Here is a 1,153,433-nt window from a genome sequence, read left to right as displayed (position 1 = left end):
CCTGGTCTTCACTCCATAGAGGTGAAGATAATAACAAGCACTAAATCCAGAAGGAAGAAGATCGGCTTAAGAATAACAGGTTAAAGAGGGTGATGAGCTGGATACATACCTACATATAATCACGTCTTTATCCCTTGCGGGGTAGACAGGGCCAGCTGACTTGAAAAGGCTCATAGGCCACGTTCAGCTATTTGGCTTTATGAGCTGGATTTTCGGCCTCTTTCCCGGAGGGGTAGGCAGAGACTACCTCTTTCCACTTGCCACGATCTCTGCATACTTCCTTCGCTTCATCCACATACTATAGGATAGAATAAATTTATTTTCAAAATTGGATACAAGGTATCACTTATTGACGTCACATCACTTAAATCTAATTATGACTACTACCACCGCTTCCAAAGCGCATGTGTACTAGAAGCGAAGGAACAAACTACACTGCAGCATTTTCATCGGACGTCAATATACAAATATGGATCTCTTAAATCTAAATCATGTACGAATGCACATTGTACACATAAAAAAAATCTGGGGAATCTAGGATATAACTGTCTGGGGAACAATGTTTGTCTATGTAGCCTGCCCTGGGCGCAACGAGTAGGGGTCGCAGAAAGAAACCTTGCTTGACATCTTGAGCCAGTAGACTTTAAATTGAGGACATAAAAGAGGAGAGAAAAATTTTGGTAGCAGGTCCAGGGTTCCCTGCCGAGAGTCACGTGGTACAAACAAAGATAACATGAGAAAGAAAGAAATATGCCGTAATTTTTAAGGTTTTGAATATATTATTTCGTAATTTTATTTAGTAGCAGTACTTTTGGCTTATCGCCGTAAGAACGTTATCTTTTACGTCGAAAAATATCATAAAATAAAAATGAACGACAGTGGCGTTCGTAAATAAAACGTTATATTATTCACCGAACCCAATGCCTGAACTACGAAAGTTCTAGACTCGATGACGTCATAAAACAAAAGACTGATAGAACCGTACCATACCTCGTAAAGTTGGGGGGATAACATAACGTCAGAGAAAAAAATAGCCATAGTAAAAACTCCTATCCTTACCTAATAACCCGGGAATATTATCAAAGAGTCGTCGGGTCATAACCTGAAATTGGTTTCGGGGTCCGTAAGTCCCGGGTTTTATATGTAGCATTATGAAGGCCGTCAAACGAATTCACGTAGAAAATCGAATCTATATACGCCGATATTGCGCACTTGCAGTGCCGGCCGTGTCATATGGCGAACGGAGCGGATGCTGACCATATAATTTTTTCTGTTTTATGGCAACATTCTCATACTCAGTTCTGAGCTCCCTGCTCTTTTAGCTGATACCTACCTAGATACTTTATATGATCTGTGAAAATTTTGATAAAGTTTAAACACTCAACTTGTCACTTTCATGCACCCATCCATCAATTTCATGTAATTATCTAATACTTTTTTGTCTAATTATTCACAGGAATAATGACTTAGTAGTCGTAGTAAACTTTGTTAAAATAATTGCTACTGTTAATTAATTATAACAATTTTTTTACATACTGAGATACCAGTAAATAAACATTAATAATGATAATGCTATGGAACGACTTGGAAAACTATTTATATAAGTGAATATTGTAGAACAATAAAATAATCAGTGGTTATTTTCCGTTAGACGCTGGCAAAGCTGCAGGAAAAATCTGTTAAATATTATTTAGTTTTTTTTTAAGTTAGATCGAGGGCGCCATAATTGCATCTCGCCCCATCCTGAAACTTGTCTAGGGCCAGCACTTCTTCCCGGCCTTTGGATGGAGATAATAAAATAATATACTGCTCCACGCCGCCTTTGTTTCGCGGTGACCTGGGTTCATTCCGATAATAAATAACTAATGTTTCCAGGTGATAAAGTAAACTATTTTTTCTTTTATGTGAGGGATTGGGTCTGTGGTCCGTTTTGGCGCGATGGTTATGTTCCTGCGTCTGAACCACAGGTTCCGGATCCGATATCTGATCAGGTAATAAATGGAAAATGGACTATTTCCGATTTGCCCGGGACGTTATCATAATAAATATTTAGTATAAAAATAAGCCGTGCCGTGTGGTTCCCGGCACCAATACAAAAAAGAATAGGACCACTCCATCTCTTTCCCATGGGTGTCGTAAAAGGCGACTAAGGGTTAGGCTTACAAACTTGAGATTCTTTTTTAGGCGATGGGCTAGCAACCTGTCACTAGTTGAATCTCAATTCTATCGTTAAGCCAAATAGCTGATCGTGGCCATTTAGTCTTTTCAAGACTGTTGGCTCTGTCTACCCCGCAAGGGATAAAGACGTGACCGTATGTATGTATAAAAATAAGGTATCGTCGAGTTGGTATCCTATAACACAAGTCTTAAATTACATTTAGCTCTTTATGCTATTAATTTAAATTATTAAAATAGCATAAGTAATAATGCTATTTTAATTATTTTTAATTTATGTCACAAACAATTTGTTTTTTTTTTTGTTTTAATAAAAATTTTCACATTAATATTTTCAATAAGCAACTCAGTAATAACACATGCATTACATTAAAAAAAGAATATGTCGCAAGTCGTTTAATATTAAAACGGTCTCCCCTCGCTCTGGGCGCCAAATGGCCGATTTTTTTCATTCGATTACCACTGTCCCTCCATATATATATAAATTGGTTTGTCTGTGTGTTATAAATGGTGTAGGAACGAGACACGGTGTGGGTGGATTCGGGTGTTTTTGATATATGATGCCAGTTAAGTCTGATTGGATGAGGATATGCTGCTGTTCGGGATAGTTTTTGTAAAAATAAAAGATATAGGTATGTATACAATATAGGTACATACTGAATTTGTAGACCATCGCCTAAAAGAAGAATCCCAAAGTTGATAAGCCTATGCCTCAGTCGTCTTTTACGACATCCATGGGAAAGATGGAGTAGTCCTATTCCTTTTTTTATTGGTGTCGGGAACCACCCGGCGATTACACTATTTGAACACTATTTGACAGGTTGCAAGCCCATCGCCTAAGAGAAGAATCCCAAGTTTATAAAGCCTATCCCCTAGTCGTCTTTAACGACACCCATTAGATAGAGATGGAGTTCTCCTATTTTTTTTTCTATCGGTACCGGGAACCACACGGCACTAAGATATTTCATTATCTCCAATTTTGTTGCAAAAAGTTCGACTTCACGAAAAACTTTTTTTTTATTTCACTCAATATTTCACAAGACATCTTTTTTATGTAGTACTAGATACCTACTCTAAATAAATTTGTCAATATTCAGAGATCATATCACATCAGATCCAAGTGGAGGAACAGGCTTCTTTATTAAAGCACACTCTATATTCATAACGGCTCAATAGCACTATCATACAAATAATATCACCCCTGAAGATGCACTGGTGAAGAAATGTATCAGAAAGTGTATAAAAAGCAGTATTGTAGATATACTTACGTTGAGATCGAGATCACTGGATGTGACAAACACTTTTATCTTCCGTCTCTGTCTTTCTGTTCTTCTCTCACTCTAGACGCTGCGTACACTTTTAGATGCTATTAAATTAATGGTTTTAAAGGTGTATGATAAAATATGAGAGGCCATGTGGTTCCCGGCACCAATAATAAAAGAATAAGACGTCTTAAAACGCGACTAAGGGATAGGATTTCCTTCGGACTCAGGATTTTCCTTTTAGGCGATGGGCTTGCAATCTGTCACTATTTGAATCTCAATTCTAGCATTAAGTATCTAGATGTCGTAAAAGGGACTACCTTTTACGTCACACAGCCGTGTAGTTCCCGGCACCAAAACAAAAAAGAACAGGACCACTCCATCTCTTTCCCATGGATGTCGTAAAAGACGACTAAGGGATAGGCTTACATACTTGGGATTCTTTTATGGGCGATGGGCTAGCAACCTGTCACTATTTGAATCTCAATTCTATCATTAAGTCAAATAGCTGAACGTGGCCATTCAGTCTTTTCAAGACTGTTGGCTCTGTCTACCCCGCAAGGGATATAGACGTGACCATATGTAGGTATGTATGTTTTACGTCATCCATGGGAACGAGATGAAGTGGTCCTTTTCCTTTTTTTTATTCGTGCCGGGAACCACACGGCACTTGTCACATCTAGTATTCTTATAAAAAATACGTGAAGATCCTTACATAGGCGAGTGCGGGCGGCCGTGTGATTCCGGTAGGGAGATATGGGATATATCACATACATATAATACCGCCCCGGCTTCGCCTGTCCAGAAGGGTGGACTTCCAACGGAAATATTGTCGTTTGTCTGAGATTTCTCGCATGTTTCTGTTATTACACTTTGTTTTTTTTTCTTCCCGACTGTCATGGCGGGTAAGTTATGTTTTTAAGTAATACGTAAGTACACTCAGCACGTTTAGCTCTTACAGGGTTGACAAAGCCAATAGTCACATGAAACTGGATTCCAAGAGAATTCTAAGTTCATAAATCTATTTCTGATTAAGGTTTAATAATGATCTAAATACATATTAACTAGCTGTCCCGGCAAACGTTGTTTTGCCATATAAATATGTTTTATAATTTCTAGTTAAAAAGAATTTTAAGGGTGGACATCCCTTAACACTTAGGGGTATGAAAAATAGATGTTAGCCGATTCTCAGACCTACTGAATATGCATGCAAAATTTGCTTAAAATCGGTTAAGCCGTTTCGGAGGAATTTCATGAGAATCGGTCAAGCCGTTTCAGGGGAGAACAGGAACGAACATTGTGACACGAGAATTTTATATACATATAAGAAGAAAGTGAATGACTGACTTGTCAACGCACCGCCCGAACTACTAGGTCTACAGACTAGAAAGGCGTGTAGCTTCTTTATATGATCTAGGGGAGCACTTAGACCTCTCTTATTTCCCAAAATTCCCGCGGGAACCGGGTTTATGGTGATCCTTCGTAGAAGCCGCGGGCGCACTCAAGTGATCCAATATGAATAAGGCTTGCATGTATAAGTTGTGGAGATCAGACAGGAGTCGCTTTGTGTTAAAACCCCGACTTACTTAATGGCGCACCCGGGGCCCGGACCCGGGGTCCAGTGAGGTGAAGACGCAACCGTGACTAACATTAGTATAGTAGTAAAATTACATTATACCATCATATCGGAATACTTATGGCGAGATAATTAACTCGTCACACACACAAACTGTTAATCATAGCGAAGTAAATGTCGGGTTCAGCCAATAGCAGCAAAGAATCTAAATCGCGCAAACAAAATTTTCACGGATTGGAGCATAATTACAACCACCGACTCAACATCGTTTGGTTCGCGGTTCCCCAGGCATAACACCTAGCCTCGCGGAAGATCTTCCCTTTGGTGGCGGTCAAATCATCGCTCCGGCTACATTTAATATAGGTATTGTATTATGGAGTAAAGATAGCTTTCAAAATAAAACACTTGATCAGACAGATCAGATAAGGGAAAAATAAATAGAATAAAATAATTGTTACACGTATAAGCCCTACTTATAAAAGATTTCCTCCATTTCAGTTCTTCGTGAGTATTATAGCTATACTTATAGGAGAAATATTACAAAAGAAATGTCTCGAACGTAATATTACTACCAAGAATCGATATAAAATACGTCTCAAACATCGTTAGAGCACTAGACGTGGGCGAAATGATAAAATTCTTAGAACAAAAACGTATAAAAGCCATAAAAGAGCTTTAGTTGGTACCACAAAAATCTCTGGGTGGGTAGTAATCGGGCATTTTACATAAGAAAATAATATATTATTCAAAATCCACAGGAGCTCACCGCCCCATATACTTATCGGTAATAATGCTCTCCAACCGGCGGTGAGTAAAGCTGAGTAAGTCTGAATTTCAAATTATCATAAAATGTCTACCTTTGAACGTCTTCTTTATATTGAAACCGAATTTTGTAGATATCTTATTAATGGTCTGACCCTCGTTGTTTTAGCTCGATCACTTTTTTCTGTGGTGGATTTAAATTCTAGAATTTGGTGAAGACACCTTGTGTACGATATAAATGCTGTACGTGTTGTGATAAGACTTAGATTTTATAAAAAGGCTTTTTGAAAACAACAACGGTTAGTTTCAAGGCGTCGCAGATAGGACAAATTGAAAAGATAATGTAGGAAGCGGACATCAGGCTCTGTAACACTTTGTTGGAGGATGCAATTGGGAATGCGCAAGACAGCGAGCATCATAAGATAAATAAAAAAATAACTTTGTTATATATTTTTAATTTACTATAGAACACCAAAACAGTAATAACACCCATAGGAATCGGAGCAACAGGAGTAATAGCAAAGAACCTGCGACAATACTGTGACAGCTTAGACTCCAACATAGACATCACTATAATGCAGAAACAAGCAGCACTACACACAGTCGCTTTGTTGAGTAAAGTTTTAGGGAACACTATGTTTATTGAAGGGGACGTCGAATCTCCCTCTTCCTGAAGGCTTCAGACCGCTTCAAACCGACTCATAGGTCGAGAAAATAAAACAAATTATAATATATTTTTTTAATCTACTATTTATATTGCTATAATTACCTTGTATTCACAGCAATCAAGGATACTTCTGCTGGAAAAAAGTTTTTATCAAAAAAAACAAATGGATGTCCCGTTTTATTGATTTCATACTTACATCACTTCTTCCGTCGACGTTTCACCTTGCAAATAAAAATACGAGGCAGCACCCGGCAAATCCAAGGAACGACGGAGCCTATTATACGTTTCTGAAGTAGGTCCTGAGCTGCCTCCTGAGAAGATCATATTTATATGTTTTATATCTTGAAAACTGGGACAGTATAAGCTTAAGACTTTCTTTTATACATCCTTGATGTAAGCTTTTTGTTTATTATTAAAACGACCCGCGGCTTTGCTTAATAATCATTATAACTTATCATTTATACATATAAACCTTCCTCTTGAATCACTCTATCTATTAAAAAAACTGTATCAAAATTTGTCGTGTAGTTTTAAAGATCTAAACATAAATACGAGTACACATAGCGACTGACGTGGGGAATTGTCGATGCTTTATTATTATTGTAGCGATGAAAAACTTGGGTTTCTGTCACTATTTGAATCTCAATTCTATCATTTATCAGCTAAAAGTGATCTATCAGTCATTTAAGACTGCAAGCTACCACGATCGCATTTCTTTTAAATTAGAAATCTTAAACTTTAGTAAAAGTTTGGACATTTGTCGTACGCAAGTCAATCTTGATTTTCAGATACATACCTACATACATATGGTCACGTCTATATCCCTTGCGGGGTAGACAGAGCCAACAGTCTTGAAAACACTGAATGGCCACGTTCAGCTATTTGGCTTAATTATATAATTGAGATTCAAATAGTGACAGGTTGCTAGCCCATCGCCTAAAAAAGAATCCCAAGTTTGTAAACCTATCCCTTAGTCGCCTTTTACGATATCCATGGGAAAGAGATGGAGTGGTCCTTTTATTTTTTGTATTGGCGCCGGGAACCACACGGTTGATCAGATTATTGAGTAAATTAGTAATTTCTTCCTAGATCAAGTATTTTAATGTTGAAAAACTGGTTACTTTAATATAACACGTATGTGTCCATGGAATATAAATTTATATTTGGGGTGTAGGCTGATCAAGACTTCAACGCTGTCTAGAAGCGGCAATATACATATTTTATCTTTGTTTTCATGCAGTAATCGGGTCACTTATTGCAATAAGAGTACTTATCTTGCAATTCTGTCAATCAAAGACCAAAGTCTCTTTAAGGAACTACGCTTTAAAATTGTTTATTTACGCTTTATTTACTAACAAATAAGACATACTGTATGAAATTAACGTTCTATTAGACAAATAAATACCTACTAACTAGAATACGTTTGAAAGGAAAAAAATATGTTAAAATTTTTTAATACCCCGATAAACAGAAAGAAACATTTCCATCTCTTTCTAACTGGATTAATTAAAAACAAATAGAATAAAGGTAAGTCGAGTTGTTATTTATTTTTTAATTTTTATTTAGAGCTCTTTGTTTCCAGTATGTTAGTTTTTCTGTGGTAACATCTGTCATAGTGAAAAAATAAAATATAAATTTGATTTTGAACTTTTGCATTGCATTATAAAGGTACGTTACGTGCGCGTTTAATACCTGTATTATTTATAAATTAAATGAAAATAAAATTCTTGTCAACGTTCTATCCGTCGTATATTAAAAAATATCGCGTCGCCTCTACCATATTCTCAGCTCTACCACAATAGCTCATGAGATCATGAATCTTAAACTAGACTCGCAAATAAAAAGTGTTGCGTCCCCTTTTGAATTATGGATATTCCGATAAATATTAAAGTAGTCACAGTGGCGATGTATCGCAACCAATTTCATATTATATCCGGGATTTGATTACGTTTGGCAGATTTGAAGGAGAAGATTCTTTTAGATAACTTCCCGTAGTGCCGTGTGGTTCCCGGCACCATTAGAAAAAGGACCACTCTATATATTTCCCATGGATGTCGTAAAAGGCGACTAAAGGCTAAGCCTATGCTTATAAACTTTGGATTCTTCTTTTAGACGACAGGCTAGCAACCTATCACTATTTGAATCTCAATTCTATCATTAAGCCAAACAGATGAACATGGCCCTTCAGTCTTTTCAATACTGTTGGCTTCTGTCTACCCCGCAAGGGATATAGACGCGACGATATGTAGGTATGTATGTAAAAATGAAGATGTAAGGATAAAGAGACTGATTACAGTGAGTCCTATTTCGGCGTAATGCGGAGGAAATGGCCGCTGAAGACCGATGTGTCTGTTTACATCAGAGTAACAAATGTTACATCAGCAGTGGCGAGGTGTATTATCTGGCTACGGGATAGGGCTGTCACATTTTCGTATATTATGTAGATATTACAGAATAGAATAGATTTATTTTCAAAATTGGATACAAGGTATCATTTATTGACGTCACATAACTTAAATCTAATTATAAGTACTATCGCTTCCAAAGCGCATGTGTAGAAGAAGTGGCGGAATAAACTACACTACAGCATTTTCATCGGACGTCAATTTACAAATATAGATCTCTTAAAACTACATCGTTGACGAATGCACATTGTCTACGTTAAAAAACATGAATGAATGTAAAACTAATTATATCAATACGAATATTTCGTCAAATAAATAAAGATAAAATAAAATATGTACACACTGTACAAATTATGTCAACACTATGTCAAAAATGCAAAAGCATTTAAGAGGCCATTATGTCAAGCTCTAATAAGCTTTCCTACAACATACATATAGTTACGTCTATATCCTTTGCGGGGTAGGCAGAGCCAAGAGTCTCGAAACGACTGAAAGGCCGCGTTCAGCTGTACGGCTTAATGATAGGACTTGAGATTCAAATAGTGACAGGTGACCATCGCCTAAAAGAAAAATCCCAAGTTTCGAGTTTCCCTTAGTTGCCTTTTACGACATCTATGAACAAGTGATGAAGTGGTCCTATTATTTTTTCTATTGGTGCCGTAACCACACGACTTCAATATATTATGACTATTTATCTTTATAAACATATATTGAGACGCATTATGTTGGATCTAGGTACATATATATTTTTATGATATTAGATGGACAAACAGATTTCCAATTACTATGTGTACGTGTTTTGATACGTTTTTGAACCTCAATTTTGAAGGTAACGTCATTATTTTAAATTATATACTCAGATAACTTTTATGATTTTCTCTATAGATCAGCTAATTGTCGCATAAACAAAGCATTTACATACATAACGTACCAAACATCTCTTTTATTTAAGTTCTATTCCTATTTTTTTTTCTAAATAAGGCGTCTTTATTAGGGGGTCGACAGAATCTATAATATCAAGACTCAAACGCCAAAAAAGCGAAGTCTATAAAAACTATTTACGTCCAAAACCCTCACTATTTATAGCATTAAATTTTCCATCAGACTATTCATTTCTAAAGCGATTAGCGCCTACTCATTCAACCTGAATAGCATTACGCGTAAACTCTTTCTCATTCAAATTTCAACCTGACCATTACACCTGACCGTGAAACCATATTTGTGTAAACTTTGACCTCATTCGCAGCATCCCCTGTTACAATTTCGGTCTCATCTATTGAAGAGCGCGCGAGGATGTCAAGTAACCGGTTCGAACCGGTTTTGTCCAGTTACGACCGGTCAGTACAGGTTAGGGATCAGCATCACTTGATACACTTTTCATCTTGTGTTACCCACTTGACTGGGAGATCAATTTATATAATAGGTTTGTAAATGGATGAATGGACGCGTGGTTATTGTGTTTTTAACCGACTTCTCATAAAAGGTTTGATTTTTTTATATTAAACCTTTAATTTTTTTGTCGACGATAATTGTTTGTTTTCTCATAAAAGATGTGCCGCGTGGTTCCTGGTATTAATAGAATAAAGAATAGGGCCACTCCATCTCTTTTCCATGAATTTCGTAAAAGGCGGCTATGAAATAGACTCTTTTACTTGGGATACTTCTTTTAGTCCATGGGCTAGCAACCTATTATTAACCTACTATTTGAATCTCCCAAACAGCTGAACGTGACCTTTCAGTCTTTTGAAAACTGTTAACTCTGTGTACCCCGCAAGGGATATAGACGTGATTAAATATTATTTTATGTTAATGATGTATATAATATTTTTGATTAAATTTTTTAACAATACCTTTCTTATTCTCGAGAATTATTTAATTTATTTTTGTACAATTTCTCTAGTTCCTACTCGGTTTAGAATTTATTTAATAGAAAATAGCCTCAGCCAAAATTATATAATTTATTCTATATCGCGTGAGAACATCTAAAAACCGGTTTAAACTGGTTTTGTCCAGTTCCGTCCGGTCAGTACAGGTTAGGGATTACCATCACTTGATACACTTTTCATCTTGACTGTGTCGAGGTCACTAATCTACTATGCTTCAATGTGCATTCGTCTTCGATTTAGATTAAAAAGATCTGTATTTGTAAAATGATGTCCGTTGAAAATGCTGCAGTGTAGTATGTTCAGCCGCTTCTTCTACAAAGACGCTTTGGAAGCTTTTAACACTGTGGTTTTTATCAGTGTTCTTATATATGTACTAGATATATTTAATTTTTATAAATATTGTGAAATAAATAAATAAAAAAAAAAGTATAAAAAAATGTGTGGTTCGCCGTGTGGTTCCCGGCACTATTACAAAAAAGAATAGGACCACTCCATCTCTTTCCCATGGATGTCGTAAAAGGCGACTAAGGGATAGGCTTATAAACTTAGGATTCCTCTTTTAGGCGATGGGCTAGCAACCTGTCACTATTTGAATCTCGGTTCTATCATTAAGCCAAATAGCTGAACGTGGCCATTCAGTCTTTTCAAGACTGTTGGCTCTGTCTACCCCGCAAGGGATATAGACGTGATCATATGTATGTATGTATGTATAAAAAAAACTTAGACATATCGTAAAAAATATTCCTGTACACTACCTGAATAAAAAAGTCCCTATTTATTGGAACAATATTCAAATTTTATACGTTACAAAAAAAAATTATAGCGTTACATTGTAAATGTCATAATGATAAAATTCATTAAAATGAAAAGTATTGGGCAACCCTAGTTGTCACAGTTAAACACGCCATATGTATGTTTCAGGCAGTGACCAAACACCCCCGCCTAGCCCGGACGGTGGAAATGGGACGAACAGGGAACTACATGGAGTCGACATTAAATTAATAAATTTTTACAAATTTTTTTCGAACCGCTTATATTAGCGACTACGCGATGATGTCAAACTATCGCTGTTTCGCTTTTTTTTTTATGAGGTGAAAAGGTACAATTGATTGAATACAAAAAAGAATAGGACCACTCCATCTCTTTCCCATTGATGTCGTAAAAGGCGACTAAGGGATAGGCTTACAAACTTGGGATTCCTTTTTAGGGTACTTCTCAAATTTCGTGCAATTCGTATATTTTGGACGATTAAAAAAAAGTATTCATATTTAAGCTGTCTTATTAATTTCAAACTATCCATTTTAAAAAGGGCTACCGAGGCCATGCAACGTGATCCCCTAATTGTAGATATAAAGATAGTTACAGCATATTTATGTGTCAAAATGTCACTACCATACGTGTCCCGAAGGCTAACACTAAAGTTCAAGACATCGGATATTAGAAATGTGCGTTTGTAGCGCTATTTTAGCAATACAATATTAAAATATATTTATTAAGGTGTAATTATTTAAATTTATAGATAATATAGATCATTAAAAAAAACGAAATTTAAGTTTTGTCACGTTAATTTTGGTCTTTACCATCAGCATAGATAAAACTGCAAAACCATTCATGTACGTTAACCCTAGAAACCCGGCTCCCCGCTCCCCGCCTCCGACTCGCCCGCTAGTCGGCAGGCAGACGCAGTGGGAGGTGGTCGCGCGTTTGCTTCGCCAAAAAATCAATGAGAATCGTGAATTTTCAAGTTTGGTACGAGATTTGGTCTTTACCATCCCTTTACTTTTAACGTGAGTATTGTGATTTTAATTACAATGTATTTTTTATGATGAAGTTTGATAGTTTTTATAGCCGTAGTCCATTTTTCTGATTTATTGTACTTATAATTTAGTTACTAAAATTCGAAACATGCCATAATATCATTACCTTCACGATCATTACGTTCGTTTACCATCAGCATTTAAATTGAAGGTAAAGATCCTAAATTGAAGGTAATGATCAACAAAAAGCTTTTAAACAATCGCATAAAAAGTGGGGTTATAGGTAACTTAATAAGTATTATCACTATGAACCGACTTAAAAAAAGTACCTGTATGTACAAATGTATGTTTGTCAGCGATTTTCTCGCATTTCGCTGACAGATTTTAACTAAACTTCATAGTTAAATTGATGTGATTTTCATTATTATATCTAGCAGATATCCAAAAATGGAGAAAATGGGTGAAGGTTTAAGGGGTGAAAACAGTCACGGCTTTTTGTATGAAAAATGTTTTTGGAAACGATCCTAAAGTAATAAGATAATATAAGATCTGTAATTAATCAGTTTTCATTTTTTTTATGCAGAATAATAATAGAAGAAGCAAACATGGTTAAAGTAAATAAGAAAAGTCGTGAAGAAATATTGGAGCAAGCCCGTCTCCACAAGAAAAAGAAATATGAAGAAACTCTCTTTGTACTGAAATACCTAAAGAATGATTGATGTTAACTATTTTTATTTTGATTTGAGTTTAAATTACTTACAAGTTTAGTTAAGTTTTTGTTTTTATGTCTCAGTCATCTGAGTTTAATTATTATGTATGACTTACTTTCTTTATTTGATGTTTAATATACTGTTGAGTATTACTGTTAAAGATTATTATATTTTAATTATGTTTGATTTACGTTGATCGACGAATATGTAACAATATTAATAATAATAATAAAAATAATAATAAAAGTTTATTTATTTTCTCCACAATAAACAAAGTATTAACCTAGTTACAGTAAATAATTCAAAACATGTAGGAGTGGAGACTGGTGCCCGTGCTAGGCTCCGAAGATCCTGTGTTACGGGTCACCAGGTCTCACCCAGTAATTAAGTTAAGACTAATCTATGTTAGTACTTATTCAGATGTATTCTAAAGTATGTGGAGTGTATGTGTTGCGTATGGCCTGGCCAGGCGAGAAAATTATTATTATAAAATAACTTTTGGTTACTGTGTGAGCACACACAAGCACCATGGTTGCTCAATAGGTACACAGACAAAACTGTAACCCAACTGTGTCTGTGCTCAAGGGATATCAACGAAAATATATAAATATATATAGGAGTCTAGACAATAGGGGGACATATCACTGACATGGACAAAGATTGGACTAAGACTAAGACAATGAGATCATTAGATCCTCAGTCTCGTCATAAGTGAGGGTTTGTAACCAGACGCTTACAGTTTTTTTGCAATTAAATTTGTTGAGACTATATATATTGGTAATAGAATGAATTTTCTTATAAAGATATGGTCCGAGATAGTGAAAAAATTTCTTTACAAATTGGGTTTCAACGTCTGGCAACGGAAGTCTGAGCCTTCTGTTCCTAATTTCCGGTTGGGGTACGTAAGGAAGCCGAGAGTGTTGTAGCATGACAGTTGCAAGAATAAAAAGCTGCCTTACTGTAAGGACACCACATAATTTATAGAGATCGGAAGTGGGATATCTAAATGGTTTGAAGGTACATACTTTTAATACAGCCCTTTGGGCCCTTTCGAGAAGAAGAATGTGGGATTTAGATGCACCACCCCAGGAAGTGATGCAGTAAGCAATGATGGACTGACATAGAGCCAAGTATGTCATACGGAGGACCTTCGCATCTGCCACATAGCGTAATTTTTTGAAAATATATATAAGTTTTCTTGTACGTTTAGCTAGTAATACGATATGGGTTTCAAAACTCAAATGTTGATCAATGGTGATGCCAAGGTACTTGGTGGTGCTCACACTTTTCAAATTGGGACATTGACATGAGTTATCATTGCATTGGGAAGACTTGTGACAGTGTGCAATCAAGCAGTGCTCAACGGGGTTTGGTCGGTTTACATTTCTAATAGTAAAAGCAATATAATTGGTTTTAGTAACATTCAGTGTCAAATAATTATCATTTAGCCACATTTTTACACAATCCAAACCCGTTTGTGCAGATCTAAAAGTTTCTGACCAATTCGTGCCTGTAAAAACAAGGGCTGTGTCATCAGCAAATGACACGATTTTACCGTTATGAAGTGGGAGATTGCACAGATCGTTCATATATATCAAGAACAGACAAGGACCCAATATACTCCCCTGAGGAACCCCATAATTGACGCTCTGGTCTGAACTTGTGTACATGCCAATCTTCACACGTTGAACACGATCAGTTAGATATTCCCTGAACAAATTGAGTTGTGTGCCTCTGATACCGATCCTCTCCAGCTTGGTGATCAGCAATGGAACGGACACGGTATCAAAGGCCTTTTTAAAATCTAGGAATAATACCACGCACTTTAACTTTGAGTCTAATGCCTGAGCAACACTACCAACCACCGAGTTTACAGCTTCAGAAGTGGATGAGTTGTGACGAAAACCAAATTGGTTTTTAGATAGAACGGAATTTCGTTCTAGGTATTTAATTAAGGCGTTATGAATAATACGTTCCATGATTTTAGAGAGTGCTGTAAGAATACTAATAGGGCGGTAATTATCAACAAGATCACTATCTCCGGACTTGAGAATTGGGTGAATTACAGCAATTTTGAACGACTTAGGAAAATAACCTTTTTTAATGCACAGATTGCAAATATGTGTGATAGCTGGGGCTAATTGTTTTTTAAATTTTTTGAGCAATTTAGAAGAGATGTTGTCCCATCCCGGGGTGGCATCTGCTTTTAAAGAGTCAATAATGCTGCATATTTCTATTTCGTCGACGCTGGATAGAACAAAGGAGTTTAACATAGCAGTTGTTGGCAAAATTAAGGATGGAGAATTTGGAGTGATTTTCGATGCCAATGTTGCTCCAACTCCTGAAAAGTATTCATTGACAAAGTTTACAGATTCTCCAGGCGTTGATTTTATAGACAAAAGAGATTCAGATTGGTTGGTCTGTTTGCTCATGTCCGTTGCCCTACGTATTGCCTCCCAAAGCTTCTTGGAATTTGAACCAGCTTTTCTTATTTCTTCCTTATCATGCTGTCTTTTTAACTTTTTTATTAGATTGCATAAATAGTTCCTATATCTTATGTAAGTTATTTTAAGCGATTCGTTATTAGGATTAAGTTTCAGGCTTTTGTGCATGTTGTCCCGGTTTTGCATACATCTGACTAATCCTGGAGTGATCCACGGTTTTAAAGGGCGTCTGCGACATGAAATAGAAATTAATTTTGAACTGGAGTTGATACATTGCTTTAAAATGTTGATTAAATAGGAAGCCGCGAAATCGGGATCAGATGAATCAAATAATGAAGTAAAATCTATGTTGGAAATTTCAGAAGCAAGCTTTGAGTAGTTAATATTAATTCGCTTTGACTTGGAGTTAGATGACTTTTTTGTTGAAAGGGCGAGTAGTACTGGATGATGATCTGTTATCACAGAATCCACCACCATAGTTACGGCAGGAGAACAAGTTTTAAGCATGATGTGGTCTAGGCACGAATCAACACGTGTTAGAATACTGTGGCCCGGTAGAAGACCGTGAAATGCTAAGAGATCCAAGTATTTGCACGCCTTTTCATCATGGCTATTTGCAATATTAATATTTATATCACCAACGACAATAATGTTTTTAAAGGAACTTAGTTTAGTGAGAATGTTATCTAGAGAAAGGAGGAAGTTTGTAGTATCTTGAAATGACGGAGACCGATATATCGCCATTATTACAGTATGCTGCCCCAATCTAATGATCACATTGTTTGCATCAAGTAAGTCGAATGACATAGTCACTACATTTGATAGGGAGTTTTTGACGTAAACAACGACTCCATCGTTTTGCAGGGTATTGTTAGTACTAAGCCAGTGTGAATAACCCTCTAGACTGGGAATGAGGGGATTGGACAAAAGCCAGCACTCAGTGAGCACAATAACATCCATTCCTATACCCATCCTTGTTAAGAGTACCAAAAATTGGGAGAAGTTGGCAGAAATGCTACGTATGTTTTGGGTAAGTACAGTTAGATTGTTATTTGAGCTCAAGATGGTATTAGACACTTGTTCGGGACTACACGTTACGGCCCTAGCTATTGAAAGTTCATCTATTTGGTTAAGAACTTCCTCCATTGTATAAGAGTTATTATAATTAGAAAGAGAAGATATATATATAATGCCAAAAGAAGATATAGGCAAATGCAAAGGTGTAGGGAAACGAATAAATTTAATATGTTTACTAGTTTTTTTCTGATTAATTAATTGCAGAACAAATCAACCCCGAAGGAGATACCTCTTTCCCGAGCGTGTGGAGTGATTACAAAATGTTAAGTAAATAACACGTAGTATAGTGTACACAAAACAAAAATAATAATAAAAAGAAAAACACTAACTAGTGTTTTTCTTGATGTAATGAACGAGCAGGACAAAAACTATTGTGTGATTGCACAATTGAGATCCTCTTCTGACCCTATGCGTATCTGCGGTGAACCCTCGGATTTGCGAAGAAAGACCTTGCCATTATAGACCCAGCAGAACTTATATCCGTTGGCCGATGCTGCATACCTGGCCAAATAAAATAGTTTTTTGGTTTTTGAAGAAAGACTCTCAGATATGTATACTGGTTTAGACGGACCGTTTAAGTTCAGGTTAGAGGTTGAGAACTTGTTTTCGGGATTCCTTTTATTGTGAGCTTTGACCGCTCTGATAAGGTTATCTTTTAACCCGACACTATTCAACTCAGCAACAATTGGTTTGTTGTCTTCAGTCTTGCCAGGCACTCTATACACATTTTTGATGTCTGACGGCTCCACACGAATGTCTAACGCTGACCCAGTAGCTTTAACAATATTCAGTAAATATTCTCTAGTCTCGTTTTTTTGACATGGAATATTTCGCAACTCCAAAGATGAAGATTTTATTTGTCGCTCCAATATCTCAACTCTGGTCTCAAGATCCTTTATGTACGCACGATCGTGTTTTCGTTCTTCTTCAAGGGAGCTCACTTTTGTAGCTAACTCGTCGTACTTGGCAGAAACAAATTCCACAGAGTTGCGTATATCGTTATTTTGTTCCTTGATTTCCGATACTGCGCTGATTAAAGTATTAAGCTTGGCATTCTGTTCTTGCTTAGACGCAGTGACGATATCAAGTAAGTACTCTTTTAATTCAGCAAAATCATCACGGGAGCGTTTTAAACTCCTTAATGTAACGTTTTCACATGAAGTTTGCGCAACTTGAGTATCCAGCTCCAAGGCCGAAATATTTGGCGCAGAAGCCGAGGTCGGTGTTTGTGGTGGAGTACGTTTTAATTTTAACATCGACATCTATTACAGTACACAACAGCCGTAGTATGCTTAAACGGATAATACCTTATTTCGTAGCACAGGCGACGGAAAGGAATGTCGTAGACCTCTGAGTTAAGTAGTGCTGATTGAAGCAGTCTATATGCTACGACACGTATAGTGGCGTAGAGGGTTTGCTCCACCGCCCGGGCCCCGCGCACACGTTGCAAGTAGTTGATGGTGGGGCTCGTAGCTCGTAGCCCGTAGCACATGTAGAATGTCGTAGCTTGCAGCGGACCGCAGAAGCGAGCGGTGTGGGAAAGAGTTAAAAAATGCAGCTGTTTGTTCTCGCGGAGGTGAAGGAGGCCCCCCGCTCGCTTACCCGCTCCGCGGCTTGTCAAACCGTGCGAAATGTAGTGGAATGTTTTAAAATTTTATTTAATGCTTTGGAACCGAAAGTCGCACTTAGGTCAATAGCCCCAGTAAACTGTATTGATTGCACTTGTTACTATAACTGCACAGAATTATTGCAAAATTACGCGCACACGTCCACTCACTAAGAAGTCACTGGGCGAAGGATAATAATAGTTGTGTGTGTTGTGTAATAAGATATTAGTTGTGTAATAAGTAAATTACTTACTTATACTACTAAACTAAATATATGTATTTAAAAAAACCGTGTTTAATTTAATGTTCTACACATATCAATATTAAAGAGTTCAAAGTCATTACCAGTAGATATAAACAAAAAATTACCATCCGCAGTCGGTAATGACTATCATTACCGGCTACAATTAATTTTTTAAAACTCTATAACTTTAAGATTTATCAGGGCAATTGCTTGAAACTTATCTATAATATTCAGGATAACGTATATTTTGAGAATATTGATCAAAATTTCAGTTCTCCAAAAATAGGTGAGAATTGTCAGAATTGCACCAAACGAGAGAAATACCCTTTAGACGATGGGCTAGCAACCTGTCACTATTTGAATCTCAATTCTATCATAAAGCTAAATAGCTGAACGTGAACATTCAGTCTTTTCAAGACTGTTGGCTGTGTCTACCCCGCAAGGGATATAGACGTTACCATATGTATGTATGTAATGGAGTTGACATTAAATTAATTAATTTTACAATTTTTTTCGAGCCGCGACGACGTCAAACTATTGCTGTTTCGCTTTTTATTATGACGTGAAAAGGGACAGCGATAGTTTCTCGTGCGTTAAAAACGACGTCATACGTGCCATGAAACGGGGGCTGGAGTGACTTTCTTACTCCTTTATTCATGGCCCAGCCTTGGAGATCGTTATCCGGCGGCATTAATTGATTTGTGCCGTGTGGTTCCCGGCACCAATAGGAAAGAAGTAATAGGACCACTCCATCTATTTCCCGTGGATGTCGTAAAAGGGGACTTAGGAATTGTTAAACAAATTGTATCATACACTTAATGATTTTTAAACTAAATCAACTCCATGCATCGCTATGTTCCAATAGTCAGTCTCGTCCGCACATTTACCAAGCTGATCCTAAGGAGATGGGCCGTCCCTGCAAATAATAAGATGCGGCCTTAAAGGCATTACTTCTAGTTATCTAAATAGGTTAATTTAGAATAGAGACATCACATACATATACATATGGTCACGTCTATATCCCTTGTGGGGTAGACAGAGCTAACAGTCTTGAAAAGACTGATTGATAGGCCACGTTCAGCTATTTGGCTTAATGATAGAATTGAGATTCAAATAGTGACAGGTTGCTAGCCTATCGCCTAAAAAAGAATGCCAAGTTTGTAAGACTATACCTTAGTCGCCTTTAACGACATCCATGGGAAAGAGATGGAATGGTTTTATTCTTTTTTGTATTGGTGCCGGGAACCACACGGCACACACACAATATAGCTGGCACACAATAATCTTCGGTGTTACCAGACCATGGCATGGAAGCTTGGACAAGACTAATGTGCTTAATCGCTTCTTACGACATCCACTAATAACTACTAAAGCTTAAATAATTTCTTATCTGTCATCAGAAGCACGATGTGCAGTTTGCTACCGCTTCTTCTGCACCGACGCCTTGGAAGCGGCAGTAAACTTAGTTTTTAAGTATTTGACGTCACCCAATGTTGTTAAACCATACGACAATTATTAAGCGATATAATAGTATCCTATAATAATGAATAAAAATTTTGAATTTGAATTTGAATTAGAGAGACGCCTGAGTTTTTTTTTAGGAAATACACATTGGCCATTTTAGTGTGTTTTGGAGAAAGCTTCAATGTTACAACAACGGACAAACAAATAGTCACGGGGTAGACAGAGCCCACAGTCTTGAAACGAAAAAGGCCACGTTCAGTATGTCTTAATGACGACATTGAGATTCAAATAGTGACAGGCTGCTAGCCCATCGCCTAAAAGAAAAATCCTACGTTTATTAGTCTCGCTTAGTCAACGTTACGACAAAAATAAGTTGATAATAAGTAGCGAAACTTATAGCAAAGTAAATTCCCCGATCCCCTTAAAGTAATTAGCCCTAAGTATAAATTCACTAGTTACAGATAGTGCGGGCACAAAATCTGTTATATCACTTAAACAGTCATCCCTCTTGTCTCAAAGTTTTAGGGCCCGCCCGAATACATCCCGACCTTCAAATATATCTAAATGTATAAGCTATAGGTACATAGATATAATTCCAAGTTTGGATAATTGTGAAGTTGACGTTATTGATGAAAATGCTGCAGTGCAGTGTGTTAGATACCGCGTCTCCTGCACTGAAGATTTGGAAGCGGCAGTAACCTTGGTTTTAAGTTATTTATTTGACGTCGACCAACCAAGTTGCTTTCACATTTATAATAATACTACTAGCTGTGCCCGCGGCTTAGTCCGCGTGGAATAGTTATTTTGGGCATCATTGAAGCCCTCAAGGATGAATAATTTTCCCCGTTTTTTTTCACATATTCCATTATTTCTTTGCTCCTTAATAGTTGCAGCGATTGATTGTTGATTTTATATAGCCTAAAGCCTTTCTCGATAAATGGTCTATTCAATGCAAAAAGAATATTTCAATTCGAATTTGTAGTTCCTGAGATTAGCGCGTTCAAACAAACAAACACACAAATTATTCAGCTTTATAATATTAGTATAGATGTATGGCTTAGTAGTAGGGAAGTTTAAAAAAAAATCTGTCCCTTTACTCCTAACATTATGCGAATAACCCGCTTTTAACCAATGGTCAAGCGGTCAGCCGAGAAAGAGACGGGAGATACAAAAAGTGTTTAGATAGAAAGAGAAGGTAAACATAAGCTTTATAAGAGGGAGTCACCCTTTTTTCTGACGACCTTTGCAGATATTGGCAATGTGAAATATTAAATATATTAATGTATAAGAATTTAGTTAACTGTTATTTTGTGACTTCTTTCGCGTTCTTTCCTATGGAAATAGACATAATTGAATATATGTACAAAAATTCTCCGTGCCGTGTGGCACAAATATAAAAAATAATATAACCACTCCATCTCTTTCCCACGGATGTCGTAAAAGGCGACTAACTGATAGGCTTATAAACTTGGGATTCTTCTTTTAAGCGATGGGCTAGTAACCTGTCACTATTTGAATCCCAATTCTGTCACTAAGCCAAACAGCTGAGCGTGGCCTATCACCCCGCTAGGGATATAGACGTGATCATATGTATATTGTATGTATGTACAAAAATTCTAAATGTTCTACCCTGTGTTCAATGGGCACAAAAGTTTTGTAAGTAAGTAGGTTTATCATTTTTTAATGCAATTTAGATAGTGCCGCGTGGTTCCCGGCACCATTAAAAAAAGAATAGGACCACTCCATCTCTTTCCCTCGGATGTCGTAAAAGGCGACTAAGGTAATGACTTATGAAGTTGAGATTCTTCTTTTAGGCGATGATCTAGGGACCTGTCACAATTTGAATCTCAATTCTACCATCAAGCCAAACAGCTGAACGTGGCCTGTCGCTGGCTCTGTCTACCCCGCAAGGGACATAGACGTGATCACATGAATGAATGAATGAAATCTTTTTTGTTTATTCTCTCGGGTACCCGGAGGGGTAAGCAGAGACTACCTCTTTCCACTTGCCACGATCTCTGCATACTTCCTTCGCTTCATCCACATTCATAACTCTCTTCATGCAAGCTCGGCGGTTTCGGGTACTCTTGACCTGACCCTTAAACAGTAAATAAGTCTAACGCGCAGTTAAATGGATACCATTATATAAAACTTACAACAAGTAACTTTTACTTGATTTCTACTAAATAACAACTAAACTTAATCTAAATTAATCTGGTAGCGTTATAAAAGGGTTAGTTATATATTTTTCAGCCGAGGGATTACCCACAGAATTACTATTGATTCGGGACCGCTCGGCCGGCTTTCAAATGAGCAGACCCTTGATGTCTATACGGAGTTGTTGATACTTCTATTGAATTTTATTATTATGACATAATTATTTATTTACTGGTACCAATACAAAAAAATAGGACCACTCCATCTCTTTCCCATGGATATCGTAAGAGGCGACTAAGGGATAGGCTTACAAACTTGGGATTCTTTTTTAGGCGATGGGCTAGCAATCTGTCATTATTTGAATCTCAATTCTATCAATAGGCTTAGCAACTGAACGTGACCTATCAGTATTTCAAGAGTGCTGGTTCTGTCTACCCCGCAAGGGATATGAACGTGATTCTCTACTCTGAGAACTCTGTCTACTTACTTCAACAGTGCAACAACCCAGATACAATTACCCTATGTGTCTGCCGGGAACTAAGACTAACTATCTATTTCTCACTATAAAAGTCTTAGAAAATACTATATCCGAATTACAAAGACATCCAGCTAAACAGTTGCTAAAGGCACAACACAACAACTTGTTAGTGAAACATACGTGTCTGTGTACCTGCGTGTGCCGAATTATCAAAAAAAAAATCTCCATATAACAACAGCTCTATGTAATTCCCCAAGAAACTTCGTCCAACCGACCCAACCTGAATTTATAAGCTGGACCCAAGAAAGGTTCGCCGTATGCAGATAAGGGATTTATTCAGCGGAAAGGTCCGTCCCGGGTTAGCTGAATGTCCCCGGGGAAGGCGGCCAATGGGCAGGATTGTGGTCAAATTTATCGTCGGCTTTCGCCTTGATTTATTGGACAGAATGAACGGAATCGCCGGCTGATAATTTTGGGTTTTCGCACGGATAGTGTTCACGCTACATTGGGTTTGGTGTCGATCGTTTTTGGGGGGTGGGAAAGTGATTTTATTTGGTCTTATTTCTTCTTCCTCCTGGCTTTAGTCCTCGCCGCTTTGGAGAGGAGCCCGGGGTGTGCTTTTGACCATGGATCCTGGATTGGGTGAGTCAGGTTTTGTACATGAAGAGATTTCTGTCTGACGACCATAACCTTTTCAAGTAAACCTGACCCGTATTGGATCACATGGTCACACATCCAGTTTCCTGAATGTGCAGGTTTCCTCACGATGTTTTCATCGTAAGAGCATCGGTAAGTTATATAACTTCTTACATAACTTCGAAAATAACTAACTTCGAAATAATCATTGGATGGCCAAGGTGGAATTCGAACCCGTGTACTTTTTGACCCACACGCCACCTGGCACCTTGCAGATTCAACCACTGACGCTTTATTTGGTCTTATTTGTGTTATGGTAATGTAAACGTGCCGTGTGGTTCCCGGCACCAATAGAAAAAAAGAATAGGACCACTCCATCTCTCTCCCATGGATGTCGTAAAAGGCGACTAAGGGCTAGGCTTATAAACTTGGGATTCTTCTTTACGGCGGCGATAGGCTAGCAACCTGTCACTATTTGAATCTCAATTCTATCTTAAAGCCAAATAGCTGAACGTGGCCTATCAGTCTTTACAAGACTGTTGGCTCTGTCTACCCCGCAAGGGATATAGACGTGATAATATGTATGTAATGTAATTTTATTGTCATAAGTCTTTCTTATTAGAATTCGACTAAAAATAAGAAAATATATATCTAATTTTATTGTTAAAGTTATTTTAAGTTACCACTGGGTACGTTCTAAGTTACTTGTCCAATGGTTATGTTTGTGCCTCATTTTTCCTTTCTGACTAAAAAATATTACGTTTTAAAGACTACTTATTAGAATGAACAATTTTCCATTTGTTGCCACTAAGACAAAACACTTTCTTCTACTGTTAAGATTGGATTCCCAAGAATTAACTTTAGATGGGAAGCGGGAAAAATGCATGAGTTAGGTAAGTAATTAAACACATACATATAGTCACGTCTATCCCTTGCGGAGTAGACAGGGCCAGCAGTCTTGAAAGACTGATAGGCCACGTTCAGCTGTTTAACTTTATGATGAAATTGAGATTCAAATAGTGACAAGTTGCTAGCCCATCGCCTAAAAAAGAATCCCAAGTTTGTAAGCCTATCCCTTAGTCGAATAGATTAAGAAAGTAATTATTTTCTACTAAAAGCAAAAGTGAGATTTTTTCAGATAGTCTACAACCAAACCTAGGTGATTTGATCACGTTACAATTACACATACATACATATGGTCACGTCTATATCCCTTGCGGGGTAGACAGAGCCAACAGTCCCGAAAAGACTGATAGGCCACGTTCAGCTGTATGGCTTTATGATGGAATTGAGATTCAAATAGTGACAGGTTGCTAACCCATCGCCTAAAAAAGAATCCCAAGTTTGTAAGCCTATCCCTATTACACTTCTGATTTCTTGCTCTGCCTGCCCCACAGAGAGAAAAAGACGCATCCCGTTACTTAGTTCAAGACATATTACTCCTTTTTATCACTATTACATCCATCAACACGTGCTACCCACAGAACAAAGTTACGGGCGGCGATATTGGATCGCAAACGGTCACTCATGTGCCATAGAAACATGGACCTTGTTCTCTAAGGATTAAGGCTCCGGAATGAGGGTCCAAAGATGAGCATGCGACGGCCGCGGACGTAAATGGCGCCAATTACAGCGCCGGCCCGTACGTGACGCGATTCAAAATGGCGACGGTTGAGCTCGCGATGGAATAGTATAGACATGCTAAATAAAGTGCCGTGTGGTTCCCGGCACCAATAAAGAAAAGATTAGGACCACTCCATCTTTTTCCCATGTCGTAAAAGGCGACTAAGGGAAGGCTTACAATCTTGGGATCCTTTTTTAGGCGATAGGCTAGCAACCTGTCACTATTTAAATCTCAATTCTGTCATTAAGCCTAATAGCTGAACGTGGCCTATCAGTCTTTTTATGACTGGGACTTGGCTCTGTCTACCCCACAAGGGATATAGACGTGACCGTATGTATGTAAGCTAAATAAATCTTCTGCTGGGTCATTGGACCGGTTGCGACTTTCAAGAGAACGAACCCAAAGTCCGCTGATTAAAATGGGTGGTTTAGATAAGTAAATAGACGAAGGAAGACGCGGGTTCTTCCTTAAAAACCTTGAAGAAATACAGGAATTGAGTATTTAGAAGTGCTTAGGTACTTATTCAATTCACTTTGTCTCCTTTTACGACGATCCACGAAAAAAGGCCTCTTAAGGCGACTAAATTGCAAAAAAAAAAGAATTCCAAAATTTCAATTCTAACTTTACTGAAATAATCCTTATATCGGATTTCTCATCAGAATAGATTAATCACTACCGCCATCTGCATTTTGTAGTCAATAACAGTAATAGAACACTTTTGCTATTCACCGAAAGATGGCGTTAACTTGCTCCTGTGTTTCCAACATTCCTTTACATCTAATTTAGTACTTATTTAATTAATTTAATTACTGTATTTAAATCATTTTTTTTTTTTCTTAAAGTTCAGTTCTGGTTTTATAAAAATTCTTTATTATCCTGTAATTTGTTAAAGTTTAAAATAAAGGGCATATCCACAAGACATGTTCACCGTCGCTCGGACGACATGAACCCAAAAGTTGGCCCTTCAAAGTACCTACACATGTAGCGGGCAAAACACGTGCGTTTTACGACTAGGGCACAATTTTCCAACGCAGATCCCTAAATATTTGCAGTTTTTAGGCTCATTCATCATTTTAGTTTGCGATATGAATGTTCGAAACTAGAATATGTGGCATACTTATATACAGGTGATAAGGTTCCGTACACCCTAAAATAGGACCTGATCCATCAAGAGATGTATGTATGTCGTAAGAAGCGATTAAGGGAATAAGCGCTTACAACTTGTGGACTCAAGGAGCGTTGACGTCAGCTAGGCGGCCGATCGTAAAAACTTAGCCAAATTAAACTATGAATAACACTAAGATTAGTCGAAATCCGGACCTTTGTTTCCGAAACATTGCAATAATGGCCGAGACTACTCTATTTACCCCGTAAAGGATAAAGACGTGACGCGACGTACATTCAGTCAGAAAAGTATCGGGAATGGATTATTTATTTATGGTTCCAAATTCAAATTTTTATTTTTTTTGTTGTTGTTAGATTGGCACAACTGTTTTCCATTTTGGCGCGGAGTTTGAGTTGCATCTGTTGTTTACATTAAATACAGTGTTATTTTTAGTTATATCATATCTAGTGTGTATTGCTAATTTCATAATGGATAAAAACATCGAACAAAGAGTTTGTCTTAAATTTTGCATTGCCAATGGAATATCGTGTTCGGAGTCACTGAAAATGTTACAGAAGGCTTACGGTGAATCGACTTTATCAAAAACTCGTGCTTATGAGTGGTACAAAGCGTTCAAAAGCGGTCGAGATGTGATGGAAGATTTGCCTCGCTCTGGTAGGCCATCAACGTCTGCAACTGAAGTTAACATCGCAAAAGTGAAGGAAATAGTGACTGAAAATCCTCATTCAACTTTGAGAGAGATAGCCACCGAACTTTCTGTATCTCACGAGTCGATCCGTACCATTTTAACTAATAATTTGGGTATGAAACATGTTGCCGCTCGGCTAGTCCCAAAAGACCTGAATTTTTTTCAAAAACTCAATCGCATGAGAGTCGCTGAGGACATGCTAGAACGAGTCAATTCCGACCCAACATTCATGAAACGCATTGTTACTGGTGACGAGACGTGGGTTTACGAGTTTGACATGCAAACTAGTCAACAAGCTTCGGAGTGGCGCCTTCCAACTGAACCGAAACCGAAAAAACCACGCCAAAGTCGTTCAAAAGTCAAAGTCATGTTGACTGTTTTCTTTGACTATCGCGGTGTTGTGCACTCGGAATTCTTGCCGGAAGGTCAAACGGTAAATAAGGAATATTATTTGAGTGTTTTGCGGCGTTTAAGAGAGCAAATCCGACGAAAAAGGCCAGATTTGTGGAAAGAAAATTCTTGGATTTTGCACCATGATAATGCACCTTCGCACAAGGCCATCATTGTGAACGAATTTTTAACCAAACACTCAACAAATACCATCGAGAAACCACCATATTCACCAGATATGGCTCCAGCCGACTTTTTTCTTTTTCCTAAACTCAAATTACCACTTCGTGGCACCCGTTTTCAATCGGTAGAAGACATAAAAGAGAATTCGCGGCGAGAACTGACCTCAATTCCGGAAACAGCGTTTAAAAAATGTTTTGATGATTGGATTATTCGTTGGCGTAAGTGTATCGTTTCTAAAGGAGCATAATTTAAAGGTGATAAAATAAATTTGGATGAATAACAAACAGTTTGTGTATTATTGATCTTTTCCTGCTACTTTCTTGACAGAGTAGTATATACAAACAAGTTCAATCAACTACAACAACGACAGAAACAAAAAAATTTATATGACAAGTTGCCCAACAAATCCACCTTCGGATCGCGTTCTAAACTTGAAATATTCGCCCGTGTGGTGACGGACGGTCGTTATAGTCGGTGAGGTGGTGATTGATGACGCTATATGTTCACCGATCGCCAATCTGCCACGTATTAGAGGAAATATTGTATAGAGCGCGCGCGACTAGTGGCCCTTAAAAAAGTTGCAAATCCTATTTTCATTGTGTAAGTATCACGTATCGGTGCCGTGTGGTTCCCGGCACCAATGGAAAATAGAATGGGACCACTCCATCTCTTGCCCATGGATGTCGTAAAAGTCGACTAAGGGATAGGTTTATTTACTTGGGATTCCTCTTTTAGGCGATGGGCTAGCAACCTGTCACTATTTGAATCTCGATTCTATCATTAATCCTAACGGCTGCGCGTGGCCTATTAGTCTTTAAACACTGCTGGCTCTGTCTACCCCTACGTATTTATTGAATCAATTATATGAATATCAGGTTAAATAAGGTTAGACGGTAAAAAAAGCATGGTAAACTTAAAAAAAATGAATGAAAATAAATTCTAACAAAGAAATGGTCGTAATTACATTTGAATACATCTACTCGTATCTATAACCTACTAATATTATAAATGCAAAAGTTTGTAAGTATGTCAGTATGGATGTTTGTGTCTCTTTCATGCAAACACTACTGAACCGATTACGATGAAATTTGGTATACAGGTAGCTGAAGACCCAGAATAACATATAGGCTAATTTTTATCCCGGAGTTCCAGCGGGATTGTTATGGCTTCCATACAGACGAAGTTGCGGGCGGCCTCCAGTATAAAATAATCTATTGAAAACTTTACAATATCAATTTGCGCATTGCGCGTTCTACAGTACACTAACTCTATAACACGAGTTGATACTGTTTGTATAGGACAGTGAGGTTGCCAGAGATTTATTTCTTGTATTGGCCTCAATCTGTCAGTGTTGCTAGTGTATTATATTTTTGTACACTAATATTTTTTGTCTTAAGCAAAAAAAAATACGATGGTCTTTTTCAGAAAAAAAAATGGTAGGTTGACATAATAGCTGAAATGAGATTCGAACCCCGAGTACCTTTAAATCGGTGGTCGAGTATTTTACTCGCAAGAAAAATAAAAAGCTTAAAGTACGAATTAGGTGCTTTATTTAAAAAATACACAATTGCAGCAAAAGCTGTTACAATTTAACAAAATAAAAATCTATATTTACAAACATTTCATTACTGTACAAATTCATTAATAAAGTTAAACATAATACATTTGTAAATCACATGTTTATACACAAAATTTGTATGCTAAATTAATTTGTAAGTATTAATTTTTTATGATTATAAAATTGGCTGTAACAAAAAATAATTATACCTACCAACGGTAAAAATATTTACCCGCGTTGGGAATTGAACACAGTACAAATAGTGCTCTCAACCACTGGGCCATAGAGTATTAAATTGCAAGAACATACATAAAACTCAATAATGGTACGGAACAAATATCATTGCTAATACTAACATACATATACAGGGTGACTTTTAATTCAACTGCATAAATTTAACTGTAAAGTGTACTCATGTAAAGGATATTTAAAAACGTTAAAAGAAAAATATCGGTTCATATTTCAGAAAGTACGAAAAAAATAAAAGTATCAAAATCCACGATCCTAAATACGTCATATTACCCCGGCCGGCGGAAAAGCGACGCGTAAGATTCAGAGGTCAACGACACAGTTCATTTCACAGCTGAGCGATCTCGACAACTCTGTACTTTCCTTGATCTTGATACTAGAAAAATATTTTTTTTTTTCAGACATTTATTTACATGTTTAGTTTTAATTTCTTTTTGTAGTATTGGTCTTTAATAAAGCGTGTGACGTAGTTTTTGAGGGTTTTTTAAATGTGAAAATGTCGTTTAATTTAAATAAAAAGCTCAAACGGCTCAGAAGCATGGGTATAGTCTATGTTTAAAAGGATGCAGTTGTTTTAAATGTCACCCTGTATAAATCAGGGCTCTTCCCCGGAGGGGTAGGCAGAAACATCCTTTGACTTGCCACGAAAATACTTCAATACTATCAAAATTAATAGTTATTCCCTTCAATAAAATTACACATCACACAATAAAAATTAAAACTCTGAAATTAAATTTTCATAATCTACATACATACATATAGTCACGTCTTTACCTTGCGGGGTAGACAGAGCCAACAGTCTTAAAAAGACTGAAAGGCCACGTTCACCTGTATGGCTTCATGATGGTATTGAGATTCAAATAGTGACATGTTGCTAATCTAAAAATATAAAATACATACATACATACATACAACCCAAGCTAATAAAAGCGTAGTAAAAAAGAGATCAATCTTGAAATGTTGATTTCCAAACTTTTGACTTCATCAATACGTTAAATATGGGGTACCTACTAAAAGCTAAATTTTTGTGTATTAAATTGAAAAAAAAATGGTGTAAAACAAAATTATCTATATTTTTAATCTTTACTAACAATTTGCACTATAGTATTTATAATCCTATTTCCTTTTTCGTAATGCAGCAAATTAAGCGAAGGATCGTTGATTTTCTCTTCTAGAAGGTTTATGAGTTCAATTCTGATTGCTTTCAGCATTTCTGCGACCTGTTAAAAAAAATAATTCAATATTCCAACTAGTATAGTACCGTGTGGTTCCCGGCAACAATAAAAAAAAAGATAACAACCACTCCATCTCGTACCCATGGATGTCGTAAAAGGCGACTAAGGGATAGGCTTATAAACTTGGGATTCTTCTTTTAGGCGATCGGCTAGCAACCTGTCACTATTTGAATCTCAATTCTATCATCAAGCCAAACAGCTGAACGTGGCCTATCAGTCTTTTCAAGACTGTTGGCTCTGTCTACCCCGCGAGGGATATAGTTACATGTTGCTAGCCCATCGCCTAGAAGAAGAATCTCAAGTTTATAACTTACACTTCACTTACATATATTAAATAAATAAATATATACGGGACAAATTACACAGATTGAGTTAGCCTCGAAGTAAGTTCGAAACTTGTGTTACGAGATACTAACTCAACGATACTATATTTTATAATAAATTATAATAAATAATTATATAGATAAATATCCAAGACCCAGGACAATCAGAAAAAGTTCTTTTCTCATCATGCCCTGGCCGGTATTCGAACCCGGGACCTCCGGTGTCACAGACAAGCGTACTGCCGCTGCGCCACGGAGGCCGTTACATATATTGACATATAAAAATATAATAATATGTAAATATATTACTTACCTCGTGTTTTTCGACTTGGAACATGATCCATCCATCTTCCAATGATACTATGAAGGTTCCATTATGAAGTTCCACTGATAAATTGCATCCTGAAACATTAATATGACATTGGTGACACTTTCTATCGGGCCGTATGCATTATTGTCTTATATATCAGTTATGCATACATATAATAACGTCTTTATCCCTTTACGGGGTAGACAGAGCCGGTACTGTTGGCTTGGTTTGGCAGAGACAAAAGACTGAAAGGCCACGTTCAGCTGTAGGTATGGCTTTATGACAGAATTAAGATTCAAATAGTGACAGGTTGCTAGCCCATTAGCCTACAAGATTAATCCCAAGCTTATCCCTTGTCGCCTTTTACTACATCCACGGGAAAGAGAAGTAATTATACACTTCACTTACATATATTTACATACATACATACATAAACTCACGCCTCTTTTCCGGAGGGGTAGGCAGAGACTACCTCTTTCCACTTGCCACGATCTCTGCATACTTCCTTCGCTTCATCCACATTCATAACTCTCTTCATGCAAGCTCGGCGGTATGTACATGTATGTATGTATGTATGTTTGTATGCATGTTTGTATGTATGTAAGTATGTATGTATGTATGTTAGTATGTATGTATGTATGTATGTTTGTACGTATGTACGTATGTACATGTATGTACGTATGTACATGTATGTACGTATGTACATGTATGTACGTATGTGTGTATGTACGTACATACGTATGTATGTATGTAAAACAAACCCACACCCACCGGAGAACAGCACCAAAGGTATCTGCGGCACCATGGAGCTCTCCCTGACGAACACCCTGGTCGTCTTCACCTTCTCCTGGAACACGAGGTAGGGGCTGGCGAAGTGTCCTGCGCCGGAGTTGACGGAGGCCGGGTGCAGCGCCACATAGCCGTCGGTCTTCGTCTTGAATGTTTGTATGTGTGTATGTATGTGTGTATGTATGTATGTATGTGTGTGTGTATGTATGTATGTATGTGTGTGTGTATGTGTGTGTGTGTGTGTGTGTATGTGTGTGTGTGTGTATGTGTGGTTGTGTGTGTGTGTATGTGTGTGTGTGTGTGCGTGTGTGTGTGTATGTATGTGTGTGTGTGTGTGTGTGTATGTGTGTATGTACGTATCTATGTATGTATGTATGTAAAACAAACCCACACCGACCAGAGAACAGCACCAGAGGTATCTGCGGCACCATGGAGCTCTCCCTGACGAACACCCTGGTCGTCTTCACCTTCTCCTGGAACACGAGGTAGGGGCTGGCGAAGTGTCCTGCGCCGGAGTTGACGGAGGCCGGGTGCAGCGCCACGTAGCCGTCGGTCTTCGTCTTGAACTTGAGCTCGTCCGCGTTCGGCTGACGAGGGATCGCGCCGCCGGCTTGCATGTGAAACGATTTCTCCGGTGTCAGCACCTGTTATTAGAAACGGGTACCTATACAATTTGTTGCCGAATTTTTTTTTTTGGCATAATGTTCAAATGCATAATATCGAGGTTGGCAGAATCTTCATTTCGCCGAACGTCATTTGGCATATACTCATTTTGCATACACTCATAACGCATAATTTTGTAACGCGGAATCATCTTTAGGCATAATTTTAACATCTATAATAATCAAAAGGCAGAAATTTCATACTCAAAGTTTACATTTAGAATCATCTTTAGGCATACTTATGCTACTTATGCTTATGCTAAATAAGTTTTATAGCACAAAATAGTATCTTTTTTGGACTATTAGACTGGATTTAGAATACTATTTTAAATAGCAATACATATTTACAATAATTCCAAAGGACATTCTGCCAACTCCGTAGTATACCTAGTGAAATTCTGCCAAATAACTATTCGACTAAGCACAAGTTATGCTAAACGAAAATATGCAAAAGAAAAATCTGTCAAAGGTTAAGGCAATTATGCCAAACAAAATTCTGCCAAATTAAAAGTATGCCATTGTAAATTCTGCTTTAAAAACATTAGGCCAAACGATCATCATACCAATAAATTTTTATGCATTAAATATATTCGGCTTAAAAAAATATGCCAAGTGAAATTCGAAACATCGAAATTATGCAATATAGAGCGAAGCCATTAGAAACACACAAGGATATTAAGATATTTTGTATAAAAACAAACAGCCTCCATTAGATTTTTATTCTACTTCTTTGAAGTCGGTTAAATTTGACGGCCTCTGTGGCGCAGCGGTAGTACGCTTCTCTGTGACACCGGAGGTCCCGGGTTCGAATCCCGTCCAGGGCACGATGAGAAACGAACTTTGTCTTATTGGCCTGAGTATTTATACATAGTTGAGTTAGTACATCGTAACAAAATTCCACTATTTACCCATACATCTGAACGTGGCCTTACAGTCTTTTCAAGACTGTCGGATCTGCCTACCCCGCGAGGGATAGAGACGTAAGTAGTATGTATGTATGTATGTGAAAATGTAACCCAGACTGTACATACATACATACATAAAAATCACGCCTCTTTCTCGGAGGGGTAGGCAGAGACTACCTCTTTCCACTTGCCACGATCTCTGCACACTTCCTTCGCTTCATCCACATTCATAACTGTCTTTATACAAGCTCGGCGGTTTCGGGCACTCTCGACCTGACCCTTTACCAGGACGTCCTTAATTTGATCAAGATACGTTCGTCTAGGTCTTCCCACTCCGACCTTTCCCTCCACACTCTCCTTGTATATCTGCTTAGTCAACTTAGTCTCTCTCTACAGAACAAAGAAGTTATCACAGTACATACATACATACATACATACATAAAATCACGCCTCTTTCCCGGAGGGGTAGGCAGAGACTACCTCTTTCCACTTGCCACGATCTCTGCATACTTCTTTCGCTTCGTCCACATTCATAACTCTCTTCATACAAGCTCGGCGGTTTCGGGTACTTTTGACCTGACCCTTTACCAGGACGTCCTTAATTTGATCAAGATACGTTCGTCTACGTCTTCCCACTCCGACCTTTCCCTCCACACTCTCCTTGTATATCTGCTTAGTCAACTTAGTCTCTCTCTACAGAACGAAGAAGTTATCACAGTACATAACACTCACCTTTACAACGTTGGGATACAACGCCGCACAAAGCAAAGCAGCCAGCAGTCTGTCATTGTTGCCGTTCACATTCAACTGAAGCGGAAAAAAAAAGGTTAAAATCATTTTTTTTTTTACATTCATTCATTAATATAATCACGTCTACATCCCTTGCGGGGTAGACAGAGCCGGCAGTCTTGAAAGACTTGATAGGGTACGTTCAGCTGACTGCTGGCTTAATGATAGAATTGAGATTCAAATAGTGACGGTTGCTAGCCTATCGACTAAAAGAACAATCCCAAGATTATAAGTCTATCCCTTAGTCGACTTTTATGAAATGATTCATGGATGATAAATTGAAATTAACAGATATTCCGTTTCCTGTTTTACCTAATTTAAAAAAGGCTTTTTGGAGTTAAAAAAGAAATGTGCTGTGTTTCCGGCACCAAAATAAAAAAGGACCACTCCATCTCTTTCCCATGGATGTCGTTAAACGGCGACTAAGGGATAGGCTTATAAACTTGGGATTCTTCTTATAGGCGATGGGCTACCAACCTGTCCCTATTTAAACCTCAAATTTATCATGAAGCTATACAGCTGAACGTGACCTTTTCGAGACCGTTGGCTTCGTCTACCCCGTAATAGATAAAGAGGTGACTATATATATATATATAATAAAGACGTGACTGACGTGACGTAATAGATAAAGATGTGACTATATATATATATATATAGTCACATATATATATATAGTCACATCTTTATCTATTACGGGGTAGACGAAGCCAGCTGTATAGCTTCATAATGGATTTGAGGTTACACATTACCTGTTCCGGAGTCAGGGAGGCCACGCAATCCCTCCCCGACCTCCCCACCCTCCTCCCCAGGGCGGGAACGAACCCGATGTCCGCGATCAGCCCCAACAGCTGATACTTGATGTCAGACAGCATCAGCAATGTCTTGTGGGACAGGAAGTTCTCATTGGCGAAGGTAAAACCGGCATGAGTGCTAATCTTCATGGCCTGTTGCCATTTCTGAAAGGTAAATTGAGCATATTAATTACTAAGTGACTTCCGACGGCCTCAGTGGCGCAGCGGTAGTACGCTTGTCTGTGACACCGGAGGTCCCGGGTTCGAATCCCGGCCAGGGCATGATGAGAAAAGAACTTTCTCTGATCGGCCTGGGTCTTGGATGTTTATCTATATAAGTATTTATTATAAAATAAAGTATCGTTGAGTTAGTATCTCGTAACACAAGTCTCGAACTTACTTCGAGGCTAACTCAATCTGTGTAATTTGTCCCGTATATATTTATATTATATTTATTTAAGTGTGCCGTGTGGTTCCCGGCACTCATACAAAAAAAGTATGGAACCACTCCAACCATATGTTTCTGATGGATTTCTTAAAAGGCGACTAAAGGATAGGCTTGTAAACTTGGGATTCTTCTTGCAGGCGATGAACTAACAACCTGTCACTATTTGAATCTATCAATTCTATAATTAAGCCATACAGCTGAACATGGCCAGTCAGTCTTTTCAAGACTTTTAGCTCTGTCTGCCCCGCCGGGGATGTGGACGTGATTATATGTATATAAATATATGATTTAAAAAACAACATCACTTTAATTATAATTCACTTAATTTATCGACGGTGTTATCAATTTTCTCTTTATAATCTTAAAATACAATATAAAAAATAAACATACATTAATACAAATTTGCCATTTTTCAGGCATTTTTTCAGAGATTTTTTTTTAACAAAATTAGCGTCAATATAGTATATTTCTCAATGTTAGTTTAGTTGCTTACAAATAATATCTGGTTTAGAAATAATTCAGTACATTCTTACCCTATAAGCTTTTAACGTGGTCAGGTGGTCACTATTTGCGCATGCGTACTCTCTCCTTTTTGCGTCGGCTTCGGACTAAAAAGTAAATTAATAATATTACTTACCACGCTAAGAAAATATTTAATACAAATTTCAAGTGAGTTACGAATTAAAACTCTTTTACATGATTCGTAATGATAGATTTAAAAATGTTAATCTATACTCATATTATAAAGCTGAATAATTTGTTTGTTTGTTTGTTTGAACGCGCTAATCTCAGGAACTACTGGTTCGAATTGAAAAATTCTTTTCGCGTTGAATAGACCATTTATCGAATAGGGCTTTAGGCTATACAACATCACGCTGCAACTATAAGGAGCGAAGAAATAATGGAAAAAGTGAAAAAAAACGGGGAAAATTATTCATCCCTGAGTTCTTCAAGGATGCCCAAAACAACTATTCCACGCGGACGAAGTCGCGGGCACAGCTAGTTAAAAAATAAACGAACTATTGTGTGCTAATACTAGAAAGGAGTTTATAATCTATATATTATGTCACTGAATGTTTTGTCATCGATCAATCCTTGAATAAAAAGATGTACACTGCTCTTCGTGTTTAATTATATCTAACTAGCTGTGCCCGCGACTTCGTCCGCGTGGAATAGTTATTTTGGGCATCATTGAAGCCCTCAAGGATGAATAGTTTTCCCTGTTTTTTTATACACATTTTCCAGTATTTCTTCGCTCTTAAAAGTTGCAGCGTGATGTTATATAGCCTAAAGCCTTCCTCGATAAATGGTCTAACACAAAAAGAATGTTTCAATCGAACCAGTAGTTCCTGAGATTAGCGCGTTCAAACAAAAAAACAAACTCTTCCGCTTTATAATATTAGTATAGATAACAGGGAAGAAGTGAATACTACCAACAAACTTCACGAACAACGACTAACCTTCTTATCTCTCGGCGACACAACAGGACTCTTGTAACTCAAACACGCCGCCATTGTCAATGCGGAGTCGACACAACAAAATATGGCGCCCATCAACATGAGCTTGCCGATTCTCACGTCTACCGGCAAAGCGGCGAGGTGAGTGCCCAGCGGAGTGAGCGAGTAAGACTTGTCTACGGCGCCCACGTCTTGCAAACGAGATAGTGCACCGTCTATGTTCGCTTTTAATGGAGGTTCTATTGTTTTTGCTGTAAAAAGTAAGTAAAAAAGCATGAAATAAAATTAAAATAAACATACATACATACATAGAGTCATGTCTATATCCCTTGCGGGGTAGACTGAGCTAAAAGTCTTGAAAGGACTGAATGGCCACGTTCAGCTATTTGGCTTAATGATAGATTGAGATTCAAATAGTTACACGTTGCTAGCCTGTCGGCTTAAAAAGAATACCAAGTTTGTAAACCTATCCCTTAGTCGCCTTTTACGACATCCATGGGAGAGAGATGGAAGGACTGAATGGCCACGTTCAGCTATTTGGCTTAATGATAGATTGAGATTCAAATAGTTACACGTTGCTAGCCTGTCGGCTTAAAAAGAATACCAAGTTTGTAAACCTATCCCTTAGTCGCCTTTTACGACATCCATGGGAGAGAGATGGAGTGGTCCTATTCTTTTTTTATAAGTGCCGTGTGGTTCCCCAACGGCACTTATAACCAAAAGATATGATAATTATTAAAGTGATATGAAATGACCCACAATAATGAATTAAAATTTTGAATTTGAATAAATGTACGTAGTATGTTATTTATCACGAAAAAATAACATAATTAACCAAAAAATCTTAAAAACACTCAATAATAAGCCTTATTATATATTACATAATAAGGCTTATTTTTGTAGTATCACGAACACAATACCATAATTCACCAAAAAAAAAAAACTTAAAAACACTCAAAAATAAACCTAATTAAGTCAAACTCACCCAAAACTTCATGCACACTCATATTCTGAAACAGCGGTAATATTTTTATCTTCAACAACAGCTGCTCGAGGGGTATCCTGTGTATCTCAGGAACGGGCTGCTCCAATATGTGATAGTTGTAACGGTGTGACGTGTACAGATGAACACACACGCCCGGCATCACTCTCCCTGCTCGGCCTTTACGTTGTTTTGCGTTGGCGCGCGACACCCACACCAGGTCCAACGATTCCATGTTGCGGTTCGAGTCGAATCTGAAAGGAATTGTGCGTAAGAGTCTTCTTCCACCTGGCTTTAGTCTTTTTTTTTTATTTACTAATTATTACATACATATGGTCACGTCTTCCCTTGCGGGGTAGACAGAGACAACAGTCTTGAAAAGGCCTCTCCCTCCTGGCTTTAGTCCCAGTTGCATCCTCACCTCTCTGGAGAGGAGCCCGTGGTATGCTTTTGACCATGGATCCTGGAATGGGTGAGTCAGGTTTTTACACGAAGCGACTTCCATCTGACCTCCGGAACCTTTGCAGGGGAAACTAATGTGCCTGTTCCCTTAGTCGTCTTTTACGACATCCATAAGCGAGAGAAGCGAGCAGGGTCTACGAGTTAACTTGGGCCAAAAATACATTTTTGTATGTTTGTTACGCGATTACTTTAAAACCGCTGGTCTGATTTTGATGAAGTTTTAAAAGGTAATTCAATCAATTTTCAAGTTCGTGAGGCATCAAAATCTGTTAAGTCGTCATTTGAGTTAATCAAAATTTTCAATGTTCGCGAGATCATAAGTGACAGACTCACAGAGAACCTAGTATGATAATTGTTACAAAAGGGTTTCAAAAGGTTTATACTGATGATATAGTTAACTTGTTTAACTGCAGTTTTCATGCTTGACTTCAACTCTATAGCCGGTTTTTCAGACAGATGCGCGTGCGCAATGAAGGATAGTGAAAAATTTCCTTTTCAGAGGCTCCAATGCGGACGCCACGCAAAACATTATTTCCTTGTCTCACCGTGCAGATGGCGTAGCGTTTGTTAATTGGCGGGAAATTTGAATTAAGACCCCTTCCTTATTCAAATTTTCCGCCAATTGATATAAGATTATTTTGAAAGCCGAAACAATAATTATATTTATCAGTAGCTGTGCCCGCGACTTCGTCCGCGTTATTTTGGGCATCATTGAAGCACTCAAGGATGAATATTTTTTCCCGTTTTTTTCACATTTTCCATTATTTCTTTGCTCCTTATAGTTGCAGCGTGATGTTATATAGCCTAAAGCCTTCCTCGATAAATGGTCTATTCAACGCAAAAATAATTTTCCAATTCGAACCAGTAGTTCCTGAAATTAGCGCGTTCAAACAAACAAACTCTTCAGCTTTATAATATTAGTATAGATTACAATACCTTTTCTCCTTCATCCTGCCGCAGTCTATGACAAACACACAGTCGTCTATAGTGACCGACGTTTCTGCTATGTTAGTAGATATGACGATTTTTCTCACTCCGGGCTTGGGTTTCTTGAAAACTAGAGCTTGTTCCTCGCTTGTTAAGGTTGAATGTAGTGGTAAAAGTAGATATTTGCCGGTTCTTGAAATGAAACATTGATATTTATTCAATTAAATACATACATATCATACATATATAGTCTTTTTAAGGCTATTGGCTCTGTCTACCCCGCAAGGGATGTAGACGTGACTATATGTATGTATGTATGTACACATAATCATGTCTATATCCCTTGTGGGGTAGACAGAGCCAACAGCCTTGAAATGAATAGGCCACGTTCAACTGTTTGGCTCGATGATAAAACTGTAAGAATTCCGGTTTTGTGGGTTCCGGATTTGGGTTCTCCGGAACCTTAAAAAGGAGGAAGGTGATGATGAACTAACTTGGAACTTAACGTGGAACTCTCAGCCAACTGACCTTAAATGAGGTGGTTACTTTTCTGTGACCCACTGTACCTAACATCAAGTCAAAATTGATGTTAAATACACATGCATACATACGTAAATATAATCACGTCTATATCCGTTGCGGGGTAGACAGAGCCAACAGTCTTAAAGACGGATAGCTATTTGACTCCATGATAGAATTGAGATTTAAATAGTGACAGGTTACTAGCCTGTCGCCTAAAAAAAGAATCCCAATTTTGAAAGCCTATCCCTTGATCGCCTTTTACGACATCCATGGGAAAGAGATGGAGTGGTCCTATTATTTTCCTATTGGTGCCAGGGACCACACGGCAACATGACGAAACTGTATTGATTGCGATTTTTCGGGTTCATTTTTTGGGTTCCGGATTTTTTGGGTTCTCCGTACCCCCCACAAAGGGGGAGAACGGTGATGATAAAACTCACTTGGGACTGAACGTGTGACTCTCGGCCAACTGGTCGTGTAGCGACATGATTTCAGCTATTCCCGGTAGGAACACCAAAATGGCGCCCTCTTGCGGCCATTTGTGGTCACCGTTGACTATATATTGTAACACGTGCTCAACTAAATCGAGGTTTATCTGTTGAGAAAATGAACGGTTGAATAAAAATAAATATAATTTCGAAAAAAACACAGTAACTGTCGATTTAAAGCATCTTTGTCCGAATGTAACACATCCAGATGTCTGAATGTGCATGTTTCAGGACCACTCCATATCTTTCCCATGGATGTCACAAAAAGAGACTAAGGGAAAGGCTAATCAAATTGGTATTCTTCTTATAGGCGATAGGCTAGCAACCTGTCACTATTTAAATCTCAATTCTATATTAAAGCCAAATAGCTTAACGTGGCCTATCAGTCTTGAAAAGACTGTTGGCTCTGTCTGCCCCGCAAGGGATATAGACGTGATTATATGTATGTATGTATAAGTGTTTATTAAAAAATATAGTATCGTTGAGTTAGTATCACTTAACACAAGTCTCGAACTTACTTCGAGGCTAACTCAATCTGTGTTATTTGTCCCGTATATATCTATATATTTATAATGTATGTGAGAGAGGTACGAGATTAAGCACGTCTTTTATAACGTAGACAGAGCCTTACTTTAAAATGAATTTTGAATGTGAATTTTTGAATTTTTACTTCGAAGCTGACTCAATCTGTGTAATTTGTCCCGTATATACAGGGTGATTTTTAATTCAACTGCATAAATTTAACTGTTGAGTGTACTCATCTAAAGGATATTAAAAAACGTTTAAAGAAAAATATCGGTTCATATTTCAGAAAGTACGAAAAAAAATAAAAGTATCAAAATCCACGATCCTAAATACGTCATATCACCCCGGCCGGCGGAAAAGCGACGCGTAAGATTCAGAGCATGGGTATAGTCTATGTTTAAAAGGATGCAGTTGTTTTAAATGTCACCCTGTATATATATATATATATATATATATATATATATATATATATATATATATATATATATATATATATATATATATATATATATATATATATATATATATATGTAACAACCCACCTTCTCAGTGTCCATCATGTACATGTTTTTGCACGTGGTTTTGCCACAGTTGCTATATCGAGCCATCATCTGCGCTACGGACAGGTTCTCATCGCGTATCGACGTCTTCGGTGGCTCCAGGGCTTCGGTACGTACATCGCTGGTTTCCAATTCCGTTTCCAAGTCTTGCTTCTTTTCACCTTGAATTGGAACGAAATACACATATCTATATACTAATATTAGAAAGCTGAAGAGTTTGTTTGTTTGGAAGCGCTAATCTCAGGAACTACTGGTTCGAATTGAAAAATTCTTCTTGTGTTGAATAGACCATTTATCGAGAAAGGGTCTAAGCTATATAACATCACGCTGCAACTATAAGGAGCAAAGAAATAATGGTAAATGTGAAAAATACGGGAAAAATTATTAATCCTTGAGGGCTTTAATGATGCCATGAGATAATAACTATTCCACGCGGACAAAGTCGCGGGCACAGCTAGTTATAGAATGAATATACAAACTGACAAAATCTGGAAAAATTGTGAATCAACCATCACTTTTTATTAACTCAAAACACATATTTAATTGTCATAGTGGAGTTTCAATGTACACTTGCTGTAGACGCCCGCCGATTGTAGTCTTCGTCAAAGTAGAGCGGGGTAGACATTCTAATTACATACATACATACACATGGTCACGTCTATATCCCTTGAGGGGTAGACAGAGCCAACCGTCTTGAAAAGACTGAATGGCCACGTTCAGCTATTTGGCTTAATGATAGAATTGAGATTCAAATAGTGACAGGTTGCTAGCCCATCGCCTAAAAGCGGAATCCCAAGTTTATAAGCCTATCCCTTAGTCGCCTTTTACGACATCCATGGGAAAGAGATGGAGTGGTTCTATTCTTTTTGTAATGGTGCCGGGAACCACACGGCACACAACATTCTAATTTCTTGTATGAATCCGCCGTGATATACTTCGTGGCGTTGTCCGATTGTTGTAGCGGACGGGAGAGAAGTGAACCGCCGCCTGCGCCCGCGCACGCCGCAGTGTTCCCCGCTTGGGAGTGGCTCCCAAATGTTGGGGAGCCGTGGCACTTACCTTTCTTTAATCTTCTTGAGTAAGGACCGTTCTCTTCCATAACGTAATTAGTTATTTCCATTATGTCTTCTAGAAACAGTTGTTCCACTGGGAATGTTCTGCCTGAAATACAAACATATAATCACGTCTATATTCCTTGCGGGGTAGACAGAGCCAACAACCGTTTAGCTGTAGCGGCATAATGATAGGATTGAGATTCAAATAGTGACAGGTTGCTAGCCCATCGACTACAAGTAGAATCCCAGCTTTGCGAAGGCTAACTTGTAACCCTTAGTCGCCTTTTACGACATCCATGGGAAACAGATGGAGTAGTCCTATTCTTTTTTGTATTGGTGCCGGGAACCACACGGTAAACGGCTTTTCATAATGTTATTTTGATTCTACATATAAATACATATTTGAATTCGGCATACAAATTGAAACTCATTATGATCTCCATTCTTTTTTGCGGCGAGCCCGCAGCCAAGCATAATATCCGGGACAACACTTAATTTAAAAACAAAAACTCTAAAAAACTAACCAGAATTTATATTTTTGCTGAGACACCACTTCAAAAAATTACAAAAATTTATGTTTTTGCCGGGACACCACTTAATGTAAAAACAAAAAAAAAACTCTAAAAAATAACCAAAATTTATGTTTTGTTGGGACACCACTTAAAAAAAATACTAAAAAAAAATAATCAAAATTTACTTTTTCTCCGAACATCACTAAAAGAAACACAAAAAATAAAAAAACCAAACCAACCTGGTATTTCCAAAATTGGTACGTCATCGAAATACTGAGCGAACAATTCAGAATTCAATGTGGCGCTCATCAACACCACTCGCAAATCCCTCCTGACCCTGACCAGGTCCCTCAGTATGAGCAGGAGGAAGTCACTCTCCTCTGACCTCTCGTGGACCTCATCAACTAGTATGTGAGTGACTGACTTCAGCTGAGGGTCATATTCTAACCTCCGCAGAAGTATGCCAGTTGTGCAGAATGTTAAACGTGTTTTCGATGATATCTTACTTTCTAGTCTTATCTGAAAAAATAATACGTACATGTTAGAATAATGCCAATCCATCTCTTTTCCGTGCGACTTAGGGATAGGGTTATAAACTTGGGATTATTCTTGTAGGCGATGGTATAGCAACCTGCCACTATTTGAATCTCAATTCCATCATTGAGCCAAACAGCTGAACGTGGCCTATCAGTTCAGTCAGCAGCGAGACTGTTGGCTCTGTCTACCCCGCAATCCCTTTCAAGGCCAACAGTCTTCTGAAAAGGTTGTGACCACTTTCAGCTGTATCGCTCACTAATTATAAAACTAAAACAGAAAAAGTATTAGTGCTGTGTGATTTCCAACAATTGGGATTAGAACCACTCCACATCTTTCCCATGGATGTCGTACAAGGCGACTAAGGGATAGGCTTATAGACATGGCATCCCTGTTGTAGGCTAGCAACCGAACAGCTGAACGTGGCCTTTCCAGCCAACAGTCTTTTCGAGGCTGAGTGTGTGTGAGATTCAAATTGTGAAATAAACATGATCATTCATTAGGATAATAATCTATGAGGTTAAACAAAGTAAAAAAAAATTAAGATTTTAAATATAATTACTTATGACATATTGGACATAAATAATTTTACAGGTATTTACAATAAACTCTACTAAAATTCCTTCTCCGTCGATCTATTTCACCTCATATCACATCAATCTTTTAACAAAGTGGGTTAAAAACATACCTGATAACCAACAACCTGTCCTATCTTCTCCACTCTCTCTTCGGCCACTCTCTCGGCGACTCCTATAGCGGATATCCGCCTCGGTTGCGTACAAATGATCTCCGCGTGTTCAGCGCCATCTTTGTTGAAGTTGGCTAACCAATTATCAAGGATATATTGAGGCACTTGTGTGCTTTTACCGCAACCAGTTTCGCCGCTGATTACCACTACCTGTAAGAGAGTAGCAAGCAATTCACACTATTAATCCTACTAATATTATACATGCGAAAGTTTGTGAGTTTGTCAGGATGTCAGTATGGATGTGTGTTACTCTTTCACGCAAAAACTACTGAACCGATTACGATGAAATTTGGTATGTAGGTAGCTGAAGATCCAGAATAACATATAGGCTACTTTTTATCCCGGAGTTCCCGCGGGATTGATAGTTTCCAGATTAGCGGACGAAGTCGCGGGCGGCCTCTAGTCAAGTATTAAAAAGAAAAGATTCGTTTTTTTTTGTATGTTTGTAACGAATAAACTCAAAAACTGCTAAACTGAATTTCACGAAATTTCGCACGGATATAGAAAGTCCATTTGGAGTGACATAGGCCTTTCAATCTTAACAAGACTGTTTGCTCTGTCTACCCGGCGAGGGAAATAGACGTGATTATATGTGTGTATGTATATCGTACAATACAATACAGCTCAGCACTATGTCTATGTATAATTTACCTGTGACTTCTTGATGGCGTCCAAAATATCACCTTTCTTTTTCCAAGCCGGAAGTTTCCGCCTTCCAGACATCATTTTATTGTACCTATTGTTTTCTTTTTTCTCCAACCATTGCTTTGCAATCTCTTTATTCTCCCTCAAAGTGTCCTCAAAATTTATATTGGATCTATTATTTTTACCATCCGATTTTTGGTAATGTGACGGTAACTTTTCTTTACTTAAATCACTAGAATTCGCTAATAATTGAGGCAATAAGGCATCTGAGGGTTCTGGGAAAGTTCTAGTATCAAATTGTATAAAATTCAATATATCTTCTTCATTATTAAGCAACTCGACCAATGAGTATATACTGGGTACACCGTCTTGTGCTAAAACTTTAGCTTCGTCTAATAATCTACCCGTAATACGTAAACACGTTAGTTCTGGTATGGTTTTTGTTGTATTTTCAGTTTTGAAAAACAACAGAGGCGGTTGATACGGATATACAGTTTCATCTGGAAACCGTATTTCCAATTCGTAGGATATTTTCTCACATTCTTTTGCATCGCTGTCTTTAGATGCCTCCTCAACTTTGTTCTCGTGCAAGAATTTACATTTAGCACCGAATCTGCACGGACCTTTGAGGTACAGTTTGCACACTTCCTTCCTTTTAGGTTTAAAATCACTGTGATATCTTGAGTTTTTCTTTTTCACATCAACCTCTTTATTTTCATACATTTTCGACAAATAATCTAGATTCAATTTGATGCTCCATATATAGTTTTCTTTGATTCTGAAATTTGAATCGTAAATAGATTCAAGAACGGCCTTTTCATCCATTCTCATTTCGAGGAGTTCCGCTGAGGTGGGTATGTGCTCCGGTTTCTCTTGTGGGTCGACTTTGAAATATTTGTAAAATAATATCTCCAATGCCTTGTCGACATTCTCAGCTGCCATTTCTAGTGCTTCAGCACAATGCGGTTTGTGGAAATTGTATCTGTAAATCACCAATTTTTATTACAATACAGGAAAACAGAGCAGGCATATATCTGATAGACAAGAATATTTTAATCACAATTCACTGTCAAGGAAGAAATTTGTTTTTGTCAAATAGGGTCAAGGGCCACTTACCCTCTTTTTTTAATCCCGACTTAGTGACCAAAGGATTTGCAACCAATTATAACGATTTATCACAGCATTTAAAGTATTAATTAATATTTAAAAAATCCAAGATATAGGAATACATATGTTCGGATGAGACAATGACAATGTACTAATACTAATACATACATATACATACATACATATGGTCACGTCTATATCCGTTGCGGGGTAGACAGAGCCAACAGTCCCGAAAAGACTGACAGGCCACATTCAGCTATTTGGCTTAATGATAGAATTGAGATTCAAATAGTGACAGGTTGCTAGCCCATCGCCTAAAAAATGAATCCCAAGTTTGTAAGCCTATCCCTTAGTCGCCTTTTACGACGTCCATGGGAAAGAGATGGAGTGGTCCTATTCTTTTTTGTATTGGTGCCGGGAACCACACGGCCACCACCAATACAGTAACTATAAATTATACTTACTTTTCCAATTTGGCCAACGCAAAAGCCCTAAGCCTTGCTTCCGATGACGCTATGTCAGGCTTCACTTGCAGAGAGTAATCTGTTCCACCCTGTACCACCAGGTTACCACGTTCCATCCAATATTTGTTTCTGAGGTTTGATCCTTTATCCTAAAAATTAACTAAAATTTTAAACAGCAAATATTGATAAACATATCAATATATGTATATGTTCATACTTGATTATGTTAGATTTTTTATTATGAATTTTTAATTAAACTTAATGCACTGAATATATGCATGACTTATTTTTGCAAATTTTTTTTTTTTCACTAGTAGCAGCAGAAACAAGTTACTTAAATTTTTATGAAAAATTTATGAAAAGTTTATGAATCATTTAAAAATCTAAATTTTACCTCCTAATTAAGATTAAAAATAATACAAGCAGAAATTTTAAAAAAAAAAACAGCTAATTCTTACTTACTTTATAAACACTAGCGCTTCCCAGTTTAAAATCGGGACCATGGATGAACCTCAAAGTGTCCAGAACTAATTTCTGTGAATCCGAACTCAGTCGGATGGTCTGCATTTCCACCTTTAGGTGCGGGTGCGGGTCTTCCTCCTCCTTACGATTATCTTTGGGCTTTCTGAAATCGAATTCTCTCATCAGCGTCCAGGCTCTTGTCACGGTTGTACATACATACATACATAAAATCATGCCTCTTTCCCTAATCTCTTTCTAATCACAGTTGCATTAATATTTAATTTAACTAGGATCTACATATTGATTTGTGAACACTATCATATAAGTGTAGGAAGGCCTAAACAAATCTACCTTGACCAAATTGGGCACATCCTAGCGAAGGTGAAGAAAATCCGGAACTGAGAAGCTTGCATGAAGAGACTTATGAATGTGAATGAAATGATAGATGTGTGCAAGGATCATGGCAGTGGAAGGATATAGTCTCTGCCTGTTCCCTCCGGAAAAGTAATAATTTTATGTACTTATGTCTCAAATAGGGAAGCCTTAATAAAAAAGGCAACAGTATGTAATAGTTATATTAGGACCTATTCAGAAAAGAAAATAAAATTTCGTTAAATGCCCTAATTTACTATTGCACAACACTGGTTAATTATATCTCAAACTATCCTATCTTACAATAGTGGGAGACCTACCTAGTAGAACATAACTCAAAGACTAAAAATACAAGACGATACTGACTTTGAACGCATAAAAACATTTTTCTTTTGAAATTTTAGCTCAGTTTTTATCAGTATTCGCTAACATTCCAATCAAAATCAGATATCAGTTTCCGGCGCTCATTCTGGAGACGTATTCATTCTGAAGACGACGTGGGCGATGATTGAATATTAGCAGTCAGTTAGTGTTTATATAAACAGATTAAAAAGAGGATGAAATAAATTAGTTTTGATATGGATAAGAATCTTTTTTCTTTGGTACTTACCGTATTCGAGCATCCACTGGTCGAAAGAATAAATCTTCGGCTAGTTGTCTGCTTTGGTAATCCATGGTTAGCACAAATATAAGTGACAAAATTTAGAATTATTTTTAATAAATTTTCGTTTAACCTTTCTAGCAAACGTATGTTACTACCTATAGCCCAAATTTTAGGTTACCCAGTAAACACATGACAGGAGACAATGACAAGTGACAATCTGCCAGCTGTCATAGTATTTTTTATTTTATTTTTTCGAAGCTATACAGGTAATGATTTCTTACATATAAAATGAAATACAGTTTTAAAAGAATAAAAAGCCATCTTCTTTCATTTACGCATTTTTCTTTACAATTTTTAACAAATAAAATTAGTATTTTTTTTACTACCCTCAGGGACAAGGGAATTTAAAGCAGAGAGTATATGTTCTAAAAGTTAAGTACCTACATATTTTTATTAGATATACATAGTCCTCCTCCACTTTATTTTTAAGGTACTTCTTTGCGTGGTAATGGAGGCGAAATCGTAGTTTCATAATACATCATGATACAATTTACGTGTTAGATACCTTCGCAAAAGTTTCGGAGGTCAGACGCGTAACGGAATTATACGTATGTATGTCTGGAGGGATAGGCAGAGACTACCTCTTTCCACTTGCCACGATCTCTACATACTTCTTTCGCTTCATCCACATTCACGGTTTCGGTTTCGGGTACTCTTGACCTGACCCTTTACCAGGACGTCCTTAATTTGATCAAGATACGTTCGTCTAGGTTTTCCCACTCCGACCTTTCCCTCCACACTCTCCTTGTATATCTGCTTAGTCAACCTGCTTTCATTCATCCTCTCCACATGACCAAACCATCTTAACATCCCCTTTTTTATTACTGTAACTACATCTTCTTTCACATCACAACATTCTCTTATCTATCACGCTGTTCCTTACGGACGACTGTTCCTGTGACGGAATCACTTTGTGTTAAAACCATACATACCTTATCTAGGAGCTTGGTTAATGGCTAGAATAAGGCGCACCTCAGAATTTTCTCCTAAGAAGTAAGCCAGGTGGGAGAAAACGGTCATTTTCACATCATACATCCGTTTTTATTAAAGATATCCCTGTTTTAAAAAGTGCTATTAATTAACACATAGGTACTTAGTTGACAACTGAAACAACATCGCAACAAAATTACATTATTTATAGGAAGGTTCCATATACCGTGTCCTCTTATTTGTAACAATGAAATGTGTGAATTAATGAGCTTGATTGAAAATACATACATATATACAGTTTGACAAGTCGTGACTACCACTTAAAACGAACAGCGACAAAGTGGATGATTATAGTCTGGGAGATAGTAAATGAAAAATATTGATAAACATAACATAATCGGCGTATTCTTTTTCAATACTTTTCTATTATGAGTACGATTCATACATTAAGTGATCGTTGGGACCTTTGTTTTTGTTAATGATACAAGGAGGCTTAACGCGTTAATTTCTTCAGGTGTGTCGTAAGTTTTTTTGAAAAAGCTTTATACTAACCGCGGAGTTATAATAAACGGTGACGAAGATTTTGTTTTATCTTCCCCCCTCTCCCTCTATCTTTTAATAACTGAGGTTTATGAAAAATATTGTAAAGACACGATAAAACATATTATAATTCCATTGCAACGTTTGTAAAGATGATGTGTGATTCCCGGCAGTACTGTGTGGAAAAGGACCACTTCTTATCTTTCTTACGGTTGTTGTAAAAGGCGACTTAGGTAAAGGCTATTGAACTTGGGATTCTTCTTATAGGCTAGAAACCTGTCACCTATTTAAATCTCAATTCCATTTTAAGCCAGACAGCTGAACGTGCCCATTCAGACTTTACAAGTCTGTTGACTCTGTCTACTCCGCAAGGGATATAGACTTGATTATATGAATGTATGTAAGTAAAGATGATTAAGAAATCAGCCTCTTACCAATCGTTACCAAAAGTGCACCTACCTCTCGTACTATGAAACCTTCCATATTTGGTGTTAATACAACATCCGTTTGATGTGAACCGCCGTCTCCAATCTGGTTGTAACTAGTAATTATCACTTAATTGTGATAAGCGTATGAAAACGATCTACTTTACGTCAAAAATTAAAGAGTCTGACGTTTTGTGTAAATGTGCTTTCGGATTCATTAGACTATCCTATGTCCAGCTAAAAGTGACCATTATGTCTATAGCGACAGCGATGATTTGGCTCGACCGCCACCAAAGGGAAGATCTTCCGCCAGGCTAGGTGTGACGCCTAGGGAACCGCGGCTCCGACGATGTTGTGTCGGAGGTTGTACATTATGCACCAATCCGTGAAATCTTTGCTTGCGCGATTTAGACTTTTCGCTGTTTTTGATTGATGGCGTCGTCACGTGATTTTATTTTTGGTACTTGTGGCGTATACGTGTCGCCACAATTCTTATTTCTATTTACTCTGTCTACTCCATAAAGATTGAAGATGTGATATTTATTAGTATCGTATGCATACATACTTAAATCACTTCTTTTTCTCTTACAGAGTAGATAGAGCCAATCTCGAAATGACTGAAAGGCCACGTTCAACTCTATGGCCTAAAGATGTAAGTAGGTATAGATTCAGATTGTGACAGCCTATAGCCTAAAAGTACAAATTATAGCGGGGAAAGATTGAAAAGGAAAAGCCGATTACGGGATAACGAACTTTACTTATATTTTTGTATTATGAATGGATTGGATAGGTAAACAGGCTAGCCCAAAAAACTTCTTATATCATCATGACCTGGCCGGGGTTCGAACCTAAGATGAAACTATATCATTGACTCTCACTAACCTCGTCATGTTTGTTTGTTTGTCCCCGCTACCTCATTATCATTCAACGATATTGCACACGCTAAATAACACTTGCACTCACTAAGCCATTAGTGATGCGGTCGGAATTTTAATTCGGCCCAGATAGACCGGAAACATTGTTCTAGAATCATGATCAAATTCAAATTCAAAATTTTTATTCATTATTATAGGATACTTCGTATCGCTTAATAATTGTCAAAAAGTATGGTTTAACAACATTGGTTGACGTCAAATAAATTACTTAAAACTAAGTTTATTGCCGCTTCCAAGGCGTCAGTGCAGAAGAAGCGGTAACAACCTGCACTGCAGCATTTTCTTCAACAATGTCAACTTCACAATATCAATTAAACTTAGAATAGAATGTGGACGAGAGAATACATTGTTCAGATTAATATATTTATATGAGATTTTAATATTTAAATCATCCTGTTAGTCCCGGCTGCGTCCTCGCCTCTCTGAAGTGGAGCCCTGGGTTCGCATCGTGTCCTGTTAAGTCCTAGTTGCATCCTCACCTAAGTCCCAAGTAGTCTGGTTTTTAACCCCGTCGGAAAAAACGATGGGGTGTTGTTTATTTATTTATTTATTTATTGACAATAACAAACCCTATCATTACAGTGTTACCCAATGCGATAGAGTAGCTAATTAAATTACAATTATATTAAGCAAATTATTTGTGTACTTATGTGGATAATTGATACCTATAACATAGCTCTTGTGAACTCAGTCAAAGTACAGTTGTTTAAACTTTGACGTGCTTCTCTGTTTGTCTGTGTCACGTGTGAGTGTATCTTTGACACCATAGTTCCGGAACAGGTGAACTAATTATGATTGTTTTTATTTCTTTGAAAGGTGAAGAAGTGCTTGATCTATTAAAGCCTTGGAGTAAACTTAGTTTTGATCATTAATATATCGATTACTCAAAATAATAGGCAATTCAAATGGATAAAACGTAGTCATATATGTATAATAGAATAGATTTAGTTTCAAAATTGGATACAAGGTATCACTTATTGACGTCATTATGTAGAAGAAGCGGCGGAACAAACTACACTGCAGCATTTTCACCGAACGTCAATTTACAAATATAGAACTCTTAAACCTAAATCGTGGACGAATGCACATTGTCTACATTTGAAAATGATAATGAGTATAAAACTATCGATTTCAATATGAATATCACATCAAATAATTTGTCCTTTGATAAAGTTAGGAAATAGCGATTGTCAATCGAATGAATAATCGATATCTTTAGGATAATAGATGGAATCACCGCCAATATCCGGTCGATCAAGGCTTTGTACATGCGATACATACTTACAAACATACACATATTACATCTTTATACTTTACGGGATAGGAAGTGCTGACAGTCGCAAAATATTATGAGACTGCCTTCTGAGCATGGCACGCGCGACGTCGTATTTACCACGCGAAAAACATGTCGTAAAAGGCGACTAAGGGCTTTCCATTAGTCGCCTTTTACGACACGTTTTTCGCGTAAGCCTTTGCTTATACAATCGGGACTTTTCTTGTAGGCGATGGGCTAGTAAGCCGTCACTGAATCTCAATTTCATCATTTAACCATACAGCGGAACAGTTCTGAAAACACTGGATGTTTTCAGGACAGTTGGCTCTGTCTACCCCGCAAGGGATATGGACGTGACTGAAGTGTGTATGATTATCCTTTTAATTTCACCGCCGTCACAATACATGACACTAATTGCCTAGATTAGAGACAAACTAAATTGTCCGTTTGTTTTTGGTCATTTTGGCTGATAAAACGAGTTTATTGCAGAATTGCTTTCACATGTTGGACAATAAACCGAAAGTTTATTGCAGTTGTTAACTTAAAACGTAAAAATAATCCTCTTTGAACTTAAAGTAAGATTCAGAGTAGTCACTGATGGGAACTAACCATCTAATTATTATTTTTGGGTTGGTATTAGACAGGCAATTACTGTTATAATCTTTTTTAACTATTCTGATATCTATGGTTTAAGTATATAGTCTGTGGTAATTTAAAAGATAGTCTCTGCCTAGTTCTCCGGGAAAGAGGCGTGATTTTATGATGTATGGGAATAAAATAAATAAATTTATAGAACAGATTACACCGATTGAGTTAAAGTTAAAGTCTAAGTAAGTTCGAAAGTATAATAAATACTTTATAGATAAACATCCAAGGTCGAAAACATGCCGTGTGGTTCCCGGCACCATTAGAAATCTTTCCCACGGCTGTCGTAAAAGGCGACTAAGGGATAGGCTCGGCATTCTTCTTTTAGGCTATGGGCTAGCAACCTGTCACTATTTGAATCTCAATTCTATCACTAAGCCAAACTGAGCGTGGCCTATCAGTCTTTTCAAGACTGGTGGCTCTGTCTACCCCGCTAGGAATATAGACGTGATCATATGTATGAATGTATGTGTCGAAAAGATCATGGCTGGACGTCGCAAAAGATGATGGACTGAAATCCGAGTATGCCAAAAACAGGACCAAGTGGAGAGAGAAAAGTGGGGATGAGGACCCTGGGCCCCGAAACACTTCTGTGGAGGGTGCGACCGGGGGGGGGGGGGGGGGGGACACGCAGAGATGAGAGAGATAAAAATAATATCCATCCAAGACTACTTCAAAAATGAATAGGACCACTCCATCTCTTTCCCATGGATGTCGTAAAAGGCGACTAAGGGATAGGCTTAGGCAACCTGTCACTATTTGAATCTCAATTCCATCATAAAGCCAAACAGCTGAACGTGGCCTATCAGTATTTTTAAGACCGTTGGCTCTGTCTACCCCGCAAGGGATATGGACGTGATTATATGTATGTAAAACGTCCATATAGCATCACCCATAATCCACGTATTCAGGAAGACAAACCACTGTCTCCATGACAGCCTAAACCTAATCAGGCTCTGTCTTGTCCAATCGACTTAAAACCTTCCAATTTAGCATGACGTAGGGTATATAAGAGGCTTTCACGCTAAGTCTTTAATGCTAGACGATGGATTAGCCCACGATTAGTCGTATGCAAATATTTGTGACGTTAAGAATGTACATTGAAGGTCAATCACACTCATCGGTGGATTGTTTGAAAGAAACTGCCAAGGGTGTGTCGGCTGGCGTGATAGAGGCTTCCGTGAATCGTACTCATATCGATACTAATATTATAAAGCTGAAGAGTTTGTTTGTTTGTTTGAACGCGCTAATCTCAGGAACTACTGGTTCGAATTGAAAAAATCTTTTTGTGTTGAATAGATCGTTTATCGAGGAAGGGTTGAGGCTATATAACATCACGCTGCAACTATAAGGAGCAAAGAAATAATGGAATATGTAAAACAAACGAGTAAAATTATTCATCCTTGAGGACTTCAATGATGCCCAAAATAACTATTCCACGCGGACGATGTCGCGGGCACAGCTAGTACTATTTATAAATACTACAGGTATTAAACACGCATTTAACTTACCTTTATTTTATCTAGGACATTTCGAATCATTTCACAATGATCTGTGGTCACAAGTGACCACGTTTAATCATTCTCCAAGTATTTTTATAGGGATCTAAAAACTAATGCTGACAATTCATTATCTTCCATTGATGTCTGTCTTCGAGTTTTCTAAGAAATATGTTGATTAAGGGAGAAGATAAGGCCATGTCCTGTCGACTTTCGTAACAGGCTGCGTCCTCCCCGCAATGGAACGGGTGGTTATCCAAAAACTACTATCCATTGGGGCTATTCACTAGTTGATAAGTTTTGTGTATATTCCCTCTCCCTCTATTTTTATGGTTAATTGCGGCGACAGAGAGAGAAAGATGATAAGCTCATATTGCATTTTCACTTTAGTGACACGAACTTTATCCATATCGAATCTCGGTTACTAAGCTGTAGTAGTATTTCATAGTGATGATGTAGTAGACATTCGCTAAAAGATTTTATTTTAGGTAATTTCTACGTAAACGAAGCCGCGATCAATAGCTGGTTCAAAGTAAAGTAAAGTAAAGTTTTTTTCTTCACTAGTCCAATCATGGGTACAAAATTATAAATCACCTGTTAGGCTTAGTATAATGATAGAATTGATATTTTATAAGCCTGTCCCTTAGGGGCTTTTTACGACATCCATGGGAAAGAGATGGAGTGGACCTATTCTATTTAAAATTGGTGCCGGGAACCACACGGCACTTTGATCCAAATTAACAATTAAATATAGATTTTTTATCTAAGTAATATCTAAAAAAATATTTAAAAACTATAGTCAAATAAAGATAACAGAAACAAGAAAAACTTTAATTTTCAAATAAGTGGAAGGAGTAGGTTATGTTTAAACGTAAATATAACTAAATTTAACATCAAACGTGCTATCTCACACATTCATTACGTCGGATTAAGTAAATACAAATAAAAATAAAAAAGAAAGAATGCATTTATCTCAAAAATTAAAACTATACTTTGGGATTATGTTTTCAAATAAAATTTATTTGCGTAGCGTCGTTATCTTACGCGTTTTGAGTCACTTTTTTATTAGGTTATGTAATTGTCCAATTACCTACGATCTGGTTAGGATTTTCCACGAATCTTTTTTTTTGGTTTATCCGTCATCGCAGAGAATTCAATTTATAATCTGGAATACATAAAATTTCACTATTTCAATCTCAATTATTTTCTATCGTCAAGCCAAAAAGCTGAACGTGGCCAATCAGTCTTTTGAAGGCTCTGTCTACCCCGCTAAGGATTTGATGTGACTTTTTTTTATTTTTTATTTATTATCATTACAAACAAAAAACAACAATTACAATGGTACACATAATGCATTAGGTTAAAACCACAAACTACATGACTACATGTATGTATGTAGGTATATACAAAAGGGTATCATTTAAGCTATCACCAATTTAATTAGTTTTGTGTTTCTTAAATAATAGGGTTTGTCCTCAACATAGTAGATCTGTCACCAAAATGTAGTCACCAAACAATGCAAAATCAGTTCCACAATAAATCACCTAAAATCCTGAGATATAAGGTCTAGTACCAAATAAATGTTTTTGTATGTATTATAATAGGTGTGTCATAATAAGTATTTAAGCAAACTAATTTAAAGAGATCACCAATAAATCATATTATGTTACTAGAAAATTGCATTAAGTTCAAATAAAAAATTAGGGTTGTCATCATCGTTTCAACCAAAAGATTCTGCTACTTAACTAGACTCCCAAGGTTCTAAATTTCCACTGGTAGTATAAATTATATTTAAATAAAATTTTTAGCAGAGTAGTAAATAAAACAATTAAAGTTAAAATAATCAATATTTATTGTTGAAAATAATTACCACTGAACAATCAGCGCTGGTTTAAAATAGCTGGCTTATGGCTAGCAGAATAGTAGATAAAACACTTAATTAAAGTTAAAATAATCAATATTTATTCTTAAAAATAATAACCACTGAACAATCAGCGCTGGTTTAAAATAGCTGGCTTATGGCTAGCAGAATAGTAGATAAAACACTTAATTAAAGTTAAAATAATCAATAGTTAACTACTACCCATCGTTGAGGCCGGATTGGTCAATTTTTAAAGCGCGCCAATTTGTCTCCGCCCCTTTGATCATTTTTTCATTAAAATTATAAATTGATGTATTAAATTGGTAACGAATACTATTAATTTAATATCTGAACGAAATAAAATGTTACTACTGTATTGGTGACAAAATATCAAATAAAAAGGAGTCGCAGTCAGGGATCGATAATCGATTTATTTGGTGACAGATCTACCATTCTGAGCACAGAGCTATTATTTAAGTAACAAAACTATTATTATAAGAACGAAGTTTATATTCATGTAATTCAATATAATTTTATTGGTTATCGATCTCTTATTTTACACATATATTAACATTAATTTGATAATTCATACCTGGGAACAATTTTTGTTTATCTGAGAACGAAAATATTTCGTGGCGATAGATCTATTTATTAGGTGATACAACTTGATGACAAATATAAATTTTGGTGATAGAAAATATAGTTCCCTATACAAAAAAATGGTCCTTATCGGCCTCTGAAGCTCAAAGGAATAATAGTCAAAGTTTCAAGGTTCAAGTTCATCTGGTCAAGACGTAGAATAACAAATATTAATTCCTTCATATATTCATATAATCACGTCTTTATCGCTTGCGGGGTAGACAGAGCAAAAGACTTAATGATAGAACCGTTGGTATGATTTCGAAGAAATTTAAAATATAAGTATATATGATCTGTCAATAATTTAGTTCATAGGGCATCAAAATCGGTTTGTAGGTTTTTAAGATATTCACAATTTTGTAAAAATTCTAAATTGTTCGCGAGGTCAAGTTCGCGATGAACAATTAGTTATAAACGCCCATCGCAAAACCTTTTTGTGAGGTAGATAAGTCATGTGTATTCAAGCAGAAAAGAATTGGATAAATCCATCTCTTTTTTTTCAGAAAGGTGCGTCATGATTGCCGTATAACTTTAAAAAGAAATTCAATCAACAGAAACAAAATCCGTCTACAAATTTCACAGATTAGGGAATACATTTGGACAGAGAAAATAGAACGACTATACCTACTTTATAATAATGTTGTGACTATGTGATATGGTTTAATGAATACATACATATGTATAGTCATGTCTATATCCCTTGCGGGATAGACAGAGCCAACAAACAGTCTTGAAAAGACTGTTAGGCCACCTTCAGCTGTTTGGCTTAATGAAAGATTGAGGTTCAAATAGTGACAGGTTGCTAGCCCATCCCAAAAGAATCCCAAGTTTATAAACCTATCCCTTAGTTTCCTTTTACGACATCCAAATGAAGAGATGGATTGGTCCTATTCTCTTTTGTATTAGTGCTGCGAACCACACGGCACAATGTTTAATGAATATTAGAAAGTATATCCCAAAATTTCTGACAGCTACACCCGCGACAAGGCGCACGCGACGCCATTTTTTTTACGCGCGAAAAACTATCACCGTCCCGTTTCACGTCTTAATAAAAAGCGAAACAGCAATTGTTTTTTTAATGCTTCAATGCAACACTGAAACTTGTAAACGCACAGAACAAACACGACCCGTTCTGTGCTCTGTATTTGCGTATGTTTTGGTAGCGGGGTCAGAACAGAACCAGTGAATTGAACACGGATGAACCTTGACATAGGTTTCTTACATTTGTCCGCTTTGCATTATACTAGGATTCAATTGATTGTACTTCAGAGGAAAGAGCATTTGATGAGACTTATTGTTACAATGAAAAAGAGAGGTAGTTACATTCCTAAGAGAAAAGTAAGTAAGGCGTGTGCGCTATAATTACCGACATCTATATAAAAAAGAATGAGACTACTCCATTTCATTCCTATGGATCTCGTAAAAGGCGAATAAGCTATAGGCTTACTTCGAGGCTAACTCAATCTGTGTAATTTGTTCCTTATAGGTATATTTATTTATTTATTTAATAAAATAATTCTTTCGCTTCATTCCTGTTCATCATTATGTTAGTGCAAGCTCATCGGTCTGGTCTCATCTCGCCAAAACGTCGAATATATTTTGATCAAGGTATAGTTCATTACCTGTTAACGAGATTGCTCCCCATTAACGATTGACTTGTATATTTGCTTTGTTACTCCAGTTTCGTTCATTCGTCCTCTGAACATGACCGAACATTCCCTTCCATTCCCAGTTTTTTTCCATGTAACTTCTATAACATGACAACATTCCCTTGCTAAGCTTTTTACTTGCTTATCTACTCAATTCTACAATGTAAAATTCTCGTAAAGGTGTATTATAATGTATGAAAATGCATAAAAATAAACGCGCGCAAAACACACAGAAAAGATGAAGCGCGGTCGCGTTGCTATTTTAAGTTTTTTGTGACTTACGCCTTAGAAGTAGAGTTTACTTCTTGACTAATGAGTTTGTTCCTGAAGTAATGAGTTACTAGGTATTATAAAACCAATTCCTTTGACAGACTGGTACGATGTAGCAGGGAAAATATTTTTGACTCCAAAACGCTTTATATTTTTAAACTTTGTAGTACCCATGATACGCTGTATCAGAAAATGATTATGATTACGAAGATAATAAAGGTTTAGTTATGATTTAAAAAGAACATTAAAAATTCCTTTAACTAATATTAATAACGTCGAAACAACAATTTTACCTTACGCAGTGATGTAATTCTCCACACAGATACGATTTTTTATCAAAAGTGGAATCTCTTAATCCCGGTCGTAAAAGCGAATCTTCCCATATTGGCATCATCACTGCGTCAGTCTGTACGTCCGCCATGTCGGCAATAACCTTACAAATTATCCTTTACGATGAGTTAATACGAGTACGTTTCGTTGTCACTCAAATATTTAGAGCTCGTATTAAAAAAGGACGTTGCATTAGAACACTCGCGCGCAGGAAAATCATTCGATCGGCCGAACCGCGCAAGTCAAACGGCTGAAGCGCCGTTCCTTTTTTAAAATTTCCACGATGCGTTCGATTTGAAAATATTAAAAAAAAAGAAGAAAATGTGCGACGCTTTGAAAGATGCCAGTGTTATTTGTGATTTGTGTTTTTTTATGACGAAGAATTAAGACTGTGATAAATAATTTAAGATAAACTAGTCAAGATGATGTCCAAGAAGCAATTCGCTTGTATGCTGGCGCTACATATAGTATATTTGTTGGTGGGGGCGAGCATTTTCTACCATATAGAGAGCCCTTTGGAGCTGCAGCAAAGGGCCGAGGATAAACTGGAAAGACTTGAAATTCAAAGTAAGTCTATGACCTGTGTCTATGACCATATGTGCACGGCCTCGTCCGTTGCAACAAGATAAGTGTGTCATTCCTACAGTATTTTTAAATTAAAAAAAAAATATCCCTTACCTAACTAAAAATTTAAAAAAAAAATCTTCTATTTAACTTCGTTTTTCGAAGTCCAATAGGTAATAATTATTTTGGCCTTTGCCTTTTCAATTAAAATTATTACTTAAATTTTTAGATTTTTATAATAAAGGACCTGTACTTAATTGGCACTATCACTGCAGTCTTGCAGTCCTATATACATAAATTTAATAAGCTCAACATTATTAGAATGAAGTTCATCTAAACTAGGTACTTAGTTACTAAATTAAAAAAAAACTCTAACACCTATCATGAAAATTATCATCTTTTGGAAAATTTTGAAAACACGTTAAATACAGTTTGCGAATTATAATTCGATTATTTTCACTAATCTTCCCGTTTATAAGCCGTATATTTTATTGCATACTATTTTCAAGTAACTTGATCCTTAATTGATGATTGATAGAGGCTCAGGAGACCATAATAATAATCACAAACATCTCCGATTTATTTTTTATCACTTTATCGAGCTTAAACTTAATCTGATTAATGGACATACATACATACATACATATCGTCACGTCTATTTCCCTTGCGGGGTAGACAGAGATAACAATCTTGAAAAGACTGAATGGCCACGTTCAGCTATTTGGCTTAATGATAGAATTGAGATTCAAATAGTGACAGGTTGCTAGCCCATCGCCTTAAAAAGGATCCCAAGTTTGTAAGCCTATCCCTAAGTCGCCTTTTACGACATCCATGAGAAAGAGATGGAGTGGTCCTATTCTTTTTTGTATTGGTGCCGGGAACCACACGGCACTGATGATTAATGGAATCTCCTATAAATTAACACGAAAAACAAAACACTCTTTTTTGGATTGTCGCGTAAGAATGTCCTCATCATGAAAGTCCTCAAAACATGATGGAGAATTATGAGTGCTTTAATCTGTGCTACTTACAAGTAAATATACTGTCACCACTTGCTAATCAGATAAGTGCATAAGTGCATCGGATGCACTACAGTATATAGTAAGGTAGGTACTAACTATACATACATACATACAATCACGTCTTTATATCTTATATCTCTTACGGTCGACGTCAGGGGAAAGACAGAGCCGACACTATCAAGAAGACCGAACTTACATTATGTATTTACTATCGATATATTTTTTACAATGAGTGAATTGTGAGAGCCGTGTGGTCCCCGGCATCAATAAAAACAGAATAGGACCACTCCATCTCGTTCCCATGGAAGTCGTAATAGACGACTCAGCGATAGGCTTTTTTCACATTAATCAGCCCTATATTTTATTGGATACTTGATTTTGCGTAACTTGATCAAATCTTTATAGAGGTTCGGGAGACTATAATAATAACTACAAAAACCTGTGGCTACAACCGACGAGTTTTCTTTAAAATATTTATAGGTAAATATGAATGAAGAAAACATAAGTACGTACGTAGGTACAGATCGTGATTAAGTGTAAACATAATTGCTTTTACCAACCCTAACCTAAGGGGGTCAAAAACAGTGAATTAAGTACATTTATGTCAAAAAAGAACGTATGGTTCCGTTACCCAATTAGTATCTATTTGTTCGCCATTTTGACGTCTGAAAAAGATCTCGACATATTTTTCAGATTTTTTACAATACTTTCTAAGTAGTTATAAAAAAATCTATTTGTTTTGTTTACAAGTTCTTCTTGCCAATTGCTTGCCAGTGATCCAAACTTAACTTATATTTTTTCCAAAACTTTCTAAATAAAAGAAAATAAATCTTTTTCGTATATTAACTTTTGACGGCCACTGTGGCGCAGCGGTACGCTTGTCTGAGACACTGGAGGTCCCGGTTTCGAATCCCGGCCAGGGCATGATGAGAAAAGAACTTTTTCTTATTGGCCTGGGTTTTGGATGTTTATCTATATAAGTATTTATTATAAAGTATAGCATCATTGAGTTAGTATCACGTAACAAGGCTCGAACTTACTTTGAGGCTAACTCAATCTGTTTAATTTGTCCCGTATATATGTATTTATTTATTTAGATACTTACCTATATACATTGCAATAATGCTCATGATTTCAATGCTAATAAACAAAGTCAAGCAACTATTAATAACGTTGCATTATGATCACCCATATAACATTAAAGTAGATATCACTGTTTTTTATTTCTTTTTGTAATTTTCCGCATTGCTTTTAATATTTTATTTCTTACTAGCTGCCCGCGACTTCGACCGCGTGGAAGAGTTATTTTGGGCATCATTGAAGCCTAAAGCCTTCCTCGATAAATGGTCTATTCAACACAAAAATAATTTTTCAATTCAAACCAGTAGTTTCTGAGATTAGCGCGTTTAAACAAACTCTTCAGCTTTATAATATCAGTATAGATTTAATTTTTAAAAAAGTGTGGTTATAGTAGTGAAAAGGATAAAGTAAAATGAATTAATGAATTGTGAAAGGGATATAGACGTGATTATATTAAAGAATGAATGAATTATATATAAAACACTAGCGGTCGCCTGCGACTCCGTCCGCGTGGAATCAATTCTGCGCGAACTCCGGGATAAAAAGTAGCCTATAGGTATGTTATTCCGGGTCTTCAGCTACATACATACCAAAATTTCATCGTAATAGGTTCAGTAGTTTTTGCGTTAAAGAGTAACAAACATCCATACTGACATACTCACAAACTTTCGCATTTATAATATTAGTAGGATTAGTATCAATAGGTGATTCGATGATTCAAAAACAAATGACCAATCCACTTCAACATGAGATGAGACATTTCCACAATTTCTTCGTATCGATCACCCGTCTCGCTCACTCGCTTCAATGTAAGGACATCCCATTGTATGTTTATTACCACGATGCTCGGTAAAAAACGTAGAAACAATTGATCGAGTAATCGAACTAATGTTGTTGCAACGTGCTTCCTAAGTACTTGTCTAGATGTTTTTCTAGGCCTAATTCTTAGGCTTTAGTCCCGATTACCTTCCTACTTATAGGAAAAGAAAAGCACCACTTCATCTCTTTCCCAATGTCGTAAAGGGCGACTAAGGGATGGTTTTATAAAATTGGTATTCTTAGTTTAGTTACCTGTTACTATTTGAATCTCAATACTATTATTGGAGCAAGCAGTCGAACGTGGCCTATCTGTCTTTTTAAGACTGTTGGCTCTGTCTACCCCGAAAGGGATACAGACGTGATCATATGAATGTATTTATAAAACAATCCGTCAATTTAACAAGAACCGTCCAAATTACAAATGATGCGTAAACATACGGACATTAACACTGTAATAAAGTTGTTAAATTTTGCGTCACAGATAAAAGTCTAAAAAGATCACATTGCTGGACAATAAAAATTTTACTTTATGGAAATCTTACTATATATGAATAATAAGTTATCTACCTACCCCTCTGAGAAAGAGGACTACTTATATGTACCTTATTTATACTACCAACCTTATTTATACCTTTATTATTTTTACTACCAACTGTGCTCATTAGAAAAATACAAATTAAAAAATACTTTAGCAAGTAAGTCCACCGCAAACTTGAGAATGATATGATTAGAGTAGTAGCAGAACTATATTAAGTTATATTTTCTTTTATACAACCTAGAAGAATTCAACAGACGAAAATATGTACATACAGATATCTCCTATAGTGAAGAATTCAAATGTCAAGCCATTAAAATTATACAAAAGAAAAAAATTGTGTTCTCTAGTCAGATATTATGTCTATGGTACACGCGCAGGGATTGTAAACATTTTTATATAAATAAAGTGTAATTCCTGGAGAAATTGTAACAACTTGACGTTGAAATGATGTGTCATGGGGCTCATACGACACGTATAGATGGTTTAGTTAAAGACGTGAACGAATAGAGTTTTTAGCCTCAAACATAAAAGCTATCCCAAGTTTTATACATACATACTTATGGTCACGTCTATATCCCTTGCGGGGTAGACAAAGCCAACAGTCTTGAAAAAACTGAATGGCCACGTTCAACTATTTGGCTTAATGATAGAATTGAGACTCAAATAGTGACAGGTTACCCATCGTCTAAAAGAATCCCAAGTTTATAATCCCTTAGTCGCCTTTTACGACATCCATGTAAAATTAGATGGATCGGTCCTATTCTTTTTTATATTGGTGCCGGGAAATAAAGTAAAAGTTTATTTGTTTAAAACGAAAACATTTCTTTTTAAACTATGTTAGTGAGGGTAAAACATATTGAATTGATATAGAACAAAACATGGAAAGATCAATTACAAGAATAACAATGAACAATTCGTTGCGAAAGTGAGAGACATACCATGTTAATTATAGTCTATTGTTGATAAGTATTTCTAGACTAAAAGACACTTAGGAATACTAATGGCAAAGATTAAGCTCATCCGTAGCATTGGAAAATTGTGAGGAAAATGTATACATATACATACATATAATCACATCTTTATCCCTAGCGGGGTAGACAGAGCCAACAGTCTTGAAAAGACTGATAGGCCACGGTCAGCTGTTTGGCTTAATGATAGAATTGAGATTCAAATAGTGACAGGTTGCTAGCCCTTCGCCTAAAAGAAGAATCCCAAGTTTATAAGCCTATCCCTTAGTCACCTTTTACGACATCCGTGGGAAAGAGATGGAGTGGTCCTATTCTTTTTTCTAATGGTGCTGGAAACCACACAACACTATATATAGAACCATACAGCAGTATATATACAGGATGACATTTTAAAACAACTGCATCCTTTTCACCATAGACTATACCCATGCTTCTGAGCCGTTTGAGCCTATTTTTATTTAAATTAAACGTCATCATTTTCACATTAAAAAAACCCCTTAAAAAACTACGTCACACGCTTTATTAAAGACCAATACTACAAAAAGAAATTAAAACTAAACATGTAAATAAATGTCTGAAAAATAAATTATTTTACTAGTATCAAGATCAAGTAAAGTACAGAGTTGTCGAAATCGCTCAGCTAAATGAATTGTGTCGTTGACCTCTGAATCTTACGCGTCGCTTTTCCGCCGGCCGGGGTGATATTACATATTTAGGATCGTGGATTTTGATACTTTTATTTTTTTTCGTACTTTCTGAAATATGAACCGATATTTTTCTTTTAACGTTTTTAAATATCCTTTAGATGAGTACACTTAACAGTTAAATTTATGCAGTTGAATTAAAAGTCACCCTGTATATTGAATATATACATATAATCCTTTTACGTTTCGTCAAAGTTTTCTTCACCTTGTGCAAAATACATCATTGCTTTTGTCCTTTAATCATCTTTATCCTCAGGAAGCTATAAAGCGATCCTATTCTTATCTTCCGGAATCATTATATATTTATATATATATATATATATACTCAAGGATACGATTTCACAAAGCTTAGCAATTTTCAGAAGCACCTACTTATAATGAAGAGAAATCAAGTCACGAGGTGTAGTCCATTTGTTGCATTCATTTCATTGTTTGCAATGGGAGTCTGTGAAAGACTTAATTATACAAATGTTTTCTCTGATGAGTGCCTTTTATAGTACAACTGTTCTAAATTGTGCAAAATGGTTGCCGTTCAATGATTTTCTTGAATAAATTTACTTGCTTGCATGCACAGAGTTATGAATGTGGATGAAGCGAAGGAAGTATGCAGAGATCGTGGCAAGTGGAAAGAGGTAGTCTCTGCCTACCCCTCCGGGAGAGAGGCGTCATTTTATGTATGTATGTAACTTTACTGTCATCATTCTGCCGTTTGTCTTGGCTTTGCGGCTGAGCCAGGGTGCCTATGAATCAAACAAATTTATATATAAAAACTCTATTATACTAATGTTATAATGATGAAGCGTTTGTTTGTTTGAACGCGCTAATCTCAGGAACTACTGGTTCGAAATGAAAAAAAATTCATCATGCCCTGGTCGGGATTCCATCCCGAGACCTTCGGTGTCGCAGACAAGCGTACTACCGCTGCGCCGCAGAGGCCGTCAAATTTATTAATTTATTTATTTTGCCGTAAAAAAGAAAGCAATACATTAACCGAACGGTAACAGCTGAGTTCGAATAAAACGATTGAGAAATGTCAACAAACTAAAGAAGTATGCAAAAATCGTGGCAAGTGGAAAGATGGCAGAAGTCTCCAACTGCCTCTTCAGAAGATGGTACCATATCCAACAAATTCTTGAAGTTAGCGCTGAGTTCTTAGCGTCGCGTGTAGCGTCAATACTTTTTAATTTTATAGATTTTGACAGACAGCCTTATTCAGGAATCCTAAACACTCAGTCTCATGCTCAATAGGTTATAATTAGCACTAATGCCACAGCAATTAAGAGCGACATTTGCCTAACAAACCGACGTATCCATTGACGACGCATGCGCAAGTCACAAAGACGACAACATAAACATTTTTGTTCAATACAACAAATATTTTGTTAATTATTATGTGTTAAGAATTAGTTCTTTGTATCTATGTGATATTAAGGTACTCGTCATGACTTATGCCCGCTACTTGCTTATTTATTTCTATTTTTAGGCGTAAAGTTTTTCCAATCTCTTACAGTTCATGGCGAATCAGAAGCTAATAGCTATGCTATACGTCTATAGGTACATACAGTATAGACGAGTAGACAGAGCCAACAGTTTTGAAAACACTGGCCACGTTCAGCTGTATGGCTTAGTGATGGAATTGAGACTCAAATAGTGACAGCTTGCTAGCCCATCGCCTAAAAGAAGAATCTCAAGTTTATTAGCCTTTCCCTTAGGAGCTAATAACTTTGGCATACCTATAAAATCTTTTTGTCCATTTTTATAAATAAACGGATGAAGCGAAAGAAGTGTTAAAATGCGGTCTCTTCTAGGTGCCGTGTGGTTTCCGGCACCAATGCAAAAAGAATAGGACCACTCCATCTTTTTCCCATGGATGTCGTAAAAGGCGACTAAGGGATAGGCTTATAAAATTGCGATACTTTTTTTAGGCGATGGGCTAGCAACCTGTCTCTATTTGGATCTCAATTACATCATGAAGCTGAGCAGCTGAACGCGGCCATTCAGTCTTTTCGGGACTATTGGCTCCGTCTACCCTGTAAGGGATATAGACGTGACTATATGTATGTATGTATGTCTTCTGAGTAGTTTTCTGGGGAAGAGATTTTATGGACGCATGCGCTTTGAGGATTTTGCTTTGAAAATCAAATTTTATTCTATGTTCCTGGCGCGACTTTTTGCCAAAGAGTCATTTCCGCTTCGGTTACGGTACTGCACTTTATATTTAAACAAAATTTCATAGAGATCGGTTTAGTGGCTAACTTGAAAGACGGATAAAAAAACACACTTTCACATTTATAATATTAAGTGTGGAGGAGTTGAATAAGACTATCTCCACGTAGGATTAATCTTATACTAAAAGCCTGTAATAATACGCTCCTTTTTGAAGTCGGTTAAAAATCTCATTTAACAAACTCATTCCCAAATCGTGTTACATACATACATAAATATGGTCACGTCTATATACCTTGCGGGGTAGACAGAGCCAAAAGTCGTGAAAAGACTGAATGACCACGTAAAGCTATTTGGCTTAATGATAGAATTAGGATTCAAATAGTGACAGGTTGCTAGCCCATCGCTTTAAAAGAATCCCAAGTTTGTAAGCCTATAATAGGCTTAGTCGCCTTTTACGACATCCATGGGAAACAGATGGAGTGGTCCTATTCTATTTTGTATTGCTGGGAACCACACGGCGACCCAAATCGCGTTACGTAATCTAAAACCAAATAAACCAATAACGATCCATTGTTGTTTCTTATAAAATAACTATTATTTTAATTACACTATAATAAATCAATAAAACAAGGTCTGTATAATATGTGTACCTATTCGTCATCAAAGAGTTGGTATGTACGCTTGTTAAATTTTTCCTTAAATTATGGGAATTTAGACTACTACTAAGATCACTCTATGTATCATTACGTCACAAGTAAGCAATGATCTTATGGGATTTTCTGAACCAGAATTATGAACTGTTAGAATTACCAATAACGTTTAAATTTCCCATTAGTAAGTTATATTTTGCGTGCGGACAACGCTAAGACTTTGGCAAAAAATAAAACTATTTTTAAATAATTTAGTTTTTATATATATATATATATATATATTTGCCGTGTGGCCGGCACCAATACAAAAAGAATAGGACCACTCCATCTCTTTCCCATGGGTGTCGTAAAAGGCGACTAAGGGATAGGCTTACAAGCTTGGGATTCTTTTTTAGGCGATGGGCTAGCAACCTGTCACTATTTGAATCTCAATTTTATCATTAAGCCAAATAGCTGAACGATTCAGTCTTTTCAAGACTGTTGGCTCTGTCTACCCCGCAAAGGGTATAGACGTGACCATATGTATGTATGTAAAATATAGATTTTAACACTTGACTTTCGTACTATTAGGTATATTTTTCAAATGATCAAATAAAATTCCGAATGAAGTGATCGATGATCGGTGCGTCTTGTAATGAAATTGAAAATAATTGTTTGCAATCTTTGAAATGAATTATTTTTTAAATTGTCCCTTATCCTTTATATCCTTATTTATGAACACAAAATTATATACAGGAGCATTTATTATAGTAATTCTAGTACAAAGGTGCTACTTATTTCAAAAGAAATCTCTTCCAGTAGACCCATGAGAGGAGAGATGAATTTTATAGCGGTATGGCGTGTGCATAATTATAGTTTAACATATTTAACTAAAGATACATGCTAATAAGTACTTACATAATTAAACATGGAACAATTAAATAAATGGCCTAATACCCTAGTCCCTACAAAACTTTGATTGTTTAAAAAAAAGGAAAATAATAGAACCAACCTTGCTTTTTGCTTATCTGGCAAAGATATAAAACCATTTTTGGACGCTACGTACGTGATACAAATACAGCTGTTAAAAAAAATAATTTAAATAAAAATGTAATGAGCATCTCCCATTATTTTTTATTGCACACACTTTGTGTTGAGCGTCTTAAAAATTATACTCAGAAATGATGTTGCCATATGGGGAATTTCATTATTTTACAATTAACTTGCAGATTGTTAAACTTAAATTAGCATTGTCTAACCAGACATAGTTTGTATTGTACATACATACATAATCACGTCTACATCCCTTGCGGGGTAGACAGGTCTCATCTCTGAATGTCACTTTTAACCCAAACGAGGCCTTTTAGTCACTATTCGCTTGTTAATTGTTGATATGAGTAAGAAATCTATTAATGCACATCCCTCCACTAAAGTGATTTCCCTGTGGGGCACAGGAATCGATAAAATGTGCCGTGTAGTTCCCGGCACCAAGTAGAAAAGAATAGGACCACTCCATCTCTTTCCCATGGATTTTACTATAAGTCTGTGCCATGTTTAGATTGAGGAGAAAAATAAAATAAATTGAATTTGAAATTTGAATGGATGACGTAAAAGGCGACTAAGGTACCTATAGGCTTATAAACTTTGGAGTCTTATTACAGACGATGGGATAGCACCCTCTCACTATTTGAATCTTAATTTTATCATTTAGTCAAACAGCTGAACTTGGCCTACCAGTCTTTCGAGACTATTAGCTCTGTCTAGCCCGCATGGGATACGTGATTATAAGTAGGTATGTATGTATCGATAAAAAAAGGAAGTATAATTTTATATATTTAAAGGAGCGAAACTCTGGTGTGTTTCTTTGAAAACACCTATAATTATCTAACAGCTTTAAATTTAGGATATTAAAGTGTTAAGAAAATTCTTAGGTACTATAATAAGTAGGTATCATTAAAAATTATGTCCTTATCATAAGTAGAGGAAAACTTTTCATCGTCATTTATTCAAGACTGGCGCCTTCCTCACAGTTTTCCTGTGTCATTCACACGCCGTACGAATATTGATGGGAGTTCACGGAAATTTTATAAACCAGCTAATTTTTTGCAAAAAAACCGCGTCCGCTCCGTTTCGAGAGCCGGTAAAATAAGATCAATTAATAAATTATTTCGTTTGTTTATAATTAAAATAGGTCGCTGATAATAAATAAGAAGTTAAAAAAATCATACATACATATAGTCCGTCGTATACGTCGTGTACGTAGTATACGTCTATATTCCTTGTGGGGTAGACAGAGCCTAACAGTCTTGAAAAGACTGGTAGGCCACGTTCAACTATTTGGCATAATGATAGAATTGAAATTCAAATAGTGACAGGCTGGTAGCCCATCGCCTAAAAAAAGTATCCCAAGCCTATCCCTTAGTCGCCTTTTACAACATCTATGGGAGAGAGATGGAGTGGTCCTATTCTTTTTTATATTGGTGCCGGGAACCAAACGGCGATTAAAAAAAAATCATTAATTTAGTTTAAAATTGGATTTTGCCATGACCGGCAAACAAGATGAAAAATCTGGTTTATTAGCAAAAAAAAAAAAACATAAACTTGCAATTATACTTTTAGGCGACGGGCTAGCAACCTGTCTCTATGTGAATTTCAAAACTGATGCTATCGAGATTCTTATAGTGTCAGCCAGTCAGTTTTTTTTTTTCAAATCTCAATACCATAATTAAGCCTTGCAGCTAAACGTGGCCTTTCAGCCTTCGCGAAACTGTTCGCTCTTGTCTACCCCGCGAGGGTAAGAAACCTGATTATATATGTATGTATGTATTAAAAACAAGTTAAAAAAGAGGTTTTCTTCCAGATACTTTACACAAACAAACGCCGCCGGCCTCCGCGAGTCGTGATTCCTGAATTAGAGTAATTAGTGGTGTCACCACGAATGTTCCTTGCTTCACTTATAGGACAGAGTTTCCCAAACTGTACATGTGATTCTAAGTATTTTTCACACAAATCGGTGTTTTGTAGTAAAATTATTTTTCCCTTGAGCCGTGCATCCACCCGGCACCAATAAAAAAAAGAATAGGACCACTCCTTCTCATTCCCATGGATGCCGTAAAAGGCGATTAAGGGATAGTTGAAAAATTGAAAAAAATAGGCTTATAAACTTGGGATTCTTCTTTTAGGCGATGGGCTAGTAACCTGTCACTATTTGAATCTCAATTCTATCATTAAGCCAAAAAGCTGAACGTGGCCCATGAGTCTTTTCAAGACTGTTGGCTCTGTCTACCCCGTAAGGGATATAGACGTGACTATATGTATGTATGAGCCATCCAAGCTGAACACAACTGTTTTTAGTTCATAACTTATTTTTTTTCATACTATATATTATAAAGTCCCCATGTTTTCTATCTGTATGTATGTATGTATATACTAACCTCGGAAAGTTATAAAATAATTTTGTTCCTGTTAACTTCGTGTCTCTTCAAACCATGACATTGGCAGAATCACCGAAAGTTGTAAGCCATAACATAGAAAAGAAAGAAAGAAAGGAAAAAAAATGTTCAAATTAGTGTTTTCTAAGAAAGGTTCATATCTATAAATGCCACCCGTGCAAAGAAGGGTGGATCGCTGGCATTCTTATAAAACTATTGTTTGAGAACCACTGATATGGACTGTATTCAAATAAAAAAACTGACAAACATACATTGTGTTAATTATCAATGCGAAGGAAACATGAACTGTTGCAGATTTTCTGTTATATTATTTTAGAATATATATATTGCATCTCTTTCCCATGGATGTCGTAAAAGGCGACTAAGGGATAGGCTTATAAACTTGAGATTCTTTTTTTAGGCGATAGGCTAGCAACTTATCACTATTCGAATCTCAATCTATCTTAAAGCCAAATAGCTGAACGTGGCCTATCAGTCCGCTCAGGACTGTTGGCTCTGTCTACCCCGCAAGGGATATAGACGTGATTATATGTATGTATGTATGTATGTATATATATTGCATTAATTCGCTCGTAATTACCCACTGACCAAAATTAGTATATGTAAGTAATATCTGAGTAAGTTATACATATCAATTTTTTACATACATATATAAATCACGCCTCTTTCCCGGACGGGTAGGCAGAGACTACATCTTTCCACTTGCCACGATATCTGGAGACTTCTATCGCTCCATCCACATTCATAACTCTCTTCATGCAAGCAAGCAAGGTTTTGAATTATTCCCGGACATTTTTTTCAATCCAATTTGTAAATCACTAGCGACCAACCCCGACTTCGCACGGGAAGCATTAGGTTTAGGTTTATAGAATTTTATTCTTTTAAAGACATATTTTACATCACTTACATAAAATACCTACTTACAAAAAAAAATACATAAGTTTGTTGTCACACAAATAAATTATATATAACTGCAAAAGTTCAGTAAATTGAGATTATGTGCTCGGCTAATTGTCTCTTGAATACATCGAACGAGGTAATATTTTTGATATCAGAGGGTATCTTGATAAAAAGGCGCATTTATAGCAAAGCATTTATACTAGATGCAAAACTTCCTCAACAAACTTTCATCATTTCAAAAATGAACAAAATTCGACCACTTCTTTCAGAGAAAAGCGCATACTTACATACAGATATAGATGGTTTTAGAAATAGAAGAAGACCGAACAAAAGATAGATGAATAAATAGGAAAGAACTATCAAGTATCATAAAAGGCGACGTAAGGAAAAGGCTAATAAACTTCAGATTCTTCTTGTAGGCGACAGGGTAACGACCTGTTACTATTTGAATCTCCATTATAAAGCCACTAGCGACCCGCCCCGGCTTCGCACGGGTGCAAAATTATAAATGTTATTATACATAAAAACCTTCCTCTTGAATCACTCTACCTGTTACAAAAAAACCGCATTAAAATCCGTTGCGTAATTTTAAAGATTTAAGCATACAGACAAACAGGCTAAAATAGCGACTTTGTTTTATACTATGTAGTGATAGTGATACAGTTGAACGTAGCCTCTCAGTCTTTTCGAGACTGTTGGATCTGTCTACCTCGTAAGAAATAAAGACGTGATATACATATGGAAACACTCTTTATTAGAACGATCACGGAAGTCACCAACGGATCGATACCAACCTCAAATCATTCGATGTCCATTCGGAATCAATGGAAGGAGCGGCGATTGTACGATTAGCATCAATCGGACATAAAATCGATTACGGTGTACCAATCGAGACTAGCATTGTCTGCGAAGGTCGGTCATAGTCAAGATCAGGGTTTGTTGGCAGACTGGAATGCGTCATTGGTCTCCGTCATAGATATAGGTATAATATGAAACAGTAGAAATGCCATATTGGCAACTTGAAACTGAAGGAATGGGATGCATTATTGCATCACACGCAATTACTGTACAGGTAAAGCTGTCGTTATCGGAATGAAAAAAACTGAATTGAGTTGCAATATGTACATTAAACATGTCAATGCATGTCGTGTTGTTTCGGACACTTTAGAATAGTACCACTCCATATCTTTCCCATGGACGTCGTAAAAGGCGACTAAGGGATAAGATTATAAACTTAAGATTCCACTTGTAGGCGATGTGCAAGCAACTATTTGAATCTCAATTCCATCATGAAGCCATACAGCTGAACGTGGCGTTTCAGTCTTTTCGAGACTGTTGGCTGTGTCCACCCCGCTAGGTATATAGACGTGACTATATGTATATATATATATATATATGTATTATGGTTCAAAATTGTAACAAGATTGACTCGTAAAGTTAAATTCACCATTTAAGCCATCTTTGTGAACCTTCAATTGTCCGTCGCGTAACATGTCATCGACATATCTTCCACGTATACACGATAATCGTCAGCCGGCTTATTTATCCTGCAATTAACAATTATAACGTACGATTTAGATTAACAGACATATATAACATGTTGGCTAAACATTATAAAATTATATCACCACGACTTTGCAATTTTAATTGTCATATTTCACGAAAAGAAATTAATTTTGGGGTGTAAGCAATTAACATAACATACACACGCCTCTCTTAAGAGAGCCCAATGAAGTGAAACTCTCGAAAAGGCAATAACCTTAGAATAGGTATATTAAAAACTAGCTGTCCTGGCAAACGTTGTTTTTCCATATAAATATTATTTAAATAATTTCTAGTTAAAAAAAAATGTTAAGGGTGGACAACCCTTATTACTAAGGGATATGAAAAATAAATGTTGGCCGATTCTCAGACCTACTCAATATGCTCACATAATTTCATGAGAATCGGTCAAGCCGTTTCAGAGGAGTACCTACGGGAACGAACATTGTGACACGAGAATTTTACATATAAGATATATGTATATTCTAACGCCAACAACCAAGGAAGAGCGGAACATGAAAGTACACCAAGTTATGGCATTAAGGAGTTGAATACAGCTGAACGTGGCCTTTCAGTCTTTTCGAGGCTGTCGGCTGTGTCTACCCCGGTATATATAGACGTGACTATGTATATGAATTATGTTTCAAAATTGTTACGAGATTGACTCTTAAAGTTAAATTCACATGGTCATCAATACATTCATATGGTCACGTCTATATCCCTTGCGGGGAAGACAGAGCCAACAGTATTGAAAAGACTGTATGGCCACGTTCAGCTATGTGTCTTAATGATAGAATTGAGATTCAAATAGTCTCTAAATAGACCTCAACGTCTATAACTCATATAAATCAGCGCGTTCGTCCTTACCCACTTTCTTCTTATGGCTGTTTGCTTGATTTATCATCATCTATCATCATCATCCATGCTGGTTTGATGGCGAAGATAAATTAATACACACAGCTCAACACGTTGAGCCGAGCCGTTGAGTCTAAAAGCCCACGGGCTTTCAGACTTTTCAAGAACATTGGGTCCTGCTCTGTCTACTGTAAGAGATAAAGATGTGGATGGTGTATGTACTACAATTTTTTGGCAATGAGGGTTCATACCATCGAGAAACAGTGAGAAACAGAAACAGTGGAAAGATATGAATAAGTTCTAATATATAGAAAAGAATGGAATAGATTTATTTTCAAAATTGGATTAAAGGTATCACTTATTGACGTCAAACTACTTAAATCTAATTATAACTACTACCGCTTCCAAAGCGCATGTGTAGAAGAAGCGGCGGTACAAACTACACTGCAGCATTTTCACCGGACGTTATAGATTGAGATATAGATTCAAACATTCGCTCAACAGTCTAAATCCTCCTGCACGTTGAATCAGCTCTTGTTGCTAACCGAGTTTCTCTATCCGTAAAAACAACAATCAAAAGTTTTTTGTTTATTTGTAAACAGATCCAGATCTCTTTAATCCATCCAACAGCGTATAATTGAGATAAAAAAAAAACAGAGTAATCTGTGTTGAATCGCCCGTAAAATTGTCTAAAGTAAAAACTGAACTATCACATAATTAATTGATGCCCTACATAACGTTCTGTCGTGACTCGTGGAGTTTTAAATCTCTGTGACAAATTGTTATTGTTATTTTATACTTTAACTGTGTTTATATGTCAGAAAATATCACGATTTCATTCTGTGCATTACTTTTATTTATCATCTAACATCTCTAGCTGCAGTGTAGTTTGTTCCGCCGCTTCTTCTACAGATGCGCTTTGGACTCGTAGTTTTAATTAGATTTAAGTAATGTGACGTCAATAAGTGATACCTTGTATCCAATTTTGAACATATATCTATTCTATTCTAAAGGTGTCCGAACCATTTTCTAGAATTGATCCCTTTTTAATCCAGATCTTATTTTCTTTCTTCTCGTTTGTTTCATGTTGCAAAGATTTCTTTCTTGGGCTTGAATCCTACACTATCTAGTTATCACTATTGTATGCCCAATTTTCATTTTATCAATTAAATGTCAAGTTCTTATCATGCATAATGTGGCGAGAAAAATTGCAACCAATCAAATTAATGGAAATTCACCCTGAACTTGGTGAAAGTCCCTTAGTCGACTATAGCGACATTCACTGAAAAGTGATGGAGTGTCCCTACTCGGGTAGTGCTGACATTTACTTAAAATCGTACTTCGTATAAAACAAAGGTATTTGTAATGATTTTCATTACTTTTACATTTAATAATTTTAATTTTTTCCTGATTCCAGATCTGCTTTACGAGAACTACATCCCCAATGACCCTGAGAAGCAGGACAGCATCTTGCGCAAGCTGTCTGACTACTGCGGCAAATCCATGTTCAACTACACCACGGAAGACGCTGAGCCGCCTTACAAATGGGACTTCTACCACTCCTTCTTCTTCTCATACACCGTCGTCAGTACCATTGGTCAGTATTTCATCATCACCATCATCCTACTACTATTATAAAGGCGAAAGTTTGTATGGATGTATGGATGTTTGTTACTCTTTCACGCAAAAACTACTGAACCGATTACCATGAAATTTGGTATGTAGGTAGCTGAAGACCCAGAATAACACATAGGCTACTTTTTATCCCAGAGTTCCCGCGGGATTGATAGGGTTTCCATGCGGACGAAGTCGCGGGCGGCCTCTAGTTATGAAATAAATATATGCGGGACAAATTACACTGATTGTGTTAGCCTCGAAGTAAGTTCGAAACTTGTGTTACGAGATACTAACTCAACGATACTGTATTTTATAATAAATACTTAGATTGATAAACATCCAAGACCCAGGCCAATCAGAAAAAGTTCTTTTCTCATCATGCCCTGGCCGGGATTCGAACCCGGGACCTCCGATGTCACACACAAGCGTACTACCGCTGAGCCACAGAGGCCGTCGAATCTTCCAGGCGTTTGAAGATATCGTTACTGTGGGCACTTATGACAGGGACTTCTATTTTCTTTGGTTATTAATAATTACTACCCTTATTACTTGGTTATTAATTTTTAATTTGGGGATTACTATGTAACAGTGATAATTTAGCTGGACCATTATTGCGCTTCATCAGTTCTCCAAAACATACATACATACATATGGTCACGGCTCTATCCCTTGCGGGGTAGACAAAGCCAACTTGGGATTCTTTTTAAGGCGATTGGCTAGCAACTTGTCACTATTTGAATCTCAATTCTATCATTCAGCCAAATAGCTGGACGTGGCCATTCAGTCTTTTCAAGACTGTTGGCACTGTCTACCCCGCAAGGGATATAGACGATATGTATGTAATTTGGTTATTAATTATATATTTTTTTATTATTTAAATTTATATTAGTTGTATTTTTAATAATCATATGTATGTATGTATGTACACAAGTACGAATTTCTAATTCATATTTGTGTATAAGAAATTAAAATTATTTATCTTTAAATTCCAGGTTACGGCAACCTGGCTCCCACCACTCACCTCTCCAGGATCCTCATGATATTCTACGGTCTCTTCGGTATTCCCATCAACGGTATCCTACTGGCCAACCTTGGTGAATACTTCGGTCTGCAGGTAATAAAACACGTCGTTAAATGCGGTTTTAGTCACCACATTAATTAAATACTTTAAAATATGTATATGTTGCTTCATTTTAATGGCTTTTTGTTTCAACCTGTGCTATAGTAATCAGATAAAAGTTATTTATTCACCATAGTGACTTGGTCATAGCCCACCAATCAGTACAGAAAAATATATAGGTGGATTAAAAAGTCAAAAGTTCACTTTGTTCCCAAAGATTTTTATCCGGCAAAATGTTTGATGAAAAAGTCAGAAAACAAGGTTATTTGCTTTTTTCTCATCTGACCTTGTTTCTGATTGCATTTTCGGAAAAATATTAAAAGATTTACCACCTATTTCAATCTTTTTAAGATAACAATTACATACTCGTAAGTCGGCAGAAACTATACTCCTTGAAACTTCTTTTGCTTCATCAACATTATTACTATTTTCATGCAAGTACGTCGTTTTACCATTTGATCAAATCTTACCCATAACGACCTTTATTTGATCAAAATAAAAGAAAGTTATTTAATCTTCTTTCAGGCAATGGGCTAATAGTAGCAACTTGTTAATTTTTATCCCATCATTAAGCCATTCAGCTGAACGCTACCCACACAAAATGTACATTAAGTTAAATTTTATTCAATTGTGTGGTTCCCGGCACCAATAGGAACACTCCGTCTAGTTCTCATGTACGTCGTCAAAGCGACTACGGATTAGGCTAATCAACTTGGGATTCTTCTTTTAGGCGACGGGCTAGCAACCTGTCACTATTTGAATCTCAATTCTATCATTAAGCCAAATAGCTGAACGAGGCCATTCAGTCTTTTCAAGACTGTTGGCTCTGTCTACCCCGCTAGGAATAAAGATGTGATTATATGTATATGTATATGTATAGATTTTCCTCACAATTTGATCGTCAATTCTATAATTAAGCCAAACAGGTGAACGTGGCCTTTCAGCCTTTTGATGACTGTTGGCCCTGTCTACCCTGCAGGAGATATAGACGTGATTATACGTGACGGCCTCCGTGGCGCAGCGGTAATACGCTTGTCTGTGACACCGGAAGTCCCTGGTTCGAATCCCGGCGAGGGCATGATGAGAATAGAACTTTTTCTGATTGGCCTGGGTCTTGGATGTTTATCTATATAAGTATTTATTATAAAATATAGTATCGTTGAGTTAGTATCTCATAACACAAGTCTCGAACTTTCATCGAGGCTAACTCAATCTGTATAATTTGTCCCATATATATTTATAAGTTAAGTTATGTAATACTAAATAATTTCCAGCTCATATCCGTATACCGCAAATACAAGAGACGCCACATGCGCAGAGCTGACAACATGAGCTATTGCTTCACCAACCTGGGTATGCTGGGCCAGATCTTCCTCTATCTGGTGCCCGGCTTCTTGTTCTTCATCTTCTTGCCCGCCTGCTTCTTCGTGGTATTTGAAGACTGGGACTACGTCGCTGCGATATATTATGCGTTTGTGACGCTAACTACTATTGGATTTGGGGATTTGGTTGCAGGTATTATTTGTGCATTTTTATTTCTGAATGTGATGCGAAGTGTATCTTTAACTGCCCATGATTAAGCTTCGTAAATATGTTGTTAGATAGGTTCTTTATAAAAGACTGCGCATAAATAATAGATATAAAGTATATGTATCATTCAAGTGGACGTAATATATCTGATAAAATGATACACGCAATTATAGACAAAGGAGAGGTAACTCATTTATAATAAATTAATTAACTACAAGTTATATCTGATTAATATGAGCTTTATGAAGACCTATATGTAAGCTATGGGGTAAGCTCCGCGCAGACTTCTGTTATGACATCATCGTCATCATAAATCACACCTCTTTCCTAGAGGGGTAGGCAGAGACCACATCCTTCCATCTGCCATGTTCCCTGCATACTTATTTCGCTTCATCCACATTCATAAATAAATTAAATTCTTCTGTTGCGTTGTTTGTATATTTTAATTGCAATATTGTTAATAGATTATGTATTTCTGCATTCCAGGAACCGTAAACAACGGCTTCAAATACGGCTACTTTTTCGCATACCAAATATTTCTCATCGTCTGGATCACCTTCGGTCTTGGCTACATCGTCATGTTGCTCGGTTTTATCACCAGTGGCATGAGATCTGAAAGAGTTCACAGAATCGAACAGAAATTCGCTACTCAGTTTAAGTCCACCCAGAACAAGATACTCCAAGGATTCACTAGAGACATTGCCGTGATAAGGAAAATTATAAATGAGGCTAATCTTATTAAACTAAAAGTAAGTATACTTTATCCTAATCAGGGTTATGCTGTGGTGAATTGAATTTTAAAATATCTTAGAAAGTTTGTTTTTTTAAGTCTTAAATTTTATCTGATAATATTAAGCAGGTACCTACTTTTTGTTTCAAACCGACACCAACATTTATGAATTAAAACCGAAAATTATTAATTATAGTTCCAAAATATATTATGAGGTGAAGCATCCCTAATGTTGTTTTGATCTGATTTATAATCTTCTTGCTGGCGTTAGTCCCGGTTACAGGCCAATCTGTCAATCCTGAAGAAGATAAAAGTAAAAATATAGAAGTTGAGAACGCAGCAACTTTTCTGTCTGATGTAGGTACCCGTACTGATATGATTACGTCCAGAATACATCTGATTAGCGAGATCAGTGATAAATGTCTTGCATGCATTAAAATACTTATGGCTTTTCTATACAGAAGATATAAAAAATACATGATATATATGTATAATAATTAAGTATCTTTTATTATTTCAGCCAATCTACGTAGAAGCTGCACCGTACATGTACAGGAGTGCAAGTTGTCCAAATTTCACCTTCGACGTAGAGCCACGAGGTCCAGCGTTCAAGAGAAAACGAGCGAATTCTGAAAACATTCAATTAACTGCAAGAGACATGCTAAGAATACAATCTGATACGGATTTACTGGGAATCGATAAGGAGAAAACTTTCACAGCCTCTGCTATTGTTAAACCAGCTGAATTGCTAGCTAGAGTTGTCAATGTATTAGGAGGATTTGAGCCACAGACGCAACACAATAATGGTATAAATATGTTTGATGATGAACACATTTTAGCAAGTGAGAAGCCAGCCATGTTTACAATTGGACAAAATATCATAACTAACTCTCCTAAAAGAACAAGAGCACTTAGTGTTGCAGTTCCGAACTATAGAAAAGAATCAGTTACTAAATTCGACAATGATTATACATGGACAAACGGTGATTCGGGTGAAAAGTTCAGACAAGAAGCGAATAGGAGGAGTGGCAAAATGTCTTTACCTATAAGTGTTACTCCTGTGGTTGCTACAACTGTAGAAGAACCTCAGCCAAGGAATTTCTTCTCAAGGCTTTTTAGGAGAACGAGTTCCACAGAAAACCCGACGGAATATCTAAAGAACACAATGAAAGGACGAGGAAGTGTTGCTCAAACAGCAAATGAAAATGTAAAGGAGCCGCCGAGAAGACCAAGAAGAGGCAGTATTTTTCCTAGTTTTAATATTGGAGGTGGCCATGAAAGCAATGACGCAGAAGCTTATAAAGAAAAGACAAAACGAGGAAGGCACAGTATATTCCCAACGTTTGATTTCAATCTTGATGAAGAAGAAGATGATATGGCTAAAGCTTACCAAGAGAAGACAAAGAAAGGGAGACGCAGTATTTTTCCCACATTTGATTTCTCTGAGGACGAGGACGCTGCTGCAGTTAAAGCATATCAACAAAAAACCAAACGACACAGTATATTTCCTACATTTGATTTCAGTGAAGATGATGACGAAAAAGCGGCAAAAGCATACAAGGAGAAAACTAAATCTGGTAGACATAGTATTTTTCCAACGTTTGACTTTAGTGAACCAGAAGATGACGCAGCACATCGTTACAAAGAAAAAACAAAAAGAGGAAGACATAGTATTTTCCCTACTTTCGATTTCAGCGATCCCAAAGATGATGAAGATGATACAATCGACGAAGAAGAATTACAGAGATATCAAAATCGAACCAAAAAAGGTAGATTGAGTTTATTTCCAACATTCGGGAAATCTAAGAAACAAGACGACGAACCAATGCCTGAAAGTTCTGATGAACTAGTCGATTATAAAAATAAAACCCGCCGTGGACGTGGTAGTCTCTTCCCCTCATTCGGTAAAGAACGAAAGGTCAGTTCACCAGATGAAGGCACTCCAACAAGTGATTTAGAGGCTAGTATTAGAGAATATCATAAACAGACTAAAAAAGGACGCAACAGTTTCTTCGCGGGAGATTTAGACAGATATAAAGAGTCCACACAAGGAGGAAGAGGTAGTGGATTTGACAAAGATCTAGAAAATTATAAAAAACGAACAAAACGAGGGCGTGGAAGTTTATTTGATCCCGATGTTAACATATCAAAAATGTCAGAAACAGAGCAAGTGGAAGCTCTGGAACAGACTAGCGTTGCCGATTTACTTCGAGCTTTAGCTGTTTTAGAAACTGCTCAGGGGCCAAGTTCGGCGAGCCCTGCTAGTTTGTTGAATTTAATTTCAGAACAGTCTGCACCGCAAACAAAGAGAAGAGGTTCTATTCGTCCAGATTTTACATTGCCACCGATGCCCGTACCACGTCCGTCCCAAGAATCTGCTCCCGCTCCAGTGATTCATGAAAATGAAGATACAGCTGGACCCAGACGCAGAAGAATATCAGCAAGAGCAGCTGCCCCTCATTTCACTCCGACATTAGCGACTGTAGTCGCAGGTGCCGAACTTCAACTGACAGCGACCGCAGCTAGAGAAAACAGAATGTCAATGTTAGCGCACCCACCACCTTCATATACCGAAACAGTTAACGTCAATGAGGAAGGTCTGCAGAAACCTAGGGTTAGGAGATATTCTCCGGCCCCAGGAGACCCTGGGAAATCCACTGGTCCAGTCCCTAGACTATTTTCTCGTCGCAAAGATAGTGGTAGCACGGAAGACGAAAGTGGACGGAGAAGTAGCCTAACAGATGTAGTTATAGACAATAATAAAGACAAAACGTAAACCAGTGCCTTACTAGTACAATTTAGTCAGTAAGTATTTAATTCTTAGTTCGTATTGTAACTGATTATAAACCGTCCAACTGATCTGATTTTTTATTGTTTCATGAGTACCTCTATAGATTTACTAGATATTTGAAAGACATGAACATCTAATTTAAAAAAATGTTTCATTTGCCTTGCCTATTTATATGAAATAAATGTCTAGTCATTTATCGTTTGTTCTTTTAAATAAAATAGTATATTTAAAAAAGAATAGTAACAACTAAAAAACTCTATCGCTAATAAATGATAATTATTATTCAGTACTAATATACCTATAAGATACTAAAACACCTCAGTTACTGCGAAATGGAATAAAACTCAAAAAATATGTGTGATAATTTTAATTAGTACCACCGTATAATTATGTAGATTTTTATTGGCAATGATAACTATTTATGTAGGTGTTACACTAATATAGTGTACGTTACATACAAAATAAATTACGTATTCATTTGTTAACACGTCAATAATGATGTCTCCAGACATGAAGGTATTCTTAAAAATTTAACAGTCAACTTTTATAACAAAAGCTATTGCTCAATGCATCAATCTAATTATAAAAATTACATAATAATGTTAAATTGCAAGATACAATTAAATTACTTGGTGGTGCAAGACTTATAAAATAAAATGAGTATTTTAATCAACTTAAAATGAATGCTTAAAACTTATTTACAAAATAACAACAATTTATTTATATAACTTTTGACGATTTTGCATTAAGCAGAACGAATGTCTCATATGAATTTTTCAAAGGGTATTATTTTTCTTTCACTTCTCTGTTCATCAACATTTTCTGTTCATATAATTATGTTATCAATTTGATTATTGACAGTCGTCAATTTCAATAAAAGTAAACATTATTTACATTTTTAAATCACTTCTAAAGTAGACATAATTCTACATCGCGTCATATACAAAGCAGATTTTGGCACTGCCGAGGAACACAATACTGTGTTCTGATACTTAGTCAGATCTCTAATGAGACTTCGAGTAACCAAAGATCAAGTAGCTAAATCATCCTGTCTTACATCTTTATCTAAACTGAGGTTTGCATAACATTGGTCTATATTTCCATTGCCGTCCTTGATGAGGGATTCGAAAATGGAGATTAAATTATCTAAGCCGATGAGATAACCGTCTTCATGGTTGCCGACTTTCCAGGCGGTACTGTGGTCAATATTGACGTTATCTGGTACAGAAACAGTCTTGGCGAAGTCGATCATCCATATAGATGCTTTTCGTTTATCGTGGACGAAGAGTAGAGAGCTGCCGATGAGTTCGTGAGTCTTGAAGAAGTGTGACCCTTGTAGAGTGGCTCGTATACTCTTCAACCTCTCCAGGTACCTCGGCTGGAATTATGAAAGAAAGTTGTTGAAAATAATGTAAATAAGCAGTTTTCAAATTATGTGTCGAATCAGGACATCAGGACACAGGATAACAATCTGTCTTGGATGACATTCCTACAATTTAAACAATGGATTTAATAAAACCAACAGGTTTATTAGATTTTGAAAATTAAAGAATCTTCATTACGAAATATTTCATTAACTAGTTAATTAATGACAAAATTAGTTAAATAGGCACTATAACAAGTATGTCGGATAACTTGTATATTCTGACATGATTATTTTTTCAAGTCATCTTTTAATTATAGTAATTCTCATGGCAAATACAAATACATCATCATTATCAGCTAAATAACTGATAAGCAATATATATTTAACCAATTAAAATAAATTTAAGAGGAGGCATTGCTCCTTGATAAAGAAATTATTTTATTGATGATAACGTAATATTTGTACGTCATTTGTGATGGAATCGTGATTTTTTGTATCATCACTTTGTTTAACTTTACTCTCAGAGATTAAAAAAATTAGATGTCATTAAGACAATTAGAGCTGGGCGGTTTGTTTATGAGAATTTGTTTCTTTAGAAAGAACAATAGATGTTTGCCATGAAAATATTAAATCATGGTGTTGTTTATAAGTGTAACTGTTTGAACAAATCAACCCTTGAAAATTGCCGGTGTCTTATATCCGAAAATCCTTAATTATTTTGTTGAACATTAAGTACAACTAAATAATTTAGCATGTTCAATATCTTTATGTAGATTTTTGTGAAATTTTATTAAAATTATAATTTTTTTAAATTTAGTGATATTCTAAAAAATATACTTAGAAATATTCATTCATTCATATATTCGTATAGTCACGTCTATATCCCTTGCGGGGTGGACAGAGCCAAAATAAGAATCCCTAGTTTATAAGCCTATCCCTTAGTCGCCTTTTATGACATCCATGGAAACGAGATGGAGTGGTCCTATATTTTGGTGCCGGGAACCACGTGGCATGAATTTAGAAAAAGCAACTTTTTTGTTACTCTGTGAAAACAAAAATGGCCTTTTTATGACGTACATAAATTCCCTTTTACTCATAAGATAGATCTAAAAATATATTATTGATTTCTACAATGCCACTGAAAATGTTTTAATCTGAGGCAACAAAAAAGTCTAAAGCTCATACCATTAATTATTAATACCTATCTTACAAAACTAACAAACTACTAACCAACTAACTAACTAACACTTACCACTGCATTAGAAAAATTGGTGGTGAACTCTTTGAATGCTTCAACTATCTGATCTCTAGTTTTTGTTGTTTTGAAATCTTTAGAGCTGGTTCCATCAGCTTTCTTCACGCCGTCAATTCTGAAGCCGAGGGTTGCTGTTGAGCTTATGGTCTCCCTCCAGATCATGTACCGTGGTTTTGTTACCCCCTTACTCCTGTGTTCTTCGTCTGACGGGGCCATAGGGTCTATTTGGATCATTTTCTCGTACATATCCTGAAATTCATATGAGTGAATTATTAGTTAATAATTATTAGTAGAGAAAATTATCCGACTGCTTTACATACATTTAGTCATATACACATATATCTCTTGCGGGGTAGACAGAGCCAACCCTTGAAAAGACTGACAGGCCACGTTCAGCTGTTTGGCTTAATGATAGAATTTAGATTTAAATTGTGACAGTTTGCTAGCCCATTGCCTAAAAGAGTCGGAATATTATAAGCCTATCCCTTAGTCGCCTTTTGCGACATCCGTGGTTAAAAGATGGAGTGATCCTTTTCTTTTTTGTATTGCTTCCGGGAACCACACGGTACATATATTTTACATCGAAAATATAATTCGATCTTAATCAACTATGTTTATACCCCGAGAGAGACAAACGTTCAACTATGAGTCAAAAAACACAGTAGAAAAGTGTGTCTGTATGTAATTTCCTTAACTATAATACTTAATTAGTGCCATAATAAACTATATCACGCGTACGAAGTCGCGGGACACAGCTCAACCATATAAACTTTGATATACATATAAACTTTGACGGCCTCTGTGGCGCAGCGGTAGTGCGCTTGTCTGTGACACCAGGTCAGGTCAGGTCCCGGGTTCGAATCCCGGCCAGGGCATGATAAGAAACGAACTTTCTCTGATTTGCCTGGGTCTTGGATGTTTATCTATATAAGTATTTATCATAAAATATAGTATCGTTGAGTTAGTATCTCGTAACACAAGTGTCGAACTTACTTCGAGGCTAACTCAATCTGTGTAATTTGTCCGGTTTATAATTATTTATTATTTATTTATTTATAAACTGACCAGAGAAAACGTTAATATCTACCTTTCTCAATTTAGTCTTCTCCTTGGCTTTGGCCAGTTCCTCCTCCAGATAAGTCCTGACTCCTATCTTGCAGTCCATAACGCAGGGGCAGTCGAAGTCACTCAGCAAGTCTTGGAGTTGAAGATACACTGCAGGTAATCGATTAAGGAAATATTTTGTGGTAACATTTAAAATTAACAGTTAAAAGGGTGTAGGAGATGAGATCATCAGTATATTTAGGAATTTTTCACAATTTGTTTTACATACATACATATGGTCACATCTATATCCCTTACGGGGTAGACAGAGCCAATAGTCTTGAAAAGACTGAATGGCCACGTTCAGCTATTTGGCTTAATGATAGAATTGAGATTCAAATAGTGATAGGTTGCTAGCCCATCGAGTGAGTGATTTACACACAAACTCTTATTTTCTTGTCGTCGTGATGTAATTCAATTTATAGCCGTTACATTTTGAGACCGATCTCTTACGGCCATCTTTTTTTTTTGGGAATTAAAGTTGTTCTTAGAAAAAAATCGTCACGAGAATCAGCTGCTTTAGTACTAAAACTACTTATTTTCTCTCTTATTTTTTCTTCTTACTTCTTCTTCCTGGCTATAGTTCCGGTTGCATCCTCAACACTCAGGAGAGGAGCCAGGGGTAAGCCCTTGATCATTGATCCTGGATTGGGTGAGTAAGGTTTCAGGTTCAACGAAGCTACTCCCATCTGAACTACATAGCCTTTGCAGGGGTAACTAATATAGGTATAATAATATAGACGTGATTATATGTATGTATGTATGTGTAAATCACACAACAAAGCTGTTGGAAATTCCTTTGTTTCTATATTAAAAACGATCTGAACATCATTTTATTTTGTAAAGGATACTTTCTCCATCTTCGCACGTGACTTGACCCTTGTACTCCGGAACGAAAGGCCGGAGGATGTCTTTCATCAGCAACTGTAAATAATGAACAATGAGATCAATAAAACTATCAATTGAAAGTAAAATTATAAAGTTTAAAAAACGTTAAAAACTATATAAAGTATTCCAAAAAATCTTTAAAAAAACTATAAACTAAACTAAAGATAAATATATACTAGTTTAAAGTAAAAATAAAACCAAGTAGACAAATAATTACAATGTACTTAATAACTGTGCTGTGTGGTTACCGGCAACAATAGAAAAAAGGATAGGACCACTCCATCTCTTTCCCATGGATGTCGTAAAAGGCGACTATGGGATAGTCTTATAAACTTGGAATTCTACTTTTAGGCGACAGGCTAGCAACTTGTCACTATTTGAATCTCAATTCTATCATTCAGCCAAACCGGTGAACGTCGCCTATCAGTCTTTTTAAGACTGTTGGCTCTGCCTACCCCGCAAGAGATATAGACGTGATTATATGCATGTACCTAATAACACAGATTTGATGCGCAAGTCTTATCTTTCTATTGTCAACATCTACATACTTAATTATATATTTACTAGCTGTACCCGCGACTTCGTACGCGTGGAATAGTTATTTTGGGCATCATTTATTTTTGCTAACAGCCTCATCAGCTTTATAAATTCTGATCACCATAAAACGGTTCTAGTGAGTTAATCTTAAAAGATAGACATATACTGTCGTGGACATTTTTTTAGATTATTTTAAGAGGAATAATTCTTTTATACATGTATTTTTTGTATCTTGAACCGTTTTCGCAGCGCACGCAACGGAACGGAAAGGAACGTTCAATTTAGTCTGTTTGATTCAGTAAAACCTAAGTCGTAGGAAGTCGGCCACACGCCGCACGGGCACTTACGGTGTAGACAGAGCATCAGTTTATACAAAAAAAGAGGCCGCGTTCATAATGACATGTATATTATGCCAAAAATAAACTTCGACAACCTAACCTAGAATTGTTTAGCTGGGTTTTCAAAATACTTTTTAATGTTCATTTTAACCTACTGAACTTTCGGTTACAAATTAGTTTCTAGTTTCTAAACATAATATGGTAGTGTAAACGCCAAAAAAGTAATGATTTATGAATGTCATAGCAAACGAACGCCTGTTGGACAATAAAACACAAAGACATACATATAAGCAAGACTATATTCCTCACGGGGTGGCCAGAGCCAAGTTTTGACAAAACTGAATGGCCACGTTCAGCTATTTGGCTTAATGATAGAATTGAGGTTCAAGTAGTGACAGGGTGATAGCCCATCGCCTAAAAGTATAATACCAAGTTTATAAGCCTATCCCTTAGTCGCCTTTTACGATATCAATGAGAAAAAGACGGAGTGGTCCTATTCTTTTTTCTATGGGTGCCGGGCGGTTACTTTGACAGCATGTAAAGTTTCAATACATGACTTAATTTTGCTCATTGATTTTACAATTATTTTGGTAAGAATTTGTTTCTAAAGTAGTAAATAAGACTACAAATATTATACATATAATATTATAAAGCTGAAGAGTTTGTTTGAACGCGCTAATCTCAGGAACTACTGGTTCGAATTGAAAAATTATTTTTGTGTTGAATAGACCATTTATCGAGGAAAGCTTTAGGCTATTTAACATCACGCTGCAACTATTTGGAGCGAAAAAATGAAAAATGTGAAAAAAACGGGGGAAAATATTCATCCTTGAGGGCTTCAATGATGCCTAAAATAACTATTCCACGCGGACGAAGTCGCGGGCAGTGCTAGCTTATTAATATATTTGAGAATATGTTCTTAACAAGGAATTGGAAATGGTGATCATTTAAAAAAAAAACATGTAATTAGGCGTAGAAATTCTCAAGCAAAAACTAATGAGTAACATCACAAAAGAGAATATAAATAACTTTTCAAAATAATGTATAATACACAACACATTTTTATTTCGCCTTCTTGTCACGTAGGTACATATACCCTAATCATAGTTCATTGAACTTGAAAACTGCGTAGCAATTATAATGTTTTTATTTTATTTATTTCATTCACTCTACTTAATTAGTAGTACTTAGTTTCATCATATACATACTAATTCATACATACATACATGTATCCCTTGCGGGGTAGACAAAGCCCAAAGTCTTATAAAGACTGAAAGACCACGTACTGCTGTATAGCTGTATTATGGCACTGAGATTCAAATAGCGACAGGTAGCCCATTCCCTACAAGAGGAATTTCAAGTTTTCAAGCATATCTCTTAGTCGCCTTTCACGACATCCATGGGAAAATATGATACGCTATGATAAATAGGATAAGATATATACAAAGTGAGGAAATGTGCATATCCAGGTAACTAGATCTGTAATCATGAGTCAATATAGGTTAGGTTTACCTGCAAAGGTTGCGGAGGTCAGTCGGGAGTCGTTTCGCGTTAAAACCTGACTCACCCACTCCAAGATCGTGGTTTTAGGCGCAATCAGATTTCTTTCCAAGGAGAATGGACTATAAGTCTCACAATTATATATTTAAACTTGCTGTGCCCGCGACTTCGTCCGCGTGGAATAGTTATTTTGGACATCATTGAAGCACTCAAGGATGAATAATGTTCCCCGTTTTTTTTCACATTTTCCATTATTTCTTTGCTCCTTATAGTTGCAGCGTGATGTTATATAGCCTAAAGCCTTCCTCGATAAATGGTCTATTCAACGCAAAAATATTTTTTCAATTCGAACCAGTAGTTCCTGAGATTAGCGCGTTCAAACAAACAAACTCTTCAGCTTTATAATATTAGTATAGATGTATAATTCTGTGGGTTACTTTAAGCAAACAATGAAATCATTATCACGTATCATGTCACTACAGTAAAACTAAAACAACTATCAACATACCTATAAAGGGTAATGATACTTTGACGATTACAGGATGTTTAAAATTGTACAGCGCACTGGCCGCTAAGAAAAAAAAAGTAAATATTTAATTAAAGAAAAAAAGTGTTTTTATTTTTTATTTTCACAATGATTGTCATGGATTCGAATTACTCACGCTACCGTTGCAGTTGCCAATAGGACCACTCCATCTCTTTCCCATGGATGTCGTAAAAAGCGACTAAGGGATAGGCTTATAAAATTGCGATCCTTTTTTTAGGCGATGGGCTAGCAACCTGTCACTATTTGGATCTCAATTCCATCATCAAGCCGAGCAGCTGAACGTGGTCATTCAGTCTTTTCGGGACTGTTGGTTCTGTCTACCCCGTAAGGGATATAGACGTGACTATATGTATGTATGTTTACATTTGATATTTCTCTTTTTTAAAATACTAGTATAAAATTCATTACGAAGCAACTGGATCGCCCAGTGAGTGGACTGTGTAAAGCCGCCTCTGTTAAGACGTATACCTACTGCGCCGCCCGTCCGTTGCGTCATCCATTGTTTCATTGCTTGACGTCAAACTATCATTAAGTGCTTAATTTATAATACATTTACGGTCGGCAGAGAAATGTGCGTGGGACATTTTAAATTGAGTTGTCACTTACAACTTTATTTTTAGCCGTGACACCATGGAGACGGCTATTTTTTTAAGTCCGTATTTGATTAAGATTTTCTTTAATTATAATATTATTATATAATCGTGCCGTGTGGTTCCCGGCACCAATAAAAAAAGGCATAGGACCACTCCGTCTCCTTGCCATGGATGTCGTAAAAGGTGACTAAGGGATACGCTTACAATGGGATTCTTTTTTTAGGCGATGGACTAGCAACCTGTCACTATTTGAATGTCAATTCTATCATTAAGCCAAATAGCTGAACGTGGCCTATCAGTATTTTTTAAGACTGTTGGCTCTGTCTACCCCACAAGGAATGTAGACGTGACCATATTTATGTATAATTGTAACACATCGTTCCGATTTCGATTTGTCAAACGGTTCATATCACTCCCAAGTCAATGTTGCTAGTTTTAAAACAACACGTTTCGATTGTAAATTGTTTACATAATGCGGATAACAACATTAATTAATAAATACATTGACCGATTGTGACGCAACAACTGATTGGCTGTATGTATACAAGAACTAGCTGTGCCCGCGAATTCGTCCGCGTGGAACAGTTATTTTGGGCATCATTGAAGCCCTCAAGGATGAATAATTTTTCCCCGTTTTTTTTTTCACATATTCCAATATTTCTTCGCTCCTTATAGCGCAGCGTGATGTTATATAGCCTAAAACCTTCCTCGAGAAATGGCGTATTCAACACAAAAAAAATAATTCAATTCGAACTATTAGTGTCTGAGATTAGCGCGTTCAAACAAACAAATAAACTCTTCAGCTTTATAATATTAGTATAGATGTGTAATTATTAAAAACTGTTAACGTGGCGATGTAAATAAGGAAAAATATTATAAATTGTTGATGCGTTACTGTGCTTGCAAACTGTGACAGTCAATTAAATAAATCCTACTACTATTATAAAGGCGAAAGTTTGTATGGATGTATGGATGTTTGTTACTCTTTCACGCAAAAACTACTAAACCGATTACCATGAAATTTGGTATGTAGGCAGCTGAAGACCCAGAATAACACTCATAGGCTACTTTTTATCCCAGAGTTCCCGCGGGATTGATAGGGTTTCCATGCGGACGAAGTCGCGGGCGGCCTCTAGTAAATAAATATATACGGGACAAATTACACATATCAAGTTAGCCTCGAAGTAACTTCGAGACTTGTGTTACGAGATACTATCTGAACGATAGGTACTATATTTTATAATAAATACTTATATAGATAAACATCCAAGACCCAGGCCAATCAGAAAAAGTTCTTTTCTCATCATGCCCTGGCCGCGATTCGAACCCGGGACCTTCGGTGTCACAGACAAGCGTACCACCGCTGCGCTACACAGGCCGAGTTGGTGACAGGATTCAAACATACCTATAATCACGTCTTTATCCCTTACGGAGTCGTCAGAGCCAACAGTCTCGCAAAGACTGATAGGCCACGTTCAGCTATTTGGCTTAATGATAGAACATATATACAATCACGTCTGTATCCCTTGCGGGGTAGACAGAGCCAACAGTCTTGAAAAGACTAAAAGGCACAAAGCTGTATGCCTAATAATGAAATTGAGATTTCAGTTACGAAATAAATATACTAACATTATTATTTTCCATCGAGTATTTATTATTTTTTTCATGTTGAAATATTTTGGACACTTCAACTACATTCCAACAAAGTCCTGACCACAACTTGACCTGACACATTTATTCAACTCATAACTGAGTTATTTAACCGTGAATGGCCGTTTGAGGACGTGGGTTTACCGATTTCGAAACGTCTGTGGTTAGGATTTCCGTCAAATTATATGTGAATCAGAAGAATTCCTTGTTCATCCATCCATCAAATGAATAAAAAAAGCTTTTCTTTAAAATCTACATTAATTCTTAAGAATACGGATATCTCTTTATCCGATTCAGTGGTTGGTAAGGTCTGTTGTGTCATCGCTAACGTCATACGCCATCAACCAATCACAGTGAGGATACGACGCGCTCGACCAATAGCAGCGAAGAGTCTGTCGCGACATCTCAAACGCCACGTGCCACCAGCCTATCACAGCGCGTATGCTGATTCACAATAATTAAGATTTCACGGATTGGAGCATAAATACAATCTCCGACTCAACATAGTGGGAGCCGCGGTTCCCCAGGAATAACACCTAGCCTGGCGGAAGATCTCGAGAAGATGAAAGATCACAGTTATATATTACATACATACATATAATCACGTCCATATCCCTTGCGGGATAGACAGAGTCGACAGTCTTAAAAAGCCTGATAGGCCACATTCAGCTGTTTGGCTTAATGATACAATTGAGATTCAAATAGTGACAGGTTGCTAGCCCACCGACTAAAAGAGGAATCCCAAGTTTATAAGCCTATCCTTTAGTCGCCTTTTACGACATACATGGGAAAGAGATGAAGTGGTTAGTATTGGCACCGGAAGCCACACGACACTGCCGGGAACCACACGGCACTGTGGTTCAATTGTTATATAATGAACAACACGGCATACATTCCTAAATAAAAATAAATATAAACAACAATTTCAAAGCTATGAAGACATGGTTATACTATAATTATATAAGATAAGCTTATAATAACTATTTGAATCTCAATTCTATCAAAAAGCCCATCAGCTGAACGTGGCCTATCAGTCTTTCAAGAATGCTGGCTCTGTCCACCTCGCTAGGGATATAGACATGATCATACGAATGAATGATAATCTCACCTTGAAACACTTCTCCTCTTGCTGACAAAGCTTCTTCAGAATGGTTCCCTGGTCCGGTCCAGCCTTGAAGTTCCCCTGGTGGCCAGCTAGCTGAATCCAGGGGTACCTCTGCTTCTTGTAAGTCTGGAAGAACGGCGTCCACTGCACTATGTTGCGTAGCTTACGCCATCTTTCGGATTGCTGTGGACAAATGATATTTGTGAGTTTTTTTTAAAAAAATTATATAGGTAATACAGACAATAAAACTTCTTGTGCCGTGTAGTTCCCGACACCAATACAATAAGAAATGGGATGTTGTAAAAGGCGACTAAGAGAAAGGGTTATAAACCTGGCATTTTTAGGCGACGGGCTAGCAACCTGTCACTATTTGAATCTCAATTCTATCATTATGCCAAACAGCTGAACGTTGCCTATCAGTCTTGTTAAGACTGTTGATTCTGTAAGGGATATAGACGTGACTATATATATGTATGTATAACAATTATTGCAAATTTTTGTTACAAAAATTCGCCTCTTAACAAGAATGCTCAATTTAAATACTAAATGTTTTGCCCCTTTGATCGCCTCCCACAACATCCACGTGTAACCCGGCTTTCTTAAGACGGCACGTGTAAATCAGCGACCAGTCATCAGTGATGATCTAATGTAACATCATCGTATCATTTTATGAAAAAAAAAAGCTTTAAAAAACCGGCCGATAGCTAAAGGTTCCGCACCAATAAAATAATGAAAATAATATTTTTATTGATTCCGAATTAGTAACTAAAAATGTAATATACACTATCCATACTTATCAATAAATAATAATAAATAAATCTTTATTTCTGTACCATGGTTTACATGAGCATATTTGTGAATCTATAAACATAATTATTTATTTAGTTTGACCCCAATTAAAGTTCTCTGTCAGACCCAATGGTTGACTGGTAGACAATGCTTCTAACATTAAGTCCGCCAATTGTGCTATACGAGTACATTTGTATATTGTGCAATGAAGTTTATTTTTGTAAGTTCGTAACGAATAAACCATAAAACTACTAGGCTGATTTTCACGAAATTTGGCACAGATTTAGAATTCATCTTCGGGCATTAAATATACTACTTTTAATCTGCAAATTCCCACGAAAGCGAAACCTTATTATTTTTAAAGGAAAATAAATCATTGATTTTGTTTAAACTAATTTTTAATTTAAGTTTTTATGACTTTTCAGAGAGTTAGTTACACATATCCATAGTATATACATACATAAAATCACGTCTTTATTCATTACGGGTTAGACAGAGCCAACAGTCTCGCAAAGGCTAAAAAGCCGCGTTAAAAAAATTAAAATTAAAAAATGATATAAAAATATACCTATTATGAGTTTTTTTTTAATCTCAATACTAAGTACTCAATACGCAGTCGTAGTCTACTTTACCCTTTAGATACGGTACCCTAAAATAATTATGCCTATATTACTATCAATCGCACTCCGTTCCAAATTGTTTGACATGACACCTGAGTGGCACTAATTGATGGTGTTGTTAGTGCCAGGTGGCTAATTAGTGTCACTTTGAGGTTCCTTTTGAGTCAAACTCATGTTCATAAGGTGATAAATTTAAAAAAAATGTACAAAAAAGTTACATAGCCCAATCTAGATACCTAAATAAAGATTTGACGAAACATATTGTTAAAGTAGTAAGCCGCTAGCCCATCGCCTAAAAGTAGAATCCCAAGTTAATGAACCTATAACTTAGTCGCCTTTTACGACATCCAAGGAAAAGAGATAGAGTGGTCCTATTCTTTTTTTTAAATAAGTGCCGGGCAACCAAAAGGATGACGATTATAAAACTACCTACTAATATTCTACGCTGACGAAGTTTCGGGTTAATATCTAGTTCTCTTTAATGTCACACCAGCAGTTCTATTTTAAGTTTATACATACATATATACATATGATCACGTCTATATCCCTAGCGGGGAAGACAGAGCCACCAGTCTTAAAAAGACTGATAGGCCACGCTCAGCTATTTGGCTTTGTGACATAATTGAGATTTAAATAGTGACAGGTTGCTAGCCCACCGCCTAAAAAAGGAATCCCATGTTAATAAGCCTATCCCTTAGTCGCCTTTTACGACATCCGTGGGAAAGAGATGGAAGGGTCCTATTCTTTTTTGTAATTGTGCCGGGAACCACACGGTAATTTTAAGTTTATCTTGTTAACTTTATCTGTTTTTAACTGGCATCTGTAAATGGAACTAATCGAGTGTCACCCACGCGCGGGACTGCGTGGGAGTCAATTGGCCGATTCCCTGATAACACGGTAATCTTCGTTTACTTGTAACCATGTTGAAAAAAACAGGCCAAGACCGTGTCGGCCCATGCGCAATGTCTCGAGATTTATAACGCAAAACTCATTACACATTTTTCATATATTAATATATATACGTACTAGTACATACATAAAATCACGCCTTTTTCCCGGAGGGGTAGGCAGAGACTAAATCTTTCCACTTGCCATCTCTGCATACTTCCTTCGCTTCATCCACATTTATAACTCTCTTCATGCAAGTTCTGCGGTTTCGGGTACTCTTGACCATATAAACATAATACCTAATTCGTTCGTTCGTATAATCACGTCTATATCCGTTGCGGGGTAGACAGAGCCAGGATTCTTGAAAGATAGATAGGCCATGTTCGGCTGTCTAATAGTGACAGGTTGCTAGCCCATCGCGTAAAAGGTGAATCCCAAGTTTAAAACTTAACACGTATTTTATCAATTTACTGTTACTAGTATAAACCCCTTAAACGGGAATTTTGACTAAACACTATCTACTATATTGGTATTACATCATGTTGGCACTGTCTACCCCGCAAGGGATACAGACGTGACTATATATATGTACTATATTGATAATACTATTTTTTAACTCAATTTTTATGGAAATTAAATTCCCGTTCCACTCAAGGCAGTGTGTGAGCTATTCTTTACATTATTTGAAAAGTATTGACAAATATTTTACCGCCCACCTTTTTCACATTACAACTCCTGCAGAGAAAAAAAATCATAGCAAAGATCAGAAGAAACCTCTCGTTTTGTAAATAACATAAGATTTATGAGTTTTCAGTCGGAAAAAACATAAAATTGTTTTGTTTCTATTCTTTGTCTTTGTTTTTCTAAAAATAATAATTTCACGGAATCACACGTAATGTGAATTCGTTTGTCTAAAACTAACACTTTTGCGTGTTAAAAGTTACATTTTTTTACTTACATTTAAAATCCACTTGTACAATCAACGCCAGATGAATAATTCCATTCTTTCCAAAACCATAGAAGGTCAGTTTTCTCTGTAATCTATCTTAATTTTACAGAAATAAAATAAGTACAATTTTTAATTATGTAGTACTAGCTGACCCGGCAAACGCTGTTTTGCCAATTATTTTTATATATTATTACGGAACCCTATTTTTTTCCAAAATAAAATATAGTCTATGTTACTCGTGGATAATGTAGCTATCGAATAAAGAATTTTTAAAATCGGTCCAGTAGTTTTTGAGCCTATTCATTACAACCAAACAAACAAAGATTTCCTCTTTATAATATTAGTGTAGATAACGTGTCTCTCTCTCTCTAATCTTGCACGTTCCTATTAAAAAAAATCAAAATTAAAAAACTACTATTCATTATTATGGGACACTTCAACAATTAATAACTGTCATAACTTTTAATTTCACAACATTGGTTGTCGTCAAATAAATTACTCAAAACTAAGTTTACTGCCGGTTCCAAAGCGTCAGTGCAGAAGAAGCGGTAACAAACTGCACTGCAGCATTATATAATTATTACCACGTGGACATAAGAAAATGAGTATTAGCTGCAAACAACCAAACTAAGTGTTTCTTGCAGGATTTGAAGCGACTACCTTTTTATTATTGATCACCATAGTTGTAATTAAATTATCCTCCTGGCTTTAGTCCCGGTTAATCATGATTTCCCCTAGAGATAAATCCAGGTCTTCTATATCAAGAAGCAGTAATTAGGTATTGGAAGAAATTGATAGGTTTTCGTCAACAAAATACGTCACGTCTATATACCTTGCGGTGTAGACAAAACCGAGTCTTGAATAGACTAAAAGGCCATGTTCAGCCCTATGGATCATTGAGATTCAAAAAGTGACAGATTGCCAGCCCATCGCCCGAAAAAGAGTCCCAAGATTATAAGCCTATCCCTTAGTCGTTATTTACGTCATCCATGGGAAAGAGTGGTCCTATTCTTGTTTGTATTGGCACCGGAAGCCACACGACACTGCCGGGAACCACACGGCACTGTTGTTCAATTGTTGTATAATGTAGAGACGTGTCAATATTTAATATCTTATCCATACTTATAGCACAACTAGAGTACTTAATAACTAGTTTTAGGTAAGAACTAAACTTACAATTACCTTCTTGTTATTGAAAATATACGCCCATACCACTACATCCATAAAATCTTCCATATTGAAACTCAAACACTTCGATTGCATCTTTTTAACACTGGCAACTCGCAAACACAACGCAAAAAATTCAAATTCCGAACACCGATATCGGTTTAAATTACCTACTGAAACGGGAAACAAAGGAAATTTCAAAAAATTCAAATTCCGAACGAACCGATGGCGGTTGGAGGCGCACTGGCCGGTAAAGAGACAATGTTGCCAATATAAACCATTATTTTGTGTGAGTCAAGACCACAACCACGATACTATGACGTCAAACGTATGAGTTACGTATTGTAGAAGTTTACTACTATTGGTGGAATTCCGGTTTTGTGGAAGGCGTATACCGGAGCGTGTCGTTTTCGAAAGGGAATCCAGATAATGACATATTGTACATAAATACATACATATCATCACGTCTATATCCCTTGCGGGGTAGATAGTGCCAACAGTCTTGAAAAGACTGATGATAGGCCACGTTCAGCTATTTGGCTTTAAGATAGAATTGAGATTCAAATAGTGACAGGTTGCTAGCCCATCGCCTGAATGAATAATCCCAAGTTTATAAGCCAATCTCTTAGTCGCCTTTTACGACATCCGTTGGAAATGGAAATGGAGTAGTCCTATTCTATAATCTATTGGTGCCGGGAACCACACGGCACATAAATGGTGCTTACTCGTAATTTTAGTGACAAGAATAGAAATGGGAATGCTTAGATGGTTTGGACATGTGGAGAGGATGAATGAAAGTAGGTTGGCTGAGAAAATATACAAGGCCTAGACGAACGTATCTTGATTAAATTAATTTGATCAAGATACGTTCGAACGACCTTAAGGTCGTCCTGGCAAAAGGTCAGGTCAAGTGTACTTGAAACCTACAAGATTGCATGAAAAGACTCATAAATGTGGATGAAGCGAAAGACGTATGCAGAGATCGTGGCAAGTGGAAAGATGTAATATCTTCCTATCACTCCGAGAGAGTGGCATGATTTTATGTATATACTCACGTCTATATGTATGTATGTGTATATCACGGGAACCACACGGCACTTACATAACTAAGGAATAAAATACTGTAAGAATCCAACGAGATTTTACCAGTTATTCGGAGTATTCTGACCTTAGATCATATTATATCCTACTAATATTATAAATGCAGATATACAAGGAGAGTGTGGAGGGAAAGGTCGGAGTGGGAAGGCCTAGACGAACGTATCTTGATCAAATTAAGGACGTCCTGGTAAAGGGTCAGGTCAAGAGTACCCGAAACCGAAGCAAAGTATAAAGTATGCAGAGATCGTGGCAAGTGGAAAGATGTAGTCTCTGCCTACCCCTCCGGGAAAGAGGCGTAATTTTATGTATGTATCCTACTACTATTATAAAGGCGAAAGTTTGTATGGATGTTTGTTACTCTTTCACGCAAAAACTACTGAACCGATTACCATGAAATTTGGTATGTAGGTAGCTGAAGACCCAGAATAACACATAGGCTACTTTTTATCCCAGAGTTCCCGCGGGATTGATAGGGTTTCCATGCGGACGAAGTCGCGGGCGGCCTCTAGTTATTATTATAAATGCGAAAGTTTGTATGTCAGGATGCCAGTATAGATGTCTGTTACTCTTTCACGCAAAAACTACTGAACCGATTACGATGAAATTTGGTATGTCGTTAGCTGAAGACCCAGAATAACACATACGCTACTTTTTACCCCAGAGTTCCCGCGGGATTGATAGGGTTTCCATGCGGACGAAGTCGCGGGCGGCCTCTAGTGAGATCTGTATAATATGAGACGCTGACATACAAATCTGAGTCTGTCATTACGTTATTATTATTGTTTTCAATTTATAAGTACGTCAAACGAAAAATTTTCACATCAATCATCAATTTTTATATTACAACTTTCCTTTACGTCAATGCATTTCCACTAATCAGTCGAAATCATGATTTAGCAATAAAATGCGTTTGTCATCGAGGTGTGATTCTTCTAGAAAATCACGCTTTCAAACTAAAGTAATGTGCATTGCTTCAAGTTTTGTCCGAATGCTGTAAAATTGGAGGTTATGGTTCCATCACAAAAGCATCATTTCATTCATTCATTCATTTTTTTCATATTAAATGTCTGGTTTTATAAACATAGTGTTGTGTTAGTTAGCGAACCTTTCAGTATTTTTAAGACTGCTGGCTCTATTTACCCCGCAAGGAGTATAGACGTGATTATAGGTATGATGAATGAATGAACTAGATAGAATACCTATACGCGTTTCGAAAAATCTTAGGTAGGTATTTAAGAAGTATGCAGGGATTGTAACAAGAAAAAAAGATGTAATTTCTGCCTACCTTACTGGGAAAGGGGCGGTATTTTATGTATTGTTCACTCCTACGCCTTCAAATATCTATCCAGCGGTTTAGAATAAGCGATACGAAGTCAAACAATGTCCCTTTTTTAAATAAGTAGATATTACACTATTATATTATTAATTACACGATATTATATTATTATTATTATATCACTATTTGAATCTCAATTCTATAATTAAGCCAAACAGCTGAACGTGGCTTATCAGTCTTTTCAAGACTGTTGGCTCTGTCTACCCCGTAAGGGATAAAGACGTGATCATATGTATGTATGTATGTAAGTAGATATTACATGGATTATTATTTATTTTAACTTCATTGCGCAAATTACAAATGTATAGCACAATTGGCGGACTTAATGCTAGAAGCATTATCTACCAGTCAACCATTGGGTCTGACGGAGAACAATTTACGTCTATTGATTCCATTTTGAATACATTCATTGAGCAAGTGGCATGAATGCTGAACTTATTGCTCAATGTTCTTAAATCATTACACATAACATATCTCTTACACAGATGACTTAAGGCAACTAATTCTGAGTAAGAGGTCAAGTCTTCATGTTTTTAGTAGACAATGAGACAGATGAGTCTGTCTCATTTGAATTCTGACATTTTTTTTGAGGTGACTAATGTTGAAATACTTGTATCGTCATACTCCTGGCTTTTGACCTGGTCCTCTTACTAAATAAAACCCACGTAGACCAAGATTGAGAAGGTCAAGTAGAAAACAATAGAGACATGTCCAGGTGACGCAATTATATTTTAAATTAAATTATATTGTGCTTATATGAACTGAATTAAACGAACAGTTCCCGGCACCAATAGAAAAAAAGAATAGGACCACTCCATCTCTTTCCCACGGATGTAAAAGGCGACTAAAGGATAGGCTTATAAACTTGGGACTGTTCCTTTAGGTTGTGGGCTAGCGAACTGTCACTATTTGAATCTTAATTCTATCATTGAGCCAAACAGCTGAACGTAGTCTATCAGTGTTTTCAAAACTGTTGGCTCTGTCTACCCCGCAAGGGAATTATAATCACACATATTTATTCGGGTAACTAACAGTTCAACCGCCAATACCCGAGTTTCACATTATATAACTATCCAATTAATATTATTTCACTTTTTATATACCACATTGGTGATACGTGCAAGCATTATACAACATAGTATTATAGTATGTCTGTACTAATATTATAAAGCTGAAGAGTTTGTTTGTTTGAACGCGCTAATCTCAGGAACTACTGGTTCGAATTGAAAATTTATTTTTGTGTTCAATAGACCATTTATCGAGGAAGGCTTAAGGCTATATAACATCACGCTGCAACTATAAGGAGCAAAGAAATAATGGAATATGTGTAAAAAAACCGGGGAAAATTATTCATCCTTCAGGGCTTCAATGATGCCCAAAAGAACTATTCCACGCGGTCAAAATCGCGGGCACAGCTAATCCTACAAATGTTATAAATGCGACAGTTTGTGCGTATGTCAGTATGGATGTTTGTTACTCTTTCACGCAAAAACTACTGAGCCGATTACGATGAAATTTGATGAATGTAGGTAGACGAAGACCCAGAATAATATAGGCTACTTTTTATCCCGGAGTCCCCGCGGGATTGATTCCAAGCGGACGAAGTCGCGGGCATAGCTAGTATAAAATAACACTCATCCCACTACACGTAAGCGCCTGCGCTTTTGTTTTTGCGGTCACTATTTAGCGATAACGTGACAAATAAAAAATTGATTTATTTAATATTTTTGCAAACACTTATCATGTGATTTCTAAATTGCTGCTTGTGTGATAGAGTCAAGGGCATTTGAAAAAACTTTACATACATGCGTACATACATATAATCACGTCTGTATCCCTTGCGGGGTAGACAGAGCCAACAGTCTTGAAAATACTGATAGGCCACGATAAGCTGTTTGGCTTACTGATAGAATTGAGATTCATATTTAAAGTGACAGGTTGCAAGCCCATCGCCTAAAAAAAGAATTCCAAGTTTATAAGCCTATCCCTTAGTCCACAATAAAGAGATTTGAATTTGAATTAGTCGCCTTTTACGTTATCCGTGGGAAAGAGATGGAATGGATCTATTCTTTTTTCTATTGGTGCCGGGAACCACACGGCAAAAATCATTCTGATGTAAAAAAAAGCATTGGTCATAAGATTGTTACCGCTTCTTCCGCACTGACGCCTTGGAAGCGGCAGTAAACTTGGTTTTAAGGCGCTACATTCAGATGACATGTACCTCGATGCGGGCGAGAGGCTCACCCCGCGCGGGGCTCACCCCCGACCAGCTTACCCCGCTAGATCGCCGCCGCACCGTAGCCGCTGGCGCGCGACCTCACGTAACCCGAATAAAGTTTGCGAATGCAATGGAGTCCGCATCAGAATATTTTATTGTTTTTGATACAATAAAATAATTTTACAAAAAAACATACATATATTAAATTACATTATAAGCAATAATATAGTTGCGGATGTATGCAAAAATTTTGTATAAAATGAATAAGTTTGTAATGGTTTTAAAAAAACTACTCGTAATTACTTATTCGATTTCGTTCAATCAAAGGTAATTTACATAGTAATGTATATCATATATTTTTAGGGTTCCGTAGCCAAATGGCTACGGAACCTATGGTTTTCTATCTTGGGTTGTCGTTGATGTCGGCGTCGGAATAATGCCATGACTATCTAAGTCCATAATATCAACTGTCGACTCCACACCATCCGCACTTCTCTGTTCGGACATTGTCAACGACGATATCGGAGACAATTTATTTTTCCTAAAAATTAATAACAATCAAATAATGGGATAATGATTGTGATCGTGCCAAATGAAGAAAGCGAAGAAAAGTAAACCCTGCGACGTCTTGCAGCTGAGGAGGTACCCTGAATAATACAGTTACCTAGGAGTAAGTACCTATAGAAAAAGACAGAACAATCATCCAGTAAAAAGTACTGTTTCCGTAGGCAAAGACCAGGGCAACAACTAGTGACAGTATAACCGACGGCGGCGGAGCTGTTGTTGTTGTTTTATCTATCTATCTACCTACTGGCGCCCCGCCACAAGCCGGTATCAAATGAAATATTTTTCACCTTCAGTGTTTGCGGAGAAAATCTCAGTAGGCATCTATATGTCTATCTATTAGTAAGTGTAATTAGTACCCACCATCTAAATTGTCCCCTATGGGAAGCTCTTCCAAGTTTTTTTCTAACATGCTAACATGACGTAAAATTATACACCTATTTACACTAAACGAAACAAATAAACTGTATTAAAAACTAACCTAAACTATCTATAATATATTTCAGAAAGTACCAAAAAAAAAAAGTATCAAAATCCACGATTCTAAATACCTACGTAATATCACCCCGGCCGACGGAAAAGCGACGCGTAAGATTCAGAGATCAACGACACAATTCATTAACCTGAGCTGACAATTATGTACAGAAATAAATTCAAACAAAATGAATGTGGGAAATTAAATACTTCGCAGAATATTTTTCAACGACGCTCGGAGCGACTGGCACAGGTCCTGCGTCCGAGAATGTGATCCGCGGAGTGAGGCACGCTTACAAAGGACAGCGCTTTATCCCACCCGGTCGTGTAGGAATGAGACAGAGATAAAGTGTCAACACTCTACTGTCCAGTACTATTGTCGCAACAATTTTAATTCCTGTTTTCATCTATTTAGTTTAATGACGTCTAAACAAAACATCCAATCGAAATTTCATCTTCCAGAAGTTATTATTTTTTAATGATCTTCAATTTGGTACAAAATTCAAATTTTAAATCCTTATAGTTTGAGATAAATAATCGAAATCTAGACTTGTGTTCCTGAATTTTTTTGATCGAGGATTTTTGTTCCAATCGTGTTTTCATCTTCCACAAATATAATTGAATATATTTACTTTCATATCCTAAAATATTGAAACGATGCAAGTTATATTTTATGAGAAAAAACCAAGTGAAAATGACCCAAAATCTATGATGTATCGCCTTAAGTAATTTATTTGACGTCACCCAATGTTGTGAATCCAAAAGATTTGACAATTATTAAGCGATATGAAGTATCCTAATATAATAATAATAATGAATAAAAATTTTGAATTTGATTTCTTTTTTAATTTGATTTTTTTTTCAATTGCCTCGTGCATGCGATTTGTCGCAATTCAACAATCGATTGTGAGACGTGAGCGATCGCAATCATTTGATAATGATATCCCTGGTGACGTGACATCATCATTCATCATCAAACATTATTCTATACACACATACACGCACAGTCACGTCCTTTTCCCTTACGGGGTAGACAGAGCCACACTTAGAGTACGCCATTTAGCCCTTGACTCTTGTACAGAAAATTCTCATTAGCGCCATCTATCGAGCAGTATACGAGTTCTGAAGTAACTTGCCAAATCGTTACTAAAACGCGCGACAGATGTCGCCCTGATCATAGAAAGAGATAAAAATAGGTTACCCTCGTTTCTAAAAAGGCTTAACATAAAAATTAAAAGTCGCTTCAATTAGCGCTAATTTGTTAACAGTTACATCAGTAGTCAAAAGAAAAATATATCAAGTAAACAACGTATAAAGTTAATCTTTGAACCGGATGTGAAACACTGAAAAAGTTTATATGCAGCTGAGTGACTTGTTTCTCATATGTGAAAATAAACAGAAAATTCTCAAAAGGGTTATCTACTTTAGAAGGGAATACCCGTCCAAGCGCAAAGGGGGTTCCCCTGTCATTAGTGTACCTAATCCCGATTTTTTTTTATTACCTTCAAGGTTTCTACCGTGCCGTGTGGTTCCCGGCACCAATACAAAAAAGAATAGGACCACTCCATCTCTTTCGCATGTCTTAAAAGGCGACTAAGGGATAGGCTTACAAACTTGGGGTTCTTTTTTAGGCGATGGGTTAGCAACCTGCCACTATTTGAATCTCAATTCTATCATTAAGCCAAATAGCTGTACGTGGCCATTCCGTCTTTTCAAGACTGTTGGCTCTGTCTATCCCCGCAAGGGCTATGAGCGTGACCATATGTATGTATGTAGGTTTCTACCATTCTGGGTTTACCTCAGAATAAAAGATGAGCCGTACAATTGAACATAGTTAGTCAGTTAGCCATACATAGCTGATGGCCTTTCAGTCCTTTCGAGACTGTAATACCTCCCTACACTCCATAGGACCGTTTTGAGACGACCACAAAATAACAAGCAACGATATTTTGTTCAAACAAATTCGCGGGTTAAGGCAAGTGAATGTTCCATTACATACCTACATTACATAATGGTCACGTCTATATCCCTTGCGGGGTAGACAGAGCCAACAGTCTTGAAAAGACTGAAAGGCCACGTTCAGCTATTTGGCTCAATGATAGAATTGAGATTCAATTAGTGACAGGTTGATAGCCCATCGCCTAAAAAAGAATACCAAGTTTGTAAGCCTATGCGTTAGTCGCCTTTTACGACACCAATGGGAAAGAGATGCAGTGGTCCTATTGTTTTTTGTATTGGTGCCGTGTGGTTTCCCGGCACCAATAAAAAAAAGTAAATGTTTTATGGCAAAAATTAACCTGTAAACCACCGACTGAACGTTGAACACATAGAAATTGTAGATATAAAAAAAAACTAAAACAACCCAAATACAACGGAAACACACAATAAATTATATATTCCGCTATCATTTCGTAACACTGCCAGTTTAATAGACTCTAAACTTACGTTTATTGTTGTTCTGTCTCTTTCTCACATAAAATAATTTCCATATGTGTGAAAGAGATGTCGTGTGCGGTTTTATGTCAAGAACATGTGTGACGCACGTAACGTCTTTGAAGGCACCAGCAGTTCATTTCACGAGTACTATGTTTACTCAGAAATTTAGCACATACAGAAATGTAGATATGTTGACATACATACACACATATGGTCACGTCTATATCCTTTGCGGGGTAGACAGAGCCAACAGTCCTGAGCGGACTGATAGGCCACGTTCAGCTATTTGGCTTTAAGATAGAATTGAGATTCGAATAGAGACAAGTTGCTAGCCTATCGCCTAAAAAAAGAATCTCAAGTTTGTAAGCCTATCCCTTAGTCGCCTTTTACGACATCCATGGGAAAGAGATGGAGTGGTCCTATTCTTTTTTGTATTGGTGCCAGGAACCACACGGCACATATGTCGACATTGGTATTATAACTGATTTATATGCTAACCGATGCTTTTACGTTAAGATAATGAGGAAACTAACATACTTAGGGTTAGATTTCCCATATCTATTACTGGTGGTGTTTCTTTCTGTCTTTTCAAGGTTGGCTCTGTCTAACCCGCAAAGTTTATTAGATGTGATTATATGTTTGTACATAATAACATCTGAATTTAATTTTGAAAACAATAACACCACCACGTGGTATATAAAAGCAGTCGCAGGCGCATTAACCATTAAAGTTACCATATGCGACTAATTGCTTAGACAAAACGCGAAACAATTGAAGGAAGCTTAATTTAGGGTCTTATCTCAAGGAAATAAAGTCCAAAATGCGTTAACAATAGTTTTGGATGTTCCTCCTGTCCTTAATTAAAACAATGGCGCGTGATAATGAAAACAAATAGTTTAATTGTAAACTTGGGTAAAGATCTCTTATTAATTAAACACATGAGTCTTAAATTGCTCGACGTCATCATTTTTCGTCATTATCATATTAACAAAAAATAAAAGGACCACTCCATCTCCTTCCAATGGATGTGGTAAAAGGCGACTAATATGTATATAGGCTTATGAACTTTGGATTCTTTTTTAGGCGATGGACTAACAACCTGTAACTATTTGAATCTCAATTCTATCATTAAGCCGAATAGCTGAACGTGGCCTATCAGTCTTTCCAAGATTGTTGGCTCTGTCTACCCCGCAAGGGATATTGACAAAAAAAATTGTGTTTGAATCGTGAGAGCAAATATAACGGTTAACAATATGACATATTCGCTATCATATTACACTTAGTAGATTTCCTGCATGAGGTATAATTCTATGATTATGGCTAGCGTTGTAACTGAATACCTATTGAAAATGGCTGCGACAAACACGTGTTATAAAAGTATTATAAAAAAACAACATTAATTTATCAATACTATTTAAGCAGTTAGCTAAAAACGACTAACGGACAGAAAATATCTATACTAATATTATAAAGCTGAAGAGTTTGTTTGTTTGTTTGTTTGAACGCGCTAATCTCAGGAACTACTGGTTCGAATTGAAAAAATATTTTTGCGTTAAATAGACCATTTATCGAGGAATGCTTTAGGCTGTATAACATCACAGTGCAACTATAAGGAGCAAAGAAATAATGGAAAAGTGAAAAAAAAAACGGGGAAAATTATTCATCCTTGAGGGCTTCAATGATGCCCAAAACAACTACTCCACGCGGATGAAGTCGCGGGCACAGCTAGTTATAAATAAGCATTAAGGGGGCATTATAATAATTTTAATGGTCGTTAAGATACGGCTATAACTTTTTAAAGTTATTTTTACCAAGGAATGCGAGATAAATGGCCAGTGATAGTAATTGTTTTTGTACGGTTTGACGTCATTCAAATACAAATAACATTAACTCGTAGATAAATGAAGAAATAACTGTTATCGGAATGAATTTATCATTTTTATGGGGACATAGGTAGGTATTAATTTTAATTACACACGAGATGAGTAAAGTACTATAAATGCATACTAAGTATTTTATTTCTTTATATCAGAAACTAAATAAGTATATTTATTTATTTAAAACTTCATTGCACAAAAAAATGTACAAAAGGCGGACTTAATGCCGTTTGGCATTCTCTACCAGTCAACCAGCTGACCGAGCAGAAAAACTTTAAGTTGGTGGTGCGATAAAGTGCACATGCAAACATTCATTACAATCAAAATACATGAATACATACAAGATACATTATGACTTATGAGTATATAACGTAGATGTAAACGTATATTTTTTTATTGAAAATACATACATACATACATACGTCTATATCCCTTGCGGGGTAGACAGAGCGAACAGTCCTGAAAAGACTGAATGGCCACGTTCAGCTATTTGGCTTAGTGATAGAATTGAGATTCAAATAGTGACAGGTTGCTAACCCATCGCCTAAAAATAATCCCGAGTTTGTAAATTATTGAAAATCTAAATTATATTTGACAAATTAAAGCAAATTTAGCCTTAAAACTTACGATAAATCTTACAGAGACCTCTGGGTATTTCACAGACCAAAAGGAATAACCGCTATCAACTTTACCCGCGTCATAACGACTTATTAGCACTATAGAATACGTTATTTCCTTATTAGGATTTCTTTCTAATTAATAATTTAGGTTTTTACAAAACAATCGTTCATTCCGATGAAAATGCTGCAGTGTAGTTTGTTCCGCCGCTTCTTCTACACGTGCGCTTTGGAAGCGGTAGTAGTTATAATTAGATTTAAGTTATGTGACGTCAATAAGTGATACCTTGTATCCAATTTTGAAAATAAATCTATTCTATTCTATTTTACATTTTAATACTGACGTGATACTTCGACCGTTTTTGTAAGAGAAAGTAAACATCGTAAGGATAACACTACACGTTCAGGTAATCGGATGTGTAACATACATACATACATAGATATAGTCACGTTCATATCCTTTTACGGGGTAGACAGCGCAAACAGTCCCGAAAAGACTGAATGACCACGTTCAGCTGCTCGGCTTAATGATGGAATTGAGATCCAAATAGTGACAGGTTGCTAGCCCATCGCCTAAAAAAGGATCACAATTTTATAAGCCTATCCCTTAGTCGCCTATTACGACATCCATGGGAACGAGATGGAGCGGTCCTATTCTTTTTTGTATTGGTGTAATAAATCATAAGTAATTAAAATATGGCATTTTAGTTTCATTATGCGGTCTAGGCGTGCACTGAAAGGTGAAATCCCTGGAATTCCTGCAGGAACATAAGTAAATAAGAGGGAAGACAATATATGCACTCTAGCTCTCTTGAGTTCTCTATAAATAGGAGTATAATAAAGAAATATGTAACACTCACTCCCCATTTATTTAAATACTAGTTGTTGCCCGCAACTCCGTTTGCGTGTTATTAGAAAAACGAAGGTTAGGGTTATTTTTATATATTTTTGATTTTTATACGCCAACAGAAAATGCTCATCAGGTTGAACAAGTTTTGTTAAGACGTCTTTTCGATATAGTTATGAGTATAGTTAAGCTAAGTTGATATGGTTCGAAATCAACTGTTCCAGATTCCAAAATAAATTATACCCTATAATTATGTTGGCCAGGCACAAGAACTGCACAACAAAAATAATTTCATTAAAATCCGTTCAGTAGTTTCGGAGATTAGCGTGTACAAACAAACAAACAAACAGACAGACTTTTTATTCAAATTCATGTTCGGTTACTATTTCTTCATCGTAATCAATATTTTTTTTGAAAATATACTCAATGTACAGACAAACTTTTTCAATGTTTTATTATATGTATTGATGATAACGAGAACAATTACCAAAGTTTATACGCGTGGCCCAACACGCACTTGGCCAAATTAATTGTGCCTTAAAACGTTTACAAAATTACCTCTTTCTCTTTTTACATCGGCAATTATTTACCTGAAATCCAAAAAAACATAAGATAAGTTTGTGCGATAAATACATTGTGAACTATAAAGGTTAAATGTTATTTATATAAGTATCAGCGAAAATAAATGAGTCAAAACGAGATCAAATTGTTTAAAAGGTTACTAAAATGTTGCCAAAGTCGGCCCAAGGCAAAGTGATACATACATACATACAAATGGTCACGTCTATATCCCTTGAGGGGTCAACAGAGCCATCAGTTTCGAAAATATCGAGAGGCCACGCTCAGTTGTATGACTAGGTTGCTAGTAGATACATCGCCTACAAGGAGAATCCCAAGTTTATAAGCCTATCCCTTAGTCGATTTTTACGACATCCATGGGATGATATGGAGTGGTTCTATTCCAAGGCGGGAACCACACGGCACCTATACTTAGGTTTACAAATCTACATATAATAACGTCTATATCCCTTGCAGGGAGGTAGAGCCAACAGTCTTGAAAATACTGATAGGCCACGTTCAGCTGTTTGGCTTAATGATAGAATTGAGATTCAAATAGTGACAGGTTGCTAGCCCATCGCCTAAAAGAAACCTTTTTTCGACAGCCATGGGAATGAGTCGGAGTGGTCGTATTCTTTTTGCCGGGAACCACACGGCACTCAGTTTTAACGATAACTTAAAATTTTTTTAATTATTACTTTGATCCCAACGAGTATCTTCCACCCATATCGACGTCGACGTTGCCGTGTGGTTCCCGGCAAAAATAAAAAAAGAATAGGACGACTCCATCTCGTTCCCGTGGATGTCGTAAAAGGCGACTAAGGGACAGGCTTATAAACTTGGGATTCGATTCGGCGATGTGCTAGCAACCTGTCAATATTTGAATCTTAATTCCATCATAAAGCCAAACAGCTGAACGTGGCCTATCAGTATTTTCAAGACTGTTGTCTCTGTCTACCTCGCAAGGGATAAAGACGTGATTATATGTATGTATGTATATCGACGTCAATTCTATGGAAACCTCGTTAAATAATTGTAATTCCTTTTCAACGTAATATGACTAAGCGGCCATTTTGATTGATAGGAATAGGTATATTACCATATACGGGTAATTCTGATTAATGTTAAGTACTTTGTACCTACGTAAGTAATATGGAATTGACAGAATGGAATTATAGCGGGAAATTTGATTAATGTTTGAAGAATGTCGACACAGCAAGAAAAAGAAGTACGTAATTTATTCCACAGTAGCTGTGCCCACGACTTCGTCCGCGTGGAATAGTTATTATGAGCATCATTGAAGCCGTCAAGGATGAATAATATCCCCCGTTTTTTTTTTCACGTTTTCCATTATTTCTTCGCTCCTTATTGTTGCAGCATGTTATATCGTTTAAAGCCTTCCTCGATAAATGGTCTATTCAACGCAAAAATAATTTTTCAATTCAAACCAGTAGTTCCTGAGATAAACGCGTTCAAACAAACAAACTCTTCAGTTTCATAATATTAGTATAGATTGACTTGAGTTTTTATTTAGGCGATTAGTTATCAACCTATCTCTAATTCCGTAATTTAGCCATCTAGCTAAACTTATATAGGCTCTATCTACCCCGTAAGTAATAGGGACGTGAGATAATGATATTCTATTGATTGACTATAATCATCTCATACAAAGAACATTGTCTGATGACACAGCATATTGTATATTTAGGAACAGAATCTCATGTGAATGTCGGTACAAAGTCTTCCCCGGGGTCAAAACGAGGCTTTTTTTTATACTTATTTCTGTCAATTTCACTGGCGTGACGTAAATGTAGGCGGAAATTATTCACGGCTTCTGACGTGCTCATGCGCATCCGACCGGCAAAATGAGACGGAATTATTGACAATGTCTTATTCTGTTGTCATTTTAAGAGCAATAAAATGCAATGATAGTTTTTATTTATATATAAGTTACTAAGTTTTACCCCCAGCTTCGCCCGCGTGAATTTATCACCACGTGCACGCGTGAATTTAGCGACACCTACAAAATAATACAGGTTTTTCGTAAATTCCACGGGAACTATAGTTTTTACCGGGATAAATGGTACCCTATGTCCTAATCCAAACTTTTAATTACATAACTAACAAAAGTGCGAGCCGTGTGGTTCCCGGCAGTGCCGTGTGGTTCCCGGCACCAGTACAAAAAAGGATAGGACCACACCATCTCTTTCCCATGAATGTCGTAAAAGGCGACTAAGGGATAGGCTTACATACTTGGGATTCTTTTTTTTTTAGGGTGCGATGGGCTAGCAGCAACCTGTCACTATTTGAATCTCAATTCTATCATTAAGCCAAATAGCTGAGCGTGGCCTATCAGTCTTTTCAAGACTGTTGGCTCTGTCTAACCCACAAGGGATATTAGACGTGACCATATGTACGTATGTATGTATCTAACAAAACTTCGAAAATAGTCATTGGTACGTGGCCGAGGTGGGATTTGAACCTGTACCTGCGCATCACGCATTTTAACCGGGCACCTTACCAATTCGACCACTGACACTAAATTTCGGATTCCTATCCACACAACGTTACTAATCGAAACTAAAGCCAGGACAATGACTAAGAATCTAAATATTAGGTAACTACTAGCTGTACCCGCGACTTCGTCCGCGTGGAACAGTTATTTCGGGCATCATTGAAGCCATCAAGGATTTTCCACATTTTGTTCACATTTTCCATTATTTCTTCGCTTCAAACAAAACACAAAACTGATATCAGCTCTTCAGATAACAACATTCATTTTGCGTTCAGAACTCCATTTATCTGACAATCTAAAGCTCATCTTTGTTTTCAATATGCTTTTATTACTGTAGTTGATAAAGCAGGTAATTATAGAGCTGAAGAGTTTATTTGTTGTTTGAACGCGCTAATCTCAGGAACTACTGGTTCGAATTGAAAAATTATTTTTGTATTGAATAGACCATTTATCGAGGAAGGCTTTAGGCTTTATAACATTATGCTGCAACTTGCTCAGGAGCGAAGAAATGTCCGCGACTCCGTCCGCGTGGAATAGATATTTTGGGCATCATTGAAGCCCTCAAGGATGAATAATATTCCCCGTTTTTTTTCACCTTTTTTCATTATTTCTTTGTTCCTTATAGTTGCAGTGTGATGTAATATAGCCTTCTTCGATAAATGGTTTATTCAACGCAAAAAGAATTTTTCAATTCCAACCAGAAGTTCCTAAGAACAGCGCGTTCAAACAAACAAACAAACTCTTCAGATTTATAAATTTATAATATTAGTATAGATTCCAGTAATTGTATTGTATAATGTCTTTTTTTGGGCAGTAAAGAGTTTACAAAAAAAAACTAACTAATACTAGGCATTCTAACATGGGAGTAGAAACTTTCTAGTAATTTCAAGTCTAATAATGTCCGAAACTGCGATGAAGAATGATTTGATTTGCCGCATAAAGTCACAAATCATTCCTTACTAGGTCTCGTAAGGCACACGCCGTCAGTATGAAGTTTTTATGACTGACACTACACTTAAACAAGATCCGGCCGAGTTGAATGGGCCCATAAAGTGTAAACTTTACATGTAACATTCTTAAATACGGTTTTATACCTTTTTGGTGAAGGGCAGATTTTGAACGATCAATTAACTCGAAATTCCATTCACTTTTTTGGTACTTACATACACTCCAAGTCTTTCCCACGGACGGCGTAAAGGCGAGTAAGGCAAATAAACTTGGACTAAACTTGTTAGCGATGGGCTAACAACCTGTCACTACATACACATAATCACGTCTATATCCCTTGTGGAGTAGATAGAGTCAACAGTATTAATAAGACTGATAGGCCACGTTTAGCTGTTTGGCTTAACGATATAATTGAGATTCAAATAGTGACAGGTGGCTAGCCTCTCGCCTAAAAGAAGAATCCCAAGTTAATAACCCTATCCCTTAGTCGCCTTTTACGACATCCATGGGAAAGAGATGGAGTGGCCCTATTCTTTTTCCTATTGGTGCCGGGAACCACACGGCACCTGTCACTATTTAAATCTAAATTCGACTATTTAGCTATACAGCTGAACGTGGCCTTTCAGTATTTTCTACACTATTGGCTCTGTCTACATCGCAAGACGTGATTATGTGTATGTAGGTGCGCAAAGAGTTAAGTTTCTAATTTACACGCGTGTAATGTAAAAACTTGGGATTCTTCTTTTACGCGAGAGGTTAGCAACCTGTCACTATTTGAATCTCAATTCTATCATTAAGCCGAACAGCTGAACGTGGCCTATCAGTCTTCTCAACACTATTGGCTCTGTCTACCCCGCATGGTTCTATCTACTCCACAAGGGATATAGACGTGATTATGTGTATGTAGGTGCGCAAAGAGTTAAGTTTCTAATGTACACGCGTGTAATGTAAACACATTGTGATTAGTATAATGACGTCAACAGCGACCTACATCACATTGTTGTGCCGACATTAACGGCGGAGGCTTGGCGGTCGTTCTGCTTCACGAGACGTGTTCAAATCAGTATAGCTGGATCAAGGAGATACGGTGAACAAGGTCGACTAAGGCAATAAATAAAAAATAAATCTATACGTGATGATTTTCAAAAAAAAACTGTTTGGTGTATTTTTTCTTTCTATGCAGTTCATTTTCAATGTCAATTTTTACATCAGTTTTAGCATTTATTGTTATATCTATTAATTTAAAAAAAAAAATGTTTTTTTTTTCTAACAATTTTATTCATTTTTTTCTATGTAGTTCATTTTCAATGTCAATTTTTACATCAGTTTTTGCATTTATTTGCTATATTAAATTTAAAAAAAAAAGTTTTTTTCTAACAATTTCATTCATTCATATAATCACGTCTATAGCCTGTGCGGGGTAGACAAAGCTATCAGCTTTGAAAGAGTAACAGGCTACATGCTGCTATAAGGCTTACTGATAAAATTGAGATTCAAATAGTAATAGGTTACCAGCTTATCGCCTAAAAGAAAAATCCCAAAATAAAGAAGGAGATGGAGTAGTAGTAAGGTGTCCGGGTAAAATGCGTGATGCGCAGAAAGGCACAGGTTCAAATCCCAGCTCGGCCATGTACCAATAACTATTTTCGAAGTTATGTACATTAGTTTGAATACTAACCGATGCTCTTACGGTGAGGGAAAACATCGTGAGGAAACCTGCACATTCAGGCAACTGGATGTGTAAATATGGATCCAATACGGGTTAGGTTTCCCTGCAAAGGTTGCGGAGGTCAGATGGGAGTCACCCAATCCAGGAACCATGGTCATATGGTCAAGGGCCGGGCTCCTCTCCAGAGCGGTGAGGATGCAAACGGAACTATAAATATACATAGAATGGTATAGTATATACACGGCCGTGTGGTTCCCGGCACCAATGAAAATAAAGAATAGGACCACTCCATCTCCTTCCCATGGATGTCGTAAAAGGCGACTAAGGGATAGGCTTATAAACTTGGCATTCTTTTTTTAGGCGATGGGCTAGCGGCCTGTCACCATTTGAATCTCAATTCTATCATCAAGCCAAAAAGCTGAACGTGACCTATCAGTCTTTTCAAGACTGGTGGCTCTGTCTACCCCGCAAGGGAAGAAGACGTGACTATATGTATGTACGTATGTATATACATTGTAGTAGACGCTTCCCTATCTAGGCTTGATATTGACGTCAATACGTCGAAAATAATTACACTCATTACTCGTAATTGCGGTCTCAGTGACTGTACAGTCGATGATACAACTACCCATTGCAATAGTCGGTACAATGTATAACTGTGAGTAATTTTTACCGGGTTGTAACGTACCATAATGTACTTCTCCGGACTCTTAATTATACAATAGTACGTGATATTTCAATGTGTGGTTAAAGGCAACAATAAAAAAAAGAATTGGACCATTCCGTCTCTTTCCCACGGATGTCGTAAAAGGCGACTAAGGGATAGGCTTACAAACTTGGGATTCTTTTTGAGGCGACGGGCTAGCAACTTGTCACTAGTTGAATCTCAATTCTAACATTAAGCCAAACAGCTGAAAGTGACCTAGCAGTCAGTCAAATTCAAATTCAAAATTCAAAATTTTTATTCATTATTATAGGATACTATATATCGCTTAATAATTGTCGTATGGTTTAACAACATTGGTTGACGTCAATTAAATTACTTAAAAACTAAGTTTACTGTCGCTTCCAAGGCGTCAGTGCAGAAGAAGCGGTAACAAACTGCACTGCAGTTTTTGGCTATGTCTACCCCGCAAGGGACATAGACGTGATTATATGTATGTTTTTAATTAATTAAACAAAATAAGTTATTTAGTGCAAAAATATAACTTGAACAATTTTTAACCCACACAATGAGCGATTAATTAAAGAGTGATATACATATTAACAGTGTAATAGATCAAATCTGTTAATTGATCATTAATTAATTGTTAATTACAAATTGCACCTTGAGTGCACACTGATAGTAAGATTGCCGTGTACTCACACCCTACAGGTTAATTGTTATCGGATGTTTTCATTATAAGTAATTAATGTTAATGTTATCTATTAATAAATTATAACGAGTACAACTCTCAGACCTATTCTTAGTCAATTTCTTAAGTTATTGGTTTTCGCCACCAATTTAGAATAAAGAATATAATACCACTCTATCTTCATCCCATAGATGTCGTAAAAGGCTACTTAGGGATAGGCTAATTAACTTGGGGTTCTTCTTATAGGCGATGGGCTGGCAACCTATCACTATTTGAATCTCAATTCTATCATTAGGCCCAACAGCTGAACGTGGCCTGTCAGTCTTTCAAGACTGCTGGCTCTGTCTACCCTGCGAAGGATATAGACGTGATTCTATGAATGGATACCCAGAATAACATATAGGCTACCTCCTCCGGGAAAGAGGCGTGATTTTATGTATGTATGTATGTATGTTTATAATGTTGCCAACATCAATGTTAATTAAAATATTGCCTTGACTTCATTCACGTTCGCAAGTCATAACACTATGTATGAATGATACTGTTATTAGACCTTCTGTCACGTCCGTCCATACAGAATGAGGTGTCATTGGGTGGCCTGTATTTATTCATAATGACAATTTATATCCCTTACAAGTAAAGAAACTACATACATACATAAAATCACGTCTCTTTCCCGGAGGGGTAGGCAGAGACTACCTGTTTCCACTTGCCACGAACTCTGCATACTCCTTTCGCTTCGTCCACATTCATAACTCTCTTCATACAAGCTCGGCGGTTTCGGGTACTTTTGACCTGACCCTTTACCAGGACGTCCTTAATTTGATCAAGATACGTTCGTCTAGGTCTTCCCACTCCGACCTTTCCCTCCACACTCTCCTTGTATATCTGCTTAGTCAACCTGCTTTCATTCATCCTCTCCACATGACCGAACCATCTTAACATACCCTTTTCTATTCCTGTAACTACATCTTCTTTCACATCACAACATTCCCTTATCACGCTGTTCCTTATCCTGTCACTCAATTTCACACCCATCATACTCCTTAACGCTCTCATTTCCACTGCATTTATTCTGCTTTCATGCTTCTTTTGCCATACCCAACTTTCACTCCCATACATTAATGTCGGGACCAACACGCCCCTGTGCACAGCCAGTCGAGCCTTTTTGGATAGTTTCTGACTGCTCATAAAGGCATGCAAAGCTCCATTCACCATGTTCCCCGCGTTCACTCTCCTTTCAATATCACTATCATACTTGCCATCTGATGTAAACTTTGATCCTAGATATACAAACTCTTTCACTTGCTCCACTTTTTCTCCTCCAATCAAAATATTACATGCTGTCATTTCTTTCTCCATATCAAAAACCAGTGTTTTAGTTTTACTTACGTTCACTTTCATTCCTTTCTCTTTTAAAGCTTCATGCATACAGTTTACCATCTCCTGTAACTCCTCCGCTGATGACGCCAGTATAACCTGATCGTCGGCATAGAGCAGACATTTGACGAGTAACTCATTCATCCTTAATCCACTTTTAGACTCTTTCAAATCTGTCAAACAGCTATCCATAAATAGGTTGAACAGCCACGGTGACGCAACACATCCTTGCCTAACGCCTTTCTCAATCTTAAACCACTCAGTGTGCGCTCCGTTTATCCTGACACAAGCACTCGAATCCTCATATAAGGATTTCAGTGCTCGTATTAAGAGACTGCTCACCCCATGCATAGAAAGTGCTGACCACAATTCATTCCTCTCAACTCTGTCATATTAATTTTATTTAATCAATTAAGTTTATTTGTTTACTTGCTCTTTTCACGCGTTACTTAATGAACTAGTCTTCTTTGCGTATAATTTAAACTCTGGAGAAGAACATAGAGTACTTTTCGTATCGGTAAAAACTATAATTCTCATCATTCGCGAAAAACCTTTATTCTTTTGTAGGTGGCATTTTATTCGCGCGTGCGCGTATTAGCTAGTATATTATACATAAACATGGTATATTTAGAAATTAAAATTATGGTTAGGTATGACTATAAAGCCGTATTTATGTTAAAAAAACCTGAGCCAAAGTCCGCCATAACCAAAACAAAAAAAAATCTCTTTTTGAAAAGTCACGCAAAATATCCAAGAATCGTTGACAAACACGTCTAGTAGGCAAAGGTCATTGTTTCAATTTGAATAATTACGCAAATTTTACGACATATCGCCATAACTTTGCATAACTAAAGGGTGTTTTGTAATAACATTATACAAGTATCGTATGACACCGATTTTAAACTGTAGTGAACATTATAAAATGTTTAAAAAAATATATATCACATACATACATATAGTCACGTCTATATTCCTTGTGGGGAAGACAGAGCCAACAGTCTTGAAAAGACTGATAGGCCACGTTCAGCTGTTTGACTTAATTTTAGAATTGAGATTCAAATAGTGACTGGTTGCTAGCCCATCGCCTGAAAGAAGAATCCCAAGTTTATAAGCCTATACCTTAGTCGCCTTTTACGACATTCATGGGAAAGAGATGGAGTGGTCCCTATTCTTTTTTTATTGGTTCCAGGAAGCACACGTCACGTCACACAGCACGGATTTCATTATAACTCTACGGTTTATACTCAGTTTCCAAGCGAAATTGAGAGCGTAGCTTCGGTCAAGTCGGAAGCCACGTTCAGCTATTTGGCTTAATTATAGAATTGAGATTCAAATAGTGACAGGTTGCTAGCCCTAGCATTGCCTGAAAATATAATCCCAACTTATAACAAAGTAAGTACTTATAGAGAAACAAAGCCTTTTGGCAAGTCATATTTCAAATTTTTGTTGTAAACACCATTTTGGATAAGTAGTCATTATAGATTTTCTTATATACATATTTAAATTATATTATTTAGTTATTTAGTGCCCGCGACTTCGTCCGAAATAGGAGCGAAAAAATAATGGAAAATGTGAAAAAACGTGGAAAGTTATTCATCCGTGAGGGCTTCAATGATGCCCAAAATAACTATTCCACGCGGACGATGTCGCGGGCACAGCTACTGGTTATACATATATGGTTGCTCGAAAAGTTCTCAGACAAAACTCAGTATCTATATATAGAACGCGATTAACTAGTTGTTAACGAACGCTATTTGCATAGATATCACCTCAATGATATAATTATACCTAGAATACAATAGCAGAATAGAATAGTACGTGCACAATATGTATGTTTTATCTCAGTAACTGATAATGAGTGTGTGGTTTTAAAACAGTGAGTTCAGATTATTCTTGAAATATGCACATTATAAGATTATTATAGGATTGTTTAAGATGTTTTTAATAAAAAAAAAATAAAAGACTATCTTCGCAAACACATATTAAAATGGTTTGTAATTGTGATGCGCTTCGATGGTCGAATCGGTAATATGCCGGATAAAATGCGTATTGCGCAGAAAGGCACAGGTTCGAATCCCACCCCGGCCATGTACCAATAACTATTTCCGGAGTTATGTACATTAGTTTGAATACTAACCGATGCTCTTAAGGTGAAGGAAAATATCGTGAGGAGAGCTGCACATTCAAGCAACTGAATGTGTAACCCAATATCGATACAATACGGTCTAAATGGCAAGAAGGGCACACGGAGGGGTTTTAGTGGGTAAGGTGGCACATCAGATGCCAGGAGTCTTACACTCTCCCGGGTGAAGACCCAGGGGGCCGTCCGTAAAAAGTATTTTTCCTTCGATAGCAAAAAAAGGGTACTCATACTGTATAAAATAGAATAGATTTATTTTCAGAATTGGATACAAGGTATCAGTTATTGACGTCACATCACTTAAATCTAATTATATGGATTTCACACAGGGATAGGCTTATAAACTTGGGATCCTTCTTTAAGTCGATGGGCTAGCTCCCTGTCACTATTTGAATCTCAATTCTATCATTAAGGCAAATAGCTGAGTGTGGCCCATCAGTCTTTTCAAGATTGCTGTCTCTGTCTACCCCGCAAGCGCTATAGACGTTACTATATGTATGTATGTAGATTTCACACCTATTTTTAACTGACTGCCGCGAAGGTTCAACTTATCTTTCGATCATTGTACGTTTGTTCGAATAACCATTTATAACTAGTTTTTAGTGGTGTTCGACCTGTTAGAGTATACATATATACATATACATATGTATAACTCAAAAGCGCCATTGTCTGAAAGTTGCTAAAAACATGACTCGACACAATTATTTTTTTTGCAGTAAACAGCAAACTCTGAAAGGTCAGTGACCATAGAGGACAATTTAAAAATAAACAATGGAATTGTTCTATCGTGGTTCTATCATTCAACCATTTTGAAATGAATCCCAAGTGTTTGCGCCAATTTGTTACACATACATACATACATATGGTCACGTCTATATCTTTCCGAAGCAGACAGAGCCGACAGTCTCGTAAAGACTGAAATGCCACATTCAGCAAATTGAGATTTCAAATAGTGAATAGGAAATGCATTCTTATAACCAAAAAATAAAATATAAGTTTTTAAGTTACACATCAATTGTTTTTAATGTTATTGAAATGCAATACAACTTAATTAATTACAACTACGTCGTAAACATACGTAAATATAAAACATTATAGCAAATACCAATGACTTCTACGAGCAAAAACAATAAACAAAGCGTGCATAAATAAAAGAAAAAAATAAATAAAACTAATTGACGTAGGTAAGTGATGTGAACTGCGGCTTTTAATACTGAATGAGTCTATTGTCAAGAATGAGGTTTATTTGTATAATAAACAGATTATAGCTGTTTATTTATTGTCTTTGGAATAATCGTGTTAACTGCGCAGGCGGAGCTATTTAAGTTTTTGCAGGAGAATGCAGATAAATAAATAAATAAATATAAACGGGACAAATTACACAGATTGAGTTAGACTATGGATATATACAGACCCCTCCCGCTTCCTCTACACTCGTTACTCTTTTCATGCATATTCGACGATTACGGGTACTCCTAACATATTTTTCAAGACATTCGAAATTTGGTATATAACTATATTATTTCTAATTATCTCCATACAATTTGAAATAATATAGTTATATATACTAAAGTTATAGGCATCATACAGTTCAAAGCTCCATATAATTATATTAATTTGTTGTTAAATTACATACCCGAAAAAAAATGAAACTTTAAACAATCATGATGCAGTACCTGAAAGAGACAAATAAAATTATCATTAATTGTACAAGCGAAACGAGACATATATGTATGTACCTATTATTGTACCCCATTTTTATGACCGGGGGGATAAATGATGAAGGAGTAAATGAAATAAAACCTGTCAATATTTGAAACTCAATTCCATCATTGAGCCATACATCTGAACGTGGCCTATCAGTCTTAACAAAACTATTGACTCTGTCTACCCCGCAAATAATATAGACGAGATCAAAATCTATACATATAATAAAACAGTAAAAATATGTTGTCTGTACATTTAGTATTTTTGACTGAAATGGATAGAGGGACACTTATAATGAATAATAGAAAGGAATTTTTTATTTTTATTTTTTTCTGTATGTATGATCACGCTTATCTCCGAAAGTACTAAACCGATTTACTTAAAACTTTTACCAATTGCTTTGTTTTAACTCAGAAAAACATTTAAAGTTTGTTTCATCAAAATCGGTTCACAAAAAACAAGTAATCGTCATTTGAATGAATAAATAAGTTTACGCGGAAGAAATCAAAATTTACGCGGATGAAGTAGCGGGCAACAGCTAGTATGTATATATAACAAATTCAAACATAATTAACTATTTTTACAACGTGTAAACGGTCATACTTTTATCAACCAGGGGTTAAATAAATTCACAATAAAAAAAAATTATATAGAATTGATCGCTGTACCCATCTATAATTATGCAATGGCGTCTGCAGCCAATCAAATGATAACCTCTTGTCTTGTCTCGTCTGAATATTTATGTCACGCAACAAAACAGACAAACAAATCCATACTATATATACTTAATTATTACGTACTACAATGATCATATCATATGACTGCGTCGTACTAATCTATTATATGTATATATATTTATATGTATATACTAGCTGTCCCGGCAAACGTCGTTTTGCATTTTGTGGGTATGAAAAATAGATATTGGCCGATTCTCAGAACAAGATTGGGACTCCGATTGACTCCGTATGGGATATAGACGTGATTAAATATATGTAAGTAGGTATGTATATTTTCGGGAAATTTGTTAAAAAATAGGAATATTAAGATGGTCTTATTTATATTATGTACGACTTGCTGTTTCGATATTTACTATGACATGAAATGGGACAGGTATAGATTTTCGCGCGATAAAAAATGCATCGCGCGTGACATAGTACGAGGGCTGAAAGGTTACACTACCAGAACGCATAAAAATTTTTAGCATAAAATAAGTTAGCATAATGAAATTACAACTAATTACAAATTCCCATAATACTAATAAGCACAACACGTTTTAGCATACACTTTTTAGCATAAATACAATAAGCATAAACATGGTTTCGCACAAACCAATTAACCATAACTGTAAAAAAGCATAATGGATATTTACCATTTACACCAGCAACCTAACAAACCTATAGGCTGTTGAGCTCCGCGTGGATGTCGATTCTAACACATAATTTTTTTATATAGTTATGGAAAAAATTTTGATTAAACAAAATGACTATTCATCTAAAATAGATTTTTTAAAAGCAATTGCTAATAATTTACATTTAAAATAGAAATAATTATTTACCATACTATTATACATACACATTCATGTAAGTAGCAATATAAATTTTGCATGCAACTCATTAAACATTACCTATTATGATAAAATACTATTATGCGACATTCCATTATGCCTAAAAAAATTGTGCAAAAAAAAATTATGCATAAATGCATTATGCTAAATTATAATTATGCCAAAGCACATATTATGCTAAAACGAAATTAGGTCAATTTACTATTATGCTAAATAGATTATGCCACTTCGATTATGCCATTCCATTTTATGACAAAACTCATTATGCCAATTAAAGGGATCCCGGGCTGAAAAGGTATTGTTCCCGTGGGAATCATAATAATCGACAATAAGTCAAAATTCAAAATGTTTAGTCTTTATTATAGGACACTTCATATCACTTAATAATTGTCATGTCTTTCGGTTTCACAACATTGGTTGACGTCAAATAAATTAACTAAAAAAACTAAGTTTATTGCCGCTTCCAAAGCGACAGCGCAGAAGAAGCGGTAACAAACTGCACTGCGGCATTTTCTTCAACAACGTCAACTTCAAGTGTACGACGAGCGATGTCGTGAGCACAAACTTGTATGTAAGAGCAAGTATAACAACATTGCCAATAACTTATCTTCAAACTCGGACATTAAAGGAATATTCCTTTGATAAGAAACATCTTTGGCCTTTTGGGTGGTAAATTGTTTTATCATGATAACTAGTTTCTACCAATGGCTCTGGTGCTAAAATGATCATACATACATACATACATATGGTCACGCCTATATCCCTTGCGGGGTAGACAGAGCCAACAGTCTTGAAAAGACTGAATGGCCACGTTCAGCTATTTGGCTTAATGATAGAATTGAGATTCAACTAGTGACAGGTCGCTAGCCCATCGCCTAAAAAAGAATCCCAAGTTTGTAAGCCTATCCCTTAGTCGCCTGAGCTAAAATGATCGTTTAATTTATTTATCCCTTATTCCCATTTCTGTATATTCCTACTACAGCCATCAAACTGCTTTAATCTACCTTAAAAATAGCGATGATGACAAGGTCTTAAAACAATATTGATTAGTTAATAACATGATAGAATACACGTAATTAATTAATGAATTTTTATTTTTAATTTTGACGCCCTTTACGTTTTATATTCATTCAAAGTACGACGGGAAAGTCCATTAAAAAAATGCAATTTTTTTAAAAATAATTATGCCAGGTGTTAATAAACAAAAATATGGAATAACTTTTATTAAGACATCATATGCATAAACGCAATAATTAAGGTAGCTGCCATACAAATAAAGTTCATGACGCGAACAAGAAACTTAGGTGTGACGTCACACTTCAGTAGCGTTTTGGACTCGTCCAAATAATGTGTTATGTTAATTCGTATATCTCAGGTAGTTTATTGTTTATTGATGCCATTTTTTGACAAATATTTTAGTTTGTTGTGAAACTAAATTAAAACCAAAACAAACATAAAATTGTCATCGTGCCTATTTTCAAATTCAAAACGCATCACTAACAACTTCAACTAATCAGATCAATAAATAACTACCTCAAAATAAATATTGCAGGTTATGCGAATGGCCACGAAACCAGCAATATGTTATATTTGACACTAAATGTTATAATGGCCTCTGACGTCAATGCCTCACGTTATATTAACAATGTTGGGAGGCCCAATTCTCAAGAGCGGTCTTCTTAATGCCGAAAAAAAATATGGTTGACGCCCACTAAGATTGTAATTTGTTTAAGAATAACAATAACATTTGACATGTAATAGTCGCTATATCGAGTATTTATGAAGTAACTAATAGCATTATCCAACAGTCTAAGTTATAACGTCCATTGGGTTAAGTATTTTATTTATGTGAAATATTTTTCAGTTATAATGAGACGATCCAATTAGGCGATGGGCTAGCAACCTGTCACTATTTGAATCTCAATTCTATCATAAAGGTAAATAGCTGAACGTGGCCATTCAGTCTTTTCAAGACTGTTTGCTCTGTCTACCACTCAAGGGATATAGACGTGACCATTTGTATGTATGTATGTATCAAATACCAACATCAAAGTACAGCTATCCGAATGCGTATTAAATTAACGCGGCTAACCAGATGCAACCCTGACCCGTCGGATTGATTTGCTTATTAATGAAGAATGCCGTGTGGTTCCCGGCACCAATATAAAAAGGTAAAGGACCAGACCATCTCGTTCCCATGGATGTCGTTAATGCGACTGAGGGATAGGCTTAAAAACTTGGGATTCTTATTTTTGACGATGGGCTCGCAACCCTTCGATATTTAAATCTCAATTCTACCGTTAAGCCTGACAGCTGAACGTGCTCTATCAGTCTTTCAAGACGGCCGACTCTGTCTACCCCCCAACGGATATAGACGTGATTATATGTATGTATGTACTAATTCGATATTCCAACATGTTTTTGTGGTTCTGGCTTCACAGTTTTTTTTTTATACGAACAATCCATTTTCACTTGCGATAAATCTTTGCGTGTTAATTAATCATTTTAAATTTAAATGTACCTAATCATTAATGATCACTTTGTACAAACTTTATAAGAAAAAATAAAACAGAAAAACTATTTCGACATTCCCAATCTCATTTCCAAAACGAATGAAACCACATCACATCATCTTACATGCGTTACTGTTTAAATGACACACGTTATGTTAACGACGCATTAATGAAACTGTTATTGGTTATACGGTTACGTCACTATGCTCATCTCGTTTGCATTAGCAATGCATTTTGACATCTATAAAATTTCAATAAGTTATTAATGCATGTTTATTAGCTTACTCCAAGATATGATCGCGTGCGTCATGAGAAGCAGTTATGATAGTTATCGGAGCTATTAAATTAAGTAGCCAGACTAAATAATATGCTGAATTATTATATTCAGATAAGAAATTGTGGGCGCGTGTATTTTTAATTTTGAAACTGGAAATGTTAGACTTATAAAGTAAGGTAAAATGGAGGTGAGATTTTTTTGCTGAACAGAGCAAATAAATCGTACGCAATATGTACGCAATTTGAGCTGATATAGATATCATGTAAGGTGAGATTTTTTTGCTGAACAGAGCAAATAAATCTCACCTTACATGATATCTATATCAGCTCAAATTGCGTACATATTTTTTTTGTCTTACTTATGTATGGTTCAAGAAAAAAAAATTTTTTTTATTTTTTTCTATAATTTTTCGTTTTTTTATAAGTACTTTTAGTTTTATTTCGTTTATTCCAAAATGTTATATTAATGGGTTATATTATTTTTTTATATATATGATATACATAAACAACTACATTTTATTGATTGGTAACTAAAGTATACTACTTTGATTAAAAAAATATATTCAATAAAAACTTTCGATAATGTATGAAAATGAACACGCTGAGTAATTGACTGACATAACAAGGCACAGCCTAAACCGCTTATTCAATAGAACATCTATTTATATGTATGAATAGGACATTGACTAACTGATTAATTGACTAATAAAAATATTTGGATTTAAAATTTGGTATACATATGTGTGATACTATGAGAGGATTTCCCGAAATTCACAGACATACATACATACATATAATACCTATCTATAACCCTGTGCCTGCCTATCTCTGTGTCTAAATCCCTTGCGGGGTAGACAGAGCCAACAGTCTTAAAAAGACTGATAGGCCACGTTCAGCTGTTTGGTTGATAGAATTGAGATTCAGGTTCAGGTTGCTAGCCCATCGCCTAAAAGAAGTATCACAAGTTTAATAGCCTATACCTTAGTCGCCTTTTACAACATCCATAGGAACGAGATGGAGTTGCCCTATTCTTGTTTTTTATTGGCGCCGGGATCATGACTGTTCCAGATGATGTGGTTCAGAGATTTTTCGTTGCAAACAAGCAAACTCTAATATACCTAATTATATATTAATGATACTATAATGTAATTAGTTACTTGATTCTTTAGTTTATTGTATTTATAATCTATTTTATTGAAACTTAATCCCATACGCCATTAATAACTAGATCACGTTTCGCTAGAACAGCATATACCTACATAGATGTTGTGACGTTAATTAGGTACTTACTTATTATTATGAGATATGTATCTCTTTCCACTTACCACTATCCTTGACTTCTTTCACATACATAATCACGTCTTTATCCCTTGCGGGGTAAACCGAGCCAACAATCTTGAAAAGACCGAACGGCCACTTTCTTCTGTTTGGCTTAATGATAAAAATGAGATTCGAATAGTGACAAGTTGTTAGCCTATCGCCTTAAAGAAGACTCCCAAGTTTAAAAGCCTATCCCATAGTCGCCTTTTACGACATCCATGGGAAAGAAATGAAACAGTCGTATTCTTCTACTGGTGCCAGGAACCACACGGCACTTCTTTAACTTTATCCGCATTAGTAATGTCACACTCAAAAAAGCACTCAAATCGAATAAAAAAGTTTAATCGATCATACAGTCTAAGACGTAGTTTTAAACGCAAATACCTACATATAGATAGAATAAGTAATTTATCTTTCAAATTAATTCAAGCTATCTAGAGACTTCGCTATTGCCCATACAATTACAGTGTAAATCATCATTTGCTTTGCTGATTACAGCCAACATGATTTTATTAGAACGCATTGCCAGTTCGGAGTCGGCAAAAAAAACACTTAGAATTCTCGCTCAGCCCAGTTTTGAAGACCTTACCTGCTTGAGACTTGCGTCATTACGCGCTATTATAGAAAAACTTGTTTCTTTTTTTATATAACATATTATACCTAGTATTTATTCATAGCTGACTTATTTTGAGACAATAATATTTACTAAATACAAAAAATTGTGTGTGTAATCATTTTTATTGTCATTTATAATAATTTAAAAAAAAAATTGTGATATTAAATGTTATTTATACGATAAATAACATTGAATACCATCACATTTATCATGAGTCAATTCTATCATTAAGCCAAATAGCTGAACGTGGCCATTCAGTCTTTTCAAGACTATTTGCTCTGTCCACCCGGCAAGGGATATAGACGTAACCATATGTATGTATGTATGTTATACGATAAAAAAAGATTCATAAAATTACGACTGTAAATCCCTTGTGGGGTACACAGAGCCAACAGTCGGGAAAAGACTATTAGGCCACGTTCATCTGTTTGGCTTTATGATAGAATTGAGATTCAAATAGTGACGGGTAGCTAGCCCATCGCCTAGAAGAAGAATTCCATGTTTACAAGCCTATCCCTTCGACGCATTTTACGGCATCCATGGGAACGATATGGAGTGGTACCTACTACTCTTTTTATTGGTGCCGGGAACCACACCATGATGTCTAGATACATCACAGCTTCGCTAAAGCTCTAATATCGTGTTTTGAGAACACCATAAAAACATTAATGACTTCTCGTAGTTAAGGTAAATATAGATGCTAAAGCAGATTGCTATGACGTCATAATTAAACAATAAGAGCCTATTACGAAATACTGCGGTGACGGAAACAAACGCCTTGGCCCAAAACCTATTGTTGCTTAAGAAGCAAGAACTCGCATGAATGTAAACAAGAAACAAAGAAATTTATGAAACACGCTGCCCGCGACTTCGTCCGCGCGGAATTATTATTTTGGGCATCATTGAAGCTCAACTCAAGAATGAATAATTTTCCCCGATTTTTTTCACATTTCCCATTATTTCTTTGCTCTTTATAGTTGCAGCGTGATGTTATATAGCCTTAAGCCTTCCTCGATAATTGGTCTATTTAACGCAAAAAGAATTTTTCAATTCGAACCAGTAGTTCCAGAGATCAGCGCGTTCAAACAAACATACTGTTCAGCTTTATAATATGAGTATAGATTTACGACTTTAAAAATGTAATCAAATGTATGTAAATGTAAATAAATGTACTAAATGTAGCAGTGAACTAAAAAGTATCATTTAATTTATTTTTCCATAAGTAGATAATTTTATAAATGCGAAAGTAAGTTTGTTTGTACCACCACTAAACCGATTTTAGCAATATATAGAGTTTTGGACTACAGAGAAGAACCCCATGTATTTAATATGCCCCGACGGAAAGTTAGTCTTTGAGAAACAAAATTCTTTATTTCTCGCATAAGGCATGTGTATTTTTTCAACAGAATCAAAACAAAATCCTATCAAAACATTTCTATTTAAAAAACTGTTTAGGCAAAAAGGAAATAAAACAGAAACGTTGAAACAAGAATAGCGAATTATCATGATGTAGACAAACCGGTTGAGCCGTTTAAAGACAGTGTTGATGACGTGAATGAGCTACCTAATGTCTTTGTATAGATAGTAAACAAAGACATATAGATGTATCACTTTATTGCACCAATATATAAAAATAAAAATAATATATAGGCTACGTTATGTACGGGTGAAATTACACAGATTGATCTAGACGCAAAGAAAATTCGAGACTTGTGTTCTGATCCTAACTCAACGATACTTAACTGACTGCTTGACTAATATATATAAATGTACTATTTCAAACGCTGTCTCTAAAGATTTGAACTTACACATGTATGTTCCTAACGTGGTCTGGGGAAGCACTAAGATTTATCATAATACCTTCAAGAATGGAAATTATTGAGATTTTCGTGTCTGTATCCCCACTAATCTAATTCCCAGGCTGTTTAGAGCCCTATCCGAGATTCGAACCATCTTATATCTCATAGGCAGACACAATGCTGCTGAGGTAAAGTAACAACAAGATGAAAAATTACAATAAGATCCGAATCCGGGACCTTGCGGAGCCACAGATTTCGATAAAGAAGCAATAATACAAGTTAAATGCATTGAGGTCAATAGAACAGACATTCAGCTAACCGGGTAACGAGTACTCGTGGCAGTGAAAGCAGCACTTATCGATATAGTTACGATGATCGATAGTAAAGTGGACAGGTTTGATGGCGATCTGTCAACTGTACCAATGATATATAATCTGTGGCTAACACTCTTGGTGTGGTCAATATTTTAGTTAGAATGAAAAAGTTTGATGTACAAGAAGTGGTAGGATGTTTTTGAATGAAAATTAATGATGAAACCCGCATTTTTTTTTATTTAAGAACAAGTTTAATCTGATGATAAGCAATAATAGTATGTAGTATGATGAATCAATCAATTAGAATAACAAAATATACAAATTAAACGATTCAGGTTCAAATTTTTATTGAAATCTTTGAACGCCGATAGCTTTAAAACAACAGAAATGAGAAAACTTTCGAAGAAATCCCGACATGAATCAATAAATCATGAGAATTAAACGGAGACGGTCATTTGACTTTGACCCAAATAATGTGGATATCACAGTCATTTTTAAACGACGCATAAAAATAAAACGCAGTTCAATATAAATAAACCGCGTCCGAACAACACGCCGCCGTGCAATACATACATACATTTAACAAAACTCTATTAAATAGTATGACTGAAAGGTTGTTGCCGTGAGAATTCCATGAAATCCTCATATATAACATAAGACATATAAGATGAAAGAAAAAGATATGATGAAAAAAATAGGAAAAATAGATAAGACCACATAATTATGTAGGTTACATACCAAATTTCAAAACTTTAGATACGCGGTTTGAGCTGTGCTTTAATATGATAGTCAGTCGGCATCTTATTTTTGATATATAGATTTTGGATTTAATTGATAGAAAATAAAGATCTACTACTATAAAAAAAAACAAACTGAATACAAGTCTATAAAAGTCGTCGATGTTTTTAAGTTCACTTTCACAGTTAACATAATAATATTTTTGCACTAGACAACCGATACTTTCATCTTACGTAGAAATTTATTGGTCTTTAGCGAAATTTTGGTACTTAAAGGGGAATTAAATATGCATAAATTAAGTACATAAAAAGAAATATTTAAAAATACTTCGGTTTTTGTCAGATATACCAACTTAATAAAATCTTACAGATTAGTTAATCACTTCTTAACGAAACCATTTTAAAATCATTTGATGTCAAATATTATTTTATGTCAGTGAATAATAGTTGAAACCTACAGTCAAATACTATTACCTACATTACATAATGTTATTAACATATTTAAAAGAACATTGAGATATCAATACCATAACTTATGGGCTGATTAAATCTTTAAATTACCTTGAATCTTGATGATTTTGACTTGCTATTGATGATGATATTTGATGTAAGCTATAGCTATGAATGAAAAGGGCTACTGGATGTGTAACCATGGATACAATACGGGTTAGGTTCCCCTGCAAAGGTTGCGGAGGTCGGATCGGAGTCGCTTCATGTAAAAACCTGACTCGCCCAATCTAGGATCCATGGTCAAAGGCATACCCTTAGCTCCTCTCCAGAGTGGTAAGGATGCAACTGGGATTAAAGCCAGGAGGAAGAAAACAACTATGAAAGACGAAAGTATGTATATTTACGTTATAATTATAAACAAACAACCTCTAGAACTTCAATTAATTTATTTTAACGTTTAGTTCCGTACAAAAGGAATACATGCGAGAAACAAGGTATTTTTTTCATTTTTGTACATATATAATATATATATAAATGAAAATTACACCTTACTTTTACATCCGTCTTTTCCCCAAACAGATCGCAATCAAAACAATGATTATAAAAAGAAAGTTTATCAGATAAATTTATAGTTTTTATTAAGATTTTCCAAAAAAAAAATGTCGTTTCTAAAATAACAGTTTCTAAAATAACACATTGCTAACAACAATCATTTATTTCGATGATGTAACCACGGATATACAGGATTCTTGTTTGGCCAGCCTCAACTCAATAGATCTTTTGTGATAATGTTCGCATCCAAATGCCGAGTCTAATGCCCATTCCTATTCAGAGTTCGTTGTATAGAAATATTCCACTGTTTTGGTTCAAAGATGTGTTTGCAAAACGCAAACTTGGCGAACGGTAAGTTAGTTTACACAAAGCATTCTAATGACTTACAACAGAATTGGATACAGTTCTGTTGGAAAAGGTGTGTAAATGTTTGTAAAGTTAACTCGAAAACGGGTTACAGATGCGAAGTGAATGCGAATCCTTGGTTCTAATTTTAATAGTATCTGGATGTTTTAGTAGGACTAATACTTATATGTATACGTTTTGACAATTATTAAGCGATATGAAGTATCCTATAATAATAACTAATGAATAAAAATTTTGAATTTTTTTGAATTATGAAGTTCTGAAGTTAGATCGGACTGACGATAGATAACCGCAGTATTTCGATTTTCTTTTTTTTAAAGTCCCATCCCTTTTTTTAAAGTGCAGTGTGGTTCCCGGCACAAATATAAAAAAGAATAGGATCACTCCATATCTTGCCCGTGGATGTCGTAAAAGGCGACTAAGGGATTTGCTTATAAACTTTGGGATTCTTCATTTAGGCGATGGGCTAGCAACCTGTCTCTATTTGAATCTCAATTCTATCATTAAGCTATACATCTGGTTTTTCAGTTTTTCAAGACTGTTAGCTCTCTCTATCTTGCAAGGGATATAGACGTGACTGTATGTATGTGTGTATTTTTTTTAAAGTTATACGTATAAATATTGTTCACAGTTAGTTATAATAACACTCTCATTCAACAACATTATTCTTATTCAACTGTCTCATGATCATAACTCTATTCTTGATTTGAAGCTATTTGAAGTGGGCAATAATAAATATGTTTTAAAGGGTTATATATCTTTCTCCAGTCTACATCATTAAAATTTAGGATTCAAACACGTTTTGCGCATTTAAATTAGAAACAACCGCTCCAGGGAATACGTTTGCATGAACTATAAGATTCGAATTGTATTTACATACAAAAACATTGAATATTGTAGGATTTTCAATATTTTTAAAATCACACACGGGAAGACAGATAAGAAATACATCTTTCCATTTTGCCACGATCACTGCATACTTCTTTCACTTCATCCACATTCATAACTCTTGTCATGCAAGCTCGCCAGTTAAAGATTCAAGATTATTTATTTGTAAAACATGTTACATTACATACATACGAGTATAAATGTCCTCTCGACTCGATCTCTCGTCAGGACGAAACTTTACTTGATTTTATTTGAAATTTATTGAAAATATATAATTTTTATGTGAACTGATGTTGTGATACTTTCTTGCCTAAGAAAATTTGGTGTAGTTATCACGGTTCGCCTGGCAGATTCGAGTATTTTTGCAAAAATACCTACTTGTAATTTAGTTTGAGCATAGGTGGGCGAATCGGTAAGGTGCCTGGCTAAATGTGTGATGCGCAGAGAAGCACATGTTCGAATCCCAACTCGGCAATTTTTCAATTACTATTTTCGAAGTTATGTACATTAGTTTGGATACTGACTGATGCTCTAACATCGTGAGGAAACCTGCATATTCAGGCAACTTTATGGATGACCATGTTCGATCCAATACGGGTTAGGTTCTCCTGCAAAAGGTTGCGAAGCTCACATTTAGAGTCACTTCGTATAGAAACCTTACTTACCCAATCTAGGGTCCATGGTTAAAGGCATATCCCGGGAGTCTCCTCTCCAGAGTGGTGAGGATGCAACCGGGACTAGACTTATTTTTGTTTCGTCCGAAAGTATTAAATTTATTTCATCAAGTTATAGGTATTAATCTTCATGTAATTTTTATTTCGTCCGAAAGTATTAAATTTATGTCATTAAGTTATATTATTATACTCATGTATTGAGACGGGAGAGCTTATAAAGTTAATTTCTCTTCATTGCCATTTAGAGATTGTTATAAGTTGCATAGGCCTATAATTACAGAACAAGTCTGCGGGTGATTAGTCGCATTCCATCGTAATTATAAGAAATCCGACTAGATTAAGGCCCATAAACTATACTTAACTTATTACCACGTAACTATTGATTACAAAATATGAAATATATGTTTTAAAAAATATTTGGATCTCGTTTTAAGGAGAATGTTTTTTTTTATTAATTAATGAAAAGTGACTTTCTTTTTCGATTTAAAGGTGACTTCTACGATTCAATAAAATTTGTTTTGCGTTTTGATTCAAGGCAAATTACGACTCTTTCTTCTTGACGTAGTGTTTTTTTTTTTAAATTTATGCGTGCATTATGTTAAATGATGGCGTGCAATACCTAAAGGTGAAAATAACAATACTCAAGTTAAATTGCCATGACCTCTGGGTACAAAGCTTGTGTATTTTCAGATACAACAGTAATTATAACAACATTAACTTTGTTGCTATCTCCAGTAAGTACATTATTAGATGTGACTTTGTTACATTTTGCTGGAAGTATATTCATAGATAGAGCTATTACCTTATGCGTCGGCGGCGGCGGCTCAGGCACGTCCGAATCCCATTCAGAACTCAAATCGTCACTAGATGCTTCTGTATAGTCTTCAGTCCACGGCACTTCGAGTAACGAACGTTTCATTTGATCATACCCCGGGGATAAAGTCTGAGGTCCATACCCAGGGGGCAGCGGACTGGAAGCACGACAGTCTTCACAATTGCAAGGTTTAGGACCAAATTCTTTAGTAGGAGAATCATCTTTGATGTCCGATTTGGAATTTCTCCTAGAATCCCGTTTACGCGCACTCCTCGGTGATAACCTATTGCTGCATTGCGGCGGGATGTAGTATCTGGTCGGTTCAGACATTCTCCTACCACCGTCCGGTGTTTCGATCTTGACCGGGGTGAGTAGAGACATCTTTTTTGCTAACGGTTGCTGTCGTTCCTCTGTTCTGTCCTCTGGGTCCATGGTGTAACGTATGATGGGTATGGTGAAGGTGAATTGGTCTGTGCACTCGGGCATTTTCACACTAAATCACTGCACTGGCCTCCTGGCCTGACATTGTTCGAGCACTGAACGCGACGCGAGCTCCCGCCGCGAGGTGTGGGTCACAACTGTCGGGTATAGCTGTAGGCTGCGTGCCCGCCGTCGGTTCTCAAACTCGGTACAAGATAAGCGGTGATAATAACGTCAGCAGCAGTGTAATTAGCGCATACGATAGGGTTTACACATTTTGTCTGATTGTCTAGATTTGAGGTAGAAAAACTTGGATGTAAATTATGATCTGTATGTAAATGAAAAATGTGACTGCGTATTTGGCAATTGAAATTATATATTTTGCCTTCGTCCTAATTTTTTTTTTTTCATTTCTTTTCCACTGCTGAATAAATATCTTTCTATCTTTCCTTCCATTCCTTTCCATTGTTCTTTTGATCAGTTTCTCATTGAACATGTTAAAATCTACCTTCCATATATGTACCTTAGTATCTAATTCCTACATCAAAATACCTTGCCGATTGCTGTCAAATAACCACTGGTCTCATTCTATTATAAAACTTATGTAATACATTTATTTACGAATACGTCCTGAAGTCCCCATATTAAAAAAATATCAATATATAAAAAAATATCAATATATTGTTTGTTATCGTTAGATCAAGAATTCTCTTACCGCTCTTAGTTAACTCTAAGCTTGCCAGAAAAAAATATCAGATTAACAAAATAAGTATGCAGGGATCGTGGCAAGTTATATGTAGCCTCTGCCTTCTCATCGGGAAAGAGGCGTGATCATATCTATATCTTCTTCATGGCTATAGTCTTGGTTGCATCCTCACCACTCTGGGGAGGAGCCCGGGGTAAGCCCTTGGATCCTGGATTTTGTGGGTCAGATTCTTACGCGAATCGACTCCCGTCTGAACTCCGCAACCTTTGCAGGGGAACCTAACCCATATTGGATCATGTTTACACATCCAGTTGCCTGAATGTGCAGGTTTACTCACGATGTTTTCTCTCACCCTCGGTTAGTATTTAAACTTATGTACATAACTTTGAAAATAGTCATTGATACGTGGCCGAAGTGGGATTCGAACCTGTGCCTTTATTAACTGGGCAACTTACCGATTTTACCACCGACGTGATCATACCTAGACGAACGTATCTTGATCAAATTAAGGACGTCCTGGTAAAGGGTCAGGTGAAGAGTACCCGAAACCGCCGAGCTTGCATGAAGAGAGTTATGAATGTGGATGAAGCGAAGGAAGTGTGCAGAGATCGTGGCAAGTGGTAAGAGGTAGTCTCTGCTTGCCCCTCCGGGAAAGAGGCGTGATTTTATGTATGTATGTCTGTATGTGATCATATCTATATATGCAAATTTAATTTCTTTATGGCAACCCCACGTCATTCCCTCACACGCTTTACGGTCGCGTGACGGCCGATGCATCGTGATGCAGAAAGTTACACGTTTTGTTTGTTTATTATTAACAAGGAATTCTAGTACTTATGTAATGTCGCATATTTCTGGGGTCACACTGTTGATATGATAACGGTGTCTTTGAGAACTACGACGCTTAGATCTATATATATAGATGTACCCTATTTATACATATATGTAGGAATTTTAGCAGGACTAAATAAAAAAGGACGAACTTAGCTCTTCATTTTTGCTTTTAGTTCATTAAAGATTAATAAAAGTTTACCCACCATAAGAGTAAAACATTCAAAACAGCACAAAAGAGATAGAGATGGTACAAAAGATTCACATAATAATTGTCGTATCTTTTGGCTTAACAACATTGGTTGACGTCAAATAAATAACTTAAAGTAAGTTAACTTGAACAAAGTAACAAACTGCACTGCAACAAGTAGTTATGCACTCTCACACTATATCAGTAATAAAAAGTAGGAGAACCAATAAAACACACATGTTTTACTAAATTAAATGACAATTTTTTTTATTTAATTTCTGCCTACCCCTCCGGGAAAGAGGCGTGATTTTATGTTATGTTTATGTTATGTTTTTTAATTTGTTATATTTCCTTAAATGGGCAATGAAGAGTTTACAAACAAACAAACAAAACTCCATGATCACACATACAGTAAAAACTTAAGTCATTAATTTGAATATCTTTAATTGTTTGACGTCATTACTTTTTCAGAATTAAATCAATACGCGTATTTCCCATACTCAAAGGACATCTGCCTATCAAATATTAATTTTATGAATGACATCTGTCTGTCTAAATGTCATTTCCAAATTATTTATTTTTGAAAAGTTACGAGAAATGAACGTTTTATATTGGTTAAACTCTTTTACTTAGTTTACAATAGTTACAACTGGCCAATTTAAAAAAAGATTGAGTTAACTTGGAATTCTATCAATACATATAATAAAACAGTGTAAAAAATGTTTGTCTGTAAATTGAGTATATTTATAAAAAAAAAATTTATGACGATATAAAAATAGTAACCGAGCATGAATTTGAATGGAACTATTTTTTAACAAGTGCGAAAACAGTACTCGTATTATAAAATATAGTATCGTCGAGTTAGTTGAGTCTCGTAACATACGAGTAAGTTTCGAACTTACTGCGAGGCTAACTCAATCTGTGTAATTTGTTTGTGTAATATATATATAACCACAAGCAGCTGAACGTGGCCATTCAGTCTTTTCGGGACTATTGGCTCTGTCTACCCCGTAAGGGATTTAGACGTGACTATATGTATGTATGTATGTATATAACCACAAGACTCTTAGGCGTTAATCATATGGAATTAAGATTCAGAAATAGTTTAATTCAAACACACAAAAAAATATTCAGCTCATTCTTTCATCGCTATCTCATCGCTTGAAATAACATTCACAATTTTTTTTCCATGATTGACTCTTGAGTTCGTAAGCCATTCCCTTAATTAACTTTTACAAGAACACGGCTGTTTTTATTCACTACCACACCAGCATGGAAGTTGAAAGGTAAACATTTTGTAAACAAATAAGTGCTGTGTTACAAAATAGAGCAAGTCAATGTTGACTTCTCGTTTTAGCGGCGCCACGCTAAATGTCCAAAAAGATTTGGTGACGCACATTGGTTACAGCCAAATAACAAACCGATATGTTTTTTGTTAGACCTACATGGGTTAGTAGCTCTTATTTTGAATTTACATGTCACCTGTATATAATTTACATGTCATATGTACTGCATACTCTCTTATATCATCAGCTGTGTCATTATTATTGAGTATTGACGGCGCAGCTGTAGTCGCTTGTCTGTGACACCAGTGGTCCGGATTCGAATCCCGGCCAGGGCATGATGAGAGAAGAACTATTTCTCGTTGGCCTGGGTTTTGGATGTTTATCTATAGGTATAAGTATTTATAACAAAATATAGTATCGTTGAGTTAATATCTCGTAACACAAGTCTCGTACTTACTTCGAGGCTAACTCAACCTATGTAATTTGTCCTGTATATTTTATTATTAATTATATTTATTTACAATTGTTTTTTAATCAATATATTATTAAAAGGGAGATGTTAGGAGTACCCGTAATCGGAATATTCATGAAAAGAGTAATGAGTGTAGAGGAAGAAGGAGAGGTCTGTAAGGATCGTGGCAAGTGGAAATCCATAGTCTCTGCCTACCCCAATGGGAAACAGGCGTAATGGTATGTATGTATGTATTGATTTCACTACAAAAAATAAACTTAGTCACTTCACTCTCTGGTTTTACTTATTATAATTTTTTAAATACTATGGTACTGTTTTCTCATTTGAAAAGTTAGTCTTAGTGTGTATAGTATTAGACCATGATAGCCTTGGTTTTATTATTTGGGTGTAAGTATTTGGGATTAATCTTGTAGGCGATGGACTAGCAACCTGTCACTACCTATTTGAATCTTAATTCCATCATTAAGCCTTACAGCTAAACATTTATTTTTAGTCTTTTCAAGTCTATTGGCTCTGTCGTCCCAGCAAGAGATATAGACGTGTTTATATTTACATATGTAGTCATATTCAGACAACTAAAGGACGTACTAGCCCATCGCTTACAAAAATAATCCCAAGTTGATTAGCCTTTCACTTAGTCGCCTTTTACGTCGTCCATGGGAAATATATTGAGAGGTCTTATCCCAAAGGGCCGGGAACCACAAAGCCCTGTTCACACCAGTAAAGGTGCTTACAAAAGCATGCATTAAATGCCATAATTGTAATGACATTTTACACATCATAGTAAGTTATTATGGAATGTAACCACAATTACATGCTTTCGATTTAATTTCACACTTAAACACGCAGTTATATTAATTCTGTTATTACGACGGAAATTCATGACTGCAGATTTTTTTACTTTAGTTAAGGACAAGGGATTCAATGCTATAATCATTTATTTTAACAAATAGCTTCATTAAATTAATAAATGAGACGGTAAGGAGAAGAAAGTATAAGTCAGAAGTGTTTCAGATATGGTGCTGGAGAAGAATAAAGAAAATAAAATATGAATGAAAAAATCGCAGAAGCGATAGCCCAAGAAAAAAATTTTTAAAAACTAAGTAATGTTATTCAAAATAAACATGAAAAAAAATATAAAAAAAAAACCTATAGAAAGTAGGAGAGGGAAAATTATTATCCTTTATATCCCACCTGACGAATTTTAAATTAAAGTAGATTGAAAAATTAATGTTAAGATAGGAAGAGGAATATTGAAATATTATGAGCAAATAAAAGTAAATGTATAAAAATATAGCTAAATAAAAAAAATACAGAGAAAAAATATTAAAGGCGGACGTTCCACTTAACTCCGCTGACAAGTTAGTTGAGTAATGAGAAGAAGAAAATATAAAAAAATTTAAACGATTTTCATTCCAATGCTTTTGATGAATGAATTTGAAATTTAGATTTAATTAAGATTGATTTTGTGTTAATAACAAAGCTAAAACTAAAATTTAATCGTTTCAACTTTGATGTTTCCTCGTTACAATATCGTTTTCGACCGCGCCATGAAACGAACCTGTGGACTTTAGTACGGGGCTTATCAAAGTTTACCTCTGACGCTTCAACATACATACATACATATGGTCACGTCTACATCCCTTGCGAGGTAGACAGAGCCAACAGTCTTGAAAAGACTGAATGGCCACGTTCAGCTATTTGGCTTAATGATAGAATTGAGATTCAAATAGTGACAGGTTGCTAGCCCATCGCCTTAAAAGAATCCCAAGTTTGTAAGCCTATCCCTTAGTCGCCTTTAACGACATCCATGGGAAAGAGATGGAGTGGTCCTATTCTTGTTTGTATTGGTGCCGGGAACCACACGGCTGACGCTTCAAAATTGCTAAAAGTGTCAAATCCAGTAACCGTTACCAGAATGTTAACTCGATGGTGCTTAACTCTTATTAAAATTAATTCGAGGCATTGAGTCTCCTTTTAGGAGCCAATTTTATTCGCATTTCATCACCATGATTTAAACTGCAGGCTCCAATTCGAGTGATTATGGTGACCTTCAGAATCATCATATTTTCCGGGCTATATTTACTGACATTTTTGAATATTTACATTTATTATAATGAATGTAAATAATTATATAGAGAAAACTCACTTTTAAGTATGCGCCCTTGTAATTATTACCTATTCAATGACTTAATTTCATCACACAACACTTTTACTCGGATCTACTTTCCCATTGAAAGATCCATAAAAAACGTAGCCTATGTCCTGAAAGTCACTAGTCTTTATATTAACAACATTTCATGAGAAACAGTTTAGTGGTTTAAGAGTTTTCATTTGAAACAAAAATATAAATCATTTCTTGTGGATCGATTTTAATGAATATGGAGTACCCAATGTTCAGTTATTTCACTCAAATTGAAAAAAAAGATTCGAATGCTTACAAAACACTTTAAAGATGACTGAATAACTTAATGCATTATGTCCGGGTTTCCTTTTAAAATGGTAAAAGAAAGTTTTCAAAATGGCGATCCATTTAAGTACCTGATTGACTCGTTGACAAAATTAAAATCAACTTAATCATTTTTTTTATTACATAAAAATTGATGTAATAAACATCTGGTCCACTTAATTAATTAGGTACTTACCGATTTCGCGACCATATTAAGTAAGTAATATATTAATCAAAACCGTTAAGGTATTGTCTCATACGAAATGTCAACAAAATGTCACAACCATATAACTGCTACGCATCCCAAAAATGGTCGTAGAAAGCCAAAAGAGAAAGGAGTGACGTATGAATGACGCGCACGCGCAGGCCGCGTCCGGTGACGTCAAAGGATATGATATAGTTTTCAGCGAAAGATATAGATGTCGTTAGATAGTGCTCAGTTCACCTAGCTGTATGAAAATTAATGTAAATTATGATAAGAAATAAAGCAATGAAGGATTGGTGGGATAGTTACAAAAAGATATTAGACACCATTTTGCCGTGCGATTTGACACGCAATTAAACATTCGCGAGGTCTATCTAAATCTATGTCTGTTTTCGGCCACTTTATGAAAATCCAACCCTTTTACATTAAAAATAAGATCGGTTTCTCTTATTTCACATCTACGTTTATAGAATTTTTAACGCAAAAATGATCTTTTCGGTGTTATGTTAAGGTAAACAAATAAATACATATATACGTGACAAATTACACAGATTGAGTTGGCCTCGAAGTAAGCTCGAAACTTGTGTTACGAGATACTAACCCAACGATACTATATTTTATAATAAATACTCATACAGATAAACATCCAAGACCCAGATCAATCAGAGAAATTTCGTTCCTCATCATGCCCTGACCGGGATTCGAATCCGAGACCTCCGGTGTCACAGACGAGAGTATTACCGCTGCGCCACAGAGGCCGTCAATCAAGGTAGGTTAATCTTATTTATTGTGATGTAATTAACGTCAATTCAACAGAGCGTGTCATGTCGCGTGCGTAAATTAGAATTAATTATACATTTAGTTAATTAAAAGTCGTTAGGACTAACATTTAAAGTAACACAATGGACAATGACATATTATTTATTTTAAATAAGCGTTATATGGGTATTAAGCGATATAGGTATGTGCCGTGTGATTCCCGGCACCAATAGAAAAAAGAATAGGACCACTCCATCTCTCTCTCGGATGTCGTTCATCGTCGACTCATTTGAATCTCAATTCTATCTTAAAGCCAAATAGCTGATCGTGTCCTATCAGTCTTTTCAAGACTGTTGGCTCTGTCTACCCCACGAGGGATATAGACGTGATTATATTTATGAATGTTTGTTTGTTTGTAAACTCTTTATTGCACATAAAAATAAATAAAACAAATTACAAACCAGTTATTGGATTTAGAAGAATATGTACAATGGCGGACTTATCCCCAATGGGATATCTTCCAGTCAACCAAATGAAATGAATGAATCTATGTATGTATGGGTATTAACAACAATATAAGACTTAGCATTTCCTTAGAACTACGAGCGTCTATGGTCGAATCGGTTCAGACCTTCGACTTTTGACATCAAATGAAGCAGCCCACCAAGTTGAATATTTTTGTAAAGACAGTATGCCAATATCTCTATAATAGTTTGGTTGGGCTCTTGTGTTTTCTAATCAGAATCTTTAGAATTTGGAGTAGATTATGGATTATCCTAGTTTCCATAGTTTTCGCTTTATGTTGCCATCAAACTCTAGGTAACTCTGTACCAAATTCCAGCTCTCTGAGTTTATGATCACGAGTGAGTGAGAGTCATAAATTCGTAACTTTGCTTTCGCTTAACTTCGGAAGTAAATGACCTACCTACAGACAAAATTTTGGATTTTAAGCCTATAATTATAGCTTACTGGATGACAAAATTTTCAGCGTTCTGGTCAAGAGGTTCTCAAAATAGAGGCCTGAAAATGCGGCAAAGTGGTTCTAGTAAAAGATGGTACGGCAGGATTTACTTCGACTTGGCGGGTGCACTGCCGCGCTCACTGATATTACATACATACATACATACATATGATCACGTCTTTATCCCTTACAGGGTAGACAGAGCCAACAGCCTTGAAAAGACAGATAGGCCACGTTCAGCTGTTTGGCTTAATGATAGAATTGAGATTCAAATAGTGACGGGTTTCTAGCCCATCGCCTAAAAGAAGAATCCCATGTTTATAAGCCTATCCCTTATCGCCTTTTACAACATCCATGGGAACGAGATGGAGTGGTCCTATTCTTTTTTTTATTGGTGCCGGGAACCATACGGCATATTACAGGCAGCCGACTATATGTATAAAAGGATATCAATTGTCCGAATGGAATGCCAGACTCAACGCGCCGGCGCCGGCATCCTGATTTGTAGAATGACGTCAAACAAATTCAGTTTAATTCCGAATTTGAATCGTAATTAACTACATAAACTACAATTTATTGTACTGCCCCCTCGGCAAAGCGGATAATTCGATTAATAATTATGATAACCGGTGGAAAATTAGAAGTAATTTAAAATTGTGGATACATATCACGTCTTAATTCGTGTGAAAAGTGAACGTGACCTTACAATCTTCAAGACTGTCGGCTCTGTTTACCCCGCAAGGGATATAGATGTGACTATGTATGTTCTACCTTTACTTAGTGATATCAACCTATTCAATGTATCTATAGTATCTTTATCCCCGATGGGGTAGACAGAGCCGACAGACTCGAAAAGACTTGAGATTTTTACAGTTGATCTGGAATATATTAATTAAAAAATAATAATATCGAGCTTAAGATATGCGTACGCTTTGCTAAGGGATAGAATTAACAGGACGAACCCATAATGCAGTTGAATTTATTTTATTTTTGTAACATGCTTGTCGCATACAAATTCGTTTCTTTGACGTCAAATACTTCAAATTATAATGATTTGATCAAATTGAAAGATATGCTGCCCACATATGTAGTTAGTATGATATCGTTGCAGTGGAGTAAGGCACAAGGGTAACGCTTCCATTATTTTTGTTGTCATAAGAAATGTCAAGGTTAAAAATAAAACCGTTCTGTAAATCATGTAATTTGTAATAGCTTTTGTTTTGCTTGGGTTTCGTTCTCCTTTTCAAACCCAGCTTCTAAAGTTTTTTTTTATTTATTTTTTTTATGTTTTCAGCCTGTACTGATCATGTCAGTGTCATTATACTTTTATATTTTTAAATATTACATAGATACATAAAGTACCTACAATAATACACAACGCCATCTATTAAGCTTGTAGTGAACTAAAAACACGTGTGCGCGTTCATAATCTTACAATGCTCGTTGAGTCGTCATTACTTTAGCTCTGCTGCAATTTTAAAGCATGTTTATTTATCACAGATATAGATGGCGTTACTGACGAGAAAAGTTTTTGAAACTTTATGATAAACAACTAAAGTGATGTCGAAAGTTTCTTTCCTTTTTTAAATTCAAAATGCATTTTTTTTTTTCATCACAGCTATAGGCAAATATTGATTTTTTTTTAATTTACCAATGGATTAATGTTAAGATTATAATAAGGTATGAAATGAAAAATAACTTTTAACAACTTGATTCAACTTTTGGCTAACTACAAAGATGAACTGTCTTCTACTCTAATGTTTCACCTAACTTTGAACTTCCAAATACCTAAAATATTCAATTTCTGATATTCAATATTAATTAAATATCAGAAATAATTCGTCCATAATTCAAATTTAAATTTAATTGGTACAACCTTTTCGCAAATATTTATAAAGTCACAATCCGTCCTATAAACTTACATAAAGAATAAACAAATTACAATTATTACTTATACCAAACATGGAACAACGAAGTATAAACACAACTCACCTTTTTCAGCGTCCTCATCGAATCAGGGTTCGGCATGTAGAAGTCCACAATTCCAAGCAGGCAGTCGTCACACCGACACACGTCACTTGGCAGCGAAGACATCGATCCAAAACTGCTGCAGCTGTCCATAGAATCCGTCCTCACCAACTTTCCCGTACTCAAAGCCTCCATTTTGGCCACTAGCAACGATTCCATCAAAGATCTCTGCTTTCCTGGTGAACGCGATCTCCTGTTCAAGTCTGGAGACAAAGGCTTGTAGCGCAACACTTCTTGACTCAGCGGACGGCTTCGTAGATTTAGCGAGAGATCCGGCGACAGGCGTCGGCGTCGCGTCACGTCCGGAGACGACGGACGTGTGAGTTCTGTGGACGTCGCGCGCGACATTGGCGGCGTGACGCTGCGGCAATGAGACGACGTCATTTTAGTGGCCCGCATTATTTTTTATGACCATCACAAAGTTCTACGGAGACAGAGAGTTTGCGCAGTAACGTTATTTTTACTGTGCTCTGTGTGTATGTAAAAATTTAACAGTCTCTAGCTGAATTTAGCTATGGAAAAACGCAATGACTGTTGCTAATGAACAATTATTTACACATTCCGTAACGTAAAAAGGGTTTTGGTTTATTTAAGATATTTCAATTATCACTTTCCACTGGCCAAGTCTTGTGGCCATATACATATTTTATTAATGATCTTTCGTCTTAAATTTAAAAGTACAATAATTCCTAATACATCCAAAATCTTCACAAGCACAATTCTTTTAAATGCGTGTTTCACTTTTCATCCTTCGATGTTTTACGTCCACATAATTTTTTTCCGATTTCAGTACCTACTTCACAAAAGGTTCTGACGTCCTGGCTAATTTACTGTTTAATGACAATACTTCGTAAATAATTTTGTTAAATACATTTTTTAAGAACGTGTGACATTTTCGAGGTAATGCATATAATAAACAACGCTTAAATACTTATTTGCGTAAATAAATAAGACCAAGTGATATAAACTAAGAAGGTATATTACGAAAGAGGCGTGATTTTATGTATGTAAGTATGTATGAATGTATGTATATTACACGATATCTGTATGTTTTGTTTTCGTCCCACATTCAGTGACAATATTTACATTATAATTCACGACACCTGACCATAAAGAGGTGAAAAATAGAGACATTTTGAGAGGTGTTTATAAATAATCGAGGTATTAAACGCGTACGAATTCGACGCAAAAAGAATAATTCAATTCGAACCAGTAGTTCCTGAGATTAGCGTGTTCAAACAAACAAACAAACTCTTCAGCTTTATAATATTAGTATAGATAGTGTAATGCATAGCGAAAGTTTAAAATCGATTTACTAACAAAAGTGCCGTCATTTTGACATCTCAATATTTTTTTTTCTGTAACTACGGTATGTGGAGTTTTATCTGTTTATCTGCCACACAGCGTGTGGGCATTGCTGGCGTTTCTCATTAACTTTGCTAAGTACCAATTTATCTTTCTTTTAGCCTTTAAGAAAATATTACGCATTTATATACGTTATACACTTTAATGTACATACATACCTACATTCATATAATCACGTCCATATCCCTTGCGGGGTACACAGATACTACAGTCCTAAAAAGACTGATAGGCCACGTTTAGCTTTTTGGCTTAATGATAGAATTGAGATTCAAATAGAGACAGGTTGCCCATCGCCTAAAAAAGAATCACAAGTTTGTAAGCCTATCCCCTTGTCGCCTTTTACGACATGCATGGGAAAGAGATGGAGTGGTCCTATTCTTTTTGTATTGGTGCCGGGAACCACACGGCACCAAACTTGGGATTCTTCTTTTAATCGGTGGGGAAGCAACCTGTCAATATTTGATTCTCAATTTTATCATTAAGCCAAAGAGCTAAACGTGGCCTATCAATCTTTTTAGGCATGTTGGCTCTGTCTACCCCGCAGGGGATATAGACGTGAACACAACTCTCGAACTTTACGGCTAGCCCAATCTGTGTGATTTGTCCCATATATGTATCTAAGTATTAATTATTAATATTCTATTGTTAAGCCAAATAGCTGAACGTGGCCATTCAGTCTTTTCAAGACTGTTGGCTCTGTCTACCCCTTAAGGGATATAGACGTGACCATATGTATGTATGTATGTATCTAAGTATAAGAATCATCGCATCTGTCTGTCAATTCGCAATGAACTCATAAACTAGTATCCCAATCCGGCATTGGTTGTCTTTGTAGGCGCCTCGCCATTTTAGCAGTGACGTGATGACATATCAGTTGGGACCACCCGCTGTGCGTATGCGCACCGGAATCATAATGAACGGTAGGTAATGATTTTAATATTTCTACCATAATTTACTTTCATGCTCGTGTGATGAATCACTACATAGTATAAAACAAAGTCGCTATTTTAGTCTGTTTGTCTGTATGCTTAAATCTTTAAAATTACGCAACGGATTTTGATGCGGTTTTTTGTAACAGGTAGAGTGATTCAAGAGGAAGGTTTTTATGTATAATTTTTTTTCCAATTTTGCACCCGTGCGAAGCCGGGGCGGGTCGCTACTAACAAATATAGTGAATTAATAATTTAATCAGAGTTAGGTTTAAACAGGAGTCTCTTTTAAACGAACCCTTTAATGAAATGTCGAGACATACATACATATAAATATAATCACGTCTTTTTTCCTTACGGGGTAAACAGAGTCAGCAGTATTGGAAAAACTAAAAGGCAACGTTCAGCTGTAAGGCTTAATGAAAGTGAGATTCAAATGGTGACAGGTTGCTAGCACATCGCCTAAAAGAAGAATCCCAAGTTTATAAGCCTACCCCTTGATCACCTTTTACGACATCAATGGGAGAGAGATGGAGTGGTCCTATTCTTTATTCTATTGGTGGCGGGAACCACACGGCATATAAATATAATCACGTCTTTTTCCCTTACGGGGTAAACAGAGTCAACAGTATTGGAAAACTAAAAGGCAACGTTCAGCTTTAAAGCTTAATGGAAGTGAGATTCAAATAGTGACAGTCCATCGCCTAAAATAAGTACACAATACGAATTATCTTTATTGCCCATAAAAAATTACAAATGTTGTAGAAACATACATTATGAATATATAATCTGAAATCCCGTGTATACGTACATACATATAATCACGTCAAAATCCCTTGCGAGGTAGACAGAGCCCGCAGTCTTGAAAAGACTGATAGGCCACGTTCAGCTGTTTGGCTTAATGATAGAATTGAGAGCGAATCTATACTTATATTATAAAGCTGAAAAAATTGTTGTTTGTTTGAACGCGCTAATCTCAGAAACTACTGGTTCAAATTTGAACATTTTAAAAATGTTAAAAAAATTTTTTTTTTTTCTTTTTGTGATTTCTCCATTTGAGATTCCTCTAAGGCTTAAGGCTCTATAACATCACGCTGCAACTATTAGCAGCGTAATGTTAAAGATATATTGAATAATGAATTCAATAATGAAAAATGTGAAAAAAACGGGGAAAATTATTCATTCATTGATGCCCAAAATAACTATTCCACGCGGACGAAGTCGCGGGCACAGCTAGTGATTAATATAATCCCAAGTTAATTAGCCTTTATAGGTAGGTACATCCAAAACACAACGGCTCTCTTCTGGCGATAAAAATAAACCGTATCTTCATTGACAGTAGCCATCACGTACTGGCAATTATCCATTTTCGTAATAATGCGGTTTGGTCAGTCAGTCATATCATCAACCGATACCTGTCATTATTTATTTATTTATTTATTTATTTAAACTTTATTGCACAAAAACAAAAAATGTACAAAAGGCGGACTTAATGCCGTTTGGCATTCTCTACCAGTCAACCAGTTGACCGAACAGAAAAACTTTAAGTTGTAACTAATTATTGTATTAAAAGGTAACAATATAATGATCTTAAATACCACTTCAATTAAAGTAATAAATAAGTTCAATTCAAAAAACACAAATAACTAACAAACGGACATGACAGGTTGCTAGCCCATCGTCTACAAGAATCCCAGCGTATTAGCCTACCCCTAAGTCGACTTTTACGACATCCGAATACTAAATAAACACAGACAATACAATGTCAAATAGTGAAGTAATAAAGTTATAAATATTGTTAAGTCTAATCGGTTCACAGCACGATATCAGTTGCACACTTTATAGAGTTGTCAATCGACAAACAGAGACTGACCTAAAAAAACCAGGTAAATCTCACGGCTAATAGCCAATAAAGTGCTATTCAGACAAGCAATAAATGTATTAAAATAATATATTAAACTAGAGGCCGCCCGCGACTTCGTCCGCATGGAAACCCTATCAATCCCGCGGGAACTCTGGGATAAAAAGTAGCCTATGTGTTATTCTGGGTCTTCAGCTACCTACATACCAAATTTCATGGTAATCGGTTCAGTAGTTTTTGCGTGAAAGAGTAACAAACATCCATACAAACTTTCGCCTTTATAATAGTAGTAGGATAACCAGAATTAATGCTTACACTTTAATAATAGTCAATTTAATTAGTGCCGTGTGGTTCCCGGCACCAATAGAAAATAGGACCACTCCATCCCTTTCCCATGGATGTCGTAAAAGGCGACTAAGGGATAACATCTTGGGATTCTTCTCTTAGGCGACGAGCTAGCAATCTATCACTATTTGAATCTCAATTCTATCATTAAACCAAACAGCTGAACGTTGCGCGGCCTGTCAGTCTTTTAAAGACTGTTGGCTCTGTCTACCCCGCAAAGGATTTAGACGTGACCACATGTATGTATGTATGTATGTAATAAATGTATTAAAATAATATCTTAAATATCCAGAATGAATGCTAACACTTTAATAATAAGTAGTTAATTTATGTACTTTATTGAAATAAATAAATTAAACGCGCCGTGCCGTGTGGTTCCCGGCACTAATAGAAAATAAAATAGGACCACTCCATCCTGTTCCTACGGATGTCATAAAAGGCGAAAGGGATAAAAACTTAAGATTCTTCTCTGAGGCGATGGGCTAAAAACCTGTCACTATTTGTATCTCAATTCTATTATTAAGCCAAACAGCTGAACGTGGCCTGTCAGTCTTTTCAAGACTGTTGGCTCTGTTTACGCTGCAATGGAAATAGACGTGATTATTCACATTCAGCTGCTAGGCTTAATGACAGGATTGAGATTCAAATAGTGGCATATTGATAACCCATCGCCTATATGAAGAATCTCAAGTTTATAAACCTATACCTTAATCGCCTTGGAGTAATTTCTGATTAACTAAATAACATAGCTGGTTAATATAAAATAAAAATATACATACATATGGTCACGTCTGTATCCTTTGCGGGGTAGACAGAGCCAACAGTCTTGAAAAGACTGAATGGCCACGTTCGGCTATTTGGCTTAATGATAGAATCGCCTAAAAAGACTCTCAAGTTTGTAAGCCTATCCCTTAGTCGCCTTTTACGACATCCATGGGAAAGAGATGGAGTAATCCTATTTTTTTTTTTATTGGTGCCGGAAACCACACCGCTCCAATATTAAAAAAATATATATAAAATATAATTTAAGCCCGTGTTAATATGGTCTGTTTCGCCTTTAATGTTCTCGAGTAAACCAGCAACAAACTGACAGATAAATATTTAAGCGTGCTCCGACCAACTCTAATTGTAGATAATGCTCAGTTGGCGCGCTTGCAATTATAACTGCAATTTTGTGACTAATTGTTTTATAAGTGCAAAGAGTTAATTGAGAAATAGCAATTCTGATTTGAAGGAAAATCTGTGGTAAATTGTTTATTGTTATTTCAAATAAAAGATCTTCGAAGATAGATTTTTGTTATGTTCATACATATAATCATGTCTTATTCCCTTACGGGGTAGACAGAGCCAATAATATAGAAAAGACTGAAAAGCCACGTTCAGTGTAGGTTAGTGTTGGGTTTTTTTTTTTAATTTTTGAAAATTATCAAAATGTTGAACCGTCTTTTGTTAATGTCGTCTAATAATTATATAATATGCTATTTCCAGGGTAAATATATAAGTAGTAATTGTTGTTTTTGATAAAGCCTTAATCCCTATAAATTTTCAACGTTTTATTGCCTTCGATTACTCAATAATTTAAATCCTTATTATTATTACAAGATAAAACTTTTTTTCACTTTTAGTTAATGTCTCAATTATTATGTACACAAGCCAATGCCTTTCTTTTTACACTTTCCTGTCGTGGGGCTGCTGGAAGAAATTTTTTTAGAAATAAAAAGTGCCCTTGTATTGAATTTCTCTTTATTTAAAGTTTTATTCTTATTTTCATTGATGTACATAAATGTTGGATTTAAAGTAAAACAGTGCAGAATTATATCGTAAATCTTCTTATTTTATTAGAGTTCTTAAAAACACATCTTTTAACGTCTTACATCGTGCCACAGACTCCCTATTCTACCTCTTAATTTTGCCAACGAAAAATAACAAAGAGGTCAGCTAACAAAAAGGATTAAAAAAAAACAAAAAAAAAAACCAAACTTCTCCCACATAAATATATAAATAAAATAAATAAATTGACTCCGAATGTGCAGATTTCAGCACAATGTTTTCCCTCACCTTTTAGTTAGTAAAGTATGCAACACAATAAACCGTTTTGGTTATAAATCACTGAATTGTATGGCAAAGGCGTAACATGCAAAGAAAGTTGTTGGCAAAATGTCAAACCATACGTTGAGAAAGGCCAAATTAGTTTGGCTTTAGTATAAGCCTTAATGTTTAAAAATGACAAAAGAACTACAGGTTACCCATACATACATTGTACCGTGTGGTTCCCGGCACCAATACAAAAAAGAATAGGACCACTCCATCTCTTTCCCATGGATGTCGTAAAAGGCGACTAAGGGATAGGCTTACAAACTTGGGATTCGTTTTTAGGCGATGGGTTAGCAACCTGTCACTATTTGAATCTCAATTCTATCATTAAGCCAAATAGCTGAACGTGGCCATTCAGTCTTTTCAAGACTGTTGGCTCTGTCTACCCCGCTAGGGATATAGACGCGACCATATATACCGTATGTATGTAATAAAAATGCCTACAGACCTGTTGATTTTGCTTTCGAATTTCGAACTGTAAATGCATCCATTGAGATTGTCAATTATCAATTAAAATTAATAAAGGTATAAAAATGGCCGCCGTTTCGCGCGCTCATTGACCGTCGAGAAATGTATGATTAAAATTGTTGCCTTTTAAAAAGAGAACGAGCGTCGTAAACCCTGTGTCATACAACAAGCTAAGCTTAAGTTTTAGTATTTATACACTGTGTAAGTTTTAAAGTACCAAAAGTATTTATTTCAATTAAAAGCATCTGTCTGATGGTCACACACGTAAATTATTGATTTATACAGCGATGAAGGATTTTTACGCTCGAAGCCGAGACTCAATGGAACTGTCAATAATATCATATTTCGTAGATATAAAATCTTATTCCGTAGTTAAAATACCAAATAGCCACCATGCTAATTGTGACTTTTTGTAATTCGTAACTTGTTTTCGAAAATATTTGATTTATTGAATTATGTGTATTTTATTTTATGTGCTAATTGACAAACTTCGCACGTTTTATGTTGAAATTTTATTATATTTATCAAAATGACATGGCATTATACAAAACCCGTGTAATTTATTATTGTGAGTTACAAGAGAGTGCCCGTAGTGCGTTGATAGATCAGTCAGTCAGTCACTTTTGCGTTTTATATATATTTACTTTCCAAACAAAATTAAGTGATTTTAATTCAGCAATGAAATATTCACTCTTTCAATAGCACTATATAGCTACTTGGGTTTGCAAATCGAATATATAATATATAAGTATTGGTTATATAAGAAGTTATATATATGTTTTGTATATAGTAGCTATATAGTGCTAAAATAGTATATATATATATATTTAATGATGCTTAGCTAAGTTTTGTGTAACCAATCCTTACCACCCCAGTTTGGCAATCAATCAATTATTTTCGGTCCATAATGTCCTCGATTATTACATTGAGGATTGCAATATTGTATTGAGTAGGTCTGCTTACTGTTAATTTGATAATACATACATACATATAATCACGTGTATATCCCTTGCGGGGTAGACAGAGCCTACAGCCTTGTAAAGACTGATAGGCCACGTTCAAATATTTGGCTTTAAGATAGGATTGAGATTCAAATAGTGACAGGTTGCTAGCCCATTGCCTAAAAGAAGAATCCCAAGTTTATAAGCCTACCCCTTAGTCGGCTTTTACGACATCCATGGGAAAGAGATGGAGGGGTCCTATTCTTTTTTGTATTGGTGCCGGGAACCACACGGCACAATATAATAATTTGATAATGTTTCCCCAATTCATTAACGATAACAATATGAGACACTACCGACAGTCCTGGAAAGACTGAAATTGAGATTCAAACAGAGAAAGAGATTGCTAGCCCATCGCCTACAAGAAGAATCCAAAGTTCATTAGCCTATCCCTTAGTCGCCCTTTAAGAAATTCATGGGAAAGATACAGAGTGGTCCTATCCCAAAGTGCCGTGAACCACACGGCACTCCATCAATTATTGGACAAGGATTTTTTTACAAATTACATGAGACAAATTTCTATACTTCTCACTGTACCTTCATATTACCCTTTACATACATACATACGTCTTTATGCCTTGCGGGGTAGACAGCGCGAACAGACTTCAAAAGACGTTCAGCTGTTAAGCTTAATGATAGAATTGAGATTCAAATAGTGCCAGGTTGCTGCGCTAAAAAAAGAATCCCAAGTTTAAAAGACTATCCATAAGTCGCTTTTTACTGCACCTATGGACAAGAATTGGAGTGGTCGTATTCTTTATTTATTGGTGCCGGGAACCACACGGCACGGCATATTGCCCTTTCATTGCACAATTTTTGCATAAGGCCAAACTGACGAGGAATGCGTCAGCGGCTTATGTATGTGTACTTGTGCGTTAAGTTGCTAATTAAGCACTAACCTGTTTGTTTAAGGCATACAAGGTGTTATTTTAGTCGTTAAATGCATAAAGTTACAGCTATTGAGGTATGAGAAGGGTTCGGGCTTGATGAGAAATTGTGATAATTAATAAGGATTCCAAAATTTAAATCAATTTGATTATTAATACCTGCATACATATGTATAATAAAACAATAAAAAAAATTGTCTGTACATTGAGTATATTAAAAAAAAATTTATAACGATGAAGAAATAGTAACCGAGCATGAATTTGAAAAAAAGTCTGTTTGTTTGTACACGCTATTCTCCGAAACTACCGGAACGGTTTTGAATCAAACTTTTATTGTTATATAAATAAATAAATATATACGGGACAAATTACACAGATTGAGTTAGCCTCGTTACACAAGTTAGTTCGAGACTAGTGTTCCGAGATACTGACTCAACGATACTATATTTTATAATAAATACTTATATAGATAAACATCCACGATCCAGGCCAATCAGAAAAAGTTCTTTTCTCATCATGCCCTGACCGGGATTTGAACCCGGGACCTCCGGTTTCACAGACAAGTTCACTACAGCTGCGCCACAGAGGCCGCAAATGCATTGAGTTACAGTTATTGAAGTATGAGAAGGGTTCGGGCTAATTGAGAATTTGTGGTACTTAGTAAGAATACATACGTACATACATATAATCACGTCTATATCCCTTGCGGGGTAGACAGAGCCAACAGTCTTGTAAAGACTGATAGGCCACGTTCAGCTATTTAGCTTTAAGATAGAATTGAGATTCAAATAGTGACAGGTTGCTAGCCCATCGCCTAAAAAAGAATCCCAAGTATGTAAGCTTAGTAATAATCTCAAAATTTAAATCAATTTTGTGCAGTGCCGTAAACCACACGGCATTTTATAACATCAGTAGATAATTTGAGATTCCACTCAGTGTTACGACAATACTCCCGTCTTTTTGCGGACGAGTCAATGCGCTATAAAACCTAATTGTCAAGTAATACACCGGCCATTTAAACGGTCTGTATGTCTGTATGTATCTGTTTTTTATGCGCATCGAAAATGCCATCAGATGTCATATAATTTTACGATTGAAGTGAACTTTAAAAGGGATTTCTCTTAAAAAGTGACATCGCAATCGCCAAATTTATAGCTTTGAGAAATCTTGTAATACTCGTACTTAAATCTTATTGCAATGCTTGTTAATAAGTACATACATACATACATACATAAACTCACGCCTCTTTCCCGGAGAGGTTGGCAGAGACTACATCTTTCCACTTGCCACGATCTCTGCATACTTCCATCGCTTCATCCACATTCATAACTCTCTTCATGCAAGCTCGGCGGTTTCGGGTACTCTTGACCTGACCCTTTGCCAGGACGTCCTTAATTTTATCAAGATACGTTCGTTCATTTGTTAAAGTACAGTTGCAACTATTAAAATGATAACACCCTTACGGGATAGACAGAGCCTATAGTCACAAGACTCTGACGTAATTGAGATTTAGATTGTCAAAAGTTGCGTGTCCACGCAACTTTTATATACACAAACATACAAATAGTCATGTCTATATCCCTTGCGGGGTAGACAGAGCCAACTTTCTTGTAAAGACTGAAAAGCCACGTTCAGCTGTATGGCCTTATGATGGAATTAAAATTAAATACCTAGTGCGTTCAAACAAACAAACAAACTCTTCAGCTGTATAATATTAAGTATAGATTACTTTAATTATATATACGGGACAAATATATACGGGACAAATTACACTGATTGAGTTAGCCTCGAAGTAAGTTCGAGACTTGTGTTACGAGATACTAACTCAACGATACTATATTTTATAATAAATACTTATATAGATAAACATCCAAGACCCAGGCCAATCAGAGAAAGTTCGTTTCTCTACATGCCCTGGCCGGGAATCGAACCCGGGACCTCCGGTGACACAGACAAGCGCACTACCGCTGCGCCACAGAGGCTGTCGAAATTACTTAAACAGATTCAAAACTTTGTCAACATCCACATTACAACCGCAATTAATCAATGCATGATTAATCAATGAAGTTGACCAATATTAGGCAATAAATAACTTTTACAAGACTCGTTGATGGATTGTTTTGGTCAAAAGAAAAGCTGTTTTAATCAAAACAAGCGTTATCTGGTCATATAGAGAGTTAAGTGGATATTTTTACGATTAAAAACATACATTAAACCACGCCTCTTAGGTAGGCAGAGACTATATTTTTCAATGTCTATTCACAATTCGCCCTCTACTTTTGTAATCTCGTCGATTTACCATTGACAACAAAGCCTTTTTTTTATTTAGTTTTTTTTAACCTTCAATAGTTTAAAAGAATTTAACAAAAATAATTTTAAGAAAATCTAACTATTAAGAACTTAATTTCCAATGTCTTAAGGGAGATAGGAGTACCCGTAATCGTCGAATATGGTGGGAGACGCGCGAGAGGTTTATAAGGATCGTCACAAGTGGAAATTCATCAGTCTCTGCCTACCCCTCTGGGAAAGAGGCGTGTTTTTATGTACATAGTTACTTAGTTGTATTGTAAACATAGGGCAGAGCGGGGTCAGTTGAGACGCGGGGTCTACCGCGCCACCCTTAGTACCACCAACACGGTGCGTGATAAAGACGAAAGAGAATTATAAGGGGAAGCGGGGAGATGAGGGAATGGAACCACCGTTTCTTTGGTCGCCGGCCGGCGTTTGGTATGGGTGAGAGTGCGCTCTGTTTCAGATTTTGCGCCAAAAGTAAAAAAACATCGCTCCACTGGATTTTGATTTATAATGTCACAAATATTATTATCTGGCAATCAAGTAAGTGTATTTTGCAGTATTAATCATTACTGTTAACGATTATGATTTCAAAGTTTCCCTATTTGCAACGGTTTTTTAGCATTTTAGCTTATTATAAATTATTCGGGGAAGGGGTCACTTGAGTCATAACAGACGGGGTCAAATGAACCATGGTCAGTGCTATCAAAAGTGACCCCTAACTTTTGTTTCGATGTTTGATAGCACTGTTTTTTTTTTTGCTAGCCTTGTTTTAATGACAGTTAGTTATGCTATGCTTAAATATCAAATATTTTATTTATTTCAGGATGCAAACTTATAAAAGAAACACTGATCGTGCTAATTACAGTAAAAATTTGTTAAAACGAGTTGTAGATGAAGTTATCAATGGACAGAGTATAAGAAAGTCGGCTAAAGATAACAATATCGACAGAACAACGCTTTCCAGTTATTTCAGAGAGTATTCCTGGAGAAGAGTGGGTATAATGCACAGATTGCCAAGAATGGGCTCACATTAAGTGCACTTCTAGTGCTAGTGCAATTTATGTTTGCATGAACTGTGACACTGACTAAGCTAGTAAGCCTTATTATTTGATTTAGATGATTATTTTAAATTGTTATAAGGGATCTCAGAAGTTTTGTTACGTTTATGTTTTCATGTGTCAAATGTTTAATTATGTTTAACGTGTTGTATACTCATAGGCTCAAGTGACCCCTTCGGGTGGTTCAATTAGCCCCGCCTGTGGGGTCTATTGAGCCATACGCCTTTTTTTATTGTATAATATTTTTAGTACAGTAAAATACGGATTTGCCAAAGTTTTTTATTCCTATTATATGCTTAAATAAATAAATGACTGATTTAAGTATAAATCTTTTTTCATTTATCCTTTGAATGGACCCTATCCTGATTTAAACAAAATCATGGTCAAGTGACCCCGCTCTGCCCTACAAAATGATTTTTTTTGAGCAAAAATATTGATGACCTTAATTAAAATAGTATTTCAAATCCAAAAATAACATTGAACCGAACATACCCTCTTAAAAGTTCAACGCCGCACGATTTTTAACACTCGATTGGTTTGTGATACATATAAATTTTATTAGATAAATTAGTACGAGTGGACACGTAATAAAATTATTTATTTGTGGGTGGTATTTTAAATTTATTTGGACTCATATAAAATGTAGTATTTTATCATAATAAATTGATCGTCATTTCATTGCTCGATTTTAAGTATCATTCATGGATTGAAAAAGTTTTTGGTTGGCTAAAAAATGTTAAGACGCTTGTACAAACGTCAAAATAGTCACTAAAAGATTAATCTATAATTACTTTGCACCTATTCCAAGAACATTTAATAATTATAAAAAAAAAATAAAAAAATACAATTTTAAAACTTGAGATGTTAAGATATGCCTTGTCCATGACCATATTTTTTTTTTAAATGTCTGCCATCTCTTACGCCAAACGCGAGCTATGAAGCCCAAAGTTATGAATACCTACATATTATCACAATTTATCCCTCATGGGATAGACAGACACATCAGTCAAAGATACTTTACTAGAAAAAGCCATAAAAGCTGAGAATGCAATGCGCAATAGCAAAGATATGACCCAGAAATAAACGAATACAAGAATGTACCATTTAAAATTCTCCTCGAAGGGTTTAAAATCAAATGACCACCTAACCTGTCAGCCCTACGCTTCACTTGTCAATAACAAGTTACCTCTAGGGTTGCCAACCCGCCCTGAAACAGGAGATATATAAAAAAAAATTAACTTATTAGTTACCTTATAAGTTTTTAAAATTTAGCGCCTGGAATTGCGTTTCATGGTAATTTTTTTTTTGTGTATGTATGAAATAGGTTTTTTTCAAACAAGGTAATGGAAGTGCAAATAATATGCTCCTTAAAAAACTCATATTTTTTTCGACTCCCATATTTTCAATCCATTCCATTGTCAACCCTCGTAAACTTTCATTTCGCGAAGTTTTCTACTAATTTTATTTTATACACATATTTTATTATATTTAAGTTAATATCATCGATAGCAGTTTACATTAAACTGAACTTATTTTTTAACTGACTTTATTTCAATTCCCAGATTCTTTCGGCAACCCTAATAAGTCACAAGTCAAGAAGTTTTCTGCCCCAATGACCAGGTTAACATTATCGACGGCTGGTTAAATTTAACTGCCGGATGCATGAGTCAATCATTTGTGAAAATTAATGTCTTTGGTCGTTCTTTATTAAATTTATGGCAATTGCTAGATGGTTTTATCTTTTATACGTGTGATTTAGAGACAGTGTCAAAATTAATGTTGTACTGTATTTTTTTATGCATTACTCATTTATATATATCTGGATAACGCCCGCTTGCTTATATAGTACACCTGCAAAATTCATTAACATGATTCAGGAACAGTTGCTTTGAAAAAGTAAGTATGGAGTTTTTGAATGCGTTCGACCTCAATGTACCTGGCGGTAAGCAAGATGTTGGGCCTAAGGTGGTGATGGCCACGAACGCTCAAATAATACCCATTTACTCTTGCCGTGTGGTTCCCGGCACCATTAGAAAAAAGAATAGGACCACTCCATCACTTTTCCACTAATGTCGTAAAAGGCGACTAAGGAATAGGCTTATATACTTGGGATTCTTCTTTTAGGCGATGGGCTAGCAACCTGTCACTATTTGAATCTCAATTCCATCACTAAGCCAAACAGCTGAGCGTGGCCTATCTCAACGCTGTCCTATTCTATTCTACATCCTATTTTCAACGCTGGTGACTCTGTCTACCCCGCTGGGGATATAGACGTGATCATATGTATGTTTGTTACTCTTGGAATTCTAAATCACTGGAATGGCTAAGTCAGGTTTTAACAAAAAAGCGGTTCCCGTACTCTACAGCCTTCGCTAGGGAAGCTACCCCCATAAGGGAGTAGGTGTCTTACGACACCGTTAGGGCATCGGTTAGCAATTAGCATTTAAAATCTTATCCCAAAGAAGAAAAAAATCGAAACACAGGATTTATAGTCATTAACTTATGTTCGGAAGAGAGTAGGTACCCGAAACCGCCGAGCTTGCATGAAGAGAGTTATGAATGTGGATGAAGCGAAGGAAGTATGCTGAGATCGTGGCAAGTGGAAAGATGTAGTCTCTGCCTACCCCTCCGGGAAAGAGGCGTGATCTTATGTTTGTATGTATGTACCTTCGGATACAAAGTAAGTGATTGACCCAAAATATTCAGCGTTGTTTTTCACACTCCGCTGTCTTAAACGAACGTTCGCAACTCTTTTTGCAACCAATCCATTATTTTTAAGAGATTTCAAGATAAACCGTTTTAAAATAACACAAGACAGCCGTACGCAAATTGACAGCAGAACGAATAGATCTACTTTAAACACAGAGTAGCCGACGACAGAGACAAAGCCTTGTAATTGGCTCGCTAAAAATCCCTATTATTAATGAAAGGTATCTTAAGTCGTTGTCAACACGCCTATTATATGTATGAGAAAAATAAGTTTCATAGAAATGAAAGTAGTTAAAAGTAATGATAGAAAAAAAAGCATTACAGTTCGTCTCTAGTCTATTCATGTTTTGTACAGCACCCGCAATATGTTATGTCGTCACTCGTAACCTAAGTATGTTAACACCGTTTTAGATTAGTATTACAGTGTCTAGCTAAAGAAGAAAAGTATCTAGTAAAGCTATATTCGATTGATAATGTTAATATAAATAACATAAATATGTTACTAGGATTAAGTAGGTAGTAGATAATAGAAAATCAGACGAAAATTAAGCAATGTCTACAGGAAATTACTGTCACAAATATACCAAATTGAGAAGTATATATATATATATAGAAACAAATATATATATATATATATATTTGTTGTTTGTAAAATTTTCATATTTAAACCTCTAAATAGTGTCTACCACTCCGGAAAAGAGACGTGTTTTAATACATGTATTTACGTTTCATAACCTTAAATTTGAAGAACGTTTTTGAAAATCGATTTATATAAATCTTTCACGTTTCACCATTTTCTTTCATACAATATGACAAGTTGTCTTTATATCTATTCTCCTCTACGTTTTAAGCAAATAATGCATTAATCTAATTGCTTCTGTGTACTGTTAAGATTGTAGATAAATACGAGCGAAGCCTATTAGAACTCATTATGGTTTTTTTAACGTTATGTATATTTTATTCTTATCTGATAGTAAAATATTTTAATCAGATGCAAAATTACGTTAGTATTGAGTCTCGGATGTTAATATATACATACATATAATCACGTCTATATCCCTTGTGGGGTAGACAGAGCCAACAGTCTTAAAAAGACTAATAGGCGACGTTCAGCGGTTTGGCTTAATGATAGAATTGAGATTTAAATAGTGACAGGTTGCCAGCCCATCGCCTAAAAGATGAATCCCAAGTTTAAAAGCCTATCCCTTGGCCTTTTACGACATCCACGGGAACGAGATGGAGTGGTCCTATTCTTTTTTTAATTGGTGCCAGGTACCACACGGCAGGTTAATATATACATAAGTATTTATTGTGTATGTTATGTATGGTAAACAAAGATTTAATTCTCAGTTGCACCCACACCTGCTATCCTTCAAGATTCTTGAGATTTTAGTATACTTAAGTGGTGAAATAAATTTTTACTGCCTCTGTGGCGTAGCGGTAGTGTGCTTTTCTGTGACACTGAATGTCTTGGTTCTACTCCCAGTCAGAGCAAGATGAGAAACTAACTTTCTCTTATTGTCCTGGATCTTGGACATTTATCTATCTATTTATAATGTATTTATTATAAAATATAGTATCGTTGAGTTAGTATCTCGTAAAACAAGTACTCGAACTTACTTCGAAGCTAACATAATTTGTGCCGTAAAATATATATATATATATTCGAAAACACCCTGTTCATTTAACAAATGGATTTTATCATTCGATTGAAAGCTAAACGAACCACATAAATAATAACAGTAGAGCAATTATTATCTGTCATGCTGCGCCGGAGTCGCCTTTAAAGGGGTTCAAATATTGTCTCGTACATGCTGTAAATCATAATAAATAATGGTAATGGTATTTGGTTATATTTGGCCTTAAATTTGTTGCTTTAAACGGAATAAATAAATACATACGGGACAAATTACGCAGATTGAGTTAGCGCCAATGTTAGTCAAGAATTGTAGGATATTAAGTCTGTTCTACTAAATTTCTATACATTACTTAAGTGCACACATATTTATTATATGTATTTATGTAAGTGTATTGAAAAATGTATAAATATGTATAATAAATAATAATAATAAATATATACGGGACAAATTACACTGATTGAGTTACCTCGAAGTAATTTCAAGACTTGTGTTATGAGATACTAACTCAGCGATACTATATTTTATAATAAATACTTATATAGATAATCATCAAAGACCCAGGCTAATCAGAAAAAGTTCTTTTCTCATCATGCCCTGACCGGGATTCAAACCCGGGACCTCCGGTGTCACAGACAAGCGCACTACCGCTGCGCCACAGAGGCCGTCGAATGACTTGTCTGTCTGTGCACGCCGTTTGCCAAGTTTGATCGATAAGGCACACGAAACATGTTCTATAATATTTATAAACGACGTAAATGGCAATAAAGGACAATAACTTAGTTTAAATGTCAATAACATGTTTATTTTAAGTCATATAAATTAATAAGGTATTTAAGAATTTAAATGCATACATACATATATAATCGCGATTTTATATACGGGTATGCGGGTTCAAATCCTATTAGAGAACACACAACGAATTTTTTTTTCAGAATAACATTGATAATACATACTATTACAAACTTTTTCCTATTGGCTTCAATCTAAGCCATAACATAACATATTTTCTGAATATGCTATTACATTTGTATTTTGTACAATGAAGTTTAAATATTTTTATTTTCTTTTTAGGCGATGGGATTCTTGTTTTAGGCGACTTGTCACTATTTGACTCTCAATTCTATAATTAAACCAAATAGCTGAACGTGGTCTTTCAAAGACCACGTTCGGCTCTGTCTACCCCACAAGGGATATAAACGTGATATGTATGTATGTAAGTTTAAATCCTATATTTAAGTGAGTATGTCAGGATGTCAGTATGGATGTTTGTTACACTTTCACGCAAAAACTACTGTACCGATTACGATAAAAATTGGTATGTAGGTACTTTTTATCCCGGAATTCCCGCGGGACTTATTAATAGGGTTATAAAGCGGACGAAGCCTCTAGTATATAAATAAATAAAAATAGGGTTATAAAGCGGACGAAGTCGCGGGCGGCCTCTAGTATATAAATAAATAAAAGGAGAGGAAAAGAGTTTTGTCAACGAACTCGTAAAATGCCGGGGTCGGATCCCCCACAGAGATACAAAAAGATAAACTTAACATTCGGTTTGCGAATAAACAAATATTCCGCAATTAAGACCTCAATGCCGGTACCAGGAACTCATGAATAGTGTTAATGAAGACCGCTTTAATTGGGGTTTAAATGTCTTGTTAACTGAAAACTGGTCTGCCCGGCTATATATGTGATTTTCGGCATCTTTTGGAAAACTTTGTATGAAATAACCGAGTAAAATCTACATTATTGTAAATCTCTTTCGTGAACTAAATAAGTTTCATTATTTTAATCTCAATTTTATTATTAAGCTAAACTGATGAACGTTGCCTATCAGTCTTTTCAAGACTCAGTCCATCCCACAAGGGATATAGACGTGATTATATGTATGTATGTATGTACTTAGTAACTGTCTCATTGACAGATAACCCACAGCCCAAATGGCTGGGTGTAGTATATTTTTAATACTTATTACGGGTATCGTAGACTCGGTGACTATGGATCATTGTAACATTCGGAACGTCCGAGTAAAATAATGGTACGTTACGTTCGCGTTTAATATTTTTATTATTTATAAATAGTATAATGCAACGCGAATATTAAAAATCAGACTTAATTAATTTAATTTACATCATGCAGATTGTAACTTCATACATAATATTTCCAATCCTCATCCATTTTAAAAGTTTATTTTTTTTAATTTAGTTTCAATCAAACGAACAAGTTTAAACCTTAGTAATAACACACTTTCGCATGTTTTTTTTTATTGACATCAGTATGGCATGAATAACATACACCCATTGTACTAAAATCAATCAGCCAAGTTGCACAAAGAATTCCTTATGAACCGAGTCACAAATCAAATTGTACCAAATCGGTCGAATAGTTAGCGGTAATACTTAAAGGCTAATTAATTTCTAAGCATTTATAACCACATTCTTTGGTACCTACATACCCGAACAAAAATAAAGCTATCAGCAATTTTCCAATATGGCAACAATACGGTCTATTACGATGTTAAACACGCCTATTACGGTGTTGCCATAAATTTTGCTTAAAAAGGTACACGACAAATTGTAAGAATAACTCCAATTTGATTAATATTGATGGTGTGAACTTACTGGAATTGTTACAGTTCTTATTTCTGTGTGTTAGAGTCGATATTTGCTTAGAACAATTGCGAATTAGATTAAATTTTACATTTAAGGTGGGCCTATCATGTGCGTATGCAAGAAACGTGACGCGGTAAAGTGATTTACATTTTGACTCTTGAAAAAACATTTTTTGACGTAAAGTGAGCCTAGATTTACTTTACTTTGGTTATCATTTAATTTGTTAACGTGGAGCGTATCCTTTAAATACGTATAAATATTTATTGTGTTCATTAATATATTATTTCAAAATCTCAGGATAATACTAATTAAAAAATACAAAATTTTTATTCATTATTATGAGACACCTCAAACATCACCTGATAATTGTCATAACTTTTGTTTTCACAACATTGGTCGACGTCAAATAAATTACTTAAAACTAAGTATATTGCCGCTTTCAAAGCGTCAAGCGCAAGAAGCGGTAACAAATTGCACTGCAGCATTTTCTTCAATAACGTCAACTTCACAATTATCCAAACTTAGAATAGAAATGTGGACTAGAGTAAACATATTATTGCTTTTTACGAGATTTAAATAATGACATATATAATTTTATATGGACTGTAAAATAGGAATGTAGAACGTATCTTGATCAAATTAAGGACGTACTGGTAAAGGGTCGGGTCAAGAGTACCCGAAACCGCCGAGCTTGCATGAAGAGAGTTATGAATGTGGATGAAGCGAAGGAAGTATGCAGAGATCGTGGCAAGTGGAAAGATGTAGTCTCTGCCTACCCCTCCGGGAAAGAGGCGTGATTTTATGTATGTATGTATGTAAAATAGGTCTTGTGGTAGGTCACAAAAACATCAGTGGTTCTACCGCGGCGGCACGGCCAAGTAAATGAAATCAATTAATTAAATACCCATGCTTACTATGCCATCAATGTTAAGTTAAAACTACCATTTAAGGAAGGGATTGATTCTCCGAAAGGCAACTTACAAATTGGTGTATTTATCATTGGAAAATGTCAATTAATATCTTAAGCAATGGGGGTGGGATGCAAGTTTGGGGGTCACTCGAGATTCATTTTCGAAGTTTCTTATATTTATTTAATTTGTTAAAAATGCCTTTTTTTTAATCGGATTAATTACACAGATTGTATTAAAAGCAAAGCTTACTATAATAACTTTTTTTTCATTGAGTTGTGTAACTTGACTTTGCAACTTTACATGGTAAATTAAATATATAAATATACATAAACTCGGACATTTTTTTTAGAGCGGAGGAGTTACAGGAGATGGTAAACTGTATGCATGAAGCTTTAAAAGAGAAAGGAATGAAAGTGAACGTAAGTAAAACTAAAACACTGGTTTTTGAAATGGAGAAAGAAATGACAGCATGTAATATTTTGATTGGAGGAGAAAAAGTGGAGCAAGTGAAAGAGTTTGTATATCTAGGATCAAAGTTTACATCAGATGGCAAGTATGATAGTGATATTGAAAGGAGAGTGAACGCGGGGAACATGGTGAATGGAGCTTTGCATGCCTTTATGAGCAGTCAGAAACTATCCAAAAAGGCTCGACTGGCTGTGCACAGGGGCGTGTTGGTCCCGACATTAATGTATGGGAGTGAAAGTTGGGTATGGCAAAAGAAGCATGAAAGCAGAATAAATGCAGTGGAAATGAGAGCGTTAAGGAGTATGATGGGTGTGAAATTGAGTGACAGGATAAGGAACAGCGTGATAAGGGAATGTTGTGATGTGAAAGAAGATGTAGTTACAGGAATAGAAAAGGGTATGTTAAGATGGTTCGGTCATGTGGAGAGGATGAATGAAAGCAGGTTGACTAAGCAGATATACAAGGAGAGTGTGGAGGGAAAGGTCGGAGTGGGAAGACCTAGACGAACGTATCTTGATCAAATTAAGGACGTCCTGGTAAAGGGTCAGGTCAAAAGTACCCGAAACCGCCGAGCTTGTATGAAGAGAGTTATGAATGTGGACGAAGCGAAAGAAGTATGCAGAGATCGTGGCAAGTGGAAAGAGGTAGTCTCTGCCTACCCCTCCGGGAAAGAGGCGTGATTTTATGTATGTATGTATGTATGTATTTTTTTTAGATTCAGAATTTATGAAACAATAAGTTAATATGGAAGAGGCAAAAAAAAAACTTTGCCACTTGTCTCATACCGCTGGAGGAAAATGTAGTTAGTATAATTTCTAAAGATATTGATATACAAGAGAACACTGATTGATTGACATATCAACACACGTACATACAGTGTGTACATATTTCATTTTATCTTTATTTATACATACATACATATGGTCACGTCTATGTCCCTTGCGGGGTTGACAGAGCCAACAGTCTGTATATGTATGTATGTATTCCTGAAATTTACGCGGGAACAGAAATTAACGCGATTTTAGTCTTACTCAGACAGAGCTGCGAGCATACTCTAAAAGTTTTATATAACCAGTGCTTTACTTACACAAAAACACTATCACAATAAAATCCCGTACAGATCTTAACACACAGACAACCTGACAGTCGGACAGACAGACAGACAGACAGGCCGCCCGCGTTCGGTTTAACACCTGTCCGCTACTTTCAATCCGTGATGAAATCAGTCGTCTTTCTTTAAAGTATCTTGTTCAAATCAGGAGAGATGAACCACATTTTTTATGACATCAATATCTTTTTTTTTTAATTTCCTAACAAGTAACATACATTTTGGTGTTATGGTAACTTACTATTCATGGTGCAAACAGGTTGACAAGTACGCTTTAGTTTTGCCAGCTTAAATAAATCTTATAGTTTAGTAGAAATTACTATCGTCCGTCTCCGCCGTTGAAATATACCATTTGAAACATATTGTCTTTAACATTCTACATGTAAAAATCTAATCTGAAGTTATCTGTGCTTGAAAGATGTTTCAGCAAGAAATATTAACCCCATCAAATATTTTGCACCTTTCGATTAAATTCTTTTCTTCTGTGTAGTGTTTCTTTTTTTTTTGTTGGGTTGCCAGCCCATCGCCTAAAACAGGAATGCTTAGTCTAAAAGCCTATCCCTTAGTCGCTTCTAACGACATCTATGGGAACGAGATGAAGTGGTCCTATTCTTTTATTTTTTATTGATGCCGCGAACCACACGGCACATGTTGTATATTATGTATAGGTAAAGTTTGTAACTTATTTGATTATTTTTTTTAGACCCCGGGTCAAGTTAAAGGAGGACGCTATATAAATCAAAAAAATGCCAGAGTGTTATTGATATCTATGATGATAAGAACAAACAAAATGTCATTGTTCTATTGTCTAAAATATGTACAACGATAAGGCGGGTCCAATTAGCAAAGTTTATAGTACAAAAAACATTTGATGATCTTAGATCCTTGGTCGATGACTCGACAATTTATAGACTAAGTACTACATTTTACCCGCACCCCTACACGTGCGAATTTAGCGGCACGTAAAAAAGTTTTATCGTAATTTTATATCGGGATGAAAAGTAAGGATACCCTATTACTTTTCATCCCAATATAAAAATACGATACAATTCGCATTTGTAGGTGGCGCTTTATTCGCGCGGTGAAGCTACATAAAGCGCCACCGACACGTGCGAAATTAGCGCCACGAAAAAAAGGTTTTCGGAATTTTATATCGGGATGACAAATAATAGGGTATTCTTTTCCTTTTTCAGTCATAATTATATATAGGTACGCCAAATTTCAAGAATATTGTTTCAGTAGATGACGCGTAATGATACAACAAATAAACAAACAAGTAAACTTACTTTCGCATTCGAATCACAATTCTATCATTAAGCCAAACAGCTAAACGTGGCCTATCAGTCTTTTGAAGACTGTTGGCTCTGTCTACCCCGGAAGGGATATCCCTTACATACATCCCTTACATACCCTTACATATAGACGAGACTATATGTATGTATGTATGTACGTACACAATCAAAAATCATATTTTACGGAGCTTTAAAGACATAAGCAGCACTTAATTTTTTATAACTTACAAACACATACTTATCCACTATGTACATATCTCATTAATCTTAAAAAAAAAACTCATTTGCGTCGTAGTAAATATCTACCAGTAGGATAAGTGAATGAATTATATTATGCAAATATGTTTTTTTTTGTCATCTGTCAATAGGCACCGTAAAATCCTGCCAAGTAGGTACTTGATCTGTTTACATTATCAATCAAGTGAAAGGCTATCAAAAAGTGCCGTGTGGTTCCCGGCACCAATACAAAAAAGAATAGAACCACTCCATCTCTTTCCCATGGATATAGTAAAAGGCGACTAAGGGATAGGCTTACAAACTTGGTATTCTTTTTTAGGCGATGGGCTAGCGACCTGTCACTATTTGATTCTCAATTCTATCATTAAGCCAAATAGCTGAACGTGGCCATTCAGTCTATATATGTATGTATGTATGAAAGGCTACAATGAATCTGGCATTATTTTTATTGCGAAAGGCTAGCAACCTGTCACTATTTTACTCTCAATTCCACCATTAATGGTTCGAATCCCGGCCAGGGCATGATGAAATAAGAATGTTTTCTGATTGGCCATCCAAGACCCAGGATGTTTATCTAAATACGAGTAAGTATCACTACATAGTATAAAACAAAGTCGCTATTTTAGTCTGTTTGTCTGTATGCTTAAATCTTTAAAATTACCCAACGGATTTTGATGCGGTTTTTTGTAACAGGTAGAGTGATTCAAGAGGAAGGTTTTTATGTATAATAACATTTATAATTTTGCACACGTGCGAAGCCGGGGCGGGTCGCTAGTTTATTATAAAATATAGTATCGTTGAGTTAGTATCTCGTAACACAAGTCTCGAACTTACTTCAAGGCTAACTCAATCTGTGTAATCAGTCCCGTAAAAAAAAAGAAAAAAAAATTGGACCACTCCTTCTTTTTCCCATAGATGTCGTAAAATGCGATTAAGGGATAGGTGTAGGATAAGCTACTGCACTCTACACACGGCTAGCAACTGTTATTGTCAACTGTTGGCCCTGCCTACCCCGCAGTAAGTCTTGTGTTTTGTAAATACAGCTTTATAAAGTAAAATGATTGAAAGCGCGCATGCGTTGCGATTACAAACTGCATGTAAGCTGCGTATGCGCATATAAATCATATTCACAATTAATGGCTTTGCATTGACCTGGGAGAACACGCTTTGCTCTGCCTTTGCGGATCTCAAACTATCACTACATAGTATAAAACAAAGTCGCCCATTTTGTCTGTAGTCCCTTCGTATGCATAAAACTTTAAAACTACGCAACGGATTTTGATGCGGTTTTCACTAATAGAAAGAGTATTTTCTCCGACAGGTTTTTATATATAATTGAAATACATTGAAACTATATTAGCTGAGTTATAGCGATTTATGTCCAAGAAGTCAGAAAAAAAAACTAATTGAAGATTGCATTTGTGCGTGCGCCGCTTATACCGTTGGATACAAGTAAGAACAATGTATAGCAAAAACATTGGTCTTTATTAGTTCTACAAAAAAGTCCGCGATGACATATATCCAGCTTTTTTATTTAAGTCACAAAAACTACTTTTCTGTATTAAAAAAACATTTAATTCGTTGGGTGATGTTTAACTGGTGATATAACCAATAATACATATATCCTTATCAAAATAAGTAAGTTCATCATCACGAGCATTTAATTAAGATTATTTTTGCAGTTTACAGTGTGTTATTTAGACATATAGTTTAGGAGATATCACGATATTAGTATTGCGGCACGGTACGGGCCGGCCGCGGCGGCGGGGGCAGCGTCCCTATAAATAGCGCGTCGGCGGCAGCGGCTCCCCATTAGCACTTTGAAATGTAATAAAATGTATAATGTAAATAATTTAAAAAGTAAACAAGAAAATAATAGTTAGATGTATATAACAAAAGTAGGTAAGTACATAAAAAAAAAACAAAAAATATAAAAAAACGGTACATAAAAAATAAATAATATTAAAAAGTAGGTACTACGACTTTGATCTATACATATAAGACAACAAAAAATCTGTACATTACTTAAATATTTTTTCCAAAAACTGATAGGGGGGGCGGGCGATCAAAGAAGAGTCACAGAAACCAAAAAACATTTTAATATTTTAAACGCGGTTAAGGGAAAGAGAAGTTATTGTGAATTGAAAATTAGTATCCAATATGTGTTGGTGCGTTGACTGTATTTGTCGAAGTAGCGGGATACACGCAAACGAAGTTGCGCGGGTCAGCTAGTTTAATTATAATTATAAACTTATTTTAAAAATATGTAAGTATAATGCTAATTTTAATGTGAACATAGAAAGGGAAGACCTTATCAAAAATACATACAACATATGGTCACGTCTATATCCCTTGCGGGGTAGACAGAGCCGACAGTTTCGCAAAAACTGACAGCTTCATGGCAATAGTAGAATTGAGATTCAAAAAGTGACTGGTTGCTAGCCCATCGCCTAAAAAGAGAATCCAAGTTTGTTAGCCTTAGTCGCTTTTTACAACATCCATTGGAAAGAGATGGAGTGGTCTAATTAGACGTCATTGTATGTATGTTTGTCAATTATAATTTTTTCCCGTCTCCATAGTAAGTATATTTCCGTTCTCATTATCAGCATAACGAATTTGAATTAGCTTACCTTGATAAAAATATATATACAAGTTTATTTTAAAGAAAAATCTAACATGATAATTACTTTGCTTATGATTTTACAATAAAATCACCAATTATTTACATAGCCGATTATCAAAATGTCTACTATATAGGTACTTACTACGATTATAATTATAAATAGAGAATTTAAAAATTCTGCCGCGCAGACGCAGCAGTCCCTAGCCGGCTGGTTTTCAGTCGCTCGGTGACCATGGATCATTGATTGATTGATTGATTGATTCGAAACGTCCGAGATAAAATAAAGGTACGTTACGTGCGCGTTTAACACCTGTAGTATTTATAAATAAATAGTTAAATGTATTCTTGTGCCGTGTGGTTCCCGGCACCAATACAAAAAAGAATAGGACCACTCCATCTCTTTCCCGTGGATGTCGTAAAAGACGACTAAGAGATAGGCTTAAAAACTTGGGTTTCTTCATTTAGGCGATGGGCTAGCAACCTGTCACTATTTGAATCTCAATTCTATCACTAAGCCAAACAGCTGAACGTGGCCTATCAGTATTTTCAAGACTGTTGGCTCTGTCTACCCCGCAAGGGATATAGACGTGACCATATGTATGTATGTATGTTAATTGTAATGCGAAAGTTTTTAAATCGCTTAATGCCAACGATTCTGATTCACAACGCGTTATTTGTGCGTCATAAAAAAAAATGTTAAATATGTTCTTCTGCATCGTGTTTTCAATATTGTCATGTATTTATTCCAAGGACACCCAGTCTTACATCAGGATAACGTGATGGCTTGCGTCAGTTTCACATGACGTTGCATACATACAAACATATAGTCTCCCTTGCGGGGTAGACAGAGCCAATAGTCTCGAGAAGACTGAAAGGCCATGTTCAGCTATACGATGGGATTGAGATTCAAATAGTGACAGGTTGCTAGACCATCGCCTACAAGAGGAATCCTTAGTTTATAAGCGTATCCCTTAGTCGATTTTTACGACATACATGTGAAAGATTATGGAGTGGTTCTATTCTAAAATGACGGATACCACACGGCACTGCGCACGGTCACACGGAATGGAATTTTACTAATTTTTTTTATCAACAACCGACGTTTTCAATATAATCATTATCATCGATCTCTTTTATCATTTTTTATTTGCAATTGAACTTATAATCTAAGCTTTTAATAACACTCTCAGAATACAAACATAACTTAAATCCTTTACGACAAATATGGCCTAAGACTTCAAAAAAGCTTTATGGAAATCGGTCAATTCATTGGTTGGTAAAATTTTATAAATTTTGTATTTGTGATACAAAGGAAAAAAAATTAGACACACATATAATTACCTCTTTATCCTTTACGGGAAAGACAGAGCCAACAGTCTCGAAAAACTCAAAGGCCACGTTCAGTTTTCAGTGTTCAGGAAAAAGACAAAAAAACGTAAACGTAACGTAACATACATTACGCTTTTATTAGTTACGAGCTAGACAGAGTCAACATTTTTACAAAGACAGAAAGTCTACGTTCAGTTGTATGACTTAAATTCATACCTACATACATATAATCACGTCTATATCCCTGGCGAGGTAGACAGAGCTTACAGTCTTGTAAAGACTGGCTTCAGCTTTTTGGCTTTAAGATAGAATTGAGATTCAAATAGTGACGGGTTGCTATCCCATCGCCTAAAAAGAAAAAGAAGAATCCCAAGTTTATAAGCCTACCCCTTAGTCGCCTTTTACGATAAGCCTTTTACGACATCCATGGGAGAGTGATGGAGTGGACCTATTCTTTTTTCTATTGGTGCCGGGAACCACACGGCACATGATGTAGTAGGTGCCGTGTGTTATATGGCTAAATGATGGAATTGAGATTCAAATAGTGACAGGTTGCTAAGCCCATTGACAATTGACACAAATTTTGAGTATTCTTCTAATGTTAAGCCCAGTAGCTTTATACGTCGCAAATAAGTATTACAGCCTTCATTTTTTGTGAGGCTCGTGATATTATTATGAACAAAAAACCTTTTTTCGTTTGGATATAATCACTATATTGACTCCCAACAAAAAAGGAGGATATAATGACGATCGTCGGAGCAGATTGGTTAATTCATAAGTTAGGTATGTTATTTTTAATTGTGTATTTGAGTTTGTTTGACTTAAATCTTCCTACGTACATACATAGGATAATCACGTCTATATCCCTTGCGGGATAGACAGAGCCAGCAGTCTTGAAGGACTGACAGGCCACGTTCAGTCGTTAGGCTTAATGATAGAATTAAAATTCCAAATAGTGACAGCTTGCTAAACCATCGCCTATTCCCATGGATGTCGTAAAAGGCGACTAAGGGAGTGGCTTATGAAATTGGGATTCTTCTTTTAGGCGATGGGATGGAAACCTGTTACTATTTGAATCTCAATTCTATTTATTAAGCCAAACAGCTAAACGTGGCATTTCTGTCTTTCCGAAAATGTTGACTCTGTCTAGCTCGTAAAGGCGTAATAAACGTTACGGTAATGAATTTTTATTAGTCTTTCCCTGAACACTGAAAACTGAAAGTGGCCTTTGAATTTTTCGAGACTGTTGCCTCTGTCTACCCCGTATGGGATAAAGACGTGATAATATGCATGTTTGCCTCCAATTTTTACACTATTTGCCAAACAACAAGTAGTTACCCCGGACAAACGTGTATTGAACGAACATCTGTTGACCAGAACCGCATGTATGTATATTTATAAGTGGGGCATATTTATGTATTGTATACGTGTATGTATGTATGTGCGACGTTACGTACGTGTATGGAAATTAATGGAATATTTTCGGGATGTATGTATGTAGGTATTTGTGTCTTGATTATTTTTATAAATAAATTCAAATTCCGGTGCCGTGTGGCTCCCGGCACCAATACAGAAAAGAATAGGACCACTCCATCTCTTACCCATTGATGACGTAAAAAGCGACTAAGGGATGGTCTTACGAACTTGGGATTTTTTTAGATTCTTTTTTTAACTTCAGAATTATCCAAACTTTGGACGAGAGAATACATTGTAATGATTAATAGATTTTGTCGAAAAATGCATTACATATATTTGTTGATATGAAAGGCTTGTTAACATAAGGCTCTGTCTACCCTTTTGGAATTTTATATTATTATTATCATCCATATCTAAACGGATTCTTAGTTTATTATTTTAGCATAGAAGTAACTTCATTAGTAAAATAGACTATGTCTTATTACAGTAATTTTCTACAGCAGACAATAAGATATAATACATTCTATTAGAACATAAAAAAGAAATATAACAAATGCATTTGAATGGATTTACTGTCAAACCAAGGTTGACACGAGAAATTATGAATAGGTGCATGCTTATGTCATAAATAATCTAATCAATATTATTGATTGATAAGCACTGTTAATAATAACGCTTCAAACTAGTAAAGCATCGATTATAATCTCGATTTATAATCGATAAGCCGCACTAATTAGTCTATGCAGGCGTGAAATAGATCGATAGATTGCTTCAATCAAATTCGGATAAAATACACAACACTATTATCGATATAATATTGATTTCCGTGTGTCTGTCTGACAGGTCTACGACGCGGCGGATATTTTTATGAGTCATGCAACTTTTTGTTTAATTTTTTTTATTTTTTTATTTAGATCCTCCGCATATTGTAACAGAAATCCCGAAATATTGAATCCATTAAGCTACTATTACAACAATAAGGAAGAGAAGAGATGCAGTGTGGTTTCCGGCACCAATAAAAAAATAGGACCAATCCTTCTTTTTCCCAAGGATGTCGCAAAAGGCGACTATGGGATAGGCTTATAAAAATCTTAAGTCCCTTAAGTTTATTATAATATTTTAAATTCAGATTTTATCTATTTTAATATTATAAAGCTGAAGAGTTTGTTTGAACGCGCTAATCTCAGGAACTTACTGGTTTGAGTTTAAACAATCTTTTTTGCGTTGAATAGACCATTTATCAAGGAAGGCTTAAGGCTATATAACATCACGCTGCAACTACAAGGAGCAAAGAAATAATGGAATATGTGAAAAAAATCGGGGAAAATTATTCATCCTGGAGGGCTTCAATGATGCCCTATTCCACGCGGACGAAGTCGCGGACACAGCTAGTATATTATAAATACGAACAAAGCCGTAGCCTTTTTCTTATTTAAATCATTGTTAAAACCTACCTAATTCGTTGCACTTCATATCAAGGTTTTGATGCAAAAAGGTTGAAATAGATACAAAAGGGACTTGCAGTGTTGTACATGTTTAAACTTCTCTTAAAGATATACCTATATATTAATGATTATTACATGACATGTTCACAGCTTACTCAAACCATTTAACTACCTTCTAGACATGAAAACTTTCCACTTGTTTTCACATCGAGCCTTAATTACAGACAGGAAGAACGGCGATCAATCAAATATCCTTAATCGAGTCCATCAAGATTTATTTAAGATAACTTTTTTACCTCTAAATTATTACCGCGAAAATGTCACACGGATTAAAACGTATCCTTCACACAACACTATTAACACAGACAACATTCACATCACTATATCAATAACCGATTAATCGATTGTTTTTTCGAGTCGCGAATCGATCATAGCGTGACGTGTTTGCGGGTCAGCTGTCTTGTGAAAACTGAGCTTGGTGTCTTGGAGTGGAATCACAGAGTAGCGTGATCAGGTATTGTGCAGATATAAAGCTTCGTACCGGAGTGGCTGGTTGGCAAACGACAGGGTTATTTGAAGGGCGTACGTTACTTAAATAAATATATACGGGACAAATTACACAGATTGAGTTAGCCTCGAAGTAAGTTCGAGACTTGTGTTACGAGATACTAACTCAACGACACTATATTTTATAATAAATACTTATATAGATAAACATCCAAGACCCAGGACTTCATAATAGGACAATGAAATTGGCTTTGACGTTACATCAAAATGGGACTCATGGCCAAGATATCAAATTTGATTATGGTTCTCTCTCATCTTGACGTGATCCCAGTTGCACCCTCTGCCATCAAGCTTCAGGGCTTGTGGTTCACATACTTGAATACTGTAAGTACGCATTAAAAAAAATTTTGTATGAATTTACCCTTATTTCGAGTAGATAGGAGATATCGGCTAGTAAACTGTTTGTTTGATGTTGATAAACTGTAGGAGTAACATAAAGTAATTTTTATTTCTGGAAATAAAAAAAAAATTGATAAAATTAGCATACCTCCAGCAAAAGTAAGCTTTGCGTTTGCTTTTTATATAAGTATTTTTTTTTCTTTTGTTTTTATTCAGTTCTTAAATCAAACTTAAATTGAGTACCGAATTGTCAATTAGTCTGTAAAGTAACAAAAACAAAACTTAAACAAAACCTATATTAAAACACCACGCCAATCGCTAAAATTGTTTTGTTCTTTTCCGAGTGATAAATTGCCAATTTATTATTTTTGTAATCTGCCTTAAATACTACATTCCAAATTAAAATTTTAAAGGTTTTTATATATTCCTAGGTAAATAAAATAAAAAGTGATATTTTTTAAAGCTGATAGCTGAAAACTGACTTTATTTCTGTACCTTATTTTATGCTGTACCTCTGTGACCGATGTATCAATTCACGATTTAAGATAACTCCCTGTTCAGTCCTTTTCGAGTTCAGGCACGTGTGTTTGATTACGGAACTAAATCATATCTAATCTGAGCCTATATGAACTAGTTCATGAATTAAGCTTTATGCACGCAGACGCATAATTTTGTTTTGATATTTCTTAACATGTTTTGAATTTCAAATGAAATGTAATTTAGTTTTCTCACGATTGTCCCGGTTTCGTCCCTCGGGAGAAACCCAGGCATAAATAAATATAAATAAACAATATATATATATTAAACACAATTTACAAATTACACAGATTGAGGTAGCCTCAAAATAAGTTCGGAACTTGTGTTACGAGATACTCACTCAACGATACTATATTTTATACTAAATATTTATATAGATAAACATCTAAGACCCAGGCCAATCGGAAAAAGTTCTTTTCTCATCATGCCCTGGCCGGGATTCGAACCCGGGGCCTCCGGTGACACAGACAAGCGCACTACCGCTGCGCCACAGAGGCCGCTAAGAGACATACTAATATGACGACAATTTAAGAATGTTAAGTGAGGTAATGAATATTGCTATTGGTGCCGTGTATCTCCCGGCACCAATACAAAAAAGAATAGGACCACTCCATCTCTTTCCCGTGGATATCGTAAAAGGCGACTAAGGGATAGGCTTACAAACTTCTTTTTTAGGGCGATGGGCTAGCAACCTGTCACTAGTTGAATCTCAATTCTATCGTTAAGCCAAATAGCTGAACGTGGCCATTCGGTCTTTTCAAGACTGTTGGCTCTGTCTACCCCGCAAGGGATATAGACGTGACCATATATATGTATGTATGTATGTAATATTCCTAACCGAAGCTCTAACTGTGTAACATCGTGACGAAACCATGGATCCAATATGGGTTAGGTTCCCATGCAAAAGTCGTGGTGGTCAGACGGGAGTCACTTCGTATAAAACCTGATTTACTTAATCCAGGATCATGCTTTAAGATGCCCATGGAACACGGGTTTCTTCGTTTGACAGCTGAGAATATAACCCTGGACATAACTTTGTTTGGTGTGAAAAGTAAAAAGTATGCCGTGTGGTTCCCGGCAATAATAGAAAAAAGAATGGGACCACTACATCTCTTCCTCATGGATGTCGTAAAAGGCGACTACGGGGTAGGCTCATACAGACATACATATATAAAATCTTTCCCGGAGGGGTAGGCAGAGACTACCTCTTTCCACTTGCCACGATCTCTGCATACTTCCTTCGCTTCATCCACATTCATAACTCTCTTCATGCAAGCTCGCATAGGAAGGCTCATAAACTTGGAATTCTTCTTTTAGGCGACGGGTTTGCAACCTGTCACTATATAAATCTCAATTCTATCATTAAGCCCAAACAGCTGATCGTAGCCTATCAGTCTTTTCAAGACTGTTGGCACTGTCTACCCCGCAAGGGATGTAGACGTTACTATACGTATGTATAAAGACAAACAGCTTAACGTGGCCTATTAGTCTTTTCAAAACTGTTGGCTCTGTCTACCCCGCAAAAGATATAGACGTGACAATACGTATGTTATCAAATGAGACGGTTATGTTGTTGCTGTGTCCATGCCGTTATTTGCATAACGTAATGGCGGCATTACAATGGGTTTGGGACCAGTCCTCAACGGCCAACTGATTAAGGTGCTATTCATACAAAAACGAAAATGGAGTTAAACACACACATTGTCATGGAGACGACAATGCATTGCTTTATAATAAACTACTAGCTGTGCCCGCGACTTCGTCCGCGTAGTAGTTTTTAAGGGCATCATTGAAGCCCTCAAGGATGAATAATTTTCCCCATTTTTTTTCACATTTTTCATTATTTCTTCGCTCCTTATAGTTACAGCGTGATGTTATATAGCCTAAAGCCTTCCTCGATAAATGCTCTATTGAACACAAAAAATTTTGAGATTAGCGCGTTCAAACAAACAAACGCTTCAGCTTTATAATATTTATATAGATAACTATTGAATAGGAAATTATTCCCATTTCTTTGGAATGTAGGTAAGTACGTTTGTGCATTATCACTTTTTGCAGAGTTCATGTTCATACTGTTAGTATAGTAGGCCCATCAAATGAATGAAAACCGGTCTATCCCACTAGTCCTATTGGGTTGTCTCATGGCGGAACAAGTGGGACGATACAAACTCAATAATACAATTATTTATTTCGATTACACAACAAAAAATCAACTAGCCGAGAAATTTTATATCGGCGAGAGTATGGCCGGATATTCACACGCGAAAACATCTCTTAAATGTCACTTCCAGCTATTTAAGTCTTTGGCATAAAAAAATACATTAATACAGTCGGCAAAAAAGTCCAATAAAAAGATAAAGCAACGGTTTATGGAGTGCCCCAAGTCGCTTTATATAATTTATTAGGTTTTTATTACGCACTTGTATGTTTATTTAATTCGTTTATATTTTAATTGAGAATTGGTTTCATTTGACACCTGGGACCGGTAATTAGACAAAAAAAATTATTTGTTCAGTTACCTCTTTTTAAATTTATTGGTTTATAAATAAGACTTTGAATAGGTATATTAATTTAGTTAGCAGCTTTTACGAGATTTTTATTTGTATAACTGATTGTTATAGTTAAATAAGATTCTACCAATGTTAAAATTCACCTACTTCTTATACATGACGCATGGCTTCTTCTTAGTCGTGTCACTCTTGACAGAGTGGTCGTGGTCATCATGTAGTGTTGGAGGCGAGCGCCAATGTGCGCCTTACGATGTCCCGCCATTTCTCCCTGCTGGAAGTCATCCTGCTGCACTCGTTAAGTGAACCGCCAATCACAGACTTTATTTGGTCGGTCCATCGCATGGGTGACCTCCCGCGCGGTCGAGAGCCTTCCACTTTACCCTGGACAACAAGCCGTTCTATGGATCCGTTGCCTCTCCTTGTAACGTGTCCAAAGAATGACAAAATGCGAGATTGTACTAAGGGAAATAGTCGCTGCTTAATACCGCTCTTGGAGTATCGAGACGTTAGTGCGGAACTCTGTCCAAGACACACCAAGCATTCTCCTCCAGCACCACATCTCTAGGGCGTCTATCTTTTTTCTTTCCACTTCTCGCAATGTCCACGTTTCAGCAGCGTACAAAAATATGGGGAAAATAAGCGTGCGCACCAGTCTGGTCTTTGTGGTCTTACTGATGTTACGATTCCTCCATACTTTTCTCATTCTGTCCATTGCCGATCTTGTGATTGCCATTCGTCGCTTTATCTCGTCGATACATCCACCGTTATTCGAAATCAGAGCGCCAAGGTAAGTGTACGATTGGACCACGTCACAGTTCGCGATTCTAGTTACTTCTGGCGAATTACTGTTAGCGCGATCCACAACCATCATCTTCGTCTTGCTGCGATTTATTTTCAGACCGAACTCGAGGCCAACACGTTCCATTTTCTGAAGTAGATCTTCCATGTGTTGGGTACTAGTTGCAAAGAGAGTGGTGTCATCAGCATAACGTAGATTGGCAATTTTGTATCCACCAATTTTCACACCGTCTGTCCAATCCTCTAGAGTGATGCGCATTATTAACTCAGTGTATACATTGAACAAGAGCGGTGATATTATGCATCCCTGGCGTACTCCGGCACTAGGGCGAAAGTTTCCTGACAAGACGTCTTCTGTGCGCACAGAGGCTGTTCCATCCTCGTATAGCCGTCTTAAAAGGTGGACTAGATGTAAAGGCGTACCCATTTGCAATAGTGTGTCCCATAACACAGGCCATTTCACCGAGTCAAATGCTTTTGAGAAGTCCACAAAGCAAATATACACCGATTTGTTGAATTCTCGCGCTTTTTCGATGATCTGGCGAACAATCAAAATCTGTTCCCGAGTGCCCTTCCCTTTCACAAAGCCGGCTTGTTCTGGAGCTATCTCCTTAGATAGGTATGTTTTCAGACGCTCGTTAAGGATATGTAACAAAATTTTGCTGGCGTGTGGTATCAAAGCAATAAGGCGGTAGTTGTTACATTTCTTTGTGGAACCTTTCTTGTGTAAGGGGGTAAATATGGTGTGAGTCCATTCATCGGGCCAATTTCCCGTCCGAAATACTTCATTACAGATGGCGTGAAAAATTTCATCACCATACTCTCCTAGAGCTTTTATGGTTTCTATGGGAATGGCATCTCTTCCAGTGGCTTTCCCGTTTTTGAGATGTTTTATTGCAGCTCTAACCTCAGAAAGGAGAATGTCCGGTTCCAGATCCTCAGTATTAGGGACAGTACTCGGGAAATCGCGGCAGTGCGGGTCCTGGAATAACGACTGACAGTAGCCTTTCCATGTTTCGGAGATTTCAACCAGTTCTGTTACCACACGATTATCGCTGTTTTCTATAGCCCAGGTTTTAGATGGTAAGGTTTTAGTGATAACCCGAATTTTGTGATACATGTCTTTCGATTCGTGTCTTCCAGCACGAGACTCGATTTCGTGACAGATGGCATGAAGGTAGTTGTTGTGGTCTCGTCTACATGCTGCTTGGACTTCAGCAGACAGTTTGTTAATAGTCCTCATGTCTGCTCCCTGAGCTTTCCTCCGACGTCTCTCTTCAACAAGAGCAAGAGTACCTTCGGTCATCCAGTGTTGCCGCTTGTGCGCCTTTGATTGCGTTTTAGACTCTGTTGCTGCCTGCTGGATAAGCTGACGCATGGCTGGCACGTTTAAATGCTAACGGGGAAGATAGAGCCACGAGCTAAAACAGCATATCATGTCTATTTGGGTGGTGAGATGTTAATACTATCGCCCAGAAAAAGATATATAATAAGTTTATAAGCTGAATTGAATTTTACAAGTAATTAAGGACGTCCTGGCAAAGGGTCAAGTCAAGAGAGTTATGAATGTGGATGAAGCGAAAGAAGTATGTAGAAGATCGTGGCAAGTGGAAAGATGTAGTCTCTGCCTTCCCCTCCGGGAAAAAGGCGTGATTTCATGCATGTTTGTATGCATGTATGTAAAGATCTATATTTCATTTACCGCATAGGAGAAACACAACTAGACCAGTGTCAAAACTTTACATTTAAGATCTGGCAAAGAAACACAACACGATTTGTTTCACTCAATATTTTGTGCGCAAGAAAAACACTTTACTGTTTATGGAAACTGCATCAGTATAATATTCTGCTCACATTTCAGTAGAATATCAATTTGTATTGATAGAATTTATTGCTCCAAGACCGTCTCGATGTAATATAAATAATTTATGAAACCATAAGTCAGTGTGCCCGGCTTTAAATACTAATTTATAGCATTAACTCTTAGGAGTGGAAAATTTTATACATGGTGATATTCACCTGATGGTTAGTGTACAGCGTCGGAGGTCGTGTGGTTAAGCTATCTGACAAAAAGCCCGCCGTTTCGAGGTTTACAGGTTCGAATATTTTCTTACCTAACAAGTAATGAGTTAGGTTCCCCTGCAAAGGTTGCATTGTTCGGACGAGAGTCGCTTTCCTTTAATTGACTCTTACGTTATGAGTGGAAACAAAAGCATACGCTATATTTTCCCTTCGGTACCAACCAGACCAGTTTTTCAGTATTATGAGAAAAATTAAAGGAAACGTCTCTTAAATTTTTTGTCAAAAATACAATTTCTAGCGGATCCTTGAAAAGCATTGCGCAAACTCAACAACCAAATAAATCGTATAAAGACACATCGTATATCACGGTAAGTAATTATTTTAAAATCGATACTTAAATCGATGCCACCTCACATATCGGTTATATTCGATCCGCTTTAATCGTAAAGCTGTGTACACACCGAGCTAACGAAGGCGAACAACGTTGGGTTGAACACGAATGTTCGTTGGCCACCCATTACAGCTAAACGATCCTCACAGAGGCTAATTAACAGCAGAAGTTTTTCTATTCCTTATCGATGATAGAGCACATTTTGATGAAGATATATATGCATACATTTAATCACGTCTATATCCCTTGGGGGTAGACAGAGGCTTGAAAAGACTGATAGGCCACATTCAGCACATGAAGATACATATCTCTAGAAAAAAAAGAGACAATGTATGAAATCGCGTGAACCTCATAAAAGGTTATGAAAGATATGACATAGTGCATTTTCTTTTCCGTTTCACGGATTCTGCATATATGACGTTAAAAACATGGCGGCGGTCGATCAGCTGATCGTATCCAATGGCGCTTTTTTCTCCGTCAAAAAGTCTCACGCTCTGTCTCTACGACTATTATACACATGTTAAAACTACATAAATAAATATATACGGGACAAATTACACAGATTGAGTTAGCCTCAAAGTAAGTTATATCGAGCCGTGCAGGACCAACGAAGCTAAACCTATTTGTTGAACCAGTGTAGACGCAGCTTAATGAGAACATGTCACAATTCGTGTAATTTGCTGCGGTGCGATATGGTTCCAAATACGTAGCACGTATGACGAGCTTGGAACTATGTCGCATTAAGTGAGGAGTGTGGAAAATAAACAGGTATCACTTTTACGCCAGTAACTATATAGATTATAACAGTCTCTAGTAATGTTTGTTCAACATGGTTGTCGATACTAAAATTGAGTATAGGCATTGAATTTGAAAAAAAAAATATCAAAATGTGATTCCCGGCTTTTCAGAATAGTAGATGCAATCTCCGTCTCTTTCCTATGGAGTGCCGAGTGGTTCACGGCACCAAACGACAACTCTATCTCGTTCCCATGGATGTCGTAAAAGGCGACTAAGGGATAGACTTATAAACTTGGGAGGCGACAGGCTAGCAACCTGTCGCTATTTGAATCTCAATTCTCTCATCAAGCCAAATAGCTGAACGTGGCCATCAGTCTTTTCAAGACTGTTGGCTCTATCTACCCTGGTATACCAAGGTATATAAACCTAATTATATGTATATATATGTGTGTGTGTTACATTATTTAGCCAGACAGCTGATCCTGTCCTACCAGTCTTTTTAAGTCTGTCCACCCCGCAAGGGATATAGACGCAGCTATAAGTATGAAAACAGAATTCACAAAAAATATAAACATTATACATGGAAACAGACACTACCTTCCACCCTGGCCACGTTCAGCTGCCAATAAGAAAAATATTTTTGCCATACATGACAACCTAGCATTTACGATACACATCTGAAAAGTTAGGCTTATAAACTTGGGATTCTTCTAAGCAATGGGCTAGCAACCTGTCACTATCTGAATCTCAATTTCATCATTACGCCACAGAAGACAACTAAACGTGAATTCCAGTTCTTTTTCAAAACTGTTGGCTCTGTTTACCCCGTAAGATACGAAGACGTGATTATGTTTGGTAGTATTTTGGTTGACTTCGCAAATTATAACTAGTTATCGCAAATCTGTTACTTGCTGCTCCGTATATAATGTAAGGCGCTATCACGCAAGATTAGCGTTGAAAATTCCGAAAGAAAGAAACGTTTTTTTCCCGTTTTATTGGTTTGTTACATTGAAATATATCTGAATAAAACCTTGGGGAAAAAACGGTTTTATTGAGATTTTCGTCGTTTGTTTCGAAAAATAAAAAAAAAACGATTGGAAAACTATATATATATATATTCTATGTATAATTATCAATTTTTAAAACAATGATGCATATTGTAAGGTAATCAATACGTTTCCTATCGTATTTTTCCGTTTTATTAATAAAAAACATGAAATATTTCATTCTTATCTTTCTTGAAACTTTCGTAAAAAACTTGTATAAATACGAGGGAATTTGAAAAAAACCGGAAAATTTCCCGCTTTTTTCAACCCTGCGCAAGATGTCACATTTTCCTATTTCCAGTTACCTCTCCAGTTTTACATAAAAACGTATAATCACGTCTTTATCCCTTAAGGGGTATACAGAGCCAAATATAGAGGAAGGCAGTTCAATCCACAACTCAGCCACTCGACTCATTTCATCAATTCAATATATACATATACATACATACATATGGTCACGTCTATATCCCTAGCGGGGTAGACAGAGCCAACAGTCTTGAAAAGACTGAATGGCCACGTTCAGCTATTTGGCTTATATCTTTTAAATTATATTTATCTCAAATTGCTTATTAGTATTAACTCCAAAGATAATGGGACATTTTTTTAACTATTGTTATATTCAACATAATAGCCGACATAAACCTGCCCGCCGTTCCATATTATTTTAAAATCGCGATGCCCAACAGGGTTCATATTGTACCTATTTATAAGCAGTAACTGCAATTCAACTGATGTACTTTATGATATGCAAAACCTTAAGATTTTGAATTTGAATTTCAACGACAAAAGGGTGAAATTTCAGTCTACGTGTCGTAGTCCGATGGAGTAATGGTCAAGGTTCTATTAGCTTAATCAATATTACTTAGAATTATTACTCTGTTTTGTGCTGTTTTGTATGTTTTACTCTTATGGTGCAATAAAGAGTTTTGTCTATCTTCATATCTTCTGACATTAGTGCTGCCTACCCCATGCTTTCATCTTTCCTGGAAGGATAGGCAGAGAGGACATATTTCCTTTATTTACTTGCCACGATCCCTGGTCTTTTTTCGCTTCAACTACATTCGTAGATTTCATAATGCAATCTGGGCTGTGATGAGGGAACATTAAAAATATATTACTGAGTGATAGACAACAGCTGAAAGCTATTCCGTATAGGAAGTTTAAAAAATTGGTTTCATGTTCTATGTGCAGAGGACATTGAGGAGCATGTCCCGGAATTTCTACAAGAAAGAAAATTGAACGAAATATTTCATTTCACACTCCAAAGCTACAGCATCTAGTGAAGATTATAACTTGTATTAATATCTCTTTATAGTTACCTTGACTCAGCTAGAGGTTACTAAAAAAACGGACGTTTTCATATTCAAAATAAAAAATAACAATCAATAAATTTTATTCATCATACTAATAGTATGCAAACTAACATAATTAATTATATATTTAAAGTTGCATTTGAATTTCTTTGACGTCATTATAATGTTTATAAATAAGCTCATATCCATATTACAAATAAGTGGAATGTTTAAACTCAGAAGTACAGATACAGAAACGATTGATCAATTTAGTTATATGTTAACAAAATCATTTACTATTTAAATAAAACTTAATTACAGGCAAGACTAAGATAAGGTATAACAACATTAAATTTTAAAATATCAATGACTTTAAAAAAAAGAAGATAAATTAAAACATATTTTTATATACTTTATATAAACATTTTCTTACATATTTGTATCCCAAGTTAATTTTCATTCATTCGTATGTAATCGATACTACATAATTTAACTAAGGTGTAATTAAGTCCAAAAATATCTGAATATAATACAATAAACTATAATAAAATAATAAAATCTTAATAAATCTAAAATACTGATATTCTAATAAAATTGATATGTTTTTTTCTTAATTTATTCTTGGTTGTAAAATAAGAAATAATAAACGTAATTAATACATTGAAAGACATAAGATAATTCTACTCTAATCAATAATACTTCTTTTGGTAAATCATGAGTAAATAAATGATAAAACATGAGTATGTTTCAGGCTTTACTGTTACTGCTAAATACTGTTAGATGGTTTATCCTTATCTCATCTTGAAAAATTGTTATCACGACATATTAATGAAATTAATATTTTTAATATATACGGGACAAATTACACTGATTGAGTTAGCCTCGAAGTAAGTTCGAAACTTGTGTTACGAGATACTAACTCAACGATACTATATTTTATAATAAATACTTATATAGATAAACATCCAAGACCCAGGACAATCAGAAAAAGTTCTTTTCTCATCATGCCTTGACCGGGATTCGAACCCGGGACCTCCGGTGTCACAGACAAGCGTACTACCGCTGAGCCACAGAGGCCGTCAAATTGAATTTCATTGTTACAATAAAACTATTTAAAAAAAAAACTAAGAAATCAAACTTCATAATTTCTTTACAAGACAACGAAAAATAAAATTTTTCATAACAGTAACATACCTTTTTGCCTTATTCTGACCTCATGTAACTAACCTCTGATTTTAAAATATTTCGCTTATATTAAATATCAACATAGGAAGCTCATTTTAGATCAGTATTAACACTACTATGATTTATTTTATCATAGTTATACTATATTCAATAATAACCTCATAGTTACCTATTTTAAAAATCCTAAAATGCTTATATCTCAATTAATATTCACATATTTTATTATTGACCTACGCCAAGTCCTGATCTGTTGCAAACCATCGATTTATTAATTAAAAAACAAAAATAAAGTAGTGAATATTAAAAATCTTCAATAAAAATGATATTATAACTTGGCCACTTTTGTTTAATTTTAAATTTGTAACACAATAAAATACATAATTACGAGTAGTAACTGGTTCGTCAAATATTTAAATTTTTTTAATTACCCTAAAAATTAGAATCAATTTATCTGTTAATCGCGACATCTTCTGTATGTATTTCGAAATTGTAAATTGATAAGTTGATATCTTTATGCATAAAAAAAAATGAAATTTGTGTGTCGGCTACTATTCTGATATTTTAATGAAAACACCTTATATGTATGTAAGGGATTTATCCGTAACTTTTCATATTCTTAGTTGGTATATTCAACAGTTACCATTAAATTATTTTTTAATCAAAACTTAAATATCTAAACCTAGGATTTGACTGAGTATAGCTGCTATATGTTACTACCATTATCAATATTATCAAACACAACCAATTTCCGACAAACTCAAGTTTGAAAATCATCTGCAATATTTAATTAAGAGTAGCAATACAAAAAAACATGCTATATAAGTATTCGTAAATAGAAAATTAAAAGTTATTAATTCATGTTTTTATAATGTAATTTTTTTAATGAATGTGAAATTATAATTTGGCTGTTTTCTTTGTGAATCTTTAAATATATGTAATTTTTTCTTGAAAGTTGTTGTTATGACTATTAATATCTAAATTCAATATAATCTCACAAATAATGTACCAATTACATACTAAAAAAAACTGTTGATTACGGCCATAGAGTCTGCGATAGAAAATTTTAAGAGGAAATAATACCACCTTTTCAAGAGATTTTTAGAAATGTTCAAGTTACATTATTTTATCTTAAAACTAATGTATATTTCTTTTATGTTGTGAAAATTAAATTATCAAAAGTTGTTCAGATTCGAAAACTGATTGCTTATTTGTTTGTTGTTTACAAAATATGATTAGTAGAGATCCCATACTTTTTTTTTAAATAAGGTCACTTGTAGTATCACAATAAACTGATAAATGATATAAACTTCTACTAGAACAAAAGAGTTTCAATCAGAAAGGTCTAATACTACTCCCTCTTAAAACGTACCATATTTTATATTATAATGCAACATATTGATTTCTTTTTGGTAGAAAATTTTATTTTATTTTAAAAATATTACAAGTCTCGCTTAGAATTTCATCTTTACAAATATCAAAAACTAAATTAATGGCCGATTGTCTCCTGTTAAAGATTCATTTCCACAGTGGATGCGCACGCGCAGATCTCCAAACTTCCTCGGGCCGAAGGTCGCTCAGGAGTCAACCCAGCCCTCAATCAGCATTAATCATCTGCAACAAGCAATTTCACTTTTAATGTGATGTTCAAATAATGGGAAGCGACAACCCTGAGCGACCTGTTACAACCGAAGTGAAAGAAATGTTAATTAAAATGGTTGATTTTAATAAAAATAAAAAAAAAAACAATGAACACTGAAAATTAGGAGTGTCAGAGTAAATATTTTTAGTTTGTCAATTATGTATGAGACTTCTTTCTTTCTATATTTAATTATTGAATTGTAATTTTCATTTTTTCGATCCGAAGTCGGGCTTTTTTTTATTTATTTTTTTCACCTTTTTTTATTTCATTATGTTATTCATGATATTTGTCAGCATGAATTGCACAATAAAATATTTGTTGTCGTTTTCATATTTAAAAAAAAAACATTTTATTTTTTGCCAGAACAATTTATATACATACTATTATTATTTTTTTGGCAATATCTTCAAATTTTCTTCTTTCTCTTCGGTTGATAAGATCTGCGTGGCTGTCGCTATTTCTACGTATTTATATAAAAGCACTTTTTCCCTTTTGCTAATAATACATTACATACAGTACACAATTTAAAACGTGAAATTTTTCATGATAGTATTATGTAGATATCATGAAAAAATTATAAAAATATACATAGGTATAATAATTATTATAAAACACTATGTCCCAAAGCATGGGATGGTATCATGTCTAGGCCGGTATTTAAGACTTAATTTAGGCGTTGGATAAGCAACCTGTTAGGTACCCTTTGCTTTTATCATTAATCCATCCAGCGAAACGTGACCTTCGAATCGTTTCGAAACTGCTGGCTTTGTGTCCCACGTAAGGAACAAAGTAACATATATAGTCACGTCTATATACCCATACCCTTGCGTGGTAGACAGAGCCAACAGTCGTCAAAAGACGTGGCCTTTCATCGTTCAACGTATTGGATTAATGATTGAATGAATTGAGTTTGAAATAATTATAGGTCCATCGCATAAAAGAGGAATCCCAAATAGGTATATAAGCCTATCCCTTAGTCGCCTTTTACGACATCCATGAGAAAGAGATGGAGTATTCCTATTCCAGGAACAAAGTCATTATACAATTAATTTTGAGGCGTTATGGCTAAATATAAGTCTTTCTGTCAGTTTTATTAAGAGCCATGCAGCAGGATTGCATTTGCAAACACACAGACACACTCATAATATACATTAATACCGCCGCGGGTAGGTATGTATGTGTGCGTGCGCGATTTGACACTTATTCAATTCTGAGCAGGGTTGCCACTTTTCAGATTTTTTTATTTACCATAAATAAAAAAAGATTATAAAAAACGTTTGTCATGTAATGGTTTGTCTTGTCGTTGTTTCTATATTCTCAAAATAACAGAACAACAACTTTTATTTTCCAATAAACAAATAATTATGTGTAAAATAATATACCAATTATATTTTTTGCAATACTTAATTCCTTCTTAATCTGATAATTTTGAAATAAATTATAATTTATTTAATTATAATCTTTACGTTAATTTAGTTTTGAAAAAAAAATCTTAGATATCTTAATGTAAAGTGTAAATTTTATTTGCATTAAATTTGCACTAAATAATGTAGCTTCATAGTCGTTTATATCTAAAATAAGTTAAAAATATACATATTTATTAGGTCAAGATTATCCTAAACTAACGAAAAAGTATGCATGCACGTGAAAAATGTAGTTAATTCTAAAACGCTGTTAAAACTAATCCATGCGACAAATTATCAAGTTCACATAAAAGTTAATAAATGAAAGGCCATCCTGTGTGTACGTAGCGACCCTGCACACACATACACACACACAAACACACAACACAACCGGTCGATTGACGTCAATGGGCAGGGGGGGGAGTGTATAAAAAAAAATTAAAACTATCAGCTTACTACAGCTGAATCGAGGCGTAACCACAGAGGAGGTTAACCGAGTTGTTACAGAGTCCATTTTACATATAATTTGTAGCTCTGGATTGTCATCGACAGGTTTCTTACAAAGATGCCTTCGAGTACAAATAGGTTTGAAAAAGTTTAAAATTGTAAAACATTCAGCAGGAACACATAGTTCTTCAATCCTAAGTGAGTCAAATAGTTAGTTATGTATAACTATTGTTAGTTATCTTAAGTAAAGAATAAACAAATTGTGAAAGTTATCAAAATTCTTATTAAGTACCATATTTTATGATTTCTAATCGTAAAATAATCATACGAGATTAAAAACACCCTTAAAATGCCCATAATCTAACCTCAGGCAAGAAGGAACAAGCAGAGACTACATTACTTCATCAATCTTTTCATGACAGCAGACGCACAATCAAATCAACAAAAACATATTTTCACGTAACTTTGGCTCTCTACAAAACCTACTCTCGGCCGTACCATAAACAATCCATTGTTTTCAATCGACTCTAGTGACAATTAACAACTTATTTTCCGAGCTAAGTAACGGCTTTTTTTGCTATTACTAGACCAGAATGTCTGATTGTGTGAACTTGATGATGATAACACAAACTCTTTGTTACAAAACTGGATATGTAAAGGATGTATGACGCACGCTCATTAATTTTGCATTATTTTTTATCCGATCTCAGAAAGAGGGTTCTGTAGGTCGATCAGCAATAATGCTTTTGTAATAATCAATTATTTTCTTAGCAGAGAACGCCTTTTAGCATAAAGATCATCTGTTGTACATTTTACGTGCATGAATTTTAAATAAATAAATAAAAATAAATCACCCTATTTATATATAATGAAGGTATTAAACGGGCACGTATCTTTATTTTATTTTGGAAGTTTCTAATCATGTTACAATACCTATGATGAATCAGAGATATGTACATACAATATAATAAAGATACGTTACGTGCGCGTTTAATATCTGCATTATACATAAATAGTATAATTCAATGCAAAAGTTTAGTACCAATTTGTACATTAAGTAGTTAACAAAGCCTCCTTTTAAGTAATAGATGCCTAAGCCAGGAGGAGAGGCTCTTTCTAAGCCATTAAATACATTTAGCTCTAAAAATGTTCATATCTCAAAAACTGCTGACGAAATCCTAAAGGTTCTTTAATTTTTGGCGCATCTTCAATGATACACCATTACAAAACTTTTTTTTATACGGGACTACAAACTACACAGATTGAGTTAGCCTCGAAGTAAATTACTAAACTATATATATAAATAAACTTAAACATATAGATAAACTTCCAAGACCCAGGCCAATAAGAAAAAGTTCATTTCTCATCATGCCCCGGCCGGGATTCGAACCATGCAAACAGAATTTCTTTTATACAAATACAATTTCAATTTATAAAACACTACTATGCTTTTGTTCGGTTGATCAACGTATTATTACCTTTTTATTTTCGTCCCGGATGGAAAGCGGTTACCAAGGCAATCGAGAAATCTTTTACGCCCTGTTTTTGTTCAGGAATTGATGATATTGTAATGTAGCAAAGATTTAATATGAGAAAAAAACATGTTTACGAGAGCGATTTACCTATTTGGCTGCATTGTTTTCATTCTTATTGTCCTTAGGGTTTTGACTTTACGAAACTAATAAAACAAAATCAAATTGGATTTGTTTATTGTATACTGTTTTTATTACTCTACATGTACGCCATCAAAAGGAATAATAAACAATTGAAAATTAAATTCTAAATCCCATATAGGGAGTACTCCTATAGGAAATCTGCCCTTATAGAAAATTATAATATTTGCGCTGGATTAAAAAGAGACATGATTACTTTTCAACACGTTATAATACTTCTTATTTTAAATTACAGTTCACGGTTCATAGACAAAAGAGTTTATTACACACCCCGACATATCAAAACTCCTAAAAATCTCTCATTTCATTGTTGTCAATACCCTGAATTTAGGGAAAATTCCCCGAAAACGGATTGTTCTTGAAGGCGATGGGCTGTCCTGTCACTAAATTCCATCATTAAACCATACAACTGAACGTACCGTATTTTCTAGACTATTGGCTCTGTCTAACCAGCAATGGATATAGACGTGACTATATATGTATGTATTTATGTACCCCGAAAATTGGAAACTGAAATCAGCTAATTAGTATTCATTATTTCTCTACAAACCACTACAAAAGGAAAGAGCGAGGTAATTGCATTAGTTAAATACGTACAGTCAACTGCATATAAAGTAACCTCGCATGGAACTTATGACGCAGTATTAGAGGAAAATTTACAGTGAATTTGGGTAGTTTGATATGCTGTTGTGTATTATTTAAATTCCTTTTGTAAGTAACTTGACCGTATTTGATGCAGGAAGCGGGCAATGTTGCCAAAATACACGATAATAATGATTTCCGCAATTGAAACAGTTATAATGATAACAATTTCAGCGTACAGGAGATATGAAATAACCTCTTTGGCGCAGCGGTAGTTAGCTTGTCTTTGACACCGGAGGTCCCAGGTTCGAATCCCGGCCAGGGCATAATGAGAACTTTTTCTGATTGGCCTGAGTCTTGGATGTTTATCTATATAAGTATTTATTATAAAATATAGTTTCGTTGAGTTAGCATCTCGTAATGTCGAACAAGACAGTCGACAACCGTCATGTGTTAAGTCCATATAAAACATCGGCTCCTAAAGATGTCATCGTGTGGTTCCCGGCACCAACACAAAAAAGAATAGGACAACTCCATCTCTTTACCATGGATGTCGTAACAGGCGACTAAGGGATAGGCTTACAAACTTGGAATTCTTCTTTTAGGCGATGGGCTAGCAACCTGTCTCTATTTGAATCTCCAATTCTATTATTAAGCCAAACAGCTAAACGTAGCCGATAATTTTTTCAAGACTGTTAGCTCTGTCTTCCCCACAAGGTATAAAGACGTGACCATATGTATGTATGTATGTCATCGTGTAATGGAAATTTTACAGTCGCAGTAATTCGGATGATCTCTGATAAAGGCACAAGGACGCCTTCTCTACATGGCGCGTGTATTTTACGAAACAGATGCTTATCTCTTGGTATTGATGTTTTAAACGTTTAAGTATTTCTAAGTGCGTTGCTCGAATGGCCGTTACAACATCTTAATTGATTAGAATCTTCCGCTGTTTGAACTTTATAATAAAATAACTTACATATAATTACTTACACCTTTATACCTTGCGAGGTGGACAGAACCAACAGTCTCAAAATGACTTGCTATAATTTAGCTGTATGGCTTAAAAGAATTGGGGTTCAACATACCTACATACATACATATAATCACGTCTTTATCCCTTGCGGGGTAGACCGAGTCAACAGTCTTGAAAAAACTGATTGGTCACGTTCAGCTGTTTGACTTAATTATAGGAGTGATGTATGCATATATATAAAAGAAGCAGCTGGCACTAATTTTGATTTATCTTCGCCTATCAGTTATCAAATCTTAGGATCAGCATATTTGTAACATCAATACCGTCTACGGTACAATATACACTTACATGACAGGTTTAGAGGGGGAAGATGACAGTAAAATCATCTGCAAACATCGACCTGTCACAAAAGATTACAAAACCAATAATAGTAACAGATCTTCAAATATTTTGATTCGCTTGACCCACAGCCATTGTGACGTCAATGCTGGCCGTGATGAGTGGTGTGGCCACAGACATGGATCTAGCTAGATACGACCGACTAGTCTGTATAAAAACTAAGCGTGTAAAGATTTTTCTACCTACTGTTTCGTCGGAAGAGCGAAATAATAAGCGATAAGGTGATGACCTAGCAGCCTGTCACTATTTGAATTTTAATTTTATCAATAGGCACTGCAGTTGAACATGGCCTTTCGCTGTTTCCAAGACTGTTGGCTCTGTTTGCCCCGCAAGAAACAAAGACGCGATTATATGTATGTATATTGTATGTATAAGTTCCCTCAGGCAGAATGGTTTTAAGTTTCAGAGGTTGTGATTGAAGAAAACGAGCCATGATACACTATGATTTTACTTAACTACCAAACTATGGAACCAACACTATGACTGCCACTGATAGATAGAGAGGGTAGAGACTTACATCAAAAAATATAGAAAATTTTAATGATGATGTCCATGCTATGGAACCGATAATAATGATTCCCGAAAATTCCGAGTGCAACAGTTTCGTATCTTAAAATTATTTATATATAATAGATAGATAGATAGATAGTAGTAGTATTTTCTAGAAAAAAAGAATAGGCCACTCTATCTCTATTCCATGAATGTCGTAAAAGGCGACAAAGAGATAGGCTTATAAACTTGGAATTCCTCTTTTAGGCAGTGGGCTAGGAACCTATCACTATTTGAATGTCAATTCTATCATTAAGCCAAGCAGCTGTACGTGGCCTTTGGGTGAATGTTGGCTCTTGCTACCCTGCAAGGGATATAGACGTGATTATATGTGTGTGAGCTTCTATTCCTGCTTAAAAGTGGTTTTTGAGTTGTCAACCGTTTCCCGAGCTATTTGACACGCGAAGTAAGTAAATATACTCGTACATGTAAAACACTCGCGGGATCTAGCTAAACCTATGTCTGTGGTCATGTCTGACACAATATGTGAGTGTGCCACTCGTTCGGAATTATTTGTCGCGTGGTAGGTCATAGTATAATAACAATATCAAGTACCACACAGACTATTAGATGAGGAGGATTTGCATTGCAACAGTGAAAAATATGTTTTTTTTTTAGCTTCAAATTGTAAAAATCGATGAAGACAAAAAGAAGATTAAAAGACTTTCTTTGTCTTGTGAAAGAAGAGATATTAACTTATACAATTTAATTTACCTCATGGAAAACAGAAAATAAATTCACATACACGAATTGTCACAAATCCCGAATAAGCTTTTTTTTTCATTTACATTGAATATTTTACTCGGCAGCAATAGAAGAAAAAATAGGACCACTCCATCGGTGTTTAGTTTTAAAGCATATTGCAATCATTTTATCTTACTTTAAATTACATCATATTCCAAAAACACTTCTCAGAAAAATTTATGATAAGTCATAGCCAGAAACAATTATAATTAATTGTTGTAACCATCAAATAAGAGGTCCCTTTGAAACACCGCGCTGTATTTCTGATGCGCGTGCGTCATCACTCGCACACTAACGTTATGTATGATCCCTAACGGCGCCGGCCCTACCCAGCACTGCAAAACCTCTGAGGGACAAATTTCCAGATCAAAGAAATACCAAAAGACTTTGACGTTATTAGGAATGAACTACGAGCTGGTGAACTCAATACTGATAAAGTCTAAGTCGAGACAAAGACAGAAAAAAATATTTCTAACTAGAGGCCGCCCGCGACTACGTCCCTTATCATAACATAACAATCAATCCCGCGGGAACTCCAAGATAAAAAGTAGCCTATATGTTAATATGTGCCTTCAGCTACCTACATACCAAATTTCATCGTAATCGGTTCAGTAGTTTTTGCGTGAAAGAGTAACGAACATCCATACTGACATCCTGACATACTCACAAACTTTCGCATTTATAACATTGGTAGGATTTGCGCGAAACAAAAAACACATTTCCCTCTTTTATCCCACCTACGTAGATACGGGTCTCCTTGTTAATTTGCGCTAGAGTGAACAATTCTGGATATTCCAGGCACGTCTAACTCGTACTTATACTAAAACTGGATATTCTCTAACTGCTTAAAATCCTTTAGTACACCTCTACTTTTTTAAATTTACAATTCTAACATTAAGCCAAATAGCCGAACGTGGCCTACCAGTCTTTTCAAGATCGATGACCCTGTCCACCCCGCGAGGAATATAGACGTGGCAATGTGTAAACATGTATGTAGTACACTCCAGACTTAACAGTTTGGAATAGAAAATCAGTCAATCAGTCATTATAGATAGATAGATAGATAAAACTCTTTATTGCACCATAAGACTAAAACATACAAAACAACATAAAACAGATAGGGATGGTACAAAGGCGGACTTATCGCTAATGCAATCACTTCCAGTCAACCTTTGGGTGGAAGGAAACCAAACAGGAGATTGGCGTTGGCGCAGAGCAAGAAGAATGCACAAAGATTATTCTCTTTTGTAAATTTTAAATTTAAACAAGCCAAATTAAATGTTAGTTTCCCCTATTCAAATGGCTAATAAGCCAATACGCCCTTATGATAAAGGGCGTCAACCCTTCTGAAAATATAACTAAAGCCATCATGAAGCGTGTGATAACGTTATCACTAGTAGCGGTCTGGCCTTCGCTTAATCCACGGGTTTCTGATAACCATGTTATTGTAATTAATATTTCTGTTGAGCATATAGACGGAGATATTTTTGAATTGTTTTCATTTGAATAACGGTTAATTTTAAAAGACTGGCCAAAATATCTATACTAATATTATAAAGCAGAGTTGAAGAGTTTGGTTGTTTGTTTGAACGCGCTAATCTCAGGAACTACTGGTTCAAATTGAAAAATTGTTTTTGTGTTGAGTAGACCATTTATCGAGGCTTTAGGCTATATAATATCACGCTGCAACTATTAGGAGCGAATAAATAATGGAAAATTTGAAAAAAAAAAAACGGTGAAAATTATTCATCCTTGAGGGCTTTAGCTTAGTGCGCTTGTCTGTGTCACCGGAGGTCCCAGGTTCGAATCCCGGTCAGGGCATGTTGAGAAACGAACTTTCTCTGACTGGCCTGGGTCTTGGATTTTTATCTATATAAGTATTTATTATAAAATATACTTACCTACTTCGAGAATAACTCAATCAGTGTAATTTGTCCCGTAGGTACATATTTATTTATATTATTTATTATTATTCATTAACTGTAATTGCAAATAAAATCTATTCTCCGTTTTTTTTTTCATGTTTTTCGCTACCTAAAACAAATGGCACGTGTGATAATTTGTCTGTAACTCCATTCCTCCGAAACTACCAACCGTTATTGTTTGTATAACTGGCAGAGTATAATAAAATGGCGGAAGTTGACATCCGTCATCAAATGGAGCTGTTTAGTGATGTCGGGACAATGCAGTCTTCAATGGCCCGGATTTAACAGGGCGAGACGATTTCACTTCACTCGTAATTCTATCATCATCCCGAATGATTTTAGATGGTTCTTTCAATAATTAAATAATTCTATCCTCATCCTGAATGATTTAAGGCATATATCTTACCCATTCTCTTTTTATATCTTCTTACGTACATACATAATATAATCATATAGTTGTATGGATTGTTTTATACATATAATACATATATACGGTCCCGTCCCGTCTATATCCCTTGTGGGGTAGACATGGCCAACAGCCTTGAAAAGACTGTTAGGCCACGTTCAGCTATTTGGCTTAGTGATAGAATTGAGATTCAAATAGTGACAGGATGCTAGCCCATCGCCTTAAAAAAGAATGCCGAGTTTGTTAGCCTATCCCTTAGTTGCCTTTTACATCCATAGGAAAGAGACGGAGTGGTCTTATTCTTTTTTGTATTGGTGCCGGGAACCTTTGAAATTTGATTGCTTAAATAATATAAATGTAAATAAATAAAATAATAAGTAAAATCAAATGTTAGGCACAAACTTCAGGCGCGGAATTCTTTCGTCCCGCCATAGATTCGGCGGACGAGTAATTTTAAAATGTCTATTTTACAAATGAGAAGATTTGTGTTTTGTCCGTTCGTTCCTATACACTTAAATACTAATTAATTTTTTTTCATGCTAAGCTTATATCCTTTCCCGTCTACTCTTTCTCGGACTGAATTTCACCTTCCATAAAGTATGCCTTCAATCTATCGCTTCATAGTCTATCCCTCCGATCAGACAGAACCCAGAATCTCAACAGGACAGGAAGGTCACGGTGTGAATTTCGTTTGTTTGTTTATTACAGGCTCTTTATTGCAAAGAAATTTACACAGTAACAAGAAAATAGTAAGTACATAGTTATAAAAGAAATAAATCATTATTATTATTAAAATTCGTTGTGATTAAACACTTTTTCTCATCATCAATTGGAAGAAAAATACATAAATTAATTTGAACGTTGGTAGGTACTTGGTTTTCCCTGGTGTTCCTTCCAACGATTTTATAAAATGAGGAAATAAAGTTTTACTTTCCTGAATTTGCACATTCATGCAAAATTATACCATCACTTTCTACAACTAAAGCCGATGGGGGTATAAGTTAACTTGTGACTGTAATTTTGAATAAGGAATGTTTTCGGAAAATCGAATTATCGACAAAATATAATGAAAATCGGTTCATAAACGATGAAGTTATCCGCGGACATGTATAAAAAAAATATACACTCGAATTGAGAAACCTACTCCTTTTTTTGAAGTCGGTTAATAATAAATCGGATGATCAAAATCGGGAATGTATTATCATCAACGACCCATTCTAATAAAACTAAATAGATCCTTTAAAAAGTATTCGCATTAAAAAGCAGGATGTAAATCACATGCCTACTTACTAAATTGTTAAAAAAATACAATCGGCTTAAGATATAGATACCCTCACCTCACCTTAAGTGACTAGAGGTGACCCGAGTATATCCTAGGCCCACTGTTTCATTTAAAAACCTTAATTAACAATCAAATGTCACTGACCTTTTTCGGCATGGTCGGAGATTCGAACTCCTCATCGTCTCTGCTGGACAGCGTGGAACACGACGAGCAGGCGGAGTCAGCGGACAGCGACCTGGCCCGGAGCCAGTCCGCCTCCTCCTCCGTCGCGCCCACCGCCACCCCATCAGAGTAGTCGCTCACCACCACACTGGGCGTCCGCACACAACGCCCCCTGATCTCGCTACCCTCACTACTCCTCCTCCCCAACTCTACTATATGAGCCTCAATCAGAGTACGCTCTCTCCTCGGATTAACAGCATCAGGCGGCGGCGTCACCTCCCTGGGGTGCGAATGCCTTCGGTGCCTCGTCTCCAGCTCGACGGCCGAATCATCGCTCAGATCGCGACTCCTGCGCCTGACCGCGACTCTGTCGTCGTCGTCTGATGAGGTGATGTCCTCGCACGGGGATTGGGCTCGAGGCAGCCGTAGGTACTGCATGGGGCCAGGTTCGAATCGCCTCAGCAGTTCGGAGACGCGGGGTTGCGCGTGCCTGCTCACACGGCCGGTCGGCGCGGCGAGCGCGCCAAGACTGGCTTTGCGTGGAGTCTGCGGTTGGCGAGCGTCGTCGGGTGACACTCCTGCGCCGAGTTTGAGGTAAAACAGGCTGTGGTTTAGCGCTTTTTCCCGGAGTACCCTGCGGAAGTCTTCTGGAGGGGGTTGCTCTAGACGCGGCATCCTGGAATCGGGGAAGGTGTAACATTATTTCGGTTCATTTAATATTCCTATTATAAATGCAAAAGTTTGTCAGGATGTCAGTATGGATATTTGTTACTCTTTCACGCAAAAACTACTGAACCGATTGCGATGATATTTGGTATGTAGGTAGCTGATGACCCAGAATAACATATAGGCTACTTTTTATCTCGGAGTTCCCGCGGGATTAATTCCACGCGGACGAAGTCGCGGGATAAATAAACTTAATGTTCATATTTTTATAGAAGGTCGTTTTCGCTTGCACACTGAACAGAACCAACAGTTAAGTTACAATAATCATAGGTCAAGTTTAACTGAATAGCTTAAGATCTCGGCCTAGGAATCCTAGAGTCCATATAGCCTTAAATAGGAATCCCAGGTATGTAAGCATTTGACTGACTCCTGATACCTTGACTGACCATCACAAACTGCACTAGAAGCGAAGCATACACGGTACCAATGTTTCTTTGCTAACAGACCAACGTCCTTTACGACATCCACAGGAACCACACGGCAAACTTATCTTTCATTTATTTACTTTTGAAATGCATTTTGTATAAACCTTTACTAACCTGTATGATTTTTACTGTATTGCTATCAAATTATCTGAAGTTTTAGTTATTGCGCATCTCCAATCGATCTGAAACAAAGAGAAAGCTTTTTACAAGTTATTAGGTAACTTTATTACAATTTTGTTTTAAACTCACGCCTCCTTGATCCGATTGATGTCGTTATTGATGGATTGATGAATGTCGTAAAAGGCCACTAAGGGATAGGCTTACAAACTTGGGATTCTTTTTTAGGCGATGGGCTAGCAACCTTTAAATATCAATTCTATCATTAAGCCAAATAGCTGAACGTGGCCATTCAGTTTTTTCAAGACTGTTGGCTCTGACTTCCTGGCAAGGGATATAGACGTGACCATATGTATGTATGTATGTATGTATTCTATTCTATCTGTCAATTCGGTTTGAATTCCAGTTCTCACGGCCCGGTCACACGGATGCGGTACCGTAAACCGTACTCTTTACATTTCCGACTACATTCATGGGATCATGATGGGAACGCTAATACAAATACATTCATAACCCAGCCTTAATTTGACCAAGATACGTTCGTCTAGGCAGAGATCATTCACTTACAGAATACCAGCTGTTCCCCGCGACTTCGTCCCCGTAAAACGAAAAAGCCTGGTCAATCGTCTGTCAAAGTACATGGAAAAGATTGGGGGAAGAAAGTGATCCTATTCTCAAGTCCAGTGAACCACACGGCACTAACTTTAATCATGCTTCAAATTGCAACAAATGTATAGCCGGGCACATTTTTTTGTCTCAGAATTAATTCTTAGAAGTTTTGATGTTACAATTTACAACAATGGATTTGTCAGTGCTGCGTTAATTGTAACACGTTACATGTAGTTGGAGGAGGCAAAAATAATATTATTTGTACTATTTATTTTTATGCCACTAAAGAAAATGCTTAATTCGATTTTAATCAACTTGGAATTCTTCTTGTGCGCGATGGGAGTGCAATCTGTCACTATTTGAATCTCCATTCCATACAGATGTAAGTATGTATGTATTTTACCATACTTACATAATCACTACACTACTCTTTACTAGAGGGGTAGGCAGAATCTGCGTCCTTAAACTCACCGCGATCCTTATGCTAATTTAAGCATTCAAATCCAAGAGTTAATTTAATTTTTATTTCATGTTTCAAGACCCATAATTTCTAAAAAACAACATACATATTTATATTTAATATCAAACTTGAACGAAATGCCAAAATTAACACCTTTATTTACATATTCCGTACGTATCCAGGCTAAAAATAACATGCATACACATAATCACGTCAAAATGCCTCGCGAGGTAAACAGAGCCCGCAGTCAGAATTCAGTTTTTAAGAGACTTAATGATAGAATTGATTCAAATAGTGGCAGGTTGATAGTCTATCGTCTAAAAAAATCCTAAGTTTATAAGCTTATCCCTTAGTCGCCTTTTACGACATCCACGGGAAAGAGATGGTGCGGTCATAATTTAAACGTAATAATAATTTAAACGTATAAAAACTCATAAGTAAATTCTATACAATTCTGTTTGTATGGGAAACACGCACCAAGCTTTTACATACAACTAACCTGGAGTTGTTACGTGATATGGAATTCTTATGTGACATGGGAGCCATAGTAATATTAATGTTGCTAATGGATATAAAATTATAAATAAAAAAAAAATTAAGGAAGGACTTGTAAAATTAAAAAATAAATCACTTAAAAATAAGTTTACTGCCACTTCCATAGCGTCAATGCAGAAGAAGGGGTAACAATCTGCACTGCATCATTTTATTTTAAACGTCAATTTTACAAACTTGGAATAAAATAGTTTTGGTTATGCGTTGTTATGTCTTAAATTATATACTTATCATGTTTCACTATCGAAAAAGCTTTTTTATTTCTATTTTTATTCTACATACATACATTTATTATTATTAAGTCTATATCCCTTGCGGGGTAGACAGAGCCAACAGTTTTGAAAAGATTGATAGACCACGTTCAGATGTTCGACTTAATGATAGATATGAGATTTAAATAGTGACCTGTTGCCAGCCCATCGACCAAAAATCCCTTAGTCGGTTTTTACGACATCCATGGAATAGAGGTGGTGAAGTCCTATTATTTTTGTATTTGTGCCGGGAACCACACGGCACTATGGTAATTGTAACTTCCTACTAAACCTTTCGATTCGTGTAACCATAGTAAATTGCCACGTCCAATTAATTGTATATCTGTGACGGCGTGTCGCACAAACTACGTCAAAAGCAGCCTTGCGATCCAAATCTGACCATTGACTTAGTTCTGGACTGTTGAATTGATCAACCAAAAAAAAAAAGATTAAGGAAACAAATTGAGCGACTAAAAATAATCATTTACCAAATTAGGTAAGTTAAAATCGGAACTTTACTGAGCAAAAATCTAAATATACCAACAATAACTTTTGTAAAAAGATAACTGCTCCAATCGATATCCTCGGCGGAAATGTGGACATTTGTCCTAAGCTTTAATCATACATCTATACTAATATTATAAAGCTGAACAGTTTGTTTGTTTGAACGCGCTAATCTCAGGAACAGCTGGTTCGAATTGAAAAATTCTTTTGAATAGACCATTTATCGAGGAAGGCTTTAGGCTACATAACATCACGCTGCAACTATAAGGAGCAAAGAAATAATGGAAAATGTGAAAAAACGGCGCTTCAATGATGCCCAAAATAACTATTCCACACGGACGAAGTCGCAGGCACAGGTAGTACTTAATAAGTAGTACTCATTAGTAGGACACATAGTTATTTATACCTTGTGGTTACTGACACCTACTCAAAAATGACGTCAAACGCAGCCTTCGAGGTGAACACACGTTCTACCGCAGTATCACTAATTACATGTTACTAACTCAATTTGGATTGATTTGTGAAAAAGGAACAGCAGGTATATTGGGTTTCTTGTATACAGAAGGTAATTAGTTTGTTTGTTTGTAATATCGTTATTGCACAGAAATGTACACAGTAACAAGAAAATAAGTACATAGTTATAAAAGAAACAAATCACTTGCAATGGCGGATTTATCCCATGAAGGGATCTCTTCTAGTCAACCGGCAAACAATAAAGGAAATAGATAATTCAGTTAAAAGCGGCAAGTCACTGTGGTATTAGCATCAATATAATAATATACTAACAGAAATACAAATAATAGACATATACCTATCCACTAAATATATATATATTTAGTATTAGTTCGTTAGTAATCTTTTGTATAACAAACTTGATTTAAACTTGTTTCGGAATAATCAAAAATTATCAACGGGGACATTGCTCCGAGCACATACATACATACATATAATCACGTCTTTATCCCTTGCGGGGTAGACAGAGCCGAAAATCTTGAAAAGACTGACAGGCCACATTCAGCTTTTTGGCTTATTGACCTCCCACACTTAATTCATTGATATATTCATATTTTTTAATAAATGATTTTTTGAAAATCGTTCGCCATAATACTCCAAAGACTAAAACGCGAATGATGATATGATTAATTACTATTTAGATTACAATTATATATTTAATTGATATTAAGAAAGTTTGCAAAAGAATAGGAACACTTCAAATTAATATGAATGTTTTTATACTTCTATTTCCATTGCGGGATGGACAAACCAACAGCCTCGAAAAGACTGAAAGGCTACGCTTAGCTGTATAACTTAAAGATGAAATTGAGATTCAAATAAGCAATTTTCAATTCGCCTTGTGGTTCCCGGCACCAATACAAAAAAGAATAGTCCTCCACTCCATCTCTTTCCCATGGATGTCGTAAAAGGCGACTAAGGGATAGGCCTACAAGGGATTCTTTTTTATGTGATGGGCTAGCTAACTGTCACTATTTGAATCTCAATTCTATCATTAAGCCAAAAAGTTGACCGTGGCCATTCAGTCTTTACAAGACTGTTGGCTCTGTCTACCCCGCAAGGGATATAGACGTGGCCATATATATGAGATTCAACTAGTGACAGGTTGTTAGTCCATCGCTTACAAGAAAAATCCCAAATTTATTTTCCGAACTGATAACGGTAAAAGCTTAAAAAATGGAGGATTGAGTTTTAGATGTAGGTAAGGAATACTGAAAAAAAAATTCAGAAACAATTCTAAAAATACCAACCTTAAAAATGATTAATCCAAAATTGTAAACTCCTCACTATAATCACTTAAATTCACACAATGTTTAAAACCACTTGAAAAATATATTTCGACTTTACTTCTTAAAATTTTAAAAAGAAATTAATTTAATTACCAGAAAAGAAAAACAATTTAAAAATCATGTTGGTATTATCCCGCACAGCTTCACACCTCTAATGGACCAGATAATAATTTGATGGCATTAAAAAACTTACTATCTATCCGTTCATTATCTCTCCGATAACATTATCATTTTCCAAGCGGCGTGCCATAACAAACATGATTCATCAGATTATAGCACCCATCCATTCCTACGAGACAGCTTATTGACCGACCTAAAATTATGAGGAAAATGCTTTTGATACATCCATTGACTTCGAAATAAATACGTCACACACAATTATGAATTCTACATGTATAAATACATAAAAGCACGCCTTTTTCCCGGAGAGGTAGGCAGGGACTACATCTTTCCAATTGCCACGATCTCTGCATAGTTCCTTCGCTTCATCCACATTCATTACTCTCTTCATGCATGACGTATAATTTCATGCAAGCTCGGCGGTTTCGGGTACTCTTGACCTGACCCTTTGCCAGGACTTTCTTAATTTGATCAAGATACGTTCGTCTAGGTCTTCCCACTCCGACCTTTCCCTCCACACTCTCCTTGTATATCGGCTTAGTCAACCTGCTTTCATTCATCCTCTCCACATGACCAAACCATCTTAACATACGTCTGTCTGGGATATGGGAAGAAGTGTCCATCAGAATAAAGGGTCACTTTGCACGAACATTGCTTCCCTATAGCTTCTCTTAGAGCCATATTAAAAAAAATTGCTTAAAATCTTAAAACTAATTAAATATTTATCCCCAAAAACGCTAGAAGGGTGAGAAATCATACACGGCTCAAACGAATTTCTTTAGAACATACATATACAATTATCCATCATAAAGCCATATTGAACGTGGCCTTTCAGTCTCTTCAAGACTATTGGCTCTGTCTAGTCCGCAAGGGTTAAAGACGTGACTATTCCCTATCCTTTACTTCGCTCCGTTGAGAATTACCAAGAATTCTTCCTCAACCGGTGCCTGCGTCATTTATACTATCTATTAGCCAAATTTCAACGAAATTCGTTCAGTGTTGATGGATTAGTCAGTCAGTCACCTATAACGTTTTAACATTCATGACGTAATTTCTTACAAAGCAACTTTTCCGCCGGTCGTTGAATTTCTTGTGTACAGGAACCTAGTAGTTTGAACAACATCCTCAATTTTCTGATGAATCTGTTCCCAATTCGTCTTCTTATCTGTTTAATTTGTCTTATCTGTAAGATCTAGGTCATTGTCTGCTTGTTTCTTATGAGCAATTTTACGCATATGCGCCTGCGCATGTGTTTTACAAAGGAGTAATATTTCAAGTTTTAATATTTACAGCGAGCCAAAAAGTTGCAGGTTGCTTGCACACTGTTTTAAAGAAGGAGCCGTAGTGTATAAACCTTCGAAGTTTGTAAAAGTCAACTAAGGATCCTTAGTTGACTTTTACAATCTGCGCGCGATGAGTAGAGAAAGAGTTGACTCACACTTTTTTTTTTGCTTACCAGACCTTTAAAGAGATTCAAATAATAAAGGTGCGTAAAATTATAAAGTTACCAAAAACAGAATCATAATAGTTCTAGTTAGTACTATACTCATAGATGTTAATCAGTTTATACCCAGTTGGCATACTAATTATTACACTAATGAAATCTGAAGGTCAAGGAGTAACACGATTTGTGGTAAAATTCCCCGTAATGTAATCAGGAGAGACGTAATCCTTCAAAAAAATCTATATCAACACAAATGCACAAATCTAATAGTACATACATACATATGATCACGTCTATATGACGTAGACGTAGGCGGGGTAGACAGAGCCAAGAGTCTTGAAAAGAATGATAGGTCACGTTCAGCTTTTCGGCTTGATGATAGAATTGAGATTCAAATAGTGACAGGTTGCTAGCCCATCGCCTAAAAGAACAGTCCCAAGTTTGTAAGCCTATCCCTTAGTCGCCTTTTACGACATCCATGGGAAAGGGATGGAGTGGTCCTGATGGATTCTTTATTTTTATTGGTGCCGGGAACCACACGGCATAAGTCAAAAAGTCCTTATCAACACAAATGCACAAATCTAATAGTATCCTGACCTCGAAGCATGGCACGCCCGACGCTGTTTTTTTCGCGCGAAAAACCATTGCCATTTCGCTTTTTATTATGACGTGAAACGGGACAGCGATATATAAGAAAAAAAAAATATATATATTTTATTATTAAAATCTCATATAAATATATTAATCTGAACAATGTATTCTCTCGTCCACATTCTATTCTAAGTTTAATTGATATTGTGAAGTTGACATTGTTGAAGAAAATGCTGCAGTGCACTTTGTTACCGCTTCTTCTGCACTGACGCCTTGGAAGCGGCAGTAAACTTAGTTTTTAAGTAATTTATAAATTATCGCTAGTTCATTTGTACAGGTGGTCAGGGAGATTTGGCAACCCTATCCGCCGGTAGGATTCACAATGACCATATAAGGAAAAGGTCAGATATAAGAATTTAAATATATTGCAATGTAGTTCGACCGGTCCGTAGTGTCATAACGCAGACTCAGGCGTCCACAAAATGCTGGAGATGAGTGAAGGGCGTGTGATGACATGTTCAATACATACCTGCATAATCAAGTCTGTTTTCCTTACGAGGTAGACAGAGCCAACAGTTTTGAAAGACCGAAAAGCGTTCAGATATAATGTGGCAAGTGCAATATTTGAGGTTAACATGGATTTATGATGTACTAGAGGCCGCCCGCGACTTCGTCCGCATTGAAACCCTATCAATCCCGCGGGAACTCCGTGATAAATAGTAGCCTTTATGTTATTCTTGGTCTTCAGCTACCTACATACCAAATTTCATCATAATCGGTTCAGTAGTTTTTGCGTGATAGAGTAACAAACATCCTGACATAGTCAAAAACTTTCGCATTTATATAAGTAGGATTTTGTGCATTAGGGATAGGCTTATAAACTTGGGATTCTTATTTGACCGATGGGCTAGCAACCTGTCACTATTCGAATCTTAATTCCATCATTAAGCCATACAGCTGAACTTGGCCTTTCAGTCTTTGCGAGACTCTTGGCTCTGTCTACCTCGTAAGGGATAACGACGTGATTGTATGGTATGTATGCACCGTAATAAGATAAAGACTATGGTATTGTATGTATGTTTTTTAATTTTATAAGTCCACACTTGTCTTTTCAAACATTTTGTAAGACTTTGTCAGTCAGATCAGATCAGATTTTACCCGTTCTTTGTTATGTACCTACTTTAGTCAAAGTTTCTATCACTGTCGAGTTATAATTTGCGGAGAAAGTAAAAATTCTCATAACACCATAAAGAATACAGATATTATCAAACAAAAAGTGGAAATTGCCGCATTTCTCTACTATAAATTAGTAACTTGGTACACTTATCGTTATGGAAAGTCATAACACGCATAATATTTCGATAATATCAGGAACATATATACATACATACGAGTACATATAATCACGTCTATATCCCTTCCGGGGTAGAGAGAGCCAACAGTCTTTAAAATACTTATAGGCCACGTTCAGCTGTTTGGCTTCATGATAGAATATACATTCAAATAGTGACAGGTTGCTAGCCCATCGCCTAAAAGAAGAATCCCAAGTTTATAAATCTATCCCTTAGTCGCCTTTTACGACATCCATTGGAACGCAATGGAGTGGTTCTATTCTTTATCTTGTCAAGGAAATCATTAGATATATCTTAAATGATGGAAACAATATCTACGTTTAATGATTTATTGCGCAGATATGGCGCACGCGAATTTGTGCTTTTACGCAATTCTTTACGATTTTCGTGATATTTCACTTCCTGTGTATCACATACATACACACGTCTACAAACCGTTACACCTGTTACCCATAGGGATAGGCAGACTATGAATTTTAAATAACTATAACTAGGTTATATTATAAATTTGTATTAATCTCTCCAAACTCATTACATACATACCTATGATCAAGTCTATATGCCTTACGGGGTAGACAGAGCCGACATACATACATAAAATCACGCCTCTTTCCCGGAGGGGTCGGCAGAGACTTCCTCTTTCCACTTGCCACGATCTCTGCATACTTCCTTCGCTTCATCCACATTCATAACTCTCTTCATACAACCTCGGCGGTTTCGGGTACTTTTACAGAGCCGACATTCTTGAAAAGATTAGGGGGCCACGTTTAGCTGTATAGTTTAATGATGGAATTAGTCATAGGTTACTAGCGTCGCCTAAATCCCAAGTTTATATACCTATCCCTTAATATACTTTTACAAACTGCACGTGAAGAGAAGCTGCTGGCGTAGGTACTCTTTGATACTTCCTTGCTACCAGACCAGCATAGAAGCAATAAGTAGTTAATTTTATTACCAAGTACAATATTTATACTAATATTATAAAGCTGAAGAGTTTATTTGGTTGTTTGTTTGAACGCGATAATCTCAGGAACTACTGGTTCGAATTGAAAAATTATTTTTTTGTTTTATACATTACATATGCTGCGATACATTATGCTACGACTATAAATATAGCAAAGAAATAATGGAATATGCGAAAAAAACGGGGAAAATTATTCATCCTTGAGGGCTTCAATGATGCCCAAAATAACTATTCCACGCGGACGAAGTCACAGGCACAGCTAGTAAAATTATACAAATAATTTACGTCACGGCCTGAACAATAAACTAACAAAGTATATAACAGTTTGTTAGTGAAATTAATAATTAATATTACAACAGTAATTATTAGAGCATGTTCAGATTAAATCTATTAATTACTATAATGATTAAAATCATGACGAAGGCTGATGGAAGTTACCAGTAACTGTTGCAAAAGATAAATTTTTCGTTCATATTTTAATAGGAAACATAGGAAGTAAACCTGCACATTCAGTTAACATACATACATATGGTCACGTCTATATCCCTTGCGGGGTAGACAGAGCCAACAGTCTTGAAAAGACTGAATGGCCACGTTCAGCTCTTTGGCTTAACGATAGAATTGAGATTCAAAATTTCAAATAGTGACAGGTTGCTAACTAATCGCCCAAAAAAAAACCCCAAGTTTATAATCCCTTTAGTTATTTAAGTGCACGACATCAATGGGACATCATTCTTTTTTTTTTATTGGTGCCGGGAACCACACGGCAATTGCAGTTCAAAACTAGCCTAAATCCATATAATACAACACACTTAACCCGTAATCTTTTACGATCAACAATTTCTCTCACATTCTTCCAAAGAAAAACTGGCATTAATCAAAACGTCACGGTTTCTAAATCACATGTTTTTGCGCACAGAATCAATGTAATTTAGTCTCTATAACAATGGTATAAGAGTCAGGAAATGTACTGATTCTTAAATTGTACTTAATGCGCCGATCGACCCAAAGTTGTATGGAAAATGAGCGTGCATAGTAATTACTTTGGTGTTTTTGTATTATATGATCTTTTACTTCTTTTGTAATTCGGACATCACTTTAAACTTTCGATAAAATTACTTTTTATGTTTGTAATATCTTTATACATACATACATATAATCCCGTCTATGTCCCTTGCGGGGTAGACAGGGCCAACAGTCTCGAAAAGACTGATAGACCACGTTCAGCTGTTTGGCTTTATGATGGAATTGAGATTCAAATAGTGACAGGTTGCTAGCCCATCGCCTAAAAGAAGAATCCCAAGTTTATAAGCCTATCCCTTAGTCGCCTTTTACGACATCCATGGGAACGAGATGGAGTGGTCCTATTCTTTTTTTTTATTGGTGCCGGGAAAAACACGGCTTTATTGAACAGAAATTTACACATTTAAAAAAAAAAATAATACGTACTTAAGTCTCTGTCAGAATAGTACCTATAGCAGTGTCTTTCGGCATAACCTCCTTCCTCCTGGGTTGAGTCCCGGTTGCATCCTCACCTCACTGGAGAGGAGCCCGGGGTATGCCTTTGACGATGCATTTATATTCGTTTTGAAATGACAAGTTCTACATTCATTCATGATTTAGATTTAAGAGATCTATATTTTGTGAATTGACGTCCGATGAAAACGCTGCAGTGTAGTTTGTTCCGCCGCTTCTTCTACACATGCGCTTTGGAAACGGTAGTAGTTATAATTAGATTTAAGTTATGTGACGTCAATAAGTGATACCTTATATCCAATTTTGAAAATAAATCTATTCTATTCTATTCATGGATCCTGGATTGGGTGAGTCAGGTTTTTCAAATCGGCTCCCATCTGACCTTTGCAGGTAAACCTTACCCGTATTGGATCCATAGTTACACATCCTTCAGGTTCCTGAATGTGCAGAATTCATTCGGCATTACCTATAAAGGATTTATTGCTGTATTTGGAATAGTACCTACTAAATAGTTCATCAATAATTCAGGTAAGTGACTACAAAACTTTAAAGTGAACGCCAAGTGAGTTAATTATTTATTTATTAACGCCAATAATACAACGATTGCCAAAAATTCTTTAAGAGGTTACTACAACAGTAACCTCTTAAAGTATTTTTGGCAAAGAGTTCTTATAAAGCAACATATGATCTTGTCAGTCTTCATTTCAAATACCAAGGAATATAATTTATGAAAAGGCAACTGGAAATTGATACTATTACAAATGCGAAAGTTTCTCTGTCTGTCTGAACAGCTAAATCGAATGTCGGATTTTTTAATGAATGTTTGAATCCATTTAAACGCCAGGTCAAGCACAGGCCACTTTCTTAGAAATTCTCACGAGAACAGGATACGGTCATTTTAGTTTTAGCAGGCGGAGCTAAAGAGCTATGACTAGTCATTGTTAAACAAAAATAGTTTCAGAAGAGTATTTGCTTTATAAAAAAAATTGTATTGATTCGTGGAAAAACCGCGTATTCTGTTCGTTATATATTCGAACGATAAATATATATAAATATATACGGGACAAATTACACAGATTGAGTTAGCCTCGAAGTAAGTTCGAAACTTGTGTTACGAGATACTAACTCAACGATACTATATTTTATAATAAATGCTTAGATAGATAAGCATCCAAAACCCAGATCAATCAGAGAAAGTTCGCTTCTCATCATGCCCTGACCAGGATTCGAACCCGGGACCTCCGGAGTTACAGGCAAGCGTTTTACCGCTGCGCCACAGAGGCCGTCAAAACGATGGCAACACCATGAATTTGCATGTGTATGAGATCAGTGCAATGTACCGCATATGTATGGAGTCATTTAAATTACAAAGTTTTCCATCTACCTGGAGACAGCAGATTTAATGAAGAAGAAACGTCAAACTTGATTCCATACATACATACATAAAATCACGCCTATTTCCCGAGGGGTAGGCAGAGACTACATCTTTCCACTTGCCACGATCTCTGCATACTTCCTTCGCTTCATCCACATTCATAACTCTCTTCATGCAAGGTCGGCAGTTTCGGGTACTCTTGACCTGACCCATTACCAGGACATCCTTAATTTGATCAAGATACGTTCGTCTAGGCCTTCCCACTCCGACCTTTCCCTCCACACTCTCCTTGTATATCTGCTTGATTCGATCGATATTTCTAATTCGATCTATCCTTTGTTATTTGCATGCCAAAAATCGTAAGACTAGTATTATAATTAACTTATTGTTAAACAAACATATAAGTATTCTATTTGAGTAAGAAGTGTAAAGAGATTGCGATACAAATACACGAGAAGACAATATAACTTTATCAACATTTTATTGATGTGAAAAACCACTTTTCTTGTTATTCAGATCCGCCTTGCATCATGAAATTGCGTGATAAAGTCCACTTTTGTCAGAACAATAACTGATCATATCAGCGAGTGTATTTTTTTATTGATTTACTAGTCGTTGCCCGGGACTTCGTCCGCCATAGAACGAGAAAAGCTAACCTCTAATAAATATAAATATCAGTAATAAATATATACAGGACAAATTACACAGTTTCAGTTTGCCTCAAAGTAAGTTCGAGACTTGTGTTACGAGATACTAACTCAACGATACTATATTTTCTAATAAATATTTATATAGATAAACATCTAAGACCCAGGCCAATCAGAAAAAGTTATTTTCTCATCATGCCCTGGCCGGGATTCGAACCCGGAACCTCCAGTGTCACAGACAAGCGCACTACCGCTGCGCCACAGAGGCCGTAGAGGCCATCTTTATAGAGGGTGGTAAAAATTTTATATACCTGTTGATAAAGCGTGATAAGAAAAGATCTTTGCTGATTTGTCTGCGTTTTGGATGTTTATCTATATAAATATTCATTATAAAATATTGTATCTTTGAGTTAGTATCTCGTAACAAGACACTTTTAAACTTATTTCGAGGCTAACTCAATCAGTGCAATTTGTCCCGTATATAGGTATTTATATTTATTTATCTCAGAAAACCGCATTCAGATAGGTGCAATAGTTTTCGCGTTATGCGAGAACAAACATACAGGCAGACAGACATTCTAAAAAACACACAAACATCAACTTTTTGACGTTTAGTCTACGATTTTTGTGCAATATCTTTCAAATACAGACATCAGTATTGTTTGTATTATAGATATGTATGTTAAATTATACACCGATAGGTTCAGTAGTTTAACTGTTATGAAATAACAAACAAACTCACTTTTATATTAATAACATTTGTATGGACATTACGGAGTGATAGAGATTAAAAATACAGAGACGAGCGACAATATCTGCTTTTATAACACGCCTCGTCTTCATTCAATAAGAGTCTGCTACGGACTCAATGTTTCACACAAAACATAGTTATTCACACAAAACTAACTGACATAATAATAAAATTATTATTATACATACATGCAAACATACCCTTGTGGGGTAGACAGAGCCAACAGTCTCGAAAAGACTGATCGGCCACGTTCAGCTATTTGGCTTAATGATAGAATTGAGATCCAAATCCCGAGAAAAGTTTGTAAGTCTATCTCTTAGTCGCCTTCTACGACATCGATGGGAAAGAGATGTAGTGATCCTATTCTTCTTTGTATTGGTGCCGGGAACCACACGGAATTATTATTATTTCAGCTAGTTTTGTGTGAATAACTGTTTTAACTATTTAACGGTGTTATGTTTATTATTACCAACCAACTGTTGATACCTACATAACTGTTGTTTGATTTTAATTGCGTGAGAAAACAACGTTACAATGATTCAGATGACTGATGATGATGACTATCTTAATAACAATAAATAAGTAAACAATCGTCATTGTATGTAAGTCATCTGTTTGTTTGTAAACACTTTACTGCACAATGAAAAAATGATATAATACAGTTCCTGGATTTTGCCGTGTGGTTCCCGGCACCAATAGGAAAAAGAATAGGATCACTCCATCTCCAAGGGGTAGACTTACAAACTTGGGTAACTCTAGTATAACAAAAATAGGAAAATTGTCGATTATTTTTAAATTAATTAAAAATAATTAAGAATAAATAAAACATTAAAAGATGTATATTTAATAAATGAAATGATATGTAGCAATTTAAAAAAAATCCCATAGATGTCGTAAAAGGCGACTAAGGGATAGGCTCATAAACTTTTTTTTTTTGACAAATTACTCTGATTGAGTTAGCCTCGAAGTAAGTTCGAGACTTGTGTTACGAGATTCTAACTCAACGATACTATATTTTATAATAAATACTTATATACTTATAGATAAACATCCAAGACCCAGGCCAATCAGAAAAAGTTCTTTTCTCATCATGCCCTGGCCGGGGTTCGAACCCGGGACCTCCGATGACACAGACAAGCGTACTACCGCTGCGCCACAGAGGCCGTCAAAACTTGGGGTTCTTCTTTTAGACGAAGGGCTAGCAACCTGTCACTTTATATGAATCTTAATTCTATCAGTAAGCCAAACAGCTGAACGTGACCAATCAGTATTATCAAGACTGTTGGCTCTGTCTACCCGGGATATAGACGTCATTATATGTATGTATGTGAGACTTTAACCACTCAACCATCGGCCCTCTGATCTACATACATGTTGAAAGATAACGTTTGACGTTGTTAACTGGTTTACATTTAATTAAGCCCCGTTATCACGAGTGGCGTTATCTCTTATCAGCGGCGTGACGCTCCGCAAATATAGCGTGGCTTTGTTGATATAAACGTTAGGAGCACCAATAAATTATGAAACAAACGCGTAGTTTCTGTTTTTAAATGGAATTTTCTGATTATTTGTTTAGTAGCTCTGCCGATTCTATACGTATAACTGTGATGTTTCTCATCAGAAAACAAACGGCGGTTTGGTTAACATACAGCGGGATAGACAGAGCTATTGGCTCTTGGGAAAGAGATGGAGTGGTCCTATTATTTTTTTATTGGTGCCGGGAGCCACACGGCACAAACTGTGTCTAAAGAGTTGGAACTTAATTTACGTTTACTAAGTCTACAAATTGTGCACTAGATTAGTATTTCCCGTAATTCCCACAGGAACCGAACTTAATGGGATTATTCATTTTACGCGCACACAATTATGCTTGTTCTGCTAGATTTTAGAAACCTTCTCTCCTTTCGAAGTCGGTAAAAAATTCCGTACAAGCGAATCAATTTGTACAAACTCAATCGTTTCATACAATTCCATTTCAACATCAACATTGTCTGCATTGGCCCACTGACTTTATCGGATATCGAATGGGAATGGCCCACGACGGTCCATTCACCTGACATTAATGACCCACTTGTGGACCATTAGTCCCACTTTTGTTATGGATACGCGGTTTTACGTAATTATTTTATGGGTTTAATTATTATTATACATAATTATAATTGTTGTAAAGTAATGTTGCGTAAGAAAAATAACTGCTTTTTTTTTGTTGTTATTCTGCGGATGAAAACAGCGAATTCTAGATTTAAAAAAGTAGGTAGAGGGCCGCCCCAAATCTTTCCTATAGATGTCGTAAAAGGCGACTAAGGGTGACAGTTCTATACGTCTATATTGAGCTATTTAAAAAAAGCAATTGATCTCAAAGGAACATTAGATTATTAACTTGATGACAGCAATTTGTCACAATTTCCATTGGATTAGTTTCTAGCCATAAGTAAGTTTTTTTTAAAAGTTTATTTCTTTTTATGCTAAAGGTCAGCTGGAGAGTTACCTAAATCGTATATCGTATCTATAACAAGCTGATAACCGCGACTTCGTTCGCGTGTTTGAACGATTTTTTATAAAGTGTCATTTCTATATTTACTAATAGCAACGCGCTACTTCGCAAGGGTAGCATTTATAGACAAAAACCTTCCGCTGAAAACCCTTCATTCAATATTTAAACAAGTACAAAAAGTCCGTCCAAACTTTCCGAGATCAGCGCATACATACAGACAGCTGAACGTGGCCTTTCAGTCTTTTTGAGACTGTCTGCCCCGCAAGGGATATAGACGTGACTATATGTATGTATGTAAACAGACATAGAAATATAGGGGATTACTTTATAACATGTAGTGATAGTTTAGCTGGACCATCATTGCGCTTCATCAGTTCTCCAGAACATACATACATATGGTTACGTCTATATCCCTTGCGGGGTAGACAGAGCCAACAGGCTTGTATAGACTGATAGGCCACGTTCAGATGCTGAGGCTTTAAGATAGAATTTAGATTCAAATAGTGACAGGTTGCTAGCCCATCGCCTAAAAGAAGAATTTTATAAGCGTATCCCTTAGTCGCCTTTTACGACATCCATGGGAGAAAGATTGAGTGGTCCTATTCCGTTTTCGATTGGTGCCGGGAACCACACGGCTTTGTTCAAGTATTATAAATGGTGTCATATGAATGCAGACTTTGACGTCAAACTTGATAACAATGTTTTACGAGCCAAGGGAATCTTCTGTAATCAGAACGTGCTCAAACATTGCTATCATACTTCACGGATGCAATAATTGCTGATATACAGACTAATGAGACGTGTGGTCTAGTGGTTAAGGTGTCAGACTCAATCTATCTGTTTTAAGGTCGACAGATTCAAATCTCAATTTAATGAGTTATGTTGTTTAAAAAAGTTGTAAATATTCTTAATTCTTGGAGAGTGTAAGAAAGATTTATACTTACATACATATGTATATATTTAGTGGATAGGTATATGTCTTTTATTTGTATTTCTGTTAGTATATAGTATATATAGCGCCGTGTGGGTCGCGGCACCAATACAAAAAAGAATAGGACCACTTCATCTCTTTCCCATGGATGTCCTAAAAGGCGACTAAGGGATAGGCTTACAAACTTGGGATTCTTATTTAGGCGATGGGTTAGCAACCTGTTACTATTTGAATATAATATAGCTGAACTGAGCAAATAGCTGAACGTGGCCTTTAAGTGTTTTCAACACTGTTGACCCTGTTTACCCCGTAAGAGAAAAGACGTGGTTCTATGTAAAAATAATAATGGAGGAGTTTACCGGAAACGACACAGTTTCCCATAGAAAAAGGTGACACAATGACTTGATGGTATCATGACGAGAAAGCTGTGACTGACGGACAAACATAACCGTTTCATCTTTTCCAGTGTTCCGGAGCAATTGTTTTCGGGTTATGGCAGTACAAACATACAGACTGACAGAAAGGCTGCTTCTTCTGGTCTTATATAGGTCTCTTATATCGATTTTCTGACAATATCTTACGAGTACAGCAATTGGTCAGTTACTATTTTCAACGGCCTCTGTGGCGCAGCGGTAGTACGCTTGTCTGTGACACCGGAGGTCCCGGATTCGAATCCCGGTCAGGGCATGATGAGAAAAGAACTTTGTCTGATTGGCCTGGGTCTTGGATGTTTATCTATATAAGTATTTATTATAAAATAAAGTTTCGTTGAGTTAGTTTCTCGTAACACAAGTCTCGAACCTATTTCGAGGCTATCTCAATCTGTGTAATTTGTCCATTGTATGTATATTTATTTATTTTACATACATACATATAATCTCGTCTATTCCCTTGCGGGGTAGACAGAGCCAACAGTCTTATAAAGACTGGTAAATCACGTTCATCTATTTATTATATTTATTAATGGAATTAAGATTCGAGTTAAAGTTTATCTCAAAAATGGTTATTTTTGTTATGACTTATTTTTCAACTAGTAGTAAAAAGCAGCGGACCGTTAAAATGGAATGTCACGAGGTACTGACGAAATTGTCACATCTTTATTATTGTTGAATGTTGTTGCTAAATGTCGCAGTTAAGACGTTAAAGTCGAGGGTATTTATTACTTTTCTGTTACAGCGATTAGTTAAAAATAATAAGAGCGCATAAACCTGCCAAAAACCAGTAGTTCCTGAGATTAGCGCGTTCAAACACAAACTCTTCAGCTTTATAATATTAGTATTAGTATAGATTCATGGCGTCAAATTTCCTATGAAATTTTGGGTAAATGACCAAGTACCCTCAAATACAGTGCGAGCGAACCTTGTAAAAATGCAAGCTGACGAAATAGTAATAATTCTGATACGGTTTTCTCTTAAAAGTTAGAAATCTCAGACAAAATGCTGCGTCAGCCATCACGAGTCACGATCACGACAAATGGTTATACTGCCATAGATTATAAAAAAAAAGTGTCACAGAATACAATAGCCACTACAATTTTGGAAGAAAGTTGACCATTGGCCGCAAGTTATAGAATATTAGAACCACAGATTTAAAATCATTTTTTTTTTTTCAATAAATATATGTATATACGGGACAAATTACACAGATTGAGTTAGCCCCGAAGTAAGTTCATGACTTGTGCTACGAGATACTAACCCAACGATACTATATTTTATAATAAATACTTATATAGATAAACATCCAAGACCTACAAGTGTTAAAATAAGTTTAAACCACGCACTTCGAATTATATTATTATTTTTAAAATTATTAGCGGGCGGTCAATCGGCGTCCATATTTTTTTTTCTCAATTCTCTGAATTTGAATTGTTCTACGGCTGCATTCGTTGGCCGTCGGGTGTTTCCGAGTTCCGAAGTAACCACGCATGCTGTCACTGTCGTATTGTGCGAAAAGAGAAAAGGATAGGAACAATAAAAATTAAGCGGCGCGTTCAGATACTTTTCATCCCGGTAAAATCTATAGTTCCCGTGAGATTTGCGAAAAACGCGCGAATTTAGCTCCACTTACAAAAGAATACATTTTGTAGGTGGAGCTAAATTCGCGCGTTCACCTGGTGCATCGTTCAATATCGATTCCGTCATGAAGCCATAAATCTGAACGTGGCCTTTTACTCTTCTCAAGACTGTTGCTTACCCCGCATAGGATATAGACGTGACTATATGTATGTTACCTATATATTTATAGCTGTGTCGTGTCTCATGAAGACGGTCGCACTAACTAGTCGTGATAGCTCAATTGAGATAATCTGAGAGATCTTGAGTTTCTGACGGAAGCTGGGAATCAGTCCGTACTCCGAATACGTCAAGAATCACTAAGAGCTATCAAATATTAACATCAGTCCTGGGCTTCATTCCCGTGAAAATTTCTAGAAAAAGTATTCTGTCTTTCGTTTGACACTCCATTTTTCCACGATAAGTATCTAATAGAAATTGTGATGTTGTGATTGGTTAATAAAGTACCAAGGAGTGGGGAGTGTCGGCCATTACCGATATACGACGGTGCGGGCAGTCGCTTGTCACCTTTGGTGTGTATAATAATACTTATGGTGTTGTATTATTCTATATCCTTACCAACAAGTAAAACAGTGGGACACCACAGAAATCATAATTGCCTTATTTGTTTAAAAAAAACCAGAAAAAAAGATTAAATAGATATCTATAGTAATATTATATAGCTGAAGAGTTTGTTTGTTTGTTTGAACTCGCTAATCTCAGGAAGTACTGGCTCGAATTGAAAAATTATTTTTGCTTTGAATAGACCATTTATCGAGAAAGGCTTTAGGCTATGCATATAATATAAAATAAATAAAATATAAAAATGCACACTTCGTACATCCAGTCGGATGTAAAGCTTTTGCAGAAAAAAAATATTTGTGACGTCACGACTCGTTGAAGTCTTTTCTATGAACTTTGCAGTTAACTTGTTTTGCTTAATATTTTTATTTTTTGAAAAAGCTATCAATATAATAATTATATGATTCATCAAAAATAAATAATTCGAACCAGTGAGCCAAAAGTTTAGAAAGGTGAAAGAAAACAGGAATGTCTCCAATCATTGTAAAGCTGAATTTCTCTGAAAACTGATTCACTTTTTTTTAACGCAATTCGCCAAACGCAAAGCCTTATTGAATTCGTATGGAAATTACTAGTTCTACATTCATTCATGTTTTTTTTTTTTGATTGTAGACAATGTGTACATACGTCCATGATTTAGATTTAAGTGATCTATATTTGTATATTGACGTCCGATGAAAATGCTGCAGTGTAATTTGTACCGCCGCTTCTTCTACACATGTGCTTTGGAAGCGGTAGTAGTTATAATTAGATTTAAGTGATGTGACGTCAAAAAGTGATAACTTGTATCCAATTTTGAAAATAAATCTATTCTATTCTAACACCGTACCTAAAGCTTTCTTACAAAGCTCGTTACAAAAACTTCCTTATTTACATATAATTCAAAAAACCCAATTTCCATTCAGATACCTATTTCTTTCCGTACACATTCGGCACAAAAACACGACACAGTCGGAAGACGACGAAAATTCACTTCCGTGCGTTTGTCACGCGATCTATACCTCCATAACCCGAACACAAATACTCTGCTTTACATAGTAAGTAATATAGTTTATTGATAGCTTCCGTAAGAATTTATCTAGTACGTCACGGCAATTCGTAGTCAATTAATTTTGCGAAAGTTACCGTAAAAATCGACGGGTTTTTTGTTGAGAAATAGACAATTTGTGTCATAAGTTGTTTCCTTATCCGTGGCTGTGAGTGTTACTCTTTTGCATTTTGTATTTTACATGCCAGCCTGTACGGGGTAGATAGAGACTTTTTAACAAAACACAACATGACATAAATTATGACGATATATTACAGAAATAATTATAGACCGAAAAGCCACGATCTTTTTAAGACTGTTGGCTCTGTCTACCCTACAAGAGATATGTTATATGTATGTATTCATAATAAAAAAACAATTGTAACGCATCCTGAATGCTTTTAATGTGCGCTACCTCTTTGATTATGGATTTTCCTTTTTATTTTGGTTGACTGGAAGAAATTCCAATTGGGAAAAATCGGCCATTGTACATATTCTTCTATATCCAATGACTGTTCAATTTTTGTAACATTTCTTTTTATGTGCAATAAAGAGTTTACAAAAAAAACTTCTTTGCTGTACTTCACTTTATGGAAATCGAGTAAGACTGGCATGATTGTCTGTAAAACAGTCTATTTTCGATCTTGATTTTTATTCTTGATTTTTATGATCTACCATTGAAAAACTCATACTCCTCTTGGGAGGTGAACATTAAATAGGAACTAACACCAGGTAGATGATAAATAAATATATATATACAGGCCAAATGACACAGATTGAGTTAGCCTCGAAGTAAGTTCGAGACTTGTGTTACGAGACACTAACTCAACGATACTATATTTTATAAATAATACTCATATAGATAAACATCCAAGATTAATGATACAAAGATATACACGTCGTTATTCCTTACGGAGTGGACAGAGCTAATAAATGAAAAGTCTAAGTTACTTCGAAGAATAGATTTCAGTATAGCAACAGAAGATGCATTGCTAGACATCAAAAGTATGTCCGAAAAGATGTACAATACAGCGTTAATACGTACTTTTTATACTTTACAAATTTACTTGTTAAAAAGGTTTTAAAAAAATAGATTTATTAAAAAAAACATTCGTACTAAAAATTGCTTAGTTATAAAAAAAGAAGATATGTTTATAGTATCATAAAATAACGTAGTAATTCAACAAAAACTACTTGCGAAAACGCAATAAAACTGTTACATTTAACATAAAACCGTTCTCGCAAACCGATTAGTCTGCGCAAGCGGCACTTGCAATTCAAAAACATCGTGCCTTATGCTATGGCGTCAAACATAACCTATAAACAAAGGGCAAGTTCAGAGACCTAAATCTAGCTAGATACGGCAACTTCACACAAACATTTCCCTTTTTTAATTATGAACTGAAAGTCAACAGTAACTTCAGAATTTTTTTTTGTAAAATTTACTGACACAGCTTGAAGAGCACGGAGAAGAAACACGGTTTTATCACGTTAAAACTTTTTTAATGCGTATTTCACTATCACGTTTTCATCCCTAACGACGACGACAGAGCCAATTATATGGAAAAGTCTCGAAATTTACTATCAGCTGCATGACTTATCGAAATTTTCAATTCAAATAAACAAATTGTTAGCCTTCTACCCGAAAAAAAAAATCCCAACTTTATAAAACACACGTAACAAACATGAAAACAATTTTAAAAAGAGGTTGATTATAAACACTAACATCTAGACACAATTTTGCCACGAAATGTAGAAGGGCATGCACTTGCGGGATCTAGCTAGATTTATCTCTTTGGGCAAGTTACTCACCTAGATCATTTGACCGGTACAGTTACCTACACGAGGCTCACCGCACTTTCACTTCACAAATTGGCGACCGTCGCGGACAAAACACGCGGGACTACTGAAGACTAAGGTAGGTATTATCTGACTTACGAGTCTCATGCTTGATGGATTGCTTGTTCTTATTTAGAAAAATGTCAACAGATGACGATTTTTAATCTAAATTTGTGACATGTTCACAAAACTGATGCGAATTCGACCATTTGCGGGTTCAAGTACCTACAATTCTCTTCATTTCTGTTCATAATTGGAATAAAGTTTGTCTCGGCCTTTTCATAGGGAAAGGTTTTAGTTGAGGAAATGGTGCCAGGTTAACTATAATTATTATTTCCACTCATACAATTTACATAGGTACATATAGTCTATGTCTATATCTTTTGAGGTGTAGACAGGGCCGACAGTCTTGAAAAGACTGAAAGGCCACGTTCAACTGTATGGCTTTTCATGTAATTAAGATTTAAGAAGATTAATAGCATATCGCCTACAAATCCCAAGTTTATGAGCCTCTCCCTTAGGCGTCTTTTACGACATCCATGGGAAAGAATTTATCATCAACGACGTATTGCCGTAATAACCAGGTAGGTATCTGAATGTGGAATTTCAACTAAATCCTATCAGTTCTTTCAACTCTGAAAGACATGTCAGTCACCTTCTATAAATTCAGTTTAGTGATGCAGCCGTGGCATATGTATGTTTAAAATCATGAGCGCCATAAAAAAGGGAGTCATCGCCCGCTCGCCGACCGGAGAATACGATTTCATTCCGCGATGCGTTTCGAAGAAATTTCGCCTGGATGCACACGGCGCGTGCGCAGGGCGACAAGTCTGCTGTATGTACTACTGTCAAATCGGGTTCGAACGTCGAACAAAAAATCTTTTTCTGATTAGCCTAGGTATAAAATGTCGTATCGTTGGGTACATACATATAATCACATCTATATGTCTTGCGGGGTAGACAGAGCCGACAGTCTTGAAAAGACTGTAGGCCACGTTCAGCTATTTGTCTTCAAATATTGACAGGTTGCTAGCCCATCGCCTAAAAGAAGAATCCCAAGTTTTTAAGCCTACCCCTTAGTCTTCTTTTACGACATCCATGGGAAAAAGATGGATTGGTCCTATTCTTTTTCCTATTGGTGCCGGGAACCACATGGCACTAACGGGAACCACACGGCACGTTGGGTACAACTCTCCAAATTAATCTGTGTAATTTGTCATATTTTATGTTTACCTATATTTTACTCCGGTTAAATATACTCTTATGGTTCCAGTAGGGTATTAATGTGGTAGTGTCGATCATCTCGATTTGCGTGGATGGATAGTATCAAAATTGTGAAGCCGTTTATTCCACTACTAGCTGTGCTCGCGACTTCGTCCGCGTGGAATAGTTATGTTGGGCATCATTGAAGCCCTCAATGATGAATAATTATCCCCGTTTTTTCACATATTCCATTATTTCTTTGCTCTTTATAGTTACAGCGTGATGTTATATAGCTGAAATCCTTCCTCTATAAATGGTCTATTCAACGCAAAAAGAATTTTTCAATTCGAACCAGTAGTTCCTAAGATAAGCGCGTTCAAACAAACAAACTCTTCAGCTTTATAATATTAGTATAGATGTGCAACTAGGGTGGTAAAACCTGGGTGCACAAACATAATTTTTTTTCCACGGAAACATTGTCTCAGTCAAAAACTAGTCCACACTTTCAAAACCATTTCGACAACTACTTAATTGATGAATACATTTTTTTTACAGTCTTGGCACCCTGTCTTGGTAAATAGCGCACACGCACAAACAACTCTTTGTGTTGCTTCTATAATGGGTCATTATCTCTGTATAAATTAAAAATACAGCTGTTCTTCAGAGGAAGTGAAAAAGTGCAATGTACTTGTAACAGGAGTGTTGTGTGTGATGCCTGGGGAAGATCTTCCTTTTGGTGGCAGTCGATTCGAACCAACGCTTCCGCTACATAATTATAAAAAATAAGACCACTCGCATCTCGTTCCGATGGACGTCGTAAAAGTCGACTAGATAAATAAATAAATATATTCGGGACAGATTGCACAAATTGAGTTAGCCTCGAAGTTAGTACGAGATACTAACTCAACGATATAGATAAACATAGACCCAGGCCAATCAGAAAAAGTTCGTACCTCATCATGATGAGTAGATACCACCCCGGGGTGTGTCTTCTGGACCTAGAGAGATGAGGATGTACTCGTAATGGAATTTACGCCAGGACGAAGAAGTTATTTGAATGGTAATGTTATTAACGAGGTACGAGTCGTTAAAACCGTAAGTTACTGCCGTAACGTTTATCATAAGGAAATATTAAATAACCACAATTGAGAACACTTTTGGTTTTCCCGGTTAAACTCATTTGGGATTCCCAGATATCAGTTTCAGGGGAATTTCTTTGTCCGAGCTATGACGTGATACCTGTACTGTTTTCAGTGCAAATATACGAGTTAGTATCTCAAGGGACAAACGTACTTTCATGTTTGGGTTTTAAACCGAAGTGTAGATTATTCTATATTTTGGAATGAAACAGCCTTCGTTAGGGAAGAATAATTAAGAACGGCACAATGTGGCAATTGGTATAGAAAAGATATTTTCTCACTTCAACTTTTGTCAAAATCTATAAATACAAAATAAATTTAAAAAATAAAACACATCAACTTAAGATCACTTTTCGGTATTTCGATACGGTCTGTCCCATATATATTTATTTATATTTGTCTTTTTGTAACACCTTTTGCCAAGTCGGCTATAGACATAGAAAAATACCACGGATGTACTTTGTATAATACAATGTTTGACAAACAATGGTACAGTGTTTTATGCACTGATAACATTGTATACGGCGTCTATCGAGCGAAAATATGCATTCTGATGCAGAATGTGCACATCGCAAAAAGATCATTCACCAAAATGTATCAAAAGGATAGCAGACTACTTATTGCGGTGTGTCGTCTAAAGTTTAGAATTGTTTGGTTGTGTTAACACTATCTCCGCATACTTCCTTCTCTTCATCCACATTCTCTCATAACTCTCTTCATGCAAGTTCAGCGGGATGTCTTTAATTTGATCAAGTTACTCGTACGTTACGATAAGTTCGTTTTATATTTGCACCTATTTAGGTAATATTTTGTAGATAAAGAATCACCCATATTCCTGAGTTATTTTTCTGAGAGGTTACCGGCAAAAACCAGGAAAAAATAAAACACCAAACGAACTATAAACAATAACTTGTATTCATCAATCAAAAATAATGTCTTAACTACGCCCTACGCCCCCCGATGGTCTCGGCATCACATTATGTCCAAGATTTGGCAGTACAATGCGCTCGTATGATAGGCGTACCGGAACTCGACGGCTAGCCCACTAGGGTTCCACCCACGGGGTTCCACCGTCTTTACCGGGCTACGTCCAACGGACCATTCCACTTGGCCGTATTTTAATTCGACACTAGCGCCTCTGCCGGAAAATGGACGCACTATAGCTTTGCCGAGAATGAAACCCTTGGAGAAAGTATTTACATTTTTCTTTAGTTGGAAAACAAATGCAGTACGGATTAAATGAATATCCGAGAAATTTGATACAATTATCGAGATAAAAAGATCAGAAAAGAAATTAATAATAATTGTAGGCACAGTATTTTCAGCTAATACGTGAGTTACAAACTTGTTACACGGTTTTTTTTTTCTAATATAGTTATAACAAGTCCAATGCTGTATTTTTGTTGTACTTATTGAGATATACTGAGACCGAAAAAAATGCAAATTTGCATTTGAAAATATAGTTTACATATTTTTATGTAAGTAAAAAGAAAACTATTACAGCCAAAGGTATTAAAACTAGATATACCTTACAAATTAAACTTATTGTAACTTTTATTTACAATCCAAAATATATTCTTTTATACTTCTGTTTTCTTTAACCTTTTACAACATCCACATAAACTGAAAGACAATAATGCCACTTAAATATTGAACTTCGGTTTCCTTCACACCTTGAAGGCATATTTCAAGAAAATAGAACTTTCCCTCTCTATTATATGGCAATAGAGCGAGAGAGAACGCTCCAATTATATGAAAATTTACTTGTATGGCTGTTTACAAAATACACTGTAAAAAACTAGTATCTGAACCAACTATTTGTATATTGGTAAATTTCATTTTGCCTTCAATAAAGTTAACCAAACATGCATTGTCAAGCCGCCATCTTATATCAAGTGAGCTCATAATTGGTTCAAACCAAAATATCTGAACAGTTAACTCCTGATTGAAAATAAAACTGAGAAAACAAAATGGCGGCTTGACAGATCCATATTTTAGCGTATTCAAATAAAAATCTGTCGGATTTAATGGAACGTAAAGCATATGACACCATAAAATATGTAGTTTTGTCCAATACATACAGTTCTAACAGGCGTGATATCGTGTATACGTATATCGTAATCGTGATTACGTAAAATTCAATGAAACATTTCTACGGTGTTCAAATCTCAACGCAATTCAATTTGCGTTAATATTTTCAAGGAATTTTGGCATTAAGGAGCTATGTTAAAATTAAAATGTATTTTATCATTATGCCTTCTAAAATAAAAATTAGATTTGCGCTTTTTACAAAAGTCTCACTAGGAACTGATCAAAAAGATCAGTGTAAAATTATGTAAACTTTTACAATGAAAAAACTATGATGCGTTTGACAGTTAAACCTAATATGTCATGACGCCTCTTTCACACTTACATCTTTTTTATATCTCTGTCCTCTGTCATCCGCATCATATCACATTTTTAAAAATTAAATTCTATTTCACATAACTATGACTTTTTTCTTCTGTGATCTAAAAAAAAAGGAACTTTTAAACAAGTCTATATGAATAACATGTTAAAGTTTACAAATTATAAGTAAAATTGCCAACTATATCTAAAAATTGTGATTTCAATTTCTTCAGAATCTTGTTCGTCTTCACGTCTTCATCAATATTCATATATTTTCTTCATTTTTTTTTATTACACCTTAATCTTGGATAGCTTTTCTTTTTTTTTTCATTTCTTCATCAATTCCATTAAAATTTTGATTAATTTCAAATTAAATCTAACCAAATGTTGGAAAATCGTTTCTACTTATTAATTAATTATTTCACTGTCTCTATTCTTGTTCCCTTCACTTGCAGCAAAATCCACTTTCGCTCATATGTACAACACATTCTTGTAAAAATATAATCTTCTTAATTAATATGTACACAGCTTATCATTTGAGTAATCACTTGACGAACGCCTCGGGCGGTATTTTGCCTTCCGATTGGAGCTGGTTGAAGATGAACAATGCCCGTTGGAAATCCCAGCCGGTCTCTTGCAAACAACTGGAAATTAAGATCTTTATTAGTTTACGATCAAAAGTGTTGTTGAAACGATGTGGACACAGGCGTTGGAAGTGAATAATTGCAATGTTTGTATAATGATGTAGATACCAAATTCTAAGAGAAATGAAATTAAACAATGTATATATTCCTCCTTGCTTTAATCCCGATTGCAAGAAATTATAGAAAAAAAAATTGCAATACCATTAAGGTAATTAAAAAAAAACGTAGTTACTAATCAAAATTTTGAATTTATTACAGAATAAGGATTTAAACTTGTGATTCTTCATTTAGGTGATGGGCTAGTTAACTGCCATTATCTTTTATTTCCAGCTAATGCCACCTCTCCAGAGTGAGGATGCGACCGGGACTAAAGCCAGGAGGAGGGAGACAGAAAGACTGGGTATCAACACTTACTTGATGCTCCAATGTTCGTTCATGCCGGTCTGCTGCCCCAGCATGTTCAGCATCAGCTTCTGCGGGTCGTCTGCGACGGGCGCGGGGGGCGCGGCGGCCGGGGAGGGGGCGGGCGCCGCGGGGGGAACCCCCGTCGAGAATGCTTTCTCTTCCTGTTCCAAAAGAATAGGATATTATATAACTTCAGTTATTTAATTAATACATCTATACTAATATTATAAGTTGAAGAGTTTGTTTGTTTGAATGCGCTAATCTCAGGAACTACTGGTTCAAATTGAATAATTATTTTTGCGTTGAATTGACCATTTATCGAGGAAGGCTTTAGGCTATATAACATCACGCTGCAACTATAAGGAGCAAAGAAATAATAAAAACGGTGAACATTATTCATCCTTGACGGTTTCATTGTTGCCCAAAATAATAATTCCATTCAGTACGTCTGTATGTTTGTATTCACATTACACGAAAACTTTAGCTCCCATTTCAATGCTGGTTTTTTTTATATTCAATGTGGATGAAACGAAGGAAGTAAGCAGACATCGTGGCAAGTGGAAAGAGGTAGTCTCTGCCTACCCCTCCGGGAAAGAGGCGTGATTTTATGTATGTATGTTCAATTAAAGAACTGGTTTACAAAAAAATCTCCCTCCACCCTTCTAAGAAGCAATTCAGGAGATAAGTTTCGTCAGAGAATTTTCACAAAGAACAAAGTAGCGGGCAGTAGCTAATGTATAAAAATATAAAATTCAAAATGTCTCTCACCTGTTCTTCAACAGGATTAGTGATGAACAGCATATCGTTGATGACGCAGAACCCGCCACCGGCGTTGGGAACGATCACGAAGGTGCGGTGGAAAGACCGGTTGGGATTCCCCGACGTCGCGGTCTCTTTGAAGAGGCCGTTCATCGACAGCACTATCATGGTGGGCTGCGGAACAAAATGAGAGTTAATATTTATTTAAACATACATACATATGGTCACGTCTATATCCCTTGCGGGGTAGACAGAGCCAACAGTCTTGAAAAGACTGACAGGCCACGTTCAGCTATTTGGCTTAATGATCGAATTGAGATTCAAATAGTGACAGGTTGCTAGCCCATCGCCTAAAAAAGACAAAACATTATTGTTCGAAATACAAATGTATAACACAATTGGCGGACTTAATGCTAGAAGCTATTATCTACCATTTAGTCAACCATAGTCAATAATTGTTGTATAATAAGCTAGTTAAGTCGTGCCGTGTGGTTCCCGGCACTTAAAAAAAAAAAAGGACCTCTCCGTCTTGTTCGCATGGATGTCGCAAAAGGCGACTTAGGGATAGGCTTATAAACTTGGGATTCATATTTTAGGCGATGGGTTAGCAACCTGTCACTATTTGAATCTCAATTCTATCATTTAGCATAACAGCTGAACATGGTCTTTCAGTCTTTTTAAGACTGTTGGCTCTGTCTACCCCGCAAGGGATATAGACGTGATTATATGAATGAATTAATGCAAAATCCTTACCGTAAAAACTAGTAAATCGACCGCAAATCCCATCAAATCATGTTTGGTCTTAGGCAACTCGGAGAGGAACGACACCACTTGCAGCCTCCCGGTCTTCAGGTACCTTCTCCTGGACTCCCTTTCAGATACCTTGATTATGTTGCGACTGCTCGATATGTATGAGGTCAGCCTGGAAAGAGAAATATGTTGAGTATTGACGTGTGAGGACTTACACAAGAGGTACCAGATGATGATTCATCATCAGGCCTACTGTCTACTACCTAGAATACTAATAATATTTAATAAACAAGTATCTAGTAATCTTAACGTGGCCTATCAGTCTTTTCAAGACTGTTGCCTCCGTCTACCCCGCAAGGGAAATAGACGTCATTATCAGTATGTATGTATGTAGGTATAGTAATCTTACATCTGGTAACCAGGAATATAACCTGGTACACAATACTCATCATCTATTACGCTGTACACAATACTCAGTACCTAGTATCCAATACCTATTTCCCAATATCTACTTATTAGTACCTAGTATCGAGAGACTAGTACTTAGTATCTACAAACCCAGTACCACCCACAGACCTAGTATCTATTAACAAACTCACCTAGACGACGGCGAGTATCTGTTATTGTCGTGGCTCAAGTAATTCGCCGCCATAGACATTGTTGCGTGTTCATGGTACGCCTCGAGCAATGGTTGCCGCGTGTCAGAGTCGTATATAGCGAAGTACTGCGTGAGGAATTCCCTGACCAGGTCCTGGCCGGCCGGGTCCACGAGGAAGGACTGCTGGCGAGGGGGCAGAGTGGCGGTTTCTGCCACGTCGAACCCGATAGCCGGAGGTAGGTCCACGCCGTCCTGTAACGAATTCCAAGTTCCAGAACACAATCTCAATATTATTTGGGGAGAAATCGGGCGGATATTGAATGAACTAATCATTCAATATCCGCCCGATTTCGCCCCAATGTGGCGCTAGTGTGAAATTCAAGAGTGTCAAATGACGTTTCTTGCATTGAGATTGGCATTGTGTATTGGCATTGTGAGTCGAGAGTAAGCCTGCTGTTCGTCGTAAAATTTAAGATTCAAGCGATGTGACGTCAATAAGTGATATCTAGAATCCAATTCTGAAATAAAATCTATTCTAGTCTATTATATTCTATTCTATTAATACATTGTAAATATCGAGTTGTAGTGTATAATAATTATGAGATTATTATAGATATAAAAAAAGAAAGGGGAAGATCGAATAATTCAGAATAATGCCTTTTTTTATATTGCATCGCAATTTGAGATTTATTTGGCAAAAGGACGACATATCCTATATTTTCAATTATAATAAGACATTCTATTGATTTACATGGTGATAACAAATATCAACACTTTTATTCGTACCTACTTCATTTAACAGACTTGATTATTTAAATCTACAATAGAGTGTACCTTAATAAAAGAAATTAGAAAAAAAAAGGATGCAAAAATTAGGTCAAGACAAAAAAGTATGATATATATTCAATGAAAACACAAACTTACCAGTCGCATCAGCTTGGGGAACCTCTTCCGCACATCGCTGTCGGAACAAGGAATAAAACTGTCAACCACTCTGTAACTCATTAATTACAAACGTTTTGATATAGGTTTCTTACGATACACGAAAAACACTGGCCATTTGAAGAGAACATTTTTTTTTTTTTATATATTCTTTTTTCAAATGGTCATGTTTTTTTATTAGTGAATGTAACAAAATAATTTAAATTGATGTAACAAATTAATTTCCAAGCATGTTTTTAGTTAACAACCAAAATTGTATTTTTTTTTTTAAATTATAATGCTGTTATTTTTAAACAAAATTATTATTTTTTTATAACGGCATGACGAAAACAAAAAAGACAGTGCTGTTATTTATAAAACAAATATTTAATTTTGTTTAAAAATTAAATACTTCTTTTAAATAGAAATAAAAAAACAGCATTGTCATATTTTGTTTTGGTCATACTCATAAAAAATAATTGAACACAACTTTGGTGTATTTTTTATAAATAAATATTTTTCAATATGACAATGCTTATTAATTAATCACTTCCATTATGAATAGTTTCAATTAATTTTGTTACACTGGTAATTTTCATTACAAAAATCTGTTACAATTTTAAATATGTATACAAAAAAAAAATTTCAACAGCAATTTCATAAAGCACTTTACAATTTTACAGAACATTAATTATATTTCTTAATTATTGTTTTGTAAAATATATAGATTTTAAATCATCTAATATTCATACTTGACAGAAAATTATATTTTCTTCAAATATAGGTAAAGAAAAAAATTTGAGTAAGTTCTTATATTTTTCTGTCTTTCAGTAATATTGAACAAGAGTGTGGATATATATCAATAAAAAATAAGTATATAATAAAGAACATAAGTTGTGACAATTCAGTTATATGCGATTTTTAAACCGAAACTAAATTATATTATACAATTCACATTGTTTAACAAAAAACGTTCATTAAAACATAGGTACATCAGTATGCAATTTAACGTTGGTCAAAAAAAATGTGTCAGTTTGATAAAATAAACAACTAAATATTAATGCAAATAGAAATTGAATGCCTGTATTCAAAATCATAATTTTATTTTTTTTTTTTCTTTTTGGATAATTTATCTTATGTTGTACTATGATATATAAATATATAAAATGTTATAAGGAAAATAATTATGTTTGTAATTTGTCTGAAATATCTAAACCCACTTCCACCCCCCTTGGCCTAGGAGTTAGTCCTAGATCTGACGGGAGTTGCAGGTTCTGAAAACATTATATACCATAAAAAGTTACGTTATATTTGTTAGTAAAATTAATGATCCTATGTGACTTTGTGAATTATGTGGAATTTGAACCGTCAAAAATGTCACAGTGATACAAGATGGCGCCTTAAATACCTACCTTAAGATGGCGTCGACATTACATTTGATTTCGTCTTTTTAAGGTTATGTTATGAAAGCGATTGTTGAAGCAACATCATTAATGGATTTTAAAGGCAAAAAAGTCTTATCGGCACAATCAAACTTTCACTGTTCATCAAATTTGGAACCACGTTAAATAATTTAATGCAATTTTTTCATAATATAAGTCTCAGACCTATTCTAGTGTATAATAAATGCAAGTGATATGGTTGGTTTTTGTAATATATTGCAATTTATTATCAAAAGATAGTCACTTTACTACATTTCTATATGTAATAGCTAGTACCTTCATTGTTACTGTCTTTCGTTCCAAAAATCACTGCCATCAAAACTTTTAAGCAGGTCAGTAATGTGTAACAAGTCCTAGTTATTCTGACAATCAGTAAATTTCCAAAAATTTCATATAAAGGAGTTCATACATATAACTAAAAGTCTTGAAAATAAGAAATGTTCAAAAACATGCAATTTTATATCTTTCTCTCGTCATTCTTTAGCTCCAGACTCAAAACTTTACAAGTTCAGGGGACAATTCCTCTGAACACTTCCGTCTCATTGGCTTACAGCCTACATTACCAAGTTTGTGTCCAATCTTCATACCAATATAGATTACCTGATGTATGTGTCATGGTCGTTAAACCTGTTCACGAGGGGGTTCCCTTTGAGGTACAGCTCCACAAGTTGCAGGGATTTCAGGGGCTCCAGGGAAGCGATTGATGGTATCTGTAATTTCATTTATTGCTATTGCTACAAGTCTTAAGGCCATGATGCTATCTTATATTATTCATTTTCTTTTTCATGTAAACAAATACATTTCAAACATATACAATTTAACACCTAGAAGCCAGAGTTGTACAATTAATTCACACCTATAAGAATGATAATATATAAAAATAAATATATATACAGGACAGATTACACAGAATGAGTTAGCCTTGAAGTTCAGACTTGTGTTAAGAGATATGAACTCAACTGTACTATATTTTATAATAAACATTTTTAAGATAAACATCAAAGACCCAGGCCAATCAGAGAAAGTTCATTTCTCTTTCATCATGCCTTGGCTGGGGATTCGAACCCTGGACTTGCTGTTACAGACAAACGGACAAAGGCTGCACCACAGATGCTTCAATCATAAATAATTGCTTTGAATAATAATCAATAACAAATCAAATCACAAAATAAATTTCGAGATATACATACCCTATTGTCACCCAGGTACAGAATCTTCAACAGCTTGAACTTCGTTGAGAGAATCTTCAGATGCTCCATGCCATGTAACTTGTTATCGTTAAGGTTCAAAGCCTCGAGGTCCGGGATGTGTTCCGCAATGATGTCAATCACGGCCAACATTATCATGGGCCGGAAGAGAGCACAGAATATGTCTTGCAGCTCTGTTAAAGATGGATGATGTGTAATAAGTTAATGATATAGAATAATATCAAAAAATATAATGTTAAATGTTGTGCTATCCTTACAACAGCTAATATCACAAGAAAAAAATTGATAATTTTACAATTTAGGATCAATAAATAAAATAAATGATGTAGAAATGAAAGACTAAGTGTAAAATTGGGTGACAAGATAAGGAACAGCACAATAAGGGAATGTTGTGGTGTGACAGAAGATATAGTAACAGAAATAGAAAAGGGAATGCTTAGATGTTTGGGTCATGTCAAGAAGATGAAAGAAAGTCGGTTGACTAAGCTAACATACAAAGGGAGTGTCATTCACACTCCCTTTGTATATTAGCTTAGGACTGGTGGTGCTGGAAGGTTGAGATGAACATATCTTGATCAAATTGGAAACATTATGACTAAATGTCAGGTCAAGAGTACCCGAAACCGACAAGCTTGCATAAACAGTTATGAATGTGGATGTGGCGAAAGAAGTATGCAGGGATAGTGACAAGTGGAAAGATGTAGTCTCAGCCTACCCCACCAGGGAAAGAGGCATGGTGTATGTATGTACAATCAATCTCTTGTGATACTATCTCATTTGGACAATATTCTAAGAAATCAAAAAGATAAAAAGGGTTCTTAGCTCTTAGATTAAGAGACCAGGCAAAAAATTGTCTACACAAATTAGAACAAAAGGAACAATAAATTTTGTGTGAACTAACCAAAACTTCAAATTAAAAAAAAGGCAAAAGGCTTAGTGTTACCAAAACATACATCATATTTACAAATGAAGTGTAGCAACTTACCAGGGTCAGCGTGGAACTTCGTTAAATCCAGAGCTTTTGTCGCAGCATTGTATCTCTTAACCATTGCAGTCTTCATCTTTTCCTTCATCTCGGCATCAATTGTAACTGTTGGTGCCGCATTACGGACAATGACTACCAACTTGAAGCCATCAGACATCACAATCTTTCTGTCTGCATAAAACAGTTTTTCGGCAATTTTCACATCGTCCACATAAAATATAGACGAATTGCCGTTCACTTTGTAATAATGGGGAATGAAGATCTCTGGTGATATGTAACCTAACAATGCTTTAAGAATAACATCTTTCTCATGTTTTGCGCCGTAAGGTATAACGATTTGGTACCATGGCAGTAGCCCCGCTATGAACTTCTTCTTAGGCCCTCCTCTTGGACCGCCAGCTGCTGGTGAAATGATGCGTTTCCCTCCTCTGCCTCTAAATGCTCCTTTCCTCCCTTGCCCTTGACCATGCATGGGACCCCCAGACATATCAATGTCATCATCAAGCAATAGTTTAGGATCATTCCATGTACGGAACTTGTTTTTCCCTTTATTTGTTCCAGGTTTGAAGCTAACACGCCTGGTATTGTTGGAATGACCTCTGTCATCATGTTCTGGAAATAAAAAGATTAAATATTATTAACGTGGCATCTGTGCCACGTTTTCAAAAACGTGCGAAAAAGACCAATAACAAAACAACAAAGGTACTACGTGACTTACCAAAATGGTCATTTTCGTATCTCTTCCAATTTCTACCATCATCTCTTCTACCTCCTCCGCGTTTAGGCATGTTAAAAAATACTACACGAAACCCTGTAGAAGTATTTTCTAATTCACATACACAACACAAAGGTTAAATTTCCACAAGGTTGCACTTCCAAAGACAAATCTCTTAATTCAGGTAGCACTCGAAACACCTACGAAACCAGATATTTAGATTATATTTTATACACTAGACGTTTTTAAATTACACAAATTACAACGTGATTACAACTAAACGTTAGTAATGCACAAATGCGACGTAGGTTATTACTGAATTATTGAGAGATTAAATCCAACGACTATTGACAATTCCACAAATTCCACAATCCACACAGCGTCTATGACACACAGGACGGACGGACACTATAAGATAAGTGTTACCAACTTTTTTTTTAAATTCCCCCAAATATGACTGTCTAGTACGAGTTGAACTGGTTCCGTAGTATCTTACAATAATAAAAAGAACAGGCTAGAGTACTCGATAAACATTTCACCTTTGACCACATATAAAAGTGGACAAACTTGTATTTGTAGTTCAGTTCATACAAAATGTGTGCAAACTCCATGTAAACGACATGTGTAAGCTTTCTTTTATGTGCTAAATACAAACTCCCTAAATTATTTTCCTATAATTTTTTTAACTATAACAATCCTATGATATATCTTTTTAGCCAAATTCAAAGTACTGTGTTGATTTTCAAGAGTCTTAACAGGCAGATGGATCATCAGGGATCGACTTTTTCTTCTTGAGGTACGATCTTGGCTCTGTCTACCCCGCAAGGGATATAGACATGATTTTATGTATGTAAACTGTATAAAAGACACACGTAAGGTACCTTTATTGTATCTCAGACGTTTCAATCATCCGTGGTCACCGAGCTGTAATAGACTGTAAACCAGCGGTAGCATGAAGAGTAGGTTCCTTAAATGGTCTAAAACAAATAGGTATATGTACTATGGCACGTTCGAATAATGTAGCTTTCTAATGGTAAAATATTTTTTTAAATATTTTCAGTACATTTTTAACATATTCTTTACATAAAACAATAAAAATTCAATAACAACAGTTTGCTCGTTCAGGTTTGCAATGTTTAAATTACGAGTATATTCTCTCTAGTATTAATGTGGATGTGGATAATGTCCAAAATATAAACAAGGTTTACAAGTTGATAATTAGTTCTACATTCATACATACATACATATCATCACGTCTATATCCCTTACGGGGTTGGCAGAGCCAACAGTTTGAAAAGACTGAAAGGCCACGTTCAGCTGTTTGGCTTTTTGATAGAATTGAGATTCAAATAGTGACAGGTTGCTAGCCCATCGCCTAAAGGAAGAATCCCAAGTTTATAAACCAATCCCTTATTCGCCTTTTACGACATCCGTGGGGAAAAGATGGAGTAGTCCTATTCTTTTTTCTATTGGTGCTGGTAACCACACGGCAATTCTATTCATGTTTTTTAATGTAGATAATGTGTATTCGTCCATGAATTCGATTTAAGAGATCTATATTTGTAAATTGACATCCGATGAACATGCTGCAGTGTAGTTTGTTCCACCGCTTCTTCTATACATGCGCTTTGGAAGCGGTAGTAGTTATAATTAGATTTAAGTGATGTGACGTCAATAAGTGATCCTTTGTATCCAATTTTGAAAATAAATCTATTCTATTCTTTTCATGAACAATTTAAAATGGCATAGTACATAAAGTCACGTAAAAACATGCGCTTCCGATAAAATATACATGTCGTTGTTGTTATTTCCCCAAGTTTATAGTTTATTTACTATACTGGCAACATTCTAACCATTCTCCATTTTGAATTTTCTTCTTTTGTTTATGGCATACGCTTTAACGTTTCATTTCATGTAAATTTTATTAAGGTTTTATTATTTAAAAAAGACAAATGAAATTATTTTTTATAAAATTTACATTTCTCTCAAGAAAAAAAAATACTATGACAAAAATGATAGACATATGTTTATGAAGGGGCTATAATTAAAAAATATTAAAAAAATTGCTCTTTAAATGAATAGTAACGGAACGGCAAAGAAACCATAGCATTTAAAAATAAAACGATCACAGACAAAGCTCGTGTGCTGTTCGAGTCTGCCATGTTTTGTCCTATTTGTCGCGCTTGATCAACGCATCCGCGTTTTACTGTTTCAAGCTGGTATTTTCTGAATGTGTTACGAGCTGTGCTTTGTTTACTAATAGTAATTTGTGGTGTTGTAATTATAGTGTTAAATTCTAGATCTATCGATAATTTTGCTACCTCTACGACAGTGTAATTCGTATTTCACCAATTTTTAGATTCATCATCTAGCTTGCTGCTGCTTGCAGTTAAAGAAATTCCGCCGTGGTTTCTATAACATTTGCATTTACCACAGTGTGTCTACATTTAGTAGAATTTGCCTATGACGCAACCCACGTGCACATAATACAGCGAGAATCTCATGCACATTTGTTATTATTTTGTTCGTGCGTTCGATTTGTCGAGTAGGTACTTAGTCGGCATCGGTTCGACGAAGTGAAATCGCGTCCGCGCTCGGAGCATTGTCTCGTCGGACAGTCCGATTACGTATTGAAATATTGACTGTGATTATCTGAGTGAATTATTCTGTTTGGTGTGGCATTCGGTTTGTGCAAAGTGCACAGCACACGTGACTCAAGCACGGGACGACTGTTTGGGTGTCAGTCGGTTGCGGTCCGCGAACGCACGCCACAGTCCGCTGCAGTGCGAAGCGCGCGACTTTCGAGGTGAATCACCGCTCCCGTGTGATCGTGCTTGTTTACCTACGAGTGCATAAGTGCGTGTATTTTTAGCGGAAGTGTAAGGCATGTGCGTTGTTTCCCGCCGATGACATCGCCGGCTACGGCGGCGTTTCCGATCGCGAGTGTGTGCTAGTTATGCTCCTTGGGTTATGAGTGTGTGACAAAATAATAGTGTAAGGAACCTGGAGCCCCTAGACGGAGTTGGGCCCGCCGGGGCGGCCCTGGTGCTTCTCGGGGCTCCGCACGAAGGCAAAATGGCTGCGTGGAATCGCCACCACCACTTTAACATGCTGATGGATGAGAATGCCAAAAATAAATGTAAGTATTTAATTTTTGCTGTACCTCCTAAATTATAAGACAAGCTGAACATACCTTCCAGCAGTGACCATATAAAAAATACTACAAAATTTAAGCACATTCTTAAAATTTCTAAATAATTTGAAAAGACACAAGAATCATTTTAACTGGTATTTAAAAACTTCAAGCCCATGAAGAATATACAAAATGTCATAATTCATACTTTTTTCACCTGCCAAAGAATAATATTTTTTATTATTCCTTTATTCTGCAGAGTATAGTAACCTAAATAATTATGTAGATTCAAATGTTTATCTTGAATCTTTTGGTTTCTTATTTATGAAAGATTTTATTTGTTAAAGTGGCCATCCATTTAGCCATCAAAACAAACTTTATTCAACAATATAGAAAACTGATTAAACTACCGTAAATAAATTTTCCAAGAAGGTACAAAGACATTTCATTTTGTTACGTACTTTTTGTTTGTTTGTAAACTCTTTATTGCACATAAAAAGAAATGTAACAAAATACATAGCTGACTTTTTGTTTAACTTTTGTTATTTCTTATTTTAACTAATTCAAAATTAGTCATCAATACATTGTTAATTATGATTGGGACAAAAATACATTTTAATATGAAACAAATTGTATCGCTGTAGGTTGAAATAAAATTTTGACATTTGCCAAAACTGTCTGATATACATAGTAATATTACGAGAATTTCATCAAAAGGATTCTGGCCGCTACAATTAGTGAATGCTGTCACTCCCTTTTCTAAACTTAGATTCTTTATGTGATATGTACCCACTATATTGGCTTTGGGCAATATGCTAGCAACATGTCATCAATATGTATCTCAATTCCAACAGTAGGCCATCTAGCTATGCTGCAGTGCAGTTTGTTACCGCTTCTTCTGCACTGACACCTTGGAAGCGGCAGTAAACTTAGTTTTTAAGTAATTTATTTGATGTCAACCAATGTTGTGAAACTAAAAGTTTTGACAATTATTAAGCAATATGAAGTATTTTGAGTTTGTATTTTTTTTGAGCTATATGTGGCCAATGTTTTAAAGAAGTGTAGCTCTATCTACCCCCTAAGGTCCTAAGTTGTATGCATGTATTATAAGCCGTCTGCTTGTAATGAGAATAATAAAAAGATTCCATCATCAAATACCTACTAAATTTGATAAAATATACAAGATAAAAAAAATTGGCTCACAGTAACTGTTGTTCAGTATGATTTGGATTTTCTCTATATATATTCTTACGATGTCCCAGTGTTGCCATGAGCAACAACTAATTGAGGATAAAAATCATTAATTAAGTAATGACGAAATGTGTTCTGTTATCCTTCCATTGTTTGTTATCTTGCTTCTAATTAGGTGTTTGATGAAGTTCACATTGAATACTTCAAATTAGTATCATTACTTCTCACTCTTGGCTATAGCCAACTGACCGGACCGGACTGGACCATAGTCCGGTCTAATCCTTACCACTTTGGAGACGAGCATAGGATATATGCCTTTGGCCATTGATCCTGGATTGGGTGAGTTAGGTTCTGACATGATTATTTTACTTTATAACTCTTTCCTCCTTTTTTAAAATCTGTAATTGATTTACAACATTCCATTTATCCAATAAAATTAATTAAGATAGAAAAATTTCATCACATAGCATTGTACCTCGTTTAATTTTGCCCAGAATGCTTTTCGGAAGGAAACTATAACGAACAGATAATAATCTCTCCATTTTCGGGATAAAAAGTGTCTTCAGTAATGCCTCGATTCTAGTTAACGAGGTAAGATGGTGAGTTAATCGGTAACAAACGTCCAGTTACCCATTCATCCATCGAAATACAATCATGCGAAGCAGATCAAGTCACGGAGACGAAGCCGCTTACACCAGCCACTTTATATAATACAAAAGATAACATTATACCAGCCCATCAATTCCTCCCCACACAGCATCCTTTTGAAGTGACAATCTGCTAATAAAAGCACTTTGCTAGCCGCCCGTTGGGCACAATACGATTTTCCGCCTCTCGTGGTTGCACGTACCCGACCCCATGGATTATTGAATGCACACGGGACCCCCCTCTGACCTGTATGCGTGATGCCCTACATTCTACATCCCTTCGCCCTTATTTGCTTGTCCATCAGTTGTCGCTACATAGATACCGACCCTTTGGTGAAGTTGCAAATGAAATAAATAGCGAGATTACAGATTTAGCTAGAGGCAAACTGTTTTTATTTGTGTTTGACAGTTACAAATTGTTTTTATCAATTAACATCGAAATTATTGCCTGATAAACATGGCGATGTTTTTTTTTGCAGATCGACAAAACTTGCATTTCTTTTTTTACTGATTGATTGTAAAGTCTTATGCTTTTTCGGGCTGGCTTGTCTGTGTAAACTTGGATTCTCAATTACACGTTAATGAACCCTAATAATGCACAAAAATGTTTTATTTTTCTTTTTCGTGTTAAGTAGACTGCAAAAACCTGTGTACCTAAGTATAGAACTGAACATATCTTATTTACTCCTGTAAAAAAACCGGCCATCGCCTCTACCGGTCCTATACGTAAACAATTTAAAAAGTGATTCATCTGCTTAGTGCCCTAAAGTACTCAATTGACGCGGGATGAGCATAAAAGCCTTGTTATCTTATGAAGCGTCAATGGTAGCACCTATACGGGAGGGTCGACCTGATTGGGTTAGCCCGGGAAAGGGCGGTTAGTTAAGCAATTTTGGGGTCGCGACTGTGTGCTGGCCGGTCGGGATTCCCCTCGAAATAAACTGGAAATTATGTCATAAAGTCCACGTGTTAATATTTAAACGATGACGTTTATTATTGCCACGTTTTTTTATCCGTTATGGGCTAGCGACCTGTCGCTTACTGATTTTCAATGGCACTGTTTAACCATCCAGCTCAACGTGGTCGTTAAATCATTTCTGGATGCACTCTCAATCCCGTAAGGACTTAAGACCTATAATGCGTGTATAATGCATGTATTTATCCCTAAAAAGACAAAGCTTGATTTTGGTACGCACAAAAAGGCCCATAAAGGGCTTTTGCACGCTAAAATAAACGCCATTTTAACTTAGTTTTGGTAAACGGTTCTTCAAAACTGTGCATATGTATTATTTGTATTTTCCACAGCCTTGTGCATAATTGGCGGTGATTGTCTGCAACATCAGTGTTCTTCCGTATCCGTAATAAATGACATCGAAATTGTTTTTGCGAAATGCCCTACTAACGAAAGTCAAACAAAGATTCGTGTCATTCGCCCAATGACGTGTCGCAATTCGGACGATACCCATCTCCCGGGCCATCGTCCCACGCTCTTGGCACTCCCGTTCACCGTTGCATTCTCCCGATCTAAATAACACAAAGATGCTGCTCCTAATACCCAGTTTCTGGGTAAACGGGGCCACTGGCTCTTTATTTGAGCACGTGGCTAATTAATCGAGTGCGTCGTGTTTCGTGACTACCTACTACTGTACCGCGTGGGTTTCTCTCGTGTTTTCCAAGTGTTTTTTTCTATTGCTTTTCTTCGAATTCATCGAGTTTACACTTTATTTTGTGTTATTTCTGGTGTTGTTATGCTGTTTCGCTTAGATACTGGTTCTAAGATAGATGTTTTTAAGATTCGGTTGCCGACGGCAACCGGAGTTTTGTCGGGTATTACGTTAGAATTTTGATGCAAGGGTGTGCGAGATCGATTGACTTTACTTAGAGTTTAAGATTCGATTTTGCAGCATTTACTACTCCAGCGTAATCTAAAAAAATTATAAAAGGTCTTTTGTATGAACATGTCCTCAATTACATCAGCTTAATGACCATCTCGGAGGGATTATTTTCATGAATCTCATTTAAAATAACACTTTTACCTCAAACACCTATGAAACCTGTTGCACGCACAACAAGCCCGATATGTTTACAACGTAAGTTAATATTTATCTCATAATTATTTCCTTGTTTGTACATATAATTTGTTTATACGCCTTAAATAACAAACTGTCTACGGTGAAGTTTCCTTTGATTGAGGCAGACACGAATAGAATTATTGTTGGCTCACACGAAAGTTACTAATTGCCTGTTCCCTCTCTAGTTTACTGTTTAGTTTCAAATATTATCTGTTTGCCAACATTTCTCTTCCTGTAGCTCTGCTTCGTCTTGGGGTAGCGTTAATTGTAATCAGATTGCGCTTAGACAGGTTTAACTTCCCCCCCCCCCCCCTCTCATTATTTTGGATCGAGGATTTATTACTTTGTAGGATTGTGTTGCTAACGATACCTCAAGTCTTCGAATTGTGTATAAGGGACTATTTAGACAGATATAATCCCTCACCGTAAGATGAGCATCATATGACTTGACGAAGGAAACAATTTATAATGCTCTGAGCCCGAACTCCTGCAGTAGACTTAATTCACCTGGGTAAGTTCACCTAGGTTTATTAAGTATACTATGAACTAATTTGTACTTCGAAAGGTTAAGTTTGTATTATACTATAAGTGTAGAAGATCAGACCTCCAAAGACTTTGGTGGGCAGATAAAAATCATCACCAGAAAAGATTTCAACAAACGCTATATTATGATATTGGAGACCCATCCCGCCAGCCCTATCACACAGTACCAAAATCCACCTTGCTTATAAGGATAAAGATCGCTAACAATCTCTTTGAAATTCATGAATGCTTTCTAAAACATGCTAATTTCCCTCGGAATGGTTGGGGAAACGAAATTTTACTCGGAATAAATTAACACAAGGGACCAATGTGCCCCGTAACGTCACAAAAAATGGAGAAAGCAATGATGTCGGACACAAATTAAAGTTTGCGAAGATTGCTTACTTGAAAATAACTAAAGGGAATGACAAACCATGTTAAACTAAAGGTTCTCTTAGTATTTGGAAATTCGTTAAAAAAATATCATTAAAAAAAGCAACAAATTCCACTGTGCTCTACTGTAATTGTGCCGTAGATACGATTAACACAGATTAATGAACAAAATTGTTTTCTGTATTATCTGTCAAAACAAAGCAATTGTTCCCCTGAGAAGTAAAACAAAAGCAGAAATTATGACAAATACATTACCAAAAAGTCAATTCTCAACGAAATTGCACTTTGCCGCTGGTTTGCCAAATATTTTAAAACTAATCTTGTGCTGGAATCATTGATCGTGAAAGCTAGAAAATATAACAAGCTTCTCATCTCAGTTATCCTTCTTCTGCATATAGAAATTGCACATATTGCGAGCAGGGCCGTAGTGCCAAATATTTTAAACTGCTCTTGTGTCGGAACCGGCGGCGCGGACGCGTTTTTTATTTCGTGCGCGATCAACTTTCTTTCACCGTCTGAAAGCTGTTGCTATGCGGACGCTGGTCGGCCGACGTCACAGAGCCGAGTCGTGCAACCGGCCGGTCATATCGTCATGGAGATTTCACGTGTCGCGTGAATTTCGTAATTTCAGTGATTTTTAGTTCAGCAACAATTTGCTTAACGAACGAGCTTTCATGAAACGGTAATGACTGTAGATGGAGCAAAAGAAGAATGTAATTATCGTGGCTAGTGGAAAGAGTAGTCTCTGACTACCCCTCCGGGCAAGGAGCATGATGGACTTCAATCCGATTTACAGTCAAATACCTATATCATATTACAACATCGAACGCTAAATTCCAAGAAATTTCAGAGTATTTCTGATAACTACTGCTAACTATTCGGAAAATATTTGTTACGTACGGTCGGGTGAAACTACCTATAATTGACGTGGTATTCATGAGAAACAATAAATCTATTCTCCTCCAATTTCTCTTATGGCGGACGAGCGCACCTAACAGCTTAACCCTCTACTATATTCCGATCATTTCTTCACCCTAGCGCCTCATTTTAAAGCACTGAAGATTAATGTGCTTATTGCAAAGATCATACCATTTGCTTAAAATGCCTATGCCTCTATGCCTCCAACCAGTTTTCCACGTCTGGTGGGACCGGAGTATAAGCGCTTCGTGCCGGCCGGTGAATGGTCACCTTTCACCGACTCTCTGTCTAGACGAGTTGGTCTCGACCCGTGAATGAATTCCGCGTTGGAATGCGGAACGATTCATTGTGCCCAAAATTGAGCGGCCGATGTTCGAGTGAAATCTTGAATTAGCACTCTCGGTCGCTAAGGTTAAGGGTATAAAAGTGGGGAAATTAATTTGGTTCTCAAAGCTAAAATTAGACAAAATGATTTGTCCGCTTAACGTGTTTAGTTTTTTTTTCTTTCTCCTGGTTACGTCTCTGTTACATACTGATTTTTCTGGATAGGAGATCCTTTGCGCTTGATGCGCCTTTTCTGTTCAGTAACTAGTCGGTTATTATGTTTAAAGTTATTTGCTATTGTGTCTACATCATAAATTGTTACATAGAATGTTTTTTCGGAAATATATATGTATATGAACAACACTTCGCAATAGATGTCATAACAATACCCTTGTCGTGTCATGTGGAACAAATTAACAGATCCTTACTCGTTTTTTGACCATACTGTTATGTATATATATATAACAAGCTTGTCTCGAAGCGTGGGTGAATTCTGTGTGGGCATTCAGGTGCCCTATGCAAATGCTAAGATTTCTCCAGCGGACCGACTAGACCTATATATTTGTGCGGTGTCATTGCGCGAATTATTTGCATTTTAATTGGTAGAGGTCTACGACACTTATGATTCATAACTCATTTGTATGAGACGATGTCTAATTGTGAGTAGAATTTTTTAGAGTATGATGATTTTAGTTCCAAAAATTTTGCAAGGAAGCGGATTTTTGGTACTTGCCTCCCTTGCCTCCTCAGACAAATGTCAACCGTAAAACAATGCTATATAAAGTGTTATTGAAATGTTCTTTTTCGCGAATGAATATTTAAGGAGTCTTGTTAATGGGGAAAATACGATCGGGGATATTTAATTATAATGAGAGAGAGAATAATCACTTTTTCCTTCCGAAACTAAATTTGGTAAATCTTGCAATATTTCAACTCTTTCAACTTTGCTTCATTTACTTAGGTTAATTTAATACTGGAATTGGAAATGAATGGTAATACCAAAAGTTATTTTGGCCGTCGTTGTTGTGTGACGGAGCGAGCCCTAAAGTGCCTCTTGGTGTCATCGACCCCCCGACGAAGGTTTTTGCACGTCGGACAAGACTGTTATTTTTATAATTGAGTATGGAAAGTTGCGTCTAATATATCACATTCATTAACTTAACGGTTACGGGTTTGTTATACCTACGTACGTAATTACTTACTCGATATAATATGCACGCTTTTTTCCCGTCAGGATAGGCAGAGATCGTTGAAATTCGAGGATGGTTTTTACGGTGCGAGAAATTCGAATAATTGCCGGAAAAACCCTAACCCTAGTAACCTGTTACTGTTTGCAACTCAATTCTATCATTAAGCCAAACAGTTCAACGTGGCCATTCTGTCTTTTCAAGAATGTTGGCTCTTGTCTACCCCGCAAGGGATATAGACGTGATGATATGTATGTAAAACCCCAAAAAACAGCCCTTTTCTTTTTCCCATACAAACTAAAACTTAGAATCAATTTGAGCGTTATTACTTTTGTATAAAGTTCACGCCCTGTCCTGGGTGACAGTTTTGTTCAGTATTATATATCTGCCCCTGTTTTATTTTACATTTTTTCGTCTTTGGCCCAGGTCCACCCATTGTTTTGTAAAAGCCCCTTCAAGGTCTTTCTTGACCTGGTCTTTTGTCCTCTTGTTGAGACCCAATTTATTTTTGGCATATATACAAGGCGATATGACACTAAGAAAGGGAAACATATTTACTAACCAACTAAATAGAAAATAGTCTCGTGTGGTTCCCGACAGCATTAGAATAAATAATAGGCCCACTCCATCTCTTTACTTTGGATGTCGTAAAATGCAACTTAGGGATAGACTTATAAAATTGCGATTCTTTTGTAGGCAACGAGCTAGCAACTTGTTACTATTTGAATCTCAATTTGAACGTGGACATTCAGTCTTTTCCAGACTGTTGACTCTGTCTACCTCTCAGGGATATAGACGTGATTATATGTATGTAAATAGCCAAATGTTTTTTCTGAAAGTGTATTGTTATTTTACATTGATACCCATTGGCATTCATACTTTTGCGGCGAGGTCGTTGTATAATAAATAATACCTGTGCAGAATGAATAAAATAACTATTAATGGCCATTAAAAGAGCTTGTAGATCGACAACATGGAAAATATGGAGGATACAGAAATAACTCTATGAAATACGAGTTTCTTGGCGTATAGAGTGGAGGTTAAAAAACACTATCGTCTAAATACGCTAACACTAATATATAGCAACTTTTTCATTAAGTCATATCATAACTCGTGCCTTTGCATTCTATTATTTCTACATTTTCTTACAATTCCATATTTTTGTAAGATTGCTCCTGGTATTTGTCGCGTTATTTTTTGCCTTATAAGCTCCTCAAAAATTGAACACGTAAACATTTATGAAATTATTTATTTATTTATATAAACTTTATGCACTGTTAACGGTTACTTAATGCCACTCTCTGTCAGTCGAACCTTTGGACCAAACTGTGACGGATGTATGGGTGGTGCGAAAATGTATATAAAATTATATCTAGTTATTTGTACACTCCATATTTGTTTGTCTCTAGGTGGTTCGACCTTCACATTCAAATGTTCAATGCCCTTAAATTCCTGTTTCGGAATCGGAATAAATTAATTATTGTCGTTGTGGGCAATTATACAAATTTTGGTATTGTAGATTTGTTTTAGCTTGTTATTTTGTTTTTGGGAATGCTAGACCACACGTGGTTTTTATTTTATTTTATTTGGTTCGCTAAGATACTAGTATTTAAAAGCTTTTGAAATATTCCTATAGTGGAAGATAATCACTAAGGAAATACAAATTCTTATCTGCCCTAGAATTGTATTATTATCAGCACGATCATTATGAAATGACTTAGTAATAAATTCATAATGATATGATTATCAGAAATATTTTGGTGTGTGATAACATTGCTAGTCACATAGTCAATTAATTATTATGTATTTGGCATACCGTTGGTTTTTAATTCAATGTTGATAAATAAATATTATCGACCATCTTCAAAAAAAATTAGGAAGTTCTTAATTTTGTTGAATCTTTTTAACTCAGATATTTCATCATTTTTTTAGGATCTCATAGATTTCGCGATCACAGTCGAATTACTATTAAAAGTATGAAAATAATCAACTTTAAACTTGAGATTCTTCTCAAGCAATCTGTCACAATTTGCATCTCAATTCCACCATTCACCATTGATTGATCTTTCCAAAAGTACCGTTGAATAATTCTGGCTGCACGGTGACATGCGTCGGCGCAGGCAGGCGAATTTTAATCCCCTCATCGGGCCTCGCGTCGTCGACCCCAAACTTTTGCATCAGTCCGTCAACACTTTTCTTTCCATCTTAGCGTAATCAGTTATATAAATAGTCACGTCTATATCCCTTGCGGGGTAGACAGAGCCAACAGTCTTGAAAAGACTGAAAGGCCACCATCAACTGTGTGGTTCAAATCACTTATCTAGATAAAGCCTTTATTTTTCCTTCTAGGGATTGGTCTTTCCGTTGCAGATACTTTGGCTATATGATCTCGGGACTAAGCGCAGACGAAACCTAATCAAGCTGACTTCGCGACTGCGACCGCATAGTCTGTATATGGTCAAAGCGTCTCTTTCTCATCCTATAGTGTTAAAAATAGAGTCACTTGATGATTTTGTTTGGAAAACAAAATTTTGAAGGAAAACTGCACGTAATCGATGCGGCTCTTGAAACCACTTTAGAAATCGTAAAGCTGAATTGATGTCCGGTGTCATGGAAGCAATATTAAACGAAAAATTTGATTATCGTTTATTGTAAATAAAATTGTTTATTGTAAATAAATAAAAATATGTTTATTAATATTATTTTAAATAACCAAAAAACGAGATGGTTTGCGGTCCAAGACAGTATGAGATGTCAAATGGGTGAAAGTGAATAAAAAAAATACTGGACCGATCTCACTTAAAAACGATGGCATAGCGATAAGAAACTCTGAAACCAAAATAAATGAATAAATACATATACACGACAAATTACACTGATTGAGTTAGCTTCGAAGTTCGAGACTTGTGTTACGAGATACTAACTCAACGATACTATATATATATTATAATAAATACTTATATAGATAAACCTCCAAGACCCAATCCAATCAGAAAAGGTTCTTCTCATCATGCCCTAGCCGGGATTCGAACCCGGGACCTCCGGTGTTACAGACAAGCGTACTAACCGCTGCGCCGCAGAGGCCGTCAAGTATGATGCATTGGTATGTTTTTTCAAGTGCGTCTGGAAAAACATACATAAATGGAAAGGACTCTTAGTGTGTATGTATGCTAGTTAAAAAGCATAGTTCAACAATCCCGCGTGCTGCGTAGTTCCCGGCACCAATACAAAAAAGATTAGGACTACTCCATCTCTTTACCATGGATCTCGTAAAAGGCGACTAAGGGATAGGCTTCCAAACTTGGGATTCTTTTTTAGGCGATGGGCTAGCAACCTGTCACTATTTGAATCTCAATTCTATAATAAAGCGAAATAGCTGAACGTGGCCATTCAGTCTTTTCAAGACTGTTGGCTCTGTCTACCCCGCAATGGATATAGACGTGACCATATGTATGTATGTATGTATTCAACAATCCCTTATCCCAAGACAGAGGTCGATCTAGTTGAAGCAAGCGTGGAAGTTGGGGCAAAAAGTTGGCGGTCATCGACGCGAGGCCCAATAGGGTGCAGTTACTAGTATTTTTTTAAGTATCAACCTAGATTGTATAGTTTTTTTAAGGAATCCTAGATGATCTAGCACTAATAAACGAAATAACAGCAAACGTTAATACAGCATGTGAAAAGTTAACGGATTAGCCTGTGAGTAGTTATTTGTTAATCTATATTTATATCTAGCTGTGCCCGCGACTTTGCCCGCGTGGATTAGTTTTTTGGGTATCATTGAAGCCCTCAAAGATGAATAATATTCCCCCGTTTTTTTCACATTTTCCATTATTTCTTCGCTGCTAATAGTTGCAGCCTGATGTTAATATAGCTTAAAGCCTTCCTCGATAAATGTTATATTCAACACAAAAATAATTTTTCAATTCGAACCAGCAGTTCCTGAGATTAGCGCATTCAAACAAACAAACAAACTCTTCAGCTTTATAATATTAGTATAGATTGCGATAGATAGGTATTTTTATCATTAAAAAAAGATCATCAAATAATAATTAACGGTAAAACATGATCACAAAAATATCTGATGGTATGAGGCGCCAGATCAGAGGCATCGATTCTACGAAGTGACTTCAAAAGCCTCCACCGACAGTCACGAGTGTTAAATAAAGCATTGCTGATATTCGAAACTGTACCGAGTGCTTAAATTTTTAATGCACTTGACTGTACTTGGCTTTACGTCTGACTTTAACAAACAATAGAGATCTGACGTGTGTTATCGATGATCAAGGCGCTCTACGTGTAACTGATACGCTGAATCGCTCAGACATTAGTGGTAACTAGAAAATTATGGTATTGCGTTACATTGTGAAATCTGTTTTTGTTAGGATAATATAAGTATGTAAATTAATCGAGGCAACTCTAGCCTAAAATCCGCAACCTAACTAACCCATTTTGGATTGATTCATGGTTACAAGTTAGACATCCAGTCGCCTGGATGTGCCGGGTTCTTCACTCTTTTATCCTATAACGTATTACCAATGAAGCTTATGTACTCAGATTGGAGTAATTGGTGATGGTATGTTATTTTAACAGCATCCTAACCGTTTATAAAAAAATAATAGGACCACTCCATTTTCCTATCGTAAAAAGTGACAAGGGATACAGGTTTATAAACTTGGGATTCTTCTTATAGGCTATCAAATTGTCACTATTTGAATCTCAATTCTGTCATTAAGCTTAACCAGCTGAATGTGGCCTATCAGCCTTTCAAGACTGCTTGCTCTGTTTACCCCGCATGGTAATAGACGTGATTATATGAATGAACCTTAACCGTTGAACCAAGCCGCTCTCGCTACCACCAGCTAAGAAATTAATCAACTTTTCCGTCTGGACTGCACGTAAGTAGGTACGTCACCTCCCGCATCACAACACTAGCAACACCGAACCGAAGGCTGATAACGGCGCGCGCGCTGTTTTCGCGCACTCCGCCGCACCCCGATCGGGCCCCGGGTGAACGGCCAGACGGGCGGCCGGCCGTTAAACCTGCCGGCGGAGGCCTCGTGGGCCTCCGGAGACGTAGGCACCGTACCACGCGCGACGACTGCTCACTGCTTGATGGTTGTTGTTTTTTTTTTGGTGTTGTTAGAATTTTGGCGTACTGAAAGCAACTATGTAATACCAATGTCTGGCTGACTCGACTCGACGCTTGCAATTTTTTTTTTGTTGGTAGATTTTTCAAGGACCCGAAGGTCTGCACCGTACCACGTGTGACTACTGCTGACTATATTATTTTGTTTCAAGAGTCAAGTACGGGTGTACTTAGAAAATAATAACTTAGATATTTTTAGAATATTTTTACATGATGTATTTTAAAATATGAGGTTATAATAACTTGGAGCCTCAACCCTAAACATTCCACGATAGAACTATAAATATTTATGTAAGAAACTTTTCGCGTAAAAATACGCCTAAGTAAGTTTATCTTTCTCATTATGTAGCTCTACAAAATTATTTTTAGAACCATAAAACAGTATTAGGATACGTTAACAGGAGGTCGTAACTTAAATATGGCGATAAAATGTTAAAAGATTTTTTTTTTCATTAAAAGGCAATATGACATTTGGGCTTTAATTTCAATCAGACAATTAAATATGCACACAGCATTATACGAGTACATTGGCGGCAATTTTTAATCAACGATGTTAAATTTGCATGTAATGTTTTATGATTTACATGTCGCCGCGCGCACTTATCAACTTTATTAAGTTTCTAGAACGATCATGGCGCCAACTGAGGCGCCGTAGAGATAAAGGCATTTTTTTTATTTATTTTGAAAATCCCCTCTTGTCGGTAGAAATTTGTACATCCATTCTTTCTTTATATAAATTAACAAAAATACAAACTTATCCTTTGAATCTTGTTGTCGAGATTTTGCCCTTTGCTTTTACTTTCCTTTTTATGTCAGATGAATTCCAAGATATTAAACAGAAAATTAAAATCAAACACCCACTATCTTTGTATATAACAGTTTTAATATGCATTCGTCCATATATTTTCATATGGGAGCATCCACGCCACTTTGAAGGCAAGGCGATGCAAATGGCGCCCCGGCGACTTCCTTCGCGTCGATTATGCGACCGTTCGTCCCGAGCACTATGAAAATCTACTAGATGCATTATTCTTCTGCCTAAGTGCTTAATAGAAAAGGCTCTGAATAATTCACCAGCCGAAGACTGTTTTATTACCAGTGCTCGACAAGACGCCGGTCGATATGTAAAGAGATGAGATCTAGGAATAATATCCTGGTGAGATTGTTTACGGTGGGGCTCTCTCGGTCGGATTGCGTCGCGTCGCGACCGCAGAGTTCGAAGGTACAGAAGAATTACTTTAGTAATTTATTATACATACATACATACATAAAATCACGCCTCTTTCCCGGAGGGGTAGGCAGAGACTACCTCTTTCCACTTGCCACGATCTCTGCATACTTCTTTCGCTTCGTCCACATTCATAACTCTCTTCATACAAGCTCGGCGGTTTCGGGTACTTTTGACCTGACCCTTTACCAGGACGTCCTTAATTTGATCAAGATACATATATTGATAGTAATTTATTCTTGTGACGAAATCTTGATTTTCATAAACATTAGTTTGAAAATTGATTTTGATCTATCTGCGCTTTGTGTTATTTCACCAATTGTCGGTAATATTGGTAACATTCCAAATTGGCAACACGGGTGATTATGCAACATAAGTAAAGGAAGGAATGATTTATTAACAGTTGTTTTTGTACACACACGTCTTTATCCTTTCCGAGCCAGCAGTCTCGAAAATAATTGGCGGCACGTTCAGTTGGATCCATTTTATTAATGATATGTACTTTATGTAGATACAGCGCTGTTTGTACCAGGTTTTGAGTTGTGACACTTCTGTATTCCCGTCATTTTGGGGACGCTAGTTTGTCCGGAGCTCAGACGGGCAGCACACAGGTGGTGTGGAGCGAACGTCTGCGTCGGCGCTTTTTCATTCTTTGTTTGCGCCGAGGATTTGCATACAATCGGAGAAATTGCGTGGCTGGCAGCAGCCGGGAAAAAAGGAATTTGTGTACTAATATGCATACGGCTGTAAAGGAGGCGGTGCTTCTCTCAAACGTCGATGCTACTTTTTTGTTTCGACATCGAAAGCTTGTAAATTCCTCTCGCTCGGTAAAGAGAACAAGTAACGGCACCGGCAAATGGTTACAAGTAAAAAAGCTAATCACGTTTGAACTCGAAAATTTCAAACGAGGAAAACGTCAGGTCACTTGTAACAACGTATCATCGATAATCGCGCCGAGCGGGCGGTGCAGAGTTCGGCGTGTTTGTCATCTGAATCACGTGGCCTTCCACTTGGTTATTACTAGCCCAACGTTGTTTCGCGCGTTAGTTGTGGCGGGCATTCCGCGCCGGCACACCGCCCGCCGTCCTTATCGCGTACGCATCAACAAACGCCACGTGTTGATACATTGTTTCACAACAATAACACGCGGCCGACGCTTAAGGACGACGACGCCGCGACGCGACCCATCTCGAGATACCGTGGAGTCTTAAAAACGTGTAGCGATGAGTACCAACGATCGTCCGATGGTTCAAGTGCTTCTTTGTGTTAATAAACTATTCTACCTGTGCGGTCTTTATTGCTCGTTTGTTTTGAAACAAAGCGATTGTGTTTAGTGATAGTGTTTTAGTTGTGATTCGTGATATGTCCGCTCAAGAGGTTGAATCTTGTGATTGTAAGTTTATTTTTCGATATTTCTCTTGATACACACTTGCCGTGTTGAATTATTGACATTCGTTAACAGCTCCTGCTAATCGTACATGTCCTATAGCAAATAGAGATAAGATCATGTAATTTTTCCCTTTAAACGTCAAGTGATACGCCAAGGAGATCATCTTAATGGTTTCTCGGTAGTACGGTCAGAGAATTGCGCAGTTAGATCCAACGGCGACCGGCTATAGGTACATTTTAGTTAACTTGATGACACGTCAAGTAACCTTGTGCTTGATACTGGTAGACTCGCGTACATTACCCTAATGATTGATTACAAACAAAGATAATTGTAGATTATATAAAACCGTCTCACATAACTTGTTTTTCTAATTAAATATGTCGTCGTAAATTAGAATAATGTTTTGTTTAGAAGATATCTTATCAAATGGTATGTATTTTTATCAAATATCCGCTAATATCTTAGACTATAATGACGCAATAGCGCCACCAATAAATGTAACAACAAATTTAAATGACGACCTTATAAAAATATGTATTGAGTCTAAATCGTCAATGACTCAAATGGAAACTTTGTACCTACTTTCGAGGTACCTATTCTGTTTCGGTGTGACTGTGACTGCTAGATCAAATTATTCTTCACACTGTGTTCAATTTCTTTGGACCTTGACGTGGCTCGCGAAGTTTTGGATGAAAGATTATTTTACTAGTTTTTGACTTTTTTTTATAGCAAAACCGTTGTCCCTTTTTTATTTATTTTTACGTTGCATACATTTAATAGTAAATACTTGATCACGATCCATGATTTGCTAAATCATGCCCAACATTATGGCTAACGAGTTAGCAACAGAAAAATATTGGTATTAATTCTCTTCGTCTTATTTAAGTAATAGATTTTGTTTTAATCCAATTTATCTACATTTGTTTCTTTGCCTAAAACCTCGTCTCTTCAATTTTTATTTTTCATAAAATTTTTGTGTTTCGTCACACAATCCCCATAGAGCTACCTAATCAACCCCTTCACAAATTAAACAATTTACATTCACGTTTCAATTCGACCAACGTTCTCGTTAACACTAAAACTGCAGCGGTCGGGTATTTTGCACCTCCCACGCCAATCTGCCGGCGACTAATCGCATTCCTGGCATACCTGACGCCAGGTTGTCGGCCCGCGGCCGGTCGGCCTGCAACGGTGACGTAGCAGCAGGGTTAACATCGCCCATGGAATGTACTCGTAGCTAAAAATAAACTCTCATAATTTTCGATATAAATTATGCGCGTTGTGTTGCGTGCCTTTATTAGCTTGATTAGGTTGTGAGTTTTAAGCTTGTGGTGATTAGGTAGTTTTATGATGAAAAATTCTTTAAACCTGAAGATATTTAAAACCAAAAATATCTGTATTTTGTTTCAATATAAGTATGTTTTTTTTGTAAAAGTTCATTCGGGCTAAACTAATCACACTGCAATAATTTTCAGTAACTAGATAGAGAAAAAAAATCATACACAATGTTGTAACTGCACAACTTGCAGAGAACAATTGTTATAATTCGTGACGTGTGTGTGTGATAACAGGTTCCCACGTCATTGTTGAATAAGTTTAACATCACGTGATAACGATTTATGTAAGCGGGTGCAAGGTTTGGCCGACAGCGGATCTTGTGCTACTACCACAGATTATAAAATAGCTTGTACGTCTAACAATTTACAGTGTTTTGTCTGCTTTGTGTGTGACTTTGGCGCCAATGTGTGTACTGTGAAAGCGTTGAAACGCGAAAATATAGACGAAAATATCTTTTCCTTAAAAAGTTTAGATTATAAAAGGATTTCGCTGAAGGAGAAGAATAATTGCCGACGGTATAAGTCTTTCCTTTAGTCGGCTTTTACGACATCCATGTGAAAGATATGGAGTGGTCCTATTCCAAAGTGCCGTGTGACGGCACATTTGACTTTAGGACTATTCGATATAAATATTATAGTTATATATAAAACATCTTCAATACACAGACACCGCCGACCATCCGACCCTTAGTCGACCAGACCAATATCCGTCGTAACATTTATGTGCGGAACTCTTAAGACGTTTATAATGCTAATAGCCGGATGCGGCCTGGTTTCCAATCGGCCGTCCACGCATCACCACGCGTCTCCATTGTCAATTCAACCTTATTGTCCCCCACATACGGTTCCGAATACATTAACAGCATCCCGATCCTGTACACCACAGAAGCCGGTAGTGTTATCCGGTTCGTAATTTTTATGTCCGTGCTTATTTTTGGTACCAATCCGATATTTACGACGAGTTTTTCCTACACGTAATAAACAAAGGCTTTGTGACGAAATGTTGTTTTGCGTGTTACATTGAGATGATTCTCCATCTTTGCAGTATATTGCGTTTCAGTTTCGCGTTGAACTACGCAGTTGCATGTTCCTTGCGACGATAGCTGAATGCGCATGTGCACTCTCGACAGACCTTCGGGCTTCGACACTGGCGTTAATAGATTTAGTGCCATTTTCACATGCAATAGTCGTATTAAGGTATTGGTACATTGGCTTGATTTGTATATATACGTAAAACTAATACGATCTGTTGTATGTATGTAATGATGTGGTGTCTGTAATTTATTAATATTATATAATATAATATTATAAAGCTGAAGAGTTTGTTTGTTTGTTTGTTTGGACGCGCTAATCTCAGGAACTACTGGTTCGAATTGAAAAATTCTTTTTGTGTTGAATAGGCCATTTATCGAGGAAGGCTATAGGCTAACTATATAACATCACGCTGCAATTATTAGAAGCGAAGAAATAATGGAACATGTGAAAAAAAAAATGATGCCCAAAATAACTATTCCACGCGGACGAAGTCGCGGGCACATTTAGTTGATAATAATTCGTGTGACTATGCTTGTAGGCGACGGGCAAGCCACCAGTCACTATTTGAATCTCAATTCCATCATTAAGCCATACAGCTGAACGTGACCTTACAGTCTTTTGAAATCTGTCGACTCTGTCTACCCTGCAAGACGTGATTATATATATATGTATGTATACATCCTAGGTATTGGGAATCGGTTCGCTTCATATAAGGATAACTATGAAGTATGTAGGTATTGAAGTATTGGCTTAATCTGTATTTACGGAATAATTACGTAATTGTATTTTAATAAATATTAATTACGGATATTGTATTTACAGAATGATAATGACGCATAACAATGTACGGGGTTCAATTAGTAATTTTTTTTTCACTCAAATTTTTGTGGCATCGCCACACAATGTTACATTAAAAAAAGTCATATTGATTAAAACAATGCAGCTGGCCGTGGTCTTTGAATCATTTTGAGACTGATGGCTCTGTTAACACGTATGTAATAAAGACGCGAAAGAGTGTTTGCCCTTAAAGAACATATAGGTACTGTTAACTTTTTGGAAACAGAGAGTAAATAAAGCCAAAATGTAATTTTTAATTATAATGAAAATTACGGTGAAATCTCTATTAAATGCGAACAAACGACTCTAGTTGCCACTTCTGAGAAAAAGTCAGATCCCGGGGGGCTATTGTTCATTAAACATAGTCTTTTGTACTAGTAGCTAACACGAATTATGGAATTAATTATATAAATCTGAAGTTAGGAGACGTTCAACAAACTTTTTGTTAAAATTAGCTAGTACATGTTACTAATAATAATTAAAGTCAGGGTTACCAAACGTAAAATACATTTCTTGAAAATATATTTTTATTATAGAAACAACTTGCTTGCTTAAGGTTATTTTTAGCAGGATAAAAATTTCTCTTTTATTTATTTTTTTACCGGTTCATGTAGGTAGGTACACAGAAAACATCAGGAATGATGAACACAAGAAACGAAAGTACATAGGTTTTGCTTATTTCTTAAAAAATATTTTGTCTTGTTTCTCAGAATTCTTTTTCTATAAGGTATTTTGTTTATTATAACAAGGATAATAATAATTTATATCCTTATTAGGAGCGTCCATTGGTCAATTGGTAAGATGCCTGTTTAAATGCGTGTTGCATAAAGGCACCCGTTCAAATCCCACCTCGGCCATGTACTCCAATGACTTTTTCAAAATTATGTACATTAGTTTAAATACTAACCGATGCTGTAATGATAAGGGATATTAGCATGAGGAAACCTACACATTTGGCCATCTGGATGTGTAACCATGATCCTATACAGGTAAGTTACCTCTGCAGAAGATTGCGGAGGTCAGATGGAATTCGCTTCGTGTAAAACCCTGACTCACCCAATCAAAGATCCATGGCGAAGGTCTTACCCCGGACTTTTCACCGGAATGGTGAGGATGCAACCGGGACTATAGCCAGGAAGACGGAGAAACAAAAGTGGCGTCCTATTGATGATAATAAAATATTTACACCTGCAAAGTGATGCCGGAATCATAACGTTAAGAAATCAGAAATGTCATCAGAAACTTAGCGTCGCGACAGCCCTGAAAAATTGAGACACTGTTTTATTATGAAATGTCACGTTGTGCCAGACTTTACATAAATAAGACAAAATTAACTTGTCTGCGACCCCTGGATTGAGAACTAAAGTTCACACTCGAGCATAGGGTTGCCAGCTCGAACCTGATACGGACACCAGATAATCGAAAATCCTGCTTATTGGCCTAACATTGGGTAATAAAGCCGGACCTACATGAAATCATGAATTAATGTAGTAGTCAATGGCGCTCTTCGTGAGCCACAATCTGCAATGTGATAAGCCGGACATGTAATCGAAAAACCACCATAAGTAAGACCATCAGCTCTCATATCATCTTTAACAACGTCCAGCTATTTTTCTTCGGCCTGCGCCTTCTGCCTGCGCCCAGTGGAGGCGGCATTGCCAGATATTTGTTCCCCATATATAGCATGCTGGCCCGCAAACCGCTACTATTGGTACAGTACGTAGGCTATGTCACAAACATGCAGGCTGCCGCGAACGCGGTTCATCACGTGGTCTTCCGTACGTTCTTCTTCTTCTTCTTAGTCGTGTCACTCTTGACAGAGTGGTCGTGGTCATCATGTAGTGTTGGAGGCGGGCGCCAATGTGCGCCTTACGATGTCCCGCCACTTCTCCCTGCTGGAAGTCATCCTGCTGCACTCGTTAAGTGAACCGCCAATCACAGACTTTATTTGGTCGGTCCATCGCATGGGTGACCTCCCGCGCGGTCGAGAGCCTTCCACTTTACCGTACGTTCGGCGAAACATAAATCTTTGTGACACGCAGCTTGTGCCGTTCCAGCACCGGCCACGTTTGCCCAATCAAAAAGCCTAACTTTGTCCAGCTTTATCCGGACATTTCTTAGTTAGTATCTCGTCACACAAGTTTCGAACTTACATCGAGGCTAACTCAATTTGTGTATCTCATATATATTATCTATCCGGACGCCTGGCAACCCTACTCGCCTACCTTGGGTTATTCAAAGTTGCAAGCGTTAAAATGTTTAAAACCGTCGACTAGACTGAGTCGAAAATGTACCTACTTACCTAGACGATTTTATCACGAACGTAAATGCATATCTGTTCTTTCATTAATTTTGTTAAGTTGTTTCTGTTGTTAAGTAAATATTTGAAAGTTGTGTAAACTACCTTTATCATTTATAATGGTCGTTTACTAAGAAGTGAAATAAAATCTTAATTATCGCTAAGCTTAGAATACTTACATAAATCTTTAGCGTTGTAAACTTTTGAGATTATGACTTCACATGACACAAACCTTTAATTTTAGTTACAACATATATTACGACGAACATAATATGTCCATGTACGAACTATCTAACAATAAGAAGTTAAATCTATAGACGAAAACATATAAATATTGAAACGAAAACTTATGATATTAATCTCTAACTGTATTATATATCATCATAATGATAAACAGGAGCGTCTTCATCGTTTAATAACATAGCATTAGTCCGCCGTGAACGTATTACCGTACTACTATAAGGCTGCACCAACATTGATTACACAGCGAAGGAAGAAAATGAGACTATGAAAACATTTTGCCGGACGTTTGATTACTTTCAGGACTTCGATAGGCTGATATTTCTGTCTTACCTCGATTAAGAGTCTCTTATTATGACATTAATTCCTCTTTTTGAATATTTTATTATGTAAAGAAAACACGTGTAGTGTATCATATAGTACAAAAAAGAAAATAACATCAGCTGTTATTTAATGCCTTTTTGGAAGGAAAATTTAAATCCGTGTATACCTTATTAGGAATAAAAAGTTATATTCCACCCGTAAAACTGTCTAGAAGATTTTGCGAGGTAGAGTAACGAACACATACATCTATACAAAATTTTGCAATCACATAATACAAAAAGAAAAAATAACATCACCTGTTTTTTTTAAAGCCTCTTCGCAGAAAAATTTTAATTCATACAAAATTTTGCATTAAAATATTAACAGGTTAGAATAACTATGATAGATGGAACGGAGGTTTTTGAGAGCATAATTCTCCGAAATGACGTTTGGTTTTTTATCGTGCTGCGTGTGAGTCATTCGTCCTAACCTAATGCATCGAAATCGGCGCGTGGGCGGGGTACCAGGTGAAAAAGGCACGTTCACATGGCAATTTAGTCTATTATGACATCACCATGATTGATTTGTGACGTCGTTTTCCATTCATTTCTAAAGTAGCTGCAGACTTGTCGGTTATAAATCTATGATGTAAGATACCGAGTGTAATTTGAAAAATGTCGACTGTTACTCGTGTACCTACAGCAATTGATAAACCTTTGTGTTAGAATTAAAATATTTGCGTGAATTGTCAAAACTTACGATTTACGCTTAGTGCCCTTTGGATTAGAAATTTGATATTGACAATTTATTTCTTAAGGCAATATTTTCAAAATTGAATAAATAATATGTATAGATTTTACAACTAAATAGCTGAACGTGGCCATTCAGTCTTTTCAAGACAATTGGCCCTGTCTACCCCGCAAGGGATATAGACGTGACGTGTATGTATGTATTCCTTACCTGGATATGATCTTTTCAGATACATTACTAGAAATTATGTTTAAGGTTAAGTCCGCCATTGTGCATTATTATTCTTCATCTACTTCTTGTATTTCCTCTCCGTTCGGAGGTTGGACAAGAAATTAAAATTTTCAACACCACTGCTCGATACACCCAGGTACTCCAGCCGAACCTATCGCGGAGGTTTCTTCACCCTTATTTCGAAGGATTCTGCCCTGTATTGTAATTAATTGCAAAATCCTGTACTTTCGCATAACATGATCGAATTCTTTAAAACCTATACATATTTACAATAGTAAATAGTTTTGACATTTGGTATTTAGAATTATATTATCCAAAGGCCGGCCACCGATGACTCGTTATCCAACAATATCACGATGACATGACGATTCTCAGAACCATGTAGCGCTTAATCATTATTGGTTTTACTGTTTACTAACCACTACCTGTCTCCTATTTTACATAGATATAGACATGTCTATATCCCTTGCGAGGTAGATAGAGCCAACAGTCTTGAAAAGACTGTAAAGCCACGTTCAGCTGTATGGCTTTATGATGGAATTGACATTGATGTAATGAATCGTTTTCAAAGAAAACACTTTTATGCTATTTTTCAATTAATCGTCAGATGTTTTCCGCACAAAATCTTCTGATCTACACATTTGATCTCTTATACAATGGTTTATATGTTACTAGCTTTCGTCCGTGGGTCCGCTTGCGATCAAAGTATATGTTATGTCTTTTTCCGTACTGATTTCCGTATATTATTGTTTGGTAGTTTTGACGCTTAAGATAGACAAACAAACACACTTTCATATTTACAGTATTATTTCAAGTTATACTTTAATAATAAAAAAATATGTTATTTTAAAGAAAACTTAAAGCGAAACGGGACATGTAGCAAGTTAAGACAAACTATAATTGTCCAATCAAGTGTCAACGACAAATGAAAATTTAATGGCGTTCAGTTAAGTCGCGTGAAAGTGAAACTGATTCACTTTCATACACTAAATCAAAGTTTAATAACCAGGGTTGTCACGAGTTTCTAGGCTAACTGAGACTGGTGGCCATGTGTCAAATCGTGGTCAGTGTTGTGACTTTAAACTATTTTCTAGATTAAAGAGATAGGTTAACAATCCTAATTTTATCATGCCGTTCAGTTAAACGTGGCCTTTTAGTCTTTTCGGACTTTATTTCGGATTTGACTTGACTTTTGGACCTTTCCTTGAAGTCTTTTTCGCCCAAAGGCGAAAAAGATTTCCCCGTAATACATACATACATATGGTCACGTGTATATCCCTTGCGGGGTAGACAGAGCCAACAGTCTTGAAAAGACTGAATGGCCACGTTCAGCTGTTTGGATTAATGATAAAATTGAGATTCAAATAGTGCCAGGTTGTTAGCCCATCGCCAAAAAAAGAACCCAAAGTTTATAATGCTTTTCCCTTTTACCATACCTTTGTCCATGGGAAAGAGATGGAGTGGCCCTATTCTTTTTTGTATTGGTGCCGGGAACCACACGGCCCCCGTAAGTCTTTCCCAGTAACTAAAAGACACTAATAAGCTTTTGTAGGAAGTCAAGAAAGGGAGCGCTGTTTCAGAGCAAAGGCGAGAGCAGCGTACTCGTCCCATGATACGAATTATATCGGGAAGGTTGGTAGGGCCACGGCTGGTGGTGGGATATTGTTCACCGTAAGTCATATGTATAATTATGTACCGATTTCTCATAACTCCGTTTGTCTTGTTCCAGTGGGCGTGGTGGGCGGCGGTATGCCCGAGGCGTCCAGCGCCGACAGGCGGCACGGTCCCCTCTACGGGCGGCTGGTCGCCGAAGACCAACTGGCCTCGATGAGCGCGCCCTCAGACATTCAGGTGAGCGCGACCACGCGCAACCCCCGAGCTTTCTGCCGCTACCCTACCTCCGCACAGGTAAATGATGCACGAGTCAGTTTGATGTGGCCGGTCCGCTGGCTCGCTGCTGATTGGTTGACGCGCTCTCGATGAAACTCGTGAGCAGTTATTAGAGTGAGGTGTTTGACTTAAAAAATTTAGATCAGCTATTTTGTTGTCATTGTCCGTGGTTATATATAGTAAAGGTCGGTGTAAGATGACTAAATATAGTAAAAAAGTAGACGAGCCAGCGATTGTCTTGAAGTTGTTAGAGCTGATGGTGGGGTCGATGTAAATGGCTAAAAATAAAAGCTACTGGTTGTTTTGATGTGCCAATGCAATTTTGTTCAAGTTATCCAATGTGTTATAAATGCATCTGAAAGATAATACATACTTTGCCAGTGCCGATGGTCAAACTTTAATTAAATGATAAATGGCTGTTTTTTTAATGATGAAGTTATAAATACTACTTTGTTTTGAAAAAAAATTCATATATATCTTTAAATAAGTTTTTTTTTTGTAAACAAAAAGTATTAAGGCTGTTACACACGAAGAAGGCACACAAAATAAAGGCAAGAAATCCTAAAAAAAATGTAAACAAAAGTGAAATAGAAAAATTCCCATGAATCGTGTACGACACACCTATTGTTTTATTAAAACGCCATTAACAAGCCAGTCTAGCCAGACATTACGCGCAAATAAATAAATTAGACGGTAAAGTGCAACTAATTAAGTGCCCGCTACGGCTCGGGCTCTTTCGCTGAACTAAATGGACCTAATAAGATGGGAAGGAAACAAAAAAGTGATTTAGGTTGTCAATCTGTTTAACTTTATAAAAAAAATCGCAATGGCGTCACTGTTCTTCAAACTAAATTTACATTTTACGAATTATATAGTCTAGAATTTTTATATAGTTGTATGGTATTGGCACATTGTTTGAAACAGCCGTATTCTCAATTCCAAATTCAAAATAGATGTTCAAATTTGTTCTGTAACGTGTCTATGGTACTTACAATCATATTACCGTTATTACCACAGAGCATGGATGATCGCGCCTGGACGGATTATTGTCTGTGGTTGGCAATGTTTTTCATTGACGTGCAAATAGCGAACGTTACGTTCCGTGTGTTAACCGCCACAGTAATGTAAAACAAACTGTCTCGTGTCTTATTTTGTCCCATACATAGCTTTTTATCACCCAATTTTAGTGTGAATTTGGTCCAATACTATTTTGCAAAGTCATTTCGTTTCTGTAGATTGTGTAGTTTGGATTATACGGCTTGGATGCACTCATCATTACTTTGATTTACTTTTAAGGATTGCATGCTTGTTATATAAGGTCTAACTAAATTAATTGAACATTTTCCTTTCCTTTTAAAAAAGATTTTTTAAATTGTCACCCAGTTGTCAGTGGATCTACTGGAGTGGGGAAAAATGTTTCAATCAAATTGGTTAGAGGTTTTAAGTATTAAGTTAATTTTTTCACAGAATAAATAGACTTTTTAAAGAAATTTAATCCAATAAGACTTTATTTTATCTCGAATCACCAATTCCAAAAATTATAATAGCCCTTAACTAAATAATATACAAAATATCACATTTCACTCATCTCATTTTTTAGTTTTCATTGATCTTTCGCACCTGCTTATATTTGAGGCCGGGACACACAGAAAGCGAAAGCGAAGTAGTACATTTTGTATCATTCCTGTTTTTATGAAACAAAACACACACATATAACCTACCTTCGCTTCAACCTCCGGTGTCTGTGTGTTGCTGCCTTTATTGCAATAACAAGATATAAATGCAATTCATAGCTCATATAAATTAAGGGTTAATACACAACGGAGACGAGAGATGACGCCGCTTTTTAATTGAGCAACTCAAATTTTAACTGTATCCACTACACGAAAAAAGACTCGCTTTCGCTCCGCATTGTAAACTGAACCTTAGCTGTGTAAAAATGGTGTAACTACGGGTTTTCCCCCGGTTCATAAATTTTATTTCAAACTCGTCAATTATCATTCGACACGGCTATTATTTACCACATTGTAAAGCTGTTTGGTTTGTGCAATGTGGTATGATTATGAGTCATTAAGTTGTATATATGTATTTAGTAAATATAAGGTCGCTATGGTGACTCAGATGTTTTCATATGCACATAACATTATGCATCCATTTATAGATATGTATGTGATCAAATGTTTTATTTTTATATCCAATTTGCTGTCAAATGAGGTGCAATTTATCTTTCGCATATATATATATATGTTTAATTTTATGACGAAACGTAATTATCCCAAAAGTATTGTTTTTCAAAATGTGTGTTCGTTCTATATTCGAACATTAAAAATATTGCAATTTTTAAACTTTTAAGTGATGTTGAAATTTAACGAAAACCATATTTGACAGTATCTAGCAATAAATCTCGGCTTGACCCGCTTGCATGATCGCTTACCCTCCCAAATCGATCCTGTTGACGTCAATTTTAACAATAAGTTTCTTTTGTCCAGGCTATGCAAGCCCGAATACCCCACCACTTTCGTGACCCATCGACTGCGCCACTTAGAAAGCTGAGTGTAGACCTCATCAAAACCTACAAACACATAAACGAGGTGAGCCTTTTAATTATAAGTTAATTGTATGTACTAAGCACATTATATATAGTACAAGAGCAACAGTTGTCGAACGGTTAAGTTGCTACAAAAAAATGCAACACATGGCTTACGATTTATGTACCTACACTACTTTAATTGCTAACCTTATACCCTAACCGTGAGAGAAACCCGCTCAATCAGGCGATTATATATATGGATTATTATATATATCTATATTATTATATGATATGGATGTGTAACCATGATCTTGTATGGTGTTGTTCCCTGCAATGGTTGTGGAGATCAGACAAGAATCGCTTCGTTTCAAAACCTGACTTACTACATACATCATGGTCATAGGCGTACCCGGACTCCTTAGAGAGGGGAGGATGTAACCAGGACTAATGGTTGGAGTATGATGACTACAATCTTTACAATTTATTCCGGTTAATATAATGTGCAGTACAACATTTGCCGAGCAAACAATGTATTATTTATATTTCTTGTTCCACGTGAATCATCCCGCGGAACAGACGTGCATGTGATTAATATGAAATGGATTCTGTATGAAATATTCAAGCGTTGCTATGGTGATGTTTTATTATGACTGTGTGCTTTACCTGGATATTGTTTTTACATCGTGATAAAAAAAATAATTATAAACAAAATTTTAATCACAAAGTGTTACGGTCCGGAGTCACCCTTCGCGATTTATACAAAAATGAATTTTATTCTCCAATTTTATTTATAAGACGGTATCATGAAAAATAGTATCGTTGAGTTCGACGAACAACTTCGAACTTACTTCAAGTCACACTCAATCTGGTTAATTTGTTCCGATTAATGAATTAATGAATATATTTATTTATTAATTCTGTGCGTAATAAACTGGATTGGTGTGGCCTAAAATTAAAAAAATAATGAAAAGTAACAGAGCTGATAGGAAAATAGCAAAATAGACGTTCAAATGCTTTCACATGCCAAACTTTACCATGATCCAATACGGGTTAACATCTCCTGCAAAGGTTGCGGAGGTCAGACGAGAGTCGCTTCGTGTAAAAACCTGACTCGCCCATTCTCGGACTCTTCTCCAGTAAGGACCCAACCGGGACTAAGAAAATAATGCCCAAGTGCTCTCAAAACCTATCCTGGGGCAATGTCCGGGATGAAAAACGTGTTTAAAAATGCGTGATTTTATGTATGTATATATTTTATGTGTTCTCTCCTCCACATTTACACAAAAACTATACTCGTAACACATTTATACATCGTTCCACCACCATATATAATAAAGAATTTGGAAATATAGATCTACTAAACACTAAAACGATTAAAACTCAGTTTTCAATCTAGTTCAACTGATAGTAATATAATTTTATAAGTAAAGCTATTCTTAGTTGATTTTGTTTACAAATTCCTGCCATGTAATTAACCCTTTTTATTATATAAGTACATCACTTTAGGGCACTATAGGTCTTTAAATTGTATTAATAGTTTATGTAAATTTCTATTTGTAAACGACTGTTTGTTGCCTAAATAAAGATAAATAAAAAAAAATAAAAAAAAAGTATGTATGTAAAAACGTGTTAAATTTAATTCGACCCTGTATAAAATCAAAACGATTCCGTTGCAAAGGTGTCGGGAGCGATCGAATCGCATACCTCATGCCTCGTGCCCTTTTTGGTTTAATGTAGGCGGTCAAGCGTGGGGGTAGATTTATTACAACATTTATTAAATATGCTTCTCGGCGGATTACCTAATAGATAAATTGATACAGCCCGTTTAGGCGGATGCCTGTAATTATATGTTAAATTCTCGTGTTACAATGTTCCTTCCCGAACTCCTCTGAGACAGCTTTACTGATTCTCATGAAATTTTGTGAGCACATTGAGTAGGTCTGAGAATCGGCCAACACCTGTTTTTCATACCCCTTAGTGATATAGGTTATCCACCCTTAAACTTTTTATTTAACTAGAAATTACTTAAAAATTATTTATATGGTAAAACAACGTTTGCCGGTACAGCTATATATAAAACTGTGGTAACTTTACATTATGGGAGAAGAGTACGATTTTTTTTATAATTAAACTGACTGTGAATGTTTCTTAGCTGGGATGACTTATTCTTAAGAAAAATACTAACTAGTAATTGTGAAAGGGACTCTCTCTGTGTGGCTGTCTGTTACGCACTCCTAAACCACTGATCCGATTTTGATGTTATTTTGTACAAAGATAAGAGTTGACCCTGAGGAAGACCATAGGTTCATAGGTACAAAGGAAATTGCGAAGTAATAAAAAGAAAAGCTTTGTTTGTTCGTAACGAATAAACTCAAAAACGGGAGCGGAACCCCGTGCAAAAGTTATAATATAAAACGGTGAAGTCATAAAAAAAGAAAGATTGACTGTTGACAATAATTTCATACTTGTACTCATTCACCTAAATAACTCAACTTTTTGTAGGCAAACTTACAGGGCAAGGTTACGTACTATTATGTTTATCTTTTACACGATAAGGGTGGTATGTTTTCAATGTCGTTAGTAATTCAGTGAATACATATTATAATAAAAATACTGCCCGCATATTATTTGACAATGCCTTAAAATTATTTATGAAATTATCTCCGTGATAACAGCTTTATGTTGAGCGAAGTACTAAAAATAGATAACTTTGATATTTTATCGAATTATTTTGTTGTTGCTATGTTATGAAGTTAAATATATGTTTTGTACGCCTGTTTGGCGCAGGATAAGGATTCTGGCTTCTAAACAACAGTTCCTTGGTTCGATCCCTGGTCTGGTCATACATACATATATATCACGTCACGTCTATATCCCTTGTGGGCTAGACAGAGCCAACAGTCTGGAAAAGACTGAATGGCCACGTCAGGTCATGATGGAAATTTAACTTTCTGATCGGCCTAGAACATGGTATTTGTACATGTCGCTTCTGGGGTTAGTCTTGGTTCCATCCTCACCTCGTTGGATAAGGACGCGCAGTCCGTTTGTCGGTTACCATGTATGATAATTACTGTAGCTAAGCTATAAAACTTATCGTAGGCACTATCCACTTCCGTCTGACTTAATCCAATAAAACCCATCAGCTATTGTTTGCAACGCCTCCCACGTATTTCACAGCAGCAACAGCGCACGCCATTACCAGCATTCACAGAATTAATACACGAACTGTAACATCGTCATCAATATGTTTACGACGCCCCCACCACGCGTCCCCCCCTCCTGACCTTTGACTCACGTGTGAGTTTGCTCTGGTGCGTAGGCGGCACACATTGACTATGACGCAGTATCACTTTCTTCGCTCGCGCCGGTGTTGGATGCAATTTATATATGTGCAATTTATATAACAACAAGATTGAAGTATTCTGAGCAAGTAATGAACTTGTTCTATTTTGAAGATTAATTGCATTCCATTATAAAAACGTTCAGTTTTGTTAAACGTGTCGGTTTTTTCTTTAGCTTTACTCTTAGCTCTTGTGTTGATCGTAAGGGATATGGAAGTTATATGGGTGTGTGTGCGTTTGTATTTTGCTTTTCAAGACTGTTGGCTCTGTCAACCCTGCAAGGGCTATAGGCGTGCTTATTTGTATTTATATACGTATTATTTTGCAGACGTAATTTGATTAACAATTAGGAAATGGAGTCAGTATTTTAGTTTGAAGTAGAGTAATTTATGATTTTTCCTAATTCTGAAACTATCTTATTTAGATTTATTTCCTAAATTAGTAGTCGATTTAAAAAAAAAATATTTTACCCGTCGTTAATTTCATCGCGACTCGTGTGAAAATTATTTGACCCGATCAAATCTTACAAGTCTTATCTTGATATGGTTCCGATAAAGACTACTCGTACTTACGTTTGTGAATAGCTCCACAGGTGGTTGGTACAAAAAAAATGTAGTTTCCCATGCTGTTAAGTTGATGCAATGCCACAGCCTTTGTCACAAATTGTCCATATTATCGGCCATTGTGAACGTGACCCTGGCGGGTTGTCATTTGCTGGTTAACTGCTTGTTTGTTTACTGTTTAAATGATTTTGTAATCGTGTTTGTGTCCCAACGGTTGTGAACATTGTCATGCACACATTATTATCCGTAAGTTAAAAGTATGTAGGGAAGTGGAAGGTTTTAGAAATAGGAGAAGATTGAAAAAGAGATGCATCTATAGTGTAAAGGAAAGTATGAGTAGAAATAACAGAAGACAGACAGAAGTAATTGGAATAAAAATTAACATACCGACGATACTGATCCCACGTAATTGGCTGGAAAAGGTAACGACAAAGAAGTAGTTAGAAGTATTTAGGGATAGTGGTAAGAGTAAAAATGCAGTCTTTGCTTACCGCTTCCGGAAAGAGAATGAGCTATGCCGGTGTGGTTTTTACAAAGTATACACATCAGTGGGACATACATAATCATGTCTTTACCCCTTACAAGATAGACAGGGCCACAATGTTTTGAAAAGGCTCAGATGTAATAGCTTAATGATAGAATTGAAACTCAAATAATGACAGGGCAGGCAAAGAATCGGAAGTACAAGTATACATACAAACATACATATGTTCACGTCTATATCCCTTGCGGGGCAGACAGAGCCAACAGTCTTGAAAGGACTGAATGGCCACGTTCAGTTATTTGGCTTAATGATAGAATTGAGATTCAAATAGTGACAGGTTGCTAGCCCATCGCCTAAAAGAGAATCCCAAGTTTGTAAGCCTATCCCTTAGTCGCCTTTTACGACATCCATGGGAAGAGATGGAGTGGTCCTATTCTTTTTTGTATTGGTGCCGGGAACCACACGGGAACTACAAGTATATTCGATAATAATTCATAAATTTCCAACAATCACACCAAATGTGCTCCCAGCGATTATTTTTACGCGGCATTTCCCAACGTGCCGTCTCCACGACTCGTGCGCGGCAATTAATCTTATCCACGTGGGCTCCCCCGCTCTCCCGCTCTATTTTTAAAACGAGACACAAATAGATTATTGTCTAATGTTCTATTTGCGTTAGGTACGTGGTCGTTGCCCTATATGGCTGTGTGTTTACGTGGCTGCATGCCAGCCGTGTCAATAAACACGTAAACATGATGATGGTGTAGTATGTATGGTGATATGCGAACGAAATTTATGGCTTTAAGCTTTTTACGTCGGTACTTAATTGTTTAAAATTTTTTTTGACAAATTTGTTGTTTGAAATTAATCGCTTTTTTTAATCCGCTTATAAATAAAATGGTTATCGTGTCAAACTAAAATCGGGAACTAATGGAAGATGTTTTTCCAGACCGTTTTTATAATACGTACTTACAAGGGCGAGTAGTATACTTCAAACAGTAGGTATTTTAGTAAATATTTAATAAACTGTAGAGGAATACTTGTTCACTATCAATGTACATCAAGACGAGACGGGAGAATGCACTTAAATTTATAATAATGAAAAATAAAAAAACTATTACACAAATACTGATTTGTGTAAATGACTAATATGTTTTTTTAATTATCGTCATTCCATAGGTTATTTTTCCTTGACTCCACGACAACCCAGAAGTAGAAAAGTCATGAAATCACATTTATACATAGGGCATATAACATATATAATATGTCTAATCTAACATATTGACAGCTCTTCTGATAACTAACTCGTCTAATAACCAGGTAAACCCTTGCCGACATTATTGTAAATAATTAAATACAGTTTCTTCAACTAATCACAGTCTTCGATATTTCGTCGAAACATATTATTATGTTGACGAATAGAATATAGGATATTGTTTGTTTGTCTTACAATACATACATAATTATAGTACGTCTATATTCCTTGCGAGGTAGGTAGAGCCTAGAGTCTTGAAAAGACTGAATGGTATAGCTTTCTAGTGGAATCGAGATTCAAATAGTGACAGGTTGCTAGCCCATCGCCTACATGGGGAATCCCAAGTTTATAAGCCTATCCCTTAGTTGCCTTTTACGACATCCATGGGAAGGGTATGGCGTGGTTCTATTCTAATGTAAATTAAAAGTACATAATAATTTAATGGTGTATTTTACTGCATGCGTAACAGCTGTTTCTTTACAAGCACTTATAAAATTTAAAAAAAGAAGAGATACTTCTCTTAAAGGGTTGGCATCAACCATCATATAATTTTTACATTAAATATCTAAAAAATAATTCCATTCTAAGCCAATTTTTCTCCACCAATATAGATAAGAAAACGACCACTCCCATCTACTTCCAATGGATGTTAAAAAACCTGTCACTATTTGAATCTCAATTCTATCACTAAGCCTAACAGCTGAATGTGGCCTGTCAGTGTTTCAAGCTGCTGGCTCTGTCTACTCAATAATGGATATTATACGAACAAATAAAAAATAACTCAAAAACGTTATTATATGAACAAAGAAAAAATATAACAAAATATGTATACTAAACATGTATAATTAGATTTCCATAAATATAGAATTACTTACGTTAATGAATAACTGCGGTTTCTAATTACCTGATTGCAACACGTAATTGACATTCCGCTGATTGACAGATTTGCAATAGCTAAACTAGAATAATTTACAAATACAGGTCTTTCTTAATGACTAATGTTCAGAAAAAAAAACTAATGAACAAAACAAAATGAGTTCTTAGGATTTTTTAAGGCCTCTGTGGCGCAACGGTAGTACGCTTGTCTGTGACATCGGAGGGTTCGAATCCCGGCCAGGGTATGATGCGAAAAGAACTTTTTCTGATTGGTCTTGGTCTTGCATGTTTATCTATATAAGTATTTATTATAAAATATAGTATCGTTGAGTTAGTATCTCGTTACACAAGCCTTAAACTTACTTCGAGGCTAACTCAATCAGTGTTATTTGTGCCGTATATATTTTATTTATTTTTAGGATTCTTTCAGGCGATGGGTCAGCAAAATGTCACTAACTGTATTTCAATACCACCATTAAGCTATCAGGTAGAATCACATTTCATTTAAAAAAATACCACATTACTAATGGACCTCGGAACATGTATGTATGTCACATGAGAAAACCCACTTGTAACAATTTCATGCAAAGTTTGCAAACGCAGTATGTTAGTACCTTAAGCCTTATTTGGCGCCGGATTAATAGATAAACAAAATCATCACAACAATAATAATGATGATTCAGCGCCATTGGAAAACTATGTCGCACCTTGCATATATTATGAAATAACACATATATAAAAATAAAACAATAAGCAGAAAATAAACCAACAGGAAAAATAATAGGACTACTCCATCTCTTTGCCATGGATGTCGTTAAAGGCGACTAAGGGATTGCTTTAAAAACTTGAGATTCTTCTGTTAAGCAATAGGCTAGCGACCTGTCTTTATTTGAATCTCACTATCATTCAAGGAAACAGCTGAACGTGGCCTTTCAGTCTTTTCAAGACTTGTGGCTCTATCTAACCCGCAATGGATATAGACGTGATTATGTATATGAATGCATGTATTTATTGTGGAATCATTGTTTATTATGTATCGACTTTTACATAAGTGCATAGACTGCTTAGAGTAATGGAAGTGTTATAATTAACTAGCTGTGCCCGCGACTTCGTCCGCGTAGAATGGTTATTTTGGGCATCATTGAAGCACTCAAGGAGCAATAATTTTCCCCATTTTTTGCACATTTTCCATGTTTTCTTCGCTCCTAATAGTTGCAGCGTGATGTTATATGGCCTTCCTCCTATGAGGCTTTAGCCTTCCTCGATAAATGGTCTATTCAACACAAAAAGAATGTCAATTCGAACCAGTAGTTCCTGAGATTAGCGCGTTCAAACAAACAAACTCTTCAGCTTTATAATATTAGTATAGATGAGATTAAAACTAATTTTTACATACATACGTAAAAGTCACCCATCTTTTCCGGAGGGGGTTGGCAGAGACTACATGCACTGCTACTGCATATTTATTTAGCTTCATCAACAGTCAACTGTCATATACATACATTTATATTGAAAAATTCCACTAAAATGTCCTAGTGACACTCAATTGATGAAATCATGGCCCAATATTTATAAAAGGTATATATATGTATCTTTAGTTACACTGTAATTCTGTGTGATGTGGTACTGCTGTTTGAAAAGGATAACATGTGACGTTGTGCCGCTGCGGGCTCGGCCCGGCAGCCCTATATATGCGCATGCGCACGTGGTCATTCTTTGGCCTACTTCATCGCTCACCAAGTATCTCGCTATCCTGTGGCGGATTCTTGCTGAATCTCGTCTAGAAACCCACGCCCCTCTTAGATTGTATAACTTTATTATTCATACGTACATACATAGAATCACATCTATATCCCTTGCGTGGTAGACAGAGCCAACAGTCTCAAAAAGACTGATAGGCTACGTTCAGCTGTTTGGCTTAATGATAGAATTGAAATTCAAATAGTGACAGGTTGCTAGTCTGTCGCCTAAGAGAAGAATCCCAAGTTTATAAGCCTATTCCTTAGTCGCCTTTAACGACGTCCATGAAAAAGAAATGGACACTTAAGATTTACAATGAAATCACTAGAAAAGTTGAAACGGCACGCAAAACATCAACATATGAGTAAAACCATCGATCCATCATGTTTACGTAACTAAAATAAGGAGAATACAGAAGTAGATCATCGGAAGACACAGAACAGTACCACTAGTATTGTTATATAAAATTTTCTATGGCCGAACCGACTCTACAAATGTGTATAACCAGATTAAATAAATTAATAAGGGAAAAAGCTGTGAAGATTGTATAGTTATATATTTTTGTTAACTTTTCTTTTTGGAAACGGGTGTGACAATTTTTTTTAAAGAAAAAACCACGGGTCTCTTTAAAAGCTTAATATTTATTTAGGTACTTGTATCAATTTTCAATATTTTTCTTTTGAAATCTAAGTAGAGAATTAAAAAATCACAACAATATAGTAAAGTAAATAAGTAAAGGCGAATTTCTATATACTCCTTAGTTTAATATGTCGTGCACAGAAAGAGCGGTTTTCTTGTGAAACTGAGCTATGAATGGAGCGATATTGCAATTAATTGCTGCAGATAACTCGAACAGCTGATGCGCCGCCAGTCGTGTCGTGACAACACGAGAACTGAAGCGAAAGCTTGATGATAAATACTGATGAATAATATACTATGTTTTCATTTATTATATGTAGATTTGATTATCAAATACTCATTTGGTAGCCAGAAATATACCTTTAACCGAAGCTGGATGGTAAAATAATCTTTTTACTAAAAATTTCATTTTGAATTTAAATAAAAACCATTATTTGATACCCTAGTCTTGATGACCACGCCTATTTCCGAGAGTGAAGATGTAGACAGATACATTTTCCCAATTGCTACGGTCTTTGAAAAGTTTTTTGATTCACCCAAATTCAAGAATCTTTAATGCAGGCTCGTCGGTTTTATAGATGAATTCTTAGAGATATATATATTTCCTGTACTCTAGATTGCACACGATCACAATCATATTCCTAACTTATTCACTACGTAGGTACATACATAAAATCACGCCTCTTTCCCGGAGGGGTAGGCAGAGACTTCAATTTTCCACTTGCCACGAATTCACTACATAACTTGAATATATTCCGTTGAAATTACATTTTCTAGGAAAAGTGTTTACTTTGACGAAAGCATATTTAACACGAAAGTTAATTCATTGTGCTTTGACGAAACTACTCGTATATGAACGACTTGGACTGAACTGTTAATAGGTGGCTTGGGTGAATCAGAACAACATCAAGACTTGAGACCAATACATACATAAAATCACGCCTTTTTCCCGGAGGGGTAAGCAGAGACTACCTCTTTCCACTTGCCACGATCTCTGCATACTTCCTTAGCTTCTTCCACATTCATAACTCTCTTCATGCAAGCTCGGCGGTTTCGGGTACTTGAGACCAAACATAACCTAAATTGAAATTTCACCTACTCGGGTCAAGTTCGTTACCGATGACGTCAATTCGATCAGTTAATTATAATACGTGCCGTGTGGTTGCCGGCACCAGTACAAAAAAGAATAGGACCACTCCATCTCTTTCCTATGGATGTCGATAAAAGGCGACTAAGGGATAGGCTTACAAACTTGGGATTATTTTTTAGGCGATGGGCTAGCAACCTGCCACTATTGGAATCTCAATTCTATCATTGAACCAAATAGCTGAGCGTGGCCTATCAGTCTTTTCAAGACTGTTGGCTCTGTCTACCCCGCAAGGGATATAGACGGGACCATATGTATGTATGTTTCTAAATATAAAATGCATCAAGATCTGGCACCAAGTGTAGGTGTGAAGTAATCGTGCTAGATTCGATAGGCGACAATGACTAAGGCATAATTTCGCAACCCGGCCCGCTTGCCTGCCAGTGCAATTCGAGTCAAGGCGAGATACGAACCCAGAGTGCATTGTTCTGCAGCATTGGCAGGGTTTTTAAATAAGGTTTCCTTTGTTTTGTGCACGAAGATCTAGTTGCTTTCTTCAGGACTTTAAGGAGTGATAGCTAGCTGTATTTACTTTACCGAAGTCAATCTCTATGTTAAACCACAGGGCCTTATGTCTGTATGTTTCTTACATATATATACGTGATCACGTTTATATTCCTTTAGGGGCTATACAGAGCCAACAGTCTTGAAAGACTGATAAGCCACGTTCAGCTGTTTGGCTTAATTATACAATTGAGATTCAAATAGTGACAGGTTGCTAGCACATCTTCTAAAAGGTCGCCTTTTGCGACAGGTTGCTGGCCCATCGTCTAAAAGAAGAATCCCAATTTTATAAGCCTATCCCTTTTTACAACATCCATTGGAAAGAGTCCTATTCTTTTTTCTATTTATGCCACGAACCATACGAAAAACATACATATAAGTAGTTTTTATAAAAATTGCGAAAGTTTTTACTTATCACTCGCACTTCGCCATATAACAGTTGTCAGTATACGTCCAGTACTTCACATGTCCACTTCTAGTAATAACCATGATATAAGTACAATGTGATGCAGTAAATTGCACTTGTCACGTGCTGTGTTTTGGTACTTCCCCTGAGAGCCCACATATTGATCTCTTAGAGTGACAATTATTTGATGACCACTCTATATACATACATACATAAAACCACGCCTCTTTCCCGGATGGGTAGGCAGAGACTACCTCTTTCCACTTGCCACGATCTCTGCATACTTCCTTTGCTTCATCCACATTCATAACCCTCTTCATGCAAGCTCTATCTCTCACTCTACTTGTGATCTGCAAATTTAATTTCCATTTCATCGAAATTCAATTCCATCATTACGCCATTCAGTTTTATTTTAAATTGGCCTATATATGAGGGATATGTCTGTCTATTAGGGATATAAGTATGTGTGTATGTATGTATAAAGCGGTCTTAATAGTCCTCAATGGACTTAGCAACCCGCCCGGCGCCGGCGATCCGGGTAGCAACGCCGGTGACGCAGCCGTCTCACCTTGACTCACTTGTGTGTCCCGCTTACACTGTTTGCAGGCCGTGTGCTCGTGATTAGAGAGAAAAAGACGCGACGAGTGCCGTGTGGTTTCCAATACTTTATAAGAATACAACATACAAACATACATAAATAAAATCACGCCTCTTTCCCGGAGGGGAGGCAGAGACTACCTCTTTCCACTTGCCACGATCTCTGCATACTTCCTTCGCTTCATCCACATTCATAACTCTCTTAAGAATACAACCATCTCTTTATCATTGTTGTCGTAAAAGGCAGTTCTTACCATGATCCGATATGGCTTAGGGGAGCCTACGAACCAAGATTGTGAACCTTGGAAGCTGGAATGTTCAATAAATTTCCTCCACATTTATCAATATTTTAATGAAAGTTTGTTCGTTTCGGAATAAAGCTATTTCGTTTTTCCACCAGACCGAAGCTGGCTGAAGTACCGTTCAGAGTCATGGCTTACTCTATGCACTAAGCACCATGATGAAAAGTAAAATAAAAAATAAAGTTACTTTGGTAACTCGTATTTATATAGATTTGTCTTTTGCAAGCTGAAACTATTACACCTATAAAAAAAATCACCTGACACGCAATTTATTGTGATCGAAGTAAACAAATGGTTGCGCCAGTTAAAACAATTTTCTGATTGAAAAGAACTAGAGCAACAACGAAAGAGTTTCGTTATATTGTGGTTTTAGGCACAGAGTAGAATCAAGTACAGAGTCAACACTTCATAAAAACTTCGTGATAAGTTGTGTTAAATCCATTTGTTTAAACCCAAAGAGGGGTGAATTTTGTAATTCGAATCGTTCACGAAGTAGTTAATTTTAATATACCGTAATAAATTCAACAATTATAATTTAAGCTACAATAAATAACGTGGTTTTTTAAACTTGACCGTGTGTTTCTATTTCCTCCATATTTATATCGCACAGTTCGTAACCGGTGGATTGCGTGCGTAAAAACAATGATCGACGTTTGTTACCCAAAAGGGCTATTACAGAAAAAAAGAGCTTTAAGTACCCAACAATAAAACTATTCGCGGTCTCTCTTGTATGGCCATGCCCGTGCTATTAATTGAGTTGCTATGCGGATGCGAATGATATAAAAAGGATTTTTTGAACGTTCGCGCATCTAAAAATGACACTTGCATTTTTAGATTCTGGGTAGTACTTTGATTGTAGTAACCATTTTAGTATCCCACGAATTTGTTACAATTATGTTAAGAAAGAATTATGTTATAAGATTTGAAGTCATTAGCTGAAAAACTTAATTTGAAGTGCTCTATTTTTTATTACTGAGAAACGAAATTATCCTGAGTTTTTGTGAAATATCGTAAATTTTTACTGTTCGTGGCAGTCACTAATTGTACATAAATGGGTGTAAATACCAACAGAAAGCATGAGGGCGCGTCCCTGAACAAACCAAGCGATCGGTGCCAAGGTGTCCATAGGGTTACTAATTGCGTGTTAAAATTTACTTGACATCGCTCAACCTTCGCCAACGACCAACATACTGAGACCCGTGACCATTTTAACCGTACAGTATAAAACAATAACCGTGGAGAGCTCCATTGTCGCTGGCCACCCGACACGATTTACTCGGAAACGCTGAAGATTACGTTGTTTCTCAGGTGGTCTTCTGCTTACAACCTTGTCACAGTTAACCCCGATAGTATTGAAACTTTCGCGGGAATGGGGACGTGGTCTGTCGTCGTCGTAATTAATGCAAATTGACAAATTGCCTTTAACCTATATTAATCTTTCTAAATCACTTTACTCCTCGTAGACTTATTTAAACCTTGTGGTTCGCGGCACCAATAAAAAAAAGAAGAATAGGACCACTCCGTCTCATTCCCATGGATGTTTTAAAAGACGACTAAGGGATAGGCTTATTAATTTGAGATCCTTCTTTTAGGTGATGGACTAGCAACCTGCCACTATTTGAATCTCAATTCTATCATTAAGCCGAACAGCTGAACGTGGCCTATTTGTTTTTACAAGACCGTTAGCTCTGTCTACCCCGCAAGGAATATAAACGTGATACTATGTATGTATGTAGACTTGTTTGACTATTATTGTGGTTTCAATTGTTTCATTTCAAAATCCGTTTCAATATTTTATGACGGAGCCGATCGTTGAAATATCAGCCGACCCAGTTAACTGTAAAGTTGTACTAAAAAATATAGTTTCCTATGTTACACGAACTATGTTTACACGAGAAATGTGTGTCACGCCCATAACCATATGATAATAATGTGTTACAAGGAGACGATTAAGTAATTTTATGACATAGTTCACTTGTGGCCATATCACACCATTGGGCTGTTGTTTATATTCATGTTGTTAAGGTTCATTTTGGAAAAAGATTCCATCTAAGGCTAACTGTTAAGAGAAAACATTATTCATGCCCTGATTACAGACAGGCACTTAGCAGTGATAAAATTGGTTGACAAATAATTGTTTCTCAATGGAACCTTAGCAGCTATTTTTTGCTTGAAACCTCTTACTAATAATCTTAATTCCATCAGCAAGAAAAATAATGTATAGTAATTTGTATAACTTTTATGACGTTTCGGAAAGCCTTAAACATGTTCTTTTTTAATAATTTTTATACCTAAGATAGCTTTCGGTATTCGTAATATATTTTCTTAATTTTTCCTCTTATAAGAGAGTACATGAAATTGGTCACGGTGAGATTTAAAACTTCCAATGCATAAAATATACACCAATTTCTTTCATAAAGGTACAAATTAGCGTTCCATTCCCAAAAATTAACATTTCAAAACATCCCTGTGGCTTTTATTTCGGTCCCTTCACGAAATAATGTGTTCATTCAATTTCGGAGGAAATATAATTTGTCGTGCTCTAATTAATTTCTAAGTTTGTTGGGTGTTATTGTGCTGAGTAGCTGTTAATTTTCTGTATTTTACACTGCATACCTGCTGTGTAATTAATAATTTAGTTTATTTTTTTCATTGTAATTATATCTATGATTTGCTCTGATAAGTAACCCATCTTGTAAGCGAACCATTAGTACGCACCTCTCTATGGTTTTTTACACGTTTAGTGACCACAAATATAATTATGTTTGTTTTTTATCAAATATTATTTGCTTCCATGACAACATTGATTAGTGGTATATAAAGTAATAAAGAATAAAAGGTGAGTCGTAAGATGAAATATCTGCCGTATCCTACGAGAAAGAGGCGCGAGATATGTATTTAAGTATTATTCACTTAATTTAAATAAGATATTATTATCATGTTGTTTCTAGTAGACTACAAAATTCTTGTGAATGTTTTTGAATCCATCTCTTGTAAATGTTTTGGAGGACTTAAGGAAAAAAATAACCAACAATTCGTCTCAGGCAATCGTTAAAACTTGACCAAAAATTTCTTCAGCTTGTTAAATCACTAATATAATGTTCTTAGGAGTCACTTCAAAATGCTTCAAGAAAAGCCGTTATTATTAAAGAGAAAAAAGAAAATACTGTTATACAGTTCATAAATAACAAAATTATAACCACCATGATCCGTAAATTGGAGAATAATAGCGGATTAAGTGGCGCAGTGTGGCTGAATTCCCTTTTAAAACTCTGTTACATGCAGTAATTGGATTGTGTCAGAAGCTATTGGGCGTATGGCGGTTGTCCCGTGTCCCGCGTCGGGTCCAGAAAACTGGCCTGTATAGAGAAATGCAAGCAACATTTTTTAAATACACCCTCGTAGTCTTTTTCGTCTTAGTCTTTTTTCGTTAGTTATATTCTGCACAACTTTCTTAATGAACGCGTTTAAGTAAAGCTAAACAATTTCCAAAATAATGTAGAAACAAAGATAAGTTAAAACTAATAGTTACTATTAGGATCTATCAGGATCATATCTTTGAATGTTTTGTTTTCATTCGAGAACTTTTACTTTACTCTCATTATGTTTATTGGCTTCGTCAGTTTCCTAATAATTTCAGTAATTATCATTCAAACTTTTTTGTCGTATCCTCTTCGGAGAGCAGTCGTGGTCACACAATCTGTTGCTTTTCTTGTCAGAGTCGGTAGTAAAAGCTCGATCAATTTTCATTTATATGTACGTATCTTCTGTGTGAACTATGTAAATATCATCAGGGGCAGTTTATTCATCGTCTTCCAATCAGGGTATTGTTGCCAGGCACTTAAGAGAAGTCCCTCAAGTACTAACCTAGAGGCGGACAAATCGGAGAGTGTGTATCGGGTAATCTCGTTTGCAGCTAGCCGTATGATGACGCTCTTTCTAGCTACAAATTATTCTGCTTCGTCCTGTTTAACTGTCTCTTCAGTTGCTTTCCTATAAATTTGTTAATTGTCTGGAATTGGTGGAAGTGTGTCTTCTTCAATTGTGTTCTATACATCGTTTTTCATAGCGAGGGTATTATAGCGAAGCACTTAAGAGAAATCCCTCAAGTACTAACCTAGGGGCGGACAAATCGGACAGTGTGTAACGGCTTTGCGTGGGGCCGACTCGGTAATCTCGTTTGCAGTCACCGGCAATTAGCCGTGTGATGTCGCCTCTTCTAATAGCTACAAACTATTCCGCATCGTCCTGTGGCTCTGTTGCTTTTATTTACTTTGTAACAAAGTTAATTGTCTAAAATTGAGACTGATGTGTCTTCAAGCGCTTATTTTATATTTTTGATTTGTTTATACCTACTTTGTGTTTTCAATAACGGTGTCAATAGTTTAAAAAATGTGATAGCAATACCAATTTTGCTTAACCGTGTGGTTCCCGGCACCAATACAAAAAAGAATAGGACCACTCCATCTCTTTCTCATGAATGTCGTAAAAGGCGACTTAGGGATAGGCTTACAAACTTGGGATTCTTTTTTAGGCGATGGGCTAGCAACCTGTCACTATTTGAATCTCAATTCTATCATTAAGCCAAATAGCTGAATGTGGCCATTCAGTCTTTTCAAGATTGTTGGCTCTGTCTACCCCGCAAGGGATATAGACGTGACGATATGTATGTATGTATTTTGCTTAACTGTAGATTTGGCAGCTATTAAATTTCAAAGTTTCTATCGACATATTGAAAAACAACCAAAGAATTACAAACTTCATAATGAATACAATTGCTATAGTAAAGACGGAGTAGTATTATTTTCAATCGAGTAGTTTTCCAAGAAACGATCGACGTTTTCTTATTTTACTTAGAAGTACAATAATATTGGCCATTGTCTTAATGTACTGGAGATCCTTTACGCGTGTACTCTGCGGTTGTAACACGAGATTCTTATCTATCAGGATGACAGGACTGGAATATGATATGTATTTGTAACGGTGATTGAAGAGTTTCCTTGAATACTTAGTTAACAATTTGTTACACCATACATTATACTTACATTCGGCAACATACATATATTGTACTGAATGGACGGGAAGAAGAGAAGTTATTGTAGTGAATGTGTATTTAAGAATCGTTCCCGTCTCCTGTGAAAAAAATATTTTTTAATGCCATAAGGCATTATCTACCTTATAATTAATAAATCGTATGTAATTTCTATAGTTTTATCATTTTGTTACAATCATATTGTTATCAGTTATAAAAACAAAACAATAGTCGCGTTTTGCTACGAGATTGAAGCGCCACCATTATAAAAGGCTGTAAGTGTATTATAAAATGAAAGTGAATATTTACGATGATTACGTTGGTAATTCGGTTGCTATGAGGGATATCTCGACAAGTTGTAATGAACGAAGCCACGGTAAAAACCCAAGCGTATTTTCTTAGTGTCTAGTTTTTTTAAATGTCTACTTTTAAAGTTGTTAAATTAAACATAAAACATATGAAAAAAAATCTGTATTATAAAAATTTTAATAGTACCTAATAGAATTCCTTTTAAATGACTGTTTTTTTACGGTAATTTTTCACAACGATTCAACAAAGCAGTGGCCATAATTATACTATGCGCATTGCTCTCTAATAAAATAAGTCTATTAGCGGTGTTGTGAGAGCAATGGAAACCGGGGTGGGAAGCAGAGGCCATCCTCGTTCACCTTCTCTAGAGTGAGCGTTAATCTCGTTTTTCGCAATTAGTTGCCGGCTGCCTGTATTGCGCGCCCTCACTGGGGTAAATTCCATCTTTTTACTCTATTTTTATATATTTTCTTTTTGTTTTTTTTTTAAACCAACCGTTTTTCATGCCAGTCCGTGTTTAGTAACGAATGCTTGTTGTTTGTTTTCTACGCTCTCTGTCATAGTGTTAACTTTAGTTTGTATCCATTGCGGGGTTTAAGAGTTGAAGCTAATGTTTTTAGTGTTTTAGTCAAACGGTGGTGGTTTTTTCTTGTAAATATTCTTGGTAAAATACTTTGAACTCGTTAATGAGAATATGGTTGTGGGAGTTCAGTTTGATGTTGTGATTTTTAAATTTGGAATTCCCTACCCTCGATTTTGTTCCCCGATACCTACATCACGAAGATTAAGGCAAGGAGTAAATAGGCATATATATGTATTTACGTACCTTATGAACTTAAATATCATATACCTTAGAAAGGAGACTTAGTTCAAGCGTATTCAAGTTTCCGAGAATAACAAGAGATATATTTTTTATACCCCCCTAAAATTTGTGTCGATTGTATGCAGCTTTGTCTCTCTTCAGTATCTATCCCAATGTAAACTGAGATAACATAACACACTTTATCATGTGTAAGTACAAATATAAAATTTGTGTAATTTAAGTACATTTTTTTTCTTCACTAGCAAAGTGATGCGTGTAAAAATAAATGTAAAGAGTTCAATGAACTGTTGAATATTCAAGTTCGGGTCACCTTGCGGGTCACCGATGTCACCTTGTACGGAAATTTAATCGGATAGTGTTATCGCGTGAACCAACTATACTGAACTGACTTTCATTCATCATTGTTATTATAGTTTCGGCGGTATTACGTAACGGAAATGTTTACAGCGTGCTTGAACATATGTACATGTCTTTAATTCCATAGCCCTTGTGGTGATAAGATTTGAAGGTCACGATTAGCTAAATGGCTGAAAGATGAAATTATAAGTTAGTGGTTGTTTGATAATCGGCGAAAAGAATTCAAAGTTTATAAGTTTTCCACTTTGAATTTAAATGAACTTTTTTTGAATTTAATGTAATTAATGTAATGTTTTTTTCTTACAGGTATGTTGATCAAACTGTTTGAATGATCCCAGCTCAGTAAGTTTACGAAAAATTAATATAAGTCCTACTTTCTGTATGCTTGTCTCTAGTCTAGACTACTTCCAGACTCTGAATCATGCAAGATGGGTTTGAAGCAGTTCTTTTGTTTGGTTCTGTGGCATTTTCTTTGCTATCATTGACAGTTGACGTGTGACGTTTGAAATGTCGCCCGCGCAGGCATATACAATACATACATACATTTAATACGTCTGAGAGGCCACGTTTATTGGAATGGAATTGAGATCCAAATAGGGACAGGCCCTCACCTAAAAAAGAATCACACGTTTGTAAGCTTATCCCTTAGTAGCTTTTAACGACATCCATGGGAAAGATATGGAGTGATCACACGGTTCAAAATACAATTGTTTACCATCTCCCTGCATGTTATCTATTATTATATAAACAGAATCAACTAGTCAATGGAACGATTGTTGTGAGAATATCCTTAATTATCTGTGTTATTAACCGTCGTATTGTGTATACTGGTGCATGCGAGGTCGTGTACCGAACAGTGAATCAGCTGAGTGGCCCAAAAAAGTGAGCACAGAAGTGGCGTGGAGTTGCTTTTTTATTATTCTAATACTAGCATTCGCATAATTATGCCGTGTGGTTCCCGGCACCAATACAAAAAAGAATAGGACCACTCCATCTCTTTCCCATGTATGACGAAAAAGACGACTAAGGGATAGGCTTACAAACTTGGGATTCTTTTTTAGGCGATGGGCCAGCAACCTGTCACTAGTTGAATCTCAATTCTATAATTAAGCCAAATAGCTGAACGTGGCCATTTAGTCTTTCAAGACTGTTGGCTCTGTCTACCCCGCAAGGGATATAGACGTGACCATATGTATGTATGTATGTACTAGCATTCGCCTGCACGAAATGTACCCTTTTTATTTCTCCGTGCCATGAATTTTTGTTTGTAAATTTGGAATGAAAAGGAGAACTTATTTTGCTATAATGTATGCTATTTATAACTTCAAACAAAATATGAATGTGGACGAAGCGGAAGAAGTATGCAGCGATCGTGGCAAGTGGAAACATGTAGTCTCTGCCTACCCCTCCGGATAAAAGGCGTGATTTTATGTATATAAATATGCAGTATGCAGCATCTGTTCTCACGGCATTTTTAATACTGTCTGAGTCACGGCAACAGTCAGCTGACTCAAACAGCTGACTGACGAAATATATGGAAATAAATTTCGACTTAACCCTAGATTATACTGTTTGACGGTGCCAGATGGCTGCTTTCATTTACATTTCGTGGAATTTCCAGGCGCCAGGAAGGTTTCTTGGAAAACTTGTGGATGTGTTAAATATAAAACATGCACGCACTTTAGTAGAAGTTACTTTCTATAAACACTCCATTATTTAAGTGTATTGTTAAGATCGTAGCTTTTCAGTTTTTTCGAGACTGTTGGCTATGTTAACCACTTAAGGGATAAAGAAAAGATTATTTGTATATATGATCGTGACTATAATAATTTTCACAGAATGAATTAGTAGAGAAAAGAATCCGGGAAAGAGGCGTGAGTTTATGTATGTATGTATGTATGTATGAATTAGTAGCAGCTAACAGAAAACTGAGAATTCCGTTTAAAAAAAAAACGAGAGCCTAGATGAGCATATCTTGATCAAATTGTGTACCGTCCTGTCGAGACTAGTCTATGCCTGTATGGTATGCAAACGTTGAATCTGATCTTACTATTATATTGGCCCATAGGGAAGAAATCCACGGATTAATCAACTATTCTACAACGCCGTCGTACAAATGTGAACAAAAAAAATATTCTCATCCCAAGTGGTGACAATAGATAATGTTCAACGAGCTTCACCTAGTGTGGAAAACGAAAATAGGTTTGACCTGGCAGTGTAATCGCGTGGGATTGCGGATGTGCCGCACGCGCCTACCCGGCCGGAAAAATATGTTGCGCCATCATAAAGTGCTGGAAGAATAGGCTAAACCCCCCCTAAAAGGGTTTCGGTAGGTTGGTTTAAGCTTGATGTTCGTATGTACCCGGCAGTATCTAGCATAGAACAAACTGTGTTTAAACCCTAATGAATATTAGGGTCAACTTTGGTTTACGTCAGTTGTTGAGGTACAGCAGCAGACCTTGCACCATTTATTGGATAATAAGGTCTGTGTTGATGAAAATTTCATGTAAATAAATAATTTCTGCGTAACATGTTATACCATATTGTTCTATTCAACGTATTTACAAGTACTAATCACTTTTATTGTACGCGTTGCAAAGCCTTTCAAATGTGGTCGACAAGTTTTTTATTTTGACTGGTAGGCCTCACTTTCGCACCACTAAACGTCCAACTTTTTCTGTTGTCATCTGTGCTTCTAAGGTGTCCACATTTTAGCTCTGTTCTCGTCTGCGCGTGAATTCAAAATTCATTTATATGTTACCGGCTCTATCCTAACCAATAAGATGCAATTATCTAATATTACAAGACGTTCTGAAACCCCACATCGTGATCAATTTTAGGACGAAGTGTGAGAAACAATGGATTTCCCATTCTCGCTGTTCGCAGTCAATGAGTCAGCTGATGTGGCAACGGCCTCCGGTGACTCATTGCTGATCTCACGAGGTGCTAAACCGCTTTGGATGCGGCATATGACTGTGTTAATACACTACTTCTGTAAGAATCCATCGATAAATGTGGTCTGTCATCATTGTGGTTGGCCAGTTGATACCATGCTAATGGTAGATGTAAGAAAGTAAATAAATAAATAAAATAAATGCTTCTTATTAAGATTCGAGCTTTCTGCAGACAGCATATGTATAATCATCAGCACAGCTACATGTAACAGCTGTTTGCAGGTGGAATCGCTCCAGAAACATTATAGCAACGCTTATGTCATTCACCATTATCATCAGCACAATACAACAGTGCTGTACCACCTCATTTAAAGGTATTGATTCTCGACTTCGTCCGCATGGAAAAACCTATCAATCCCGCGGGAACTCCGGGATAAAAATTAACTTATATGTTATTCTGGGTCTTAAGCTACCTATACATACCAAAGTTCATCGTAATCAGTTCAGTAGTTTTTGTAAGAAAAAGTAACAAACATCCATACTGACAGCCTGACATACTCACAAACTTTCGCATTTATAATATTAGTAGGACTAAATGCCGTGTCCATTATATTAGCGCTTCATTTGCCACATCTCGGTTCGCTACAGGCGAGCGCGTCCGCAGTTTTCGTCGCGGCCTTGTCATCACAGCCAGTTGGTACAGCGGACATTATTCGACCTTTGTACCCCTCTTGTTGTGTTCGAATTTCAAACTGTATGAAATTTGCGTTGCCCTTGACGTGCTGTCCACCGTATCTTAGTCGTTTATGAGGCGTATTAGTTGATTTATAGTCCGGCTTGCTAGGGTTGGCCTGGTAACAAGATTATTCTGTCTGTGCTAGCGTAGCTACTTGTTTTGTGCACATTCCATGGGTAGTTCTTTTTTTCAGGATGAAAAATACCCAATGTTATTTTCGATATGTTTGTATGTGTATGTCTCGGAATGGTTTAAACCCGATAAAGATTAACCAAACCTTTAAATTCTGTCAATGTTCACTTACATACCTGTGTACTAACTATGTTGTAATCAGTCATAAAAAAATAATTAGACCACGTCATAACTAACCTTTACGGTTTTCTAGAAACTAGATTTGCGCAACATTGACGCGGGACCTAGCCTAATAGAATGACGCGGCGTTGCGCCGATAACGCCCACTCTCGTTTTCGCTGTGACGTCACCAACTGATAAGATGATATCGTGACAACGGTGTAAAGAGATCGTATTGATTGTGGTTTAACTTAACCTTAAGTTCAAAACCACCTGCCGTTCAAATAACATGAATATTGTGATAATTCAATGAAGTTTTGCTATTTCACTTCTGTCATTTAACTGTCAGTTTTGCTCCCGCCGGATAATATACAGATTATGTCAAAAATCCTTCCATAGTGTTAGTTTCTCTGGTTTTCAGCACAGTACCTAGTTTTCAGTTTATAGGTACTCTGCTGTGTTGAAAATTGAAATCGTGGAAAAAGAGTTTTTTTTTTATATAAAATATGTACAAAAGTATGCTTCCAATTGAGCCAGGTTTAATTGTCGTCAAGTGTATTATTGGATAAGTAATTTTAAACATCCGGTTTGACCCGGTACTAAATTATAAAGCGATAACGGTCAATTAGTGATTGTATACGGATTTATCTTTGGAATGTTGCGCTTGTTAACAGACACGTCTTAATTATCCAATGAGGTTGACGGGGCCTACTAGTTGGCTTAGTAACATAGAGAGGTATAATGTTTAGGACAATTGATAATGTAATTTCGAAGTGGTTAAAAATCGATGTGACTTTTTGCAGTGAGCACGTCTTAGCTTAAGAAATCACGTTAAGCATTTCACAGGTGGCCTGCGGTTTGATGGGTTGCCATTGAAGACGAGGTTTAAATGAGAAATGTGGCAATGAGTGAGTTGGTGGGCGCCAGGCGTCTTTAACATTAACTTGTCTAACCGTGGGGATCATTAACTGGATCACCTTACAAATTTTCCATTGACAGGGAGTCAATTGAAAAATCTCGTCCCTAGAAAACATACCACCGAATAAACAAAAGTTGAATGATGATGATGTAAAAAAAAAAGAGATTTTTACTCGCGTCATGTAATATCGGCGTTGTTCCGATAAGCGGCCGGATGTTTGGCCGTGGTGGCATTGTTCTAGTGGATAAGATTAAAATACGTGTACGATAGTCAGAGTGGACACCACTGAATGAATGGACAGTGGTGAACTTATTGAAGAGAAAACATGGTGAGGAAGTCAGCACTGGATGTGTAACCATGATGCAAGAGGAGTTAGTTTAAGGCTCAGGTGTCGCTTCGTGTGAAAACCTGACATACAAATTGGAATCGTGATCACAGGCTGGATATTTCAAAGAATTCCAAAATCCCCTATGCGGCACAAAAGACCCGATCACCAGACGCGACCGTTAAAAAAAAAGCTATTCGGCAAAACTCCGACCTTGCCTAGGCAAATTATGTGAACAACCTCCTTCGGACGGCGGCTTATCCGGAAGTTGTTTATCTCGCGAATCTAGCCGCTGTTGCTACGCGTCGCCGGCGACGCGCGCGCCAATGAATGGCAGCCGCCCGCCACTGTTGCCAACTGTCCCCAGTGAAAAAGCGCTAAATTGGACGTAATACGACGTCTTTATTATATTATAGACAATTTTGACGAACAAAAAGGAACATTCGTCAATTTGAGTAAAACTTCTTCAATTTTTTTTCAGTTTCACCTTTTCAGTTTTTTTGACCTAAATTAACCTCAATTTTATTAAGCATACATTTCATTGAAGAAAATAACTGAAACTGGGTAGGTATATATTGAGACGCTAAATTTATCGCCCAAAGCTCTAAGTTGGCAAGACTGGGCAGCCGCCGTGCGCGTGAGCAGGTTGCGCAAGCGGTGACGCAACGCCGCACGCCGAGAGACCGTTGTTTGTATGCAAAATAAGTGAAACATACGGACGTTTGCGCGCGACGTCACTAATTGTTACAATTTGTACTGACAATTGGATCGCCGTTCTGTATCACGGTGGTAATTGATTCGTGAGACATTAAAAAAAAAAAATTCATATTGCATCATGATATGGAAATATGTAATACATGCCATTTCCATATATACATACATATGGACACGTCTATATCCCTTGCGGGATAGACAGAGCCAACAGTCTTGAAAAGCTTAAATGGCCACGTTCAGCTATTTAGCTTAATGATAGAATTGAGATTCCATATATCGTATAGATTATATAAGACCATTTTCCGTTATGACCAGACCTCGGAGGCAAACACATTTTCACTACGTCAAAGACACCAAAATTTTTTTTTTTATTAAAAACGTTTCAATGCGTGTAATTTAAAAATAAAAATTATATATACACCGTGTCAATTATCTTAATAACTCTACTTCCTTAATTTCTTTATGAAATGTTCCCAAAATCATCGTCGTTACCTCGAGAACCTTTTATAATGCCATCAACGTCTATCTAAGGGCAACTAGCGAATGTCTGCGTGTCTCCACGTACATACAATTATAGTTAAAATAGCTTCCGTCCTATGCATGTATGTCTTAACACGGCATTATCGCATTGCATCACGTAGTTGAAACTGTAAAGACAGATTTGGTATGTTTTTGTACACTTAATCTCTTAAGCCAAACAGCTGAACGTGGCCTATCAGTCCTTTCATGACTGTTGGCTCTGTCGACCCCGCAAGGCATATAGACGTGATTATATGTATGTATGTGTTTTCCTTAACTGTGTAAGTACATGTAGCTATATAAACTTAGTTTCCAGCTAACTACCTACTATGAGGAACTAAATGTTACATGAGAATTGTGCAACCTTCAAAGTCTGATATCAAAGAACATAGGAATATATTCTTTAGGATATATAAAAAGAGAGATCAGTGAAGAGGAAGAAAGAGAATTGTACAGATTGCGGAGAGTGTAAGTCTCTGTCTGTCCACTGGGAACAGATGTGGTAGCACTTTAACGGCGGTTCTGGGAGTATTGTGCACGTCAATTTGAGTTTACGTCGATGGATTCACAAGTTTAGCTTTATGTGCCGTGATGGGTACTTACTGTTTCAAATATGTCAGGACTTATGATTGCGAATGTGAAAGTTAACACATCAAAAAGTTTGCCAACAATTTTGACGGCACGTCGCACCTTACACGCAGACGTGGATGCTTCGTCTGTAATTTTAAAAGCCCTTTCAGGTGCCTGTCGAGTTACATATATTACTATCGTCATGATCATCGAATATAATTTATAAATGTGACAGCGGACTTTGTTAAAATCGTCAACTTTGCTTGGTGATTAAGAGATAAAGAAGGAAGACTCAACTAAGTAGATAAGTGACTTTGACTTAATAGTATGGCTTCAATATAGACGTACACTGTTGGGCCGTAAAGTAAAACATGGATTTTATTTTCTTTTAGGCGGAAACTACTTTATATTTTTACTATACTTATCTGTATTCAAAAGCCGTTAATAAAACGGAATACGGTTCAAAATCCAGAATTAATAAATAGGTATAGTCAGTAAATTCCTAGACTTAGCTACCACATGCACATATTTTGTTCGGAATTCTGCAACGGAAAATTCCTGTATCTATACGTTTTGCAGTTACCGTATAACAGTCTTTGCATAGTGACGCTTCTCCTTTACAAGGCCCATAAGGAGGAGTATGTCAGTGTTTTTCTTTCAAAAAATCAGTTCTCCATAATACTTCACGCATGATCGCGACATTCGCACGCCTTGTCTCGAGATCAAAACGAAATTGTCTTGTTAAATATTTAAGCTCATTACATCGAAGCTGGAATCATAAAGCGGTTCAGAGATAATGTACATTGGGCCACACAGTTAAGTGTACAATCTCGGTGCGTGCGAACGATTAGGGTTGTCAGGTGTCCGGATAAAGTAAGTACATAGATTTTTGATTGTCTTTTCGCCCAAAATTTGAAGTGAAAACCAAAACCCGGCCTGCCCGGACTTTTGTTTATGTCGAAATTCGCGCGTATCAAGATTTACCTCTAGATCCTGTTCGCGAATAGTGACCGCCGATAATTTTCACGCCTCTTTTTTAGAGAGGTAGGCAGATACAGGTATTGTTCCACTAGCCACGATCCCAAAATACTGCTCCATCACATCCCTTCATCAAGCTCGTTGATAATTACAAAGCATTCTTGATCTTTCACCAGAACTTCCCCGATTTGATAAAAGTACAATTCAAAATTTCCATTCACACACTCGTACTCGTATATTTGCTTCGTCAACCAATGTTTTACACGAAATAAAATTCTCAACAATGCAATGTGACCGGTAATTTAACCGAAATGTTAAGCCGAACTCACACATCGGTGGGTCATTAGGTATAGCAAGATGGAAACACTACCTGCTATATTATAATGGTCGTATACCTACTCTGGCTCACTGTACACGCGTATAAGGATATCTTGTACCACCCGAACAGAAGGCCCTTTGCCTTTCAAGGCGGTAGCGGTAATACCGAAATTATACTCACGGTAATGAGACAATTTACGATCTCTGCGCCCACCGACTTTTGTGCATAGTAAAAATACAATCTGATTTAGAAAGGAAATCTTAGTATTATCTAGATGCAATTCTAATAAAAGCCTTATTTTTTATTATATAAGAATAAAATACATATTATGCATATTTATACATACATACATAAAATCACGCCTCTTTCCCGGAGGGGTAGGCAGAGACTACCTCTTTCCACTTGCCACGATCTCTGCATACTTCTTTCGCTTCATCCACATTCATAACTCTTCATGCAAGCTCGGCGGTTTCGGGTACTTTTGACGTTTAATGCATGTTTATCCTGTAAAAAAATTTCTTAAATGTCTTAAAAATTATTTAGCCGAGTTTTTTGTTAATATTTTATATATAATACGAGTATTTAGTTCCTCAGTTTGGTAACAAAGTTAATACTTTTTACGAATTTATTTATACGAATAAGTTTATACAACGGTGATGCACCTATATTCTCAACACGAGGAAAAAACGCGTCCGAATAGGTAGGCGATAACGAAAATATTGCAAAGGGGACCGATGCATTCCGCGAACTGCATTGACGTATATTGTTGAGGGCGACTATCTTACACCACGCCATGCGAAATTCAATCTTTTCACCAACCCTTATTGAGATCAAACTGCTTCGCATTGTTGCCTCCCCGCAATGGGGCGTTGGCCTGTTGAGAATGTTTGTCGCTGACCTAAGTGGTCAATAATGATCTGGTTATACACACTGCTACGTATACTCTTCACGGTTTGTGGTCACGAGAAAAGTTGTTTAGAAGTGGCTTTTGTTGCGAACTCTGCGTCCTCTTGGAACGCAATACCTACCTCCGGCTCTCGTGGCTTGGTTGGTGCGAGGAAATGTTATGAGATATATCTACGTCTGTAAATGTCAAGGTGGATAAATGTAGAGGTACATATGATTAGATTCCAGGACCATTTTGACCTTATATTTTTAAGGCATAAAAATTTCTCGCAACTTTCATATGTTATATAAAAGTTATACAAAATGTTGATAAAACCAATAAAATGTTATTGTGCAGTATACAAATAATGCTATTCATATGTTATTAATATAATTTAAAGGATTCCATTGTCTTATGTTTAACTATTCAAAACAAAACATTATTAACGAAAGCTTATTGAAAGATAAATAACAATGGTTTTTACAGGTGATACCCCTTTAAAATAAGACCTATCAACAAGCTTTTGTACTGAAGTAAATTGGGGTACCAAATCAGTAATCGTAGATCAACTTATTCTGCATAGTATACAAATAATTCCCTTGCATTTTGCATTGTAATCTCTCAAAGCGTTACTGTTACTATACTTTGACACAAAGTGACGCCGGCGATTTTCTTGCAGTAAGTTAATTAATAGGCTTCGCAAACGAACATCGTTATGGAACTCGATCTGGTGCATGGGGAGATGCATTTCCAAAATAAATGCAACTATTCCATGCGTGATTTCTTTTTCTCTCTTTTCGTGATAGTGTGGTCAACGGCTTATCAATATCTGCAAATTAGCCTCTTTTAGGGCGTAATAAAATTAATAGAGTTACTTAATATGCGGTTCACTGTACTAATGCAAACTTGCTGAAAATTATATCCCAATAATCTCAGCTGATCGCGCTTTTGTATGTTAAGGTCTCAATGGTTCATCCGCTTAATCATTTTAATTGAAAGAAAATTAAAAGTATTTAGAAGGACTTGGTCTTCTGGTTTTAGTTCGTAATGGACATGGTTCAAATTTAACAGATGGTAAAAAATTAAAGTTTTGTTTTGTTTTCTCAAAAGTTGTTTTCGCATTTGGATGTGCTAATTATAAAAATGTTATTATTCATCGTTGTCTGGTCTGTATTGGCACAAGGCGGAGACGTTGCGCCCCACATTGTCCCTGGGTGGTCGCGACTCCCCGCGTGGGTTCATACTGCATTCATTTAGCTCTTGTCTTAAAAGGAAAGTTAACGATAACATTAGTAGCTTAATAATCCATTGCATGTCACTAAAATAGCTGGCAAATTGTGTGCAATTTTCAGGTAGAAACACTTAATAAGTCTTTGATGTGCGTAATTTGAGCAAATTTATAGGTAGCCTTTGATGGATTTAAAAAAAAAAACAATTTTAAGGCTTGTACATTCATTTGGTATAGTTAAGATCTTAATGAAGACAGCAGGGCTATGCCAAGTAGGCTTTTTAATAAAAAAATTACTACAGCCTCAAACCACAAATGATTACCGTTGAAAACCCCAACGCGGCCTTACCTCGATCATTCCAACTTGAATATTTTCGCCTTTTTTCCGGCAACGATTAACTCCGGCCGATTGTATTGAAATAGAGCAATGAATCTTTAAATTTAATTCCTCGGCTGGTGCTTGGCGTCGGCTCCCAATCATTCCATGGCTCCTTTTATTGTTAAAATAAATACGGTTTTCAAATGAGACCGGTCTCGGCGATCGATGGACAATGAATTAGCAATTTCTATCGCGAAAATCGTTTGTTTACTTGCCAGATTGTTCCGCTTAATTATTGTTGAGTTCATTGGTTGTGATCGGAGTTTATGTTGTTTAATGTTTTGTTTGAAGATATTTTTCTAATACCTGTGTATTTGGGACTTTCTAGAACCAAATTTCGAATGTCTTGAAAAAGAGAGATGTTAGGAGTACCGGTAATCGTCGAATATGCATGAAAAGCGTAATGAGTGTAGAGGAAGCGGGAGAGGTCTATAAGGATCGTGGCAAGTGGAATTCCATAGTCTCTGCCTACCCCAATGGGAAACAGGCGTGATGGTATGTTTGTTATAAGGTGATCATAGTAAGCGTTTTCGTATATAATCCGTTTCTTTGTAAGATATAAATTTATTTTCTTTATTTCCGAAGGCATATTTACCTAATCTAATCACTGAATGGATTTTGAAGTTTGAGGTATGGCATTGCGACGATCTCTCAACTCGAAATGTTTAATCTTTTAAGAAAATAGCCTCGTTCGCAGTAAAACCTTTTATAGAAATGATATTACTCCCATGAAACATATCACTGGGAACATGTCAACATTTACCTTTGTTCTTTATATTTCCATTTCCTTCAAATGTGGGCTTGTTCAAGATGTTGTAGACTTCTTGAGTAGACGAGTCAATAATGTGTGTGTGTATGTTATGAAATGATTTTCAGAGCGTCGGTGGGTAAATCGTTGAGGTGCTCGTGGAAAAAGTTTATACATACATACATACATATAGTCACGTCTATGTCCCTCACGGGGTAGACAGAGCCAGTAGTCCCGAAAAGACTGAATGACCACGTGCAGCTGCTCGGCTTGATGATGGAATTAAGCTCCAAATAGTGACAGGTTGCTAGTCCATCGCCTAAAAAAAGGATCGCAATTTTATAAGCCTATCCTTTTGTCGCCTTTTACGACATCAATGGGAAAGAGATGGAGTGGTCCTATTCTTTTTTGCTTGGTGTCGGTGGTGCCGGGAACCACACGGCACTTATAAACTACAAAAACTTATATAACTACAAAAAGGTTATATCAGATTAAAATCCTACTTCGGCTGTGTACCAATGACTGTGTTATGGTTGATTGCTAACCGATGCTCTCACGGTGAGAGAAAACAAAGTTCCTCTGTGGCGCAGCGGTAGTACGCTTGTCTGTGACACCGGAGGTCCCGGGTTCGAATCCCGGTCAGGGCATGATGAGAAAAGAACTTTTTCTGATTCGCCTGGGTCTTGGATGTTTATCTATATAAGTATTTATTATAAAAATATAGTATCGTTTAGTAAGTATCTCGTTACACAAGTCTCGAACTTACTTCGATGCTAACTCAATCTGTGTAATTTGTCCCGTATATATTTATTTATATTTATATATTTATATTTAAAGTGGCACAACCTGTGCATTCAGGCAACTGAATGTGTAACCATGGGTTAGGTTCTCCTGTAAAGGTCACACCTGACTCACCCAATCCAGGTACATGGTCACAAACCGCACCGCGGGCGCGCTCCTCTGCGAAGAGGTCAAGATGTGACCAGGACTAACGCCAAAAAGAATATTATGAATGAATTTTCGTGTTTCATCATGTTATGACTCTACAAACTAGGTGCCACCAAAAAATGCCGTGTGGTTCCCGGCAGTGCCAGGACCACTCCATCTCTTTCCCATGGATGTCGTAAAAGGCGACTAAGGGATAGGCTTACAAACTTGAGATTCTTTTTTTAGGCGATGGGCTAGCAACCTGTTACTATTCGAATCTCAATTCTATCTTAAATCCAAATCGCTGCACGTGGCCTATCAGTCTGCTCAAGACTGTTGGCTCTGTCTACCCCGCAAGGGATATAGACGTGATTAAATGTATGTATGTACAAACTAGGTTGTAATTTAGCTCATTTTAGCAATCCTTTCTCGTGAGATCGCCGAAGCCCTATTCAGTATTAAAGTTTCACAATTCTAGGTACTTTCCGTTTATAAATACCCGCCGCCTACGGATTTTCAAGGGCGCCCGCCCTTCTCATTGAATCGCATCGGATTTCCATCGAGAAACTAGACGAGCGATGAGATGCGTGGGTGTCGTCATTGGTTACCTTTATTGAATCCATTTCGAGATAACAAACAAACAGTACACAAATAGAGGTCATGGGTACCGTTTGAGGAAAATTGCGATGTTGTTTAGTTGAATTTTATTATTTCTCCGAAAGCTAGCGTAATTTTTTATGTTTTTTTTTTAATGCTTAGGTAATTACTTTTTCTGTTGCCAACTTAACAGAGGACAGAAGGTACTGTCCCGAAAAGGCTGTAAGTTCAGCTGTAGCTTAATGATGAAATTGTATTTCCTACAGTGAAAGCACTAAGCCGTCGCTTAAAAGAAGAATCCTAACTTTGCCTTGCCAACCTAAATGCTTAAATGAATCTAATAATTAGTAATTACTAGCTTTTATTCTCAAATAAGAGCCGACATAACAAATCTTGTACGTCCTTTCAGATGCCCAATAAACAGTGAAGGACGGTCATTCCGGCGGCTAGACCTTTCCTTGCCATTGACATAGACCAGGCATCTGTCCGAAGCCGAATTTCCACCGTTTAATTGCCCCCAGGGGTCGTCAATCCTGTCAGGGTTGCCGCACTATAAGATTAAGGTTTTATTATATTAGGCCTTACAAAAAATGCCGTATGTACTCGTAAAACTTTGTATTTTGATAAAATTTAATAGATTTCCTGGTGGCCAACGCGGGAGAGCTGCGAACGAAAGCTAGTTTATGATATATCCTCTGCGGGTAGATGCGGGCGGTAGACAGAGCCAACAGTATTGAAAAGACTGATAGGCCACGTTCAGCTGTTTGGGATAATGATAGAATTGTGATTCAAATAGTGAATGGCTTGCTAGCCAATCACCTAAAAGAAGAATCCCAAGTTTATAAGCCTATCCCTTAGTCGCCTTTTACGACATCCATGGGAATGAGACTAGTATATGATAATACAAATGAATCGACCCAATTCCTGTCATCAGAACACAAGCGTACCTATATGTAACGCAAACAGTAGTATCGGCCGATATTGACTGATTCCGCGAAACACAAAAAGTTGCACGTGCTATACAAACAAACAATATTACGGACATTTCCCGGAACAACTCGTATATTTATTGGGTGTTTGCGATGCCCTGCATTCGCTTACTGGTTGGATTAAGATTTGGAATTGTACACGCGACCATCGCAACCTATTGTTAAATCATTTAGTATTTAATCACTATGCTCCTGACCTGTCCCGGTTGCATACATATGTATCTGGCTATGACTACTACCATTGTGTATCTGGTAAGTCAGGATTTTACACCATTGCAGAGGAGCTCATATCGGATCATGGTAACACAACCAATTCGCCCGAATGTGCAAGTTTCCTCGCTCGATGTTTTCTCTCATCATAAATGGTTTAAGTCCGATATATTTATTTTTTCATAAACAAAACAGTTGTACTCTGGGGATCAAGACTATTTAAGGCTGATGAAAGCCAAAAGCGTGACCTTTAGCGGGTCGCCCTAATGGAGTCTGCCCCGGCGTGACCTTTGCACTGCCGACCAAAAACGATGCATTATTAATACCTTTTATAATACGCAGTTCTCCTCAACCATTGTACAGGTTTGCCAGGTGTATGCATAAAGATGGACATCTTACGGCTTTTGGATACCTGTTCAGTCAGAATTTTCAGTGAGGCCTGTGCCGATAGTCTGTCCCTGTCTGATTAGCTTTTTTACGAATTATTTTTTATAGATTGAAACTCACGTCGCGAGTTCGCGTTCGCGAGCGACCAGGCGTCCATGGTTTACATTTTTTTTTTAAATACATAATGCCATAATATTCAGGGTGTCCGATCTTTTTACCCAAATGTTAAGGTTTAGGGTTACATATATCAAGTATTTTGCTGAGACTCAAGTGTAAAACCAGGGCTGGCATGTTAGAAACGTGCTCTACATGAGACCTGATTACCTATTTTTTTATCAGTACGAGCTATATGGTCTCGTCTTGGTAATATATTAAATGGAAATGTTTTTGTGGGATTTCATTACTTTAACCAAATGTTAGGTGAAACTAAGTAAAGAAACCTGGCAACCCTAAATGTACCCGTACAATACGCGTCATGTTATACGCGGTTCACATACGCATGTTCAATTTAATTTTGTAGGCGGGTATTATTAATTTGAATTTTATATTCGGACATGTATTGTTCACTCGGCAATCCGTGATAAGGTTATCAAATTGCACTTTTTTTAAAATAATTTCCATAATTGTATCTGAACCTTATCTGAGTTTTTGATAGGAAAATGCGGCTCAAAATCTAGGCATATCCGGATTGAACATATTTTGTTAAAATTTGTTGTTGTTGAATTGATCCTGTTAATTGATTAAGGTTCAAATAAACGTTTGACGTCAAAGATTAAAATACCATCATTTAATTTTTATTTATTTTGTTTCAGGTATGTTCTTCCAGTTTAAATGCTTCTTATTATTTAATCGGTAAGAAACTTTATATCCAAAGAAGGGTCGATGGCCAATCGGGTATCGATGGTGACGATGATCGATTAAGTTGTAGCAAAATTGGATTGCTTACTTATGATGTTACGGTGAGGTTAAAAATCGGGAGGAAATCAACATTCTGGCAAATGGATAACTATGATCGAATAAAGGCTAGGTTCTCCTTCAAAGGTTGCGGATATCATCTGATCTCGCGAAAGGATCATGATCATAGAAGCATTCCGGGCTTCCGAGAAAGAAGTGCGGACGCAAGTACGCACCCGGTACCGACGCCGGTAGGGTGATGAAACATTATGTCATAGTTGTTATTGAAAACAAGAAACCGTTGCCTAGATCACCTTATCGTTATCGATAAAAATATCGATATTCGTATACCTGCAAGGATGATGCGGCGAACGTCGGTATCTTATCGAATTCGGCCGGCGCCAATCCAACACTAGTTCGTAGGAACATGACTCATGCACAATTATGTTTTTATCGAACACAGCCACTCCCTGTCTGGCGCTTCGGACTTTAAAAAGTGCATTAATTCGATACACCAAACAATAGCAATAACAACATTATTTTCTTTTTTTTAAATGTAATAACGTCTAAAACTTCTACTGGCAGAGAATGCCATATGGTATATAGACAACCTGTAGTTCATTAACGCTTAAATAAATTTATAATTCATTTATTTCTAAAATATTATACATTGTGTCGAAATTTGATATGGAGACAATAACTAATAATAATAAAATATTACCTATTCCGTCATAATTGTATAAATATACTTAATAAGGCGAAAGGTCAGGTCAAGAATACCTTTAAAAAGCGATAAATTCGCGTCAAGCGAAAAACTAATGTGAATGAAGATGTATAATAATCATTGTTTATCAAGGTCCAAATATTGTTAGTAATACTTGGTACCTACATATAATAATCAATGTTAGTACTTAATGACTAATATACTTTATTGAGAGCCTACATGACTGTATACAGCGAAGATATAGAAACAATCGCTGCATACATGTTGTTGCTTAAAAAAGCCTCACAAAACAAAGATTTTGACCCGATTTTTCATTATTTTTTTAATTTCAATAATTATCGTACGTTCTCTAGTATACTTAATAACTATGTACTGTTATATTAGCTGGTGCTAGTAAAACAGCCTGCTCATTAGCCTTTTTTGTGCACTCGGTTCGCGTGACAGTTCGATTAAAAAAAATACCTCTCACTCGCATAAAACAGTGCAAAAGATACTGTTAAATGGACAATTTATGGCACTTTAAGTTGTTATTGCAAACCCTTAAAATATCAATGACCGCGACGCGAGTTAAGGCCATCGCACAATATTGTGCAGAAAGACTCTGCACATAAAACAGCGTGAAGACATGTAGTTTCATAGTTGCTGTTGTTGTAATACTTATTTTTGTTTTATATAACATGGTAAATAATGAATGTTTAATTAAATATCTCCGTGAGTGACAGTGACTTTTGTATTTTTTTTTCTTCGTGTTCGTGACGCCGCGCCGGTGTCGAATATTTGAAATTATGAATTTACATTTTTTTTTATATACTACTGTCTTTACCTATCTCTTACGCGTTAGACAGAGCCAACAGTCTCGAAGAGAAAAATTAATATCGTAGAGAGATGTAGTTATTGCTTACCCCTCCGTGAAAGAGGCGTGTTACAAGTAAACAGATATTAGACATCAAACGTGCTAAATATATTAATTCTGTAGTCTCGTTATTCTGTTTCGTGGACCTGCGACGGGACACCTGTCCTGCGGAACAGGTTCGGCGTCTCGACATCGTGTGAATGGGGGTGATGGATCCTCTCATGTACGCCGGGACTGGTTATATTATTAGCTTAGATGAACTGTTTGATTTTTTAATAATGTTTTATCAAGTTGCTTCTGATATACAACACGCCTCTTCCCCGGAGAGATATGATGAAGATGTAGTGTCTGTCTGCAGGATAGACGCGTGATTTATGTATGTATGTAGTAATAAATGGCATTGAATGAGTAGGGAGAAACTACATCTTTCCACTTGCCACGATCCTTTGATATGCTGTATCTACAGTCTTTAGGATGTTCTTGACCTGACCTTCCCCCAGAATGACCGATTTGATAAGAATTGATAGTTATAATGTAAACTGTTAGTGATAAAAACAAACAAGTATTGTTATAACTAAGCTGATTTTACCAAGTCCGTCCAAGGAAATGAATTGGCAAAAATTTTCTTTACAGTCATTCACCTATAAATACACAGAACTTTCTTTGGAAATTTTGTATGCAATATATGACGTCTTTCTATCTATATTTTCTTTGTAACGTTCGAAAGCACGCAATGAAAGTGACATTCCATTCGACGTGTGTTTGAAAACACAAATATTTGCCAGACAACGACACCGCGGCGGGTGACTGCGATAACGGAACGCTGCAATCTGTCGCCGGCCAGATACAGTGTCGGGCGTGACGTGTGCATTCACGACGAACTGGTTCACAGTTTCAAATTCCACAGATAAGATTACAGCAGGCGCCAAACATCGGTCGATGCGTAGAAAGTTTGTTATCAGTGCGTTCTATTTTTGTAGTTGACGACTCGTAATGTCGAGTGACGGACTGACGGGTGAAATCGTTCGAAACTCGTTTCGTTCGATCTGTCAAATTTACGAATAAAATAAGTTCTAAACGGCCTTATGCTACATGGGGCTAAGTCCTGATCTCAACAATGCAGAAATAAAGACTCGTCGTAATTCGTCTGTGACACGGTCGGTGTGAACACTCTCGTACTAATTCAAACATGACAACTCCTGATACACGCAGATGCAATGTTTAGCAAGTCTGCGACACTTGTTGATGTCTGCCTATGTTTAATTGTAAAGGTCTGTAAATATCTTTAACGGTCACAAGAAGAGTCAAGCGACCACGGTAACGGGGCGAGAGTAACAAATCACATAGTGAACGAAAGCCTTTTATTTGTTTTTAAACGATTATCGGATAGATTGTAATATACATTTCACCACTATTTGGTCTGTTGCTGTAATGATTAAGCAATTGTTCTTAAAGAAATGTCGCTTGATTACTAATGTTATCAAACAAGTCTCACTGATTTAGTACTGTCGATAATCTCTTGTCTCGATTAATCGAATTGTGTATAATGAAAGCTTGATAAAACTCAGAAGTAATACGTGACTGCAATGGCGTATAAGAATAAGGGCACACGCATACGTTCCACGTAAAACGAGAGTCAACAATAAGTATTTATAGATTTTTACAAAAATGCAAAGTGAATTGATAAAGCCTTGTACAATTGAAACCTTGACTGCTTTAAACACTGGCATTTTAAGTTAAAAACACCTTGACAACCAGAAGTGTCATTTACAAACAGCGATGTTTTTAATTATTACATAGGTAATTAATTTATCTTAGGCAATAACTGATAATGCCGACGAAAAAAAATTTACGAGATATGATTTTGCATTGTTCCCGCAAAATTTTTCAAAGGTAATATACAAAATATCAAATGTTTAGAATAAGTACCCAAACATTCGTGATGTAAAAATATTTTCTTGGGAGATCCTTGTAGTTTCATGATAAAACTTGACCGAGAGATCAATGACTTGCCAGCTATTGCCACATAATTTATTAAAAAAATATATAAAATAAATAAAGGTATTGCATTAAATTGAGCAACATTTATAGAAGATATCATGATAATACACATAAACAAAACAAATAAATACAAGTGGAGATTTCCCAAGAGATAATACACTTTTCAACCACGAACAGTTCTCGTGACGATATATCATAAGTATATTTTTATCGGTCGGATTACACCTATCGAACCGTAGCCTAATTAAAACTGAAGGTTTAGTCTTGTAAATACATGTTGTACGGCTGAATTTCAGAGTAGGTAGTTTCTTTATTTGTTTTTGCCTTTGAGTACACGCGCCCTTTATAAAGTACACATGTACTAGTAAGACTGAGTGCATATGTACTGAAATTTAAATGTAGAACCATAAAACTAATAATATTTATAGTAAAGTAAGTTTGTTTGTAACCATTTTTTTTTAATTTTTGCGCATATGTACATAATTTAAAGTCTGGAGAAGGACATACCTTTTATCCCGGTAAAAAGTTGGGTATGGCAAAAGAAGCACGAAAGCAGAATAAATGCAGTGGAAATGAGAGCGTTAAGGAAAGGAGAAGAAAGGAGCTTAAAAACTGTATTCTTTTATAACCTATAAAAGAATACAGTTTTTACAAAGGGGCTAAAAGGGGCGAAGCTGCGGGTAAAAACTAGTATGATATAATCTTGATTAAATGATATTATCTTGAGGTGTTCTCCTTATCTGCAAGACATCGATACTCTTTTCATCACAGTCAATAAGGCTCAGATCGACCTGAGCAACCAGCTACATTTCAATCTCATACACTGCTTAACTCTTTTTCTTAAATTATGATTTAGCCAGTTTTACTTTACAAGAATGCGCTTGTCATTTGTCAATTAAAGTGTATCGATGAAAAATAACTCTTGAGACAAATTCTAGAAATTTCTTCTCGTTTATAATGATGGAGCTGGCTGAGAGATGAGCATCAGCTTTTTTCAATTTTATTCAATCGAAACGCTAAGGTAATATAATAGAAAGAGGCGGCTCATTAATCTAACGCACGGCGCCTGGCCTAGCCTGGGTTTTATATGAGATTTCTCGACTTTTTGTCCTCGGCGTCAGTCATTATCAATCATCATCGCCGACTTGTGCGCACGCATGCCTGACGAATTATAGACCAGCGGCCGGTGAGGGACTTGGTATGGCAAGCGGTAATTATACAGATCGTATTGGATTGTGTCGCAATTACCTACTTCAGTTTGTTTATTTGATCTTTGTTAAGATTCATTCAATTGTTAGGAATCTTTAAGGCGAGCAGAAAAAAAGTCGTGATTAACATTAGTGTGCCGTGTGGTTACCGGCACCAATAGAAAAAAGAAAAGAACCACTCCATCTCTTTCCAATGGATGTTGTAAAAGGCGACTAAGGGTTAGGCTTATAAACTTGGGTTTCTTCTTTTAGGCGACGGGCTAGCAACCTGTCCGTGGTCACCGAGTGACAGATAAAATAAGGGTACGTTACGTCCACGTTTAATACCTGTAGTATTTATAAATAGTATATTTCGATACATAATTATGTTACCAGATTAGCTAACTTTTTATTGCACCATAAAGGAGATAGGGGATTCACGAACTGACGAGGCATATGTCGTCTTTTTCTTTAAATCTTACCGACCAACGGGCAAATTGTGGTCAAACATACTCAAATTTCCTATTCAAAACATCAATAGATCTTGCACGGCAACCGTCTCAAAGCAAATGTAATGCGGTAAACGTTCGAAGCGTTATAGGAAATCCCACGTGCACTAAATCAACCACTAGTTTATGACAACGTATGCTATGCTAAATAGGTTATTATCATTCGCAGAACAAACGGGGCGATAATAAACCGCGGTTTGGCACGGGTTAGGGTCGCTTCACATGTACCGAACGTGGGGGGAAGAAAACTTTAGAACCCGTTTATGTGATTTTGTAAGGAAGGAAATATATACATACATACATATGATCACGTCTTTATCCCTTACGGCGTAGACAGAGCCAACAGTCTTGAAAAGACTGATAGGCCACGATCAGCTGTTTGGCTTAATGATAGAATTGAGATTCAAATAGTGACGGGTTGCTAGCCCATCGCCTAAAAGAAGAATCCCAAGTTTATAAGCCTATCCCTAAGTCGCCTTTTACGACATCCATGGGAACGAGATGAAGTGGTCCTATTCTTTTTTGTATTGGTGCCGGGAACCACACGGCACAAGAAAATATATACTTTAATATATACCTGGTTTACTGTCTTGTGTCGATTCTGCTTACGTGTTTCATTTGCAAATTTCGTTCGTTGGTATTGGCTAAAGTCTGAAGTATTTTTTTTTTTTAACAAATCCCTTAGTGTCTACCAAATATGGTGTCTGTCTACATTACTCAGTCATATGACTTATCCTGTGTGTGTACTGATGCAGCTTTTATGATGTCTATTTTGTGGTGTATAATTGTTTTACTTATAGGTACAGTTGCGTCACACTACACTTTCCGATTTAAATTATCAAATCTATGTGTATGAACCCTTAACACTACGGGAATTCCCATAAGGGCCCGTAGCGTGACGCCCCTTCGGCAACCACACGAAACTTACGATTGGAACGGCACATTAAAAATATCGCCTCAAACAATATCACACCTAATTGCCGCGGTTAAGTCGTTACTACCGGATAGCTGCAGCTAATTGGCATTTTACATACATTTTTCACGTTTTTAACCCTTACGTGGTGGACTGGAAACAGTCTCCTGAAGTCCTGGTGAAAGTTCAGAGCAAGAGTATTTGAAGCCGAAGACGAGCTTGCATTAACAGAGTGAGAAAGGTAGTCTATGTTTGCCCCAGTCTTGATTGTAATGTCACTAATGTTATGAAATGCTTCATAGTGAGTACACAGTTCAAATCTCGTTCCAGACGATATATGATATCTATACGATAGTTATATCAACATACAAACAAAGTATATTATGCACCGTCTTATGCATTGCACTCAACCGACCGGCGAATATATATGGCGATTACTGTTGTAGTTGAATGTCGATTCTCCGGACACAAATGAAAATAATAGCAGAAGTACACACCGCATTTTATTAAAAGTATACTTATATAAATGAATTTACCACCAAAATGAAACGATGGTAGAATGAGGCGACATTATCTGCGATACTAGTATGGCATGTGCGACGACGTTTATATCGCGCGATAAACTATCGCTGTCCCTTTTTACGTCATATTAAAATGTAAAACAGCACAACGATATCGAAACGACAAAATTGTCGTCGCGCTTGCGATTCTAGCTAATAGTAGCTTATCTAGCTTCTGATCTCTTTGGAAGCAATGGTTAACATTAATTAATCCAGTACTCGAGATTTTATTCATGTTTTCCATTGATTTCAAAGAAATCTTGAAATATATTAGGTTCTTTGCTTAAAAATATCTTAAAATATATTTTAATTACATTTATTCACACAATAAATATTAGTTATTCCTTTCATTAATCTGTTTAACTTGTCAGAACTTCAGAAAAAAATTATGTGTTGTACGAAGTGTCACATCCGTTCATCACTTTAAATTGTGCTCCGAATGTCTCTTGTACATTTTATATCTTTACTGTTGTAGTTATCTGCAAACTTAGATATTCACAATTTACAGCTAGCTTTCCTTACTCCTGTGTTTTATATAGATTATTTGAATTTCTGAACATCATATCGTTTGTTTATTTATATTGTTCTTGGTTAGAATTATGGTCATTGTACTATTTATTGCCGTAACTAGTACTGTTAACTCGTCGCTGTTATAAACGGCTTTTGAATGTTTAAATTGTGTATTGCAAAATGCATTTTCATGAAATAGAAGATTGACATTTTCTGCATGTTTTGTCTCACTCGAACACTGAACAATATGAACTATGTGAGTGGGTAAGTAAGATTAGTCTTATTAAAATAATGAGATTTATTTGACATCATTAAAACTGCCCAGAAAACTGCGTGCTATAAAAGATACGTAATTCCTATAGTTTCAAATACAATGTGGCATTTCTATTGTCCAATATTATTCCGATTTCTATGGAAACGTCACATGTCGCCGTCACTCGATACTGACCATCGATATTTTTCGACAATCGCTATCGAATTACGCAAAAGTTCGGAGGCTTCGCATTATTTACACTATAATGTCGATAATTAGACAGTAATGGTGTATCATTGGACGATATCGAATGTCAAGCTATGGTGTCGCTTCGATATCAAATTCCTGTATGAAAATTTGTGCCATGTGGTTCTCGGCACCAATACAAAAAAGAATAGGACCACTCCATCTCTTTCTCATGAATGTCATAAAAGGCGACTAAGGGAAAGGACTTACAAACTTGGGATTCTTTTTTAGGCGTTGCGTTAGCAACCTGTCACTATTCTATCATTAAGCCAAATAGCTGAGCGTGGGCATTCAATCTTTTCAAGACTGTTGGCTCCGTCTACCCCGCAATGTTTATAGACGTGACCATATGTATGTATGAAAAATTGTATGATCTTCTTTGTTCAACCCTTATCTCACTTCATAATTTGCGCCTGGTTAATCTGTCCTGGGTTGTCATATTACTCATATATTGCCAATAAATTCTTGTTGCCGACATACATACATATTATTTCTTTATACCTCACGAGGAAGGAAAGGCAACAGTCACGAAGGCTGTGTTTGATTAGTGATGGCTCTTGCGCGGAATACGCAGACTATGTCTTTCCACTGTTTATGAATAAGAAAAAACATAGGTACATCCATATAACCTCAAAGAAGAATTTTAAGTTTATGAGAAAGTATGAAGGCCCTAGAAACCACAAGCAGGTCAGTAGCAATGCTAACTGCATTGCTTCGATAGCGGGCCCGCACCATGTTGTAATACAAGAAACACTTCAAAGCCGGTCACACTGCGGCGCGGCGGCAGAGCGGTTTTAGCGCGGGCTCGCGTTTCAATTTGATGTGACAATTTCGCAGAGTTTCTTCTATTACAGGACGGTGTGGGTATTTAAAAATAATTTTATCAGTATTTCGATCAAAGTAATAGTAAATTTTCACACACATTCAGTGAGTTCCGGTTCCAAAGAAACTCGCACACGACACGAGGCAAACACAGAGTTCTCAGAATTGAATGATCGCGAAATTTATCGCCGCCATTTGCGTAAATATTAATAAACCAGTTTATCATAGTCGCAGAATGTGACGTGTCTGTTTCGTATTAAGGCTGTTACTCACATTTTTGCAACAAAATTAAGTTGCTTTTTAATCAATTAAGGGTAAGCTTTCTTTTGGTAATGGTATATAGCAATCTGTGACTATCTGAACCTCACCTCTCCATCATTGAGCCATCCAGCATCTTTTACGAAATAAATGCAATAAATACTTGTGAATAAATAGATTCTAGTTTTTTTTTACATAGATAGCAGCTGTTTTACAGCTGCCCTTTGCTCAAACCTTCTATATAATCTACTAGAGGCCGCCCGCGACTTCGTCCGCATGGAAACCCTATCAATCCCGCGGGAACTCTGGGATAAAAAGCCTATAGCCTATGTGTTATTCTGGGTTTTCAGCTACCTACATACCAAATTTCATGGTAATCGGTTCAGTAGTTTTTGCGTGAAAGAGTAACAAACATCCATACATCCATACAAACTTTCGCCTTTATAATAGTATAGTAGGACTAATGTATCCTTACGTAGTCCATGAGTATAAGGTTACTTTAGTATGGTTTTGTCCTTACACAACAAAACTTTTATATTTCAAAATATATTTTTTCGTCAAATATGTATGTAGGTACACCGACTCGTCTGTCTGTACATACATAAATATGCAAACCGGACGTATTAGTCGTTCGTTGACACGTGGAGCCAGGTGCGAAATTTCGGTAGGTATGTGCATAGTAATTACAGTTCGGCATTCTGATTGTCTAACGTTTGCTACGTATGTATATATAATACAGGTATCTTTATCGGAAGGGCAGGCAGAGACATTGTCTTTGCTCTTGCCACGAGAAGGTACATACTTCTTTCGATTCATTAATCCCTTTTTGCAAGCTTGTCGGTTAAGCGTGACCTGACCTCTCGTTTGCTACAAGCGGTCATAGCTTGATCAATTTAACTATACATTGTTATACATACATACTCGTATTGTCTTTATCCTTTACGGCTTACGGGGTAGACGGTCATCAAGCTTGGAAAGACTGAAAGACCACTTTCAGCTGGCGTAGTGATAGACAGGACAAGTTGCTAGCATATTAAAATAGTAATACATACCTACATACATAAAATCACGCGTTTTCCCCGGAATGGTAGGCAGAGACTACATCCTTCCACTTGCCACGATCTCTGCATACTATTTGCGCTTCATTCATATCTCTGTGTAGTGCCGTGTGGTTCCCGGCACTATTACAAAAAAGAATAGGACCACTCCATCTCTTTCCCATGGATGTCGTAAAAGGCGACTAAGGGATAGGCTTATAAACTTAGGATTCCTCTTTTAGGCGATGGGCTAGCAACCTGTCACTATTTGAATCTCGGTTCTATCATTAAGCCAAATAGCTGAACGTGGCCATTCAGTCTTTTCAAGACTGTTGGCTCTGTCTACCCCGCAAGGGATATAGACGTGATCATATGTATGTATGTATGTATGTTCATATCTCTCTTCATGGAAGCTCAAAGGTTTTCTGTATTTTTGACCTGACCTTTTACCAGGACGTCCTTAATTTGATCAAGGTACGTTCGTCTAGATCTTCCCACTCCTACCTTTCCATCCACACTCTCCTTGTATATTTGCTTAGATAACCTGCTTTCATTCATCGTCATCACAAGACCAAACCATCTTGACATCCCCTTTTCTATTCCTGTTAAAACAATAATCCCAAATGCAGAGTCGTAATACCGGTATCCTTCCATTTTTTCATACTGGGAAGGAACGAGTTGCTTTATACTACTGGTGGTTATTGAAATTATAATTTTTTATTTCTTCAGTGTTTATCACATTTGAAGATTTAGAGGAAATGAGCGATATTGAAGATGGATGGAAGGAATTTAAAGAAAGAATTGTGAAAGTAGCTGTTGAAGTGTGTGGTGTAAGTAGAAGAAGGAAAGGAAAAATCACAAAAATGCGTGGATGAGTAAAGATGTGCAAGAACTTGTGCGATTAAAGAAGAAAGCATGGCTGGATTTGTTAGCAGCAAAAGCTAACTTAAGAATGCAAGAGGTTATAGATGAAGATGTGAATGAAGCACGTAAGGAATATAAGAAAATGAAAGATTTGGTTAAGAAAGCTGTGATTAGAAAGAAAGAAGAGTATAAAGAGGATTTTGATAAAAGGCTATCAGAAGACTTTCAGTCAAATCTGAAAGTATTCTGGAAATCCGTAAGGTCAGCCCGAGGAAATACTATAACCAGAGAGCTGACTAGGATCAGATGCCAGGATGGTAGCGTTGTGAAAGGAGAAGAATGTGTACTAAAGATATGGAAGGACTATTTTGAAAGTTTATTTGAAAAAAAGGAAGGAAATAAGAAAGATTTCTGCTATAGCGAAGAAAAAGAGAATGAGATGGAAGGCGAAATTGAAATGTTCGAAATTGTGGAAGCACTTAAGAATATGAAAGCGGGAAAGGCTGCTGGGTGTGATAGAGTGTCGGTCGAGATGCTTAAAGCAGGAAAAGGCGTAGTAGCTAGTCAGTTGTACTGCCTTTTCAATTTGTGTTGGAGAAGCGGCCGAGTACCAAAAGATTGGTGTAAGGCTGTTATCGTGCCACTTTACAAAGGAAAAGGGTCACAGCTGGACTGCAAAAATTATCGTGGTATAAGCCTGCTTAGCGTCGTCGGCAAATTGTATGCTAAGGTATTGATTAATAGAGTCAGGAATGAAACTGATGACAAAATATGGGATGCTCAAGCGGGATTTCGAAAGGGAATGGGATGTACTGATCAGGTCTTTTCCTTGCGGTGCATAGCCGAAAAGTTTTTGGCCAAGAGTCAAAAAGTCTATTGCACATTCGTAGATCTGGAAAAGGCCTATGACAGAGTTGAGAGGAATGAATTGTGGTCAGCACTTTCTATGCATGGGGTGAGCAGTCTCTTAATACGAGCACTGAAATCCTTATATGAGGATTCGAGTGCTTGTGTCAGGATAAACGGAGCGCACACTGAGTGGTTTAAGATTGAGAAAGGCGTTAGGCAAGGATGTGTTGCGTCACCGTGGCTGTTCAACCTATTTATGGATAGCTGTTTGACAGATTTGAAAGAGTCTAAAAGTGGATTAAGGATGAATGAGTTACTCGTCAAATGTCTGCTGTATGCCGACGATCAGGTTATACTGGCGTCATCAGCGGAGGAGTTACAGGAGATGGTAAACTGTATGCATGAAGCTTTAAAAGAGAAAGGAATGAAAGTGAACGTAAGTAAAACTAAAACACTGGTTTTTGAAATGGAGAAAGAAATGACAGCATGTAATATTTTGATTGGAGGAGAAAAAGTGGAGCAAGTGAAAGAGTTTGTATATCTAGGATCAAAGTTTACATCAGATGGCAAGTATGATAGTGATATTGAAAGGAGAGTGAACGCGGGGAACATGGTGAATGGAGCTTTGCATGCCTTTATGAGCAGTCAGAAACTATCCAAAAAGGCTCGACTGGCTGTGCACAGGGGCGTGTTGGTCCCGACATTAATGTATGGGAGTGAAAGTTGGGTATGGCAAAAGAAGCATGAAAGCAGAATAAATGCAGTGGAAATGAGAGCGTTAAGGAGTATGATGGGTGTGAAATTGAGTGACAGGATAAGGAACAGCGTGATAAGGGAATGTTGTGATGTGAAAGAAGATGTAGTTACAGGAATAGAAAAGGGTATGTTAAGATGGTTCGGTCATGTGGAGAGGATGAATGAAAGCAGGTTGACTAAGCAGATATACAAGGAGAGTGTGGAGGGAAAGGTCGGAGTGGGAAGACCTAGACGAACGTATCTTGATCAAATTAAGGACGTCCTGGTAAAGGGTCAGGTCAAAAGTACCCGAAACCGCCGAGCTTGTATGAAGAGAGTTATGAATGTGGACGAAGCGAAAGAAGTATGCAGAGATCGTGGCAAGTGGAAAGAGGTAGTCTCTGCCTACCCCTCCGGGAAAGAGGCGTGATTTTATGTATGTATGTATGTATGTATGTTTATCACATTTGAGGAAAAATCGTCTAATATTTGACTTGCAAAAATGTGAACTTGACCTAATATCTTCTTCTTCCTGGTCCTGGGACTAAATCCCGATTGCATCCTCACCACTCTTTAGATGCCGGGGAAAACCTTTGACCATGGACCCTGGATTGAGTTAGTCAGTTTTTTACACGAAGCGAATTGACCTAATATCATAGATACCTAAATATCGCCTAGTAACCTATATATAGTAGTAGTACTAGTAATCGCAAAATTTAGGTAATATGCCCGCGGGCGTTCAACGCTTACGTTTGGCGTTTTGTGAGGATGTTTGTTGGTCTGCCATCCGGATATGTTTGATGCAATGTTTGTTTTTATAGTTGCCGTCTGTATTTGACTGATTGCTGACAGAATGCTTGTAATTTTGGCAGGTCTCTTTGCTTTTTGCTTGCTTTTCCAAGTTGCTAAATGTCACATTACGATAACTTAATTCTTCATTATTATAATTGATGCATTCTAATATATTATTAAGCGTGCGAAGCGTGACAAATCCATGAGCTATTCAAGTCGAAAGTACAATATCAAAAACGCACTCTAAACTCAGATAATAAATAGGTAAGAGCATTGAGATAGGGAAAAACAATGATTGGAAATTGACGCTAAACAATTTCCCGTGTAATTTTATTCATTTCGAAACAAAACGCGCTTCGTCCGAGTCGCCGCGTAGGTAGATTGATTATGACCAAATATAAAAACAAGATGACGCCGACCACAAAGACTGTCACTAGGCGGCGCGGCGTCCTTGACTCGCTGAGGTCATTGACGCCGCGGGGGAGGCCGCCGCCGGCCCTGCGGGTAGGGTTGCCCGAGATGATATATCGCGGTAGATATACACGGATAGCTAAAGATCTACTTTAGCCTTAGTACTTGCTCTGTTACGCAGTGTTTCCAACACGTGTGGTGTAAAATATATATGTAGATGTTTTTTGTTGTCACGTTATTTATTAAAATACTAAGTTGTGGGTTCGGAATTGTTGAAATAGTTACCCGATTTTCTGATCTTATCGAATAATGGTTTAATATTAAATGCTAAATGTTAACCGCTTTATATATTTTAATTTGGCGTTTTTTGCATTCTGTACCTAACCTCTGAAGACTCCAAAACCTAACCAAGTTGCTGACCTGAAGTACCTTATACAATCAGATTATTATGTTGACAAGAGTACGTAATATTATTAGCGGGATAACATCAGTGACTCGTATGTTTCTCTAGCTTGGAAAGTGCTGGTTTCCTTACCTCGTATTTCCGTACAGAAACTTAAAAAATAATTGAAACGAATATTAAAATTTATCCAGAAAAAATCACGGGTGAAAGCTAAGTCGTAAATGAATACGTCCATCCAATAGTTTAGATAAATATTGGATGGACGGATGGATATGAAAAGTTATTTCCTTCCTAGTACACTATTCGAATACTCCCTTTAAATTTAAAAGTTGTAAATAAAAATTTACAACTTTTGAAAGTTAATCACTTGGGTAATATTGTTTTATTTCAGCGTCACATAAGTCACCAGATATGTATATAAAAATTTACGATTCCAATAATAGTGCCTTTTTCCGGGGAATTTCGATTTCCGAATTTCCGGAAATTCGAAAGTACTTTTCGTCTTTTATTTTTCTCACTCGCTTAATTTTGGACCACATCTTCAAAATGTGATTGAGACACAAAAGTTATTATAAGTTAAATTAAACCGAATATAACTTACACAATAATGCTGCTATTCAATTGGGCCGTATGCCTGTTTGCTTGCTGTAGTGTTCATTGACATTGCAAAATAGATGAATACTCCCTCCAGAGTCGATCCCAAAGGAAATTAGCTCCACGCGACCCGACACAGGCAATCTAATATATTTCGCAGAGAAAAGAATTTATAAGCATGAAAAAATCTCTCATATATACCAATTGAGTTAAGGACAAATTATATCACTTTTTTCATGGACTTTATTTTTTTCTAAAGATCGTATCAATTTAATTTTTTTTCAATAATGTCTATCGACTACTCCTGTAAACTCTTGCCGTAAAGTTCATGCTTAGGCCTTATCAGTAATAGATGACTTTAGTTGTATATATTACAATAGATTTGTCTTATTGTGGGATAACCTACCTGGTAGCTACCGTGGCTTATTCCATCATCATACTTTCATCCAGAACAAGCAGAAATAGGAAAGTAGCAACAGTAAAGTGATTGCTCTCTCAACCTCTTCATTACCGCTGGTGAACTTTGAACACCCTGGATCACGGAGTAGAATGGCGTGGAGACTATACATACATATAATCACGTCCATATCACCTGCGGGGCAGACAGAGCCATCGGTCTTGAAAAGACTGATAGGCCACGCTTAGCCGTTTGGGTCAATGATAGAATTGAGAATCAAATAGTGACAGGTTGCTTGCCCATCGCCCAAAAGGAGAATCCCAAGTTTATAAGGCTATCCCTTGGTCGCCTTTTACGACATCCATAGGAACGAGATGAAGTGGACCTATTCTTTTTTTTTTTATTGGTGCCGGGAATCGCACGTCACATACGGTGGAGACTATTTAATGGCGAAAAAACTTGTGGCTCTGGTTAGCCTAAGGTGTTTTCCCCCCCGGGCCCTGGAGGAAATAAGTGCCTTATGTTTCACGCGAGTCGCCGCAGACAATCGAATTTTCCAAGCAAATTGGCATTTTTTTGCCACACGACGATTCCTCGATGCAATTTCCTAATGTCAAGCCACGTCTACACTGCCTGTCTTATTTTTGTTGCCTATCTGTTAGTTTTTATGAAAATCGGAATCGGCAAATTCTGGTTTCGAATCAGATAAGATAGATAAACTCTTTATTGCACCAGAAGAAAAAGAAAATTAGAAAAAAGGTTACTAGGTAATAGGCGGATTTATCGCTAAAGCAATCACTTCCTGTCACAATCTGAGTGTTTAACGTGATATGTTACCATCGGCCATATACATACATACACACATAAAATCACAATTTGACTACTTTTCCACTTGCCATGATCCCTGCATACTTCTTTCGCTTCATCAACATTCATGACTCTCTTCATGCAAGCTCGTCTGTTTTGGGTGCTCTCGAACTGATATTCTGCCAGAACGTTCAAGATTTTATATTGTAGCGTTTATATTGTACCTATTTATAAGCAGTAAACTAATTGTAATTTAACTGATGTACTTTATGACATGCAATAAAGAATTTGAAATTTGAAATTATAACAGGATTTTATAACCAAACATACACTGCAGACAAACAGGTATTTAGTACTAGCACATCGGTTAAAATGAGACAGCCATCTTGATTGGCTATTCTTTTCGCACCAAAAGATAACCCACATTCAACTAACGGTTGGGGTTCAGTGATCTCGAATTACATCTCCCAATCTCACTGTGGCCGATGGTATCTGTCTATCAGTTGGATTGCGAAAATTGTTCGCGGTATTCATATCGAGATTTGGCGCTCAAAAGCACTTTGCGTTGCGTGCTGATGAAATAGCTGTTTTGTTTATATCACTGTAACATTAACGGTGTTTTATGTGATTCAACATTTTTTAATTGATTTTTAACATATGTGTCGTCGCTTCATATATTTTCTTACACCCTAATTTTCCACACCTTTTCCTTAGGTGTCATGAAAAAAAAAACGCCAAAATGATAGATTGTCAACTTAATCATTATACATAGATTCATACATATAGTCACGTCTATATGCTTTGCGGGGCAGACAGAGCCAACAGACATTTCAAGACTGAAAGACCACGTTCAGCTGTATGGCTGAATGATGGAATTGAAATTCAAAAAGTGTCAAGTTGCTAAGCTGTCACCAGCAAAAAGAATGATTATAACTTAGAAATTTAATTACTGTGCCTTAAACATACTTTGAAACCTCTGATCAATGAAGGGATATTGACCAATGTAAAATGGTTGAATCATGATAATTTTATCGATTACAGAGTGGTTATTATGAAAATAATCTAATCTGATCACAATAGCCCTCCGCCCTTGTTTGGTGTAATTGTATCAAATTAAAATTTGAATTTACTCACAGACTGAGCCTTTTTCATACAAATAGACTTAATTGTGTTAAATGTCATTTGTTTATGATTTTTTTTATTTTGTTTCAGGTAAGTAGAGGTGTTGTTTTAAACTTCATGGCATTGTGGAATAGTAATTGTAAGTCTTAGTTGTTTTTTTCTTTTATATTTAAATTAATGGTTGTGTTGTGTGTATTTTTGGGGATAAATAAGTTGTGTTCGATTACTTCATTTCGGTAATCGCTGCACCTATTCATTTATAAATATTGTAGTTTTATGTATGTTTATTATAATTATAATATTTTATATTTTGTCTAGGTAATACAAATATATTAATTAAGTTTGACATAAAGTTCTCTGTCAGACCCAATGGTTGACTGGTAGATAATGCTTCTAGCATTAAGTACGCCAATTGTGCTTAAAATTTGTTTTTTGTGCTATAAAGTTTAAATAAATGCTTTGTACTTAATGACAAAAACTAATCAATTTCAACATTGTTCACACATTATGATACATTATTTTTTTACGAGTAACACGCTAGATCCAAGTCGAGTAGAAACAATCGCCGTAACTCTTGAGTCCACATGAAAAAAAAAACGTTTGATCAATGGCACTAGCATTCCATGTTTTATGCCTAATAAAATTATTTTGGTACCGCGACCCCGCCACAAAAGCCAGAATAACCGTACGGTAATCGATTCAGTGCGCACGTATTTCAGGGATCCCCCACTTAGCTTCCGCACTGCGACTATTATAAAGTCCGTCGCAGACGCAGCTAAAATATACATACATATAATCACGTCTATATCCCTTGCGGGGTAGACAGAGCCAACAGTCTTGAAAAGTCTGATGGGCCACGTTCAGCTGTTTGGCTTTATGATGGAATTGAGATTCAAATAGTGACAGGTTGCTAGCCCATCGCCTTAAAGAAGAATCCCAAGTTTATAAGCCTATCCCTTAATCGCCTTTTACGAAATCCCTGGGACGAGATGGAGTGGTCCTATTCTTTTTTTTTATTGGTGCCGGGAACCACACGGCACTATAATATATGTATATTAATCAATCAATCAAATACATGCATAGGCCCACCTTCGACTCCTGTCTAAAAAGGCGAGGATTCTTAAGGCTTTCGTCTACTTTTCGTATAGCTACCTACCGTTATAGCTTTCTGTAGCAAGACATATTAGAATAAAGCTACGTGTGTGAGACAGGCTTAACAGTTTTACGACTGTCGGCTAGTTATCCTGGCGCGTGCTACGGACCTGTAATTGTCAGGTTGCGGTAATACCTACGTGAAATTTTAAAACAGCTTTCTAATAGCGCCGACGACGTTAATAGGAAGATTAAGAGTAATCCGTCTGTGTGTAGGGGATTTTTAGAAATATTGGTTCGATCTAGAATACTTGAGTAACAAAGTGCAGTCATACTGTTAAATCACTCTTTATCGGTTAAAATCATTGACCTCTACAACTAAAACAGATGAACTCAATACATACATACATAAAAATCACGCCTCTTTCCCGGAGGGGTAGGCAGAGACTACCTCTTTCCACTTGCCACGATCTTTGCATACCTCCTTCGATTCATCCACATTCATAACTCTCTTCATGTAAGCTCGGCGGTTTCGGGTACTTTTGACCTGACCCTTTACCAGGACGTCCTTAATTTGATCAAGATACGTTCGTCTAGGTCTTCCCACTCCAACCTTTCCCTTCACACTCTCCTTGTATATCTGCTTAGTCAATCTGCTTTCATTCATCCTCTCCACATGAACTCAATATGTAAAGCAAATATGCCAATTAGCCTGTAAAAAGTGTACCAATAAATCTGGTCTTACGGGGTAGATAAAACCAACCGTCTCACAAAGACAGAAAACGGAACGTTCAGCTGGATGGCTCAAAGATGGAGTCCATCGCGATAGGAAATTGACAAGTTTCTTAGCAGGATTAAAAAAATCTCTTTTGCCTTCTCTAGATATTTAGTTATATATACGAAAAGTTTAAGGAGATTAGTTATAATTATATAGATTACTTTCGCATTTAAAATTGTCCAATCATTTAAAATTTGTAAAATTTATGAGTTGTTTTTTTTTTTTTTTGGGCAAATGAATATGACGCATGCATGCAGCTATTCGAGTGCCCCCCATGTCTGGTTGCTGAGCGCGAGCGACGACGGCATAACGTAACGCCATAATCACTCTTGTTTTATGGGGACTGTATTCGGGGCAATTTAGACTCAACCCCTCCACTACAAAATATAAAAACCACAGAGAGGTTACATCACGAAACCACGTCTTATACCCGGCCGGTGGGAAACATCTGCCCGTTTGCCACGATACGGCATAGGTACTTCTTTCGCTTCATTCGCACTAATCTGTTGTTGTTGGAAAGTTGGCTGGAAGAGATCCCATTTAGGGATAAACCCGCCTTTGTACTGTACTACTGTTTTATATTTGTAGTGTACTCCTTTACAATTAAGCATTTACTTACTTACTTATTAATCTTCTCACTTCATCTTTTCTCCATGTAAGCAAAGCGAATCGATACAAGAGTAATGTGTGTTTGCAACGTTTTATAAAAATGCATAAAGTTATTTCATGTTACAAATAAGAAAATTTATGAAATTTTGTTAGCGAAACATAAACAGTTCTGTACTTTGCCTATTTTGGTCCACTCAGTGTGCCCGCCTAATGCCGAGGTAGCAACATTCTTTTCAACCGAAAACGCTTAAAATAATATTTGCGGTCGTAAAGTGGATTATAAAACCAAAGCTAATGAGGCTATTGACGTTCTGTCCGAATTATAATGAAAAGTAAAATTTGAATTTTTTTCTTATACTATGTTTGTAAATAAAAAAAAAAGTACGGGACAAATTACACAGATTAGCCTCGAAGTAAGTTTGAGATTTGTGTTACGAGAGTTACCTCCGCTGTCACAGACAAGCGTAATTTTTATTGTATTTCGTCATTTATATTTTAGAGCTAGCTCTAATAAATTTCTTTTATTCCCGCTCCCGCTTGGCCCAGGTACTGGGTAGGCCGAATAAATCCGGGCTTGACATCGCAAAATAAATTAAAATTAAGAATATCGAAGACTGGTTAAAGTGGAGAAAGAAATGTCTGAAAGCCAGAATGTGCTGGATTCCTTACGATGATTTCCCTCACCGTGTGAGCATCGGTTAGCACTCAAACTAATGTACAGAAAATACTCATTCGTTGCACAAGCATTAGTTTTTTTTTTTATATACGGGACAAATTACACTGATTGAGTTAGCCTCGAAGTAAGTTCTTTGAGACTTGTATTACGAGATACTAACTCAACGATACTAAATTTTATAATATATACTTAATATCGATAAACATCCAAGAGTTGCGCATTTTACTCGGGCACCTTAACCGTTTGACCGACCGACGCTCCTGAATGAAGCGAAAACATATTTTTAATATAAAATTATTAATTATTTCAATATTTGTTTTTTAATAATTTTTTTCTAATTTTAATCTAAACCAGGTTGACTTGCGGTCGAGTTTCTCTCGTCTGCAGTCTAGACGCCGCCGAACGATTTAAACCCGACGACGATTGTTTTAACGGCTATCGATTCCTACTCTGATACGGATTACGCTAATAGATTTGTCGAGTCGACGATTTTGAATAACGTAACTTTTAGAAATTAAACACTCCTTCGGGAGTGTTTTGAGTTTGGTTTGTGTGGCGAATTTATTAATACAATGCTGTAAGTACAAAGTGTGATTCAATCGATAAATCTTCATTCCAACTCCCTCATTTTAGGTGGAAAATACATAATTTCTCTATGGCAGACAAACATACAATTTTTTTTTCATTTTTATGCCATCAAAAACATAAGTTGTTCTCAGTTTGACCTGTATGCATGCATGTTCGTATGTTTGTCCGCGATTATCTCGTGTTTCGCCGAACCGATTGCGATGCGGTTTCCAGGAAAGTGTTTCGTTAGGAGTAGGTTTTAATAATTTAACCTACTTCAAAAAACGAGGATATCTATTGGAGGCGGTTTCCTAACAAAAGTTATTTATATAACCTGTCACTATTTGGATCTCAATTCCATCATTAAGCCGAGCAGCTGAATGTGACCATTCAGTCTTTTCGGGACTATTGGCTCTGTCTACCCCGTTAGGACGTGAGTATATGTATGTTATTTATATCCATCGGTCTGTCTGTCGCTTAAATTTCGGTCAGTCGTTACGCCGTCTAGAGCGTACCTATCACAAATTATGAAGTACAGTGGGGGTTACTTACGCACGTACCATTAGCATATAATGGTGTTTATTTGCATTCCCCCGCCGCGGCTCATTTATAGGTACTTACGGCCGGCGGCTCATTTTTCAAAAATCCAAACCCGTTACGCCGCCACACTGTAATTTATGCAAAACACCACACGTGATTGGACGGCGGCGGCCTCTTTTTAAGCATTCTCTTCCTGGTTTATTATGGTGCGGTCATAATTTTTGAGAACATATTGCACTTGGGTTTATGGCGTTTCGGTGGTGTTTGGTTTACTTCCGTAGACTTGTACTATTTCTTTTTGCTTCGAAAAGACCACGGAATGCTGAACGTGGCTTGATGTTTAATAAACTGTTGCTCGGCCCAAATTAATGACAGGTTAAAAGAATCAACTCATTAATAAAATGCTGGCGTGTACGTGTACTTTGATTAAATATAATCTTTTGCCTCATCTCTTTTTTTCACCTTTTCTTCTCACGACATCCATGAGAAATGAGACAGAGTGGTCCTGTTCTTTTTGATATTGATGCCCGGAACCACACGGCATCATCTCTAACCGTAAAAACATGTGATGACAAAGTAATTCCTTTTGTAGTGCAGATAAGATCTTAACCTGTCTTTTCTTTATACCCATCAGTCCCACCCTGAACAGGTTTACTAGAAGCTCTAAAATGAAAACCCCTATTTTGAATAACTAGACAAACACGGTAACTTATTGCTTCGATAATTTAAAAATTCCATTGTCAATCCAATACTATCTGAAATAACGCGGGAGCCCCGTCGCCGGGTCGCGCGCGCGGTCCTGTGAAAGAATTTCAATAAGTTGTTTTCATTTGCAAATTGCGCGCCGCAGCGACACCTAATGGAATAGGAATCCAGGGAGCGCGTTCCGGGCAGAGGCGGAACCTCCTTGGTTCAAGCCCTCGACTCGGCTAAGGCCCGATGTCCATTAAACTATGAGATATATGTATGTATATAAAATTCGCGTGTCACAATCTTCGTTCTCGTCTCACTCCTCCGAGACGGTTTGATCGATTCTCATGAAATTTTGTGATTATATTGTGTGGGTCTGAGAATCTTTCAAAATCCGTTTTTCATACCCCTTAGTGATAAGATTTGTCAACCTTAACATTTTTTTTTTCACTAGAAATTAGGTACTTAAAAACTATTATATGGGAAAACAACGTTTGCAGGGAAAGCTAGTCAATATATTTTATTTGTGAAAACAGGTTACAAGGGTGTTACTTATTGTTTTAATCAGTGCTCTGCTGCCTGGTTTAATTTTTTTTAAATGGTACACACGTCTCAGGCGATGATCCACCTCCCCCTATCTAGGCGGAGTAGCACAGAGATCTCCTGAGCTCATCGTACTACGTTCATATAAAAATACACGGTTCTCTATTTGTAAAGTTAATTCGATACAAATAAATCTCAGTTTTTTAAGCATCGCTCTTTGCAGCCAGTGGAGACCAGGCCTTATTAGATTACAGAGAGCTATTTTCATATATGTTTAATTTAAACTAGTCCATAAGTCCGTCATAATTTTTACAAATGGCGTTTTTAGTTCATACTCAGTAGTTATTATAATACCAATATCTATGTCTATCGCTAAAGATTTCTCTTAAGGGACATAATTATTAGTTCCTAAAATTTTGTAATTGCCATTGTACTTGATTTACACAAGTGTTTTCTTAGAATTTCAGCGAATTCGCGTTTCAATCTAACAGTTCATAATGTAATTTTGAATTTTCCCTGAAAATCGGATTTCACTAGAAATTCTTGAAATCTAATTGAGATTATGACCATTTTAGCGTATTATTTGTCGTTTTGCTAATTGTTGTAAGATTGGGAATATATTTTACACCTGTTTTGGTTTTTTGTATTCATTCAAAAAAAATATGCTTGTAAAATTTCGATAAAAACAAAAGTAAAAAAGTTTATTATTAATGGAGTACACAGAGCGAAACAGTCTCGAAAAGGCAACACCAAATCAGATTCAGATTTCTTTTCTTTTTTTTGCATTAAAAAAAAATATTTCTTGATTACCACTTCGTTTTACAATACCCATCTGTTAAAACAACTATTAATTTCCCAGTTAGTGTCAGACGGTCGATGAAGAAGGATCTGTCCATGGTGAAAAATGCCCCTGGCGCGTTATTGCTGGTCTCCTAGTTGGTAACAGCCAACGATTGGTATTCAGTCGGTGTCGCCCGACACCCCGCCGTTATTCATTTATTCATGGGGGCCCGCGCAGTCTCCGAGCAAGGTTGAGAATTTGCCAGATAAATTAGTTTATGTTGTATAATACTGGCCGGATATAACATTTGTTCGAATTTTGTACCTGGCCATCATCATTGTTTTTTATTCGTTTGGTTTTTTTTTTTTTTTTTTTGAGCGCTAATTATGTAAATTTTTTGTATACTTAAGTGTACTGTATATACGCGGGATTTGATAAATCAGGAAAATTTCCTTTCAAGCTATCTATCTATCTGTCATGATGACATACAAAAATAAGTATAAGTCCGCCATTGTACATATTCTTCTATATCCAATGACTGTTCTATTTTTGTTACATTTCTTTTTATGTGCAATAAAGAGTTTACAAACAAAAATAAAATTCTTAAAATCATTCCTCTTAAATTATTTAGCTAATCTTGACTAGTAGTTTTACGAACTTCCTGTAAATAAACCTTAGTCTTACTACATTTGAAATGACCAATAATAATGTTATACTGTTACTAACCGACCATTGTAGTAATGGACGAGTTGTTAATGACCCAAATTCCTCCGGCGTGCGGTCACTAATTGACACCTACAGATTCGTAACGCGAAATTCTTGACATTAATTCGTCTTGTGAGAACCTGGTCCTACATTTTATTTCTAGACTTTAGATTTTTGTATCCCAGTGGAACAAAAACTGTGTTAAGAACGTATTTTTCTTTTTCTCGCAAGAAATGAAAACCTTGAAATCTTTTTCATGACATACAAAATTTGTCATTAAAACATAATTATTGAATTAACCACGTAAGGTAGACAAATTGTGTTACGCGGCCTTAGTCTTATCTTTCCTATAGGCACTGTCTACACTGTACAGGTTAAAGACGTGATATATCGTGATATATACATATGTTTGTTTTAAAAGCATCATACGAACCTCAGTTCAAAAATCAACAATTCGAAGCTGTTTATAGAAAAGAAACATCAATTTCTAAATTATACGGCATCACAACCCGTTTATGAGTCAAGCAAAATTGAACTGTATATTATTGTAATGTACGAAGTGATACGAAAGTTTGGTCTTTAAATTTCACGGTGGGCTGAGCCGGATAACAGTACAAATTGAATGAATGAATATTAGCGTAAGGCTCTACCTACAAAATTTATAAGCCGTAAATCAAGTACAGTACGGACACTGTTGCCAACTCTATCCGATGAAAAGGCGCTAAATCGGACGTAAGAAAGCGCCAATCCGGTGAATATTGTAAAAAAATTTGTAATTAGAGTTAATAACTTATTTAATATTTTATTACCAGTTCTGTTTTCAGATAGTTTATATTTTTTATGAATACAATTTAAATGCACCAGTGTACTGGAAGAGGGCGCTAGGCGGGGCTTAACTTAGAATTTTGAAGGCTAACACAGACTTAAAGCGACACTAGATTTAGTGCCGATACCCCTAAGTTGGCAACACTGAGTACGAATTCATTTGTAACTCATACATGTGAATGTGGCCACCATGACGTTTATTAAATCGCATTATCATTAAAGAACTCGGCAGTGTTAAAAAATGTAACGGGATTTCCTTATGTCTGTATTGTACAAGTTTGAGGAAAATTATTTGCATTATTATGGTTCACTGCGTATGTGTTGCTTATGGGAATATACGTTGATTTGATAATTTTGGTTCTTTTTTTAAAATTAGGTTTTGTTCATGGTTTCGATGTCTTATGTAGTAAATCGCAATTCAATACCTTACCTTACCAAGAATTCTTACCGAAAGGTACCCGAAAGATTAAGAAAATTCTTTAACAGCTTCAACATAAAAAAAGGATGGAGGAAAGTAAAAATAAAATATCAAACTAAAACTACCGCACTAACGTATCATGTCTTTTAAAATTTAAAACATGCAAACTATGTATGATCAACTCAAAAGCCGCTCGATGTTTATTACATTTTTCATAACACAAACGACGCGATCGCTGGACGCATGTAAACGTGTCCCAAATAAACGGTCCAAGATGTCTCCGGGGCGCCCCGGGGCCGTTGTGTCCCGTTTATAAAGTTACATGCCCAAGGAGCGCCTCACAAAGGTACGTCTATCCTTGTACTTGCGTAAAGCAAGCGGAACAAACCGGCGGTAACCGCTTCTAACCGCTTATTTCTAGAGAGGGATTTTATGATTTAATACACCATGGTTTAGTTTTATCGGGAAGCTATAATAAATTTGATAATGCAACTCAGTTTTGATTTGAACTGACGCGATAAATGGAGAATTGACTGTCAGGCTAATCTACTTGTATGACCTTAAGTAACATTATTTTTAATAACAAAAGGAGCCTTAAGAGCTGGTATCGGATAAAGCGATGATATAAAAGGATTCCACCAGAATTTTTCAATCAAATGAAAAGATTAATTATGAAGCATCCCTCTACCCGGTAACGTAAAGTGTATTTTCTTCACAGACGCAAATGTTATTAGCAGTTCAAAAGAAGGGGGTGAATTTTGAATTAATTTATTATTCATGGCTCCATTGCAAATACCAATCGGTGATTTTGTTATTTAAGCAACCGCCCACCGAAATACTTTAAAGGACGTTCGCATGTATTACAGTTAAGTCATGAATGTAAATCATTGCGTGGGTGAAATCACGTACATTGTGTTTTTCATAAGATTGGACGACAGGACAAACAAATATTATTGTTTGTGAACGCAAACAATTGTGTTTGATAATGTGACATCATTAACATATCTTCCACTACATTTTCCGAAACAATTTCTTGAGTTCTTTCATTGAGAAATGATAGTAAATTCATCACATGATTTACTATCATTTCTCAATGAAAGAACAATTTACTATCAGTATCGGTATAGGTACTAAGAAAATAAACGAGTACGAAGTCCCGGATGTGGAATAGAAATAAAACACTGTAATAGCTCACACGCCGGCAACCCTCAATATTTAAATAATCAAGGGCAATTTGTTAATTTGAACAATTAACATAAAACAAAGAGAAATAATAATTACCGAGTGAACAGCGAAACAAATGATAGTGTCTCACATTGTTGAGTTGTTCCGCGTCAATGCTGCGGTGAGAATAGATATTATCGCAAATCTAATTAGTTAAGAACCAATCAATTTATTATCAAGATCTTTTTCTTAATGAATAAAGCAAGCAAAAAATTATAAACAGCACTCGCTAGCTCACCTTTAAATTTTCCCAATCTTTAAAAACCACATCGGTTGGAATTTGTACTTTACCATGAATTGATTTGACAAATTATTTGCGATATGCTATCCGCCTGATACATAAATACATATAAACAACAAAACCTTTGCGAGGTAGACAGGGCCAATAATCTTGAAAAGACTAATAGGCCGCGATACCTAAATTTAATCATATGAATTAATGATGAAATTGTGGTTTAAATCATATGTTTTTTTCCAATTGTCTTTTGCAATCTGCATGGGAAGAGAAGCAACTGGCACACACTATGTCACATCCGCCTGATAAATGTTCTAATAGCTATAAATCAAGCAATAGACGTGTAACCTCAACCGGCATGTTTAAATCAATCAATTGCTTCTGAGTTCTGAGAAAGGGACACCTCAGAATCTAAAATAGCTCCAGGAAACTTGGATCGCAAATGTTTAGGTGTTCGGTGGCAATTCCAATCAAACTTTTACATACGTCGAGTATAGCACGAGTTTCCATTTCTCTTTATATATATTTTACCCGTATATATTTTCTAAAGTTGTGTTTTTTTTTTTCAGAAGAAACCTTTTCTTGACAATATTCTATCAGAATCGGAGTTTTTTTGGATAGAAATTCCAACTCTACGAAAAAAAATGGTCAACATTAATAATTTACTACAAAGAACTTAGTGAACACCCGTTTCGTAGCACCCGCAAGCGTATTTTATATTCATTTTCATGACCTGTTTTAGATACCGTATAAAAGTGCACCGGAGCGCACGTCTTTTAAATGGCGTTGGAATCTCGAGTTAAAGGTCTGTAGTGACCAATTGCATTCGTTTTTATTGTGTCGTAAATAGAATCGGCAGTATGACGAGTGTATTCTTGCAGCAAAACACTCGTAACACGTAGCGCATGTCTCGTTCTGATGGCTTCTGCTAAAACTTTGGTGGTCTGTTAATGCCTTGGGAAAGAATTTGAGACGACATGAGATAAATGTTGGACAATATAGTCACAAACTTTGGTTTTTGGTTGACTACGCGTCCCGACAATCTTTGTCATTTCATCGTTTGTTTTGTTTTGTTGTATTAGAATATCATTTGTTATCTCTGGAGTGATTTTAAGAAAGCCCTAACCATCATCTCGATCAATTGAAAGTACACACCAAGGGTCGTTTCAAGATGATTGATAGGAAATAGTGCTGGACGCTTCCGAACAACAGGCCTGACCACGACACGACTACACTGTCAAGAGCATACGATAAAGAAGAATCATTTGTTAATGCTCTCTCTATTCATTTCTTACAAAGTTCAAGCGAATACTGGGAATCTATTTCTACGCCGCCGCTCGTTTCTCAATCGTCTATTTGTCTAGTCTAGGCGCTGAACGATTTCAAGACTCGAAGAGGTCCCTGCAGTTGCGTGATTTTCCGAACTGATGCTAATTGTCGCCGTGCGGTTGTTACGGCCGCATCGAGTGCTTCGCCCGGATTTCTCTCGTCTGCGACTGCATCTGATTCGAGATCCAACTTTCCCCGAGCACGAGCCCGTTTGACGGCGTTTTAGTGCGCATTTTGTTTTCGAATAATGTGCCTCGTTAATAGTTTGCTGTTGGCATTATCTCTATTGTTTGACTTAACCGGAGAGCCATTTATGAAAGCGCCATTCCGAATGCTAATGGCGAAATAATTTTCTTAATAACAGCATTTAAGAATGATTATTTGGGTAAGAAACTGTTTCCGTTTGAAGACCACTTTATAGTTTACACGGATGCTGTAGTTCTATTTATTTAAGCGAGTGAAGCTTCAGTAGGTAGCTAGTAATTATGCGGCTAATAAATAGCTATCAAAGATCTTGTTTATTACGTCATTCATTATCGTTACAGAAACATTATCAGAAAATGGTATTGTACTTAGTATAAACCCGTTTGAGCATTGATCTGTTGCACAGTTTCTCCCGGCAATGTTGCCTAACCGGCCTAGAATCTAACTGTGGGCAAATTAGGACGATATTAATACTCGCCAATGGCATTGTCTAGACTAGACATCTAGGTACCCTATTGGTTTCTCAATCAGTTTATCGGATTGCCAGTCTATATAATAGATTTTTAATGCTTGACACATATCAAAATTAGTTGCAATATCGTTGACAACCGGCTCGCTCAAGAGATTCTGATCCACAACAGAAGTGAAAGATCTGTCTTGTATTGAGTAAGTTAAATTAACATGTAGCGAACTCTTGGTGGCATGTCCGCTTGGTTAGTTAATAATACAAAAACCTTCGAAGATTAACTCATAATCCGGTCTGTCGTGGTTTTTCTACTCTTTAATTAGTTCCTGTATGCTAATAGCAAAGAAATTACACTATACAGTATTGTTTGTAAAGGCCAACGTCACGGCTCATGTAACCCACGCCAAGTTATATGCCGTCTGCAAACTGTCTATTATAATACGATGCAAAATTTATAAATAGAATGCATCGCTACATTCGCTACAGTTGAAAAAAAATAGTGAGAATATGGAAGTAGAGCTTCTTCAGCATTGAAAAATTTACCGGTACAAATTTATTTCGCGTTCGTTTCTAAAATAAGAACAGCAGGCAGTCGAGTGACATTTTTGAGTATTTAGTCTCATATTGTTGTATCTAATTAAACCTTACAGAGTTTCAAAATTGAATAAAGTTTACGTCAGTTTCTACTTAATTCATACAGAAAACTTTAAAAAAATATAGTAAATATATTGGTTGCTGATAAAATGAAAGTATCTGCATGTTACCTAAGAACATAACCTTTTTTTTACGTATATCTCAAAAGTGGTCATTTTAAGGACGTTCATATGTGTGTTAAAATAAAGTAATAAATGATCCCTTATCAGGTAAGAAATATAAAGAATATGCTATGAGATATCCCAGCCAATAGGCTAACTTGATTATAATGTCTAAATTCGACTAACCCAAATTTATAGAAATGAAAAATTTCTGTAAATTCGGTGATTTATGGCGCCGACTGGCGGATTATCGACTCTTCTCAGGCGAAGTCTCGAAATAACACTCATGTTGTGAGACTTACAACTATCTGACGATGCCTGGGTAGACGTTCGTCTACACTGTTACACTAGTTGTAGCCCGTGGCTGTGCTTTTGTGGGAATTCTGTCGAATTTATACTTGGGATTCTTCTCTTAAGCGAATCCCAATTCCATCAATAAGCCATCCATCTTAACACGGCGAGTATTGTGACTATTTGTTTCTCTCTACCCTGTTATGGATAAAGACGTGATATGTGTGTGCACTTGGAGGTAGAATCTGAAAAAAAAATATTTCTAGCTCACGTTTTAATAAATGCGTAATTTTCTTTAAATTAATGAAACAGAATAACTGTTTCTTAGACAAAACACGTCTACACGCGTCATACAATTAAATATCATCTAGACGTGAATAATATCGCGTGTCTTGTTAAAATGTCTTTATAAACAAACCAATTAATCTTACAAGAAATTTTTAATTCGAACGTGTGTATTCCTCTCGCAATCTAAACGACGCAGTAATTTTATATAAAGCGCGAATTGCAAACTTTAAAAACTATTTAGACTCTCAAGTGATAGGAAGAGAGTTGGCAAGTTTATAAAATTGTAATAGTCACAAATCCGCGGCGGGGAGGAAGGGCCGCCGGCGACGGAATAAAATGCGGATATTTAGTAGTTGAAACCAACTTTTCCGTACTTAGCGATCATATTGTATCCGCGGGCCCGGAGCGCCCACGGCATATCTTGCGCAATAATGTTTTTCTTCCCCCCACAATCTTTGCACTGAACGATAATTTAAAACGTGTTTGCGTACAAACGGACGCCATTCGACCGGAAGAGAAAAAGGGGGCCGCTGCCCTTAGGTCTTCCACAACGCGACTCTTTAATGTCTGAAAATAATTTTAATGATATTAATTCCCAAACAGACCAGACCATCGCATCGGCCGCTCCATTTTATGAAGAGATGTTTCACGACTTCCTTTAAATGGTATATAAATGTTTGAAAATAAAGTAATTATACTCTTTCTGGTAATATTCTCTTTGAGTAGGTACTTAGTAGGTTGGAAAATGTTCTTCGGCCAGATTTAAAGTATCTACCTTTTTAAAAAACGAAGCAAATATTGTTTACGGCGCAATAGATTTCATTAACAAGGTATTTGACAGCAATTTAAAATTTTTCATAATATTATACAAAATTTCATCTGACAACCCTACCGATGTAGATGAAGATGTGAACATAATGCTATCTGCATTATGTTTCATCGCTACTAAGAAAAGTCTATTTTTTTCATAAAGATAAAAAAAGATGATCGTCAGCCTCCTGGTAAGATAACACAATAAAGTGCTTAAAGATCATAAGGATGACATGACACTTTCATTTTACAAACAGGTACCATATATAAGTTGGATTATCAACCCTTTTTAGTAATAACTTAGTTACTATCCTTAATTAACCACTCGATATTGTTGCCAAGCGGGGCGCGTGTCAAAAGACCGTTGCCCAACCCTGTTCAAAAACACTTCGTCCCTACAGGAGTCCTTGATAAATAGAAAATTGGCCTCCCTAATGTCTCTCCATAGGTCAAGGGTATTTGATTACTATTCGCAAATAGAGGCACTAATTTGTCAGAACACAGAGCGGGAATCGCTCTGATTTCTTTGAATCTGGAAATTGGGTTTGTGTATTAACAACATATCCGAAATCACTACATCGATTTCGTGAAAATTTTGCATACAGGAAGTTGTGAATAGACGGATTTTCTGTAATTCTTCAAAACGGAGTCGTCCATCTTGAGCTAGTATCTGTATTTTTAGTAGCCTGGATTTCACAAGTGGAAGTTATTTAGTATGATTTCATTTTATGGAAGATTCTCTACAACCCAATTTTGGCAATCATGATATATTGATATTGGTAAAACAAAACAGAGCATATAATGTGAGCAGTTTCGTTTTCCGAGCCGTGACGTATTTTCTGCGAAATGTTTTTCATATCGCACGGCTACGGGCAAAGGAACTCAGGACTTCTGGGAAGTGTTATTTTATGCGAGATTTTTTTTTCTTTGAGCGCCATTCCGTGACATAGCTATTTGTCTTGGAAGATGACTGGGCCTCATTACATTTCTAACATTAACATAGATACTTGTCCAAACTTTATTTATCTAGATTTTAAGTAATTTTATTATTGGTTTGAAATTTCAATTTGTAGTATTTTCTGTTTGGTGAAAAATTTGAAACGAAAATCTGTCAATTTCTTAAATAGGCATTTTGTTGTTGACCTCGATAGGCGATTATCTAGCTAGGCAGATTGCCCATTAGACCTTTTTCTTTGTTTGACGTTTTTCTACTAAGACTTTCTGATCTGGTGCGATTATTATTACCTATTTCTATTAATCAAAGTATTATACAAACAGGAACGTTCTGGCAAAATGTCATTTCAAGAGTATCCTCGACCAAAGAGTTTCCATAAAGATAGTTATGATTGTGGATGAAACACAAGATATTTACCTATTCCTGCAAATGTATATCAAATCAAGTGGAAAGAAAAAAAAAAGACTGAGAAAATGAAACAAGATTTGCTATATTAATAGATCGAGACACATTGGTAGTGGTGTGAGCGGTGAGTGCGCGTGTCACAACACAATGGGAAAGTTATTACTAGAATTGTCATGTGGGCATGCTTTGTGTCGGCCTGTATCGATGCTAATGTCCACTGTAACGCGATTACACGACTCGATACTGTTTATAATTTCAATAATGAATTCTGTGTTGATTTAGTGATCGACGTTGGTAATTGCTGTCGATATAACTGATGCACTTTTTACACTATTTACGATGACTTTTCTACGATGTATTTCTGTTCTTCTTTTTGACTGCTTTTGAATACATCTTTAGGGTGTTAGAAAACTTAAGTTGGAATTTTGAAAGGAATATGAATAGTGATATCGTATAATTTTTATTATTTAAAATTTGAAGACTAGTTGTAGGCTAGCAACCTGTCTGTGTATCTTAATCTCATCACTTAGGTATACTGCAACTGATGGTTCTGTCTACCCCGTAAAGGAAAAGACATGAAAGATTAAAAGTTGTCCAGTTCTCAGAGAAACCATACCCAACCATGCGAACCTGTCTCGTAAATAAGATCTAGTGATAAATTAGGCAATTCAAAAGATAAGTCACACGCACCGCCACCATATGAAGGAAGTTAAAATAATCATCGGATCTCATATAATTTAACATTTCACAAATTCGTACCCACGAAGTAACTCGCCCGCCGGCAGCGTATGTATTTCAGACCCAACGTAGCAATTTTGGGTCCTTAACTTTTCATACCTCAAAATACGCCTCCGATCGGGAACCGTTAGTTCCAAACGACGAAATATTACACGTATCAGCCTCGGAAAATGTATTTTTAAAGCGCTGGAATTATACGTCGTAAGGAATGAACGTCTTTCAGGGGCTCAATTTTGGTGTGATTCTGCATGGATTAAGGTTGAGGTCGTATCTGCTCGATTGCTCTATAAAACCTGTAATGTAACGATGACACTGTGGAATGGTATTGTTGAATTTCTTAAGATTGTCTTCTTTTCTATCTTTTTTTATTTGAAGAACAATTTGTATTCGTAGCATTTAGGTGATTTCTTTATTACTTTTAACAGATTTGATACAGATTTATAGGCTAATTACTTCTAACAGATTTGAAATAAATTTATAGACGGCTACATTAGGTAATTGCCTTAGTTCTATTTTTCAATTGCTACAAAATTTAGGTATTTTGTGTACTATACTAACGTACGTAACGTAATGTTTCCAAAAATAGTATTATACCTAGAATCTCTAGATTGTTTCCACTTGGAAGCAACTGTCTTTGGATATTCATCTTGTTTTATTTATAGAAAAGGATGAGTGTCTTGAATATTTTGAATACAGACAAACACGCGACTCATCTAAATCCATACTTGATGCTAACATTTAGAAGAGAGAATGTTTGTATTTTTATTTGTGACGAATAAACTAAAATTTGGCACAAAGACAAACAAAACCTTCAGGTAAATTAATGTTACTAAGCTTTTTCTCTGTCAGTTCTCACGGGAGCTAAGCCCCGCGCAAAAGCTAGTCAATGGATAAGTTCGCTGTACGTTTTATCGGATCGGCATCAAACAATCCCAACGCGTTTCTAATACCGTTGCGTATTGCGTCACGAACAGCTGTAGCTGACGCAATTTATAGTGATCTGAACGAATTCGCACTACGATTATGTAATGATGTATCATTAGCAGAGCATGGATTTTACATTCCGTTTGATCGGACCAGAATTGATAAGATGATATGATAAGAGGTGTTGTGTTCTGATATGTACAGTAGCCTAGATATTTACCACCCTGACGATGAAATCTCTGACGTCTTAAAATTTTGATCTTAAATATCTAGGTATCTATAATTTTAATAAGGAATGTTTTCAATTGATCAAGAATCTTTGTCAAAGATTCCTATCCCATCGAACGTCAATATGTTTTCGTTTCTGAAAACGGAAAACCACGTAAAAGCTATTAATTCTCTCTAGACGTCATTACGTGTGCGTCAAATGCGTAGATTCGATGTTGATGCCCCCCTGGTGACTTGCATTTTTCACCCCGTCTATTGATCAGACCTGGACGGGCGATAACCCGTCCTTTTGTGAGGACCCCCCGCACTTTAGAAACAAATTTGGAATGAATAGAAACAAAAATAAGCGCTACGCATTTTCGAAGAGTTGGCCGATATAAAAGAATTGTATCTCTTTACTCGTATTGATTAAGTAAATCTTAATCACACCTGTCGTATCTGTCACAATAAGATTAACATGCTAAAATCACGGGTCGTTATTATGTTTAGAAATCATCAACATTTTACACTGTATTTATTTCCTAAATCTGCATTTTCCAGCGTATAGGTAAATGAGATTATTACAATTATAAGTAACATTTTTTAACAAAAAAAAATCTTGTTTGTTTCAGGTAAGTTCGCGAGAAAACAACTTTTGCCAGCTAATTACCGGGAAAGGCGTTCTTTGCGAACTCTTGTACGTATTGCTCGCTTTACGCTTCGTGTAACTTCTTTAACACAATGTAGCCATTATGGCTAGAGAAGGGCTTACTTTCTTTGAAGCCACTTGAATTTATAATGGCCAATTTGTCATCAAACTGTGCGGACATCACTTCTATCTTATCTATGTCTTATCTATAGGTTATTTCGCATATTTTCCCAAGACGGCGGGAATGTAAATTTTTTACACGTATATATTTAGACTTATTGCACTATTCGAACGTGTGGTCAAAATGGTACAGCACATTTCTGAAAAGTACTTGCTCACTCCACATAAAAGTGCGATGCGTTTGCAAAGAAGAATAAGCTTTAGAATTATTAACTGCTGTATTTGTAAATTTGATCAATATCATTCACATAAATGTTCCGATCTTTTTCAATCAAGTTCGATCAAGATCGATTCGAGATCTTCGCAAAGTTTTTGTCGTATCATTTGTTAAATTACCATTTTCAATAATCCAGTCGCTTTAAGTTAACAACACAGCGACTCCTGAGTCTATTTTCGTGTTTGATGTCAGCCCCTGTTAGATAGTTTAAGTCACCCGGTCAAGGAACTGTTACGTCGGAACAATGCCACCACTATCCATGGAGATTGATGACCTAATATTGCGATGGACATCGATGTATACGAAGACTAAGGTCGTTCGAATCTCACGTCGGCCATGTATCAGTGACTATTTTAAAAATAGTGTGCAATAGTACGAATACTAACCGATGATCTTACGGTGAAGGAAAATATCGTGAGGAAACTTGCATATTCAGGCAACTGGATGCGTAACCATGGTCGATCCAATACGGGTTGGATGGGAGTCGAGTGGGGAGTAAAAACCTGACTATGGTCAAAGGCAAAGTGTCGTGTGGCTCCCGGCACCAATACAAAAAAGAATAGGACCACTCCATCTCTTTCCCATGGATGTCGTAAAAGGCGACTAAGGGATAGGCTTACAAACTTGAGATTCTTTTTTAGGCGATGGGCTAGCAACCTGTCACTAGTTGAATCTCAATTCTATCGTTAAGCCAAATAGCTGAACGTGGCCATTCAGTCTTTTCAAGACTGTTGGCTCTGTCTACCCCGCAAGGGATATAGACGTTACCATATGTATGCATGTATGTATGTCAAAGGCATTCCCTAGACTCCTCTCCAGAGTGGTGAGGATGCAACTGGGACTAAAGCCAGGAGGTGGAAGATAACAAGAACGCATTTGGACGTCTGCCATTATGCTATGCAATCTTCATTGGAAATAAACTACACCAAGATTACGTCATCAATCAGCGAAATGCACTGCGGATGCGACATTCCTTTTTCTATTCGAATAAAATTTATGGGGAGGCCAATACCTATAAAACAAGGAGATTATAGAAGTGTCCTGCATACTGCTCAATCCATTACCGGTTGGGGTGAAATGTTTTGTTTATAAGAAATTATAAATAAAAACTTTACAAAAGTGTAATGAAACAAGGAGTTAGTAAAAAATGTCAGTGTACCCATGTTGCTTACTTCGCTGTTACTGTCTGTGATGTCTATTAATTGAACAAATAATATCAAAATTGCGGTAATCAACTTTCGCTATATTCAGCATTTAAACATCTACCAGCGTTCAGACGTATTACCCAAATTTGCTACATTTGATAAAAAAAAAAATGGCAAACCCAGTTGCTAGCAATTTAAAATTTGATTTGCTTAATGACTTATGTTAATTCTCATAATATCTTAAGGGGTAATTCTGTGCACTTTGTAATTTGTGCCAATACAGTAATGCGAAACACGGGCGCACACCCGCTGGACGTCTATTTTGAGACCGTATCGGCACTCAGATCTATTTGATGGACCCGCCAGCGCTACCAAATAACCACCTATGCATCGGCTAATCATGTAATGTGATCTACCTTTTTTCAGTCATTCCTGAAAATTGTTTGCTACATTTGTCCTTAGCGTTCTTTGTTTCCACGGTAAATTATAATACCGAATGGAAATTGTAACAACTCCGTATACGAAATAAGCACTAAAATTATTTGCCGCAACTACGATCATTATTTCGGTTTTGATCACGAAGTTTCGTTCGTCGCAATCGTCCTAAAAGTCATATTATGACTAGGCTAAAATCTGCTTTTAATTTGATTTAGATATAATACACTACGTATAGATAATACAAAACAAAGTAAACTATCATAATGTTTTCTGTGTACATAAATTGTATACATAAAAGTAAATATAACATCAATACCAATAAACGTAAGGCATTTCAAGTTCATCAAAATTTAAGCATTCATTACTGAAATTCGATGTTATTTAAAATTCAAATTCAAATGACGTTTATAACTAGCTGAAACAATCGTTGACCAGACGTCTATACCTAATGAAATTTTATGTACAGTTCCTCAATTTGAAAGTCAAAACAGGCGTGTTGTAATAAAGTTAGCGGCGAACAGCGGTAAACCGTCGCGATGGAACAATAAAAGTGCGCGTGCGCCGGCCGCGGCGGCTCGGCGCCTCAACGCTCCAGTTGATATTGTGAAGCGCAGTCTGAGGCCGCTTCTCGAATAAATTATGTGTTGTCCTTACGGTAGTATAGTCTTTTTCAGCATCAGCAATGCTATGTGAAACACTTTTCCAGTTATCATCCAAATTTTTGATTATAATGAAGTTTCATCTGGTCTAGATGCTCACCCAACCCAACACACATCTCTTGGAATTCTCTCCTCGCTTCTTTATTCCCTTCTTCTTCAACTTCAACAGGCAAGGGCAAAGGCATTATTTGAGCCTAAACGTACTCATATTGATGAAAAAAAAAAGAAATGGGAAAAAACGTGATATAGGGTAGGTATCATGGGTTACATGATCCACTTATACCATGCAAGTGCAGCTGGTGTGTGCAGCAAGCTTCCAACTGATCTTGGTGGAAATCTTTGAGAGGCCTTGTCACGCAGTGGACTTCATACGGCCGAGATGATAATGGTGACTAATGTTCTTGATGTTTGAGTAATGTTGTTTTCGCATCAGTCAGCCGAACCAAAATATCACTCCCCTCCACTCCACCAAGAGCAAATATCTAAATTAAGATATAATCAACATAGTGCTCATTGATACAAAGTGTAGATCACACTGTTCCAAAAATCCCAGCCAACTGTCGCCATGTTGACCCATCTGAAAAATGTAAGAATCTCTCTTTATTTTATCACGTGTCGGGCGAGGTGCGAGCCGCGTTGAGACCCGTCTCGTATAAAACAGTTGTTATCGGGTCGACGACTCAGTCTGTCTGTCTGTCTACATTTGTGCAACTATTTGTTTAAATATTTATTGTAATCCACTTGTATTGCGATCGATTCTCTTTTGCAAATACTGTAATAACGAAGATAACTGATAAGTTGTGTTATTAAAGGCACAAATTTTAATGAAAAAGATTATTATAATACAACACATAATTAGTTGTAATTGCATGAAAATATGTTCCTAAAATGTTACACACTTCCTTCCGTTTCATATTTTTGGTCACGTGAAAATACCTTCGCGAACGTTCCACCGTCGAAATTCGCCGACGGCGCGACACAGAGTGCATTTTAATTTAAACGTTAACGGTTTCGCTTAATTGAAATTTTAGTTGGGCGAATCGCTGAGTCGTAGTTCGGAAGGAAACTCATTATCGCTAGATAATTAGGGAGCCATTGGGATCATAAAGGGGGCACAGGTCGGCTGGCGACCTTGCGGGTGTATTCTGGGCGTTTGCGAGCGCTATTTCGGCGGAGGCGACATCGATCCGAACTCGAAAATGGAGCGGCCTCTTTGGCACCTGCTATGCAACGAGAGGACGGCCAGTGATTGCAAGATCGATCCACTAGCGATTTGATTATGATTGGACAACGACATCGATATGTCGCTGTGGAAGAAAGTAAAAGTCCGAACAGCAATCAATTCACTCCCGTTATTTGGCTCGTATTATATGGGTTATCTACCATCAAGGCTGCCCAATATTATTATACTGTACATAGATCACGGTACTTACAGTTTTGCGTTGTCATTTTCAATATGAAATCATAGACTTAGCAGGAATGAAAAATCGTACCACCAAAATAACTTCAAAGAAATCTACCGCATTTCTTAGTAAAAGGTTAAAATAACAAGATCAATCTTGACCCTCCGTAACGTTATAATATTACAGGGTGTTTTAGTCAATTTATTCACTACTCAATTTTCTGAATCCCGGTGTACGGTACGGTTTATAAGAACTGAGGTTCAAATATATTTTCACTGAAAGAACAGCTATTATTTTCTTTTTTGCCGTGGCGTCCATGGTAATGTGATAGAACGATAGAATTCGGAATATACCAAAAGACTAAAGCGTTAAATATGTCAACTGATATACGGTTGTGACACAATAACGTTTTTATATTGCATCTCAATTCTAAGATTTATTTGACATATTTACAAATGCGTTTAAAACTGCGCGCGATGCAAGGCGAAGAATTATTCATTATAGTGCATGGAAGCCCTAGATGGGCGTACCATGATTTAGCGGAGAAGTTTTGGCAAAAAGTCAGGTCAAGAATACCTTAAACCGACGGGCTTGTATGTGAATGAAATGAAAGAATTATGCAGGGATCGTGACAAGTGGCAGGATATGGGCCCTACCTATCCCTCCGTGAAAGAGGCGTGGTTTGATGTGTATGTAGTTTTTGTTGTCTTATATTATACATACATACATATAATCACGACTATATCCCTTGCGGGGTAGACGGAGCCAACAGTCTTCAGCGGACTGATAGGCCACGTTCAGCTATTTGGATTTAAAATATAATTGAGATTCGAATAGTGAAAGGTTGCTAGCCCATCGCCTAAAAAAAGAATCTCAAGTATGTAAGCCTATCCCTTAGTCGCCTTTTACGACATCCATGGGAAAGAGATGGAGTGGTCCTATTCTTTTTTGTATTGGTGCCGGGAACCACACGGCACACTGTCTTATATTGTTGCTAATTATATTCTGTCTTCTTCAATATTGTGTAGTAGGTACACTAGTCGCCCCGGCAACAGAAACAATAATTATTCAAGTTTCAGTCTGGCGCCGTAGATGTTGGTTCTGACGTTATTCGCTGTTAGGGCCAGTTCATACAGCAGATTTGTCTTATATTGATATTTCTAATTCAGACTGATGTCTTTATGTTTAAGATAAAGTGTACATTGAATTCGTGTCTCCAGAACTTCCAAAATCAAGAAGACTAGTTTAATGTTTTCTTTTTTTCTATAATAGTGTTATAAAAAGATAACATTTGTATTTGTGTTTGTAAAATAGTAAGATTGAGTAATTATTTTTCTGCAAATTCCCACGTGAAAGAAAAGCAAAAGCTAGTTTTATATATATCTTGTAAGAACTTAACTTTGTGAAGTAAAATGATAAGATTAAAATTGTGTCCATAAACTTAGTAACACGCCTGGTCTTACTATCGTCTTCAGGTGCACCTACCTATGATGCACATACCGTGCTACCTAGCTGTACCTGCACATACCTACCTGTACCTGCACATACCTACCTGTATGATGCACATACCGTTCTACGCCGGGTCGACGCTGTGAAGGCACTGAGCTAGTCGATGACGTTAGAAAGACGTCCAGTGCGGATACTCCCTTAGAGACTTGACTGGCATTGGGGCGCTATGACAAATAAATAATTTGTCGCTTGGTCGCTACGCACCAAAATTTACAAATAACAGGAAGTAAGTGAACAAAAACAGAACAATTTACTCCCCCGATGATGTGTTATGACCCTTATAATTGTCTATATTGTTCAACCAGACAGTGGAATTTATGTTAAATATTTCGTTTATTTTAAAAATATATATCGACCAGATAAGATTCTTCATTGATCAATATATAAGAGGTTAGTTTATCGACTTTGGTGTAATATTATTCAAAATCAACTTATCATTATCTGAATTACATTTCCATTATCAAGCCCTCCAGTTCAACGTGGCCTTTAGTCTTTTAGAGACTTGACGCTATCTACCTCGTAAGGGAATAAGACTTAATATATTTTCGTATATTTACAAAGTAATATTAACAAGGCTGTTTTCTAAACACAACACGATAAAAGTAACAAAACAAAAAATTCTTTATTTCGACTGCGCCGTCAGACCCCTGTGTAAATAATTGCAATGTCACTACTACGTTTAGTCTGTCTGGAGTTCGTAGGTGTTTGAACCTTCGGATACCTACGATTACAACGAAATTTGTATGTGGACGTATCACGTATATTCGCTTTGAAAAAGAAAATTACTCATTAGCTTTGCACTTTTCGATTGGGTTTTATAAGTTTCTTTTTAATATACAGTTATAGACTTTCGGCCGAACATGACAGCGTAACTTGTCTCCACGACAAAGCCCATTAACATTTGTGCCAGTTTTTTTTCATTCATACATATGGTCGCGTCTATATCCCTTGCGGGGAAGACAGAGCCAACAGTCTTGAAAAGACTAAATGACCACGTTTAGCTATTTAGCTTAATGATAGAATTGAGATTCAAATAGTGGCAGGTTGCTAGCCCATCGCCTAAAAAAGAATCCCAATTTTGTAAGATATCCCTTAGTCGCCTTTTACGACATCCATGGGAACGAGATGGAGTGGTCCTATTCTTTTTTGTATGGTGTCGGAAACCACACGGCACTGCCAGTTTTTAAAAAATAGAAATCATATATACATATTAATTGAGAAACCACCTCTTTTATTGCAAGTCTATCTAAAACAGGATTGTCGCAGCAATTTTGCCATGTTAGAATTAGGGATACCCTAATCACTGGCTAGTCTAGCTAGCAACCATTCCGCCTAACGGAGGTTCCAACAGACCGTCTCGCCAACAAAAGGCGTCTGAATGTCAACGAACGTTTCGGTCACCTTGTGCTTGCTACGCATCTGCGTAAGGGTTTCCCAAGTGTCGTACGAGTATATATCAGACTTTATTTCTGTATTTGTAATGCGCGGGTAAGATTCTAGTAGAGTAGAAGTGTAAATCTGTACATATATACATATTGTCACGTCTATATTCCTTACGAGCTAGACAAAGCCAACTGTCTTAAAAAGACTGAGTGACCACGATCAGCTTTTTGGCTTGATGATAGACTTGAGATTCAAATAGTGACAGGTTGCTAGCCCATCGCCTAAATGAAGAATCCCAAGTTTATAAGCACATCCCTTAGTCGCTTTTAAATACATCCATGGAAATGAGGAGTGGTCCTACTCTTTTTTTTTAATTAGTCCCGGGAACCACACGGTTTTTCTTTTATTTACTGTAAAATATAATACTTACTATGCAAGTACACAGAAATTGTATTCCACTCCGAATAATTATTTTAAATTCACCATTCACAGCATTGCGTTGATTTTTAATTTAAATCAAAATATTTCATAAAATTTTGATAAATACGGTCAATTTTACAATTTTTTTTGGTGTTGTTGACTACAATTAAATACCTAACAAATATATTAATTAAAATTATCTTCACTTTTATCAATGTAATAAAGCATCAAAAGTTTTTCAACCTTATCAGTATTTCCGGAAAAAAAAATTGCCAATAACTGATACAGCTGCGCCGGTATCGATAAACATCGGACAATTCGAGTTATTACGACGAATTGCGTTTGCGAGACGATTACGGATTCCTGGAGCTGGATGCCATCGAGTTGGCTCGCCGATACTCGATTGATTGATATTCCATGGAATATTCTGATTAAAGCCGGTGTTATTTGTTGATAAAGCGATCGATTAATTGATGAAATTGACAAGTTTATGGTTAGATTCGTATGCATTACCTGGTTAATTTTTGTATATATAATAATACAAGCAGAAGCGCTGTGTATATACAAAAATCCTTCTTAAGCCTGCGACATAATGACTTTTTGTTTCAATGGTGGTTAAACTATTGAGATCAAGGTTGAAATAAGTTAGGTACCTTTGATTGTCCCAAAACAATAGTTTTAATTAATGTTACCACAAAATCTACAACTCTGAACTGAAGAAAAAACTTTTTCTATCACCTACGAAAGAAATTATAGTTATAATAGAATGGCGATTTAATTGGCAGGCACAATGAGCAGTCCACGAACCTTTTTTTTCTGTAATCATAGAAATAACCAATCTTCTAATGCTGTGAGTGAGACAATTCTATAACCGCGTAAATTCCATAGAGCTTCAAACGCAAAGAAATGCCTAGAATAGACGGAGTTCAAATATGGCCGGGTTTCGTGCCTGGAGCTGTGATTACCGTCTGCTCGATTCGGAACCAACACAGGCAGTATAGGCAGCGATTGGTCGCAGAAGAACTCTATTAGAGCTAGATCCTTATCTCAATGTCGGCTGTCACGTGACACGCCCGCCGGCAACCCGAGCCTTGTCGGCACAAAACATCGAGAGCACAGAAATGACTCTCTTTGATTCTATACAGGGTGTAGGTAAATAAAGTTGGTAACAGCTGTTGAAGCTATATAGGATAGGAAGAATTGCTACTTACTTGTTAAAATATATTTTTCGCGTTGTTTGTTACGACCTGTGAGCACATAAATGAGTTTTGGGTTTTATACTAAACACGTAAATTTATTTTTAAACAATATTTACTCTTGCTATATTTTAGTAAAATTGTACCTCTTTAGATGAAGCAAATAAATTTCCTTGAAGTCGTCAATTTCACATTCACTACAAAAGGGCTCTCTCTTGCCTGGTTTCCCTAAATTTCATTCGATGTTATTCGGCTTGAAAAGTTGTTAACATCATTTTGCCTCCTTTCTCCATTTTTCGATATATTTGATCTTGTGTCTAGAGTAGGGGTATACTTCTGTTTCCTTCAAAGTCTGTGCAGTTGTGCTGCGTCTTGCAGTTCTATTTGCTATTGCTATAAAATCTTGTACAATGCTATGCAATAACAAGTTTTTTTAACCCTTTTTCCGAGAAGAGAGAGAGAGAAACATTCTGCAGTCAAGTTATTTTGCAGGTGACTCTAAAGTTATGTATTGCCCGAAGGACGTAAATTTTGACTGGATCAATACAAGGTTTATAAATAAAACCTTTCTTATTTTAATTGGTAAGGTTGTGTGGTGTATTTGTGATCATGTAAATTATTACTAGGCTAATTTTATTTTCAAAGTACAATCTACTGAATTTCAAATGAATTATGTAAGTACTACCTCATTTTCTAAGTTTACTCTTAAGTATACGTATAATTAGGGTGCTTTTATAACTAGTTATTTATAAAAGCACCCTAATTATATGAATATATGTAAAATATATGTAATCTCTACTCTGTCAATATTTAATACACTACGTTATATCAGAAGTAAGCCGTTTAGGTGACTCTTGACCATTTAATAGAAGTGGAATAATTACTTAATTTTATAATATGTCATAACTTACTTTTTCAAAATCACGCTTCGTAAAGTTTTTTTTTCTTAAAACGCTTATTTTTGAATTAATCTGATCTAAATCTAAAAATCTAATATCACACCGCGAATCTTCAGACTTGAACCGATATCTCGTTGCAAATAGACGGGCAATCTTCATCTGTTTACCCAGTGTCGTCGACAGGCAGTGCCGCCATCTTGACCGGAGGCACAACGATCGCTGACCGAATAGAGAGAGTAATGGGGGAAAAGACATAATTCACTTTATCCCTTACGTGGCAGAGAGAACCTACAGTCTTTTAAACGACTAAATGGTCACGTTTGGATAGTTTAATGATAGCGATTCAGGTAGTGACAGGTTGTTAGTCCGTCACCTAAAAACAGTTTCTAAGCAGTTCCCTTGATTGGCCTTTACAATCTGCACGAGAAGCGAATCTGCTAGCACTTTTTCTTCGCTCAGATCAGGTTTTCACTAGACGGTATTCGTACATTGGAAATAAATGTAGTTTACTATGAAGTGTCGGGAACCACACGGCGAGTACCTACAGGGAATAATGAGAATAAAGGGAATAATGGGAATTATACGGCGCGACGCAAGCCCGCGAACGGTTATCGATGGAGGCAATTTGCCGAATAAATGGCCCGGTAACGATTGGCTCTCTTTTGTGACGTTTTGTTTGCATACAAACAGGAGAGTAGATGTAGGTGTGGAGACCAAGGCAAGAACGATAACGGTACTGACGAAGTCACTATTAAGACTCGATAGAAAGAGATAGTTGTAGAAACTATGAGCTTGAAAATGGAGTATCCTCTTTAGGACTCTGTAAATAAAGCGCATTGCATTGCTGATCTTTAAAATATTTATATTCAATAATTAAAGTGCTTGATACGTAGTGAAATTTCTTTTATCTAGGTACTACGGATGCATTTATCCTCGTGACCTGTATTGAATGAAGCATTCATCTTGTCCTGTCGCCTTTATTTGAGGTCGACTCTGAAAAATTGAAAGTAAAATACCTACTTGAGTAATATTGTTTCTATTTTGTCTGTTGACATCTGGATTAAAAATATTTATCTCTACATAATTTCAACACGCGATAGAAACGTTTCCAATTTGTCTTAGACTCCGTATCAATTCTACTGTCCGATTAGACTCCCCATGACGTTTCTCATACAAACTGCGTTGGCGATGACTAACCGCACTGTTTGTGATGCCGTAGACGCTGATTAAGTGTGGCCGTCATGTTTTTTGCGTGATCCGTTGTTTTGTCTGGCTTAGTTTTGTTCACAATCAGTAGTTGTTTTTGTTTTCAATATATTTGTGGATTCGGTATTCTAGTATAGTATTTTTACGACCTCTGCGGCGGTAGTGCGCTTGTCTGTGTCACCGGAGGTTCGAATCCCGGCCAGGGCAAAATGAGAAATGAACTTTCCCTGATTGTCCTGGGTCTTGGATGTTTATCTACATAAGTATTTATCATAAATTGTAGTATCGTTGAGTTAGAATCCCGTAACACAAGTCTCGAATTTGCTTGGAGGCTAACTCAATCTGTGTAATCTGTACTCACAATCTATATGTTTAACTTATGATCACGTGAGATTCCTGATTTAGTATATTATAGTTTAATCGGCTGTGCTAGATTATAACCTAACTTTTTGCTAAAATTTCCCCTTTTTTTTTATTTTTAATCGTGATTGTATGAAGATGTGTTATTATTTTTCGGATGAAGATGTCAAAGATAAACTTATCTCCAGACGAAACCAGTCTTAACTGGCGATACATACAAATACATTACTGGTTCCGTAGAAACAATCATTTTTATCACACGTATATAGACGTAGAATTACAATGTACTCAGGTTACGCCCTTATGAAGTTTTAACGACAATGTAAGCAATAAGTATATCAAAGGTCAGGCGAAGTCAAGAACTGTGCTCGTAATGTTTACCAATAGTGTTACGTCAGTGTACAAACATTTTAATAGCAGTTTCAGTCAAGGATACTCCACAACTTTATAAAATAAACTTAACGAAATGTTATCAAACTTTTTTTTAAATCTTTTCTTTCTGCAGACTTTGTAGCTAATTGACGATCTGTCTGAATTTTCACTTATTTCAGTATTTTTCAACAACAGATGTTTTGATGTAAAGCTTTTCTGAAAAAGCATGTTTACCTTCATGCCATTCGGGTCCGAAGTGTTAGAGAAAATTAAACTATTAATTGAATCTTAATTCTATCATTAAGCCATATAATTGAACGTGGCAGTATTTTCCAGATTGTTGGCTCTGTCTAATCCTTAAGGAACAAAGACGTGATTATATGTATGTATGTAAAGTATTATCTTATTTATTTTAGTTATTTAAACTTTTTGTACCCATGACCAAAACTTGAATGTTTGTTACTATAACATTTTGTAAAATCAATAATACCTAATTAAAGCCATATTTCTCATACAGTTTATTGTTTTGTTATTGATTGCTTTAAGCCGATTAGTTTTCGTCGCGTGAACTGTTGTCGTGTGCGCATAAGGAAGTACGTTAACGATGTCCGCTCCGTACCTACGCTACACACACAATATAGAGTGTACAAAAGTGGGGAGTGTAAGGCTGCGTTTACAATGAACCGGAGCGGAGCTTTCGAGGTGTTTTAGTTGATCAACACATCATACACCGCCGTGCTCCTCTCCTCTCATCTCCGCTGCCTTCCGATCCGATCATACCTTGATCAGATTTGAAGAGATGTGGTCAGGAGTAACCTTAAACAGAAGTGTGATGAAGGTGGATGAATTGAAAGGGTATCGTGGCAATTGGAAAGATAGCATTCAAATTTACTTACTGAACGAATTGAGATTCAAAGATATGAATAATAAACAATCTCGCATGAGCTTTTTTGCATACTTATATAAAAAATCACGTCACCCCGCTTTCCCGAAGGGTTAGACAGAGTCTACATATTTCTACTTGCCACAATATCTACATTCTTCTTTGACTTCATTCACCTTCAGCACTCTTCGTTTTCACTTAGTGCGAGCTCATCGGTTTAGTGTAGTTACTATCGAGCTGACCATTCACCAGGTCGTACTTCTGTAGTTTAGTTTTAAATCGTGCAAGCACGTTCGCGTAGGCCCGGGTTACCCTAATTAGTGTCAAAACATTTTCGTGGCTAAGGGGGGGGAGGACGTGTCACCACATTATATTAACAGTTAACGCCGTTCGCCTTTTACTGTATACCTAGTTGTAATTACAATGCTGATTAATAAAATTTCACTTGATTGCTTTTAATGATGTTTATTTTTTTGTGCCGTGTGTTTCCTGGCACTTTAGAATAGGACCAGTCGCACATCTTTACCATGGATGTCGTAAAATGTCACTAAGGGAATGGCTATAAAATTTGGATACTTCTTGCATGGGCGATGGGCTCGCAACCTATCACTATTTGAATCTCAATTCTATCGTTAAGCCATACAGGTGAACGTGGCCTATTAGTCTATTCAAGACTGTTGGTTCTGCCTTCCCCGCAAGTAATACAGACGTGGTTATATGTATGTTTAAGGAAATGGAAGTAGTTCGAGATGGTGTAATTGAAACTATTTTTAAACATTTTTTCATAATAAACAATAAAAATTTAATCAAACCGAAGACTTTCTGGTAAAAGGTCAGATTGTTACAAAACAAGCGACAGACTTGCATTTAATATTATATAAATATGTATGTGAAAACATTTCCTCATTGTCGTTTACCATAAACAACGTCTAAATATGCGCATGCGAATTGAGAACCTCTTAATATTGAATAGTGGAATTCACTTATCCACATTCTGCTAAAGACTAATAATAATTAATATGGATTTTTACTGTAGGCGATGGGCTAGCAACCTGTCACTATTTTTTAGTCCCATTTCTAGCCTTTTGGATTTTATCTGTATACCCTACGCCAGGGATAGGTATAGACTTGATTATACATATGTATGGAATCCGCTTAATCTAAAGCGGATGAAATTAAATTCTCTGAACTGCGTGCTTTATCTTGGATGTCTAGGAATTGTCGTGATGCTCAGTGCGACGCCGCGCCGTCCCCTTACCTATACGTTTCCTGCGTTGCGCATTGTTTTATACGTACGTACGCTGTGCATGGGTGTGTACAGTCAACGGCACATCAACCTACCTAAATACATTACAATTATGACTGTATTACCGCGTTGTAGTGTTTCATACAGGGTAACTAGATATTGTGCTGTTCATTACTGTACATGCATTGTCATACGAGTGACTCAATTATAGAGTAACAGATGCAGCAATAATGATTGTTTTTAAGATTAATCTTAAACAAGAGTTTTCAATAGTACTTAGTACCTACGTAGCGGCGTCTGAGTCGTAATCGTGAATTACGGTCATCCCACGAGACTCTATTTTTGTTAAAGTTTAAGTACACTTATGTGTAGGCAATATCTTTGTTAGTATATTCGTCAGTCGATGTTATGAATTCTCTTTTTATACCGAACACAAGTATCGGAAATTTGGATGGATTAAGATTTTTACTACACGAAGTTTAAAATAAAATAAAACTTCATACGATAATATATATTTACTTAAAATTCCAAGAAGGGCACACAACATTACCGCGAAGTCGTCAACAAAAAAGTAACTGCCGATTAATTAGCCGAGAAGTACATCAAACACTGTGAAATACGTTTATAACGACCGAAATCGTTGGCGAGACGATGCGAACCCTAGTAGGGTTCCCACACCCCGATTGTGGTAAATCCCAGGAAAATTCACATATTTTAACTATTAAGTTAGGGTAATAGATGGAATTTAAGACGTTAAAAATACTCTCAACCGTTCTAAATGTCTATCTAACTTCACAGATACGTCAATACGTGACGCCTCAACTTTCTGCCCACGACCAAAATTCTTGTGTTGACAAAAAACATATTGGGGAAAATTCCTACAGTCTGGTAACCCTAACCTCGGAGTCATCGTCATAAAACCTCGAGCGAGTCGATAAATTCATCGCGCAATTTATTTAATTAACGTCGATGATATTGAGAGACATTTCCCTGTTTCGAGCATAATCGAATTTTCCGAATTCTCGTCGATGTATCACAAGTCGAGCGGCGCCCTTGTGTTGTGTCGTTCTCATCATCTTCAAAGAGCTTTTAGGAGTTAACGTATATCGTATCAGCATTAAAATCTTTATTGTGTATTTAAGGGAATATATTCCGGAAGTTTCACATATTTTCTTGAGTAGTCGCTAACTCGATTGATCGTTTTTTGTTAGTCTCGCTCTGGTGTTTAGTGTCAATCCTATCTTTAATAAAATCACGGTCTCGGAGGTCAGTAGACACTATTCGTTTATTAAAGATAGTTTCGTCAATATTTTTGTCAGATTTTAGAACACGGCAGCTACCAGGACTTGATAAAAGTTAATTATTACTCCATTATTTGACCACGGTCGATAGATTGAAATCAGAACTGTCAACACCATGTCAAATCGCGCACACGTTTATTTAAAACATGAAAAGATAATTGTATTGTGAAACGGTGTGGTTACAGCTGAAACGTTAGACATACATATGTAATTATTGTGAGCGCGACACGTCCGCATACACCTGACAAGATAATCGCACTTCGCCAGCAATTTTCCGGTAAATATCTAGTTAAAGGCAAACAGTTTCAATACTGATTAATGATCAAGTTGGTCATGATTAGTCAGTTTCACTTTTGGCGTATGTTATATTTTATTATTATCACATTCTTAGTCTTCATTGTGTTGTAGATTTGAATTGTTCATTTTTGATCACGCCTCTTTCCCGATGGGGAAGACAAAGACTACCTGTTTCCATATGCCTTTCAGGGATCTCCATTTGATCGTGAATCTAATTTCCATCAAATTTTATAAGATCTGTTACTTCATTTGCAAGAGTAATGCAATCTTATTCACTTTGATTATTACTTTCTTCATTATGAATATGGAGGTGGTGGAAAAAATTTGAGCTTATTTTAATATCATCTCTTTCAAATTTGTTTACAATGGAAAACTATCCAAGAATGCGGCTTCCAATTCCGGGAAAAAATCTCTGTCAACGACCGACCACCAGATTAATGCGTAGTGTACCCATTACCCGAGTGATCGCCCTGGACTCTTGCCACGTACCCAGGCGCCCCCGGCTAATTATAACAACATTCGACCACTGAACAAACAATTCTATTCTAATTGTAGCAAGGCAGACTTTTCATTAAAACCAGCGGTGCGGGGACCGATTAATTAGATGTTAAGGAGCGTTTTATATCAGGTACTGACGTGATAATTGTTAAGTAACAACTCAAAGACTAAGGCTATAAGTAAGACAGGTGGGCGAGTGTAGATGTTAGAGCTTTTGATGTACCGTCTAATCATTACTATGACCAATGTGTCTATCGATTTAAATTTCCCTTCTTTCTAACTTTTTTTAGTTTGATACCGCGCTTACGTGATTGCGATCAGCTCTGTTATAATGACGGCCTAGAATCGTCATCGTCTTTCGATTCATTAAAATTAAGTAAAAATGTCTTATCTAATTGACGGAGTTTAATTATTTAAACTGTAATTAGCAACTAAAGTAAATGCTATTTATAATAGTACTATTAGTTAACAGGGCCCACGCATAATGACTTATTGCCTGTTTAACACTGATCTATACACAATGTCTCATCGTTATTCTTTACGTACGTACGCACGTTCGCAAATCAGTATGATTTATTTTTAAGACAATGTTTGCCACTTCAACTATTTCTGACCACGCTAATCCACTTGGAGTTGAAAAATGCGGCCGGTTTCTGGATGGGGGGCACGCGTCAACTGTATCGCATCGAGGTCGTGACAAATTCGCCTGAATCTTGGAACTGAAGATATTATCGCCACGATAACACAGTCGTTTCCTACCAGTCGATTATTGCGGTCCAATATTCATTCAATCTCACGTATTTACCGATGAGAAACTAATTTGTGTGCAAGTGTTTAACCAGCTGCGTCGGCTGTGAACGTGTGCCGTATGTATTCCGTATGTTTCAAAACCTTGCGTTTAAAACTGTCAAGGCGATACCGTGCGGCCAGTGAGTTCCATCTCGGTTAAGAGCATCGCAGTGTTGAAGGAAAGTGTGTGTATGAAGCGCGTTCGGTCGCGTTTTTCGCGCGTTTGGAAAAACTAACAGTGTGAACAGGTTCTAAGGGTACTGACCTAGCAACAGTGCGTGAAGTGAAGACGGAACGATGGTGCGCAAAGGGGATAGGCCAACTGGCGCCCTCTTCAGGACCCTGGCCGACACGCTCTGGTGGCGCTCCGTCAGACTCGTTTCTATGGTATGTTCACCGGCCATTATACTATTATTTATGACCAGTATCACGAAAATTACTAGTTGAAATGATCCTATCCTATGCCGTGTGGCTCCCGGCACTAATACAAAAAAGAATAGGACCACTCCATCTCTTTCCCATGGATGTCGTAAAAGGCGACTAAGTGATAGGCTTACAAACTTAGGATTCTTTTTTAGGCGATGGGCTAGCAACCTGTCACTAGTTGAATCTCAATTCTATCGTAAAGCCAAATAGCTGAACGTGGCATTTCAGTCTTTTTAAGACTGTTGGCTCTGTCTATCCCCGCAAGGAATATAGACGTGACCATATGTATGTATATATGAAATGATCCTAGTTGGTTGGTCTCGTGTTTACTTGATTCAATCTTTTACGTTTTTTTACTTTACTTGAGTTGTGTGCTTACCTTGTAATAGTTATAATGACAAATTAACAGCGTATCGTATGCACGATTCGATTCAATCACAGTTTATACAAACTATTTGATTAATTGCTAGAATTACTTGATTTATTTCCCCGTATGGACGAAATTGTCAATCAATTGAAGCATTTTTTTTGTTGCATAATTTTTTTTTTCTTGTATTATTGATTAGCTGAGGCACGTTTTCTCACTTCTATCCTTTGCGTCATGTATTATTCAGTTTGGTGGCATATACGTTATACGTATTGTAATACAATAAACAATAAAGAACATCTATTCATTACACGGACTTTAAAATCAGTAATCTACGTCATCGCACCAGATGTAACAGATTTATATAGAGTTATCTAGTAGAATATCCGCTTTATCAATGCAATCAATATGTAGTCGAACGCGTGCTTATCTCTGTGTGGTGTTATGAATGACACGCTCGTGATCCTCGATATCTATAGATGAGATCTCGTGAACATTGTAAATACCACCAACATACATACATACATACATATGATCACGTCTTTATCCCTTACGTGGTAGACAGAGCCAACAGTCTTGAAAAGACTGATAGGCTACGTTCAGCTAATTGGCTTAATGATACATTTGAGCTTCAAATAGTGACGGGTTGCTAGCCCATCGCCTAAAAGAAGAATCCCAAGTTTATAAACCTATCCCTTAGTCGCCTTTTACGACATCCATGTGAACGAGATGGAGTGGTCCTATTCTTTTTTTTATTGGTGCCCGGGAACCACACGGCATACCAATAACGTTGCTTGAAAAAAATATTCTTATCGTTAGCATTGACGGCTTAGTTCTAGCCTAGGCATACTTAAAAGAAATATATAATTAAGTAATGTGATTTATGACTTTGAATGATGAAACCTGAACGATTTCATTAATTGTTCTATTTCTTACCGGATATCTGCTTCCGCTTCCACTTCGACTTCCAACCAATAACCATCGAGATTGATTACTCCGTCAAATTGAATGTTTTTACAGAACATCTATATAGACCTATAACCATGATGCGTCCATGTGATAGTCTATATATCGTGTTCACGAGTCCCTCTCGAAACCTTTATGACTCAAGGCCAAAGATCACGTTTGGACAAGCGATAATAGATAAGAGATAACGCGTATAGGAAGCGATCCCCACGTGCTCCATGTTTGTAAACAATGCCTTACAAGCATTTCGTTAAATTGTGCAAGATTCAATAAGGAATACCTCGGAATGTTTTCAATGAACCAGAAAAATATCAGAATCATACTCTCATTTTTATCCCCTTCAGGGTGCTGTTCTGTTCGTTTTAAAATTGACACCCGATTTTTTGTTTCGTAAAGGTTGATTGGTAGAGAATGCTGTTATAATTAAGTTCACTTGTTCAAGCTGTAAGGGTCAATAAAGATTTAAAAAAATAAAATGAAAAGACATAACAAAATTTTCCTAATACTTAAAGACTTAAAAATTGACGTAATGATGAAAGGGGGTTTACGCGATATTGACAGGTTGCTTGCTCATGTAAATTATTCCATTCCACTTAATGCATCATCTGTAGACATCACTAGCCAGGTCACGACATGCCCGGATGATAGACCGAAGTAATTCGCGTGACCCTATTCGATTCGAAACATCGTCCAAAGATCGAGTTGGGACAACCAGTTAATAAGAGTGCGGCGGAGCTATCATCACACGTCTGTTTTATATGACCTATGTGCTTCAATTACTACGTTTTAAGATTTTTTTTATAGCAGTGTATCATCAGTGTATAAACATCGATAACTGAATCTCTTTTTGTTTTTCTTTGATTACCGATAGAGATGCTCTTGTGGCAACAAATTAATGGTTATCAGATATGACATTGTCTACTGCGTAATAGAAATATGCTGGAATTTGGAATCACATGTTTATAATTTTTTTCAATTTATCAAGAAAAGTACTAAGTCAGTTTTGTCCAATAACTGCAATATACACATTAATCATTCATTCCACATTTTGTCCTCGAAGAGTCTGGAAACGATTTCCTTTATACGACCTGTCCCGAGGTCCGCTTTGTTTGGATTTGCAAAAATTGTGACTTCCGCGAATTGTCCATTAACAATTTACCAAGCCGTTTGAATACAGAAACACGTTTTTTATTCTTAGGATGACAAAATATTAGACGGTTCACACAAAGACGCAACTACTTAGCTGATTTGCCAGCATCCAAACTTTAGAGAAATTGAGAATGGCAGAAATTTTCACAGAAAGTCCTGAATATATTAAAATTGTAAAGCTTAGAGAGAGTAGTAGTTAGTTCTTTTTCATCCAAACATAGCATATACTTTAATTCAATCATGATTTCGGCTGTAATGACGTACATTTTCATTCGTAGAGTTTTATTTCTATTGCGTCTAATTAGCTTATGCTCACTGATTTCATAAATCGTATGGCCGTAAACTAATTATCGGCCATTGCGTTTCTCCGTTGGGCGTCGATTACATGCCGTCTCGTTTGTTTGTTTATGTAGCCCGTCGGCGTATGGCTCCACTCCACTACGAATGACGCCTGTTGAATAATTGATTTTGCATCTATTATAGCTAAATCATATCCCGCCTCTCCATAACCTACATTTGTATCATCTCCAGCAAGAGCTCTGTTTGACCGCATATTTGGTGAAATTCTCAGCCTGAAATTGAAAATTAGTTTAATAATTTATCACAGAGTTTATATTCGATTTGTGTTGCTGCAGAATCCACATAAATTTTTATATAAATAAATAAATAAATAAATATATACGGGACAAATTACACTGATTGAGTTAGCCTCGAAGTAAGTTCGAAACTTGTGTTACGAGATACCAACTCAACGATACTATATTTTATAATAAATACTTATATAGATAAACATCCAAGACCCAGGACAATCAGAAAAAGTTCTTTTCTCATCATGCCTTGACCGGGATTCGAACCCGGGACCTCCGGTGTCACAGACAAGCGTACTACCGCTGAACCACAGAGGCCGTTATAAGTGTGTCAGTTTATACATTTTTTTTTGATCTACGCCCTTAACTCTCCTACTTAAATAACTTTATACCAGACAAGCATGCGAATCAATTGACCGACAAATTAGGTTGAATAAACGAGAGCTCCGTTGCATATGTAACCTAGTCTCGGTAAGTGAATTGTTCCATCTTGTTTACATGCCCACATGTGATTGCATACTTAGGGTTATCATACATTGTTTATTGTTCGCACAGAATATAAATCTGGAGTTCAGGCCGGATAAGAAAAATAATTTGTAAATAATTTCTATGCTGTCTTTGTCAAAACTTTTTAAATTAGGAATTGTTTTATAATAAATAAATTTGATGAGTTTCCATGTTTAGGTTGGCAACCCTAATCAAACATTGTATGATGACTGCTCATAGGTGTGGCGCGGGCGTCTGTAGGTTTGAGTCGACCTAGTTTAGAGACTAAGCTTGTCTAACCAGACAAAATAATAGGTACATATTCATATGGTGCGCCGCCGCAGCGTCGATCAATCATTCTTCTGTATTCTTGATCTTCATGAAATTTATCTTTTTTCTTTAATAATGAGTGCGGTAGGAATTTCAAAAAATAACTTAAGCGATGCACAAAAGGCAGCATATCGCATTACGCAAACCATTTTAAACAAGTTTAAGGACATTGCATGAGAGATTTTTTTTGTGTCAACTAAGTTACATTGATTTTCATCTTGTGCCTAAAGTAGCTGTCAGTATAAATTAACAAATGTAGTAAGTGGGTGTAAATTAACAAAAACATTAAATTAATTACAGGATCTGAGTAGTCAGTCCCAGATTACTAAGTAAGATAACTTTTCGCACGGGAGAACTAAAATAAGAAATCATAAGATTTGAATCTTTCGGAAAAGTAACTGGACATTAACATTTTTCTCAAGCAGCACGGCGACAGGACATCTTGTTAACTCTGTGAGGTAATAATGACGGTAGTATCAAGCAAACTTTGAAACTGTCTTGTGAAACTCCAACGTACACGAACTACAGATCCGATTATATTGCTCCTGAAGTACTTGGTGTTCGCGGTTTTGTGACGTCATCGGATGTGTTACTTGGAATAGTTTCAAACAATTCAAACGTTTCATAGTTTGTTGTACGTGGCTGTTTAACGATACCGGTTAAATTTTATTGTGCTCTATGTTTGTTGCAGAGTATGATTTAGTGGTCTCGTCTTGGTGGATCGTATCAATCTTATATTTGTTGGAATCTATACTTACATTAAATTTGATTGTGTGTTCTCAATGTCGATGTTCTGTTTGTATACGTATTTGTATATTTGTGGAAATTTCTAAATAAATTTGAAACTTTTAAAATATCGTACTTTACGTTTTTTTAGAATTTCACTCATTTGGAAAGTCAAGAAAAGTTTTTTTATCGTCCCCTTCATCTTATTCTGAATCGCCACATTCAATACGTCCTAGGTGGATGACAGTAACAGTGATGACACTCAGCTGTCGTGACGCCATCGTTGGGAGTATTTATAAAGCCGTTATGTCAGGAATACTTTTGTCTTAATTCTTCCTCTAAGTATTTTCGAAAGAAATGTTTAAATTTCTGTCAGATCAATAAGATTAATATCGTTACAGATGGCGGCATTATTTTTATTTTTTGTCAGACGATTTTATATTGTTTAGACAATTTTATTAAATAGAATCTTTATTTGTTTTCTTTATCCTTATTAAATCTGCATTGAAATAAAAATTAAATAATATTCGAGTTTTTATTTACAAACTAAACTTTCATTTTTTATTGCGCTTTAAAATGTTCCAAGTTCATTATATTACCTATGAGCGGTACGGACGAATTCTCTAACCTCACTCGAAACAACTAAGTATTATTTTTCTCATTTCTTCAATAGTTGAAAAAGCCTTGTGTATGTAGAGTTTTTATGGCCTTTTTTACTTTTCTGATTATAATCATAAAAACTTTAAAATGTTTTAATAAAATCAAAATAAAAATGTGTTGTTTACTGTTTAAGGTCATCATTAATTATAGAATATCGGGTTTGGTTATTGGTTCATTAATTTCCTTAACACGGCCCATCGTTATCGGGTCGCCGACGAAAACGCTGTAAATTTCCCGCCTGTTATCAACATTAACGATTTCACAATTTATGATATTAGCATAGCTCTACGTGGGTTCCGTATTAGTTTAGGTAATAGTACGGTAGTCCTAAAACAATAATTACATTCCGTCTCACTTATATGAAAGCTAGGATCCTGTTGCTAAAATTACATTAAATAACGTGTTTAAAACTGAAATAGGTAGTTGGCGTGACACACGCGTGAGAGACATACGTTTAGTGAACATCGCTACTGATGTGGCATCTTTTTTAGAGTGTCATACATTATATATATGCGCGATTAAAAGAATCCCGATTGAAGGACTATCTGTTTGTGTTACTGCTACTACGCTTTTTTACGTTTAAAGTGTAAAACAACATTCGTGGCTCTACGCTAATAAAGTTTAGCATTTCTACTTTAACAGTCGCCTTTCATTTACAGTTCTGTAAGCTCATTTACAACTTGTTCTATCTCTCTTTTATGGAATATTCTTTTTATGTTGAAACACTGGCTTTTCCGCGAAGTGTTTCCATCACAAATAAAACTGTTCAGCTTGACGGTTAATCAAAAGTTACATTCGTGGCGACAGTGTTACACATTTTATTTTCCATTCTCAATAAAATGCGTATAGGAAACCTCGAGAAAGGGGAATGCAGCTGCATCGTGAGGGTTGATCGGGGTTGGATCCGTTATCGCAAGCAACGGTCCGGCGGAGTCTAGCCGAGACGTCGTCGGCGCGGCTTGTCCTATCGCTGGAGCCGCCATCCGCAGAGATGACTATGCTCGCTCTCATTCATTAGAGGGGCGCGAGGGTCGGGACGCAAGACGTCGCGCGCCGCCCGACTATATCGATTTTGTACCACCGGCCTCCCGCGCCCACACCACACACCCCCGCTCTCAGCATCCGACCTCGAGTGCTCTCCTCTCGCGCCTACTGGACACCTCCGACAGAAACTACGCCTTAACGACATGACGCCACAGCTCAAAATTCCAATCCCCGACCTACATCTCGCGACGTCCCGACGATTCCTAATGGACCTTCCGAGCGAAAGTCACTCGGTCGAGATTGCAACGATGGTGGCGGCGTCCGCGTCGATGGAAAAAATAAGCTTTTTGTTACAATTAAAATGGTAAATCAAACCAATTTTAGTAATTGCGAGGTCAAACTTTGAAGTGGGAGAGCGCGCTGATGGGGATTTTTGAACGCGTACGATTTATAATGGGCTGTCAGCCGTCGCAGGCCTTTCAGCGATTCCCTCAAATGAATAGATAGGTACATGCTTTGCACCCTCATTGTTCTACATCGGCGGCTGTACTGGGTATGTGTTGTGAAAGCTATTTCGTGTCCGATTCACATCGTTGCCGTGTCTTTCTTGCTCACGTTTACGACTTGGCAATTTCATAATTAAATCTCCGGTTTCATTTTGAGTTAGCAGACAATTAAAGATTAATGTGACTTATGATTAATATGTAGACGACCTGTTCCTTAGGAAATTACATTTGTTAGTTCCTTGTCTGTTATTTAGGCACTTAGATAACCATGAGGAGACCTTACTAATGTCTTGTGTGGCTAATACCTTCTCAGATAACAAAGAGTCTGGCTCATCAAATTAAAATTTTTTTCTAATAATCCCGTTGCCTGTTAGTGTCTCTTTATAACAGCCAAAAATAGACTGTTTATTCCTACGACTTCTATAATAATACCTTCTAGAAAATCTATTTACTTTGAAAATAGTACCTACGCAATTTTTTTGTTCTTATTATAGTTTATTCCAGAACATCTGCTTTATATTTTGGTTTCAAATGATATCAATTTCAAAATGTTGTTTTCAAAAAGTTATGTTAACGTATAATAATGTTGCAGTGTAGTTTGTTCCGCCGCTTCTTCTACAGATGCGCTTTGGAAGCGGCAGTAGATATAATTAGAACGTCATTAAATGATACTTTGTATCCAATTATGAAATTAAATCTATTCTATTACTACATTAATGATACTACATTAAATTCACCCTAACAGAAGCGTTACTACATAAAAAAAAATTGACATAAAGAACTTTGCACACATCGGCCACATTAAAGGCGAAACAATATGAGCAAACAAAAAGTTTAACTTCTGCGATTGCCTTCACGCCGGACCACCCACAGGCTCGCTCGTTGTAAGGCTGTGTTATAAAAGTCGAGATAAAAAATTACAATAACATTACTGAGTACGTAGTGAGCTAAAGCCGAACCCTGACCCAAGTGATAAGGTGTTTGTGTTGCGGTAGGTCCGGTGCGTGCATTGAGCTAATCGGGTTATACGATTGCACTATCAGGGTAAATGTGAGACTAGACCTTTTGTGCGATTTAAGCCTATTGCACACTTTATGCCTGTTTGTATTCGGATTTGCAAAAAATATTGAAATTCTTTACGAATTTGCATATCAGTTAATAAAGTTGGCAAAGCCTTTATTTTTTTATAGTTTACTTCGATGACATTGTGATTAAACTTAAACACTTCCAAGGGCCGTTGTCATGGCTTGGTATACATAGATGACATTTTGGTATATCGGTAAACGTAAACACATTTTTTTTATTTTATCATATTTACCTTATTTAGTTTTGCTACAAATCATTAGTTATCTTTGAAGTAAATATGAAGTTATTGTTTTGTTCATAACAAATAGTGGAAATATAGATACAATATTCGCATACTATTCATCAAAGTCTGTCTTTTGATCGGCTTTATTCGCTTATTCAGTACAAACTATATAAGTACGAGTTACATATATAAAATGAATAACATATTCTCGGTATGATTTATGATCTCGGTAACCGATCTTTAATATTGTAGACGGAAGAGCTTTCAAAGAAGCACTTGAGGGATCTTTATTTTACCCATTGCAAAACAGCAACTCTCTTGTTTGCGTTTTCGACTTCAATGGAATGTAATTTTACTATTACACTTTCACTATCGAGAATCGCGGCTTGTTTACTTGTTTTTGCATCTTTTTTTTTATCGTATTGTGCTAATTGTTTGTATAGTACAAAGTTTGCCAGTTACCATTGGTTACTTAGTTGTCGTAAGATAGTAAGACAAGAGTGACGATGACGATTGTGACATAAGACTCTGCGTAATGATCAAGACAGCTAACAATTTCTGTCATGAATGCTGTCAGCCATATCTCTAATTTTTAACGAATTTACGAGTACACAATGATGTAACATGAATGTACATGTGCCGTGTGGTTCAATAGGCTTACAAACCTGAGATTCTTTTTTTAGGCGATGGGCTAGCAACCTGTCACTATTTCAATCTCAATTCTTCCATTAAGCCAAATAGCTGAACGTAGCCTTTCAGTCTTTTCAAGACTGTTGGCTCTGTCTACCCCACAAGGCATAAAGACGTGACCATTTGTATGTATATGTATGTAACATGACGAATCAGCGATTGAGTAATAACACGTTGTTATATTACTTATCAACGGCGGCGCGCACATTGTTATTGTTATTATCAATTTCACTTTCGATGAATATGCAATGTAACGTAAACATCGGTATCTTGGTGCATTCCGTTTATTAATGAATAACAGCGCGGATATTATGGAAATGTCCGATCAAAGCGGCCCCGACCTGCCCCAACGAGGGGAACGCTTGGGGTAGGTTATGGCATTGCATCCGACGATTTGCCGACTGCAAGTGCGGTTAGCATAAGTATACCTTGCCTCATGCACCCCCAATGTGTCTGTCTAGCCGCTGGATTTATGAATGCACCGCTTTAATTATGACGTTGTGCGTTTTACATGTCTAAATACTCGGCTATTTCATGTAGGGTTGCCAGTTTGGGCTTTTTCTCACTTTTTTATTTTTTATTTTAATGATTATTTGTATAATGTGAACCATTATCAGCTTGGTAATCATAACTTTATGCGTTCATTGAGCCACTCAAACGTTGTCAGGTATTGATCACGGTCAGTTTTAGTCCTTATAAATATTAAATCGTTTATCTAGACTGGACTGGAATTGAAAATAGACGCGAGATCGATATGCCACTGTTCGGCCCAAACTCCGCTGTTTATATTTTGGCTCAGAGCATAGACTTATAAAGCGATAGATCTGCCATGTAAAATGTGGAGTCGGAAAATATCATATTTTTCAAACTCATGCCACTGAAAATACTGAATACAGATTGATTGATTGCAGTCTGTGTTTTTTTCATACTGGAGTAAGATATCAACAGAAGAGCAGATTCTACAACGGTTCAAAGGAATGAACGTTTGAAAATCCTATATAATTACTTTTATTACCATTACAAATTGCGATTCCATAGTTGGCTTTTTCCTTTTGAGTAAATTTTTAGCGGACATGACGTGTCCGTCTTTTTCTAAAGCCTATATGTCTCAAATCTGTACTATTCTGAAGCGCATCTGGAACTTGCCTTGCATCGAATTGTAACAGATGGATTCTGATTTAAGAGCTGGCTACGTTCCGTTTGCTGTAAAAGAAAAGATGGAGTATAATACCTTGGGGTATTAATTTAAGTAAATGATATGCTGGCAATCCGTTACTTTTTCGCATTTAAGTCTGATTTTTATGATGACATTGCATGGAATGCAGCGAATAGTAGTAATATTCTTCGTACTTTTGACGAAGTTATTTGTCCTATCTTAGTTGTTACTTCATTTAACATAAAAAATCAGTACGTGCCGTATTACCGGTGATGCACTCTGCAAATTTCTAGCTGATGAAAAAAGCGTGCGTGGCCACTTGACGCACAGTGTTAGCTCCCTGCGCCGGTGTGCGTTGCGGTCGCACTAATGAAATGGTACCCGCGTGTGCGTCGCATCGGGCCTACGTACGAGCCTTGCATTGGGTCGGGTCACTGAACCCGCCCGCCCACTATCGGGGTAAATATGCCGAATGCACACAGATGCGCGCGCCGCGGCCGGGGGGTGCCTCTGCCGTCGACGCTGCCGCTGCACTCCGCACGCATCCAAACCCCCTCCCCCCACCACCTCCGCCACCCTCTTAAAACTCCTAATTGATTGCACAAATTTTCTCGCAATAACTGTCTTTTTATAGTGTTAATGATGTAAACTTGCGCCTTCGCAGACTTCGCTAATTGATACTGCATCGTCGACGTTGCGAGTGTTGTAACAACTTGTGCACTTGTGTTTGCCAGTTTTGATGATCGTACGTATATTTGGTTTTTTAAACCCCCGATGAGGTAGGTGTGTGTTGGTATGGACCGATTTGGACGCGCATTTGTGTTAGCTTTTTTTAACGGCATAGCAAGAATACGATGGATTTATTTCGCGGGAAGACATAGCCAACAGTCTTAAAAAGACTGAAAGTATGATGGTAATAAGATAGTGAGAGGTTGTAAGCCCATCGCCTAAAATGAGGAATCCCAAGTGTCCTATCCTATCCCTTAGTGGCCTTTTACAACCATCATGGGAAAGAGAGTTATCTAATTCTAAAGTACCGAGATCCACACGGCATATACATTACTTATATTTTTTAACCAAAAAAATACATACATAAAGTATCACACCTGGGATTTGTTCTTGACCTTTCCGGCTTTTTTCAAAGCCTGTACAGTTCAGAAATTTATGGCGCAGCAAGACATTACGGGAAAGTTTATTTGTAAAATTAAGTATTAGACAGATTGTTTAGGTAGGTACTTATATAAGGTTAAAGTTGTCGTAAAGTTTAATTAAGCCAAATCCGTTTCGACAAAATGCGCGTAGGTTCCGACAACCCACGTGGATTGGATGAAATGATGGAAACAAGACGTTTCTTTATAATTCGTGAACTCGATTGGGAAACTTTCAAAGATTGAAAAGTCCTGGGTTAAAGGTTTCACAATGAGTATCTGCTAATTCTTTGACTCACGCCTGAAATTATTTTGCATACATACATATAGTCACGTCTATATCCCTTGCGGGATCCAACCACCAAATCAAGAAGTGATGATATTATTCATCTTATTTGATGACAAAAATATTGAATCGGTAAACTTATAATGTCTCTTTTCAACGGCCTCTGTGGCGCAAAGGTGGTGCGCTTGTCTGTGTCACATAATGTCCCGGGTTCAAATCCCGGCCAGAGCATGATGAGAAACGAGCATTCTCTGATTGGTCTGGGTCTTGGATATTTATCTATATAAGTTTTTATTATAAAACACAGTATCGTTGAGTTGGTATCTCGTAACACAAGTCTCGACTTACTCCGTGGCTAATTCAATCTGTGTGATTTGTCCCGTATATATTTATGTATTATGTATTTATAAAGTAAGAATCCGTAATAGATTATTTATTTATTTATTTAAAATTTATACACGTAAAATGTACAACAGGTGGACTTAATGCCACAAGGCATTCTCTGCCAATATCGAACCTTTGGACCAAACTAAGAAGAATGAACGGGTTGTGATATTAATATTAATAATTCCCATTTAGGTAATCTCTTTATACTGGCACAAGACTAAGGCTATATCAATTTGAGTAAATAACTAGAAATACTAAGAAAACATTGGGGTTTCAAATCTATCTGAGAACTTTTATCTGAAAATAGATGACCCTAAAGTGCTCGTGATAAGCTCTGTAACAAGTGGAGAATTTAACAAACGAACAAGTTTTGGTTTCAACTTATGAGAGTTCTCGAAAGCAACTTTGAGAAATTTATTTAAGTAAGATATCGCTGTAAGTTCAAGGGTCAATTGTATTAAGTATAGGAATAATTTTTCACTAACACATCGTGTTTTTCGATGACTTTGTCTATTACGCCCTGTTATTTCCTTGTTTGCAAATTACTGTCCCGTACCACCGCCCACGTGGAACACTATATTTAGAAAGTCTACACCAGAGAACGTGGGAGTATTGGATTAAATTTTTTGTTTGTCTATATTCAAACCAAAGCTACGAAAATAGAGCAATTTTTCATAAGCTTGAAGAAGCTACCGGACCTGACCACTATTATGAGGAACTAGAGGCCGCCCGCGACTTCCGCATGGAAATGCTATCAATCCACCGGGAAATCCGGGATAAAAAGTAGCCTATATGTTATTCTAGGTCTTCAGCTACCTACATACCAAATTTCATCGTAATCGGTTCAGTAGTTTTTGCGTGAAAGAATAACAAACATCCATACTGACATCCTGACATACAAACTTTCCCATTTACAATATTAGTAGGATGATACCTAATTTCGCCGGCTTATTTATGCTACAATCAACATTAAATAGTTCGTCTCCATATTTTTCGATCAGGATAACAAAACATGGTGTGGTTATACATAACAACATTCACCAGCGAGCCTTTTATTACACGCTAGAAACCTTCACTTCAAAGGGTCGACTAGAGCAGCTGGTTTTGCGGGCTCGATAATATCCACCGTCTATAAATATGTGACGTGTGGTTCCCGCAACTTAATAATAGGACCGCTCCATAGAAAGGATTCCATGGATGTCGTAAAAGGCGATTTAGGGAAAGGCTTTAAACTCGAGATTCTTCTTGTGGGCGATAGCCAGTAAGTAAACTGTCACTATTTGAATCTCAATTCCATCATTAAACCAGACTGCTGAACGTGGCCTTCCAATGTTTTAAAGACTTTCCGCGCTGTCACAACGACAAATGATATAGACGTGATTATATGTATATTTGTTTATATAAATATCCACTGTGGCGTAAAGCATCAGGTGGCCCATATTCCCATCTGTCCGGTCAGTGGCATAAAAAATATTGCAAGATTGACATAGGCATACAAGGAGAGTGTGGAGGGAAAGGTCGGAGTGGGAAGACCTAGACGAACGTATCTTGATCAAATTAAGGACGTCCTGGCAAAGGGTCAGGTCAAGAGTACCCGAAACCGCCGAGCTTGCATGAAGAGAGTTATGAATGTGGATGAAACGAAGGAAGTAGTAGTAGTCTCTGCCTGCCCCACCGGGAAAGAGGCGTTATTTTATGTATGTATGTATGTATTTTGACATAAGCATTGAGTTGAAAAGGACAAATGTGGGATCACTCCGGGACGCGCGTCTGATTTTCAACGTTGTTTTGGTATTTTGGGGGTTAATTCGAAGGTGTATAAGAGCAAGCTACAGCAATTTGTTGGACAATTGAAAACCTTAAGACGTAGTTTAGGATAAATGCATACGTATTATCACGTTTATAGCCCTTGCGTAGTAGACAGAGCCAACAGTCTTGAAAGACCGAAATGCCACGTTCAGCTGTATGTCTTTATAATGGATAGATAAAATAAAAAATTGCCTTTACTCAATCACAATTTTTTTAAACTTAAATAATTTCCTTGTTCACACATTTCCAATTCTGATTTGACTAAGTATATTATCATGCATTATTTTATTATTGTTCACTTTTCTATTTAAATTTTTGAAAATATTTATTTCTTCATTATTAATTATACTGCCGTGTGGTTCCCGGCACTAAAGAATAGGACCACCACATCTCTTTCCCATGGATGATTCGTAAAGAAAATGGGCTAGGTCAATAAACTTGGGATTCGTCTTTTAAGCGATGGGCTAGCAACCTGTCACTATTTGAATTTCAATTCTAATTCTATAAGCCAAACAGCTAAACGTGGCCTATCAGTCTTTTCAAGATCGTTGGCCCAAGTCTACCCCGCAAGGGATATAGACGTTATCACATGTATGTATTATTCGACCAAAGATTTTGATTAAATCCAAAATAAATGCAATACATGCAACAAACGTTGTTTCTATACAAGAAACTAGCATTAAAACAATGTAGTCAACGATCTCAATGCGCTGTTTATATATTTTTTTACTGTTGTACACGGATTACGTAAACATATTATACACTGCTTATTGAATATCAAACATAACAAAGCCACAATGACATTGAGGTGAATAACTCGCACAATATAATAGTGCTTGCTTACAATATTTCACGCGGTTACCCCGTGATGTGGATTTGCCTCGTGTTGTTAGTTTTTGATGTGAGAACCAACTGGACTTTAGAGTTGGTGATCAAATTTTTGATTGGATTTATTAAGAGGTTTTTTTTTTTAGAGATAGCTGAGATTTTTTTTTCGTGTTCAAAATATAACTATTGTAAGGACACCATTTTGCAGATGTTTATTGAGTTGTGTATCTTTCACTATTACAAAAATATACTAATTATTATTAATGTGGTTGAAATGACGATAAAAAATATATTCTGCCCTCCAAAGCTGTTACTGTATTGTCTATCAGATAAACAGGTTGATGTTCAACTTGAAAGTCTTATGTGATGTTTAATTGTTTGTGAGACATCAAAAACAGTTGAAGTCCAGATAACACAGTAATTAGGTACAATGTACGTCTGACATCGCAAACTGGATCACAATGTCACAAGCACATATGTTACTTTATGGAATTTTGAGATTTATTGGTGATTTTTCCAATCCTCCAAATTTTTCCCAATGCAATTTAATAATATGCCAATTATTAGGAAGGAATTAATAATTTCCAGAAATATGCCTAATCCGTAGGCCTGAACACTTATTAGTTGAATTGTGATTAAAGGTAAGACAGCAACAAATGAGGGGGGGCAGGGGGGATATTACGAAGGTGACGCGAATCACGGGCGGCCTCCAGTGTGTGTTCTCTTGTTAAATCTTGTTTCCATCTCCGACTCCGTTCATTAGACAGTTAACCGACGAGCGAACAGTGGATCACGTCCCGCTATCAGGTGTGCTGCAAACAAAACGTTGAATAGAGGCCGGGTTAAACATGCACGACGGGTGTACCGGTATAATTAAAGTTTAGGAGACGCTCACGTCGCCCGTTAACCTCGTTATCGGGCGCTGGAAGTGGGTGAGACGGCAGGCAGGGAGTTTGGGGGTGGGGGTGGGGAAACGGGGAAAATCAATGACAGCCGCCGCGCGCCGCGCCGGGCGGGGGAGACGCGCTCATCTCGCGACCACGTGCCTCGGTCACTGGCCCGACTCACCACACCGCTAACCACCACAATCATTTGAAGAATATATGGGATGAAGAAAACAAGAGGTCGAACGTATTTGGCGGTGTCCGACCTTTACACAAAATAGTTTATCTGAAGTACGTTTACGTAGAAATGTTTCTGGCAATTCTGTGCTCTCAATAATTTATTTTCATCCATTCCGGCTGTCATAGCCAATTTAGGATCAATTTTTTTTTTTAATAGATTTAATCCCGTTCTTATCATTGTCCCCATTCCCCAACATTCGCAGTATTTGTAAGACCATTAAAGTTGAAAGATTTAACTGAGTAGGCTCTGGAGGACTTTCACAAAGTCTTCAGCAGAGTTCTGTTGATTGATACTTTGAGTTGTGAAGTTTTGAGGACTCCTCCAGAATTGAAATCCTTTATTTCTGGAAGTTTATAAAGATTTATAATCAATTCTCGCTTTTTTTCACGTAAGGGCTTTTTGTGATTACACACACACACTTATTTCGTTCAATATCGGCCAATAGGCGGTTGCTATGCGGACTGTACAGCGTACATAGGTTTATATCTTTCCGAAGGCTCGCAGTTGTCGGGGCGCGCTCGGTCGCCTGTAAAATACACTCTCTAATATGTAGGTCGCTGTCAGAAATTTGGGTTATCGTTTGGCCGCGTCGATATGCGACATTTCCGCACCGACACGCGGCGAATTCTATGCACTAGCCAATATTATCGCTGTGCTATGTTGTCATGCCGTCTCAGTTATGTAATGGCTGTCAGGAATGCCAGATATTATTCCCGTAACGCTTTCGAGCACTTGGATACAGTTAACAAATTGTTTGTGTAAATTTTCTTCTCCCCTGTCAAATATTACATCACGTTCAATAATAGCACTGTCAGCAGCATTGACATTACCGACCAACAACCTAATAACCTCATTACGTATGCTTTTGTTACACACGCGTACATTTGTTATTTTAATTATTCGATAAATCTACATCATATTACCCCTCGTGGCATAGGGGAACCGGCACATAATGTTTGTCTTGTATCTTCCTGTCATCGCGTCAGTCTTGTCCCTACGAGCATTATATCATCTACGTATCTCTTGGTTTACTCTGAGAAATAACATTACCACATTATATTATAGATGGATCTGAAATGAATTGAACGACAATTACTTATGACTACAAATACTGTCAATTTTCAATAATCCAGGACACTATTCTATACGACAATGTCAATAGTCTGATTAATCGTTAGATCGATACGCATTATACAGGACATTCACACGCCATACCTACCAGTGAGTCATAGTCGTATCTGGGCGAGTCGCGACATAAAAAAACCCGTAGCAATGAACTTCCTAGTGGCCAATCCGCGTGTTCAAATGTTTTATTATAAGCATATGGCAATTGAACAATACAAAACAGTGAGTGAACAGCGTTAAAACTTCAACCAAAACCTTTCGAATGGTTTTTGTTATGTTTTCGTATCTTGAAGCGCGAATTGGGGGTAAAGTTGCCCACCGCTCCAACTATAGTTTCGGTCTTTCACTTTCGTAGTAAACTTATGGACCTACCAATTATGGATTTTTTTTTGGCGAAAAAGCAAAGTTAGCGGAGTTATTTGATTACATAACGCTTTAATACTTTTTTTTATATATTATACAATAGTACTTCCTATTCTTATTCTTGATGGCCTCTGTGGCGCAGCGGTAATACGCTCGTCTGTGACACCGGAGATCCCGGGTTCGAATCCCGCTCAGGGCATGATGAGAAACGAACTTTCTCTGATTGGTCTGGGTCTTGGACGTTTATCTATCTAAGTATTTATTTAAAAATATAGTATCGTTGAGTTAGTATCTCGTAACACAAGTTTCGAACTTCAAGGCTAACTGAATCTGTGTAATTTGTCCCGTACGTATATATATTTATTTATTCTTAACAAAACGATATTTGTATCACCATCACCTTGATTATCATCAATCAGGTGATATTGAATGGGACACAAAATTGGGATGTACCTCTGTGTTTTCCTTATTACACGGCGATGGCGGCCCATCGTCGATCAATGTCAACCGCATATTTGGGTCAGCGTCCGTCACCCGAATTCCCGCGTTCGTCTACTGTGTCCTGTAGTGTAGCAACCGCTTCATTGTTACACACACGTCATTACATATGTGCGTGTGCAACTGATTGTGCGGACTGTGGACTAAGCAAAAGAATAGAAAAGAATAGATTTATTTTCAAAATTGGATGCAAGGTATCACTTATTGACGTCATAACACTTAAATCCAATTATAACTACTACCGCTTCCAAAGCGCATGTGTAGAAGAAGCGGCGGTACAAACTGCACTGTAGCATTTTCACGTCAAATTACAAATATTGATCTCTTAAATCTAAATCGTGGACGAATGCAGATTGTTTACATTAAAAAACATGAATGAATGTAGATCTAATGAATTGAAATGGATGACCTTCGTCATCGTGAAGTTTATTAACGATGATGGGATAAATTCATTAATTCATTCATTATAGTCACGTGTATGTCCCTTGCAGAGTAGACACATCCAGTCAGCCTATCAGTCTTGAAAGACTGATAGGCCACGTTCAGCTGTTAGCTTCATGATAGAATTGAGATACAAATGATGAAGAGACGGGATTAATAGGTCGAAATATATATGGGAAGACAAATTAATAGTCATGTTATGATCTTCTTGAGAACACGCACAATGTTTACTCATAACAAGGTCCATATTTCGCGCTCGTCAGTACATTACGAAGCGTCTTCTTTTAGTGATCTTCTTGAGAACACGCACTGTTTACTCATAACAAGGTCCATATTTCGCGCTCGTCAGTACATTACGAAGCGTCTTCTTTTAGTGATCTTCTTGAGAACACGCACTGTTTACTCATAACAAGGTCCATATTTCGCGCTCGTCAGTACATTACGAAGCGTCTTCTTTTAGTGATCTTCTTGAGAACACGCACTGTTTACTCATAACAAGGTCCATATTTCGCGCTCGTCAGTACATTACGAAGCGTCTTCTTTTAGTGATCTTCTTGAGAACACGCACTGTTTACTCATAACAAGGTCCATATTTCGCGCTCGTCAGTACATTACGAAGCGTCTTCTTTTAGTGATCTTCTTGAGAACACGCACTGTTTACTCATAACAAGGTCCATATTTCTCTCTCGTCAGTACCTTACGAAGCGTCTTCTTTTAGTTGGTTGCATTCATGTTCTTGTTTATCGGGTTGAGTGAAGTGTCCATATAAACACTCTCAGTTTTGTCTTCACCTTTTGATATTTCATACGTAAATAGTCTATATCCCTTGCTGTCTGTGTACCCCACAGAGCCAACAGTCTTGAGAAGACTGATTCGGCCATTTAGCTTAATGATGGAATTGAGATTTAAAAGATATTTCATTAATTTGGAAAAGAGTTATTCTAACTAACATCTTGTATACTTATGTTGCCAATGCAATATTGTAATGTTAACCAACTATGTTTACATGATAAGTATGTGACCACCAGAGTAATGAGGAGCCGAGTCGTTTATCAATGTCAAACGTGTATTTGGGTCAATGTAACATCGTCTGTCAGCCTAATAATTTCCGCGTTCGTCTCATGAGAAGTTCACTTTTTTTGTCCAAACAATGGCTGTTGTGTTAACCTGAAGAGGCTCTGTCTGGCGGTTAAAACAAGTGATGTAAGTTCGTGTTTTGTGAAGTCTTTCTTAATGATTACGTTACAAACCTTTTCGAAGAAAGCATTAATGATGGAACTAGAAAAGAGAAAAGGTGGAAGTCTTCTTTCTTAGCCTATGATGCCAAGCAATACGATAGCGCAATATTATCAAAACAGTCACAATAGCATGCTTTCTTCAAATTTGTGTCAAATAGAACAGCAATAGAGTTCTCTAGCAAATCAAATGCATTCTTGAATTTACGTTTAAGATATATTAACGATAACTTTAATGTTATACAAACATTTTTATTTCTCCATTGAAACTTTTTAACGGAAAACTAGACGCGTTTGACATTTCATTGTCTAGCACGTTGACAGAGTATTTATATTTGTCACATTCAATACACAACACCCATCCAAACGCGATAATAACGTGATACATTTAGCTCTTTGAAGTTCCCAGCTTCAATATAAAGCCGACGAAAACCCTGGGAAACAATAAATCAACCGGTGTTGAAAATGAGGTGTTCTTTATTTATATAGCCGTCCAATAAATTTTATAATGTCGCTCTAGTTTTGTTACGCGATTTCAAATCTCACAAAAAAAATCATATAGTGCCGTGTTTTTCAACTGATTTCAACAAATGGGAAATTTCAAGAATGTTTTATAAATCTTCTTCATTCAATATTGCATACGGATTAAAATGTTTACTATGAATGTGGTCATGTCGATGAATCATTCGAGTGTCATCAACGTCTTGGGTTCACTGCCACAACTCAAGAGAAATATTATAATCGAAAATGTGTGTATCCAGACTGACTATTAGATCGTTCAATGCAATCGTGGATCATGTTATATTGTGTCTAGCATTCAATGTCATACAGGTGATGGTTTATTAGGACATCAGTTGATGCTTTTCTTTATCAATAGTTTGATCTTTAGTCTCTGTTGCGTCTTTTTGAGATTCTCCAGCTTGATGTAAACAATAATTTAAATTATCTTGTGGTTGTGATTTTGCTATGAATTCTTGCATGAATAGAGTTATGAATGTGGACGAAGCGAAGGAAGTATGCATAGAGCGTGGCAAGTGGAAAGATGTAGTCTCTGATTACCCCTCCGGGAAAAAGGGGTGATTTTATGTATGTATGTATGTATGTACCAGCGAAAAGAGGCTCATGAGATGATTGTAAAAGATAAAGACTTGAGGTAACGTTCGTGACGTTGGCTGTGCAAAATGTCGTCTATACCATGTCAAGATCTAGAATCTTATCCACATCCTTATCAACGATTTGCATTAGACGATTGATTTTATCATCTAAAACTCCAAAACAACACTTTTTAACCAGAAAAATTTCTTATTGCCCCCCAGGTGTACTACGCGAAGAAGAAGCGGAGAGCGCAACAGTACCTGGGCGAGGATGGGTCGCACAAAAAGGAGAGGAAACTGTACAACGACGGGTACGACGATGACAACCACGACTACATCATCAAGCAGGGTGAGAAGTTCCTCGACCGGTACGAGATATCCTCGCCGATCGGCAAAGGATCCTTCGGACAGGTGAGTGATGTTTCCCCCTACTTTTTTTATTTAGATCGAATTGGGATTGTGCTGACGTATTGACGCGATTGGGTTAATATATCAATTTAATAAGCAATTGGGTCTTGTTGGTCTAAGTACATGCATAGTACATGTATACAGTCACGTCGTATCTCTTGTGGGGTAGACAGAGCCAGCAGTCTTAAAAGACCGGAAGGCCACGTACAGCTGTTAGGCTTAATAAGCTTATCCATAAGTCGCCTTTTAAGACATGTATCACGACAACTCACTACTACGTTCTCAATTCCAGGTTGTGAAGGCGTATGACCACGAGGAGCAATGTCAAGTAGCGATTAAAATAATTAAGAATAAGAAACCCTTCCTAAATCAGGCACAAATAGAAGTCAAGTTACTAGAAATGATGAACAGAGCGGACGCAGAAAATAAGTATTATATAGGTAAGAATCATTTTTTTTTTTAGTTTCAAATGGTATATTCTAGAACAAGGCAAAAATATTATCCACATCCACACTAATAATAAAGAGGAAAGATTTGTATTTTTGTATGTTTGTGTGGAATAAACTCAAAAACTACTGGTCCGATTTTGATAAAATTTGGCACAGATATAGAATAGACCTTCAAAAGTGACATAGGCATAAATTTGTTTTGAAATAAATTTATTTCGGGCGGGCCGCTAGTTTATTATAATTTGACGGCCTTTGTGGCGCAGCGGTAGTGCGCTTGTCTGTGACATAGTAGCCCCAAATTCGAATGAGAAACGAACTATTCTTGATTGGCCTAGGTCTTGGATGTTTATCTATATAAGGATTTTATATAATTAAGTTCTCGTTACACTAGTTTCGAACTCACTTCGAGGCTAACTCAAACTGTGTTATCAAGTAGCAGATATCCATCAACGCTTCTTTTTCTTCACAAATTTACAGTATAACTAATCTTGAAAAATCTTCTTTGCCAACCGAAAAATTTTAGTAATAAAAAAAAAATCTGTTTTATTGTGCGGTATATATAAATACCATTTTATTAATTATTCATTTAAAAAATACCGTCAATAGACAGAATGGTTTTGGGAAAATCAAAAAAAAAGCTAGAGTACACTCGCGGTTTCACCCACATAGAATCCTATTTATTTCCTCTCCCGCGGTAATTTCGGAAAATCTTCTCTTATCGCTCCCCTAGACCACATGACGTTCCACAAACCTTTATGCTAAATTTAAAATCTAGATCCAGTGGTATAGGCTATGCGGTGATATGTTAGTCAGTCTGTCAATCAGTAATTGTAATGGTACAGTATATTTTAACAAGAATCACCCCAAATTTACCAAGAAATGTTTGCTTAAAATAGGCACGTGTTACACATAATGAGAACGCGTGAAAGTTATTTCACGATAAATGACGTAAAAGTATATAAATACCAAATTAGAACTAGTAGCGAACCTATATTTAGGCATTCTATAAATATCGCTCGATGTTATGCGATAATTTTGCGCGTAACAGCGCTATTTATGAGTTAAGTACTTATTATTATAAGTGAGCTCATGTTTATCAATGAATTTGTAAATATTAAAAAGAGGGTTTTAAATTAAAAAATGAAATTGTTTATCTAATAGTAATCTTCACCTTAGTACAAAGTGACCCAAGAAACTGGAGAATCTTTTCCCCAATACCAATGCAAACAAACAATTAATTTCAAGTATAATGACGTGACAAGGTTCGTAGGTGTCGAAAGTACTGTTTGGGATTAATGTATGATTTACTAGCTCTCACCCGCGACTTCGCCCATGTGAAATGTCTAAATATCCGGTGCGTACCCGTTAATCCGTTCATACCCCTTAGTGATAAGTGTTTTCCACCTTTTACATTTTTTTTTGACCTAGAAATTACTGAAAACATTATTTATATGGCAAAACAACGTTTGCCGGCACAGCTAGGGTATAATAAAAAAAAAAGTTAAAAATCTTTATCAATTGGTATCAATATATGGCAAAACAAAGTTTGTCGTAACGGCTAGGGTATAATAAAAAAAAAGTAAAAAATCTTTATCAATTGGTATCAATTTTTTGTTCGACAGTGAAACTGAAGCGTCACTTCATGTGGCGGAACCACCTGTGCCTAGTGTTCGAGCTGCTCTCGTACAACCTGTACGACCTGCTGAGGAACACCAACTTCAGGGGCGTGTCGCTGAACCTCACGAGGAAGTTCGCCCAGCAGCTGTGCACGGCGCTGCTGTTCCTTAGTCAACCTGGTGAGTGTGGGGGCGAGTGTCTTCTGGGGACGTTGGAGCGGATTTTTTTTTTTGCGGCAGTGGCCAGTTTAGTTTACTTTGAAAATAGAGAGGGAATATGACTGAATAGATGGACGTACTGGACGTCCTTGACTCCTGGCGTAAGGTTAGGTCAAGATTACCCGAAACCAACAATTCAGAAGAAGAGTTATGAATGTAGATGAAGCGAAAGTATGAAGTGGCAAGTGGAAAAATGTAGACTCTCTGCCTCCGGGAATGAGACGTGATTTTATGTATATATTAGAGGTCGCCCGCGGCTCCGTCCGCGTAAAACAAACAATCACCATAATTCCCGTTGCCACGACAATTTCAGGATACATACATACATATAATCACGTCTATATCCCCTGCGGGGTTGACATAGCCATCAGTCTTGAAAGACCGATAGGCCACGTTTAGTATACCCTATAGAGCACATAATTTGGTCTAGGTCTAGACCTAGCGGTTTGGGCTGTGCGCTGATACGTCAGTCAGTCATTCACTTTCTTCTTTTATATATTTAAATGTGTTAATGTTCTAAATACTTACTCTTGTTTGCTTCTATAACCAGATTACTTAAACGTTAAGTTTGAAAAAAAAAAACTTCACATAAATAAGCCCTTCTTTGGAGTGTACTAAAAACTAAACTATATTTTTCTTTCTTTTTCAGAACTTAATATAATTCACTGTGATCTTAAGCCTGAGAATATTTTACTATGCAATCCGAAAAGGTCGGCCATTAAAATAGTGGACTTCGGCAGTTCATGTCAACTAGGTCAAAGGGTAAGTAGTTTTATGAGAGCATTTTGTGTTTTATTTAATCATAGATTAATATTAACGCTTCAAAATAGCAGACGTTCTTCTACCGCTGGCGACAAATCTGAAATTTGACTTTGAATTTGAAGTCGACACATTATTTATTTACAATTTTATATAAGTTTACATACATATAATCACGTCTATATCCCTTGGGGGTTGGATAGAGCCAACAGCCTCGGAAAGAGGCCACGTTCAGCTGTTTGGCTTAATGATAGACTTGAGATTCTGATATTGTCTATAAAAAGTTTATTATTCTTTTAAATTGCAAACGGTGTCCTTTATACATAAAACATTATCTTTAGTTTCTCCTTAGTCAAAAATCCTTGATACATAAATATGTAAATATATATATATTAAAAATAAATAAATATATTTTCAAAATTTCTGTGTACATGAACCATTATTTGGGTGATATAACATTGATTAAAAAATGGTTGTATATTTATTTTTCCACCCGTTAAAAATTTTTCAAGATATCAGTTATCAGACATATAACAAATTATGACAAGATATGAACAGAATCTTTTTTTTTGAAGTAATGAATTCGTGATGTATGTATCATAATCATATGATAACCTATATAAAACACCATTTTTTCTATGTATGTTTTATATGTATATGTATGTATAACCTTGCTCCTTCATAACTTACTTTAAAACATTTTCAGAATAAAAACAATTTATTACAACAATAAAAAAAAATCCAGTTAACAACATTATCATTAAAATGAAACTCATAAAATGTTTTCAACGTCTGGTACAATGAAATATTGAGTTTACATAATCACTATGATATAACATATAAATATATATATATTTTTAATAACTGGTTTTAGTCAAACGCTTGTTATTTACATAAACGGACGTCATATTGAGTTTAATATGACGTCTATGACCCCTGACCTCGTGACCAACGTCACAACTTGCGATTTCTGTATAAACAAACAGCTTTTGTTATAATTATTGCCGTCACAATTATACAATGAGTTTTAGCAAATAAGCACCTTGCCGTTCTCTTTAATATAAATACATTGTTTAAAGTGTAGATTTAGATCAATTTAAAGAAATAACAAAAAAAGTAAATAAATTTGTATGCAATAAAGAATATTACAAACAAACAAACAAAAATCGGTTTCTTACGTCCTTGGTTTCCTGCCACCCAAAGGTTGACGGGAAGAGATTGCATTAGCGATGAGTCCGCCTTTGTACCATCTCTGTCTGTTTTGTGCTGTTTTTTTTATGTTTTACTCTTATGGTGCAATAAAGAGTTTTATCTATATAATTATGTCCAATAATTCCGGCTATACTTTGTCATTTACAAATACATACAGATATTAAACGCGCACTTTACATAGTACCTTTATTTTATCTCGGACGTTTCCAATCATGTTACAATGATCCGTGGTCAACGAGCGACTCGAACGATGATGCAACGCCAATGTTAAAAATCAGTTGTACTTTGTCATTTGAATAGATTGTTTACAATTTTGATTAATCATTTAATAGTTTTTACTATTGTGGGTTGTATTTTTGCAGACATACCATTTTGAGTTTATTTAGATTATTTGTGTGTGGTTCCCGGCACCAATACAAAAAAGAATAGGACCACTCCATCTCTTTCCCATGGATGTCGTAAAAGGCGACTAAGGGATAGGCTTACAAACTTGGAATTCTTTTTTAGGCGATGGGCTAGCAACCTGTCACTATTTGAATCTCAATTCTATCACTAAGCCAAATAGCTGAGCGTGGCCCATCAGTCTTTTCAAGACTGTTGGCTCTGTCTAGCCCACAAGGGATATAGACGTGACCATATGTATGTATGTATGTTTAGATTATTTAGAATACTATAATCATTATTCATTGAATTTAATAACATTCACACAAATGACACTAGTTAAAGAAATATATTATCTGTCAGCCAGAGGGCGTGTGATTCACAGTATTCTCCGGAGAAAGGTTATCACCAACTGCGTCTTAATATTTTGTTATTACAATAATATAACAATTATTTATCCGAGCCGGCGGTATTAATGACAGCAGAAGAAAGATAAAATCCATTGATCCAGATAGGGTTGCCAGATGGTCGAGATTTTCGCGGATGCTAATTCCTGGAATTTTGCGTGTACAGTAGTAATCTTAGTTTGCTGTTCCATCATTTAAAAATATATATGTAAAAGTCAAACCACACGTAGGTCGCTCGCGCTGCGTATTATGCGCAAAGTTTAGATTCCGTACGTGACCCTGAAATTATCAAGAAACTAACATCCCTAGCCCATGCTTGGCGCCATTTTGCTCGTACGATCACCAATTAGCAAGAGGTTATCGTGTCATCAACATGTGTTGAATGATTGCCTTTTAATTGGCGTAATTTTTGCGCGATAAAATCATAGAAATTTACATGTTGTTATGTGTTTATGATAATGCTGTTTTTACTTCTCGCCTTTCCTGTAAGGTTTTATGATTAATTACGACAGAGAAACTTGATTGGGTCGTATGTACTGGGTGTTATATTTCTCTGAAATTGACTGTATATTCAATTTCGCCAATATTTCGCGCTAATTTACAAATGTATCGTTTGTTGGCAAAACATATTACAAATAAAAAAAAAACTTCTTAGCCTCGAACTATTCCTTAGACAGATTCTATTTACTAGTATCAGCGTTGAATTTAACAAAAAAAATTAACGATTTATCTAACATTATCATTACAGATATACCAATACATACAGTCAAGGTTTTACCGCTCACCAGAAGTGCTCCTGGGCATTCCGTACGACCTGGCAATAGACATGTGGTCGCTCGGCTGCATACTGGTGGAGATGCACACGGGGGAACCACTGTTCAGCGGTTCTAACGAGCAGGACCAGATGAACAAGATCGTCGAAGTCCTGGGAATGCCGCCTGACCATTTACTGGACCAGGTGAGAGGATTTTGGATTTGGAGTGAAGGGAACATGTTATATTTCTTTTTATTTCTCTTGGCGTTTGTTTCGGCTGTGTCCTTTTTGGGGAGAGATCCAGATTCCGTAAAGTCCAGCAGTGGGTAGGTGGGTAGTCAGATTAATATCACGAAGCGATTCCATTCCGACCTCCTAGATCCTTCAGACCAGGAGAACCTAAGAGATATGGTCGCTTGGCTATTTACTGGTGGAGATGCACACAGGTTAGTCACTATTCAGTCGTTCTAACGAGCGGAACCAGATGAACAAGATCGTCGAAGTCCTGGGAATGCCGCCTGACCATTTACTGGACCAGGTGAGGGAATTTTTCTAATAGTATGGATGTGCAGTAGATTATCTTGGCGGATACTTGGCGTTGAAGGATACTCGACACTGCAAATATGAGTCGTTGAGTATTTGAATGGTTATCTTCTTTTCGTTGTCCTGCCTATATCTTTCCTTGAGAGACATCTGGGAGAGAGCCTGTGACCAGAAGCAGTTCAGTCAGATAAAACTCTCTCTGAATATGTCCCACCTCCTCGATTCTTTAGATCTATCGGAACTTGAGTAAACCAATAACATGTTTATTTTTCTTCTTACAGGCTCACAAAACCAGAAAGTTCTTCGACAAACTACCAGCGTCAGAGGGCGGAGGTTACGTGCTTAAGAAAGTGAATAATACGGGGAAAGATGGAGTGTGAGTTTCTCAATTTTTTTATTCTAATATTTTATGGAGTTTGCAATTTTTCTTTGAATATGTATGTATTGAGATAGCGAGAAACAGTTTCTCAGAGCCTCCGTTAAAATAATTAAGGTGTATACCAAAATGTTTGGTTTATACAAATAATACTGTATGGCTTTATGTAAGAATTGAGATTCAAATAGTGACAGGTTATTAACCCATTGCCTACTAGAAGAATCCCAAGTTTGTAAGCCCTTTCTATAGTCTCCCTTTACGACATCATACATACATACATACATACCCGCTACCGAACGGAGACCGTACATACATACATATGGTCATGTCTATATTCCTTGCACGGTAGACAGAGTCAACAGTCTGGAAAAGATTCGAATAGTGACAGGTTGCTAGCCTGTCGCCTAAAAAAAAAGAATCCCAAGTTTGTAAACCTTTTCTATAGTCTCCCTTTATGACATCCATGGAGAGATATCGAGTGGTTGTATTCTATTCCGGCCACCACACGAAGCCACTAAGATACTGATGAAGCTATTTGTCCCCCCCCCAGCGTGGCCCGCAAGTACCGCGTGGCGGGCTCGCGGCGGCTGCACGACATCCTGGGCGTGGAGGGCGGCGGGCCGGCCGCGCGCCGCCGCGGGGAGCCCGGACACTCCGTCTCCGACTACCTCAAGTTCAAGGTATGCCCTTATATTATATCCTATGACCTATGTGCGTTGCAGAATCCAATCAACAAATACTTTAGTGCTATACAAGATGATGCATGGTCAATACAAGATGACGTCCTACATTGTAAAATAATGAAAGAAAACAATTCATATTAACCTGATAATCTTCTAACCTTATTTACATACATACATACATAAAATCACGCCTCTTTCCCTGAGGGGTAGGCAAAGACTACCTCTTTCAACTTGCCACGATCTCTGCATACTACCTTCGCTTCATCCACATTCATAACTCTCTTCATGCAAGCTCAGCGGTTTCGGGTACTTTTGACCTGACCCTTTACCAGGACGTCCTTAATTTGATCAAGATACGTTCGTCTAGGTCTTCCCACCCCGACCTTTCCCTCCACACTCTCCTTGTATATCTGCTTAGTCAACCTGTTTTCATTCATCCTCTCCACATGACCGAACCATCTCAACATACCCTTTTCTATTCCTGTAACTACATCTTCTTTCACATCACAACATTCCCTTATCACGCTGTTCCTTATCCGGTCACTCAATTTCACACCGATCATACTCCTTAACGCTCTCATTTCCACTGCATTTATTCTGCTTTCATGCTTCTTTTGCCATACCCAACTTTCACTCCCATACATTAATGTCGGGACCAACACGCCCCTGTGCACAGCCAGTCGAGCCTTTTTGGATAGTTTCTGACTGCTCATAAAGGCATGCAAAGCTCCATTCACCATGTTCCCCGCGTTCACTCTCCTTTCAATATCACTATCACACTTGCCATCTTATGTAAACTTTGATCCTAGATATACAAACTCTTTCACTTGCTCAACTTTTTCTCCTCCAATCAAAATATTACATGCTGTCATTTCTTTCTACATTTCAAAAACCAGTGTTTTAATTTTACTTACGTTCACTTTCATTCCTTTCTCTTAAAGCTTCATGCATTCATGCACCTTATTTATGCAGTAATTTATATAGTATTCTAAATGCCGTTACAGGACCTGATCATGCGCATGCTCGAGTACGACCCGAAGAAGCGTGTGACGCCGTACTACGCGCTACAGCACAACTTCTTCAAGCGCACAGCGGACGAGAGCACCAACACCCAACAGCAACATTCTCATGGTTAGTTATCTGCACGGCGTTATTACGTCGCTCACTTTGCGAGATTGTAGGCTCTGTCTACCCCGTTAGTGATAAAGATCTGATTGTATGTTTATGTATGTATGCTCCAGTTAAAGATGGGGCTGTTGATTGATTTCAACATGGTAGAAACTAAGGTTCATTCCATTTTGGTCTTAGTGGTGTTTTTGGTGACACGAAAAGATACTAGACAAACTTACAGTATTTTTTTCTAACTTTATCTATAACAAAAGGCGCACCCCGGGCTCCACATCCAGAGAGGTGAAAATGTAACCAGGATTAACGTCAGGGGGAAGAAGAACAATATTCTCTTCTAGAATACAGTCTGAGTAGGGAGAATCTCAACTGACGTAGAAGTGAGCGGACCCAAGGCCCTGAAGCATAATGGCAAAGGGCAACTGAAACTCACGTAAAGATGAGAGAGAAAGATAGTGACGTCAATTTGAATACCAGTATTAAATGACCCCTTGACATTTTCATGAATTTTTGAATTTGGCTCACTTTATTTTTTTAATTCATTCGTGATTTTCCGATGATATTTTCCATCTCAGCTGTTCGTTTTCAAGTGTAAAAACGATGTGGAAAATTTTCATCAGTCGGTCAGGTCACTGTGACAACTACATTATCATCTGTGTAGAATGATCATAAAGTCTAAATAAGCAACTTGTAGAAAAAAAATTGTAAAATATATTGTGCAAATGTAAATTTAATCACTTTGGAAATGATTTTCTATTTTGTAAATCGAATCATTTTAGTGTATAATCATGTCGGCTTACCTCATCTTCTACGCTGTCGCTTCGCCATTAACTTGATTAACATCTGTGCTCAACTCGACCCTTGTTCTAATTAGCATGTGAAAGTTGTCCGTTCGTCATAATTGTGTGGTTGAGACATATTGGAAATATTGCCTTTAAGAATTATGTGCCGTGTGGTTCCCGGCGCCGATATTAAATAGAAAAGGACCACTCCATCTTTTTTCCATGGTTGTCGTAAAAGGCGACTGGTTTGTAAATTTGGGATTATTCTTATAGGCGATGGACTAGGAACCTGTCACTATTTAAATCACAATTCTATCATAAAGCCTAACAGTTGAACATGGCCTGTCAGTGAACTGACATATATGTGTATATATATATAAGTCAGTCTATCAGAGATATAGACTTGACTGTATGTATATAATATAGTCTGAGGTAGATATATCTGACGCCTTTTTAAACCAACGCCGTAAAGGGGTTGGTTAGTTGAAAATTCAGTACATTGTAATAGTTTCAATTGTCGAAACCACACAAGAACAACTGTACCATGTCAATCTCGTATAACTTTCACACACATTTTCCAAAGTGTTAAGTACAAAACGTGCGCTTCGCAAAACGGTCTACAGATATTGCTTAATTAATTAATAAATAATAATTTTATGAATTTAGTTATTATGAACATAATATTTCGTGTTTTTGGGAAATATTTCGTATTTTTTGTTGTGCAAAATTATTAAAAAAAAAAAAATTTTTGTGTTTTTTTTTTCCTATTATTTTTCGAAGTGACCACGTTTTGCGCATGACCATTGTCTAACATAGATGTATAACAGCGTTGTCTCGCGACAGATGGTCCGTCGGACCCGCGATGACTAGAGCGGTCCGGGGCGCCCGCCTCGAGACACTAACGCCGGCTCGGGCCGGACTAAGACAGGTCGGGACATGTTTGTGAACACAACCCTGTAGGGGCCGCCGAGGTTTGCCACCCTACTTTAAATATTCTATAGTGTAATTAATTGTTGGTCAAAAAATGGAAAATATTTTGTGTACATATACTTGTCTATAAAGATACATGACGTTCATATAACCAAAATTATAAAGGGTATGAACACGTGGTAGTTTTAATAGGGCACATTAAATAACCAATTAAAAGTTGATAATTAAAAATCTATTTGGTTTTACATTGATTGAACTACTCGGTTAAATTATCCTGGTTTAATTTATTATGCCTATTTTTAAAATGAAAATTTTACAGATTTCTTGTTCTTTATATTAGTGTTTTTGTTCTATTTAAATTTATATAAATATTTTTGTATGTGTGTAGACATTAAATAAATAGACAAATATATTATTTTTTTTTAACTACTCAAAGAAAGGTGGCAACCCTTAGTATTGAAACCCTTTTGATGTTGATGAATGCCAAGTCTGCCGCATGTTCCGTTGTTGCATGTGTTCTTATTGTGTAAAAAAAATCTGCAGCTCCCACTTATATATTTCCTGATGAAAAGTAGAAATAATTACAAAAAAAATGCCTACTGCAGTAAGAGAAAAATATAATAAATTATTTTGATTGATACCCAGCTGTAATTTTGTCTATAAAACATGAATAGCCTAGTTTTTTTTCTGTTTATTATTACATATGTTTCTTTTTTTGGAAATTCCACTTTATTCATAATAATCTATGGTGGCTGATGCAAAAAAAAGGTTCTTAGTAAAGTTTCTAATATTTTCTTTTTATTTCAATTATTAATCATGAAGAGTTGCAGATTATAAGTTTTCAAGATTTTGTTTACGGTTTTGTTTTCATGATAAGCTATGCGTTTTTTTTTAAAAACGATTCAAGCAATTTATTTGTTAAGATTAATTTCATGGTTCACATTTCATTTTCATCTTCCATTTAAAACGCTTTCAATAACAACACTAATATTTGTTATATCACAAATTGCTTACAATCCATTTGATTAATTAGGTTATATTTTAATGAGTATATTAACCCCGTAGTAGTTTGTAGTGATGAAATTATATACACACGGTCTACAGAAATCGCTATTTATATTATTAAAATTATTTTTTCTTAAAATTAGTTTATCGACTAGGATTCATAATAAACATTGAGATAAAACTGTAACTGTTAAACATGAAATTTAGTTCATGTCTGATTATTTTCTTTGCAAATGGACAAACATATATCCAGTCGATTTTTGTAGACCTTAGAAGATGTTGTTAAAGTCTTCTCTTTTTTTTAAAATAATGTATATTTCCCCAGCAGTGGGTGGCGGCGCCGCGCCCGTGGGCCGCCTGTGGGGCGCCAGCGAGCGCATGGAGGTGGAGGCGGCGCGCCGCGACGACGACCTGCTGCCGCAGCCCGCCGTCTGCCCGCTCGCGCACAGCCCCGTCGCCATACACTAGTGCGGGCAGTGCGGGCGCAGTGCGGGGACAGTGCGGGGACAGCGCGGGACAGTGCGGGGACAGTGCGGGGACAGTGCGGGGACAGTGTGGGGACAGTGCTCAAACGTGTTGTGTGTGTGACTACCGACTGAAGTGTTTAGTCAATTCGTGTGATGTTTTGTCGTGACGCCGAAGACACTAGTGTAAGTATAAAACAAACGCTCTATGTTTAAAAGTGAAGTAGACTAGTGGAGACTCAAAGACCCTCGGTGGACTGGGACTCTAGCGCGATCTGTGGCAGGACTCGAACTGAATCCAATATTTATAATACTATTTTTATTTAATGCGATAAGTCTGACTGTAAAAATACTATGAGGACGATTTGTTACTTTGTAACATGTATTATTTGAACTTAACCGCTTCGATCGACAGTACTTAGAGAATGATCCCGATGACTGCATACGAGTCTTATCACCAATCCGGATGCATAAAGGGCATGAAAGCTAGGTTTTTTTATTGTTACGCAATGCATATCAAGAACGCAATATGGTAGAAAATAAATATTGTATATATATTAGGAAAACTGACTACTAATGGACAGACTGCAATTTAAACTGGATAATCTAGTGTTTAGTTCGATCTATGCTAGTTAGGCTTTCATTCAGTTTTTATTATCGCAAGCTTTATATTTTTAAAAGTGTCGGCAACTGATGACTGAAATTCAAAGGGCCAATGACAATTTGTTTTTACACAAACAAAACAAAATAGATTTAAGTATGTTTTTTAATGCACAAACAGTTTGACAGTGGAGATAATTATTTGACTGATTTGTTTCAATTTAATGTCCGAATATAATTTGATACTCCTCGCCTTTCAGAATTGTATTATATGTAAAATTATCTGTCTCACCGCCGTACTTGTGACTCGCGTCTGAAGTACCATATTGAATCATGTGTATAGGTTTATTTGACCCGTTGGATTATTCACACGTGTAAAACAGAATAGTGTATAGGTAATTCTATAAAAAAAAAAACACAAAATGTACTTGTAGGTTACGAGAATGTTGAATCATATATAAAAATTTTTGGGTATTTCAGATAGAAGTTAATAAATTTGAATAACTGACTTGTTCAACCTTTTTGGATTTGAATCTACAATAGAGAAACCTCATTGCAACAGACTGGACGAAACTTTGTATCGGAGATATTTTGTATAGCATTAACTGAACACTGCCTTATTGTGCCGGAAATTTTTATGAAGAAGGCTCGGCACTCATGCCTCATTTTTGTTCTTTATTTTGTTTGATCGCTTTTATGCGGCTTTTAAAAAGGCTTATACAGCCAATGTGCAAGCGGTAAAAATCGTATGAGCGTCATCAAAATATGGTCGGGAAAAATGATTGATAAATAACGTAAGTTCTCGGCAGATGACAGTATATTATACATGTGTAAAAAAATAAACTTTAACAGCATACTTGCTAGTGTTATTTTATGTGATCGTAATGTTTCGTGAGTGCCGAGCCCGGGATTCGGTCGCGTTGATTCGAGCGGGTTATTAGCGAAATATAATAATTTAGAATTGTTTTTAGTTAATTATTGACTGAGACTCGCCCGAATCTGCGCGGGCGACGATACGACGCAACCAAAAGCAGATAATATACTGACTGCATAACGTTGCTGATTTTATTATATAAAAATGGAAAAAAAAACCACTATTAATTTAGTTATCCTAAAATGTTTGTATGGTACTGGCGATTTGTGTTACATGAAGCATTAAAGTATTTCTCAAGTTTTATTTCATATATAGTGCTGTAATAGTTTAAACCGTTTCATTGTAGATTTGAAACTATTTCTAATCTTGCTGTTATGTACTATAAATTTTCAAATAACTGTATAATATTTATACTATAATACTTTTCTGCTTCATGAGATTATAGGATTGTTAGAAAGAGTATAAGAAAATACATAGGTATGGGAATCGTGTTTATTTTATCTTAAAGCAATAAAAGAAATTGTATCAAAATAGTGCAGATTTCCAAGTGAATACAAAACTGCTTTTGTATTATATTGATGAAAAGACATTGCAATTATATATTATATATTTTTATTTTGAGAATATTTAATTTTTTGTTCTGATTTGATTTTGTTTTGTGACATTGATGGGAATCTGCTGCTCACTATTATTGTAAACAGTTTGGGAGATTGAGTGATAATAAACACAAATAAAACACCAACCTATTTGAATAGTTGATAATGAAACAATTACTCAAGGTGGCCCTAGCTATGTGCGCTGGAGCATGAAAGGTGGACGTCGAATTGTCTGTCTAGTGCTATAGCAAAGATTATATAAAAAATGGTTTTGTTATTCAGGCGTAGTTTTTTTTTTAATTAAGTTTTATTTCCCCTCCATTTATTTCTTGTATTGACTATTGCAAGTTAGATCCTTGATCCTTTTGTGAAATGTAACTAAAAACAAGAAATAATAAGGAAATGTAAAAAGTTAAGGCAGAAATATGTGTAAGTATATAGCATTTCTATACCAAAATGTCATTGTAAAAAAGAATGTTTAAAAATAATAATCAGATACCATTTTGTATATTATGTAAATAATTTTTTTAAAGACAATTTGTAGTTAGATATAGCCAATTTACCCATGTCATACCAAGAGTGTAAAGTTTTTTCTGCTTAATTTCAAAATGGCGTAATAAAGTATTATAACCATTTTTTTGGTATTTGGCGGGGTCTAGTTAATTCAACCACTACAAAAATTATTCGGGCCATAGTTGACAAAATTCTAACGAACAGCCAGACAGCTCATTCGACGTCCACCAGTATACACTATACTTATTTATTTATACTGTGACAGGATGTAATAAGTGAAGAGGAAGGGATGGGCATGTGCGCGATATAACTTTATTTCCTATCGGATTGTCAGTTCGCAGGCACTGTAACAATAAAAGGATAGAGCTTTATGTCACTAAGTTTTGTATTTTAAATCAATAAACTATAGCAATGACACGTAATTTTATTTCTTTAATTTTATCCCCTTAGCTGTTGTTACCACATTAAGGCTCATAACTTTGTTTGCTGTGCCCGAACACTGCACAAGAATGACTCAATGGAAAGTTGAAACATATCTTCGTTCTATTATTTTTAAATACTATTCGATGTCCATATCAAGAGCGAACTCATTCGCTAAGCAAACTTTTCAGCCATTTATACTAGAACAGTCCCTCTTTTTACTTGTATTCGCACTCGAGAGCCATCTAGCGAACTGTACCGAATATTGCAGAAAACCATGGAGAAGATCTCGGAGCAAGTGGCGACACTATTCGCGAATTTCAATGAAAATCGAAGTTACTGTCGTAATTCTGATACTATTAACCTAGCTACCTAGATGGCGATACTGTCTGCTGTATACTTTACTGTATTTGGCCAAGAGTGCCCAAAACCGCCGAACTTGCATGAAGAGAGTTATGAATGTGGATGAAGCGAAGGAAGTATGCAGGGATCGTGGCAAGCGGAAAGATGTAGTACCCCTCCGTGAAAAGGGCGTGATTTTATTTATATATGTATTTGTGCACTCGTGCGTCTGGAAATAGCTCTGTGTTTTCGATAAGAGATGGCGCGACCTTTATGTACTATCCGGGAATTGAAATATGATTTTTAAATTGTCGCATACAAAGGGAATAGTCACATCCATCTAGTGCAGCTTTTACCACGATGCATTAAGGGTAACAGTCGTGCAAATTATCACTATGAACATGGTAGTAGGTCGGAATAAACTTATTTTCCTATTTCTCGATCCCAGTCATATGAGGATTCCAAGTCGAATAGAATATTATACACTTTCCGTGTCGTAGAGAGAACGTGCAAGCGCAAAAGAGAAAACTTGGTAAGACGATGAAGCAAGATAAACCTTTATTTTGTAGGCCCTAAATATTCTATATCCATAGCGATTTAGAAGCCTTAAAAAACAAAGACCGTCAGACTGACAGTGACAGCAAGTTGACAGAAGAAAACTCATAGGGAGAAAAGTAGATAGGTAGGTACCTATTTATTTTTTATTTGTGTCTAAGGCAAAAAGAGAAAGACAAACAAACCGAATCTGGCGTCGGACTTTCGCGTTTATTGTATTTTATTTTGTTTAATTTTCCCGTTAAATTAACAGAATGATAAATGAAGACCAAATACGTGTTATGATTAAATTCATGGAGCGGTAAGTTGACGCACTTTTGCAATGGTATAATTTTGCTAGTCGTATCAATTTCTACCTATTGAGTTTAAAACCGTGTTTACCTAAAAACTGACTATCAAACTTAAAAAGATTTTTTAACTGACTATTAATGACTGGTGGAACTAAAGAATTTATTGTTCGCACTATGGAAAGTTAATATTTAGCCAAAGCATCAAAATTCATCTCTACACATAGTTAATTAGTTTTTTCCAGCCTTACAGCTAAACAAAAATCTTATTAAACTAATAAATAATTGGTGTGGTTGAAATAGAACACAGATAAGCCTGAAACTTGGACTAGAAGAACTATTACCTAAAACGATTAGCTAAAGAAAATTAAATATAATTTTTTCAAGGTATCTTAGCAAAGTTTGTAATTTTTTTAGCCATGGTGATCTACGCCGCTCGGGCGATGTTCGTCAACGGGAGAGGATAAAGAAGAAGTGGTTGGAATTGGTAGCAATCCTTAACAGGATTGGGGAAAAGAAATCATTGAGACAGTGGAGTAAGGTATGTTGAAATAATTTCAAAGAAGAGGCATTAAGTATATGAGTTTGCATGTACCACATTAAACCTTATCTTTCTAACCATCAGGCAGAATGAGATTGATTGCATTAACAGTATTTTTTTTTATTAATAGGTTTGGAGCGATACTAAATACAATACGATAAAAAAGTACAAATTAAGTACAAGAGGAGGACCCAAATTGACAGAGAATGAAAATACTATCATTCGGGTAATAAGAAATCAACCTGGAAGGAATAGTCAGAGGATAGCACAAACAAATGACCATAGTCCTGTTAATTTAGAGGTAATTTTTTTAGCTTCTCAACTTGGGATTCTTCTTCTAAATAATAGGCTCATCTCAATTCCATTATTTAGTCATTCAGTTGAAAATGGTGTTTCAATCTTTTTCAAGAAAGTTACTTTTGCCTAACCTGCAAAAAAATAAAGACCTGATATACTCTATATTCAGCTGTATGGCTCAATGATGGAATTGAGACTTAAAAGACATATAAGTGTATTATTATTTTTACTTTAATTGAAACTTGAGATTCCACTTAGGCTGTGGGCTAGCAAATTGTCTCTAAAATACCAATATTTGTGAGCAAAGTCTTTCATGTAAACATAACATGCATTATGTTACAGTTGTCAGTCCCATCAATTAACAACATATGCAATTCATGCGAGAACCCAATCAAAGAAGAATTGAGCAGAGATCAAGACCTACCCAGTCATGACCTTCCGGAGCCACTCCCCGAACAGGTCTTCTACGTTCTACCAAGAACGGACCAACGAAGAGACTCTTTACTATCATCCGCCAGCTCTTCGAAATCTTTTGCAGCAGAAAGAGATAGTGATAATGCTAGAGCAAGAAGAAGCAGTACGGATAGCATAGAGAAATTGACCGAAATAGCGGATAAGTTTTATGAGTTGGAAAGGGAGAGGGATAGGCTCGCTCATGAAAGAGAAATGGCTAGGATCAAACAGCATAGTGAGCTTCTTTCAGTCATGTCTCGAATGGTAAACGTGGTGGAATTATTGGCGCCAAGTTTAAAGAGATTTATGGACAGAAGTGTTAATGAAGGTGGATGATTGTGTCATTGTTATATTAATGTGATAGTACAATAAATGTGTCTTTTAAAATTGTTTGTCAAGTTATATTTTTTTTTGAAGTACAATTTATAAGAAATTAAGCACATACAATTTTGAGAATAAGTGTTTTTTTTTTTTGTAAAAGTAAAAAGTACGTTGTTCTTAAAAAATATGAACAAAATTGATGTTCATTTTTGAATTGTACCAAAAAACCAATTGTGTGATTTAATTAAATCCTTCATTTTCATTATCACTACCTATGTTAATAAAATTGGGCTTCGAATGACTATTTTTTGTGGGCTCCGTAATATATGTAGATAGTACTTAAGTATATTGTGAGTTACTACATCTTAGAAACCGAATATGTAATAATAAAAACAGTGATGAATGTTTTTATGAAACTTTTGTATAATTTGTTGAAGAAGTTGACAGTCAAAAATATTCCGACGAATTGAGAACTTCCTTTTTTGACGACGGTTGAAAATCAAGTTTTAGAAACATAGCAATAAACAGAAAGAGAGACTGTCATTCCGAATTTAACTATGTCGATTTAGTCGTCAATTTCAAAACTCAATATTTTTGCAAATAAATCCTGTCTTAAGAATTAACTCTGACGAGACTACATTAGTAAATGAAGTGGACATTATAACTATTTTTAAGAAGTGGGTAAAATTATGAGAACTGCAGTATATGTAAGTAAATTTCGTGGCCCGCTTACCTCCTCCGATAGCCGTGATCGTCTAGTGGTTAGGACCCTACGTTGTGGCCGTAGTAACCCAGGTTCGAATCCTGGTCACGGCAGTGTTAAAACGCTAATGACGGAAGGAGTATCTACAGTTTTTTTTGTTTTATAATGTTATATTTGTAAATTTTTGTAGTATGGCAGTAATGTTAATAAAATAATTGGAATTTTAAGAATTTTAAAATACTACAGCCATCTCTTGACCAACCTCCGAATCAACAACAACTTACTAAGTTATAAATATACGAGTATTCAAAGAGCAGACGTCTCACCATGCTATCATGATGCTTGTAAAAATGTTACGGACATAACACCAATAGATGGCGTTACTAGTATTTGTTTTGGTTAACATCACGCACCGCAGCTGTTCGCTATCATAGAAATACGTGAGAGAAAAGGAGTGGTGATTAAGCCTGTCTTAGCCTTAAAATTACGTTTTTTATATGGTTCTAGGACCTTTTACGGCCTGTGCTCGATATATGTGGGAGGTGTAGTGTTCCTACGTGTGCTGTATCGTTTGTGGTGGTGAAAAACATTGTTATGTGGCGAAATTATTGATGTAAACGTTGATTATGACGTTTACTACGGTGATTTGTGAATGTGTGAGTGAGCCGCGACATTGCCTGGCCGTTGGAGCGAATCTTGTAACGGAATTGTATGGGAATGCTGCTTTCGGTAAGTCAAGTAATGTTTGGATAGAAGCCTAACCTATACCTACTAGGTCACTGCTGAGAATTACTTCATAATATGGTATGACGGCGTTGTATAATACGTTTTTTAGACCGCCAATTTTTCTGCAGTTTTAGCTAGCTGCCTATTTAGAGTTCCACACGTAAACCGCATTAATGTTAAGTAATATTTAATTACTACCTACATTATAATACTAATAAAATGTTAATTTTTCGGAAATTTCGCGGCTGTCTTTATCACTTCTATTCTTATGGTAATAAGGTCGATATTTTTTGCTAACGACAGTATTGTTTTTATGGCAGCTGGGTACAGTTGACCTCGTGCAATACTTCACGGATTTGTTTATGAATTTCTTTTTGCGATTGTCATTGCGGTATTGTAAGGAAAAGTTGACTGGTTCCTAATCAGTTAATGGTTTGGTGATCATCTACCTACCTTCCATTCCAACTTACAGTAGGCCACACGTACGAGTATCATTATAACAAGAGTCCGTATTCTGGAGCGCTGCCGTATCATGGAGAATATTCTTCCTATCTAGGTAGGTACATAATACCTACTACCTACCTTGTTAGTGAGTTTGCGGATAATTTCCGTGAGTTACCTAGGTACTTGCTCGATATCAAAGTACCTACCTTCAATTAGCAAAATTATGCTCATCTGAACACAAAAAGCCATTTGTAATGTAGGTATACGACCTCTCAAATATCTAATTGACCTTTATCGTGTAAAAAATGTATAGGTACTTATTTAATTCCAGCAAAGATGAGGTCATTCTCTATTTCAAGATTTATTTATTGGTCTAACTAAGTAGTTTTTATTTCTGAGTTTGAATACGGATTTAAATATTTAAACGACATTGTTGACTCCGAAATTGATGATATAAAATCCTTATTTTATCATCCTTATTAATCATACGTTATTATTTTAAGTTATAAGTTCTACAATAAAATCTATATCTAGGTATATAGGGTTGGGTATTTCCAAAAATAAGTGTAGTGGTTTTTCTTATTTATCCGTCATTTACTTCACAAAATTCCAAAATACAGATCTTTTATGAAATTATCCATCTATATGATCACGTCTGTATCCCTTTCGCGGTAGACAGAGCTAGCAGTCTTTAAAGACTGACAGCCCAGATTCAGCTGTATAGCCTAATGACGGAATTGAGATTCAAAATAATTAAGACAGGTTGCTAGCCCATCCATCACCTAAAGAAGAATCCCGAGTTTATGAGCCTATCCCTTAGTCTTAGTTATGAATGTACATATGTATTGAATACATTGGCTACAATATAATTAAACCTAGTTGATCTTTACTGAAATGTTTTTATTGTTCCACTTAGATGAATTGATCAAAACTGTATGTTTGAATGTGTATAATTTGCCTTCTTTAAGAAGTTACTAAATATAATAAATTACTCGAGTAGGTACATACTTATTTGATATGTATGCTCGTAAATTCTACCTGGTTCTGGTGCCTTGTGGTTTCCGGCACTATAGAATAGACACTCCTTCGCTTTCCCATGGATGTTTGTTAAAGGCGACTAAAGGATAGACTTACAAACTTGGGATTCCTCTCGTAGTTCTTTTAAACTTGGCCTTTCAGTCTTCGAGACTGCTGGCTCTGTCTTCCCTGCAAGGGTAAACTCTACCTACTTACACGGTATTTTATTGTTTCCTTAGGAAGGGACTAGGAAGAGAGCAAATAGTTATTACTTGCACTGGATTTTAACATACATACATACATACATATGGTCACGTCTATATCCCTTGCGGGGCAGACAGAGCCAACAGTCTGGAGAAGACTAAATGGCCACGTTCAGCTACTTGGCTTAATGATACAATTGAGATTCAAAAAGTGACAGGTTGCTAGCCCATCGCAAAAGAAATCCAAGTTTGTAAGCCTATCCCTTAGTCGCCTTGTACGACATCCATGGGAAAGAGATGGAGTGGTCCTATTCTTTTTTGTATTGGTGCCGGGAACCACACGGATTTTAACCTACATACTATAATAAAACTTGTTCGTATTTGTTCTTTTTTCACCTCCTACGATTTTTATAGGGAACAAAGGACTGTAGGTCGGTGTAATGGCAGCAGAGGGTGCAACTGGGAACATTGAAACATGAGTGACATGTACATATGTAAAGGAAAACTAGTTTATTTCCGGAACTGAAGCTTTGTGGGAATTTTCCAAAAGCATATCGCTAACTTCAGATATTTTTTTTATTCAATATTGGATTAGGCACTTGTCTTCCATCTCACCTGAGGGTAAGTAATTATATTAAAAAAAAATTAAAAACTGTTCCAGTGATAAACGCGAAATTTAGTAACAGACGGAAATATTGACTTTCGCGTTTATTAAACTCCTATGGAGTGTGGTATGAATGGATATTGTTATGGATTCGTTTGCCCGGTAGACCCGAAGCTCTCCTTGTTCCAGAGATGGCCCTAAATAGCGGCAGGAATAAATAAAATAAAGAGATAGCAAAAATACGGTCTTTATTTTTCCACTGACAAAACGAGGACACCAACAAAAACCCTATTTAAAATGTTGCATTAAAAATAAAGAAATAAGTAGATAATAGAAACTCAAAGGAGCGCTTCAATTTTTATAGCGATGCCCAAGGCGCCACCCGCAGTCTGCGTAGCACGGTTACCCTACGACTAAGACTACCGACATCCAATACCAATTTTTACTCCCACTCTTTTACTGTACAAGCTGTCCGTCTATGGAATGCTCTCCCTGTAGATATCAGGAAAGCCCAGACTATTAATAGTTTCAAAAATCTCGTTAGGTCTCATTATCTTTCTACTCTATCCTAAGTATATGTTATTATTATGTATTTATCTGTATTTATGCGTATTTGTATGTATTTATATGTATTATATTATAGATATATATTTTATTATGTTCAAACATTTATTTATCTTGCTCTGCGCCAACGCCAATCTCCTGTTGGATTTCCTTCCACCCAAAGGTTGACTGGAAGAGATTGCTTTAGCGATAAGTCCGCCTTTGTACCATCTACATCTACTTTGTGTTGTTTTGTATGTTTTACTCTTATGGTGCAATAAAGAGTTTTATCTATCTATCTATCTATCTAGAAACTCAACCTTTTTAGTCATCATACATACATACATATAGTCACGTCTTTATCCCTTACGGGGTAGACAGAGCCAATAGTCACGAAAAGACTGAATGGCCACGTTCAGCTGCTCGGCTTAATGATGGAATTGAGATCCAAATAATAACAGGTTGCCAGCCCATCGCCTAAAAAAAAGGATCGCAATTTTATAAGCCTATCCCTTAGTCGCCTTTTACAACATCCATGGGAAAGAGATGGAGTGGTCCTATTCTTTTTTGCATTGGTGCCGGGAACCACACGGCACTTTTTGGTCATCCCCAACAGATATTATGGTCTTGTTACTCTGTCGCGAACCACCTGGCATTTCATGCAATTCCATTGGTGGATTTTTATCTCGCTTCACGCTCCGCCGCTTCGCTCCGCTCCAATGGCCGACCTAATAGAATAAGATGCAGTTTTGGTATCTATCGCTACGAGAATAATTCCATAATCAGGAAGTTTGGAGCCATTTTGTAGAGGATACCGCGAGCCCATTGAGATAATAGACGGTAATAGAACTAACTGGGTCTATTTGGTTTTTCATCTTAAAAGTACAATAAAAAAAAACGTAATACTAGCTGTCCCCGCAACTTCTTCCGCTTGGAATACTTATTTTGGGTATCATTCCCCTTTTTTTTCACATTTTCCATTATTTCTTTGCTCGTTATAGTTGCAGCGTGATGTTATATAGCCTAAAGCCTTTCTCGATAAATGGTCTATTCAACGCAAAAAGAATTTTTCAATTCGAACCAGTAGTTCCTGAGATTAGCGCGTTCAAACAAACAAACTCTTCAGCTTTATAATATTAGTCTAGATTATAATGTCAATCGTATAAAAAGCGCCAGTTTGCGCTCAGCACTGAACCCCAAATTTAGTGACATAGCCAAAAGAGCGGTAGACATAACATTGAAAGATTTTTTTTTGTTTTGTGATAATAATTATCATTTCATGTGACAACACATATTTTTACCTTTTTTCTTTCTCTTAGTTGGCAACACTGCTTAACGATAGTTATTAACCATTTCTTTATTTAAGTACTCAACGATATTGATACGACTTCTTGTTCAAAAATACATTTCTAAGAAGTGTTAAGACAAGATTATTTACCTATCTGAATAAATGAACTATATACAAGAATGTATACCCAATTTTTTTAACAGCACGTAGGTGTATCTTAGCCATCACCGCGGTCCGCATACTTTCAATTTATTCCTCAATCATGATCTTTTGTTAGACCACCTTCGGTTCTATCTGTCGAGACAATGGGACGTGTGGATTCGTTTACTAAACCGTTATTATAGTGTTAGTTATTGTGGTCAATGACCTACATTACTCTTTTGAACATATATAAGAGTTGTTACATTGAATTTATTGAACATATAAGACTTCAATGTGCGTTAAAGTTTTTAATAAAATCCTACAAGACATACATTTTTTTAGGTCAAAGTTTATTTCAAACTAATCTAAATGAATGGCTTAAAACTTGCAATTTTTATCATATCCGTCAATTATTTCAATAATATATCCAATTGCCTTCTTGTGAATGACATTAAATTAATAATGATGTTCCGTGTTTGTTTTTTGTGTATTATTCGATATTTTATATAATCATGTATAAGTTACAAACGGCCAATACGATCTCTCGTAATCTCACATTACAATCTCATTCATATTACTTACCTATTAGGATTTTCCAAAAAGACAATCTCTCAAAACGGATTAGTATCCCAAAAAGGTATTCATAAACCGTAAAAGCCAATAAATCATAGAACTATTACGCCAATTACGGAGTGGCCAGTCCCTTAATCCGTATGCTGTCCCAACTTAGAAAAAGGGCCGGTTCCTTAGAGGACGAATGCTCTTTCTATGTACAGTAGAGCGCGCTTCACCAAGTTACATTTAATGAGTTCTAAGTCCCGCTGGTATAAAAAAAACCTTTTAAAATAGATAATGATTGTTTATTTTTTAACAAAATTGGACTTCTAATTCTATTGTTTCTTCTAATATTTTGTCTGTCGTTGTTCCGAATAATATCTATATTGCTATGTTAAGTTTTTCAGTTGCTTTGTCTTAACTACGAGAATAATTACAAACCCAAATCTTTATAAAAATGCATCTTATATTTTACAAAAAAAATATATTTTGTTTATTTTCTTAAAGTTATTAAGTTAGTCCTCTTGTTATGTTTTTGTTTGATTTTCTGATACAAGTGAGTTGAGTAAGTGCCAACCATTTTATATGTAAGATTGAGGGAGGGGATTGTCTATAATTTTAAGTCACGCGTCTCCGCTGTATGAAGGAAATTAGGAGCAATTGTAGCAAACGTATGTATTTTGTTTCTCAAGTTGTAGATTATATTTGACGGAAGTCTATTATCTCGTAAATTAACTAACGAAATAGAGAACATTTAACTACACATTAGGATCAGTTTTACAAGACATCCTAACACACTTTATCGTCGATCACGACGCGTTCTATAAGGTGATATCCACTCTAATGTCGGACCGAACCCAACTTATACCGGGGCCATGATTCAAATTGATTTATGTCTACCGATAAGCAGATTGAAAGTTTACAGAAGCTTCCTGGGCAAAGCTTCGACATTCATTACATAACGTCAAAACAATAATTGCTACCCGGCTAACTCCCTGTGCCGTGTGGTCCCCGGCATTTAGAATAGGCAACAACTCTTTCCCATGGATGTCGTTAAAGGCGACGAAGGGAATAGGCACATATTAATCTTGTGTAAGCTTCCATGCTGGTCTGGTAGCAAAGTAAAGATGTAGTGTATGCCATCTGTTTCACTTCCGTGAAGATAGTTAAAGTAAAAAGTAATAGAAAAAAGAATAGGACCACTCCACCTGTTTCCCATGGATGTCGTAAAAGGCGACTAAGGGATAGGCTTACAAACTTGGGATTCTTCTTTTAGGCGATGGGCTAGCAACCTGTCACTATTTGGATCTCAATTCCATCATTAAGCCATACAGCTCAACGTGGCCGTCCAGTATTTTCAAGACTGTTGGCTCTGTCTATCCTGATAGGGATACAGATGTGTGTTTAAGTATGTATAATAAGGTCTGGAGGTCAGATTAATCTCCCATACCGTGGTCGTGTATAAATAAACATCAAAAGAATGACAACTAAAACATACCCTGTAGACTGAATTATCACATTGAGCTAGCCTCAAGTAAGTTCAAGACTTTTTGTTAAATATGATTATATTAACTCAACGGTTATTTAACTTAAAATAAAACCGTCCCACAATCCAAGTTGAACGTGGCTGAAAGTGGTAAATTAGAAAAAGAAATCTTTGATTGTCATAACAATTTCATCTAAGTCATGACATGACCGGGGTTGAATCTGGGACTAATGGTGCAGAGGTACTCGTAGGATCACCCTCAATACGATGACATGACATGATGGGTGCTGTCAATACGATGACATAAATTATCTTTGTATATTATAATATTCAGGGAATTAAATATCAAAAACGTGCAGTATTGATGACAAGGTATTTTATTAATTCAGTACAGGTACAATATTGAAGTGCAAAAAAATAATAATCGTGTCGGGCCAAATGTGCTGTTTGCCCGCAAATGAGCCTCCATCCATCACGAGTAATCGGAAGCGATCATTGCAAAAATGAGTATAATTTACTGAGAGTTTTCCATTTTGCAGTCCTTCCAAATTGCCACCATTACGTGCGCCATGACACTGCGGTGCACAGTAACGATTGACCATTATATATGTAATATTTCTGTGTTCAATGATTCCAGTTATTATATTACCTACATGACCTTTTTAGTCTTCATCGGCGGCCCTAAGAACAATTTCTCCTCTCTCCGCCTCTTCTTGAAAGGAACAGCGCATTTCACACTATTATCAATGACTATTCTCTCCGAGATACGATATTGTTTCTCAGAGAAAGGCCTGAGAACTGCGAAATTTATACCAAGGGCCTTACCCTTCAATAAATCTTCCTTCAAAACCATGTTATCATTTAATCTAGTCTTAATAAATTTGATCATTGCATCAATTTCCGCGCTCGGCATTTTCAGAAGAGCTGCTACGGCGATTTTGTCGTGATCCTCGGACTCTTTCGCCTCAACCTCCAGTTTCACGTTCTCATCCTGCGCTGGGTAGATGACTTCTTGTAGTTGGAAACGATTAGGTCCGGCGCCCGTCATGAAGACGCATTTGAAGTTGTTCTGCCTGTCAATTATACTATTCAGCCATCCAGCGTTGCGCTCAAGAGCTCCGAGGAGAAAACTCATGAATTCACCTACTTCTTTCTGTTTCTTGAACGAGGCAATGGCCGCCAAAGCGATGTCGGGTAAGGCATCAATATTTTTGTCATTACTATCTCTGCTGGTTCTCGTAACAGATTTTTTCGTCGTCATTGTGGTTATTCTATCAATTACATTGAACACATTTCTTAGAATTCTCGAACGTTTGTTTCTGTGACTAGAAATTTTGATTAATTTATTTAACGATTTTCAGAAGTAGGTGACGGTTGCCTTGTCATCGGTTTTTAATCATCAAATAATCATAAATCTGTTGTTTATGATTATTACAAACTCTTTTTTTCTAATATTTTATCCAGTCCATTCCCTCCTCCTTGTTAAAAATGTTTCATACTTTGTCTTATTATTTGCAACGTCTTAATTAGAGAATAAAATATCTTCTGATCTAAGAACATTAGTTTAATCCTCTTACGATTCGGTATTTGGCTTGTAATTATTCTCACCCGCCTCCGCATCCGTTATCAAGCTAACTGTACGTGAATTACTAACAGTTTCGTTGTTAAGATCAACTCGAGTAATGTCAGTATTATATGGCAGATAATTGCTGTATTATACATAATTGTATTTATAGATCAAAATATTATTTTTGTTTTTACTTTTACAATATGATTAGAGAGAAAAAAATATTACAATTTGAATAATGATCGAAAACTAATAAGTTATTAGGTGGTTGTTTGATTCCGAATTAGATAATTATAACGGAAACAGAAATGGAGTTTACGCGTACGAAGTCACAGGTTAAATCTAGTTTCGTAAACAAACAATTCCTCTTTAACTCAGTAGACTAATAGGATTTTCTTCACGATAAGGTCGTCTAAGTAGGTCAAGGGGATACGGGCTAAAATAATCTTTAAAATAAGCGAATGTTGAAAGTCCTGACGGGCCATAATGTTAATATTTTATTTATTCCATAAATAGTGTGATGTACCACCTACTTTACTTCCTGTGCTGATTGTAAAAGTCGGTCAAGGGAAAGGTTTCTTGAGGTTATTCCTTTAGGGGATGGGCTAGAAACATGTCATTAACTAAATCTCATTTTATAAGCCACCCAGTTGAATGTGGCGTTCGAGTTTTTTGAGACTATTGGTTCTGATTACCCCGTAAGAGATAAAGTCTTTACATACATACATACAATCACGTCTATTTACCTTGGGGGGGGTAGATAGAGCCAACAGTCTTGAAACGACTTATAGGACACATTCAGCAGTTTGGCTTAATGATAGAATTGAGATTTAAATAGTGACAGGTTGCATTTTACGACATTCATGGGAAAGAGATGAGTGGTCCTATTCTTTTTTCTCATGTACGTACAAACAAAAAGACGTTATGTAGGTACATATATAAAATATATAAAAACAAAAGAGAGGCAAAGACGTTATGTATGTACGTACATATATAAAATAACGCATTCCTTCCCATTACACAAGAGAGGCTAATTCGAGCTGACGCATAACACCTAAGTCCGTATAATCAAGATTGAGGTCAAACGCACTCAAAATATTAGCCGACAATAGCTTGAGCACATATCTGGATCAGCAAAGCTCAGTACATCTCCGTTTACGTTCATCCCATACGCTCGAAGCTGTACATCAAAGGCCGAGCTAAGCCTTTGCCAGGAATTGGCTTTGTCCTGTAGGTTTAAATCCAATTGTCACTGTGTTATCTTTTACATCATTGTGATTGTACGGCCTATGTGGCGCTGCGGTATTTATTTATTATAGCCTTTCCTGTAGTCAATTTTTACAACATCCGTGGGAAAGAGATAGAGTGGTTCCTTTTCAAAAGTGCTGGGAACCACACGAAATTTAAGCTTTCTACGCCCAAATGCCTCGGCTGTACGTTTTATCAGTAACGGAAAAGTAAGACATTGATTAGTTTTTATGGAGTAATCACGAATAAAAAACCTAAAGAAAAAACAAATTATTAAAACTGGCATGTACCAAAATAACTCGAAGCATATTACAAATCCCTTCGAACGCCTCAGGGCATGTCTTTTTAGATATAGGAATACCAACAAATAACCTAACGATATCACAACACGCGTACATAAATCATAAATATTTGACTTATAATGTTTCTATCGAACTAACAGAGACAGTTCGTTAAAATTTATTTGCGCCACATCAATTTATATCACGGCATGGAATTGTCACCACTAAATCAGAGATGATGCATGTGTCCGTCCGTATGCTGCCGTAGAAATGGCATATTGAATCACCAATCCCTTTGCCTTAAGGTGCGACTCCATAACTGCGCACAACTATGTCGTCAACATACACTACACAATGTCGCTACATTGACATTTGTAGATAAAATCGTCCTTTCCATCGTAGTTAGAAGCAGGCCTTTATTAAACCTGGTGAGAAAGAATTAATTTGTTTTGAGAACATTGTACAAAACAACGCATTGTTTTATGAGTATTTATAAGCTTGTAATTGTACAATACCTTTTTCCAGGGACCTAATTTTCTTTATTTGAGAATTCAAAATGGATAGTGGCGACTTACTTTAATTGGTTTACCAAAATACCTACCTGTCAATGTAAACTTCGCATACAACTAACACGACAGCCACGAAAATTTTAAAAATTTTGTGCCTTTATTGAGCATCTACGGAACTGTACTCTTCTCTATGCTATATTATTGCAGCTCTAAATCTAAGCTAACGCGTTCTACGACGTGGGAGGGCCATCAAAATCCCTTCCTATGTTTAAAATAAAAATTTAACCCTAAAAGCAGTTTCATTTTATGAAGGTTCTTTATGTGCCGCCGCATCGCGGATGCATTTATTTGTTCTTATAAAATTGTTATTACCTCGTTTCACAATTTCGTGAGCACTTACTTTCAACGCCATTTTGTATAAGTTATGATGGTCGCTATTAAACTTTGCTGGTCTGATTTCATATTGAATGAGCGTTTTTGAATATTCAAATGAAAGTAAGGTTTTGTCTCGTTAAACTTCTTTGTTCTCAAAGATATATTCAAAAATTTGTTTCTGAATTTCTGAAATCTCATATTTCGAAAGCCCAAAAGGGACAATGCCTCTAAAGAATTTGCTGAAGAAAAATGGTGAAAAATTTCGCTGCAAGGAATGTCGGATGCGAATCTCAGATGTAAATTAAATCTGCTCCGTGGTCAGAATGCAGCGACCCAAACGTGGGAATTTAACGCCAGAATATTTTTATCCTACAAAAGTTTACAGCAATGTAGTTTTAGGTGGCGATGAAATTTCTAACGCTGAAGAGGCATTTTATGGTTTTTCGTTTATAACTAGATCTTAAAATAATTTTAATTTTGACTTATTGCAAATTTACGGGACATTTGTCTGAGCTGACTGAAAAAGTCATTTTGGGTTCAAATAATTTCATTTATATATTGTAATCACTTTCTTTTCTTAATTCATCTATTCAATCACAGCTAAAAAAACAAATTTGCGAATAGCAGCCGGAAATGAAAAGAAGTAATAAGTTTAAATAAAATTGACCAATTAATGGAAATAATATTGTCATAGTGCTTCTCAGGGAGGTATACAACAACACCTGCAAACAGAAAAAGTTCGTTTTCCATCATGTCCTGACCAGGGATCGAACTTGAGACCTGTGTTTTAAACATACATATAGTTAGTACTTGTGGAGTAGCCAAATGCTGTATGGCTTAATGACGGAACTGAGATTCAAATTTAATATTATTAATTAAATTCAAATTATAATTAACTTCAGTCATTATTATCTGTAAATGCTTCTGTTTTATGTCCAAAAGCTAAACATTCAAATTGATTGTCACAACAGGGCTCTTATCATAATTCTCTCTACATAATCCCTGAATTGCCTTTCAGACCCTGTCATAAACCCTCTGCAGGTAGACGTGTCCGAATAGATACATATTAATTGTCGCATTACGCTGCATTAGTTCGGGGATTTCCTCGCCCCGGTCATGTTTTTAAATACCTTGTTTATGGAAGTTTTTAATGGAAAAATTTGCTCTAGAGTTTAAGTCTCCGTTTTGGTCGAGATTTCTCAGTCATCTGTTTTGATTCATGTTGTACCGCCCAACCTAACCCGATTGGATCGATCATGGTTACACATCCAGTTGCCTGAATGTGCAGGTTTCTTCACGTTTTCCCTCACAATAAGAGCATCGGTTAGTATTCAAACTAACGTACATATGTAACTTCGAAAATAGTAATTTGTACATGGCCTAGGTGGGATTCGAACCTGTGTCTTCCTGCGCATTTTAACCAGACACCTAACCGATTCGACCACTGACGCTCTTTGTATTTATCTCTTTTAAGTCAATATGTTAAACATTGGACTGGATTTTATCTGGAGGTTTCAAATATCATAGCGACTTGCTTGCCAAATGTTAAAAATCTCGTTTTAGAATTCGACACCTCACCACCATAATTCTCCTGGCGATTACACCAGAAAATACTTGCCACGATCCCTGCATACTTCTTTCGCTTCATCCACATTCATAACTCTTATGTATTCTTGACCTGAACTTTCGCCAGGACTTTCCTGATTTCAAGATACGAGTATGTTCGTGTAGGACCTTCTACTCCACGGTTCCCATTCGCCCATTTAGTCAAAACAACCCAAATTTTGCCTTAAACTGGGTTTAGTATAATTTATCTTGCCTTTCATACTAATATCTCGTTTAATTTCCGTTTAAGCGCCGTGTGGTTTTTGGCACTTAAGAATAGAACCACTCCATATCTTTCTCATGGTTGTCGTAAAGGCGACTTAGGAATAGGTTTATAAACATGGGATTCCCCTTGTAGGCGATGGGCTAACAAGCACTATTTTAGTCTCAATTCCATCATAAAGCCATACAGTTAAACGTGGCATTTCAGTATTTTCAAGACTGTTGGCTTTGACTACCCCGTAGGGTTGTAGACGTGTAATGTTATATGTATGTAATTACCGTTCTCGCGGAAATTTTGGGAATTAATAGTGTACATACCAAACCCACATGCCAAGCGGATTGTATTTTTGAGCTGATAACGCTAACAATACGTTCAAAATTGTATTGCCAATTCTGAAAATGCTATCTGAAAAATATGAAGCTAGTTGGGGCCAGTAATTTTACGCATTATATATCCCGTCCCGACGCTGAAAACGGGCATCAGTCATACAGCATCCGCACTGGGGATGTTCCCTTTTATAGACGTAAGTTGTAATAGATGACGCATTTAGTATGCAGAGATAGTGGCAAGTGGAAAGAGGTAGTCTCTGCCTACCCCTCCGGGAAAGAGGTATGTAGAGTGTATGTATGACGCATTTTTATGGCGTCAGCGGTCGAGCGGTTAAGGTGTCTGAAGAAAAAAGGTGATGCACAGGGGTTTACTTAGAACAGTACCGCCTTAAATAAGGTATTCTTTTCTTGGTGCCGTGTGGTTCCCGGCACCAATAGAAAAACGAATAGGACCATCTCTTCCGCATGGATGTCGTAAAAAGCGACTAAGGGATAGGGTTATATCCTTGGGATTCTCCTTTTAGGCTTCATACATATAATCACGTTTTTATCCCTTGCGAGGTAGACAGAGCCAACAGAAACTTTTGAAGAAAAAGACTTAAAGGACACGTTCAGCTGTTTGGCTCAATGTTAGAATTGAGATTCAAATAGTGACAGGTGGCTAGCCCATCGCCTGAAAGAAGAATCGCAAGTTTATAAGCCTGTACCTTAGTCGCCTTACGTTCTTCCTTTTCTCTATTGGTGCCGTAAATCACACGGCACTACAAAGCATTAATGACGATGTGCTACCTATCTTTATGTTGGTCTATGGTTCCCTTATTTTGAAAGGACGGATAAACGTGTATCCGCGCTAAGATTTATTCCCCCTACATAAATTTCTCACATGAAAACGCCTGATATATCTCACTTCTACCGTTGTTACATTCGCAAATAAAGATTCTTTTTCTACATTTTGCCGCGTTTTGTAGCTAAACTGCTTAATTAATTTGGCTTCTATAATAAAAGGGAAACCTTCATGGGATAAGTCCGCCATTGCAAGTGATTTGTTTATTTTATAACTATGTACTTACTATTTTCTTGTTACTGTGTAAATTTCTATGCAATAAAGATATTACAAACAAACAAACAAAAGGGAAAATATTTGTGTACACTTCTTTGTATTTTTGTTTTTTAAGAATAAACTCGTAAACTATTGAAACCGATTTTAACAATGTTCAGCACAGATGTAGGCAAAGTATTCAGGAGTAACCTTGTCTAAATTTTAGGTTTAAGAAATTCCCACGGGGACGAAAAATATGGGAATTTCAGTTAAACTCTGGAGCAAGTGCGGTTATGTTAACCGCAAGAATCTTGAAAATGCTGCACTGTAGTTTGTTGCGCCGTTTCTTCTACACATACGCTCTGTCTGGCTCTGTCTACCCCACAAGGGATATAGACGTGACCATATGTATGTATGTATGTATTTGTGGACTTTTCGCCAAAGTTGTAGCGCCGTTTAATATAACATACAGAGGCTATAACTAAGCACGTCACGAGAACGTGTGACTTGCATAAAAGCACGTTTGTAATGACTCGAAATTATTCTAAATTAAAAACGTGACTGCGCGAAATTTGTGTGTTTGTAGGTTACGTCCTTTTAATTTGGGAAAAAAATGTTAGTAGGCGACGTGCGATTCCCGGCACCAATTCATACATCAACGTCTTTTCAAGACTATTGGCTCTGTCTACCCCGCAAGGGATATAGACGTGACCATATGTATGTATGTATGTATTTTCGTGGTCTTAAAAATGTCAAAGAAATTCTGAAATCACGAAAAACATTTTCTCAAGACACAAACTATCTTCCCACATCCCGACTTGGAAACCATTTGAATTTCCATCCAGTGGAAACGTGTTTATATCGAACCTTACGGTGACAGCGGACAATGATACATATTTATCTAACAATATTTATGGGTGTTCCGAAAAAAACCCGCCGTTTTCTCCTTTCATATTTAAAGTTTGAATGGTTTATGAGGGGTTGGAGTCGAATTGGTAACGATGGTATTTATCATGTGTGTCTTTTTATCATGTGTGTATTTTATGCAGTGTAACGATTTCAGGATTCGTGTATTTTAATATTTTTGACTATGGGAATAGGGTTATAAACTTCTTCTTTTAGGCAACCTGTCACTAATCTCAATTCTATCATTAAGCCAAGCAGCTGAACGTGGGTCTATTAGTCTTTTTAAGACTGTCGGCTCTGTCTACCCCGTAAGGGATATAGACGTGATTATATGTATGTATTTTTTACGTATAGAGTATGCTGAACCTGAATGAAGCGGAAGATGTATGCAGGGATTGTGGAAAGTGGAAGGATGTAGACTCTGTCTACCTCTTCAGGAAAGAGGCGTGGTTTTATGTATTATATCATATACCTACCTATATACCTCTCTCCCGGACATTTTCACGAAAATTTTTGTGCTTCTTAATTTTTTATGCAAGCTCTTTATACCTTTGTATGAATTTTGGACAATGCAAAGAATTAGAGTAATTATTTTTGACAATCCTTTCGGCCTAGTCTCGCCGGTATCTTAAGAATATATCTTTATTGGTAAATCCAAAATAAATACGTTGAATACCTTTTTGAATTCAATTCTATCATTTAGCCAAACAGCTGAATGTGGCATATCCGTCTTTTCAAGACTTTTGGCTCTGACTACCTCCCGAGGGATATAGACGCCGTTATATGTACATATGTATGGATATTCCGCACACGAAATTAAAAAAACACAAAAGAAATCATGTTTTTTTTTTGGGATATTTCGTTTGATTATAGGTATTCGGTCTTGTATAGTAGTTATAATTAGATTTAAGTGATGTGACGTCAATTAGTGATACCTTGTATACAGTTTTGAAAATAAATCTATTCTATTCTTGAATTACCTAACTACCTTTTGAAGCCATCTCCACTGAAGTTATCATCCGTGAGTATTACGTAATACACGAATTTGTCCTGTGACGAGATGCTATCAGAAATTGGGGGTCCAGGCGGAGATGCGATCAGAAGGCTCGTTTATCAAAAACGGGAAAGGGTGTTGGGAGTGACCGACATTTTTAGGGCGAGTGGAAGGAACATTTGTAAGAAACCGGCTCGTGTCTGTAGATACACATGCTTTTGGTATCTAAGTTTCATACATACATTAAGATCCCCCAATAACGAATCAGAAACTAAGATGTGCCGTATGCCGTGTGGTTCGTTTACGACATCCATGGGAAAGTGATGGAGTGGTCCTATTCTTTTTTCTATTGGTGCCGGGAACCACACGGCACACGGCACATCTTAGTTTCTGATTCGTTATTGGGGAACGCCTATAAAAAGTTTGCATGAAGCTAATGCTTTGGAATACATTAAGCCAAACAGCTAAACGTGGCATATCAGTATTTTCAAGTCTGTTGGCTCAGTCTACTCCGCCAGAGATATAGACGTGATTATATGTATGTATGTTTATTTATAGACTCCTTAATCCCGTTTGTCCCGGAGGAGCAGATGGGTCGCTAAGAGGGTCGATGTGGATGGACTGATGTGAATTCCTTTTTTAATGGAACACCCTTTTTTGTAGCGTATGCAGATGATTTAATCATTGTGTCCGCCCGTTTGAAAAATACACACTATTTGTATGCAAAATTTGATAGAGATCGGTTTAGTGGTTCTGACGTGAAAGACGGACAATCAAACACGTAACTAAAAAAACTTTCACATTTATTTATTTACATTCATATTTTGCGAACGTTTCGTTTTAAGTTTTCTTAAATTTAAGTAAGTATTGTTATAATTTATTTAATAATGAAGCTTTTAAATAACATGTAATATTACTAGCTGGGCCCGCGAATTCGTCCGCGTGGAATAGTTATTTTGGGCATCATTGAATAATTTTCCCCGGGTTTTTTTTTCACATTTTCCATTATTTCTCTTCGCTCCTAAAAGTTGCAGCGTGATGTTATATAGCATAAAGCCTTCCTCGATAAATGGTCTATTCAACACAAACATATTTTTTCAATTCGAAACAGTAGTTTCTGAGATTAGCGCGTTCAAACAATCAAACTCTTGAGCTTTATAATATTAGTAAAGATGATTAGAAGAAGAATTAATAAACGTAAGGTTTTTACCAAAACATGACTTCCCTTCCGCCAAATTTCACTTGTAACTGAAAACGGAATTACTTACCAAAAAATAATGGAATCATTTTATTAAAATAGCTTTATGTAGCCCATGGAACGTAATTGTAAATTAATTACGATATCATAAGGAAGGGACCATCTAATAGCTAATTAGAGAAACGATTAATTTCATGAGGTCTGCGCGGTTAATGCCAAAATTATTCCTTACATCAAGTAATTTCCTTTTATTTTTAAATGGCTAGCTTTTACCCTGCTGCAGCTGTTATCATAAATAAAATAAGGTCTATAATTTTGTGTTGCAGATAGAACATATAATCTCGTCTACATCCCCTGCGGGGTAGACAGAGCAAACAGTCATCAAAAGTCTGTAATTCCACGTCAGCTGCTCGGCTTAATAATAGAATTGAGATGCAAATAGTTACAGAATGCCTAGCCCATCGTCTAAAATATACGTCTTTTACGACATCCGTGGGAAAAAGATGGAGTGGTCTTATTCTTTTTTGTATTAGTGCCGGGAACCACACGGCTTTAAAATACCAACACTTGGACTTACCTATTTGCATTCGTACCTGTAGTTTTTAATCCATCTCTTATTCCAGAAGCATCTAACCAACTAGAGTAACAAGAAAAAGGTCTGTTACATTCGATCGTTCAGGTTTCAATCGCTGCTATATTTAATTAAACGCCGCCCCCTGGGGCTCCATCGTGCACGGTATTTGCTCAACGCCATCTGTACGTGGCGAGACATGTCTTTTGTCTTACAAGACATTCGACATTTCCGTGAAATGAGTTCATACATACATCAGACATAAAATCACGCCTCTTTCCCGGAGGGGTAGTAGCCACTATCTCTGCATACTTCCTTCGCTTCATCCACATTCATAACTCTCTTCATGCAAGCTCGAAATGAGTTCTCCGTTTGTTTTCCTTAGTTTTCGCAATTCCCAATGTATGCCTTGAATCTAATACGGGCGAATGAATAAAAGAACTAATGTAATATTAAGGGTTTGACCCATTATAGCCACACAAAATAGCTAAACTACACACAAATTTCAATGTTTTTGATGCCTTTGCATTTCAGACCAGTCTAACACTATCTCAAAACTTAATTAATACATGTGCGCTCTTGAGTCTGTATAGATTGTTGAGATATGATTCCCAATTAAATAGACAAATGAAGGCGAACAGACGACAATTTGTCCCAGAAAGTAAGTGTATGTAAAAAAAGCGGTCGAATTGAGAACCTCCTAATTTTTGAATTTGGTTCAAAATAAAAGACTTTTCTAATGTTATGTCTTGTCTAGACAAGAAGGCGTCTTATCATTTACAACAACTAGTAAGATTTCATATTTTCAGTAAAATAGCGTTATTCAACGCTCGTAACTTTCATCGCTAGAACAAGAATGTTGGTATTTTCATTACTATTGTGTTAAAAAGTACAGTTAATTTTATATTTGTGGTCGTTAATAGCTACATCATTAAATATTTTATGTTTGTTTGTAATATCTTTATTGCAAAGTTTATATAGAAACAAGGAATAGTAAATAGTTATAAAAGAAACAAATCACTTGCAATGGCGGACTTATCCCATGATGGGATCTCTTCCAGTCAACCGGCAAACAATAAATGTGTATGTTTATGACTCATATTAATAAACAGATTCTTTGGTGTCAGTGGAGAACGTTTTTCAAAGATTTTGTTTTATTTAAGTTTTTTCTATCTGAAAAAGAAACTTGGAAATTAATATATTTTTTGGATGATCTATATTTAAAAATTTCTGTTATGTCGTTTCTGAAATAAAAAATAATATTTTTGAAAACGGCTTTAACGATTTCGTTAAAATTTCACATTAAAAAAAATGATTTTGGGAAGATTCTTTTTTCGCACATTTTCACCCAAAATCATTTTCCCATAAAAATATGGTAGTTTTTCAGATGTCATTGGAAACAGTTAACAAAAACATCGAACACCGCTCAGTCACCCAGGTATAACAGTTTATATCTTTAATTAAATAATAAATATATATCCTCGTTTATATAGCTATGAGTAATAAAATAAATAAGCCAGAAATAATGTTGCAATTTAATAAGCTAATTACTGCAATTTAGTTGGGGATAGTTAAATGTATTTTATGCTATCTTGCATAATACCGTTCTCAGCGGTACTGCAAACTGCGAGTATGCACATTTTCGTGGGCTGTTTATTGCACTATGCATCATAAAGCTTAGAATTAATAATAGTACCTACTAAATGACAGTAAAACCGTCTCGGCATATTCAGACACCTCACTCCCCAGAATAAAGGTAAAATGTTAGCAAAATGCATGTTGCCGCGTGGTTCCCTGCACCAATAGAAAAAAGAATAGGACCACTCCATCTCTTTTCCATTGATTTCGTAAAAAGCGACTAAGATATTGGCTTATAAACTTGGGATTCTTCTTTTAGCCGATGGGTTAGCAACTGACTGGTAGCTGAACGTGGATTTTGAGTCTTTTCAAGACTGTTGGCTCTATCTACCTCGTAAGGAATATAGACGTGCCAAACTGCGAAAAAAGTCAAATTACCTCGTAATATCAGTTGACTCTTGTAAAAGATATTTATTTGCCCGATAAAGAAAAAATATTTTTTTTAATCATAGCTTTTGTCCCGGTTGGGTCTTCCTCAGGAAGAAATCCGGGTCAGCAGATAAGTCGAATCAAGTCATTAAAAGAGTGATTTAAAGTAAACTGGCGACCTGATATCTCACGGAATATTCTAGAATGAAAAAAAACGAAAAATATACGTATAAACATACGGTCACGTCAATATCCCTTGCGGGGTAGACAGAACCAACAGCCTTGAAAAGACTGAATGGCCACGATCATCTATTTATTAACGTATTAATGAAAAAATAATACCAAATAATTTTTTTTTTAATATGATTAATATGGCAACACAGATTGCAGTGGTAACGCAATAGTCTTGTTATTCCTCTATTCAAATTTAATTATAGTCCGGGAGCCAGGACCCGAGGGGACCCCGGGATTCAACTCGGCTTGAATGGGGTCCTTTGTTCTGCTGGCATGTATTTTGTTCGTTGTTTGACCCTATGCCATTTCAAATGTTACAGTGTATTGTTTCAACCACGCCTCTACGTGGTACGTTACTCTTGTATGTAAGTCTTTCTTTCTTTCTTCTTCTTCGTCGTGTTCTTCATGACTGAAGGTTGCTGGCTTGCTGTGAGACTGCTTGCAGAGTGAGGAGTGATACTGAGGATTGGAGTTGATGATGATGGAGAAGGTTAATTCCAATCACGTCGGGGTCACTAATGTAGAGGGAGCGATGATTCGGCTCGACCGCCACTAAAGGGAAGATCTTCCGCCAGGCTAGGTGTTATGCCTGGGGAACCGCGGCTCCGACGATGTTATGTCGGAGGTTGTATATATAGCTCCAATCCGTGAAATCTTTGAAATTTAGATTCTTCGCTGCTATTGGTTGAGCGCGTCAACTTCTTCGCGATGATTGACAGTTGTTGTGTGATTTGATGTTCTGACGAGTGGCGTAGAGATGTCGCCACAGATTCGCTAACCAACTGTTTCCAGGCTGTCCTGTCTTCAGCTTTTCTCAAGGCTGTGGTGAGTCCCGTTACTTTTTTGTCTTGATCCGACCAGCGGGTATGAGATCTGCCTCTTGGTCTTTTACCGTCTGCTTTCCCAACCTTCCCTTTCCCAAGCTATTCCCTTAGTCGCCTTTGTAGAGACTTTTGTATTACAAATTGCTGCGGGTCCGCTTTCAACTTGCGTTTGAAATAATCATACATACATATATAAATCACTCCTCTTTCCCGGATGGGTAGGCAGAGACCACATCTGTCCACTTGCCACGATCCCTGCACACTTCTTTCGCTTCACCCACATTCATAACTCTCTTCATGCAAGCTCGTCGGTTTCGGGTACCTATGGTCACTTCTATATCCCTCGCGGGGTAGACAGAGCCAACAGTCTTGAAAGGACTGAATGGCCACGTTCAGCTATTTTGCTTTAAGATAGAATTGAGATTTAAATAGTGACAGGTTGCTAGCCATCGCCATCGCCTAAAAGAAGAATCCCAAGTTTATAAGCCTATCCCATAGTCGCCTTTTACGACATCCACGGGAAAGAGATGGAGTGGTCCTATTCTTTTTTGTAATGATGCTGGGAACCACACGGGTACCTTGTACACTTGAAATGATCCGTTTCGTTTTTCCGATTTTTCTACAGAACCATAAAAGAAATAACAAAGCAACAATCTTCCTTGGTATTTTCTTTGAAAAACTAAACCAAATTTAAGTTTCTCAATTCGCTTTCAGCTACATTTTGACCAGCACGGGACGCAGGTGTACGCCTCCCATTATACCCCGGCGACCGGTCAGTCCCTTAAGAATACATTAGTTCCTTTATTCATTCGCCCCCTATTAGATTTAAGGGCTTTGTCTTTACTGGGTATCGTGGAAACTTGTTTTTTAAAGATATATTTTGTCCAACTTTGAATTGAACATGGCTTTTTGTTGTAATAAAACTATTTGTTTGCCTTTTTTTGTAGTAGATTGGAGTAGACGATAAATATAGTCACGTCCACACTCTCTTGTGGGGTAGACATAGCCAATAGTCTTGCAAAGGCTGAAAGGCCAGTTTAAGGCAGAAGTAACACGTTTCGATTGCAAAATTTCACGAAGCTTGGTCAAGTGACGCGACGAACAAACAAACTTTCCTTTTTATATCTAACTAAAGTAAGTAACTAATATAAGTATCGTGTGGTTCTCGGCACCAATAAAAAATAATTAAACATCTCCATCTCGTTCCCATTGATGTCGTAAAAGGCGACTGAGGGATAGGCTTATAATTTTGGGATTCTTTGAGGCGATAGGCTGGCAACCTGTCATTATTCGAATCTTAATTCTGTCATTAAGCCAAACAGCTGAACGTGGCCTGTTGGCTCTGTCTACCCCGCAAGGGTAATAGATATGATTATACGTAGGTATGTATGTATTTAATATATGTAATAGGGATGTAACCAAGGTCTTTAAATAGTATAAATTAGTTAATACCATGATAAAATACACATAAGACTTAGAAATATTACCTGAATTTCATGCCTCTTTGCTCTCACATCTATACTAATATTATAAAGCTGAAGAGTTTGTTTGTATTTTTGTGTTGATTAAACTATTCATCGGGGTAGGCTTTAGGCTATATAACATCACGCTGCTACTATAAGGAGCGAAGAGATAATGGAAAATGTGAAGAAAAAAAAACGAGGAAAATTATTCCTCCTTGAGGGCTTCAACGATGTCCAAAATAACTATTCCACGCGGACGAAGTCGCGGGCACAGCTAGTTCGACTATAAATCAATTTCGATACCATCAACGAGTACTTTAACATTAATTCACCGAATAAGCTTTATATGAGAACTTCCATTTGCCGCTCGCAAAACATAATATCTCAGATTTCTAAACGTGAATGCGGGATTGAATTCCCGTACCTTTATTGCCACTCGATTTATAAGGACCCTTGGATCTATATGTGTGTATTATGATTATACGTACTGTAAGGGCTAAATCACATTACATTGGAGAGGATTAAGGTCCCATTTTTTTATTTTTGTTTTATTATTTGGTTCGGAAATTGAATATATACAATTATATCATGACAAGGAAAACACCGGAGGCTTGGTAATAGGTTCTCATTTTTACATTTAAGATACGGAATTCTAATAATTACTGCACCTATTTTGATGACAGCACAGAAATAAAACCTTAGTAAGAGTAACAAAGATTTTTCTAGAAATTCCCACGAGAGTAAATCACCGCGCACAATTCTTCACAAAAAGATCTTACTGTTACTGTGACTGAAAATTTTAATATTTCCGATTACTGCAAGCTTTCCAAACACTATTTGAAATCCTGGCAAATGGATGCTTTTATCTTCGTCTGAAGTAAATACTTCTCGAATCTCCAGATTTCTTTTGACAACCACTGAATCTTTTGAGTTTTGAAACGCTTTTAAAACTGTTTTCAATTTGAAAGATGAATTCCACGAAGCCTTTGTAGACAGAGTTTAGTCAGAAGTGATTTGTTTTCATTGAAATCGTGTGGTTATGTTTTTGTTTACTGTTTAAACTGATCTTAATTCAATAATGTCATTTTAGTCATCACCACTCCATCTCGTTCCCATGTATGTCGTAAAAGGCGACTAAGGGATAGGCTTATAAACTTGGGGTTCTTCTTTTACGCGATGGGCTAGCTACCTGTCACTATTTGAATCTCAATTCTATCGTTAAGCCAAACAGCTGATCCTGGCATATCAGTCTTTTCAAGACTGCTGGCTCTGTCTGCCCTGCAGACGTGATTATATGTATGTATTTATGTATGTACAACCTTAAGTTTTAAAGTTGGAAGTAATAAAAAACTTACTTTTTTCTTTTAAATTTGTTTCAAAAACATTAGTAGAATCTTCATCTGTGATATACAGGCGCCCTCCGCAAATTTAATCATTAGAATGCCCCCCAAGATTCGTAATTGCAGATGAAATGTTATAATCATGAAGAGATGACGAGATGCTGGCTTGAATGATGGAGTAAAGAAAATTTAATAGTCCTTCCGAGAGCCTAATGACCCTGGGGGAAGAAACCAGACAGAATAAATATAAGAACATTGTTTTTTGACGGAGCAAAGCGGAATCGTTGTAAAACGCCGCGGTTTTCAAAAAAAACAATGCACATTGAAACAGTTGATAACAAGGAAAAAGCTTTGAATTAACTCTTTGGAGTCACAGGCATTCCGAGACAGAGATGGACTGATCCTATTACATTCTACCAGAAGCCACACGGTTATACATGACAAACATGATTTGTTTATTTTATAACTATGTACTTACTATTTTCTTGTTACTGTGTAAATTTCTATGCAATAAAGATATTACAAACAAACAAACATGTTTGACTTAATGAAATTTCTGATTATCGAACTACTTTGATCTATATTTAAAATTGAATTTGTATGTGATTGATGTTTTGGACGAATGGAATATTAAAATCAGTAAATGTCGCCAGTTTCGTCTACTGTATAATTACGTATGTATGAGTTAACATGTAAACATTATTACACTTTTCCAATGGGGCAAAGATAGATGTTTTACCAAATATACTGTTGGTGTGCCTTTTCTAAATAAGTAAGTAAATATGTATGTAAAGTGAATGAGTAAATAAATATTGCTCGATTGTTTCAAAGACATTTTCAAACAAACATTACAACGAAATTCGCGTTTTTGTAATTAAATTTAAATCTTTTCTTCGTACACTTTTATTTGTTACGTTTATCATTTCCATTTTATTTTGGAACTTTAATTTGTAGTTAACATTTCCGACAACAGAAATTTTTCTTGTGATATATTATGAGGTAAAATGGAAATGAACCGTACGCTCTTTTCCATGTACATATGTCATAAAAGGTGACTCTTGGAATATGCTGCTATAATGCAAGAAAAGAGAGCAATACCTACAGAGAGAGATAAAGAGACAAATCTCAACAAAGGTTCAACTGGTAACACCCAAAGATGAGTCTCAAAAGTTATATTATGAAACGGAGGGACTTTAAACTATTCACCTCTCGCTTCACGTCGGACGCAAATAAATCCAACGTTGCTGGCTTGCATGTGCTTTGATTAAAACCATTACAGAACGCGCCCTGGGGGAAATTGTACGTCCGTTTGTTAACTAACTCTTTATTTCGCTGTTTAATTAAACCAATTAATTCTTTACTAGCGCACTCTTTTGGTTTTTTAAGAAAAGATTCGTGAGTGTGGCTAAATAAGTTTTTTTTTTGCCTACCCCTCCAGAGAAAGGTATTATTGGTTTTTATTTTAACTGATTTTAAATGTACAGTAAAATTGAGATAAAAGACACATGAACAAAGTCACTTACCACTTTATTAGAGACAGTTAGAAACGTGCCAATAGACATTTTATTTGATAAATAATTAACAAAAACTAATTAAAAATTAAAATTACTCATTAGCCCATAAAATATGGCTAGATTGTATTTAAATATTAATATGTTTTATTATTATAAATATCAGTAAGTTTATGTAAGTTTGTATCATATTAATTAGATACATAAGCCAATGCCTTTCTTTACATTTTCCTGTCGTGGGCCTACTGTAACAAATTTTTCTGGAAATAAATAGTGCCCTTGTACCCAATTTAGTTAATTTATTTTAGTTTTAGTTTAATTTGAATTAATAAAGTTAATTAAGTACGGAAAAAAACTGAGAATAGTTATTGTGTTAGTTTTTTATGAGGACGTTGTTCGTTCAAATTGTTTTATGAATTTTGCAGTACGATTCGTTGTATTGACATCGGTTTTTTGTGATTTAAAATAAAGAAACGTGCTTTGATTCATCAATTACCTAATAAACTTTTGGCGACCAACGATCGGAGATATAATGTCGTCCTTGTCTGAGAGTAAAACAAACTAAGTACTGACAAAAGCATTCTAAGTCTGAGGTGAGCACTGAACTACACAGCTTCAAACAAGGTTTACCTCAAGCTAATTTGGTTTGAGAACGCTTCAATTTATTCCTATAATTGCCTTAGATTCGCTCCTCTAAAACAAGATCCATTGTAAAGGAAATAATGATAAAAAATATTATCAATAGTTCCATCATGTAATTGTATCACGTTAAGTACTAGTGTCAACGAACGAAATATTTGTATTCTTATGTGAAGCTCGAACATTCACAAATTGATCATACATACATACATATAATCATGTCTATATCCAAAGAGCCAACAGTCTTGAAAATACTGATAGGTCATGTTCAGCTGTTTGGCTTACTCATGGAATTAAGATTCATATAAAGTGACAGGTTGCTAGCCCGTCGCCTAAAAGAAAAATCTCAAGTTTGTAAGCCTATCCCTAAGTCTCCTTTTACGACATCCATGGGACAGAGATGGAGTGGTCCTATTATTTTTTTTTATTGGTGCCGGGAACCACACGACACAGCAAATTGATCCCTACATTAAAAATGATCAGAGACAAAGTGTTGGCACAAAAATTTAATTAGTATTGTTGGTGCCTAAGCTAGTGTAGGATTGAATAGGCACAGGGTCACGTAAAATAGGATGTCATTGTATGAATAAAAAGAAAAAGGTACACATGAATTACGCATATATTTATATACACTTACGGATACATTACGTAATTACATGTACCACGACCTCCTTCCAGAGGGGACTAAATCTTCCCACTTGTAAAGATCCTTACGTACTTCTTACCATTCATCTATCTTTTCATGAACCATTAATTTATTTATAGAAATGGGGTCAAACTAAAATCGCCAAAGCGAACACACCTCAAACAAACCTCCTTACAAATAAGTCCTGGTTGAAGGTGAATTTGCGTTGAATTATAAAGCTTATTAAGCATTGTTCCCCAGTGTACAGTAACGTGCAAAAAGCTTGGAAGCTCGGCAGAACTTGCCAGTTGTATTATTTACCGCCTGCCTGACGCTTTTGATTAATTAAGCTTGCCCCGGCTTTGCCCTAGGCACTAAAGTCGCGCAATTTCGAATGCATGAAGTTTTGTCCACATTTTGATCCATGACAGAATTAACTTTGTATTTGGTTCTTTGGGTGTCTGAAAGGGATTGATTTGCAATTTATTTAATACTCCATTGTAATGTTATCAATATCAACTCGAAAATTATTAAGGCAGAAAAATATTTGCGTAAAATTTCTTTTTTTGGAAATTAACACCTAACTTCTGGTCCTGGGCTTTTCCATCTCTGTCTGTATTGTATGTTTTATCTCTTATGGTGAAATAAAGAGTTTTACCTATCAATCTATAATAGGGCTAATAATCAGCATTAGATTTTGTTTAAGTGCCATTTCAGAATTAATTCCGCAAAAAAGGTCGATGATAATTAATTTGAGGTTCAATTTAATTGCATTTCTTCGACTTTTCTTCTTATTGTTGAAAGTTGACATAGCGTCAGTGTCAGAGCAACTTGGCATTTTGTGACTTGGTCACATCGAATCATAGAAATGCTCAGCCAAATTTCTACGTAAATCTTTTTAAATTCTGGTATGATTAATAATGGAAACTCCCCAAAATCTGACTGCATTGGGAGCTGAAAACAGAGAAGAGCTACATGGAGCTACCACTTCCACATTGGAGACTTCCAATCCTGCAAGCACATGCAACAACATGAATGATTTCAAGATGTTTGAATTCAACTCTGCTGATGAAGTCAGGTACCTCTCTCGCTCATATTTACAGGGTTTTGTAGTTGTACTTCTTGTGTATTTAATCCCCAAAGCCTTCGTCTTCGGAATTTACGATATCTTTTCTGTTTGACCTGAATTCTGCTTCCTCAATGTTAACTCAAACTGTTCCTTTATCATCACTTTTATCACCGAAATTGATAGTACTTTGATTCGCAGAATATGGAAAATTCATATGTGTAAATTTCAAATGTGCTGATTTCCTAATTTTGTTTCCATATTAATTTCATTTCGCGCATCTACAACTGTAACTTCAGTACTATATGTCAAAAATAGGTGGATGAAAATTTTTACTTTATTCTTTCATTGTTTTAGACAAGCCATGAAGGCAATGCTGTCTGGAAGCAAACCTCAAAATTCAGGTGATGAAATAAAACCACAAACGGTCAAAGCTGACGCGATCGTCAAGAGTCCCGCCAGAAGTCGGGTCAACTCCAATCATGAGCTGAAAAAGATTACTGGTCACGTTTTCAAAATAGTTACCGCTAAAGAAGAAGGAGCATTTTCTAGTAACATCAGAAAGAAAAGACCTGGCCGTCCTCCTAACGCTGGGCCTTCTAAAAAGATCAAGAGGACTAGTGTCACTAATATGTTTAAAGGCAGATTGACAAATGTGGTCCCGTTCAAGCATTGCGCTTCTGAGAGCGAATCTGACGACTATTTTTACTGATGTTATTGTATTTGTGTTTTAAATGATTGTTTTTCTTTTATCTGCAGTCGTTTCTTTTGTTTGTTCATTGTAATGGCGTATCAATAATTACATTTTTAACTAGACCATTTCCTTGCGGACTGATAGTGATAAATATTTACCTTGGGAGAAATAATAGAAAGTGCCATGTGGTTCCCGGCACCAATAGAAAAAAGAATAGGACCACTCCATCACTCTTCCATGGATGTCGTAAAAGGCGACTAAGGGGTAGGCTTATAAACCTAGCTAGGCTTATAGGCTAGTAACCCGTCACTATTTGAATCTCAATTCTATCTTCAAGCCAAATAGCTGAACGTGGCCTATCAGTCTTTACAAGACTGTTGGCTCTGTCTACCCCGCAAGGGATATAGACGTGATTACATGTATGTATGTATTTACCTTGGGGATTGCGCTTAACTATTTCTACTTGTTACTCACCCAATCTAAGATTCATGGTCAAAGGCATACCCGGGCTTCTCTCCACAGAGGTGAGGATGTGCAGATAAATAACATACGTAACATAATGCATTGAACTTACATTTCTAAATACATATAGTTCTACTCTTAGCTAGATTGTTATCCAACCGAATGCAGACTTTCAATGGACCAGAAGATTGATAATTTATATCTCATTGTTCGCTTTGTTAATAAATCCTTTCTGGAGCGATCCGTTTTCAACTCCGCTGGCTATCGTTTATGTTCAGAGTTGCGCTGAGAAGTGGCAAAGACCACTTATCCTAAGTAGAGTGGACATTAAATTAAGCGTTTTTCTTATGGAAAAACTGCATATGCACAATTTACGAAAGAGTAGTATTTACATGTAGGTTGAAATGTCTTATCGAAATGTTGAATCGATAATAAAATCGATAAAAAAAATAATCTTCTAGATTATCTATGATATCTACATATATCTACATCTATCTAGAAGATATAAATATAGATAATCTAGAAGAGACTGCATCTTTTCTGTGCCGTGTGGTTCCCGGCACTAATACAAAAAAGAATAGGACCACAACATCTCTTTCCCATGGATGTCGTAAAAGGCGGCTAAGGGATAGACTTATAATTTTTCGAGACTTTATTCTGTCTATTTCTTATTAAAGACGTGGGTGTATGTTTATATATTATCCATTTCTCCAAACATCAGCGCGTGTATCGCATTTCAGCAATCTCTTAGCGGATCGTATCATATCGGAAATTGAATTTCCGATTGGCTCCCGGGTAGCCGGTATGTAATGCTCTATGTTTACGAGTTCACAAGCATGATAGATAGATATACTTAACTTGGTCTAGTCTGGAAATTGGGAATATTTATGTCCAAAACCAGCGCTTCTCAAACTGAAGGATCGATTGTGAGTTGTTATCGGGTCATTATTTGTTTCGACATTTTTTAAGAGAATAAAGCGAAAGAAGTGTGCAGGGATCGTCGCAAGTGGAAAGAGGTGGTCTCTACCTACACCTCCGGGAAAGTGGCGTGATTTATGTATGTATGAATGTATGATCTTTAAATATTATTATAATTGAGAAGAAAATGTGGTGATTTGAAAAATAACAGGAATCAAAAGACAACATAAAAGTGGGCACTTGAGAGGTAAAATGCCAGAAGAATAATATTATACGTATTGTTTATAAATATACAAGTATTAAAGTCGCACGTAACGTACCTTTAATTTATCTTGGATATTTCGAATCATGTTACTACAATTCGTAGTCACTGAGGGCTACTCAAAAAATTAAAAAATAAATAAATAATACATACTAGTTTGGGAAACACTGACCTAGAATAATCTCTATACTCGTACTCTCTCTCCTTTATTGTTATTGTTTCTTTTTAGGACTTGATTTATTCATAAAATTTTTAATACATATTTTAACTGTCGTTAAGCCAAACAGCTGAACGTGGCCATTCAGTCTTTTCAAGACTGTTGGCTTTGTCTACCCCGCAAGGGATATAGACGTGACCATATATATGTATGTATTAATTTGATTTGAGTTCCACAAATGTTATTCTAGTTGCTTCTAAGTTTTCGCTCGTAATATTTCGTTTAGAATCCCAACAAGAATGTTTGTATACACGTGTGCTACGTTATTTAATTAAACACTTTAATACAACATATGGAGATGTAGAAGTGAAACTTGAAATTGGTCAAGTACCTTAATTTCAAGTCTAGGTACTTCTTTGACATTTTCTCAAATCAATGAAAAAGTTTCAATTAACAAGGAAAATGCAGGTTCACGCGACTAAATTCCGAAAAATCGTGTTAGTCATGTCGGAAAGAATGAAAGATACAATATAAAAAACTAGCGACCCGCCCCGGCTTCCAACGACAGCCTTTTGAATTACTCGAAACTATTAAAAACTGAATAAAATCCGTTGTGTAGTTTTAAAAGATGTAAGCATACATACAAGCAGACATAGGGACAGACGTAGAAAGTGACTTTACTACAAACTTTGTACTGATAAACAAATTATCAACACTAAAAAAAAATTATAAAAATAACACTAGTGGAAAAACACTCACCGAATCCTGTATCTTACTAAAGATTAATAATATATTTAAATTAGATAAGAAATTAAAATAAATAAAAATAAAAACAAATTAATTAAAAAAATTCAAAATACCCATTAGAATAATAAATCAAGAAAGTACATGTTCGATGCCATTCAGTCTTTTAAAGACCGTTGGCTCTGTCTACCCCGCAAGGGATATAGACGTGACCGTATGTATGTATGTATGTATGTACATGTTACACTTCTGTTCATTCCCTAGTTGTTCCCACAGATGTCGCGACCACAACCAATGAGAACTTTGGAATCGTGTGCTTCAGAAACTTAAAATTGCTACGTGGGTACCTACTACCTACTGACAGAGTCAATTTTAAAGTTTAGTTTGTTCTAATTCTAGTTCTTATTCTTGCCGTGTGGTTCCCGGCACCAATAAAAAAAAGAATTGGACCACTCCATCTCGTTCCCATGGATGTCGTAAAAGGCGACTATGGGATAGGCTTATAAACTTGGGATTCTTTTAGGCGATGGGCTAGCAACCTGTCACTATTTGAATCACAATTCCATCATAAAGCCAAACAGCTGAACGTGGCCTATCAGTCTTTTCAAGACTGTTGGCTCTGTCTACCCCGCAAGGGGCAAACAACAGGCAACGCAAAACCCCGTGATTATATGTATGTATGTATGTTCGTATTCTTCTTGATAATTCATGTTTTTATGTTCTTCTTCTTCGTCCTGCCGTTACTCCCGGTTACATCCTCACCACTCTGCAGAGGAGTCCGGGGTGAAAACTTCGGCGATGATTCTGTTTTTTTGGAGCGGCTCCAACCATATCCATGGTTTGAACGTCCTGAAAAAATAATAGAGCTACTGCTTTTTTGCCCATGGATTTACACACTTTTTGGTTTTAAATAGTAACTTTATACTACTCTTTTCTAAATATACATATGTATGTAATTTTGTGTGCGAGTTCGAAAGAATATTCCATTTTGTTTCTTTATTATTTTAAACAATTGTTCTTTTGAAGCACATCACAAACTCGAAGAAAATAAATATTTCAAATACAAATCAAAAATGTCTATTGATATTGAAAACTGAAAGGCTAAGCCTTTCGCAAAGTGTAGGAAAATTTGAATGTTCACAGACAAAATCGCGGTGAATTCTCAATGTAAAGCTTTGGTTCGACCTAGGGTTGAAAAAAGCGAGAAATTTTCCGGTTTTTTTCAAATTCCCTCGTTTTTATACAAGTTTTTTACGAAAGTTTCAAGAAAGATAAGAATGAAATATTTCATGTTTTTTATTAATAAAACGGAAAAATATGAAAGAAACGGAAAAATACGATAGGAAAAGTATTGATGATTACCCTACAATATGCATCATTGTTTCAAAAATTGGTAATTATACATAGAATATATATATAGTTCTTCAATCGTTTTTTTCTTATTTTTCGAAACAATCGACGAAAATCTCAATAAAACCGTTTTTTCCCCAAGGTTTTATTCTGATATATTTCAATGTAACAAACCAATAAAACGGTAAAAACGAAAAAACGTTTCTTTCACCGAAAAAAACAATTTGTTTCTTTCGGAATTTTCAACGCTAGTTCGACCTGAGTGGTTAGTTCGAGTTTTACTCGATCAAACGCGTCGATAAAGTGAATGCTAATTCGTATGTGATTGAATCAGCGCCATCTAGTGGTAATGCAGTGGCACTAATGCATAACTCAATACAAATTCGCGTTTAGTTGCTCGCCGCGTTTGATCAAGTTAAATTTGCACTAACCGCTCTGAAGCAAATCTCCAGCATCGTTACGTTTTCCCAATTCTTACGCTGGGTTGGCACAGTGTGTTAGTTTTTTTCCAATTGGTTCTTTCACTTACCATCTCACTCCTCTTATTCACCCCTTTTCTACTTATACTTTCCTTTATGCTGATTATAAAATTAAAGTACCTAGTAATTAAATTGTATTAAACCAAAAATTTTTTACGTGAGAATTACGTATGTTATGTGCGGCAAAACAAGGATATTATCAAACTGATTTTCACTTATATTTATATTTTTTTTTTTTTTGGTAAACCGATTTAGATATAACCTCAAATGTTTCTCTGAGTTAAAACAAAGCAATTGGTGAAAGTTTTAAGTAAATCGGTTCAGTACTTTCGGAGATAAGCGGATCAAACATACAGACAGACAGGACAAAAAAAAAATTGCTTTCTATTATACATTCTAGGGACACTTAGAATGTATAATAGAAAGCAAAATTTTTATCCATTTTAGTCAAAAATACTAAATGTACAGACAAAATATTTTTACTGTTTTATTATATCGTATAGATGAAGTTTGAATAACAACACACTTATGCTTACTTTTTGCTGAAATAAATAAATGTTTCAATTGGTTTGATAACATAAACGCTCGTCGCCGTAACACAGGCCGCGGCCCTAGGCTTCTGTTTGTGCACGTTTCTGACGCTAATGTAATATGTGGAGATTGTTCTCGCCGTCACACGCTATCGATTTTGACGGGTTTCGAGTAAAACAACATTACGCCCGTCAGGCTTAGATTGTGATCTGATTGCATTGGTCTTCGTTATGGGTTGGATATTTCGAAGTGGAAAACTTCTTTGAATAGTTTTTTTTTATTAATTTTAACTTTATTTATCACCTACATAAAATCAACATACATACATACATATGGTCACGTCTATATCCCTTGCGGGGTAGACAGAGCCAACAGTCTTGAAAAGACCGAATAGCCACGTTCAGATATTTGGCTTAATGATAAAATGCGATTCAAATAGTGACAGGTTGCTAGCCTGTCGCCTAAAAGAAGAATGGCAAGTTTGTAAGCCTATCCCTTAGTCGCCTTCTACGACATCCATGGGAAAGAGATGGAGTGGTCCTATTCTTTTTCTAATGGTGCCGGGAACCACACGGCATGTTCATATTTATGTAAATAAAAAAATGGTAATAAAAAAATATCAATATTGTTTTAGATTAAGGTAAAGTTAGCTCTAAAACATAAGTTAATTGAACGATTCGCCTTCATTCAAAACTTGAATCTAGTATTTAGATACACTCCGCCGCTGCACTATTAATAATAAATTAATTAATGCATCGCTCAAGTTTCGAGTCACGATGGAACAACTTTGCCGTGTCTACGAGCGGTGTAGTCTATGTTTATGATTTAGTAATGAGATACGGAAATCTTTTTGAGTTGAAAGTTTACATGGTAAAAAGATTGTTTTTTTTTTTTCATACACATGTTCAACTACATACGCATAATCACGTCTTTATCACTTACGGGCTGGACTGAGCCAACAGTCTGTAAACGAATAGACTGAAAAGCCACGCTCAGCTGTAGGGCTTAATTGTGGAATCTTTATAAATTAACTAGCTGACCCGACAAACGTTGTTTTGCCATATAAATATTTTTTAAGTTATTTCAAGTTAAAAAAAAATGTTAAGGGTGGACAACTCTTATCACTAAGGGTATGAAAAATAGGTGTTGGCCGATTCTCAGACCTACTCAATATGCTCACAAAATTTCATGAGAATCGGTCAAGCCGTTTTGGAGCATGAATATAATGGAAGATGGCATGTACAAAATAAGCTTAAAGTAAGCTGGCATGTACAAAATAAGCTTAAAGTAAGCTCTGAGAATCGGCCAACATCTATTTTTCATAAAGAAAAAGAAAACTTTAACATTTGATGCACATAAATAAGGCTTCTCATGTACTGAATTTAAAGAATAGCTTACAATCGTAAACAAAATCTTATCATGGCCGGCATTTACCGTAAAATACGTAATGGCGTACGGTCATCCGTAAACCGTTCCATCAAGCTGAAAACACCTCGTCAAAGGCACAGAGTAGAAATGATTCTAGATACTAAGTCATTAGCTTTGTTTTACGCGCTTTTTTTAAAGTATTTTCCGACATTCGGCATTATATTCTACTCGAAAGCTTAGAAAGAAGCTTCCTTGCATGCTTAAGGCTTGCTTGCTTTTGAAGAATCGTTAAACCATTTGTCCTTTTTGCAAATTGTCATCAAAAGGTCATTAACTATTTCTGAAGATATCAACGGTGATTGTGTTGAATTTGTGATTATTTTTCATGTGTACTTTTCGATTTCGATCTTGGACTTCTACCTCCTAGCGTTAGTTCCAGTAAAATCCTCACCTTTCCGGGAAGGAGTCCGGGGTGCGTTTTTACGACTATAATCTTGGACTTGGTGAGTCAGGTTCACACAAAGCAACAACTATCTGACCTTTTGAACTACCAACCGTAAGGGTAGTAGGTCACATCAGACTACCAAACCCGTATTAAATCATGGGTACACATTCAGTTGCCTGAATGGTTTCACTGCATTTTCCCTCAACGCAAGAGCATCGAAAAGCACTATAATTAATCATAACTAATTGGTACATATACGAGGTGCGATTTAAAAGTGTGATGTGTAAAATATGTTAATCTTTCAAATGCTACTAATATTATAAATGCGAAAGTTTCCGAATGTGACAGGATGTCAGTATGGATGTTTGTTACTCTTTCACGCAAAAACTACTGAACCGATTACGATGAAATTTGGTATGTACGAGTAGATAGCTGAAGACCCAGAATAACACATAGGCTACTTTTTATCCCAGAGTTCCCGCGGGATTGAAAGGGTTTCCATGCGGACGAAGTCGCGGGTGGCCTCATATCATGTTCATAGTTAAGGAAAATGTTTTTACCACCTGAGTCTCTAAGTGTAAATCTACTCTTAAACGCGTCGATACAACGCCGCGCATGAAAAATTGTTTACGGCGTCAACGAAGGTTCCGCTGTAAAAATCCCTAATTTCCTGCACCCTTTCATTTATCCCGAGCAATCTGGAGGTCTCCTGCTTATTTATAGAGGTCCGGCCCTTTGATGGGTGCCAGTCGGAATGCGTAATGATAAAGGATGTAAAAAATGGAGTGAACGCGCGACTTTTCAAGTGCGATTTATTATTGCGTGAACCGATTTTTTTGTGGTTTATACTTTTGTTAATAGCTAGTTTTGTCCAGGTTTCTATAGGAAGACGACGACGAGAGTTTCGTCTGTTAATCTAATAAATACTAATAGCTGCAAGTTTGACAGCTATTTATTTCTTCTTCTTAAATTTAAGCGCTTCCTTTTGTCTGTGAAGATTGGAGCGTCCTTCATTCATCAGTTCACTCTGTTATTTTTTTAATTAGGTTTGTCAGCATGGTGTTTTAATTGTTATTATCTTCCTAGCCTTTGTTTCCATGTAACCATTATCCAACTCTATGTACAAATCCAAAAATGAATAAAGATACATTGAAAAAAAGTAGCAAGTCTGTATTTGATCGATATAAAGTCGTGTAGAGCAAGTTTACGATCGTAAGTTCGTTATTACGTGTCTCGATGACGCCTTATCATATCTACGTGTTTTTGGGCCCCCTTTTGTGCCCCTCATATGCCAGTTTTATCCCTCTATATCACCCGAACACTATCACGTTTGGGTCAGTCGTATTTTGAATATTTTTGGCTTTCTTGATGACATTTTTTTCGTTTCGTCATAAGTTTTTTCGTGAGTTTTTATTTGTTTTTAATTTCATTCATCAATCGAATTTAAATGTGAGTATATACGCTTTATTGTACTCTGAAAATACCAAATTTCTGCTAGTTAAATCAGGACGAAACTAAGTTCGAAGGACGAAATTGAGGTTCTTCCTAAAACTAGATAATAATGTAGTAACTTTTGTATATAATAATATTTTTTACAAAGGCTATTAAAATTGCGAAAATTGTAAGTATTACTTATGTCCTTTCCTAAGGGTATAAAGACATTATCAAGTTACTCTGCACTGCAGGCCACTGTACAGTCTACTGCAAATCAAGTTACTTTACACGGGACACTATTATGCGGTAATAGATGCGAATTTACGTTGAATTTGGGTAGGTCGACATGCAGTTGACTGTACCTTTCGCTTATACATACTATCACGTCTCTATCCTTTGCGGTTAGATAGCGCCAACAGTTCTTAAAAGACCGAAAGGCCACGTTTTACTGAAGTATGGTTTAATAATGGAATTGAGATTCAAATAGTGACAGGTTGCTAGCCCATCGCTTACAAGAAGAATGCCAAGTTATATAAACTTGCCAATTCTATTTCTTTTTACTATATCGCTTAAACAGATTATGGATTACAAAGTTTCCCCTCAAAATGACCTCATAAAGCAATCAGAAATTATAACACCGAAGCAGTTTCCGACCTCGCATTAACAAAGGCCAAATTAAAGGTCTTACATTTGCGCCGTAAATTTTCAAAGCCATTTTTCTTAAAACTCTAAGCCCTGTATTTACTTACCTTTTTCCGCGTCCGCGATATAATATATTAAGTGAAACCTTTTGCCAAATCCCTCTGAATTACTTGCGGACTAAATTTGAGGGCGGATTTGTAAATGCGCGTTTTAATTACGGAAAGAAAGAGTTTTTTTTTGGTAATAAGGGCGTGATGTACGGCTGTTTATGCTGCATTAGGGCATAATTATTTAAATTTTAAAACGGGTTTTTTAACTAAGTACGTTTGCATTACTGACTAAATTGAAATTTCAACGCAAAGCCTTAATAGCGCGGATAATGATTTGAAATTTGGCATAAATACGTACGTATGATCACGTCTATATTCCTTGCGAGGTAGATGGAACTAACAGTCTAAAACAGCTGTATGGCTAATGATGGTATTGAAATTCACAGTGACAGGTTGCTAGCCCATCACCTAAAAATCCCTTATTCGCCTTTTACGACATCTATGGGAAATACATGGAGTGGTCCTATACTTTTTTATATTGGTGCCAGGAACCACACGGCACGGTGAAATTTTGTAAGTTTCTCATGTGATGTGCTCTAGAGGTGCACTAAGAGAGGATTTCCCGTAATTCCCGCGGGAACGGAACAAACAGGATTTTTCGTTCTCCACTTAAAAATATTTTTTTTATTGTAGACGCTTGCTCGATTTTTATCTTATTTTTTCCGATGTCTTCTCGAACGGGATCACGGAACAAATGACGTCATAGAACTGGCATTCAGTGCTTTGTGGTTCAGATATGTGCAGGCCTTCCCGTGACGCGTCTGTTGCCGTCACGACGACGTAAGATAACGTAAGACGGTGACATACGGGAATATATTGCACCAAAACTCTGTCTTGAGGTGAATGAACGATAACGAAACCAATAACCCGTCTTCACTGTAATTAATCTTAACTTCCTACTAATATTATGAATGTGAAAGTTAGTGAGTATGTCAGGATGTCAGTGTAGATGTTTGTTACTCTTTCACGCGAAAACTACTGAACCGATTACGATGAAATTTGGTATGTAGGAAGCTGAACAGAATAACATATAGGCTACTTTTTATCCCAGAGTTCCCGCGGGATTGATAGGGTTTCCATGCGGACGAAGTCGCGGGCGGTCTCTAGTATATTATAAATGCAAAAGTAAGTTTGTTTGTCACCTTTTCACAGTTAAACCATTGGCCTGAATTAGATAAAATTTTGTAGAAATATAACTTAGAGCTTGGTAAAGGACGTATGCAATTCCGACAGTAACGCATAAAATGGAAATTTTAGTAGAACTTTACCACACTAATAAAAAGAGAAATGATTTGTATCTTTGTATGTTTGTAACGAAGAAATGAAAAAACTACTGAACCGATTTTGATACAATATAGTGTGCGGATAGAACAGACCTTTAGGAATGACACAGGATACTTTTTTCTGAAAATTCCCACGGAAGCTACGCCCCGCGCATGAGCTAGTCCCTTTAAATAGTTTGATAGTAAGGATTTGTGCATAATGTGCCCGTATGTTCACCGTAAAGGCCCGTACACACACGACAGCCGGAAGATAAGGGCTCTGACAGACGGGCAGATCGAAGATAAGGCTCGCTTCCTTTAGTGGTGCAATTTTAGATTTCTAGTTATGGTAAAGTTGGCTACAGGGCTTTTGCAAACCCAAAAATACCCGTTTTAATGTGATTGCTTTAAAATGGAGGTACTCACAAAGCTAATTATTCTTACTACTTAAATTAATGTTTGTCTTGTTATTATATAATACAATACAAATTAACAACTTCCGAAGCATCAGCGCAGAAGAAGCGACAACAAACTGCACTGCAGCATTTTCTCTCAAGTTGAGCCAAGACAATTTAGAACTATGATTGTTACAACCAATATAACTTGATGTACTCCGTCGACGCGCCATTAAATTCTTAGTATGTACTTAAACCTAACTTGAACTTAAGTTCCTGCTTCTTGGAGCAAAGTTAGATCCTTGAGTTTCGTAAGTTTCAATGTGATGACGGCTAGTGATGTGTATTTGCCGTTAAGTTTAGTATCGATGTTGGTCGAACATATCGATGAACTCGAAAATCAGACAAATACAGGGCAATAATAAGCAGAATTTCGTAAAAACATTGTGAAATAACAACTCATTTCTTATTTGCTGTCGGACAAATCGTTAAAAACAATACCATACCCTACAATATATTAAACTGTAATACGTAGCGATTTCTCTCCGTATAACTTCTTTATCCTGGGCATTTGTCCTTCGTCTGAGGACCATTAAGCTCTTCGAAAGCTTTCTATAATGTACTTCTGAGGCATTAGTGGTCCCCAAAGGCTTTTTAAGACCTTCAGCGTTTAGACCCTCGGGCGCGTCCGGTCCGAATCAAATTGACTTCGAATATATTTGATGACTTGTGACATATAGAAACATTATGAGGTCAGCATTAAATATATAATAAATGTATGGGTTTATGATATAGTGGGGCATGAAATCGATAGTCGTTTTATCGATAAAGATTGAACAGATTAAAAATAGTAGAAATTGGTAGTAAATATTGCATTACGCAGCTCTAATAACCGAATTGAAACTCAAAGCGGCTTTATGCTTTTAAGGCAATGCCTTAAAAATTGACCTTTGATTTGGGGATAAAATTCCAAATTTAAGGGTAAGACGCCAGTCATTTTTATTAAGATTTAAGATTCCGGGCTAAACGTTACTGATGACAATAGGTATGTATGTTCATATGAGTTTTTCTTATAAAGTAGACAGACTCGAAATACTTGAATCATTCAGGCCTTATGATGGCAATAATCTTAAATTTCACATACTTATAATAATAATAAATATATACGGGACAAATTACATAAATTGAGTTAGCCGCGAAGTAAGTTCGAAACTTGTGTTACGAGATACTAACTCAACCATATTTTAAAATAAATACTTATATATATAAATATTCAAGATCCAGGCCAAGTAGAGAATCCCGATTTGGCATGATGAGAAACGAACCTCGTTTCTCATCATGCCAAGTCGGGATTCGAACCGGGACCAGAGACACTCAGTTTGAACTTATACATAAATTTTTATAATATTAGGAATAACTACAGGCTATCTTCAAAGTTGCTACAAGAAATATTATTCAAAATACCAAAGAAAATTCTGGCACAAGGAAGAAAAACAACGGAATATCTTAAAACTACGACTTACAAGGGACCAGAAGTTTTTCTGCCACAGAATTCCATATTTATGGAACATGGCACATTCCCCGATTCTCACGCTGTTCAAACCGAATGCAATCCGGCTCTTATATAAAGTTTTTATTCCCTTTATCCCTTGCCCAGAGCTCGGAGAAGTTATTAAAAGAGAGACCAAGCTTTTGTGTGATAAGAATAGACTACAGACCGAATGTTGAAAAAGATGATTATTATGTAACAATTCAGCGGGTTTACAATGAAGAAGTAATAAATTAACTTACTTTAGTATTTTTATATTATTATTGAGAATAGAAATGAAAGTCGGGTTTAACTAAGCAAATATTATTAGTCAAGTGTTGTGGGGACGTTGGATGGGGAAGGCCAAGATGAATTCTATTTAATTAAGTCGAATGCGTCTGGTCAAGAGTACTCTTAACATAAAGTGACATTGGAGCTCATGAGAAGAGATGTCAAAGAGAAATACAGAGATCGCGGAAAGTGGAAAGATCTAACCGAAAATTAAGAAAGAAAGAGAGAAAAGACTACTTTTGTAAAAACAAGATTTCTATTTTTGTAACCATTATTTCCTGAAAAACTCAGGTCGAGAGTACCCGAAACCGACGAGCTTGCATGAAGGTGTTATGAATGTGGATAAATCGAAAGAAGTATGCAAGGATCGTGGCAAGTGGAAAGATGTTCTCTGCTTACCCCTCCGGGAAAGAAGAGTGATTTTAGTATGTATGTATTACTTCCTAAAAAAATAAATGCTCTTCAAAGCTTGGGCTCTGTTCGTATATATTGTAGGTCATTTGTCCCCAACTTTCCGCTATGACACACTGATATACAATTTAAATTGTGTCCTTTCTCGTAAAGGCCGACCCGGGCTTGGCCCTTTAGTTTTTATAACCCTATGTTGTGGCATAAATAAGTTTCGACGATTCCAGTTTGATGAACAATTTGCATTATTTTATCCCCATTTTCACGTCCTCTGTGTTTGTATGTTTCGATTTGGAGAATTTGATGTCCGCGCTTAGTTTGAACATTTTCAATCAGCGTAGTTTTAGATACCATAATTGTTTCAAGTTTAATAATTGTTATATTAAAATTAGGTGTGTTTAGAAACTACGTGATTAGATTTGCTTTATTTTAGTTTTAGTTTGTTTGTTTGTTACCGCTTCTTCTGCACTGACGCCTTGGAAGCGGCAGTAAACTTAGTTTTTAAGTAATTTATTTGACGTCAACCAAGTTGTTAAACCATACGACAATTATTAAGCGATATAATTGTATCCTATAATAATGAATAAAAAATTTTGAATTTTTTGATTTTGAATTTTATCGAATCAGGTTTTGAAGATTTATTATACACCCGCGGCCCGCCCCGGCTTCGCACGGGTGGACATATTTTTGTGTTTTATATTATAAATTTATTTCAAAACAAATTTATGCCTATGTCACTTTTGAAGGTCTATTCTATATCTGTGCCAAATTTTATCAAAATCGGACCAGTAGTTTTTGAGTTTATTCCACACAAACATACAAAAATACAAATCTTTCCTCTTTATTATTAGTGTGGATTATTCTGCTTTTGCGTAAGATTTATTTTTTTGACGAAAATGTGCACAAAAGGTGACTAAAACGTTATGATATGAATGCTGATGAATGATGTGTAATGATCGTGGTAACACATACATCCAATTGTCCGAGTCTGAAGGTTTTTTTCCCAATGTTTTTCCTCACAGTAAAAATATCTGTTAGCATCCAACATCTAGTACAGATCATTGCAGGATTTGAACCTGCTAACAGACAATGAAACAGGGGTCACAGTCTTGAACTAACTAGGTAATGGTTCTTAATTAATGATGCACCTGAGATTAAAATTTGATAATGCACCCCACAATGCATATACAACTTGGTAATTAGAACGACGTAACTTCGGCAATGACAGTCACGAATAATTAAAATATTGCCGTTGGATGTGGGACACCAGGGTTGTGTTTAGGAATTAGCCTTTGTAGATATAGATTCAAGTCATGAGCAGTAGCGATGTAAATTTAATTTAAATAAAATTACGTATTTAAAAATTTTATTGGAACATATTTAAAGTACTGTTATTTGTATGGGATTCCACAGGGATCTGTCATAGGACCCACTAAGTTATAATTTTTTAATTTCAACGTATTTACATAGTATTTGTGTTGCAGTACATCTACATTGAAATAAAAAACGGCTACTGACAAACTAACTTTTAAGAAATCAATGACACAAAGGTAATTTAAATCTTTATCTTCACCAGAATATGTATATATCCTTTTCATTAAAATAAGTTTGCATTCCAATTTCACGGGTTTATATTAGCCTATGTCCACCCTGTTATTTCTTTCTATACGTTAATGAAATAAATTTGAAATGAAATAGCAAAGATTTTGCTTGAAATACAAGCCAACAAACACTTTGCTTATAGTATGCTGGTGAAGGCGACTGACTGATTAAATTTGAAAATGTTGGTTAGATCTTAAAAAAATTAACTTTCAGGTTAATTAGTTACAAAAACCGCCTCTCCCTTTACAATTAAATACCCCCTTCGAAACGGTAACACAGGGCCCTTTCTGAAGTTTGTCAACTGCGACCAAGGGAGCGATATCTCGAGTTGAAGTAATTTCAACTAATGACACTTCAGAACGCGCAGGTCTAGAACTTTGCGTTTTGAAGGCTTCCCAGTTAAGATATTACGTTGCATTAGTTTGAGGAATGTCTGTAAGTTCAACGATAAGATTGTCTACGTCCTCTCCTACCACGTTTATGACTTTTTCAAACTCGTGAAGTGTAATCGGATATCATCTGGATACTTAGAATATTCAAAATTTAATTTTAAGATAGTTTTAACTTTTGGCATGCGAACAATAACGTTTTGTTTGGTTACCGTTTTAGGTTTAGGAAGACTTCTGTTATTCTGTGTTTTTATGTTGACAAACAGTTTTTGGTCACTATCAGCCCAGCATACAAAAGGCAGACTTGTTTACCGATTTTAAATTTTCCTTGCCCATAAACGTATACCCACTTACCGTCATTATTGTCTCTGCAAGACTCTGTAAGACAATATGGCTCGTTTAATGAATTAATGAATTAACAAAAGGTCCCATTCCTGGCAATGTAACTTCCCCAATTTACATGCAAATAAATTGTAACAGATTGAAAGCCCTTCCCACCACAAATTGTATTTCATTTGTGTAACTCTCAAGCGTCTCCGCAGATTAAGTTATTCAACTTGTTATGGCAAATACCTTAGTCCCCTCGGAGGTATTTGTTCTCAAGTTTCATGAAATTTTTACTTAAATTTCATCCAAGAGCTTAATTGAACATTTTTTCCAACAATTTTTTCAGACAGTACAATTTTTGGAGTTAGTTTGGATAGAGAGTTGGAGGCGCTAAGGTGTTTAAGAGGTTTTCCTCAATGTAGCAATTATTTATCCAAACTAAAGGAAACTGTAGGTTCCTGAACTCTGGATCGCGGTGATGGACAGTCTTCGGGCGTCTCTCCTAATGAATAATAGAGGTTTTTTTAACGTACTCTCCGCACGGAGGCCGCAACCGATACAAGTTATGAGTTATGAAGAGTTGTTATGGATTTTGTTCTTTACTCGTCGTCTGGGATTCGTCGTCCTTCTCTACTTAGTCAGTCACAATATTGCAAGTTTATTCTTCTCTCTCTCTTGTGCATTTCATTAATATTGTCATTATTTTGATTTCAGGTTGGACGGCAGCCGTGTAAGTACAGACATGAATAAAATCATAACGAACGTTCGCGTTGAATAGGTGGTCAATCACCGCTTTGTATACTGCAAGTAACGCCGTGGCTAATAAAAGCTAGTTTAAACATACATACATACATATAATCACGTCTATTTCCCTTGCGGAGTAGACAGAGCCAACAGTCTTGTAAAGACTGATAGGCCACGTTCAGCTATTTGGCTTTAAGATAGAATTGAGATTCAAATAGAGACAGGTTGCTAGCCCATCGCCTAAAAAAGAATCCCAAGTATGTAAGCCTATCCCTTAGTCGCCTTTTACGACATCCATGGGAAAGAGTTGGAATGGTCCGATTCTTTTTGTATTGGTGCCGGGAACCACACGGCACCGCCGGGAACCACACGGCACGTTTAAAATTAAAATCAATCGTAACATAGTTGCATATACAAAACACTTAAAATCCAGAAATCAAGACTGGTGATGTCGTAAGATTTATATACATTACAGCAATTTCCAATTACTTTGAAACTACCCGAGTATGTCCAAAGTTGCGCAGTCTGTCTCTCCATCACGACTACACTGTTGTTTTAATGTACCATTAAAATTGTTGCAGTGGAAACCTTGTTGCAACTGTTTGAAGAAACATACAACATTCGTCTTCATTATTTTGGGTTTAACACGAGTTTTATGAGTTTCATTGTCTCATGTTGATTGCGGGTAGTTTGAACTAATGACCTGATTAAGCATCTTTGTTGATTTGCCAGCAGAGGGCGCTAGTAGATTTTGTATTTATAGTGCTGTTCTGTAAAAGTTATCATTAATTTTTTTATAAGTGTTACGACAACGAAATTTGACAATGGCATTCTTAAATCGAAATAGGAAAAGAATCAATCAGAGATAATGCGTCAATTAAAAATAAGAGAAAAGACACAGATGTATAACATCGTTATCTGTTTTGGGGTAGACAATGCCAATATTTTCAAAATTACCTAGAAGGTCCCGTTGTTGTAAGGTTGCTATCTCGTATCTAAAATATTATCCCAAGGCTTTCTTTTGACTGGTGATATACGCAAATAGAATCCTTCATTAATAATTCCAATAGAGCCTTTATTTTTACGAATCATTCCATTCTAATCACCTGAGTGGTAATACCTGGGTGATCAAATTCCACATGTAACATGTGCGGAAAGACAATGAAAGGACCACACACAGACGTTTCACAAAATTATAATACTGTGTGGTTCCCGGCACCATTGAAAAAAAGAATAAGACCACTCCATCTCTTTCCCATAGATGTCGTAAAAGGCGACTAAGGGATAGATTGGCTTGCAAACTTGGGATTCTTCTTTAGGCGATGGGCTAGCAACCTGGCACTATTTGAATCTCAATTCTATCATTAAGCCAAATAGCTGTACGTGGCCATTCAGTCTTTTCAAGACTGTTGGCTCTGTCTACCCCGCAAGGGATTTAGACGTGACCATATTTATGTATGTATGTATGTATAATAATTTAAAAGTCACCCAATGCAACAAAGTGCAGATCTTGGCACATTAATCTCAGTTGGACGATAACCACAAGCCGGCGCAAAATGGCGGCACTTAAAATAATAAGTGGACCACAGGACTGCGTCACAAAATTTAGAGGTTACAGAAAGATAACAGAGCTATCTTCATCAGAGCTAAATGGTGCCGAAAAGACTTAATCGTCTGAGTCTATTCTTTAACTTACAATTTGGAACATAATTTTCTTATGTGGTTTAACGGTGAACAAAAAGAGGTTTTGGCAAAATTCCCGCGGGAACGGTTTATGTATGGAAATTTTCAATGTCGCGGGTGTAGCGATGGCGTCCTCTAAATACTTATGTTAAAATGGATGGATGCTGAAAGATTGCTAGCCTATCGCCTAAAACAAGAATTCTCAATTTATAAGCCTAAAAAGAAATACTAAATACATATATACATATAGCCCTTGCGGGGTAGACAGAGACAATAGACTTGAAAAGACTGAAAGGCCTCGTTCAGCTGTTTTGGTAAATGAGTATGTGTGTGACTCAAAGATGGAATTGATATTCTAATAGTGACAGGTTGCTAGCCCATACAACCAACAAAAAGAATTCCAAGTTTAAAGCTTATGCCACAGTCGCGTTTTACGACATCCATGGGAAAGATTTGGAGTGATCCTATTCTAAAGTGCAGAGACCACACGGCAAATACTAAATAATATAAGCGATATGTATATTTAAAATAATACATACATACATAAAATCACGCCTCTTTCCCGGAGGGGTAGAGAGAGACTACCTCTTTCCACTTGCCACGATCTCTGCACACTTCCTTCGCTTCATCCACATTCATAACTCTCTTCATGCAAGTTGCAAGCACAGGCGATTTCGAGTACTCTTGACCTGACCCTTTACTAGGACGTCCTTAATTTGATTTAAAATAAACTGCTGTTAATGCATGTCTAACTATGTCTTAACATGAAGAAATAATGAAGGGTAGCAGATTTACGAGTAAAATAAAGATTAATCAATTTAAGAGTATAGGCTAGTTGTGGATAGAGAAATTTGGAAGAAAACAATTTTCTTTCTTAAACTCTTCTATGCGCACTTCTGTAGATACGTTGTTCTGTGTCAGAAATTGTAAAGAACAGAGCCAGTCTGGAGACATTTTTCATTAGACCCGGGTCTCGGGAACCAAACAATTGCGACTAATTGCTTAAGTGGTTTGTTCTCTGTTATAATAACATTTTGTGATGTATGACTTGGTTAGAGAAAGTGTCTCTCTGCAGCGCTGAATACATCAGAATATTTTTAATTTATGATTTAAGAAATACATACATGCATATAGTCACGTCTGTATCCCTTACGGGGTAGACAGAGCCAATAGTCCCGAAAAGACTGAATGGCCACGTTCAGCTGCTCGGCTTAATGATGAAATTGAGATCCAAAATGATTTGAGAAAGATGAACCTTCAAAATGATCTTATTGTTAAGATAAAATAATTTTACTAAACAGATAGTTAATTATTTAGTTACATTGTTTAGTTAAAAAACGAAAGTGCCGTGCCGTGTGGTTCCCGGCACTAATACAATAAAGAATAGGACCACTCCGTCTCTTTCCCATGGATGTCGTTAAAGGCGACTAAGGGATAGGCTTAAAAAATTGGGATTATTTTTTAGGCGATGGGCTAGAGCAATCTGTCACTATTTGAATCTCAATTCTATCATTAAGTCAAATAGCTGAGCGTGGCCATTGAGTGTTTTCAAGACTATTGGCTCTGTCTACCCCGCAAGGGATATAGACGTGACCATATACATACATACATGTATGTATGTTTAGTTAAAAATTATTTCGAAAACAGAGACGTTCATTTGTTATTCATCTTCTTCTGAGGGCAGTGATTGACTCATTGACTGACTTATTTATTTACACACAGCCTAACGTTAACCGTAGGTAGATAAGTTCAATGGCCTATAAGCGCACTAAGACTAGGGTTTCCAAATATTGCAGGCAGAGTCGCGGGCGTACATTTATATTCATAAAAATTTACTATCAGATTTTATAACAATGGCAGTAAAATTTCTCTTTTTTAAATCTATTTCAATTACGTGAATAATAAAATTTAACGTGGAATCGTAAAAACAAAAAATCTCAACAAATTAAATTTTTACTCCGGACAATTCGTCGCGAGCCATATAAAGCGACTTATTTTAATAAAACCGAATGGCTAAGGACGGTTATAAATTCTGAAGACCTGAATTAATGTTAGGGATGTTATTTTGTCCGTTGGTTTAAAACGTTTGTCGTAACGTTTTTTTATTTTTCGGACATAAAGGTTTCGATTGAGTTTTACCACAGATTCATCATTCCGCATTTAAATTAAACCTTAAAAAAGTCGTATACTTTAGTCTTTTCAAAACATACATATATATCACGTCTCTATCCACTGCGGAGTAGACAGGTCCAATAGCAACCGGGTTTAAAAGTCACGTTTAGCTGAGTTTAAAAACTTGGTAAGAAAAGGTTTACACCTTTATCTTAACACTAGCTGTGCCCGCGACTTGACATGACAGCCATTACGGCGTTTGAGGACTTCTGCAGCATCCGCATCTGAGCCGGCTGAGTGGGACTGGTGGGCACCAAGGTGTCAACACAAGTGGCATCCCAGACAAGGGGACGTCCCAATTTCCAATTTGCTATTATTCGATTTTTTTTATTAAGACGGCCTCTGTGGCGCAGCGGTAGTACGCTTGTCTGTGACACCGGAGGTCCCGGGTTCGAACGGCCAGGGCATGATGGGAAAATAACTTCTTCTGATTGGCCTGGGTCTTGGATGTTTATCTGTATAAGTATTTATTGTAAAATATAGTATCGTTGAGTTAGTATAGTCAAGTAAGCAAGTCTCAAACTTACTTCGAGGCTAACTCAATCTGTGTAATTTGTCCTGCATATGTATATATATATATATATATACGTTCCAACGTACGGTCACGTCGCGTCGTAACGCAAGCGCGTTCAGTCTTTATCGCTTTCTGTTGTGAAAGATCGGAAACTTCCGACAATTACCGGCATTTTTCCGATTAATGGGCACATCCCTTTATGAGTTCGTCTAAGTTCATATAGTCAGCTGTGAGTGATGGACTTTGTTTGTATGACCATTGTTTATATACTTAGAGAAATGTGTTATGGGTTTGAGGGAAGGTCTTAAACGGTAACAAAAGAAAATTGTGTTTCTTTGTAATGAATGAAGTCGCCAAAATTAACCCTTTGGTAAGGGGTCAAAGGGTTAATCTTGGACATGTTTTAGAGGTCTATCGGAAATTTTGTAACAAGTTATAGACATTTTTAATTGTCAAGTTTTGTGTTTGTCAAAATTTAACGGCATGAGGTATTAGAATGACTTGAGACGAGTTATAAATTAAAAAAAAAGAACATATATATACATATAATCCCGTCTATATCCTTTTCTTGTTAATGAGCCTATCCATTAGTCACCTTTTACGACATCCATAGGAAAGAGATAGAGTGGAGTAATTAATTTCATTCCCGTTGGCTGCATTTCATTTAGGATGCGGCGCCGCAAGTGTTTATCATACCGAGTCTCGAAACTTTGCCCATACAAGTTGCGAACTTCCCTTTTTTGCCGGGTCTAAACTTTAGCTGGAACCTCGATGGATTGAAAAATATTTTCTTTTTTGTTTTGTTCGCTTGCAACATTTATTACGGCTTTGTTGTGCAGTAGAGTATGAAATGTGTTAAGGATATATAGATGATACATACGTGTATATATGTATGACATGTTAATGCTTTACAGGGTAGACAGAGCCAAGTTGTCTCGAAAAATGTTTATATTTAACTATAAATTTGTTTTATTGACGTTTGTCGAATTGTTTTTCTTTTTTGGAAAATAAAAAGGTAGCTTAACTAATTCTTTTATTTCGATTTTTTTTATTACCATCCTACATTACGTTCATCCTTCTTGTGAATTCCGACTCGTACTTGGCCGATTTTTATGGGTTTAAACAGCACCTGAGTTACATCGGTTTACGACTAAACTTGTGTATTTAAACTGTCGTATCTTAAAACAGTACACTCGCTGTTAACTGGTACAGAGTTCTGTGATTTTATTGCTAACATTTTATGAGATTTCAAATAAAATAAAATTTATTTCTTTATATTGTTTTAAAATGTTATTGTAGCGTGCTTTTGAGCTTATATGTAGCTTAAAAGCACGTCAAGTCAATTTCAAGTCAATCTATACCAATATTATAAAGCTGAAATAGCTGAACGTGGCCTATCAGTCCGCTCAGGACTGTTGGCTCTGTCTACCCCGCAAGGGATATAGACGTGATTATATGTATGTATGTATTACAAAGCTGAAGAGTTTGTTTATTTGAACGCGCTAATCTCAGAAACTACTGGTACGAATTGAAAAATTATTTTTGTGTTGAATAGACCATTTATCGAGGAAGGCTTTAGGCTATTACATTACATCACTCTGCAACTATTAGGAGCGAAGAAATAATGGAAAATGTGAAAAAAAACGGGGTTAATTATTCACCCTTGAGGGCATCAATGATGCCCAGAATAACTATTCTACGCGGACGGAGTCGCGGGCACAGCTAGTCTTTAATATTGCTCTAAAATGATTTCCTTAACGACTAAATTTACGAATTCACGGTCCTAAATTAAATTTGCTGAGAAACGCTTAAATTTGTCGTAGCAAAGCGGACTGGCTTAAAGTCTAGATTTGTCGCAGGAGATTTGTTTAACACTACAAACTGTGTAGCCTAGGTCCTAGGTTTCAGACTGGCAATTTGTCATGTAATATAATTCGCCTCTCTTGGTGCCAAGGAACGAAGGAATTGAATATTCCTGGCGTCGTGGAAATATGTTTTTATTCCATTTTTATTACCTGTGAGAGATTATGCAATATAGTAACAGAGTTTCTCTAAAGAGTTTGCTTTTTCTTTATTTATGTTTACATACATACACACATATAATCACGTCTTAATGTTTTTATTCCATTTTTATTACCTGTGAGAGATTATGCAATATAGTAACAGAGTTTCTCTAAAGAGTTTATTCTTTTCTTTATTTGTGTTTACATACATACATATAATAATCACCCCGTAATCCCTTACGGGGTAGACAGAGTACACAGTCTTTTAAAAAGTCGATGCCCACGTGCATATGCCTGGCTTAAAGGTCGTAATTATGAAGGGTCAAGTCAAGCAAGAGTTCTTTAAATGGACGAGTGTGCAAGAGAGTTATTAATGTGGATGAAGCGAAGGAAGTATGCAGAGAATGTGACAAGTGAAATGATGTACTTTAAGATAAAATAAAGAGAATTCCAGCTGCTTCTCTTCCCGTGCTTATTTTAAAAGTCAATTAAGGGTGTTAAAGCTGGTCTTGGTTTGATATTGAGAAATTGACGGTGGGAATTTATGATGGTAAAAGTAAAACTGCACTTTTTCTTTTTTTTCTAAGTGGCCAGTTTCAGTCATGAATAGTTTGAACAAAGGGAGAGATTAATAAATTTTGGGAATCTTCTTTTGGGCGATAGGTTAGTAACCTGTCACTATTTTAATCTCAATTCTATCATTAAACTATACATCTGAACGTGGCCTTTCGGTATTTGCGAGACTGTTGGCTCTGTCTACCCCGCAAAGGATGAAGACGTGTATGTACATTTAGACTTTATTACTCGCTGGCAGGCATAAATTAAATGCAAATTTTGTACAAGTATGAAACAAAAGTTTAGAATCATTTGTTATGCACCACGCGTCTCAGCTTACTACTCATTAGAGATGTTTTACGAATGTAAATTAAACAAGTATTGTTTTACGTTCACATTTGTATTCTGTGTTTGTTTATTTAAAACAGGATATTACATATAGCTAACTAGCTGTGCCCGCAACTTCGCCCGCGTGGAATAGTTATTTTGGGCATCATTGAAGCTCGCAAGGATGAATAATTTTCCGCCGTTTTTTTTTTTACATTTTCCATTATTTCTTTAATCCTTATAGCTGTAGCGTGATGTTATATAGCCTGAAGCCTTCCTCGTTAAATGGTCTATTTAACGCAAAAAGAATTTCAATTCGAACCAAAAATTTGCGCGTTCAAACAAACACACTTTTCAGCTTTATAATATTAGTATAGATATTTTTTTTGTAATGACATTTCTGCAACCTACTGGGTCCCGGATCATTACCCCGGGGCCTTTTCCAGGTTCCTTGTAAGGTCACATGACTCTTACCCCTAACATCTAACGTTTGTTAATCTTTATCCCCTACTCGCTTTTAGTATTTATATTTCTTTCTTTCTATATCTTCTTAAGAGAATATCTTCATATTTACATAATTATTATGCCAAACGGCATTAAGTCCGCCCTTCGTACAGTTCTTTATGTCCAATAAAGTTTTAAATAAAATAAATAAATTGAATTATCTGATGACAAATTGTATTGTTTAGTTCAGTTTCTTTTTATCTGGTATATTTTTTAATATTATTGTCACTTGTACTCGTTTAATCTCTCTTAAATAAAATAAAATAAACCTCTTAAATTCATAAAAAAAATCGTATCACTTAAGAAAATAACATTATAAGTACAAAGTTTCAATAATTCATTTTTGTCTTCGCAAGGATTCACCCCTGTAAGTCTAGGAATGCTTGTATTAAACAAGTCTATGTCCATACATAAAGATATGGCAAAGATAAAGGAAATAAATAAATAAATATTTACGGGACAAATTACACAGATTGAGTTAGCCTCGAAGTAAGTTCGAGACTTGTGTTACGAGATACTAACACAACGATACTATATTTTATAATAAATACTTATATTCAAAAACATCCAAGACCCAGGCCAATCAGAAAATGTTCTTTTCTCATCATCCCCGGCCGGGATTCGAACCCGAAACCCCCGGTGTCACAGACAAGCGTACTACCGCTGCGCCACAGAGGCCGTCTAAAAAGCGAGGAGAGACGTTCTTAAGAGTAAATTAGTTCCTAAATGCATTATTTTACTTCGTGTACATTTAAAAACAATAAAGTCGTCTAATTAAAGAGTGCTCAAGTTAGTTCGTGACAAAGTTCACTCATTTTAAACTCGTATTGTGACAAACTCTTTGAATTGTTTTTATCAACAAGTTGAGACTGAGCAGTGAGAATCGGTGTCTAATACACAGAGTCTGGTGTAAATGGAGGCGCGATCTTCATTGCTCTGTGCAGCTAATACAATTAAACTTGCAGCTTTGTTGTTACTCTGTGTAGTTACCCTCTCCGGTGTAATCCCTTAGGATGAGAAGAAAGGATTTTTCCGCTTTACATCAGACAAAAAAAAAGCGAAGACGCATGGAGTTAAATAAATTACGTGATAATATATATATTACATCATGCGTTATGAATAAAAAAATGTTTAATTTTTTTGTTCTTTGGACCACCCCATCTCTTTCCCATGGATGTCGTAAAAGGCAACTAAGGGATAGGCTTGGGATTCTTTTTTTGGGCGATGGGCTAGCAACCTGTCACTATTTGAATCTCAATTCTATCATTAAGCCGAATAGCTGAACCGAATAGGTCAACCAATGTTGTGAAACCAAATGAAATGACAATTATGAAGTGATATTGAAGTGTCCCATTATAATGAATAAAAATTGAATTCGAATTAAGAATATTATATTTTGAACAAAACTGGTTCTTTACGAATTTATGCAATACTCCGAGTCAATATATTTTGGCGTCGCTCAGTCTCAATTTTTACACCTAATTTTTTAGCTGCAAGAGTTGGCGAAGTCATTTGCGTTTCAATCTGAAGCGTCTCAGTTTTAATTGAATATTTTTGCGAAATTAAATGGAAACTTGCTTAGGATTTCTTTGTAGTGTTTTTGTAATTGCAACTCGCTGAAGTAAAAAAGATGGTTAGCGAAAATTGCCGGCTTCCTGGTATAAATTGACGAGGAAAGTTATAAATTCTGATGGTTGTTTTTTGTGATGCTTTGTCATCATTACATATACAATCATTGTCATCATCCTGGTAGGTATGGATTGTGGAAGTCCACAGAAATAGGTTCGATTTTCTATAGTCAGAGCCGACTAGAGGTGAACTATCGGGTCATGGAACAAATACATATGGTCACTATATCCCTTGCGGGGTAGACAGAGTCAACAGTCTTGAAAATACTGACTGCCACGTTCAGCTGTTTGGCTTAATGATAGAATTGAGATTCAAATAGAGACAGGTTGCTAACCCAACGCCTAAAAAAGAATCCCAATTTTGTAAGCCTATCCCTTAGTCGCCTTTTACGACATCCATGGGAAAGAGATGGAGTGGTCCTATTTATTATAATTTTTAACAAATGTTAGAATTCAATATTTCTTTAAACGAACATAAAATAAAACTGTGTTTCTACAGAAATAACATTTACAAATCCCAACACTTAGTTTGCTAAACTTGAAATCTGGATTCTCGCACCTTCATCCCGGCACGGCTCCCGAGCAATTCTCAAAAATTTTGCCTCTGTTTCAAAAACAGCGGTGAAAAATAAATTACCATAATTTTTATTTTTTGTTACGGATTTTGGTGCATAATTTTGTTAGGTTTTAGATAATTCACTTTGTTCTTGATTTTATATAATATTTAATAAAATAAATTGAAAATATTGAGATAAGGTAGAATAATGACTCCTATTTTGTTACTTTGTTTATCTCCAAAAGTAATTAAACTAACCAACATTTGGAAGTGGTTGCTAATTTTTAATAAAATTTATATATTTTTTAACAACATTAATAAATAAATATACAAAAAACTAATGAAACCAGTTTAAATTTGAATGAAACTTTTTTATTTTGTTACCCTGGACGAAAATTATCTTTAAAGTTTTGGTTGGCCTTAGAATAGATACAAAAACGCAATAAATTATATTTAATATAAATTGTGTGTGTATATATATACTTACACAAATATATTTTTTAAAATAAATTATCAATAGAAATAAATTACGATGGAATTGTGGATTCGTTTTTCTGGGACAGTAACAAAATAGGAATATGTTGGAACAAAATAAGAAATGTAAGGAAGTGTGTGCACAGTTACATATTTTAATAAAAAATTGAGAAGTCTTTTTTTCACAAACGTGTAATTATTTGGCAATTAAAAAACTAACTTCCATTTTTTATCATTTTTATTGATAGAAAAGTTTAAAAGTAAACATACATTACGTTACTCGTACGTTGCACAAGTTATAATATACCACGTATTTTTTTTTATAAAATCCAATCAGATAAACAACAACATTAAAGGCACATTTTACTTAAATCTTACCCTGAGATATTATAGGCTTGAGGATATTATAGCCAGAGATCGGAAATTAAATATAACATTACAAAGTACTTATAACGAACCATTCTGAACAATTCTGATATGCGTCCAATCAAAAATGCATACTTACAACAAGCTATAGATATATCACATAATCTTTATAAAAACAGTCAAAAAAATTAACAATATAAAGGCACATTTTACTTAAGGCCAGATACGAAGGAAAGTGCTGCCACTTTTGATAATAAATTATTAAAAAAAGGGATGTAATTTAAAATTTGGGTAAAGCTAGGACCTAGATAACCCGATAAGTTATTTTATAAACTACTTTTTACAGTTTTTAGTAATAATGTTTAAGCTTTAGTGTGCGTTTTTACCAGGAACGGCCGGTGTTGTCGAAAATGCCCACCAAAGCTTAACATTCTTACATAAAATTATAAATAGTTGTTCATAATAGTTATCTAGGGCCTGGCCTTGCCCAAATTTTAAATAACATTACCGTTTTTCCTATATAAATTATTTTCCAAAGTGGCAGCACTGGCGCGTCGTATTCAGCCTTAACTCTTACGTTATAATTATACCTGAGATCAAAACTTAAAAAATAACACTTAAAACTATTCTATCTATATATTTCAGGTCTTCATAAACAACAAAATTGGGCACATTTTACATATAACATAATGATAAACATTTGTGGAGATTTAATAAAATTAAACATAAACTACAGTCACAGTATTTGCAAGGATAACAATATATCTCTAGTGAGTCTTTAATCTCTTTAGTATTTGTATTGCTCTTAAAAATAAAACATGAGTGATTGAAAACCTTAGAATAATAACGCCGTTATTATTCTAAGTTGAAAACGTTTAACCTACGCGAATAATTTTCATTACAATCAACAATTTATGTAAGGCAATTATATAATATTAATTTCGCTTTTATAATGGATAAACATAGCATTATTGAGTGAAAACTGATATAAAATAAACCGTCATTAATATGAGCAGAATCAGAATCAGATGCAGTATTCGCATTCGTCAGTAGGAAAATGATCATACAAACTATTGTGAATGCATATTGGACACCAAAAAAATTTGCTTTTCATCAAATTATTTACATTTGTTCTATTCATGACCATGACGAAATGGTTTGGTAGAGTTGGAAATTGATTGCCGACAGGATTTTTACAGCCGTGGCATCGCTTTGTTAATATAAAATGTGTCAATAACCAGGGCCACTCGTAGTTTCCTTTGACAAATACTTTAAAGTCATGTTTCACGAGGAACTTATCAATGTCGAAATAGATTACCATTATTATGAAATGCTGAAAGAAAGAAAAATGTTACTAGATTAATTGTCCTTATGTATTATCGTAAACGTACCATATATAATTGGAAAATTATGTCAGTCTTATATATTAACTATATAATTTTCAAATGAAATGCGACCCAATTCTAGAGGCAGTGAAAAAATATGTTTTATCTTAATCATCTCCAAAACAAGCATTACAAATATAATCAAAATTTGTTTGATTTTCTGTACAGTTTTTACAATAATTTTTTTTACAACACATACACTTCACTAATCCATGTATCGGAGTCGGATTTTTACACTGAATGCATAATACTTGACGAGTTACGACAATAGACAAAGATTTATTCTTGAAAGGTTTTTTGAGCCTTTCTTCCTTAGGACATTTCCCAGAATCACATCCAGGCAATATTTTTGGGTCCTTCTCTACTTGATCAGATGATACAGTTAGATTATTATTTAAGTTTTGCACAGTATGATCAATTACTTTCCCAGAATCACATCCAGGCAATATTTTTGGGTCCCTCTCTATTTGATCAGATGATACAGTTAGATTATTATTTAAGTTTTTTAAATTATGGTCTATTACTTTACTATCGGTACAAATAATAGGACGGTTATTATTTTCATTCAAATCACATACTTTTGGTAAATCAGTCTCGTCAAGAAATATTATTGGCAAATCGTCTATTGCATCTAATAAACTTAAGTCACTTTTAAAACTAACAGTTTCCAAGTCAGGTGATGCAGGCGACTTGTCAATTAAAATGCGATTTTTTGCTTTAGTAGCAGTCTCAAATGTATGACTAATTGGATCATAGCAAGAACAAGATATTTTATTATTACGAGTACTACAAAAGCAACTCAATTTACGATGTTGTATATGGTCATTGTTTGGCTCAGAAATAATTTGATGGATTTCCATAGTACCCTTTATAGTTTTGACATTCTTCGGTATGTACTCTTTTATCGTATTAATTTCTGCTTCGCTTATGTAAAAAACATTAACTGTTTTGACAGACGATTTCAAAGTTGACAAAACATCAGAAGCGTTCATTATATCTTCTCCGTAACAAATCTTTCTGTCAAGAGCCCTTTTTACTATCCCACCTATTGCATCAGCGACACCTTTGCCGTGACCACTTTCAAAAAATGACCAAGTAATATTTACGCCATAAAATGCTGAAAAAGAATTGATTAAAAAGAAATTGTTCTTTTGACGATACTGGGAGCTAGGACCGTCTGAGAAAACGTGAATGTTTCTAAGATTACTAACCATAGTCTTTCCTAAATCTATAATTGGTTTAAGGTGGGCCCAAATGGCGTGCGGCTGGTGCACATTAGAAGGGGATACAGAGCAAAATGACTTTTGTCCATCTTTAAAAAATATGACGCCTGTATGTAAGGTTATCTGTGATTTTGACGCACCAAAATGCATTGATTGCACCTCCTCTGACATTTTACCTTCATAATTTTGGGAAAAGTCACAGTGAATTGCTATTTCATCCTCTGCCAAGTTTTTGATGCATGTTTGATAACATTTTGATTGATGCCACATGTTAAAGCTATGTTTTTTGAATGCCGCTATATCAGCCTCAAAGGCAGTTATCAATTGTTTAAGTGTTCCTGTCTTATGTGTTTTTACAGTCTTTTTGGTTTTAATTTCTTGTTCACCATTTGAGGTAATTTTTTTATAGAAGTGATTTTCAGTTTCCCATGCTTGCCATGTAACTGCCTCATCCATGGATACATTTTGTAAATCGTAATTCAATGAAATATTTGTACAGTTTGTACATTTTCCATACATGCAATCAAACGTCTCTACACTACAAGAAACTTTTGCTAACAAATCATCAGTATTACGTAAATCAATCGTTTTATATTTTTTAAGAGCCAAAAGTTTATAATTTATATTAGAATGTTTAATGCAAAGGCATGTGTTCCGATTACGTAAATTTGGAGTTAAAATGTAAAATGGCTTGATCTTACAAAAGGTAGAAAACGAAACTCTACCACCTTCTTTTTTATATTTGATGTACAAATTACGCAGGCTATTAAGAAGATATCTAATTTGCTGTTTATTTTTTTTTAATGTCCTACACTCTCGTTTACCCGCCGTGGCCCTACTTACGTCATCACGATGAAAAAATTCTATAATATTTTTATTAGTTTCAAATGTACTTCTCCTTTTATATTTGCTATCTCTTACCCTTACACCGATTTTTTTAGAAATAAATGATTTTGATTTACTATTAATAACTGTATCATCTGTTACAATATTTTTTAAAACATTCCTTTCTTTATTTGAACTGCACTTTTTGTATGTCGATTTCAATGCATATTCTAAAATTTCATTTCTTGCCTTTATTTTACTAATTTCCGCATCAAACTTCTTCATTTGCTTTTCAGTGAAAATTTGCAGTCTTCTATATTTTTTTCTTGCTGTCTCATTGTTTCGTTCCAAGACCACAATTCGAGTTTTTGCCTTACTCAGGTTCAATCTTAATTTTTGCGTACACCTACGTAGGCGATTATATTTTTTTAACCATTGGTCCGGTGGATTTGGTTCAATATCTGGTCCCTGTGTAGTGTATGTCGTTGCTGTTGGAATCGATTGTTTTGTCGATTCGGCTGCTGTTTCCGAAGCGGAACCTGCAGTACTTTCCTTTTTTTTTCGTTTTTGTTCTCTCCATTTTGCTCGAACTTTTGTTTTTTCACTTTCTGTCATGTCAGATATCTTTTTGTACTTATATTTTGATTTTATTCTTTCTAAGTTCTTTTTCCTTAATTCCTCATGTTTTTCTGGATTTAACTTTAATCTTTCTCTGTAGCGTCGCATTTTCTCAGCTGCGGATGATAATGCCATTTTGTTGAGCTGCAGAATGTAAACACAGCTTTACATTTTCCGTTTTTGATATTTTATTTTCCCCTTATACGTTACCGTATTAAAGTAACAAAAGAAGAAGTAACAAAACAAGTGGAAAAAAAGATTTAGCAACGAAAAAACATAGGTTAACTTTAATTTCAGACGTTTTGCTAATATATTCACATATCTAATGATACTACCTAAAGAAAATTATAAAAATATCGTAAATACAGTCAACAAACTTACCGTTTTTCAGCTGTAACAAAAAGTGGATACTGCTCAGAACACAATCAACACGTTTGGTGTACGACTACAGAATGGCCAGTAAATATTTTTAAACAACCTGGAATGACTTTGACAGGAGTTGCAATGTTGCCAACGCCAAAAAAATAAATGCTTTGGTAGTTTTATATAAGGTTTACTAGTTCAAAAACAGGTAACAAAAGTTGGAATGAAGTTTTGGAACTTCTTCTGGGACAAGACTAATAAGTTAATTTTAATTGTAAAATATTACTAAACTACTTTGTTACGTTGCTTTTCTGATATATTACTAGTCATACTATATTAAAACATCATAAAATTCTTATAGTTTACTTGGCGATGACTACAATAATTGAGGTTGAAGTTTCGTTTTTCAGAATGGGACACATGGTTTTTCATACATTCACGTTTTTGGTTTTCGACAAAATCAATATTTTAGAAGAAACTTAACAGTTATAGAGACTTTCTATTTTTTTTTGTGTGTCTTAAAACAATCAGCTATATGTATAAAACATCTTCCGATAGGTATTAGTGGTTAAAAAAATAATATTCACATATAAAGTCACGGGACAAACTCAGTTATGTTATTGGCAAAAAAAATGAGAATCGCTCTCCCGCGGGAACCGGGATTTTTCCGTTCCGAGTCCCGGACACTTGCATAAATCAGAAGTACTAAGGCGAGCGGTTGCAAGTTCGCCGTTTTGTCAGGATTGTAGGGTTTGAAGTTGGTATGTGGTCAAGCTGTCTTTACGCGGATTTAGTGACTGTGATATGTGTTAAGTAATAGTTATGTGCCGTGTGGTTCCCGGCACCATTACAAAAAAGAATAGGACCACTCCATCTCTTTGTCACGGATGTCGTAAAAGGCGAATAAGGGATAGGCTTGTAAACTTGGGATTCCTCTTTCAGGCGATGGGCTAGCAACCTGTCACTATTTGAATCTCAATTCTATCATCGAGCCAAAAAGCTGAACGTGGCCTTTCAGTCTTTTCAAGATTGTTGGCTCTGTATAGCCCGCAAGGGATATAGACGTGATGATGGATGTTGTAGTTAGTTACGTGTAAGGTTTACATGCAAAGGTTGCGGAGGTCAGATGGGAGTCGGTTCGTGTAAAAATCTGACTCACCCAATCCAGGATCCATCGTCAAAGGCACACCCCGGGCTCCTCTCCAGAGTGGTGAGGATGCAATCGGGACTAAAGCCAGGGGGAAGAAAAATATGTTTTATGTAGTATAGTATAAGTTTTGAGTTTCGTTCAAAACATATTGATCGAAAATATCTCACATATATCCTACTACTATTATAAAGGCGAAAGTTTGTATGGATGTTTGTTACTCTTTCACGCAAAAACTACTGAACCGATTACCATGAAATTTGGTATGTAGGTAGCTGAAGACCCAGAATAACACATAGGCTACTTTTTATCCCAGAGTTCCCGCGGGATTGATAGGGTTTCCATGCGGACGAAGTCGCGGGCGGCCTCTAGTTAGGTATAAATACGGAAGTTGGTGAGTATGTCAGTATGGATGTTTGTTACTCTTTCACGCAAAAACTACTCAACCGATTACGATGAAATTTGGTCTGTAGGTAGCTGAAGACCCAGAATAACATATAGGCTACCCGCAGTTCCCGCGGGATTGATAGGGTTTCCATGCGGACGAAGTCGCGGGCGGCACTTAGTTCTAAGTACGTCTTTCATCGTTGCGTTTTCTCAGTAACGCTCTCTGCCATAGCGTTTCAGGGCCCGGGGCCCGCTTTCCTTCATTTATCTCCAACTTTATCTGGTCAGTAAAGTCATCAGTTTTAAGACCATTGGCACGTATATCATCTATGTCAAGCCAAGTTCCTTCAGCCTACACCTTCTGCCTGATTCAAGTAGGTGGGGTTTGACCAGACAGATTTCAGGGTTCCGTGGTCACAGGCGGAACCTATATTCCTCTCTAGAGAGAGGAATAGTCCTCTCTGGAGAGAGGTAATGTCTTCTTCCACCCCTCGCTTTAGAAGCCAGCTGTAAAATTCATACATACATACATACATAAAATCACGCCTCTTTCCCGGAGGGGTAAGCAGAGACTACCTCTTTCCACTTGCCACGATCTCTGCACACTTCCTTCGCTTCATCCACATTCATAACTCTCTTCATGCAAGACGAAAACGACGATGAAGACGTCCGATGAAAATGCTGCAGTGTAGTTGGTTCCGCCGCTTCTTCTACACATGCGCTTTGGAAGCGGTAGTAGTTATAATTAGATTTAAGTTATGTGACGTCAATAAGTGATACCTTGTATTCAATTTTATCCTATTCAAGCTCGGCGGTTTCGGGTACTCTTGACCTAACCCTTTACCAGGACGTCCTTTAAGAACTCAATCTGGATTAAATAAGCAACATGTGACAGGGACCAAAAAATTCAAAACATCGGGAAACATTCAAATATTCCCATTTATTATTCATCCCGACTTCATCCCAACAGGTTGAATCGTCGAGTTGTGTTCGAAATTCCTTAGTAGTCCCTTGCGAGTTGCGTGACTTTTGCTACAGCATGTCTGGAATTAAATTAATTGTCTCTATTCTTAAATTTAGGATTGGATCACAGCTTAATATACTTTCTGGTACAGCCAAACGTGGTCTTTCAGTTTATTAAGACTGCTAGCTCTGTCTACCCTGCAAGGGATATAGACGTGTATATAGGACTAGTAGAGAAGAAAAAGTATAGTGTGCCAACTATTGAAACTCAATCAAAAGGATAAACAAAAGCCAATCAAGGGACAGGCTAATAAACTTGTTTTTTTTTGTAGCTATCAACCTGTCACTATTTTAATCTCAATCCGACCATACAGCTTAACGTTTACGTACCCGCCTTTCAGACTCCATGGACTAACAGACTCTTTGACTTAACTTTTTAGATGATCAAAACTGACAGACTAATGAAAAAAAGAACAATTATAACTAAGACAAGACGACGACATCTTGAACAGCTAATATTCTGTTTTATTTAGACAAGACCTAACAGACCCTCGGCCCGTCCAGTTACGTTTCGGAGCCAACAGTCTTCAAAAGTCTAGAAGACCACATACATACATATATATAGTCACGTCTATATCCCTTGCGGGGTAGACAGAGCCAACAGTCTTGGAAAGACTGAATGGTCACGTTCAGCTTTTTGGAAGTTTGGAAAAGTACATGAGGTAGTTTTCCCATGGGCGGAAGCTAGTGTATGTATAAAGATAAATTTATTTTTTTAATAGACCGAACCCGTACTACAGATAAAAAAGCCTGTTGTATTCGCCTACAGCCGAGTCGGGGGAAATCTGCGTTTTTTTTTTAATTCACCGTTCGTGTTTCCGTTTTTGGACAAGATCCTACCTGTTCTGATATACTTACTCGTTTTTCATGTTTTTACACTTTTGTATTTTATTATAAATTTGGCTTAATTTTTTCAGCTCGTTCTTTTGCCATGCAGTGTATAATAATCAACCAAGGGATAGGCTAATAAACTTTGGGTTCTTTTAGGCGAGGAGTTTGTAAGCCTATCCCTTAGTCGCCTTTTACGACATCCATGGGAAAGATATGGAGTAGTCCTATTCTTTATTTTTATTGGTGCCGGGAACCACACGGCCTGTAGCAGCAAAGAGTCTAAATCGCACAAGCAAAGATTTCTCGGATTGGAACAATATATACAACTTTCGACACCACATCGTCGGAGCCGCGTTTCTCTAGCCTGACGGTAGATTAGAAGTTTCTCGATAAATAAGCCGTTCTATTCCATTTTCAAACCGCGCCTACCCGCCATTCGTGACATGCGACTGTTAACACTAAAACAATTACAATAATTTGTGTTTTATCTACCGGCTATCGGTTATTTGTGCCCGCCGTCGCGCTCAAAGGAATAATTAAATAATTTTTTATACACCACATCGCGAGTAATCGGCCCTTATTGAGGACTTATTTGGCTTTATGGTAGTAATTCTGGCATTTTATTTGTACGATTTGATCGCGCGCGTTGGTACGGTTTTAAACATGGAATCTTTACTAATATTATAAAGCTGTAGAAATGCGCTAATCTCAGGAACTACTGGTTCGAATAGAAAAATCCTTTTTGTGTTGAATACACCATTTATCGAGGAAGGCTTTAGGCTATATAACATCACGCTGCAGCTATAAGCAGCGAAGAAATAATGGAAAATGTGGAAAATAAAAACGGGGTAAATTATTCATCCTTGAGGGCTTCAATGATGCCCTTAATAACTATTCCAAGCGGACGAAGTCGCGGGCACAGCTAGTTTAAGAATATTTAAGCTTCTGTTTTCGAACGGTTAAGGAAATATTGGTACGTATGGACTGCGTGATTCTTCTACCTCTCAGTCTTCGCATAGAATCAGAAAGGTCAGGTCAAGAGTAGTCTAAACCGTCGATTAATTCATTTTATAATCATATATATCTCTTGCTGGTAGCCAGATGTCTTGAAAGACTGATAGGCCACATTCAGCTATTAGGCTTAATGATTTGAGATTCAAAAAGTTACAGGTTGCTATTTTATAAGTTTGCATGAAAAGAGTTATATATGAAGCGGAAAAAAGTATGCAGGGATAGTATCCAGTGTGGAGATGAAGTCACTTCCTATCCCTTCGGGAAATAGACATATATGTACGTAAAGGAAGAATAAAGATAAGACATGTGCTTTATCAAAGTCAGTGCATAGACTACCAAAAGGTAGTAGGTTCCGGAAGAATCAAACAGGAGACTGATGAACCACCTAATAGTGGGTGGATGTCGTAGGAAGTAACTAAGGGAATGAATAATTAACAAGTTCATATTAATTGACAAGAAACTGACTGTTAAATCTTTACAGCGTGTAATTCGCCATTATGTATGTCTGTGACGCCGGAGGTCCCGGGTTCGAATCCCGGCCAGGACATGATGAGAAACGAAGTTTCTCTGATTGGCCTGGGTCTTAGATGTTTATCTATATAAGTATTGATTATAAAATATTATATCGTTGAGTTAGTATCTCGTAACGCAAGTCTCGAACTTACTTCGAGGCTAACTCGATCTGTGTAATCTGTCCCGTATAAGTCGCGTATTATAGAATAGAATAGAACAGATTTATTTTTAAAATTGGATACAAGGTATCACTTGTTGACGTCACATCACTTAAATCTAATTATAACTACTACCGTTTCCAAAGCGCATGTGTAGAAGAAGCGGCGGAACAAACTACACTGCAGCATTTACATCAGACATCAATATACAAATATAGATCTCTTAAATCTAAATCACAGGCGAATGCACATTGTCTACATTAAAAAACATGAATGAATGTAGAACTAGTTCTATAATCTCTTAGGATAGACAGAGATTTTAATCATGAATGTGATGTTAAAGTAACTTGCTTAACTACAAAGATTAATTGCTTGTAGTGGATAACTTGAACATGATAAATTAAACCAAAATTCGTATAACTAACTAAAGGAAGTTACCGACGTTAAAAATATTTCACTACAATTATTACTATGAGTGATCGCGTTTTTGCCTGACCGAAAAACGTGGGTATTATATCTGCATTTTGTGTTATCTGATAAAAGAAAAATAGCGTTATGCTTGTCGAAATGATTAGTGTATTATGGCATTTGACCTGATAATAAATTACTATATATTGTAAGTTGGCTAACAAATCAAGATGTTTAAAAATTTTGGATTAATTTACACGTTGGGCGAGTGCCGTGTGATATCCGGAATTTAAAGAATAGGAACACTCCAAATCTTTCCCAAGGATGTCGTGAAAGGCGACTAAGGGATTGCCTTATTAACTGTATTTAAGTATGTATTTACATCTTACGGGGTAGACAGCTAATAGTCACAAGATCTGAAAGCCACGTTTAGCTGGAATGGTTTATGATGGATTTTAGAATAGGTCTTTTTTACTTTTCCGTGATAATGACCTGACCTTTTGCTAAAACCATGTGAATTTGTAACTTTTTTTAAGCGATTACCATATCGTTTATTTTCAGGATTACATTCTATTATCAGTCTGGAGATAAGAAAATCGGTTTCCAAATGAATCACTGATGTTTTGTTAAATTCCGTCTATTCATTAAGGGCCCGAAACCTACTAAAGCTGGCTTCTCACGGCGCGAGTTCCACGAGTCGCGCCACTTCTATTTGTGCGAGTAATGTAGAGTAACATACATACATACATATAATCACGTCTATATCCCTTGCGGGGTAGACAGAGCCAACAGTCTTGAAAAGACTGATAGGCCACGTTCAGCTGTTTGGCTTTATGATGGAATTGGAAGTGACAGGTTGCTAGCCCATCGCCTAAAAGAAAAATCACAAGTTTATAAGCCTATCCCTTAGTCGTCTTTTACGACATCCATGGGAACGAGATAGAGTGGTCCAATTCTTTTTTTATTGGTGCCGGGAACCACACGGCACAATGTAGAGTAAAAAGGCATAAATTCTGGGTACATATGCAACTTAGATGTAACAATAAGATGAAAAAAAAACTAGCTTTTACCCGCTGCTTCACCCGTGTGAATTTAACGACATTTACAAGAAGCGAATAATTTAAATTTAAAAATTTAAGGCCATTAATCAAAAATGCGACTAAATTAACGCTATCTACGTCCGATGAAAATGCTGAAGTGTAGTTTGTTGTGCAGCTTCTTCTACACATGCGTTTTGGAAGTGGTAGTAGTTATAATTAAATTTTAATTATGTGACGTCAATAAGTGATACCTTGTATCCAATTTTGAAAATAAATCTATTCTATTCTATTCTATACAAAAAGAGACGGATTTTTTCCCGGGAAAAAAATACGTGATATTTCAAGAAGGTTAATTCAGTAGGAGAGGTCACAAACAAATAAACTTACTTTATCATTTATATAAAAGTAGTTCGTTTTGTCATAATTATGTATTTCATTTTGCTTTTTTATGGCTATTAATAATAATACTTTTAAAATGTATTTTTCAACAAATCAACGTATTAAGATTCAGTATTACAACGAATGTACTGTAACGGCGACTTTTTATATACCGCGCCGTGAGGAGCCAGCTTTAGGCTGAAATGCTGAATTCGTTAACACCGCAAACGACGGATTACACCGTTCACGGATTCGAACCCGCTACCCCCTTGTTCTTAATTCGGTTTTTAGATCATTAAGGGGTATTGTCAACCATTTAATGATGTAAATCGTTTCTTGCAATCTGTGGAAGTGAATTCATTAATAAAGATTTAAGTGTGTAAAGATTTTAAACGTTTTATATGAATGGAATATTTTGAAGAAGTAAGACTTTCTTCTTTAAGGAGTAGACGAGACTCGAAAGTCTTGAAAAGACTAAAAAGCCACGTTCAGCTGTATGGCTTTATGATGAAATTCAAATAGAGGCAGGTTGCTAGCCCATTGTAGGTGACAAGAGGAATTCCAAGTTTTATTAGCCTCTCCCTTAGTCGCCTTTTACGACATCCATGGGAAAGATATGGAGTGCTGATTACTTAAATAAATAATTTGCGTTGGAATGAAAGTAATCATTAAGTTATACGGCTACAATGGTCTTTTTGTTTGTAAGACTGCTATATACGGCTATATCCCATACGGGATAGACAGAGCCAGCGCTCTGTCTACCCCGTATGGGATATAGCCGTATATATGTATGTATGTTTCGGTCAAAATACAAACAAAAAGTTTATAAATTTTATTCGTAAGACAGGCTTTTCATTTTTCAATTTTCCTCATAAATTTCCCGTGCAATATAAATTTTTCCTGATAGTAAACACTCGATAAAGCGTTATTAAAAATTGCTAAATGAAAAATTTTCCATAAGCAAGGGGTATGGAAAATTTTTCATTTAGTAATTGTCGTGAAAACTAATTTGTTGAAGTTGATTGAGCATAACGCATTAAAAATTTTTAATCATGACTCGAAAATATATAAAAATTTAAATATAGAATAAAGAAGTATTATGTCTCGTTATTTCAGTAAAAGTAAAAAGTATTTATTTAATTTAAATTAATTTGAATGGTTTTTAACTAATATTTTAGAGAACTACGTTGGTGTACCTTAAGAATTTCGGTGATCGGTTAAATATTATACATATATACATTATGTTTTAGCTATGTGATTTTTTTTCTGAAATTGTCGTGGCTGGAAATACGCCGCAGTGTAGTTTGTTAGTCTTGCTACTAAGCAGCTTTAATTATGGCTATAAAAATGAAATTATGCATTATTTCAGTTATTTTTTGTGACGAATTAATACGGGCTGTTTGAAATGAAAAAAAAGGGTATAGATTTTAAAAATAAAAAAATGTGTCACTTTGGTCTCAAATTCAATATCTTTTTTATCTGATGTAAGTTTTGGTTTGGTTAAAGTTTAAAGAATTTTTTTTTTGTTGAAATGCGTTAATATTTTATCTCTGTAATGTCATACGAAATCAATCGAGAATTCTGATCAGTTTGTCTTATCCTATTTTTTCGAACATTTTCTTCAATGAAGAGGCTTTTTCCTTCGGTCCTAATTAAAATTCCCTCTTTACCCCTTAAGGGGCAAAAGGGAACTATTTCAAAGCCGCCGTATTTCCACCGATAGTATCTGGACATGATTATTTATGCCAACATTAGGGGAAGTAACCCCATCGATGTGGCTCTTTATATGCGGCCGAGGTACAGTCAAGTTCAAAATTTTTGTTTCATATTTTTGATGAAAATATCGTCTAAGGACACCTGAAAATTAAGAATGATATCTTTAAGGTTTGTTCCTTTTTGTAAATTATATTTTTTACATACATACATACATACATATCATCACGTCTATATCCCTTACGGGGTAGACAGAGCCAACAGTCTTGAAAAGACTGAAAGGCCACGTTCAGCTATTTGGCTTAATGATAGAATTGAGACTCAAACAGTGACAGGTTGCTAGCCTGTCGCCTAAAAAAGAATCCCAAGTTTGTAAGCCTATCCCTTAGTCGCCTTTTACGACATCCATGGGAAAGAGATGGAGTGGTCCTATTCTTTTTTTTATTGGTGCCGGGAACCACACGGCATACGTATATATAGTCACGTTTCAATTCCTAACAGGGTAGAGTCAAGGCCAACAGTCTTTTATTTATTTTTTTAAATCATTATAGTTAAATATTTTTATATATTAAGAATAGTGAAGATAATTAATAAAAAAAAAATATACCGTGATTATAAAATATGATACTTAATCGTATGTATAGTAAAAGTTGCTAGTACCATTATAAAAATAAGGCAAAAGGTAGGTATATTTAAATTTACAAATACATTTCATAAGGTTCAAAAATAACCTATTTAAGTCTGTGAAGTATATTGTATATATTTAAATCTTCTTATTTTTGTATGTGACTATACCTAACCCTAAGAGTTAGATAAGTTTTTCAGTTCATTCGTTAAGTGGGCCGTGAAACAGCGATTTATGGTGTCTTAACTGCCTGCCTGATAGTTGCACGCTTTCCATCGGAGAAATAACGTCTTCGAAGTTGGCATAGAGAAAGATAAAATAAACAAAATGAAGAAACTAAGGGATCGAAATATATTCTGGTTGAAATCTATGAAATTTAATGTAAGTAGTTATCATTTTATCATCCTTCAATCCTATGTTCTATTTGCGTCTTCCCTAGGGAACAAATAGGTCTAGAAGCAATCTTAAAGCGCACCCTGGGCTCCTCTCCAAACAGGTGAGGATGTAACCTCGATTAACGCTAAGGGGAAAAAGAATCGCGTCCGACCTTCTGTGTCTTTTTGTGAACAAAAGACATGTGATTGGAGTATAGGATTCGAACTGGGGTACTTTGGAACGAGTACGCATTTATAACAAACATAATTTCGACCATCTTCCTACTCTGAGCTTAATTGCCTTAAATCAGTTCTAAGCGAAGTAAGTGAGGAAAAAACATCAGAAGTTTATTATAAACACAAGAAAGAACATTAAAAATAATTATATGTATTTTTCTGAAAAGAACGTACGTATATCGCAGTATTATTTATCAAGCGTGTTTTTCAGCTCGCTTAATTAATTGTTCAAACAAGTACATATTTGATTCCCCGAACTCTTCAAAGGAATAATTAATTTCCATTAAATCTCTGACTGTTTAAAATTTCATTTCATATTCAATTTCATATTCATTACATAATTGCTAAGCGAATATAACATTATCTTTTATCTAGTTTAGTTGGAAATTATGATTTCATCCTCATTTTATGAAATCGTATGGCTAATTAGTTAATTACTTACATAAAATTTCAGTTGTGCTAATCTTATTTTTCATTTGGCTATTTATTTTATTATAGCTACATTAAAAATTTTAGTTTTTTATTAGCATAAAGTCCATATACATTTGAAATTCGTATCCAGAACAAATATGTATATACTTCCTTGAATTTAATTTGGATTTTTATATCAGCAGAATCAGTTGTCATTTTAGTCTGCCAATGACAGCCGGGTCTGTAGTCTTCATAAAATTATGCAAATTTAAATCACAACCATTTTAATTTAAAAACTTGATGAGAAAAAACAAAAGCTAATGAACATTCGCCTTATTCAGGAAAACTGGGGGTATAAAAGACGATTGTCTCCCAGATAAATGAAGAGAAGAAATCAGGACGCTTCACTTAATGTGTAGCGAAATAGTTTCAAGGAATTCTTAGCGGGGCACATCGGGACCCGAAGTGGGTGAATAGAGAACTCGGCGGGGGGCGAATAGGAACGCGCAGTTATGACGTGACAATTTAATTCCGCTTCAAAAAGGACCTAAGTAGGTTCAGTGCTTGATGTTGTTTTGTCGGGGAGTTTTCTCTGTAGAATTTGTCTGTTTTAAATGTTTTTGTTTAGAATAAACATTTTTACTTTTGTTCATGTTACTGTTATTGTGAATCTTGTCTAGTTAGGTACATTATTAAGGGTATATTAAGAGGAAATATTTTTTAGGTTATTTACATAAGTTTAAAAATTAAAAAAAAATTGCTTTTTTCAAGAAGCTGAATAAAATGGTGGTTTTAGGAACGACGTTCTGCATATTTGACTTTCTCACATCTGGATAGTGGTAGGAAGAGCCCAGGGTCTGACTATACCTCGGACTCTATCCAGGAATGTTATATTTTTTTCGTTAAACTAAAACCACAATTAAACTTGTTATACAGTGTACCTAGATAGATAAAGTGTTTATCCCGCAAAGGAAATAAACGTGACTATATGTATGTACAATGTTCATATGTATACAGTGTCTTTTTCAACTTGTCTCAGTAACAAAACAAACGATCGTATGACAGATGCTGTATTGTTTGACCTACTTTACATCTCGGGTTTTTCCTGTCAAATTCTGACAACTGACGATCTTCGGATATTGGCGCGGTAGAGAGTTAATGAATATGTCTACTTTAAAGTCAGTCGCGAATGACACCACGACCTGCTTATGTTACTGAAGTGATATTTATATAAACTGTTATTCCTAACGAATGTGTAGGTATATCAAGGAGAGGATGGAATCATAAAAAAAAAGATATCAGTAGAAAAGTAAAGAAACACGTAAAATTGGCAAAAAATCTAAGGAATTTTCTTTAATTGTTACTAGTTTTATTGATATATATACGTAATCAGTGTTACCAACTCTTAACACGAACAAAACTATTATATTATTATATGGATGGGAGTCGCTTCGTGTAAAATCCTGACTCACCCAATCCAGGATCCGTGGTCAAGAGCTTACCCCGGGCTCCTCTCCAGAGTGGTGAGGATGCAACCGGGACTAAAGCCGGGAAGTAGAAGAGAAGAGATTTTGTTTCTCTTCGAAACTTGAAAGTGCTTAGAAACTTGAAACAAAAACGGAAACATATCTTAATCCCATCCCAGTCCCGGAGGGGTAGACAGAGCAAAGATTTTAAAATAAACGAATAAAATGTGCCGTGTGGTTCCCGGCACCAATACAAAAAAGAATAGGACCACTTCAATAGGACACTCTTCCCCGTGGATGACGTACAAGGCGACTAAGGGATGGGCTCACAAACTTGGGATTCTATTTTTAGGCGATGGGCTAACAACCTGTCACTATTTGAATCTCAATTCTATCATTAAGCCAAACTCAAGTCTTTTCAAGGCTGTTGGCTCTGTCTACCCCGCAAGGGATATAGACGTGACCATATGTATGTATGTACGAATAAAATTACAACACCCATAACGTTTTACAATCCAAACCCTATCTCGAAGGTAGCCAGAAGCCTTTAAACGCTTACAACTACTTAGCAAAGTAAATACACGCTCGGAAATTTTTGATGCAGTATATTTGCAATCTTTAGTACAATATTTGCTTAACATTGGGACGAGACGCCGCGTAACACCGACGGGTGCTTCGGATTTACTAGACTGTGTGAACTTATAACTTCAAGTTTGTAATTCAAATCCAAAATTTTATTCATTATTATAGGATACTATCATATCGCTTAATAATTGTAAAATCTTTTGGTGGCACAACATTGGTTGACGTCAAATAAATTACTTAAAACTAAGTTTACCGCCGCTTCCAAGGCGTCAGTGCAGAAGACGCGGTAACAAAAAAAAGTGCTGAAGTCCAATTTGAATTTACGAAATTTGAATCTGTGAAACAGCGGTATCGCGAATCGTAGCCCAAAATAAATTTGGAGGTCGTCGGGCCAAAGTTGGTCTTAAACTATTCGAACATTCTTCATTACATCATCTCTCGATGACGAAAAATTTGCCAGCGAACTTATGCCAGACAGCTGTCAAAGAAGAGATTGAGACTCGAATATACAATCTTTTGAAGTAGTTAAAATCGTTTCAGTTTTCATTACCATAAAGTGAGCTATCCCATATTGCCATTACCGTGAAGAAACTCTATAAAATGGCCCATAAATAAAAGACTTTTATATCTTAACAGAAAGTGCATCTCTTGGGCGCAGTAGAATATAGAAATAACGCCATCTAGCGGCAGCTATTATGAATTGACAGAAACGTTATAGCACGCATGGGAATTATTAATTTTTGATGCATAATGTAGCCTTTGGTTAATAGCATTTTCATGGTAATTTTTCTGTCAAGGTATTTCCACATGCATACTTTTCACGTCTACGTCCCTTGCGGGGTAGACAGAGCCAACAGATTGATGTATTTCTGGTTTCTGGTATCAGCTTTTACTTAAATATTCAGATGGTTATACTGCCGTGCGGTACCCGGCACCAATAGAAAAAAGAATAGAGCCAATCTTCCCGTGGATATCGTAAAAACCGACTAAGGGAAAGGCTTATAAACTTGAGATTCCTTCTTTAGGCGATGGGCTAGCAACCTGACACGCAATTTTAAAAGCCTATCCCTTAGTCGCCTTTTACGATATTCATTGAAAAAAAGGTGGAGTGGTCCTATTCTTTTTTTGTATTGGTGCCGGGAACCACACGGCACTTTTCCTTAACATGGTATATTTTTACCAGCGACCTGAATAAGGGATTCAATTAAAGGGAATTCCGCTTCGAATCGCCTGCCGGCCGTCAAACGCTTACATCATAAACTTTTACGCGAGCGTTTTATCGTCTTTTCGTGGGGCCAGGAAACATGCGTTGTTAGATAGGAGTCGCTTCGTGTAAAAATCTGACTCACCCAATCCAGGATCCATGGCCGAGGGTTTACCGAGGGCTCCTCTCCAGAGTGGTGAGGATGCAACCGGGACTAAAGCCAGGAGGAAGAAGAAACAAGCGTTATCATCTGCTGTTGTATTTTTTGTATTCTTTACAAGATTACTTTCATCTACGCCCGCGCAAGTGTAAGTTTTTTAACCATACTTAAAAAAATAAGACTCTTCGTAGGATCTGATCGTCATGGTGGAAATGATTCAAAATTCTTAAGTAGTAAAAATTCAGCGAAAACGGTTCAATGTTATTTAGTAATTTTTGCAATCTGTGTGATTTATCTCATATTTATTTAATGATTTTTGTATTTATTATAACTTATGCCCGCAAATTAAACTGACCACGGGTATCAAAATATACATGCATACATATAATCAAGTCTATATTCCTTGCGGGGTAGACAGAGCCAACAGTCTTGAAAAGACTGATAGGCCACGTTCAGCTATTTGGCTTTATGATGGAATTGAGATTCAAATAGTGATAGGTTGCTAGCCCATCGCCTAAAAGAAGAATCCCATGTTTATAAGCCTATCCCTTTGTCGCCTTTTACGACGTCCATGGGAACGAGATGTACTCGTAGTGGTCCTATTCTTTTTTTTTATTGGTGCCGGGAACCACACGGCACAGATCAAAATATACCTAAATAAAATCTGCCCAACGGCTAAGCCGTTTAAGTGTTACAGATATAAAAAAAAATTATATGTCAGACACGCTTTCGTATTTATAATAGTAAACATATTAAGATATGTTTTCCGCTCCTGGTTTTTATGGCCCGACACACGTACGCACCCCATCAATCATTGGAGGCGCGGACAGTGTAAACGCCGCTTAATTTCAACATCTGCCAAATTAATTTTTACCGTCCGACGGCGGTATTGACGAAATTTCTTATTTATTGACGCATTTTAGAAGTTGACTGTACTGTAAAATACCTATTTACCTATTTTAGAATATTTTATTAACCTGCTATGTACGTTCGCATAGTAAAGCGTGGGCAGTGTGGCCTATCAGTCTTTACAAGACTGTTGGCTCTGTCTAGCCCTGTCTGGATATAGACTTGATTATATGTATGTATGTAAGTTAACAGTTAACCTCTGATACAATTAAAACAAAATTTTGAGGCAAATATCTGCAAACCATTGAGTTGATTTTTTTTTATTCGTTAGGTTTGTATGACAAAAGCCATATGCTTTTGGAGCAGCCAGAACCAGCTATTGCCCTGGGAATTTCAAATATTATTTCTTTGGTCGTTTTATTTGCACAATGTATATAACCAGGAAATAGTCCATTAGTCTTTTAAGTTTTTTAGTCCCAAAAACTGTCTAGGACATTTTCGTACCTAAGAATTTTATAATATCCTTCAATGAGGGATGCACGCTTATGTTTATCTATAGAAACTAGCCTAATTTTATGTATTAAGTACTGCTAACTACGAATTAAACTATATATTACTATCGCCGTTTTCATTTGACGAATCCCAGCTAAATACCACTGTCATTTAGCATTGTAAGCGGACGTTTTGTAGGTTTTTGTCGACTAACAACGCTCATTAGTGTCTGTCTGGTTGTTACGACGTACCGTCTTTATGTTGGTAATGGCGGAGCTTTTTTGTGCCCAAATGGCGGACGCATTGTTCGAGTTCAGAGAATTACTATTTTTTGATGAATGTCGATAGAAGTTTTATGTTTGTACTAGCAAAGGGTATATTATATAAATACATACTATAAATATATACGTATCTTGATCAAATTAAGGACGTCCTGGTAAAGGGTCAGGTCAGGAGTACCCGTAACCGCCGAGTTTGCATGAAGAGAGTTATGAATGTGGTTGAAGCGAAGGAAGTGTGCAGAGATCGTGGCAAGTGGAAATAGGTAGTCTCTGCCTACCCCTCCGGGAAAGAGGCGTGATTTTATGTATGTATGTATGTATACATACATAATTATATTCACATCTATATCCCTTGCGGGCTAGACAGAGCCAACAGTCTTGAAAAGACTAAATGGCCACGTTCAGCTATTTGGCTTAATAATTGAGATTCAAATAGTGACAGGTTGCTAGCCCATCGCCAAAAAAAGAATCCCAAGTTTGTAAGCCTATCCCTTAGTCGCCTTTTACGACATCCACGGAAAAGAGATGGAGTATTCCTATTCTTTTTTTGTATTGGTGCCGGGAACCACTTGGCACCTATATATCTATTTATATGTGAAAATAATTCCAAAAGGCTGACACCACTTGGGTTTCAAAATCACAGACACACATACATATGTAGGTTGTAACTCAACAATAGTCACACAATTGCGTTAAAATTGCAGGAAATGATTTCCGAATCAAAGCGTTTTGTTGGACAATGCCTGTGGTGTGATTTGGGGGCTGTTAGCATAGAGCAGGTTAATGGTAAAGAGACAAAGTCCTGTTTTCCCTGTAGCGTCTTTCTTTTTCGACTTAACGTATTATGTTATGTATTAGTTGTGTAGGTGTATTGAGTGTATGTGTATACGTATCTCTGTAGGTACATACATATTTATTGTTTTTATATTTATGTAAGTAATAAACTTTCATATGTCGTGTGGTTCCCGGCAACAATAGAAAAAAGAATAGGACTACTCCATCTCTTTCACTTGGATGTCGTGATAGACTTACATACTTGGCATTCTTCTTATAGGGGATGGGCTAGCAACCTGTCACTATTCGAATCTCGATTCTATCATTGAGCCAAACAGCTGAACGTGGCCATTCAGTCTTTTCAAGACTGTTTGACTCTGTCTACCCCGTATACATAAATCATGATTCACTGATAATTATATAAGTTAAACTTGGGTATTAAATAAGAATACATGGAGTTAATATGAAGACAGATTGAAATATTGTTTTTTTTTAGTCTTTTTTTTTTACTGTTGGCTCTGTCTATCCCGCAAGGGATATAGATGTGATGAAATGTATGTATGTATGTTTATTTGCGATAAAGAATACTCTATCTATGTATAATATTTAACTTCTTTTTAATAGATGTGGACATATTGTATTTTTGTAAAGCTTGGACTCTGTATCAATTTATAACATTATAAAGTTCAGTACGTTACGACCCGAGCTGTCAGCTGACTCGTTTGACCACAAAGTGAAATTCAATTTGGTGATGGAACACTGTATTTCATTGGAATTTCAACATTTGTCTCTCATGTGGCTTTTACAAGCCTTTTGCACAAACAAATAGACGGTGACATTTTCTATTTTATACTTCCTTCATTCCAAAGCGGATTTTCGAAGATTAAATTAATAGTACTTTTTTGTTCTTGGCTGGTTCTTGGCACCTATATAAAAAAGAATAGGACCACGCCATCTCTTTCCCATGGATGTCGTTAACGGCGACTAAGGGATAGGCTTACAAACTTGGGATTTTTTTAGCGATGGGCTATAAACCTGTCACTATTTGAATCTCGATTCTATCATTAAGCCAAACAGCTGAACGTGGCCTATCAGTCTTTTCAAGTCTGCTGACTGTCTAAGGGATAAGGACGTGATTATATCTACGTATATGTATGCCCTCATCTCCCTAGAGAGGAGCCCGAGGTCACCTGTGACCATGAACCTGGATAGGTTAATCCAGTTTTGACTTCTGTCTGTAGTCCGCAACTTATTATGGGTCCTAACTCATATTTTTTTTTTTTTTTGGACAAATTACACAGATTGAGTTAGCCTCGAAGTAAGTTCGAGACTTGTGTTACGAGATACTAACTCAACGATACTATATTTTATAATAAATACTTATATAGATAAACATCTAAGACCCAGGCCAATCAGAAAAAGTTCTTTTCTCATCATGCCCTGGCCGGGATTCGAACCCGGGACCCCCGGTGTCACAGACAAGCGTATTACCGCTGCGCCACAGAGGCCGTTAAATTGGATCTTGGTTATACATCCAGTTGCCTGAATGTGAAGCTTTCTAATTCATTTTCTGATTCATCCATTTTTTAATTAAATCTTGTCCATTCAGGATACTTCTTCCATTAGTACCTACTATATCAAATCACCATATTTAGAGCCAGTTGATTCCACATCACCCACGCAATAGTACAAAGCCTCCGTTAATGTAGCAAACAATAATTACGTTGTTTACCCGACATCTCAAACGGCCCGAGGACTTGTTGTGTTCCCTTTAGTTCTATTAATTAATTCCTTATTGCCGTGTGGTTCCCGGCACCAATACAAAAAAGAATAGGACCACTCCATCTCATTCCCATGGATGTCGTAAAAGGCGACTAAGGGATAATAAAATTGAGATTCAAATAGTGACAGGTTGCTAACCCATCGCCTAAAAAGTATCTCAAGTTTGTAAGCCTTTCCCATAGTCGCTTTTTACGACATCCATGGGAAAGAGATAGAGTGGTCCTATTCTTTTTTGTATTGGTGCCGGGAACCACACGGCCTCTATAAAAATATAGTCTTTTGAGGTATACAATACATACATACATACAATACTCGAAGGTCACCATCTGCTGGATGACTTAATGATGAAATTGTAATTCAGATTGTTCAGCTTTTATATCAATATCGTTATATACATATATCGCAGAAAATACAAAGTGTAATTTTTACACAATCTCCATCCAACGATAATTAAATATTCCCACTATAATATTCTGCCATTTTAACAGCTTCAGCATTGACTGTCATCGGATCATCCCGACTGACTGACATTTTACTGATAATCTGTAAACTCGGGTGTAATTAAACAGCACAAACGGGAACCCACCTCATACCAGAATTCGCACAATACAGACGAACACAAAAGACGGCTATGTTAGTCCCCCGGCATTTCTCGTAATTAAAATCTGCCTTTTAGGACGGCTGTGTGTGACTTTGGCCATGTTTTGGTGACCTGGAAAGTATTGTTGGATAAATAAAGTGATGTGATTGCTCTTTGGGGCAGATTTATAATTGTTTTGACAGAATAGAATAGATTCATTGTCAAAATTGGGTACAAGGTATCACTTATTGACGTCACGTCACTTAAATCTAATTATAACGCATGTGTAGAAGAAGCGGTGGAACAAACTACACTGCAGCATTTTTATCGGACGTCAATTTACAATTATAGATCTCTTAAATCTAAATCGTGGACGAATGCACACACGAATGTAGACAACATTAAAAAACATGAACGAATGTAGAACTTATTATGTCAATCAAAATATAAATAACAACAATTTCTATTAGTATTTATGTTGTACATACATACATAAATATAGTCACGTCTATATCCCTTGCAAATTAGCAGCCAACAGATTTGAAAAGACTGAAACGTCACCTTCAGCTGTATGGTTTAGTGATTGAAATTGTAATTCATATAGTGACGGGTTGCTAGCTCATTGCCTACAACTATCCCAAGTTTATTAGCTATTCCCTTAGTCGCCTTTTACGTTACCACGGGTAAGTAATGGACTGATCCTTTTATATTAAATTGCCGCAAACCACACGGCACATGAAGTTTCTCTCTCAATTATTTCCGATCTTAACATCGACGTCACTTGTTACAAGTTCATTGGCCACTGGTATTTGTAATTCTAACAACATATATACATACATATGGTCACGTCTATAACCCTTGCGGGGTAGACAGAGCCAACAGTCTTGAAAACACTGAATGGCCACGTTCAGCTATTTGGCTTAATGATAGAATTGATATTCAAATAGTGACAGGTTGCTAGCCAATCGCCTAAAAGAAGAATCCCAAGTTTGTTAGCCTATCCCTTAGTCGCCATTTACGACATCCATAGGAAAGAGATGGAGTGGTCCTATTCTTTTTTGTATTGGTGCCGCGAACCACACGGCAATTCTAACAACGATTTAACCATTTCAATAACTCCTCCAAGTTTAATATTAATTTGTGTCAAAGTTCACTTAGGGTCAGATTAGGCTACGCTAGAAACTAGGACATCTAGACCGTAAGCCGTAAGATGTTAGCCTGCTGGCCGAATGCCAAATCGATCGGCTGTTCTACCAACAGTTGCTGGAATTACAATTTTGTATATCAGTTATTGCGTCTTGCTTGACCATTTGCAAAATTTGGTGCTATCACTATCACTACAAATTACACTACATTTAGCCGTGTGGTACCTATAAAAAAAAGAATAGGACCACTCCAGCTCTGTCCCATGGATGTCGTAAAAGGCGAGTGAGGGATAGGCTTTTAAACTTGGGATTCTACTTTTAGGCGATGGGCTAGCAACCTGTCACTATTTGGGTCTCAATTCTATCATCAAGCCAAATAGCTGAACGTGACCATTCAGTCTTTTCAAGGCTGTTGGTTCTGTCTACCCCGCAAGGGATATAGTCGTGACCATATGTATGTATGTACTATCACTACTTAGTACAAAACAAAGTCGCTTTCTCTATCCCTATGTCCCTTTGTATGCTTAAATCTTTAAAACTACGCACCGGATTTTGATGCTGTTTTTCTCAATAGATAGAGTGATTCAAGAGGAAGGTTTATATGTATAATAACATCCATTAAATAGTGTAGAAATACTGTTATTTATGAGGTTTCTAATGTGATGTCGTTAATTATCATATTTTATTCCGCTTACATTGCAAACGCAGGCTGAACCCAACGAGATTTATCAAAATAATGTACTAATTATTTGTACACATTGAAAAGGTCTACAGAAAACTCTTCGATGGTATATGTCTATCCCTCATGGATATCTCACAATAACATTTTTTTGTCATTTACTTTTGACGACAATTAGCATTGCACCCGTGCGAAGTCGGGGCGGGTCACTAGTGTATAATAAATCTTTCAAGCCTTCTTTACTTACCGTGGAAATTTCCTAAAATTAACTTTATCATATTCAAAATCAAATTTTTTCTTCATTATTACTGTCATATATCTTTTGGTTGCACAACATTGGTGGACGTCACAGACGCCACAGAAGAAGTACCACTTCTTCTGCACAAACTGCACTGCAACATTTTCTTTCATTAACGTCAATATCATTCTCATAATGAGTCATACTCGTAAAAACTGCACGTAGAAAATATTTTACTCAGCTACACGTGAAACCAATAATTTAAGCGTACACATAAGAACATTTTATCACGTCTATATGCCTTGCGGGGTAGACAGAGCCAACAATTTTGAAAAGACTGAAATGCCACGTTCAGCTTTATGTATGTAAGCGTATATGTAAGATTATTTCTCCAATTTTCTGTATTTTTATATATCGTAAAAACTCGCCCCTTTCCCAGAGGGGTAGGCAGAAACTGCACCTTTCCACTTTTTTACTTGATATCTACAAACGTACATAATTATTAAGTCTTTATGCTTTACTGGGTAGACAGAGCCAATCTTCTCGAAATGTCATTAACACGTGAATAACATCTAACCGAATAATAACCTTAGCGGTTTGCTGTAATCCTAAGGGTATTTTTCCACTACGAAAGCTACGCTTTGTTTGTGTTTCTGTGCTCAGCTTTTTAGCGGACTATTATTTAAAAATGTTGGACTAAAAGATTTATTATATTTAACGAAATTCAACCTAACTGTGGGACATCTTAATGGTTGACTGGTAGATAATGCTTCAACAACGCTTTAATGTATTTTGTACAATAAAGTTTAAATAAATAAATAAATATTTATTTTACCTTATGAAAATTTAGTGAACTAAGTTTCTGAGAACTTAAAAACTAGCACATTACTTAAAAAAAAATTCCAGAAACACAGAGATATAATATAAGATGGCATAGTAGCGAAGTTAGCACATATTTAGTGGAGAACAATCTTAAAGCTACCTGTGCTAAATTCATCCCACATTCTGACCCTTTAAAATATTTAATTAAGGGCAGAAAGATTCTTTTTCACCCTCAATTCACCACTTCTCCGACTGTGGTCCAGATTTGTAAAATTTTTGGTTAAAGCAGGTATTTAATTTATTTTAAGGGATTTTGTCAGGTACCATTTAATTAAGGACGTCCTGGTAAAGGGTCAGGTCAAGAGTACCCGAAACCGCCGAGCTTGCATGAAGAGAGTTTTATGAATGTGGATGAAGCGAAGGAAGTATGCAGAGATCGTGGCAAGTGGAAAGAGGTAGTCTCTGCCTACCCCTCCGGGAAAGAGGCGTGATTTTATGTATGTATGTAACATTTAAATAAATGTGCCGTGTGGTTCCCTATGGCTATCCCTATTAGCTATGTTTGTCGCAAGGTGAAAAGACGTAATGTGTGTTATGATTTTAGAATACATACAAACTTATAATCACGTCTTAAGCCCTTGCGGGGAAGATAGAGCCAACAGACTGATAGGTTATGTTCAGCTTCTTTGTTTAGTGATAGAATTAAGATTTAATTAGTGACAGTTTGCTAGCCTAAAAGAAGAATCTCAATTTTTTAAGCATATTCCTCAGTCGCCTTTTACGACATCCATGGGAGGAGTGGTCTTATTTTTTGTATTGGTGCCGGGAACCGCACGGCACATTGTATTATATTCGGATTTCTATTTTATATACCTAAACGTTTTGTAAACAAGTCTTCGTCAATAGCAGAAGTTAAAAAAAGCATCGTCGAATTCCCCTATAAACTTTTTTGTTTGCACGAGCGATAATCGCGATCGGTTGGAATTGGCCACGTCAGGCCCAAGACTCGTCAATCTTGATCGGGATTCCCACCCTGATCGTCTTCCTGGGTCAAGGTGATTTAATAGATTAAAAAAAAAGGATAAGACCCCGTGAGTTTGCGAGATATTTTTACAAAAATACATACATACATAAATAAAGTCGCGCCTTTTTCCCGGAGGGGTAGGCAGGGACTACATCTTTTACAAAATGAAGATTTAATTAAATTTCTTGTGTAAGTCGCGCTAAATTCTCGCTGGAAAAGCTAGCCGCGTGTAAGAGCTAGTATATTATAAAACTCAAAAACAATTCTTACTTAAACATACACATATCATATACCTAATTTGGGTCAAAAATCTTTATCAACCACCTAAATAGACCACCCAAAAATTCAGATCAACCATTCTTTATAAGGTCAATCACGTTATCGCCGGAACGCAGAAAGGTGAGCCCGCCATTTGACGCCACAGCAAAAAGATATGATGAAACGGAATGTTAACTTAATATTTCATTCTTTTTATTTTCCTCTCATCAAAGCTAAGAGTCTGCTGAAGACTAATATTCATCTATTATTATGAAGCCTCGCTCATTGTTACAAATGAATAAATCTATACTAATATTATAAAGCTGAAGAGTTTGTTTTTGTTTGTTTGAACGCGCTAATCTCAGGCACTACTGGTTCGAATTGAAAAATTCTTTTTGTGTTGAATAGACAATTTCTCAACTATAAGAAGTTGAAGCGTTCCCGCGGTTGCCATTCTTCGGGCGCTGGACTTAAAATTATCTTATAGGTATCTAATATATTTAAACGAGCAATTCTTGTATATATATAATCCGGATCTCGGAAACGGCTCCAACGATTTTCATGAAAGTTACAGATTAGGGGCTTTTCTGCTCAAGGAATCGATTTATCAAGGTCCTAGGTTCGAAAAAAGCTCGGTTCCCAAGATATATAATCATTCTAAAGTAAGATGTTTGCAAAACTTGACTAATATTAAAACACGTTCTACCAAAAACAAAAAACCGAGCAAAGCTCGGTTAACCAGGTACTGTCAATGTTATTTACGATGACATTCTGAAGTTCAACTTTTACTGTACACAAACGTAACCATAATGGCGGATATTTACGCAACTCTAAAATTAGGGTGATCGATCCTCGTCTTGAAAATGGCAGCGATTCCGAGGGATCCCGATAGCTTTATCGGGCTTTTTTTAAGCTCTAAGGAATGATATTTTGGCGTGACGCATTATAATCCCGTTCAGCGCTCCTTTGAATTTGTTTTCGTGGTAGGTTTTAAGTTTGGCACGTATAAGTTAGTAGGTACATTTTGTTAGTAGCAGACGTTTAATCAACAGTATAATGTGTGATAATAAGATTATATACTTTATCCGAGGTCAAATTTCAGCAATTTTTAGTGTGAAAACCCGTCGAGCCTATTAATTATATATTGGCTCTTATAAAAACTTCTTATTATTTTTTACATATTCTATTTCAGATTTAACCATACCTACAGAAATAACGCCTCTTTCCCGGAGGGGTAAGCAGAGACCACATCTTTCCATTTGCCACGATCCCTGCACACTATTCTTACACTTCATCCACATTCATAACTCTCTTCATTCAAGCTCGTCGGTTTCAGGTACTCTTGACCAGACCTTTTGATAGAACGTCTCCGATTTGATCTAGGTACGTTCGTCTAGGCCTTCCCACTCTAACAGTCCCATTCACACTTCCTTTGTATATTTCCTTAGTCAACCTGTTTTCATTCATCCTCTCGACAAGACCAAACCATTTAAGCATTCCCTTTTCTATTCCTTATTTAAATTAAAAAAAAATATTTATTATGTACTAGCTGTGCCCGCTACTTTGTCCCCATGGAATAGTTATTTTGGGTATCATTGAAGTCCACAAGGATGAATAATTTCCCCCGTTTTTTTCACATTTTCCATTATTTCTTCGCTCCTTATAGTTGCAGTGTGATGTTATATAGCCTAAAGCCTTTCTCGATAAATGGTCTATTCAACTCAAATATATTTTTTTAATTCAAACCAGTAGTTCCTGTGATTAGCGCGTTCAAACAAACGAACAAACTCTTCAGCTTTATAATATTATAGTATAGATGTAAAATATTAAAACGAAATCCCTGAGTTTTTATTATCAAACAAACATACTTAATTTTCATCGTGACACAAATGGGTAAAAAGTTTATGTGATAACGTTAAAACAAATAATTTGGTTATCTGCTTTGCGAATCGCAGGAGGCTTTGTGTAAAACATTTTAAACAATGTAAACTCAGATAAACGTCATAACTTGAGATAAAAATATCCCGTACAAAAAGGGTTTGACCCCATTTCCGAAGCGATTTGTTACAAAATAATTTGAATACAGGTGTGTAATCTACATACATAATCACGTCTATATCCCTTGCGGGGTAGACAGAGCCAACAGTCTTGGAAACACTGAAAGGCCACGTTAAGCTGTTTGGCTTAATGATAGAATTTAGATTCAAATGGTGACAGGTTGCTATCCCATCGCCTGAAAGAAGAATCCTATGTTTACAAGCCAATCCCTTAGTCGCCTTTTACGGCATCCATGGGGACGAGATGGAGTGGTCCTATTATATCACATATCATCGCTCCCGCTACACTATAATCAATGCTATTTGCTAAGGCTAAGTATGTTAACCTTGCTTTTTCCTTTTTTATATATTTTTTTTTCTATTATGCCGTGTGGTTCCCGGCACCAATACAAAAAAGAATAGGACCACTCCATCTGTTTCCCATGGATGTCGTAAAAGGCGACTAAGGGATAGGCTTACAAACTTGGGATTCTTTTTTAGGCGATGGGCCAGCAACCTGTCACTAGTTGAATCTCAATTCTATCATTAAGCCAAATAGCTGAACGTGGCCATTTAGTCTTCCAAGACTGTTGGCTCTGTTTACCCCGCAAGGGATATAGACGTGACCATATGTATGTATGTATTAGATTTTTTCTATCGTTAACCCCTTTCTTTCTTTTAATGTTGAGATCTGTGTGTCTCATCTGTACATTCGTTAATTTGCCGCCTGATAACCTGGCTGATAACATTAATCACCCATATAGCCTGGAGATGGGGTCAATCGCCAATTTTCTGAGCATGCCTCTTTTAATTTCGGGCCCCGGCTATTTTTCACCCCAATTGGTACATGATAAACAGGAGGGGGTTACCTTTGAAATCAGTTTCAGTTACAGGTAGATACATTTTCCCTCCATTCTGAAGTATACTGGAATAACTCCCAAGTTTTTATTTTATATACTAGCTGTGCCCGCGACTCCGTACGTGTGGAATAGTTATTTTGGGCATCATTGAAGCCCTCAAGGGCGAATAATTTTCCCCTTTTTTTTCTCATTTTCCATTATTTCTTCACTCCTAATAGTTGCAGCGTGATGTAATATAGCCTAAAGCCTTCCTCGATAAATGGTCTATTCAACACAAAAAAGAATATTTCAATTTGTAGTTCCTCAGATTAGCGCGTTCAACAAACAAACTCTTCAGCTTTATAATATTAGTATAGATTACAATATTAGTAGATATAGATAACACTTCCTTCATGGAATTCAAATGTAGTATAGTGACATATAGTATCATCTATAACTGATCTAACTAACCAATTACAATATGGGCACTTACCATCTCAATTGTCCATAAAATTTAAGGTCGTGTCTTGGCAGAGACCGTGCAATGGGAATATATGGTGTGGCTTCTGATAGCAAGATTATAGGCTCGGAGGAGTAACGTGCATCTGGCTGTATGCGGTTTGCTTGAGTCATTGACCTTAATCTGAATACATACATACATACAGGTCACGTCTATATCCCTTGTGGGGTAGACAGAGCCAACAGTCTTGAAGAGACTGATAGGCCACGTTCATCTATTTGGCTTAGTGATGGAATTGAGATTCAAACAGTGACAGGTTGCTAGCCCGTCGTCGCCTAAAAAAATAATCCGGATTTTGTAAGCCTATCCCTTAGTCGCCTTTTACGACATCCGTGGGAAAGAGACGGAGTGGTTTTATTCTGTTTTGTGTTGTCCCGGTCAGGGCATGATGAGAAAATTACTTTTTCTGATTGGCCTGGGTCTTGGATGTTTATCTAAATAAGTGTTTATTATAAAATATAGTATCGTTGTGTTAGTATCTCGTAACACAAGTCTCGAACTACTTCGAGGCTAACTCAATCAGTGTAATCTGTCCCTTTTATACTTATTATCTATACTAATATTATAAAGCTGAAGAGTTTGTTTGTTTGAAGGCTCTAATCTCAGGGACTACTGGTTCGAATTTAAAATTTTTATTTTTTGTGTTGAATGAACCATTTATCGAGGAAGGCTTTAAGCTATATAACATCACGCTGCAACTATTAGGAGCGAAGAAATAATGGAAAATGTGAAAAAAAACGGGGGAAATTATTCATCCTTGAGGGCTTCAATGATGCCCAAAATAACTATTCCACGCGGACGAAGTTGCGGGCACAGCTAGTTTATTTATAAACTGTATCTAAGTGAGTCACGGATACGGAAACACGTTTTATTCCACTTCCATTTCGTGAATATCAGATTTATGTGCTGCCCCGTATTTCGTCATGGCAAAATATTACGCGGCTTAATGCATTATTAAACAAAGTTCCTGTCGTTTGATGTGGATCATATTTCCTGTGGAAATCCCGGGAGAAATCTAACGTAACCCGCTTAGTTGGCAGCGTTTTTTTTTATGGAACATTTTAGTTTGTTATTATTCTAATTACAATTTCTTCCGAGAGAAGATAAAAACAGCAACATAACATTGTAAGCAGCTAGCTGTTTTTCTTTCAAAGGAGATTGTAAAAGTAATCAATGGAAGACTAAATTATACATATTTATATGCATACATACATATAATCACGTCTTTATCCCATGCGGTGTAGACATTGCCAACAGCTTTGAAAAGACTGAAAGGCCACGTTAATGATGCAATTGAAATTCAAATAGTTACAAGTTGCTAGCAAATCGCCTACAAGAAGAATCCCAAGTCTATTTATTAACCAATTTGATTCTATTACTGTTATTGCATCACTATATACATACATCTCAGTTTGGTCCAAAGGTTTGCCTGGCGAAAAATACCTTATGGATCTGTTGTATATTTTACGTGTATAAAGTTTTAATAAATAAATCCCCTTTTTAGGCGACGGATTTGTAACATAGGTAAGCAAGCATTCCAAATACATAATTCACACAATAAAATGGACTTCCAATCGTATAAGAATTGGCTCTGTCTATCCCGTCATATGGGTATTTTTAAATTGAACGCTATAGACACATCAAATGAACACCCTCACTATTGCCGGACGTTAAAATGTCATCCACATAAATAGCACTCCTATAGATATTCATAAACAAAACACACGTAACACCAGTTTTCAATAAGCTATTCATCTGTCCACGGCATTCAGACTCGTCTTTGTGTATGGCAGTCCATTCAAATGAGCTGTTACTGCTAAATGTACCGGTAATCTGATTCGTCAAACCTATGGTTCCTGAAGTTTAATTTAAACTTATTAAAGAAATAAATTTATACGTGACTAATAACATAAATTGAGTTAGCCTCGAAGTTAGTTCGAAACTTGTGTTACGAGATACTAACTTAATGACACTATATCTATACTTATATTATAAAGCTGAAGAGTTTGTTTGTTTATCGACCATATATCGAGGAAAGCTTTAGGCTATATAACATTATGCTTCAACTATAAGGAGGGGAAAAATGGGCAAAATTATTCATCCTAAGGCTTCAATGATGCCCAAAAATAACTATTTCACGCGGACGAAGTTGCGGGTACAGCTAGTTTTATAATAAATACTTGTCAATCTAAAAAAAACCGACTAACTGACAAAGTCTTAAGAGTACGCTAAGATGAGAATTCCCGAATTTACGACGAATAATTAAAAGAATTTACAGATTTACATGGTGAAATTTAAACAGAGATAAATAAGAATGTGGCGACTTCACTAACGTCACATGCTATCAACCAATGACAGTGATGAATACAATACGCTCAGCCAATAGCGGCGAGAGTCTGTGACGACATCTCAAACGTCACACGCTTCCAGCCATTCACAGCGCGTATGCAAAATGGTGACGTAATTATTTCACGTATTGAGCATAAATACAACTAAACATCGTAGGAGTCGCGGTTTCCCAGGCAACACCTAGCCTGGCAGAAGATCTAACCTTTGTGGCGGTTGTGCCTGATGCATCACTCCTGCTACAAGACCTTGTAAAAATTATGATAAAATTAAAACATTGCGAAAGAAAAACTCAATAAAATATAGCCAAAAACTATGTCTTCTTCGTCATTTCACAAAGTTTTACAAAGACCAGTAAAAGACTATTACCATTATTGAACTGACAATGACTCAGTTCGACGATCTTTGTCTTAAATTACTTAGCTCCACAACACAAAATTATGATAACTCAAATATAGTTTAGATGCAATCACCAAATTAATGTTCCAACCACATCATTTAGGTACGTCACAGTCGCAGGTGTGACTAACCTAATTAGCATCATAAATAACACACTTTGGGAACCACACGCGTCGCCGGGACGAAATTTTGAATATCAAAGAGTTTGTTCCTGGGTGTTGTTCTGTTTGTACTGTGTTGCGTCTTAATTCTATCATTGAGCCAAACAGCTGAACGTGGCCCATCAGTTTTTTCAAGACTGTTGGCTCTGCCTACCCCGTTAAGGATATTGACGTAATTTTATGGATTTAGGTGTATGTGTGTTGCGTCTAGTAGACACTGTTTGTTGTCTACCGTTGGTCAAACATATTTGTGATGTCATATATGTGTATGTTGTTGTTTGATTTAGGATGAAATAGGGCAAAAAGACAGAAACTCAAACAAGAACAAGGGTTAATTAACACATATAAAATCGAAAATGTATGTTGGTAATCTTCTTAAATTTAAGAGCTAATTCTAGTCGGTGGAGTTAAATGTTTATGGATATTGGAGTTAAATTCTTCCATTCATCTCTTTTCTCTGTTTTTTTTTTATTCGTTGGTATGTTGTAACGTTTCCTTTTGCTTTATTCATTCAAAACATTTTATTCCTGGTCTTCCTATTCCTCTTGTCTAGGGGACCATAATTCTTGTGGTCTTCTACCACCTCCCTAAGTTGATACTAATTTAGTTAGACATAGTGGTGCCGTGTTAAACATAGTTATTTCATCATCTGTGGCTGCCACATTTTCGGATGGGATTTTAAGCGCTCATTAAAAATTTTCGTGATAAATTAGTATGATTTATTCGTGTTATGATTTGTGGCTTTTAATCATCTCTTTCATGTAGTGAAGCGATTCCGTTTTGATGATGTGAACGCGGTCAGTGAGAGTTATTTTAACAGCTTTCCATTATTCTTATCTTTATGATCATTGACAAAAATGTATTATGTTTTATTTATCATCACAACTAATTTTAGAGTTGGTTTTTAATTTGTACCTTCGCTTTCCATACAAAAAAATTGAAAATGCCAATTTTTAGAAACTAAAATACCATAGTTGTTTTAATTTCTTTAAGTTTATCGTTTGTCTCTTTATGGTTTTTAATTCCCATTTTCTAAGGAAAAAAATAGTTCCCTAAATAATGTCTAATCTTCTACGACATAATAAATAAGACTAATGGATCTTACAAATTCAAAAAGTTGACGTGAAAGGAGTTGGGTCATTCGCTACTCTATAATAATTACCGCAGCTAATAAAACAGATTTCACAAACGAACCGTGCATCCGGTCGTCTGTCTGTCTGTGTTGACAAATCTCAATATATCACTGAGTAGTAGTTAACTCGAAATAGTTTCATCGCTCGGTAAGACGATATTAAAACTGTGGATTAGTGTTTATTTGTTTTGTTCTCGTGCGACTTTTATTGATGACTTGTTTTTAGCCGCAGCTCTGCTAGCGTGGTTTTTAGTTTATAGAGAATTCCACGAGTATTCTTTTATTTTTTTTTCGGGATGAAAGGTTTATATAACCATCTCAATACTCTTAAGCCTGTGCCAAATGGCAAATGCGTGAAGAACTCTAACAAAAATCACATTTATCTATCTCTTCATTTTGACGTCAATAAAACACAAACAAATACGGTCTCTATTATTAAACTACATTTAAATGCCAAAAGTAATATTTCTCTTCAAACAGGAAGTCCCGGCATCTAACCACACAACAATGATTCCTAGAGATCTCTTCAAACCCCTTTCTGCCGACATTATATTTTGACACCAGTCCAAAATGTCGCGCTAATTATCTCACCTTACCTAATCTCTCACTTGCAACCGTTCCGACGTGTCAACTCTGAGTGTCAACTAATCCCTGTTATTTCTTTTTCAGTTCTAAATACGGAGCGAAGGCGCATTAAACTGTAAAAACAAGAAGCATCATGGCGTCGCCCAATTCGCGCCAAATCCCGCGTCACGCCGGGCGCCATCTGCCGTCGCCGGAAAACTTCCGCAGTTTGAATTCGAATTCGGAACGTTCGAAATAGTTATTCGTGAATGGACATTGACGGGGCAGTGTCGTGATGTGATTTTTTTTTTGTTTATGTGCAGTGTTGTGTTTGTGTTAAGTGTTTAGTGATAAGTGACGATGTCTGAGGAGCGTTCGCGACGTTTGTCGCAGATTTTTGACCCACTCTCGAGGTTCACGGATCACAGTGGTGCTGGACATTCAGCCAGCACTCCGAACAGTCCTCGGTTGCTGCCGCGGAGGACAAGAGACCCGCCCCCACCTCCTCCTAGGTATGTTTTGTTTTGAGTACTAACTTTTAAAATAACAGTTGTCAGGTATTGAAACAGCCCGTCGTGGTGGCGCTAGTGTCGTTTTTAAACCATTATCGGACAGGGAACCTGTTAAACTTTGACCAATTAGTTGAAGAAGCCCTGATAATTGACGATTTGGGAAACTTTATCCAGAAGATACTCGTACTTATCATTTATAAGGAGTAATGAAAGAACCTGAATACTTATAAATATTTCTTAACGGATGGTTCGACGTGTGCCTCGTGTGCCGTGTGGTTTTTGGCAGTTTAGAATAGAACCATATTTTGCTACTACAGATGAACGTAGCCTTTCAGTGTTTTCAAGACTGTTGGCTCTGGCTATCCCGCAAGGGATGTAGACGTATATGTATGTCATCAACTGATTCTTAACAAAAGCCAGGACTATATCAAATGACTTTTGGTATGCCTCGTTATCTTAGGATTCTTAAAATTCTAAGTAAATGAATCATTTTCGCCCATGACTTGTAGGAAATATATAAATGGTTGTCTTGGATCTTATCACTTTGACGAGACAAAAAGTAGTTGGTACTTTTATAAAATATAGTATCATTTGAGTTGGTATCTCTTAACACAAGTGTCGAACTTACTTCGAGGCTTACTCAATCTGTGTAATTTGTCCCGTTTATATTTATTTATTATTACTATTATTTTCGACTTATAAATACATATATGTACACATACATAAAAGCACACATACATTAAAAAAATCTTTCCAATTGCTACGATATCTGCATTCTTTCGCTTCATCCACATTCATAACTGTCTTCATGCAAGCTCGGCGTACTCCATCTCTTTCTTATGGATGTCGTAAAAGGCGACTATGGGATAGGTCTTGATATTCAGTATCAGGGAATAAAACCACGGCTTATTAACGCAACAGAAAACGCATTACGAAGTTTTAAACATTCATTAAAATTGAATAGTTAATTATAAATGAACTGTAAATATATTTGCTTTGTTCATTAATTTAAACGCGCCATATTTGCCGGTCCGGGATTAATGTGCACAGTGGTGAACCATTACGGATTATAGTGCAAATGAACCTTGTTAATTTTAATTCTTTGAGAATAACAGACATATCATACATACATACAGACGGCCTCTGTGGCGCAGCGGTAGTGCGCTTGTCTGTGTCACCGGAGGTCCAGGGTTCGATTCCCGGCCAGGGCATGATGAGAAACGAACTTTCTCTGATTGGCCTGGGTCTTGGACGTTTATCTATATAAGTATTCATTATAAAATATAGTATCATTGAGTTAGTATCTCGTAACACAAGTCTCGAACTTACTTCGAGGCTAACTCAATCTGTGTAATTTGTCCCGTATATATTTATTTATTTATTTATTATACATAAAATTACGCCTCTTTCCCGGAGGGGTAGGGAGAGACTACATACCTCTTTCCACTTGCCACGATCTCTGCATACTTCCTTCGCTTCATCCACATTCATAACTCTCTTCATGCAAGCTTCGGGTACTCTTGACCTGACCCTTTGCCAGGACGTCCTTAATAATATTATAGGTAAATTTCTGTTGGTAGGTAAAGCCTGTTGGCTCTGTCTACCCCGCAAGGGATATAGACGTGACCATATGTATGTATGTATGTATGTAAATTTCTGTCTAGAAAATTTAACATTTTTCAGGGGTAGGTATCTTCTTTATTCCTTATAATAATAATAACATTAATGCCCAATTACATAAATGAACCTTGTGCCGTGTATATGGGTGGGTACATATATACATATAATCACGTTTATATCCCTTGCGGGATAGATAGAGCCATCCGTCTTGAAAAGATTGATAGGCCACATTCAGCTGTTTGGCTGAATGATAGAATTGACATTCAAATAGTGACAGGTTGGCGGCCCATCGCCTAAAAGAAGAATCCCATGTTTATAAGCTTAATTTAGTCTTATTCTTTTTTTATGGTGCCAATAACCACACGGCGGTTAGTTTTCTTTCCAATCACATATTCATATCGCTGTTTATGTGACTGTCAACAAAAGAATATCCACTTACCCAAAATTCACAACGGTCCATTCGTGTCCAGAATATTAACACTGATAAATTTGACCAGGCCAATCGCCCACACATCCCGAGTGGACCCCCTGGAGTACGAGCTGGCGGCGGCGGAGGTGGGCTCCGTGAACTGGCAGGAGAGGTGCCTGGAGCTTCAGCTGGAGCTTCACAGGAGCAGGCACCAGGCGACCAGGGTGCGCGACATGCTGAGAGATAAGGTAAGGTTACCTATACGTCACCAACAGAAAGATGAATAGGACCACTAAGGTTGTACGTCACAAACAGAAAGATGAATGGGACCACTCCATCACTGTCCCGCGGATGTCGTAAAAGGCGACTAAGGGATCGGCTTATAAATTTGGAATTATTTTTTTAGGCGATGAGCTTGCAACCTGTCACATTTCATTTTTTTTTGAGAGCAACACTGTTCACTGTAAGTACTTATTATATGCTAGTGAAAAAAACATTTATTTTAATTCCTTGTCCTATATTTGAATGAACCAATAAAAAAAAGAATAGGACCACTCCATCTCGTTCCCATGGGTGTCGTAAAAGCCGACTAAGGGATGGGCTTGTAAACTTGCGATTCTTCTTTTAAGCGATGAGTTGGCATCCTTTCACTATTTGAATCTTAATTCTATCATTAAGCCAAACAGCTCAACGTGGCTTATCAAGACAAATCGGCCTTTTCAAGACTGTTAGCTCTGTCTACCCCGCTTAGGATATAGACGTGACTATAATGTATGTATGTATATCTAGTTATCATTGACATTGTTAAAAAAAGCGAGTGATACAACAAGTCTAGATTATACGAAGAATTCTAATGTCACTTGAGAGAAGAAAAAAAAGGATAATAACTTCCTAGGCTTTGTCGCGGCGTTCAAGAATTGCGAGCAGACGAGGTCACGGGGTCAGACCTAGTTTCACAAAGGGAAAATTACCTTTTTTCTCTTTAATAATTCCTTGTCCTATATTCTACTGTGCCTTAAGGTTCTCTTTACCAATAACAAAAAGAATAGGATCACCCCATCTCGTTGCCATGGATATCGTAAAATGCGACTAAGGAGTAAGCTTATAAACTTGCGGTTCTTCTTTTAGGCGATGGGCTAGCAACCTGTCGCTATTTGAATCTCAATTCTATCATTAGGTAAGCCAAACAGCTGATCGTGGTCTTTTCGAGACTGTTGGCTCTGTCTACCCCTCAGGGGATATAGACCTGTTTTTATTTATATTTAAAGAAGGGTAGTTCTAAAATACAAATAAAGATCTATCATAGTCTTAATATATTTATGGAATAACTAGCTGTCCCGGCAAACGTTGTTTTGACATATAAATAACTTTTAATTATATTTAGTTAAAAAAAATGTTAAGTGTGGACAACCCTTATCACTAAGGGGTATGAAAGATAGATGTTGGCCGATTCTCAGCCCTACTCAATATGCTTACAAAATTTCATGAGAATCGGTCAAGCCGTTTCGGAAGAGTACGGAGACAAACATTGTGACTCGAGAATTTTATATATAAGATTTTATTTCGTAACTCCGAAATCTCTTAAATAAAATCTCATCTGTTTCGGAACTACAAAAATTAGGTATGACTCAAATACTTGACTATTTATTTCAGTTTAAAAGCAACTCCTATGCAACATGCATTCTTGTTCAACATGTTCTTCAGGACCAATTCTATCCCTGTACCAAACTACATCAAAATCGTTTCAGTGGTTTAGGCGTGACAGCGTAACAGACAGAGTTACTTTCGCATTAATAATATTAGTACGGACTGATTCAGGCCTACCATCTTGACACTACATACTGATTGTTACATCGTACCTGACATTTATAATTTGATTGAGGGCTCAGTACGCCGGCGGTTTGAGCTAGACTTAATAATGAGGTATTGTAGCAACCGATGTATCGATTCATCACGATTAATTACGGATTGGCAATCGTGATTTGTCAGTATCGATTTGTAATCATGTCGTCTTCAGTCAGATGAGCGTCGACGGTCGAATGATTAAGGTACACTTTCTTGAGTTATAGATTTGAGAGATAGAAGAAGAAGAAAATGCTGCAGTGCAGTTTGTTACCGCTTCTTCTGCACTGACGCCTTGGAAGCGGCAGTAAACTTAGTTTTAAGTAATTTATTTGACGTCAACCAATGTAGTTAAACCATACGTTTTGACAATTATTGAGCGATATGAAGTATCCTATAATAATGAATAAAAATTTTGAATTTGAATTTGAATATAGATTAGATTTGAAGAGTTATACCTAACGTGCCGTGTGGTTCCCGGCACCAGTATAAAAAAAGAATAGGGACCACTCTATCTCTTTCCCTTGTATTTCGTTAAAGGCGACTAAGGGATAGGCTTACAAACTTGGGATTCTTCTTAAAGGCGATAGGCTAGTAAACGTGTCACCTAACAGCTGAACGTGACCCGTAAGTCTTAACCCGTAAGGAATATAGACGTAATTATATGAATGAATGAGTTTTGCCTAACTCAGGTCAACCAGAAAAGTCGAAGGCTCATCTATAGTGATACTATAAAAAGGTAAAGTTTGTGTGTAATCTTCAGAATACTGTGATGATCATGAAAATTGTAAAGTTAACGTATCACGGACGCAGGCGCAACGGGCCGCTATTGTAAAATGATTCGATCATTTATAAATTTACCTATATAACTGACTCACCCAATCCTAGATACAATGTCAGAAGCATCCTTTCTGACCAACACTAGTGGTTCTACCTAGTGCATATATTCATACATATAATCACGTCTATATCCCTTGCGAGGTAGACAGAGCCAATAGTCTCGAAAAGACTGATAGGCCACGTTCAGTGTTTGGCTTAATGACAGAATTGAGATTTAAATAGTGACTTAGTGTTCCACAATCAACTATTTGTAACCCTGGTGTTCCAATGATAATACCCCGGGCTCCTCTCCAGAGTGGTGGGGATGCAACCGGGACTAAATCCAGGTCCAAGATATATTTGCCTATACATACATACATATAATCACGTCTATATCCCTTGCGGGTTAGACAGAGCTAACAGTCTTGTAGACTGATAGGCCACGTTCAGCTATTTGGCTTTAAGATAGAATTGAGATTCTAATAGTGACGGGTTGCTAGCCCATCGCCTAAAAGAAGAATTTCAAGTTTATAAGCCTACCCCTTAGTCGCCTTTTACGACATCCATGGGAGAGTGATGGAGTGGTCCTATTCTTTTTTTCTATTTGGTGCCGGGAACCACACGGCACATTTTTTGCCTCATCATATTTGCCTATAACTATTGCTATTGGCTACCGTTTTCCAAGTCACCCGCGGAGCTTCGTCAGCTGTTCTTTATAGCTTGATAGTCCAAGAGCCCATATATATTTTATCTGTGCAAATTGTTTTCGTCGAGGTTACAAAATGTTGATAATATGAATGGTGCTATTCATCATTGTTTAATTTACAAACAAAATAATTTAAATTAAAAATAAAATATAAAAGATACTGACAGGCTGATATATTTGCGTAAAACGCTGGGTCAAATGATTAATGTGCCTTGTAGGTTCTTTTTATGATCTATGATGGGTGCCCTAAGAACGGATTTCCCGTCATTCCCGCGGGAAAGTAAATTGACGGTATGTATCTTTTTACCGTGTTAAAAGTGCCGTGTGGTTCCCGGCACCATTACAAATAAGAAAAGGACCACACCATCTCTTTCCCACGGATGTCGTAAAAGGCGACTAAGGTATAGGCGTATAAACTTGGGATTCCTCTTTTAGGCGATAGGCTAGCAACCTGTCACTATTTGAATCTCAATTCTATCACAAAGCCAAACAGCTGAGCGTGGCCTATCAGTCTTTTCGAGACTGGTGGCTCTGTCTACCCCGCTAGTGATATAGACGTGATCATATGTATGTATGTATGTATCTATTTACGCTAGCGGTCGAGCCGCGTTTTCGATAAATAAATGACGTCAGGCTCTTAGCCTACGGGATTTAATTTCGCGCGACATTATTCACTGTCCCTGCAACTTTTTCTGTGCCGAACATCGGGCATCGCCGAAAAGAGTTTGTGATAGATGCCTGATCCATTTTTCATTACTTCCCCAAGATTCGTACGAACTTATCTTTGAATGGGCGCGTCTTGTGAGCTTTTATGTAATAGGAGTAGACTGCGGCATCTCTTTTGGAAGAAGTTCTTTAAATTTTATTATTATTTAATTAATTATTATATTTCTTTTATTTTTATTTGTAGTTTAGATTAAGTGCCGTGTGGTTCCCGGCACCAGTACGAAAATGAATAAGACCACTCCATCTCTTTCACGTGGATGTCGTAAAAGGCGACTAAGGGATAGGCTTACAAACTTGGGATTCTTTTTTAGGCGATGGGCTACCAACCTGTCACTAATTGAACTTCAATTCTATCATAAAGCCGAAAAACTGAACGTGGCCTATCAGTCTCATCGAGATTGTTGGCTCTGTCTAGCCCGTAAGGGATATAGACGTGACTATATGTATGTATGTATTTCTATCCATGACTCTGGCCGGATACCGTTTGCAGAAATTTTTAAACATCATTTGAATGACATTAGATGATCGAGGTGTATTTTTGTATAATCTACTAGCTGTGCCCGCGACTTAGTCCGCGTTGAATAGTTATTTTGGGCATCATTGAGGCCCACAAGAATGAATAATTATCCCCGATTTTTACTACGCTTTTATTAGCTTGGGTTGTATGTATGTATGTATGTATGTATGTATGTATGTATGTAACGGAATCTTTGAGCTTAATTTTCACTGATTTCTAAACGTCTGATCAACTTGAAACTTTGCACACGTATCAAGGACCGATGACAATGCAATATTTTGATAAGAGTTTCTCATTATCCTTATTAAAACTGCCAGGATTAATAAATTCATTTTTAGATCCTTCGTATGAGAGTAAGAGAGACAGAGATAGCACCAGTGCCAGTAATCTCCATACAAGAAACCAAGAAGTTCTGACGTATAAGGAGTCCAAAAAGAGATGTAATATATTTCCATATAATGTTACTATTAACCTGAGGCTTTTTTATTTCATCGCATCGCTCCATTTAGAATTACCATTAGAAACAATAGTAGAATTAGTAGAATATTTTAAAACAATAAAAAATATATAAGTAATAAAACAAAAGTAATAAATGAAAATTGAACAACTAAATTTACAACAATACAAGAATAAAGTTACTACCTACAGAACTTTGCGATATTTAATACGTATTTAACATATTAATGCGATTCTTGAATTAACATTATGTAACTTTTGCATATTTATAATAGCAACACTGTAATACTCGCTTGTAAAATGAGTGACAGTTTGTTTATTTATGTAAAATAAGTTTTGCAGTAAGTTTTGAATTCGATTCTAACACCTGTAAACTTTCTTTCTGTTTTTTTACCGGTGCCTGTGTATTTACCTATTTGCACTTTGTTTTGTGCTGATAACTTGTCGTTATTTGGAGTTTGGAATCTTCCGTTGAGTCGAGCTTTGTTCTTCCGGATATTCGTGTGATTTTATCATCTGAGATTGGACTCTGACTGTGTTCACTGTGTTGTGCAGATATTTTGAGATAGGACTCCTGTAAAAAGTACCTGATTATTTGAGATAGGAGTCCCAAGTTTGTGTTTGTTTTTGTGAAAGACAGATTTTACTACAAAAGTGCCACGATGTCTTCAGATAAACATTGTTGCGTTCCTGGTTGTAAAGGCAGTGGAGGTATGTTTGAAATATTTTTGTTCCTGTATCAATCTGCCTCTTAATCTTGTGGTTTGATTCCTGGCAAGGCCACATTCGAAAATTGTTATGTTTGCTGGATAGTCAAAAATATTATTAACAGTGATTTATCACTATAAAATTCTTTTCAACTGGGTTTAACAATCATCATACATACATGCATACATATAATCACGTCTATATCCCTTGCGGGGTAGACAGAGCCAACAGTCTTGTAAAGACTGATAGGCCACCTTCAGCTATTGGGCTTTAAGATAGAATTGAGATTCAAATAGTGACAGGTTGCTAGCCCATCGCCTAAAAAAGAATCATGATGATGAGAATATTATGAGATTTAATCCAATCAGGCCACATATAACTTTAAGAAAGTTAGTTGTGAAAACCTCCGGTGATGGGCGCATGGTTGCGAAAGTCATTTCTAGTAAGATAGTTATACAGCGTAGTAGAAGTAGTAGGAAGTTAACACTTCTACCAAAAAATAATTGTATAAAAAAACTAAAAAACTAGGCGTTTTATTGCTAATCAAACTAAAAAATAGAAAATAAATAATAGTTTAAAAAAAACTAAAAAACTACGCTTTATTGCTAATCAAACTAAAAAATAGAAAATAAAATTTAAAGACAAAGGAATTATAAAACAGTAGTAGCAAGTCGAACAATCGGTTATAGTCAATTACCTCCGATTAAAATTATAACAAAATTAAATTTATAAACAAAACAATTTAAATCAGAGTAAAAAGCGTGGGGTGCATTTTACTTCATTTTCATAACTCTCTTGTCATAAATATATGCTAATAAAATGATTTTAATATTTACTACATCAGGCACCCCACGCTTTTTACTCAGATTTCAATTGTTTTGTTTATAAATTTAATTTTGTTATAATTTTAATCGGAGGTAATTGACTATAACCGATTGTTCGACTTGCTACTACTGTTTTATAATTCCTTTGTCTTTAAATTTTATTTTCTATTTTTTAGTTTGATTAGCAATAAAGCGTAGTTTTTTAGTTTTTTTTATTTTCACATTTCTTCGCTCCTTATAGTTGCAGCGTGATGTTATATTATATATACGCAAAATTTCAAGGTAGGTAATTGGTTCAGTTGATAACCCGTGAAGAGTTAACAAACAAATAAACTTACTTTCGCATTTAAAATATAAGCTGGAATCTATTCCAATCGTTCCTCAAATGATAACTTACATTCGCATTTCCTCATCGCATATAACACAAGCAATTGAACAAGCAAACGCATCTCAAATTTGTCACCATACTCCCTCCCCCTCGACTCCATTATTGCTGAGTCAGCGCCAAACACGTCAGATCCCGTTTCTATGAAGTATAAGATAAAATGCAGTCGGGCAGAAGACGCGATAATACAAACATTTTAAGAATGCCGTGTGGTTCCCGGCACCAGTACAAAAAAAAATAGGACCACTCTTTCTTATGGATGTCGTAAAAGGCGACTAAGGGATAGGCTTACAAACTTGGGATTCTTTTTTTAGGCGATGGGCTAGCAACCTGTCACTATTCGAATCTCAATTCTATCATTAAGCCAAATAGCTGAACGTGGCCTATCAGTCTTTTCAAGACTGTTGGCTCTGTCTACCCCACAAGGGATATAGACGTGACCATATGTATGTATGTATGTATTTTAAGAATACTTTGAGATATGCACGCATTTTTATTATCAGAAGTAGGTGTATGTAAATCTACATATACTCGTACTAATATTATAAAGCTGAAGAGTTTGTTTGTTTGAACGCGCTAATCTCAGGAACTGCTGGTTCGAATTGAAAGATTCTTTTTGTGTTGAATAGACTATTTATCGAGGAAGGCTTTAGGCTATATAACATCACGCTGCAACTATTAAGAGCGAAGAAATAATGGAAAATGTGAAAAGAACGGCGAAAATTATTCATATCTGCTTGAGGGCTTCAGTGATGCCCAAAACAACTATTCCACGCGGACGAAGTTGCGGGCACAGATAGTATGTTCAACTAGTATATGTTATATTTATATCTGAATATAACAAAGTTTCACCATAAACATCTCAATCTGTTCCCTATTCCTTCCCGACCATAGATCACAGGTATGACTCCTCCAATGTGTAAGGCCTATGGGGAGAGGTCATCAGTATAGTATGCAAGTATTTCCGCACGGCTGATTTATACTAGGTACCGTGATGTATGGCTCTACTGAGATTCGCATAGAGTAGGCGCAGACAGAGTTTTCAAGGATTATTTTTTTTTCACGCTCTCAAAATATGATACAAACATACATACATATAATCATGTACCCTTGCGGGGTAGACAGAGCCAATAATCTTGAAAAGACTGATAGACCACGTTCAGCTGTTTGGCTTAATGATAGAATTGAGATTCAAATAGTGACAGGTTGCTAGCTCATCGCCTAAAAGAAGAATGCCAAGTTTATAAGCCTATCCTTTACTCTCCTTTTACGACATCCATGGGAACGAGATGGAGTGGTCCTATTCTTTTTTTTATTGTTACCGGGAACCACACGGCACCAATTTTAGTTATTTATTAATTTAGTATCCGGTCTACCAGAGATGGCGCTGATATAGTTTCTTAAAACGCGGTTTTTAAAATGTTTATATATCTTGGGAACCGAGCTTTTCTCGAACCTAGGTCCTTGACAAATCGATTCTTTGTGCCGAAAATACCATAATCTGTAACTTTCATGAAAATCGTTGGAACCGTTTCCGAGATCCTGATCATATATGTATATACAAGAATTGCTCGTTTAAATATATTAATTAGATTAGATAATATCAGTTGGAATATGAAGACTGCACCTACCTACCCTCTCTGTGCTCTTTACTCTGTGCTATGAAGACTCTGCACCAACTTACTCTGTGCTCCTTCGTCAGGTGTTGCGATTTGTAAAAGCAACGTTGCCGGGCCGTGTAAGAACCGCATCGGGAATACGTTATTTGTATATTTTACTTTGTAAATTGAAAAGAAGCCAGTTGCAACCAGTGTGGTTTCCAGCGCCATTAGAAAACAAAGAATGGGACCACTCCATCTCTTTCCTACGGATGTCGTAAAAGGCGACTAAGGGGTAGGCTTACAAACTTGGGATTCTTCATTCAGGCGACAGACTAGCAACCTGTCACTATTTGATTCTCAATTCTATAATTGAGCCTAGTAGTTCGGATTCGCATGTTAAAATCATTCTTCACATTTGAACTTCCCAAAAAATACACTAAAAAATCTCGTATCTAATATTTCAACGGCTTAGAGCAACGAATATTTTACTCCCTAGACATAAAATTATCGCTGGCGTTGCAAAAAACTGCGGCAAATTGCATAAAACTCGGTACTGCACTTAGTCAAGGCACTGTGCACGTGTAACGTAAATTATTGTTCTGGAGAAATAACATAGGACATAGTTTGAAATCCGGGTTGTAGCGAGAACAGGCTATGTGTCTTTGTGGTGCATGTTTTATGTGTATATTGCCGTGCCGTGTGGTTCCCGACACCATTACAAAAAATAATAGGACCACTCCATCTTTTTCCCATGGATGTCGTAAAAGGCGACTTAGGGATAGGGTTACAAACTTGGGATTCTTTTTTAGGCGATGGGCTAGCAACCTGTCACTAGTTGAATCTTAATTCTATCGTTAAGCCAAATAGCTGAACGTGGCCATTCAGTCTTTTCAAGACTTTTGGCTCTGTCTACCCCGCAAGGAATATAGATGTGACCATATGTATGTATGTATGTAGAAATAACATAGGACATAGTTTGAAATCCGGGTTGTAGCGAGAACAGGCTATGTGTCTTTGTGGTGCATGTTTTAAGTGCATATTGCATCGCTTTGAGAGATTCTGACAGTGATTTTAAATCGTTAACACACGGCACACTATAAAAGATAGTTGACAATATCTATACGTATAATAAATCAGTAAAAATATTTTATCTGTACATTTAGTCACTATTTGAATCTCAATTCTATCATTAAGCCAAAGAGCGGAACGTAGCCATTCAGTCTTTTCAAGACTATTGGCTCTGTCTACCCTGCAAGGGATATAGACGTGACCATATGTATGTATGTATGTACATTTAGTATTATTGACTGAAATGGATAGAGGGACACTTAGAATGAATAATAAAAAGCAAAAATATTTTTTGATTTTTTTTGTCTGTATGTACTTATAATCACACTAATCTTCGAAAGTACAAAACAGATTTACTTAAAACTTTCACCAATTGCTTTGTTTTAACTCAAAATACACATACAGTTTGTTTCATCAATATCGGTTCACAAAAAAAAAGTTATCGTCATTTGAATAAACTCAAGGCATGAGTTTGCCTGCAAATAAGTTACGAAATTTAAAATTCATAGTCATTCATCATTGTACGACAGCATTATACCTATAACATATAAATAAGTGAAAATCAGTCGACTCGAAATTTACGCGGACGAAGTCGCGGGCAACAGCTAGTATCCTCTATAGCAATATCACGAGTCGACACTCCAGTAATAATATCTATTCCATTTGCAATATCTTCATATTGCTCGATATGACTGGTTTCAAACGGCTGTCGTAATAGCTGGCGGTATACCTGTTCGATTTCACTACTGTTATGTTATCGCGCTAGGAATATAGACAACAAGTTATTGCAATAAATATCTATTGAATATATATACATATATGTATATAATCTATGTAATTTGTCCCGTATTAGGTATTACACAGATTGAGTAGCCGTATGGTTCCCGGCACCAATAGCAAAAAAGAATAGGACCACTCCATCACTTTCCCATGGATGTCGTAAAAGGCGACTAAGGGATATGCTATTGTGATTCTTCTTTTAGGCGATGGACTAGCAACCTGTCACTATTTGAATCTCAATTCTATCGTCAAGCCAAAAAGCTGAACCTGGCCTTTCAGTCTCTTCAAGACTGTTGGCTCTGTCTACCCCGCAAGGGATACAGACGTGATTCTATATATGTATGTACTAGCTGTGCCCGCGACTTCGTCCGCGTTAAATAGTTATTTTGGGCATCATCGAAGCCCTCGAGGATGAATAATTTTCCCCGTTTTTTTTCACATTTTCCATTATTTCTTCGCTCCTAAAAGTTGCAGCGTGATGTTATATAGCCTAAAGCCTTCCTTGATAAATAGTCTATTAAACACAAAATAATTTTTCAATTCGAACCAGTAGTTCCTGAGATTAGCGCGTTCAAACAAACAAACTCTTCAGCTTTATAATATTAGTATAGATGTGTCCTAATTAATCATTACCTTACCTTGCCGTTTTTCCGTATTTCATTCCTGATAACGTTTACTTTCGTGACCTCTTTATAATGCCCATTAATAATATTCTATGACCCATTCTTGTTTAGTGCTCATTGGGGTGGTTATGTCCAAATTAACCTTCGGCCGAGGTGCTTATAGCCAGTTTAGATTGGAATCTTGCGAACGACTTCATTTAGTTAAAAATACATAACATACATATAGTCACGTCTATATCTCTTGCGGGGTAGACAGTGCCAACGGTCACGAAAAGACTGAAAGGCCACGTTCAGCTGTATGGCTTTATGGCGGAGTTAAGATTCAAATAGTGACAGGTTGGTAGCCCATCGCCTACAAGAGGAATCTCAAGTGTACAAACCTGTCCCTTAGTCGCCTATATTTTTTTGTGGGCCGTATGGTCACTAATTAATAGGACTGCCCTATATCTTTCTAATGGATTTCATAAAAGGCGACTAAGGGATAGGCTTATAAACTGGGGACTCTTCTTTTAGGCGATGGGCTAGCAACTCGTAACTATTTGAATCTCAATTTCTTAAAGCCGACATCCATGGGAGAGTGATGTAGTGGTCCTATTCTTTTTTCACTACACACATACATTTTTCTATTGGTGCCGTGTGGTTCCCGGCACCAATAGAAAAAAATATGTGTGTAGTAATGTTTTTTTTTAACATAAAGATCTACTACATTCAAAGCAGACACAGTGGTTTTAATTCAATTTAAGTCTCTTATAGACCTTAATCAGTGAACTATCTGGGTACGAATGAGCAGTTAGGAGCTATCGGAAAGACATTAGCCGGCTGTAATTAAGAGGGAACGCAGCAGCCGCAACGTATAAATTTGCATGTTCCGTGGTCACCACACTCGGCACCTTATTGTGGTACAAGTCATAGGCGTAAAGAGTACATACATACATATGGCCACGTCTATATTCATTGCGAGGTAGACAGAGCCAATAGTCTTGGAAAGACTGAGTGGCCACGTTCAGATATTTGGCTTAGCGATAGAATTGAGATTCAAATAGTGACAGGTTGCTAGCCCATCGCCTAAAAAAGAATCCCAAGTTTGTAAGCCTAGCCTAAGCGAAAAGAGTCAATCCTACTTATATTATAAATGCGAAAGTTTGTATGTCAGTATGGATGTTTGTTACACTTTCACGCAAAAACTACTGGACCGATTACGATGACATTTGGTATGTAGGTAGCTGAAGACCCAGAATAACATATAGGCTACTTTTTATCCCGGAGTTCCCGCGGGATTGAATTCACGCGGACGAAGTCGCGGGCGGCATCTAGAATATATATATGTAAGTTACATCATGTGAAAGGCTAATTATAACATTGGTGTTCTTCTTTAAGTATAGCTAGGTTTTAATTTAACCTTTATGCAGCTAGCTATAACATGAAGTTTTAAGGGAATCGCAAGGGATAATAACGTGATTAAATATTAGTATGTACAGACATTACGCTTAAAAAGTAGAATGCTAACCGATTCTCTTACAGCTTAGAGAAAATTTCGTTAAGAAACATGCACATAATCACGTCTATATCCTTCGCGGGATAGATAGAGCCAATAGTATTGAAAAGACTGATAGGCCACATTCATCTGTGTGGCTTAATGATAGAATTGAAATTCAAGTGGTGACAAAATGTTACCTCTACCTTAAGATATAAGGTATACGCGCGATGTGTGTGTATTTAAATGAAGCTTGTTTTATTTTCGCTTGGACCGACGACAAACGATTTGTTCACCAACGATAGAAAGATATTTTATACGAATCGCGTGCATGGTATCCTCAGAATAGTTATTCAGTAGATAGTTCGCGTTTAAAAACTATTCCGACGTTCAAATATGCGATGAGGAATTTCGGATATTTTGTGGTAATTTGTTACCAAAGACATGTATCAAGCTAGATACTGCAAGTGACAGTTTGAGGATTGTTCATCAATTCTTGTTTATTCACCTGATGGCACTCTAATGCAGATTCATTTACACTTGGAAAAAATATAATTTATGTACTTATCCTGAATGATAATATAAATAAATAATGTGTATATATGTAATACATCAAGTCTTTATCCTCTACAAAGCAAACATACATACATAAAAAATCACGCCTCTTTCCCGGAGGGGTAGGCAGAGACTACCTCTTTCCACTTGCCACGATCTCTGCATACTTCTTTCGCTTCGTCCACATTCATAACTCTCTTCATACAAGCTCGGCGGTTTCGGGTACTTTTGACCTGACCCTTTACCAGGACGTCCTTAATTTGATCAAGATACGTTCGTCTAGGTCTTCCCACTCCGACCTTTCCCTCCACACTCTCCTTGTATATCTGCTTAGTCAACCTGCTTTCATTCATCCTCTCCACATGACCGAACCATCTTAACATACCCTTTTCTATTCCTGTAACTACATCTTCCTTCACATCACAACATTCCCTTATCACGCTGTTCCTTATCCTGTCACTCAATTTCACACCCATCATACTCCTTAACGCTCTCATTTCCACTGCATTTATTCTGCTTTCATGTTTCTTTTGCCATACCCAACTTTCACTCCCATACATTAATGTCGGGACCAACACGCCCCTGTGCACAGCCAGTCGAGCCTTTTTGGATAGTTTCTGACTGCTCATAAAGGCATGCAAAGCTCCATTCACCATGTTCCCCGCGTTCACTCTCCTTTCAATATCACTATCATACTTGCCATCTGATGTAAACTTTGATCCTAGATATACAAACTCTTTCACTTGCTCCACTTTTTCTCCTCCAATCAAAATATTACATGCTGTCATTTCTTTCTCCATTTCAAAAACCAGTGTTTTAGTTTTACTTACGTTCACTTTCATTCCTTTCTCTTTTAAAGCTTCATGCATACAGTTTACCATCTCCTGTAACTCCTCCGCTGATGACGCCAGTATAACCTGATCGTCGGCATAGAGCAGACATTTGACGAGTAACTCATTCATCCTTAATCCACTTTTAGACTCTTTCAAATCTGTCAAACAGCTATCCATAAATAGGTTGAACAGCCACGGTGACGCAACACATCCTTGCCTAACGCCTTTCTCAATCTTAAACCACTCAGTGTGCGCTCCGTTTATCCTGACACAAGCACTCGAATCCTCATATAAGGATTTCAGTGCTCGTATCAAGAGACTGCTCACCCCATGCATAGAAAGTGCTGACCACAATTCATTCCTCTCAACTCTGTCATAGGCCTTTTCCAGATCTACGAATGTGCAATAGACTTTTTGACTCTTGGCCAAAAACTTTTCGGCTATGCACCGCAAGGAAAAGACCTGATCAGTACATCCCATTCCCTTTCGAAATCCCGCTTGAGCATCCCATATTTTGTCATCAGTTTCATTCCTGACTCTATTAATCAATACCTTAGCATACAATTTGCCGACGACGCTAAGCAGGCTTATACCACGATAATTTTTGCAGTCCAGCTGTGACCCTTTTCCTTTGTAAAGTGGCACGATAACAGCCTTACACCAATCTTTTGGTACTCGGCCGCTTCTCCAACACAAATTGAAAAGGCAGTACAACTGACTAGCTACTACGCCTTTTCCTGCTTTAAGCATCTCGACCGACACTCTATCACACCCAGCAGCCTTTCCCGCTTTCATACTCTTAAGTGCTTCCACAATTTCGAACATTTCAATTTCGCCTTCCATCTCATTCTCTTTTTCTTCGCTATAGCAGAAATCTTTCTTATTTCCTTCCTTTTTTTCAAATAAACTTTCAAAATAGTCCTTCCATATCTTTAGTACACATTCTTCTCCTTTCACAACGCTACCATCCTGGCATCTGATCCTAGTCAGCTCTCTGGTTATAGTATTTCCTCGGGCTCACCTTACGGATTTCCAGAATACTTTCAGATTTGACTGAAAGTCTTCTGATAGCCTTTTATCAAAATCCTCTTTATACTCTTCTTTCTTTCTAATCACAGCTTTCTTAACCAAATCTTTCATTTTCTTATATTCCTTACGTGCTTCATTCACATCTTCATCTATAACCTCTTGCATTCTTAAGTTAGCTTTTGCTGCTAACAAATCCAGCCATGCTTTCTTCTTTAATCGCACAAGTTCTTGCACATCTTTACTCATCCACGCATTTTTGTGATTTTCCCTTTCCTTCTTCTACTTACACCACACACTTCAACAGCTACTTTCACAATTCTTTCTTTAAATTCCTTCCATCCATCTTCAATATCGCTCATTTCATCTAAATCTTCAAATTCATCCTTCAGTCTATTAATATACTTCTTACCTACATCCATATCTTGCAAATTTTCTACTTTTACTCTTTCCAAAGCGCTGGTTTGCTCCCTTACCCTGTGCCGCCAGCGATTGAAGATACCCCTTATCCGGGATATCACCAGTAAATGGTCCGAGTCAATGCCAGCACCGCGATATGCACGGGTGTCCAGCACTTTGTTCTTCAATCTTTCATCTACAATCACAAAGTCTATCATACTTTTTAAAATACCTTCCACTCTTGTGTAGGTGTGGATCTCTTTATGTTGAAACATTGAGTTCGACACAAAAAGATCCCACTCTAGACAAATTTCTAATACACTTCTTCCATTATCATTCACCTTTTCGTCACCAAACGCACCAAGCACCTTTTCATATCCATCACGCTTTACACCCACCCATCCATTAAAATCACCTAACATAATAATCTTCTCATTTGGCTTGGTAACTTTCAATATTTCTCTTACACTATTCCAGAACTCCTCGTTTTCGCTTTTTGCTGATGTTGTACCCCTCGAACCCACATCCCAAGGTGCATAAACACCCCATCACGTCTCGTTCCCGGCGGGAGCGGTATGCGGTCTGCTGAAAGCCGCTTTGCCACGATGAATGTAAGAGGAGGAATGAAGGATAAGATTGAGGAAGTATGCCAGATGATGGATGAAAGACGTTTGGATGTGTTGTGCGTGAATGAAACGAAGCGGAAAGGATGCGACGCGACGCAGCACGGCCCTTACACGGCGTATTGGTCTGGAATTTCCAGTACCAGCCGAGGCTGTCAAGGGGTCGGTCTAATTCTTTCTGCACGAATGGCTGAGTGCGTGAATGAGTATGAGTGTGTCAGCCCTCGTCTTTTATGGATTAGGCTGAAAGTTGGAATCACTCGGATCTTCGTTCTAGGTGTTTATGCACCTTGGGATGTGGGTTCGAGGGGTACAACATCAGCAAAAAGCGAAAACGAGGAGTTCTGGAATAGTGTAAGAGAAGTATTGAAAGTTACCAAGCCAAATGAGAAGATTATTATGTTAGGTGATTTTAATGGATGGGTGGGTGTAAAGCGTGATGGATATGAAAAGGTGCTTGGTGCGTTTGGTGACGAAAAGGTGAATGATAATGGAAGAAGTGTATTAGAAATTTGTCTAGAGTGGGATCTTTTTGTGTCGAACTCAATGTTTCAACATAAAGAGATCCACACCTACACAAGAGTGGAAGGTATTTTAAAAAGTATGATAGACTTTGTGATTGTAGATGAAAGATTGAAGAACAAAGTGCTGGATACCCGTGCATATCGCGGTGCTGGCATTGACTCGGACCATTTACTGGTGATATCCCGGATAAGGGGTATCTTCAATCGCTGGCGGCACAGGGTAAGGGAGCAAACCAGCGCTTTGGAAAGAGTAAAAGTAGAAAATTTGCAAGATATGGATGTAGGTAAGAAGTATATTAATAGACTGAAGGATGAATTTGAAGATTTAGAGGAAATGAGCGATATTGAAGATGGATGGAAGGAATTTAAAGAAAGAATTGTGAAAGTAGCTGTTGAAGTGTGTGGTGTAAGTAGAAGAAGGAAAGGAAAAAATCACAAAAATGCGTGGATGAGTAAAGATGTGCAAGAACTTGTGCGATTAAAGAAGAAAGCATGGCTGGATTTGTTAGCAGCAAAAGCTAACTTAAGAATGCAAGAGGTTATAGATGAAGATGTGAATGAAGCACGTAAGGAATATAAGAAAATGAAAGATTTGGTTAAGAAAGCTGTGATTAGAAAGAAAGAAGAGTATAAAGAGGATTTTGATAAAAGGCTATCAGAAGACTTTCAGTCAAATCTGAAAGTATTCTGGAAATCCGTAAGGTCAGCCCGAGGAAATACTATAACCAGAGAGCTGACTAGGATCAGATGCCAGGATGGTAGCGTTGTGAAAGGAGAAGAATGTGTACTAAAGATATGGAAGGACTATTTTGAAAGTTTATTTGAAAAAAAGGAAGGAAATAAGAAAGATTTCTGCTATAGCGAAGAAAAAGAGAATGAGATGGAAGGCGAAATTGAAATGTTCGAAATTGTGGAAGCACTTAAGAGTATGAAAGCGGGAAAGGCTGCTGGGTGTGATAGAGTGTCGGTCGAGATGCTTAAAGCAGGAAAAGGCGTAGTAGCTAGTCAGTTGTACTGCCTTTTCAATTTGTGTTGGAGAAGCGGCCGAGTACCAAAAGATTGGTGTAAGGCTGTTATCGTGCCACTTTACAAAGGAAAAGGGTCACAGCTGGACTGCAAAAATTATCGTGGTATAAGCCTGCTTAGCGTCGTCGGCAAATTGTATGCTAAGGTATTGATTAATAGAGTCAGGAATGAAACTGATGACAAAATATGGGATGCTCAAGCGGGATTTCGAAAGGGAATGGGATGTACTGATCAGGTCTTTTCCTTGCGGTGCATAGCCGAAAAGTTTTTGGCCAAGAGTCAAAAAGTCTATTGCACATTCGTAGATCTGGAAAAGGCCTATGACAGAGTTGAGAGGAATGAATTGTGGTCAGCACTTTCTATGCATGGGGTGAGCAGTCTCTTGATACGAGCACTGAAATCCTTATATGAGGATTCGAGTGCTTGTGTCAGGATAAACGGAGCGCACACTGAGTGGTTTAAGATTGAGAAAGGCGTTAGGCAAGGATGTGTTGCGTCACCGTGGCTGTTCAACCTATTTATGGATAGCTGTTTGACAGATTTGAAAGAGTCTAAAAGTGGATTAAGGATGAATGAGTTACTCGTCAAATGTCTGCTCTATGCCGACGATCAGGTTATACTGGCGTCATCAGCGGAGGAGTTACAGGAGATGGTAAACTGTATGCATGAAGCTTTAAAAGAGAAAGGAATGAAAGTGAACGTAAGTAAAACTAAAACACTGGTTTTTGAAATGGAGAAAGAAATGACAGCATGTAATATTTTGATTGGAGGAGAAAAAGTGGAGCAAGTGAAAGAGTTTGTATATCTAGGATCAAAGTTTACATCAGATGGCAAGTATGATAGTGATATTGAAAGGAGAGTGAACGCGGGGAACATGGTGAATGGAGCTTTGCATGCCTTTATGAGCAGTCAGAAACTATCCAAAAAGGCTCGACTGGCTGTGCACAGGGGCGTGTTGGTCCCGACATTAATGTATGGGAGTGAAAGTTGGGTATGGCAAAAGAAGCATGAAAGCAGAATAAATGCAGTGGAAATGAGAGCGTTAAGGAGTATGATGGGTGTGAAATTGAGTGACAGGATAAGGAACAGCGTGATAAGGGAATGTTGTGATGTGAAAGAAGATGTAGTTACAGGAATAGAAAAGGGTATGTTAAGATGGTTCGGTCATGTGGAGAGGATGAATGAAAGCAGGTTGACTAAGCAGATATACAAGGAGAGTGTGGAGGGAAAGGTCGGAGTGGGAAGACCTAGACGAACGTATCTTGATCAAATTAAGGACGTCCTGGTAAAGGGTCAGGTCAAAAGTACCCGAAACCGCCGAGCTTGTATGAAGAGAGTTATGAATGTGGACGAAGCGAAAGAAGTATGCAGAGATCGTGGCAAGTGGAAAGAGGTAGTCTCTGCCTACCCCTCCGGGAAAGAGGCGTGATTTTATGTATGTATGTATGTATAAACACCTAGAACGAAGATCCGAGTGATTCCAACTTTCAGCCTAATCCATAGAAGACGAGGGCTGACACACTCATACTCATTCACGCACTCAGCCATTCGTGCAGAAAGAATTAGACCGACCCCTTGACAGCCTCGGCTGGTACTGGAAATTCCAGACCAATACGCCGTGTAAGGGCCGTGCTGCGTCGCGTCGCATCCTTTCCGCTTCGTTTCATTCACGCACAACACATCCAAACGTCTTTCATCCATCATCTGGCATACTTCCTCAATCTTATCCTTCATTCCTCCTCTTACATTCATCGTCGCAAAGCGGCTTTCAGCAGACCGCATACCGCTCCCGCCGGGAACGAGACGTGATGGGGTGCGGACACCATCGCCGCCATTTATATGCTTTTTAAGGTTCATAATGCGATTCCCACGAGACGCTAGGGAAAAATTTTGTCCGCCCCAGCAGAGCCCCGCATGCCAGGGTAAGGCTAGCCATTACCTGGGGGTCGCCCAACCCCATGGCGGAAGTGGCACGCTCGAGACTAGGCTCGCCCCTAGCCATGCATCCATCGGCGCGGCAGACCTTAGATTGGCAGGGATTTACATTAAAGAGGAATCCCAAGTCTATCCCTTAGTCGGCTCTTACGACATCCGTGGGAAAGAGATGGAGTGGTCCTATTCTTTTGTAATGGTGCCGGGAACCACACGGCTCATTAAAATACGAAATAAATCATTTTTCTTAACAATAAATTATTGTTACAAAGCAAACAGTCTTGAAAAAACTAAAATATACGTTCAGATAGTGGTTGACTGTATCTTTTGCGGGGCAGACAGAGCCAAAATTATTGAAATGACTGAAAGACCACGTTCAGCTGTATGGTTTCATGATGGATTTGAGATTCAAATAGTGATTGATAGCCCATCGCCTACAAGTAGAATTCCAAGTTTATAAGCCTATTAAGAATTGTTACAGTATTGAGCTGAAATCGCTTAAAAAATATTTCCGAGCCTTTTCCCTTGATCGTATTTTACAATCTGCACCAGTTTAGAAGCAATTAGCTGGAACATTTTTTTTCGGACGATTCGCATCATTTTTCAATAATACCTGTCACCGAGCGATTTAACGTCTGAGATGAAATAAAGTTACGTTACGTGCGCGTTTAATAGCTGTATATATCTATAAATATATCAATGCAACGCCAAAATTTAAAATAAAAAATCTTGTCCGGGCCGTGTCGAAAGTTTGTGTCATTGTTCTAAAAAAAAATAAAAAGAAAATTGTACTCAAATATCTACCACAATATCATGTCTTGGGATGTTTGGCCGATCTTATGCAAGAAAGAATACTTTTTCCATAGTGTTTTGTTTTTTTTAATTAAAAATTATAATTATTAGCTCGAAAAAGCTCACCGCATATGAACAGGACATAGAAAAACATGGTTTCACCGCACCAATACTCACAAAATGAAACACAAACACAAAAAGTACATGATACGACAAGCGACTGTCATTCATAAAAGCGATATAATATCCAGAAATATCCGGAATTTTCCACAATATTCCGGAATCGAAGTGCCGTATCGCTGTAACGTCGCGAATACGGAGTTATCGTCTGAGGCAAACTAATTTATATCTGTCACTTTGTATGCGCACTTTATTGTACAGTTTCATGTTTGTGGAATACTCAATTCTAAAGGAACAAATACAAAGTTACAAAGGGATGAAAGCGTTTTGCTGTAAATATATACACGGTGTTATAGCCGTGTGGTTCCCGGCAAAAAGAATAGGACCCCTCCATCTCTTTCCCATGGATTTCGTAAAAGGCGACTAAGGGATATGCTTACAAACTTGGGATTCTTCTTTAGGCGTTGGGTTAGCAACCTGTCACTATTTGAATCTCAATTCTATCATTAAGCCAAATAGCTGAACGTGGACATTCAGTCTTTTCAAGACTGTTGGCTCTGTCTACCCCGCAAGGGAAATAGACGTGACCATATACATATATGTATGTATGTGTTTTAGGTGTGAAGTGGAAGTTATAATGGTTTTTTTAAATTCAATATATGATTAGGTATTTGTCTTCCATTTCACCTGATGGTGAGTGACGATGAAGACGAAGATGTCACACGCCCATCCAGGAGTTACCCATTTCTTCTACTTTTGAATGTTCGCGGACAGAACTTGTCTGGGTTAATTTCCAGACTTCCTTCGTTTGATGTAAGAGTTTTATTTCATCATACGCACTTTCTTTATGGGTTAAACTAAACAGAGCCAATAGTGACAAGAGTCCAACGCCCTGTTCAGTTGGATTACATACATATACATATGGTCACGTCTATATCCCTTGCGGGGTAGACAGAGCCAATAGTTCAGCTATTTGGCTTAATGATAGAATTGAGATTCAAACAGAGACAGGTTGCTAGCCCATCGCCTAAAAAAAGAATCCCAAGATTGTAAGCCTATCCCTTAGTCGCCTTTTACGACAACCTTTGGAAAGAGATAGAGTGGTCCTATTCTTTTTTGTATTGGTGCCGGGAACCACACGGCATTACATCACTTTTAAAATACAAAACATTTAAAAAAAAAACAAGTATTTTCACATAATTGGGTGTGTTGCGGTTACGTCCTTGCTGGGGACGAGCCTAGGGCCTCTTTCCCGCCTCTTTCCCGGAAGGGTAGGCAGAGACTCCCTCTTTCCACTTGCCACGATCTCTGCATACTTCCTTCGCTTCATCACATTCATAACTCTCTTCATGCAAGCTCGGCGGTTTCGGGTACTCTTGACCTGACCCTTTACGAGTACGTCCTTAATTTGATCAAGATATGTTCGTCTAGGTCTTCCCACTCCGACCTTTCCCTCCACACTCTTCTTGTATATCTGCTTAGTCAACCTGCTTTCATTCATTCCTCCCCACATGACCGAACTATCTTACTTATTACAATTGTTGCATCTTGTAAAAGAACTTACTCCCATATTTGCCTCTTAGGATATCCGCGTGGAAGACAATCTAGAGGTTCTATTCTACAGTAACTATAAATATTTGGCAATTTACGGCATAAACTTACATATATACACGTACCTAGAAAGCATAAACCTATATATCAACAGTGACCTTGACCGGTGTTAAGCCCCGTCTATCCCGTAAGGTGTAAAACGTGTTATAACCGAAGGTTTTGGAGTTAAGTTTAACAATAATTAGTATTCAAGAGACGTAGGCCTTCGGGAATGTAAACGGCATGCTATATTATTCGTGCGAGCCCACGCTCTGACACGGACACACTGTTTGTAAGGATAGTCAACAAATTAGCAAGAACAATATTGTTCTGCAAAAAAATTTTGACTTAGCGAGCAAAACGGGAGAGGTCTGTTGTAACTTCGCTAAAATTTCTTATCTCTGCATGTATTTCGTGGTCTTATTTCACAATCGACTTCCGTGTTTTGAAATAGCTTTGGAATTAAGAAGATAATCGGTAGTCGTGACATGATCTAGGAATGTTTTCAAACGAAAATAGGTAGATACCTACGCGAGGTCTACCTTCGTGACGAACAATAGCAGTTTAACACGGTCTTCAAATTTTGTTAAATTTCTTGGCTCTCTTCGTGCTTTCTCTATAAAATTTTTAGTAATAATAAATAAAAGATCTATCACAATTTAAGTTGTATATAGATTGTATTGTAATATCTTCCTTATTATTTGTCACTTTTGAAAAACGGTGAATTTTTTTCACAACTTAATTCTTATTTACAGCTGAACTTGGCCAGTCAGTCCTTCAAGACTGCTGGCTCTGTCAACCCCGCAAGGTATATAGACGTGATTATATGAATGAATGACTTTTTTTTTAAACAAAGCCTAATAAAGTTAAAAGAAATGGTGATTCTTCCCAGTCGTGTGTCCGGAAAACGCATGATAACAAAACATGACAGCTACACGAGTACACGACACGATGTTGGTGGCGGTTGAAATTATAATTACATCATATTTACACATCCACTAGCTTTAGCAGAGGACTTCGGTCGCATGGGAATTTAAGGAAAAATTTTATTTTACTATCGATTTTAGGAAAAGTGACTTTGTCAGGCACAAGATACAAAATAAAATACAGAACAAAACTTTTCTTTTCACAATATTTATAAGAAAATGTTGACACAGATAGCCCATCTCCTAAAAGAAGACTCGCAAGCGTTTAAGCCTTAGTCGCCTTTTACGATATCTATGGGAAAGACATGGGAGTCCCATACTTTCATGCAATTGTTGCACATTTTGATTGTTTTCTTATGCAATGTTTGACAATTTTTCGCAATCACTACATAGTATAAAACAAACTCACTTCCCGCGTCTGTCTGTATGTCTGTATGTACATATAATTCGTATTGAAATAATAAGTTCTACATTCATTCATGTTTTTAATGTAGACAATGTGCATTCGTCCATTATTTAGATTTAAGAGATCTATATTTGTAAATTGACGTCCGATGAAAATGCTGCAGTGTAGTTTGTTCCGCCGCTTCTTCTACACGTGGGCTTTGGAAGCGGTAGTAGTTATAATTAGATTTAAGTGATGTGACGTCAATAAGTGATACCTTGTATCTAATTTTCAAAATAAATCTATTCTATTCTATTCAATTATATATATTTACCTACCAATGTAAGATGTTTAAAACTACCACAACGGATTTTGATGCAGTTTTTTTTAATAGAATGATTCAAGAGAAAGTTTTGTTTGTATAAATGTTGCACGTGCGAAGCCGGGGCGGTTCTCTAGTGAATACTAAGACACTAACCGTCCTTTAGCATTGCTAGAAAAATGTATATAATGATTCCCATGCCAAAGCGGGAATATTTTAATATATACATCAAGAATTGTTAATTAAAAATCTGAACAAAGCAATCGTGAAAGAAATCAGAGTTTTTCACAAAAGATTTCTTGAGTACTTATTTATGAATCGTGCTATAAGAAATGATTGTTTGTTTAGTCTTCATGAACTCCTAACGACTTTTGATGACAATAGGTTCTTTGTAATGGGCTCACAATTTTTTTTTATTTTATATTTGCCTTAAAAATTTTTGGGCGAGGTATTATTTATTTGAAATTAATATTATTATTCATTAAAAACTTTTCTGAAATTCGCTTAAATTTAATTCGGAAATATTTTCATATTTTATGTTATACTATATTAATAAGTTTGTTTAGGACTATAACTAGGTAGTCTTTTTATCAAAAAAGTCTAGATAGTTTATAACTGTATTTGTACAATTAAACAATAAAACAAAATCTCTTATAATGTACCTACTATTAAAACAGTTTAAAACATAAAAAAATCACTAAAATGTTATTATTATTGTAATTGTACCAACGAGTACATAACTTTTTGAATATTTTTTTCCACGCTAACAATTTTCTAAAAAACAACGACAAAAAAAAATGTCGGTAAAATAAATTCGTAACCAAATCATAAACCCGAAACACTGTTACCAAATTCAAATTGGTCCGCGTTATAACTTTTACACGGCGATTCACGGACAAAAAAAAAACAAATATAACAAAGTTACACCAAGTCGGGGGGGAACCAGTTTATTAGGCCTCTCATACCTGGTAATCGATGTCTGGCAAAAGTGAAATTAAAAAGATGACAGAGGTATCCCATCGTCAAACATAAGCCAGACGGTAGGTAGTTGATTGAATTAGCGGTAACTTTGAAAATTTATTGCGATTCCAATGTATGAATTTAAGGTGGTTTACACACTTTACGTTATTTTGTCTGAACTGACTGAAATGTATTTTTTTTACATACATTTAATGGTTTAGGAATTTTGAATTTGTTAGTTTTACCTAAGTTATTTATTTGACTTCAACCAATGTTGTGAAACCAAAAGGTATGACAATAATTAAGTGATATTCAAATGTCACATAATAATGAATAAAAGCTTTGAATTTGAATTTATATTAATGCAATTTATTACCATGCCTTTTCACTACAACTTGCGTTAAAATTTCACAAAAATGTTTTCATTTAGGCAGCTCCTTTCCAGTAATAATTCCTAAATAAAAACACCTAAAACCATAAAAAAATATACGAATGGCCAATTACGGAAATTTATCAATCTTTCCACGACATTTGGAACTGGGAAATCGCGCTCATTTCGAGAAAAGAAAAGAAATACCCAGGGGAGGTTTATTCCCTTTAACACCGTGGAGAATACTAGTATACAATAGCCATCCATTCATCTATATACGGTTACGGAGTAGATTAAGCCTAACAGCTGAACTTCGCCTGTCAGTCTTTCAAGATTGCTGGCTCTGTCTACCCCGCAATAAATATAGACGTGATTATATGTATGTAAGTATGTATTTTCAATACATTTGGAATTATAGCGAATATCATCAAGCCAAAAAGCTGAACGTGGCCTGTGAGTCTTTGAAGATTGCTAGCTTCGTCTACCTCGCATGTAATATAGACGTGATTCTATGTTATTTTCAATACATTTAAAAATAATTGCAGTTTTCCATATCTGTTTTTCCGGTTGCATGAGGAGTAAACTCTTGCAGGGAGGGTTAAAAAAACCGGCCCCATCTCTTAAGAGGTGGGTCATTAAACAAGATCGGTATCATAATTGAATTAAAAATTCCGACACGAGCGTTCCTTACTCGGCCTTTACTGCAGTTTTCAGTTTAGGGGACGAAATTCTTAACGTCAGAACGTGATATTATTTTTCATATTAAACTTCATGTAGCGGTCGAACGGTTAAGATGTCTGAATGAAGAAGTACCGTGTGGTTCCCGGCACCAATACAAAAAAGAATAGGACCACTCCATCTCTTTCCAATGGATGTCGTAAAAGGCGACTAAGGGGTAGGCTTATATACTTGGGATTCTTCTTTTAGGCGATGGGCTAGCAACCTGTCACTATTTGAATCTCAATTCTATCTTAAAGCAAAATAGCTGAACGTGGCCTATCAGTCTTTTCAAGACTGTTGGCTCTGTCTACCCCGTAAGGGATAAAAATGTGATCATATGTATGTATGTATGTAGAACATTTCCAAATTGCTTCAAAATAGTTGCCATCATGAGCGAATAAATACCCCTTGTATCGTGTCTGAAATTGAAGCTACTGAAACAAGGCATATACCTATCTGCCGACATCTGGTTCCGTAGCAGACGTAGCCGCGGGCGTAGCGTAGCAAGATAAGAGAAGTTTCCGGAGAGTTGTTTGTCTATGATTATCGTGACGTCACTCAAATGTAGCCGTAACAGATGGGCAGATCAAATTCGCCTATCAGCTAGATAGGCGAATTTGAACCATATTCTCAATCCCAACTAATATGGTAAATGCGAAAGGGAGTTTGTTTATTTGTTTGTTGTTTTTTACGCGTTATTTACTGAACCAACCTTTGTGAAATGTGTAATTTGGAAAAAAAAAACGTCTGATGAAGGACATAGGTTACTTTTCATCCCTTTAAAAACTAAAGTTCCCGTTGGATTAAGAATAATTAACCAGATAGCAATATCTATGATTTAAATTTGTATCATCATCTCTTTCCCATGGATGTCGTAAAAGGCGACTAAGGGGTAGGCTTATAAACTTGGGATTCTTCTTTCACTTGTCACTATTTGAATCTCAATTCTATCTTAAAGCCGAATAGCTGAACGTGGCCTATCAGTCTTAACAAGACCGTTGGCTCTGTCTACCCCGCAATGGATATAGACGTGATTATATGTATGTATGTATGTATCATCATATTTTCACCAAACATCAATTTATGCAAGAACGACTTGTGTTTGCAACACAAAGATTCAACGATCTGAAATTTCCGCTACCTGCAAATACCGCAAGAGAACCCTTACTTAGCGCCTGAAGCGACCATATAAATGCATCCAAGGTAGAAGACCTTAGCGATCAAACTTCAACAGACTCAGTACCGCCGTCTAACCGTCTATTAATAAACAGAACATCTATAAGGCGTCGTCTACACCGGAGGTGCACGAGATTTGCCCGAGGCAAATTCCAAAATTGAATTTCAAACGTGCGTCGCGTAAACTATCCCCAAGATGGCGCCTCAGCCGCGGTTTCTATGGAGCGGTAATGAGCCGTAGAATCTGAATGAACGCCACCTGTGTATAAGTATGTGGGAAATAACGCCCTTTGCATATGAGAGGTCGAGCAGTTTGAATGTAAAAATGGTGAAAATTCGGTTTTCGATGAAACGTAACGCGCGTAAATTGTGAAAGGTAGGAAATGCGGCGGCGCACGGACCGATGGTAATCGGTGTCTTGTACCTATATAAAAAAATGTAGGTAGGTATGTAATGTTAGTTGATTTTATAATGGATTTTGTTGCTGTAGCTTCCGAATGGGTTTCAGACTAGTCAGATCCCATAAAAACATTTCATGTTAAATGTTGCCAATTGATACGAGACCATATAACTCGCACTGTCAAAAAGTAATCAGATCTCGTGTAGAGTCAAATTTCTAACCCCTCATGCCCAGCCCTAAATCGATAAGCCCTAATTTTACACTCAAGTTACGGGGAAATACTACAGCCATAGCTCGTACTGCGTAGTTCGTAGCGCGTAGCAGAGTTTTGCCACTATAATCTCGTAGGCGAGCAAACCGTAGACGTAACTGGCGAGTTGGCCGCACGGAAAGAGTTCAAAAGATTGAATAGATTTCTAAGCTCAAGCCCATATGACGAATAGCAAAAAGTCCGTGCGGCCGACTCGCCAGTTATCACATACATATCATCACGTCTATATCCCTTACGGTGTAGACAGAGCCAACAGCCTTGAAAAGACTGAAAGGCCACGTTCAGCTATATGGCTTAATGATAGAATTGAGATTCAAATAGTGACAGGTTGCTAGCCTGTCGCCTAAAAAAGAATCCCAAGTTTGTAAGCCTATCCCTTAGTCGCCTTTTACGACATCCATGGGAAAGAGATGGAGTGGTCCTATTCTTTTTTGTATTGGCGCCGGGAACGACACGGCAGTGCAATAAAGCTTTAAATAAATAAATAAAAATCTGGATTTTTAAATCTTCTTATATATCAAGCTCTACGTAAACAAATAAATACTAGACTGTAGTATAGAACAAGAGGGTCTGAAACTTTATCACCCCCTCTCAATGTCATCCCTAAAGAATGCCATCATTTCTCAAATACCTACATATGCTGAATAAAACGCACCCTTTCTGAAATTAAGTTCGAATTTCGTATTTCAAATGTCATTACTAATAAACAATTCGGCGTACTGTCACGCTTCGCAGATAAGTTTAATCGTCTGTGTGTGACTGCGCATAATGAGACGCGCACGTGTGTAGTCGCCTTTATGTAAGGTTTTGTGGAGTTCGATGACCTTTCTGTTAAATACTAGCTCGTGCTTGGGACTTTGTTTCTGTTGGGGACGTACGAAATCCTTTGCTTAGTAACAGAAACATGACCTTTGTCATTCGAAAAATGAAAGCGCCGTCGTGAAAGGGATAGCCATAGATAAATTTATCACTAGATGGAGTGATATCATACAATTATTGCTACAAAAAGAAGGCAATGTTTTTATTTTAGCTGCTACGCGGTATCTAGGAGTACAATAATCTAAAGCGTTAGCGGCTAGTAATATAGAAACGTTTCTGAACGCAAGACACTAGGCTTGAAGAAAATAACATAGTGTATGCTACACGCTTGTCTTTGCGTGCAGATTGTAAAAGGAGAGCAAGGATATAGCCTTTAAAACCAAATAATGTGCTAGAAAATTAATAATTTATAAACTCATCAGTCATCTGTCTTTCTGGCTCAGCCTACCCCGCAAGGATTATAGACGTTATTATATGTATATATGTAAATTCGTAATATTATTTTGAAAGTATACGTGTTAATCTCTGAAATTTTTAGCAAATTTGTAAATAAATATGCTATAAATTCATAGTGGTTCTGAAATTGGCAAACAATTCCTCTTATACATAAAATATACTAGAAAATTCATAGTATTTTTTGATAATATACTTGTTAATATCTGAAATTTCGAGCAAATCTGTAAATAATTCCTCTTCATCCAGTGCGCAGGACTCTTCATTTCAATCCACTTGATAACAATTACCCACCACTTACCGCTTTGAAGTGGAAATCGATCGGCCATCTTCTGCTTTTGTCATATCAATTAAGATGGCGGTCCGTATCGGGGAAATTACTTTTTCAATTACAGAAAATATAAATGTATAAATGAAATTTCTTTGTTGCTTTACATCATGTATGTTGTAAATTTGAATATATACATATAAACAACTTAGTGATCGTAAGAAAGGATGTTCAAATCCTACCGTGGCATTGTACCAATGATTCTGAGTGATGTACATTAGTTTGTTTGCTAACCGGTGCTTATACGGTGAGGGAAATCATCGTGAGGAAACCTGCACATTCAGGCAACTGGATGTGTAACCATGGTACAATATGGGTTGTCGCAACAATTCAAAGTGGTCATTTATTTATATCTCTTTTTTAACCATCAACCAAAGATGGAGTAGTTGTATCCTAAAGATAATAGCGAGAACCACACGTCATAAACGTATGTGAAAATATTATAAATATTATAGTTCATTGAAGAAATAAAATAAATGATTTTGTTCGCTGTTCATTCGTGGTAAACAAGGAAGTCATTTGTGGTCAAAATGAACTAACAAAAGTATACAATGTGTAAATATTCGCGGAGTGAGTGCAAAATCTCATAACAGTGGCAACTGGGAACAATTCCTAAGGGAATGAAGAGAATATTTAACCCACGACAAAACTACTGAACCGATTACGATGAAATTTAGTATCTAGGTAGCTGAAGGTACTTTTTATTTTAATTTTTTTTTAATGTAGACAATGAGCATTCGTCCACGATTTAGATTTAAGAGATCAATATTTGTAAATTGACGTCCGATGAAAATGTTGCAGTGTAGTTTGTTCCGCCGCTTCTTCTACACATGCGCTTTGGAAGCGGTAGTAGTTAAAATTAGATTTAAGTGATGTGACGTCAATAAGTGATACCTTGTATCCAATTTTGAAAATAAATCTATTCTATTCTATTCTATCCTATCCCGGAGTTCCCGCGGGATTGATACGGTTTCCATGCGGACGAACTAGCAGGCGGTTTCTAGTATAAAATAGATAACACACTTATATTTTCTCAGCACAAGTATATTGCGCATCGCGTAGAAGCGTTGCAGCAAAAATGCATGGCGGCCATAGTAGGAATTCAATAAAGAAAGGATTATATCCCGACCGCAGTCTGCACCCCATACCGTTATTGCTTTTAAAGTTTATACGCGCCATTGTGGTGGGATATCCAGCAGGATATCCCATTTTCTAACAGAAATACGAAGCAAGAAAGCATTCTTGCTTCGTATTTCTGTTAGAAAATGTTTTTGCTTAAATATAGATATTACATACGCCGTGTGGTTCCCGCCACTTTTGTATACCACTCATATCTTTCCCATGGATGTCGTAAAAGGTGACTAAGGGAAAGGCTGAATTGGGATTCATCTTGTAGGCGATGGGCTAACAGTCACTATTTGAATCTCAATTCAATCATGAAGCCTAACAGCTAAACGTGGCCTGTCAGACTTTCAAGACTGCTGGCTCTGTCTGCCCCGCGAAAGGTTATAGACGTGATCATATGAATGAATCTTTCCCATGGATGTCGTAAAAGGTGACTAAGGGAAAGTCTAAATTGGGATTCATCTTGTAGACAACTTGTCATTATTTGAATCTCAATTCTATTTTATTGAATAGGTCAACGTGATCTTTCAGTCTTTTCAAGACAGTTGGCTCTGTTTACCCCACAAGGTATAGACGTGATTATATGTATATATGTATCATTTAGCTATGCAGCTGACCGTGGCCCTCAGTCCTTTTTGAAGACCGTTGGCTCTGTATACCCCGTATGTATGTAGAATTATAATTCTACCTGGAAACCACACGACCATTAATCCAATGCACTTAGCTCATAAAACCTACATCTGTATAAATACATCATTGCGAATGCGTAAATCGAAAGTCCCAGACGATTTACGGGACTGCAAGTGATGGATGCGCACGATTAGCCCGATCTATCTCACTGTGTTGCATTATTTATTGCAAATATGCACTTAAGTGCAGCGGTTTAGGGCACCGTCGAAAAATCGACTCATTTTTCAGACATGAATATTTAAAATGGCGGTGTTTGATTGCTCTTTTGATAACTTAGGATGTCGTAAAAGGCGACTAAGGGATAGGCTTACAAACTTGGTATTCTTTTTTTGGCGATGGGCTAGCAAACTGTCACTATTTGAATCTCAATTCTATCATTAAGCCAGATAGCTGAACGTGGCCATTCACTCCTTTCAAGACTGTTCTACGGCGTACTACGTCTAGAGACAGGTACAGTGTTTAATGAACATGCATTTTTCTCTTCTAGTTCATTCTCTTAAAATCCTATATCCCATCACATCGTCGCAAAATAATAACCTATATTTATATAGCGCACCTGCTCTTTCATAACAATTACCCGGGTTGCGCATTACCAAAACGCGACTGTTCTTTATCAGCGGCTATAAATCCGAGTCGGGCCCAAATTGCATCAGCCATCAATCTAAACGGTGTTATGTAGTTACGCACCCTACTTTAGGGTCCTTTGTTTGGGGTGGGGCTCGGTTAGAAGCGGGGGTTTTTCAGATTTTGGTTTTTACATGAACATACGGCACCTGTATGGCTTAGTTTGTAAATAAATTTGTTGGTGAGGGAATAGTGAATATTTTTGTAATGATGTGTTTTTTTATATAATAAATTTAATTCTCTGTCACGGCGTGAGGAATAATCTACACTGCAGCATTTTCACCGGACATCAATTTACAAATCTAGATTTTTAAATATAATTAAATTTATCTACAAAACAGTGATGCCAAAAGGACGGATGTCAGACGTAGTGAAGGAACTAATTCAAAAGTATTTTATTATGATTTCGAATTTGTTTTATCGCGTATTCTGAGACCAAACCCTACCTGCCCCCAGCCAAGAAACTCGCTGTTTCGTCAGTTATTTCTCTTCGTTAGACAGCGATTTGTCACGATATTGTTTTTATATTGAGTGCAATGCAATGCGGTCACTCCCCCTCGTAATGATAAATTAATGATACTCGTATATTTAATTAATGATTTCCAATGAGAATGGGATTTCGAATAGCGGCAATAAAACGCGTTGCGTCGGTTAATTGAAATGTGTTGTAATTTGGATTAAAATTTCCGTTTCGTAATGATATTGTTTTTGTGCATAATAATAGCTTTTGTTATTTTAAAGGCATTCTTTAATTTCCAATTAAAATTAAAGTATGCCTTTATAATATACATACATACATACATATAATCACGTCTATATCCCTTGCGGGGTAGACAGAGCCAACAGTCCTGAGCGGACTGATAGGCCACGTTCAGCTATTTGGCTTTAAGATAGGATTGAGATTCGAATAGTGACAAGTTGCTAGCCTATCGCCTAAAAAAAGAATCTCAAGTTTGTAAGCCTATCCCTTAGTCGCCTTTTACGACATCTATGGGAAAGAGATGGAGTGGTCCTATTCTTTTTTGTATTGGTGCCGGGAACCACACGGCACACGGCCTTTATAATATCTATTCTATACATATAATAAATCTGTAGAAGGGTCAATTCTGTACATTGAAAATATTGAAAAAATAAATAGCAGCGGGTGTTACTGGATCGATACCAAACACAAATATGTGATTAAAAAAATTTTTGTCTGTCTGTCTGTATGTTCAGGCATCACGTGAAAACTAAAGGTTCGATTTTGATGAAACTTGGTATAATTATACCTTATTAGCCTGGGCATAAAATAGCATACTTTTTATCCTGAAAAAATACGAAGAAAAAAAATCTTAATTTTTCAGTTTTCCATAGACGTTGTTCTGTAGAACCGCGAACACACGTTACTTTACGCGGGTAAAGTAACGTGTGTTCGCGGCGTGGATTCAGCGCCGTAACCTGTAGCGCCGAAAGTCGGATTTAGCTTGAACCGTTTGCGGCACACGCGGGCCGCTACTAATTACTATGAAAAAAAATACTACATAGCTACATTAATTCCCATCAAGCTGAAAATGAGTATGATTGTTTAAAACACAATCAAAAGCATTATTTCAAAATTCCCCATGATTCTGGTTTAAGGAAAAAAAATTAACCAAGGTTAAAGGTAAAAAATTGGTGTTTCGCGATTTTCTACAAAACGGTAAGTTTTTCAAATCAGAAAATTACCTCAGACATAAATTGTAGATCATAAAGTTATCTATAAAAAAGGTATCAATAATTTTTTTCAATAAAGCTACCGTTTCTGAGACATAACGATGCAAAAAGTTGCAAGCGTCATAATATGCACACGTTTCCACGCCACCTCTGAGGTAGTGTACTATTAGCGCGTTTTTTTAACATTTTTATTATTAAACTTGAAAAAGTCTCAAATAGGTTACTTATAAAAAGAAAGAAAAAAGATGACTACAAACTAAAATTTAATTTATAAATTGTACAGTCCCTGCATAGTATCAACATGCGGGAGTGTGCCCAGAAGGCTGGCAACATTGCCAATTTGAATGGCAATGCTGATTCTCTGAGCCAGATAATTTCCAGCCCTCCGGTCAAGAGATACCTCAAAAAGCTTTTTCGACAATTGTCGGAAAAGCTAATGGGCAGATAGGCCCCCCGGTCCCAGAGTTTCTACCCCAAAAGGTTCAAAAGTATAGGTATTACCGATATATTTGCGGCTTTTGAGTTTTTTTGCCTCATTTGAAGCAGAACCGGCCTTAGATTTAGTAACCTGAAGATGAGACGGCGCAAGTGTGTTGACACAAGTAGCATCCCACACCAAAGGCCGCCCCAATCTCCAGGGTACCAAAGTCATACCATCCGATCTCTTGGCATCATCCCGAGCCAGAACATGATGGTTGGAACATGGATGGTGGCAAGAGCACGGAGGATTATATTATTTAGGGCGGCATGGCGCCCTAAACGGCCGGCACTCCTAGGGCATGAGAGGCCGTGGTGTCCATAGCCGTCAACGGTATCCCCGCAAGGACGACTATTATTAAAGACTAACGGTATTTCATGTATTGAGCATTCTGAGATAAAGCAGTATACGACCCTAGCCACGTACACAATTAAACAGAGAGACAGATGTTGTCTTAAGGTTTCACTACAGTATAAATGTAGGGACTGGGTTTCATTATACTTATGTATATTTTATATTTTGAATTCAAGTTAATTTTTTGTTAAGTTTTTGCATCGTTATATCTCAGAAACGGTAGCTTTATTGAAAAAATTATTGATTCCTTTTTATAGATAACTTTATGATCTACAATCCATGTCTGAGGTAATTTTCCGATAAAACTTACCGTTTTGAAGAAAATCGTGAAAACCCCATTTTTTTACCTTTGACCTTGGGTATTTTTTTTTCTTAAACCGGAATCATGGGGAATTTTGAAATAATGCTTTTGATTGTGTTTTAAACAATTATACTCATTTTCAGCTTGATGGGAATTAATGTAGCTTCATTCTTATTTTTTGGTCTAAATTGACCAGACTACCTACTACAGAACGCGAACTCAACAGCAGTAGCTCAATAGAGGGATCTCTTTAATTATTATAGGCCTAGCTGTAATTGGGTCCAATAGATATTTTTAAGATGTCATTGTCAGAGTAACTCAAAATGGAGAAATAAACCATCCACGCGAAGACCGACATCCGCGCGGACGGAGTCGCGGGGGGAAGCTAGTATATCATATTACATACATACATACATACATAAAATCACGCCTCTTTCCCGGAGGGGTAGGCAGAGACTACCTCTTTCCACTTGCCACGATCTCTGCATACTTCTTTCGCTTCGTCCACATTCATAACTCTCTTCATACAAGCTCGGCGGTTTCGGGTACTTTTGACCTGACCCTTTACCAGGACGTCCTTAATTTGATCAAGATACGTTCGTCTAGGTCTTCCCACTCCGACCTTTCCCTCCACACTCTCCTTGTATATCTGCTTAGTCAACCTGCTTTCATTCATCCTCTCCACATGACCGAACCATCTTAACATACCCTTTTCTATTCCTGTAACTACATCTTCTTTCACATCACAACATTCCCTTATCACGCTGTTCCTTATCCTGTCACTCAATTTCACACCCATCATACTCCTTAACGCTCTCATTTCCACTGCATTTATTCTGCTTTCATGCTTCTTTTGCCATACCCAACTTTCACTCCCATACATTAATGTATATCATATTATGTTTAAATTAAAAGTTTTTCATGTATGTTAATAATGTATGTGACGGCCTCTGTGGCGCAGCGGTAGTACGCTTGTCTGTGACAACTTAGGTCCCGGATTCGAATCCCGGCCCGGGGCATGATGAGAAAAGAACTTTTTCTGATTGGCCTGGGTTTTGGCTGTTTGTCTATATAAGTATTTATTATAAAATATAGTATCGTTGAGTTAGTATCTCGTAACACAAGTTTCGAATCTACTTCGAGTGTAATTTGTCGCGTTTATATTTATTTATTTAATCATTTGATTTCAATGTAATATGTGTTGATGAAATATTGTTTTTATTGTTACAGGTAAATAAACTTGGCGAATTTACTTAGAATTATTTTACACCAAAGTAAATCTTATCTTGTAAGTATTAGTTAACTAAATAATTATAAATTTAACAGTGTTCTTTAAGCACATAACTTCAACTTATGTGCCTATTGCTACTGTAAGCAATAGGCACATAAGTTGACCTATGTGCAGTGCACGTTAAGAGACAAATCAAGGTAAAGGCTAAAGGTCTTTAAAGGCCTTTAAAGGTCTTTTCGTTTGCCGCCGCCACCATTTTTTTTCAACTTGTATTTTTTTTAATGCGGTACAAGTAAAAGTATATTCAGGGAATGACAACTGATATGTGTTATCAATATCTGGATATTGATAAGTTCTTACGTTACTAAGGTATCTGTCACAAAACCAACAACATAATGTTCTTGAGGAATATATGCATATATGCCATATGTTCCTTAGGAAGTGTAATCAAGTCTATATCCCTTGCGGGCTAGACAGAGCCAACCGTCTTGAAAAGACTGATAGGCCACGTTCAGCTGTATAGTTTAATGATAGAATTGACATTCAAATAGTGACAGGTTGCTAGTCCATCACCTAAAAGGAGAATCCCAAGTTATTATATATATGCTTATAGCATATCCCTTAGTCGCCTTTAACGAGATCAATGGGAAAGAGTGGTCCTATTCTTTTCTTTTTATTAGTGCCGGGAACCACAAGCAAATCGTTCCCATAAGTTCGTCATCACGCACACAAAAAAAAAGAAAAACAAATGATTAATCACATAACGTCTCAATCCTTCATGATTTGTACCAGACACGTGTCCCCCGCAGATCGTGACAAAACGGATGCATTACTTTATTGGGTGCAACCTTCGATACATCTGTCAAAGTCTACGGCGTCACAGCCCATTTTACCACAATTTGCACGGCTCCCTTGAGAGTTTGGACTGTGTCATAAGCGGCAGCGTTACGCGAACGATAAAGTTCATAATTTTAATATACATACATACGTGCATATGGTCACGTCTATAAAATCGTCTTGAAAAGACTGATAGGCCACGTTCAGCTATTTGGCCACGCTCAGCTAAATTTTAAGATAATTGCGAAAGTTACCAAGTTTGTATAGGAATAGGATGCGTGGTCAAAGGTATACCCCGGGCTTCTATCCAGGATCGTGAAGATGCAACCGGGACTGAAGACCAGAAGGCAGAAGATCATTTTGGCCTTTTCTTATGTTTCTAACCTAAAGCCTTCTCGATAAATGGTCTATTCAACACAAAAATAATTTTTCAATGTGAATCATTAGTTATTGAGATTAGCGCGTTCAAACAAACAACTCTTCAGCTTTATAATATTAGTATAGATTGATAAAATCTAATAGACAGAGCCAATAGTCTTGAAAAGGGATATAGATGTGAACATATGTATGTATGTATAGATTGATTACCTTTTTATTATAGCGATACCAGGGCCTCGGTGCTTAGTGGCAGCAGATACAACTGACTAAACGGAAGGATGAAATAGTCTTTTTTACTTAATAACGTAAATAATAATAATTGGTGTTTTCACAAGAACAATATGTAAGTATGTCCCTCTCATTTAATGTAGTATGTAAAATATTTACATACATACATACATAACATCACGCCTCTTTCCCGGAGGGGTAGGCAGAGACTACCTCTTTCCACTTGCCACGATCTCTGCATACTTCTTTCGCTTCGTCCACATTCATAACTCTCTTCATACAAGCTCGGCGGTTTCGGGTACTTTTGACCTGACCCTTTACCAGGACGTCCTTAATTTGATCAAGATACGTTCGTCTAGGTCTTCCCACTCCGACCTTTCCCTCCACACTCTCCTTGTATATCTGTTTAGTCAACCTGCTTTCATTCATCCTCTCCACATGACCGAACCATCTTAACATACCCTTTTCTATTCCTGTAACTACATCTTCTTTCACATCACAACATTCCCTTATCACGCTGTTCCTTATCCTGTCACTCAATTTCACACCCATCATACTCCTTAACGCTCTCATTTCCACTGCATTTATTCTGCTTTCATGCTTCTTTTGCCATACCCAACTTTCACTCCCATACATTAATGTCGGGACCAACACGCCCCTGTGCACAGCCAGTCGAGCCTTTTTGGATAGTTTCTGACTGCTCATAAAGGCATGCAAAGCTCCATTCACCATGTTCCCCGCGTTCACTCTCCTTTCAATATCACTATCATACTTGCCATCTGATGTAAACTTTGATCCTAGATATACGAACTCTTTCACTTGCTCCACTTTTTCTCCTCCAATCAAAATATTACATGCTGTCATTTCTTTCTCCATTTCAAAAACCAGTGTTTTAGTTTTACTTACGTTCACTTTCATTCCTTTCTCTTTTAAAGCTTCATGCATACAGTTTACCATCTCCTGTAACTCCTCCGCTGATGACGCCAGTATAACCTGATCGTCGGCATAGAGCAGACATTTGACGAGTAACTCATTCATCCTTAATCCACTTTTAGACTCTTTCAAATCTGTCAAACAGCTATCCATAAATAGGTTGAACAGCCACGGTGACGCAACACATCCTTGCCTAACGCCTTTCTCAATCTTAAACCACTCAGTGTGCGCTCCGTTTATCCTGACACAAGCACTCGAATCCTCATATAAGGATTTCAGTGCTCGTATTAAGAGACTGCTCACCCCATGCAAAGAAAGTGCTGACCACAATTCATTCCTCTCAACTCTGTCATAGGCCTTTTCCAGATCTACGAATGTGCAATAGACTTTTTGACTCTTGGCCAAAAACTTTTCGGCTATGCACCGCAAGGAAAAGACCTGATCAGTACATCCCATTCCCTTTCGAAATCCCGCTTGAGCATCCCATATTTTGTCATCAGTTTCATTCCTGACTCTATTAATCAATACCTTAGCATACAATTTGCCGACGACGCTAAGCAGGCTTATACCACGATAATTTTTGCAGTCCAGCTGTGACCCTTTTCCTTTGTAAAGTGGCACGATAACAGCCTTACACCAATCTTTTGGTACTCGGCCGCTTCTCCAACACAAATTGAAAAGGCAGTACAACTGACTAGCTACTACGCCTTTTCCTGCTTTAAGCATCTCGACCGACACTCTATCACACCCAGCAGCCTTTCCCGCTTTCATACTCTTAAGTGCTTCCACAATTTCGAACATTTCAATTTCGCCTTCCATCTCATTCTCTTTTTCTTCGCTATAGCAGAAATCTTTCTTATTTCCTTCCTTTTTTTCAAATAAACTTTCAAAATAGTCCTTCCATATCTTTAGTACACATTCTTCTCCTTTCACAACGCTACCATCCTGGCATCTGATCCTAGTCAGCTCTTTGGTTATAGTATTTCCTCAGGCTGACCTTACGGATTTCCAGAATACTTTCAGATTTGACTGAAAGTCTTTTGATAGCCTTTTATCAAAATCCTCTTTATACTCTTCTTTCTTTCTAATCACAGCTTTCTTAACCAAATCTTTCATTTTCTTATATTCCTTACGTGCTTCATTCACATCTTCATCTATAACCTCTTGCATTCTTAAGTTAGCTTTTGCAACAGCTTTTTTTTTTTTTTTAACAAATCCAGCCATGCTTTCTTCTTTAATCGCACAAGTTCTTGCACATCTTTACTCATCCACGCATTTTTGTGATTTTTTCCTTTCCTTCTTCTACTTACACCACACACTTCAACAGCTACTTTCACAATTCTTTCTTTAAATTCCTTCCATCCATCTTCAATATCGCTCATTTCCTCTAAAAATAATTGACACCAAATATTTGTAAAATATTTGGTGTCAATTAAATACATAAATACATACATACATATGGTCACGTCTAAATCCCTTGTGGGGTAGACAGAGCCAACAGAGAGTGGTCCTATTCTTTTTTGTATTGGTGCCGGGAACCACACGGCACCAATTAAATAAATAAATAAAATGAAAATTATTTTCAAAAGTTTATAACTTGCGCCATACAAAGTGCACACATCGGAGTGCCCCCGGGATTCGAACCGCAACTCAGTGCAGGTGATTTGTCTGCGAATCCGAAAACGATTAAGAAATTGTCCCGGAGCGGTGGTGGAGCCGGGACGCTCGCTAGTATTACTGTTGCATTTTGTACTGAAGATTAAGATTGATGTATTCGGGTGTGTCTTCTTTCGTTTTATCGGCGTTTCTTGCAAACAGTTTTTAGGAATCTGCATACATACACATAGTCACGTCTATATCCCTTACGGGGTAGACAGAGCCAACAGTCCCGAAAAGACTGAATGGCCACGTTCAGCTGCTCGGCTTAATGATGTAATTGATATCCAAATAGTTTTTAGGAAACTCTCTTTGTTTAATTTATTTATATAGTCTGTTAGGGGAGATTCAAATCCGACTCGCGCTTGGCCGATTTGCATTCAATTCCTTTGTACTACAGGTAGTTTAACGTTAGTCTGATTGCCAACTCTCCACACCTTTTCCATGGATGTCGTAAAAGGCGACTAAGGAATAGGCTAAATAAATTGGGATTCCTTTTGTAGGCGATGGGCTAGCAACCTGTCACTGTTTGAATCTCAATGCCTTCAAATCATACAGCTGACGTGGCCTTTTAGTCTTTTCAAGATTGTTGGCTCTGTATACCCCGCAAGGAATGTAGACGTGACTTTATGATTTACGTAAGATAGCCAACCATATTTTTCATGGCTATATTTTTTTATTATGCACATGTTACCTTTCAATACTTCACGGCCAATTCACATAGAACATGAACCATCTTAACGCCAAACAAAATATTTATGTAAGTTGTAAGGCAAAAATAACAGGTCAGTGATGAGTTTTTCACGGAATATAAACAATATTTTCCATATTTTCTCAGATCAGTGACCTTTCAAAACGATCATTAATTCCACTTTTCCCAAAATAAACATCGGGCAAAATACCAATAAAGATAAAATAAAGATAATTTATTGGCTAATGTTAGTGGAATTCCATTCCGTCTCTTTGCCATGGATGTTGTAAAAGGCAACTAAGGGATAGGTTTATAAACTTGAGATTCTTCTTTTTGGCGATACTCTAGCTACCTGTCACAATTTGAATCTCAATTCTATCATTAAGCCAAACATCTGAACGTGGCCTATTAGTCTATTCAAGACTGTTGGCTTTGTCTACCTGGCAAGGGGTATAGACGTGATTATACGTATGTATGTCGGTACAAATTGAACCAAACCGAAATAGAATGTTTAGCGCTAAGTTCCCCCTTGGGATTCACGAGTTTTCTGTTAGTAAAGCGATGACCAGACGTGTTTATTTTCTTTTGTAAAAATGTGGGAAAATATGTTTTTCTCACATATTTGTCGTTTTTGGTTTACATATATATATGTATATCTTACACAAATACATACATATAATCACGTCTATGTCCCTTGCGGGGTAGACAGAGCCGACAGTCTTGAAAAGACTGAATGGTCACGTTCAGCTATTTGGCTTAATGATAGAATAGAGATTCAAATAGTGACAGGTTGCTAGCCCATCGCCTAAAGAAGAATCCCAACTTTGTAAGCCTATCCCTTAGTCGCCTTATACGACACCCATGGCAAAGAGATGTAGTGGTCCTATTCTTTTTTGTACTGGTGCCGGGAACCACACGGCACTTAACTTAAACTAAAATTTAACTCCACCGATGCTATCCACGTAGGTATTCCAAAATGGCGTCATCCGCACGTCGCGCCTTAATCACGCGCGTGTCACAATAAACCAGGCAGAGTCGCGGGCAACAGTGTATGTTGGCCGGATCCGACGGATATATCTCACGGGTAATGGTCGACAAAACAAATGTGAACGCCGTTCCTGTTTCCCGAATTGAAATTTGTCGCTACTATAGTTATACGTGTTTAAATTATAGAGATCGTGGCGAGTGGAAAGATGTAGTGCCTGCCTACCCCTCCGGGAAGGCGTGATTTTATGTGTGTGTGCATGTATGCGTTATACGTGGCGTTTAACTTATTATACCGTATATATGTATATATTTATTACTTAACTTATACCGTTACAAACAGTGTATCTAATACTCAGATTGACAGAGTCGCAATGTGATCGTGTAAGTGCCGTGAGATTATAAGGGATTAGTCGCCTTTTACGAAAATATACACAATGTATATACACTTGGGATTCTTCTTTAGGATAAATGTTAGCAACCTGTTACTATTTTTATCTCAATTCTCCAAACAGCCGAACGTGGCCTATCAGTCTTTTTGAAGAGTGTTCGCGCTGTTTACCCCGCATGGGATATAGACGTGATTGTATGTATGTATGTTTGTAGTTGCGATTTTCGATGCTATTTTGAAACCAATGTAGAATTCAGAAGAAATGTGTGAAACATTGATAGATCTTAAAAACCATTTGATAGTCAAGCAAGATGTTTACACAAAGAGTTTTCTGGAAACTGCACGCGTATTGACACACCCCTTGTTCCCCTTTCACAAGATAAATTTCAAAGAAAACCGCCTCGGGCGCCATTTTAATGGTGTTTGCTTTCAATAAGGCTGCGTTGGAAAACATTGAGGGGACAAAGATCAAGTTAAGAACTTTACTAAACGTATGACAGTATGTTGCTTCGGTTAGGGCTCTAAAAACTTCGAAAATGGGAGGTCTTCAAATTTTTAAAAAGGTGTGAAGTTATGGTTCATTCAGTTTTCGTACATTCAGTTTTGGTACATTCAGTTTTGGTACATTCAGTTTTTGTACATTCAGTTTTTGTACATTAAATTTTGGTACATTCAGTTTTGGTACATTCAGTTTTTGTACATTCAATTTTGGTACATTCAGTTTTGGTACATTCAATTTTGGTACATTCAATTTCGGTACATTCAGTATTGGTGCTTTCCTTATAAAACACTCGGGATCGGAGAGTTGATTTAATTTAGTAATTGGAGTTAAACACTCTAGAATAGGTGAGGATGTGACCGGGACTAATGCCAGGAGGAAGAAAATGTAATTTAGTAAGCATTTTAAGAAACTAGTAATTAATATCGAAAATATTGATATAGTGTGGTTATACCGTGTGGTTCCCGGCACCAATGTAATAAGAATAGGACCACTCCATCTCTGTCCCATAGATGTCGTAAAAGGCGACTAAGGGATAGGCTCACAATATTGGGATTCTTTTTTTAGGCGATGAGCTAGCAACCTGTCACTATTTGAATCTCAATTCTATCATAAAGCCAAATAGCTGAACTGGCCATTCAGTCTTTTCAAGACTGTTGGCTCTGTCTACCTCGCAAGGGATATAGACGTGACAATATGTATGTATGTATATTTATATCGGAGCCTATAAAAATCGGCATCCATCTTCTTTGCTCAAGACACGAAATATTGAAGTATTGGGTTAAGAATTGATAAATTACTCCCTTATTCTTCATATGCTTTGAACACTTATGTATATGTATTTATTTATGTTATGAAGATTGTTCTTAACAGCTGAGTATTTATAAATAGTATAATGCAACGCAGAAGTTTAAAATCAGTCGATTATATGTTATCGATATTTGTCAGAGATAAACAAACATTTTCAGCTTAATTTCCACAGTCACACTGTTTTATGTTTATATCTGAAATCCGTGGGAAACCACCGTTGTCTCAGATTTCCCTTGTTTCATACGGGAATCTCGGCTGATAACCAATATTTGTTTAGGCACCCGAAATCGATTTTTGCACATAACGCAGGAGAGGATACTTACACAAATCCAGAATCGTGTTAGGTTGAGGTTTTAAGAATTTATTTTCAAAAAAAGATTACAAATAAACATTCTTTTATGAGTCAAAGACGCGTAACTTTGATTTGAAATTGTGAAAGTATACTACGTTTTTTATACTAGTAGATGTTTCTATTGTGATTCGGCATCAATAAAAAAAGAATAGGATAGAAAATAAGATTTGAAAAGATGAATGGCCACGTTCAACTTTTTGGCTTGATGATAGAATTGAGACTCAAATAGTGACAGGTTGCTAGCCCATCGCTTAATAAAAATCCCAAGTTTGTAAGCCTATCCCTTAGTCGCCTTTAGTAAAAGGGGCATGCTATGTTCATTATCTTGTTATTATTAGAAATAAATTAATTGTTAACCACATAGCTAAAATATTTTCCAAGTTTGTCACAATTCTCAGATCGGCACAAATTAATTCCGTCCCTATGCTTTTCAGTAACAACGTATTGCTAACTTCTCGAATTATTAGCTTGCCAAGTTTAATTCCGAATTGGCGAAGGGCGTACTTATAGGCCCTTGGGGACTTAAAATTTGTAGCCCTGTAGTTCAATTTATTTATTGGGCCTAGTTCGATGTAATTATACTAAGTTGGCTCTCAGATTGAGCATTTAAGAGTTATTTAAGGTATATTAAAGCTAGAGAGGACGGTTGGCGTAATTAAGTTATTAATTCGTATTATGAAAATACGATTTTAAAGAGATTTGTTATTTAATTTATAATTTCTTTTCTATGTTTGGATAAACTTTGACGATGTTGAAGAAAATGCTGCAGTGCTGTTCGTTACCGCTTCTTCTGCACTGACGCTTCGGAAGCGGCAGTAAACTTAGTTTTAAGTAATTTATTTGACGTCAACCAATGCTGTGAAACCAAAAGATATGACAATTATTAAATGATATTGAAGTGTCCCATAATAATGAATAAAAATTTTTAATTTTGAATTTTTTGTATTAAAAGAATAATCTCAAAAACTAGAACTTTTGTAACAAACTTTGATGCCTTTTTTAAGAGTTTTAATTTCATTATGAAGCGATACAGCTGGCCTTTTAGTCTTTGCGAGACTGTTGGCTCTGTCTACCCTGTAAGAAATGTAGACGTAGGTATGTATATACGTATGTATGTGTGCCGGTTGTAAAGTTACAAAATAAAACAACTTTAAGCAATTATTAATGAATCAACCACACATTTCAAATATCGCTTGAAATACATCTTTCAAATTTAAATTCGGAATAACAAAGCGCGGGAATATTTTCGGCCATTTTGTGAAAGTTTCCGTTCCATTTCACAAGTTTCACATACCTACAAGAAACGTCTCAAACTGAACCGGGGACATTTTAATTAAAACTGCGTGGAATGAGTCGTTTCTTGACAAGTCGCTGAAGTTGTGAATCAAAGTTTTACATTAATTATAGTAGTATGGGCTACTGTCTGCCTGCAGTGTAGTTTGTTCCGCCGCTTCTTCTACACATGCGCTTTGGAAGCGGTAGTAGTTATAATTAGATTTAAGTTATGTGACGTCAATAAGTGATACCTTGTATCCAATTTTGAAAATAAATCTATTCTATTCTATTCTGTCTATGAAAGATGAAAGTTCTGTAGAGCAGGTATGTAATAATTATAAAGTACTAGCCACCTACAACTTCGCTCGCGTGAGTTTAACGCCACCTACAAAAGAATACAGGTTTTTCGCAAATCCCGCGGGAACTATAGTTTTTACCGGGATGAAAAGTACCCTATGTCCTTCTAACATACATACATATGGTCACGTCTATATCCCTTGTTGGGTTGACAGAGCCAACAGTCTTGAAAAAACTGATAGGCCACATTCAGCTACTCGTATTTGGCTTAATGATAGAATTGAGATTCAAATAGTGACAGGTTGCTAGCCCATCGCCTAAAAAAAGAATCCTAAATTTCTAAGGCAATCCCTTATTTTCTTCTTCAGACTCTTAATTTTTTATACTTGACTTTCCGTTTCACGCAGGCGAAGCGAAACGCGGACTTAATCTAGTCTTTTTTATACATTCATAAATTTTAGTCATTCACATCAAGTAGTCTGCCAGTATTTACACATACACGTCCAAGCGTCGCCAGTGGCGTGGTACAGTCAGTTTCGAGACTGTTGGCTCTGTCTACCCCGCAAAGTGTATAGACGTGAATATATTGTAGCCACTCAGCTGAACGTGGCCAATCAGTCTTCTCAAGACTGTGGGCTTTGTCTACCCCGCAAGGGATATAAACTTGATCATATAAATAATAAATCAAGCTCTTCACGTCGTCTAGAAGTTTTATAAAAGACATCTTTGAAGTGCATGTGATTGCACCTTTATTGCACTTTCTGAAGGCGCCGGCGCCATATTGACATTAGCTTTAGTCGCGGTGGCTAAGCCAAATTGAATTTATTTGGAAATTTTATTTAAACACTAGCTGTGCCCGCGACTTCGTCCGCGTGGAATAGTTAATTTGGACATCATTGAAGCCCTTATTTCCCCCGTTTTTTTTCACATATTCCATTATTTCTTTGCTCCTTATAGTTGCAGCGTGATGTTATATAGCCTAAAGCCTTCCTCGGTAAATGGTCTATTTAACGCAAAAATTATTTTTCAATACGAACCAGTAGTTTCCGAGATTAGCGCGTTCAAACAAACAAACTCTTCAGCTTTATAATATTAGTATAGATGTAGGAACTTGTTAAAAAGAGGGATTTTAAGGGACAACTAACCAACAATGGAATCTAACCGATTACTCCTTAAAAGGAGGGTAATGTTTTTCATGCATGCATACAAATTAACATTAAAAAAGTTAACATATTTCTTCGCGCATGACGCTTGTGACACCGCAATATTTAAAGATAATTTTATTTCTGTGCGACATGCGATACTATATTTTGTACAAGTTTATTATGTTTTCAGCTAGTGGAACATTATATATGTTGACGTTACCTTCGTTGGTATACTATATTTGCTGCAGGAATGATAAATTTCAATACCTATAATTCTTTTATTATAAAATTTGGACTATTGAATTCTGAAAGTTTACCAACACTCACATACACCAACCGTGTCTATCATTTGTAATAATAAATTTTAATTATTATTAAGAATTGTTTAAAATGATAATAATATGATAATCATAATAATGAATAATAATTACGAATTTGCACAAGCTATACAGCTGAATATGACCTTTCAGTCTTTTGAAGACTGTTTGCTCTGTCTACCCCTTATGAGATAACGATGTGATTATATGAATGTATGTTTATCAGATTTATCGTCCTCCTGCCGTTTTTCCATACCTTTAAAATCATCGTTATAATATATTTCTCAGATTTTTTTATTATTATATAGACAAAAGATTATAATCAAAACACAAATTGAGCGTTACGTGCGTTCCGCCTTTGGCGTCGCCATTATGGAAATAAAGACTTAATTAATGTCGCCCCCCCGATGGTAATTTGTATATGACCGAGTGTAGTAAATTTTAGTGATGTTTGCGTTTTTCAAACGACCAGCCAGGGACTCCGATATGGCAGGCTCACGCTAGACTGAACGTTTGACATCTGAATTTCATGCGTTCGAAGTGCGTAGTGCCGTGTGGTTCTCGGCACTATTACAAAAAAGAAAAGGATCACTCTATTTCACTCTTTCCCACGAATGTCGTAAAAGGCGACTAAGGGATATGCTTATAAACTTGGGATTCCTCTTTTAGGCGATGGGCTAGCAACCTGTCACTATTTGAATCTCAATTCTATCACTAAGCCAAACAGCTGGTGGTGGCCTATCAGTCTTTTCTAGACTGGTGGCTCTGTCTACCCCGCTAGGGATATAGGCGTGATCATATGTATGTACGTATGTGCGTTTTTCAAACGACCAGCCAGGGAGTCCGATATGGCAGGCTCACGCTAGACTGAACGTTTGACATCTGAATTTCATGCGTTCGACAAGTCTATTAGACAGTCATTAGTGCGTAGTCTCGTGTGATTCTCGGCACCAATATCAATAAGAATAACGACCACTGCATGTCTTTCTCATGGATGTCGTAAAAGGCGACTAAGGGATAGGCTAATAAACTTGGGATTCTTCTTTTAAGCGATGGTCTAGCAACCTGTCACTATTTGAATCTCAATTTTACCAGAAAGCTGAACGTGGTCAGTCAGTCTTTTCAAGACTGTTGACTCTATCTACCCCGCAAAGTGTATAGACCTGAATATATTGTAGCCACACAGCTGAACGTGGCTTGTCTTTCCAAAACTGTTGACTCTGCCTATCCCGCGACGGATATTAACGTGAATATACATATGTATGTAAAAAACTTCAAACAAAATCTCAAACGCAAAGTATCGTACTCGTAAAAGTCGGTAAAGATTCACGAAAACTGTATCCACTTGTTGGAACTTGTTCCACCGAATGAGATGATTTAGATGGAAAAGTTCTCTGAATGGAGTGAAGCTTTTATTTTATTTGTAGCCGACGCGACGTGTGAATGATGGCGGCTTGTTTTCATGCAAACGTCCGCTTTATACCGAGAGGTATCTTTTAGGTTAAGTTAAATAGGCATGTTGCAATTTGAATAAATTTTTTTTTATTATTCATATAATGATATGATTTTTGTGAAATAATAATCTGTTGTATTGCTCTAAAAAGAGAAATTTATTATTGAAAAGTAAAAGAACGCAAGATGAAAATTAATGATCATGAATGAAACGCTAAATCAAAACAACTTAAAAGTTTACCTTTTATCAAATACATACATATGGTCACGTCTATATCCCTTTTGGGATAGACAGAGCCAACAGTCTTGAAAAGACTGAATGGCCACGGTCAGCTATTTTGCTTAATGAAAGAATTGAGATTCAAATAGTGACAGGTTGCTAGCCCATCGCCTAAAAAGAATCCAAGTTCATAAGCCCATCCTTTAGACGCCTCTTACGTCATCCTTGGGAAAAGATGGTGTGGTCCTATTCTTTTTTGTATTGGTGCCGGGAACCACACGGCACTTACTCTCATCAAAGCAACATTGACGAAATTTAAGCATAATTTCCATGATGAAGCTCTGACGAGGATGAATTACGTCGGCATAACCCGGACAATTCTGGAAGTATTGCGGCCTGTGGCGCCATCTCTACTACGCCACTCGTCAACAACATCAAATCACACTTTAAACCATTACGTGTTTCACTACATCTCCTTGCCGGACAATCGGCAAATTGGTGACCCCGACGAACAGCAAGCAACTGACCAAGAAGAAAATTCGTCAAAACAAAATGTACACCTCGGCACAATCACCCTGCAAATCAAGCAACAACGCACAAGAAACCTTCACACCTTCTACGTAAGATGCGAGTGCTGAGTAAGGAAAAAATCGGCGACGACACCATAAAACTCCTATGGTTGAGGCTTTTACCGCCATCCGTAACCACGGTCCTGGCTGTCACAGAAAACATGGACGTCAACAAAATGAGCGAGATCGCCGACAAAATATTAGCAAACTCACAGATTACAGAAGTATCAGCCGTGAATCGAAACAAAACAAATGACGACACAATGACGTGCATATTAGCGCAATTAGCAAATATGCGAGTAGAACTGAATGCAATTCAGCAAGGTCATCGACGCAGCGGTCAAGATTATTACAATCGTCAGCATTATCCATTAAGGTCAAGACTAAGAACAAACAGTCGGGAAAGAAGACACCTTTGACCGACGTGATTGGAAGCAACCTTCTCCATCATCATCAACTCCAATCCTCAGCATCACTCCTGACTCTGCAAGCAGTCTCACAGCAAGCCAGCAACTGGGTATCGCAGCAGGTCCATCGCAGCCGACTCACCGAGCTTCCTGGTCCTGTCTCCACCCGCACTCACTCTAATCGACTTCAGCGACCGACGCATCGACCGCAGCCCACGCCTGGATCTCTTCGACGGCCGCTCTTCTCTCCAGCGTGGCAGCTCTGCACGACTTCTACCGGCGCCAACAAGTCGACTTCGCTCTCTACTGTCTCGACTCACCGCAGACTACGAGCAACGCAACGGCTCACTCCTGACTCACTAGGACTTCGAGCAACTTCCGACTCACTGGAAGACAACTGGCACTTGCAAGCTACTGAAGCACAGATTGCACAGCAAGAACAAGACTTCAGACCTCCGGTCTTGGGGGGGAGTACTGTGGCGCCATCTCTACGCCACTCGTCAACAACATCAAATCACACTTTAAACCATTACGTGTTTCACTACATCTCCTTGCCGGATCATCGGCAAACGGCCCGACGATAATTCGGGTATTTCACCGTCATTCCATTTGGGCAGGGTGCATGAACACAATTGTAAATAATGAATTCTGTATAAATGTACATATTTCACGCGCGCGTGCTTATTCTCTATCGTTTTTAGCGGAGCCGTCAAAATACTCCTAATATAACCTGGTGACTGAATAATGTTTAGGAATTGATATAAATTTACTTTTTGCCTTTTGCCTTAGAACTGGTCCGTGAAAGAATACAGAGTCAAGTTGGCAATTTTAAAATGATCTGCTTGGATCTTTTTGGATTCTCACATATTCTTTTCTTCCTTCATTTCAACTTAAAAAGGAACGTGTGTGAACTTTCCCATGGATGTCGTAAAAGGCGTCTAAGGGATAGACTTATAAACTTGTAATTCTTCTTTTAGGCGATGGGCTTGCAACGTGTCACTATTTGAATATCAATTTCATCATTGAGCCAAACAGCTGAACGTGGCCTATCAGTTTTCTCGTGACTCTGCCTACCCCGCTGGGGATATAGATGTGATTGTATGTATGTGGCATAAAAGTCCAGTTTCTAAAACTCTAATTTTCCGAAGCCCATCACCTAAAATCCCCAGTTCACAATACTTAAAGAGAGAATATTAATTTATTGAATTATAAAGTTTTGGATCAGTTTTAAATGAAATTGGCCACAGGGATAGATTAAGTAGGTTTCTACATACATACATACGGTCACGTCTATATCGCTTGTGAGGTAGACAGAGCCAACAGACTTGAAAAGAATGATAGGCCATGCTCAGCTATTTGACTTAATGATAGAATTGAGAAAGATGAAAGAAATAAAATCCCAAGTTTGTAAGCCTATCCCTTAGTCGCCTATCACGACATCCATGGGAAAGAGATGGAGTGGTCCCATTCTTTTTTGTACTGGTGCCGGGAACTACACGGCAGTGCAGAGCACGGCAGCATGACAGTAGGTTTCTTTTTTAAGAATGCCCAAAAATCTAAATACCTGGGCAAATGTCTAATTTTACATTCGAATATTTCATAATTCGTAGCAACAGAGTTCCCTTCATAATCACTTCACTATTACAGAATACTCCCCCATCGCCCCGGTCGCCTCGTAAAGCCGAATTGACAATTTAAATTTAATCTACTTCAAGGGAGCGATGCTACATGCACTATTACACGGTTATTCCATTAAATTACACTTTTATTTTGCACTAAACACGACATTGTATGAAGTTCATCAGTGGATGCAAGATACTTTGTATGCGTAATATGGAACGTAATTTATCTTTGGGAGCTCTTAGTTAAGAGTTGTTTGTCTTATTCAGAGTGAACTCAGCGTTGTTGTTATTATACGAATTAAATGTTGCCGACGACTTTGTACGCGTGCGTTTTTTTTTTGACGAATTTTGGAATTTTCATAGAATAGCCTCTCAGTGCATGCAGAATTTTTATTCTTTAGACCCAGCGACGGCCTTTGTGGCGCAGCGGTTATACGCTTGTCTGTGAAATCGGAGGTCGAGGTTCGAATCCCGGTCAGGGCATGATGAGAAACGAACTTTCTCTGTTTGGTCTGGGTCTTGAATGTTTATCTATCTAAGTATTTATTATAAAATATAGTATCGTTGAGTTAGTATCTCGTAACACAAGTCTCGAACTTACTTCGAGGCTAACTCAATCTGTGTAATTTGTCCCGTATATATTTATTACTAGCTGTGCCCGCGACTTCGTTCGCGTGGAATAGTGACTATGAGCAGCGTTTTTTTTTAAATATATACTTATTTTTATTTTGGATCATAATCACAGTCATTTTGGGTAGCTAAAAAACCTACTTTAATGGCGCGGCGCGGTTCTCGGCGCGCTTTATATACCTACCCGCGCGCGCAGTCGTCGTATGCAACCGACAAACGTCCATCCTAAGCTGAACCGCGATTCCTAAACCGATAATTTTTATTTAACTTCTCTATAAAGATATTTATTATAAATAAAAATTATTATAAAGTTTCAGTAAATTCTACTAACAGAGAAAAAAAGTAGTTATTCGTAATAGAATTAACTCTTACTAATAATATAAACGCGAAACTTTGTATAGACGCATATTTGTTAGTCTTTCTCGCAAAAACTACTGAACAGATATGGATGAAATTTGGCAAACAGTTAGTTTAGGCTTGGAAATAACAACACTTATGTTACTTTTTACCGCGGGATAACATCTCAGACCCACGGGAAACTGGAAGGAATCTGTTCGACATTATTCTTAAAATTCAACAGCTTACAAACTACCTTCAGCCGTAAAAGAACAATGTTTTTTCATTCCCATGGGAGTACTATGATTTCCCTCGGTAAATTATTCTTATAGTTTATGATATCAGCCTAAACTAACTTAAGTAGAAAGAATTTAGATGAGCCCTTTTAATTATTTTCCCATGGTAATCCAGTCAATTCCAAGGTAATAAGTAACTATAACATATTCTATTAATGATTGTAATTTACCTATCTAGTAACAATGATCGACGTCGTTCGTTGACCGGAACAGGCGTTAAAAAAACAATATACTACCGATTCCCATGGGAAACGGATGTTTTCCCGCGGTAAAAAGTAGTCTTTATGTTGCGCCAGGCTCTAAAATATGTCGGTACAAAATTTCAACCAAATCCGTCAAATAGTTGCGGAGATTAATGGTGCCTATGTATAAGCATAGAATAGTGTTCGACGTGATTCTTTAATTTGACATAACTTTTTTATTTATGAACCGATTGACATGAAACAAACACTAAAGCATAACTGAAGCATACCACAATATACTCGTGAAAACCGCATCCAACTCGGTTCAGCCGTTTCTGAGATTAGCGTGAACAGACAAACAGACAAACAGACAAACCGACAAACAGACAAAAAAAAAGTTAATTACGTTTTTGGGTTCGACATCGACATAACAATAACCCCTGCTATTTTTTTTATTTTTATTTTCAATGTACAGACAGCACTTTTCTACAATTTTATTATATGTATAGAAGATTGTAATTTACCTATCTAGTAACAATGATCGACGTCGTTCGTTGACCGGAACAGGCGTTAAAAAAAACAATATACTACCGATTCCCATGGGAAACGGATGTTTTCCCGCGGTAAAAAGTAGTCTTTATGTTGCGCCAGGCTCTAAAATATGTCGGTACAAAATTTCAATCAAATCCGTCAAATAGTTGCGGAGATTAATGGTGCCTATGTATAAGCATAGAATAGTGTTCGACGTGATTCTTTAATTTGACATAACTTTTTTATTTATGAACCGATTGACATGAAACAAACACTAAAGCATAACTGAAGCATACCACAATATATTCGTGAAAACCGCATCCAACTCGGTTCAGCCGTTTCTGAGATTAGCGTGAACAGACAAACCGACAAACAGACAAACCGACAAACAGACAAAAAAAAAGTTAATTACGTTTTTGGGTTCGACATCGACATAACAATAACCCCTGCTATTTTTTTATTTTTATTTTCAATGTACAGACAGCACTTTTCTACAATTTTATTATATGTATAGAATAGATGTACAGACAGCACTTTTCTACAATTTTATTATATGTATAGATTGTAATTTACCTATCTAGTAACAATGATCGACGTCGTTCGTTGACCGGAACAGGCGTTAAAAAAAACAATATACTACCGATTCCCATGGGAAACGGATGTTTTCCCGCGGTAAAAAGTAGTCTTTATGTTGCGCCAGGCTCTAAAATATGTCGGTACAAAATTTCAATCAAATCCGTCAAATAGTTGCGGAGATTAATGGTGCCTATGTATAAGCATAGAATAGTGTTCGACGTGATTCTTTAATTTGACATAACTTTTTTATTTATGAACCGATTGACATGAAACAAACACTAATGCATAACTGAAGCATACCACAATATATTCGTGAAAACCGCATCCAACTCGGTTCAGCCGTTTCTGAGATTAGCGTGAACAGACAAACAGACAAACCGACAAACAGACAAACCGACAAACAGACAAAAAAAAAGTTAATTACGTTTTTGGGTTCGACATCGACATAACAATAACCCCTGCTATTTTTTTTATTTTTATTTTCAATGTACAGACAGCACTTTTCTACAATTTTATTATATGTATAGAAGATTGTAATTTACCTATCTAGTAACAATGATCGACGTCGTTCGTTGACCGGAACAGGCGTTAAAAAAAACAATATACTACCGATTCCCATGGGAAACGGATGTTTTCCCGCGGTAAAAAGTAGTCTTTATGTTGCGCCAGGCTCTAAAATATGTCGGTACAAAATTTCAATCAAATCCGTCAAATAGTTGCGGAGATTAATGGTGCCTATGTATAAGCATAGAATAGTGTTCGACGTGATTCTTTAATTTGACATAACTTTTTTATTTATGAACCGATTGACATGAAACAAACACTAAAGCATAACTGAAGCATACCACAATATATTCGTGAAAACCGCATCCAACTCGGTTCAGCCGTTTCTGAGATTAGCGTGAACAGACAAACAGACAAACCGACAAACAGACAAACCGACAAACAGACAAAAAAAAAGTTAATTACGTGTTTGGGTTCGACATCGACATAACAATAACCCCTGCTATTTTTTTTATTTTTATTTTCAATGTACAGACAGCACTTTTCTACAATTTTATTATATGTATAGATTTATTATTATTATAGAGACGAGCTGTGGTTTGGGCTGTACATTTATATGACAGTCAGTCAGTTTTGCCTTTTATAAGAGCTCTTAACTTGTAAATTGACGTCCGGTGAAAATGCTGCAGTATAGTTTGTTGCGCGTTTGAGAGAGCCCATCGCCCTAATAGAAGAATCCCAAGTTTTATAAGCTTATTACTCAGTCGCCTTTTACTACATTTATAGGAAAGAAATGAAGTGGTCCTACTCTTTTTTTAAATTGTAAACCACACGATACTTTTTCTAGATTTATACATGAAAAAGTTACAATAAAACTGATCAATAGAATTATCTCTTCCAAATCTGCGTTGCAAAGCATAAAATAACCTATGTAGACTGCTCGAGCCAGCACGAAATAGGTCATCTAACAAATATATCAGGATAAAATACTAGCCCACTAGACTTGGGCGTTTGATAGATGGGGTGCCAATGTTCTTTTGAAACCTATTTTCTATTATTGCGTTTACTTGACTGTCGGAAAAGAAGTATCATGAGTTCAGTCTTGAATAGATTTTCTCCAAAATACTCGCAACTACTTCTTTACATTTTTTATACCCTTTTTGGCTACGAGTATATTTTGTTTAAATGGATATAAACAAACATACCTACACGCCTTTTTCCCAAAGGGGCAGGAAGAGACTACATCTTTCCACTTGCCACGATTTCTGCATACTTCTTTCACTTCATAAACATTCATAATTCTTTTCATTTTTTAATGGCTTATTATTTAAAATTATTTAATCATAATATGTATCGCACGATCGATTTCCTTAATTTTATCCTGTGCCGTGTGGTTCCCGGCACCAATAAAAAAAAGAATAGGACCACTCCATCTCGTACCCATGTATGTCGTAAAAGGCGACTAAGGGATATGCTAATAAACTTAGGATTCTCCTTTTAGGCGATGGGCTAGCAACCTGTCTGTATTTGAATCTCAATTCTATCATTAAGCCAAACAGCTGAACGTGGACTTTTAGTTTTTTGATGACTGTTGGCGCTGTCTACCCGGCTAGGGATATAGACGTGATTATATATGTCAAATTCTGTTTTCTAATGTGAACTTATAACTTTAACTAGTGGTTGTACGATTAAACGCGCTAAAGTATATACGAGTATATATCTTGCTACACTTATGTATATTGTAAGTTTCTCAGTAAGGGAATTGTTAATTCTTTGTGGGGAAATAAGTAAAAAGTATAAAGATAAAACCTCATATCATAACCATAAATTATGAACAATGTAAGCAGTACTTAGTTTCAGGAATGGAAGATAAAAGTATCTGAAACTTGAGTCTGGTAAATATGGCCACTCGTAAAACCCAGCGCGCCATTTTCTGCAGATACCCGGTTTTGCGCTGTGCCGTTACTCAGTATAAACTTAAGCGTAATCATAGTTTAATGTTTTAAGGTATAATGATATAAGAAATCTTTTATTGAAGCGGATGTTTTTTTTTATTTCGAAAATTTTTGTGCTTTAGACATCGTTCTGCATGCTGGTAAACAAGTTGAAGCTTAAAGTGGTACACGCAAGTTTATTTTTATATAACCTAGGTCCGTGTGGTTCCCGGCACTTCGTTTCATTTCCCATGGATGTCTTAAGAGTCGACTAAGAGATAGGCTAATAAACTTGGGATTCATGTAACTTACAATGTGTACCCTTGGAGGAGCGGAGTCTCCTAACACAGGTATTACATACTTAACAGGAGACTTCAAACACTTTTGTTATTTACCATATTGTAAGTTAAAGAATAAATATTTTTTTCATTTTTTCATGTGTTAGGCGATGTGCTAGCAACCTTTGCTATTTGAATCTCAATTCTAACATAAAGCCAAACAGCTGAACGTGGCCTATCAGTGTTTTCAAGACTGTTGTCTCTGTCTACTCCGCAAGGGAAACAGACGTGACTACATGAATGAATTGAAAACTTACTGCCGACCTCTGGCCTCATTACCTCTTTTCAAAAACGTTCTCCCAATAGTCACAGATAATGTAGCCAAACAGAATCCCGGGACCCCATTAAAAAGCTCATTCCTCTGCATCAAAGTCGTCAAGATGTCATCTTCCAATCAAACTTGTTTGGAACATACAACCTCAATATTGGAAGTGACAGTTTTAATTGAGGACTTTTTAAAATATCTTTCGCACGTGTTTTATGGCATTTTCCCATGGATATAGCAAAAGGCGACTAATCAGGCACTTAAGAATAGGCCCATAACTTCCATGGATATTGTAATAGGCGACTAAGGTTTTGAAATTGCCTGTGAAAGGCTTGATTGGTTGCAACTCCAATCGCCTAAAAGAAGAATTCCAATTTTGTCAGCGTATACCTTAGTCGTCTTTTACTACATCCATTGGTATGGAGGAGAAGATGGAGTGGTCCCACTATGAAGTGCCGGAAACCAAACGGCACAAACTATGTTTTGCAATAATAAGTGGATCGTGGTCACAAGGCTACATACATACATAAAATCACGCCTCTTTCCCGGAGCGGTAGGCAGAGACTACATCTTTCCACTTGCCACGATCTCTGCATACTTCTTCCGCTTCATCATTCATAATTCTCTGCATGCAAGCTCGGCGGTTTCAAGTACTCTTGATCTGACCTTTTGCCAGGACGTCCTTTAAACTAAAAATTAAATTATTAATGACGACAATTTGAATTCATTCATTCATTCATCCATATTATCACGTCCATATCCCTTGCGAGGTAGACAGAGCCAGCAGTCTTGAAATACTGGCCAAGAATATTCTAAACTGTCGAGCTTGGATGAAGATAATCATAACTTGGGTGAAGCGAATGAAATATTCGGGGATCGTGGCAACTTGAGATGTCAACAGATTCATACTCGTATGTCTCTTGAATTTTCCCAACACAGAATGTTGCCTATTTCACACATACATACATACATATGGTCACGTCTATATCCCTTCCGGGGTAGACAGAGCCAGCAGTCTTGAAATACTGGCCACGTTAAGCTGTTTGGTTTAATTAATAGAATTGAGTTTCAGATAGTGACAAGTTCATCCATATTCACAAGGCTCTTCTGGAACAAAATTATATTTTCCATAGATCCGTGTGATGGAACGATCGAGTTTTATAGCAGCCGCCTTCATTATGCTAATAGGTGGTCGATTTCCACCCCAAACCGCTGATTTTTGAGTTAACTGAAAAGCCGTATGGTTTTCGCTGTTTTGAAAGATATATCATGAAACTAGCTGTCCCGGCAAACGTTGTTTTGCATTTTGTGTGTATGAAAAATAGATATTGGCCGACCTACTCAATATGCTCACAAAAATTCATGAGAATCGGTCAAGCCGTTTCGGAGGTGTACGGGAACGGACATTTTATTACAATTTTAAATATAAAATTGTTTTAATCTCATCTCCTAAGAGAGAGCTCATCTCCCTCTCTCTCTCCAGTGAGGTGAGGATGCAACTGGGACTAAAGCGAGGAGGAAGAATCCGAACTAATATTAAAAATGCGAAAGTAAGTTTGTTTGTTACACCTTCACGCGTTATCTACTGAACTGAAATTACAAGAGGCTCTTGAAATTTCGCGTATATATAATTCATAGTCTGGAGAAGGACATATTATGGTACCTTTTATCCCGGTAAAAACTCTAGCTCCCGTGGGATTTGTCGAAACCCTGTTTTTTTATGTAGGTGGCGCTAAATTCGCGTGAGCGAAGTTGCGGGTAGTTAATTTTATAAATTATACATGTACCTACATAGATGTCACATCACTAACGCTTATTTTTTAACTGTTAGTGTATACGAAATTAATGTTTTAAATTGTTAATTAAGGATATAGACGTGATCATATGTATGTATGTATTAATATTTTCAAACTTATCTAATGAATGACCATATATAATATTTGTTTTAAATTTCAACAAAACTAATATAAAATTACAACATCCTATTAGATGGTCAGATTCAATTTGCCCCGTCAAAAACATATCCCGGTTGTATACAGGAATTAAGTTCGTTAAATTTTGTAATATTACTGGAAATTTCGAAACAATACAATATACTTCGCATTCAATGCGACTCATTTAATTTAGCTGTAATGAGAAAAAAAAACTTGGGAAAACGTTGGTGTAAGGCATTTCTCACATTAGACGGAGTGCTGGCCGTGTACCGATGGGGAAGGGCACAGATTTTATCCGTTTTTAGTAAATATAAATAAAAATGCTAGCAACCTGTCACTATTTGATTCTCAATTCTATCTTAAAGCCAAAAACTGTACGTGGCCTATCAGTCTTTTCAAGAATGTTGGCTCTGTCTACCCCGCAAGGGATATAGACTTGATTATATGTATGTATGTCTGTATTAATAAAAATATTTACCGATTTTTAAATACATCTGAAAAAGAACAAAAATTTATTCCTACAAAATAAGTCACTTGTAACTTTGTACTAAATCCATCGTGGCGCGATTTTGCACTTCAGCGATTTAAGTAATCGGTATGGCTATTCGAGAACTGATTTCGAAGACTTAAATCAGACAGGGAAAAAATTTAATGGTTATTTATTTATTTCTACATAGTACGTCATTTCAGATATATATCGCTTCCAAATCCAGCAGTTTTCGCCTTAATGAGATTTGAGAGTTTTTATTTAAACTTTAGCGTCGCATTATACTATTTATCAATACTACAGGTATTAACCGCGCACGTAACGTACCTTTATTTTATCTCGGACGGGCGATCATTGTTACATGAATCAAAACGTCCGTAAAATAAAGGTACGTCACGTGCGCGGTTAAAACCTGTAGTATTTATAAAGAGCACAAGTAGACAGTACAGTGTGAAAGCGGCCTTATCATGGGCTCGGTTCGGTTAGTTACGACGGCGAGGGAAGGCCTCGAACAATTTCTCTACAAAATTTATAGAGAAAATGCACGCACAAGTGTGTTTGTTGGCTGTTTATCATTTCTCAGCAACCACCAACAACTTGTCTAATTTGGAAGGAATTTCGCCGATTTGTACAACTTTTTTTTGGGGGGATAAAAGTTTTCATGTTGATTTTTTTTTGTTGACTGTTTTTTTTTCATGTTTTAGTCAAAACGGTGGCACTTGATTTATGGACGGTAATGTTATGTTGGCCGTTTTGTATAACATTTCTATTTACTTTTTCGTTGATAATTTTAAGTTTTTTTTTTATTTAGTGAATGTCTGTTTATTATTTTCATCCAACTTTCGATAATTTTCCAGACTTTGGCAGTATTGAAACTTTAAGGGGTCTAAAGTTTGAAGTCTTATTTTATACCAAATCACGAATACTTTGGACTGCGGTCTGGAATGAAGTATTCTATTTTGAAAGTTTAGTAATATAAGTATGTGTGTGTGTATTCAATTTAATTCCAGTTTATCAAACCATAAAAATAACACACGAAAAATTAAAATTTTGCCACCATGAAAAGTTAACGATTTATATGATACAACTTTAATGACAGTCACCCATAATTTTTAATCTGCACCACACGTGCTCATAATTTCTGAATCCCGTGATGTATATCCCGCGTTTAATGTTCAATGCAGAAATACAAATATGCAGAATTAATGCATATGCAGGGTGCATGCGATGTAGCATGTGTTTGTTTTCAACGTGGAATATGCATTTGCGACGGTAATTCTGTTAGGCACAAATATATGATATTTAGTCAAAAGCAAAGTCTCTATCCCTATGTCGGTATATATGTATGCTTATAATGGCCACGTTCAGCTATTTGGCTTTAAGACTTTTGACCAAGTTAAAAACCTACCCCTTAGTGACCTTTTACGAAATCCATGGGAGAGAGATGGAGTGATCATATTCTTTTTTTCAATTGGTGCCAGGAACCACACGACACTAAAAGTTTTTGAATTTGAATTAAATCTATAACTTGTGAAATATCAACTTACAGCGTCAGGCCGATAAGAACTAGCGAAATAAATAAAATACAAATAAAACTCATTGTATAGCGCCGAAGCTCGCATTGTGAAAAAAGCTTATTGTGGTAAAGCTCCATTGCGGAGGCTGACTGAATAACAAACAAGAATAGTTTCGGCGGATTAGCCGGGGTAAAATAATTTGTACAGTGTGTACATATTTTATTTTATCTCTATCACTGTATGATAAATGTGATAAACTGTATGATAAACGACAAAGTCGTCAAATAAATAATGATTTACTTGACGAAATATTCGTATTGAAATAATTAGTTCTACATTCATTCATGTTTTTTAATGTAGACAATGTGCATTCGTCTATGGAGAACCGCGCGACAGACGATGTTGACGGAAATTGTATATATGCTCCAATCAGTGAAATCTTCGTAATCGCGATTAAGATTAGACTCTTCGCTGTTATTGGCTGATAGTGTCGCGTAAAGGTTTTGTGGCGTAGAGAGATCGCCACATTCATTTTTTATACCAGTCCTACAAAAAAAGAACTGATGTGACAAAAGAGCACAAATATTTTTCAAACTAGGAAACGAATCTGAGACTTTCATATGGCATGTCTGTTCTCATTGTCACTGCGCCACGGAGGTAACAATCAGATAAGAGGGGGTGCGGACTGGGGAGCTAAGAAAGCTTTATTAATAGAGGTAGCTAGAGCTGGCTTTGGGGATTCGCCTTGGACACTTTAGCAGCTCCGATTTATTGCAGACAGACGTCATTTGTGCACAGAATGTTTACCTATATAAATACGATTATATATGACTGAATCACATATGTATAATCACGTCCATATCCCTTGCGGGGTAGACAGAGCCAACAGTCCCAAAAACGTAATGTTCGTTACGTCGTAAAAGGCGACTAAAAGATAGGCTCATAATATAACCTGGGATTCTACTTTTAGGCGATGAGCTAGCAACCTGTCAATATTTGAATCTCGATTCTATCATTAAGCTGAATTACTGAGCGTGGCCTATCAGCCTTTATAAGACTGTTGGCTCTGTCTGCCCCGCGAGGGATATAGACATGATTATTTATATGTATGTATGACCATGAATGACTCATAATTTACATATAATTTGTGTTTATACAAACTTGTCACTTTATTTGGAAAAATGTTAATACTGCTTATATGTATATCTCTCACCCTATCAAGTTCACGTGTACTCTACGTACATAACTGTCGAGTTCGCGTGCACTCGTAAACTTGACAGTATACAGCCAATTCTAATCCTATGCCCCACTAAAACTTTTCATTAAGAACACCTGAAGGTGTGTTCACATTGGACTTCAATGAGAAATGTTTTTTGTGAAAAAAGAAATGAAAAAATTTCGAAGTATTTTTTTTTATATTGTAATACGTTTTTTTTATGACGTATGTCTAAGTGGCCAGCATTAGTGTTACATTTTTCAGGCCGCCTTAAGTTCATCTGACGTGGATTTACGACAGTGTGTGTACCACCTAATGATTAAAAAAATCTAAAAATCTAACATTATGGAATCAGTCAAACACTAAATGAATAAAGAAAGAAATCCACAATATAGGTGCAACATCGTGAACACACCCTAACATCTCCCCTTGGCGTCCATAAGAGACACTTCAGTTGTAATACCTATCTTCTTAAATCTCACATACGTGTTCCCGCAGGACAGTTTATTGTTATTGCCCACGGTTCAGGAGCAGTGTAGCCAACCACTCCATTTTAACTATTAGTACAGGTATTTCGATGCTAAATCAGTTTTCAGTTTCAGTTTTTTTTTCGTTATTTTACGTTTTTTCTAATAAAAAGGAGAATTACAGGGAAAACCGACAAAATAATTACGTCGAAAATACACTAAAAATGGACCTTAACGTTTCAAAAAATTCAGGTTTGGTTTTTATACATACTTACATATAATCTCGTTTTTAGCTTACCAAGTAGACAGAGTCTCAAATATACTGAAATTATTGAAACATCTATCTTAAAGCCAAATAGCTGAACGTGGCCTATCAGTCCGCTCAGGGCTGTTGGCTCTGTCTACCCCGCAAGGGATATAGACGTGATTATATGGATGTATGTATGTATTGAAACAGTGATAGGTTGCTAGCCCATCGGCTAATAAAGAAACCTGTTTATAAGCCTTTTCCTTGATTAACTTTAGGAGTAGCTGGCAAACACAAGCTTTTTAACACAGCTTTTTACAGTTTTCTGAAAACTTTTATTATTTTATTCTATTTTGGAGTTGGTAACACTAGCGCGGGACTTCAAATCTACAGGAATACTTCACGCTTAAGACTTAGTAATTAAATAGTTCAGCTTTATAAAGTGCAGTGTGGATTGCAGTGCGAAATTTTTCAATTTAACTTCAGTTGGTTTTTGTAATTTATTTTGTCAGTTTTATTGCATTTTTTAATGTCTTTATTTCTTTTATATTTCACTAAGACTATTTTCATTAATATGACATTCTCCGAGCTTGCATGAAGAGAGTTATGAATGTGGATGAAGCGAAGGAAATATGCAGAGATCGTGGCAAGTGGAAAGAGGTAGTCTCTGCCTACCCCTCCGGGAAAGAGGCGTGATTTTATGTATGTATGTATGTATGACCTGATGTTATTTGCGTGTTATAAATACCTACCTTAATTTCTTTGCTCTACAGAATTCAAAACATCGTCCACCTTTTCATTATCATATTAAAAAAGCATGTTTTTCATCCTGCCATCGTCTTTTGGTATGTTGATTTGTCCTTTCTGTCACCAAGTTTATGAATATTATATTAAATCCTTACCACTTGCTCGTAAACCATTTCGCAATTATTAAAAGGCGACTTTGGGAAAGGCGTATTAGCTTAGGATTCTTCTTTTAGGCGATGGGCTAGCAACTTGTCACGATTTGAATCTCAATTCTATCTTAAAGCCAAATATCAGAACGTGGCCTGTCAGCCTTTTCAAGACTGTTGGCTCTGTCTACCCCGCAAGGGATATAGACGTGATTTTTTTTATGTTTGTACCACTTGCTCGTAAACCAGTTCGCAATTATTATTGTTTTTACTAAAAAGAAGAAAATATTTACGGGACAGATTATACACGCATTGAGTTGTGTTTCATTATTTTTGCAGTATCATTAGTGTATATCACGTCTTCGTACGGGGTAGACAGACCTCAAAGTTCGGCACTAGTTTAGGTTTAGTCAATGATAAAATTGATATCATATTAAGGTTGCTGTTCCATTGCCTAAATGTAGCATCCCATGTATACATATAACCACGTCTTTATCCTTTACGGGGAAGACATAGCCGACGGTCTCGAAGACTGAAAGGCCATGTTCAGCTGTTTTGTTGTCAATTGAGATTCAGATAGAGACAGAAATAAATTAATTACTTCCTGGCAAAGGGTCAGGTCAAGAGTAGCCTAAACCGCCAAGCTTGCATGAATAGTGTTATGAATGTGGATGAAACGAAGGAAGAATGCAGAGATCGTGACAAGTGGAAAGATGTAGTCTCTGCTTACCCCTCCGGGAAAGAGGCGTGATTTGATGTATGTGTGTATAGAGACCTCTTGCTTTAACACATCGTCTAAAAGAAGAATTTTCATTATTTATAGGTAAATCTTTCCCAAGAAATTATCACCAAAAACTGACCTTTTTTTAAATCGATATCCGCATACAAGTGGTCCTTATTTACGGTAACTTAGTCGTAAAGTACCCCAAATCCATACGTTACGTTCCCTACGTCGCCTTTTACGCTACATTGAACAATGATAGGGAATTTCGGATGCCTCCTTCTCTTCTGAAATATTGATATGTTGCGAAGTTTGTTTTTGATTTTCCACTTCGGTACTCGTCGTTTGAAATGACAAATGATACGGAGCGGTTCGGATAAAATATTTTTTGTATAAATTTTACATTGATAATTTTACACGATTCTACTGGTTTATTGTTCTCTTTGTTTGCATACATTGTAATGCATTATTGATTAATTAACCCTTTGAATAAAACCTTAAATTTACTACATCGCATGTAATATTGTTAAATTTGCTCACTATGTAATCAAATATAATTTTTATCTACTCCACTAGCTGTGCCCGCGACTTCGTCCGCGTGGTATAGTTATTTTGGGCATCAATGAAGCCCTCAAAGATGAATAATTTTTCCCCGTTTTTTTTTCACATTTTCCATTATTTTTTTGCTCCTAATAATTGTAGTGTGATGTTATATAGCCTAAAGCTTTCCTCGGTAAATAGTCTATTCAACACAAAAATGATTTTTCAATTTCTGGTTCAAATTGAAAAATTATTTTAATTCCTGAGATAAGCGCGTCCAAACAAATAAACAAACAAACTTTTTAGCTTTATAATATTAGTATAGATCAAAATCTTTCTCAGTTATTCCATGTAATATTTTCAATATAAACTGCAGAATATTCATAAGTCCATTTACATTAAAGCCAAAAATGTGAAAGTAATTTCTGACCCGAAATTTATTCAAATTCAAAATTTTTGATAATTTTTATAGGATACTTCATATCGCTTAATAATTGTCAAAACGTATGGTTTGACAACATTGGTTGACGTCAAATAAATTACTTAAAACTAACTTTACTGCCGCTTCCAAGGCGTCAGTGCAGAAGAAGCGGTAACAAACTGCACTGCAGCATTTTCTTCAAAAACGTCAACTTCACAATATTAATTAAACTTAGAATAGAATGTGGACGAGAGAATACATTATTTCTGAACCATTAGCCCAATCGTGAAATTTCAACATCAAACGAAAATCTTCAATGGGTCAGTTACTCAAACTTACTATATTAGGAATCCAGCTATCGAAAATAAGTAATAGTGAAAACACCGAACATTTTATCAAGATCTCTCACATAATACTTTTTTAAAGAAAATCCAGTTCTTGTTATGATGGTTCATCTGACATTGCGTTCGGTAGATTATTGTCCTACCAAATTTCTCGGGAAATCTGGACGTTATAGGAAGACAATCTAGCAGTTAATACTGATACGGTATTAAGTAGAAGTATGGTTATTTCTTTCTGTAGAATAGAATACAATAGAATAGATTTATGTTCAAAATTGTATACAAGGTATCACTCATTGACGTCACATCACTTAAATCTAATTATAACTACTACCGCTTCCAAAGCGCATGTGTAGAAGTAGCGGCGGAACAAACTACACTGCAGCATTTTCATCGGACGTCACTATACAAATACAGATCTCTTAAATCTAAATCATGGACACATTGTTTACATTAAAAAAACATGAATGAATGTAGAACTAGTTATTTCAATACGATCTGCAATTGCGTCCTTTCAGATGAAGAGATACACGCAGACTGATTAGTAGAACCGAAGTTAAAAGCAACTAGTAACCAAGAGTAGATTTAACGATGGCAACACTAGGTACTGACGCACTGTTGACATGAAATCTTTTAAAACCATATTTAAATAAGATTTCTATGATATAACAAAAACGCTACTATTTTATTATAATATATAAGCCGTGTGTTTCCCGGCACAAAAAGAAAAAAGAATAGGACCACTCCTATCTTTTTCCCATGCATGTCTTAAAAGGCGATCAAGGGCTATCCCAAAAAAAAATAAACATATGTTTATAAACTTGGGATTCTTCTTTTAGGCGATGTGCTAACAACCTGTCACTTTTTGAATCTCAATTGACTTTTAGAAGCCCATCGCCTATAAGAAAAATTCCAAGTTTATAAGACTATCGCTTAGCCGCCTTTTACGACTTCCATTGATACGAGATGGAGTGCTCCTATTCTTATTTTTTATCGATGCCGGGAACCACACGGCACGTACAAAAAATGTTTAACAAATTTCATCTGAAACTTTATAACAACGCAAGTTAATACCAAGTAAAAGTTTCTTCTTAAACATTTTGAAGTCACATTTTTCAGTGTGAAATGGGACAATTCCACACTGAAAACTAGTTCGCTCCGAGTTCTTACGGAGCGCTGTCGGAGTTCGTGGTCAAACCATTCTTTCTAAGCGCTCAAAGTCCGAAGTTCCCCTCGGAGTTTTTTTTGATTATTTTCCTCTCCCGTCTTAGTTTGTGAACTTTATAGACGTCTAATTCTAAAGATTTCACGATTTCTTATCCAATTTGACTCTTTTAAAATCAAGATGATGTAATGGTTTTAGAGAGAGATGAATGGACAGCGTAAATTATGAGTAGGGATGTAGTGGCTGGTGAGTGAGACGGCAAATGTCACAAGTAATTGAAAAACTTATATACTGTGCCGCTCCTTTAAGCCCCGCGTGCCGTGTGGTTCCCGACACCAATAGAAAAAAGAATAGGACCACTCCATCTTTTCCCCATGAATGTCGAAAAAGGCGACTAAGGGATAGGCTTATAAACTTGGGATTCTTCTTTTAGGCAACGGGCTAGTAAGACTGAAAAGCCACGTTCAGATTGAAATAATGACAGGTTGGTAGCCCATCGCCTTAAAGAAAAATCGCAAGTTAATTAGCTTAATTAAGGACATAAAAAATTACGTGCGAGAAGAGAAGAGACGCTTTAAAAAAACCTAAAACAAATTAAAACGAATCCTCCAAACCTATTCTTGAATTCAAATTTAACATCTTGTTAATACATTTATACATATGGTCACGTCTATATTGCGGGGTAGACAGAGCCAATAGTCTTGGAAAGACTATCCTTTAGTCGTCTTTTATGACATCCATGGGAAAGAGACGGAGTGGTCCTATTATTTTTTTATATTGGTGCCGGGAACCACGCGGCATACATGTTAATACAATACATTGTAAATAAATTGTTAACACTTCATGCAATAACAGGAGAACAAACAGTGCATTTACAGACTTGAGCAACACTCAATTTGATTTACTCACCTCCATCTTAATCCGTACAATCCAATCTCAACCTAAAACCCTTACCAATAAGATTTATTTATCCGCAGCCCACTCTCAGTTCATCTTTACATCCTGTGACATTATTTGTCTAAGACCTTAGACGCTTGTCCCGAGATTTTCAAAGAACCTCTAGTAAAAACCAGTATAAGTTGATCTGCTTACCCCCTCTGATATCATACAAAATATGGTCCCTGAGGGGCATGTTTTATAAGATTTTGGGGGTCAAAGGTAATGGGCGATAATGCATGTTTGTTGTATCCCCTTGAGACATTTAACGTTGTGTTAGGGTCTAAGCATTTAGCCCTAGTAATTACTAGGGCAGCGTTGATAAGTATATGTGCTTGAGAAGAGTGAAATACGACAAGATTTGTTTGGCAAATCGCTTGAGAATTGTTTCTTTGGAAGGATTTAAGGTTTGTTTGTTTATCTGACAGGCCACGTTCAGCTGTTTGGCTTAATGATAGAATTGAGATTCAAATAGTCAAGGTGGCTAGCCCGTCGCCTATAAGAAGAATCCCGAGTTTATGAGCCTATCCCTTAGTCGCCTTTTACGACATCCGTGGGAAAGAGATGGAGTGGTCCTATTCTTTTTTTATTTGTGCCGGGAACCACACGGCTTATGTTATGTTTGTTTGTTTGTTTATTGTAATATCTTTATCGTACATACGATAGAACACAAAAATACAGTAAATTTGTAAAACAAATTATACAAAGGCGGACTTATCCTATTTAGGGATCTGTTCCAGTAGACCATTGAATAATTAAGTGGAGATTTACATGAATAGGTTAGGAATCAGATAAGATTAGAAAACAGTCATTGGTACATGGCCGATGTGGGATTTGAACCTGTGCCTTTCTGCGCATCACGCATTTTAACCGGGCACCTTACCAATTCAACCACTGACGCTCAATACAAATCTTTATTTGAGATCCCTTTGTTGTAAAAGTTAATTTTATGTACTTTATTAATATTGCAACATGAACATACATACATATAATCACGTCTATATCCCTTGCGGGGTAGACAGAGCCAACAGTCTTGAAAAGAGTGATTCAAATAGTGACAGGTTGCTAGCCCAGCGCCTAAAAGAAGAATCCCAAGTTTATAAGCCTATCCCTTAGTCGCCTTTTATGATATCCATGGGAGATAGATGGAGTGGTCCTATTCTTTTTTCTATTGGTGCCGGGAACCACACGGCACACAACATGAACATACATACCATCACGCTTGTTTCCCATTGGGGTAGGCAGAGACTATGGATTTCCACTTGGTAAGATCCTTACAGACCTCTCCCGTTTCCACACTCATTACTCTGCATCATGAATTGCACGTAATATATTAATTCTTCATTGTTCAAAGTTCAAAGTTGCGAAGATTAATTTAATAACATCAGAGATATACATATATTCAAACCCGTGTGGTTCCCGGCACCAATACAAAAAAGAATAGGACCACTCCATCTCTTTCCCATGGATTTCGTAAAAGTCGACTAAGAGATAGGCTTACAAACTTGGGATTCTTTTTTAGGCGATGGGTTAGTAACCTGTCACTATTTGAATCTCAATTCTATCTTAAAGCCAAATAGCTGAACGTGGCCATTCAGTCTTTTCAAGACTGTTGACTCTGTCTTCCCCGTAAGGTATATAGACGTGACCATATGTATGTATGTATATATATTCAAAGGTAAGCATAAAGCAAGTCATACTCCCCCCACATTTAATATAGTAAACGGGACTGTTACTAATCTACTGAAGACAATGCGCATCATACTAAGCTGGTAATCCAATTACTATAATTACGGGGTGTGTATGAATACACCTTAATCTGTTTGGTTTTAGATTAATATCTTTGCTTAATTAATTTTGTATGTATGTATAAATTATATATAGAATTAATTCAAATTAAAACTAAAACTACTTATAAAAAAGAAAGAAAATAAGATGATGGTTTTAGATATATTGAATAAATGGTATGACAGGCACATATTATTTATTTATATTTATTTAATACAGAAACGTAATTTCAGATGATCCGAGAGAAAAGATAAGAAACAAAATTATAGCTTCCTGGAACCTCTATTCTATTCTTCTGAATCTCAATTCTATTATCAGGCCACACAGCCTTTTGGCTCTGTCTACCCCGCAATGGAAATAGACGTGATGTATGAAACCCCGCAATGAAATATATGTATGTATGTATCCCTGTATTTTTCTTCCCAAATACTGAACAGATTTTCGTGAAACTTTGCAGTTAAGTATACCTTGGACGTTTAAATTTTAGTTTTTGAACGGACTAAGTAGTTGTAGACTTGTAAATAATATATAAAACATATCTTTGTAAGATCTATGAAAAAAAACGTGCCTACCCTGCCTACCGTGTACTTTGAGCTCCTACATTTTTTATTCGAAAATATTCCACATTGTTGTTATTAACGTTAGAAGTAACATTAAAGTGTTTCCCTGGCTTAAATACAGCTGTGTTGTCGTTTTTTCACGTTTAAACTGGACTACAAAGAAGAAATCAAGAGAAAGATAAGTTGCAATTTTTACACTACTTTGGACGTGAGCGCGGAATTTTTCTACCTACCTTCGACTAAACTTGCATTTTAAGTTGTCAATAGTGTCAATATCAATTGAGTGACAGTGACAGTCCTCTGACATCTGTCATCTGAAATTCGACTTTGACGTTCGACGTACGCATAGTATTGCCATTATAAAAAAAAAAAAAAAAAATTGCAAGAAATCTTTGAATGCTGCAATATGAGTCTCTGCAAAAAATGTTCAAAGCAAATTAAAGCGAGTGATGTAAAATCTTGCTCTAGATGCCCGAATTCTTTTCATTACCAGTGTTTGGGTGTTCCTTCAGAGAATTTCAGCAAGGAATCTAAGACGTACAAGGCAACTTGGAAGTGCCAAGATTGTAAACTTGCTGATAGTCGAGTGACCACTCCTTCACCAGCAACAACAGACACATCTCCCAGTAGTATTAGCGAGGATTTGAAAACTTACTTAGAAAAATTGCTTGAAGAACACCTATCAAAATTCTCTAGAGATATCAAACGCGATTTTGCGGCTGAAAGTGTGGACACAAGGAGCAAACTACAGGAACTTACGGAGAGCATTGTCTATATGTCATCTAGGTACGAGGAAGTTAAAGCTGACCTTGAGTCTAAGGAGAACAGGATAAGGACATTAGAGACTGAAAACGCTGGGTTAAAATCGCAAGTTGTAGATTTGAACACCAGGCTGAATAATCTTGAGCAACAGTCACGCGACTGCAATATTGAAATCCAGTGCGTGCCTGAACACAAATCTGAGAATCTGAGCACTATTGTAAAGCAACTCAGCGCCACTGTGGGACTAGGTCTTCGAGAGCACGAAGTACTCAACTATCACCGAGTCGCAAAGGTCAACCAGGATTCATCCCGTCCTCGTTCTATAGTCGTAAAATTATCCAGCCCACTGGTCCGTGACAATCTAATTGCAGCAGTCAAGACCTTCAATAGGGTCCACCAACACGATAAGCTGAATTCTTCTCATTTCGGGTTAGCAGGCGAAACGGCACCAGTGTACATCTGCGAACATCTATCTCCCAGCAATAAGCAACTCCACGCAGCAGCACGGAAATTCGCAAAGGAGAAGAAATACCAGTTCGTGTGGGTCAGAAACGGCAAGGTGCATTTGAGAAAAGACCCAACCTCAAAGAGTTTTGTAGTTAGAGATATAGATTTCTTGAGTACCCTGTAATACGTCGTATTGTACCTAGTTGAAAATACTTTTCACTTTTCATCCTTAAACTTAATTATTTGAATGGTATCTTTAAAAACATTAAATCTAAATTTTCTGTATCAAAACGTGAGAGGTCTCAATACAAAAACTGACATAATTCTGGCCAATGCACTGAAACAAGAGGCGGATGTTATTCTGTTGACGGAGTCATGGCTGAAGGAATCTGTTTTTTCTCACGAAATTATTGATAGCCGTTATACAATCTTCAGGCGTGATCGTTATTCTACGGCATCTGAGAGGGAGGGGGGTGGAGGGGTCATCATTGCAGTCCTTAAAAAATACAATCCAGTGCGTAAACTGAAATGGGAGTCAAATAGCGAGGATATGTGGGTGCTACTCAAAGTGAAAAAAGGAAGCTCCATTATCCCAATATGCATAGGCGGTATATATATTCCCTCTCCAGTATCTTATACGAATATGAAGGAAGCAATGTCTAACTTAACGGACGTTGTTCAACATAAGCTTCCTCAACAATCTATTTTAATCCTGGCTGGTGATTTCAATCGTCCTGGAATTCGATGGAACCTTGATCCTTCGTCCAATTTTCTTTTACCTGATTCCTCTACCGACCCTATTGACAACCTACTAGTAGATGCTCTAGCATTCAACAGCCTTAATCAACTTAATCATATTCCAAACTCTAACAACCGTATACTAGATCTCGTAGTTACCAACTCGAACAATTTTTTCAAAGTATCCAGTTGCAGCAATCCTTTGGTGCCGGAAGATACCCATCATCCAACCTTAGATATTTCATTCAAATTGCCTTCTTCTAAACCACCTAAAATTAAAAAAACGATGTATCTTAATTTTTCAAAAGCAAACTACTCAAAAATAAACGAAGAGTTGGAATTAATAGATTGGACCACTTTATTTAAACCTACGCAAAGTATTGACGAAACAGTTGAATTATTTTATAACACTATAAATCCTATCATTGAAAAATATACTCCCACATGTTATAAAGGTAATAATAGCTACCCCAACTGGTTTAGCAATCCCCTCATCAAAGCTTTAAAGGAGAAAGCAAAGTTTCACCGCAAATACAAAAAATACTTAAACCCTCGAGACTTACTATCCTATCAAATTCTTCGCGATCGTTGTGACAAATTACTACAAGACTGTTTAAACAAGTTAAAGATTGACTCAAAATCTTACATCAAAAATAACCCGAAATATTTCTGGACATTCATTAAATCCACTAGGTCAAACAGCAATGATATACCCGATGAAATGTTTCTTGGTGACCAAACTGCCAGTGGTGGTCAGGAGATTTGCGATTTATTTTCAGATTACTTCAACTCGACATACTCACGTGATCAATCATCAGCCTCACCACAGAACCCTGATACATCATCAGTGAGCCAATCTTCTTTGGGTATAATTCAGCTTTCAAAGGACGAGATTCTTAAGTCACTTGAGTCCATTAACACCAATAAGGGACCTGGTCCTGACTCTATCCCTTCTATTTTCCTCAGAAATTGTGCTTCACAACTTGTTACACCTTTGCATTATATTTTCGACAAATCTCTCACATGTGGCCAATTTCCAACTCAGTGGAAACTTGCTCACATTACTCCAATACACAAGCAGGGAGATTGTTGTGACATCAGAAATTTCAGGCCAATATCCATACTGTCTGCTATCCCGAAGCTTTTTGAGTCATTGGTTCAGGAGAAAATACTGTATCATGTTAAACCTATCATAGATTCTCATCAACATGGGTTTTTGAGGGGCAGGTCAACCACATCAAACTTGCTTGAATACGTCACTGACATTTATGATGCACTGGATCATAAAAATGAAGTAGATTCCATTTATACTGATTTTTCTAAAGCTTTTGATGTGGTTGATCACTCTCTACTTGTCCAGAAGTTGGAACATGTGGGAATTTGTGGTAGCCTTCTGAGATGGTGTGAGTCATATCTTCGAAACAGATCTCAGTTAGTCAAGATAAGGGGTTTTAAATCAGCAGCCAAAGATGTTCCTTCGGGTGTTCCTCAAGGCTCTCTTCTAGGGCCTTTGTTCTTTATATTATTTATTAATGACTTGGGTACTACTATATCCTCTAAATATCATTTGTTTGCTGATGATCTTAAACTTTACCGTGTCATAAAAAGTGATGATGACATTATTCAACTACAAAACGATATTGATCGCTTGATTTTATGGTGCAGTAAAAACAAAATGTCACTCAATGAGTCTAAGTGTTTCCACATAAAATTTTCACGTAAAATGTGCCCTAAGTCTTCATTCTACCACATCAATAATCATCCCTTACCTCAGTTGTCTCATACCCGTGATTTAGGCGTGATCATAGACAGCAAACTAGATTTTAAAGAACACATTGATCACATCGCCAAAAAAGGCTCTAGATTGGCTGGTTTTGTAATAAGAAAATGTAAATTTTTTAATGATCCTGAAATAACAATTCTCTTGTTTAATTGCTTCGTGAGATGTTTGTTGGAATATTGTGCTGTTGTTTGGAACCCGTTTTTTCAAGTCCACTCCGGTCGATTGGAAAAGATTCAAAAGAAATTCCTGTATCACCTAACCTACTCAAAAAATATGTGTCGCACTTTGGAATCTTACGAGTCCAGACTATCATATTTTGGAATTAATTCACTGCATCAAAGACGTAACACATTGGATATTTTGTTTTTGCACAGACTAATTAATGGTCTAATTGATTCCCCTGAACTATTAAGTAAAATAAACATATCTGTTCCACGTCCAAGCAGCCGACTTCACAACAGAAAAACTTTTTCTATCCCTTTTGCACGCACATTGTATTTGGTTAATTCACCGATGGTCCGCATCTGCTCTGCATATAACGATGCGGCAACAAAATTTGATATTTTCGGTGCATCGACCAACACTGCCAGGAGAAATATGCTCACATGATTGTTATTTTCTTGTTTTCAACTTCAATTTTATTATTCAGTGTATGTACTACTTTATTTTTTCTTTTGTTTTAATAGAACGCATGTTGTGTTCACTTCGAGAAGATGTTACACTTTCGCACGAGTCTCTGATGTGTTACTAAAGATTTGTTGTTGTGTAATGTCAGTTTTGTGAACCAAATAAAAAAAAAAAAAAAAAAAAAAAAATCTATTATATTTTCTGCTTTTATAAGAAATTGTTAAATCATTCACGAAATACAAAATAAAAGCAGCAATAAACATAAATTAAATTTAATGGAGATTTTCTTTTGGCAATTTCGTTGCTATTTCTATTCCAAATTTATCGTCGTAAGTCATTTAGACTTTTTTTCCTTTATAAAAATGGTAAATACAACATAAGCCATTTCCGAAAGTAATAGAAACTCATAAAATTCAAGTAATTGTGTTCCCAATTCACTACAGTGTAAAGTCTACATGGGTAGTTGTAACTTCAGAATATAGTTTCATAGGAATTCTTGGCAGACCATCAACCCGCTGGTCCGACGACGTAAAAAACCATACATATACATACATACATATAATCACGTCTGTATCCCTTGCGGGGTAGACAGACTCTTAAAAAGACTGATAGGCCTTTTGCTAAAACAGTTGCTAGCCTGTCGCCTAAAAGAAGAATCCTTAGGTTATAAGTCTATAAAAAACCATACCGGGATAATATGAAAAAAAAGGAGCCTGCAGTAGGCGAATGTATGTTTAAAAAGAAGAAGAAGAAAAAGAAGATATTTTCATCAAAATAAAATGCCTTTGGAAGTGAAAGCGACACTACGTTGTTTAAAAAGCCCCTTTATTATCTTGACACTTACGGCAGTTATAAAAAATCATTATAAAAATCTATCTTATTGTATTCCCAGTCCAGGATACGTTTTGCAACATTTTTCTGTGTACTTTATACGGTCTCCCAGAACCATGGTTTTGAGTCTATTGGCCCGCATATCATACCTGCTGACCTTAAGCCAGAATTTTGTCAGTCTTTCCTATTTTACATTCATGAGAGTGGGTCTGACGTATCCTTTAGTTTAGTTAATATCGGTTAATTTTAATAAAATTTATCTTTTTCTTTCCGTTTTTCGGAGCTTCTTGAGCAGTTCCTAGAAGAAAACCGTTTAAGTATTTAGAAATTTTGAACACTAATGTGATATGCAATGTAATATGTTTATAAATTACCTATCCCCGTTTGGTGTCAAATTGACATTTGAGGGAATGAGACCGTAGTGAAATAGGAAATGCGACAAGGATCTCTGCCAAAAAGTCAATGATATCTGCAAATGTTTTGCATGTATATTGATGTAGAGATTAAATTTACTATACATATCTTAATTTTATTTATTTCTATGCAAGCGGCAATATCTTCAACTTATTATGTCAAAATCAAGTTATTCGAAATGAAAAATGTAAAGTCCAAATGTTTAAATTCTTAATGTCTTGTTGAAATTTAGAAGATTAGAGATTATTTCATTTAGTGATCGTTTGAAAAACCACACCATTGTTGGGGCTGTCGGTTGATTGAAAAAAATCCTTTTGTCACCGCTTCTTCTGCACTGACGCTTTGCAAGCGGTAGTAAACTTAGTTTTAAGCAATTTCATTGTCGTCAACCAATGTTGTGAAACTGAACGAAATTTCAATTATTAAGTGATATTGAATTATTATTTTTTTATATATACGGGGCAAATTACACAGATTGAGTTAGCCTCGAAGTAAGTTCGAAACTTGTGTTACGAGATACTAACTCAACGATACTATATTTTATAATAAATACTTATATAGATAAACATCCAAGACCCAGGACAATCAGAAAAAGTTCTTTTCTCATCATGCCCTGGCCGGGATTCGAACCCGGGACCTCCGGTGTCACAGACAAGCGTACTACCGCTGAGCCACAGAGGCCGTCAAAAGTAATTGTTCCATAATAATTAATAAAAGTTTTGAAAATTACCTTTTTTAAATAGGTGTGAAATCTTAGAAAATTTACTTACTCCGAGACACATGATTATCCCAAAACTAGAGTAATACAGGTACTTTGATAAACCCTCCTGAAGGCAAGTATTCCACTAAAATCCCTCAACACGTAGTTGAATTAAAATACCCCGTCACCCTTTTTCATTAATAAGAGATCTTCGCCTCACACTGAATATTTATGCTGACGTCTTAGAGTCGAAGTTAGAAGCGAGAGCGTTTTTTGATATAAATAATATTTGACATACTGTTAGACTTGGTATTTTATTAGACGTTTTATATTTATAATTTTCATCAGAATGAACTTAATGAGATATATAAAAAAATTAAGTGCCGTGCGGTTCCCGTTGTCCCGAAAAAAGGATATTACCACTCCATCTCTTTCCCATAGATGTCGTTAAAGGCGACTAAGGGATAGGCTTATAAACTTGGGATTCTCCTTTAAGGCGATGGGCTAGCAACCAGTTACTATTTGATTATCAAGTCAATCATTAAAAAATGTAGCCTCTGCCTACCCCTCTTTGAAAGAGGTGCGAATTTATCTACATATTACAACAAAAAATATAATGTTAGTTGATTCAATACCGACATGACTTTCAACAATTCGAAATATAAAGCATTAGCTTTTTAAGTATACATATACATACATATAGTCACGTCTGCATCCCTTACGAGGAAGACAGAGTCTACGGTCTTGAAAAGACCGAAAGACTCAGTGTTCAGGGAATTAAAATTCATCTAGCTATACCCTTAGTCGCTTTTAACGACATTCACGGGTAGGAGACGGATAGGTCCTATTCTAATATAGTGTCGAGAATTATAAGGGATGGGCTTACAAACTTGGAATTCTTTTTTTAAGCGATGGGTTAGCAACCTGCCACTATTCGAATTTCAATTCAATCATTAAGCCAAATAGCTGAACGTGGCCGATCAGTCTTTTCAAGACTGTTGGCTCTGTCTACCCCGCATGGGATATAGGCGTGACCATATGTATGTACGTATGTATGTATTCTATCATTAAGCCAAATAGCTGAACGTGGCCATTCAGTCTTTTCAAGACTGTTGGCTCTGTCTACCCCGCATATACACATACATATGTATGTATGTATGTAAACTACACGGCACTTATTTTTCAAGCGTACCTCTTACATTTGCACCACGCCCGAAGCCGAGACGTGAAGGCGGTTACTTGATTTTTCTGATACATTTTCATGAGCTTAGAAGCCCATGTTCGAGTATATTTGGCTGTTCCAACCGGGATTGGTTGTAAACGGATTAGGGTAGTTCGCAACTAGTGGGGGCTACGATGCTCATTCATTCGGCTAATGAACGCTATTGTCTTAGGTATTTGGATGATGTTTTCATAATATTCGGTATAATACTTGGCGTACGCCCCGATGTTACACCTCACGAATTTTTTTTTTACAAAATTATATCTTACAGTCCCGTGTACAAAAAAGAATAGGACCACTCCATTTTTTTCCCATGGATGTCGTAAAAGGCGACTAAGGTATAGGCTTACAATCTTGGGATTCTTTTTTAGGCGATGGGCTAGCAACCTGTCACTATTTCAATCTCAATTCTATCATTAAGCCAAATAGCTGAACGTGGTCATTCAGTCTTTTCAAGACTGTTGGCTCTGTCTACCCCGCAAGGGACATAGACGTGACCATATGTATGTATCTTATAAACGGTTTAATCGATTTTGTAGTTTATTTATCTGTTTATTCGTGGCACGGTTTTCTAAATGTGCTTGAATATGCCTTTGCAGGTAACTTGAAGCGTAACGAGTAACTTAGGTTATTTTAACTTGAAAACGTAATAGACTCCTTCGGTTGGAAGTACACATTAAGTCGGCAAATTCTCCCTAAATTTAAGGAAATGTGATACAAATTAGTTAAATTTCAAAAGTATGTAGGATTTGCCAATTCTATTCAGTTCGTGTTGAGGCATCAGAATCGGTTAAGTTGTTTTTGAGATATTCTCAATTTTATAAAAAAATTATCGCGAGGTCCTCGCGGCGAACAAGTAATTAATTTAACTAGGAACATGCCAAAATGAAAGAAAGAGAGAATCATTCCCGTTAATGTCATAAGAGACGACCTAAGGAAAAAATGATGACAGCTGGGTATACTCCCAGCGTCATAAAGGTGAGACATTACAGACTCTTAGTACTGGATTCGAAAAAAAAAACACTCTTGACGCGTGTTCAAGGCGGTAACGAGTGGAGTAAAAAAAGTAGTTTCTGTCTACCCCTCTGTGAGACAAACGTATATACATACACACATATAATCACGTCTACATATGTCCCTTGCAGGATAGATAGTGCCAACAATCTTAAAAAGACAAATGCCGCTCTCAGCTTCATGGCCGAAATAGTGGCCTATTAGTATTTTTAAGACTGTTGGCTCTGTCTACGCCGCAAGGGATATAGACGTGATTATATGTATGTATGTATATATTATATATTGTATATATTTAATCAAAACCAATTTACAGGTTGAGCGGTGAAATCTTAACATCATATTCGAATTAGTAAATTTTTAAAACGTTGGGGTAAAAATCAAAAACTGGCAACATTAATAAAAGCCAGGAGCCAGTAAATGGGTTAACACCGTCGATTCAGTTAGTGAGTTTTAACTGGTCCGTAACTACTCGCTCGCAGGAGAGGAAACGAAATTAAAAGTGACGAAATAACGCGAGGCGATTTTTTTTTTAAAGTCGTATTATGTTTTTAAATAAGTAGCTGCTTAAATCCTAAACTATATAATAAGTAATGCGAAAGTTTGTCAGGATGCCAGTATGGATGTTTGTTACTCTTTCACGGAAAAACTACTGTACCGATTAGGATGAAATTTGGTGTGTAGGTAGCTGAAGACCCAGAATAACATATAGGCTACTTTTTATTCCGGATTTCCCACGGGATTGATTCCACGTGGACGAAGTCGAGGGCGGCCTCTGATATTTAATATAAGTGACCAAATTGCTTTGTCTTGCCTTGGATGGACTTGCATAGGTTTATGGAAATATATGTCTATATCCTTTGCGGGGTAGACAGAGCCAATAGTCTTAAAAAAGACTGATAGCCCACGTTTAGCTGTTTGGCTTAAATGATAGAATTGAAATTCAAATAGTGACAAGTTGCTAGCCCATCGCTTCAAACAAGAATCCCAAGTTAGCCCTAAGCCTATCGCTTAATCGCTTTTAACGACATCCACGGGACCTTAGTGGAGTTTTATTCCTTTTTTGATTGGTGTCGGGAACCACATGGCAAATATAAACCAAGCTAAAAGTCTGTTCGTTATTTTCCGTCAAATATCCAAAACAATTGTTTATCGACTAGTCCGGGAGATTCGACAATACACATCAGATTGTCCGTCATTCATCGCCCTTTCTCAGAAACTTTAGTGACCGTTCATTTGCACAAAGAAATATGTTGCAAACATACCAACAAACCTGGCTGTAGGGATACTGGATGTGACATATCATAGATAAGAAATTTACTTGTCAAAGTAAGATAAAATAGGATCATTCCCCTTTGTGGATTACATAATAGAAGTTGACATCCCTAATCCAGGATCATCTTTTCAACAAAAGCCCTCAAACGTACACAACATAACACATAATCACATCTATATCCCTTGCGGGGTAGACCGAGCAGTCTTCAAAAGACTTAAAAGCCACGTTCAGCTGTATGGCTTAATGATAGAATTGAGATTGAAATAGTGACTGGTTGCCAGTCCATCGCCATTTTTATTATGACGTAAAACGGGACAGCGATTGCTTTTCACGCGATAAAATGGCGTCGCGCGTGACATGCTACGGGGTCTGGAATTCATTAATGAAGTTAAAGGGAAATGTGGAAAAAATATCCAGTCGCGTTTCGAGAAATCCTCGAGAGTTGTTTTAACGCATACTCCGCTTGAGTAGAATTATGCATTTTAGAATTTCTAAATACGATTTAATTTTTCTTCATTTGTTAGTGAATCATTTACGAGGAGAACGCCTTAATCTAGTCAGACGGAATACCTCTTTAACCGAACCCCAGGCCCGGAAATATAGTGACGGAGATTGCAACTAAAATACGGGAAAATGAGACGGGACTAAATAAATCCTTATATATAATCATCCAATAATAAATGATTTAGTTTCTTAAGTTGTTTCTTAGTTGGCTCTTATGCGGCGCCATCTTTAAATACTATCAAAGCAGCTGAATAAATGCACTATCTAGTGCCTTTAGATCATGGTAGCCATCCATGTTTAATGAAGGTGAGTGCGGAACAACAGCTGCTCTGAGTAACTGTTCAAGTTCCCATGGACGCATTGTGCCTGCTCCCCCCACGTGCGTGGAGGAAATTGAAATAAGGAGGTGAGAATTATTTCTTGTTGAGCAGAAAGTATTTATATTTGTTAACCTCAAAAGAATCTCTAGAATGAGAATGCAACTATAATTTTCTGGGAATTATCATGTTCATTTGTTTTTTTTTTCGAAATTTAATTCTGCCGTCAGTGTTGGTTTTTGAAAATCGAAATTTGTTCAACACGATCAATAGATACATATGATATAAGCGATCTTACGTAGACCTACTTCTCGAGATCACTGGACTAGATAAGTATTGGACATTGACCTATATTTTAAAAATCTCAGCTGAAAACGATAAAACCCCAACAGAGAAAATAGCCAACACAAAAACAAGCTCATGCATTTGACAACAAATTGAAGGATTTTTTAAATATTATCAATATCTGTTTCACAATAATAAATGTGAATTAAAAATACATACATACATAAAGTCACGACTATATCTCTTGCGGGGTACACAGAGTCAGCAGCCTTGAAAAAACTGATAGGCGACATTCAACTGTTTGGCATAATAATAGAATGATTGAAATAGTGACAGGTTGCCTAAAAATCCCAAGTTTGTACGAGTTTGTAAGTTTCTATCCCTCAATCGCCTTTTATGACATCCACGGGAAAGAAATGGAGCGGTCCTATTCTTTTTACTACGCTTTTATTAGCTTGGGTTGTATGTATGTATGTATGTATGTAGGTATGTATGTATGTATGTATGTATGTATGTAACGGAATCTTTGACCTTAATTTTCACTGGTTTCTAAACGTCTGATCAACTTGGAACTTTGCACACGTATTAAGGACCGATGACAATGCAATATTTTGATAAGAGTTTCTCATTATCCTTATTAAAACTGCCAGGATTAATAAATTCATTTTTAGATCCTTCGTAAGAGAGTAAGAGAGACAGAGCTAGCCATTTCCATACAAGAAACCGAGAAGTTCTGACGTATAAGGAGTCCAAAAAAAATGTAATATATTTCCATATAATGTTACTATTAACCTGAGGCTTCTTTATTTCATCGCATTGCTCCATTTAGAATTACCATTAGAAACCATAGTAGAATTAGTAGAATATTTTAAAACAATAAAAAATATATAAGTAATAAAACAAAAGTAATAAATGAAAATTGAACAACTAAATTTACAAAAATACAAGAATAAAGTTACTACCTACTGAACTTTGCGATATTTAATACGTATTTAACATATTAATGCAATTCTTGAATTAACATTAGGTATCTTTTGCCTATTTATAATAGCAACACTGTAATACTCGTTTGGAAAATGAGTGACATTTTTTATGTCAAATAAGTTTTGCAGTAAGTTTTGATTGAATTCGATTCGAACACCTGTAAACTTTCTTTCTGTTGTTTTTTACCGGTGCCTGTGTATTTACCTATTTGCACTTTGTTTTGTGCTGATAACTTGTCGTTATTTGGAGTTTGGAATCTTCCGTTGAGTCGAGCTTTGTTCTTCCGGATATTCGTGTGATTTTATCATCTGAGATTGGACTCTGACTGTGTTTACTGTGTTGTGCAGATATTTTGAGATAGGACTCCTGTAAAAAGTATCTTATTATTTGAGATAGGAGTCCCAAGTTTGTGTTTGTTTTTGTGAAAGACAGATTTTACAACAAAAGTGCCACGATGTCTTCAGATAAACTTTGTTGCGTTCCTGGTTGTAAAGGCAGTGGAGGTATGTTTGAAATATTTTTGTTCCTGTATCAATCTGCCTCTTAATCTTGTGGTTTGATTCCTGGCAAGGCCACAATCGAAAATTATTACGTTTGCTGGATAGTCAAAAATATTATTAACAGTGATTTATCACTATAAAATTCTTTTCAACTGGGTTTAACAATCATCATACATACATATAATCACGTCTATATCCCTTGCGGGGTAGACAGAGCCAACAGTCTTGTAAAGACTGATAGGCCACGTTCAGCTATTTGGCTTTAAGATAGAATTGAGATTCAAATAGTGACAGGTTGCAAGCCCATCGCCTTAAAAAGAATCATGATGATGAGAATATTATGAGATTTAATCCAATCAGGCCACATATAACTTTAAGAAAGTTAGTTGTGAAAACCTCCGGCGATGGGCGCATGGTTGCGAAAGTCTTTTCTAGTAAGATAGTTATACCAGAAGTGTTAACTTCCAAAAAATAATTGTATAAAAAACTAAAAAACTACCCGTTTTATTGCAAATCGAACTAAAAAATAGAAAATAAATAATAGTTTAAAAAAAACTAAAAAACTACGCTTTTATTGCTAATCAAACTAAAAAATAGAAAATAAAAATTAATGACAAAGGAATTCAGTAGTAGCAAGTCGAACAATCAGTTATAGTCAGTTGTAGTAGTAATTACCTCGGATTAAAATTATAACAAAATTAAATTTATAAACAAAACAATTTAAATCAGAGTAAAAAGCGTGGGGTGCCTGATGTAGTAAATATTAAAATCATTCTATTAGCATATATTAATGACAAGAGAGTTATGAAAATGAAGTAAAATGCACCCCACGCTTTTTACTCTGATTTAAATTGTTTTGTTTATAAATTTAATTTTGTTATAATTTTAATCCGAGGTAATTACTACTACAACTGACTATAACTGATTGTTCGACTTGCTACTACTGAATTCCTTTGTCATTAATTTTTATTTTCTATTTTTTAGTTTGATTAGCAATAAAAGCGTAGTTTTTTAGTTTTTTTTAAACTATTATTTATTTGTATTGTTGCCGAAAAACCACACGGCAATGGCGGAATTTAAAAATAAATGTGTAATTAAGTATTACTTATGTACCTATTAGTATATGTATTTTCCGAGCACGGTTTATTCTCAACTCGCACACAATTAAAACGAAGCGGCGACGCGACAACGGAAGCGGAGTCGCGGAAGCGGCGAGCGATACCGCGGTATTTGTTTGTATGTAGGGCTGCCACTAACGGGCAATTTGTTATTTCATTTGTTATACAAAGAGAAATCATCTATGAATCCCTTGAAGAATTATGCGTAGAATACAAGAAAATAATGCAGATGCTTAAAGAGAAAGTATTAATAGTTTTTCATTTTGACGAAATTTCACACAAAAATAGACCAAACCTTCATTCAGTAGTGAATTCGACTTCGTTCAGTTCGACGGCCTCTGTGACGCAGCGGTATTACGCTTGTCTGTGACACCGGGGGTCTCGGGTTCAAATCCCGGCCAGGGCATGATGAGAAAAGAACTTTTTCTGATTGGCCTGGGTCTTGGATGTTTATCTATATATAAGTATTTATTATAAAATATAGTATCGTTGAGTTAGTATCTCGTAACACAAGTCTCGAACTTACTTTGAGGCTAACTCAATCAGTGTTATTTGTCCCGTATATAAAAATAAAAAAATAAAAAATAATAATTTTTTTTGCGAGTGAAGCTCTGAAATAATATTATAATTTTAGGCAATATTATTATTAATAATATTATTTAGCCGCCTCTCACTTAGTCGCTTCTTACGACATCCATGGATATCCATTCTTAAAGTGCCGGGTACCATACGGCACTATATTTTTTTCAAAGTATTCCTATTCCTACATTAAAGACTTTTCCAAATATAATACAATTACATACATACATACATACATGGTCACGTCTATATATTTCCCTTGCGGGGTAGGCAGAGCCAACAGTCTTGAAAAGACTGAATGGCCACGTTCAGCTATTTGGCTTAATGATAGAATTGAGATTCAAATATGACAGTAATACCTACAATTATCCGATTAAATTCCTTAGAGCATTTTTATAATAAGAAAAGACGAGTACCATTTATTACTTAACTTAGCGTTATCGGTAAGTGACAACCCTGCAGCGTTGGCTATTCGCCCCGCCCAGTGGGTAGTGAGTTATTATGCATCGTTTGCATTATATCAGTGCTCAGTGATGCTGTTCACAAGTGCTAATGTACCATTAAAGATGCATCAGCCTTGCGAATTGCGACATCAAAAAGTACGATGTTTTTAAGACCCTTTTTTGGGATTTTTTTTAATGAATAAATTCAGCCTGCGCGGAGATTTTAGGAATAACGGGACAAATTACACAGATTGAGTAAGTTTGAAGTAAGTTCGAAACTTGTGTTACGAGATACTAACTTAACGATGCTATATTTATAATAAATACTTATAAAAGTTCATTTCTCATCATGCTCTGGCCTACATTCGAACTCGGGACTTCCAGTTTAAGGTTAAGTTTAAGGTTATATAGTGTCTAAGGCATGCGTACAACTGCTGCGCCACAGAGGCCGCCAAAAACGGTGTTACGTTGAAATGATTTTCTTAGCCCAATATAACCTGGTTCCTTAAACGAAGCCAGGGGTTTATTACTAAGCCGCCATTATGTTTTGGCAATGTCAACAAACATCACGAGTCCTCCTCACGTGAATTTTAATCCTGAATCATAGAAAAGAGAAGATGTCGCCCGTGTCAAGTTTTTATTGAATATGCATAGCGTTATTAAATATCTTATACTGAGCTTTATCTTTTACAAATGGGCATGTGATCTCACAATCAATTAAATTTGAACGAATAAGGTGACAATAACAGTAAAAAAATTTAATAGTTTTATATTTTTTGCATAAATCAAGTAAAAGAGTTTTAGCCTAGGTTAGACAAAAGTCTGTGTTTTAAGTTACAAGCTACCAAATCTCCACCCGTAAGAAAGTTGCAGTTATACAATAAACTATTACAATACAGTACTATTCGAATCTCAATTCCATCATCAAGCCAAAAAGCCGAACGTGGCCTATCAGTCTTTTCAAGACTGTTGGCTCTAAGGAATATAGACGTGAATATATTTATGTATGTATACAGTAAAGAAGTGAGGTTCAGATTTTTTATAATACAAGACTTAAATTCCACACATTCAGCTGGTTGGCTTAATGATCGAAGCGTTGTTAAGAATATGGTATTAACACTCTTTGTAAAAATTTTTGATCTTTTACTTGTCTGTTTATTTACAGTAAAATATATTTAATTTAAAAAGTTAATGGATGTTCGAAAAGCCACATCTCCCTTCTTCTCTGATCTGAGCTGCGAATTAAACACCCCCGGTTTTTCATTACCAAGTAAACGTTCTGTTGAATATTTATGTTTTGTCTCATTTCGCCTTCATTCCGTCTCACTGGAGAACCGGCGTGACGCCTTGACAATTGTTCTCTTTGATACTAAAGTGTCACATGCCTTGTAGAGAGGGTATAAAGTTGATTTTTGCCTTAAATAATGTATTTCTAAGACGCTGTAGACAAGGGAATGAAGAAGAATCGGAAAGCAGACCCCCGAATATTGTGGTGGAAAGTGCAGGAAGCCTTTAATCATATCTTTAATCATCACAGATAAAAAAATTAAAATTGTAATGTCTTTAGTTTTATTATTTTTCGTAAATGTTCGTTATTATTATTTTTCGTCTGTATCGTTATTATTATTTTTACTAAAGAATATTTTTAAACGTTTTTTGGAACCTTTTACTGACCTGGTCAATCAGAAATTGTTCGTTTTTCTATCATAACCTGGTCGAGTATCCAAGATGTGACCCACAGGTCACATGTATCAGGAGCAAAAATTATACAAACATCAAAGTTTGAAGTAGGAGTGAATGTGTTACCCTTTTTTAATCTGTTTTAAACTTGGTCAAACTATTCCTAGACTCGGCCTTTACTTTGAGCCTGTGGCAATTTCAATCTAGCCAGTCACAAAGACACGACATGTGACGCTGATGCGTTTGAAATGTAAATGTTGGCAACACTCGGCGTAGTAATTATTGCATTTCTACTTGTGGGTTGGTAGCACTGTTTGTTGATTGCTTTCCAGTGGATCCTGGGGGACGCGTGTTTGAATTTCGAATATTTGTTTACGAAGGGTTGGGACTGTAGGTCTGAAGTAGTATAAATTAAATTGAATCAAAAATAACAGTTTATTTTGTATTTCAAATTACGATACTAATAAATTATAATGCTTATGATGACTTTAATTTAAAAGCATAGAGTAATACATTTGAACGTTGCAAGGTTGCAAAATTAACTGTTATACCCATTTTACGCTATATTAATAAAATAAAACTGAAAATCAATAGTATTTCAACGTACCTACCCACATTTCTCGCGCCATTTCGAAAATCGAACAAAGAGAACGAACAAAAAACTGGAACTTTCTAGAAAGTTGTGGGTACTCTGAACACGCCGCTAGAGCAATGGCCCACTTCTGAAGTCGGTTCCCGGACATCGACCACGAAAATAAAAGATTCCAGTCGCTATGTGACCGAAATACTACCAGCTGAAAGGTGGCTCCTACTATTTGCCCAGTAAAAGTTATTGATTTCGACTAAATTCCAACTAATAATATAAATGCGAAAGTTACATATCTTCACGAGTTATCTACTGAAATAATCAAGAAATATCACGTATATATAATTAATAACAGCCTGAAGTAGGACAAATTGCAATCATCACGGTAAAATCTATAGTTTTTGTGTATTTTTTTGTATGTAGCGCTAAATTCTTCGCTTTTTTTTACGGCGTTTAATCGTCGCTGTATTGTAGATGGCGTTAAATTCGCTGCTTTTTGCAGAAAACCCATATACGCAGGCGAAGCTGCGGGTAACATCAAGTACTTAATATAAAACAAACCGACAGAGAGTTTTTTAATTTATAAAAAAAAGCGCGAATGCTCTGGTTCAAATATAACGGCCGCTGCCACGTACCAATGATTTTGACTGACATACATTAGTTTCATTGGTAACGTTTACTCTTAAAAACACCTGCACATAATCATGATCAAGAATGGGTAAGATTTTCCTGCAATCAATGCGGAGGTCAGACGGAAGAGAACTCGTGTAATAAACCTGACTTAATCCAGGTCACAGGTGGACCTCGGGTATCTCTCCAGAAAGTTCTCCCAAGCTTTCTGTTGCTCGTCTAAAATTGTAATGTATAGAAACTAATAAGCTAAATTCGTGTAAAAACCTAACATAATCCAGGTCACAGGCAGACCTCGGGTTCTCTCCAGAAAGTTCTCTTAAGCTTTCTTTTGCTCGTTTTAAATTGTAACTTATTGAACCTAATATTCTACAAAAATCTGATTATCATTTTCTTTAACCTTCAGAAATGTATGTGACATCGAACGTTCGAGAACTCATAGTCTGTATAAATATACGTGCAGTTTTCAATACCGCATCTTATCTAGGTTGCATTGGACGGCGTAATATGAAAACTTGGTAAGAGATTGCTTGCTTTCTTTGACATAAAGCTTGCTTTTACTTGCAATGAGGCGGTATTCCTCTTTCAGTTTAATTATATGGAAAGTGTCTTTATTGAAAAAATATAAGGAAAACTATTTTTAAAAAGTTTTATTAAGTTGGTACACGTGAATGTTGTCGGACCAATGGGGACCCCGGTCAAATTGGAAGAACTTGAATAATATTATTTTTTTAGAATAGTATTGTTTTTTTATTATCAATTAAATAATATTAGTTGTATTTTTATGAAATACCTAAAGATTCTATAACTTTTAGAGTTATCGTTTATTAAAAAATCACATAGTAATAACGATGCATACAACATACATACATACATACATAAAATCACGCCTCTTTCCCGGAGGGGTAGGCAGAGACTACCTCTTTCCACTTGCCACGATCTCTGCATACTTCTTTCGCTTCGTCCACATTCATAACTCTCTTCATACAAGCTCGGCGGTTTCGGGTACTTTTGACCTGACCCTTTGCATGCAAACATACATATAATCACGTCTAAAAGACGGGAAAGACCAAGAGGCCACGTTCAGTTGTTTATAAGAGAAACAGCTGAATCGAGATTCATATAGTGACAGGTTGCTAGCCCGTCGCCTAAAAGAAAAATCCCGAATTAATAAGCCTATCCCATATTCGGCTTTTACGACATTCATGGGAAAGAGATACTCCATCTCTTGTATATGGTGCTATTCTTTTGTCTATTGGTGCCGTGAACCACACGTTACTAAAGATGCATGTGTCAATTCTTCTTGTACAGATTGTAAAAGTCTGTCAAGGGAAAGGCTATAACAAGCTTGGAATTACTCGTATTTTAGCCGATTTGAATCTCATTTCATCACTAAGTCATACAACTGAACGTGGCCCTAGTATTTTCAAGACTGTGTGCTCTGACCTCGTAAATGGTAAAGATGTGATTGTATGAATGCATATTTTATCAGAGTAAGTGATCGTTTGACATTCCCCTAATATAACAAAAATAAAAACAAAAGAAAAACAGCAACGCCATACCAGAAATTTTTACAGCTCCTTTCGTTTTTAAACCCATATAATAATTACGAAATATATTAAAAAAAATTCAAGCAATGCCTTTAGAAAATTACTTTTTTTAAGGAGGTAAATTTATATATATATATATTTGACTCTCCAGGTACACACGTCTTACCCGGGTGAAGTATAACCGATCTTATCCCCGCCCGGTTACGGACGGGTTAAAACTTCCCCGTCTCTTTGTTCCAAATTCGATAGCTTAACCTGTCCGAGCGTTTTAGGAATTAAATTTTAAAGTGTAAATAAATTCCCGTCGATACTAGCTCTGGTTTCTTTTCGCCTTTATTTGCTGTCGTTTGAAAATCTAATATTATTTTTATACATACATATAGTCACGTCTTGCGGGGTAGGCAGAGCCAACAGACTGAAAGACCTAAAGCTGTACGGCTCTATGATGTAATTGAGATTCAAACAGTGACAGGTTGCTACCTCATCGCCTACAAGAGGAATCCTAAATTTATAGGCGCCCTCAGTCGTCTTTTACGACACCCATGGGAAAGAGATGGAGTTGTCCTATTCGTTTTTTATTGGTGCTGGGATCCACATGGTTAGCCTTTCGCTTACAAGCGGAACCCCAAGTTTATAAGCCTATCCCGTAGTCGCTTTTGTTTTAAAGAATAATCGGGATTTTATTTGTGTACTTACCTTTGCTGTTCATAATATTAGAGTGAATTTTTTTTAATAAATTTGTACTGACATAAAAAAACTACGAAATAAATTTCGCAATACAAATAAAAACATTATAAAATATAACCTAACCACGTCTCAACTCAAACGAAGACAAATGAAATTGTTTTTTTACGGAATGAAGAAATCATAAAATACATTTTGTTCGGTCTGATCCCTCAAAATGGCGTGCCACATGCAACGCTTGGTAAAAACCAAAAGAGAAGTATGGCATTGCGCAGAAAAAAAAAACATCAAAATTGCACAAGTTGATTTAGTGAGATGGGGTCTGTATTAAAATTTATGTTTCAATGGTAATTTTGATGATTTAGTTTAACTTTTGGGCGAAAATCAAAATATTACTTAAAAACAAAAATGTTACGAAACAGACGAAGAAGAAGTGGTTACAAACTGCACTGCAGCATTTTCTTCAAATATATATTAATAACGTCAAAATGCGGACGGGAGAATACATGTTTGTTTAAAAATATTTAAATATTTTTAACAAATCATAAAAAACTGGTCATATTTCATGAAATTTAACTGACTAGCGTAACTAACTTTGTAACACAGGCCACTTTATTCTTAAAAATCACATGGAATCAAACCTTGGAAAACTTTGGAACAAGACTAGTCGTCAATAAATGAATATTTATTTCGATCAAATATTAATAATAACACTCCTACTCGGCTTACTCGTAACAGATAACTTTTAAAGAGATTACAGACTGTTAAAATAAAGGTAAAATTTTGCAAAACAACAAAGTTTTCTCGGAAATTCAACAACTAAATATGAATGTATATAAATTAAAATGAAACGAGAAAGCGCTCTATAAATGCAATTTTAATATTATTTTAAATTAAAATAAACCAACGAAGTGGCAGAGAAAATTCAACAGAAAATATACAACAAGAATATTACAGAGTGTAATATGAAACGGAGGGAATTCTCAAATATAATAAACATAGCTTAGTAAGAAAATAGAGTGTTAAAAGAAGATTTTATTTATTTTAACAGAGACTTTGGGATAGAATTTTGTTCATTTATCTTCTAGTTTTTACCAGACAAATTGAATAACTACCAAATTATAATGTTCACGGTCGCATTTGTAATTCTTTTTATTTATTTATTATTTTATTTTTTTTGGACAAATTACACTGATAGAGTTAGCCTCGAAGTAAGTTCGTCTGTTCTTCTTTCTAACTTTGGTCGGTGGATTTAAGGGTTAACATATTGATTACATAATTCATGTTTTATTCCGCACATCAAATAACCAAAAGACTTCTGTTGTTTAATTTTAGGTTTTCATATTTTTTTTTAAATTAAATTTGTAGCACATACAGAAGTATTGTCCACTAAAAACGTAAAAGAAACCGAAATTTTCAAAAGAAGAAGTTTATCAAGAAGAGAATATAGAATTCTTAATTACCCAAAACCCCAAGCATAGCTACAAAAAGTATTTAATTCATATAATCACGTCTATATCCCTCGCGGGGTAGACAGAGCTAGCAGTCTTGAAAGACCAGCCATGTTCAGCAGTTAAGCTTAATGATAGAATTGAGATTCAAATAGTGACAGGTTGCTAGCCCATCGCCTAAAAAGAATAATTCCAAGTTTACAAGTCAACAAAAAGTGACTCGTCCGCAAAAGCCTTTATAGACATTACCTGTTTTCTACGTACAAACAAAGTAAGTTTTACACGGCCATATTAGATACCCCGCCAACGGCCAGCGTCAGTCTGTTTATGACGCGCATTCTCAACAACTTTTGATAGTTTCCCAAACTAGGATTTTGTAATACCTTTGTATTGCATTTGAGACTAGTTTTGGAGTTTAAATTCGGTTCTGAATAAAGGAAATATTGTAAAAAGGTATGTTTGTTTACTTATTCTTATTTACTCTTAATAAAGTTAGTACAGTTTACATTGCACATCAAGTTACGATGCATGGATCTATGACGCAGTAATAGAGGTGAAAAAAAACTAGTATTTTATGTATTAAATGATACATATAGTCACGTCTATTTCCCGTGCGGGGTAGACAGAGACAACAGTCTTGAAGAGACTGATAGGCCACGTTTAGCTGTTTGGCATTATGATTGAAGTGGTGACAGGTTGCTTGTCCACCGCTTGAAAGAAGAATCCCAAGTTTTTAATCCTATCCCTTAGTCGCCTTTTACGACATCCATTTGAAAGAGATGGAGTGGTTCTATTCTTTTTTTCTGGTGCAGCGACATCCCTTTGAAAGAGATGGAGTTGTCCAATTCTTTTTTCTTTTAGTGCCGGGAACTACACGGTCAAATGTTAATATCAAAACTATTATTAAAGGAAGTAGTTACTCGGCAAGGTATCTCATAATTGACACCATCTGAACCTCTCAAAGGGTAAGCGAACCCTATTAGGGTCGGGAGGAGCATCCATCGCCACTTTATACATTAAGTGATATTTCTTGACATTATAAAAGGATTATGTAAGTGTCTTTGAGATTCGAATAGCTGTTTTAGGATGAATTAACAATTCTGTTTAGATAAATTTGAATATTTTAATGAGTACTCGAATGATCTTAAGATGTTTCAGGGTTTTGTAAAAAATATAATAAAGATCTTAAAGCCATAGTGGCCGTTCAGTCTTTTCGAGACTGTTGGCTCTGTCTACCCCGCAAGGAATATAGACGTCATTATATGTATGTATGATAGATACAATATCTTATTACACACGATCGCATTCACTTTCTGTAACCAAGTAAGGCGTTTTAGCTTCATACAAACATTTTTATTTATACGCTCGCCGGTATTTTTGTATTACCGAAAAGATTTTTTAACCGTCACATAAATACGGTCGGTAAATCACCCAAGTTGCCGAAAATAGGGCGCCCGGTGACAAATAAATATTGTGACTTAGCTCGCTTTACGGTTATTTTTGGGGAAGGTTCGAATTATTTATGCACGGTTATAAAAGAATTACAAAATTACGCCGCTTTCCTGTCAAAGTAGGCTGTAACTAATTGCTCTCTTCATTGTAAATTTTGTATAAAACTATTGGAAATAAGATTCAGATAGGAATCTCAATTCTATCATTTATATCTTTTGTCTAATCCTTTCGAGACAAATGACTCTTATAACATATTATGTACTTTTATAAGAGCTATATTATTGTCTCGAAGAAAATAGAAGTAAATCTGTATGTATGTTAATCTCTGAAAGTCGTGAACGGGTCATGTTTGTGCCGTGTGGTTCCCGGCACCAATACAAAAAAGAATAGGACCACACCATCTCTTTCCCATGGATATTGTAAAAGGCGACTAAAGGATAGGCTTACAAACTTGGGATTCTCTTTTAGGCGATGGGCTAGCAACCTGTCGCTATTTGAATCTCAATTCTATCATTAATCCAAATAGCTAAACGTGGCCATTCAGTCTTTTCAATACTGTTGGCTCTGTCTACCCCGCAAGGGATAAAGACGTGACCATATGTATGTATGTATAACAATGTTCTGGATATAACCTCTAACCAGCTTAGCGCAGCAATATTTGGGTTCGTACAACACACCATTTGTCATATGAGAGAAAGTATCAATATTGCCTGGCGGGGTCGACAGTAACTAATGGTAGAAGGTGATGTATCGCGTGGACGTGTGGTAGACGAATAATTATGATTGCGTTGAGATTTTCTACTATTTTTTTAGTTGAAAAAAAACTACTATTTTTGTGTTAATCATCGATAGATTTTAGAAAGAATTTCGATATAGTATAAAAGTACTTAAGTTTGACATTTTACTGGATAACGCTAAAACTTACGTTATAAATTTGTGCCGTGTGGTTCCCGGCACCAATAGAATAAGAATAGGATCACTACATCTCTTGCCCATGGCTGGCGTAAAATGCGACTAAGGGATAAAACTTGGGATTATTTTTAGGCGATGGACTAGCAACCTGTCACTATTCTAATCTCAATTCTATCATCAAACCAAACAGCTGGCGCGTGGCCATTCAGCCTTTTCAAGACTGTTGGCTCAGTCTACCCCGCAAGGGACATAGACGTGACCATATGTATGTGTATGTATGTAACCCTTGCTATTGGCTGTCCCGTACAAAAGGATACCAATGAAATCAGACCAACTTTAACGGAACAAATAGAGTGTAGCCGAACCAACAGCCATTGTATTTAAACTTTCTGATAACATTATCAGAACTTGTCTGAACTCGCTCGGGCACAAGGTGCATAATGTACATACCTGGTATTGTACACATAGAGGCTGACACGCGCGACGCCGTATTTATCGCGCGAAATAGTATCGCTGTTCTGAGGGGTTAGTGCGTGTTTTACTCGGTCAAACGCGTCGAGCAAGTAATCACGAATTTGTATGGAATTGCATTAGTGCTATTGCGTTACCACTAGGTGGCGCTGATCAAATCACATACAAATTCGCGTTTACTTGCTCGAAAACTATGCTTTAGGGTAGTCATAGTGGATTTACGTCAAACCGGAAGTACGGGATGACGGGCTCAAAATAACGTATTTTCCTCCATTTAGTAAATTTATTTTATAACAAATGTTATATTTTAACATTAATATTTTGAGTGAAAATAAGTATATCGGTAAAACCTTGGCAAGTTTGATAACGTACAAATATATTGTAACCATTTCTTAGAATTTCAGAAGTACGAATCAGACCATGAGATTGATTCAAATGTTGATAAGACTTGTGAAATCTTCGCTCTTACTCTTAACCTACGGTTAACATCAAGATAGAAGGAAAGAGTAGTTAACATAGTCGAAATATTATCACAATAAGTCAGGTTTTGACCCCGTTAAACAGAACCTAACCCATAAGCCATGCAATTCCATACAAATTCGCGTTTACTTGCTCGACGCGTTTGATCGAGTAAAGCTCACACTAACCCCTCAAATTCACGTCATTATAAAAAGCGAATTAGCGATAGCTCTCCGAGATAAAAACAGCATCGCGCATGAAAACAGGGGAAAATGAATGGTAATTCCTATTTAATTTATTTTTTAAATAATATATAATAATAATACGTTGTTATTCCTTACGAATGGATGGCTTAATAAAAAAAATAAGATTAAAAATTATACATACATATAATCACGAATTAGTATATATTTTATACGTTGAAAAGACTGAAAGGCCACATTCAGCTGTATGCTGGAATTGAGATTCAAATTGTGTATCTAATAAAATAAAACAAGTAATACATGAAAAAGCATTAAAAAAAACATGCCGCCGAGTTCTGACACTTGCGAATGAAACTCCCATTGATTTATCGGGCGCGGATAATCTGATTCTGCGGGAATGTATGTATGTATGTTAGAACCACAATTTATAAACAAAACTTTATGAATTGGAATTGTTTACTTACATCGTCGTTGGAAGAATTGTTTAGAGCTGGAATAAAATGAGTGTTGCAATGGAAGACACAGGTTCGAATTCTACCGCGGTAAGTACCTATGACTTGTTCCTTTTGAGTTATATAGGATTACTTGGACTGCTAATCCGTACTCTTCAGTGAGAGAGAACATATTTAGGCGAATGGTTGTGTAATCATAATCCGATATGGGTTAGGTTCTTTTTAACGGGGTCAAAACCTGACTTATTGTGATAATATTTCGACTATGTTAACTTCTCTTTCTCTCTTCTATCTTTGATGTTAATCGTAGTTTAAGAGTAAGAGCGAAGATTTCACAAGTCTTATCAACATTTTTTTTTTGCTGTGGGTAGTTGCAAATAATAGACCTAAAATCAGCTGATCCTTTTATTAAAAAGATTAAAAATAATATACAATAATAATAATATATAATTTTGACATATATATATAAACAATAACTTTAGGTTTATGTGCATATAATAAATTCTGCGCTAGCCTGCCTTTCTGGACTCCCACATCACAACACATTTTATCACAATGGAGACATCAAACCATTCTGAATTAGAGCAGGTACAGATGACACAGAGGCAACTGGAGAAGTCACTGGCTGATCGCATGGCCAATTTTGAGAAGCGGCTAACCATCACTCCTGCTGCAGAGGTTAGTCAGTTGCGGGAAGAGTACTCAGATTTTAAGAATATTGTGCACTCAATCTTCCTTCTGTTAAAACAACAGATCTATAATTTGAGCAGCAAAATTGACTCCATTGAGATGAGGACTCGTAGGAAAGTCTTGCTGTTTAATGGCATACAGGAGGACTCCGATGAAAATATCTCTCATACAATATGCAGCATTCTTGCTGACCAATTTGGTTTCACTGATGGTAGTAGTCACATCAAAGTATGTCACCGCTTAGGAGCTACTAAACCGGATCGTGCAAGACCTGTTCTTGTCCGATTCAATTCGACAGATGCCAGAACAACTGTGTGGAACAAAAAAACTGTTCTAAAAGGATCTCCAATAAGTGTCTCAGAGTTCCTCACTCGTGCCAGGCAGGAGGTGTTCATGGCTACTCGATTGCACTTTGGTATGAGGCGGTGTTGGACTATGGATGGCGTAATTTGTGTCAGGACTCCGGCGGGTGACCGCGTGAAGTTGACCACAGCTGCTGAGTTGGCCGTTTTGACGAAGAGGTTTCCTGCTGTAGATGCTGATAACAAGCGAGTGTCGCCAGTGGAAAACAAGCAGCGAACCGATCAACCGCGGAGCTCCTTGTTGCAGACGCAGCCTTCCAAAAAAACTGCCACCATTGTTGCTAAAAACATGACTCGTCGTCAGATGCAGGCAGGCAAGTCCAAGTAAAGGGTGTAACGTCTCCTTATTGTACTGTTTGGTTTGTGTACTTTTGCCTGTAGGCTATTTCAATTGTAAAAAGTAGGTAGCTAGCTTACAAACTCAGAACCTTTTAATACATAGTTTTATATTATTCAAAAACGGGTAGACAGTTTTAAAATTTATAGTTATTTATTTCGTAAATGGCACTTCACAGGCGTTATTTAAATATTTTGCTTTGTTTTTTTCCTTCTTTTCTATTGCCGTTCGCCGTTCATTTCGTGAATGTCAATGTCAACTTTTTTTTTTTTTGTTTTTGTAACTGTCAACTTCATTCAATTGTATGCTTAGTTGTTTCTTACATACAGCCATGGTGTTCTTGCTTCGGTTTGTGATAATTTGTGTTTTTACTTTTTTATTTCTTTTGTTTGTTAAGTCCGGCTGGCGGGTTTGGCGAGAACTTTTGCTTTAGTTCGTCAAACTAAATACACCCTTATATTAATAGTTAGTTTGTAAGAACCATATATATATATATTGTGTTTATTTATTATGCAGCAACAGCAACATTCAATTAACAATAATGACTCCTTATGCACTGCAGAGGACTCTGGTTCCTCCAGTTTTGCCTCTCATGGCTCTTCAGGGACACTGGGAGAATTTGTCAGGGACGCCTTCCACCGCTTTTCTCAAAATTTCAATGTGTGCCACATAAATGCACAGAGCATTCCCGCTCATTACTCTGACCTCGTTGAAGCTTTTTCTTTTGATGAACTGAGTGCAGTACTTGTCTCAGAAACCTGGTTTAAGCCTAGTCTACCTTCTACTAGCTACTCGTTGCCTGGATTCGTACTGATACGAAATGATCGTGTTGATAAGGGGTCGGGAGGTGTTGCTATATATTTGCGTAGTGACATTCCTTACCGCGTAATCTCTATGTCACCTTCTGAATATTCGGCTTCAATGGAGTATATCTTGTTAGAGGTCACAGTTAAGGGTTGTAAATCTATTCTTGGCATCTTTTATTCCCCTTCTTTAAAGATAGATTATTTTTCTACCTTTGAGTCGCTTCTGGAATCGGTTTGTTCAGACTATGCACATCATCTGATCCTTGGGGATTTTAACACGTGCCTTTTGAAGGGAAATTCTAGAACTTCTAAATTACTAAATATTGTCAAGTCGGTTAATTTTTCTATTCTCCCATCTGGGCCAACACACTTCACAGAACATGGACCTACCTTGCTTGACTTGATAATAACTTCCTCAGAAAAGCTTGTCGCCAGTCATGGTCAAATAGCGGCCCCGGGATTTTCTCATCATGACTTAATTTATGTCTCTTACAAGCTTAGAGTTCCCAAAATAAAGCCTAAAATCCTCCAACTGCGCTGCTTCTCAAAAATAGACCACAGGGCCTTAATAACTGACGCCTCTAAAATTGACTGGTCTCCGGTGACTGCAGCGAATACAGTGGATGAGAAAATTTCTCTGTTTAATAATAAAATCTTGGCTCTGTATGATGCGCATGCTCCAGTGAGAGCAGTCAAAATAAAGCGTCCTCCCGCACCGTGGATAACTAATGCAGTTCGTATAGCCATGAGGCGACGGAACAATGCTTTTCGTAGATTTAAACGGGAACGCAGTAATGAAAATTGGTTATTGTATAAAGCTGCAAGGAATCGATGCAACCAATTTTGTAGAAACGCTAAACGCCGCTATTTCACTGAACACATCGAAAATGTTTCTTCTGCTAATCTCTGGAAATTTCTCAATTCTCAGGGCATAGGCAAAATAAAAAATGAATCTTCAAAAATACCTTTTTCCTTGAATGCTCTCAACAATCATTTTACAACTGTCCCACTCTTGGATCGCACAGTTAAAAACTGTACTATTTCTTATATTTTTGATTTGCCTGTTCCTGATGGTAGTTTATTCGAATTTTCCACAGTCACCGAGGACGATGTCTCAAAAACCATCCGATCTATAACTTCTAATGCTGTTGGGCCAGATGAAATTAGTCGCGTGATGTTGATCCCAATTCTCAGCTTTATTCTCCCTGTCATCACGCACATTATAAATACCAGCTTCATAGAACATCGTTTTCCTACCTCATGGCTTAATGCTTTTGTTCGTCCTCTCCCCAAGATTCCTGATCCTATCCGTTTAAATGATGTGCGTCCCATTTCCATCCTTCCCTTTCTGTCTAAAATCCTCGAAGCATCTGTCTTTAATCAGTTTTTAAAACACTTGATTGACAACAATCTTCTCAATCGATATCAGTCTGGTTTTAGGCCCGGACACAGTACAACTACTGCACTGCTTCGTGTTACTGATGACATAAGAAAGGGGATGGAAAACCAAAAAGTTACCATATTGGTGTTAATTGATTTTAGTAACGCGTTTAATACTGTCGATATTGATATTTTATTAACTATTCTAACCCGTTGCAACGTATCCCCTTCGGTGATTGATTGGTTCTCGAGTTATCTTCGCGGTCGTCGGCAGCGGGTTCGCAACGGTGCGGAGACATCCGACTGGTGTGATCTGAAAGCCGGCGTACCGCAAGGCGGCATTTTATCTCCTATCCTTTTTTCTATTTTTATTAATCTTCTCTCGTCTCATATAACATGCTCTTATCATTTTTATGCAGATGACTTGCAGCTTTATACACATACTAATATAGACGACATAGATAGTTCAATTTCCATATTAAATCACAATTTAAACGCTATACTAGGGTGGTCTAAAAACTTTGGGATTCACGTTAATGTAAAAAAGTGTCAGGCGGTTGTAGTGGGAAGTGCCTATCAAATAAATAATTTAGACCTCAATAGTACGCCACCTCTGATGTTCGACAGCACTCCGATACCTTTTAGTCCGACTGTCAAAGACCTCGGTCTTCTTATTGATTCAAACCTTTGCTGGAACCCATATGTCGTTGAGCTCAGTCGAAAGGTCTACGGGTCCCTACATTACCTGCAACGTCTTAAACATTTTCTTCCCATCAAAACTAAGGTAATGCTGGCGCATGCACTTGTTATACCCATTATTGATTATGCTGATGTGTGTTGTTTGGATCTAACTGAAGAACAACTTAATAAGCTTGAACGTCTTCTCAATAACTGCATCAGATTTATTTTCTGTCTTCGTAAGTATGACCATGTCTCTGAATTCCGTTCTCAGCTTAAGTGGCTGCCCATCCGACAACGTAGGAATCTTCATATTCTTTGTCAACTTTATAATATTCTTAATAATCCCCTAGCTCCAGATTATCTTAGATCCGAATTTCAACTTTTAAGTTCCACCCATGAAAGAATCCTACGTTCCTCTAACAGGTTGACCCTTGCAACACCTTTTCACCGTACAGGTTTCTATTCAAATTCTTTCGCTGCTACAGCTGTCAGACTTTGGAATGCACTTCCCGATTCCGTTCAAGCTTCTCCGAGCCGCGCCAGTTTTAAGTCGCACGTGGTCCAGTTGTTTCTGACCCAGTCATGAGAGAGTAAATAATCTCTGTATGTAATCTGCTGCAAATATATATATGTATATATATATATTTATATATGTATGTATGTGTAGTGTAGTTTATGGGTATATACATGTATATATTAAGTATAGGTTTATAGTATAAATGGTATAGTAAGTATGTTTATTATAAATTTTTATTATCACCCACACAAAGGTTCTCTGCTTAACCCAATGGTAGACTGTTAGATAATGCTATTAGCATTAAGTCCGCCTATTGTACTTTACAAATTGTAATTGTTACAATAAAGAATAAATAAATAAATAAATAAATAAACATTTGAATCAATCTCATGGACTGATTCGTACTTCTGAAATTCTAAGAAATGGTTACATAAATCTGTACGTTATCAAACTTCCCAAAGGTTTTCAACCGATATCCTTATTTTCACTCAAAATCTTAATCTTGATATATAACATTTCTTATAAAATAAATCTACCAAATGGAGGAAAATACGTTATTTTGAGCCCGTCATCCCGTACTTCCGGGTCGACGTAAATCCACTATGACTACCCTAAAGCATAGTTTTCCAACAGCGACATAAGTCGAGAGTCTACTAGTAATCGTGGTTCATATTGTGCTAGTGATAGGCGAGTATGTGTCGAGAACACCACAGATTTATTTATAATCTATGTATATATATTATGTTCGCGTGCACCACCTTAGGCCTTATCAAGCTTACCAGGCAGATAGTGGTTAAATGCACTCAAATCTTTCATTATAAAAAGGGATAGGCTTATAGACTTGGGATTCTTCTTTTAGGCGATAGGCTAACAACCTGGCACTATTCGAATCTCAATTCTATCATTAAGCTAAACAGCTGAACGTGGCCTATCAGTCATTTTCAAGACAATTGGTTCTGTCTACCCATCGAGGGATATAGCCGTGACTATACGCATGTACGTAAAAATAAATAATTTGGTTTGATACTTAGGCATTATTGACTCGCCTACTCTGAAGTTCGGTCCACTAATGCATCCCCAGAAATACCTACTTAATCAGAGCAGAGATTTACTGAAGGGGTCGGGCACAATACAGGGGGTGGTACAATGGTGAATTGCAGTTTTTGTGGCGTTGCACCCAGGATTGGAATGAAAAAATGGGAAGCAATCGTGCCCTTTTGTTAGAGGAGAATTTGTGGTGCCTATCTTATTTTATTACCTTATAATCACGTATAATTTTTTTTATTGTATAACGTATATAATATAATCGATTTCGTTTCAAACGTTTCGGTGTCCTATGATTCCCGTCAGTGCCGTGTGGTTCCCGGCACCAATAGAAAAAAGAATTGGACCACTTTATCTCTTTCCCCGTGGATGTCGTAATAGGCGACTAAGGGACGGGCTTATAAACTTGGGATTTTTCTTTTAGGCGACAGGCTCGCAACCTGTCACTATTTGAATCTCAATTCTATCATTAAGCCAAACAGCTGAACGTGGCATATCAGTCTTTTTAGGACTGTTGGCTCTATCTACCCCGCAAGGGATATAGACGTGATTATATGTATGTACGTTTTGAAGTTTGGTTTTTGATAACGGGTCATTGTTAACATACAAATTTAAATTTCAACAAATCATAACAATGTATTCTCTAATCCACACTTTTATTCGCACTTTGGATAATTGTGAAGTTGACGTAATTGAAGAAAATGCTGCAGTGCTGCTTGTTACCGCTTTCTCGTACTGACGCTATTGAAGCAGCGGTAAACTTACTTTTAAGTATTTTTATTTGACGTCAACCACAATATTTAGTGATATTTAAAATGTCCCATAATAATTAATATTTTTTTAATTTGAATCAATTACGAGTAGATTGGATGTTCTCGCATTGAAAGAGGCAAACATACATACATAAAATCACGCCTTTTTCCCGGAGGGGTAGGCAGAAACCACATCTTTTAATTTGACACTATCTCTGCACACTTCTTTCGCTTCATCCACATTCATAACCTCTTCATGAAAAATGAAAAAGAAAGTGCAAATTATTCTCATGAGTTTTTGATTCTCATTTTGAAGAACTAAAATACACATAAATAAAAAAAAAGCAACACCAATAGTAAACTGTTCCTATGTGTACTAGGTATTTACTCATTTGTAAAAACTAACTTATGCAAAACACATAAATACCAAATGCAACGCCTAATAAAACTGCCCTTACAAAAAACACCCTGTATAACCACCATAGAACAGTTTATTTACAAACAGTAATACCGCGCCGTAGGGGATAACTCATTACTAACTTTGTGTGAAGTCGGTTAGACGCTTGTTATAAGTTCGCCATTTCTTTTGGTTCCAACAGGAGTTTCTTACGTTGAGTTACTTTAGGAAGGAAGGTTGTATGTTGTTTTGTTTGTTTATACATATGTATATTCTGTTACGAGGGGACATGGGGATTCTGATTTAAATACATACGTATAGTCACGTTTATTTCCCTTGCAGGGTAGACAGATCCAACAGTCTTGAAATTACTGAGAGGCCACGTTCAGCTGGGCTTAATGATGGAATTGAGATTCAAATAGTGACAGGTTGCTAGCATATCGTCTAAAAGAAAACTATCAAATTTGTAACCACGTCAAAACCACTGGACCGATCTCCGTGAAATTTTGTATACATATATTGCGAAGTAAGGGTTCTTATCACGTGGAGCCCCGGGCGGATCCTCTTTCCCGGAGGGGTAGGCAGTGACTACATCTTTCCACTTGCCACGATCACTGCATACTCCTTTCGTATCGGGTACTCTTGACCTGACCTTTTGCCAGAAAGTCTCTGAACTTGTAGGTTACAAAAATGTCTACATATAAACAATTACGAGTAAAACATAGTCATTGTCAAGGTAGGTACCTTATATACCTCCGTTTCATAAAAAAAAACACGTGTAAGTTGTGTTTCATTGTTTTGTATGTTTGTTTGTACAAACTTTCCCCTGTTACTGTGAGCCATTTCCCATTGTTTGCAATTCCATGTTATATCGATATTTGGCGTATTGCAATTGCTAACATTCTCATTTCAAATGCTCTTTGATTAAAACTCCTTTATTTATTTTTCATTTAGTAATTTTTTTCTTTTCTATAAACATGTGTACATATGGTAATAATAGATTTTCTTTATTTTCAGGCATATAGATGAAACATTAATAAAAATTAAAACATTAATTAACATAATTTCATCATTCAGCCATAGTTTGAACCACTGAAGGTGAACTTTCGTTCTTTTCAAGAACGTGGTCTTTCAATCCACCCCATAAGGGATAAAATGTGATTTAATGTATGTAGTTCCGTGTGGTTCCCGGCACTAATTAAAAAAATAGGATCACTTCGTCTCATTCCCATGGATGTCGTAAAAGGCGGCTAAGGGATAGGCTTTTAAACTTTTATTCTTCTTTTAGGCGATGGGCTAGCAATCTGCCACTATTTGAAATTCAATTCTATCATTAAGCCAAGCAGATGAACGTGGCCTATCAGTATTTTCAAGACTGTTGGCCCTGTCTACCCCGCAAGGGACATAAACGTGATAATATGTATGACTGTATGTATGTTTGTAAATAAATAGATCTTTTAGCGCATAGGTACACCAAAGACAACATGATATTGTAAGCCGTTACATTTAACGAAATTTAATATTCGTCTTTGATTAAAAAAATAAAAAAAATCACTTCTAAAAAGCAACTTTAAGAGTCCAATTCTCTCAGTCCGTAGAATTACGAAACTTATAATAAAACGTCAACAGCGAAGAACGTAAAACTCGCAATTATTCAACTCCCCCAATTTTGTTCGGACCAACTTTCAAATGTCAGGGATTTAATTATCAAAGCCATTTCTATTCACATTGCAAATCAGACTTTTTGAATGATACGAATTAGGGAAATCCAATATTAAATTCTCCTTGGAGTTTGACAAAAGTTGATATTTAGGTTAATTGGCAATCAAAGGTAACGCGGACTAATCAAGTGCGCGCTCTGATTTTTCTTTCGTCTGTGGATATTGATTTACGCATTTGCCATTGCCTAGAAAAACTTGGGACGATGGTGAAAATTTGATGATTTATTAAAAACTAGAGGCCGCCCGCGACTTCCTCCGCATGGAAACCCTATCAATCCCGCGGGAACTCTGGGATAAAAAGTAGCCTATGTGTTATTCTGGGTCTTCAGCTACCTACATACCAAATTTCATGGTAATCGGTTCAGTAGTTTTTGCGTGAAAGAGTAACAAACATCCATACATCCATACAAACTTTCGCCTTTATAATAGTAGTAGGATAGTGTTCCAAATTTAAATAATAGTTTGTTATTTTAAATAGTAATGTGTTTACAAAATTTAACTTTGGTTTAATTAGATAGTTTTTGTTTAGATAATTAAGCCGGGATGTAAAATTAAAAACCGGCTTGATAAATATAAAAGAAAAATATAATATGAAACATAAAAAATGTTGTGAAAAATTAACAATTGTCGATCACCATTTTTCTTTGATTAAAATTTTACTTTTTTTCTCAGCGGCCAGTGGGCTATACAATTTTACACAATTTTATTATTAGTTAGGTTCAATTATATATTTATTTCCTTATTCATAATGTTAACCTCTCTTGATACAGTATTTTTAGTGCAATAAATTCATTAAATTTAAAAAACAAAACAAATTAAAATTTAAATAATGGTTTATGTTTCTTTTTTTCTGATTTTAAATAATGTCTCTACGCATATTTTGTAGGCTTCACTTTCAGACACAGATTTAGTAAGCCTCGAAGTAGTAAGTTCGAGACTTGTGTTACGAGATACTAACATATGGATCAAACTACTCGTAAGAATCAAAAAATCAGTACGTGTCAATGCACACATAATATCTTGAGTTTCGGGTCTAATGGGGAAAATGTGTCGAATGCCACACTGTTGGGGTGAACCGTGACGAAAAAGGTAATCAGGGGAATTTTAACCGCGGACCAATTTTATTATTTCTGTGAAAATGACTAAAACTTCGATTTCATTCGGCAGTAGGTTTCGAATATTACCGAGGCGCGCTTTAAAAAGCAGTAATACCTCAAATTTTCTCACAATCATATATACATATAAACACGTCATCTCTTGCAGGGTAGGTAGACAGAACCAACAGTCCTGAAAAGACTGATAGGCCATGTTCAGCTATTTGGCTTTAAGATAGAATTGAGATTCAAATAGTGACAGGTCACTAGCCCATCACCTAAAAGAAGAATCCCAAGTTTATAAGCCTATCCCATAGTCGCCTTTTACGACATTCGTGGGAACGAGATGGAGTTGACCTATTCTTTTTGTTATTGGTGCCGGGAACCACACGGCCACGAACTATTAGGTATATTAAGTTAGTACGTACTTTAAATACAGTACTTTTAAATGACCAGACACTAATAGAAGTAAATTCACCTTAATATATTCTATTTACTCCAAAAGGAACTATATTTCTAAACATTTTCAAAACATAACTAATTTCTTTACATGAATATTTTCACATGGTAAAATTTACATTCATTCCATACAACTGTCATGAATGAACAACACAGGCTCGTTCGTTGTGTATTTCAAACTAACACGACATTATAAACACTTGTTTTGTAACCAAAATGTACGCGACTACATATACATTTCACCAGTATAAACAGACCCCCGACCATCTTCGCATCTCTTGGTGAAGTGTCGCAATTTGGGGTAGATAGGGAATATTCGAAGTTCAACATAGATTAGGCACGCGGTGAGACGAAAATGTTATAAGTAACCATGATACCCCATCGCGTACTTAGAATAAATTTTCAATAGCTACTCTTGCACATTGTAGCAGACTTCTACAGATGACAGATAGTTTATGTTTATTTTAAGGAAACTTTTTTAAATATTCTACGTCTCATTTATAAATGTCTCAAAAATAAATAATGCCGTCTGGTTTTCGGCACCAATAAAAAAAAGAATAGGATCAATCCATCTCGTTCCCATGAATGTCGTAATTGGCGACTAAGGGATAGGCTTACAAACTTGGAATTCTTTTTTAGGCGTTGGGCTAGCAACCTGTCACTATTTGAATCTCAATTCTCTCATTAAGCCAAATAGCTGAACGTGGCCATTCAGTCTTTTCAAGACTGTTGGCTCTGTCTACCCCGCAAGTGATATGGACGTGACCATATGTATGTATAAACAAATAAAAGTTTTATATCTAGCGCAACAGACCTTAAAAGTCTATGTGATCGGCACGGATCGTTAGTTCTGTTCAAAGGTTCCGTATATTTACGCACAAGGCTTATCTCTTCGATGCGCGTATCACAGGGGAGGACAGAGGCTGAAAAAGTTTCCAACGTAATGTGTTTTTAATACTTGGGAAGTTTGATATGATTGATTTTATCGGGGTGAATAAAGGCTAAGTGTACACGTGAAACAGTTCACTTTAAGTGCAGTTTTGGAGTTGTTTATGCCTTTAGAAATGAAATAACGATAAAAATATAATACAACAGAGTGGTTGGTTATTTTTGTTTAATTTTATATGCGCGCTAGTTTGTAAGTTTGTTCCAGTGTTAGCATTTATGAAAAATTTCAAAAAAAATATGCAATATTACTGTTTAATTATTTCAGTTGTTTTATCTACGTCATTTGTACATACATACATACATGCATATGGTCACGTCTATATCCCGTGCGGGGTAAGCAGTGCCAACAGTCTTGAAAAGACTAAATGGCCACGTTCAGCTATTTGGCTTAATGATAGAATTAAGATTCAAATAGTGACAGGTTTCTAGCCCCTCGCCTAAAGAAGAATCCCAAGTTTGTAAGCCTATCCCTTAGTCGCCTTTTACGACATCCACGGGGAAAGAGATGGAGTGGTTCTGTTCTTTTTTCTATTGGTACCGGGGACCACACGGCTCATGATGTAACTTAGAATAAAAAGTGCGAAAATTATATTACATGCAAATTCTACAATGAAAACTAATAAGATTTGTCTTCCCACGCTGGGTAATTAAATATCTTTGTAATCCTTGCAGAGTCTGGCTTTAGATATTATGAAACATATTCCGTCCTGTTAAAACGATGAATTAATTTCCTACAAAATATTTTTCATATTATCAGTCATGATTACAGCAATTTCTTATATCTGTCGATTTTTTTCCTACCATAAAGGAGAGATAGAAAGTATGTATGGTATCCATAACATTGTAAGTATCAGTAGAAATACAAACTCTTGTCCCGACTTTATATCTCACTAGAGGCCGCCCGCGACTTCATACGCGTGGAATCAATCCCGCGGGAACTCCGGGATAAAAATTAACCTATATATTATTCTTGGTCTTCAGCTACCTACATACCAAATTTCATAGTAATCAGTTCAGTAGTTTTTGCGTGAGAGAGTAACAAACATCTATACTGATATCCTGACATACTCATAAACTTTCGCATTTATAATATTAGTAGGATTCTCTATCTCCTTTCCTTTCCCAGCATAAAAAGAATTACTTATTTACTGTTTATTGAGAGTTCCTTTCTTAAAACAAGAAATCAGTGAACCTGGCACAACAACATTGACAAAGAAAAACAAAATTTGAAAATAGAACTGTTCCCAGTGTCACTAAACTCGAGCGCACTTAAGGCAGAGATGGCAGCACTTGAGTGAATGACTGCAATATTTTGAGCGGAGACGCGCGCTACGGAACGTGATTACAGAGTAATGAGCAGGCAGATCCGGAGTTATGTTTGTACAAATGTTCACACACACATATCACATTCAGCGCTTTTAAAGTAGTCATAGCCAATAGGGCTATTTATTCATTTTATTTATTGGAAATAACCAACAGCGGCCCAAAAATAATGTTATCTTAATCAGGCAATTCTATCGATAAGCCATACAGCTAAACGCCAGCGAGTCTTTTTGTGACTGTTGGCTCTGTCTACCCCTGAAAGGAAAAAGACGTATATGAGACATAATATATACGTTTATGTACAATGCATAACCTTGCACAAGTGCATCGAACTCTTCAAACCGCAAACTATAGTATCAATTGGGAAGCATCAAGCCGTGATTCCTTTACACCCCAGCATACGTCCTTAACACTTCGCCTTAAGCGCCTAATATCTTTCATCGAAAAATAGACTTTAAGTTCAGCAACTTTAAAGTAGACTTTCCTTATTTCTGATGTAATGTATATGACGTTTTGTTGGTTAAGTTTCGTGTAACATTATAGTACGGTTCGTTAGTGCTTTGTTTATCAATTAATTTGGAATATAACGGGGCGCCATCGTGCCGTGTGGTTTGTGAACGGCACTGACGAAACAGAATGATATGATTCAGTCACACTTTGCGTCAATAATTTGTGAAATTGTGAGATTTAGATTGAGAGGGTTCCCGGTACCAATACAAAAAAGAATAGGACCAATCCATCTCTTTCCTATGGATGTCGTAAAAGGCGACTAAGGGATTGGATTATAGACTATGGATTCTTAATTTTAGGCGATGGACTAGCAACCTGTCACTGATTGAATCTCAATCCTATCATTGAAGCCAAACAGCTGAACGTGACCTATTAGTACTACAGTCAAGACTGTTGGCACTGTCTACCCCGTAAGGGATAAAGACGTGACTATATGTATGTATGTAAAGGAAAGGCTACTAAAGTTCGGATTGCTCTTAAGCGACGGATTAGCAACCCGTCACTAATTGAATTTCAATTCCATTATTAAGAGACACAGCTGAACGTGGCCTTTCAGTCTTTTCAAGACTGTTGCCTCTGTCTACCCCGTAGGGGATAAGGAGTATATGTCTAAAACTTAATTTAAAAAGTATTCAATAGACATAAACTCTGATTCCTCTCGTTTCGTATTCTTATTTTTCTTTATCAACTGAACGTGGCCTTTCAGTCTTCTCAAGACCGTTGCCTCTGTCTACCCCGTAAGGGATAGAGACGCGATTATGTTCACGTTTGTTATTCACCGCTCCGCAGGTGCGTGCAAATGTTAAATGAATTTAGTTGCATGCAAATTCCACGTTACGACACTTGATTATTCCATTCATTGGAATTCATTCGAATTCTCTTCGTCTGTTTCAGGTATCGCGGTAACTTTCCGTTGGAGTGAGGTTTTTTTTAATTCAATATCTTATTGCCGTGTGGTTCCCGGCACCAATAAAAAAAAGAATAGGATAACTCCGTCTCTTTCCCATAGATGTCGTTAAAATGAATAAGGGATAGACTAAAAAACTTGGGATTCTTCTTTTAGGCGATACATTTTAAGCTATTCAGCTTAATGTCTTGATAAAAGACTATAGATTCACAGAAAACGGCAAAATGACACCCATCGCTATAAAAAAACAAATCCCAAGTTAATGTTGCCGTGCGGTTTGTGAAACTTTAGAATAGGATCACTCCATCTCTTTCCAATTGATGTCTTAAAAGGCGACTAATGGAGTGGCTAAAATTGGGATTCTTGTAGGAGATGCCTATGTCTATTTGCCTTGCGGGGTAGACAGAGCTAGCAGTCTAGTGGGATTTTCTCCATTGTACTCGACAATTCGGGGTGGGATTTTTGACTGATTTACATAGGTTTTAATTATTTATTTTATTTAATGAGATTTAATTTAATGAGATTGCGGCGATGGTGTCCGCACCCCATCACGTCTCGTTCCCGGCGGGAGCGGTATGCGGTCTGCTGAAAGCCGCTTTGCGACGATGAATGTAAGAGGAGGAATGAAGGATAAGATTGAGGAAGTATGCCAGATGATGGATGAAAGACGTTTGGATGTGTTGTGCGTGAATGAAACGAAGCGGAAAGGATGCGACGCGACGCAGCACGGCCCTTACACGGCGTATTGGTCTGGAATTTCCAGTACCAGCCGAGGCTGTCAAGGGGTCGGTCTAATTCTTTCTGCACGAATGGCTGAGTGCGTGAATGAGTATGAGTGTGTCAGCCCTCGTCTTCTATGGATTAGGCTGAAAGTTGGAATCACTCGGATCTTCGTTCTAGGTGTTTATGCACCTTGGGATGTGGGTTCGAGGGGTACAACATCAGCAAAAAGCGAAAACGAGGAGTTCTGGAATAGTGTAAGAGAAGTATTGAAAGTTACCAAGCCAAATGAGAAGATTATTATGTTAGGTGATTTTAATGGATGGGTGGGTGTAAAGCGTGATGGATATGAAAAGGTGCTTGGTGCGTTTGGTGACGAAAAGGTGAATGATAATGGAAGAAGTGTATTAGAAATTTGTCTAGAGTGGGATCTTTTTGTGTCGAACTCAATGTTTCAACATAAAGAGATCCACACCTACACAAGAGTGGAAGGTATTTTAAAAAGTATGATAGACTTTGTGATTGTAGATGAAAGATTGAAGAACAAAGTGCTGGATACCCGTGCATATCGCGGTGCTGGCATTGACTCGGACCATTTACTGGTGATATCCCGGATAAGGGGTATCTTCAATCGCTGGCGGCACAGGGTAAGGGAGCAAACCAGCGCTTTGGAAAGAGTAAAAGTGGAAAATTTGCAAGATATGGATGTAGGTAAGAAGTATATTAATAGACTGAAGGATGAATTTAAAGATTTAGATGAAATGAGCGATATTGAAGATGGATGGAAGGAACTTAAAGAAAGAATTGTGAAAGTAGCTGTTGAAGTGTGTGGTGTAAGTAGAAGAAGGAAAGGAAAAAATCACAAAAATGCGTGGATGAGTAAAGATGTGCAAGAACTTGTGCGATTAAAGAAGAAAGCATGGCTGGATTTGTTAGCAGCAAAAGCTAACTTAAGAATGCAAGAGGTTATAGATGAAGATGTGAATGAAGCACGTAAGGAATGTAAGAAAATGAAAGATTTGGTTAAGAAAGCTGTGATTAGAAAGAAAGAAGAGTATAAAGAGGATTTTGATAAAAGGCTATCAGAAGACTTTCAGTCAAATCTGAAAGTATTCTGGAAATCCGTAAGGTCAGCCCGAGGAAATACTATAACCAGAGAGCTGACTAGGATCAGATGCCAGGATGGTAGCGTTGTGAAAGGAGAAGAATGTGTACTAAAGATATGGAAGGACTATTTTGAAAGTTTATTTGAAAAAAAGGAAGGAAATAAGAAAGATTTCTGCTATAGCGAAGAAAAAGAGAATGAGATGGAAGGCGAAATTGAAATGTTCGAAATTGTGGAAGCACTTAAGAGTATGAAAGCGGGAAAGGCTGCTGGGTGTGATAGAGTGTCGGTCGAGATGCTTAAAGCAGGAAAAGGCGTAGTAGCTAGTCAGTTGTACTGCCTTTTCAATTTGTGTTGGAGAAGCGGCCGAGTACCAAAAGATTGGTGTAAGGCTGTTATCGTGCCACTTTACAAAGGAAAAGGGTCACAGCTGGACTGCAAAAATTATCGTGGTATAAGCCTGCTTAGCGTCGTCGGCAAATTGTATGCTAAGGTATTGATTAATAGAGTCAGGAATGAAACTGATGACAAAATATGGGATGCTCAAGCGGGATTTCGAAAGGGAATGGGATGTACTGATCAGGTCTTTTCCTTGCGGTGCATAGCCGAAAAGTTTTTGGCCAAGAGTCAAAAGTCTATTGCACATTCGTAGATCTGGAAAAGGCCTATGACAGAGTTGAGAGGAATGAATTGTGGTCAGCACTTTCTATGCATGGGGTGAGCAGTCTCTTAATACGAGCACTGAAATCCTTATATGAGGATTCGAGTGCTTGTGTCAGGATAAACGGAGCGCACACTGAGTGGTTTAAGATTGAGAAAGGCGTTAGGCAAGGATGTGTTGCGTCACCGTGGCTGTTCAACCTATTTATGGATAGCTGTTTGACAGATTTGAAAGAGTCTAAAAGTGGATTAAGGATGAATGAGTTACTCGTCAAATGTCTGCTCTATGCCGACGATCAGGTTATACTGGCGTCATCAGCGGAGGAGTTACAGGAGATGGTAAACTGTATGCATGAAGCTTTAAAAGAGAAAGGAATGAAAGTGAACGTAAGTAAAACTAAAACACTGGTTTTTGAAATGGAGAAAGAAATGACAGCATGTAATATTTTGATTGGAGGAGAAAAAGTGGAGCAAGTGAAAGAGTTTGTATATCTAGGATCAAAGTTTACATCAGATGGCAAGTATGATAGTGATATTGAAAGGAGAGTGAACGCGGGGAACATGGTGAATGGAGCTTTGCATGCCTTTATGAGCAGTCAGAAACTATCCAAAAAGGCTCGACTGGCTGTGCACAGGGGCGTGTTGGTCCCGACATTAATGTATGGGAGTGAAAGTTGGGTATGGCAAAAGAAGCATGAAAGCAGAATAAATGCAGTGGAAATGAGAGCGTTAAGGAGTATGATGGGTGTGAAATTGAGTGACAGGATAAGGAACAGCGTGATAAGGGAATGTTGTGATGTGAAAGAAGATGTAGTTACAGGAATAGAAAAGGGTATGTTAAGATGGTTCGGTCATGTGGAGAGGATGAATGAAAGCAGGTTGACTAAGCAGATATACAAGGAGAGTGTGGAGGGAAAGGTCGGAGTGGGAAGACCTAGACGAACGTATCTTGATCAAATTAAGGACGTCCTGGTAAAGGGTCAGGTCAAAAGTACCCGAAACCGCCGAGCTTGTATGAAGAGAGTTATGAATGTGGACGAAGCGAAAGAAGTATGCAGAGATCGTGGCAAGTGGAAAGAGGTAGTCTCTGCCTACCCCTCCGGGAAAGAGGCGTGATTTTATGTATGTATGTGTATTTAATGAGAAGAAGATGCTTGAACTTGTCTTATAATTTATTTCTATTAAAACGCATTTATAGCACTCAGTATTAGTACTAATCTTAACTAAATCTCTTCACACAAATAAATCAACACCTACCCACAAAACTCATACAAATAGTACCCAGACATTATTACGAGTATTCTGAAACGCCCCTTGCATGGTCATAATTTAGCCACAGAAATGCAATTAGTGTTAGGTGATAACATCCGGCTCGTATATCAGGCTTGAATAAAACCTGGGTATAGTCCGATCACAGACATAGATCTGGCTAGACCGGGCGAATGTGGCAAAATGGCGTCCACAGATTCTTTCGAATATACTTAACAAAAAATTTATCGTCTATATAACTCACCAAAAAGTGCTATTCGAAATAAGAAAGTAACCCTAAGTCCTAACCTAACCTAACCATATTGTCTTTAAAAAATACCAAAAATGTCGAATGCCGTGTGGTTCCCGGCGCCAATATAAAAAAGAAAAGGAGCACGCTATCTCTTTCTCATGGATGTCGTAATAGGCGACTAAGGGACAGGGTTATAAACTTGGTATTCTTCCTATAGGCGATGGGCTAGCAACCAGTAACTATTTCAATCTCAATTCTATCACTAGGCAAAACAGCTGAACAATGCCTGTGTTCGAAATAAGAAACTTTATTACTAAAGCTTTTGCCCATGTCTTCACACGCACACTTGTTTATCGCAAATCGATTCGAGCATTGAATTGATTAGGAATTAAACGAATGTTCATTGTACAAAGACAACTCAGTAGGTGTCATCGGTGTCAGATAGTTCATTTTGAATCTATCAAAATTTCGAAAAGGCTCATTGGTGACGTACAGTACTGCCAAACATGTAAAACTTAACTAATCTGTACCAATATTATAAAGCTGAAGAGTTTGTTTGTTTGAACGCGCTAATCTCAGGAACTACTGGTTCGAATTGTTTTTTTTTTGTATTAAATAGACTATTTATCGAGAACTGTAGGCTATAATAATATCACGATGTAACTATTAGGAGCGAAGAAATAATGCAAACTGTGATAAAAACGGGGAAAATTATTCGTCCTTGAGGGCTTCAATCTTGCCCAAAATAACTATTCACGCGGACGAAGTCGCGGGCACAGCTAGTAAGAGTTAAGGCCGAACATGCCCTAACTTTTCGACCGACGCCTAATTGGATATGAACTAGTGGCATCTAACAAAATCTATGTCTGTGTCCTGGGTATAGTCCGATATTAACCGGGCTCAAATAATTCCCGCTGAAACCTGTGGTCGCAGTAATTTAATGAGCCGGTGACGACACTCGATTTATTAATTAATCTGATTAATTTAGTATTATTACTTAGTGCCGTGTGGTTCCCGGCACCAATACAATAAAGAATAGGACCACTACGACGAAGGGATAGGCTTACAAACATAAGATTCTTTTTAGGCGATGGGTTAGCAACCTGTCAGTATTTGAATCTCAATTCTATCATTAAGCTAAATAGTTGAACGTGGCCATTCAGTCTTTTCAAGACTGTTGGCTCTGTCTACCCCGCAAGGGATATAGACGTGTCCATATGTATGTATGTATTATTACTTAGTATCGTATTATCGGCTTATAAATTGAAACAATATGGCGGCATTATTCGCCGTCTGAATGGAAATATATATTTAAATGTCTAAGAGTAGAAAAAAATACAGATTTTTATTTTTTAGGTCTAATTTGAAAGAGATGAAAGGAATTCATTTTTATTTACATATTTTAATGTTAGTTTTCAAATTTTGTTGTATTTGCCATGACCGTCGAGGCCTTAATAATTTATTTGACGAAAAAAAATGAGGTCGATTTTTAAAATATAAATATTCAATAATTTTTTAAAATTTAAATTTAAATAAATTTAAATATAAATATTCAATAATTTTTTAAACCGTTTCAAAGTTTTAAATTTGGAAAATGTACAGAAATAAAAAAATCCTAGAACCTTATTATAAAACGTCTGAGACCACATTACCACCGCGGCGTTTTGACTTTTTTTTAAACCTGCTATTACCGCCATCTATTATCGTTTAATGGAGGTGTCATGTTACCTATCACATGATATCTTCAAGGCTCGTATACTCTCTTTTTACTTTGAAGAACACTGAAAAACTTTGAAAATGTACTCTAAGTGAGGAAATAAATACGAGTTTAATATAAAAGAAAATAAGAATAGGACCACTCCATCTCTTTCCCGTGGATGTCGTAAAAGGCGACTTAGGGACAGCCTAAAAACATCCAAGACCCAGGCCAATTAGCAAAAAGTTCGTTTCTCATCACGCCCTGGCCGGGATTCGAACCTCCGACCTCCGGTCTCACAGACAAACGCACTACCGCTACACCACATAGGCCGACAAATCTATACTAATATTATAAAGCTGAAGAGTTTGTTTGTTTGATCGCGCTAATCTCAGGAACTACTGGTTCGAATTGAAAAATTATTTTTGCGTTGAATAGACCATCTATCGAGGAAGGCTTAAGGCTATATGTACATATAACGGGCAAAGAAATAATGTAATATGTGAGGGCTTCAATGATGCCCGAAATAACTATTCCACGCAGACGAAGACCCGGCCACAGCTAGTGTATGTATAAAGCGATTAATTCCTAGCACATGCAGTTGTATCTGTGACCGGACATGTGTGCAAACAATTAATATGCTAATCCGATTACTATGCAGGTGTCTTACATAACGGGCATGTTTGGCAGTATAGGTACCTATACATACATACATACATATAGACACGTCTATATCCCTTGCGGGGTAGAGCCAACAGTCTCGAAAAGACTGAAACACCACGTACAGCTGTATGGCTTCGAGATGGACTTGAGATTCATATATATACTTACATATGCATACATTGCCGTGTGGTTCCCGGCACCAATATAAAAAAGAATAGGACCTATAGAAAATATAGAATTTTGCATATGAATATATAACTTGTATATATAAGATGACGTAGGTTTCAGCATGAGATGGATTTCAAGAAATTCTCATTGAATCAGATAAATATCTTCCTGGCAAAAGGTCAAGTCAAGAGTACCCGAAACCGCCGAGCTTGCATGACGAAAGTTATGAATGTGGATAAAGCGAAGGAAGTATGCAGAGATCGGGGCAAGTGGAAAGATGTAGTCTCTGCCTACCCCTCCGGGAGAAAGGCGTGATTTTATGTATGTCTGTGTCAAATGAACAATACATAACTGTTAACTAACAATTAACAATACCTACAAGTACACGTTAAAAGTTAAAAAAAATAAAACCTATTCCATAGTCTCGAACAGTAAAAGCAGTTAAAATGTTTCAAAAATCATAAAAGTTTATACGCTCTCGTTTTGTGCATATTGCTAGACAGTGTGCGGACATATTTTGTACTTTTCTAGGGTTCCCCAATATTTGACAATGGCTTTTTTACTCTCACAAGCTCGCATTGGAATTAAAAATAATATTGACTTTGTGTACATATATGTATGTACTACGTTAGAAAATACGTAAGTCAAAGAGTCAAATTATATCCAATATAATCTTAAAATTGCAAGTAAAATAAAATAGTGCCGTGTGGTTCCCGGCACCAATAGAAAAAAGGATTGAACCACTCCATTATTTGGTTTAATGTTAGAATTGAGATTCAAATAGTGACAGGTTGCTAGCCCGTCGCCTAAAAAAAGAATCCCAAGTTTATAAGCCTACCCCTCAGTCGCCTTTACGACATCCATGGGAAAGAGATGGAGTGGTCCTATTCTTTTTTGTACTGGTGCCGTGAACCACACGGCACACACCTTATAAAGAATTTTTTTTGGAAATCCTACGGAACCCGACCGCTATCCCTCTGACGGACATATAGCCGTCTCCCTCGCACACACGTGCCTCCATTTAAATCCAGAGGTAATTGAGAGTTATGTAAATTCGGACTGCGAGCGTCGCTATTGGAGTCCCACTTGCAATGGTTTGATAAGGTTTGAATATTGTTAATGTTGGTACCTACAATACTACATACATACATATGGTCACGTCTATATCCCTTGCGGGGTAGACAGAGACAAGACAATCGAGAAAAGACTGATAGGTCATGTTCAGCTATTTGGCTTAATGATATAATTGAGATTCAAATAGAGACAGGTTCCCAAAAAAAAGAATCCCAAGTTTGTAAGCCTATTCCTTAGTCGCCTTTTACTACATCCATGGGAGAGAGATGGAGTGGTTCTATTCTTTTTTGTATTGGTGCCGGGAACCACACGGCACTGCCGGGAAACACACAGCACCACCACCACGGTACAATACTACTAATATTATAAATGCGAAAGTTTCTAAGTATGTCAGGATGTCAGTATGGATGTTTGTTACACTTTCACGCAAAAACTACTGAACCGATTACGATGAAATTTGGTATGTAGATAGCTAAAGACCCGGAATAACATATAGGTTACCTTGTTATCCCGATATATATCTTAAAGCCTTCCTCGATAAATGGTCCATTTAACATTTTTCAATTCGAACCATTAATTCCTGAGATACATACATACATACATAAATCACGCCTCTTTCCCGGAGGGGTAGGCAGAGACTACCTCTTTCCACTTGCCATGATCCCTGCACACTTCCTTTGCTTCATCCACATTCATAACTCTACTAATTCCTGAGATTAGCGCGTTCAAACAAACAATCTCTTCAGCTTTATAATCCTACTACCTACTACTATTATAAAGGCGAAAGTTTGTATGGATGTTTGTTACTCTTTCACGCAAAAACTACTGAACCGATTACCATGAAATTTGGTATGTAGGTAGCTGAAGACCCAGAATAACACATAGGCTATTTTTTATCCCAGAGTTCCCGCGGGATTGATAGGGTTTCCATGCGGACGAAGTCGCGGGCGGCCTCTATATTAGTATATGTAGATGTTACATCGAATCATACAAGCAAATCTGTCGGCAACCCTTTGACGTACTAACTAATTCATGTCGAGTTTAACCATATTAGTTCATGTCACAAAGCCTAATACCTAGTAATTCACGCCCTTGCGCAAGTTACAACAAGGCACTTGGTAAACTAACTGTGACCAGTTTACCAAGACCTGTTCATGTTCGACACGTGTCATTAGTGTGAATGCGTGAGGGAGCTCAAGTTGAACTTGCCGCGTTGGCCAGTGGTTCAGAAACTGGCGATAATATAGAATTAGGGCTCCCTTTGAGATGTATCCTTGAAATAATTTATGTGTTTGTTCCCTGAATACGAGTAAATGTAATACGAAGTAAACTTAGGACGCTGTACGCTCAGGCTCTCCATACAATATTTGCTAAGTATAATAATTTAATATGCTTTGTGGTTCCCGGCGCCAATAAAAAAGAAAGAATAGGACCACTCGTTCTCTTTCTCACAGGTGTCGTAAAAGGCGACTAAGGGATTAAGCTTGTATAGTTGAGATTCCTCTTTTAGGCGATGGTCTAGCAACCTGACACTAGTTGAATCTCAATTCTATCATTAAGCCTAACAGCTGAACGTGGCATTTCAGTCTTTTGAATAGAATAGAATAGATTTATTTTCAAAATTGGATACAAGGTATCACTGATTGACGTCACATAACTTAAATCTAATTATAACTACTACCGCTTCCAAAGCGCATGTGTAGAAGAAGCGGCGGAACAAACTACACTGCAGCATTTTCATCGGACGTCAATTTACAAATTTGTACAATTATATATACAATTGATGACTATTGGCTCTGTTTACCCCGCAAGGGATATAGACGTGATTGTATGTGTGATATATATGTTATGTTGTTTTCCTCGTAAACTACGTCCAAAAGCGGCTATTTCTCCGCCATTTTGTTCTGTATTTGACGTCCAATGACACATCACTTCCGACTCATTACTTGTGTCATTTGCAAGGCACAGTGACCGCCATTAAATGGTCAGTTTCCTAAGAAAATGTTATCGTAACTTACATACATACATATGGACACGTCTATATCCCTAGCGGAGAAGACAGAGCCAACAGTCTTGAAAAGACTGATAGGCCACGCTCAGCTGTTTGGCTTAGTGTTAGAATTGAGATTCAAATAGTGACAGGTTGCTAACCCATCGCCTTAAAGAGGAATCCCAAGTTCATAAGCATATCCCTTAGTCGCCTTTTACGACATTCGTGGGAAAGAGATGGAGTGGTCCTATTATTTTTTGTAATGGTGCAGGGAACCACACGGCATTCATCGTAAGCTACATTATAAATTGTTAAGTATGTATGTTTGTTTGTTACCTCTTCACGGCTAAATGTAAGTAGTAGTATGTGAAGTCGCGGCTATTGATAGAAAATTTGAGTATTTGTAAACTTCAAGGGATCCATGAAATGTTTGTTGCCATATAGAAATAAAATAAGTAAATAATCAATAAAACGGAATAAAATAAAACTGGATGAAAATTAAGCTTTTTATAAACATCAAAGCGGTTTTAATTTGGTTATTAAAAAAAATTATAATAGAAAATACATTCTATAATATTCAAGTGCAAGATATTAGTCCATAGCACCAAAGAACATTACTATAAATTTTATCACACATTATAATTATTAAACTATTTCCATTAGGGACTATTTTTTATTATCGAAGCTTTGTCTATTCCATAATGGTCTTTAAAAAAAAACAACTCGAACCAGCCGTTAAAACCTCACAAAAAGCCATCAAACAGCATTTTTGTCACATGGCAACATTAAAATTCCACGCGAGTGATAAATCTTCGCGCCATTACACACGGAGGGGACAGGTGTTGTTATTTTTCCCGGGAAATTGGGAGACCACTTTAATTTTGGCAACATTACTTTGATATGCATCCTGTGGCCTGGGCTGTATGCTGGGTGGTATGCTGTAAGGGACCAAGTAAATTTGTGTTACCTATGATGAAAATTGTTTAAAATCTAGAGTGAATAGATTAGTATAAAAAAAATTATACTTATTCGAAGGTGAATGTTAGTGTTTTTTACTGTCATCTCAATCTGTCTGTTAAGACCTTGTCTAAGGGAGTGGGTAACTTCAGCATCCTGGTCGGAGACGGACTCCGGGTACCTGTTTATAGAGGTGAAGACGCAACTCCAACAGGATAATATGAAATAGGATTAATAAATTTGGAAGTCTAACAACCCTATAAAAAATAGCGCTATGTATGAGAAACGTATGGTCAATTACTGATACAAAACACATAAAAAAAGAAGACTTTCATTCTCAAATCAGTGTTATTTGTCCTATATATATTTATAATTATTTATTTATAAATTAAGTAAGAAACCCCTATAATGAATTAACGTAATACATAAATTAACTTAAAATTTATTTAAACCCATCTAAAAACATTAACACTACCTATTGCATAACACTTTTACGGTTTAAAAATGGCGTAGGCAAAGTCCGATTTTTTTGCTTCAAACATTGTGTCATTCTCTCTACTTAGCCTTCATTTCCTTTGTTTTACACAGTTTATTACCGTCCGAATAGGACCCATAAAAATGAAAGGACGAATTGTTCCGCCCGTCGCCATTTTTCATTTATTTATTTGCCATGCGAATTTGAACTTAATTAAAAGTAATTCTTGTGACTATTGGCTCTACCTTGTAAGAGAAGAAGAAACATGTTATTGTAACGTGATTAAGTAAATAAAAAATTTAAGTATCTAACAAAGATAAAAATAGATACAACGGTCATTATACTTCACTAAAATGATGTAACATTAGCTGACGTCACGCATGCGCTGTAGACACCGGTCGCGCGGCAACTGAGCGTTAATTTCGTCGGTTACCTCAAGAGCAGAGTGGCGCAGTGGAAGCGTGCTGGGCCCATAACCCAGAGGTCCGTAGATCGAAACTACGCTCTGCTATAAAAAATTTTTTTTTCTTTTTATTTTTACTATTAAGATTTTTATGTAACTTTATTCTCTTAAAACACTAAGAATTGAATGTACTTGTGTGTTTTTTATTTAAATTTTTTGATTAAGATTTTTTTTGCTTTTAGTTATCCACGTATATTATACTTATTTTTACATTAAATATATATAAAAAATAAAACAAAAAAAAATTATAAAAAATTAGTACATTTAAAAGACAAATATGTAATGCATACAGGACAAATTACACAATGACAAGTAATTGATATGATAAATATTTTTATCTTATCTTGTCCTACTAAGTTTATACAAAAATCTTGATATAAAACAGGCAGATTAATTCATTAAATATAGAGCGTCATCTAGCGGGAATTTGCAATGCTCAATTAATCCTTCCAATTCACCTTACATTCCTGTAAGGACCATAAACATATCTATACTAATATTATAAAGCTGATGAGTTGTTTGTTTGTTTGTTTGAACGCGTTAATCTCAGGAACTACTGGTTGGAATTGAAAAGTTATTTTTGTATTGAATAGACCATTTATCGAGGAATGCTAAAAGGCTATATATAGGCTATATAAAATCACGCTGCAACTATTAGGAGCGAAAAATAATGGAAAATGTGAAAAAGACGGGGTAAATTATTCATCCTTGAAGGCTTCAATGATGCCCAAAATAACTATTCCACGCGGGTGAAGTCGCGGGCACAGCTAGTATAATAAATTATTTTTATCAAAGAAATACATACATACATAAAATCACGCCTCTTTCCCGGAGGGGTAGGCAGAGACTACCTCTTTCCACTTGCCACCATCTCTGCATATTTCCTTCGCTTCATCCACATTCATAACTCTCTTCATGCAAGCTCGGCGGTTTCGGGTACTTTTGACCTGACCCTTTACCAGGACGTCCTTAATCAAAGAAATAAATCTGAAGAAACCAATCAAAAAGCTATCAGCATATTTCTACCTGTCTGCACTAAATGAAGCAACTGCTTAATATCTCCTCGGGCTAATTGTGCCCCCTATAGGAGCCGTTAGCGTTCACAACTTTAAAATATTGCAAGGTGAGCTGAATGAGGCTGTGGTGCAAGTTAGAATAGAATACATACATACATATAATCACGTCTATATCCCTTGCGGGGTAGACAGAGCCAACAGTCTTGTAAAGACTTATAGGCCACGTTCAGCTATTTGGCTTTAAGATAGAATTGAGATTCAAATAGTGACAGGTTGCTAGCCCATCGCCTAAAAAAGAATCCCAACAATTTAAGCCCCATTCTTGTGTGTCCCATTCTTTTTTGTATTGGTGCCGGGAACCACACGGCAATAGAATAGAATATATAATATGTATAGAATAGATTTATTTTCAAAATTGGATACAAGTTATCACTTACTGACGTCACATCACTTAAATCTAATTATAACTTCTACCGCTTCCAAAGCGCTTGTGTAGAAAAAGCGGTGGAACAAACTACACTGCAGCATTTCCATCGGGCTAGCAGTTCTAGAACAGAGTTCCCCAAACTTTTTCGTGTCGTAAACCCCTTTCTATGTTTTTCCGTGTTGGGTAGACCCCTTGCTTACCTGATATTGATTTCCTGTATCCTACAATTTACACAATATTATAAACATATATATAATAAATTTTTTACTTAATAGGTACTTTTATAAATAATGTATATGTTTTGACATTATAAGATAGTATAAATAAATAAATAAATATATATGGGACAAATTGCACAGATTGAGTATGCCTCGAAGTAGGTTCGAGACTTGTGTAACGAGATACTAACTCAACGATACTATATTTAAAAATAAATACTTATATAGATAAACATCCAAGACGCAGGCCAATCAGAAATTAATCTTTTCTCATCATGCCCTGACCGAAATTCGAACCCGGGACCTCCGGTGTCACAGACAAGCGTATTACCGCTGCGCCACAGAGGCCTTCAAAATCGTCGAAATCTTAATAAGTAGTTCTAAGAGTAAGCATTTCTTGAATACCTTTTTTTACTAAAACGATTAAAAAATCTAGGTGATTCTAGAAATTCTTTCAAAACATTCTCTCGTAACTTGGACCACAGCTGAAACAGTAGTGTTTTGAGCTAGGCACTGATTGCATCTTACGTCGTTAAGGTTTTCAGGATGCAAATTTGCATCCCTAATCCGAAAACTTGCTTCGAACTGAATTCCCGATTAAACTTAGTCTTGCCTGGTTTTTGGAACGTGGGTATATGCAAGATTCTGTTATGATTAAGACGTGGCATTGTTTTCAATCAACGAGCGAAGGCATACATACATACATATAATCACGTCTATATCCCTTGCGGGGTAGACAGAGCCAACAGTCTTGAAAAGACTATCAGGCCACATTGAGCTATTTGGCCTAATGTTAGAATTGAGATTCAAATAGTGACAGGTTGCTAGGCCCGTCGCCTAAAAGAAGAATCGCAAGTTTATAAGCCTATCCCTTAGTCGCCTACGATATCCATTGGAAAGATGGTGTGGTACTATTATAAAGTGTCGGAACGGAATACACTCGGCAAACTTCCAAGCATATTTGGCAATAACAATAAAAGACATATATGTTTGTCTAAAATAAGAACAAATATTTAATTTAAAATGCCAAAAATCGTGTCTTATCACAACCGCAAAGAAGCCATTACATTCAACCCACATGGTAACACAAGAAAACGAGCAACCAAATTAATGTGATCCTTACATCTTATTAAATACTAATAAACTTGACCAATCATGTATCGGATTGTTCCTCACGGAGGGGTCTTCATTAACTGGTTTTTTGTAATCCCCGCCAAAGGGTGAAATTCTGTGAAATTAGAAAATTCTCGAAGCGTGCCGTTGCTAAGCGACCGTTTGATAAGGGGATAAACATACTTTGATGAACTGTCACTTAAAAATAAGTGAATTCGCTTTGGAGTGGGTAATTTTTGGATTATCTTAACCAATCCACATCCACACTAATAATAAAGAGGAAAGATTTGTATTTTTGTATGTTTGTGTGGAATAAACTCAAAAACTACTGGGCCGATTTTGATAAAATTTGGCACAGATAGAGAAAGTGACATAGGCATAAATTTGTTTTGAAATAAATTTATTTCAAAAATATAAAACACAAAAATATGTCCACCCGTGCGAAGCCGGGGCGGGCCGCTAGTATTATAAATTTTATCTCTGACGGTCTCAGTGGCGCAGCGGTAGTGCGTTTGTCTGTGAAACAGTATGTCTTGGGTTCGAATCCCGGCCAGGATAGTTTGAGAACACGCCTTTTTTAGATTGCCCTGGGGCGATCTTTAGCTATATAAGTATTAATTATTTTTGAGTTAGTATCACGTAACACAAGTATCAAATTTACTTTCAGGGTAACTCAACATAACATGTAATCACGTGTACATCCCCCGCGGGTAGACAGAGCCAACAGTCACCAAAAGTCTGAAAGGCCACGCTCAGCTGCTTGGCTTATGATAGAATTGTGATTCAAATAGTGACAGGTTGCTAGCCCGTCGCCCAAAAGAAGAATCCAAGTTAAAAAGGCTATCCCTTAGTCGCCTTTTACGACATCAATGGGAAAGAGATGGAGTGGTCCTATTCTTTTTCTATTGGTGCTGGGTACCACACGGCGAGGCTAACTCAATCTGTGTAATATCAATTTATCTTAATTTTGTGACTCCATTTTCATTTAGAAATAATATTAAAATAAATACACCCTATAATCACATACGTTACAGCGAGGCAACTACAAAACCCTAATTGTCGAAACATTAGTTCGGTCACATTTCACCCTTATTAACCCCTCAAACGGTCGCCATAGCTACAGCTCAAGTCAGACATATGTCGCGTACACTCTGCAGTCACAGGGTTAACAGTAACATCCATTTTGTATATTGAAGTATTATAGGTTATCCATATAGGGATCTAGATTTTACCCGCAGCTTCGTCCGCGTGAATTTAGCGCCATTAACACGTACGAATTTGGCGCCATCTACAATTTGAGAATTGAGATTCAAATAGTGACAAGTGGCTAGCCCGTCACCAAAAAAAAGAATCTCAAGTTTATAAGCCTATTCTTTAGTCCCCTTTTACATCATCCATAGCAAAGAGACCCTATTTTGTTTCTATTAGTGCCGGGAACCACAGGGCACAAAAAAATATGCCCATAATAAGGAGCAAAATTTTTTTATTTAAATTTTGAATTTGAACGGTTTACTTGTAGATATTCGACGCGAATGAAATCGCGGGCAGGAGTTACTTAGTGGAAAATATCTTCGTCAACCCTACGGAACCGCTATTTTTTCAAACTAATTGCTACATGGTGCCGTGTGGTTCCCGGCACCATTACAAAAAAGAATAGGACCACTCCATCTCTTTCACACGGATGTCGTAAAAGGCGACTAAGGGATAGGCTTATAAACTTGGGATTCCTCTTTTAGGCGATGGGCTAGCAACCTGTCACTATTTGAATCTCAATTCTATCACTAAGCCAAACAGCTGAACGTGGCCTATCAGTCTTTTCAAGACTGGTGGCTCTGTCTACCCCGCTAGGGATATAGACGTGATCATATGTATGTATGTATGTATGTAATTGCTACACAGTGGAACTTTGCATTTCCACTGCGACTGGGATTTCGCCAAACGCTCTTTAACTAAAAAACCAAGGTAACCTTATAACCCTTATTTTGGTGCAATAAAACCTATTTTCGAGTGTTTTACATTAAAACTTAACTTGGTATTTTTAACGAAACAGTTCATACGGTATTGTGGGGTATAACAATGTTAATTAAATAAATCAGCAGAGAAATATTTGTAACTGACTTTTTTAAGCATATTCGTTGGCGCTTTTTATTTACTCGTATCGACATGATTGTTGTCTGATAGCGAATAAAAAGCTTAGTGTGTGATCTTAAGTAGATTATTATGGTCAATCAAGAAAATGCTGCAGTGCAGTTTGTTACCGCTTCTTGCGCACTGACGCTTCGGAAGCGGCAGTAAACTTAGTTTAAAGTAATTTATTTTACGTCAACCAATGTTGTGAAACTAAAAGATATGACAATTATTAAGTGATATTATGAAGTGTCCTATAATAATGAATAAAAATTTTGTAATTTTGTTTTTACCTAAGTTTTTCCCCGCTTTAATACCATCGTTTTGTATTAAAAATAATGTATGTATTAAAGAGATATTATTATTATTGAAGGTAGTCTCTGCCTACCCCTCCGGGAAAGAGGCGTGATTTTATGTATGTATATATTAAACTCAGAAAACTTATACTGATTTTTGTTTGAATGATTTAAATTGATAATTTTTTTTTTGTTTGTTTCAGGTAATTTTACGGATAAATGTTAGGGAACATAGTTGTAACATTATTTATAGATCCAACTTTGTCTTTCTTTTCATATATTTTTTTTCAGGGCATATTAATTATAATTATAATTTTACTTCAAACTGATTCGACAATTTTTTGCATCTTTTTGGTAATCCTGCGTATACATATATAATTAGGACTCATTAGAAGGACATAGGGTTCTTTTTTCCCTTGATCCCGTGGGATTAATGGGTTGGCGCTAAATTTACGCGAACGAAGCTACGGGCAAAAGCTAGTTCTAATATAATAATCACACAATCGAAAGGAGTCCAAGCTTCCAAATTTATCGCCTTCCCACTCGAGCCAGCCTCACTTTCATTACAAACGAAACGATTTACTCAAGGCCTATGCGTAGGCGCAGAGAGCTCATTCATAAAGACTATACAACAACATCAAAGAAATTTCGACCTTATTTTTTATTTAATAAAATTCAAACACCAATCACAAAAATAATAGACTGCGAATTTCATTTGTTTTATTGTTGAAACTAGAATTTGTGTCTTAAAAGGAATGCTATTAAGTTCAAAATCAAATAATTGATGTGGCTTTAGATGTCGGTTACCTAGTTCATTAAATAATAGTATAGTGGGCGCTAGACGTGCGTGAGTCAATCTATTATGGCCTGGAGCCAAGGTCTGATGACTTAAAGCTGTTGGGTTCGTATTAAAGTTTCATACATACATACATACATATGGTCACGTCTATATTCCTTGCGGGGTAGACCGAATCGCCTAAAATAGAATCCCAAGTTTGTAAGCCTATCTCTTAGTCGCCTTCGACATCCATGGGAAAGAGATGGAGTGGTCCTATTCTTTTTTGTATTGGTGCCAGGAACCACACGGCACAAAAATAAAATTCATTTATAAATGGAATACGCCATGATATGAATGAGGGGTTAGTAGTCGATTGGCACGAAAATTATTCGCACGATCGTGCGAATAACTAAATGTGATTTTAATTGTAATCTTGGTTATAATTATGGTTTTAAGTTATTTAAGGGACAGGCTTATGAACTTGAGATTCTTCTTTTAGGCAATCGGCTAGCGCTAACAAACTGTCGCTTCAAAAAAAATTCTCTGTCAAAAAAATTTTTCATAACAAATATCATACAAACTTTTTTTTCCATCATCACCTTACCGGGATTTGAACCCTGAACTGTGATGCAGTGCCAAGAACACAAACGGCTATTGTTATAATGAATATCCAATAAGGAAATACTCGAAATTCTCAGCTGAAATCACAACATCATCCATGTATAAATAGAAATAAACCCAAATACATGCCATTACTCTCGTTCTCATTTTATCGCGTCTCACCACATGAGACATGTGCCAATATTGTGTCACTCAACTGACAAGGTCGAGTGGATTACGGAGTAGAAATAAAAAGAGTCCTAGCCCCTAGCCCTAACACAAGGTAATAGAGTGAAAAGAGTTAAAAAAAATCGGTATGTTATTACATACTAAAAAATTATGTGCTTAACATTTTTTTAAATTGGTAATTTAAGTAAACTAATCATCTTTCAAAGATGGACGATTCTTTCTACATATTTCAATATTGTCCTAAAACGTGGGTAATATAAATAATTAATATGAAGAGCAATAAACAGGGCTAAATCGCATAACTAACTTATAATCTTAATAATTCAATTGTAAACTCTAATTAAAAAAAACTAAAAAACTACGCTTTTATTGCTAATCAAACTAAAAAATAGAAAATAAAAATTAATGACAAAGGAATTAGTAGGAAAGGAAATAGTAGTAGCAAGTCGAACAATCAGTTATAGTCAGTTGTAGTAGTAATTACCTCGGATTAAAATTATAACGAAATTAAATTTATAAACAAAACAATTTAAATCAGAGTAAAAAGCGTGGGGTGCCTGATGTAGTAAATATTAAAATCATTCTATTAGCATATATTTATGACAAGAGAGTTATGAAAATGAAGTAAAATGCACCCCACGCTTTTTACTCTGATTTAAATTGTTTTGTTTATAAATTTAATTTTGTTATAATTTTAATCCAAGGTAATTACTACTACAACTGACTATAACTGATTGTTCGACTTACTACTACTGAATTCCTTTGTCATTAATTTTTATTTTCTATTTTTTAGTTTGATTAGCAATGAAAGCGTAGTTTTTTAGTTTTTTTTAAACTATTATTTATTTTCTATTTTTTAGTTCGATTTGCAATAAAACGGGTAGTTTTTTAGTTTTTTTATACAATTATTTTTTGGAAGTTAACACTTCTGGTATAACTATCTTACTAGAAAAGACTTTCGCAACCATGCGCCCATCGCCGGAGGTTTTCACAACTAACTTTCTTAAAGTTATATGTGGCCTGATTGGATTAATCTCATAATATTCTCATCATCATGATTCTTTTTTAGGCGATGGGCTTGCAACCTGTCACTATTTGAATCTCAATTCTATCTTAAAGCCAAATAGCTGAATGTGGCCTATCAGTCTTTACAAGACTGTTGGCTCTGTCTACCCCGCAAGGGATATAGACGTGATTATATGTATGTATGATGATTGTTAAACCCAGTTGAAAAGAATTTTATAGTGATAAATCACTGTTAATAATATTTTTGACTATCCAGCAAACGTAATAATTTTCGATTGTGGCCTTGCCAGGAATCAAACCACAAGATTAAGAGGCAGATTGATACAGGAACAAAAATATTTCAAACATACCTCCACTGCCTTTACAACCAGGAACACAACAAAGTTTATCTGAAGACATCGTGGCACTTTTGTTGTAAAATCTGTCTTTCACAAAAACAAACACAAACTTGGGACTCCTATCTCAAATAATAAGGTACTTTTTACAGGAGTCCTATCTCAAAATATCTGCACAACACAGTAAACACAGTCAGAGTCCAATCTCAGATGATAAAATCACACGAATATCCGGAAGAACAAAGCTCGACTCAACGGAAGATTCCAAACTCCAAATAACGACAAGTTATCAGCACAAAACAAAGTGCAAATAGGTAAATACACAGGCACCGGTATAAAAAAAAAACAGAAAGAAAGTTTACAGGTTTTCTAATCGAATTCAAAACAAAACTTACTGCAAAACTTATTTGACATAAAAAACTGTCACTCATTTTCCAAACGAGTATTACAGTGTTGCTATTATAAATAGGCAAAAGATACCTACCTAATGTTAATTCAAAAATTGAATTAATATGTTAAATACGTATTAAATATCGCAAAGTTCTGTAGGTAGTAACTTTATTCTTGTATTTTTGTAAATTTAGTTGTTCAATTTTCATTTATTACTTTTGTTTTATTACTTATATATTTTTTATTGTTTTAAAATATTCTACTAATTCTACTATGGTTTCTAATGGTAATTCTAAATGGAGCAATGCGATGAAATAAAGAAGCCTCAGGTTAATAGTAACATTATATGGAAATATATTACATCTCTTTTTGACTCATTATACGTCAGAACTTCTTGGTTTCTTGTATGGAGATTACTGGCACTGGTGCTATCTCTGTCTCTTTTACTCTCATACGAAGGATCTAAAAATGAATTTATTAATCCTGGCAGTTTTAATAAGGATAATGAGAAACTCTTATCAAAATATTGCATTGTCATCGGTCCTTGATACGTGTGCAAAGTTCCAAGTTGATCAGACGTTTAGAAATCAGTGAAAATTAAGCTCAAAGATTCCGTTACATACATACATACATACATACATACAACCCAAGCTAATAAAAGCGTAGTAAAAACAGTATCTCCCGTAACGATATGCTTTTACAACAATCAATAAATAAATAGAAAATAATTTTCATTAATAAAAGTTGTCTTAACGTTATTGTACGATTGTAAAAAGCTTGACCTCCGTATAATATTTCCTGTATGTTGTCGGTGTCGCTTTGCTTTGACAAATATTTGATGTAACGCTTGATCAAACATTCGCGACAATTTCTGCCAAAAGTAGGTATCACTTCATGACTTTAAGTGCTTCCAAATTTATGTTAATAAATCTTCACAAAGTCACTTCACTTTCATGTAATTACATTATGCTAATTAATTTAACGATACTAATATTAAAATTGCAAAGTATTCTTCTATCTATCTGTTACGTTATCAAAATTACTTAAAGCTGTCGAATAAATGTCAATTGTCAATCGTCGCGAAGAAATTGACGCGTTCAGCCAATAGCAGCTAATATTCTAAATCGCGATTACAAAGATTTCACGGACTGGAGCATGAATACAACCTCCGACTCATCATACTTCTGCCAACTTCGTCCGCTTCATCCACATAACTAATAATTCTCTTCATGCAAGCTCGACCGTGGCAAGATCGTGGCAAGTGGAAAGAGGTAGTCTCTGCCTACCCCTCCGGGAAAGTAAAGTGATTTTATGTATGTATGTATGCAAGCTCGACGGTTTCGGATACTCTTGACCGGACCTTTTGCCAGAACGTCTTTCTATATATTCAGATGAAAACTACTTTATCTAAGTGGTTGTTATTTCATTTGTGCCGCGTGGTTCCCGGCACCAGTGCAAAAAAGAATAGGACCACTCCATCTCTTTTCTATGGATGTCGTAAAAGGCGACTAAGGGATAGGCTTACCAACTTAGGAATCTTTTTTTAGGCGATGGGCTGGCAACCTATCCCTATTTGAATCTCAATTCTATCATTAAGCCAAATAGCTGAGCGTGGCCTATCAGTCTTTTCAAGACTATTGGCTCTGTCTGACCCACAAGGGATATAGACGTGACCATATGTATGTATGTTGTTATTTTATTGTGTTTGAATTACTATAAATATTACTTAAAACGAGCGTACATAATAATTATCACGTCTTTATTTCTCACGTGGTAGACAGTGCCAACAGTGACAAGTCTCACATTGATCTACATAGCTTAACATTGCCGAGACTTATAATTTTAGATTAAACTTAACCCTTCAACATTAACCGTTAAACCAATCAGACCAACAATGATTAACCCTCCAATGGCTAATGAATTCGGAACTTGAAATCTGGTTCCATTAGCGCCCTAACCGGTTAATGCATAGTTAACCGGCCGACCAGACTCGTGTTGGGGCCTGCAAGGCCTTATTACCGGTTCATGATTAATTCAGGGCCAATTCGTCACCACATCTGTGTCGATACTATCGTGAATAGGGTAAGGATTGAGATCTTATATTTATTGAAACATATTTTATACATAGATACTCTAATATACATAGATATTTATAATTAACTTGCTGTACCTGCGACTTCGTCCGCGTGGAATAGTTATTTTCGGTTGGTAGTAGTTTTCTCAAGGATTAATAATTTTCCCCCGTTTTTTTTTCACATTTTCCATTATTTCTGTGCTCCTTATAGTTGCAGCGTGATGCTATATAGCCTTAAGCCTTCCTCGATAAATGGTATATTCAACACAAAAATATTTTTTTAATTTGAACCAGTAGTTCCTGAGATTAGCGCGTTCAAACAAAAAAACAAACAAACTCTTCAGCTTTATATTTATTAGCATAGATATACTACATAGATTAGAAAAACAACAAACTCCTTTCGTAGTTAGGCAAAAGCAATGCGTGTCAAATCCGCCACGATTTCAATACTGACACGTGTCACTAGATTCCAAACGCGTTGTTTCAGTTTTGGAGTTTAGACCCATGAATTATGTATAAAGGTACGTACAAGTCAAATTTTCGTCATGAAAACTCATCAATTTTAAACGAAACATGACTTCACACGTTCACGAGAGACTCAGAGCAAATTAAAAATTGTTCGGATGAGTCAATTTTGCATCTTAAGTAGAAAGATCCATGTGATATTTTTTAGTGCCGTTGGATTCCCGGCACCGATAAAAAAAAAGAATAGGATCACTCCATTTCGTTCCCATGCATGTCATAAAAGGCGATTAAGGGATAGGCTTATACTTGGGATTCTTCTTTTAGGCGATGGACTAGCAAACTGTCACTATTTAAATCTTAATTCTATCATTAAGCCGAACAACTGAACGTGTCAGTCTTTTCAAGACTGTTGGCTCTGTTTTTCCCGCAAAGAATATAGACGTGATTATATGTATGTATGCATAGTATTTTTTGTAAACTTTCAATTAAATAGATATAAGTTTCAAATTCCGCGAATATCATTAAAGGTGAAAAACAAGATGCTATCTAAATTTTCTTAACAGGTTCAATAAGCTAGATACACAAACTATTCACAGACAGTTATTGAAGATAAATATTAAATTTATAATTGCAAATAAATATTTCTCAAAGGAAACTGTTTAAGTGTCATCAACCCAATCAGTTGAGTCTACAGATTTGAAAGTTGACAAGTCTTCCATCCTTCTGAGTTTTAGTTGTGCATTTAAGGAGAGGATTTCTCAAAATTCCATAGGAACGAAAATATATAAATCAAATAAAATAACGCGGACATAACAGTATGCGTTCTCTTCTTTAAAAACGAGAAACACAAAATATGTGCATATTTTACATACATACATATAATCACGTCTATATCCCTAGCGGGGTAGACAGAGCCGACAGTCTTGAAAATACTGATAGGCCACGTTCAGCTGTTTGGCTTACTGATAGAATTGAGATTCATGTAAAGAGACAGGTTGCTAGCCCGTCGTCTAAAAGTAGAATCTCAAATTTATAAGCCTATCCCTTAGTCGCCTTTTACGACATCCACGGGAAAGAGTTGAGAGTGGTCCTATTCTTTTTTCTATTGTTGCCGGGAACCACACGGCACCTACACGTGCATATTTAACAGCCTTTTTTTTCGTCTCAGACGAAGTTTACACATCTGTACCTTTTTTAATCTGCACTCAGTCTCGTAGCTACGTAGCTACGGCGTAGCGGCGGCTGCTATAGAGACGGCTCCAGTCAGCGCCGCGGCCGCGATCCGCGTAGACGCGCGCTACGAGATCCGCGTAGCTAACAAATCCGAACTCCGCACTTTGTGTACAGGATTTTTAATTAAAGTGTATGTGAATAATCCGCTTTTCGTGTGTAATTTTAATTTTCGTGAAAAAATATTTTTTTTTCTCTTTTGTCGTTTTTTTTTCTGTGTCTTTTCTGAAGTGTTTGTTGTCTTCGAGTTCGTTAACTTATATGTATGTATTTTTTCGCATAAAATTGTCAGTTTTAAAATTGCTCGTTTCAAGATTCGAATCTATCGCGGTTTTTTTTTTTATTAATGTGCTGTCTTCTTATTGGTCGATTTGATGTTACGAGTAATTTTGTATTTTTGCATAAAATTGTCAGTTAAAATGTTCTCGTTAAAAGGGTTAGAATTTGTCAAATACAAATTTTTTTTTTGTATTTATTATTATGGGACATCTCAACATAACTTTATAATTGTCACAATGTGTATAGTGGTCATATCGTGATAACTGTGATCCATTATAGCGTGGTGATGTATGATAACCGGTACTTTGCCACTCTCCATCTCTTTCCCATGAATGTCGTAAAAGGTGACTACCGGAATAGACACATTCGTCTAGTGCAGGTTTTACCATCATTCAATAAGTGTTAGTTATATTCATACATATATTTTATGACGTCTATATACCTTGCGGGGTAGACAGAGCCAACAGTCTTGAAAAGACTGATAGGCCACGTTAAGCTATTTAGCCTAATGATAGAATTGAGATTCAAATAGTGACAGGTTGCTAGCCCATCGCCTAAAAAAAAGATTCCCAATTTTTTAAGCCTATCCCTTAGTCGCCTTTTACGAGATCCATGGGAAAGAGATGGAGAGGTCCTATTCTTTTTTTATTGGTGCCGGGAACCACACGGCACGGCAGGAGTATGATGAGTAAATTTAAAGTTACAGTTAGGCGTTTAATTAAAACAAAGGTATTAGGTTTTATGTGGTATTGTTTGTGAGGTCGCGTAGGCGAAACTAATGTCGGTTCGAGAAATGTGTGTCATTGAAAACGAGTGTACGAGTTACAATTGGATTATTAAATTCAATAACTGTACACTAAGTAAGTATTTATAATCTCGTTATAAATAAAAACATTTAGTTTATATTTCTTGTTTATTTTATTTTTGTTGTTCGGTTAATGATTTGTTAACACTGATAAATAACTTTGGACAAATTTAAAAATTTCTACATTGAATGTTGACATTGCTTAAAATGCTTAAATCTATATTAATATTATAAAGCTGAAGAGTTTGTTTGTTTGTTTGAACGCGCTAATCTCAGGAACTACTGGTTCGACTTGAAAAAATTGTGTTTAATAGACCATTTATCGAGGAAGGCTTAAGGCTATTTTTCATCACGCTGCAACTATTAGAAGCGTAGAATTAATGGAAAATGTGAAAAAAACGGGGAAAATTATTCATCCTTGAGGGCTTCAATGATGCCCAAAATAACTATTCCACGCGGACGAAGTCGCGGGCACACCTAATTACTATATATAATTTTTATACTTATCCGCCACTAATATAAAAATAACAGCCACTTCATATCCCATGAATATCGTCAAAGGCGACTTAGAGATGGGCTTATAAACTTTAGATTCTTCTTTGAGGCATTAGGCTAGCAATCTTGTACTATTTGAATCTGAATTCTATCATTAAGCCTAACAGCCGAACGTATCAGTCTATCCAGATTGCCGGCTCTGTTTACCCCGCAAGGAAATAAACGTGATTATGCGAATGAATGAATGAATATATCCAAGTATTCGTATGTAGTATTTGCAAATACATCGTGTAGGTATATCTAGTAAGTCCCAGCTGTTTCCTTCGGGAAATCAATCATCGTAAAAGTCGGGAGATCCAGGACGAACCATTTTATGTGCTGGGAATTCCCGATATATAGTTTTAACCAGCGATGTCCCGTCTTCTATAGGGAAGTGGAATGTATAACTAATATCTTAAAAGCTAAGAATTGCTTATTTTAGCTTAATTGGTAATCCCAATTTGTATGATAAATGCGAAAGTATGTTTATATGTTTGTTTGTTAAATCTTAACGCGTAATCTATTTTGGGTGTATATAAAAAAGAGTTTGGAGAATCTGTATTTCCTGTGGGATTTTTCGAAATACCTGACACCTACATAATTATATGATACCTATTTTCGAGCGGCGAAATATCTGCTATAGGTAAATGATAGTATTTCATATATAACTCTTTAATATAATTTATAAACTACAATTATCGTAAATCTTTATTCCAATTTAGATTTTTCTAATCGGTAACTGTGGGCGTTTTAAAAAAGAGGAGCCATTTTGACATTTGATAAAATTTCACCAAAACTGGCCTTACAGTATTCATTAGCTGAGAAAGTGTAACAGTAAGATGGACAGACTTTCGCATTTTTAATATTAGATTGTATAATTACAAAGCAATAATTAATAATGTTAATCAAAAACATACAATACTAGTTAATGTTTTTCGTTGTTGTTGTGAAATTGTGAATATATCAAGTACAACTTGACCGATTTTGATGCCCTACAAACGTAAAAATTCAATTGACTGATATCACATATATTTCAAATTTCATCAGAATCAAACTAACGGTTCGGAAGTTATCGCATTATAAACATACATATAAAAAAATGTGAAAACACATTTTTAGCCCCAAACCAATTGCTATTTAGATCATTTAATTTTTTTTATGACCATGAACATGACCCAAAGTCTTATTGATAAATGTGTATACAATCATCGCGCATGTTTCCCGAGGGGTAGGCAGACCATTTTTCTTCCAGTTCCCACTTCCCTGCACACTTTTTTTGGTTCATTTGCAATATCTTTGGTATACGATAATAATAAATTTATTTAAGTAATCATTTGAAAAATAATATAATTACATACATACATACATAAAATCACGCCTTTTTCACGGTAGGGTAAGCAGAGACTACCTCTTTCCACTTGCCACGATCTCTGCATACGTCCTTTGCTTCGTCCACATTCATAACTCTCTTCATGCAAACTCGGCGGTTTCGGGTACTCTTGACCTGACCCTTTACCAGGACGTCCTTAATTTGATCTAGATACGTTTGATAATATAGTACAGCTAAATAAATCTTAATAGCCATGTAACAATGTAAAAAATAGTATAGTGTCGTATCGGGAATCCCCTTAGATTCCCTAGGGATAAAATTTAATGTTACGATCATTGGAAAGAGATTTCATTGGTCTCTGAATATCTGAATTCAGGTTAACAATTCAGTCCAACTGAATTGGGATTTTAACTTTAAACTGTTATTGAGTTCACTGCTGGATTATAACGTCCGCTTTTTTCATTAATTTATGTACATTATTATTTGCATTTAAGGAGAATAGGTTTAAAATGGCTTCGTTTGAAATATATACATGGCATATATGCTATAGTCACGTCTATATCCCTCCCTAATTTGTTATATTGTATGTGTGCCCGCGACTTCGTCCGCGTGAAATAGTTATTTTGGGCATCATTAAAGTCTCAAGGATTTTTTCCCCGTTTTTTTCACTTATTCCATTATTTCTTTGCTCCTTATAGTTGCAGCGTGACGTAATATAGCCTAAAGCCTTCCTCGTATCTCATAAATGGTCTATTCAACGCAAAAATAATGTTTCAATTCGAACCAGTTCCTGAGATTAGCGCGTTCAAACAAACTCTTCAGCTTTATAATATTAGTATAGATATGTAGTGATTAAATCGAAGTCAATATCATAAAAGTCTAGACGAGTGGGCGAATCTCTTATAACCTGATTAGTGACTCTAATCTATATTTAACTTTAGCTGTTTGCTTATTAAGACTAGATCTTGGTATTCTTGGGTTCGAATAATACACAAGTACATTTAAAACACATACATAAAAAATCTGGATTTTGTTAAAAATAAACTTTGTGTGAATCATTTAAATAATCAACATTCTCGATTTGATCAAAGTACGTACGCACCTTCAGCATTTCGACTTGATGATAGAATTGAGATTCAAATAGTGACGATCGATACCCACAGTGTAATCATCATCATCATCATAAAATGACGCCTCCTTCCCGGAGGGGTAGGCAGGGACCACTCCTCACTTCTACTTCCTTCGCTTCATCCACATTCATAACTCTCTTCATGCAAGCTCGGCGGTTTCGGGTACTATTGACCTGACCCTTTGCCTGGACGTCCTTAATTTGATCAAGATACGTTCGTCTAGGCCTTCCCACTCCGACCTTTCCCTCCACACTCTCCATGTATATCTGTTTAGCCAACCTGCTTTCACTCATCCTCTCCACATGACCAGACCATCTTTACATACCCTTTTCTATTCATGTAACTACTTCATCTTTCACATCACAACATTCCCTTAACACAGTGTAATTTATTTCATGATTGTATGTTTCTTTCATGTTACCAAACCAATTTGTGATTACATTGGTTCAATGCTCATATGCTCCTTTTCATCAGTCGTAATCATGATCGTCGCTGACACGTGAGTTATTTTCTGTTCCGTCATAAGTCGTTCATGTAGGTTACTAGCGCCCCGCCCCGACTTCACATTGATACCATATGAATAAACCTTCCTCTTGAGTCACTCTATCTATTAAAAAATAATTGCATCAAAATCCGTTGTGTAGTTTTTAAGATCTAAGCTTACATACATACAGATATGTCTGTATGTATGTAAGCTTAGATCAGCGACGATCAGCTCAGAGGATAAAGACGCGGAAAGCGACTTTGCTTTTTACTATGTTGTGATGTGTTCATCGAAATCATTGCCACATACATACATATGGTCACGTCTATATCCCTTTTGGAGTAGACAGAACCAACAGTCTTGAAAAGTCTGATCGGCCACGTTCAGCTATTTGGCTTAATGATAGAATTGAGATTTAAAAAGTGACAGGTTGCTAGCCTATCGCCTAAAAAATGAATCCCCAGTTTGTAAGCCTTTCCCTAAGTCGCCTTTTACGACATCGACATATGAAAACGATAGGAGTGGTCCTATTCTTCTTTGCACTGGTGCCGGGAACCACACGGCCCTCGCATAAGTATTTATTAATAGTATAATGCAACGCTAAAGTTTCAAATCAGTTACTAGAAATATTTCAGAAACTTTCACGGTAATGAAGCGAATTCCATGTCGATGCATCGCCGATGACAAAAGGGATGCTTTTAGTGAATTAAAAGAACACAATACTCACTTTGTTTAGTCGAGTAAATGGCACTAAGTAAATTAAGTTGATACTTGTTTTCCACTCGTTTATACAAAGAGAAAAGCGTATTTGTTTTATGAGGATTATTTGGCGGTGACTTTTTTTAAATTAAAATTGAGTTATTTTATTGTCTGACTCTAGCTTAAAGAAACTAGATAGAAATAGTTGTGCAGGGCATGTAAAATAGCATTTACATGCTGTTTTTAGAGTACCACGATCTTCAAAGTCAGTAGTTAAAAATTAAATCCAGTGTAATGCTATAAGAAGAAACAAGACTGACTAGACCAATTTTCATTAAATCTCATACAGAGATAAACAAGACTTTTAGGGAGTTACATTGCATGGGAAATACCCAAGATATTGTTTCCTTTAATTTTTTTACAAAATATTATGTTTCTATCATACCTAAAACTGACTGAAGCTTGCTATTTTGTGAGGAGAGCCAGAATTTTGTGAACCTTTGCGACAAAACATACAAACATATAATCACGTCTGTAATCCTTACGGGGTAGGCAGATCTAACAGTCTCTAAAAGAGTGTAAGATGATCTAGTTACCCGTTACTATTTGAATCTCGATTCTAGCTTTACGTAGCGCTACAAAACAATTTTAATTGGAAATTTTTGAGTCATACCTAAAACTTATTCCGAAAATTCTATAAAAATAAACGGTAAAGAATTTGCTTTTCAACAACAAAGGTTGCTTGCCCAGTCGCCCATAACATGTAAATGTATAAAAAGTATATAACCCACACACTCAAAAAAAAGGGTTTTGTTTTGTTCAACGATTCTTTGTAAGCATTTCATTTGACGAAAACGAGACTTTGAAAACAAAATGAGGACTATTGTTACATTTCCCTTTGTTTTTCTGTGGTATTTGAATGAATGTACGAACGACGAAATGATCTAAAAGTACATAAATACATATAGTCACGTCTATATCCCTTACGGGGTAGACAGAGCCAATAGTCCCGAAAAGACTGAATGGCCACGTTTAGCTGCTCGGCTAAAAAGTATTTGGTAATAAAATCCTTGTCAATGAATGTTACTGTTATTTAGTTATAAGTCCTAATAATAAAATATAAAAAAAAAACAAATAGTTTTAAATCCTATCAGTCTCCTCGGGACTGTTGGCTTTGTCTACCCCGCAAGGGATATTATATATAAATAAATAAATATATACGGGACAAATTACACAGATTGAGTTAGCCTCGAAGTAAGTTCGAGACTTGTGTTACGAGACACTAACTCAACGATACTATATTTTATAATAAATACTTACATAGATAAACATCTAAGACCCAGGCCAATCAGAAAAAGTTCTTTTCTCATCATGCCCTGGCCGGGATTCGAACCCGGGACCTCCGGTGTCACAGACATGCGTACTACCGCTGCGCCACAGAGGCCGTCGAATATATACCAAGTATTCTGTACAAATTATTTTTAATGAACCCCACGATTCATGCAACCGAGTACTTATTTAAAACTCGGCAAACAGTTTACGAGAAATTAAATGGCATACTTACAAAGGAAAGTTTGAAAGAGCTGCGACCACAGTGTAAGCAAAGAAATAACTTGCATACAATAAATATAAACTTTTTCTAGCAATTATTGTTAGCGACAACTGTTCTGCCAAGTGCCGGAGCCCTTAGTTACTACACGCGCGATGCTGTTTTATACATACATACATAAAATCACGCCTCTTTCCCGGAGGGGTAGGCAGAGACTACCTCTTTCCACTTGCCACGATCTCTGCATATTTCCTTCGCTTCATCCACATTCATAACTGTTGTTTTAAACGCGCGAAAATCGATCGCCGTTTGTGATTTTTTACGTAACTTAATACTCGTATATATATCTTACTTATATTATAAATGCGAAAGTTTGTGAGTATGTCAGTATGGATGTTTGTTACTGTTTCACGCAAAAACTACTGAACCGATTACGATGAAATTTGGTATGTAGGTAGCTGAAGACCCAGAATAATATAAAGGCTTTTTATACCGGAGTTCCCGCGGGAATGATTCCAAGCGGACGAAGTCGCGGGCGGCCTTAAGTATTATAACAGCGATAGGTTCTTGCGCGATAAAAACGGCGTCGCGCGCGCCGTGATACATACTTATAATCACGTTTATATCCATTGCCGGGTTGACAGAGCCAACAGTCTTAAAAAAAACTGATAGGCCACGTTCAGCTGTTTGGCTCTGTATGTATGTATGCGCCAATCTCTTAAAGTAGTGAACGGAATTTGTTCCTCTTTAAAAATTTTGGAAAGAGAGTCATCTGAGGAATGTTTATATCTATAAATGCTACCCGTGTGAAGTCGGGGCGGGTCGTTAGTATAAATATAAAAAGGGCAAACTCGAAACTTGAGGTATATTCAGTACTGAACGATAGTGCCTTAATAATTAATATCACTACAGAGTCTGTAATGCAATATAATGGTTACATGCACTATTTATTAACTATGTTCCCACTAACACCGCAAAATACGACGGTAGGTCAGGACCGCTGACCACGGTGACAAATTAAAGGATTACAGATGTGACACTTTATAATCACTTTATGAATGCCGAGTCCGAATAATGATAATAATTGTTTAAGTCTTGAGCATCATACCGCGTCTTAAGCATCCGTGCCGTGTGGTTCCCGGCACCAATACAAAAAAGAATAGGACCACTCTATCTCTCTCCCATGGATGTCGTAAAAGGCGACTAAGGGATAGGATTAAAAACTTGGGTTTCTTCTTTTAGGCGATAGGCTGGCAACCTGTCACTATTTGAATCTCAATTCTATCACTAAGCCAAACAGTTGAACGTGGCATATCAACCTTCAAGACTATCAGCTCTGTCAACCCCGCAAGCGATATAGACGTGATTATATGTATGTATTATGACGTGACAAATTTGATATTTCCAATAATTTGACATTTCACAGTATGTAACGTGATTTCTGTACTTTAAACATTTTGTGTCATTGAAAAGTATCGTTTAATATATGTGTATATATAAAATACAATACTGAATGTTGGCGCGAGCTCTGTCTGTTCATATGTAAATGTATCCGAGCATTTTGCAATAGAAATATTCGATATTGCAGTATTTCTATTTCAAATCAATTCTATTGTGTTTGAGGTTACAACCTTGTTAGTTAGTCGAATATTATATAACATACATACAGACATACATATGGTCACGTCTATATCCCTTGCGGGGTAGACAGAGCCAACAGTCTTGAAAAGACTGAATGGCCATGTTCAGCTATTTGGCTTAATGATAGAATTGAGATTCAAATAATGACAGGTTGCTAGCCCATCGCCTAAAAGAAGAAACCTAAGTTTTTAAGCCTATCCCTTAGTCGCCTTTTACAACATCCATGGGAAAGAGATGGAGTGGTCCTATTCTTTTTTGTATTGGTGCCGGAAACCACACGGCACCACGGCACGGCACGAATATTATAGTACATGTGAATTAAAACAGGTAATATCTGTCTGGTTGTCTGTGACACCGGAGGGTCCCGGGTTCGAATCCCGGCCAGGGCATGATGAGAAAAGAACTTTTTCTTATTGGCCTGAATGGCCTGATTGGTCTTGGATGTTTATCCAATTGATTTATATATTTGAATCTCAATTCTATCATTAATCCAAATAGCTGAACGTGGCCATTCAGTCTTTTCAAGACTGTTGGCTCTGTCTACCCCGCAACGCCACGTTCAGCTATTTGGCTTAATGATAGAATTGAGATTCAAATAGTGACAGGTTGCTAACCCATCGCCTGAAAAAGAATCTCAAGTTTGTAAGCCTATCCCTTTATCGTCTTTAACGACGTATTTACTAAAATATAATACGGATTGCGACATATTTGATTAAGTCACAATTACCGAATGACATAATGCGAAGCTGAACGAAATATAATAACATGACTTTCATTATCCAAAAATAAATTGTTTTCCGATGATATCTGCACTTTGAAACAATTTGTATAATTGAAACAAATTACTCACTGTTTCTATTAGTGTCATTGATATTTAAGTGTCGGCATAATTTGACGTACCCGTAGTAGGTCAGGTCAAGTGCACCTTAAACCCTTGTGCTTTATACAAATGAAGAAAGTGATGAATGTGTGTGTAAGTAAGTAAGTAAATGCTTTATAGTACACTAAAGGAGTACATTACAATTATAAAACAGTACAGTACAAAGTGTGCCGTGTGGTTCCCGGCACCAACAATAATAAGAATAGGACCACTCCATTTTGTTCCCATGGATGTCGTAAAAGGCGACTAAGGAATAGGCTTTTAAACATGAGATTCTTCTTTTAGGTGATGGGCTAGCAACCTGTCACTATTTGAATTTCAATTCTATCAAATAGACAAATAGCTGAACGTGGCCTTTCAGACTTTTCAAGACTGTTGGCTCTGCCTACCCCATAAGGGAAATAGACGTGATTATATGTAGTATGTATATATGTATGTACAGTACAAAGGCGGGCTGATCCCTAAGTGGGATCTCTTCCAGCCAACCTGACAATGAGAGGGGATCACATACAAAATTGAGACAAGAGTAATCAACAGTTCATTGACGAATATGATGCTTAAGACTTAACAATTATTTACGTACATATATAAATAAAGTAAATATATAAACATGTTTGTATACTAAATTAAATTCATTACCAATTCAAGACTCGAGGAAGAATTAATTAAGCTTATTTTTGAAGGAATTAGAATATGATCACAGAGCGACTATAAAAAAAAACATCCGAGATGAAATAATTGTACGTTACGTGTAATTCTACCATAAAATATTATATTATGAAGATGTTCTTATTTTTATGTTATTCTGTCTCTAGTTTGTCTGGGATTATATCATAAAACTTCGTTGTTATTTCATAACTCTTTAGCTAATAGAAATCGAAGTGAAATCTTCGGATAGTTTGAAATAAAATACGAGAAAAGGAGCTTAAAAGTCAGAGTATGTGTAGGATTATTTATTTTATCCACTAGAGTGCGCTAAAAAAAATTAAATGTGGCGTGTGTGTTTTTTTATTGGTGCCGTGTGGTTCCCGGTATCAATAAAAAAAAAAGAATAGGACCACTCCATCTCTTTCCCAAGGATGTTGTAAAAGGCGACTAAGGGATAGGCTTACAAACTTGGGATTCTTTTTTAGGCGATGGGCTAGCAACCTGTCACTATTTGAATCTCAATTCTATCATTAAGCCAAATAGCTGAGCGTGGCCATTCAGTCAAGACTGTTGGCTCTGTTTACCCCGCAAGGGATATAGACGTTACCATATTGTATGTATATATGTAAAGATATTACAATCAAACAAATGAATAAGATGTGAAAGCTAATGACGAACTTCATATTAAAATTCTTACTCTAACAGTTCATAGTTATTCAGGGGAGCGCCGGCGTGTTGAGAAAACGCAATTTGAAATCCAGCTCTCAGCTCCTACTCTTACAACGTACACAACATTACTTGCTTCAAAATTGCCAAGGAGAATTCATAACAATAGTTTTCAAACGATTTTTGTGTAATTCATACTATTGTTTAGCTTTCATGAGCTTTTACTTGTGACTTGAGTGTAGGTATTGTGTAGTGGCTAATGGTTTATTCTTCACAGTCTTCTTAAGACTGTGGGTAGTTATAGATAAATATTCAGGCAAATTTTGAAACAACAATTCATTAGCTGGAGTCTAGCACTGATAAACAAGTGTTCTAGCTAGGCTAGGCTGCTGAAGGTAGTTGGGATAAATATTATAAAAGAAAGCTCTGGTAAACACAATTATCTAATGTACACAAAACAGGTTCTTGAGATAAGACATACATACATATGGTCACGTCTATATGCCTTGCGGGGTAGACAGAGCCAACAGCCTTGAAAAGACTGAATGGCCACGTTCAGCTATTTGGCTTAATGACAGAATTGAGATACAAAGAGTGACAGGTTGCTAGCCCATCGCCTAGAAAAGTATCCCAAGTTTGTAAGCCTATCCCTTAGTCGCCTTTTACAACATCCACGGGAAAGAGATGGAGTGGTCCTATTCTTTTTTGTATTGGTGTCGGGAACCACACGGCACTGCCGGGAACCACACGGCACATGAGATAAGACGGAGGGGAGTAATAAAGAGTTTAAACAGGACCCCGTTATTATGGATATTAATAATTAATGGATACAATCATATAATAATGTGTATTTAACATGTTTCTTCAGATTAAAATATTGTTTTTTTTATAAATTTCTATTTCTTAAATATATGTGAACGAAAAGAAAAATTACATAATACATACATATAATCACGTCTACATCCCTTGTGGGGTAGACAGAGCCAACAGTCTTGAAAAGACTGATAAGCCACGTTCAGCTATTTGGCTTGATGACAGAATTAAGATTCAAATAGTGACAGATTGCTAGCCCATCGCCTAAAAAAAGAATCCCAAGTTTGTAAGCCTATCCCTTTAGTCGCCTTTAACGACATCCACGGGAAAGAGATGGAGTGGTCCTATTCTTTTTTGTATTGGTGCCGGGAGCCACACGGCACGGCAAGCTTGATATAGTTACACCTAAACATACTATAGGTGTATATATTTGGTAGCGTTGGAAGCAGAAAGCAGCTCATAAAGAAAGTCAAGCGAAGCCGCGCGCAAAAACAAGCATAAACAAGCTAAGCCAGCTCATTTGCATCGCAGTTCGCGTGCGCTAATCCGCGGCCGCATTTAGTTCACCTCAAATATATTATGAGGTATTTACTATTGTTTTTCTATATGGTGCCGTGTGGTTACCGGCACCATTAGAAAAAGAATAGGACCACTCCATCTCTTTCCCACGGATGTCGTAAAAGCGACTAAGAGATAGGCTTACAAACTTGGGATTCTTTTTTAGGCGATGGGCTAACAACCTGTCACTATTTGAATCTCAATTCTATCATTAAGCCAAACAGCTGAACGTGGCCTATCATGTGTATGTATGTACGTCAAATACTATATTATTCGACGGCATATGTGGCGCAGCGGTAGTACGCTTGTCTGTGACACCGGAGGTCCCGGGTTCGAACCCCGGTCAGGGCATGATGAGAAAAGAACTTTTTCTGATTGGCCTGGGTCTTGGATGTTTATCTATATAAGTATTTGTTATAAAATATAGTATCGTTGAGTTAGTATCTCGTAACACAAGTCTCGAAAAATCTAATTGTATAATGGTTGCACATATAGTTGGGTGAATGTGTAGGTTTCCACACGATGTTATAGCATCGTTTAGCATTCGAAGTAATTCGGTGTGATTTGAACCTGTTCATTTCTCTTTTTGTCAGTCATTTTAACCTCTAGACCACCGTCGCTTTAAACTAATCACCGCAAGTTTTGTATGAAGTGTGTATTTGTTCTCGTAGCTCGTCCATCAATCCTTGTCTTCACGAGAAATTGCGTTGTATCTCCGATGGAAAGCTGTAATTTAATTAAAATTTGCTTTACACTTCACACGCCTAAATGGATTAAGATGGATTGAAAATGGATGATTTTTTTTTACTGGTAGGAAAGTATAGAATCATACATAATCATCATCATACATAAATTTGACGGCCTCTGTGGCGCAGCGGTAGTACGCTTGTCTGTGACACCGGAGGTCCCGGGTTCGAATCCCGGCCAGTTCATGATGAGAAAAGAACTTTTTCTGATTGGCCTGGGTGTTGGATGTTTATTTATATAAGTATTTATAAATATAGTATCGTTGAGTTAGTATCTCGTAGCACAAGTCTCGAACTACTTCAAGGCTAACTCAATCAGTGTTATTTGTCCCGTAGGTATATATTTATTTATTTTATTTATTTATACATAGGTACGTACGTACATATATTCACGTCTATATCCTTTGCGTGGTAGCCAGAGCCAACAGTCTTGTAACGACTGATGGGCCACGTTCAGCTGTTTGGCTCAATGACAAAATTGAGACTCAAAAATAGTGACAGGTTGCTAGCCCATCGCCTAAAAGAAGAATCCTAAGTTTATAAGCTTTTCCCTTAGTCGCCTTTTACGACATCCATGGAGACGAAAATCATTGTTTATAACTTCAGCTACTTTCATGTATATTTTTTTTCTTAGTCACAGTATCTAAGTTTACACCATGTGGTTTTCAGAACTGGTTACAGCATCCCACGCTTTGTTCAGATTTCGAACACATTTCAATATGAAACCTAAACAATTTCTCTACTTTGCTTAGTAACAGCACAACGTTTATATCGAAAATTTGTGTATCGAAGTTCCCTTTTGCCGTCAATGTATGCGAAGTCACGAACTATCCCTTCTGACTGTGTGGCCACCCTATCTTTATTTGTCCAGACCGAATCATCTGCCTGGTTACCATATAAATACACTTCTATAGCGATAACTTGAAAAATATAACTTTAATATTGTGACGAAACCGCCGAGCTTGCATGAAGAGAGTTATGAATGTGGATGAAGCGAAGGAAATATGCAGAGATCGTGGCAAGTGGAAAGAGGTAGTCTCTGCCTACCCCTCCGGGAAAGAGGCGTGATTTTATGTATGTATGTATGTATGTTACCATATAACACACTTCTATAGCGATAACTTGAAAAATATAACATCAATTTTGTGACTTCCAATCGACTTCTCAGTACAAATTTCTTTGAAATTTTCTCTGTAGTTTTGGAAGATAAAAGATTGCTTGTGATTTTTATTAGTGAGCTAGGTTTGGTCTGTGTTTAGCTTAGATTTTGGGTAGTCAGTTATTAATACTATTTATCAATAATACCGGGTCCGGGGTTTATATAACGGTACGTTACCTACACGTTTATAACGTTACATACCGTTATTTTATCTCGGACGTTTCGAATATTACAATGATGCGTTGTCTGAGTGACTGAATATATGTATATGTTCACCCAACGACTGTATTATTGATAAATTTATATAATGTCATGGATTTAGTTCAGTGGAATTTGATCACCCAGGTGATATCACCGGGTGATTAAAATGGAATAAATGAAATTGTAATATTAAATATAAATAGGACTGAAAATTATTCTGTTCTCTAAGGTTTGATGTAGACTATTTTCAACGACAATCCATTAAGTCTGAAACTAGGTTATCGCTATTTTAAAAAACGTTTCGAACAGTCTTATTTTCTTATTTTTTTATGTCGATCTTAAATATTGTTAGAATCTGAAATTTAGTAATAGATTCGGTTGTTTTTCGCAGAAATTCAATTCTTCCGCCCAACAAGTGTCCTCGCCCTCATTTCATGGCATTTGTCACAGTTTTTCCCAAATCGGACATGTCCCTTCATCAGTTCCGTAATAGTAAATATTGTGTTCTTTTTCTCATCAGTTTTATTTCAGTTTCCCGAAATCTGTCGACGCAGCATCATCCTCCTCGGAGCTTCGAGTCCCATTCAATTACTTCCACAAAATTCCCTTATTCGGCGAGATTTTTATCTCATATCTCATAAAAAAATTTAGCTTACAGTGATTTTTTTTTTCAATTTTCTTTCAGATACCAATTGTCTTCCTAAATCTAGTCCAAAATGCTAGTCTAAAAATACCTTTAATCAAAAAAGCCGTTACCAAAGTTTGAAAATAGAGAGTGAACTAAAAAAAAAAACGAACGTATATATTTAAATCAATTGGAACGTGTTCTGTGAAGTGCTCGTGAGTGTTTAGAAGTTGTGTGTTCTCATGCGGTGTGACTGCGGTCGGATGAAGCTCGATGACGAACAACAATAACGGTGTGAGCGGCAGCGCGGGCGGCGAGCCCGCCTCGGCCGATATGGACTCGCTGGAGGAAATGCTTCGTAAGGTGAGACTAAGGATACTAGCTATTTTCAGTGTTTAGGTCTAACTTACACTGGTGCATCCTTTTTTATATTTCAAAAAAACCCTTACACTCACCTCTCTGGAGAGGAGCCCAGGGTGCGCTAAAGACCGTGCTTCAGAATTGGGTGAGACAGGTTTTTACACAAAGCAATTCCTGATCTCCACAACCTTACCCCATAATGCGGTCATGGTTACACACATGCAGTTGCCTGAATGTGCAGATTTCACTGTCAAAACACGAAATTCCTTTACCACTTTTTACCTTATCCTAAAATGAATAAATGTCATGTCGTGTGTTAATTAACCTTAAACATTCAATTCATGGTAGTTTCAAAATGCAAATCTTCCACTTCTATTACCCGACGTAGTAAAAGTAGTATGCAAATGTATGCAAAACAGGGATTTCCTTCATAAAAGGCTTTGTGTAATATGGGATATGAAGTCGGTTCATGGCAAAATAATGCATGTTTAACTCCGGCAAAGAAAAATTAAGATTGAATTTCTTGGAAAAATAAAGGGGCATTATTGCGATTTGAGATTGATGATATAAAAGAAAACTTAAGTTTGCTAAGGTTTTGCATACATACATAAAATCATGCCTCTTACCCGGAGGGGTAGGCAGAGACTACATCTTTTCACTTGCCACGATCTCTGCATACTGCCTTCGCTTCATCCACATTCAATATAGTACGTATTTAGGTATGTAGTTATCGGCAAAGGAAGGAATTATAGAAATTTTATGCAGCAAAACCTTAGGTTAATTAAGGACGTCCTGGGAAAGGGTCAGGTCAAGAGTACCCGAAATCGCCGAGCTTGCATGGAAGAGAGATATGACTGTGGATGAAGCGAAATAAGTATGCAGCGATCGTGGCAAGTAGTAAGATGTAGTCTCTGCCTACCTCTGCGGGAAAAAGGCGTGATTTTTTATGTATGTACGTATGTCTTTATTCCCTATGGGGTAGACAAAGCCAATATAAATAATCACGAGAGGCCATGGTCACATACATGGCTTAATAATGAAAATAATATAGCCCATCGCCTACAAGAAGAATCTTAAGTGTTTGTAACTTTCCCTTAGTCGCCTTTTACGGCATCCATGGGATATGGAAAACCTACAAATTTCAGGTAAGGATCTGAATTGTGTTAGGGTTTAAATTTTCATACATACATATGGTCACGTCTATATCCCTTGCGGGGTAGACAGAGCCAACAGTCTTGAAAAGACTGAATGGACACGTTCAGCTGTTTGGAATAATGATAGAATTGAGATTCAAATAGGTTGCTAGCCCATCGCCTAGAAAATAATACCAAGTTTGTAAGCCTATCCATTAGTCGCCTTTTACGACATCCATGGGAAACAGATGGAGTGGTCCTATTCTTTTTTGTATTGGTGCCGGGAACCACACGGCACCTTTAAATTTTATGTAGAAATAACATTCCCACTTCTGGGTCGTGGTCATAGAACCTCCAGGACCCAGGGTCCCGGACAATTGCCAGGAGGATGATGATGACATATATCATCACTAATGATGGATTACGACTTGGCTTCAAGTATCATTAGCGTATCGTACGCTGGAATAGTTCGCAGTTACACCGCTAAATATTGTATGTAATGTAGGTACGGAAGTGTAACATGATTGTCAGATTATTTTTCTTAAGAATTTCATCTACAATAAAATGTTTTCTTATATTCTTTTTTCAAACATTATATAAACTAACTCCTTTAGAACTGTTAGAAATAGATTATAAAATTTCAACCAAAAATTGTGCCCGACACATGATGGCAATGGTCGATGTAAATGGTATATTCAACGCAAAAATAATTTTTCAATTCGAACCAAAAGTTTCCAGAGATTAGAGCGTTCAAACAAACAAACAAACTCTTCAGCTTTATAATATTAGTATAAATTTTATATATTCGCGAATTACCTTTTTGTACTTTCGTTATTTTGATGTCGCGTGTAGTAATTAGCATCCGAGCTGCTGTTGTATGCACGTAGATAACAGCTATTTATCATATCGTGCAATCAGCTGTATTAACTATGGAGTGTTACTATAAACTATGGTAATCAGTAATCGTTTTGATGTCGAATAATGTTTTATATTTAATTTGTTTACATACATACACTAGCTGTGCCCGCGACTTCGTCCGCGTGGAATAATTATTTTGGGCAGCATTGAATCCCTCAAGGATGAATAATTTTCCCCGTTTTTTTTTTCGTTTTCCATTATTTCTTCGGTCCTTATAGTTTCAGCGTGATGTTATATTCAACATAAAAAGAATTTTTCAATTCGAACCAGTAGTTCTTGAGATTAACGCCTTCAAACAAACAAACAAACAAACTCTTCAGCTTCATAATATTAGTATAGATATAACATACATACATACATAAAATCACGCCTCTTTCCCGGAGGGGTAGGCAGAGACTACCTCTTTCCACTTGCCACGATCTCTGCATACTTCTTTCGCTTCGTCCACATTCATAACTCTCTTCATACAAGCTCGGCGGTTTCGGGTACTTTTGACCTGACCCTTTACCAGGACGTCCTTAATTTGATCAAGATACGTTCGTCTAGGTCTTCCCACTCCGACCTTTCCCTCCACACTCTCCTTGTATATCTGCTTAGTCAACTGTATAGATATAATCCGGTATATAACCCTTGCGGGGTGGACAGAGCAAACAGTCTCGAAAAGACAGAAAGGCTCAGCTTTTTGGCTCAATGATAGAATTGAGAGTGTAAATGTAGTAAAATCACCCACTTCTAGAGAAGGCATACCTTGATAAAATGGGGTATATACTGGCTATGGATCAGGTCAAGAGTGTTTCACCGACTAGCATGTATGAAGAAAGTCACAAATGTGGATGAAGCGAAAGAAGTATGCAAGGATCTTGGCAATTGGGAATATGTTGTGTCTGCCCCCCATTTCCCGGTATTCGGTTCACTTTGGAATAGTACCAATCTTTACCATAGAAGTCGTAACAGGAGACTACGGGATAGGCTAATAATCTTGGTACTCTTTTTTTGGACGATGGGCTGGCAATGTGTCGCCAACCGGCCGAACGTAGCTTTTCAGTCTTTGTGCGACTGTTGACTCTGTCTGCCCCGTAAGGGATTAAGACGTGATATATATAGATACACATATGTGTGTGTGTGTGTAAATATGTATTTCTCCTATTATAAACACTTCAAAATAAAGCAACATCCAACCCATCACTTATCGAACATTTATTATCGACCAGGCATACGGCCCTCAATTTCCGAGAGCATTCGTTAAAATGACAAAAACCCGTCGTCGCCCGACAAAAAAAAAACAGCTGAAACGCGCTCGGGGGTGTTTTCGACACGTGTCGTGCAGACTAGTGCACCTGGAAGTAATTTTTAGGGTTCCATGTTTATAGGTGTCATATTGGGACCCCAATATTTAGGCGTCTGAGTGACTGTACTAATCTACGTACATTCATATAGTCACGTCTTTATCCCTTGCGGGGTAGACAGAGACGACAGTCTTGAAAAGACTGATAGGCCACGTTCAGCTGTTTGGCTTTAAGATAGAATTGAGATACAAATAGTGACAGTTATATTTACGGGTTGGTTTAACGAGACATTTCCATACCAGGTGCAGAATCAACTTTGACCCACATAGAAAGATAGATATGTAGATAGATAAAACTCTTTATTGCACCATAAGAAAACATACATTGTAACGTGTGGTTCCCGGCACCAATAGAAAAAAGAATAGGACCACTCCATCTCTCTCCCATGGATGTCGTAAAAGGCGACTAAGGGCTTATAAACTAGGGATTCTTCTTTTGTTGGATGGGCTAGCAACCTGTCACTATTTGAATCTCAATTCTATCATTAAGCCAAATAGTTGAACGTGGCCATTCAGTCTTTTCAAGACTGTTGGCTCTGTCTACCCCGCTAAGGATATAAACGAGACCATATGTATGTATGTATACATACATAACAACAGAGTGTTATCACATCTGTGCATTGGATCTGAGAACCAAGCTCATTTATAAAGGGTTCATTGTGCAAATACTTCTCGTTCATGTGGCGTAGTCATACAAATATTTAGCGCCCTCTGCCACCCTTAATCCAGATCACAGGCCGTCGCGTTTTCAATTTTAATTTCACTCGAAATTTATATGGCGTTCCTGTTTATTTTTATCCCATTGGTGATAGAAGGTAGACATGCAATCACCCTCTACAAGAGTCGCCTGTGTAAATCCCTAAATACTAAGTATACATACATACATATGGTCACGTCTATATCCCTTGCGGGGTAGACAGAGCCAACAGTCTTGTAAAGACTGATAGGCCACGTTCAGCTATTTGGCTTAATGATAGAATTGAGGTTCAAATAGTGACAGGTTGCTAGCCCATCGCCTTAAAAAGAATCCCAAGTAAGTAAGCCTATCCCTTAGTCGCCTTTACGACATCCATGGGAAAGAGATGGAGTGGTCCCATTCTTTTTTGTATTGGTGCCGGGAACCACACGGCACGTTCACATCGTATTTTGGATATTCTCAAGTTTCCACATGAGCGAATCACTGAGTAAAACCAAGTTAATATAAATCTATTTCAAGAGCAAAATAAAACCGTATAAGCTCATTGCACCGGCAAGCGAACTCAGTTTATTAAGTAAACTACTTCAACGTCTTTGAGAATAAAAATAAAAAGCTCGCATCAGCTAAAAGCTCCACTGTTTTCCCTGGGAAACACCAATTAGTGGTGTAATTTTATGAATGAATATTACACTATAAATTATTACAAGCTAAGGTTCACTTCACTTTTTAATGGCGTCGGTGGTCGAATTGTTAAAGGCACAGGTTCGAATCCCATCTCGGTTATGTACAAAGTACTGTTTTCTAAGTTATGTACATTAGTTTGAATACTAACCGATGCTTTTACGCTGTGGAAAAACTGCGTGAGGAACTTGCACATTCAGACAACTGGATGTGTATCCAATACGGGTTAGGTTCCCCTGCAAAGGTTGCGGAGGTCAGATGGGAGTCGCTTCGTGTAAAAACCTGACTCACCAAATCTAGGATCCATGGTCAAAGGCTCCCGGGCTCCTCTCCAGAGTGGTGAGGATGCAATAGGGACTTAAGCCAGGAGGAAGCAGATTCACTTCTGTGGATGAAAGTTAAGATTAAGACACATAAGAAAACCACTTTATTATGCTATACATATAAACAGACTAACAGACAATTTTTTTTTTCATATTAACCTTTGCAGGGAAACCTAACTCATATTGGATAGTGGTAACACATTCAGTTCCTTGAATGTGCAGGTGTGTCACGATGTTTTCCCTCACCGTAAGTCCACAAACGTTCTGTACATAATAAATATAAATAAAAAATCTCGTATTTTTATGTATGTCATTAAATAACTCTGGAACTGATTTAAATTTCACTTTTCTGTAATTTGTTGTAACTTAAAAGACAAAAATGTATGAAAAATGATATATTTAGTAGAGATATTTGTATTTTTTGTTTTATCAGCAACATAAATACGTAATTTTTAATTTCAGCATTCTAGCTATATAAGAATAGGGTCCCGTACAGAACCCTAAAATGGCAGATACGATTACTAGGTTACTGAGAATTAAGACATTGTTTATTTAAACAAAAGTGAATGACGAACATCATTTTTTAAACAAAAACTGAATTCTAACAACTATTTTTGATGCATTTGGCAGTTCTTCAAAAAAATCGTATTTTTATATATATATATATTTTCTACGAAAAATTTTGTATTTTCGCCTTTCCCTAACCTCAAAAATCTAATTTCACCCAAACCGAAGGGAAACTTCGGATCACACGGCTGTTTATTATTTATTGCCGGCGTAATAACTTTACTCAGGTTTATTTGTTCCAGTAACTCGTTATAAGATCCCCGCAAATTCCAAAAGTCGATTTATTTATTCATTCAAAACGTTGAATTTGTCGTCCGTCTTGTTTTAAGGCCGAATTGAATTTTAAAGGATACGTTTTTGATAAAAATTATCTGGTCCATAGACGTAGGATAAAAGCGGATGGGGTGTGACTTGAAAAAAAGTGAAGCATTGTAATAGCAGCGTTGTACGCATATTGAGTCATACATAACTTGCCATTTCATGAGATAATCTATGTCGCATCTATTTTTTATTTTATTTATTTTATTTATCTATGATGTAATGGCGGCCGACCGTCATTATGATGTATTGATGAGGTATGCGTGTGGCGTGTATATATACAGTAGGCCGGCATAATATTGATGCTTCATTTTGCCGTGTAGTAAAACCCCGTCCGCCTTTTTTCTACGTCTACGATCTTTTCGATATATTACGAATTAGAGAGATTTATCTTAAACTAGAGTACGGCCACTAGCCCCGCCAGCGTATGACTAAAAACCTCGCTTATTTCCGTTCCCGCGGGAATTTCGGGAAGTTTTTCTTAGCCTACATCACAGTAACTATGTGCATGCTAGATAAGCGTGTGATAGTAGGTTGAAAGATCAGTCAGTTAATCTCACTTACCGTAATAAGTATATGTACCAGCTGTTGTCCGCGACTTTGTTCGCCGTAAAAGTTTACTAATAAGTATTGTCCGCGAACATACAAAATTAGAATAAATGGGAATCTCTTGGATAAGTAACCGTCACTTACCATCAGGTGAGATGGAAGACAAACGCCGAATCCAATACCGAATTAAAAAAAAAACAGTATTCTTATTTCATACCCAAGTTTAACTTATACAATCATTAGTAAATCATGATATATGTGTACGGGGTAGACAGAGCCAAATAGTCTCGAAAAGACTGAATGGCCACGTTCAGCTGTTTGGCTTTTTGATAGAATTGAGATTCAAATAGTGACAGGTTGCTAGCCCATCGCCTAAAGGAAGAATCCCAAGTTTATAAGGAGTAGTCCTATTCTTTTTTCTATTGGTGCCGGGAACCACACGGCACATAATTTTACTTTCAGTGATTTTAATTGCAAAGGGACTAAAGGCGAAACTTGAAAGATTTTAAGCCGAAAGCCGTAAAAACTTGAGCCGATGACTTCGACGGCGCTTGTCGGCTTAACTTAGGCTTTCAAGTTCGGCTTTACGAAGACTTTGAAATGTTCTCATACGTGTACTTTTAGACGATTGTAGACGCTTTTGTGACGTAAGTATTTTTGATTGGTATAGATAGGAAAATCCCTCACAGGAATAAGTTCGCATCAAACGAACTTACAGTGAAGTTCGATCAGTACTATATGAGTCACTTTTTCGATAAAAAAAGATAAGGGCATATATGTGTTTTAATACATATATTCCCTAATCTTTATCTTCGAATAAAATGACGAACTAATAATTTATGAATAGCAAAATATATTGTTAGTAAAAACGAATAAAAAAACAACACTTAAATAATGAAACCATTGAAAAAAATTACCGTGTTTTAGTTTCAATTCATGTGGCGTTTACATACATACATAACTCGCATACCATTTGCGCCCAGTTAATTAAAGGGAATATTAAAACATAATGACGTCTCCTGCAATGCAGTTCAAAAAGGGGGGTTGGGGCCAGCAGGAGAGGGGGATGGGGGGGAGGGCAATTGGCATAAAATGCGCAGTTGGCGTTAAACCGATTAATGTACATACCACACGCAAGAATGCAGTTAAAGAATAAAAAGGTTGGGACCTGTTTGGATGACACCTGTTATACCGAAATTTATTGTAGGCTAATTCTACGAATAAAAATATTAATAAGAAAAAAAAGTGAGCAAAGGAATCCTAAGGCTTTTTCTGCTGTTTAATTTTTGACATTCTCTCACTTAATTTTTATTCATTACATTTTTTTATCTTTTTATTATTAGATTTTTATCATTTAATTATTTTGTATTCAAAAGATGTTTATACGATGTCTCACATTGTTTGATTCAATTATATTCACTTGTTTACATCTGTTATAAAAGGTAAAGAAAAGCAAACTGATTGATTTGATTGACCGACTGACATATCAACTCATAGCCCAAACCAAACCTAAATATATAATTATTTAGGTTTGGTTAAATTCTCCCACTGCACTCTTAGATCATATATGATCTAAGAGTGCAGTGGGAGAATTTAATTAAATTCCCGCGGGATCGAAAATTAACGGGATTATTCGTTTGACGCGAGCAAGAGACACCAGCGAACTTTATTAGTGAAAGAGGATTTTTTTTTAAACTAATCTTCAAGTCTGAATCAAACGATGGACATACTAAATACATTCTCTCAACGTCCTAAAGGGTTTGAACCCTCACTAGCTGACTACAGACCAAGTTTACAGTCAAGGTAACAGTAACAAGTTCCATACGAAGTTTCTAATACCATGCTTTTATGGTACCACGTTTACTTAGTTGCTGACTTGCCATGTAATATTGGGTGTTTATGTTAAGTCTCGCGCATTAGTGTAAGATTATTTAGAACATAGTAAAATATATTTGAATATAACTTATTTTTTTTTTCTTTTATTCGTTATTATGAAGCGTCTGGCACATAATATAATAATTGTCATATGAAATGATACTAGCTACGAGTATTAAGCTAAGCCCAAACAAGTTTTCTAGTATTATAGGACTAACTCTAACTTAGTGAAACGTATACACAATCATGCATCTTTCCCAGAGAAGTAGGTAGAGGCTACATTTTTTTTTTATTTTTATTTAGGCAACAAACCACTTGTATTTCGTCACTATTCTTGTGAAAGCTCATAGATAGGTTTAGGATTATTTTGATCGTTTGCCATTAGCACGATATTTTAAAACATGTAAGTATATTCAAACTAAGGTCAATTATAAAATGTAAAATTTTTATCACGATTTCGATGATCGAATTCAGGACTTTGCTTCTCATAAGCATGCACAATAACCACTACATTGTAAAAGTCTAAATTATTCAACAAATGTTTGAAACTGTAATTTTTTTAATAGATGACCGTTCACATTTTCACATTTCGTTCGACGCGTACAAATGCTGTTTGTAATTTCGCTCGGGGCGGCAACAATGGAGCTTAACGTTCCGTTTTTCGAAATTTTATTACCCTGGCCGTAGTGGCGATCAAAGGAACAGCTCAATAAAGTATGTGCCCCGAGCAATGCGGATTTAATAGACAGATTTCTGTTCGGAATGGAGTGTTAAAAAGATTCGTATTGAAATTATTAGTTTTACATTCATTCATGTTTTTTTACCCGTGCATGACGTAAAAGGCGACTAACTGTTACTATTTGAATCTCAATTCTATCATCAAGCCAAACAGCTGAACGTGGCCTATCAGTCTTTTTAAGACTGTTGGCTCTGTCTACCCCGCAAGGGATATAGACATGATTATGTATGTATGTATGCTCTTTGGTTGTCGCTGTTGCTGGTAGCAAGAAGTAAATATAGTGTATGTTAGCTGCCTCTTCCCGCGTATATTGTAAAATCCAATCGAGGGATAGGCTTATAAACTTACGATGCTTTAGATGATGAACTAAGTCACTTATTCGGAATCATGACTTACTTCGAGGCTAACTTAATCTGTGTAATTTATCACGTATATATTTATTTATTTATAGATTAAACAATTAATCCCTTACGAGGTAGATAGAGACAAACTTCTTGAAAAGACTAGTGTTATTTGAAAATGCATTATAAGTGATAGCTGAGGAATGCTTTTCTGTAAAAATATTAAAATCAATCATAATCACGTCTTTATTCGTTACGGGGTAGACAGAGCCAACCAAGGTGACGTTGTGAAAACTCGTTTCCCCTTATTTATCTCATAGAAAAACCACAAGGAAGAGGCAAAGTGTTCCTTGTTGAAGTTCCGGGAACCACACGAGACTTTTAGAAACGATGTCAAGGTCATATTGCAGAATGGGACAATTTCGTCCAACTGCGTTGTACTAAAAGTTTCACCTGGAATTTTGCGAGTGTGAAATTCCAGCAGTAGTTTTGATAAATCAAGCGATTTAGAGCATTGCTCGGTCAGCGACGAAAGACACAAGTTATAAGAGAGTGAAGTTTAGAAATAAATATTTATTTATTTAAAACATTATTGCACAAAAAATAAATTCAAAGAGCTCTATGAGATTCTATCACTAAGCTAAACAGCTGAACGTGGCCTATCAGTAATTTCCAGACTGTTGGCTCTATCTATCCCACAAGGGATATAGACTTATCTACGTGATATCCAGTAAAAATTTAAATTTTTTGTTAAAAATAAAATCTTCTGTAACTGAGTGGCTGACCGACAATGCACAGCCCAAACAACTGAATCTAGTGATTTGAAATTTGGCATCAAGGTACACTTCTAATGTGGTCAAGGGGAGGATAAGAGAGGATTCTCCAAAATTCGCGCCAGAACGGCAATTAACGGAATTAAAACGAGTGCCGTGTGGTTCCCGGCACCATAAGAAAAATAGTAGGACCACTCCAACTCTTTCCCATGGATGTTGTAAAAGGCGACTAAGGGTTAGGCTTATAAACTTGGTTTTCTTTTTTAGGCGATGGGCTAGCAACCTGTCGCTATTATTTGAGTCTCAATTCTATCATTAACACGTATAGCTGAACGTGGCCATTCAGTCTTTTCAAGACTGTTGGCTCTGTCTACCCCTCAAGGGATATAGATGTGACCATATGTATGTATGTAAAACGTAAACTCTTTAGCTGGCAACTCTAATAACATATAAATAAATAAATATAAATATATACGGGACAAATTACACTGATTGAGTTATAATAAGTCTAAGTCGCCTTATAATAAGTAAGATCGCCTATGACTTGGACCACACAATCACACCGTACCGACGACGTTCCGTATATTTTACGAGTGCCCACGGACGTCTGTGAACGGCGCCTTAGTGCACCTGATTGTTGGCTCTTAACTCTATAATTTAGATAAAACGGAACGGCGGCGATTAAGTCGAGACCTCTTTGACTCTTGAAGACAATATTTTATGGTCACTGTAACACTGAGAGCTTAGAAATTCTGTGATTTGAGATTTGTTTTTTTGAGCGTTAGCGTTTGAGAGAAATATACTTATATACATATAATCACGCCTATATCCCTTGCGGGGTAGACAGAGCCAACAGTCTTAAAAAGATTAATAGGCCACGTTCAGCTGTTAGGCTTAATGATAGAATTAAAATTCAAATAGTGACAGGTAGCTAGCTCATCGCCTAAATGAAGAATCCTATGTTTTTACACACCTACTCCTTAGTCGCCTTTTACGACATCCAAGGTAAAGCAATGGAGTGATCCTATTTTTTTTTTCAAAAGCTTTTATTTAGTACGACTTGTTTATATTTGTGCCGGGAACCACACGGCACATTTGTTCGACCACCAAGTGACTTAGTCGAGACTTGTCGAGCAAATCAAGTATACTGGAATAGGCGGTTCATCTGTCACGTAGTGTGAAGTGTCTCCTAGGACCATTTGAGGACCTTCAATATACAAGTGGTCCTCGTCAAGAACCTAGGGTCCAATGGGATCTTAAAATACATACATTTATTAATATAATCACGTCTATGCCCCTTGCGGGGTATACAGAGCCAGAGTCTTGAAAGACTGATGGTCCATATTCAGTTGTTGGGCGTAATAATAGAATTAAGATTCGAACAGTGATCACCCTATATATCCCTGAGTCGCCTTTTACGACATCCATGGGAAAGAGATGGAGTGTTCCTATTCTTTTTTATATTGGTGCCGGGAACCACACCTAATTATTGGTAACTCCTGTATAGGTAATCGTACTAGAGGCGTATTGACTAGCGAAATTTGTTTGTTTGTTTGAACGCGCTAATCTCAGGAACTACTGATTAAAAATGAAAAATTTTTGTGTTGAATAGACCATTTATCGAGGAAAGCTTTAGACTATTTAATATCACGCTGCAACTATTAGGAGCGAAGAAATAATGGAAAATGTGAAAAGAAAACGGGGAAAATTATTCATCCTTGAGGGCTTCAATGATGCCCAAAATAACTATTCCGCGCGGACGAAGTCGCGGGCACAGAAGTCAGTTAATGCAAAAGTGATCACATCAATGATGATGCTTTGTTTAGAATTGGTTCCGAAGCTGTACAAACAGATTATGAGATAAATGTTTAGTGAAGCGGCAGTAAACTTGGTTTTAAGTTATTTATTTGACGTCAACCAATGTTGTGAAACCAAAAGATTTGACAATTATTAAGCGATATGATAGTATCCTATAATAATGAATAAAAATGTTGAATTTGAATTTTGAATTTTGAGTAGACCTTTAAAACGGCTACATTTTTACATCGTTGAAAAAAAAAAGTCTGCAATAAATTTTTAAAAAAACATTCCGTTCTTTTAAAACACCATACGTACAATTTTCAAAAATTAAAACCATTCCATTTTCAAACCCCGATATCCTTCTATTTTTGAACATTCGAATCCTTAAAAATTCAACCCTGCAAACAGCGGTCTCGTCACGAAATGACAGCCGGGCGCGGTTCAAATGCAAATCAAACGAGCATTGCTCGCTTGGAACTGAATTGTTGATTTTAACTCTTAACGATCTGCGAAATGTACAATTAACTTCGGGCCGGCAGTCTGAGGTGAGCCGGCGTTTTTGTTATGATAAACTTTTCCCTGCTGAAACCTGTGGTTTTACCGGCTGGATTTATATTAATTAATTTCTGCTGAAGGTCTAAGTTTTAGGTATCTTACAAAACAGAGGATAAAATACACTTGCGTACCTACTTAAAACGTGCTACGTATGTAAAATGTCTGTTTTGCAAACAAAAAATAAATATATACGGGACAAATTACACAATTAGCATGGTCATATAGTGGCGCTGACCTCCGTAGCTGGACTGAGCTATATCAAGGATCAGTTACCTTTGAGCGTGGCCCAGTTTGCAGTCCAGGGGCTGGCCGAGTCTCTCATGGAGGATCTCAGGATACATAAGGTGGAAGGTGTCCATGTAACACTGACTCATATTTATCCGTTCATCGTTGAAGAAAGTTCAGATGTAAGGCTGAAAATACCAAGCTACTTCGGCCCCATAACGCCTGCGCTGGCGGCGTCGTCGATCCTCGACAGTGTCCGTCGGAACTACCACTCGGCTTCAGTACCGAAGCACCTGGTGTACCTCGGTCGCCTTCTACGAGTGCTGCCAAGGAAGGCGACCGTTCTCATCAGGGATTTGCTCGATACCGGAGTGGACTTTGCTTAGTGAAATTGTGAAAGTGCCGTGTGGTTCCCGGCACTATTACAAAAAAGAATAGGACCACTCCATCTCTTTCCCATGGATGTCGTAAAAGGCGACTAAGGGATAGGCTTATAAACTTAGGATTCCTCTTTTAGGCGATGGGCTAGCAACCTGTCACTATTTGAATCTCGGTTCTATCATTAAGCCAAATAGCTGAACGTGGCCATTCAGTCTTTTCAAGACTGTTGGCTCTGTCTACCCCGCAAGGGATATAGACGTGACCATATGTATGTATGTATGTACAAATTACACAGATTGAGTTAGCATCGAAGTAAGTTCGAAGCTTGTGTTACGAAATACTAAGTCAACGATACTATATTTGATAATGAATACTTATATAAATATACTTCCAAACAATCAAACATAGCCAAACCAAGACGCAGGCCAATCAGAGAAAGTTCGTTTCTCATCGTGCCCTGGCCGGAATTAGAACCCGGGACCTCCAGTATCACACACAAGCGCACCACCACTGCGCCACAGAGGCCGTTAAATTAAAAAGCAATCAGAAAAAATATACACTTTATTCAATAGCGCAAAGCATTGTAGCAACACATTCAGTCACCAAAGTTACTGTGGAAATCGACGCAGACATCCATCAAAAGATAACCGAAAAACGGAAGAAAATGCCTACCATCAATTAGGGTAACAAAAATTAGCAGTTAACAAAGAGTCACAGTAATAAATCAAAGGCGACAAGATCAACCGGGCCGTATCTGCACCTTAACCGGGTCTTAGCGGTCGTGGCGCGAATACATTAGCGGGTTATCCGCCCCGGGCGAGTTTTATCCGGACATCCGCGCACATGATTATCCGCATTTCCTTGATGTAACACAGATGTAGAAAAAATAGATTAAGCGTTCTTTTTTTTTTCGAACTTTAGCAATTTTGAATCCGAGATTAAGTGGCCTGAAATTTCTTGGGATAAAATAGTTAAGGTTCTATTAGCCCTTCACCAACAACTTCTTCTTTAAGTCAGCCGTTGTTACAATACTTTTTGCCAATAATTTTAAGATTTAATATTATGTAATTGAATTATTACAACAACGCAATACTACCATTAAAATCTGGATATCTTATAGTAATATACCTTATCTGAACTTATGATTTGTTCTTGTATAAATGAATAGACAAATACATTTAAAATCAACTGAAGTTTTAATTGTCGTCTCTTCCTGTAATACGTATTCACGCTATATCCGTGTTTTCTCCGTAATGCTAGCATGTTTCGTTTTTAATCTGCCCCATCTTGATTTTCTGCCATACCACAATGTTCACGAGATTTTTTCTTACATTTTGCTTTAAAAAGAACTGTCTTATCAAATAGGTTATTTTGAATGGTACATAATTTTGTGATTTTGTATATCCACATACATACATATCGTCACGTCTATATCCCTTGTGGGGTAGACAGAGCCAACAGTGTTGAAAAGACTGATATGCCACGTTCAGTTATTTGGCTTAATAATAGAATTAAGATCCAAATAGTGACAGGTTGCTAGCCCATCGCCTAAAAAAGAAACCCAAGTTTGTAAGCGTATCCCTTAGTCGCCTTTTACGACATCCATGAGAAAGAAATGGAGTGATTCTTTTCTTTTTACCAATACAAAAAAGACACATTTTGTATATGTAGTTAGAAGATTACGCATACTAGAAATTAAGACGTTATCCTACCGGGTAAAAACGTTTTAATTTTGTAGCAATTTTGTCGCCAAACTCGGCCCGGGTAACTTTCTCCGGGTAACTTTCCCGCGGCCCGGTCGTAACCGACGATCCCGCCCCACTTTCCAGTTGGTACGCGGCAGACCGCGCCGCGTGGTTCCCGGCACCAATACAAAAAAGAATAGGACCACTCCATCTCTTTCCCATGGATGTCGTAAAAGGCGACTAAGAGATAGGCTTACAAACTTGGGATTCTTTTTCGGGCGATGGGCTAGCAACCTGTCACTATTTGAATCTCAATTATATCGTTAAGCCAAATAGCTGAACGTGGCCATTCAGTCTTTTCAAGACTGTTGGCTCTGTCTACCCCGCAAGGGAACGGGGGTATGTATGCGTCAGGCACGTCTAGCATTGTCCCAATTCGACTTAGAAGCCCTTTGAATCGGATTATCGATTCTCCTTGCGTAGGTACTGTTGTTTGGAATAATTCTGTTTGCAGCCCAGGTGTTGTTCGCTCAGGGAATGCTGTCGAGGGAATAGTCGGTCGCGTTTCGAATAATTATGTCAAGCGGAGTTAATGTTTAATTTTAAAACGTTTACTAGAAAGTGTTAAGTTAATTAAAAAATCAAAGGAACGACCATACCGCCTTACCCGGGCCGCACTGTGATAAAAAAAGAATAGGACCACTGCATCTCTTACCCATGGATATCGTAAAAGGCGACTAAGGGACAGGCTCACAAACTAGGGATTCTTTTTTAGGCGATGGTTTAGCAACCTGTCACTATTCGAATGTCAATTCTATCTTAAAGCCCAATAGTTGAACGTGGCCATTCAGTCTTTTCAAGACTGTTGGCTCTGTCTACCCCGCAAGGGATATAGACGTGACCATATGTATGTATGTATGTACAGTTTATATAATACTTATAGTTTGTTACGCCAAAAAGTACACCACAGAAAAATATTTCAGTGCATTACCTAAGCCAATTTCGTCACACACAAACAGCAGATACTAATAAATCAAAAAACACAATAATGAATCGGGAATCATTACGTTACACAAGTACATAAATAGATGCGATAACTCCACCCGGGTCGACTGGCAACTAAGATAAATGCTCTTCGGAGCTAATTGGAGCTAAACGCTAATAAATCAATACTAGTGGCGAAGTCTTACCCGGGCCGCGCTGTGAACCGGGCGAAAAGTGTTACGTGGTACGTCACTAGCCTGTTACGATACATACATACATATATATAAAATCACGTCTATTTCCCTTGCGGGGTAAACAGAGCCAACAGTCTTGAAAATACTGATAGGCCACGTTCAGCTGTTTGGCTTAATGATAGAATTGCGATTCAAATAGTGACAGGTTGCTAGCCCATCGCCTAAAATAAGAATCTCAAGTTTAAAAGCCTTTCCCTTAGTCACCTTTTACGGAATCTCTTTAATAATTTCCTCTCGTATTTTATTCAAAAATATAACAATCGAAATAACATTTGGCAAATGGCAGCGGATTATTGTGACGTTTCGTTTCACGTAACCATTTTTTTTATCGGACTTTCAAAATGTTGGTTCAAAATGTCATATAATCTGGGCGCATGACGGATATGCTGATTGCGGATAAAGCTTTGAATTGATTTTTTTATCTTTACAAATTGAAAGGATTTTTATTTTATGAATTTTTCAATTGAAAGTTATTGTTTGAATTTTTTTGTTTTTTTTTTGTTTTTGTTACGTGTTGTTCTTTATTGCCGTGTGGTTGTGGTGGTGTGGTTCCCGGCACCAATAGAAAAAAGAATAGGACCACTCCATCTCTTTCCCATGGATGTCGTAAAAGTAGTCTTATAAACTTGGGATTCTTCTTTTCGGCGATGGGCTAGCAACCTGTCACTATTTGAATCTCAATTCTATCTTAAAGCCAAATAGCTGAACATGGCCTATTAGTCTTTTTAAGACTGTTGGCTCTGTCTACCCCGCAAGGGATATAGACGTGATTATACATATGTATGTTGTTTATTATCTAAATCATATTTCAATTCCATTTTGAGAAGAACAGTTTGACCTTTCAGTCTTTTCAAGACTGTTATGGAGAACGGGTGGACTGTATATTTGAGCTGCCTAACTTTGCTGTGTCATCTGACTTATAGGTTTATGAATAAAACACAATTTGATAGCTGAAGACTGGCCGGCGGAGTATGTGTGCACTAGTTGACTTGGTGTATTGAAGTCAACAAAGTTATAAGCTCGTACTGGCTTTTATTTAATTTTTAATAATATTCAGCATAAGGTAAATGAAAAAAATATTTAATTATATAATTTTTCACTTTGAGACCAGCGTTGTGGTATATACCACGACGAATGCTCAGGGGGGCACTTTGGTACAAAAGTTGTTTGGAGTTAATGTTTCCATTCTTGATACATAATTATGTACCAAATAAACATTTTTTCTTTCTAAATAAAAATATTCCTAGCTTCGCGTACCAAAATTGACATCAAATATCGTACAAAGGCCTCCGCAGACCTGATACTTTCAATCAAATAACGTTTTCCAATTTGGTAAAAGCTGGCTCATCAATACTGCAAAAGAATTTGAAGTTGACTGGCGGACAGGGTTATCACACGTATGGTCTTGTTTACATTAAAAATATATACATACATATGGTCACGTCTATATCCCTGGCGGGGTAGACAGAGCCAACAGTCTTGAAAAGACTGAATGGCCACGTTCAGCTATTTGGCTTAATGATAGAATTGAGATTCAAAGAGTGACAGGTTGCTAGCCCATCGCCTAGAAAAGAATCACAAGTTTGTAAGCCTATCCCTTAGACGCCTTTTACGACATCCACGGGAAAGAGATGGAGTGGTCCTATTCTTTTTTTGTATTGGTGCCGGGAACCACACGGCACTTACATTAAAAATGTAGCTTTAATTTAATGTTCTATGCATAAACGTAAAAAATGGTATTAGTATTTATGTAGGTGTATTAGGGTTTTATTTTTATTGATTAAAACATCAAATTAAGTAGATGAATATAATGCTGACATGTCATAACTGTAATTTACTTCATTGATAGAAAGTGAAAAAAATTAGGTCAGACGATATCGATACGTTGTGTATGGATCGCAAAATTATGATTGTGATTAGAGTTTTATGGAAGAAAAAAGGCGAGATCTTTGCCCAGCAGTTGGATACAAAAGCTTAAAAAAGGGAGTTAACAGTTAACAGGCAATTATTTTCAATGCAATCATTGCCAACCCTAATGGCGACAGACTGTGAATGTCACACGAAACGAATACCCTTGTGCTTTGTGTTGCTGATAAAAGTAAAAGAATTTTCTTATTTTTCACTAGCTGACCCGGCAAACGCTGTTTTGCCAATTATTTTTATATATTATTACGGAACCCTATTTTTTTCTAAAATAAAATATAGTCTATGTTACTCGTGGATATTGCAGCTTTCGAATGGTGTAAGAATTTTTAAAATCGGTCCAGTAGTTTTTGAGCCTATTCATTACAACCGAACAAACAAAGTTTTCCTCTTTATAATATTAGTGTAGATAAATCAACTTTGTTTTGGAATCTTAGTCATCTTTAATTGAGGGGGGAGTGCCGTGTGGCACCGACACCAATAAAAAAAAAGAATAGGACCACGCCATCTCGTCCCCATGGATGTCGTAAAAGGCGACTAAGGGATACCTAGGCTTGTAAACTTGGGATTCTTCTTTTAGGCGATAGCCTAGCAACCTGTCACTATTTGAATCTCAATTCTATCATTAAGCCAAACAGCTGAACGTAGGCCACGTTCAGCTGTTTGGCTTAATGATAGAATCATCAATCAGTCTTTTCAAGACTATTGGCTCTGTCTACCCCGCAAGGGATTGAGACGTGATTATGTGTATGTGTGTGTGTTTAATTGAGAAGGAAGAACGTCGGTGGTCGGTAAGGTAAGGTGTCAGGTTAAAATGCGTGAAGCGCAGAAAAGCCCAGGTTCAAATCCCACCTCGGCCATGTGCTATGTGTCCCAATAACTATTTCAAAGTTATTAACATTAGTTTGAAAATTATCCGACATTTTCCAAACAGAAAGACTGATTTTTTTTAAAAGACTTACTATTATATTTAAATTTTAACAAACCATATAAAAGACATATCTTAGCAGGTAAACATTGGTAAAACTAGCCAAAAAAAACAGGCAATTAGTGCCCATAAAAACGATAAGTACCAAATTAACCGGGTCGGGGTTATTCATGAAAGCAATAACCGGTTATAAGCTGAACGGCACAAAACGTCCGCGGGCGCGTTTAATCCCGCCGGTAATATATGCACGGCACGGCACGGCCGGGTTAAGGCTGGGTATAGCTGTGCAGTGTTCGGTCCTTATATCCGGGTTATAATTCCTTGATTGATCGCGCGCAGGGTTAATTTTGTGTTAAAGGAATGCTTTGGCCGTGACTTGAAATACGAGGCGTGTACTTTTAGTGCGCCGTGTGGTTCCCGGCCTTAATAAAAAAGAAAAAATAGGACCACTAATTCTCTTTCCCATGTCGTAAAAGGCGTTTAAGGGATATCTTAAATATTTGGGATTCCTCTTTAGAACGATGGGTTAGCAACCTGTCAGTAATTGAATCTCAATACTATTATTAAGATGAACGGCTGAACGTGACCTTTCAGTGACTGTTGGCTCTGTCTATTCCGCAGGGGATATAGACGTGACCAGACCATATGTATGTATGTATAAATAAATAATAAATAAATATATATATGGGATAAATTAAACAGATTGAGTTAGCCTCGAAGTAAGTTCGTGACTTGTGTTACGAGATACTAACTCAACGATACTATATTTTATAATGAATACTAATATAGATAAACATCCAAGACTCAGGCCAATCAGAAAAAGTTTCTCATTATGCCCTGGCCGGGATTTGAACCCGGGACCTCCGGTGTCACAGACAAGCGTAGGTACTACCGCCGCGCCACAGAGGCCGTCAAAATGTATGTAGGAATACTTATATATTCCTTTTTTCGCCAACTTTCAAATCATCTTAGACTTTAAAGAATTTATGAAATAATAAACATTTGTAAGATCAAAGATGAAATTGAGTAAGGTCCCTTGGCAAACTGAGGCGTTTCATCTTCACTTCGTTATATTCTATTGAATTTGCATTATTTTTCTCAGCCGCGTTAACCCATCTCTGAGAGGGGTCGTTTCCACCTTTTCACGACAGAATACTTAGTTATTCCATGGAATAATTTAACTGGAAATGTGAAAATTGTAAGCATCTTTCTTGGTGTTATTATTTTAGAGTTGAGTTTGGACAAATGTATTATATATTTAACATACATACATACAATCACGTCTATATTCATTGCGGGGTAGACAGAGCCAACAGTCTTGAAGAGACTGATAGGCCACATTGAGCTATTTGGCTTAATGATAGAATTGAGATTTAAAAAGTGACAGTTTTTAAGCCTATCCCTTAGTCGTCTTTTACAACATCCACGGGAACGAGATGGAGTGGTCGTATTCTTTTTTATTGGTGCCGGGAACCACACAGCACACACATAATTTTTTTTTGCAGTAGAATTAATTTCATCTCTTTTTTCACAAAAACAAAACGGCTATTCATTTTTATTATGCCACTAGGTACATCAAACCTCCAGATAACTCAGTTAACCTTTTTTCCTAATTGTTTCACCCGGTTTTCCTCGTAATTATTTGCCAGTACACAATCATATTAACGTGATGGATGGCTCGCATTGTCACGACACAGATGCTTTTAGATGTATTAGTCTGGCAAAGAGACACAATTTGTGTATCTAGTCAAATAGAATAAGGAAATTAGATTTTTGGTCATATATCCAGAATATATATCCGTGTGGTTCCCGGCACCAATACAAGAAAGAATAGGACAACTTCCCATCTTTTTCCCATGGATGTCGTAAAAGGCGACCAAGGGATAGGCTTACAAACTTGGGATTCTTTTTTAAGCGATTGGCTAGCAACCTGTCACTATTTGAATCTCAATTCGAGCATTAAGCCAAACAGCTGAACGTGGCATATCAATCTTTTTGAGACTGTTGACTCTGTCTTTCCCGCAAGGGATATACACGTGATTATATGTATGTAATAACTACTTAACACGTTGGTTCAACGCCATAACTCGTGATAATAACATTTTTCTCCGCAGACACCGCTTATTTCTTAAATTTCTAGACATTTTCACAAATTGTCTGCACTTTATTGTACATCCCGTTTGTATCCTGTCGTATGAAACACACACTACAGTGTTCGTTCGCGTGTAAATCGTAGCCCATTTGTCATAGTAATGATTTCTTATTAGTATTTTACATGTAAAAGTGTTTATTTTTGTCTTCCTTCACGTCAAAACCACAGAACCTATTTCTGTGTTTCGCAAACATATTAAAGTTATGCAGGGATCGTGGCAAGTGGACGGATGTCGTAAAAGGCGAAAAAGGGATAGGCTTATAAACTTGGGATTCTCCTTTTAGGCGATGGGCTGGCAACCTGTCACTATTTAAATCTCAATTCTATCTTAAAGCCAAAGGTTCCACTGGCAGAGAATGCCTCGTGGCATTAAGTACATCTGTTGTACATTTTATGTGCATAAAGTTAATATAAATAAATTAATCAGTTAATCCTACTTCAGAAAATGCGGAGTTCAGATTTAATCACCCAACCATCGATGGGCCATCAAAAACTTCTTTGTTTAAGCTCCATTATTCCTTCAACGTCGATAAATTAATTGAATTTCACTGCGGACTTCATTATTTAGCTGAAATTTCATAACTTTCGAGTTGAGTTGCGAATGTCTGTGAACGTACTTAGAACTGTATTGGATTTATTATTGTTTTGCATAATCCAACCGTGACTTGGAAGTTTTTGCGTTAGAAGTTTGTTAACGTTTTGTTAAATGTTACGTTAAATTTTGTGGTATATCGTTTCACGACAGACTATCCGGGTTTTATTCCCAGCAACAGATACTTTTAATTTTGTTTTTAATTTTTTGTGTGATAACGAATGTTTTCCAAAAAAAAAATAGTAGAAAAAAAAACGTTAAAACTGACCAGAAAAATTGGAGAAACTAAAAATTAAACAACCCGTTTCCAAGGAACGAAACTGGACACTTTGATTTAAGAAAAAAAAGGTGTAAGAAAGAAAATTAAAATGGACTTAAAATATTCCAATCTAGACGCTCAAATGTATAAATATAATTGTCAAATTCAACACATACATACATATATACTGTGCCGTGTAGTTCCCGGCTCCAATACAAAAAATAACAGGACCACTCCATCTCTTTCCCATGGATGTCGTAAAAGGCGACTAAGGAATAGGCTTAAAACTTGGGATTCTTTTTTAGGCGATGGGCTAGCAACCTGTCACTATTTGAATCTCAATTCTATCATTAAGCCAAATAGCTGAACGTGGCCATTCAGTCTTTTCAAGACTGTTGGCTCTGTCTATGTATGTACATATATAATCTAACTGCCACGGCTGCATGGGAAATTGTGGCGGAAATTGGCAACGTGACGCGACCGGATGTGACGTCACCGGCCGCTATCCGAGCTAGCCAATCAGAACATTCAATTACAGCCCAGCATGCGGTCTAATCCGGTTTGAAGATACATCGGCTACTTGCATTGGTGGGGGAATTTTAACTGGTATAGATAATTGAGTGCCGTGCGGTTCCCAGCACTTCAGAATAGGACGACTCCTTACCTTTCCCATGGATGTCTTAAAACGTGACTAAGAGAGAGACAAATAAGGTCTTTAGGGTGTGCGCTGATATATCAGTCAATTAGTGAGCCAGTCAGTGTAGTCTTTTTTTATATTAAGATGTACAAATTAACATCGAAATTGCTGCAACTGTTAATTTTTTCGTATTTAATTGATACTAATTTATCATTTACTTGGTTTCAGGTATGATAATGATCATCATGGATTTCTGGACTATAGCTCATTTGGTGAGAAATAAATTTAAATTCATCGCCGCATACTATAAAGCACAGTCGCATCCAGCGTCTATCTCTATGTTTGTATGCTTATATCTTTATAACTTAACATCGGATTTTGATGCAGTTTGTTTTAATAGATAGAGTGATTCCATAGGAAGGCTTATATGTTTAATTGCTACCCGTGCAAAGCCGGGGCGGGTCGCTAGTTTTAGTTTGAATTCTTAAAAAAACTTCAATCAAAAGTGCATCCACTTAGTTGGTGATTTCTCGAAGTTCCCACGGGGTCGGGAATTAGTAATTTTTTTAGTTTCACGCGGGTAGAACCGCGGGCGTTCACTAAAGTATAAACAAATAAATAAATCTATTGTATGTTTGTATGTACCCTCTAATGCATCTGTCTGGCGTCTCTAATGCGCCAATTAGTCTGCGCGTCTGTCAGTTGCGTTTCTGCAAAGAATCTGCGCTTGAGTTTTATTTTATCAATTTGTTCTCAAGAAGGAAGGATAGATTGAAATATGTCTAATGCTTTTTACTAAATCTAAACGTTTACTTTTATATTCAGTTAAATTTTACGGAAATGGTCATTATTAAGACATCCCTAGAGTTAATTTTAATAATCCATAGCTTTGCCTTATGGTTCTCGGCAACATTACAAAAAAGAATAGGATCACTCCATCTCTTTCCCATGGATTTCGTTAAAGGCGACTAAGGGATAGGCTTATATACTTGGGATTATTTTAGACGATTCTTTTAGGCAACAGGCTAGCAACCTGTCTTTAGCAACCAAACTTTAAATTCCGTTACTAGGTAGATATAACATCATTAAGTACGAAGATACGGTTGTATCATCCAACCTATCGATTTGCCACGATCAACTAACAAACTTTAAATTATTCGTGTCCTAAATGTAACAATTATTGTCTAATACCTCGACTATTTACCCGACAAACAAACTAATTCCGCGCGCAACACTCGCCCGAACAAAATCTATTTGGAGAGAAGAAAATTTCCAGCATTCTGTGCTTTGAATTTAGAGTAGGAACTGCTTATTACATGACTAGACTTTAAGTTCTTTAGTTACGATCATACAAACATACATGAATCATGTTTAAGTCTCTTGCAGGGTAGACAGAGCCAACACTCGTGGGAAGACTGAAAGACCACGTGTAACTGAAGCCTTAAAAATAAGACCACTACATCTCTTTTTCATGGACGTGTTAAAAGAAGACTAAGGAAGTTACACGTGGTCTTTCAGTTTTCTCACGAGTGTTGGCTCTGTCTACCCTGCAAGAGACTTAAACATGATTCATGTATGTTTGAATGATCGTATCTAAAGAACGTAAGGACATTTTTGTGAAAAGCAAATAAACGTTTATTTATTTATTTACTAGAGGCCGGCCGCGACTTCGTCCGCATGGAAACCCTATCAATCCCGCAGGAACTCCGGGATAAAAAGTAGCTTATGTGTTATTCCGGGTCTTCAGCTACCCACATACAAAATTCCATCATAATCGGTTCATTAGTTTTTGCGTGAAAGCGTAACAAACATCCATACTGACATCCTGACATACTCACGAACTTTCGCATTCATAATATTAGTAGTAGGATTTATTTATTGACCGCCATGCTGTGTGGTTCCCGGCACCAATATAAAAAAAAAATAGGACCACTCCATCTCGTTCCCATGGATGTCGTAAAAGGCGACTAAGGGATAGGCTTATAAACTTGGGATTCTTCTTACTGTCACTATTTGAATCTCAATTCTATCATCGAGCCAAAAAGCTGAACGTGGCCTTTCAGTCTTTTCGGGCCTATTGGCTCTGTCTAGCCCGCAGGGGATATAGACGTGACTATATGTATGTATGTATGTATGCGCTATACAGCTCTCGACTTGAAATTCACTGGTACTTAAGGCACCGACCCATTAAATCTGCCACTTAAGGCACTTCCACACCTCCCGCCTTTGGGATGTTATTAGATTCGCCAACACATGTTCTCATTGAGTGCTTTTATTGGCCATTCCGCATTTTGCGGCGTGTTTTTTTGAGGAAACTCGATCAAATTGGTGCATATATGATGGTGGCGCTTTGTGGGAATGTAAAAGGAATAGGAATGAAAAGAGGGCAGTTCTTTTTATAGAGAAAATGGTACTTAATCAGTTCACTCACATACATAAAATCACGTCTATATCCCTTGCGGGGTAGACAAAGCCAACAGTCTTGAAAATACTGATAGGTCACGTTCAGCTGTTTGATTTACTGATAGAATTGAGATTCATATAAAGTGACAGGTTGCTAGCCCGTCGCCTTAAAGAAGAATCACAAGTTTATAAGCCTATCCCTTAGTCGCCTTTTACGTCATCCATGGGAAAGAGATGGAGTACTTACATATTAAAGAAAAATATATATTTATCTTTAATATGTAAGTTCCGGCACTTATAGAGAAAATAATAGGACCACTCCATCTCTTTAGAGAAAATAATAGGTCCACTTCATGTCGTTAAAGGCGACTAAAGAATGGGCTTATATAATTGGGATCCGTCTTTTGATTACTGTTGGCTCTGTCTACCCCGCAAGGGACATAGACGTGACTATATTGTATGTAAGTACCAGAAATCAAAATGCACTTATCGATTTCCTTAACTTAATTCTTAAACATATCTAGGATGAAAAGGAACCCTAAAAACATTACCTGTCCAGCACGCGATGTAAAGACTTAATGTCGCTCGTTCGTTATAAACTTTATGACGTCATAAAACATGAAATAATGACGCATTTTTATAACACACTTTTACTTTTGTGATAACGCCGCTATTGAACGGCTTGGGCATGCATTATGCAGTATAATAAACTTTTTTTTAATATCCTTTTTTTATAAAGCTAAACATATACAGAATCTAGTTGCGCCCCGGAGGTTCGCTTTCATGGGAATTCGGGATAAAAAGTGCCTTATATGTTATTTCAGATTATATACTGCCAGTGTACTAAATTTCATCAAATTTTGTATTTTTTGCGTAAAGGAGTAACAAACAAACACACACGCATCCTTTCATTCTTCCAGTTTGTGTGCCATAATCCTACTAATATTACAAATGCGAAAGTTTGTGAGTATGTCAGTATGGATGTTTGTTACTCTTTCACGCAAACTACTGAACCGATTACGATGAAATTTGGTATGCAGGTAGCTGAAACCCCAGAATAACATATAGGCTACTTTTTATCCCGGAGTTCCCGCGGGATTGATAGGGTTTCCGTGCGGACGAAGTCGCGGGCGGCCTCTAGTCAATGATAAAACTAAGTTCGGAATTGGAAACATTAATTTACAAATTTCCAATTACCTCTGGCTGGAAACACTAAAACTTAAAACTAAAAATATTTATTTTAAAAAGAACGAAACGAAGTTCGAAATTCGAAATCTCAATTAGGGCGATCGATCAGCCGCGACAAGTCGCAGTCCCCGATGATAAACGAGCGACTAAGTTATTTTAATTGCCAGCGCAGATGATAAGTTTTCATGAAACTTTTCATCAACTTTTCATGAAAACTGCCATCCGTTGTGACATGATGATGGATTGGAACCATTCCGTTGATTGGCGGTTGGTTGTGGTTTTGTTGCTGAATAGGCAATAGAATTGGATAGAGTTTTCATTCGATTTTATATTGCTGTCTGTCAGTTTACGTATGTAGTGTTATTTGATTGGTTGGTTGCGAAACCTTTTTTAAAAAACGAAATATTATCGAAATTTTAGGCGTCTGTTTCATACATATTTATACATTATAATAAAATTATAACCGCCTTTCAGTACATGGGACATAATAAAGAAAAAGAATATGACTATTTTTTGTGGGACTAGTAGATGTAAAATTAATTTATTTTTCGATTTTTGATGTTTTTTTTTTTCATTTATTTAATTGTAATTTATTGTACAGAAATTAACACAGTTGCAAGAAATGATACACAGTTATAAAATACATAAATCACTTGCACTTGTTTGAGATTTAAAAAAAGAATCCCAAGTTTATGAGGAAACAACGTTCACTACTTCTGCGGAAAAGAGACGATATTACTGTGTATATATAGTAAGTACGTATGTTACACCGAATCCTGAATAATATCTGTGCATTAAATATATACATATTACAATTAGAGCATGCGTTCCAAAGCGCTACTTTCTCATGTGCATATTAAGCATGCATGCAGATCATGGCCCGGCTCGTGCCGACTGCGGTGTCCATACATACATACATATTGTCACGTCTATATCCCTTGCGGGGTAGACAGAGCCAACAGTCTTGAAAAGACTGAATGGCCACGTTCAGCTATTTGGCTTTATGATAGAATTGAGATTCAAATAGTGACAGGTTGCTAGCCCATCGCCTAAAAAAAAGAATCCCAATTTTGTAAGCCTAACCCTTAGTCGCCTTTTACGACATCCATGGGAAAGAGATGGAGTGGTCCTATTCTTTTTTGTAATGGTGCCGGGAACCACACGGCACTACGGTGTCCACGTGTTAGTTAATAGAAATCAGAATTCAAACAGACAACGTTGACTTTAGTTTATTTAAAGACTCGTGAGCATTACTTTAAGTCTTAAAATTAGGCTAAAAGTAAGGGCGTTGGCAAATTTAATTTAAGATTTATATCTTACAAAAAAATGCAAATCTTTGTCAATTTTTATTAAACGATTAATTAAATGTGGGAAATAGGGTAAAAAAAGATATTAATAAAGAAAAAGTGTGGTTCCCGGGACCAATTGAAAAAAGACCATCGGACCACTCCATCGCTTTCCCATGGATGTGGTAAAAGGTGACTAAGGGATATGCTAATAAACTTGGGATTCTTCTTTTAGGCGATGGGCTAGCTACCTGTCACTATTTGAATCTCAATTCTAACATTAAGCCAAACAGCTGAACGGGGCCTATCAGTCTTTTCAAGACTGTTGCTCTGTCTACGCCGCAAGGGATATAGACGTGTATCTGAAAAAAAAAACTAACATTACTTAATCGTGGTCACTCTATCTTCGCCTGCATTTATATCAAACGGTCCATTACACGCTCTTTGAAATAATGTGAATGATATTACCTAAATGTAAAAATAAATAAATAACAAGACAAATTACACTGATTGAGTTAGCCTTGAAGTAAGTTCGAGACTTGTGCTACGAGATGTTAACTCAACGATACTATATTTTATAATAAATACTTATATAGATAAACATCCAAGGCCCTGGCCGGGATTCGAACCCGGGACCTCTGATCTCACAGACAAGCGTACTACCGCTGCGCCACAAAGGCCGTCCAAAATATAATGTAAAATTAAAAAGATATTCTTATATTAATTTAAGCTTCGGTGATTTATTTCAGACAACGACATAATGAATGCACACGCTACTCCTCCAGGCTTCGCTTCCGTGAGAAAATCGGAATAAAAAGTGTCCTTTGATATTCTATCCGTGTACAAAATTTCGCTAAAATCCGTCAAAAAGTTGATTTTGCACGAAAAAGTAACAATCATTTCAAACTTTTGCAAAAATAATAGCAAGATACGATAAAAAAAAAATTTAAACCAAAAATACACATAATTTTTTTGTACAAAAAAAACCCTAACTGCTTCAAACCCCAACGAAGTTATCGTCCGTTTTAACTCAAAGTGAGGAAAAACAACAGGCAATTATTTAGGCAGCTTTTTAGGGAAAAAGGGAAGATATGTCGCCGTGAATAAATTGTCTCGTGGAGCTGGAGCGATGAAAAACTCTCCCATATGGGGCTCCGGGTCGGAATTTGTACGTATAGGTTATATTGAATATTAATACTATCATTTTGTGCCGTGTGGTGCCCGGTACTTTGGAATAGAACCACTTCATATCTTTTTTTTGGATGTCGTAAAAGGCGACTCGGAGAAAGGCTTATAAACTTGGGACTCTTTTTTAGGCGATTGGCTAGCAACCTGTCACTATTAGATTCTCTATTCTATCATTAAGCCAATTAGCTGAACCATTCAGTCTATTCGAGACTGTTGGCTCTGTCTACCCCGCAGGGGATATAGACGTGACCATATGTATGTATGTATGTATTTTCTGCCGTGTGGTGCCTGGTACTTTGGAATAGCACCATCTTTTTCATGGATATCGTAAAAGGCGACTCGGAGAAAGGCATAAACTTGGGATTCTTCTTGAAGGCGATGGGCTAGCAACCTGATGCTATTTGAATCGCAATTCCATCATTAAGCCGTACAGCCGAACGTGGCCTATCAGTATTTGCAAGAGTGTTGGCTCTGTCTACCCCGCAAGGAATATAGACGTGTATATATAATATATGTATGTATCTCCTAGCGTAAGCCCTGACTGGGTTCTCCCTAGGGAGGTCTCGGGTCCTTTCCTGGCTAACTTTTGTAATAAGTATTAATTTCAACTTTACCCCGTTTCCTCTTTCGTCAAAAAGGTACCAACAAACAGACATGACATACAATGATTTAATCCTGGGGGAAAATGTGATTAATTTTAATACATAACTGGGAATAGGTAATAATTATTAAATATTAAATTATAAAAAAAAATTGACATTTGAAAAAATTAAGATTAGTTCCATTTCTTGGATGTTTATCTGTATAAGTATTTATTATAAAATATTATTAAACTTTGAAATGATGGAAGACGATTTAAAACGAGAAAAAACTTTATTTTAATAGGAGCACATGTACACTTCGATAATGTCACAGAGTAGAGAGAGCAGCGACATGAGTGAGTGAATGAATCTATGATTCTATAAAGGCGCGAAGTTTGAATTATACATATTTAACACTCTCTCCAAATTCGAGCCTTCTTTGTTTATGAGAATATAAAAATACAAGGTTAACAAAAATAAACATAAGGACACATTAATTACAAACATATGTTATGTTTAGACATTCCAATATTACTTCTCATAAAACTAAATTTTTCTTTAGGCAAGCCTTTGGTAAACATATCAGCATATTGATGGTTTGTGTGTACATAATTAAGACTTATAACTTTTTCCTGAAATTTTTCTTTTATAAAATTATACTTGATGTCGATATGTTTGCAGTGTTTATGAAAGTCATTGTTTTTCACTACGTTAATTGCACTTTGGTTGTCAATATTTATAGTAACTGATTCTTGTTTAAATTCACCTAAATCCTGTAGTAACTGCTTCAGCCAAATTGCCTCTTTTGTGGCAGCGCAGGCTGCCATGAATTCGGCTTCCGTTGTGGATAAAGCTACTGTTTGTTGTCTTTGAGATGACCACGTAATAGCAGCTCCATTTATAATGAAAACATAACCGGTTGTTGATCGCCTAGTCTCAACATCATTGGCGAAGTCAGCATCACTGTACCCAATCAAATTGATGCTATCTGGTTTTGACATATTATAGCGCAAACCATAGTCTTTGGTATCTTGTAAGTACTTAAATATTCTTTTGACAGCATTCCAGTGAATTTCTCCATAACAGTGTAAAAATCTACTCACCTGACTGACTGCAAACATGAGATCAGGACGGCTTACTGTTGCAGCATGAATGAGAGATCCCACGGCCTCTCTGTAGGGGTATTTCCTCTCAGGTTTGTTTCCATCAGGCTTTGTGAGTTTGACATGTGGATCAGCAGGTACACTGTTGGAGTTAGCTTCAGTCATGTTGAACTTTCTTAATAGCTGTTCTATGTACTTGGTCTGATGAATAAAAATACAGTCATTATATCTTTCAATTTGCATTCCCACATAGCAGTTGAGTGGATATGTTTTAACATCAAAATTAGTTTGCAGATCAGTTATTACTTCAGTTAAAATTGATTTTTCTTTGCAAATTAGAAGACCGTCATCAACATACAGGCATAGATAGCATTTAGTATTTCTGACTAATCCAATGTAAACACACTGGTCTCCCTTACATCTTTGAAAACCAAATTTATTTAAAACAGAGTTGAATTTTGTGTTCCAACACCTCGGTGCCTGTTTCAGGCCATATAAAGATTTATTAAGTTTACATACCATGTTTGGGTTACAGTTCAATCCCTCTGGTGGTTTCATTAGAATCGTTTCTTTCAGCTCTCCATACAGGAAAGCAGTAGTAATGTCAAACTGAACTATTTCCAAACCTTTTTGAGCTGCAATTGACAATAAAATACGAATGGAGTCGTATCTTACAGTTGGCGAAAATGTTTCATCAAAATCGATACCCTCTCTCTGTGCATATCCCTTTGCACATAGTCTTGACTTGTGACGAGGGCCTGTCGGTTCGTTTTTTATTCTGAACACCCATTTGCATCCTATAGGTTTGACGTTGGATGAATTTTCCACCAATGTCCAAGTTCCATTTTTATCATGGGCTTCTAATTCTTCTTTAATTGATATTTTCCATTTTTCTGAGTCAGTTGAGTTTATAGCTTCATCATAACTTTGAGGTACAACGTTTGAGCTATCATTATCACTGCAGCACAGGTAAGTTAAATCTTCATTTTCTTTCAATTTTTGTAGGTTTTTTCTTGGTCTTAATGTTATGTTGGAAGGTGTTGATGTTTTGACACTTGTTTTTGGTATGTAATCTGGATCTGAGGTATTTCCTTGATCTGAGAAATACTCACTTGTTTTATTTGAATTATCTGATGTTTCATCAAGACTCTCAGATGTGTAATCATGATTTGTTTCGGATGATGAATTACACATAGATTCCTTCTCAGATAGATCTACAGGCACATAATTCCTTTTTACTGTAGTCTCAAAGAAAACAGCATCTCTGCTTTTAATTACTGTTTTGGATGTAGGTATTATAAATCTATAGCCTTTAGTATTTTCGCAATAACCAATAAATATGGCTTTCTGTGATTTATGATCCCACTTTTTGCGTTTTTCTTTGGGTAGATGTATCATTGCTTCACAGCCGAATATTCTTAAATGACTTAAGTTCGGTTTTCTCTTAAACCACATTTCCTCTGGAGTTTTAGAAGCCAGTGATTGAGTTGGAGATCTGTTTTTGAGATAAGCTGCTGTGTGTATGGCTTCTGCCCAATATTGTTTAGGTAGGTTGGCGTTACTTAACAGACACTTAGCTTTTTCAACCAACGTGCGATTCATGCGTTCCGAAACTCCATTTTGTTCTGGTGTATATGGCGTTGTGGTTTGATGAATAATGCCACTCTTATCTAGGAACTCAGAGAAAACATTGTTCATGTATTCTGTCCCATTGTCAGTACGCAGACATTTTATATTGCACTCTAATTGATTTTCAACTTGGCTTTTAAATTTCTTGAATTTCTCAAGAACTTCAGATTTCTTGTGCAGAAAATAGACAAACACCTTTTTCGAGTAGTCGTCTATAAAGGTAATGAAGTATTTAGCACCGCCAATTGAAAGGGTTTCCATTGGTCCACATATATCTGAGTGGACTATCTCAAGTAATTTTGTGGTTTTTGATGAACTTAATTTGAATGGGAGGCGTGTTTGTTTGCCTTCCAAGCAAGTAACACAGGTTAAATTGTCAGTCTTTTTGGATAATTGCACACCATCCGTATTTTCTTCTGCTTTCTTTAAATCATTGAAATTGAGATGTCCCAATCGTTGGTGCCAGAGATAAATGTCTTCTTTATCAACGTCGGATATGTATGCCTGACCATTTGGCAGATTTAGCCTGTACATATTGTTGATTAATATAGCTGTAGCAACAATTTTCTTGTCTTTGTTTAATATTACACAGCCTTCATTATTGAACTTAACTTCACCACCATGATTTACTATTTGACTGACAGATAGTAAATTTGTTGCTAATTCAGGAACATATAGAACATTTTGAAATAAAATCTTGTTACATTGACCTCTGTCATTATATATGTTCAGGTCAAGTTCACCAGAGCTTTCTACAGGCAAGGATTTGTCATTCGCTACTTTGATTGTCTTAATTAGTGGTATTGTTTCATTTTTCAATAAGTGTTTGTGTCTAGTCATATGCACTGAGGCGCCGGAGTCTATATACCACGCATTGTTATTGGTGGTTGAAGCCATGAATGCAGCGGCATAGCTTGAACTTTGTTGTTTTTGTTTTCGTTTAGACCTGCACTCTGTGCTCAGATGACCATATCGGTTGCAGTTATAACAGCGTGGCCCTTTCGGAAATGACTTTTTAAAAGGCTTTTTGTTTGCTGAATTCGCTGCAAAGGCACTTGTATCACTGTTGCTCATTTTCACATCCTGTAGAATTTTTGCTTTAACTGAGTCTGCGCTTATTTTCATACCAGAACTCTCGATTGCTATGATCATTGGTTTGTATGTGTCAGGTAGACCGGAGAGGAGAAGGGTCCCAAGCCACTCATCGTCTACTTTGAATCCAATATTGCGCAGTTTATGAGCAGTTGTCACTATTTTACTCACGTACTCTTCTACGTTTTGACATTCGGCGAGAGTTGTAGTGCATAATTCTCGAAGTAAACCTACTCGGCGTGTCAGCCCTGAATCGTCGAACGCATGAGCCAAATTGTCCCACACTTCTTTTGCTGATTTGGCTTCCTGAATGTGGACATAGTTGACAGAATCCACCAATAGAATTATCTTTGACTTTGCCTTAAGATCGCGTTTTTGATCCACAGAGTCGTCAGAAGAATTTTCAATGCAGTCCCACAGTTCCTCGTGTTCGAGGTATGTTTTTACGGCGAATCTCCACGTTGAGTAGTTGTCCCGGCCAGTTAATTTTTCAATTAACGTTAATGGATTGTTTGAAGACATAATTAAACACTTTTATGATGATTTTTCGTAACTGACCGGTTCCGTGTTTGAGGTTAGTTTTTTTTTTTCACTTTTATATCAACTGTCCAATTTTCAACAATACACTATCACAGGGCTTTCTGGGCCATAACCTATTAAACTTTGAAATGATGGAAGACGATTTAAAACGAGAAAAAACTTTATTTTAATAGGAGCACATGTACACTTCGATAATGTCACAGAGTAGAGAGAGCAGCGACATGAGTGAGTGAATGAATCTATGATTCTATAAAGGCGCGAAGTTTGAATTATACATATTTAACAAATATAGTATCGTAGAGTTAGTATCTCGTAACACAAGTCTCGAACTTACTGCGAGGCTAACTCAATCAGTGTAATTTGTCCCGTACATACAATATTTATTTATTTAAATTTTATTTATTTCTTATTTTTACTCACTTAATTCTGTTTAAGACCTCTATATTTGTGTTGTTGTTTTAACAATGTTCTAAATAAATATATTTTTTAAATGAACTAAATATTTAATCTTAAAAGATGTTATACTTAGGTACGAAACTAAATTAAAAATACAATTTTTTTTAACTTATTTGCAAACTACTACAAAGTAAAATACCCTTATATCATTTACTAGCTGTGCCCGCAACTTCGTCCGCGTAGAATAGTTATTCTGAGCATCATTGAAGCCCTCAAGGATGAATAATTTTCCCGTTTTTTTTTTTACATTTCACATTATTTCTTCGCTCCTTAAAGTTGCAGCGTGATGTTATATAGCCTAAAGCCTTCCTCGATAAATGGTCTCTTCAACACAAAAATAATTTTTCCATTCGAACCAGAAGTTCCTGAGATTAGCGCGTTCAAACAAACTCCTCAGCTTTATAATATCAGTATAGATTTTACTGCCCGTAATTATGTCACATCCAAATTTCCCAATTACGTTTAAGTATGAATTATTAAAAACGTCAATTCTTAACTCATAGCCAATCCAAACGTCAATTTCCCTCCACACCACTCAACAAGGGCACATGACACCTCCACATAATGCGCATATAACAGCTTAGGTTCCCCATTTTTCAACCTACCCTCCGCCGAATTAGTTACAAAGTAGGTCAGCCGTCACACTTGCGATTTTAAGGCCCCATACACACATGTGCGACTTGTCGCGGCGACCTGTGTAGCCAAATCTGCAATATCGCAGAAGGCATTAAAAATCTCAATTCTATCATTAGGATAAACAGCTGAACGTGGCCTTTCAGACTTTTGAAGACTGCTGGCTCTGTCTACCCTGCAAGGGATAGACGTGATCATATGGATCGTTCGATGGATGGCATTGAAAATTAATATTTTGTGGATCTATAGTCTGGTATAGTGAAATTGGCATTAGGTTTATTTTTCGAGTGCAAAGTTGCCAATGTCAATTTTTAATGTGTTTAGCATAAATATACGCGATTTAAAAAATATTTAAAAAAAAAAACTCAAAATCTCGTTGATACGCAGCACAGAAAAACAAGGCAGTTTTATTAGAAATTATTTCAGTTTAGTAGTTAAAGCATAGTTACAGCATGTAGCTGTAATTATAATAGCCCTAAAACACTCCGCTTCGAAATTACTATTACCTAAACATGCATACCTACATACATATAATTACCTCTATATACCTTGCGGGGTAGACAGCCAACAATCTTGAAAAAACTGATACGCCACATTCAGTTATATAATGTTGTTGTAAGCCTATCCCTTAGTCGCCTTTTACGACATCCATGGAAAAGAGTGGCCCTTTTTTTGTGTCAGGAACCACACGGCACTATACGGCTATTACCTAAAATCGGTAACTAATCCCCATCGTTGGAAACATTTTTGTGTCATACGTGGACAGGTCGCAGTGACAAATTGCGCAGTGAGTAGACGCCTTTATTTAGCAATGGCAACCTTTTGCATAATACATTCATCTTTATTTATCCCGGCCTGTTGTCATTAAGCGGTTTACGCCGCCAGATAAGGTGCTTCGCTCAAGTGCCTTAAATTATTATTTAGTAACTCCCGAGGAGGAGGAAAATTTGAGGTAAACATACTTTGTAAAAAAAAAATAGGAAAATGTACAGTCACCGGCAGAGGAGTGTTGTTTTTGGTTGGATGAACAGGTCACGTTTCTCCGTTGTTGACTGTACAAAAATGTTGAACTTTTCAGTAATTTTAACACTGTAAACGATCTTTTTCTTTGTCATTACCTTTTCCCACTTTCTACGCGGGGTCGGCACAGTATGTTAGTTTTTTCTAATTACTTCTGTCAATTGTAAATTCCTCCCTTTAACATCTTCTATTTAAGAACTATCTTTGATCAATAATTAGTAGAACGTCCTCTTTTGTTTTTTTTTTCTAGTAAATGTTTTTTTTTGTTAGGACCTCTATTTTTTATTACTATAAATAATAGAAGAATGTCATCCTTTTTTAGAACTATTAAAATTTAATGGAGATGTTTTTGTTTAAAAAAATTGTATCATTACCATGATTTAGGCATCAAATCTGGTTTGAACTGCCTTTATCCGGATAAAAGCGGTAAGAACCAGTAAACACGACAGAGGCGTGTCTGGGACGCGTGATGAATGACCGGTTGACAGGATTGACAGTAATGTTAGGCTACAAGTTTCAGGGGTCTGTAGACCAAGGTATACACACTTGTAGTAGAAGTAATGAGAGTTGATTTTATTTACTACATAATCTAGATTTGCGAGACTTCATGCATTAGACTTATTATGTAGAAAATCTATGTCTGTCACGCTTTAAAATAATTTCTTTCTTTTCTCATCAAATCTCTTTTCTTGTCAAAGGTTTCCACTACCAGAGAATGAAATACAAAAGACTCACTTAAAAAAAAAATTCGTGCAAAAATTCGAATTAAAATGGTGAATCAAATCGACATTAATTTTGTCGCGAAGTGTACACGATTTCGCGAGAATGTTACAAAGAGTACAAAGTTGGTACATACGATTGCATACTATCGCATATATCTCTTCCAGGTCACAGGTGGTGTATTTCCCGCGCCGGCCCGTGTACAAACAACTGCATATCAAGCCGCCATGCATGGAACTCTATGGCGCCGTAATAGAGTTCAGTTTGCAGTGTTTTGGACAGGTTGATATGCTGTTTTCAGTACTTATATTTCGGCACCAATGAATACGATGTAAACCTAAAATCTGTTCCTTTGATAGAAAAATTTCCAATCGATTTCCATTGGTTTCTCGATCGCAAGTCGCGAATGGTTTTTTTTTCAATTCAAAATTGGAATTTGATAGCAAAATAGATGTTGCATGTGGTTACTGTAAAACAGAACCGTAGTATTAAACATGTATAGTACTGTGGCGAAATCTAAACGCCACAAGTCACAAAATTAAAAAATTCACGCGACGCTATCAGTCAAAAACAGCCGTAAACTTAAATCGCGCACGCAAAGATTTTTCACGGATTGGAGCTACATATATATATATATATAGGGTAAGGTTGCTTAAGTCGTACCCCCTAAGGAAATGTTACTCTAATAATTACTACAATTGAAATTAAACACAACTTCTTACATCTGTCGAATCTTTATTTAGTTGCCTTTCCATCAACGTTTATAGAAACTAACAAATCTTTCATCAAAATAGTTAAATTAACAATTTTAACAAACCTGCTTTCGGTACGACTAAGGCGCCTCAGTTCCTAACTCGTACCACCTATAGCCTAAGTCGTACTTAGAAAATAGACTTCAATGAAGTCATAATAAACTATATAGAAATAATACTGAATAACAAGAGATCACTTGAAACATGTTTTGGTTATCAAGAAGTTATAATATCGAATCTACTTACTAACACAGATATCACAAATATATTTTTTAATGGTAGGTACTACTTTCTACACCAGCGCATAGGTCATGTATCCAGACTTTACATTTTATGCACTGGATCATGTTTTCTTCGCGATCTTCTTTACATAGTTGGCATAACCATAATGCTTTAGCTTTTATTTTTTTGTTTTTCTTTATTTATTCTTTAAATACTTTTATTAATTCCTTTTTCAATTTTGATTTTTTTCATATCTAGTACAGGCTTCTTCTTCTTCTTTATATTTTCCTTGGCTTCTATTATAGAGCCTGGTCCATATCCTCTTGCTTCCAAGTATTGTATTTTATCTTTTTTATGCTATGTAGTATTTATAACCTGATAAAAAATAAATTAATTGTTAAATAATTTTCTTTATACCTAAGTCGTACCGGTACGACTAAGGAATTTAGCACAGGTACGACTTAAGCAGAGGGGACTTCTGAATTTCAAATTAAAACAACTAACAAAACCTATAAATATCTCATGTTTGAGTATGCTTAAACTATTGCTAGATACGCACTCTAAATAGACATTGTCAAAGAAATAAATTAACTATCGCTATCCTGCCATAAATAGCTTATAAATGTGCCAAAAATTGTAATGCAATACGTATAAAATACTTACTTTTTAAATATCTTCGTTTCACGAAGCCGAGCAGCGTTCCACTTGTTTGAATTTGTTTGCCTGACTAAATAGTTCAGATAAATGTCATCAGATCGTGCATTTTTTGTGTATCAAGTGAGAAATTACCGGGGTACGACTTAGGCGGTGGTACGATTTAAGCAACCTTACCCTATATAACCTCCGACACAACATACATATAACTCACCGTAAGAGCATCGGTTAGCACTCAAACTAATGTACCTACATAACTCATAAGTCATTGATACATAACCAAAATGAATAGGTATATATATAAATATTTCTTATATATATAGCGCTAATAAATGAAAAGTTGAATGGTAATAAGCTGGGTTGATACGGACACATCATGAGAAGAGAGGAAGGTCATGTTACTAAAAGAGCCTTAAATATGGAAGTGAAAGGTTTAAGAAATAGGGGAAGACCGAAAAATTGATGGATGGACGGCGTAAAGGATAGTATGAGGAGAAAGGGAGTGACCAGTGAGATAGCAATTGACAGAAGTAATTGGAAAAAACTAACATACTGTGCCGACCCCGCGTAGAAAGTGGGAAAAGTTAACGACGAAGAAGAAGATACATACATACATACATAAAATCACGCCTCTTTCCCGGAGGGGTAGGCAGAGACTACCTCTTTCCACTTGCCACGATCTCTGCATATTTCCTTCGCTTCATCCACATTCATAACTCTCTTCATGCAAGCTCGGCGGTTTCGGGTACTCTTGACCTGACCCTTTACCAGGACGTCCTTAATTTGATCAAGATACGTTGGACTAGGTCTTCCCACTCCGACCTTTCCCTCCACACGAAGAAGATACATATTTCTTATTTTGCTTCATTCACATTCATCAATCTTTTATTTATTGCGAGTTCGTGGGTACAATACGTTCATGCCATCTTCCAAACGCTGTCATTTCCACTCCGTTTTTCGCAATTTTTAAAACAAACATAACAAGGAAGCATTAATTTAACTTCAGTCCAACTCGGCGTATATTAATGTTACGTACGGGAGTTAGGGCGACACAGACCGACGGACAGTCCTAATGATTTATTAACGAGAGGCCCGCCCCTGTTGTATGTTGGTATAATTACAGATCTATACTAATATTATAAAGCTGAAGAGTTTGTTTGTTTGAACGCGCCAATCTCAGAAACTACTGGTTCGAATTGAAAAATTATTTTTGTGTTGAATAGACCATTTATCGAGTAAGGCTTTAGGCTATATAACATCACGCTGCAACTTTAAGGAGCGAAGAAATAATGGAAAATGTGAAAAAAAAACCCGGTGAAAATTATTCATCCTTGAGAGCTTCAATGATGCCCAAAGTAACTATTCCACGCGGACGAAGTCGTGGGCACAGCTAGTTTCATATAAATGTACAGGTTATAATGACTAACTGACTCGCATTTTATCATTTAACCCTTGAGATTGTAAAGTGTTTGAAAATATATCTTGACAAGCTGTTACACACGACCTTGTCCGAATTAAATCTCTATAAATGTCAACTTATATTGTTGATCCAATGTTACAGCAAAGTTTCATGAAAATCTGTTAAGTAATTTTGAGGAAAAGAGTAACAGACACACATATGCAATGCACACCCTAACACATTTTCGTTTTTATAATATTAGTGGGATGTTACATTAGAACTTGTTAATTAAATAGATACAGTTAGGAACGAGTACCGAGTTAGGAGAGATATGCCGTAATCATATTTGTATTTTTTAAATTTCGATATAGACGAAAAAAAAGAGGTGTGTACCACTAAGCGTTTCTTTTATTTATTGTAAAAAATATCGTCAAACAATAATAAAGGCTGAAACTTTTTTGTTCACTAAAACAAATTATTTTTTCTAAAATAAAATAACAGTAAACAAACATAGACTAGAGTCGACAATACTCAGTAATGTGTGCTCTTATTAACATGAACAATAAAATTTAAAAAAATACGTCGAACCAGATTTTTTTTTAATTTTTACGACAAGAAGCCATTTTGAAAATCGAACCCTCTTCGCCGTCAACCTGTTGCGAAAAATAACAAATGAATAAGGAACATAATAATGACTGCGCGCTTTCTCAATTTCGCGTCGTTTGTCAAAAACATCTTTGCCCGGGGTATGAGGAATAAATTTTTAATAAACCTTATTTCCTGGGGGCACTCTTTGATCTCATGATTGGGTTTATTTTGAATGATAGCAACAAAAATATGTTCGGGGTGAACGGTGGGGTGGACAGACTTCAAAATGTCAAAGCATTATAGACATATCTTGGAAATGGATGCGAATTATTTTGGAAGATAGACGCGGTTTGATTTTTTTTTTTCGAAGATGTTCCTTCAAATGTTTTTTTTTACTCATTTCGCACACGGGTTAATCTCTAAGCTTATGTTACTGGTTATATTATTTTATTAAGTTATATTTTTTTTGTTCAGGCTTTACTATAGATACTATATATATTTCACTTCATTATTATAAAAGTCGAAAAAATGATGTGCCGTGTGTGTACACGGCACAAAATCATTTTTTGCATGTTTGTAGGTGTCTACAAACATGCAAAAAACGATTTTTTCAAATACTAATTGCATATTTTTATAAAAGCTCCATATCTTCCTAGATTCCCGTAGTAATACCTGTAGCAGACGGATTAAAACATGCAATAAAATCTTCAGAAAATATATATCTTGTTGCACAAAGCGCGGACAACGTGCCACGGCACGTGCAACAATACGTGCATTATAATGATCTGCATTGTCGACTGCTTGTCTGAGATGTAAGGGAGAAATTGTTATATACATACTTACATACTTGCGGGATAGACAGGGCCAACAGTCTTGCAAAAACTGAAGAAATTGTAATATATAACTTGATATCATTTTTTGTTTAATTATGCGATTATTTCACCAATGTTTTGAAACGAAAATGTTTTAATAATATGTAATATAATATCTTTATCTATAATTGCCGTGTGGTTCCCGGCATCAATTGAAAAAAGAATAGGACCAACACATCTCTTTCATACATAGGGTTATAAACTTGGTCACTTGACTCTTGACTTCTATCGTTAAGCCTAACAGCTGAGCGTGGCCTATCAGACTTTCAAGACTGCCGGCTCTGTCTACCCCGCAAGCGCTGTAGACGTGAGAATGTATAATATAATAAAACTTCATTAGGTGTGTGAGTGTGTGTGTGAGTAAATTTTTTTGCGTTTTTTTTTTATTACCAATTACCTACTCATTCAAATCGTGGTAAAATCTGTCCAAATGCTGAACAATCTGAACGAGATTTTCAATTAATCCCGCATTGGGATTTACGCGTGGGATTAGCATTGGTTTTAAATCTCCTATACGTATAAATAGGACATAGACGTAATTGTATGTATGTTTATATATGTACAGTTTCCTGAAATAACTGTTTTATTATATTCCATAAATCACGCCTCTTTCCCGGAGGGGTAGACAGAGACTGAATTTTTCCACTTGCACGAATACTTCTTTCGCCTCATCTACATTCATAACTCTCTTTTCATTCATTCATTCATATAATAACATCTATACCTCTTGCGGGGTAGACAGAGCCAGTAGTCTTGAAACACTGATAAGCCACGTTCAGCTGTAAACTCTTCATATTAACTTTCGTCTTAACGGGTACTCTTGACCTGACCTTTTGCCAGAACGTGTCCGATTCGATCAATCATTTCCATAAATAACTTTTTCAGAATAACATAATCTTCTTAACCCGTGTCATTCATAAATTAAATTCAATTTATCTTGCCACATAAGAATGCCGGCTGAAACGGCGGAGCTATCAAGGGTTTTGCGTCAAAAATCACTCGTGTCGAATCTAAAGAGGTTCCCTTATAAATGAACGGCCAGGAACTTACACTGAAAGCTTCAGGGGAGTCGTAGAATAATTTATTAAGAGCACCCTGTAAATGCAAATTAAAGATGGCCGCGGATAAACTGTCGGATTTGGGAAGCATCCGATTTTCTATTCCAGCTTCATTGTCAAGAAATAGAATCCAGTGGTGAGACAAGCATTTGTAATCCTCGTGAGAATAGAAAAATCAATTTCTGTTAAATTTTGGTAGTTTAATAGATGTTTTCAATCCTGTGGCGACATATCTAATGTCTCACACCAACTGTCTATCATGGCGAAGAAAATGACGCGCTCAGCCAATAGCGGCGAAGGGACTAAATCGCGATAACAAAGATTTCACGGATTGGAGCATAAATACAACCTGCAACTGAACATCGTAGGAGCCGAGGTTACCCTGGCATCACACGCAGTCTGGCAGAGCCGAATCAAACTACAAATCTAAATACTAAATAATTTTAGTGGTGAAGACATTCATAAAAAAATATATTTTCGCTCTATTCCCGATTGCATAAGTACATTAATAATAACGGTATTTTTTTTTTGGTTTTCCATTAAAATTTAATTATATAATATTAATTAGCCTAATAGCTGAACGTGGGCTTTTAAACTTTTCAAGACTGTTGGCTCTGTCTACCCCGCAAGGGATATAGACGTGATGACATGTATGTATGTATGTAATATTAATTATATAATAAATAATTGATTATATTAACAATTTGATTAGTATAACTATACTCTTCGACTAGAAACTTGTCAAATTTAATTTTTTAGTGGAGATTGTATCCACTTACATTCATATCGAATCTTAGATTGTAAGAAAATTAACACGATCTACCTTTCTGTACTCCTGCTATTTTGCTCTGCTTTGTTGAAAGCAGGGCTGGCACAGATGAATAAAATATTACAATTTTCATTCGTCAATCTCGTAGCCTTTTCATATTGTACGATTTTGTAGCTCATTATGATTTTAAATTGATTATAGTCTGTTATGTGGAATTAAGTGCTGTGTGTTATGGACTGAACGAGGTGAATATTGCTTGTTTGAATTAATTTCTACTTGATAATTAATTGTAAACCGTCAGAATTATTGGGTGGATATACTGTACGGGTTCATATATAAAATTATTATTATGAATATTTAATAATAGCCGTGCTGTGTGTTTTCCATTATAAAGAACAGAACCACTCCATCTCTTTCCCATAGATACGTAAAAGACGACTAAGGGATAGACTTATAAACTTCTCTTAGGCGATGGGCTATTGACCTGTCATTATTTGAATCTTAATTCTACCCAAGAGATAAAGACGTGATTTTATGAATGAATGAAATACTAGCGCTCCCGCGTCACCGCCCGCACGCTTTAGTACGAAAAATCCCGTTTTCCCCCGTTCCCGCGGGAATTTCCAAAAATTCTCATTAATTTCCGGGTACAAACTGCTTTTCGGGCATATTTCATCTTTATTGGCTCAGTGTTTTTTAAGATTTCCCGATCAGTGAGCGAGTGAACGAGTGAATGAGTGTTTTCGCATTTGTAATATACATAGTTATGAATTACTGAAAAGATCTTGCTAATCATTGCTTGCTTGCACTTTTCTAAAAATTATCATCGCCCTGATATTATTTTTCTCTTGGTTCATCTGAAGTCATCATCTTTAGCTATGTTTTTCTCTCTATGAGTATGGAGGCCACAGGCAACCCCTAGACCTCCTCTTCAAGATCCCAAGCAGGTCAAAAGTATGGAAGGTAATGACTGAAGCTTACTAAAACCTTTATTTTCTAAATACATAACAAAACTTAAGAACAACGTTAAAAATAATTTTACGACGTTGCGGCGAAACAACAAAATAAGGAAGCCTTCAAAGTGTCATTAGCGACGTCGCAGGTGTAGTGTGAACTTAAGTGATTTTATAAAGTTCCTAGTGCGCCATTATGACGCCGTTACGACGGCCCGTTTATGAATATTATTTCAATGGTACTGGATATTTTTCACATTTCCTCGAAAACTATTCTTCTACAAAATATTTTAGTGATTACATTCAAAATATTTCTTACTTTTTATACAAGTTTTTTTATTACAAATGCGTACTCAGTACGTGAATCTTAGCGAACTTGTAAAACATTTGGGACTGTATACTAGAAAATAAAAATATAAATTGATTGAAAGAAGCAAGTAATTAATACTAATTATATAATTTGAAATGACATACGTTTATTTGCAGTAAATGAAAACTATAGGCCGAACTAAAAGATAACTAAAGCATACAATTATATCTAATACTATAAATTAATAAATAAAAACTATTCTACTCGTATATGTATAATATACTAATAACAAGTCCATATTACCTACCGAACTTAACACTAAACCTTATATCGACGACATAGATTATCTTATTAAGAGCGAAACTTCTACGAAGTAACTTTACTTCTTTGCCAGGATTTCACGAACGACTGAAACAAAAATGTACCACAAACCAGAACACGCGTTAAAGAATCCCAAACCGCAAACAATCGTAAAGAGAAACGTACGGTACATTCGAATCGCATAAACGCGGGTAGTTTGTTAATATTTGAGCGCGCTCATCGTCTTGCATCGTCAGAGTCATTTATCCCCCGGCCGCCGACCGGAGCGGACGTCGGAACGTTATTATAAACGTTTATAGCTTTGAAATGTACTTTGCGGATTTGCGAATCGGGTTTTACATTTTTAGTATAAAAATGGTGGAATTTTGTAAGGATGATTCAGTTTTATTATTTGATGATTGTTTACATGTTATTAAATGCGAAAATAGATTGATATCCGCAACAGGACGTTACGATAAGTATGACATAAGTGCGAACAAAATAGATGTATGTATGCATTTGAAATATGTATGTCACAGAGATATATATTATACAGATTTCTTGTAGTTACATCTTGGACTCGTTTCTTAAGTATTCAAATTTAAATGAATATAATTAATATTTGAAAACGAACAAAGATAACCAAAACGAAATTATGTAACTACTTAGTTAATATCAAATATATCGTTCTTTATAACAACAAATAAAAAGCAATAATTCCTTATAATGTGCACAATTAACGCATTACGCCATTAACCGGTATTATGATTGATGCCGCTGTGGTAGACGCGATGTGCCAGTGATAATTGGTTTAGCACCCTCCCTGACCCATGGGGGTAAATTATGTGAACATAGCACAGTTGTGGTTATGATGTATGAAACTAATTAACAGATGAAGGTGTAAATCGCATGAGGAAAATATAAGTAGGTACATAATGTCACCTGGAGAGGTAGGCAGAGACTATCATTTCACTTGCCACGATCCCTGCATACTTATTTCGGAAAAAATAAACTTTAAATCAAATATAATCAGTTATGATAAGAAAATCAAAATAAAATAAACTGCATAAAAACATCTTTTATCACACAATACTCGTTATCTACACAAAGATAAATCCCTAACCCCGTGATGTTTTTAAAAAATTGATAAACAATATAGTCGATTTCGCCCGTTATTCCATGTCAGCATCAACCATATCATCCAAATAGCCTTATAATGGCCCCCTCGTGGAGAAACCTCATATTATGCACCCCAGGGCGCTCGCTAAATCTTAGATTTTTCAAACTGTGCTGTTAGGGCATTATGTTATGTTTTAGAAGAGGTTAAGAAAAAGGATTACACTTTGATCTAATGTAAAACAGTGGTTTTTGGTAATATTTCTATGATATGGTCACGTAAATCACTCTGATAGTGTTCTTAAACGGGCCTTGGGCTTCGTCCTCCAGGAGAATGCAATAGGGTCTAAGGCCAGAAAGATAATGTATAGTTTTAGATTAGACTAATTGGAATATAATTAAAGAAAATATGATTTCACTTCTTAGTATATAAATTGACGGACTGATTTTTATTGTATGTTGTATTCAAGTTAAATATATGATATGATTTAATTAAAAAGAGGAAATAAATAATACTTAACGACCCACCCACATTCAGTTCTAGAATTTTACTATTTCTAAATTCTTCTTTTAAATAATCTTTATTTTATGTCGGACGTTTCGAATCATGTTACAATGATCCGTGGTCACCGATAGACAAAATAAATGTACGTTATGTGCGCGTTTAATACCTGTAGTATTTATAAATAGTATAATGCAATGCAAAAGTTTAAAATCAGGATGTAGAATTTTCTCAATCTCCAATGAAATGGAAATATCAGTAAGATTATTATTTTGCCACAAAAATATTCCATATTTGTGACGGATTTACACTCTCCATCCAACCCGTTTCCAACACTCCGAATATTGGGCAAAGCACTACTTAGTTATGCCTCAGTGAGACATTCGTTTCCATGTGACGACTTCTGCTCAAAAGCTTGGAAGAAAAGGTTTCCAGTATTTACAGTACGAGTAGAAGTTTAGGCGCGGAAAATATTGAATTCGTTTGCTTGAATTGTAAGAAAGAATGTCGAGTTATACATATGTATAGATTCTTGCGTTATTGAGTGACTAAAAGACAGTGAACGTAAAGTCGTGAATGATAATGATTCAATATATGTATTTGTATAAATGTAATGTATATTAAATGGACGTCCTGGTAAATAGTCAGGTCAAAAGTACCCGAAACCGCCGAGCTTGCATGAAGAAAGTTATGAATGTGGATGAAGCAAAGGAAGTATACAGAGATCGTGGCAAGTGTAAAGAGGTAGTCCCTGCCTACCTCTCCGGGAAAGAGGCGTGATTTTATGTAGGTATGTATGTATATTAAAAGCCTTTTTTTTTCAAAATAAATCTAATCTTTTAGTGAATAACGGGTCAGAAAATATTGAATACTACATTTCAAAATAACGTTATAAAGAGTAGCTATATTTTCGTCAAACGAAGCCTTTGGAATACTTTGGCGGACGTCCTGATTTGATGCTTGGCTGGCCAGCGACCCCGATTCAGGGACGTTAGAGTCAAAGGATGCTGTCAACCAATAATTTACTGGGACTCGTCTGTTTTGTCAGTTTCGTTGCTTCGTTTGTAACTAAGATATAACGATAAGTTGTTCTTCAAACAATTTATACGCATTTATCTGCCTACTCCTGCGGTTTTTGTGTGTATATATATAATACCGGGTATAGTAGGCAGAGACTACATCTTTCCACTTGCCACGATCTCTGCATACTTCTTTCGCTTCAGCCACATTCGTAACTCTCTTCATGCAAGCTCGGCGGTTTCGGGTAGTAATCTTTAAGTTATACGTTTCATTCATGCAATAAATATTAAAAATGGGAAAGTTTATTAGTTTGTATGTATGGATGTATGTTACTCTTTCACGCAAATACTACTGAACCAATTGCGATGAGGTTTTGTATGTAGGTAAGGAAGATCCAGAATAGGCGACTTTTTGTCCCGGAGTTCCCGCGGAATTGATTCCACGCAGACGAAGTAGCGGGCGGCCTCTAGTTTATTCATATTCCATTCACACATACATAAAATCACGTCTTATTCCCGGAGGGGTAGGCAGAGAATTATTCGTTATTTCTATCAGAGCCGCCTAGTTTGTCCATCAACATAATTCAGTCCGCCAAATCTTAGCTATTAATCGGCAATAAAGTGTGACAGACGAACTACACACCACTCGCAGGCTCGTACAACGAATGTCAATAAAATTGACATTTCTCCGAGAGCTGTGTGACCCAAATGTGTCATATTATTACACTATAAATATACCCTGACCAGTGTTTGTGGACCCTTCCGAATTCGACCCTCAGGGAGATTGCAGTGAAATTGGAAACTCGTCACGGAAATAAGTTCGTCACGAAAAATATTAATAAGTCTTGAAATTTTTGTCTACTATAAAAAAATATTATATTAGCCATACAAGTTAACGTGGCCTATCGGTCTTTTCAAGACTGTTAGCTCTGTCTACCCCGCAAGGGATAGAGACGTGATTCTATACATGTATGAAAACTAATTAAACTATAAACTTAATTTACGGATAGGTTCCATTAGTAAGAATTGATGATGTCTATAATTTTAATTTTTCTATTGCTCTTCGCTTCAATAGATAACAATATTTAAGGAACGAATTAATTCTAGAGTAGTTCCTTTCTTTCAGAAATGTGAGGGCGAATCCGGGAACCGTACCAAAACCGTAATTACTACCTAGGTTTAAATATTGAAAATAAGTAAAATTTTAATAATAACATTAATAGCATAACACACGTGCATACCAAATTAAAGTAATCCATTCCTCTTCAATATCTTCGTAATTACTTGTGTCGAATTTACAAAATTGTGACGAATATCAACTGTGGCGAGTGTGGAAAATCTTTTTTCACCACATGTCTTGTTAAGTGGTTACTAGGAAGCGAGGCATCTATTACTTCGATTTAGTGGTGTTATGTGACTGCAGGCAATGTCACGCGCTAACACTAGTGTTGTAATCGTGAACAGTCGGCACTACTTTTATTTATAGCCAATAGACGAGTTATTGTTCTGCATTTTGGGTGTATGTAGCTTTGTTTATTGAAGCTTCTATTTAAAATAAATTAATACATATATACGCCACGTTTACTATATTGCTGTAAAAATATTAAACTTTATACTCCGATTTCTAAGGTCACTCACTAACTCCCTCAACAGGTAGGATAATAGTTGTAACTATATGTTGTATATACTGTACCGTGTGGTTCCCGGCACCAATAGAAAAAGCCTACGACCAATCCATGTCGTAAAATTTTCTTTCTTTTAGGCTAGGTGCCTGGGCTAGCAACCCGTCATTAATCTCAATTCTATCATTAAGCCAAGCTGAACGTGGCCTATCAGACATTTCAAGACTGTTGGCTCTGTCTACCCCGCAATGGATATAGAAGTGATTTTTTGTATGTATGTATATGTTGTAACAAACATTGTCATACAAGAATACAGTCGCATATTTGCTCGAAATCCCGAAGGTACGCGATTTATGACATAACGTTCAGATAACCTTTGATGTTAGCTCTCAATGCGAGCACTAGATATGAAAGTCTGGATTCACGACATATTTTTGCTGAAGTTTTCAAACAGATACTCAAATACATTACCTACATTGGAAAGAAATGTATGAAAAAATATTTGATCGTGGATATATTTATGTTATGATTGAGCTGAAATTGAAGATGTATAATTAATATAATATAATAACAATATAACACAAAATATCATGAGAATCGGTCAAGCCGATTCGAAGGAGTACGGGAACGAACATTGTGTCAAGAGAATTTTATATATAAGATGTAATACAAAAACAAAACATCTGTAACTTTCTGCCATATTTATTTATTTAAAACTTTATTTCACAAAAAGAATGTACCTACAAAAGGCGGACTTGATGCCTTTCTGCATATTTCTTCCGGATAAAACTAAAACCACCCAAATCCCTGTGTCTGTATAGTGTTGAAGTGTCCCGATTTCTCAGAAACCTGTCGATTGGGCGCGTCACGCGATGAACCCAGGATTTGGACTAATAACACGACCCGGGTTTATTTCCATTTCTGCCCGTGCCCGGGACACGAACAGATGAATTCCTAGTCACGGGATAACGTCGGCTTTCCCCGGGATCCCGGATGCAATCTTTGAAAAAATTTAGAATGTGTACCACCTATTTTGAGTAATCGAAGGGGTGTCAGCGGAGTTTTTCTGAAATTATATTAAGGGATTCGTGAAATACGAATACGTGAATACTCTGCCTACCCCGTAAGGGATAAAGACGTGATCGTATGTATGTATGTATTCGTGAAATGGGAATGGATTTGTGACTTTTAGCGTAAAGTGGGTTAGCAACCTGTCACTATTAGAATCTCAATAGAATCATTAAGCCAAACTTTCTGTCAAAATCTGTTGGCTCTGTCTACCCCGCAAGGGATATAGACGTGACCATATGTATGTATGTTGTGACTTTTATACCTAAAGAGAAATTATTTGCTTGTATGTAGTGTGTTAACCAAAAGAAACAGGAAAAACATGATAGTTTATGAAATTGCAAGAATATTGAACGTTTTCTTCAGTTCAAAGACTCTTTTTCCTCCTGGCTTTAGTCCCGGTTGTATACTTAAAACTCTGGAGACGAGCCCGGGGTTAGACTTTGACCATGGATCCTGGATTGGGTGAGTCAGGTTTTTACACGAAGCGACTCCCATCTGATCTCCGCAACCTTTGCAGGGGAACCTAACCCGTATTGGATCGATCATGGTCACACATCCACTTGCCTTAAGAATAGAATAGAATAGATTTAGGTATTTTCAAAATTGGATACAAGGTATCACTTATTGACATCACATAACTTAAACCTAATTATAACTACTACCGCTTCCAAACTGCATGTGTGTAAGAAGCGGCGGAACAAACTACACTGTAGCATTTTTAATCGGACGTCAATTTACAAAGTTCAAAGCCAACACACACAAAACTGAAGATATTTCATACTTAATATTAAAAATGGGAAAGACTGTTCGTTTGTATGTTTAGCGTTTACGGTTAAACTGTGAGATTGAAACTGTTTTGTATGAAATTTTTTATGGACAAAGTTAATTAGATAAACGAGACTATAATAGTTGAATACCTTCACTTGTCCACTTAATTGGTATTCACGTAACTCATGAGAAGGATATAGAGTCGTCCTATTTAACAGTGTCGGGAACCACACGGCACCCCGCAATATGACTTACTCGAACATCAAAGACAACGTGTTCAGTCGAAACGTCCCCGAACAAAATACGACCTCAATACAATCTAAGGCCTGTTTTCGCATCCATATCACTGCTATAAAATTTGCGAGCGCCGTACACCCTTTCACGAAGCGATTCGCCCCTCCCGGGCCTCAGAAACCGCACGAATACGCTCTCTTACATAACAATAATACCTTTTATACAGCCTCCCTGATAAATAGCTGAATATATATTATAGTACGTATATTATGCTACCCCTGCCACGTGGCTCGATAAAGTATGCGCGCGCAGGTGCAGCCATCTAGCGGGTGGTGGCGGAACTTTTTCGTGCAAGAGTAGTCGGTATGTAGGGTTCGTGTAAGGATTTTTAGGTGCTGGTGTAGTGTATTTATTGACGTGTGTAAACGATAGATGGCACTAGTGGTCCTTTTCAGCGCCTGAAAACTGAATTTTGTAATCATAAAGAGTGAAGGCACGTTAAATCTTTGACAAAGTATGGAATCGTTTAAGTTTTTTCATAGAAAATCTTTACGTTAAAAGTAAACATAGCGAGAATGTCGAATGAGAAATATAATATTCCCAATGTTATACCTACCTACCTGAACCATACGGTTTTTTTACCACTTTAATATCGTCTTGCGAGCTACTTAACATAATACAACAAGTTACAACAAGTACTACTGTTTTATATTTGTTATGTACTCCTTTAGCGAACAATAAAGCATTTACTTACTTACTTTTAATCTCATATTTACATCAAAATTTACATTGGTTTTTCTTCTTCAGCTCTCCGAGTTGGAGCAGAGGGTGCTGGAGGCCGAGGGTCGCGCAGAGGAGGCCGAGGACAAGGTAAATTACCTACTTTCTAAGCATTGTTATCCACATACATACATACATAAAATCACGCCTCTTTCCCGAAGGGGTAGGCAGAGACTACCTCTTTCCACTTGCCACGATCTCTGCATATTTCCTTTGCTTCATCCACATTCGTAACACTCTTCATGCAAGCTCGGCGGTTTCGGGTACTTTTGACCTGACCCTTTACCAGGATGTCCTTAATTTGATCAAGATATGTTCGTCTAGGTCTTCCCACTCCGACCTTTCCCTCCACACTCTCCATGTATATCTGCTTAGTCAACCTGTTTTCATTCACATGTTATCCACATGTATACAGAAAAGGGGACGGCCTCTGTGGCGCAGCGGTAGTACGCTTGTCTGTGATACCGGAGGTCCTGGGTTCGAATCCTGGCCAGGGCATGATGAGAAAAGAACTTTTTCTGATTGGCCTGGGTCTTGGATGTTTATCTATATAAGTATTTATTATAAAATATAGTATCGTTGAGTTAGTATCTCGCAACACAAGTCTCGAACTTACTTCGCGGCTAATTCAATCTGTGTAATTTATCAAAAAAAATAAATATGTTAAGATGGTTTTTTTTATATACTTAAGCGTTATATTAACAATCTTTTTACAAGATTGGGTTTTCATGATTTATTTTTAGACAGAAGTCGCGCTGATGGTCACCTGCTATTTGATACAGGTACCACATCTTTGCTATATGCCTATGTAATTTATGTAAGCTTAATGCCATTTATCTGCTTAAATGTGATGTTAAGATGGTTTGGTCATGTGAAGAGGATGAGTGAAAGCAGGTTGACTAAGCAGATATACAAGGAGAGTGTGGAGGGAAAGGTCGGAGTGGGAAGACCTAGACGAACGTATCTTGATCAAATTAAGGACGTCCTGGTAAAGGGTCAGCTCAAGAGTACCCGAAACCGCCGAGCTTGCATGAAGAGAGTTATGAATGTAGATGAAGCAAAGGAAGCATGCAGAGATCGTGGCAAGTGGAAAGAGGTAGTCTCTGCCTACCCCTCCGGGAAAGAGGCGTGATTTTATGTATGTATGATATCCACATTATTCTTCTTGATCAAAATAAGTAATAACTATCCAAAAATAACCAACAGTCTTGAAAAGACCGAAAGGCCACGTTCAGCTATTTAGCTCAATGATAGAATTGAGATTCAAATAGTGACAGGTTGCTAACCCATCGCCTAAAAAAGAATCCCAAGTTTGTAAGCCTATCCCTTTTACGACATCCATGGGAAAGAGATGGAGTGGTCCTATTCTATTTTTTATTGGTGCCGGGAACCACACGGCGCCACATTTTGTTACAAGTTTATAATTATCCCGAATATCGTAGCTGTAAATATATATATACCTATAATATACTTACTTATAAATATATAATATACTTACAGGACAAATAACACTGATTGAGTTAACCTCTAAGTTAGTGCGAAACTTGTGTTACGAGATACTAACTCAATAGCTGTTATAGAAATCGGCTGTCAATACAAATATTATAAATGCAAAAATCTGTATGACTTATAAATTATGAATTATATTTGAAGACCCAACATACTACCTACCTACTACTATTTTAGCGAATGAAGTTTAGATTGACAATTTGATTTTATAATTCAAAAGTCACCCTAGAGACTTGGTTCGTTTACCCCGATAGGGATAAAGACGTGATGTGTGTGTGTACATACATACATGTGGTCACGTCTATATCCCGTGTGGGGTAGACAGTGCCAACAGTCTTGAAGAATCCCAAGTTTGTAAGCCTATCCCTTAGTCGCCTTTTAGACGACATCCATGGGAAAGAGATGGAGTGGTCCTATTCTTTTTCACACTGGTGCCGGAAACCACACGGCACCATGTGTGTGTGTATGTATGTGTTAAAAACAATTTTTGCTAAGGGCTCCGAGGATCAGCAAAAACGCCATTACAACCGAATTTCAAAGGCTTGTGTGGCAAAACCTTCGTCACGGTAACACTTATGAATTTGACCTATTTGACACAAGTAGGACACAAGCTGGTGAATATATACATATATATAACACGTCTATATCCCTTACGGGTAGCCAAAGCCGAATAGTTAAAGACCATGGCCATATTTGGCTTATCTTGGGATTCCATAACTTTCAAAATAATGTGGCATTACAAAATAGATCTTATCCTACTAATATTATAAATGCGAAAGTTTTTGACTATCTCAGGATGTCAGTACGGATGTTTGTTACTCTTTCACGCAAAAACTACTAGGATTACGATGAAATTTGGTATGTAGGTAGCTGAAGACCCAGAATAACATATAGGCTACTATTTATCCCGGAGTTCTCGCGGGATTGATAGGGTTTCCGTACGGACGAAGTCGCGGGCGGTCTCTAGTTGAAAATAAAGTAAATATTTTTGTTGTTCCGTGCATCCAACACATTAATCTATCGGAAACCTTGCATTAATCTTAAGTAATTAATAATTTTGCCGTGTGGTTCCCGGCACCAATGCAAAAAAGAATAGGATCACTCCATCTCTTTCCCATGGATGTTGTAAAAGGCGACTAAGGGATAGGCTGACAAAGTTGGGATTCTTTTTTAGGTGATGGGCTAGCAACCTGTCACTAGTTGAATCTCAATTCTATCGTTAAGCCAAATAGCTGAACGTGGCCATTCAGTCTTCAAGACTGTTGGCTCTGTCTACCCCGCAAGGGATATAGACGTGACGATATGTATGTATGTAATTAATAATTTAAAACAAATGAAATATATTATTGCAAGTGGTCTGTCATTTATTGCGAGATATTTGTTAGCGTGGCGCTGACAACTGAGATACGTACTGTGGGATTGTGTGAGGGGTGACAGGGTAAGTAGAGACAGCAACGTAATCAAATTTATTTATTGTTAATGTTAATTGTAACTTAAATCGAGAAGCAATTGAGAATTTAGTGTGGCTGCTAGTTTTTTTTATTTACTTTTCAATTAATTAAAATAACTAGTCGTTCGCCTCGAAAGTGTTAGTGTGTTATTTACAAAATTGTGAATATCACAAAAATTACTTAACCGATTTTGATGTACCGCGAACTTTAATTTTTTTTTAAAGTTTCTTCATTTATTTTTAATTTCATCAAATCCAAATCACATAACATCGATAGTTATCGCGGTTCAAAATTAAAATACAAGAAATATAATATTTTCGGCCCAAATTATTAAAAGTCATTAAAATCTAATATGCCTTATAATTTATCTGCCAGTATCATGACCATGCTTTCTGCTATTGTCGATTTTATTTAAGTATACTTACTACCGCTGCGCCACAGAGGCTATCAATTGTATTAACTACACATTTGAACAAAATTATACGGTAATTTTATTGTTTCAGTATTACACACTTATCAATTTTTGCTGACGGTACAAGATTTAGAAGAGCAATGTGCACAAGTGCAGCCCCTTTATTGATTTTTCGAATTGCGGATTATGACTCACTTCGTCTTTTGTTTTGATGGGCATGGATGGATTGAATATGGGCAGTTATTGACCGACTTTTGAAATGAGTTTTGTATATTTCAGTAATATACAAAACTCATTTCAAATACCCAGGGTAGACAGAGCCGAAACAGGCAAGTTTAGCAATTGACGTTCAGAAATATTAACAGGTTGCTAAGTTTATTACAATCGTATTAAAAATTTTAATTAAAGTTTATACGAAAATCTATTTCCAGACACTTTTGGCTTTTGGTACCTAATTCAAATCTGAATTAGGATCTGAAATAGAATTATTATAAAATACAGAACCGTAAGTATCTCGTAACACAATAAGTCTCGAACTTACTTCGAGACTAACTTAATCTGTGTTATCTATCCCGTATATATTTATTTTATTACTTACGTAAAGTATTGTAGACGATTGTTTCATTTCACAGATAAACTTAGTTCTAATAATATCAATTAATTTGAAAAATTTAATGCGGTAAGAAATATACGCACCCCAACCCACTTTAAAAATTGTTGATACACTAGTTGTAAATACTATTTTCTTTAGCTTCCTCTTATAACAACTTTGACAGGGAAATAACCTTATTCTTCTAAAGTCGTCTAATTAATCTAAGTTTATTTCTCATACCACGAAGGTTATCTCAAACTTAGTTCCTTCTTGAATAGCAAAATTTATCTGAATTATAATCTGATATCTCAAAACATGAACGATGACATAATAACCCTACAAAACGTACCCCATCGCACCCTAATCAAAAAACGATGCCAGATTTTCAAACCCTTATCAAAGGAGCCGCGACCTTAATTCAAGGGAATAAAAACTATAAAAATACATCTTATATCTGTACTGGCAACAATAGGAATTTCAGCCCTCAAAATTCCACCCTTCCACGCATGCGCACCACCCTGCCACTCTTACGAACGTCACTATGGTACCCCGAAGCCATACTCCGCGACAACTTCGCGTTAAATGTATATACATAACAATTTCCCTTTATTTTAACTGTAAAATATTATACAAATAAGCCCGATCCGTCTTATAAATACGTCATTTTATGTATAAAACAGTTTTATCGAAAAAAAATCTCCATTAGAAACGTGCTTAGACTGTGAAATTTCGCTTGAATCTATAGAATTTTTAATGTGTGTTCTAGATAAGCTTTATTGTGATATGTAAGTCTAAATTGACAACGAATTAAGCATTTAAGTGTGTAGATTTATCGAGAGAATATATATTTTTGGTCAATTCAGTGGTTAGTGTGATATAATGTCTAAACCCAACACGCTGAAGGCGCACAGACTGAGCGCTGAGTTCGCTGAGAAACGCCAAGCCATGAAAAAGGCTGATCCTTCTAATTCATAGCATACACCCGTAAGTAACTAAGCATTAATTAAATATGTGTGTTTAAAAGCTATCTAAATGAGTAGTTGCTTCTTTGTTGTGCTAAACTTGGTAGTAAATATATACAAGCTTTGAAGATCCTGCTCATAAGATCGTAAATATAAATTCAAAAGAAGAATTGCAACAAACATTTATTAAAACAAATCAGACTGGCTTTACTCTAGACGGAATTTTCCGCATAAAATAATGTCATCAAAAACATAAGTCATTTCTCATTCAAGTTTTTGTAAAGACCTAGAATTTTCTTCTTACGTTATAAACAAAGAGAAAATAACGAAGGGAATAGTTATTTTCTCTTCTGGTAAGTATCTCTTTTGCTAAGTTCAATGTCAAGTACCTGCGTGTGCTAAGTAAATTTTATTCGTTTTAACGTTCTTAAATACCAAATCTCAACTTCCTAAGTAATTCGTTTATAATTATTTTGTTTGTTTCCAATTCGCAATTTATCGACATCATTATGGTTTGAACTAAAAGTACAAATATACTTAAAACACAAAAGCTAGTCTTTCACATCAAAAAAATATTATTCCTTAAACGATAAACTAACCTTTATTTCGGGACAAGCTACTTACTTCGAATATTTGTGTTTTGGCCTTATGTTTAATCTATACTAATATTATAAAGCTGAAGAGTTTGTCTGTTTGTTTGAACGCGCTAATCTCAGGAACTGGTACGAATTGAAAAATTATTTTTGCATTGAATAGACCATTTATCGAGGAAAGCTTTAGGCTTTACAACATCACACTGCAACTATAAGGAGCAAATAAATAATGGAATATGTGAAAAGAAACGGGGAAAATAATTCATCCTTGAGGGCTTCAATGATGCCCAAAATAACTATTCCACGCGGACGAAGTTGCGGGCACAGCTAGTATAACATAGATATTCTAAGGAGATTAATCCACTGAACAGCGCTCACTTTGCACGACATCGGCTTGTTTGCTCCGCAGCTATAAATGTAATGTAATGAATCTGATTATAAACACAACGCCACATAAATTATGAGCACGATAATGCCTCACAATGGAAAAAGCCTGAATACATTTTCACACGCATAACTTTATCAATTTCTCGACTCTGATAACAGTTTATTTTGGCAGTTTTTATACTTACGTGAAATGTGCTAGCCCTCATTTTTTATACTCATTAGGTATAAACATATTGGAAGAAAACGTATAGGTACACATAAAAAATCACACCTCTTTTCAGGACGAGTAGGCAGAGACTCTATCTTTCTTTCTAGAACATACTTCTTTCGCTCCATCCACATACATAAATATATTAATTTTTATATTTTAGTTACCTCTCCTGTCTATTTTAAAACATTCACGAGTAATCAACATCTATGTACCTACTAATGAAACTTGTACCTATGACAAGATTTCATCACGATTTCATGATTACAATATCTCATTTTTCCTTTCTCTCATTTTGGCTAAGTAGACAACTTTTTAATACTCCGTTATTAAGCAACACGCCATTTTTTCATTTTATTTCAAGCCTACAAATTTCAATATTGCAATGTCTGTTTGTAATATCGTAGGTAGGTGTTTTTTGGTGTGACTCCTATTCTCAAGTTCAAAGATGGCGGGAACGCAGCGCGCATGCGTACACCAAACAGCTGGCGCCGCCATGTTAGTTGTAGGTTGTAGGAAATTATTGCATTCATGGTTTTATAGTTAGGTACAATATTTTGTTACATTTGTTGAAAATTTATTTTAATTTACAGTATTTCAAAGCAGTGAATAAAAGAGATTTTTTTGTATAAAAAAGGGAAACTCGTCCATAAACTTTTAATATCTACTACAATCATTAAATATCACGTCTTAATCCCTTACGTATTAGACAGAGCCAACAATCTCGAAAAGACTGGAAGGCCACGTTCAGCTACATGGCTTAATGGTGGAATTTAAATAACCCAAGCTTTAAGCCTTACCTTGATAGGCTTTTACAATTGCACGGGATGAGATGAGTTGGCTCACCTACTTTATAATAAATTTAATATTCCCTATATTAGGCATATTAAAATCAAATTAAAACTAGTTCGACAAAAATCAATTTCAAAGTACAGTCATTAAATTATTATTGGGCGGCTTGTTCAAAGCGAGGTCGTCTGACCTAATAACCTGAAATTTAAAATGTACGTAGATTAATGTCAAATCAAATCTATAGAACGTTAAAATTAGTCTGTGTTTTAAACTCTATAACTTTCTAGATGAACCCAGTTCTATACCTTAATATAGTTATATATATCTATAGTTATATATCTTTAGATAGAGAGACGAACAAACTGTATTCATAATACATAATTTAGACTGGCGGGGTCGTGATTTTCTGCCTATTTTACTAATAATTGATTTTTTCTTACATACATAGGTACATAGATATAGTCACGTCACGTCTATATACTTCGCAGGGTACACAGAGCCAACAGTCTTGAAAAGACTGATAGGCCACGTTCAGCTGTTTGGCTGCTAGCCCATAGCCTAAAAGAAGAATCCAAAGTTTATAAGCTTATCCCTCAGTCGCCTTTCACGACATCCATGGGAAAGAGATGAAAGGGCCCTATTCTTTTTCTTTTGGTGCCGGGAACCACACGGCATGGTATTTTTCTTCAGGGTAAGGAAACGTTAAAAGATCATGTTTAGTTAAAAGAAAGACTGGTGTGATAAGGCCTATTGCAAAAACAGGCTTCCATACCACCTTTTCGTATCAGTGAGTCAATTACATAAATTGATGTCGATCATACAAGTTTCGATCGATTAGATAAAGACGCACATGTGTGTTTGTGTGTTCGAAATAATCTCGTTTCAAAATGTTTTTCAAACGAAATCAATTTTCGAACACTTTCAAAATCGGGCCCCTCTATAGCAATACCTACTAATTCTGTTCTCCTAGTGAGACGTGAGTCACGGTCATGGGTGCAACAACCGACGCCAGACGGACTAACAGCCCGACCGGTCGCCGGATAAATCGCCCGATCGCTTTCAGCTCTTTCAGCGAGATGGAAAATATTGCCGTTTTATTGTTTGTTAGTTGAACTCACGAGTTGAAGAGTTTGAAATTGGAATCTTAAATCGTTAATATAAAATCGGATCGATGCTATTGTACTGATAGTCGAAGGTTATACATAACGATTGTAGCGTCAGCAAAATAATAAAATAATTTACAATCATCATCCATACTAATATTATAAACGTGATGTGTGATCGTATTTCTTTTATTTTTAATATATACGGGACAAATTACACAGATTGAGTTAGCCTCGAAGTAAGTTCGAGACTTGTGTTACGAGATACTAACTCAACGATACCATATTTTATAATAAATACTTATATAGATAAACATCCAAGACCCAGGCCAATCAGAAAAAGTTCTTTTCTCATCATGCCCTGACCGAGATTCGAACCCGGGACCTCTGGTGTCACAGACAAGCGTACTACCGCTGCGCCACAGAGGCCGTCACCATATATCATACTAGAGGCCGCCCGCGACTTCGTCCGCATGGAAACCCTATCAATCCCGCGGGAACTCTGGGATAAAAAGTAGCCTATGTGTTATTCTGGGTCTTCAGCTACCTACATACCAAATTTCATGGTAATCGGTTCAGTAGTTTTTGCGTGAAAGAGTAACAAACATCCATACATCCATACAAACTTTCGCCTTTATAATAGTAGTAGGATTTGTTAACCACTAAATCGATCTACGTGAATTTTTGTACAATGTAAAATATGGAGACGGACATTGGGTGCATTTTTGTCACGGGCGACAGCTAATATGTTTATAGTCCCAATTTAGTACATACTCGAAATACGACTCCTGATAAGAAAAAGACAATCTTACGTTAAAAAAATATAGAAGAGAGAAATCCCAGGATCCACCTGTGACCACGATCCTTGAAAGTAAGTCAGGTTGAGGGTAAATCAGGTTCTTATACATGCGCTGTGGAATCGGTAGTAGTTATAATTAGATTTAAGTGATGTGACGTCACTTAGTGATATCTTGTTTCCAATTTTGAAAATAAATCTATTCTATTCTTACTCGAAGCGATTGCCGTCTGACATCCGCTACCTTTGCAGCGAAACCTAATCCATATAAGCTCATGGTAACACATACAGTTGAATGTGCAGGTTTCAATGTGCAAGTGTCTCTATCTACTATTAATGTCCCGCGTACAAACTCGTAACTATCACGTACAAATACTATGTGACAGTTGTAATTGTAGCAGTTATGTTACGAGCATAATTTGTAAAACTGTAGGGGTATCACGCAGAAATCTGATAAACTTTTGTATAAATGCAAATACTTTATTTGCCATAAATGCGGTACAATTACACGTGTTACAAAGCATATACATTTCGCGCATTTAACCAGTCATGGCATGCAAAAATACAGAAAAATCAAATTAAATTAAAATTTAAATTGAAATGAAAATTAAAGTAATGTCATATTAAATGTTCTTGTCAAAATTTATTTTTTATAAAATTATTTTGTCACAATGTTCGTTCCCGTTCTCTACCGAAACGGCTTGACCAATTCTTATGATATTTTGTGAGCATATTGAGTAGGTCTAAGAATCGGCCAACATCTATTTTTCATACCCACAAAATGCAAAACAATGATTGCCGAGACGGCTAGTATTGTCTAGTTTTTCAATAAGCCGTGTTGTTCCCGGCACCAATAGAAAAAAGAATAGAGAGCTACTCCATCTCTTTCCCATGGATATCGTAAAAGGCGACAAAGGGATAGGCTTATATAAGTGCTTAGGATTCCTCTTAAGGCAACCTCACTATTTGAATCTCAATTCTATCATTAAGCGAAGTTTCACAGAAATGTAAAAAAAAAATAAGGTCAAACAAAAACAAAAATAACATTTACAAAAATTAGCTATTACATTTTCTATTGAAATTCGTATATCTGTATTTTATTGAACATGTATGTGACATCCCTGACCACACAGTATCGTCCGTACGTCGAGCTGACACTAAAATCGACTAACTCGACCAAACTCGACTAACTTCTCCCATTCAAAGTTACGTGCCTCGCACGGCTTCAGTCTGCTCTCGATTTACTTTGAACAATGGCTGTCTCTTTAGGTATCCTTGTATCCTAATCACGTCTTTATACATACGTACATATAATCACTTCTATATCCTTTGCGGGGTTGACAGAACCATCAATCTTGAAAAGACTGATAGGCCACGTTTCGCTGCTTGGCTTTATGATAGAACTAGCCGTACCCGCGACTTCGTCCGCGTGGAATAGTTATTTTGGGCATCATTGAAGCCCTCAAGGATGAATAATTTTCCTCGTTTTTTTTTTCACATTTTCCATTATTTCTTTGCTGCTTATAGTTGCAGCGTGATGTTATATAGCCTAAAGCCTTCCTCGATAAATGGTCTATTCAACACAAACAACATTTTTCAATTTGAACCATCAGTTCCTGAGATTAGCGCGTTCAAACAAACAAACTCTTCAGCTTTATAATATTAGTATAGATTGAGATTCAAAGAGTGACAGGTTGCTAGCCCATCGCCTAAAAGAATAATCCTAAGTTTATAAGCCTATCCCTTAGTCGCCTTTTATCCATGGGAACGAGATGGAGTGGAGTTTTGTTTTCAAAATGAATAAAATGCAAATTTTAATGTTGCAAAGCCTTACAGCTCATGTAATAATGTGTCAGTTCAGAAGCACTTCATGTCTGAAGTATGAAGAAGCGGCTAGTTTATTTACCATAAACCTATCAGGCGAGGCCACAAAGCCGTTTGTAATGATATCGTCTACACCAGTAGGGTTGGCACATTGAAGTTATTCTTCAGATCAAAACGCAAGGAAAGTCGTCAATACATTTTTATTTGTGAAAGCAGGTTACAGTGATATTACATGATTTTATTTATTGCTCTGTTTCCTAAAAGGCTTACAAAAATGTCGGATTTACGAATAAACGATTGGATGTGAAATTACTGGCAAAAAGCACAGATTTTTATTTGATGTTTGGTGAAAATAATGTTAAATTTAAAGTATCTGAGATTTCGTGTTCTTGCATAAGATTGGTATATAAACGTAGGCCAGGTCAACTCTACTCGCAAAATAAAACTTTGCGAGTAGAGTTGACCTGGCCTACCTTTTAAAATTAAAATTAAAATTTTGGCTTCAAAACAAAACTCAAGAGTTTTCAAAAGACAGAAAGTAAATGCGATAAGATTATATACTTTTTATATCCTCCGCTAACCCGCCTGTTTACACGATCAAATAATGATAGTAAAATCCGTATAAATCAAAATCTATAAGGAATAACGAACGCTCGCAGCCCTGGATATTCTCCATAATTCATGAGCGTGCGCATAGTATGACGCATTGCGCATTTACATAGATTCCCAAAGCCATCGGTCGCAGCTGCCGACTTATACATTTTTTATTATTTCCTCGTGTATTGAAAATTGATTTTTTAAGTTCTTTTTACCGTAACAGTAGGTAAAGAGTTTGTTCTATTTCCTTTTGCTTGCGACTATGTACCCGTTTTGAACCAAGTTGCCAGTCCATTGCCTACAAGACGAATTTATAAGCCTATCCATTAGTCGTCTTTTACGACAGCCATGGGAAAGATATGGAGTGGTCCTATTCTAAAGTCCCCAAACCACACGGCAGGATTTCTTTGTTAAATCTTTATTTGCTCTACGTCTAGCCACTCAAATCTGTATTCCTTGAACGATATAATACGTCATAAACACGTCTACAAAGGAAATCACGTCCAAAAATGTGACAGGAAACAGTTTCTTGAACTCCTTTATATATTGTCAACACGTCTAAATCGGTCTGTCTGTCCATCAGGCGGTAATGAGCTGTGTTGATGTGTTACTACATCGGCAGTCACAATACGCAGTTTGGTTGCTAATTAGAAATGGTGGACATTTTGTTAGGTTGAACTCGGTTTAATAAGTCATCCATCATCTAAATAGAATTGATATAAAATATAAATAAATATATAAATATATACGGGACAAATTACACAGATTGAGTTAGCCTCGAAGTAAGTTCGAAACTTGTCTTACGAGATACTAACTCAACGATACTATATTTTATAATAAATACTTATATAGATAAACATCCAAGACCCAGGCCAATCAGAAAAAGTTCTTTTCTCATCATGCCCTGGCCAGGATTCGAACCCGGAACCTCCGGTGTCACAGACAAGCGTACTACCGCTGCGCCGTCAGAAAATCAAAATAAACGAATACTTAAATATATTTGTTGAAAAAAAAACTTTCTTAAAACAACTTTGCGCGAAGTTCCCGTGGGAATTTCCAGTAAAACGTAGCCTCTGTTCAGTAACATTTGAAGGTTATACCTGTCTGTGGTAAATATGATCAAAAGCGGTCATGTTTTCGATTGAGTTTATAAAATACGAACGTAAAAACAAAACGCCAATATATTATTCTATATGTATAGTAAATAAATAAATAAAACTAAGATCAGGTCAAAAGTATCCTAAAATTACAAATTTTTATAAAGTGATGAAGACAAATTGAGCGAAAGAAGTAAGTTTACAAGGTTTGTTGACCAGACAACACCGCAAATCCATTATAAATCTTTCCCGGAAGAACGTTTATATTTTTTAACCCAAAACAATTCGTCTAACTGTCTTTCTAACAAGCACGTTTCAAACCAGAGACAAGCGAATGATAGAATTTCTCCTGGCATGCAATAAAACCCCCATTAACCTCAATTCCAACGTTTGGCAGCCCAGGAATGCAATTCATGCCATTTCATGCTCCAACCTATACTAAGTTGTACTTATATATGTCTGTTTTGGTTTATAAAAAAAAGAATAGGTAGGACTACTCCATCTCTTTCCCATGGGTGTCGTAAAAGGCGACTAAGGGATTGGTTTATAAACTTGGGATTCTTCTTTTAGGCGATGGGCTAGCAACCTGTCACTATTTGAATCTCAATTGTATCAATAAGCCAAACAGCTGAACGTGGCCTTTTCAAGACTGTTGGCTCTGTCTACCCCCAAGGGATATTGACGTGATGATATGTATGTATAGTTTATACTAGCTGTCGCCCGCGACTTCGTCCGCGTGGAATAGTTATTTTGGGCATCACTGAAGACCTCAAGGATGAGTAATTTCCCCCTTTTTTCACATTTTCCATTATTTCTTTGCTCCTAATAGTTGCACTGTGATGTTATATAGTCTAAAGAATTCCTCGATAAATGGTGTATTCAACTCAAAAATAATTTTTCAATTCGAACCAGTATAGTTCCTGAGATTATCGCGTTCAAACAAACAAACAAACTCTTCAGTTTTATAATATTAGTTTAGATCAAAATAACCTAATTTTTTTCGTCCACACGTATTCATTTCAAGATGGGTCCAATGATTTAACTGTAATGAAGTAACAAACCTATTCTCGCATTTTCATAACATATTTAAGGTTTTTTATACAAGAACGTACACACATTATTAAATAGGTATTTCATCTGACACAAGATAATATGGATGGTTGTTCCTTAGAATCTGCATTTATGCTATCTGCAAACAATTGCGGCTGGCTTTGGCAGAAAAATCCAAAAGAACGAATCGTAAACCCCCTCTTTTCATATCTTAAAAGTCAAAAAAGGAATCTTTCAACACACGAATATCAACTATTTACGGCTAAGCCGATTACGACGGGTAATGCTCTTTCTCAACTCACGTAAAACTCCTGTAAAAAGAAATATGCGGCACACTCGTTACTGTTTTTACGTCGGATTGTATAATAAACATCATGTTTTAATATCAGCATGGAATAAACTATAAGAAAACATGATACAATATTTTTCTTTATAAAAATATCTAATTGGGCATGTATTTCATACATCCACGCTTATAAAATTCAATCTTTTCAAATTATACGCATAATAATTGTTTTTAATGTAATTAATACTTATCAAAATTTACTTGCCGTGCCGTGTGGTTGCCGGCACCAATACAAAAAAGAATAGGACCACTCCATCTCTTTCCCATGGATGTCGTAAAAGGCGACTAAGGAATAGGCTTGCAAACTTGGGATTCTTTTTCAGGCGATGGGCTAGCAACCTGTCACTATTTGAATCTCAATTCTATCATTAAGCCAAATAGCTGAACGTGGCCATTCAGTCTTTTCAAGACTGTTGGCTCTGTCTACCCCGCAAGGGATATAGACGTGACCATATGTATGTATGTATGTATGCAAAATTTACTTATTCTCTTTCTGATCGGCCTGGGTCTTGAATATTTATCTATATAAGTATTTATTATAAAAATATAGTATCGTTGAGTAAGTATCTCGTAACACAAGTGTCGAACTTACTTCGAGGCTAACTCAATCTGTCTAATCTGTCCCGTATATATTTATTTATCTAGGTATATATATTATCAACAATATGAATCTATATTAAGAATATATGAATCTATAATAAGAAAATAATAGTTTCTAGATCTACTGCTAATAATCCTATTACTCTTACTTACTATGTATGTTTGTACCTAACAATAAAAAAAGAAATAGGACCACTCCATATCTTTCCCATGGATGTCGTATAATGGGCTAGCAACCTGTCACTGTTTGAATCTCAATTCTATCATTAAGCCAAACAGCTGAACGTGGGCTGTCATTCCTTTCAAGACTGTCCATCCCGCAACAGATATAGTCATGTATGTGCAAAATTCTTACTAATTGACACCCAACTTTGATCACAAATGTAAACAAACAGACGCATAGACAAACGGCGCCAATTATGCACGTTCTTATTGTGCTTGTTGCACAAAAAAAAAAGCATAAAAAGCACAGTTGCAAGGGGTTGAGTACGCCTGGCGGGTGGCCAACAGCATTTTATGAGTAAACGGGGAGATATGATGATAGTTATTGGGAGTTGCTGTGTGGTTCCCGACACTTTAAAATGGGACCATATATCTTTCCCGTGGATGTCGTAAAAGGCGACATGGGAAAGGCTGTATAATTGAGATTGTACTTTTAGGCGATGGGCTAGCAAACTGTTACTATTTGAATCTCGATTCCATCAATAAACTATACAGCTGAACGTGGTCTGCCAATGTTTTCAAAACTGTTTCGTCTACCCCGCAAGTGATAAAGACGTGATTATATGTCAGTATATATTAGATTTGCAAACATTTGTAGCAAAGATACTGAATTCATCATCGTCACAAGAAGAACTTTGAAGCCTTAACGCTATAAAAAAGGGGCACCATGCCAAAGACAATTTTCCATAAAAAAAATGAGCAACTTCACATTCGTTTATTACTGCACTGTACAAGTTTAAAATGCCCTTTTGACTGCACCTTTAGTCCGCAATAGTCGGCATATTGCCAAGGTGTTATTTTTAATTTTTGATTTTAGTGTTTAATAATCTGTGCAACACTAGTTTTATAGTAATAATGGCTGGTAATAATTTTCATAAACAAAATCTCAATTCTATCATTAAGCCAAACAGCTTAACGTGGCCTTTCAATCTTTTCAAGACTGTTGGCTCTGTCTAACCGGCAAGGGATATAGACGTGATGATATGTATGTATGTATAATTGTCCTTTTTATTTTCAATTTTCCCTCGTCAAAGATGACAAAGGATGAGAAAGAAGAAACTCTGTGACAGCAGGATGGATGGATAACTATGATAGGTGCGAAGAAGACAGACCATAAGAACTATGATGCAACCATATTTCTAATTAAGTCGATACTCTAAGAAATAAGCAGACCCTAAAAATATTTGACAGCTGTCACAGAAATCAAGTTCTCTAAAAAAAAAAAGAAATTCCCAGCTAAATAGTTATTAGAACGAATAAAAAATCTTTATGTTCTTGGTGCATGTTCAAATTTAGAAGTCGCAGTATATCTTGGGTGGCTTAGAGCTTAAGTTATCTTACAGTTAGTAGTTATACGTTTATATGTAATTAGATTTAAGTGTGTGAATGTGACGTCAATAAAAGTTATACCTTTTATCAAATTTTGAAAATAAACCTATTCTATTCTAGCTTACCAGTCAAGGTGTTATGAAATCAAACAAGCTCAGTTTATAAGATATACCCTATTCCAACTTACTTATACTTAGTCTTTACTTAGGTACTACGTGTTAGTAAATTAAACATCTCCTAACTTCGCACAAGCACCCCCACAGGATTCGTCGTATGTAACAACTATAAGCTGGTTTAATTAAATTTCCTTTGGCTTAACATGTTTTGGTTGTTCAAAGCATGCGTCCATAATCATAAAGTTACTTTGGGTATTTTAAATAGGAGTATTTTGGAGTATTACATGGGTATTACTTTATTTGGTTTACGTGATTTTATCAATTTATAGACTTTAACTCGGTGCTTCGATCACGTGGGTTGAAAGTTTAATTTTCAAAAAGGAAAAACGTGTCAAGTTCTTCCCAAATTTCATCTAAATTTTTCCTTTATTTATTACGTTTATGCTTTACAAACGAATCGTTGTCTTTAAAATTTCAGTAAGTATGGCTTTTTATCATGATTACAGAGTTGATGAGAACTACGTAACCCTTTTTTATATTCAATCTTAATCAATTTGAAACATTAAAGTGCATATTCTCTTAAAAGTTGTTTTGTTGCGCAATCCAATGGAAAGAGAGAAGAAATAGTCCTATCCCTTTCTAAAGTCACACACACGGTAAGTCTAAAATATCAATATATCAAAGATAATAATAATAAATCAAGTAGATTTAATAGAAACGTCGGCGTTTCATCAAGCTAATGGTCCAATATTTGATCGGCCTGTGTGCACAATAGAGGCAAGTGCATTTGCAAACAAATACCCCCCCCCCCCCCCCCCCCCCCCCCCCATGGGTTGATAATAAAACTTTGAATGTGTCAATGCCTTCATTAAGCTATCCAGCTGAACGTAACCTTTTAGTCTCTCCAACACTTAGTTGTCTATTGCTGTCTAACTAACTTTTTCCATAATGAGTTTTGTCATGTCACAGTTGTAAAGTCAATACCCAGTCAGTGATAATACTTACATTTATTGCGTCTTCTCTAAAGGCGTACAAATCGCTAATATCGTAATGAAATGAATCAATCCACACTTATAAAGTCAAAAAAGTTCAAATTTTAGAGCATAAAATATTATTTCTTAAATATAAGGTACTTATAGATTTTCGTTATTATAATATTCTCAAACTTAAAAGACATTACATTACAAACTTAAAAGAAATTAGGTTACAACTTCATTTGACAAACCTCAAAAACAATGAAATATTCACAAAAAGTTACTTATCCGTAAAACTTTTTAATTTTCGTAGTTAAGACCCCTGTCAGACAAGCCATGCAGTCCCCCGTGAGTCAGTGTTGCAAGGGTACCACCCTATTTAGGGTTGATTTTGACTCATTAATCGATATTTTTGCCCCAGATACCATAATGCCATGCATGATATGGGTCTCGGTCAATTTTACTGCATGGGATACTGTGCCAAGTGTTGTATTTTGGAAAATATCCAAATTGTTGATCTTAAAAACGTTGGGAATTTTATGTATTATTTGGAGGGTCAAGGTTTGTCAAGGGCGTGTATTTAATTCGCAATTTCGTAGGCTGCAAAACCTCTGAAAAACTATATACAAATGTCCAATTTCTTTTAAGAGAGTCGACTCATACGCATCCAATGTGAAAAGATTTTTTCCACATTTTGTTAAAAAAAATCTTTGTATACTACTATTACTTTGTCCTTGATTCTTCTTAAACTTCTAATTTTAAGTGAGACCAAAATTATGAGCTGATTTTGTATTGACATAATATCGTATCGCTGTCTCTGTAATGTTGGCAGGTAGGTACATGAACATCAAGTTATAAAACCAAATCAATAAAGTTACGAAGCACTTCCTCTCACAGAGCGTGTCGTACTAACTTCTAACTTTTTCAAAATTGAAAACCTGAGACACCGGTCTAATGACAGTTTGTAACTTTGCAACGTCATTCCCCAAGTTAGAACTAGTACTTTCAACGGTGATTTTATCCTGAACAGCACCTACCCACGCAGTATAGCCAAAAAAATGTTTTTTATAGAAGTTTAAACTTTAAAAACTTCACTAGGTGCACATTTTGCGGCAAGGTGGGGTATAATTATATAAATTTTGTTTTAAAACATGAGTAGTGACGTGCCCAGGATTTCTCTACTCGTGGCAATTTCTATAAATTAGTCAATATCACTCTTCAAGGTCTATGTTATTATAAATCCAAATATGTACATATAAACAGAGTCTCGAAAAGAATTAAAAAGCCACGTTCACACTTAATCCTTACACTTTAATATATTTACAAAAGGAATTGTACAAAAGACCTCACGTCGCGTCGTCTCATCACAGTACAGCAATTTCATTATTTACTAGATTTTCTTTGAACACATCCTCTTTTTAATAATCTTTATTAAGCCATTCCAAAAGTGCATTCAACAGTGTTTTGCGCTCATTTAAAAAACTAAGCGCATTAAGGTTTACGCTCATAGTTTCACCCTTTATTTCTGGATATCTAGCGAACACAGCTCTCCAGCTGAATATCCCTTTATCCCGGTTTCCCGTTATCTCTCCCACTGGCCGCGCTCATTCGCCTGGTTTTAATCCAATTGCTTCCGCTAGTATTGCTTTTGTTTCCTTTTGCTATTATGTTTTCCTTTGTAGTTGTCGTAATCCGTTTTCATTAGCATGGCCGCTTCATGATTTTCCGTGGACGTTTTGAGAGAGCCGTTCAGAGTAATTGTAAGCCCCATTTTGTTTTTGCACGCTAGGTAAATCCGAGCGGAGTCTAATTCGCTGCAGAGTTCTTGCGTTGTAATGTTGTAAAATTTAATGTTGTTTGTTGGGATTTTGATTAGAAGCTACGTGTAGTTGAACGATACATTATGTTTTACCATGCTTAACAGAAATGTTTGATCAATGTCAAACAGGCAATCTATAATAAACACTGTTCCACTGCTTATTAAAGTATGAGATGAATTCTAAGATTTCATTTCATAAAGATCATGACTCTTTCTTGAAGAGGATGACAGAAACGACATCTTTCCTTTTTGCTACGATCTTTGTATCCCTACTTTTGTTGTTAAATATACATGAGTACTCATAACGTCACTCATTTCATCAAGGTGCATTGTAAGAGAAAACAAACAGCTTATTATGATTCTTTAAATCCTCTATTTAATCAGGTCCAGATATTGAATCGGAAACAAATACGTCAATACATCATTCCAACTTGATACTTTTACAAACAAATATATCTCCAAAGAACTCCTTATTTGGCACGAAATCTCCATCGGAAATGTTTTTCAAGGCGAGTCTAGCCTTGGCAATTCTCCTACGAAAATCTGGATTACTTCCAAGATGCGTCACTATCTCCTTTACGTATTATATTTCAAGAGAAAGCTACACCTTTTGTTACTATTTCTAGGAGTTGATTCAGTAAGATTGTACTTTTTAGGTGATGGGCTAGCCTATAAAGTTTCTCAAGAGAGCTCCGCACTGAGTAGATGTTATGATAAAAAATCCTTTCCAATCTGAGAATGTCATGTGTCAGCTTTTGTAGGTTCGTTCATTTCATCTTTCGTAGAATAATTGTAAAAATATAATATTATATTACATTTTCACTATTGGGAAAAATTAAAAGCAAACCAATGACCTAATTGTAATTATTTCTTTATTTAAACCTAACGCAGGTGATATGTGCAACAGTTCATTGGTTTGCCAAAAATTTTCCCAGAAGTGAATTATTTATTTAAATTTTATTTCTTTTCTTTAAGTACTTTGATTAATATTGACCCTATGTACTACTCTGATCGGACAGCGTATTTGAATATATTGTAGAATCGGTAAAAATAGACCGGTACCTAAAAATAGTTATCAAAAATCCAGCTGTCTCTTCCTCTATATGTTTCAGTATGTTACCCCCATACGAGTAATGTCTGTGAACGCCGGGATAACACAATAAAACTATTGCGGACGGAAGATAACTTTTACAACGTAAATCTTATAAATTGCGAGTCTGCTTTAGTTATGACTTTAAGTTCGCAGTCGTTCTGATTTATTTTTACCATTTTATATATAATGCGATTTGAATTCCGGATTTACGTTTATTTGTGGAGTTAAGAACAGTCACTGTTTATTATTTTTAACTAAATTTTTTTTTGTAAGCAAAATTTAAGTACATAATTATTATTGAAACAAGTCTTTACGTGGAACAGGCTCAGTGTGCTTTCCGCTCTTAACATAGTGTATGTCGCCTGTATTAGTAATTTATTGAAAAAAATTATAGTAAATCTAATTAAATACGCCATATCTATCCGTTTGTATCAATCAATGAAGTAGTCAATGCAAAACGTATAATTTAGGGCTTCCTGCACTAGTATTATCATTTCGTACTGTTAGTATTATTTTTACACGTACTTTTGATAAACTAAATATTACCACGTGCCGTTTATATGTAAGTACCTACATAGATATACTGATATTAAAGATCATTAATAATTCAGAGACGGTATTTCCATACGTTTTGAGTAATTTACATAAATAGCGTAGGGAGAGGTAGTTCACTGCGAAACAGCTTTAATATGTAATTTTGTATGATATTTTGTAATTATGTGAATGTGATTATAAGGCGTTAAGATCTCCTTGTAAGACAGTCCTTTTATGGTTCATTTGTCGTTGGTGAAAATATTTTAGTTTGTATTGCCACTTTTTATTTATGTACTTTGAAAGCGGTAGTATCTTCTAGCTTCGTAATCGTTGTTACACTCTGTAGTAAACAATAAATCTTGCTTTTACATGTGACTACATACTTAAGATAATACAATTTATTTTACACATTATCTTGTCACACGAAGTTCTTGGTTCGTACTCCAATGAGTATCATTACTTCGTTCGTATTTTTAAAAGCCATTTCTATAACAGTCACGTTTTCAATAAACGCATGAGCACGAACAATGACGGAGATATGCTAAACTGATTTCAGGCGAAGGAAATCTATTTCTTACAGCAAATAGATCTATTTTATTTACTTTGAAGACGTGGGCGTGTCGCGTTACAAATGCGATTTGTAAATTGAATACGAATCATTATAATCGCATATCTGTATTCATTGGACTTGTAATTCGCATACATACATAGAGTATGCAGTGCCAACGGTTTTGGAAAGACACGACAGACAGTTTTATAAAGTAATAAGCATCGGAAAAATACTCATAACTACTTACTTGTACGAGTACTTAGTACAACGTATTGGCTACAATTTTGTGCCTATTTATGTTATTATGGAGAAGAAATTATAATCAAATATCTGACGAAATAAGTATTTAAATGTCTATTAAAAAGAATTTGTTAAATAAAATCAAAGCTTCCAGTTAACCATTTACTCAAAATATGTTAATATTTTACAAATATTGTACTAAACAAGCGGACCTCGGGCTGTGAAGCGTATCGACTAAGGGTGAAATTGGGAACACGCAAAGATGACAGACAGTTTTACGATATTATAAATTTAAAATAAATAAATAAATATAAATTACACAGATTGAGTTAACCTCGAATTAAGTTCGAGACTTGTGTTACGAGATACTAAGTCAACGATACTATATTTTATAAGAAATACTTATATAGATAAACATCCAAGACCCAGGCCAATCAGAAAAAGCTCTTTTCTCATCATGCCCTGACCGGGATTCAAACCCAGGACCTCCGGTGTCACAAACAAGCGTATTACCGCTACGCCACAGAGGCCGTCAAAATAATTAATTATTAACAGGCATTTTAGTCATAAACGTACCTTATTTTAACAAGTTTAAGTTGAAGAGTTAGAAAAATTGAGCAGATTTAGTAAGTATCCAATAAGTTTCTGTCCATCGTCTCAAAATAACTTATTTGACACAAACTACATCTTTCCACTTGTCACGATTCCTGCATAATTCATTTTACTTCATTCACATTTCAATTCATTCGATTTTGATGTGAATTGGGATAAATTATTTTTTACAACAAACTATCTCTTCTATCTGTCAAAAATGAAGAGATTACCTACTCATAGTTTCAGATTAAAATTATTACAGTGGGGGCATTGGTATGCACAGTACTCTGACAAGCAACTTGCTCCTCGTCGGACTTAATTCAGTCGGTATTTATAACCGTTAAAAATAGACTAAGGACAAATATCCCTAAGGACCAAACGGCGCTTCTTTGACGAACAAGTTAAAGTCCAGTGATCATATTTTCTAACAGTTAAATCAGGTTTTCCTTTATTTTTATTGTATAGGTTTTTTTTTTACTAAATTTAGGTTAGGTATGTTGCTAGATCGTGTATTAAGTGCAATTATACTATGTATTTGTTTTTTTTTTTACTTTTGAACTTTATTGGTAGAACCTACAGGAAATTTTTTACATAATACTTTTATCATATAGTAACTGAAAACTTGTATCTTGACTAATAAGGAACCATGGAAAAAGCTTGGCCAACAATGCCTTAACCACAAAATCTAAAATATACCTAACACCAAAAATAGTGTTCAAATATTTATAAAAAAAAAATTAACAAAGTTAAAAATTACAACAAAGATCTCACACACCTACTCGATTCACTTAACGTAATTCGTGTTGTTGCATATTAATAGCGGTAATGTAAATATCGATCCTGGTTGCGTCCGCGTATCCTGCCATCCTTAGCGGTTAGTACGCTTCCGTACCGCCGCGAGCGCGCACGTCCTCGCGTACTTGGTACTGAGTACGCGTACGTACAGTATCGGGTAGTGCAATTGTATCTCGGGTATTGCCGCGCGTGTGACGTTGCCTTTATGCGTTTTGTGATGTTGGATCGTTGTTGTGGGTTTGGTAAAATGTGAAAAAATGTACTTACATAATTTATTTATTTGAAAAAAAAAAATGATTACTTATTCAGATAGCTAGTAAAAAATCATACAATTAATATTTTACTGGTACTTATTAAGATTTTCTTTTGCGTGATGTAGGGATTTGAAAAAACTAAGAATGTTTTATCTTTATATAAGTATTTTTAAAAATACATAATCATATTTTATCATTATGCATAACAGCTGGATGTGGCCTTTCAGTCTTTGTAATACTTTTGATTTAATTTAATACTTTTTTTTTTAAATTTTTGGCTCTGTTTACTCTGCAAGGGATATGAACGAGACTATATGTAGGCATATTTACTTTATTAATTTTGTGCAACCGTTAAGGTATTTTATACAAATGTGTTACGTGAAACGAATTGTAATCCCATTCTCCTTCGTTCCTTGATCACAGGTCATTGAAGCTATTTTATGGCGAACTTTATGGACGCACTTCGCTAATGAAATTGAAAAATCTCGATTTCACAATAAATGCTGCACACTAATAAAAACGCTATGTAAATATGTATTTGTCGATCTTTTTACAGTTAAATTCTGCAGTTGTTTGAGTTTATTTATTAAAATAAAATAGAAAACTAAAATACAGACCCCAATAATCACAAAGTAAGAAATATTATGTACTTTATATATTATAAATATTTGTTAGTGTGGTTCCCAGCACCAATACAAAAAAGAATACTACCACTCCATATCTTTCCCCTGCATGTCGTAAAACGCGGCTAAGAGATAGTCTTATTAATTTGGGATTCTTTTTAAGGCGATGGGCTAGCAACCTGCCACTATTTGAATCTCACTTCTATCATTAAGCCAAACAGCTGAACGTGGCCTAACAGTCTTTTTAAAACTGTTCGCTCTGTCTACCCCACAGGGGATACGGACGTGACTATATGTATGTATGTTTGTTAGCAATATAAGTCCTATCTACTATCTATAGGTTCTATCTACCTAAATTATCTACAAAATGGATTTAAACAAAAATGATGAGATTATTAGATAAAAAAATAATGTAGCGTGTATTATTATAATAACGCGTAAATCAAAGTAAATCTACTTTGTGTTATTTTGATGTATAAATCAAAATAACACAAAGTAAATCCGCGTTTTCAGCAATAGTCAAGTTAAAAACTACACTAAGAATTAAAACAGAACGTATACGACCCGGTACTCGAACCTGTAAATCGTAGTCCCCGCGGACCGCGCCACAGGGGCTAGCCTTACTTAGCGAAGTTAATTAGAACTCGAGACTCAAGTTACCTTTGTTACTAATCTTACTTGTGTCGTGAGTAATTTTAACAAGAAAAGTTAAAGAGGATATTTTTACTGTTTTTCTTTCTCTCTCTCACATTAGTTATTAAACAATTTATAGAAAATATAAAGGAATGTATTATCGATTAGCATTTTGGGTCAGAGATTAAATAAAAACCTATTGAATTCCTTAAATCTAGAATAGACTATATTACACTTTAAAAAAAAAAATCATGAATTTACACTCCCAATATTTTTACTACATAAACTATAACTGCATAATCACGTCTATATCCCTTGCGGGGAAGACGTAAAGACAACAGTCTTCTTTTTCCTGATCTATAAACTATTTTATTGTAGTTTCATCATATTTTTCAGTTGTAATTTCCCAGAAATATCAATAAATTAATAATAATTCAATTTCAAAGTCAAACAGCTGAACGTGGCCTACTAGTCTATACAAGAGTGTTAGCTCTGTCTACCCCGCAAGGGACATAGACGTGACTATATGTATTTATGTATGAGTTGAAACCGTTCAGACTTTTTCTGAAACGTTTGAACCTCTAAGGAGGTCACATTACTTCCTGTAGGAGGCGTGGCTTCCTGTCACTATCTCAGGCGTGATCGTGCGCACGGTAAATCAATCATGGCGTATACTATACCTACTAATATTATAAAGCTGAAGAGTTTGTTTGTTTGAACGCGTTAATCTCAATAACTATTGCTTCGAATTGAAAAATTATTTTTGCTTTAAATAAACCATTTATCGAGGAAGGCTTTTGGCTATATAACATCAAGCTGCAACTATAAGGAATGTATATGAATTAAAAAGAAATAATGGAAAATGTGAAAAAAACGGGGAAATTTATTCATTCTTGAGGACTTCAATGATGCCCAAAATAACTATACCACGCGGGCACAGCTAGTGTAAATTTATAGAGATTTAGTTTTTAAAAACGTTTATACTTATAGGCGTGCCAAGTTAATGACAATAAGTTAAAATAATAACATCTTCGTGTGTATATGATGATAGTCACTTACCAGGAGATGTGGGAGACGAGGGATGTCTAATCCAATATTGAATTATAAAAATTAACATCGTATACAGCTTTATAAATTTACTAGAGGCAACTCGCGACTTCGTCCGTGTGGAATCAATCCCGCGGGAACTCCGGGATAATAGATATGTTATTCTGGGTCTTCAGCTACCTACATAAGTACCAAATTTCATCGTAATCGGTTCAGTAGTTTTTGCGTGAAAGAGTAACAAACATTCATACTGACATCCTGACATACTCACAAACTTGCGCGTTTATAATATTAGTAGGATAAATTCTTCTTTTTTATTGGTGCCGAGAACCACACGAGGAAGACGATCGATAATATCTCCAAAACGGTATTTTTTCCGGACCCAAAGTAAATAGTATTATTACTGTCCTTCTTAGATTTCCTTTATTTATCAAGAAGATTAGCTTAAAATAAATAAATATATACGGGACAAATTACACTGATTAAGTTAGCCTCGAAGTAAGTTCGAAACTTGTGTTACGAGATACTAACTCAACGATACTATATTTTATAATAAATACTTATATAGATAAACATCCAAGACACAGGACAATCCGAAAAAGTTCTTTTCTCATCATGTCTTGACCGGGATTCGTACCCGGGACCTCCGGTGTCACAGACAAGCGTACTACCGCTGAGCCACAGAGGCCGTCGATAAAAGATATGTAATTCTAAGTAAAAAAAAAATTAAAATAACTTTCGCGTTGTGTTTAAATGGGATGTGACACACAATGTCCTAACCCTTTCATCTGCGCCTGGTGTCAAATGTACGAGTTCCAAAGCAAACATCAGTACTTGATAGCCCTACCTCTCAAACAAACAGCGTTTCTTAGAATGTCTGTATGTATAGGAGTGTATTCCAGCTGCCGTGAAATTGTAAATTACCTAGACAGACAGACAGACAGGCTTTATTTTATACTGTTGTGATACCTACTTGATGCAGGCTGAAAAAGTAAATTAATAATTTTATAAAAATCCTGTTAAAGGTAACTAAGATCAGAGACAAAATCAAAGAGAATTGAAACGGTTAAAATTTCATTCGTAAGAAAATATTTTCTTTAGATTAATTAAATGCCTCGGTACCTAAGTAGGAAGGAAATAAATGTTCTACATGGTGCCACAGATTAAAATTTTTCTGTTCTGAATTTATATTCTTAAAATAAAAAAAAAAATTTGCGAAATATCTTTCTAATGTGTGGTAATTTTAATAAAAATATTATTTTATACATTGAAATGTAATTTACTACCAAAAATAAATTTGTATTTTGCAGTTTATGAAAATGGAAAAAAAGGAAATGTAGTCTGACGTCTCATCCGGTGCGGTGAACGGTGGCGCTAACCGATGCGTTCACTCGCGAGTTATTTTCAAATCGTAAATCAGATTGTGACGAATCCAGAGCGCGGTGACTAATTTTAAAACGAGAAAATTTCTGATCAAAGATTGATACGTACTGAATTAAAGAGATGTGTTGAAATTGTTGAAGAATGTTAAATTTATTTTTATTTTGTGACTTGGAACTTTTTTTCGTATTAAAAATAACGTATTACTTTGGTCAGGTCGATGATTATTATTACGAGTATGACTAAGTGTTTGTAAGAAGGAATTAAAAATTATCGATTTCTCTAAAATTTGAAAACCTGATTAATTATTATTTTTCAGAAAGAAATTACTTAGGTTTATGCAGAGCCGGATTAACCTTAAGGCAGAGTAGGCAACTGCCTAGGGGCCCAGCATCGACAGGGGCCCCGCCCACTGCACTGCATTCCGAAAATATTTTTTTTTTAATTGAACGAAAATGATAATTAACAAAACTTTTCTTTCTTTTTCAACACCCGTAACACTTTATACATACAGAACCATCTAGTATCTAATATAAGAACTAATATAATCCTTCGAATCGCAACTAACTGGACTTCATGTACGTTGGGGGAATCCCCGATTTGTTGGGTGCGTTCTGTAAGCTTCCGTAGGGTGATAATAATTTGTAGCGTAATAGTTCCGAAACTTTCAAAATACCTATAACCTACGTATCTTTAATTACAATATGTGATATGAGTTCTGCGATTGCAAGGTAAATTTTAAAAGTTTATGTGTTCTCCGTATTTGAAGACTTACGATTTTCACATACACAAAACCAAAAGTATTTAAAACAAAAGTGTTCCCGCTATTTCGGCATTCATAGAAAGGATTATGAATTCTAAATGGTGTGAAGAAAGAAACAGAGCACATATATCTTTTATACCTACTAAAAATGAGCTTTTGATTTATAGTTATTTAAAAATTTACTGCGATAAACCTTCTGCCAGTTTTATTGGAGAGAAAAAATTGTTAAAAAGTGCAAAAAAATATAGTTTTTGGCCAGTAAAAAATAAAAAATAAATTAGTAAAATGTAACTTAGGTAATGTTTTATTGTTCCCTACTAAAATACTATATTTATGTGCAAGGTACTATATTTTTAAAAGCTTTTCTTAAAAAATACTATATTTTGACACTAAAATGTTGGCAACCCTAGTAGAAGGCAAAAAAAAAAATACATCACATGATTATCAGTCAGAATAGGTAAAGAAAAGGGGCCCGAAAATGGTAGTGCCTACAGGCCCATGACAGGGTTAATCCGGCTCTGGGTTTATGTTAGTACTTTCTATATCGATTTTTAACGGTCCAAATACAGAAAACACTTAAAATGAAAAGTATTTCAAGAAGTACCAATAGAAGTTTATATTTAACAACTTGCAACTAGAATATTTATAGCGTCATATTCGTGCGCCGAAATTCAAATTTCTGTGCATGTACGTAGCTTTCGTTATTAATATTCCTTTTTAATGCCGGAAGTTGTAAACTGGAGTTAACTAAACAAGGAAGTTTGTTAGCAGACAATTCATATAGCGAACGGGTTAATTAGACTGAGAGCAGTAGTGGTACTGAATGAAGACGAATGTTTGTACGCGCACGTCCTATTTGCACTTGGACGTAAATTAGAATCATGACTACCTTTGATCTTGGCGGAGCAACTTATAGCTTAGTTACTTGGTTCATGGTTGTAAATTAGTATACATCTTGCTCTATATTGATACAACCAATGAATCTTTTAAGGCAAATTAACTTTTTAGGCAAATTGACTTGTCTACTATGAGCTATTATTTGCTTGTTCTATTCTGTTAATCAAAAATCTCTGATATCCATTTGGTTTTTATTTGCTATTATTCAGAATCTATTTCTCTCATAATAACATATTCAATCTCTATATTTAGCATAACAAAATTATTTTATAAGCTTTTTTGCACCCAGATCTAGTTCCTATTGCACCAGAAATTGACGCCATTTGATAAAAATAAAATAACATTACACACAAATAGATTCATTGTAGAAGTTTTCTAAATCTAATTTGCAGAATGAAACTTCTGTGTTGTGTTTTTCATTCTTAAAAACCGCATGCGTCAAATCAAAAGATGACACGTTTCTTATGTTTTCACTAGCAAGTGTTGCTTATTTTTCTCCACCACCAACGATGGGTTGTGTAGCCAGAATTAGAAATTCCCGATACGGCGTCCCCTCCTATCGTGAGTCAGGCAAATTACTGTGTTTGTGATTAATGCCAGCTATTCTTGTTCATACCCTTCACCCGGCTTCGCTTCCTTTGTTAAAGATTCACTATTGTTCCGCTAAAAAGGTTTTGCTTTAAGTTTGACACGTTTGAGATGGTAAAGAAAAATAACGCCCGCTCCTTGGCTATCCTATTTTCAAAATTTCCGCACTCAATTTATATTAGAAAATTTAAGAATTTTATTTTCAATTTGAGGGTACTTCAGGTTTCAATAAGTTTTTGTACAAAAACGAGTCTTATTTCCAAAACCACTATTTTTACGTCATTTTGTAAATATTTTCAGTGTTTCATATATTTTATCAGATTCTACTACCATACCTCTAATGATCTGCATACATTAACATAAACATACCACGTACGTCGTTATAAACTTGAAATGTTAGAAATGCATTAGCGTCTATAGGAAACTGTTCCTGTTGTTTTTATACTTTATACTTTAAGAAAGACAGTACCATTAAAACTTCTGAAAAACAAACCTACAACAACAATGCATTTTACTATTTAGCTGGTGGAACTTAAGTTGTTCGGGATTATTAGTCTGAGCATAACTGTGTAGTGAAGTCTGAGTTTAAAAATATTTGTCTGTGTATAACTGTGTAGTGTTGTGAACTAAATACAAAGTTGTTGAATGATTCATCGTCAAAATGCATAGCCGTGAAGCCTTCAGAATGCAGCTCTATATGATACAAGCGAAGCAATGTAAGTTTTGTTAGGATTATTAATGCATTAAGCCGTGTGGTTTCCGCCGAAATAGAATAGAGCCAATTTTAGATCTGAATATTATTGAATGCAAACCGTTTTGAAGACAAAATCACTTCAAACTTAGCTAATAAGTTATAATTTTGTAAATAAATACCTACATAACTTAGGCGTTTTGTAGTCAAGCCGTAAAGAAGTAACACCTGATTCACTTAATGCTGTTTGCAATAAATATAGCTATTTATTGCTTAAAACTAAGTATCCTAGCTGTGTAGTCTCGAGGTGAGATTGCAAATAAATATTTGCTGTGCTGCAAGTCTGCGAGAGATAACTGGTGTTGAATCAGTATAAGTAGTGCACTTGTACTAAATGTCGCGTTAGTCTAAGTTCTAGTCGTATTTTTTCCTTGATGTACATAAATAAATTACTGAGAGAAACATTATTGATGTTGAATGAAAGAGAAATAATTCCGCGTCGAAGTTAGGTAATCTAAAACCTTGAACACATAATTAAAAGAAACTTTAATTCTTGGGTAAGGTCAAAGACATCTGTGGCATTTGATCCACCGAGCAGCTAATTTTCAATATAATTCGGTCCCTGGGGTAGCAAAACGAAGTGGCAGTAATCCTCCCCGGATCGGATGACCGTTGTTTCTGCCCAGTGTATTATGTTTAATCCCTTTACGCTTGATTATTTAATCCACACGAATTCGAAACGTGCGAGTTTCGTGTTTGTAAGCTTTATAAAGAGGTTTATTGGACTTTTGTTATAAATGTTAACCAAAGGTTCGTTATTGATATTCTTTTGATGTAAACCTTCGGATTAAGCCTTTGTTTATTTTGAATCAGGTGAACTTTTCATCATGTTTAATGTTGAGTGGCTAAGGTTAAGGTATTTTTGGTAGATAAGTGTTGTAGAGTCCTTTGCAATATTCATTTAGGATAATTAACATGTTTTTATTGTACAAATTTCTATGAAATATAATATTGTGTGCTAAGTTGTAATGGATCGGATAAGGTATTGTGGTTCAGTATGTAATATAATAATATTTCATAAGACATTATGAAACCATATTGCGACCCAATGAAGATATTCCGGTTAGTAGCCTGCGCTTACGGGTAATAAGTTGCGTACCATTAAGTTATATTCGCTTATTAAGTTTTCTTAATTATTAAATAATGAAAAAATAGGCAAAATAATCGATTTATAAAAATCTGTCTTCGTACAGGCGGTACTTAGGTCATGCAGCGTCAATGCAGGTGCGCCTCAAACTGAGGAGAGTTACCACACAGGCAGGCTAAGCTTTAGCCCTTTATTTTAAAGAAAAATCTTAACGTCTTCAGTTTTTTTTTCTATCTCTCCTACCTCACTTTATTTGATGTCCATCGATCAATTTCCATCATTTCTTTATTTCAGGTTCGCGCCATGGAGCAGCGGCTGTGCGAATGGCCAACGGGCGCTGACGGAGCACCCAGAGCCATATCGAGATTAGAGGGGCAAATAGAAGAACAGGTATAATAAAGCTCATTTTTGAATGTTTATCTAATATAATTTCTATCTTTCAATTAATTTTAGGCGAATATACATTTCTTGTATATATGCATGTTGGTAACGTTTTTAATTTAATATATATGTAAGATTTGCCAATTGAATTGAAGTTCGTGGGGCATTAAAATCATATAAGGAGTTTTTGAGATATTCAAAATCCTTTGAAAATTTTAAGTGTCCGCGAGGTTAAGTTTGCAGCTAAGGACTAGTTATTTAAAATATAGTATCGTGGAGTTAGCATTCCCAAACTCAAGTAGCGATCCTACTTTAGGCTTTCTCAAAAGTGTGATTTGACCCGAAAGTATATTTACCTTCATATTTATTTATTGCTTTATGTGTTTTCCACTAAGTTGAATACTACTAGAGCAGTAACTGTGCTGTCATATTACTATTAACTGGGTTTCCATATTAATTCCTATTTTAGTTGGTTAGAATAGTAGTAAACCTGCTTTAGGGATAGGCAAATAATAAATCTTACATTGGAAGCACTGTTATTTCATCCACTTTTTCGAAATAAATTATTGTAAGTTAATTTTGGTATCTGCTTCTATTTCCTATATGTTCTTACCTAGTTCCCAAAAACACAGAATAAAAAAGTATTTTGTAATTTATGAACGCGACCTAACGGGATAGAAAGTCGTGACGTCATTCAATGTCATCCAATCATCTGTCAAATCAAATTAAAATTGGACAAATTTTTAAATATTTTGATTATTCTTTTATATTCTGAATTAAAATATTGAATTCAATGGCTGCACAATGAAGCTTAGAAAATATTTTATGCGATAAGCTCAATTCCAAGTTAAACTATTTGAAAAATGTCATGTTAATCATATCCTCTGTGTACGATTTAAAACGTAAACAAAAATGCAGGTAAACATACAAATTTTCTTAGCTTTACCCTCTATTTTCATCTACATAATACATTATCAGTGTAATCACATTTATACCCTCACTTTTGAGTAGTTATGAAATGTAATTGAAAATTTAATGTGATTTGAGAAGCTTAACTTTTTAAAGTTTCCTAAACTTTCTAAAATGCTATGACCTTGTTACTAAATTGAATTAGGTAACTTTTCTACAATTAGGATATATTTTATATGTTAAGAACAAGTCTCACAGAATAAACTAACCCATAGTAAGTTTTCTTGAATAAAATACTTTTACTATTACTAACAACTCATCGTCTTCAAACAAATTCTAATATAGGTTGACCATTAATACAAATTAACTGACTTGATAGAAATTATTAACCTTAGGTTGTAGCCCACACTTAGCTCTTATGCTTAATATGCAATCCTGGATGTAATCCCTACGTGAATGGTGACCACAAGTAACGTGAAAATATCTTAAGCTCCTTATTTATAAAGATTATATCGAGACTGACTTCAGATCATCATAACATGATTTGAAACTTCCAAGATAAATAAAGGTACACTATGTGTGTGTTAAGTAATACCTGTAGTATTTATAAATAGTATAATGAAACATGAAATTTAAAATCAGTTATCTTATGCTCCTCCATGCCTCAGAAGACCTACTAAGCCATTGATCATAGCTGTTTTCATTGATGGCAGTTGTTCATCCATGTTAGGCTAGAATCTTAGGCGGTTTAATACAAGGTTCGGCCACCTTCTTTGTTGTCTCTCTTTTGCCTCATTGTCTTCGCATGTGTTTTAGTTGGTTAGTCCAATGCAAAGATGATCAGCTGCATGATCTGATTCCCTCTACTTTTGACCACTTACACACACAAAAAGCAAACAACTGGCTATTGAGTTAATTCACTGAACACTTTCAGAAACAGCTGAGACTCCAAGACGCGAAGCAGGTAGAAGCGAAAGCGGCCCGGATCAAGGAGTGGGTGACGAACAAGCTGCGAGAGTTGGAACAGCAGAATCAGCTGCTGAGGGAGCAGAACGACCGCTGTAACCAACAGCTAGAGTTGTTAAGGAACCATATTGCCGCTCAAGGGAGCAGAAATTGTGCGGTATGTACCGTTGTTTTTTTAAAAATATTATTTTACATATTCATGTTTGAATGGTTGATAGAGCTATTTGCTGGCAAAGATTGCCACAAACGTATGTATAAGGAGAAATCCATTTAACCTAATTTAGAAATCTTCAGATCACTTCAGATCTATAATTATTTTATTGAACGTCAAAAAGAAGGAAAAAATATATATTGTTGTTAACTCTCTTTAATAAACAAAATATATAGATATAGAAATAAATCACTAACAGTGCATAATGATAGAAAATAATAAGTCAAATATTTGTCTTATCCTACCATCATGTTGATAAAAGACAATTTTGCTACAGTTCTATTTGAATGAGGTATTATTTGAATCACTTAAATTTATGAGATAACTGATTTATTACCGTAATGAAAACTAGTCATTTAAAAGCCCATCATTTTGATGCAAGTCATAAATCATTCATCTTGCTAAAGATAGTCAAGGCATAACACCACTATCTCACAAGAAAAAAATCTTTATGGTGCAGTGATAAAATTGATGTTTCTAAAAATGCAAAATGCTCGTGGGTTCAAAATTCCACTGAAAAAAAGAATTTCTTTTTTGTTAACTCTTAATACTATTAAAAATAGGTTATTTTAGGCAAATAAATATCTCTATCTTAAAAACCTTCCCCCAGTTTCTACCAAACCGAGCCAGTCTCTCTCTAGAGGTGAGATCTGAAGACGGGCCCTCGCGAGCCACTACCAGCCTTTTGGGACCCAACCGACGGCGTTCAGAAAGCCTCGAGGGGCCCCAGGTAGCACCGATAGGGCTCCATAGACCGCAGTTCCTTTGTTTGCTGTTTCATTCATTTCTGCACATTATAAGGCTTATGTTACAGTGTCTAAGTGTAGCAATTTCCATCTGTGAAACTAGAAGGCACTATGAAATCTTCCTTCTAAAGATCTTTTGTTTTAAGGTTGTATCATGTTGTTTCCTACATTTTATAATACAACCACTTCATATCTTTCCCACGGATATCGTAAAAGGCGACTAAGAGATAGGCTTATAAACTTCGGATTCCTCTTGTAGGCGATGAGCTAGCAACCTGTCACTATTTGAATCTCAATTCCATCAGAAAGCCATACATCTGAGCGTGTCCCTTTAGTATTGTCAAGGCTTTTGGCTCTGTCTTGCCCGCAAGGGATGACTATGTATGTTCTAAAATCCCCAGATAGCATCGTTAGGCTTCCATAGACCGTCTATCTTTGTTTTTTAATTTATTTCCGCACATTCAAGGCTTATGTTCCACTCTTAAGTGAAGCTAATTCCGTTTAATCTGTATTTGGCGGGAAATCAGAAAGGAACTTTAAAACTTTGCATCTAAAACACATTTTTGTTCTGAACTTGAATGTATATGTGACATATTCAAGTAAATTTTTGTGCATTTACTTACTTTTTTTTTTTTCATTAGCGCATAAATTTTAAATGTTTCAATAGTCTTTTATTTCTTCCTTTTCTACATTATATAGCTTCTAGGTGAATAGTCTGTATGGTTTGATAATGATGTTAACTTTCTGTTTTTATACTGTGCCCTTAATCATTAAAAAAACCTTGATTTCTATATGACTATTTCACATTTTTGCTTATTGTGTCAAAATTGTGTTAACTTTAAATAGAATAGCAACCTGTCACTATTTGAATCACAATTCTATCAGTAAGCCTAACAGCTGAACATGGCCTTTAAGACTTTCAAGACTGTTGGCTCTGTGTACCCCGCAAGGGATATAGACGTGATTATATGTTTGTAAGTAATTGTCATTTCTAGCTCATAGGGTTTAATAAAAAAAAGGCGAATAGACTTTAAAGTTTATTAGACAAGAGAAAAGTAAAAAAAGGAGTTGCAGACATTCTAATTGAAAATGCTACAGTGTAGTTTGTTCCGCCGCTTCTACACTTGCGCTTTATAAATGGTATCAGATTCAATTTTAACGTCAACACAACGTCATTATGAGATACCTTGTACGTATCAGATTTTGAAAACAAATCTATTACTCATTCCAGCTCCCGATCACATCATCGGAGCCCCACTACAGCACCCCGGTTAGACACAGGAGGAACCTGTCCATCGGCACCACCAGCCTGGTGAACAACTCCAGTGCAGCCAGCCCAGCGGCAGCGTTGAACACCATGAACCGTACCATGGACGAGAGGACCACTGCCAGCTTACTGGCTGAAGATTTGGCGGTTAGTGACTTTAGGCTATTTTGTTTTTCATACATACATACATAAAATCACGCCTCTTTCCACTTGCCACGATCCCTGCATACTTCCTTTGCTTCATCCACATTCATAACTCTCTTCATGCAAGCTCGGCGTTTCATATTACAAACATGTTTTATTATGTTTTTCATATTACAAACATATATAGCGTCGTGTGGTTCCCGGCACCGATACCAAAAAAGAATAGGACCACTCCATCTCTTTCCCATGGATGTCGTAAAAGGCGACTAAGGGATAGGCTTATAAAATTGCGATCCTTTTTTTTAAGGCGATGGGCTAGCAACCTGTCACTATTTGGATCTCAATTCCATTATTAAACCGAGCAGCTGAATGTGGCCATTCAGTCTTTTCGGGACTATTCGGGTTCTGTCTACCCGTTAAGGATATAGACGTGACTATATGTATGTATGTATAAACATATATCCCTTGTTCCTTCTTTACGGAGCAGAAAGAGTTAGTTAGAACTACAGTTAAATGCTACATTAGCTTTGGAAGCGGCAGTAAACTTTGTTTTAAGTAATTTGGGGGCACGGCAGTGCTCCCGCCAAGTCGAGCAAAAGAAGCGGCACGGCCGTACCGTCTTTTTCTCGAAGCAATTAAAGCTATTTTAGGCTATTTTATTAGGGGATTAACCGACTTGGTATTACATGGATCTCACAACTTTTGACAGTAGAAACGGTACGGTACGGTTACGGTAAACATCGTTTGTGAGAGAGAGAACATTATGAAGTGAGTTATGAATATGGATGAAGCGAAAGAAGTTTAGTCTCTGCCTTCCTCTACTACTCTGGGAAAACTTTATGTATGTATGTATGTATGTAGCGTTTTGTTCCCCAAAGTCGACAGATGTACCTACCTACATCAAATGACTTTGTTTCAATTTTTATATAATTTTAGTTGAAATTTTGACGGAATTTCTTGCATTTTGTGCCGTGTGGTTCCCGGCACCATTAGATAAAGGATAGGACCACTCCCAACTCTTTCCCATGGCATGGATGTCGTAAAAGGCGACTAAGGGATAGGCTTATAAACTTTAGATTCTTCTTTTAGGCGACGGGCTAGCAACCTGTCACTTAATATGAATCTATTCTATCTATATATCTATATATAATCATATCTATCTATATATAATTCTATCAGTAAGCCAAATAGCTGAACGTGGCCATTCAGTCTTTTCAAGCCTGTTGGCTCTGTCTTCCCCGCAAGGGATATAGACGTGACCATATGTATATATGTATGTATGACGGAATTTTTTGCATTTTTTTTTGTTTCTCAGACGGCGGTGGAAAAATTGGTGGTGTTGCCAACAACTCCGACCACGTCGACTGACGGCGACACCACGCACGATTACGCTGAAATATACACGCCTAGCAGGGGTTAGTGTTTGCGCATACAAATGTCTAGTGCCGTGTGGTTCCCGGCACCAATACAAAAATAGAATAGGACCACTCGCATCTGTTTACCATGGATGTTGTAATAGGCGACTAATCCGCGTGGAATCAATTCCGCGGGAATTCCAGGATAAAAAAAAGGAGCCTATATGTTTTTCTGATTTTTCAGCTAGCTACATATCAAATTTCATCGTAATCGGTTCAGTAGTATTTGCGTGAGAGAGATACCTACTCACAAATTTTCGCATATTTATAAAATTTATTACATTAGATGATTGTACATTAGTGCCGTGTGGTTTCCGGCACCAATAAAAAAAAGAATAAGGCCACTCCATCTCGTTCCAATGGATCTCGTAAAAGGCGACTAGGCGAAGCCTGTCCCTTGGCTTATAAACTTGGGATTCTTCTTTTAGGCGATGGGCTAGCAACCTGTCACTATTTGAATCTCAATTGTTTCATCAAGCCAAAAAGCTGAACGTGTCAGCCTTTTTAAGATTGTTGGCTCTGTCTTACCCGCAAGGGATATAGACGTGACTATATGTATGTATGTACATGATTGCCTTTTTCCCAGGGCGCATGTCTCACCCCCTACTTCAATGAGAGGCATTACATTTTATTAAGTATTATGTATTGAGATAATTATTGAACTGTAACGGCGAACGAAGTCGCGGGCGCATCATATATATTTTTGTTTCTTTTATAATTTAAATTTTCTGTATTTTTGCGCATGCCACGACTGGTTAAATGCGCGAAATGTACCTATATGCCTTGTAACACTTATAATTGTACCGCATTTATAGCAAATAAAGTATTTGTAGTTCTCCCCAGAGCGCATGTTTCACCCCCTAAATCAATGAGAGGCATTACAGCATCAACTTTTATGTATTAAGATAGTTATTGATCTTTAACTGCGAACGAAGTCGCGGGCGACATCTAATAATATAATATAATTTAATATATATATATATATTTTTGTCCCCCCAGAGCGCACGCCGGCGTGGGCGGAGGGCGCTCCCCCCGCGCCCCCCGCGGCCCCCGCGCGGCCCCCCACGCCGCCGCTGCACAGGTTCCCCAGCTGGGAGGCCAAGATCTACCAGGTGGGTGGGAGACAGTTACATCTGTACTGGATTTTACACTCAGTGAATTTAGCGCTATCGACAAAAAGCTACCGAATTAAACGCTAGATACGAAAAAGCGACGAATAAAACTACACTTATAAAAACAATGTGAATAAATAGCTGAACGTGGCCATTCAGTCTTGAAAAGACTGTCTCTGTCTACCCCGGAAGGGATATAGACGTGAATCGAAAAGCGACGTATTAAACCCCACCTATAAAAACAATGTGGCCAAATAGTTGAACGTGGCCATTCAGTCTTTTCAAGACTGTCGGCTCTGTCTACCCCGCAACGGATATAGACGTGACCATATGTATGTATCTATGTATGTATGAAAACAACAAATGTAACGCCACATACAAAGCATACAGATGTTTCGCAAATCTCACGGGAACTTTAGTTTTAAACGGGATGAAAGGTAGGTACCTCTTTCCATTTGCCACGATTAAGATTCTAATAGTGACGGGTTGCTAGCCCATCGCCTAAAAGAAGAAAGCCGAGTTTATAAATCTACCCCTTAGTCGCCTTTTACGACATCCATGGGAGGGTGATTAAATTATATAAAAAATTTTGTTTATTTTCTCTCCACATAGGTGAATATAGGTAAGTACAGACTTCTGTTGTAAAACTATTGATGGAGTGGTCCTATTCTTTTTCTATTTGGTGCCGGGAACCACACGGCACTGTAATTATATGTTATCTTTTCAGGTGGCAGATGACGGTCTCCAGCAATCAGTTGAGGAGGAACTAAGCCCACCGGCGACGTGTCAACGACCCTTACCAGACTCGACCAGTTACCAAGACATATCTGTGCCTGTTTATGCTACGGTGAAAGGGGTCAGTGCCTTACTTATTTAATCTGGTTGTCATCTTTCTCCAATTGTCGACCAATTATCAAGACCTCTCCATGCTAGTTATCGGCACGGTGAAAGAGGTCAGTGTCTTACTTAATTATTCTGGTCATCGTCTCTATCAGACTTGACCAGCTCTCAAGACATCTCTGTGCCAGTCTACGCTACGGTGAAAGGGGTCAGCGTCTTACTTAGTTATTCTGGTCATCGTCTCTATCAGAATCGACCAGTTATCAAGACATATCTGTACCTGTATATGCTACGGTGAAAGGGGTCAGCGTCTTGTTGTTATACTGGTCATTCTTCCTTCTTCAACATACGACCAGCTATCAAGACCTCTCCACACTAATCACCGCCACGGTGAAAGGGGTCAGTGTCTTATCGTTATACTGGTCATCCTTCTAAAGCTTGAGCAGAAATATAGCTTAGTCGATGAGAGCTCTAGTTCTGCGTTTCATATGGCTATATTTAAATACTATCGCTGTCCCATTCCACGTCATAATAAAGAGCGAAACAGCGATACTTTTCTGCGCGATAAAAAGAAGAATCCCTAGTTTATAAGACTTAAGTAATTAATATAGAAAACATTTTTTTTTGTTTCCACAGCGTGCTAGTCAAATAAGGTCGATGCCCTTCACCGGAGACTCGTCTGATGACTCATCAGACGGTGAAGACTCCATGGGCATCACCGTTCACAACACGCCTCACCATATACTTAGTGAGTATTATAATATTAAAAAAAAAATTTTTAAAATACATATCAGATAGAATAGAACCATATTTGATACAGGAAAATTCTTTTGACTTTTTCACATCGACCGTTGTTTTTTTTATATTATTTTAAGGAATGTAGTATAATATAGCAATCAGACTAATTGTAGTCTGCATCCGTTGTAGTATAAAAGCTTAATAAACATACATACATATAGTCACGTCTATATCCCTTGCGGGATAGACAAAGCCGGCATTAAGCTGTGTGGCTTCATGAATTAAATTGAGATTCAAATAGTGACTGGTGTCTAGCTTATCTCTTACAAGAGGAATGCAAAGTTTGTAAACCTATTCCTTAGTCGCCTTTTTCAATAAATTCGAAACTACAGACTTCGCCAAATGTATCATAAAAATGTATGCATGTTTATAATATTTTCATTGCACAGATCGTATAAAAGAAATAAATCACATGCAGTATCCAAAACAAAAAACAATTTCCACCAACAGGCGCGCACATACCTCAAACATCGAACCAGCCAATCAACATCAACTTGGCGTCCAATCAGCCAATCAACAACATCAACCTGACGCACACACTCCCGCAGTCCATGCAGCAGACCAATCACGTGACAGGGAATAATACTAACGGCCAATGTAGTTCTTCGGATACAAGTCTCAGTGCAAGCAGCCCGTCTAAAAGTGTCAAGACAAGTTCTAGTCTGAGCCCGGCGAAGAGGTCCAGTAGCGGGTCGCCGAGCAAGCAAACGAAGACTAGGGGTGAGTGGATTGATTGATTATTGTTTTGTCATGTTTGTAATAATTTTTTTTTAAGGGAAGACTGCCTTTATTAATGTATCTTATAGGAGGTATGCTACGCGATTATTGGAGTTTGTTGTATGAAATAGATTAATTTTATCTTTACTAATATTAATAAGCTGAAGAGTTTGTTTGTTTGTTTGTTTGAACGCGCTTATCTCAGGAACTGCTGGTTGGAATTGAAAAAATATATTTGTGTGGTATATTCAATACCATTTATCGAGGAAGGCTTTGATTATATAATATCACGCTGCAACTATTAGGAGCGAAGAAATAATGGAAAATGTGGAAAAAGGGGTAAATTATTCATCCTTGAGGGCTTCAATGATGCCCAAAATAACTATTCCATGCGGAGCAAGTCGCAGGCACAGCTAGTTATTAATATGAGACCCTTTGATGATCTAGTTTAGACAAAAGAAACTTTCGTTTTCTTATTCATTGGATTTCAATAATTTTGTAGAGATATCACAGAATAAAGAGCTTAGGTGGTATTAAGGCACAGGTTCAAATCCTACCTCTGCCATGTAACAATGACTATTATTAAAGTTATGTACATTAGTTTAAATACTAACCGATGCCCTTATGGTGAGGCAACACATTCAGGCAACTGCACGTGTAATCATGAGTGATCCAATACGGGTTAGGTTCCCCTGCAAAGGTTGTGGAGGACAGGTTTTCACACGAAGCGACACAAAAAGAATGCGTTTGACATGTACGTACACAGAGAGACTGTAGATTTATGTATGTGCCTTACTTCATCTGTTGGAAAGAGATGGAGTGACCCTTTTCATTAATGTCTGGAACCTCAAGCCATGATATAATAGTAATAACTGACACACACGTCAAACTAAACACCCGTATCTATCTAAATATAATAATAAACTAAATACCCTTATTATCTATCACACTTTTAATTATCTTGCCTATCAGACACGTCGTTCGAATCCGGCATGTCGGACGACTACGCGATTCCGCCGGACGCCCTGTCGTGCGACACGAGCGCTTCGCCGTCGCTCGCGTCGTTGTGTCGCGCGCCGCCGCACGACTCGCCGCGGAAACACGACGCTCTGGAGAAGAGCGGCCACCTGGCCAAGCTGGGGGGGAAGCTGAAGACCTGGAGGAAGAGATGGTGAGACTATTTAGCTTTATATAACTCCGCCGCACGACTCGCCGCGGAAACACGACGCTCTGGAGAAGAGCGGCCACCTGGCCAAGCTGGGGGGGAAGCTGAAGACCTGGAGGAAGAGATGGTGAGACTATTTAGCTTTATATAACTCCGCCGCACGACTCGCCGCGGAAACACGACGCTCTGGAGAAGAGCGGCCACCTGGCCAAGCTGGGGGGGAAGCTGAAGACCTGGAGGAAGAGATGGTGAGACTATTTAGCTTTATATAACTCCGCCGCACGACTCGCCGCGGAAACACGACGCTCTGGAGAAGAGCGGCCACCTGGCCAAGCTGGGGGGGAAGCTGAAGACCTGGAGGAAGAGATGGTGAGACTATTTAGCTTTATATAACTCCGCCGCACGACTCGCCGCGGAAACACGACGCTCTGGAGAAGAGCGGCCACCTGGCCAAGCTGGGGGGGAAGCTGAAGACCTGGAGGAAGAGATGGTGAGACTATTTAGCTTTATATAACTCCGCCGCACGACTCGCCGCGGAAACACGACGCTCTGGAGAAGAGCGGCCACCTGGCCAAGCTGGGGGGGAAGCTGAAGACCTGGAGGAAGAGATGGTGAGACTATTTAGCTTTATATAACTCCGCCGCACGACTCGCCGCGGAAACACGACGCTCTGGAGAAGAGCGGCCACCTGGCCAAGCTGGGGGGGAAGCTGAAGACCTGGAGGAAGAGATGGTGAGACTATTTAGCTTTATATAACTCCGCCGCACGACTCGCCGCGGAAACACGACGCTCTGGAGAAGAGCGGCCACCTGGCCAAGCTGGGGGGGAAGCTGAAGACCTGGAGGAAGAGATGGTGAGACTATTTAGCTTTATATAACTCCGCCGCACGACTCGCCGCGGAAACACGACGCTCTGGAGAAGAGCGGCCACCTGGCCAAGCTGGGGGGGAAGCTGAAGACCTGGAGGAAGAGATGGTGAGACTATTTAGCTTTATATAACTCCGCCGCACGACTCGCCGCGGAAACACGACGCTCTGGAGAAGAGCGGCCACCTGGCCAAGCTGGGGGGGAAGCTGAAGACCTGGAGGAAGAGATGGTGAGACTATTTAGCTTTATATAACTCCGCCGCACGACTCGCCGCGGAAACACGACGCTCTGGAGAAGAGCGGCCACCTGGCCAAGCTGGGGGCGAAGCTGAAGACCTGGAGGAAGAGATGGTGAGACTATTTAGCTTTGCCGCATTAATTTAACTTATTAACTTCGTCACTTAATGCGTTTAAACAGCCTTTAACATGCAAACGTTCACTTCCAGGTTCGTACTCAAAAACGGGACTCTGTCCTACTGGAAGTCGCAGTCGGATGTGAACCGCAAGCCCCAGGGGCAGATAGGGCTCGGGGAGGCCTGCAAGATCTCCAGGAACGAGGGCGCCGCCACCTTCGAGATCTTCACGGGCAGCAGGACCTACTATCTCACAGCCGACAGCATTGCCACTATGGAGGACTGGATCAGAGTTTTACAGGTTATTTCTCACATACATACATATAATCACGTCTATATCCCTTGCGGGGATAGATGGAGGTAACAGTCATGAAAAGACTGATAGGCCACGTTCAACTGTTAGGCTTAATGATAGAATTGAGATTCAAATAGTGAGAGGTTGCTAGCCCATCGCCTAAAAGAAGAATCCGAAGTTTATAAGCCTCTTCCTTAGTCGCCTCTTACGTTATCCATTGGATCGTTAGAGTAGTCAAATTCTTTTTTTTTATTGTTTCCAGGAACCATATTTCTCACATTTTAGGAATAAAAATGAGATTGAGAAAACAAAACCTTCTTCTACATTTAATACACATACAATCTTCACTTACTACACCTGTGGAAACAGGCGTAAACTTAAGGTGTAAAAAGCATGTACGTGATGGTATAAAAGAAACCGAGATTAGGTTCATGTAATATAATTTTTTTTTATGTTATATCATAAGTTCTAAAGTTTCTTTATCATATTCATATACCAGAACTGATAAAACTTATTACAAACAATAAAATATTCCTTCACTTTCGTAGCTACATTTCCTTCGACTCCAAATTGTAATTGTAACGTCATTCCTCCGCTCAAAACAGTAAATAAACATTATTTTCCAACAAATAAAGTATCAAATATTAAATTTTCTTCATAATACAAGCGTTTCACACAATACTTCTGATAAATTTCAGAACGTCCAAAGGCGGAACGCGACGAAACTCCTCCTGAGTAAAGAAGACAACAAGCCCACGATCCAGGGATGGCTGACCAAGGTCAAGAATGGTCACGCCAAGAAAAGCTGGTGCGTGCTCATCGGGAAGATGTTCCTGTACTTCAAGTCGCCGGCGGATCAGGTAATTGGAATTTTCACGTGGTTGGAGTGGGAATCTGATTCAATTGACGCGAGCGTTTGATGCGCTTGCGCATGTTAGAGTGTGGTCTTCACTTGGATGAGTGACTGTAAATGGCTATCTATAAAAATTTTGTTTCTGTGAACCAATTAAAAGCCAGAATTCTCTGTATTTGTTTTTTTTTTTTACTAGTTTGGTTATGTCAATAAAGCTGGAATTTTTGAATAAATTTTGTCTTCAATATTTTTCACACTTCCGAAATTTCAAATTTAAATGGTTTTTAGCCCCTTTTTTTCGTTTCGTATAACTTTCTGAGATTCAAATAGTGACAGCATGCTACAAGAAGAATCCCAAGTTTACTAATATGAGCTAGAAATAAATTAATTTGTACATCGTTTCTCTTCTTACCCCGCCGGGAAAGAGGTGTGATTTTATGTATGTATGTAAAGTTTTTTCTCTCATTTGTCATTTTTGTTTTAGTTCGAAATATTCCTAATTAATTTTGTTTGTTTGTTTTTAATATCTTTATTGCACAGATGTTTACACAGTAATATAGTTAGGTGATAAATTAATCACTTGCAATGTCGGACTTGTTCCATGTAGGCGATCTCTTCCATTTAAATGTTAGGTGATACATACATATAGTCACATCTATATCCCTTGCGGGGTAGACAGAGCCAACAGTCTTGAAAAGACTGAAAGGCCACGTTCAGTTATTTGGCTTATTGATAGAATTGAGATTAAAATAGTGACCGGTTGCTAGCCCATCGCCTAGAAAAGGATCCCAAGCTTGTAAGCCTATCCCTAAGTCGCCTTTTACGACATCCACGGGAAAGAGATGGAGTGGTCCTATTCTTTTTTTGTATTGGTGCCGGGAGCCACACGGCATATTGTATGTAATTCTATTTTAAATTTATCTTGTAAGCATTTTGGACGTAATATATGTTGTTAGCTTGTAAGATGTATTGAATAAATAAATAAATAGTTGAATAAATAAAGACACGTGTGCGCAGACGCCGTCGGGGCAGATCAACATGCGCGACGCCCGCGTGGAGGACGTGGAGCTGGGCTCCGACTCCGACTCCGAGGAGCGGGCCGACGCGCGCGCGCCGCTCACCGTGGCCATCTACCCGCACCACCAGCTGCAGCAGGTCTCGCAGCTCTCTCTCTCTCTCTCTCTCTCTCTGCCCAGCCAGGTGGCTCGAGGTTCCGGGTTCGAATCCCGGCCAGGGCGTGATGAGAAAAGAATTGGGTCTTGGATGTTTATCTATATATAAGTATTTATTATAAAACATATTATCGTTGAGTTAGTATCTCGTAACACAAGTTTCGAACTTACTTCGAGGCTAACTCAATCTGTGTTATTTATCTCGTATATATTTATTATTTATTTATTTAAGTAACTCGTTGTCCTCAGGCGGCTACTTGCTGGATCTGAACCCACGATCCCTTAAATATTGTTATAAACTAGTCCGCTAAAAAAGATTGTAATTATTTTATATTGATTTTTATATCGTTATTTATTTATCGGTTACTATTTCTATATAAATTTTTTTTTGAAAATATACCTACTCAATTTACAGACAATTTTTTTTTTTTTTACTGTTTCATTATAATTATACGTATTGATATTGAAATGTTCCACAATAACGAACGGCCGCCCGCAGACGCCCACGTACCTGCTGCTGGACAGCAAGGCGGACAAGGACGCGTGGCTGTACCAGCTCACCGTGGTGAGCGGCGCCGCGCCCGGCCGCGGCACGCACTTCGAGCAGCTCGTGCACAAGCTCATGGAGGCCGGCGGCGACCCCGGTCAGTGCTGGCGCTTTATAATGAACCGCATGGAAACCCTATCAATCCCGCGGGAACTCTGGGATAAAAAGTAGCCTATGTGTTATTCTGGGTCTTCAGCTACCTACATACCAAATTTCATGGTAATCGGTTCAGTAGTTTTTGCGTGAAAGAGTAACAAACATCCATACATCCATACAAACTTTCGCCTTTATAATAGTAGTAGGACTAGAGGCCGCCCGCGACTTCGTCCGCATGGAAACCCTATCAATCCCGCGGGAACTCTGGGATAAAAAGTAGCCTATGTGGTATTCTGGGTCTTCAGCTACCTACATACCAAATTTCATGGTAATCGGTTCAGTAGTTTTTGCGTGAAAGAGTAACAAACATCCATACAAACTTTCGCCTTTATAATAGTAGTAGGATTAAATATCTATCTATCACTGACAATACGTCTCACAGACGTAACGAAGTGTATATTTACCTATTAGAGGTGCGCCGCACATCCGCTCGCGCCCCCTGCGCGTGCGCCACTGGAAGGTAGGAAGGTACAGGAAAGGAAAAGTTCATGTGGGTACACTGTAAAAAGTTAGTGTTGTTCTTGTCGCACGCCTGCGTCTCACAGACGTACGTCAGTGGTTCAGGTCTAGACCAAGGTTATTTTTAACAAACTAGCTTTAACCACATCTGTAAAAAAGTAACGAATTAAGCACCCAAATAAAAAATGGATGAAAATGTAAGTTTTGTATTTTAAACAAATGAAAAATGAAAATATATGTTTAAATTTCCAGATTGCGTGTTATGGCGACATCCAACATTGTTATACTCCAAAGAAAACATCACATCGCCGCTCACTTCGCTCAGCTCAGAAGCTTTGCAAGCGGAAGCTTTGAAGCTGTTTAAGGTACATACATACATATAATCACGTCTATATCCATTGCGGGGTAGACAGAGCCAACAGTCTTGTTAGGACTGATAGGCCACGTTCAGCTATTTGGCTTTAAGATAGAATTGAGATTACTATCAAGGTGCGTTTAAATTTGATTTGTTTCACTGAGTGGCCAAACGATATTCGTTATTGGATTGCACTACTTGTGTTAAGTTTGAAGAAAATCCCTCAATGGCACCTTGAATGAATGTCGTAAAAGGCGACTAAAAGGTAGGCTTATAAACTTGGGATTCTTATAGGCGATGGGCTAGCAATCTGGCACTCAATTCTGTCAGTAATCCAATCATCTCAACGTGGCCTATCAGTCTTTATAAGACTGTTGGCTCTATCTATTCCGCAAGGGATTAGCAGTGATAATATGTGTATAACATATTGAATTTATAGTATTTATTACAATGGAAATCGCCTTTTACGATATCCATGAGAAAGAGATTGAGTGATCTTCTTTTTTCTATTGGTAACGGGAACCACACGACATCTGTGTGTCAACCCTTATCCCATTATTTGGGTTCGGATCTCCTCATTAATTTGCGCCAGGTTACTCTGTCCTGGGCTGTCACATCGGGAAGTTCTTGAGGTGCACGACCACCAGGTCAATAGTTGTATGATCTCATCTATACTAATATTATAAAGCCGAAGAGTTTGTTTGTTTGAACGCGCTAATCTCAGGAACTATTAGTTTGAATTGAAACACTCATTTTGTGTTAAATAGACCATTGATCGAGGAAGGCTTTAGGCTATATAACATCACGCTGCAACTATTAGGAGCGAAGAAATAACGGAGAATGTCACAAAAAAAACGGGGTAAAATTATTCATCCTTGAGGGCTCCAATGATGCCCGAAATAACCATTTCACGCGGACGAAGTCGCGGGCACGGCTAGTGCGTAAACGAGCTCCCGTTTCCCCCCCGGCAGTGCGTGCAGCTGTTCATGTCGGTGGCGGTGGAGCAGGCGGGCATCGACTACCACGTGGTGCTGGCGCAGAACGCGCTGCAGCAGTGCCTGGAGGCGCGCGCGCTGCAGGCCGAGCTGCTGGCCGCCGCGTGCCGCCAGACGGCGCCGCACGCGGGCAAGCCGGGCGTGCAGGTAACGCCGCACGCGCACGCCGCTAGGCTTGCTAAGGCCGCCAAGCTTAAGAATGTAAGTGCTGTTGAGTTTTTTTTTTTTGGTGGGCGGTGTGTGTAGTGGTCTTTGGTGGGCGTAGTAGGATCAAAAATTCAAAATTCAAAATTTTTATTCATTATTATAGGATACTATATATCGCTTAATAATTGTCGTATGGTTTAACAACATTGGTTGACGTCAAATAAATTACTTAAAAACTAAGTTTACTGCCGCTTCCAAGGCGTCAGTGCAGAAGAAGCGGTAACAAACTGCACTGCAGCATTTTCTTCAACAACGTCAACTTCACAATATTAAATTTAAACTTAGAATAGAGATAATAGATCGAGTTTGATATTTTTGATGTTTTGGTGGGCGGTATGTTAGTATTCTTTGGTGGGCGTAGTAAGATCGAGTTTGATATTTTTGATGTTTTGGTGGGCGGTGTGTTAGTATTCTTTGGTGGGCGTAGTAGGATCGAGTTTGATATGTTTGATGTTTTGGTGTGCGGTGCGTTAGTATCTTTGGTGGGCGGTGCGTAAGATCGAATATGATATTTTTGATGTTTTGGTGGGCGGTGCGTTAGTATTCTTTGGTGGGCGGTGCGTAAGATCGAATATGATATTTTTGATGTTTTGGTGGGCGGTGCGTTAGTATTCTTTGGTGGGCGGTGCGTAAGATCGAATATGATATTTTTGATGTTTTGGTGGGCGGTGCGTTAGTATTCTTTGGTGGGCGGTGCGTAAGATCGAATATGATATTTTTGATGTTTTGGTGGGCGGTGTGTAGGATTGATATGGGGTCGTTTTTGGTATGTGTGAGTGAGAATTATTTATTTAATGTTAACTTGTTACTTGTTATAATACAAGTTTGAGTTACCATTCAATATCTTAGATAGTACGTGGAAAATGTACGTAATATATTTAAAGTTTTTTTTTTTTAAGAAATTTGCAAAAAACTAGAAAACCTAATAGAATTATAATAAAAAAAGACCACTACTCTCTGCCCTCTTAACATAACTAATTAAAGTGTATCTGAAATAATAATAATTATATTTTAAACATATTCCCCCAACTTCTTGCGCCCATAATTCCTTATTGATTAAGTTCCCTAAGTATTTTGTTATATGGATCAAAAATTATAATTTCAGAAACACTTGTTTATTTTTTGTTTGCTGTTTATTGTACGGATAACTTTCATGAATGAATTGTTCATTAAAGTTATTCAAGTAACAACTTCATATATAGCATGGCTTTTGATGTAATAATTAAAAAAAAAACAATAATCATTGAATAATAAAAAACATCCATGCTAACGGAAATAAGACATTTTTTTATAGCAAATTCTATGTTTATTCCTTTAAACTTCAACTCACGTTAATTTTAAGCTTCATATTATTCGCAGAGCTTCAGCTATGCGTAGCTTTCAAGCTTTTCTCATATGTCATCATATCACGGGTTCTTTACATTGTACATAATAGTGATATATATATATCATACTTATATATAAGTATCTTTAATAGTAATTGATTTGCTCATACATGTTTAATTTTTTTTTACATGACACATTAATGTCATCTGTCAATGTCAATTAAATCTTAAGGTTGAGTAAGCTTGTTTTTCAGAATAAATATTAGCTGAGAATTTTTAAATGATATTTACATGTGTGAGCAACGTCTTATTCTCAAATAACGACAAATATTACATTAAAATAATATATATGTATAAGATAACACATTAAATTCTGTTCCTGTTACTCTTACAACATAATTAAAAAAAAAATACAATACCTTCAAAATTCTCTACAATGATTCAGTATAGAATTTTGGCAGTTTTATTTTAGCAAAGTGTAATTTGAGAATAAGTTTTTCATCGTTCAAACCACAAACGGTTAAGATTTTTGTCATTAAATTGAACAAAAATCCAAGTCAAATTACTTTAACACGCATATTTCCAAAGAAACTTATTGTTGATAAAATGTAAATATCAACCAATGAGATGAAGTTCGTGTTATCAATGGAGTGCTCTGATTGGTTGGCGTAACACATCCTGGTTTCTTTGAGAATTTTGTACACTATTTAGATTAGATAGCTTTAAAACTAACATATAATCTGCGTATACACTAACAAACCATGATATGTAGATATTAAGCTTTGAGTGTTGCTATATTCAACGCTAAGGAGCGATCAATTTGGAATTGTGGTATGTAATTGGCTTCGTCGAAACGCTAAAATGTAAGAGAGTACTGTATAAATTGGATTAGAAATAAGGGAATTTTATTCCAATTTGATCTTTGTGTTATGGCAACATTGATTTACTGTGACGCTTAGGTTTTTCAAAATTGCGGTGCGAATATGTGCAACGCAGTGTTATAATAGCAACTGACTGACACATTATGTGCTCTATAATGTGCAATAAATGATGTCTGTGCTTTTAACAAATTTGGTTATATTTGTCTAAAATGTAATAATAATTTTTGATAAAATTATAAATTGCAACGCTGGAACGATTACAGTTTTTTTTAAAGACATATTTCGTTTATAGTTCACACAAAGATTTCTTTTTTTGTGAAACGAGACCATTTTCTCCGTAATGTTATGGTTGAAACAAAATTCATCGTATTGTGACGTCATCAATTAGTACTGCTACAAAAACCTAAGTTACACAATACACGTAAAATATTATGATCTTAGTAAACTCAAAGTAAAAAATATAATTTTTTTTGTTTTTACGTTTTAACACCTATTAAATACTTACCTGCTTTTACTTTTGAATCAGTATTAAACTCATAGCTACTAAGTTCATGTAAAACAGTGACGTGCATTGCCTACAATTTTTCGATAAATATTTCGAGCAGTATCTTAAATAATCAATTATGTTTTTGTCATACCATTTGAACTTTTCTATTCATGCGCGTCACTGATTTGAACTATTTATATTTTTAATGTTGCCATAACAAAGACGGTTTGTTTCGTTGCGTACTTTCAAATGGAATGTTGGTGTAAATTTTCCCCCCATATTATATTTTTTATTTTCGAAAAGTTCCAAGAATGTCTTCCCCCGCCCTTTAGATTTAGGGAATGTTTCCATCTCTTTCATCCACTCTATCATAGCTAGTTCCTTCGCACTCTCAATCTCCTTTGTAATGAAAGGTTGATGTTGCATTTAGTCTGTTATTTTAAATTATCATAAGTGTATAAACTCCTTATATTGCGGGAGGTAAGTGTGTAGGAGTAAGTTTAAGTCACACCCAAGTATAACAGCATAATTGAAAAATGGAAATTACCCGCAAATAGTATTCAAAAACATGTGTTACTTTTTATGTCGCATTTGTGCGATTTTATGATAAAATTATAGATAAACAAATTATAATAATATCTTAACACATAGTGCTTTAGGTACTCGAATTGAAACAATTTAATTTTTATTCCAATTGTTTAAATAAAATTATTAAATATATACTGGAGAAATTATACATATTGAGTTATACTCGAAACAATAATTTTTAATAAATACTTAAAAACATCTAACACGTAGGCCAATTAGAAAAAGTGTGTTTCTCATCATGTTCTGGCCGGGAAACTGAGAAATTAATTCTAATATCTAATTTCTTAGTTTCTCTATTGCCTATAACACTATAATGTATTTTTATAACTATTTATTGCAAAGGTCAGCCGGCAACGTTGTGAATAAAAACCACTAAACCCGTTTACTCACTTAGGTTAGAAAATGGACCCCGCTGAACGAAGACGCACTGTGATCATCATCATTTTTTTAATTCATTCATAATTTTGAAATTAGGCAATGTCTATTTGTCCACGATGTAGATTTATGATATCTATATTTGTAAATTGACGTCCGGTGAAAATGCTGCATTGTAGTTTGTTCCGCCGCTTCTACATATGCGCTTTGGAAGCGGTAGTACATATAATTAAATTCATTTAACGTCAATAAGTGATACCTTGTATCCAATAAAAAAAAATTCTATTCTATTCTAAAGAAAAAACTAAAAAAATAACAAATAAAACAAAAACTACATTTTATACTACCATATAAAAATCAGATTTTTATGCAGTTATACTTACTATTCCTTCACACTACCTTTATTACCTTAAGAACCTGTAAATATATACCTTCTGGATGGGTTTAAAACGGTCTTAGGGTACACATAACTTGTCACAAAACACTATCATCGCACACGCCTTTAACATAACGTGGGTTTTCCGTCTATTTCTTATACTCGGGGTACACACAAATATATATTGATGCAATTCTTTATTGCTGATTTCAGGAAAAAACTTGTAAATTAAGTTAATAAGAATAATAGTCAACTATTTAAATTTAATGAATGACCTAATAACATTATTTAAACAGTATCACAAATAAAATAAATTGATAACCTTGAACATGTTTGCAATTTCAGCTGTCGACTAAAAGCCTTAAAAATTTTTGCTTACTAGTCCTTTAAAAAACCGATGTTCCGTACTCTTGTAAAGGTTGCGAGAGTCAGATGGGAGAAGATCGTGTTTAAAGCTGATTTAAAAAATAAATGTTTAACTCCTGTCTTAGCAGACGCTTTAAATCTTACAGAGTACAGTACAAATTATACTGAAAAACAATAAAAGTAATTATATTTCTTGGTATTAACTTGCAAAACGCCGGCAGATACTCGAGTACATTTAAATAAAACAGTATAAATTTACTTTTTTATAAGAACTTGTCATTAAGTAATTTAAAGCCCACCTAGCACACTCAAACTCAATACAGTACAAGATTATTTTAAAAATTTCATAGAAATACCCACTTCAATATGATACTTACTTAATACAATGTGAATTACACCAGCACTTGAGGAAAAATACCCAATACAGTATAAATAATACCTATAAGTATCAACAAGAACTCCTATCTAAAATGTAACTTAATGTATGGCTTCAATTTTTGTATTTCCACATTTGTATTCTTGTGAAAAAGCGCACTTAAGAACATACCTCTAATACAGTAAAAATGAGATTTACAAGTTGTCTCCACTTAAAATAATTCTATTTAAAGTCCCTGCACACCGATTCAGTACATAATATCTTATAAGTAGTTCCCACTTAAATTTACTTAATATATAATAATACACTTATCAAAATAAACTACCGCTGTACAAATAAGATTTGACAAGTATTCCCCACTTACAAGTTACTTATTATAAACCCCCCATCACACATAACAAAATAAATACATACGAGTAGTCCCCCACTTACAAGCTACTTATTATAAACCCCCCATCACACATAACAAAATAAATACATACGAGTAGTCCCCACTTAAAGTAACTTAATATAAAGCCCCCCGCACACACCAACATTTCATTTGTACAGCAACTGCTGCTATGCGCGACTCAGTCGCTGTTCACGTGCGACACTGGCGCCGCCTCGGTCGCCGGCGACAACAAGAGCGGCGATATGCAGCAGAACTCTGCGGGGTCGCCCAGTTCTATACAGGTAAACAGGGTAATTTTTAATTATAAAGGAGCTAAAAGTGGATTTTAGACCTAACAAAGGAATTCAATTAATGCAGGTACTTTTAGATTTTCCATTGTGAATAGAAAGCGCCGGTATGACTATTCTAAGTTTGGCAAAATGGCCGCCGTGTACGGGAAGAGACAGTAATTTCAATTTGATCATAATTGTCATTGCTTAAAATGTTATTGGGATAAGTATTTCGCAATAGTTATACGAGTATGTATGATTATCTGGTCTGTATTATTTTTTACTTATATGTCAAAATGGGTGAATAGTGTCAACAAAAATTTACTTAACTTTATTACTTAAAAAAATCCTAATATTGAGTTTCGACCATTGCACTGTACCGTACAATGAAAGTTTGATGTTATTTTCGTGAAGTAAATAAACAAAATTCCTGTATTAAAATAAATCATATGAGAAAGGCGAAGGCACAGAATAATACGTAACAATAAGTTAATAAAATGTTGTTTTTTTTTATGTTTTATGAGTTTATTGGCAAAGGAGAAGTTTAAGAGGAAAGACCTAGAAAGGCTAAAGACAATAGTAAACTAACGGTGAAGAAGGAGGTTTAATATATTTTTTTTCATGACGACCTCTGTCTTGTCATTGAACTTAGCCGTAGATATTGATCTCTTTTGGATTTCATTGGATGTTGAGTCATTATATTTTGCGAGGGAATACCGGGTATTCCCATCCGAATTCCCAGATAGAAAAAATAATTAGCAATACATACAGTTACGTCTATATCCCTTGCGGGGTAGACAGAGCCAGCACGCAGGCCACGTTCAGCTGTATAGATTAATGAAATTGAGATTCAAATAGTGACAGGTTGCTAGCCCATCGCCTACAAGCAATATGTGGAATTTATACAATGTGTATTTATTTATGTTTTTCCTTATGTATTATGACTAAAGATCGGAATAGGTAGATTGAATTGGGGTCAATGAACTAAAATATATATATTATTATGGACATGCCTCCGTCCGGGATTGCGGGAATTGTAAATTATTTAGATTTTTTCCGGAAGTTTTACAAGTGGGATGAAGAATTTATTAGTGGTAGCTGTTTTCCCTCGACTTCGTTCACGTAAATTGTAGTCCTATGTTACCCGCGGACAATGTAGTTCACTGTAAGTGTAAGTACTGAAATGGAATCCCGGTAAAGAGGCTTATCCGTGTTATGCTTTCTATGGTAATTCATGATGCAAGTACATAAAATCAATCTACCTATTCCGATCTCTGATTATGACATAACGGCCTCTGTGGCTCAGCGGTAGTACGCTTGTCCGTGACACCGGAGGTCCCGGGTTCGAATCCCGGTCAGGGCATGATGAGAAAAGAACTTTTTCTGATTGGCCTGTGTCTTGGATGTTTATCTATATAAGTATTTATTATAAAACATATTATCGTTGAGTTAGTATCTCGTAACACAAGTTTCGAACTTACTTCGAGGCTAACTCAATCAGTGTAATTTGTCCCGTATAAATTTATTTATTTATGGTACATTCCAGGCGCCCCTCCTCTCGGTGGACTGCAAGAGCAACCCGCCCACGTACAGCTTTGTCCAGGGCTGGCAGCTGTTGGCCCTGGCCGTCAGTCTGTTCGTGCCCAAGAACAACAGGCTGCTGTGGTATTTGAAGCTACATATTAGCAGGCATTCGGATACTAAGTGAGTATTTGTATTATCCTCCTCAGTCCTGACGCCCCGTACAGGCGCATTATATTATTTTAATGTAATAAGGTAAAGTAAATTTTCATAATATTTTCTAATTAATGGATATCTTTCTATTCTTTCGTTTAGTTTAGTAGTTAATTTAAAAATATAGAAAAAAAAACTTTTCATCGATTTTGCATTTTCTGCATATTTCGTGACGGCGAAAACGGCTCAATAGCAAATTACATAATAATCGGTAAAGTAGTTTTGAAACTTTTCGTTGCAAACAATAATTCATTTATTTTTCACTTCTCAATATGTATGTATATACATACATATAATCACACATTTTTTCCTAGAAGCAGAGACTACATCTTTCCAATTGCCACGATCTCTTCGCTTCATCCACATTCATAATATATAACTAAATTCAAAATAAATTGTTCACCAGAACGGAATGCGGCAAATACGCGGCGTACTGCGCACGCGCACTGGAGCGCACCATACGTAACGGAGGGCGAGAGGACAAACCTTCTAGGATGGAAGTTCTCTCTATACTGCTGAAGAACCCCTATCATCACTGCTTGCCACACGCGATACCTGTGCATATGCTCAACAATACTTATCAGGTGAACGAAATAATCTCTTTTACATCTTATCACTTGATATAGTACCAGAGTCAACAGTATTGAAAAGACTGATAGGCCACGTTCAGCTGTATGGCTTAATGATATAACATCTAGGTATACTAATATTATAAAGCTGAAGAGTTTGTTTGTTTGTTTGTTTGAACGCGCTAATCTCAGAAAACAACTTATCAAAATGGCTTTAGACTATATAACATCACGCTGCAACTATTAGGAGCGAAGAAATAATGGAAAATGTGAAAAAAAAAACGGGGTAAATTATTCATCCTTGAGGGCTTTAATGATGCCTAAAATAACTATTCCACGCGGACGAAGTCGCGGGCACAGCTAGTTTATTTATAAAATAATCGTAGAGTTAATAAAATATTGAGATAAAATTAAATTTCCAGGTGGTAAGTTTCGACGGTTCGACGACGGTGGAAGAGTTCTTATCAACTTTAAGCACAGAGCTCGGCTGCCGAGACACCGCCACTTCGGGCTTTGCTCTGTTCAGCGACGATCCCATTGAGAAGGACTTGGAGCATCACATTAAACCTGATAAAAAGGTACTACGTTTAATACGAAGGATTCTTAATTTTTAATCAGGGCGAGAAAATCATGTTTAATTGTTTATATATTTTGTTCGTTAATTCTTTACACTTTAAGTACAGTTAACTACAGATAAACTGAATGCTCAATGGTTTAAGTTTGAATGAATAGGGAGTTATGTTTCTCTGTGGACAACTCTTAAAAAATCTTCTTGAAATTTCTTAAACTTTTATTAAAAAGATAAACGATACTTACGATAAAATAAGTGGACAGATAAATTGTGTCAAGCAAGGTCGGAAAATAAAATGTAATGAACTAAAATTTTCAAAATAGTTTAGTTATCAGTGTTAAAACTACGTTACAGTTTTTCTATGACTAAGATTTGAATTAATAAAGACTTAATACATCATATAAGATTACTAATTTAGATTTCTGTTTCAGTTATGCGACGTGATATCGAAATGGGAGACGGCGTTGCGCGAGAAAGGCTCGGGAAAGTTCGAGAATTCTCGCGTAATCCGACTGACTTACCGCAATAGATTGTACTTTAAGAATTCAGTGAGAACCGAGACTGATAAGGAGAGGCTACTGCTGTGTTATCAGATCAATCAGCAAGGTGAGAAACACTACTTAATTTTAGTTTATTTTATGTTAAATTAAGTAATGTTCATAGTTTGGAAATTCTTGCGGTATTCAACTGATTTGCTGGAATAGAGAATTCAGTTATAACTGAGACTCATAAGGAGATGTTATTGCGTATTAGATAGTGTTATTAGATCGATCAGCAAAGTGAGAAACACTACTTAATTATTTTTATTTATGTTAAGAGGAGCGATACGGAGCGTTCTGGCGTTGCTTATTTGTCCTACAATAATTCACTATACTTAATTCAGGAATTTCTCTAATCAGCGACAAAGAAAATGAGTATTTATTCTATAAAATATATTTCCTATTGAAAATTTACTTAAATTAATTGACTTCTGATGCCTAGAAAGTAATAATAAGAAAAAAACTATAATAAGAAATATATATATATGGCTCCTAATTAAACAGTGAAGTGAGAAACGCTACTTAATTTTCCTGGGCCACATTTCTTTTTACTTTTTTCCCCTTTGTTTATAGATTACTTATTTAAAATTTGAAGCTGAGAATTGTTTTTGTTTATATTCGTCAGTGGTGGCGGGCCGCTTCCCCGTGAGCCGCTCGCTGGGCGCGGAGCTGGGCGCGCTGATGGCGCAGCTGGAGCTGGGCGACCAGCCGCCCGCCGCGCACGCGCAGCCGCTCGCGCACCGCTTCTACCCCTACCGCTACCGCGCCGGCCTCACTACCGACCAGCTCAGGTAATAATCATAATTCTTTTTTCCTTGAATATGGTTACAGTACATACTACTCTGTCAAGAAAGTAGCGGGAAAAGATCAATAATACACAAACTGTTTGTTATTCATCCAAATTTATTTTATCACCTTCAAAATATGCTCCTTTAGAAACGATACACTTACGCCAACGAATAATCCAATCATCAAAACATTTTTTAAACGCTGTTTCCGGAATTGAGGTCAGTTCTCGCCGCGAATTCTCTTTTATGTCTTCTACCGATTGAAAACGGGTGCCACGAAGTGGTAATTTGAGTTTAGGAAAAAGAAAAAAGTCGGCTGGAGCCATATCTGGTGAATATGGTGGTTGCTCGATGGTATTTGTTGAGTGTTTGGTTAAAAATTCGTTCACAATGATGGCCTTGTGCGAAGGTGCATTATCATGGTGCAAAATCCAAGAATTTTCTTTCCACAAATCTGGCCTTTTTCGTCGGATTTGCTCTCTTAAACGCCGCATAACACTCAAATAATATTCCTTATTTACCGTTTGACCTTCCGGCAAGAATTCCGAGTGCACAACACCGCGATAGTCAAAGAAAACAGTCAACATGACTTTGACTTTTGAACGACTTTGGCGTGGTTTTTTCGGTTTCGGTTCAGTTGGAAGGCGCCACTCCGAAGCTTGTTGACTAGTTTGCATGTCAAACTCGTAAACCCACGTCTCGTCACCAGTAACAATGCGTTTCATGAATGTTGGGTCGGAATTGACTCGTTCTAGCATGTCCTCAGCGACTCTCATGCGATTGAGTTTTTGAAAAAATTCAGGTCTTTTGGGACTAGCCGAGCGGCAACATGTTTCATACCCAAATTATGAGTTAAAATGGTACGGATCGACTCGTGAGATACAGAAAGTTCGGTGGCTATCTCTCTCAAAGTTGAATGAGGATTTTCAGTCACTATTTCCTTCACTTTTGCGATGTTAACTTCAGTTGCAGACGTTGATGGCCTACCAGAGCGAGGCAAATCTTCCATCACATCTCGACCGCTTTTGAACGCTTTGTACCACTCATAAGCACGAGTTTTTGATAAAGTCGATTCACCGTAAGCCTTCTGTAACATTTTCAGTGACTCCGAACACGATATTCCATTGGCAATGCAAAATTTAAGACAAACTCTTTGTTCGATGTTTTTATCCATTATGAAATTAGCAATACACACTAGATATGATATAACTAAAAATAGCACTGTATTTAATGTAAACAACAGATGCAACTCAAACTCCGCGCCAAAATGGAAAACAGTTGTGCCAATCTAACAACAACAAAAAAAAAACAAAAATTTGAATTTGGAACCATAAATAAATAATCCATTCCCGATACTTTTCTGACTGAATGTATATACACACATATTAGCAGGTCTACATCGCTCGAGGGGTGGACAGAGATAGCTATCTTGAAAACACTGGTAGCCCACGTTCGGCTGTTTGGCTTGATGATACAATTGAGATTTATATAGTGACACGTTGTTAGCCCGTCGCCTAATCGCATTTTTAGACTTCCATGGGATAGAGATGGAGTGTTCTATTCTTTTTTTGTTGGTGCCGGGAACCACACGGCACACACATTGTAACAATGTAATTGAGACTTAATAAGTGAGAAGTCTTAAAAATATAGGAGAATATGTGATTCATATGAAACATATGTTATATATTTTTCAAGTTTTAAGAAACATTCTGCCGTCATAAGAAAAGCAGTTTTTTTTTTGCTCATAATAAGAGCATGTAAATTTTATCTTGATTTAAATTTACCTTAAAACGGATACAATACGTACAAGTCTGGTCTGAATTTGGTTGTGCAGTTCAGATAAAAACTTCATATAAAAACCTGACTTAATCAACCCAGGATCCAATCAAAAGCCGCCCCTGGTCTATAGAGGTGAGGATGTAACCTGGGCTAACGCGAAGTGGAAGTGGACTTCAATAAGTAGAATGTAACTATGTATCAGACAATTAGGAAAACGATTTATTTTCAAAATTAAATATTTTATTTTTATTCATTATTATGGGACACTTCATATCACTTAAAAATTGTCATATCTTTTGGTTTTCAACAACATTGGTTGACGTTGAAACTAAGTTTACCCGCTTCAGTTAACTTAGTTTTAAGTAATTTATTGCACAACAAACTGCACTGCAGCATTTTCTTTAACAACGACAACTTCACAACTATCCAAACGTATAATAGAAATGTGTGTTGTGATCTTTGTTTGATACATTCTGTGACTTCTATGAAATAAAAAAAATAAATAAAAAGTAATAACTTCTGCTCATCTACTTAGTTTAAATAACAATAATATTTTTACAGGGACATTGAAGAAACATTGCGGTCGAAATGGGCCGCGTTGAAAGGGCGAAGTACGGCGGATTGCGTCAGAATATACCTCAACTGTACGAGGAAGTGGCCGTTCTTCGGTGCTACGCTGTTCCAAGCGAGGGTAAGTAACATACATACATACATACATAAAATCACGCCTCTTTTCCGGAGGGGTAGGCAGAGGGTGAGTAACAATGAATTCGAAGACATTATCCCATTAAGTTCTATCTACATACATACTTATATATGGTCACGTCTATATCCCTTGCGGTTAGACAGAGCCAACAGTCTTGAAAAGACTGAATGGCCACGTTCAACTATTTGGCTTAATGATAGAATTGATAGTTAAAATAGTGACAGGTTGCTATTGTTAAGTTCTATCTAATATTATTTAATAACTAGCTGTCCCGGCAAACGTTGTTTTGCCATATAAATATTTTTTTTGTAATTTCTAGTAGAAAATAATAATGTTAAGGGTGGATAAAACTTATCACTAAGGAGTATGAAAAATAGATGTTGGCCGATTCTCAGACCTACTCAATATGCTCACAAAATGTCATGAGAATCTGTCAAGCCGTCTCGGAGGAGGAATTTCATATAATCACTTCTACTTCCCATGCGGAGTATACAGAGCCGACAGTCTTTTAACGACTGAAATTGTTTTTTCATTCATTCATATATAAATTATTTACAAATGTTGAAAAAGTGCTCACAGAAATCAAATTCATCGATAATTTTGGAATATGAAGAACATCCTTGATAGTATTTTCTTCATTTTGAATACCGTTCAGATAAAAATTTCCTTTTGGCTAGGCTATTTGACAAAGTTCTAAAAACTAATTTAGGGTATTTATTTATTTATAAGGAGCCCTAAAAAATACTTTTCTGTCTTTAGCTATTTTATAAAAAAGTCCAAAAAGAAAATGCAATATTCAAATATGCCGCCAAAACGCGACTTTTAGCAATATGGCGGCCATGGCATGCAGTGACGTACATTTCGCATAAATATCATACAGAGCTTGTTGGTGTTTCGAATAGTTTTGATTTTCTCTTGTTTTATTTAACTTGTGCCACGTCATGTGTGTGAAAATTATTAAAATCAGTTCCTATAAATGTTGTGCAGTGCCTCAATGCACTAATACAACAATAAAAACTCTTACGAAACTGTATTTTTCTGTGCCGATGGATTTGAATATTCGCAAGAAGTGATTTCAGCTTGCTCGGCGTAATCCTCATGATGTATCACCAAAAACACGTCCTCATTTTTTTAAGACCACTTTGATGTGAGTATTTACGATGATAAGTTCTTATTATTCGGCAGCATAGAAATCTGGATTATCTTTGAAGAAGACGCCAACCATTATTGCGTCCACTTTTGGTAGGTTTCGACTGTCAGCTTTCTCGAAATTGGTTTCCATTGTTAAATACCTATGTTATCTGAGCAATCCTGAGCGATAAAACACTTATAAAATCTTGAAAAAAAAACAGCGAACACCAAGGAACGGTACGATCCACAGAATTTTTATGCGTAATCTACGTCATAATAGAAACAGCCAATCACGGTCGTTTTAATCACGTGACAGCTGCTTAATAAAACCTAATTTACGGAGACGGATTTTGTTAAAATAATGCAATATTTTTATTTCGCGTTATTACAAATCGCTCCAAAAAAATAATATTAAGACTGATGTCATAAAAAAAATGTATATTTTTATTACAGTCAAATAGCCTATTATTGCATTTTCATTAGGGGTTACTTCTGCAGCTAACTCATTGCGACGATTGGCTTCTTGCAAGAGCTTTGTTTTTATTTCCTCTAGCGCAATCTCTTTGCCATAATTATCTATCGCCATGATCAAGGGACCATATTCCGGCGTTAGCCCGCTCAATAAAATAGAAATAATCCTGAAATTGACGCGTTGATATTGGCAAGTTGCTGTGATAGAAACAACACTTTGGATATACATATCCAGAACTTTGAGACTGTGGAGAAGTACACTTCTCCACAGTCTCAAAGTTCTACAATTTGCATTGCCAAAGCGTTCTCTGAAGAGATATTTTACGACCCCAACCGTTGTCTTCATAACCTTTTTCTAAACTATACCAAGCCGCTGTCAGTATCAGCACACAATAATATAGTCACATCTGTATCTCTTGCGGGGTAGACAGAGTCAACAGTCTTGAAGAGACCGATAGGCCACGTTCAGCTGTTTGGCTTTATGACAGAATTGAGATTCAAATAGTGACTAGCTTGCTAGCCAATCGCCTAAAATAAGTATCCCAAATTTATAAGCCTATTCCCTAGTCACCTTTAATAACATCCATGGAAAATAAGATAGAGTGGTCCTATTCTTTTGTAATATTGGTGCCGGGAACCACACGGCTTACATCTCGCAATGTGTGGCAGATAAAGCAGCCGGACCTGTCCATGGTGTGGCTGGCGGTGAGCGAGGAGGGCGTGGCGGTGCTGGAGCTGGCGTCCATGGCGGTGCTGCGCCGCTACGCGCTCAGCTCCATCGGGCTGTTCGGGGGGCTGCAGGTGGGTGTGGGGCACTGTCTGCTGCTGGGGAGCACACAGGGCGGGGGGTGCTGGAGCTGGCGTCCATGGCGGTGCTGCGCCGCTACGCGCTCAGCTCCATCGGGCTGTTCGGGGGGCTGCAGGTGGGTGTGGGGCACTGTCTGCTGCTGGGGAGCACACAGGGCGGGGGGTGCTGGAGCTGGCGTCCATGGCGGTGCTGCGCCGCTACGCGCTCAGCTCCATCGGGCTGTTCGGGGGGCTGCAGGTGGGTGTGGGGCACTGTCTGCTGCTGGGGAGCACACAGGGCGGGGGGTGCTGGAGCTGGCGTCCATGGCGGTGCTGCGCCGCTACGCGCTCAGCTCCATCGGGCTGTTCGGGGGGCTGCAGGTGGGTGTGGGGCACTGTCTGCTGCTGGGGAGCACACAGGGCGGGGGGTGCTGGAGCTGGCGTCCATGGCGGTGCTGCGCCGCTACGCGCTCAGCTCCATCGGGCTGTTCGGGGGGCTGCAGGTGGGTGTGGGGCACTGTCTGCTGCTGGGGAGCACACAGGGCGGGGGGTGCTGGAGCTGGCGTCCATGGCGGTGCTGCGCCGCTACGCGCTCAGCTCCATCGGGCTGTTCGGGGGGCTGCAGGTGGGTGTGGGGCACTGTCTGCTGCTGGGGAGCACACAGGGCGGGGGGTGCTGGAGCTGGCGTCCATGGCGGTGCTGCGCCGCTACGCGCTCAGCTCCATCGGGCTGTTCGGGGGGCTGCAGGTGGGTGTGGGGCACTGTCTGCTGCTGGGGAGCACACAGGGCGGGGGGTGCTGGAGCTGGCGTCCATGGCGGTGCTGCGCCGCTACGCGCTCAGCTCCATCGGGCTGTTCGGGGGGCTGCAGGTGGGTGTGGGGCACTGTCTGCTGCTGGGGAGCACACAGGGCGGGGGGTGCTGGAGCTGGCGTCCATGGCGGTGCTGCGCCGCTACGCGCTCAGCTCCATCGGGCTGTTCGGGGGGCTGCAGGTGGGTGTGGGGCACTGTCTGCTGCTGGGGAGCACACAGGGCGGGGGGTGCTGGAGCTGGCGTCCATGGCGGTGCTGCGCCGCTACGCGCTCAGCTCCATCGGGCTGTTCGGGGGGCTGCAGGTGGGTGTGGGGCACTGTCTGCTGCTGGGGAGCACACAGGGCGGGGGGTGCTGGAGCTGGCGTCCATGGCGGTGCTGCGCCGCTACGCGCTCAGCTCCATCGGGCTGTTCGGGGGGCTGCAGGTGGGTGTGGGGCACTGTCTGCTGCTGGGGAGCACACAGGGCGGGGGGTGCTGGAGCTGGCGTCCATGGCGGTGCTGCGCCGCTACGCGCTCAGCTCCATCGGGCTGTTCGGGGGGCTGCAGGTGGGTGTGGGGCACTGTCTGCTGCTGGGGAGCACACAGGGCGGGGGGTGCTGGAGCTGGCGTCCATGGCGGTGCTGCGCCGCTACGCGCTCAGCTCCATCGGGCTGTTCGGGGGGCTGCAGGTGGGTGTGGGGCACTGTCTGCTGCTGGGGAGCACACAGGGCGGGGGGTGCTGGAGCTGGCGTCCATGGCGGTGCTGCGCCGCTACGCGCTCAGCTCCATCGGGCTGTTCGGGGGGCTGCAGGTGGGTGTGGGGCACTGTCTGCTGCTGGGGAGCACACAGGGCGGGGGGTGCTGGAGCTGGCGTCCATGGCGGTGCTGCGCCGCTACGCGCTCAGCTCCATCGGGCTGTTCGGGGGGCTGCAGGTGGGTGTGGGGCACTGTCTGCTGCTGGGGAGCACACAGGGCGGGGGGTGCTGGAGCTGGCGTCCATGGCGGTGCTGCGCCGCTACGCGCTCAGCTCCATCGGGCTGTTCGGGGGGCTGCAGGTGGGTGTGGGGCACTGTCTGCTGCTGGGGAGCACACAGGGCGGGGGGTGCTGGAGCTGGCGTCCATGGCGGTGCTGCGCCGCTACGCGCTCAGCTCCATCGGGCTGTTCGGGGGGCTGCAGGTGGGTGTGGGGCACTGTCTGCTGCTGGGGAGCACACAGGGCGGGGGGTGCTGGAGCTGGCGTCCATGGCGGTGCTGCGCCGCTACGCGCTCAGCTCCATCGGGCTGTTCGGGGGGCTGCAGGTGGGTGTGGGGCACTGTCTGCTGCTGGGGAGCACACAGGGCGGGGGGTGCTGGAGCTGGCGTCCATGGCGGTGCTGCGCCGCTACGCGCTCAGCTCCATCGGGCTGTTCGGGGGGCTGCAGGTGGGTGTGGGGCACTGTCTGCTGCTGGGGAGCACACAGGGCGGGGGGTGCTGGAGCTGGCGTCCATGGCGGTGCTGCGCCGCTACGCGCTCAGCTCCATCGGGCTGTTCGGGGGGCTGCAGGTGGGTGTGGGGCACTGTCTGCTGCTGGGGAGCACACAGGGCGGGGGGTGCTGGAGCTGGCGTCCATGGCGGTGCTGCGCCGCTACGCGCTCAGCTCCATCGGGCTGTTCGGGGGGCTGCAGGTGGGTGTGGGGCACTGTCTGCTGCTGGGGAGCACACAGGGCGGGGGGTGCTGGAGCTGGCGTCCATGGCGGTGCTGCGCCGCTACGCGCTCAGCTCCATCGGGCTGTTCGGGGGGCTGCAGGTGGGTGTGGGGCACTGTCTGCTGCTGGGGAGCACACAGGGCGGGGGGTGCTGGAGCTGGCGTCCATGGCGGTGCTGCGCCGCTACGCGCTCAGCTCCATCGGGCTGTTCGGGGGGCTGCAGGTGGGTGTGGGGCACTGTCTGCTGCTGGGGAGCACACAGGGCGGGGGGTGCTGGAGCTGGCGTCCATGGCGGTGCTGCGCCGCTACGCGCTCAGCTCCATCGGGCTGTTCGGGGGGCTGCAGGTGGGTGTGGGGCACTGTCTGCTGCTGGGGAGCACACAGGGCGGGGGGTGCTGGAGCTGGCGTCCATGGCGGTGCTGCGCCGCTACGCGCTCAGCTCCATCGGGCTGTTCGGGGGGCTGCAGGTGGGTGTGGGGCACTGTCTGCTGCTGGGGAGCACACAGGGCGGGGGGTGCTGGAGCTGGCGTCCATGGCGGTGCTGCGCCGCTACGCGCTCAGCTCCATCGGGCTGTTCGGGGGGCTGCAGGTGGGTGTGGGGCACTGTCTGCTGCTGGGGAGCACACAGGGCGGGGGGTGCTGGAGCTGGCGTCCATGGCGGTGCTGCGCCGCTACGCGCTCAGCTCCATCGGGCTGTTCGGGGGGCTGCAGGTGGGTGTGGGGCACTGTCTGCTGCTGGGGAGCACACAGGGCGGGGGGTGCTGGAGCTGGCGTCCATGGCGGTGCTGCGCCGCTACGCGCTCAGCTCCATCGGGCTGTTCGGGGGGCTGCAGGTGGGTGTGGGGCACTGTCTGCTGCTGGGGAGCACACAGGGCGGGGGGTGCTGGAGCTGGCGTCCATGGCGGTGCTGCGCCGCTACGCGCTCAGCTCCATCGGGCTGTTCGGGGGGCTGCAGGTGGGTGTGGGGCACTGTCTGCTGCTGGGGAGCACACAGGGCGGGGGGTGCTGGAGCTGGCGTCCATGGCGGTGCTGCGCCGCTACGCGCTCAGCTCCATCGGGCTGTTCGGGGGGCTGCAGGTGGGTGTGGGGCACTGTCTGCTGCTGGGGAGCACACAGGGCGGGGGGTGCTGGAGCTGGCGTCCATGGCGGTGCTGCGCCGCTACGCGCTCAGCTCCATCGGGCTGTTCGGGGGGCTGCAGGTGGGTGTGGGGCACTGTCTGCTGCTGGGGAGCACACAGGGCGGGGGGTGCTGGAGCTGGCGTCCATGGCGGTGCTGCGCCGCTACGCGCTCAGCTCCATCGGGCTGTTCGGGGGGCTGCAGGTGGGTGTGGGGCACTGTCTGCTGCTGGGGAGCACACAGGGCGGGGGGTGCTGGAGCTGGCGTCCATGGCGGTGCTGCGCCGCTACGCGCTCAGCTCCATCGGGCTGTTCGGGGGGCTGCAGGTGGGTGTGGGGCACTGTCTGCTGCTGGGGAGCACACAGGGCGGGGGGTGCTGGAGCTGGCGTCCATGGCGGTGCTGCGCCGATCATACAGGGACACTTGTAGCGGGAGCGATGATTCGGCTCGACCGCCACCAAAGGAATGATCTTCCGCCAGGCTAGGTGTAGTGAAGTGGTAGACGCCTGGAGAACCGCGCGACACACGATGTTGTGTCGAACGTTATGTATATGCTTCCAATCCTTTTTTCACATAGACAAAATACAAAATCTAGTTAGCAGCGTGGCCGTCGCTTACATTTTTGTCATCGTGTTTGCCGACGACGCTGCTAATAATAAATTTTAAATAATAATCATAGACCATAAAACACAACTTAAATAATAATGAAAACACTCATAAACATCTGGAAGATAATATAGATATGTTAAATGATATTTATACACACGCCATACCGCTCCAAAATTTATTTCTCCTCTCACGGGTCTACTGGAAGAGATTTTTTTTGAAATAAGCAGCACCTTTGTACTAGAATTACTGTAATAAATGCTCCTGTATATAATTTTGTGTGCACATATAAATAAATAAATAAATAAATAAACCTAACTTAAACCAATTTATTGTAATTTCCAGGATGATCTAATGATGTTGATTGACGGAGATGACGCCGCTAGTCCTGTGCACAAGATGCTGATCAGTCTCAATAAGCCTAAAGTGAGTATTTTTTTATATTTACAAAAAAACTAAAAACGAGTGATAAACATTTTAATTTAGATTAAATGAATATACTATATATAAGGAATTTAACTAACGTAATTTAATTTATCATACGGGACAAATTACAGAGAAGTCACAACAAGTAAAATTTATATTGATCTAAATTTATATATGTAAAAATATCGTATTAATTTATTACATACATACATACATAAAATCACGCCTCTTTCTTTTTCTTTAATTTATTACATTCGAAAATATTTTTAACTTCTGGAAGAAACATCTTTTGAATTTAGCACAACGGTGTTCATACATTCAGTGCAATGCGTCATCTTTACATTTCAAATCATTGAAACAACATTTGTCCGACAGATGGCAGAGCTGACCCACCTAATAGCGGACTACAAGAACGCGGTGCTGGGGGCGGCGGGCGGCGCGCGCAGCCCCCCGCCGCGCCGCGCCTCCCCCCGCCGCCGCAGCCCCGCGCCCCACGCCTCGCCCGCCACGCTGCCCCACGCCCACTCCCACTCCCACTCCCACTCCCACCACCACACCGGCCACAACACGCTCAACTCGCACACCACCACCATGACCTTGGGCTCGGATAGAAACGCCACTCTGACGCTCAGCTCCCACACGTCCAGCTTCAACCCGGATAGAGTACTATCCCATGGACAGCCGGACATCCTGAAATCCACACCGGATCATCACAGAGCTGATAAGAAGAGGACTCACACGCAAGACAGTGGCGTTGCGTGATTGTGAAACGCGTATCGATAATAGTGTAGCGAAGTGATTGTTGTCGATAATAATGTACGAGTACTATCGATAGTGTTCCACCCGAGACTTTTCGATTGTATACCTCATGTTTTGTAACGTCGGTTCGGCATCAAACTCCATTGCAAATACAACGACGTGTTTAAAAAGAAACTCGTTGCAAACGATAAATTCCCATACGTTCACTTTCAACCACAACGACAAACGGATATCCTTAAATCTACACCCCATCAAGAAGAGGATTCATGCCCCAAATAATGGCGTTGTGTGATTGAGAAAATATCGATAATATTTCTATCGATAAAAGTGCAATTATCGATGTATAAAATCTATCGATAGTGTGCGGACTCGATACCATTCCACCAAAAACAATTCGATTATATACCTCATATTTTGTAGCGTCGGTACGGCCTCGGCTTGTAATTGTTAGGTTAGGTTTAGTTCTATTTGTACAGTCTTGTTTACGTGAACTTCGTTAAAGTCAAATATTATTTTTAATTTGATTTCACTATCTTTGCGACTTCTGCTATTTTTATTCTTGTTCAATAATGATATTGAAATAAATATTAATAATGTGTTCAAAAAAGGAATGAAATAGTCGTCGACGAGTTCATAAGGTGACATTATTATTTACTAAACTTTCACATGTACATGTCTTTTAATTCGAACCACTAAGTTCATGTAAATGGGGCACCTAAAAGTTGCAAATTTTCCGTGCGGCTTATTTATATATAACCTACGTGTGATATGTATGAATGTGTTAATGTTTCTATACAGTCTAAACGCCAATTTTATATGTAGCTATGTATATGTGCAGGGTAAACAAATGTTATGTAGGAAGCTGTTCTGTAGATATATAGTAAACATACACATACACACATTTTCATGACTTCACAGTGACATGCGATAATTTTTAATTGTCATCTCCCCTCTACTCTCTTTCCCGATACCATACAACTTGGGGATTTTCAAGGCAAGAGTGAAAAGGCATTATTTGTATTTGCTTGTTGGTACACGTGTACCAACACGCAAATACAAATAAACTACAAATAACTAAGGTGGTCCTTAGGCCTCATCTTGCTTACCACCGATAGATTAAGGTCAAACACTCAAATTAATTTATAAAAAAAACTGACAGATTATTGATTAATTATTTGATCTTACACACTTTGCCTGCGATTTTTAATTAGGCAATAACAAAGAAGACACTGTCTGTCTGTTTGGATGCACGGCACTGCCTTGAAAATATACATAGTTTAATGTCATACGGGTTTGATCGTAACTGCTTCAAAATTCCCATTTATTTATGTTTAAAATTTTTTTTACAATAATTGCTTGTGTCATCTGACCGTAGGTAAATACTGTCGAATATTATCATGGCATGTAAAGTATTACTTATATGACTGATAATATAATAGGAATAAAGCTAAATTGACATAAATTTTATATTGATTTGTTTTGAAAAATCATCTTTTCACAGTCAAACCTGTCAAAAAATAGACAATTTCTGTCACATTAATCAGAATGATTATCACAAAACCTACGCATGTCTCTTAAACCCTGTCAATTGCAATTAATTTCATATGATACCAGAGCAAAGAAGGGTAATTAGAGCATACATTGATATCGATATTTTCATAATTTTCTAATCAACCATTTGTTATAATTTTGACAAGTCGTCAGCCAATCAGAGCGTAGGATGTTATACAGGCGACTGTGATTGGTCGCTGTATGTGACGTCAAGTTCAACTCGCGTTTAAATGAAATGATTTTAAAGGATTATCGTATAGTTCTTGGTGATAAACTCAATTTTACAGAATTATCATATTTTGATCGTGGTCATATGCGATACTTGGGCTTCTCTTAAAGACGCAACCGATTGAAGAAGTTAATAATAATCTAACAGATTCTTAGTACGGTAACAGCATATCAACCTATCCAAACTCACTGCAAATTCGACTATTGCATGTCATAGAGTTCCACGATGGGTAGCTTGATATGTGGTTGACTGTAGATAGATAGATAAAACTCTTATTGCACCATAAGAGTAAAACATACAAAACACTGTACCTACCAGAAGTAAAAAAATCTAAACGCGAATTTGACCTTACCTCACTCTTCTACCTTTTTGATTGGTTGATTTCAAAGAAATGTGTGCTTACAAAGTTTTATAAAACAATTTTTTTTATACTCGTATAGACTAGCATAGGACATTAGCATTGCTTATAAAACAATAGATCTGATTCTAAACTATTGACTTTAAATAAAAATGACACGTATTTTATTTATAAATATTTATTTGTTACACAATTATTTAATGCCAAAATCAATCAAAGACTTTTAATAATCATCACAATGTTCAATTTTTTACTTAAATAATATATAAAATAATTTAATATTTATCGACAGTAAAAAATCATTATCATTGACTGATTAATATTAAATATCATCAACGAAATTTTTACTGTTTTTGATGTAGTCTTTAGGTGAAATGTTCAAGTCTTATTTTCATACTTAATTTTCATAATTTTCATAATACGAGTAAGATGTCTACGATGACACATTATCTAATTTCGAACATGTATAAAATGGCGTATGATTGACTTTATGAAATGTGATTAATGAGATTAATTTATTGTTTAGTGCAGTTCAAGCTGTATTTCATATAAATAACGATTATTTGTATGAGGGTATGTGTTGCTTTTAATTTCAATGGTGTTTTAAATGAAATAATAGAATTTCGTTTTTAATTCAAATACAATAAGAGAACAGATTTTACAGCATCGGAGAAATGATTATTCTACTTGTGAATTAAATAAAAAATTACCTACTTACATTAAAAACATTATTTACAGAAATCATAAGTGCGTCATAAATTCTTAACAGACAACAAATAAAACGAATTTTCCTGTTGCGTTAAATCAGTTCCTACAAAATCATATAATTTGACATTGTTACCAAGCTTACTATGTGATCTTTTACAATCGTGTTGTATAACATAGTATGTATCGAGCTAGGAATGGCATCGGATTAGACGTAGCGTTTAGATGTAGCACTCCGGTGAAACTGTTGACCAATGGCTTCCGTCGCTGTTACCTTGTGGATCTATGGTATATGCATTTTTTTATTATATATATTGTTCTTATTCTTCAATTAAAAAAATATGTTGAACCTGTTTTTGAATCTCAATTCTATTATTAATTAACTGAATGTGGCTTATCAGTCTTTTCAAGACTGTTGGCTCAGTCTACCCCGCAAGGGATAAAGACGTGACCACATATTGAAGCGTCGACATTTAGACGTATACTGTACAAGTTAGGTGGATATAAAAAAAAATTTGACAATCAATGATTCACCCTAACGATGTATATAATTATATAAAGAAATACACTTTAATTTCAATGTAATGTGATAGGTAAATGTAATGTGTATAATTATAAATTTACTTTAACTAATGCGTATACCATAAGATAATCCGCTATTAGTATAGAGGTCCTGATTTACTGATCGAAATAGTGAAATGTGGGAAATGTAATCAGGGTTTCGAATTTATGATTAAAATTATTGACAAAGCATGACGGTTTTAAAATGTTTCTTTGTTTTTATCTTTATTATTTCTTTGGATTGATTATTCTGAATAAAAGTAGAGATCGTGCTATGTTTTGTCGATTTCGAGAACCCTGATTTTTATCGTAATGAAAATTTAAAGCAAAAGTATTAAATACTTTCTATATTTTTATGTCAAACGTAATTAGGCAATTTAATTCAAAATAATAATCTATTTGAAATTTAATTTGTGTTTGTATAAATGTGTGCTTTGTATAGTAGAAGCGTAGATGCATTTTCGATTAATAAATTTGGACCATATTTATTATATAATAAGAACGACTTTGGATTGCACTTTTTGGCATAACACTACTGTTGATATTATGTGTATAGAATATTTGCAATGTATATTATTACATTTAGAAAATACGAATTTTTATTTATAAATTAATTGATAAGCTATTTTATTTTGTAAATCGATCGGTAACTTATTTCGTATTTATTGTTTTCTTTAATTATTTTTGGATTTTGTATAGTTTTTCGATTTTGTTGTGTAAGGCCTAACTCAAAGACTAATAATTCTCGTGAAAGGGCCTAATTTCTTAACGATTTCTATTTTGATGGTGGTATTTTTGTTTGACGATGCGAGAATAAACGTGTATTATTAAAGACGTTTTGTGTTTTCTTTTGATTTCAAATTACGTACTAAATTTTATGAATTCTGTGCAATCTTCAATCTGAGAATGAAAACGAGACACTAAAGAAATGAGACGCCGCCAAAGGGAAGATCTTCCGCCAGGCTAGGTGTTACGCCTGGGGAACCGCGCGACAGACGATGTTGAGTCAGATGTATTCATGCTCCAATCCGTGAAATCTTTGCTTGCGCGATTTAGATTTTTCACTGTTTTTGCCTGTATGGTTGTTGTGACTTGTGGCGTAGAGATGTCGCCACAAGATATTATTACTATTTGTCCAGTAAACATCTCGTTTTGATATTCAGCACTTCTTTGATGGCGGAATGCAAACTAGTTTATGGTGAGAAGACAAATTCCTCATATTTCACATCCAAAGCCTTCAATATTGATTCCGTTGTATAAGGCGTGTCTGAAACATACAAAACACAATATTTTCTTGTCAGGCAAAATTTATGTTAAGATTAAAAAAAAAATTATCCTTATGTTTTAAAGTGCAGTAGAAAGCAGTTTCTAATTATAGGCAGAATTCATTTTTATGGCGAGTAGGCAAGGCTTTCAACACTGTTGCAAAAACCATAGACATTGATATTTTTAACACCTCTCCAGCAAGGGCTAAGCATTTGTTGTATGAAAACTTTTTTTGTGATTAAGTATTTACATTTATCTTCTTTAAGACTAATTATTCACAGTATGTATGCACTTAAGCATCTGCTTCAATGTTATAATTAACTGGTGTGTGTTTAATTGGCGTTCTCGAAAATCTTATTTTTTAAACTGTTTTTATTAGTGAAGACCTGTAATTGGCTCTTAAATGTATAATTGAAAATCTAATGATTGTATAACTTGCTGTTGGTCATCCAAATATATAAAATAAAATAAAATAATTTACGCGTGAAACTTATATCTAACCTGAGACACTGCAAGATATTAGTACTTTGTCTAAAGTTAATAAAAACCGCCATTAAAGTAAAATATCATCTCTGTAATCTAACTTCCCATACTGGATGTAAAAGGTTTCTCGGAGTTTCTCAGTCTCGATGATAAAAGCTGGGTTAGGTATTGAGCGTTTTTAAACATTGAACTGTTTCTCATCGGCTAAAACTTTAATGAAAATGATCAATGATTGTTTGATTAATCTGAACTTATTTTCTATGACACATACATGCATTTAATCACGTTTATATATTTAACTGGGTAGATAGAGCCAACAGTCTTGACCAAACTGGAAGGCCACGTTTAGCTTTATAATGGAATTGAGATTGAAATTGTGATAGGTTGCTGGAATTAAGTTTTAAAATCTCATACTCTAACGAAAGCCTACCAATGTCGATCCATTCGGCGGGATCATGCCCCGATTCCTTTCTGGACCTGGTGATGTTTTGTCTTAAAACGTGAGTGATGCCGTGGGCTGTGCAGATTCCCATCTCTCCTACCGCTGTTAGAGAAACAAATATTATTTAAAAACAGTTTTAATGCTTCGCTTTCACACGATTTGTAATAAACATTATTTAAAAGCAATTTAAATGAATTTACCATTACCAATAACCCTACATACATACATATAAACACGTCCCTTGCTGAATATATCTAAAGGCATACCCTGGGCTCCTCTCCAGAGGGAGGAGACATACATAAAATCCCGCCTCTTTCCCGACTAGACTCGAGGTAGGCAGAGACTACATCTTCCTACATTCATACTTTCGATTCATCCACATTCATAACACTTTTCATAAAAGCTCGTCGGTTTCGGGTACTCATGACCTGACCTTTCACCAAGATCCAAAATACTTACTTTTAGATCCCAGCACGCCTTGAGGATTCTTAGAGTTATATCTGAACTTGATCCTGAAGTCCACAGGAATGTCCATCGCCAGTGGAACATGGTAGGTGAGAGAGCGGTTGGTGAGGAGTCTGCCGGAGTGTTTGTCAAAGATGTACTCCTCTGAAGTGTAGTAGCCCAAACCTTGGATGTAACCACCTTCCAGCTATATCAGAAAATGTAACAAAAATATGATCACATTGATTTGAATGTGTAAAAATTTGTCAGTTTACCATTAGACCATCAAATTATCACAATGATTCTGCTGTATGTTGGAGGTCTTATAGCAACTATTTGATTGATTAATTGAAAATTTAAGCGTGTAGGGGTTAAAAAAGGTAGTTAGGAATGACACACGAACTGAAAGGCCAATATAATGAGATTAATAACTGTAACGAACTTAATAACTTATTCAGAATTGTATTTTTGTATCAGTTCATAAAACAGTCATTAATCAACTTAATATAGACCGATCATCTCTCTCATCTATGCGTATTCTTCGTTAAAACCCCTCATGCTTTCATTCGAAGTGTTACCACCGCTTACAAGTCAAAAATATATAAAAGTCATTACCTGTCCAACATCAATCAGCGGGTTGGCACTCAGCCCCACATCTTCTAAAATGTCCGCTCTCAGTTTCTCATACTTTCCAGTCAAAACATCCAACTGGGTTTCCAAGATGGCGACCGCGAACGCACTATACCCCGACAAATCCTCTTCTTTATCCGACATCATATATTTCGCTGTCAAATCTATCAACAACTCGCCAGCGCGCCAAATCAACTCTTTCCAAGTATACGGCTTGGTCATCTCCTTTTTCACAGGCTCCAATCGTTCCTTCAAAATATTACAAGCCCTAATAATAGAATAACACACACTTTCGCTCGTAATACTTGATCCGGAAAACACGTTGTTGGCCGCTATGTAGCTAAAATGTGGTAAAACTGAGACATAGTCCAATGGAATGCCCAATTCGTACGCGCAAACTTGAGCAGCCTTCGTATTCAAACCCTGACCCATCTCAATACCGCCTCCTGTTATCGTCACTGTACCGTCTCCCCTATAAATGGTAACCATGGCTGTATAATTCCCGTAATAAGTTACTGGAAACAGCATAATACTAATTTGGATGTCTCTTTTCATCCAACGATTTTCTTGATTAAATTTCTCGATAGCTTTAACTCTTTCGTCAATATCGACTTCTTTCTTGAGAGTGTCGATCATTTCGGGGAGGTCATTGTCGTCGGGTCTCATGTTGATTTTGCGGACATCTGTCGGGTTTTTGTTCACGGCGAAAGCAATGTGCTCCATTATGTGTTCTATGTGCGTGATGCCTTCGCACGTTCCTGGAAGATTGGTTATGAATAGGTATATAAGTCTGTTTGAATACAGTAGCGACCCGCGCCGGTTTTATGCGGGTAGCATTTATATATTAAACTTCCACAGAAAACCCTTTTCCAACATTTCAAACAGAAACAAAATCCGTCCACAGCTGTCAGAGATTAGTGCATCTATACAGACAGAGACTTTATAATATGTTTTGTGTGAGTGAAAATATGTCGCGTTTAAAATAAAAATATCTCCGTGTTGGTAAAAATAAGTTAACAATATCATAAAAACTCAAAACAATATAAAACAATGTGAATAATTCTAATCCATTCATGACAATAATTAAAAAAATATATGTACAAAAGAACGTGCTTATTCTTCGTTTAAAATAATTACATTTTTCTATGTGGCCAGTACGTAAATTAAATAAAACATTTTTAAACAATGTGACTGTTTAAAGAATATTATGTTGATTTCATGAGTTTGTAGCGGGAGCGATGATTCGGCTCGACCGCCACCAAAGGGAAGATCTTCCGCCAGGCTAGGTGTGACGCCTGGGGAACCGTGGCTCCGACAATTGTGTCGGAGGTTGCATATATAGCTCCAATCCGTGAAATCTTTGCTTGCGCGATTAAGGTTTTTCGCTGTTTTTGTCTGATAGCGTCGCGTGATTCTATTTTTTATTTTTGTGACTTGTGGCGTATGGATTTCGCCACAAATACCTATGTGCAACTGCTCACCTGGAGCTCGAGCGAAGGTGTTAGAAGCTTTATCAGTGGTCACATAGGCAGTCCTCAGATGCCAGTTGGCAACATCGTAGCAATGCTTGAAGCCGTCCACTACGTACGAGAGGACACTATCGTTGTGAGAACAACCCTCGTCTTCAATAATTTCGGCCTCCAAGTATTGAATCTTGCCGTTGTTGTCGACACCGACCTGAAATTTCAGACTGGGTTTTTGTACTTAACCTTCAGAATTATAACCTGGTTCCGTGATTTCTGGAGAGGAAACTTGGATTTATTATACATTCAGTCAGAAAAGTATCGGGAATGGATTATTTATTTATGGTTCCAAATTCAAATTTTTGTTTTTTTTGTTGTTGTTAGATTGGCACAACTGTTTTCCATTTTGGCGCGGAGTTTGAGTTGCATCTGTTGTTTACATTAAATACAGTGCTATTTTTAGTTATATCATATCTAGTGTGTATTGCTAATTTCATAATGGATAAAAACATCGAACAAAGAGTTTGTCTTAAATTTTGCATTGCCAATGGAATATCGTGTTCGGAGTCACTGAAAATGTTACAGAAGGCTTACGGTGAATCGACTTTATCAAAAACTCGTGCTTATGAGTGGTACAAAGCGTTCAAAAGCGGTCGAGATGTGATGGAAGATTTGCCTCGCTCTGGTAGGCCATCAACGTCTGCAACTGAAGTTAACATCGCAAAAGTGAAGGAAATAGTGACTGAAAATCCTCATTCAACTTTGAGAGAGATAGCCACCGAACTTTCTGTATCTCACGAGTCGATCCGTACCATTTTAACTAATAATTTGGGTATGAAACATGTTGCCGCTCGGCTAGTCCCAAAAGACCTGAATTTTTTTCAAAAACTCAATCGCATGAGAGTCGCTGAGGACATGCTAGAACGAGTCAATTCCGACCCAACATTCATGAAACGCATTGTTACTGGTGACGAGACGTGAGTTTACGAGTTTGACATGCAAACTAGTCAACAAGCTTCGGAGTGGCGCCTTCCAACTGAACCGAAACCGAAAAAACCACGCCAAAGTCGTTCAAAAGTCAAAGTCATGTTGACTGTTTTCTTTGACTATCGCGGTGTTGTGCACTCGGAATTCTTGCCGGAAGGTCAAACGGTAAATAAGGAATATTATTTGAGTGTTATGCGGCGTTTAAGAGAGCAAATCCGACGAAAAAGGCCAGATTTGTGGAAAGAAAATTCTTGGATTTTGCACCATGATAATGCACCTTCGCACAAGGCCATCATTGTGAACGAATTTTTAACCAAACACTCAACAAATACCATCGAGCAACCACCATATTCACCAGATATGGCTCCAGCCGACTTTTTTCTTTTTCCTAAACTCAAATTACCACTTCGTGGCACCCGTTTTCAATCGGTAGAAGACATAAAAGAGAATTCGCGGCGAGAACTGACCTCAATTCCGGAAACAGCGTTTAAAAAATGTTTTGATGATTGGATTATTCGTTGGCGTAAGTGTATCGTTTCTAAAGGAGCATATTTTGAAGGTGATAAAATAAATTTGGATGAATAACAAACAGTTTGTGTATTATTGATCTTTTCCTGCTACTTTCTTGACAGAGTAGTATATCAAAATTGGTGAATAGTGTCAACAAAAATTTACTTTTACATTATTACTTAACTTTATTACTTAAAAAATTCCTAATATTGCGTTTGGACCATTGCACTGTTCTGTACAATGAAAGTTTAATGTTATTTTCGTGAAGTAAATGAACAATATCGTATATTAAAATAAATCATATGAGAAAGGCGAAGGCACAGAATAATACGTAACAATACGTTAATTAAATGTTGTTTTTTTATGTTTTATGAGTGTATTGGCAAAGGAGAAGATTAAGAGGAAATATCTAGAAAGGCTTATAACAATAGTGAACTAACGGTGAAGAAGGAGGCCTAATATATATTTTTTCATGACGACCTCTGTCTTGACGTTGAACTTAGAATCTGCGGTTATTTCCAGATAGAAATTGATCTCTTTTGGATTTCCTTGGATGTTGAGTCATTATATTTTGCGAAGGTATACCGGGTATACCCATCCGAATTCCCAGATAGAAAAAATTATTAGCAATACATACATACATACAGTTACGTCTATATCCCTTGCGGGGTAGACAGATCCAGCACGCAGGCCACGTTCAGCTGTATAGATTTATGATGAAACTGAGATTTAAATAGTGACAGGTTGCTAGCCCATCACCTACAAACAATATTTGGAATTTATATAATGTGTATTTATTTATGTTTTTCCTTATGTATTATGACTGAAGATCGGAATAGGTAGATTGAATTGGGGTCAATGAACTGAAATGTATATATTATAATGGACATGCCTCCGTCCGGAATTGCGGGATTTGTAAATTATTAAGATTATTTCCGGAATTTTTACAAGTGGGATGAAGAATATATTTAGTGGTAGCTGTTTTCCCCCGACTTCGTTCACGTTAATTGTAGTCCTATGTTACCCGCGGACAATGTAGTTCACTGTAGGGGGAAGTCCCGTAACGCCGGACGGCACCTAGCGCCGGACACTCGTACTATTCAAGCGAGTACAAATCAGTTCGTTTCAAAATACAAGTGAAAGGGGTGCTGGGGCATACAGGTACAAGATCACGCGCCGTGCCTCTCCAGTGACGCACACGGCCGCGGCAAGAGTAACAATTTGCTGTTTTAGGCTCGAAATCACGGCGTCACCTAAATATCAATGTAAGTAATTCTAGTATATTTATGCATTTACATTTGAGTGGTATTCAAAGATAAAATCAGTACTCGATTGTTATCCGTAAAATGGTAGAATATTATTACATCTTTTAAACAATTTAAGTAGGTACCATCTAATGAACGAAAATGTGTGTCCCTTAGCACCGGACACTAAGTCGTCTTTTAGTGCCGGACAGTAAACATATTGATATTTCTTGTAAGAAATTACGTATTTTATTCTAATTATTTAATTTTGTTTTAGAGTATAGAAGAAAGAAGATAGTTAAAATGGAAGAGAAAGAAAAGAAAGGATCCTGGGATCCACAGAGCTTACAAACTGCTATTGATAAGGTTATGTCAAAAGAACTGAGTGTAAGACAAGCTGCAATGCGATACAATATTCCTTAAAGCACTATACATTAAATAAAGGTCCTAAATCGAGAAGAAGTAACAATGAAACCAAAGTTAGGTAGATTCACTAACACCTTCTCAGCAGAGTATGAAGAAGTCTTGGTGGACCACATTAAAGATTTATCGAATAGATGCATGCCGCTCATGAAAAAGAAGTTTCTTAAATTAGCATACGACTAAGCTGAAGTCATGAAGATTCCTCATCGATTTAATAAAGAAAAAGGCAGAGCTGATAAATAAAAAATAAAAGTCGCAATAAAAAATTACGACTTCATGAAAAGGCATTCTGACATTTCGTTGAGAATACCGGAATCGACAAGCATGATGCGCCCCGTAGGATTTAACAAACCACGAGTGGATCTCTTCTACGACAACCTTGAAAAGCTGATGAAACAGCACAACATTCACACCCTCACGAATTTATAACTGTGATGAAACTGGTGTCAGTTGCGTGCACAAATATTCGTCCGGTACTAGGTGCCACTTTTTAAAATTATGTTTTTTGTTACCAAAGTTTGTTTGATAGTATTAATTATTTTTTAGCAGAGGTTGCATTTTTGTTAAATTAATTTGATTTCTAACTTTGTTATCTAATATAAGTCATAATTTTATAAACATTCCTTAAATATTTTATGTTTTATTTTGAAATAACCTTAGGTGTCCGCCACTGGGGGACTTCCCCCTAAGTGTAAGTACTGAAATGGAATCCCGGAGAAGAGGCTTATCCATGTTATGCTTTCTATGGTAATTCATGATGCGAGTACATAAAATCAATCTACCTATTCCGATCTCTGATTATGACATTACGGCCTCTGTGGCTCAGCGGTAGTACGCTTGTCTATGACACCGGAGGTCCCGGGTTCGAATCCCGGTCAGGGCATGATGAGAAAAGAACTTTTTCTGATTGGCCTGGGTCTTGGATGTTTATCTATATCTTCTTCTTCTTCTTGCGTCGTAAACCTCATTACTGAGGGTCGTGAACTCCCCGGAAACAAGTCAGTTTAGAGCGCACTACGTCTCTCCACCTTGCCCGGTCCTTAGCGGTGTGGAGCGCCTCATGTAGGTCCTTATCCAGAGTCGAACGTATCTGGTCAGTCCATCTAAGTGGGCTACGTCCCCTTGATCGTTTCCCCTCTACCTTGCCGGTGATCATCAGCTGTTCCAAATTGTCGCCATCTTTGCGGGCTATGTGGCCAAAAAATTCCAGGATTCTTCGTAAACAGATGGTGGAAAGCCTAGTTTGGATGTTGAGTTCACGAAGAATAGACCTGTTTGTGCGAAATGCAGTCCATGGAATCTGGAGCATCTTTCTCCAGCACCACATCTCGAAAGCATCAATGCGGTTTATCTATATAAGTATTTATTATAAAACATAGTATCGTTGAGTTAGTATCTCGTAACACAAGTTTCGAACTTACTTCGAGGCTAACTCAATCAGTGTAATTTGTCTCGTATATATATTTATTATTTATTTATTTATGGTTCATTCCAGGCGCCCCTCCTCTCGGTGGACTGCAAGAGCAACCCGCCGACGTACAGCTTTGTCCAGGGCTGGCAGCTGTTGGCCCTGGCCGTCAGTCTGTTCGTGCCCAAGAACAACAGGCTGCTGTGGTATTTGAAACTACATATTAGCAGGCATTCGGATACTAAGTGAGTATTTGTATTAATTTTAATGTGATAAGGTAAAGTAAATTTTCATAATATTTTCTTATTAATGGATATCTTTCTATTCTTTCGTTTAGTTTAGTAGTTAATTTAAAAATATAGAAAAAAAATATTTTCATCGATTTTGCATTCTCTGCATATTTCGTGACGGCGAAAACGGCTCAATAGAAAATTGCATAATAATCGGTACAGTAGTTTTGAAACTTTTCGTTGCAAACAATAATTCATTTATTTTTCACTTCTTAATATGTACATATGTATGTATGATTATATGTATGTACATACATACATATAATCACACATTTTTTCCTAGAAGCAGAGACTACATCTTTCCAATTGCCACGATTTCTTCGCTTCATCCACATTCATAATATAAAACTAAATTCAAAATAAATTGTTCACCAGAACGGAATGCGGCAAATACGCGGCGTACTGCGCACGCGCACTGGAGCGCACCATACGTAACGGAGGACGAGAGGACAAACCTTCTAGGATGGAAGTTCTCTCTATACTGCTGAAGAACCCTTATCATCACTGCTTGCCACACGCGATACCTGTGCATATGCTCAACAATACTTATCAGGTGAACGAAATTATCTCTTTTAAATCTTATCACTTGATATAGTACCAGAGTCAACAGTATTGAAAAGACTGATAGGCCACGTTCAGCTGTATGGCTTAATGATATAACATCTAGGTATACTAATATTATAAAGCTGAAGAGTTTGTTTGTTTGTTTGTTTGTTTGAACGCGCTAATCTCAGAAACTACTAGTTCGAATTGAAAAATTCTTTTTGTGTTTAATAGACTATTTATCAAAATGGCTTTAGACTATATAACATCACGCTGCAACTATTAGGAGCGAAGAAATAATGGAAAATGTGAAAAAAAACGGGGTAAATTATTCATCCTTGAGGGCTTCAATGATGCCTAAAATAACTATTCCACGCGGACGAAGTCGCGGGCACAGCTAGTTTATTTATAAAATAATCGTATAGTTAATCAAATATTGAGATAAAATTAAATTTCCAGGTGGTAAGTTTCGACGGTTCGACGACGGTGGAAGAGTTCTTATCAACTTTAAGCACAGAGCTCGGCTGCAGAGACACCGCCACTTCGGGCTTTGCTCTGTTCAGCGACGACCCCATTGAGAAGGACTTGGAGCACCATATTAAACCTGATAAAAAGGTACGTTTGATACAAAGGTTTCTTTATTTTTTATCAAGGCGAGAAAATCATGTTTATTTGTTGTGTTCGTTAATTCTTTAAACTTTAGGTATAGTTACCTACAGATTTACTGAACGCTCAATGGTTTTAGTTTGTATGAATGGGGAGTTATGTTTCTCTGTGGACAAAACTAAAAAAATCTTCTTGAAATTTCTCAAATTTGTATTAAAAAGGTATACGATACTTACGATAAAATAAGTGGATCGATAAATTGTGTCAAGCAAGATCGGAAAACAAAATGTAATGCAACTAACTAAATAAAAAAAAAACAAAACTAAAATTTTCAAAATAGTTTAGTTTTCAGTGTTAAAACTTCGTTACAGTTTTTCTATGACTAAGATTTGAATTAATAAAGACTTAAAACATCATATAAGATTACTAATTTAGATTTCTGTTTCAGTTATGCGACGTGATATCGAAATGGGAGACGGCGTTGCGCGAGAAAGGCTCGGGAAAGTTCGAGAATTCTCGCGTAATCCGACTGACTTACCGCAATAGATTGTACTTTAAGAATTCAGTGAGAACCGAGACTGATAAGGAGAGGCTACTGCTGTGTTATCAGATCAATCAGCAAGGTGAGAAACACTACTTAATTTTAGTTTATTTTATGTTAAATTAAGTAATGTTCATAGTTTGGAAATTCTTGCGGTATTCAACTGATTTGCTGGAATAGAGAATTCAGTTATATCTGAGACTGAGATGTTATTGCTCTGTTATTAGATTAATCGGCAAGGTGAGAAACACTACTTATTTTTTTATTCATGTTATTAGGAGCGATACGGAGCGTTCCTGGCGCTATATTTTATTCAGGAATTTATCTAATCATCGAGAAAGAAAATTAATATTTATTCAATTAAATTTATTTTCTATTGAAAATTCTCTATAATTAATTGACTACTGATGCCTAGAAAATAATGATAAGGAAAAAAACTAAAGAAACATATATATATGTATGTATATGACTCCTAATTAAACATTGAAGTGAGAAACGCTACTTAATTTATTTCCCTATGTTTATAGATTACTTAGTTAAAATTTGAAGCTGAGAATTGTTTTTTTGCATATATTCGTCAGTGGTGGCGGGCCGCTTCCCCGTGAGCCGCTCGCTGGGCGCGGAGCTGGGCGCGCTGATGGCGCAGCTGGAGCTGGGCGACCAGCCCGCCGCGCACGCGCAGCCGCTCGCGCACCGCTTCTACCCCTACCGCTACCGCGCCGGCCTCACTACCGACCAGCTCAGGTCCGTGTTGCTTACACACACACATACATACATATAATCACGTCTATATACAAATATAAATATATACGGGACAAATTACACAGATTGAGTTAGCCTCGAAGTTCGAAACTTGTGTTACGAGATATTAACTCAACGATACTATATTTTATAATAAATACTTATATAGATAAACGTCCAAGACCCAGGCCAATCAGAGAAAGTTCGTTTCTCATCATGCCCTGACTGAGATTCGAACCCGGGACCTCCGGTGTCACAGACAAGCGCACTACCGCTGCGCCACAGAGACCGTCAACATATCACGTCACATACATACATATAATCACGTCTATATCCCTTGCGTGATAGACAGCACGAATAGTCTTGCAAAGACTGATAGGCCACGTTCAGCTATTGGGCTTTAAGATAAAATTGAGATTCAAATAGTGACAGGTTGCTAGCCCATCGCCTAAAAAAGAATCCCAAGTTTGTAAGCCTACCTCTTAATCGCCTTTTACGACATCCTACACACATATAGTCACGGCTACATACCTCGAGGGGCGGACAGAGACACTGATAGCCCACGTTCGGCTGTTTGGCTTGATGATACAATTGAGATTTATATACATATAATGACACGTTGTTAGCCCGTCGCTTGAAAGAAGAATCTCAAGTTTGATAAGCCTATGCCTAATCGCATTTTACGACATCCATGGGAAAGGGATGGAGAGTGGTCATATTCTTTTTTCTTTTGACATCGAGAACCACACGGCATCATTAGAAACAAAATTAATAAACCTTGAAACGGGTACGCTTCGTACGAGTATGGTCTGAATTTGGTTGTGCAGTTCAGATAAAAACTTCGTATAACAACCTGACTTAATCAACCCAGGATCCAATCAAAAGCCGCCTCGGATTCCTCTCTATAGAGGTGAGGATGTAACCGGGGCTAACGCGAGGTGGAAGTAGACTTTAATAAGTAGAATCAGACAATTAGGTAAACAATTTATTTTCAAAATTTTTTTTTTTTATGGGACACTACATTTCACTTAATAATTGTCATATCTTTTGGTTTTCAACAACATTGGTTGACGTCAAATAATTATACTTAAAACTAAGTTTCGCTTCCAAAGCGTTAGTGCAGAAGAAGCTGTGACAAACTGCACGGCAGCATTTTCTTCAACAACGTCAACTTCACAATTATCCAAACTTAGAATAGAAATGTGGACGAAAGAATACCTACATTGTTGTGATCAATTGACGTCTATGAAATAAAAAAGAAAATTAACCGCTTCTGCTCACCTATATACATACATAAAAGCACGCCTCTTTCCTGGAGGGGTAGGCAGAGACTACATCTTTCCACATGTCACGATCTCTGCACACTTCTCTTCATGCAAGCTCGGCGGTTTCGGGCACTCTTGACCTAACCCTTTGCCAGGACGTCCTTAATTACGCTCACCTACTTGGTTTTAATGCACTGCCGAGTGGCACCAATACAAAATAGAATAGGACCACTCCATCTCTTTCCCATGGATGTCGTAAAAGGCGACTTAGGGATAGGCTTACAAACTTGGGATTCTTTTTTAGGCGATGGGCTAGCAACCTGTCACAATTTGAATCTCAATTCTATCATTGATCCAAATAGCTGAACGTGGCCATTCAGTCTTTTCAAGACTGTTGGCTCTGTCTACATACATACATACATATAATCACGTCCATATCCCTTGCGGGGTAGACAGAGCCAACAGTCCTGAGCGGACTGATAGGCCACGTTCAGCTATTTGGCTTTAAGATAGAATTGAGATTCGAATAGTGACAAGTTGCTAGCCTATCGCCTAAAAAAAGAATCTCAAGTTTGTAAGCCTATCCCTTAGTCGCCTTTTACGACATCCATGGGAAAGAGATGGAGTGGTCCTATTCTTTTTTGTATTGGTGCCGGGAACCACACGGCACATGTCTACCCCGCAAGGTATATAGACGTGACCGTATGTATGTACGTACTTGGTTTTAATAAAAATAATATTATTACAGGGACATTGAAGAAACATTGCGGTCGAAATGGGCCGCGTTGAAAGGGCGAAGTACGGCGGATTGCGTCAGAATATACCTCAACTGTACGAGGAAGTGGCCGTTCTTCGGTGCTACGCTGTTCCAAGCGAGGGTAAGTAACATACATACATACATAAAATCACGCCTCTTTTCCGGAGGGGTAGGCAGAGGGTGAGTAACAATGAATTCGAAGACATTATCCCATTAAGTTCTATCTACATACATACATATATATGGTCACGTCTATATCCCTTGCGGTTAGACAGAGCCAACAGTCTTGAAAAGACTGAATGGCCACGTTCAACTATTTGGCTTAATGATAGAATTGATAATTAAAATAGTGACAGGTTGCTATTGTTAAGTTCTATCTAATATTATTTAATAACTAGCTGTCCCGGCAAACGTTGTTTTGCCATATAAATATTTTTTTTGTAATTTCTAGTAGAAAATAATAATGTTAAGGGTGGATAAAACTTATCACTAAGGAGTATGAAAAATAGACGTTGGCCGATTCTCAGACCTACTCAATATGCTCACAAAATGTCATATAATCACTTCTACTTCCCATGCGGAGTATACAGAGCCGACAGTCTTTTAACGACTGAAATTGTTTTTTCATTCATTCATATATAAATTATTTACAAATGTTGAAAAAGTGCTCACAGAAATCAAATTCATCGATAATTTTGGAATATGAAGAACATCCTTGATAGTATTTTCTTCATTTTGAATACCGTTCAGATAAAAATTTCCTTTTGGCTAGGCTATTTGACAAAGTAAAAAACTAATTTAGGGTATTTATTTATTTATAAGGAGCCCTAAAATATACTTTTCTGTCTTTATTTTAGCTATTTTATAAAAAAGCAAAGCAAATATGCCGCCAAAACGCAACTTTTAGCAATATGGCGACCAAGACATGCAGTGACGTAGATTTCGCATAAATATCATCCAGAGCTTGTTGGTGTTTCGAATAGTTTTGATTTTCTCTTGTTTTATTTAACTTGTGCCACGTCATATGTGTGAAAATTATTAAAATGAGTTCCTATAAATGTTGTGCAGTGCCTCAATGCACTAATACAACAATAAAAACTCCTACGAAACTGTATTTTTCTGTGCCGATGGATTTGAATATTCGCAAGAAGTGGTTTTAGCTTGCTCGGCGTAATCTTTGATGTGAGTATTTACGATGATAAGTTATTATTATTCGGCAGCATAGAAATCTAGATTGTCTTTGAAGAAGACGCCAATCATTTTTGCGTCTACTTTTGGTAGGTTTCGACTGTCAGCTTTCTCGAAATTGGTTTCCATTATTAAATACCTATGTTATCTGAGCAATCCTGAGCGATAAAACACTTATAAAATCTTGAAAAAAAAACAGCGAACACCAAGGAACGGTACGATCCACAGTCTGTTTATGCGTTATCTACGTCATAATCGAAACAGCCAATCACGATCGTTTTCAGTCACGTGACAGCTGCTTAATAAAACCTAATTTTCGGAGACGGGTTTTGTTAAAATAATGCAATATTTTTATTTCGCTTTGTTACAAATCGCTCCAAAAAATAATATTAAGACTGATGTCATAAAAAAAAAATTATTTTGATTACAATCTCTTTACCACAATTATCTATCGCCATGATCAAGGGACGATATTCCGGCGTTGATATTGGCAAGTTGCTGTGATAGAAACAACACTTTGGATATGTATTTCTCCACAGTCTCAAAGTTCTACAATTTGCATTGCCAAAGCGTCCTCTGAAGAGATATTCTACGACCCCAACCGTTGTTTTCATAAGCTTTTTCTAAACTATACCAAGCCGCTTTCAGTATCAGAACACAATAATATAGTCACATCTGTATCTCTTGCGGGGTAGACAGAGCCAACATTCTTGAAGAGACCGATAGGCCACGCTCAGCTTTTTGGCTTTGTGATAGAATTGAGATTCAACTAGTGACAGGTTGCTAGCCCACCGCCTAAAAGAGGAATTCCAAGTTTATAAGCCTATCCCTTAGTCGCCTTTTACGTGATGACGGATGCGTGGGAAAGAGATGGAGTGGTCCTATTCTTTTTTGTAATGGTGCCGGGAACCACACGGCACATTTTTAACATTTAATAACATCCATGGAAAATAAGATAGAGTGGTCCTATTCTTTTGTAATATTGGTACGCGGTACCACACGGCTTACTGTTAGTACATCTCGCAATGTGTGGCAGATAAAGCAGCCGGACCTGTCCATGGTGTGGCTGGCGGTGAGCGAGGAGGGCGTGGCGGTGCTGGAGCTGGCGTCCATGGCGGTGCTGCGCCGCTACGCGCTCAGCTCCATCGGGCTGTTCGGGGGGCTGCAGGTGGGTGTGGGGCACTGTCTGCTGCTGGGGAGCACACAGGGCGGGGGGTGCTGGAGCTGGCGTCCATGGCGGTGCTGCGCCGCTACGCGCTCAGCTCCATCGGGCTGTTCGGGGGGCTGCAGGTGGGTGTGGGGCACTGTCTGCTGCTGGGGAGCACACAGGGCGGGGGGTGCTGGAGCTGGCGTCCATGGCGGTGCTGCGCCGCTACGCGCTCAGCTCCATCGGGCTGTTCGGGGGGCTGCAGGTGGGTGTGGGGCACTGTCTGCTGCTGGGGAGCACACAGGGCGGGGGGTGCTGGAGCTGGCGTCCATGGCGGTGCTGCGCCGCTACGCGCTCAGCTCCATCGGGCTGTTCGGGGGGCTGCAGGTGGGTGTGGGGCACTGTCTGCTGCTGGGGAGCACACAGGGCGGGGGGTGCTGGAGCTGGCGTCCATGGCGGTGCTGCGCCGCTACGCGCTCAGCTCCATCGGGCTGTTCGGGGGGCTGCAGGTGGGTGTGGGGCACTGTCTGCTGCTGGGGAGCACACAGGGCGGGGGGTGCTGGAGCTGGCGTCCATGGCGGTGCTGCGCCGCTACGCGCTCAGCTCCATCGGGCTGTTCGGGGGGCTGCAGGTGGGTGTGGGGCACTGTCTGCTGCTGGGGAGCACACAGGGCGGGGGGTGCTGGAGCTGGCGTCCATGGCGGTGCTGCGCCGCTACGCGCTCAGCTCCATCGGGCTGTTCGGGGGGCTGCAGGTGGGTGTGGGGCACTGTCTGCTGCTGGGGAGCACACAGGGCGGGGGGTGCTGGAGCTGGCGTCCATGGCGGTGCTGCGCCGCTACGCGCTCAGCTCCATCGGGCTGTTCGGGGGGCTGCAGGTGGGTGTGGGGCACTGTCTGCTGCTGGGGAGCACACAGGGCGGGGGGTGCTGGAGCTGGCGTCCATGGCGGTGCTGCGCCGCTACGCGCTCAGCTCCATCGGGCTGTTCGGGGGGCTGCAGGTGGGTGTGGGGCACTGTCTGCTGCTGGGGAGCACACAGGGCGGGGGGTGCTGGAGCTGGCGTCCATGGCGGTGCTGCGCCGCTACGCGCTCAGCTCCATCGGGCTGTTCGGGGGGCTGCAGGTGGGTGTGGGGCACTGTCTGCTGCTGGGGAGCACACAGGGCGGGGGGTGCTGGAGCTGGCGTCCATGGCGGTGCTGCGCCGCTACGCGCTCAGCTCCATCGGGCTGTTCGGGGGGCTGCAGGTGGGTGTGGGGCACTGTCTGCTGCTGGGGAGCACACAGGGCGGGGGGTGCTGGAGCTGGCGTCCATGGCGGTGCTGCGCCGCTACGCGCTCAGCTCCATCGGGCTGTTCGGGGGGCTGCAGGTGGGTGTGGGGCACTGTCTGCTGCTGGGGAGCACACAGGGCGGGGGGGCTGGAGCTGGCGTCCATGGCGGTGCTGCGCCGATCATACAGGGACACTTGAAGCGAGAGCGATGATTCGGCTCGACCGCCACCAAAGGAATGATCTTCCGCCAGGCTAGGTGTAGTGAAGTGGTAGACGCCTGGAGAACCGCGCGACACACGATGTTGTGTCGAACATTGTGTATATGCTTCCAATCCTTTTTTCACATAGACAAAATACAAAATCTAGTTAGCAGCGTGGCCGTCGCTTACATTTTTGTCTTCGTGTTTGCCCATGACGCTGCTCATAATGAATTTTAAAAAAATATACATAGACCATAAAACACAACTTAAATAATAATGAAAACACTCATAATCTGGAAGATAATATAGATATGTTTAATGATATTTATACACACGCCATACCGCTCCAAAATTTATTTCTCCTCTCACGGGTCTACTGGAAGAGATTTTTTTTGAAATAAGCAGCACCTTTATTTTAGAATTAATGTAATAAATTCTCCTGTATATAATTTTGTGTACGTAAAGAATGATATAAAAATTGTTTTCGAGGACAAATATACCTGAGTAGGTAAGGAAAACCTAACTTAAACCAATTTATCGTAATTTCCAGGATGATCTAATGATGTTGATTGACGGAGATGACGCCGCTAGTCCCGTGCACAAGATGCTGATCAGTCTCAATAAGCCTAAAGTGAGTATTTTTTTATATTTACAAAAAAACTAAAAACGAGTGATAAACATTTTAATTTAGATTAAATGAATATACTATTTATAAGGAATTTAACTAACGGAATTTAATTTATCATACGGGACAAATTACAGAGAAGTCACAACAAGTAAAATTTATATTGATCTAAATTTATATATGTAAAAATATCGTATTAATTTATTACATACATACATACATAAAATCACGCCTCTTTCTTTTTCTTTAATTTATTACATTCGAAAATATTTTTAACTTCTGGAAGAAACATCTTTTGAATTTAGCACAACGGTGTTCATACATTCAGTGCAATGCGTCATCTTTACATTTCAAATCATTGAAACAACATTTGTCCGACAGATGGCAGAGCTGACCCACCTAATAGCGGACTACAAGAACGCGGTGCTGGGGGCGGCGGGCGGCGCGCGCAGCCCCCCGCCGCGCCGCGCCTCCCCCCGCCGCCGCAGCCCCGCGCCCCACGCCTCGCCCGCCACGCTGCCCCACGCGCACTCCCACTCCCACTCCCACCACCACACCGGCCACAACACGCTCAACTCGCACACCACCACCATGACGCTGGGCTCCGACAGAAACGCGACCCTGACGCTCAGCTCCCACACGTCCAGCTTCAACCCGGATAGAGTACTATCCCATGGACAGCCGGACATCTTGAAATCCACACCGGATCATCACAGGGCTGATAAGAAGAGGACTCACACGCAAGACAGTGGCGTTGCGTGATTGTGAATCGCGTATCGATAATAGTGTAGCGAAGTGATTGTTGTCGATAATAATGTACGAGTACTATCGATAGTGTTCCACCAGAGACTTTTCGATTGTATACCTCATGTTTTGTAACGTCGGCCTCAAACTCCATTGCAAATACAACGACGTGTTTAAAAAGAAACTCAATTCTAACGATAAATTCCCATACGTTCACTTTCAACCACAACGACAAACGGATATCCTAAAATCTACACCCCATCAAGAAGAGGATTCATGCCCCAAATAATGGCGTTGTGTGATTGAGAAAATATCGATAATATTTCTATCGATAAAAGTGCGATTATCGATGTATAAAATCTATCGATAGTGTGCGGACTCGATACCATTCCACCAAAAACAATTCGATTATATACCTCATATTTTGTAGCGTCGGTACGGCCTCGGCTTGTAATTGTTAGGTTAGGTTTAGTTCTATTTGTACAGTCTTGTTTACGTGAACTTCGTTAAAGTCAAATATTATTTTTAATTTGATTTCACTATCTTTGCGACTTCTGCTATTTTTATTCTTGTTCAATAATGATATTGAAATAAATATTAATAATGTGTTCAAAAAAGGAATGAAATAGTCGTCGACGAGTTCATAAGGTGACATTATTATTTACTAAACTTTCACATGTACATGTCTTTTAATTCGAACCACTAAGTTCATGTAAATGGGGCACCTAAAAGTTGCAAATTTTCCGTGCGGCTTATTTATATATTACCTACGTGTGATATGTATGAATGTGTTAATGTTTCAATACAGTCTAAACGCCAATTTTATATGTAGCTATGTATATGTGCAGGGTAAACAAATGTTGTGTAGGAAGCTGTTCTGTAGATATATAGTAAACATACACATACACACATTTTTTTGATGACTTCACAGTGACATGCGATAATTTTTAATTGTCATATGTCCCCTCATCTCTCTTTCCCGATACCATACAACTTGGGGATTTTCAAGGCAAGAGTGAAAAGGCATTATTTGTATTTGCTTGTTGGTACACGTGTACCAACACGCAAATACAAATAAACTACAAATAACTAAGGTGGTCCTTAAGCCTCATCTTGCTTACCACCAGACAGATTGAGATCAAACACTCAAATTAATATAAAAAACTGACAGATTATTGATTAATTATTTGATCTTACACACTTTGCCTGCGATTTTTAATTAGGCAATAACAAAGAAGACAGTGTCTGTCTGTTTGGATGCACGGCGCTGCCTTGAATATATTTATAGTTTAATGACATACGGGTTTGATCGTAACTGCTTCAAAATTCCCATTTATTTATTTTTAAAATTTTTTTTACAATAATTGGTTGTGTCAGCTGACCGTAGGTAAATACTGTCGAATATTATCATGGCATGTAAAGTATTACTTACATGACTGATAATATAATAGGAATAAAGCTAAATTGACATAAATTTTATATTGATTTGTTTTGAAAAATCATCTTTTCACAGTCAAACCTGTCAAAAAATAGACAATTTCTGTCACATTAATCAGAATGATTATCACAAAACCTACGCATGTCTCTTAAACCCTGTCAATTGCAATTAATTTCATATGATACCAGAGCAAAGAAGGGTAATTAGAGCATACATTGATATCGATATTTTCATAATTTTCTAATCAAGCATTTGTTATAATTTTGACAGGTCGTCAGCCAATCAGAGCGTAGGATGTTATACAGGCGACTGTGATTGGTCGCTGTATGTGACGTCAAGTTCAACTCGCGTTTAAATGAAATGATTTTAAAGGATTAATTTATAATTCTTGGTGTTAAACTCAATTTTACAGAACTATCATATTTTGATCGTGGTCATATGCGACACCTAGGCTTCTCTTAAGGACGCAACCGATTGAAGAAGTTGATAATATCTTGCAGAATCTTAGTACGGTAACAGCATATCAACCTATCCAAACTCACTGCAAATTCGCCTCTATTGCATGTCATAGAGTTCCACGATGGGTAACTTGATATGTGGTTGACTGTAGATAGATAGATAAAACTCTTATTGCACCATAAGAGTAAAACATACAAAAGACTCTACCTACCAGAAGTAAAAAAATCTAAACGCGAATTTGACCTTACCTCACTCTTCTACCTTTTTGATTGGTTGATTTCAAAGAAATGTGTGCTTACAAAGTTTTATAAAACAATTTTTTTTATACTCGTATAGACTAGCATAGGACATTAGCATTGCTTATAAAACAATAGATCTGATTCTTAACTATTGACTTTAAATAAAAATGACACGTATTTTATTTATAATAAATATTTATTTGTTACACAATTATTTAATGCCAAAATCAATCAAAGACTTTTAATAATCATCACAATGTTCAATTTTTTACTTAAATAATATATAAAATAATTTAATATTTATCGACAGTAAAAAATCATTATCATTGACTGATTAATATTAAAAATCATCAACGAAATTTTTATTGTTTTTGAAGTAGTCTTTAGGTGAAATGTTCAAGTCTTATTTTCATACTTAATTTTCATAATACGAGTAAAATGTCTACGATGACACATTATCTAATTTCGAACATGTATAAAATGGCGTATGATTGACTTTATGAAGTGTGATTAATGAGATTAATTTATTGTTTAGTGCAGTTCAAGCTGTATTTCATATAAAGAACGATTATTTGTATGAGGGTATGTGTTGCTTTTATTTCAATGGTGTTTTAAATGAAATAATAGAATTTCGTTTTTAATTCAAATACAATAAGAGAACAGATTTTACAGCATCGGAGAAATGATTATTCTACTTGTGAATTAATTAAAAAATTACCTACTTACATTAAAAACATTATTTACAGAAATCATAAGTGCGTTGTAAATTCTTAACAGACAACAAATAAAACGAATTTTCCTGTTGCGTTAAATCAGTTCCTACAAAATCATATAATTTGACATTGTTACCAAGCTTACTATGTGATCTTTTACAATCGTATTGTATAACATAGTATGTATCGAGCTAGGAATGGCATCGGATTAGACGTAGCGTTTAGATGTAGCACTCCGGTGAAACTGTTGACCAATCGCTTCCGTCGCTGTTACCTTGTGGATCTATGGTATATGCATTTTTATATTATATATATTGTTCTTATTCTTCAATTAAAAAATATGTTGAACCTGTTTTTGAATCTCAATTCTATCATTAAGCCAAATGACTGAATGTGGCTTATCAGTCTTTTCAAGACTGTTGGCTCAGTCTACCCCACAAGGGATATAGAATAATAATTTTAGTCAATCAATGATTCACCCCAACAATGTCTGACACAAATTTCACTTTAATTATAGAAATACACTTTAATTTCAATGTAATGTGATAGGTAAATGTAATGTGTATAATTATAAATTTACTTTAAATAATGCGTATACCATAAGATAATCCGCTATTAGTATAGAGGTCCTGATTTACTGATCGAAATAGTGAAATGTGGGAAATGTAATCAGGGTTTCAAATTTATGATTAAAATTATTGACAAAGCATGACGGTTTTAAAATGTTTCTTTGTTTTTATCTTTATTATTTCTTTGGATTGATTATTCTGAATAAAAGTAGAGATCGTGCTATGTTTTGTCGATTTCGAGAACCCTGATTTTTATCGTAATGAAAATTTAAAGCAAAAGTATTAAATACTTTCTATATTTTTATGTCAAACGTAATTAGGAAATTTAATTCAAAATAATAATCTATTTGAAATTTAATTTGTGTTTGTATAAATGTGTGCTTTGTATAGTAGAGGCGTAAATGCATTTTCGATTAATAAATTTGGACCATATTTATTATGTAATAAGAACGACTTTGGATTGCACTTTTTGGCATAACACTACTGTTGATATTATGTGTATAGAATATTTGCAATGTATATTATTACATTTAGAAAATACGAATTTTTATTTATAAATTAATTGATAAGCTATTTTATTTTGTAAATCGATCGGTAACTTATTTCGTATTTATTGTTTTCTTTAATTATTTTTGAATTTTGTATAGCTTTTCAATTTTGTTGTGTAAGGCCTAACTCAAAGACTAATAATTCTCGTGAAAAGGCCTAATTTCTAACGATTTCTATTTTGATGGTGGTATTTTTGTTTGACGATGCGAGAATAAACGTGTATTATTAAAGACGTTTTGTTTTTTCTTTTGAGCTACCTGAAAATTTCAAATTACGTACTAAATTTTATGAATTCTGTGCAATCTTCAATCTGAGAATGAAAACGAGACACTGATGAAATGAGCCGCCGCCAAAGGGAAGACCTTCCGCCAGGCTAGGTGTTATGCCTGGGGAACCGCGCGACTAACGATGTTGAGTCGGTTGTATTTATGCTCCAATCAGTGAAATCTTTGCTTGCGCGATTTAGATTTTTCACTGTTTTTGACTTATTGGTTGTTGTGACTCTTGGCGTAGAGATGTCGCCACGAGATCTTATTACTATTTGTCCAGTAAACATCTCGTTTTGATATTCAGCACTTTTGATCGCGCAATGCAAACTAGTTTATGGTGAGAAGACGAATTCCTCATATTTCACATCCAAAGCCTTCAATATTGATTCCGTTGTATAAGGGGTGTCTGAAACATAAAAAACACAATATTTTCTTATCAGGCGAATTTATGATAACTATTGATTTTAAAAAAAAATTAAGATCCTTATGTTCTACAGTGCATTAAAAAGCAGTTTCTAAGACAATAATTTACGCGAGAAACTCCTCTTATATCCACACTGAGAAACTGCAAGAATCTAAGGTATTAGCACAATCTCTAAAGTTAATAAAAACCGCCATTACAGTAAAAAGTCATCTCTGTAATCTTATTTCTAATTCTGGATGTAAAAGGTTTCTCGGAGTTTCTCAGTCTCGATGGTAAAAGCTGGGTTAGGTATTGAGCGTTTTTAAACATTGAACTGTTTCTCATCGGCCAAAACTTTAATGAAAATGATCAATGATTGTTTGATTAATCTGAATTTATTTTCAATGGAACACATACATGCATATAATCACGTCTATATATTTAACTGGGTAGATAGAGCCAACAGTCTTGACCAAACTGGAAGGCCACGTTTAGCTTTATAATGGAATTGAGATTGAAATTGTGATAGGTTGCTGGAATTAAGTTTTAAAATCTCATACTCTAATAGAAGCCTACCAATGTCGATCCATTCGGCGGGATCATGCCCCGATTCCTTTCTGGACCTGTTGATGTTTTGTCTTAAAACGTGAGTGATGCCGTGGGCTGTGCAGATTCCCATCTCTCCTACCGCTGTTTGAGAAACAAATATTATTTAAAAACAGTTTTAATGCTTCGCTTTCACACGATTTGTAATAAACATTATTAAAAAGCAATTTAAATGAATTTACCATTACCAATAACCCTACATACATATAAACACATCCTTTGCTGGATAGATCCAAAAGCATACCCCGGGCTCCTCTCCAGAGTGAGGAGACATTACATAAAATCCCGCCTCTTTCCCGGAGAGGTAGGCAGAGACTACATCTTCCTACATTCATACTTCTTTCGATTCATCCACATTCATAAAAGCTCGTCGGTTTCGGGTACTCTTGACCTGACCTTTCACCAAGATACAAAATACTTACTTTTAGATCCCAGCACGCCTTGAGGATTCTTAGAGTTATATCTGAACTTGATCCTGAAGTCCACAGGAATGTCCATCGCCAGTGGAACATGGTAGGTGAGGGAGCGGTTGGTGAGGAGTCTGCCGGAGTGTTTGTCAAAGATGTACTCCTCTGAAGTGTAGTAGCCCAAGCCTTGGATGTAACCACCTTCCAGCTATATCAGAAAATGTAACAAAAAATGATTATGATGAAACATTGACTTGAATGTGTAAAAATTCTTCCATTAGACCATCAAATTATCAAAATGATTCAACAGTATGCTCAAGGTCTTATAGCAACTATTTGATTGATTAATTTAAAATTTAAGGGGTATTAAAAAAGGTAGGAATGTCGCAAGAATTGAAAGGCCAATATGATGAGAGTAATAACAGTTACGAACATTTATAAGAGTTGAGTTCCGTAGTCTCTTGAACTGTATAGAATTGTATTTTTGTATCAGTTTATAAAACTTAATAATGACCTATCATCTCTCTCATCTATGCGTATTCTTCGATAAAACCTCTAATGCTTTTATTCGAGGTATACCTTACCTACCTTACTTACAAGTCAAAAATATATAAAAGTCATTACCTGTCCAACATCAATCAGCGGGTTGGCACTCAGCCCCACATCTTCCAAAATGTCCACCCTCAGTTTCTCATACCTTCCAGTCAAAACATCCAACTGGGTTTCCAAGATGGCGACCGCGAACGCACTATACCCCGACAAATCCTTTTCTTTATCCGACATCATATATTTCGCTGTCAAATCTATCAACAACTCGCCAGCGCGCCAAATCAACTCTTTCCAAGTATACGGCTTAGTCATCTCCTTTTTCACAGGCTCCAATCTTTCCTTCAAAATATTACAAGCCCTAATAATAGAATAACACACACTTTCGCTCGTAATACTTGATCCGGAAAACACGTTGTTGGCCGCTATGTAGCTAAAATGTGGTAAAACTGAGACATAGTCCAATGGAATGCCCAATTCGTACGCGCAAACTTGAGCAGCCTTCGTATTCAAACCCTGACCCATCTCAATACCGCCTCCTGTTATCGTCACTGTACCGTCTCCCCTGTAAATGGTAACCATAGCTGTATAATTCCCGTAATAAGTTACTGGAAACAGCATAATACTAATTTGGATGTCTCTTTTCATCCAACGATTTTCTTCATTAAATTTCTCGATAGCTTTAACTCTTTCGTCAAAATCGGCTTCTTTCTTGAGAGTGTCGATCATTTCGGGGAGGTCATTGTCGTCGGGCCTCATGTTGATTTTGCGGACGTCTGTCGAGCTTTTGTTGACGGCGAAAGCAATGTGCTCCATTATGTGCTCTATGTGCGTGATGCCTTCGCACGTTCCTGGAAGATTGGTTATGAATAGGTATATAAGTCTGTTTGCATACAGTAGCGACCCGCGCCGACTTTATGCGGGTAGCATTTATATATTAAACTTCCTCAGAAAACCCTTTTCCAACATTTCAAACAGGAAAAAACAAAAAATCGACCACAGCTGTCAGAAATTAGTGCATCTATACAGATAGAGACTTTATAATACATTTAGTGTGTGTATGATAATATGTCGCGTATACAATAAAAATAACTCCGTGTTAGTAAAAATAAGTAAATAATATAATAAGTATAATATACAACATACAATAATAAGTAAACAATATATATTAATAATAATAAGTACAAAAGAACGTGATTATTCTTCAATTAAAATAATTACATTTTTCTATGTGGCCAGTACGTAAATTAAATAAAACATTTTTAAACAACGTGATTGATTAAAGAATAATATGTAGATGTCATGAGTTTATAGCGGGAGCGATGATTCGGCTCGACCACCACTAAAGGGAAGATCTTCCGCCAGGCTAGGTGTGACGCCTGGGGAACCGTGGCTCCGACAATTGTGTCGGAGGTTGTATATATAGCTTGACGGCCTCTGTGGCGCAGCGATAATACGCTTGTCTGTGACACCGGAGGTCCCGGGTTCGAATCCCGGTCAGGGCATGATGAGAAACGAACTTTCTCTGATTGGTCTGGGTCATGGATGTTTATCTATCTAAGTATTTATTATAAAATATAGAGGCTAACTCAATCTGTGTAATTTGTCCCGTATATATTTATTTATTATTTTATTATAGCTCCAATCCGTGAAATCTTTGCTTGCGCGATTAAGGTTTTTCGCTGTTTTTGTCTGATAGCGTCGCGTGATTCTATTTTTTATTTTTGTGACTTGTGGCGTATGGATTTCGCCACAAATGCCTATGTGCAACTGCTTACCTGGAGCTCGAGCGAAGGTGTTAGACGCTTTATCAGTGGTCACATAGGCAGTCCTCAGATGCCAGTTGGCAACATCGTAGCAATGCTTGAAGCCGTCCACTACGTACGAGAGGACGCTATCGTTGTGAGAACAACCCTCGTCTTCAATTATTTCGGCCTCCAAGTATTGAATCTTGCCGTTGTTGTCGACACCGACCTGAAATTTCAGGTTGGGTTTTTGTACTTAACCTTCAGAATTATAACCTGGTTCCGTGGTTTCTGGAGGGGAAACTTGGATTTATTATGTAATATTATATACCTCGTATTCACGTGTGGTTGCCGGTTGGTTAGTTGGTGCCGTGTGGTTCCCGGCACCAATACAAAAAAGAATAGGACCACTCCATCTCTTTCCCATGGATGTCGTAAAAGGCGACTAAGGGATAGGCTTATAAACTTGGGATACTTCTTTTAGGCGATGGGCTAGCAACCTGTCACTATTTGAATCTCAATTCTATCATTAAGCCAAATAGCTGAAGGTGGCCATTTAGTCTTAAAGACTGTTCGCTCTGTCTACCCCGCATGGGATATAGACGTGACCATATGTATGTATGTACCTCGTATTGACACTTATTCGGTATCCTCGTCCCACTGATGGTAGTGTTGGTCTGTACCGGCAACACGAACCGGCACGGCTTGTTCAGGCTCCTGGCGACGAGTGCGCACGCGCACGAGGCGCGCGCCTGCCGCGAGATCTTCCCGCCGAACGCGCCGCCGCAACGACGGATCTTTAGGGTTACCCTGCGAAAGCAAGAATATTTTGATTGAACTAAAACAATATTAATTACAAGACTTTGTAGATTAAAAAGTGCGGTTAGACAAAGGTAGAGAATCCCCCCATTTCTGGGAAGGCCTTAGACCAGCAATGGACTTGTTGTGCTGTTAAGGTAAGGATGCCACATACTCGCTGTCCTGGAACCCCAGACTCCCCAGACATATTGGCTTCACCACTCAAGAGATTGGTTCCAAATTGTATTACTGCTGTTTTATCTTCACAGGGTCATGGTCAAATAGTTATCTGACTTACTCGCTCCTGCCCCCGTGGCATGAGACGCGTGACGGCTATTTTTTTCGCGTGAGAAAAGTTTAAAAGAAAACACCTAGAAATGACGAGGTCGCATGAAAATATTGATGGATAAAATATATGTATGTTATATATGCGCTCGCGCGCGCGATTCGTAATGTCAATCGGATTTCCGAAAATATTGACCTGTTTGCATGTTCTCTGAGCGAATTCATAGCAACAGCGTTATATATTGTATGCTACAGAAATAATAATAATTAAAATGTATTGCTTCTCTATCGCATTGGTGCAAACTGTAAAGATAGAATTAAGCTTCTGAAATAAATAAATGTTTGGTTAGTTACTCGCTCTCCTTGATCCCCAGGCACTGCGCCACCGCTATCTGAGTGGCGTCCATCCACTGCGTAGACTCGTGTATTTCCAGCCCTCTGTCCACCGGCTTCACCACGCAAGAAATAGGTTCCAAGTAGTAGTGGTACTGATGTCTAATCTCGTACGAACCCTATCTAATATCTTTGCGTGTTTATTCTTACATACGTTCATATGGTCACGTCTATATACCTTGTGGGGTAGACAACAGTCTTGAAAAGACTGATCGGCCACGTTCAGCTATTTGGCTTAATGATAGAATTGAGATCTATATAGTGATTATTCTTTGAAGTGATTAACTCTATGTTTTAACCTTTTTTGTTTAAGTTTCAATTCTGATAAAAAAGTAGATAATTTTATAAAGGCACTTCTTCTTCCTGGCTTTAGTCTAGGTCGCATCCTCACCACTCTGGAGAGGAGCCCGGGGTATGCCTATGACCGTAGATCCTGGATTGGCTAAGCCCAGGTTTTTACGAAAAGATACTTCTATCTGACCTCCGCAACCTTTTGTAGGTGATCCTGACTCATCAAGATTACCTACAAAGGGTCAGGTCAGGATGGGATATATCATGGTTACTCATCAAGTTGCGAGAATGTGTAGGGTTCCTCACGATGTTTTCCCTCACCGTAAGAGTATCGGTAAGTATTAAATAGAATTTTAAAAAGGTACAGTCATACATAAAATTACGCCTTTTTCCCGGTGGGGTAGGCAGAGACTACATCTTTCTACTTGCTACGATCTCTGCATACTTCCTTCGCTTCATCCACTTTCATAGCTCTCTTTATGCAAGCTTGGCAAAGGCTGAAGGTACATTGGTCGCTATTTCAAATACATTTGTATCTTCTCAAAATCAAAATAATGATTTCCCAATTCTCCAAATCCCAAACGTACTATGAATTTTGCCGGGATGAAAAGCATGTCTTTCTCCAGACTCTTAAATTATATATACGCAAACTTTCAAGAAGATGGGTTCAGTAAATACAACAAACATACTTTAGCATTTTTAATATAAGTTGCAATTCATAAATATGAAAAAACACTTTTAACCATGATAAAGTTACTCTGCAAATGTTGTAAGCCAGGAGTGGGTTACGTGTAAAATTCTGACACGATGCGGGGACGTGGTCAAATGTGTACCCCGCTTCCTTCTCCTGAGAGGTCATGATATAACCCGGTGTAATGCTAGGCAGATAAATATAAAAAAAATTACCTGTCGGTTCAATAGAGTCGTCTCCCACAAAATATCTCTTTTTGTCCTTCATGGCGTCATCAATAGTCAGGACGGGTTTCGAATCCGGGACGTTTTTGTACGTGACCTTGACCTTCTTAGCAACCTCGGCCGCTAGGTCCTCGCGAGTAGCAACAACTATTGCGACAGGTTGGCCGTAGTACAAAACTTGGACACTGACCTTAAATGAAGGGAATCGATGAAATGACCGAACGCAATGAATATACATATAATCACGGCTACGGGGGTAGACAGAGCCAAGATTGATTTATCTATCTAACAATGTGCCATGTGGTTTCTGGCACCTATAGAAAAAAGAATAAGACCATTCCATCTCTTTTCCTGGCACTATCTTTACATAAATATATACGGGACAGATTTATACAGATGGAGTTAACCTTGAAGTTCGAGACTTGTGTTACGAGATACTAACCCGACAATACCATATTTTATAATAAATATTTGTATAAATAAACATCCAAGACCCAGGCCATTTAGAGAAAGTTTCTCATCATGCCCTGTCTGGGATTCGAACCCAGGACCTCCGGTTTCCCAGACAAGCGCACTACCTAAATAATTAAACATACCTATTAACCTAAATCTAAATTCAGGGTCTGATACTTCTTCCCCCTATTGTTCATGTAACCCCCCACACACACACATACAAACATATAACTGTTCTGTCTGTCTGTCTCTCTTCTTAAATCAAGACAAAACAACTTACCAATATCTCTTCTTCCTCCGTCTGCAGCTGAATCCCGGGCCTGGTGAAGGAGTTCTTCCCCGGGATGTCTTTGGCGGTGTACACGGCGAGAACGCCAGGAATTTTCTGCAATATGTGCATACATTTAATCACGTCTTATTACATACTTGCTGTGCCCGCGACTTCGTCCGCGTGTAGTTATTTTGGGGATCGTTGAAGCCCTCAAGGATGAATAATTTTCCCCGTTTTTTCAACATTTTCCATTATTTCTTTGCTCCTTATAGTTGCAGCGTGATGTTACAAACAAACAAACAAGCAAGCAAGCAATCAATCAATCAATCAATCAAACAAGCAAGCAATCAATCAATCAAACAAACAAGCAAGCAAGCAAGCAATCAATCAATCAAACAAACAAGCAAGCAATCAATCAATCAAACAAACAAACAAACATACTCGTACAAACAATCAAACAAACAGAAACCTGGAGGTTTGTGGACCAAATAAAACTCACCAACACGTCAGTGCCATCGACCTCATCAATTTGGCCCGAGTGTACAGTGGCCAACACGAACGCCCCGAACACTTCCCCCGGGATCGGCGGGATGTCATTCGTGTACTCGGCTTCACCTACAATGATTTATATCATATGTTTTAATGATTTATAACTTAAGTTGACCTGACTTCATCATGATCCACTTAGTTCCTCTGCTAGTAAAGTCGCTAAGGTCATATTGAATTCGAATGCTGACTGTTCAATCTTCTTCTTCCTACATACATACATACATATTGTCACGTCTATATCCCTTGCGGGGTAGACAGAGCCAACAGTCTTGTAAAGACTGATAGGCCACGTTCAGCTATTTGGCTTTAAGAAAGAATTGAGATTCAAATAGTGACAGGTTGCTAGCCCATCGCCTAAAAATGAATCCCAAGTGTGTAAGCCTATCCCTTAGTCGCCTTTTACGACATCCATGGGAAAGAGATGGAGTGGTCCTATTCTTTTTTGTATTGGTGCCGGGAACCACACGGCACTTCTTCTTCCTCTTGGCTTTAATTCCGGTTGCATCCTCACCACTCTGAAGAGGAGCCCGGGGTATGCTTTTGACCATGGATCCTGGATTGGGTGTTAGGTTTTTACACGAAGCGACTCCCGTCTGACTTCTGCAACCCTTGCAGAGGAGCCTAACTTGTATTGGATTACAAATCCAGTTGCCTGAATGCGCATAGGCTTCCTCACCGTAAGAGCATCGGTTAGTATTCAAACTAACGTACATAACTTCGAAAATAGTTATTGGTACATGGCCTATTGGCTATTCATTATATATGTACGTATAATCACATTCATCTTTATCCTTTACGGGGTAAACCTCAGGGGTAGACAGAGCCTTCAGCTTCAAAAAGACAAAAGCCATATTCAGGTATATGGTTTAGTGAGGTTGAAATAGTTCATGTATTCCTTTATATATATTTAATTATTCCAGTTTTATACACGTTACGTTTTACTAACACGTGTTGTCTTGTGAGCCACTTGTTGTCTTATTAGACACGTGTATATTACGATGAACCCCAACCTAACCGCTTATCAACACAGAATCACAGGTAGAAAGCGAGAATATATTTAACATGAACTGCTCTTAGAATTTCCGGGCTGGATAAAATTTTAGGAGAAATTTCTGGAAGCGGACCCCTGGATCAGAAGAAAAGTAACGGAGGGGGCGACTAAGAATGGTGATAGAGTATTCTAGAAGTTCATGTGACGTTCAAACTAACGGAAAAGATTGGGTTTTAGATGGGCTGTCATCAAAGAGTATATATACATACATACATACATACATATGGTCACGTCAATATCCCTTGCGGGGTAGACAGAGCCATCGGTCATGAAAAGACTGAATGGCCACATTCAGCTATTTGGCTTAACGATAGAATTGAGAATCAACTAGTGACAGGTTGTTAGCCCATCGCCTAAAAAAGAATCCCAAGTTTGTAAGCCTATCCCTTATTCGCCTTTTACGACATCCATGGGAAAGAGATGGAGTGGTCCTATTCTTTTTTGTATTGGTGTCGGGAACCACACGGCACAAGAGTATTATATACTTTACGTCTTATGTTCATAAAGGTCCACTGACCTGCGCTCTGGATCATAGCCTCCAGCTTAGGCATCGGTTTGTTTAAGGGATACAACTCCGGCGCGGTCTGGAAGTCCTGTCTCCCGCCGGACACGGCGCGGGAGAGCTCTGAGCCTCCTGATTGGTAAGCAGCAGCCACGGTTCCTGAGGGAGCGACGCTTAACATGAACTGGAACAAATTCCAATGTTTAAAACCTTTCACTGCTTTTAGAGCGTCAAATATAAGTAGATATATATAATAAAGTAAGTTCGAAACTTGTTTTACGAGATACTAACTTAACGATATTATATTTTATAAAAAATACTTATATAGATAAACAACCAAGACCCAGAGACTAATCAGAGAAAGTTCGTTTCTCATCACGTCCTGACCGGGATTCGAACCCGGGACCTCCGGTGCAACAGACAAGCGTATTACCGGAGCGCCATAGAGACCGTCAATATGTATCATATATGATAATTAAATAATAAATGAGTCTATTTCGAGAGATAAAAGCCCTTAACTTGAAATGAGGAAATAGTTTGGGAATCGCGAATATCATGCGGTAAGGAATTCCACAGTCGTAAAGCATGAGCAGAGAAGGAAAAGGAGTAAAACAAAATGAGACCTGCAAGGAGAATTAGGTTGTACTTATGCGCGATTTAGAATCTTCGCTGCTATTGGCTGAGCGCGTCAATTTTTTCACTATGATTGAAAAATTGGTGTGTGTGACATTAGTGATGGTGCCACACAGGTTTTTCGCAAATCCCTCGGGAACTATGGTTTTAACCTGAAAAGCACCCTATGTCCTTCTCCAGGAGTCGATAATTATATAAAGGAGGAGTATATAATTATATAAAGGCAAAATTTCAAGAATATTAGTTCAGTTCAGATAACGCGTGAATAGACAACAAACAAACAAACTTACTTTCGCATTTGTAATATTAATTGGGCAGCTGGGATGGGATACGTTGGGATACGCTTATATATTGAACTAGCTGTGTTCGCGACTCCGTCCGCGTGGAATAGTTATTTTGGGCATCATTGAAGCCCTCGAGGATGAATAATTTTCCCCGTTTTTATCACATTTTCCATTATTTCTTCTCTCCTAATAGTTGCAGCGTGATGTAATATAGCCTAAAGCCTTCCTCGATAAATGGTCTATTCAAAACAACACGAAGTTTTCAATTCGAACCAGTAGTTCCTGAGATTAGCGCGTTCAAACAAATAAACTCTTCAGCTTTATAATATTAGTATAGATTACTAATGACACAGTCGATTGAAGCCAAATAACGATTTACTTACCTTATAAAAGAGTCCTATGGCTAGTTTCTTGCGACACTCAGGAGAGGGTTCTGGAGGGAAGTCTTTCGGATGGATCTCTTCACCTAACTCTTTTACCGCTCCTTGTAATGTATCATTACTGAAATACAAGTCCTGTCTTACAATTATACATACATACATATGATCACGTCTATATCCCTTGCGGGGTAGACAGAGCCAACAGTCTTGAAAAGACTGAATAGCCACGTTCAGCTATTTGGCTTAATGATAGAACTGAGATTAAAATAGTGACAGGTTGCTAGCCCATCGCCTAAAAGAGGAATCCTAAGTTTATAAGCCTATCCCTTAGTCGCCTTTTACGACATCCATGGGAAAGAGATGGAGTGGTCCTATTCTTTTTTGTAATGGTGCCGGGAACCACACTTACAATTATATAACTTAGTTTCATACAATTCACATCTTTTAATGTCAAATCAAGAAAAGATATTTTGACGTACAGCTTTTAAGCCTGGCTTAAATTTTTATAGGGCACAATTCATTTAAGTAACTAGAATAATTAATTAATTTAGTACTACTTTCCCACGCGTACAAAGACGCGGGCAACATATCATTATTGAAAAATAAATGCCATACCTAAAAGCGAATTTTCCCAACAAATATTTCTCGGTATTATCAGCAAAGATGAATTCTTCAGTAATATTGCCAAATGCTAACTTAACATGCTCTACCACGTTTGTATGGTTGTTCAGTTTTAAGAGAAATGCTGCATTCACTATAGCCAAAGCGTTCTGATTTCTCGGCATTATCTGAAAAATACATTAATTTTTATATTTCTATAATATAAATACATTTATTTTTATTTAATCTTACTTCTTTTTCTACCTAATTAGTAGTTTGTGTGTGTGACAAAGGAATCCGAATAATAAAGAGTCATACACTCTTTATTATTCGGATTCCTTTGTCACACATGTTTCTCTTGGATGTGAGAAAATACTGACGGAATTTGAATTAAGATACGTACAAACAAACAATCACGTCTTAATCCCTTACGGGGTAGACAGAGCCAACAGTCTCGCAAAGACTGATAGGCAACATTCAGCCTATGGCTTAAAGATGGAATTGAGAAAGAAAATGCGAGAGAAAATTGCGATTCTTTTTTTTAGGTTAGGGGCTAGCAACCTGTCACTATTTGGATCTCAATTCCATCATTAAGCCGAGCAGCTGAATGTGGCCATTCAGTCTTTTCGTGTCTATTGGCTCTGTCTACCCTATAAGGGATATAGACGTGACTATATGTATGTATGTGATAACGTGGAAAAAATCGTTTTGAGAAATGTCACCTTATAACTTTTGAAGATAACAGTTTTCGACATAGGTGGCAGCACTATAGTAAGCATCAACATGCCCCTCATGTCGAACTTCAGGAAGTCCGTCATGGTCAGAGTATGCGTCTGACCAGAAGAGTTTCCTGGAAAAAAATTAAAATAAAATGAATCACTCCTTTCATATATATATATATATATATATATATATTTTTACATACATACATACATATGTATGTAAAAATAATATGTATGTAATAATGTCTCTGCCTACCCCTCCGGGAAAGACGCGTGATTTTATGTATGTATGTATGTATACATACATATCGTCACGTCTATATCCCTCGCGGGGTAGACAGAGCCAATAGTGTTGAAAAGCCTGAATGGTCACGTTCAGCTATTTAGCTTAATGATAGAATTCAGATTCGAATAGGTAGTACCTACATTTAATTTTATAATGTAATATTTTTACAATACACACTATAAGCCGTGTGGTGACGGCAGAGTAAATAGCACCACCTAATGGTCTTCACGTGGACAACGAAGAGACGATTAAGGGAATAAATGGGCGGCAGCTCCTACGACAATATGAGAACATAGTCCAGAATTTACAGACACTGCGGTCACCAGCCGCCTACCCAGCGTGGTGACTATGGGTAAAATTCTGACCCCTCATTTCTGGAGAGGCCTTAGTCAGTAGTGGATAAGCTAAGGTAGGTCAGGTAAATACCGCTCATTTCTTTTGAATTATCAATAAAGTGATGACCAGTACGTCTATTATACTATTTGGTATTATTTGACGGCCTCTGTGGCGCAGCGGTAATACGCTTGTCTGTGACATCGCAGGTCTCAGATTCGAATCCCGGTCAGGGCATGATGAGAAACGAACTTTCTCTGATTGATCGGATCTTTATCTAAATATTTATTATGAAATATAGTATCGTTGAGTTAGTATCTCGTAACACAAGTTTCGAACTTACTTCGAGGCTAACTCAATCTGTGTAATTTGTCCCGTATATATTTATATTATTTATTTATTATAGGATGCAAGTCCTAAAACATCTTTGATAATGCGCGACATGGTTCTTGGTGTTTCTGCATCTCCCCAGATAAAATAATTTATTTTCCGACAGGATTTCTTCGAATTATTTCTCTTACAGCTTTGATTATCTTTTTTGTATAAACAATACGTGGACGTCCAGATCTTTTTTCTGTCACAAACATTGGAGGTTTAATTGTACCTTTCGAAAGCCCGGTTCAAAAACATACATACATAAAATCACGCCTCTTTCCCGGAGGGGTAGGCAGAGACTACCTCTTTCCACTTGCCACGATCTCTGCATATTTGCTTCGCTTCATCCACATTCATAACTCTCTTCATGCAAGCTCGGCGGTTTCGGGTACTTTTGACCTGACCCTTTACCAGGACGTCCTTAATTTGATCAAGATATGTTCGTGTAGGTCTTCCCACTCCGACCTTTCCCTAATATCTAAAGGATTTAAAAAAATTGTACTTGGCGTCATAGTAACTTTACGTAATGCTACCACAGCGATACGGTTCTCTATATCACCCCATTCCATTTTAATAACTTAAAATATTTTACAATTTATTGGCGGGCAAAAAAAGAACACCCAATGAAGAATCGTAAGAAGTTTTTCTGTTTGTTCAGCTGGTAGACTGGTAGAAAATGCCAAACAGCATTAACTCCGCCTTTTGTGTATTTTATTTTATGCAATAAAGTTTTTAAATAAATATGTAACAACTGTTTTCGAAACGTGTAAAAAAAACTTGAAGTATAATAGTTTTTCGCAACAAAAAAAAATAGGTCCCAATATATTTCCTAGAGGTACTCCGGTTTCGAATAAGCAAAATACTACAATGCCTATTAAAATAATAGGTTACTTACTGACATTAATAACAGCCCCCACACACGAGAGCAAAAGAAACACATCTGATTGGTAGAACGGCATCTCATGCTTCAACATCAGGTTACCGGCTAGGGAACCAATCTGGAATAAGAGAGAAGGTTTAACGCATTGAAGAAATATAAGAGACTACTGTCGTAAAAGGCGCCTAAGGTATAGGCTTATAAACTTGGGATTCTTCTTTTAGGCGATGGGCTAGCAACCTGTCACTATTTGAATCTCAGTTCTATCATTGGGCCAAATAGCTGAACGTGGCCATTTAGTCTTCAAGACTGTTGGCTCTGTCTACCCCGCATGGGATATAGACGTGACGATATGTATGTATGTATGTACTGTCTTTAACACGAACCTCTCCTTAGTAATCCACTTACAACAGAAAATGAAGATGACAAAGTTTAATAAAAAATATTATTATTGATAGAACCGTTACTTTTTGTAGAAAAAACAAGTTTGTTTTTAACGAAATGTGAATAACCAATTTCACCAAAAGAACTATATAGTACTACTAAATCAAAATCAGATGAAAGAGGGAAAACATCATCGATTTTGATGCCGATTACCAATGCGATAACTAAATATTAGAAAAATAACAAACGCTTTCCAGATTCTGAAATGAAAAATGTCTTAAAAACTGAATTATCTTGTAGAAAAAAAAAAACAAAAAATTCTATGATAATGACTACCTTTCTCACAGGTATATGAGCAACAAGCCTCAAATGTCTGCTGAACTCCTTCAAGTACACAAACTCATCCATCTGGCTGGATAACTCATCAAATATGGCAATACTGTCTTCCAACGAGATATTGGCTCCAAGAACAAGGTTCTGGTCAATTTGGTGTTCCTTCAAGGATTTCACATCGCTGATGTCAATGATGATGCGAGGGTAGTTGTATGTTTCGTATATACCTGAAATCATGTATCTAAAAGACTTAAAGATGATATAGACATAGAAAAAAATTATAATACAATACAAATAAAAAATCATAAGATTTGAACACAATCGAATAAGCTATATTTAAAAAAAAAATATTTTAACAACATAGAGTAATGTACTTTACTTAATCGTTCGAAGAACAACAATTAGGTAAGTAGTTATCGTTATAGGTGCACTTTCCAGATTACACAAATCAAGTTACCTTTCCCCGTATTTCCATCGGCGAACATATACGACTCCGCTCCATGCTTATCCAAGACCTCAAATATTTCATTCACATCGAACACTTTGAAAAATTTGTCAACTCCAAAATCCAACTCAATCGTTTCACTAACATTTGCGTCACTAACAAAATCCCAGTCACGATCACAACTTTCTGTTGAGCATTTTCTTTTGCATTTGTTTCTGCCACAACAGCCTTCAAAGTCTTCAATATCTTTGACTTTCTGGCGTAAATCTGGATTCGCGTCGACGGCGAAAGACTTTACCGCGTCCAGGATTGGTCTGTAGCCGGTACAACGGCAGGTGTTGCTGCCAAAAGACCGCTCTAGTTCCGCTTCTGTGAGATGTTTATTCTGCAGACTGAGAAAGATAGTTATTTAATAGATACAAATGAGCTCGACAGGAATGGAACTTAAGATGCAGGAATGGAACGGTATCACTAAGTCGGTTAATAATAATACTCACAAAGACATAAAAATGGAGTCAGGTACGATTTTTGGGATTATTTTAACAGATCTTTAGCAAGATTCGTTAATACATAAACATCACATTCACAATCGATACACGGTATTCAAAACTTTTCTTTCGTTCATGTCTTTGAAAATATTGTGGGATAGAGAAAAAATATGTGCCGTGTGGTTCCCGGCACCAGTATAAAAAAGAATAGGACCATTCCATCTCTTTTCTTTGAATGTCGTAAAAGGCGACTAAGGGATAGGCTTACAAACTTGGGATTCTTTATTTAGGCAATGGGCTAGCAACCAGTCACTATTTGAATCCCAATTCTATCATTAAGCCAACTAGCTGAACGTGGCCTATCAGTCTTTTCAACACTGTTGGCTCTGTCTACCCCACAAGGGATTTAGACGTGACCATATGAATGTATGTAGAAAAATTACCTGTTCATCTGCATGACCCAACCGGGCGTGCAGTACCCGCACTGCGTAGCGTTGAACTCTTTGAATCTCTTCTGAATGACGTCATAGCCTCGGCAGCGGTCACCCAGGCCTTCTATCGTGGTGATGTCCCAGCCGTGACAGGAGAACACCAGGACGAGGCACTGGAATCACAAGCAAATGTCAAAGCCAACATATGTAAAAGACCCTTTGGTACCTTTTGTTCTAAAGTGAGATGGTTGCACCTATGGAAATCTGTGCCTTGATGAGCCATTGTTACTAAAAGTATCCTTTACCTTGCCTTTGCCTACAAAATTCAACAAAAATTGCTTCTAGTTTAGAATATGCTAGGTACTATTTTATAAAAAGAATTCACGATAGGGTCAATTGCGTAACCGCTTGCTATTGTTTTATAATAGTTTGAAATGTCGGGTAGTTTGAAACAAAATCTTTGTTACAGAGTTGACAGTCTCGACCAATCATACGCCGATGCAACCCCCATCACGTGACTTTGGTGCCTGATAAGTATATATTCGAAAAGTCTCGACCAATCCAGTCGACGCGCGCCTCTCTCGAGCCATGAATACACAAGCTTCTCTCCTCCTGACACGTGGTCCTGGTGTCTGGTAGATTTTTAAAAAGGATGAATAATTTTCCCCGTTTTTTTGCTTCACATTTTCCATTATTTCTTCGCTCCTATTAGTTGCAGCGTGATGTTATATACTCGTAGCCTTCCTCGATAAATGGTCTATTCGACGCAAAAATAATTTTTCAATTCGAACCAGTAGTTCACATTCAAACAAACAAACTTTGCAGCTTTATAATATTAGTACCTATAGATAATTTGTCTTACCGAGTTTACAGAGAACGTCTCGACCAATTCGGTCGTGGCGCGCCTCGCTCGAACCGTGACTATACACGCTCCACATCCCCCCTCCCGGCACATGGCCTTGGTTCCGGGTAGGGAGAGGACCTTGCGGATGTACAGGTTCAGAGACATTGTCCGTGGTGTCTTCTCGTCCACTGTAAATGACACGGAAAGTTTAGTTTACTGTACAACCCATCTTCCTGGCAGATTCAAATGCAGCGTAGTAGGATCCGATCACCAATGATTATGATTCTGGAAGTCACGTGGAGTGAAGAGTCTGCCTGGTTTACTCCTTTGACCCTGATAAAAGGGGTAGCTGACCCAGCCTTAACCTCAAAATCTTTCTCTGTAAGATCATAAGTTTTATTTAACAATGTGTATATATTCAACTAAAACTGTCAATTTGTAATTGCATACATACTTAAATCCTACTAATATTATAAATGCGAAAGTTTGTGAGTATGTCAGTATGGATGTTTGCGACTCTTTCACGCAAAAACTACTGAACCGATTACGATGAATTTGGTGTGTAGGTAGCTGAAGAACCAGTCTATTTCCCATAAATGCCGTAAAGGGCGACTAAGGGATAGGCTTATAATCTTGGGAGCTTGCAACCTGTCACTATCTTAATATAAAGTGGCCTGTCTGTCTTTTAGACATTCTTCGCTCTGTCTACACCGCAAAGGATATACACGTGATTGTATGCATGTAGGTAGGTATGTAAGTCTATATAAATAAGTCTCATTTTTAAATTCAATAGATACTTTTATTCATTATTATGGGACATTTCAATATCACATAATAATTATCATATCTTTTGGTTTCACAACATTGGTTGACGTCAAATAAATTACTTTAAACCTTTACTGCCGCTCCCAAACGATATAACTCTTCATCACACAAACGCAAACACTTTTCTTCTTGTTCCTTTTCTCTTTAGTCCCGGTTGCTTCCTCGCTACTTTTGAAAGAGCCCGGGGTATGCCTTCGACCATGGATCCTGGATGGAGTGACTCAGGTTTTTACACGAAGCGACTCCCGCCTGACCTCCGCAACCTTTGCAGGGGAAATTATCACGTATTGGATTTATCATGTTCTACATTCATTCATGTTTTTTAATGTAGACAATGTGCATTCGTCCATGATTCAGATTTAAGAGAGATCTCTTAAATATAGATATATTTGTATATTGACGTCCGATGAAAATGCTGAAGTGTAGTTTGTTCCGCCGCTTCTTCTCACATGCGCTTTGGAAGCGGTAGTAGTTATAATAAGATTTAAGTGACACATCACTTAAATCTTACTTTTATCTGACGTCACAACGTCAATAAGTGATACCGTGTATCCAATTTTGAAAATAAATCTATTCTAGCCTATTCTATTCATGGTTCGTCCAACTTCAACATCCAGTCGCCTGAAGTTGACCATCCGAAGAAGAATCAATGACGCTGTTAAGCAAATAATTTTTTTACAACGCAATAAAAATATACTAGCTATTTAAACTTTACTTTTCACGCTTAAAAAATTTAATGTTTGAATAGCTGGGTGGAATAAATGAAAGACAAGTAAAATACGCGAATAACGCTGATTAAATATGTACTTAGAGATGATAAGGTTATTTCGTAGATATATGAACTTACGCGCCGAAGTATTTCTCGTTAGTATACGATTTATTGAAGTAACATAAAATTAAATTACAATGATTAGTTTGAAAAAAAAAAGGATTCAGGAACAATTAAGTATGCAAAAATTTTAGTGCAACGGTGCTACTAGAATGTTATCTACATGTTTAAAATTCCTAAAGTAACATCAATTGCACTGTATTCTCAAAATGATTAGTAATTAATATGCTGATTAACATAAGTTAGGTAGGCAGGTAGATACCTTAAGTTTATCAGCACACCAAATTAAAATTTGTTTCGCGCCAATAAGTTTTGGTATGTACTTTTTTTAGTTGCTTTTTGCCAGTACAGTCAATTTGATAACTAAAAACGTCTGTTATTATCACAACTATGTATTTAAACTTATTAATTTATACATTTAACTAGGCCCTAAGTAACTATACATACCTACGTCATTGTTGAAAGATTTTTTTTTAATTTATTAAAAGCTACGTTAAGACAACATTTTGCTCCGTCAAAAAAGATCTCTATAAAAAGTAGCTTTTATTATTTCCAAAGGTCTATTTTAACTCTGTGCCAAATTTCAACAAAATCGTAATTTTGATTAATTTCGTTACGATCAAAAATAACAGACGCTTTCTAAAAAAAAAAAAAAATTATAGACATTTCACGATGTTCTTTGTCTTATTTCATAACCTAAAGAAATAGGTTACACTTAATCCTGCTACCGGAGTAAACATCACTGACCCCGCTAGATCATTTACCTACGTAACTTGTAGTATAAAATAACAGCAATCATTTTGTCATAAACAAACTGTACTTACAGCACAATTACAGGGCAATCACAACAAATCGCAATACTATAATGATACGTCATCAGCCACTCGAAAATTATTTTCAACTTTTTCTGTGCCGTGTGGTTCCCGGCACCAATAGAAAAAAGAATAGGACTACTCCATTTCTTTCCCATGGATGTCGTAAAAGGCGACTAGGGATAGGCTTACAAACTTGGGATTCTTCTTTTAGGCGATGGGCTAGCAACCTGTCACTATTTGAATCTCAATTCTATCATTAAGCCAAATAGCTGAACGTGGCCGTTCAGTCTTTTCAAGACTGTTGACTCTGTCTACCCCGCAAAGAATATAAACATTTTTTCGTAGTTACTTTTGGATAATAATTTAAGCCACAAAGTCCCGGGTTTGATACCCTTTTTAGATTGGCTTTGACGCCGAAGTGGAGCTATACCTAATTCTAGCCGGCCAGACCTAGTTTCAGCCGATTTGGTGCATTGGTAAAAAGACTTAGTTGAGTAAAAAAAAGAACAAATTAATTTGAATGTGTTTTTTTTTTTATTTAATTAAATGTACTTATAAATTTTATTAATAGATAATTTCGTATTCTTTCATGTTAAATTTTTATTTAATTAAAATGGTTTTTTTTTCATTTCCGTGTAGTTCCCGGCACGACTAGAAAAAAAGAATAAGACCTCTCTAGTTCTTTCCCATGGATATCGTAAAAGGCGATTAGGGGTTAGGCTTTTTGGTAAACTTGGGATTCTTGTTTTAGGCGATGGGCTAGGAACCTATCGCTAAATAAATTTCAATTCTATCATTAAGCCAAACAGTTGAACGCGGCCTATCAGTCTTTTCAAGATTGTTGGCTCTGTGTACACCGCGAGGGATATAGACGTGACTTTATTTATGTATCTTTTAATTTTTTTAGAGTTTTTGTTATTTTTATTTCAATCATTTTTTAAAAGTTCAGAAAAAAAGTTTACTGGAATATCTACATACCAATAAATAATGAAACAAAATATAAAAATATACCTATATGTATTTTTTGGGGAACTTTGGATATATACCTGAACAAGGTCTACCGTTCACAGTAAACACTATGCGATCCATATTGACTGACTATGGCCTTAACTGACTGACTTACTACAGTAACACTCTGACATCCACTGAAAACTTAATGCGACTGAACCGCACGCGAGGATGTTCAGTGTTTTATCGCGTGTTCAAATTGTTTCGAGTTATACGTTGTTAGTTTTTTTCTTTAACGTTTATTATCTTTATTTGGCAATTATTCTAAAATTAAACAAATATCAGGTAAATTTTTGCAAGCACAAATGCGCTTTGGAAGCGGTATGTAGTAGATATAATTAGATTTGAATGATGTGACGTCAATAAGTGATACCTTGTATCCAATTTTGAAAATAAATCTTATCGTTTCTATCCCGTAAAATATATTTTATGGAGGATTTGGATCGTGAAATTGAATGCATGAGACAATGTCAAATAGGTAATGCTTAAAATAAATTGATTTGTTTTTATGGGAATTACAGGAATAATGCATGCGTGTAGTCACGTCTATATCCCTTGTGGGGTCAAGCTTATCCCTAAATCGCCTTTTACGACAGAATATTGATTAATTAATCGAGAATATTCTCAACCCCCGGTGTAAAAAAGAGATGTGTTATAAGTGTGCCTGTGTGTGTCTGTCTGTATGTAGGTAGGTATGTACCTATTAAAAACTATGAAGTAAAAATTAAATAAAAGATTTAAAAAACCCTTAACACGAATATAAGTTCTCTTTAAAAAGTAATAATTATAAAAGAAACTAAGACTAACTAACTAGAAAAAAAAGTTAAGTCTAAATTAACGTTTTAGTTAAGACGTTCTTAAGAGACAAATTAGGTTTATAAGGCTGTAAATATTAAGGTAGGTACTTTAGAAAGTATTAAGTTTTTTTTTTAAAGAAATATTATACGTCGCGTTGAGGGACCGCTTTTAGTATCACAAACATACATTATAATCACGTCTATATCCCTTCCTGGGTAGACAGAGCCAACAGCCTTGAAAATACTGATAGGCCACGTTCAGCTGTTTGGCTTACTGATAGAATTAAGATTCATATAATTCAGGTTGCTAGGTCGTCGCCCGAAAGAATAATCCCAACTTTATATGTAAGCCTATCACTTAGTCGCCTTTTACGACTTCCATGGAAAAGAGATGGAGTGGTCCTATACGTTTTTCTATTGGTGCCAGGAACCACACGACACCATCATCACATATCACTTGTATCACATGCCTATCTATTCAGTCTTTGACCCAAAACTTATTAATATCTTATTCTATAAAATAAAAACATTATATATTTAAAAATAAATTTTTATTAACACTTATATGAAATGAAAATCACTATCAATAAGTTTTAACATTATCATGTCACTGATAGACATACTTTATATTATAACAAATACATAAATATAACTCATACCCTTTAAGAATAAGACATACACAATAAGAGGCGTGAATTTATGTATGTATGTACTAATATAATAAAGCTGAAGAGTATGTTTGTTTGAACGCGCTAATCTCTGGAACTACTGGTTCGAATTGAAAAATTATTTTTGTGTTGAATAGACCATTTATCGAGGAGGGCTTTAGGCTATTTATCATCACGCTGCAACTAACAGGAGCGAAGAAATAATGTAAAATAGGAAAATTATTCATCCTTGATCATGGAAGCCCAATGATGCCCAAAATAACTATTCCAAGCGGACGAAGTCGCGGGCACACCTAGTATGTAATACGTGACAACGTGGTACTTATTATAGTCTTCTTACAACTTAATACTATGTAAACAAGATACGAGCAATCCGTTAAGAGTATATTTATCATTAAACAAAACGAAACATCCAAAAAGTTACACAAAAAAATACAATCAAAGAAATGGGAAAGTAATGTCATTAGAAATAACACAAGGTTAAACCAGGAAAATATCTATTGTGTATAAAAATAGTGCCGTGTGGTTCCCGGCACCAATAGAAAAAAGAATGGAATAGAATCACTCCATCTCTTTCCCATTGCTGTCGTAAAAGGCGAATAAGGTATAGGCTCATAAACTTGGGATTCCTCTTATAGGCGATGGGCTAGCAACCTGTCACTATTTGAATCTGAATTATATCATTGAGCCAAACAGATGAACGTGGGCTTTTAGTGACTGCTGGCTCTGCCTACCCCGCAAGGGATATAGACGTGATTATATGTTATATTTATATTTTATATATAAAAAATACCACAAATATTGAAAATAAATCATTTTTGGAGCAGATATTGCACTTGCTTCAGACATGTTTGCACCTCCTCAGAATCAGACACAAAGCATTGGAGCTTATCTTGAACGTCTATCAGGAATTCCTTATTCAGAGTTCCCTTCCTGAGCGCTGTCAAACAGAAGTTGAGCAATGCTCGGAAGCACTGCTTCCTGTGGGCGTTGTGGGGCTGGTGGTACCACACTGGGAGCGCTTGCACGTAGCTCCAGGACAACAACACGTACTTGATCACTGACTCCCAGTGCTGGGATTCTGTGAGTTGAACTCCCTGAAAAAGAAAATACCTAATGTTATTATTAGTGTTCTCTTGGTGTTAATAAACTTTATAGTGGAAGTTTTTAGAAGTAATTACTATTTCTTCACATGCATATTAATACGTCTATATCCCTTGCGAGGTAGACAAAGCCAACAGTCTTGAAAAGACCGGAAGGGTCACGTTCAGATGTATGGAATTGAGATTCAAATAGTGACAGGTTGCTAGCCCATCGCCTACAAGAATCCCTAGTTTAAAGCCTATCCCTTAATAGTTTTTTTCGACTTCCGTGGGATAGAGATGGAGTGGTCCCATTCTTTAGTGCCGAGAACCACACGATATAAACATAAGTACACCGAAACACGGCCTGTAGGACATAGTTGCTTGTTTTTATTGACAAATGGACTTGGCGATAATTACGATACTCATTCATTCCAGAAATCTAGATGTTGTATTTATTAACATACCTGTTCAACCAAGCACTTCTTGAAAGCGGCCAAATGTACAGAGACCCGAGAATAAGACGGCGAGTCGGAAGGCAGGCGTGACGTCGGAGAGCCTTTGAAGATGTTGGACTTCAAGTAATTCAAATTTTCTTCCAAAGGCGCGAGATCAGGTTCCTCCATTTCCTTCCGGATCTCATGTTCTAAATCAGGATGCTTCTTAGTAATTGTCTTAATCATGTCGATCAGCTGAGCGGGACTCAATCCTTTGAGCGCGACATCTATCGGACCTCTAAACTTAGTTTTCCCGATTTTGAGGCGTTTCACTGGCGGTGACTTTACAGGACTTGTGATTTTGAATTTCGACGGACTTATCTCCATTGGAATCTGGTTGTCGCATTGGTTTTGTGCGGTGCATACTGAAATAGGTGCAAATTTAAATATAGTTTTACCGCTTAATTAACTATAACAGTAATATATATTTTTAAACTAATTAATATAAATTTAAGCGCTTTGGTGCGAAATTTTAAATGAAATTTTAAATAAATTATTGTAAAGGTATTACTTATAAAAAAAATATTGTAATAAATAGTTTGAGTTATATTTGGTACTTATGCATGGTGTGGTATTATTATAATAGGCATGTTAAAGAGAAAAAAATTGATTTAGGTAATATTTAAAGCAATATAGTGTACCTATACACTGCTGGTGTGTGTGCCTTTTCCAAATAAATATAATAAAAATAAAATCCAATAAAAATAGAGCGACACTATAAAACTAATGTTTGGAAAATAAAATATTTAACAAAAAAAGGACCAGAAAATACGTAATAAAAAAAATAAAAAAATATATGAAACTTTTATAAACTCACCTTTTCGAATGTCGTTAAATTCAAACGCCTCTTCACCGCTTGTGTTCATTGTGATTAACGTTTTAAATTTTTTTTTAAACTATGTTAGCACAGTAAGATCCTGAATAACTAATATTTTAAAACGACAATAGTTTTATACTTAGAAAAAGTCGTAACGTATTTTTGACAATTAACAACTAATTGATGTCATTTGTTATGTATGATGAATTAACAATAAGGTGAAACTATTTGTTAAGTTCTCCAGCTAATGGATATGTTTACCATAATTTTATAAATCAACAAAATAGGTCATTACGAAATTGAACCATTATTGTTAATGAAATGACTAAACGAGAAATGTATAAAAACAAATCGGTTTGTGAAAAGTTATTATTCGCATTCATACCTACATATTATTCGTACATACTACTTCGCTTTGATTATTTTGAAAATTACTATCTATTAAAAATTATTTTAATTTCTTAAATAAAATGGACAATAAAGAAAAGTTACTTGCAAAATCTCCGGGACTGTGCGGGTTTACCGTGACTTCTAAAGGTGAGTGTTTTTCATATGACTTTATATTTTTTTATTATTACACTGTTCTGTAATGAAGAATCAATCGCAATGTAAAATCACAAGTGGAAATCGTGGCAAGTGGAAAGAGGTAGTCTCTGCCTACCCCTCCGGGAAAGAGGCGTGATTTTATGTATGTATGTAAAATCACAAATTCGATTTTTTCTCCCAATAGGTAACTAATATCATTTGAAATTAAAACATTATGTAAACATATTTTTACTATATATATATATAATATAAATATATGTTTCTTATGTACATATATGTTAAACAAATTTATTATCTCTTATTTCAGTTGAGCCTTCACAATCGTCATTTTCGACTTCCACACCAAAGAAAGGCGGTTCACCACCACCACCCTCGTGGGCGTCCTCCAGGCGGAACCAGCACCCGTACCGAAGGAAGATTCGGACCGTTAGAAGAATAAATTTCAACCTGAGTGAAAATTGCGAAAAACAAGACCGAAGATAATATGCCGTGTGGTTGCCGCCGCGTTCACCACTTGTGGTTGCGGAGGTCAGACGAGATTAGCTTTGACCTTACTACACAATCCAGTATCACGACCTTGAGGTGGCCTCTCCAGGGTCTCCAGAGGTAAGGGTCTAACCGGAACTAACGCCAGGATAAAGAAGAACACTACAGAGACCATAATCATGGGGTTTAACAGACCTTGCAATTGGGCCCTACGAAAGAGTAGAGTTTTTTGGGATACAGACATATCCTATATCATCATGATGTTGAAATAAATTGGCGCAGATATTTCCCACTGATTTTATTCGCTTTTCTTAATTTCTGTGCAATAATATGCCTCATCGCTTGAGACCGCAAAAGAAAATCATTGATGAACTTATTTCTTATATTTCTTTAGCTAATATCACTGATTTTATTGTCAATTGTTACTATTAAATTGTTATTATTCATATTATATATTCAAATTATGTCAATTGTTATTATTCATAAGTTAAGAATAAGTAATTTATTATAATATAAATTTATATTTCCTTTTAATTTCCGTAGTTTGTCTATTTATTTATACAGCATTGGCCCCAAAATTAAACCAAAGAGGAATTAGCACCAAATAAAGTAAAAATTCGAATTTGAACATTCAAATCTCATTACCTATTAGGTAATATTGATTATTCGTTGAAGTGAATAATAAGAGTATGACCATTATGGAATGCGTGTATAAAGTGTAGATATTTTTATTCAGAAATGAAATGTTATAAAAATGTATTACAATGTAAATCGAATTTGAAATTATTTCCATTTTTGCGGCTAAGTACTTACCTACTATCCATACCTCCAAGGTTGTAGCTTATTAGTCTAAGAACACGTAAAAGCATATGTACCTTATTCTATCAAATAAAATCAATAATTAAAAAATACAATTTATTAAGGCAAAAAACGCTTATTTGCTAAATTAACTATAAATTAGTTTCAACAATATCAAGTGATATTTCGTCACAACATTCGCAGGTTCCTTATTTTAATGTTGCATAAGGCACAATTTTTATTCTTCTTAACTAAAACCTACTTGGGTTTTGATCAAAAGCAATTGCGTGGCTTTTTTTATTTATTAAGTTTTAAGAAAAATAAATTAGAAATGTCACACAGATTAAGCTAGTCCCAAATTACTAAACTTGTGTTAGGGAATATTTATTCAACGATACTTTATTATATAACAAATACACATATTTATGACCGAGGTGAATCAGAAAACAATTCAGAGGCATAGAAAACGGAATAATATAATACAATAGAAATGCCTTCACATAAATGAAGCTATAGGAATGATTTGTAGTTCTTCATCGCACACAGTATTCTGCGCTATGCGCCGTCAAATAAATATTTTGAAATAAGAAAACTTTTTATTTTCTCGACATCACTATTAAAGTACTTATAACTTCTACAGTCTTATGTCATTCCGAATTCTATGACCAGAGGTAACAAGATTACCTACCACGCCTGGACAATAGCATGTTCACATAATAATTTATCTAAAAATATATTATCCTTTCATAATTAAGTTCTTGTGTAAGTCGTATGGGAATTCGGAATTCATTAAATCAAATGTGGTTTTGGCAAAGCGTTCATAAAAATTCAGTAATATTTTTTCTTTTACAAGAGAAAAACCTTAATACATCTTAATATTATATTCGCATTTTGCGAACAAACATACCATTAGAACTCAGTCTCTTACAAATTACTACAAAAACATGTTTACGTTTACTTAATAATATGTAAACAAGATACAAAATAAGATAATATATCTTAGGGATGGATTTTGCCCCGGTTATATACATATATTTCTTCCTGTGGATGCCGTAGGAGGCGATTAAAGAACAAAACACTAACGACTAGTGTGTTAAAAATCCTTAAAATTGAAAAAAATATACGAAGTTGCAATTTAATAAAAACATTTTGAGAAAGAATTAAGTTATAAAATCTGGTCAGGTTTTGAAGCAAAAATGAGCGAAAAATTACAAATGAATATTCTTTATTTTTCACAGCAATTAAACGATAAGCTGGCCAATGAAAGTAGGAATTTTTAGTTCTTAGAATACTTTAATTTCTATGGATACTTAAAAATTTCCGCATACTAAATATTCTGAAAATCTGGCAGGCGTTTCAAAAAGCCACTCCGTATATTTAAAGAGAAAAGTTACTCATTACCCTTGACAAAATCCAACCGGAAAATATTTGCACTTAGTTTTTTTACGATCTTATATTAAAATCCACTTAAACGCGACTAATATTTTGGTATGTTCACAGCTTTACAAACAATCAAAATTAATCTTTTTGAAAAATTAATCACAACAAAACACGATCGAATTACAACTTAGATCATAATTATAATGCAGATTAAGCTTTACACGTGCGGTCCCAAAAAAGCCAAGGTTCAAAAAAGTACTACATCAATAAAAACTGATTTTGTAATCGACATTTACCAGAACGCGACTTGGACAATCAAAACTAAATTATATATCGTCTAAACATAAAGTCTCGAGCACACCAAATACTTATCAAAAGCAGCGCAGTTTAAAAGCGGGCCCGCGCCAACCTGTATACAAGAAACTCTTTCAAATTCGTCACACCACGTCGCGGCGGGAAATCAGTTTGAGCGCGGGCCCGCGTCAATTTGATGTGACAAGTTCGAAGTGTATCTTGTAATTAGAACTTGTTGCGGGCCCGCTTCGAAGCTGTCCTGCTTCTGAGAAGCGCTTAGTGTGCTTGGGCCTTAAATGATTTTATTGAACATTTTTGTTCCTTATATTGAAATCACTGGTCGCAAGTAATGTTACACACCGATTAAATTGTTCGATTAATTTCAATAAAATTAAAATTTAATCGTGTTGTACATCATGGGAATTTTCTCTTGGAAATAAAAAGCACTAATATGAAATAAAATTAATGAAAATGTTTTTTTTTTGCTCTTTATCTTTACACTAATCCAAAAATCACTGCAGAAATCTACGCAAAAAATACAATTGAGGAAAGAAGAGTAAATTTAACTAAAAACAACACAAGAAAAAGCTAGAAAAAATCTATTACAAAAAAAAACACAAATTTTCTACAAAAAAGAATTATTCCTGGAGCAGACCTTGCACTTGCTTCAGGCACGTTTGGACCTCCTCGGAGTCGGACACAAAGGATTGTAGTTTGTCCTGAACATCTATCAGGAATTCTTTCTCCAGGTCCCCCTTCTTCAGCGCCGTGAGGCAGAAATTGAGCAAAGCTCGGAAACACTGCTTCCTGTGGGCATTGTGGGCCTGGTGGTCCCACACCGGGGTCGCCCGGACGTAGCTCCACGACAGGAATACGTATTGGATCACGGATTCCCAGTGCTGGGATTCAACAAGTAGTTTTCCCTGGAAGAAAGAAAATATAATGACAAATTTCTCTGGATGGTAAAGTAAGTATGTGTGTATGAGTAAATGGAAAGGTAGGAGTGAGTGACAAAGAAATCTTGGTCAAATCAAGGGTACCCATCCCATAACCACCGAGCTTGCATGAAGAGAGTTATGAATGAGAATAAAGCGAAAAAAGTATACAGAGATCTTAGCAAGCGGAAAGGTATAGTGGCTGCCTACCCGTCCGGGATTTTATGTAAGTAAGATTACTATTCAAGAAACATGCTAATCTATTCTATTAAATAAAATTTCTGTACCTGCTCAACCAAACACTTCTTGAAAGCGACCAAATGTGTAGAAACACGGGAATATGCCGGCGAGTCTGTCTTAGAAGTCAGCCTGGACGTCGGCAGTCCTTTGAAGATGTTGGACTTTAAGTAATTCAACTTTTCTTCCAAGGGCGCCAAATCTGGGACCGGCATCTCCCTCCGGATCTCATCTTCTATGTCGGGATGCTTGTAGGTTATCGTCTTTATCATGTTGATCAGCTGAGTGGGACTCAGTCCTTTCAGTGCGACTTCTATCGGACCTCTCAATTCCAAGGTTTTCTCTATTTTACATCGTTTTACTGGTGGTGTCTTTATGGGACTGGTGATTTTGAATTTCTGTGGCGTGCTTAGGTCGCTGAAGTCTATCTTTTCTGGGGTCAGAGGCACCCTTTCGACGTCGCCTAAGAGCAGGCGCTTTCTAGGAGTTGAGCGGAGCGTGACGCCGAGCTTTTGGGGCGAGTGACGGCCGGCATTCTTAGGCGGTGTACGAATGGTGGATTGGAACGATGAATTCCTTTTTGTTTCAATGTCTGGTGACCATGTTACCGGAAGGCGCTTGCGACCTGGAATAAACAAAGATACTGGAATATATTCTATTAATCCAAGTATTAAATGGATGACACTAAACGCCAAATGAGCTTATATTTTATCAAAATTATGTTATATCCCAGTCAGACTTTAATATGGGAGCATTAAAATAACTTTTACTCTCTGCATAGGCTTGTCTACAGTTAAATTTTAGTTGTGTACCTGTCAGTGATGGATGACCTAAGGTGCTGAGACGTGGTATTTACGGTGTGAGCCTCTTAAATAGGCTCAGTGACACCCAGAAAGCTATGGAGAAAGCTATGCTCAGTGTTTCTTTGCGAGATCAAATCAGGAATGAGAAGATCTGTGTATAAATGAAAGCAACCAACACAGCAGATCAGTTCAGCAAACTGAAGCGGCAGGCCACAAGGTTGAAGGGTTGATAGCCATCAGGGTCAAAAAGTCCTCGAGTGGAGACAATGTACCGGAAAACCAGTGTAGGACGCCCCCTGTGATGCAGGTTGCCTCCATAGTGCGACATAGAAATCATTGAGGAAACCTGTGTTCAGTGTACATCCTATGGCTTGAACAATGATATTGTGTACTGGTACTCTGTAATTTTTCTATATTTCTATGTTTTTACAAATGAACTACCACCTCTGTTTTATTTATCCTTCTCTGGGGAGTTCTTAAGGACAGTAAAAAAATGACCCAGCCCTATATTAAAAATCAGTATAATAGATACCTCTTTGTTGTATCAACAACTCATCCGGAGACGGGGCAGGACTTAGATATCCAGCGGGCAGAGACGGCGACTGCTCCCGGGTGTTGGTGAGCGGCTGCAGCGGAGTGACCCGGAGACGGTCCAGCCTAGCGGGAATCTCAGCGAGGGCGGCGCGCGTCCGGCGACCGCCATCCGGAGTCACCACACCTTCCATTGTCTGAGGATATTATATGAGGTTTCAGGACCATCAATATGTGTCGGGTAATCAAGAATAGTAATTATCTAAGATACTAAGTAAATATGTAGAGAAAAACTTGGGATTCCTCTTTTAGGTGATGGGCTAGCAACCTGTCACTATTTGAATCTCAATTCTATCACTAAGCCAAACAGCTGAGCGTGGCCTATCAGTCTTTTCAAGACTGGTGGCTCTGTCTACCCCGCTAGGGATATAGACGTGATCATATGTATATATGTAGAGAATATTAGCCGTAAACATGAACGAAGTCCGTAAACCTGCTTTATCAAACCAGACACTTAATACATATTGATAAAACATCAATAAATATTTTTTGATACTTTTAATCTGAAGTTAGTCTTTACTTGCACTATTTCAACATTGTGGGGCAACCAAAAAAGTAGTGAACTTTAACTTTAAAGTACATACCGTCGCAGAGATTTAAAGAAGCTGAAACCACTTAGCTTCCACAAGCTCACAAAATAGTAAATGTGTAATGTATTACTAATAATACACAATGACAATTAAGCACTCTTTGAAGTAATTGTTACGAAATAAATGCCGTAAAATCGGAAATAAACATGACAAAGTTCAACATTACAAACGTTATGGATAGACATTAAAACAATATTGGTTTTACAGCTCATAAACATCGAAAAGGATAAAAAAGTAATTAAAACAATGGTACCTAATGGTGTTTGTGGATTAACGTAGAGTAATTTACAAATGACTTGTCGGAATGTATCAAAAACACATATTATCACTACATCAACAAAACCAGAAAATTGGCGCAAAAATAAAAACTGAACTGAAATTGAATTGAAATATTGACGTTTGACACTTGAAGTTGAAGTCAACTGCCGTTCCCCAGCGTGTTGCTATTCAATTTACAAATTTTCTACCGTGATTTTAAGCTTAAAAGTTTATAATAATAACCAAAGCCTATATGAATACAAAGGCATGAACATAATATTATTTAAGAATCAACTAAGTAAATATATAATGTAAATGAATTTCTGCAAGACAAAATTTAATGATGTTTATTTCGTTGTTATGAATTTTTTTGTGACATATAGGTACCTACTCTATACTACTTTTCACATCTTAAATGCATTTATTTGTATAGGAAATAACTTTATCTTATTTAATCTACTAGACAAGTGGAAAATAGAAAGACGTGGTCTCTGCCTATCCCTCGAAGAAATAGGCGTGATTTATGTATGTATGAAGTAGCGCAGTTGGGTAACTAAATTAGATAAGGAAGCAGAATCGATTAAATGATTATCAACATCGATTAATCGTCTCAGCATATACATAGTTTCATTTAGTACCTCAATTTTATTCATTGGTTTCATTTCATTCATTGTTTATTTTTCTCTTTCTAAATACTTCTATTGTCCTGCTCGTTCTGACATTTTATCATGTCATTCATTGTAGTCGATGCAAGAGTTTCGATCGAATGTTAAACTTTTGGGTACCTATATTATAGTGAATTTTTGATTATTTTGGAGATAAATGTTTACTAACATTAGTTGTATTGTGTATTGCTCTGTTTCTGTTTTCGTTATAAAGGCAATCGTAATTAGTTTTGATGAAAGTTTACGCAGGCGTCATAAGACCTTGTGTTGTGCCTAAGTGCTCCATAAAATAGTTGGCGTTTCTAAACATTTTATCACGCTGAAAACAGGTGTTTGTTGTATCGAGTGTGGTATTATCCAAACTTAAGACATACTTCCGCTAAACATTCCTAAGTAGGTCATTTTGTGAAGCGGATATCTATAGCGAAACCGGCATGAATGTTCATCATCGTATGTTCTAGATTGTTGCAAGACAATGGCTTATTTGTCGTGGAAACTTAGTCTCTTTTAGAGACGATGGAAAGGTTATATCATGACTTAAACCTGGCTTTAGAAGAGAGTAATTGTGGCCGGCAGGATAGGCGGAGGCTGGGGCTCCGAAGGCGCACCAGATCTGCTGGAAACCTGCGTAAGTAGACAAAAAATATCAACAAAATCAAGGCTCTCATTATATGTCAAGCATTTTAGGGGTTTACTGCAGGTAGCATGTATATGTAATAGGTACTGAGAAATTATTATCTTTATAAAGGTTAGCCTCCTGCTTGACATCAACCTTGTGTAGTGATATTGTTTTTTTCTTTGATTTTTGTACCTGCCCATTAGTCCTAGAAAATAAAGAAAAAATGATTCATTTTAATCAATGATTTATTTTTTATAAGAACTTTTAAGTATCACAGCTCTCAAAAATGTTAATTATTTTATTAATTAACAGTCTTTTTTTATAATAATTTGAGTGCATTTGACCTCAATAATAAAGGCTTGCACATGACATCAAGTAAACCTTTCTTCAAATTTTGTAATGAAGTTCTATATTCTGTAAAACCAAAACAGCCCAGACTTTCCAATGACTCGTTTTAATACAACTAAATATATTCTATAAAACAGTCGATTTATTTAACCAGCGGCCGCCGTAGCAGTGAGCCTGGTTGAAGATGGCAGTTCTAGTAGTCCTCCACAAGCACCCCTCATCACTCAGCCGCTCTCGGACTCCGATGACCCTCAGGTCTCCTTGCACAAACCCACGGGCCACAAGGCTCGGCATTACTGCCAAATTGGCAACTTCGAGTCTGACTCATTTAATGAGAACTTCTCTCCTACGAGGCCGGCTAACGCCAGGCGGAAACGGAAGTACAAGAAGATGCCAGTGGAGTACAGTGATGGGAAGACCTCGCCGCCGATTGAGATTTTGAGTGTTACGACCGAGGTAATCCATACTTGTGTACACCATTTCCTTACCATTCATTTGTTACCAGCTTTAAGCTGCTAGTCACAATAAGTAAATACTCATATTTTAAAGAGAAAAGATTTGCAGGGGCCGAAACAGGTCAGTAAAGTCAGTAAAAGTCAGTATATTTGGACCTGGTCAGTAAAAGTCAGTATTTTTGAAAATCGGTCAGTATTGTCAGTATTTTTCGATTTGCCCAGTGATGACTGATGATATCTGAGGGCTGCTTTGCACTTTGCATGCTCTATATACACTGGGCACAAAATTTTTTGTTCCAAGTGTATGTGGATGATCTACGTAGTATATATTGCAGCTAAATTAGTAGCTTTATTTTAATGGAACTTCTCTGTACTTTTTTTCTTTCTCATAGTCATTTGATTTTAGTGTTCACTATATGTATAATTTTGCACGAATGCGCATGACTCACTTGTAATACAATAACAATTACTAACAATAAAAAAAGCTTTTTAACACAATAAAAAGGCGGTGCTGGTTGGCTATGGGGATGGTGGAGGCCAATAACTGAAAATAAGCTTTTTATTTCACACCATTCACCCGAAAAACGGTTTGGAAATGGTCAGTATTTGGTCAGTATTTTTGAATTTTTGGTCAGTAAAATCAGTATTTTCGACCATAGAACTTGTTTCGGCCCCTGGATTTGTTTGTAAACTAAACTACTAATGATGAAAATATACTATTACTAACTACTTTGTAAAATAAACTTAAAAACATAGATTAACCCAATAGATTATCTTTCAATACTTGTTCGCCTTGACTGTGCCAAAACGTGCGGGGGATTGGGAGTGGTAGTGATGTGACATCAATTGAAAATAACAAAATTATATTAATTAGCCACGCTAAGCAGTTCCGCGCGAAACCTAGTTAAGTTTGTGATTAAGTTTCATTTCATTTTCACAATCTAATAATAAATTGTGTGGCTATTGCGTTTGTTTGTGTGGCCTTCAGTTCCTAATTGAACAATAGATCAGCTATTTTTATAATATTCATTGCTGGAGAGATCCTGCCTTGACGTCGCGATAGGTTGTATGCATGCCAATGGTATTAAAACTGAAGATGCTGAGGACCAGACAATATTGAAGTAAAAGTGGCAGAAATCAGCCCCAGGTCCAGAAGCATTGTACCAGATGGTGCAACTGTGTTCCCAGTTGCACCATCTGGTACAATGCTTCTGCAAAGATGAGAGAGAGGGAATTTTGAAAACCTGGGGATAGACATAGGCTACATTTTACCTTATGGCGAAAACTATACGCCACAAGTCACAAAAATAAAAATTACGCGACGCTATCAATCAATAACAGCAAAAAACCTAAATCGCGCAAGCAAAGATTTCATATATTGGAGCTATATATACAACCTCCGACACATCGTCTGTCGCGCGGTTCCCCAGGCATAACACCTAGCCTGGCGGAAGATCTTCCCTTTGGTCGCGCCGAATCATCGCTCCCGCTACAACTTCAATATCTTATTTCTATGAAGAAAATAACAAATTTTTCATTGATTGAAAACGAAATATGTGATAATAATTTTATTTTCAGGCCAATGCTTTGCCGGCCGCAGTCATGTACCAAACCCAGGGTCTGTCTCCCTTGACTTACGTCACCAAACATATGCCTGAGAGGTGAGTCAGGAACATATTATCCTACTACTGGAAATGATAAAGCTATTTGATGAAAAAAATGGGATCAAACTTTTTGAAACCTAAGCATTAATATTAATGTCTGTCTTTCTTATGAAAAGGGTATGTTCAGATGGTTCGGTCATGTGGAGAGGATGAATGAAAGCAGGTTGACTAAGCAGATATACAAGGAGAGTGTGGAGGGAAAGGTCGGAGTGGGAAGACCGAGACGAACGTATCTTGATCAAATTAAGGATGTCCTGGTAAAGGGTCAGGTCAAAAGTACCCGAAACCGCCGAGCTTGCATGAAGAGAGTTATGAATGTGGATGAAGCGAAGGAAGTATGCAGAGATCGTGGCAAGTGGAAAGAGATAGTCTCTGCTTACCCCTCCGGGAAAGCGGCGTGATTTTATGTATGTATGTATGAGAATTCCCATAAAACATTAGCTTTACTCAGAAAATGAATGGTTTTGAAATCTTTATACCCATTTCGTTTGGAATGTCTCCTTCACAAGTACATTTGCAAACATTTTGTTAAAAATAATTTCAGCCGAATAATTTCAGAAACGCTTTCTGCGGAAAACGGAAGTGGTCCCATAGGGACAAGGGGGACGGTTGTGAGATGAGGGAGCGGTCCTTCAGCGGCGGCTGCTCCTCCAAGTCTGCGTACTTCAAGAACGACTTCAAGTGCAGGAAGTACGACGCTGAGAAAAAGAGGAAAGACTCAGTACTCCAACCCGGCAAGATAGTGCTGAAATCTCAAAACAAAGAGGGAACCCCGTCGACTTTCACCAATACTCCCTCACTCCCGGGCAGTTCCAGCTTCAATTTCGTTTATAAAAATTCAAAAAACGGAACACCGACCTTATCGAAACTGACAGGTTATAAGATAACCACAGATTTACCGCCATTCTTCAACCCCACGACCAGTACAGGGAAATGTCACAGGAAATACAAGATGTTCAACAAAAGTCACCCGCCGAATCTGAGGAATCCTTTACAATTTGAAGACTCCAACTCCGGTATGGACTGCGCTGGTAACGAATCCAGTTCGTTGAGCAGCAGCGATTCGGACGGTGTGGTGACCAATGACAGCGACAGGGAGGGAGACGATGAACTCACAGACTGGCCCGGCATCGAGGAGCTGAAGGTCTTCAACAAGAGTCTGACATTCAAATCCTCCAAATCCGTGAACAATAACACCGTCAGCGCTATGCCGCCGCCGAAGCGGTTAAAAAAGGAGAAGTTGTTGTCGAAAGGCGGGTGGGCGGGTTGCAAGAACAAGTTTAAGAAGAAAAGAGCGAAAGTAGACTCTGGCAATGAAGATGACGCCATGATGTCGGATTCCAAAACCGTTGTAGATTTAGAAGACGATGTGTTGTCTAAAGAGAATATACTTCAACCGCATTCCTCGTTTTCAAGCTTTAGTGATGTGAAAAACGCCGGTGTTTCAGGACTGAACGCGAACGAGTCGTTTTTTCATTCGTTCCAAGCGTTCGAAGAGAAGTCCTCGAATGAAATGTTCAGTCAGGCGCCGCGGAGTAACTTCGCGTTGCAGAAGACGTCGTCGAGTGATCTGAATGTGAGTGAGAAGTCGCCGCAGAGTGACCATTATTGTAGTGAACATTCGATGAACATAGTGACCGAAGTTAGGGAGATCCGGGCTGGTTGTAGGAGGATCAGGGAAGAAAGACCAGGGTTTTTGATCCTGAGCGCGGCCAACGAGCAGTTGTCCAAGTTCCTGCAGGATTCTTGTCAAACGGAGCTGAAGCTGCCGAGTCTACACGACCCGGAGGAGAAAGAGAAACTGGAGTCTCTGGCCAAGTTGTACTCCTTGGAGCTGCAGGTGGAGATGGGGAGGCCTGTTTTGAGGAAGACCAGGTATATTTTTCACTTGTCCTTTATGTTCTTTTTAGGTTTTACTACTTTGCCTGTAAAACTTTGGGTATTGGTCTTTAACTTTGATTTTCATGTACCTGCTTCCGTAAAACTGTCGCTGTTTCGCTTTTTATTATGACGTGAAACGGGATAGCGATAGTTTTTATCTCGTGATAAAAGCTGCATTGAGTCTGCCATGCAAGGGGGACTGATTTTTTAATTCATCAGTTGAAAATACAAATAAATTACGTTATTTATTTTTTCTTTTTTATTTATTATTTCTTTACTAGTGATCAAAACAGACACAGAATCATATATACATACAATAATATGATCACATCTATATCTCTTGCGGGGCAGAGCAGAGCCAACAGTCTTTAAAAGACTGATAGGCCACATTCAGCTATTTGGCTTTATGATAGAATTGAAATTCAAATAGTGACAGGTTGCTAGCCTATCGCCTTAAAGAAGAATCCCAAGTTTATAAGCCTAGTCTCTTCAAATCATACACCCTCAAAGGTTGCTGGTACATCGCCCAATCAAATCGACCACTGAAAGAAACTCTTCTAGCATTGGTCGCTTACTCGCCAGAAGGGCTTTATATTCTTTTCTCATTATGTCATTTACTCTTTTGTTTTTTTTCCATGATATTATACAAGTGCCGTATGTATATTATACTATTCAGATGTACTATGTGTTTGTATTACAGCAACACAATGCAAGCGATCAGAGTGGAGCATTCACATTGTCATTTACCGTCGGACCACAAGCGGAGGTGCTACGGAGATCAGGACAGCATCAGGTATCAATCAATCAATTAATTAATCAGTTATTAACAAAAACAAAATTATATATTTTATGTTTATTATTTTATGTTTATGTATACATACATACATATAATCACGTCTATATCCCTTGCGGGGTAGACAGAGCCAACAGTTTTGAAAAGACTTGTAGCGGGAGCGATGATTCGGCTGGACCGCCACTAAAGGGGAGATCTTCCGCCAGGCTAGGTGTGATGCCTGGGGAACCGCGCGACAGACGATGTTGTGTCGGAGGTTGTAAATATAGCGCCAATCCGTGAAATCTCTGAAATCGCGATTTAGATTCTTCACTGCTATTGGTAGAGCGCGTCAATTTCTTCGTGATGATTGACAGTAGTTGTTTGATTGGATGTTGTGACGAGTGGCGTAGAGATGTCGCCACATACTGATAGGACACATTGAGCTATTTGGTTTAATGTTAGAATTGAGATTCAAATAGTGACAGGTTGCTAGCCCGTCGCCTAAAAGAAGAATTCCAAGTTTATAAGCCTATCCCTTAGTCGCCTTTTACAACATCCATGGTAACGAGATGGAGTGGTACTATTCTTTTTTTTTATTCGTGCCGGGAACCACACGGCACATGTTTAAGTATGTTTATAAATAAAATAAATTTCCATCATGTCTCATGTCCCCGAGATAGCCTCGGGGCTGTTGAAAGAGAATTCTTTTAATTTTTTTTCAGAATCTGTTTAATATTTTTTTCAGCTGAGCGTGGCCTTTCAGTCTTTTCAAGACTGGTGGCTCTGTCTTCCCCGCTAGGGATATAGACGTGATCGTATGTATGTATGTAATGTATGTACCTTTTTAATTTTGCTAAACTTTTCAGCGTAAGCGACCAAAACTCGGCGTCTTCTAGCAACGAGTTGGAAGACGCCCCCGATCTGATCTGCGATATACAGAAGCAGTGTGCTAATGATGTTACTAGCGACCTGGTCGAGACCTTCTCACATACACTAGTTGATAAGACCTTATTACATCCTGGTGATTTAGATTGAAAAAGGTTATGTTTTGTATAAAGAATCTTTTTTTTTTTTGCCTTTGATTATATTTATATATTTGATTATAGAAAACCGATAAACGTTGTGAAGTGGAGATTTATTTGCATAAAATAGGGCTGCCTCAGATGTCACAAGGATGACATTAAAGAACTGTCATTTTTATTAAGGTTTGATTTTGAATTTATCGTGTTTTGAAATTTGTGTGACGAAATCGACAGCTATATCCCATTTGATAACATTTCAAAATTCTTACATATTTTTTAAAATAATGTAATATGAAACATTAACCATGATTAAGACACCAATATTTTTTGATTTGAGGTTTTTAACATATTAAATTTTATGTTTGAAATTTGTGTCGTTCTAAAAGGACTTAGAGTTTTATACTGCTGTCAACGTTTTCAGTCTTTAAAAACAAATTGACATTATTGACACTGACAGCAGATGTTTTGTATTCAAACAACCTATGAATCGTTTTCAGATCGTATACCTACCGTCCAATTTCGTAACTTCGTGTCTCTTAAAACCATGACATTGGCAGAATCACCAAAAGTCCGGTGGAAGCCATAATATAGAAAAGATAGAAAAGAAAACCTGTGAATCGTTATTTTCACTTCTTGTTATGTAAAAAAACATGAAAGAAAAATTATAAATTGACGAAAGATGTTATGTTTACGCCTACGAATGTTATTTTTCCTGACATTTGACAGTTAAAAAGAATCTCAGTTGATGAATTGAAGCTAGCAACAGAAGATTACGATATGTAACTAAATTCTCTTCGTCAAAGAGATGACGTCACAACTCTGATTTTGGGGTTTATTAATTTTCTCAAAAATAAATCGATAAAAAGATCTATTGATATTTTTAGGTATTTTTTCACGCCTTCAAGAATCCTTCTACATATTCCATAGATCTCAGCGTTCTGTGTCATAATTAAGTAATCTCATCACTTTGGAGAAGAGCTCGGGGTATACCTTTGACCATAAATTTGCAAATATACTCTCCGCTTCGCTTGTCGTCCGAAATTATAAGCATTTTATATTAAACATATAACATATGTACCTATTTGAATAAACATTATCGTTGTCCCAAGTTATAGTAATGTTCGGATGTTTTTAGAGTTTTACAAGTCAATTTATAAACTAAGATTAGATACTTGTTGTTCCACAAATGTTTTATTGGTAATAATATTATTATAAAGTTACATAGGTATATTGAAACTATTTTTTAGCGTCGATCTCATTTGGAATTTGTATATACGTGGAAAAGTTTAAAATAAAGCACGAATGTGGTCTAAGGCTGATTAAGATTCCCCTTTTATGCGTAAGTTTACATAAACTTTCATCAACAAATGATACATTGGATTAAAATGACTTAAATTATCACAGAATATTTACTTGTATATTAAAATAAATAATTATATAACAATATTGTTATACTTAAAAGAGGTTTTATACTTTAAAAAAAAGACAAATCTGATTTCTTTATTTTGAGATTTGGAAAATTGAATGAAATAAATCATTTGGAAATGAAAGTGAAAGTAAGTAACTTGAGCACACTAGTTAAGTATTAGTAAGTAACTACCTACTTAATTCTCCACCAATTGTTTTATTTGCAAAATGTCAATATTATATGATATAATATTAAACGCTTTATTGAAACATGGTATAAACTGGTAAATGTAAAAATAATAGGACGAAATATCGTCCTATTTTTACTTAAACTATTAAAATGAGGCAGTACCTAACAGGTCAAAAATAAATAATTCATTCCTTATAAATAGTGGTGTTTTTTATGCATTCGTTGTAAGTATCTACTGTGTAATATAAAAGTTACGTGTAAAGTGTATAATGTACTGAATAATTAAAAAAAAAAAAAATTGCAGGCAATTTGATAAAAATTAAATGTTTGGAACGACTTTACACTGTATCAATTGTTGATCACATTTTTAATTGTATTTGGATTTATATAGTAAGTTACATTCTATCATAGTAATAGATATATTGAAACAGAAAAATATGACAACTCTCTTAACTCACTATGAAATAGAATAAAATCGTCATGGACAATTTTGTGACAAATATAGTTTTAATTTGTAAGGCCTGTGCACATCAGAAGCAGGTCAGAAACAGCGCAGTTTGTCAGTGAGCCTCATGTTTTAACCTTTGAACGCCATGGTTTACGCTAGGCGTCTATTAGAGGCCGAGACGCCAATGACACTGTAGCGGGAGCAATGATTCGGCTCGACCGCCACCAAAGGGAAGATCTTCCGCCAGGCTAGGTGTTATGCCTGGGGAACCGCGGCTCCAACGATGTTGTGTCGGAGGTTGTATATATAGCTCCAATCCGTGAAATCTCTGAAATCGCGATTTGGGTTCTTCGCTGCTATTGGCTGAGCGCGTCGATTTCTTCGAGATGATTGACAGTTGTTGTGTGATTTGATGTTGTTGACGAGTGGCGTAGAGATGGCGCCACAGTACTCCCCCCCAAGACCGGAGGTCTGAAGTCTTGATCTTGCTGTGCAATCTGTGCTTCAGTAGCTTGCAAGTGCCAGTTGTCTTCCAGTGGGTCGGAAGTTGCTCGAAGTCCTAGTGAGTCAGGAGTGAGCCGTTGCGTTGCTCGTAGTCTGCGGTGAGTCGAGACAGTAGAGAGCGAAGTCGACTTGTTGGCGCCGGGAGAAATCGTGCAGAGCTGCCACGCTGGAGAGAAGAGCGGCCGTCGAAGAGATCCAGGCGTGGGCTGCGGTAGATGCGTCGGTCGCTGAAGTCGATTAGAGTGAGTGCGGGTGGAGACAGGACCAGGAAGCTCGGTGAGTCGGCTGCGATGGACCTGCTGCGATACCCAAGTTGCTGGCTTGCTGTGAGACTGCTTGCGGAGTGAGGAGTGATGCTGAGGATTGGAGTTGATGATGATGGAGAAGGTTGCTTCCAATCACGTCGGGGTCACCAATGTAGCGGGAGCAATGATTCGGCTCGACCGCCACCAAAGGGAAGATCTTCCGCCAGGCTAGGTGTTATGCCTGGGGAACCGCGGCTCCAACGATGTTGTGTCGGAGGTTGTATATATAGCTCCAATCCGTGAAATCTCTGAAATCGCGATTTGGGTTCTTCGCTGCTATTGGCTGAGCGCGTCGATTTCTTCGAGATGATTGACAGTTGTTGTGTGATTTGATGTTGTTGACGAGTGGCGTAGAGATGGCTCCACAACACCTTGAAATGCCGCCGCGCAGCAGTGTGGCGACTTTGAAGACTTTCTCGCGTTACAATTTTGTGCTGGCTTCTAACTGCGCTGCTTTTATACAGCTTTTGGTGTGCCCGAGCCTTTATTGTCTCTAATACAGTGTTGGTATTTGAGATAATTTTATGATGTTCGACAGTATGTAATGAATGTGAATTTGAACGGGATTATCGTTTTGAAATCGTCGGTTGGAATGCCATATATAGGTACTAAGATATTTGCGGAGACAATTTTAATTTACTGGATTTAATTAATCAAATAACGACCGTTATCATCCTGGCGTTTGTCCTGGTTTAGTCGTGAGGGGAATGTACTTTTATTTGCCTACGTACGGCGAGGCAAATTTTAATGTTTATTTTAAAGAGAATTTGTATTTTATTTTGTATTTGTGAATTTGTGAATTACATATTTGGGTTTGGTGACTCACCTAATTAAAGTCATAGAAAACATCACTAACAAACCTGCACATTCAATTCTGTATGTGCAACCAAAGATGATCCGATACGGGTTAGGTTTCCCCTGTAAATTTGCAAAGGTCAGACGGAATTCGGTCCGTGTGTGTAATAACATGACTTATCTATTCCCGAACGGCGGTAATGGGTGAACCCTCGCCAGAGGTTGCAATCGGGACAAATACCAAGTGGATTAATATATTTCAATAGATAGAATTATATGCAGTTAAAAAGTTGTCTAGGCATGTAAAAATTAAAAAAAAAACCATTTTGCAGCAAAAAATATATACTAGAGACAACAACGAAAGAATGATATTTTTCTTTGTGGTCTATGTACAAACTGTCGAATAAAATTTACTCTGTGAAACTTACTTGGGTAAGTTAAACAAAATACCTGTTTACTACTTGTATTATTTATAAATACATAGCAAAATGCAACGCGAAAGTTTAAAATCAGGTATAGTTAAAACTCAATAAATTGGACGGAACAGATTGAATGATGAATGAAATGAATGATAGTTTAATAAAATGTGAAGACTATATAGTTGTATGTTTGTCCTTAATGTTTCAGATGTACTTTAGATGTTTAGACAAACATATTGTGTATATTTATAGTTGTATATGAATCAATGTTACTATTGGGATGGATATTGTAATAACAAATACAGAATATACTTTGAAATTGATGTCTTTTTTTTCCTATACTACTAGCTGTGCCCGCGACTTCATCTGCGTGGAATAGTTATTATGGGCATCATTGAAGCCCTCAAGGATGAATAATTTTCCCAGTTCTTTTCACATTTTCCATTATTTCTTTTATGCGCGAACGATTACTAATTTATTAAAAGAAATCGTGTAACGTATTAGATTTTTACGCTTGCTGCTCACTGTTGGTTTAATTATTATTACATACATACATACCATCACGCCTGTCTCCCATTGGGGTAGGCAGAGACTGAATTTACACTTGCTACGATCCTTACAGACCTGTGATTTTTTGCGCCACACGCATTTTAACCGGGCACCTTACTGAATCAATGACGCTCTAAACGAATGGAAGTACTTATATATGTTAACCTAATTTAAAAAGGATGAGGTTCTTAATTCTTTAATATTGTTTCTTGACACCTACCTAAATACAGGACAGGATAACAAGAGTGATATTTGTAGATAAAAAGTTGTAAGGTAACACAAACTCTATTGGTAAATGTAAATAATTTTATTTCACTTAAAAATAAACGCGTTGAAAATAAAAACAACAATTCGATAACAAAAAGCACCAACATACATCAGGAAGTGGCGTGACGCCATAAAAATAACAATAAATTGTCTTTTGTGATGTTGAACTTAATTCCAAAGACGGAATGACTAAACCTATTATGAAAGGTTTCACCTTACAAATAAGACTTCTTGTACTGTGATGGAGAAGTTAAGTCACTGATTTGCACACTATTGCATAGTGGTGTATCACAGGATATAAATTCTTAAAATTTCATATATAAACCAAATTGATATATAAATAGTCTTTACAAAGATCATTGTAGAAATAGTTTTCAAGGTAAAATATATAATCTCAATTTTGATAGAAAAGTAAAAATAGTTATTTCAGTCGTTGTTTTCCACTAAAGACAATAACGCACAAGCGTATAAGCTAGATATACATATTCACTATTTAAAGTAACGTTAATAATAATACCCTTTGTACGTAGCGTGTAAAATGACGCGTGTATTTATAAAAATAGTTTGTAAAAGCTATTTGAAAATAAGAACTTATTTTAACATAGTGGAAAAGATGTTTGCTTTATATTAAATTATTTTTACTAAACCACATGAACACAATATATATATATATATATATAGATAGATATATTTTTATTAACAATTATTTCGCCAATAATGAAATGATCGCATAACACAATGTGCGTTACTGCCAAAGGATGTGAAAACGTGCTCAAATCAACATTCACACGGGATCCTAATAATATCACATGATTTCACTCAAACTAAGACTAGACCGAGCGGCGTTTTACATCGATCCGGATTTATTTATTTGTTTCAAAGTTCGTGCAAAGTTTTCCAGGAAAAATTATCATAAAATATTCTTTTTTAAGCGTAATTACAAGACAATTATTATGACAGTAATGGTTTTTAAATAAGAACTTATGTCTAAAAGGAATTTGTTTTAGCTATTTAAATGTTAACAAAATTAAAAGGCAAATTTGACTCTTTGGGAATTTGATTCTAATCAGTCGGTTCTGTTTCTAGGATCACAATTTCGATTAAACGTATTACTTTTATCATTTTGACGAAACGTTTGACATAACACAAAAATATAATTGTTTCGTAATTACGCCTAGTTCAGTCCAATGAAACCACTTAAGCCTTTTGGACCGTTTACAATTTAAGCTCAGAGCTGTGTAGTAAAGTTATTCGATGGTGCAGATGAGGTCGTCCCCCTCCAACTTCTGCCCGTTGGTGATGAGCACGGCCTGGACAGAGCCCGCCCGCGGCGCCTGCACGATCATCTCCATCTTCATGGCGGACAGCACGGCGATGGGCTGACCTTTCTCCACTTTGTCACCTTCTTTTACCTTGATGGCTGGATACAACATGAATCAAATCAAGTTGAGTATTAGTAGTGCCGTGTGGTTCCCGGCACCAATACAAAAAAGAATAAGACCACTCCATCTCTTTCCCTTGGATGTCGTAAAAGGCGACTAAGGGGTAGGCTTACAAACTTGGGATTATTTTTAGGCGATGGGCTAGCAACCTGCCACTATTTGAATCTCAATTCTATCATTAAGCCAAATAGCTGAACGTGGCCGTTCAGTATTTTCAAGACTGTTGGCTCTGTCTACCCCGCAAAGGACCGTTTGTATGTATGTTGAGTATTGCATACGACAAAGATGTTTACAACACGTGACGTTAATAGATCACATATTTTATAAATCAGGAGCAAATATGTTTCGTCGAAATATTATCTAGGTATTGGAATAAAATCTGTTCATTTCGTCGAAACATTGTTTATTTGATTTTTATCATGAAAAAAAAACTTATTTATTACAAAGATTTATCATAACGTCTTGTAAGCACTACCCAATAACATGTTTTATTAATACGGCATAATAAATACATGTTCGTCTTCACAAAGTTTGTGATCATATAAGAACTATATTATATATTATTAATGTATGTTTATCTTTAATTATGTAGAAATGTATTGTTTATTATACCGCATACTCATTGCTTTTTATGTGCGCTGCCTTTTTAATTATGGATTTTCCTTTATATTTTGGTTGACTGCAAGCAATCCCATTGGAGATTAGTCCGCCATTGTACATATTCTTCTAAATCCAATAACTGTTTTGTAATTTGTTATATTTATTTTTATGTGCAATAAAGAGTTTACAAACAAACAAACAAACAACTATATAACTTAACTATGAACACTTACTGAGTACGGTTCCTGGCATCGGCGCACCCACTTGGTTCTTGTCACCTTTCACCGCCTTCGGGTGGATCTTCATTTCCTGTAAATGTTACCATAAAATATTATAAAGCTGAAGAGTTTGTTTGTTTGAAAGCGCTAATCTCAGAAACTTGTGGTTCGAATTGAAAACTTCTTTTTGTATTGAATAGACCATTTATCGAGGAAGGCTATATAACATCACGCTGCAACTATTAGGTGCGAAGAAATAATGGAGAATGTGAAAAAAGACGAGGAAAATTATTCATCCTTGAGGGCTTCAATGATGCCCAAAATAACTGTTCCACGCGGACGAAGTCGCGGGCACAGCTTGTGTAATAAAGGCATTGAACATGTAGTTGCTTGTTTCGTTCTGCCTCTACAGTTGTGCTTCGGAAAAAAATGGTAACTTTTTTTTATAAGCAATTTCAGTGCGTTTGACACTAATCTGTCTAGTGCTAAGATGTGGTATAATCTTATCACCACATAGCATCATTATCACTTCATCATCACCACTTCATTATTTGTAATTATTATAACCCAAAGACCCACTTCATCACCTGACCAACTCGATGAACACGGAGCGCAATAATCCATTAAGCTCGAAGAACACTTCTTCATCATTAATACATCATCATCACACGTTTTCATCACTTCATCTCTCACCAAACTCAACTGCCATCATTACTACAACATTATCACATGCCTCATCATCATCATCATCACCTTGCTAGCGTTCTCGTCCCTGATGAACACAGAGCGCAGCTGCCCGTTGAGCTCGAAGAACACTACTCTTTCATCATTAATACATCATCATCACACGTTTTCATCACTTTATCACCATATCCTCACCAACCTCAACTGCCATCATTACCACCACATCATCATCATCATCATCACCTTGCTAGCGTTCTCGTCCCTGATGAACACAGAGCGCAGCTGCCCGTTGAGCTCGAAGAACACTACTCTTTCATCATTAATACATCATCATCACACGTTTTCATCACTTTATCACCATATCCTCACCAACCTCAACTGCCATCATTACCACCACATCATCATCATCATCATCACCTTGCTAGCGTTCTCGTCCCTGATGAACACAGAGCGCAGCTGCCCGTTGAGCTCGAAGAACACTACTCTTTCATCATTAATACATCATCATCACACGTTTTCATCACTTTATCACCATATCCTCACCAACCTCAACTGCCATCATTACCACCACATCATCATCATCATCATCACCTTGCTAGCGTTCTCGTCCCTGATGAACACAGAGCGCAGCTGCCCGTTGAGCTCGAAGAACACTACTCTTTCATCATTAATACATCATCATCACACGTTTTCATCACTTTATCACCATATCCTCACCAACCTCAACTGCCATCATTACCACCACATCATCATCATCATCATCACCTTGCTAGCGTTCTCGTCCCTGATGAACACAGAGCGCAGCTGCCCGTTGAGCTCGAAGAACACCTCCCGCTCGCCGGCGGCCGTCATCTCCTCAGACACGGCCAATGTCTTGATGTCCAAAGTTTTGCCGCGCTGGATTTTCACTTCTATTCTTTCGCCGACCTGTTTACAAACAAACATACATACATATAGGCATGATATCCCTTGTGGGGTAGACTGAGCCGACAGTTGTTCATCATGTATCATGTTTATCATGTATGGCTTTGTAATGGAATGGAGATTTAAATAGTGACGGGTTGCTAGTCCTTCGCCTATAAGAAAAATCTAAAATCCCCTTATTCGCCTTTTACTACATTAAATAATTAATTAACAACAGTAAATAAGTTTATTTGTTACCTCTACATGGGTTATCTACCGAATTATTCTTCTTGAAATATCACGTATATATTAATTAAGAGTCTGGAGAAACTATAGGGTACCTTTCGTCCCAGTAAAATCTAAAGTGGGATTTGCGAAAAACTTGTAGGTATTATTTTGTAGACATATCACACAAATTAAGTAAGCCCCGAAGTAAGTTCGAGACTTTTGTTACGAGATACTAACTCAAGTGTAATATACATACATACATACATATGGTCACGTCTATATCCCTTGCGGGGTAGACAGAGTCAACAGTCTCGAATAGACTGAATGGCCGCGTTCAGCTATTTGGCTTAATGATGGAATTGAGATTCAAATATTGACAGGTTGCTAGCCCATCGCCTAAAAAGAATCCCAAGTTTATAAGCCTATCTCTTAGTAGCCTTTTACGACATCCATGGGAAAGAGATGGAGTGGTCCTATTCTTTTTTGTATTGGTGCCGGGAACCACACGGCACATTGTTCATATCGCACGTATTAACGTTTCTGTATCAAACAAGTACCCGAAACCGCCGAGCTTGCATGAAGAGAGTTATGAATGTGGATGAAGCGAAGGAAGTATGCAGAGATCGTGGCAAGTGGAAAGAGGTAGTCTCTGCCTACCCCTCCGGGAAAGAGGCGTGATTTTATGTATGTATGTATTAAACATTTATATATTTTTTCAGTTTCATTTTTGTTAGAAAGTAGGTGATAGTAAACCTAAATTCAAGGCATCACAGGCCTTCTACAAATCTTTTCTATTCTTATACAGGGTGACTTTTAATTCAACTGCATAAACGTAACTGTTAAGTGTACTCATCTAAAGGATATTTAAAAACGTTAAAAGAAAAATATCGATTCATATTTCAGAAAGTACGAAAAAATAAAAGTATCAAAATTCACGATCCTGAATACGTCATAACACCCCGGCCGGCGGAAAAGCGACGCATAAGATTCAGAGGTCAACGATACAATTCAATCAGCTGAGATATCTCGACAACTCTGTACTTGATCTTGATACTAGAAAAATAATTTACTTTTCAGACATTTATTTACATGTTTAGTTTTAATTTCTTTTTGTAGTATTGGTCTTTAATAAAGCGTGTGACGTAGTTTTTGAGGGTTTTTTAAATGTGAAAATGATGACGTTTAATTTAAATAAAAATAGGCTCAAACAGCTCAGAAGCATGGGTATAGTCTATGTTTAAAAGGATGCAGTTGTTTTAAATGTCACCCTGTATATTTGCACTGACCGTGGGCCCAGTGAGGAAGGTCTTGGTGTCCAGCAGCGTGACAGGCCCGTACTTGTCCCGGATGCGGAAGTAGTCGTTGGCCACTTGCGGGTACATCGCCGCTGACATCACGTCGTTGTCCGTCACCTGGAAAACGGGGCGCTGTTAGTGTGACGAGTTATACATACATATGGTCACGTCTATATCCCTTGCGGGGTAGACAGAGACAACAGTCTTGAAAAGACTGAATGGCCACGTTCAGCAATTTGGCTTAATGATAGAATTGAGATTCACATAGTGACAGGTTGCTAGCCCATCGCCTAAAAAAGAATCACAAGTTTGTAAGCCTATCCCTTAGTCGCCTTTTACGACATCCATGGGAAAGAGATGGAGTGGTCCTATTCTTTTTTGTACTGGTGCCGGGAACCACACGGCACAGAAGACGAGACGACGAGTTGTTTGAAGTTAGAATTCTTCTTCCTTCTAGCTTTAATCCTCAACTAATATTCCTGGAGGGAGCCCGAGGTACGCCTTTTGAAATTATTCTTCAAATTATATTATTGGATTTTCTAACGTACATACAATAATTCTATGTAATATTGTTTCTAAAATAAGGAAACATATTTTCTAATTAATATTTAGATGCCAGTTCTAAACATCTTTTATTTTTTTTAGAAAACTTATTTCAATTCAATCACTAAGTTATAGAAGATAAAATTAATTAAAAGTATGCCGACAATTTTTGGTTGACTGGAAAAATCCCGATTGGGATAAGTCCGCCTTCTTTCGTCTTTCTTTTGTAATGCTATTTGTTGTGCAATAAAGAGTTTACAAATATACAAAACAAAAATTTAAACAAAATTAATTTTAAAGTCAAAGTCCATAACACTTATTCCTCAAAGACTTCCAAACTTCAAAAGATAAATCCATTACAGTAAAACAATGACTCACGTGTGGGTAAGTCTCTTGTATGTCCTTCTTCAGCTTGTCGAAGTCCAGAGGAGGCAGCTCTTGTCCAGGGCGACCTTCGATTCTGGGCATGTCCTTTAGCACCTTAGACCTGTTATAGGAGAATATAAAATTGGATTTACAAGAAATACCAAATTTCTTAAACCTATGTTGTAGCAGGTATTAGATTTAAGTGATGTGACGTCAATAAGTGATACCTTGTATCTAATTTTGAAAATAAATCTATTCTATTGTATGGAAAAGAAAGGACATTATAATTTATTTCTGTTAATTATAATTTATTTCTGTTAAAAAAATAAGTGCGGTTTGGTCATTTCTTATAATCTATGTAAATTGAAGGAAATTATCTTTTTCCCGAATATATAAGTGCGATTTGGTCTTACTACATACAGTACCTGAGCGACCGAGCTTATCTCGGTGTTTGTTTATTGACCGTTTCAAAGACATCGGAAAATAACTACGAATAAACAGTTTTTTGCTTATCTAGTAAAAAAAAAGACAAAATGTAACTGTATGTACGCATTCGTACGCCTTTAGCCAGGAAACAGAGCACTGATTAAAACAAAATGGTAACCTATTTTCTCAAATAAAAATATATTGATTGATTAATATGAAGTTGGGATTCGAACCTGGAAGTCAGCCAGATAGCGTAAACACGCTGACCACTAGACCAACAGTGTCGCTTGCGTGGCGCCTCAATTATTGTACCCTAACAAACATCCTATGGAATTCTCCACGGAGCATCTCAATGGCTTCTTAAAGGTCGCCAATAAGATAGATAGATAGATAAAACTCTTTATTGCACCATAAGAGTAAAACATACAAAACAACACAAAGCTATAAGCTGGAACAACAATAAGCTGGAATAAGTCTTAAATCTAGACGATTCTCTAACCTGAGCGGCTCCGGGAACCCCCCGTGAGGCACCCCGATGGCGCCCTGCAGGAACTCCACCACGGACTTGGGGAAGGAGAGCTCCTCGGCGCGCGCCTCGATGTCGGCGGCCGACAGCTTGTTCTGCACCATGAACTGGGCCAGGTCGCCCACCACTTTGGACGAGGGGGTCACTTTGATTATGTCGCCTAGGAGGAGGTTCGCTTCCCTGGGGAGGGAAATTATTATTTTTTAAATTTTACTTATTTATTAAAATACTAGTTCTAGTTATTTATTTATTAAAAGTCTAGTTATCAGTTAGTTAAAAGTTTAGTAAAGTAAAAAGAATTTATTCATAAAACACCATAACAAAAAACACAAACAAGAATATGTACACAAATAGACGTGAAGTATGATGCTCCCGAAAGGGTACCCCCTCAGCATAATGGCTGTAAACAATATGCTACACAGCCAACGCTGATCTTCAGGGGGTGCCCAGGTAGGGTAGTTTCTCACCATTATCAGTTTGCTTTTAGTTTCTCACCATGGAAATTTTAAACTTTCAGACCATTTCTCACCTGTATGCCTTCTTGACCTCCTCAAACTGGCTTCCCAGACCCAGGGAGAAGGCCTGGAACTGCAGATTGGTGTACTGTCCCCCGGGAATCTCGTTGAGGTACACGTCCGCGTTGCCGGACTTCATGGTGGCCGTGCACTCGAACGGGCCGTACAGAGTCCTCGCTTGCTCCCAGTACGCGGAGTATTCTGATACGGTTTGCAGGGGAATGTCTGGAATGAAAATTAATATTTTGCATGTGGATTTTGTAAATCACTCGAATTTCTGAAAACAAATCCAAGACGCCTGAAACTTTCTTTAGCCGAAGATGAAATATGGCTGTGAAAAGTTAATTTGGTGTCAAATGTTACACCAAGGTCTTTAATAGAATCAACATGTCTGATTTTATTGTTGTTTAAAGTATAACCAAAGTGTGTTTTTATAATTTTTCTACTAAATGCCATAACACTGCATATACTGATATTAAGGGACATTTTATTTGTAATACTCTATAAGCCGATGAAAGTTTGAGTCAGTCTTAATTTCTAAAGCTGACTTAAGATCATCAGCATATATAACACATTTGGCATGTTTAGTTTACTTAAATCGATAATCATTATAAGAAACAGTAGCGGTCCTAATATGGATCCTTGACTGACCCCAGAGCGTGTTGGATAAGGTTCTGAAATATACACATCAAATTTCACATATTATTGACGATCACAGAGATAATCAGAAAATAGTTTAAGCATATGTGAAGAATACCTTATAGCTTTAAGTTTAGCTAAAAGTTTGTCGTTGTCCACTTTATCAAAGGCTTTGGTGTAATCGAAATAAATTAGATCCACTTTATGTCCTTTATCCAAGCTACTTGAAATATAGTTTACTATTGTTAATTAATTAGTATCTTTTGATCTTCATTCTCTAAAATTGCTATGGTGTTATGAGAGTTGAAATCCGCCAAAGGCGCTAATGTCTATTGATTTGTGTGAGGGATAGTCTGATACAGAGTGCTCCTACTTTTCTTAGGGGTAGTGTGAAGCAGAGTATGCGCCTGGCAGGCGATTGTTACCTATTAAGGTCGCAGTGTCATTCTACAGATAAACTTGACGTGATTTTATGTACAGGGGGTCATACTTTTTGGTAGTAACCTTTTTACTGGTATTATTTACTGTTTAGGAATACGAAGGAAGTATGCAGAGATCGTGTGATCCATTGGCCCACATCCCAGTAATAAAGAACACATTATTAGTCTCTATGGCCACTCGTGACTTACTGGTGTGCAGAGGGGTGCCCTGCAGCGAGGCCACGACGGCGCCCATGCTGGGCTGGCTGGTGAGGCCGGACACGGCGTCCACGGCCACGTCCAGCACGTCGGCGCCGGCGCGCGCGCACGCCAGCAGCGCCGCCACGCCCGCGCCCGACGTGTCGTGCGTGTGCACGTGGATAGGCACGTCAGGGTGCTTGTCGCGGATCGCCGTTATGAGGAGTCTGGGGATACGGTTTCACTGTTAGAATCCTAATAACTAAGTCTATAGAACCTTATGTGTACGCGACGAATCTCGGAATTGAGCATGTAAACTTATCAGAATACGATGTATTTTTGACGATTGTACGTTAATATATTTTGATCTTAAATCGTTTAGAAGTGTGTAAGAAAAGATAAACAAAAAAGATCTGACGACAGAGTCTATACTTTAGTCGAAAAATACAAAAGACTATTAGATATAGATAAGAAAAAAAAAGCTCACTGTTAAGCGGGGTTTCGATCTAATAACATAACTCTCCCGCGTAACACAGTGGGTTAAACCCGGCTCCCGTGTTTCGAGTAACATCGGCCTATCGCTGTCTCGCTCTCGCTAATCGAGTCGGCCGGCGACAGCTAAATCGACGCGAGCTTGTCGCCATTATTACTAAGATTTTCTTTCGCAAATGTTTTACGTCGGGAAACCCTGTATTTTGTAAGGAATATAGGTACGCGTGGAACATAACTGCTGGACTTTTCCTTCAACTCCCGATATGATTCCCATTATATTGTGGTGCCCAACGTGGGGCTCGAACCCACGACCCTGAGATTAAGAGCCTCATGCTCTACCGACTGATCTAGCCGGTCGTTAACACTGCAAGAAACCTGAAGACTACAACCTGAAGATTGAGTACGTGGACTGTGTACACTCAGAATTAATCAGATTGGTAGATACCGCGGATCACGACATTGGCCTGGCCGTGGTGGATATCTCTGCAAGGAGTCCCGCAGACATTCGAGCAAATCAAATGAAGGACGATGTAGTAATTAAGTAATTCGTATCCTGATTGACCAAATTAAAAAAAAAAGATATTTGGAGGTCAGTTTTTCATTCTAAAATATTTACATACAAACATACATATGGTCACGTCTATATCCCTTGTGGGGTAGACAGAGCTAACAGTCTTGAAAAGACTGATAGGCCACGCTCAGCTATTTGGCTTTATGATAGAATTGAGAAATTGAGATTCAAATAGTGACAGGTTGCCCATCGCCTCAAAAAAATCCCAAGTTTGTAAGCCTATCCCTTAGTCGCCTTTTACGACATCCATGGGAAAGAGATGGAGTGGTCCTATTCTTTTTTGTACTGGTGCCGGGAACCACACGGCACTAAAATATTTCGAGTCGGTACTCCACAGATATGGACTTACTCAGCAGCCTGAGGCTTCAGCAGCCCAGCCATATCTTTGATGCACAGCACATGGGTGCCAGCTTTGACCAGCTCATCAGCCAAACCCAGGTAGTACTTGAGGTCGTATTTCTTCTTGCTGGGGTCGGACACGTCTCCCGTGTAAGAGATGGCGGCTTCCACCACGCCCCCGGCTTTGCCCGCCGCTTCCATGCCCAGGATCAGGTTGGGGAGGTAGTTGAGGGAGTCGAACACGCGGAAGATGTCCATGCCTTCTTTTACCTGGAAAATAAAATGAGTAAGATTCCAATGTGGGTTGCAACTTTTCATATAAACATCAGAATGTTTATAGATACTTTGGCGAAATTTAGTTGAAAATAGAAATAGGTCATCGAAAGTTATTTACAAGTGTAGATATTACTCCACCTACACATGGTTCTGCTAATCTTCAGATAATACTCGTACAAGCTGAAACGCTGTATGTATGCAAGAATTTTGAAGATATTCCTTGACTAACTACCACATCTTTTAGGTCTCTTTAGTTCAGTATTCTACTACTCCCTATTTTCACCCCTACCTACCCATACATACATACATATGGTCGCGTCTATATCCCTTGCGGGGTAGACAGAGCCAACAGTCTTGAAAAGACTAAATGGCCACGTTCAGCTATTTGGCTTAATGATAGAATTGATATTCAAATAGTGACAGGTTGCTATCGCCTAAAAATAATCCCAAGTTTGTAAGCGTATCCCTTAGTCGCCTTTTACGACATCCATGGAAAAGAGATGGAGTGGTCTTCTTTTTTGTGTTGGTGCCGGGAACCACACGGCAACTACCTACCCACTATTCCAAAACCCGGTTAGATCGCAAAACTTGAAAACCACATCATCTGCAAAGTCGGTGTAGGTAACTGGAGGAATTAATTAGTTCCTTTCAACTAAAACCTGGAAAAAGAACCCAAGGTCAAAGTGAGCTACTCACCGCCATCTCGCAGAACTTGAACACCACATCATCAGCAAAGTCGATCTAACTGGAGGAGTTAATTAGTTCCTTCCAACTTAAACCTGGGAAAATAATCCAAGGTCAAAGTGAGCTACATCATCATCATCTGCAAAGTCGGTGAAGATAACTGGAGGAATTAATTAGTTCCTTTCAACTAAAACCTGGGAAAAGAGTCCTAGGTCTAAGAACCCAAGGTCAAAGTGAGCTACTCACAGCCATCTCGCAGAACTTGAACACCACATCATCAGCAAAGTCGATCTTACTGGAGGAGTTAATTAGTTCCTTTCAACTAAAACCTGGGAAAAGAGTCCAAGGTCTAAGAATCCTAGGTCCAACTCACCGCCATCTCGCAGAACTTGAACACCACATCATCAGCAAAGTCGACAAGTTAATTAGTTCCTACCAACTAAAACCTGGGAAAAGAGTCCTAGGTCTAAGAATCCTAGGTCCAACTAACCGCCATCTCGCAGAACTTGAACACCACATCATCAGCAAAGTCGATCTTACTGGAGAAGTTAATTAGTTCCTTTCAACTGGAAAAACCTGTGAAAAGAATCTAAGTGAGCTACTCACAGCCATCTCGCAGAACTTGAACACCACATCATCTGCAAAGTCGGTGTAGGTAACTGGAGGAATTAATAAGTTCCATTCAACTAAAACCTGGGAAAAGAATCCAGGTCAAAGTGAGCTACTCACCGCCATCTCGCAGAACTTGAACACCACATCATCAGCAAAGTCGATCTAACTGGAGAAGTTAATAAGTTAGTAGTTCCTTTCAACTAAAACCTGGGAAAAGAACCCAAGGTCAAAGTGAGCTACTCACAGCCATCTCGCAGAACTTGAACACCACATCATCAGCAAAGTCGGCGAAGGTAACTGGAGGAATTAATTAGTTCCTTTCAACTAAAACCTGGGAAAAGAGTCCAAGGTCTAAGAATTCTAGGTCCAACTCACCGCCATCTCGCAGAACTTGAACACGAGTTAATTAGTTCCTTTCAACTGGAAAAACCTGGGAAAAGAGTCCAAGGTCAAAGTGAGCTACTCACCGCCATCTCGCAGAACTTGAACACCACATTGTCCGGGTAGTTGGTGTAGCCCACCGCATTGGCTCCGCGCAACAACATCTGGAACGGGATATTCGGGATCAGCCGCCGCATCTCCCGCAGGCGCTCCCACGGGCACTCGTGCAGGAATCTGATCAAATGTTACATACATACATACAAATGGTCACAATTACAGTTACAGATTGAACATTCCGTACTACTATTTAGACCGAATAGAAGTACTTTAAATTTGCCTTGGGAAAGCCGTTAACGTAGCGCCACCGTTACTTCCAAATTTTATGAATTCTTTGTAGACAGGTTGGGGTAGACAGAGCCGACAGTCTTGAAGACTGAATATACTATTTGGTTTAATGATAGGAATTGAGATCCAAATAGTGACAGGTTGTTAGCCCATCGCCTGAAAGAAGAATCCCAAGTTTGTAAGCCTAGTGATGAAATGTTAAAAACTTGAACGAATGAGTTCACTTTAAAATAGTAGAGACGGTTGGCATGGTCGCCATTTTGTGTAGGAAGAGTTTTAACGCAATCGTTGTGTGATAAAGTCAATTATTTCACTTAGGATAACCATCTTTAATTCCGTGCCTTGCTTTTTTCAAATAAATAAATAAATAAATATATACGGGACAAATTACACTGATTGAGTTAGCCTCGAAGTAAGTTCGAGACTTGTGTTACGAGATACTAACTCAACGATACTATATTTTATAATAAATACATATATAGATAAACATCCAAGACCCAGACCAATCGGAGAAAGTTCGTTTCTCATCATGCCCTGGCCGGGATTTGAACCCGGGACCCCCAGTGTCACAGACAAGCGCACTACCGCTGCGCCACAAAGGCCGTCATATTTCAAAGCTTTTGCAATTTATTTTAAAAACGATATTCTTTATGCGTTTACGTGACAATGTTTTTATTGTGGACAAATACCTTTCTATGAGACGATGTGTTCAAAGCGCAATTTTGTATGTTACAGAAATATGGTCGACTGAGAAGAGAGGAAGGTCATGTAACTAAAAGAGCCTTAAATATGGAAGTGAAATGTTCAAGAAATAGGGGAAGACCGAAAAAGAGATGGATGGACGGCGTAAAGGATAGTATGAGGAGAAAGGGAGAGATCAGTGAGATAGCAAGTGACAGAAGTAATTGGAAAAATCTAACACATTGCGCCGAACCCGCATAGAAAGTTGGAAAAGGTAACGACAAAGAAGACAGAAATAAGGTCGAATAAGTGTCTCACCTAAGAGCGACATCGAAAGTGGCGCCGCCCCAGTTCTCCAGCGAGTATAGATTGCTGAAGTTGTGCGCCACGTACGGCGACACGGCCAGCAGGTCGTGGGTTCGAACCCTGGTCGCCAACAGCGACTGATGGGCGTCCCTGAAGGTCGTGTCCATTAGTTGGACACCTTTGTGTTGTCTCACTGCTTTGGCGAAGGCTTCTGGCCCTCCTTCTTTCAGGATCTGCTTGTAGCCACGCGGCGGGGCGATCACTGCGAGGAGAGAGGATATGATACCCATGGTATATCTCTATTCAGATATATTATATCAGACAGATTATTATATATATATTATTCTGAATACAGATATTCTCTATTATTAAGTCTATTATTAAGTGTGTGTAACCCTTAAACCGCATCCGAAATTGTTTATTATTCATTTAGCTCGTGACCAATGGAATAGATTTTAAATGGACTCATTCTATAAAAAGGTACAGATTAAGAGTACTGAGTGAGGATTGAAAAAAAATAAGTTTTAAATTTTAAGTAAAATAAATTTTAAGTGACAATTTGGATACTGCTTTAAAATAGAAAGCATGTCTTGTATGACGGTTGCATAACGGATTTAGTTAAACTATTGCTATCTTGGATCAACCGACACTAAATGTTTAGTAATATGAAGTTGATGACAAATTACCACACTTTCAGTGCCCATACGCAACGCCAAACGCGAGAGCAAACGATGAAAAGTTATTAAAAAATTAAAAAATGTAACTAAAAAAATATATAAAAATACCCTCGTTTGGGTTTTTACTTCAAAAGTTAAGTCACCGATTAAATTCCCTTTCATTTGAGTACTTAAGTCTGTGGCTTTTTAGTTCCTAAACGACAGACCGATTATGATGCATTCATTTCATTGAAAGTTGTCGAAATGATTCTAAGGTCTTTTGGGGGTTATGACCTCCGGGGATATTAAATACTTACTTAAATATTATGCTATAATTGATTTCAAGGCCTTGTACGGCCTTCAAATAAATTATAGTAGAGTGTATAAAAAGGGGTATTTTCCATTTCTTACTATGAATATTATAAAAATTTAAATCACTAATGGCCAGTACACGAGAGGCGGCTTTGGTTTGAGGCAGGAAAAATACATTTTTTTTTTGACAAATTACACAGATTGAGTTAGCCTCGAAGTAAGTTCAAGACTTGTGTTACGAGTTACTAACTCAACGATACTATATTTTATAATAAATACTTATATAGATGAACATCCAAGACCCAGGCCAATCAGAAAAAGTTCTTTTCTCATCATGCCCTGGCCGGGATTCGAACCCGGGACCTCCGGTGTCACAGACAAGCGCACTACCGCTGCGCCACAGAGGCCGTCGCGACATTACGAACTTTGTCAAATCTTTTCATTGCGTTTGGGAACAAAATGCGCTTTCGATGTTACGAGTAGATGGTGAATGAATAATACCTGTATTTTCACCAGTCAGCTCCTGCTTTTTAATCGCTTCACGGGAAAGGTCTGAAAAATATGTTTAGTAAAAACAATGGCGGTGTGCAACGACGTCTATGGCGTGCACAGATTAAAAAACAAAATGGCCCCCAAAACAAAACCACATCAGTAATAACACAACATCCAATGAATATTAACTGAATGGTTAAATTAATATGATTATATATGTTGTTGTAAAATGTGTGTAAAATATAAGATATATTAACATATATAATATATGAATATAACGCCACATTTTACACCGCAAAAGATGAATGAAGCATGAAATTTAAAACAAAAAAGAATGGCATACGCAGATATGATGGCTTCCCAGGTAATACAAACAAAATTAAAAAGTGGATTTTCGCGCACTTATTTACGTAAATTATGGATATTTTATTAATGTTTTTTTTTTTTTAATAATAAGTCTAATTGGTGTTCCTAATTGTTTTTATAAATGGGATTTGCATGCATTATCTTTTATTAATAGAAGTAAATTGCAAGTATCAAGATTTTTTTTTGTTTGAAATATGTCACAAATGATTGTAATTGTATTGGCTCAACTGTGAGATATTACTGGACATGAACCTTAAAATTTGTGTGTTTTATCTTGATACAATGATATTAAAATATACAAATGTTGAAAACAATGTAAAATTTGGGTAAATAGGAACGAGGAAATATTATAATGAAGCCGATTCCAGAATTTAATTTGATAAAGGGAGTGTGGGGAATGTAATTACATAAATAAGCGCATGACGACCCAATCATTAATAAATTAACCAAAATAAAGTTTAATATAAGCATAAATATATCGCGAACAATGCAAACATACAACACCGAGTAAACGTATTGCACATACCACTCCCAGAGGGGTCTGTAAAAGATAATTTGCAGTTACGAAATTTCATCCTTCATTTATTATTACAACCATAGACATAGATCGAGCTAGACCCTGCAAGTGTATCTAATACAATGGATAAATTATGAAACTATTATTTTTTCATTTGTTTAGATACTGTTAATACAAAATAGGTGAACAATCTTAAAATGTCTCTTAAACAAAAATATATTTCTAAAATAAACTATACTTTATAGCAAAAGTAATTTATTATGTCATATATCATTATATTAATATACATTTATTTATAGCGATGAGGACAAAATAAAGTTATTTTGTCCTCATCGCTATAAATAAATGTATAAAATGATTGGACTTTTAAGCTACCAGAAAAATGGCACGCTTGTTTCTCATACAGACGAGTGAACACGCGGTATCTAGCTAGATTTATGTCTGTGACACAATCGTAGAAATCTGAATACCTGTCAAATGCTCTATAATTAAGTTATATTTATTCAGTGAACTACTATTCAGATTCCTATGATCACAACATTTTACATATATATGTACATTTATATAAATGAGTGTCTGGGGGACCAATTCTTCACGAAAGGACTAAACTAGGCTTAATAGGGTTTTCTGAATTATATATATATAGAGGTAGGTTTACATACAACATGCGCAATATGGCGACTCTTTTTCTCTTAATTTTTCTTTAGCTATATGGTAAATATCCCTACTATGTCCTTCTCATATTTTAATGTATGTATGCAAAATTTCATGGAAATCGGTTCAATAGTTTTAACGTGAGAGATGGATAATCTGTTTATTGTTACTTATTATTTGTGATCTCCGACCATTATAACCAGAGCTTTTTAAGTGCCATTCTGATATTACAGATCAGTTTGCCAAAACTTCTCATTAGAAAAGTGTATTATAATTTTTCGAACACAATTGCCGAAAGACATTCATTGGCTAAAATCTACTCGCTCTGATTGGTCGTTCAAAAAGTTTCACCCTAATTGGCGAAACATTAACAGATTCGTGCCGTGTAAAAAAAGAATAGGACCACTCCATCTCCTTCCCATGGATGTCGTAAAAGGCGACTAAGGGATAGGCTTATAATCTTGGGATTCCTCTTTTAGACGATGGGCAACCTGTCACTATTTGAATCTCAATTCTATCATTAAGCCAAATAGCTGAACGTGGCCATTCAGTCTTTTCAAGACTGTTGGCTCTGTCTACCCCGCAAGGGATATAAACGTGACCATATGTATGTATGTATTAACAGATTCATCGCTGATTGGCCAAAATTGCCTTGCTCTGATTGGTGAACTCACCTAACGGCACGGGCGGTATGTACGGCGTGACGTCACTGGGCGGTATGTTCGTGGCCAGCGGTGTAGCGGGCCCGTTGACCAGAACTTGTCCCAGGTAGTTCAGGATTCGCTGGGCTCGGTTCTGGGACTGCTTGAACATGAAGAGTTGGGGGTGCTCGTCGATGAAGTACGTGTCCACAGCGCCTGGGGAATCATTTATTGAGGTGTATTATGGGGTTTTGTTTATGGCGTACGCAATAAAATTTGCAGCCAGATGTAAATCTTAACTAATATTAAGTTTAAATGCGAAAGTAAGTTTATTTGTAACCCCTTCACGGGTTTTCTACTGAATTTATGTTCTTGAAATATCACGTATATATCATTAAGAGTCTGAAGAAGGACAAAGGTACTTTTCATCTTGGGAATTTCGAAAATCTGTATAGTTTTGTGGGTGGCAAGAAATTCGTCGATTTTTGTAGGTGCTTATTTCGTCGCTTAAAAACGGTTATAAACTGCACTGCAGCATTACCTTCAATATCGTCAAGTTCACAATTATCCAAACTTAATAAGAATATAGAAAATGTGGACGAAAGAATACATTGTTATGATGAAATGTCAAATTTAAATAAATTGATGTGCAGAGTGTACTTTCTCTGACTGGCCTGGGTCTTGGATGTTTATCTATATACGTATTTATTATAAAATATAGTATCGTTGAGTTAGTATCTCGTAACACAAGTTTCGAACTTACATCGAGGCTAACTCAATCTGTGTAATTTGTCAAAAAAAAAAATTAAAAAAAAAATAATAAAAAAATAATTGATGATTGATTTGAACCTGCTCCAAATCTTTACGAGGTTCCTGGGCCAAGCTCAAGCCAGACGTTTCTGGTCATTCAGGTACTTAGTCATCAGACTGTTCTCACCATTGAGGAACTTCTGGTTCTCCAACACGTTCAGCAGGAACGGTATGTTGGTCTTCACCCCGCGGATCCGAAACTCTCGCAGCGCGCGGTTCATTTTAGCCGCAGAAGCCGGTAAATCTTGCGCGTGGGATATCACCTGCACGAAAGATACGATGTACATACATATAGGCACGTGTATATCCCTTGCGGGGTAGACAGAGCCAACAGTCTTGAAAAGATTGAAAATTGTATGGCTTAATGATGGACAACGTATATACATATAATCATATATACCTTCTTTTTAATTGTGGATCCGATGTTCATATATACATACAGGCACGTGACATCCCTTGCGGGGTGGACAGAGCCCACAATATTGAAAGATTGCAAGGCCAAGTTCCGCTGTATGGAATTTTGAGTCAAATAGTGACAAGTTGCTAGCTTAAAGAAGAATCTCAAGTTTATTAGCCTTTAGTCGCTTTTTACTACATCCATGGGTAAAATATTGAGTCGTTTACTAAAATGTCGGGAACCACACGTACTCCTTGAAATGTCACTCCTTAATTTATATATACGCTGATATTGATATATAAAACATTAAAATATAGGTATAGTCGCTTCGTGTAAAAACCTGACTCGCCGAATCCAGGATCCATGGTCAAAGGCATACCCCGGGCTCCTTTCCAGAGTTGTGAGGATGCAACTGAAATGGAACTAAAGCCAGGAGGGAGAAGACATTATCTATACTATACTTATATTATTAAGCTGAAGAGTTTGTTTGTTTGAACGCGCTAATCTCAGGAACTACTGGTTCGAATTGAAAAATTATTATTGCGTAATTAAATTATTAACCCTTGAGACTTCAATGATGCCCAAAATAACTATTCCACGCGGACGAAGTCGCGGTCACAGCTACTCTAATTATACAGTCCACCTTTTCACAACACCTGTCACTGGTCAAATATACTATAGTTTAGATATAATTAAGAAAATGAGAAAAATATAAATTAAAAATAAAGTACTTACTTTGACAAGCAGTGAGTCGTAGTAAGGGGAGATCACAGCGCCGGCGTACGTAGACGCCGAGTCAAGGCGAATGCCCATGCCTTCGCCGGATCTATGGGGGGCACGTTACGAATCCGTCATTAAATATATATTATATAATATATATTTATATATATATTATCTTATATAAAGATATAAGCTAACTTAATCTTTGTAATTTGTCCCGTATTATTTATTATTTTATTTATTACTTTCCTACTGGTACACTTATCGATCGAAACACAATATATGGAACAAAAAAAGGTTATGTTTATCATAGTTTGATGTTTTTAACACGATAAAATAAATGAAAATTATTTTCCATTAATATAACGGAAGGAGTTAAGCCTTTATGGTCTTTTTTTCCATTTTTACCAATAAGTAATTTTTGGATAAAGAATTAATATTCTTAATTTTTTTGAAGCCTTAAGTGTAACTTAGTGTAACGAACACTTCGCTGGAAACCGCATGAAAATCGGTACAGCGAAACGTGAGATAATTGCACATACATACATATGAAACTGAGAACCACATTATTTCATGAAGGCGTTTAAAAATAGCGAACTACATTATGAGCTTGTATGAAGAGAGTTATGAATGTGGATGAAGCGAAAAAAGTATGCAGAGATCGTGGCAAGTGGAAAGAGGTAGTCTCCGCCTACACCTCCGGGAAAGAGGCGTGATTTTATGTATGTATGTATGTTACTACATTATCTCCTGGAGGTAAGAAGAAATGGCAGTTACAAATGTAATTGAACAGCGACCTGAACACCTCAATCCTGCCGGTGCTGGGCTGGAAGTTGTTGGCGGGGTCCTCCGTGGTGACGCGGCACTGGATGGCGGAGCCCTGGGCGCGGATCCTGTCCTGCGTGAGCCCCAGCTCGGGCAGCGTCATGCCCTCGGCCACGCGGATCTGCGACTGCACCAGGTCGATGCCCGTCACCTCCTCTGTGATCGTGTGTTCCACTTGCAATCTGCGAATCGATATCGATGATATACATTAACTAGAGGCCGCCCGCGACTTCGTCCGCATGGAAACCCTATCAATCCCGCGGGAACTCTGGGATAAAAAGTAGCCTATGTGTTATTCTGGGTCTTCAGCTACCTACATACCAAATTTCATGGTAATCGGTTCAGTAGTTTTTGCGTGAAAGAGTAACAAACATCCATACAAACTTTCGCCTTTATAATAGTAGTAGGTAGGATACATACATATAATCACGTCTATAATAACTCATCAAATGTATGTAAATGAAGCAGATTAGGCGAAGTTAGACGGCCTCTGTGGCTCAGCGGTAGTGCGCTTGTCTGTGACACCGGAGGTCCCGGGTTCGAATCCCGGTCAAGGCATGATGTGAAAAGAACTTTTTCCGATTGTCCTGGGTCTTGGATGTTTATCTATACATACATAAAATCACGCCTCTTTCCCGGAGGGGTAGGCAGAGACTACCTCTTTCCACTTGCCACGATCTCTGCATACTTCTTTCGCTTCGTCCACATTCATAACTCTCTTCATACAAGCTCGGCGGTTTCGGGTACTTTTGACCTGACCCTTTACCAGGACGTCCTTAATTTGATCAAGATACGTTCGTCTAGGTCTTCCCACTCCGACCTTTCCCTCCACACTCTCCTTGTATATCTGCTTAGTCAACCTGCTTTCATTCATCCTCTCCACATGACCGAACCATCTTAACATACCCTTTTCTATTCCTGTAACTACATCTTCTTTCACATCACAACATTCCCTTATCACGCTGTTCCTTATCCTGTCACTCAATTTCACACCCATCATACTCCTTAACGCTCTCATTTCCACTGCATTTATTCTGCTTTCATGCTTCTTTTGCCATACCCAACTTTCACTCCCATACATTAATGTCGGGACCAACACGCCCCTGTGCACAGCCAGTCGAGCCTTTTTGGATAGTTTCTGACTGCTCATAAAGGCATGCAAAGCTCCATTCACCATGTTCCCCGCGTTCACTCTCCTTTCAATATCACTATCATACTTGCCATCTGATGTAAACTTTGATCCTAGATATACAAACTCTTTCACTTGCTCCACTTTTTCTCCTCCAATCAAAATATTACATGCTGTCATTTCTTTCTCCATTTCAAAAACCAGTGTTTTAGTTTTACTTACGTTCACTTTCATTCCTTTCTCTTTTAAAGCTTCATGCATACAGTTTACCATCTCCTGTAACTCCTCCGCTGATGACGCCAGTATAACCTGATCGTCGGCATAGAGCAGACATTTGACGAGTAACTCATTCATCCTTAATCCACTTTTAGACTCTTTCAAATCTGTCAAACAGCTATCCATAAATAGGTTGAACAGCCACGGTGACGCAACACATCCTTGCCTAACGCCTTTCTCAATCTTAAACCACTCAGTGTGCGCTCCGTTTATCCTGACACAAGCACTCGAATCCTCATATAAGGATTTCAGTGCTCGTATTAAGAGACTGCTCACCCCATGCATAGAAAGTGCTGACCACAATTCATTCCTCTCAACTCTGTCATAGGCCTTTTCCAGATCTACGAATGTGCAATAGACTTTTTGACTCTTGGCCAAAAACTTTTCGGCTATGCACCGCAAGGAAAAGACCTGATCAGTACATCCCATTCCCTTTCGAAATCCCGCTTGAGCATCCCATATTTTGTCATCAGTTTCATTCCTGACTCTATTAATCAATACCTTAGCATACAATTTGCCGACGACGCTAAGCAGGCTTATACCACGATAATTTTTGCAGTCCAGCTGTGACCCTTTTCCTTTGTAAAGTGGCACGATAACAGCCTTACACCAATCTTTTGGTACTCGGCCGCTTCTCCAACACAAATTGAAAAGGCAGTACAACTGACTAGCTACTACGCCTTTTCCTGCTTTAAGCATCTCGACCGACACTCTATCACACCCAGCAGCCTTTCCCGCTTTCATACTCTTAAGTGCTTCCACAATTTCGAACATTTCAATTTCGCCTTCCATCTCATTCTCTTTTTCTTCGCTATAGCAGAAATCTTTCTTATTTCCTTCCTTTTTTTCAAATAAACTTTCAAAATAGTCCTTCCATATCTTTAGTACACATTCTTCTCCTTTCACAACGCTACCATCCTGGCATCTGATCCTAGTCAGCTCTCTGGTTATAGTATTTCCTCGGGCTGACCTTACGGATTTCCAGAATACTTTCAGATTTGACTGAAAGTCTTCTGATAGCCTTTTATCAAAATCCTCTTTATACTCTTCTTTCTTTCTAATCACAGCTTTCTTAACCAAATCTTTCATTTTCTTATATTCCTTACGTGCTTCATTCACATCTTCATCTATAACCTCTTGCATTCTTAAGTTAGCTTTTGCTGCTAACAAATCCAGCCATGCTTTCTTCTTTAATCGCACAAGTTCTTGCACATCTTTACTCATCCACGCATTTTTGTGATTTTTTCCTTTCCTTCTTCTACTTACACCACACACTTCAACAGCTACTTTCACAATTCTTTTTTTAAATTCCTTCCATCCATCTTCAATATCGCTCATTTCCTCTAAATCTTCAAATTCATCCTTCAGTCTATTAATATACTTCTTACCTACATCCATATCTTGCAAATTTTCTACTTTTACTCTTTCCAAAGCGCTGGTTTGCTCCCTTACCCTGTGCCGCCAGCGATTGAAGATACCCCTTATCCGGGATATCACCAGTAAATGGTCCGAGTCAATGCCAGCACCGCGATATGCACGGGTATCCAGCACTTTGTTCTTCAATCTTTCATCTACAATCACAAAGTCTATCATACTTTTTAAAATACCTTCCACTCTTGTGTAGGTGTGGATCTCTTTATGTTGAAACATTGAGTTCGACACAAAAAGATCCCACTCTAGACAAATTTCTAATACACTTCTTCCATTATCATTCACCTTTTCGTCACCAAACGCACCAAGCACCTTTTCATATCCATCACGCTTTACACCCACCCATCCATTAAAATCACCTAACATAATAATCTTCTCATTTGGCTTGGTAACTTTCAATACTTCTCTTACACTATTCCAGAACTCCTCGTTTTCGCTTTTTGCTGATGTTGTACCCCTCGAACCCACATCCCAAGGTGCATAAACACCTAGAACGAAGATCCGAGTGATTCCAACTTTCAGCCTAATCCATAGAAGACGAGGGCTGACACACTCATACTCATTCACGCACTCAGCCATTCGTGCAGAAAGAATTAGACCGACCCCTTGACAGCCTCGGCTGGTACTGGAAATTCCAGACCAATACGCCGTGTAAGGGCCGTGCTGCGTCGCGTCGCATCCTTTCCGCTTCGTTTCATTCACGCACAACACATCCAAACGTCTTTCATCCATCATCTGGCATACTTCCTCAATCTTATCCTTCATTCCTCCTCTTACATTCATCGTCGCAAAGCGGCTTTCAGCAGACCGCATACCGCTCCCGCCGGGAACGAGACGTGATGGGGTGCGGACACCATCGCCGCCATCTAGGTGCTCTTTCAAAAAAAATTTGCATCCATGCGATTCCCACGAGACGCTAGGGAAAAATTTTGTCCGCCCCAGCAGAGCCCCGCATGCCAGGGTAAGGCTAGCCATTACCTGGGGGTCGCCCAACCCCATGGCGGAAGTGGCACGCTCGAGACTAGGCTCGCCCCTAGCCATGCATCCATCGGCGCGGCAGACCTTAGATTGGCAGGGATTTACATTAAAGAGGAATCCCAAGTCTATCCCTTAGTCGGCTCTTACGACATCCGTGGGAAAGAGATGGAGTGGTCCTATTCTTTTGTAATGGTGCCGGGAACCACACGGCATTATCTATATAAGTATTTATTATAAAATATAGTATCGTTGAGTTAGTATCTCGTAACACAAGTTTCGAACTTACTTCGAGGCTAACTCAATCAGTGTAATTTAAAAAAAATGTTATTAATCAGGATATAGTTTTAATCATATACAATGTACACAATATTGTCTAATAATGTCTGTCACCACACAAAGAGATACTGCAATAAACTCCTCCTGGGTGTGGAGTAAAACCCGGGGGAAATCAATAAAAAAAATCACGTCTATATCCCTTGCGGGGCAGACAGAGACAACGGTCTTGTAAAGACTGATAGGCCACGTTCAGCTGTTTGGCTTTAAGATAGAATTGAAATTCAAATAGTGACAGGTTGCTAGCCCATCGTCTAAAACAAGAATATTCATTAATTCATGAATTATTGTCATGTAACATAAACATATATTCACGTCTTTTATACAGCCATGTGGTTCCCGGCACCAATACAAAAAAAAGAATAGGACCACTCCATCTCTTTCCCGTGGGTGTCGTAAAAGGCGACTAAGGAATAGGCTTATAAACTTGGGATTTTCTTTTTAGGCAATGGGCTAGCAACCTATCACTATTTGAATCTCAATTCTATCATTAAGCCAAATAATTGAACATGGCCATTCTGTCTTTTCAAGACTATTGACTCTGTTTACCCCGCAAAAAAAAGACGTGACCATATGTATGTTGCGAAAGTCAGATGGGAGAGTCGCTTCGTGTAAAAACCTGACTCACCCAATCTAGAATCCATGGATTCAAAGACATTCCCCGAGCTCATCTCCAGAGTGGTGAGGATGCAACCGGGACTAAAGCCGGGAGGAAGAAGAATTTGGAAGTCATACCTAGCGTTGACCTCAATGAAGTAGAAGTTGTTCTTGTCATCGAGAAGGAACTCCACAGTGCCAGCGTTCTCGTAGCCCACGTATCTTGCTAAATGGACCGCGCAATCCACCATTTTTTGTCTAGTCTGGAATTAAAACATAATATTTTTACACTTTTACACTTCGCATCGCAAAGAAACCTGCACATACAGCCAACTGAATGTGTAGCCATGATTTAATGTGGATAAGTTCCCTTTGCTAAGGTTGCGGAGACCAGACGGGCATCATATTTATAAACATTCATATATCACGCCTCTTTTTTACTTCTTTTTTGCTGAGCTATTAACAAACTTTATAGGACACTCGCCCTATAACTTGTACATTTATCTCCTCTTCGTGTGGCTCCGCTGAGCTCATCTAAGGTTCTGGCAGAATCATCAGCGTCGCGGTGCCTACACCTGCGACATTATGCTGAGTCAGGACCTTTTCACTGTCCATCATTGTTTGTGGTACATTCATGCACATTGCACATTCACATTGTTTACTGCTGTTAATTATGTATGTGTCCAACTAATGTATTGTGATGGTGAATAAAGCTTTTATCTATCTATTTATCTATCTTTTCTGTAGGGGTAGGCAGAGACCACATCATTCCACTTGCCACGAGCCCTGCATACTTCTTTCGCTTCATCCACATTCATAACCCTTTCATGAAAGCTCGTCGGTTTCGGGTACTCTTGATCTGACCTTGACCTTGAGGTACGTTCATCTAGGCAATCCCACTCGAACATTCCCAAACGCACTCTTTACCTAATTCTCTCCAGTTCCTCCCTCTTAGTTCCTCTCCAGAAAAGAAGGAGAATAAAGGGTAAACAAATCTCACCATCTGAATGTGCATCGTACTGTGCAAAAGTATGTATGTGCAGTATATAGCACATTCACCTCGGGATTTAGTCTGACCGCGGCCGCCATTACCCCAACTTCTTTAATGTCAGTTCATCAACGTAGAAAAAAAGGCGGACGGAGTTTTTACATACATACATATGGTCACGTCTATATCCCTTGCGGGGTAGACAGAGCCAACAGTCTTGAAAAGACTGAATGGCCACGTTCAGCTATTTGGCTTAATGACAGAATTGAGATTCAAATAGTGACAGGTTGCTAACCCATCGCCTAAAAGAGAATCCCAAGTTTGTAAGCCTATCCCTTAGTCGCCTTTTGCGACATCCATGAGAAAGAGATGGAGAGGTCCTATCCTTTTTTGTATTGGTACCAGGAACCACACGGCACTTTTCCAATGTTTGTGATATTTCAAGATCAATTCAGTAGATAACTCGTGAGGAGATAACAAACAAATAAACTTAATTTCGCATTTATAGCATTAATTGGGATAATAAACATATATAATAAACATGTATACATAAAATCACATCTACTTCCCATGCGGGGTAGACAGAGCCAACAGTCTTGAAAAGACTTATAGGCCACGTTCAGCTATTTGGCTTTAAGATAGAATTGAGATTCAAATAGTGACAGGCCATAATAAACTTTAGGCTATAATAAATAATATTCAAATTCATTTCACACTCACGTCAGGATCCAGCCGGGGCGCGGGCGCAATCTCCACAACTTTCTGATGTCTGCGCTGAACTGAGCAGTCTCTCTCATATAGATGTACTACGTTGCCGGCTTTGTCTCCTGTTATAACATAAATCAATATAATTTTAAACTTTATTAGTATAGAACATAGGTACATACATACATATGGCCACGTTTATATCCCTTGCGGGGTAGACAAGCCAACAGTCCTGAAAAGACTGAATGGCCACGATCAGCTATTATGGCTTACTGATAGAATTGAGATTCAAATAGTGACAGGTTGCTAGCCCATCGCCTAAAAAGAATTCCAAGTTTGTAAGCCTAATCCTTAGTCGCCTTCCACGACATCCATGGGTAAGTTATGGAGTGGTTCTATTCAAAATGCCGTTTGAATAGAACCACTGCGCTAGCAACCTGTCACTATTTGAATCTCAACACTATTATAAAGCCATATATATAGTTGTACTCGGCATTTTAGTATTTTTAAGACTCTTGGCTCTGTCTACCCCGTAAAGTATATAGACGTGATAATATGTATGTATGTACTGTAGTAGCAGTGATGATTCGGATCCGGAAGATCTTCCGCCATTCTAAATGTTACACCTGGGAAAATTTTTGCTTGCGCGATTCAGACTCTTCGCTGTTATTGGCTGACAGCGTCGCGCGACTTGCTGTTGTGACATGTCGCGTATAGGTAGATAAAGTGACCATACGTCCCGCTTTCGGCAGGATTGTCCCGCTTTCAGGCTGCCTGTCCCGCTGTCCCCAGCGAGAGCAAAAATGTCCCTCTTTTGCAAACAAACCAAATTTTTATACTTATTTTATATCAACATTGCACTCAAATCTCGCTGACGAGAACAGTCAATCAAAAATACTAAATGTGCAGACAAAATATTTTTACTGTTTTATTATATCGTATAGATAATTATTCATAATTAACTTATATGTATATTAAGTATATAGTATATTTTTTTATTTACCTACTTATGTACAAAATTCTGAAAGCGTCCCGATCTGACGCATAAAAATAATGGTCACGTTACGTATAGATTTTTTTTTTTTTTTATACCGGGACATATTACACAAATTGACAGTGTAGTTTGTTCCGCCGCTTCTTCTACACATGCGCTTTGGAAGCGGTAGTAGTTATAATTAGATTTAAGTTATGTGACGTCAATAAGTGATACCTTGTATCCAATTTTGAAAATAAATCTATTCTATTCTATTCTATTCTGACAAGATGTCGCCACCAACGTACGTACATACAAACTCACCCAGCAACTGCACCTCAATGTGCCGCGGCCTCTCGATGAACCTCTCGATGAACATGGAGCCGTTGCCGAAGGCGCCCAGGGCTTCGGACGAGGCCCGCTCGAAGGACGAAGCCACCTCGTCCATTTCCCGGACTACCCGCATACCGCGACCCCCACCGCCGTAGGCCGCCTGTGACGTAGGTGATATCGTGTGTTGTGGAATATAATTTAATATTATATATATATATATATACATACATACATATGGTCACGTCTATATCCCTTGCGGGGTAGACAGAGCCAACAGTCTTGAAAAGACTGAATGGCCACGTTCAGCTATTCGGCTATATATATATATATCTACAAAAAACGACTATGTATATATGTATGTATATGTAGTGGCGTGTAGTTCCCGGCACCAATACAAAAAAGAATAGGACCACTCCATCTCTTTCCCATGGATGTCGTAAAAGGCGACTAAGAGATAGGCTCACAAACTTGGGATTCTTTTTTTAGGCGATGGGCTAGCAACCTGTCACTTTTTGAATCTCAATTCTATCATTAAGTCAACAGCTGAACGTGGCCTATCAGACTTTTCAAGATTATTGGCTCTCTGCCCCGCAAAGGATATAGACGTTATTATATGTATGTATGTGTATTGTCCAATACACATAATATTATGGACATATCTAGATGTAAACGATTTCGTTGAGAAATTATCTTATGCTAATTAACTAACTTGATTTTAACCAACGTCGCTTTTTGTGGACACATATAATCACGTTTATATCCATTGCCTGCTAGACAGAGCCAAGAATCTTGAAGACTGACAGGCCACATTCAGCTGATTGTCTTAGTGATAGAATTAAGTCGTTTTTGTTTTTTTCTTAAATAAATTAATGAATTTCAATTCATTCAAATAGTGAGAGCTTGTTAGCAAAGCGCCTAAAAAGAAGAATACCAATTTTATAAGTTGTTAAACTTAGTCACCCTTTACGCTATCCATGGCAACATTCGTGTTAATTTTGTATTGGTGTCGGGAACCAAACGATATTTTAAGAAAAAAATGATTTCAGTTTAATATGTTTTCATAAACAATCAACTCCAACGCTGTGGATGCCATAACCAAATTTTACTTCTAAAATACCAAACAATGTACATAAATCATGTTAAAGAAATCAACACAAAACAATACAATACATACATACATAATGGTCACGTCTATCTCCCTTGCGGGGTAGACAGAGCCAATAGTCTTGAAAAGACTGAATGGCCACGTTCAGCTATTTGGCTTAACGATAGAATTGAGATTCAACTAGTGACAGGTCGCTAGCCAATCGCCTAAAAAAGAATCCCAAGTTTCTAAGCCTATCCCTTAGTCGCCTTTTACGACATCCATGGAAAATAGATGGAGTGGTCCTATTCTTTTTTGTTTTAGTGCCGGGAACCACACGGCACTCCTAAAAAAGCAAACAATGTACATAAATCATGTTAAAGAAATCAACACAAAAACAATACAATACCTACCTTGAATATAACAGGTAGACCGTGTTGCTTGCAGAATTCCATCGCTTCTTCTTTTGTGGTTACGGGACCGTCGGTACCCGGCACGATTGGGACCTCTGCAAAGATTTATCGATACTAATATTAAAGCTAATGAGTTTGTTTGTTTGTTTGAACGCGCTAATGTCAGGAACTACTGAAAAAATTGGGTCAAATTGAAAAATTCTTTTTGTGTTGAATAGACCATTTATTACATACATACATATGGTCACGTCTATATCCCTTGCGGGATAGACAGAGCCAACAGTCTTGAAAAGACTGAATGGTCACGTTCAGCTATTTGGCTTAATGATAGAATTGAAAGTCAAATAGTGACAGGTTGCTAGCCCATCGCCTGAAAAAAGAATCCCAAGTTTATTAGTGTATCCCTTAGTCGCCTTTTACGACATCCATGGGACAGAGATGGAGTGGTCCTATTCATACATACATACATACGGTCACGTCTACTCCCTTGCGGGGTAGACAGAGCCAACAGTCTTGGTCCTATTCGTTTTTTTCTATTGGTGCCGGGAACCACACGGCTAGTAGGTATATTGAGTTAAATTGCGTGTAAAAGCTTAGTTTTTGTTTAAAATAAAATCATACTCGCGTCAATAGCTGCTTTCCTCGCGGCAACTTTGTCTCCCATCTGTTGAACCACTTTGGGCGAGGGCCCGATGAATCGCAGCCCCGCATCGATGATAGCCTGAGCGAAGTCTGACCTGCATAACAGGCGATATGATTAATTTCATACATACTCGTACATACATATAATCACGTCTGTATCCCTTGCGGGTTAGACAGAGCCAACGGTCTTGAAAAGACTGATAGGCCACGTTCAGCTGTTTGGCTTTGTGATGGAATTGAGATTCAAATAGTGACAGGTTGCTAGCCCATCGCCTAAAATAAGAATTCCAAGTTTAAAAGCCTATCCCTTAGTCGCCTCTAACAATATCCACGGGAAATGAGATGGAGTGTTCCTATTATGTATGTATATATAAATACATACGGGGCAGATAACACAGATTGAGTTAGCCTCGAAGTAAGTTCGAGACTTGTGTTACGAGATACTAACTCTACGATAATATATTTTATAATAATATTCCAAGACTCAAGACAATCATTGTAAGTTCGTTTCTCATCATGCCCTGGCCGGGATTCGGACCCGGGACCTCCAGTGTCACAGACAAGCGCACTACCGCTGCGCCACACAGGCGGTCATAAAAAGAAACAATGATTCAAAAATAATCATTTCTAATTTCATTTTCAATATTTACCATAGTTTTATAGAAGGGAAAGGTTAACTCATATGTTATTACGTGAAATATTGAAGTATCATGCGCCTATGTGCGGACACGAGGTCAGCATGTCACCATAAGCTGATAACGGTGACCTTGCTTGACCGCAGTGTAAAGCTAACCTTAGCCGATAATACTAGATTGTTACCTACGATCAAGGTTTTACGCAGATGCTATAGCTGTCATTAAGTTGAATGAAAAAAAAAAGTGTCAGCTGTGTATAGCTTTTTTGGCGCCAAAATTTTGATCGCCTAATTTGAATACTTCATAATTTTGTTGGTATTAATAAACAGAAATTTATTTTCAAAATAAACTAAAAATAAATATGAATAATAAAAATTATTTTTATAAAAATTCAAATAAAAGTTAACCTATAGTTAAGTAGGTACCTACAAAAAGTCTTTCTATTCTAACGTGCTCAAAACCACACGGCACTTTATACACACATAATTTGGTATAGAAACTACATACATACATACATATGATCACGTCTATGTCCCTAGCGGAGTAGACAGAGCCACCAGTCTTGAAAAGACTGATAGGCCACGCTCAGCTGTTTGGCTTAGTAGAATATAGAATTGAGATTCAAATAGTGACAGGTTGCTAGCCCATCGCCTAAAAGAGGAATACCAAGTTTATAAGCCTATCCTTTAGTCGCCTTTTACGACATCCGTGGGAAAGAGATGAATGATGCCGGAAACCACACGGCACGGTATAAAAACTAGATACCTATATCCTAACTTACCTCTCAGACAATAACCCGTATCCCGGGTGCACGGCGTCCACATCGTTCTCCTTGGCCACTCGGATGATCTCCGGGATGCTGAGGTAAGCCTCCACTGGAGGTAGACCTTTGCCGACCAAGTATGATTCATCCGCTTTTTGTCTGTTGATTAAGAAAATCGTTTTTAGAACCTTGTGAAAGAAATTTTATACATTATGTACATAATAATCACGTGTTTATCTCTTTCGGGGTAGATACAGCCAACAGTCTTGATAAGACTGGCCAAGTTCAGCTATGGCTTGAAAATACCCGGGCACCCCCGGAAGATCAGCGCTGGCCGTGTACCATATTGTTTACAGCCAGCATTATGCTGAGGGGGTACCCTTTCGGGAGCACCATACTACATGTTTATTTTTGTACATATTTTTGTTTCCTTTTTTGTCTTTTTGTTATGGTGTTCTTTGAATAAATTCTTTTTACTTTACTTTTACTTACTATAAAGCCAGGAGGAAGTAGTGGGAACTGACCTGTGCATCTGCAGCCGGTCTTGCTCGCTGTAGATCGCCACGGACCGGATACCCAGCTCGGTGCATGCTCTGAACACTCTGATGGCTATCTCCCCGCGATTCGCGACCAACACACTTCGGATCGGCTTGTATTCCACTGCTTTTGAATCCTGAAATAAGATGACGTCATTTACAAGTTTTTTACATACATACATAGCCTTTTTACCGGAGGGGTAGGCAGATACTACATCTTTCCACGATCTCTGCATACTTCTTTCGCTTCATCCGCATTCATAACTCTCTCATGCAAGCTCGGCGGTTTCGGTTACTCTTGCCCTGAACTTTTGCCAGGACGTTCTTAATTGGTTCAACAGATTTTTGACTGATATAATTGTCTTACTTCAGGGCATGGGATACCTTTATCGCCCTCTACAGATTGTTGTGTTGTGTTGTCATTCAGCAAATTTGTATTTTGTATTAAATTTACGGATAGTTAAAAAGGTACCCGGCATCTGATTTCTTAAATTTGTGTCATTTAAATTATCCTTTATTGTGAAGGTTTCACTTACTAACCCAACGCCAACAAGAGGAATCCCTATGGAAAGATATGGAGTGGTTCTATTAAGTGCTGGAAACCACACGGCGATATACTAAAAGGCAAAATCACATTTTGCTCGTTACTTTAAGAATTTTCAGAATTATCGTGTTCGTGTTGTATTTGTTATTTAGTTCGAAACGGTTGAGTTTTATGATGAACTAGCTGTGCCCGCGACTTTGTCCGCGTAGAATAGTTATTTTGGGCATCATTGAAGCCCTCAAGGATGAACAATTTTTCCCGATGTTTTTTGCATTCTCCATTATTTCTTCGCTTCTAATAGTTGCAGCGTGATGTAATATAGCCTTCAGCCTTCCTCGATGGAAATTTTATGGACTAGACTATAGTGTAAAAGAGCCGGGAACCACACGACGACAAATAAAAATCATATCAAATTACATGTAAACAGATACACCAAGAGTTAGTTAATAACGGCAAATATGCTTTCCATTAATCTGTAGCCCCCAGGGTCAGAAGCCCGAGACACGCACAGAAGAAATATTGGAATTATAAGCTTTATTCTCATCGCCATAAGGCACTAAGTCGCAAACAACTGAAGTAGACGTGTAATCATTGTACGTTTTATCACACAAAGTACGAAGAGCAAGTGTTAAAGGGGACAAAGTTTGTAAACTCTTTTGTATTTACATCAAATTATTGTTTCTTCAATTGTCTCTTATGAAATCTATACTAAAATTATGAAGCTGAAGAGTTTGTTTAAACTCGTTAATTTCAGGAAATCTTCTGGTTCGAATTGAAAAATTCTTTTTCTGTTGAATAGACCATTTATTGAGGAAGGCTTTAGGCTATATAACATCACGTTGCAACTATTAGGAGCGAAGAAATAATGAAAAATGTGCCAAAAAAGAAAACCTTGAGGGCTTCAATGATGCCCAAAATAACTATTCCACGCGGACGAAGTCGCGGGCACAGCTAGTTTGCAGATAAAATTCCACGATCCATCCGGGTTCGTGCTTCTTTTAATTCCAAAACGAATGCGCAATGTTGATGATTGTTTGTTTTTTTTAGTCTCTAGTTATCGCTTGAACTGTCACGACGTGACGGTGCCGTGTGGTTCCCGGCACCAATAGAAAAAAGAATAGGACCACTCCATCTCTTTCCCATGGATGTCGTAAAAGGCGACTAAGGGGTAGGTTTACAAACTTGCGATTCTTCTTTAAGGCGATGGGCTAGCAACCTGTCACTATTTGAATCTCATTTCTATCTTGAAGCCAAATAGCTGAACGTGGCCTATCAGTCTATAGGTACAAGACTGTTGGCTCTGTCTACCCCGCAAGGGATATAGACGTGAGTATATGTATGTATGTACCTAACTGTCACGACAACAAACGTTATCGGACAATCTTGGGACATTGGACTCAGAAATGATAAAGTCAAAGACACACCTTAGTTTATTACGTTAAATTCTGGTATTGCGTATCTGTGTCACATTCGCGATAAGATTTAATAATGTTCGCAGTTAAATATATACACACACACACACATAGTCACGTCTATTTCCCTTGCGGGGTGGACAGAGCCAGTATTCTTGAAAAGGCCACGTTCAGCTGTATGGCTTTATGGTGGAATTGAGATTCAAATTAGTAATAAGTTGCTAGCCCATCGTCTACAAGAAGAATCCAAAGTTTATAAGGCTATCCTTTTGTCCCCTTTTAAGACATTCATGGGAAAGAGATAGAGTGGTTCAATTATTTTTTCTATAGGTGTGGGAACCACACGGTTAAATATATGTACAGTAAAATTATAAACGAAATGCACACTAACAACTATTTCCACGAGGGCAGGACATCCGATCTAACGCATTACATTCGTAAGCGAAAATACATAAATACATACTACATACATAAAACACGCCACTTTCCCGGTGGGGTAGGCAGAGACCACATGTACTCGAAATTACTTCATTTTACAGGATTTGGAGATTGTTGGATGACCGTATGGTTGTAGGTAATAAGAAACCTTTACTATTACATCTTGACAAAGGTCCCTTTGAAAACAAGAGAGCAACAGTTAAATAGCTTCTGTTATTCGCTATCTATCGTTATCAAATAAACATTCATTCCATATCAATGAACATACTGAAAGCCTGTTTAATACTAGCCTAGATAGCGTGTTAATTAGAACTGTTAGAAAGAGACGACCGTGTTAAAATAAAGGGTAAGAAAGAGACAGAATTGTTTTAGTGCTTTGAGCAAGTTCAACAAACGGATTATGCGAAGTGTTCGTGAGGTCAATAACTGATGATAGCATACATGAATTCTAATAAAATTTATGTAATAGTTTAATTAGTGAGACAAAAATATTAAGTCATCCACATTGCAACATTATCCTCAATAACAACAATAACAAGAACCTCTTTTCCACATATTACTGGCCATTTGTAAAAAGTTACACGTTTTGTTTTCTATAAAGGAATTTGATTAAAAAAAAATTGAAAATTGAAATTAATTTAAAGATAATTTAGGTCGCTTTTATTTTCAATATAAATAATGAAAAGTCTGTGTTTTTTTTTATTGTGAAGATTTCAGTATCGTAATTTGAACTAATTGGTGCCGAAAACCGCGAAATTAAAAGACTTATGAGACATCCAATAGAGATTATGTTGAGTGCTATAAATCAAGCTTATTAAGGCCATAAAACAGTGAGTAAATCTTATACATCTCGTATATAAAATTCTCGTGTCACAATGTTCGTTCCCGTACTCCTCCAAAACGTCTTGACCGATTCTCATAATTTTGTCAGCATATTGAGTAGGTCTGAGAATCGGCCAACATCTATTTTTCATACCCCTTGATGATAAGGGTTGTTCACCCTTAACATTTCTTTTTCACTAGAAATTACTTAAAAATTATTTATATGGCAAAACAACGTTTGCCGGGACAGCTAGTGAACTTATAAAATTAACTAATGATTGGATTTGAAAAATCTCAAAGAGTTATTTGTAAGAATCTATTTGTAAAAATCTACTTGTAAGAATTTAAGTGATTTTATTAATTTTGATTAATTCGTGTTATTATGTTACAGATGTGTTATCTGCTTGCTTCAGATCAACCTTTGTATCTTTGCTGCTAATTGCGACACGTATATTGTTAAAAAGATATTCTAAAAATAATATGGCATCATCAACTAGTTGTAATCCACTGATTAAACTCTTATGGGTTTATCGCTGATAACGTTAATCGATATTTGTTTGAAGATAAATGAGTCAGTAATCTGTTACTCGTGAGAGAAGTACTATCAATAAAATCTATATGATAACTGAAAATAAACACTCTTTTTATTCGCAGACAGCAAATTCAAATGCTACTTAAAATAAAAATATTAATAAGTGTCACTAATCAGTACTTCTGCTGTAAAATGTTTGTGATTTGTAAGATTTATACAAAATTTATGTTTTTTTTTATAAGTAATATCACGTCTTTATACCAGACAGAGAGTCTCAAAAAGGCCAAGTTAGTTAGAGGCTTATTATGGTCGAATTACGATTTAAGACTGAAATTTATAATGCTTTCTCTTTTATAACTGGCGCGGGAGTTGAAGCAGCTGGCCAACACAATGTTTTAAATTATGATAATTGAAAAACTAATTAAGAAGAAATCTTGATAAATAATTTGACGTGTAGTTTCTGGCACACACACTTAAGAATAGAACAACTTCATATCTTTCCCATAGACGTCGTAAAAGGCGACTAAGGGATAGGCTGATAAACTCCTCAGGTACTCAAGGATGTCTCTTGTAGGCCATAGGCTAGCAAGCAGCCGTTTCAGTCATTTCAAGACTGTCGGCTCTGTCTACCCCGCACGGGATATAGACGTGACTATATGAATGTATGTTAAAGTTCTTACCGTAGCGGCAGTGCGACTTTTCGAGCAACACCAGGCTTGAATCTGAGAGGCCGAGGCGCGCAGAGCGAATCTAGCTTTGAGTATCTGCATTTTGTACGCTTATAATTATTAAATTTATGTGGTAAAAACTAAGTAAGTACAAAATAAAATATTCCACACTTGATTATGTTAAGCTTATTTCATTTCGTAATATTAATATAAAATTGACTAGATTAATTTGTTGATTTCTGTTTCGAGTCGGGTTTTACGTGCGTGGATTTCTTTATCTGGAAAGAAGAAAAATATTATTATTAAAAACAAAATAAATAAAATATAAAAAAATAACATATGTACATACAGGCCAATCAGAAAAAGTTCTTTTCTCATCATGCCCTGGCCGGGATTCGAACCCGGGACCTCTGGTGTCACAGACAAGCGTACTACCGCTGCGCCACAGAGGCCGTCATAAATGTAAGTAGATACATAATCAATTTAAATGACTAGGTAATTTTACACTCAGAAAATAAATAATAGCAATAACATTTTTTTTTAAATATATTGTTTACTCTAAAATTATCACAATAATACTTTTGATTGGTTTGTTGATAAACCCTCAGGTCACTTAAAGGCTTTGTTGAGACTACTGTTGTTGTAGTGTACGTCCGTATGTATAAGAGTGAAAGAGAAGGAAGTATTATGCCGTCTCTTGCACACATGCCACCATGATGGAATTTGGACAGTAGTTCATGATGGAAGGTACAGTGAGCGTGTGTGTAATTAATCACTACAGTTGTAATCTGTGTAAAATGTTAAGAAATTACTATAGTCAAAAGAATAGGAACAGGACCACTCCATCTCTTGCCCATGTCGTAAAAGGCGACTATGGGATAGGCTTACAAACTTGGGATTCTTTTTTAGGCGATGGGATAGCAACCTGTCACTATTTGAATCTCAATTCTATCATTAAGCCAAATAGTTATTTATTTATTTATTTATTTATTTATTTATTTATTTATTTATTTATTTATTTATTTATTTACTTTTCTTACATCTACCATTACAGACTTAATCTAATGCGATAGTGTATAATCAATTATAACATATTATCCTTAATGCTACCCTTGTGAATTCACTCAAACTGCAATTGAACAAATCTATCTCATTTGATATGAGATTGAGTGTGCGTATTGCGCGCGTCAGTGGAGCCTCCCGCAAGAGATTAGTCCGTGCGTGTGGAACCACCAACAGTGCTGGCCGGCGCCGGCGCCACACATACCTATCTGGCACTGCAAACCCGATTGTTGCAAGTACATCAAAGTGAGTAGTTATCCCTCTAATTACTCTCATCACGTACAATACAAGCGTCATACTCCTTCTAACTCTCAATTCGTTGTATCCCACCATACCTAATATAAATAAGGTTGGATACATTAACGGGTAGAATGGGTAGACTCCATACAACTTACTATACAAGTACCTTATAAATTTGTTTTGTACTTTTTCCAACCAGTTGAACGTGACCATTCAGTCTTTTCAAGATTGTTGGCTCTGTCTACCCTGCAAGGGATATAGACGTGATCATATAATATGTATGTACTCGTATTGTTTGTTAATCAACAGTTAGCAATGAGCCAAAATTTTCTGGAATAATTAAGTTGATTTCGGATATTTTAATCTTTATTTTTTATCAAAATACAACCACTCCTATCTTTCCCATAAATGGAATGCGAATAGTATAGCAATAAAAGGAACAAACATACTATACTGAATTTGTTTTACAAAGAATTTGTTTAATTTTAAACGGGTATCTATTTTGAATTAAAACTATATTATCAATAATTAATATAAGGAATATACCTTTACAATAGCAAACTGCATTAACTTTAGAAAAAAATACGATATTTTATCGAAGAAGCGAGAAGTGACCTTAGATCTTTACTAGATTCACATACGTTGTTACTATGATATAATCTATGAGAGTACTTCTAAATTATTTAACCAAGCCTTTGTCACGTTCATTACTTTGACAAATAAGCGAAACGACCAAAATAACATTGTTCACACGTTACATGATTTTCTTTTTATTTATCTCATTTTCATCAGTTCTTGCTTAACTGTCGCCTTTAAAAATGACTTAGACCTGAACCTTTTGTTAGATATCAAACCACCTTCAGACGCCTCTTACGACGTCCATAAAAATATTGTCTTCGCTTAATTTATTCAACTATTTGTTACAACCGGGCGTATGAAATATATCAGAACTGATTCGATCATTGTGGAAAATTAGACTAAAATAAAAATGCACGCGCGAAGCATTTTTATTCGCGCGCAAAACTAGCGCTGTCTCGTTTCACAATTCCTTCTCCGTAGCACAAAAAGCGCGACATCTTTTTTTTAAAAGCAAAAGCGGTAGTTTCTCTCTCGATAAAAACGTACATAAGGCTGTCATGGCAAGTTTCATTTTTGCGTTGACAGTTAACGTTACATAAATCAAGTTATCGTTACCTAAATTAAATTACAAAATTGTGTAATAAGATAACGAAATCGTAAACTATTGAATTAGTGGCAATACCTACAATAAAAAATACCATGATGACGAAGCGTGACAGGTTTTTTATATGTAATTTTTTTTATATGCATGGATATCTTTATTATAAGCATTGAATGACTTAAAGTAAATTGCGATTATATAGTAAAATTTATGTTAAACGTTTTTTTTTGTGTTTAGAAACAGCTTAAAGTTATTTAAAAATACCTATATTACATTTCCTGACACTTTTTAAATGGGCACTGAACGTTCTTATGTACATTACAGTAACACGTGAAAAATCTATTTATGTAGGTACAAAAATATTCAGAGCAGGCTGCCCAATCTGAATATTCTTGTATTTACGAGTTTTCGCGTAATAAATGTTTGATGGTGTTCGTGACGTGAATGTGCACTCTGTGAGCGAATGACAGCTTATCATCACCATGACCTTCGCTTCCCCAAATAACCATAGCGAATTACAAGATTAATTTGCACAGATAACAAGATAGTAAATACGATTGAAATCATCCTTTACATCAATTTCGTAGCTGATCTCTGATAAGATATGAATTAAATGTGTCTAAACTTAAAAGTTTCGAAAGGTGAATGTTTCTCGTAGTGTCAATCTGTTTTGAGAGCTTCACCAGGCAGTCTGTTAAAGAGAGTGAAGAGAAAGACAGGGCCAATAAGCCTCCCGAATTCTCAAAAGCCACTTTAAGCTCAATGACTTAGAGAGAGCGATGGTTTAAACTATGGCACATTAAGTTTTTTGAATGGCTTTGGCTGGAATAATGTCGAAGTAATATCATGGTCTACAATTTTTTTCTAATAAATACAACTACAATAATTCCTAAACGCAAATCTGTCTTACTACAGACTTACAAAAATAGAAATCTCAAATTGGTATTACAAATAACAAGCAGTATGTATTTATATCTTTCATATAAATTTTTCTATTATTAGTAATGGAGTCTCATTGGCCTCTCTTGCTCCATTAATTTCCACAGCGCACATATAAAGTATACAAATGACTTGAACTTTGTACTCTAAGGTTAGTACTGTATTCTCAGGCATAAAAATTCCGCAAGTGTAAATAATTCTAATTCATTTAGCCTATGGAAAACTAGCATCTAAATAGTAATACACGAAGTAACCGTATGCTTGTTTTGTTGTGGTAATTTTGCTGGTGGTGCCGTGTGGATCCCGGCACCAATAAAAAAAAGAATAGGACCACTCCATCTCTTACCCATGGAAGATCTTTCCCCACATAAAGAGTGACTAAGGGAAAGGCTTATAAACTTCGGATTCTTCTTCTAGGCGATGAGGCTAGCAACCTGCTACAATTTGAATCTCAATTATATCATTTAGCCTACAGTTAAACGCGGCCTATTGGTCTTTTCTGTTGTCTGTCTACCCCGCAAGGGACATAGATGTGGTTATATGTATGTATATGACAACTAATGTTTTGCAAATCGTCATTCAGGGATGTATTGTGTAGCTTGCACGCAAATTAGTGTCAGTACACAACTCTTTAGAGTCTGTTATTACCAATTTAGATTTGTTAGCGCGTAGCCGGTTTATTCTACGTTTGTGTTAAGAAAAGATTCTGCTAAATTATTGTCTCGGAAAAGTTGGTTTACATTTTTTTGAAGCTATATGACCTTTATTTAACATTACACCGGCACCAAAATAAAAAAGAATAGGTGTCGTAAAAGGCGATTTATAAGCCTTTCCCTTAGTCACTTTTTATGTGGGGAAAGATCTTCCATGGGAATGAGATGGAGTGGTCCTATTCTTTTTTCTATTGAGTTTGTACTCATCTTTTTTTTCTTTCTTTTTTTATAAGTAGTTTTAGCTTTAGTTTTAATTTGAGTTCATTTTAATTATTATTGTTTTTGTATCAATAATTATAAGTATTTAATAAAATAACTATGTACAAAATTTGTTACTTACAAAAAACAAAGACAAGTATTTCTACCATTTGTGAATGAATAATAAGTATCGTTTTAAAGATTTGAATGATGACCATGTCATAATGGTATTCGTAATGGTAATAAATTACCTCTTAATAGCGTCACCCGATTTTAAACAATTTTCCACAATACTTCACAATACTCTTATTTTAATGTAATTATGAACTAAAAACAGACTTGTCAGAGAACGTAAACCCAACCATGCCATTTGTTGGCTTTTCGGCTCTTTCCCATGGATGTCGTAAAAGGCGACTAAAGGATAGGATTATAAACTTGGGATTCCTCTTTACGGCGAGAGACTAGCAACCTGTCACTTTGTGAATCTCAATTCTTTCATTAAGCAAAACTGCTAAACGTGGCCTATCAATCTTTTTTTAGACTGTTGGCTCTGTCTACCCCGCAAGGGATATAGTTACTATCAAAGTCAAATAATTTATGAAATTTGGAAGCAACGGTGGCGCTACGGTATCGTCTTAACCAAGCCTTATTTAAAGTACTTCTTATTTGAAGCAAAAAGTAGTACGGAATGTTTATTCTGTAACTGTAATTTGTCCTGAATTTTATTTTCATTACACTAATACACAATGGCTTCTGAGAACAATACGATGTTGATTTGCGGGCTTCCCTTGATTGTTCCAATCTTGTGGCTTCATATGGTTACTTTCAGCGTATTAAAATCTCTAGTAGATTGTTTTCTTGTATGTTCTTTGTCTTTTTTTTTATAGAAATTTTAAACCAGGTAATGTTTAAATTATAAAATTTAAGTAGTGTTTAAAAACTATTGAAGATCGCTTAATTATTATATTATTTATTTTTGGAATGTTTGAAGAAGCCATAACTCAGTGTTTGGCTACAACGATTAGACCTTTAACTCACGATATAAAAAATAAGATTCCGAAAATATTAAATGGGGGAATATCTTGTTTTAAACTAGAATGAATGACGACTCACGCTAAGCAGACAGTCCAAACAGGTGAAAGTCGACAGTCCAAACTCCACACGGCTTAATTTATGCGACACAAATAGAAGACCATATAACTAACCAGCTTTTATGCCCAAGAATTTTCCCCGTGGGAACATATAATTAAAATTGTATTAGGTTGTAACTTTTGGGTACAACACCAGTTAACAGTCTTCTAAGACAGCCTCTGTGACGCAGCGGTAGTACGCTTGTCTGTGACACCGGAGGTCCCGAGTTCGAATCCCGGTCAGTGCATGATGAGAAAAGAACTTTTTCTGATGGGCCTGGGTCTTGAATGTTTATCTATATAAGAATTTATTATAAAATATAGTATCGTTGAGTTAGTATCTCGTTACACAAAGAGAAGTAACAGCAGGCAACACACTCGAAGTAAATTCGAGACTAACTCAATCTATGTAATTTGTCCCGTATATATTTATTATTTATTTATTTGTTCTTAAAAAGTTTGATTTAAAGCAGACAATCAATTCTCCATTCTCACTGTACCAATAATGTCTCCTGATACACGTTATGCCGACCTCTCTCTGATAAATAGGAAGATACACAAAACATCTATGTACCTACTGGTTTTATCAGATGTCACGCAATGTTTTATTAGTATAATACATGTAAATGATGATTATGATTTATCTCTCTTGAGAACGCTATACAAGGTCGAAAAGAGGACAAAGTATGGTGTTCATGTCACAGAATCATCGTCTTAATTTTATCTCAATCACCATTCATTGGTTCAGCAATTATAGAAATTGTTCGAAATCAATATGACTACTCTTTTGTGTGTTAAGTAATGTATCATTATAAAAATTAAATCTTTACATTTATTTTGTTACTTATATTTTTCAGAGGGCGATCAGAAAATTTAGAAAAATAAACAAACTGATTCGAATCCTACTCTTTTCAAATAATACTTGGAAAATCACATGCGTTATTCGGCAAAACCAAATCAGTGCCAATGTCGAACGTCGACCCCATCACCTGCTTGTTGTCATTGCCAGATTATCATTTTGCGGACAAAACCGGCCGTGGTTCAAACATGCAAGTTGACATCGCAATTCTTAGCATTTGCGACCACTAAGTTGCGTAGTTTCAATCACTTATCATATGCTTACTGCAAGTGTAGTGTACTGTAATTAGTATATGAGGAATTTAAATCTTGTAATAAGAAATATTTATATAGCACAAAAAATACATTTAACAAAATAACAGCATCACTGTCCGCCACACTAGGATTCCCTTTAGTGACTTCCCATAAGTACATTTCATATCAGTTTTGTAAGCTGTGTGTGTAAGAATAAATTAATTTATATATTAGATTATATATTAATAAGTATATAAATTTTCTTATGGGATAAATAAATTAACGTCAAACGTTGAACTAATATAAGAACATTCATCAATCATCAACATCAACTATAAATAAATTTTAAACTGAAGAAAATACGACTGACCCCTGATGTAATCCTTTATCATTGCAGAAAGAGCGAGCTTCTGTGGCGTGTGAACAACAGTGACAAGAATTACTTTCTTAGTTGCTTCACATAACATTTTTACAATCACCATTTTTCGTCAGAATTGATGTCTTACGCAACATCATCAAGCACAGTTTTGTAATTGTTGTGATTTATCAAATTCATCTAAGTGCTTGTTCAATTTCTTTACTTATTAAAATTGTTGACTTTTTGCTCACATTTCACGTACTCAATAAAACGTTATATTTAAAATATATCTCTTTGAAAATCCATAGATATAAAATTTATAGGCGTTATTCACATTGGCAATTATAAAGAACGTAGTAGGTAAAAATTTGAAAACCATTTGACTTAATACCCCTTAGTCACAGTTATCATCAACGAGCATCGAACAAAATGTAAATTAAATTAGATACCATACCTGAAGTTATAGCAGTGTAAACAAACAATAACAACGACACACACACGTCCGACCGCAACGAGTGCCGGCGCGATACTGAATAATTACGAGTTTATTACATACGAAACAGGTCACAGAGGCTTGCTTATCAGAAGGTTCAATGGCAAATCTGTTTCGTAATTAGAACATAGGGCGGGTGGACCTGAAGTACATAACATGTTTAACTATAAAATACGTATGTAATGGCAACAAAGTTGAAAATATATGTTTGGTTCATTGTATGACTATTCCCGACTAATATTATAAATGCGAAAGTTTATTTGTGTGTTTGTTGTCTCTTCACGCGTTATCTACTAAACCTTTCTTTTTGAAATTGCGTATATTTAATTAACAGTCTGAAGAAGGACATAGGGTAGGTACTACTCATCCCGGTAAAAACTGTAGGTCCTGTGGGATTTCGGAAAAACCTTATTCTTTTGTATGTTTGGTGAGCTAAACCCTAAATTGATTTAAACTTTATTGTTCACATGGTTTAATTAATTTTAACACGGGATAAAGAGGTTTTCTACTATTTATTACGTTATTATTAAGTTGCTTATAGGTATAAAGTGTACCTAAAATATTTCAATAAGATAATATAGAAATGGAGAAGTGCGGCCATTTATCATATAAAACATAATAGTTTAATTTTAGAAAGGTTTTTATCTCCGATTATAGTCCTAGTTCATAAGTCGTAAATGACGTCAATATTAAATTAATGACGTAAACACATCGTTCAGAAGATCAACTTCAGGGCTGACTTTGAAAGCAGGATAAATTACGAATGGGGTAAAATAAAAAGAAAGAGCTGGTAAAAGAGATATAGAAAATGTTCTTTTCACCCTTTCGTTTCATTGCACCCTTTTCAGTGAATTTTAAGTTTGTGAGATAGTGTTATCTTTAGCTTAGCACATTTGTGACGACATGGATTTAAAAGGCTAATTTATAGTTTGCAAAAATGATTGTGACCGATATCTCCTGCCAAAAGAATCCGGAACAAAAATAGACCATACTCTAACACATGAATCAAATTATTTATAGTCGGCATGTGTAGGGTTTGGCACTGGAAGATAACTAGACCATGTGCGCCTTTGCGATTAATGTAGTGTGTATACTAACTGAAAGGAATAGGACCACTATTTGAATCTCAATTCAATCATTGAGCTGAACAGCTGAATCATGTCTATAGTCAGAACCTACCCCGCAAGGGATATAGACATAATTATATGTATGTATGTATACTGTAACTGTTTGCATTAATTCAAATGTATTTAAACTTTTGAATACGACAACTAATAATGGGTATTATTAGGATTCTTATGCACGATGCCATGACCAAAGTTTTTGTCTGTTTGAGCTACTTCAATGATAGGTTTGCGAAACAAATTCTGTTACAATTTTTGTGTTTTAAGTGTTAATAATTTTGACACCAAGGTTTTGTTGGTGCCTCAACCAAGTTTTTAATAGACGCCTAAAGGTGTCCATAGCATACAGTCTAAATTTATTTATCTGTTACTTATCAAACTAACAGATTATTACTAATATCTTATATAAAAAAGATTTTTTTGTATACAAGTTTATCTTGATATTAAATCCTTTTAAGTACCTAATTACTTCTTAAAGGTTCTTATTTAACAACTGTAGGTTTCTAAAATGTAACTGAACAACTTTGCCCAGAAAGTAGTAAAGAACATGTATAGTAGACATTCAAGTTCATTCAAAAAAGGATTTTTTTTTAATTATCATCTATCTACAACAAACTCACTGTTAAAAATATTACTAATGTAATTGAAGTTTTGAAACTTAAGAAGTAACTAAGGTCATAAAATTTTTATTATCTATGTTTAAAAAAATATTTTTATTATTAATGTTTTTTAAAAACACATACTTATGCACTGTTTTTTTTATATCCATAGCCTATGGGCTAAAGCTATGGCTTTGCATGGGCAATTTTTAAATGTATTACACATAATTATTTGTCAGTACACATTGAAAAAGAAACTTGAAGGCCTTGAGCCAGATTGCAAGTAAAATGTTGATGTAATGTAGTTTGTAAGTACATAGATTATTACATACTGGGGTAAAAGTTTTTGTTTGGGCATTTGTATGTACATTTATTAATTTTTCATGTATTTTTTTTTAATAAACCTTAGAATGAAAAGTAGACTAGTACTTATTAACTTTTATATTTCATATTCAATTTATATTCTTTTTTATTTTAATTGTGTAAGTATAAACCTAAATTAAATAAGATTTTTAGTTTTCTTCATCATGCAATGAAGTACCTACCTACACTCAGCAAAGAATAATGTGATGGTAAGTTTAAAACTAAAAACAAAATAACTAACCTGTTTCAGTGCTACCGGAACACAGAACTGATAAAAAAATTATCGAAAGAGTTCGCTAAATAAATTTAATCAAACTTTCCATTAATTCATTTGTTTTAAAATCCTTCGAAATTGATTACACAAGTTCGCGATCCATTCGTTCGCGATTTTCGAGCACTGTTACCAACTTACCCCGATGAAAAGGCGCTTATTTGAATCTATAAAAGCGCCAGATTCCAAAAAAACCCGGTAATAACTTTTTTACTTTAAATTGATATATTTAAGCTAAAAAGGTGGGACAAACATACGACTTAAAACAGCCGGCCCAGAGAAGCTTGAACGGAATCGGGAAGCTCATTCCAAAGTCTAATAATAAGCTGTAGCAGCGAAAGAATTTGAATAAAAACCTGTACGGTAAAAGGTATTGCAAGGGTCAACCTGTTAGAGGAACGTAGGATTCTTTCGTGAGTGGAACTTAAAAGTTGAAATTCGGATTTAAGATAATATTGTTCTACTTAGTAAAAAAATTTTTATCGACGAGTTTTTCATGAACTCGCCTATTCCAATTGAACTAACTCAGATTAGTCTCAATACTTTCAATCGAAAGTTTTTAATATTAATAATTGAAAAAAAGTGCAAGGATCATGACATCGCGCCGAAAACGCTATGTTGGCCACACTATTTTCGACTGGTTGACCACGACATTGAAAGTTACGACAATGACAGCTGTCACGTCTATGACAATTCGATATCATCATTAAGTGTTACCTTTATGTAATAAATCCCCGTATTATGGCAATATGTTGGGTTTTTGAAAGGACGAATAAACTTTGATGAAATCAGTGACATCCTCATGAACGGTCAGCTCAAGGGTATCCATTAGGTTAAAAACCATTGATTGATTTCTTACGAAATCATGAAACTATATTAATTTCTCACAATCTTCATGCTTTCGTGATTGATTAAATTGAAAGGGGGACGTTGCCAAATGGAAAAATGCTTACCGTAGGGTAAAGAAGCGTTAAATTACACATTATTTCCTTGTTTTCTAATTCAAACACTTCCGTCATCGCAAACATAAGATTGTTAACACTACATTATACATACATATAATCATGTCTATATCTCTTGCGGGGTAGACAGAGCCTACAGTCTTGAAAAGATGTATGTATGGAAATAACAAAAAAACTATCGAATCAAAATATCAGAGACATTTTTTATCCGATTAAATATGGAGGGCATAATTTACAAGTTGTAATGGCAAGCCATGTGACCTTAATTGTCACTGTCAATTTTTAGTGTTTTGACTTTTGTACTGTCTTGGTTAATGTCTTCAAATAATAATAAATTAATATTTAGATAAGCAAAAACGGCAAAAAATCGGTCGATCGCAAAGATACCCTGAGAGTTAATATTTTATTTATATAATCATAGGTTCTGCAATTTAAGCAATCAGTGGTTGTTTTCTATTTAGCAATATGACAAACATGTTGCATCGGAACAAAATAGATGGAAGATGCCGTACATGTCTTGAAGAGGTTTCAGAGAAAATGCATGATATTTTCACCGAATTCGTAAATTCTACCAGTCTGTTCGGTATGCTGACGTCATGCACATCTCTTTCGGTAAATACTCTTTCTTCTTACATTGAAATTAAATGTAAATAATGGATTGTTTATTACATTGAAACTTAAAAAAAAAAAAAAAACTTTTTTTAACTACTTCTATTCAAAATTCATCATGTCAGCCGTAGAACGTCCACTGCTGAAGTTAGGCTTACACCAATGAATTCCACCTCGACTTTGTTGGAGGTAACATGCAACCAAAGTTTCTTGTGGTCTCCACTCAAGGACTTTTTAGCCCCGTCGGTCATTTGTCCTTTGAGAAATGTGACCTGCCTAATGCCTATCAGTTTGCTAACCCGAGCTGCTATGTTCGTTACTTTCATTCGTTTACAGATGTCCTCATTCCTTTTAATTCAAATTCCCGGAGAAACACCGAGCATATTTATCTCTATAGCTTGCTGAGTGATCCTGAGCCTATTTAAGAGGCCCACATCTCGGCACCATATGTACGACTAGTGCTTTAGCATCTCGATCATACCAATATTCAATGTGGAGTGTCTCTAGAGAGCCTGCAGAACTGTCCAGTGTCCACTCAATTGAATCAAAGGCCTTCTCCAGATCTTCGAAAGGTCCACAAACGCTTAGCAAAGTGGCAGATTATATTCTTTGGTTTTCTGTCTCAGTGTAAAAAATGTGGCCTATTGTACTGTTTTCTTTTTGGATACACAATTGTTCAGGAAGCTGGAAGTCATCTAACCTGCGAGCAAGACGTTTTGTGATTGTTTTTGTGACCCTCGAAAACAGATTTGAGATGACAGGACATGTCTGTAATTCTTCACCACCTCTTTCATACAGCTCAGACTTAATTCCGCCCTAACCCGGTGCCGTGTTATTATATTTAATACTAGCTTCCCCCCGCGACTCCGTCCGCGCGGATGTCGGTCTTCGCGTGGATGGTTTATTTCTCCATTTTGAGTAACTCTGACAATGACATCTTATAAATATCTTTTGGACCCAATTACGGCTAGGCCTATAATAATTAAGGAGATCTCTCTATTGAGCTGCTGCAGTTGAGTTCGCGTTCTGTAGTAAGTAGTCCGGTCAATTTAGACCAAAAAATAAGAATGAAGCTACATTAATTCCCATCAAACTGAAAATTAGTATAATTATTTAAAACACAATCAAAAGCATTATTTCAAAATTCCCAAAAAGAAATTACCCAAGGTCAAAGGTGTTGGGTTGGGTTTGGTTTTTCACGATTTTCTTCAAAACGGTAAGTTTTATCGGAAAATTACCTCAGACATAGATTGTAGATCATAAAGTTATCTATAAAAAGGAATCAATAATTGTTTTTCAATAAAGCTACCGTTTCTGAGATATAACGATGCAAAAAGTTGCAAGCGTCATAATATGCATAAGCACGTCTCGTATATACTCTGTGTAGCAGTAAATAGCTTTATCTCAGAATGCTCAACACATAAAATACCGTTAGTCTTTAATAATAGTAGACGGCTATGGACACCACGGCCTCTCATGCCCTAGGAGTGCCGGCCATTTAGGGCGCCATGCCGCCCTAAATAATATAATCCTCTGTACTCTTGCCACCATCCATGTTCCAGCCGTTCTAGAACCAAACGGTCTGGCTCGGGATGATGCTAAGAGACCGGATGGTATGCCTTTGGTACCCTGGAGATTGGGGCGGCCTTTGGTGTGGGATGCTACTTGTGTCGACACACTTGCGCCGTCCCATCTTCAGGTTACTAAATCTAAGGCCGGTTCTGCTTCAAATGAGGCAAAAAAACCTCAAAAGGCGCAAATATGTAGGTATCGGTAATACCTATACTTTTGAACCTTTTGGGGTAGAAACTCTGGGACCGGAGGGCCTATCTGCCCATCAGCTTTTCCGACAATTGTCGAAAAAGCCGACAATTGTCGAAAAAGCTGATTGAGGTATCTCTTGACCGGAGGGCTGGAAATTATCTGGCTCAGAGAATCAGCATTGCCATTCAAATTGGCAATGCTGCCAGCCTTCTGGGCACACTCCCGCATGTTGATACTATGCAGGGACTGTACAATTTATAAATTAAATTTTAGTTTGTAGTCATCTTTTTTCTTTCTTTTTATAAGTAGTTTTAGTTTTAATTTGATTTAATTGTAATCTCTATTGTCCTAAGATGATTTTCTTCACTAAGGGTTATTCTAGTTTTATTAAAAAATAAATGCGAAATTTAGTCTTGAGTGCCACTGCGTAGTGAAAACATGTGTTTATTCTAACCTGTTTCAGACTTTTTCAAGTTTAATAATAAAAATGTTATAAAAAAGCGCGCTACACACACACTACCTCAGAGGTGGCGTGGAAACGTGTGCATATTATGACGCTTGCAATTTTTTGCATCGTTATATCTCAGAAACGGTAGTTTTATTTAAAAAATTATTGACACCTTTGTTATAGATAACTTTATGATCTACAATTTATGTCTGAGGTAATTTTCCGATTTGAAAAACTTACCGTTTTGAAGAAAATCGCGAAACACCCATTTTTTACCTTTGACCTTGGGTAAATTTTTTTCCTTAAACCGGAATCATGGGGAATTTTGAAATAATGCTTTTGATTGTGTTTTAAAGAATTAATGTAGCTTCGAATGTCTAGATTGACCGGACTAAAGTATTTTTTTCATAGTAATTAGAAGCGGCCCGCGTGTGCCGCAAACGGTTCAAGCTAAATCCGACTTTCGGCGCTACAGTTACGGCGCTGAATCCACTGCGGGTAACGTAACGTGTGTTCGCGGTTCTACAGAACAACGTCTATGGATAAACTGATAAATTAAGACGTATTTTTCCAGGATAAAAAGTATCCTATTTTATGCATCGTTATATCTCAGAAACGGTAGTTTTATTTAAAAAATTATTGACACCTTTGTTATAGATAACTTTATGATCTACAATTTATGTCTGAGGTAATTTTCCGATTTGAAAAACTTACCGTTTTGAAGAAAATCGCGAAACACCCATTTTTTACCTTTGATCCTATTAAGGTATAATTATACCAAGTTACATCAAAATCGAACTGTTAGTTTTCACGTGATGCCTGAACATACAGACAGACAGACAAAAATTTTTTTAATCACATATTTGTCTTTGGTATCGATCCAGTAACACCCCCTGCTATTTATTTTTTCAATATTTTTAATGTACAGAATTGACCCTTCTACAGATTTATTATATGTATAGATTATCACTGTTAAAAGCAGAATAATATATCATTATTCTTTTGGATAATACCATTATTTATTTTGGAAAACTTCTCTTTCTCTGCTTTAAATAATGAGTATTAACAGGACAATTAAATAAATTTACTTCTGAAAATAATCAAAAGATCCATGTGGTCTGCTGGCCTCCAGTGCAATTTTATGTATGTATCAAATATTGAAATGCAGTTTTTCAACCATATATTGGAATTGTCTTTTAATTTACTCAATTCATCAAAAATATTATATCAAAAATAATATAAATGTGTCCTTCATTCACTTCGCCGAATGCAAAAATTTTTACCCACCGCCACTAAAATTTTACTTGTACAATCACTTCTCTTTCCTCTTCTTGATTATTCCGATGTTGCTTGTCTAAATGTTACTGAAGAGTTGCTTGACAAACTGGAGCGTTTACAGAACCAGGGCATACGCTTTGTTTTCGGTCTTCGCAAATTTGATCATGTTTCTGAGTTTCGTCGCCAATTGAATTGGCTCCCAATTCGCCTTAGACGTAATGTTCACACACTATCTCTCCTGTTTAATATCCTTTTTAATCCTTCATTTCCTCATTATCTTCATAAAAATTTCTCGTTCCGTGAGACGGATAGTCGCATGCGATCTCATAATAATCTTAAATTACTTATTCCTCCTTATTCTTCTCGGACTTATGGCTTGTCTTTTAGTGTTCGTTCCGCTCAGCTTTGGAATAACCTCCCACAAGATACGAGATCTGCTCTTAACTTTATTTCTTTTAAATCACTTATCAAAAGACTGTATTCTGATGCATCTAACAATTGAGTGTACTCATAAGTATGTAAGTAAATATATATTATTTATGTATGTTTATTTTTAATTATGTAGAAATGTACTGTTTATTATATAGCATCTTCATTGCTTTTTATGTGCGCTGCCTTTTAAATTTTGGATTTTCCTTTATATTTTGGTTGACTGGAAGAAATCCCATCGGGGATAAGTCCGCCATTGTGCATATTCTTCTAAATCCAATAACTGTTTTGTAATTTGTTATATTTATTTTTATGTGCAATAAAGAGTTTACAAACAAACAAACAATATTTTAAGTATGTTCAAGAAAATGATATAAAAACATTTTGTTTCACTGTTGACTGGAAGAAATCCCATCGGGGATAAGTCCGCCATTGTGCATATTCTTCTAAATCCAATAACTGTTTTGTAATTTGTTATATTTATTTTTATGTGCAATAAAGAGTTTACAAACAAACAAACAATATTTTAAGTATGTTCAAGAAAATGATATAAAAACATTTTGTTTCAGATTGATGTTGGAGATGACTACCCGAAGCAAATATGCAAGAATTGTTATGACTGTCTCGTCAACTTTTGGCAATTCAAGATGTTGGCCGAAAAGATAAACAGCCAGTTAACAACACAAACACAAACAAGTTCAGACATAAAAGTTGAAAATGAAGAAGTCAGCCTTGATCAACAGATGTCAGACGCACATATTGCGGACACTGAAACCAATGAATTTAATAACCAGAATGAAACTATACCAAAAGTAGAATCGTCATTAGAAATACCAACCAATAAAACTTACAAATGCAAAGACTGCTCTAGAGAATTTGAAAATGTTTACAAATTGGAAGAACATTACAATTTGCTATGCCAAACTTCTGTATATCAATGTGAATATTGCAGTAAAACCTTTAAAAAGGAATCCAAACTGGCCAGTCATAAATTACGGCACAAAAATAAAAAACTTTACACATGTATTTTATGCTCAGACACATTCAGACATCATTTCAAATATGTAAAGCATTTAGTAACACATAACAAAGACGCGAAAAACAGGCAATGCATGTCTGAAATAAACCAAAACAATAACCAAAGTGTCAAATGTGATGTTTGTTCATCCGAATTTAAGTCTATGAATGCGCTAGCTGCTCACACCAGAATACATACGGACAAAGACAGGATATTGTCATGTCCCATTTGCAATAAAATCTTTAAGAAAACAAGCCACTTGAAAAGGCACGAATTGTGTCACGAAGTTAACAAGCCGTTTAAATGTGGTTTGTGTAAAAAGGCTTTCATCACGGAGAGCATCCTCATGGAACATATGAATAAGCACAATGGTCTTAAGCCACATGTGTGTCCGATTTGTTCAAAGTGTTTCTCTCACATGTCCACGTTGACCACTCATGTGAAGATCCATACGAGAGAGAAGCCGTTCCTGTGCCCGACTTGCGGGAAAAGATTCGATTTGAGCACTAATCTAAATCAGCACATGAAGAGGCATCTCGGGTTGAAATGTTTCGCTTGCGGCGCTTGCCCAAAAACTTTTGTCAGTAAAGGTAAGTATTGGCGTATCGGAATGAATCCTATTTGAAAATAAATGCATTCTAGGCTTTATTGTCAAATAGGATACATGGTATCACTTATTTACGTCACATAACTTAAATCTACTTAATTATATCTACTACCGCTTCCACATGCATACAGCGCATGTATAGAAGTAGCGGCGGAACAAACTACACTGCATCATTTTAATAAGTATAAAATTCATAATTTCAATACGATATTACACGTAAAAATAAATACGGAGGATGATTAATCATTGTATTGCGGCCTCCAGCTTTGTTTGTATAGGTGCTATATTATTGTAAACCAAGAACACGTAAGACAAAGTTGTTTTAGTAATTGCTAATTTTACAAACAAGCCTTTAAAACTATTTCATTTTTATTGGCGAAATCATTCCTGAGATTAGCGCGTTCAAACAAACAAACAAACTCTTCAGCTTTATAATATTAGTATAATAAGCGAAGAAGTATGCAGAGATCGTGGCAAGTTTAAGGATGTAGTCTCTGCCTACCCCTCCGGGAAAGAGGCGTGATTTTATGTATGTATGTATAGTATCGTCAGATTAGTATATCGTAACACAAGTCTTGAACTTACTTCGAAGCTAACTCGATCTGTGTTACCTGTCTCGTATATACATACATATAATCACGTCTATATCCCTTGCGGGGTAGACAGAGCCGACAGTCCTGAGCGGACTGATAGGCCACGTTCAGCTGTTTGGCTTTAAGATAGAATTGAGATTCGAATAGTGACAAGTTGCTAGCCTATCGCTTAAAAAAAGAATCTCAAGTTTGTAAGCCTATCCCTTAGTCGCCTTTTACGACATCCATGGGAAAGAGATGGAGTGGTCCTATTCTTTTTTGTATTGGTGCCGGGAACCACACGGCACTCGTATATGTATATGAAGAAAATGCTGCAGTGCAGTTTGTTACCGCTTCTTCTGCACTGACAACTTGGGAGCGGCAGTAAACTTAGTTTTTAAGTAATTTATTTGACGTCAACCAATGTTGTTAAACCATACGACAATTATTAAGCGATATATAGTATCCTATTATAATGAATAAAAATTTTGAATTTGAATTTGAATATTTATTTATTAATATACTTTCCAGGGGAACTGAAGTCCCACAGCATAACCCACACTGGGGAGCGGTCTTTCTCGTGTGATGTTTGTGATGCAAAGTTCACCAAGAAGAGTTCCCTGAGGAAGCACACCTTGAGCCATCTGGGAATCAAGCCGTACCGTTGTGATAACTGCACTATGAAGTGAGTTTTATATATATATATATTGTTATTTATTATTTATTTACTAGCTGTGCCCGCGACTCCGTCCGCGTCTTCACCTACAGTCTCAGTTTGCAATGAAAAGAAAAAAATTCTAGTTAAATCCAAATGCTGTAAATTTCCTTTTGGTGGTTGCAGGTTCTCTAGCAAGTACCACCTCAAGCGGCACACTAGAATCCACACCGGTGAGAAGCCTTACAAATGTGAGATGTGTGAACGCGGCTTTACGCAGAGCAATGACCTCGCCAAGCATCGGCGAGCGCATCTCGGCGACAAGTTGTATAGGTACACGTATATACTTTAATAGAAAAAAAAAACAGAAACAGTTTTCTTTTTACAAAAATGAAAATAGGATCACTCAATCTCTTGCCCATGGATGTCGTAAAAGGCGACTAAGGGATAGATAGGCTTACAAACTTGGGATTCTTTTTTAGGCGATGGGCTAGCAACCTGTCACTTTTTGAATATAAATTCTATCATTAAGCCAAAGCTGAATGTGGCCATTCAGTCTTTTCAAGACTGTTAGCTCTGTCTACCCCGCAAGGGATATAGACGTGACCATATGTATGTATGTATGTATATACTTTATACTCTAAGGGGGTTGATACAGACAGACAGTTGACGAAGAGATATGATAGAGATGTTATATTCAACATAATACATACATAAAATCACCTGCGACTCTGCGAACCTAAGTAGTTCTAAGTTTAATTAATATTGTAAGGTTGACGTTGTTGAAGAAAATGCTGCAGTGCAGTTTGTTACCACTTCTTCTGCACTGACGCCTTGGAAGCGGCAGTAAACTTAGTTTTTAAGTAATTTATTTGACGTCAACCAATGTTGTTAAACCATACGTTTTGACGATTATTAAGCGATATATAGTATCCTATAATAATGAATAAAAATTTTGAAATTTGAATTTTTGAAGTGGAAGGAAAAATGTCGGAAAGCTGACCCCAGGTCCCCAAGTATTGTGGTGAAGGGTGCAACTGGTAACACGCAAAGAGAATAGTTTTTAAACCCATAAGGCCACGTTTAGCGAGATGGCTTGATCATTGATTTCATCTCAATCATTGATCATTTCTATAATATTTTAATTTCTTGGTGCCACAGATCTATTTATGACATCTACAAGCAGAGACGGCAAGTTTTTAATCATACTATAATTAATAGGATAGGCTCACAAACTTGGGATTCTTTTTTTTAGGCGATGACATAGCAACCTGTCACTATCTATCATTAAGCCAATTAGCTGAGCGTGGCCTATCAGTCTTTTCAAGACTGTTGGCTCTGTCTACCCCGCAAGGGATATAGACGTGACCATATGTATGTATGTATGTTTGTACTATAATTAAAAAATATATGTGCATTCCAGATGTACCCAATGCTCCGAAGGTTTCCGTCTGAAAGCCGAACTGCGCCAGCACATCTCCGAACATTTCATATCGGCCCGCTTCGAAGCTATGACCGTGAAGAATGACGCGGCAGCGGCGGACAGAACACCTGATGAGCATGCTCGCATTGATGAAATAGTGGAGGAGGTGGTTGAGGGCATGTTTAGTGAGGAACCTGGTGAGGAAGTTAATGAGATATAGTAATTTGCTAGTGCCGTGTGGTTCCCGACACCAATACAAAAAAGATTAGGACCACTCCATCTCTTTCCCATACATACATACATACATACATAAAATCACGCCTCTTTCCCGGAGGGGTAGGCAGAGACTACCTCTTTCCACTTGCCACGATCCCTGCATACTTCCTTTGCTTCATCCACATTCATAACTCTCTTCATGCAAGCTCGGCGGTTTCGGGTACTTTTGACCTGACCCTTTACCAGGACGTCCTTAATTTGATCAAGATATGTTCGTCTAGGTCTTCCCACCCCGACCTTTCCCTCCACACTCTCCATGTATATCTGCTTAGTCAACCTGTTTTCATTCATCCTCTCCACATGACCGAACCATCTCAACATACCCTTTTCTATTCCTGTAACTACATCTTCTTTCACATCACAACATTCCCTTATCACGCTGTTCCTTATCCGGTCACTCAATTTCACACCCAACATACTCCTTAACGCTCTCATTTCCACTGCATTTATTCTGCTTTCGTGCTTCTTTTGCCATACCCAACTTTCACTCCCATACATTAATGTCGGGACCAACACGCCCCTGTGCACAGCCAGTCGAGCCTTTTTGGATAGTTTCTGACTGCTCATAAAGGCATGCAAAGCTCCATTCACCATGTTCCCCGCGTTCACTCTCCTTTCAATATCACTATCACACTTGCCATCTGATGTAAACTTTGATCCTAGATATACAAACTCTTTCACTTGCTCAACTTTTTCTCCTCCAATCAAAATATTACATGCTGTCATTTCTTTCTCCATTTCAAAAACCAGTGTTTTAGTTTTACTTACGTTCACTTTCATTCCTTTCTCTTTTAAAGCTTCATGCATACAGTTTACCATCTCCTGTAACTCCTCCGCTGATGACGCCAGTATGACCTGATCGTCGGCATAGAGCAGACATTTGACGAGTAATTCATTCATCCTTAATCCACTTTCAGACTCTTTCAAATCTGTCAAACAACTATCCATAAATAGGTTGAACAGCCACGGTGACGCAACACATCCTTGCCTAACGCCTTTCTCAATCTTAAACCACTCAGTGTGCGCTCCGTTTATCCTGACACAAGCACTCGAATCCTCATATAAGGATTTCAGTGCTCGTATTAAGAGACTGCTCACCCCATGCATAGAAAGTGCTGACCACAATTCATTCCTCTCAACTCTGTCATAGGCCTTTTCCAAATCCACGAATGTGCAATAGACTTTTTGACTCTTGGCCAAAAACTTTTCGGCTATGCACCGCAAGGAAAAGACCTGATCAGTACATCCCATTCCCTTTCGAAATCCCGCTTGAGCATCCCATATTTTGTCATCAATTTCATTCCTGACTATTAATCAATACCTTAGCATACAATTTGCTAACGACGCTAAGCAGGCTTATACCACGATAATTTTTGCAGTCCAGTTGTGACCCTTTTCCTTTGTAAAGTGGCACGATAACAGCCTTACACCAATCTTTTGGTACTCGGCCGCTTCTCCAACACAAATTGAAAAGGCAGTACAACTGTCTAGCTACGACGCCTTTTCCTGCTTTTAGCATCTCGACCGACACTCTATCATACCCAGCAGCCTTACCCGCTTTCATACTCTTTAAGTGCTTCCACAATTTCAAACATTTCAATTTCGCCTTCCATCTCATTCTCTTTTTCTTCGCTATAGCAGAACTCTTTCTTATTTTCTTCCTTTTTTCAAATAAACTCTCAAAATAGTCCTTCCATATCTTTAGCATACATTCTTCTCCTTTCACAACGCTACCATCCTGGCATCTGATCCTAGTCAGCTCTCTGGTTATAGTTTTTCCTCGGGCTGACCTTACGGATTTCCAGAATACTTTCAGAATTGACTGAAAGTCTTCTGATAGCCTTTTATCAAAATCCTCTTTATACTCTTCTTTCTTTCTAATCACAGCTTTCTTAACCAAATCTTTCATTTTTTTATATTCCTTACGTGCTTCATTCACATCTTCATCTATAACCTCTTTCCCATGGATGTCGTAAAAGGCGACTAAGGGATAGGCTTATAGAAATTGCGATCCTTTTCATTGCCATTGCCATTCAGTCTTCGGGACTATTGGCTCTGTCTACCCTGTAAGGGATATAGACGTGACTATATGTATGTTTGTATGTAATTTGCTACTACCGTTGGTAATAAAGACTTTATCATTGTTAAATTTGATGATAAAAATTAAGTGTTACATAATTAGGTACATGAAATCACGGGGACTGGTCCACATTCATAACTATTTTTCATGCAAGCTCGGCGGTTTCTGGTACTCTTGACCTGACCACTTTACCAGATAGTCCGTTAGAATTGTGATTGTGGGTGTTGACGAAATAATGAAAACAAAAATAAGAATAAATATTCTAAAATTGAAAAGGTACAATAGTTTTTTTTTTAAATAAATGATGACGATTTTTATAATTGTTTAATTATAATGATGCATAGGTATATAAGAAGTTGGCATTTATCTTTGTGTGTTAATTTTCATGTTAATTAGATTTTTAAGATAACCTTTATTGATATAAGGCAAATATGATGTATTTTTAAGAATACTTATTTTTTAACAAAAACGAATGCAAAACGAGAAGTTGTAGTAATTTATTATAAAATATAGTATCTTTGAGTTAGTATCTCGTCAAGTCTTGAACTTACTTCGAGGCTAACTCAATCTGTGTAATCTGTCAAAATAAAGTCATTTATCGAAATTCAAAAGGTAAACTTACATACTTATTTCAGGCTATTTTTGTGTCACGACTTGACAATTTGTAATTTGAATTTAATTAAAAAATGTTAAATGTTTTATTTTATCAGACGATTACAATAAAAACAAAAAATGCTGTGTCTGTGATTATTCAATGTTGCTGCCTTTATGACTTATGTATAAAATCTTGAATATTGGATGTTGCGAATATATTTTTTTTTCCAAAAAGAGTTTAAAAATGTTCCAGTGTTTTTTTTTTAAATGTCTTTAAACATTCAACCAATGTGTTTAATTGTTACTGTCAATGTAATAACATGAAAAATTAAATGTTTGATTTTAACAATACAACGGTTTTTATTTATAAAAATTGGTATCATAATTTAATACAAACATAATTTAAAAATACGGTATCGCGGTAATTTTTAAATTATGTTTGTAACTTATATTTTTTAATATTTTTAAATTATGTTTGTAAATACATACATACGTACATATAATCACGTCTTTATCCCTTGCGGGGTAGACAGACCTATACATTACAAACATACATTGAAAAGACCAAGTTCAGCTGTTGGGCTCAGTGATAGAATTGAGATTCAAAAAGTGACAGGTTGCTAGCCCATCCCAAATCTATAAGCATATTCCTAAGTCGCCTTTTACGATATCCATGGGATGTGATGGAGTGGTCCTATTCTTTTTTTTTTATTGGTGCCGAACGGCTCGCGATTCCATCCGCGTATCTATAACGAAAAATCCCCTTAACTTCTGTTCCCGCGGGAATTCCAGGAAATCCTCTCTCAGTGCACCCCTAGACCATATAAGGATCGTACTAGATCAATTTAAAATTTCTGGATCCAGCGGTTTGGATTGTGCGTTATTAGTCACTAACTATACTTAGAAGTTTTATATAGGTGTAAAGATATTATTGAATACATACATATGGTCACACCTTGCGGGGTAGACTGAGCCAACAGTCTTGAAAAGACTGAATGGCCACGTTCAGCTATTTGGCTTAATGATAGAATTGAGATTCAAATAGTGACAGGTTGCTAGCCCATCGCCTAAAAAAGAATCCCAATTTTGTAAGCCTATCCCTTAGCCGCCTTTTACGACATCCAAGGGAAAGAGATGGAGTGGTCCAATTCTTGTTTTGTATTGGTGACGGGAACCACACGGCACAATTAATGAATATTTTAATGAATTCCACGCAAATTAAGGAATGCTATTGTAGATAATAGTATCAGTAAAAAACAACGTTACATGCATATTTCTCTTTTATGGGTTTTAGTTCCTAGTAAATATTTCTGGCGACATTTACCTATATAAAGTGAGTTTATGCGAAAACGCTTCATTAATTTAGACAAGTGGTTCTGTCAAGATGTTGAGGGTATTGCTATTCGTGGGTTTCTTCAATGTTATTGTCAAAGGTATGTATTTCTGTTATAGATAGATAATTCATTTTTTTGATATGCTACACACAATTTACAATTTCATATGGAATAGAAATTAATAAGGGTGTGTAAATTAGTTGCAGCAATACAAAAAGGTCACAACTCAACGAATAATGTTAATTTTCTTCGTCTTCTTCTAGTCTTATTTACTTGCAAGAAGTACGTCTCACTATTCTAGTTAAAAACTTTGCTCACATTTCTTTTGCTTCAACGTTAAAAAAAAATGGATTTATTATTCCTACAGCCAAAAATTGTAACGGGTCAAGTATACTACCCTGTTGCACTCCAGTGCATTAATTCTAAGATTACAAAGTAATGCATGTTTTTGTAACTTTATTTGCCGTATGGTTTCCAGCACTCCATATCTAACTCCGGAAAGAGAAGGCTAATAAGCTTTTGATTCTTCTTGAAAGCGATGGGTTTGCGACATGTCATTATTTCACTCACAGTTCCATCATTAAGCTATCAGCTAAGTGTGCTCTTTCAGTTTCTTCAATACTGCTGTCTCTGTCTACCTTACAAAGGATATAGACGTGACGATATATATGTTTGCAACTTTTTATATAAATTCAAATTATTTTTTTTTTATTCATTATTATAGGATACCTACTTCATATCGCTTAATAATTGTCAAATCTTTTGGTTTCACAACATTGGTTGACGTCAAATGAATTACTTAACACTAAGTTTATTGCCGCTTCCAAGAGTCAGTGCAGAAGAAGCGGTAACTAACTGCCCTACAGCATTTTCTTCAACAACGTCAACATCACAACTATCCAAACTTAGAATAGAATTGTGGACGAGAGAATACATTGGTATATCTATCTAATATATTTAAACGAGCAATTTTTGTATATATGTATATAATCAGGATCTCGGAAACGGCTCCAACGATTTTCATGAAAGTTACAGCTTTTCAGCTCAAGGAATCGATTTATCAAGGTCCTAGGTTCGAGAAAAACTCGGTTCCCAAGATATATAAACATTTTAAAAACCGCGTTTTAAGAAACTATATCAGCGCCATCTATAACGCCATGACCGATGTTTCCGCTCGTCCCACGCGTGCTGCTAAAGTAAGATGTTTGCAAAACTTGACTAATATTAAAACACGTTCTACCAAAAACAAAAAACCGAGCAAAGCTCGGTCAACCAGGTACTAGGTGTAATTATAACATCAACATCGCACCCGTGTGAAGCTGAGGTTACTTGTAATCTTGTATCTTCTTCACAAGGTTATTCTTGGGCACGTATCAGCGATGAATCTGACAGTGATGAGATAGTCGGAGGTCATGAGGTGGACATCGAGCAGTTCCCTTATCAAGTGAGTCTGGTGTACTTGGAGTCCAATGTGTGGAACCTTCACTGTAGCGGGTCCATCATCAGTGAAGAATACGTGCTGACGGCAGCCCACTGCCTTAGCATAAGGTGAGTATTTTCATGATCATTTACTCTTTATAAAGATTCTACTCTATATATATCTGAAATCACACTTTTTTCCCGATAGGCTGTCAACTTTTCACTTGTAACGATTCTTATAAACCTACTTACCCACTTCTTCCTAATTTTATTATTTTAAAATAAATAATTTATTTTTAGTAAGATTATTTATTAAGTTCCCGATTATTTATTAGGTTCCCGGCACCAATGCAAAAAAGAATAGGACCACTCCATCTCTTTCTCATTGATGTCATAAAAGGCGACTAAGGGATAGGCTTAAAAACTTGGGATTCTTTTTATAGGCGATGGGCTAGCAACCTGTCGCTATTTGAATCTCAATTGTATCATTAAGCCAAACAGCTGAACGTGGCCTGTCAGTCTTTTCAAGATTGTTGGCTCTGTCTACCCCGCAAGGGATATAGATATATGGTCACATCTATATCCCTCTTATATATTGTATGTATGTATTATTTATTAAACCTGTCTTTTTTCTATCATCAATTAAGAAAAGTTTAATACTGACTTAAATGGCTGCTTCTAAAACGTAGGTTTATAAGAAAGGGAGGGAAGAACTGCAGCGTCTTAATCAACGACGTCATTTAACAAACATACCTACAATATCTTAAGTCTAGACGGTGGAATGTGCATTTTCGAGACTTAAAAAAATTTAATGAACGAATTAAGTAATTAGTTGTCACAATCGTATCAACGGCGAAAGATTATTACAAAATGACAATACTAACAAATAAATCTACTGTCACTCATCATCATAACGGTATTCTTCGACTAGCTGTGCCCGCGACTTCGTCCGCGTGGAATAGTTATTTTGGACATCATAAATGTCCTCAAGGATGAATAAATTTCCCCGTTGTTTTCACATTTTCCATTATTTCTTCGCTCCTAAAAGTTGCAACGTGATGTTATATAGCCTTAAGCCTTCCTCGATAAATGGTCAATTCAACACTAAAAGAATTTTTCAATTCTAACCAGTAGTTCCTGAGATTAGCGCGTTCAAACAAACAATTAGACTCTTCAGCTTAATAATATTAGTATAGGTATAAAAATCTCTGACAATTGTTTATAAAGTTCGTCTTTCGATTTGGACAAAAAAATCATAAGAATTCTATCATTAAGCCGTAACAGCTGAACGTGACCTATCAGTCTTTTCAAGACTGTGGGCTCTGTCTACCCGGCGAGGGATATAGACGTGATTATATGTATGTATGTACATAAGAATCATTCTATTTCAGTCCTACAAGCTATAAAATCAGAGCAGGTAGCACCTCTTTCTCTGAAGGCGGTGTACTTTATAACATCTTGTCATTTACCCCACACCCGAAATACAAGGATGACTACGATGTGGGGGTAATCAAGACTGAAAGGATGACCATAAATGGTGTGACGACGAAAATTGTCCAGTTGGCCGCGTCTGGCAGCGCATTGGAACCGGGACAAAATATACTTGTCTCAGGATGGGGATACACAGTAAGTGAACACTGCTGTAAGCAAACAATGTGCCGTGTGGTTCCCGGCACGAATATAAAAAAATATATAGGAGCACTCCATCTCGTTCCCATGGATGTCGTAAAAGGCGACCAAGGGATAGGCTTATTAACTTAAGATTCTTCTTTTAGGCGATGGGCTAGCAACATGTCACTATTTGAATCTCAATTCTGTCATCAAGTCAAAAGCTGAACGTGGGCTATCAGTCTTTTCAAGGCTGTTAGCTCTGTCTACCCCGCAAGGGATATAGACGTGACTGTATATATGTATGTATGTAAACACTGCTCAGGAGATACCTGGGCCACTAATACACCAATCGAGGCAAGATGGCACAGTTATTGCCGCTATTAGACTATTCGATATTCTTAGTCTGTCTTAAAATGAATAGTGTAATAAGAGTACGACAGTTAGACGCTGAATTCCGACGAATCATACTGTCGAAGTGTCTGAATATCGAATAGTCAAATTTCCTGAACTGAGTTTATATCCTGAACCCACCGTACCTAGGAAAATAACAATAAAAATTTAAAATAATTAACCAATGACAGAAAGTTATTTTTTTTTTGCCGGGAACCACACTGCACTAATAGAAAAAAAAAACACACGTAAACAGATAGAAAATAATTATTCTTACCAAATCATCTTTCTAGGAGAATGATGCTGTATCAAGAGTGTTAAAAGCAGTGTCCCTACCTGTCATCGGACGTAAGAAATGTCGACAAATGTTTAACGAAATTCCCAAACCTAACGTATTACCTAGCATTACCGAGCGAATGATATGCGCAGGAGTCGACGAGACCGGCCAGAGTGCTTGCCACGTGAGTGTCTTTTTTTTAATTATACTAACTTATAATATATAACTAATAACTTAGTTTTAAAATTCAAAACGCAAATTTTTTAGACATAATTATAATTAATTGTCATATCTTTTGTTTTCACAATAACTCACATAAATTAGTTAAAGTCGAATAAATTCATTGAAACTTAAGTTTACTACCGCCTCTAAAGCGACAGCACAGCGAGCGATAACAAATTGCACTGCGGCATTTTCTTCAATAACGTCAAGTTCGCTTCAATCTTGTCTTTTAGGGTGATTCTGGCGGTCCAGCAGTTGACGAAGACAGCTTGGTGCAATACGGCATTGTGTCTTTCGGGGATCCTGGATGCATGGACCCCGCCATACCTAACGTGTACACCAACGTTCCTGCCCTCCGGGACTGGATTAAACAACAAACAGGAGTTTAAAAAAGCCTGAGGATTATTAAATATCTTCTTATGACGATGCTTTTGTATTAAATTTGTCGCAATTAATAATTTTATGTTTTATTTGCTAATCTATACAGTACAAAGGGATTGGCTTATAACCTTGGGATTCTCCTTTTAGGCGATGGGCTAGCAACCTGTCACTATTTGAATCTCATTTCTTTTATTAAGCCAAACAGCTGAAGTTGCTTTTCAAGACTGTTGGCTCTGTCTACCCCGCAAGGGATATAGACGTGATGATTTGTATGTATGCTATACAGTCCAGCGTTTTTTTTAATACCGCTATTAGAACTAATGCCGCTATTAGACTAGTCGATATTAAGACTGTCTTAGTCTTAAAATGAATTGTGTAATAAGAGTTAGACTCTGAATTCACACTGTAAGACCGGGCTCAATGACTCTGAATATCGAATAGTGTAATAAGAGTTTCAGTCTTCGGCTTTATAGTCCATTCCTTTATTAGGTACGAGGATGTATTGAAATAAAAGTAAAAAAAATCTTAAATTGTCTTTCAATCAAAAAATACATTTCTGAAATAAAGTAAATACTTTAAGTTGATTATAACATAAGTATGTTATTAAATTACACTTTGTTTTTCATTTATTATAAATTTATTATATTATTTTCAACAAAAACATATCTTTTTGTATAAAAAGCTCTCTTGTCCGAGACTGTAAACGTATGTAACGTTTACAGACTCATACAATAGAGTGCCCCATACCAAAGCCACAGAATACAATTCTAGTATGTATAATCATGAAAATGTATACTTAGTGAAGATAACTACCTCATTATGCCAGTCATATAATCCAATCAAGTTATTTGCAAAACATATTAATTCACCTTCAGATCCAGGACGCAGGGAAAATGTACTTAAGTTATTTTTACAATAGTCCATACGGATGTATACGATTGTAATGCGTACAAATATTAATTATAGCCAATAGGTACTTATTCTATTTCGGTGATAGATAATAGGCCATTGTTTGTTTGGAATTTAAAGGTTAGAAGTTAGGACGAATAATTACATGTATTGATGGCTCTATTAAGCACTTAATTAGTCACTTATTAGGTTAATTTTATGAAAAAACTTGTAAAAGAATATATTGGTAATTAATAGAACCCAAAAAAAGCGTGATACTTATGCCTTTGTAAATAGCAGTGATTACCTTCTCCAGACATATGTCTCGAAATACTGAAAGACCACGTTCAGGTAATGCCTTCGCGATGGGACTGAGATTTCATTCAGATAGTGACAGGTTGTTAGCCCATCGCTTAAAAGAAGAATTCTTAGTTTTCAGCAGATTTTACAGTCTGCATGGGATGAGAAACACGGGAACCCCCTATGTTTTACGAGTATCTTCGGAACTAGACCACTAAAGCGGAGCTGCCAAAAAAATTATTGTTAATCCTAGTATACATTCAATTCACGCAACATATACAATTAACGAGTATTGCTTAACCGAATAGAAGTATGAAAATTCTGGTGATTACGACCGCGATGATTGGCTTGCGGAAATGTTGTGCATAGTAATTTGTTTTTCACACTATAAGTAGTCTGGGCTTGCCGTGTGGTTCCCGGCACCAATACAAAAAAGAATAGGACCACTCCATCTCTTTCCCATGGATATCGACCAAGGGATAGGCTTACAAACTTTTTATTCTTTTTTAAGCGATGGGCTAGCAACTTGTCACTATTCGAATCTCAATTCTATCATTAAGCCAAATAGCTGAACGTGGCCATTCAGTCTTTTCAAGACTGTTGGCTCTGTCTGCTCCGCAAGGGATATAGACGTGACAATATGTATGTATGTATGTAAGTAGGCTAACGGGGTGGGGAAAAGCTGTTATCAATTATACACAGATTGTGCCGTGTGGTTGCCAGCATTTGAGATTAGGACCAATATATTTATGGAAGTACGTAATTATAAGATGTAAAGGGCAAAAAATAGACATTATTGTAGTGAAGTGAAACTTTAAACATGATCCAATATAATGTTAGGTTTCCCTGCACAGGTCGCGGAGTTCAGACGCGAATCGCTTCATGTAATAACCTGAGTTACCCAATCTTGGTCGCCGGGCGCACCCCTTAGCTCCTATAATATATGTGAGGTACATTCATATATAAGTGCCGTGTGGTTCCCGGCACCAATACCAAAAAAGAATAGGACCACCCCATCTCTTTCCCATGGATGTCGTAAAAGGCGACTAAGGGATAGGCTTACAAACTTGGGATTCTTATTTTTAGGCGATGGGCCAGCAACCTGTCACTATTTCAATCTCAATTCTATCATTAAGCCAAATAACTGAACGTGGCCATTCCGTCTTTTCAAGACTGTTGGCTCTGTCTACCCCGCAAGGGATATGGACGTGACCATATGTATGTATGTATGTATGCATACATATAATCACGTCTATATCCCTTGCGGGGTAGAAAGAGCCTTGAAAATACTGATAGGCCACGATCAGCTGTTTGGCTTACTGATAGAATTGAGAATCATATAAGTAACGTATAACTTAAAAGAAAGGCTCAACCTTGGTTCTAAAAATGTAATTTTTTCAAGACAATAAAGAATATTTATTATTTATTTATTTATATAAAGTGACAGGTTGCAAGCCTAAAAGAAGAATCCCAAGTTTATAAGTCTCTCCCTTAAAATAATCATACAGTGGTCCATATCATCATCTCCATGATACTTCAACAAAAGTATATACATTTTTTTGGCTTTTTTGACATACAAACCTATTCACTACCAATAAACTTCGGATTAATGTCTCAGCATCAGGGGTATGTTGCAAGACGCCAGCATTTTAGTGGCAACATGTTACCTCACTGGGCTGGGAGTGGGAAACGCGAGCCGTCAGTTGCGTATGGCCGCGATCGACGCACGCGCAGCGCGGCCCGCGTTCCAAATACAAGTTTGAATTTCGTTGCGGTTATTTTAGTGTTGGGATTTTAGTGTAAAATTTTGTGATTAATTTTTGGTAATTATGGTTTATTTCGTACTTATTTTTTTTTTTTGTATAAATGAACAATATACTGTGTATTGATGTTTATAAGAAATACTAATAAATATCAATATTCATTTATAGATGTTGATCGAGTGCAGTTTAATTAATATACTTTATTAGTAGGTACACTACTTTTTATACAGTCCTAACTGTATAAAAAGTAGGTTAAGTAGATATATTTTTTTATATAAAAGAAAAATATGATATAATTGTGCTAAAACTTAGATATAAAAAAAAAGCATGACTTTATAACAACTCCAGATTAAGCTCTAAAAATAAAGCTACTTAACAAGAAAACAAAAAAGAAAAAACAGTTAAATCTATATCATAGTTAGTAGAGAGTATTAAAAAAATACTTTTTCACAAAACAAAATCATCTGAAGGCAAGTGGTTACCGCACGTAATTCGCAGACGCTCGCAATGCCATATTAATCCGCGCGCGTTGAAAACTTATAAATTTTTGGTACGAGATTCTATCGACAGATTTACCTCTTAACTTTTATTGATTACGAATCAGTTTCATTAGTATATTGTCAGAATCATTTGTTTATAAATATGGTTAACTTGATATTGATGTTTACAGTCATGTTTTATCCATGATATACTTAGCTGCGATCAATGGCGTCCCACACTACATGACAACAAACCTCGAAAACATATTAGAATAGAATAGATTTATTTCGCCTTGTGGTTCCCGGCACCAATAGAAAAAAAAATAAGACCACACCATTTCTTTCATATATTTGAGATTGTATACATACATATGATAGATTTGAGATTCACTTAAACTGACAGGTTACTAGCCCGTTGTCTAAAAGAAGAATGCCAACTTTATAAGCCTATGCCTTAGTCGCCTTTTACGATATCCATGGGAAAGAGATGGATTTTTCTATTAGTGCCAGGAACCACACGGCACCTAAGTAATATTCTAACCATTATTTTACGCTTATTTATTAGCTTTACTATTTTTTTCCCTACGGTTTGCACAAGCAATAAAAACGAATCTCAAATTTCGATACTTACCGATTTAGCAAGCGGTCGGCTAATTTAGAAATCTCTAGATTGCCTAGATAAAATTGCCTTATTAGACCTTAGGAAATATCTTGCGCAAATCCAGGGGCGGGACAGACCTTTTAAAAGGCATGTTCGTTCAAAATCAATGAATTATACATTACATTGAAGAGGCCTCTTACTGATGTTGAATAATTTGCAAAGTTTGTACAAACTTTTTCTAAGTATTATATCTATATATAGGTACTTCCTTTTATATTCGTTCTTAATGGGAAAGTAATAAAGAATTTTTGAATAATTTTTTGAATCAATTAAGTATCTGCGTGCCAGACTACAAGACTTCAAAACTTAGTATTTTCATTGTAATGAAGTTTCTCTTGCAATTTCATACAACATAGTAGTCGAAATTGGATTTCGATTACAATGTTGTATGAAAGTTCTCTTCTTACATTACCGCACTGCACTAAATATGTATAAAAAAATGAATAATTATCTAGAGATAGGAAATTTGACATGTATCATAGACTCTTTATATAGATAGTCTAGAGCTGCATCATTAGAGGATCTGCGGGAATTCCCGCGGGAATGGATATCGACAGCATGTTTTGTTTGAAATGAGCACAGCCAAGAGCGTATTGGAGTTGAAATATAATTTAACTAGCGGCCCGCCCCGGCTTCGCAGGGGTATCATTTATACATATAAACCTTCCTTTTGAATCTATCTACATATTTAAAAAAACCTGCATCAAAATTCATTGTTTGGTTCTAAAGATCTAAGGATACATACAGACATAGAGATAGACACAGGAAGCGACTTTGCTATACACTATGTTGTAGTGATGTAATCATTAAAAGCATAATTGCCTTTCAAATTATTGTATTGAAATTACAATAAAATAATTTGTAAGGCAGTTAATCTCAGGTGCGTGTGGTTCCCGGAACCAATACAAAAAAGAATAGGACAACTCCATCTCTTTCCCATGGACGTCGTGAAAGGAGACTAAGGGATAGGCTTACAAATTTGGGATTCTTTTTAGGCGACGGGCTAGCAACCTGTCACTATTTGAATCTCAATTCTATCATGAAGCCAAATACGAGTAGCTGAACGTGGCCATTGAGTCTTTTCAAGACTGTTGGCTCTGTCTACCCCGCAAGGGATATAGACGTGACCATATGTATGTTTGTTAATCATACTCAATAGCAAGAAATTAGGCCGCCTGAGTCGACAAGTTATTTATAACTAACGGAACGATGCAGTTTTATCGGAATCTTATTAAACAGAGGTACCATATCTATGCTAAGCCAAACCTGTCTAAACTTTCTTTTGTAAATACTTTCTTTCGATCGGCACATGTCATTTGTTTTACGAATTAGAGACACTGTACATAGCATACAGGATGGACAGGGGTTAAAGTTGTAACTTATTTTTGTTACTTTTCCTGATTCGTTTTGAAAAAAAAAAAAGAAATTGGATTAGGCGACGGGCTAACAACCTTTTATTATATCTGAATCTCAATTGTAATAATTTAGGTATCTTGTTTAACGTGGCCTTTTCATAATAATACCTAAGAGAGGTAAGCATTCATACTTACATACATACATATAATCATATCTATATCCCTTGCGGGTTTGACAGAGCCAACAGTCTTGAGAAGACTGATAGACCACGTTTAGCTGTTTAGCTCAATGATAATGTAATCATTTATAAGGAAATTCTTTTTAAAAATACCCCTTGTAGAGAAGCATCAGGAAATGGACTTTAGACAAAACAAGAATACCTGATGTCTGACTGAAAATCCATTATCGTAAAGCCGAGATTGCTAGCCTTTTAGCTAGAAATTTGGCAAGTCTCTCCTTGGATAATCCAAGAGAGGATGTACCCATCTGAAAATACCTCCATACACACATATGGTCACGTCTATATCCCTTGCGGGGTAGACAGAGCCAAACAGTCTTGAAAAGACTGAATGGCCACGTTCAGCGATTTGGCTTAATGATAGAATTGAGATTCAAATAGCGACAGGTTACTAGCACATCGCCTAAAAAAGAATCACAAGTTTGTTAGCGTATCCCTTAGTCGCCTTTTACGACATCCATAGGAAAGATGTACTGGTCCTATTCTTTTTTGTATTGGTGCCGGGAACCACACGGCATCTGAAAATTATCATAGGAATCAGGAAGTCGAAATTTATATGCACGATACTGCTAAATTCTCGTTATAGCATAAACCACTATTACGCGCTAAGCAATATTCCGCAAACGAGCACATAGCCCTTAATTTAACTTCGTGGCCTTAACCCGAGTTTCTTCAGTCAGTTTACTAACAAACAAACACACACTACCTCAATATTACTATGAATAAGGAAACATGCGATGTGCGGAGTTCCTACACTCAAGCGCGGTTATGCAACCAAATTACATAAGTTTCGTGATATAATCAATGCTATTTGACTTGCACTATATGCTATTTAGTGCAAATAAATATGTACAATTATGTATCTAAAAATATACTAAGTGATACTTACCAGGTGCATATCTTAATGAGCAGAAAATTCCAAAATTTTGACCAAATACTATATGTTTTCTTTCCGAATTCAAGGAACTATATCATTGAAATGAAATGGCTGGATGAATGTACCGTAATCAGTTTTGGCAAAAGGTCAGAATTAGGTACCTAGGGATCCTAAATTTACGAGCTTACTTATATAATACTGAAGAATGAATGAAATAACATAGGTATGCTGCAATCATGACAGGCGTAAGTCTACCTACCCCAGGAAATACGTGATAAACTTTGTATTCGTTTGCCGTGTGGTTCCTGTCACTTTAGAATAGGACCACTCTATATCTTTCCCATGGATTTCGTTAAAGGCGACTAAGGGAACGACCAATAAACTTTCCTCATGTAGGGGGTGGAGTGGTTATTTTGGGCATCATTGAAGCCCTCAAGAATGAATAATTTACCCACCATTAAATTTTTTTTCCCTTATTTCTTCTATCCTAATAGTTGCAGCGTGATGTTATATGCCTAAAGCTTTCCTCGATAAATGGTCTATTCAGAAACGCAACGATTACGCAAAAACGCTAATTTTTCAATTCGAACCCGTAGTTCCTGAGATTGGCGCGTTCAAACAAACAAACAAACTCTTCAGCTTTATAATACTAGTATAGATTCTATCCTAACCTTCAATCGTGTTGTATAACAACGAGGTCAACGACCTGAAAACCTCATAAGCAAATATAAAAATGTGATGCGATCATAACATCCAGTTTACATTACATATTCACGAAATATCAACAAGAGAATTGCTGTTGAATGGATTTTGGGGTCACGTACATACGTTAGTGATCTCGAGCAAGCAGCTTATTTAAACTTTTTGAGAATTGTCTATACACGAAAAGATATATTTGAATAAATTCTTTTTACTTTTACTTTACTAATAGAATAGATTTATGTATTTTCAAAATTGGCTGCAAGGTATCATTTATTGACGTTATATAACTTTAATTATATCTACTACTGCTTCCAAAGCGCGGAAAAAGCGGCGGAACAAACTACACTGTAGCATACGCACCCGATTCAAAATAATTTTGGAGTTTACTTAAAACGAACATTTATGCATTGGATTGGAATTCATAAGAGGAGGCTTATATCCTGCATGCATGCAATGAACTGTAAAGAAATGGCTTCAGTGAAAGGTCATTATTTTGATGTAACTGTACCTGAAAATAGGAGATTAAGAGATTTTGAAAAAGACCAATATGAAACATCTGATTTATGTCTCCCATTTTGCTAAAGGTGTTAGTGTTAGTAATGCATACGTAGCAAAGTTTGTCTGTCAAGGTGACAGGCTATGGATAAGTTATAAATGTATATATACACAAAAAAGAAGATTTTTAATCCCATGCTTACGTATATATGTACTTTGTTTTCACCTTCTTTTAGAAAAATCTTAAGATTTTTTCTTATTTCGTCTCAAATAATGTAACATTGACTCATCAACAAAACACATAACAAATTCGTAGAAACAAAACAAAGGAACAAATTCTCATGTCCGAATAAACATTGAGTTTTAAACATTGGCTAATAGTATTTTTTTGGTTGGCAAACTTTAAACATGAGTAAAAATATTGGCAACTTTAAATATAATATGGACAAAAAAGGAAAAGCTAATAATAAATTGTTAAAAGCTATGCCATTTCCGGTAGAATATCTAATATTTAGGGAGATATGAATAAAAATTAACACAAAATTTTTAGTTCTACATAAAATTAAAGCCTCGTCGTCTTCTCGAGACTGTTGGCTCTGTAAGGAATAAAAACGTGATATGTACGTATGTTATTTTGTAACATATAATCACGTCTATGCGAGTACATACCCTTGCAGAGTAGACAGAGCCAACAGTCATCAGAGGCTGAAAGGCCACGCTCAGCCGCTCGGCTTAATGTAATTTTGTTCACAGTTATAAAGCCTACTTAATCATTTACGACCTCAATCAGAGTAATTAGCCGAACCTTCGCCTTCTGAACTTAAAGTACCACCCAATTATTGTTTGTAGGACGTTTGTTGGCCTCTGAGCCTTAGTTACGATATAGCCTTAAGATAACTAAGTCGCAGGTACGAATCTCGGTCGGGTTGAGATAAAAAAAAATATAGTATCTCATTAGGTGTTGGATGTAGGTTTATATTATAGAAATTAATTTAAATCTCCTACGTCGATTTTGATAAAACTTGGCAAAGATATATCCAAATTAACTGTTTAATATTTTATAAGTACTTATTGGCTTATTATTGAATTACTCACACTTATAAGGTACGTAATTATTGTTAATGAGATAAAAGCCAGTCAAGGGAACGCACTGTGTGACGTCATGAGACAAACTGAAGGTTGCCTACTTTTATCAGCCTTGGATTTATTGCATGTAAGGAATTTTTCTATAAAGAAGGTCAAAAATAGCGGTGTGTCGTTTTACCAGCAATCAATTTTAATAATTCCGTGGGATAAAGGAAATTTAATGTACGAGTAATGCATATCTTACACGTAAGAGGTATCTCTTGTCGGTGAAGTTAAGTGGAGCATCCTCCATTATTTTTTTAAACATAATGCACCAATTGTTTTTCTTTTGATATACTATATCTACTCTAAGGTTGACTGGGAATTCCCTCAAGTTCCAATATTTTTAACGAAAACTAACCTTGAATTAGGCTCTAAGTAAGTTCGATACTAACTCAACGCTACTATAAATTATAATAAATACTTACCCTATGCCAATCAGAAACAGTTAGTTTGGGATCATGCCTTGGCCGGGATTCCTCCGGGAAAACCTCCTGTACCAGCGCACTACAACTGCGCTACAGAGGTCGCCTTAAGTACGTTTAATTCCGCCTTTGTACCTTACAGCCTTGCTTTTATTGTAGGTATTGTTTATAGTTTTCGTGGTAAAATGAAATCTCTATATTTTCTTACATCATAAAGGTTACAAAGTTTCCATTTTTTGACTTCATAAACCGAGGTTCCCTGAAGAAATGCAACTAATATATTGAAAAGGTATGCTTTAATTAAGTAATGTGACATCTTTGGAAAACGAATGGCTATGGCTGAAAAATGGTCCAGCTATGTTTTCCGTTTCGGTCCAGTTGCGATTGCTTCTGTCCGTCTGTCTACTGTCTTGATGTCAAAAGCTCGGAAACCCTTCCTACTTTATAATGTGTGTGTGTCTGTGTTTTCTAATTCAACGCAAAATCTACTGGACGAAAGATTTTAAGGAAATTTTACATGGGTAGCTAGAATTTAACCTAGAATAACACATAAGGTACCTTTTATCCCGAAATTCCTATGGGAACAAAGTCGCGGGGTGCAGCTAGTGATTAATTAAATAGAGGAAGATATTTACAGGTAGAGGTGTATTGATACTCCTCTTAAGGTCGCCGACCTGAACACAATGAAAAAATCATTTGTGAAATTTGACATGTCCGTCATATTTGGAGGCCGTTCTGCCGATGATTAAGTTATACTACATACATACATAAAATAACCTCTTTCCACTTGCCACAATCTCTGCATACTTCCTTAGCTTCATCCACATTCATAACTCTGCAAGCTCGGTGATTTTGGGCACTCTTGACCTGACCCTTTACCCGGACGTCCTTAATTTGATCAAGATACGTTCGTCTAGGTCTTCCCACTCCGACCTTTCCCTCCACACTCTCTTTGTATATCTGCTTAGTCAACCTGCTTTCATTTATTTATACTGACATCAAAATAAACATTGAATTCAATATACAGATCAATCATTCAACACATTCTTTAACAATATCTGACATTGGTCGCCATAGTCGGAACTATTGGATAATATTGCCGAAATCGTCTCGACATAATATGCATTCACTTTCACTAAACAATCTTATTCTTTTTTTTTTTGCAGCGCTGCGCAGGCGGCCAGTAGCGGAGTGGAGTGAACTGGTGATAGTGCTAACGACAATTTGATTTTGGAACGTTAAAATCCTGGTGGCAAAATGGTGAGTTCTTTTTGTGAAAATTTATTTCTAGAAAAAGATATTAGAAAGAAATTTTTAGTTTTCGCAATAAAGATAATGTGATTAATTTGTTCAAAATAATATCGATATTTCAAGTATTTTTTTATGGACTACTCTAGACAATTCAAGATATTTTTCCACATAAGATTTCTATGTAAACCTTGGGAAATTGGAAGAAATTAAAGTTTGGCAGAATAAGAATTTGGTGGGAAATCTATAAGTTAACTGCTTCATACATTACTTAGGTCTAAAACAATATCTATTGATTCTTAAACAGCCGCTGTGGCGCAGCTTGTCTGTAACACCGGAAGTCCCGGGTTCGAACCCAGGGCATGATCAGAAACTAACTTTATCTGATTTGCCTAAGTCTTGAATGTTTATCTATGTAAGTACTTATTAAAATATAGTATCGTTGAGTTAAAATCTCGTAACATAATAATCGAACTTACTTCGAGGCTAACTCAATCTGTGTAATCTGTCCCGTATATATTTATACTAAGTATTTTTTCCTTCACCCTTTCTATTTTCCCATCACACAAATTAGCAGTTCATCATTGTTATTCCTCAAGGCGCGGCGACTGAGCTCCTAATTCGACAAAGCCTACAAATTAATTCATTAGAAACCAAAACAGAATTAATTATACAATACAAATAACGATTATCTTTACTCAAGTCAAAAGGTTCTCCATTTTACGCAATTTTTAAATGAAAAAAGGAGTGTTAAGGTTTTTAATGTTTATGTATGCGTTTTATTTTAGCGAATTTAATCTTGTGAAATTGAAATTTATTTTACATAAAACAAACTTACATAAACATAAAAAAATCACCACTCTTTCCCGAAGGGGAAGGTAGAGACTACATCTTTCCACTTGCCACGATCTCTGCATACTTCCTGCGCTTCATCCACATTCATAACTCTCTTCATGTAAGCTCGGCGGTTTCGGGTACTTTTGACCTGACCCTCAACCAGGACGTCCTTAATTTGATCAAGATACGTTCGTCTAGGTCTTCCCACTCCGACCTTTCCCTCCACACTCTGTATATCTGCTTAGTCAACCTGCTTTCATTCATCCTCTCTACATGACCAAACCATCTTAACATACCCTTTTCTATTCCTGTAACTACATCTTCTTTCACATCACAACATCCCCTTTTCACGCTGTTTCTTATCCTGTCACTCAATTTCACACCCAACATACTCCTTAACGCTCTCATTTCCACTGCATTTATTCTGCTTTCGTGCTTCTTTGCCATACCCAACTTTACATAACTGTCTAATTATACCTTTGCAATAAAAGTTTAACATACTGTTTCCTTTTGCGGACGAGCCTAAGGTTTGTATATAGTCTTGGATCTTGGCTACACATTCAGTTGACTGAAACTGAGCAAGTTAAGACTCTATCACTGCCACCGACACTAATTTATAGCCTATAATTTTAATTATTACATACATACATAAGGTCACGTCCATATCCCATGCGGGGTAGACAGAGTCAACAGACTTGAAGACTAAATGGCCAAATTCAGCTTTTTGGCTTAATGATAGAATTGAGATTCAAATAGTGACAGGTTGCTAGCCCATCGCCTAAAAGAAGAATCCCAAGTTTATAAGCCTATCCCTAAGTCGCCTTTTACGACATCCATGGGAAAGAGATAGTGTTCCTATTCTTTTTTTGTAGGTGCCGGGAACCACACGACACTTATTATTATGTGAAAAGAAAGCCCTAGTGCGCGATAGTGCGGATTTACGCTATTTCGGATGCTAGCAACATTCGAATGCATCTCTTGCGTCGTAGACAGAGCCAACAGTCTTAAAAAGACTGAAAGGCCACGCTCTTATGATGGAATTTTATTCAAACAATGACAGGTTGCTAGCCCATCGCCTACAAAAGGAATCCCAAGTTTGTAAACCTAGCCCTTGGGAAAGATAAAGAGTGGTTCCATTCAAAAGAGCCGGAAACCACACGGCATTGAGTACACATAACATATCTAATATAATTAAAACGAGCAATTCTTGTATATATATATAATCAGGATCTCGGGAACGGCTCCAACGATTTTCATGAAAGCTACAGATTAGGGGCTTTACGGCTCAAGGAATCGATTTATCAAGGTCTTAGGTTCGAGAAAAGCTCGGTTACCAAGATATATAAACATTTTAAAAATCGCGTTTTAAGAAACTATATCACCGCCATCTCTGGTAGACCGAGCAAAGCTCGGTCAACCAGGTACTAATAATATCACTTAAGGAAACAAATGAATTCAAATTCAACCAGTGTAAACAACGAATTTCACGTCTATATTCCAATCATAACTTTCCTTTGAAGGAGCCGGGTAAGCACCCATTGTAAGTGGTTATAGACCAATTAATATATATTAGGAAGTAGCTATTACGATCGGCGAATAAGGCTGGGTGGCCTTTGGGTGGTGGTGAATGGGTTGGTAGGTTGATATTGCTAAAAGAAATAAAGCTTGAAGATGATTGAACGACGTGGTGGTTATAAAAGAAGATGTGATTTCTTTTACATCAGAAATCAGAATGATATAAGTGCCATAATCTGCCAATTTCTATGCTTTACACCCATGGTCTAATAGGAGTTGTTCCCTTGCAAAGGTTGCGAAAGACAGAGGGGAATCGCTTCGTGGATAACCTTACTTATCCAATTGAAGACCGTGGTTCGATTTAAAGATATTTATTCCCCGTAAAGAATACATAAATTCACTTACAATGACCTAATTAACTTAAAGAATGCATACAAACGCAGTAATGTTTTTTTTATCTGGGGGAACGGCAGTGCCCCTGCCAAGTCGAGCAAAAAAAAAGCGGCACGGCCGTTGGATCTCACAACTTTTTACGGTGGAAATACTGAGGCGAGACTTGGTTTCTTTTACAGGATGGTTTTGATGGCATTTATAATTTACATATATTGTTTTGGATATAAACTCTTTAGTCTTTAGTGGTTAAACGGGCGAACCCTTGGCTCCTTTTCAGAAAGAGGACCCAAACGAAACTTAAGTCAAAAATTAAGATGATGATAGTAACCCGAACGGGCTTTGAATTCACAGTGAAGGTCGTAATGTAAAAAAATCTTAGTTCGGTTAAAGATAAAGGTAAGATGGAATATGACACTGTTTTTACATACATACCACTATATCCGTTGCGGGGTAGACAGAGCCAACAGTCTTGAAAAGACTGATAGGCCACGTTCAGCTGTTTGGCTTTTTGTTGGAATTGAGATTCAAATAGTGACAGGTTGCTAGCCCATCGCCTAAAAGAATAATCCCAAGTTTATAAGCCTATCCCTTAGTCGCCTCTTACGATATCCATGGGAACGAGATGGAGGGGCCCTATTCTTTTTTTTATTGGTGCCGGGAACCACACGGCACACTGTATTTATACGAAAGTTTTAGAGTTCACGTAACTTAATCGTAACTTCATATCCGTGTTAAGGACATAATCAATTCTGACATCATTTTTGTTCGTAACATTTGCAAGTCTCGTGTTACAAGATAACGCTACGCTAGGTAATTGTTTGTTCATATTTTTTGCAAATATGTGTGAAAATTTCGTACTTAGTTCAAATTAAGCGACTCTTTGATTTTAAACAAGTTTTTTTATAATTTTCTTCTTAAAGGTTTCAACGTTTATATACCCTGTAGGTATACTACTAATCTAGTTTCAATATTTCTCGGATAGTAAAACAGAATTGTTTTCAACCAGACATATTGACTGATCATTAATTAAGTAAATAATTTTTTGTTCGCTTTTCCTATGTGTATTTATTCAATATTTACCCACTCAGTTTCAGCCAAACATGCTGCGAAAAATTTTAAAATAACAATTATTGCAATAAAATAATTAAATTGCATACATACATACATACATACATATGATCACGTCTATATCCCTAGCGGGGTAGACAGAGCCACCAGTCTTGAAAAGACTGATAGGCCACGCTCAGCTGTTTGGCTTAGTGATAGAATTGAGATTCAAATAGTGACAGGTTGCTAGCCCATTGCCTAAAAGAGGAATCCCAAGTTTATAAGCCTATCCCTTAGTCGCCTTTTACGACATCCGTGGGAAAGAGATGGAGTGGTCCTATTCTTTTTTGTAATGGTGCCGGGAACCACACGGCATTATTAAATTGCATTCGCGTTAAAAATATACCTATCTAAGTACTAAGCCTATTATACATACATTGACTATTTCCAAGGTCATTATTTTCGAGGTTATTATTACTACTTAGTGCATTTTCCGTAAAATATATAACTATGCTCACAATACGTTAATGTGACATCCATATGTTTTGTGTTTGTAATTTATTACCGTCGTAATGTCCAAGAGGTGCTTCAGTAAGGCAATAATCATAAGACTGACCATTAGTTTTCACAAGTAGTGTTGCCGAACTATCGATAGTAAAGTATCGATACCTGCCTTATTTACGCCTCTTCCGCCGAGGGATAGGCCCAGACTACACTCTTTCCTCTTGCTACGATAGCTGAACCTCGGAATTTACCTATGATATCTTGATTATCGATAGATTTTAAGCGATACATACATACATACATAACATCACGTCTATATCCCTTACGGGGTAGACAGAGCCAACAGTCTTGAAAAGACTGAAAGGCCACGTTCAGCTATTTGGCTTAATGGTAGAATTAGATTTAAGCGATCTGTCGATTATATCGACCGTGATGACAATTCTACATTGTATCAGTTTCTCAAACTATCAGTTGAACTGAACGTGGCCTTACAGTCATTTCAAGATATTTAGCTCAAGCCAGAAGGGATATCCCTTGCGGGATAGACAGAGTCAACAGTCATCAAAAGACTGAAAGGCCACGTTCAGCTGTTTGGCTTAATGGTAGAATTAGGATTCTATTTAAAAATATCTCTCAATATTTTATGATATTGAGAGATATCTCAATTCCGTCATTAACCCATCTGCTGAAATGAACGTAGCTTTTCAGTCTTTTCAAGACTTTGCTCTTTCTTCCCAGCAACGGACATTTTTTCAAACGATCGATAGTCTATTTAAACGTTATTATCGATAAACTATTGGGCTACAACACTAGTCGCAAGTGACCGAATGATAATTACAGGTCAGTTGATGTTGAGCCAACTAAGTTGTTTGAGAGTCATGCATGATCTTATTTACATTGTTTGTTTTATTACTTTCCGGAGTAATTTATTTTTGTTCCCTTCCTGTGGCTGACGTAGGAGGAGGCTAAAGATATAAATAACTAATACTTCCCTTCTTAGAGATGTTAATGACGCTTGAAGGTCCAGTGACCATTTTTTATACAACAATTCCATATATATTCCATCGAAGATTTTTATATTGAGGAAGTTAATTATAGCAAATATTATATTTCAATAAAATATGAGACCTTATATCACTGTTTTGTATTAAAATATTATTCTTCGATAAAAGAAAACTCTTATATTTTTACTAAATAGAAAATTTATAGTTGAGATAACGTAATTACCAAAAAATCTGCAATGAAAATAAACCAATATTTTCTTTTAATCTTCACAAAATTATATGGACACATTAAACTTTTATTACTATTATTATTTTTTTATTTATTTGTAAATCGTTGTTTTGTGGCTTCAATATAATCAAAGACAATCCCAAGATAATTAGTTTTGTTTAGGCCCAATGATGTCCAAAGCCTTTGCCAAAATGTTAAAAACATAACGTCACTGTCATTTTTATTGTAAAAAAAAAATTTAATTCGACTTTTGGCGGCTTCACCGGCATTACGCGCCGTTTCTAAAAACTTGTAAACTTTTATCTGAATACACAAAATTGTAAGAAAATTGAGTTATTATTGGCTCCATTGTGTCAAGCGAAGACATATTTTGGTGGCCCATGAGGGGAACCAACGAAAAAGCAAAACTCAAACATAATAGCAAAATTGTCGCGTCTGGCGCCATTAAGTCCAAGAACATCGAAGTTTGCAAAACTACAAAAGTTCACTATTACAAGAAGAAGGAACAGCCTGGAAATATCCAAATTTCAAATAAACCGAGGTGGTCATTGGAGTACCTAAAGCTTCAAACCAGCAGCGGACTAATAAGATAAGTGTTCCAGTCCTTCCATTTTCTTAACAGTACTTATGTACCTACATTCAAAAAGAGAATTTCCAAATTTTCATTTTCTGTTATTTAAGTGTGGTTAATTCTTGTGCATTCTATTGTTGTTATCAAATTAATGTTGTATTTATGCCTAAGTAACAATATAACCCAATTTATTGCAAAACAAATTCAAAATAAATTTCAAGAGTTTTGTGAAAATTGTACTGCCATAAGTTGGCAAATATCATTCTACATAAAATCTATTTCTTCTTAACTAAATAATCTAAATAATTATAACAAGTAAGTATTGATTCCAAAACATCATTATTTCATTTAACTAAATTACTAGGTACCTACTTACCTACTTAACATATCTAATAGTAACTCATTAAATAAATTTAACTAGGTATATTTTGCGTGTTTTCATAAACTTTAATAACATTACATAAAAATAACTTTAAATTTCTAGTTTGGTGGCCCATACTGTAAACATTAAATACAAATTTATCACGCCAATCCTTTCACCTTTCTGATTATTCCGCTGACTATTTCAGCCATCTGCGGTCGCTGTGTGCTGGCAACAGTGCGCTGCCTGCAGCAGGCTCAGCCCTACCTAGGGGGTATTCACTACAGAGGGAGTATCAGCGTAGCGAGGAGCGTGAGCCAATTCTTTTATTTATTTACTATAATTTCTTGTTCTGATCTACATTGAATTTTGTGTTCTATTTTTTAGTTTACTTAATTTTATTATAAATTCATAATGCCTAACCCTGCTTCTGAAACTGAGTCAAGCAAAAACCAATCAAAGGATCTAAGAGAGTTATACATAAAACGGAGCTCAGTTAAAGGGCAAATAACAAAATATAAAAATTTTCTTTATAATGTTAGTCAGAACAAGGACTTATCCAATCTTGAACTTGCAGAACTATCTGTCAAATTGAGTAGGTTTGAAGCACTATCATTGCGTTTTGATGACTTGCAATCTCAGATTGAGGTTTTAAATTCTGATAATTTATCTCACGAAATTGATGAACGAGAAAATATTGAGCATGAGTTTGTTGTTAATATTGCAGCGTCAAAAAAATTAATTGATGATTATAATAAAGAATCTCAACGGTTTGAATCATCTTTTCATGAAGCGAGTGCTTTTTCATCCAGCCACAATGAAACATATAACATCGGTTTTAAATTACCACAAATTCAAATATCTAAATTTAATGGAACATATTTTCACTGGCTGGAATTTCATGATACATTTGAAAGTCTCATTCATAACAATAATCGAATTTCAGATATACATAAGTTTCATTACCTTGTTTCCTACTTAGAAGGAGAGGCAGCACGAATAATTTCAAACCTAGAAATATCATCAGCAAACTACTCGGAAGCATGGAAACTTCTTTGTGACCGTTACAACAATAAACGTTTGTTAACTAATCATCATTTAAATTCATTGTTAAATATACAGCCAATTACACGTGAGTCCGAGAAGTCACTACGTTTCCTGGTAGACCACATGACAAAAAATTTACGCGCCTTGTCCAGCTTAGGCCAACCTACAGATAAATGGGATATGTTACTCATATTCATGTTTTCATCAAAATTAGATAGCCAAACCCTAACTAAGTGGGAAGAATATCGGAATACACTGGAAGATATTCCCAATTTAAATAATTTTAAACAATTTTTAATAAATCGTGCAGATGTACTAGAGGCTATAAATAGAACTAATTACGACATTAACTCCTCAAACAAAAGGTCACCTACATTTGCACGCAGCCCTCAGTCTCAAAAGACAAATAGTGCTAATAATAAAAATACTAAAAATATTTCCTATACAAAATCTTTTGCTAGTACTAATTCAGAGCGGACAAACGTATTTGTATGCATTATTTGCGGTGACAACCATCGAATTTATGATTGTGCAATTTTTAAGGCGAAGAGTGTCCAAGATAAATTAAGTGACGTTAAGAAATTTAAATTATGCTCTAATTGTCTTCGTCAAGGTCATCCGCTTAATGAATGTCGAATGGGACCGTGTCGTGAATGCAAAAAACGCCACAATACGTTGCTTCACGATCCTGACTCTAATAAAACTTCATCTACTACTGAATCTAACATCGCGGTAAACCATTCTTCACAAAATCAGCAACAAGTACTTTTGTCTACCGCACTTATAGAAGTTTGCAACCCAGTGACAAGGGCAACATCGAAGGTTCGAGCTCTCCTGGATTCAGGAAGCCAGTCTTCTTTTATTTCTTCTTCTCTTAAGGACGAGTTGGCATTAAACTCAACTCGTATAGATAATTTGCGAATTATAGGTATAGGCAATAGCAACTGCAATAATGTGACTGAGTCATGCACTATTAAAATTAATTCTATAAACACGCCTTTTAGCGTTCAATTGTCTTGTTTAGTATTAAACGAGTTAACTAGTGGACTACCTAAAACTCCCATTGATATCAAGGCACTAAAATTGCCATCTTCTATAGTCTTAGCCGATCCTACATTTTATCAGCCTTCTAAAGTTGATGTATTGATAGGGGCTGATCTATTTTGGCATGTACTTGGGGGAGAACAAAGAAATTTAGGTCCTAATCTTCCAAAATTGCATAGTTCCAAATTTGGCTGGTTGATTTCCGGTCCTATATATACAAAAGTAAACTACAACTCCGTTCAATGTAATCACGCATCTGTTCTACAAAATGCAGACGATGAAATACATAGAATGCTTCCTATATTTTGGAATCTGGAAGAGGTTCCCAATAAAACTAAATTGAGCGATAAGGATAAATTTTGCGAAAAACATTTTTTACTTAATACCACAAGGCTAGAAAATGGTAGATTTTGTGTGAAGCTACCCTTAATAGATGAACCCGATTGCTTAGGTGATACTTACGCATTGGCTAAAAAACGTTTTATTAATTTAGAAAAAAGATTTAAACGAAATCCAACTCTTAAATTGGAGTATTCTAAATTCATTAATGAATACAAAATGTTAGGACATCTCACAGAAATAACAACTAAACCAAACATTTGTTATTTTCTATGTCACCACGCTGTACTCAAGGAAACCAGTGAGTCAACTAAATTAAGAGTGGTTTTTGACGGTTCAGCGCCATCTACATCCGGTTATTCTCTTAACGACATTCTTTTATCGGGACCCAACATACAAGACTCTCTTTTCTCCATCCTAGTTAGAGCTAGACAATACAAATACCTACTGACTGGCGACATTGAGAAGATGTATCGTCAGGTGGAAGTCACTGAACCTGATCGTGACTTACAATTGATACTATGGAGAGAAAAGGAATCTGATCTCATTAAAATACTGAAACTAAATACACTAACTTACGGCACAGCGAGTGCGAGTTATTTAAGTACTAGGTGTGTCTATCAGTTGGGTGAAGAATGTGAAGATGAATTGATCAAAAATATAATTCAATCAGACTTTTACGTCGACGATTTGATAACTGGTTGTAATAATGAAATTCAATTACATTATATACAAAACAAAATTGCTAATGTACTGAGTTCTGGATGTTTTAACCTAAGAAAATACAAAAGTAATCTGCCCAGTCTAGTTCAAGATATCAATTCTAGTTTAAATTCGCAGGAAAGTCTAATGTTTAGCGAATCTACTAGTACCCTAGGTTTAGGCTGGAACCCGGTTAATGATACCCTACATTTTCCTACTATTGATATTCCACAAAATACAGTTGTTACTAAAAGATTTATTTTATCTCAATCATTCAAAATTTTCGATCCACTCGGGATCCTTAGCCCATTTATAATTATTCCAAAGATAATGCTACAAAAACTATGGCTAAACAAAATAGATTGGGATCAGTCCGTTCCAAAGGACATAGAAATGTCTTGGAACAGCTTTCAGAACAATGTACCTAGTTTACGTAATTTACATATACCAAGATTAACTTTGAGTGATGATGCTCTAGAAATTGAAATGCATTCATTCAGCGATGCCTCACAACATGCTTACGGTGCATGCGTATACATGCGATCTATAAGCACTAGCGGTACAGTCACCGTAAGATTGTTGTGCGCAAAATCTAGAGTAGCTCCAGTGAAACCCACGACGATGCCGCGTCTCGAATTGTGTGCTGCTTTGTTGTCTGCGCGACTGTGTAAATCAGTAACAGATGCACTTAAATACTCACCGTCACGGATCATTCACTGGTGTGACTCAAGCATCGTTCTAGCATGGATTCGTAATGATCCTAACAAATTAAAAACTTTCGTTGCTAATCGAATAATCGAAATAACGGAACTTACTGTACCTTCGTCCTGGCGCTATGTTCCAACTGATCAAAATCCGGCTGACTTGATCTCCCGTGGCGTAAATGGGAATCAGCTAATGTCAATGAATTTATGGTGGAAAGGCCCAAAGTTTTTATCTAAACCTGAATCACAATGGCCTTTGTTAAAAGGTTACAAAAATTGTGATTTGCCAGACATTGAGGTCAGGTGTAATACAATTATTAATATTTCTGATCCAATAATCAAATTTGAGAATTTTTCTAAATTGAATAAATTAGTAAGAACATTTGCATTCGTAAAACGTTTTATTTACAATGTCCAGCAACCCCAAAATAAATTTATTGGTAGCTTAAGTGTAGAAGAATTAAATAATTCATTTTATATATTATGTGCCCTTGCACAACGTGAGTCATTTCAACTTGAATATGATACATTGGTAAAAAATAAACCATTGCCCAATAAATGCAAGATTTTGTCACTATCGCCATTTCTTGATCATAATCACTGCATAATCCGCGTTGGTGGTAGACTGTATGCATCTGACTATTCTTATGAGAAAAAACACCCAGTTCTGCTCCACTCCTCTCATCATTTCACAAAATTATTCTTTGAACAGGAACATATTCGTAACATGCATGCTGGTCCACAGCTATTGTTGGCTGTGGTAAGAGAAAGAGTTTGGCCAATAAATGGTAGACGCTTAGCCAGACGAGTGGTTAATAATTGTGTGCGTTGTAAACGTATTGCAGGCAAAACTTTGAGTCCTAAAATGGGAAACCTTCCTATTCAAAGAATTACTCCAGATCATCCTTTTTTATCTGTGGGCATGGATCTAGCTGGACCCTTCTTAATTTTAAATCGACGAGGCCGCGGTAGTAAGCTCATTAAATGCTACCTTTGCCTATTTGTGTGCTTACGCTATAAATGTGTTCACTTAGAGGCTGTCAGTGACTTATCGAAAGATGCCTTTCTGATGGCTTTTCGTAGATTCGTAGCTCGTAGAGGAAGGCCAGTGGAAGTATTTTCCGATAACGGACGAAATTTCGTTGCTGCGGCCAAGGAAATCGGTCAATTTTTAAAGCAAAATTCGGAACCAATTGTTGAGTTTGCAAGTCAAGAAAATATTAAGTTCATTTTTAGTCCGGCATACGCTCCTCACTTCGGTGGTATTTTTGAAGCCGGAATAAAATCCGCGAAACACCATATCAAACGTATACTAGGTAACAGCCACCTAACATTTGAGGAGATAACAACATTGTTTGCGCAAGTTGAAGCCATACTAAATAGCCGTCCCTTGTATCCTCTATCATCCTCTCCTAACGATTTCCTCCCACTTTCTCCTGGACACTTTCTTATTGGAAGACCGTTGGTATCGCTGCCCTCTCCAAATTTGCTTGATTGCAAGGAGATCACATTAAGAAGATATGAACGCTTAGAGAAACTCCGCCAGCACTTTTGGAACAAATGGCAACGGGAGTATATTTCTGAATTACAACAAAGAAGCAAGTGGAAAACTAACTGCGATAAACTACAAATCGGTGACATGGTACTCATACAAGAGGACAACATACCACCTATGAACTGGAGACTTGGTAGAGTCTCCCGACTATTTCCTGGGAATGATGGAGTCTGCAGAGTAGCGGACATTGACACCACAAGAGGACCCGTACGAAGAGCATTAGTTCGGCTGTGCCCGCTGGTGGCACCTGAAGCAGATGATCAACTCGGTTGAAAGAACTCTTTCAACGGGCGGGAAGATGTTTAGGCCCAATGATGTCCAAAGCCTTTGCCAAAATGTTAAAAACATAACGTCACTGTCATTTTTATTGTAAAAAAAAAATTTAATTCGACTTTTGGCGGCTTCACCGGCATTACGCGCCGTTTCTAAAAACTTGTAAACTTTTATCTGAATACACAAAATTGTAAGAAAATTGAGTTATTATTGGCTCCATTGTGTCAAGCGAAGACAAGTTTTTTCCTAAGTCGCCTTGATATCATAGGGAGATACTGATGTAGTCCTTTTCTTAAGTGCCGGAACCACACGGCAAGTTATATAAAGATCTTGTCAAAAAACTGGGTTTAAGGGTCGTGGACTTTATCGAACAAGGCTTGAACGGGTTTTTCCAAGTAGAAATGCGTATTCAATTTATATCGATATCGAAATTTACGATATAATTGAAGTATTATGCCACGGGTGATTAAGGCTTTAGCCTTTATTAATCTTGACGTGACGTAATCGATTCTGAAAGTAATTTTAATATACCTCCTACAACAATCTTATCAATAACACAATAACCTTTATATCAACTTTATTATATTAACATAGAGTTCTAATTCCAATGTAAAGAGGTGAAGTCTGTATTTTTTTAGACAAAGGATTATAATCTTTAAAATGGATAAGCTAGAGTTCGGACTATATCGGGTTGTGTTTCGGAAGTTGAGTAGCGGCGAAAGTGTTTCGTAGCACACATTTTTTACTCTCACTGTCGGTCACGGCCGGTGCGATGGCATAGTTGTTAGAATGGCAGAAGGCGATCTTCGCGGTTCAAAGTTATTGGTAAATTGTTTAGAGATAATTGCTATGTTAATTGTAATCGAAACCTGAACTAGCCTGTTTCTAGTTAGAATATTTTACAGGAGGTTTTCTGACGAAAATCTAATAAATGCCCGAAGTGGATGTATGTAAGGCAGGCACTATGAACTGAAAAATCTTTGCAAAATACGTCATTATAAAATTAATGAAAATGTTATTTGATATGTACCTAACTGCTGATACCTACTGCTGATAAAAGCTTAGAAATATATACATATATTTAATAATTAATAACATATATTGAAGGATTGAAACTTATTCAGCAGTTCCAAGTTACATGACTACGCACGCATGATGTCAATTGTGTCATAATCGCAATGCTGTTATGATAAGTTTGATTTGAGCTAATTGTTTGTAAACGCACTTGAATGTATAAATAGTTGAGTAATTGGAGCCGAAAAGGGGGCCTTGGGAATTTTGTATGTATTAGTACTATTATTTCACCCCTTTTCCACCATGTACAAATTAAGGCGTGTCTATAAGCAATACGCCTTTGCCTTACACGTCAATGACATTTTTAATTGTCCAAATTAGTACCACTTTTAAATTAAAATTACACTTAACTTATACATATTAATAACTAAATACATACACACATACATATAATCACGTCTATATCCCTTGCGGGGTGGAAAGAGTCAACAGTTTTAAAAAGACTGAAAAGCCACGTTCAGCTGTTTGGCTTCATGATAGAATAATAACTAATGTTAATATTTAACTTTTTTATTAAGTGGTCTCTTTGATATTTGATTATTATATAACTATATATTTATAATAAAAATTGTAACTTTACATGCATATATATAGAAATATGTTGTCAGTGCAAGGTCACACATTAGTTGTAACTTTGTAAAATAATTTTCAAAGGCTGAGTAAGGGATGAAGCGGTGTCATTCAACATCCCAGGTTGCCGAGGTAGCCTTCTGTTTAATGTTATAATATTGTTGTGGCTATGCAAATGGCTTCCAGCCCACAATGAGAACGCATGCAGCACGCCTAATGACATTCCCACACTGTCTATGGTTTGATGAATTGTGTAATTTTTTATCTCATTTAGTGGAAATTTGACGAAAATAGAAATGTTTGTAAGTAGATCTTTTCAGATGACACCGTTGTGCTTAGAACCAAAATGTTTTAGGGTATTACGATGGATCGAAAATTCGATTGATATTTATTAGTGGTTTGACGGCTTCTGTGACGCAGCGGTAGTACGCTTGTCTGTGACACCGGAGGTCCCGGATTCGAATCCCGGTGAGGGCATGATGAGAAAAGAACTTTTACTGATTGGCCTGGATCTTGAATGTTTATCTATATAAGTATTTATTATAAAATATTGTATCGTTGAGTTAGTATCTCGTAACACAAGTCTCGAACTTACTTCGAGGCTAACTCGATCTATGAAATTTGTCCCGTATATATATATATATATTATATTTTGGCCTGTACAATATTTTTTTTATAACATGGAAGTGTTTATTTCTATCATAACATAAAAGAAAAGGCGAGTGTATGTTTGTTAATTACAAGAATTAACAGAGCGTGCGAATGAAACTGTAGGATGCAGAATTATGCGGTAGAATTAATAGAAAAACATTTTGACAATTTCACACACGGATTTCAGTATATTTTTCATCGCAGATATTAAATACAAAGTGTTTTGTTTAAGTTTTGTTTTAGATAGAAAATTAAAATGGAATTTTGAAATACATAGTTGCATATTTTTAACTTAAAATGTTTGCTGTTGAAAATGATTAAGCAAATAGGTATATAAAAGTAGCTGAACCCGTGACTTCGTCCGTGTGAAATAGTTATTTTAGGCATCATTGAAGCCCTCAAGGATGAATAATTTCCCTCGTTTTTTTTAACATTTTCCATTATTTCTTCGCTCTTAATAGTTGCAGCGTGATGTTATATAGGCTAAAGCCTTCCTCGATAAATGGTCTATTCAACACAATAACAATTTTTTAATTCGAACTAGTAGTTCCTGAGATTAGCGCGTTCAAACAAACAAACAGACTCTTCAGCTTTATAATATTAGTATAGATGAGTGTGAATGGACTGGTGGAGTGGGAAGGCCAAGACGAAAGTACCCTGATCAAATCGGAGACGTTATGGCAAAAACACAGGTCAAGAGTACCCGAAACCGACGAGCTTGCATGAAGACAGTAATGAATGTGAATGAAGCGAAAGAAATGTACAGGGATCGTGGCAAGTGGAAAGTTATAGTTTCTGCCTACCCTTCCGAGAGTCTTGAAAACCTATGTAGTTTTACAAGACTGTTGGCTCTGTCTACTAAGATAAAGATCTGAAAAGCATGTGCTTTTCAAATCTTAAGACGTATTGTTGATCTGTATGTCAGTTTGACAGTGTACTCTTTTATATAGTGAGACCAAAAAATATGGATTCACCAAGACAGCTTTACACTTACCAGCTCAGCGGTTTAGGAGCAATTACCCTCCGTGATGAGATATTACGCGGCATTGCGTAATAACTTTCCTGTCTTCGCGGATTCAAAGCCCATTTGTTGCGCTCCGCTGGCTATACTTCCGTTGGACTAGTTATGCCCCCTGGGTTCGCTCGGAATTTTCCTTGACAGTGGTACTAAAATTGTGTACATCGAAAATGCTGAAGAGTGTAAATATACATACATACATTACGGCCTCCGTGGCGCAGCGGTAGTAGGTACCTACGCTTGTCTGTGACACCGTAGGTCCTGGGTTCGAATCCCGGGCATGATGAGAAAAGAACTTTTTCTGATTGGCCTGGGTCTTGGATGTTTATCTATATAAGTATTTATTATTAAATTTATTATCGTTGAGTTAGTATCTCGTAACACAAGTCTCGAACTTACTTCAAAGCTAAAATCTGTGTAATTTGTCCCGTATATATTTATTTATTTATGCATTAAACAGGCCATCCCTTACGAGGTAGACAGATCCAAACTTCTTGAAAAGACTCGTGTTTTATGAAAATGCATTATAAGTGATAGCTATCCCTTGCGGGGTAGACAGAGCCAACAGTCTTGTAAACCTGAATGGTCACCTTTAGCTATTTGGCTTAATGATAGAATTGAGATTGAAATAGTGAAAGGTTGCAAGCCCATCGCCTAAAAAAGAATTCAAAGTTTGTAAACCTATCCCTTAGTCATCTTTTACGACATCCATGGCAAAGATATGGAGTGGTCCCATTCTTTTTTGTATTGGTGCCGGGAACTATCACACTATTACATTAGTTGGGATATTAAGCGAATATCTATGATGAGCATATCATAAAATTGGCCCTGTCGTGTGTTGCAACAAATCTGGCCAAGTTCGAGTCGTCATAGTGAGGGACCGCCTCCATTTGCAAACTGGGTGGTACAAAACGTTACGGTGTCCCAGCGTCGGTAACGACTGTTATATATATGCGTATGCGCATACGCAATACTCGGTATTTGCATAAAATACTGGTACGCGAATATCATCTTTGCGTAATTTATACTTCCACTAGCTTTTACGCGCAGCATCGCCCGAGTGAATTTAGCGCATAATAACCGACTAATTTAGCAATTTTTTTTGTAGATGGCGCTCACAATTTGTTGTTTTTTTTTGTAAATCCCACGGAAACTATAGTTTTTACCGAGTTTTATGGTACACTTTATCCTATTGTGTCGTGTGGTTCCCGGTGCTATTAGAAAAAGAATAGGACCAAGCCACCTCTTTCCCATGTCGTAAAAGGCGACTAAGGGATAGACTTATAAACTTGGGATTCTTCTTTTAGACGACGGGCTAGCAACCTATCACTATTTGAATATCAATTCTCATCAAGTCTTTTTAAGACTGTTGGCTCTGTCTACCCCGCAAGGGATACAGACGTGATCATATCTATGTACTCATGTATATCCTATTCCAAACTCTTAATATGGGTGTACAAACCTTTCCGTTTATTGACTTACACGTTGTTTTCCTTTGCTTACAGCGGCATTCTCGCTTTTTCTTATTTGGCGCTAAATTCACGCGCGCGAAGCTGCGTTTAAATCATAGATTTTCCAATATATAGCTTCTTTTAAGCGGAAAGGTTAAATGCCCAATCATAAAATCGTAACTGACAGGTTTAAATCCTTTCGCAACCTTGCATAAATGACTGTTTTCTCACTAACATCTCCTTACCGTGAGGTTAAACATCGTGAGGAAATCGTCACATTCAGGATGTGGTTTGATGTGGTAAACTGGATGTGTAATCTGTGCAGCCCTTCTTTCATTCCCGCGCAAATTGTAAGTTATATTGGTATTCCTCTTTTATGTGATTGTTTTTGGTGTAATTACAGAGTACTTACACCAAAAAGTTCTTCAGTTGTCTATGACATTCGAATTAAATATTTATATTCTATGTATGCAAGACTTTGGAACCACATATTATATAGACAGATAAATAGATAGAATACTCTTTATTGTGTATAAATTAAAACGAAAATAACTTATCCAAAAACTTATGCTAAGGTGATGTAAAATTGTGCAATCTCTTCCAGGTAACCACGAGAACATTTCATGAAAAGAGAATTTTGTAGAAAGATAATATTAAAAAAAAATTGTAAACTACTACCAATAATAGACGTACATAAACATATTTCATTAAATAAACTAACATAGTTATATATTTTTTATAAACAATTTATTTTGCCAAAAAAAAACTTGTAATCAGTTAAGATAATATTCTAGTCTTCCGGAACTCACGTTTAAAAAAAAAACTTAAAAAAAAAAAAAATTGCCAGAATCAATATTGTCACTGTAAAGTTTGAAGAAAGAACTGGTCATCATCAATTCGTGGTTGTTTGCTCAGAACTTGTTTAGTTATCGCTTATAACGATCTGTACCTACAGACACGGTTGACTATATACGTGATGTAAAAGTGACGTGATCTGAGCTTATAATTATCTTAATTAATATAAAAACAAAGAGAAATATGGCGCCGTGTGGTTCCCGGCACAAATACAAAAAAAAAAAAAAATAAGACCACTCCGTCTCTTTCCCATGGATGTCGTAAAAGGCGTCTAGGGGTTAGGCTTACAAACTTGGGATTCTTTTTTAGGCGATGGGTTAGCAACCTGTCACTATTTGAATCTCAATTCTATCATAAAGCCAAATAGCTGAACGTGGCCATTCAGTCTTTTCAAGACTGTTGGCTCTGTCTACCCCGCAAGTATGTATGTATGTAGAAATATGAATGGCAAATTAGGATTCTTCTTGTAGGCGATGGGCTAGCAACCGTTTTAATATCGTTTATCTTCTTCTTCTTCGAGAAATCTTATCGTAATTGTGCTGATCGGATCGAGGTTCTCTTCTTCTCAGTCTTAACATACATAAATATAATTACTCTATATGTCTTGCTGGACAGAGCCAACAGTCTTGAAAAGACTGAAAGGCCACATTCGTTTGTATAAATTATTGACAGGTTGCTATCCCATCGTCTACAAGAGGAATCCCTGGTTTATAAACCTATCCCTTAGCCTTTTACGACATCAATGGGAAAGATGGAGTGGTTCCCTTCTAAAGTGGAAATCACAAGACACCTAATAAGTGATTACATCTTGATCAAGTAAAGGACGTCCTGCCAAAAGGTCAGGTCAAGAGTACCCGAAACCGAGCTTGTATGAAGAGAGTTGTGAATGTGGATGAAGCAAATGTAGAGATCGTGGCAAGTGGAAAGACTCTTCCTACCCCTCTGGGAAAAAGGCGTGATTTTATGTATAGGTATATTAAATGTCCCATAATCTTATATATAAAATTCTCGTGTCACAATGTTCGTTCGTACTCCTCCGAAACGGCTTGACCGATTCTCATGAAATTTTGTGAGCATATTGAGTAGGTCTGAGAATCGGCCAACATCTATTTTTTATTCCCCTTAGTGACCCTTAACATTTTTTAAACTAGGAATTACTTAAAACGTATTACAAACAAAGGTTTGTCGGGACAGCAAGTAATTCATAAAAATGTTAATGAATATAAATTTGATCCGGAAACCTCAAGGCACATGAGGACTTACCGAGAAAAATGCTAAAATTAAAACAAGGAAACTCATACATTCTCTCTTTGTCATTGGTTTTTTAACGGTCAAAACACAATAGTCATGTGAGCGTTACATAATTGTTCTCACACTGTAATAAGTAAAAGTTTGACCCTGTTTGCTTTTTGTGTGACGCGTGTGTTGTGTTTGGTGTCATCTCAAAAACTAAGTGTGACCTTAAAACTTTAACGATAACCTGTCAAATCTCCGGTACAACAAAATTTGAGTCGCTCCACTTCAATTTTGTACATTATTTACGTACGGTGCCTATGTAGGTACGTAGTGAATGTATTGAATTACATTAAAAAAAAAAATAAAAATAAAAATTCGTTTATTTCTTTTACAACAAAGTGTACAATGATACATTGTTAGGACTCTCTAGTAAGCAAATAATGCTTGTGTCAGAGAACCCTACTCTTTCTTAACATACATTACTAACACTTGTTGATAATAATACAAAATAAAAATTTAAATTTCCATCCTTCCAACTAAGTATGTGTGAACATATACAACTATATACACATACATACATATTACATATACTTACATACAGTATATACATACAATACAATTATATAAATATTATTAATTTTAGTATGTGTGTGTACTGTGTAACTTTGAAAAAGAATAAAAACAAATGGGATGTAAAATATATTTCAAGTTATAAGAAAAATTTAATTAATCAGTACTTCTGTTTGTTCATAATTAAGAGTTTTCAGCCAGCTGCCAATCAATTGTTTTACTTCTCGTAACCTCATAGGATATATATTCATTAAATCGTTAATTTTATTATAAAGTTTTGGTGATTGTGCTGTAAATTGCCTTGCAGCAAAATTGGTTTTTGTGTAAATACGTTGAGCTACTTTATCTTGTCTTCTTCTATTTGATCTGCATGGTTTGTAGGGTATACTTTTATGCATTCTTTGGATAACTCGTAAGACATAAAGTTGTCTAACCGTTAAAAGTTCGCAATGCGAATATAATTCTTCCGTAGGAAATCTGAAGGGCTTACAATGCATAACCTTAAGCATACAGCGCTGACTTCTTTCTATTTCAATAAATTTTGTTTTATTTGCTCCACCCCATATTGATATGCAATATCCAATAATTGATTCCACCAAAGCAGTGTAAATTTGATTTATTAGTTTTTTGTTAGCAACATGTCTTAATATCTTAAAAATCCAGATCAATTTTCTGACTCTCGTTTTTACATTTTCAATTTGAGAATGCCAGGAAAGACGTTGATCAATTAAAATACCTAAATACTTTGTTTCACTGACTTTATTTATTTTAGGACAGCTACACGGCAAATTATTAGAATCACAGTTGTGTAATTTAAGTTCAATGTAATTTTTAGGGCCAGATTTTTTGGTTTTTGCAAAACAAATATAATTTGTTTTTGATATATTAAGGGACAGCAAATGAGAATATAACAAATTAGATACTTTAGATAGACCGGTTTCAGCTAGTTTAAATACAGAATCCCAAGAGTTACCGGTGAAAACTAATGCAGTGTCGTCCGCGTAGGAAAATATCTGGCCACCTTCAAGTTTCAGGTTTGTGAGTTCATTAATATATAAAAGAAATAAGGTCGGACCCAGAACACTTCCCTGGGGAACGCCGTAGTTAATATCTAAATCTTGACTTATATGACTACCTATCTTTACTCTCTGTCTCCGATCCGACAAGTAGCTTTTAAATAATTTTAGTGCAGTGCCTCTAATACCATTTTTTTCTAGTTTTTGGAGTAAAGTGGGAATAGAGACGGTGTCAAAGGCCTTTTTTATATCCAAAAATACGGTCAAACATTTGTTACCCTTATCTAATTCATCTACAATGAGAGATGTTAAAGCCAGTATTGCATCTTCTGTGGATTTTCCTTGCCGGAAACCAAATTGTGACTTAGATAGAATATTATATTTGTTGAAGAAGCTAAGTAACCGGGCATTCAAAAGCTTTTCTATAATTTTTGAAATTATAGGTAAAATGGAAATTGGCCTATAGTTATTGACATCATCTCTATTACCACCCTTGTGAATTGGTATTACCACAGAGAGTTTCAAAAGACTGGGAAAAATTCCCCTCTGAAAACAAAGGTTCGCCAAGTGGGTAATTATAGGTACAACGAGATCTTGTGCAAGCTTTAGGAAAGTGGTTGTGATGTTATCCCAACCAGAAGAACTGTTGACTTTTAAATCCATTAATACATTCCCAACTTCTTGTTCGTCAGTATCCATTAGTATAAATGATGATTTTTGGGTGTTCGGAAACCTTTGTAATGAAGGGTTTTCAGGAAAAGATTCGGCAAGATTCCTTCCAATCGTAGCAAAAAAACGGTTGACAGAATTCACAGATTCCTCCGGAGTTTTTCCAGTCTTAAGTAGTTCAGTATTTTGCGATTTTGTTGAATTTAAGTTAGTAATACATTTAATATTATTCCACAGCAATTTAGATTTTTTCAGAGATTGTGCCAATTGTTTACTTTCGTATTTACGTTTTAGTTTTTTAATTAAATTGTTGCAAAAATTACGATATCGCTTATAGGTTATTCTTAAAATTTCGTTGTCAGGATTACGACGAAGTTTGTTTTGCATTTTGTTTCTATTTTTAATACAGCGCAAAATACCAGGTGTAATCCACGGTTTGATGTTTCTTTTTAATCTTGGGAGATATGATAAAGTGGTAGACTCATTGAGAGAATCACTTAAATAGCTAATAAGTTTTTCTATGAGGAGATTTGGATCATCATAATGTAACAAACTTTGGAGATTTTTGTTAATTAGGTTGATTAAAGCCTTGTCATAATTAATTCTATCAATATATTTAGGACTATTAATTATATTTTCAACAGAAGATAAACTTAGGAAAATAGCTCTATGATCAGTGACTGTGGTGTTTAAAACTGCAATTTGCGCTGTGTGGTTAACTTGAGAAATTTTTATCATGTAATGATCCAAACAAGCATCATATCTCGTAGGAAATAAGTGCCCAGGTAGTATTCCGTACGAAGCTAGCATATCCAAATAAAAATTTCTATTGTTGATTTCATTTATAGGTTCATTGTTTCTAGGTATAAGGTTAATATTTAAATCTCCTGTAATAACGATAGTGTCATTTGATTTTATAGTTTCTAAATAATTATCAATAGAGTTTATAAAGTTTTTTGCGTTGGAGTTTGATGGAGAGCGATATATGGCCATTATTATATTAGAATTTACATTTATCTGAAGGCAAGACGCTTGATTGAGCCTAACTTCATTAACATCAGCCTTAAGACCATTTTTAATGTAAACCACCACTCCGTCATTTTTATTTAAATGATACGTAGTTGTATATGATGTATGGTTATGCATTGTAGGAATAGGTCTATTGAGATCAAGTTGACACTCAGTTAGAATAATAATATCAATTTCAAACTTACTCTCGGACAAATTTATTAGAAAATCATCTAAATTACAATAAATTGACCTAATATTATGTGTTATTACTGTTAAATTGTTTTTTAGTTGTTTAGGCATAAATTTTACTAGGTCTTGTATTTCACATTGAGTGGAAAACGCAATATTACTAATGTCTAATTCATTCATTGTATTCAAAGAACTATCCATATTTAGAGTAAGAAACGTCAGAGTTCAATTGATATCCAGTCACATAAAAACCATAGAACAACAAAATAAATTCAAACAGTGAGATTATCTTCATAAAATACCCTTTTGCAGAAGTACTTGATGTACATTTAAAATTATATTTAACTCCATAATTATAAAATATTATATATGAGAATGTAAAAGTAAATATGTGTGTATAACAATAATAATATAAAATATGTTTGTCTAAATACACAAAAATAAATGTAAATACATAAAAAACGGTTAAATAAATTAACAAATGGCAACATAATTTTTGCATTATATTAAAAAATATGAAAAAATCTAGTCAGGTTTTCCGAATTAGATTTTGAATTTGAGATTCACTAAAAACTAAGATTATTGGAGATTGCTCATCCTTCCTCAAGTAAACTCTGCCGTACGCCATACACACACACATGTACATTACGTACATATTTAACCGAAATTATACACATTACATTATTATTTTACATTATATACCGACATATAATATAAATATATATATATATATATATATAAAGTAATAAGGTATAAAGTAATAAGATTTTATATACTTATTGAAAATGCAATAATCAATATTATAATGTCGTAAAAAAACTATTAGGTACATATGGAATAAATGTAGCTAAATAAATAATATTACGGTTGAAAGAAAATAAATTATACGTACCATTAAAATAACATAATATCAATATCGATTCGACACAAGGTTGGCGAATGCATTGCTAAAATAAAACAGAGAATGCTGAATCAAGGTCAAAGTAAGCAAGGCTGTTTAAATATTAACCAGTTTCTGATAGGTTTAATTTACCGATGCGATGGTCAAAAATGGAGTGTCGGAGGTCGGAAGGTTAAGGCACCGTTTATAAAAAAGCATGATTAGGTTCGAATCCTAAGCTGCCATGTACCAACTAGTTTTATAGTTATTTATTAGGCACTGGAGGACGCCGGCGTTTCCGCTCGCTTAAAACGAAAACCCAGATAGCTCTTGTTCCCGCGGGAATTTTCAAAAATCCTCTTTTAGTATTCTTCTTCTCTACCTAAGGAACCTTTATAACAAATTTGAACTTTCTACGCTCAGTAACTTCGGTTGTGTGTTGTCCCCTCAGTCAGTCAATAACGGTGAATTGTTTGTAATGTTTACATACATACATAAAATCACGCCTCTTTCCTGGAGGGGTAGGCAGAGACTACCTCTTTCCACTTGCCACGATCTCTGCATACTTCCTTCGCTCCATCCACATTCATAACTCGCTTCATGCAAGCTCGGCGGTTTCGGGTACTTTTAACCTGTTTACTTTTATTATTTTTGCTTTCTATTATTTATTCTAAGTGTCCCTCTATCAATTTCAGTCAAAAATTACCAGTTTTTTACTATTATAATGTTTTTCTGTAATAAAAAGAAAAATCATTAATTCTTTTAATCAAACTTAAATAAAATCCCCTTTGCTTAAGTTTCACTATCTCATTCTTTACATACATACATATAATCACGTCTTTAACCGTTCCGGGGTAGACGGCGCCAACAGTATCAAAAACACTAAATGGCGCGGTCAGCTTAGCCTATTCTTAAACTGATTGTTTTCCCAGACATAGCCTGGTGAGTTTGCTAGTTGTAATAGACGAAACAATAGCTGTTTAGCGCATGACTGATGCATGTTACGTAAACGTTTAGTTACGGAAATTCATGTCCAAATTAACTATTGAAATGTAGGCTCGTTGGCTTACGGGTCAATGCACTTACAGTTTTGAATGAGCATCTGTTTATTGAAAATTAATATCCATAATCATATTAAATATACCGCATTCATTTATTCATACATATGGTCACGTCTATATCCCTTGCGGGGTAGACAGAGCCAATAGTCCCGAAAAGACTGAATGGCCACGTTCAGCTGCTCGGATTAATAATGGAATTGAGATCCAAATAGTGACAGGTTGCTAACCCATCACCTAAAAAAAGGATCGCAATTTTATAAGCCTATCCCTTAGTCGCCTTTTACGACATCCATGGGAAAGAGATGGAGTGGTCCTATACTTTTTTGTATTGGTGCCGGGAACCACACGGCACCATCATTTATTCATTTAATTAAATAAAATCTTTTACCGATTTGATTATATTTAGCTTGTTTAATAGATCTTCAGGAGTAATTTAGAATTATGGTAATATTATTAGGACCGAAGGAAGTATGCAGAGATCGTGCCAAGTGGAAAGATGTAGTCTCTGCATTGCATACCCCTCCGGGAAAAAGGGATGATTTTATGTAAGTATGTATTAGGACATACGAGTTATCATGTAGATTAGGCTAACCCCAGCCTGGTTTTTATCAAATAATATGGAATATTATAAAGACTTTATCCCGATTGCTACGGTTATTCGGTTCATCAATTTAGGCATCAGTTTTACGAGTATCTTGCGTCCGAGTCATTAATCAATTGTTGTCAAACGGATAGTCGAAAAAAACTAAAATTCCCTGTAAATCTAAAAATTATTTTCATACATACATACATATAATCACATCTATATTCCTTGCGGGGAAGACAGACCCAACAGTCTTAAAAATACTGTTATGCCGCGTTCAGCTGTTTGGCTTACTGATAGAATTGAGATTCAAATAGTGACAGGCTATAAATTATTTTCCTTCACCATAATTATAGAAATCCGAATAATTATGTAAGTATTTATATTTATTTCCGTGGCCAATAATCAACGTCAGTTAACAACTATTATTACATAGTTATTCTGAACGATTTCTAAGCAAGTGTTAACGAGTGTAATTACCATACGAATGGTCACTTCTGGTCCGAAAGACCATCGCCACCTATGTATGTAAACAAAGTCACGTGACATATGGTTCAAGTTCACATTGGTCTAACCACTGGCAGACGTTCAAGCCAGTGTGTTGTTCCAATGTATAAAAGACGAGCTCTATTGCTTGTATGTTGGCATAAATATACATACAATCACGCCTTTATCAACTAAGAACTAGGTAGTCCTAAGGGTAGACAGAGCCTAAAGTCTCTGGTAATGGTATTCAATTGAGTATATAATGGTATTAAATTATGTTTTTATGTTTAACAAAAGTGCTTAAATAGTTATTGAAAAATAGATAAATTATCTTGATTAATTAAAAAAAAAATGAACTCAAAAATTTTAGGCCAGTTGCAACCATTGTAAAAGCAGTAAAGAGTTTTAACCAAAATTCATTTAAATTATACTAAGCAGTAAGTAAAGTTAAAGCTGTGATATTTAAAATTGTAATATGAGTCATTTCCCTAGGCGGCTTTATTTGAGCACCTTTATTTATTTACGTAAATTTTTACATTGAACAATTTACTCGCTTTACTAATTTAATAAATTGGAAATCTTTGACGACAACATGGCAAAGGGTCCTTCGTTTAATCGCGACATAGTTGGCTACCGTGCTAGTCCAGCCGTTGGCTCAATGTGAACTACAACTTTTACACAATAGCTCACATTATCGATGCACATATTAGGCATAGAAAACATTAGCAATATGGTTTTGTATGATATGAATTCATATTCAGCCATTATTTTATTCTGCGCATTTTCTATTGAGAAATAACATACTCAATGCGCATACACATGCAGCTGCCTGAATGTGCAGGTTTCTTCACGATGTTTTCCCTCACCGTAAGAGCATCGGTTAGTATTCAAACTAGTGTAAACACCGCCTGCTCTTGACATTAGCAACAATTTCCCTCGCATATGAAAGGTGCAAGTCAGCAGTAAAAAGCTTTTAAAAGCTTTGACGTACTCGTTACAAAAGCTACAATGCAAACAATACTTGCTTTTTGGTCGACATTTAAGTGTGAGAGTAATTAAACCTTATGACACTGTAATGAGCGGTAATTCTAGTTTACATTGTATGTAGATAAAAAAATATAGTAGAAATTTGAAACTAAGAACTAAAAAGAAAACAGGAAAAATGTGACGTACTTACATAAAATTCAAAAAATCTATTCTGGTGCAGGCTTACACACATACATACATATAGTCATGTCCATTTTACTTGCGGGGTAGACAGAGCTATGTGGCCTATCAGTCTTTGAAAGACTGATAGGCCAAGTTTAGTTTTTGAGATTCAAATAGTGACAGGTTGTTAGCTCATCGCCTAAAAGGAGAATCCCAAGTTTGTAAGCCTACCCCTTAGTCGCCTTTTACGATATCCATGGGAAAGAGACGCAGTAGTCCTATTCTTTTTTGTAATGGTGCCGGGAAGAACACGGCACTGTACTTTCAAATTCAAATTCAAATTTTTTATTCATTATTATAGGACACTTCATATCACTTGATAGTTGTCATATCTTATGATATCACAACATTGGTTGACGTCAAATGAACAACTTAAAACTAAGTTTACCTATTACCGCTTCCAAAGCGTCAGTGCAGAAGAAGCGGTAACACACTGCACTGCAGCATTTTCTTCCTATTGGATGTCAAGTACAGCCGACGCTAGTTTTTGTGCCGTGGGAAAGCACCATTGTCTTGCATTCAGTTGCATTGAATGCATGAGGCCTTGACCGCTTAGCATGAGCTATGAATGAAGAATGTGATGGCTTCGGAAGATTATTCAATAATCATATAATACTGAATACCTCAACCAAATATAGAGAATGACGATAAAATGTCAATTCGATTACCTATCCCACAGGAAAAATGGCGTGTATTATGTATCGTGGAATCAATCTCGCGGGAACTCCGGGAGAAAAAGTAGCCTATATTTTATTCTGGGTCTTCAACTACCTTCAGTAGTTTTTGCGTGAAAGAGTAACAAACATCCATACATGCATTTATAATATTAGTAGGATGTATTTTTATGTAAATAAGTAAAGTTATACCTAGCAAATAAAATTTAGTCGCATACACATACCAAAACACATAAGACGTCTTTATAACTTGCGTATGTACATATATGCGATGTTGTAAAAAGCGAGTAAGGGTTAGGCATAAATATAGGAGGCCTCTTGTAGGGAGGCCTCTTGTGCCGTGTGGTTCCCGGCACTATTACAAAAAAGAATAGGACCACTCCATCTCTTTCCCATGGATGTCGTAAAAGGCGACTAAGGGATAGGCTTATAAACTTAGGATTCCTCTTTTAGGCGATGGGCTAGCAACCTGTCACTATTTGAATCTCGGTTCTATCATTAAGCCAAATAGCTGAACGTGGCCATTCAGTCTTTTCAAGACTGTTGGCTCTGTCTACCCCGCAAGGGATATAGACGTGATCATATGTATGTATGTATGTATGTATGCCTCTTGTAGGCGATGCGCTAGCGACCTGTCACTATAAAATCTCAATTAAGCCATACAGCTGAACATGGCCTATCAGTCTTTTCAAGATTATTGGCTCTGTCTACCCCGCAAGGGAAATAGACGTGATTATACATATATACGTAATTAGTATGAATTTGTATGCAATAAATCAACTACTTTTATTTTCATATCTTACCGCAAACATGTTATGAAATACTCCGAAAAATATGGAAATAAGCCGTTATCAATGATCTTAAGTGAGGCAAACCAACTCGTTCTTGATTATACACATTTAGATCGGCATGCTTGCTTATGTAAGTAACTATTTGTAGTTACAACACAAGATAGATATTTAAAACTCTTTATTGCACCACTAGCTGTGTCCGCGACTTCGTCCGCGTGGAATAGTTATATTGAGAATCATTAAAGCCTTCAAGGATGAATAATTTCCCCCGTTTTTTTCATTTCCATTATTTCTTCGCTCCTAATAGTTGAAGCGTGATGTTATATAGCCTAAAGTCTTCCTCGATAAATTGTCTATTCAATACAAAAAGAATTTTTTGATTCGAACCAGTAGTTCCTGACATTAGAGCGTTCAAACAAACTCTTCAGTTTTATAATACTAGTATAGATAAGAGTAAAACATACAAAACAGCACAAAGCAGATAGAGATGGTACAAAGGCGGACTTATCGCTAATGTAATCTCTTCCAGTCAACCTTTGGGTGGAAGGAAACCAAACAGGAGATTGGCGTTGGATATTTTATGGCTGTTCGGTGTTCCGTATTTTGCTATTATATCAGGTCAAGCAGGTTCCGTTCATGTAAATACATATGTACATACATATAGTCACGTCTTTTCAAGACTGTTGGCTCTGTCTACCCCACAAGGGATATAGTGTGTGTGTGTCCATATGAATGTACTAGCTGTGCCCGCGACTTCGTCCGCGTGGAATAGTTATTTTGGGCATCATATTTATTTTTGCAAACATCCTCCTCGGCTTTATAGCGGGCGGTCACGCGTATTAGAAAGAACGCTGGTTCGCGGTATTAAATGTTTCGCTGCAAATTGCTTATAACGACTATAATCTCAAAACCTATTCGTCTGATTTATATACTCTAAATGGCAATTTTAGTCTACATGAAAAGCCGAAAGTATTTATTTAGATAAGGATTAATACTGAATTAAAGAAAATTGGTTTCAAAATAACTTATGTTTACAATGAAAAAATAATCTTAAAAAATTAACATAAAAGTGGTTATTGTAAGTAAACCTTAAGAGATAGATATATGCTCTCGCGGACTTTTTTGTGGCAAAAAATGAGTACTTCACATCTTTAGTACATTGTTTTACTATATCTTTGTTGGTTTGCGCAGCGTTCGCGTGGAAAGCTCGCAGATGGCCGACTCGTTCAACTTTCACCTGCATTGTTGACGTTTCCCGTAGGAAATCCGGGATAAAATGTAGCCTATAGCCTTCCTCGATAAATAGACTATCTAACAGTGAAAGAATTATTCAAATCGGTTCAGTAGTTTCTGAGATTAGCGCGTTTAAACAAACAAACAAACAAACAAACAAAACAAACTCTTCAGCTTTATAATATTAGTATAGATGTATGTATGTTCATCTTTTAGGCGATGGGCTAGCATCCTGTCTACAATCTAGCTACCTGTCACTATTTGAATCTCAATTCTATCATTAAACCAAACAGCTGAACGTGGCCTATCAGTCTTTTCAAGATTATTAACTCTTTCTGCAAGGGATATAGACGTTACTTAAAAACCACTTTCTCCTTGTTTCCAGACGGGCTCCCGATGGCCCATCCTGACCCTGTCCATCCTGTTGGCCGCGTCAGCATGCGGCAGCGACATCCTGATGATCACGATGGGAGGCACCAAGTCACACAAGATGCCCTTCTGGGAACTCTCCAGGGGGCTGATAAGGAGGTTAATACTTTTTGAATTTTCTTTTTTTTTTACTTTAAATAACATACACACACACATATGGTCACGTCTATATCCCTTGCAGGGTAGACAGAGTCAACAGTCTTGAAAAGACTGAATGGCTTCAGCTATTTGGCTTAATGATAGAATTGAGATTCAGATAGTGACAGGTTGCTAGCCCATCGCCTAAAAAGGAATCCCAAGTTTGTAACCCTATCCCTTAATCGCCTTTTACGACATCCATGGGAAAGTGATGGAGTGGTCCTATTCTTTTTTTAATTGGTGCCGGGAACCACACGGGCATCGATAAAACAAGATTATATTATATAGATATTTAGATAAATATGATATATATACTTATTCATTAGTTTATCATAATTATATAAATATTTTCCAAGGAATATTCTAAATTGTAAACCTAGTTACCTAATAAAAAGCGGGGATTTCAGACAGAGGCGTAAAGCTTAAAAGAATGTGTTACCATAGCACAATACGGGTTAAGTTTCCCTGCAACAAGTTGCGGAGAGAAGTAGCTGCGTGTAAAACTTATCTAATCCGCCTAATACGAAGAAGCGGCGGAACAAACTACACTGCAGCATTGTCACCGAACGTCAATTTACAAATATACATACATAGATCGCTTAAATCTAAATCGTAACAACAAATGCACATTGCCTACATTAAAAATTATGAATAAGTATAAAACTAATGGTTTCAATACGTATCAAGATTCACCATTTTATCTCTGTAGTCTGATATACTGGAAAACTTTACGATTTACGAGACTCATTTCATACTTTTATTTCTAAAAGTTTCATTTTAAGTAACTTTTTATTGAAAATCACAATCTAGATGAAAACTTCCTTCTTGAACCGACGCCAGGAAAATTTTAAACGATTTTTATATGAGTGCGACTGACCATATAAAGATGGGTTTATAGGTTTTGCAAACAAAGGTCTGAAACCTTGAAAACTAGCCAAGTGCGAGTCGGAATAGCACACAAAAAGTTCCGTACCATTAATATTCATACCTACATCCCTCCATCCATCTATATCCCTTGCGGGGCAGACAGAGCTAATAGTCTTGAAAAGACCGAAAGGCCACTATTAGCTGTATGCTTTTATAATTGAATTGAGATTCAATTATCGACAGATTGCTAGCCCATCGCCTGCAGAAAATCCCCAGTTTATAAGCATATCCCTTAGTCGCCTTTTACGACATCCATGGGCAAGAGAAGTGATCCCATATTCATAGCTGCTATGCGAAATAAAATCTCTCCTCTATGGAAAAATCTCTATCTTTAAGGTATCTTATCGTAAGAATTAAAAAATTAGAGACAATAAGACATCCGTCTTATCAAAGTTTTTGAATAATTGGGTAGTACATTATTTACAAACAACAAACAGCTGAACGTGGGCAATCAGTCTTTTCAAGACTATTGGCTCCGCATGGGATAGAAACGTGAATATATGTATGTATGTACATTATGAAACATTTCATTTCAGAGGTCACAACATCACGTTCATCAGCGCTTTCCCCCCGGACTTCCACATCGCGGGGCTGGAGGAGATCGCGCCCGAGGGTCTGGTCTCCTACGTGAGGAGCTACATGAGCTTAGACCTGGTCGGCGCCAGGATGAGGGGAGAGGAACCGCTGCCCGTGATGGATATCCTTAGATATGGATATGAGGTATGTGTGTATCAACTGTTAGGGATTATCTTTAGGAAAATTATCTTCTTCCTGGCTAAAGTCCTCACCTCAGTGCCGTGTGGTTCCCGGCACCAATAGAAAAAAGAATAGGACCACTCCATCACTCTCCCATGGATGTCGTAAAAGGCGACTAAGGGGTAGGCTTCTAAACTTGGGATTCTTCTTTTAGGCGATGGGCTAGCAACCCGTTACTATTTGAATCTCAATTCTATCTTAAAGCCAAATAGCTGAACGTGGCCTGTCATTTTTTTCAAGACTGTTGGATCTGTCTATCCCGCAACGGATATAGACGTGATTATATGTATGTATGTATGTAACTTTCTGAAAGATATGGCCGCACCATAATAATCCTATTCTAAAGTCTCGGGAACCATAGGGCAAAATACTACTAAAAATCAGGAAATATTTCATAACTAATAATTTTTACAAATTCAAATTCAAAAACATTACATTTCAGGGCTATAAACTTGTGTTATGAAACCTAGGTACTTTTATGACACTTGACCTCTCTTAATTTACGCATATCGCTAAAGTCTATTGGAAACCAGTACTCAACGTAACTACCTTCGATACCAAATTATTTACACCAAATTTGCGAGAATTGTTCATTGGAACTCTTAAATTTCTGAATACTTTTCTAATTGTAAACAATATCTCCTGTTGGAGTTGAATAAAATGTTTTCAATTACCTACCAAACATGAGGATTCAACCGTTGTTTCAAATTCCAGTTAAATTTATTAATTGCATTAAGATATCGTAATAGGATGTCGTAAAAGGCGACAAAGGGATAGACTTATCAACTTGGGATTCTTTTAGGCGATGGGCTAGCAACTTGTCACTATTTGAATCTCAATTCTATCAAGCCAAACAGCTGACCGTTGCCTATCAGTCTATTGGACTGACTATTGGCTCTGTCTACCCCGCAAGGGATATAGACGTGACTACATATACATATATGTAAAAACATTTCATTCCCCAGGCATGCGACGCTTTCCTAAGCGATTCCGAAATGCGTTCCTTCCTCCGCTCCGGGCGGACCTTCGACCTGGTGATCCTGGACGGAAGCTACCCGGAGTGCGCCCTGGGCGTGGTGCACCGTCTCAAGGTGCCCTTCATGTACATCAACACAGTGGGCTTCTACGCCATGCCCTTCAGCGGCTCCGGGAGCCCTACGCCTTATTCTGTCACACCGTTCTTTGGGAAGGCTTATACAGGTAAACATTTTTATTCCTGAGGAGGTAGGCATTGCCAATGGTTACATGATTGAAAGGCTTACGTTTAGCTAGTTGGTTCAATGATGGAATAGACATACGTATACATTAAATCACGTCTTTATCCCTTACGGTGTAGACAGAGCAGATAGCCACAAAAATGGAAGACCAAGTATACATAGTTGGATAGTTCTTAGAATTGAGTGTTAGACATAGTGACAGGTTGCTAGCTCTAGCTTGCATTCATACATATATTCACCTCTATATCCCTTGCGGGCTAGACAGAGCCAACGGTCCAGAAAAGATTGAAAGGCCACGTTCAGCTGTTTGGCTTAAAGCCCCAGCTTATAAGAAGAAATTTTGGTTTTGACGATATGCACGAAAAGGTAATAGGTTTCCAGAATTTTTTACTTAACAACTGTTACCAAAATAACATCATACTGATAGACTTAAATAGAATAGATTTATTTTCAAAATTGGATACAAGGTATCACTTATTGACGTCACATAATTTAAATCTAATTATAACTACTACCGCTTCCAAAGCGCATGTGTAGAAGAAGCGGCGGAACAAACTACACTGCAGCATTTTCATCGGACGTCAATTTACAAATATAGATCTCTTAAATCTAAATCGTGGACGAATGCACATTGTCTACATAAATATTTTCTCATTTACAGATAACATGGGCATACTCGACCGAGCTCTCAACGCTGGCTGGCACATCGGAGCCAAACTCCTGCACGGCATCAGCATCGGCATCCTCCACGGTGTCCTGAAGAGGCACCTCGGCCCCACCACCCCCCACTCCTACGACCTGGCCAAGAACGTCAGCTTCATCCTTCAGAACGGCCACTTTTCCGTGTCATACCCGAGACCTTACCTGCCCAATGTGGCGGAAGTCGCGTGCATACATTGCAAAGAGTCCAAGAGACTGAACCCTGTAAGTTGTTCTTACATACATACATACATAAAATCACGCCTCTTTCCCGGAGGGGTAGGCAGAGACTACCTCTTTCCACTTGCCACGATCTCTGCATATTTCCTGTTGTTGAGTTGTTCTTCTGTTTTTTTTTCTATGTCAATAGTGATCCTGATAGAATTCCCAACTGCTTTGATCTGGCAAGCAGGAGGTTGTTTAGTGGTATTGTATATCAAAACTTTCGGTTAACATACATACATAAAGTCACGTCTATACTATTATATAAATATAGGCGTGATTATATTTATGTATAAATAAATAAAATAAATAAATATATACGGGACAAATTACACAGATGAGCCTCGTAGTAAGTTCGAGACTTGTGTTACGAGATACTAACTCAAGATACTACATATATTCTAACTACTTATATAGATAAACATCCAAGACCCAGGCTAATCAGAAAAAGTTCTTTTCTCGTCATGCCCTGACCGGGATTCGAACCCGGGACCTCCGGTGTCACAGACAAGCGTACTACCGTACGTATGTTTATATGCTATACCCGTTGCGGGGAAGACAGAGCCAACAGTATTGAATAGACTGAAAGGCCACGTTTAGCTGCATGGCTTGCTTGTTGGATGGCACTTTAGAATAGGACCACTCCAAATATAACTAATTGACGTCGTAAAAGGCGACTAAACTTATAAACCTGGGATATTTCTTGTTGGCGATAGGCAAGGCAACCTGTCACTATTCGAATCTCAATTCAATCACTAAGCCATGCAACTGAAAGTGGCCTTTCAGTCCTTTCAGGCTCTGTCTGCCGTGTAAGGGATATACGTTATACTCGTAAAACCGAAACCGCCGAGCTTGCATGAAGAGAGTTATGAATGTGGATGAAGCGAAGGAAATATGCAGAGATCGTGGCAAGTGGAAAGAGGTAGTCTCTGCCTACCCCTCCGGGAAAGAGGCGTGATTTTAAGTATGTATATAAAATAAAGAGCCGTGTGGCTCCCGGCACCAATACAAAACAGAATAGGACCACTCCATCTCTTTCCCATGGATTTCGTAAAAGGCGACTAAATGATAGGCTTACAAACTTGGTGTTTTTTGTTAGTCGATGGGCTAGCAAGCTGTCACTATTCGAATCTCAATTCTATAGTTAAGCCAAATAGCTGAACGTGGCCATTCAGTCTTTTCTGTACTTTTGGCTCTGTCTACCCCGCAATAGATATAGACGTGACCATATGTATGTATGTATGTAAAATATAGTCTATTTCCCCAGGAACTAGAAGAATGGATATCCGGCGCTGGCGAGGCCGGCTTCGTGTACGTCTCTATGGGCTCCTCTGTGAAGACCACGAGCATGCCGCTGGCCGCCCATCGCATGATGGTCGCGGCTTTAGGGCGCTTACCATACAGGGTGCTGTGGAAACAGGACGCCGAGCAGAACATGACGGACATACCTTCGAATGTGAGGCTTTATAAGTGGCTGCCTCAACAGGATTTGCTTGGTAAGTTTAATAAATAATAATAAACATACATACATATGTACATATGGTCACGTCTATATCCCTTGCGGGGTAGACAGAGCCAACAGTCTTGAAAAGACTGAATGGCCACGTTCAGCTATTTGGCTTAATGATAGAATTGAGACCCAACTAGTGACAGGTTGCTAGCCCATCGCCTAAAAAAGAATCCCAAGTTTGTAAGCCTATCCCTTAGTCGCTTTTTACGACATCCATGGGAAAGAGATAGAGTGGTCCTATTCTTTTTGTATTGGTGCCGGGAGCCACACGGCACTAATAATAAATAATAAATATATACGGGACAAATTACACAGATTGAGTTAGTCTCGAAGTAAGTTCGAGACTTGTGTTACGAGATACTAACTCAGCAATACTATATCTTATAATAAATACTTAGATAGTTATCTATCTAAGTATTTATTATAAGACTTTCTCTTATTGGTCTGAGTCTTGGATGTTTATACATCCAAGACTCAGACCAATAAGAGAAAGTTCGTTTCTCATCATGCCCTGGCCGGGATTCGAACCCGAATTAATCACAGTATCAAATTCAAATTCTAAATTTTTATTCATTAATATAGGATACCTCATATCGCTTAATAATTGTCATCAAAACTTTTAGTTTCACAACATTGGTTGACGTCAAATGAATTACTTAAAAACTAAGTTTACTGCCGCTTCCAAGGCGTCAGTGCAGAAGAAGCGGTAACAAACTGCACTGCAGCATTTTCTTCAACAACGTCAACTATATCATTAAGATTACTTCTTCTTTCTAATAAAGTTGTTTGACGGCCTCTGTGGTGCAGCGGTAGTACGCTTGCCTGTGACACCGGAGGTCCCGGGTTCGAATCCCGGTCAGGGCATGATGAGAAAATTAACTTTTTCTGATTGGCCTGGGTCTTGGATGTTTATCTAGTATTTATTATAAAAATATAGTATCGTTGAGTTGGTATCTCGTAACACTAGTCTCGAACTTACTTTGAGGCTAACTCAATCTGTGTAATTTGTTCCGTATATATTTATTTATTTAGAGTTAATCACGGTTATAGCCTCACCACTCTGGAGCGGAGCCCAGCGTTTGCTCTTGACCATGGATTCTGGATTGGGTGAGTCAGGTTTTTACATGAAGACTTCTGACCTCTTCAAACATTGAATCATGGTTTCACATCCAGTGACGTGATTGTGCTGGTTTCCTCAGCATCGGTTAGCATTCGAAGTATGCACATTATATCAGTTATATTTATGCACATTGGACATAGCTCAGAAAAGAGTAATTGGTACGTGGCCGAGATGGGATTTGTACCGGTGCCCCACGAATTACTCGCGCATTGCATCTGGATTAGCAGTAATTAAAAAGTACTATCGTCGAGTATTTATTTATTATTCGCCAAATTTAGGTCGTGTTATATGTCTTGTTATAATTTAGGTCTCTGTAAATGACACTTGAATCCTGTTCAGCAAATCACGAGCTCTGAAAGTGTGATCTACCACGTTATTTAAAAGGAAGAGAGCTTAGTAGCCGACTGTCTTGTTCTGATTGACTATACTAACATATTTATTCTTTGAGCCCAAACTTGGTCTTGAGGATAACTTGCATTTTTTACGGATATATATTTTCTATAGATAACATAATACAATATATACAATAACTAGTTATTTCACTACAATAAATTAACATCAATTTATGAAAAAAAAAACATTGCAGCAACAGGCGACCTTATTACTCAAAGCGATTTCTTCAAAGGCTTCAATTTCGTGGCGCTGAGTTAACCTATGGTCTATATCTATAGAAACAATATAATGACAGATGACTCAGTCATCTTTTCTATATATTAATCAAATCTTTCTCTCTTTTTAACAGGTCATCCCAAGATCAAAGCATTTGTGACACATGGAGGTCTCCTCAGCATGTATGAGACGGTATACCATGGTGTCCCCATCGTGACCATCCCAGTCTTCTGCGACCACGACTCCAATGCCGCCAAAGCCGAACTAGACGGCTACGCTAAAAAACTTGACCTACAACACCTAACTGCTGACAAACTCTACCGAGCCATAAAAGAGGTTATAAATGAGCCTAAATATAAAAAAGAAGTGAAATACAGACAGGTTTTGTTAAGAGATCAGAAGGAAACGCCGCTAGAGAGGGCGATTTATTGGACGGAGTATGTCATACGACACAAAGGAGCGTATCATTTGCAATCCCCCGCAAAAGACTTGAACTTCTTCCAATACTACATGATCGATGTAGCGTTATTAGTTGCGCTATCCTTAGCCACGATAGTCGCTCTTATTTCGTACACTATAAGATTCGGTTTCAAGAAGTTGATAACACATCTGCAGAACAGACAAGTGAATAAGTTGCTAGACAAATCGAACCGGTTGTTGAAGCAGTCGAATTTATTAATAAAACAAGCGACAGTTGCGAAGAAGAAACTGTAATTGTTCTTGGAATTCCGTCTGAAGAAGACTCCAGTTACCCAGCAGCGTTACCAATAAGAGATTAACATAATGTTGTTCTTGTAAATATATAGGTTGTAAGAATTATGTCTCGTTTCGATTTGGAAAATGGTGAGTGAGAAGCGTCAAGAAAGTTGTAACACGTTTTATGATTGATGATGATAATGTGATTACATTAAAACTTCCGTTGTGTCACATATTTGATGTCAATATTTTCGCCTGATATTTTCTCATGAATCCAATTTTTTACGTCATTTTACGGTTCCTAGTCATTTTACGGTTGTTATTTTCAACAAATATCTGATTAATGGAAATATATGTATATTTATTTTTATGGGCGCTTCTAAATTTCATCGAGGCGAGACAAAGTAATAATTAATGTTAATAAAATTATATTTACTTTTCATATTTTGGGTGTAATATAAGAAAAATATTCTGAGGTTAGTGAAATAAATGTTGCTCAAATTTCATATTTTCAAGACTGAAAACTTGTAAATAATATAATTTCGTAAACATATTTTACATGACATCGTAGTTAACAAAATACAGGCAGGGTCTTTTCAAATTAACATTTAGTGGTGTAACATTTTTTTTAAGTTGTTATTTTAAACGTGCATAATCATACCTGTTGTGATTATTTTAGGATTGTGCAGGTTTATTAAAGTGATACATAAACGCCTTTTCTCAGAGGGGTAGGCAGCAGCAGTACATATTTTCACTTGCCACGACCTCTGCATAATACTTTCGTTTTATACACATGCAAGTGATCCAAGCGAATTACAAATTAAATAGTTTGAGTACTTACAAACATTAATAATGTTTAAAGGTAAATGTTTATCAATTTGATTTGATTTAACTTTACCGTATAATAACGTATTAAATTAGTACACAATAAGATGAAGAGATACAAGAAATTTTTGATTGTTCAGTTGTGAATTATATTGTTTATACCTTGAATTTTTAATGTTCATTGATGGAAATATTGTTGACATAATACAAAAATATTTTGTGGTCCAAAAATGAAAACCTAATAAAGTATATTCATTTGTTAATATAATTTATTAAGTTAATTATTAATAAGGTTTTTAATAAGTCTGTGATTTATTTCAATGTTCGTTAATTTTATTATAATGGTAATGAAATAAAACGATAATTGAAGTGACTGTTTTTAATTTAATAAAATATATTACACCTCTAAATGGCTAATTAATCATAAATAACATTTATTTGTATATAATATGAAAATAATCAAATTTAATATGACTAGTAGTAATATTTATCACTATATTTTGCATAATCTTGATATTTCTATAGGAAACAAAGATTTAAATTATCTACGTACATCTAAATCTATAAACATTTTTTGCTATTTATTTTATAGTTACTAGATATTTTAATAGTTAACCTACTAGATTAATTTTGTGGATGGTCCCATGGCAATGCCCAAGAACCTCCCATAAGATTAAAAGAAAGAAAGAAAAAAAAATTGTTTATTTAGAATAAAATATAAAATATAAACATATAACAATTTAGATCCAAGAATGTACCGAAAAGGTCTCCGTTCAGTGAATGTCACAGAGTGAACCGCGACGCTGGTCTTCCGCGGATGCTTCTGACAGATATATGAAATGTACACCATACACCAATACAATGGCAAAGGTACCAATGATATAGGGTTCATATGTTTTGAAAATTATGATTCGAAGAGACTAAATGAGAAAATCTAGTTAACTTATTTACAAACTTTTTTTATCTTAAGAAATAATGACGAAAAAATATAAAAACCCATCGCCCAAGAGAAGACTCCCAAGTTAATTAAATAAAAAAAAAATAATTAAATTAAATTTAAAAATTAATAAACTAATTATTTTCGTGCATAACGCAAAAGAAATCGAAATAACGGCTTCGAAATTCTCTGAAAGGCGCCGTAGATTTGGTATTGGCGACTCCAGACAAAGTAAAAGTGGAGGAGTCGCCGGATTGAGGATTACATGTCGACTTTGGGGGGGTCCTGGGGCTGGCCGATGACGCTGATGTCCTTGCCTTGCTCAGGGTTGATCTTGGCGGCTGGAGTAGACCCCGATGATACGGCGAATTTCATTATGCGGTCTGTAAATCAATTTTTTTATTAAAAGACTCAGGTAGAACTATATATTATAAAGTTCTAATTAGAATAAAAAAATAATTGTCTATGCCCACTATCATCGGGTATATTTTATTGAGCTGCGTCTGATCTCCGTGACCCTGTGAACTGGAGAACCTGCCTGCAGTATTGAGAAGGCTGAATATTGAATGTGAGGGTTTATTATAAGACTACTAAAAAATGGATACTACATTTACGTCCAATTCATAGACAATTCTCATGTTGGTATCTGAAATTTGTGCCGGAAACTGATGTAATAATTAACAGTGCTCGGACAAAGTTTATGAGTGTTTGTTTGACAAGTTTTTATGACTATTTCTTTAATTAAATGTTATGTTAGTATTTATTTACTGTACACAATAAAAATCACAATTATTGAATAATATACAATAACAAACATATAGATATACAACATGTTAACTACATCGGTAAAAACAATTCTCTTGTAATATGAAATATACTATACTTATTATACTAAAAAAATATATATTAATAAATTGAATAAAAAAATATTGCAGAAGTGCCCTTATAAATGACGTGCGAAACTTTGAACCAAAATTTAAAGAGTTATAGTAATAGAAAATATATAAAAGAAATATTTACTCCAGAGTTCTCACTCGAACTGAAAGCTAAGTTAATTTAGAGAAAATATAAAAAACGGACGCACCGCCTTAACCCCTCTACCTTTGAAGTGGAAGATGAGGCTCCCGATCACGCCCAGGGTCCCAAAGGCCACCAGAAGCCATCGCAGCACCCCAACAGCTCGCTTCGGGAGGAAAAGCTGGTTCTTCAGCATTTTCACGAAGGTCTTGTTGAGCGCCAAGCCCTGGATAATTTTAAAGCATCATTAGAAAAAATCTATTTAACTCTCAAAGATTCCTAAAAATGTATAATAAATATATAATTGTTAGCAAATGTAGATTTGAAATGATCACAAAAAATGTAGAAGAAAAAAAATAATGTAAAATATTTAATTATATTTATTTATGGTTTAAAATTCAATTTAAATTTATTACTTTGTTAGTAACAACACAATTCAAATTTTCAGTAAATAACTCCTTTTTTATTTTTATTGTAAACAATGAGTTAAAAAAAACGAGTTATTTCCTGAAAATTTGAATTGTGTCTGAACTTCAACGAATCGAGATTAGAAAAAAATTTAGATAGTTAACAAGGCTTATTAGTTAAATTCGTCATCAATCAATTTACATCAGAGTTAACACAAGAATTAAGAAGTTTTGTACATAATAAGACAAAAGACCAGAAGTCAAGATGCTTCTTATGATGATTGAATGATATTAGGTTAAATCATGCCACCTCTTCAATCCAAAACAGTGGAGCGATGGTATTCGGCATTGTCTTGCACAGCTCCAGTTTCTCATTCTGCAGCAGCAGCATGTTGAATTGTACTCTTTGCCTCGCCACCATTGGAGTTCCCGAGATCTGCAATAATATCAGTAATTAATAAAGAAGTCTAAGTAAACAATAGAAAAGATAATAAAGACATTTTTCCAAGCTTAGAATACATACATACATAGATACAAACATATACATACATACATATACATACATATGTTCACGTCTATATCCCTTGCGGGGCAGACAGAGCCAACAGTCCTGAAAAGACTGAATGGCCACGTTCAGCTATTTGGCTTGATGATAGAATTGAGATTCAAATAGTGACAGGTTGCTAGCCCATCGCCTAAAAACAGAATCCCAAGTTTGTAAGTGGGAAAGAGATGGAGTGGTCCTATTCTTTTTTCATTGGTACCGGGAACCACACGGCAGAAATATACATACGTGAAAAGATTAACAAAATTAGAACAATTTTAAAGTGATTTAAAATTATATAAAACAGTTTTATTAACAAGATCACGTTAATAATAATAATCGGGTTTTGGCAGGAGAACAACATAACATCAACTTCTCCAAAGGGCCTCTACGTGTTGGATTTATATCCCCACGCAAGCCTCTCAAAAATCCGGGGTGTATAGACCCGTGACATTCAAGAGGAGAAACATAAATAAAATCTTCGGTAATCCAGTTTCAGATAAAAGCATTTGTTTCCAGAAAATACTAAGAGATAAATTTGTTCAGGTAAAGTCCTGATAATGATCTACACAGTTTTATAACTTACCGGCTCAAAATCAATCGCAATGGAATGCTCATTAGGATCAGGATTTAGCCCTTTTATATTTTTCAGAAGTTCCGGATCGCTGTCCAGAAAATGTGGTAGAGAAGCGTACATAGGTGCGCTCATACACTTCATGAGGTCCATGAGGCCCTTTGGAGGGCAAGTGTCAGGACTGTCGCAGAAACATTGCAGTTCTGGGTCGTTGGCGAAGTCGCCGATGTTGGCCACGTAGCGGTTCGTCTTGATGCCTTGGTAGGAAGTCTTCTTTTGATACCAGGGTTTAAAGGATCTGGTGAAAAATGTTGTTCTTGTAATTGTTGTCTGGTAAAGTGGTTTGGTGTCTGTGATCAATACTTTTACATGAAACTTGTTAGTATTATCTGATTTTATTGTAGTGATCAATACGTTTAAATTAATATTCATAACGATAGTAATGAGTTTGCTGTCTGATTTTTGTAGTTAGGGAAACCTGACCAAGTCAAACTACGCATACAATACCTACATATACAGTATCACGTCTATATCCCTTGAGAGACAGAGGTAAATAGTCTTGACAAGACTGAAAGATCACGTTCAGCTTACTGAGAAATTTTCGATAACACCCCACCTGCACAAGTCCCCAGAAAACGACTGCAGCCGATCATTCTCCGTCAGGAAGGGCGGGAAGACAGTCCCGTCAGTACCCTGGTACTCATTGCAGGAGTCCTTCCAGATCTCCTGCTGCGGCTTCCCGTCCACGGCGACCACTTTCCCCACGTCCATCACGTTGGTCTTACCACGTTTTACTGTGACCACGTGAGGATCTACCGTTCCGTTTCGCTGGAAAAGTAAAGTATGATCATCGCCTTTCGACAGTAGGTCAGATTTGCCTTCCCAAGGTTACAGGATCCGTTAATAAATTAATTTAATTTTGCAACCTGCATGCCTGCTGGCGTTTAAAACGAACGAGATATTTCTCTGAATTCTCGACCAAAATACATATAGCTTTAGTTATGTGGCGACATCAATACGCCACACGTTACAACAATAAAAAAAATCACGCGACGTGATTAATCAAAAACAGCGAAAAACCTAAATCGCGCAAGCAAATATTTCACGGATTGGAGCATATATACATCCTCCGACACAAAATTGTTGGACCCGCAGTTCCCCAGGCATCCCACCTAGCCTGGTGGAAGATCTTCCCTTTGGTGGCGGTCGAGCCGAATCATCGCTCCCGCTACAGTTATAAGGGTGTGACTTTGTTAACTCTCTATAAGTATCTAAGCATTTAGGACACCCTAGGCGGGGAAACAATGTTTGTGATTTGGTATAGATGTACTACTTTCCGTCAGATGTCAGTTTTATAAAGAAGAACTTACTGCAGCAAACAATGAGAACCTCAACTGGTTATTCGGCTCAAACGTTAGTCCAGCGACGTTTTCCTTCTTCAGAGCTGTGCAGAAGGCTTTTGGAGCAAACTCGGTCCTGGCGCAGTTGATGACGACTCCTCTGAACAGGATGTCCATGGCTTTGACACGGAGGAACATGTCTGGAGGGTCGTCGAAGACCCCGTTGAAGGCCTTCCCGATCATGTTGAGCATGGCGGGCTTGTCTCGGGAGATCACTGTGGCTACAGCCTGCGAGATAGGTAATTCAAAGAAATTTGGTCTTATAATAAATTTGAGAAATAAATTGTCGAAAGGTCATCTCATTGTCATTCCAAAAATATTCCATTTTGTGTTTTTTTTTTAATATTGATTCCATTTTCTATATTTTTTTTACCATAAACACAATCTGTTATTTTGTAATGACACATTTTTAAACGGTTTTATTTAGCTCACCCCGTTTGTTTTATTGTTGGGTCAAATTTAGTAATTCAAATTTCACCCTCTTCCTGTCAACCGATTAATCTGAAATTTTGTATACACTTTGGATTTTGGTGACAATATAATTATGTTTATTCATTATCATTATAAATTCAAGATGGCCGCCGTTACAAAATGGCGGATAATTTAGGTTTCATTAATCCCATCAATATGGGTATCAAATGAAAGGGCTCAACAAGCAGAATACAATATACTATAAAAAATTGAAATCCAAGATGGCGGCCTCTACAAAATGGCGGATAACTTAGGTTTTATCAATCCCATCAACATGGGTATCAAATGAAAGGGCTCAACAAGTAGAATACAATATACTATAAAAAATTGAAATCCAAGATGGCGGCCTCTACAAAATGGCGGATAACTTAGGTTTTATCAATCCCATCAACATGGGTATCAAATGAAAGGTCACTATCATGGGCTTCTACAATACATGAAATGCAGGGCAGCACTGTGGATCACGCAGTCGTATACTTAGGTGCGAAACTGTTTGAAGAAGGTCAAGCCTACGTGGCTCTTAGTAGAGTAAGATCTTTGCAGGGACTACGTATAGAGGAGTTGGACTGCAATAAACTAACGGGCAAGAAACCTTGCAATAATGAAGCACTAAATGAATTAAACAGAATGCGAAATAAAAACTAAAAACTAGAAAATAAAAATAGGTAAAAAAACTTTTTAATTTAAACGGTTTTATGTTAAACATACATTGCAATGTTTAATATAAATGTACTAAAAACCAAAAAATAATAAAATAGATACAGTCATGGGAATTATAAACATATGCATAGAGTAGACTAAAATAAAACCGTGGGGCACGTCAATTGTCTACAAATTATAGACTTAATGTGCGATAGAAGAATCGTTTAATTCGTCGTTAGGCAGTTGGCCCGCAGACGGTGCGCAAATTACTTACTATTTTGCTGGCTAGCGAGGAATCGTTTCACTGCTCGTAGTTTGTCTTTAATCGACAAAACTTATGATAAAAGTACTACTCGCTCAACATTATGAAACCCTAAAACTCGCTTAATCGAGCTTGCTAACTTGTTTCCACATTCTAGCCCTACTTATCACACGTCCATCGTTGTCGGTTGAACAACTGCCTAATTATAGTGTAACATTACAAAACAAACATTTTAATCAACGATTGTAGACAATTGACGTGCCCCACGGTTTTATTTTAGTCTACTCTATGCATATGTTTATAATTCCCATGACTGTATCTATTTTATTATTTTTTGGTTTTTAGTACATTTATATTAAACATTGCAATGTATGTTTAACATAAAACCGTTTAAATTAAAAAGTTTTTTTACCTATTTTTTATACCGAATTAATTAAAAAGGACAACTCTTTATCATCTGTACCAGACGTTAAGGTTAGTGGCAGGCAAGAAGCTGAAGCAGCGCATACATACATATGGTTACGTCTATATTCCTTGCGGGGTAGACAGAGCCAAAAGTCTTGAAAAGACTGAATGGCCACGTTCAGCTATTTGGCTTAATGATAGAATTGAGATTCAAATAGTGACAGGTTGCTAGCCCATCGCTTAAAAAAGAATCCCAAGTTTGTAAGCCTATCCCTTAGTCGCCTTTTATGACATCCATGAGAAAGAGATGGAGTGGTCCTATTCTTTTTTGTATTGGTGCCTGGAACCACACGGCACGGCAGAACAGCGCACCCTTCCTTAACTTGCTTCATATTCTCTTTACTGTCCTTTTAGTTCAATATTACTTTCTCCCAGTTCTAGCAAGACTGACGATATTGAAGACCAATATAATGAGGAAGAAACTACCTAACTTTCTGGAAAAGAGACCATTTTATGTATGTATGTAAAAGGTTCTTTTGTCGTGGTAATGACTTACAAGCATGAAGACATGCGGCATGACAATGAGCTCCTCCCCCGTGAGGCCCGGCCCGGACAGTTCTGGTCGGAAGTAGAAGACATCCAGCTTCTTGTACGTTATCGTGTCGTCTTCTTCGTGGTCTTCTACTTCCACCTTCTCTTTCCACTCCCTGGAATTTGAAAGAGTATTATAATATTATTATACTAAGATGGTGTGTTCTAAGTTTAAAGTGAAACTTGGGCTTCTTCACTTCACGTTTATTCGGCTGGTATGGTATATATTTACATACATACATACATATAATCACGTCTACATCCCTTGCGGGTTAGACAGAGCCAACAGTCTTGAAAAGACGGATAGGCCACGTTCAGCTATTTGGCTAAATGATAGAATTGAGATTCAAATAGTGACAGGTTGCTAACCCATCGCCTAAAAAAAATAATCTCAAGGTATGGTATATAGAATGATGGAATTGAGATTCAGAGACAATGACAGGTTGTATAATGTACTAGTTAGTTGACAAACAAATAAATATAAATGTGGTATGTGTGTGGATCCCGGCACCAATAGAAAAAGAATAGGACTACTCCATCTCACTCCCATGGATGTCGTAAAAGGCGAATAAGGGGTAGGCTTATAAACTTGGGATTCTTCTTTTAGGCGATGGGCTAGCAACCTGTCACTATTTGAATCTCAATTCTATCTTAAAGCCAAATATCTGAACGTGGCTTATCCGTCTTTTCAAGACTGTTGGCTCAGTCTACCCCGCAAGGGATATAGACGTGACCATATGCATGTATGTATGTATAAAATATGAAACCATATAAATCATCAAACCAAATCCAAAAAATATTTCTTAAGCTATAGGTAGACAGAAAAAGGGAACTTAAAATAAATTGAGAACTGATTTCATGTACTGGATTGGTTTGGATCGTCCATTTGCCCTTGACAAAGTGTGACCTTATGATATTTTTGATATTGTAACTACTAATCAGCATAAGTATAAAGGAAAAAATTGTCTGAAAATTTAAATCTGGGACGTGAGAACATGAAAATATGTTGCAAGTTGCAAAATTATATGTTGCGTCACATCACACTGGCGGAATAAAAAATGTATACATGGCAATTTATTTGCATTGGAATATTCTGATGTTTGAAACGTATTTTTAACGCCCGGACAAGTAGAAGGGTGTTGTAAGATTGCTATATCATACATACATATATAATCACGTCTATATCCCCTGCGGGGTAGAACCAACAGTCTCGAAAAGCAAATAGGCTACGTTCAGCTGTTTGGCTTAATGACACCATTAAGTTTCAAATGGATTTTTTGGAAAAACTTTATGTACACACATAAAGAAATAAATTATAAAACTTTATTGTGATATCTACAATCAGACTTGCGGTCTTTCTTAAAATGTTATATGTATCATCGCTTGCAACAAAAAAAAAAACAAAACTAAATAAATACTTTCTCTACAGACACCAATGCAAATTAATTATTTTTTATTTACAAGCTACATTACGGACTCACTCAAAATAATATGGGCCGATTTCCTTGACTATAGGTATGGCTCCCTTGTGGACCTCCTCGGCATTGGTGTAGTTGAACAAGTAGACCTTGAAGTCCAGGGCGAACGGGATCTTCTGCCACATCTGGCGCACGTCCGTCTTCTTCGTCAGGGCCATTTCCTAAAACAAACATTGAGTTACATATAGAGAGATTTAGTAGGGAACTCGTGATAACTTTGAATTATAGAGAGGTTCGAATTATCGCCGGTTTGAATTAACGAGAGTCGACTGTATTTAATTTAATACATACATACATACATATAATCACGACTATATCCCTTGCGGGGTAGACAGAGCCAACAGTTTTGTAAAGACTGATAGGTCACGTTCAGTTATTTGGTTTTAAGATAGAATTGAGATTCAAATAGTGACAGGTTGCTAGCCCATCGCCTCAAAAAAGAATCCCAAGTTTATAAGCCTAACCCTTAGTCGCCTTTTACGACATCCATGGGAACGAGATGGAGTGGTCCAATAATTTTTTTATTGGTGCCGGGAACCACACGGCAGAACATTGAGTAATTTTATTTAATAACTATGAGTATCAAACGATGCTCTTAAGATGAGGAAAACATCATGAGGAAACCTGCACATCCACTCAATGTGTAGCCATGATCCTATACGGGTTAGGTTCCCCTGAAAAGGTTGTGGAGGTTAGACGGGAGATGTTTCTTGTAAAATCTGAATAGGCCAATAGACGTGACTGGATCTAAAGCCAGTAGGAAGGAGATTTTATTTAAATTTACGTTTTTCTACCAATTATCGCTGTTGATACCCAGAAACCAATATAAAAAGGGTCAAATTCATCTCTCATCTCAAAATCAAATTCGCAATTCCTATCTGCTTTACCGAAGTCGATATTCCGAACTATTTTAAAGACACTTTATACTCTTTAAAAACTCTTCACTATGACGCTGTAATCTAACCTATTTTAAATCCTTTTTAATCGTGTCTAAAACACTTGAAACTTCCCACGTTCGGGGCATAATTTAACATTTTATAAATACTTTATACTTAATACACACGTAGTTTGAAATGATTGCTTACTTACCGCTATTTATCGTTATAAATGTTTTATTGTTAAAACTTTTATTGTTTAATTTGTTGGTCAGTGTTGGATTTCGTAATGGAAATAAATTATGTATGACTTTTTATTTTATATTTTTATTTGATCACGGATTTAACTTTTTAATATATTTTACTCGGCTAGTATTATTTTATGATACTCTTATTTCGGCAGCGGGTACTCCCGTGTTTGATATGACAAACTTATGTATAAATAAATATATAAATCTGAAAGAATATTCGTGTGTTTGTCCGTCCTCCACGTGAAAACCACTGAACCGATTTTCATAAAATTTTGCATACTTATAATATGCAGTACAGAAATGGACATAGGACATATTCACACAGGCAGAGCCGCGGGTGCAAGCTACTTACATAAAAAAAAAATCAATAACATTTTTTATCATCACATCTCTCCGGGAATGTAATCGGGACCTTGTGATTTGAAGGCAAGCACACTATCTGTTGGAGATGACCAAAAAGGTTGGGTTTTAGAATATTTCTTTATTTTTAATGTCATTTTTTGAATAGTGTTTTTGTTGGTGTTCTCGTTTGTCGTGCCGTGTGGTTCCCGGCACTATTACAAAAAAGAATAGGACCACTCCATCTCTTTCCCATGGATGTCGTAAAAGGCGACTAAGGGATAGGCTTATAAACTTAGGATTCCTCTTTTAGGCGATGGGCTAGCAACCTGTCACTATTTGAATCTCGGTTCTATCATTAAGCCAAATAGCTGAACGTGGCCATTCAGTCTTTTCAAGACTGTTGGCTCTGTCTACCCCGCAAGGGATATAGACGTGATCATATGTATGTATGTATGTTCTCGTTTGTCACTGGAAAAGTAAAGACCATATTTTTGCAATCTCTTTATTTTATTTATTCCTGCCGCTATTTATGGGCATCTCTGGAACAAGGAGAGCTGTTGGTCTACCGGGCAAACGAATCCATAACACTATCTACACCACAGACGCCGAAAAATAAATACAACCGCGCCTGTAGTTAACTAATATAACCCGGAAAATTACAAAGGGCCTGGTCCTCAATAAAAAAAGGGATAAATGGCTTACCTTTTTCAGTTGGCTCTTCAACACGGTCGGGAAAATGACCCAACCGAACAGGATTCCGAAAATGGCGGCGCCACCCGACCCCGCCGCAATTTTTAGATGTTTCGGCAGTTGCATTCTGTTATTCAGAAAAAAAATACATATAGGTAATAAAAAGACTTGGAAACTACAAAGGCACGGACCCTCAACATATTCAATACATATACATACATATGGTCACATCTATATCCCTTGTGGGGTAGACAGAGCCAACAGTCTCGAAAAGACTGATAGGCCACGTTCAGCTATTTGGCTTAATGATAGAAATTGAGATTCAAATAGTTACAGGTTGCTAGCCCATCGCCTAAAAGAATCCCAAGTTTATAAGCCTAAGTCGCCTTATACGACATCCATGGGAAAGAGATGGAGTGGTCCTATTCTTTTTTTATTGGTGCCGGGAACCTCACGGCACACGGCACGGCAACATATTAAAAAATAATGTATTTAAGTTCATGTCCACTTGAGCACCAAGATCAAACGTCAGGCAAAGTATGTGTGAAGGCACATTTAAGTAATTAGATTTGTAATCATGATCAGATTCGGGGATTTTATTTATTTATTTATTAATGGAAGTCTTACAGTGTAATTTATATGATATATAAGTAATAATAATATAATAATATAATAATTGCCGTGTGGTTCCTTGCCGTGTGGTTCCCGGCACCAATACAAAAAAGAATAGGACCACTCCATCTCTTTCCCATGGATGTCGTAAAAGGCGACTAAGGGATTGGCTTGCAAACTTGAGATTATTTTTTTTAGGCGATGGGCTAGCAACCTGTCACTATTTGAATCTCAATTCTATCATTTAGCCAAATAACTGAACGTGGCCTATCAGTCTTCAATACTGTTGGCTCTGTCTAACCCGCAAGGGATATAGACGTGATTATGTGTGTGTGTGTGTAATATTAATAAAGTAGTAATAATAATATTATATTCTCCTGCAAAGGTTGCGGGAGTCGCTTCTTCTAAAAATCTGATCTCAATCCACGATCCATGTTCAAAAGACATACCCTTGGCTCCTCTTAAGAGTGGCGAGGATGCAACCGGGACTAAAGTTAGGTGGAAGAAGATTTATGTAAAAAATTACATACAATGTAAAAAAAAAGAACTTATATGTAAAATACAAAACGCAATTCTTTTTACAGCAAAACCTAATCAATACTAGTTTAATTCGCATAATTCGCTCTAATTTTAGACCACTAGTGAGTAATTGAGACTAGGAATTATGAGGCCATGCTCTAGGCCCTCGATTCAGTCATTAATCAGCGAAACGATTTTCTAATCGATATAAATCGCGAATCGATTCACATAATCATGACCGCGCCTTGCGGTTCTCACGGTGAAAGTGCATAAGGTCAAGAAATAACTGATTGAGTGGATAATTGACCAGCATTAATATTAGCAGGCTGGGTAGGTGGTGGCCATTCAATGTTTGCAAGACTACATACATCACGTCTATATCCCTTGCGGGGTAGACGAAGCCAACAGTCCCGAAAAGACAGATAGGCCACGTTCAGCTGTTCGGCTTAATAATGGAATTGAGATTCAAATAGTGACAGGTTGCTAGCCCATCGCCTAAAAAGAAGCATCCCAAGTTTATAAGCCGCCTGCAGTCGCCTTTTACGACATCCATGAGGACAAGATGGAGTGGTCCTATTCTTTTCTTTTTATTGGTGCCGCAAAGGGAATCTTAAAAGAACATTATGAAATTGAGAAGCTTTTGATGGTTAAAAAAAAAACGAAGCGAGTTCTATCTCTGTCTTTTGCTCGACATTTTCCATTTTGTTTCAAAATTGAACAGTTTTATGCAAAAAAGAATTCTCATTTCAAAAGGGGACGCCATCAAAGGCAACTCAGAACTTCCATTTGTCAAATGCCATTTAATTTCCTTCCCTGAATCGAGTCTAACCAGCGAAGATTCCAGAAGTTATATTTTTCTCATGACTTTCGACGTGCGGTGAATGTTCGATTTTGAAATAGTTGTGAAGCTGACGTTGTTAAAGAAAATGCTACAGTGCAGTTTGTTACCGCTTCTTCTGCGCTGACGCCTTGGAAGCGGCAGTAAACTTAGTTTAAGTTATTCATTTGACGTCAACCAATTTTGTGTAACCAAAAGATTTGACAATTATTAAGCGATATGAAGTATCATAATTATAAGTAATAATGAATAAAAAATTTGGATTTGAATTTGCCGATAAGGATTGCCATTGCTAAATGATTTACTTGGCACTTACGTCAACCCCATTATACTCTGCTCTCATGGCGACTTAAGTAAACTAAAGATTTAGTAATGATGATGCTCTGTTAAGATATACGAGTAACTAAGACTTTTTGCAATGAACTGACGCATGCATTGCTCAACATGGAAATCTCTTCTTTGAAATAAATAACTCTTAGGTCTAGAGTTCCCAATATAGAGGGTTATGAATGTCTCGCCTTCCGGGAAAGATGCGTGATGTATGTATGTAACTCGTAACCCAGCACATTTATTTATTTATAGGGATGGAAACTTCTTGGGTCAAAGAATAAACATTGCCATCCAATTACAACGTATTTATGTTAGCAGCCCTCTGGACACGTCGCCCCGGGGCAATTTTAGGATTACATACATACATACATATGGTCACGTCTATATCCCTGGCGGGGTAGACAGAGCCAACAGTCTCGATAAGACTGAATGGCCACGTTCAGCTGTTTGGCTTAATGATAGAATTGAGAATTTTAGGGTTTATGAAATTATTTCGTTTGTTCAGTAGCTACCAAATGGATTCCCACAGATGGGTGCAAAAGGGAGTTAAGATGGCCACACATTTTACGCATATTCAGTAAGGAAATTGATCTAGAAAGAGCGAAGACTTTTTTTAACGGCGATAGAAGAAAAAAAAAAGGAAAATGTAAAGATTCTTCTGATATTTTCAAATTATTTCCTGTTCTCTTAAACCAAATTTATAGAGCTGAGGAATATGTTTGGATACCTATTTGTTAAAGGCTGGTTCAGGAAAACTACTAACATTTAACCTATGACCATTTCAATAATAAAATATGAATGTGTGCATGTCAGTGACAATTAAGCTTTAATGAATTAATTACTACACATTTCTTTTCATCGCTTGTGTCCTCTTAATGAATAGTTGAATAAATGGACATCACTTATTAAACTCTTTGTGTTGTAAATAGTTGCTTTGATGTCGTGAATTAATTACCTAGTTCAACTTACAGAAATATGAGTAAAATATTCATATGTCTGTATACAAATTGATTTAAATTATTTGTCGCACCGTGATTGTTGGAACTCTTTTAATTTTGTATTAGGGAAAAGATACGTAAAAATACTCTTTAATTTCTCATTTATTCCTTTTGAGCCCTAGTTGTATAGGTGCCGTGTGGTTCCCGGCACCAATACAAAAAGAACAGGACCGCTCCATCTCTTTCCCATGGATGTCGTAAAAGGCGACTAAGGGATAGGCTTACAAACTTGGGATTCTTTTTTAGGCGATGGGCTAGCAACCTGTCACTATTTGACTCTCAATTCTATCATTAAGCCAAATAGCTGAACGTGGCCGTTCAGTCTTTTCAAGACTGTTGGCTCTGTCTACCCCGCAAGGGATATAGACGTGACGATATGTATGTATGTGAGCCCTAGTCCCAGTTGCGTACCCACCTCTCTAGAGAGGAGCCCGGGGTGCGCCTCTGACCTCGATTAGGAAAGTCAAGTTTTTACACGAAGCGATTCCCGTATTATCCCCGCTATCTTTGCAATAGAACCTAGCGCATTTTGGACCATGTTATTGATCTCAGGGTCATGCAGGTTTCCCCACGATGTTTTCCTTCACCGTCGGTTAGCAAGGGAATTAATGTAAATAAGGCTTTTTCGTTTGACCATCGACGCATGAGGAAGATTGAGGCACTCAATTATTCTACATATATTAAATGCAAAGATCTATTAACGCACAACCCTATATAAATATATACTCGTATAATCATATAAATATAAATATATATATCCGATCAGGCTGAAATTTTACTGTTTCTATGAAGTAGGCCGGGGTCAGCTTAGAAAGACTTTTCCAAAATCGGGGATTCTGATCTAGGGAGCGGGAAAAAGTCCTTATTTAAATAAGCGACTAATTACTTTTCCTTTCACGCGAAAGAAGCCGCAGGCGTTTCTTCAAAATAATAAAACCTAGAGTCATTATCGTCTAAACTTAATCGCAAAAAAAAACGACAGTTCTCATCATGGCTCCATTTATGATGGACTCAGGACAATATTGGATTTTCTGTAATTACTCGCCGGAGCGGATTCCCGGTTTAAACCTAGTTTCTTTTAATTTTACTCGACTTAGTTTTACGTGCTTTTTTGCAGAACATTCTCAACGTTTCTATATCTATTTATAAATCTAGCCATGTGGTTCCTGGCACTAATAAAAAAAGAAGAGGACCACTCCATCTCGTTCCCATGAATGTCGTAAAAAGCGACTATGGGATGGGCTTTTAAACTTAGGATTCTTCTTTTAGGCCATGGGCTAGCAACCTGTCACTATTTGAATCAGAAATTAGCAAACATTAAGCCAAACAGCTGAACGTGGCCTGTCAGTCTTTTCAAAACTGTTGTCTCTGTCTACCCCGCATCTATTATATTTATGTACATCAAGGACAGACAATAAGAATAAAACTCGAAAAAAGAGAAATTTAGTACAAGGGAACTACTTATTTCTAGAGAATTTTTTTCCGGCAGGCCCACGACAGGAAAGTGTGAAGAAAGGCATTGGAATTTTAATCAGTTTTATTTTTGGTTTTAATCAGTTGGTATAAATCGTTATGTTATGACATGAGAGTTATGACAATGCAACCCGGACTAAAGCCAGGAGGAAGCCGAAGAAATATGGATGTAGTATTTATTTATTTAAACTTCATAGCACAAAATACAAATGTATAGCACAATTGGCGGACTTAATGCTGGAAGCATTATCTACCAGTCAACCATTGGGTCTGACCAGAACTTTATGTGGGGTCAAACTAAATAAATATATTTATACCATCTGCCCATCAGCTTTCTGTGACCGGAAAAATATCTGGCTCAGAGAATCAGCATTGCCATTCAAATTGGCAATGCTGCCAGCCTTCTGGGCACACTCCCGCATGTTGATGCTATGCAGGGGCTGTGCAATTTGTAAATTAAATTTTAGTTTGTAATCAATTTTTTTTCTTTCTTTTTTATAAGTAGTTTTAGTTTTAAATTGATTCTAATTGTAATCTATTTTTAGTAGTTTGAAGTGTTTATGAATAATAAAAATATGAGGACAAATTAAAAAAAAAATTATTATACCTACACAAATGTGCCGTGTGGTTCCCGGTACCAATACAAAAAAGAATAATACCACTCCATCTCTTTCCCGTGGATGTCGTAAAAGGCGACTAAGGGATAGGCTTACAAACTTGGGATTCTTTTTTAGGCGATGGGCTAGGAACCTGTCACTATTTGAATCTCAATTCTATCGTTAAGCCCAATAGCTGAACGTGGCCATTCAGTCTTTTCAAGACTGTTGGCTCTGTCAACCCCGCAAGGGATATAGACGTGATCATATGTATGTATGAATAATAAAAATATCAGGACAAATTAAAAAAAAAATTCCTGCACAAAATATAAAATAAAATAATTATAGATAAAATACATACATAAAGTACGTACGTATTAGAAAAAGCTGCAGTGACCGCCCTCGGTGACTGCTGTTGGAGTACTCGGCGGGGTTGCATTGCTTTTACTTAGGGCCGGTGGCGTACACCCGCAGGCGAAAATGTTACCGATGTTGTTAATGTTTTTTTTTTTGGTTTTTATGATACGGTTTTTTTTAACATTCTTGAATACGATACGGTTTCTTTATAGTTAAATAACAAAAATTATAATTAACAAATGTTTTGAAATCATAATAATTTCAAAATTTGGATATAATTACAGAAATTCTTGAAAAAATTTTAAGAATGTCAGCTCTGTCTACCCCGCAAGGGTTATAGACGTAATTATATTTATATGTATAAATAAAAACACAAAATGTGATGCAAAAGATATTTTTAATTGAAAAAAAATCATTCATTTATTCATATAGTCACGTCTATATCCCTTGCGGGGTAGACAGAGCCAACAGTCTTGAAGAGACCGATAGGCCACGTTCAGCTGTTTGGCTTTATGATAGATTTGAGATTCAAATTGTGACACGTTGCCCATCGCCTAAAATAACAATCCAAAATTTAGAAGCTTATCCCTTAGTCGCCTTTTACGACTTCCATGGAAAATAGGATAGAGTGGTCCTATTCTTTTTATAGTGGTTTCGGGTACCACACGGAAAAAAAAATACATAATCTAAAACACCCAGCGTCTGTACAGTACCGCCTCCTTATGAATGAGGTATGTCATACTTAGAAAATGTACGATTAAATTATCGTAGCATTATTTTCAGAGGGGAAAAAAACACCTGATAATGAAATTTGATTTATTAAGACCATTAATTAGAACTTTTAATTTCATTGTACGAAGTGACATGTTAATAAGGAAGTGTTGAACCACAGACAAAAAAGTGAGGTATGTAAATTAACGCGAAAAGATATCGTTTCGACCGAATTGCACCGACCGTGGTCACAGTGCCGTGTGGTTCCCGGCACCAAATAAAAAAAGAATAGGACCACTCCATCTCGTTCCCATGAATGTCGTTAAAGGCGACTGAGGGATAGGCTTATAAACTTGGGATTCTTCTTTTAGGCGATGGGCTAGCAACCTGTCACTATTTGAATCTCAATTCTATCATTAAGCCAAACAGCTGAACGTGGCCTATCATCCATTTCAAGACTGTCAGCTTTGTCTGCCCCGCAAGGGATATAGACGTGAATATTTGTATGTATGTGATTACAGGATGACTAGTGTACCGATGTTGTGGCTCATGTTTTATAATATTAAAAAAAAACGTGTTGTAAAACGTTAGCTACTGATCTGCCGTGTGGTTCCCGGCATTTAAGAACAGAATTACTTTTTATCTTTTTCCCTCGGATATAGTAAGATGCAAGGAGACCGTTGGTGGTCGAATTGGCAAGGTAGTACACGTGTTCAAATCCCACCTTGACCATATTCCAATGACTATTTTCAAAGTTATGTACATTAGTTTGAATACTAACTGATGCTCTTACGGCGAGGGAAAACATCGTGAGGAAACCTGCACTTTCAGGCAACTGGATGTGTAACCATGGATCTAATACGGGTTAGGTTTACCACCCAAGGTTGTGGAGATCAGACGGGAGTAGCTTCGTGTAAAAACCTGACTCACCCAATCCAGCATCCATGGTCAAAGGCGGGCTGCTCTCCAGAGAGGTGAGGATGCAACCGGGACTAAAAGTCAGGAGGAAGAAGATCGTAAGATGCAACAAAGGGAATAATTCTCAAACCTTAATACAAGCTTATGTTACTTTAAATCTGTAAACTGTAGGTAATGTTCAATGTAAGTCAGACCGCCCTCACTTATAATGATTATACCACCAGAGATGATCATTGATCATCTTCTTCTAATCATGCTTGCTTTGGAAGCGGTAGTAGTTATAATTATATTTAAGTGATGTGACGTCAATAAGTGATACCTTGTATCCAATTTTGAAAATAAATCTATTCTATTCTATTCATGTTACATTCTCCTCCTCTTTGGAGAAGAGTCCGGGGTGCGCATCTAGACAATGGTCCTGGATTGGATAAGTCAGGTTTTTTCAGTAAGCGGCTACCGTCTACCCTAAGTAATCATTGTTGGAGAATCCAACTCACATTTGAAGATGACACTAGGTTTATGTCCCTTTTACGACATTCATGAGAAAGAGGTGGAGTGGTCCTTTGATGAAGTCCAGGGAACCACATAGATGATAATACCTCCTTACCCCTCAACTAAGTGTAGGAAGTATAGTTATAAAGTTATTTATTCCTACAGAAGAAAAAAGGAGAAAAGAGGAGAGAAATAATCAGATAATAATAATGATTGTCAATTATTATTATCTGATTATTTATTGTCAGGATTTAGCAATAGAAGTGAAAACCCAATGGAAAGCAAATAAAGTTCATATAATCCCAATAGTTTTATCATCAACAGGTATTATTCCAAAAACCCTCGCACAAAGTCTAACTACATTAAAGCTACCACCGTACACTCTTCATCTCCTACAAAAAGCTACCATACTTAACACCTGCCGAATAACCCGAAAGTTTTTAACGTCATCTAACATTTCATCTAACTTTTCTATTTAGGTAACCTCTTCTATCTATCTTCTGCTTCTATCGCTTGGTCACGACCCGCGTTAGGAGAAAATTTACCCTCATCTGAGGAGAAAAGGAAAAAATGATTGTCAAACTAAGTAAACTTTACTCGGTAAAGTTTACTTAGACCAAGTTACCCAGTAAAGTTTACTTAGTGTGACTGTTTACCACATAATACTCAGCTCAGGACATAGCTGTTCCACCTCGACTATTGATGTAGGGGTTGTTTTCCAGGTAATTCCTAAGCGAGATACATACAACGTCAAAAAACACGTCTATATCCCTTGCGGGGTAGATAGAGCCAACAATCTTGTAAAGACTGAAAGGCCACGTTCAGCTGTATGGCTCAATGATGGAATCGAGATCCAATTAGTGAAAGCCTATCCCTTAGTTACCTTTGAGGACTACTCTGTGCCTGAGCCGGGTGTACATTAATGTAGGTTTCTTTGTCTCTGTCTACCCCACCTTTTCGATTCGACTGTACCTGTTAATTCTGACAGCTGCCATATATTCTGACAGCATAATTTCCGAGTTGCAACCTGTCTCGAGGAGCGATGCATTTGTGCATTATCTATGACGATGCAATTACATCACAGGTAGATTTGATGTTCGTATAACGTTAGAGGTGAAAAGCAGACAGCTATGTGGCTTTAATAGAGTAACATCAGTCCAATAGAATCCTTATGTTGCGGGAACTATAGATTCAGCTCGACCGCCATTAAAGGGAAGATCTTCCGCAATGCTAGGTGTTGCCTGTCGGAAGTTATTCTCCAATTCGTGAAATCTTTGCTTGCGCGATTTAGAATTCTGTGCTGCTATTGACTGAGAACTAACTGAGAACTCTTCTTTTAGGCGATGGACTAGTAAACTGTCACTATTTGAATCTCAATTCCATCTTTAAGTCATACAGCTGATCGTGGCCTTTCAGTCTTTTTAAGACTGTTGGCTCTATCTACCCTGCAAGAGATAAAGACGTGATTATAGGTATGTATGTTGTAAGTAGAAGCACGCATTTAGTACTCACATTATTCGAAGGGTACATTACTATTGAGAATTTTGAACAGCCTAGCAATACGCCATAGTAATTTAAGTTTTGCTTTGTATCATAACATACGGAAATTGATAGCCTGTGGTACAAATAATCTTAATAGTATATAGTTATCGACACCTACTAATACAGTTGAATACTTTCAGGCTATTTCATTATGGAAAACGAGTGGGGTCGGGCTTTGAATCATAAATGAAGGAAATACGGGTTATGACTACTTTGTCGAGGTTTTTCTATGCAGCTTATTGTAAATTTCAAGGTTGAATAAATGCCAAGCAATTTCTTTAATATAAATGTTTATAAAGATACAATATAAAGGCGCGTGAGTTCGTCTACTCCATGTTTATTTCAAAACCTTTTAACACATCGGATCTCAATCGGAAATGCAAATATGTAATGTAAAAAAACTGAAGTAAAATGTGTTTATCGGTAAATTCATAAGAGCGCCATCTAGTGCAAATCGGTGGAACTACAGCGCGGTCAATACATAACGTTGAATGTCCATTCCTAATAAGTTCTGTGAAATTAATAGATGGCGCTGTCGACAGACAAAGGAGAGAAGGCCGGCCAAAGTGGAGAAAGAGATGTTGCTAGACCTCGGGCTCGGACACATTCAAAGATGATGAGAAAAGAGAAAAGGTAAATTTGAAAAATGAATAGGACCACTCTTTCCCATGGATATCTTGAAAGGCGACTAGGGATAGGCTTACAAATGTGGGATTCTTTTTTTAGGCGATGGGCTAGCAACCTGTCACTATTTGAATCTCAATTCTATCATTAAGCCAAATAGCTGTGCGTGGCCTATCAATCTTTTCAAGACTGTTGGCTCTGTCTACCCCACAAGGGATATAGACGTGACCATATGTATGTATGTTTGTAAATTTGAAGGATATCGCAGTAGAATAGTAATCTCTGAGCGACAGAAAGCCTTGATTCAATTTACCCAGATATGGTAAAAACAACATTTAGGGCCCCGATCGTCAATTTAATTTATGTTTCATTATTAATTCAGAAAAACGTTCGAGTAATTAAGCTGCCTGAATGACAAATCATGACGCGGAGATTGGATCAGGTTCAATTCTTAACGCGGCCATAATAAAAAACGGAACTTAAATGTTTTACTAAAATGGTGAACAAAAAGTAAAACAACAAAAAATACTTTATTCAACTCTAAAAAATAATCAAACATAACGTGTAAACTTAACTATTTTAATGTAAAATGTTCTGTCCTATGTCCGGCCGCCATGAAAATATTTTCTACCGTGCACGGGTTTTCTGAAATAAAAAGAGAAAGAATTCTGAAATTTGAATACAAAATATAAATCGATTAATTTTGAGGGCATCACTTGGGAGTAGGAACATGCAAACTTCTTTAACTTCTTTTTACTACTTAGTAGTTGTATGTTTTTTTTCAATTGTTTGTAGCTCTCGCCACGTTAGAATAAAACCATTCCAAACTGGGTTAGGTCCCCCTTTTCGGAGGTCATATGTGATAGGAGTCTTTATCTATTTATGAGAAAAGAACTTTTTCTGATTGGCCTGGGTCTTGGATGTTTATCTATAAAATATAGTATTTATTATAAAATATAGTATCGTTGAGTCAGAATCTCGTAACACAAGTCTCGAACTTACTTCGAGGCTAACTCAATCATTGTAATTTGTCCCGTATGTATATATAATTATTTATTTTATTATTTATCTAATCCTGAATGGCAACGGGCGGACCCCAGAAACGCTTGAAGGACAATATATTTCAATCAAATTGTATTTAATTCTCATAGAATACTTTGAAGAAGTAGTAGGTAGTCTCTGCCTACCCCTCCGGGAAAGAGGCGTGATTTTATGTATGTATGTATGACTACCTTCTTCCTTCAGATACAATACATACATACATAAAATCACGCCTCTTTCCCGTAGGGGTAGGCAGAGAATACCTCTTTCCACTTTCCACGATCTCTGCATACTTCCTTTGCTACATCCACATTACAATACATACATACATATATCACAATTTTCCTGGAGGGATAGGCAGAAACAATGTTTTTTAACTTAACTACCTAGTAACGTACAGTACTTTGACAGAAAACTTACTGATATCAACCCACTGGTCCTGATACCCTGCATCCAGGCGGGACAGACGTATTGCTTCCCGAAGAGCGTGGGTTATCACCACGGCCATGCACAGCGACGGCTCCCCAGTAGCTGGAAAGAAGGAAATAATTACCAAACTACCACCCTCACAGGGTCGCCATTTCCTTTCTTCTTCTAAGCGTGGTCATTAAACCTTTGTCTAAGAAGTTCATACATACACATACATATAGTCACGTCTATATCCCTTGCGGGGCAGACAGAGCCAACAGTCTTAAAAAGACTGAATGGCCACGTTCAGCTATTTGGCTTTAAGATAGAATTGAGATTCAAATAGTGACAGGTTGCTAGTCCATCGCCTAAGGGAAGAATCCCAAGTTTATAAGCCTATCCCTTAATCGCCTTTTACGACATCCACGGGAGAGATGGAGTGGTCCTATTCTTTTTTCTATTAGTGCCGGGAACCACACGGCACAAGAACATAAGAAGTTCAAAAGAATATATAATTAAACAATAATCAAATAAAAGTTAACAAAGTAAATTATAATTGAACAAATATCAAATAAAAGTTAATAAAGTAAATAAAATATGGATGTAAGAGAAATGTACGGTGCGAAAGAGGATGTGGTGCCCAAAATTGAAAAGAGTATGTTGAGATGGTTTGGACATGTCAAGACAGACTAATGAAAGGAATTTATAAGGCTGAGCTAACTGTAAAAGTGGGACAGGGCCGGCCTTGTCGAACTTTCAAGGACCAAATTTCGAATGTCTTGAAAAAGGGAGATGTTAGGAGTACCCGTAATGGTCGAATATAATGAGTGTGGAGGAAGCGGGAGAGGTCTGTAAGGATCGTAGCAAATGGAATTCCATAGTCTCTGCCTACCCTAAAGGGAAACAGGCGTGATGGTATGTATGTAAATAAAAGGTTAAATTAATGGAATTCAATGTTCTTATCATTGAGTTTAATACAAATGAACGTATACATCGTCCAAATTATTAATGTAAATGTAATTATTTCACACGCAGTACATAATTGTTTGCATTAATATTTATACAAATTTGTTGGTATAGCTGTAAATTGTATTGGGTACTCAATAAATTGAACAAATCTATACAAACATAAAAGGTAAAGTTTGAACTTTTATTGTTTGCAGTAAGGGTAAAGATTACTTCGGAAATACTGGACCGATCGTGAAAACATTTCTACATACATATAATAACGTCTATATCCTTTGCGGGATAGACAAGAGCCAATAGTCTTGAAAAGACTGATAGGCCCTTTCGGCTATTTGGCTTAATGATATATGCTATCCCTTTGTCGCCTTTTACAATTTCGAGATGACAGACAAGATGGAGTCGTCCTTCTATTTTTCTTTTAATTCAAAATTCTTATGCCGTTTAAAAGATACATTATTTGTGGGTGATAAGCTATGTACATATGTACCCAAACGAAGAAGCAACAAACTCCAAATGTTGTATATCATCAATCAAAGCTTACCTTTAGACTGCAAAACGCCATACGGATTCCCGTAGTTCCTCCTGAAGTACACCCTGAAGTCTGCAGGGATATCTTTGATGCCAGGAGGCTTGTACGTCCAGGTACGGTCAGTCAGGATCCTACCAGTGTTCAGGTCGGTGATCTGGTTCTCAGAGGTCCAGTACCCAAGACCCATGATGAAAGCACCTTCGATCTAAAAACAGAATTTGATAATCTTCACCTTGAAAAAGGATACGTGGAGAAAGGAAATGTTGAGAATGTCAGTCACATCAAACAAAACAATATACTTGTTTAATAATGTGACTAAATTGATAAAAAATATTTTTTAAGTTCTCTGCCTATTCCCTTTACTTTTGGAGTTAGAATATCTTCTATAGTAATTTTTCTTCATTATTCTAGTCTAGTCATACGTCATTAAATAAACTTATTTTCTGATATGAATTAAGTTTAGATTTTTATTATTCGTTATTGAATATGACAAATTTGTCAAATACGTACTTGTCCAACGTCGATTAGTGGGCTCAGACTTCTCCCTGTATCTTCCAGCAAATCCACTCTGAGTATATCATGATTTCCAGTCAAAATGTCTACTTCAACTTCCATTATAACTACTCCATAAATAAAATACGTTTTGACCTTTTCATCACTAGTGGAATATATTTGTGAAGATTGTAAATTGACACCGGAATTGTACGCTTCAGTTATCAATTGCTCCCACGTAGGATTACGCATTTTAGATTTTATTGGTTCTAATCTCTGCAGTAATTCATCACATGCTTTTGTTATTGCATAGCATACACATTCGCTACCAACACTTGCCCCTGTGGCCATTGAATTGGGGGACGTAAAACTCGATGTTGGCTTAACACTTACTTTCTCTAAAGGTATTCCAAGTTTGTACGCTGTTACTTGTGCAACTTTTGTGTTAATACCTTGACCCATTTCGATACCACCGTGATTCACTATGACGGAGCCGTCAGCATGAAATATTGATACCAGAGTGGCAAACGGGCCAATGTAGAAGAGATCATAAGTCATTGGTATCAATTTTATAGCTCGTTTTCTCCATCGATTCCGGTCATTGAAAGCTTTCACTTCTTGCAATCGTGCGTCGTAATTAGCATCAAATTTCAATTGGTCTATCAGACCTGGTATTGGATTATCCTTTTTCGCCATATTTAAAAGTCTAACTTGTAAAGGATCTTTGCCTAAATTGAAAGCGATTCTTTCCATTATATACTCGATCATAGCTAGACCTTCAGTTGAAGCTGTAAATTGAAAAAGTTATTAGTGTTCAAAATCTATAGACGATGAAGGTTAATCAAAAGCAATAAAAGTATAAAGAAATAATACTAATTTTAAAAAAAGGAACTTCTTTAACATGAAATATTTAAAGTACATGTATATAACATTAACATACATACATATAATCACGTCTATACCCTTTGCGGGGTAGACAGAGCAAACAGTCTTTAAAGACTGATAGGCCACATTCAGCTATTTGGCTTTAAGATTGAATTGACATTCAAATAGCTAGCCCATCGCCTACAAGAAGAATCCCAAGTTTATAAGCCTACCTGTTAGTCGCCTTTTACGACATCCATGAGAGAGAGATGGAGAGGTCCTATTCTTTTTTCTATTGGTGCCGGGAACCACACGGCGCAGCATAACATTAACATTAAAAAGAATGTGTACTCTTGCAGGTTAAACATTATTCATAAACATAATTCTTAACTACCATAAATTTGTATCATTCAGTTTTCAAACTTACAGGGAGCTCTGCACCAAGTATTGGACGGGGTGTCAGTGTACACACTGTTAGCTTCGATATACCATCGACTAGAGTCGTAGCAGTTGAGGAAATGATGCAGAGTGATCCCCGTGATGACTTCGTTCTTGGCGCATCCATTGTCTTGGTAATATTTGTTTTTCAAGTATTGTATTTCACCTTCTTTGTTTACACCGACCTGATAATTAAGTCCAATGGTTAGAATAGTCGGAGAGGTGTCGAAATAATGTTTATAGGAAGAAGTTTATTAAAAGTTAATTTAGGAAAAAGTAAAAAAGGAAATTTCTTTGCGACTTCGAATAATAAAAAAATCATAAGTTTAGTTGTTCACAATAATTAAAACATAATATTAATACATACATACATACATATGATCACGCCTTTATCCCATACGGGGTAGACAGAGCCAACAGTCTTGAAAAGACTGATAGGTTACGTTCAGCTGTTTGGCTTAATGATAGAATTGAAATTCAAATAGCTAGGTTGCTAGCCCATCGCCTAAAATCAGAATCCCAAGTTTATAAGCCTATCCCTTAGTCGCCTTTTACAACATCCATGGGAACGAGATGTAGTGGTCCTATTCTTTTTTCATTGGTGCCGGGAACCACACTTATTAATTAGTCAAAGAAAAAAAACTAGCTATTAATTTTAATAGACGCAAGATATTATGTTGGCAAATGTAGAGAGTACTTATAAATAATTATTTCACTTACTTCAAACTGACAATAAGTAGGCAGTCTCTTGCCGATTATTTTCACATTGGTCTCCAAAGGCAGCACGAATCTACAAGTCTTTCCCAAGAGATGGGTCACCAATGACGCCGCACACGCCACTTGGCTGGCTCGGGATATTTTGGATCCATAACCTCCACCGACACGGCGCACGACTACATTCACGCTGAAATGTTTGGAAGAAACTAGTTAAAAATAATGATCAAAAATCTGCTTTTCAAATTTAGGTGTGGCTCCCGGCACCAATACAACAAAGAATAGGACCACTCCATCCCTTTCCCATGGATGCCGTAAAAGGCGACTAAGGGATAGGCTCACAAACTTTGGATTCATTTTTAGGCGATGGGCAAGCAACCTGTCACTATTTGAATCTCAATTCTATCATTAAGCCAAATAGCTGAACGTGGCCATTCAGTCTTTTCAAGATTGGTAACTCTGTCTACCCCGCAAGGGATATAGACGTAACCATATGGTCATACATATGTATATATGTCAAAACTTAAATTATGGAAGCCGTTGGTTTGAAAAATTTGGGCTACGCACCTGTTCACGTTAACATTCAAACATTGCGCAACCGCAACATTGGTTAAATCCAACCATTGCGTAGCGGAGTAAACCTCTAGTCCATCTTCTGTGGGTTGAACCACGCAGGTCTGAGTCTCCATAGTATAATGATATTGAGTCCCAATTTTGTAATCTCCATACAAAACGCACTTGACATCATTTCCTTTATCTTTTGGTTGTACTTTTTCATCAACAGTAACCCTTTTGCATCTTTGTGGCGATTTCAAAACATCTTCAATCATTATGAGTGGTCTGTTTCTATTTATTGAGGCATACTTTATTTTAACTGCAGAGGCTGCTTTATTGGCAGTTCTTTCTCTATCAGCGACAATAATTCCCACTGGTTGTCCATAAAATTTAACTTTTCCATCACAAAGGATTTCTTCATCCATAGTGACTAGTGGAGGATTTGGCGCCATAAATGAGTTTTTGCCTGGGATATCTTTAGCTGTATAAAATGCAACTACTCCAGGTATTTTCTGTAATAGATCAAAATAAGTATTAATCTATACTAATATTATAACACAGAAGAGTTTGTTTGCTTGAACGCGCTAATCTTAGGAACTACTGGTTCGATTTGAAAAATTCCTTTTGCGTTGAATAGACCATTTATCAAGGAAGGCTTAAGGCTATATAACATCACGCTGCAACCATAAGGAGCAAAGAAATAATGGAAAATGTGAAAAAGACGGGGAAAATTATTCATCCTTGAGGGCTTCAATGATGCCCAAAATAACTATTCTACGCGGACGAAGTACAGCACAGCTAGTTGTCATTAATTTAACATAACTCGTTACTTCTAGGGGTATAAAACCAAATAATATATTAATGTCTTTCATCATATGGTCATTCAGGGCCGACGAAAATGTTTTCATTAATATAATACTTAAAAAATCATATTCAGTCCTTTGAATTGCTATCTATTGTGAAGTTCATAACTTACGAAAGCTTCCTCAGGATCGAACGCTTTAACAACACTTCCAGGGTTGACGTCTGCGGTGACAAAGGCCGCGTACACTTCTCCAGTCTGCGTTGGAAGGTCGTTGGCGAAGACTGATTCGCCACTGCACTGCACTAGAGCTTCCAGTTTGGGCACTGGTTGGTTAAGAGGCCAGATAGATTTGTCAGTGTCAAAAACCTGGAGCAGGATTTTTTTTTTTATTGATTTATCGTCCTTATTTATATAATAATTGAATGCGACTTTACATACATATTCGATAATTTAGCTATTTTGTTTTCTTTACGTTCTTCCTCTTACTCTTAACACATAAAGATGTCAGAAAATTATATTTAAAAAAAATTAACTTCTGTTTTAGTAAAACTCATAATTCTACAGGGAGATTAATTTAATTCGTGTAATCACTAAATGGCGTACGCTCAAAATCTCAGTATGCATGAAAATCAGATAGCTATACTTTTACAATGTGTTAGCAACCTGTCACTATTTGAATCTCAATTCTATCATTAAGCCAAACAGCTGAACGTGGCTTATCAGCCTTTTCAAGACTGTTGGCTCTGTCTACCCCGCAGGGGATATAGACGTGATTATATGTATGTATACTTTTACAAGAGCATCTACTTAAGTACCTACCTGTGTTCCTTTTGAAGTGTTTCGTTTGATGACCTCGCCTCCTGAACGATATTTTGGGTTTAACCTATCATTAGGACAAAAACTTAAGATGGCCTGCAAAAAAATGAACGAAAAAGTTCAGAGATGTTTACTTTATATTATATCTATATCCTTAATGGGAATAGAAACTTGAAACGTCTCTTTGAGTTTTTTTGTTTCTTAAGCAAAAAAACTGATTCAATAAACGTAAGTAGGTAAGTACGTACTACTTCATAAAATTGCATCATGTTACAACATAATTGTTAATACCAATGTAATGTTTCTATTGCTATGGTCATTGTGTCTAATTATAAGCAACACGCTAATAGAGGTATATGAGGTTATTTCGTCTTATTATCTTCTTCAATTTTCATTTACATAGTTGAACAAAAAATAACCGGGTTACCTCATATTTTTATGATAGGTAGAAAAACAAAGACGTCCTATGAAAATGCTGCAGTGTAGTTTGTTCCGCCGCTTCTTCTACACATGCGCTTTGGAAGCGGTAGTAGTTATAATTAGATTTAAGTTATGTGACGTCAATAAGTGATACCTTGTATCCAATTTTGAAAATAAATCTATTCTATTCTATTCTATTCTAAATATTAAGACGACATCTTGGATGTTATCAGAGTACCTTATAAGACTATAAAATTGGTAAGACTGTTAATGTGATCATAACTAAACGACATTTGAGTTGGTTATATTATTTGCTCTCTCTCTTTGATCGTTTCGTATATAGTTGCACTCCTATTACACTTCGATGCTTGGTCCTAATTTTGTGATGTTATTACCTTGTAATACAAAGCCAATGCCAACATTTTCCTATACTCAGCTGACGGTTCCGGGGGAGCCTCTTCTGCCATTATTTCCCTCTTCAAAGTTCTCAAAGCCAATTGTAAATTCTCTTCAGTATACGGATCTTTACCGACCAACGCCGCCTCAGTTTTAAAGGCGTGTACAAATTTTGGTGATATGCTGCCGTAGACTATAGAAGCTTTTTCCAATAAGTTAGGATCGCGTTTGAATTTGAACATTACACCAGCGTTGACAACCGCATGAGCGTTTTGTGATCGAGGCATTATCTGAAAGGACAAAAGACAAAATAGATTTAACTAAACATACATACATGTGGTCACGTCTATATCCCTTGCGGCGTAGGCAGAGCCAAGAGTCTTGGAATGACTGAATGGCCACGTTAAGCTATTTGGCTTAATGATAGAATTGAGATTCAAATTGTGACAGGTTGCTAGCCCATCGCCTAAAAAAGAATCCCAAGTTTGTAAGCCTAATCCTTAGTCGCCTTTTACGACATCCATGGGAGAGAGATGGAGTGGTCCTATTCTTTTTTGTATAGGTGCCGGGAACCACACTTAACTAAATTTTTATTAAATCAATTAATCATAAAAATGTATTGTCTCGCGTCCACATTTCTATTCTAAGTTTGGATAATTGTGAAGTTGACGTTATTGAAGAAAACGATGCTGTGCAATTTGTTACCGCTTCTTTTGCACTGACGGTTTGGAAGCGGGGGTAAACTTTGTTTTAAGTAATTTATTTGACGTCAACCAATGTTGTGAAACCAAAAGATACGACAGTAATTCATATCATAATGAATAAAACAAATTACTTTGAATTTGCACGTTAATGGCATTTGAAATAAGAAAATGTAATAATAATATGATATGTTAATGGAGATTTCACAATTAAGGTAAAAATAACATCACCCATTTATGTTTTAAACCTTATTGTTCCAAACCTGTTCGTATGGTCGGAAAGTTTTTATAGGCTCTTTCGATTGTTATTTTTATTCAAAACGAAGAATAATTAACCCAAACAGGTAAATAATTTCTTAAATTTAAATTTAAATAATTTGTTACATCTTTTTACGTATTAATATATTTTTTTTTATTAATTTTTTTTTAGTTTGTAGTTTAGGAATTTTACTTTATTTTTATTAGGTAGTTTTATTATGAGTATAGTTTAATTTTATAATTGTCATATTATCTTCTATGAATGAATAATTTCTGGCTTTTTAAAGGTATCTAGTTATTTTTTTAAAGTACTGAAAATAATATAAGCAGAGTTACGTTACAAATATTAGATTTTACGTAATTTTGTTTCAAAACTAGTATTATTGTATGCTTCTGAAAATACAGTTTTACCTTATAAGTCTTTACGGAACAACAGTGCGATAACGGCGGCAGTAGAACATGAGTTATGACTTTCTTTGTCATATCGTAACGCAGAAACTCCAGCAGAGACATAGTGCTCGATTTATCGCCACTTTCAGCTGAAACGGAATGTTACTTCAAATACTTTGAAACATATTTAGGTACTTTATTTTATCTACAGCTGAACGTGGCCTTGCAGTCTTTTCAAGACTGTTGGTATATTTTATCTGGGACAAGATAATCTGTAATTTTACATTCATGTCTAAGAAATAAAATATATTAAACGTAAAAAGGTCTACAATAAATTTGTGCCAAGTTCCAAAATCGGTTCAGGGGTCTAACTGTGAAGAGGTAACAGAAAACAAACCAACATACATTCGCATTCATAATATTAGTTACGTACATACATATAGTCGCATCTATATCTCTTACGGGGCAGACAGAGCCAACAGTCTTGAAAAGACGGATAGGTCACGTTCAGTTGCTGGGCTTAATGATGGAATTGAGATCTGAATAGTGACAGGTTGCTAGCCCATCGCCTAAAAAAGAATCACAATCCATCATGGTCACGTCCATGGGTAAGAGATGGAGTGGTCCTATTCTTTTTTGTATTGGTGCCGGAAACCACACGGCACATATTATTTAGAGTTCGAATATAACCAATTAAAAGTTTTTACATAAGTAAATAAGTAAATGCTTTATTGTACACTAAAGGAGTACCTACAATACAAATATAAAACTGTAGTACAGGTACAAAGGCGTATAACTATGTATTAATAAGTATTCGTAATAGATACTAATAGTTAGTACCTGAAAGTCTTTGAATTATTAACTGACCAAATTACTTGCCAATTTTGATCGCAGCTCCGACTGTCTCGAACAGCAGAAAGACATCAGATTGAAAATCGTTGTTGGTATATTTCATGAACAAGTTCCCTCCAATTGTTCCGATCTGAAAATTTAATAGTAGTTTGAGGATTAATCAGTACTAGTTTAAACAAAGGCATTTAGAAAAATATAGCTCTAGAGGGAAAACGCATTTTATCTGAAAACCATCTATCATTAAACTAAACAGCCTAGCTGAACGTGGCCTTTCAGTCTTTTGAAGACTGTTGGCTCTGTTTACAATGCTAAATAAATATTAATTATCAAATAAAAAACATTTCATACTTATTATAATGTATAACAGAGATAACTTACTATAACTTATAAAATTTAACAAAGCAAAATTTGATAAATAAATAGTAACATTTAATAAAAATGCAAAATTAAGAAAATACCTACATTTCTGACTGGTATATGCGCAACCAGATCCATATGATCGTAAAACTGTTTCAGATATGAAAAGTCTTCATTCTCAGACGATAACTTGAGGAATACATCCATCATTTCAGATAAAGGCATGCCGGCCCCCAGGATAAGGTTTTCATCTATTTCGTAACCCTTGATTTCAGCTACGTTGAAAATATCAATGACATTGTGAGGATAGTGTGTTACGTGAAATACTCCTGAAAAGATATTAAAATGAATCTAGCACCATGATTAAAGGCATACCCCGTGCTCCTCTCCAGAGAGGCGTAGATATTACTGCCAGAACTACATTACCAGAAGGAAATAGATCTAGTATTTGTTGTTTACGCAAAAAATAATTATCAGTTAACACATGTTTTGAACATATTTTACAAAACAAACTTATCAAAATAAATTATATGCATTACAAAAATTATTTGACTCACCTTGGCCAGTGTTTCCTGCAATTAGTTTGTAATCATCATTTTCGTTAATAGCTTTAAAAACATCATCTAACGCGTAAGCCTTAAACCATTTATGCGTTTCACCATCAATTACGATCATTTTGTTATTTTCTTTTGCCAAAACACACCATTCTTCTTCAACTTCTTCATTTCTGTTAATGTTTTTGTTTCTTGTATGAGCACATTTTTCTTTGCATTTAACCCCACAGGGTTTCAGAACAGACAAATCTTCCATGTCAATCATTTTGCATTTGAGATCTTCACTCACGTCTGTGGCGAATGTCTTGAAAGCGTCAGCGATAGATCTATATCCAGTACATCTACAAATGTTGCTGGCAAATGAGTTTTCTACCTCGGTCATGGTCAGTTTCTTGTTTTTCGATTCGTAAAGGCTGGAAAGAGTGTAAAATTAGGAAGATTCACCGGAAAAATAGGACCACATTATCTGTCACACATATCACTTGTGAATGTCGTAAAAGGTGAGTTAGGTAGTTAAGGTGAGTTAGTTAAATACTTTAGTGCATCTAGTGGCCAAGCTAGATTCTCACGGATTTACTTAAAAACTAAGTATCGAAGGTTAGACGGTGGTACTTATCCAAACTGGAATGTTAGTTATAGGCGTACTCCTAATGGGATAAAGCGCAGGATAATGAAATACGTACATATATATAATCACATCTATATCCCTTGTGAAGTAGACTGAGCTAAGAGTCTTAACAATACTGATAGGCCACGTTCAGCTTTGTTTATTGTGGAGAAAATAAATAAACTTTTATTTATTTTATTAGCTTGACTTAATGATAGAATTGAGATTCAAATAGTGTCAGGTTGCTAGCCCATCGCCTTTAAGAAGAATCCCTTATAAACATATCCCTTAATCGCATTTTACGACATTCATGGGAACGAGATGGAGTGGTCCTATTCTTTTTTTTATTGGTGCCGGTAACCACACGGCACACTTTTATTAATTTTATTTTATTTATTTCCTTTAAGTGCCGTGTGGTTCCCGGCACCAATAGAAAATACAATAGTACCACTCCATCTCGTTCCCATGAATGTCGTAAAAGGCGACTAAGGGATAGGCTTATAAACTTGGGATCCTTCTTTTAGGCGATGGGCTAGCAACCCGTCACTATTTGAATCTCAATTATATCATTAAGCCAAACAGCTGAACGTGGCCTATCAGTCTTTTCAAGACTGTAGGCTCTAGCAACCCCGTAAGGGATAAAGACGTGATCATATGTATGTATGTTAATAAAAGTGTTACATACTTTAATAATAACATAGGTTTAATGTAGTTACCTGTACATATTCATGATCCAGCCAGGTGTGCAGTAGCCACATTGAGTGCCGTTGAAGTTGGCAAGCCTGCTCTGTATCTCGTGGTAGCCCAGGGTCCTGTTCCCGATGCCCTCTGCTGTGAGGATCTCCCAGCCGTGGCAGGAGAGGACCGACACGAGACACTGAAAGACAATTCTAAGTTTGGATAGTTGTGAAGTTGACGTTGTTGAAGAAAATGCTGCTGTGCAGTTGGTCACCGCTTCTTCTGCACTGAAGATTTGGAAGCGGCAGTAAACTTAGTTTTGAGTAATTTAAATATTTGATGTTGTGAAACCAAAAGACATTTCAATATCACTTATTAATGATCAAAAAATATGTCAATTATTAAGTGATATTGAAGTGTCCCATAATAATGAATAAAAATTTTTAATCTGAATTTGAATCTCAATTTTGTCATTAAGCCAAACAGTTGAAGGCGGCCTCTCAGTCTGTCATAGACTCTTGGCTCTGTCTACCCCTTAATAGACGTGATTATATGTATGTATGTATTTTTAATTAAAGACTAAATATCATGAAGTCACGCTCGCTCATACGTCAATGACTCGCATCTTGTCAACATTAGGTACTTATCAATTAATTCTCATCTGTGTATGTGCATTCTACGCCATGATGTTATTAAGTCTTCAGTGAGTAACCTTCACACAGTAATAATTATTACGTTGAGTTTTATCAAGAATAAATCAATTTGATGATCATTCTAGGTTTCATTACTCATGATGATGATAATACAATACAATAACTCTTTATTGCACAATAATAAAGAGTTATTGTATTGAGAAGGCCTAGACGAACGTATCTTGATCAAATTAAGGACGTCCTGGTAAAGGGTCGGGTCAAGAGTGCCCGAAACCGCCGAGCTTGCATGAAGAGAGTTATGATTGTGGATGAAGCGAAGGAAGTATGCAGAGATCGTGGCAAGTGGAAAGAGGTAGTATCTGCCTACCCCTCCGGGAAAGAGGCGTGATTTTATGTATGTATGTATGTATGTATACTTATTCAAGCTCGGCGGTTTCGGGTACTCTTGACCTGACCCTTAACCTTTCTCGATACTATTTTTTTCTCTTTCCCTTACCGAGTTAACAGAGAAGGTCTTGACCTCATTGCTGGGCGGCAGCGGAGCCCTAACTGCGACCACGCAAGCCCCGCACCCTCCCTCCCTACACATCACTTTGGTCCCCCTTAAATCTGCTATTGTTCTTATGTATTCATTTAACGACATGTCCGGACCGTATTTTCCATCAGCTGAAAATAATTAACCTTTTAGTTAACAGTTTATTCATTATACTGTATTGTTTACTCATACATACATACATATATTCATTAAAATGCTTAGAAATCAATTGTACGAAAACTCTAGTAAACCTTAGTTCAATTAAACTATCTTTATCTCCCAATAATTCTATAATTGAACCATCCCCTTCATAAGAACGTTTAATTTTTTAAGGAACAGACCACTTTAGGACATAAAGCCTTCCATCTTTCGATTTTCAAAATTCGATTTCGAAAATCTTATTAAGAAAAGTATACATACATATAATCACGTCTTTATTCCTTACGGGTTAGACAGAGCCAACAGTCTCGCAAAGACTGACTCGAATAGTAACAGGTTGCTAGCCCGTCGCTTAAAAAAAGAATCTTAAGCTTTTTTCCCTATTCTACCTTTTTGGTAATGGTATTTTGTACCAAATAAACAATTTTTGCTTTCTTTCCGTCCCTTAATCGCCTTTAACGATATTCGTAGGAATGAGATGGAGTTGTCCTATTCTTCAGTGCCGGGAGCAACACGACATGACAAACTACGAAAAGACTAAGAAAAGCATGTTTTAATGTAATTCATCCATAAATCCAAAGCCCAGAAAACTGTTATTTAAAAATATAATAAAAAACAATCTTAAATAATATTTTTTTTTAGTTTGCAGTTTAGGAATTAAACTTTATTTTAATAAGGTAGTTTAATAATTTTTGGTTAACAAATCGTTATAATCACATTTTGTCTACTTTATTTAATAAAAGCTTACAAGAAAAAAATGGTATTCGTTTTACCTGTATACTGTTTTCCATTTATTGTGAATATTATTTGCGACATCGTTCCCTTGATGACTTCTTGTTTCTGGAAGTAGAATTTCTTTCTGTAGGTTTCAAAGAGCCTAGTTTTTAACTTATGGCTACCAAATTTCTTGTTGCTTTTTTTTAATAAAATTTCAAATAGTTTGTGAAAAATTATACAATTTATTTAATTGATAACATAAAATGAAAACATTAGTATTTAATTAATACTATAGCACTATGTTTGTAATTAAATTAAGTAAATTAGCTTGATAATACCTTAGTTCAATAATGCATATGCCATATAAAATCACTTATTAAAAAAAATATATAAAAAAAAAACTTGTTCTTAAATGTCAACAATAGTCGCGTAGTCACCGAACCTATGCCAACAGACAATTGTCCGTCAGTCCCTCAGTCCGTCAGTCCTCCGCATCATTACCAAGCCTATAATCTTGCTAATGAACTAACACCGTTACGGTTGCAATACAAATTTGACAATTTGATAGTCTATGATTTTGGGTACAGTTAATGATGTTAATGGTTTAGTTCAGGGATTTTCGAAAAAGGGTTCTATTTAGAAATAATACAAAGTGTGTGTTCCGTATATTTGTAAGTATAATTGTAACCTGTTGTATAAACTACAATTTGTTACCGTTTCTTCTGCACTGACGCTTTGGAAGCGGCGGTAAACGTATTTTTAAGTATATTATTCGACGTCAACCATGTTGTGAAACCAAAAGATAAGACAATTATTAAATGATATTGAAATGTTCCATTGTAATGAATAAAAATTTAGAAATTGAATTTGAAGAAATTAATAATACAGTCTACCAAAAACATTATTGATAAATGCCTCTTGAATTTATTATTTAATAGTTTAAAACAATATATTGCAATAATCTTTATTCGTCGATAACCTGAACCAGAATAATTTCCTATCTCTCTATCATATAAACGTTTTAAGTGCATTAAATTTAAACTTAATGAAATTTTGATTGTACTGCATTATTTATCATACTAAAATCAAAATCACTTAATTTGATTTAGAAATTCCTAAGAAAGTACTTACCAATTAATAATAAACATATAATTTAGAATCCATAAATGCACACACACTTAATCCACCTACACGAACTCAACTCGAATGAGGTAATATTATGAGCGAATAGACTCCAAAGGTTTTTATATAAAGCTAAGAATGCTGATATCAAAGCGGTTTGAAGTTCTATTATTGTTATTGTTGCCTTTGTATGAAAATAATAAATTACGTGTGGTTTCCAGCACTTAACAATAAAAACCACTCTATGTTTGTCGTATGGATATCTTAAAAAGCGAGTAAGGGATAGGTTTTAAAAATATTGGATTCCTCTTGTAGGGGATGGGCTAGCAACCTTTTTCTACCCTCCTGGCTCCTGCAGAAGTCGCTTTGTGTAAACACCTGACTCACCCAATCCAGGATCCATGGTCAAAGGTATACCCTGAGCTCGTCTCCAGAGTGGTTAAGATACAACGGGACTAAAGCCAGGAGGAAGAAGTAGCAAGTCTTATATCAAACCGCCTAAGATAATTAAAAAAATTTGGTTTCATATCAGTTCAGAGGTATAAATCGTACGATTTGAAAATAGCGCACGTAACAGCGCACGGACCTACGAAATTAAGAGTTTTTTCTCATTGCCAAATTTCGTATACCGTATCTTAGGAGGAAAAATATTATTTTAAATCTTACATCACTAGAGGACGCCCTCGGCTCAGTCCAATGTCAAGTTAAATTAAAAATCACCTTAATTCCCGTTCCCGCGGGAATACCAAAAAAATCTTTGCTGCTTTTTTGTGCACCCCTAGACCACATAAAGAACCTATACGCCAAATTTCAAGTCTGTAGACCCAGCAATTTGGACTACGCGTTGGTATGTCAGTCAGTCATTCCCTATCTATTTGACATATGAGTATTTACATTTAAAACAAAAGGAATAAAGCATGCTTCGCGAAACTAACAAAGGTATCCTGATAGGCAAACTGTTCTCCTTCGTTTTTGAAGTGGGTTAAAAATATTCGCTAGAGGCGTGACCATTATTTCACGGTTGGACTGGTGCGTCCAAGTGCTTTGTTATTTGTGCGTTTTTGATTGCTGACTGTTTACAACCACTAATGTTAGTAAGGTAATGATGTGTCATTTCATTGAAATTATATGATCAGATATTGTGGCAATCCTTGGGCTTCTGTGGGACGGATTCTGGATCCTAAATCATACATTATTCGTTTTAATTCTGGTCATTAAAATGGACTAACGTTGCGCAATGTTGTGTTTAGTATTATTATATTTAATGTAGGTATTTAGAATTTGTGCTCTGATACTTAACAGCACGTCAAACCTTAGTGTAGTGTGTTCAAAACTTTTATATCAAACTGTCTCTTTTTTTAATAATATGTTTATTATTTCTTTTAGTCTAAAATTAAAATTTGGTAGGTTGGTATTCCTTGATCTTCTTCTTCCTGGCTTTAAGACCCGGTTGCATCTTCGCCACTCTGGAGGGAAGCCCGGGGCATGCTCGGGCGACTCACTCAATTTAGGGTCCATGGTCTGACCATGGACCCTAAATTGAGTGAGTCAGGTTTTTACACGAAGCGACTCCCATCTGACCTCCGCAACCTTTGGAGGTAAACCGAACCCGTATTGGATCGATCATGGTTACACATCCAGTTCCCTGAATGTGCAAGTGTCCTCACAATGTTTTCCTTAAGCGTAAGATCTTCGGTTAGTATTCAATGAACAAGTAAAATGTCCAACTTTAGTGTACACAGCATGATCATATAAAATGAGTCATTAACAGAACAAGAACTCAAACAGCAAGACATTAAAACAAAAACGACGAAGTAGCTCAGGAAGTTATCACAAATCAATGGTTTTTATAAAATGTGAGGATATGGATACAAAAATAAAACAAAACAAAATAGACTCTAGGGGAACAACAGTATTAAAAAATTTCGGAATTGCTTGATACTTTGGCTACAAGGACAAATTGGATACAAGGTATCACTTATTGACGCCACATCACTTAAATCTAATTATAACTACTATCACTTCCAAAGCGCATATGTCTAAGAAGCGGAGGAACAAACTACACTGCAGCATTTTCATCGGACGTCAATTTACAAATATCTTTTAAACCTAATGTTGTGTTCTTTCGAAAAATAGTCATTGGTACACGGTCGAGGTGGGATTCGAACCTGTGCCTTTCTGCGTATCACGCATTTTAAATCGGCACCTTACCGATTCAACCACCAACGCTCAAGGCTCTGGTTCTAGATCTGATTATTTCCCGGAACAGCCAATATTTACTTAGTACCTACGTGTCGGGGCCTTCTCTAAACGTTTCATTTTTGCAAAAATCATTTAGTCATTTCCTGGCAGTGTTGTCACAAAATGAGGTCAGATATTTGGTAGCATTTAATGATGATGCAAACGGTACTTGATTCTCTTTTATTGATTCCGTAGATAAATATATTTTGATGTGATTTCGTAAATAAATAACCAAATAATAAATAAATATAGACGGGACAAATTACACAGATTAAGTTAGCCTCGAAGTAAGTTCGAAACTTGTGTTTCGAGATACTAACACAACGATACTTTATTTTATAATAAATACTTAGATAGATAAACATCCAAGACCCAGACCAATCAGAGAAAGTTCTTTTCTCATTATGCCCTGACCGGGATTCGAACCCGGGACCTCCGATGTCACAGACAAGCGTATTACCGCTGCGCCACAGAGGCCGTTTTGATTTGATTTGATCATTTAGATCTCAGGCGAACCCCGGGCTCGTTTCCAAGGAGGACAAAGACCACGAGAATGATGTATCAGCCTTGTAACACTGTCACAAAGTTATATAATACTAGAGGCCGCCCGCGACTTCGTCCACATGGAAACCCTGTCAATCTCGCGGGAACTCCGGGATAAAAAGTAGCCTATATGTTATTCTGGGTCTTCAGCTACATACATACCAAATTTCATCGTAATCGGTTCAGAAGTTTTTGCGTGAAAGAGTAACAAATATCCATACTGACATCCTCACAAACTTTCGCATTTATAATATTAGTAGGATAGTAGCGTGTTGCAGAATCACTAAACAATGAACACGCGTGGTTATTATACTCGTAATGATCAATTCTGCTAGCGGAACAACAAATATGGTTGATTTGAAACAGATATAGATCTGTTACTGGTTACATACAAATAGTTAGAACTTCAGTTATACATACATATAATCACGTCTATATATCCCCTGCGGGGTAGACAGAGCCGACAGTCTTGAAAAACTAGCCCATGCTTTAAATGAGAATCCCAAGTTCATAAGCCTATCCCTTAGTCGTCTTTTACGACATCCATAGATTAGAGATGGATTGAAGTTTAGGAAGCCGACCCATTGAAGCGTTGTGGTGGAGGGTGCACCTGGGAATAAGCAAAGATGAGAGAGAGAGAAAGAGAGAGAGAGAGAGAAAGAGAGAGAGGAATAAATAAAATGTGAAGAGATAGCAACCTGTCACTATTTAAATCTCAATTCTATCATTTAGCCAAACAGCTGAACGGGGCCTTTCAGTCCTTTGATGACTGTTTGCTCTGTCTACTCCGCAAGGGATATAGACGTGATTATATGTTATATTATAAAAGATTTATATTTACATACATACATAAAATCACGCCTCTTTCCCGGAGGGGTAGGCAGAGACTACCTCTTTCCACTTGCCACGATCCACATTCATAACTCGCTTCATGCAAGCTCGGCGGTTTCGGGTACTTTGACCTGACCCTTAACCAGGACGTCCTTAATTTTATCAAGATACGATCGTCTAGGTCTTCCCACTCCGACCTTTCCCTCCACACTCTCCTTGTATATATACTTAGTCAACCTGTTTTCATTCATCCTCTCCACATGACCGAACCATCTCAACATACCCTTTTCTATTCCTGTAACTACATCTTCTTTCACATCACAACATTCCCTTATCACGCTGTTCCTTATATGTAATTGTTAAAAATTACGATAAAAAAATGTCCAAGTCTAAACTTTATGTGTTACACATCCCTAATGAGATGTAACACAATAGTTTCATCATTTATTCAGTTCGTAGTAGTTCAGTGTGTCGTCCTCGCCGCTATGACTCTGTGTAAGTTGTATTTTTGTATCATTACAATTTTTTACAAACTTGGTTAGGTATCTACGACATATGAACTGAACTTTTGAGATCACATACATACATACGGTCACGTCTATATCCCTAGCGGGGTAGACAGAGCCACCAGTCTTGAAAATACTGAATGGTCACGTTTAGCTTAATATAATTTGGCTTAATGATAGAATTGAGATTCAAATAATGACAGGTTGCTAGCCCATCGCCTAAAAGAGGAATCCCAAGTTTATAAGCCTGTCCCTTAGTCGCCTTTTACGACATCCGTGGGAAAGAGATGGAGTGGTCCTATACTTTTTTGTATAATGGTGCCGGGAACCACACGCCACTTATTTTGTTCATTATTATTCGGTTCCCAGTCCACCAGCTAAGCTACCTCTGCGTCTGCGAGCTGTTACTCCTGGCAGCACTCCAGGCAGCTGGTCTGACTCATCATCATCAGACGGACATGAGGTTCAGCATGACTTCGCTGATGGACTCGATTACTTTACCCTCGTTGCCTCATATGTTCTCCGGGACTACCAAATGTGAGTACATACATACATATAATCACGTGTATATTCCTTGTGGGGTAGACAGAGCCAATAGTCTTGAAAAGACTGACAAGCCACGTTCCGCTGGATGGAATTTGTATTCAATAAGCGACAGCCCATCGCCTACAAGAAGAATCCCAATTGTTTTGTCTTTCCCTTAGTCGCCATTTACGATGTCTAATTCTAAAGTACTGGGACATCCGTGATTATTTCTTTTTAGTAATTTGACTAATTTTCAACTAGGAAATATATTTAGTCGGAGTGATAGTGGTTGCTCAGATGAAATATTAGGCTGGTTTATGTTTCAGTAAGTCGCAAAATTATACATTAATTTGTTTCGTTTTCTATGTGTCAAGAAAATCAGTTACAGACGTTTAACTTAAATTAATTAAACAGGTTCAACTTATGCAGATGCGATGCACAAGTTTCAAGGAAAAACCAAAGAAAATCTGGTTGAAAGAACATACATAACATAAAATCACGCCTCTTTCCCGGAGGGGTAGGCAGAGACTTTCCACTTGCCACGATCTGTGCATACTTCCTTCGCTTCATCCACATTCATAACTCTCTTCATGCAAGTTCGGCGGTTTCGGGTACTCTTGACCTGACCCTTTACCAGGTCGTCATTAATTTGATCAAGATACGTTCGTCTAGGTCTTCCCACTCCGACCTTTCCCTCCACACTCTCCTTGTATATCTGCTTAGTCAACCTGCTTTCACTCATCCTCTCCACATGACCAAACCATCTTACATACCCTTTTCTATTCCTGTAACTACATCTGCTTTCACATCACAACATTCCTTTAAAAGAATAAAAATTTTAAACGATTTAATTACAGGCCAGGCGTTTAAAAACTTATTCGGACTAACTTACGAAAAGATGGCGGAAAAAGAGTCCGCGAAAGTTCACGAGAGTCTCACAATAGATTTAATTACAAAAAATGGTAATGAGAAACATAATTTTACTGCGACAAAGCGGCTGGCTCCGATGCTGAAAGACGCGAAAGAGATAATAGTACTTATTCATGGATTTCTGGAGAGTTCTGACGGCGTCATGGTGCAAGCATTGGCCACAGAGTTTCTGAAGAAACCAAGTAAGTTTAAATTTCTTTATTATAATCTATATATATTGGGCTAGCAACCTGTCACTATTTGAATCTAAATTCTATCATCAAGCCAAAAAGCTGAACGTGGCCTATCAGTCTTTTCAAGACTGTTGGCTCTGTCTACCCCGCAAGGGATATAGACGTGATTATATGTATGTATGTATAATCTATATTTTTCTTTTGAACTTCCCTCAATAGTATTTTATTTTAAAAACTCAGTTTAAATTTATTCAAATTTAAAAAAATAAAAAGCTTTCCGTCCCACAACTGTCATGCATAATGATAACTAGCTGTGCCCGCGACTTCGTCCGCGTGGAATAGTTATTTTGAGTATCATTGAAGCCCTCAAGGAGGAATAATTTTCTCCGTTTTTTTTTCACGTTTTCCATTATTTCTTCGCTCCTAATAGTTGCAGCGTGATGATAAATAGCCTAAAGCCTTCCTCGATAAATGGTCTACTAAATACAAAAATAATTTTTCGATTAGAACCAGTAGTTACTGAGATTAGCGCGTTCAAACAAACAAACTCTTCAGCTTTATAATATTAGTATAGATTTAATTTGCAGTATTGAATACAGGGATAAAGGAATGATTTCTGATGCTAATTCTAAATTTTCTTATATTACTTATTATGTTTAGGCTTAGAAATCTTAGCTCTAGATGGACGCAAAGTCATCAATTTGGAGTATTTTAGATCGACCACGTATGCTCGGTTCATGGGAGAGAAACTTGGACACGTTTTGAGCGATATCGTAAAAGGTAATTTTTTTTCATCTATTATCGTCATTGCCTTAGTATTCGTCGTAGAAGTCTATTTCTATCAGTACATTATGTCCGTCATTAGTCAGTTAATGTCCTTAATATATACAATGTTAATCATTCTTTTTTTTTAAATTATTACGAATTTTTAAATATTGGACATGGATACGAGTAGAATAGATTTATTTTCAAAATTGGAAACAAGGTATCACTTATTGACGTCACATCACTTAAATCTAATTATAACTACTACCGCGTCCAAAGCGCATGTGTAGAAGAAGCGGCGGAACATACTATACTGGAGCATTTTCACCAGTCTGTGTCAATGATTTCTGTTTCTGTTCTACCCACTTTTTTAGCTAATAACGTATCAACAAAACTTTTAAGAATATTTCCTTTTTATTTTTAAAGAATAGGACCACTCCATCTCTTTCTCATGGATGTCGTAAAAGGCGACTAAGGGGTAGGCTTACAAACTTGGGATTCTTTTTAGGCGATGGGCTAGCAACCTACCACTATTTTAGTCTCAATTCTATCATTAAGCCAAATAGCTGAACGTGGCCATTCGGTCTTTTCAAGACTGTTGGCTCTGTCTACCCCGCAAGGGATATAGACGTGACCATATGTATATGTATGCGTGAACATACATGTATGTCTGTTCATTTTATTTTTATTAGAAGACATAGATCCCGCCAAATTCACCTTGATTGGACACAGTCTCGGAGCGCACATCGCTGGTATAGCCGGAATGCAGGTCTACCAGCTCACTGGCAGACGGGTTGGTCGGGTGATCGGCCTGGACCCAGCGGGACCTTGCTTCAGCAATGTCAGCGCTGTTCACAGACTGGACAGAAGTGACGCAGAGTTCGTTGACGTCATTCATACTAATGCCGGGGTGCTGGGTATTAATGAAGCAGTAGGTAAACTATTTTTTTTTATATATAATAATAAATATATCACTCTCCCATGGATGTCGTAAAAGGCGACTAAGGGGTAGGCTTATAAACTTGAAATTCTTCGTTTAGGCGATGGGCTAGCAACCCGTCACTATTAGAATCTCAATTCTATCTTAAAGCCCAATAGCTGAACGTGGCCTATCAGTATTTACAAGACCGTTAGCTCTGTCTACCCCGCAAGGGATATAGACGTGATTATATGTATGTATTTATAAATATATACGGGACAAATTACACAGATCGAGTTAGCCTCGAAATAAGTTCGAGACTTGTGTTACGAGATACTAACTCAACGATACTATATTTTATAATAAATACCTACTTATATAGATAAACATCCAAGACAGTCAGAAAAAGTTCTTTTCTCAACATGCCCTGGCCGGGATTCGAACCCGGGACCTCCGGTGTCACAGACAAGCGTACTACCGCTGCGCCACAGAGGCCGTCAAAACTATTGTTTGTTTAGTTCTGCATTGGCCAAATTCGTCGGGATATAGCAATGATCGATGATCTTGATTATCATGATGGCTGGATAATCAAACGTTATTGTACGATGTAACACGAGAGTAGCTTATTTCTTTTCAAAAATATATATCCTCTGCCGCGTGTGCCACGTGGTTCCGATTTCCAATTCTCACGGATGTCGTAAAAGGCGACTAAGGGATTGGCTTATAAACTTGGGGTTCTTCTTATAGGCGATGGGCTAGCATCCAGTCACTATTTGAATCTCAATTCTATCATTATGCCAAACATCTGAACGTGTCCTTTCAGTCTTTTCAAGACTGTTGGCTCTGTCTACCCCGCAAGGGATATAATCTTTATTATATACAGGATGACATTTAAAACCACTGCATCCTTTTAAACATAGAATATACCCATGCTTCTGAGTCGTTTGAGCCTATTTTTATTTAAATTAAACGTCATCATTTTTACATTTAAAAAACCCTCAAAAACTACGTCACACGCTTTATTAAAGACCAATAAATACTTCAAAAAGAAATTAAAACTAAACATGTAAATAAATGTCTGAAAAATAAATTATTTTTCTAGTATCAAGATCAAGTAAAGTACAGAGTTGTCGAGATCGCTCAGCTAAATGAATTGTGTCGTTGACCTCTGAATCTTACGCGTCGCTTTTCCGCCGGCCGGGGTGATATAACGTATTTAGGATCGTGGATTTTGATACTTTTATTTTTTTTAGTACTTTCTGAAATATGAACAGAATCGGTTCATATTAAAAATTTAAAAGTCAGCCTGTATAGGTTACCTACATACCTATACAGGCTGACTTTTAAATTTTTAATATGTGTGTTGTCATAATATTGAATCTTGCACCTTGCTATTTCTTTTTGATGCATCTGCCATAAGATAATCATGTATGTAAATCCTCCCATAATTTACCCTCTTTTGCATGTCGAATATCTTGAACTGCAGGTCACAAAGATTTTTACCCTGGAGGCGGGAAATCTCAACCTGGCTGTTTGCTATCAACTTGTGACCACAGCCGAGCTTGGCAAGTCTTCGCGGAGTCAATCAACACTCCAGATCGTTTCCCTGGTGAGTTTATCCTACAAATATTATAAATGTAGTATTATGTATGTAGTCTCTGCCTACCCCTCCGGGAAAGAGGCGTGATTTTATGTATGTACTAGAGGCCGCCCGCGACTTCTTCCGCATGGAAACCCTATCAATCCCGCGGGAACTCTGGGATAAAAAGTAGCCTATGTGTTATTCTGGGTCTTCAGCTACCTACATACCATACAAACTTTCGCCTTTATAATAGTAGTAGGATGTATATTATAAATGCGAAAGTTTGTATGTCACTATGGATGTTTGTTACTCTTCCACGTAAAAACTACTGAACCGGTTAAGATGAAATTTGGTATGTAGGTAGCTGATGACCCAGAATAACATATAGGCTACTTTTTATCCCGGAGCTCCCGCGGGATTGATAAGGTTTCTATGCGGAGGAAGTCGCGGGCGGCCTCTAGTAAAAAATATAATAACAGTCCATTAAATTGCTTCAAGTGTTTGAGACTGTGTAGAAACGTTTTGAATTAACTTTAGGTACTTTGAAGAAAATAAAATTACGTGAATAAATTAGGCAAACGTTATTCTGTGGGCCGGCTGCTTTGAAAATTGCTATTTGCACAAATTGTAAGTCTTTTTTTTCTAAAACTTCTTCAGTGATATATCCAAATTTAATTCTACAGTAGTTATCAGATAGTTGTGAAGTTGACGTTGTCGAAGAAAATGCTGCAGTGCAGTTTGTTACTGACGACACACTGACGCCTTGGAAGCGGCAATAAACTTAGTTTTAAGTAATTTATTTGACGTCAACCAATGTTGTGAAACCAAAAGATTTGACAATTATTAAGCGATATGAAGTAACCTATAATAATTAATAAAAAATTTGAATGTGAATTGAATTTGAATTATTAAAAAAAATCAATTAATGTTGTGAGATTTCACTCTATATAGTCGCTATATATATATATGTATGTACATAATAGTCGCTACAGTTGTAAGGTTTCCCTCTATATTTCGCTTATTTCAGCTCGTAAATGCGAAAGCTGGTCAGCGTTCAAGGACGGCCTGTGCCTGAAGAACGAAGTGGCCTTCATGGGAGTGTCTTCGGCCAAAGGTAGTCCAGGGTCGTACTTCCTGAACGTGGGTTCGGCGCCTCCTTATGGCCTGGGTCCAGCCGGCAGTGGGTGAAAATATATGACCTTAACTTTATCGCAGTTTTATTCATTACATACATACTTATGGTCACGTCTATATCTCTTGCGGGGTAGACAGAGCCAACAGTCTTGAAAAGACTGAAACGCCACGTTCAGCTATTTGGCTTAATGATAGAATTGTGATTTAAATAGTGACAGGTTGCTAGCCCATCGCGTAAATAGAAATATTAGGTTTGTAAGCCTATCCCTTAGTCGCCTTTTACGTCATCCATGGGAAAGAGATGGAGTGGTTTTTTCATTACTAAATATTCGAATGTTACATGAAATTTATCAATGGCTATGGCTTATAAATGGCTACCTAAGACTGTTACCGACTCGAAGGTGATAACAATAAAACACATAATATTAGCGACATTTATTTTACCTGTAACGTGACGGCAGAAATAAAATACTTTAATTTATTTACAAAAACAAACTAACAGTTACTACGATTATATATTTTTTTAAATTATTACAACACACTTTATGTAACATTTATGATAAATTTATAATCATTAACATCTAATGGTTCCCACACCAGTACAAGTTCATCTCGCTTCTTCAAATCAAGACATTAATTTGCGTTAAACATAGAAGTACATCCTTACAAGGTAGTTAGCAACTGGTTTTTGAAATTTCACGTAGCATACAATTTTGAAGTCATACAATTAAAATTAAACGTGCATGTAACGCACCTTTATTTATACTATTAACTACTATATCCTACTAAATAATAAATGCGTAAGTTTGTGAGTATGTCAGTATGGATGTTTGTTACTCTTTCGCGCAAGAACTTCTGAACCGATTACGATGAAATTTGGTATGTACGTAGCTTAAGACCCAGAATAACATATAACCTACTTTTTATTCCGGAGTTCGAGAGGTTGATAGGGTTTCCATGCGGACGAAGTCGCGGGCGGCCTCTTGTTATTTACAAAATGTATTAGTAGAAATGGTTACTACAGGTAATTCACCATTTGATTGCAGAACACCATCAGAATTACATACATATGGTCACGTCTATATCCCTTGCGGGGTAGACAGAGCCAACAGTCCTGAAAAGACTGAATGGCCACGTTCAGCTATTTGGCTTAATGATAGAATTGAGATTCAAATAGCGACAGGTTGCTAGCCCATCGCCTAAAAAAGAATCCCATGTTTGTAAGCCTATCCCTTAGTCGCCTTTTACGACATTCATGGGACACCATCAGAATTCCTTCAGTATATTCATGGATTATTCCACATATGGCCACAGCCTGTTCCTCGCAAAATGTACCCTTTCACAAACCACCATGAGCCCAGTAAATATGTAGCACCCGATCAGAACCGCCAGTAAACCAGATATTTCTTCAAAAGTGGTGGTCACTTCCACCACCAGAGAACATTCTAGAGGGTCCAACACATTGGCCGCTGTTAATTTTTGGATGATACCGGCTTCTTGCATTCGAAGAGTGCTGAGAATGGAAATATGCAGATGACTTCAACTATCAAACATAATAATGATATAGTTATAAGTAAAGTATATGCTAGCTGTTTATCTTCTCGTGCAGTTAGTAAAATTCGGTTGAAAAGGTGTTAATAAACTTGGGATTATTCTTTTAGGCAATGGTTTAGTAATCGATTACTTTATTTGTACACCGACATACATACGGTACACTTATTTTCTGAATCGGGGGGAAGTTTGTATGAAAATCAGTAATGCTACCCGTAAAAAGCCGGGGCGGGTCGCTAGTCTCAATATAAGTCTAATTAATAATGACCCAACAAAACCCTTAAGGCAAAAAATCTTAAAACAAAATCATCAAAATATATTTGAAAATGCTTAAAAAGAATAACGACTTTAATAACGTTGTCTGTTTTTTTTTTATGAAAATCAAAAGAAACGTAATTTCACGTTATAAATGTTAAATCTGTGGTGTTTCATTATTGTTTTGAGCAAAATAAATATGAGGAAAACATTTCTGACCTTATTTTAATTTGCTGTTTGTAGCGGAATTCTTTCGAAGTGACCAAATATTTTCGGATACGGGAAAATAAATCTATTTCAACGATATCGCATATTTCTTTGTTGCTAAATGCTGAAAATAATATTAAAAAAAAAATGCAAAATGTGAAAGTTACAGTTTAAGCTTTAACGGAGAAAGTTCAGTTCCATTTTGTTTAAAAAAATATACCAAATATGACATTTGAGAGTTCAGCAGATGGTGAATAGAATAAATTCATCAATGTTACAGAGGCATTATATCATGAATAACTAGTCTTTCTGGGAGAGTAAGACAGAGAGTCTTCGTCGACCGTCGTCAGTGTAGAGTACCCCTGATGTAAACTTTCTAAGGGACAGCCACATTTTGATCCAATAAGTAAAACCCTGTCGTGGGCCTACTGGAAGAAATTTCTTTTGAAATTAATAGTGCCCTTGTAAAAAGTTTCTCCTTAGTCTAAGTCCAAAATTCTTTTATAAACATCTCTCAATTTTATTAGTAAGCCAAACAGCTGGAGGTGGCCTATCATTATTGTCAAAACTGTTGGCTCTGTCTACCCCGCAAGGGATATAGACGTGACTATATGTATATATATAAATATAGCCTCTTTCCTAGAGGGTTAAGCAGAGACTACTTTCCACTTGCCACGATTCCTGCATACGTCTTTCGCTTCATCCACATTAATTACTCCCTTCATGCTAACTCTTTTCATTGTCAAGAATGACTTACTTTTAGTAATTTCTTGGTACACCATGACAAAGTCTGACAGGAGAGCAGTTTGTTTGGTCCTCACAGCCTCCAGCCCCGTGGAGAGGTTCACGACGGGTATATCATTCATTTGGTTCAGTATTGAAGTGTTTTCACGCGACAGCTGAAATATTGTTCAAAGTTACATCTTTTTTTGTTTACTCGTGTTATTTCTGTTCGGAGTTATCTCATCAAATCAAATGTTCGGTTGGGATTATACTATTTTTGTAATTCTTCAAACATTAAAGAACTTGATTCCATTTTAAACACTACTAGATACATTTTTTTAATTATAGAAAGGTTTTATTTATTTATTTCACAAACTTAACCTATCATCACAGATATACCTAATTCGATAGGATAGTATTCAAGTTATTCAATATACAATTATCAATTATATTCTGAGAATTATTATATTTATTCTAATAATCACATAAGACATACAAAGTCGATATTGTGAATTCGCTCAGGGAACAGGAGAAAAGATCGATTCTTTCGGCCACTCGGTTAAGCACTCGCAGCGTTCGCGTCAGAGGTGCCTCGCGCAGCAACGCGGTGCGGGCCAGCGGCACCTCCAGCAGCGGAGGCCGGCGCCGGCGCCCCACGACACCATTAGGAACACACAACCTTACCAAGCTGAGACAATTCGGGTTGTGAGTTCTTCCACGTATCAATTTAAACATATACAGCGCTAGTGCCAGGTTTCTGCGCACTCGCAATTCCATGTATCCTACCATACCCAAAACAAATAAGGTAGGATACCTCAAAGGGTAAAATGGATAAACTCCGTAAAGCTTTTTGTAAAGGTACCTGGCAAATTTGTTTTGAATTTTCTCTAGCATGAGGATGTATTTCATTTCATGCGGAGCCCAAATTATTGAATTAAATTCAAGCTGGCTACGTACTAAAGTATTATACAGAGCTATGATAGCTTTAGCATTTGTGAAGCCCTGTGCCCTGCGTAACACTAAGCCTAAATTCCGGTATGCTTTCTTGGCGACTGCGGTAATATGGTCTTTAAATGATAGATCGGACGCGAATTTAACACTAAGGTCTTTTACCTCTCTTACTCTTTTCATGGCCACATCCTGTACTGTATATTTGTGTTCTATCGGTTTATGTTTTCTTGTAAATGTAATTGTGACACATTTAGAGGTATTGAATTGAAGTTTATTTTCCTGGGCCCACGATACCACTCTGTTAATATCCTCCTGCAAATGCTCACAGTCAACCTCCGTATAGACCGTGATGGACAGCTTAAGATCGTCCGCAAAGAGAAGACAGTCTGAATAAACAATGACATTGGGTAAGTCATTGATCATTATGACGAATTCTAGTGGCCCAACATTACTCCCCTGACTCACTCCTGATAGAACCAGATATGGTGATGATTGGTAACCCGCGTACTCCACGTACTGCTGCCTACCTCTCATATAACTGGCAAAGAAAGCTAGTAGACGTGGCGTACAACCGACGCCGGCCAGCTTCATCAATAAAACGTCGTTGTCGACCAGATCGAAGGTCTTTCTATCTTAATCTTGGTTTTGACAAACCCGCGTTCTAAGGATACATAATTATGTTTTTTGAAAAAAAATATGTTTTTCTTTAGTTTATTCAACTTTCCTTTTTTGCTTATGAGAAATAAAATGTAATTGAACCAACAATGAGCTAATTTAACAGGTTATTATTGCATTTACAACAGCATTTTGAATTCTGGAAGCTTAGAAACTATTAAACCAAAACGATGTTGCAAATTAAAAAAAAAAATACAACATCATAATCATTTATTCCTTAAATATTCGTATACTCTATCTCACTCCATCTATTCCCATGAATGTCGTAAAAGGCGACTAAGAGATGGGCTTACAAACTTGGGATTCTTTTTTAGGCGATGGGTTAGCAACCTGTCACTATTTGAATCTCAATCCTATCATTAAGCTAATAAGCTGAACATGCCCATTCAGCCTTTTCAAGACTGTTGGCTCTGTCTACCCCGCAAGGGACATAGACGTGAAAACATGTATGTATATTCGTATACCTACAACAAACCAACAACAACTCAGTTAATTACTTACAACTTTATAAATTTTACCTTTGATTTATATTCCTTGATATCATCCAACAGCATATAGTCATACCCGCTCAGGGCCAAGTCGTCCAAGTCCATATCGTCCTCCTTGTCACTCACGAGGTGAGAGAGCAGGTTGGAGGTATAGAACGTGTAAATGACGTAGGTGAACAAGAAGAACACGAAGTATGCCGTGCGGCGAGGTAGAGTGGTCGTTTCGACTGGAAATACTGAAAAAAAGGGGTTTGAAATATAATTACATATATACATACATAAAATCACGCCTCTTTCCCGGAGGGGTAGGCAGAGACTACCTCTTTCCACTTGCCACGATCTCTGCATACTTCCTTCGCTTCATCCACATTCATGAAATAAAATTATATATAGAATATTATGTCGTGTGGTTCCCGGTACCGATAGTAAAAAGAATGGGACCACCCGGTTTCACCTGTGGTACATACCTACATCAATACTAATAATATAAAGCTGAAGAGTTTGTTTGTTTTTTGAACGCGCTAATCTCAGGAACTACTGGTTCTATTTGAAAAATTATTTTTGCGTTGAATAGACTATTTATCGAAGAAGGCTTTAGGCTATATAACATCACGCTGCAACTATAAGGAGCGAAGAAATAATGGAAATTGTGAAAAAAAACGGGGAAAATTATTAATCCGTGAGGGCTTCAATGGTGCCCAAAATAACATTCCATGCGGACGAAGTCGCGGGCACAGCTAGTAAGAACAAAATCAATTGAAATCGACAACATTCTGTGTTGGGAAAATTCAAGAGACATACGAGTATGAATCTGGTAACCTAGGTTACATGCTAAGTTGCCACGATCCCCAAATACTTCATTCGCTTCACCCAAATTATGATTATCTTCATCCTAGCTCGACAGTTTAGAATATTCTTGACCTGCATGATGACCAAAAAGGTTGGGTTTCAGAATATTTCTTTATTTTAAATGTAATTTTTTTAATAGTGTTATGTTGGTGTCTCGTTTTGTAAGTGGAAAAGTACAGAACGTAGTTTTGCAATCTCTTTATTTTATTTATTCCTGCCGCTATTTAGGGACATCTCTGGAACAAGGAGAGCTGCGGGTCTACCGGGCAAAACGAATCCATAACACTGACCATTGGCCTGGACGTACCGGAATTGATCCAAGGTACGTTCAGGACGAAAAAAACTTACATACATACATACATACATATGATTACGTCTATATACCTTGCGGGGTAGACAGAGCCAACAGTCTTGAATAGACTGAATGGCCACGCTCAGCTATTTGGCTTAATGATAGAATTGAGATTCAAATAGTGACAGGTTGCTAGCCCATCGCCTAAAGTAGAATCCCAAGTTTGTAAGCCTATCTCTTAGTCGCCTTTTACGACATCCGTGGGAAAGAGGTGGAGTGGTCCTATTCTTTTTTGTATTTGTGCCGGGAACCACACGGCACACAAAAAAACTTACTGTGTTGACAAAATCCTCCAATAGCGAGCAGCAGTTCAAACATGAAGCTGCACTCTCCATTGGAACCCAGGTGCCTCTCCCAGATGCTGAGGATGTAGAAGATGACTGCGGCCAGGAATGTCATGGCGATGAGGGAGAACCACACGAGCCGGTGGAAAGGCTTCCGATAGAAGCGTACCAGCATTCTTTGTTTGCGCTCTCGACGGAGAATGAAACCAGCTCTGAAAGAAGACAGAAGAAGTGTCAGATAAGTGCCTAGTGATAATATGAACTTTACGAAAGAAAATTGTGGACAAGTCAGAAGGAACTATTGACCAGCCCTGAGAAAGATAAAGAGTGTCAAATTGGTGCTAAATGAAATCACGAAATTTATATCAAAAAGAGTGGACTTGTATTAGAAGAAACTAGCGACCCGCCCCGGCTTCGCACGGGTGCAAAATTCGGAAAAAAATTATACATAAAAACCTTCCTCTTGAATCACTCTACCTGTTACAAAAAACCGCATCAAAATCCGTTGCGTAATTTTAAAGATTTAAGCATACAGACAAACAGACTAAAATAGCGACTTTGTTGTATACTATGTAGTGATAGTTTCAATGCCTGAACTGCTTTTTTGACGGCCTCTGCGGCGCAGCGGTAGTACGCTTGTCTGTGACTGACACCGGAGGTCCCGGGTTCGAATCCCGGCCAGGGCATTTTGCCTGAATGTAAGAACTTTTTCATATTGGCCTGGGTCTTGGATGTTTATCCATATAAGTATTTATTATACAATATACTTAGTATCGTTGAGTTAGTGTCTCGTAATACAAGTCCCGAACATACTTCGAGGCTAACTCATTTTATGTATGAAAAATGGTTACCTCCACATAAATACAGCTTGGATTGGATAAGCATATCGCAGCACGGGAGAGCCCAGTGCCACCGGCCTAGCGTAGATGTCTATGGTGCCATTCTTCAGCAGGGTTCCCATGTAGTCACCGTCAGATTGTTCTAAGTCCATGAAGACGTAGGTGATGCTGAAATTTCGAAGATTAAGCGAGTGGCCCAGGTCTTCAATTTGCATAGAATTCTAAACAATACGTGTAGTTATATGACAATTATTCACTGATTTCTGTAGCTTATTTTCAGACAAATATGCGTGTTGCTATCATAGAAGATAATGTATCATCTTATTATTATGAGGAAGAAAAAAATATTACAGATCTCGAAATGGGAAAGTGTGTGTTGTTTTAATTTTTTTCTTCACGTTTCATTTACATGATCACTCTTTGTAAAATTTGACGCATAATGTAGTAAGGAGTACTGCGAAGTGTCTAGAAAAAGGACAAGCTGGAAAAAGGAACATTCTAGAAAAAGGACAAACAATAATGTATACGAGTCAAGCCGCCAGCAAAACTTGAGGAAATGTGAAAATTATTTATACGTACGTACTTACATTGTTGAATCAAAACATGAAAATATTATGTTCTCATCATAACTTGTACCATCATTACAGTTCACGACTCACACAAAATAATGGCCTACGCATAAACGTAGGCGTACTAATTAGTTGAGCGAACTCATGTATATTAAACCCCAAGTTTTCTAGTTCGCGAGATAATTACTCACTTCAACTTGTACATGAACTTCAAGAGATGTATGAAGTGGCATCCGAGGAGATTATGCCTCAGCTTGGCCTCGGGATAAATGACGTTAACATCCGCTGAATCACAATCGATTGAAGTACCCACGCTAAGTCCTTCCATTTTTACCGTAACTTAAGGATTAATCTTCTTCCTCCTGTCATAAAAGATAAAAGTTGCATTACATGAATATGTTTATTCCCTTAGTCGCCTTTCAAGATACGAGAAAGAGATGTCCACATTTCTATTCTCATTCGAAGTTTGGATAAATGTAAAGTAGACGTTTTTGTAGAAAATGCTGCAGTGCAGTTTGTTACCACTTCTTCCGCACTGACGCTTTGGAAGCGGCAGTAAACTTAGTTTTAAGTAATTTATTTGACGTCAAACAATGTTGTGAAACTAAAAGATATGATGTTTGAATTGTCCCATGTACAAATAAATTCTTATTTTTATTTGATTTTGACGGTATAACTTATTTAAAGTACCGATTCACTTCACAATGTATCTATAATTAATCAATATTTAATTCTATTGTTAACGTAATTATTTCAGAGGAAATTTTGATATTCAAGTTTTTTTTTTTTTTTTTTTTTTTATTTAGGAACAACAAACAGTTATATAATAGGTCTTAAATAACTTATAATTAAATATAACATGAGTAAGTAATTATATAACCCACAGCGTTATTCACAGATTAATATTAATTTTTAAACAGAAAGTTGCCACAAGAGGGTCAACCAGGCTGCGTGATTAAAATTAATAGTTTTAATGAAAAAGATGATAGAAAAGATAAGAGAATTTATAAGAGGTGTTGACAAAAAATAAAATGTACTTAATAAAGAATTTACGAAATAAACAGAAATTACTAATAAGTTACAAATGAATTTGCATCCAGTGTGCATAAAATTGAGGTGAGTGTTTTTTTATATTCATACAATTTGCAAGCAAATATGTCAAGTTTTCCATCAAAAAACTTATTATAGGACTCAACCATACAACGCATAGGTGAACGCCGACCAGAATTTGTTCGGCAAATGGCGAAATAGAAGAGTGGCCGTCGAGAGCGGGCTGCACGCCGGACACATCTTCTAGGGACAGTGTATGAAATTTTGTTAACAATGTTAAGAGAGTCAATTTTGCCATGTAATATTTTGAATAGCAAGACCGCTTCAAGATATTTACGTCTTGATTCGAGAGTCAACAAATTGTACCTGGAAAGCAGTTCAGAGTAGCTAAGATAGCGTCGGTGACATTTATAATGCATGGTGCGTAAAAACTTTTTTTGAACTTTCTCAATCGCCGTAATGTATTTTTGATAGTAGGGATTCCAGACCGACACCGCATATTCTAGTTGAGATCTTACTAAAGATTTGTACAAATACAGGTAAGTTGATGATTTCCTGAAGTCAACGGAAGATCTGAGGACAAATCCAAACATTTTAAATGCTTTGTTTGTAATATTTTGAACGTGAGTATCCAAACAGAGCTTTTCATCAAGGATTATGCCTAAGTCCTTTACTGATATGACCTTACTTAATGACACATTGTTAAGTTTATAATCAAAATCGATAATATTAATATTTTTAGTGAAACTTATAAAGTTACATTTAGGTATGCTGAGGTGTAATTTATTCACAAAGCAGTATTGAGTTAACCTATCTAGATCTGATTGAAGGGAGATACAATCTTCAATTGTATTAATAGACCTATAGGCCTTTAGATCGTCAGCGTACATAAGAAATTCAGATTTCTGAAAACAAGTCTTAATGTCATTGATATAAATAATGAATAATAATGGTCCCAAAATGGAACCCTGCGGCACTCCAGAGGAAACATACACTGGCTCAGATTGATAGCCATTGATAGCTACCGTTTGAGTGCGGCTGGTAATATAAGACTGAAACCAGCGTAGCAAATTACCGCGTATTCCGTTGAAGGCGATTTTGTTCAAGAGAATTTCGTGATCTACCTTGTCAAAGGCTTTCTGAAAATCGGTGTATACGGCGTCAACCTGTGCCCCGCTGTCAAAGTTCTCGAACAAAGTTGATGTGAATGAAATTAAATTAGACACGGTAGAGCGACACTTCACAAAACCATGTTGCTCCGGAATAACAATTTTATGAAGCGCAGGATATATTCCATTGTGAACGAGCCGCTCAAACAGCTTAGATAAGGCGGGAAGGATGGAGATGGGTCGATATTGCTGAACATCTTGTTTGGAACCGTTTTTGTGCACGGGAATAATATATGCGCTTTTCCAAATATCAGGGAAGAAGCCTTCCGTTAAACATTTATTAAAAATTATATGTAGTGGTATAAATATGGTATTGGCCGTTTGCTTTAGAAAGTATGGAGGGATTCCGTCAGGACCAGCGCCCTTAGATGTGTTTAACAACTCGAGTTCTTTGAGGATTTTTTCCTCAGTGAGGAATAAGTTAGATATAATATCACAGTTGTCGCCGATATCAGCCGAGGGCTGCCAGTTATCAATTTTATTAGACCTAGGTTCAAAGACGGACTTAAAGTAATTTGAGAACATATCACAAATTACCTCAGGGTTAGTGGATTTCTCATCTTTAAGTTTCATTTCGGATGGTATGCTAGATTTACCTTTACGATTTGAAATATAGGTCCAAAAGTATTTTATATTGGTAGAGATGTTATTTTCAACTGAGAGCATATACTCACGATAACTTCTAGAACATTTCTCCTTAAACATGCCTCTGTAATACGAAAAACTTTCATAATCCGAGATGTTACCACACTTTTTCCATTTAACCCATGCTTTTTGTTTTTTTCTCGCTATATTAATAAGAGATTGAGGAAACCAAATAGGAAAATTAGACGATTTAGAATATATTAAAGGCGTATTTTTCTTAATTATACTATTAATTTTGTTATAAAATAAGTCAACTGCGTTGCTGGCAGTTAATGGGCCAAGTTCCTCGGTCCAATCAATAATTGCTATCTCATCATTTATTGTTTTATAGTCAGCTTTATAAAAGTTGTTTTTTACAAAAGGTTTCTTTAAAAGTGATTTAGTTGGGGTGGGCGCAGACATATATGAGACGAAAGGGGGGTGATGATTGTTGGGCGGGACGAGAGATAAGGGTTGAGGTTGAACAGAGCATGTCGTATTACTGATAACTAAGTCGAGGGTCCTATCATTCACATTGCGTAAATAGTTATATTGCTTACAGTCCAAATTAGCCATACAGTCATCTAATAGAAGACTTCGAGACGAGGTAACCTCATGTATCATACCATCATTGGGGTTGTTTGTATTTGAATAGGTCCAATTTAATTCATTTAGATTGTAATCCCCAATTATGAAAATGTTTTTCATGTTAGTATTATTTAATGCCTCCAAAAGGAAATTAAAATGATTTTCATAAGCGGAAACGCAAGCCCAAGGTGGTATGTACGCAGCACTAATAACGTGTCGAGAGTTGTTATCTCTGCCAGGAATTTCTACCAGCAAGTGTTCAATACATGACGGCTGAGTTGTATCAGAAGCAATGTGGGATAAGTCGAGCTCGGCCGGGCACAGACCTTTTAAAATAGCCACCATAACTCCCCCACCATCCTCTTTTTTTGTAGCTAGCCGGTCGCGATCACACCTAAAAACGATATATCGCTCATCAATAAATTCATTATTGAAAATTTCCGGCGTCAACCAGGTCTCGGTTAGTACAATAATGTCGTAGGTGGACGAGAGAATGTTCATATAAACTGTCTGAAGTTTAGTTCTGATACCGCCACAATTTTGATAATAAATTGACAGCTTACTATCCATAAACAAAAGTGAAATATTTGTGTTCGTGTTGACATAATAGAATTATATGTTTGTGTTTAAAGTAGTTTGTAATTAACGTACTATGAGAAATAGGCAAAAGTGTCAGAACCATTCTGTTAAGCAAGTTTATGCGGAATACAGTCATGCTATGAAATACATGAGAAATAATATGTTCCCTGGTCGATTTGCTGACATAATTTGGTAAGTTAATTGACACCCTGGTTATAAGATTAACTAAACATAATATTGCAAAAATAGCGTGAATGGTTGAGTAAATAATTTTAAAAATCAAATATATACAGTTATAATATGTAAGATTACTACTAAGTTTGAAGTATACTAGAAAATAAAACGTAATTTTAGGTGTAAATGAGTAAACAATAACACTAAGTGTTCGATACGATTTTTTCCAGGTCAGATTCTGTTCTAATGACAAAAGCCGGTGAGTCGTCGCGTTCACGTACAAGAATTGAAGAATTTTTAACCCATGCATATTTGAAGCCATTCTTCTTTGCGGCATCACGGCATAGGCGAAATAAGTGCTTCTTTTTTAATGTAAGGTGCTCATTTAAATAAATTTTAACAGAAGTGCCAGGTACGCCCATTTTGCTGGAGGTAAGTCCCTTCGCTTTTCTGTAGGCACTTAACACGTTATCGCGAAGCGTGCGCGTGGTGAATTTTACAATAATATTCTTCGGTTTGCTGCTGTCACTTCTAACGTGCGGTACCCTATGAATGGAGACAATTTCACTAGCAGGAATGGGGATGTTGAGAGAAGAGCTCATGGCCTCAATCATTCCAGGCAGGTGTTCATTCCGCCTTTCTGGCACGTTGCAGATCTCCAGATTGCATTGACGCGCTTGTTGCTCCAACAAATCCACTTTATGCTCCAGACCCAGCACAGCCGGGTTCATGTCCACACACCTGCCAGAGACATCTGCCAACCGTTTTTTTATATCTTCGTGTTCGTTGCTGCAGAACTCTACGGAGGACTTCAGATGAGAAATGTCTTGTGTCAACAATGACACGTGATTATTTATTTTATGTTGCTCAGCTCGCAACGACATTATTTCGTTCCTGATTTCAGATAATGATGATTTCAGTTCCCCTCTGAGGCTAGATACGCTGCCATTTATTTCGCCCTGCCATTCACTCATCTTACAAAACAACGCACGAGAGAAGGATTCGAAACTATCTTCGGTTACAGGCTTCGGGGGGCATGCAGCGCGGGAATCTCGGCCGGAGAAGGACACATCCATGCTGTCTAGGTAGGAATCATTATGAGGAATTTGAGTAGTCCGTACCGGTGTGTTCAGATTAGATCCAGCACGCCTCGTCACGTTATTACAGGACGGACATTTCCAGGTGGAGAGTAAATCGGTGGTAAATTCCAAATATTGATCTTTTTTGATGTTGAGACATTCGATGTGATAGGAGTCCTTACAGGAGCAACATTTTAGGAAGTTATGTACGGCAGACAGATGAGTTCTGCATGCAGCGCAAAAAATTTCTTCAATTTTACTATGCGACATCTTGTGGGAAGCGGTGAAAATATTTCAAGCGATAGGAGGAAGCGCAAGAAAACGTGCTGCGAAGCGTATACGCACGTAGCTACTAGCAGAAGTGACCGCCGTGGGTTGAATTATTTAGTGTGAGACTAATACAATAGATGGCGTTATTTCGAAAAAACTCGAACTATAGTGATAATGCAAAATTGATTGATATGACGTGTAAATATTAAGTTTGTTTTTTATCACTAGTGAGATCACTTTTGCACTTTGTATCGTTAAATATTCACCAAATTTAGTCACTTGTGTAGAATAGCCCGCAAAACAGATGTGTATTAGAGGAAACAGGGATCAAACGATGACTAAGTTTATGCGTTTACAGATAATTAAAACGCGATAAGGTCGATTAACTTTTAACGAATATACGATCTTCAACGTTCACTTTATCAGTTCTACACTACTGCAACTTGAAAATATCTGATTAACCAATTTTAAATAAATAAACTTTGTGGATCGAAGTAAAAAGTAAACAGCCAAGAAGCGCCACCAAGCGGCAAGTTATTGTTACTCTGTTGAGATCTCGTCGACTATTCTTGTTTCCTTTTGAATCGCCTTCACAGTAAAGCTCTTTTAGCAAAGTGGACTTAAATTTAACAATCGATTTAGTTTATAATAAGTATCGTTTGTATTCTTAGTGTTATATTGTTTTGAAGTAAGTTAATAAGATCTGCTTTCTAAGGTAATTTAAATACAACCTAGGATTTAGTGTTCAAAATATTTAAGTACTAATTATATTTTTATATTTTCATACATATATTCACGTCTATATCCTTTGCGGGGTAGGCAGAGCCAACAGTCTTGAAAAGACTGAATGGCCACGTGCAGCTATTTGAATGATAGAATTGAAATTCAAATAGTGACAGATTGCTAGCCCATCGCCTAAAAAATAATACAAAGTTTGTAAGCCTATCCCTTAGTCGCCTTTTACGGCATTCATGGGAAAGAGATAGAGTGGTCCTATTCTTTTTTGTATTGGTGCCGGAACCACACGACACTTTTTTTTTTCTTTAACTAATTTAACCTACAGGAAATATGTATATATTAATTATCACATTTTATAATGTTTTTGGAAATCTTTATTTAAATTATTATAAAAGAGGACACTAAATCACAGACATATATGTCAGTCAATCTTAGTTCTTAGAATCTATCCTGTTTCAAAGTGTTTTAATTGACTCCATTTCTTTAAAGGCGCTGCTTGTTAGAGGTTAGTATAACAAGTGAGTGATGGTCAAATGTTTACATCATTACCGTTGTTATTGCTACGGTTTTAACTGACGGAGTTCATTTCGTTATTCATGAAAATTCAACAATGAACATACTGCTTTATACATATTATTAAATATATGTACATGTGTATTTTTATGTTTTGGAAAGTGTGTTCATCAAATATTAGTTATCAATTAATATAAGACGTGTGGTTCCAGGCACCAATAAAAAAAATGAATAAGACCACTCCGTCTCATTCCCATGGATATCGTAAAAGGCGACTAAGGGATAGGCTTAACTTGGGATTCTTTTTTAGACGATGCTCTAGCAGCCTGTCACTATTTGAATCTCAATTGTATCATAAAGCCAAACAGCTGAACGTGGCCTATCAGTCTGTTCGCGACTGTTGGCTCTGTCTACCCCGCAGGGGTAGCTATATTTTAGACATGCTTTTCTCCCATGGCTTCGCTCGTAGCCTACATTACTTCTGAAGGTGTATTCTATCAAAATTTCATAAAAATCGATCCAGTAGTTTTTGAGTTTATTCGTTTAAAACAATACATACGTAGGTAGGTACGTGTATAATCACGTCATTATCACTTTTAGGGTAGACAGAAGCAACAGTCTCGTGAAGAAAACGGACTGTAAGTATGATTGTTTGTATTTTATTATTTAGTTTTATTTTTCGAGGTTGGTTGGAATACGAAAATTTATTGCTATCTGTTTCACAGTTTATACGACTGGGTTTACGGTTAAAGATATTTATTTCTCACATAAAATAATTCACTTAGAATAAGCAACTGAGACTAGGGAAACAAGGAGATATAAGAAATATATTTTTTATTGAAGTTTGGTTCCCGGCACTATAAGAAAAAAAGAATATGGACCATTCCATCTCTTTCCCACGGATGTCGTAAAAAAAAGCCTATCCCCTAGTCGCCTTTTACGACATCCATGGGAAAGAGATGGAGTGGTCCTATTCTTTCTTTTGCAGGTAAACCTAACCCGTAATCCATGGTTACACATCTAGTTGTCAGTATCCTTAAGATAACTAAAATAATGGAACAGTTAAAATTTTTTTAAATAATTCTTCATGAAACGTCCACAACGAGCTATAAATAGTTTGATAACGATATCTTTATAATTATGTGTAATACCAGGCGATATTCCATCACTTCACAAAGGATGTAACATGGGTGATACAACAAACAATCAGTGAAGACATCACGGTAATGTATGGAATTTCATCTCGTTTGTAAATGATAACATGACAACACACATCCCTTTGAGTTTAAAACGATTTGCCTACATGCCGTGAAAATTTGATAAAGCGTTTTCAGTTTTCTGCCCGAATTTTGTTTGTTTTTGTTGTTATTTTGTATACATTTCGTACGACATCTTTAGGATGAGGTGGAGTGATTGAGTCAATACATAATATAATATAATACGGGATAAATTACACAGATTGAGTTAGCTCCGAAGTAAGTTCGAGACTTGTGTTACGAGATACTAACTCAACTATTCTATTCTTTATATTAAATATTTATATAGATAAACATCCAAAACCCAGGCCAATCAGAAAAAGTTCTTTTCTCATCATGCCCTGGCTGGGATTCGAACCCGGGACCTCCGGTGCTACAGACAAGCGTACTACCGCTGCGCCACAGAGGCCGTCAAGTCAATGCCTGAACACGTTCAGAAATGTTGTGTCAAGCTGTAGGTGAAGGTTTCCTAGCGATATCTTCCGTTACCGTAAAAGCATCGGTTAGCAATAAAATTAACGTTAATAATTCAGAAAAACGATTCTGAATAAAGATATTTGACACCGCAAATATCTTTTTTCTGAATCGTTTTTCCCACCGGGTTGAACCTGTGCCGCCCTGTGCATCACCTATTTTTATTCAGACACTACAATCGTTATACCATTGACGCTATGATGAATAGATTAGATCGAGATGGTTACGATTTAAATGGCGTAAAAAAATGGAAAGAAACAAGACGATGTTGAACAAAATAACACCTAAGAAATTTCTCTGCCGATTCGAGCTCGAGGTGGGAGCTAAGGTTGTGGGGATCCTAATGTGTGTAAGTAAATAAGGTTTTGATATTCGAAGTGCCTACAAGTTGAAATACAGTGATGACTTTTAAAATGATTATGCCATCGTCCTCTGTGGCGCAGCGGTAGTACGCTTGTCTGTGACACCTGAGGTCCCGGGTTCGAATCCCGGTCAGGGCATAATGAGAAAAGAACTTTTTCTGATTGGCTTGGGTCTTGGATGTTTATCTGTATAAGTATTTATTAAAAAAATATAGTATCGTTGAGTTAGCATCTCGTAACACAAGTCTCGAACTTACTTCGTGACAAACTCAATCTGTGTAATTTGTCTCGGATACATTTATATTTATATTTATTTATCGTCATACCAGGTTTCTCCTGTCCGTCCGATGAGAGCTTAAAGTTCATTTCTTTTTATTTATTCATTTTAGAATTAGGCAATTGTCTTCCATCTCACCTGATGGTAATTAATGATGAAGACGAAGATTTTACATGACTATCCAAGAGATACCCATTCGTTTGCATAATTGCGTGTGCATAACAAATTTTAAGTAGTACATAAAAATACATTAAACATAACGATATACAATATTTACGGACTTATCCCTGCGAGGGATTTCTTCCAGTCAACCAGGTAATTCAAGAAACATATTAAGTTTATTTTACTTTTAAATGTTTGCGGTAGAGTTGTAAGTAATAGGTAAATAAAAGTAATAAATTACTCTTGTATAACCTTTGTGATCGTGTTAATACTTATGCTAAGATTTTGGAGAAATCTGGTGCAGAGATTGACTTTTAAAAGTAAGAAAAGGTACTTTACTTTGTGCTAGTTCCTACATTTCTAATTTCTCGAAATACTATTAAGACAACAGATTGATGATGACGGCCTCTGTGGCGCAGCGGTAGTATGCACTGTCTGTGACACCGGAGGTCCCGGGTTCAAATCCCGGCCAGGGCATGAGGAGAAAAGAACTTTCTCTGATTGGCCTGGGTCTTGGATGTTTATCTATATAAGTATTTATTATAAAATATAGTATCGTTGAGTTAGTATCTCGTAACACAAGTCTCGAACTTACTTCGAGGCTAACTGAATCTGTGTAATTTGTCCCGTATATATTTATTTATTATTTATTTATTAGATTCAAGTATGTAACTAATGGTTATATTGTCGATTTCTGAAAAATTTGACACAAATACACCTTCAGAAGTAAAATTTATTTCCAAGAATTTATTTAGAAATTACGCGGGTATCATGGCAAGTACAATAATGTAATCTCTTCCTAATACATACATACATGCATATGATCACGTCTTTATCCCTTACGGGTAGACAGAGCCAACAGTCTTTAAAGACTGATAGGCCACGTTCAGCTGTTTGGGTTAATGATAGTATTGAGATTCAAATAGTGACAGGTTGCTAGCCCATCGCCTAAAAGAAGCCTCTTCCTAATCCTGTGATTTAATGATTGCTCAAACGATCTATTCTTCGAAATTGCAACATTTCCTTCAAACTTGTTTCAGCTGCTAATGGTAGCATGTATCATAGCGACCGTCATCCAAACCCTGGGCCTGAAGAGCTGCGAGTCCTGCTCCTACAACTCCTGGAAACACGCCTTCAGCCTCAGCGTGTCTGCTGCGGTCTACTGCTGCATCATGCTATGTGTCAACATCTGGTTCCTTTGGGGAGTCAAGAAGGCTAGACCTACTTTTATTCTTGTATTTTTGTTTAATTACAAGTTGTGATCTCATTAAGTGTGGTTCCCGGCACCAATAAAAAAAAGAATAGGACCACTCCGTCTCTTTCCCATGGATGTCGTAAAAGGCGACTATATCCCTCGTCTATATCCCTTGCGGGGTAGACAGAGCCACCAGTCTTAAAAAAAGACTGAATGGCCACGTTCAGCTATTTGGCTTAATGATAGAATTGCGATTCAAATAGTGACAGGTTGGTAGCCCATCGCCTAAAAAAGAATCCCAAGTTTGTAAGCCTGTCTCATATTTTGACTACATCTCTGTCACAGGGTAAAGCATCAGTAATTCTGAGCTGGCTGGTGATCAGCGCCGTGTGGCTGGCCCAAACCATTTGCCTGCTGATCGTGCTCCTGTGGGAGTACTCCTCACGGGTCTCTCTCGTCGTCTGGGTCATCTGCCTGTGTCTCACCATTGTTTGTGTTTGTTAGTTCATTTTGATTTATCTTTGCACCTTTCACCTTGTCGTTAAGAGGATTTAGGAATAGGAACATTATTATAGGATACTTACAAACATACGTAAAATCACGCCTCTTTCCCAGAGGGGTAGGCAGAGACTACCTCTTTCCACTTGCCACGATCTCTGCATACTTGGATATAGGATACTTACATATAGGATACTTCATATCGCTTAATAATTGTCAAATCTTTTGGTTTCACAACATTAGTTGACGTCAAATAAATAACTTAAAACCTTAAAGTTTACTGCCGCTTCCAAGTGCAGAAGAAGCGGTAACAAACTGCACAGCAGCATTTTCTTCAACAACGTCAACTTCACAATTATCCAAACTTAGAATAGAAATGTGGAGGAGAGAATTCATTGTTGCGATTAATTTATTTATATGAGATTTTAATAATAAATAAAAAAATACGAGTTATTTTTAGGAATCTTGTAATACGTTAAATCAAAAGGGTATTCAATTTCAGTAAAGAGAAACTCTTTTCTTAAATAATTTAAACAAAATATAACACCCTCCGTTTTTCCCCCGAAATAATTAGCGAGCAAAATTATTTACTGTACTAAAAATTTTTGTTTCTTAAATTTTTTTGTTTGAAAAAAGTTTGCAATGTTATTGTTTCTTTGAGCACCTTGTTAAAGAAACCTTTAAAATGAAAGGTGAAAGTTGTTTAGACCAACGGAAGGGAAAACTTCCAAAATTATTGTATATTTTTAGAAAAGTTTCAATTTATACAGTTGTTTCCGTAACGAATTCGGTAAAATCATTGCTCATACTTTCCTAGGCTTCACTGAGTTGATATTTCTTTCAAAATGTTTGGGTTGTAGTGATAAAGCCATAGAAACGGAATGTTGGTCTCCCCTTTTATTATTTACTAATTTTTTCATTCGGAATTACCTGCGTGTGTGTGCCGTTCCATATTATTTTAAAATTGCGATGCCCAAGAGGGTTCATACATACATACATACATATGGTCACGTCTATATCCCTTGCGGGGCAGACAGAGCCAACAGTCTTGAAAAGACTGAATGGCCACGTTCAGCTATTTGGCTGCGTTCATATTGTACATATTTATAAGCACTAACTGATAAAGGGTCAGGACAAAAGTACCCGAAACCGCCGAGCTTGTATGAAGAGAGTTATGAATGTGAATGAAGCGAGGGAAGTATGCAGAGATCGTGGCAAGTGGAAAGAGGTAGTCTCTGCCTACCCCTCCGGGAAAGAGGCGTGATTTTATGTATGTATTAACTGTAATTCAACTGATGTACTTTATGATCTTGAATTTGAAGTTTTTCAGCTTCTTTTAGCTTATTTCAGCTTTTTACAGCTTTTTCAGCTTTTTTTTTATAATCATAATTGGTTTCGTAGGTATTTTGCTGTACTGTCTGCTCGTGGGCTACGGCTTTTGGCTGCAACTCAAGAACAATAAGCATCAGCAAGCTGCTGAATGAGAACATTTACAATTAATTTTATCAGTATTAGTTTAATAAAAAAGAAAAAATAAACGCGTTTTTATTTCATTAGGCATCCTGTCGTGTGGTTCTTTAAAATAGGACCACTCCATATATTTACTATGGATGTCGTAAAAGACGACTAAGAGGTAGGCTAAATAAATTTGAGATTCTTCTTGTAGAATGTGGTCTAGCAACCTCTCCCTATTTGAATCTCGATTCCATCATTGAGCTATACAGCTGAACGTGGCCTTTCAGTCTTTATAAGACTCTTGGCTCTGTCTACCCCGCAAGGGATGTAGAGGTGATTATATTTATGTTTAATAAGTTATTTCTTCAGTAAATGTGGTTTCTGCACACCCAAATTGACTACTCCATTTCTTAGCATAGATACTGTAAGATAAGCACCTTTGTACTAGAATTACTGTATTAAATGCTCCTGTATATAATTTTGTGTACATAAATAAATAAAATAAATGATATATAAATTGCTAGCAACCACAAGACACAAATAAAAAGAGTAGATGAAATAAACTTTAACAACTACGTTATTATTCCCTTAGTCACCATTTATGACAGTCACAAGAAAAAAAATAATATTTTTTTTACAAGAAAAATGGCTTATTTATACATACATACACAGATACATATGGTCACGTCTATATCCCTTTCGGAGTAGACAGAGCCAACAGTCTTGAAAAGACTGAATGGCCGTTCAGCTATTTGGCTTAACGATAGAATTGAGATTGATATTTATGAAGAAAAGAATCACGTTAGGATTTGAACCCTTGCTTTTTGTAATAGGTTTACTTTTATAATTCGCCCATCATAACCACTCATTCGCTAAGACGCACTCCATGCGTATAATACCCTAAAATATTACCTTTCAATAAACGAAGACAGGTAATCTTGGTAGAACATCTCGCAAAGTGAATTCACTTGTACGGAAACCGCTTGAAAATTAGCTGGAATGGAAATGGAAATGTTCCCAGCATGGTCAATGGGAGACATATTGGTGGAAACTTGGAAGAGCTACATGAATTCCTACCGATATTTTTTTATATATGTACTAGCGGACCCGATAGATTTCGTTCTGTTAAAAAGATTTGTAATGTAGCAGTTTTTTGTTCTTACCTATTTTAAAACATACATATAGACATACATATAGCTCTTACGGGGTAGACAGTGCCAACAGTCTTGTAAAGACTGAAAGGTCTCGTTCAGCTGTTTGGCTTGGTGATAGAATTTTAGATTCAAATAGTGACAGATTGCTAGCCCATCGCCTAAAAATGAAGTTTATCCTATCCTATCCCTTAATCGCTTTTTACGACATCAATTGGTGGTGGTGGAGGTGGAGTGGTCCTATTATTTTTTTTATTAGTTCCGGGAACCACACGGCACCTATTTTATAATCGGTCACCCTAGCGACAGGGCGTGAACTTTATATGAAAGCAATAAAGCTCATACTGACTCTACGTTTTAGTTAGAAAACGTTTCTATAGGAAAAAGAAAAGAACTGTTTTTAAAGTTTTTCCGGCAATTATTCGAATTTTTCTCGTCGTAAAAACCATCATCAAAATTCAACGAACATTTAAAAAAAATTGGTCCTACTGGTCTAGGCGTTGTTGAGTTATGCGCTTACCAACACATTTTGCGATTCATTTTATATTATAGAATATATAGAGGACTAATTACAATAAAATACTATAGTATATATATCTAGTTCTACTCGTAATAATGTAAAATTTTACAATGAACTTGTTACTTTGTATAGTTTTACTAGCGACCCGCCCCGGCTTCGCACGGGTGCAAAATTCGGAAAAAATCAATATGTTTATTTATCAAAACCCTATTATTATTAACCCTGAAAATAACAGTATATCTCCATTATATAATAGATGTTATTATACATAAAAACCTTCCTCTTGAATCACTCTACCTATTACAAAACCCCGCATCAAAATCCGTTGCGTTATTTTAAAGATTTAAGCATACAGACAAACACACTAAAATAGCGACTTTGTTTTATACTATGTAGTGAAGCATAAGTACTTTGATAGTTTAAAACCTAAAACAAGAAAAAGAAGCAATATTTCAATATGAGGTAAGTAACATGATTTACTGATAAAACATTATACATAACTAAATAAAAGTCATATTACTAGGGAATAAATTCAAATTCAAGTCTTCTCTACTCGTTCTCGACTCTGGCTCTGCGTCCGGTGAAGTCCAATCTTTGTCCAATTGCTTACGATAGCTGTTCACCACAAGTATGAAGTATATTGTCACTGAAAATCATCAGGGAGTATTAACAATACATACATATGGTCACGTCTATATCCCTTGCGGGGTAGACAGAGCCAACTTGAAAAGACTGAATGGCTACGTTCAACTATTTGGCTTTAAGATAGAATTGAGATTCAAATAGTGAAAGGTTGATAGCCCATCGCCTAAAAAAGAATCCCAAGTTTGTAAGCCTATCCCTTAGTCGCCTTTTACGACATCCACGGGAAAGAGATGGAGTGGTCCTATTTTTTGTATTGGTGCCAGGAACCACACGGCACTAACTATTAATAATACTTAAGCGCAAATCACTTTTGATGTTAATCGCCCTTGAAACGGTGTGAAATAATCAAAGGATATTGTGGTACAGTGTTTCAGGAGAGAGATAAATGATTATCGGGCAAAATGGTGGGTGATGTTGGCTACACAGATGGGACAGAGCCAACAGTCTTGAAAAGACTGAATGGCCACGTTCAGCTAATTGGCTTAATGATAGAATTGAGATTCAAATAGTGACAGGTTGCTAGTCCATCACCTAAAAGAGGAATCCAAAGTTTATAAGCCTATTCCTTGGTCGCCTTTTACGACATCCATGGGAAAGAGATGGAGTAGTCCTATTCTTTTTTGTAATGGTGCCGGGAACCACACGGCATAATATGTTAATGATTTAAAAAAACAATAAAAAGATGTACTCACATATATACCAAAGCATGCCGAAAATAGCCACGCAGACCCTGTTCCTCTGCCTCCTGGAGGTGAACAGCAGCACTAGCATGATCATCAGCATCAACATCACCGCCACGAATACCAGCGCGTACCAGATCCAGATGTGGCATAGTAGGGCATCGTCCTGTTGATACATACAAACATACATTCAGGTTGAAGAGAGTTATGTGGATGAAGCGAAGGAAATATGCAGAGATCGTGGCAAGTGGAAAGAGGTAGTCTCTGCCTACCCCTCCGGGAAAGAGGCGTGATTTTATGTATGTATATATATATATATACATTCAGGTCCATATCCCTTGCGGGGAAGACAGAGCCAACAGTCTGGACAAGATTGAAAGGCTACATACAGCTGTATGACTTAATGATAGAACTGAGATTCAAATAGTGACAGGTTGCTAGCCCATCGCCTACACAAGGAATGCAAAGTTTATGAACCTATCCCTTAGTCGCCTTTTACGATATCCAAGGGACAGATTAGGAGTAGTTGTATTCTTAATGGCCGAAACTACACGTCTACTCCATCATATTCCCATGGCAAGAGGAGAAAGCAATAAGACCTAGCAAAATGAAATAATCTTATTGTGATCAAAGCCGGGCTAGATCACCTAGATTTCTGGGTAACGAAGTTTAAACAGAACCTAAAAACCAGTTTCCTGGATCCTCATTCCTCAAACCGGGACCAAAATGATGAATCTGATACAAACCCTGTAAACACCAAAAAATAAACCGACGCTTGCCGCGAAGAAGAGAGCCACCAGGATCCAAATGGTGACGATGAGGTAGCTGATGGACATGAAGAACGAGCAGCCGTATGCCATGGGGTGGACCTGGAACCAAAGCATACATTTCACATTCTTCTTCTTTACATCAAATTTTGTTTTGGACTGTGTATGCATAGATGAATAAGACTTTCTCATTAAATTTTTCAGCGTTTACTACCTGCACTTGTTTAACGAAAATCCCATAGGAACATTACTTTTCCGGGTCGAAGGTACCACACATTGGGGTTCTTCTTTTAGGGGATGGGCTAGCAACCTGTAACTATTTGGATCGCAACTACATCATCCTACTAATATGATGTAGTTGCGATCCAAATAGTTATACATCCTACTACTATTATAAAGGCGAAAGTTTGTATGGATGTTTGTTACTCTTTCACGCAAAAACTACTGAACCGATTACCATGAAATTTGGTATGTAGGTAGCTGAAGACCCAGAATAACACATAGGCTACTTTTTATCCCAGAGTTCCCGCGGGATTGATAGGGTTTCCATGTGGACGAAGTCGCGGGCGGCCTCTAGTACATCATAATACTAATGCGAAAGTTTGTATGTCAGGATGTTAGTATGGATGTTTGTTACTCTTTCACGAAAAAACTACTGAACTGATTACGATGAAATTTGGTATGTAGCTGAGGACCCAGAATAACATATAGGCTACTATTCATCCCGCAGTTCCCGCGGGAATGATAGGATTTCCATGCGGACGAAGTCGCGTGCGGCCTCTAGTTAAGCCATAAAGCTGAACGTGACCTTTCAATCTTTTCAAGACTGTTGACTTTATCTATCCACCAAAGGAAAGACGTGATTCAAACTAGTTCACCCAAGCAGCTGTCTAAGACATGTTTGTTAAATTAAATTCAAACACATTATCTGTGTACATTTCGTCAACATGCACGACACTTAGAATAAAATGGAGAAACGGCAATGTGACAGTAACAAAAATGAGGTCGACGCGTCGCTTTGATGAAAATCGATGTGTATTTGATGGGGGGATAATGCCTTACTTATTTGTGTATTATCAAAGTTCACGGCCATATTGCGAGTGTTTTTGCATAAAAGCTACCTCGCAATCGCAATATTTCGATATCTTTATTTCTCGCGGGGCAGAGACATAGCCAATAGTCACAATACTCAAATGCCGTGCCGTGTGGTTCCCGGCACCAATAAAAAAAAGATTAGGACCACTACATCTCGTTTCCATGGATGTTGTAAAAAGCCACTAAGGCTTATAAACTTCGGATTCTTCTTTTAGGCAACGGGCTAGCAACCTGTCACTATTTGAATCTCAATTCTATCATTAAGCCAAATAGCTCAATGTGGCCTATTAGTCTTTTCGAGACTGTTGGCTCTGTCTATCCCACAAGGGATATAGGCGTGACCACATGTATGTATGTAGACCAATCAAAATTCCTTATCACCTACTTCCGATGTTCTTACTGCGAGAAAACCTACACATTCAGGCAACTGGATGTGTAACCATGATCTAATATGTGTTTGGTTCCTCTGCGAAAGTTGTGAAGTTCAGATGCTAGTCGCTTCTTTATAAAACTCGACGGGTGCTTTATGAAACCAAGAACTCACAATACAAATAGCAGCTATAATCAACGATCCAGTTTTCAAGTCGATCCCCAAGAAGGAGCTCACTGTGGGCAGGTCGTCTAACGCGGTCATGGTGACGTCACAGGTTCAAATCATGTGAATAAATAAATTTTATTTTATTTCTTCCCCAAAGTACAGTGTTGGCGACATTGACAGTTGGTGACGTCAAACAAGGAGTGTGTTTTTATAATTTGTCACAAATAAGGTTGTATGTTATGAGTTATGAGTGTGGATGAAGCGAAGGTTGTATGTACCGATGTACCGTGTGGTTCCCGGCACCAATACAAAAAAGAATAGGACCACTCCATCTCTTTCCCATGGATGTCGTAAAAGGCGACTAAGGGATAGGCAGACAAACTTGGGATTCTTTTTTAGGCGAGGGGCTAGCAACCTGTCACTAGTTGAATCTCAATTCTATCATTAAGCCAAATAGCTGAACGTGGCCATTCAGTCTTTTCAAGAAGAAGACTTTGGCTCTGTCTACCCCGCAAGGGACATAGACGTGACCATATGTATGTATGTATGTATGAAGCGAAGGAAATATGCAGAGATCGTGGCAAGTGGAAAGAGGTAGTCTCTGCCTACCCCTCCGGGAAAGAGGCGTGATTTTATGTATGTATGTATGTAAGGTTGTATGTTTTGTGGGGTAACGTTGGTCGATTTTTTCGTAGTAAAATATTAAGCATTATTATCACTAAGTTTTATATTATTAGCCAATTTCATTTACTATCATTATTAATTGCTCAAAATTTAGTGGAAAATATGAAATGTCTTGAAAATTCTACCAGCGTCCGGCGGAGGCGACATTGGCAGAAATTTGTTCCCTGAAAAGCCTGCAAGCTTCTATAGGAGATGACAGCGTACGCCATCCACATCATTTCCCATGGATGTCGTAAGAGGTAACTAAGAAGATAGGCTTATAAACTTGGGATTCTTATTTTAGGCGATGGGCTAGCAACCTGTCACTATTTGAATCTAATTCTATCATAAACAAGCCAAACAGCTGAACGTGGCCCAGTCTCTTCAAGACTGTTAGCTCTGTCTACCCCGCAAGGGATATAGACGTGACTGTATGAATGTATCAATGAATTATGTCTTGTTTTCTAATTCCCAATATTCCGTCAAAAAACAATCAAGTTTCAGTGAAAAAAGATTGAAATATGAATGAGGCACCAACCTCATAAAAGAAAAGTCGGCTTAGAAATGTCATTCAATGTCGCAAACAGCGTGAAGTGTGCTCCACAGAGACTTCACTACCTCTAATTGTTCCATGGAGGAGTGCTTGAGAGAAGAGAGTTAGAGACTCATTAGCAGGGCTTAGAGATGTTTGCAGTTCGCATCTAATTTTTGATTTCATTTGTTAATAAATATTTAAACCTATTTTCGAAAATAACAAGAACTAGTTATTTTATGTGACAAGTTTTTTTTTTAAGTCTGGTTATACGAATAATTTCTTTACATATATACAACCTCACGTCTATATCCCTTGCGTGGTAGACAGAGCCAACAGTCTGCATGAAAGAATTGAGATTCGAATAGTGACAGGTTGCTAGCCCATCGCCTAAAGGAAGAATCTCAAGTTTATAAGCATATCCCTTAGTCGCCTTTTACGACATCCATGGGAATGAGACGTAATAGTCCTATTCTTTTTTTTATTGGTACTGGGAACCACACGGCACTAGTAACTAGTAAGTAAATGATGTTTTGTTTAAACATTATTTACATTAATAAAGTGAGACTGATATTACAATCACATTAAAATTTTGATTAGCATGCAAATGTTTTGAATGTTATGTCTGCAAATATGTACATATTAATTTCAAATTAATAAACGAACCTGAGGTTATTCGGCTACATATCGCATCAACAAAGTAATTGTTTTGTAACCAAATTAAGTACATACATAATATATGGTCACGTCTATATATATCCCTTGCGGAGGAGACAGAGCCAACAGTTTTGCAAAGACTGAATGGCCACGTTCATTCATGTTTTTTAATGTAGACAATGTGCAATTGTCCACGATTTAGATTTATGAGATCTATATTTGTAAATTGACGCCCGATGAAAATGCTGCAGCGTTGTTTGATCCGCCGCCTTTCTAAACATGCGCTTTGGAAGCGGTAGTAGTTATAATTAAAGTTATGTGACACCAATAAGTGATACCTTGCATCCAATTTTGAAAATAATTCTATTCTATTCTAGTCAGATATTTGGCTTAACGATAGAATTGAGATTCAACTAGTGACAGGTTGCTAGCCCATCGCCTAAAAAAGAATCCTAAGTTTGTAATTCTATCCCTTAGTCACCTTTTACGACATCCATGGGAAAGAGATGGAGTGGTCCTATTCTTTTTTTGTATTGGTGCCGGGAACCACACGGCGCAATTAAATATCTATTTTATTTTCATCTTAAACGAGTGGACGTGATAGTAAATTGGTTGACTGGTAGATAATGCTTCTAGCATTAAGTCCGCCAATTGTTTGCTATACATTTGTATTTTGTGCTATGAAGTTTAAATAAATAAATTTTGGACCTTTTGCTACCCACACCATGGCCCAGGGCTATTTTTCATTCCAGTATGTTTCTGATAAATGCTCGCCCACGTCCGCGTGTAAAAGGTTGTGGAATTCAATCACAATATTATCCAGTGGTTTATAATGTTATCCTCGTAAATATCATAGCATAATACTTACCAAATAATGTGATTCGTGAAAAAAATGGGTTATTTTATTTATTTACTAGCTGTTATTTTGGGCATCATTGAAGCCCTCAAGGATGAATAATTTTCCACGTTTTTTTTTTCACATATTTTTTTATTTCTTTGCTCCTTATAGTTGCAGCGTGATGTTATATAGCCTAAAGCCTCTCTCGATAAATGGTCTATTCGACGCAAAATGATTTTTCAACTCGAACCAGTAGTTCCTGAGATTAGCGCGTTCAAACAATCAAACACTTCAGCTTTATAATATTAGCATTCAAAGAATAGGACCACTCCATCTCTGCCATGGATGTCGTTAAAGGCGACAAAGGGCGAGGCTTATAAACTTGGTATTGTTCTTTTAGGCGACGGACGTGCAACCTGTCACTTTAAATGAATCTTAATTACATACATCGGTAACTTCCTGCAGGTGGTTATTCATCCTCAGATTATGAAGAACCGTGAAGGGAAAAAGGCAAGATTTTATATATACATACTTATGTGCATATAATCACGTCTATATCCCTTGCGGGGTAAACAGAGCCAACAGTCTTGAAAAGACTGATAGGCCACGTTCAGCTGTTTGGCTTGATGATAGAATTGAGTTACAAATAGTGACAGCTTGCTAGCCCATCGCCTAAAAAAAAAGAATCGCAAGTTTGTAAGCCTATCCCTTAGTCGCCTTTTACGACATCCATGGGAAAGAGATGGAGTGGTCCTATTCTTTTTTGTATATTTTATGTATTCGTGATTTTATGTAAGTTTTTATTAAGTGTACACATACATACATACATATGGTCACGTCTATATCCCTTGCGGGGTAAACAGAGCCAACAGTTTTGAAAAGACTGAATGGCCACGTTCAGCTATTTGGCTTAGTGATAGAATTGAGATTCAAATAGTGGCAGAATCCCAAGTTTGTAAGCCTATGCCTTAGTCGTTATGAACTGTATTAGTTATGTAATATAAATAAATAAAAATAAAAATCACAAAAACTAATCTCTCTTCGTAACAACAGTATCGATATTTCAATATCCATTTAAAAAATTAAGGTCTTTGCCAGCTTTTTCATTGGAACAAATAAACCGTGGAGCCGCTAACAGTCGGGACGAGCAAAAAACAGCTAATTCAAGACGGAGTGCTCTCCATTCAACTCGTAACAAATGCGACAACATTTGTACTAAGTTAGATTGCTTTGAAACAAGCGCAGCTTCTTATTTGTGTAGCTAACTAATGAAATTTTTTACTATCAATTTAAGTACCCGAAACCGCCGAGCTTGCATGAAGAGAGTTTTGAATGTTGATGAAGCGAAGGAAGTATGCAGAGATCGTGGCAAGTGGAAAGAGGTAGTCTCTGCCTTCCCCTCCGGGAAAGAGGCGTGATTTTATGTATGTAATTTAAGTGCAACCAATATGAATTAAATGATTCTTTTGGTTCATTTTTTATGCTATACTAGCTTTTATACTTTACCCGCAGCTACGCCCGCGCAAATTTAGCGCCACTTACAAAAGTTTTTGCAAATCCCTCGGGAACTATAGTTTTTACCGGGATGAAAAGTACCTATGTATGTACTTCTCCAGACTCCTCATTTTATATACGCAAAATTTAAAAAGATTCGTTCTGTAGACAACGCGTGAAGAGACAACAAACAAACATACTTTCGCATTATAATATTAGAGTGAACATGCGAAAGTTAAGAAGTAATATTTGTACTGATATGAACGAAACGTTTCAAATTCAAAATCAGTGATATCTTTATTATTTTAATTACACAGTCTTTAATTGTACTAGAGTTTTTCCGCTCCTCCGCCCGCTTATTACTATATAAATCCAATTAATATTAGTTCTATTAATATTAGAAAGCTTAACGCTTTCTGAGAATCCTATAAGTGCATTCATACTATTTCCGAAAACTCTAGACCCAGCGGTTTGAACTCTATGCGTACGTAGGTAATTTTCTTCATTAAATGCATGCATATGTTCACGTCTATATCCCTAGCGGAGTAGACAGAGCCAACAGTCTTGAAAAGACTGAATGGCCACGATCAGCTATTTGGCTTAATGATAGAACCGAGATTCAAATAGTGACAGGTTGCTAGCCCATCGCCTAAAAGAGGATTCCTAAGTTTATAAGCCTATCCCTTAGTCGCCTTTTACGACATCCATGGGAAAGCGATGGAGTGGTCCTATTCTTTTTTGTAATAGTGCCGGGAACCACACGGCACCAATTTAGCATTAAAATTTATTTAAAACACCCCGTGAAAAATGAGAGAACATGAGTGTACTTTGTATAATAAATCTGTGCGTCGCGGAGTTTCTTATTAAAACAATCTGCTGGAGCGAGCAGCCAGATATACCGCTATACTCCGCACAATAACTTATTGCAGCGTGTCGCGGAGGAAATGTACGGACGGAGTTCAAGCGCGTTAAGATGATTTACTACATGAAAAGAAATGAGAGTTAAATTTGAAATTTATGTTAAGAAAAATATGTAGCTCCTTCAAAAAACAGTGTGATGTGATTCAAAACCTTATCAATGATTCTGTTTTTTAATTATTTTAAACGTTACATTTGAATTTGAGTGCCGTGTGGTTCCCGGCACCAATACCAAAAAGAATAGGATCACTCCATCTCTTTCCCATGGATGTCGTAAAAGGCGACTAAGGAATATGCTTACAGACTTTTGATTCTTTTTAGGCGATGGGCTAGCAACCTGTCGCTATTTGAATCTCAATTCTATCATTAAACCAAATAGCTGAACGTAGCCATTCAGTCTTTTCAAGGCTGTTGACTCTGTCTACCCCGCAAGGGATATAGACGTGACCATATGTATGTATGTATGTATGTATTACATTTGAATACCAATCTAACTGTGACAAAAACATCGTGAGGAAACCTGCATATTCTGTAGAGGTTAGCCGGGAGTAGCTTCGTGTAAAAACCTGACTTACCCAGTCTAGAATCATGGTCCAAGGTGCACCTGGGGCTTCTCTCCAGGTTTGAGGATGTAACCAGGGACTAACGCCTGGAGGACAATGAGCCTAAAAGTAACAAAAAAGAAAATACCTACATTAATTTTGCAATTGTTGCCAAACAGTTTTAAGTGTAGGCATATTACCAAAAACACATAAACCCGCTTCAGTCTCATCATACTGTGTGGTTAAAAGAAAAGAAAAGGACCACTCCATCTCGTTCCCATGGATGTCGTTAAAGGCGACTAAGGGATAGGCTTATAAACTTGGGATTCTTCTTTTAGGTGATGGGCTAGCAACCTGTCACTATTTGAATCTCAATTCCATCATAAAGCCAAAGAGTTGAACGTGGCCTATCAGTCTTTTCAAGGTTGTTGGCTCTGTCTACCGCGCAAGGAATATAGACGTGATTACGTATAGTCTCTTCATTTATCTCCTCTGTTGCGGTTATTGTGGTCACTGCTACTGCGGAAGGCAGATCTGTTAATGAAACCTATTCTGGACTAACCTTTAAGAACCTCTTTTCAGGACCATTTCTCTGCCATATCGTAATGAGATTAATTTCCGTGTGGAGTCTGGGCTCTTTAGAAATAAGACCGCTGTATCTGTTTATAGTCGATGTCGTAAGCGGCGACTAAGAATTATTTATAAATCGTATCCCTTTCGGCTAAAGATCGATTTTGTACCACATTTCATCAGTATTTTTGGAAAAGCCATAACAATTAAACGTAATGTTTAATAAAAGTCCTCCTAATTATATTCAGAAACGATATATAAGGCGTATGTATGTAAAAGTATTGATTTGTAATCAACAGATGATTTCATATAATATCTACCTCTTCATCATTGGGCAAACAAGGAAAATAATCTTTTCAATTGAACCAAAATATATAAATCATCTTACTGTCTGTATATAAAAGCTGTGCTTGTCAGAAAGAAATGGATTTATGAACGCGGCATGTCGATAACAAATGAAAATATTTATTCCAAATTTGTTAGTCGCCGAATCTAAAATTTATGGCCGATACGGCTTTTGTACAGTGAACTTATTATAAAAGTAAACCACCCCTCTACGTGCCTAGGAAATAGAGTTGATAAACTATCCGTGTGGCCCACTGTATCAACCAACTGTCTTACTAGCACTTTTTGGTTCAAAGTTTTACCTAAATATTGAATCCGAGACTAAGCCTATGGACTCAAAATCAAGACTGATGTTAAAAATTATAGCGAAAATCTACATATATTAATGTTATAATAACCTAGAAATACTATACTTTGTAAAGAACTTTTGAAAATATAATAGCTTTTATTGAATTTGAAAAGAGCCAACAATCTTCAAAAGACTGATATGCCACGTTCAATTTATAATAAAAAAAATATATATCCACTTTTTAAAGCGCCAAAAATAAACTCACGAAAATAAACTTTCGCAAGTTGTAGGCTTCCCATTTAAGAAAGTATCGTCACGTTTTTATAACAAAAGGCAGAAAATGACTCCATTACTCATTTGGCACGAGTTTGAATTTCAGCGGGAGTTTAAAAATATTTATTGTTGGAAAATTCATGCTTCGTGTGATTTCTGAGCCTGAAGTCTTGTAAGTTATCGCCGCAACGGATCTGTTCGACAATTTATGAGGTGTTATAGTTCTGCCAGAGCATGATGAGAAACGAACTTTTTCAGATTTTTCTGGGTCTTTGATGTTTATTTATATAAGTATTTATTATAAAACATAGTATCGTAGAGTTAATATCTCATAACACAAGTGTCGAACATACTTCAAGGCTAACTCAATCTGTGTATCCTGATCATGTGTTAATATTTATTAAACTAGTTAACAATATTTTGAAACATTTTATGTACAATCCCCTGCAGATAAATATGACCCTTTTCATTCAAACTTAACTAACTTAACCTTAAACGGGTCAAGTTTCTCTACTCTAACGGCACGAATTTTCGACAATGAATTACTAGACTTGAGTCCCATGCCTCGATTCCAAAGAGAGCAACTTTCTGATTGCGACAGTAAAGCTCCGCTTTTATCAACTTCCACTCGATTCCGTGAGGTTTCCCAAGATTCTGCAATAGCACTTCGGGAATTTGGAATATTGAAGATTTATGATCTAAGTTTCGTAAGTGAACTAGTGTTTTTTTAGATAATTACTCCGTGTGGTTCCTGACGCTTTAGTATAGGACGACTCCAACGTTTTCCTATGGATGTCGTAAAAAGACTTCGTATGCTACTAGAATAGCAACAAATAGCAAAAAAGCAACAGCTATATACACTTTCAAGTGATACCGTTCCCGATTATTTACTTTTTAACACAAGCCGGCGTGTAATAAAACTGGGAATTTAATCGTAAACTTCAACTTAGTTGCCGCGGTTCTTCCGAAACTAATTTTAGTTTGTCAGCGCTCACACATACCGAATTTCAAATTTTGGTTGCACTTACACAACATTAAAAACGTTTAAAAATAAACTAAAAAGACATATTCTTAATATTCAAAAGACATAAATCGCAGCTCCATAAGTAATTACTAAAATTTTTTGTTATATTTATATTTATTTATTATATAATAGTATATTTTATTTTATTGAAGTAGGTACATCACATTACAAATTGCTTCACCCAGCACAAAAAAAAAAAAAAAAAAAAAAAAAAAAAAACCTTTTACTTCTAGTTTCTGTGTTTTGTATCGTCAGTGTTTTTGTAGTTTTAAGGCATCCGCGGAAGACCAGCGTTGTAGCTCACGCTGCGACATATGCTGAGCGGAGACCTTTTTGGTGCTTTTTTCTTTTTTTTTTTTTAATATTTCATTGTCTTGTACATTATGATATGTTGGTGTTCTATTGTACATTTAAATTGCACCGAATAAACATTTTTCTTTCTTTCTTTCTTTCTTTCTTTCACTTTGAGTGAATTTCAAACAGTATATTTCGCGTTTCACGAACACTGTGCACGATACAATGGCGTAGTATTACTTTGTGTTTGATTTTACGCAAAGGTCACCTCTTGTTATTTGTGTTCTCCAATATTTCACACTGTTTTATTACAATGTTATAGGCGAAGAAAAAAACATAGCATACATACATACATATGGTCACGTCTATATCCCTTGCGGGGTAGACAGAGCCAACAGTCTTGAAAAGACTGAATGGCCACGTTCAACTATTTGGCTTAATGATAAAATTGAGATTCAAATAGTGACAAGTTGCTAGCCCATCGCCTAAAAAAGAATCCCAAGTTGGTAAGCTTATCCCTTAGTCACCTTTTATGACATCCATGGGAAAGAGATGGAGTGGTCCTATTTTTTTTGTATTGGTGCCGGGAACCACACGGCACTCAAACAAAACATGGTGTATAAAAGTAAGTTCGGCGATGTACTAGCAATCTATAACTAACTGAATCTCAATTACAACATTAAGCCATCTTCCTAAATAAAATATCGAGAAACACTTGGCATCCGATAACTATAAGATGCTAATTAGAAATTGCGAATTACATTTAATTATTTATATACATTTCATATAAAGACATTAGACAGCCGCTTAGCTAGAACATGCATAAACGTACAAAGTTTATCATTACAAGTCATTATATATACCGATACATTGTTTTGTGCTCCAACTCCTTCGTTGTGTGCAATTCTGGCATAAGGGCCTTCTTGCATTCCACCCATTCGACGATAATCTTCATCTCATTCTGTGCTCGATCTTTGGCGAGCCGTGTACTTTAATTTTTTGGTTTTTTATAAGTGATGTTTGAAATGTCACTTACAAATAAAAAAAAATAATTTCAATTCTTTTGTGCTCTAACTCCTTCGTTGTATGTAATTCTGGCATAAGGGCTTTCTTGCATTACACCCTTTAGAGATTAACTTAGTAAACAATCTTTTACCAGCCGTGCAAGTATTCTTTCATCATCATCATCATAAAATCACGCCTCTTTCCCGGAGGGGTAGGCAGAGACTACCTCTTTCCACTTGCCACGATCTCTGCATACTTCTTTCGCTTCGTCCACATTCATAACATTCTTTCATATATTCGTTTAATGGATTAATACCAGTTTTGTGTCCATTTAAGGACCTCCTGGTTGACGATGGGAGGTGGAATGATATCAAAAACTTGACTATTACACTTTTAATTACACTGATTACCTACAGTGTAAAATTTTAATAAAATGTTGCTTTAATCTTGGTAAAAAAATACTTCGTCAGCTTCTTGTCACATCACAAGGGGTCTACCCTTTGTTGCCGATTTTTTTTTTTGGCATAATGTTCAAATGCATAATATCGGTTGGCAGAATCTTCATTTCGCCGAACATCATTTGGCATGTACTCATTTAGCATACACTCATAACGCATAATTTTGTAACGCAGAATCAACTTAACGCATAATTTTAACATCCATAATAATCAAAAGGCAGAAATTTCATACTCATAAAGTTTACATTTAGAATCATTTATAAACATTCGGCCAAACGATCATTATATTAATAAATTTTTATGCATTTAATATATTCGGCTTAAAAAAATATGCCAAGTGTGTTATGCCAAGTGAAATTCGAAACATCGAAATTATGCCATATAGAGGGAACCCTATCACAAGATTGTTGATGAACCAAAATGTCGCCGACTTAAATAAATAAGGGCTTGTTTTGGGGTTATACTTCACTTAACACTTAGATAAACGCAGTAATTTATCATCTTTTTTGATCAGCAGTCCTTCATGTGGCTACCTATTGCGCGCTTTTCATAATTTTTATTCATAGTTCGGTCTTTATGCGTCCAAATCTTATAGGTACATATTGGGTCTCGCACATTTTCATGGCATAAAAATCTTTTAGCATAAGGTTTATGTAAATTCATCGTATGCATTATGGGAAACGTTAATTATACCAAAAAAATATAAGAAAAGATTATAACATCATTAAAGATAATATTAAGACCCAATATGAACCCATAACAAAGAAGCAAAGGAGGCGAATAAGAGCACGATATTAAAAAATAATAGTTTAAAAAAAACTAAAAAACTACGCTTTATTGCTAATCAAACTAAAAAATAGAAAATAAAAATTAATGACAAAGGAATTATAAAACAGTAGTAGCAAGTCGAACAATCAGTTATAGTCAATTACCTCCAATTAAAATTATAACAAAATTAAATTTATAAACAAAACAATTTAAATCTGAGTAAAAAGCGTGGGGTGCCTGATGTAGTAAATATTAAAATCATTCTATTAGCATATATTTATGACAAGAGAGTTATGAAAATGAAGTAAAATGCACCCCACGCTTTTTACTCTGATTTAAATTGTTTTGTTTATAAATTTTATTTTGTTATAATTTTAATCGGAGGTAATTGACTATAACTGATTGTTCGACTTGCTACTACTGTTTTATAATTCCTTTGTCATTAATTTTTATTTTCTATTTTTTAGTTTGATTAGCAATAAAGCGTAGTTTTTTAGTTTTTTTTAAACTATTATTTATTTTCTATTTTTTAGTTTGATTAGCAATAAAACGCGTAGTTTTTTTATACAATTATTTTTTGGAAGTTAACACTTCTAGTATAACTATCTTACTAGAAAAGACTTTTGCAACCATGCGCCCATCGCTGGAGGTTTTCACAACTAACTTTCTTAAAGTTATATGTGGCCTGATTGGATTAAATCTCATAATATTCTCATAATGATGATTCTTTTTTAGGCGATGGGCTTGCAACCTGTCACTATTTGAATCTCAATTCTATCTTAAAGCCAAATAGCTGAACGTGGCGTGAAACGTCAGTCTTTACAAGACTGTTGGCTCTGTCTACCCCGCAAGGGATATAGACGTGATTATATGTATGTATGATGATTGTTAAACCCAGTTGAAAAGAATTTTATAGTGATAAATCACTGTTAATAATATTTTTGACTATCCAGCAAACATAATAATTTTCGATTGTGGCCTTGCCAGGAATCAAACCACAAGATTAAGAGGCAGATTGATACAGGAACAAAAATATTTCAAACATACCTCCACTGCCTTTACAACCAGGAACGCAACAATGTTTATCTGAAGACATCGTGGCACTTTCGTTGTAAAACTGTCTTTCACAAAAACAAACACAAACTTGGGACTCCTATCTCAAATAATCAGGTACTTTTTACAGGAGTCCTATCTAAAAAATATCTGCACAACACAGTGAACACACAAATCACACGAATATCCGGAAGAACAAAGCTCGACTTAACGGAAGATTCCAAACTACAAATAACGACAAGTTATCAGCACAAAACAAAGTGCAAATAGGTAAATACACAGGCACCGGTATAAAAAAACAGAAAGAAAGTTTACAGGTTTTCTAATCGAATTCAAAACTTACTGCAAAACTTATTTGACAATATAAACTGTCACTCATTTCTTAAACGAGTATTACAGTGTTGCTATTATAAATAGGCAAAAGATACCTAATGTTAATTCAAGAATTGCATTAATATGTTAAATACGTATCAAATATCGCAAAGTTCTGTAGGTAGTAACTTTATTCTTGTATTGTTGTAAATTTAGTTGTTCAATTTTCATTTATTACTTTTGTTTTATTACTTATATATTTTTTATTGTTTTAAAATATTCTACTAATTCTACTATTGTTTCTAATGGTAATGGAGCGATAATGGAGCGATGCGATGAAATAAAAAAGCCTCAGGTTAATAGTAACATTATATGGAAATATATTACATCTCTTTTTGGACTCCTTATACGTCAGAACTTCTTGGCATTTCTGGCACTGGTGCTATCTCTGTCTCTCTTACTCTCATACGAAGGATCTAAAAATGAATTTATTAATCCTGGCAGTTTTAATAAGGATAATGAGAAACTTTATCAAAATATTGCATTGTCATCGGTCCTTGATACGTGTGCAAAGTTTCAAGTTGATCAGACGTTTAGAAATCAGTGAAAATTAAGCTCAAAGATTCCGTTACATACATACATACATACATACATACATACATACATACATACATACAACCCAAGCTAATAAAAGCGTAGTAAAAAATTGTATTTTTTAAAGTGTTACATACATACATGCATACATATGATCACGTCTTTATCCCTTACGGGGTAGACAGAGCCAACAGTCTTAAAAAGACTGATAGGCCACGTTCAGCTGTTTGGCTTAATGATAGAATTAAGATTCAAATAGTGACGGGTTGCTAGCCCATCGCCTAAAAGAAGAATCCCAAGTTTATAAGCCTATCCCTTAGTCGCCTTTTACGACATCCATGGGAACGAGATGGAGTGGTTCTATTCTTTTCTTTTTATTGGTGCCGGGAACTACACGGCACTGCTGCTTTAAAGTATTAAGTATCGTCAAACTATAACGTTTGAAGGCCCTTATATAGTTAGAATTACTTGAGCTTCGAATACGAAGGAGAGCTCTTATTATTGCAGCTGTATGCTCTGACGAACTATGAATATCATGTACAATATTGTAGGAGAACATTATTACAACCCTTGCATTGTCAATAGAGCAAATTGCAGTTCACAAGTCGTGCAATACATATAATGAGACAATAAAAATAGAGTGTATGTACATCCTATGTATTTAAATCCTACTATCCGACTAATATTATAAATGCGAAAGTTTGTATGTCAGTATGGATGTTTGATACTCTTTCACGCAAGAACTACTGAACTGATTACGATATAATTTGGTACGTAAGCTGAAGACCAAGAATAACATATAGGCTACTTTTTATCCCGGAGTGCCCGCGGGATTGATAGGGTTTCCATGCGGACGAAGTCGCGGGCGGCCTCTAGTTACATATATTTCCAAATAACTGACAGGGGGCGATTAAAGAAGAGTAACAGAAGCCAAAAAATAAACAAATTTTGGAATTTTCATGGCTTTCTGGTACGTTATAACTTCGATGCTACACAAACGATTTGAATGCGTTTTTCACAGGCGGATAACATGTAAATAGATGCGGTGTCAAAAATTTTGTTTCGTCAAAGTCGGTTAAAGGAAAAAAATGTTAATTGAAAATTTACTTCATGTACTGTTTACATACATACATATAATCACGTCTATATCCCTTGCGGGGTAGACAGAGCCAACAGTCTTGTCTTATTGTACTATTTACATAAACGTTTAATTTAGATAATGCTAGAATTTCTACTTAGTTTTGGCTAAATAAAATTGACATTGGAATAGGATCCTATAAAATTAACTAAAAGTCTATTATACATACATACATACATATGGTCACGTCTATATCCCTTGCGGGGTAGACAGAGCCAACAGTCTTAAAAAGACTGGATGGCCACGTTCAGCTATTTGGCTTAATGATAGAATTGAGATTCAAATAGTGACAGGTTGCTAAGATATAAATTACGCAAATAAAGGCAAAGAATGCTCTGTTACGAAAGAGTTTTAGTTTACGTTTTTTAGTCAAAGCTTACGGTTGGTGCAAAGTGACTAAAGTTCAAGGTTACAGATTAAAAATTGACGGCCACTGTAACAGGGTCTGCAAAAAAAATGTCACTATCAAAGCTAATTCCACTAACGATTTCTGTTAATTGGATTAGTCTGGAATATTCCGGTATGAACTGGATTTAACCGGCTCACGGGGCTGAAAAATGTACACGTGGATGATTAGCGTTCAAGTTCAAAGGTGTTCTCGTGTCAAAGTCGATCTATGACATTGCATGTGGCTTGAGTTGTAAGCGTGGTGCTCATTGAGCGAGTCTTAAATCTATCCTTGCACGTACGTACGTACGTACATACTTAGATGTTTATATCCCTTACGGGGTAGACAGAGTGAAGAGTCTCAAAAAGATTGAAAGGCGACGTTCAGCTTCATAAGATAAGATAAGATATTGATAACAACAACAGCTTTCGAAGAAATCTTTTTATTGTGAACTGTTTTTAAAGGGATATAATTCCGAAGTACTCCTGTAGTAATTAAGATCACAATGTGATGATACAACACAAAAAAAAAACGTTCATATCTTCAAATATTATGTAGATGATAACAACATAAAAAAAAGTTTATATCTTCAGATGTTATATCTATACATATAATAAATCTGTAGAGAGGTCAATTCTGTACATTGAAAATATTGAAAAAATAAATAGCAGGGGGTGTTACTGGATCGATACCAAACACAAAAATGTGATTAAAAAAATTTTTGTCTGTCTGTCTGTATGTTCAGGCATCACGTGAAAACTAACGGTTCGATTTTGATGAAACTTGGTATAATTATACCTTATTATCCTGGGCGTAAAATAGGATACTTTTTATCCCGAAAAAATACGAAGAAAAAAAAATCTTAATTTTTCAGTTTATACATAGACGTTGTTCTGTAGAACCGCGAACTCACGTTGCGTTACCCGCAGTGGATTTAGCGCCGTAACCTGTAGCGCCTAAAGTCGGCTTTGGCTTGAACCGTTTGCTGCACAAGCGGGCCGCTACTAATTACTATGAAAAAAATACTACATAGCTACATTAATTCCCATCAAGCTGAAAATGAGTATAATTATTTAAAACACAATCAAAAGCATTATTTCAAAATTCCCCATGATTCCGGTTTAAGGAAAAAAATTTACTCACGGTCAAAGGTAAAAAATGGGTGTATCGCAATTTTCTTTAAAACGGTAAGTTTTTCAAATCGGAAAATTACCTCAGACATAAATTGTAGATCATAAAGTTATCTATAAAAAAGGTATCAATATTTTTTTTCAACAAAGCTACCGTTTCTGTGATATAACGATGCAAAAAGTTGCAAGCGTCATAATATGCATCCGTTTCCTTGCCACCTCTGAGGTAGTGTACTATTAGCGCGTTTTTTTTTAATATTTTTATTATTAAACTTGAAAAAGTCTGAAATAAGTTAGAATAAACACGTGTTTTCACTACGCAGTGGCACTCAAGACTAACTTTCGCAGTTATTATTTTAAAAAATAGAATAACCCTAAGTGAAGAAAATCATCTTAGGACAATAATAGAGATTACAATTATCAAATTCAATGCAATAATCAAATTAAAACTAAAACTACTTATAAAAAGGAAGAAAAAAGATGACTACAAACTAAAATTTAATTTATAAATTGTACAGTCCTTGCATAGCATCAACATGCGGGAATGTGCCCAGAAGGCTGGCAGCATTGCCAATTCGAATGGCAAAGCTGATTCTCTGAGCCAGATAATTTCCAGCCCTCCGGTCAAGAGATACCTCAATTAGGCCCCCCGGTCCCAGAGTTTCTACCCCAAAAGGTTCAAAAGTATAGATATTACCGATAACTACATACAAACATACATACATAAAATCACGCCTCTTTCCCGGAGGGGTAGGCAGAGACTACCTCTTTCCACTTGCCACGATCCCTGCATACTTCCTTTGCTTCATCTACATTCATAACTCTCTTCATGCAAGCTCGGCGGTTTCGGGTACTTTTGACCTGACCCTTTACCAGGACGTCCTTAATTTGATCAAGATATGTTCGTCTAGGTCTTCCCACCCCGACCTTTCCCTCCACACTCTCCATGTATATCTGCTTAGTCAACCTGTTTTCATTCATCCTCTCCACATGACCGAACCATCTCAACATACCCTTTTCTATTCCTGTAACTACATCTTCTTTCACATCACAACATTCCCTTATCACGCTGTTCCTTATCCGGTCACTCAATTTCACACCCAACATACTCCTTAACGCTCTCATTTCCACTGCATTTATTCTGCTTTCGTGCTTCTTTTGCCATACCCAACTTTCACTCCCATACATTAATGTCGGGACCAACACGCCCCTGTGCACACAAAGACTGCTCATAAAGGCATGCAAAGCTCCATTCACCATGTTCCCCGCGTTCACTCTCCTTTCAATATCACTATCACACACTTGCCATCTGATGTAAACATTGATCCCGATAAATACATATTTGCGCCTTTTGAGGTTTTTTGCCTCATTTGAAGCAGAACGGCCTTAGATTTAGTAACCTGAAGATGAGACGGCGCAAGTGTGTCGACACAAGTAGCATCCCACACCAAAGGCCGCCCCAATCTCCAGGGTACCAAAGTCATACCATCCGGTCTCTTGGCATCATCCCGAGCCAGACCGTTTGGTTCTAGAACGGCTGGAACATGGATGGTGGCAAGAGCACGGAGGATTATATCATTTAGGGCGGCATGGCGCCCTAAAAGGCCGGCACTCCTAGGGCATAAGAGGCCGTGGTGTCCATAGCCGACAACGGTATAACCGCAAGGACAACTATTATTAAAGACTAACGGTATTTCATGTGTTGAGCATTCTGAGATAAAGCAGCTATACGAGCCTAGCCACGTACACAATTAAACAGAGAGACAGATGTTGTCTCAAGGTTTCACTACAGTATAAATGAAGGAACTGGGTTTCATTATACTTATGTATATTTTATATTTTGAATTCAAGTTAAAATTACCGACAGAACAATATTTTTACTTATATTACTGCTACATAGAGTATATACGAGACGTGCTTATGCATATATGACGCTTGCAACTTTTTGCATCGTAATATCTCAGAAACGGTAGCTTTATTGAAAAAAAATATTGATTCCTTTTTATAGATATCTTTATGATCTACAATCTATGTCTGAGGTAATTTTCCTATAAAACTTACCGTTTTGAAGAAAATCGTGAAAATCCCATTTTCTTACCTTTGACCTTGGGTAATTTTTTTCCTTAAACCGGAATCATGGGGAATTCTGAAATAATGCTTTTGATTGTGTTTTAAACAATTATACTCATTTTCAGCTTGATGGGAATTAATGTAGCTTCATTCCTATTTTTTGGTCTAAATTGACCGGACTGAAAATAAAATGGAGAAATAAACCATCTACGCGAAGACCGACATCCGCGCGGACGGAGTCGCGGGGGAAAGCTAGTTATACATAAAAACCTTCCTCTTGAATCACTCTACCTGTTACAAAAAACCGCATCAAAATCCGTTGCGTAATTTTAAAGATTTAAGCATACAGACAAACAGACTAAAATAGCGACTTTGTTTTATACTATGTAGTGACGAACTTACTCGTGTAGTTATACTGAACTACAGACCTTGTGTCATAACAATAGACGAAGACAGAATTGTATGAAAAATGTAGGTAAATATATTTGAATTCAGTATAAAGTTGAAGAAAAAGAGGCTGAATAGATTGCTTCAGACGTGGGCGAAGGTAAATAGTTTCCGTCGCAAATATGGAATTACAGAACGACAGTGGTTTTTTAATATTAAATACTAATTGTTCGCCGTTTGTTGCCGTGTGGTTCCCGGCACCAATACAAAAAAGACTAGGACCACTCCATCTCTTTCCCATGGATGTCGTAAAAGGCGACTAAGGGATAGGCTTATAAACTTGGGATTCTTCTTTTAGGCGATGGGCTAGCAACCTGTCACTATTTGAATCTCAATTATATCATTAAGCCAAATAGCTGAACGTGGCCATTTAGTGTTCAAGACTGTTGGCTCTGTCTACCCCGCATGGGATATAGACGTGACCATATGTATGTTGTTCGCCGCTAACGTAGACCTCACGATCACTTTCAATTCTTATTAAATTAAAAATATTTCGAAAACTACTTGACCGACTTAGATAACTACATTACTTAAAAATTACATTGAAAAATTCTAGGTACTTTATAAATTACATCAAAATCAAACCAACAGTTCGAAAGTTGTCGCGTTACAAACATACTAACATGCAAAAAATAATGTGTTTTCGCCCCGTGTTTATTGGTAGACCTCACTCGCTTCGTTCACTCCGTCAAAAACCCTTTTGTTCCCGAGTTATAGACTAACTAACAGACAAACAACGCACACCCCAAACCAGTAGGTCAAAAGATTTAAAAATTTCATGCTGGTTCCTCAAATGGTCAAAAGGTGCACTTAGAGAGGATTTCCCGACATTCCCGCGGGAAGGTGAAAAAAAAAAGATTTTCTCATGCGGATTTGTGGACAACTCTAGTTTTAGTTGAAAAGACACAACATACAGGGTAGACAGAGCCAAAAATTCTTGAACAGACTGAAATACCACAAAATTGAAATTCGAATAGTGACAGGTTGCTAGTACATCGCCACAGGAAGAAGACCGAGCTAATTATCATATCCCTTAGTCGCCTTTTACGACATCCGTGGGAGAGATATAGAGTGGTCCTAATCTGAAGTGATGGGAAGCACACTTTGAATGTAACTTATTTCCAATCTTTCTTAGTTTTCGTGAATGCATTCGTTCACAGAAAGTGCTTTGCTTTGTGGCCATTAGTGAAACTTAAATAATATAAGTTAGTTTGTAGTCATCTTTTTTCTTTCTTTTTATAAGTACTTTTAGTTTTTAATATATTAGTTTGTAAGTATCTTTTTCTTTCTTTTAATAAGTAGTTTTAGCTTTAGTTTTAATTTGATTTAATTATCATATTTATAATACTAAAGATTAGAATTAATACATACATACATATAGTCACGTCTATATCCCTTGCGGGGTAGACAGAGCCAACAATCTTGAAAAGACTGAATGGCCACGTTCAGCTATTTGGCTTAATGATAGAATTGAGATTTAAATAGTGACAGGTTGCTAGGCCATCGCCTAAAGAAGAATCCCAAGTTTGTAAGCCTATCCCTTAGTCGCCTTTTACGACATCCATGGGAAAGAGATGGAGTGGTCCTATTCTTTTTTGTATTCGTGCCGGGAACCACACGGTAGAAAGAATTAATAAATAAAAAATCAGGAATAAACAGTGTTGAAAATAATATAAGAGTTTATGTTCTGTGCTCACCATATTTTTCTTATTGCTTCCGCTGTTTTACGAAGCATTTTTAGAATCTAAAGTACAATAAGGATACTTTACCTACAGGAACAAGGTACAACATGTTTCATTTTATAGCAAGGTAATTAAAACTAATATGCAATAAAAGCTTTGAAAATAACATTCTAGTTGCTACCCGCGGTTTTATTCGTGTATACCTACTATTTGCGACTCATTCGTGTGGTTCCCGGCACCAATACAGAGAGAATAGGACTTCTCTATGTCTTTCCCATGGATGTCGTAAGAGGCGACTAAGAGATAGGCTTATAAACTTGGGTTTATTCTTTTAGTCGATGTACTAGCAACCTGTCACTAGTTGAATCTCAATTCTATCATTTAGCCAAACAGCTGAACGTGGCCTTCTACTTTTTTCAAGACCTTTGGCTCTGTCTACCCCGCAAGGGATATAGACGTGATTATTCGTGTATATTATGTACTAGCTGCGCCCGCGATTTCGTGAAATAGTTATTTTGGGCATCTTTTAAGCCTCAAGGATGTATTATTTTCCCCTATTTTTTTCAGATTTTCCATTATTTCTTTGCTCCTTATAGTTGCAGTGTGATATTATAAAGCCTAAAGCCTTACTCGATAAACGGACTATTCAACGAAAAAAAAATCATTTCTAACCAGTAGTTCCTGAGATAAGCGCGTTCAAGCAAACAAACAAACAAACTCTTCAGCTTTATAATATTAGTATAGATGTATCTGATACGGTGGAGCGGAGGGAATAAAGCTTACAAAATAGTAGTTTAATCAAACGCCGAGAAATGATTTCCTATGATTTAATCACAGGCGGCAGTGCAGTGTGGGCGCGGGATCTTAGAATAGAACCACTCCAGATCTCCTTGTGAATGTCGTAGGAGGGGACAAAAGTACTAGCAACTGGGAAATTGATATATATACATAAATAAATATATATGAAAAGCCACGTTTGGCTGTATGTCTTAATGACGAAATTGAGATTCACATAGTGACAGGTAGCTAGCCCATCGTCTACGAGAAGAATCCCAATTTTATAAGCTTTTTCTTTCGATCAAATTTCAACGTACATATAATCACATTTATATCCCTTGCTAGGTAGACAGAGTCAAGTTTCTTAAATAGGCCACGTTCACTATTTGAATATCAATTCCATCATTGAGGAAACGTTGCCATTCAGTCTTTTCAGTCTTACTTCAACATACATACATATAGTCACGACTATATCCCTTACGGGGTAGACAGAGCCAACAGTCTTGAAAAGACTGAAAGGTCACGTTCAGCTGTTTGGCTTTTTGATAGAATTAAGATTCAAATAGTGACAGGTTGCTAGCATGTCGCCTAAAAAGAATCTCAAGTTTATAAACCTTTCCCTTAGTCGCCTTTTACGACATCCGTGGGGAAGAGATAGAGTAGTCCTATTCTTTTTTGTATTAGTGCCGGGAAACACACGGCGCTTTAAAATTTAAAATAAACATCAAAGTTACCCCGAAGTTAAGGCACAGCTATCGTCTACTAACAAACCTGCAGTAGGAGTAACAAGTGGTTGCAGTTCAGAATCCCTCATATATAAGGGTGTAGTCACCCTTGCGAGCTCAGTCCGCGTCCGCCGCGAACCGGGGAGGTCGCGTCGTGTCGCGTTCTGGATAAAACGCGGGAATTGTCAACTGATTCGTGAAGTTTGTGCGTTATTTTTGTGCTTTACATGGTGAGTTTGTAGATTTTTATTTAAGAAAGATCGCGATAATCATATTAATTTAAATTATGTGATAATTAAAAATGTGTTAGTGCTGCTGTTCCCGTGGAAAGTCGATCAAGAGAATTGCTTTTAAATTTGGCATAATATTTTTTTTGAAAACCCAAATAATGTGTGGATTGTATTTTCATTTTAAATGAGTTGTACCGTGTGGTTTCGGGTTCCATTTCTTTCCCATGGATGTCGTAAAAGGCGACTAAGGGATAGGCTTATAAACTTGGGATTCTTCTTTTAGGCGACAAACTAGCAACCTGTCACTATTTGAATCTCAATTCTATTATTAAGCCAAACAGCTACGCGTGGCCTTTCAGTCTTTTTAAGTCTGTTGGCTCTGACTACCACGCAAGGGACATGGACGTGATTATATGTATGTATGTATGTTAATGAATTCTTTCTTCTTTTGGCGCGCAGATTGAAATATTAATTCAAGCGAAACGCTTTCAAAATTGGCATAATTCTTTTTTACATACATAAAATACCTACATAAAATCACGCCTCTTTCTAGTGATGCGACTCGAATGGGATGTTGTGACTCGAGTCACTCGAGTAATTTTACAGCCTCACTCGAGTCATACTCGAGTTTTCGAGTTACTCGAGTAAAAAATCTCACTCGAGTAAAAATCTCACTCGAGTTGAAAGTTTGCAATTCGAGTGCAATTTTTATTTAACTAGTATCATTGTCATGGATGGACTAATATGAAATAAAATACACATTATAAGAATTTCAACATATTATTTATTTAAGTAATCAACAATGTACAATGATGAGATCTTCCTAAGAAGTAAGAATAATTAAATTTCCATGAATGGTTGACTATTCATGACAATCACATTTTATGCAATTTCAGTTACAAGTAACTTAGTTTTTTTTATTATTAATATCAATAACTATATTAAATCAGACTGTCTCAGACTTTTGTTTATTATATTGCATACAATCAATTTTTCTTTAATGATAATTAAAAAAATATCCAATCATAGCTTATTTATTTTGAAGACAATTAAACTAAATAAAGTGACATAAACCTATATTTCAAACAAAATATGCTCTAATTAACATCAACTATTCATACAAAACAAATAAAAATATATTCTTCAAGACAAATCAACAATCATAATTGTGCTTAACTTAACATTTTTACTTCTTTGTGAACAATCATATTTTATGCAATTTTAGTTACAAGTAACTTAGTTTTCTTTTTATTATTTTTATTATTAATAAATATCAATAACTATATTAAATCAGACTGTCTCAGACTTTTGTTTAGTATAGCTTACAATCAAGTTTTCTTTAATGATAATAAAAAAAATCATAACTTATTAATTTTAAAGACAATTAAACTAAATAAAGTTATATAAAAACAAAATATGCTCTAACAAACATTAAATATTCATACAAAACAAATAAAAATAGATTCTTAAAGACAAATCAATAATAATAATTGTGCTTAACTTAACATTTTTCTTCTTTGTGAAAAAAATAAAATAATAAAAAATATTATGAGAAGTAACTATTTAGAAAAATGATTTCGTCTACTTTTTTAGAATCTAATCTATTTCTTCTTTGGTTACAAATTAAGGCTGCTTTAGAGAACACTCGTTCTGCAGGAACGGATGATGCAGGTATACATAAATATTTAATAGCTAACTCATATAACTCCGGCATCGCTTTTTTTCGCTGTTCCCAAAATAGTATTGGTTCGAGATGACGATCTAAATATTGCATTTCTTTATATTGTTTCACAATCACTATAGCAGAAGAAGTAGGTGTTTGTATTAATTCTCTCTCTGATATTTTTTTGTCAAAATCCTCCCATAAATCATTAGCCTTATTATTTGTGCCAATGCTAGCATTAGCATTACTTGACGTGTTCACTGTCTGACTAGATTCATCAGGAGCTAAATTCCTATTTTTTTTTATAATCTCTGATTCTAACTCTTCTATAACCCATTGGGCAGCCTTTTCTGCATTGGCTTCGAGGCCAAAACCAGCTTTCTTGTAGCGGGGGTCTAAAAAAGTGGATTTGGCAGCAGTTTTGTTGGTCTCTAAGATACCGAGGCGTTTAGTGATAGCAGAATGCAAAGAGATTTTTAGATTTTCACCTATTTCTGTAACCGGAACCTTCTTTATAAGACAAGTTTGGACATTTCTGATTAACGGTATCATAGAGGACAAAGTTGGATATTTTTCGCCAGATAGTATTGTAGTCAATTGCTCAATAGGTTTTAAAACACTGACGCAATCTTCTATTGCCTCCCATTGGTTAGCAGTGAAATTTTCCGGAGCAGAAGACATGGTAGACAATGCGGCTGATAAGGATAATTTAGTCTGTAGTAGTCTCTCCATCATTTCAAAACTTGAGTTCCATCTTGTAATAACCTCTTGTTTTAATTTTATGACAGGGTGGTTCATCTGCTCTTGCAGTTCTTTTAATTTGTAAGCTGCTTTAGTACTTTGTTTGAAATAAGTTACTACAGTATGACATTTTTCTAACAATGACGTCAATGGCAAGTTTGATTTTTTACAGTCAGATACTGCTAAATTTAGAGTATGGGCCACACAAAAGTGATTTCTTTTATTTAAATATTCCGATACAGCCTTTTTAATATTGGAGGCGTTGTCAGTTACAACAGTAACAACTTTGTCACTGATTCTCCATTCCTCCAAAACAGTATCTAAAACGTTGGCTATAACAGTCGCAGAATGTACATCTTTTACTTCTACTGTGCTTAACGTACGCGCGAATAGTTTTGATTCGCTAATGAAATGAACTGTGACCGTCAAATACGACTTATTGCTATCCGAGGTCCACATATCTGTAGTTAGAGCCAAATTCTTTACATCTTCTAGCTTATCAGCTAGAGAAGAGCGTGCCAGTTGGTACTGTTGAGGTAAATACCTTTCCGACAAAGTTTTTCTGTCTGGGAGAATGTAATCGGCATGTAATGTCCGGACAAAGTTGATAAATCCTTTATTTTCTACTATTTGCAAAGGCTGAATATCAGTGCAAATCATTTTAACGAGGGCAATATCAATATCTTTTTGGGTTTGTTTTTTGGATGATGAAAAACATAGCTGTTTATAACGCCTCTTTTTGGTAGCACACTCTTCAGGTCTAGTCGTATCAGAGCCAACAGTTTCCACTTGATTATTAGCGGTAGATGTTGATAGTCCACATGAATTATTAATTTTGCTGTCTCTATCTATGGATTTATCTTTATTTTCAAAAAAACCACTGAATTGGAGCGAATGTTTTCCTCGCATATGTGTTATTAAGTTGGTGGTATTCCCGAAATCTTTATATTGTTTTTTACAAATTTTACATATGACAGTTTTATTGGTACTGTTTTTTTCGAAATATAACCACACTGATGATTTCTGTTTAGCTCCATTTTCTTTTTCACTCATATTTTTTAACAATATAATTAAGTAGGTTACTTACAATCAAATACCTAAGGTATAATCACTTTTACACTTTAATTTATATTCACCAATACTAAGAATATCAACTCTTTTACGTATTTTTCACTTTTAAACACTAATATTCAATCAATTTTGGTAAAAAAAACTTAAAGTACGGCTAACTACGAGATGCAAGTTTAAACCTGTCAGTTTTGATTTGTTTGTACCGGCCCGACACAGATAAGTAAAATAGAGTAGTGAAGTGACATCTAGTGGCAACAGAATTAACTCGATGCGCCGAGTTGACTCGGTAACTCGAGTGCATAGAGACTCGAATAATATTTTTTTTCAATCTAGTACGAGTTTGACAAATTCACTCGAGTGACTCGAGTAAAAACAGGGCTCGAGTCGCATCACTACCTCTTTCCCGTAAATTCTTTTATAGCAAACTCTTGATTATATCAATTCATAATTTGCTTTTCAAATAAACGTTATGTGTGTGCGTTTCTTTTTTTTTTATATTGGACTTATTTAAATAGAAAGTCTCACTTTTCCTTTAATCAAAAGTGAAAGTGATGTTTCTCGAAAACACCTTTATTAAAAACTATTCACATTCAATGCCTGGAATAATATGCCAGATATGCCAATATAAAGTAGATTTTAAACAGATTTTATTAAAAAATTTTAAATTAATTTTAACGAAAATTCAATGTCTCAGCTAAAAATTGATAGGAAGATTAATTTTTAAATTTCAAATTTTTATTTGCGTAATATGAGTGCTACAAGATCTTAAACTTATATAACAGATCTTCGTATTAACCCTTTCGGTTATTGCAAACATTCATTATTTTTAACATAGGTATAATAGAATAGATTTATTTTCAAAATTGGATACAAGATATCACTTATTGACTTCAGATCACTTAAATCTAATTATAACTACTAGCTTGGAAGCGGTCCAAAGCGCATGTAGATGCGCGCGTAGAAGAAACGGCGGAACAAACTACACTGCATATATTAGTTGACATACTATATGAAATTAACTTATACTTACAGGTACTTAGTATCTATATATGTATATTAAACTGAAAAGAAATATAAAACCAAATATAACTAATAGTTTAACAAACAACATGACGCCGCTGTAATCGAATAGTGTAATAGTATCTGTTTTGTGGTTTGATGTGATGTAACGAATACGATGTATATTTAGATCCCTGTAGTTTAGTGGTAATGTTTGTTGTCTTTGAACCATAAGGCCACAAGGTCTTGTCCTGGTTCTTGTTATTATCGCGCGGAAAACTGTCGCTGTCCCGTTTAAATTCATAATAAAAAGCTAAACAGCGATGTGTGGGGACATTGTGTTATTTTACATGCCGTAGAGTGGAAAGAACGATTGTTAAGAGGTTTTCCCGAAATTCCCGCGGGAATAGATTTCACGGGATTATAAGCATTACGCGGGCGTAAACCATATATAAATAAATAAATAAAATATATACGATACAAATTACACAAATTAAGTTAGCTTCGAACTTGTGTTACGAGATACTAACTAAACGGTACTATATTTTATAATAAATACTTATATACATAAACATCCAACACCCAGGCCAATCAGAGAAAGTTCGTTTCTCATCATGCCCTGGCCGGGTTTCGAACCCGGGACCTCCGGTGTCACAGACAAGCGCACTACCGCTGCGCCACAGAGGCCGTCAAATATATGTATATAGTAAGTAAATTGTATGAAACTGTATCAAAAGTCTCAAGAGTTATTGCTTTGTCTCAAGTTCACATTTCTAGGCGCGCAAAACCTGATGAAATGCCTATGTAAATGCTGTAGAAGCCTCGTAGACATTTCGTAGACCTCGCGTAGCAGTCGGGTGCTACGCCGTTGGCTACGAAGATAATTTACAATTTTTGATAGGACGATTGAATTGAAGAGAGAAAGTATTGATATTTTTTTTACTAATAAATATATTTTAGTGCGTCTGACTTCAGTCTGCCTGATGGCAATATAAGGTGGGTACAAACAGGTACACACATACATACACACAAAAACATGGTCACGTCTATTTCCCTTGTGGGTTAGACAGAGCCAACAGTCTTGAAAAGATTGAATGGCCACGCTCAGCTATTCGGCCTAATGATAGAATTGAGATTCAAATAGTGACAGGTTGCTAGCTTATCGCCTAAAAAAAGAATCCCAAGATTGTAAGCCTATCCCTTAGTCGCCTTTTACGACATCCATGGGAACATGCCGGGAACCACACGGCACACGCAAGCCTTAAAAATGTCTTTTCACTACTTCTAATAAACGTGTTAGTGACATCCATCATTTTCTCCCAATAATAAAATAAGCGACTTCCATCTGATTCATTTTACATTGTTTCCCATCTGATCAATTTATACGCGTGGCCATTCAGTCTTTTCAAGACTGTTGGCTCTGTCTACCCCGCAAGGGACATAGACGTGACCATATGTATGTATGTATATGTACATATATAAAGTCACGCCTATACCCCTTGCGAAGTAGACAGAGCCAATAGTCTTGAAAAGACTGAAACGTCACGTTCAGCTGTTTGGCTTAATGATAGAATTGAGATTCAAATAGTGACAGGTTGCTAGCCCATCACCCACAAAAATCCCAAGTTTATTAGCCTTTCCCTTGGTTGCCTTTCACGAAAGATGGCAGTGGTCCTTTTCTAAAGTGCCAAGAATCATACGGCACATCATGAAAAACACGCTTTAATAAAACAGAAGATCATTCAGAAAGTAACTGACTCATGGAAACAAGAAACTCATCTATAGACAATATAATTTGCAACAGTTCTCTCCAGTTGCATAGTTGCAATACTCGTAATATCTTTGGAGGCGAATCGCTGAAACTGCACGGCACCTTATGGCAGATAACATGAATAATTCATGCAAGATATTTACTTATCTAGGAAGGCTTGCATAATCAATTTTTTTAACCCATGACCGAAATGAGCGTTCTAAGTTTTTACAGAACTTGTATTTATTTCTTGTGACATCTAATCTCATTCAAAATCAATCTACAAAAGAAAACAGGTATTTTCGCTTATTTTATATTACAGGAACTATAGTTTTTACCGGGATGAAAGGTAAAAGGTACCCTATGTCCTTCTTCAGAATCTTCTAATATATAAAATTCTCGTGTCACAATGTCCGTTCTCGTACTCCTCCGTAACGGCTTGACAGATTCCCATGAAATTTTGTGAGCATATTGAGTAGGTCTGAGAATCGGCCGACATCTATTTTTTATACCCCTTAGTGGTTGTCCACCCTTAACAATTTTTTCAAACTAGAAATTACTTAAATATTATTTATATGGCAAAACAACGTTTGCCGGGACAGCCAGTAATTGTAACATGATAAGTGGTAACATACAAACAAACATACTTTCGCATTTATAATATTACATACATACTTAAATAAAATCACGCCTCTTTCCCGGAGGGGTCAGGCAGAGGCTACCTCTTTCCACTTGCCACGATCACTGCATACTTACTTCGCTTCATTTATAATATTAATTGGAATGAAGTCATTCAGTGGAATGACGATAACATAAATGAAACGATTGTGATTGGCCGGAGAAATATCCTTATCGCTTTCCAAATTACTTACCCACAACCAAATCAATTTGTTCCAATATTTCGAGTGTATTACATTTATTTTGCTATCCAAATTACATAATAATTATCTCAAACAAGCATTATTACAGCTGAACGTGGCCTTTCGGTCTTGAAAAGAATGTTGGCTCTATCTTCCCCGTAAGGGATAAAGACGTGATCATATGTATGTCTCTTTCCCCGATTCATACAACTTGGGGATTTTCAAGGCAAGCGTAAATAAGTATTATTTGTTTTTGCGTGCACCACCTTAGGCCTCATCTTGTTAACACTAGGCCGATTAAGATCAAACGCACTTAAATCTTGTATTATACAAAATATTTGGGCATGTAAGTGCCGTATTTTACCTTTGTATTTTAAGTAAATGTGATCGACTATAAACAATTTAAAATTTTCTCAAATCTTAAAACAAGTTTTAATAATAACGTAGGTGTATAAAGATTATTATAAATTGCTTTCGAGGTCTTAGGAATAGGTCTCTAAAAATAGATCATAAATTTAATCGCTTAGCATACAATAGGATCTGCGTTATACGAGAAAAATGTAAGATGAAATATAAATTTTCTATTTGATCAAGTAAAAATGTAAAAATATTCTCACAAAATGCTCCAGACTAAACATAAATAAGTAAATGTTCCTAGAATTCTAAAATTAGGTAAATCATCTTGGCCATCGAGAGAGTATTCAATGTAGAATTTATTCTGGAAAAAATTTTATGTTTTCTTTGACGCAAATAAAATCTTATATAATTCTCGTTACATTTGACGTGGGATATTTTTCCACAGTAAAAGAATTATTATTTTTAAGTATATACATATAATCACGTCCTAATCTATTACGAGCAAGACAGATCCAAGAGTTTTTAGAAGACTCAAAGCTGTATGGCTCAAAGATGGAATACAGTTCATTATCATTAAGCAAAACATGGCTGATCAGTATTTTTTAACACTGTTGACTCTATCTAACCCACAAGGGATAAAGACGTGATTATATGAATGAATGCATTAAGTTGAAATCCAATCAAATCCGGTGGAAAATTTCCTAATTAATAATGTAGATGCTAATTTTATTGCCTTTATTTTATAAGCATTGACCTGAATTATAATTTAAAAGATAGTTTACTAAAGAATGTTAATAAATCGCTGCATCTTTTACAAAAACAAAGTCGTTTCAAAAGACGAGTGACGCATGACGAGTGATCAGTGTTAATAAGTGAGACAAAACAAAAACAATATCAAGTGGAGGTCCTTACTCTGTCTATCCTTTAGGGGAAGAGGGAAGATACTGTATCAATATAGAAGTTGTTCAATTTTTAAGTTCCGCGGATGCGAATTTTCAGAAAACAATATGATAATATATTTTTCGAAGCGTGCTCCCTCCATTAGGCTTCCAGTTTGGCAGTTCCCACGGGTTCAGCCGGTTTCATATCGGACGCGAGACGAATTACAATGTTCAGAAGTAATACCTGAATAATACTATATACTGAACTAGCTGTGTCCGTGACTTCGTCCGCGTGGAATAGTTATTTTGGACATCATTGAAGCCCGCAAGGAGGAATGATTTTCCCCGTTTTTTCACATTTTCCAATATTTCTTCGCTCTAATAGTTGCAGCGTAATGATTAATAGGCTAAAGCCTTCCTCGATTAATGGTCTATTAAACACAAAAAAAATTTTTTTAATCCGAACCAGTAGTTCCTGAGATTAGTACGTTCAAACAAATAAACAAACTCTTCAGCTTTTTAATATTAGTATATATATAAGTAAAAGGATACTAATTTCAGTCGGTGTAGGTCAATGCAATTTAAAACAAAATTTTGATCCAAATGGTGCAGTGTGGTGCCCGGCATTTTTTTAATATAATCACTCCATAACGATCCCATGCATGTCGTAAAATGCGACTAGAGACTCTTCTTGTAGGCGATGGACTAGCAACCTGTCTTGAATTGAATTTCAATTCCAACAAGTTGAAAGTGGCCTTTCGGTCTTTTCAATATTACTCGCTCTGTCTACTCCGTAAGGAATATAGACGAGATTATATGTGTGTATGTAATGGCCGTCTTATCATAAATTTAATAAGTATGGGTGAATTTTCAAATGGATTTTATTTTTGCCATTTGTGAAAACATTATTTGAAATGTAGAACTTTGGACTACTTTTTTTGCAGAGTTTGGTATAGATAGTCATTCTACCTACATACCTGATTTAAACTTACGTGTTGCATTATACTATTTATAAATACAACTGCACCGTGAGGATGCAGTCTCCCATTGGAGTAGGCAGAGCCTAAAGAGATATTTATTTTATGTTTTCCGAAAAATATTATTTCGCTAAGACTACATTGAAAAGTTATAAAAAAGTTCATACTTATTTATATATTTACACACATTCAATCGAGTCTATTGAAAAAATATATTCCTCGACCACTCAACCCCAAATAGACCTTGAAACCCTCGCATCAACCCTTGACATGATTACTGCCTCTAGGGTTGTTTGTGGAACGCGTTTTGGAAAAATTTAACCCTACCTTCATGCCGACATCATGTTTTTACGAAATCAACATATTTTTTGTCATTTCATAGTTTTCTCAGACTTTATATTTGTTGGTTTCTTCCTATATGTAATTAGTTACGTCTTTTTCCCTTACAGTAAAGACAGAGTCGAATGTCTTGAAAGGACTGAAAGGCCACATTGAGTTTAATGGCTTCTAAATTTGGGATTCTTCTTTTAGGCGATGAGCTAGCAACCTGTCACTATTTGAATGTCAGTTAATTATTAATAATAAATAATTAATTAATTATAATTAGTTTATTATTACCACGTTCAGCTGTTAGGCTTAATGATTTACATTAAGTCTAACAGCTGAACGTGGCCTATCAGTTCAAGACTGCTGGCTCTATATACCCCGCAAATGATATAGACGTGATTATATGAATGTATAAATAAGTTTAATGGTTTGAGATCCAAATAGTGGCAAGTTGCCAGCCCATCGCCTGATAGAAGAATCCTTACAAATAAAAAAACAAACCTGCCTTATAATTACACTAGCTTCACCCCGAGGTTTTGCTCCTGTGGGAATTTCGGAATGTGGGCATCAGGTGTCTTTAATTTTCGGACTAATTTACTCCAGCTTTCGTAGCATGAGACTAGCGAAACACTATCGCTATCCCGTTTCACGTCATAATAAAAAGCAAAACAGCGATAGTTATTCGCATGATAAAAATGTGGTGGGTAAATATGGTACCCGTGCTTTGCTACAGAGGCTGGTTAAATTATACCCGTGTTCAAATATCAAGTAAATAATTACGGAAGATTTTGGGTGAAAGAGTTACAAAGACACATAATATTAATAGTAATGAAGCAGAATTAAATTGTGGACGCAGGAAAAAGAAAATTATATTATCTGTGCATATTCATTTTGAATAAATAATAAATAAATATTTATATACGGGACAAATTACACTGATTGAGTTAGCCTCGAAGTAAGTTCGAGACTTGTGTTACGAGATACTTACTCAATGATACTATATTTTTTAATAAATACTTATATAGATAAACATAGGATGTTTATCTATATAGGACCAATCAGAAAAAGTTCTTTTCTCATCATGCCCTGGCCGGGGTTCAAACCCGGGACCTCCGGTGACACAGACAAGCGTACTACCGCACCTAAAGGCATTCATATTTAAAACAAAATGGCGGACAATATTCGTAACGTAGCTATGATATTATTCCGTCATAATTAATTTATTAAACCCACAAAGCCGCCTCTGGGCGGAAGGCGACTTTAAATTAATTTGGTTTATATTTCTCGCTTATTTTATAGTAAAGTGTTAATTGATAATTCTTCGAAAGGCCCCAAATTAATACAATTAATGATTTATAAATGACGACTAACGAACCCAGCAATGACGAAGTGCTTATATTTTATATTCATACATACATATTATCACGTCTATATCCCTTGCGGGGTACACAGTTCGACTGTGTGGCTTTATAATGGAATTAAGATTTCAATAGTGACAGGTTGTAAGCCGAAGAATCTCAAGTTTATTTGCCTATCCCTTAGTCACCTTTTACGACGTACATGGGAAAGCGATCGAGTGTCCTATTCTTTATTTCCAACTTACTTTTGTTTTTTCAGCTAATGCTATAGCAGTGAAAAAAATATAAGAGAAATCCAGGTATCTATAAACATTATCCAATATAATTTCGGTTCCTCTGAAAAATTGCGGAGGTCAGACGGGAGTCGCTTCGTGTAAAAACATGAATACGTGACTTCTGATCTAGAAGTACTTGATTCGAGTAGTATTTTTTTTATTAACATTTCGTTCAAGACAAATTTCACTACATAAAATTTGGCTTGAGCCATTTTGAAATCGTAGATTCAAATGACATTGAAATTGCAAATTCTCTTAATCCCAACTAAGCATTCCAATACTGACAGCATTACATTTTAACATAGTGAAATCCGCTACAGAGACTTTTAATATATTTTTTTAATAACGGAATTTGTGAGACGATTATACTCAATCCGAATATAATAAATCGTCGGCTTAACTAAAAAAGAACACTACAAAGGAATGCTTATTACCACAGTATTATACAACAAGAGCCCGATACCTGAGTCAACAATTTGGGAATATTCAAAAGCGAAATTACGTTTTCAGTCTAAACAAGATGGCGGATTATATTTTCAGATTGGAAATTGAAAATCTTGACAAAATGCTTTGTGAAAATTGTTTTCATTGTTTTCTTTTTTAATAAAGTGATACCCTGTCTAACCCGTCAAGGAGAAGGATGTGGCGATATGTATGTAAATGTAAAAGAGTATTTTATTTCGAAAATTAAACGATTAAAGTAACTTTGCCATCGTTCCCGCTTCTAAAAAGTCAAATATTTCTTGGTAAAAAAACAACTCTTAAATAATATAACATGCCCAGCAACTTTTCTTATAACTCTTCTTCATTATTTACGACCATTTTTTCATCTTCTTATTTGATCATGCGCATGATCATGATCACGACTTTATCCTTTGCGGGGTAGAAAGAACAAATAGTCTCACAAAGAATAAAAGGCCACGTCCAGCTTAAAAATGGAATTGAGATTCAAATAGTAACAGGTTGCTAGCCTAAAAGAAGAATCCCAAATTTATAAATCTATCCCTTAGTCGACTTTAACGACTTTCGTGGGAAAGAGATGGGAGTGCTCCTACTCCAAAGTCTTGGGAACCACATGACACTATTTCAACATCACATAAGTGTTACTTAACTACACCTCTAATACTCCTCTGAAAGGTGCATTTGCAGTGCAAATAACCTCTACATCTACAGTCAGGAAACACGAAATTAATTAATAACTAAGGAAGAAACTTCTTGTCTCATAAAAACTTACTTTTTTATGTAAATTAGGTAAATATATTAAAAATTTAACTTAACATTTCGCAAGTTTCCTCTCCGCTCGGAAAGCAAATTGAGTAAGTCACTAATTTAAATAAACAACAGGCTGCATAAGTGACTTTTTACTGAATTTGATAAATTAACAAGAAAAATTAATAAGGCCTAAATAAAATATATAAACTTACCGTATAATAGAGGCGAAACATCGTGAGAAAACCTCACACACATTACATATACTCGTAACTTACATACGTATCATCACGTCTATATCCCTTGCGGGGTAAACAGTCTTGAAAAGACTGAATGGCCACGTTCAGCTGTTTGGCTTAATGATAGAATTGAGATTCAAACAGTGACAGGTTGCTAGCCCATCGCCTAAAAGGAGAATCCCAAGTTTATAAGCCAATCCCTTAGTCGCCTTCCACGGAAAAGAGATGGAGTAGACTTATAATTTTTTATATTGGTGCCGGGAAACATACGGCACTATAACTACATATCTACATTTATATCTGAAATCCTTGAAGCCATACAGCTGAACGTGACCTTTTAGCCGTTGTGACACAGTTGGCTCTGTCTACCCAGTAAGGGATAAATAACGTGATTGTATGTATGTATTAATAAATTCATCAATTCATACTGAGTTTAGAACCCCTTTCTACACTCAGTATGAAATGATTTCTTTATAATAATTAACATTCACCAGTCATGTTTCATTCAAACCTTTATAATGAAACTCCTTTGTAGAACGTTCAATTAAAATGTAGTACAATATAACCATACATTCCTAACATACCTACATAATACAAATATAACTGAATGAAACTGAGTATTGGTATAAATTAAATTAATGAAACTTATGACCCAAAACCAGGCGTAATGAAGTACCCCTATTGGCCTGACCGGAAATTGCGTTTAGTCCTTCCGGTGAGGTTGTATGTTGTTTGCCAATTAGTTTGTATGGGACACATTATATCGGGAAATTTAATTTGTTAGGTGTTTATTTAAAATAAAAAAAAAAACAATATTTTGTATGTATTTTTGTGTATGTTAAAAAACTATAGTTGGTGTAGTACGTAAAAGGCGACTAAGGGATAGGCTTATAAACTTGGGATTCTTCTTTTAAGCGATGGGCTAGCAACCTGTCACTATTTGAATCTCAATTCTATCATAGAATCAGGCAGCTGAATGTGGCCTATTAGTCTTTTCAAGACTGTTGGTTCTGTCTACCCCGCGAGGGATATAGACGTGATTATATGTATGTATGTAATTTTTTTTTGTTAACTTAGATAAATTATCGTATATTTGTCAGCCATCTTAATTATACCGAAAGTAATGCCACTGCATACTATATACATATAGAATCACACACACTTTTTTGGAAAACTCACACACACCTTTTGGAAAACATCCCTTATCCAATGTAACACTCCTAGAAAAGTACGAACTTCATATATCCCTTACGGAATAGACAGAGCCAACAGTCTTGACAAGACTGAATGGCTACGTTCAGCTGTATGGTTATTAATGGAATTAAGATTCAAATAGTGACAGGTTGCAAGCCCATCGCCTAATATCAAACCCCACGTTCAACTTAAAGATGAAATTGAGATTCAAATAGTGGCAGGTGAATAATCCCAAGTTTATCAGCCTTTCCTTTAATTGACTCTTACAATCTGCATGTTGAGAGATGCATGTGATTTCCTTAACTACCAGACCAGCATGGAAACTCGCGCTAGAAAAATGTGTTCCTAATTATTCGCTTTTTAAGATATACATGGGAAAGGAGTGGTTTCATCCTAAACCACAGGGCACAAACAAAAGTAATAGTATGTGCACTTTATCGCACCACCAACTTAAAGTTTTTCTGTTTGGTCATCTAGTAGACTGGTAGAGAATACTAAACGGCATTAAATCCGCCTTTTGTACAATAACGTTAGGTATAAATAAATAAAATATGTTGTATTAAATACACTTGCATGAACACACGACAGGTTGCACACTACAAATAATTCACGTAACCTCTGTTATTACATTGTGCGCATGATTAATGTCAGTGTATCTGGTACTGCGGACGCGCTACTACAATATTACCTCCAATGTTTAGGTAATGGCCGATTCTGAACTAGATACACATACATAGCCGTGTGGTTCCCGGCACCATTACAAAAGAATAGGACCACTCCATCTCTTTCCCACGGATGTCGTAAGAGCCGACTAAGGGATAGACTTGGGATTCCTCTTTAATGTAAATCCCTGCCAATCTAAGGTCTGCCGCGCCGATGGATGCATGGCTAGGGGCGAGCCTAGTCTCGAGCGTGCCACTTCCGCCATGGGGTTGGGCGACCCCCAGGTAATGGCTAGCCTTACCCTGGCATGCGGGGCTCTGCTGGGGCGGACAAAATTGTTCCCTTGCGTCTCGTGGGAATCGCATGGATGCAAATTTTTTAAAAGAGCACCTAAATGGCGGCGATGGTGTCCGCACCCCATCACGTCTCGTTCCCGGCGGGAGCGGTATGCGGTCTGCTGAAAGCCGCTTTGCGACGATGAATGTAAGAGGAGGAATGAAGGATAAGATTGAGGAAGTATGCCAGATGATGGATGAAAGACGTTTGGATGTGTTGTGCGTGAATGAAACGAAGCGGAAAGGATGCGACGCGACGCAGCACGGCCCTTACACGGCGTATTGGTCTGGAATTTCCAGTACCAGCCGAGGCTGTCAAGGGGTCGGTCTAATTCTTTCTGCACGAATGGCTGAGTGCGTGAATGAGTATGAGTGTGTCAGCCCTCGTCTTCTATGGATTAGGCTGAAAGTTGGAATCACTCGGATCTTCGTTCTAGGTGTTTATGCACCTTGGGATGTGGGTTCGAGGGGTACAACATCAGCAAAAAGCGAAAACGAGGAGTTCTGGAATAGTGTAAGAGAAGTATTGAAAGTTACCAAGCCAAATGAGAAGATTATTATGTTAGGTGATTTTAATGGATGGGTGGGTGTAAAGCGTGATGGATATGAAAAGGTGCTTGGTGCGTTTGGTGACGAAAAGGTGAATGATAATGGAAGAAGTGTATTAGAAATTTGTCTAGAGTGGGATCTTTTTGTGTCGAACTCAATGTTTCAACATAAAGAGATCCACACCTACACAAGAGTGGAAGGTATTTTAAAAAGTATGATAGACTTTGTGATTGTAGATGAAAGATTGAAGAACAAAGTGCTGGATACCCGTGCATATCGCGGTGCTGGCATTGACTCGGACCATTTACTGGTGATATCCCGGATAAGGGGTATCTTCAATCGCTGGCGGCACAGGGTAAGGGAGCAAACCAGCGCTTTGGAAAGAGTAAAAGTAGAAAATTTGCAAGATATGGATGTAGGTAAGAAGTATATTAATAGACTGAAGGATGAATTTGAAGATTTAGATGAAATGAGCGATATTGAAGATGGATGGAAGGAATTTAAAGAAAGAATTGTGAAAGTAGCTGTTGAAGTGTGTGGTGTAAGTAGAAGAAGGAAAGGAAAAAATCACAAAAATGCGTGGATGAGTAAAGATGTGCAAAAACTTGTGCGATTAAAGAAGAAAGCATGGCTGGATTTGTTAGCAGCAAAAGCTAACTTAAGAATGCAAGAGGTTATAGATGAAGATGTGAATGAAGCACGTAAGGAATATAAGAAAATGAAAGATTTGGTTAAGAAAGCTGTGATTAGAAAGAAAGAAGAGTATAAAGAGGATTTTGATAAAAGGCTATCAGAAGACTTTCAGTCAAATCTGAAAGTATTCTGGAAATCCGTAAGGTCAGCCCGAGGAAATACTATAACCAGAGAGCTGACTAGGATCAGATGCCAGGATGGTAGCGTTGTGAAAGGAGAAGAATGTGTACTAAAGATATGGAAGGACTATTTTGAAAGTTTATTTGAAAAAAAGGAAGGAAATAAGAAAGATTTCTGCTATAGCGAAGAAAAAGAGAATGAGATGGAAGGCGAAATTGAAATGTTCGAAATTGTGGAAGCACTTAAGAGTATGAAAGCGGGAAAGGCTGCTGGGTGTGATAGAGTGTCGGTCGAGATGCTTAAAGCAGGAAAAGGCGTAGTAGCTAGTCAGTTGTACTGCCTTTTCAATTTGTGTTGGAGAAGCGGCCGAGTACCAAAAGATTGGTGTAAGGCTGTTATCGTGCCACTTTACAAAGGAAAAGGGTCACAGCTGGACTGCAAAAATTATCGTGGTATAAGCCTGCTTAGCGTCGTCGGCAAATTGTATGCTAAGGTATTGATTAATAGAGTCAGGAATGAAACTGATGACAAAATATGGGATGCTCAAGCGGGATTTCGAAAGGGAATGGGATGTACTGATCAGGTCTTTTCCTTGCGGTGCATAGCCGAAAAGTTTTTGGCCAAGAGTCAAAAAGTCTATTGCACATTCGTAGATCTGGAAAAGGCCTATGACAGAGTTGAGAGGAATGAATTGTGGTCAGCACTTTCTATGCATGGGGTGAGCAGTCTCTTAATACGAGCACTGAAATCCTTATATGAGGATTCGAGTGCTTGTGTCAGGATAAACGGAGCGCACACTGAGTGGTTTAAGATTGAGAAAGGCGTTAGGCAAGGATGTGTTGCGTCACCGTGGCTGTTCAACCTATTTATGGATAGCTGCTTGACAGATTTGAAAGAGTCTGAAAGTGGATTAAGGATGAATGAGTTACTCGTCAAATGTCTGCTCTATGCCGACGATCAGGTTATACTGGCGTCATCAGCGGAGGAGTTACAGGAGATGGTAAACTGTATGCATGAAGCTTTAAAAGAGAAAGGAATGAAAGTGAACGTAAGTAAAACTAAAACACTGGTTTTTGAAATGGAGAAAGAAATGACAGCATGTAATATTTTGATTGGAGGAGAAAAAGTGGAGCAAGTGAAAGAGTTTGTATATCTAGGATCAAAGTTTACATCAGATGGCAAGTATGATAGTGATATTGAAAGGAGAGTGAACGCGGGGAACATGGTGAATGGAGCTTTGCATGCCTTTATGAGCAGTCAGAAACTATCCAAAAAGGCTCGACTGGCTGTGCACAGGGGCGTGTTGGTCCCGACATTAATGTATGGGAGTGAAAGTTGGGTATGGCAAAAGAAGCATGAAAGCAGAATAAATGCAGTGGAAATGAGAGCGTTAAGGAGTATGATGGGTGTGAAATTGAGTGACAGGATAAGGAACAGCGTGATAAGGGAATGTTGTGATGTGAAAGAAGATGTAGTTACAGGAATAGAAAAGGGTATGTTAAGATGGTTCGGTCATGTGGAGAGGATGAATGAAAGCAGGTTGACTAAGCAGATATACAAGGAGAGTGTGGAGGGAAAGGTCGGAGTGGGAAGACCTAGACGAACGTATCTTGATCAAATTAAGGACGTCCTGGTAAAGGGTCAGGTCAAAAGTACCCGAAACCGCCGAGCTTGTATGAAGAGAGTTATGAATGTGGACGAAGCGAAAGAAGTATGCAGAGATCGTGGCAAGTGGAAAGAGGTAGTCTCTGCCTACCCCTCCGGGAAAGAGGCGTGATTTTATGTATGTATGTATGTATACACATACATACATATATGGTCACGTCTATATCCCTTTGCTGGGTATACAGAGCCAACAGTCTTGTAAAGACTGATGGGCCACGTTCAGCTGTTTGGCTTAATGATAGAATTGAGATTAAAATAGTGACAGGTTGCTAGCCCATTGCCTAAAAAAGAATCCCAAGTTTGTAAGCCTATCCCTTAGTCGCCTTTTACGACATCCATGGGAAAGAGATGGAGTGGTCCTATTCTTTTCTAGATACTCGTTACTGGACATAGGTAAATGGCAATTTTGTTAAAGAGTAAGACCACTCTGTGTATTTTCCATGAATGTCGTAAATTGTGACTAAGGGATAGGCTAATAAACTTGGGACTCTTCTAGTAGACGGGCTAGAAACCTGTCACGATTTTAATGTTCATACTATTATTAAGCGATATAACTGAACGTGGCCTTTCAGTCTTCTCAAAACATTTGGCTCTGTATACCCTGTGGGGATATAGCCTTAATAATGTGTATTATGTCATTCCACTCATAAAGATATTCACACACTTTCACTTATTTTTTTTTAACTTCTAATTATCGGGAAAACATCAACACATGAAATAAATAAAATTTGTTTGTTGTTTTAGTAACAAATCCTTTGTTAACAACCTTGAATCTGACCAATAGATTAGACCATCGGGTTTATCCGGAGCATAACCGAAATTATACAAACAAATTTAACTAATTTGATAAACAGTACCGCAGGAATAAACCTTGATCAAATCGTGAACGTTCTAGATCGAGTCGGGGGAGACCTAGTATGCGAAAATAGTGACAGGTAGATTAATGTAGTTTCCTGCAGCTTTTAGTATATCTTTACGAAGTTAATTGCTTCAGAAAATCCGTCAATTGGAAAGTATGCAAACGGACCAACAGGAGTAAGGGTTCGTATATGGAAGTCACGTGACATGAGTGGAGAATATAGTGCCGTGTGGTTCCCGGCAATAATACAAAAAATAATAGAACTACTTCATCTCTTTCCCATGGATGTCGTAAAAGGCGACTAAGGGACAGGCTTATAAACTCGGGATTCATCTTTTAGGCGATGGGCTAGCAACTTGTCAGTATTTGAATCTCAATTCTATTATCAAGCCAAAAAGCTGAACGTGGCCATCAGTATTTATATTTATTTGCAAGACTGTTGGCTCTGTCTACCCCGCAAGGGTGACAGACGTGACTATATGTATGTATGTAAATCTGAATAGTTATGTAAGTCCTCTATATCAAGCGTAACTCGCCTATGCCGTAGTCGCAATTTGCACCAAACGGGTTATATTTCCATGGAAATTGGCCTGCGGTCTGCAAAGGGGACATTTGAAATGTCCACGTGAGTAAGTATCGAGAGAGCGTCATAACCGAGTTAGTAACGCAGGGTAGGCAGAAATAGGTTGACAGAGTAGCTTTGGCCCTAGTTTTAACTGTATTTTGATAGTCTCAGAAAGGCTGGCCAGTGTAACTTGTTCATACATTTTTTCAGTACGATTTTTAAGTTTTAGCGCACTGAATTTTCAGATTCATATTTTTGTTTTATCGGGCATCAGGACGAGCAATCAAAAAGAAAGCTCATTCATCAACGGAAATCCTCATGAAAAAATATCATTGAAATGACAATAGAAAGTTCTCTGTCAGACCCTATAGTTGACCGGTAGATAATGCTTCCAGCATTAAGTCCGCGTAATGTACTAAATATTTGTATTTTGTATAACAAAGTTTGAATAAATAATAAATCTCGTCTTTACCCTTTACGGGATAGATAGAGAAAGACTGAAAGGCCATGTTCAGTTGTATGGCTTAATGATGGAATTTAAATTCAAATAGTTACAAGTTGCTAGCCCATCGTCTACAAGAAGAATCCTAAGTTTACTAGACATTCTCTTAGTCGACTTTTACGACAAATAAACGTACGTCGATAAAGGAGAAACTACAGTTTATTGCAGGCTAAGTTGTAGTTTTATTTGAAAAATACATTGGGGTTGGCAACACTGTAGGTTAATAAAATCCTTTTTACCGACCATTTCGAGCGCAGATTGGCGACAAGTTACATACCGTGCATGTAAATTGTTCTGGAATGCAATTGCGAATGCGATCCTAATAAGATTTGTACAATGTGAACAATGTATTCTCCCGTCCACATTATATTCTAAGTATAATTTAATATTGTGAAGTTGACGTTGTTAAAGAAAATGCTGCAGTGCAGTTTGTTACCGCTTCTTCTGCACTGACGCCTTGGAAGCGGCAGTAAACTTAGTTTTTAAGTAATATATTTGACGTCAACCAAGTTGTTAAACCATACGACAATTATTAAGCGATATAATAATATCCTATAATAATGAATAAAAAAATTTTGAATTTTGAATTTTTTTTTTGAATTTTTTTTTGAATTTTATATGGACACGACACGTGCAATAGAAAGAAAAAAGGAAAAAGAATTTATTCGTAAAACATACAAACATACATAAAATCACGCCTCTTTCCCGGAGGTGTAGGCAGAGACTACCTCTTTCCAATTGCCACGATCTCTGCACACTTCCTTCGCTTCATCCACATTCATAACTCTCTTCATGCAAGCTGCCGGGAGCCACACGGCACCACAATTTCCTTCAACATTTTAAAACACCACTTTTCATTCCAGATGACGTGAGAGACGCCCCCACTCCGACCATCGTACTACTCAAACCGTACACTAATGCGGTGTAAATGACTAATGCAGTGAAAATGACGACGTACACTGATTTCAACGACACGGTCATAAGGACCTTCGATGAAGGCTTCCCCCTCCTTATGCCGAAGTGGGGGTACGTGGTGTCGGCGTTCGTGCTGTTCCTCATTGGCTTCTTCGGGTTCTTCTTGAACCTGATGGTGATACTCCTCATGTTCAAGGATAGGCAGGTGAGGTCTTTGATGCTGTGTTTCTTTTGGCATGTAGTTTTGTATGCTGTGCCGTGCAGCCGTGGAGAGTATAACAGACTTTTGCATTTATGCCTTTACTAAAAGTTGCCTGGAAGAGTATGCCGTGTGGTTCCTGGCACCAATACAAAAACGAATAGGACCACTCCATCTCTTTCCCATGGATGTCGCTAAAGGCGACTAAGGGATAGACTTACAAACTTGGGATTCTTTTTTAGGCGTAGGGCTAGCAACCTGTCACTAGTTGGATCTTAATTCTATCACTAAGCCGAATAGCTGAACGTGGCCATTTAGTCTTTTCAAGACTGTTGGCTGAAAGCAACGAGGAAGAAGAATAATTTCTCTATCCCTCACGGGGTAGACAGAGCCAAGTCTTGGGAAGACTGAAAGGCCTCGTTCACAAAGATGATGATGATGATTTTCTTAAAGTATTTAATAAGTAGATTAATATTATAATACGAAAAATATTAAAAGCTTCTTTGAAACGTGCAGAAATTTTTTTAAATTAATTATAATCCCCGATGAACAACTTTCCATCGCCAACGCCTTTAAAAGTTATGCGAGCTAAATATCTCACAGGGAATTAGGGAAATTACAATTATAAACTTCGGAAATTATTTACTCGTACATACCTACATATAATCAGGTGTATATCCATTACGGGGTAGACAGAGCCAACAATCTTGAAAAGACTAAAAGGCCACGTTCAGCATTTTGGCTTGATGATAGCATTGAGAATCAATTAGTGACAGGTTTCTAGCCCATCGCCTACTCGTAAAAAAAGGATCCCTTTATAAGCATATTCCTTGGTCGCCTTTTACGACATCCATGGGAAAGAGAAGGAGTGGTACTATTTTTTGTATTAGTGCCGAGAACCACGCGGCACAGCAATAACCCTAAATAAAATACCCAACAGTACAAGAGGTTCGCTTTATTATTGAATCTGTGTTATAATAGATTCAGTCAAGTAGCCCTTGAATCCAGGTCAAACTTATAACAGTCATAGACCCTGAATAAGACCCACAAATACACCTGGATGAGTAGCACTTGAAAGGAATAATGGTCTCGCACCGACGTGGAGACCCAAAGAGGGATCTTCTGTTTATTGTTACAAACTGGCCGAAAAATATTACACAAACATTTTTTCTCTAACTTTATTGTGACTTACTAGATATTCCGAATTTCCGACCGAACATCCCTTGGGGTAAGACAGAGCCAATTGTCTCGAAAACTATTAAGTTAAAGTTTTAAAATTATTTTTAAAAGGGATAAAGTCGTGTGTTGTACATACAAATGATTAAGACTTTATCGGCCTGAATATGAATAAATATTATACATGAATGGCCACTCTCAGCTTAGTGATAAATTTGAGATTCAAATAGTGACAGGTTGCTAGCCCATCGCCTAAAAAAGAATCCCAAGTTTGTAAGCCTATCCCTAAGTCGCCTTTTACGACATCCATGGGAAAGAGATGGAGTGGTCCTATTCTTTTTTGGATTGGTGCCGGCAACCACACGGCAGTCAGTCTTTTCAAGACTGTTGGCTCTGTCTACCCCGCAAGGGATATAGACGTGACCATATGTATTATATATGGCCGGGCCGCAGTGAACTTTTGAATCCGGATCCCTTACCACTCCATTATTGAAGTAACCGCCTCTCCTGTTCACAATTATTTGATGATTTCTACCTATATATTTATATATCTCCTACGGATTGAAACAGCGTATAAGACTTTTGTTTGTTTGTAAACTCTTTATGATGAGTGGATGAAGCGAAGGAAGTATGCAGAGATCGTGGCAAGTGGAAAGAGGTAGTCTCTGCCTACCCCTCCGGGAAAGAGGCGTGATTTTATGTATATAGTATATGTATGTAAACTCTTTACTGCACATAAGAAAGATATAGATAGGTAGGTTTTTATTTAACTTTTTGTCAGTCTCTATAAATTTTTGCTTAGCTTTTGACGAAAAATAAGATAACATTAATCAACTGCTTCAAATATCAATTGAAAGAGATAATTTTAAGGAAGGCTCGATTTAAATACGAAATGAAAATTATTATCAAAAGATACAATCCCTCTGATAAATTCAGTTTATCGTTTTGATCAAAACAAAGGATTTCAATTTCTTGTTTCTTGCTAATTAATGATAGATTTTCTTGGAATCCGTAACAATCAAGCAATTTTGAGAATAGAAGAGTTGCTACTACAAGAGTCATTATTACTAGGAGTGACCTCTTAAATTAACGAGGAAAATATATGTAGGTATATAATATAAGACTGTAATCAGACCTGTCATCCTATAGAGCAGAGTGTTTGGCAACGAAAGCGACGGATGAAAGGTACCTAACTGTGGGACGTTCTGGTAAAACTAGGGAGGTAAGAGAGATTGGATATAATTTAAATATCTGTAGAATGACTACAACCCTTATAAGTGGACTAGATCATAAGATCTCTATAGCTGAGCCTCTAAAATATAAATTTTAGAGGCTCAGCTATAGAGATCAAGAAGCCGCCAGAGAATAGCGATAGGGGTATGTGTGTGTATTCTTTCGATGCTAAATATACCGGACGTTAATCACAATATGATTCTACTATACCATAACTTATATACTTTCCTGTCGTGGGACTGCTGGAAGAAATTTCTCTAGAAATAAGTAGTGCTAATGTACTGAATTTCTCTTTAAGTTTTATTCTTATTTTTTCTTGATGTACATAAATACATACATACATATGGTCACGTCTATATCCCTTGCGGGGTAGACAGAGCCAACAGTCTTGAAAAGACTGAATGGCCACTTTCAGCTATTTGGCTTAATGATAGAATTGAGATTCAAATAGTGACAGGTTGCTAGCCCATCGCCTAGAAAAGAATCCCAAGTTTGTAAGTCTATCCCTTAGTCGCCTTTTACGACATCCATGGGAAAGAGATGGAGTGGTCCTATTCTTTATTGTATTGGTGCCGGGAACCACACGGCACTACATAAATATATAAATAAATAAAAAATATAAGTCTTTAAAAGGGTAGAACATTTTGAATAAGATATCTTAATATTGTTATTCTCAAATAGTTCATACACTATAAAGAAAATAGTCGGATTTTTATCTTTAAATTTCGCTCCATCAAGCCAAATTAAGCTGGGAGTCTGGACGAGAGATTAACTCTTTGAGCGGGGAATAAATAACCGGCTTTAGAATACTTCTTTTATTTTTTCCGTCACTGCAGATACTCGAGGCTATTGTAATGCGTCGTGTGGTTTGCGGTATTATATATTATATTCCATTCTCGACCTTGCTTCTAAGGGGTCACTGGCCGTGGCCTTAGGGTCTCTGTCTGTCGGTTCTGTCTACCCCGTAAGGACTAAAGACGTAATTTGTGTGCAGTGTAAAAAACATAATCGATGCTGAGTTAGCTTAGAAATTCCAATCTTAACTAATGTTATAAATGCGATAGTAATTTCAAGCGTTATCTACTGTACCCGACCCGTTCTTGAAATTTTGCATATTGAACCATCTGGAGGTGGACATAGGGTACCTTTTACCCCTGTAAATACTATAATTTCCGTGGCATTCGCGAAAAACCTATATTTATTTTGAAGTTGGCGCGTAAATTCGCGCGTGTAGGTAGCGCTAAATTCATGCGGGTAAAAATTGGTACATACATACATATGGTCACGTCTATATTCCTTGCGGGGTAGACAGAGCCAACAGTCTTGAAAAGACTGAATGACCACGTTCAGCTATTTGGCTTAATGATAGAATTGAGATTGAAATAGTGACAGGTTGCTAGCCCATCGCCTAAAAGAGAATCCCAAGTTTGTAAGCCTATCCCTTAGTCGCCTTTTACTACATCCATGGGAAAATGATAGAGTGGTCCTATTCTTTTTTGTATTGGTGCCGGGAACCACACGGCACGAAAAAAAGAAAAAAATTGTTATTAAAGAATAAATGTTTCAATGTTAACAGGGGCCGTGAACAATTTTTCCATTCCTGAATCATGGTCATCGTTAAATCCAGACAAATTTTCATCACCTCTATTCGTTTCACCTCCACATTGTCACGATTCACCCGCCTCTCTCGCTAAGCCTTAAAATCCCTCTGCTCTTGAAAATAACACACATGCCGCCTTTATTTCACTTAAAATCTGTGGGCAAGGTTTACTTGTGTCCCTGAAGCCTTAAAACGCTTACGGTTTGTTGAATTTCCTCAACATGTCCGACGACGGCTTAACAATATTTTGAGGATTTCGTATAAGGAAAATTGAGGAAAGTGCCGTTTTAAATTATTTGCCAAATGTTTTTGTTCGTACGTACAAAATAACGCCTCATTTTGAGGGGTAGACAGAGATTACATCAAGCCCCGATCCTTGCATACTTCTTTCGCTTTATGCACATTCATAACTCTTTTTATGCAAACTCTTTGATTTTGGGTAGGACTGGTGACCTAAACTTTCGCCAGAATGTTTTTGTAATTGAATTTTTATTTTTGTCATTTACTTTTTTTTGCTAAGGCGATTACAAAAATGCATATATAATGAACTTTTTAACAAGAGAATTGAGTTTTCAATTTGTCTTGTTCTATCAAGATATTGCGCTGACTTCTGAATCAATTTCCATTCAGTTTATTTGGCAAACATACAAGTTAATTTTCAATTTGACCAAAATTGAATCTATGCCTTATATTAGAATTATCTCTTTCACATAATACTATAGCCAATTCATTAATTTTAGGGCTAAGATCGACCTGAGGCTCTGTCCGCTCCGTAAGCAGGAAATCTGAGATTTCTCAAGAAATCCAATTGCCGTTCACTGCTGTCCTTGGCCAACAGTTTTGATCGATAGCTCGTAACGACTGTCATAAAATAGACGTTACCTGAAAAGAAGATCAAGCTGAGGTTAGTGAAATGATCCGTCTTATATTCACTGACAAAGAGTGAAATTGATAACGCCCGTTCACTCATGTGTATAGGCAAAAAGGTAAATTTTTAAATTTCGCGTCATACCGCTCAATACATAAAATCTTTAACGGACGGGTTGGCACTTAAATATATTTCCGCTTGCTAAGATCCCTGCATACTTCTTTCTCTTCTTGTTCCTCCTGGCTAGTATATTATTCATAAATTGAAAATTGTTATGTTTCAGACGTGCCGTGTAGTTCCCAGCACCAATAATAAAAAATAGGAACACTCAATCTCTTACCCATGGATGTCGTAAAAGGCGACTAATGGATAGGCTTATGAACTATTTCTTCTTTTAGGCGATGGTTGTATATCATTGACATATGAATATATATACAGCTGAACGTGGCCTACCAGTGTTGGCTCTGTCTACCCCTCAGAGGATATGGACATGATTATTGTATGCATGTATACAATATTCATTACTCTCATCATGTAAGCTCGTCGGTTCCGGGTAATCTTGGCCTGACCCTTTGCCAGAACATGCTATATTTGATCAAGGATAACACTAATCAGAATTAACGCTCAATACAATACAATTTACACAGTTTTGAAAGTCCATTTATTGCTGGCATGGCAGAGAATAAGTATACAACGACTTATATCTGTGATTAAGAGCTACCTCTCTAATGAAATCAATTTATATCAAAGCGTTGGATCGTGCAACATTTTATCTTCCTTCATCGGCCCATTTAGAAGAGGGAATCCTATTTAAAATTATTACTGAATCGATGAATCAATCTGTTTAATGGTACAGTTAATAACTATAGGTATTTTAAATAACCACAAGGGATAATTTCTGAGAGCAAAATTGATTAGATTTTATCTTTTTTTAGTGTTCGTAGCTCGTTTTGCGAAAGCATCTCAGGCACATCAAATCGGTATCTATCCAAACATAAAATAAATACCTAATACAGTAAATAAATACCCTTTCGGCGACCGTGGTAATTCAGTTTCGTAACCAGATGCGTAAAAGGATTTCTTATTACTAGTATCTTTAGGCAATTGTTTGCGATGGAAGATTGACTTTTCTTTGTACGCAATCAGTTACAAATGAAGAATTAAAAAAATACTTACAGAGACTTATTAAAGCAGTTGAAATGAGACAAATCACAGTTTGTACCGGAATTGGAGCACAATTTTGAACGACGTAGCCCAGTATAGTCATAGTTATACTCTGCAGGATTATTAGAATCGTGCGCACACTGTATACATACAAAAATACCGTAATAGTGATTGGGTTTTTCTGAAAAAAATTAAATTGATACTACTAGACCAGACACTTATATAATAGTTATATATTGTATAATGTCCGCAGAGAGAAGTCGACGACTGAACAAATAGGCTTCAAAATATCTCATCGTTTGGCCAAAACATACATACATATGATCACGTCTATATCCCTAGCGGGGTAGACAGAGCCACCAGTCTTGAAAAGACTGATATGCCACGCTCAGCTGTTTGGCTTTGTGATAGAATTGAGATTCAAATAGTGACAGGTTGCTAGCCCACCGCCTAAAAGAGGAATCCCAAGTTTATAAGCCTATCCCTTAGTTGCCTTTTGCGACATCCGTAGGAAAAAGATGGAGTGGTCCTATTCTTTTTTGTAATGGTGCCGGGAACCACACGGCATTTTTTGACAAAAGAAAATATTAATACAGTCGGGGGCAGACAAACCTGTATTAAGACGTGTAACAAAAATTATAATAAGAGTAAACATAAAAACTTAACAAAACGCGCTTATCGTATGTTACGAATGTACGTTAAAAAACGTGAAATAAATAAATATGTATATACGGGACAGATTATATAAACTAAATAAGTCTTGAAATAAGTTCGAGTCTAGTGTTATATAGACGAGATACTAATTCAACGGTAATTAAATAATTATTTATTTATTATAGTGCCGTGTGGTTCCCGGCACTAATACAAAAAAAAATAGGACCACTCCATCTCTTTCCCATGGATGTCGTAAAAGGCGACTAATTCAATTCAATTCAATTCAATTCATTTATTAATATCAGATTACAAAGATCCAGTTTGTTAGTAATACATAAAATTATAAATCTGCAAAATAATATAAAATAACATAAAAGGGTTAGTACTTAATTCTACTAGAATCTTTAAAGTTGACCATGTAGGGCCACCGGCATGGTACCCCGCACAAGATGCCTTATTATAGGCGAGTCGTATCTGTCTGCCACAGTTCTTAGAATGGTATTGCCACTCGACCTTATCCTCCTTATCAAAGACGCCATTTTTTTTCTAATAACAGCGTGAAACCCGTCTGTTCTTGTTTGAGCAAACATTTCAGAGGCGCTACAGAACTTGGGGAGTCGCAATAACATTCTAAAAATATTATTGTACTGGATACGGAGAGCATCCAGCGACCTTTTGGTGCCTCGGACCCACAGACCACCCGTGTAGAAGCCCTGGCAAAAAGCTTTAAATAAGGTTATTTTAACCTGGTCACTACAGCGGGCGAATCTCCGGGCCAGCATGTTACCTCTGACCGCCAACGCTCTCCGCTCCCTTTCTATGTCGTCATCATCTTTAAGGTCGTCGGCAAGTACATGGCCCAGATACTTAAAAGTTTTTACTATTTTTAGTTCCTTTCCAGATAGAAACATAGGAGGTGTATTTCTGGGACACTTTCCAACGACCCCAAAGACCATGCATACACACTTTTCCACATTGTAAACAAGCCCGTGCTCGGCCGCGAAACTTTCACATACCCTCAACATCTCATTTATTGATTTCGTAGTCGGACCCAACAGCACCATGTCGTCGGCATAGCTTATATTATTTATGACGACACCGTCTATACTACAGCCTACCCTCATACTGCTAAGTCCCACTATGAGATCATTTACATACAGGTTGAAGAGCTTGGGAGGTGTAATGCCCCCCTGTCTCACCCCGCACTCCAACCTGTACGCATCTGAAATGCCGTCGGACCATTTTACCACATTTATTTGGTTTTGGTACCAAAACTTAAATATATTACATATCTCAGCCGGCACATTTCTGGCCTCTAGCTTCCTCCACAGTACCTCATACGACACTCGGTCGAAGGCTCTGGAAAAATCCAGAAAACAACCATGTACCGGTGTTTTGCGACTTGTATAGTATTGAATAGTATTCTTGAGCACAGTAATTGCACTCTCCGTTGACAGGTGCGGTCTAAACCCAAATTGCGCGTCATGAAGGTTTAAGTATTGCTCCAATCGCGAGTCAAGAACACCATCCAGTACCTTAGCAATTATAGTTGCAAGGGAAATCGGCCGGTAGTTATTTTTATCAGAGATATCCCCTGTCCTGTTCTTCACGATGGGCACCACAATTGTCTTCATCAAGTCAGGTGGCAAATAAGAGTGACTTATGCACAACGAGAAGAACATGGACAGGACTCTCGGCAGGTGTACACCTGCGTGCCTCAGATGTTCGACACTTAGTCCATCATGGCCGGGCGACTTACCCCCTTTCATTCCCCCAATTGCCTGTTTTACTTCGGCAGCTGAAAAATGTAACTGAAGGATAGACTCCTTTTTACACATATTAAGAGCATGACCAACTGATGACGAGACTCTAAAATGCTCCCTAAACATACTGGCAATCTCGACTGAATCGCTCTTGCCGTCGACACTCGCCGGGCGGCCAGGCCCTACGTTTAACCTAGCTGTAGCCTTCCAGAAGTCCCTAAAATTATTCGAAGCTCTTTGTGAGGCTAAAAGATCCATTTTGATTTTTTCTTGGTTTTTTTGACACCAATTCAATCTACTTTTAAAAATCTTTCGTGCTTCACACATTTGCTCATAAACTGGTCCTAAAGTCGGTCTATTGTGCTGTACCCATACTTCAAACTTGAGCCTGGCCTCATGATGAGCATCCTGTACGTGTTTATTCCACCCACACAGAACCTTACCCCTCTTTATTTGATTCTGCGTAGGAGTTCTGGATTTTGCGGCTGCATCCCCGAGCGTACATACAATTTTTTCGTATAGATTATCTAAAATCTTACAATGATCGGCTTGACTACAAAAACCAAAACTACACTCCACGAACTCTTCCGGGAATTGTATATCACGAAGCGACGCATTACAAGCACGTTGGTAGGTACTAATTTCAGACTCCTTTCTATCTCCCCATGTTATTTTGCCACAGGGTAAGTCATGCTTAATCAGCTTTTGCCTCACTATCTCAAGATTACAGGTCATAAAAATGGGAAAATGGTCCGACATATATACCCCTTCCTCTATGCGTATATCTATTACTGATTGATAAGCAGATTGAGACACGACAAAATGGTCTAACCATCTTTTACAACCATGTACCTGACTCACAAATGTGTAACTATTTGAATCTTGAATGACTAAGGGATAGGCTTACAAACTTGGGATTCTTTTCTGGGCGATGGGCTAGCGACCTGTCCCTATTTGAATCTCAATACTATCATTAAGCCAAATAGCTGAACGGGGCGATTCAGTCTTTTCAAGGCTGTTGGCTCTGTCTACCCCGCAAGGGATATAGACGTGACCATATGTATGTATGTATGTATGTATGTATGTATTTATTATAGATATATAAGAGAGAACAAACGAAACATTTCGTGTCACGCGACATAAATCGCGGGCAAAAAAATAAGGAACTCATCAACTCACTATTTTAACGCCCACAAATAACGCCAGACTAGCCCCAAACAGTAAGTTCCCGTGGAAAGCGGTGAAGTATTTCAGAACATACATGAGACTTAGGACTGCACAGCCTGAAGGAGGATTGTGCTCACAAATACCTTCATATTCTATATTAGTATAGTTTGATTGTGCTACTAGACCCGTCTGTAACATATGGAAATTATACATACCTATATATATATATTTACAGTTTCCATATGGAAGCAATACAATATGGTAACATATGGAAATATATAATATATATACCTACATATATATATCTTGGATTTCTGCTACCACAATATAGTTATAGTATATAGTTGTAATTGTGATTCTGGTGATAAAATTGCGATCTAAATTTATACTAATAAGTTTCAGGGGCACCATTTTTATAAAGTATTCATAAACTTAAAACTTAAGAAACAGTGTTCACTAAATAGATTTAGCAAAGTTGATATGCTGTACAGAAAATGTACACAGTCTGCCTAAAACTGAATGCATTAGGAATTTTCAGATAAATAGTCTTTAATTTAAACTAACTAAGGAATAGGCTTCTAAACTTGGGATTCTTCTTTTAGACGATGGCTAGCAACCTCTTAATATTTAAATCTCATTAAGCCAAAGTAACTGTTGGCTCTGTCTAACCCACAAAGGATATGTACGTAAGTATGTAAGCTAAAATACTTACACATGCAGTAAAGAGAGCAATCATAAAACAGCCGTTTTTCGGACACAAAAAAAAACAACAAGTTTCAATTTCTGGTAGCTTTTCAAACACATCCCTTTTTTGTGTTACCTTTGGCATAGCTTCTTTCTTTATTCGCTAATTACCTTATTATCTCTTAATAACATTTGTAATATAATTACAGTCACAATTATAATATTTTTTTGTCGGAGTAGACCGGATTCCGTTATGTATAATTAAGATTCCGTCGCGACTTTCTCAGAATTTTCGAAACATTGACGTGGACAGACATCTGACATTAGACGCAGAAGGACAAAAGGATGAGAAAACGTATTGGTTCTGAGAAAAATAATATACTTACATTTGTAGTTGAAAGAAAACTTCGGTTCTTGGTTTGTCCTTTGAAGTAAATATGGTGCCCTGACCACACTCTCGTTTCCAACGCTATTTTGCCAACAAAGTACATTCCCTAGCTAGATTCTAGATCTAATCTATAAATCTACACATTGTATATAGATTGAATTCGATTCCTGCCAGAAACTATTTTTTTTTTATAACTGATATTGATTGTGAATTCGCTGTAATTTATAAGAGTTAATTGTATTGTCAATACAATTATTGCATTGTAATGTTATTCCAATGATAAACCTTTGCCGTGTTGTTCCCGGCACTTGGGAATAGAACTTCGCCTTTTCTTTCCCAGGAATAGGGATAGGCTTATAAACTTGGGATTCTTCTTATAGAAACTTTCACTATTTTAATCTCAAATCCATTATTTAGCCATACAGCTGAACGCGAGCGTTAGTCTTTTGAGATTGATAGCTCCAACTACCCCGCAAGGGATTTAGTCGTGATTATATGTATGTATGGTATTCCAATCCCATTAAAGTCCTGTTAGAGTTTTGCCGTGTGGTTCCCGGCACCAATACAAAAAAGAATAGAACCACTCCATTTCTTTCCCATGGATATCGTAAAAGGCGACTAAGGGATAGGCTTACAAAGTTGGGATTCTTTTTTAGGCGATAGGCTAGCAACCTGTCACTATTCGAATCTCAATTCTGTCATTGAGCCAAATAGCTGAACGTGGCCATTCAGTCTTTTCAAGACTGTTGGCTCTGTCTACCCCGCAAGAGATATAGACGTGACCATATGTATGTATGTAGAGTTTACTTTGGGCTCCGCCTAATCTCTGTGATTTGTCCAAAAAATTAAAACTTGCATCGTTTTCATTTGTTTTACCATTTTTCGTTACCCCCAGCTGTGGACGCCGCTCAACATCATCCTGTTCAACCTGGTGTGCTCCGACTTCTCGGTGTCGGTGCTGGGGAACCCCTTCACGCTGGTCTCCGCGCTCTTCCACCGCTGGGTGTTCGGGCACACCATGTGCGTGCTGTACGGGTTCTTCATGGCGTTGCTGGGTGAGTTCATTTGGTTTTATAAAAATAATGAGCCTTCCTGGAGTACTAAAGAAACTCTATGACAATACACAGAGGATTAATAGTTGATAAAACGCGAATCAGTCAAAAGTCCTGTTTATTTATTTATTATCTGAGGCTAGGCTGGACTTCAAAAATAAAAAACTAACTTTTCTGATTGGCCTGGACGTTAGGTGCGTAACTTGTGTTTAATACATATAATCACGTCTATATCCCTTTCGACGTAGACAGAGTCAACAGTCTTACAAAGACTGATAGGCCACGTTCAGCTATTTGGCTTTAAGATAAAATTGAGATTCAAATAGTGACAGGTTGCTAGCCCATCGCCTTAAAAAGAATCCCAAGTATGTTAGCCTATCCCTTAGTCGCCTTATACGACATCCATGGGAAAGAAATGGAGTGGTCCTATTCTTTTTTGTATTGGTGCCGGGAACCCCACGGCACAAGTCCTGTTTATTTGTTAATTATCTGAGGCTAGGCTGGACTTAAAAACAAACTAACTTTTCTGATTGGCCTGGACGTTGGGTGCGTAACTTGTGTTTAATTGAAGTTGCAAATGCACTTATTTTCAGTTAAACTTATTACATTGTATAGTTATTCTTTTTTATTCATTTGCATTCAACATTGTTCAATAAAGTTCTATTATTACCGAAGATAGTGAGTAACACTGAAATTGTAAAAGTAACATGACGAAGATATAACGGTCTCCTGAATAAATCATAAATTCATACGGGTATATTGAAATCATTTGAATTTGTGTCACATTGTCTGAGTGGGCGGAAAAAAGGTTCCTTGGATATAGTTAGGTATTGCTCTGAGGCTAATGACGTCAAACTACAAAAATCTTTGTGAATAACAAACACGTTTGCATGAATAAGGAATGGAATACTTATTTTTGTGCCGTGTGGTTCCCGGCACTATTACAAAAAAGAATAGGACCACTCCATCCCTTTCCATTGATGTCGTAAAAGGCGACTAAGGGATAGGCTTATAAACTTAGGATTCCTCTTTTAGGCGATGGGCTAGCAACCTGTCACTATTTGAATCTCGGTTCTATCGTTGAGCCAAATAGCTGAACGTGGCCATTCAGTCTTTTCAAGACTGTTGGCTCTGTCTACCCCGCAAGGGATATAGACGTGATCATATGTATGTATGTATGTAATATCTATTTGCTGTAACATTCTTTAAATTACGTCAGAAACAGAGAAACGCGCGTCCGTAGTAAACAATGTCGCAGGTTGGAATCAAACGAATTCTTCTCAATGAAGTTAACTTTGTATAAATCTTCAAAGATTTTTGTGTAACATTATTTTCTTGTTTTTTCGACTCTTAATGGGTTTTCGGTCTAGCACTTAAACTTTTACGCATATTACGTAGGACTGTAATATTAGTTGCTAATGAGCTTATAACGATATACATATGATCCAAACTTATGTGCGACTTAATATGTATTGAGAAGTCTAGTAAAAATTATTACAGACACACTAAAAAGTTTTATTATTATTGTTACCTTAGATTCTATTGTGATTTCTGATAGCTTGTTACATTTGTAAGACATCAAATTGCGTATCGAATTGCGTCAATTCCAGGTTTGATAACGTAATAATTGAATGGTAATATTTTTGGACGGTAAAGAGGGTTGTATTTGTATCGCCGCCAAATCGCTTTCCATTGCTACTTTGAACTACTGCCAGAGAGTTGATACGACTAAATCTTGTTATTTAAAAAGTGGCAGGCATTGGAAGCAAGCAGATAATTTTCCATCTAGCAGTACATCCAGTCTATCTGCTCCGGCCTATCCCACAAGCCCCATTGGGGGGACATACATATAGTCTCGTCTATATTCCTTGTGGGATAGACAGAGCCAACAGTCCTGAACTGAAAGGCCACATTCAGCCGTTCGGCGCAATGATAGAATTTAAAAAAGATTCAGACAGTGTCAGGTTGCCAGTCCATCGCCTAAAATGAAGAATCCCAAGTGTATAAGTTTAAATGCCTTAGTCGCCTTTTACGACATCCACGGGAAAGAGATGGAGTGATCCTATTCTTTGTTACATTGGTGTTGAGAACCACACGGCACTGCCGGGAACCACACCACTGGGGGGACACTGAGACTATTATCTCCCAGTAGTCACATGGGACTAGTGACTAGTTCAATTCAGTCATCTTGCGTCTAAACTGATGATGTAGTTCCATTAATAGATCTTTTTCACCAGACCGGGTAAAGATCAAAACGTTCTGTTACGCGAGTTTTACTGGCAGTCTTAAAGTCTTTGAGTAAAATGCTTAGAAAGAAATCAAGAATATTGAACGAAGTAATACAATTCTTAAGGAATATTATTATTTTTGGGCTATCGCTCTCCTAACGGCCTGAACATAATCTGGCTTTAGAATATAACCTGGAGCGAAACTCCAGGGGCGGAGTGCTGAGTGTGCAAGCTTAGCGTTGGGGAAGCACTAAGCCTGACATTCCAAGGATCTGGTTTAAGAAGATTTATTACTTACTTGCTTCTACACCTTTCTTACGGTTTTTTGCAAATTCTACTCTATTTAGACGTACTATCTCTTTGCGGGGTAGACAGAGCGGGCAGTCTTGAAAGACCAGGCTAAGTTCAGCTGTTAGGCTTAACAATAGAATTGAAATTCATATAGTGACAGGTTGCTAACCAATCGCCTAAAAGAAGAATACTTATAGTTTATAAGCCTATCCCTTAGTCGTCTTTTACGACATCCATGGGAAATGAGATGGAGTGGTGCTATTCTTTTTTATATATTGGTGCCGGAAACCACACGGCACTTTTATAATATTAGTATGAATAGCTTTTACACCCGTGGCTGAGTAATGTTTTCTCTTAATCAAACGATACCTAATAGATCAAAATAATTAATTTTAATAAAAAGAAAAAACATCGTTATAATTTATAGATTATTATAGATTTGTATTCCTGCATACAATTTTACCGTAAATCTTTCTGGGAGATCGCTATAAATACTAAAAACAATATCGATATAAATACTAAAAATAATAATCGCTATAAATACATACAATACCAAAATTGTCATAAAATTGAAAGGAAAGCTTTAGATTCAAATAGTGACTAAAAACATAAATTCCTTTCTGTGCAGTCGTAAAAAATTAAAACAATTACTCTTCAGCACGTGTTCCTGCTTCCAACATGCCGGAATTCGTTATAAAACGTAAAAATATGCCTCGCATACGTTACAACTGGAAATTCAAAAAAATCACTCGCACTATCAAACAAAAATAGATTTCAATTGTTTGGGGTTATGACTTTCAAAGCGTTTACAGAGTTAAATAACATTTAAAACGATTTAGCAGGCCATTCCACTGAATAAAGCTGTTATAGTTACATATATGCTGCAGTGTAGTTAAGTGAGCAAACTGTTTGGAATTCCATTTGTTTATTTATTGAAAACAACAGCCTTTCTTACATCTAAAACTTCAAGTTGTATAACATTTTAGTACATCTCCGGCCATAAAGTTGCCAACTATTATTCCTTAAAACATCTTCATAGGAATGAACAAAAAGAAAACCAACACATTCCACGTAATAACCCTGTTCTCGAGATGTGTCGCCGATACAATAAAATCTTGATCTCTAACATAGACATTTGATATCTATCATTTTTCGCTAGATAAGTTCAGACGGCAAATATTAGTGTTCATCAGAATGAACGGTCACTAAGCGTATATCACATTGAACATATGTCTAAACATTGCTTCCTTATTGCTTCTCTTTGCTTCATTATCTCATCTTAATTCTGTTAAATTTTTATATTTACTTGCACACTGTATTGTTTTATTAATGTGTTACTTAAACTATTATTAAACATACATACATAAAATCACGCCTCTTTTCCGGAGGGGTAGGCAGAGACTACCTCTTTCTACTTGCCACGATCTCTGCATACTTCCTTCGCTTCATCCACATTCATAACTCCCTTCATGCAAGCTCGGCGGTTTCGTATTATTAAAAATTATTTTTTCTAATTTTTCTAATAGCAAGCGAATTGTTAAATTATTTGCAAATTACATAAACATTTTGGCAATTAGACACGGATGTTTTAAGATAATATAATCTGTATCAGTTCAATTTGTGTACACATTTCTTGTTTGTAGGTAATCTGTTTGGAATGCTCAATAAATAAATAAATTATGTCATTACATATTTACACTTTCCTCGCGGAATATATGTATACCTTGATAATATCTATACAACCACCAGAACTACATTACCATGAGGAAAGATTCCAGTAGAATTCAGATTTATATTCAAAATTGGATACAAGGTATCACTTATTGACGTCACATAACTTAAATCTAATTATAACTACCACCGCTTCCAAAGCGCATGTGTAGAAGAAGCGGCGGAACAAACTACACTGCAGCATTTTCATCGGACGTCAATTTACAAATATAGATCTCTTAAATCTAAATCGTGGACGAATTGTACACATTAAAAAACATGAATGAACGTATTCCAGCGTCTCTGAAGATCTATTTTCATTCGGATTGCCACACACAACGCTGTGACGTCACGTGTTCCGGATGACACAGATTAGAAAATGGGACAGTTGGATACGATACATACATATGCGATACGTCTATATTCCTTGCGAGGTAGACATAGCCAACAGTTTTGAACAACAGTTTTGTTTGCAGTATGGCTTCATGATGGAATTAAGATTCAAAGATTAGATTGTTAGCGCATCGTCTACAAGTTTATAATCCTATACATACATATGGTCACGTCTATATCCCTTGCGGGGTAGACAGAGCCAACAGTCTTGAAAATACTGAATGGCCACGTTCAGCTATTTGGCTTAATGATAGAATTGAGATTCAAATAGTGACAGGTTGCTAGCCCATCGCCTAAAAAAGAATCCCAAGTTTTTAAGCCTATCCCTTAATCGCCTTTTACGACATCCACGGGAAAGAGATGGACTGGTCCTATTCTTTTTTGTATTGGTGCCGGGAACCACACGGCACTTTATAATAATCCTATCCCTTAGGTAATATTCATAGAATATTTACAGAAGAATGATTGAATTGGTGTATCAAAAGAGTTTGATATCCCGCTTTAACGAGTTTATTTCTTAATATGATGACTGGGGAACGGCGGCGCCAATGATGATTGTGTCGGAGGTTGTATATATAGCTCCAATCCGTGAAATCTTTGCTTGCGCGATTTAGGTTTTTCGCTGTTTATGACTGATAACGTCGCGTCATTCTATTTTTTTTTTGACTTGCGGTGTATGGATTTCGCCACAGATTCAAAAAATTAGGAGGTTCTCAATTCGACCGTACTTTTATTTCCTTCTTCACTTTCTACATATTCTTCCTCTTTCTGAGTGACGGTTTTAAGATAGTTCATATTTTAAACTCTTTGACTCAAAAAATAAAGTTTAATCGTTACTGGCTATTGCCCGCGACTTCGTTCGCCGTAAAAGTTCACCGAAAAAGCTGACATGCGAAGCCAGGGCGGAAAGTTATATTAAAATACACTTTTACAAGTAGATGTTATAAAGATCCCGAGACTTCGCCAAGGATATATAGCCCGCCATCACCAGACTTCTGGAGTGGACATAATTTATTTTATTGTAGGCCTAGCTGTCAGTCAAATTGAGTTGCCAAGATTTTAATTTATTACTTTGATTATGGTCCCTTGGTATATTCGAATTAAATGTTATCAGTGTTCTTAAATATGGTATTGTCGTGTTAAATTTATTTCGGTAAAACTGCTTATATTGGTACGGATACAAATGAAGAAAATAGAACAAAAAATGTGATGGCGAATGTCTAGTCTTTCCAACAGCCTGTCTTAAACTGCATCTCTCTGTGGCGCAACCTCTGCGGCGCAGCGGTAAGCAGCGTTTGTCTGTGACACCGGACGAACTGGTCCTGGTTTCGAACGCCAGGGCATGATGGGAAACGAACTTACTTTGATTGGTCTGGGTCTTGGATGTTTATCTATAATAAATAAAAAAATAAAATATTTATATAATCATGGCAAATTACTGTGTGCCGTTTGTATTGTGCCGTGTGGTTCCCGGCACCAATACAAAAAAGGATAAGACCACTCCATCTCTTTCCCATGGATGTCGTAAAAGGCGACTAAGGGATGGGCTTACAAACTTGGTATTCTTTTTTAGGCGATGGGCTAGCAACCTGTCACTAGTTGAATCTCAATTCAATCGTTAAGCCAAATAACTGAACGTGGCCATTTAGTCTTTTCAAGACTGCTTGGCTGTCTGACTACCCCTACAGGCTCTGTCTACCCCGCAAAAGAAAATGCTGCAGTGCAGTTTGTTACCGCTTCTTTTGCACTGACGCCTTGGAAGCGGCAGTAAACTTAGTTTTAAGTAATTTATTTGACATCAACCAATGTTGTGAAACCAAACGTTTTGACAATTATTAAGCGTTATGAAGTATCCTATAATCCGACAACCGATTACAAGATCATAGGCTAAATCTAGTTCTCTTCTTATCTTCTAAGAATTTAGACATATATTTTAAGAACAATAAAAAGAAGTTATTCTTTTCTTTTAAAAAGTAATAAGTGAACGAGCTCAATTTGACCATAAAGCCATGCATCTAAACTTGGCCTTTCAGTCAACGTAGTATATACGAGTAGTATAATATATACACGATTTATCTCATACATATTTGTTATCTGGCTTCTAAAGCAAATGGCTTAATTCCCTATAGGCTTCGACGGACGAGCAGCCTTGATTCTGTTACCTGTGACAAGCTCTGAGTGCTTCTAGTTGTGGTACTGACGGGACCCCAACATTCACTTTGATATTTTTGGATTTTAATTTCTCGATGAAAATGAAATTTTACAAAAACGACATTGTTACCAATTTTTGCATACTCTTAGATCTTGATTATAGTAACGTTAATTGACATAGTAGATATGATTGAATTAAAAAATCTTGAATATAAACTACATTATTGTCAAATCCTTGTTTAACTTGTTTCTATTAATGAAACAAAAATTTAAAAATAATTAAACGCCCTGAAAATTTTCTAATTAATAAAAGTAAATTATTACTCCAAATTATTGCAGGTCACTCATACATATATACATAGTTATGTATCAGCTGATACCTTTTTGCGCAGTTAAAACCTGATTTCTTATCTGTTTGCTATATTCTGATTATTCTTTGAACTCAATAAAGATTTTAATAATAATAAGAGTATACAAACCATTATTTATTTCTCAAATATTTATAGGAAAGTGATCTAAATTCCTTACAAATAAATCGTTTGGCCGGCACATTTCTCTTTTGACCTTTCTTTGAATTGATTTCATCTGCAAACGACTCAGCGGCGCTTGAGACTTGCGAGAGGCAAGGAAATTGGATAACTCTCAGCCCAGTGATGTGAATGCTCCTTATTAATTCCATTAAGATAGTAATTTAGCTCGGCAGATATTAAGATCTCTGTTACATCCACCGACACTCTGATTTAGATAGATTATAGTGTAGTATTACTATGCAGGAGCTTAATTTTAAGGGAAAGCGTGATAACTGGGTGTCATGTTAATTTCCTAATCTGTCACTGGAACTCTGGAGATAAATTTGGCACGAACTATTTAATGCAAATGAAGTACACCTCACGTTAATGGTGGTTCCCGACACTTAGGAATAGGACCACTTCCCACGGATATCGTAAAAGGAGACTAAGGGATACGGTCATAAACCTTTTTAGATTTAGAGATTATTTTCGGGGATGGGCTAGCAACCTGCAGCTATTTGAATTCCAATTCCATCATTAAGCCATACAGCTGAACTGAACATGGTGCTTAAGTTTTTGTAAAACTGTTGACTCTGTCCAACTTGTCAAAGACAAAGACGTGAATATACATATGTATGTACGTACACGTGACAACTTAATATATACTAATTATACCCATAGTCCTAAGCAGATTTAACCTTTCCAGTCTAGCCTGAAGTCCGCCATTATCCAAGACATCCTATTTTTGGTGAGTCATGTTTTAACACAAGGCATCTTACCTCTATCGCTTTGTGTAAAAAACTGACTCACCCAATCAAGGATCCATGGTCAAAGGCATACCCCGGGCTCCTCTCCAGAGAGGTGAGGATGCAACCGGGACTAAAGCCAGGAGGAAGAAAATTCAGGACACGAAAATAATAACAGTTAATTGAACTTCATTCTTTTTTGTTTGATTCACAATTGCAAATAATGCATTATCAATGTATCTAGGGCATTCAGAGCCAGAATTACTTACCCAGGAATTTGAATGAAAAGACCATTATTCAGATTTGCGCGTTTCATTTTAATATGACATTTTTTAATGAAAATCATTTCATACATGTCGTGTGGTTCCATCCATGGGAAAGTTAAAGAGTAGTTCTATTCTAAAGTGCTGGAAACCGCACGGCACTTCCTAACATGTAGATTTATAAAGGATTCCTCTATCCACTCTGGACCTTATGAAATGTTAATCTTGTAACTCAGAACTATTACTCGGATCCAGATTCACGAAGCTAGTTACATAGTAGTACTTACTTAAGAGTTTGCCTAATCTAGGAGTTACATGTAGAAGTTTGGAGATCTCAGTGGGTTAATGTTTGAATATGTAGGAGCAGTAGCCTCGAATATCCGGGATAGTGGTAATTTCAAATCTTGTTAAGATAATTAATAATTGAATTTAAACTTACTGTTTCCAAGTTAACATTTATGAGGAAATAAAATTTCTAAGGTTACAGAAAGATTATAACCATAATATACATAGTCACGTCTTTAACCCTCGCGAGGAAGACAGAGCCAACAATCTTGAAAAGACTGAAAGGCCACGTCCGGCTGTGGTTTAATAGAATTGAGATTCAAATAGTGACAGTTTGCTAGTCCATCGCGAAATAGAATCCCAAATTTAAAAGCCTAGAGTAAAAGGCGTCCTTAGACGCCCTTTACGGCCTCCATGGGAAAGAGATGTAATGGTCTTTTTTTCTTTTTGTGCGGGGAATCACATACCTTAAAAGAATAATACTTAATACTTGAAAACAAATCTATTTAAATGTATATATTTTATCACTATTTAAATCTCGATTCCATCATACGCCATACAGCTAAACGTGGCCTTTTATTGAATAATGGAACAAAATTAAACTGTTTTTCAATGGTTACCTAAAATAAATTTTAACTAAATCAATTCAGATCCATATCTCCGAATATGGACCGCTCGCAAATTTAGCAGAACCTGAACGAAAATACCTCGATTCACGCGACTCGTTTCAAGTTTAGCGCATTTGTTTCGAGTGACCTATAAATGATAGAGTATTCAAACCGATGGACATCTGTACCTGAGCATTGTTTATTTCTGTATCTTTTCCCATTTTTGGAAAACTAACATCTAAAATATGAGTAGATCTATCTGATCACGATTTTCTCTCGTATGGTTTAAATGTAAACTTCTACAGCGATTATTATGCTTATATGCATTCAATTGTTCAACTTTATACAAGCAATCAAAACGACTTATGAGGTCTTCGTACCTCTAGAATGAGAATTTCAGGAAATGAAAATGAAATTTTAGATAATGACAGATTTTTAGCCCAAAAGAAGAATCCCAAGTTATTAATCTTAGAATCTCAATTCTATCATTAATCCAAACAGCCGAACGTGGCCTATCAGACTTTTTAAGATTGTTGGCTCTGTTAACCAAGCGAGGGCTAAGGACGTGACTATATGTATGTATGTAAGTATTATCCTTTGGTTATGCTGTATCTGTAACCTTATAAATTTTATTTCCTCGTACATGCAAATAATTTAACCTTTCTCTTGATGTACTGGTACACACGGCAGCTGCCACTAGATAAGTGTGTCTATTTTCTTTTACGACATCCACGGGAAAGATTTGGAGTGGTTCTATTCTAAAATCCCAGGAACCACATGGCATGCCTTCAAATACCTCAGATAACCGTAAAAAGGGAACTTATATCTTCAAACGCATAGTGCTGTTTTACTTTCGGACTCTAAACAGCTTGGTATTGTGTAATATAGCAGTTTGCCAAAGACATATTTCATTGAAAACCTCATTTTCTGTTTCAGTGGAGCCCGAGATTATTTTCATAAGCAGCTTACAATTTTTTATCGATTTAATCCACAAAGAAGGAATTTATGGCCTACTGGGAGGTTTAAATTTGTTGTTCATCGAATATTCATGTCGAGCGGATTACTCTCAACATAGTTCATGATAATGAAAAACGGAATAAAGGAAATTTCGAAATTTTCACGAGACATAAAAGTGATCGCAACAAATTTTCCTTATATTTTAGGCAAATATTGTTTTACTTTTACATTCCTAAGTGTACAATTCTAGTGGTTCGCTGCGGACTTAGAATTCGCGAACACTTTAATTTTTTACCGAATTGTGAATATCTCAAAAAGCACTTAACCGATTTGCCCCACAAACTTAAACATATTGAGAGATTGTATAATATTGGAGACAACTGATGAATATATCATTTCGAAATATGTATTTAGACATTTATTTCAGTATTTAGTTGTCTCCAAATCTAGTTCAAAAATAGGTATATTGTAGATATACACGAAATGAAATTCAGTATACTTCGTCTTTTCTACAAAATATTGTAAAATTTATCTAAATGTAATCCCGTCTTTGAACATTATGAACCGCGTATTTTCTTAGATTTGAAATAGTAATAAACGAGTACATTTTTTTCTCTTGTGAAACATGAAATTGCGTTAATGCGTAATTATCTCAGAATTTCATTTATTTAAATCCTGCTAATTACGATAACGATGTGACAGGGAAAGCTTTGCTAGCGGCAGTTAAGCTTATCAATTCCATAATGTTAACGTTGTACAGTCGGCCACATGAAAAGTATACACTAGATACCTTCAGTAACCAAGATGGTTCCATATCTATGTGGCCTATTGTACAAAAAGTGCCGTGTGGTTCCCGGCAGCAATAAAAAAAAGAAATGGACAATTCCATTTCGTTCCCATGGATGTCGTAAAAGACGACTAAAAGACAGGCTTATTAACTTGGGATTCTTCTGTTAGGCGATGAGTTCGGAATGGAATGGAATGGAATGGAATGGAATGGAATGGAATGGAATGGAATGGAATGGAATGGAATGGAATGGAATGGAATGGAATGGAATGGAATGGAATGGAATGGAATGGAATGGAATGGAATGGAATGGAATGGAATGGAATGGAATGGAATGGAATGGAATGGAATGGAATGGAATGGAATGGAATGGAATGGAATGGAATGGAATGGAATGGAATGGAATGGAATGGAATGGAATGGAATGGAATGGAATGGAATGGAATGGAATGGAATGGAATGGAATGGAATGGAATGGAATGGAATGGAATGGAATGGAATGGAATAGATTTATTTTCAAAATTGGATACAAGGTATCACTTATTGACGTCACATAACTTAAATCTAATTATAACTACTACCGCTTCCAAAGCGCATGTGTAGAAGAAGCGGCGGAACAAACTACACTGCAGCATTTTCATAGGACGTCAATTTACAAATATAGATCTCTTAAATCTAAATCGTGGACGAATGCACATTGTCTACATTAAAAAACATGTATGAATGTAGAACTGATTATGTCAATACGAATATTTCGTCCAATAAAATAAATCTATCTATATATATAAAACTCTTCCGTTACTGAGTGACTGACTGACAGACAACGCACAGTCGAAACTACTGGTCGTAGACAGCTGAAATTTGGAATGTAGGTTCCTTGGGATATGTAGGGGAGCACTAAGAAAGGATTTTTGGAAATTCAACCCCCAAGGGGGGGAAAAGTGGTAAAAACGTTTCTATGAAAAATGTTATTCCTTGGGTTTATAAACTTGAAACTTGGCATGAACACGTACATAGGCAAGTAAATATGTTTGACATTATAAGTTTTTTCAAACTACCCTCCAATCGTGATTTAGGGGGTGCGATTGGGTGACTGATTTATTAACGCACAGCCGAAACCGCTCGGTATAGGAGTCTGAGATTTTGAACAGAGGTTCCTTTAGTAACATAAGTGAGCACTAAGAAGGGATTTTCGAAATGTCAACCCCCAAGGGGGGGAAACGGGATAATCTGAGCCGGGGCTGCGGGAAAGTTCTAACGAGATACCGTGGCCCCGGAACGCAAAGGGCAATTGAAGGAACGAGGTGGGTTTTAGTCAGTAAAAGTCTGACACTCCCTTCCGTTCCACCCAGAGCGGGAGAGGTCATTTGATGATTTCCCATCCTTAAAAAAAAAGACTTTGTATGACAACTTTCAGTCGTCTCTTTAACATACATAATAACATACATAATTATGTACATACATGCATAACATTAATAACATCACGCCTTTAAATCCCTATTTTGTGTTAACACTACCCATACAAACAGCTAAAAGGAAACAAGTGAAGAGACGGAATTTGTCCGCATCCATTTTCACCTAAATTCTTAACGTTAATGAGATTTACTTTTTATTATCAGGTCAACCTAATAGCCTCACATGTACGTATAACTTCGTAAGAATTTTCTTTCAACTCCTAACCGTTGAGGAGTTGTACCTTCCATCATCAGCTCATTCACATGGGATGATGACTATCAGACGCAAATACTTAAACAGAAGGAAATCCTGTAAGGCCTCTTCGTCCTATAAATCCTGTTTTTTTTTTTCTTTTGAGACGATGATTTTGTCTCGCTTTACTTTTTCTATATAGATTTGTATGTAGGTATACTAATATTATAAAGAGGAACAATCTATTTTTTTATACATATGTTTGTTTGTTTACACATGTAATCGATAAACTCCGAAACTACTGAATCGATTTCAAACATTCACCATTAGAAAGCTACATCATCCCTGAGTAACACAGGCTATATTTAATTCCAGTTGTAACAAGATTTCAGCCTGTGGAAGAAAAAGCCCTGTCGAGATCATTAAAAAACGCTATATATAACCGAATTACACGTGGGCGAAGCCGCGGGCGGAAAGCTAGTATAAAATAAAATATGTACATACTGTACAAATTATGTCAAGATCATGTCAAAAATACATAAGCATTTAAGAGGCCATTATGTCCAGCTCGGGCCACACATGTTTATCATTAATATAATCATCCGTGCTGTAATAGGCTTTCGCCACAATTAAAAAGACCTGATGAATGAAATGAATGAATGAAAGAACAAATATATAACCCCAGGTGCCATATGGTTCCCGGCTCTTTAGAATAGGATCACTCCCTGCCTTTCCATGGGTATCGTAAAACGCGACCAGGGGAAAGGCTAACAAACTTGGTATTCTTCCTTTAGGCGAATTACTAATTAACTGTCACCATTTGAATCTCAATACCATCATTAAGCGATACAGCTGAACGCGATACAGTGGCATTTCGGTTTTCGGGACTGTTGGCTCTGCCTACCCCGTAAGGTATAACCACGTGACACTACAACCACCTTTTTTTTTACAGGCATCACCTCCATCACGACCCTGACCGTGATCTCCTTCGAGCGCTACCTGATGGTGACGCGGCCTCTCAGCTCACGGCACCTCAGCTCCAAGGGCGCGGTGCTGTCCATCGTCTTCATCTGGACCTACTCCCTGGCCCTGACCACCCCGCCTCTGATGGGCTGGGGCAACTACAACCAGGAGGCCGCTAACATCAGGTATCTAATATTGATTCTAAAGCTTTGAAATGAAATATCCACTTGGTTGACTGACGATGCTTTTCCATCTTTGAGGAAGGTATACTTGTATGTTTTACAGATTAATTGGACGACCTGTTTGATAGAGAAACAATTCCTGATCAGGTCACAACAGTGCCGTGTGGTTCCCGGCACCAATAGAAAAAAGAACCACTCCATCTCTTTCCCATGGATTTCGTAAAAGACGACTAAGGGATGGGCTTACAAACTAGGGATTCTTTTTTTAGCAACCTGTCACTATTTGAATCTCAATTCTATCTTTAAACCAAACAGCTGAACAATTGAACATGGCCTATCAGTCTTCTGAAGGCTGTCGGCAAGGGAAATAGACGTATCCTATGTATGACAGTATGTATGTCACAATAGAAAACGAAATTTTATTTTATTCTTGGATGTTACATTAAATTAACTACTTATCACAAAATTTAGTATCGTTGAGTTAATTCTAAGTTATTTTTTTTTGACAAATTATATTGATTGAGTTAGCCTCGAAGTAAGTTCGAAACTTGTGTTACGAGATACTAACTCAACGATACTATATTTTATAATAAATACTTATATAGATAAACATCCATTAATTCTAACTCAACTATACTAAATTTTGTGATAAGTACCTACTTAAATTAATGTAACATCCAAGAATAAAATAAAATTTCGTTTTCTATTGTGACATACATACATATAATCACGTCTAATACTCGTACAAGTCTCGAAGTAACTTTGAGGCGAGCTCAATCCGTGTGGTTTGTGCCGTACATATTTGTGTATTATGTCTGTCTGTCTGTACAGCTGCTCGGTGAACTGGCACGAGCAGTCCATGAACACTCTGACGTACATCATGTTCCTGTTCGCGATGGGCCAGATCGTGCCCACCATCATCATCACCTTCAGCTACGTCAACATCATCAGGACTCTAAAGAAGGTGATCACTATCTTTCTTCTACTCTTTCTAGATATCGCCAATTTAGACAAGGATCACTCAATATTCAAAGGACGCTTTAAGCAACGAAATAAGCGCATCTATCAGTATCGGTCTAGTAACAGCGTGTGCATAGATTGTAGAAGTCAATCAAGGGAAAGCATAGGATTACTGAAATATATTACTGTTATTGTTATCTTAAGTCTACTTGACTATTTCAGTGCGAAATGTCAACAAAATCTGATCTTTGTTTACAATTGTTGATTTTTGTTTACATCACAGAATATAAAACATTATACTGTTTGTTGGCCAATTAATGGTTGCTCTTCCTTGTGCTTGTTATTATAAGAGGAAATAGCAGAACCTGCTGAAAAACCGTTTTTTGAGATGAAACCTAATGGAAAATTTAAACAAATGCAACGGCCGATAGTTTGATACTGGGTTCAAAACTCAGGCTACGAAGTAAGGTTATCGGGTTTGTTTGCTCACAAACTCTACCACAATATGTTGAAAAAATGAGGTCTTTTGCATTCGGATTACTTTATATTTTCGCTTTGAAGTAGAAAAACTAATATTTTCCCGAAGCGTGTGATGCGATTCGAGATTTTCTTCCCACGTGAGTTTAATATAGTACGGTATTCAATAGGAAAATGTATCGCATTTTGTGCAACGTTTCTATTTGTATCGTATTTTTAAATCTATTTGCTGTGTGTATTCTAAAAGAAAAGGCCAAGTGCGAGTCGGATTCTTGCACAAAGGTGCCATAATCGATATTATCCCGTAATTCATGAACCACTTGGTCGATTTATGTCCAAACCAAGTTTTTGAGTTTGTGTCGACGAAATAAATAAATAAATATAAATATATACGGGACAAATTACACTGATTGAGTTAGCCTCGAAGTAAGTTCGAGACTTGTGTTACGAGATACTAACTCAACGATACTATATTTTATAATAAATACTTATATAGATAAACATCCAAGACCCAGGCCAATCAGAAAAAGTTCTTTTCTCATCATGCCCTGACCGGGATTCGAACCCGGGACCTCCGGTGTCACAGACAAGCGTACTACCGCTGAGCCACAGAGGCCGACTCGACGACGAAACTATAAATGTTTTTATATTTTGACAACGGAACCCTAAAAATCCTTTATCGCAAAAATAATGACTGAAAATATTGACAGGAAAATCACTCCACGGCAAAAATAATTGGCAATTAACTACCGCCATTATTTCTCGGGAACATTGACGAACAACGATCTGTTCGCGTGCCTGCCGGGCACATTGTGTGTATTCCTTTTGTATGTACATAATATATTATGACGAATAAGAAATGTATTTTGCATATAATATTTAAAAATTCGCAGTTGGGATTGTGCTTTTTGATGTTGCAAATTGTTACATTTCCTGAATCTCAATTTCGTAATCCATCCAACAGACGCTAAGTAATAATATCACAAGGTGTCATGATTAATTAATAATACTAACTCAGCATCTTAAGGGTGTATACACGATTGCTTTAAGTGTGTGAAACAGACAATACACAATAAAGGGAAATTTCAGTATTAGCAATAATGCATGCGTATAATTATAATTATTTCTAAAAAAAACTTTCCCAGACTATGTAAATATGAAAATAATAACACAAAGAACTTCCAATTATTAATCCGAATTTAATAAAACGAAAGAAATAAATCGTATTCTGTGATCTGCTTACAAGTTTCATTGTATTTCCTTTTTCCAACATTCGGTCGTGATAAAAATAAGCCGTTTCAATCTCAATGTGGTAACGAGATAATAAGATGAAGCAATATTTTGCTTGGATTTTTTTATTTGTCCAGACGGATTTTAATTTGACACAATGGACATGATATATATTTTTACAGGTATTAATTCAATTTGGCGTGAGGAGTTTCACAAAGTGGCACTGGATGCCTATTAGTTTATCTCTGGTTTATTCTCAAACATTGACTTTTTTTTAATTTATACGTATATATAAGTTTTATTTTTGTATTTATGCTATTATTTCATCTTTTTTTGTTCTTCTATTTCTATGACCATTACAATTTCTTCTCCTTTCAGAACTCGCAACGACTCGGCCGCGTGAGCCGCGCGGAGGCCAAGGCTACGGCGATGGTGTTCGTCATGATCGTAGCCTTCACCGTCGCCTGGACGCCCTACTCCTTGTTCGCTCTCATGGAGCAGTTCGCTTCTGATGGCATCGTAAGTTTTGGTTCGAAATGACACATTCATTATTGAGGTTATGGTCATTATTAACAAAAACATTGAGATCTCCGCATTGCTTTGCATCAGTGAAACGATTTTAAGGTTACGCCTACATGCCATCAACTGTTACGCACAACCACAGTAATTTAAAAGATATTCATTTCATCTTTCGCCTTATGGGGAAAAAAAGATTTTAACGATTTAAGATATTTCTGGCATGCGCTTCTAGTCAGAACTAGTTAAATGTCTGTGTCTTTGTAGGTATCTCCTGGAGCCGGCGTTATACCAGCTCTGGTGGCGAAAAGCTCCATATGTTACGATCCGCTGATATACGTCGGTATGAACACCCAAGTAAGTTCGGTCTTCACTTGAATTTAATTTAAATAACCTACCTAAAGATTTGAAGAAGTGCAGAAAAATCTCATCACTCAACAAAAGTCTAATTTAATTTTAAAGTCCATTTTCAAACAGGTCATTAAATGAACGTTTTCAAGATTTCTTTACAGTTAAAATGGCGAATATTTCCCTTACAGTTCCGGCAGTCAATCAAACGCATATTCGGCATCCACACAAAGAACAAGCAGTCGCAAATGAACAAGGGGTACAACAACACCGGCGTGTCGCCGGCGCGCCTCAACGACGCCACCACGCGGTTCAACTCCACAGAAACCATTATATCCACTTCCACTTCCAAAAAAGTCAACAAAGACAGAAAACTTGTGTTCAATGACGAAGTCTCTGAAATAGTCGCACATGACAATAAAATATTCCAGCGAGATCTTGAACTATGTACGATACAAGAAAACAGAACGGCCTCGGACACAGACAGATCCATTGACACGTACGACAGTGAAAACGAACCAAAACTGGGCATATTTGGAGCTTCCTGCAAGCTATTTCGTAAGCGCTCTCCTGTAGTTACCATCATAGACACTGAACATCTTATATTTAGTGAAATCAAAACCAGAAATGGGGAAATGGAGAACGAGGACGCGAACGGTTATGGAAATGACGCTTATGAAGATCATATAACTGATAAATCTAAGAATGATGTGTTTAGTACTGAAAACGAGTATCAAAGAGTCAAATCACAAAAGATAATCAAACGCAGTTATTCGCTTGATCTCAGTGCCCTGGATAACGACAACAAAAAGAGGAAACTTTCGATTGAAACGAAGTTTGAAGCAGTGGTCCAACCAAGAGGTCTTTTCAAGGATGCTATCGGAAGGGTTTTCGATCCAAACACACATCAGTTTCAGAATTATTTATATAATATTGATAAATATGAAGGTACAGACGACGATGTTTAGGTGTCGAATAATTCATAAGCTGGTTTCAAATGATATCATCTTATTGATGAAATTTATAAACTGTGAGCTACTCAAACATTTGCTCTAGATGTGATGAGTTGGTATTGTAAGGATACTTATTTATAAGTGGGGAGTTTTTGAAAGGCTGAGTGTGTACGATAGTGATAAATAAAATATAAATGTGATAAATTCAATTTATGGTTTACTTGTAGACCATCTACACTGATACCAAGATGTGCAGGATAGATTTGACACCCAAACCAAAGAATTAAAAAATTAAAGTATTGGATGATTAATATCCAGGATATAAAATAATGCGTGTAACTTGGTGACAAAGATAAAAATGTAAATAATGATTCAAACTTCTGTGGTGATAGGACAGCAGCTTGGCTAGAGGATTCTCAAGATCTTGCTGACAGGAGGTGCTGACACGAACGGACGACTACACGAGGAAGATGTCGTGGCCAAGGATCTGTGATACTAGATATGAGCGTTATTAAGAATTATATATAAAAAAATACATGAACAATGTAGTTATTTTTAAAGAAAAAATAGATAGATAAAATCGCCTTTTCTTTGATTAATTTTACCTTACTTGTTAATTGCTGTTTAGACTTCGTAATTTACTATGTAATATTAAAATAGTGTATCGAGGAATGTGTACATAAAAATATTTTCATATCACCGATCAGAAACATCGTAAAACATTGCAATTTTCTCTGCATTAATGATAATTATATGAACATTTTTTGCCAGCTACAATTGAAATATTGTATAATACAATACTAACACTTGTTACAATTTACTCGTTTGGACGTTCCAAAACAATGTCGCCAAATTTAGTTTTAAGTTTATTCTAAGTGTATTTGTGTTTAGGTACTTAATACAGATTTAGTTTAAAATGATTGAGAAAAATATTTAGGAAATTTGACTTTAAAGCCAATTTTTAATTGTGTTGGGTGTTTACATGTTTAGAGTTAAGTAATTCCTAGCTGTATAATTTGGATGTTTCTTATAAAACTTCTGTCTCTGTGCCATCAAAACATTCTCAATAAAGAATTGCCACTAACAAATTCTTTTATTTCATAACTAAATACACATATTTACTTCGGACTGCTTTTCCACCTAATAGCTAACTTTGAGACCACGTGTGATTTCCATAAAATAAATTATGACTATATTCCATCAAACAAACTATTAATATAAACCTTACAGATACAAAAGCAACTAGCTTTACAAAAGCTAGTTAATTACCAAAAGCAAGTCACGATGTCGCTGCCTATTGTAGACATTTTAAAAGCAAATGCAGTTTCCCGGTCATTACTCAAGCTTACTCGCCGGCCAAAATATTTCATTAAAAGTGTAACACAAACCCGCCCAGCCATTATACTTCGTTTCGCTTCATTATTTCTCCTCTACGAAATTCTAAGGATATTTTGAACATGATTATAGTGTTAATTAGTGCTTCTGACGAATGTTTTACTCTTTTTAACTGCTTTTTGCACAGCGTACTGTAAATTTCAGAGATGCGAAGCGGATTTAACTTTGATAATACAGATGAAATACTTATCTATCTACATAACAGTTAACAAGAAAGAACTGACAGCTAGTAGGTATAATAAACTAGTCAGTAACGAAATTCTGTATATATAAGTTTTAGGTAATTTTAAGTTATTTATTTGACGTCAACCAATGTTGTTAAACCATACGTTTTGACGATTATTAAGCGATATGAAGTATCCATAATAATGAATAAAAATTTTGAATTTGAAGTTTGAATTTGAATTTGTATTCAGCGTGCATGGCGATTGAAATGCGTGATGCGCATGGACACAACACTAGGTTGCGGAGATATGGACCCAAGGAATGAATGGACGGAAGGTGTGAAATCCTGACTTATCCAATCCAGGATAATGGTCAAAACATAGCAAAAAAAAATTATCAAACCAGTTGATTTATCAATCAATCATGCCTTTCTTTTGCATTCAAAAGAGAAATTGCGATAAAAATGTTAAATCCCGTGCTTATGAATATTCACAAGCTGGTAACCAATATTCATTTTCATTATGAATTCATAAGGAAAACGAGATCCCTTCTGTTTTTGGTGCCGCTTAAAAATATCGGTCTTAAGCAAATATTTTCTTACAGATGCGTGAAAATTCACGCACAAATTGAAATCCTTACTTCATCTTGTTACTTACATTTAAATATTTCAAGACAATAAGTAAATAGATACTTAGCATTTTGATAGAACTCGAAAAGCCAATAAGTAAATAGGTACTTAGCAATTTATAGAATTCGAAGTGAATCTTATTTCGCAAGGAAATGTCGTAACCCAAAAACAGTTTTCAATTTTTCACAACAAATATTCGTTAAATTTTTTTACCTTATTAGGTACCTAATTACCCTTTGGAAGTGAGCTACAGAGATAAACAAATTGAATATCATTTGCAATAAAATCTAAATAAACTAACTCTACGAGCATGTATCAGTAGGTACTTGTTATATTCCTTGTGCACGATATGGTATCTTCATTGGATTTACAGAGAGAATATCAAAGCAGATACTGTAGGTACCTTGGGCACGAGAGTACATACTAGCCTCGTGTGCAGGCGATCTCGACCACCTCGCTCCCGAGGGAGGCTCAAAGGAACTCCTAATGTACAGTCGGATGCAAATATAACTGACCTTTAAGTGTAAATGTATCGTAAAATACATTTACTTTAGGGGAAAGTGAGTTTGCTTGACACAGTTTCACGAAGAAGATAAAGATCTTCTTCATCATGTTTATTAGATTTTTAAATAGTTTTATGATAGTACCTTCTAGCTGTTACCGACGACCTGGAATTAACTTAACTTTTAACTTATGTTATTCGAATGTCTGAGCTATATTACTTACTGCAAAGGTTCATGAAAATCTGTTCTGAACTGAAGTAGTTTTCAAAGGATTTATGCACATGATCAAGTTAACCGGACAACAGAAATATGTAGGTACACATATTAACACCCATACTTAAAACCGAAGCGAAATTCATTCGCATTTATAATATTAGGCAGAAGAAAGGCTGGTAAAAAAATAACGGTATTACTACTGGTAGTAAGATTGGTGGTAACAAAGGCAAAAAGGCTTATTCTCATCCATCAAGACAGGTTACAATACATTGGTACCTAGGTAAGTATGACCCGCTTTGGTGACTGAGAAGTTTTATCATACATCATGCCTCTTCCCGGAGGGGTAGGCAGCGACTACCGCTATTTAATAGTGGTGCTACATAACAATTTTCTTCCCACTCGCTTCATTCACACTTACCAATCTTTCGATGTAAGCTCGTCGGTGTAAGGTAACGAGAACGCCCGGGAAACAGCGAAGGCTCGTCGGCGACTTGTTTGGAGTGTGTGGTGCCGGGGATTGTAATGCCGACGACCAGAAGGTTATAAATAAAAGACGCATAAATATTGTTTCAATTTATTTAAATACTCTATAGGTATAATATTTATATTAATATTTTATACGCTTACGCAATACTGAACAAAACAATAAAATTTACAAACTCCCTCCCGCCTGTGTCAGGAATTTCAATAAATAAAGTTAAAATTTTCAGATTTTCTTCTCGTTTCGGTAACAAATTTTGGAAAATTGAAATTATATTTACAATTCAAAATAAAGGTTACTTTTCATATACATAAATCACATAAAACAAATTAACAAAATAAATGTATTTTTAATCAAGTAGGTAAGGTTACATTGTAAATTTATCAAAAAGTTTAGCTACCAACGAATAGTCGTCTTTATTATAAAAATCCAAAATCCATTGTGTCGGTATGTCACATCAATTCCTAGTGTAAATGTTTGATTTCAGTATAATAGTACAACGATAGGAAACATTCAATTCGCAATATTACAAGAACATCAAAAAGTGTACGTTACTACCGAATGTTAGGCTGAATATGAGAAAATATGGCATATATGTAAATATAATGCGTTAAAAATTCGGCCATCGTCATATTGAAACAAAAAAAAATACTTAAGTTTTATATAATTAAAACAGAAAAATCTTTTCATAATTAAAATAATATTATAGTATTGGCACCTCTTAAAAAATTAAAACTACAATATACAAGAACACTCATACAATTTTATCAACATTATAAGATGAAGAACCTTCAAAGTAATATTTCTTATTAACGCTCTTTTACACAAATTCTCAGAGTTATGGATATTTGAAAATTCCACAGTGAATGCAATAAGTCTGATTATAAAAAAAAAAATATTGTATTTAAAAACTCATACAATTCTAGTCTATGGTTATTAAAATCACACGTCGCTTATCAATACCGTTCTAAATTAACTTCTATGGAGTACACGCGCAGTCTTTGACTTCGTCAGTCGTTTGCCAACAAAAACTATGTAGAACACCTACATATTTAGGCACCAAATTTTGTGACATTATTTTTTATGTAAAAAATAATTAAAAAGAAATGGACAAATCGCCATTCGTTGTTACGAAAATCCGTTTTTTATAACACGTGTAGAATTCCGAACTTTATTATGCCTAAGCAAATTAATATTTAAAAACCCAGTAAAAATTACAGAAAATTTACGTTTTTATTATTTTATCTAAAGAAGTAATTCTCCTACTATTCTAGCAACTGATTTGATACAATGAGCTACCAATCTACTTCCAATGATTATCACGATTCAATTAAGGGATCTAAGCTAACATCAACCGTATGATTGGTCGTCAGTGGTGTCGTCAAGATCATTGTGACAAATAGTCGCTAGGTCTCTAACTGGTCAATCATCAGGTATTCTCAAAGAATCACCAATATACTTCATTGCTCTACATTGTTCCACATCTAAAGCGATTGTAACTTTTCTATATAATCTCAATACTTGACTCGAAAGTCTATATCACGTCAAAAATCGTCTCTTATTTAATTTTGGGATAATAAATCTCAATAATCAAATAAATTGTGAAGTTAGGGTCAAATCGCATCGTTTTTGATGCAAACGTCGGAATGATCATTCAAATAAAGAAGAGACTAACTTCACTACAATCAAATAGGGCTATACTTCAGACAAAGAATGTCATCTTAGCACGCGTCTAACTTAACACCATTCGAAAGACTTTCAAAATACTAAACCACCAATGTTACTTGCAAACGCATATAACCCTCTTCAATTCTTCTGCCTTTCTCTGGAGTCTTCCCTGCAGACTCCTCTCGGCGGCGAGTCCCTGCCTTTGTGACTGGCTTTTGAGGCCTTCCTGGACCTCTTGAACTTGGCCACGTCGTCTCCAAAGACGTCGCCTGTCCTCAAAGCGGAGATGAGGTCGTCGAACTCCCCTTTCTGCCCGTTGGCGAGGGTCCCGTCCCGGGAGGCATCTCCGTTGGTGTGACCGTTGCAATCGCCGTTGGCCTTCCCGAGAGACTTGCCCACAGAGCTCAGAAGACTAGACGCTTGCTTACGCTCCATTGTTCGTTTCTTCAGCTGTATAAATCAAATTTCACTTTAGATCTTGTATGAAGTCAGTAGCTAATAAAAGCTTTTAAAAATTGGTTTTAAGATCTACTGAATTATTTTCCTTTATACTGAAAATTTGAATTGGTTTGACGTCACTCGGCCTGATAGTAAGCAAGATGTCTTAGGTGATACACCCAAGCACAAATAACGCCTATTCTTGTATTAAAAGTACCTAAGTTAACTATATGAACCTCCTGGCATATTATGTATGCTCTCTGAAGAGAACTGGTCTACCTTTAACCACGAGATAGAGATAAAATCTTAGAAAGACAGACATTCATGGAAATTATTAAATTTGTTAAATTTATGGGTCCCGCCTTACTCTGATCCCTGAGTACCCACCTCCTGCTCATGTCTGGTCCTTCTTTCTTCCTCGTCCCTCCTCCTCCTGGCGGCGAGGCAGTCAGCGCGGGCATCAGCCAACTGACCCAAGAAGGCGTCCATGGCTCCGAATAGCAGTTCAGGAGAAGCGTTTGGTTCTTCGCCGAAAGCTTGCGCGCATGCTTCAAGGCGACTCTTCATATCCTGTGGAACGTTATTAGTAATATTATTTAATGCTTATCCATCTATCAACCTCACTCAAAAATCTAGAAAACATTTTACTTACTAGGAAAATCGAACCACTATATAAGTGTAATGAGCTAAAATAAAGAACATTCTTTGCTTGTCTGTTACTACATTAACCAACTTAACATCATGGGTGAAGTAGTTGTATTATATTTGCGAAACAAAGAAATAGACAAAACACATTAATAATAATATTGAATAAGGTACAGAATATAATTATATGAAGAAAAAGTTACAGATGGACTGTAACTTTTTCTTTATACCTATAATTTGGAAAATATACCGTTTGTGGAACCGATCGGGAAAGAAGATCATTAGACAAAAACAATATCATAATAGTACTTTTAGTTGGTACCTTAAGTCAAGGATAAAATGATAATGCAAACCTGGAACAGATCCTCGAGCTGCGTAAACGTGCAAACAGCGTGAGCATGGAAGTCGCGCATGACGGCGTGGAAGGCGTCGTGCGCGGGCGCGCGCGCGGGCGGCGCGGCGTGGAACTCCAGCTCGCGCGCCACCTCGCGCAGCCCGGCCCGCAGCGCCGCCACGTCCTTCTCCAGCTGCTCCACGCACACCTTGGCGGCCGCCCGCACGTGGGGCAGGTCCTCTTCCAGAAGAAGCACGTCTTTGAACTGAGAACAAAATAAAGTCTGAATAATTAAGTCAAATAACAAAAATTAAACACGATATTATATAATCTTTAAAAAAAATATTGAGCCTAGAAAACAATCGAAATTTAGCTAATTTTCGTGTCGTCTAAATGTAAAAGCTACAGATATGATACCTGCGTCTCCAGCATCTCGACCAGGAAGTGCAGCAGTGTGGTGTTCCGCGACACGCTGGACTTGGTGTCCGCCAGCTTGTTCAGAGACGACAGCCTAAAGCCGGACGCGTTGCCGCGAGCGCCTCTGTCGAACAAAAACGAGCATAAATTGTTCGAATTAAAAATAAAGTCATCCAGAACAATTTGTGCGACACGTGTAAAAACAAAGCTAAAAGATACTATTTAATCTTGTGTACTATTTTATATCTCATTTTGCTTATCATCATTCAGATTGTGTCAAAGCACTCAATTTCTAACAAAAAGAAATCATTATAAGGTCATCCATATAAGTGCAAGTGTAATTTCCTAAAAGTATTCTGTTAAAATATCATACCTTTTACAAGACTACTGATATCCGATCATAAATAATATACCAAATCTTATCACTGTTTGTGTAATACCGTACCGTATATGTTATAAGTGGACATGGGCCATTAAACCCATTGAGAAATTGCAATCGGGAATAAGCTGTTATAAGAGCTAAATCAATTAATTATTTAAGCCACCAGGACTCTACATGATGCAGCATAATGACTTATAATAAAAAGCGATGGCATTCGTCCATGTAACATAGTTTAGCTATCCCACCTGTTCATGTAGTTGCCGAGGGCGAGCACGATCTCGAGCAGCGCGCGCAGGCGGCGCGAGCGCGTCAAGTCGCGCGCGGCGCGCAGCACGGCGGCGGCGCGCGCGCTGGCCTCGGCGGCCGCGGCCGGGAACTTCTTCTTGAACAGCAGCGTGCGCACCCGCTGCTGGTAGTGGGGGATTCTGAAACCAAAAATGTTTTTCATACTTTATTTGGATTATAATTTTAGCATTTTGATAATTGTACTTATTTGTGAGGCAAACGAAGATTTTGCAAATTATGATGTGTATCCCGGGCAAATGTAAAACAACTTCACATAACGAGAACTTTATTCAAATGGAAATCAGATCATCACTTAAATAACTAATCCCATTTGAAGGCTGCAAATTCAGTACATCTGACTGTATGATATTCGACAAACGATTTTGATCAATTACGACTTTGAACTAACTCAAAAGACTTGCACTTCTTCACTAATCTTTGAGTGCCACAATTAAACCCTCAATCGCTAGCTTTGGGTTAAAAAGTATTTCATGGGTCTTGAATTAAAATAGATTTGTTGTACACTCACTTGGAGATCTCATAAAGGAACCGGTCGGCCCTGGCCATGCTGTCCAGCTCGTCCTGATGTTCCTCCAACAAAGCGGCCTCCTCGGCGCTTGGCGTGAACTTGGCAAGTTGTTCTACCATGTCAATTGGTAACTGCTCGCCGCTGTCCATGCGGAGGATTGCTCTAAAATAGACGAAATTATTAGCTTTCACTAGTTCATATAAACAAGCTTTGATGTACATAAAGCTTTAGATCCCATTCAACATATTCCTTTCGTCAACTTTTAATAAGGATTGTAAATATTATATAAATCATATTGTCTATCATAATTCATTGACCTCGTAACGTCGTCAAAATGATATCTTAGATAAACAATCCCAAAATTTGATTGGTGTACCTCAAGGTTCCAAACTAGGACCTCTTGAAAACATTTCTATGGAAAATAGTAAATTTGCTTTGTTGGTTGTGTAAAAAGTTGTTAATGCGATTGCAGTATATGTAAAAACATATCACTTAAAACTATCTTACCTGCATATTTCCTCATCAGTCATCTTAAGCTTAGAGAGGAGGATAGTACAGTTCTGCGCGCGTCGCCCGTCGATCACAGATAATATTTTTGTTCGTGGCTTCTGACCTAGTTGACGAAGATCTTCCACGGACCCTTCATTCTATAAAAAAACAATTATTAACCGTGAAATACTGTCTTCTTGTAAATAAAGTCACAAATAAAAATTATATCCAACTATCATAAAAATATTGAATCTCACAGAGATAGACAAAAACATACCTGAACACCGTTCTTCTGATAAGCACAGAACATCCTATCGATCGTGTGAAGATCCATTGCATTGTAGAGTTTAGTATCGTCTAATTCTTGCCAAATGGTTCCATGTAACTTCGCATCGGGTAGTTTACTCCAGTTGAAACTCTTGAGAGGATTCCCAGGATTAGGAACATTTTTCTTGGGTTTAGGAGGCGCGGGCGCCAGCGGGGCGAGCGGCGCGGGCGGCGGCGGAGCACTCGCGGAGAGCGGCGCGGGCGGCGGGGCGGGGGGCGCGGGCGCGGGCGGCGGCGGCGGGGGGGGAACGCCGCAGCTCTCGATCACGGCGCTCTTGAGGTTGCTGACCTATAAGAGATTGTATATCAAATAAATATTGATGCCTTTTATCTATAATAACACTTTAACATATTTATTTTGAAGTTAAATTACCTTAGCATCGTCAGGAATGCTGCCTTCACTGACCAGTTTCTCGAATCGTGCTCGTTCGGTTCTTTCCTGGTTCAACTGGAATAAACATTAAACGTTAGGAAAGGTGGTGGTTCGATTGACTTGACTGACGATAAAACAATTTTTTTTGGCATGTCAATTGGTAGTAACCAGGTAAAAACAGAAGTCTATTCTCCGAAAAGAAGACTACGCTGCATGTAACTATGCTTCTACAGTGATAAAAATGACTGACTCTCCATTTCTTTCTTTGAATATAATTTAAAAGATATCATCGCTCTACAACTAGTATATCAAAAATACCCGAAGTAACTTACCGTTGGCCAAGCACTCGTCTTGATTAATGTTATACAATGATTATATTTTCAGTCTGGACGGTGAATGAATAGACTGCGCCGAGCTGCGATGACAGAGCTGAAAACGAAAGTTACAACTAAACCACGCAGGTGAGAGAGATATTTCGCGCCCCGGGCTCTCATCTCACCTGTAGCTGCAGCGCGTGCGCCCGCGCAGCCGCGCCCCGCGCTCGCTCCTCGCTGTCCATGTGCGCGGCGGTCTCCCTCTCGAGGCGCTCCTTCAGGCGAGACACGGCGCTCTCCAGCTCCTCGCGTTCCTGGCTCTGCTGGTCTACTTGCTTCTCCTGTTAGTGGATTTCATGCGATGATTTTAGCCCGGTGAGAGTCAGTTTCGTAAGCAATTTAAGGGTGTTTTCAAAGTAAGGTGACTGTCACAAATTATTATTTATTTGTATTCTCTCCTCTTATAAATTAATTGATTGAACGTCTTAGCCAAAAAGATGTAAAAGTTGTGTTAAATTCCGGACTATTGCTTATAGTGAAGAAAGATATTTTAGTTTTTTGTTCAATTTGCCCACACTGCTAATATTCAGTTCAAGAAATGCGATATCTGAGAATGTAATATAACATTTTTGACGATCTATTTGAAGTATAGGATTAGCTGTACACTCTTAAGATTTTGACGAACCATAGAAATAAAAAGTCACCTTACTTCTTAAGCACACCTAAAAGTTATCATTGAGCCACAGATAAGTTTAATAAACAATAAATATACTTCCTTTTTGCTATTTGCATAGTTGATATACAACCATGCAAATGATGTATTAAACCATAATATAAATACGTTTTGAAGTAAGAAAGCTTAAACTATGTCTTGCACCGGAATAGCTAAAACATTATAAGTTTTAAACGATCACGACATTAAATTTTTTTTATATTAAGACCCTTAAACAGTGCGGTTTGTAATTAAGTGAATAAATTTTTAATGCGCTTTATAAAAATATAGCGGCCTTTGTCATATTTTTATATTTGTGTTATATATACCCAAAACCTTCATGAGAAATGTAACGTGTCTTGTCATAATGAAGACTTTTCTAGACGATTTGAATATTAATTGCCATTAGTCTAGTTGATTATTCGATGTTTTTAAAGATTACCTTCTTGGCGAGTTCCGTGGCCAGGTCAACGTTCTCCCGCTCCAGGTTCTCAGCTTTCGTCCTGGCGGCGACCAATTCTTCTTCTTTGGCCAGCAGCTGGACGATCTCACCGACGTTTATTTCTAGAGGAGCCACATCTGGATCGTAGACCTAGAAAAGTAGAAAATTAGATAGATAATCCTTTCTCTCGAGGTCAGACTCCCATTCCACTTTTCATTTGCCATCATAATCATCAGTACATTATGGAATAGTTTGCTCAGCAAGTTCGGAGATCTAACAGGAGTCACTTCGTATCACAATCTGATTTAGATATACCCATTCTTGGATCGAGGTCACAAGTGGACGCTGAACTCCGCTCCATAGAAATGAGACTGTAACCAGGACTATCAAGTTATGAAAGATGAAGGTTCGAGAAAATTTAGAAACATAAGTACCTAACACAAAGGTCACCAATGACTTCGTGATTATTTTTCTACTTTTAAAGTGCACTTTGATAGATAAAAGCTCGCTTCAAGGCATGTGAAATGATCCAACAACAAGACTGGCATCCTGTGTCAGGGTGTGAGTGAGCGCGGCGTTACCTTGTCGCCGCGCGCGGCCTGCAGCACCACCTGCTGCGCCACGCGCGCCAGCAGCAGCCAGTGCTGCGCGTGCGGCGCGTACTCCACTGCGGACAACATCAACTTCTGTTATTTGCTGCTCAGTGCCACATACAAAATGCAATTACAAACAATATTCTCATTATACAGCGAGGTAAGTTAACTGTAATTTTATTAACTAAATCTACAATATAACTGTAGTGAGAACGACAAAGGGAAGATCTTTTTCAGGCTAGGTGTCACCTGCCTAGGGAACCGCGGCTATGACCATGTTGAATCAGATGACGTGAAATCTTTGTTTGCTGATTAAGACTCTTCGCTGCTATTGGCTGAGCGCGTCATTTGCTTCGCTACGATTGACAACTGCTGTGTGATATCGCCACAGTAATCCCCCGAATACCAGGGATTAAATGTAACACAAAGTTTGCTATTGGGTAGTTTTCAACAGTAGTATATAACAGAAACTTGTGATAAAATTGTGCCAAATGGTTATAATTAATAACCATTTCGCACAATTTTCGGTTTCTTGGTATTGAAGTGATCCTGATCCAACTTTCTTTTGATGCTACAAAAACTTACTTAGTTACTTAATAACAGGAGATGCTATAGTAGTGACAAATGGGCCTGCGTGGCAGATCTTCCTGTGTGACAACTTGAACAAAATTGACCATGGCGGCGGCGGCCTCACTGTCTCCTTGCAGCCAGTCAACCCTGGTCGTCATGATGCCACTCACATGGTAGCAGCAACAGGTGCTGCAGCAGCGACAGGAGGTGCGGGTAGGCGGCCGTGTGGCTGACCTTCCGCCGCAGCAGCTCGAACATGGCGGCGGCGGCCTCACTGTCTCCTTGCAGCCAGTCAACCCTGGTCGTCATGATGCCACTCACATGGTAGCAGCAACAGGTGCTGCAGCAGCGACAGGAGGTGCGGGTAGGCGGCCGTGTGGCTGACCTTCCGCCGCAGCAGCTCGAACATGGCGGCGGCGGCCTCACTGTCTCCTTGCAGCCAGTCAACCCTGGTCGTCATGATGCCACTCACATGGTAGCAGCAACAGGTGCTGCAGCAGCGACAGGAGGTGCGGGTAGGCGGCCGTGTGGCTGACCTTCCGCCGCAGCAGCTCGAACATGGCGGCGGCGGCCTCACTGTCTCCTTGCAGCCAGTCAACCCTGGTCGTCATGATGCCACTCACATGGTAGCAGCAACAGGTGCTGCAGCAGCGACAGGAGGTGCGGGTAGGCGGCCGTGTGGCTGACCTTCCGCCGCAGCAGCTCGAACATGGCGGCGGCGGCCTCACTGTCTCCTTGCAGCCAGTCAACCCTGGTCGTCATGATGCCACTCACATGGTAGCAGCAACAGGTGCTGCAGCAGCGACAGGAGGTGCGGGTAGGCGGCCGTGTGGCTGACCTTCCGCCGCAGCAGCTCGAACATGGCGGCGGCGCTCTTGGTGTCCACGTGCTCGAGGTCGAACCGCCGCGCCAGCTCGCGCTCGTCCTCGCTGCGGACCATCTCGAAGAACTCGATGTGCCGGTCCAACGTCTCGTTCTCGTACTTCTTTAACTTCTCGATTACTGGAACAAACAAAAATTTTCATTTCTTACGCAATCAACAACAGCCAATAGTTATAAGATCCAAAAGGTCACATTTATACATGGCTGACAATTATGGTTGACAATTGTTAATTGGAAATAAATAAATTAAAATATCGATATTTTCAACTGGATCTACTAAACCACGTAGAAGGTCCACTAAGTTCGAAAAATCTATAACAATAGGCTCACAATAATTTTGTCCCATAAGTTACCTGGTTGTATCCCCAACATAAGGAGTTCGTATCTGAGATGCAGGCGGAATTCCAGGCTGTCTTCTCCGGGGCCGTAGTTGAGGACAGCGTTGACGAAGGACATGATGGCGGTCTTGACGCCCAGGTCGTCGCGGTAGGCGCCGGTGCTGCGGTCCAGCTCGTTCACCACGCCCTGGAAGCGGGCGCGCTCGCCCGCGTACTTCTGGTAGTGCATCATGGCCTCCAGCACCTGCGGCAGACCAAACTTGTTGTTGGAGAAGCCTAAAGTTAAGATAACAACTACGTACGCATAAAGTTGTCCTATTGAAATTGATCACCCTAAAAAATTAGATACCGGATCCAATTCCTGTCCAGATCTTGTGGCGACATCTATACGCCACAAGTCCCAAAAATAAAAAATAAAATCACATGACGCTATCAGTCAAAAACAGCGGGAAACCTAAATCGCGCAAGCAAAGTTTTCACAGATTGGAGCATATATACAACCTCCGACACAACATCTTCAGAGCCGCTATGCTCCAGACATAACACCTAGCCTGGCGGAAGATCTTCCCTTTGTAGCGGCCGAGCCGAATCATCGCTCCCGCTACAGGTCTAGGTATATGAAATTGTCTATCTAAAATGTTTCTTTTGATATGTGCATTATACATGAGTTAGAAATAAAATAAAAGACGAAATAACATTTCGAATAACAAAGTAAGGCTACCGTTATTGGCAGAATTGGAATCCAAAATAAGTATATATATTTTCCAAACTAAACTTAAATCGATTAAAGATGATTCAAATACTATGGCATACCTTCTTGTGTCCGCCGGGAACCAAGCAGACGGCCCCCAATATTTCCAGCGCGGCCACTTTGGTCTTCACATTCTCTGTGTCAAGAGACTGGGCAATGAGGTCGATGCTGGTGGGGTGCGCCAGGACGTGAGCACGCCCAGTCTGTTAAACAAGATTTATAGTTACATTATTTAATATGTTAACAACATTAGAACTAATAAACTTTTACTCAATTAATCTGTTTATTCTGAAACTGTTTTTCGTCGTTTGGCCTACAAATAGTTGGACAACGTCACTTTTCGTCAGTGACCAGTAGTTTTCATCTTCATAGAATTGAGTATTATGTCGACGTGTTTTAGTAAAGAATTTTATTTTAAATCGAAACTTTCGTTCGTTTTAACGTATCAAGACGGAATCAAATAAACCACTTATCTATCTATCTAATACTCATTTATGTATATCTTCCAAACAATTTGCTATTGTCAATGTCTGCACAAACCCTTAATATTTTACAAGTTAGTATGAGACAATCGCGTCTCTATTATAATAGATTTCTGTAATTAACTGCATTCTTCAACCATTTCAATACATCAGAGACTTACAGAATTATTCATCAGGGCCTTGATAGCCGCGATGAGGTTATGCCTGGTGACGGCGTCGTCCCTGGGGGCTCGCTGCAAGGCGTCGAGGAGAGCGCCCAGGCCGCCCTGCTTCACGAAGCGAAGCACGAAGCTGTGGGCGCGGGTCCGCAGCGCGGTCTTCAGACCGTCGACGAGGGCGCACGCTTCCGCGGGTGGGATGCCTTCTGATGACGCGAATGCCTGAAGAATAAAAACGCAATCAAGCATATACCACTTCTTTATCACCAACGTTTGTCGTGACCATTGTCTCGAAAATAGTCGAAGATATCGTTCAGCTGGATGGCCTTATAATAGAAAATTGACAATAGGAATAACCCATTCCGTGATTTACTTTTTGTTTAATCTATGCAAGATGAGAAGCTATGTTTATGCCTCGTTAGCTGACTAGCATGGAAGCCCTTAAATATAATAGGATACCCTTTGCATACTTTATTCGTCTTTCCCTATGACTTGAATATATTGAGCAAATTGATTTAATTTATTCAGATGATTAAATGAGTGCCGTGTGGTTCCCGGCACCAATACAAAAAAGAATAGGACCACTCCATCTCTTTCCCATGGATGTCGTAAAAGGCGACTAAGGGATCGGCTTACAAACTTGGGATTCTTTTTAGGCGATGGGCTAGCAACCTGTCACTATTTGAATCTCAATTCTATCATTAAGCCAAATAGCTGAACGTGGCCATTCAGTCCTTTCAAGACTGTTGGCTCTGCCTACCCCGCAAGGGATATAGACGTGAACATATGTATGTATGTATGTAGATGATTAAATTAAAAAGAACAAGATGATGATGACAATGCAGACATACTTAGGCATCGCTATATTTACTTACATCAGCAATTTCGTTCAGGGCCTTAATATATTCCTCAACTTCTGGGGCCGTAGCTAGAGGCGGCAATTGACCTGGTGGAGGCCTTCTGCTGCAGTAGATCTGCCATTTCTTCGCCGCTGGGAGCTCCATCATGGCAGCTTTGTTCACCGCTGTTAGGTCAAGCTCCTCCTGTAAAAGAAAATATAATTGAGAAAAAAAATAATTTCAACTTAAATATTGTCCATCTAATTATAATGGAATGAAACATTTATAATGGAATAGGTCTCGTTATTTTTTTATACGATTCCAGAATGTCTTTACAGAAAGCAAAAAAAAACATTGAAATTCATTTTATATGGTAAATAACCCTTCGTCATCTTTAGCCAGCTTATTGCCTTATTAGCCTACGTGTCAATTATTTTAAAACATAATAAATTAGCTATCATATATTATACATAGTTTTAAATTAACTTCAAAGTAAATGGTAATTCATCAAATATCCTGACTACATTGACAGGCGAACCGCATTCTAGGAACTAACAAATATTCGGTCCAAAACCGATGTCGCAATACTTGGCAATTAACGTGCAGGAATGCAGGCGGCCTAAAAGTGTTTAAGGCAGGCTTGGACATCATTAGGGTACAAAAACTGGATATCCTATATAGTCGGAACTGTTTTAATTAGGATACCTTACAAGGAAACCGCAGTTTAGCAATTGAATCTAATTTGAAGTTTCGTATGCAATTATGAATAATTTTAAACAAAAAAAAGACTTTGATTTAAGTTCAATATATATGAAGTGCCATTAAAACAAAAGAAGATACTACTACAGTTATCGATTGATACTGAAGAAATGCGCCTTCCAGAAACTGTGCGGCAATATCACTTATCACATCAGCTATAACGAAAGTTTCATAAGGAGCTGTGTGGGAGCTGTATAAATCAAAAAGCTGTGATCGTTTCTCGAATAAATGATCTCCAGTTGGCTAAAACTGTCATAACTTTTTGCAAGAAGGTCAACAGAAAATATTATAAAAATAATAGGGAAAACTGCAAAACACCACATAAATAAAGCAGTTTAAAATAAGACATAATGAGAACTGAAATTTTAGGCCAAGGGGCTTTTAAGATGATTACTTGGAATTCTAAAAACTGTTAAAGAGTTTAATTAAAGTTGTTCAGAGCATCGCACAGGCCCATTACCCGCATTCAGAGCCGCGTCTGCAGCACCGCCATTAGGTGAGGTATCATTATCTGCGGATCGTTGACCCGAGCCGGTGTCGACGTGATTTATGAGTAAAAGTAAGTCATCGCTATTAAATTGCACGTAATATGATAAGATGATATAGTAATTTTTATTAGAATTAGCCACTATATTGTTTTGATGAGAGACTTTCAAATAGGTAATGTTTGAGAATTTTGCTAACAAAACTATACTTTACCATACTAATATATGTAATTTTAGTAACATCGCATACTACTCAAAAAAAGACCAATTAAGATGAAATTTGACAAATATTTCAACTATAACGTCAGTTCTTTACTTGTCGGGAATTCGCTAAGATAGTATCACTCATGTAAAGTCCGAAGTAAATTACAATAACATTCCCGAGGCCATAACTTGTTGCAGATAACGTTCTGAATAAGCAGCAACATGATGATGATCGCACAGATGAAGACAATCTTCGTCATTACCATCGTAATGATAAAAGTGAAACTCCTGGTACGTGTCTTGAAGCGAATGTTTCCGTGTCAGACGTCAACAGCGAAATGAAAACCGTTTTGCAAACGTTATAAACAATACAGACAACAAAATATTATTTCGAAGAAAACTTTATGGTTTCTAAATGATGTAATATTTATGCAGAAATAATGGTATAAATATCATTTAACATACATATAACATAAAAAGTAATCAATGTCTTCATAGAAAAAATCAACCACAATGATTCAACAGAAGATATTAATCTTCGAAGAGGACAACTTTAAGCGAAAGTGGTGAAAATGGCGCCTAAAGAGAAACATAACAAACAGCCCTGCAGATATGACGCGGCCGGCGCTGGATGCGGGGGGCGTTATAGTTGATTTAGTGTCTGTGCTGCTGAGCAAAGTGCCTCCTGGGAAGCGATGTATCTTACAATAAATGGCCGATGTATTTGTAGATAAGGTAGTCTAAATGGCAATCAGTATTGACCGGTGGGTGTGAATATTACTGTTGCAAACTATATTAAGTTTAACTTGCGAGTTCTCAATCTGCACCTCAGTGTTATAAAAAAAATAAAAACTAATACCTATAAGAAAATGAAAGTAATTCTCTTCAAAATTACATAAGCATGTTCTAATAATAATCGCTTTGGAAAATTTTATGCTTCTTTCCAGGATAGGTAAAAAAATATTCCAAGAAAACTGAATTGGAATATCTAAAGTCGAACAGAAAAATTTAGTTATAACACGAGTATTATCTTCACTATAATAAATAAGGAGAGGATTCATCTCACTTTTGCAAACTTTCTCTAAACTCTCGATTCATTAGATATATTGATAATAACCGTAACAACTTAATTAAATTAAAACTAGCTAGGCGGTCGCGCTAAATGTTATTATACTCAAAATCAAATTTTACCATGTACATACATATATCAATTTCACCCGATTAAGATATTAAATTATCAGCTCGTAAAACGCACAAATTACGGCGGGCAAAATATTTAACCAGCCTTCCACTGGGCGAGCCGCGACCGTAAAGATAAGCGGAATTTCACTCGCGTCCAAACCTGTTGCCGGCTTCGGCTGCGCGCTTGTCGGAAAAAGTTTACCACATATGTAATTGTGTACTTACCATCAAATTTATCGATGCTTTATATATTTTATTATTTCTATTATTTTCTGACTTTTATAAATTTAAGTAGCTAATATGTAGTTGTTCTGCTTACCGTTCCAGGAAAGAAACGTACTGTAAGTTACTAAGTGTTTTATACATACACGTAATCACGTCTATCTAATATGTAGTTGTTCTGCTTAGCGTTCCAGGAAAGAAACGTACTGTAAGTTACTAAGTGTTTTATACATACACGTAATCACGTCTATATCCCTTGCGGGGTAGACAGAGTCAACCGTCTTGAAAAGATTTAAAGGCCTTATTCCGCTGTGTGGCTTAATGATGGAATTGGGATTCAAATAGTGACAGGTGGCCCATCACCTACAAGATGATTATCCAAACAATTTTTTTTTGTTTACGAGTGTCCTAAACTTTAACTTTCAAAATCATATGAACATTATTAACATAGACACTTTATTAAAATAATTATCGACGTATTCTTCACCCTGCACCATCATACATCATACCAGAACACAACATGTCAGTAAAGCCGAGTAGCTCGCATTATCTGGTAATTCTCTACGCTCAATTACACGCAAAGCGATTCCATCTCACGCAGAAAGGGTAACCGGCGGCCGAGAGCTAACAGGCCGAGCAATCGAAAGTGGGCGAACCCGAGAGGTGATTTCATGGAGATTACACTTCTCTATCTCCCAGAGAAAGTCCTGTCGAAGGACTCTCGAAATGCATTAGCAAAGGTGTTATCGTAATTTGTTAAGTTAACGTTTGCTTTACTCGCGAGATGTGCTCGAGTTTCTGCTTAATAAACTATCTTATTTTTTTTCGTATTTTGCAAGGTTCTTAATATCAGTGTAGATGTGCCAAGTAGTAACGTGATGGGCGCCATAATCCGGCTCAGTTTTAATTAAAATAAAATCAAAATTGTAAACACTACTTGACCTACTATATGTAAATAAAAAAGTGGTAAATATTTTTCGTATGATGTAATCTTCTTTGATAATGTAATCGTTATGCTCCATTAGGATCACTGAGGTCCGTTCCGCATTAAATCACCTCCTGGAATCATCGGTATGAAGTCATCACGGAACAATTAGCCAGCAGGGTGCCGGCGATCATGATGCAATCTAATTGTAGCACTTTCACTGTTATGAAGACATGATGACAGCTTGCAGACACATTGTCTAGCGCATGAAGATAAAGGCCAACTTTTAATTACAAGGCTTCATGATCTAGTGGTCACACTTGAGTTAGGCTCGAAGTAAGTTCAAGTCAGTTATGAGGTATTTATTCCACGATACTATATTTTATAATAAATACTTATATAGATGAACATCCAAGATCCACACTAATCAGAGAAAGTCGTTTCTCATCACGTTTCATCGTTTCTCATTTCCCTGGCCGGGTTTCGAACCTGGGACCAACTGTGACACAGACAAGCTTACAACCGCTGCGCTATAAAGGCCGTTGATCTCTTTGCGTAATTTAATAATGATCATTGTGAATTAGAATATATAGTTCTATAACCATAACAAGGAAGAACGGCTATCAATAATTGCCTTCATAACCTAGTGGTAACAGTTGAACTCTATACAATAATCTAATAGTTAAAACCCTAATGCAACTGACGAGTCAAAGGCGAGCATCGACTTCTCTCTCACCAGACATGTCAATGTCGGTTTGATGAGAAGATACCAATTGTTTTGACAATTTGATATAAAGAACTGCTGTCCCTAACTCCGGATACTCATCATTATTCTGTTAGAGCAGAAGATCACCTGTCTGTGAAGACGTGTTGTCTTGTTGTACCAATTTGTGTGTCCGACCAGAGATCTAGTGTTCGCCCGGATACATAATCAGCTCGTGAACGTAGCAATTGGATAAGGAACCAACTACGCTTTTACATATAGATACGTAGGTATTTGCAGACAAAATCATTTGCTTCAAAAATCAGATTTACCAAATCTTTGTAAAATTTACAAAATGCGGATATATGCTCATAGCAACTAACATCCAGCTTATAAATGTAGCAAAATTCATATACCAGGAAATATTCAGAATTTGTGAACAGATTATGCAAAAAAAAGAATACAAAGTTCTTGCCTCTTAGTTTCGATTTCACACGCGTTACTCGCATCATAATTCATACTCATAAAGCCGTGGCTAACCCGCGCCTGCGCTACAGTGATTATGATGTTTACGTGTGGTGTTTGTTTTCTGATAGTGCATTGTCATTGATATTTCACTTAGTTACATGACAGTCAAAAATGTCTATTGTAAATACTTTCTCCATGCCGGTGGGATCATCTATTGGTATGATTGGCACTAGTGTTACAAGCTGACCGTTGAGTAGGGCTGTCACCGCTGCTGATCAGTGTTTACTAATTAACAGTAATGTTAAAAAAAAATATTTGATGATTATAAACTATAGTTCTTTAAATCACACATCTTTGACAAAGCAATAGAACTAAGACTTTAATAAAATTTTCGACTCTTAAAAAATCGCACACTTCGGAAACACAAACAAAACTTTACACGGCGCGCATGTACCATCCCTACAAGTGAACAAGTTATAAATGATTTCACTTATTCCTCCGCTTATATCACAAAGATTCGTACGTATTTTCTCCACAGCATCAATCATTGTTAAGATGTCTTTCAGCAAATTTTCTTCGGCTATCGATACGTCTACATCGATTGTTATGTTGTACAATTGATATTATAAAGTTGTATGATTTGATTAAACAATGAAATTCTCATTGGTTAGCCCGCAGGCTGTTGTTTGACGAACTCTGATGCTGCATTTAATTCAAACCAGCCAACTCAATTTCACCATAGCCTTATAGAACAAAATCTAAAAGAAAAGCTATAATAATTAATAATATTTTTATTGCATTCAAAATAATAATATTTTCCTCCTTTTTGACAGTTATATTGAAAACTAAGCATAGTTCCTGGCATCTATTTGTTTCCCATGAAACTGAGAAGATTAACTTCCAATAAGATACAACGGAGTCTGTATTTCCAAGAATATCGGAAAGGTCAACTGATCTTACGATTTACATTAGACTTTCAAAGGCGATCTCAAACTAGTTGCATTTTCCAGTTCATTAAATAGTTGATTATAGAATTAATTTGTGCCGCAGCCTTCGCGCAGTCACGAGAAGCCGCGTTCCTCCTTTATGCAGCCACTTGTCTGATCCACATTAACATTGTTACGTATATATTAGCAGTAAGGCACCAAAAAAAAATAAATTTGATTTGTGGTACTTAATCGATTTCATCCGATCAAAATCTAATCAGAATAAGCGCTAAATAAATATAAAAATTATGGGAGATCTAAATACTATCAATCATATCTTAAGAGCATTCATAACTAACATAAAAAATAACAAATTTTAATAATTCCAATATTATTAAACCATCTGGTTTAATGTTATTTGAAACTAGTAGTAGTACTTGTAGTTTCTTTGCAGCTTTTCTGATATTTAAGTGGTTTTTCCAACGGGTAAAAGTCAGTTAGCTTCAGTATTTACGAAGTTACCTCGCAGAATATTATTTATTGATCCGTGATTGCCTTGTCCTGCTTTAATGGGCTGGGAGTGAGACTTCTGTGCCATTCCTTGGTAAAGTGAAAATACGTTTCTCATATTACCGTATTCAATTGCGTTTAATACCATTAGCCGAGCACAGTCAATTCCACGCGACAGCTCAAATATTTTGTGATAAATATTAGGCCAGAGTGTGTGACCATTCTGATTGCTTTTGTTAACATGATGATGTCAAAGAAGCAAACGAGCCTGTGTATGCCGTGGCTTCCTTTTGGGCAACACTAATTTTGTAAAAAAATTTGTCATTAATAACTCAAAAGAAGAATGGGCCACTAGTAGTGTCAGTATTATATTGATTTAATTTACTTATAATAAAGTTAGCTACTATTCACCTCCCTGCTGATGCACCTTTAAGTGAATTAAGTGATCACACCTGACCCTCTCCACGCGGTGAACTACCAGATTCTCAGGCATCCAGTGCGTTAATTGGTTCAACTTGTTAATTATCTGCCATTGACCCGGTAGCCAATTTGGACGGCGGCGCGCCGAGGCTTTAAGGTCTCAATCAGTACCGATTTGTATTGTAAAAAAACTTGGTACAGTTGTCAACTGCCTAATTTTCATCAGTATTGTGAGTCACCAATTCACCATTCAATTAAGACCGATTCCCATGGCCATTTCAGAGGACAACACCTCTTAGTGTTTCTCTTTACGTTAATACGTTTAAAAAGAAATACTCGTACATGCCAAGTTTCCTTCCGGCTGTACGTTTTCTGTCAGTCAATCAATAATGCAAAAGTTTTATAAACGTCAGTTAGATTTTTATCAATTAATATAGATTGATTTATATAACTAGATTAATTATTGTGCCCAACAATATTGTATAAAGAGCAGTGCGACTAAAAGCCGCAATTGAAGATAATGGCAAAGCAGTTAGTTGTGTAACAAAACCGACACAGATGACAATGACGAAATTACCTAGGCAAAGAACGATGGGAACGATGGAGAGAATTATTATGAAAACTCATCATTTTGTTTTGAGATCCATTATGTTATTAACATTCTTTTAAATGACAATAACTTTTCAGTGGAACAATATCTGATGTAACCGGTTACACGGAACAGTACAAAATTACTTCAAATGTAAATCAATTTCTTATAAGGTAATAAATTTATTCAATTAAGGATAATAGAATTTTGAAGTTAATTTAAAGAAATAAGTTTTTGTAGTTCTCGAAGAAAATCATTTTAAAGATTTCGATAAATTACATGAAATTACTATTTGGGTACATAGGTATACTAACTGTGGAAAATTTATCTTTATTAATTAATCAATTTGAAATGGACAAGCTAATTGGAATATTCTATGATGAAAATAATATAAAATCACTATATGAAAAAACTCATTATCAATGTTGTGTTGTCAGATTATAAAATTAAATTTGGCAAAGGTCAAAAATACGTAACGATGATTTTAACTTTCTTGATACCTCGTAGAATACATGTTATTTAAGTGAATGTTATGATAACACTCACGCTTATACTTTCATGTGGTTGAAATTGTTTTTATTGCATAACAATATAATAAATACTTAGGTAATACACGTTTACCGTGGTCGAAAACACCAGGAAAAGGCAACTGCGACAATGTTCTTTTAATGGCGCGGAAGTCATTTGGATACATCTTTATAATATTTTTAATCCAAATTTTTACCTAAAATTAACGGATATTCTTTTTTATTAATATATTATTCATGTTCATATAATCACGTCTTTATCCCTTGCGGGGTAGAAAGAGCCAACAGTTTCAAAAAGACCAATAGGCCACGATCAGCTGTTTGGCTTATTGATTGAATTGAGATTCAAATAGTGACAGGTTGCTAGCCCATCGCCTAAAAGGAGAATCTCAAGTTTCACTACTTGCAGTGTCATGGATGTTTCCAGGAGGTATTACTTACCACCAGCTCAGCAAACTTGGCGTCGAGTTCCTCGAGCGGAGGCATGGGATGCGTCGGGGTGACGGCCTGCAGCGCCAGGGTGCCGCCCTCGCCCCCCACCACGCAGTACGTGATCTCGGGGGGTTCGTCATTCTGCAATCAAATTATATAGTTAAAGATTGAATTGTAGGCTTGTGAAAATTCAATAGTTGTGACCATGAAATAGAAAAGGCAGCTAAAATATAATATTACATTAAGATAAATAATAACAAACACATGTAGGTTTATAATCAGAGAATACAAAGAAGAATAAACCTAAACCATCCAGAAATCAAGGTAATTATCGTAAATTAATTATCATAATGTAACAAAACAATCAGTAAATTACAACAGTAGCAGCTTCCTTCGTATCACCAAAAAAAAAATTGCAGCGAACATCAATAAAAGAAACTATAAATCAAAAGTTTCTCTTCATCGTGTTATTGGCCAAAAAATGCAATAAAAAGTAAATGAACTTGTGAACATGCTTCAGTCAGTAATGCACCACCAATAAATCATTTCGCCGTTGTTGACGTTACATAACCAAATTATTTGTGTTCTCCACAGGCCACGAATTTTATTATGAGAATAAATGTTTCCACTACACAAATACAAAAGGCTGGTGGCTGACAATTTAAATTGCATACGAAAGAGAAAAGAATACATCCGAGCAACCATGTAGACGAAACAGTCGCGAGAGTCATTTATTTTCATTTGATGTACGATAAGGATACATTTAAAGGGAACATTGTGAAGAAGCGAGTGGACGATACGACATAACTTTTATGAGGAAATTTTGCGCGTCACCATTTCCATGTTCTTTTCTTCACCTCGTGGAAGTACTTAATAAATCAAGTCAATTAAACTACCTCGGACATAATTAAGTAGAGAAGTGAGGAAATACCGAAAAAATGTGGCCCTCTGAGACGGAATACAAACACGCTTTAAGTACTTCTTGTCTTGAACTATATATAGCGCCCATATAAAACTTGCCTAGGTCTCCTTGGTTAATTTATATGTTTTATACATGAGTCTTTTAATGTAAATATCAAATGTTTTACTGGTCTGTATATTAGAGTTAAAGTTCAAAATTTCGCAGAAGGCAGGACAGAATATGTACTTCGTGACAAATAAAAAAACGTAAATCTTAAGACAACTTATTTATGGCATACTATAAGTTGGTTAGCCTTCATTACCCAAGATCAAGCGGGCATATTGCGGAAAATAAAAAAAAGTCTACCAAAGACCCTTTTTCATGAGAAATTCCATAATAACAATATTTTCATGCAACCTCCATTACAGACTTTAATAACGATGCGCTCGAGTTACATAACTCAACATTACTCTAGATCAACGCGTTCCATATTCATAATTTTTCTCCTAAGTGCCTTACAGATTCTTAAAACTAAAGCCCATAAACTGAAAATAAATGCGAAATTGTTGGATGAAGCGGATAAAGTATGCAGGGATCGTGGCAAGTGGAATGATATAGTCTCTGCCTACCCCTTAGAAGAGGCGTGAATTTATGTACATATGTATATTAATGAGAAGGTTGAACTGATTACAATCTGCAATACAGAAAGAAATGAACATGAGCATTGAGGAGTGAGTCATCAACATAACCATTAGGCGAGGGCGCCGCAGACGCGTCTAGAACACAAAAATCATCGGACGAGTGCCGCACGTCGCGGAGACTTGGTGTAGGACAGGCAGGGTTGACGGCAAAGAGAATACAAGTTGACAGAAACAAATTGCTTTGGTCATTACAAGCAGATTAACAATTTGAAGAAGTTCTAGTGAGACAGACAGGTTAAGAGTATCATAAATGCAGACAAAATACACGTGTTCGTAGTCAATAAAAAACTTCCTTCTTGCTATTTCTCAAATACAACATTTAAATAATTAATTAAAGAAAGGTTATCGTTCGGAGCCAGCGAACATATCGTTTAAATTCATTTTTGAACTCAAAACGAATATGCAAAACAAAAATAATTCTAATACTAATTTATTATACCTACAACGAGTAATAGAACTTCATGTTCAAAAACCTTGAGAAGTTACTCCAATGCCACATTAAAGAATACTTACTAATCACACCAGCAAAGCGAATATTGCGAAATATAATTATTTATCGAACAACTAATGATTTATTTGTGTATAAACTGCCTCAAACCGATTATAACTTATTAATATTCACATTAATACATGTCAAAGTGCATGAAATATTTGACACTAGCAATATGTAAATATTTTGTTTAGATGATTAACGATGGAATATTTTAAAGACGAATTAATAAAATGAGTACAATGCAATACCTCTATTCTTAGGATGAGTATTTTTAAAAATAATCATTGTGATTTTCTTCAATTCCATAATCTACACATTTCTCATAGAATTCTATATCTGTATGCTATTAAACCTCATTAGATAAAGCAGCCGCGTCTTTTGTCTTTATTTTATTAAATCGAATTCAGTATAAGTTAATTCACAAATTAAATTTTATCGGATAGTTATCTTCCATTTGTAGATTATTTAAAAGAGATTTGAAAATATCATTTCCAGTTTTCATCGAGTGTGTGCCCTCAGCCCTGTCTTTTGAAGGAATTGCTTTATTCCCGTCGATGACTTCACCGAGGCTGGCGTCTCCTCCGAAACCATTTTATTTGTGATTTAAAGGGCGCTGCCATTATTGGCTGTATTAATATTTACGAGAACTTAAACAAGACAATAAACTGCATTTAATGCATCGGTTATTCAGGTTAGGACTTATTCATTGATTGACTTCAATTTTTCCTAATTCTTAGACAATATTTAATAACTTTAGATAATTTCTAATCACTACTTCATATTATATTCTCCCCAAATTGATTTAGTTTAAAAAATGATAATTAAACGAGCAATGAATAAAAAATGCTATACATAAAATCTTATATGCATAAATAGGTACAATATTCAATGTCATCATTCTCCTAGCGTAAGTCCCGGTTAAACTCCATGGGACCACTACTCTGGATTGGGTAAGTCAGTTTTTTACGGTAACTGACTCCCATCTGACCTCCGCAAACTTTGCAGGAGAACCTTACCTAGTACCTTAATAAAATTTTATCTACATGTACTTATGAATACGAGCAAAACTTACACCATGCCTTGCCAAAGAATTTCTCCGTTTGAACGAAAACCTTAGGCGCCTGCTGTTCCTGGCACTCATCTTAATCAACACAACACACAAGTTGTCGGCGCCGCATTTAATTTAGAGAAACAAAACAACAAACAAACAGACGACCTCACGATACCGGCACAGGGCAATATGTCACAATCGGGAGAGGGCCTGTCAGTAATGGCTTCCGTCTATACTATTGTCTTGCTCTAATTCGATCGGCAATTAAGTCGTTTAATTACGACAAAGGGCTCGTAAATACGGACGCGATAACAACTAGAATGTGGCTCTTGACCCGGGACGTACTGTTGTATACCCTACAGTGTGTGCAGAAAGTTTACGAATTGTTTTTGATAAAATTAATAAAAACATTCAAGAAACTTAAATTCCGATCGTCCTCTATTTCTTGTTGGTCATATACCTACAGAAATGAGAATTGTTATATTAAATCTGTCTTGTAATGCAAAGGCAACGAGCCATGAGGAAAGTGATGATTCATAATTTGAGCAAGAACTCCACAGCCGTATCTTATCTTTAGAATTTTTTGAAGCCATCACCTACACATCGTTTAAGCCCGGGGCAATGTTTGCCAGACCACTGACCCTAGCCTTGTTTGTTGATCAACAATACTCTCTAATTATTAATCAATTTCTGTTTAAGGAATTCTTCCTTTGACCTTTTCAAACCAGCTGCCAGCTGAACTCTTTTTAAACGCATTCAGTTGCACAAGAACTGTTGCAATATCATTCTTGAATTCTTCAACCGTCCTATTGTTGCACTGACGTGTCGTGTTGAGTTTATTTCAATTATGGCTGACCTCAGTGTTTGAACTCCTGATTGGATCAACAGATTCCATGATTAGCCCAATAGATGTGTCCAAAATGCCAATCAATCAATATCTGTTAAAATTAGAGTATTAGTTTAACCTCAACTTTCTAATTCCCTTCACAGATAATGCTGTTTAATTATAGAGGTATACAAATCTTAAACTCAATTTTTCAACTGTCTCTAGGTAATCTGAGATTTCTCGAGCATAAATAACTTGACAAAATGGTGAAAACAGAGCACGTGGCCGTCGGCAGTCCGAACCCGCGCATCTTGCTGATAAATATGTATCGAGTGGCCGACATTCCGGCTTTCCAAAGCAAGGAGAACTGGTTCTGATAGACTTGCACTTGTATTGTAGGGCCTTCCTCGCCGACTGTTTTGGCAACCGAAATCAATTCTTTAATTTGTATGTTTTATATAAATACTGATTCCGCCTCTTTCTCAAAAAAGTAGGCTGATACTGCAAAAGAAGTAGCTTTTGTTTCCAAGGTGTTAACTATATTTGTACCGAACTTTTTACTTTTCATTAAAATCGTTCCAATTAATTAACTGTGAAGAGGTAAAGAATGATTTTCGATTTCTTTTTGTATTGTCATTAATGATGGCAATCCCACAAGTTATAAACACGTTGAGAGCCCATAGCGAATTGCCAATAAATTTCAAAAAATAAAATAATAAACTGATTTGGATTGAATGATGCGCATGTGCAGATGAAATACCATCTACGTGAGTTATTATTGAAATACTATGCCGACGAATATAAAAACATTTTCTCTACGTAATAATTTTATGTAACATGTGAATCGCCTTTTTTGTAACTTTGAATAAATTAAAATTGGACAAGCCATTGAACCCGAGGTCAGATAAACATGCCTTTATTAATTCATGACTTTCGCTTCTGCTAAATTTCCTTTTCGTTATGGTGTTCCTCACTTTATTTCCTTTTTTGATTCTCTATCAGCATTGGCTATAACACCGATAAAAAAATTAATTGTGAAAAATTCAATTTAAAATTTAATCAGATTAAAATGTTAATTTTGTGAATTGTGAACCAAACTGATTCTCCTTCTCTTTGAACTATTCAAACTGATACTTTAAAAAAATATTCTTTTCGTATTTTTCATGTTTGTGAATGAACACAAAAACTTCAGGACCAATTTTAATAAAATCTGGCACAGGTTTATCAAGACTATGGCAAGAATTATAAAATCATGAAAATATACAGGTATACTACTACTAGGTATACTCTTTCTGCCTACCCCTCCGGGAAAGAGGCGTGATTTTATGTATGTATGTATGTACTACCATATCGCGATTCCCATACGGTTTACTGCAAACATGCAACCTTCCAATCATCACCTACTCAATACATATTAAAAAAAGCGAACGTTTGTTAAGATGTCATCGTGTGGATGTATGTTTGTAACTCTTTCTCTTTTAATCTACTGGCAGATTTTTATGAAATTTGGTACACACAATAATGACTTGTTATCTCATATATAATTAAAGTTCCATTAATCAGTGAATGCTGTCAACCTTCGTTCCGGAACACGTGGTGTAGTATATCCAAACTACACATATCGGATTATTGTGAAGTATATCAAATATCGATTGTTGTGTTGTGTATCTAATATCGATTAAAGTGCGAGTAAGGCGACACCAAACACATCGGATACAGCATCGGGCGAGCTGGTCCGCTGTGCCACTTTCCCCGAGCGAAGGGCTTTGATTTGTTGCTGTGTTAGATATGTATGTATTGCTGGCAACTGACATAATTATTAATCAATGCATTGAATATATTTATATAGTGCCGTGTGATTTTCGGCACCAATAGAAAAAAGAATAGGACCACTCCATCTGTTTACCATGAATTTTGTTATAAACAACTAAGGAATAGGCTTATAAACTTGGGATTCTTCTTTTAGGCGACCTGTCACTATTTGAATCTCAATTCTATCATTAAGCCAAACAGCTGTACGTGGCCTATTGGTCTTTTCGAGAATGTTGGCTCTGTCTACCCCGCAAGTGATGCGGACGTGATTATATATGTATCTATGTAGAAAATATTTCGCTGAGATGGCCACAGTATTTTTACAGATGTAGACAAACTTAAGGCTGAAGAGTGACATCTGACAAGCCACACAAACAGTAGACTCGCTGTTTTTGTTTTAATCTGGTACATCACTGTACCAGATTAAAACAAAAACAGCGTTGTAACAATGGGTAGGCAGCAAGATCAGTTAAAAAAATATCATCAACCTGTTCTTGCGAATTTCAGACCTAGGACGACTATCGCATCGAAAATTATCACGGTAGGTTGAATTCAATATTTTGTTCTTTATTCGCCTTCTACTACATACACAGGAAATCGTTTGGTTTTGCTCTCCCCGTAATTACTAGAACAAATATTTCACTCCTCTTTTATATCTACCGTTTTCTACTCTTATCACTACCTTTTTTGACGTCAATGACTATGTTATCAGTTATACTATATGGGCTGCCCTACATTTGCAATGTGCTTGTTTGGAATTTCAGTTTACTAAAAGGATGTTGTAAACCGGTCGTCGCTAACTTAGGTCTCGCGAATACAATTAATTTCGACGACCAAAACAAAATGCATAAATCTAAACCCATTTATGAAGAACTTGAACCTACTGTAGTTTGATACACGAATTAATATTGTAAAAACATTAGTCCGGCTCCAAAATAAATATATTATTAGTTTAAATTTTAGTAAAATTTTAGTTTTTACAAAATTGTAAATATTTCTTAAACAACTTAACCGATTTTTTTTTAATTTTCTTTTGGCAGATGGCAAGAAATGTCCAAAGTGTTTATTGCCATCATGTCGCGATAGGAAATGCCACACTGATTCAGCATCAGCCAGACGACAATAGTCGCGCATTGTTCAACACCGGTTCTTTGACCGACTTAGCCGTGTCCTTGACTTTTGTTATCTCCTCTCATTATCGCAATGGATTTTACTATCGTTTAAATTTTATAAATTATATTATAAATCAATGTCTTTTATAAAATCATGTTGGATTAAAAATTATCATGAAAGATATTTGAGTTATTAATGTTTGGGATATAAACCGCATCGGAATTTCGTCAAGCTTCAAACTATTTACAAATGTCATCAAAATATATGTAAAGCCATGAAGGTAAAAGAGAGAGTAACCTACTTTCGTATTTCTGAAATTAGTGGGATTACACCTTCATTCATTTGTAGATGCAAACGTTGATAAATAACAGTGTGAATAAGCTAATGGGTCATAACTGTTTAAGCTTGAAGAGCCAAACAAATTGCTAGATCCAGCTACAATATAGATATCTAACACGCGCGATGACAGCGAACAAGTTTCTAATCGGCAAATGTGCAGTTTCACTGGCTTTAACTAAAGATAAGCATTAAGCAGGGTCATCGGTCAAATCAGCCAGAGGCGGAGCCGCGAGGGCTCGCGTGCGCAGACGCAGGTTTTAGAAATCCTGCTCATGGCTGGGTCTAGCATGAACGATGCACGAACTAAGGGATCAGCACCTCGATAATACTAGACATTCACATTATTATCTACATTACTACCTTCTTTTATTATCATTATAGTATCAGATCAAATTATTCTCCAGTAAAATTTATATCGCTTGTTAATTGTTAATTGACATCGGCACCACAATGACTGAAATCAAATTATTATTGAGAAATGGGAATAATTCTAAACTGATTTGAAAATTCATCATGAAACAACTTGCCAACTGATTCTGTTACCATGAATCAACAGCTGAACACTTATTACCCGGAATTTCTCTCTTTCTCAATCTCTGTAGTATGGTAATTACCATTTGGATACCTAGGATCATCTTGTCCCACAATGTCCCAATGGGACGAAACCGCCAGGATGGTGGAGATAATCATTGTTGTCAAACCCCTGTTCATGCAAACCAAAACTAGAGGTCAATAAGTAACCACAAATAGGTGTTAATTTAACTCTGCAAGTGACTGTACATGCACGGCTTATGAAATTACCTGAAGGCACGGGCACAAAGGCCACCGTCTCCTCAAGGCGTGCGGCATCTTCTTCCTGGGCGGGTCGGGCTCCGGCGGCGGGTCCCCGCAGGCCCAGCGCACGAGGCGCGCGCGCGCAGCCTCCGCCACCTCCACCCCGCGGGACCACGATGGCAGGCCCTGCAATAAGAATTAAAATTAGTTTAATACGTTCCGTCTCACATGTGGATCAGTTGTTCAATTCTTAAATTTTCTTGTCGTTTCATGCTCTTCTTATATGCTTATTTGAAGGTTTTCTTGCTTTGAAAATCTTTTATTAAATAAGGGTTGCTTGTGAAACAAAAAGAAATTAGAATAGAATAGATTTATTTTCAAAATTGGATACAAGGTATCACTTATTGACGTCACATCACTCAACTAATTATAACTACTACCGCTTCCAACGCGCATGTGTAGAAGAAGCGGGGAACAACAATAAAATTACAATTATTGAGTGATGTTGAAATGTCCCATAATAAATATAAATATAAGAATATCAATTATCTGTAATTAAGACTCCTGCGAACCACCAGGACAACCCAAAGGTCAAGGAAAAATTGTCTTTATCAGTTTTTTATATTGTTGAGTCCCAAACTCTTAAACGATAAATCCCAAACTCTAATTGGGGCTTAATCAATCTGGGTGGTCCTTATAAATTCTTTGTAGTGTCTATAAAAACGAATGATCTCTATCTCATTAATGGAACGCTCATTGTATGTAGAAACACATGCGTTACGTATATAGTTTGTGCTGACAGCAAGAGTGAAATGATCTTAGCGCGGACATAGATTTAACAGATGGGCGCCGATGGAAAAGCGAGAACGATTTGCGATCAGCTTTCTTCTAATGACGCAACAGCAGGAAATGTATTGTGCGAAGCAGGAGCCATTGTATTTAAAAGGAATGTATAGTTTCATATTGCCTCAAACGTAGATGAACCTACTTACTTTCTTTGAAAATAATTACTCGTTCCTAAACTTATGAAATACTGATTAGGTCTAAAAATATAAATAAAGCATGGCCGACGCAAATAATTAAAGCTTACTATAAGTATAGTACGTGAATTATCTTATTAGAATGCCACAAAAAAGGCCTAATTCAATATTAAAGATATCTACTCAGAGGTAGCTAGTTCACGACGATTGAACCACAAAAATATTTTAATGCCACGCAATAAATATAATTCAATCAATAGAATTGATAATTGTACTTATTACACTAGCATAGAAATAGAGGGCATTAAGAATATGGTAATACAACTAATAAATGCAAATGACACCGATAATGCGATCACGATCAACGAATCAATCATTTGTGCCGAGTTTATAATCATCTGACCTCAAACTAACATTAGGTTAAAAGCAAGCAATGCTTTATTTTAATGCATCAACAAATTAGTTTAAAAGCCTACCTTTTGATTTTGATACCTTGGTTTTATAAATAACAAAAACGATCGCATTTGACATTGAAATTTTACAAAGGTATCCAAATATGGATTGAATTAGTCCGACAATTGCGGACGTCTTGATGAAAGGTCAGGTCAAGACTATCCTAAACGGACAGGCTTGTATGAATAGAGTTATGAATTTCGATGAAGTTATAAAAGTATACAGAAATCATGGCAAGAAGTAAGATGAAGTATCTGTCTACCCATCCTAAAAACAGAGATTTTACTAATCAGACCGAAAAATACTCTCCAACCCATCCGCAAGCCGAAACAAAACGGGTCGCACCTGTTTGCACCAGTTCCATCGGTACGGCGCTCGCGTACTCTTTCACTTTCACCCACATCCTAGCCTCATCACCAGACGTGACTCCCATGGTGATGACGGCCTGGTGACCCACATCACCTGTTCACGGCCGCTTGAAAGTCAACATCCTCGACGCACCCATTGTTGCATTCGTTACACTTTTAGCTTTCAGACTATTGTATTGACGTGAGAAAAGTAGCAGCATTAATCAAAATTGTATGATCATGGTCACCAGTACATGAATTGTTATTAACAATAACAATACTTAACTTAAAATAATGCTATAAAATTTAGCTAAATTTATCAGAAAAACCTATTAAAATATTTCTCGATGTAGTGAACTAGAGCGGATATCGGAATGATCCAAATGTTATTAATTGATTTGGATTAACCCATTGTGACCAATATGACCTATGCAGCTTCGCCGGTCAAGAATGAAAATTCAAGGTTGCTTATGAGAAATAAACAATCACAGAGAAACCGACTTTTTGTACAAATAAATAATCCGTTCGTAAATCCACTTTCATCATAGTTTCGGGGGAAACATAAAGATTCGGTTATCGTCGGGTGATCTGTTCGCAACAGTTCAGTAAATGCCGCACTCAAAGTTCAGGTGAACAATAGCGCGGCCGCACTGTGTTGAAACTCTAAATGGAATGATCACAGCTGATTTAGAGGGGTGTGCATATATTACTGTTCGACGTGTCAGCAGTAATATTTAGGTCACAGACTCAATATAAATACTTAACATGATAAATCTTATCTCACCAAGGGCAAATGATGTATGAAGAGAAAATGTAAATTGAGAAATGTGATACGAGTATTACACCCCATTTAAATTTATCCTGGAAAAAAATATGTTAATTAATAATCTAAATACAGTTACGGTGAACTGAGATGGCAAATGTAATTTGCGATTCATTTCATCTTCAGCCAGATCGCTTATAATTTGCAAATATAAAAAAGTACATGAGTATAAAAGTTCCAAATAAAAGCACTTTGTTATCTTATTAATTTGTTAGTTGGACAGGTGGAACACTGACCCTAAATCACCCAATAATGTGGTTTAGAAGCGTAGATTACCACCTTGACACCTCAAATTCCTGCAGTGACTGTCCTGCACAACATTTTAAAGATCGAATTGCTCATCAATCATCATGCAGCCACTTGAATTGAATGGTCATTATTTAAATAAATTAGGTATTTAACTTTCAACGAGACTGCAGACATTAAGTTTCATTGTTGATCTCATTAAATACCTCCACTGAATCACCAACTACCTTAGTTATTATAAATATCACCCAACTGAAGTTTTAGCGCATAACCAAAATCAGTTAATATTTTTAAATATCCAGCCAATGAAAATAAAGTTGGATACGGTATCTGGACTCAAAAGCTTAGATAATGGGTGCAAACCCAAAACCCAAGCAAGAACTTGCAGAACGACAGAGTTCTATACGTTAGAAACGCTAGCTTATGTATTCTTATCGTGATGGTTAAATTTTACGGTTCTTGATTTAATTAATGCAATACTTATTATGTTTATTTGAATTTTAGCAAGTCACCACATAAATCTTTCACACTCATCACGATTTACGACTTCCTCATATCCAATCGAGTTATGCAATAAGTAATTTGATTGGTGAGGATCGAGTTCTTCTAACAAAGATCTAATTAATCGATATAACATCTCGGATAACTAGAGTCGTGTTTTGAATCATTAATCATATGAACTATTTACAACAGGTTTTGGATGAGTGTATAGTACAAGAAATGATTCTTCCAGGATCGTGGTCAAAAGCAGACCAAGAGCATCTCGCCAGAGAGATAAAGGCGATGAAGATAGCAAATAAAATGAAAATCCTGTAAATATAAAACTGAAATGGTGGATTAAAAACTATTGTGTATCAATCGAAAGAAATTGTCGTAAATCGTGTATAAAAACGAAGCCTCTATCGGATTTCCAAAAATAGGCATAGCGATAAGTTATTTGTAAGGAAATAATTTAAAAATTGTAGGCGAACTTTAATAAAAAATATATATTATGGATGAAAGTCAACAAACCTATACAATTAAAAAAAAAACCTTTTCTCATTTTAATTTGAAACAACTAAATATTCTGAACACGGCAACTCACTCGAAAGTAATGTAAAATTGGTACAAGTAAACAAACAAGCTATAAATATTGGTGATGTCGACCATTATTAGCTGACAGATAATAAACCCAAATCATGCCCAGCATACTGATACTAGAACAATGTAGAGGTAGGTACGAGCAACAGAAAAGTGGAGACTTTGGAAACAATAAAGCACGCGGACTGTTTACATTCAAGCAATGGATTTATTGTGACATGCGACTACTCGATAAGAATCACAATTGCCTTCCTTCAAAATGTGAATTATCTGTATCCATATAATAAGTCAAAACTATAATTTTAGGAATCAATGAAAACCAGTGACAATGTAACTCTACTTTATTACTTTTACATACGACTGCTAAATAAGAATCACAATTGCCTGTTTTAAGAATGTAGTGTTAAAAAAGTAAGTTTTTTAGACATCAAATCAAAAAGATTAATCACGATCTGTATATTGTATATCAAAAGCAACACTCGGAACTAGATGTCCGAAGTTATCAAACAGACCCGAACACAATAGACGGACAAACAGCAGCCGGATCTAAATTTATTGGTGATGTAACGACACCCGCCCTGACCTCTATCGTTATGTAATCTGAAGCATTACTTTTGGCTAGACTAGACATCAGTCTTTCATCAATTGTCTGACTAATTGATCCTGTATGTAATTTGTCAGCTGTGGTATGCATTCATATGAGTGACCGCAAGGCTTGTGGAGAGAGATTTATTCATATGGCATTTCTGTGGTGTTAATAAATTCACTGCATTATTGTAATAAAATGACCTAAATTATTTTAGATTTAAGAGTTTTTGTCTCGATTTTCGAGTAAAGGGCGACAGTAGTTTAGATTCTATTCATGATTATGGCTCTTTTTGTCAGTTTGTGGTTGAACATCAAACTTTGACACAATTTTTTGTTTTTTTAATGTATATTTAATTCACACAAATACATGTTAATAACCTATTTTTTATTTTTGTTATTTTGCCTTATCGTCGTCAATTACTTTTTGAGATTGACAGCGATTAAAAGATTACAGGTAATTGTATCACCGTCATTGTAGTGTTACTCATATTTTTTATTTATCATTAACTACTGACACGACTAAAAACAAAACTCAGAGGTTAAATGGCCATTAACCTTCAACTTTCATCCATAATCTATATTGATTTCAATCTCTCTGATTTGTATAAAAATATAATGTTTCACTTGCGAAAGTATTAGTCTCAACTTAGTTTGAAACAATATTAATTCAAGAATATATAATTTACATTAAAAAAATTAATTAAATTTTCAAACATAAAAGATGGCATTAAAAATCGCTATGTTTATCATTGCCGTGTACACTCACGTATTAATGGGTATGTTACTGTTCTATTCAAGAGAACAAAATCAAAAATTAATCAAATGTAGATATGTATTTAGTTAACTTCACGTTACAAGTAAATTACTCTGTCTTCAGCAATCCCATTGGAGTCAGAGTCCCCAGTGAAAGCTCTTGATGACCGCATCGTAGGAGGAGTAGACGCCGAGCACGGGACAGTTCCCCACATGGTGGCCCTGGTCTTCGGGTCTACGGTCATCAGCCTGACCTGCGGGGGGTCTATCGTCAGCCGGCGTCACATTCTGACCGCCGCACATTGTTTAGTACCGTTTGTGACGTGGCAAGGAGAACTGTTAGAGTAAGTTGCTTTATTACTTTAAGAGGTAATTTATTTGTATTATAAAGATTTAATCAAACCAGTTTAATAAAAAAAAAACTGATTTTTATATTAAGAAACAAATACTTGTATGTTGAAAATATTGTAATTGATGCTGCAATGTTTAATTGGTCAGTTCAATCGTTGAACTAGTGAGACTTTATTCTCAGTTACTTACATCACTTGAATAATTCCTCTCAAAATTTGAGAACTACTGAAACCAAAAAATTGTATTCAACATTTTTAAGTTAAATTAAAATGCCTATATCTGGTGAATATTTAAATACTTAACTTTTTAAACTTAATTTTCAAAGTAATCATTTGTCAACGCAGTACCCTCGCTGCCGTCGTGGGCACCAACAAATGGAACTCCCGAAGCAACCTGGTTCGATTCTCGAAGCACATCAACCACCCCCACTACGACAGCACGTTCATCAAGAACGACGTGGGAGTTCTGATCCTGAGGGAAGATCTGCAGATCACTAGCGCTGTGAACATTATTCCTCTAAATTTTGAGTGGGTGGATGGAGGAGTCGACAGTTATGCTACGGGATGGGGAACCATCTGGGTAATATTTTTTTTTTTAATAATTTGCTGTCTTAATGTCACTGATGTCTATGTAAAATCTTAAATCAAACATAAACAATCTCTTGACCGGCAGTAATTATTTAGTTATTAATTATAAACTTTATGCACGTAAAATGTATAACAGGTGGGCTTAATTTGCAACACCACGATCCCTGCCTACTACTTTTGCATCATCAATATTCATCAGTATTTTCATGCAAAATCTTGGTCACAACTTCAACTGTTTTATCGAGGAACATTCGTCTAGGATCACAAAATTTCTGAATAAAGCATTTGAAAACTAATATGCAACACATATTATTTCAGTTATGGGGACCAATACCAGACCGCCTACAAACTCTGAATGTGAGGACCATTTCTGCCCAACAATGCATTGATGAAGTCAACGATGCTTCTCATGAAATGGGCTGGTCGCCTCCGGTTCACCCAACGGTGGAAATCTGCACCTTCCACTCTGCCAATCACGGCATGTGTCATGTAAGTTTTTATGAGATAATTAACAATTATTCTTAAGATGTTAAGTGCCATTGAAATTTGACCTTGGTAAGTCTTGAAGATAGGATTTTGGTAAAAAAGAGCTTGCGGGAAGAGCTGCGAGCAAAAGCTAGTGGTATATAGAGGGACATTAAACTGACCATTGATATAACTTCGCTGATTCTTGCTGCTTAAGAAATAGAAAAATAACCAATCACCAACAAAAACATATAAGTACAACATATAAGTTTAAAATGACTGATAGCACTCATTATAAACATATAACAGTTTCGATCATGGGACTAACAATAATGACGTCTTGAAGATTTATCTGGAGTATGATTAACACTCACGCAACACAGCCAGCGTTACACGCTCGCCCGCGGGTCTCGATAGCTATCGCATAATAGTTACCGCTTCACTTTCATTATATTCATTGAACATTTAAGTAAGATACATTTAAACTCATAGAACAGATTAGAAAAAATCCTTTTGATAGTGGTTTCGGCCAAGTTTATAATTTACTTTGAAAACATGTATTTCACCGGACAATCTCACAGATGAACTGAATATTGTTCTTCGGTTTTAGTATAACAAAGACATAAAACTTTAAAACCTAGATCGATATGACCGAGTGCAGCAACCCGCAGACCTAACCACTAAAGCAGCCAACAGAAATTTTAAAACCTTAACGAATTTTCTGTAAATATTGATAATATATTTCTGTGAATATAGTTATGAATGTGGATGAAGCGAAGGAAATATGCAGAGATCGTGGCAATTGGAAATAGGGAGTCTCTGCCTACCCCTCCGGGAAAGAGGCGTGATTTTATGTATGTATGTTTATTTCTGTGAATAAGGGTGACTCTGGCAGCGCTCTGGTAGACAAGCAGAGCGGCCATCAGATCGGCATCGTGTCCTGGGGGTTCCCGTGCGCGCGCGGCGCTCCCGACGTGTTCGTGCGCATCAGCGGCATCAAGCACTTCCTACTACCAATCCTACAAGGACATATTTAACAATCTAGTCTCAAATTATATAAATGTTCGTTATTCACTTGTTATAGTGTTAAAAAAGGTTGTGATATCAACGGCACTGTGAAAATATATCAAATATAGTTTATTTTCTAATAAGAACTTATTTTTAATCATAGACTAAAGATTGTTCTTTATCAAAGTTGAACAAGCTGCATGATTGACTACTAGTGCTACACACCATGGAAAATGTTTGACAGAAAAACATTTGTGAAATTCGCCATACATTATAATTACTCTTGGACATGCACTGAACATCAGTGGCCGTATGTCAGTCACATCAGAACTTTGGCATAAATGCATATTTCAAACAAAATTTATTGCAGCAATAAACTAAGGAACTTTTTATTTTTCCTCAAAAAACGGGATAGTGACATGAATTCTTTGGTAAAACTGTAAATAAATACAATGTATTAGCGAAGCCTATTTTGACTGCCTGAATAAATTAAAATAGATCTCTGGACTAAGAGGTAAATAAGAGACAAAAAAGCTGTAATAACTCTCGACCAAAAGAAGACCATTCATGTTCTTTCATAAAGCTCAATTTAACGATATTGTAAGTAAAACGTATAAAAACACTAACGACCAACGACTATGAATGCTATTGGTACTACGCTACGATGAGAATGAGACTAAAAACGGACTATTGAAGTAAGAGTAATAAATCGAATCGCATTCAAAACAATGGGACAATAATTTTTGTTGAATACTTAAATTTACGTAAATATTTGGAATCATTTCAATCGCCAATTCTTCTGGGAAATGATCGAGACGCCGTGGAATCCAGCGATATTTTCGATACAAATAAAATTCTTTTACAATAACACGACGATCAATGTGCCAACACAGACCTGCATTGTATTGTAATGACCGATCAAGAATACATTGGTTTGGTATTTATTTTGTAATACATTAGCTTACAATCAAGTATTTATTGGCAAATTCAAATCTATATGGAATTAAATTTGTGAAGAATGTTTGGACAAACAAACATTTACTTTTACTCTTACCGGAAAGTAATAACGGGGAAATACGCGAAGATGTAAAAAATTTAATAGAAGATTGTAAAAAAATTGCAACCTAAAATAATATTTTGCTGCCGAATACCGAAACAGTTTAGGCAATTAATCACATGCCTGCAACTCGTCACACAATCAACTTTCAACAAGACAATGCGGCGACTAATGTCGATAAAAACAACAATGTGATCAATAAAACTGATATCGTCTAAACACAAAAATGACTTATCGGATTGAATAAAGAGTTAACACATACAACCTTTCAAACGCATGCAATAGTGCAACTTACATGGTTATTATGTGTTGCAGTTCGCAATAATTACATTACAATACCTCCGGTTAATGCATTGCGGAGTAATACTAACATTAAGTTTCATTGCTGTGACTCTCCCAATTATCTGTAAGTTTTTTTAAAGTAAAGACCATGCATTCGTTTTAATCCTAGATGCCAGAAACTTGTTGCAGTACTGAAATGTATACAAGCTAAAAGTTACAGGCGTGTTGCCATTCATTTGTTATCATCCTATGATATTGTCCAATGTGTGGGGTTAGACAATGTACACGGAAAAATCCATTCACTTTTTGACATGCCAAAAGATAGATTAACCCGGGTTATTCAAGTGAAATTACAAAGCTAAATTTCAAATCTACTAAATACCATATTGCCTTCACAGTCCAACAAAATAGGAACAGATAATCTTATGAAATATAATTTTACAGCTGGTGGCTAGGCCGGCAACCGAAACGCACAAATCTCAAATTGCCATAGCGCAAGCCAACCATTGCGATATAGGCGCAACGCAATGCAACCAAGGTGTTCGCGGTGCCGTGCATGAATGCACTTTATCTCAAACAATTACATTTAAGATTGAAATTAATCCAAAGATCCAATACGGGTTTGGTTGCCCTGCAAAGGATGCGGACGGACGGGTCAGACGGGAGTCGCTTCGTGTAAAAACCGGACTAACCCAATCCAGGGACCATGGTCAAAGGCATATCCCGGGCTCCTCTTCAGAGTGGCTCCTCATCAAAAGCCAGAAGGTAGAAGTAATAGAGATATACCTACTACAACAAATGACAAGTAAAGGGAAAGCAAAATTAGTCTTCCTCAAAAGTTTCTACTTACAAAGGCGCCTACGTAAAGTCTATAGCTACGTAGATGTCAAGAGTACTTAGCGACAGACTGTCTGGAGGGGTTGGGGTAACACTAAACGAGGGCTCACGTCTATTCCTGAAAAAATATCTTTACTCCATTCGCTTCACAGTTCAATTTAGTCTGAACCATGATCAGTTTAATATTTTCTTACTTCATAGACATAACCATGCAACACGGCTTCTGTATTTAGTAAGACAATGCCGCATGATGCTACTATTATGTCGGATAATAAAACCGTTAGAATACACAATGATGAGACTATCTCTAAGAATTTTCCACGACACTCAAAACATTGATCTGCAGATGTAATCATTTGGCTAAAAAATCAACTTTTATTTCAATCTGACTGATTTGAAAAGCAAATGCTAGTCTTCATGATGGATTCAAAACACAATCAGGTACGATCGTAAACCACAAAGGTCGATCGTGACCAACAGAAGCATGTCTCGGCGCAGCAGTCGCATCAATTATATCACAACCACACACAAGCTTGCGTGTACAACACCTACGTCTCAAGTCTACTGGAAACCATATAATCATGTAAATAGTATACATATAGTACAATACACGTCTCTTTCCCGGAGGAGTTGGCAGACACAACATTTTGCATAATTATTTCGCATCATCCACATTAATAACTCTTTCAATGCAAGATCATCAATTTAGCGTATTCTAACCTGACCGATAAAGAAGCCAGTAATTTACTCTATTGTTGTGTAGCATTAGTACAAAAAGAAAATCTACCCGACCCGGTCCCTATACAGAATGTCATGGCACAAAAAATTAGGAGAGCTGACCGTACGTCACGTGGCAGAAGGCAAAGAAGAAGAAGTTGTGAGTGGTCCATGCATTTGTTTTGTAATTGCTCAGGATAAAAATAGCCAAACACGAAGAGCTTCGGGCTGCGAACCCACTTCCTTTTCCTCCGCGACACCATTCCGAGTTTATTGCCTCACATTAAATTTGCATTCGGCATGCTGATGTTGGTTTACAGCGGCAGGTTGTGAAAACACATTTAGTTATACACGTGGAAGTAAAGGAAAGCAGAAAAACTCAGAAAAAAAAACTGAGATTTTAGAAAAATTACTGATGTAAAAATGAATGAAAGGATAAAGAACAGCGTCATAAGATAACACTGTGATGTGAAAGAAGATACATATAGTGACAGGAATAGAAAAAGGAATGCTTTAATGGTTTATTCATGTGGAGATCCTACTACTATTATAAAGGCGAAAGTTTGTATGGATGTTTGTTACTCTTTCACGCAAAAACTACTGAACCGATTACCATGAAATTTGGTATGTAGGTAGCTGAAGACCCAGAATAACACATAGGCTACTTTTTATCCCAGAGTTCCCGCGGGATTGATAGGGTTTCCATGCGGACGAAGTCGCGGGCGGCCTCTAGTATTCAATAAAAGTAGGCAGACTAATGAGTTTGTATACTTACTTATCGAATCCTAAGTCGACGGGCTTGCATGATTGCTTTACTTTTACAGTGACTTTTGAGTGTGTGTATGAATTGCACACGGAGGGTAAAATGGGAAACTCAAAAATGTTATAAACGAAGCGTCGTCTTTCTAATTTTATTTGCAATGAACATTAGTCTTAACATGAAATATCTTTTTGCTACTTATTTATTATCTTTCATATTTATTTTAAAAAAATACAAAAATACCAAAAACTTGTGAATAAAGTGTTAGCTTTAATTAAGATTTTTACGGGGTTCTTAAACTTGCGTGGAACGTTTCCCGATTGTGTTGAATAAACTCAACACAAGGTATTAGTATTCTATAAAATGCGAAAAAACAGTGTCAGCTGCGTCTCTTTTCCCGCGCAAACTGTACAAGTGAATTCCATCCTAGGCCGTTAAGCCATTCAGCTTATTGAGGTTCTTTGAGTATTTAACTTTTGTTTTCTGTATTTATTTTAAAGAAAACTTTCTGTGTTACTACAAATCTGTTTATAAAGAAGATTAAATACTTAGTTTTATTTTATATCAAAACTACAACGCGGATATTTTTAATTAATTTTTCACAGTCGGAACGGAATATATTTTCGCTTTCTTCACTACACGAGTGCATGTTACAGCTAAAATAGTACGCATCAAATAACGGAAATGATTGTCAATAATGCGGGTACTTTCTACAGGAACGTTTAACGAAGTAGAAATAAAATTAATTTTACAATTCCCAGTGAATTCACGCTTATGGTTTGTTTAAAAAAAATCTAAGTATATCGAAAAATTGAATTTTTTTTTAAAGTATAATAGCAGAAAAGAACTTAATCCTGTTACACATGTCGCTCTCATTGCCAGACATTTTACCAACAAACTACAAACGATAACATCGATTTAGCCGCAAGTATTAATTTAGACATGAAACCAATTATTATAAGGTAATTTCATTTGGTTACAAGTATTGGTCATAAAAATATGGAATACATAGAGAGTGTTCGCTCCGCTCAATACAATTTTTCGTAATCATTCTTATCGTTTTCATTGTAATTGACTTACTTAAAATAATCAATTAAAACTTATATATCCTATCTATAGTTCTCATCATATATATATATAACAATAATATTATTTATTTGTGCCGTGTGGTTCCCGGCACCAATACAAAAAGAATAGGACCACTCCATCTCTTTCCCATGGATGTCGTAAAAGGCGACAAAGGGATAGGCTTAAAAACTTGGGTTTCTTCTTTTAGGCGATGGGCTAGCAACCTGTCACTATTTGAATCTCAATTCTATCATTAAGCCAAATAGCTGAACGTGGCCATTCAATCTTTTCAAGACTGTTGGCTCTGTCTACCCCGCAAGGGATATAGACGTGACCATATGTATGTATGTATATTATTTATACACGAGTTATGGGACATCTCTCCTACAAAAATCTTGAACGAAATGTCAACTTTTCAAATATGAGTACCTAACAAAAAATATATATCTACCTACCTATCCATTTCTCCATATTCCATGACGGTAATTTTTTTTAAACATTCGCGCCTCGAGCTGCTCTCATGTGGGAGTTTTTATGGCTTTATAAATAACCTGATTGCATGCTGTCTGATGTTCATGTGATCCATCAATACACATAAATTGCAATTATAATAATGGCAGCTACTTTAAATGAACAACTATCACTCTCTGTCCTCTGTCGTTCACTCCAGAATTCGTATTATTGTCAGTAGGTAGTAAACATATATTATTTTTGTTTTTAATGCACAGACAGATTTCCCTGAACGTACTAATATTTTTTTAATGTAACTTTTTACAAAATTTTCATGAGAGCCTTGAAAATTCGAGCCATAGGAGGGTGAAAGCGTAAGAGCTCTCTAGGATTAGCGTCAAACGATAATTTACGCGAGCGAAACCGCGAGGTAAAGTTAATATGTGATAAAAAACACAAGAAGATGAGAATAAGACAACGCTTTTCATGCCGCAATTTGAAATTCTAGGGTACCTAGTATTCTCGCAAGGTTCGCATAATAAACTACCATTCTTATCCAGTTCAACTTGAGAACCAGTGCTAAGTAGCCAGCATACTAGGCTAGTGGATCACAGCTTAACATTAGAAATGGTTCTCACTCCAGTTTTAGCATAACTGGGAATGGCAATGAAGAAATTGTAAAATGAGTTGATCATACTTTACGGAAAAGTGTTTCATGTAAAAGTCATCAGTAAAAGTCATTTACATTGAGTCGACAAAATAATTCGCTGGCACACGCGGAAGCTTGCACTAGACTTGTGGGTATTCCCTTAGGCACCTTTACGTCATACATGGGGACAATGTAAAGTGGTTCTATTTAAAGGTACATATTCCTAAGGCACCTAGTTCCTGAACACTGCGCAGACAGTAGCCAGTGCACCATAAATCTTGGTATCTGTGGCACATTTCAAAACCCGACAATAAAGCGGCTAAGTTGATTAGCGGCGGAATGTAATTACTTTTTATTACAAAACACTAGCGTTTGTAGCAAAGCAATGTTAGGACATTCAATTACAATTCTATCTCCGCTCATTACTGTTTTGCTAATTGTTGTTTTCATTGATTAAGATCTTCGTAGTGCCAACAGCGAAATTGAAAAAACGTCGTTAGTCTAATTTGTCTGATAGACATACACCTACTGCACAAACTGTATCTATAAAAGACAAATGAGACGAAGCGTTTTTATTTTCAAAATTATTATGAAACAATTTTTTATATAAATTTTAGGGAGCCAATCTCATGTTGAATTTCCTTCCATCCAAAAGTTGTCTGAAAGAGATAACATTATGAATAAGACCTTTGAACTATCTGTCTCTTTTGTGCTGTTTTACTCTTATGGTACAATAAAGAGATTATCTATCTATAAATGTATTTAATACCTATGTATATGTATATATGAAGTATTTACTCACCACATTGATTTTCCCAAGGATATGGCTGATGTGATCCTTGCTGCACATTCTGAACGTTGCTCGTGTTAGTTCTGCACTGGTTTTAATAACTCACATCTTATGACACTTGTAAAAATATTTTTAACAGGTTTCAATCTAATTAAAAGTCATTATACCTTCTCGGGACCTTTAATCAAGAGTTTTATTGCAAATAAAACGTATTGGCTAGTTATGTTATTTGATATTTACAGTTTCGGATACATATGTATATGTTCAATTTATAACCAGAATGTGATCAATACATAAACGGAAATAAACAGCGTGGTAAATGCATTAAATATTTTTTAAACATTCTGTAATATTTCTAACAAAAATCGTGCTGTTGTTCTAAACAATTAAAAAAACCCATTGATTTACATATAAACGCTTTCTGTCAACATCGTTTCCTTTTGAGAAACGGAACAGCGTTACCAAATCGTTATTTCCAAAATGATCATATCAATCCAGTAAATCACATAGTAATTAATATCATAGTAATGATGTTTGCGAAATCACGTTACAAAACACCACTGCTAACAACAATGCAACGAGCACTGCACTCGTTTCAAAGTAATTTGACAATGACGCAGCGATAATACAATTAAACTTGATATTCATAAGTATAAACGTGTTTGTAATCAATAAATAAAAAGTAGAAGAAACAATGGTTAGTCTAAATTTTTAAATATGTTGTGGAGAAATGACAACCCTGTTGTAAGGCAACTAAATTTTACTTATTTCTGACATATCTATTTAATTATTATATACCAATCCCAATAAATATGAAAATTACGAAAATAGAAAAGGATTAATAAATTGAATGTTAAAATGTTGATAAAGGAATTGTTGAATAAGAAGCACTGGAGAAATTTCAACCAAATGGATTAATTTCTACATTTAAATATTTCGAACATTTAGAATTCGTCGCGGCCATAACACATTCTTACGGTTATGGCCGCCTTATGGTTATCTCATTACTGTGAATATTGACGAAAGGCTATAAAATACGCGTAAAATTATCTAACCAGTTCAGTTAGGATGAGGCTGCTTTCGAATATCCAAAATAATAAAAAGAAAATATTAAAAATCTCTTGAGTGGTAGTATAATCCTTTCATTACAATATTTATTACTGAGCACGAATTATCATATTTTTAAATAACTGTGCTTCCGATAAAACGTTAGACGGTACCAGCAGAGTTTGGATTTACCGTCGTTGGTGTAAGAAATGCCAAGGTTTGCACTAAAGGTTCTATAAAAAACAATCTACTACAACATCGTAAAAGGTTGCATAATCCATTATTTTATAAAAAGTTATTAAGAAATAAGTAAGTACGTGTTTAGTTAAAACGAAAATAAAGTTGACAAGAAAATTCATGCAAGTATACTGAACAAGTTTTACCAAAAAATAATTAAAACCTTAAAAAATTAAATTAAATACTAAAATAGAGAGGTTTACTGTACACCAAACATATCACGAAACACTGCTCTGTTTGATAATGATGATAAAATCACTAATTTAGATGATACAGTGGACATCTATTTAGTGCTTTGAATGGCATTGATTGCTGCATTTGAATTTCGACAGTTTTTATCTATCCTAAATTTTGCAACATACATACATATAATCACGTCTATATCCCTTGCAAGGTAGACAGAGCCCACAATCTTGAAAAGTCTGATAGACCACGTTCAGCTGTCTGGCTTAAAGTTAGAATTGAGATTAAAATAGTGCCAGGGGGCTAGCTAATCGCCTAAAAGAAGAATTCCGACTTTATAAGCCTATCCCTTAATCGCTTTTTGTGATATCCATGGAAACTAGATGGAGTGGTCCCAAAGTTTTTTTTATTGGTGCCGAAACCACTGCCTTACAACACATGCTAATATATTGAATCTTGCAAACTTATTTTCAAACATTCCACAAGCTAAGCTACGTGGACAAAATATCGTACTTATCTAAAGTTAAAAAACACACAAACACAGCAAAAAAGGCCCGCAGCTATGTGCACTGGCTTCACATCGTATTTCGTAACAATCGGTTGAGCGCTTCTTTTTTTTCTTTTTCACACATTCCGTTGAAAACGAGAGTGATATCGACGAGTTGAAAGGATTTGCGCCCGGCCCGGCCCGGCCAATTTCATGCCGTTTGGGCAAGCATTTATAAATTTAATGTAAGTCGTTACCTAGCATCGCTTTCTCCGTAATAAATTCTACGGGTGCTGTTAACGCCTCCGCCACATCGATTACGTATAAATTAAGGTTTTATCTGACCATTAAATTTTGCGGTGAATCTCATCATTGAAACACATTTCACCACAAAATTTGTTTGTAATTTTTAAAGATGTTTGCGTTCGCTTTCCTATTCCCCTATTGTTTGATGTAAATAATGAAATATTCATGCGTGTTGCTTAATGTAGTCGCTATAGAGTGTAGTGTTATGGTCAGCCAGCGAACAAGTCAACAAATTACGCCAGAGCGTTAATTAACTAACTTCTTCGAAGTACACTTTCACCGAAACTGTTTCTCGCGTTATTTTCAACAGCTGTCATAATTTGTAGGACAACAAATCCTCAAAAGGCACTATAGATACTTTATTCAAATAAACATGTCATTAATATCATTGCTAATCAAAATTTATGACTCATGTGTGAAAAGAAATATTAAATGAATGTTTTTATATAACTTGCCCGCAAACAACATGCATTTAAAACTGGATTAACACATAATTTAGCATGAGAATCCAATTAGATTTTCGATCAATATACTTAATTTAGTTTTTATGCAAATAAGAAATGAAAAAATTTCAAAATTGAAGATTAACACAAGAAAATAAATTGACCATGCTTCAATTAGGACGTTTCCTGGTCAATAAAATTGATTACACAAATGGGACAGCAAATCAACAAACTTGCCAATTTCGAAAAATTTCTGTGTTTTTGTCTGATGCAGCGGAAAAGTGCTTGCTTCTGAGTCACAATCACAAGGTCATGGGTTCGATCGTTCTGTCGATTTGAAATGGTAAGATTTGATTTAAATTTTATAATTTTCAATTGACTTTTTACATCTGTGATGATGATCTTTACATACATATATATATATTTTGTTCTAGAAGTTGACATGCCCTTCTAGCCTTTTTGACTATTGGCTCAGTCTAAATTTTAACAAATGTTTCGCTGACTCATTACAAAATACATCTTAATGTTTAAGACATAACTTGTAATTTGCCAATTGAAATAATTAGGTAGGTATATCTATTACATAGAGGTTGGTTATTTACTTTATAAAACTTGTCAAGCACATAAAAACTGACAAACCAAACTTCCTGCTACCTGTCTAGATCGTGTAAGGCATAAAAAACTGTAAAACGCCACGTCTCCGCCTCGTCAGCCTCGCATTGTTTACTCGTCTGAGGAGTGGCATGTCAATGGCACCCACTACAGGACTGCGGAACTGTGACTGCGGCTAGTAAGTAAATACTTTATTGTTCATTGAGAGGACATAATACATATTATTATAATCCTTTATCCCTAATGAAGTAGACAGAGCCAACGGTCCCGCCAAGACTGAAAGGCCACGTTCAGCTGTTAATGGTGAAATCGAGATTCAGATTGAAACAGTTAACATTTCCCTTAGTCGCTTTTTACGACATCAATGGGAAAGAGATGTAGTGGTCCTATTCTTAAGTGCCCGGCAACACACGCCATTTTGATCAATCAATCAATAAATTATTTTTTTCTTCAAAATAATTTACTCAAAATTTACTTAAGTTAATCTGAAGTAACCTAAGTAAGTATAACAAAATATTCTATGACGTGAAACTAAAGTATAACAAATTCGTTGTACTCGTATGACGCTCATCGTATTTGCAATAATAAAACTACGCACAAACTTCCCTTGCATATAATTAATTGCGCACTAATTAGGCACTATAAATCAGCTGACCGCGTACAACGTTTGTCTTTACGCAACCCCGCTAACAAGCGTTGCTGTAAATCACCTATTGTGCATTGAAACTGAAAGCATTTTTATATGTATGTTTATATCGACGGTTGAAAGGCTAATTGTGTCAAGCGACATTTTTTGCGATATTGAGTTATATACATATTTGGAATCAGCGAATTTTTCTCCATCGTTTGGGCTCACTCTCATATTTTTCTGAGCATTTTTTTGGCGCTTGACACAACCGCAAAAAAGGGTCTCATTTTGGCGGTCATTGATCTAAACGACAAAGATTTGGGTAAATTTGTGGATCTGCCACTTAAACCTTTTTGACTTTTATCATAATTTTTGTGTCAAGGCGTATGGATTACATTGCATCATACTATTTTGAAAATCAGAGGCGATTGCGCCAATTTGCCTTTTCGCTTTTTATAGGATGTGGTCGCTTGACCCATTTTGATTTCTACGATAATATTGAAGTACGTCGCTTAGCCGTTTTTGTTTTCCATCGCCCCACACACGCATGTCGTTTGACACATTTTGTTGCACGATGTAGGTAGTTATCGTGTTGTGTGCGCTACCGAGGCATGTTTCGCTCGCGCTCGCGCGCGTCTTCGGCGTCAGTCAAACGCCGGCGGTTAACGAAGTTGTACATACATACATACATAAAATCACGCCTCTTTCCCGGAGGGGTAGGCAGAGACTACCTCTTTCCACTTGTCACGATCTCTGCATACTTCCTTCGCTTCATCCACATTCATAACTCTCTTCATGCATGCTCCTTTATTTTCTATTTCTGTAACTACATCTTCTTTCAAATCCCAACATTTCCTTACCACGCTGTTCCTTATCCGGTCACTCAATTTCACACCCATCACACTCCTTAACGCTCTCATTTCCACTGCATTTATTCTGCTTTAGTGCTACTGTTGCCATACCCAACTTTCACTCCCATACATTAATGTCGGAACCAACACGCCCCTATGCACAGCCAGTCGAGCCTTTTTGGATAGTTTCTGACTGCTCATAAAGGCATGCAAAGCTCCATTCACCATGTTCCCCGCGTTCACTCTCCTTTCAATATCACTAACACACTTGCCATCTGATGTAAACTTTAATCCTAGATATACAAACTCTTTCACTTGCTCAACTTTTTCTCCTCCAATCAAAATATAACATGCAGTCATTTCTTTCTACATACATACATACATTAAATCACGCTTCTTTCCCGGAGGGGTAAGCAGAGACTACCTGTTTCCACTTGCCACGATCTCTGCATACTTCCTTCGCTTCATCCACATTAATAACTCTCTTCATGCATGCTCGGGGGTTTCGGGTACTTTTGACCTGACCCTTTACCAGGACGTCCTTAATTTGATCAAGATATGTTCGTCTAGGTCTTCCCACCCCGACCTTTCCCTCCACACTCTCCATGTATATCTGCTTAGTCAACCTGTTTTCATTCATCCTCTTCACATGACCGAACCATCTCAACATACCCTTTTCTATTCCTGTCAATACTTCTTCTTTCACATCACAACATTCCCTTATCACGCTGTTCCTTATCCGGTCACTCAATTTCACACCCATCATACTCCTTAACGCTCTCATTTCCACTGCATTTATTCTGCTTTCGTGCTTCTTTTGCCATACCCAACTTTCACTCCCAAACATTAATGTCGGGACCAACACGCCCCTTTGCACAGCCAGCCGAGCCTTTTTGGATAGTTTCTGACTGCTCATAAAGGCATGCAAAGCTCCATTCACCATGTTCCCCGCGTTCACTTTCCTTTCAATATCACTATTACACTTGCCATCTGATGCAAACTTTAATCCTAGATATACAAACTCTTTCACTTGCTCAACTTTTTCTCCTCCAATCAAAATATTACATGCTGTCATTTCTTTCTCCATTTCAAAAACCAGTGTTTTAGTTTTACTTACGTTCCCTCTCATTCCGTTCTCTTTTAAAGCTTCATGCATACAGTTTACCATCTGCTGTAACTCCTCCGCTGATGACGCCAGTATAACCTGATCGTCGGCATAGAGCAGACATTTGACGAGTAACTCATTTATCCTTAATCCACTTTCAGACTCTTTGGTTGAACAGTTACGGTGACGCAACACATCCTTGCGTAACGCCTTTCTCAATCTTAAACCACTCAGTGTGCGCTCCGTTTATCCTGACACAAGCACTCGAATCCTCATATAAGGATTTCTTTTTTGTTTTATTTAAAAATAACCGTTATTTAATTCCTAAAAAAATATTGTATTGATGACAAGAACCTAAAGTCATGATCACCTTTCTATTGGCATGCCGTTTGTTTCAATTGCTCAATTTTCTTTTTGTATTATTTTGTCTTTTAAACTGAAATATCAATTTAGTGTTGAAAATTACATGGCATTTAAATCATTTTCAATTATTTTGTATTACATGGGATGGGCGCTTGAACCATTTTGCTGTCCAGTTATTTGTTCACTTCAAGCATTTGACTCATTTTGCTGTCAAGTTATTTGTTCATTTCAAGCATTTAACTCATTTTGCCTTTCCCTGGAAAAGTGTCATTTTGATGTAAGCGCCATAAAATTACTGAAATATTGCTAAATAGTAACAGAAATAATGGTTTTACGTACTTTTAAACCTTATAAATATACTGTATTAATTTTATCAAAATCGGTCAAGCCATTTTTTTACAGCGAATTTTTTTCCAAAAATTAAAACTTTAAACCGCTTTTTCTCAGCTTTCACAAAATGGCGCTTACCACAATTAGCCTTTCAACCGTCGATATGTATTCATGCATGGACTGGAGTGCGCTACGTTTAACGGAAAATCCCCCTATATCCCTTCCTTCTATTTGTGCAAGCCTAGACCACTTAGGGAACCTTAATTTAAAACTTTTAGACCCAGCGCTCAGGCATGGGTTAAATTTACTAACTGTCAGCTGTAATATCAGTCAGTAAATTTTCTTTGCTAAGAAATTTCGATTATTTTAAAAAGCGATTACATTCATACCCAAATTTTTAATCTACAACATGACTTTTATGTTATGACCCCCTCAAATTGTAAATCCAAGTAGGTAGTTCATGTAAACAACACGTTACAAGCTTCGCATTGCGATAGTGTCGCAACAGCATTCCCGCGTAGAAAGGTTAGTGCCAATAACTTATTACAATTGGTATTTTATCTATTTATAAGTATCAGCGAAAAGGTCAAAATTAAAACGAATATTTTAAAGATTTCATACAGAATGAGTATGTATATTAATCTATATTTCATTAAGAAAAAAACTTCTGCCTTAATAATATGGAAATCTTTTCAGAGAGATCTTCTAGAGTTTCCCACGACCATCCATTGAGAGATCAGTTAATTTTTAATTTATTTTAGATACATTAACATATTCTTTTAAATACGATTAATATTATTCTAAAAAAACTAAACTTAAAAGATATATTGTTACTTTTGTCACCAGGTCATGGATATTTGAATATTAAATTCAATGTGTAAGTAGTATGTTAGGCAAAACAATTTTTTGCCTAATTGTTTGTTTTCTTTGGCTAAAACTTAAGATATGGTTGTCTTTACATACTTAGTTACGTTTTATTTTAATTTAGTGTCATATGCTTGTTTGGTCACGTCAAGATAAAAGTGTCATTCATAAGCAGAGATTGATCTTTTATTATCATTTCCTTATCATCGTATGTACATTACTATTGTGGCTAGACTTTCAAAATTTTTGCATAAACATGCCTTGTAATTTTCTCATATAATATTGTGCATTGAAACTGAAAGCATTTTTATATGTATGTTTATATCGACGGTTGAAAGGCTAATTGTGTCAAGCGACATTTTTTGCGATATTGAGTTATATACATATTTGGAATCAGCGAATTTTTCTCCATCGTTTGGGCTCACTCTCATATTTTTCTGAGCATTTTTTTGGCGCTTGACACAACCGCAAAAAAGGGTCTCATTTTGGCGGTCATTGATCTAAACGACAAAGATTTGGGTAAATTTGTGGATCTGCCACTTAAACCTTTTTGACTTTTATCATAATTTTTGTGTCAAGGCGTATGGATTACATTGCATCATACTATTTTGAAAATCAGAGGCGATTGCGCCAATTTGCCTTTTCGCTTTTTATAGGATGTGGTCGCTTGACCCATTTTGATTTCTACGATAATATTGAAGTACGTCGCTTAGCCGTTTTTGTTTTCCATCGCCCCACACACGCATGTCGTTTGACACATTTTGTTGCACGATGTAGGTAGTTATCGTGTTGTGTGCGCTACCGAGGCATGTTTCGCTCGCGCTCGCGCGCGTCTTCGGCGTCAGTCAAACGCCGGCGGTTAACGAAGTTGTACATACATACATACATAAAATCACGCCTCTTTCCCGGAGGGGTAGGCAGAGACTACCTCTTTCCACTTGTCACGATCTCTGCATACTTCCTTCGCTTCATCCACATTCATAACTCTCTTCATGCATGCTCCTTTATTTTCTATTTCTGTAACTACATCTTCTTTCAAATCCCAACATTTCCTTACCACGCTGTTCCTTATCCGGTCACTCAATTTCACACCCATCACACTCCTTAACGCTCTCATTTCCACTGCATTTATTCTGCTTTAGTGCTACTGTTGCCATACCCAACTTTCACTCCCATACATTAATGTCGGAACCAACACGCCCCTATGCACAGCCAGTCGAGCCTTTTTGGATAGTTTCTGACTGCTCATAAAGGCATGCAAAGCTCCATTCACCATGTTCCCCGCGTTCACTCTCCTTTCAATATCACTAACACACTTGCCATCTGATGTAAACTTTAATCCTAGATATACAAACTCTTTCACTTGCTCAACTTTTTCTCCTCCAATCAAAATATAACATGCAGTCATTTCTTTCTACATACATACATACATTAAATCACGCTTCTTTCCCGGAGGGGTAAGCAGAGACTACCTGTTTCCACTTGCCACGATCTCTGCATACTTCCTTCGCTTCATCCACATTAATAACTCTCTTCATGCATGCTCGGGGGTTTCGGGTACTTTTGACCTGACCCTTTACCAGGACGTCCTTAATTTGATCAAGATATGTTCGTCTAGGTCTTCCCACCCCGACCTTTCCCTCCACACTCTCCATGTATATCTGCTTAGTCAACCTGTTTTCATTCATCCTCTTCACATGACCGAACCATCTCAACATACCCTTTTCTATTCCTGTCAATACTTCTTCTTTCACATCACAACATTCCCTTATCACGCTGTTCCTTATCCGGTCACTCAATTTCACACCCATCATACTCCTTAACGCTCTCATTTCCACTGCATTTATTCTGCTTTCGTGCTTCTTTTGCCATACCCAACTTTCACTCCCAAACATTAATGTCGGGACCAACACGCCCCTTTGCACAGCCAGCCGAGCCTTTTTGGATAGTTTCTGACTGCTCATAAAGGCATGCAAAGCTCCATTCACCATGTTCCCCGCGTTCACTTTCCTTTCAATATCACTATTACACTTGCCATCTGATGCAAACTTTAATCCTAGATATACAAACTCTTTCACTTGCTCAACTTTTTCTCCTCCAATCAAAATATTACATGCTGTCATTTCTTTCTCCATTTCAAAAACCAGTGTTTTAGTTTTACTTACGTTCCCTCTCATTCCGTTCTCTTTTAAAGCTTCATGCATACAGTTTACCATCTGCTGTAACTCCTCCGCTGATGACGCCAGTATAACCTGATCGTCGGCATAGAGCAGACATTTGACGAGTAACTCATTTATCCTTAATCCACTTTCAGACTCTTTGGTTGAACAGTTACGGTGACGCAACACATCCTTGCGTAACGCCTTTCTCAATCTTAAACCACTCAGTGTGCGCTCCGTTTATCCTGACACAAGCACTCGAATCCTCATATAAGGATTTCTTTTTTGTTTTATTTAAAAATAACCGTTATTTAATTCCTAAAAAAATATTGTATTGATGACAAGAACCTAAAGTCATGATCACCTTTCTATTGGCATGCCGTTTGTTTCAATTGCTCAATTTTCTTTTTGTATTATTTTGTCTTTTAAACTGAAATATCAATTTAGTGTTGAAAATTACATGGCATTTAAATCATTTTCAATTATTTTGTATTACATGGGATGGGCGCTTGAACCATTTTGCTGTCCAGTTATTTGTTCACTTCAAGCATTTGACTCATTTTGCTGTCAAGTTATTTGTTCATTTCAAGCATTTAACTCATTTTGCCTTTCCCTGGAAAAGTGTCATTTTGATGTAAGCGCCATAAAATTACTGAAATATTGCTAAATAGTAACAGAAATAATGGTTTTACGTACTTTTAAACCTTATAAATATACTGTATTAATTTTATCAAAATCGGTCAAGCCATTTTTTTACAGCGAATTTTTTTCCAAAAATTAAAACTTTAAACCGCTTTTTCTCAGCTTTCACAAAATGGCGCTTACCACAATTAGCCTTTCAACCGTCGATATGTATTCATGCATGGACTGGAGTGCGCTACGTTTAACGGAAAATCCCCCTATATCCCTTCCTTCTATTTGTGCAAGCCTAGACCACTTAGGGAACCTTAATTTAAAACTTTTAGACCCAGCGCTCAGGCATGGGTTAAATTTACTAACTGTCAGCTGTAATATCAGTCAGTAAATTTTCTTTGCTAAGAAATTTCGATTATTTTAAAAAGCGATTACATTCATACCCAAATTTTTAATCTACAACATGACTTTTATGTTATGACCCCCTCAAATTGTAAATCCAAGTAGGTAGTTCATGTAAACAACACGTTACAAGCTTCGCATTGCGATAGTGTCGCAACAGCATTCCCGCGTAGAAAGGTTAGTGCCAATAACTTATTACAATTGGTATTTTATCTATTTATAAGTATCAGCGAAAAGGTCAAAATTAAAACGAATATTTTAAAGATTTCATACAGAATGAGTATGTATATTAATCTATATTTCATTAAGAAAAAAACTTCTGCCTTAATAATATGGAAATCTTTTCAGAGAGATCTTCTAGAGTTTCCCACGACCATCCATTGAGAGATCAGTTAATTTTTAATTTATTTTAGATACATTAACATATTCTTTTAAATACGATTAATATTATTCTAAAAAAACTAAACTTAAAAGATATATTGTTACTTTTGTCACCAGGTCATGGATATTTGAATATTAAATTCAATGTGTAAGTAGTATGTTAGGCAAAACAATTTTTTGCCTAATTGTTTGTTTTCTTTGGCTAAAACTTAAGATATGGTTGTCTTTACATACTTAGTTACGTTTTATTTTAATTTAGTGTCATATGCTTGTTTGGTCACGTCAAGATAAAAGTGTCATTCATAAGCAGAGATTGATCTTTTATTATCATTTCCTTATCATCGTATGTACATTACTATTGTGGCTAGACTTTCAAAATTTTTGCATAAACATGCCTTGTAATTTTCTCATATAATCTATTTAAGAATGTACTTATCTACATTACATTGAATAGATTTTAATATTATTTACGATGGTACCGATTTAAATATATAAAGGAAAACATGTGAAATTTTCGCTAAACGTTAACATAACTTATTATTATAACTTATATTATAAAAACTTAGAACAAAGTTAGCTCATAGCGCAATTTATTTAAAAAAAGACACCTACCATTTTTAAAAGTAGTGTCTTCAAAAACAAATATAACTCTCACGCACTTTTATCACCGGAGCGAATTCCCAAATCGCGCAAAACTGAATTCGCTAACAAAGAGCAGCACCAACACAATATCGAAACTAATTAAGACTAATTGATACAGCACTGGGCTACAAATTATCATATCTTTGTATATATCTTTGCGGTAACGTGGTTATTATGAAACTTGTCGATAAGGAGCAATTGAGGGTAGCAACTTGTATCAACCCACGGCGTCAACTGACTAAACTTCCGAAAATATAGCCAACATAAAATTGCATTGTGATGCGATGACATTTAACAAATTAGTTTAAGATTTAAATTAGCCAAAAAATTTGACCAAAATAAACCTTATTAAATTATTGATTATAATATATTAATAAATATGTAATCACATTGATGTAAAGGCCTCGAGAAGGAAAACACAAGCACACCAACACTGGCAACACAGTTCCTCAAAATGGAAAAAAAATATTTCGCGCCTAAAAATGCAGTTCTGGCTCGTTCGGAAACATCTCGCGGTTTCGAATTGGAAATTCGAACGCGTGCTGCGCGCAAGATAAGCAGCAGGTGACTGCGGCAGCCCGCGCAGACGGCCCAGCGCTGCATTTCCGAACGGCGTTGAACCGAAGTAGGTAGCCATGTCACGGCGTGTCAGAGAAAATAGTCGAATGGATGGTAGAAAACGACCATCATTACTTGTGCCATACTTGTCATCGATGATTGTCTATTTTTATTTGCGGATGACTCGTGAATAGCAATGTTTTACTGACCTGCAACAAACAGAAAGTTATGTTGTTGCAACCATAAAATATATAGTCAGAAAGTTTTATTATTGATATAAGTTATGACGTAATTGCGAAAGTAAAGACAATTGATGAAGATATCAGTGATAATGATAACACCGTTCTCACGTCAGATGAACTGATAGTATGATCTGATATCACGAGTTCATAGTGTGATCAAACAACAGCTAGCCTGGGTATAATCACACAATTATTAATTGGTATAATTTTCACAAAAAAAATTAAGTAGGTACGGTAAGAAGTGATGATAAAATTGCAGAAATTAATAAGTGACACGAATGTCTGTAATCAAAATTTCGATGTAACTCATCCCCATTACTACTTAGTAGGTGACTAAGTAAGGTAAGTACTACATTACACTTTCCACTATAAACCTTGAAAATATGTAGGAATAATTAGGTAGGTGTGTCTTCTAAAGCTGCTTTTATTTTAATCTTTTATCAAACTCATAAACCACACACACAGTAATAATACTTTCAACGAGAAAATTGATTGCATTAACCAGAGGAAACCCAACTTCTACTCAGTTTCACGTGGAAGTTTGTATTTTGCGTATTAGGTATGCCCCGCGTAAAAAGTAAAGTCAAACAGCCTTAAAAACGTTATAAGTAGGTATATAATTTTTTTTTTTAAATTTCGCATCTCCTTCAGAACATTCAAAAGTAATGGTTCTGTAACGGCTAGATTGCCATAAGTTACGATACCGCCCATTTCATAACTTCTTCCTGACTCTGAAGATCTCTCTAAACCCCTAAATCTAAGCAGACACATACATATACATAGTTAAAGTTTATTGTTACCGCATAGTCAAAATTCAAGTATTGACATAAACAAGACCATGGTTCTAATATGGTATAAACAAGATATATATATACACACAGTTAACATCTTAAAATACAATTTGCTATTTCAAATGTTGGCAAAGCAAACCGCTAGAGTAGGAGATCTCTGTTGGAAGAGAGTCACACCACAGGACTGAAAGGAGTGGAATGATGTACCGTAGTGGACGAAATAGGCTGGAAAAGAGTACATAAGTGGACTAGTTTCACAGGTACGGACGCACAATAAATATAAAAGGTCTATCGATTAAGTAGCAATGGGAGACACTTAACGCCTCCGCATACTTGTGACCAAACAATTTGGACAACCGTGGGTTGCCATGATTGATGCGCGTCATTTCGATACAGTTAATGTACTATTTGTGGCACGCAACCCAGAATTCAAATTTTAAATCACGTGGATGGGACAGATTATACCTGAAACCTTGGAAAGGTAAAGTCCAGAATGAACCTGAAATGCTTATATGTAAACTATGAATTAAAGACACTTAAACATCAGCAATGTATGGCCTTGAGATGTAAATTTGAAAAGATATAATTTTAGCACTGAAATTATAAAGGACCTGAACAAATAAAGTGTAACAACTTTTTTACTACGCTTTTATTAGCTTGGGTTGTATCTATGTATGTAACGGAATCTTTGAGCTTAATTTTCACTGGTTTCTAAACGTCTGATCAACTTGGAACTTTGCACACGTATCAAGGACCGATGACAATGCAATATTTTGATAAGAGTTTCTCATTATCCTTATTAAAACTGCCAGGATTAATAAATTCATTTTTAGATAGCTCTGTCTCTCTTACTCTCCTACGAAGGCGTAGGAGAGTAAGAGAGACAGAGCTAGCACGCTAGCGATTTCTGGAGTTTACGACTTACTCTTTCGAACTTGCGTGAATACTAATAAGCCTCATACACGTAGATTTACTCTATTTGACATTTATATAAGATGTTTGATGACAACCTCGATTTATTAACGCTTTTCATAGATTATAATTACAATAAATTAATCAGAACATAAACTTTGAAATTATTTTACGAAACAAAACTTTCGGAAGTAAAGAGGGAATTTATCGTGATCAAATTGAAATAATTTTAATCATCAATTATCGAGTAGATTATAATCTACATAAATGAAATTAACAAAAATGAATTGAAAAAACCAAACTGGAACTTTGCATCTCGTTTTGATTGTGTTTATATATCCCTCGGTTTCTTTTCTCTCTGCCCGTTATATCTATTCTGATTGATTTTGTGTCAAGGTCAGTCCTGGCCTAGCTTTGGACTAACAGTCGATAAAGAAGGAATGATCTATATTGGAAAAAGTCTGTTGCATGTTAATTATGTCAGTATATTATGTTGTTATCTCTTTGTCTTAGATTGTTGCGAAGGTCTTTTCTAGTAAGTTATACTAGAAGTGTTAACTTCCAAAAAATAATCGTATAAAAAAACTAAAAAACTACTCTTTTATTGCTAATCGAACTAAAAAATAGAAAATAAATAATAGTTTAAAAAAAACTAAAAAACTACGCTTTTATTGCTAATCGAACTAAAAAATAGAAAATAAAAATTAATGACAAAGGAATTATAAAACAGTAGTAGCAAGTCGAACAATCAGTTATAGTCAATTACCTCCGATTAAAATTATAACAAAATTAAATTTATAATCAAAACAATTTAAATCGGAGTAAAAAGCGTGGGGTGCTTAATGTAGTAAATATTAAAATCATTCTATTAGCATATATTTATGACAAGAGAGTTATGAAAATGAAGTAAAATGCACCCCACGCTTTTTACTCCGATTTAAATTGTTTTGTTTATAAATTTAATTTTGTTATAATTTTAATCGGAGGTAATTGACTATAACTGATTGTTCGCCTTGCTACTACTGTTTTATAATTCGTTTGTCATTAATTTTTATTTTCTATTTTTTAGTTCGATTAGCAATAAAAGCGTAGTTTTTTAGTTTTTTTAAACTATTATTAATATGCCTAACAGACTTTACGTGGAAATGTTTAACACAACATAGTTAGGCATTTAGAAATTTGACACACAACCGCGTAACTCTCAAAGCAGAGCAGCTTTATCCGATATTCTGTAAAAAAGAGCTACAGTAATGAAGTCAGATGTTGTATGTTGGATGAACTGATAGCAAAATAGTCAAGAGAGCTATAATTATTCAATTTAATTGCACCAGTTACATGATAACATATACTCCAGAGTTAATTTGCGTTAAACGCTAGAACTGAACAGATTTTTAGTTTTTCATAAATATGCATATTAATTATATCTGCTCGCGTAAAGCCGAGGCGAATTGCTTGTAGTATACAGCCCATTTACTTGATGTAATCATATAGCGGAAATCTTTAACCTATCATTAGCACTTATCTCTTCGATTTCAGAATTTAATGCAACGAAAAAAACCTAACCAGCTGTTCTCGGTACTACAAATTGTAGGCCAGTGATTGCTTCTCTGATTGATTGAATTGGAAACATTGACGGGCAGACCGACAAGTCACTTATGGTCCAACCGTACCTAGTAATAATAACAATGAATGTCGTCTAACACACATCGTAAATTTTAATGTGTTACGCAAAAGTTTTAAAGTAATGCTCACTAAAATTAGAATTAATTATTAAAAACAGTAGATTGAATCGTCAGCTGTCGCTATCAGTGAAACTAATCTCTCTTTCCTGCAGTTATCACTAAGCAAAGAATCAAATCACAAGGTCGCAAGCAGGAAACTGTAATGTTAGTTATAAAATCATTATAAACTGCATTATATTTATTGTTTTACGAAGGGGATTTTCCAGCTAACAAGCTCTCTTGCGCATTTTCTCAAGTCTGGGAGTTAGTCGTTTTATCTTCTAACAATATTTAATACTTTTCTTTAAAAAAATATGCTTTTTTTATAAATATCTGAATCATGTTAAAAAAACTGAAAGCGCTAAAAGACAAACATTATAGAAGGTGTGTACAGTAAAGTTATTTATTCTCTATTCGACATAAAGACAAAAGCAATTATTGCCCTCCTTGTAGATTTATTTCCAGTCGATACATTAAGGAAACACAACTATCGCATTACTTTGTTATTTATTGGTATGCGTAAGGTCGGTGATAGAGGAAAACGCTTTTATGGCGCAACCCAAATAGATAGGAAGGAGGACCTTGGGTTCCTTCTATGCATTAAGTGACACACTTTAGGACACGGTCAAGTAATTATTGTAACGGTCCTATTGGACAAGTAAGTAAGTTCAAATTTTATATCTCTTTCGAAGTGATTTCAAATGAAATTTGATAGGATTAAATTCCAATAAAATCTGCATTCACAGAAATGAGTATGAGATTAACAAATTCTACTATTGTTTGTATATAATTTCGAGTAATTGATACCAACTCATCAGTATAGGAAGAAAATACCTAAGCACTAGGTAATTTATTTATGAGAGCTTTCGTCAGACATTGGAAAAACAGGTAAAAATGCGCTTTACAGTTCTGACAAAAAACGGATCAAACGAATTCATAATCTATCCCAATTGGAGCTGGATTCATAGAGCAAAAAATAACTCACGAGGTAGAACTCTGCTCAAATAGTGGAACTGGCATGGGCGGCTGCACGGTTCCGGTTCGTTAGGCCGAAACAAAGGCGTCATAGCTGCACCTTACATATATGCACTGATCTATCCGACGTAGGAATAAAGGAACAGTTGGAGCAAACAGTTAAACCCTTTTTGTAATGAACGATTTTTATGTTCAGCAAAGACACCATGCACCATGTTGGCTGGCTCTGAAAAATCTTTACGCTTTCGATAACATCTGCTTTAATACCGTGATTTTATTAAAAGCGTCACGTCGGTTCGGCCCTTAAAAAACATGTGTAAATGCAGTAATGAATTTGAATAATCATACTTTGTACATTGACACACATAGTAAATATAAATATATGCCAAAAATAGTTCAAGAAAGTCATAGAATAGTCATGATACCCCAAACGACATAACAACACATAGATGATGTTTGTTTTTTCTTTGTTATGTCTCTTAGGTGTATGTTATACTTCATTTGATCTCCAATAAAAATAATATTAGGAACGTGATAAACACCTAATATTATTACACTTTCACTTAATTTCTTCAATATTCGATTCGTTCCATAGATTAGATAATCGATTTAGCCCACGGTGAATCATATGCACTTGATAAATCAAACAAGGCTTTAAAAACATTCATCACGCCTTAAAAAATATTGGAATCAGCCCACTCAGCTCTTGCGCAATATTCGATGAAAGCTTCGTTTAAGATTCATATCTATTATACTTTTAATATTACAACTATTACTTCCGAATAACGAATGGCTTTATTTTTATGGTTTTGTTTATGTTTATAATACCTGCATAATATCAAAAAATCTATTTTCCAAACACGAAAATAAATAAGGTTAATAAATAAATGTGTTATGTGTTCATCATTTCAACAAAATTGACATTACGAAAATTATTCTCAAAATATTCGAACATTTAAGTTCTATTGCTAAAGATTTAATTACGTACACAATTTTTTTTATCAATCGCAGACCAGATACAAAAGATTTCAAAATTCTTTTATTGATTTTCATTAAAGAAATTTGACTAAAATTTTACTACGAACGTAATTGGCAGTAGTGTACCTTGGCAATTCACCACAACATTAAAAATGTGTAAGATCACAGCGGTTATCCCCACACTGTGTTGTGATTGTGATATTAAGATAAGTGATAATAAAGACTGCGTCAATCAGGACGGCGTGGCTGATTTTGAAAGGTCACCATTATTATGGATCTGATACAGATCTTATTATCGTATGTACACATACAATCGTTCCTGAAAAGTTGGTAGGCAAGTTAGACTTAGTAATCTGTTTGTTTGTAACTGTGTAATACATATTAATTTTTAGCTTTAACGAAAACATTATTTATATCGAACTCAATACACCTATTTTAAAACTCAAAGTGGCAATTAAAGGAGAGTTAAAAATAATTAACGGGGGACGAACAGGAGCCGCTCCGCGTGATAAAATGACTTATACACTCCTGGACGGGTCATATATGACATTGACGCAACCGGAACAAGGAGTCTGCTCATGGACCTAATGCTTCATACGAGTAATATGTCCACTTCTAATTTCAACATACCGATTCGTTGCTAAGTTTATGCTTCTAGTGCACCAGTGCAGCATGGCGTGAACCCCATGGGTGCACGGTCGCCCTGATTGCAGCATACGTGATGTCTGACGAGCACGTGCCGACGTACCGTTCGGGGCAGGATGTTGTTGAGGAAAATTCGTTCGTCGGGTTTGGAGTCGAGGCTGCGGACGAATTCGAAAGTCTTTTGCCGAAAGCAGAAGCAAATAGAAAACCATTTTGATGAAGTTTAAATTAAATGAATAGTCCTGACTTAGTAGTTGACTTTGTAAGATAAGTGTTTGGGTTCAATCCCGAGGTCACAACAACCTAAATATTCCGTAAACTAAAGTTAAGTCATTGTATTATAGTATATGGCCATGATCTTTGCCCAAAAACAAATCTTGAACTAACTTCAGGGCTAGCCCGATCTGGTAATTTAGCCCGTATAAACGATATTTTAATTATATATTACAGCCTTTTCCCCTGTCCTTGCTAAGACTTAAAATACTTCACACTTCTCATTCCGACCAAACGTTACCTCAGGTTACGTAACCCGCTTAGTTCCGCGTCCTATTTTAGTCTATGGATAAATAAAGATTGGTACCGGCCGGCGACAGCTGCTGAGAACATCCAAACTGAGGGGGAATTCCTGACTGCTTTTACAGATCCCTCGGAAACAAACGGGCTGTGAAATGAATAGACTAATGGCAAGAGATTATAATTAGATCATTAAATTTAATCGGATGAAAATGAAAGCGTTAGGATGACATGAAACACTATAATCTATGTGAACCTAAGTAATCGCCATAGAACTATGTATTAAAAGTTCTAAAGTTTTCATTGCGAAATCGAAACGGAATGTTTAAGCATATTTTATGAAAGTAGTCATTATCGTCACTCATCCAATCTTTGTGAAGTCTTTAAAAGGCAATAACACCTCAGCTATCACCACCATCACTGATCTCCATATAGATATCGCTGGACAGAGTTTGTAATTCGTGAAAACTCTCCAACTGTTATTCTTCACGAAAATATTACCATGCGCTTTCATCTGTTGATGGTTAATCAAAGAAATTATAAAAGAAACACAAATTTATTTCATAATCGGGGGATTTATAACTCAATCAGCAAACACAGAGATGTTATTCTCTTATTTGTTTTTGCCGACAATCCAGCTTAGTATTCAAGCATGTCAATGCCGACTAGATTATTGAAGTAATCGCGAAATGTCGCACAGTTTGCGATGACTTCAGCCGCCAATTGTTAACTTTCACACGGCAACAGTAAGGATGCTCTGAACATTGACCATTGTAAAGGTTTCGGCTGCTTCAATATATTTATATTCAACTTTCGTTTGCAATCGCGCGAAAGGAATTGCGGCATTAAGATATTTTATATTTCCTTCGACATATAACATTTTATTATTTGCTAAAGATTCATAAAATAATAATAAGATTGACCTGAATTTACAGGTGGTAATTGGAAAGTATGGGTTTCTCATATCTTCGCATCTTGCAATCGCCTGCAGTTGCATGTCGCACATTTCCATTTTAATTCGTATTTCTTGAAAATTTGTAAAGGGAGCAATATTCCATGTTGATAAAAATTGTATCCTTAAAAACTTTTTAGATATAGCTCGGAGTAGGCAAATCTAAATTTCTAACATCCAACCCACCTCAGATACTTTAGGGACTAAACAAGCCGGATAGTCTAGTCCGACGGCGACCTTTGTACGACATTCACAGGAAAAAAGAGAGCTATTTCTTAATATTATATATTATTTTGCTTCGAAAGAGAACATCATTATTAATCTTGTTATGTAGTAGCAGTTTCTTTCATAGCTTAATGAATATTAAACAGGTATAACAGTTAATTCAAGTCCATTTCACGCTATAAACATCACCATGGCCTTTAAATAATATAGTGACATCTGCATATATAAAAGCGACAGGATGTCAACAATAAAGATAGCTTATGTAAGGTCGGAGAGAACCAGGTTTGAAATGCGTCAGTCCTGATTACACAACATTCTTAATTATCTGATAATGACATCATAATTATAATTGGTAAAGGTAACGCGATACTAAATAATGAAGAAATAGGACATGTATCATGTGGTTGCAAATGTGATAACCATTTTAATAAATTTTTGTAGATGTCAGAAAAGCATACCTACTCGTATCTGATTATTTGCCCGTTTTTGTTATGGACATGCACAAAAATATTGAAGAAATGCTTCAGATCATCAAACATAATCATACAATACTGAACCATGCCAGATAGGTTAGATTTATGAAGTTTATATTTGAATTTTTTTACTTTTCATTTATATATGAAAAGTCTTTCTTATTCTCTATCGTTCTTTTTCACATGCATTCTTGAAGCTCACGGATAGAATACCCATTTTAGTGATCAATCCATAATTACGGATGGTGAAAAAATTTAATATCTATAAGGAGCTGAATAGATAGATAAATCTGGCCCTCTGTCCATTCAGACTAAAACCCTGTAGGGGTCAAGTCAAACATTCACAGGCGACTATTCCGCTGCTCAGTGTCAAGCCACAAGTGGTAGTAGACATACAAACAAGATCGTGACGTGACGTAATGAATTATCGTATTTACATTCAAACATTTGGAATGCGCAGCGAAAGTGGTACGAGTGTGTCCACCGCCCTAGTCGGACAATGTCAATAAATCATCAATATGGTTTTCTTCGCTACAATCTTTAGACAATTCACTATTACCGGTTACTTGTATTCAAAACGGTAGCGATTTGAAAGCGGTTACTAAGTAATATGATGACTTGACATGAATTTATAAACATATAATATGAACCTACTCGAGACATATAAGACATATAAGACATATTGAAATTCCAATAAGCAATAAATCATACTTACAACAGTCAATTTTGCCTTTAATAAACTGAAGTAACCCAAAACGCTTCCGTCATTTATCTTTAATGAAACAGACCATAGCTTGTAATTAATCAATCATAACTCGATACCCTGCACTGCATACATAATTGTGATCATACATCAGTTGAAGTCGAATACATTAACGATTGGTATTTGAGACCACATGTCACCAAGGCTGTGGTTAATGAGCTGAAAGGGTATTGGTTTAATGAACAACGTCGTTAGAATAATCCTTGTGCATTGCTTTGTGATGAAGTGGACATAAGCCATGACATCTATAGTGTGGTTGATGACAAAGCACGCTTCAAAAGTTTGTAGATTCTATAGGTATCCTTAAATGTGCCTAGTAAATTTTTACATCATTCTCATGTAAATATTTTAAGCATGGAAAAATGTATTGAAATGAGAGGCTATAAGCCTTACGGTGTATACAAAGTCAATGGACACAAGCCTCGAACTCCACGTTTAGTTTTATAATAAAATGATATTCCTAGAACCTAACCAAAGAATCCCAAATTTCATAAACCTTTTTCTTTATTGCCTTTTTTGCATCTGAGCAATAAGAGAAACAAGTGACTATTTTATTCGCTACCAGGCGACGAAGTTTTCATTTGACAGATGCACTTTATGCACACTCCTGTGTGGGTTCTGTTACATGGCAAGCAACTAATCAGACATTTCCTCATGTGGTGACAGAGGCTTCGGCGGAGATTACCATATGTTACGGCGACAATACAGTGCAATAACTTATAGAGTAAGATCCCAGAGCCGTAAGACACAACTTATTTTCTAAAGAATGGATCTTTCGATTCTCAGTAGTCTTTCATGTACTTTTAATACCTGCATGTTTGTGAGACTTGCCCGGTGACACGTGCGCAGGTACCAGGCGAGAAAGGTAACTAAAAATCACAGTTACTTAACTTAAATTTTTATGACTGATTTTTATATATATTTTATAGAATATTACTCTGAAGTCATATCAGAGAAGTCAGACGCTTTCCATGCGCCAGAACTTTTGTCAGACGCTTTAAAGCTCTATCAAAAAAAAATTAACTTAATTTATTTTTAAATGTCTGACTTTTATATATGTTATTCAGATAACTATTACAAAGTTGTATTAAATCAGTCAGACAGTTTGTAATGACCAAACACCCCTTAAACACAAGAATTACTCAGCCTCGAGTATGAGCGCGATAACACAATGCGCATGCGCGTCAGAGTAAAATATCTAATATTTAAAAAGTACTTACTATTTCAATTTCATATTTTTGCATATCTATTCAAATACGATGAAATTTATAATTAAAATAATAATTAATCATTTTTAAAATAATGGGAAAATGAATTTATTTGTAGCAATAATAGCCTTTCAAAAAGAATGATTTTTATTTTATAAAATATATCTATTATAATAATTTCAATAAGAAAATAATTAATTATGATTAATCAATTGAATTGTTATTTTATTGTCTCTTAATAATTTTCACCATCAAAATAATAATGCAAATCAAAAACAACCAACTATTTTACTCCGGTAATTAATGGATGGACGTTAGAAGATAACCAGTATCGTTTTCATTGGTTTGATGGTGACCAATTACCCGGATTCGTTAGCGAATCACTTCATGAACCAGGTACCGTACTTTGACTTTTGGCTTACAATTTTTTATATTTGTCATTCTATTTTTTAATTGTTTATGATTTTATTTTTACAGAAAATGCTGCCAGCAACGACAATCTAACTGATGATGAGGACGATGACTTGAGTAGACAGTATAGAGATTTAATAAATGATGAAAATTCAAATGATTATTTTGATGATGAAGATGATTAAGAGACAATAAAATAATAATTCAATTGATTCAATTGATTAATCATAATTAATTATTTTTTTATTGAAATTATTATAATAGATATCCTACTACTATTATAAAGGCGAAAGTTTGTATGGATGTTTGTTACTCTTTCACGCAAAAACTACTGAACCGATTACCATGAAATTTGGTATGTAGGTAGCTGAAGACCCAGAATAACACATAGGCTTTTTATCCTTTTTATCCCAGAGTTCCCGCGGGATTGATAGGGTTTCCATGCGGACGAAGTCGCGGGCGGCCTCTAGTATTTTATAAAATAAAAATCATTCTTTTTGAAAGGCTATTATTGCTACAAATAAATTCATTTTCCCATTATTTTAAAAATGATTAATTATTATTTTAATTATAAATTTCATCGTATTTGAATAGATATGCAAAAATATGAAATTGAAATAGTAAGTACTTTTTAAATATTAGATATTTTACTCTGACGCGCATGCGCATTGTGTTATCGCGCTCATACTCGAGGCTGAGTAATTCTTGTGTTTAAGGGGTGTTTGGTCATTACAAACTGTCTGACTGATTTAATACAACTTTGTAATAGTTATCTGAATAACATATATAAAAGTCAGACATTTAAAAATAAATTAAGTTAATTTTTTTTTGATAGAGCTTTAAAGCGTCTGACAAAAGTTCTGGCGCATGGAAAGCGTCTGACTTCTCTGATATGACTTCAGAGTAATATTCTATAAAATATATATAAAAATCAGTCATAAAAATTTAAGTTAAGTAACTGTGATTTTTAGTTACCTTTCTCGCCTAGTACCTGCGCACGTGTCACCGGGCAAGTCTCACAAACATGCAGGTATTAAAAGTACATGAAAGACTACTGAGAATCGAAAGATCCATTCTTTAGAAAATAAGTTGTGTCTTACGGCTCTGGGATCTTGGACTATTACATGCTCTCACAGAATGCGATATCAATAGAAACGGCATATTTATTATCTCAAAGAATTTTATAGGTAGTTAGTACTCTCACATGAAAAGTGCAATAACCTTTATAGAGCAATAACAAAAAACGCCGAAGATATTAACTCAAAAATTATAATATTATGTCAACCTACATTCAACGCAAGTACTCCTTCTGTGTATATTTTCCCAAATACCCTCAAGAAGGAACTTGCATCTTCTCATCACACCCTTTAAATATGTACCTATCTCAAAAAGTATCCTCATACGCTGGCCTTACACGGGCAAGCCTGCGTTACTTACTTAAAGTCTCTGATAAGGTTTGGAAATAAACAAGAGAATTAACGTTTAACAGAAAGAGGAATGTATCCATAAATTTAAACAATAACGTTTTAGAATCGAGCATCATAATTTTCTTGAAGTCTATGACATAATAATCGATCTATTTGCGGTCGGTCGAGGAAATGTTTCATATGAAAGGCGCGATCGGTGGCGAATGGCAGACTTTGTCTGAACCGCTCGTGCTCGGCATTCGTCGTATTTTCCTTGTTTACTACATCTAGGAAGAATATTACAACAAGAGACGTTAAAGTAAGCCAATTTTTAAATGCGCCTACCAATTGGTTGTGTAAAATTTCGCCATAAATTTTTTTTTATTTTATTTTTTGTAAAAAGGAAAGTTAATGAAAAACAAAAACGGATAGATCGCGGAAAATTCACGTATCGTAAATTAAACAAATCTATAAATAGGTAAAAAAAAATCTTGGTTTATACTGATAGGACATACGGTACAATATGACAAATATAAAGCAAATATTTACTTTGCCTAGGTTGTTTTTTTTTTTTTCAAAATTAAGTAGGCATGGCGGCTTTTGTTCAGAAATGCAACAATCCGTTACCGCCAACATGATCCACAAACAAAAATAGAGGATTTTGATTCAAACACTGTTTAATTTCCATACCATGTAGCACGCGGAACTTAATTAAGATCGTTGAGGTTAAGCGAGTTAATTAATTCGTGTAAATATTACGTGCAGTCGTAATCTGGTGTTAACATCTAACCCGATTACACTGATCGGATCAACTTGTCAGTACAATTCCATATACAGTGGTGGACGTTTCAAGGCTGAAAAACTAATGGAAATGAGCATATTTCGGCTATGGTATTCTATCGCATATTTTTCTTTGATAGACCTAGTTTATAGTCTTCATTTTCTAGCAAATTTACTATTAATTACACTTTCACGGCTTTTCTTCGTTTTTCAAGCATATTTAATTAATTGTAGGTACAATCCAACCCTGCAAATAGTCAGGTTGAAATAACTGATCAGATACTCAGTACACAAGACTCATGAGATGCCTAGCCTCTATACACCAATCAAGCGATGGCAGAGCTATCTCCTGAGCCCGTGCCGTTTGCATTACGTAAGTACAGCAAATTTTATTCGATAGTTAAATTTCTCCAGTATTATAATTAGGTGGTGGTAAGGAATGTGGAAATAACGAATGCAGCATAACATCAATAAATCTCACTGTTACGACCTCACGCTAATACATTACAAAAACCTGAGCGATTCGTCTAATAATAATAGTTCACTGAATTATAATCTTCCTCTTATACATACATATGTACATGCCTTTTTCTCGGAGGGATAGCCACTTGTCACGATCTCTGCATACTTCTTTCGCTTCTTCCACATTCATAACTCTATTCATGCAAACGGCAGTTTCGGGTAAGTACTATTACTACTATGTACATAATTAAATATCTTCTAATATCTATTATAATCTAATATTATCCAGAAATATTCAGAAAGTCAAAATATTAACAACTTTGGTTGTTAATATTTTTGGACCATTGACTTTGAGTAGGGGTTTGCCCCTAGTCAAGGTGGTGTTATTTGAATTTGGCCCACACCATAACATTCGGCCGATATTTTGCTGACACCTAAAATGGCAATGTAAGTAAAATTGTCATTTGACATGACTAAAGTTTTAAAACAACTCGTAAAGACAATTTTGTAAATATTTGTTAAACCAAAATCGTTTTATATTATCTGTTTATTAAAGCGGAAGTTTTAAATTCGATACACATTACGCATTGACATCGAGTGCATTGCACAACGAAATATATAAAAGTACCCATATGTAATCGTGTGCCCAATGTTGCAGCAAAAGCGGTCGGCAGGCGATTCTCGAGAAAAAAAAAAGCATACTAGTGACCGAACAATAAAATTCCTGAGGTTACGTATCGATTGATTGCCATCGATTAATTGAAAGTTAATTTCATTCGGATGCCAAGTCCATCACCTGGGACAGGACTTGGAGAACGCGAAGCTCGTGTTACGTCACTGAAAGCTTAAATATTATTTTCTCTAGTAATTAAGAATAGGGAGATACATGAATTTTGCTGAAATTTTACCTTCAGTGAATGAAGACGTAGGTGTATTTTTAGTAATTTTAAAATATTTTTTTTTTCAAATAAAAAAATCATCCGGCTATGAAAAGATTCTGACAATATCCGCAAGAGCACAGCATTGTTTAATTATATGCATCGCATGCATTAGGTTCGACACATCATGATATAGGTAATGATAATAATTGCTGCATATCAGATCATAAACAGATTTTAGTAGATATTTTTATTGTTAATACATATAAATACTTTTGAAGCTTATGCTCAAGCTGTAAGTCTTCGGATAAAAATAAATATAACTTATTTTTTTTGTTAAACTTAGTCGTTATTAGTTGAAGACAACCTCTGTCTTTTAGCCCATACTCTAGTTCTAAGATTAAGGATTTAAATTAGGTGAAATTTAAAAAAGATATGCTAATGTGGGTATAACCCACATTAGCATATCTTTTTTTGGATTGATTGGAACTCAACACCTTAAAAACCAAAACTATGTTGATAAACCAAGTAAAAATGAATTAATAAAACGAGAAATGGCAGCAATAACACAAAACAAAGAGTCGTCAACACCAGCGCACATGTTTCGAAAGTAATTTGTTCGCATGTCGGAGCTAAGTCGAAGTGATACATTACCGCCATGCAACTTTTTTTCACGGGAAGGAAACGCGTGTCCGTAATGAAGTCGTCGGACATCACTCATTTGCGGTCGGAACCTTTTATGGCGAATGTCCGAGGCAGTTTTACTTTTAAACACTTTCTTGTGGTGTCCGAATGTTCTGACTAATTAGGCAAACATAATAATATCGTATCACGCAACCTTGCAGTTGAATCTCTGATATAAGATGTAGATTACCCTATACGTGGTCCTCTCCTAAATTTTGCCAATATACTTACAGTTTGTAACTTTCGTAACGACATGTAAAATCAAGGTGCCTTTTGACTTCCGATTTATACGACAATTTTTTCCAGAGCTACATCAACTTAGCTATAATACTCAGAACGTCAACATCATAATATGTAGGTAGTGAATATCAACAAATTCCTTTACCCTCACTTTTCACATGCATTACAACTTACAAAACAATTTTAAAATTAACAATTCACACGTGTACGGAACTTTTCCATTTCGCTTTCACATCACTAAGTGCACTGTTGTGTTCACCCAGATAGCTGAAACCTTGCAAAATGGGAACTTCACATATCTTGAGGTTGCGTGAGTACTTACAACTTCGCAGTGCGAACGCATTCTTACCTGGGAAAGCTTTGAAACATTGGGGATCAAAAGTACTCCGCGCAAAAAGAAGGAAATCCATCTTGTTTATTCACCTTTACAGGACGAATGTTTCGCTTCTAGCTCCTTTAGTTGAAACCAAAAGAGTTGACAAGAAACAGATTATCTCAATCAGCTAGCGTATAGAAAATTTACTAAAAGTCGCTTTACCTTGTGATATCGTGTGTGAAGAAGGGTAAAAGAAAATATCTACAGAGCTCTTCATAAGCAGGTATTTCTATTTTATGTTTAAAACAAAAAGAAAGCTTAACGGACATTTTATCATAAGTCAACCAATTATGTGCTCACTACATTAGTTTACTATTTTTCAAATTCTCTCTTATCCATAATTACGGTTAAAAGTCTAACCTATAAAATATGATTGTTGTATGCAAAACTGTCGTGATCAACAGCACCAATACAGTGATTTACTGGAAGTAGATTTTCCAGTTGTCAGTGAACCTGATAGGAAAGTTGATCAAAGTGGTTGTTATCTAACCCGTGTTGTAACTACCTGCACTATAATTATGTCAATAGTTCATATTTTAACTACTAAATATTCAATCCGTACAAAATATGCAAACCGATATTAATATCGCAAGTAGGCAAGACAAAACTTTTTAGCAAATACTGTTTAATTTGCTATAACAAATTTTAATCCGCCATAAAGCCATACAGCTGAACTTAGCCCTTCAGTATTTTCAAGACTGTTGTCTCTGTCTACCCCGCAAGGGAGCATGCATCCCATGCAGACTGGGAAAGTCATTCAAGCTTATAAACTCGAGATTCTTCGTAGGCGATGGCCTAAAAACCAGTCAGTATCTGAATCTCCAATCTATCCTGAAATCATCCAGCTGAACGTGACCTTTCGGTATTTTCGAGACCATTGTCTGTCTACCCGTAAGGGGTAAAACGTCATTATATGTATTCGTATGTTTAATTTCATTCCATAACAAATCATTTCCATCACTTTTTGTCCTTAAGAAATAGCCCTTCATTGAGCTGACAGAACGTGAGATTCATATCATTGTAATGAATGCAGTCGCTAATTGCTAATTTATTAACTTCACCAGCTCGCCTCAACATCTGGGGTGTAATTGAGAATTCAAATCAATCGCAATTAGAGTAGACCTGATATTGTGGGCGCCAGATTGTTTCGAAACTCTTGACGAAGAATTACTTCAAAATTTAAGGACACACACAGTTATTGCATTAATTTTGTTACACAATTAATTTAAGGTTAGGTTAGGTTAATCGTTTAAAAATACCAAACAATTAGACATATAGCTCTTCAGTTATGATAAAGTGGTAGTTATACTTATTACCTGTCACTATCTGAATCTCAATTTTAACATTAAGCGCCTGGCCTGGCCTTTATTTATTATCAAGACATATTCAGGATAAACTTTAAAAATAAAGCGGTAGACAGATACTATAATATATCTTGTCACTAGCCACGATCTTTGCTTACCTCACTTGCTTCATCCGAACTCATTCATGTTTTATGCAAGCTCGTTGATACGATATAATAGCATGACATTTTCGAAAATTGTTAATTCACTTAGCTTTTAGTTGATACAGGCGCCACTTAGCTACTTAGCAACAAAACGACTAGCGTCTATAATTGTACGTTGCATAGGCCCATTTGGTAATTAGCGAGTGATTGGGCACGGCCAGTCGAAACTGACTAGATTGATGGTTGTACAAGGAAGGTAACATTTACTAATTTATGATTTGCTACCGTCCCGCCTTGACTTCGGGCATTTAAACAAAAATCCGGAAGAAATTAACGTGTTTTCTTTTATCTGTTTTTGATTAATCGTTTTCGTATAGTGGTGCTCAGGTCAGATCCTTGGGAGTTTTCTAGCAATCAGCTATCTGCATATACCCATCAAAGTCATAATATTTATTTATCCATTACTAGCGACCCGCCCCGGCTTCGCACGGGTGCAAAATTATAAATGTTATTATACATAAAAACCTTCCTCTTGAATCACTCTACCTATTACAAAAAACCGCATCAAAATCCGTTGCGTAATTTTAAAGATTTAAGCATACAGACAAACAGACTAAAATAGCGACTTTGTTTTATACTATGTAGTGATTATAAGATCCTTACAAATAGTTAAGTTTCCATTACTTTATAATTACAACAGAATAAACGCTCGGTAGTTACTATTACCTAACCCTATTATAACATAAAAAAACATGATTTTATTTAATTTTAAACATATCCTTAGCATTATCTTAAACATTTAGTTTCGTAGGGACGTTGTTTTAGTCCACAAAAAATCTACCGACAACTAATGTCCGCATTACTTCGTAATTTAACATCATAATAAAGGCTAATACTAGTTGCTATCATACAGATCGATCAGATAAGATAAAAAATAACGTGGTTATTGCTTCGGGCGTAGACCTGCTCGCCTTGCTTTGTGCTTGTAACTTTGTCGGCGGAATCCAGGCCTCCCACCGTTTGTAGTCTATCTAGACGATCTAATGATGTTGACGGATAATATTAAAAAGCCCGAAAAGTTAAGTACCTATGGATAAACATAGATTTAATCAAACCTAGCCCACTAGCCTACTAGTTTACGTTATATCTAATAGCAAACGAACCAGAAGGCTGGAGATAATTAAAAACATTGGTGAAAAATACTCTTCGGCAAAACAAAAACCTTTCGCCAAAACGTCCCCAATTTGTTCAAGGTACTCATCTTAACTTTTCACATTTATCTATGCAATTATCAATTTTTTTATTGCCCTATTGCAAAATTGTATTAGCTGATTTTAATGTAAGAAAATCTCTTCGCTTCTTCGCACAATAACAAGCGTAGTAAAAATTTGCAAATCCGATAAATAGAAGTTATTTCTTTTTTATCCCCTTTTTGATCTTACCCCAGATTGACGTACGTACCCTCAGACTAGGGGAGCGCGGCGTCTGTCGTACGCGTGACAGCCGCACCCTGTATAAACACCCGCGGTATGCAACGGCGCATAAAATATGTCTAATTAATTCCTACTCACTAACATTACATGCACATACCACCTCTATAGTAATTTTGAATGAGAATAAAACTTGTAAGATACCATTATTTATTGGCGTTCTAGAAAATTGGTAGAAATAAGTTTAAGTATAGGAATGACATTAATACATTATTCCGATTATTTATATTTTAATTCACCAGGGAGGGCGTGGCCGGGGCGAATGCCATAACGATGGCATACATTTTACCTTAAAGGCTTCAAGTTCAACTATTGGAGCCCGACTGATCACTAAGTATATACAAATATTGCCATAAACGTGGACTTCTTACTCACAGAGATAGAGCGATTGGAAAGATTACCCTCGGAATGCATACGTACCTAAGTGAACAAAAGTTTGTAATAAACGTAAGCATTAGCTTTCACTTGACATTTTTTATTGAAAAAGCAACTAATAAGGAATGGCATCATCGGAGAAAGGGGACCAGCGTCGATGCTCATAGAATTACAATTATTTTTATATCCTCGTGTCAATGCGATGGCACTACGGCACAAAGCAAGTTCAACTAGTGTTGGAGATTCCATAAAAAATATCGACATCGATACATCAATGATAGATTTTGAAAAGAAAAAGAAGACCGATTTTAATAAATTTAACTCCATGAACTAAGAATAAATCATCGATTGCTGTTAATTTGTAGATACAAAACTATGAGGTAACTTTGAATCAGGAAAAACTAACTAGAAATCAACTGTCAATGTTAATTAAATCGACGGTCTGAACAACTATTCACACGGCAAGGAAAATGTTGACACACAATTTCACAGTACCTATAACTAATTACATAAAAGTTGCTAATACAAAAGTAGGAAATACTTGGACACATTAGATATGCAACTACAACTACATATATATATATATATACCTATATATATATATTTATATATAATCTTTAGCATAGAAAAAAATATCTAATAGGTTACCTAATAAGTACTTGCTTAAATATCCGGAAAACCCACCTATCTTTTCTATTATAGCATAGTCTAATTGAGGGCTATTATTCATTACAAACTCTCTGAAATTAAGTTTTCATGTAGGTAATGAACAACCATTTATGTAGGTCATGTCAAATATTGGAAAGAGATAGCGAAAGAGATACTATTATGGAACGTGGAATATATACTCCAATAAGCGTCAATATGTAACGTTATTAGCTTAAAACGTTTCGTGTGCTTTTACAGATAACGATAGCGAGGTACAGCGCTATCAACCTACTGGGTTCGTGATCAATGAGATATATGTTGAGATATGTTTTGACTGGAATAAATATTTACTTTATTTTACCTACCATAAATTTTTACAAAATTTACATCACATAGGAAAAATAAATATAACTCGTTATATTCCAAATTATTTATAGCGCTTAAAATTAAAAGTAAATTGTCATATTTTAATTTGTATTTTGTACCGAATAAACATTTTTCTTTCTTTCTTTCTTAAAATTATAACAAACCGATGAGTAATAATAATTAAAGCGAAAGAAAAATGCAGGAATCGTGGCAAGTGGAAAGGTGTAGTCTCTGCCTACTGCCGGGAAAGATGCGTGACGTCATATGTACTTATGTACACTTTAGACATAAAATTTAGAAAAAATAAAAAAAAATCGCTAAATTCACAACTAAATACCCGTCCCTAGCAAGTCGCGCGTCGAATGAACAAAATGCAAGAACACCCGAAGGCCGATGGCGACGTGCTTCGGAATAGGGTCACAGACGAACAGACAACAGC

General features: G+C 36.7%; 33 protein-coding genes and 3 non-coding genes across 46 annotated transcripts; 18 read left to right on the top strand and 18 right to left on the bottom strand.

The window, feature by feature from the left end:
• Positions 1 to 17,089: 17,089 nt before the first annotated feature.
• Positions 17,090 to 17,983, bottom strand: LOC132902569 (uncharacterized). Its single transcript, XM_060948328.1, has one exon. It carries the CDS (start codon positions 17,981 to 17,983, stop codon positions 17,090 to 17,092), a length of 894 nt encoding a protein of 297 aa, XP_060804311.1.
• Positions 17,984 to 28,849: 10,866 nt separating this feature from the next.
• Positions 28,850 to 47,989, bottom strand: LOC106136500 (putative ATP-dependent RNA helicase DHX57). The gene is made up of 18 exons (XM_060948183.1): positions 47,810 to 47,989; positions 46,828 to 46,990; positions 46,366 to 46,514; positions 44,801 to 45,776; positions 44,090 to 44,299; positions 43,107 to 43,386; positions 42,360 to 42,461; positions 41,283 to 41,461; positions 40,168 to 40,322; positions 39,215 to 39,397; positions 37,820 to 38,070; positions 36,838 to 37,085; positions 35,911 to 35,985; positions 34,888 to 35,094; positions 34,082 to 34,156; positions 32,180 to 32,426; positions 30,997 to 31,085; positions 28,850 to 30,345 (listed from the first exon to the last, which is right to left on the bottom strand). The coding sequence occupies exons 1-18, from the start codon at positions 47,872 to 47,874 to the stop codon at positions 30,202 to 30,204; spliced, it is 3,798 nt and encodes a 1,265-aa protein (XP_060804166.1). The 5' UTR covers positions 47,875 to 47,989; the 3' UTR covers positions 28,850 to 30,201.
• A 10,951-nt stretch (positions 47,990 to 58,940) lies between these two features.
• LOC106136478 (uncharacterized) lies at positions 58,941 to 82,002 on the top strand. Its single transcript, XM_060948250.1, has 6 exons — positions 58,941 to 59,426; positions 75,519 to 75,698; positions 76,711 to 76,832; positions 78,113 to 78,353; positions 78,855 to 79,117; positions 79,619 to 82,002. The coding sequence occupies exons 1-6, from the start codon at positions 59,282 to 59,284 to the stop codon at positions 81,872 to 81,874; spliced, it is 3,207 nt and encodes a 1,068-aa protein (XP_060804233.1). The 5' UTR covers positions 58,941 to 59,281; the 3' UTR covers positions 81,875 to 82,002.
• A 245-nt stretch (positions 82,003 to 82,247) lies between these two features.
• Positions 82,248 to 144,689, bottom strand: LOC106136499 (inositol-trisphosphate 3-kinase B). 2 transcript variants are annotated; one of them, XM_060948086.1, is made up of 6 exons: positions 144,082 to 144,689; positions 92,776 to 92,955; positions 86,466 to 86,538; positions 85,598 to 85,725; positions 84,508 to 84,759; positions 82,248 to 83,267 (listed from the first exon to the last, which is right to left on the bottom strand). In XM_060948086.1, the coding sequence occupies exons 1-6, from the start codon at positions 144,514 to 144,516 to the stop codon at positions 82,920 to 82,922; spliced, it is 1,416 nt and encodes a 471-aa protein (XP_060804069.1). In that variant the 5' UTR covers positions 144,517 to 144,689; the 3' UTR covers positions 82,248 to 82,919. The 2 variants fall into 2 exon arrangements, with proteins under 2 accessions (XP_060804069.1, XP_060804068.1); XM_060948085.1 differs by lacking the exon at positions 144,082 to 144,689 and adding an exon at positions 133,799 to 134,407.
• Positions 144,690 to 187,081: 42,392 nt separating this feature from the next.
• On the bottom strand, positions 187,082 to 221,015 carry LOC106136488 (uncharacterized). Its single transcript, XM_060948087.1, has 4 exons — positions 220,883 to 221,015; positions 199,085 to 199,152; positions 197,802 to 198,495; positions 187,082 to 187,243 (listed from the first exon to the last, which is right to left on the bottom strand). Exons 3-4 carry the CDS (start codon positions 198,492 to 198,494, stop codon positions 187,226 to 187,228), a joined length of 711 nt encoding a protein of 236 aa, XP_060804070.1. The 5' UTR covers position 198,495; positions 199,085 to 199,152; positions 220,883 to 221,015; the 3' UTR covers positions 187,082 to 187,225.
• Positions 221,016 to 224,146: 3,131 nt separating this feature from the next.
• On the bottom strand, positions 224,147 to 234,454 carry LOC106136487 (nuclear RNA export factor 1). The gene is made up of 10 exons (XM_013337051.2): positions 234,070 to 234,454; positions 233,352 to 233,963; positions 232,349 to 232,539; positions 231,759 to 231,868; positions 229,720 to 229,756; positions 228,797 to 229,047; positions 228,201 to 228,369; positions 227,457 to 227,621; positions 226,698 to 226,849; positions 224,147 to 226,283 (listed from the first exon to the last, which is right to left on the bottom strand). The coding sequence occupies exons 1-10, from the start codon at positions 234,137 to 234,139 to the stop codon at positions 226,184 to 226,186; spliced, it is 1,857 nt and encodes a 618-aa protein (XP_013192505.1). The 5' UTR covers positions 234,140 to 234,454; the 3' UTR covers positions 224,147 to 226,183.
• Positions 234,455 to 236,196: 1,742 nt separating this feature from the next.
• Positions 236,197 to 384,301, top strand: LOC106136494 (serine/threonine-protein kinase minibrain). 7 transcript variants are annotated; one of them, XR_009657168.1, is made up of 13 exons: positions 236,197 to 237,205; positions 260,982 to 261,160; positions 263,632 to 263,733; positions 369,413 to 369,601; positions 369,891 to 370,038; positions 371,670 to 371,843; positions 372,532 to 372,644; positions 375,390 to 375,599; positions 376,220 to 376,314; positions 376,865 to 376,994; positions 378,002 to 378,128; positions 379,748 to 379,832; positions 381,165 to 381,289. XR_009657168.1 is itself a non-coding variant. In XM_060948111.1 (12 exons), the coding sequence occupies exons 1-12, from the start codon at positions 237,142 to 237,144 to the stop codon at positions 381,305 to 381,307; spliced, it is 1,617 nt and encodes a 538-aa protein (XP_060804094.1). In that variant the 5' UTR covers positions 236,197 to 237,141; the 3' UTR covers positions 381,308 to 384,301. The 7 variants fall into 7 exon arrangements, 5 of the variants coding, with proteins under 5 accessions (XP_060804094.1, XP_013192515.1, XP_013192513.1 ...); XR_001228657.2 differs by having other exon boundaries at positions 381,168 to 381,251; XM_060948111.1 differs by lacking the exon at positions 379,748 to 379,832 and having other exon boundaries at positions 260,982 to 261,103; positions 381,165 to 384,301.
• Positions 384,302 to 385,358: 1,057 nt separating this feature from the next.
• On the top strand, positions 385,359 to 387,985 carry LOC106136483 (uncharacterized). Its single transcript, XM_013337048.2, has 4 exons — positions 385,359 to 385,504; positions 385,908 to 386,031; positions 386,162 to 386,332; positions 386,671 to 387,985. The coding sequence occupies exons 1-4, from the start codon at positions 385,458 to 385,460 to the stop codon at positions 387,115 to 387,117; spliced, it is 789 nt and encodes a 262-aa protein (XP_013192502.1). The 5' UTR covers positions 385,359 to 385,457; the 3' UTR covers positions 387,118 to 387,985.
• Positions 387,847 to 387,918, top strand: Trnah-gug (transfer RNA histidin (anticodon GUG)). The gene has a single exon. It is a non-coding gene; the product is annotated as a tRNA-His (tRNA).
• Positions 387,986 to 388,214: 229 nt separating the features above from the next.
• On the top strand, positions 388,215 to 746,663 carry LOC132902561 (uncharacterized protein CG43867). The gene is made up of 30 exons (XM_060948297.1): positions 388,215 to 388,534; positions 477,805 to 478,211; positions 480,329 to 480,488; positions 679,054 to 679,116; positions 709,929 to 710,024; positions 711,859 to 712,047; positions 712,712 to 712,831; positions 714,079 to 714,261; positions 715,574 to 715,673; positions 716,673 to 716,785; positions 717,513 to 717,641; positions 718,262 to 718,373; positions 718,874 to 719,143; positions 720,113 to 720,311; positions 721,617 to 721,824; positions 722,517 to 722,678; positions 723,689 to 723,826; positions 724,343 to 724,487; positions 725,258 to 725,370; positions 726,332 to 726,556; positions 731,886 to 732,008; positions 733,543 to 733,700; positions 734,137 to 734,314; positions 734,722 to 734,877; positions 735,302 to 735,476; positions 736,035 to 736,200; positions 738,538 to 738,667; positions 740,954 to 741,085; positions 745,615 to 745,695; positions 746,071 to 746,663. Exons 2-30 carry the CDS (start codon positions 478,060 to 478,062, stop codon positions 746,455 to 746,457), a joined length of 4,563 nt encoding a protein of 1,520 aa, XP_060804280.1. The 5' UTR covers positions 388,215 to 388,534; positions 477,805 to 478,059; the 3' UTR covers positions 746,458 to 746,663.
• LOC132902571 (uncharacterized) lies at positions 395,290 to 396,095 on the bottom strand. Its single transcript, XM_060948336.1, has one exon. The coding sequence runs from the start codon at positions 396,071 to 396,073 to the stop codon at positions 395,462 to 395,464; it is 612 nt and encodes a 203-aa protein (XP_060804319.1). The 5' UTR covers positions 396,074 to 396,095; the 3' UTR covers positions 395,290 to 395,461.
• LOC132902568 (uncharacterized) lies at positions 415,221 to 416,078 on the top strand. The gene is made up of 2 exons (XM_060948326.1): positions 415,221 to 415,378; positions 415,724 to 416,078. Exons 1-2 carry the CDS (start codon positions 415,221 to 415,223, stop codon positions 416,076 to 416,078), a joined length of 513 nt encoding a protein of 170 aa, XP_060804309.1.
• On the top strand, positions 600,150 to 600,221 carry Trnam-cau (transfer RNA methionine (anticodon CAU)). Its single transcript has one exon. It is a non-coding gene; the product is annotated as a tRNA-Met (tRNA).
• LOC132902566 (epidermal retinol dehydrogenase 2-like) lies at positions 627,478 to 640,796 on the top strand. The gene is made up of 2 exons (XM_060948321.1): positions 627,478 to 627,567; positions 640,391 to 640,796. Exons 1-2 carry the CDS (start codon positions 627,478 to 627,480, stop codon positions 640,787 to 640,789), a joined length of 489 nt encoding a protein of 162 aa, XP_060804304.1. The 3' UTR covers positions 640,790 to 640,796.
• A 2,125-nt stretch (positions 746,664 to 748,788) lies between the features above and the next one.
• LOC132902562 (uncharacterized) lies at positions 748,789 to 752,977 on the bottom strand. The gene is made up of 3 exons (XM_060948298.1): positions 752,509 to 752,977; positions 752,038 to 752,151; positions 748,789 to 751,125 (listed from the first exon to the last, which is right to left on the bottom strand). The coding sequence occupies exons 1-3, from the start codon at positions 752,582 to 752,584 to the stop codon at positions 751,052 to 751,054; spliced, it is 264 nt and encodes an 87-aa protein (XP_060804281.1). The 5' UTR covers positions 752,585 to 752,977; the 3' UTR covers positions 748,789 to 751,051.
• A 20,661-nt stretch (positions 752,978 to 773,638) lies between these two features.
• On the bottom strand, positions 773,639 to 793,494 carry LOC106136485 (indole-3-acetaldehyde oxidase-like; the record flags this gene model as incomplete). Its single annotated transcript, NM_001312670.1, is given in 20 exon segments — positions 773,639 to 773,712; positions 774,286 to 774,399; positions 774,738 to 774,930; positions 775,347 to 776,119; positions 777,047 to 777,242; positions 777,640 to 777,823; positions 778,451 to 778,608; positions 779,688 to 779,885; positions 780,429 to 780,533; positions 780,919 to 781,034; positions 782,537 to 782,705; positions 783,822 to 783,939; positions 784,434 to 784,606; positions 785,141 to 785,268; positions 787,030 to 787,132; positions 787,732 to 787,955; positions 788,186 to 788,565; positions 789,105 to 789,265; positions 789,955 to 790,124; positions 793,452 to 793,494. Coding segments are annotated over 20 exon segments (3,780 nt in total), but the record flags the coding sequence as incomplete, so codon positions are not given.
• Positions 793,495 to 794,892: 1,398 nt separating this feature from the next.
• Positions 794,893 to 797,527, bottom strand: LOC106136477 (uncharacterized). Its single transcript, XM_060948197.1, has 3 exons — positions 797,275 to 797,527; positions 796,428 to 796,822; positions 794,893 to 795,975 (listed from the first exon to the last, which is right to left on the bottom strand). Exons 1-3 carry the CDS (start codon positions 797,321 to 797,323, stop codon positions 795,691 to 795,693), a joined length of 729 nt encoding a protein of 242 aa, XP_060804180.1. The 5' UTR covers positions 797,324 to 797,527; the 3' UTR covers positions 794,893 to 795,690.
• Positions 797,528 to 799,207: 1,680 nt separating this feature from the next.
• LOC106136501 (uncharacterized) lies at positions 799,208 to 804,316 on the bottom strand. The gene is made up of 4 exons (XM_013337069.2): positions 804,188 to 804,316; positions 803,286 to 803,481; positions 802,001 to 802,575; positions 799,208 to 801,701 (listed from the first exon to the last, which is right to left on the bottom strand). Exons 2-4 carry the CDS (start codon positions 803,476 to 803,478, stop codon positions 801,417 to 801,419), a joined length of 1,053 nt encoding a protein of 350 aa, XP_013192523.2. The 5' UTR covers positions 803,479 to 803,481; positions 804,188 to 804,316; the 3' UTR covers positions 799,208 to 801,416.
• Positions 804,317 to 804,848: 532 nt separating this feature from the next.
• On the top strand, positions 804,849 to 816,055 carry LOC106136480 (uncharacterized). Its single transcript, XM_060948143.1, has 6 exons — positions 804,849 to 805,485; positions 805,979 to 806,280; positions 807,858 to 807,940; positions 808,502 to 809,818; positions 810,525 to 810,617; positions 811,466 to 816,055. Exons 1-6 carry the CDS (start codon positions 805,374 to 805,376, stop codon positions 811,632 to 811,634), a joined length of 2,076 nt encoding a protein of 691 aa, XP_060804126.1. The 5' UTR covers positions 804,849 to 805,373; the 3' UTR covers positions 811,635 to 816,055.
• Positions 816,056 to 816,530: 475 nt separating this feature from the next.
• On the bottom strand, positions 816,531 to 862,696 carry LOC106136475 (pyruvate carboxylase, mitochondrial). Of its 4 annotated transcripts, none has more exons than XM_060948080.1 (26): positions 862,549 to 862,696; positions 852,829 to 853,094; positions 848,389 to 848,537; positions 847,883 to 848,023; positions 846,446 to 846,561; positions 845,825 to 845,919; positions 844,319 to 844,487; positions 843,037 to 843,143; positions 841,467 to 841,591; positions 836,557 to 836,766; positions 835,775 to 835,865; positions 834,770 to 834,905; positions 833,866 to 834,048; positions 832,547 to 832,561; positions 831,664 to 831,714; positions 830,207 to 830,456; positions 828,949 to 829,096; positions 826,920 to 827,179; positions 825,520 to 825,734; positions 824,266 to 824,476; positions 823,710 to 823,916; positions 822,797 to 822,905; positions 821,867 to 821,992; positions 820,215 to 820,376; positions 818,781 to 818,856; positions 816,531 to 817,925 (listed from the first exon to the last, which is right to left on the bottom strand). In XM_060948080.1, the coding sequence occupies exons 2-26, from the start codon at positions 852,916 to 852,918 to the stop codon at positions 817,753 to 817,755; spliced, it is 3,615 nt and encodes a 1,204-aa protein (XP_060804063.1). In that variant the 5' UTR covers positions 852,919 to 853,094; positions 862,549 to 862,696; the 3' UTR covers positions 816,531 to 817,752. The 4 variants fall into 4 exon arrangements, with proteins under 4 accessions (XP_060804063.1, XP_060804064.1, XP_060804066.1 ...); XM_060948081.1 differs by lacking the exon at positions 862,549 to 862,696 and adding an exon at positions 860,183 to 860,278; XM_060948083.1 differs by lacking the exon at positions 831,664 to 831,714.
• Trnak-cuu (transfer RNA lysine (anticodon CUU)) lies at positions 826,284 to 826,356 on the bottom strand. The gene has a single exon. It is a non-coding gene; the product is annotated as a tRNA-Lys (tRNA).
• Positions 862,697 to 863,837: 1,141 nt separating the features above from the next.
• On the top strand, positions 863,838 to 873,156 carry LOC106136482 (zinc finger protein 660). Its single transcript, XM_060948221.1, has 5 exons — positions 863,838 to 864,152; positions 868,638 to 869,676; positions 870,797 to 870,950; positions 871,107 to 871,253; positions 872,344 to 873,156. Exons 1-5 carry the CDS (start codon positions 864,006 to 864,008, stop codon positions 872,561 to 872,563), a joined length of 1,707 nt encoding a protein of 568 aa, XP_060804204.1. The 5' UTR covers positions 863,838 to 864,005; the 3' UTR covers positions 872,564 to 873,156.
• Positions 873,157 to 876,659: 3,503 nt separating this feature from the next.
• Positions 876,660 to 880,985, top strand: LOC106136481 (trypsin-3). Its single transcript, XM_013337046.2, has 5 exons — positions 876,660 to 876,726; positions 877,983 to 878,175; positions 879,438 to 879,672; positions 880,341 to 880,508; positions 880,780 to 880,985. The coding sequence occupies exons 1-5, from the start codon at positions 876,678 to 876,680 to the stop codon at positions 880,933 to 880,935; spliced, it is 801 nt and encodes a 266-aa protein (XP_013192500.1). The 5' UTR covers positions 876,660 to 876,677; the 3' UTR covers positions 880,936 to 880,985.
• Positions 880,986 to 883,783: 2,798 nt separating this feature from the next.
• LOC106136492 (2-hydroxyacylsphingosine 1-beta-galactosyltransferase) lies at positions 883,784 to 930,288 on the top strand. Its single transcript, XM_060948117.1, has 8 exons — positions 883,784 to 883,938; positions 891,403 to 891,496; positions 921,222 to 921,364; positions 922,867 to 923,050; positions 924,052 to 924,286; positions 924,965 to 925,227; positions 926,492 to 926,720; positions 928,597 to 930,288. Exons 2-8 carry the CDS (start codon positions 891,494 to 891,496, stop codon positions 929,175 to 929,177), a joined length of 1,638 nt encoding a protein of 545 aa, XP_060804100.1. The 5' UTR covers positions 883,784 to 883,938; positions 891,403 to 891,493; the 3' UTR covers positions 929,178 to 930,288.
• On the top strand, positions 898,674 to 900,743 carry LOC132902546 (uncharacterized). Its single transcript, XM_060948179.1, has 2 exons — positions 898,674 to 900,596; positions 900,716 to 900,743. The coding sequence occupies exons 1-2, from the start codon at positions 899,116 to 899,118 to the stop codon at positions 900,741 to 900,743; spliced, it is 1,509 nt and encodes a 502-aa protein (XP_060804162.1). The 5' UTR covers positions 898,674 to 899,115.
• On the top strand, positions 900,617 to 903,840 carry LOC106136491 (uncharacterized). Its single transcript, XM_013337056.2, has one exon. The coding sequence runs from the start codon at positions 900,844 to 900,846 to the stop codon at positions 903,607 to 903,609; it is 2,766 nt and encodes a 921-aa protein (XP_013192510.2). The 5' UTR covers positions 900,617 to 900,843; the 3' UTR covers positions 903,610 to 903,840.
• An 894-nt stretch (positions 930,289 to 931,182) lies between the features above and the next one.
• On the bottom strand, positions 931,183 to 965,903 carry LOC106136474 (xanthine dehydrogenase). The gene is made up of 27 exons (XM_060948325.1): positions 965,842 to 965,903; positions 964,895 to 965,040; positions 963,760 to 963,920; positions 962,440 to 962,849; positions 961,988 to 962,211; positions 961,553 to 961,655; positions 960,695 to 960,822; positions 959,324 to 959,614; positions 958,512 to 958,604; positions 957,864 to 958,058; positions 956,900 to 957,399; positions 956,339 to 956,522; positions 955,608 to 955,803; positions 954,335 to 955,104; positions 953,837 to 954,029; positions 952,342 to 952,452; positions 951,456 to 951,525; positions 941,932 to 941,970; positions 940,883 to 940,997; positions 938,716 to 938,873; positions 937,200 to 937,350; positions 934,834 to 935,091; positions 934,080 to 934,291; positions 933,476 to 933,761; positions 932,656 to 932,781; positions 932,023 to 932,164; positions 931,183 to 931,304 (listed from the first exon to the last, which is right to left on the bottom strand). Exons 1-27 carry the CDS (start codon positions 965,882 to 965,884, stop codon positions 931,183 to 931,185), a joined length of 5,427 nt encoding a protein of 1,808 aa, XP_060804308.1. The 5' UTR covers positions 965,885 to 965,903.
• Positions 965,904 to 971,007: 5,104 nt separating this feature from the next.
• Positions 971,008 to 977,110, top strand: LOC106136473 (pancreatic lipase-related protein 3-like). The gene is made up of 7 exons (XM_013337035.1): positions 971,008 to 971,017; positions 971,398 to 971,565; positions 972,411 to 972,665; positions 973,317 to 973,436; positions 974,114 to 974,356; positions 975,827 to 975,949; positions 976,950 to 977,110. Exons 1-7 carry the CDS (start codon positions 971,008 to 971,010, stop codon positions 977,108 to 977,110), a joined length of 1,080 nt encoding a protein of 359 aa, XP_013192489.1.
• A 463-nt stretch (positions 977,111 to 977,573) lies between these two features.
• On the bottom strand, positions 977,574 to 985,228 carry LOC106136472 (ionotropic receptor 75a-like). The gene is made up of 7 exons (XM_060948269.1): positions 984,991 to 985,228; positions 984,243 to 984,398; positions 983,383 to 983,603; positions 981,937 to 982,142; positions 979,827 to 979,968; positions 979,082 to 979,193; positions 977,574 to 978,569 (listed from the first exon to the last, which is right to left on the bottom strand). The coding sequence occupies exons 1-7, from the start codon at positions 985,125 to 985,127 to the stop codon at positions 978,350 to 978,352; spliced, it is 1,194 nt and encodes a 397-aa protein (XP_060804252.1). The 5' UTR covers positions 985,128 to 985,228; the 3' UTR covers positions 977,574 to 978,349.
• A 2,014-nt stretch (positions 985,229 to 987,242) lies between these two features.
• On the bottom strand, positions 987,243 to 990,849 carry LOC132902547 (uncharacterized). The gene has a single exon (XM_060948190.1). The coding sequence runs from the start codon at positions 990,330 to 990,332 to the stop codon at positions 989,187 to 989,189; it is 1,146 nt and encodes a 381-aa protein (XP_060804173.1). The 5' UTR covers positions 990,333 to 990,849; the 3' UTR covers positions 987,243 to 989,186.
• A 2,713-nt stretch (positions 990,850 to 993,562) lies between these two features.
• LOC106136470 (uncharacterized) lies at positions 993,563 to 997,291 on the top strand. The gene is made up of 4 exons (XM_060948324.1): positions 993,563 to 993,662; positions 995,155 to 995,328; positions 995,655 to 995,808; positions 997,209 to 997,291. Exons 1-4 carry the CDS (start codon positions 993,579 to 993,581, stop codon positions 997,289 to 997,291), a joined length of 495 nt encoding a protein of 164 aa, XP_060804307.1. The 5' UTR covers positions 993,563 to 993,578.
• A 2,142-nt stretch (positions 997,292 to 999,433) lies between these two features.
• Positions 999,434 to 1,002,754, bottom strand: LOC106136469 (uncharacterized). The gene is made up of 4 exons (XM_013337031.2): positions 1,002,665 to 1,002,754; positions 1,001,005 to 1,001,127; positions 1,000,271 to 1,000,424; positions 999,434 to 999,579 (listed from the first exon to the last, which is right to left on the bottom strand). Exons 1-4 carry the CDS (start codon positions 1,002,752 to 1,002,754, stop codon positions 999,434 to 999,436), a joined length of 513 nt encoding a protein of 170 aa, XP_013192485.1.
• A 21,007-nt stretch (positions 1,002,755 to 1,023,761) lies between these two features.
• On the bottom strand, positions 1,023,762 to 1,026,938 carry LOC106131781 (E3 SUMO-protein ligase ZBED1-like). The gene is made up of 2 exons (XM_060948323.1): positions 1,025,786 to 1,026,938; positions 1,023,762 to 1,023,808 (listed from the first exon to the last, which is right to left on the bottom strand). Exons 1-2 carry the CDS (start codon positions 1,026,936 to 1,026,938, stop codon positions 1,023,762 to 1,023,764), a joined length of 1,200 nt encoding a protein of 399 aa, XP_060804306.1.
• A 17,734-nt stretch (positions 1,026,939 to 1,044,672) lies between these two features.
• On the top strand, positions 1,044,673 to 1,075,320 carry LOC106136468 (parapinopsin). The gene is made up of 7 exons (XM_013337030.2): positions 1,044,673 to 1,044,846; positions 1,056,433 to 1,056,592; positions 1,070,117 to 1,070,312; positions 1,071,141 to 1,071,273; positions 1,073,355 to 1,073,495; positions 1,073,760 to 1,073,849; positions 1,074,032 to 1,075,320. The coding sequence occupies exons 1-7, from the start codon at positions 1,044,673 to 1,044,675 to the stop codon at positions 1,074,806 to 1,074,808; spliced, it is 1,671 nt and encodes a 556-aa protein (XP_013192484.2). The 3' UTR covers positions 1,074,809 to 1,075,320.
• Positions 1,075,321 to 1,079,981: 4,661 nt separating this feature from the next.
• LOC106136489 (disheveled-associated activator of morphogenesis 1) lies at positions 1,079,982 to 1,133,053 on the bottom strand. The gene is made up of 21 exons (XM_060948132.1): positions 1,132,865 to 1,133,053; positions 1,120,815 to 1,120,980; positions 1,106,539 to 1,106,697; positions 1,098,511 to 1,098,642; positions 1,090,186 to 1,090,353; positions 1,089,314 to 1,089,532; positions 1,088,733 to 1,088,873; positions 1,087,935 to 1,088,163; positions 1,087,474 to 1,087,701; positions 1,086,118 to 1,086,203; positions 1,085,537 to 1,085,686; positions 1,084,568 to 1,084,723; positions 1,084,069 to 1,084,143; positions 1,083,646 to 1,083,984; positions 1,083,387 to 1,083,526; positions 1,082,880 to 1,083,041; positions 1,082,311 to 1,082,490; positions 1,081,684 to 1,081,807; positions 1,081,286 to 1,081,531; positions 1,080,675 to 1,080,857; positions 1,079,982 to 1,080,299 (listed from the first exon to the last, which is right to left on the bottom strand). The coding sequence occupies exons 2-21, from the start codon at positions 1,120,860 to 1,120,862 to the stop codon at positions 1,079,988 to 1,079,990; spliced, it is 3,477 nt and encodes a 1,158-aa protein (XP_060804115.1). The 5' UTR covers positions 1,120,863 to 1,120,980; positions 1,132,865 to 1,133,053; the 3' UTR covers positions 1,079,982 to 1,079,987.
• LOC106136490 (chymotrypsin-2) lies at positions 1,111,667 to 1,114,318 on the top strand. The gene is made up of 5 exons (XM_013337055.2): positions 1,111,667 to 1,111,804; positions 1,111,906 to 1,112,125; positions 1,112,477 to 1,112,711; positions 1,113,038 to 1,113,208; positions 1,114,066 to 1,114,318. Exons 1-5 carry the CDS (start codon positions 1,111,750 to 1,111,752, stop codon positions 1,114,219 to 1,114,221), a joined length of 837 nt encoding a protein of 278 aa, XP_013192509.2. The 5' UTR covers positions 1,111,667 to 1,111,749; the 3' UTR covers positions 1,114,222 to 1,114,318.
• Positions 1,133,054 to 1,153,433: the final 20,380 nt, after the last annotated feature.

Source organism: Amyelois transitella, chromosome 15 (genome assembly GCF_032362555.1).
Source record: "Amyelois transitella isolate CPQ chromosome 15, ilAmyTran1.1, whole genome shotgun sequence".
Classification (NCBI taxonomy): Eukaryota; Metazoa; Arthropoda; class Insecta; order Lepidoptera; family Pyralidae; genus Amyelois; species Amyelois transitella.
The sequence above is the reverse complement of the archived record's forward strand: the minus strand, read 5'-3'. Positions and strand labels throughout refer to the sequence as shown.

Excerpts from the sequence above, each read along its gene's own strand:
- LOC106136482 (XM_060948221.1), top strand. The coding sequence starts at position 864,006 with ATGACAAACATGTTGCATCGGAACAAAATAGATGGAAGATGCCGTACA. Across the intron at positions 869,677-870,796 it reads AAAAACTTTTGTCAGTAAAG|GGGAACTGAAGTCCCACAGC; the intron begins GTAAGTATTGGC and ends TATACTTTCCAG. Across the intron at positions 871,254-872,343 it reads CTCGGCGACAAGTTGTATAG|ATGTACCCAATGCTCCGAAG; the intron begins GTACACGTATAT and ends TGTGCATTCCAG.
- LOC106136473 (XM_013337035.1), top strand. Across the intron at positions 971,566-972,410 it reads GTTCTCCGGGACTACCAAAT|GCCAGGCGTTTAAAAACTTA; the intron begins GTGAGTACATAC and ends ATTTAATTACAG. Across the intron at positions 975,950-976,949 it reads CACTCCAGATCGTTTCCCTG|CTCGTAAATGCGAAAGCTGG; the intron begins GTGAGTTTATCC and ends CGCTTATTTCAG.
- LOC106136483 (XM_013337048.2), top strand. The coding sequence starts at position 385,458 with ATGATAAATGAAGACCAAATACGTGTTATGATTAAATTCATGGAGCG. Across the intron at positions 386,032-386,161 it reads CATTGAGACAGTGGAGTAAG|GTTTGGAGCGATACTAAATA; the intron begins GTATGTTGAAAT and ends TTTTATTAATAG. Across the intron at positions 386,333-386,670 it reads ATAGTCCTGTTAATTTAGAG|TTGTCAGTCCCATCAATTAA; the intron begins GTAATTTTTTTA and ends ATTATGTTACAG.
- LOC132902546 (XM_060948179.1), top strand. The coding sequence starts at position 899,116 with ATGACAAAAAATTTACGCGCCTTGTCCAGCTTAGGCCAACCTACAGAT. Across the intron at positions 900,597-900,715 it reads TTCATTAATGAATACAAAAT|CGCCATCTACATCCGGTTAT; the intron begins GTTAGGACATCT and ends TTGACGGTTCAG.
- LOC106136494 (XM_013337059.2), top strand. The coding sequence starts at position 237,142 with ATGGCTGCGTGGAATCGCCACCACCACTTTAACATGCTGATGGATGAG. Across the intron at positions 237,206-260,981 it reads TGAGAATGCCAAAAATAAAT|TGGGCGTGGTGGGCGGCGGT; the intron begins GTAAGTATTTAA and ends GTCTTGTTCCAG. Across the intron at positions 369,602-369,890 it reads GCAAAGGATCCTTCGGACAG|GTTGTGAAGGCGTATGACCA; the intron begins GTGAGTGATGTT and ends TCTCAATTCCAG.
- LOC106136492 (XM_060948117.1), top strand. Across the intron at positions 923,051-924,051 it reads TCCTTAGATATGGATATGAG|GCATGCGACGCTTTCCTAAG; the intron begins GTATGTGTGTAT and ends TTCATTCCCCAG. Across the intron at positions 926,721-928,596 it reads GCCTCAACAGGATTTGCTTG|GTCATCCCAAGATCAAAGCA; the intron begins GTAAGTTTAATA and ends TCTTTTTAACAG.
- LOC106136480 (XM_060948143.1), top strand. The coding sequence starts at position 805,374 with ATGGAAAGGTTATATCATGACTTAAACCTGGCTTTAGAAGAGAGTAAT. Across the intron at positions 805,486-805,978 it reads CAGATCTGCTGGAAACCTGC|CGGCCGCCGTAGCAGTGAGC; the intron begins GTAAGTAGACAA and ends TTATTTAACCAG. Across the intron at positions 809,819-810,524 it reads CCTGTTTTGAGGAAGACCAG|CAACACAATGCAAGCGATCA; the intron begins GTATATTTTTCA and ends TTTGTATTACAG.
- LOC106136500 (XM_060948183.1), bottom strand. The coding sequence starts at position 47,874 with ATGGATTACCAAAGCAGACAACTAGCCGAAGATTTATTCTTTCGACCA. Across the intron at positions 37,086-37,819 it reads GAGTGTGCATGAAGTTTTGG|CAAAAACAATAGAACCTCCA; the intron begins GTGAGTTTGACT and ends TACTTTTTACAG. Across the intron at positions 35,986-36,837 it reads TGTCGCCGAGAGATAAGAAG|TCCGAAGCCGACGCAAAAAG; the intron begins GTTAGTCGTTGT and ends TTTACTTTTTAG.
- LOC106136501 (XM_013337069.2), bottom strand. The coding sequence starts at position 803,478 with ATGGAAGGTGTGGTGACTCCGGATGGCGGTCGCCGGACGCGCGCCGCC. Across the intron at positions 802,576-803,285 it reads GTTGTTGATACAACAAAGAG|GTCGCAAGCGCCTTCCGGTA; the intron begins GTATCTATTATA and ends TGTTTATTCCAG. Across the intron at positions 801,702-802,000 it reads AGAAGTGTTTGGTTGAGCAG|GGAAAACTACTTGTTGAATC; the intron begins GTACAGAAATTT and ends TCTTTCTTCCAG.
- LOC132902569 (XM_060948328.1), bottom strand. The coding sequence starts at position 17,983 with ATGTCGATGTTAAAATTAAAACGTACTCCACCACAAACACCGACCTCG.
- LOC132902547 (XM_060948190.1), bottom strand. The coding sequence starts at position 990,332 with ATGTCGCATAGTAAAATTGAAGAAATTTTTTGCGCTGCATGCAGAACT.
- LOC132902562 (XM_060948298.1), bottom strand. The coding sequence starts at position 752,584 with ATGGACATTCCTGTGGACTTCAGGATCAAGTTCAGATATAACTCTAAG. Across the intron at positions 752,152-752,508 it reads AGGCGTGCTGGGATCTAAAA|CGGTAGGAGAGATGGGAATC; the intron begins GTAAGTATTTTG and ends TTTCTCTAACAG. Across the intron at positions 751,126-752,037 it reads CGCCGAATGGATCGACATTG|ACACGCCTTATACAACGGAA; the intron begins GTAGGCTTTCGT and ends TGTATGTTTCAG.
- LOC132902566 (XM_060948321.1), top strand. The coding sequence starts at position 627,478 with ATGACGAACAACAATAACGGTGTGAGCGGCAGCGCGGGCGGCGAGCCC. Across the intron at positions 627,568-640,390 it reads TGGAGGAAATGCTTCGTAAG|CATGGTCATATAGTGGCGCT; the intron begins GTGAGACTAAGG and ends TTACACAATTAG.
- LOC106136488 (XM_060948087.1), bottom strand. The coding sequence starts at position 198,494 with ATGCCGCGTCTAGAGCAACCCCCTCCAGAAGACTTCCGCAGGGTACTC.
- LOC132902571 (XM_060948336.1), bottom strand. The coding sequence starts at position 396,073 with ATGACGACGAAAAAATCTGTTACGAGAACCAGCAGAGATAGTAATGAC.
- LOC106136469 (XM_013337031.2), bottom strand. The coding sequence starts at position 1,002,754 with ATGACCGCGTTAGACGACCTGCCCACAGTGAGCTCCTTCTTGGGGATC. Across the intron at positions 1,000,425-1,001,004 it reads TATTTTTTGGTGTTTACAGG|GACGATGCCCTACTATGCCA; the intron begins GTTTGTATCAGA and ends ATGTATCAACAG. Across the intron at positions 999,580-1,000,270 it reads CGGCATGCTTTGGTATATAT|TGACAATATACTTCATACTT; the intron begins GTGAGTACATCT and ends GATGATTTTCAG.
- LOC106136489 (XM_060948132.1), bottom strand. The coding sequence starts at position 1,120,862 with ATGTGCAGCAAGGATCACATCAGCCATATCCTTGGGAAAATCAATGTG. Across the intron at positions 1,106,698-1,120,814 it reads TCCTTGGGAAAATCAATGTG|GGCCTGCCATCGTGGTCCCG; the intron begins GTGAGTAAATAC and ends TTCTTATTGCAG. Across the intron at positions 1,089,533-1,090,185 it reads CCCTGAACGAAATTGCTGAT|GCATTCGCGTCATCAGAAGG; the intron begins GTAAGTAAATAT and ends TTTATTCTTCAG.
- LOC106131781 (XM_060948323.1), bottom strand. The coding sequence starts at position 1,026,938 with ATGATTTGCACTGATATTCAGCCTTTGCAAATAGTAGAAAATAAAGGA. Across the intron at positions 1,023,809-1,025,785 it reads TCAGACAGTGAACACGTCAA|AACGCGACACGACGCGACCT; the intron begins GTAATGCTAATG and ends CGTTTTATCCAG.
- LOC106136468 (XM_013337030.2), top strand. The coding sequence starts at position 1,044,673 with ATGACGACGTACACTGATTTCAACGACACGGTCATAAGGACCTTCGAT. Across the intron at positions 1,073,496-1,073,759 it reads AGTTCGCTTCTGATGGCATC|GTATCTCCTGGAGCCGGCGT; the intron begins GTAAGTTTTGGT and ends GTGTCTTTGTAG. Across the intron at positions 1,073,850-1,074,031 it reads ACGTCGGTATGAACACCCAA|TTCCGGCAGTCAATCAAACG; the intron begins GTAAGTTCGGTC and ends TTTCCCTTACAG.
- LOC106136472 (XM_060948269.1), bottom strand. The coding sequence starts at position 985,127 with ATGGAAGGACTTAGCGTGGGTACTTCAATCGATTGTGATTCAGCGGAT. Across the intron at positions 979,969-981,936 it reads TCAAGGAATATAAATCAAAG|CTGTCGCGTGAAAACACTTC; the intron begins GTAAAATTTATA and ends ACAATATTTCAG. Across the intron at positions 978,570-979,081 it reads AAACAGCAAATTAAAATAAG|CACTCTTCGAATGCAAGAAG; the intron begins GTCAGAAATGTT and ends TTCCATTCTCAG.
- LOC132902561 (XM_060948297.1), top strand. The coding sequence starts at position 478,060 with ATGTCTGAGGAGCGTTCGCGACGTTTGTCGCAGATTTTTGACCCACTC. Across the intron at positions 714,262-715,573 it reads TACTGGCTGAAGATTTGGCG|ACGGCGGTGGAAAAATTGGT; the intron begins GTTAGTGACTTT and ends TTTGTTTCTCAG. Across the intron at positions 732,009-733,542 it reads GGTCGCCCAGTTCTATACAG|GCGCCCCTCCTCTCGGTGGA; the intron begins GTAAACAGGGTA and ends GGTACATTCCAG.
- LOC106136474 (XM_060948325.1), bottom strand. The coding sequence starts at position 965,884 with ATGTCGCAAATAATATTCACAATAAATGGAAAACAGTATACAG. Across the intron at positions 960,823-961,552 it reads CGGAGCTGCGATCAAAATTG|CTGAAAGTGGCGATAAATCG; the intron begins GCAAGTAATTTG and ends ATTCCGTTTCAG. Across the intron at positions 956,523-956,899 it reads TTGAATGTTAACGTGAACAG|CGTGAATGTAGTCGTGCGCC; the intron begins GTGCGTAGCCCA and ends CAAACATTTCAG.
- LOC106136470 (XM_060948324.1), top strand. The coding sequence starts at position 993,579 with ATGTTGAACAAAATAACACCTAAGAAATTTCTCTGCCGATTCGAGCTC. Across the intron at positions 995,329-995,654 it reads TCCTTTGGGGAGTCAAGAAG|GGTAAAGCATCAGTAATTCT; the intron begins GCTAGACCTACT and ends TCTCTGTCACAG. Across the intron at positions 995,809-997,208 it reads TCTCACCATTGTTTGTGTTT|GTATTTTGCTGTACTGTCTG; the intron begins GTTAGTTCATTT and ends TTGGTTTCGTAG.
- LOC132902568 (XM_060948326.1), top strand. The coding sequence starts at position 415,221 with ATGGAAACTCCCCAAAATCTGACTGCATTGGGAGCTGAAAACAGAGAA. Across the intron at positions 415,379-415,723 it reads AACTCTGCTGATGAAGTCAG|ACAAGCCATGAAGGCAATGC; the intron begins GTACCTCTCTCG and ends TCATTGTTTTAG.
- LOC106136477 (XM_060948197.1), bottom strand. The coding sequence starts at position 797,323 with ATGAACACAAGCGGTGAAGAGGCGTTTGAATTTAACGACATTCGAAAA. Across the intron at positions 796,823-797,274 it reads ATTTAACGACATTCGAAAAG|TATGCACCGCACAAAACCAA; the intron begins GTGAGTTTATAA and ends CACCTATTTCAG. Across the intron at positions 795,976-796,427 it reads AGAAGTGCTTGGTTGAACAG|GGAGTTCAACTCACAGAATC; the intron begins GTATGTTAATAA and ends TTTCTTTTTCAG.
- LOC106136478 (XM_060948250.1), top strand. The coding sequence starts at position 59,282 with ATGATGTCCAAGAAGCAATTCGCTTGTATGCTGGCGCTACATATAGTA. Across the intron at positions 75,699-76,710 it reads CACCGTCGTCAGTACCATTG|GTTACGGCAACCTGGCTCCC; the intron begins GTCAGTATTTCA and ends TTTAAATTCCAG. Across the intron at positions 78,354-78,854 it reads ATTTGGGGATTTGGTTGCAG|GAACCGTAAACAACGGCTTC; the intron begins GTATTATTTGTG and ends TCTGCATTCCAG.
- LOC106136499 (XM_060948085.1), bottom strand. The coding sequence starts at position 134,296 with ATGCCCGAGTGCACAGACCAATTCACCTTCACCATACCCATCATACGT. Across the intron at positions 86,539-92,775 it reads AAGAGGAGAAGTGTTTCAAG|TTGCTGATGAAAGACATCCT; the intron begins GTGAGATTATCA and ends CATTATTTACAG. Across the intron at positions 84,760-85,597 it reads AGAAGACTAAATTGAGAAAG|GATATGTACGAGAAAATGAT; the intron begins GTAGATATTAAC and ends TATGAATTTCAG.
- LOC106136490 (XM_013337055.2), top strand. The coding sequence starts at position 1,111,750 with ATGGCATTAAAAATCGCTATGTTTATCATTGCCGTGTACACTCACGTA. Across the intron at positions 1,112,126-1,112,476 it reads TGGCAAGGAGAACTGTTAGA|TACCCTCGCTGCCGTCGTGG; the intron begins GTAAGTTGCTTT and ends TTGTCAACGCAG. Across the intron at positions 1,113,209-1,114,065 it reads CCAATCACGGCATGTGTCAT|GGTGACTCTGGCAGCGCTCT; the intron begins GTAAGTTTTTAT and ends TCTGTGAATAAG.
- LOC106136487 (XM_013337051.2), bottom strand. The coding sequence starts at position 234,139 with ATGCCTAAACGCGGAGGAGGTAGAAGAGATGATGGTAGAAATTGGAAG. Across the intron at positions 233,964-234,069 it reads ATACGAAAATGACCATTTTG|AACATGATGACAGAGGTCAT; the intron begins GTAAGTCACGTA and ends TTTTATTTCCAG. Across the intron at positions 232,540-233,351 it reads GAAGTTCCACGCTGACCCTG|AGCTGCAAGACATATTCTGT; the intron begins GTAAGTTGCTAC and ends CATCTTTAACAG.
- LOC106136491 (XM_013337056.2), top strand. The coding sequence starts at position 900,844 with ATGTATCGTCAGGTGGAAGTCACTGAACCTGATCGTGACTTACAATTG.
- LOC106136475 (XM_060948080.1), bottom strand. The coding sequence starts at position 852,918 with ATGCAGATACTCAAAGCTAGATTCGCTCTGCGCGCCTCGGCCTCTCAG. Across the intron at positions 845,920-846,445 it reads GAAAGCAGCTATTGACGCGA|AGGTCCCAATCGTGCCGGGT; the intron begins GTATGATTTTAT and ends AAATCTTTGCAG. Across the intron at positions 841,592-843,036 it reads CGCCCCGGCTGGATCCTGAC|ACTAGACAAAAAATGGTGGA; the intron begins GTGAGTGTGAAA and ends TTTTAATTCCAG.
- LOC106136481 (XM_013337046.2), top strand. The coding sequence starts at position 876,678 with ATGTTGAGGGTATTGCTATTCGTGGGTTTCTTCAATGTTATTGTCAAA. Across the intron at positions 876,727-877,982 it reads CTTCAATGTTATTGTCAAAG|GTTATTCTTGGGCACGTATC; the intron begins GTATGTATTTCT and ends CTTCTTCACAAG. Across the intron at positions 879,673-880,340 it reads TCTCAGGATGGGGATACACA|GAGAATGATGCTGTATCAAG; the intron begins GTAAGTGAACAC and ends TCATCTTTCTAG.